The sequence below is a fragment of the Anopheles maculipalpis genome, chromosome 2RL (assembly GCF_943734695.1).
Source record: "Anopheles maculipalpis chromosome 2RL, idAnoMacuDA_375_x, whole genome shotgun sequence".
Taxonomy (NCBI): domain Eukaryota; kingdom Metazoa; phylum Arthropoda; class Insecta; order Diptera; family Culicidae; genus Anopheles; species Anopheles maculipalpis.
In genome coordinates, this window is record NC_064871.1 from 96775208 (window position 1) to 97928640 (window position 1153433).

At 44.5% G+C, this 1153433-nt stretch overlaps 71 protein-coding genes across 78 annotated transcripts; 31 read left to right on the top strand and 40 right to left on the bottom strand.

Annotated features, from left to right (window-relative positions):
- Positions 1-5573: 5573 nt before the first annotated feature.
- On the bottom strand, positions 5574-6666 carry LOC126568435 (translation initiation factor IF-3). Its single transcript, XM_050224908.1, has 2 exons — positions 6284-6666; positions 5574-6216 (listed from the first exon to the last, which is right to left on the bottom strand). The coding sequence occupies exons 1-2, from the start codon at positions 6610-6612 to the stop codon at positions 5772-5774; spliced, it is 774 nt and encodes a 257-aa protein (XP_050080865.1). The 5' UTR covers positions 6613-6666; the 3' UTR covers positions 5574-5771.
- A 666-nt stretch (positions 6667-7332) lies between these two features.
- LOC126568712 (uncharacterized) lies at positions 7333-9799 on the top strand. Its single transcript, XM_050225230.1, has 3 exons — positions 7333-8427; positions 9012-9182; positions 9613-9799. The coding sequence occupies exons 1-3, from the start codon at positions 7500-7502 to the stop codon at positions 9795-9797; spliced, it is 1284 nt and encodes a 427-aa protein (XP_050081187.1). The 5' UTR covers positions 7333-7499; the 3' UTR covers positions 9798-9799.
- Positions 9800-10835: 1036 nt separating this feature from the next.
- LOC126567689 (uncharacterized) lies at positions 10836-20534 on the bottom strand. Its single transcript, XM_050223905.1, is given in 9 exon segments — positions 10836-10862; positions 10931-12638; positions 12709-13755; positions 14556-15463; positions 15585-17942; positions 18337-18414; positions 18416-19092; positions 19876-20089; positions 20383-20534. Coding segments are annotated over 9 exon segments (7158 nt in total). The 5' UTR covers positions 20524-20534.
- A 3649-nt stretch (positions 20535-24183) lies between these two features.
- LOC126567690 (uncharacterized) lies at positions 24184-79916 on the top strand. Its single transcript, XM_050223906.1, has 7 exons — positions 24184-24290; positions 55870-56705; positions 58072-58264; positions 73569-73770; positions 75592-75956; positions 76019-76625; positions 76690-79916. The coding sequence occupies exons 1-7, from the start codon at positions 24279-24281 to the stop codon at positions 79914-79916; spliced, it is 5442 nt and encodes a 1813-aa protein (XP_050079863.1). The 5' UTR covers positions 24184-24278.
- On the bottom strand, positions 73812-74554 carry LOC126568580 (uncharacterized). The gene is made up of 2 exons (XM_050225077.1): positions 74265-74554; positions 73812-73939 (listed from the first exon to the last, which is right to left on the bottom strand). The coding sequence occupies exons 1-2, from the start codon at positions 74552-74554 to the stop codon at positions 73819-73821; spliced, it is 411 nt and encodes a 136-aa protein (XP_050081034.1). The 3' UTR covers positions 73812-73818.
- A 1374-nt stretch (positions 79917-81290) lies between the features above and the next one.
- Positions 81291-82181, top strand: LOC126568429 (chymotrypsin-like elastase family member 2A). The gene is made up of 2 exons (XM_050224900.1): positions 81291-81351; positions 81430-82181. Exons 1-2 carry the CDS (start codon positions 81291-81293, stop codon positions 82179-82181), a joined length of 813 nt encoding a protein of 270 aa, XP_050080857.1.
- A 652-nt stretch (positions 82182-82833) lies between these two features.
- On the bottom strand, positions 82834-98152 carry LOC126568495 (uncharacterized). The gene is made up of 3 exons (XM_050224983.1): positions 98058-98152; positions 83195-83559; positions 82834-83034 (listed from the first exon to the last, which is right to left on the bottom strand). Exons 1-3 carry the CDS (start codon positions 98149-98151, stop codon positions 82897-82899), a joined length of 597 nt encoding a protein of 198 aa, XP_050080940.1. The 5' UTR covers position 98152; the 3' UTR covers positions 82834-82896.
- Positions 98153-100540: 2388 nt separating this feature from the next.
- Positions 100541-102010, bottom strand: LOC126568177 (leucine-rich repeat and immunoglobulin-like domain-containing nogo receptor-interacting protein 1). Its single transcript, XM_050224617.1, has one exon. It carries the CDS (start codon positions 102008-102010, stop codon positions 100550-100552), a length of 1461 nt encoding a protein of 486 aa, XP_050080574.1. The 3' UTR covers positions 100541-100549.
- A 4359-nt stretch (positions 102011-106369) lies between these two features.
- LOC126568592 (general odorant-binding protein 69a-like) lies at positions 106370-106843 on the bottom strand. Its single transcript, XM_050225092.1, has 2 exons — positions 106790-106843; positions 106370-106711 (listed from the first exon to the last, which is right to left on the bottom strand). The coding sequence occupies exons 1-2, from the start codon at positions 106841-106843 to the stop codon at positions 106370-106372; spliced, it is 396 nt and encodes a 131-aa protein (XP_050081049.1).
- Positions 106844-108781: 1938 nt separating this feature from the next.
- On the top strand, positions 108782-109464 carry LOC126568555 (general odorant-binding protein 56d-like). The gene is made up of 3 exons (XM_050225053.1): positions 108782-108904; positions 108989-109126; positions 109204-109464. The coding sequence occupies exons 1-3, from the start codon at positions 108827-108829 to the stop codon at positions 109462-109464; spliced, it is 477 nt and encodes a 158-aa protein (XP_050081010.1). The 5' UTR covers positions 108782-108826.
- A 44320-nt stretch (positions 109465-153784) lies between these two features.
- Positions 153785-154497, bottom strand: LOC126568551 (general odorant-binding protein 56d-like). Its single transcript, XM_050225048.1, has 3 exons — positions 154345-154497; positions 154124-154267; positions 153785-154056 (listed from the first exon to the last, which is right to left on the bottom strand). The coding sequence occupies exons 1-3, from the start codon at positions 154471-154473 to the stop codon at positions 153844-153846; spliced, it is 486 nt and encodes a 161-aa protein (XP_050081005.1). The 5' UTR covers positions 154474-154497; the 3' UTR covers positions 153785-153843.
- Positions 154498-157634: 3137 nt separating this feature from the next.
- On the bottom strand, positions 157635-158282 carry LOC126568587 (general odorant-binding protein 56d-like). Its single transcript, XM_050225085.1, has 2 exons — positions 158138-158282; positions 157635-158066 (listed from the first exon to the last, which is right to left on the bottom strand). The coding sequence occupies exons 1-2, from the start codon at positions 158186-158188 to the stop codon at positions 157722-157724; spliced, it is 396 nt and encodes a 131-aa protein (XP_050081042.1). The 5' UTR covers positions 158189-158282; the 3' UTR covers positions 157635-157721.
- Positions 158283-161181: 2899 nt separating this feature from the next.
- On the top strand, positions 161182-161722 carry LOC126568582 (general odorant-binding protein 56d-like). The gene is made up of 2 exons (XM_050225080.1): positions 161182-161287; positions 161361-161722. Exons 1-2 carry the CDS (start codon positions 161234-161236, stop codon positions 161712-161714), a joined length of 408 nt encoding a protein of 135 aa, XP_050081037.1. The 5' UTR covers positions 161182-161233; the 3' UTR covers positions 161715-161722.
- A 302-nt stretch (positions 161723-162024) lies between these two features.
- On the top strand, positions 162025-162583 carry LOC126568596 (general odorant-binding protein 56d-like). Its single transcript, XM_050225095.1, has 3 exons — positions 162025-162090; positions 162168-162284; positions 162356-162583. The coding sequence occupies exons 1-3, from the start codon at positions 162025-162027 to the stop codon at positions 162581-162583; spliced, it is 411 nt and encodes a 136-aa protein (XP_050081052.1).
- A 712-nt stretch (positions 162584-163295) lies between these two features.
- Positions 163296-164023, top strand: LOC126568731 (uncharacterized). Its single transcript, XM_050225247.1, has 4 exons — positions 163296-163371; positions 163430-163546; positions 163676-163783; positions 163856-164023. The coding sequence occupies exons 1-4, from the start codon at positions 163297-163299 to the stop codon at positions 163976-163978; spliced, it is 423 nt and encodes a 140-aa protein (XP_050081204.1). The 5' UTR covers position 163296; the 3' UTR covers positions 163979-164023.
- Positions 164024-164616: 593 nt separating this feature from the next.
- Positions 164617-165246, top strand: LOC126568583 (general odorant-binding protein 56d-like). Its single transcript, XM_050225081.1, has 2 exons — positions 164617-164739; positions 164803-165246. The coding sequence occupies exons 1-2, from the start codon at positions 164689-164691 to the stop codon at positions 165154-165156; spliced, it is 405 nt and encodes a 134-aa protein (XP_050081038.1). The 5' UTR covers positions 164617-164688; the 3' UTR covers positions 165157-165246.
- A 67930-nt stretch (positions 165247-233176) lies between these two features.
- Positions 233177-695861, top strand: LOC126567794 (toll-like receptor 7). The gene is made up of 2 exons (XM_050224094.1): positions 233177-237254; positions 695852-695861. The coding sequence occupies exon 1, from the start codon at positions 233221-233223 to the stop codon at positions 237190-237192; it is 3972 nt and encodes a 1323-aa protein (XP_050080051.1). The 5' UTR covers positions 233177-233220; the 3' UTR covers positions 237193-237254; positions 695852-695861.
- Positions 341871-343487, bottom strand: LOC126567691 (uncharacterized). Its single transcript, XM_050223907.1, has 3 exons — positions 343443-343487; positions 342141-343388; positions 341871-342071 (listed from the first exon to the last, which is right to left on the bottom strand). The coding sequence occupies exons 1-3, from the start codon at positions 343485-343487 to the stop codon at positions 341871-341873; spliced, it is 1494 nt and encodes a 497-aa protein (XP_050079864.1).
- Positions 437276-438645, top strand: LOC126568309 (CLIP domain-containing serine protease B4-like). The gene is made up of 4 exons (XM_050224768.1): positions 437276-437396; positions 437469-437865; positions 437928-438229; positions 438295-438645. Exons 1-4 carry the CDS (start codon positions 437333-437335, stop codon positions 438606-438608), a joined length of 1077 nt encoding a protein of 358 aa, XP_050080725.1. The 5' UTR covers positions 437276-437332; the 3' UTR covers positions 438609-438645.
- LOC126568632 (protein midgut expression 1-like) lies at positions 627783-628794 on the top strand. Its single transcript, XM_050225141.1, has 2 exons — positions 627783-627846; positions 628580-628794. The coding sequence occupies exons 1-2, from the start codon at positions 627794-627796 to the stop codon at positions 628788-628790; spliced, it is 264 nt and encodes an 87-aa protein (XP_050081098.1). The 5' UTR covers positions 627783-627793; the 3' UTR covers positions 628791-628794.
- Positions 642384-643551, top strand: LOC126568307 (uncharacterized). The gene is made up of 2 exons (XM_050224767.1): positions 642384-642573; positions 642646-643551. The coding sequence occupies exons 1-2, from the start codon at positions 642398-642400 to the stop codon at positions 643544-643546; spliced, it is 1077 nt and encodes a 358-aa protein (XP_050080724.1). The 5' UTR covers positions 642384-642397; the 3' UTR covers positions 643547-643551.
- LOC126568269 (dynein regulatory complex protein 10-like) lies at positions 643657-645163 on the bottom strand. The gene is made up of 5 exons (XM_050224715.1): positions 644807-645163; positions 644629-644727; positions 644278-644570; positions 643902-644210; positions 643657-643840 (listed from the first exon to the last, which is right to left on the bottom strand). The coding sequence occupies exons 1-5, from the start codon at positions 645161-645163 to the stop codon at positions 643657-643659; spliced, it is 1242 nt and encodes a 413-aa protein (XP_050080672.1).
- Positions 645378-646418, bottom strand: LOC126568329 (uncharacterized). Its single transcript, XM_050224789.1, has one exon. The coding sequence runs from the start codon at positions 646416-646418 to the stop codon at positions 645378-645380; it is 1041 nt and encodes a 346-aa protein (XP_050080746.1).
- Positions 646651-649837, top strand: LOC126568121 (dynein regulatory complex subunit 2). Its single transcript, XM_050224537.1, has 4 exons — positions 646651-646791; positions 646856-647108; positions 647180-647403; positions 648815-649837. The coding sequence occupies exons 1-4, from the start codon at positions 646651-646653 to the stop codon at positions 649835-649837; spliced, it is 1641 nt and encodes a 546-aa protein (XP_050080494.1).
- On the bottom strand, positions 647538-648500 carry LOC126568371 (general odorant-binding protein 71). Its single transcript, XM_050224836.1, has one exon. The coding sequence runs from the start codon at positions 648498-648500 to the stop codon at positions 647538-647540; it is 963 nt and encodes a 320-aa protein (XP_050080793.1).
- On the bottom strand, positions 649989-652318 carry LOC126568088 (differentially expressed in FDCP 6-like). The gene is made up of 4 exons (XM_050224505.1): positions 652173-652318; positions 651523-651711; positions 650188-651444; positions 649989-650120 (listed from the first exon to the last, which is right to left on the bottom strand). Exons 1-4 carry the CDS (start codon positions 652269-652271, stop codon positions 649998-650000), a joined length of 1668 nt encoding a protein of 555 aa, XP_050080462.1. The 5' UTR covers positions 652272-652318; the 3' UTR covers positions 649989-649997.
- Positions 665390-667137, bottom strand: LOC126568241 (E3 ubiquitin-protein ligase RNF25). Its single transcript, XM_050224687.1, has 4 exons — positions 667122-667137; positions 666889-666957; positions 666028-666724; positions 665390-665955 (listed from the first exon to the last, which is right to left on the bottom strand). The coding sequence occupies exons 1-4, from the start codon at positions 667127-667129 to the stop codon at positions 665482-665484; spliced, it is 1248 nt and encodes a 415-aa protein (XP_050080644.1). The 5' UTR covers positions 667130-667137; the 3' UTR covers positions 665390-665481.
- On the bottom strand, positions 672064-771937 carry LOC126568609 (mobility group protein 1A). 4 transcript variants are annotated; one of them, XM_050225114.1, is made up of 4 exons: positions 771925-771937; positions 677551-677620; positions 672500-672709; positions 672064-672333 (listed from the first exon to the last, which is right to left on the bottom strand). In XM_050225114.1, exons 3-4 carry the CDS (start codon positions 672647-672649, stop codon positions 672148-672150), a joined length of 336 nt encoding a protein of 111 aa, XP_050081071.1. In that variant the 5' UTR covers positions 672650-672709; positions 677551-677620; positions 771925-771937; the 3' UTR covers positions 672064-672147. The 4 variants fall into 4 exon arrangements, with proteins under 4 accessions (XP_050081071.1, XP_050081070.1, XP_050081072.1 ...); XM_050225113.1 differs by lacking the exon at positions 771925-771937 and adding an exon at positions 720596-720609; XM_050225115.1 differs by lacking the exon at positions 771925-771937 and having other exon boundaries at positions 677551-677621.
- On the bottom strand, positions 680141-682505 carry LOC126567940 (FACT complex subunit Ssrp1). The gene is made up of 3 exons (XM_050224314.1): positions 682439-682505; positions 680303-682336; positions 680141-680224 (listed from the first exon to the last, which is right to left on the bottom strand). The coding sequence occupies exons 1-3, from the start codon at positions 682490-682492 to the stop codon at positions 680141-680143; spliced, it is 2172 nt and encodes a 723-aa protein (XP_050080271.1). The 5' UTR covers positions 682493-682505.
- LOC126568685 (N-acetylglucosamine-1-phosphotransferase subunits alpha/beta) lies at positions 683146-685606 on the top strand. The gene is made up of 4 exons (XM_050225199.1): positions 683146-683367; positions 683450-684732; positions 684796-684997; positions 685058-685606. Exons 1-4 carry the CDS (start codon positions 683206-683208, stop codon positions 685580-685582), a joined length of 2172 nt encoding a protein of 723 aa, XP_050081156.1. The 5' UTR covers positions 683146-683205; the 3' UTR covers positions 685583-685606.
- Positions 685768-688046, bottom strand: LOC126568134 (uncharacterized). The gene is made up of 5 exons (XM_050224558.1): positions 687678-688046; positions 687366-687605; positions 687105-687276; positions 686235-687024; positions 685768-685911 (listed from the first exon to the last, which is right to left on the bottom strand). The coding sequence occupies exons 1-5, from the start codon at positions 688012-688014 to the stop codon at positions 685906-685908; spliced, it is 1545 nt and encodes a 514-aa protein (XP_050080515.1). The 5' UTR covers positions 688015-688046; the 3' UTR covers positions 685768-685905.
- On the bottom strand, positions 690080-691366 carry LOC126568564 (mitochondrial import receptor subunit TOM20 homolog). The gene is made up of 4 exons (XM_050225060.1): positions 691159-691366; positions 690900-690981; positions 690397-690517; positions 690080-690314 (listed from the first exon to the last, which is right to left on the bottom strand). The coding sequence occupies exons 1-4, from the start codon at positions 691280-691282 to the stop codon at positions 690189-690191; spliced, it is 453 nt and encodes a 150-aa protein (XP_050081017.1). The 5' UTR covers positions 691283-691366; the 3' UTR covers positions 690080-690188.
- LOC126567692 (uncharacterized) lies at positions 692021-697450 on the top strand. The gene has a single exon (XM_050223909.1). It carries the CDS (start codon positions 692021-692023, stop codon positions 697448-697450), a length of 5430 nt encoding a protein of 1809 aa, XP_050079866.1.
- On the top strand, positions 712864-713610 carry LOC126568517 (enhancer of split malpha protein-like). The gene has a single exon (XM_050225004.1). The coding sequence runs from the start codon at positions 713050-713052 to the stop codon at positions 713608-713610; it is 561 nt and encodes a 186-aa protein (XP_050080961.1). The 5' UTR covers positions 712864-713049.
- Positions 720886-721642, top strand: LOC126568453 (enhancer of split mbeta protein-like). Its single transcript, XM_050224933.1, has one exon. The coding sequence runs from the start codon at positions 720904-720906 to the stop codon at positions 721633-721635; it is 732 nt and encodes a 243-aa protein (XP_050080890.1). The 5' UTR covers positions 720886-720903; the 3' UTR covers positions 721636-721642.
- On the top strand, positions 729877-741188 carry LOC126567767 (hemicentin-1). 2 transcript variants are annotated; one of them, XM_050224051.1, is made up of 19 exons: positions 729877-730039; positions 732484-732807; positions 732892-733059; positions 733121-733279; positions 733347-733423; positions 733491-733589; positions 733663-733822; positions 733956-734246; positions 734318-735135; positions 735207-735336; positions 735396-735650; positions 735717-735977; positions 736056-736196; positions 737138-737195; positions 738131-738258; positions 738679-738930; positions 739210-739304; positions 739618-740391; positions 740463-741188. In XM_050224051.1, the coding sequence occupies exons 1-19, from the start codon at positions 729976-729978 to the stop codon at positions 741138-741140; spliced, it is 4932 nt and encodes a 1643-aa protein (XP_050080008.1). In that variant the 5' UTR covers positions 729877-729975; the 3' UTR covers positions 741141-741188. The 2 variants fall into 2 exon arrangements, with proteins under 2 accessions (XP_050080008.1, XP_050080007.1); XM_050224050.1 differs by lacking the exons at positions 737138-737195; positions 738131-738258; positions 738679-738930 and having other exon boundaries at positions 740463-741186.
- On the top strand, positions 746393-748298 carry LOC126568176 (UNC93-like protein). Its single transcript, XM_050224616.1, has 7 exons — positions 746393-746646; positions 746720-747012; positions 747089-747320; positions 747378-747537; positions 747615-747879; positions 747955-748117; positions 748185-748298. The coding sequence occupies exons 1-7, from the start codon at positions 746393-746395 to the stop codon at positions 748276-748278; spliced, it is 1461 nt and encodes a 486-aa protein (XP_050080573.1). The 3' UTR covers positions 748279-748298.
- On the bottom strand, positions 750245-793356 carry LOC126567893 (POU domain, class 6, transcription factor 2-like). The gene is made up of 10 exons (XM_050224238.1): positions 793103-793356; positions 755611-755845; positions 755242-755520; positions 754359-755163; positions 753841-754295; positions 752740-752920; positions 752064-752120; positions 750794-750877; positions 750450-750598; positions 750245-750381 (listed from the first exon to the last, which is right to left on the bottom strand). Exons 1-10 carry the CDS (start codon positions 793292-793294, stop codon positions 750245-750247), a joined length of 2574 nt encoding a protein of 857 aa, XP_050080195.1. The 5' UTR covers positions 793295-793356.
- A 28911-nt stretch (positions 793357-822267) lies between these two features.
- LOC126568287 (transcription factor HES-4-B-like) lies at positions 822268-824353 on the bottom strand. Its single transcript, XM_050224739.1, has 3 exons — positions 824259-824353; positions 823408-823503; positions 822268-823330 (listed from the first exon to the last, which is right to left on the bottom strand). Exons 1-3 carry the CDS (start codon positions 824349-824351, stop codon positions 822386-822388), a joined length of 1134 nt encoding a protein of 377 aa, XP_050080696.1. The 5' UTR covers positions 824352-824353; the 3' UTR covers positions 822268-822385.
- Positions 824354-833397: 9044 nt separating this feature from the next.
- On the bottom strand, positions 833398-835502 carry LOC126568026 (rab-like protein 6). The gene is made up of 4 exons (XM_050224422.1): positions 835376-835502; positions 834626-835281; positions 833659-834492; positions 833398-833591 (listed from the first exon to the last, which is right to left on the bottom strand). The coding sequence occupies exons 1-4, from the start codon at positions 835500-835502 to the stop codon at positions 833412-833414; spliced, it is 1797 nt and encodes a 598-aa protein (XP_050080379.1). The 3' UTR covers positions 833398-833411.
- Positions 835503-838425: 2923 nt separating this feature from the next.
- On the bottom strand, positions 838426-842913 carry LOC126568677 (echinoderm microtubule-associated protein-like 2). The gene is made up of 7 exons (XM_050225192.1): positions 842676-842913; positions 841351-841668; positions 840926-841238; positions 839147-840704; positions 838916-839003; positions 838625-838851; positions 838426-838552 (listed from the first exon to the last, which is right to left on the bottom strand). The coding sequence occupies exons 1-7, from the start codon at positions 842908-842910 to the stop codon at positions 838427-838429; spliced, it is 2865 nt and encodes a 954-aa protein (XP_050081149.1). The 5' UTR covers positions 842911-842913; the 3' UTR covers position 838426.
- Positions 842914-846551: 3638 nt separating this feature from the next.
- On the bottom strand, positions 846552-847313 carry LOC126568547 (MD-2-related lipid-recognition protein-like). Its single transcript, XM_050225044.1, has 4 exons — positions 847151-847313; positions 846963-847082; positions 846726-846895; positions 846552-846652 (listed from the first exon to the last, which is right to left on the bottom strand). Exons 1-4 carry the CDS (start codon positions 847251-847253, stop codon positions 846554-846556), a joined length of 492 nt encoding a protein of 163 aa, XP_050081001.1. The 5' UTR covers positions 847254-847313; the 3' UTR covers positions 846552-846553.
- A 487-nt stretch (positions 847314-847800) lies between these two features.
- On the bottom strand, positions 847801-851310 carry LOC126568678 (basic-leucine zipper transcription factor A-like). The gene is made up of 7 exons (XM_050225193.1): positions 851162-851310; positions 850710-850906; positions 850490-850642; positions 849280-850428; positions 848849-849218; positions 848128-848789; positions 847801-848062 (listed from the first exon to the last, which is right to left on the bottom strand). The coding sequence occupies exons 1-7, from the start codon at positions 851259-851261 to the stop codon at positions 847898-847900; spliced, it is 2796 nt and encodes a 931-aa protein (XP_050081150.1). The 5' UTR covers positions 851262-851310; the 3' UTR covers positions 847801-847897.
- A 3953-nt stretch (positions 851311-855263) lies between these two features.
- On the top strand, positions 855264-856156 carry LOC126568456 (homeobox protein B-H2-like). The gene is made up of 2 exons (XM_050224937.1): positions 855264-855278; positions 855434-856156. Exons 1-2 carry the CDS (start codon positions 855264-855266, stop codon positions 856154-856156), a joined length of 738 nt encoding a protein of 245 aa, XP_050080894.1.
- Positions 856157-897921: 41765 nt separating this feature from the next.
- On the top strand, positions 897922-950190 carry LOC126567981 (beta-1-syntrophin). The gene is made up of 10 exons (XM_050224369.1): positions 897922-898169; positions 904269-904683; positions 905197-905431; positions 929221-929433; positions 939723-939940; positions 941192-941274; positions 947595-947712; positions 947887-948060; positions 949702-949881; positions 949983-950190. The coding sequence occupies exons 1-10, from the start codon at positions 897961-897963 to the stop codon at positions 950064-950066; spliced, it is 1929 nt and encodes a 642-aa protein (XP_050080326.1). The 5' UTR covers positions 897922-897960; the 3' UTR covers positions 950067-950190.
- On the bottom strand, positions 909302-1008929 carry LOC126568464 (MRG/MORF4L-binding protein). Of its 2 annotated transcripts, none has more exons than XM_050224947.1 (3): positions 1008510-1008929; positions 1008182-1008454; positions 909302-909314 (listed from the first exon to the last, which is right to left on the bottom strand). In XM_050224947.1, exons 1-2 carry the CDS (start codon positions 1008922-1008924, stop codon positions 1008189-1008191), a joined length of 681 nt encoding a protein of 226 aa, XP_050080904.1. In that variant the 5' UTR covers positions 1008925-1008929; the 3' UTR covers positions 909302-909314; positions 1008182-1008188. The 2 variants fall into 2 exon arrangements, with proteins under 2 accessions (XP_050080904.1, XP_050080903.1); XM_050224946.1 differs by lacking the exon at positions 909302-909314 and adding an exon at positions 963329-963341.
- LOC126567693 (titin-like) lies at positions 965578-968500 on the bottom strand. Its single transcript, XM_050223910.1, has 4 exons — positions 968442-968500; positions 967830-968376; positions 966269-966351; positions 965578-966129 (listed from the first exon to the last, which is right to left on the bottom strand). Exons 1-4 carry the CDS (start codon positions 968445-968447, stop codon positions 965578-965580), a joined length of 1188 nt encoding a protein of 395 aa, XP_050079867.1. The 5' UTR covers positions 968448-968500.
- LOC126568518 (uncharacterized) lies at positions 969848-974793 on the bottom strand. Of its 2 annotated transcripts, XM_050225006.1 has the most exons (3): positions 974703-974793; positions 974434-974637; positions 969848-970195 (listed from the first exon to the last, which is right to left on the bottom strand). In XM_050225006.1, the coding sequence occupies exons 1-3, from the start codon at positions 974706-974708 to the stop codon at positions 969848-969850; spliced, it is 558 nt and encodes a 185-aa protein (XP_050080963.1). In that variant the 5' UTR covers positions 974709-974793. The 2 variants fall into 2 exon arrangements, with proteins under 2 accessions (XP_050080963.1, XP_050080962.1); XM_050225005.1 differs by lacking the exon at positions 969848-970195 and having other exon boundaries at positions 974085-974637.
- Positions 976141-983129, bottom strand: LOC126567694 (titin-like). The gene is made up of 6 exons (XM_050223911.1): positions 983032-983129; positions 982442-982966; positions 980003-980514; positions 978566-978608; positions 978005-978499; positions 976141-976752 (listed from the first exon to the last, which is right to left on the bottom strand). The coding sequence occupies exons 1-6, from the start codon at positions 983035-983037 to the stop codon at positions 976201-976203; spliced, it is 2133 nt and encodes a 710-aa protein (XP_050079868.1). The 5' UTR covers positions 983038-983129; the 3' UTR covers positions 976141-976200.
- LOC126568542 (titin-like) lies at positions 979914-980561 on the bottom strand. Its single transcript, XM_050225037.1, has one exon. The coding sequence runs from the start codon at positions 980494-980496 to the stop codon at positions 979990-979992; it is 507 nt and encodes a 168-aa protein (XP_050080994.1). The 5' UTR covers positions 980497-980561; the 3' UTR covers positions 979914-979989.
- On the bottom strand, positions 984505-985143 carry LOC126567695 (zinc finger protein 512B-like). Its single transcript, XM_050223912.1, has 2 exons — positions 985138-985143; positions 984505-985073 (listed from the first exon to the last, which is right to left on the bottom strand). The coding sequence occupies exons 1-2, from the start codon at positions 985141-985143 to the stop codon at positions 984510-984512; spliced, it is 570 nt and encodes a 189-aa protein (XP_050079869.1). The 3' UTR covers positions 984505-984509.
- Positions 985558-986191, top strand: LOC126567696 (zinc finger protein 512B-like). The gene is made up of 2 exons (XM_050223913.1): positions 985558-985563; positions 985628-986191. The coding sequence occupies exons 1-2, from the start codon at positions 985558-985560 to the stop codon at positions 986189-986191; spliced, it is 570 nt and encodes a 189-aa protein (XP_050079870.1).
- Positions 989314-992030, top strand: LOC126568054 (vanin-like protein 1). The gene is made up of 3 exons (XM_050224463.1): positions 989314-989937; positions 990512-991692; positions 991763-992030. The coding sequence occupies exons 1-3, from the start codon at positions 989653-989655 to the stop codon at positions 992028-992030; spliced, it is 1734 nt and encodes a 577-aa protein (XP_050080420.1). The 5' UTR covers positions 989314-989652.
- Positions 992813-995216, top strand: LOC126567697 (probable ATP-dependent RNA helicase DDX52). The gene is made up of 4 exons (XM_050223914.1): positions 992813-993004; positions 993069-993853; positions 994216-994860; positions 994934-995216. The coding sequence occupies exons 1-4, from the start codon at positions 992813-992815 to the stop codon at positions 995214-995216; spliced, it is 1905 nt and encodes a 634-aa protein (XP_050079871.1).
- LOC126567798 (uncharacterized) lies at positions 996095-1000212 on the bottom strand. Its single transcript, XM_050224099.1, has 4 exons — positions 1000049-1000212; positions 996611-999978; positions 996268-996527; positions 996095-996180 (listed from the first exon to the last, which is right to left on the bottom strand). Exons 1-4 carry the CDS (start codon positions 1000210-1000212, stop codon positions 996106-996108), a joined length of 3867 nt encoding a protein of 1288 aa, XP_050080056.1. The 3' UTR covers positions 996095-996105.
- A 417-nt stretch (positions 1008930-1009346) lies between the features above and the next one.
- On the top strand, positions 1009347-1011734 carry LOC126568686 (nuclear pore complex protein Nup75). Its single transcript, XM_050225200.1, has 4 exons — positions 1009347-1009376; positions 1009442-1009545; positions 1009627-1011303; positions 1011386-1011734. Exons 1-4 carry the CDS (start codon positions 1009347-1009349, stop codon positions 1011732-1011734), a joined length of 2160 nt encoding a protein of 719 aa, XP_050081157.1.
- Positions 1011735-1015078: 3344 nt separating this feature from the next.
- On the bottom strand, positions 1015079-1019738 carry LOC126567878 (mucin-19). Its single transcript, XM_050224220.1, has 4 exons — positions 1018853-1019738; positions 1017196-1017320; positions 1016793-1017126; positions 1015079-1016541 (listed from the first exon to the last, which is right to left on the bottom strand). The coding sequence occupies exons 1-4, from the start codon at positions 1019679-1019681 to the stop codon at positions 1015118-1015120; spliced, it is 2712 nt and encodes a 903-aa protein (XP_050080177.1). The 5' UTR covers positions 1019682-1019738; the 3' UTR covers positions 1015079-1015117.
- Positions 1019739-1023542: 3804 nt separating this feature from the next.
- Positions 1023543-1024754, bottom strand: LOC126568379 (regulator of microtubule dynamics protein 1-like). The gene is made up of 3 exons (XM_050224847.1): positions 1024527-1024754; positions 1024213-1024413; positions 1023543-1024139 (listed from the first exon to the last, which is right to left on the bottom strand). Exons 1-3 carry the CDS (start codon positions 1024671-1024673, stop codon positions 1023543-1023545), a joined length of 945 nt encoding a protein of 314 aa, XP_050080804.1. The 5' UTR covers positions 1024674-1024754.
- A 558-nt stretch (positions 1024755-1025312) lies between these two features.
- Positions 1025313-1029779, bottom strand: LOC126567698 (uncharacterized). The gene is made up of 7 exons (XM_050223915.1): positions 1029466-1029779; positions 1028655-1028968; positions 1027796-1027854; positions 1027555-1027678; positions 1025505-1027464; positions 1025377-1025425; positions 1025313-1025333 (listed from the first exon to the last, which is right to left on the bottom strand). Exons 1-7 carry the CDS (start codon positions 1029777-1029779, stop codon positions 1025313-1025315), a joined length of 2841 nt encoding a protein of 946 aa, XP_050079872.1.
- Positions 1029780-1031267: 1488 nt separating this feature from the next.
- LOC126567837 (ubiquitin-protein ligase E3A) lies at positions 1031268-1035282 on the bottom strand. Its single transcript, XM_050224151.1, has 5 exons — positions 1035129-1035282; positions 1034267-1034827; positions 1033015-1033876; positions 1032003-1032944; positions 1031268-1031930 (listed from the first exon to the last, which is right to left on the bottom strand). Exons 1-5 carry the CDS (start codon positions 1035170-1035172, stop codon positions 1031268-1031270), a joined length of 3072 nt encoding a protein of 1023 aa, XP_050080108.1. The 5' UTR covers positions 1035173-1035282.
- A 910-nt stretch (positions 1035283-1036192) lies between these two features.
- Positions 1036193-1038253, bottom strand: LOC126567975 (F-box only protein 42). Its single transcript, XM_050224361.1, has 2 exons — positions 1038101-1038253; positions 1036193-1038024 (listed from the first exon to the last, which is right to left on the bottom strand). Exons 1-2 carry the CDS (start codon positions 1038222-1038224, stop codon positions 1036193-1036195), a joined length of 1956 nt encoding a protein of 651 aa, XP_050080318.1. The 5' UTR covers positions 1038225-1038253.
- A 443-nt stretch (positions 1038254-1038696) lies between these two features.
- On the top strand, positions 1038697-1039104 carry LOC126568627 (enhancer of yellow 2 transcription factor-like). Its single transcript, XM_050225135.1, has 2 exons — positions 1038697-1038771; positions 1038855-1039104. Exons 1-2 carry the CDS (start codon positions 1038719-1038721, stop codon positions 1039075-1039077), a joined length of 276 nt encoding a protein of 91 aa, XP_050081092.1. The 5' UTR covers positions 1038697-1038718; the 3' UTR covers positions 1039078-1039104.
- A 332-nt stretch (positions 1039105-1039436) lies between these two features.
- LOC126568663 (eIF-2-alpha kinase GCN2) lies at positions 1039437-1045109 on the top strand. The gene is made up of 8 exons (XM_050225177.1): positions 1039437-1039542; positions 1039714-1039871; positions 1040080-1041297; positions 1041382-1041893; positions 1041996-1042437; positions 1042571-1043403; positions 1043466-1044060; positions 1044124-1045109. Exons 1-8 carry the CDS (start codon positions 1039486-1039488, stop codon positions 1045103-1045105), a joined length of 4797 nt encoding a protein of 1598 aa, XP_050081134.1. The 5' UTR covers positions 1039437-1039485; the 3' UTR covers positions 1045106-1045109.
- A 541-nt stretch (positions 1045110-1045650) lies between these two features.
- LOC126567889 (pre-mRNA-splicing factor syf1 homolog) lies at positions 1045651-1048372 on the bottom strand. Its single transcript, XM_050224233.1, has 2 exons — positions 1048282-1048372; positions 1045651-1048215 (listed from the first exon to the last, which is right to left on the bottom strand). The coding sequence occupies exons 1-2, from the start codon at positions 1048321-1048323 to the stop codon at positions 1045651-1045653; spliced, it is 2607 nt and encodes an 868-aa protein (XP_050080190.1). The 5' UTR covers positions 1048324-1048372.
- Positions 1048373-1050330: 1958 nt separating this feature from the next.
- Positions 1050331-1052970, top strand: LOC126568688 (uncharacterized). The gene is made up of 4 exons (XM_050225203.1): positions 1050331-1050459; positions 1050801-1051071; positions 1051150-1051701; positions 1051760-1052970. The coding sequence occupies exons 1-4, from the start codon at positions 1050331-1050333 to the stop codon at positions 1052956-1052958; spliced, it is 2151 nt and encodes a 716-aa protein (XP_050081160.1). The 3' UTR covers positions 1052959-1052970.
- A 1579-nt stretch (positions 1052971-1054549) lies between these two features.
- LOC126567714 (low-density lipoprotein receptor-related protein 1) lies at positions 1054550-1129305 on the bottom strand. The gene is made up of 14 exons (XM_050223973.1): positions 1128803-1129305; positions 1069560-1069673; positions 1068944-1069474; positions 1067687-1068869; positions 1067397-1067609; positions 1066262-1067323; positions 1064137-1066164; positions 1063864-1064071; positions 1058103-1063774; positions 1056571-1058030; positions 1055643-1056485; positions 1055053-1055578; positions 1054848-1054968; positions 1054550-1054773 (listed from the first exon to the last, which is right to left on the bottom strand). The coding sequence occupies exons 1-14, from the start codon at positions 1129230-1129232 to the stop codon at positions 1054588-1054590; spliced, it is 14577 nt and encodes a 4858-aa protein (XP_050079930.1). The 5' UTR covers positions 1129233-1129305; the 3' UTR covers positions 1054550-1054587.
- Positions 1064231-1132796, top strand: LOC126568304 (protein Rae1). 2 transcript variants are annotated; one of them, XM_050224760.1, is made up of 2 exons: positions 1064231-1064240; positions 1131541-1132796. In XM_050224760.1, the coding sequence occupies exon 2, from the start codon at positions 1131556-1131558 to the stop codon at positions 1132639-1132641; it is 1086 nt and encodes a 361-aa protein (XP_050080717.1). In that variant the 5' UTR covers positions 1064231-1064240; positions 1131541-1131555; the 3' UTR covers positions 1132642-1132796. The 2 variants fall into 2 exon arrangements, with proteins under 2 accessions (XP_050080717.1, XP_050080718.1); XM_050224761.1 differs by lacking the exon at positions 1064231-1064240 and adding an exon at positions 1128725-1128728.
- LOC126568602 (NADH dehydrogenase [ubiquinone] 1 beta subcomplex subunit 3) lies at positions 1132716-1133189 on the bottom strand. The gene has a single exon (XM_050225102.1). The coding sequence runs from the start codon at positions 1133159-1133161 to the stop codon at positions 1132811-1132813; it is 351 nt and encodes a 116-aa protein (XP_050081059.1). The 5' UTR covers positions 1133162-1133189; the 3' UTR covers positions 1132716-1132810.
- Positions 1133190-1133889: 700 nt separating this feature from the next.
- On the bottom strand, positions 1133890-1135764 carry LOC126568075 (protein aurora borealis). Its single transcript, XM_050224487.1, has 3 exons — positions 1135057-1135764; positions 1134496-1134991; positions 1133890-1134428 (listed from the first exon to the last, which is right to left on the bottom strand). The coding sequence occupies exons 1-3, from the start codon at positions 1135735-1135737 to the stop codon at positions 1133920-1133922; spliced, it is 1686 nt and encodes a 561-aa protein (XP_050080444.1). The 5' UTR covers positions 1135738-1135764; the 3' UTR covers positions 1133890-1133919.
- A 623-nt stretch (positions 1135765-1136387) lies between these two features.
- LOC126568534 (peptidyl-prolyl cis-trans isomerase-like 1) lies at positions 1136388-1137003 on the top strand. The gene is made up of 2 exons (XM_050225028.1): positions 1136388-1136482; positions 1136552-1137003. Exons 1-2 carry the CDS (start codon positions 1136403-1136405, stop codon positions 1136997-1136999), a joined length of 528 nt encoding a protein of 175 aa, XP_050080985.1. The 5' UTR covers positions 1136388-1136402; the 3' UTR covers positions 1137000-1137003.
- A 178-nt stretch (positions 1137004-1137181) lies between these two features.
- LOC126567932 (sorting nexin-14-like) lies at positions 1137182-1139907 on the top strand. The gene is made up of 7 exons (XM_050224302.1): positions 1137182-1137369; positions 1137440-1137572; positions 1137648-1138500; positions 1138559-1138847; positions 1138916-1139155; positions 1139221-1139402; positions 1139483-1139907. The coding sequence occupies exons 1-7, from the start codon at positions 1137257-1137259 to the stop codon at positions 1139863-1139865; spliced, it is 2193 nt and encodes a 730-aa protein (XP_050080259.1). The 5' UTR covers positions 1137182-1137256; the 3' UTR covers positions 1139866-1139907.
- Positions 1139908-1153433: the final 13526 nt, after the last annotated feature.

Genomic DNA, 1153433 nt, shown 5'->3' on the forward strand with positions numbered 1-1153433 from the left:
CCAAATTTACTTTCAAGTACACCGTTCTTTTTGCTTCATTTTTATTTATCATTTTACTCGCTGGCACTGTTGTGGAATGCTTGTGCATCACGTTGCCAAGCACTTTCTTCAATTTTCCCTCCCTTTCGCAAACATAAAACCAAACCTTTCCTAGTCATACCCCGTGTAGGTGAAGGTGGTGTGTCTGCACGATACCGGGGGGTGAAAAAGATGATCCACTTTTATTACCCTGTGGGTGCAATAACACAAAAAGCTGTTGACGGTAAAATAAATTAGATTTGATGGAAATTTCCCGATCCCCGGGATCCGTAGCTAGATCAGAGGTTTTTTTTGCGGTTGTGCGGTCTATCGTATGTCCTGTTCTGTATCCTTCCTTCCGGTGTGTATCCGGAGTGATTACAGTGGCAGGCAACGACCGGTGAGATGCCTTTAACCTTACGGTTGATCTGGGAAGCTAAGATGCTACTCTACCAGACTGAACCAGACGTTGCATGCTGAAGGCAAATCCTTCTTCTACAACAGGGGGAAGTATTTTACTCACGTCATCTACAGTCGCCGGTTGCGAGAGCAACCGGTATGTCCTGCAGCACACGTCAAGGTGTTTACGTGGAAGCTTACCGGTAAATCAAAGCTAAATATAAGTGTACTAACCGGCATGGTGGTCGTAAAATATTGCACCCAGCGCTTCTTCCCAGCAACGTGTAAAAAATTCGACACACAAGGACACGGATACAGACAGCCTGATGATGAAAGGTCAGGAAGAGAGCCTCAAACGGATGTGCTAAATGAATGTGCGTTGGGAGCCGTTTTTTCATGAGATCCTAATTACGGAAACTTCTACCGGAACCCTTACCGCCACCGTTTAAACAAGATCATCCTCCTCGGTGTAAGGATAAATAAATAATAAAAGTACAGATGAAAAAAGTAAAACAGAAATCTTAAGGGAAGAACTTTTTAGTCGTAAATTAAAAGTGCCCTCCCTGACCGGATTCTCCCGCCCGTAGACTTTATCCGACAGGTTCTGTTTTAACGCAATTTAAACATACCTTGCGCCTTACGCATATCAACCTTCCGTCAGTGAGATCACCATGGTAACGCTGTGGTAATCGTTACCAACACGTGGCAGCGTACACAAAAGAAGACAAAATTTATCCAGCCCACTTACTGCTTGTGCATAAAATAGCCTACCTTTAGGCGCCAAATGACTCCGGTGCGGTAGAATGAACCGTGGCAGCCATTATTTACGACACAACTTGACTGAAATTATGTGCTAATTAAACGTGATTCATTCGCGGTGTAGTACGATGTACGTCTTACTTTGTTACTTGAATGCGGTGAAAGTAACAATAGATGGTTCGGTTTTGTTCCAAAATTATCCCACCCGCGTTGTTTTGGCAGATGGTTTGTACTTTGTTTGTTCCATTTGGGATCAGTTTTAAGCGTGGGCTGATTTATGTTAGTTTACGGTTTTGAGTGGAAGCTTTCGTTGAAGTAGTATTGTGTGGAAAATGCTTCAAATGAACTAAAGGTAGACTGTTTTGATATTTTCAATTGAAAGACTGCATGCACAAGAGTTCTAAAGCTGCCTGCAGGTGGATTACAGCTGCTCGCGATTATATGTAATTGGAAGATTAGTACAAATCAGCTCGTCGATATGCCGCGCTCTTGCTTCAAAGTTTCTAGAATTTCTGAAGCTCTCTTCCACTAATGGTTCCCTATCAATGCACCGATATTTCATCGACCTCATCATTCAAGTGAGTACATAAAAGTAAATAGCGTGGCATTAATGTCCTTGTCACCAGAAACACCAGATGGCCGTACTCAATGGCTACGGTCCATAAACAATCAATACGCCCCGACAACACCCACCCACAGCCCGCCATTAAACCTGTCAGCAGAAGAAGGAGCGATAAAAATGTTGAAACAAACCCCTACAAACATCCCATTCGTGTTTAGCTGGATGGAGTCCTGAAGCATCCGCGCACGCTTCATTTACGATTCCATGTACGTAGCGTTAACAACTTTGACGATATACGCACTTGTTTCTGGGCTGTGTATTGACACTGTCGGAATGTTATCATTTAATTTTCATCGCTTCCTGGTATGGAACGAGCATCCTTTCGAAGGGATCTTTCGCAATGAGTTAGAAGGAAGAGCTGGAGAGCCTCATGTTTGCTTATTCTCTTCACTAGACGAACCAGTTACCATCGTCGATTGTCGGGACAAGAAAACATCAACTCACAAGACTGCATCGGTAGACGCGTGCAAAAGATGTATCGGTTCCCAAGCACTCATGCCAATGCGAAGAATAACTCAATAAAAGTGAATGTTTCCATCGTCTAATGCGTGGGTCCCGTTAACGAGATCGTCCGCCCATCTTCTTGGGACATAAAGTTTGATTTGTGCCCAAAGACTTCCACGCCGTGCCGTGCGGTATGGCATTTGACGAAAAGCTATTCCATTTCCAATTTCGTGCAACACTCTCCCTTTTGCACATTACGTGACGGGGTTTATGGCCTTAAAGTAAAGTGCAGAGTGGCATATAAAAATAACGCGTTCATTACGCTGCCCAAGTGGCGTTACTAAACGATCCTTTGCGGAATCCGACAATAGACAACCGGCTTACGCACCCGGCAAAGATGAGACATTGAGACCGTTCTGGGCGTCCGTCCAAGGATACTTCTTCCCTTCATACAGCGTAAGGGCAAAAGATAAAAGTATCATTAACTTTACTACACTCCTTTTGGAAGCATTCCTTGCGGGCCTAATATGCCGGAAAAATGAATGCTTTCCCACTCGCAGGAGGTTGGTCTTGGCCGTACAATAAATCCCAGCTAGATGCCAACTGATCTGGAGCTCATAATTAATGTTAAACATCACCATGAAGAAGCAGCAAGCAAGTGAGCGAGCACTGGAAAAAGAAATGGAGGGCAAAAGAAACCCGGTAATGAAAAACCTTTGCCATCCAATGGCGAAACGTTGGAAATGGAAAAAGTTTATAAGGCGTAAAAAGCAACAAATGAATTCCTTTCCCGTAAGGTTTTCTGTTCGTCCTGTTCTAAGCAGCAGATCCTTCACATTAGCATTTTGCCTTCTTTTCTCTATCTAAGATCACGAAACCATGGCCACCGAACGAGGCTGCAACATCAGGCATCAAAAAAGTCAGACGACGAATCAGAGCGTAACGGGCCCCAGGATTTTGAACGGGCATAATTTCGGGGGGGGGGGGGGGGGGGGGAGATATTTCTGGATAAAGCCGGAGCGGGAAAAAGCGAAAGGAATCTTAGAATTCAGCAACTTTTAAGGCAGTCATCATTTCGGCAAGTGTCTTCATACAAACACCAACACCACTAGGCAACAAAACCATCTGCGGCCTAACGCAAGATGATACACATTTCCTTAGCAAACGTTATACTTTCTTTAGATTTGCCCGACACCCCGGAATATATTCCACCCGGCCAAGTTTGTGGTTTCGCAATTGAATATTTTAACTGTTGTCAGTAAGTTGGTGCTACTGCTGCTGCTGCTGCTGCTGGGTTGGGCAAAATTTATCTTTCCCTTCTAATAATGGTGGTCTAGCCGGCCCGGCGAGGCGCAAAAAAAAATCCGACCACATAAATGATTGTCTATGTTCCGGAGTGCTCCACTCCGTTTCCGACGGGGAGCAAGTATTTTAATCAAATATTCACACAGTCCGGGTGTATTATGCGCGTGGATGCTTCGGATCCTCGTGTCTGCCATTTGGCAGAGCCAAGATAAAAGCGTGGTGAATGAAATTAATTTCCAAGTATCTACTACAAGTTGCCACAGATCGATTTACGGCGGTAAAGTCGTTTGGTCGTTTGCTTTATGTGAGTTTTGATACATTCAATCCCTATTATAAGGAACTGGAGGACCTCTTCTCAAAATAACCCAAGCCCCAGCCTTGCTTGGCTAAAGAGTTCCGAAATGTTTTTCTTGTCTCTGGGTACTGCAGGAAAAAAACCCGAAGAAGTCGTATTAATCATTCCAGCTGAACGGGTGTGTGTTCACTGCGATTCTTCCTACGCCGCTTAATCACCACAACCGGTTCCCGGCAATTGTTCACGTGCAAACGTGACAAGCATCGCCAACCAAGTCAACCTGGCAACGTTCCTCAGGCTTGCGAGGACAATTTTAATGTCTGCCAATAGGACTTTCTTTCACGCCTGACGGCGTCCGGTGAAAGGCCTTCTGCTTGACCGGAAGAGGAAGATGAACGTCCAAAGAAGCCTAACCGGTGTCGGAAACAAACGGATTCGAGTCCCACTACTTGACACGGAAATGCTGAATGTGCTGACTTGTCTGCTTTGAGGGTAATTTAATTTAAGCCAATCGTTTGTCGGCAGTAGTCTCTTTGTGGACAGATCTAACTGCCTTCTGAAGTTGGTAGTCAGCATAAAATGTTTATTATTGCACGAATTGCATAAAACCCATTCGAATTTGTCCTCTTTTATAAGGCTGCTACCGAGACTTTCAGCCTTTTCTCTTCTACCCCTTCTTGCTCGCATGCCCCAGTCCCCAGTAACGAGAAAGTGCTCCACAATGGCTGACTGAGGGCGGTGCTTTTCGGACTGTTTAATTGACCCATAAAACATAGATTTTCTAATGCATAGAGAATGAATGTGCAGCCACGTTTCCTGGGAGGCCCGGTCCGGAACGACTTCCTCGTTCAACAAAAAAGAACGGAACGGAAATCCTTTTGCATTTTTTATACTATTGGGTTCTGCTCTCCGGCCCGAAACACCAACCGCACCGGAGTTTCGGTAGTAAAATTGCATTGAACGGCAAGGAACCGACAAACAAAAACAATACTTCCAAACAGGATGCATTAGAGTGGCGAATGTGCAATTGTATTGTGTCAGGCACACCGGGACTTTCCCTCAACGCAAACAATAGTTATTGCGTTTGCAGCGATACAGTAGATAAGTGAGATTATTCCGTTCCCGACAGAAATTTACTGCCCGGGAGGAAAAAAAAAAGGTTATTTCGGTACATTTTTATGGTCCCCAGTTAATGTCCCATTCGTGTCAGTTAGTCGGAGTAATCCGCGGGAGTGCTGCTCGGTGATGCTGTTGGAGAATAGATTTCAAATAACCGCATCATTGCACCGGGAGCCGCACCAACCGCCATTAGAGTTCGACTGGCTTCGGTGCAGGGGGAGATGAATAATGCAATTGCAAAAATCTCACACAAATATCTCTTCCCTTCAGGGACAGCTGTCGAATGCCGGTTGCGGTGGTACAGCATATGTGTAGGTTTTGTTGCGTGTGATACGATTGAAATGCAATTGAATAATTCAATTGGGATTGCGAGCTGTCGGTGCACTCGTTTTCGGTTGGTAACGCGATACGCTCTTTGTTGGGGCTGTGACGGGAATTTGTAAAGCTTGATCCTAATTTTATTTCACACTAATTAGCTTCTGGCCGGTGGATTTTGATCAGTCACGCTGGAGAGGTGGATTATAATAGCAAACAGTAGTTCAAACATCAATTCTCTCCCATTCGCTTCGGATTACCATGCAGTGTGTAATATTTAAAATAAAAATATTGCCGTTATTTAATCTAGATTTTAGCTAACTTTATTTCTTACCTTACTTTACAACGAAAAGCCCGCCCACCTGCGAGTCATCTATCGCCCCTGAGTAGATAGGCCCAGAAAGCGTACTTTGCGAACAGAACGAAGGCAACACATCCCGTCACCTTGTACCGTTTCGTGGCCGTTTGCGTCTCTCTGTCCCCTCGCTGTGATTGTCACGCCATTAGGCAGCTCCGCGTGTGAAATCCCCGGGCAGCTTGGCTTTCATTCAACCCATTCGGTGCTTCCTTCATGTCTAGCAGTCCCTTCTTGCCAGCCGTTGCGCCACCGGTTGGAGTAATATTAAACCGTAAATCGTTTTCCCTGAGACGTTTCTGCACTATTTTGCCGGTGTCCTTTACGCACGCCTCGAAGCGCTGCGCGATGTCTTCCTGCTTGGCCTTATTGCCAGCACCATCGCCGGTAACCACGACACGTACCTCGTACGATTTGTTTAACCATTTCAGGACATTCTGTATCTTCGAGGCGAGATCGTGCTCTGCTATACGCGCACTAATCGTGAGCAGCTTGTCGCCCTTGACGGAAGCATCCTGTTTGGTTTTTTTCTTCTCTTCGCGGCGTTTAAGGTCTTCGTTTAGGTATTCCGAACCGGTCATCAACCTGAAACAAATATCAGTGGTATTGTCAGGAGCGAGAGAATATTTTAAAAAAAACCGATCCACCTTACCTGTACACCGGGCGCTGCGTCTTTGTGTCTAGGTCGGTTATCTTTACCAGCTTCAAATTACGCCGGTTAGATATTTTGACCGCTTCGTCCAGATTCACTATCGATATCGATTCGTCTGACGAAATAAGGGTTATCTTTGGTGCTGTTTTCGACTTCTTGTTGGTGCTGCCAGCACTGCCCGTGCCGGGTCCCGGTGGTTTCGTTGTTTTCGTAGAGTAGCGCAGCACATTTTGTGTTGGAACCACCGTGACTCTTTGCCAGCTTACAGGTGGGTGTTTTAAAACCACCTGGCGAAACTGTGAGCCCACTATTCGAGTGATAAAATTCATTTCGATTTGTTTTGTTTTGCGTCGTGCACTGAAGAGTAGTTTTGTAAATTGTCACTAAAAACAGCTGATGTTGTTTTGATCCGCATTGCACGAAAACATTGACGGGAGCTATTTTTTCAAGTAAGTAGAATCGTTGAAAAAGAGGTTCAAAATCGTGTTTTGCGATTCGGAGCGTGGAATTAAATAATTAAAGATAGTAAATGTGCAATAATAAATCAAATAAATTGAATACAAACCAAGAAAGTATACATTTTATTCAATGTATTTCAAATTTGACAGGTGATCGTTTGACGTTTGGCATTCGACACACACATGCGCGGCAATCCTGTCAGTTCAGGCTTTTGGCGGCCATGTTTTGCATGAGTTCGAAAGGCTCTTCTCGTAATTCAATAATTTACTTGGATAAGCAGTTGAAAACGACTGTTTTTGTAGAATTTCATTCTTGCTGATAAGTTTTTAGTGTCAGGAAAGTGCGCGTGTGGCTTTTTAGCAAAGTGTTCCGCAAGAAAAGTGAGATATTTGCGCAACCCGTCGCCTGACAAGCCACCGTCATTGTCCAACCTCGTATGTATGCACTTTTTTTGCATTCTCGTTATTTCTTGTGCACGGTAAAAAGCTAGTTCGCTTGGTGATCCGCAAATTGTGATCGAATCGTGATTAATCCACAACGTATCGAACGAAAAACGACCCCAAAACGAGAACCCCGTACGTCCGTGCGTACACAGTGCATTCCCGCGTGTGCACACAATCGATCGGCAGGTTCAACGAACGCGAAAACATTCGTTCGCCCTCCCCCACCACTGTGCAGACGCGCGGTACAAGTGGTTGCGAGGCGGGTTTTTCCTGCTCTCCCCGCAATAGGCAAAGGTTTCTCACACGTAACCAAAATGGTTTTTGCGAGCTATAACAGTGCGTCGTACTTGCTGCCGCTGGATAACGATCAGAGCGTATCGTTCTATCGAAACGAGAATCGGCTTTTCCCAACCGCTATCGGTTCGTCCGCTGGTGGTGTTGTTGCACCCCCACCCGGAAGAAACAACAGCAACACCTCCGCGAACGACATGAGCATTACCGACATGCTGACCGCGGCGTACCATCACGAGTTGCAGCAGCAGCACCAAACGGTCAGTGGTGGCGTTGGTGTCGGTGGTGGTGTTGGTGCTGGTGGTGCTAGCGGTAGAAACATGAACGTGGGTGATTGCCCTTTCGGGCGGGTTCAATCACCACCAACCGCGCATTCCCAACAGCAACAACAGCTGTCGGTACAGCAGTACCATCGTTTTGGTGGAGCCGTTGCCATGTGCGACGATTTCCAACCAGTCGGTTACTTCAACGGCTCATCCAATGGTTACTACGGATACGTCCCATCGCTAGCAGCAACAGGTGGCGGTGCAGATATTGAGGGACATTCAAGCAATAACAACGTTCTTCCGGGTGCCGTCAACAGTAATCACCCCACGGCAACAACGACAAATGTCAACGGTCACCTGTCGGCAATCGATTTCCATGGCAACCAGCACCCCCATCACCGTATCAGCTGTAATACGGATGCCGGCGAGCAAAACAATAACAATAACAACAACAACGGTGACGACGACGAAGGGATTTTCCATGTGCAACCGTTTGCAGTGCAACAGACTCCCCGAAAGCGTAAAGAACTTAATCAGCCCGAGGATGAGGAAATGGACACCAATGTACAGCTGGCCGTGGCCGGACATCAGCATCCGAAACGACGAAAAACCGACCCGGAACCGGTGATTTTTCCGGCGCCAACGAATGGATCTTTTGCTGGAAACAACAACGCGGTGGGAGGAGGTACGTAAATGCAACTGCAATTGCAGTGATGTCATAATGCTAATTTTAAGATGAATACTCTACCGTCAAAAATAACCCGAATTGCAACAACTCCAATTAGGTTCCGTTCAGTCAATGCTCATTACTCATGGTGTACAGTGTGTGCTATAATTGTGTGATAAATGTGTACAAAAGACCCATTACGGTTGGCCATTATGATAAAAACACTTATAGTACCTGTCACTCAATGCTGGACACTGCGTTTTTACACTTTGAAGTGACAGGTCTATCTATAAGTAAATCAGAAATTTGTTCGATTTTTTCAGCAAAAATGTGTATTATTGTAGAACCGTATTTACGCCACTCAGTGTATTGCATCCAAATTTATTCCATCTCGCAAGACGCTTGAAGCTATTTCTGACTTTGCGTCTCCTTTAAATATCTGGCCATACCCTGTGTGGGAGTGTAACGGTGTAATGCCGCACACTGACTCACAAACACACAGGAGGCACACACACACAGATCCATAATGGAATGAAAATTAAAATGTGCCCCATACCTCTTCTCTCTTATCCGGTGGTTTCTGCCTCCGTGCACCCTTATAGTATCGTACCTGCAGCAGCACCAGGCAGAAGTACATAGCCCGGCCATCGACGAGATGGAATGCCAGGAGCAGCCCGCCCAGCAACATCCCGCCGTGACGCTGCAACCGAACGCTAATGGATTCCATGCGGTCGACGTACATCATCCCGCCGGACAGCAGCCGACAAGCAAGAGTAAATATTTCGACACTAGTCGCTGTATGATGTCTCATATGATCTAGTAGCGAGGCAGGATTGACCGACGGACCGAACGAAAACGGAAGCGAGGATGATCTCATAGAGATTGAGAGCAAGTTTTTGAAGAAGAGAGAACCGAGATGAAGACCCGGACATGTTAATCAGATGACGCTTACCTCACGGACCGATCGCCTTGTAACTCCCTCCTTTGTTGACGTAACCTACATCCGTCTTCCACATGGCTCAAAACCTTCCTTTGTCTTGTTACTAACTATTTTATTAATTAAAAAAAAACACTCCCTTTTCTGTAAATTCTTCTTTCACTTAGTTATCTTCTTTCTCTTTCATTTTCTTTTTTTTTGGTTAACTTAAATCGCCACACCCTCCCCCCAACTCCCAACACACATTTAAAAACGCGCGCGTTAAGTTCAGAGGAGGGATGTACGGTTGAACAGCTCCATCGATGCTAGAGATGACTGCGAGGGCGCCGTGACGAAACTGATGCCCATTCATGCGCGTGCTCATCGGCTTCCGGCTGGTCGGTTCGGGGGCGATCTGGATCTGTTCCACAGTTTGCACGGTACTGGTGGCTGGTTACCGGTAGGAAAGTAACCTTACTATCGCCTTTTTTAAAGATTGAGGCAGATTTCAAGTATCATTTACGTGTATCGGATCGCCCCATCCAACGTTCGTCGACTCCACTCCAATCCTGACTGCACCTTACGTTCTACGATGTACCTACAAAATGGGATGGGAAAACCCCTTCCCCCTTGTAATAGCTTTCCGTAGGAGTATGCCTTTTTAATGACTCTATACTAAGGAATAGGACTACTAAAGGATTCTAGTATGTAAAGGAGCACATGCACCTCCACACAAAACACAAACACAAAAGTGCTATGAAAGTGTACTTAACTATAGTTTTAGGCTTTGAAGAAACAAACTAATATCGGACGGAAAAAAGGCACATGAATGTGCGACTAGCTCGACTGTAGAGAGGTAGTGGGAAGAATTCCTATGTTTTTAATACTTTCTAGTGCATATTTTTCAAACTCTTTCAGGAATTACACAATCAAAACTACAATTAGGCTTAGTAGCAACAAGAACCAGAGGTTCTTTATTAGTATAGAAAAAAAACTCACGATATCATCCCCCTCCTGCTCCCCCATTTTGCCGTAGATGATGATCTTTGTAGTGTGATATGTTTGGGAAAGTGTTGTCTCAATTGACCATTTCTACGTGTTCCGTGTGCTTAAGTGTTTATTCTTTGTTATAAAGAAAATAAAACACACATTAACTAATGTACGAGTTTTCGCCGATTCAATTTTGTAATTAATTTAATAAATACAGGAGAAATAGAGAGAACTAAAAGAGACCGCAGAGACCAGAATTCTCACGGGAATGGATTCTCAATACAATACAAAAAATTACCACAGAGAACATAGTTGCAGCACCTAATATATGTTCTTGTATATTATTTTTCGTGTTACTTAAATTCTGCATTTTGTGAAGTATTACCGGATATACGGATGCATTGGGTATATTTTGTTGGGTTGTTTTTATATGAGTCGACGATTATTTTTATAGCCATATCCTAACCATCACGTGGAGCTTGAAAGGGTTTGAAAAGTCTTACATTTTTCGACACAATCTTTAGTAGTAAGACGAACGGTGTTGTTCCTAAAAAGATAAGAGAAAACGGAATGAGAAACCTGTTTCAATATGATATTTTACCAGAGTTGCTATACCTCGGTCTGCTCCATATGTTCGTCAGCGACCTCTTCAGACTGCCAGTTATTGTTGATATTATTTCCATTGTTTCCTCCACCCGGTGCACCCGTTGGTGGTACGGTTCCATTGGTTCCACTCGGACCACCATTCATCTGTTGCTGTTGCATTCCCCCCATCCGAGGTTGTGTTGCCGCCGTTTGTTCTTCCGTGACCGGTTTCTTCTGCACCACGACGGTCCAGCGATCATCAAAGTTGGACCCAACACCACCGGATGGATGTTCCATCGTGGAATTTGTTCCACTAGCACATCCGACAGAGGCAGCAACGGCTGTCAAGCTTCCGGTGGAATTGTCCATATCGCACACCTGATCAGCTTCAGCCAAATCGTACGTTGTCGAGGAGTAAACAGCGTTGGAGGAGCTTGAACTGACGACTACTGCAGATTCTAGCGGCCGTTGCTCTCCAGCAGCAAATGGTGCCATTCCATTTCCATTAAGAGCATTTTCGCTCACATCACCTTCATAGCTCGCTTCTGGCGGTTGTACCTCATCACCGTAGGTCTGGTTTTGCTGACCCCCAATCACAGGACCTCCCGTAATTGCGTCCTCCTCTTCCTCCCCTTCTTCGCCCTCCACAGCAGACGACCGTAGGAGTATATTGTTCAAAAAGTTCTCCAAATTGGAAATAAACTCATCCTTATCGGTACGGTTCCAGCTTTCAAGATGGCGCAAGAAATCCTCCCGACTAAACACGTCGCCTCCGACACTTCCTCCGGCGTTGGCAGCAACACCACCGCCCAGCTCCGGTGCAACGCCACCCTGCTGTTCATCGCCTTGCGCCGATAGGAAGGAAGCAGCGGCCAGCAACGATGCCGCCGGTGACTGCCCTGCACGGGAAAGATGATGATGATAATGATGCTGGTGGTGATGGTGATGATGGTGTTGCTGCTGTCCGGCATCACCTACCGGCTGTCCGTAGTCTACCGGTGCACCACCAGCCGCATGGTTGCAGATAACCCCGGCAATCTTAAACAGCACCGAATCGTTGATGTAATCGACCGAATTTATCACCGACACGATATCGCCCATTATTATGTTAATGATTTCCGAATTGGCCACTGCAATAGGGACGAGTTGCTCTTGGTTTAGGGGTCGAGTTGCCGAATGTCGACGTCCAGCACCCGGTGGAGTGCTGCTGGATGTCGTAGCGTTCGGCAAGGATGAACCTATTCCATCTCCAGGTGAAGAGCTTTGTCCTCCCGGCAGGTCAGTTCCATTAGGTGAAATGTAGTGATATTGTTGCTGCTGTTGCTGCTGCTGCTGTTGACGAAGATTGGTGTAGTTTTGAACTACCTCCAGCTCCACAGCAACTTCTTCATTCCTTGTATCCCTTGGTGGAGTATTTCTTGGTTCACTGATGTTGGCCATTCCTTCCCCAACAGAACTGACTCCTTCCGGCATATTGGAAAGTCCACTAGAGGCCAACAAATTGTTGCTTCCAACATTGTTGACATGATTTTCTTCCTGCAGCGTGGATTCAATGTACCGATTGTATAGCTCCTGTATCGACTGCAACGTGCGCTGTCTCAGTGGATCAGACGAGATCAGTTGCAGCTCACGGAAAAGCTGTATCAGAAAGTGAGGCCGAGATTCGTTCGCTGTGATGAGATTCTTCACCTCCTGGTAGACGTTTTCCTTGAGTGCTTCGAACAGTTTCGAGGTCGATCTGGAACCGATAATGATAAAAGAAACGATTAGAAAAAGGAGCTCAGTTACAGAGACGAGCTAAACTTTACTTGGAATCGTGCTGATAGGTGCAGGTGGATGCAAGATTCATGTCTCCACCACCGGACACATAACATCCGCTACTTCCTTCCCCACCGGCTCCAGCATCCCGGCAAGATCGCAAAGACAGTGGATACTTCTTGTGGCCACTCGCTTTCGGATGAGTTTTGTTCGCTAAGCCCAAATTGATTGGATTAGTGTGGAATTGCAGATCGCCTAGATCTAATGAGTTTGACTGGTTTAGGGGCGTATGATGGGAGTGCTGTGGCTGCTGTTGTACCGCGATTTGTTGCTGATGTTGTTGAGTTCCCATCCCACTCGTCGATGGATGATGTTGTTGTGGTGGAACCGACTGATGTAAAGGTTGTTGTGGAACTGGTGCGTATGGATGTGTTGCTGATTGCGTTTGAATTGACTGTCCCGATCCGACTAGTTGAGATTGTTGACGATGCTGTTGCTGGCGAGCGGTTGCAATCGGTGCCTGTGATTGATACGCTTCCTGGGAGTGTCTTCCTCCTTGCATCGAGTGTCCGCCAAGGTTAGGCAATTGTGTTTGCTGTACCGGTACCTGACCATGCTGGTGACGCTGATGATCAACAACCTGTCCACTACAATCATCGATCGGTTGTTCCTGATTCGGATGGTAGCCCAACAGCTGTTGCGATCCAGAAGAATCCAACTCCTGACTGTTCACATGATTCGAATTGCTGAGAGAGTTGTTGCGAGTAATATTGATCGACTGCTGGTACTTGTTGCTACTCTGGTTGTTCATGTACTGATTCGAAGCATTACTATTATTACGCTGCAGTTGATTATTTATCGTATTACAGCCACTTCCGCCAGCATTCCCAGAACCACCGCTTCCTGTACTGCCACCACTTCCACCAACTCCCGGTCCACCACATCCAGCTACTCCTCCTCCTCCTGTGCCACCACCACCACCACCTCCTCCACCACCTCCACCACCACTGCCACCACCGCCGGCGCTACCACTTTGCGAGCATGATTCTTCGTTGCTTTTGCAGCTGTTGCTCGATAGGAGATTTTGTCTTGAGTAGCTGCAATGATGGGAAAACGAAATACGTTAGGAATAAATGCTAATAGTTAAATGTAACAAAGGAACAAATAAGCAATAGCAAACGAAGATACGGACAAATCTCCTATTTTTCTTGCATGCATGTAGCCTCAATCATTTCAAGTGTCTACCAATTTCCAGGAAAGGGTTTCCAAGGTTCTAAGGGGTGTTTCCAGATTAAACAATGATCTTATTAGTTATTAGAACAAAGAATCATTTAGAAATTTGAGGCGAGAAGAATGTCGGGTTATTTGATCAAAATGGAGGAATCAGAAAACAGATTAATAAGAAATTAATTTTACAACAACACACATTCAGATATTTAAAGCACTAACTACACTCACACAAACAAAATGCACACAAACTTACCCTTGGTTCGTGTCAAAACAGTGCGTTAGCGGAACTAGCTTCCGCTTCCCTAAATCTCTACCCTATCTCAAAAGCTTTCAAACCAAACGAAAACATTTCCGAATAGGGTTTCTCTCTTCATCGCCACGGTGTGCACCAGCACCAAAATTAGGAAATGGGAAAGTAAACAACAGCAACGAGAGGATTGGATAGGAAAAAGCACCGAAAGGGATCAATGATACGATGGATGTGTTTGAATTTGACTAACAGGAGCAGGGTATATAAGCAATAGCAACTCAGATGGGTCAATAAATATTCCCCTAACGAAATCTTAAATTAAAATTGAAACAATTATACTACAAATCTACAAATTATACACTATCTAATCAACATGAAATATGATAAAAAATGGCCACTAAACCAGGCGGTAGTTACCTGCGAAAGTTATCCCAATAATTATTGGCCCTCACTCCCGGCAGCACCTGGTTGTTGAGGGCTTGGGTTTGCTGCTGGGAGGAAGTATCTTGCTGCTGGTTGTACAGATTGTGATTGTTCTGCATGTTTGCGTTCGAGAGATTGTTGTTTACCGTGTTGTTCAGATTGTTGTAATTCTGTCCAAAGCGCAACGAGGACTGATGTTGTTGCTGATGGTGCTGCTGCTGAGCAAGTAAAGATGGCGTTGGTGTGGCCGGTTGCGAACCGCTACTGCACAGATTGTTGATCATGTTCGGGGCAACCGAACCGGCACCGTACTCGTTTGCCATGCCGGAAGTGGCTTCGGTGGTCGTAACACCTACGCCACCACTACCGCCGGATTGATCATCGTAAAGCGCATTGTTAAGCGTGTTAATGTTAAGCGGACGCACACTCGAACGCAACCGACCGGCAACATTGGCACCACTCGGCGGCAGTCCGGCCTGGGCGATTGGGTTAGTATTGTTACGCTGCGTGGATTGATTCGCGAGGCATTGGGAAGCTGGCGGGTGTTGCTGTGGGGACACCATTGTAGCAGCAAGCGGACTGTATGGCGGTTGGGTAAAAGGTGGTTGCATTGGTTGCTGCTGTTGCTGCTGCGGATGAGAGGTCAGATGGAGATGGGAGTGAGGATGATGGTAGGGAGAGGATTGTTGCTGCTGCTGCTGATGCTGCTGATGCTGCTGATGGGACATCATCGGTTGTTCGGAACGAGCCCGCGCGTACATGCTGCTGGCCGTGGTGGCTGCGTTCGATCCATTGTTCGGTGGTGTTGACTCTGCCCTTATCAGCGTAGTAGCCGCCATCGATGGGCCAAGGTTTTCATGAAGCAACAAGCTACTGTTTGTGCCGAGTATCCGTTCTTGCAGCTGCAAAAAAGAATATGCATTATTAGTGTAGGAGGCCATTGAAATAATGGTTAAATGAAAAATCACGCTAGAATAGTTTGCTTCAGACCGTTCTGCATCTGATCAAAAATGAATATCTTACCAACAGGACAGCATTGTTGAGATTGTTGATTTCTCGCTGCTGAATCCACAGCAACTGATTACACTGCGTAATCGAGTTCATCAGCATCTGCTGCGTTTGCATGATGTGTTGAAAGACGATCGGATCGGGCGGTGTATTTGGTGTGGCAGCATGCGGTGGCAACAAATTAGCCGCCACACCGTACGGACCTCCCCCCGTGCTCCAGCTACTTCCATACGCTCCAACACCTCCTCCAACACCAACATAACCACCGGCAGCTGCCGCATGATGAGACAGATCGTGCATCCCAGCTCCGTATGGCAATCCGTAGTGTGGACTGTGCGGGCCCGTATTCGAGCTTGACAGTCCACCAGCGCCACCACTCGTTCCAAACACGGGCCACGGTGAAGATCCCCGATGATCACGCCCAATAGGACCAGCACCAGCCGAACCAACCGGTGCACCATCCGCATCAATTTCGCTCCTCTTCAACCGATATCGATCGGTCGCCGCATTACGATTGCAGATATCGGGCATCGGTGGTGGAAAACTGCGCGTACTGCTCGACTGATAGCTGGCCGATTCGAGTTGCGCGTTGGCAAAGATATCCGACGTAACACCCGAGTCGGCAGAGTTGGTTTTCGAACCGTTGGTCGCATTACTACCGGCCGTGTTGTTCTGCAGTGATCCGCTTATGGCTGAAGGGGCCGGTGCTGGTGGAATGGTTACGTGCGTGGATGGTGTACCACGATGGTGCGATCCGGCACCGCCACTGCACGACTCAACCGATGAAGAAACTACCGACGAAGGACCAGGCGCTGTCGGAAGGGAAGCTACCGACGGTTCATGACCACTCACACCTTCCCCAACAGACGTACGGGAAAGTTCCGTGTTTTTCTTGATAGTCTGCGTCATCTTTTCGATACGTTCAAGTTCACGCTTTTTCTGCTCAAGTTCCGCCTTCAACTCCATCTGCTGACGCTCTTTTGGTCCAGCTGGGGTACGTCCACTTGGACCAGCCATCGAAACAAACGAAGCCACATGGTTGGTGAGTTTTTCGCTCGCCTGATTACTTGCCTGTTGCTGCAACTCCATCACATTGTTCCGACGTTTGTGCAGATCGTTCCGAGCGTGCTTTAAACGGTCCCTTTCGGCTGCAATAGATTTAGCCTGTTCGCGGAGATCCTGTGTCATCGCTTGGAGGGCTTCTACACGCTTGTTGAGATGGTCACGCTCCTGTTGGGACATCTCCGAGCCATCTACTGCCTCGTTAGGGATCGTAGTGCCGTTCGGAAGAAGCGTAATCGGTGCGGAACTCATCGACCGGGAACGGCTTCTGCTGGGGCGGAGCTGATGCTGTTGTATGGCGATTGCCGCAGCTGATGCTGCTCCATCCTCGTCCTCATCGTCACCTTCCTCTTCTTCTTCCGGTGCATCCTCCTCCTCCTCGTACTCATCCTCTTCGTCGATCGATTCTTGGCCCGTTTTCATCTCGATCAGCTTTACCGTGTCCATCATCTCTTTTAGCCGGCGCAACTGTGACTTCATAGCATTTATCTCATTTATCTTATCGTTCAACATGTCAGCCGTGCCGGTAAGAACGGATGCTTCCTCCTCATTTAGCGGTCCTTCATCGTCTTCCTCGTCCACCGTGGTTGAGGTGGCCTGTCCGTTACGGTGCTCGTCACCCATCATCTGACGGTGCGACGGTACCGACATTCCTTCCACAGTGGCCACCGGGTTTACGCCACAGTTCGTACCTTCCATGGTGCTTCCAGCACCGTTGAGGAATATTTTCGTCGCATTCCTAGCATCGGAAGCGGTTGCTGGTGCGTGTGTTAGTTCGATCGGTACATTACGCGGTTCCGTCCCAGCTTCACCATCAAATTGTCGATTTGCATCCAGATTTAAAGTCTGCAACTCCGACACGAGATTATGCATTTGACTCTTCTTGTCGCGTAGTTCCTGGAACTTTTGCTGCAGCATTGCTTGATCCGCCATTACATCAGCATCATTATCAGGGCCCAGCATGTTGCTTAGCTCTTGCTGGTTTTGAATGAAGGTAGAAAGGAGACGCATTCGCTCCATGATGCTACCGATGCCATCCTGCACCTGTTCCACCGTTTGGAAAGATTCTATCGGTGGAGCTACACTGGCCGTATGCATCTGACGGATTGATTCCATTTCCTGAAGTTGCTGGCGTGCTGCTTGTTGCAGGCGGAGCAGATGAGCCTGCTGTTCCTTGAGGGCTTGCATATTTTTCGACTGAGACTCCATACGGTAGCGTAATTCGTCGCAGGATGCCGACGGTGGAACGGGCGTTGTCGATTGGTTCGTGCTAATGCTTTGCACCGATTGTGGTCTTGGTCCACCGTTCAGCTGCAAGGTAAAAGAAGGAATAATTAACATGAAGGAAACGACATTTGCAGTACAACATCGAAAGAGGTAAGTAAGGAGGAGAATTGTTACAATAGTGGGTTGAACATCGAGCTTTAATTCATCAATTAACGGCTGGTATTAGGAAAATGCAGGGTGTTCCACCTAGAGGTATTCGACGTTCGCTTACGACGAAAGATCGCAATGCCGACGGAATCGTATGCCTCTGGATGGAATATCCTGTACTGATGCTTAACTCGTTCTCACACGGTTTTCACCATCATGCTGTTAAATAAAATAAAGTCTTATAGCATTTTAAGGTAGCTTCACAACTCCACACACGAAACAACAACAGCAACACAAGCCACAGTAACACGGGTAAACCGGATAAACGCACCTCCGTTTCGGAGTGCCGCACGTCCTCCAGCGTGGCGGAGTTAATCGGCACAAAGTAACAACTCTCGTCTCCCATACTTGCACTCTTTGTTCTGGTTTCTTCTCCGCCTGTAAAAACCACCACTCACGTTATCTATCTGCACAGATGAGATCAGATTTGTGGTCAGCTTGATGTACTCCTGAATCTGATTCAGCGTATCCTCAACCGTACCGCTGGCGGAGCTAAACGGAAGCGTAGCGGGACCGTAACGCGAACCGGAAGAAGTCGATGGCACGGCAGCACTTGCGAGTAAGTGATGATTTTGTTGCTGCTGTTGCTGCTGCTGATGGTGGTTCGAATTTTTGTTCAAATTTAGCTGATTCTGTGAAGCACCATCCGGTACACGATAACTCAAGGGTGAGGACGTCGATCTTGCTTGCACCGCTTGGTTTTGTTGTTGCTGAAGAAGCAATAGAGGGTTAAGGATGTGTTGCTGCTTCGGCACAACTCCTGTTACGGTTGAGCCACCGGTCGATCCACTATGAAGCAAATTGTTAATGCTATGGGTCGATCCAACAGCGACTCCACTCGCTGATGCTCCCTCGTTTATGCGAAAAGTTTGCTGTAGAGCGGAATTGGGCGTCGTCGGAATTACTACACCGACTGCTGTGTTGTGCGGTTCGTTCTGATCACCGCCGGCACCTTCGTTCAGCAGGTTGCGTCGTACGATTGGCCGTACCGGTATGTAGCGGCTGTTATCTTGCAGCGACAGATTATCTGCAACGAGGGCACGATAGGGGACTATTAATAGCTATTCAAAACTCGTGAAACATTTATCTATCGTAATTCAGAAAAAAAACTTTACTCTGATAATGATAATACAGTTGTTGCCGTCAAATTTTGGTTCTAAGTCAGGAATTTTTGTCTTGAAAGCGAATCAAAAATTGATGCACGCAGTCAAAAACTTCTGTGTGAAGAGACAACATTTAGCGGCAAAGACTGTAATTCTCTTTCTTGATAAGTGTGGAATCATCCCACTGAATGGGTTGATTCACATACTGAAAAGATACTAAATCTTTCCTTCACCTCCCTGGTAAGATCGTCTATTTATCCTAACACCACCATCGCACATAGTACCGGCGTGAAGGCCACCGGGCGTCATCGTGTGTTTTTCTGTGGGGTGCGTTACACACCTTGACGCAAGCAGATGACGCTAAATTTAGATCATAAGCGCGGGTTTGCAACGGACATTGAACGAAATTTGGAAACTGTGTGAGGAACCTGTAACGCTTGTAAGTGCGACAGTTTATCCCCCACAAAACTATATCGCGCCGGTGTTGTTTCCGAGGAAAGCAGGTTCCAAATCGATAATGGCCACGAGGCCAATCATCACGGCCTCGGGTTTGTCATTCAAATTAGAGATGAGATGTATTTTCGGTCCGGCAATGACGTCGGTGTCGGCATCGGAATCGAAATGAAAACACCAAACATGGAAAATTGGATGAAGACATGATTCACACCTAGCTAAAAGTGAAGAGAAAAACAACCGATTCCACTTACCGATTTCGTAACAGGTGCCTTCACCAGGTGTCCGATTGTTGCGGGGTTTTAGAAGAATGTTCTGCCCTTGCTGCTGGTGCTGTTGCTGCTGCTGGCCACTTGTCGATGGTTGTTGTGCGCCACTGAAATGCTGCTGCTGCTGATGTTGTTGCTGAGAATTGTTGTTCGGCACCACCGACGATGCGCCGGAAACGTTTGCCCAATCGACGAGTACCTTTAGAAGTAAAAACACTGTCACTAAAGCGATCCAAAAGAGAAGCACGCTTCCGATGATCATTGGCTGCAGCAATTGTCACGTCGTCGTTTGCCGATTTGCTACAGACTGGCTACTACATGTACGATCGGAGTCCGGCTCTCGCGCTTCTCATCTGGTTGGTGTGAGATGCGCGAAAGTATGGCCCTTCCGTTCTATAATTAACCTGTCCGATTTCTGCCCGAATCCTAACGACCAGCTATCAGCCGTGTGCGCGCATTCGTGCCAACGCGTGCAAACATTTAACAACTCACATTTAGCTGCTGCTGGAGCTGGTCCCTCCGGGTCGGGGCAACGATTTCCTGCGGAACTGCATTTTTCTTCGACGATTTCGATTTCGGCTTTGTACCCGTCTGACGGTTATTGTTTTGATTGTTGCTCGAACCCGGCGCCATTTTCTCGGTGCAGCAAAGGGGTTGGTGTCAAAATTTTACGCTGGGTCAAGAAATTTTCACTCCCAATATGCACTGCTGGAAGACATCCTAGGAGCGGCCCAGACAGGTGATCTTAAAACTGCATACAAATTGGTTTTTTCACTGTAAAACACACACCACTTAAACACAACAAGCTTCTGAAGAAGTCAATTATCTAGTTTTTAATGCTTTGTGGCATTTTTAGTGTAAAAAAGGATAATTTATCACGGTACACGACAGACACGGGCGTTTTGTTTTCTCCAGTCTAAAAAAGTTTTTGTGTTTTTTTCTTCGGTTGTTGTTGACGTTTAGTTGACAGCAGGATGAAGTTGACATTCAAGGTTGATAGAGGCTGAGAGGTGAGAGAGCCTGCTGTCTTTAGTGAGCGATTTCCTCGTACAATTTCTCCTCTGAAGCAATTGTTCGGCTTGCGTTGCACTCGTAGAACAAACACTGTTTTAATTGCTTTTGTAGTTTAGTAACTACGTCAGTAACTAAGTGTACAACGGTTAGAATTTGAAGATTTCATCTGTTCTCACTGTAGTGAGCAAAATTGTATAAATTCACCACAATAGTGAAGTGAGAAAGAAAGAGAAAGAAAGATATCTCTTGTGCTAGACCTCCTTTTTACTGTCCGGTCGACTGTGGGAAAAAGAGTGACATAGAACATTCACTCTCGCTATATCAACTCACTATAATGATGAGAGATTTCCTTCTCTCACTCACGCGCTCAGGTTTGCGTTGCCGAAGCAGCACATTGGGTTTTTTCTCTCGCAACACTTGAAGCGAACGGACGTGCGTTGCGTTGGTGCGTCCGCGTGTCTTTTGAAAAGGTGGTTTTGTATTAAAACTCTACGTAACGCGAACCAGAAAGAATAATAATTCAATCACAAAGTAATTAAACAATAATTTGTCAACGCAAAGTTTGCACAAGTTTCACTCGGGTTGCGTTGGTTATTCGGTGTTTTGGAGTGGAAGTGTGAATAGAATGTGTGCGATCGGGTGGTAGACACGGGTAAGCTGAAGAGAGGAAGTGTGTATGTGTTTAGGAAAGGTATGAAGGGAAGGGAAAGGTAGTGACAGCGGTGGTGCTTAAGTATTGGAGGAAGACAAAAAAAAAACAAGATCTGACTCTTCCCACCCGCACCCGTGGAACTGCGTGTAACGCCATTTAACCGTAGCTGAGAGAGAGTCAAACATGTGAGAATAGGGAAAGTGAGAGTGAGCGAGAAAGAGAGTGAGAATGACAGATTCAGAACGCGACAGCTTGGTGCAAGCGAGTAGGGACGATGTGATAATAAAAGCATTATGTTGAACGCGCATAAATGCATACGTTGTGGGGTTGGGTGGGGTGGGATACACAGTGTGTGTGCAGTTAGTGTTTTTTTGTTATTCGGTGCATTTTACTCTCTTGTTTTTTTTTTTTTTAATTGCTACATGGCAAGTAATAAAAAGGAGGATGGCAGCGTGCTGATTAATGAAGTGTAGTGTGATTATACTGCCGGTTGTTGTTGCTCACTGCGTAGGGGAATCGCTTAACCTCTTGTTGCTATTGTTTTTCTTCTTATCAATTAACGGGTTTTCAATTTTTGTGCAATTTAACGTATTGTTCAGCTTAAAATAACAACAACAAAAACTGTGAAATATTGTTCAATTTTAAATTACAGTTCAGATTGTGATAGTATGGATTCTGATAGCGATGGATTAAGGATTAAATGACGCGTGAGAAAAAGAAGAGAAAAACTACCTTTCTTGTTCACTGCCTTGTGCAATGAGCCGTGCAATAAAGCGATAATTCCTACGTAAGGATAAGGAACACACGGGTTCCTTATGCATGCACCCGTGTGTGCTTGTGTGATGCATGTTTGCATGTTTTGTCACGAAATACCGTTGGCTTTTGTTTCTATTATGGTCAGTAATGTTTGATGGCTTCTTGAAAGGACACTGCCTTACTTGTGTATTTGTGCGTGTGTGTGTGTTAATAAGTGAAACGATTGCATACATTGTGTACTCTACTCCCCCCGTTGAACGATTCTTCCTCATGCAATTGGTCCTCATTTCGAGTCAAACACCAGCATACACTCGCGCCAACACATGGCGTTTCAAAGGCGTTTTTTTTTGTTCGTTATTGTTGCCTCGGTAACGTAGCAATAGCAAAACAACGCAACAATTTACGATTAAAATTTGTGTATTGAATTTTAAAGTATTTTTTGCCACAATTGCACAATAAAGCATGTTTTTTTACCCACGAGTAATACGGCTTACGAGGCTATGTAGATACGCTTTAAATGAAGAAAAAGTAAAAAATAATTAAATAAAAACTGTTAAATATAAAAAAAATACACCCCAATTACATCGAATACTGTTTTCAACCTAAAATTAGTGTGGCTGTGTGTGCGTGTACATCGAATTCCTATTTTCCATACGCCTCACATTACTAATTAAAGAATCAACAATTCTTCAAATTTGCAGTCAAAAACTCTTTGTTTTCTAATTAATAGAGATTTTATTCTTATTTCCCCCTCAACAGAACCTGTGTGTGTACGCGAGCGTGTGTGTGTGTGTGTGTTAGTGGCCGTGGTGCGTGGTGCGTGGCATGCAAGTTTTTCACGTTGCGAAGAAGAAAAATTACGCTTTTTGGGGGTCTGTGTGAAAAATAAATCTAGTGCGCAAAATAGAAATATAGCCAAAAAGTTGCTACTTCCCTTGGAAAAAGGGAATGGAATACGGCTAGTTGTAGTTGGTTTAAGTGTGTGTGTGTGCGTACGTGTATATGTAAGAAGTGAGATGTGGTGGAAAAATTAATGAGATAAATTGTGGAAGAAAAATAGTTCAATTAAGCTATCATTAAATGTCTCATCTGTGAGTGCGTCTCGTCTCGCGTCTCGTTAATGAAGTCACACACCCCCGACGATTGTCTCGGTGTCGTGCTGGCGGAGGGTAGTGATATGGTGCATTTGCTTATTCTGATCCGATCCCGGGATTGCTTTTCCCATTAGGAAGAAAAGTCTGCCATGTGGTGTGAGATTTCGTTCCCTTCTCATCACTCACCTCATTCATGAAAGCCGGCTAAATCCAACCGCGTGAAATGGTCACCCGAAAAATCATAAAAAAGATTGCATTTAACCATACAACAAAATAAGCAAATAATAAAAAAAAAAACATGTATCTGAATGTGCCCCTTCACTGCTGCCCATCCGTATGCTCGCGCGCGTATTAAAAGCCGGTCGGTTTTTTGTTCTACTTGTTGTAAATGTAAATGGAGGAAAAACTCGCTCACGAATCATCACGACGCTTCTCACGCGCCAGCAGCAGAAGCAAAATAATAATCTGCTCACTGTAGCGAGATTCTCTCACCGAAACGATCGAATTACGGTTCGTTCGTTTTTTTTTAATTCCTTGCCCGATTTTCGTTTGCAATAAATTTCTGCTTTTCTGTGGCAGAAAGTCGGAAAACAAGATAAACTCGCAGGCGATAAAGAAGGCCTAAAGAAGCAGCATCAACATCATCATCATCATCATCATTGGCAACATACAAAACGCGTCCAGCGAGCGCTCCCTTTCGCGCTCTCTCGCGCTCTCTCGCGCTCTGCTTGCAACAACAACAACAACGTCCGTTCGGTCAGGTGGAAATAACATCATTATTGAAACGGTGGTGCAAACATTAATACGACTAGCAGCATCAGCAGCATCATCGGGAAGCAAACGCAATCCCAGCATCATCAGACGGCCCGATTATGGATATCAGGGTGAGTTGTTTAAATGACAGCTTTGACATTTTTAAGGGAGGGGGGGGGGGGGGAAGAAAGGGGTGAAATTTTCCACGAAGTAGGAACAATTTACAGTTTTGGGAAAAGCTGTTCAACGCAGTTCAGCATTTCGCGTAGAATATGTGAACACATGTTGTTTTTTTTTCACACTCAAATCGGGTATCCGCAGTCCCCTAAGGGTCCAATTTTTATCAGTATTGTTTGTAGTAAATGTGATTAGTGTCAGAAGTGTTTCATAAATTTGGTATTTGTTTACTGCGTATTCGATTAAAATTTTTACCCAACAACACGTCTGAAATTGATGATAAAAGGCTTTCGTATGTTGAACGCTGGATGCACTTGCTGCAATCCACATACAGCATAAAATAGGAATTGGTGTCGCACGTAAGCATGAATTCGGTGGAAACAATCCACCCGAATGACATATTTTGTACGAACTCACACAAACACACACACACACACACAAACGGTTCTAATTCTCGGTATGCAAACAACTGTTGTTCGTTTAGCAATATTGCTTCGAAGAAAAGAATAGCACGTGATACGTGACGCAGTAAAGGCAGCACAACACTGGAATTGCATCACCAGTGCACTGTTCTATTGCCAGATGTTGGGAAAAAATATGGAAGAAATATTACTAGATTAGGATGAGATTTCTAAATCAGATATGGCGTTGAAGTTTGTTCTCATTGGCTAAGCAAATTTTGACTGGAACGAATTGAAGAAGCGTTATCACTAGTTGACATTCCCTTTTTTCTTAACTAGAATCGTAGCTGATCATGATCCTAGTGATTGAAGAAGTTGTTTTAAACATCTTTACTTAAATGTCTTGGAAAGGATGCCCTGTTATTAGGCAATCTAACATAATTTAGATTCCTCTGTCGTTAACCTTCTGCTTCTCAACCCTTATTACTTTCATCAATCCCCCCTCAATTACGCGCCATCCCTTAGCCATCATACATTGTTGTTGATAACGCAAATGTTTGCCCATGCACTCACTTACCGAGTCATTCAGTCAAGTCACATCGCTCCCTTATCAAATCTCTGCGCTGTGTTTTGTGCGTTTGTGGTGGACCAGCGGCGGCGGCGCTATATTTCTGTGTTGCATTCCGTGCGCCGCTTTTTTTGTTGTTGGTACATTGGCAGCAGCGCGGCGGTGTGGTGTTTATGCTATCACACTTGCTTTTGTTGGGTTGGGTTGGTGGCTGTTTATTTTGTTTCCTTCCCATCCCTAACTCTATTCTCTTATCAACTGGCCGGGGTTACGGGTCAGTTAACGAAAGTTGAAGTTACTGTTACACACGGCCGAGGTTTTCCGTTGATAGTGTTGCGCAAAAAAAAAAAGCGCAAATCAACATTTTAGACAGTGTTTTGGTGCGGTGTTGTATACATTTTCTTGGAAATACTATCGATTTCGTGATAGGAAACGATGGCGAAGAGCAAAAGCCATTTCCAGGTTTGATTTTGGGTGCGCTGTACAATATCGTTAGTCCAAACCCATTAGTTTTCGTAATTAGTTTTTCGGCGCGGCTTAAAAAAGCATCGTTAAAACAAACTTTATCATATGTAGTGGAACCAATATGATTCTTCCTCACTCCTAACACGTGTCTGTCTGCCCGTATTTTTTTTATGATGCGAATATAAAAATAGCAAATTGCTTAGTTTCGGAATAATGTTAAGGTCTCCGCACACAACCAGCTCCATAAAACACGAATCATTTTTGAGTTGGGGAAACACATCAGAGAACTTTGATGGTGTACCCTCATCAATGGTTGGATGCTGGGTTGTGGGGATATGAGAATTACAATTCTTTTCCGCTTCAAGTTCGCATTGGCCTGGGAGTGGTCCCATTGTATAAAAAAAGCTGTTTATGCTTCACTATTCCTCGATACCTGATGTCATAAATGTGACTTCTGATGAAACCGACTTGTAGAAAATCCTTGTGAAGACAGATGAATAGTTGTTTGGAGCCCAAATCCTGACTCCTCTTTGGTTGTTAAAACAGCGAAAAGGATTTTTTTTTATATTTAAAAAACAAACAGCATTATAGCTTTATAATCGATTCTTAATGTTCGGGGGATGTTTTTAGAAATGAGTTATGAAATTAAAGTTACCCTAAATCATCGTAAATCACGAAGCGGTAAACTCTCCAAAGGACTCTGTAGAGTTCTCTTCCACATATTTTCTCGACGTTTTCAAATCCTTCGATTGCTAATTCCAACACACACGCCCATGTAATTTTATGACCTGGCTTCATGTAAAGAACTTCATGTAAAAAAAACTTGATTTCCACTGCTTTTCTTTTTTTCGCAAATGGTCATGTTCTCTTCTCGGTTGTAAAACTGTTTGATGATGGATAGAATTTCTTGTGCACCACAGCCGCGATTCTGCCGCCAATGTTGTACGCGTTGTAAGGGCTTGATCGAGTGGAGCAAGTCGCGAAGATTTGGTTTTGGTTGTCCCATTTCTTCTTTCAGGTAGCTTTTGCATCGTCTTTTGTCACGGCCTTAACCATCCGTTCCGGCTCTAACGAAGTTGGTGTGTCGTTTTATTGCATAACGCTCGGGGGGTTCTGTACTTTTCTTGTTGAGATTTGGCTGGTGGATGGCTGTGGATGCATCTGGGTTTCCTTGTGGTTGCATGTGCATTCACTGATGCAAAATATTTTAATTTGAAGTCTTACATTTTCTACTTGTGCTTGTGTAGAGTCATGTTTATTGATGTGTAAAAGCAAAATTCGTTTCTCCGTTAGTTTTTTTCCGGTTTGACATATTTTCGTAGCTTTATTGCAGATTACATTCCCTTTTAATACCCTATAGCGAACATTTTAATCTGTAACTAATCAAACATGGAAGACGAAGTTTTTCGCGTGTAGTAATAAGAAATTTCTGCACAGCATTAAGATCCTAACAATGCACTGCAGCTTAAAAGAGTTGAAAGGAATCTATTTTCGACGCTACTTTGCATGTGCTTGTGGTGCGCTCTTGCAGTAAAATCGATACACACGGCCTCTAGTGGCTCATCAATCAACACTAATGTCTTTTTACGAAGTGGACAAATGTAAGATTTCCCTGGACAAAATGGTGTAGTTAGTTAGGTACAATACACTTCATCATCCTGCTCTGGTGTTGCTTTCCATGCTTTTATGATTTACCGTGCATTTGCACTGCGCAAGAAATGAATATTATTTATGTATGGGTAATAGATAGATGGGAAGGTCATTTACATTTTATAGCACACACTTTGAATATTTAAGAAAGTTTGAAGCTTGCCTGGAGAGCGCCAATTGAAGGCTTGTAGAAGAAGGTTCACACAAAGTAAGGTGACAACAACACGACATACACTTTCACACGTTCGGTCTAGACGAGATTGTAACTCGTGCTGGGCTGGGATGTTAAAATAAGGCGTCATCGAGCTTTACCGAATACCATATCGAGCCACTCGATTATGGAGGCGTTTTATTCGGAATATGAAAAGCCATTTGATTTTAATTTAAAAAACAAATGCCCATAGATGTGCGGTAATAAATTAAATTGTTATTAAAAGCTCTTCCCGGCTTCCATTGAACGTCAGTAAGTAGATTGCTAGCTATGGAATAAAATTGTAGTCGAATTAATTTGACCATCTGTAAAATACAAAATCCATACTGCACAGAATGAAATCAATTTTCCTAGAAAAGATGTACCAATTTATCAATGCCGAAACTCGCTAGTTGTCGCATTCTCCAATTTCAATGTCCTCTTTGTACATGTGGGGCCCACTAATTGTGCAAATGATTACATGTGTCAGAATCAGATGAGGTCATACATATTTCCAAATGCCTGCTCGATGCATACCGAAAGGTTGTATGTGATGCGAGGACGCTTTGCGCTTTAAAATCCATCGATTCTCGACGGTTTGGTTGGTTTATTTTATGAAAATTATCATTCCCAACATGAGATGGTTTGAGGTGCTTTTGGAGAGCTTTTAATTAGCAGTGGAAAAGTGTTTGATGTTTGCTTCGAGATAGTATGCGTTTATACATTTCAACGGTTTCACATTTCAACACTGTTTTGTCCGTTTTGGGTGCGTGTATTTGTGTGTATAAATTTGTAGTATAATTGAATTAAGAACAGAACAATTTATTGGACATTGATTTCCATAATGTTTGCGTTAGTTTCATTGAAACAAATATGGAAAGCAAATGCTTTATTAGCCGTACATGTGTATGATTGTTTTGTGTACTGAGTGAGTGTGAAAGTAGATTAGATGTACTGATAGGAATCGAAAAATATTGTTCCACTAAATAAGAAAACCTAAACAATTCCTTGTTCTCGTTAAAGCAAACATTAAGTTGTCCTTTTCTCAAATTGCCATCGCCAACCCTGGCATGACAAACATTCCCAAGTCCACAATCAAGCAGTTGAAAAAGAAGTTTTTGCCATTCCTTCCGTTTGCCAGCTTCAGGTTTTGGCGCATTTATGTGTGGTTGATGCTTTCTTCAAATCGATGAATGACGGTTTTTTGATTGTTGAATTGAAGCTCGTCCCTTGTGAGCACAGCATCCGAGAGAAAGAGAATCAAAGAGAAAGAGAGGACAGTGAAAGCATTCGGGAGGGAAATAAACATCCTCCTAACCGTTTCTAATAGGCCAACAACACTGCTCAAAGCGCACGACGATGTGTTTGGTCACGGTGGCACCAAAATCGGTGTGAAAATTGTGAATAAAAACGATACGAAGGTCCATAAGGGATGCTTTGTAAGGGAAGGAAGCAAGAAAGGAGAAAGGCAATTGAATGTGTGAGAAGAAGTGGAGAGAAAAAAAACCAACAAAATGAATCAAGGGACATGGTAGAACCTCGTATGAAAGGATGACCCGTATGTTGTCGTGTGTGTCTTTAATTGGTAATTGAATGTTTCCCAGTTTTGCTTGAGAGAAGGCGGGCTGGATATAGAACGTTTTGTGATCAATCTGTACCATAAGTCCTGAGAACTGTTCTTATTTAAAAATTTAAATAAAGTTCTCTTTCTAAGAGCCTTTCTCTCTCTGCAGAAAACCTCCTCTGTGTTTCAGGGTCAAATATTGCAACATCCTGGATGGAATTGGAGACCAATCTCCAGCTGCACGAAAAAACGAACTCTTACTTACTCTGTCACCAGATCGATTCGAAGCCAGGCATGTTATATTTGGGGCTTTGTGTGGCCACCATCTTTCTAATCTGGTAAAACAAATTTCCTTACCGTTCTTCCTTGTTTTAAGAAGAACTCGGATTTAATATCAAACAAACAAGCGCTCGCTCACATGTTGTTGTTTATCATCACTTTCTCTGCGTCGTAAATAATCATCTTTTCCCCCTGGGCTCGTCGTAGTTGCGCGAGTAAGGAACCGCACGAACCTTTGGGCGATTCGATCCGTTGTTCTTGTGTTCGCCTTTAGGGAGGGCAATTTTAATCTCGTCCATCAGCTTGCGTGTGTTTATACCGCCCACTTGTTTGCTTCGGACAGCAGTGGAGAAGTAGCGTGACTTTGGAGTTGTTAATTTTGTTTTTGATTATACTATATGCCGTATAAGTTTATGGTAAAGTGTGTCTCTGTTTGTTTGTGAATCGATATACTTGTTCCCTAAAAAAAAAGTGTCTATTTTTGCGGGATATTTTATTCCGGGAAGGGCACATGAAGCTGGATGTCAAAGGCAACAAAGTTGTTCAGGTCCATTCATCGCTGTAGGAGAGTTCTCTGGCCCGATTCCTTTCAATTCTGCGTGCGTAGAGTTGGTGGTGGCGGGTAATTGGTGACCGAGTGGTGTTTCACAATCCGGCGAGGTCATATGGAGAAGTAAATTCATAAATTGATGCTGGTAGAGGAGACAGTTCAATTTGATGATTGCTGCCGCCGCCTGATGGTGGCGATGATGATGATGATGTTGTGTTTTTTTTGGTAAGGTATGTAGAGCTAGTGTATTGAGTGGAAACGACAGTTCTCTCACAGCTGGAAAACCACGTACCCGGGGTCTCCGTTATCTCTCGAGACTCAAAATGGCTCTCCAATCGAAGGGTTTTTATGCTGATGATGTTCATGATGGGCTGTGTAGCAGCGTGTGAGACAGAGAGAGAAAGAGAGAGAGAGACAAAGAGAAAGAAGGTCACATGAAAACATGGGTTAATGGGAACCCTGGGGTCCCGGCTTCTCCGGGGGTGATTGTGGCTTTATGGACGTGTGCGATTTGCAATGTTTGCGTCCTTTTACCACCGGATTTTTTGTTTTTGGAGTTTAGCGATTCTCAAGGTTTTTCGGCAAGATGAAGCTATGGTATTTAAGCGGTAACCAGCAAGCACGACGTCACAGAGACCCCGATTTATTTTCCTTGGTGAATTGTTTCTATGCTGTACTCCTCTCCTAAGGAGGAAACAGGAAACGACGACCATATATACACACACACACACACTTTGTGGCAATGAATGCGCATTTTTGATTTGCAAAGTCATGAGCCAACGATTGCGTGATGCATGCATATGTTTTATTTCCCACTGCATGCATTAGCGAGCGAGTGTATTAATATTTCATTCATACCTTGGATAGATGTATTAGAATTTTGTGCATTTTTTGTATACTCATTTTATGATTCTTCTTCTGCGAAAATAAAAGGGAAAGATTTGATGTCATTCGATAGTTTTTACTAAGCCTTAAAGCTGATCGCGGAAACAAAGGGATCAGTAGCAGCAGTTGAGAGCAGTAGCAGTCCCCAAAGAACGGTGGGTCATTTAACGTGTGCCTTTACCCTCAAGAGGATATTTGTGACGCTCCCAGAGTAGAGTGTGGGCCCCCAAAGTGTGCAACAAGGAACGTACGGCTTCGAATGGTTTTGTGAGCGCGCGCGAAAAGGATGCCAGGAAAAGTTTTGCTTCTGCGCTCGTTTTTCTTTTGTGCAGTGTGTTTCCCGGTGTGTTCCGGTGTATTTTGAAATGTTCTCCATTTTCCGTCGGTATGCGGCCTTTTGCGCGCGGCCCTCCCTGATAACTTCCGGCTGCGCTGTGTTGCTCTGACAAATATTGTGTCTCTCGCTTTGCTCGCCCGGCTGTACCGTACTCCAGAGTGAGTGAAAATATCGAAGAGAAGCATTTTCGTGATACCAATACAAGCAGCTTGATTTGGATACATTTTTCCATCTTTTGCCCGATCCCCGGCTTGATGGGTGGGAAAATTGAGCTGAATACACGCGCTTTTCCCCCGAGCGAGAGAAAGAGAGAGAGCGAGTGAGAAAGAGAGAGAGAGAGTGAACGAACGCGCGGTTTTCCATGTTTCGTCGACAATCGGTTCGCACCGTGGTTTTACTCGAAAATGAAACTAATTCCTGGTTCTCCGAATAAAGCAAGCAGTAGAGGGTGGTTTTTAGGGAGGAAAAAGATGGAAAAAAAAATGAAAGGCAAGCTTCTATACTCTCTCCCACATTCATGTTTTAGTCAAATTGTGGCCGGTTCGAAGGTTCCAATAACCATCCGGGTGGCTCGTATGACAAAACGGAAGAAAAAAAGCCCTATAACGACCCAGGCACGAGGGGCAATTCATCGTCGGTCTTGCTGGCCCCAATCAATAAAAAAAAAAATAGCGGAAAGTGAATCCCCGTACAGCGGGGAAAAGGTTTGAAAAGAAATCAATAATGCAAACATTAAAGCGTTATAAAGCAAGAAAAAGGGGGAATAGAAAATGTTTTAGGGGATGATTTCGGTTGCTTTTTTTTTTCGCTTCTGTTAAGGACGTTATCCTTAAAGCAAAGAAAAAAAACAGCCTTTAATGCGTATGTGTTTGCGATAGTTATTTAAATGTCTGTCGGCCGTGGTATTCAGTGGCTCAAGAAGTAGGTTGTTTAATGGATTGCCACATACCGAAGCTGAGCGTTAATGGAAGCCAAACTCTTCTCAACTTACACATCCCGCGTTGCTGTGCACATCTAGTCGTAATGGAAAAGTGGTATATTTTAGTTTATTATTTAATGCTAGCTCACACGAACATTTGTACCACGAACAAGGAAGTACCACAGCATTTGCCACCAGTTAAGCGTATCGTGTTGACTAATTGGTGTGACGATGTAGTTAATATTTGGACAAATTATAAATTTCATGCTTAAGTGAGCAACGTAACAGAAAGACAGATAGTTAATCAATATGCTTTTTTGAGGGCTTTGTTTAAAAATTAGAGTTTTTACAATTTATTGCACAGAACATGACTTAAAAACAATTGCTATTTATTGCTTCTGCTAGTACAGCCAGTGCATAAATTGTATGAATTTAATTTGACAGATTGATCATTGGAAATAGTGTCATGCTAGTCGCGAGCTTCAATTATAGTACTTTTCCAGTTTAAAATGACTCTTTTTGCGTCCTGGAAATGTCTGAATATGAAGCATTAATTCTGCTATTATAAAATTATAACCCTCAGGTCATTTCTGCAGGATAATTCCGTTAAAATGTTTTATGCTTCGCTGTGTTGGAATTTTAAGCTCTAAAATGTGTATCATAGCAATTGTTAAATGAACTCAAATTGAAGAATGTTACTATAGGAATGCGTTCATCAGCTATTATACTTACTTACTTCTGCACCACCATCATGCCAATTAGTGTGCACGCACTTGAATTTATATAGCAAATCCTATTACAACAACCATTCCCACCAGCGGAGGGCTCAAAACACGGAAAGTTGTTGATGCGCCCCAGCTCTAATGCTTCATCTAAACAACAACAAATAACACCCAAAAAAAAAAAATTAATGTATGCAAAAGCGTACAAAATAGCGTACCGATAAAATGGTATCAGCGGCACTCTCATACATAAATCCATATCTGCTCTCCCGGTGTCATGAAGGTGGATCGGTTTGGTTGCTACTGCTGGCCGGGTGGCGGCTCTTTTCGGGAGGATTTTACGACTAGGTGAGGTGCGCTTGAATGCCGGATGCTCTATTTTTTCCTCCCTTTGGTTGAAGCTCACTCTCTCTCTCTCTCTCTCTCTCTCTCTCTCGCTCTCACACTCTGTCTCTCTTACGCTCGGTCTTTCCGTTGGCCAGTTTTCCGTTGCCTTTTTCGGTACGTTTGTTTCGGATATTTGCCTTCATCTAACGCTATTCGTTAGTTGCAATACTTTGGTTATTCGCTTTTTTTTCTTTTTCCTTTGCATTTGCATTGATGCTCTCTGTTACCACTTCTTTCGGCGAGTAAATGATAAACGGGAAAAGTTTTACCAAAGCATCGTTTTTCGAAAACGATGGCAGCGACGTGCATGTGGAGCTGCAAAGAAAATGGTACCATGGCCTCGTGCATATCCTTTTGCTCGAAGTTTATTCAGCCGATTTTTGAAGCGCTTCCTAGATTTGCTTTCTCTTTCACACCCGTACGCCACAGCTGGTGCGCCGTCTCACGCTCCCATTTTATGTTGCTTAAAGCATAAAGAAAAACTCCAAACGACATAAAAGGCGCGGCGGTTTTCCACGGTGGCAGACAAAAGAGACGGGTTGGTGATAAAAGTTTTTTCTTTCGAAAATTGCTTTAATATTTCAATACAATCGATTTGTATGGGACACGAGCTATTTATTTCCTCGCTTTCGGCCCTTTTGTTAGCATAAAATAGTGTGGACATGACTGTGCTCTTGGCAATCTTTTCGGTAAGATGCATTGCAACCAAAAGTCACAACCATGCTTCATCTTCGTGAGTTTTCGATCCTTAAAGCTTATTTAAACACAAATATTAGAAATAATTATTGCTAAACTGTAAATAATTTGAAAGGTTCCTCGGAATACTTCAAACTGCCGTGGAGCTGCAAGGTACTTTTTCCACAAATAAATATTCAAACTTGTTCCACCCTTCATGGATGACGATACAAAGCGAAGGAAATTGCTCACTCACACAAAGGGAAACGTAGATCTTCCTGTCCTAGTTTTCGAACACAAAAAAGCGAATCCCTACGAACACGAATCGAACTCCTGGGTGGGGTTTTGCAACACGAAATTGTTCAAGTATTTGACATTGATTTGAGGTTCGGAAAATGGATGAATCCTAGTTCTTGTAACTGACGGGTTTGAAGTAGTTTTGGATGAAATACCTGGAAACAATGTACCTTTACTTACAATTTTATCTGTGTAAACTATTTATCAAGTGATTTTGAATATAATATCTCATGTGATGTTTTGAAATTATATTTTTCGGATATTTTGATTTGAATTAAAATAGTAGAAGATAGTAGAAAATGATTGTATCAACAAGATACTCGTTACTTACTTTTTAAATTTATTTAACGTCCTGTACTTTGTTGAAGCAACAGTCCTTACATATTTTCGGCCTCCGGAACGCACATACACACGTGCACACGCGCACAAAACCTCTCACAATGCACACAGCCATTCACACATACACAAACACGCACACTACCAAACAAATACATCATTGTGCCGCTCCAGTGGGCTCTGGATTTGACGTAAAATGATATCGATTTTTCCGCTTTTTCCATTGCTGAAACTTTTACCCAACGTAGTCGTTGTCGTCGTCGTCGTCGTTGCCGTCGTTCATCGTTGTGATTCTGTGTGCTTTCTGCCTGCCAGCCTGGTCTTGCAACCGAATCGAACCCAGAGATTGTTCGACTAAATGTACAGTGGACGACTTGTGTGCGTCGTTGTTGTTGTGTGGTGCTGTTATTCCACAAGTCACTTATTTCCTTCTGCAGCCAGCGATGGCTTCTCCGACCAAGCGCTATCCCGCTGATGGGCTCTGGTTTTCCCATCCTGATTTTGCACATTTTCCAGCACACAATTTTCCATCCGATTTCCCATTGCTCTTGTTTGTCTTAGTGTAAGGAGATGATAGCAGATTCGCTACACGCGGGGATGGTGGTGGGTCAACGGTTCTTGTTGGTGAAGGTTTTGGGGAAGATTTTGGATGAACATTGCAATGGTGGTTACGAATATTGGAGTTTTAATAAGGAAATAGTAAGGCACCTTTAAAAACGATTTAAAAGGAAGGTCAATAAAATAAAAACGGCGAAGGAAATAATTCTAAAAGTAAAGAATTAGTTATATTTGACCGCAGTTTCTGTCGAGACAGTTCGGTGGTAGTCGCAACATAACCGGATATCGAATCTCATCTAAACTGTCTTCTTCGCACGGAGCACTGACTGTCCAGTTACGAGTAAATTAATGGCTGGCCAGCACCTCTCGAGGCTGAAATCTTTGGTGGAATAAATTCTTAATGGCCCTAAACACATATTTTATGCAAAATAGTTGTGGTAGTCTTCCTCGTATAAATTAAACACCCTACATGTTGTGTAAAACAAACATATCGAAATTATTCAATTTTTAATTTCAACAACATTATGTCTTAAACTGCTTTTCAAGACTTTCTGGAGGGTTGATGATAAAAACCCATTAATTTAAAAAAAAGTATTAATGAATTTAATTTATAAAAGAGTAAAAAGAAATTATGAAAGCTCACCCAATAACTGGAAATGTTTACCACGAGCTTAAAACAGCGAGGTGCAAAAGAAAGAGATGGCACACAACAAAAAAAAAAAAAAGGATTTGATTCTACCGGACAAAAGGTTAGTCCAGGCCCAAGGTGGTTGTTGGCAGGGGCGAGCCGAACGGGCGGAAGTTTTCCATTACCCCTCGGTGGAATATAAATTCCGATTATAGTCCTGCCTTTTCGGACGAGAACGAGAAGCACATTTCAGATTGCCGGCGTGTTACCTCTGTTCCCTTTATCTTCAGGACATCCTGGTGCTCGTTCTCTCTCTCTTTCTAGCTCATGCTCTGGCTTTGGGCTGATATCCCTGTGCACCAGTTAGTCTTGTATTGGATCTCACTCTCTATCGTTTTACACCCCGGCAAGGCAACCCAGCGGATGGACGACCCGGTGTATTGCGAATTCATTTTCTCGTGCTGTTGTTTGCACAGTTTTTCCACATCTCGTTAAACCTTTATTTTCCTCCTTGCGACAAGAAAGAGATAGAGAGGGAGAGAGAGAGAGAGAGAGAGAGAGAGTATCTGGTGTAGTTATGGTGGTTTCGAGCCCAGTTTTCCCCGCCTCCCCGAATTTCTAGCGCTCCTTGGGTTATGTCGGTTGAGTTGAGTATTGCGTGGAGATGGGTTTTTTGGTTATCGTTTTGCTTCATCACTTTGTGGGGGGGTTTAGTAGAAATTTTAGCATGAAGCATATTTCCATGGTGTGATCGTTTTGAGGGACGTTGTTGACGTTGTTTAATGCTCGCTCGGCAGGCAACAACAGTGCAGTGGATTTTTTTTGCTCGCTGGCAATGAATCGACTCTTTAACGGAATTCATTACAATGATATACGTTTCTATGTTTTCAGAAATAATGTTGATGGATTAATACGTTCACGGGATAACGAATAGGTTCGAATTGGGGTAAATTCGTCGAATTCATACTAAGCGATTGATTCGATACAAATTGCTTCCAATGCTGTATTTTATAATCAATTTCATAATCCTCATATCCTCCTGTCATATCAATTTCATCAGTTTAATAATACTATTCCTAAGGAAGATAAAAAAACCAATGCTGTGAAGCATTTTTTGGCAATTGTAATGCCAGTCCATTTCCAATGCTATTGACAAAAACATAGCTCTATGTGGAAGGGACAGATGCTCTTACACACACGACTCTCGTCCAGAACATCATCGCATTTGGATATGCAATGAAAGTCTACTTGAAGTAAAATAATGATATAAATACGGTGCCACACTCTCCGATAGAAGGGAAGTGTTTTTGTCTCTAGTTAGAGGTGGCCACAGCACCGTGACCAAGAGTGCATGATGTGTGTGTGTGTGTGTTTCTGTGTACCGTTGAGAAACATTCTAAATATATGCAACGAACGAGAACACCCGCTCTCAAGTGCACCGAAAACCGGTCAGTGGATAGTTGAGTATGATCGGATTGTGGTTGAAGAAGGCAGGCAGCAGGGCGTGGTAAGGACAACAGCAAAAAGGGGGAAGCTTCCCTGTGATCCCCGATTACCACAAATACCGCACTTTTTCCCGTACGGGTTCCATCATAAACCGATTGCTCATTTACTTTCATCTGTTCTCGGCCATATCGTGTCCAACAACAGCAAGCAGAGGGCCCATCGTCATCGTCTCGTATCGATCGAGAGAGGGTGTTTGGGTGGGCAAATAGGCGGCGGATCCGGGGTTGGGAGAGCACAAATAGGTGCTGCAATGTGCACTGCTTTTGTCACTCGAACTGCACCATGTCGTTTACCAAGTGAGGCCGTTTTTGTGCTGTTTATGGTACGTGCAATAGAAGCGAAAGATAGTTTGATGCGTTTGAATTGAAAAATTTAATGTGAATCTGTTTAAAATAGATGAGACAAGTGATTAACAAACGCTTTTAAACGAACTTATGTACGAAAACGATGCATAAGTATAGCTAAGCCGTCGGTTTTTCACAAGGCAGGGACTGGTCTCAAATCCCTGATATAAATGTTTTATTGGTTTTGTGGCATTATATCCCAACTATTTGAACGGATATTTCAATTTTTTTCACCGGACGTATAATTTGTAAAACATATAATATATTATGAAGCGTGGCTAAGTCTTCCCTTGTAAGGTTTCACGACAACCTTTGCCCAAGCGCTAAAATTATACAATTTCTTCGTAGGATAGCAGCAGTAAGGACTATTGCTAGTGTGTCTATTAAAATTAATTGCAAAAAATATTGCTCCTTCTATCAGTTGCGAGCAAAATAGCACCTTAAAGTGTTCTTCTATTTATCACCTTTTCGCGCTCACCTAGCTTAACCACACACACACACACAAACGGGCGCGGGCCTGCTTAGCTTGTGAAAGGGCAGAATTGATTTTCAATGCAAATAAAATCATGAAAAAAGCCTCTCCCACGACCAGGTTCCGAGTTATAAGCGGAGGTGATGTATTTTATTTTATTCCTCCTTTCCCTTGAATGGGTTACAACACCCGTTTTGCTGTTTTTCCTGTCCGGTTTTTTTTTAAGTTTTGTTTGCTTGTGGCTGAAAATGAACTAGAGAAGAGATATAGCGTGCGCCCATGAATTTTGCAGATTTATGCAAATACAGAGTGGCGGTGTTGTTTTGTTCTGAGTGCGGGAAAGCTTTTAGACCGGTGTTTTGGATTCCAGTTTGTCCTCGGAAACTGATTGATAACCCCAAAACGGAACGCTCATCGGTATTTGTAATGATCGCAAGTGGGTGAGCGGTGCTAAAAGTGAGGTAAAAATATAAATGGAACAAGTAATATAAAAATTCCTGTGAAATGCGACCTTTAAACGTAAGCTTGTAACTGCTTTTCTTGTGTGAAGCTAATTATTTTACGTTATTTAAACGTGCTTTGGTTTTATTAACACATTCAATCAGTGTGTGCTTGAGGCTGTAACGCGGATAAGCACCGTTGACAGATGGACAGCATAGAATGAACGAGTGTACGTCCCGGTTGTGGTATAAAATGTAGTCCATTTAGGTGCAAGCAGAACGAACAGGGAATGTGTCACGCACAGGGTAAAATCCGCCGACAGCAAGGGCTTTCAGTCAAAATCAATAATGCCACATACACCTCGTAAATGCGATGTTGTAGAAAGAGTGGGCAAAACGGGGGTTTCTGGATAGGTAAGAACACTCTCTAGAAAGGAACGAAACGCTCTAGACGCAACGAAACGATAAGACGGCAGGAGATTCTGAGGAGATGTTATCCTGCTTCTCGCCCTTGCGCCCGTTCGCTCCGTTTGCTTTGGTGCATGTGCCATTGCCAAACCGGAAAACATAGGATGCTGTGAGCGCTGTGAACGGGAAGATGCACGGTCGCGCTCGCCCCCCGTCTCCGGCTGCTGCGAGAAGATCGCCTTTTAACTTATTCTTCTATTGCACTTCCCATCCGGAGGTCGATTTCCTTAACATCGTCGGAGCTGGTTTTAGCTTGTTTTCTTTTTGAATTCGCTTTTTTTCCGTTTTTCTTTTGCGTTTGCTTGTTCGTTTCAATTTCTTTTGGCGTGTTTTTTTGTGGTTGTTGCTGTTGCATGAAGACCATTGTTGCGCGTCTCTACGGCTCCTGGGTCGAATGAATTACGGTAAATCTTGTATTATTATTGCTACGCTCTTTGAATGCAACCTTTATTCATTCAATTTTGTGGAACCTCAATTTCTGCTATCTGGTCTGGTACGTTTGCATCGTGCGTGATAAAGAAAAGGTAGTCAAGAAAGGGCATAACTCGGTAGTAATGTTATACTTCTGCAACAATGAGTCATAAATAAGAGAAAATTAATAGATGGGTGGATAAACAATAAGGATAAACAAACAAACATAAATAAATTAGAGAACTGGTTCTGTACTATTGAGAAACATACATTTTTAATCAATTTTCTATAATGTTACATAAAATTTTACATTTTTATGTATTTTTAGAAAATAATCAAAATTGACATGTTCATAATGTGATAAGTTTTATTTTTGTATTATCATTTTTATAAGAGAACATTGAAATTATTGTTTTATACTGTAAGTAGTTAAAGAATGTTGTGTAAAGTATCCACCAAATCCACTGTAAAAACTGTAAAAATATAAAAGTTTTTAAGAAACAAAGTCTCTAAAGCAAAAGAAAAGCGAAATATGTTTAACATGAGCAATAGAAAAAAGAAACGAACAACCAAACAAAACAAAACTATACAGAAAAATACATTTCAACCACGATGGGTGTGGGCGCTTGGTAAAGGCACAACACGAAGCAACGACAACAGCAACAACGAAAAAAAAAGAAGCAGTACCAAAAGGAAATATGTTGCCCTCCTCCATGGGGTGGTGAATGTTTGCTACCATCGTCGTTGTCGTCATTATAACCCCCCCTCGACTGGTGGTTACGAGCGAGACTAGCGAGCGAAAATGGATTGGATGGAAAGCTGTTAGGGACAGAAACGCGTACGGACGGAAAATGCGATGCTTTATCAAGTGCCTTACATTTTGAGCTATACGCACACGCACACAGTGAAAGGTGTTTAGAATGTGATGTGGTTTAATTATTCTCTATTAAGAGAGAATGATTGACACAAGAAAGATGAGTAAAAGTGTGTTTGATAATAACACTTATCATTGGTAATATTTATTTAATTTTGTCTACAGGTACCTTTATTCTCGTGTAACCGAGCATGCCCGGGATAAAGCAAACAGAAAGGAAACATCTTTTTAATTTCTTTCACGTAACATAATCATACCAAGCGATGGCGATAAGACGTCACCCTAAAATAGAAATAAATAAATAACTCTTACACTCGAGACTTATCAATCCACCTGTCTGATAGCTGTGGAGCAGAGCCTGACGCAGGAATAGTAAATCGGAACCAGAAAGTGTCCATGTTTTGTGTGTGGTTCGTCCGATCCTCCATCTCATTCTACGAGGCGCGTATTTTCCCTCACATTTTCCACCTATTTTCCTGTTGCGATCTTTGTGGCGGCGTGTGTGTGTTTGTGTGTGTATGCCATCCCCAACCTCCTCCATTGTGTATGTGTGCTCGATTTCATAAGGCACAGCTAAGCTTTTCCGATGGCAGCTGGGCAGAAGGAAGTGTCAGCGAGCTGACGAGGCACTAGCAGAAAGGGATGAAAGTTTAACTTGAGAGAAAATTGGAACTCACCGACGAAGGGAAAAAAGGGGTACTGTGCTGTGCTACTACTGTGCAAGTATAGTCTGCGGCACGAGGGAGGTGGCACAGAGCGCTGTAGATAATATTCGTTTCATATCTCGTCCACTCGTCTCGAGAGCGACCGCCCGAGGCATGGCGTTGGTGCAAAACTTTACCTTCCTCTTCATCATCCCCTAGATAGGGATGGAGGGGATGATAGGGGGGGGGGGGGGGGTGACGTTTAGAAAATGTGGTAGAGAAAGGGGGGGGGGGGGGGCAGAATTTTAAGTTTGAGTTTAGCCGAGCTTTCCGGCGATTTCTTCCACACACACACACATTTCTAATCCCAGAAACCATCATCAAGAGCCGTTTTTTGGCCAAGGTAACGTGATATTGAAAATCGTCAACGCTTCTGCACTGCCTTACGCCCGTTGGTTTCCCTTGGTTTTTCTGTTTCTCTAGATTTGAAAAGGTTTCGCACAATCGAAAGCTTCTCTCTTCGGTAACATCATTGGGGCGTTTCCTTCCTTGTTTGAAGTTCTTTCGGGGGGCGAATTTCGGGGTTTTCTACAGGGGGTAGCACATTTTTGGAAACGTTTATTTTATTAGCTTTCCTAGAAAGTTTCCAATGAATCAAAATCAATGAATTCAAAATATTTGTATTTTTCCTTATAAGAAATCATAATTACACAACATCAACCATTTTGTTTTTAGAGAATGTTTTTTTTTTACACCTAGGATGGACCGTTCCTTTAAGTGTTTTGCATTTGGGTAGCGCTTTTCGATCAAAAGTTTCATCCGAATGGAATGTGGTATTGTCTTTAGGAAGAGTGAGAAAATGGGGAGGAAAAAAAACTCCCAAATGGTAGAAAAATGGTACGAAACGGTTCAACAAAAAGAAGAGCAGGTGGATCCTGTTCGGCGGACGTTCATTCGGTCTGACTTTTCAACCACCACAAGGCGCAAGACACGAACATACAACAGGGGATGAACAGGGGGGGATGAATTGAAGCCGGGAAGGGGTTGCTTTTAAACTTGTTTCTTCGTTTTTTGATTCGGTCGGGTGCGATGACGGGCGAATGCCACGGGTTTCGACTCGCTCGTTGATTCCGTTTTTTTTTTTTTTTGGTGGGAAGTTTTTAATTTAACGTTTTGTGTAAATGTTTGAAGAAGAACTATGGGTCCCTTGCTCTAAAAGGGGTTGCTTTTTGAGAGATATGAAATGAGTTGTAAAATTAGCACAATTTGCAAGCGCTTCAGGTGATTAATTGCTCCCAAATAGTGTGGTTAGCCTTTCACGCATCGATTTTATTTATTGGCTATGAATTTTTGCGTTCTTCGTTTGACCCAGAATCACGGTAAATCTCATGTGTCTCCGATTGTGTGTGTGTGGCATTTTTGGTAGAAAATATTTACACGCGCTATCAACAATTTCGTTACCACGTTTCGTCGTTTCGTATTAATAACCTACTAACGAACAAGACAAACGGCCCAGCCAGGCCCGGCACTGCCTGTATTCTCTTCTCCAGGGCGCGAGATAAGATAAGACAGCTTCTTCCATCATCACCAACACCACCAGCCAATGCGGAGGGAGGACCCCTTCTTGGCTGTACGTCCCTTTCTTGTTTGTCAAATACATGTGTCAATTGGATTGCTTTCGATGCACAAAACATCTTGCGCGCTGCTTCGTTCTTTAAGACCAAATACGAAAAAACAACGCGCAACCACGTGCTTTTCAAACCTGTGCCCTATCGGTGGTGGCGATGTAAAGCACCACTACGCGTTCCGCGTGTGCGTTGCACACGGGGGCGAAGGCATATGAGCGAAATCGCTTCTGTCCTTTTTTTTTGTGCGCTTCCAAAAATAAAACTCACCAGCAAGCGGGAATGATGGACGAAGGCGGTGGAGGCGATGGACGATCAGGAAAGAAAGAAGCATTACACACAACATCAACATCACCAGTTCGATGGAGCAGCATAACTGGGAGGCCCTCGCGCTCTCTCCCTCTCTCGGTGTGTGTGCGTTTGCAGTGCGTTGCATTTTATCGTGCTGCTGATCGTTTTGTAGCTTTCGATGAACCTGGTTTGGGTCGAACCGGACAGTCGAAGCGGATCGGCTACCGATACAGTCTTTATGGAGGTTATTTTTACTAACCTGTCGATAAAGATGTATTACTGACAAGTAAATGGCTGCTCGGTTGCTTTCAATGCCGTTGGTTTGTTTTTAAATGGGCAAAGAATTAGTTCGGGCAGATACCATTGGGAGAGCATCAATCATAAGCAACGGGAATAAATAATTTTTATACTTTTATGTTTGTTGTTTGATTATTTAGTTTTATTGCCGTTTTAACATAATGTTGATGTTTGTGGCTAGAGATTTTGTTTTATTTTTATTAGTTTTATTTTGTTTTTAATTTTTATTCATTTTACTTGTTGATATATTGACGTAATATTTGCTCATTTTATGTGTAAATTGTAATTTGTATAGTGTATAAGTGAATAAAATTTTATATTATTCAGCTTGTGTTTGCTTAGAAGCAAGTTGTCATTTTTTTTAACTTTCTTATGCAACCTAACTGATTTTAATCTGTTTTGTGTAAACGCCACTAGCCACTCAAGGCAACCTTTTTTCTCGAGATTATAGTTTCGAATTTTTCAACTATTCTTTGCTCCACTTCCTCCCGCAAAGAAACAAAAAAAAAAAAAAAAACGAACCCCACATTCACTATCTTAACGACCAACGGGAACCTTTTCGTGCGTGCAATTTTAATTTTGTGCCACATTTTCATGCTGTCACTTCTCTCTCTGTGTGTGAATGTTTGGATATGTTTTTTTCCTTCCTCTTTCCCTTTTTTTTTTGTTTTCTTTCTCGCTCGGAAAACTGGGTGCGGTGGTGAAAATCTTATTGATGTCGTATTTCCGCTGTTCTTCAATTATTCATATCTCTTAGCACCGGGTCTCAAACACAACCCGCGGCTGGTTGGTGAGCGAGCCGGGTTGTGTGTGTGTGTTTGTGGGGTTTACTATTTGCTGGACACACTGTGCTGTTCCGAAACCTGCTTCCAATCTACTTGGTACTGGCACTGTGGTGTGGTGTATAGAGCTGGAGCTCCGGAAATCGATTTAACGAACTCAACGAAAACCACCCTAGAGACCGATAGAAGCGCACAAGGGGAGGAGGAGTAGGAGAGGGTGGGTTTGCTGTTGTGGAGCTGGTTCAAGGGGGTGGGTGGCATTGTTGGGGATGAGATTGCCACAGTTAACACAGTTAGATGGAAAGAAAGGGAAAGATATGAGAGAGAGAGAGAGAGAGAGAGAGAGAGAGAGAGATAAATAAGAAGGGACATGAAAGAAATACTTTTCCAGGTTTCGTAGTAAAGTTGATAAGTTGATAACCTTGAAAGTAATAATTTATTTTATAGCCCATAAGATTAATTTAACAATATAAAATGAACAATTTGCTTCAGCATGAAGAAATAAAATTGAATAAATTAATTGCGAAACAAAAAAGTTACTTCTTTAACATTTGATAATATTTTTTTATAAAGTAAAACTTTCTTCAGTGATATAATTTTAGATGGAAAAGCATACTTGTTACTGGTTTGGTGTTAAATTGGGGACAATTTAATTTGTTTTCATTTCCCAACCAACATATCAAGTAACTTCCTTTTCATGCGTCAGGTGGGTCGGTAAGGGAGGAGGGAAGAGGGGGAAGCTTTGTGGGGAGGCAAAAGAGTATAGATCGTTACATAAAGCCCCATAGCATAAACTGTTGAAACACGATAGATACGACGGGGTGCGAAACGATACGCGCCGTGCGATTTACAGCGAGCGAGAAGCGCAACCCCTCAAACACAGAGAGAACAAGAGAGAGAGAGAGAGAGACAGAGAGAGAGCGAGTGTGTGCAAAAGAGAAGGAAAGGTTAAATAAGATTGAAGCGGAAAAGAAATGTTGAAAGGGGGGTTGGGTGGGTTTTCGAGGGGTGGTTTTTTGTTGCGCGAGGAGAAGGGGGGGGCGTGGGAGGTCTGGGAGGATGGAAATTGGTAAGCTACTCTTGTCTGGCCGCCTGCTACACGATGAGACACAAAAGCGAGAAGGAAGATACACCAAGCAACCGAGCGAGAGGATTTAACAGCAGCGAGAGGAATTTTGTATGTATTTAGCTGTGCAGCTATGTAGTTGGCGGTTTTATGTATACGGAGGGGTGGCTTGGGCCCCCTCAACCCACCATCCTTCCCCCCCCCCCCCCCCCTACTCCCTCACCTTGTATGTATGCAGGCACACGTACACTTGGCCCACGTTGGAACGGCCCAGTGAAGAAGAACCTTTTTGGCGAGAGTCATTAGAGTAAGGGAAATAATCATCCGTATGATGGATAAGAAAATGAGACAGAGACGAGATCGTCCCCCCCGCCATAAGAGCACAGAGCACAAAATTGCCGGATTGTTTTGCCAGAAGTCTTGGAGGGCCTTCTGCTTAATTTTTTGACATTTTCATTCAATTCGCGTATCGATACGCTGGGGGAGATCTGGGGAAAATTAGACATTTTGGTGAGGAAATATCCAAACCCAACGCGAGTCTTTAACGATATGTATTGGTAATGTTTGAGTTACTGCCCTCTTAAAGTGTGTTTAGTAGCAAATAAATTTTTATTATTATTACAAAGCGCCCAATCAGCTAATTTGGTTGCCTGTTTAATGATTTTAATGATTTGTTGTGCTCCGCTGTCAACTTGTGCGTTTGGCTTCAGGTCATTCCCAGACCCAGACCTGAACGTGCTGTCGTTACCTTGAACTTTTCTAAAGTCTACTCTTTTCGCTCGTTTTCTATTGAAAGCCCTTGAGGGTGAACGCGATGCAAGCTAAAGCTGCTGTGCAATCTTCTGGTCCGGTCCTTCGCCGCTGGTCTAGGTTGCAGCAATTTGGTTTTGTTTGATTTGTTGCGTTCGGTTTTTTTTTTGTTTTTTTTTTTGTAAATGCATGGAACAGCAACTGTCATTTAGGCGAGGATAAAGTACGCGAGATGCAATGGGAGGGAGTGCAGTCGAGCAGACCTTGAGCAATTGAGAGCATCTGTAAATAAAATGGAAATGAAAACTGAATACCAACGTATTCTTCTCTCCGAATCAATCTCTTATTAAGCTTTTGCAGGGGTTTTCTTAAGTCAGATTAGAATAATTCGTAGAATTTGGATTGGATCATTGAAAAGATTACAAATTTTATAGCACCGCAACTGTTATGGAATTCATTGTGTGATGGTGTATGACTAAATAAATACCCCCCCCCCTCCCCCCCCCCCCCCCCTTTGGTTCTGTCAGTGTTTCAGAACATGATTTCCATATTCATACGACTGCTACACGAATAGCTTTGTGAATCAGTTAATGTCCCCTAATCGTGTGCCACAGCGTTCAATAGCAATACCAGTTTGAAGTGTACCTTATATCGTGTCGCTTTACCTTTCTGTAATGCTACAATCTTCAGTTCCAAAAACTTGTTGAGAGACATCCACGAATCTTTATCCAAAAATAAATGTAAACCTGTCCTGCAACACTTATCTTGTAGATTGATAAGGGTCAGTGTTATCAGTGAAAAAATAGAAATTTATTGAGCTGTTACTGAAGTGCACAGCCCCTGCAAAGAGACAAAAATTCAAGTAGAAATGTTTCATCAGCCATAACTCCACAACCTCATCCTGAATCGGTGTGAACCGAAACGGACGCACGACGGGGTCCAGCATCAAACACCGTGTGTTTGTGAATCATATTTTATGTATGCAATGTGCATAGCTGAAATTTATTCACTATATATAGGATTTAGAGCTTTGACACCGTGTCGTGTCCGCCCAAAAACGCAACCGCAACCATCCATCGTTCAAAACGCCGATTTACCTTGAGGAGCATTAAAAGCGAGGGCAGGCGTGAATGCGTTTCCCCATTCGTTGTTTCGTTGTTGTTCTTCACCGTGTGTGTGTGTATGAGTGAGTATGTGTCTGTGTATGTGATTTTGTACGCTGTTCTTCTTTAGGTCTGGTCGAAAACAACGCTTCGTATACGCTCGCATTGCTGCGTTGCCTGTTTGCTTCTGTATGCTGGCGGAATGTTCGACCTCGCATCGATTTTTTCCACTCTTTTTTTTTGTGCAGTGGTGTTTCAACTTCTTTTCCTGCGAGATTGTTCTGTTCCCAGGTCAGCTCTTGTTCACGGATCTTTTGGCAACGAATTCTTACGGGATTTCCTTGGCTGGCGATGGGATTCTGGTTTGCTTTAGCTTTGTCGGTATCATCTGCTTTAAGTTTGTCGCATTGTGAAAAAGGGATATAATTTTTGTCATATATAATAATCCGTGCATTACATATTTTATCTCCACTATGTTGTGTGATGTGTGATGTTACATTCTTTTATTCTAATGATTATTAAAAACTATTGTTAGGAACGCCTTCTTGAAGTAAATCTACCTCATAATGTGTTTCCTTCCCATTTTTATTGCGTTGTGTTCATGGCTTTGTTGTTTTGCTAATGAATATTCATTAAGTAGTCAGGCAAAAGCACACACAGTAGTAGCAGTAGTCGTGGTACAGTAGGTGATTTTTATGCCATGAAAGTGAACACTGCATGATGCACTGGGCAAAAACAAACCGAGTAAAACAATTTAAATTTATCTCTAATGGGTGTGGGTATGTGTGCACTATTGTTTGATTTAATAGGAAATTATGCAAATAAATCCTTGCAGACAAATTTCAATTACAACTTTATAATGTATTCGTCTAAGGAATTCTTTGGGAGTAAAGGTCCAAATTGTTATTTTACTTTTACTCAAATGGAATATATTTTTGTAGCTACAATTTTTATATGTTTTTTTTTGTGACAAAAAGTTCCTTTTTATTGGTTCTTCTGCTTCTTCTAAACATTAAAGCGCACTGAAAACCTTGAACAAAAGATACTAAAGCACCACACACATGAGCCAATAAATGTACAAAACAAAAAAAAACACATTAACCTCCAAACCCGCTACCAAACGTGGCAATGTCCACCTCCATCTCGATGAAGCTCCGAAACGGGAGGGACAGCGCAAAGGGTTGACGTTTTGGGCGAGGGTAAGTGTTGTATCGCGCTTCTCTCGCTCAACCCACTCCCAATCGCCATCGCCCGGGGTCGGAAATCAACGCGAAAAAATAAACTACATACAAAAAACGGAATCGTGCACAAAGATTGAAGATTCTTTTATTCGGGGTTTTTTTTTTGTTGTTGTTGCGGCGAGTGTGAAATAAGCTGCTACGAATTGAAGCCTGTTTTTGGATTGAATGCATGAATAAAGCAGCGAGAGGAAAATGAGATTACGTACACGCACTTGCTGCTTGTGAAATGATTCGCTCTGCTCTCAACAAAGTCGCTCTTTGTGCTAGAAGGTGTTGGAAGAAATTTGTATAACTTTCTAATGAATGATAGGGAATAGTGTAAAGTATGAAAAATTCAATCTTAAATGTCTGATAAAAATAAGCCTACTAACAGACTGGTCTTGATACAACAGAACCTAGTATCGAACCCCGGATGGACTTTTTGAAGGGTAAAAAGCAAATGGAGGATCGATACTTCTCGTATTGTGTAGAGCCTAACAGGAAGAAGAAACGGATTGAAAATTCTTTTAATGTTTAAATGTTTAAATAAATAAAAATTTATTTTGATAGTATTTAAATTACATATTTTAGAGGAAACAAATTATGTTCTTTTTTATGTACTAAATTACATTAATACAAGCAATGTATATCATGTTATTGAATGATTTATTTATGATATAAATTATTCTAACTACAAAATTGTAAAAAAATGGAAAAAATGAGGCAAACTATTTTTATAATTGACTATATCGCCCAAATTCCTGATAGTTTCCTTCCTATTTCGTTTGGCATCATCTTCAGTTCCAAAACATTGTATGACAGCACTGTAATTTAACTACATTCATTCGAAGTTTCATCACAAAAAGCGGGGGTTAAAATAACAGACATCTTGTTTGGCCCCTGTCTCGGGCGTTCGAAGCCGCTTTTCATGTGTGCCTTCATACCGTGTTTGGGGGGGGGGGGGGGGGATGGTTGGTGGACCCGTTGTAACGTGTACGAGACGGACGGACGGACGGTCGCAGGCAATTGGGTGTAAGCGCAGTTCGTCAGTTCTCGCCAGTTGCATGATAACAGACGCTTTGGCAACCTTACCACATTCGTCGCCCGCCGTCGCTAGTTACTTCCCTAATTTGCCCTCGTAAAACCACATCATATGGCATTGAAAAAAATGGTAGAAAAACCGCCCCAAGTCGTGTGTGCAAATCAAGTGCACAGCACCATTTTGTATTGAGGCGCACAGACACACAGTGGTGGTGGAGGAGGGGGTGGGGGGAGCAGCACCGGGAGCCATGGATTTTAGATCCATTTGACTTTCCCAGTTTGACAGCCGACGTCGGTTTGTTTTGTGTGTGTTTTAAGCATGAGAGGATGAAGCGTTCCATGACCCACCCATCCAAATCCCATCCCAAGTGGTGTCCAAAAGGCGCTGCTGCTGCTGCTGGAGAGGAGAATTAGTTTTAGGTACCCCAAGATCGAAGAAAACGTTAATTTGGGTGCTCTTGGTGGATTGGATGTGCTGTGTTGATTGCGTTATGCTCCGTGCTATTATGCTGCTTCTCGCCCAGTGTGGCTACACGCTTTCAACACAGTACCGATCTCGATTATCACTTCATCGGTTGTTCCGCACGCGCTCTCGCGTCGCGTTTCTTCTTCTTGTGTTCAACGCCGACTACTGCTGTCTGGTGCGGAAGCGCCAAAGCCAAGAGAAGTGCTTTGCGTGCACGGAATATATTTATCGGCCGCGGTGAATTGCGATTAGTTTTATTTTTATAGATGAGTAAATCGCGCGCCCGGTGTATGGCAAACGTCAACGAAGAATCGGTCATTCAAAAGTGTCAAATTGGTTTGGTGAGCTTTTCTTTTTCTTTCAAGAAGAAGTGGAATTGTTCGATGCTTCCGAATGGCCTTTTTTTGTGGTGAAGATACGTTTCATCAGTGCAACACTAGCCGGGGTCGGTTTTGTGGTGTGTGTCTGCTTACGTAACACGGGACAAACGTGTCACACCTAGTGGCAGTGCTGGTTTTCCTTCTTTCGCAAGCTATGAAGAACATGTGTGTAAAGGTAGGAACAGCAGGTTTTTAGGATAGTTTTTTTGCTTGCTTTTTATATCAAATAGATTAGTCTTGAAGTCGTGACAAAGCTAGTCATTAATTAGTTTTTTTATTACTGACTTCCAAATGGTCCCTCAGGGCACAGGGAAAGTGAAGCGAATAAGAATTGGGATGCTTTTAAACTGCGTGTTTGATTTGAAACATTCACTTTTAAAGTTGGATTGTTGTTGATCTGCTCCTCGATCAGTCATCTGTATTCATCATAGGTTTCTTTTGCGTCGGAACTATTCCTTCGGGGGATAGATTTTCTTTCTAAGACGTAGTTTGTTGTAGGTCGACTATCTTCCGCCGTTCCTTGCTGGATTTTTTTTTCCGATGTGTTTGTTTGTAATATACAGAAACAAAGTTTGCATACTTAAGCTTTTATTTTGTAAATAAAATCAAAGGTAATTGTCGATTAGTGTGCGAAATAAAATTACTCAAAAATATATTGATTTTTTAAACCAAAACTTTTGAAGTTACAAATGTGATGAAATAGTTCAAACGAGGTCGTTATTTATGCAACGGAAAGCGCGAGTACAAAACGCATCGACGTTACTTGTTACGCTGTGAAATGTCATTAAAAGCACATTATTGGCACACACCAAAAAATACGAAAAAAAAGAGAGAAAAAAATATCATTAACCAACCGTTGCAATTGTTCCAATAAGAATGTGCATCATTTTTCATTTGACAACTCGTGCACACTCACACACACACAGTCACACACAGTGGCATTAACTGACCAGGAAAGGCCAAATGCGTAGCGGCAGCTCATATCTGTGCCGGGGGTTTCTTCACCCCTTCGTTCGCACCCTGCATCCCTCCTCGAGTTCCCAGAGGGTTGCTTATTTTCATTCGTAAATGAATATTCACATGCAGCAGCAGCAGCAGCAGCAGCGGCGCAGCTCACACTCCCTATCTCATTTCCACTCATTCACGCGTTATTCACGTTCGCGTAAAATGATGGGTTAAGACTGTGTCCGGTGTTTGCGTGCCCGCGGTGTAATGCGGACGGGTGAAGGTGGAGTTGTTGTTTTGTTGTTTCTCTCCCGATCCGTACCACCCTTAAGTGGGGTGGGATGGGGGGGGGGGGGGGGGGGAATGTGGAGTGAGAACAGGTGGTGGGGTTGATTGAGCATTGAAGGGAGAAGGGCCGGGAGGGGAGCGTGAGATTGGTGAGAGGGTGAGCGCTGCAGCGTCAGGGTCGCGCATTACGTCCCCACAAGCCGAGCTACTCGCGTACTTCTGGTTCCGTTTCGTTCCGTTCCGTTTCCTTCCCTTGAAGCGAAGTCCGATGGCGATGCTGCTGCTGCTGCTGCTGCTGCCCCAGTCCCAGTCAGTGAGCCAGAGAGTCGGTAAGGAGAGTGTTACTTGAACGATGAAGAGCCGTCTCCGGTTACACACCTTGAGGGGGTCACTTTCGGTGCCGCAAGAAACGAAAGCAGCGAGCATGCGAGCGAATGAGTGGATGAATTTATCGATGACGATGTTTTTTTTTTGTGAGCAGCAGCGGCGTTGTGTTTCGCTGCGTTTTTCTTCGCGACGAGCGTGTTTTTATCTAACAAATAATTTAACACAACGGATGAAGATTAAACATTAAATAGATCGCACCGTTCGTCACTGGCTTTATGGGGTAAAGGGAGGAGAGTTCTTAGCTGCAGTATGTGTGACTTTTTGTCTAATCCCTAATAATAATTACTCTGCTTTAGTGTGATTAATTGCTTGAGTTTTGTATAAAAATCTAAGCTTGTTCGTAATTTATTTTTTAGTTCATTGAAATCAATTCCTTTTTGCACATTCGCTTGATTTTCATAATCACACGCTGATGGACAGAGCTATAAAATCTCCTAACTATTCTTCTTTGCAGTTACTGCTTTTGATACTTAGATGAGGTAAAATCATTCAAAAAATAGGAAAGTACATCATCATCATCTAAACTTTCTTTCGCCATTTTAGTTTTTGTTTGAGGATCACATAATTATGAATTACTCAAAGGTAAAATAAGGTATTGAATCCTATAATATCTTCATCCTCATCGTAATCCTCATCGTAAATATCTACGCCACAACCTTACTTTTCTACTTGCAAAATAACCTAATCTTTTGCAATCTATAGTTTGTTACTGTGTGTCTGAGATTTTTAGTCAACAATCTTTAATAGTTCAACTAAAAACAAGTTCAGGAATCCATAAATGGCTGGCTAACTCTCTTGAAGTTTTACAAAGCTAGTAGTTCATAGAGTTGTTATGCTAAAAACAATTTAAAAGTCATTATTATTCAGTAAAGCTGACTAATTTTAATGGTCATAAATCACAGCTTACCAAACTCCTGCATCAGTATTAGCAATAAAAAAACTATGAAACACAAAGTACAAAGTGGGTAAAATATATGTAGCCGAATGGGTTTTTTTTTACATCATATTAACGCTCACAAACAATGAACATGAGGCTGGGCTGTGTCGTGAGTAGATTTATTTTTTGCTTTAGTTTTTTTGTTGTTGTTGTGTGTTGTATGATGTGTGTGTGGGGTACGAGTGTGTTTCTTTGTTTATATATTTTTGCTCTGGTTGCCACCACTCTCTACCCTTGGCATACGCCACCGCCGCTCGCAGCGCAACCTTCTGCCCCATCAATGGCTAATAGGAAGAGCTAATTGGCGTTAAGAGGAGAATCAAGCCCGTTGTGCTGTGTATTATTGGGGTTGCATTTTGTTTGCTGCAGCGGCGACGAACGAGAGGAACCAGCAGAAGTGCAGAGCACACGGATTGCAGTACTACAAGGTTTCGATGTGTTTTCCTCTTGCAGGAAGGTAGACTTGTTGTGTGATAAATGCATATCTCGTATTGTAGGTGGGATGTTTGTTGTTTGTGCGATAACGATGAATCTTGTTTTTCTTAATTTTGTATTTATTTGTTTAGTATCATCTTCTAATATTACAAAATGGAAAATAATATGAACATATTTTTCAACCTCATAGATTGTGTCAAGGTAGAACGAACAACGCCTGATGTTATTTGTCACGATCATCATAATTGTGTCCGTTGCTCACGACACCATTACCTCATTAGCCTTCTGGAGACTATTTATACAAATTTAATGTACGCGACATTCAATCCCATCAATTATCCCGTGATCGATGGATCGAGATTTGTCCAATAAGCTATTAGAAGGCTTCTTTTGTTCTGCTTTTTGATCATCTACCGGACGATCGTTGGGTTGCGTCTCCGTCCCCGATGGCGACATAATGGATGACGGGTAATCATTTTCCCCCTGTAAGATTCTCTACGTTTGGAAGCAGTCGTACGATACAGGTACGATCGCTAGGTACCACTCTCATTAGCCTCGCCAAGATCTGGTTGGTGTTCTATTGCTTCTTCGTGACAAATGGAACCCCGTTTAACCAACAGCGGTATTGTATGTCCAGATGCTCTCTCTTATGGACCTCGATCGGGCAAGGATATAACCGGACCATGGCACCGGGCTTCTTCGTTCGTCTTCGCTACCCACTTATGAGCTGAGTAATGGATTTTTATGGGGCGTGTATCGTTATTGGCGGTTCGCCACTTACCCGCAACTGCTTTTTCGGAGCATTTTTGGATGATGAGTCGGGTTTTTGTATGCTGCAACGAAAAACATTGAAAGATGAAACCTTCTCGTGATGAGCAACCGCACGATGTAATGGAGTTCTGAGGGATTCGGGCGGGTATTTAGGAGATAATGATGTGCTTGCGTGATGTTGGTACCTGGCTCTCTGTGTGTTAGGTGTTTAATTTGGAAATGGGATGAAGGATGCAAAAGAGTTTTTAAAAGTGGAATCTCCAATCATCTACAGAGAATGAATCGTTGATAGATCTTATTATCCTTGTTCGATGGGATACTGTAATCAGTTTCCGGTATTTATTTGGGATCAAAGATGTGTTGGGCTAGCAACACAAAACAGCACACTGTTTTAGAAGTTTATATAAACAGATAATATTTCTGCGGGTGTTTATGTTATATTTATGTTGCATTACCTGTAAGAGAAAGGGTAGTAGGACGTCCTTAAGAATTCGAGGTATAAATGCAGCACTCAAGACGGTGCTTCTGATCAGTCTTCGTAAGAATACGTTGGTGAAAACTGCGACCGAAGATGAAGTTACCTTCGTGCATCTTGCATGCTATTATTTGGAGCAGTTTGTTCTACACTTCCTCGCCGGTAGAAACCACTGCTGCATCAACTCGTCACAGCCGGGACCTGGAAGAAGCGCTTCTAGATTTATTCGAACCAAATGAACTTGACGAATCGCACAATGCTGACAGTGGTCGCATATTAGCCCAGAAGCGTGAAGAGAAGCGCGTCCTGAAGGAATTGTTCTATCTAGCGAAAGTGCTTCAAGCTTACCGACTTCCGCATGCCTACGGAAGCAACGTGTTCAAGCGTGTCATCGATCGGGTTACGAACAAGGAGCTTCTCGATCAGCTGGAACGAAAACTGCGCCATGAGAGCGGCATCGAAGTGATCGCCCGCATCGGAACGAACGGAACTGAGCCGGATCCATTACAGTTTCAGCTTGCGAATGATTTCCGTTTGCTCGCACCCGTTCTCGTTCGCACCCTTCGACGGGTGTTAAGTTTGAAGCATGTTCCCGAAATTCTGCAAGTCGACGAGAAGAGTAACTTCCTGTACGAACTGCAGTGGGATGTGCAAAACGAGTGGCAGACGCTACGTGAGACTGTGAAGAGCTTGCAGGAAAGGGGAGTGGGACAGGTCAAACCACTTGAGTTCCATCCCAGTAAGGCGCCCGTGATGTATGAAGAACCGATTGATGTTGTTCCCGAGGAGTTAAGCGTCGAACATATAGATTCCGGTATGGATGGCAATGATTGGGTAACTAATCCAATCGCAGGTGGTTATGTATGGGGCAATGCTAGAGGTGCTGCTGCAAGCGGTCAAGCTGACGTTGAAAACCTTTCATGGGAGGTAGAGGAGCGCAGATCAGTGGTACGGCAACCAGAACCTCAGACTCCGGTGGTAATAATTCAGCAATCTACAACGAAGATCTCCGAAGCACCTGCTCCTGTGCCAGTGAAACCGTTGCCGAGTAAAGTTCGTCCGTTTCCAGTGCTTGTGAGTGGTCCACCTGCATCGTCGTTGGCCGCCCAACTTTCGACGGAGGTAGATCGAGTAACCAGGGAGCTTATCGCTGTTGAGCTGGATAAGTTCTTGTTGCGTGTGGAGGACCTATCCGGTGTTGATGGCTTTTCGAAAGAGTTTGACCGATCGGACCGTGCCCGGATGGTTGGTTGGGTGAAGCAGTTCTATTCTCCATCGGTGGGACTGGATCAGCGAGAGTTTCTCCGGGCGTTACGACGATTGCTAAAGACTAAACAGCTTCGTCGGGGTCGACCGGACGTGTTGGAGGCGTTAGACTATCTGCAATCACAGTTGGACATAGATCGAAGAGAAGGTTTGGGCGATGAGTTCTACCTAGACGAGATGGATGTGAAGTAGGAATATGGTTTTTTGTGAATGTGTTGATTTTGAATAAAAGAGAATCTTGCAAAATGGCGTGTTAGCTATTATTGCTTCTTTGTAAGTTCTAAAAGCTAAATAAATGCATTTTACGATCACGAAAGTACGCTTGTTTAAAAAAGGTGTATACATTTGGGTTTCATTGTGACATCTGCATCATTCCATTTATCTTCCTGTATTTCGACTTGCTTTCTAAGACACTATTTCTTCTCCAAATCTTTGCAGGTCGTTGGTGGACCCTGCGGCTACCATGGCTCGTACACCTTTTTCAAGGGTCTCAAAATTACGTTCGGCGCGAAAGGATCGCTCGAATCGGGCAGTAGTTCCTCGTCGTCGGCTTCGTCTGTGGCCAGCCTACCAGTGTCCTCCGCTGCTGCACCGAGCAGCGGAAGTGTTGGTGGCCCATCACCACCCAACACTGCCACCCCTACCTCCACCGACAACAACAGTAACGGGCACGATCGGCGGCGCCCTTCTGTCGACATTCCCAGCGAAGTCGGTGGCACCACCAAAACCACCGCCGGCCCACCTGAACCCTCCTCCTCCTCCTCCGCCTCACCATCAACTACCATCAAGCGGCCATCGACGGGTGGTGAAGATGGTGGTGATACACCGGGGGAGGAACAGGATGAGCGGATGAAGGATCGTAATGGTGATCACACTGCCCAGTGCAATCAAACCAATGCCAACAGTAGTAGTGCGTCGTCGACAACCGGCGGCAGTAGTAGTGGAAATACTAGTGGTAATAGTAACAGCAGTAATAGTAACAGCAGTAATAGTAATAGCAATAGCAATAGTGATAGTAACGGTAACAACGGTAGCTCTAGTGCCAACGGTGGCAACAGTGGAAAGAGTCAAAATGGCAACCATGCGAAGCCAAAACAAACGCAACGAAAATGTGTCAGCGAAAATGGCGTCAGTGGAGTAGTTGGTGGTGGTGGTGGTGGCGGTGGTGGCGGCAGCGGAGGTAGTGTTGGTGGCAGTGTTGCCAGCAGCAACGGTACCAGCACCAGAGCCGGTATCAACAACAACCTATGCCGATTAACGTCGGTCGATCGAGAGTAAGTATTTTGGACCCGGAAGGGGTGCGTTTTAGGTGTTTATGTTTTATTATTTTAGTGCCGCACCATGTCGAGTTAATTTCTCTACTTTATTGTCTGTTGGACGGGTTTTTTTGGCCAACAGGTTCAGTCGTCAAGTGCGTTTTCAACTTTGGTTTGTTTACATTTAACAACACCAAATTTGAAACTATGTTTTAGTGGTTTCCTTTGTAGTTGGAATGCAATTATCTTTACGAAGCATTTTAATCGTTATTTGAATTAGAATTTCCAAGCGCTTTCATACACGTTTACATTTTACTTGCCGCGTTAACCTTTTTTACACACAATCGAGAGCCTATAACGATGTTGTTTATCGCCTGGTGGAAAGGTTATGCTAATTCTACCCCATAAAAGCTGTGATATATTCGATTATCTACGAGATTGCGAAAAATTCGTGTTTAATTAATCTCCCATCCATTTTGCATGTTCTTAATGGTTCACGGAACAAGCGATTTTTAAAATAAGTTTCATTTTCTATCTGTTCGTTTTCGTGTGTGTTCTGTGACCCGAAAACTGAGTCACATTTTGAATTTAGATTTTTCTCCTTCTACGCTCATTTTCACATCCATTCGGTTATGTTAATGTTTCAACACTCGCCTATTCTTGTTTGTTTGCTTTTTTGTGTGTGTTGTACTGACCCGAAGGCGTGTATTGGTTCTCGGCACAACTCTGCACAACCCCCCCCAACATGGTCGTTAGTGGCGGTTCCGTTTATTGATTTGGGCCTTCGCTGCACACGCTGCTCATTCACATGACGTGTGTACGGTTGTGTGTGTGTGTGTGTGTGTGTATAAACTATAAACCGAACTTGCTGCCGGGCGGGGGTTAAAGAGAGTGGAAAGCGGCTGTCCTATAAATGACTTTTGCGCCAACAATGTAGCAAACATATGAGCCTGAAGTGGTTTAATTATTTGTGTATTTATGGGATGAATTTTTAAACTGAGCTCTTCATGTGATCGATTTAATTTTTAATACTATTTTTCCATCCTTCATTTTTGTTTCTAATATAGAGATGTATAAAATGTGTTGAAATTTTAATTAAATTATCTTGCATGCGCATAAACAAAAAATAAAAATGTGTATGCGAACAAGATTTGCAATATAGAGAAAAACCGGATCCACCGTTAGGAGTTTGCATTTTGATTAAGGCAAAACTAAACAAAATCTCACGTAAATCCCAAATGCCAATAACGAATGCGAACAGCGTATATAGTCAGTGGAAGAACTTCCCCAAAACTCGTTTGCTCTGCTTCCTCTGCTTCCATCATCATCATCACTTTAATCGATGGTTTTGTGTTCTTTCTCACTGTTCGTCTTTCCTTTGCAGGCAACACTACCGTCCACTGGTGCTGGCGCTGGGCGACTGCATTCCGGTCCGACCATGGTCCGATTCACCGATCGCCTGCCTGGCCGAGCTGCGTATGGTCTGGCGGGATCGGAACGAGCAGTGCCTGCTGATAGCCCTCCGGCTGTACTTTCTGCCGGAGAATACACCGATGGGCCGCAACTGTCACGGCGAGGTAAGTTTTAGAAGAAAAAAGCTTTCCGATGCGCTCCGCTTTAGGCAAAGAATAGGCTAAGAGAAGCGTGCGGTCATGAAATATTGCTTAATCGTGAAAGCGAAACATGTCGCCTTGTTCTTTGACGGGGAGTGTTGTTCATCGCAAAAGATACAGTTCGGAGAGGCTCATAGAGACTCTCTTTTAAGGGAATGCTCCAAAGTTGTTTTTTTTATTTCTGTGATTCTTGGTGTATCATTCCTAAAGTGGTTTTGGATAAGAGTTCAGATATTAATATCTATTAAAAAAATTTATTTTTAAATCCATTTAGCTATTTCAATTTCACTCTATTAAACCATATTAAGAGCGTTTGTGTGTGTTTAAAATACAGCCCAAATTGCTGCTTTTTAGTGATATAAATTTGCATTGCAATTGATCATAATGTATGCCCAATTTTTGAAAGAATTATTAGCTTCAAATGAAATTACTCTGTCATGAAGATGGGATTGCTACTTTCTCATGTACTTCCTTTCACCTTTCGCTCATGTAATGCCCAGTTTTACCCATTAGCGTACCAAAATGAACCATGGTATGTTAATGTACCACACCCGAGCCAAAGCCGCATGAAGAAGCATGAAAATTTATGTTTCCATTCCATTCCATGGCGAGTACCATGCACATATGCTCGACAATTACGGCCCGACCGTGTGCACCGAATGGTACATTTGACTTTGTTAAATTTTTTATTTTATTACCACACATTACAATGCCACCACCAGCCCTATTCCCATCCCATTCACCTTCCCATCTTTTCCCGTTGCGTTTGCGTTATCAATGAGTGACGATGGAGGGCTTTGTGGAAGCTCCGGACATGCCTTTTTCTCTCGGTTTGGCCGTGTCAATTGCAGTTAACCTTATGCGCGGTGCAGTTCAGGAGCAGCATGTGTGTTTCGTTTACCTTCCTCGGCTCCACCCTAACATCTTCCCGCACTCGAGCTCCAGCGACTGGCATTGAGTGTGACCGTGTGAGTTTTGTTTGTTTCAAAGGCTGATGTAATAGGAAGCCCTGTTACAGGGCAGAATTGATAACGCTTGCTGCTGACAATATCCTCACACCGCTTCTCCCTGGAGCGGTTGGCTGGATTAGCGCTGCTTCGGTAGATAAGGATTTGAAGTATTGCTCTCGACAAGAAAACAACACTGGTCCAATGCACAATCGCAAGATATGATTTAGTAAAACACCAATTACACGCTCATTATAAGGAGCATCATTAGCGAAGTGATTATCCGACAACTACAGCTAGGGAAAAATGTCTAAAACGTTGCAGTTTAAATTTACCGTCTGTGACACCGATTTTACCGAATTGGGTTTGACGATTCGCGCGACGCATATTAGATAAGATTGAACCCTACGAATGACTTTGGTTAGTTGTGCTTGCTGAAAGGGGCAAACGATAACATATACCGGAGCAGTAATTATATTTGCCTTCCGTTGGTTTGTGTCTGCGTGGTGTATGGGACTGTAATACGAGATAAGCATATTAAGTATGCGAAAGTGGAGTGTTGTTTCAGCTCATTATCAGCTAGAGGAAACAGGGAGGAAGCAGAACAAGCGGTGAGAGGTGATGGCGTTGTGGTATGTTTTGATTTGTTGTCAGCATTACATCAGCTCGAGCACGAGAGATGATCGTTGTTATGTACAGCGATGCGATTTTTCACGCAAAGGAAAGTGGTTTTTGGAAGATTCACAACGGGGTTTTGAAAGCGTTTTTTTAAAGAAATATTTATTGCTCTTGTGTATGTGAAAGTGTCCCGCCAATCGTTTTGGATGTGATGTGGAGTTGATGTTATGCGATCGAAAAGAGGAATTATTTTATTTATTTTAAAACTAATTTAAAGTTTTGGACAAGATATCTCAATTAATAAGGACAACTGTCCAATAAATAATCTTATAGGTCTTACAGGCCTTAAAGGCTTAAGCGTCGATCAAATGTCGTATAAATTCTATACAATTTCTTTGCTTATTTTATTTTAAACTTAGAAACTTTTTGCGACAAAATGCGATCTAATTTTGCTAATCGTCAACAACCGACGTTGCTAGATAGAATGAAGTCTTTATTCGCTTCGTTCAATAGCAAACTCAGTGGCAGTTTTTTCTTTGTCTGAAAAGCTGTGCATATTTTTCCACACATTTCCGTGGTTGTCGTTTTATTGGAAGAAGCTCAGTTGTACCATTCGCACAATTCCAAACCTTTCTGGTTGGCGCAGAGCTACTAGCTCTAGTTCCTTCATAGGCCCATACGTGCCCGATTGGTGGGTACGTGAGCGAAAGGCAAAGTTAACGCCAGCGAAACCCTCAATCCCGCACCCCACAATCGCCCAACATCATCCCCCAACACGCAGCTGGTAAAAATAAAGCGGAAAGAAAAAGCTTGTTGAAGAAACTAAACGCAAAGCAAAGAACACAACCCCCCGCCAAACACCGGGGAAACTTATAGGGGTGGCAGTTTGTGTTGCCGTTGGAGGTGTGATGGTGACGGTGGCGTTTGGCAAGCGGGTGACGCAAATGATGTCATTCTGTTCTAATCTCCCTCGTGTTTCGTCTTGCCTTACCGCCGCGACCGGCGATGACTTCCACTTAGTTTTTGGAAGCTGCTGCGCTAACGACGCCTTCTATCGGAACAGGCACGGGCTCCACGGGAATTGATAGCGGTTTTCGACGCCCAGCGAGAGCCACGTGGAATGAGCCCGATGTGTGCGTGTGTGTAAGACCGTTGGAAATGTATGTAAATCCTCTGTAAGTGGTGCAGATGTGTGGCACATAATGGGCAGGTGGAAATCAAATTGAACGGTATTAATTTTACACATTTGATTTCGTAATTAATACACTTTATTTTGAATAGTTTAAGTACTTAAAACGTTTAATATACAAACTACTGAAAAGGAACTCCTTTAGTGTATAATTTAATAATTTAATTCGAAGTAAAAATCGAATGTTTAATAAAACAAAAATAATTTATATAAAGGCTTCTAATCTGGATATTCAATTTCCAGTTAAAATAATGTGTCATACAGCCGACTCCAAACGATTTATATAAAAGATTTTGTAGCACTATGTTGCATGTGTTGCAAATGTTTGTGAAACTCAACCAGCTGAAAATTGATTGTTTATTTTCATTTAGGTTTTTTCTTTCTCGTAATTTACCACCTTTACTAGTCGCTTACGTTCTTCGGTGTTGTTGTTATTGCTTAACTGTGGGCATTAGACGGTACGAAAAAAAAAAAATATACAACACACATACTTCACATTACCACACAACACCACCACCAATGCCACTGCCACCAGGCGTCCCACCGCACTATCGCACATTATGCTATGTCCCCGTCGTTGAGCCACATCATCCGGTTGAATTGGTCGATGTTGGACGAGAGAAGGCAGCGTAGATCGTTTCGATAAACGCCCTAGGAGGGATGGTGGGCCTGGGTGGAGTGGTAAAGGAAGTGCGGAGGGTTGTTCGTTCAAAGAGGAAAAAAAAGCATTAAACCTGCTGCTGCTGCTGCTGCTGCTTGTGCACGGGGTTGTATGAGAGAGCGAGAGCACAAAGAGAGTAACAAGTATAGAGAGAGTGAGAATTGGTTTAACCTAGTGCGGGAATAAGCATAAACCGTCCCAGGGGTTGTAAATCGAATTGCGCTCCAAGAGCAACAAGGAAGGGAGCATAAAAAAGGGTGAGTTTTCTCGCTCGTCCTGCTTCATGTTGGTACACTTGGCAATATGCCTTCTCGCTATTGCTCACGGAATCTCTTCAACGGTGCAATGTTGTGTTGTGTGCTGTTGAATATTGTTTTATTTGTAAAGGGGCATATCGTCGTGGGCAGATGAATGGCGAACCGTTTTTGATACAAGTGCTAGTGGGGGTTGGGGGGGGGGGGGTAGTGAGAAGCCGACAGAGCGTGGGGTGGAAGTAGTGACGGGATTGGGGTAGTGACGAGATGGAGGTTCGAAAGGAATGTGATATCTCTCGGTGAGGCGAATGGGCCAATGTGGAGTGGCATACTTCCAATCAGTTATCGGATCATTGGTTTAGAGCATGCTTTAATAAAAAATGTTCACTGCTTAAAGCGATTGTTTGATGGTTTCATGTGGGAGTAATTTAAATTTGATGTATTTTTCTAAAACTATGTCGCATTCGGTGCCGTTATGAGTCGTTTAGGAAGTGTATTTGAATTATACAAAGTCATTAGTTTATTGCATTGTTTTAAATTATTCATGATTAAATAAATACAGCTTTTTTTAAACAAAACTACCACAAAAACTCAGTCTCCATATTGATACAATTTAGCCCACGGTGAACAACAATAAAAAAAAACCGTACCTTTCTCACTCCCTGTCTCGCCCTAAGAAAAATAATGAAAATGGATGAGTTTACCCTCTGTGCGTCCCTCAAACATGCTCTGCCGTGTCTCATATAATAAGGTTTGGTGGTTTTTTTTATTATTGTTTTGCCTTGCTTTTAATGTAAGTCTCCTTTAAACGGAAGGACTTGCTGTTTTTTGCTCTCCAAGATCATTTATGTCGAAATTTACCGTATGCCAGATGCAATTAACCTGCGATACGAAATAATCTGCTCACGTGATAAGTTACGCGGTAGCAGTGGAGCTCAACTCATCGGATACACGTTGATACAGATTTACGACTATGCAGATTTAGGAACAAGTCAAATTAGAGTCTTTTTGTTGATATAATCATGTTTGTATTATATTTTTTACAGAGATAAAATAATTAATCGATCAACAGTTTCCGCCACCGGTGCTGCTAGTCTCTGGCGTTAATTTATTCTCATCTCACTGCGCATGCCGCACAAGTGAGAGCGTTTGGGCGAACGCGAGTGAAAGTGAGAGCGAAGCAGGATGCTGATCATCATCTTGATCTCAACACGCGCGCGCTCATTGATGCGATCGATAAGATCGACCAAAGCTCCCTTCCCGATGAGTAATGTGGTGGAAGGAGGGGGGGGGGAGGGGGGGTTGAAATGCAACCCACTTTCTCGAAAGCATAACACGCACATTGCTTCCATTCGAAGGGTAGAATAAGCAAATAAGGCAAGCGAGAGAGAGAGAGTGAACCATACGCAAACACCAGCTTCCGTGTCCACCCAGAAAGAGGGCTGCCTCCAAGCTTCAAATGGGCCGCAGCAATTTCTCACCTGCTGGTGGCGTTTAATGAGGTTGCGATTTCGTTCACTCCTAGCTCGACTTTTTCGTTGAAGTTGTGGGGACCAAAATAAAGTTCGGTTTGCCTTATTTGGGATGACATAGTTGTGTCGCTGTGTCGCCGGGCATATGAGGTCAGCAAAAAGGGAAGTTGTTAAATTTTTCATAATTGAAATGCCCCACGAAGGTCTTGCCCTTGTCACAGATGCTGCTCAAGAACGTTGATGAGGTTGTTATGAGAGGTATAAGTGGTGGAGTAGGATGATATCATGAATTGGTTTCTCATGCAGAGGATGTCAACTTCTTCATGATGAAAACTTTCACTTAAGTGGAAGGAAAAATAATACGAAATTCTGGCTATCAACAACGAGTATAAAATATTGTAAATAAAAGCAATAACATAATTATTCTTAAAGCTATTTTTCAACGCTGCTCTCTTGGTATCAAAGTAAGATACAAACAAAACACGCTATTGTATACGAAGCATCAGTTTGTATACGTGTTTCAACCCGAGTTTTCAACGGTTGTCTTAGCAATAGTACGCAGGGGCACGTCAGGAAAAGGAAGCCGATAAGCGTGTAAAAGTTTTCGCTGACGTTGCGGACTCGCGCGGAACTAGAAAATAAAGTACTGTCACGTCTCTTCATCTCTCCACTCCGGGGGGTGGTTTTGCTTTTCCCCGTGAGCTGCCAAAAAACCGACCAGAAATGGCTGTGTGTGTGCCCATCGCTTTCCTAATCACGCTGGGCATCGTTGGCTTCCTTTTTTTTAAAGGCTTTTCGATATGCATAAATGTGTGGCAATGTGGCAAGGAGAGAAGCATCGATGAATAATAAAAACTAAAGTTTGTACTGTTGTTTTTTTTTTGTAAGTGGAGTCGGAAATGGTATTTTGCCTTCGCCATACGGTGTTGCTGGAGAATGAAGAGACGTGATGTTGTAATGAAGAGCGGCATGGAGCTAAACATGCGATCATAGATCGGTAGACGGCAATTGGGCGAGCAGAAAAAAGGGATCAGAGTGGAAGCAATGCGAGGAACCAACGAAACAGAGATAGGCAAGTAGTCGAAGCACAAATGCAATGCTTACCACTTGCACACGTGGTGCCTCTTTCTCGCCCTCTCGACGGCTCTTGACGGTTGGGTCTATGTTTGATTTCCTATGCCACAGAGGCCAAGTCCCGCCGGGTTTCTTTTCTTTACCGTGCTGTGAAGGCCACGTTGTGTGCCGTCGTCATCGTCTCCGTAATCGACGGCGTGTGTGCAAGAGAAGGAACGCGATAGTACAGCACGCGGAATAACATGAATGCATACACTGCGCCGCGGAGTTTTGTTCGGGTGTTCCGAAATATTCATTCTCCGTTCTTTGAGTCTTCGGGGTGGGTTTTTTTTTTCGGTGTGGATGCGGTGCGGAAACGGGGTCAGGGACATCAGGGGCGAAGAGGAGCGAGAGCGGATAGGGGAGGTCAAGAAAACTAATTTATTGCGTTCTTTCCCTCTCTCTCTCTTCGCGCATGGTCTTGGCCTCTGCGCTTGGTTGTCCGGGCCGTGGAGTGGAATAATTTTTCTATCTGTTTCTCTGTTTTTTAGCCACACGGTTTTCTCAAATCGTGCGTTGCATTCCAGTAGTGAGACAGTGAGACCTTCTTATAAGGCACGACATTAAACCTGTGACAAGCAAAGATGATGTTTTTTTTTTCCTGGTAACACAATTTTCCATTACTATGAAGCGTTTTTTTTTTATTTCTTCCAACTCAAAACTGGAACACGCCAAGCGTCTGGTTTTTATCAACATTTTTCACCATATTGTTTGAGATTGTTAGAAAAGTAGAGAGAAAGGGCTTTAAAACAATGAAAGATTTATATGTTTGCGTTACCAAGTTCAATAAAATCATATTTATTGTATTTTAAATTGAAAAATGCCTTTGCTAGGGTAAAACTTAATCGTTCCTATGTGTGTAAGACTTAAGCTAAAGCATTTATAGGAGGGGAAACATTGAAAACAGGAAGTGCAAAAACGCAAAAAGAACACAAAAATCAACTAGCAAAGACGTACCAAACGCTACACTCATTCCCCACCGTGTCATTTAACTGCGAGTTATTTCCTCTGCGTGCATGATTGTTGTTACCCTTCACGGTAGAGAAAATAATTGCGATGCAACTGTTTACCAGAAGGATTGAATGTGTCTGCGTGTTTTGTTTTTGTTTTTTAATAGTTATACTTATTTATTCTTCGTTGTGTGCAAAAAACAAGAACTTTTGAAAGTGTTAACATTTTACAAAATTTACAAGACATTTTATCACCTTAATTTTGTTAAATTTGATTTTAGTTTTGACTGATTTAATAATCATTGTGTGTCCACATACAGACGCCTTTATTGGACCACCTTATTTTGTTTGATCTAGATGAGATTCGATCCTTGTCGCTTGAGGATTCTAAACCGAACGCTAAAACACGATACCATCGAGCCACCAATGCGAAGTCATGATGAGAATCAGTTTTGTTCTCTCGCTCCAGTGAACCGATGAATAATGGATAACAGTTGATCTTTATGCCTTTCAGTGTGTGGTTCTGTATTGCGAGCGATTGATTATTCTAGACGGTTTAATGATACAGAAATGTCACACTGCAAACGGTTTATATAAAGTTATCAAATACACTTGTATTTAATATCAAATTTCTTTGTACAAATGATTGAACATTACTATAACGATTGTTTACAAAAAAGTCATTCGAAATTTACAAATGAACCGGAATGAGACATAAACAAAATGGTGGCTATAGTCCAAAGGCTCATTTTTCCTTTCCTGCACACTTTGCTAAACGACGTAAAAACAATGCGGCTTTGTGACCATCTCTCGTTGAGCGTTCGTGTCGTTTCTGTGCTTCCCTTTATTTTCTGCCAAATCGGCCTGTCGCTTTATTTCACCAGTAAGAGAAAAATCGTCCCGACCCCCGACACCGCACGGTGAGTGTTTATTAAAATGGGTCAAGGCGCATAAATTTCCCCCGCGCCGACGGTTTGGCGCTCGATCAGCATCAATTTATTTGCATTATTAATTATGCTTTAAGCAGCAAATGCGGAAGAGGAAAGTTTCCGTATTATTCATTGCTTATGAAAGCGAAAACGCACGCAAAGTTGTTTTGTCGGGAGTATTTATAGAGCAGAGTAGGTTGTAAAAGAATTTACTTAGAATACAACTTTTACAACCTTCCAAACCTCGGTTTCATACGATGTGATGTTGTGATCGTGTTGATGCTGAAGGTGTTTATCGTTACTTACCGTTACGCGGTGTTACGCAGCAGCGTTCTGCTCGTTTCCCTGCACATTTTATTGCTGTTGTACGGTTTCAGTTGTTACGAGGGGGTTCGCGTTGCGTTGTATGTCGCTTGAAACTCAAGACCTCGCAATCTCCACCCATCCCGCTTTCGTGAAGCCCAACACGAATGAAAAGAAAAACTTTTTCTCACTCTGTTAACTGCAACGCGACCGACCGCACTACGACCGCACTACACTGCGTCCCATGCGTCTGCAAGGCATCTCTGCTCGGTGTGTCCGCTCTTTTCGCTTTCCATCGGAACTGGTTTTTTAATTGTATGTATGGTGTGCAATCAGAGCAGCAGAAGCGATGAAACCAGCAGCAGCAGCAGCAGCAGCAGATTGCGCTTTTGCTCTCTGGTCGATATTTTGATTGCGCTTTGGATGTGCACCCACCCGAGATGGTGGTTCGTTTCGGATCGGTTGGGTTGGTGGGCCCGGCCCGTTTACGAATTTTATTTAGCACAACCATCACGTCTGTTCGCAGCTTCGACGTTTTGCCCCCGTTGCAATAGGTCAGCGAAAAGCGTAGTGTGTCGATCGCGATCAGCGAAAGAGATATCTTTAATTTGTTTGATTGATTTGTAATTGGAGAGATGGCTTTTTACAGTTCTAGTAAGGTCGCGCCGTTTCATTACATAATTGGTGCGCATCAAATGCACAAGAACATGTTATGATGAGTTTCAAAAATAGCTCTCAGTTACGTCAAGAAAATAATTAGTTCCACATCTACCACAAACCGCTTTTGCGTCTTGTCTTGTAGTCAGACGATAAATACTGTGCGTGTGTAAATAGTGCTTTAACTTTCATTTTGTACAACCTTTACCCTCTCGGTTTGCCACAGAGTTCCATCGGTACCGGTAGCAAACGCAAAGCAAACGGCAATGACATTTTGATTGATGTTTGACATTTCCTACGGCAAGCAAGTGGAATGTTATTGTTTAATGATTGTCGACTGAAGAAAAGACAAAACTAAAGAAATAAAGTTTAGATTGTTTTATTTTGTTTTAAACACTAGTTATTTAACTGACTCAAATGAATCTGCTCAATTATCTTCCTCATTTTGATTTACTATATGCATGACTGTTACGAGTTACATGAACTTTAATTTTATTTATTTTAACGACCTCCAAACAAGATAGCTAGCGATGGTTAAAGACTCAGATAAGCACAAGGAATTTAACAACCCGTAGAAAAAGATAGAGAAAAAACCAACCCCTTTTCTGGCTTGCAAAAATAGCGAACGCGATGTTTGATGAATGATTTGATCATTATCGCGCTCTATGCATTCTGGGCCCATTATCCCTTACCCGTGACGATTGAAGCACCCGCTGTGGTAGTGGTGGATGGTTGAGGAGCGGCTGATGATTGCAAATATGATGGCTCCTCCACTATATCCCTTTCCTTCCCCCTTCCCTGCTAAATAGTTCACCTTTAGTTGGGGTGTCTCGCTTATATGGCTTACACTTTTCACGATTGACTTATGCGCGTGAGATTTTATGCATATTTTTGTACTGTTTTTGTATGTTTTGTGCTGCACATTATCCGTTCCACGCTGTGGCTCTTTTCTTATGTTATTACTGCAACGTCACTTTCTTTCTTTGTGGGTGGAACAGGTTTAGAGGAGAGAGGAGAAGACGCAGCAGTATCATCCAACGAGCCGAATCGGTGTAAAAATAAAACACGCCCCCGGTTGCAATTGATACGCGGATGCAGCACAACGCGTCTCGAAACACTAGGCGCTGTTGTGTATTTCTTTGTCTCCTGTGTGCGATTGCGTGGCTTTCTCACACATCCGTTCGATTTGTTTTGAATAATTTGAAGGTGATGGTTAGGGTACACCTGTAAACGAGGTATCGTAGTGTTTGTAGATGGAAATTTGCTTAAAATATTAGCATTTTTGGCATATCAAATGATATGTCGTCTAATAGAAAGTATATCTTTTTTAAATATAGCAAGCATCATGGCTCAATCAAGGATTAATTTGTGCATAAATCTATCAATGTTTTGTGTATGGTGTTTCAATTATATCTTGTACTCTATACAGTTCCCTCTGTGGCTTAAAGACCTTCTAGAACACGCGTTTCATTAAATGGCATACTAGACTTGATTATACCACAGAGAAACGATCTGGATGGCATTTGAATCCTGGTCCTATCATACAAAAGTCACCCCTTTTATATAGTTCTAATCTATAGAGAAGAACTTGTCTAAAATACTGGTTCATTTGTATCATAAAATGAAGCACCATTCATAATGTAGTTTTAGAAATACAAAAAAAGAAGATAAATTTAAGACCATCGGCTTTTACTTGGTGGCCGTGGGTTTTGTATGAAGGTCTAGTATTTTGTCAAAAAAAACAGGTTTGTTTGCCATGTCGAATGAAACGCCAGCTATAATTTTTCCCTGGCTTAAAGACCTTCGTGATCATGGCGGTCATTTAATCGCCATCTTAGACTTGCTGATTACCGTTACGGAGTATTTAATTAGTAGATGAACATTATCTCATAATGTTTCGTTTATGATTTCAAATGATTCGCCGTTCATGAAGCAGATTAATATTATAAAGAATGATCTATAAAACTGATTCGTTTGTCATATGACATGTAACACTCGTTCCAACAAAAAGATGCTCTAGAACTGAATTTTCAGTTGCCACATAAACATGAAAAAACAGCATCTCACATCCCCAGCACTTGTGAGCAAGGATATTTTGCATGTGTTGTTGCATTTTATGCCCGTCTCTCGTGTCTCTTTACTTACACGCACACACACACATATGTTGCACTTTTTGCTGCATTCGATGGATGAAAAAAAAAAAACTCTCTTTTTGTCTTTTGTCGTCCGCTTTTCTACTTGCCACCCGTTTGTAACAGATGTCGCTCCACCGGAGGTCGATAACCGGTTCCTTGCACCAGACAGCAGTTGTGCATCCTCCCATCATCCCAACACCACCAGCAGTCGGGGTCTGTGCAGTCGGTGACCGAAATGCGTTGCTTCTGGTTTTGCCTTCATGATGCCCCCGTGCCTATGTGGTGATGATTTGCAATTTCTCTTTTATCTCATATCGTGTGCTTATGATACGCGATTACGATGTTTGCCGTTCGGTGCTGGACTTCTTCCCCCCCCCTCCCCCCCCCCCTCTCCTCTCTATTTTTACTGCCAACATAATTAGATGCAGTAATCGCTTATCAGGCTGATGATTTATTTTTGTCTAATTATCCTCTTTAGGTTTGGGCGTGTTGAAACAGCCGAGCATATCAGAGCGACACAAAAGTCGATGCTACTGTAATCTTGAATCACGTGCTCACTGATAAGGGGGGTGTTCGTACGTTCGAGGGTGTGTGTGTGTGTAGGTTGATTAGTCAACATCACGCAATAAATTACTGCAAATGCAACTGCGAGGCATAGGGACGCTCTAGCTAAGTTTATTATTTGCTTTTTTATGGAATTGATAAGACTGCCCGGACCTGGAATATTCGTAAGCCGCTGTACTCCAAAACCAAGTACACATTTGTATGGGTAGAACTAGTAACATATCATCCCCTTTCGTGATAAAGCACAATCACTTACAGCACTTTGAGTTCTTGTGATACATTGTGTCCCCCCATCGCCGCCGTATTCAAATATCGATCGGTATTCGGACCGGCGTATGGATTCATCCATTTTCCACCTTCAGAGAAGCAGCTAGAGCAGCCTCGTTGCATACTGAAATTGAATGTTTGTGGGAGGAATATCTTGATTTTCCGATGCCACTGAAGGAGCATCGTTTTGTCCACACACTAAAGCGCGAACCGATCATCCTTTTCTACTAAAACACGTCTTCTCACTACCCGTCGTCCATGTTTTTTGTCCCACCGTCAGGACCGGTCTGTTCTATTTTCAGTATATTTCACTTTCGCCCGCCCATAGTCTCACACATTTCCCGTGCCAACCTTTCGTCAGTTTTTCCCTAGGGCTCACAGTTTTCCTTCGCTCTCGGGATGGGGGACGACGTTTCGTTGTTCCAGTTCGAGGGGGAGGGGGGGTAAGGGTTTGTTTTTTGCTTCTTGGTGCTCCTTTACTCTCCTTTTTCCGCTGCGACCTTCCCAAGCTGGACAGTGTCTAGCTTTTCCTACGAAATGAAAATGCAGTGCAAAACATTTGAAGAAGAGTCTGAACTCTGAGCTACCGTTGTTTGTGAAACGTACTTGGCGAATAGTAGAGGGAACGCTAGGCTGGAGTTGTTGCTGGGATGCAGTTGGAGAAGCTGAGGGTGAATAGTTCGTGAAATCGAGACGTTTGTTTGTAGCTACTGTGTAACGACGCTTCCCTTTTCCCGCCCCAGTTGCCTCCCGATACCCGAGTAGGTCACCGGCACCAGTAGAAGAATTTTATGACTTTTCGGGGCCTGGTTTATGGTGTTTCGTTTTCGAAGAAGGTGGAAATGGTACCGAGGGTTTTCGGTGATTGTGCTGGAGTTATTGAATTTCGCCCAGCAAAAACTAAGCAAATAAAAGATTTAATGAGATCAAAGTTTGGAACGGGGTTGAGAAGGAAATGCGCAAAACAATGGGTAGGAAAGAATATAGTAAATGAGGAAATTAAAATAATAACAAAAGAAATGGAGTTATAAACAAAGTAGTAGTAGTAGTATTAGCAAAAACATGGTAATAGAAGTTAAGCGTTTATTTAAATTTTATACCAATTAATGGTGAGGTTTAGAAATTATTTTATTGTCTTGTGAATACTTTTGTTCAATGTTTTTTTTTTCCATTTTACTTTTTCACTGAGCATGTCCGCGCAATTATTATTTTTATTCTCTTTCTTTTACTTAATGTCCAACTCGCTTCTCCTTTTCTACATTTTATACAGTTTTATTGTACTTCTAAACAATTTTGTCAATATTGTTTGAGTTTTTTTTTTTCGTTTGTTTTAACTTTGTTTTGTTTTGCATCCCACTCGCGTTTTTCAAATCTGTTCTGCACAAGAAGATGATTGAAAGTTTTCCTCGCCCAAAATTGTTGTTAATATTGTGCAAATGCGCTCTTCGTTTTGCGTTCCTTCTTCACAGTTCTTTTTTTTTTGCATTACTACGTGTGGCCCAACCGCTGCCACCGTCGTCGCTGTCGCCTACACAGCGTTCTCAATTTTTATTATACATCTGAACCCCTTTTTCTCTGCACCCAAAACGCCTGAAACCTCCGGTATCGGTTGGTTGTTTAGTAGTTCGCTCTTTTCGAGTATATTTTGTATCTTTCTTTTTTTTGGGGGGAGAAAAAAGTGTGTCAAAATCAACTGTGTGGGGGTCGCGTCTCCTGTTCGATTGTTGTGTGTGTTTGCCTAACTTTTTAACACCCCACACACCACACAACCAGCGACACCGTCGACGACGCTACAGAGACATTGACAGTTTGAGGGAAAATATTGCGTGCGCACGTCGAACTTGCCCGACGCATCATACACAGGGTGCCCAGAAGGAGTCAGTGAACTCGGCACGAAGGGAGGAGGAAACTGTGCTCGAGTGTGTGCGTTCGTGTCTGTGTGTATGCTAATTGATGCGGATTTTCGCAGTTTGTGTCATCCCTGTTTTGTTTTGCTTTCGAGAGTGGAACACTTTTGAAGGGCACGGAACGATGATAATCAAATAGAAAATTAATTCAATTCATCAAAGTGTTATTTTTATCGGCAAATTGGATTGAGAGGTAGATAAAATGGATAAAGAACACAAACAGAGAAATAAGGGCAACAATGTATGCCTTGTGCTCGATAAAAAGTGATAAGGAATATAGTTGATATCTTACCAAGTCACTGCCAGTCATATGTGCGTGTACATTCTAACCTTTGCTGTATTTCTTTTTTGTTGCATTTTCACAGTCACGCCTTCCCCATGTGCGTGTTTACACAACAGAATTACAGCAATATGTTGGCCATCTTCTTGAAGTGATATTAGTGATTTGCATTGATTGCGTTCGCTGTTTGGATGGGGAAACAGGGCGTTAGTTAGTGTGCACTAATGTCTATAATTAGATGAATTTATTTTTATTTAACTCATCACGGTACGAAAGTGAGCGGAACGAGTGGCTCTGCGGTGTAAGGGTTGTTGTTAGTCCAAACTGTGAATCGGTGGAGATTGGGTGCACTTAGGATCGATTGATGCTTCGTACGTTCTTATACTTAAGTATCCCAGATTACTTTATTGTTAGTTAATGGCTTCAGTTTTGGAGCATCGTTTAACTTAATGTTGCACGCCTGTTTACTTTTCATGTCTTAAGAGCGCCGTAGCTTGGATTTTAAATGAGGAAATTGTTTCCTCAAAACCCTATCGCTTATATTATGCTTAATTTAACAAAAAATAGCTTATGGATCCCTAATTAGTCATAATTTGAAAAAACCATGAAAAACTATAGAAATAGAAGATTTTGCTTCGTGCTCATTGCGCTCATTTTGAGATTGGTGTCTAGGGAAGTGAGTGAAGTGCTTGCGCTATTCGCCGCTAGAGGGCGCGCACCACAATTGGTTGATTTTTGAAATACGAATAAAATGAGCTACATTTGTACGATAGATTTTTAAATTTTAGTCGCTATTTATTTTCAATAAAATATTTGTCACATACTGCCCAAAAAATTTTGAAAGCTCACGATCGTTAGAATTATAATGTTTTGTAGGGTTTATTTATTAGTTTTTGATTTTTTCATTAAAATCGTTAAAAGCAAGTGTAAGTCACGTGATATTAAATGCAAAATTGTGCCACTCCCCTTCCGTTATTATCTAATTGTTATCTAATCAAATTAAATCTTCTCTCTGCTTTCAGGACGAGGTGCTTGCGATCTCGGACAAGGTGATACTGCGGGCCGAAGATCTCCTGAACTGGATCGATACCGAGCAGGAATGGAGCTGGGGCCTGCTAACGCTGTACGACGAACACAGTGCCAAGGATTGCCTGGGGATGACGCGACATCTCAGCAAAAACTCATCGCTCGATTTTGGCGATGTTGATAAGGAGAAGCATTCAGGTTAGTTTGAAGCAAGCAGCAGGCAGTACCGCAGCACCTCCGGTGCGTTTAGATCTCATTATCGCTCAGGAAACCACCCTGATGTTCGATCGGTGCAGTATCGTTGGTCGATTCGTACGCATTCTCCAGCAGCTCGCAGCACACTTTTTCGCGGTGATGGCAATCGCGGCTACGCAAAGGCAGAGATAGAGAAAGAAAAAAAGGCAATGAGAATACGCATCAAAAGTGGAAGGGATGGGAGTAAATGTAGCGCAAATCAATTAAATGATTTCGTTTTGTGTCGGAAAAAGATAGGAGAACCGTAATGTATGTGTATCACATTCGGAATTTTTCTTCACAGTCGGAGAAACGTGCTCGGGGCTTTTAACTGCTGTTGTTTGTGTTGACGGAACCGGCAGCTATAAATACGGACCGGAGCGAGGTTCGGTCATGGATGATTTCATGTGTTAGGGTTTGCGAAGTAGTGTCGGAAATCTCAGCAATTCTACACTTACTTTGATAGGTAGAAAATGTTGCGCGGTACGCGACACCGGTATCGCTGCATGCATTCGCACTGTTTGCGGAGCAGGATGTCTTCCTGGATGATTGTGCTGACCTCGTACAGGTTTGGGCCGATCTTACGTTCGCCAACCGATTTGTAGAACATGCGATGTCGAGGAAATGGTAGCTTTATGCCGGTGTAGATCATACTAGCCTCAACTGCTCCACCATAGTCCTGTTGCTGCTCACTGAACAGGACGATCGAGAGCGTCACTAGTACGAGAAGTCCTCGTAAAGAAGACATGTTTGGAGGCTGGTGACAGCAGAACACACGGAACGGATGAGTCCTATTTGTTGGACGCGTACACTCTTACTGGCGATGATTTTGCGTATCCCAGAGTTGTGCTACGCTATGATCTTATATGCGACGTGCTATGGGATGTGTGTGCGTTTGCCGAAAACGCCAACGCCAACGTGCTCGAATTCCGTGGACACGCCGTGTGTAGCTGTAGTCGTTGTATTCTGCAAACGTTTGAGCAGCGCGTACGTAATGTTTTGCACCGTTTTTTGGATGTGTGTATCGCGCTCTGTGGAGGAGGTGGTTTGTATGTTGTATGCGGGTGGAAAGAAAGAAAACGAAACTCTGAGCGAAGATTTACACACTACACTCTATCACACATCGTTAGCTTTTGGCCACTCTACTGCTTCTTGGGTCTATCTATGTTTGGCGAAGAACACAACACCGTCTAATAAGCGATTCTAGCAATGAGGAATATATAGTGCCGATGGAATGTTTATACTGAAGTACTTCCTCATTTCACAAACAATCAAACATGATTTCATTACTCCGTCATCTTCGCGCTACTGGTGGATCGAAACATGACCGACCGTAAAAGAAGTCTTGCTATAACTGGCGTTGATACGACCCGTGGAATGCGCTCCGAACATGAGGTGCTGCTGATCGCACTTGAAGCCGCGAACGTGGTGTGCGTGTTACTGCGGTTGACCTAATGCTCGATCAGCGAAAAACATGCCGGCAAATGTTGGGCAGCAGAAATGGGGGAGAAAGCAACTGGGGGAGGAACAAGGGTTTAGACACGGGTGTTTATTTTACTTTACTGCTGGTGTGAAGTGCTGTGTTAATGATCGTGCGGTGATAGCGCTACTGTTGGCAAATGAAGGTAGCGACGGCTAGATAGCTGGGGACGTCTGGAAATAGGATCCAGATGCCGATGAGAGGAATTCTGACAAATTCTCCGACACACGGCACAAAATTTGGAGGGTGGCCAAGATCAACATTACCATTAGAATAACCTTGATATGTTTTTTCTCATTCAATAGGTGAAAACATTGTATCCAAAGTGGCAGTCTTGAGCTTTTCACGATACTGTCGCTATCGAGCGCTCCTAAAACGTCTCGAAGGTGTACAGGATGCGTGGCTACGAAATGCGCTGGTGGAAACGCTCGGAGGCTTTGTCGCACCCGTCCCCAACATGCGGATAATGTTCTGCAAAGAAACGTTCGACTATCCTGAGCTGGAAACACACGAGCTACTGTGCAATCATTTGGCGCCAAAGCTAAAAGGACGACCACGCGGAAAGCGGAAGAAAACTCTCTCCGACTCGTCGCAGTATACGAAGAAGGAGGGCTGTTCGGACGAGAGCGATTCAAACGAATCGGATGTTTCAGATTATTCCTACAGCAAGGTAAGTTAGCAGCATATGGAAAGATTAAAAGAGAGTTAATGAACGTTTCCTTCCCCGTTTAGGTATCTCCCGGCAAGAAAGTTATCGATCTCCATCCTACCCCACGCTACAATCCCCGACCGTCTCGAGGATCGTCCCAAACAAAGCAGGAACCGATCAGCGTGGTTATATCCGCCTCGGCCGGCACAGTCAAACCAAGCACGGGAAACAACAACAACCATCTGTCCCAGCGCAATCGGTCCAAATCCACGTCGAAAACGAAAACCTCCAAGAAGTCAAAATCGTCGGCCACGAAAGCGGCTCGCAAGGTGGGTCGCCCAGGAGGCGGTGGCAAAAAATCGTCTTCATCGTCCTCCAACTCATCCCTGGCAGCTGCTGGAGGTGGTGGAGAATCGGAGGACGATGAAGAAGAAGTGGATGAGGATGGTGAAGATGGTGGGTCTTCGTCGGCCCGCGGTGCTTCGAAGGATCGTGATCGGGAGGATGATGCTGATGAAGATGAGGAAGAGATGGACTATGAGGATGACGAGGAAGAGGAGGATGATAATCTGTTCCGGGTGAATGAGAGGATGAATTCTGCCGAGCGAGAGTTCTTGCAGCGATTGCAGGAATTCCTCGATCCACGAGCGCTTCAGTATGCGGATAGTCAGGCTTCTTCGCTGAAGAATGGTATGTATAGATGAAATAGCCTTAGGTAGCTCGTACTAAACACGGTTCTCTTTCTTCTCAACAGTGAGTTTATACGCGGTATACGCCAAGGTACAGAAGATCGGTGGCTACAGTGCGGTGACGGATAAGGAGGTGTGGAATCAGCTGCTTCAAGGAACGGGTGCCGAGAATGGTGTACTTAGTCGACGGAAGTACGAGAAGATTATACTTCCGTTTGAGAAACATTTACGCGAACTGGCTGCTGACCAGGATTCGGAGCTGAAGCGAGAATCGACCCTACTGTTGGTGGGAGACGATGAGCTGGAAGCTAAACTTCGGTTGCTGCGCGACGTGAAGTTGGAGAAGCGTGATCCTGATCCGGACAGCAAATCGCTTGCGCAGATGGAAAAGAATGGAAACACTGGATTGGATTATTCGGTTAAACGGGAACTGGTGGAAAAGGATGAACTTTACGGGAAAGGTGCACTTAAAGAGGACAGCAATGGTTCCGGTGGAGGCAGTCCTAACGGTGGCGTACATCTGGGAATGTCCCCTGTATCGGTCCCACTAACAGTTATCGTTCGTCCCAATTTGGACGAAAAGGATCAAAAGTCCTCTCAGATACAGATCAAGCAACCGCACACGACGATCACGGTACATCAAACAACGATCCATCCGCACAATGCCAATCATCATCACGCAAATCAGCCAAATAGCAATCACCATCAGCATGGACCGATGAGTGGACAGAGTCCGCAGCACATTACCAACCAGATACAGATCACGAATCAGATCCAAATCCAGCAGATCACAGTGCAATCGAATGATAAGAATGGTTCGGGTGGCATGGCAGGATCTGGGGCTGGAAGTCCGAATGAATCTGCGGGACAGTTCAAGTATAGTTTCAAACAGGACAAATCAGGCCAAGAACTCAACATCGAACCGGCTGCGACGACACCGAAATCCACTTCAACGACGATTGCCTCTGGGGCTGGATCACCGTCGAAGGGTGCTCCATCGCTAAGTCTATTCCCGCTCAACCGACAAGGAACGGATCCAGATCTAACCATAAAGGAAGTTTCAGTGTGCCCAACAAGTGGAACGTTATCGATTACGTCCAGTGCTTGTGTGCCGACAACACCCTCGAAGACGAGTTCGCTGAGGCATGTGCGAATGAAGAACGATAGAAAAGGAAGTGGCTCCGGTGGAGGAGTGCTGATGGACGCTGGTGGGTTTATGGGTGCTAGTCAGAAGGAGAACATCCCATTGCTTGGTGGTGGCGTCGGTTCGGCAAGTCTGTTCGGTGGTCAGAGTCTAACCACAATTACACCGATCCCTGCTAACATGATGATGGCAGGAGCGTTCCTTGGAGGAGGAGGTAGCCTAGCAGGAGGAGGAAGACCTTCAATGGACATGGATCACTCGTCCGGTAAGCAGCAATCAGCTACTCCAGCTGCAACGGAAGTGATCGATCTTGTTGATAGTGATAACGAAAGCGAAGCAGGATCATCCTCTGCGAATCGCAAACAAGCCGGTCAAGCCATGCGTCCGATTCCTTCGCTACTGCCACCGATGAAGAAGCGCAAGTTGGACATTCTTCGCGAGGGCGGCCTCGAAGTGACACCGATCTCAAACGGAGCAAGTATCTTCTCGAGTCTCGGAAAAAGCACGGGACCGCCCAATCCGATGCGTATTAATATAACGGCTGAACTGAACACGACTCCTCCACGGCCCGAAGCCGTATCGAAACGGAACGATCAGCAGCCACGCAAATGCATTCCGACTCCTCTCGAGTTCCAGACGCACTGTATGTACACACGCACCGGGAAGATATTCGGCGATCCGAAGGAGCTGGTTCCTTCAAGAGCTCCCGTGCCTGCACCGGATCTTCTCGATCTAACTGGCCGCATGGGTATGATGGTAGGCGTCGATAGTGTGGCGAATCTTTCCAACAAAAGTCAGCTCCCTGGGATGGATTTCTCTTCTTCCGGTGGGAATATGCGTCAGAATAATCGTACAGGACCAGCCTCCCGCACAGCACCGAGCTTGCAGATAACGCTAGTTCCCGGTCCGTCGAACAACCACAACACTGGTGGTGGACCTTCAAGTCTTCCACCAATGATGACACCACTGAACATTCCCGTTCCGGTGCCAAGTCAACAATCGGTGGCATCGTCGGCATCTTCCACCCCGTCCAATTCGATGATGGGACACAAGAAATCGAAAGCGTACGAAATTGTGCCATTAAGAGATGGTGTTACTGCACCAATGAAGGAACCAAGTCCCAAGGTTACTATCGGTCCTTCTTCTGCGTCCTCCTCCTCGTCCGGCTCCACCAACGGTACAATCATTCCACCACCTCCACCCCCCTCGGCCTCCGCCGCTCAGCTAGGATTGATGGGTGCGGGATCTTCTACCAACAACTTCCTCGAAACACTTGCCAACCTGCAGAAGGTGAACCCGGTCCTGATGGCCAGCATACTGTCCTCTTCCGGCATCTCAAAGTCATCCATTCCGGGGCTGACGCAGCTTCTCGGTACACTTGCCGATCAATCGCCACTCGCACCGCCAGCGACGAAGAAGACGCAACGAAGACGTTCCAACTCACAGGCAGCGGCGGCAGCAGCAGCAGCAGCGGCTGCAGTCAGTTCAGTCCCGAATGCGCCATCACCCAGCATCCCTGGCAGTTTACCACCAGCGGGTGCTCCTCCTGGTCAAGCGCCAAATGTTGTCCCCTCCATGCCACCGTTTCCGATGCCACCGGCCAGCTTAGGAATGGTGCCACCATCGGTGTTACAATCCAACTCACCCTCTCCGCAACATCATCCTCCGCAGGCTGATTCACCAACCTCCGCGAATCATCCACTCAGCCAACAGATCAAGCTACTCCAGCAAGTTCAGCTCCAACAGCAGCAAAAGTTCTTCCAACAGAAAGCCTCCGAAGAACATCAGAAGCTGCAAATGTACCAACAGTTCTCGCAGAAGCAACAGCAACAATCCTCCCCAAGTCAAGGCTCACCCGTGTCCCCTGTGTCTACCGTCGGAGCAGGCTCCCCATTGCCGGGCACACCTCCACTCGCAATGCCACCCTCTCCGGTCACGGTTCCCCGTATTCCGGTTGTACCACCTGCAGCAGCCGCAGTACTGTCTGGACTGCCGCCTGGAGCTGGTGCTACATTCCCTCCTCCGTTCGATCCGATCTACCTGCAGCTGTACGCAAACCCGGGACTATACCTGCAAAGCTTGCCGCCAGAACAGTTGCTGCAGCTGTACAAAAACCTTCCGCAGGGCATTCCAATCACTAAGAGCTAGTCGTCGTTCTCCTCTACGTAGTCGAGAAGTGGTGGTAGCGATCGGACTGCAAGTCCCACGATCCATACCGGTGAACTGTTGTAAGCACTGTTGTGTTGCCCGTTTTGTGTTCCTTAGACGATTGTGTGTATCTGTGCTTATTGTACCCGGAGCTGGTGTGTTGTGCCGTGTTCTTCCCTAATTTGCTATCCATCCCTTGTTGTGTAAAGGACTAGGATAAAGGGCTCACATTGATTGTATTATATTTTTCTTATGTTTTTTTTTTAAGTTTGAGGGTTCTTTTATTTGTTATTTAGATAAATTTTAGTAAGGAAATGGTTATATTTGTTTTTCGCTGGGAGATGAAGATGAACTGGGATGAATTGTACATTGCTTGATAGTGTTAGGAGGATTGGCAAGTGTTTTGTACACACAACTGTAACAAATCAAACTAGTAGCGGAGAATAATTGCATAAAAACAGGGGCGCGTGAAGTAGCGAAATATTACAGAATTAAGCGCCGAGAAGGAGGATGAAAAAAGCTTGCGAAACGAGACACAAGCTGGCAAAGTCCCTGGCGAGGGTTGCCAATTAGAAATAAAAGTAAAAGGAAATGTGTAACTACACTCATGTGGTAAGCTTAAGTAGCGGATGGACGTAAGAAAATATAAAACTCATGTGTGCTGTCACACTCACCAATAACATGATACCGAGCATTGAAAGTGACGAACCCTTCTTTTGCTTTGTAAAACTGTATAGAAAAAAAAAATCCCTGGTTAAAGGTAGCTGGAAAAGCGAGATTGAGAAATGAACGAGTACGAGTTCTTGGTAGTTGCTATAATCTGCCGTTTGTCATATTGTATGAGCGGATGATATTATACCGATGCAAAACAGCCATACTAAGCTATGCATACTATACACTATACGATACATAGGAGTGTCATAACTCTCTTTCTCTTCTCTTTGTACCCGTTTGTGCAACATTTCCATTTACCAACTGTACGTCACAAAAAAAAAAAACAGTGTAGGGACAGTGGCAAACAGTGAAGCTGGGAAACAAAAAGGGCGCAATGCGTAAGGTGTGGCGTACAATAAATGAAATATGCAACATTAGACATATTTGTTAACGGATACGGTAGAGAGCGGCAAACGTTTGATGGCTGGGAACACCGGAATCGAACGCGCGACGAACGAAAAGGGGCAACTAATAAAAAAAAAACAGTAATAAGCAAAAAAGGCAAAACAAAGTTCCGCTAAGAAGAGTTAATTAATATTGCTTGTGGGTTTGAAAATGCTGAGAAATTGTTAATTAGTATTTTTTTAATACAATATCTATCCATTTGTGATATAAAGCGACGCAACGATATGCGTTGTTTGGAACAAGCTGGACGTCAGTATGCTGTTGGCTATAATCGCGTTAGCTTTAGTGAGTGATCTCACGCCGGTCGAGTGCATATGTAGATAACTTTCAATCAACCATCACCGAATAGTTGAAGACGTCTGATTAATATACTTTTTTTTCCATTTGCTTGCAGTCCTACAATCAGACCTTGCCACCGGTGGAGATGTGTCGATACAGCAGTACACCTACATGGTGCAATTGCAAAATTTTATGGTTGTTAGCTACGTCCACCATTGTGGTGGTTCCCTCCTTACAGCGAGTTACATCCTGACCGCTGCCCACTGTGCCCAAGGGTCCTTAAAGCTGCGAGCTCAAGCAGGTACGGTATGGCGTAATTCAAAGACCGAGGGCCAACTGCGCAACATCGTCCGTATGTTAGCACACGAACAGTACGTTCAGAACGGAACTAGCGGACCATACGATATCGCTCTCGCACTGGCAGAAGAACCATTTCTGGTGGATGGTGTTAATCTGACCGTCATTCCACTATTACCACCGTATTACGAACATCCACCTACAACCGACGTACTGGGCTTTGGAAAGATCGATGACGATGACACGTTGCCCGATCGGTTGCGAGTGGTCGAGTGTGCCTGGCACTTTCAAAATGATTGCGAAAATCAAGACGCTTTCGGAACGTTCTGTGTTGGTACTCCGGGCGCAACAGCTTGTGAGGGTGACTCGGGCGGGCCCGTTATCGGCACGATCGATGGCGTTGATTGGTTGGTTGGGTTGGTATCGCACGGCAAGAAGGTTTGTGGAACGGGACCAATCATTTGTACCGATGTGGAACGTTACAGAGACTGGATAGAAGAAGCTGCAGCCAATTTAACACTCGATAGTGGCTCATTAATAGAAAATCAAAGCGTTGAACTATTTGTTTAAAAAAAAAGGCTATAAATATATTTATTGTAGCATCCTCTATGGAACCGGTAATTAATAATTATGTAAAACAAGCAATTCGACAGCGCACAATACCAATTCGATTGACAATTTGCCTATTCTCCAGGAATTCTCGGTCGATGGAGCAAAAGCTCACGTGGCATCCTGGTTGGGGAACCCTCACGCCACACTAACGTAATTAACCGCATGGAAATGCCTCGTTGAGCACGATATAAATTAAATAAAGCAAGGCACACAACGAGGATATCCGCTGTTGCGCGGGGAAAATCGGGAAAACTTCAAACAGATATTTCTGATCACGTGCTTTTTTATTCCTGTGTATTTTGGAATTTGTATCGGTCGTTTTTTTTTTCTATTATTAATACGGCTAACTACATCTAAAATGGTTTCAACATTACTTTATACCGTTGCATGCGAAAAACCGTTACCGTTGCCGATTTATGTTTGAGGTTGAGGTACCCCGGTTGCGGTAATAAAATATTGACATACAACAGGCTTTCGTCGCTCGAGCGAAAGTACAATTAATGTTTTATCATGTTTGATTTAAAACAAAATGGTTAAATGTACTAACAAAAGGACAGATAAAGTGAGATAAATAGAGAGTTAAAGGGAGAGAGCGTGTGCGTTTGGTAACCACAGTTGTGTGCTGCACATTTATCAACATTATAGCACTGTTTCCCTCCCCCGTTTTGTCGCTTCAGATGAATGAATATCGTGGTGGACTTTTGGTGGTGGATCGCTGCAACGTTCCTTCCGCAAAGGCTGGATCGGGCTTGATGGCCGTTTGCAGTGTTGGTCCCGTCCGGATTGGTTCGTTTAATTTGGATGCTGCATTCTGTTGGATATCACAGAAGAGAGGAAAAGCGCGCGTGGTGTCCACGTTAATTAGGTTAATTATTTGGAATACAATTTATCACCCCCACGCACACCCGCCCCGGCGAGTAAGTTGCGAAGGAAAACCACCAACCACGTGGTGGAAAAACACCAACACATACCTGGCCGTACGGTGGTATGGTTTGGGTGATATGTTTCGTCCCAATGCCACCATCATCCTTCGACGCGTCGGTGCCGATGGTGTTGCTGTTGGTGATGCCTGTTGTTGGGCCGGAAGAATGATGGACGCGTGTCAGCGCAAACTTTTGCTGCTCGTACGTGCGTCGCATCGCGAGTGCTCGATTGCGCTGCCAGCGGAAGTAGATGAAGGTGGCAAGCCCGATGCAGAGAAGCGTCACGAGTAGGATCAGCAGGATCAGGTTGTTGTTGGTGGTGAGCAGAAAGACGGGCAGACAGCCGACCAGCAGCAGGAGTATAATCGCGAGGGCGAAGAAGATGCCCGCCTTGTAGCAACCGTAGTGTTTCTCTATGGGGAGGGAGAAGAAATTAGGTCACAATGAGTGAAACGGTGAAGATAGCGAGAGGTGGATGAGAATTAGCACAACACGATGGCTTTATTACTTTGGGCAAGTTTGAACTGACAGTTGTCACGAGCAGCTTGATAGGGAATAGGGGTGCTAGAAGAACGTGAGCAAATGTGCATTTTTGATGGCGGAAGAGCTTCTTAATCGTAACGATTTGCCTCTTGAAACACTACCGAGCTTCTGCGGTTCACGATTTATTGGTTCTTTAAATCTTCTTTAAGTCAAATTCGTCAGAAAGCTTACATTACAATTGCATTGCATAATTACTAACTACCGCTCGATGTCCGGATAGTCGTATTCCTGCTGCTCAGCCTGTTCTAAGATGTCTAGCTGGGTCTGAATGTATTCAAGTGTCTCCATTAACTCGAACTGTCCTTCATAAAGTTGTTTAGCCGCAAGTGCTGTTCTAACTGCACCAATGAAATATCGTTGATCAAGTCCGATCGTTGGGTTGTAGCGCTGTTTTACAGCGTCGATCATTCGGGATCTCTCGGAAAGATCAAACTCATCGGCAAAGCCTGCCACTCCCGACAACTCCTCAATCACTAGAAGAAACTTTTCCAATTCGCTTGCAATAAGGTTGGAGATTGTATCTGAAACAGGAGGTGAATCCGTTGCACTACTGCTGAAGCCTGCTTGATCTCTCGAAGAAGGTAAAGCAAAGCTTCTACCAGAATCTTCATTCTCGGTGTCATCTATGTTGGTGCTGGAGTTTTCTGCAAAGTATATTGCTGGTTCTTCTTTTCCATCTAAGATTTCACTTGATTGATTGTATGTCGTGTCAGAAGCTTCTTGTCTGGCCCAATCATTATCACTTACATCATTTTGATTCACATAATTTTCGATCAATACTCCACGTGAAGATTGTATATAATATTCATTTGATTCTCTCTCTATTTTACTCGCTGGACTATTGCTCCATTCTTCCTTGATATCACGTTCAAGATCATCAATTAGGCGATTGTTACTAGCCCCTAGATGCGAGCTCTTTAAACTCCAAAATCGACGTAATGTACGTAGTAGAACAGGGGCAAGCAGCCTATAATCATTAGCAAGCTGTAGCTGATACCGATTAGGAAAAGGTTCCATACGAAAGAGCTCTTCAAAACCCTTCTCTTGTTGTAGTTTACGTTCTAACTGATCGAGAAGCTCCTTGTTGGTAATTCGCTCGAGCGCACCCTTGAACAACGCACTACCAAAGGCCCACGGACGACGATAAGCACGGACAATCTTTCCAAGGTAATACAGCTCCAGCAGGACCTTCCTTTCTTCTCGTTTTATTGTGAGCAGAGTTCTTCCTTCAGCAGTTTCATTTGGTTCAAACTCGCGATGCGAAACGACGTATCCTTCTATAGAGGCGTGTACGAAAACGAACCACAGCAAGAGGTAGGATGTTCTCATTTTGACGACCAATACAATACTATGGCTGTGTAGAATAGCTAAACCTCACCACAGGCTTGCAACAGTACAGGTAGAAGAGTTAATAATTCCTTTAAAACCAAAGTTTACCTCTTTGTGCTGGAATTTACGTCGTAATGGTTCTCATCCAATACCTGAAAATAAATCTACCTAAAAAGTCGTTACTACGCCAGTTTTGATAATATACGGCTCTAGTGTAGCTCTTTTTATTAAAATACTGTTTATGTACATGACTCAAACGCAACTAAATATTACGACACGAATATCTTCTCCGCCAGTGTCCCGATCCACTTCCAAAAATTTCGTTTTACGTCTGGAAATCCGTCAATGCGTGGTACGCGCCTGATTGTATCATCCTTAACGTTCGAGGTCGGCTTTACTTTCGCTTTTTAAATCCTCTTCTACACCAGATTCAGTCGGTGCGTCACTTTCTGCCTTCAGCACAGCGTCATTCTGGTCTTCGTGTCTGAAAGTGTTCTCAGCGGCTTCACCATTCACTCCATAATACCGGGAGAAGTAATCGTCCTCCTTCGGGTCCGCTTCTTTCGGTGCAATCTTGTCTTCTCGTGCTTCACTCTCAAGCTGCGACTGCAGGAACTCTAGTGCCGCTAGGAGATCCACCCGACCACGGCTTAGTTCCTTGGTGTTAAGCAACTTAAACAATGCCTTCACGAGATCCCGCTGATCGAGCCCGATTGTGGGTGAGAAGCCCTGGTTCACCCATCCGATCATACGCGTTCGATCGGCCCGATCGAACTCCTGCGAAACACCATCCACGCCCGATAGTTCCTCGACGAGCAGCAAGAACTTGTCCAGCTCGATAGCGATCAGCTCCCGGGCAGCCCTTTCGATCTGTTCGTTGAGTACCGCTGGGGATTGAGTTACCTCGGTCAAGGTTGTCGATTGCTGGATGATAACCACCGGAACTTGTGCCTGCTGCTGCTGCTGCTGCTGTTGTTTCAGTTGCTGTCTTCTTCGGTTGTTGTTCCGACGACCCTCAATCTCGTCGGTAAGAGCATTAGCGTATTTATCGTCGGAAAAGTCGTAAGGAGCTGGCTCGGTTGTATCGACAAGAGCTGCCACCGCCATGCCCTCTGGGATGTCTTCCGCGACATTGGAATGTGTTTCGGTTTCAGCACCGAGCCAAGGTGCTTCCGTAGCTGCTACATCAACGTTATCCTCGTTGGTGTCTATGAGTGCTCCAAATACCATATCCTCTGGAATATCTTCACTGAATTCCGGATTCGTCTCGACCGGTTGTTCCGCATCGATGGGTACAAGGTCTGGAGAACTTTCTACTGAAGCTTCTTCCACATCGTCCTCTTCATGATCACTACTCACAAACTGATCCACAACCATATCTTCCGGGATGTAATCATGGGGGGCTGTGTTGGGTTCGATTGGTTCTTCGAAAATCACTAACGGATCGATTGTAACTTCCTCCGCAACATGAATATCCGCTTCTTCGGTGGGAAAAGGCTTCGCATCTTCATCGTTTCCACTCAACGATTCAAACACCATATCGTTGGGAATCTCGACGTGTTTCTCTACAGCTTCTGGTTCCAAATCCACCAACAGCAAGTCATTTTTATCATCGATCAAATTCACCGGCTCATCTCCATCGAACGCTTGAATGCTGCTCTCGGTATCGTCCATCACGTTAACATCTTCCTTATCCGTTGGACCGTAAGCACTGGCCCACAAAGACGACGAAGGTTTATAACCCGGGAATAGGTTGTAGTACGACTCGGAATCAAAAGAATGCGGACGAGGACCCCATTGGATCCCATTTTTCTGTTCCCATTCTGGTTCTTTCACATCAGCCCACTGATACTCTTGGGGAAGATCGTTCTCACTTTCCACAACTAGCTCCTCAACTGGGAGCTTGTAAACTTCTGCTTCTTCCGGAGCTGGATGGACCACATCTAGCTCGTTGGTTTCGTAATACACCGGGTCTTTGTGTGTGGCAATGTGCTTTTCCGGCACGACGATAGCAACAACTCCATCTCCTTGTAGATCTTTTACTGCTTGCTGCAAACTTTGCCACTCACGCTGCTGATCGCGAAGGAGCTCTCCAATCACGTCGTCCTTATCGCTGATATCGAGCCCACCGGTGCCGTGTTTTAAGCCCAAGATTTTACGTAAAGTACGCACCATAATAGGAGCAAGCAGACGATAATCATTTGCCAGCTGCACATGCATCTGATCCGGAACGGTTCCATCCGTTCCGATGCGGGCAATCTCTTCAAACCCGTTCACTTTGCGTAGCTTACGCTCTAACTGATCGAGAAGCTCCCTGTTGGTAATTCGCTCGATGGCACTCTTAAACACCGGGCTACCAAAGGCCCACGGACGGCGATAAGCTCGAAGAATCTTTCCAAGGTAGTACAACTCGAGGAGGACCTTCCTTTCCTCTCGTTTTCTGGTAAGAAATATTCTTCCTTGATCTTCATCTTCCGAAGTCACTTCGTACCACGCATTTTCCACATCACTTTCACTTGGATCGATCGACTGGATGAGCACTTCTCGCTTGCGACGCGATATAACGTATCCTTTGGAAGTGGATGCTACAAACAAACACCAAAGCACAACTGTGAAAAGTCTCATCGTGAAGATGCGCTACAGGTGATGCTTGACAAAGAACTAAACCTTGATCGTATGAGGAGGCTAAATTTATACGTTACTTAAAATTAATACCTGAAGGCTCTGGACAAAAGATGCCTTGTGTGCGGGTAAACTATGTCTCGAATTATTCTCAAACATCTGTAGCGCATATAACGCCTCTCGTTTTTGTAACCTCGTTTTTTGTACCTGTTTGTTAGTTTTTCCCCAATTCTCTATTGTTATAGCTTGTTGCTAAAAGTGCTCATCACAAAGACATTGTTACCAATGCTCTGGGTTCTACCCCCTTTAGGTTGATTACATTTTTGTTAGGCTCCGGGCTAATGTTCTAATGCAACCTTATAACACCCACCATATTCAAAAGATGCACGTTGCATTAATTAAAACCGATGCACTCATGTACGCTGCATTGAATGTCTGGGCTTTTTACCACGACCAAACTCTAGAGCATTTCTATCGAAACGGTCCAATTTCCAAACCCTCTCCCGTCTAGTTTGAATGAAGAAGAAAGAACCGGTTCCGTTGGCAGCATCAGTCGGTCCTCTCCTGTTCGTCGACACACCGTCGGACTAATTAAAACCTATATTTTCTGCTGACCGAATTCGACGGACGTACGAACCCCATCCACCCCAGCAAGGCGTTCATCCTGTAATCAGTGGAATAAAAAGGCCGTTCGATGGAGGAGGGGGGGGGGGTTTGCGGGTGTGGTGCTAAATTACAAGACTCCCTTTTACCCGAACGGTGGGGTCCCTTTTTTGCCATTGAGTTTCCGGAGCAAATGACAGAGCACTGGGTCGAAGCTATCTTCTGCCTCGGTGACATCCGGAGCTCGAGGACCGCATGTCAGTTGGAACCCGGAGCCTGGCATCCGGTACACGAAATTTATTCTTTTCAATATCAGCCAGAAACTCCCTCAAGCTTTGTGGACGAGCATGAACGTGGTCAACAGTTTGGGGACATTCATTCGGTACGGTTTTGTAACATGTTTCGACAAATGTTCCGCGCCACCTATGGAGAAGAATGATTCGTTTCCCCACCTTGAAGCTAGGCACACACACACATATATATACAAAAAAAAACCTTCACCGGTCGCCCGGGAGGTTAAAGTTCAGCATGCTGCCGGCCGTTGGACAGCACGATTCTTCCCTTAAAGGGTCGAGTTTTTATTGCGCCCCGTTTTGTTGAACCAAACGAACAGCGTCACGTGGAAAAGCGGGATGAACTTTTAATTACAATCCGAGCCGAAGTACAAAGGGGCTGGGAGAAAGGTTGTGAGATGAAGGACCTATTGGAGGAAGGGTGGAAGCAAAGCGAAACCATTGTCGCCAGTTGTGTCACGCTTTTGGCGTTCATCGCTCTGAAGACGAGCTTCTGTCGTTGGCGTGTCTCGAGAGAAGAAGTCAAAGGACAAGCGGAGAGGTTAATTTGCGAACGAAGAGAAGAGTAGAGAGGCAGTGGGTGGAAGGTCTCCTATTCCCGAATCTGGCTGTACCACCATTGGTCATTTTCCTTTTTCGTCGCTTTTCCCGTCCATTTTCTTCACGTCTGGTCTGGTCGGCGTGTATTTGGTTGTGAATGAAATTGGTTCGTCAAGCGTGTGGCACAACTTATCATACACGGTGCGTGGTAGCCTTGGAGGTGGAGGAATAGGAAAAGAAAAGCGATGTTGTACAACTGTTGATATGTCATATGGGTTGTGTAGTTCTTTTTTGGTCTGGATGAAAGAAAAGGGTAACGCACAAATCATTCTCCGATTGGATGGATTAATTATTGTCAACGAGTGAGAACATTGCTATGATAGCTGTTGAAGAGTGTGACAATCGGTTGGGGAGGGATAATGTTTTTGACGCATATTACTGTTAGTTTTGGGGCGGCCCTGTGATGTAGGCGACATCGGCGCCGGTCTTCAAACGGCAGGACCGGGGTTCAAATCCGCCAAACGGCATGACAGGGGATTTTTCCGCAATAACTGGGCGGGGAGTGGAAGGATCGGGTTGAGGTGTTCCACAAAAAGCTGCGTGGTTCAAAGACTCATCCAACGGTACGCGGAATCCCCCGATCGGTCCAGGAATGGCCGAGTTATCACCGATTTTCCACGGGAATGTTTCAGTTTTTCCGCAATAACTAGGCGGGGGATGGTGGGATCGGGTTGAGGTGTTCTGCAAAAAGCTGCGTGGTCCAAAGACTCATCCAACGGTACGCCGAACGCCCCGATCGGTCAAGGAATGGCCGAGTTATCACCGATTTTCCACGGGAATGTTTCAGTTTTTCCGCAATAACTGGGCGGGGAGTGGTGGGATCGGGTTGGGGTGTTCTACAAAAAGTTGCGCGGCTCAAAGACTCATCCAACAGTTTGCAGAAAATTCCGATCGGTCAAGGAATGGCAGAGTTATCACCGATTTTCCACGGGAATGCTGCTGGCAGAATTTTCCGTCAGTTTAAGAAAAATCTTCCCTAATTCCGTTTAATATTAAAAATAAGTTGCGGAGGTCTTTCAACGGATATTTAAGGAAAGAAATAAAAATGAGAGGAAATTACTTAAAATTGAAGAAAAAGTTAAAATTGTGCCGGAAAAAATTTGTCTTGTCGGAAAGAAAATATTTTCCAATCCGTTTTTAAAATTTCCATTTGCTACCTCCTCGGAATCATGCTCTCCTGTTACTCCTGGTCGGATTTTGCCGCATCGAAATTGGCCAGATTTCGGTCGAAAATCTGCCACCGGGAGCGACTTGAAGTAACAGGAGAGCATGAATTCGTGGAGGTAGCTCGGGCCGACCGAAAAATCGAAAATCCAATCTTAAAACCCAAAGTCAATTTTAAAGTTGCGGTGGAACTTTTTATTTGGAAATCAACTTTTAAAATTGACTTTGGGTTTTTAGGTTGGATTTACGATTTTTCGATTGGCCCGAGCTACCTCCACGAATTCATGCTATCCTGTTACTTCAAGTCGCTCCCGGTGGCAGATTTTCGACCGAAATCTGGCCAATTTCGATGCGGCAAAATCCGACCAGGAGTAACAGGAGAGCATGATTCCGAGGAGGTAGCAAATGGAAATTTTAAAAACGGATTGGAAAATATTTTCTTTCCGACAAGACAAATTTTTTCCGGCACAATTTTAACTTTTTCTTCAATTTTAAGTAATCGTTTCAGTTTTTCCGCAATAACTGGGCGGGGAGAGGTGCGATCAGGTTGAGGTGTTCCGCAAAAAGCTGCGTGGTCTAAAGACTCATCCAACGGTACGCGGAACGCCCCGATCGGTCCAGGAATGGCCGAGTTATCACCGATTTTCCACGGGAATGTTTCAGTTTTTCCGCAATAACTGGGCGGGGGATGGTGGGATCAGGTTGAGATAATCTGCAAAAAGCTGCGCGGTCCAAAGACTCATCCAACGGTACGTGGAACGCCCCGAACGGTCCAGGAATGGCCGAGTTATCACCGATTTTCCGCGGGAATGTTTTAGTTTTTCCGCAATAACTGGGCGGGGAGAGGTGGGATCGGGTTGAGGTGTTCCACAAAAAGTTGTGCGGTCTAAAGACTCATCCAACGGTACGCGGAACGCCCCAATTGGTCCAGGAATGGCCGAGTTATCGCCGATTTTCCGCGGGAATGTTTTAGTTTTTCCGCAATAACTGGGCGGGGATGGTGGGATCAGGTTGAGGTGTTCTGCAAAAGGCTGCGTGGTCCAAAAACTCATCCAACGGTACGTGGAACGCCCCGATCGGTCCAGGAATGGCCGAGTTATCACCGATTTTCCACGGGAATGTTTCAGTTTTTCCGCAATAACTGGGCGGGGGATGGTGGGATCGGGTTGAGATGTTCCGCGAAAAGCTGCGTGGTCTAAAGACTCATCCAACAGTACGCGGAACGCTCCAATCGGTCAAGGAATGGCCGAGTTATCACCGATTTTCCACGGGAATGTTTCAGTTTTTCCGCAATAACTGGGCGGGGGATGGTGGGATCAGGTTGAGATGTTCTGCAAAATGCTGCGCGGTCCAAAGACTCATCCAACGGTACGTGGAACGCCCCAATTGGTCCAGGAATGGCCGAGTTATCGCCGATTTTCCATGGGAATGTTTCAGTTTTTCCGCAATAACTGGGCGGGGATGGTGGGATCAGGTTGAGGTGTTCTGCAAAAGGCTGCGTGGTCCAAAAACTCATCCAACGGTACGTGGAACGCCCCGATCGGTCCAGGAATGGCCGAGTTATCACCGATTTTCCATGGGAATGTTTCAGTTTTTCCGCAATAACTGGGCGGGGGATGGTGGGATCGGGTTGAGATGTTCCACAAAAAGCTGCGTGGTTCAAAGACTCATCCAACGGTACGCCGAACGCCCCGATCGGTCAAGGAATGGCCGAGTTATCACCGATTTTCCACGGGAATGTTTCAGTTTTTCCGCAATAACTGGGCGGGGAGTGGTGGGATCGGGTTGGGGTGTTCTGCAAAAAGCTGCGTGGTTCAAAGACTCATCCAACGGTACGCGGAACGCCCCGATCGGTCAAGGAATGGCCGAGTTATCACCGATTTTCCACGGGAATGTTTCAGTTTTTCCGCAATAACTGGGCGGGGAGTGGTGGGATCGGGTTGGGGTGTTCTACAAAAAGTTGCGCGGCTCAAAGACTCATCCAACAGTTTGCGGAAAATTCCGATCGGTCAAGGAATGGCAGAGTTATCACCGATTTTCCACGGGAATGCTGCTGGCAGAATTTTCCGTCAGTTTAAGAAAAATCTTCCCTAATTCCGTTTAATATTAAAAAATAAGTTGCGGAGGTCTTTTAACGGATTTTTGAGGAAAGAAATAAAAATGAGAGGAAATTACTTAAAGTTGAAGAAAAAGTTAAAATTGTGCCGGAAAATATTTGTCTTGTCGGAAAGAAAATATTTTCCAATCCGTTTTTAAAATTTGCATTTGCTACCTCCTCGGAATCATGCTCTCCTGTTACTCCTGGTCGGATTTTGCCGCATCGAAATTGGCCAGATTTCGGTCGAAAATCTGCCACCGGGAGCGACTTGAAGTAACAGGAGAGCATGAATTCGTGGAGGTAGCTCGGGCCGACCGAAAAATCGAAAATCCAATCTTAAAACCCAAAGTCAATTTTAAAGTTGCGGTGGAACTTTTTATTTGGAAATCAACTTTTAAAATTGACTTTGGGTTTTTTGGTTGGATATACGATTTTTCGATTGGCCCGAGCTACCTCCACGAATTCATGCTATCCTGTTACTTCAAGTCGCTCCCGGTGGCAGATTTTCGACCGAAATCTGGCCAATTTCGATGCGGCAAAATCCGACCAGGAGTAACAGGAGAGCATGATTCCGAGGAGGTAGCAAATGGAAATTTTAAAAACGGATTGGAAAATATTTTCTTTCCGACAAGACAAATTTTTTCCGGCACAATTTTAACTTTTTCTTCAATTTTAAGTAATTTCCTCTCATTTTTATTTCTTTCCTTAAATATCCGTTAAAAGACCTCCGCAACTTATTTTTTAATATTAAACGGAATTAGGGAAGATTTTTCTTAAACTGACGGAAAATTCTGCCAGCAGCATTCCCGTGGAAAATCGGTGATAACTCTGCCATTCCTTGACCGATCGGAATTTTCCGCAAACTGTTGGATGAGTCTTTGAGCCGCGCAACTTTTTGTAGAACACCCCAACCCGATCCCACCATCCCCCGCCCAGTTATTGCGGAAAAACTGAAACATTCCCGTGGAAAATCGGTGATAACTCGGCCATTCCTTGACCGATCGGGGCGTTCCGCGTACCGTTGGATGAGTCTTTGAACCACGCAGCTTTTTGCAGAACACCCCAACCCGATCCCACCACTCCCCGCCCAGTTATTGCGGAAAAACTGAAACATTCCCGTGGAAAATCGGTGATAACTCGGCCATTCCTTGATCGATCGGGGCGTTCGGCGTACCGTTGGATGAGTCTTTGAACCACGCAGCTTTTTGTGGAACATCTCAACCCGATCCCACCATCCCCCGCCCAGTTATTGCGGAAAAACTGAAACATTCCCATGGAAAATCGGTGATAACTCGGCCATTCCTGGACCGATCGGGGCGTTCCACGTACCGTTGGATGAGTTTTTGGACCACGCAGCCTTTTGCAGAACACCTCAACCTGATCCCACCATCCCCGCCCAGTTATTGCGGAAAAACTGAAACATTCCCATGGAAAATCGGCGATAATTCGGCCATTCCTGGACCAATTGGGGCGTTCCGCGTACCGTTGGATGAGTCTTTGGACCGCGCAGCTTTTTGCAGAATACCTCAACCCGATCGCACCTCTCCCCGCCCAGTTATTGCGGAAAAACTAAAACATTCCCGCGGAAAATCGGCGATAACTCGGCCATTCCTGGACCGATCGGGGCGTTCCACGTACCGTTGGATGAGTCTTTGGACCGCGCAGCATTTTGCAGAACATCTCAACCTGATCCCACCATCCCCCGCCCAGTTATTGCGGAAAAACTGAAACATTCCCGTGGAAAATCGGTGATAACTCGGCCATTCCTGGACCGATCGGGGCGTTCCGCGTACCGTTGGATGAGTCTTTAGACCGCGCAACTTTTTGCAGAATACCTCAACCCGATCGCACCTCTCCCCGCCCAGTTATTGCGGAAAAACTAAAACATTCCCGTGGAAAATCGGCGATAACTCGGCCATTCCTGGACCAATTGGGGCGTTCCGCGTACCGTTGGATGAGTCTTTGGACCGCGCAGCTTTTTGCAGATTATCTCAACCTGATCCCACCATCCCCCGCCCAGTTATTGCGGAAAAACTGAAACATTCCCGTGGAAAATCGGTGATAACTCGGCCATTCCTGGACCGTTCGGGGCGTTCCACGTACCGTTGGATGAGTCTTTGGACCACGCAGCTTTTTGCAGAACATCTCAACCTGATCCCACCATCCCCCGCCCAGTTATTGCGGAAAAACTGAAACATTCCCGTGGAAAATCGGTGATAACTCGGCCATTCCTGGACCGATCGGGGCGTTCCGCGTACCGTTGGATGAGTCTTTAGACCACGCAGCTTTTTGCGGAACACCTCAACCTGATCGCACCTCTCCCCGCCCAGTTATTGCGGAAAAACTAAAACATTCCCGCGGAAAATCGGCGATAACTCGGCCATTCCTGGACCAATTGGGGCGTTCCGCGTACCGTTGGATGAGTCTTTAGACCGCACAACTTTTTGTGGAACATCTTAACCTGATCCCACCTCTCCCCGCCCAGTTATTGCGGAAAAACTTAAACATTCCCGTGGAAAATCGGTGATAACTCGGCCATTCCTGGACCGATCGGGGCGTTCCACGTACCGTTGGATGAGTCTTTGGACCGCGCAGCATTTTGCAGAACATCTCAACCTGATCCCACCATCCCTCGCCCATTTATTGCGGAAAAACTGAAACATTCCCGTGGAAAATCGGTGATAACTCGGCCATTCCTTGACCGATTGGAGCGTTCCGCGTACTGTTGGATGAGTCTTTAGACCACGCAGCTTTTCGCGGAACATCTCAACCCGATCCCACCATCCCCCGCCCAGTTATTGCGGAAAAACTGAAACATTCCCGTGGAAAATCGGTGATAACTCGGCCATTCCTGGACCGATCGGGGCGTTCCACGTACCGTTGGATGAGTTTTTGGACCACGCAGCCTTTTGCAGAACACCTCAACCTGATCCCACCATCCCCGCCCAGTTATTGCGGAAAAACTGAAACATTCCCATGGAAAATCGGCGATAACTCGGCCATTCCTGGACCAATTGGGGCGTTCCGCGTACCGTTGGATGAGTCTTTAGACCGCACAACTTTTTGTGGAACACCTCAACCTGATCCCACCTCTCCTCGCCCAGTTATTGCGGAAAAACTGAAACATTCCCGTGGAAAATCGGTGATAACTCGGCCATTCCTGGACCGATCGGGGCGTTCCACGTACCGTTGGATGAGTTTTTGGACCACGCAGCCTTTTGCAGAACACCTCAACCTGATCCCACCATCCCCGCCCAGTTATTGCGGAAAAACTGAAACATTCCCATGGAAAATCGGCGATAACTCGGCCATTCCTGGACCGATCGGGGCGTTCCGCGTACCGTTGGATGAGTCTTTAGACCACGCAGCTTTTTGCGGAACACCTCAACCTGATCCCACCTCTCCCCGCCCAATTATTGCGGAAAAACTGAAACATTCTCATGGAAAATCGGCGATAACTCGGCCATTCCTGAACCGATTGGGGCGTTCCACGTACCGTTGGATGCGTGTTTGAGGGCTTCGAGAGTCCCAATATTTCTCGCAAAATTCCACCAGTAGCATTTCTTTGGAAAATCAGCGATAACTCGCTTCTTTTTGGTCGAATCGGTTGGTGCTGCTTCGTATTGCTATGGCGGGGATGGAAATTTATTTGTTTACAATTGATTGTTACGATACAAGGGGGATGGAAATTTAATAGGATTTTTCAGCTCATATGAAAGGGCGAGGCCACCCCTGGCTGATGAGGCCCTACTGGCCAGCGACGCTGGCCAGTTAAGCTGATTTCTCCATCCTAGAGGCCCCTGGCGACGAGCCGCCAGCTTCGTCCATAGGCTATCTGTATGTGTTGGAGTCCCAATGTTGGTTTGAACTCTGAGTAGATCGTAGCTTTTTCGTCTAAATAGAAATGTGACAAGGGTTTGTCAAAAGCTATAAAATCCCCTTCGTATAGTGACTATTCAGCTGCTTGGCATGAGTCTAAATAAATAAATAATTATGAGGTTGACTTGACGTAAGATAGAAATTTCTTTCGACAATCCAATATTTTACTCGTCTCACAAGAGAAAGACCGAGATGGAGAGCAAAATTTGTACCTATCTTCTACCTAGCTCATCAAAAAGCCTTTTAGTATGAACAAAAGCCTTTTGTGTTGTAATTCAAATGCACGTCCAGTGTGAAGCATAAAAATAAACGTTCAACTAGATCGATGAACGTTTTAACACGACTGGCAAAAAGGGAGACCTAAAGTCGATTCGGCTAATTAAGAAACATAACCAACCTGTCCATAAACGTCCCTAAACATCGTCCGGAGCGCGAACGCTCACCGGCCGTGGCTGTCTACATTGCATTCACGGTAGCGAAATTTCGATTTAACGCTCGCTTGCCCTCGTAACCGGTAACGATGGTGCAATGTCGCGAATTTGCATCTTCCCAGCTTCCCATCGCTCAGGGACCACCAGTGGTGCCGGTACATTGAAGTGACAGGAGAAAATCGTCATCATAAAAGCAACAGTCGCCCCGTGTCGTCGTTCTCTGCTGCTGCTGCTGCTGCTGCTGCTAGGTGACCGACTTACTGGACAACGGTATTAATTTCGTGCACAGAGCGCGCCGGCAACACATGTTCGTAAATGTGTAACCCGGGCGACGAATGTGTCGTCTTGTAGAGTAGTAGTTTTCGCCACGACCTTACACATTCGCCGGCGTCCCCATTTTCCGGAAGCTACCCAATCGCAACGGTGGGAAGCCGAGGAAACATGAGCTCTCCCCGGACACAGTGATGTTTGGCCGTGTTTGGGACCGCTCGGTGATGGTTCGAGTGGTTCTCCTAGTTCCCGTTGTCGGGTACGGTACGAAATGGAATTTATTGGATAACGAGTATCGGTTTAGTTCAAGTGGAACGATGGTGGCGAGTGTGATGTTTGGTGAGGTTAGGTTTAACAAGTTTCTAATCAGTCCGGTGGATTGAAGGTCCAGTCGGCGTTGAGCAGCAGTTCTCGCTGTGTATTCCACGATCCACCGAAAGGCACGTTGGAGTGTTTTATTTCGTGGAATAATTTAACGTAAAAATGAGGTTAGAGGTCGAAGCACATTTGATTGGCAAACGAGTCAACAGTTTCAAGCCTAAGTAAATAGTATGCAATAAAATTGCAGTAAAATGAGCAGATCAAATTAATGTACAGAGGTACTGAATGCCACGTAGTTGCTCGCAATGAAATTGAAGTTGTGTAACACATTTTGCACAACGGTGTGCAGCTAATATTTTTACTCTCGTCACGTTTTACTAACCTCAAAAAACCTGCCTGCCACTAGCTTCACTTTGTATCATGTCAATGTGATGCATACACAGCAAAAGCAACAAAAAAATATTCCGACAAACTGTGCCGCATTTCGATTGCACCAAGTAAGGCGACATGGGGTGCAACAATTTGCTTCGCCAGCGAAAGATAATCTTCATCCCAAGCGCGCGAGTTGCGAGAGAGATACGACCTGGGACCGCTGGATAGCGAAAGCGCCCATTCACCGAAGTCATCGATGAGGATGAGGAAGTTCGAGTCGCAAGTCATGTCGAAGACCGTCGCCTGGAAACTGTGTTTCCCCACACAGAGACACACACACAACCGGGGAGTGCAAGAGGTAAGCTCGAGAAGGGTTATTACTATACCTGTTACGTGGGTATTGCTGTCCGGTCCGGTGGAACTTCCGCTTCCATGGCTAGATCGGTCGGCAAAGGAACAGCAGGATACTGTACAGGGCATTTTGTGAAATTTTGTAAACGTTCAGTGTAATTGGTTTCGCAGTGACCGATAGCAGGACGTTGTAGGTAAAAGCATGAGCGATAGCGAGAGACACTAGCGTCCAAATGCTTGCCTGGCGTAACAGCTCCCTCGGTAGTTGGTTGGTTGTGCTATTGTTGATGTTCGCTATTAGATGCGCCATGCGCATTATCTTTCCGGTACGATTCTAGGTGACGTTTTGATGAGTTTCCTCGATAGCTTCTGGAGAGGAACTCTTTCCCTAACTGAACCCGCTCAGGAAAGACCAATTAGTCGTGTACACGGTAGCACTGAGCGAACAAGATCACTCTGGAATTAGCGGAAGGGAAATAACACAGGGTTGCCAACGCACTAATTTTCACTTCTCTGAAACTTTTCAGATGTTAGCTCGGTAGTAGTCGAGTGCTTGTGTTGTCACATTTTTACTACGATGGATACTCAGTCGCCTTTTGACTTGAGGAGGAATTCACTCACTTTTACAATGTTGCACTGATCACAGAATCCCCTTTAAGCAAGGCAAAACGAGCTGTTGTGCATGCCCATTTGCAGAAAACCTATCCCAAATCTAGCTGACGACCACCTTCCGATGACGATTGCGGTAACGGTAGTTTTTGGCCTTTCGAGTTTTGGCCCGGTTGTTGTGCTTTTTCGAAATGAGCCGTCTGAGACGAGTCCCAAAATTAAAAGCCAACCTTTACCCGTGCGGTTGGTCTTGGTTTGGTTAGGGACGGGTCGGTAGTTTTTGGTCAATTACTGGGCTAGAAATGTGGGCCACACGCTGGCCAGTAACAGCGCTGGTAACACACGCTGGTGCGTAACAGTAGTTACGCACGGGAAAAAGGGAACTGGAAGAAACACACCGCGAGTGTGCGTACGTAAACACAATAACCACCACCCGACGATACACGATCGTGTTTGGCCCGGTACGGCGAGCGACACGCGGACACTGTGATCGTACGATTCGAGTAACCGAGCAGCACTGGCGGCGGAACCGGGGTTCTCCGCGAGCCAAGCGGCATTAGATAATTCCACCTTTGGGGTGTTTGTGCGATCGTTTGGTAAAGAGCATCGAAGATCACCGTGGCTGGTTGTCACGGTGGCGAGGTGGGTCTCTCTGACGTTCATATTCCCTTTTTTTTGGAGGGTGGCGTTGTCGTTGGGGCCAGAATCCCACACGGGGCGCACCCATCTTGAGAGGGTTGTTGTTTGTTTGCTCTCTCAAGAAATGAAGAGAGCCAGAGAGAACGTCACTCCATCTGGAAGATATCGCGCGATCTCCGTGATCTTTAACAGCTGACAAGCAAATGAGCTCTCGTGCTCGGTCGTTGCGTTGCTTTGAAAGAGTGCTTGCCGAGGTTGCGTTTTTACTGTTGACGTGGGCAAATTCCAAACAAGAATAAAAACAGGGAGCGTTCGCAAAAGTGGGCCAACGAAGGGAAAGGGCCCGGGACAGGTGTCTTCGTCGATGGGAGAGAAAAAGAGAATGGAAGAGACGAACGGTTGAAGAAGTTACGCGTAGAATGTAGGTGAAAAAAATGTTGATAGACGAAATTTAAACCTCCGCCTAGCATATCCACCCAAAAACGAACCAACGACGAGGGTCAAGGCAAAACGGGAAGGCAAAAACCCACAACCCACAGCTTGGAATGTTGATGGGGCCTGACGGATGGGAAGCATCAGGTACAGGTGCCACGCGATAAAGTTGCTCAACTGCTTTAGACCCTCAAGCTTTGCGGCACAGTGGGATAGAGGTGGTTTGCTGGAGGTTATAATTTCTCGGCAGATAGTAGAGAAGGGTGTTGAAGTTGTTTATGTTTGTGATTGCACGTACTTTCTTTTTGGTTACAATCAAATAATTGGCCTTCGCTTGTTAAGTTCCCACCCTTTATCTCTCTCAAGTTTCAAGCTGGACTTCCTTCTGGTCAGCGTAACGGGGTTAAAAGATCTATGTGAATAATTTTGTTTTGTTTTCCATTCCCTCTCAATCTGTAGGAAACTTTTATGAGTCGAAATAAAGGCTATTCACTGTCCTATTGATTGGAGGAGTTTACAGCCAAATTATTTTTTTCCATGAAAAATAGTAATGTCCTTTAAAAGAAAGGACATTAAAAGGAAAGAAAGGACTATAAAATAATTCAAGTCGTGATATATTCAATCACTAACCCAGTAAACGCAAAGAAACATGAAATCTTTATAGAAAATATTTAGATTTTATTGAATTTGGTTTCTTACGTCTAGCTCACTCGAAAAATAAAAGTCTACATATACATTTACATCCTATTCTTGAAAAGCACTCAATCTTACTCTACACTACCATATCTACGTCATTTCTATGTACAGATCACTGGGAAGGTCCCAAGTTTTTCCAACGCGCCACTATCTACACCACTTCTGCTCGGTTCGGTTCGATCGTAACACGAGCATACGGACTCGTGGCTCCAACCATCCGCATCTGCACGTGTGGTTTGGGCCGTATAGCTCTCACGATCAGGAAGATACCGATTGACACAAGCACTATCAACAGGATCGCCAACAGCACATTAAACACGGTGTAGATCCAAAACTGTTCCGCACGGCATTGGAATTGATGTGGTTCAACCGTACCGAATCGTTTGTCACGCAGTGCGTTCGGTTTGACACAGACACCGAGTGTCATCAGGTTGGGCAGTTCACGCAACCAACGCAACTGACAGTCACAACGCAACGGAGCACCACGGATGTCTAGCAGACGCAGATTTTCGAACGCAAACTGTAGCGTGGAGTTGAGCGTTCGGATGTTGGTACCCTTCAGGATGAGACGCTTCAGCTCGGTGTCGGTTTCGTTGCGGACAACGTTCTGACCGAACACGTGCGGATGGATGGAGGAGAGGTTACGGGAGCCTTGCAGATTAAGCATGGACAGTCGGGGTAGTCCGTAGAGGGCGTACTCCTCCAGTGTGTAGAGGATGGGCATGTCTTGCAGGATGAGCGATTCGAGATGGAGTAGATGTGGCAGGAACTTTGCTGGGATGCTCCGAATCGGTGTTCCACTGAGGTCAAGGTAGGAGAGCTGCTTCGGAAGCTTAGTTAGTTGCTGTATCCGATTGTATCCAAGCAGGGCACGTTCGAGACCAACGCCACTAGCCAGATTAATGCTCGTGAGGTTACATCTTTGCATTTCCAGAATTTCCAACCTATTTGTGACGCCGAGACGCAGGTAAAGGTCAGCCTCGGTCCGATTGAAGAATGTACCGAGCGAATTGTTCGAGAGAATGAGATGTCTGAGCTGCAGTGCGTTCGAAAATGCATTCACCTCGATCGAACCGATAAGATTCCCGCTCAAATCGAGCTTCTTGAGCTTCGAAAGCCCGCCCAAAGCGTCTGTTGTGAGCGTTTCGATACGATTACTGCTTAGATCCAGTTCCTCCAGCTGCGACACATTGACAAACACCTTATCGGGAATGGTCGCTATCTGGTTGTGTCCGACGTTCAGATAGCGAAGCTTCTCCCCACTAAGGCGGGGCACGACCGTTAGCCCGTTGAGCGATAGATCGAGCCGGATTGTACCCTGCGGTAACTGTTCATAGTCCTGCCAGAAGTCATCCCCTAGCTGATGCCGCTTACAATCGATCTGAATCTCCGGCAGCCCGGTAGCCGAATTATGTACATCACAATCGCAATACTGATCTCCATCGACGTCGGTCGGATCTTGGAGCGGTTTTTTGAAGTGACACAGGTGCGATACGACAACACGAACGTCTGGTGGTGCCGGTTCCATTGTGACCGGATCGTCCTCCTGGGCACGTAACACTTGCACGTACACAGTAAGACCGAAAAGCAGCAACACAATGATGCGGTTCATTTTCACAACACCACGCGCGGGCTTTTGCCAAAATCTAATCTCTAGCTTACACGGACAGGGAACGAAGGTAACTTTTCATTAAAAATTATCACAGCACAAATCAAATATTTGACCACGGGTTAGCACCGCTACCTTTCACCCCGAGACACACGCTACGTGACCACGACACTTGCTACCAACGAAAATAATTAGTTTTCACAACGCGGCGTAGAAAGTGGCTTCTTATCACAGATTCTATAGAAGAATCGATTTTTCGCTCGGGTTTTTTTTTTTTTTGTTCACTGTAGCACTTCCACCAGGCAAATATGGAAACGGGCTTTATCCTCTTGGACACTGATTAAAATCAACCCAAAGTTCACTAAAGTCAACCACACACTGACCTGACGCCTTTCGAAGGTTTGCCCGGTAGTTCTTCCGTCAACGGGAAGGGTAGATCTTATAACGCAAACACATTCAAAAAAAGGTCTTGCTTTGGCAAGTTCTGTTCCGTGTATCGTGTTATCTTTCGGTTAATAATACAACACGGAGAGTAGGAAGGAGAGAAAAAAAAACACTAGACTGCGGGACAGAAATGGCTCGACAGTGTTGCAACAACCTCGGAGCGATATCGGCAACTGATTATTCTGGGCTGGCAGGCTTCCCTGCAGCTTATTAAGGGGGGTTGTTTCTTATCAGTGCTCGTCAGTAGTAGTGGTGGTGATGTTTGGAATTGGTTTGTTTGAGTAATCGTCACCGCTACGCAACGGAAAAGCTGTGTGACGGCCTTTACAAAATGCAACTGATTCATGCGGATATCCGGAGGTAGGCTTCCAAGAAGATGGCAATTGAGAACGGTGACAGATGGTTTTTGTTGTGACTACACGCACCACGCTTCTGGCCGTTGTCGTTCAGATGCTATCCTTAAGAAATTTTGTTTGCACATGGACAAGAGATTTTTCGTTTGATAGTGTTATCGTTTCTTTGCGGGTTATCGATATGTCGATACCAGCTCACTTATCAGCAGTTGAAACGAAGTTTTTAGAGTTTGGCGACTGGCGACTTAAGAAACCAGCTGCTTTAAAATTTGATATAGTATAATATAAGGACTGTATTTCATGTCGTAAAGGAAGATCGTTTTGATACATCAAAACTACAGTTTACGTTGTTAAAGTTACACTGTAGCAGCTGCGTAACGATCAGAAAATTCTCGTCCATTTGTATGCGAATTTATGCGCCTAAAGGTATGCAATATAATTTTTTTTAAATTTTGATTGAATTTGACAGCGGATAGAGTCGTTTTTCTAATGAACCTTAAACTACTTTCAAATCACCATTGGATATTACTTACATACTCATACTGACTCCTTTCCAACTAAAATGTCTTTTGTAGGTCTTTTGTATTTTAATGTTTGTTGAAGCTTTTAATTCTAATTGGTATCTGTTTAGGGAAAGATAAAATAGAACAGAATTATAATTGTTCAATCAGGATAATTAAAACCTGTCCAACAATTGCAACAGCTTTTCCTAGCTGCTGATACAGCTGAAGCAATTGGTTGGCCACAGCCATCACGTGAACAATATGTGTGTGACCTTTATCCTTGCTTCAGTCTTTGCAAGCGGAAAGCGAGGAATGTCCCTGCAAGACAAAAGCTGTCAATCTGTGGCACAAAAACGTGACGCATGTTATCTCACCGTGTGCGTCGCAATATCGGGCGGCCGGTGATCTGATGCGATTGATGTGAATATTGCCGGCACCGGGCAGAAAAGGGGATTTATTCAGTCGGCTTTTGTCTCTCCTTGCCAACCATTCGGACGGATGGAGACCGGATAATGCTGGGGTTTTAATAGGTTACATAAATAAGGTTGGAGTGAGTAGCGTTGCCACTGTCTTATCAGCTTGTGTGTGTGTGTGTGGGGTGTGATGGAAAAAACATGTCATTTGTTACGGTTACATTGTAGCGTAACACTAGGCGTGTAAGATGAAGCTTCTGTTCCATCTCTGATTTTCCTCAGCTTGCATAGAGGAAGATGGATCGAGCTGCCGAGGTTCATTTTTCTCGCCGCACCTCAACCAAGGACGGATAGATTGATGGAAATTCCATCAGCGTCGGACTCGACAGGTTGGGATAGCGTGGAAAAAGGAGTCATCATTGTGTTTCCTAGTTGAGGCATGTTCGTGCAGGTGCTACACAATTGCTTATTGCGCTCCGACAGGACAAGTAAAGTGACATGAAATTGTATCTTTCCTGCTGATTGGCTTTCAGAAGGGGAAGAGAAAGCTTATCGGAAGGCCAGGAGAAGAATGGTTGGTTGGTCGAGATCTTAGGGTTAAAATCCAATTATTAATTATATACATGCGTAATGGGAATACATCCGGTTCGGTTGGGGAGAGTTTGCATAAGCAAAGGGAATCCTCGATGCTCGATAAACTTTAATTGAAGTGATATGAGACCCTGCGACCAAGGGGTCATGAACTGATTGTACTCTCATGACGCTTTAAACGGTCTTTAATTGATTCGTATTTGATTGCGTCTGTTTCGAACACGATAATTAGAAGCTGGGAGCATATAATTCAATGTTTTGAGCAATAATAATTGTTTGTTATGGTGTAAATATTATAAAGACATCCTACAATGAGCAGAATGTTCGTTCGAGCACACGCAAATAGCAGCACGTTTGTCATTTGTAATGCTCAATGCAGTACATCTCAAAACGGACAACTCATCATCACGGAGAAAACTTTCCCTTTTCCATTGCTGCGAAATAGTCCGCCTTTTCAAACAATTTTTGCAATTCCTGCAACGCTCCATCATCATGCCTGTCGTCGAAAACAACAATAACATCCGGAAAGGGGATTGTCTTCACGCTATTCTCGCTCTCATCCACGAAGCATTTGCTCCAGCTGAATCCCGAGTCGTCCCAAGTGGGTGTTAGACAGTTTTCCTTTGCCTGGATCTGGTCCAGGCACGCTGCCCTTTCCTTGACGGGGTAATTTTGACAGCCTTTTGAAGATGTGCAGCCATGCGAAACACAATGCAAATAGTGCAGCTGAGCAGCTGCCGAACGACAGAAAGGATCTTCGGCATTCCTATAACCGAGCGTTCCGCAAAATTGGCTGTGGAAAGGAAAAGATGGATGGGAAAGATGGGGCAAAGTGGAAAAGTGTCTTTCTTTCCCGGAATAGGCAAACCCGTCCTTCACCGTACACGGTACAATGGACATCCGTTTGTCGAAAGGTTCGTTACCGAATATTCGTGAAGGGAAAGTTGTGAGGCTTTAAAAGCTCGCAACGGATGCAAGGGATGCAGCTTCTCGAGGGTATTATTCGAGGGCAATATTGTTCCGTTTGCTCCTTTTTTTCCTCCCGCTTTAGTTGATGGAAGGAAAGTGAACAGTAGACAGTAGCATAAAGGAGCGAGAGGTTGCGTTTTGGAAATGATACGGATGTGCTTGAAAATTTAATTAGTACACTTGTTAGTACAAGCGGAAACAAGATAGGATGGGAATGGATGATTTGAACCTCAAGCAAACGATAAGCCAAATTAAAGTGACCTTAAAGAAATGGAAAGAATTCAATTCTTTAAAATACTTAAGAAAATATTTGCATCGTCAAATTGCCTAACTTTAGGCGTCGTTGTAGTCGCTGTATAACGGAAGGAAATTGTCTTAAATACCGAACTTTTAAAAATAGAAATCCTTTGCTACACTATATCTGCATCCCGTTAAGCATACGGTAGAGCATACACAGAACTAAGCGAGGACCTTATTCGCGTATGCAGGTGATAAATGGTTCACTGCAATGGTTGCACATTTCTCTAGCTGCTTTGCTCTACCGAGTGCATTATCCTCGACAGTCGGTACTCTGCAGTCGAGGCAAAACGAGCTCAGAAGTCATAGTCCACAGCTGCCGCTCATAATCCTACTGCATAATCAGCATTGTAAAATGGCGCCGGAGGGATGACTTCTTGTGGGGTGGCCAACAAAATCCACTCGCTGCAGCTCTCGGAAGATGATGATAAACGAAGGAACGCAGCTTAATGCGCTGACTGTTGAATACCTTTTGCAAGACGGGTTTTGACATGACGACTTCACAATAACGTCCATCTAATGATGTTATTCGTTTATAATCTTGCGTTTGAGAAGGTGTCTTGAACATAGGGAGTTAGGGATGAGGTGTGCGATGAAGTTATGCTAGAGAGATTCTTCCAATTTTTGGTCGATGAGAGTATGGTGAAGAAAAGCTCTTTTGACAGGTAACAAGAGTGAGTTTTATTTCACATCTCCAACCACTAGATTATTCATCCTACAACAACAACAGTTCACTTAGAGGAGTATAATAAATGATTCAAAGGTCCAACCGTTGATTGATTTTTCAGCGCACTACAAATTTTGGTAGTGATCGTGATAGCACTCATAAGCATTGAACGCCGTCTCACAGGCGTCCTCCTTTTGTACACCACACTTCTCCAACATCTCATCAATCTTGACCCGCTCGTAATCCTTTTCCAGTGCCACCGCAATCGCTTCCAACTGCAGCACACCCTCGGCATCCATAAAGTTCTCCTTCTCGAAGAAACATTTCATGAAACATTTGGCCGTACGATCGTTGGCGGTTAAATCGCCGTCCCGAAGTTTCGTTAGCGATTCGGCTCCAATGCCCGTTTCGGCCATACACTCCAGGGCGAAGATGCTTACCATCTTTTGTTGGCGCAGAGTGAATGCCTAAAATGACGGTTAAGAAATAGAGAAGCGAAAGGTTAATATGTTTTGACGTTGAAATCGAAGAGTTTGATTACTTACATTTACTGATGCGACTAGAACGATGAAAAAGGATAAGGATACTGGAAGCTTCATTTTAGAATGCTGAGTATGGTGCTCGGGAGATTTCAATGAGAGACTCGGCAATGTTCTGATAGCCTACTGACCTAATCCAATGCATTATATACCGATGCTAAATCCCACCCAGCTTAGCAGAAAATCTCCCCCTTGGCTCTTGTCTGATGTTCGTAAAAGCGTGATAGTGGTATGCTTATCCATCCCACCGATCCAAGTACCTATGTTTAGCAAGCTTTTGAACAGTTCAAGTTCATGTTCACTTCTAGCTCGAGCGCGTGTTTCCCTCCATTCTTTGCCTATCTTGGAATCATTAATTACAAGCATACATTCCCATTGCTTTGGGTGAGATGTAAGCCCACGGAGCCGCCCATTGCAAACGGTGCTAACTGCAAGTTCGTGTGCAACCTGCTAAAAGGTACGAACACTAATTTCCTATGCAGCTACATACATTCAGGGTTGAAGAGAAAGCCCTTTAAAAGTGACCGGTAGCCGCCCTGGCCGTGAAGGTGGAGCAGCGATACATAATTGAACTGCTGGTATGGATTGGTGTAACTACGGCGCTGCCTGCATGTTTGAGCTGCACTTTTGCCCGCAGTTCAATAATTTGTCCCGTAGAAGTGGTGCAAATTGCATTCAAAATTTAAGACCCACTCTGATGCATGCCCTGTTTTTGCCTTTAATTTATGGCTTTAATCATTGCAAATGGAGTGGTGGTGCAGTTGAGATGAGCAAATCACAATATATTTGTATTTGTCTGTTACAAGCTGTAAGAGCTTTTCAGAAACTCAAAGGCAAGTGATTAACATTTTTCTCCATCTTACGTTCAGCTTTCCATCACGTTTCGCTTCAAGACACACCTGGCGCAAAGACAGTTCTCCTCGCCGGTCGGAGGATGTGTAAGGATGCTTGACACGTGACACAAGCGGAGCACATACGATAGTTTGGAGCCTCATACTGAAACGATCGAGATCGAATAGTGTTTGTGTGTGTAAGTATGAGTGCAGCTGACGCTTGTTGGTGCAATGTTGTTAAACGGTTCTTTCTCCTTTGCTCCAAGAAACCATGTTTGTGGCATAATATTATTGTTGTGGTTCTTTGTGTCCAAAGGCATGGTTGTGTTGCGTATGCTTATTATAGGAACTTTTTCGCCCGGGCCAGGTTCAGCGGGCTCAAAAGGGCAAGCGACAAGAGGGTGGAAAAAGCAAAACTTTACCATTTACCCTTCGCAATGAAGTTATTCTTGAGCGGAGGGAAATTAGACAAGGTTTCATTTGAACCCTTTGGTGACAGTTTCCATTGCCGTTAGCTTGTTTAAAATGCAGTGTAATGTACGCGTAGTCACCTAGCATAAAAAATTGCGCCCAAATGCTATGAAATTTGAATCACAAAAAATTAATCATTGCCCTCCCTTGAGTCTTTTTGTGATATTTATATATATGTGATTTTTGTGATTTTGTTGGAAATGTAATAAAACAGCTTAAAAATATTCAAAGATTGGACTGTAAATCGCACGACAAATTATGCTTTACTTAGAAAGGTTAAAATCGAAGAACACTCAAAGAGAAAGGGGCTCCTTCTCCTACAGTGGCAACCTTCACCAGAGGCATGCAAAATTATAACGAGAGATGAAGCGAGCAAAACATTTCACTAACCTTGCTACTTGCACGCGTTCCTTCCAACGACCGCCAAGGGCGTGCCTTGGACGGTCGGCGGAAGAACTCAATGAATCAGCATGAAAATTGAATTGTTTACTGTAAACCCCCATGCCCACCCGGGCCGTGTTTTCCCTCGCAACAGGGAGAAAACCCGCATCTCAGACATGGTCACGGAGTGTGTGTGTGCGACTCCTCGACGGAGCTATAAGTACCGTTGACCGCGTCGTGAATGGAGGTGAACCACGTAAAGTGAGTGCTGCTTACTTGCTAGAGGCAATCAAATCAGTTAGAGTTCGAGCATAAACCACATTCATCGGTGGGAAATTCAAACGACTACGATCACACAATGAAGTGCAACGCAACGATCGTAACCTTTGTGGTGCTGGCGGTGTTGTTTGGTGCGTGTGGCGTGTCGGCCGTTAAGGTGAGATTCCGAGTGAGAGTGACGTGAGTGTATCGAAGAATTGTAATTTTAATACCCAATGTTTTGTTTTCTCGTGCGGGGTAGGGTGCACGGATGGAGGCTGACCAGGTTCGACGCATTCATCAAAATGCTCGTGAGTGTGTGAAGGAGACGGGTATTCTGCCCAAGAACGCATTCCGCGTGCTCAGTGGAGACTTTACCATTGACACTGTGAAGGCGAAGGTTTGTGAAGAAAAATGCCTTAGGTGTTTGATAGCAATTATGTCTAATTTACACACGTTTTCGCTTTCAATCGTTAGTGCTTCGTGAAATGTTTCCTGGATAAGGCTGGTTTTATCGACGATGATGGTGTGATCCAGCAGGATGTAATCCGCGAGAAGCTTACGGTGGGCATCGAGGCGAGCAAAGTGAACGACCTGATCAAGAAGTGTTCTGTGGAGGGAACGGATGCGTGCGACACTGCCTATCAGATGTACAAGTGTTTCTTCAGCAATCACAAGGTGCCGAAGGAACTGTTCCAGATGCGTAAGGGCATTGGGCGGCGAAATTTGCAGCAATGATTAAGTAACAAAGGATAAAGGGATGAAAAGAGATTAGTTTAAGACTGATTTTATATTTGTAAGCGATTAGTGAGAGAAGTTGAAAGGAGGTTGGTAAAGTAAATAAATGTGAAATGTCTATTCAACATGTCTTTTATATGTGACAATTTTCGGAGTGTTATCTTATTTTGCTAGTCATCCTACCGAGTCACTGCAATTTTCAATAGTCGTCAATCAAGACTTCTGTATGATGACAATGTGGTCACTTAGACGGTTGGAGCCCTTTGAAAGAAGAGCTAGATAGTCCAGTGTTCATGTTCTTTCTCAATATGGATAAAAGATTTTTTTTCAATTTGTGTAGAGTGTAGGGTAGAGTGCCACGTAGCAGTATGTTCGGGACTATAGAAGACTCAATCAACGAGAATGAGAAAAATATTTTGAAACATGTGTTTGTATACTTTTAGGCGCTATTGACTCTGTACTCTTACTTACTCACATATAAATAACGTGAAAATTCGCTATTCTACATGGAAGTATCCCTCGTTGATAGACACTTTCGTAATCAAAAGCTTCATTGCCCTTATCCGCAATGGGGTTTCCGGTTTCATAGAGCAATAGCACGTTAAAAATGTAACGAAAATTCATTCCCAATGCAATTCTCACTTGCTGATGAACTTTTTTTTGCCCTATTCGTTCAGTACAGACAGTGCAGGCAATGGTTGACTATATCAGCCGGAAGTGGTACCTGACCCGTTCGTGTTCGATGCAACAAAATTGGCATCGACTGTGGAGACGATCGTTTGATAGGAGCTTTTCGCGCTATTGAACCGGAATGACAACTATTGCATTCTAAATCCGCTTTTCGTGTTCGCCACCTTTTCCACAGGAGAGTCACTTTTTTGCTGCCCCATGCAATGGTTTTGGGGTTTTAACTATCATGATATGAATCGAAGAAAGAAAAATGGGGAGCTTCTTTTTTTTTGGCAATTCCATTCTTTCGTTTCACATTTGCAACTCTCCAGCTTCCGGTGGTTTTTGGGAAAATTGATCAAGTGTTCACACCTACCTCCTCAAGCGGGAAATGATAAGCGAACGAATTCCAGGAAGCTAGTGTGTCGATAGGACCTTTTTTTCAATGCGAATACAAAAGCTGATAGCGATGGAAAAGGGAGAAAACATACTGATAATAGTGGGCGGGGAAAATCAGGATGACATTACCCATGCCGGGGTTTGGTTGCAGTGGTTGCGGTGGGCCCGATGCAGATGTTTTGGTTTGTTATTTTGCTAGAAAATGGGATGCATGACCCGTATGTCACTCGTGTTGTAGTTACGGAGGTTTGCTCATTTCTGGCATGAATCGTTGTGGATACACTAGCACTCACATATTGGTTGAAAAGACACTCACCGACAGTAGGTTAAAAACTATTTTCCCATCGAAAAAGCTGCATTGTTTGCAGTTGCAGCAATGTTTTTTTTCTGTGTACCCCATCCCATCCCAATTCCTGACTACCGCGCACGGAACGCAAGCATGCAAGAAACGGAAAGCATATGCAAATGCAGTCACAATACGACACTAACTGTCTATTTTCGCATACGAGTTGCGATCGGGATGTGAAAATTGGCTACCGAAAGGCGCAAGGACTGACAGCAAAGAAGGCAAGGCGTCTCCATCAACAAAAAGTGCCATGTTTTTCTATATGGATGTGTGTTTGTGTGCCTGAATGAGTGTGTTTGTGGAAGCTAAAAACTTCTTCCACGTTTTCCAAGACAAACATCGTGCAAGATGACAGTCAGTCAGAAAGAAAGAAAGAAGGGAAACCGTATTGTGAATGAATAGTTTCGGTAAAACGTGACTTCCTGTCGACTTTTTGGAAAACGAAAGGAAAGCGGAAGAGAGAAGAAGGAGATGGGATATGCTGGCAACTGCATTTGAGCTTCGTTCGTGCCCGAACACGACCACTGGAAGGTGGTATGGTGAGTGATTTCGTGATGCAATTGCAGTACAAGCGATGCTGTACTAAAAGTTTTGGCACCGGCATGCGCTAAGACGTCAAAGTGACAGCTGTCAAAATAATGCACCCTATGGAATATGTAATTGATTTTTTCTTAAATGGAACTATTACTTTATCTTGCTCACTTACATATATCATGCGGATAATAATGCCATTATGTAAATATTGAATATTTCAGTAAGACATCGCAGAATATATTAATATTTTCGGAATGTTGGAGAAGCAGAAAATTGAAGTATAACTAAATGGAGGCCTAAGAAAAATAAACTCCCAGCTTATAACACTCTATGCTGTTATGTTTGCTAACAAACATTTAACAAATATTGTTTTAAAATTTCATCGATCTTGACATCGATTAAGTTGGTGGATTAGCCTATTTTAGACGGCTAGAATATCGCTAAAATTATGCATCTTTCAGCTTCCAAACATCAGAAACAATTCATACTTTTATATTTGCAGTATTTGTTTAAAATATTCGTGGCGCAAAATTGAAACAGATTCTCATTGTCACCCATAAATAGCAATATTTTGGCACAACTCCAAACGGATATATATCGACAGGGAAAGTCTCTGGAAAGCCTTTTAAGCAGTGCTATTCATCGATAAGACACCTGATTGCCAAAAAGACGGCCTCCATTTGATCGAGTAAACTCAACGAGACGGTATGTAGCTTTGTGTGCGTTTGAAGTATGAAAGGAATCCGTCTACTTCTGCCAAATTGGAGGCTTGCCGTTAGCCGTACGGATGGGTGAAAAGCAAACCTGCACCGGTTTCCGGCAACATGGAACAGCTTTTCCGGAAATTGAACCAAGGAAAAGAAGGCCTTTTGGTGGTGGAAAGAAACGCTAAGAAGGGAAAACAAAATGGAAAATGCCCCCCAAAAAAAAACAAACGTTTATATGTGTTTGTGTATTTGTGTGTGTGTGTGTGAGAGAGAGAGAGAAACGTGATACGGATGAGAACGAAACCAGGACGGGGGAAGCATCCGTCCAGACAGGAAATGAAAGTTGAAATGAAAAGCGGAAAGCTCGATGACAGGAAGCGCCATGAACATCTGCAATTTATTCAAATTTTATTGCCAACCCCCGTTTCCTGTCTGTTTCCCATCCATTCCCCCCCACATCAAAACTTGGGGGCCAGAAAAATGAAAACCCCCGGCACACCTCCACCCCCCGGGTGGTTGCGCGCGTATTAGCTTTCCCAGAGGTTTTCCCTTGTCGGTGCGGTCGAGACGTGTTTCCTCGGGGCTCGGCTCGGGTTGTACTGTTCCCGGTGAGGCTTGGTGGTGGCGTTTTTGGCCTTTTGTGTATATCATTCTACCCGACCAGTTTGTGAGTTTTTTTGCCGCTGTATGAGTGTGTGTGTGCACGTTTTTTTTATTATTTTTCTTTACCCATCTCGCGCACCGTTACTCTTTCGTTTGATTTTCATGTTTTGAGGTTTTTTTGAACATGTTTTTCTTGCCCTCCCTTTTGTTGTACTTCTTCCCACAATGTATCAGGCTTCTCTACGAAAAAAAAAAACACACACACACGCACAAGGCTACGGGAGCTTTTTTCCAGATGTGGCTTCACAGCCCTCAACAAAATCAACGCTATTCGGTACGTTTTTCTATTTATTTATTTGGCCTCGTCAGTGTGTATGTACACATGTGTGAGTGTGTGTGTGTGTTGTTATAAATATTTTTTCAAAAAACAGAACACGGATCAGTGGGTGGGATTGCAGGAAAAACAGTTGCCCACAAACACATGGGCCAGAGTCAAACGTCACGTGCTGGAGTTTGCTCAAATTGCGCATTGAAAGTTTTATGGGCGTTAGTGTATGTTGCTCGGTTTGCTTTCTGCTGGCGTTATTTACTGCTTTTTACAACCCACAGGGAAAAAACGATTAAATACTCATCGCTGACAGAATCGCGACAGGTCATGTCATAGCTCGCGGGAAAGATAGCCTGTTTAGAAGGATTTTAATGGGCGATACTATTGGTTCAAAAATTCAATTGCCCCGATCGCGTGTCTTGCTTGTGAACATGAACGTACAGGAACGTACATGCATTTACTATTATTGAGCACATAAACAATGGTTCTATTGCAGTTTGGAAGTACTTCTGTAACATATGCCGTTAGAATCTTGATTAACTTTTGCCCTCACATACACGAGGGTCAGACTGCAAGCCCAACGGTCGGTCACTCGTAAACGCATTCTTTTGCAGTCGATTAAAATGGAAATTGTCCATCATCTTCGCAACCTGCTGTTCATGTATTCTGGGCACATCAGCTCAGTACGCCCAAGATGCTTGGTATTCGTAATCGAAATCATAACCATCGTCGTCGTCGTCACCCTTTTTGGCGCCGAAGAAAATGCTCCGGTCGTCATGATCACGGTCGTTATTATGTTTCTGCCCTGCTGCAAAGAAAGAAATCGCTCTGTGGTGCGATAAGCAGAGCACACAAATACACACACATACAGAGAAGTAGTGCATTTGCTGGCGCGATATGATTGTCATGTCCGGTGCACGTTCATGCGATTGGTTTTCGTGTGTTTTCGACCATAAACTTTGCTATAAATATGTTGCTCGGGATTTTGTGAAACAGTCCACCCCCCCCTAAATGTAGGCAATATGGTGCGAAGGCAGTGGGTAACGGCGGTAAATTTCGATACTAGAACTAAGGTTGTACTGAGTGGTTATTTTCCTTTTTGCTTCTGTTCAGTTGAAGGGAAAAAGTTGCACGGTTGCAGTGGACAAGCATTTGATATGGATGAAGCGAAGTTGTTCTGTAATGGTCAGCAATAAGATGTGGTAGTAGTACATTGGTACGGAAAAATGTCATCATTTTCATTTGAAACCGTCTTGTACAGATATTGAAGCGTTAGTACTAAGCAGAGGCTACAGTAATTCAAACAGAACACACAAATTGAATGTTTAATATTAGTTGCAAACGCTCTTAAAATCATTTTTTTTCTTGCCGTGCTGATAGCACCTAAATCTCTACTATCTGTTGTCTCGTGTCTGTCTTACTGTGGTAAACATTGGGATGGGTTGATAGAATTTACACTCACACTTTTCCCACCTTCCAATCGAAGACGAGGTACAATAAAACTGTTTCAAATGTGCTAAAGAAAACAGGCACAACGAAAAAAAAAAATCCTCAAAGCCTCATGCGTTACCCCCGAGATACGATATAAACCCGACAGATTCGTACGTTACTGGCAGCACACGGTGGCCATAAACTCACCCGGCAGCGCCAACATTCTGGATCGGTAATGGAAAAATCTTACGTGACCGGAATGGAAGTGGTCGCCCGCTGCTGTTCGTCAGTGGACTGTTTTAATATTTACTCACAGCAACCACCTCCACGTTGCTTTGGAGCCACATAGAACCGTGGCAGGATAGGAGAACTTGTTAAAGAAAAGAAAAATAGAAAAAAAAACAGAAAGCAAACACGCTGAAAGCTCCCTGTCGAGAGTCAAATTTATGAACTAGCGAAAAAGACGCGAGTGTGTCGTCCTGGTGGCGCGTCCTCCGGTACTTTTAAGAGGTGTGGAAAACATAAAAGAATCGCTTGGAAAGTTATTATAAAACTTGATGACACAAATGCAGTGAGTTTGAATCGGTAAGTTGTTTGTATTGAAGGCAACTCAAAATAATTCTTTCACTATCAAAACGTGGGCCAGTTCCGAAACGATTTAGTGTACCCGTTGAAAATTGTTCAAAATTTTCAATTATCTGATCAAACTATAGGTGCTCTAAACATGCTTGAGGTATCTTTATCGGTCTTTGGGAAGTTCCGTAAAAATCCCACTTAAAGAAGGATTGATATTTTAACGTTTTTCCTGTCAGCAAATTTTCATGTTCGACACGCTTTCGGCAGCACGTGTATTGGTACCGGGAATGGAAACTCTCACACACAAACGAAAAGCAAACACACTTTCAATAACAATAATTTAATTTAACCGTGCTATTTGCTGAATATTAATCTCCGTTTCCGTTCCGGAGAAGTTGTTGCACGTTGCGTTAGGAGGATGTGTTTGACTTTTTTTTTTTTTTGGGTGTATTTCATTGGAAACTGGAATGAGTTTGTGTGTGTGTGTGACTGTGGCCTAGAGCAATGGGTAGTGATGGAGAAAGAAACGTAATCGTTGGCAGCACTTGTCGGTTACGCGTTGCTCGTTCAGAATTCATCAGCAGTACGAGAGAAAGCTAATCAAGTGAATGTGAATAAATTTCATGCTTTTCGGTTCACTTACGTTTGCTAGCAGTCTATTGCTGGAGTATAGCAGTCATCGAACTATTTTGTGTGGGGTAGAGTTCTATGAAAGGGGATAATAAGTATTTTTTTTCGAATTTTAAAGAGGAAAGGTCTCGATTTCTCGAGATTTGTTTAATATATGCACAAAAACACACACCTATTGCATAACTTTGGGCGGTGTTGAAGAAGTTCGCCTAAAGTTATGCATTTTAGAACAATTCTTTAAATAGATTTCTCATTTCCTTACAATTTATAAGGCAAATCAACTGTATAATCTTTACCTAAAATTCCTTCGTCTACTCAGCACGCTTAAACTACTGTATAGAAAGAACAGGAAGACGCTTATTATTTATTTATTAATTCCGATGGAAAATGGTTCAGTAGCGCTAAAGGAAATCCGTATAAAACGCACTAGCGAGTGGATAATTGTAGTTGATTAAGTGGTACAGGCCTAATGGTTTGCCTATAACGAATGTACCAGTAAAAACATAACGCGAACAAATGAAAAGCTGCCATTTTACGCTCACGACAAATGATTTAACAAACGAGCGAAAAGGCGGGCAAAAAATAAACACAGCCCCGACAGGAGCCAGAATGGTGACACGAGAATTGTACATTAAATTGTAATTTGCAACGTGAAGGATGGAAAATCGTTTCATTTAGCACCGTTTGGTGTGCCCAAATCCTCGTTCACTGGAGTGTGAGGTTAACAATGGTGTCCGAATTTTTAACTTAAGAGCAGAAAAATTGACCACAGAAGAGTAAAAGCAAAATATCAAATATTAGCCAACACACCATTTCGGAATGCATTGCGGTCAAGCGAAACATTTACGCGCCTGAGAAACTTAATGGCTAAAAGATTGGTTTTGTGTGTTTATTTCTGTTGATATCGCGATTTGCCCCCACACCGGTAGAGCTTTTATAAAAGCATCCAAATTAACAGGTAACATCCAGATAATCCGGTGAAAAGACAATGCCTGTTAGTATGATGATTGAGTTACCATGAACAAGCGAGATACAACCGTTTCTCTTTCTTTCATTCGATGTATTGCGGTGTCCTGGCTAGCAAAAAAATCCTTCTAAATTGGTATGCGCGGAAATTTTGGGTAACAGGAGAGCAACCAAATGAACAAATAACTTCCACACCGTCCGATGATGCAGCTGGCAGTTTATGATACATTAGCAGAGATAGCAGGGTAAATGGTGAGCGTATAAAAAATGCACCATCGATGATTTATTTGCACGGCGGTGTGTTGGCGTCCAACGCACATTAGTTGCCATTAAAATTACATTTGTAGCAGCAGCAGCAGCAGCAGCAGCAGCAGCAGTTGAGCGCAGTTAATAGAGGCTGTCGATGCGAATGCTAATGGGATTTGTGTGGAGAACGCTAATTGGTAGTGAAGGAAGGATGAGATAAATTGAACTAAACAAATTGCTTAATGTTGCTGAAAATATTGTCGAAATAAAGCTTTTTGCCGTGGCTTGGTAGCTAAAATAAAACGTAAGAAACCCTGCACCCGCGGTGCAGTGTCATCCATTTTCATAATGGATAACGAATGGCTAATATCGTAGCGCGAAGCGTTTGTGAGAATGCGTTCAACCTTTAGCTTTCCGACCGTTTCCTTTCGCGATTCTGACAGCAATTTTGAAGCAAAACATGACGCCATGTCGGCGCCTGCATGTACAAGACGCTGTGCTGTACGCGATGAAAGATCGCTTTGGAACAGTTGTGCAGTCGGGCGAGAAGATCCGCCCCGTAGGATCCTCGCGAGATTCACTTTATGGTTGAAAGAAGCAGCAGCATTTAATCATATTTCCTGCTACCAAGTGTGTGCATCGTCTTGTTGCATGTGTTGTCTGATTGCTGGCTAATAGAAAAGGGATACCCAGGCGACAGGCGTGTGAATGGTGATGGAAGAAGTATAGCGGATTGCACACATTCAGCCGAGTATAAAAAACTTTGAGAAGGATGTTTGAGAACTGTCAGAAAAATATTTTTTTATCATAAATATAAGTAAGCTGAATGCAAAATTTACCATTCTTCAGGAAATGGCACATTTTAAGAGCTTTAGCAGTACATAAAATCGTTGAATGTAAGCTAACTAATTGAAGGCTTGTAAAAAAAGGTAGCAAAAGAGACTCTTGAGTACTTTACATAGGTATGGGTCATAGATAATTTTAATTTCAAATCACCAAAACAATCCTTTCATGTCACCGAAGGTAGTGAAATAGAAAGCATAGTAAATTGAAAATAAATTGTAAAACACTCACAACACTTGTCCTGTGTGTTACTTTACATGTGAATTCTTTTTAAAAAAGAAGAAAAATATTAACGAGCGTACAAAATAGCAATATGCATCGTAAGCGTCTCGCCCACTGGGCGTAAAAACCCACAAACGTACGCTCGAGGAAAAAGGTTAGCTGAAGTGTCACAACAATTCATCGTGCAAGCGAGCGCCGCTGGTGGCAATACATTTCAAATTATGTTCCAGGAAAGCTACCTCATACGAGAGGGACGGTTGTTTTTGAAAGTCATCCAAGACACAACAAGACCAGCTAGACGAGTGTGGGTTCAAATGCAAAGAAAATCTATTCTCAACCCCCACGTTCAAACGACACAAACCGATCCAATATAGCTTGACAAAATATTTATGACTTCGAGACTGGCTGGCTGGCCCGTGTTGGGTTGGCGAACTTTGAGCATAAAAAAAGATCACTGACACTACCGTTTAGTGGCACGTGTGAGCTAATGGGTATAGTATTTCTTCGTGCGGGAGGAAAACTTACAACCCCCGTTGAGCTTTTCCGAAAAAGCTACAGCTTTCTTATACCTTTGCTTCGAAGACATGTGTTTGGGGTTGTTTGGAAAATATTGTTTCAGAATGTAGTAGTTGTACATTTTTTATCCGTCATTTCTTTCGTAACAGGTGGATGCATTAATCCGTAGGTTGATGTTATATATTTTTTCGAATTTTGCTGTACAAAACGTACCTTAGCTCCTACGTCCAGCGCTGAGTTTGTGTAGTGTTTGAAATATTTTCCGGCGTGAGTTTCAAACAGTCGAATGTAAACAGCTTCACGATATCGTTTCCATCAGAAAGATTACCCGCCTCCATCGAGAGCTACTGAAAGGTGCGTGATGCAGGATCTTGACTGGTACGAACGAGTTGGCCGGTGTTTGCGCTCGAGCAATGATTACAATATTTGATTTCCGCTAGAAAAACTAACCTGAAACCCTGGGTTGTTGTTTGGGTTGGAAGTTACGGTACGTAAACTTCGAGAACTGTTTACAACTCTGCTTGCACGAAGGAGTAAGGAAGGTTTGCTGTTTGCATATGACGAGGTTAGCATATGACCGGGCCAAGAATATCAGACTCCTCCAAAGGAAGAGGGAGGAGAAGAAGTTGTTGTTTTTAAAATCGAACATAATTTTCAAGATAGAGAAAGAGGTAAATAAAGTATCGTTTACATGCACTGCCAGCGCATGATAAGCCGGATTAGGTAACTGGTTCGGTTTACTGGAGAAGATTATTAGATTTGAAACTCTTGGAACCTGAAACTGAATGCCTCGTTGTAAACATGTTCGCTTCTTGGAATATCTTTCAGTTAAGATGGAAATCGCTAAATAACAACTTATAGAAATGATTCTGTTAACATTCTAACTTATATTGACACTAGCACTGTGTTGTGCACGTTGCATACATTTAGGCAACTATAGGGCCCTATAGCAATAACGCTGACCGTTCAGTCCAGTTTGATTCGAGTCGAGCTTTTTGCTTATAATGCGATCAGACTGAGTGCAATGTACAACACCGCAGGCTGGCAATCTCGTCCCGGATGCAGTCGGGGCAAGTGGTAACGACACTCGGAACACTGCGGCATGCAGTTTGCGCCATGAATCATGCTACCCAGTAAGACCACAGTTGTCCTGCTGGAGGTGTCTCGATGCAGCAGTTTTCCTGCTACTTGCTGGAGAAGCAAGCCCAAAGGACGGTCCTGCAAATGTGTGGTGCATGTATCGTGAATATATTGAAATTTTTACTCGTTCACCTGCAACGTAACCTATTTTACGTGTTGCAGGTGCCAGAAACAGGAACCCCTTTTTATTTCCTTCTTCCCAAAGGACGGTTAGTCCGTCTCCTTCTCTCTTACTTTCGCTAGAGTATGTACCAGGGAAGAGTACCAGGGAATTATGGTGCCGATACGAAAGCCGGGTGAGCTTGAAAGTGGAGTTAAAACACACATCGGGGACGAGAAAATATAGTTTCATAAATAAGTTTTATAATTTTATCGTTTAAGTTTATCGTATAAATTCCGGCTATTCCGATACAGGTTGGGGACCCAGTTGATGTAGGCTCTCGAGGGAGACGTTTCTGTGAAGATGACTGTGTTTCGCTCCCTACACTGTGGTACTCTATGTCAAACGATTTCTGAGGGCAATTTGATAGCATGGCCATCTTTCTAAAGGGCAAATTATCTCAAAACAAACTTTCCGATAATGTCATGTTCGTTTTCCATACAACTTTGTTGAAGTCTTTAGGGAAATTGAATACGAGGTAGATATATTCACCACGTTTACCTTCATTGCTATCGCTCATTGTATGTTGATAGAAGACATTCTTCAACACAAAGATGACCCGCATAACAGTGTGTCAACAAAAAAAAAAAAAAGCCGGGAGCACATCAACGACCGGCATCATCTCTCAGCTTACTCCCCATTTGTGATCCATTACCGAAGGCAGTCAGGCGCGAAGATGACTCATTTCCGATTCCATCCATACCAACCTTCACCGTCAACCATCGAAATGCGTTACTTCCGCCGCATTTAATTGGCAGCGGTCGGCATTCGTGGGCCGACACACAATCACGAACACTCCCGGGTGCCGATTTGTGGCTGATTCCATCGCAGCAACATCGAACGCCCGGCATCGTCAGATTAGGGAAAACCCGCAGGAATTCCACCGAATGCCAGGGTTGATAAATTTGCCACCCCCTGTTTACAGTGGTATTTGTACGATGGGTTTCTGCTTTCCCTGGGCGGTCGAAGAAAAAGCGTTCTCTCCCTTTGGCATCTCCGCCCTCCCTTCACTGCCGAGGAAAACACTCGTTCATTGTTTACTTCTTCCGGAAAGTTTGCGATTCATTAAATTTTCACTTCTGATGAATTGCAAATACTCATTAAAATCGGAGTCTTTTGTTTTGCTGTCAGTGTCACTTTGGGGCGCGTAGTTTGCCGGCACGCCGTTTTCTTTTCATTTGGGACGAGGCCAAGGACATGTCGACGTCGGACGGAGACGGACTAAGGGAGGGTGGTCGCCCTGGAGGGGAAAATGCCATTCGTCACGGACTAACGCCAATGATGGATCTCGCGAGTCTGTGTGCTAGTCACTGTAGAGGAAGCACTTTTTACGGTGCTTTGATCCTTTGGATGGTGTTGGTCGTGTACAAATGTTTAGTTTAGCCGGGTGGAAGGCGTAGTTGTTTTGTGTTCATTTTCACACATTGTAATTTGTGCTCGGTTGTTTGAAATTAATAATACGAGGAGATGTTATCAAAAACATTACGGTGGGATTGCAAATTTATTACATTTACAGTACAAATTACTTAATTTTGTTGTTTACGCCTAAAAGTATGCAAATACGCTTCGAAGAGCTTATATGAGACACTCAACTTGTGTTGTGTTTTGGCTTTTGTTTCAAATTTTTACATCCATCACCCAAACAGTGTGATGTCGAATTATTCGCGCGTTAAGCTAATTCATTCCAAAAAAATTCCCTGTCATCAACCTTTTCCCGGATGTCCTGTTTTAAATTCTTTCACAGCTCGCTTCTCGTTTCTCTCAATCTTACACATTGTATGTTGTTATGCTTTTCGATTGTCATCCAAAGGTGTACCCAATTCCCGTAGCTTCATGTCGCGAAACGTGCTGCGAATCTGTAATAGACCGTCTTACATTACACACATACAGGAGGTCTCGAGCAATTGAAGACATCGCCATTACTATCACTTCCGCTTCCGGGATCCACCTGCGCGGAAACGTGGAAGTTTGCGCGACACGCAATAAACCTCTATTCGATGGCGAATTTATGCTTATCATGTTATTACGAACCTCCCTGTTGTTCACCATTTCCTCCACTCTCACGGAGCAAGGTGACGCGTCGAAGACATTGAGTTAGATTAATGAAGTGAGGATGGCGTTTCTCGTCGTGGTGTCGTATTTTTACACGTTATCTTCTGCTTCTTGAGCGAAACAACGGCAAAACACGGTGAAAACAGTGTGACCAACACAACAAAGACAGAGCAAAAACATACAGCATTACAGCACGGTGAAATATGCGATCCACTTTGGCTTTTCTGCACATTTTACTTGCCCGCTTATCGTGCGGCGTGTGGTTCTTTGATAGGTTCTTTTTTCTCTTCGTAAATTTTCCACTGACACTCTGCAGGTTACACCGCACAAGATCATAACCATGATATGTCTTCCTCATTACCGAAACTGGGACTCCGCGCTCACGTCAGCAGAATGCCGTCCTTCGTCCTTTTTTCCTTCGCGTGCTGCGCTGCGGAGCCCCTACCGACGACCGTTATTTACGCCGTATTATTTCATCAGGATTTTGTTTATCTTTCCGGTTGGTGCGTAATGTGGCGCCGAATGGAAGTGGATAGAGGATTGCTGGTATAACTTTTTTTTCCACAGCTACCGAGGTGTCCTTGCACGGGGAACAATGTCGTGCCGCAACACGCCACTACTTCGGCGCCCGGAAACGATGTCGTTCGGCGGAGGGTTGCGACCGGTTTTTTCCGCTGTGTAGGCAATTTGTATCGGGGTAGTCTTAGATTTTATTTCGCTCTGCTTACTTAAAAAGCGTCCAAGCGCAGTCGGGTGAAGGTGTGGAGTTTTAGGGTGATGAAGCTTGGAGTGGAGCTTTGCCCACAAAAAAAAAACCCATCACCTCAATGAAATGCGAAGCCAATTAACGGACGGAAGTTGCTGATTATGTTATGCGCTTGTTATGTTGCGTAAGGTGCAGGAGACAAGACACACCACAGGGACACGTGGGCACAAGTTTAATGGCTTAGCAGACGCACGCTACAAATTGAGCAAAAGTTTCTGTGTTTGTAGGAAGGTTAGAGGGTGGAGGGTGAAAAATGGAGGGATTGGAAGAGAATGATAAAGTTTCGAAGATTGGTTTCTTTGTTTTGGTCGATTATGATGGAAAATTGGTGTAGAAACAATACAAACTGTACAAAAAGAATCTTGGATAAGAGGTAAGCAGTGGCGGATAAACCTATGGGCGGAGCTGACGGGACACCAGGGGTCTCACCGGCAAGAGCCGTTTTTTCGTCTGAGATAGGTAAATCTCACCAAATTTCCATGCACGCCAGAGCAGTACGATCCTCTTGCAGCACCACCCGATTCGACCAAACATGAGAGAACTATCGCCGATTTTCCACGGGAATGCAACTGGTGAAATTTTCCGAGCAGCTTTGGGATCCTCTAAGCCCCCAACCACGCAACCAATGGTATGATGCAAGTCTTAATCCGGCCAGGAATGGCCGAGTTATCACCGATTTTCCACGGGAATGTTTTATTTTTTCCGCAATAACTGGGCGGGGGGTGAAGGGATCGGATTGAAGTATTCTACAAAAAGTTGCGCAGTCCTAAGACTCATCCAACGGTACGCGGAACGCCCCGATCGGTCCAGAAATGGCCGAGTTATCACCGATTTTCCACGGGAATGTTTTAGTTTTTCCGCAATAACTGGACGGGGAGAGATGGGATCAGGTTGAGGTGTTCTGCAAAAAGCTGCGTGGTCCAAAGACTCATCCAACGGTACGCGGAACGCCCCGATCGGTCAAGGAATGGCCGAGTTATCACCGATTTTCCACGGGAATGTTTTAGTTTTTCCGCAATAACTGGGCGGAGAGGGGTGGGATCAGGAGGAGGTGTTCTGCAAAAAGCTGCGTGGTTCAAAGACTCATCCAACGGTACGCAGAATGCCCCGATCGGTCCAGGAATGGCCGAGTTATCGCCGATTTTCCACGGGAATGTTTTAGTTTTTCCGCCATAACTGGGCGGGGGATGGTTTAATCGGGTTGAGGTGTTCTACAAAAAGTTGCGCGGTTCAAAGACTCATCTAACATTTTGCGGAAAATCCCGATTGGTCAAGGAATGGCCAAGTTATCGCCGATTTTCCACGGGAATGCTGCTGGCAGAATTTTCCGTCAGTTTAAGAAAAATCTTCCCTAATTCCGTTTAATATTAAAAAATAAGTTGCGGAGGTCTTTTAAACGGATATTTAAGGAAAGAAATAAAAATTAGAGGAAATTACTTAAAATTGAAGAAAAAGTTAAAATTGTGCCGGAAAAAATTTGTCTTGCCGGAAAGAAAATATTTTCCAATCCGTATTTAAAATTTCCATTTGCTACCTCCTCGGAATCATGTTCTCCTGTTACTCCTGGTCGAATTTTGCCGCATCGAAATTGGTCAGATTTCGGCCGAAAATCTGCCACCGGGAGCGACTTGAAGTAACAGGAGTGCATGAATTCGTGGAGGTAGCTCGGGCCAATCGAAAAATCGGAAATCCAACCTAAAAACCCAAAGTAAATATTAAAAGTTGATTTCCAAATTAAAAGTTCCACCGCAACTTTAAAATTTACTTTGGATTTTAAGATTGGATTTCCGATTTTTCGATCGGCCCGAGCTACCTCCACGAATTCATGCTCTCCTGTTACTTCAAGTCGCTCCCGGTGGCAGATTTTCGGCCGAAATCTTACCAATTTCGATGCGGCAAAATTCGACCAGGAGTAACAGGAGAACATGATTCCGAGGAGGTAGCAAATGGAAATTTTAAATACGGATTGGAAAATATTTTCTTTCCGACAAGACAAATATTTTCCGGCACAATTTAAACTTTTTCTTCAACTTTAAGTAATTTCCTCTGATTTTTATTTCTTTCCTTAAATATCCGTCGAAAGACCTCCGCAACGTGTTTTTTTAAAATATCGAAGGCATCTGAGGAGTGATTTTCCAAAACGAATGCCGGAAAATTCGGCCAGCAACATTCCCGTGGAAAATCGACGATTACTTGGCCATTCCTTAACCGATCGGAATTTTCCGCAAACTGTTGGATGAGTCTTTGAGCCGCGCAACTTTTTGTAGAACACCCCAACCCGATCCCACCTCTCCCCGCCCAGTTATTGCGGAAAAACTAAAACATTCCCGTGGAAAATCGGTGATAACTCGGCCATTCCTGGACCGATCGGGGCGTTCCCCGTACCGTTGGATGAGTCTTTGGACCACGCAGCTTTTTGTAGAACACCTCAACCTGATCCCACCTCTCCTCGCCCAATTATTGCGGAAAAACTGAAACATTCCCGTGGAAAATCGGTGATAACTCGGCCATTCCTTGACTGATTGGGGCGTTCCGCGTACCGTTGGATGAGTCTTTAGATCGCGCAACTTTTTGCAGAACACCTCAACCTGATCCCACCTCTCCCCGCCCAGTTATTGCGGAAAAACTGAAACATTCCCGTGGAAAATCGGTGATAACTCGGCCATTCCTGGGCCGATTGGAGCGTTCCGCGTACCGTTGGATGAGTCTTTGGACCACGCAGCTTTTTGTGCAACACCTCAACTCGATCCCTCCACTCTCCGCCCAGTTATTACGGAAAAACTAAAACATTCCCGTGGAAAATCGGTTATAACTCGGCCATTCCTGGACCAATTGGGGCGTTCTGCGTACCGTTGGATGAGTCTTTGGGCCGCGCAACTTTTTGCAGAACACCTCGACTCGATCCCACCACTCCCCGCCCAGTTATTGCGGAAAAACTAAAACATTCCCGTGGAAAATCGGTGATAACTCGGCCATTCCTGGACCGATCGGGGCGTTCCACGTACCGTTGAATGAGTCTTTGGACCACGCAGTTTTCTGTAGAACACCTCAACTCGATCCCTCCACTCCCCGCCCAGTTATTACGGAAAAACTAAAACATTCCCGTGGAAAATCGGTTATAACTCGGCCATTCCTGGACCAATTGGGGCGTTCTGCGTACCGTTGGATGAGTCTCTGGGCCGCGCAACTTTTTGCAGAACACCTCAACTCGATCCCTCCACTCCCCGCCCAGTTATTGCGGAAAAACTAAAACATTCCCGTGGAAAATCGGTGATAACTCGGCCATTCCTTGACCGATCGGGGCGTTCCACGTACTGTTGGATGAGTCTTTGAACCGCGCAACTTTTTGCAGAACACCTCAACTGGATCCCTCCACTCCCCGCCCAGTTATTGCGGAAAAAAACTGAAACATTCCCATGGAAAATCGGTGATAACTCGGCCATTCCTGGACCGATCGGGGCGTTCCGCGTATCGTTGGATGAGTCTTTGGACCGCGCAGCTTTTTGTGGAACACCTCAACTCGATCCCTCCACTCCCCGCCCAGTTATTGCGGAAAAACTAAAACATTCCCGTGGAAAATCGGTGATAGCTCGGCCTTTTCCGGTCTGATCGTGATGTTCTGCATACAGTTAGATGCGTTTGAACTTATCTCTTTTGTTTTGCCCCTATTTTATTTTTTTGTTTCGTTGCACCTCGTTACTTTTTAAAGTATGTAATGTTTTGAATACTAAAGGATTGTTCTTGACATAATAAACTGATTTTGAATTGTTTTGTAAATGTATTTTGGTAATACTTACAGTAATAATTTTAAAATAAGCAAGCCGCATAGCAAAATAAAAGTTATTGTTAGTTTACTTCAAACAGTAAAGTTTAATTTAAAAACAATATAAAAACAACATTTCACATGATCTAGACCGTTCCAATTTCATTGCAAAATGATTAAAAAGTTAATAAAGAGTTTTCTCTTCACCGTCAACATGACAGACATTCGATTATTTACAGCAAACTTCAATATAATCTTTCTCCCTCCGTATGCTGTCCTGTTTACTGGCAAAATGAAGTGGCACCTGTGCACCCTCAGCTGGAGCTGGTGTTTAAATTTGATAATCAATGATAAACCGATATCAGCGGGTGGGCAAACGCCGGAACTAGTTCACAAATGTGGCGTGGTGTTGTGATATTGTAATTTTGTAAGGGAAGCAATTTTTCAACACAAACACTGGCCTCTGTATGCTTGCCAAACGTGGCAAGGGGACGAACAAAAAATGAAACGTTCCCGGCTAGCTACCCAACTGTGATAATGATCACATTATCCCTAAATCAATCACTCCCGGTTGGCAGAATTACAGGCACAGGTTCTGCTTAAAGTTAAATTGGAAATTCGACGATTTTACGCCGCTGGTATGATGTATGTACGTTACTGGGGTTGGGATTCCGGGAAGGACATCATTTCCCAGTGCCCTGCAGTATGCATCGATTCAGCAAAACTATTCCATTCATCCCATCCAATTAATTTCCCCCATTAATTGTCGATACAAATTGTGGCGCATTAATCTTGGTGCGGTGAGCCCGAACAACACCGTGGCCTGGACGGGCAGGTTTCGTTCTACGTACGGAATTATCGTACGAGTTTTACGGGTGGAACAGGTTTTAGAGATTATCGAGCTGAAGTGGAAAGGATTTGAAAGTCAAGGAACCCGTGCGACACCCCTTTATTTCGTAGGCTTTTGCAAATCAAAGAGTAAAAGTGAAGCACAGCAGGAGGGAACGCGTGAGGTGACGTGCGATGTAATCAGAACAAACACATGCTACAGTGCTTGGTTGTTTGCTTGAAAGCAAAACCCGCTCATGAGACGGTTGATTTTCGATACCATTGCTCGATTGGGCACTTTAAACCGGATGGATCAGGAAATGAAAAACATTGCTTAAGTTGTTGTTCAAATAGAATCGTCCCGTTTTTGCCGATGAACTAGCAGTCCGAAGGGGGCACGCATTGTTGAATACTGTATGAGCACTTGGCGTTCCCGAAGGATTGCCCAAGGACATATTACGCAGCATTTTCCCTTTAATCGAGATGGGGTTTCTCTTGCAGCGTTGTGCTGGACCGTGTCCCAAGAAGCTAGCAGCGTAGCGTAGAACCAGGAGCATAAAGAAAGGAAGATTTTGTTATGTTGTAAAATAAATACACGCTTCCTGCACATGCTCACAATTTCTCGCTATTTGGGGAAAACCGGCAAAGGGAAAATCACCCCCGTATGCGGAGGAAGGGAAAACGCTCAATAGAAGTGAATCAACAATGGAATTAATGAGAGTGCACGCACCATAAAAGTAAACGAAACGTACATTCGGGATGGGTCGGGATGGCCATTCACCGGCTCACGAGCTGCCAGTCCTCGGAAGCGATAAAAACTTTTTCCCGAGAATTGAATTCTGAAGTGGAGTGAAGGATTTTCTGGTTTCGGAGTTTTTTTTTTTTTCTTCGCTTCAAATTATTCCGATTGCTCAGGCACATTTGCTCTTTTCTTTTTTGCTTTCCCAGCTACCGTTTGTTGATTACCGTTGACCGACCATTTTATAGGGCGGACTAAGGCGCAATGAGCGTTCACGCTGAGTGTATGGGAGAAGCGGGAAAACGGAGTTTTCTTTGGGAAGGGGGGAGGATGGTGGTTTTGGTTAATCCTCCATTTGTTGTATTGTTTTTACGGACGGCAAAATTCTTTTCACTTAACACATCACCAGGGAAATGAGCAGCGGCGAAATGTGGGAGAACCCGGGGCATAAAAGAAAAGTTCTCTGCAGGGTTCGCTAGTTAACAATATGTTTTCTTCTAGAACATTTTATAATATTTCGCTGGTTAATAAAACATTTTTCAACATTATTTTGTGGTGTACATTATGTTGGGATCATAGGACGAAAATATGAAATAAAATTCGGAAAAATACTAACATTGAAATGAACAACCCTGTGCCTCCATCGAATTTGCCTCATCTTATAGCTGCGTAAAGCAAATGGAGAGAAAAATTAAATTTGCTTTTTTGAAGATAATTTTCCTTCTCCGCATCCACTCAACATCCCTTCTCCCATAAACGATTTGCCGCAGTCCATTGTGTGCGACCATGCCTGCCAAATGTTTGCGATAACGTTTAAAGCAATTACATTATGTGCGACCCCGTCTACCCACTCGGATCGATGAAGTATCCACACGCACGTACACACACACACACAAAGACAAAATGAGAGTTTGTATGATTAAAGGTACACATCGAGGTTTTTCCCTATCACTATCACCGTCGGAGCATCAAAAGGAATATCAGGACCGTTGCGTCGGAGTGTGTCGGAAGCGGAACACAAACAACATTTTCGCTATCCGCCACTCGCCTTTGGAAGGGCCGGGTTTGTTTGTTTCACTTTAGTAAAATCAATATTTACCTTGCTCTCTTGTTCTAGGAGCGAAAAATTTACATTATTCATTAGAGAAAACCGAAAAGCCTGACGACTGCCGATGACGATTACTATTGCTACTGCTGCCGGTGTTAGATATCACCAGTCACCTGCGTCTGTGTGTGTGTGTGTGCGTGACGAAATGCGGAGGTTCAGGAAGGGTAGAAAGAGGAAACGTAGGAGCAGAATTTCCAATTTCCTTACAACCGAGAATGCCGCTGAAGGACATGTGTACGAATGATTTGTTTCTTGGCAATTTAATTGGAAATTTTAATCGCCTGTGCCACTTGAGCTTTGATAGTGGAAATGGTTCGGCAAATAATGTTTACTTGATGCCATTCTTTCGGTTCACGTGTGAAGTTTGGTTCTAAGAACCTTGTGCCGGATTTGTGTTCTAATTAAATGGTTTGTTGAACAATAGCTGAAACAAGTGTTGGCGAAACGATAGTAGAAGTGGTGTTAGATTCATTTCTGTGCTCTGATATTCGACCGGTTCTGGACGACGTTTTAAATTGAAATTTCTCAATAAACTTAATACTTTCAAGTAACATTCCATCTGTTAAACTAATTGAAGAAAAATAAGGAGTAATATAAAGGACAATGAATCTATGCTTCATTAAACTGATCGAGATATAATTTTATCATCGATTTTATCCTTAGAAGATACTAAGAAGACTCCAACGACACACAAAATGCACCATTTATTGCACACTGATACGAGTCCCGGTGCAATCAGGAAAAAATTGTTACTGTTAAATATTTTATTAGCATTTTGCTTAGAACTGGATTTTTATAATTCATTTAAAACTACAACTGAATCACAAAAAGGATGTAAATACTTTATTCTCGTATTGTTTTGTCGTATATCTTGTGTTGGTACATTTACGCTTATCATTTCGTGTGCTATTTTTCTCCCGAATTCAACATTCTTTCCTTTTTTTTCTTTTGTTTCCTAATGTAAAACTCCATCTTTACAAATCCCGTACAAACATCCACAAACAAACTTCCAACTGCTCGCTGATTTACATTCGCATCCATTTTTAGCTCTCAATCGATAACAAGAGTTATGATTAGGTTCGCCATCTTATACCATCCTGCCCTTCCCAGGAACACTGGAACGGTGGTTGAAAATCCTTCCAAATTTGCCCACTCTTGACGAGAAGCAAGAGCAAAAATGAACGAAAAAATGCCCCCAAAAGTGGATCTTTTGTTCCCCATTTAGTCTACTACGGCATCATGCGTCGCGATGGGAAAGAAATTCGCCCAGTCTGAAGTGGAAATCCAATTTGATTTATTGGAAAAACATCGGTCCGGGTCGGTCGCCTTACATTTTCAACGAATTTTGCAGCGAAGGCTCCTGCTGCACGCACCCTGCCATTGGCCATTCAATCATTTCGGTTGGTTAAATTCGTTGCAGTGGCAGAACTTTGATGGACTTTGAACGTTGGTGAACTTTTCAGAGAGGCTTTTTTTTTTCATTCTTCCACCGTAACGATGGAAAACTCACCAAGCGCGGTCAGCCCTCTCGAAAGGCATCTTTCATCAATCTTCAAGTTTTCGGTTCCGTTTGATCGACAAACGTTTTTCCAGCGATATCGCGTGCTTTTTCCTTATTTTTTGTCATTATTTTGGAGTGGGAATACTCGTTCCGTTCGGGCCTTCATTCATCTGCTACAGATTTCTCGGAATTGTGTCCGTCCAGCCCACGTCCAGCCCAATGACTGAAAGCGATCCCATCTGGAGCATTAAATAATGTATGCTTATTTACTTACACATTCACCAGGCTCGGCCAGGGCCGAGTGGCCGTTCGAAGTACCGTTCTTGGAACTGGGATGCAGTAGAACGGAGGAAAAAAATCCTGCGGTACATTCCGGTAAAGTAAATTTGAAGGAAGTGTAAAGCAAGCAGGCAAAAAACCCACCAACGTACCACCCACACAAGTAATCATATGAACCCGATAAAGTTAAAAGAAAAAAACTTTCGAGCGCACACATCTCAAATCGAACCGGTTATTTCCTACTCGAACCATTTTTACGATCGACCAAGATATCTTGTACGAAGGCGGTACGGTTTATAATCCTTTCTCCGCTCGTATGGTAAAGAACCTGAACGGGTTGGAAAATGTAGATCGGAAAAGCTAAGGAGCATAACAAATAAAAAGAAAGAAACACTAAAGCAGCGATGAATATTCATCATCCAGTGTGCTTGAGTGTCTGTTGTAGCAGGCAAACCACGAGCTTGAAATCTCATGCACCTCAATCAGATTGATTTGTTTTGATAGATCTTGTGGCTCTGGCTGGGATTTTGGTGTGACAGAGCTTTTCGATCGGGTTGGAGTGCTGGTTGAGGTTTTTTGCGTGATGTGTTCATGCTTGGTTTGTTTGCTTTTTCTCTCTCTCTCTCTTGTTTTGAATAAAATGTACTGGAAAAGGAGTTAATCGGAATGGAGTGGCAAATGGAATAATTCCGTGCTGGAATGCTTTAAGCAAAGTAATTACATTTGTAGCTTATTCGTCATAAGAAGTGTTTTTTGAAAATTGTATTGGACTTTCCTTCTTAAGCTTATGATTGATTATGAGTTTTTCAATCACCAATTCAGTGGAGCAGAGGATAGATTTAGTAAGTATCTCTATCAGCTTTGAAACTTGTTAATTCAAATCTAATAAGATCACACACAAAAATTGATACACATTCACACCCTATGGCTAAGACTATGACCAATTTAAACCGCAATAAATGCTTTGAATAGTAGCATTAAATATTTATTTTTATTTTTATTATAAAAATAGAAAAAGAAGCCAAGAAACATAAGGAAGAAGTAAAGAAAAAAGGAATACCAAAAAGGATTTTCATAGCTTACAGAACGAGTAACTATAAAAAATACACTAGCGAATGTGATAAACAGTAGCGAAAAAAGTATTACTTTTTATTTTGATAATAATTTATTAATGCACGTTATCTACCACTTACTTTAAAACAGCTGATCCAGACTTTCTAGCAAGTGTGATGCTTCCCCATTTTTATCGCAGTACAAAATCGAAACCAGTTGCCATTGAATATCGCCTGCCCGAGCAACCGAAAAAAACGGCAAGTGCAACGGTACGTGTATCTGCATAACGCGGCTGACATAAAAGAAAAGCAAGGAAAGAAAGGAAAAAAAATGCAGGAAAACTTAAGCACACAAAACTAACGGTGGGCAACAATTTCTTACACACTCGAAGCAGTGCATCGTTGGCCGGTGAATGCCGTGCAATATTGAAAAGTTTGTACCACTTCCATTCCGTGCCATCAGCCCTCCCTTCCAGAGACGGTGCTTTCCTTTTGAAGATCACCACCGTCTGGTACTTTGGTGCCCGAAGAGATTGGCTGTAAAAGTGGCTCCAGTTGGCCAGGAATAAAAAGTGAATCCATGCGCTCCTGACACTGGCACGCGATTCCGGAAGCCGGTGAGGCCCTTTTTCGCCCGCCAGCGAGCTAGAGCAGCAAACCTACACACACACACACACCAAAAGAAGCAAGCAAGCGAAAAGCTTTCGGGCACGGGACGGATGAGAAGTTAAGTGAACCAGATGGTCGACTGTGTGCCCGGCGGGATGCAAATAAACGGGATGCAATCGAAGAACAGCGAGGTGTTAAGAATGGAACTGCGGATAGCAAATGCTGGAACTTGTGGAGCTAGGCTACCGGTTACAGCTAGCAGCAGCAACAGCAGCAGCAAAAGAAGAGGACTTCCGTCTTCCGCCGATTGCAAACCATAAGAAAACTAAAGCGAAATGCATAATTCAAAAGTTTTTCCTACATTTCCGGCAGGCTCCACATTTTCCGTCGTACCCGTGTCCCGTTCCGTCGTCTGTCTGCTGAACGATGCAATCGAGCATTTCTTTTTGCTGTGGTGCTTCGCTGCCGTAGGATGCTTTTGTTGCGAGCATAAACGAAGACACGGCAAAAGCTTGCCGTCACATCGCCCGGTACGGTTCGGTACGGGAGCTTTTCACTCCCGTAAAAGCGTAAACTTTGACGGAATTTGTACACAGCTGCGTTTTTGTTGATGTTTGGCGCGCATCGTACCCGGTTCCGGTTTCACTTATCTGTGTGCCCATTGAGTGAGGCAATTTTCATCATTTGCAGCACTAAACGGGGATGATGATACTTTCGCGGGTGGATGAAGGGAGTAAGTTTATCGATACAAAGCACACTAATGAAGTTTCTGTCAATTTGCTGGAAATGAAGCGCTTTTTATTTGATAGTAGCTGAAGCTTAGATGCCAATTCAAAAAATTACTGTTAGTAAATTAAAGCCGTTGAAAAAATCGGTTCGTGTAAATGCTATTTGATCTGCAATACGGTCAGCAAGGAAGCCAACAACACTTTACGCTGATTGCATACTTTTACGCATTTTTAGACGTTAATACTGCCGTGGAAGATGTTTTCAACCACTTAAGGTTATATCAAAGACTTACAGCCATTTGACGATAATTTAAGGTCTGCATTAACGGCAAATATTTGTTCAATGTGTAATCTCAAATAGAATCTAAATAGAAGAATAGTTTGGCAATCATTCGATACATAAAGGTCGCTTGTTGCGTAATTTTAGGCGCATTCAACAATATTTTCGGTTTGTGGTCACTTAAAGGCTATGTTGACTATTTAGAACGAGCGTCATCGAAGATATTTTTACCATAAACTCTAGAAAAAAGTACATATTTCCGCAAGAGTCCATAAGTGTGATCGTAATAAAAATGATAATTAATCGAGAATACTGCAGTAATTTAGCGAAATCACGAGCGAATTGATGGATTGGGTGTTGAAGTATGTATTTATTCCATCCTCCGGCAAGCGTTTAGCATATCAGCTAAACGCACTGACCAGCACCAATCACAAACCTGATTGAGCAGGTTCACGCAGTGTGCTTTGGATACCTTTCGGAGGCATTAAGGAAGCCAAGCTTCCCCATCCGATCGATATTCTTGGCGGCCTTACTTTCACGCGAAGGGAACAAACAGTACAGAACCTTACTCTATGCATTAATTGGTCATTTCAAGTCGTCGAGGCTGGTGGTTGAGTTTGGTTTTGCATTCGTGGCCTGACCCCTTGGTGGACGCTAATTTATTGCCAACTCATTTCGACCAGATTGACTTATCGCGTCGGCATACGGGACCGGCATGCGTGGGTCGTTAATTTTACCATTTATTGTTTCATATTTCGAACAAATGACTCCATTACAGGACACATGGGTTTTTTGGTGAGCCTCTTTTTCCTTCACTCTCTTTGTAGAATATCGGACCATTAATTTCCAGAACGCGTTCGTGACGCGTGTGTTTGCACTGGGAAGTCACCGGTGGCCACAACATTGACACGCCATTCACCGTTCTTTGCCCAATGTGCGAAAGAAATCACGCATAATAAACCCATTCAGGGAGGCGTCTTTGAGGGATTAAAATTCCCTCTTGCTTTCGAGTTCCCGCCTGGCTTGGCCAAGCGATTAGGAACGGTGAGAAGCGGGGCAGCAAAAAAAAGGGAACAATTATTTATGCATTCCATGACCATTCGTCCTTTTTTGCCATAATTAACATGCTTGAAATGTTCTCGAGTTTTCGAGCTGAAGAGGTTGGGCTCGTTGTTTATGTCGCGTAAGGCCGAGCCAGTAAAACTCTACAAAGTACACGCTTCATTGCGTCCGTTGGGTGTTGCATTGCTATCTTCAACTGGATAATGTAGACGTCCAGGTCAGTTGTGTGGGCTAAAAAAGGAATTTCTCAAGCCTACCCCTTCTGCCCGACTCATGTGGTAGCACGTTGCACGCCACTTAAATACCTGCTAAAAATGAAAACGATGACGACGCACGAACCCTACCGGAGCATTAGTTTTTGTCCCTCCGCACCAAGATTAGTATATTTATGACGTGCAGGGAGGTCAGGTTCAATTTTTCAACTTCCTTTGCATATCGGACCCGCCAGCTACTAGACGAAACTCCCATCGGTATCGGACAGGAAATAGCATAAGGTGTTTATATGCACGTTATTCCGGGAAACATTTCATTTCAATCCTTTGGCACAAAATAGAACCACCGGTCGGCATTGTGCGCGTGAAAAGAAAACGCATCAGACTAAGTGGGCAGACTGAGGAGAAAAATGCTTCAAGAGTTTATTTCTAGCCGTGTGGGATGTTTTGCGGCTTGAAGAATTGAGGTGTGTTGAAGGATCCTGCACAGTGAATTGTTTCCCTGCTGGACGAAAAGTGCCACCGGAATCGTTTGGAATGGGACGGAACCCGAAACCCGACATTAAAATAAGAGTAATTTATGTATTTGTTTTCTCACAACCGGTCGGCCTGCGTTGTCGGAGACCTGGGACGTCTAAATTGGATACGGATCGGAAATGGAAAGCACCGTTGCACAGTGGTACAGCACTGATGAATGGGAGGACAGGTTCAATTCTTAATGGAGGACTTCTTAATAATTCTTAATGGAGGAGTCTAAAAGACCTTAACGTCAAGAGGGCTCAACCTGAAATCAGGACTCCTCAGAGACAATAGTTAAGAGAAAGCGCTGTCAAAGAACAATGCCAGTACACAGTGGTCAGTAAATTGTCCTCCAGAGTCCTTGTAATCAAAGAGCATGTTTTAATGTTTTCAAAATTCAGTTACAACTTCATAATATGTCTGCACTTAAACCATAGTGCAGCATTGCTCAAGCTTAAACCTAAGTCTTTCCCTCTCTCTCTCTCTTTCCTGAAAGGTAGGAAGTAGCTCATTTTTAGTCGTCCAAATCGGCACTGACGTCCACAGGTTCCCGGGTTCGTTCTTACTGAAGGTATTCCATCCCGGACGGACTTTCGTCCGAGCCAGTTGCCCATAAATAATCGTCCCCTTTTGGAGTAATGGGCACAAAAGCTCTACGCTTGTTGTTTGTTTCCTGCCCGACGGAAATCGGAATTCATGGGTGACGGAAAGTATGAGCGTGCCACTTCCGGCTGTGGTAAAGGTGGCGGCGGTGGTGTGAATGGATTTTCTTTGCCAAACAGTTTTCCCTCAGGACTCAGGGGCGGTTTGGAGTGGGGGTTGAGTTTTTCCTTTTTTTATATTTATTGTCCCCGACACACCAGGCTAATTCTGTCGAAAACATACCGCATTGCCCATAATCAGTCCAGACGGCGTCTGGCTTCGAGCCGAGCCGAAACGAAATGGAAAGATGATTGGTGTGGTTCGGTTTTCGAAAAACTATCAGCCACTTAGACAAACAATGCGAAAACAGCGCGTGGAAAATTGGACATGGGAGAAAAAACCGCAACAACGTAACGAAACCGGGCAAGGAAGCAAGCGTGGAACGTTCCTTGCTGTGAAGCTTATTAATTTCTTTGTAAAAAAAAAGGATTTCATCGAAAACAGGAAAAAAGCAAACCAATAGGAGACAACCGAAATTAACTGGGCTGATGGTGCTGGTTGTTTTTTGTCATATAAGAATAAAATTGTGTTTGCCTTTGGGCACAAGTTTACGAGCCAGCTTATTTGCGTGCGCCCTTTTTGGGTGGATATAAAATTAGAGTTTTTATTCGAGCCGAGAAAGTTACCCTTAAAAAAACTACCCCCAATTTTTTGGAATACTGAAGAGCTACAACAAAAACAGGAAGCAGAAAACTTCCATTAAACTCTTCGATAACATCGAGCGATTTTTTTTTTTCGAGTTCTCAGCGTGTTTTGTATTTGTAAGTGTGTAAAGATTAGAACGGTCCTTTTGTGCTCGAGAGTGTCCCTCAGTAAGGGAGGACTTTTCCTTATTCAAATGCAAAATCGTTTTGTACAATACCAACGATTGTCAACGGAAGCTTCGAAGCACGTCCCTTATTGACTGCAAAACTCTTGCCAGAACTAGTGGGCTGATGCTCCAGTGGTAACGATTGTCCATGGACAAGAACTGGACGCATAATGTGTGTTTGTGTGAGTGTTTGAAATCTTACTTTGGAAGCGGCAAGCAGCAAAGCAACTCTTTAAGCTGTGTAACGCGTCCCATACGGAGAGCGTTGGGTTGGGCCAGACCGAGGGCTGCCTAACTAAATATTTACCAGCCGATTCCGTTTTCCGAAAGATGGGTCCGCAAGTGGTCTATCGTTGTTCGAATGAAGGTTAAATGGAAGTAAAACGATTCTGGCAAGGTGTTTTGCACCAGTGTGAAGTTGGTTTGGAGTTGATGTAATATAAAAGAAAGAAAAACGGACGCCGGAATGGTCCTTTAGTGCTGTTGGAGCTGGAAAAGAAAAGAAAAGAAGGTGGAAAAATAACCCACACACCACACACACACACATACACCTCTCACTCTCTCTGCGATACAGCACAGTTACAAATTGCTTGCAGCGTTTATCCTTTCTCATTTGCCTAGCCTTTATTGGTCTGGGCGGCCCATCCGCCTTTCTTCGAGTGTGTCGAGTCGAGTCCCAAAATACACCCACGGGAGATGTTTTTCCTTCTTTCTTTGTTTGTGGCGTTGTGAACCAAAAAAAAGGGTTTCACTTCCGGCTCCACTCATCGTACTGAGCAAACAAACACAAACGCTGGACTTTGCTATTTCTTTCACCTTGTGTTTAGAAATGGAAAAGGAAAAGCGAAACGAAGCACACACCCATTCGATTTGTTAAATAATTTCTCATGTTTGTTGTTTGATGAGTGTGTGTGTGTGAGGGTGAAAAGAATTTAAAAATTCAACTCTGTACTACATTACGTGCTGGCGAAATATTCGTACAACAGTTTGTCAAAGTAAATGTAGTCCAACTAAGGATATGCTTAACAAATAGTTAGTTTTAAACACTTGAAGCTCAAATATTGGTAGCAACAAAGTATTATTGTTATAGTTTGATAACTTGCCAATCATTTTATGCTCGGCTATTTCATGGTTGATGTTTCCTAGATTCATGGTGTTCTTGTTGATGATAGTGAGTATCCAGGGGGAGGATAAATTTTGTCATGCGTCTTATTAATTTATCTTTCATTTATTGAGGATTATCCTCATTACTTTGTGGAGGAAAAGATTCTTAGTACAGAAACAAAATTGTTAGCTGTCTCACTTTGACTGTGCAGTACTGTACTTGCCATACATCCAATAGAAAAGGCCTTGAAATCGAGATTTTCCCCTTCTCCATTTTGGTTTGCAAAGCTTAAATAGGTGACGGTCGCCATTTTGATTCACTTTTAACGTCTGTCAGCGTGTGTTTACTTTTCATCTTAGCAGCCTGCCGCTGATGCACGCCTGTTTCTACAAATGTGTTTTTCTTTCTGCGTCCAGAAGAGCTAGAAGAACGGGAGGTGGTTCAGACGCCTACGAGTGCTGCCGTTGGTAACCCTTTTTTCTGTGTGGCCTTGCTAGAAACTAGAACACATATTCGACAAAAAAAAAACACGAAGAAGATGCCTTCTAGGTCGCCTAAGTAGGATAAGTTTCTGCACGCGCGTGTCACCAAGTTTTGTTGTTTGCTCAAACTTTTAATGTCACCAACGCACCCGTGAAAAACACACGAACGGAAAAGCAGCAAAGCGTTTCAATTTTTTTTTTTTACGATTTCGGTTCGGTTCCGTAGCGCCTAAACAAATAGATAATGCTGTTAATAATTTGTTGACACACTTGAACATTATACGCCTTCCGACGCTGTGGCCCACGAGGATTCTATTAAGGTGAGGAGTGAGTAAGGCGTGTTCACGAGTCGACAGCCAGACAGCCAGCATGAGCTGCATCATACTGAGATGCTTAGACAGAGTGTTTGTAGCTCTGAGTCAGTCGCAAATGACAGGTTGACGGCGTCTTTCAATTACGCGTCGTTAGAGTTCTTGAGACGGGTTTAATGATTGCAGTCGTACGAGAATGTACGGTAAGATGCGGTCTGTTGGATGAGCAACTTTTTTGTTTCCACTCGAGGAACGATTCGGGTGTATAATTTACATTACAATCTTAGTGAGAATAAGTTAGAGTGCGTATTCAGTTGAAGCTTCAGGAGCTTGGGAGTTTCTGTTAAAACGGGCTGGGTAGAGAAATTCAATAAACGCTAATATGAGCACTGGAAAGCGTTCTCGTAATACGGTTATCTAGCGAGGACTCGCTTACTCGTGCCGGTGGTGTCAATGGGTTAGCAAACGAACGTCACTAGAATCTGTCAACGCGTAAGTCCCGCGAGGACTCGACTCGCAAGGAGGCGTCGTCTGGCAGTTGTTGCCGAAACAAATAAATAACTCGCTCACCCATGCTGTACCGGGGGCTTTTATTTCTGTTACATTTCCATTCGACTGGCTTTGAAACGATGCCAGACAGATTTCAAATTACGCGTATGACTTAAAGGTAAGATGTCAGCGGAATATGTGTCCCGCTGTTCTTTACCGAGTGGAACGACTTCATGCCCACGTGTATCCGATGTCTACGGGAAGGTCGCTCGGTCGACATACACGACAACCACGGTAATAACGACGACGATGTCAACGACGAGATCTTCTATCCGGTGTCGTAAGCCTGTGCCCTCCCCCCACGATATCCATCGGAACATCCGCTGACATAGTGTTATTATTTACGGGTAATTTATGGCATCGGTGGGATTTCCAGCCGCGGCATGCATTATCACAAAAGCTCCGGCTGTCTTCGCCGGCAATGTGTGGTACGGTGAACGATTGTTGTTATTGCAAGCCGGGCCAGAAGATTCATGTGAGTTTTGTGCGCCTCAAAAGTGGAATTGAATTGAACCGCCAGGCCGTCGACGTTACCGTTGTAGTCGTCTTCGGTCCTCAAGGCTCACCTCAAGGAGGTCTAAAATTGCGCGGAGGCTTCCTGAGAAGCGTGAAAGTTTAATGAAGCACAATAGCATACGGTACACGGTGGAGCTTCTAGAAAGAAGGCGGATGCCAAAGGATGTGTGGCATGGCGATCGAAACAATTGTATTTGGCTTAAAATATGATGTCACTTGAGTGTTACTTTCGCGAGACACATGTGTCAGCGCTGCGTGACATGTTTTGGGCGATGTAAGAAATTAATTTACGAAATAGATGATAAAGATCTTGATGAATTGAAATGAATAAAGCTCCAATTATGGTGCAGCATTTGAAGATACTAGGAGACTAAACTTTTACACTTGAAAACCCCAAAGAATGTACTCTGCGGATTGCATACTTTTGGGCTCTCCATATGAAAACGACTGAAGTTAGGCTATTTTCAATAAATTTATGAAATTTAAATGAAATATGAAGTAGCTTTACACATAGAATGCGCTGTTTTTCTGTCCTGTATTCATTGGCCACAATTACAAAGGTCACTGACATCAACCCCCCAAACACCCGTTTGAACCTCTTCAAGCTCACCTAAACGATGCCAACAAAATCGTCGATGCAGTTTTATGTTTCGACTGATGGTTATTTATGTTGTTTACGCTACTTTCTTGACAATATGATGAAGCACCCGTATCGGTCCCGGGCACAACTGTCACACACACACAAACAACGAGGTCCCCAAAGCGTTAAAGATGATGGCATATGATGATGGTTAGCAATTTGTCATGACGCGTTGTTTCACGTCATGGGACGTCGCAGTGAAAATGAACAATCAATAAGGAGGAAAATGACAGACTGAAGTTCCTTTACGGTGGTGCACCATCTCACCACTTCACAGAAAAGCCGATTTGCCGAGCCCCGTGAGACACCACTGTAGGAAAGGAAGCTCAGCGCAGGTTCATTGGTGCTTGGATTGGCTTGGCAAAAGTTTTTGCTTCCCCATTGGTACTCCATTTTCTTTCCGTACCGAAAGTGAGAAAAAGGCTTAAATCACTTTACCGTCATCATCATCATCATCGATATTGGTTCGGTTGGGCGAAGGAGGTAGAACAGGAGCCAATACCAGGGGGGAAAGCATTCCAGTCTGGCCGTTGTTTGTGTTTTGTTTTGCTTCTGCTTTTTTTTTCGCATTCGTTTCGCTCGCCGTCAGCTTCCGGTTTCCGTTAAACCACCCGCCTTGGGGAGCGAAACCGATTGAAGACGATCCGGAAGAGTGATTCTCGAAACCATCCCTTTCATCTCCCGTCGACGGGCGACCAGTGAGAATTCCTTGCCATTGGGAGTTCCTTGTCGAAAGGTTTTTTTCTCCAAAATGGAAGGAAGCAAAGCAACAAGACAAAAAGGGAGGAAAAATATTCGTTTCTCTTCAATCCTTCCTCGTTTTCGTTCGGTTGACGCACCGTTTCCGGGTTTTCCTTTTCACTATGGCGAAAACGCGATGAAAATAGTCCGATTTGCTTTGTGCTTTTGCTTTCTTTCTGCGCTACTCTTCGGCGTGGGGTGTATAAAAAAGTTTGGAGACCTGTCAAAATTGTTCGCTGTAATGAAATGTATTAGAATTTATTGGTTTTTATTGTTATTGTTATTATTTGAGTGGCTCGTTCGCTTCCGGTTGGGAGGGTTTCTACTTTCGTTGTGTTGTTTTTGAGCTTGCTTCACTCTCCCTGGGGTTATTTCTTACTCTAGTGTTGTTCTATTTTCATACAACCGTAGCAGAGTTATGAATGGATTGTTGTTTTTCACAGATTTTCTCTCCTTTCCTTTCACAGGTTTTCCTTTTTTGTTTTCGAAGAACAAGGATGTATTTTTTTAGGAGTGAATACCCTTATTAAACTGTGTTAAAGACTATGATTGGAAGGTCTCTTGCTCTTGTGATATGTTAAAAGTCTTCAATTGCGATATTCGTTCCTTAAACTTTCAAATTTAATTTTGTTTTCAAGTAAACTTTGTAGTACAGGAAGTTTTTCAAAAAATACTCTTGGGAGACAAACAGAAAACAAGTCGCTATAAAAATGTTGGCACGAGAAGAAAATTTTGCTTCTAAAAACCAGCACGAAAAAAAAAATCGACAAAACTCTCCGGAACGGTTCACTTCCGGGTGCAGGGATGAAAGATGGCCCCAAAACAAAATTTCTCCCGCACCCGCAGAAAGCAAAAGTAATGCCGAAGATAGCCGGTCATGTATTGAAAGTTGGTTATGCCGAAGAATTACACCGGAAGTCTCCCTATCGAAATAGGGACGGAATCGAGCAGCTGCCTGCACTGCAAAACTCTCTGGGTAGAAGCGAAATAAGAAGCGATGTGCTGATGAGTTTTGTAATTTTCGTCTTGGAAAAAACGGCAAGATTACACGATTCCCCTTTGCCAACTGTGTTTCTGCGCGTTCACCAAAGAGACAAAGACTTGCTGATGGGTTCGGAATCATAATTTGATTGAAAGAAGAAAGTTCCCGAACCGGGTGGGTGAAGTTTTAGGCTTTGATGAGTTATTACTAGTGGAAAAGAAATGTGATACGGACCGGGATGAGTTGGGGAGGATTCATTTGAAGGATCAGGATTGTAATGAGTAGTAAGTCACATCATGATTTGGCCATGTGTTTGTGTTGTGCAGTTAGGACAGGCGTGGAGTGTTTTGGGTCTAAAAGGATCAAAATCCAAACTAAAAATGAACCTCATTTGAAGGCAGACGCATGCTTGATGTTTTGGAGGGAGTAATTGTGAAGAACGATATTAGTAGGAAGCAGAAAAACTTTATCATAATTCCTCACCCTTACAAAAACGAGAAAACTCCGCCTTTCGTTAAGAATCACATTCATTATTTGTTAGTGATGGTTGGGTTGTGTCTATTTATTCGTTTTAGCTAGTTGATTTAGTGCAGGAAATATGTAGTTTAAGGATTATTGTCCTTAAAAAACAGTCTGTAGAAATTCTGAATGCTTCAGAAATAACTGAGCGGGACGTGGTGTGCTCGGGTTGGAGTGTTCTACAAAAAGATGCCATCTACCTCCTCGCATGCATGCTCTCCTGTTACTACCAGCCGCTGCCAGTGGCAAATTTTCGGAGATAAACGAGCCAAGCCACAACGTGTTTTTTGTGTTTATGAAAAATCAGCGACAACTCGCTCAAAATTTGGTCCGATCAGCACGTGTGGTATATTGTTGGATGCGTCTTGGAGCCACGTTCCTCTTTCTACAACACCTCAACCCGATTCCTCCACCCTCAGGACAGGAGAGCATACCAGGCGATGAGGTAGCGAATGGAAGTTTAAAAAGGTAACAGAAAATAATTTCTTTCCTTCACGACAATTATTTTTCTACCTCAATTAAAGTGTGTTTTTCAATTTCATTTTATAGCAGCAAAACTCTGTTTCGTGCAACAACTGGGTAGGCATTTCGATTTCGTTTTTGTCTGGTAAACGCAACGGAATTTTGCACCAACATTTTGATTTCGAGTAACAGAAGTACATACGATTCAGGTGGTAGCATTTTGCCGCAAAATCATCGAATTTCGCTAAGCTAGTTGCACTGCGCATTGTATATATTGCGGCGCAAAAAAAAACTTAAAAATTATAGCACTTTGAAGCTTTCAAATCATAATAGGCAAATTGCATATTGATAGGCACTAAGCGCAATGCCTTAAAAGCTTTTTATAGAAGCTGTTGAAATATTTCATAAAAATTGAAATTTAAATTTAAAGTTGAACTTTTGAAGCATTTATCACCTCGTATGCATACTCTCCTCTTCGGAATCATGCTCTCCTGTTACTCCTGGTCGGATTTTGCCGCATTTAGAGCATGAATTCGTGGAGGTAGCTCGGGCCGATCGAAAAATCGGAAATCCAATCTTAAAATCCAAAGTAAATTTTAAACGTTGATTTCCAAATTAAAATTTCCACGGCAACTTTAAAATTGACTTTGGATTTTTAGGTTGGATTTTCGATTTTTCGGTCGGCCCGAGCTACCTCCACGAATTCATGCTCTCCTGTTACTTCAAGTCACTCCCGGTGGCAGATTTTCGACCGAAATCTGGCCAATTTCGATGCGACAAAATTCGACCAGGAGTAACAGGAGAGCATGATTCCGAGGAGGTAGCAAATGGAAATTTTAAAAACGGATTGGAAAATATTTTTGTTCCGACAAGACAAATATTTTCCAGCACAATTTAAACTTTTTCTTCGACTTTAAGAAATTTCCTCTGATTTTTATTTCTTTCCTAAAAAATCCGTTACAAGACCTCCGCAACTTATTTTTTAATATTAAACGGAATTAGGGAAGATTTTCCTTAAACTGACGGAAAATTCTGCCAGCAGCATTCCCGTGGAAAATCGGCGATAACTCGGCCATTCCTTGAGCGATCGGGATTATCTGCAAACTGTTGGATGAGTCTTTGAGCCACGCAGCTTTTTGTAGAACACCCCAACCCGATCCCACCACCCTCCGCCCAGTTATTGCGGAAAATCTGAAACATTCCCGTGGAAAATCGGCGATAACTCGGCTATTTCTGGACCGATTGGGGCGTTCCGCGTACCGTTGGATGAGTATTTGGACCGCGCAACTTTTTGTGCAACACCCCAACTCGATCCCACCATCCCCCACCCCGTTATGGCGGAAAAACTAAAACATTCCCGTGGAAAATCGGCGATAACTCGGCCATTGCTGGACCGATTGGAGCGTTCCGCGTACCGTTGGATGAGTCTTTGGACCACGCAGCATTTTGTAGAACACCTCAACCCGATCCCACCAACCCCCGCCCAGTTATTGCGGAAAAACTAAAACATACCCATGGAAAATCGGCGAAAACTCGGCCATTCCTGGACCGATCGGGGGGTTCCACGTACCGTTGGATGAGTCTTTGGATCGCGCAACTTTTTGCAGAATACCCCAACCTGATCCCACCTCTCCCCGACCAGTTCCCGTGGAAAATCGGCGATAACTCGGCCATTCCTGGACCGATCCGGGCGTTCCGCGTACCGTTGGATGAGTCTTTGAACCGCACAGCTTTTTGTAGAACACTTCAACCCGATCCCACCGACCTCCGCCCAGTTATTGCGGAAAAACTAAAAGTTTCCTGTGGAAAATCGGCGATAACTCGGCCATTCCTGGACCGATTGGAGTGTTCTGTGTTCCGTTGAATGGGTCTTTTGACCACGCAGCTTTTTGTAGAACACCTCAACCCGATCCCACCACCTCGCGTCCAGTTATTGCGGAAAAACTAAAACATTCCCGTGGAAAATCGGTGATAACTCGGCCATTCCTGGACCGATCGGGGCGTTCCGCATACCGTTGGATGAGTCTTTAGACCACGCAGCTTTTTGTGGAACACCTCAATCTGATCCCACCTCTCCCCGCCCAGTTATTGCCGAAAAACTAAAACATTCCCGTGGAAAATCGGTGATAACTCGGCCATTCTTGGACCAATTGGGGCGTTCCGCATACCGTTGGATGAGTCTTTGGACTGCGCAGCTTTTTGCAGAACACCTCAACCTGATCCCACCCCTCTCCGCCCAGTTATTGCGGAAAATCTAAAACATTCCCGTGGAAAATCGGTGATAACTCGGCCATTCCTGGACCGATCGGGGCGTTCCGCATACCGTTGGATGAGTCTTATGACCGCGCAACTTTTTGCAGAACACCTCAACCTGAACTCACCCCTCTCCGCCCAGTTATTGCGGAAAAACTAAAACATTCCCGTGGAAAATCGGTGATAACTCGGCAAATCCTGAACCGATCAGGATGTTTCACGTACTGTTGCATGCGTGTTTGAACTGCTCATCTTTTTTGTGCAAGACTCCACGGTAATTCCTTTACCTCCACCCCTTTTGAAAGTGCTGAAAAGAAGGCGATTTTCATAACTCCACTTCGTTTTCTACTCTAATACAGATCTTACAGTGCCGTGTGTTCCGTTTTGAATATGAAAAAGGAATTTAGTTGTGTAATTTCTTTCATTTTAGGACTATCATTTTCTATTCCATCATTTCAACCCATCCCTTCTCTCTGAAGTAATGTGATTTTGCGTGTGGAATGTTATTTGAAGCATTTTTCACAAACTTCCAAATAAATTATGGGAAGGGATGTTTAGGGCGATGTACCTTTCCGTGACACGTACATCGCTGTACGCATGAATGAGTAACAATAATGCGCCACTACGTCCGGAGGCTACTGGCTTACTGGAGAGAAATTCCACTATCTCGACCCATTCATGAAGACGTTCACCACGGTATGTTTAATGCATTTGGATCGAAGCAAGCAGACAGATGAGGGCAGGGTTCGATTTTGCCTGTTGTAAGGAAATTCATCCCGAAAGAAAGGATCGATCAGAGCTGCTCTGGGGTACCGTTAAAATTTTCGGCGTGTAGTCGAGGGAGTAGCAAAAATCCATTCATAAAAGGGGGAGCGAAAATGGTTTCTTACTCGCATCTTAAAGGATTGACTGCTAGTGTGCGTATGAGAGCCTCCTGTGGTACAGTGATAGTGAAGGGTGAAAAGTTTTCTTCCCATTTTTTTCTCCGTTTTCTGCTTCTTGCTACGCGGACTCCTACACGCATACACACATCAGGTGTTTTGTGGCTCTAATGCGATTATGATGAGATTTAATGATGATGATCGAATTTGAGAGGTTTTTCTTTTCTCGGGAAGTATGCTCTTCCTGGCTTCTTGTTGGTTTGGGAGTGGAAATCTTGATCACCCTCTTACTCGCGTTGAAATAGGACACCGAAGCGCTGGGGAGAGAAATTGCAATCGAACGCAGTTTTCGGCTGCCTGGGATTGGCTTCGTGTGGCGCAGTTTCACAGGTACCGGTTTTACCCGGAGGGTTGAAATTGATTTCGCTTCGTTAAACGAGACGAGACACAAGCTTCCGGTGAAAGGGAGCCTACTGGAATTTAAGGCCTCCGTTTAGGGGGAGATACAGTGATGTGGAAATGTGTTGAAAGAAGACTAAATCGGTACGCTTTGAGGATGATAATTTCGAGTTTTCCCCCATTTCGTTAGTGCTAGCTTTGGTGTACATGATAAGGCTAGAATTTGTGATAAAATTTTGAAAAATGAATACTACCCAAGTTGAGGTACCGACAGTGGCTGACTCAAGTATATCGGTTTCCACAATCTTGGGAGCTTTGCGCAGTAGGGTGAAGCCGATGAAATTGATGAAGGCAAACGGTCAGGTCGTTCACCAGTATTGATGTTATTCTGTTTGTTTCAGTCTGGTTCTGGAGAAGATGGATCACTTTCGAAAAATCTTCGAGCCTACCTGAGATAATATGAAGCTGATCTGTTTGCTTCTTTATGTTGGGAAATTCCGGTGGTTGTGTAAAGAAAAATGAAGCTGAAAATCAATTCAATTCGAATGACGAAAGGCGTTGGGAAATAGAAAGATGTTTTCCTGGAAAGTGGAATCATTTTGACGGGGTCAGAAAAGTAAATTCGTACTTAAAAAATCCTGCCTTCTTAATCATTCAAACAGCAATGAATATTATGGCGCCTAAAGGTAGGCAATCATCACAACTATATAAAATCGATCGTCTAATCTAGCTAGCTTCACTTAGCGTACTTATTTATTTCAAGGAGTTTTCGTCCACTTATTCTTCCTCGTTAGCTTCCAAGCACCCCACCAGCTGGTGGAGGAGTTTTTCTGGCTCCGTCAATTCCAATCGGAAGTAAAAGCAACATGTCTTACGTCCCATTAACATCACCAAAATGGATGACAGTACCATCAATCCCTTCCGCAGCTCTGTGTAGGAGTATGTGTCACATTTGTTGTACGCGTACGCGTATTTGTTTTACTGTCACAGGATCCATTTTTCCCCATCCCACCGTCTTGTGGGGTGATTCATTTCCAACTCATTCATCGTGCTTAAAGTTCTTCCCCTTCGATGCTGACGTTTCTTGAGGAAAACATGAAGGCCTACGATTTTTCCTGCTGCTAATCAACAAAACAGAACTTGCCGCACCTAGAGAGCACGTTCAACGCATCGAATCATGGCGGCAATAACGAACTTTCATTATCCGTAACATGAATTAGCTTTTATAAGGTGCTGTACAACGACGGTTTCAGGTTTCGGGCAGGAGTTTTAGAATTTTATGACTTCCATTAGATAAATGGTTCCGTAATAAAGTTTCAATTAAAATTATTCTCTCCCCTTGTGTTGGGAACTGCTCGGGACGAGGAACAATGCTGTGGTTACTGTAGAGATCTCACCTTCCGGACGACTACGTACAACTTCGTTCCTTGGTTCCTTTTGTTTTGGTTTCCGCAACTAAAGTAAAAGATTTGGGATGAGTCTGTACAATCCTTCTCCTTTCACGATGAAAAGTAGTTGGGAGACAGTTGGTAACATCTTCTTAGAAAAGTTGATCGAGCGGACCGAGAATGCGTATTTATACGGACCATTCCCAACCATTGTCTTACCGACGCAGTAAAAAAACTCCCCAAGGAGGGGTTAGATATGCTTTATAGACTTTCGTTTGCTCTGTCTCTTTCATCACAAACACTCAAGGACGAAGACATCAAGTGTCTACCTTTCCAGCAAGGGTATTCTGAGAAAACAACGAAAACGAAAACAACCGTCCGCAAGATTCCAATTGTTGTGGCTTTTTTGGTGGCGAAATCTGACCTTTAGAAAGTGATCCAGCTATAAATTATGACTCCTCGCAACTTCACTCTCACTCTTCTAGTTCCAATGCTCCGACGCGGGAAGTAATTTGTGTGCTCAAAGTGCGGACATTGGCCCAGGGATAAGGACCCCGAACCCAGGAAGGACATCTTCGTTGCGGCTATAAATAGTATCGGATTACGGATTATATTTTTGGGGCAGATTTTTGGAGGGGTTCCTTGGTGCTCAGTAAATCTTTTTAATGGTTTCCGATGAAATATGAACCAGATTGTCAGGCTGTTGATTTGATTCTTCCAGATTTAGCGTAACAAGCACTAAGACTTTTCACTGCAAACATAATATTCAATCTTGTAGTTGGTACACATTATCCCGGGGATTCATTCGTCTCGTTGCCGAATGACCAGGATACCGGGGAACAGCACAAGGATGTCAGCTGTATATAATTTTATTTGTTTTATTTGTTGGTCCCAGTGGAGTAATGTCCCTGGAGCGAAAAGGACCCCCATTAAGCCGGTGATCCAACCATTAACGGGGACTTCCCGTTATCGGATCGGTCCTAAAAACCCCGTGTGTCATCCCGTGTCCGGATGGGACTTACAACGAAAACATGTTTCGAGCTGGAAGTTTTATTGCCCATGTGTTCGTCATAACAATCAGCTTGAACGGACACAAGACACAAGATTCTGGGTGCTGGCAATCTTTTACGACGGTGGCCATTACGATCGGACATCTCTTCCCACACCTTTAATACACTATTGAACGTGATGACAAATACGGTGCGGTTTTTATCGACTTCCGGACTTCCGAGTTCGGCAGTAGCAGCAGCAGCAAGAGGGACCCAAGTTTGTTGTATTCACCGGATGGGGAAACAGGCATGATGTTTTTGCTGTCAAAAACTTCTCTTTCCTGTAGGCGAACAGGATGTGCCAAATTATGGGGACACAAAATATTGTGAACACAAAATTGACTAATTCACCCAAAAGTACTCCCATGGTTGTGTGGGGCTGTTGATGGTGGATGTGCTACGACGCTATGGTGCACCGTAGTGAACTCGACAAACTCCAAAATGTAGGTTTCCTCTAGGGTGACACACGAACGCGATGCGCCGACGAGTACAATAAATCTGTAATTGAACTACTTTTGGGCACTTGCCGGACCACTGGTTTGGTCTTGCTTTGGCGGCTGGCCCAGAGCTTGCCTAACATGTTGGCAATCCACCGAGTCGAGCGCCGTAGAATCACCGAGCTGAAGCACAACGAAAAGTGCAAACATAAACATATTAAATTTGAATAAATTTTTGGGTTTGCCGCCGCCGGCCATAAAAAGCCCGCTAACTCTCTTGGGCCTGGGCCTGGGAGTTCTTCACTTCATTGGAGAAGATGGCAGCATTCGATATTTTTCCCCGTTTTTTTTGTGCCTTTGGGGCGCTGAGGGGCGCTTTAAGCGGAAGTGAGTTGTTTGGATGAGTTGGAGAGGGGAAGCAAAACTTTTAATTCGATTTCACTCCCAACGCATTGGGTGAATGGTGATGGTGTTCCGCTGCGCTGATGTTGGGGCGTTTCATATCCTTCGAGAAAGAGATAAGCTTAACAAACACAAAGGCGAATTGATGCCGGTGGCGAAAATGAGAATTTATGCTGCTTCTTTGTATGAAGAAGTCCCGCTCCACCCGCTCCACTCCCCGTCCTGTGCCTACATTCTCCCCCCGTCCCTCACAGAAGAAGGGGGTATAAGGTGCAAATTGTGTGCGCTCGTCGAATGCGAGCAGCTTCGGCGTGTTGCAACTTTCGCGCAACTCTGTTTACGGGTGCCAAACTTGCTCGTAGGAATGTTTTTGGCCCAGGAGTTTTCCCGCAGTTTTGCAACCCAGGACTTCTCAGCAGCTAGGGAAGGCGCACTCGGTAGGTGGCGGTGGCGATTAATTTGACATCATTTGTTTGCGGTACGGTGATATATTGTTTATTACATTCGGCTGGTAGCAATGAGCAAAACCTCTCTCGTGCCAACCATTTTCCATCCCACCCCCAGCGCCTTTTTACACCGAACTCATTAGAAACTTTCACGGCAAAGGAAAAGCACCAAATGGTGTGCGAAGTGGTAAAATGAGTGTACATGGTACTTGGTACTTCCGTTTTTTTCCCCTGTTGTGTTCTACTCTCGCCGCTCACGTTCATTACGTTCTTGTCTCTGGTTGGAAAATGTTTTCCCAATTGTTTTACCGGCAAAAGCTCACTGGCAGCTAGTAGTCTTTTTGGGTGATGGGTTACAGTGAAGTTTGTAAATTATTATCGCTGTTCAATGGTAAGGGTGAGCCGGAATGTTGATTCAACTGATTAAGCTGTTTGTTACTTTCGTACGTACGTGTGTTGGAACGTTTGTATCTTGTTCTATTATCTGTATTGTTTGTTTCGCAAAAGGATTTTCTGGTCTGCTTTCAGTTTTTAATTTATTAAAGGCTTTAGATTTTTTAAAGAATTTTGAAAATTCTGACGAATTTAATTGAATTACGCCTCAAAGGAAAACCTCATCCAAGTTCTTGCTAAAATAATCAGAACAAAATTGGCCTTCTTCTATAATCTAATGCACGGCAAACCCTAAACCATATTCTGCCATGCTCATTAAGAACAACGTGCCCGGAAAACGAGTGTCCCGAGATTTGGCTCGAGAAAGGTAACGAATTATTTAATGCGATTAACAAATAAAATCATCCTCCCGCAATCTAACCATGGCTAAGGTTAGTTTTCAACTGCATAGCGAAATTAATTCACATTCAAAGAAACAAGGCTTTGAAGGTTGTCGTCTGTTTGTAAACTTACGCACGCGACTTCAAACGGTCCTGGTGCAACCTTTTGAACATGCGATGTCCCCAAGAGTAATTTCGTATTCTACGTACCCTCGGCACTGGGAAGCCACATCGTTTTTCCCCGTGGGTCCTGTCTTAATTATGATCTAATCCAGGAGTGGAAAACTTTTCGATGGCGCTCTGTACGTATGTTTTTTTTTTTGTTGTGGCTGTGATAGCTCGTTCAAGGTTAGATTCGGGAGTTGGTGCCTTTGTCGAAAAGGACGCTGTACCACAATGTCAGGTTCACACTTGCTGGTGAACGTGAGCATGAGTTTTGGAGGGAACATTTCCACTGGGAGCATCGTTCCAGCTTGACGGTTGGAAAATCCTGACGATCTTCTTGTTAACAAAAACAAAGCAGCTGTTAAAGAGCTAAACACAGGCTGAAATTATCATGTAAAAATAAAAGCATCTCGCCTAAATGTGTGCAATTCACCCGAAAAAAATTTGGTCTCTTTGGGTTTAAAATATTTTTGCTATGACTTTTTGTCAAGCGATATCAACACTGTCAATGGGGTATACAAGAGTCAGAGTATACAGGAGTCATCGTCAGATTTTGAACAAATCCCTTACCGCCATAATTCGACAGTGAAGCGTGCTATACTCCTAAAGGTAGGCACCGAAAGCATAGAACTGTCCGCGTGCGAATCTCTCATATGGGATTTGCACGGGCATGACGAGTTTTAATTAAACGGAGAAAGAACTGTGCCTTTTCGCGAGTTTGCAACATTTTCCCATGAAGTTGTATGTAAATTAAGAATTTAATTTTTAATAAACCACACACTAAGCGAATATGTCCACGTGTTGGTTAGTGGTATGGAAAAAAAACCAATGAAAAGTGGGAAGCGAAGAATTTATTTAGCATGATATCAAGGGAAAATTTTGAGTCCTATTCTATAGCAGAGTTTGAAGCGATTCTAGATGAACTAATAAAAGTTTTATGCTTCGAAACATGCACCCCATGCCTGAAACGTGTCGTCTATGACGAGCGCCAATGTTGTTTAAAATTCGATTTGTTCTCGCTCCGAGCTATCGTTCACGTTTATGAAGTGCTTAAAGAAAGCACAAAAGCGCTGCGAGCAATTTTTGTGAACTTCAAACTTGTACCCTTTGCTTCGGGACAGATTTCGGTTACAAGTTTATCTTTTTTTACGACCTTCACCCATTTCACGTTTGTGTTGGGAAAGATGCCTTTTTGGTGCTGGCACTTCTTTCGGGATTTATTCTGCTAGCAAGAACGACCAGATTTATGAGCGATTACTATAAAATGTGTGACAAATTTTACCCGCTAACACTGTGCAGGGGTTTTCGTTAAGTTCTTTCCTGGTGAAATTGAGAGGAAAATCAGTTCACGTCCCGGGAAGTCCATTTATGAACACATTCACGGAGCGTTTTGTTTGGCTATGGGATGTGCTCATAAATTGAAGTTTCTGCTGTCTGGATTGTTCCTGAAAAGTCCCGAAAGGTTTGATATTGCCTTATCGGAGTAGGTGTTAAAATTTATCACCATGTTGCCACTCTGCTTGAGTAAGCTTTTTCGCTAGCTTCGCACCGAAATGATCGAGTGCGTTTAGGCGTTGCAGAGGACTGAGACGGTTTGCATTTGGGATAAAATCATTGACCGAACTTTACGATCGGTAATGGAAAATGGAGATCCTAGGCAAACGCGCTAGAACGGATGTTTGTACAGTGCTGTCAGGACATTAATCGAAACATGCTTTGCGACGGATTTTTCCGCACTAAAATCGTTGAGGTTAATTGAAAAATCTAACCCCTGACCGGGAAAAGCGAAACAAAGCCATTCTGGGAAGGAAAACTGATCTAGCTTTATGGGTTGTTAAAAAAAGTATTTGTCAAATCGTTTGTTTGGGAACAGGGACGAGAGTTTTGAGACTCATTGAAGTCGTTTAAATCATCAAGATTTAAATGAACAATCGAATCAACAGTTTACTGTTGACTGTAAACTAGTCAAACACCTCATAAAGAAGGGAGTTTTATTCCTGATTATCATTCCAGGTCAATTTTCTTTGTCATTAGAAGCACGCAATCTGGTTTCATTTGACAGGTTGACTCACTCATTACACAATGCTAATCAACACGCCATTAGCGCAATTTTCTCATTCGGCTGAAAACAGTTCACAGACATCAATAATGACTTTGTTCAGTTCAGACACAACTAAAGCACCTTAATTGTTTATTGGAAAAAACTAACTAGTTGTGATTGCAAAAAAAAAAACAATACAAAAAGGCATCATTTAATATCATTCTGAATTATTTATGAGAATAAAACCTCACGAATAGGCAATCTATTGACGAGCATTTAATCTAGCTCATTAGCGTTAATCAGGTCTCGTCGTACCTGTCTAGTAAGTTCTTTCCTATCCCAGAACATCTTGCCAGAAGTGACTTCATAACACGTACACAAACCTGCACTGACGCACTGTCATTCATTCACTGTAGGAGATAATTTATTAAACAGATCGCAACAGCACTAAACGATCACGAACAACACGCGCACCTTATCGCATGGCTTTTGTTCAGAGCTAGGAGCGTCTTTAGAATAGTCCCGCTTTGTTCTGGAAGTAACACTCGGTCACTTTGTAGGCGGTTTCGCACGCATCTGCCTCCTGGAAGTTACAGTTCTTCACCAACGCCTCGATGCGGTCCCGTGGCATAAACTTGGACAGCTGCTCGATGATGGTCTTCTCCTGCAGCTGACCATCCTTGTCCATGAAGCCAGTTTTCTCAAAGAAACATTTCACCAAGCACTGTAGATGAGCAAGTTTTCAGTTAGTATGATGTTTAGGACATACTAATGGGACGCTATAGTCTCACCTTTATCTTGTTTCCGTTCGCATCCAGATCACTAGCCGAGAGAGAAGCAAGCGAATCCAACTTGAGTCCACTCTCAATGAGGCATTCTAGGGCGAATGCCTCTCCATTAGCAATTTTGCTTACATCTTCCAGATTTGGTGGACTCTAGAATATGAAACACAAGTTTTCTTTTAAATAACACAATTTCTTATCAGAATAACTCTCTACAACTTGATGCTTACTACTGGCTCGTCTGCTCCGGCCACGAGCGCGTCTAAACACACGACACTTAGCACAATAGCACACACTAAGAACTTCATTCTAACGCACCTGTTGCTGGAGTATCGACCCACAATGCATCTCTGGTGCATTTTTATACTACACCCCACCCCAAGGCTTCATGAACCTTGGGCGAGAGACATTCGATTTTCTTTCTCATCGCACCACAATAGCACAACAATAGGAATCGAGAAGTTATTCCAGTGCTGTGTTATCTTGCAGCTTCACAGGCAGATGGGGAGCAGCAGTAGCCGTCCGAACGGGTGTGTGGGGCCTCATCATTTGCATTGGAATTATGATAGGTTCTATGCGCGGGGCGGAGAAACAAAAGGGAAATTGAAACCGGATTGATGATTCATGGAGTAGAAATAAATATTTTAATGTTATCTATCGACTGGTGAGGGAGTCCGGTGGAAGTAGGCCAGTTCCCGGAACTGAGCTATTTGTTCGTGATGTATTTGCAATGGAAGAGCTCGTCTTTTATCATTCAAATGTTGCAATAGCTTTCATGGTTGTGATTAAGATTAAGCTATAATGAAGCTCGAAGAACTTACTTAGACGATACCCACTGAGTGGATTAAATCAAATATGTTGGATCTTTCAAACGCTTCTCACACTTTCAATCAAAATCGTATCATCTACGCAAACACCGCTCCATCACGGACATCGTGGTCACTATCCAACGGGTTAGAAACGTATCTATTCCATCTGGCACAACTTTGTACAAATTCATTCCCAAATGTAAGCTTACACAAACAAACCCAGGGATGCATCGTCGTATCGGACTACGAGTTACCTTGCCAAACGGCAGGTCAAAGGTGACGATTAGAATGACGCTCGGCTGACGTCCATTTCGGAAATTAGCTACTCACTGCCAAACACACGCAGCCCCAAGGTTGGTGAAGTGGTTTCATCGGAGGTTGTTAAAATATTTACCCAGAACTCCGAGATCTTGCTTGGAAATTGGTTCCGAACGGCTGTTCGCTGTCATTTAATACATCATCCGAGTACGAACGTGGCCTCTTGACATCCACGGTGGGCGTCTTGGGTAGTAAAGTTCCAGCAGTCGACGAGAGGATTTAAAGCAAAAACATGACGACGACCATCGACCACCAGCGTGTGTTGACTTTCGCTGTCTCCTAGCCCTGTCTCTGGAGTCAGTGAAAGATCAGATCCCATTCCCAGGGCTGAAACTTTGACATGTTATCTTCTTCCTGTTATCACCGTTATCCTTGCAGAAAGGTCGTACTCCAACCCATGACACGGTAGTAACCGTTTTATGTTGATGAAATATATATACATACACACATATATTGTGACAAGCCGTTTCAGGCTTGATGGAAATTATTCCCGATCTCCCCAGAGCCCATGTTCAAGACCGTGGGAGGTGTAACATGTTGCTTGCGATTGGCAGATTGGATCTGGGTCGGTTAGATCTGCCCGGATCGGTTAAAGGGACGATGGAAAATGGCATAATTAATCAATGCGGGCAAAGGTAAATTAAACGAAACACGACAAGTCTAATTCAATCTGGTCTTTCCGGTTTTCGGAACGGAATGGCCGACCCGACCAACGGCTCATCAAACGGTTACTTGTATCTTCATCACACAGTCCGGTGCGGGACAGGACAGGACACGTGAGTGGGCGCTGGGACACGATGGACACGTAGACATCGGATGGCCACAGCTGGAGCCACCGACCGAGGTAGGACCCGTCGTTTGAGGTTATGTTTGTCGGTATGTGTCCAAATCGGGCGTTAAGGTAGCTTGGTCGTCTGTCGCGACAAGAATCATTGGGTAGTTTGAGGTTTTACTGAATGGCTGATCGTTTTCCGCTCACTCTTTCTTTCTCTCTCTCTCACTCTCTTTCACTGACGGTGGCAACATCTGATGACAAATGATGTGCCATTTACAAATTGATTCGAATGGAATTAATTTTGCAATTTTGCAACTGGCCGGACGACCGGTGATCGATTAGAAGGCGCACATTGTGGACAGAAAAAGGTCCGCTAGAGGAGAACCTGATAATAGTGCAAAGCTGGCCGATAGCGACGGTGGTGGGTTCGGTTGATTAAGGTTCGGTTTTGTGTGTCTTCCCTCATCAGGAAATAAGGACCGGATGTAAACGGTAGCGGTTGTTGCTTTCCGGAAGCACAGATTAGTTGGGATGAATCTAGTCGATAAACGGATGGAATTAATCGGTGCTGAATAGTGTATCAGAATTACTGAAAAATGGATAAAACTGCGTCAAAAAACAAATCTTCAGGAAAACTTATATAAAAATGCTTTTAAATCATTGAGAATATTTAGTGAAAAGGCTCAGAATATCCACAAAAATTAAAATAAACAACTTTTAATGTTTGACAAGTGTCCATTCCCAAAAAAGTCTACTATTTTCGATACAAAACCACATTCACAGATAAATATGCAGCACAGATGGCTCCATCGCTTGTTCAATATGGACAGCCTGTCAGAGATCACATTCGAAATGGACATCCGACTAGTTCTGCTGTCAGGTAAACGAGCTTTTCCCAACCAAAAAAACAAAGCTCCATTGGTCCAGTCCTTGTGAGAGAATAACAATGCGGCCAACCAAACCACCCTCCGCCTGGAACCCTGGAACACCACTCCTCACCAGCTGGTAGGCTGGTTGGTGGTTGATTAGTTTCTTATCGGTGCTGATGTCACGACAACAATGTTGAAATGTTCTGGCATCCTTGTTGATTGATGGGGACGGCTTGTTTCGGTATCCTTTTTTTCGTATCGCTTTTGCAGCAAATGGGATTTCGGGTTTTGAGGGTTTTCTTCCAGCGTGGTACCGTTTGCTGATGGTTCTTCAAGTTGAAAGAGAGAAAAGCGAACATTCCTAAATGTAAAACATGAAACAGGGGTAGCTTCCGGCCTTTCGGTTCTTGTCGATGTTGTGCCTTTTTGATAGAACGAATTGACAGTTTTCTTTTTTGGGAATGCTAATTAAGGCAATCGAAGATTTGACAGGGAGAGCAAAGATAGGAGAAGCGGGCTTACCAATCTGTGGTTGGAAGTGGAGTTTTTGGGGGTTTCATCGTAAAACCAATCAGAAACATGTGTCACTTGAATTACTTTTCTTGTTCTGTAGCTTCTTTTCTTGATTGGTTCCTGTGAACGGTTTCCAATGATTGATCTTGTTTTTGGAACTTTTTCAAGAGTTTGTTGTTATCTCCGCGCGCAATTAAAGACAGGCATGTTTTCAGTTATCACAAAAATGTAGGAGCTTTTAATAAATAATTTAATAACAAAATTTTAGCAACCAAAACAAATCGAGTCCCAAAGGAGAGTTTCAATGCCAGCAGACGACGATCTTAGACGACAGCACCCTTGGCAGCGTAGATGCACTGGTACGCCTTGAAGGCCGTCTCGCAAGGATTGGATTCCTTGTGGTTGCACTTCTTCACCAGTCCCTCCACCTTTGCCCGGTCGTGATCGACCGACAGCTTCTCGATGACCGTCTTCTCATCAATCTCGCCCTTGTCCGTCATGAAGCCGGCCTTCTCCAGGAAGCACTTGGCGAAGCACTTGGTCTTGTCGTCGGCACCGGCAAAATCACCACCCTTCAGCTTGGCCGCCGTCTCCGGTGGTACACCGGATGTCTTGACGCATTCGGCCGCGTATGCTTCCGCCTTCTTTTTCTGGTCAATGGTGAGGGCCTACGAAGCAACAAGAAATGGGATTTGAAGCTATGCGCTGACGGTCAGGTACAGTGAGTGCCGCTACTTACGAAAGTGCCAGCGATCAGGGCAACGACAGCAATAGCGACGAATGTCTTCATGGTGGAGGTGTGGAGGGTGAACTTCAATTCCTCAGGACTCAGTGAGCTCAAGCTTATCAGACGATTGCTGGTAGATGACTGATGCTGGAACGAAGATTTATCGTCGCTTTATATAGCACTGAGCTCCGAGAATCGGGTTTCTCAGAATACTTAGAATGATTTAATGTGAGGGAAGGTTCGAAACCTGACGTGCTCAAGGAGTCCAACAACCGGCCACCATCAAGGTTGGCCCACCCAAGCGCGTAGAAGTCCGTCAACCTCGATGGCTGTGGCTAAGCTGAGCTGTCATCGGAAGGGAAGTTAATGCACTTCGCTGCACCACGAGCGCATACTGCACACGTTACGCCAGACGGAAGTACTTCTACCGCAAACTCCGGATAAAAAGCAATTATAATAAGTCAACACGAAACGTTTTGAGACTGCTTCGGAGCTTTACATTGTAATAGAGCGAGAGAAAAAAAAATAGATAATTAACCTAGCCAAAGTACAAACCTATGTAGCACACAGACACAGTCACAGACAACCGGACACCGGATGCGGAACCTTGAACTTGAACTAGTAAAAACTGTACAGCCTTACGTGTACCCATGCTGGTCACGCGGGTCGCGTGATTGACGCGGTTAGCCGCGAAATTCGCGTCTATCGTAGGCTGTTGCTGTTGGAAACGGCGCCAACTAGGATGGCGGTTTTTTTCTGCTGCTTTTCTATTAATCTCCACTGCAACCGCAGATCACCTCGTTTGCTGTGTAAGAGCAATTACCGTTGACGCTGGAATAGTGAAAAGCTGTAACCTACATCCGGATGCAAGGTAATTGGTTCGGTCGGAAATAGACGAGGCGTGAAAAAGATTAACAAGCGTTGATGGACGAGTGATTTAGATTGAGGTGCAATTGATCGCTGAAAGGTAATATTTAATATTTGGGACTGATATTTTTCTCATATTGTAAGCAAATCGTTTTGACTGCAAAAGGGGAAAGAACAATTGTAATGAAGCATTGCTGCATAATATCATGCTTTTCTGCATCTGCTTTCGGGTGCAACAGGAAAGTAGACAAACATAAAACTTGTTGAAATGGGCAAACAATAAACATTGTGTCAGTTTCAATTTAGCCATGGTTTCAATTGCCAAATAAAAAGCCATTCAATGCTATTTATTTCACACCAACACGCGTTGTAAGAGCAGAAACAAATTTTCCCCCGAAAAACCGATAAATATTTCCCAAACCCTGGTAAAACAGGAACCCTCATTTTGCTGTCCACTCATATACACCAGCACCGGCGGTTGAGCTGATTGGCGCCGAGAGAAAACCGAACTGGGTTTAATTAGGGTAAGCACACAATTGAAAACCGCCCCTTTTGCCAACAAAAAACCCCAATGTTGTTAAGCGTCTCTAAACAGTACGCTATATTAGCCCACAGGACAAATAGAGTTGAAAAACGTCCACCCAGCACCACCACCACCACCACCACCGACCACGAATCGCGAACAGCAGGAACATCAATTATTGTCGCGCTGGATAATCACACAAATTATGCACAACAATAAATTGCACCAGAAGGTGGCGAGAGGGTTTGGACGGGGTTTGCCGAACTCCCTCAGCGACGCTGATCGATTGTTTCGTGGGATGCTTGGCTCGGGGAACGAATGGTAAATTATTTAAAATCCTAGTCACGGCACCACTCATGGCTACCATGACCAACGCACGAATTAAGCCGAAATTGAATGTCAAATGGTAAAAGGTCTTTATTGTACGCGCCAAAAAGCATATGCTCCACTTCCCAGAAAGTGTTAAGGGACCGTTTCGTCAAGTTCGTCTGGAGGATTCCCAATTCACATCGACTTCAAATATATAGGTCAACTGCAACTATTTCCCATGCTGCTGCCCATGTGATGGACACATCACAAGTAACATCAGGGGAAATGCAAATTTTCCATCAACATTTTCTCAATTAGCTTCCGGACATGGTTATGTACACACACGCGCGCGTGTGTGTGGCCAAAGAATAGTGCATTTGTGGCCATCAGCACGCAGCGTGTCTGTGTTACCATTCGATTGCTAGCGCGTCGTTTATAAATGCTTCAGCACAGCTGATGCAAAGTGCATGGCGATTGGAATTATATTTTCATTAGACTTTTCCCCTCATTTTTGTTCAGTTTATCTCTTGCTTGCCCACGACCTACAGTGAGGTCAGGTGGGCTATCTTTCGAAAAGTGTATTTTAATTCTATTTTAATCTTCAACCCGACACCAACCTCGTTCAACAACCGGTTAGCGGTCGCGACAGTGGTGGTGGTGCAAAGAGAGGCGTAATTACAGCGTAGTTGAAGCGTTTATCGGTTGCTAATCGTTCATCAACGATTTGACTTTCAACGGGGTGGAGTAGCACGGAGCACACCGGAGGGAAAATCGCTTTCACTAACGGAAGAACGGGAAGGGAAGAGAAGTATTAGCGTGCGTGTAGGTGAATTGTGCGAAAATTGATCGTTTTGCGTACGGTTTCTAAGGGCGGTTCAAAGAAATCTCCTTCACCGGGTGGATATCCCGTCGGGACTATTAGAATTAATTGTAGCAGCTGTAGTTAACGGTAGCGAACATGCATGAAAAGGGCAATAGGTTTCAACATTGAATCGTCGATCGAAATATGGTTAATGTCGGAAATGTCGTAGGAGAAGATGTGTCCGGAAGAAAAGAGCAATACATAAATTCTGTGACGATTCTCAACGACCTTTCAAACTTCGTCCAAATGAACGTTTAGCTTCTATGAATGAAGTCATCATAAGATAAAGTTCAGTTACCACTATTACTTGCCACTTTATCACTGTGACCATTGCAATTACTATTCACTCAAACACTCGATAGTAATAAATTTTCATTATTCACTTTCTTTCTCTTTCTTAATAACTTAATGAACTTCGCTTAGCTCAGTACAAAGTGCGTTCTTATCAGTCTTTTATGGCAGTATAAAAAGCTAGTGAAATGTCTTAGAATTCACCATACTGCAGTTTGTCTTCTGAACGTCTAAAAGTCCCTACCTTTTCGCAACAATGAAAACTATCGCTTGTCTAGTGCTCGCCAGTGCTATCGTTGCCTGCGCCACGGTAAGTTTCGCACCCAGCAGTTCTTTCTTTCATGCACTGTTCGTCCACTGATGATAGAAGCTCATCGTTGCAGGCCGCCATTACCGAGGAGCAGCGTGATGCCGCTCGTCAGCTGGCGGGCAAATGTATGCAGCAGACCGGTGCTACGGAAGATGACGTGAACCGGCTTCGATCGGGTGACACTGAGAATGCCGATCGCAATACGCGGTGCTTCGTGCAGTGTTTCTTCCAGGGTGCCGGATTCGTCGATCAGGACGGTAACGTGCAGACGGAAGAGTTGACCCAGAAGCTGGCCAGTGAGTACGGGCAGGAGAAGGCCGACGAATTGGTCGCCCGTTGTCGCAACAATGCTGGTCCGGATGCTTGCGAGCGTTCGTTCCGTCTGCTGCAGTGTTACATGGAGAACCGCGCTACGCTGATGTTCTAAAGGTGATGTCTTCCTGATCAAGACTTCAAACTGACCACAAAATCCCACGCAAATGTCTACAACTTGCTCTGGATTGCTTCCGATCTCTCTTCTGATCTCCCACAAAGCAAACCAATAAAACAAAATCTTGCACCATGAACGATGGAGAAAGTTTATGCTATCTGTACTCTCTGGGCGTCTTTTCCGAGTGTCTAGATTCGGGCAGGTTTTTTTGGGTTTCCTGTTTTCACACCCAACAAAAATTCCTCCAAAACCAGGCCCAGCATCTCACAGCTTGGTTCAGTTTTAGTTTGACTATCGAAAGGTGAATATGGAACGGTTGGGTCTCGGGCGTTTAGTGTCATTGATCGCGATCGTGTTGCTGGTGCGAACATGCGTGAGTATTCTTTAGGATCTCGAACAAGCAAGCAAGACAACGCCTGTGGATCTCAAAACCTTTCACCTTACAAACAGAGTGGCCAAGACATTCTGGGATCGTACTTTAGGTGTCGCAATGAGTTTGAAGTCGAACCAAGTGTCTTTGAAGCATTACGCACGGGTGACTTCTCCGTGAGGAACCCCTTTGTCGAGGTAAGAAACTCATTGAATTCGACGCGCAAAAAAAACCTACATGATAGCTTTGAACCTTCGTTTCGTCGCAGTGCTTTGGTGAATGCTTTGTGAAGCGAGCTGGCTTCATGAATGATAACTTCACTTTCAACCGGGACACGATCATGCGCTTCATGAGTCGCTTCGTGTCGAAGGAGATAGCGGAGGTCGTGTACAAAAACTGCACCGAGAACGTGATACCGACGTACTGTGTTACCGCGTTCGAGGTGTACCAGTGCATCTACGAGAACACGTCCAAGAAGTGGGACAGCCGAAAATAGGCGCCAGTGTGCGACGAGGGTGGGAAAAGCTCCAATGCGAAATGCCTCAATAAACCTGTTTTCTGTACAGGAAGTGTGTGTGTGTGTGTGTGTTTGTGTGATTGATATTTGTTTGCAAATCTTCTTCAATAAGGTGGTCCGAACAAAAGTGAAGCATTGATGAAAAAAAAGCTCTCCATTGAGATTATGTATTCCGTTTTCGAAGTCATCGCCTTCCGATCGCGCTATCGGGAGCATCGGGGTTAAACCGTTATGTTTCCTACATTTCGCGGCCCCCGTCCATTGGGGTTGCCCACCCAACTAACGCAATGTAGGAGGAGAGATAAAGAGAGCGAAAGAAAATAAACCGGTAGTCAAGAGACGCCGAAACAGATCGGTCTCACGCGCAATGTTTAGCCTCACGATGATACATCTGTAACGATCACCTCCCCCCCCACGGGTGGGTGAAAGAATGGAGGTCGAAAGAAAGAAAGCACACCAAACCACACATGTCGTGGAGTTGTGCGTTTGGTGAAGAAGATTTCTGCGTTTGGGGCCCAGTATGCTTCGGACCACCACGGTCACTGGACAGCGCGGGAAGACTTTACAAACGACAGCAGACACCAACAAGGTTTACAGGTCAAGTGCGGTGTACTCGCGACAGTGTGACAAATTGCGCAGAAAACTGTGACTGGCCGTGGTTTATTTGTCTGTGGAGAAAGTGCTAAATTGTCATGGGTGTTTTCGAGAGTTGGTGCTTGTTGGTGATTGGATTCGGTGTGGTGCTGCTGCTAGCTGGACAGAGTTGTGTAAGTGCCGACATATTTATTGCGTTCTTGCAAGCTCTGATGAACTTTCTTTTTATAGCAAGCGCAAGACTTCAAAGGTGCAATCGATCACTGCACGAAAGACTTCGAAATGGACATGGACATCGTGGTATCGCTAAAGTATGGCGATTTTACTGAGCGAGATCCACTTATAGAGGTAAAGCCGGTTGATTATGTTGACAACAACATGAGTACTGCAAGTCACCTGAATATTACGCTTGCAAAGTGTGCGGAGCCCTATCCCTGAATATCTTTAAACTCTCATTCTATTCACCAACTTTTCCAGTGCTTTACCGAATGTCTAATGAAGAAATCAGGCTTCATGTACGATGATTATACCTACAACAAAACGCTGATCATCGGTTTCGCCGGTCGATATCTGGAACCGGAGGGGGTACGTCACTACATCTTCATGTCGACCTCTCGTCTCTAAGTGTTTCCCTCTCTTGCCCTTGTTTTTCGACAGGCCCAAGCCGTGTACGATAACTGCATCGATCGTTTCGGTCAGACGGTGTGCGTTACGGGGTTCGAGATGTACCAGTGCATCCACGAGACGGCCGTCTCCGAGTGGGTCTCAACCAACTTCTAAAGCAACCCCTTCTGAAAGCAACCGGAAGATCACGGCCATGGTCATCCTCCACCATGTTTCTATTGGCGTCTTGCTCGAACGGCGCTGCATCGCGCTGGACGCATCTGATTACCGTGTATAGTTAGGCGTTATTGTGTTTTTAGTTTGTTTGATCTTTTTTTTCGCTTTGTTTATGTATTATAAGACAATCCTAGCATGTAAGTGCAACGTGAAGCCAAAAAAGAATGACTTTTGACTATTTCACTCGTTAAATAAAGTCGGATCATCGTCCAACCGTCGCAACACATACGCACACGCATGTAATTGGTGGCTATTGGGCACCGTGCAGCTTTTTGCTGACTCGCGATCAGTTTCAGCTTTTGCAGAGGAAGGACCGTGTGCGTCATATTTTGCCGTGGGAACGAGCGGATGGAAGAGTGGAGCGGATCGGTATCTAAAAACCTAATAACAACGACGACGAACCGCGACGATCATCGCATGCAAGATCTTCCAACCGAATGTAGTTGAAGGTCGTTCTGGTGGCGGCCGATCCGATGCGCAGATAGTAATTATTTGCCCATCATTCGTCTGCGAATGGTTTTGAAACGCTTCGAGAACGAACTGTTTACGTTGTTGGTTTTAGTGCCAGCATTTGCCGGTCAGCTCTGCCTATAAAAGGGGTCTTGAGGTGGTTCGGAAGGCATTAGTTCTGTTTTAGACTTTTTGTGAAGATGAAGCTACTGTTGGTTCCCGTGCTGCTTGCCGTGTGCGTTGGAGCTCAGGTACGTGGTTAAAGATGTTCCGACGAATAAGGGTCAGTTTGATTGAAAATCTACTCCAAACAGCCTCTAACCAGTGAACAGATGAAGAAGGCAGAAGGATTCGCCCTCGGATGTTTGGAGCAACACAAGAATCTCAACAAGGAACATCTGGTGCTACTACGGGATGGTGACTTCTCGAAGGTAGATGCCGACACGAAGTGCTTCCTGCGCTGTTTCCTTCAGCAGGCCAACTTCATGGATGCATCCGGCAAGCTTCAGAATGATTACGCCATCGAGCGGCTCTCGTTGAACCAAGAAAAGTCCAAAGTGGAAGCGCTGGTAAAGAAGTGCAGTACCGGAGTGGAGGTAGAGGACAGCTGTGAGACGGCATTCCGCGCCGTAGAGTGTTACCATCGGGAGAAGGCTTCGCTGCTGTGATATCGATGGCGCAAGAACGATCGTCAGCTCGTGATGGATGCACCGGGATAGAAAGTCCTGTGTTCCGGTGCAAATTTGTGCATGTGATTAAACGTGATTTTTAAACAAAACATTTCTGATTATTCCTGTTCTTGATGGTGGAGAATGTTGGCACGCTTACCAGGAAGGATACAGAGTGAAATGTTCTCGAGGGCGCAATGTGTCGCTCATTATCTCACAAAACATCCTGCCGTGGACGAGAGCCATTTCCGTCGCACAATTCAATCTCTGTGCGGCTCTATTGCGAAAGCTTCAGGAAATGCCTCAGGAGCACGGCTGCGGTAGTTATGTCGGTCAAGATGGTCTTTCCTGTGCCGAGAAAACAATCAGTACAAATACCATCGCACGAATGCTCCGCTTTGTCCGGTGGGCATGTGACAAACATCAAAGAGGCATTCCGGAGCGCATTAGGTTACGCAGTGGAAAATGATGAACCGTTCCGCGTGTGGACTTGCTTCGCTGCTCTTCCCCTCTCTTAGCTACTTCTTCCTGACATCCAACGTGAGCAGAGGTAAACACAAGATAAAGGAAAAAGAATGACAAACTTAAGTAAGTTATCAATTACCGGGAAAAGATTTCCCTTTTGTGATGCAGGACGTGCAGGCAAAAAAAAAAAAGAAGCTTTTGTCCATTCGACCAGTCTGCGCTGCCAGTACTGGGGGCGTAGAGAGTGATTTTCCATTCTAGCACACAATTGCACAGCTTTGAGTGGTTTGACTGCTGTGTTTTTGTTCAGGTTTTCCGTTTTCCCGGATGTACACAAGAAGAAAAAAGCCACTTTAGTGCGAAATATGGTTGTCATTTTTCTTCCACCTTCTTTGCAGAATTGCCGCAGAGGCGCCAGAGGCTGGGCGATTATCTTGCAGCCATGTGGGTACTGTTGGAAAAGTGTTCCGCCTGCTTCTTTGGGCGAACAACAATGGGCATTCAATTATTCGCCCACAGTGCACGTCAAGTGTCAATGTTTTTCCTGGGCTCTGGGGATCTGGTTTTTCTTCTGCTGTGTGGATTTGTAAATAATGCTTCCATTACCGAGCGTATCCTGTTGTGTAGTTCCTAGAGTGATGAAGATAATGATGATGATGTGTTTTTCTTTCACAAGCGATCTATTACGGTTACAATCGATTGATGAACTGTGATACCTTCAAGGGAAAGTGTGTAGTGACATTTTACCTTATCTTTTTTATTCTTTGTCTTTGGCCACTTCAACTTATCATTCTCGCTCTCCCACTTTCGCCCCAAGGACACAAGGAAATCTCCCAAGGAAATGTGCAATAAATCAGCAACGAAACGAACCGTTGCAGCCGAATGGATGGAAATATTCGCATGGCTGACAAAAGCGTTAGCATAGTAATTGGATAGTTTCTGCCGGTATGTCCCATTTCCACGATGTGCCAAAAGATAAACGCCGAAAAATAATCCCCAGAAACAAATTAAAACCCAGGCCTGGTGAAGCAGGTTTTCGTGTATCCTTTGCCGGCGACCTCTCTGCACTAATGGCCTCCAGAGCAGAGTGTTGCATCAAAGGTGAACAGAAGCAGTCTTATGTCGGGGGGGCGCGTCGTCTTGAGGGAGTTGTCATCGGGAGAAAGTAATTTCACGGTCAGCAGCTTTCTAATCTATTTACGTCGCTCTTGCGACCGATGCAAAGTTACTGGGAATGAGTGTGAAGGGTGTTGTTTTTCCAGCTAATGGACATCAAGCGACTGCAAGAAAGTTTGCGAGTTGAAATAAGGAAACCCAAAAATAAAAACTCAAATGTTTACCACAGCTTATGTCAAAAAGAATAGAAGGATGCAATGCACGAGAGTTTTGCAAATTTACAGGATTTGCTAACGACTCACAAGTAATACAGATAATGCTGATTGGCTTAGGAATGATGTAGAATTACGCAAATAATCAAGCAGCAGAATCGCATCTTCACGAAGCTTAACCTTGAATCAGCTGATGTGCTGATAGTGCAAGGACATTGCAAATCGTGATGCAAGTCTTGCTTCTGTGTACCAGTGCACTTAAGCTCTCGCTTTTCCTTTTCCACTTTCTTTTCCCCTACCAGGAAGCTTTCAAACTGGGAAAGCTCTGGTTGGAAAATCAAGCAATCCCATTCTTGCAGCTCACCATCCGGATCTTCCCGGATTATGAAGGTGAACCGAAGGGTGAGTACGGTACGACGGTTCAGCTCTCGACATGTCATCATGACCAATTCGGAGTCACAATTCTTCGGGATGCATCGTCAGTGCAAGTAAATCACAACTCGTTTTTCTCAGCACGACCTACCTCTCTTTCTCATTCGCTTTTTCGCTTAAGTCGCACATGAAAAGACGCTGCACCGGTGAAGAAAGGATGCGGACTTTTGGATCCTCGGAGCTCAGTACTTTATTAAATTTTGATAAATCGATTGTGGAGCACAGCTTGGTAGATGTGCTGTGTGTGAGCAGCCGGTACAGCCGGGTGTATCGGTGTTGTAAATCTGATTTACAAGAGCGCTTGCAGTAGCCTGGAAATGCCGCAATCAAGGCAACATTTGAGCATTACAGCTCAATTCGGCTGTTCTAGGAAGACGACCGAAGGACTGAACGATCGAGCGAGGGAACTTAAACCTTAACCGATATGTTTCCGGATATGGGTGAGGGTTTTTGTGTGTTGCATGTTAGTAGTAACATCGTACTCATCGGGAGTTGGATTGAAATTGCAGAAATTGTGAGCTATGTGTTTGTGTGTGTGTGTGTGTGTGTGTGTGTGTGTGTGTGTGTGTGTGGATGAGAAGGAGGTTGGAATTGGAACAAATCACCAATATCGACAGCTGATGCGGTTGTACCATAGAGCAATCCTGTAACCGATATTGCAGATATCAGGTTATTAGTGTGAAAGTCAACTGTCGTTGGACTAGTTTTATTGGGCCATGTGGGCTATAGCTGCAGATGAACGTGGACAGAGAGTGGGATCGTTTTTCGCATTGGGCAATTTAAAATGAGTTTGGTTGAATTGGTTGGAACGATTTCAATATTGTTTCATTGTTTTGTTGGTTGTTTTCCTTCGAAGAAAGAGAGAGAGAGAGAGGGAGAGAGATAGAGAGAGAGAGAGTAATATATTTCGAGCCCTTAGCTTCGTTTTCATTACAACTGTTAGGAAATGAGAAACCTTTCATTCAGTGTAAATTCTGTTTTCAAATTGCATACTTTGAGGCGTCGATCGATTTTCCGCAAAAAAATTCCGTCGCACCATTGAAACTTCGCATTTTTGCTTATTGCAAATACTTTTTTGCTCTTTAATAGTAGTTTTGGGTATCTAAGTTAGGATTGTCAGATGTGAACACACAGCGATAATTGCACCGGCAACTTTTCGTATAAAACAAACATGATTGATCACTGCACTCCGTACACTGATCATATCACTCATTGTTTCATGTTAATCAAAACTTGAAATTGCAAACCAAACGACCAGGCCAGGTATTTTATTTCAAAAGTTTAACCTTCGCACCTGGTCCCGAACGGCAAGCCGCTTTGTTTCGTAACCTCTCAATTCGTTGCAAAACAAGACTCTGTAGCTCATCGTTGCACAGTATCATCCTCAATACAGCGTAGGCTGACCAGGGAAGTTTTTAATTGATTTCCTGTTTTTACCGTCCGTACCCCGCCATGATGTGTTGTGGGCCATTTATTTTTCTACCAGCACTTCTACATCGTAGAAGTTATTTTGTCCAAAAGCAAGTGTATCTCTCGGATGGATGAAAATTGAGCCCCAGGTTTCGGGAGCATCTACCGGCGTCCAGTGCAAAAGCTTTTCTCCAGACGATTGCCGATAAAGTTTTCAGAGCTTATGTGTTTTCGGGGTTATATTTTGGTTGCCAAACAAGCTCAAAGCTGTTATGTCCTCGAGTTTAGTTTCATTTTATTATTCCGGATTGCGATGCTCGGCTCATGACGCTATTCATGGTTGGAGTCTTACATCTTGCCAGCGGGAAATGGAAGGAAAAGAAACAAAAAGGGGCAAACTGCATTTTTGAGGGTTTAGGATTCTAATTCTACTTCGACCAGAAAGTGAAATGTTTCACTAATTTCTGCAGCACAAACCCCTTAGCACATGGCAACTTTTGTTACTGTTATTTCTGCGGCGGATATGTCCGGGTGCCAGAATATGAATGTAAAATTGGCCCAAAATTCCTACCATTCTCTGGTGGTTGCATTCTGAAGGTTTCCGAGTGGAAGGTTTTCGAAATCGGTGGCTCAACTTTCGGCCGGACGTAGGATAAAGCATTGGGGTTTGCGCTCGACATCTCCCGATACAGGGCGAGGATAATGAGACCGGATAGCGTTTCCTTTGATAAGCTTGAATTTCGTTATGTAGACATTGTGTGGCGATAGAGTTATGGAGTCATTGTTTTTTTGTTTGTGTGTGCAGAGTTTCGTTTATGTCTGGAAAGTTGTTTTCGAATCCGTACAGACTTTTTCGGTCATTGTTGGGTATACGATTGAATAAGGATATTAAGATGGAATCATTCAGGGAGGTCCTGTACATTGTACGAGTCTTTAAAAGTAAGTCACTTTAATGCAACGGATAACACATTTCACGCTTCTTACTTCTATTCTAGCAGCTTTCTCTGCAGACCTTCACATGGCTCACATTAATAATTGTTGCGTTTTGATGGTAAGCGTTAGACTTCCGCCTTCCGGCGTGCACCATATTCGCTAGTCCACGTGCTCGTTTCGCTGCGAGCATTTACGCACTTTCCTCACGCCACCATGGGATGATCATAAATCATTCGAACGTGAGGAGCTGCAGCACGAAGGATCTACGATTCTTTTCATTCCAGATCCGGCAAAACCAGACCTTTAGAGGGAATAGGGAAGGCGTCGGCGTCCGGTGGCATGAAATTGAATCCCATTGTCTGACGTGTCCAGGTCTCGTGGCAGTGTTCTCTTTTGAGGGAAGAAATCAGAAATAATCGTACCACAATCGAGACACCGCCACCTTGTATGCCGGAGCCGAAGATCTACGGTGGATGTAGGTTTCTTGGTCGCTTGGAGCTGAAGAAAAACAAACCGCACGCCTGGACACGTTTGGAGACGTCCCCGATTTTTTGCTCCGGTTTTGCCGGAAGTGTTTCCTCCATTAGGCGATAAAGGCAGCCTCTAACGACGGGAAGGCGTTAGCGGTGGTGACAGTCACATGTGACGCGCGCACAGTTCACCCTGAAAGAAGCTGTCATTTATCTTAAATTGTGCACAAAATTAGTTGCTCTTTCACTTTCGCCCTCGTGGTGGAAAAGTTTTTCTTCCCACAAAAAAAAAATCCGATTCCTTCATTTCGTTAGGGAGTCGGAAGCTGGCGCAGTTCGAGAAGGGTGAAGAGAAATCAATTTACTTTATGAAAACGCGATGCAGTGGTGATGGTAAAGGTAGAACGTTTTCCAGAACAGTACTGAAGCTACTTCTTTAAGAGAGGATTTTCACACAAGTGTACGTGTGTGTGTGGTTTCTTCGTTTGGTCCTTTGTTAGCGGGAGCCTTTCTTCGCCGTTCGTCAGCAGCTACCTCAGCAGATGGCAGCAAGAGAAGTGTCGGTTGTGATCAACGAATTCATTTGTCGCATTTTTCAATCACTTAACAACATGCCACCAACTCCCGAATGAATGTACCCGAACGTTCTCCATTCATCAACCGACGACAACACACGGCTACACGGTAAATGGCCACTTGATTGAACTTTTCGAGGAAAAATCGACTGGGCCCTGGATTCCCTTTCGATTTCGGGATTGATTACTTTGGAAGTCATCGACCGCTTTAGACGTCCGTAACTGTGGTCAACTTTCCCGAACACTCTCGTCCACGCCGGTGGTTTCGGATCGTTTTTGTGGTTGCTAACGGCCTCCTCTTGGGAAAACAACGACCGCACGAAACAACTGCTACTGTAGAAGAAATTGAAAACCCAGCCCAGACATCTCTGTCGCCCATTTTTAGTATTTTGAAGGATGTACTCAGCGCAGTTTGAAAGCAAAAAAAAAGCGCCCGCCAAAGTCTAGTGGTCCGTGGGGCACGTCATCGGACACGCATTGTGTTGTTTGGTTGGAAAACAAGACTCGTTTTGATCGGAAAACAGCGGGTGATGGCAATTGAGCACTGAGCACGACCCATTTTGTGGATGCTGCATACATACGGTGCAGCCAGGATCAAATTACTCGGTACGATTTCGCATCGCAATCGCAAACAGCCGAACAGACAGATAGACAAACCTACAGACTTCATGTGGCGCAGTTATTTACGCTTTTCTTCGTACTGCATAAAGTCAAAAAATCGCACAATCGTTGCTCAAAATTGAGGTCAACGAGAGAGCTGGTCAGCGGGAACCTTTAGCAGATTGGAAAATGATCGGATCACCGGATTGGTGAACTAATGAACTGATTCTGCTTCCACCAACCCGCTTCCATTCATTATCGGTTTGGATAATGGATTTTTTTGTCAAGCTTTTCTAATGAAATCCATCCTGCCATTCGTAATACTGTGCGGAAGCACACCCGTTGGTTTTGGCGGCAGTAATAACCTTATAATAATCCTGAGCTATGCTAGTCTTGTGTCAAATGGTGGAAAATATTTCTACAGATCAACCAGAAAGAAAAATGGATTTTTAAAATATTGATTTAGCCATTTGAAAATAAAATTACATACTTAAATGTATGTTAAAAATAAAATTTACTACACGTGTCCCAATTTCATTAAGGAAGAAAGAGCTATTAGCGTTATTAAATTATAAATAAAAAATAGCTTATTAACTGGATAAAGAACATCAAAAGAGTAACATACATAAATTGCATACACAAATTCGATGAGAATAACTCTTTTGAATAGAGCATGAAATAGAAATGCAAAAACTTGTTTGACTCTCTAACAAGCTTGTCCACCTTACAACACTTTATTGATGCCTTTGGTTGCTTTTATTAGGAATAATTCTTTGCTTTTACTGTTGTGCTGCTCATCTCGAAAAATTGGAAAGTCAAAGTTCATTTTTCACTCCACCCCGTTCAGTCCGGTACTGTAAACAAAATGGAAAACTCGACACCCAATTTTCCATCCATCACAAATAATGTTATGATTTGCGAACGTTGCTCGAACGCTACACAGTCTGGCGTGGCTCCTTTATTTGTAACGATCTTTCAGCTACACCACCAAACTCCAACCACCGGGAGTAAAAATCCATTGACCGACGCCCGGGGGTGGAGAATGTTTTGTAAAGTTTTTCCGTCTCTGGCAGGCCTCCTTCTGGTGGAAATGAATGGGACGAGAGTGAAAAATGCGGAAAATATTTGTATCATTCCTGTAACATGGTTGCTTTCAGGGAGCGCCACTTTCTATTTTACGCCTCCGAGACAGCTCACCGGCGTAAACGCGTCAGCTGTCAGACAGACAGATGAATACAGAAACCGGGAATGGAAGGAAGTTAAGTTAATTATCAGATGATAAATTAATGAAAATATAACACCGTCGTAGCGTTTTACCGCCGAGGGAAAACCTCTGCCACCCAACCCGACCTAGCGTTGGAGGGCTTTTTTCTCCCAAAGAAATGTCAGGATAATGTCCTCCGTTTTGGGTGGAAAGTTTTTTTTTATTTGCTTCCTAGTTGTCGGACGAATGTTTCACCGAAGAAAACGATTTGCTCAAAGTGGTGGCTTTATGTGGTGGTTGGTCGCGAGCTCAACGGCACACTTTCACTGTGCGATAATTATGTAAAGACCAACGGCCAGGGTGGGTTTGAAGGGCGTTAGTAAATGAAAGGAAATTTCACGATTCCGAAAAGTTCTTCCGACTGACTCCTGGGTGTTGGTGGTGGCGGTGAAGACCAACAATTCAAATTGCCAGACAAGGCTCGCAGGTCCTCTGCTACACATTTTCCACACCAGCCTGCCCGGGCGAGAAGCCACGCATTGGTGTATTATGTAGCTATTTTTTCCCCCTTTTTTCGTCGTCTCGCATCTTTTTATCAACACACTCCAGACACGCGAAAAATGGCCTCTCCGCGGCATTCGTGGCTCGTGCCTGTAATAGTGGAATTTATTTCGTTGCAGTTCATTAAAATTCTGCACCGTAGAATATGTTGTAGCTCTGTTGCTTTCTTTACGCTTTCGATGGGTGTTTATTTCGCTATTTGGATGCTATGTTTCCCGGTTCTCGAAGGAAAATGTGCATTCTTTCGTACGTGTCTCATCAAGCAAGTTTTGGTGGGCATGAGATGAAGATGGTTAAAAATGTTGTTTATAAACAGCCAGAAATAGCTTGAAGGCTTGTGGTGTGAGGTGTTTATATTTAAAAATTGTTAGCTTTTAAATGCAGAAGCAAATGAAGGGAAAGAAATATTGAAAATTGGTGCATTTGTACATTTATGTGCCCTTTTAGAAGTAAGCCTGAAAGTATGCAATCCGCAAAACATTTTTTTTCGTTTTCAATTTTGGAGTATTTCCTGTAATTTTCTCAAAAAAATTCAATGAAATTCGAAGGATGTGAATTTCAAGTTTTTCAGCATGTAAAATTAAATAAAAAATCTCAATCGATCCTACTCTTAGTTCCATGCCATCCTTAAATCATGTAGCTAATTTGAAGTGTCAAACAGCTTCAATAACAGATCGGCAATCAACAGCACACCATTCTTTCCTCTTCGCTTCGATTCAATTCCATTTATTGGCTGGTTTAGAATAAACATTGCATACCTCACAATAACATACATAGAACGTCGTTCCTTACCCGATGTCAGAATCATAGGTTTCGATTACCATTCTTCAGTCTGGCGAACACCCCCAAAAATCCTGCTCCGGAAGAGAACGGAAAGCAAACCTCACTTCTTGTGCGTCGAAGGAACGCAATTCATCTCACATTGCGGCAAAGGTGCGGAACGGAACCTGCAACTATTCGAACACTGCATTACTTTCACCCTGTGGGCTGATGCTGCTGCTTCTGTTTATCAATCGAATCGAATCGAATCGATCGGTTCGCTGGCACATTTTTCGCACCGGATGCAACCCAGTAATGTGTCGTTTGCAGGCTTGAGATTGTTACCGTAGGGTGCCAGCCGGAGTAGGGGAAACGGAATTGGCAAAGGTGGCTGTCGGTTCCATACCATTCCGATTCTGGTTACGGTATGCTGAGAATGGAAATCAATCCCTCAATTGTGCTTATGCAACGGGGTTTTCGGGTTGGCTTTAAAATGCTGGGTCGAAGCTGGATGATGAGAAGGGATCATTTGTCGTACGCAGCAGGATTTCGACGCTTCCGTTGACTTTGTGGGTGCATTTATTCCTGGCTCTGCTAGGAATACCCTCGGAGGAGTGACTCAGACGAATATATTCTTGCACCGAGTTAGGTGAGTGAATTTCCGAACCCCTTTTTCTCGGAAAAAAGAGGAAACCCCAAGCATTAGAGGAAGGTAAATAAGGTTCGGTTTGCTAACACGTCCTAAACAACACTCGTGTCCTTTAACGAGTGTGTACCAACGTGCGCTACACACACGAGTGCAAAGGAAAAAAACCTACCAGAATGGGCTCCTCGCACACTCGCAGCTCACTTCCTTCACAGCTTTTGGAGTCTTGCCATTGACGATATTTTTGCTTCCTTCTTTTCTATCTTTCCTTGCAGCGCAGTTGAAATTTTTCTTCACTTTAAATTTTTTCTTTCCTTCCCCATCACTTCCCCTCATTGCTGGTTCCACCTTCCCTTAGGGAAGTTGATTAAAATATGCATCTTTCATGATATTTACATTGGGCCCAGGTACTCGAGCGGGCAGCGGCACGTAACATTTTTCAACGACAACCAATGCTACGCCAGGCCTTTGCTGACTGCTTCAGCAGTTACTCCTTGCACTTTTGGATGGGTGAAAGGTGGAAGAAGGTAGTAGGAGTCCGTAAGAAAGACGTAAACGAACGGCTTCTATTGCGTTGCGTTCTCCGTTCGCTCGACGCTGTTTGTGTCCCTTTGGCCCTTGGCAGCAACACTCAACACTTCGGCGCTGGCAAATGCGGACTCATTTGTATTGCTAATGGGTTTGAGAGGTTTCGGTCCGTACGTGCGGTTGACGTGCGGCATTGCTAGTTGAAGGGATTTTATTATACTATTAACCCTTGAGTGATGGTGAGTTTTGAGTTTGCAATGAACATTGAACCGTTAGTAAAAGAGAAATCCAGTAGTAAAGAGCGAAAAAAGAGCTGTAAAGAAGAGGTTTAACGATATTCTGTACGAATTCGATGCGGTATTTCAAAGCACATTAAGAATTTCCTGAAAACCCACTTTTTGCCGTGTCTTAACAAACATTAAAATTCATCTACTATTTTCTCCTCTAGAAGTACAAAACTGCGGCATTATAAATTATATAACAAGCAAATTGGACATTGCTTTTAACAAACCTTATCCTCTTTTATGTCACGAGTTTATAAATGTGTTTATACATTTCTGAAAAATTGTATTTTATAGAGCGTAAAAGCAAAACAACCTTAAAAATGTTAAAATAAAACTAAAATTCCCAAACTTTAGGCGTATAAGTTGAAAAAAATATTTTTTTTATTATTTACAACCGATTCAATGTCCGAATGGCATGTAAGGGTAGACTGACAGATGAATAATGCACCGGTAATCGGATGCAAAAAAGGGGTTCCCTGTTTTCGTCTCCCGAAAAATTCCAAAACCAAACACCAGTGTGTGTGAGATGGTAAAATATCACCATGATTATTTGCTGAGAATTATAGAACTCATCGGATTCGTCCCCGTCCCTATGCTCTAACAAATGCTCTTCCGGTTTTGGCTCTCTAGCCGTCCTGCGAAACGAAGAACACCAATAGGCAAAATAGGCCGCTGCTCGGTGCGTGCCCGGAATACGTCATCCTTATTTCGCACGGAGAAGATTCGCTTGACGGTTTACATTGCGAACAGTCGTTTGCACGTGGCTTTTCCTTTGTTCCAGCAACCCGCAACTGTGAGGATATGAAGTTTTGGTACTTGAGGCTTCTGGTTTTGAAATTGGCAACCTGAGGTCGGTCCGCGAAAGGGTTGCAACGATGCAGCGTGAAAATGAATATTAGAGTATCACGTGAGTAGATTGTTATCGAAATCCATGGTGGAGGACGTTCTCCGCCAAAGACCACCTGCTGTTTCGGAGAGAATGAGGCATTGCTTTTTGTTGGAATGGGAAGGAAATTGTCGCCCATCATTCCAAATCACAAATTGGACCACGTGACTGTGCCATGGTAATGGCGGTGTGTTGCAAGATTTATGAGAGGCCGGAGGTGATGGACCTCGAATGCATCACCTGCCACACATTGTTGTGCCAGTGGCTGGGTGATGATGCGAGGGCGGAAGGCACGCAAATTTCCTCATCCACACGATATGTTTGCACAACCGATGCTCTTGAAAAGCAAAAAAAAAAAATCATCACAACTACCCTTTATCAAGGCCATTGCATCGGAGGAACACATTTTGAGTGGCTTTTTACAGAATGCCTTTTGAAAGCGCCATCCGTGACGCCATCCAGTTGGCAAAGCGGTTAAAAAAGGGGTTATACGCGAGAACCGTGCGTTATTACGCATGAAAAGGATTTCGATGCGTGATGCGTACTGCGATTAGCGAGAAGCGAGAACAAAAATGGCGCCCGGCCGGTTTGCTTTGATGTTGTGCGACCAAACAAAAGCAGCCAAACGGGGGAAACAGGAGCGGATTAACGAGAAGGAGAAGTAGGATTCGAAGAAAGGATCGGAGAGTAAAAAATCACACAAACACATTTGCGTTGCGGGATGGCAGAAAAGGGTTACGTGCTTCCCAGGCATTATGGACAAATCTCCGCTATCGTATCACGCGGCCTGGTAGATTGAATACGGTGGATTTTCCAATTAGGCAACGAGGCGAAGCGGATTAAAAGCAAAAAAAAAAAAGTACTTTAAATCGGTCCCGATTTGTTTCGTAGGCAGCGTGTGAAGTGGAGTTGAGTTCTTTTTGTCCTGCCATCGTTCATTAAAGCAGCATTGTCACTTGTGTGGCAGAAGGGTTGACTGGAGTAGCGTTTCTTTTTTGTTTTCTTCATTATACATTTATCCTTTTCCGTTTGATTTTTACGATGCATTCCGCGTAATTAAACTGCAGAAACCGTGCCACGATCCCGGTTTCTGACGTTCGATTGTTGGCAGTTTTACAATTAGATTTGATTGTTATTTGGACATCATTAACATTATGTCAATCGTACGGATATAATGAGATGATCTATTAGCTTGCTTGGTGAATAGAACTACACCTAACTGTTAGAATTTAGATGACTTTTCTTAGCTGGCGATAAAACAATGTTGTAGAAAGCATCTTTGGAAGCATTGCATACTTTTAGGCGGTTAAAGTAAAATGTTGACTCTAGAAATAAAAAATCAAAATCAACTTCTGTCTGTCTTTAGGGTTTCTAAATTTCTTTCTATTAACAATGATAAAAGTTCACATTTTATTTCCCCACTACATCATACAATCAAAATGTGCCCCCAAAGAAAGAGCGGTACAAAAACTTCAGATCTAACTGACACTATTTGGACAACCAAACGCGATCCGCGAATTGCGATGCGCTTTTGGTTTTTTTTTTTTTGTTGTATATTTTGCTCCTCAAAGAAATCTACCAAAAATCATAACTCTGCTTTGCTTAGAACATCACTGCGAGGAGGAAAAAGAGGAGGAAAAAACTTTCTCTCTCTCCCGTTAATGCCATTGTAAATGTGAAAGCACAGAGAAGAAAGGGGAAAAGACAAACCCATAACGAAACCGGTACTGCTCGTTATTTTTAACATGGCCTCAAACTAAAAAAGCACACACACACACACAAGAAGAAAACAGCTTGTAGAAAACATATCGAGAAGCTGATAAAAAGGACTTGCTTCTGAGGATCATTTTTCCTTTTTGTTCTTCACATTGTGAATGGTTCAAAACAGAACAAAAAAAAAACCTTATGCCAATGTGATGCTTATCCCTGTCAAAATTTGACTGGTCGAACCAAAGGGCGGCAAAGGGAAGGCAAAGGTTTAGCTCCCCAAAATGGCAAGAGTTTAGAGGGTCGTGATGGCGGTTATTTTGTTCGACTTTTTTACGAACCTTTCCCTTTTGCTTGTTTTACTTTGACGAACCTCGGATCAACTCACTCCACGTGAATCGCGGGGAAGATCAACCCGTTGCAATTCACCCGTTAACAGCCCGTCACTTTCGTGCTAGGAAAGAAGGGGGCTCATGGGGAAAGAAGAAATAGGGAGGCAAATAAAAAGGGGCAAACAAAATGGGCGAATCGTCAGCCATCAGCAGCCACGTTGGCAAGCATCAAATTTATCCAATTTATTTTTATCTCCTACAAGGCCCACGCGTTTTGCCGCCCACAGGCGGGAATGGGTGGAAGAGGGACCAATTTTTTCCACTGTTTTCTGTTGCCTCTTTTACGCTAAAGGCAGTATGGCAGCCGTAAAGGATCATCTCGCTTGCGGCTTGAAGCCGTAAGGGAGAAAAATCAAACAAACCTTTTTAGAAAAAGAGAGACAACGAAAAAAAAAAACGTTCCAGTTCGTATGTAACAAGTTGAGGTTTTTGATTTTTCTTAATAAAAACCTCACACAAGTGAAGCGAAAGAATAACAAAACAGGGAAAGTATTCTCTTGCGAGGAATGCTGGTTGATACAAGAGAAAAAAAAAATAAACGGCTATGAAATTTCACGCAGAAACTTCCGAAAATGAAACGGACACCGGTTGACGGTCGACCTACACTTACTACTCGATTGGTATGATTTATGAAACTGATATGTGTTTTCTGCTAGCTTCATCAGCAAAAGCGAGCCGCCTTACGCGTTTGCACTAAGGGAAAAGAGAAGATAAATTCGGCCTAAGAAAAAAACAACGAAGGGAAAACAGCCACCGTTCGCTGACGTGTTATTGTAACACCATTGTGATGCGCATTGGATCTACAGGGAAAGCCTCCCTTTCACAGGCTGCCCATTCTGCACAAAAAGGGGTTGCGAATACTGTGTTTTTTTGCACTTTTTTCCATGTGCGAGAAAGAGCTGTGTTGAGCCGTGTGGGGTTGGATGAAAATGAAAATCATATTATGTCTTCATTAAATCGAATCAAAATAGCGTTCCCCGTCGCGTCGTAAATAACAATAGATGCACTAATATAAAACAGAAGGATGGATAGTTGGGGTCGATGGTGGCACGGAGGAGAGGTGGTGAAGAGCGTGTGCGATGTGGTGAGTAATGTCGACTTGTTACACTCAGGCTCCCCTTCGTAGTGGATGCGGTACGCAACGTACTGCAGATAGAAACGAACGCTTCCTTCGATACAATTGAGCAAAATGAGTGATTCAATTCGTTGAACGATGATTGGATGATGTTTGACGGATGGTTTCGTAGGCAGTAAACAAGAGCCTGCTGGTTGATTTGGTCGATTTTATTTTATTTTGTTACAATCGTGTGTTGCACATTGTGAAGCAGTTGAGCATGTGCTTTGAAGAGAAAATGTTGAGTCAATTGCATACTTTAGGGCGCCTATTCAAAATATGCTTGCTTTATGTTTAACACCAAAAACCAAGCCCTGTTTGATTGGAATATTTACAATATTAATTAACAGTTACGCAGCTGACCTTTCAATAACTAGATAGTAAAAATGTAGAGTTAATTTGCTTGATAAATTTTATACAAAAATATAGCTGCTAATTGAACAAACAAATCTTTCCGATAAGTATAACGATACATAGAAATTCTATCTTATTTTATGAGTCAGCTTTCTGCAACAATCTTCCTACAACCCATCGAAAGCTCCTTTGTCTATTATTCCCCTACACTTTACATAAAAAAAAGTTACGATAAACATACACATAAGCCATTTTTAAGCAATGTTTTGGGTTGTTGTTTTCCTTCAGAGCTCCATTTTCTCTTGAGGGTAAACCTTGTTTCCTTCTGGAATCGTTTGTGGTTTGGTTTGGAGCTTTTCACGCAACACACAAACTCAACCAAACCCAATCAAATTAGTACACGGCACACATGGAGACGCATGATGTGTGGAGTCGTTGTGGTTATTGCAGTTTATGTGAAAAACCACACCGAACTTCTCACTCAGCCCAACATACAACCCACGCCTCCCCACGACTCAACATTGCAGAAGACAAATAATCATATCTGGGTAAATTTACGTCAATGGGAAAACCCATAATCCTGATCAAAATGAGAAAGCTGCACAAAAAAAAAAACCAAAACAAGCATGTAAAAAGCACGGAGATTGGCAGGAAATTCATAATTTTCTCTTCCGCGCCAATCTAACGGTTTTTAATTTGCTAATGAATCGGTTTGGAGTCACACAAAAGCGGATGATAAAAAAGCCCACAAGCTAAACGTGGGCATGGTGGGTTCAGTGGTAAAGATGTTTTTCCTCGTTGGTGTTTTTTTTTGCCATCCGCCCTTTTCACCCTTCCCTTTTTATCCTTCCTGGAAGTGTTTTATTGCTGTATTTCAATACAAGCAGGAGCAGGAGCGGATGGAAATATTTTTTTATCACAGGTGGGTTTGCATTAATGTCTGTCTGGTACGAATGAAAACAAGTTGGCAGAAAAACAGCGATCCTTACAAAGCGATGCAAAACATTCAATGGCTTCGATGGCTTTTTTCTTACTGCTAGCTCACTACAGCATCCTCGCCCGAACGAAAAACGAGAAACAGTTCATTCATTCGCTTGATTTAAAATAAATTCAAAAGATCCGTCCTTCAGCCGTATCTCCCTTTGAAGCGGAAACAAACTAAAACCGTAGCCAAAGAAGAGATTGTTCTGAGCGGTATGAAGGAAAGAAAAAAGAATTATTTTAACCTGCTTTCTTCCCCCCCACACGGACACGGACAGGTGTAACGATGATGCAGTTAAGCACCAGCAGGGTGGAAAAAAGATGAAAAATTAATTGGATGGATTTGCACGACGCAATGAGGGATTATGACTTTTATGTTTTTATTTCGTTACCTCTTTGTGGGTTAGTTCCCTCTCGGTAAACTCTTCTTGTTCAATTATTGCGTTGCACAAGCAGCTGCACATTGACGATGTCCTCGGAGCGATAGCACGGAGAATAAATTAGGAGTTTGAGATCGTTGCTTTTTTTCCATTTTATTTGGTTTGTTTTAAAACATATTTTAAGGTCATTCAATGGAAATATTTGATGATATTCTTGATGATTCTACGCGATCACTGTCCTAGTGACGAGTTCCCGAAACACTACTGCCCCAGTAAAATTTACACAAGTTGTTGAGATGGAAGAGAAAACCAGCCCGTTCCTAAAGTTAATTAGCCACAGCACCGACAAGCGTCGACCATAAATGAGCGTCAACCATCAGGCGTCTCCATCGTTGCTAACTACCCAAGGCAAAAACTCGTGGACCACATTGAAGCAAAACTACATCACACCAGTACTCATCAGTAGTGTTCGTGCTGCACGCTGCTTAAGCGATGAGAAGTTGTACGAAAGTCATATTAAAGCCTAACGTCTTCTAGCCCCAAAAAAGTGGGTCGATTGGGGAAAATTTTCGCTAGACGTTAGTAAGCGGTATGTACTGTAATTGTTAGGGAGAAGCTTTGTAGTGGTGCAAGCGTTTCAGTGTGTACGTTGAGAACGGTGGTACATTATCAGTAAATTAATCACGAAGCAACAACCCGGACGGCCCGCCAAACCAGGACCACGACACCAGCAGAAGAGGAAGAAGATTTTGGGAAGAAAAGCTGCAGCTGGGAAATGGGAAGGAATCAGCTCAAGCTAAACATGATCCGGCCAGAATACCTTCGCGTAACGAGGAAAGAGTAGAAACGAAACATTAAGCGAAATAGAGAAACAGAGCGACAGCTTTTGCTAGCTGGCCGGGTGTGGCCGTTGGCAGTCATAAATATTTCAAAACGCAACCCGGTGTGCCTCCCGGTGTAAAGGGAAGATAATTAAAATCACTTAATTAAAGATAAAGATGCCGCCCGGTAGCTCCTGCGGGAATGTCCTTCGCTTTAAGCGGACACACGTTTGGTGCGGGAAATGGAAAGGGGAAGCGTCGCAGTGCAGCAAAGGAAAAGCGAAGCGTCTGCTAGATAAGCCGAACCCAGGGCTCGTGGAAAACGTGACGCAAATTTTGGGAACCCAGCAAGGACTTCTGGGTTCGGGTGTTGGCTTTCCCACCATAAATCATCGCACGTTACTATGAAGGCACCAAAGGAAGGCACTCGCTTCCAAGGCAAAGGAAGTGACAATTCGTGTAAATTTAGGATGGATTGCCATTTTCGTGAGCAAAAGGGGTTTTCGTGGTGGGTTTTTTTTCTCTATTTTGCTGTGAGTGTGTGCATGTGAAAGGTTCTATTCTTCTCGAAAGGAAACCATTTTCAACCGGAATGTGAGGTGTTTGTTGCTTAGCGACGTAGAATCGTTTGCTTCGATGAATCCATCATCATCTGCTGCGAGCAGGCGGAAAAGCTCCCACACACACACACAACACAGCCATACCATTGTTCGGATGAAGGAAAGGAAAATTTGTCACATATTTCGTACCGCCCAGAATCGGGAAGATATTTTTCCGGTGCTCATTCTTCTCGACAGCAAAAATCTCGTTCCTTCTCTCTCGTGCGATGAATGACAATCGTGGAAAATTTCTTTTGTTGTTACAGCAAGTGAGTGTGTGTGTGTGTGTGTGTGTGCGTGGTGCTTCGTTCGTGGTTACCGTTCGCCAGAATCTTGTAGCATATTTTATGCTAATATTAACCAGCTCCACCGAACGCACCCGAAGCCGGGGTAATGTGAGATGCAAATTTCCCACATCGAACCCATTGAACAAGGATGAGCAGAAGCTCACACTACACGGCGAGGGAGATGAAGTGCATGGTGAAGAAAGAAGAAGAAGCATTCTATCGAAAAGCAACATTCCTTCCTTGAAAATGCTAAAATAGTAAGCTGTCTTCCGGTTCTACACAACGTTCCCAACAGAAAAAGGAAGAAAGAGTATAATAGAAAACGGTTCGCTCTTCTCCCGATGATCAATCGCATGCTTTGCAGCATAGTTGCATATCGGTGCAGTTTCGCCTTGCACCAGCGAAAATGCACCAAAACAGGGCAAAAATTGTTTGTTGCAGACTGCTGGTTGGTGGTGAGAAAACGTCTAAAACGTCATTGTTTTTGTCTTTAGAAGAGGTCCTGATCTCGAAACAACGCGCAATGTTATACATCATCGATGAGGGTAAACGATAATGTTATTTTCACAAAATGGCATGAGTGTTAGATGGCAAATATGCCGTTAAAGTTGAAGACGCTTAACTCATGGATGCTGACTAGATACTGCGTCAAACGATAACAAATAGCCAGTCCTTTGTATGAAAAATAAATCCTTAAATTTCAATTTTTCAACAAAAGTGCCTAAAAGTATGCAATCATCATGACCGTACCCTTGTGCTATACAACAAAAATTATTATCTTTGTTTGTTAATGATTGTTCTCATTTAAACTTCTTATTTTCATTCGTACAAGAAATCACCTTGCGTTACAAAACACATTTACCATTAAAACTCCGAAAAAGATAACATTTACTGAAATCACACCTCAACACACACGTATCGCCAGATCGTGTTCGTTCGTTGCCTTTTGTTTCGCTCCCGAGAATCAATATGATCAAAACAAAGCCATTTTGGGTGGTTTATGTGAGGTGAAATAAAGCGTATTACCATGCGGCATCTTCCATCTTCTCGCTCAGCACTTCGGGGAGAGGTACTTCTTGAGGGCTTCCGCCTGTACGTTAGTAGCAAACGGCAACGGATGTCACAAACGGTAGAAAATTGAACCAAAAACAATCGAAATTTAATTTCCCATCTCGTTCCTACCACAAGTGTTTTCTTCGGATGAGCTTCTTTCCCGAAAAACCAGAACACAACACACTCACAAACGTAAATCCCATAAAGTGCGCACGTAGCACGGTAAAACATTTTCGTGTCACATTTGCATGCAGTAATATGTATTATATTTTTTTCATTGTATGTTTGGTTCTTTTCACTACTTCGCTTGGGTACTTGCTCGTGGGAGCACCTGCATGCACCGGTATCGACCAAATAAAGTGCCCTTCGCTCGTGGACCTGCTTGCTTGTCGTTGGTTGTGCCGGTCCATTCACTGCACGATCATACCGGGAAGCGAAATTTACTGCCCCACCGGTCGGTCGGTCGGTCGGTCGGTGGTAGGCACAAATGCCATTATTTGGCGGTGGAATTTATTAGTCAAATCAATCGTCTTTCGGGCGTTTTTATATGCACATTAAAGTGCGATGTGTTTTTCCGCCGTGCACATGCGATTGTGTTTTGATCGTTACGGTATCGGTTTGTTGAGAGGTCTGGTGGGGGTTTGGTGGTTTTATGAAGCGACTTCTAAACAAGCACCATTCGCGGAATGGAACATAAAAAATCAATTTAAGAAATTCAGAATTTAGTCACCTTCTTCTGTAATGTAAAACAAGTTATCGGTCCCCTTTTTTCCGGTTCGATTTTCCAATACGGTTTCGATCCGACAGCAGTTGGTTCAATTATTTTGGGTAAGAGATGATGGAATAGACAAGTGCCGTATTGGGAAAAATCGAAAACATGTGAATAAAATAACCCTTCGCAGCAAATAGTTTAGAGGCTGATTGCATACTGTGAAATGAATTGTAATTTTAAATTTCCGAACGCCCAAATGTATGCTATTTTACAATCGTTTTTTTATTTTTTCCTGTTCTATAATTTACATTATTTTTTTTTTTTATTTAAAAACAAGGACACGGAATGTCCTAAAACTAAGCTTTCATCCAAGGGTTAATACAACGGATTATGTCATACGAGGATTTGAAACGGAAAAAACCCCGAAACAGTACACAGTACAGAAGGGCGACGCATTTAATGTGTACTTATTTCGTCATTTTACCAAACACCCCTCCCTTTACTACCTTCTTCTTCTTCCCCTCATTCTACACCACTGTGCCGTATGTGCAAACTCACTTCCGATATTATTTCACGTTTTATTGCACCTTCCACGCATGTTGATGATGACTGTAAAATCGTGCAGTTTAGTGCGCCGACTTGATGTAGTATTTATCCACATCGGAGGGACGATTTCGGTGTCCTGCAATATTTAGTTTGCTTCTTTTCTTTCAATGCTCCGGGGTTTTCTCGTTCCGCATAAAATCTCCTTCCTCGGTACCAGCAAAACCGTTGTAGCCTTGCTGCCAGTGTGATCCGAATAGTATATGGGAACGCTTTGTAGCGTTCCATAGGATTCACCTAGTTTTCGTGTTTCCCGCATTGGTGTACAACTAATTTTTCGCCTTTCTAGTTTATTCCGCCTCGGATGATGATACTTTGGCTTCATAAATATTCTAGCTTGATGCTCAAACCTCGCCGCTCGTCCTTTTGGTCGCTGTGCCCACGGACAAACACTCACACCACACTGCCAGAAGCACAGAAACGGGAAGCCAAATGCGGCTTACCGTGCGGTTGGTGCCGTTTGCCACTGTGCACATTACTGTTACAACTCCGGGTCATCATCCGGATTTCCGGTTAGGTTTGCAGGCAGAATTCGAGTCTTTTTTTTTCGTCCCTTCCCCCCCTCTCTTTCGTGCTGCAATCTCTCTGCCAATTTCAACTTTGTGTCCCTTTCGTCGTGGGTCGTGATAAAAAAGGGCAGCAAAGAGCAAGGGTGTTTCATCCGGAAGCCGCAATACTAAAACCGTGCAAAAGACACACCGCAGCGCCCGAAACGAGTTAGTTCCGGGTACGGATTGTCATGTGGGGAGCGTACCACGGTCTGTATATGCATCTTGCCATGTTGCTATGGGAAGGGAAAACACGAGAAAAGTGGTGTCATAGTTTCCAACTGGCGTTGCTGGTGGTGCTATTTGCACTGCAGATGGGTTTCCTCTGCTTTCCCGAATGCCGCCTTCCTAGCCGGTACTCCGATTTACGAATAGCGAAGACCTGATTTTCGGGACACGGAGCACGAAACTGTGACACATGGTAAGCATCATACATTCATCACGATTTTGAGGTTAGGAGACAAAACAGCAGCGTGCAACAGTTTTGCGCGCCCCACAAAAGCTTACGCTAAAGGGCGCTCCAGCGTTTCGTTGGTACGCTAGGGTTATTGCTAGAAAACTCTCATAATCCTCAAAAACTTGCCGTTTCGGTGGTTTTCCACAATCAGACACACACACGCGCACACAGATGGTAGCATTCCCGGAGCGGTTCTCTGTATCTCGGTTGTGTCACATGTAAAAGGGGAAAGTTTCCGTTTATGTCGGCGATGAAAGTGCATCATGTCGCTGTTATGTTTTGTGTGTGTGTGTGTGTGTGTGTGTATCTCGAAGCAGCACAATGAAATGAGAAGTGGATGGTGGTTGAGAGCTTGAGCTATAACAACCGACAACTGCTCAATTGCGGCGGTTATGCTTTCGATATTTCGGATTTATTTTAAGAGAGTTGTTGAAGAATGTATAAACTGTTAAGAAATACTCAGAATGAGGCGAAAAATATTGTTTCTCTAATAAAATACAAGGATATTGCATACTTTTGGGGGATATCTTCAATTTTCGTCAATTACGCCTTAGCTTATGCAATTTCTAGTACAACGATCATGTTTTTCATTATTTTCATTTTCATTCAATCTTTTTTACACCGTTCTTTACTACCTCGTACATTATATTAACTTGCATTTCCGCGTAATATCCGTTTTCATTATGCTTTCCTAACTTTACAACTCACCAGTATTGACTTCAATCTGTCCGATGTTTGCGGTAATCCTCGGCCGGTCCTCACACAGGTGTAGGAAAACTTTCATGCTGGTGTAGGAAACATCCCTGGCCACTAATTTTCTCATGACAACCGGCATTAAAAGTCGATGAAAAGAAGCTTCCCGCAAGAAAAAAAAACTTTCGTTTTTCTTTGAACTTTGTCCATCGACCCACACTACAAACGGGCAAAGTTACGTGCGATGCGTTCCAAGTCCTAGAACTCTGGAAAGGAAATCGAAATTAGGTTGATTAAATGGAGAGGAAAAAAGCACCTTAGCAAGCAGCTTCCCGGTTTGCTTCGCCAGGAACGAATTCTTTTGCCAACATATCATCAAAGCTCCACAGATTTTCTCCCGTTCCGATCAAACTTGTGGTTGTGTGTGTATGAGATGAAAAATACTCCACACGCGGTAAAACGGTACGCACTACCTACCAAACGAAGGGACGATAGGTACCTTCAAGTTGAAGGAAACTAATTTGATCACGGAATTAAATTCAATAATAAAAATAAAATGGATACAACTTCCGCTACCCTGGAAGTTGGAAGTTCCATCGGTGGAATGTGTGTGTGTGCGTTTCCTGTACTTGCTGGAAATTAAGTTTCTTTGTTGGGAGATTTTTCTTTAGTTTTCTTTTTGAGGTCACATTCCGCTAAAAAGAAAGCTTGTTGATGAAGGTTTTTCTTTGCGGAACCTCTGGAAGAGTGATCTTCGGCGTGATTGACGTCTCGTTAGTAACTGGCTGCAATGAATGTTCGTTCGTTCGCCGTCGGTTTCCGTCAATCGTAACGACTAATTTCCCTTTTGATTGAAAGTGTACATACATCAATGAATTTTCCCATTTATAGAGCGTGACTCGCACCCGTTCTGTAGAATCGCACCCTTTTAACCCATCCGAACCGACCTACGTTCGTGAAGCTTTGTATTTGTTTCATCTTTGTTTTTAGTTTGCTGCAATTACTTTCAGAACGGCGAAAGCCGCCAAAAGGGATGGTAACGGGAACTCTCGCTTTATGAGCGAAAAGTTCTTCCAGCTTTCGAGGTCGTATCCCAGTATTTGGGTGATGGTCTTTTGATAAATTAAGCTTTTGGCGGTGAAGCAAACGATCCGTGGCTCTTGCTCGCAAAGGCTTTGATCTTGCTTTGGGTGGGCAGTAGGGCAAAAAGGGGGTAGTGAACGCGCGCCGGGACGATTTTTCCACGAAACCTTTTCCATCGATGGATCGATTGAAAACTCGCACATAGCACAAAGAGGAACTACAGAACAAAGTGAAAGGAAGGGGGAAAAAAATACAACACACGCGTACACACAACACGATCCCCAGTCAGTGAGCGTGAAGTAATTTTAATGAGTTTTCACGCTCGCGATTTTTACGGAAACCTTTTCGGGTCGGGTTTTGGCAACTTCAAGCCACCGAACGGACCCGACCCGAACGATCGGCGTTTTGTGGATGTTCTTTGATTCTGGGATGCCAAGTTACGGAGCAGTTTGTATCGTGACAAAGAAGGTAACGAACCCGTCATAGGTCATTTGCAGCGGGGCTAAATGCTTGTTGAATCGCGATTGATTAATTTCTACTGTGGTGGTCTAATTTTACCTTTCAGATTGATGTTGATTGGTTGAAGGGCAATTTTAAACATCGATCCTTTAGAAAGTTGGCCAGGAGAACGGCGGCCGGTTCTTTGTGTTTGGATAAGCAGAGCATCATCATGGAATGAGATAATTCCGAAGAATTAAAGAGCACAATTGTTTTGGACAAAGTTGAACACCACATTGCATACATTGAGGCGCAAGCAATAAGTATTTGATGAGTAAAATAACTTAAAAATTACAAAACTGCATGACTCGACTGACTTAAAGCTTTCTGTTGCTTACTAGTTCTTTATACTAGTCCTATATCCCAATTCATTCACCCATTCTTCCACAACATAGGCCTGGAATCGTACAACAAACGTTGCACTCCTAGCTTACCCTCTCCTAGACAAAGGCTACATCTAAGGGATTACCGCTTCTTGCATACAAAAACTTCCGGCTAGGTGTGGCTTATAAATATTTATTAAATCAGATAATCTTCCACGAAGCATCGCACTCCGATAGGCTAGATTAGGTGGATATTTCCCCGTGTCTGAACTCAGCACTCAACTCTAACCACCCTGAAGGCGCCGTTGAACGGAGCAAACCGCTAATGTTGCGTTGATTATGAAGCCGATGCCGATGAGCTTCACCGTAAGGGGGTTTTCTAAAGATCGAAAGTCAAAGATTAAATGACGGGTTTTGGTTTTTCACCTCTGGAACTGTGGTTGAGCGCTCTCCAGTAGGAAGTCGGGTTCTGTTTAGATAGGTATGGTTCTATCAGGCCTACCCACAAGTTGAACGTACTCTTAATGCAGACATCAATAGCAGCTGCCTAGGTACGCCCGGTAGCAGCACACGCTACTGAAGGAAGATTCCCCAACGGACTAACTAGAATCTGTCACTGATACGGTCGGAGTCATCCAGTGACTCTGCCCCATACTATCATAGATACCTCGTTCTACTTGCCTAGTATTTTGCGGTTTTCTTGCGAGACATCCTGCCCTGGATTCGTGCCAGGTTTGTACCGTGGTTTTACTTCACCCAGCGTTGTCATGTAACCAGCACGTACGTCAGGCACGGCTCACGGCTTCCAACCACAAAACCGGACGCGAATCGGGATGCTCTGCCGTAACACACACGGTTAACCTACCGAATGTCTGTGTCTGGTATGGCTCCCCCTTGGAAAGACTGTGACTGCGCTTTGCGATTTTGCGTGCGATTTAGACAAAGTATTATGTTCATTATACTTTTATGCGCCACAACAACCCGAGCTGCGGAAACCTGGAGCAGTCGAGATGGAGCGCTCGTTGCTCGATTTCCATTAAGGAATATATTTTCTTCCCTCGTGGTTCTAGCGAGGGTGAAGACGTTTTGTCAGCAGGTGGAAAGGGCGTGTGTCATGTTGTTGGTTTTATACTGCTTGGGGGCACATTACAACCTTCCGCCAGTTGGCAGCTACCTCCTTTCGTCCTGTGCCTGTATACGTTTGCCCCAGGAGCAGTTATTTTTACATTCTGCCCTGCTTCTACGTCCGCGTTTTGCAGGAGGCTTTTCACCTAATGGCGCGTAAGGCCACAACGGGAGGAAATGGGGAAAATGTGCGTGTGAGTGCTCGTGTCTCGGCTCGGCTCATGGGCACTTTGCTACATGCATAAATGTAACGGTTTGTTGTATATTCTCTTCACTCCCTCTCACATTCTTCCAGGCCCTCCCGCCTTGCAACTCCATCATGAGATGTTTTATTTTTGCCTGTTTTTCCACCAACAAGACACGACACAGAACAGGAAAAGATTTTCCCCACTTTCGTCTAGGACAGGAGCTAGAATTGCTTCATTCAACCCTCGGACGCGATTTGTTACATCCCTCACTCTCGCTCTCTGCTTGAGGACAACTTTAAGTGCTTCAATCCTGGCTGCTGCGTCGACTGCATGTGTTAGAAATTGGAAGAAACGCACTAGGCGTAATGCACGGATATCATCCCCTTTAAAACCACTGAACAGGATTTCTACACGAAAACAGAAGCACGGCCAAAGTGGAGCTAAAGCACAACAAGCAAAAAACCATACACACACACAAACTCAAATGCACGTAAAGCGAAAGCATTAGTAACGCTTTCTACGCCGGCCGGTTCCTCCATCAGTTGTGGATGTGCTCTAGGAACGCTCTAGGTTTTTTTTCCTCCCTATCCATCCCGCAAGAATCACGTACCATTCGGAGTAATCTGCTTCCGGTTACATAATTAAGTGCAAGTAGTTCCGCTTTTGAGTTTTCCTTTGCCCGTCGAGAGGGCGCATACTAGAAACGAAGCACTGGAAGTGCGTTTTTGAACGATGTGCATCTTCTGAAACCGGTAGGATAATGTCATCTTAAGAGTAAGTTGAAGAAAAATAAAACGAAAATTAAGTTATATGACTAAGTTTGATGGGAGCTGAATAAAAATAATGACACATTTTTATGCGCAACACAAACAAGCTAATTTTGGAAAGAAGGTGATGGAACCTTTTGGCAAATAGTATACATTGATTTACAGTGATTTATTTGACTGAAAAATTAAGCAATGCGAAACATATTGGAACACCAGTTCGAGCCAGTCCAGTATGGAATATAAACGTAAATAGCAATATCAATCATCCGCAATGCAAACTCTTCATTTTGGTGTTTTGCAATCTACATTAAAATAAGAGATCTTTATTATCTGAAGAAGCACTCAGGGAAGGAAAAAAAATCTATTTATCTTGTTTTGATCTTTACTTCGTTTCCGTACCATTACGCTGTACAGTAAGGGATCTGTCAGTCAGCATAAATACTGCTGCACCCGAAGGCATTGATAGAAGTGTCCGTCAAGATTCTCCAAGGAATCGGCTCCCGTTTACTTTCTTACACTTGCTATCTCGCTCGGTGCTCTAGACGAGAGTGTCCAAGGAAGTTCCTATCCAATAAATAACCGCGACTAGCAAAGGATTAAAAAAAAAACCCCCGAAAGCCACTGAATCTCACAAGGCACGCCACCATTTGCTGTCGAGGCAATCCGGAAACGATGATGGATTTATACACACACTTTCACGGTGGCAAAAAAGTACCGGAAAATCTGCCTCGGGTGGATCAATTTTTATAATTCCTTCTGCTGGAGAGATGCTGGTGTTCTTCTCGCAATACTTTACCCTGGACCGAGAAGCTTCCCGAGGTGATGCAACTACTGTATCCCATGCACCATAATCGCTCAGTTCCAGTGAAGGATAGTGCAAGAAACTCTTAGATCCGTTAGTGCTGATCTTTTTTTTTGCAACACAATTCTGTAGCTCGCTTTTGGTTTGCCATTTCGTTTTGCTACTTCCCAAGTCCCGGGGAAGATGGAAGAATTTATTGAGCTGTAACCATAATCAATAACACACTTTCCGTTATTAGAAACCGGGCAATCCGTACCGGGCGAAAGATGATGAAGGCAAGAGATGGCACGGGCGTGAACTGCAGTTTGGATTTTTCTTTTTCCAAGCTCCAGACAAAAAGTTTCTATCCTATCCTTACATGTGCGATGAAGGTAAGGTGTTTCTTTTTTTGTGTGAAGTTTAAAATTCAATTTGCGATATTGTCGTCGTCGCGCCGTTATCGACTTGCACTCTACGTACATTCGAATCCGAGTGGATGGCGCTGGCCGGGTGCAATTTTTCGGTACGAAATGCAAATAATGTTATGGAAGTTGAGCCAAAAAAATCTAAATTGGTGTTCTGTAGCAACGGTGAACATGATGTGAATAGAGAGTTTGAAGATGGCAATAATTTCGAATAAAGTAGCCTATCAACTTGAATAGAAGTAGTACAATAAAAATTATGTCAGCAGTATAAAACTTTACAGTTTCATTAATTGCTGCGAGAAAAAAGAACGGTCTCTTGTACTTGTTAAAATTCTAAAAGTTACCAAGGAATATAAGGCCAATCAACCAATAAAATTGAATGACACTAGATCCCAACTTAATATCCCATAATTGCCACATAATGTTGAGTGATATGAATCATGAAATTCGCACAACAAACTCTGTAATATAAGCAGCAAGCTGTACATTGTATCTAACGAATGTTTTTCACACATTGATTTTACGAACAGCTTCGATTTGTGCCTTATGTTGAGAATACATCATAAGCCAACCTTTGCCCATTCCTCCCGAAAACCATCGGGTACACCCAATTACGCCAGCATGTTGCCTACTCAGCAATCTTTCTCCCGCTCTAGACATGTTCACTAAAGATTGTATACATTTATTTCACTCGCTGCACAACGATGACCAACACGACGACGAACGACGAACTCATTCCTCATCGCACGCCCGGTCACTCGGGTTTTTCCAGCTCATTTTCTTGGAGCTTTTGGTGCGTACGGCGACAAATAAAATGAGTAAACCAACCAACCGGCCGGGAGAAAGCTAATCAGGCCGGTCCAATACGGTCCAGTGCGTGGCATTGGAAAGCCTCCAGGGAAATGGATGATGGGTCCCATGATAGGAATCTTCGTACGTCACTTGGTTGGATGAGTTTTGGATGGTTGTGAAGATGTACATGGAGACGGACATAGCTCGACGTGTGAGTTTCGGGTTATAAGAACTTGCTTATCGCAAATAATAACAACACAGTGAACTGGCGGAGACTGCTGACTAACAGATAGTCGACAAGGATAAACGATGTAGTGCTGATTGCTCGGAAGAGTGCATATGTAGAGCAAGGGTAAAGCTTTCCATAATCTGATGCATGTAAGGTCCAAAACGCTTCGGACCATCTACGTGATATAATAGAAGCGGCTCGTTGGCACTTTTGAATAGCAGAGAAGTATAAACAACAACAAAAAATTCACTCGCAACGATAGAAGAGGTGCTTTTTTTGTTGTAATCACAATGACAACACCCAAAAGTGTAGAGCAAACGAGTCAACCGAGAAAACCGGATGCGACCTTCCGCTTTGTGGGAGCAAGTCATCTACATATGGGAAGCAACATTCCGCACCCAACCGAGAACCCTTCGCAGTACACCGCAGCCGATGGTTCCGAGGTTAATGTCATTTAGTTTACCATCTTTTGCCACACCGATCCTTCCGGGCCGTTTTTGCTCGCTCAACGGAAGATAACACAGCATCATATTCTCCGGCAAGAATCTGTTCTCTTTCGCTCCTCCAAAGCCATTGTCAGTCATTTGGTATGCGTGGATGAAGCTGCTACATTTTCGAAGCTAGCATGAATTGGATTAGCACCGACACCGACTCGCACGCTGCTCGTTGAAGTCTTCGCCAAAAGAAAAGAAACCTCAAGCCAATTCCAACGACGCTGGATATTGTTTCTCGAGGAGGTTTGGAAGTTGTGGTGAGTCGTTGGAAGCTGTTATCACCTCGGATAAGCAGTCCTTCCCGCCGCATTCCTGCATACCTTTAAATTCTACCCACACGAAACAAACAAAAAAAAAAGTCGGCTAAGGTGGCATAAAAAATGATTACATCATTAGCACCCGGGGTCGGGTGTGTGTGTGTGTGTTTGTGTAGCGGAAATGATGCCACTTTTCAAGAAGATGTGCGACGCACTGCAAATGGCAAGAAATTTACCACACGAAAGACTACACCACCGTACACTGTACAACAGCTCCGGTTTATCCTGAGTTTCAGCTTTCGGGTAAGTCGGTGTTGGAAGCTTGTAATCTATCAAAGCTTCTTTAGGGATGCGTCCACATCCCCTCGTTCCCCGGTTGTTGTAGCAGCATCGTATCAGCTGCGATTACGCGTTGATGGTGATGATGATGATGGAGCTGATTATGATCGGGTGTGGATTACGTGACGGTGATAACAAGCGTACATATCCATGGAATCGACACACACACACACACACAGACACGTAAGAGAAGGCGAGCAGAACAGTTTCGTATATGATCGATGGATGCATTTTGTGTAAAAGAACAGTTTTTGAAGAACATCCGCATCCGTTGAGTGCTGAATAATGTATTTTTTTATGTTGAGAAGAAAGCTTACCAAAATGTAAATATTGAATTTATTTGTAACACGATCCAATCGTATCAGGCGAGATGATGAGGTCAAACCACGGCTGTGTTATGAAATGCCATACTTTCAGGCGTTTGTGCAAAATAACTCAACATTAGACACCGTTTTTTTCTAAAAAGCTTCTTAAGTATTTTAACTGCGTTGGAAAAGTGATTACCCTCTGGTGCTTGCTCTAACCTTGTATTATTTCTTTCCAAGGATTTCTACTAGCTAGTCCAACGAATACAGTTTCTAAATTGAAATTTGTTTCCCCACCACTGACCGCTCCGTGTGTGAGCATTCAACTTTCATTTGCTCCTCTTTTTTATCGCTGCTTCAATTCTCTCAATTCGCAACGAAAAATAACAAAACATCCATCCCACCGGAATCGAAAAGTGTTGCTCCAGTCACTCGGAAACTATTGCACATAAATGAAAACCTTGTTATCCGTCATTGAAAGCGATGCAATGCTTTAGCGTGGTTTAAGGACACGGTTGCGGCGAACATGGCGGATACGACCGGGAGGAAATGATTTAGAATTTCACCAGTTGTAGCAGTAGAGGACCCCAAACTACACGTTGTTTGTGGCTGTTGTTTTCCACGTCCACACGATGCACAACACACACACATCCACATACGCCAGTATGTGTAGTGAAACAGCAATCATGTTTCGATTGGACATGTCGATGAGCTTAAATGGCCTTCTGGCTGATCGTAGATGGTAGAGAAAATTTGCGGGAATATGAAAGGAAAGGATGGCTCCTTCAGCCGCTTGCATTTGCGCTTTTTCCAACCAGTCCACAGATACGGAGAAACGCGTAAAAAGGATCAATAACATTTCAATTGCAAACTAAATCAACCTATCCCCATCCCAGCCTGCAGGGAAGCGATGGGAAAAGCAAAAAGCGCGATAGGAAATGCATTAGAAATTTGCATTATTCGCGCTTGGCCAGCGCCAACCGGCAACCAGTCGGATGGAAAATATTCGACACTCGAACACGAGTTGAACATTATCTATTTATTATTGCCCGTGGCCAAACGGGCATGAATTATTGCGAGCGTTATGCGAGTCAACGGTACATGGCTGGCAGGGTTGGCCGTGTTGTTTGTCGTCCCTTCGTCCGATTAGTCGTCAAAATTATAGGATTTTGGGGGAGTTTGGCTTTTGGGCAGTAGAAAAAAAAAATTGGGTAAACTGAACGAGCGAATGCTGAGATATGCGCAAATAATTATCCATCAAAAAGGGCTGGGATGGGAAGAGAGCAATCGTTGTTAGCTAATGCACTTAGTTCATTATACACCACTGACACCTGCTACCATGGTATTGCTGGGGGCAATGTTGCTCTTTTTTTTCCTTGATCAGGTTGATGAAGATCTATAAATGCGTGTGGATGACATGCGTGTCATTTAGGTGTTTACACTTAATTGTAAACATTTTGTGTCCAATGTAATGCAATTAGTTATTATCAAACAATGCATTCATAAGCGAAAAATGATATTAATCGAACAACACGATTAATAATAACACTTGAAATCATGAAGCTCGGGTCTGATTAGTTGGTAATTGAATACAAACTAGCAATCGTTGTAATCGCCCGAAAACTCTTTTTTTAACAACTGCAGATGCATTGCAGAAAAGCTATAATACAAGAGCGAATTAGACATGGTATTTCTTAAATTAATTAAATCTATTTTATAATATTTTCGAAAAAATAATATTTTATCGACATCTAACTTTATGATAAACCAATCAGAATGTAAAACTCATGTAACACAGGCTGAGTAAATCGCTTTTTGCGCCCGGTTGTGTGCAACGTGTGTTACACAAAACTACCTACTTCAGCATCTGATTGGCTTTTATTGAATTCAATTGAGTTTCATTGTTTTTACAAATGTTTTAAAACGGTGTGATGAAAATCGTTAGTTTTTTCATGGATGAAAGAAAAATGCAGGTGTGAACATATGGGTTTAAACATAATAAACCAATTTAATTTGTGCTGTGAAGTACATAATTACTATTTCAATAGCTTTAATGGATTCCCGTTGAAAAGTTTTCCCTGTTTTTTTTTTTTATGCTGGAATGGAATACTGCAACAATGTAAACGATGCTTAAAGTAATATGACTTTGCTTGTTTTTATTTCAACATGACATTTTCCATGCTATCTTTCTAATTCCTCGAACTACTAAAGCGTCACATTAACTCTGCTAACACCGGCCATTTTCACACCAGGAAGTCCTAAAGTCGCCCGGAAAATGGCTATACAAATGTAAATTACAACCCGTTCTATGGCTCACCATCAACGATACGCATAAAGTTTAATAAGCTGCTAATAATCTGTGCATATGAACCACGAACCTCCCGGTACTTGGAAATGGAACTTTGTCACCATATCTCGCCACCATGACCGTCCGTAACGGCTATCCGAACGCCACCGGAACTGACCGGTTGGCAAACAGGCAAAATGTAGGTTTCATTTGGGCTAAGCTTTCCCGAGTCATTAGGAGAAGAAAACTTTTCCCTTACAGCTTGCCTGCCGAGCGGCCTTCCTAGCAACGTTCGGGTAGCAGCGTTCTGTTTCACGATTACAAGATGATTAAAATTCCGCCATTAATTGTTTTCCCATGTACACCGGGTTCACTCGAAAGCATAACAATCCTCCCTATCGACCTAGTTTTCGTTTGGCTTTACAATTGAGTCCTTCGCGTAAGGAGATGGTGGGATGACCCGAAGGAAATTAAGCGCAGAAAAGCCTGCCCAAGAATCGTGGACGGCCCGTCCCGTGGTTGGTTTCATCGTTGGAACGTCCTCGAGAAGAGGATTTCTTTTTTTCCAACAATGGAATGATGGCGTTGGGCAAAGGAAATTGAAATCTTTTATTTCATTTTTAATTAGCGGTGAGTATTCGTTGGTGGTGTAAATTTGGCTCGGTCTTTGTGCATGCTTAAGTGCAGTTTATGTTTCGGGTTGAAGAGATGAAGGACAGATTTCGTTAACGAATGTCTGCACAAAAGTGACCGGTTAACCACGTGGCGCCAAATTCGAAGAGGGTCGTAAAATATTCGAAAACCCACTCAAAACAAGCCTAATACCATCCCGTGGCTTTGTTTGCTTTTGTCTGAGTTGAAAAACATATTTTGATGTGGGTTTTTGAGCGTTGAGTGAACGTCCAATTGCTAAATAGAAAATGCTGATTAGCAAAGGTGCTGCTCTTCCAAGCGTACGCTGAAATACATGTTTATTTTTTAAGATATGACGAAGATTTGGCATTTTTGGCTTGGAATTAAAAATTCATCGTCACCTTTTTTATTCGCTCGACCCGCAGCTGTTCGTTTTGTGGGTAGAAGCGGAAATGAATCTCTTAGTGGAAACACTGCTGCCACCTAGAAAATCGTTCATCGTTAAGCTCTCGGTGCTCCTCAGGCACCCGGCAAGCGTTTGACGAGCGTTTCGTGATGGGTGAAGCGTTGATGGTGATTTTGATGGTAAATTTCTCCCAAGCGGAAACTCGTCAAATGCTAGGATGCTCTCGTGCCCCATGACGATGATGGACGCTACGACGCAACGATGGCCGGGAAGGGCCGGATAAGTCGCGAAAGTAAGTGCGGCTCGAAAATTGGCGTGCACCGGAAATGGACACGGAAGATGAATAATGATAATGAAGAAGAACACTTAACGGCTAACGACAAGTGGGTGTCCCAGTGCGAACGAAATTGCCACGGATCGCAGGATCGCCTCCCAATTTCACATCACCCTCGTTTCGTTCAAGTCCACGCGGAAAAGCGGAAACGTTTTCGATTAACGCCCGTTGGCTCTCGATGCTTCGATGTAGGTTACGCGTGTCTCACTCGCTCGTCTCGGAACATTCGTCTCCTGGATGAAGGACACCCAAACGGTGTCACATAGATCGAACGAGATGGATTCGATACCGTGCAGCATACATCGCACCGTGCCCGAAAGGCAACGGAAGCCCGCTCGACGCTCAAGTGTCAGGCTTCCGTCATTAAAATTCAACCAACTTAAGGACGCTCCCAACACAAGCCCTGTTGCATGCTCGTGCTTAAACGCTCGGAAGCACCTCGTGTGATGATAATTATATGCAACTTTTCCCTCTGCGCGCTCGAGCAGGAAAATGTGTCAAATGCAGCAGTTTTTGGTAAAAGGACAAAAAAAAACTATGTCAAGCAACACTTTGTGGATACAATGTTGCTAAATGTTTGGTCTGATACGATAAACGATATGCAAAATTGATATTTCGAAACATTCCCAACAGCTGGATGCTGGCTGATGATGGATTGAGGTGCATTTAAACGTGAAGCAACACTTGATTTCGTTTAATTTGCATTTGCATTGAAGCTGAAAGGGATCGGTTTCCCGTGTATTCCTTTTTGATGATGCAAGTGTGATCTATTTGGGATGGATAAACAGCTTTGAAATAATAAATCTGTTTACTGTGGGTCTGGTCGTGCTTGAAGAATAAAATATCGAAGCAAATATTGATCAACAGAGCGGAAAAACAGCGATAGGAGGGAAAAGTGTCACATTTTTAATTTCAATCGTTTCATTGGCGTATCAGGAGGATTTTTCCTCTAAAAACAAACTCCGAAAGCCGTTGAAATTTTCATCACATGTGTAACTAGGTTAGCAATTCCTTCGTTACAATAAGTTTCAGCTGCATACCTTGTTGAACAACGGAACACTTCGTCGTGTGGATTGCATAAATATAGGCTGATCCCAAGTATAACGACCAACTTATTTTACTGCAATACCGGTTACCGCGAGCACCAGTGTGACGCTCGCTCGTCCCGACTATCGACATGCCGGAAGTAGCGCCAAGCGGTTGTTCTCAGGCTATCTCCGCTACTTGTGCTCGCTGCGATGTTTTGTGGCCAAAAGTACACTTGCAACAACCAGAAAAAGAGCATCATCCAGCGCCAAATAAGCAAAACAGAAAAACACCAAACGCTCTGGCACACCCACCGTATTTAACAATTTATTTTAATTGAAAAAGTTAGCTTTTATCGTCAGTTTTGGATGACGGTGTTGGCCAGACATTCAAACGTACCAGTGTTGCTAACCATTGTACAGCTTTGATGTTCCCAAGGCAGGGTTCGGCATTTGGCAGCAAAACCTCTCGTCGCCCTCAGTCGTCAGTCATTGACACACTCGAAGGATAGTCGGTGTGGACCGAACGCTTTTCCCGCTCCGTGTCGCCGCCATGATCCACACAATTTGCTCTTCCCAAGAAGATCCACGGCCTCGGACGGGTCGGCATTTGAGGCACACGGGGCGAGACAAACGTTAAACTTTTTCTCCCCATCCGTAGGGATTCCTTTTAATGGACTGGTTTCGCTTTCCACCAGCCAGCTTCAGCTCCTCTAGCGCGTTGCAGCAATCTTCGCAGAACCGAATGCAATTTAGCTCATATTTTCTTTATTCCAACGGGGAATGTCCACTTTCACGCTCCGACCGACGGGGATGAGCCACCATACGCGTGGCTGTCTGTGTCTGTGGAGAAGGAAAAACGAAAAGATAAAGCACTCGTTGCTCATTTTCCTCCAATCGGAACGGTCACGAGCATGGTACATCTTCTCCTTTGGTCGTCACAAAAATGTTTTACCGTCGGGTACTGTCGCTCATTGGTTTTACGATTTTACAGAAAGCTCGTAAAAATTCATACCAGCCATTTGATTTTCCTCTGGCAGGCGGGAAACCTGCAACAACTGGTATTGCAAAATGTTTTAATGTGTCTGATTTCACCGGGTTCGGTTCGCTGCTCGAAAGCCGGCAGGGTCACAGCTATCGACGGTGTAATGAAAGGCTATCCCATGCTGCGAGTTTTCCACCGTTCAGTGTTGCAATGGATGGTGTGTCAATGCCATTTTCCGGTAACTAAAGCTGAGATTAAAGGAAACTTCCTGTGTTGTAGTCGTCGGAGCGTTAAGTGTTAAGCGGAACCATTTAAAATAATATTTGCTGCTTGGCTTTTATCGTACCATTGCCAGGAAATTGTGATCATTTTTGTTTTGCATTTTTTGCCTAGTGCATGACATCTATGACAGTTTAAGAAGAGTGGAGCAAGTTGAGGAATCGGATTGTTGAAAATAAATTTCAAACATTCATGACACTCAACATTGAAAGAATCTTTTTCAGGACCTGGTGCTGTACCATGTACAAAATAGTAAATTTTCACCTATCTGCAGTCATCATCATCACATTAGTCGGTACAAAATATCGGTTCCAAGAACAACAGTGAACGCATTTCAAAGCCAGAAAGGTAGGCCTGCCATTTGACCGACACAAGGTAATCCTCCACAATCATTCCAATATTCTTGCCCACAAACCTCGGCACGCTATCCTAGCACAAGATGGTTTAATTTGCAATTAACACTAACTAATTAGAGCTGTCGATCGTCCGGACCATTCGTTCTGAACAAGTTGCGTTGGAGGTGCTTTACCATCTCTCCTCCTGTCCATTCGCCCTAACGTCCAAAGCCTGTGAGCAAGTGGCGATTATCATTGTTTCGATTGCTTACAGTTATTTATTTTATTTGCAAAATTCTCCGCAGCTCGTTTCGCAACTGAATCGACAGCAGAGTTGGGATCGTTGCTATTGCTCATGAGACTCGTTCGATTGCCGAGTTCTATCTAATAGGCTTGCATTAAGCTGCACAAGGATCGAGTTTGAATCGATGGTAGGTTCTAGGTTTCTAAGAAATGACCGTTTCTTCCAGCGGGTAAGGACTACCAGCCTGATTCCTTAAGGCGTTATACAGGAATACAATCTCTCTCTAAAGTTAATAATCGTCTGGAATTAACAGCTGGTTAGAGAGATTTCCCTTCCAAACGATGATTGCCGATTGTCTTTGCAGTCACTTCACTTATCGACGGAGTACTTGGGATATTGAACGTTTCGAGTATTGGTCACTTCATTGGTGGGAAACGAATCCAACCCGGAATGGGAAACTCTATTATCAGTAATCGAAATCTTTGCGTCAAAAGTCCACACCAAGTGGGAAAGGTATCAGGGGAGACCTTGAGTAAGGGAAGAGATAAGAATTCCATCTCGGTGTTGAGCTGAAAATGGTAAAAGTCACATCGGTGTGTTTATCTTCTAGCTTCTGCTTCTCCGCAGAAGCTCTGCGTCCGTAGTGTATGGGGACGGATTAATTTTCGATAAATTTCCCCGACAACTTCGAGCTCAGTAAAAACCCCTAAGTCGAAATGAGGTTCAAACTTATGGGTAAGCCTACCACTCGTTACAGAGTTCCTGGCTGTGGAAGAAACTGTCCCCTTTTAGGTCTTTTTCCTATGCCTACTATCTAACATATGGACAACTTTTTCCTCCCCCCGGCAGGACATCCCAGATGTCCCTGCGCATCCCTTTCCAGTGCGAAAATGGGACACAGATTGTTGGTAGGTGATTGCAATTAACAGCAATTACACATGTGCGTTTATTTATTGCTTTCGCCGGCTCGGTAAACAAACGGATAAATCGAGATCATCGTCCATTTGGTGGGCTGGAATTTCTGACTCGGGTTGCCGAAATGCCTGTGGGACGCCTTGCGGACGAATTTTCATCACTCCCACATCCCACAGCAATAAAACTATCGATCGGTACACGAGGTCTCTTCCTGAAACTATCCGTCCACGGTAGAGTGAAATTAATCGAATCGTATTAAAGCGAACAGACGGCCAGGCGGCCTTCACTACCGCATTGGAACATGTGTTCGAGCCGATAAAAGCCTGGCCTGAGCCTTGATACGCATCAATTAAGGGGTCGTAATGGTTTATCTCCTTTTACCTCGAGGCCGACAGCCCGAAGACAACTCGGCAAAACTCAGCACACAAAAACACACCCATGCTCGAATTAAGAAGCCGCTTTAATGGTATGGAAATGAATTCTCTCACGTACATGTGGGGTGATCTCTACACACATACACTATTGAAATAAATGCTTAAAGTTGCTCCTGATTAGAGTGAGTTATGATTTTTTGGACAAACATACGTATTACGCAGGATTAATTTATTGCGTAAGGTAATTTCGCCCAGCACACAGGCGATCGGAATCGATTTGTGTTTGCAATAATTGAAATGGATCAGATTTCATTGCAGCGTTCATTATGCTCGAGTGGAGGATACCACGATTTGTGTTGGGGTTGTAATGGTTATGTCAATATTTTAGTGTTTGTAATTGATCGTGTAATAGATTACGCTACAGATGGATGGTAGGTTATATCGAGCAAGAAGAAAAATCTATTTATTAGGTTCCAAGCCGACTGGTTGAAGGCACAATGGAAAGGGACATTGGTAGTGCAATTTTAATTTGATTAATCAGGCCAAGTGCTTATGATTTGTTTGTACAGTTTAACTGAAAGATGTCACCCTCAATTGAAGCGTTTGCCACACTAACATTGTTCAAATTTCTAAGAAGTAATGACACGTTAGTTGGATTTATTATATACAATTGCATTATCCTGTACTATCCTATCCTTACGTACTATTTTTCTCCAGAGCGTTTTGCCTAAGAAAATGCCCAAGCAGTTGACTTTTCGCTTGTACTATTCCTCGGTATAATCGATAGAACATCTCAATTCTCATGCTGAAACCGATCCTGAAAAGCTGTTTAAAATATTGCTGGCTCTAGTACAACCATCAGCAAGTATTGTATTTCTGCTTATGCCGTTCCAGCTCGGCGCATCTCGGAACTTCCGCTCATACATAACGACTTCCGTACAGACGATGGATGCTCAGGCCCTGTGTCCGGATGTGAAGGATAAAAATGGTAAAACAACAGACACAGCTAACCAGATAGTAAAGCACAAGGAAGCTGCTTTGGCAAGGGATTTTCTTAATTTTATATCTACCCATACCAACGGGCGAAACATTGGCCCTTCTCTCTGCCCATCTTTGTATTTTGCCAAACAAACGCCTTTTTTCAGGGGTGTTTTACGTTTGTTTCTAGGATCAGCAGTCACGTGCGACAAGAAGAAAATGGTCTCTCAGTCAAGAGTCTCGGACAAATGGCGCTTTATCGAGCCTTCAAACAACTGGCCCCACGTTTCTCAAAAGGTTTCGCCGGTTCAAAGAGGAATCGAAGCATATTTTATTTATAGATCTCATATGCTACCAAATTCATTTCCAAGCAGTTTTTCTTTGGGTGAACCATGGGCGCTATGTACCGCGTTAGACTAACAGATCGGTTTCACGTGCCAACTGTGGGCTCAAGTGCGATGGCCTAGCATGCGTTTTTCGATAGGAGGAAGGTTTTGTTTGGGGCTGTTTTATGATTCACGCTACTATATTTATATTGCTGTTGTGTAGACTCAATACGTTGCTGCTTACTGTTTGATATAACCAGAGAACCGAAACCCATTTGTCCATCGATGAGGTCAGATTGTGTGTCCATTGGGATGTTCTTGTTCGTTGTTTTATAGTATTCGGTAAGTAGAACTCATTGTTACCCTCTGTCTGCTTGTATTCATTGTAAAATTTCTTCTTTTTGTTTTAAAATTCTAGCTATACACGATAAACTTAGTGCTCTTTATGTTTGGCACATAAACGCATAAGAAAGGCGCCTAAAAATATGCAATAAGCAATACACCTTCAAAAAAAATATGCAGGGAGGCTAAACTCACTTTTATTATTTTATTTTATTGCTTTTACTTTATTCTGTAAAATACAAACCACATGCAAAAAAAACACAGCCAATACACACTTTCACCTGTGGGAAATAGGTGAAAAAGTTCTCGAAATACATCTGATTAAAATTCCTGCTGCAAAATTTAACCCTCGCTAAACCTCAAACGCTTCACACGCGAACCAACCGAGTTTTTCCCCTAATAAAAGAAATAGAAAAACATTCTCTCTGATTGTTTTTCACCATTCCTATCAGGCAACTTCATAGCGTGGCAGCTCATGCAACTCTCGTCCCAATCGCATGTCCCCCGTCGCCACTAAAGCCGCTCGTCCTGTTAAATCCAAACATCACTGTAGCTATTTCCCCCATTTTAATATTTATTAGTTCATTTGTTGTGCATATTTTATTGGACCACTGTGCAGTTTTTATTTATTTATCGAACCCAACCGGACGGTTCTTATGGAGTGAATAAAAATAAAAATAAAAACAAGATTCTCAAACATATTCATGCCGATCGGGTGCATGTTCGATTATGTTCCTTTTTGGTTTCATTCCCCTCTTCTTGCTGTTTGTTTTCCTTTTAGTTTATTTTATTTTTCCAGGACAGTGTAACCTGCACGTACAGGAAAATGAATATCTTTCCTGGAAAGCGTAGTTGGTGCCCTTTTTCCCACACTACGCTTGGAGAGGAGTTTTCCACATATGGCACCAATGGGAAGCGAAGGGATGGTGCAGGAAGATTGAATACAGTTTGCAGGTGAAAAATCAGGATGGTATGTAACTCGTGCAGGAAACTCCATGTGTAGAGAGAGGAAAAAAACAAGTACAGATTCATACCAGGTGGATTTATCCATCGTACAACAAAATAGTACAGCGCGTTCAGCTTTTTATTTGTTTTCTGCCCATTGAAGCTCACTAGGCAGATAGGGGAGGAAGAAAAAAATGGAAGCATTTCAAGCAAAGAAAACACGCAACCTCAATCGATAATTCACAACGAGTTCCTGATCGAACGAACCAAAGCGAGGGTGCCTTTTTCGCTGTATCAGTGTGTACGTGTGTGTGTGTGCTCGCGCGTGCATCCGGCAGTCATTTGCTTGTCCACTGCAATCCCTTTTTGCGATGCAGCAATCCGTCGAATGCGTGTTAAGCGACGTGCTACACGTGTTGCACAAGCCGCTGGGGCTGTACCGTGGCTCGTCCACGCCTCGGATCGGACGGATTCTGTTCGGATTTGGGCGCTGCTACTACTACTGCTACTAAAGGATGAATGTTTTATGAGGCACTAGCACCAGCGTTGGGAAAAGCTGCCACTTCCGGTACCGCAAAGACCGAGAAGCGGACGGGCGGAGACTTGCAAAGACCCGCTTGCCGCGTTACGACTAAATCCCCGGAAGAGGATTTGCGAAGTTTCATGATCAACAGTTCGATACAGCCAACCCATTGCCCGATAACCCGATAACCGGTAACCCCTTACGTGACACCGTACCGCATGATGTGCCGAACCCGGTGCAGCAAGTTTGCAGCCATGCAGTTTATCGGGCGGGACGCAACCGCAGGGCACCAGCGTTTGTGGATTTGATTCTGTAACTCTGGTCATCCCACGAAGGATCGATTTATGAGAGCAAAAGCCCATTTTGCCCCGGAGCCCTTTCGGGTGAGATTAACTAGCACGCACACATTCCTCCTGAACGCTTCGTGTGAGAAAGATTTGTTATCCCCTAGCCTTCCAGGACTGTGGGAGGTCGTGGTGTGGCTTTAAAAGTTTTGCGTTACAGTAAAAGTGGTTTTAGAATCGTATTCATATTTGATAACCCTTTCGCAGGACTTCCCGCTCGCATACAGTGACCGGCTTTTGCATCGATTGGGGATTTAAAAGATGGATTTTAGATAAACAGGGAATTATCAGGCTCGAACGATTTGTTCCAAAGGGGAAAGCTTTCCTCTAGCGGGTATTACGTTTGTTGGACAACTTTTTGAGGTTAAAAGTGAAGCTGGGCTGGGTTTAGGATGGAGAAAACAGATAAGCTGCAGGTGCACTGTGTGAAACGATAATTAACTAGTACGCTGATTATGGGCGAAACTTTGATACGATCGACCTGTTGTTGAGTTTGGTTATTGGAGTGAGTAAATCAATGAATGGGCTTTGTGAATTACATTGTGATTGGATGAGAGAATAGTAATAATAATTTCTTACTTTCAGAACCAGAAAGATGCAGTAAATATAAATAAAACTTTTATTCACATTTTATCCTTTGCTACGCCCAAAAGTATGGTATATGAAAAACAATGTTCAAACACCTCTTTTTTTTCAAGGATAAATTGTAGTCATTAGTGTGGAAAATATCACCAAAACTTAAAGGATTAGCAAAAGCCTTAAATAATCATTAAAAAAGCAATAAATGGTGCCATCATAATTATGCTCATAATTTGCTAATCAAACAATCTTCAACCGATTTGTAAGCATATTTCTAAGAATCCTGAACGAAACACTGCTTTCCTGTTGACTTAGAAAAGCGGTACGAGGTCCTTACACAAAAACAAACCATCACAATACGGACTGCACGACAAAAATCGACGTTTCCAATCCAATTCTTTGCCTTAATTAGAACTGATTTAAATCGGTAATTTATCGTCACCAAATCCGCTCCTTAAGATCCTTTCCTCGAGCGTTTCTCCGGCAAGAGCCTTCGTTATCGACCGCAAATCGTTTGCTTCGGAATTCGAACTTCCGCGCTCCCACATTCCACGGAAATTGTTTTTCCCTTGAGATTGAAAGATAGAGGGACAAGACTAACAAAAAAGTATCGGAAGTGAACCGCTTACGGACGCTGCTTCGAAAGGATCAGTTTCGGCCCCAGGATAGGAAGTGCTCTCGATAGAATAAATAAATGAAATTTATTAAAGTCATTTCGTGCTGGCAATAAAATAAGGATAACAAGCTGATAAAGTAGCGACAACGGCGGCGGATGCGGCGACACATAAGCAACAGTGAGTGAAAGAATTCCAACCTACCTTGAAATCAGGCTACCGGGACCGAAATGTCCTGTGGCCCAATTTTTTCCGCCGGTCAATTATTTGATCAACCGGTAGCTGCTTAAGGGATGACGCAAAAGGACGATGCCGCTTCCTTTTCTTTCTTACCCCGATGTGCTCTTTGAAAGGACACAAATTCTCATAATTATTTTTTATGTAATTCTTTCAATGCTAACCAACGTATCCTTTTTGCCCTGGTGTGAGCGGTTGACTACTCTCCCACCACAAATCGAGTCCTGCTGCGAACGCAACGTTCGAAATACGTTGCACTGTGTGTACTTCTATTAGTCAATTTGGTCGACGATAATGATGAGCCTCGTTTCGTAGTGTGCCGTTGTCGTTATCCATTATTCCCTAGATGCGGCTTCGAAGAAGAAGTGGCACTATTGGGCGGTACCATTTCATCTTTTGCTCTAAATCACTTCACCAAAGGATAGCCGACCCGAAACCGAAAACCCAAACCCGGGACTCGGTCTTAGCCTGCACTTTGTCAAACGGACAAACAACGGAGCGCACGGCCAAAAAAGGGACACCAGAGCCAAACCAGAACCAGACAATTGAAGGACTCCTTTATCGAGGTTTTCTTTCAGCCTGTGGCCCTTTAGCAGAATCAATGCATTCTTTCGCTGCATCAGCATCAGCGGTTCTGTTTTTCTTTATTCGAAACCAACGCGGCCATGAGAGAGAGAGAGAGAGTTTAGAGATTTTCAAGAACTCTATCAATCGACTGTCACCCGGGCCTAAGAACAGATATGTCCTTAGAGTCAAATTCTAATATCTCGTACTCGAATCCTAGTCGCACACGGCACCGAGTTCTAACAGACACCGACGGTACAATGGCGAAACAATTAGTCTCAAACCGAAACCGATTTGTCGTTGCTGAAGAATGTGTTTCGGTACAGTGTAGATTGACTTTTTTCCTTCAAGAAGGCAGACCCTTTCCGTATGCTACCGATCATAGGACAGGAAGGATACTTCTAATGATCTGCTCGCTCGCGAAACGTACCGACAAAGCATCTCGGTGGTAAGGTCGCAAAGAAAATGAAATGCCGCTTTGAAAGATGATCGAACAATAGAGCACCGGTTGGATCAAAGCTGTCGGGTTTGTCGGGATCAATTGGTTGGCGTTTCGTTCCGGAGAGTGTCAATATTTGTGCGGTATTCCAGAGACAGAGGTGACACTCTTGTTGCACACGCTGACACACCGTGACGAATTAATTCTGTGGATGAAAACATACGAGCAAAATGGGAACGTGTTGTGGGCCATCATTTATAAAAGTTGCAAGGCGTTGGACGTAATGTTAGGAATAGGTGCGGCGGTTTCTTTACTACGAGGTGAAACAAAATGATTACTTTGAATTGTGGAAGAGAACTTCGGCCCCGATGACGAACAAATATTAACAAATTTACGTCACAAATACTTTTGATAGCATGCAACCTGTCAGACCACATCTTTTTTTAACAGTTTCGAAAAATGATTGAAATCGAATCGAAAAAGAACGAGGCAACAGTCTGATTAAGGTTGTACATAAGACGTTTCCATATCTGATTAAATGATCCTATGAAATTCACCTCCCAACCGAACAAAACACCCCGCTGAGTAAAAGCAACCAAAAGCAGTCACCGGATGACACCTTCGCTGAGGAAAGTCGATCGACTTACGGCCAACCAACCAACCGAAATTCGATCAAGATCTATCACCATGGGATGTAAAACACACTAACTAGACAGCTTCGAGGCTTCCGTAAACATCCAATACGTTTGTCCCCTAAACAGGTCTCCCTGTTCGTGTGTGTTTCATAATAAGCTTCCGCAAACGTGCGGCTAACTACACGTATCTGAACATCATATTGGTGATCACCAAACATCCAAACGGCACAGCAGTCACCTGACCGTAATTACATCGTTTCTGCTCACATGGTAGCTTAATCAACAGCTTGTTCGAATGTTCGGGAAAAACTCTCGGGGAATTAGAATCGAGTTGTCTTCCCGGCCGGAATGCTCCGCGAATCTCTGTACCACACGCTCCCGGCGGCAGGTGAAGTGGATCTTCAAGAGCCTACTGGGCCGGCATCGCCACAGGCCAAGACCGAGAGACCTCAGCTTCGGGTGCGTATAAATCATACGCAACCAACATATTTCATTTGTTACGCTTGCGCGCACAGCGGGACCATTTCCCTACGATTATTCCGAATAAATAATCAACCCGATGACAGGCGAGATGAAGGCGAGATGCTCGATCAGCAAGCAACCCAACCAGCTCAGTGAGTCTCATTCATGGAAATGCAGAGAAGTGACCCAGACGCACGGGAAGCTCTGCTCAAAGTGGCCAGAACACGGCGGGACGTCAACGGGCAGCAGCAACAGCAGCAGCAGCAGACAAACCAGATTGCAAGGAAGCAGAACTCCGTTTGTACTCTCCTTTGTTACGTTCTTCTCTCTCTTTCCGATCGCTCAAGTCCGTTCACCGAGACCGAGTGTGGGGGTACCCCTTTCGGTGGTAATATCTAAATTTGAAATTCTTTCAAAACATCCATAAAACGGCAGGATACAAATTGATTAATTTAAATTCCACCATTTCCACGCCATTCGCGGCCAGCTCGGTGATGGCCGAAAGTCAACGTATGAAAAGTTCGGTAAGGGGTAAAATTCTGGAATCGGTTCGGCGTTCTGACGAAGGATTTAGATCGCTTGGGTGCAGGTGACCGAACGGTTGGACCTCCTGGGGGCAAGTTATCGGTTAAAGTTCGGAGGACGCACACTGGATGACAATGCAACGAGGCATACCCTCTCATTACGCCGCAGCTTGAAAGGGCGTAGACTAAAGGCGACACGAAGTCCTGCAATCGAGAGGAACCAAGACCTGGGTGTGGGAGCAGTCGTAGTAGCAGTAGCAGTCGGTAGTCGGTAACCCTTTTTCGTTGGACAAATGGAGAGTGATTGGTCCTGGTGCCGATGGTTGGTAGGACATCATCTGCATTCACCGTTCATCCGGAGGTATCGGAACCGTCAGCAGATATCTCCGTGTACCATTACCACTGGGGGAAAGACAAATCGAAAAAGGGTTCTAATGGAGCGGAATTCTATTGAATGGAAGTTGAATGTAATTGGATTATAGCAGCAGGCACAGCAGGCGAGTGGGCAAACCTTCCCCGGAACAGGGCCAGTACCCGTGCAGATGAGCTGGTTTTGAGAAGTCGTTGCAGTAATTAATCAAAGTACGGTCATTGTAGCACATTGCGAGGCTTCCTGCTTACTGAGCATCGAGAAAACACGAGGGTTTCACTGCTGCAGCCATTTAACATCACATAGACTATCCGAAGAGTTCTAGCTCCAGCCACATGGGGCGGGAACGGCATTGAGGGGATTGTGATGATTGTGATTACAGTTTACAGTTAATTTTAACTGTTATAGTGTGGACATGGGACGCGTTACAAAATCTCCAGTGTTATCTCCGATCCGGCAGGCCGATGTAGTAAAATGCTGGATGGACCCATCAATGTCTGGTAATCCTGGCAAGTCAGCAGCTTGTTAGCATTTCCTTGGCATCAAAAAGTCCAGAAAACACAATACAACGTGATGGGCAAAACGCGTTACGTCAGCACCTCATTTACTTCGTGTTTGTGAGCTGGTGGTGTTTGTTTGTGTAGTATGGCAGTTAATTATCCTTTCCGGGTGAAAACTTCGAGAATGCAGCAAGCCATGGCCGGTGGGAGCGAGACGTCATAACCGTAAATTTTGACCAAGCCCAAAAGGTTCCCCCATTTCTTCGCAAAGCATAAAAAGGACCTCAAAGGAAAGGACATTCGATTTGCTTCTCCGTTACTACAGCAAGGGGTTATTATGAGCCATTGTAATCGTCATTGTTGACGGCATATTTTCCTGTGTTTTCCCTTGTTTCCTTCGGCGCCTATTCACCTCGTCGTCCTTATGCTCGTTGGTTCGGTAAGATTTTCTTCAACCGGTAGGCCAGTTAATTAATAAGATATTTTTAATTAATACCTCAGTTCATTATGGTACCCCAACCAACCTTGCCTTTTCCAAAATACAAACCCTCCTGGACAGGGCTGGGACCAGGTATGTGAACCGACCGACCAGGAGGGACACAGTGCTGGACGGTAAATTATTTTATTATTTTTCGGTAGCCTTATTTCGCCTTTCCTGGCTTGTGGGGCGACTTCGGAGGCTAATAAAAATGTTACCACCATGGTTTACATGTTAACAATCTTCCACGAGTTAATGCAGCGGGTGTTTTCATTTTGTTGCTGTCGTACCTCATCTACCCTAAGTTCCGGCAGCCAATTGTTGCTACCGAAATGAATGTGTATGGCCCATATGGAGCATGTGTTTAAAAATAGTTATGGAAAAGCTCTACGAGTGCACGCGTGTATGCGTTATCGAAAGGATTCCATCAGGACGCCTTTCTGTGGCATGGTCATGTCGTCCTGGTTAATTGTCCTCATCGTGTGGGCTCAATGGGTCCTTTCGATTTAATTTCACCCCTTTTTTCCACCCTATGAATGATTCCGCTTCTGTTGAAGCTGAGTATGAAAAATAATGAAAAGCCTGTCACTCGGTTCGGTGCATTTTATTATGCACACTCGCACTCATTACAGGAAATAAAACTTGCACTGTGTGTGCAATCATTGAGGTCCTCCGTGTGTGTGCGTTGTTGGAATGATTGTGCAGCTGGTGGTCGAAAGAACGATGGTCGAACAACCGCATTCTTTGGCGTGGCGTGGCTTGGTATCCCGTGCTCACAGTGGGAGATCGACTCAGTCGGTGGTCACAAACGATGCAGGTCACGTTGGCATGGATTAGGGACATAAATAAAGTGACCATGCTGAATGCATTGCGATTATTTAGATACGCTTTGTTGCGTAAATTATTTGTGTTAGATGGCAAACAAGACATTCGACAATGCGGATTTGGGTCTTTTTTGGCATTAAATATTGTCACACTAGAGTGTTGGAACATTTTTATTTTCATGATTCTAATATTTTATCATTATGAAATTTAATGATTTCAATAGGAAGTTGCAAAATATTGCACGAATATTGTATGACATTGTGGTATCAGACTCGACTGGAAATACGAAAGGACCGACAACAAATATTATTCGTGCCGCTTCTCCTGTACGCGAGGCTGAATATACAATCGGGGAATGGTCCGAAAGGGATTGGAACCTACTATCCAATTTCCCTACTAACTTTTTTCGACTTTCATCTTGTTCGATCGCCCAATGTGCGGTAGTAAAAGAATCCCATAAAGGGGACTTGAAAATGTTCCTTCCAACCTTGTTACAATACCATCGGGACGATATTATTCAACGCGAATTACGCATATACCAGTGCAATCCAGCAAAAGAATGAAAAGCGAAAATTGTTCCAATCACACCGTCCATGCCCATTTGCCAGCGAAAGTCCACCCGAAAGCCGGACGCTTTATGGCACTGGCCTCCTTCAGCTTTACCTTCCCTTTTGTAAATGCTATTCAACGTCATCGGATACGGAAGCGTTCGAAATCGCGACCAGTATGCTCTTCAAACCAAAGTCCTTCATAAAATACAAGTACCACAGGCACACAGGCACGCAGGTAACATGATTGCCTCCCTTTTTATTTGAACGATCCAACGCGAAATAAAAATAGCGCACCGTTGCATACAGTAAAAGCAGGATGCATTTTCACTGCGCAGCCCACCATTGCACAGGATGCACTTTCGGTGCAATGCCAACACCCTGCATCGATTTGCAAGTGGACATTTGCGGAGGAAAGGAAGCACACACACACATACAAACCGTTCGATGTCCTTTTTCGCGAGTTGGTTTGCCGGAAGAACCAAAAATAGCTAACCGCTAGCTGGGGCTGCCCATTTACCGAAAGCAAAACCCCAACCTCAAAACACTCACACGCGGGTTTCGGTGCACTGTCCGGTTGAATGTGACGGAAGTATTGGGACAGGGTAAAAGCAATTTCATTTAATTTAATTACACCAAGGACATTAATTTTCATATTAAATTAGTTACATTATTTAAACAATTTATTTTACGGGCAACCGCAGCCATTCTTTTGCTCTTGCTCGGTGTTTTGTTTCGGGGGACGGAAATGCAATTTGCTCCTTTGCAGTACTTTTCGGAAGTCTCCACGTCTCCGTATTTGACAGTGAAAAATATCCTAAAGGGTGTATTGCTTTACTTTTTCAAGAATAGGAAACTAGTTTCATGCTCGCCGAATGACAGCATTTAAAGCCCGAATCGAAGTGTCCTGTTTTCTTCACCGAAGGTCAAAACAGTGAGTGAGTTCCGTTCCGGTGGTCAACGGGTCAGAATTGTTCATGAATAATTTCTGCCCTGTTTCCCAGGACGCCGGAAAAATGCGTCCCAAGCATCCACCTGCCGCCGGTCATCTCCTGCAACGCAACGGTAAGGGTCAAACTGCTGTGAATGGTTTAAAGCCGTTTGGCGAAAGCTCCTACCGCACGACACGAGAGTCCAAGCTATTGTTTACTTATTCATTCACAGGCTAACTGGTCAACTGTTTTTCGGGATGAACAGAATTAAAAATTGGTAGCAATTCCAATGTACCACTCGATTAAACGTAAACGAGAAATTTGAACAAAAGGTGTCCCAAACGATAGGAAGCTCCACTTTGACCGGTAAGTCCTTCAAGAGAAATATTTTATGAATATGATGGTAATAAAGGACCTACCTCACATTCGCTCAGGTTCTATCATTCCCTCTCTCCGCGTCATACTCACAATGTCCCTTGCAGATACTGTTTCTGCAGATGGTGAGTCTGGATTTGTTACTGACTTCAGGAACCCCGTCCATTGTTTCCAGCCAAAGTAAATGCCAAAATTAAAACCATTTTCCGTTTTTGTGGCAAAAAAACACATCGTACCATATTAATGGACAAAACCCAGGGGCCCTTGGCCGGTGGCGGTGGTGGTTCGGTGCCCACGAATTTGTAAATGTCACCGAGGCGAGCGGTTGAATTATTAATGCAGGTTAAGCACGGGCCATAAACAGCTTTACGGGGTGGAAAAATTAATTTTCCACCCGCCCTCCCGCCATGCTTTTGACCAAAAGGGGAAGGAACAATGTTCCCGACTGTCCCGGTCCGTCCGTGCCTGCATGTGCGACTGTCAACTGCACTGCAACTGCACTGCGATGAAAATTGCATTGGAAACAATGCAACAGCTTCCCTGTTCCCTGTACGGTTTGGAAATTCGGCTAGGTGACCTTCGAAATGTTTTATTAGCAAAGTCGTTAAACAAGGGTTGTGTTTACTGTGTTTGGCAGAGATGCTTGGCCAATCGTGTTGCTAAACGGGGGTTTGAGGACATCAAATAAGAAATCATGAATAAAGATTGGTTTTTGACGTGGTTTTGGAGTTGTACCCGTTTTTGGTTTAAAATCAAATGGAATATGGCACTTAAAATATTGTAAAAAATTATAGAGATGTAAATTGCTTTTTTAACTGTTCCAGAATCAAAGTAAAATCTTTGAATAAAAAGATTCATGTAGATTGCATAATTCGCGCCGTGATTCTGCCTCTCTTCGATAAATACGTCTGCAGCAAGGTTAACAAATTCATGACTATTCGGCAACACTACAATTCCATTTACACAATCAAGGTCCCAACCAAGATCTTAAGTTGCTTCAAAGCATCCTACGTACTGACTGCAGTTGTCTATATATTTCGCCATACATAGCACATGGCATTGTGCAAGCCATAAGGTAGCAACATTACCATCCAACCACAAAACAGATGTCCCTGCATGGTGTGGATGTTGTTAAAATTTTATAATACTGCAGCTAAGCCCCGAATCACTTACGGGACGGTTCCAATAATTCACCGTTTTTCTTCCGCAGAAGCCATGGGATAAAGTTTTCGGAATCAGATAACTACACCGCTACGAGCGTCCTTGCGAGATTTGCCAATTTTCCATCCCATGTTTACCCACACGACAACGCCTCAGAATCAATGTGTTTAAATTCGGACCGTAAAGGCTTTGCCGGTAGGACAAATACAACCCACAGCCGAGTGACCGAACGACCGCTCGTAAGTTAGCACTTACAAGTGCAGGGACATGTGTTTATGATTTGTAAATGACTCCCACTGATCCGACGGTCGAGTTGACCGTTGGGTTGGGAAGCCATTCTCACACACGCCAGCAAGCTCCATGAATCCCTCACACTCCGAAAAAGGGATATAAAAACTATAACCCCAATCCTCCGGTACAACAAACTGACGGTGCAGTTTTTCACATTCGAGGGTTTTCCCTCCCGGTAGAAAGCGATCAAATTGGACCGACCGTAACTGGGTTCCTACCGAACGATGGGCAAACTCTCTACGGGCATTGGAACGAAATGAATCAAACGATATATGATTGTGCAATCACGAAAAAGACGCCTACTTGCAGACTGCCCTCACCGGGTCTTGGTGGCCAAGGATGTAGTTATGCAACGCGTTATGTAAACAATGGACAGGCGGAACCGAAAGCGAGCACATTTTTCATTCATGTCCCTCCCGAGCGTACGAGCCGGCGGGTATCAGCTCACTATGGTCGTGACATTGAGCGAGCGTTTGTGTGCGTATATATTGCGGATGAGCAATGGGAGCCTTGTTCGAAGGGAGAGAAATACGGATGGGAAGGGCAGAAGGATACCAAAGATTATGGTTACGGTTTTAGGAAATCACAAACGAGCCGATGTTACGCCACATGGTACGGTCGTTACGGTGGAATGGTCAGTTCAGTGTCCTCTGTCTTGGGGAACCAAAGTCCATGAATGTATTTTATAGGGTTTCTAGATACATTTTACGTAGCTGAACACAGTACTATATGTGTGTATAAATTTTGGTTGCTACTTAGAACTTTGTTTAACTTTATAAATTGTAAAAAATGTTAAATGGCTTTTGAAAATCTATGGAACACCAATTGCATATATTCACGCGCTAAACGTTACATTATTTTGCTGTGGAAATTTTACTTTCTAGCATCGAATAAACACAGCGCGTTGAAAAAATTGTGGGAGGAGGATGTAGTTTTAGGAACTCAAGGCCTCTGTTAATGAATGAAACAAAAATCAGGCAAAATATCTCACATTGCATACCTTCAGGTCATTTCTCAGTTGTGCGAAAACCCTGTAAGCTTTAGAACTGCAAATCCCCGCACGATACGCCTGAACGGTTATGTTATGTTTTATTATCCTATTAAAAAGCAAGTGATTTAAAAGTAAAAGGTTATTGCTTGGACAACGGACAACAGTTTTCACATAATTAAGATACGAAAAGTTCCTGAATTTGTTTCAGCCAAGCAAAGATTACGTTATGGTTTCCCACAAAATGGGCAAAATGTGGCGTGGACATCCGGGATCTTCTATCCCATAACCGGTAGTAGAGAAATCGTTCCTTTCAATGTTGTTTTCTTTCCTATTTTGTATGTGTATGCGTTATCTGTTAAAACAGCAGGAATTAGTTCCGGTGGTAGATAACGTCACATCCATTGACTGTTGATGAATCGCGTGCCCGTGAGCGCGTGGCAGATGGGAGATTGAGATGGACATCCTTCACGTTCCACTCGAGCTAATCCTAAAGGTTGCAGCTAATGGACGCGGGAAGCACTAAAAACAACGGCAACAGTGAGAGAAAAAAACAGGATGCTTGAGAAGAAGAGTTCGTCCGGCTCTTTTGGTTCTGGCTGTGGATGCTGCCATTTGTCACGCTCGTGCTGGCTGACTTCACTGTTGTTGTGGGGTGTGTGGGAGATAAGCAAGCAATATGACCAGCAAACCATGACGGAACATTGGATCGAATGAAATTAGCCACCGAAACCGTCACCACCACCGCCCATTTTGAATAAGATAGACTCGGTGTGTGCTTGTGCGGGACTGGTGAGTGTGTCTCTAATGATGAAACAATGTGGTTTGAGGGGTGTACTTTTAAATAATCCTCCTCCTTCCCTAGCTTACACAAGGAACACCAAAAACACTCGACTACAGGCCAAGAAGGACGATCCTCTAATTTATACTACTACCACCGAAACAGAGAACGGGTCGAGATGCTAAATTGTGTGGTCTTGCTGGCACATGCAAGATAACGTGCGGATATGCGGATAATTGGCCGAAATCGCCCTAAGGATCCCACGATAAGCCGTAAAGCAGTAAGTTTAAACGCATGACGAAGCGCAACGGAGGTGACGGGTGACGCCGTGAGCTAAGCACTGATTTTTCGCCCAAAAGTCACGTACGGGCCATTTGTCTAATTTTTCAGCTCCGTCAAACAGACCAACCACCCAGCGTTCAATTTTGGGCGGAAAACTCTGAGCCCAGCTCAGCAACGATTATACATACAGAGGACCTGAAACTGGCCCCGGTAGATTGGGGACAATGAAAAATCTTTGGACACAATCTTTGGATAGTTTAGGACCTTGCATCAACTTCGGAAGGATTTTGCAAAGGTGAAAAATCATCGCTGCATTTTCCGGCATGGTCAGCACCATTCCACCTGTGCTCAGGGAGCGTGGGCTTGGCGTGCGGATGATGAAACACAGAGTTTCCCGTTAATGAGATTTACGTACAAGTGCGCTTTGTATGATGATCCCTTTTTTGTATCATCTCACACCTCACGTACAATCGAAGCGGGTCCTGGCCTGTTTGGGTTTTCCTATCCTTCGCTCTCTATCTCACTCTTCTCGAGGATTGCTGGTGGGATAAAATTACGAAACACTTAACCCACTTGTGGCCGGCAATAAATTACATACACACAACACGCCTGGCGTCTGTTGGACCTCTGGAACGTATCCTCCTCAGGTCCGTTGTCCATTCGCTGTCAGGCTTTTCAACAACATCCTCCAGCGATCTTTGACGTGTGGTGGCTCTCCGAAGCGACCCCCTATTCGGGCCGTAAATAATGCTGTCATCGAAGTTAACAGGATCGGGACGCTCTCGGGTGTACGCGTTTTGGCGCGGCGGTGGCGTTAGGTGACAATTTATGGTCAGCCATTAATTTTACCCGCACAGTGAACCCTTTCGATTTCAATCAAGAAGGAAATTGTTTTACCTTTTCCCGGGAACCATAGAACTCCGAAGGGGTGAAGGATAGTCCCGAAATGACCACCGGTCTGGCTAGGTGGGTAGGTTCGATATCTTTCTTATCAAACGTTGTTTGGATTGTTTTGGAAAAAGCATCTTACATTGGGAAACTTGGTTTTCCCGACAAGTTTTTTGCGTTGCGATTCTGAATTAAGATGGAAAAAGTCCGCCAAAATCTGACCTTCCGCCGACGGATCGCCGAGGTTCGACGGTTTATGACCATGCATCCATCCCCATTTGCTTCATAAATAACATCCCACGGTTTAAAATTACCTTTCCTTTCGTAGACCTTTCGAACGTTCGGCGGGGTTTCGCTTAAAGCAATTTCTCCCCTGGGATGGATTATCCAGGTCAGGAGTTTTACGATTTAAATAGCAACTTTCGTGTCTACTAAGATGCACGTACCCTAGAAACTCAAGGAAGCAGAGTTCTTTTCGTCCTCCTTTTATTGCGCACCATAAGAAAGCATCGAAAAGAGCACTGTTTTGCTTCCGGGCTTGACTCTGTAGCCTATGGAAATTGAAGACTTCTGTTGACTCCTTCAGTAGACTTTATAGGCGAGAACCCATCCGAACGGCCCAATGTCACCAAATTATGGGTGATAAAATGTAGTAAAAATTGTTCACCAAACATACCTGACCCGTTTTTATCACTGCGATCCAATAGCTACTGTTGATGTTTATGAGCACGCCCGGGTAAGGAATGGTTGAACAACCGATCGAAAGGTGTCATGGAAACCGTTGTCTTATTTATTTCACTTATATGACGCACACATAAAATAATTCATCAAGGTATATTCCTCACATAAACCTCACTCCCAGAAGAAAAAAGAAGTAAAATCATAGGAAATTGCAAGAGGTCCATATATTACGCAGTCACACATGCAAATGCGTTACGTTCCAAGAATTTCTGGAACGTCTGACTGGTTTGACATTTTTCTTTCCTTTTTTTATAAAAATGGTTAAATTTTCTAGGAGCTCATAAGCAGAACTCCAATCGATAGGAAAGTACGTCGGAATAAGTGAAAAAGAAAGAGAAAAACGTCTCAGCAATATCGTCTCAGCAAGAATGTCTCGCCAGTCGAAGCAGGATGATGCAGCAGGAGAGGTTAATCGAATTCTAATTTGTAAAATATGTCTCTCGGAATCGGCGGCGACACATGGAAGACTTCCAAGACTTCTTTCTTTCCGTGTTTGAAATGAAAAAAAGTAAACCCTAGAAGAGAGAAATGGCTGAACGGAATTTGAAATTTGTTTCCCACCCGGTTTTTCTCTCCCTCCATTCCAACCCCTGGGTGGGAAATCTGATGTTCTTCGAAAATCGATAAAAACGTTTCGCTTCGGTAGCTCGTATTCCGAATCTAATTAGACGCATCTTCCGATTGTTCTTGTTTCTTTCCTTTTACACACGCCACCTAAGCGTTTCTATCATGCCTATCGGTCGGGTTTAGGAATATCGAATCTTAATGCCCGGGGAATCCAGTTCGGTGACGGTTTTGTTTTTTTCTGAGGTGTCGAATTTCAAACGGATTTGCTTCCGAAATGCCGAACACCGATCGCAATCGCGCATCGAGGTGAATGTCCCCGCGCACAAGACATGACAAGACCCTAACCACCGGTGGGGCTTCAACTCATCCACGCGCGAACGGGATTAATTTCCACCGATGGAAAGCCCTTCGGCTGGGCACGCGAGCATGATGGCCTTTTATAACGTATGGAAAATTTCTCTCCGGAAAATTGGTAAGAATTTTCTCCAGCGAGACTTTGGAGGCATGTGACCTTTTACATACCTCCGACATCTTCAACACACCGCACATCGGATGTTTATTTTTCCCTGTCTGTTTGCGGTTCTCGAATTTAAAAATCGTTAATTAAAGACACGTGGCTAGGGAGGACGTTCGCTGGAATTTGCTCTTGGTCGCGGCACGGATCAGTTTCATACCGTGGATTCAATTTCGCTCGTTCGCTTCGATCGCAGCGCTCCCTAGCTCCAAAAACAAATGGCCCTCGGTATGTGAAACTGTTTGTTTAGAAATTGTGGCCACGTCAACGCCACATGAGGTCATATTTCCTTCGCCTTGGATGCATGATTCTTTGCGGTGGTTTTTCAAAGTCATTTCGCCTGAAGTCGATCTCGCGGAACGATCTGCTGACGGTGAAGGGATCTTATTTCTGGTAGTGAATTAAATATTAATCCTTCACATCCCTGTGGTTGAGAGTTTATTCGACAAAGACATTACTCAAAGCTGTGGCCACTGGATTCGTAGTACGGCAAATGCAACCGAGTGCGTTCTGCGTAAGGTAAATTGAAACATGTTGTGCTGAATGTGATATTCTTTCATTGGAACAGCTTGTTTTAATTAATGAGAAACAAATAGATTGTTAGTTGATGAACTTCGCAGCATCATTGGAAGACAGGGAATAGTTTTGTTAAAAAAGGGAAGACATGCCAATACAGCACTTCCAGCTTCAATATGCTTCAAGATTTATTCAATTCTCAAGATGAAAATAATTAAATCTAACTGCAAAACGGAGACCCCAATACCTTTAAAGAGCCTTCCAAACTTGAACTTTAGTCTTCAATTTTTTGCCTTAACCTTAGTTCGAAGAAATAAATGTATTTTCGGCATCACAAACAAAGCGAACCCCGGATTGCCCTACTGACATTGACTATCGCCGGAAAAACCTTTAGCCCAACCGAAACCGAACAGAGGGTTTACCGTCGAAATAGGCCATCAACGCATATTAATGTAAGGAGCATGCTTATTTGCTGATCGAATTTGCGAAATTCCATCGAGAACCGGACCGGAACTGGAAACCCATCGGCAATCGATTTATCTGCCCGAGTTGACGAGAACTTCCATTCACCGCGCACGCAGACCAGTATCCCAAAAGGGCACCCTCGTTGGATAATTCGTGGCAGTATGAGACAGGATCAAAGAGAATTTCCAATCAGTTCCCGGCAACTGCCACAGGACACTCCCAATGTTCCGTTTTGGGTTGAAAAGTTGTGAATTTGCCAAAAACCGATTCGAAATTAAAGCCCCTCGTTTCACGTTGGGCTTTGCGGACGAAATCCATCAGCTTTCAGGATACGGAACGCTGGATGGCAATTCCGGGTGGCCATTAAATTTCAATTGACAATGTAAATTGATTTACGTTTCGAACACGCGGACCGTCGGTTGCCAGAGCACCTGTCCGGCGGAGCTTTTACGAGATACTTTGTGGCATGCGGCACATATGCTAATGAGCTGTGGCCGGGGGAGTATGGATGAGGTTCCGTAACTTTGAGGACCGAACCGGTCCTTAACCCAAGCGCGTTACAAAACGCACATTTTGGACCTTTTGCCCACGGTACGGTAGCCCAAAATACCGGTAACCAACGAAGTGGACTTGAAGGTGGACGCAAGAAGGTGGGTGATTAATTCGGTTGCATCTCCTCGGGGTTAGGATCGCGTCCCTTCTTCTTCTGCGTATTCGTCTTCTTCTTCGTCCCATTAAATGAAGGTGATTATGCCCTCATTAATTGCATGTCCGACATGTTTCTTGCCGTTTGCATTGCATCAGGTACGGACGAGCGCACTTATGCAGATGCAGACCCTGGTATGTGCAGCCGGTTTTGGATGATGGCAGTAATTTACCAGTAGTCAAATTTAATCGCCATATCGTCACGGCATCTTGTGCCTGGAATTTTGTCCTCTGCCCGCTGGCGTTAAGCCCAACAGAACTAGAAGACGGATTGTGGTTGTTGCACCGGGAAGATGTTCCCGGGGTGTGTTTCCTGTTGCGCTTCACCGTCTCAGTGGAGTTTGTAGCAATTCACCCAAGGGAGTTGGGTCTTTAGGGGTAGGTTGAGATTAGTTACTTAACTGTGCTTGCGGACAAGTAACAAATGTATTTCCGGTCTTAAAGTAATCGTGATTCCACATGTCGTTTGACTGTAGATCATCGAAGTCTAATAAGATGGGAGTATAAGACGTTGAAAGGAAGTGGAAAATAATTTTACATCACCTTATACAATTCAACGATTTTTTAGAATTATTTTAACATAACCATCATTTCCGTTTGGATGTTCGTTTTGGATCAATATCAAGCCGAAATATGATCCAATGTCCAGTAGCCTAGCGAGCCTCTACAAAAAAGAAACAAAATCAAAGGTCGATGAAGTGCAACAAATCAAGAAGGGAGAACACGACTAGTCCTTCTTCCTGCACACTTTGAGCAAGATTTTCCTTCCTCGATAAGCATGGCAGAGAAGGGAAAGAAGAAGTGCTATTAAATTGCTCCTCAAGCTTTTCTTTTTGCGAAGCAATGGAAGGAAACCCTGAGGAAGCTCCGATAAAATAAGCACACAAACGAACGACCCCATCGAGAACCGTTCCGGACATGGAACCTGTTGAAATATTGATTGAATTGTCGTTTCCACTTTGGGGTCCAGTTTTTACAATTACATGCTCACCAATCTTGACAGGTAGTTTCCATTGCTTATTTTTTTCAATATGATTCTTTTTTTTCTTACTTCGGAGATAAGCTTCTTGCTGGGGGAATTTATTTTTATCAAGGTGTGTGTGTGTTTCAATTTTTCACAACGCCAAGGCGTGAATACGTATGATGAAACAGGAAGGTTTTTGTTTGCCTTTACCAACTCCCTCACAACAGCTACTCGGTTCTCTGTTCATTCGTTGTTGCGAGTAATCGTAAATAAAGATTTCCTTGGGGAAACTAGCAGGCAGAGCAACAACCGGAAGGAGTCTTCCTTCTTGAAGGCGGTTAGAATGTAAAACAATTTCACGTCCACGTTGGTTGAAAAACAGATGCAGGCTAAAGATTTCGGCTGCAGAAACGCTCACTCAAGATAGGAGATGAAAAATGTATTCCAAGTCCAGATTCCCACGGGAAGGATAAACTCGGTACGGAACAAGCTACTCCGTAGCTTGTCGGTAATGTCCTTTAGGAGAAAAACGAGTGTACTTTAATTGCAGGCAGCGATTAACAAATTGAACAGTTGTTGATGGTTGTTGGGAAATAAGGAAGCAAAATATGGACAAATCGTTTCAACTAAATATTTCTACTTAACTAGAGGGAATCTATGTGCAATTTTCACTGGCACAGAACATTTATACCATCCATGCTACACGTCACCCACATCAATTCGTTCATGATGAATTCTAGCTCTATACATTAAATATGATTGCGAACAATGTTACTCGTTACCTGGTCCGCTCATTAGTGGCGTTTGTCATAAACTGGTGACAGGAAAGGGCACGAAAAAAATAGCAGAAAAATCAACTCCATCAGGCCAGCCAGGCAAGTCCAGTAATTGTACTAATCGATATTCCCACAGCCAATTAAGCGTCCAGTTGCATCGGTATTCGGTGGGTGCATTTGAATGTTCTATTTTTGCAGAACGACTGGTTGAGTTGTTCTCCACGGTTTATCATTTGGCAACCGAGCGAAGGGAAATAAAATATTTGCATGACAATAAAGGCGCAGGACAAAGCATTGTATGTACGGATTTTCAATTTTGCTGTGGATGGAAAATTGGAACAAAAATATCATTAAAAAAATGGTTTTACTCTAGCTCTGCTGCACAAGCAAATCAACTGAACAGACTGAACTGCACGGGAAAAACACGTGTTTGCGCGATGAGTTGATTATTGTGATGACAATTAGAGGTCAACTGCAGCTGAACGGGGCAGACGGACATACAAATTATTTTCTAATTATCAACTTCTAATAGTTGGTTCTTTGTTTTTTCGTTTCAATCATACAAACACTAGACGGGGTATAGTTATCCAACCGAAACGAACGTAAACAGTATGCTGCACCATAAATTCAACAAATTCACTGCATTCAATCACCGTGACAGTGCGGTCGGTGACCATGTGTGCCGGTAGACCACCGGCAGTAACAAGCTTCCGCCTTCATGCCCGGCTAATATCCAACTCGGTAGGTGAATTAATTACTGGCGCTGGGAATGGGTCGCGCGATAGGTGAAAATTCCATTCCGTTTGTGAGGTGTAACAGCGTTGGTTTTTGTCTCAGTTGGAAAGAGGGTTATTCGAATGAAGGGTGCGTTGTGTTAAAAGAAAAAAAATATGGATAGTATGAAAGTAAATAATAAAAAATGAACACAGGAATAATGAAAATGTTAAACACTAAAACTAGCCAACAGAATGAAAGAAAGAATAAATAAATTTTAAAAACTATCAAATAAATCGAAAAGTCTGAAACATTCTTCAAAGAAAAGAATAATAAAGAACCAAGCCTCAAACTAAAATTTATATGAAAACAAAAACACTAGAAAAGGTGGTAAAAAAATGATCAAAAAACTTATATGAAATATAAAGAAAACAAACAATTAAATAACAACAGTTCGTAGTCAATAAATACCGAAAGCTAACCCTGCAGCTAGCCCTTACTATCATATTGCCCACGAGAGCGATTGACCTTTTAGTTTCAACATAACTTTTGATGTTTATTCTACCCATGAAGTAACTGTGGAATGTTTTCCTCCCTGTAAAAACGCACACACATCCACATCATACATTCGGATGGAAAATATTTGTTAAATTATGTACCCCCCGATGGTTTCACGTTCTGCACGGGTAAGGTTGACCCCATGTTATGCATCACTGCATCCTACCTTCTCATTGGCCTACCAACCACGCCGAGGTGCAATAAAATACTGTCGGTTGAGGAAGCAAAAACCAAGGTAAGGATCCGTCGATGCAGGAGGTGATGACCTGTGGTGGAGTGCGCGTGTAAAACCGTGTCATTTCGTACGCGTGCACGCTGAAAGGTACCGATTCCTGTAGGTGGTAAGGAATATTTATTTTATTTCCATATGTTTACCTCGCATTGACCTCACACTGCCCGGTGGAAGTCCTTGGGGAACCCCACCGCTAAAGGATTCTTTTTCATTGAGGAATGCGTGTACCAACGACCAGTGTCCTCGAAATCCAGTATACTATCCTTGAACAGGCACAGGCAAACAATAATTTCAGTCAATGTTGATGGATCTGTGCTTAAGTTCGTTCTGTGGCTATAAAATGGAATGCGCCCAGGGCCGTAAAAATGGAACGCGTGGGCACGATCGTCAAACACCCGAATAGCATACACATCTCCCAGGGATGTCCTCCCAGTGAACGGCCAGATATCTTTCCCAAAAAATCCTCAAAGCAGCGACAAGTGTGACTTCCTTCTCGAAGTGCAATTTGAGTATGGAATAACAATCACTTCCTACTTATGGCACGCTACGCAAAACCCAACCAAGCGCGCCCGGAAATGGACAAGTTTTTGATGTTTTTCCTTCATTTTGTAACATGTTATGCTGCTACATGCTGCACTCCCATGTGCATTCTAACGTATGCCGTAGTCTGTCAATAAGCCAACACTGCAATGAGGAAGGAATGCCACACTTAACCAACACAACACACTTCAAATTTAAGTCTCGTTTCGTTTGAAGTGCATGGACGGAATCCTGAACCTGAGGATCTGATGATTTGACGATTAAGCTGTGTAAATCGAGCACTGCTGTTGCGAGAAGCCCGTTCAGCTGCTCTGCTGTGGGATAAGCGATTCTAAGGACATGCTGCTGTCATACGCTGGTCTGCTAGAACAGCGATGGGACCGGCTGTATTGCATCTCACACAGGGAATAGATACTTTGATCTTTTGTACAAACGATGGTTGACAGCTAGGGGATGATCTTAAGAGCGGGTAATTATGGCAGCTGATAGACGAATTGTAGCTGTATTAACTTGTTAAACATTTAAAAACTACATTACAGAACATGAGTTTTTTATATGTTTGTTGGTGAGTAATTTATTTCTCGACTCTAGCCGACGAAGTCGAAGAGCTCGACGAAGCCGGTGTCAAAATATTTTCCTTCATCATAAAATCACCCCAAATAGAGCAACTCTTTACCGTACTGTGGCCGTGAAGAAAAGGATGCCGATCATCGTTTATAATCAGTTGCACTTTATGCAAAATCACCCACAACGAGCATTTGCGAACAGCAACCAGCTGCTTAGGGAGAGGAAAGAAGAAAAATATTTATAAATTTCTTTTTACTTTATTCCGTCTAGCCTTACCCCAGACACTGTACGAAATTTGTTAGTTTCCATGCAAGGGTAACAATTACAACCACCGGAAGCCAGCGCCAATTTTGGGCTCTTTGTGGTGTGTTGCAAAAGGATGCTTACTGGTGGTTTAGAATAATGGAAAGTGAAACCCTGCCAAGCAGTCACCCACATGCTTTTCTATTTATTTTGCAACAGCTAAAACTTCCATCCACCGGAACAGATGTGATGATGGGAAATTTAATTCTCAAAAATAAAAAAAAGAACTTCAAACTCATCCCTCTCATCGGGCGTATAGCTGGCAAGAATCCTTTACTTTATCCTCATAGGCCGGTTTGGGCAGCATCTCGAAAAGCCATCATCGGAAAAACCGCAAACCCTGTGGACAAAGGCAACGATGGGCTCGTCTACGTTTCTCGACACGCTTAAATGGTTGGCACATTGGGCCTGCGACATTCAGCGCATCATCATCATCATCATCATTTGCCAGAGCAAGATCTGCCAAAAAGGCTGGGCTGCGTGAGTTGACAGTTTTTTACCTGACAAATTTGGGATCCCTAATCGAAACCGAACGTACCCTACGCACGAGAAAAGAGCATCCCGATGGAGGGTGGAATCGATCGATCAGCCCAGTCCTAGGACCACAACTCGGCATTACCTAGTAGTAATAATAATGGCAGGACAATACCGTCGACCATACCGCCGTTCGCCTAATCCCGTCGATCAAAACCGTTTTCGCCATCATTATGAGGCTTGCTGCCTGTTTTTTTCTTTCCTCCATTCCTTCTCCTATCCTACATGGGTTTCCTTCTGTTTTGTATTATTCCATCGGTTTTCTGTGCCTTTTTTTTGGCGTTTGCTATTCTCTCTTTAGGGGCTTTGCTAAGTTTTTCATGAATCCTATCTATGCTTTCACATCCACTTCATCGCTTTGTTGGTATTTACTAGGCTTAAGGATAAAGTTGGCCGTTCGTTCCTTAACTGCGCTACATGTCCCTCCTCGCACCCTGCGTGCAACGTTGGCCTCAGGCCTCGGCCTGAGTCCATTATACCCGGCACAGCATCTCGGGATGATCCGCGTGCTGGGAATGGCAGTACACAAAATCACATAAATAAATGAAAACAAGGACCTTTGGCATCGGGGTTTGGAATGTGCACTACGCCCAGGCAGAGTGTGTGCAAGAACGAGATAGGGCGTGTATCTGTCACATTATCCAGGGACGCTTCCAGGACGTGCGTCCTGTGACGCTTGCAAACTGCGACAAATCGGCATGCGGAAAGCAACACCGCTCGAAGAGGTCCTCAGAAGAAATAGATCGAATTCATTCCGAGGGCTCCGAAATCCTTGTTTTGGTTCAGTCAACGTGGGAAGCTGACGACCGAAAGCGCAAGAAGCACAAAAACAAGCATGCTAACCAATGGGACACTGTCAACAGGGACTGCCCGATACCGATCCTTTGCCGTTACGCCTTGCAAGTAGATAATTTTTTCATTCTTTCTTTGCGAGAGACGATTGTAAAAATTAGATACGATGTCAATTGAAAGACGAGATGGATCCTTGCGTTTGGCGTTTTCCCGCTTCCCGGGACGGTGGTGGTTTTGTTGCAGAATGTCCTTTCAAATCTTTCCACTTGAGCCAAAGAATTCTAGGCTAGGTATAAAAAAAAAACATGATTGCTACGAAAAGATAAAAAACGGTTTCCACACGAGTCTTTCGGTGTGATTTGTCATCCTTGCGACCGTGGCTGTAGAATATTACACCGTCAAGGACCTCCTACACGTTGGTCGGCAAGAACGTACCGAAAGGCAAAGGAAAGCGATTGCACACAGGAGCATAAAGCACCAGAGGAACAAAGAAAAAACTAGCTTCATTTTACCCTTGCCTGCTTGTGAGGCTGGCTCGCTGGACACCATCGGGCAGGAATTTGAGCTGATGTTTACAGTTTTTCAAACGCCACATTCCACCGCGTCCGGCAAAACGGATCGATGAAAGCTTGGGGCAGTTTCGTTGTCTTCTATATGCAGCCACGTACCAAGATGGCACAGATGGCATCGACCGGCGGATAGGGAGAGGCCAGGTTTTCCCCTTCCCTTACGGTTCCATCCTTATCAGCAACGGGACAGAAGGAAAACAGCTTGAACCGGTGCGGTGCAAAAGGGCTTTGCTAAGGTAGAATAAAATGAAATAAAATAAAATAAAAGGATATCTTGTTGCCGGTTTATCTGCAAAAGCGTCTCTTGCTTGTAAACACACACACACACACATTGAACTTTTAGATGTGTGTTTGTGTGCACAATACTTCCTCCTTACCCATGTGCGAATAGGAAAGAAAGAAAGGATTTTCCGGCTTCTTTTTCAAGAAATTTTTTTCTTACTGTTTCTTGTTCATTTTTTTCCTACCTTGTTGTTGTTATTGAGGTTCACTCAAAAGAAAGATAAGCGAATTCAAAGCGATTGAAGTTATTCAAGCTCGCCAGGGTATGAAATAAGCTAAGACATTGGAAGCGAAATGCGGATGAGTGCACTAAAAATAGACCCAGGACCGGTAGGCTGGGATGTTCATGCTTCTGCCTCGCATATCCTTCCACACCGGTAGCTCCAGTAGCGGCGGCCCTGACCGTATGTGCGTGGGCATGCATCAAAGTGAAAGCGAAAATGGTCAACCTTTTTTTCCCCCCGCGCACGGCCAATCGATTTCGGGGTTCGATCGAGTCTAGGCTACAGACAGCACACGCCGTGCAAGGACCGGGCGCGCTGTTCGACCATATGCTGCGCGCGGAAGCATTAGTGGCGTCATATTTTACCTTGTCGCATTTCTGTGCCTGTGCCTCTGTTTGCCGTGTGGTTTGTGGTTGGGTTCTGGTGGTGACTTCTTGCTTGGTTGCCTCCCGTGCACAGATGGATTTGTGCTAGATTTGGATCAAAAACTTCTTTCACTTTTCTACTCGCCCACTTTCAAAGTGGCCGAGATGTCGCACGCATTTGGAACCTACTTTGTGTCATCCCACAGGCCGCAGACTTTCAAGATTGATGATGGGTTAATCGAAAGCTGCAAAGCGTGATTAATGATACGTGGCGTAAGTACGCAGTGCAATCCTGATCAGAGTTTTCCCGGTAGGATTTCTCGTGGATAAGATGCCATTTCGGAGAAATATTCGAGGCGTCATTTTAAGGTGACAAAATCTAGATAGGAGAACCTTTGGGAAAGGTTTGGGATTCAACACAAGCACAAATAACGATAATATTTAGCTTTAATCAATTAAACCAACCCTTTTCATCGAATAGATTCTTACACACGCGAAAAAGAGAAAGATAAACAGTCATTTTTCATCACCAAACCAAGTACATTAAACACTAAATGACTTCCAGATAAAAAGCACGTGTTTAGCATTAAGCCACCACATTTCTCTTCACGCGGAAATTAATTCTCACACACGAAGATGAAAACATACCTCTTCCAGAAAACGAAATTAATCCTTTCCGGTAGTTCGCACTGTTTTGGCAATAGATAAACGCATCGCTTAGAATCCTATAAAATCTGACCGCCGCTCAAGGTGATTCCGGAGGCGTTACGCTAATAGCAGCTGCCCATGCAGAACTATCTCACCTTATGCGTTGTCGATTAGAGCTATTGCCCACTAATCCTCGCCACGTGATCGAGCGGAAAAGGTGGACCCCCTCCACGGCGAGCCCGTCGTGTCACGTGCCTAATGTTGTTAACCCCTTTTTCTGTATGGGATATTTTTGATATCAGAATCGAGACTACCACCTTTCTGATGGTACTTTGCCTATTCACTTTGAAAACCCTAATTTTTCAGCCAAAAGTTTCATATGCGAGGAATCGAAGGGTACACACGCTACACCGTCAGTCTGTCTGGCCACCGGCGATGAGATGATTCGTACCACAAACAGTCGGGGTGGAATGCGCTGAAAATGCTTTTGTGAAAATCTTCTGTAACGCAGTGTAGGTCACGTTCTTGATTTTGATATTCGAGCAGCCTCATGGCGGTACCTTGAACATCGGGTTGTATCATGGTTAATCCTTTCCGGCCCATAAATCAACTTCTTCTGTGCGTTGTTCTTGGCTAGTGGTGGTGTGTTTGGAAATGCTATGCGGGAGTCGTGTGTTTCTTTTTTTTGCCAGCCAAAAAATATTCAAAAAATGTGCCATCGATATGCCACTTCTTCATTACGCTGAGAAGGTTTAATTGGTATTTAGAAGGATGTTTACAGAAAAGCACGCGATATGGAATGTCGTAAGCGGTTTTCTTCCATATGTTCAATCCCTGTCCCCGTGGTTTGTGGTTCGTTCGTTAAAGCTGCACATTCACAACCGAAATAAACAAGAAATACGTTGCTCTTCCACACAACAAACGCGGCTTATAATTCGAGCTGTTATGCTGCGCTTCTATCTCATGCTTGTTGGCAATCTCTCCATTGCTTCTATGCGTGCTCTCTTTACGCTTTCCTTCATAATTCTCTCTCGCGTTTTGAGCTACTCGAGTGCTCGATTGATTCATGATGAATTAAGTGAGAAAGAAGATTGCATCGCCTACGCGAAAAAGAGAAGGAAGATGGATGAACAATTTCCCCTTCGTTAAATAATTGCATAGTGAGAACAGATGAATGAGCTGCTTCTCACTACGTGAGAAGATTTTGATTCGAAGTGCATTCGTGTTGAATGGAACAAGTGGAATGAATTGGAGTGTTCTAATCGAGCAGAAGCGAGAATTTCGTCAAGATTCATTTCGGCTTTTTATCCCTTCAACATTGTTTACCAAACCTGACAAAAACGTGTGTCCTGCACCCATTAATTTAAGGGCTTATGATGTGTAGACGAGTTCTAGCATTCAGAGCAAATCCATTGATTAAATAGTGCTTTTTCTTCTCAATGGACCATTTTCTTTGAAATGTTGGGTTGAAATCTTAATGGGAGTTTGCATTTTTGTTTGCATTTAAAGGTTTGGGCCGTCATCTCGGCAGGTAGACTGCTAAAATGATATCGTTTTCAGTTCTGAACAACCACACACTTACTCGAACAGGCCACTCACATTCATTCGCCTGCCTCGAGCAAAAACGAATGCATTCCGAACTGCCCAGTGAGATGCTGTTCGTTCATCGTTTCTCACTATGCAATTCCGTCGATGCAGGGGAAAATGTTCATTCATACTTTCCCTCTCACCTTCTCATACGCTTAGCTAAAACACACCAGTGTTCGCTCTCACTTCCTCCGCCATGAATGAAAACATAAATGCGTACAGCTACGAAGCTGTACGCAGTTTAGCAGTTCGAGCAATTTTGCGAGCATGAGAGAAAGAGCGCATGTTGCTGGAGTACGCAAAGAGCATACGCAACAAACTCGAACACGTGCGAGTGAGCGAAACACCATAAACCGTAGACAGGGAAGCAGCATAACAACTCGAATAATACCGACCGCTTCGCGGATCGGTAGAGTCAGAGAAAAGCGCATCTTGAGTTTATTTCGAGTTTGAACGCGAAGCCTAACGGACGTGCACGCAGCATTAGTTAGGAACAAAAATCCGGACACACCGGGAAACGCAGATTAGAAACATAACCGGGACAAAGTGTAGAGGAGTGTACGGGACATCTCTGTTTCATCACAGAAATGCATGGGCAATATCGTGTTCGATTACGAGAAAATTTCCAAAAAGAAAAAAACGACGCCAGCAATTCGTAGTGTGCTAGCAGATCGTAGTGCGGAATATTACACAGTTGAAAAGTCGGCGCTCGAGTGCATATTCGAGACAGCAGCACCATCAGCCAGTGTGTATGTTGAAGAGGAGTGTGAAAGCGAGCATAACGAAGCAAAATCATAAAGTGAAGCTGGCTTGCTCTCGGGTGAAGTGAAGTGAAGCGGATTGGAAAACGAGTTTTTCCACCCTTCTAAGCATTGTGAAGAAAAAAAGAGAGCAATACAACAAAAAAAAAACCAGTGCCGCAGTGTGGTGTGAATCGGTCTGTCCAGTAGAGAAGCCTCGAATGGACTTTTAGGGCAGGACGTGATCTCTGAAGGTAGAAACCGCTTGGTGTAGTGTTGTGTTTGCTGATGAGGCAAAGGCAACGCAACAACGCAAGAAAATAAAATCGCCTAGTGAGCTTGTGCTCTGCACAGTGAGTTTCCGTGAGCAAGCCCCGGTAACAAGTGAGGAAGCAAAAGTGGTGGCAAAGTGTTGTTGGAAAGGAAACCAATACCGCGGAAAATCTAATCCGTGTCTTCCTGTTTGTGTTGTTGGGTGTGCCTGTGTGCACAAGTTTCTGTGTGTTTGTGTGTGTGTGTGTGCGAGTGGTGTTGTATATCTGCTCTGTGCACGTGTTTCTGTGCGTGGGAGACGCTGGCGCTATGAAAATGTTCCGATCCTGATATTCGTGCAGTGCGAAAGTTAGAATATTCTTCCGAGAGTTGGTGCGTGTGTGCGAAAATTGGCAGCACACCGGAACCGCGCCGTGATGTGTTGGTGAGTGGTAGGAAAAGCTCCGGCATTCCCTTCCCTCCGGCCTGCGGCAGGTGGAATGTGTGCGCGGTCTGCTGCGGCGGTGATGGTTGTAGTAGCCCGCAGTTGTGTTGCGTATTGGTTCGGTTTACGTTATCGGTTGAGACCTGCGGCCGTGTCTGGTTCGTGAGGTGCGTTTTAGGATAGGGCCCCGAGGCGGATCCCCTAGTGGCGCGTGGAGGGATCGGAAGAGAAGAAACGAAACGTGTGAAACGAAGAAAAGTACGCGAGTTTGACGGAGAATTCCGTTTGATAGGAAGCAAAAGAGAAATACACCACACAAATCAACAAAATGTATCAGCGAAACAGTAGAACGTGTGAGGGAGGTGAATCCATCACGATGGTTCTAGTGCTCCGGTTAGCGATGTTCCTGTGCACACTCACCCTGGCCACCTGCTCCCAATGCACGTGGGAGTACGAAAAGTCCAGCGTTGTGTGCCGGCTTCGGACACTCGAACGGACCGGGCTGGATCTGCAAGGTGCAGAAGGCACCTCCCGGCTGGACATTGAGTGCAGTGAGTTGATACTGTTCGAGAGTCAGCTTCCTCGCAACAGCTTTAGCCGGTTGGCGGCTCTCGGCGAGCTACGGATCGAGTCTTGCAAACTGCTCCAACTGCCCGAGGGTGCCTTTGAGGGTCTGCTGGCCCTGAAGAAGCTCAGCGTTAACACACGCAACTACGAGTGGGGACCGGGCAAGGTATTGGAACTGCAAGCCGGTTCCATGCGTGGCCTGAAGGAGCTTCAATCGCTCGATCTGAGCGATAACAACATTCGTGCCCTGCCCGATGGTTTCCTGTGCCCCCTGACGGGACTGAAGGTGTTGAACCTTACCAACAACCGTTTCCGGTCGGCGGAAGCGCTCGGTCTGGCCGAGAAAACGTGCGCCGGTGGGTCGGAACTGCAAGCGCTTAATCTTGCCTACAACGAGCTACGAGCCGTACCGACCGGCTGGGGCGTTTCGAAGCTCCGGCGTCTGCAGCACCTCAACCTCGAGTTCAACAACATCTCCGAGGTGCACGGTGATGCTCTGGCCGGCCTGGGTTCGCTCCGTACGCTCAATCTCAGCTACAACCATCTGGAAACATTGCCGGCCGGTCTGTTTGCTGGATCGCGTGACCTCCGCGAAATCCATCTGCAGGGTAACCAAATCTACGAGCTGCCCCGTGGACTGTTCCACCGGCTCGAGCAGCTGCTCGTGTTGGACCTCTCGCGCAATCAGCTGTCCTCGCACCATGTCGACAATGGGACGTTTTCGGGACTGATTCGGCTGGTGGTGCTTAATCTGGCCCACAATGCCCTAACCCGCATCGATGCACGCACCTTTGCCGAGCTATACTTTCTGCAGATTCTTGATCTGCGCAACAACTCGATCGGTTACATCGAGGATAATGCGTTCCTGCCGGTATACAATCTGCACACGCTAAATCTAGCCGAGAACCGGCTTCATACGCTGGACGATCGGCTATTCAACGGGTTGTTCGTACTGTCCAAGCTAACGTTGAACAACAACCTCATCAGCATCGTTGAGCCGAACGTGTTCCGCAACTGTTCCGATCTGAAAGAGCTCGACCTCAGCTCGAATCAGCTGACCGAGGTGCCGTACGCAATCCGCGACCTGTCGATGCTGCGGGCACTCGATCTCGGCGAGAACCAGATCGCACGCATCGAGAACGGCACGTTTTCCAACCTGAATCAGCTGACCGGACTGCGACTAATCGATAACCAGATCGAAAACGTCACCGTTGGCATGTTTGCCGATCTGCCCCGTCTGTCCGTGCTCAACCTGGCGAAGAACCGTGTGCAGAACATCGAGCGTGGTTCGTTCGATCGCAACCTGGACATTGAGGCGATCCGGCTGGATGGTAACTTCCTGACGGACATTAACGGTATCTTTGCGACGCTCGCTTCACTGCTGTGGCTGAACCTGGCCGAGAACCACCTGGTGTGGTTCGACTACGCGTTCATCCCGAGCAACCTGAAGTGGTTGGACATACACGGCAATTACATCGAATCGCTCGGCAACTACTACAAGCTGCAGGAGGAGATCAAGGTGAAGACGCTCGATGCGAGCCACAACCGGCTGACGGACCTTGGGCCGATGAACGTACCGAACAGTGTCGAGCTGCTGTTCGTGAACGATAATCACATTGGCACGATCCACGCCAACACCTTCATCGACAAGGTTAACCTGGCCCGGGTGGATCTGTACGCGAACGCGCTCAAGAAGCTGCAGCTGCACCAGTTGCGGGTGGCACCGGCACCAACGACGGACCGTCCGCTGCCAGAGTTTTACCTCGGTGGCAATCCGTTCGAGTGTGACTGTTCCATGGAGTGGATGCAGCGTGTAAACAATCTCACCACCCGGCAACATCCGAAGATTATGGATTTGCCGAACGTCGAGTGCATAATGCCACATGCGCGTGGTTCTCCTATTCGTCCGATTGTGTCGCTACAGCCGAAAGACTTCCTGTGCCGGTACGAGACGCACTGTTTCGCCCTATGCCACTGTTGTGATTTTGATGCGTGTGATTGTGAGATGACGTGTCCGTCGAACTGCACCTGCTACCACGATCAAACTTGGGGCACGAATGTGGTGGACTGTGGCAATCAGGGCGCAGGTTCGACGGCTGCTGCCGGTGGACTTCGACCGGTGCCAATGGATGCCACCGAAGTGTATCTGGATGGGAACGATATCCCAGAACTGCAGCACCATGTGTTCATTGGTCGTAAGAATCTGAAAGTGCTGTATGCGAATGCGAGCCATATCACTACCATTCAGAATCGAACGTTTGCCGGATTGACGGCCCTGCAAGCGCTCCATCTAGAGGATAACGCGCTCCAAAGGATCCACGGGTATGAGTTCGAGAATCTAGCACTGTTGCGTGAGCTGTACCTTCAGAACAACGCACTCCAAAGCATTGCCAATGGGTCGTTTGCTCCGTTGTACTCGCTGCGCGTGCTGCGACTCGATGGCAACAAGCTGGTAACGATGCCACTGTTCCAGCTGCAAGCAGCCCAAGGTAATCTGCAGGCACTGCAATCGCTCTCGCTCGGCCGTAATCCGTGGAGCTGCCGGTGTCGGTTCCTGCCCGAGTTGACTGCGTTCGTTGCGGACAATGCGGTCATCGTACAGGATCCGCAGGATGTGTACTGTGCCGATGATGGTGTGCACCGCGAGCTAGACTTTAATGTGAGTGCCGCGTGTAGTGACTTTTATGCCGGACGTTCCGTGCTACCCGGCGATGGACTATCCGAAACGTACATCCTGCTAATGGCCAGTGCGTTCGTGCTAACCTGCCTGCTACTCATCGCCGTGCTTGTGTTTGTGTTCCGTGAGCCACTCCGCTTCTGGCTGTTTTCGCGATACGGTGTGCGTGTGTTTGGACCGCGGTGTGAAGATTCGGAAAAGTTGTACGACGCGATCCTACTGTACTCGGCCAAGGATGCTGAGCTGGTGGCGCGCAGTATAGCGAGTGAGCTAGAAAATGGGCGACCTCCGTTACGGTTGTGCTTGCAGCATCGGGATCTTCCGGAGGATGCATCCCATCTGCAGCTGCTGGAGGCTTCTCGTGCCTCGCGGCGCATTGTAGTGCTGTTGTCGCGTAACTTCCTGCAGACGGAGTGGAGTCGGTGCGAGTTACGCCGGGCGGTGCACGATGCGCTTCGTGGCCGTCCGCACAAGTTGGTGGTGGTGGAGGAGGGTGGTGGTGTACTGCTGGAAGCGGAGAACGATGTCGAGCTAGTGCCGTATCTAAAGACGACCACGGTCACAAGGGTGCGGCGTGGCGATCGTCACTTCTGGGAGAAGCTACGGTACGCCTTACCGGTTGAGGCGCCCTACCGTGGCAACAACTACACCATCGACCATCACGAACGGGTGAAGCAGACGGGTGCTGGAGGTGGGGCGGGAGGTGCAGGTGGTGCTGCCGGTGTCATGTTCCGGCAGCCTCCTCCACCCGCCTACTGTCCGGAGATTGACGAGGCGAACTACTCTTCGGCGACGACGGCAACTCCTTCGCCGCGGCCTTCGCGGCGCGGTATGGTGGAGGTGCCCACGCAGCGTCCTCCTAGCGAACACATCTACTCGAGCATCGATTCCGACTACAGTACGCTCGAGTGCGAGAACATGGTGATGGCACCGGCCGGCGTACATCGTCCGTCGTGGCGATCGGCTGGCGGACATCCCGTGCAGAACGGTGGTACGATGCATCATCCACATGGTGCGGGTGCCGGTGGCCATCACGTGCAGGCGTATCTGGTATGAGACGGCACACGAACCCGCCGTCTTTTAAGTCGTTAGTCAGTAGAGGTTAATAGGCGTAGTGCGTCACGCGGATGCGGATGCGGAACTGAACGGAAGTGCTAAATTTAAATTGAACGCGAGTGCTCGCGTGTGTTTATAGAGGGTGTAGAGAAATGCGTATCAAGTGCGTGATTGTATAAAGCAAAACGAACCCACTCTTAATCAATTCTTTAGTTAGTTTCATTTCATAAGGCGCCGTTGTACATTGTAGAATCGTTTGTGTTACTCTATATTATTTTTTGTTCATCGCTTTAGTCCACCCCCGTGGTTTAAGCCGTGTAAATGTATATTTGTATGCTCGTTTTAACATGTATTTAATTTTTTTATTATTGCTCGAGAAACAGGAGCTCGCTCGCTCTGTCTCCTATCACTCACACAAAACAGTCATCTCTTAAAGTATTACTAGTAGGGAAAACGAATACAAAATGGTTGACAAAAGCGTACGCAACCGTATGAAATGTTGACGATGATGATGATGATGATGATGAAGGTGAACTGAAATTCGAAACATCCATCATCGCTGGCGGGCTGGCGCTCTAGCAGTGGCACAGCAGCTGTAACAGCGAAAAGGGTCTAGAGCTACGCGTTGACGTGTTTGTGAATGCAGCAAAGGCAAGGAAAGAAAGGAAAAAACTATTTGTGATATCGTATTTAATAAGTTTTAAATGTAATAATCGGTAGCGCGAGTGCAAACAGTGGGCAAACAAGCCAGACGGATTAGCTTAGCGAAAGTGAAATGTACGCGAGATGAAAAAGGCGAAGTAGGGAAAATACTACCAAACACAAAACATTCTAGCAAAGCGCATCAACTGTATGGTTGGGACGGACAAGAAATAGCGCACACTTTAGTTTTCAGGATAGCTAAAATAATATTGTGAAAAAACGCCCGTGTTTTTTCAAAACTTTACGTCAAAGCTCAAAAACAACACGACACAAGCGAAAACCGGCGACTGTTGGAATAAAGGAATGAAGGATAAAATATTAAAACAAACAAAAAAAAAAATGGCTAATTGTTTCGATTTCATTGGCACATTAGAACAGAAAGAAGGGATGAAAAATTTGGGGAGGGCGGAAAAATGGCGGTCCCGATACACGAATTGCACTTTAATTACATAGCTCGAGTTTTCCACTTTTCGTTTTGTTGTCCACCTCTTGCTAGTTCCGAATGTTGGCGACCGAGGTGGAAACCCGGAAGCGGCCATACCTCTACGCAGGGACAGGTTTTTTGCCATCTATTCATCATCGTAGTCTTCGCAGACAAGAGGAAGAAAAAAAGACACACACACACAAGTACGACTAAAAGGATAAAATGCCATTTGCTAGAAGGCCATAATTAACACTAAATGGCACACACACGCACACTGGGCCTCCGGCCTCCGAGAGATGGTTCGATCCGGCGTGGAATCAGTGTCATGTGTTGTGTTGTCTGTCGCCGCTCTCGGTGAACGTTTCCCTTGCGTTTCGTTCCCATTTCCCAGCATGGATGGGCGTCAGCAGGCAGACCTTCCTTAATTAGTTTGCCATCCCTGTCTGGTACGGGGGTTTCGGTTTCGGTGTTTGCATTGCTTAGGTGCGTGAGTGACAGAATGGAAGGACTGACCAAACTTCCAACGGTAAGCAGACAGACCTCTCTAGCCAATCCATCCTCCACCTCCACGGGGGAAGGGAAAGCCGGCGTGTAATTATTATTTAAATTATTTATTCACAACCTATTTAACGAAGGACGAAGATTTTCTCGGCACCAAGGAACGCTTAGAACTTCAGCCCACATGCCAACAGACACGTGTAGAGAATGAGAAAAAAACCAGGACACATATAAACACACACACACAGAGACACACATTTCAACGTGGTACAGAATAAGTGAACCAGATAATTACTGTTTGAAACTGAAAACATCAGGACTGAAAAAACGAGAGAATGTAACCGATTGTAAAAAAAAAGGCAAAGGCTTGTAAATAGATGGTAGCTTATAGAACTGTTAAAAACGATCGAGCGAAGAAGGAAAAAAACATGGCACAAAAAAAAACGGAAATAGCATTCGAAATGGTTGGCGTTTTTGGGGGCGCGATGATGTAGTCCTACATAACATCCTGGAGCGAATGATTCCTTTCCTATCAGACTGAATTAGTGGTAATAGCGAAAGTGGTGAACAGGTGTCAGCAAGTGTGATGAAATAGTATCAGTTGAAAACAGAAAACCACAGTAAGCATGATGAGACGAACAATTGGCAATAATGTAGAACAGAAATTCACTAACATACCGACCGCACATAGAAGAAAAAATTAATGTGGTAAAAAAAAGAAAGAAAATTGTATAAAAAAAAGGATAAATGTACATAAAACATTCAAGAGTAAGGCAGACATTGTGCAAATAGAAAACTAAACAAAGGAAAATCGATTTACCAGAACCAGAACTAGTTTAAACGAAAAAAGGTGAAGAAGAATGACACAAAAACTCGCAGACAAAAATTAAAAGAATAGATACAAAACCGGATGTTACTAACGAGAAATAGAACAGTCGCGCTTTCATCACACGAGGCAGCGAGCGCAGCTCGCCCGCCATTACCAGTTCTGGCTGTGGGCGTTTGTGGGGCGAAAAAAAAGTGGCCAAAAAAACGCAGAGAGTAGCAATTCAAACAAAAAAAAAAAAAGCGAAAAACCAGAACCGTTACATTCTGTTCCGTTTGCCAGGGGTTGGTTGTTTGTAGACCCGACCCGAGGGGTAAACCTGATGTTGCACTAGATTGTTTTGGGTTTCCATTTTTCTTACGTTTCTACGGCCCCAGTTTTGCCAACGTTTTCGCAAAGGTTTGCAATTAGTGTCAAATCGATGCATCAAATGCCAGACAGGATAGGAATGTAAGGGGGAACAGAAAAAAAAAACCATTAAAAAAACAGGCAAACTGTTTTGCCTACAGTAAAACAAACATGGTTGCAATATATGGACAAAAAGCTAAACAAACAAATGAGAGAACAAAACAAGAAAAACCACAAACTCACTACTAGTGTAAGCGAACGAACAAAGTCAAGTGTGTAATGTAAAAAAAAAGTCACCATTCACTAGCTGCTAGAACAAAAACACATGCGCCCGTTGCCTGCTCGAGAAAGGAATGTAACAAACAAACAAAAAAGCGTATATATTAATATATTTTAGGACTATGGAAAACAAAACACATTGCGAATCGGTGGTATATATATATGAATGAAAGAAGTAAAAAAAAAAAAGATATACATATATATACACGCAAACCACTCTATTATATACATATAAGAAAAACGGCTAATGTGAGTACGCGAGACGATATTGATGGTTCACAATAAACCGCAACAAAACAAAGAAAGCGAAGGGGAAAAAGAGAAAAACAAAACACGTGAATAAAACAAGAAAACTAATTAATCAAACATAACAACGGCTCTCGATTGCACTGGATTTTATAGTTTGTTTTATATATGTTTCGGTTTTGTGCGGTTTGACACATGGTCTCAGGTGCCTTTTTTTTCTTTTCTTCGTCTTGGAACCGTTCGTATGAGTTTCCGGTCCAGGTTAGCAGGTCAGAGGCGTTTCGTCACAATTGTGCGCCGCATCCGCAAGTTCCGGCTGTTGTCCAGCGTGTCGTCTCACCTCATTTCGTGCGTTTGTTTCAACTGTTTTGTGTTTGTTTTGTCCGACAGCGTTCGATTTCCGCTTTGTGTGTCGCTGTTGTGTCTCGGGTTGGCGGTCGTTGGGTTTTGTGGTTTGTACCCCGCTTTCGGTGGAGACCCTGGGTACGGGTGAAAGTTTCACTCCTCCTCCTCTGTGGCACGCCTGTGGGACCAACCATCAGCACCAACTGGTAAGTGTGAATATTTTAAAATTGTATCACTTTTTATGATCCGTCAATAGACACCGATTGCAGTGGCGTGACTTTCAGCTGGAGCGGCAGGTTGGACTGGAAATTGACCGGTAATTTGGGTCACTGTGCGACTAGAGTTTACGGTTGAACCGGGGGAAGGGCAGGGAAGCATGGGAAATTTGGAGCTTAATTTTGGCTTCGGATCCGGTTGACGGAACTAACATTTTGGCCTGGGCGGCAAGTTCGCTGCAATTGACACAGCACGATTGGTGGGTCACTTTCGCAAGTAGGGCTTCCGAGAAAGAAATCGATATCCGGGAATTCATAAATTTGCCAATGTTTTTTTACGAGCGAGCGAGAGAGGGAGAGCGAAAGTGAGAACACGATAAAGAGAGCGGTAAACAAAAGCAAGCCATGTTTGTGTAAGCATTAGCAACGAGAAACGATAAGGTGTGCGCGTCTGTATATGGATTAAGAATAAGAAACAGGAAAGATGAGTAGGCAATTCGACAGTTCTCCGCGTGCTTTCGGCGTCATTGCTTCGTCGCGTTCTTCGTCCGTGAAAAAAGTAGAAAAAAATATAAATTATGCAACATATCATAAGTAGAAATGTTCACAAACGTGTAATGTTGATTTGGCATTAAAGTTCCGGGACCAACAGGCTACAACAGTTCCCCCTGTTAAAGTGCTTTAGAAAAAATATGTTGCCAAATTCTAAATTCTCCATTTTGTTAAAGCTGCTTAAGCCTTTCGAATCGTACAACCGGGCCACGGAACGGGTACGGAACGCCGCACAGCCAAGGTGGCAATGAACGAACGGAAAACACCCTGAAGCGGAATTGCAACTCTCAGCAAACGGGGGGAGTCACCTGCCGCCAACGCCGTAGTAACAGTGTAAGTAAATATTGACTTTTAATTAAAACCTAATCTGAGACCTCTGTTTGTGTGTGCGACGAGCCAGCGTGGCGCTGATGGAGGATTGCGTATCGGATGTGCGACAGGACCCGGTGTTGTTTGTGCGCATTTTGTTTTTCTCTGTGCGTGCCGGCTTGTTGGTACCGTTTGCACGGGCTGTTGTGTTCATCATTGTGTTTATAGTGTGGAGTAGCTTCTTCACGGAGCTGCTGCTGATGGATGGAATGTTTGTGCCGTGCTTTACCCATTGTCGCGCACCCGAAGAGTGGGCACATTGTTGCCGCCGGAAGTGGCGATCTCGGAATCATCAACACCATCCATTCCCGGGCGCGCTGCTAACAACGGGAACCGGGGATGACGAATTCGGTTATGGTCCGTAGTTTGCCAGCGTTTGGGAGGGTTGTTGTGGGATGGTAGCTGTTGGATGGGCTGACTTTTTTTTGTCCAGTCGCGCCATTGCGGGTACCGTACCGTGTAGCCGTACGGTGTTGCTTCCACGGTTGGGCAGGTTTATCTACTACAATGTTTCGTGGGATGATGGAGACAGCCAAGGTTAGCATGAAAGGTACGCGGCGTGGAATAGGACCAACAGAAAGGCAAAAAATATAACGAAAAAGAGAGAGAGAAAAAAAACTCCCTAGAACCTATATGAGTTGAGTTTTAATCCATGCATCGTTCCGAACCGTTGGTCAAACGACCAAACGGTCAACACACGATCTCTCTCGCTGGCACAGGTCCACCTTCGAAACAACCGGACCGCTGTGTCCCAAGTAATAGGCTTTTTATTTGATTTGCGCAGGCAACGCTTCGCCGAGTTCCTGCCCGAGCGACTCGTACAACGTGAAGCCATTGCACACTCCCCATGGACAGATGCAGTTGTGGCAGCTTGTGCTGAGGTATTTGAGATTGAGAGCAGATTGAGTAGCGATATGTGGAGCGGCACGGCTCCGATCAAGGGCAGACATTAAGCTTGGGCTTGGTCGCTACACTAAAGCTGTGTGCATGAACTACCGATCGTCACCGCCTCGGGGACCCCGGGTCTCTTGGTTCGTTGTTGGTCTTTACTGTTACAGTTTGAAATTATCGACCGAAGCCTTCGGGAATGGTAAGTTCGTAATGAACTCTGGTGCTTACAATGCTGCCCAATGGTTTTTGCATAGGAAGCCCCACCACAATCAGAGGCTACCGGTCCCCAAAAAAAAAAAAACCACAAAACAAGTGCACCGAGAAAATGCACCACGAGTATTTGGGCAGGAGTCGTAATCAAAGTTGGACAAAAAGTGGCAAAAAGTGTCTCGCTGGGCCGGTGCTTCGGCACGTTATGGTATTCGAACGTAACACCAGTGACCTACTACTCTGAAGATGGACGAGCATCGAGAACACCGAGAGCGGGAGCTTTTGATTGTGAAAGTTTGTCACAATCACTCCAAACAGCAACTCACCGGGCCATTGGTTGTAACCTCCAAGGACCGTTGCATGAAATCAGAAGCCACAATGGGGGTAGAGTCAATGGCAGTTTGCACACTGCAATTATCCGCTACGGTCGGTTCTTCGTGCGCCGTAGTCCCGGGCGAGTCCGTTGAAAGGTAAACTTTTCCTTCTGTAAAACGTGAGATTATCTTCTACCTCTTTAAAGTTGGGCCTTGCCGTTCCAGTTTACTGTCAATCAGTGGCTAATTACAGACACAGCGCATTGTCGGGAGAAATCGGACAAATTATAATACCACGACAGGAGCGTGCTTTGGCATGCTTCATCGGCTGATAAGGAGATTAGACATTAAAGAATCATGATGATTAGAACTGTTCGTGTATCCGAATGAAACATGCCTTACCGCCCATTCGATACCAGCGTCCTCTCGCTCGAGTTCATTGACGCGACGACTGGATGGCGGTATGTGGCACAACGAAATCTGGACGGATCGTCCAACAACCGACGAATGATAAGAGGTTAGTTTGATTGCTCTTGACATCCGTCACATGTCATACGGAGGCGCAGGGTCAGTGTGGTACGTCCCGAGAGACGACGAGCGCAGAGCTTATCTTCCGCTGGGTCAAACGCTGGTTGCTCGGTCTCGGGTCAATTAAACTCGTACGGTTCGGTGAATCTACGGGACACGGTTGCATTTTTAACCGCCAGTTTGGTATTGGACCGCTTGGAGCACAGATGTTTCGTGACGATCGGTTAGCAAACAGCGCTTGATGTGAAGTTGCCACCGAATGTGTGCTGATAACGAGCGCATTGCTGCCACCAAATTCCTGGTATTCAAATATGTCAAATATGTCATCCCTCTCTTCGTGAGTGTGTGTGTGTGTGGTGTGTTGAACCGTCAAGATACGGGATGGGTCATTACGATTTTAACAACCTTTCATATTGCTCTGACCCGGGCTTTCCAACTGATAACCGCACGCCCTTGTCCCAACACGTGTAGTGAAAACATGGCCTCTCAACCACGCGACCTCCATTCCGCCCATTCAACGCGGGCCCGCATTTTATTGCAATCGATTTTATTTTACGGAAGCTACAAACAGTTTTGCGCAAAATCGATATGTTTCGGTGCTTAGCCGACACACGGGCACGGCATCAACCGTCGGCGTAAATTGATGAGTTTCAACCTCGGCTCAGACGTCAACGCAAAACCTTGGGATACCTCCGGGTTTGTTTGTTGCTTTTTCGCCGTCAGCATTTCACTTTTCGCATCCACCATTATTTTCGGCGAGAGAAAGAAGGTGCGGCCCCGTCGGATCGATCAAGTAAAGGGATTGAGGGCTCGTGTTGATGGCTAGCGAAATAGTCCGATGAGGTAAGCAATATTAACGGCAACGGCAATCCCCAAACAACGGCACGGGAAAAATGCGGCCAACCTAAACCTGCTGAGGCGCTCTCGCCTGACATTGACGTTATCGTCGCGTTGGAGGGATAGTATGAAAAATGACAGCAAGAAATGGTCGCATTAGTGATCTCTCGGACATCGAATCGCCGGACATGGGCCTGCCTGGCCGTGGTTTTCCTTAGCGTTGCGGTTTGCGTGTATGTCTGGTGTCTGTGGTGGTGGTATGGTGGTCTGTCAAGATAAGTGCACAGTCCAAGACGGTGGCTATTAGGGCCTTTTTTCTGGCGAGACATAGACGAAGAAGACGCAAGACGGCATGCCCATAGGTACGCACCATCAGATACCTTCCGACACTGGTGATGATGGGGTACGAGATAGAACGGGAGTTGCACGGGAAGGGAAAATTATAGGTGTAAAGGAGACAAACGAATGCGTAATGGAGCACGAAGTGCGGAACGCGAGACGAACGGCGGTCACTTCATTCTATCTTTCGGTTTTGTCGTTGGAAGGAATTGAGTTTTTATTTTAATTTCTTCCCTTTTCCTGCTTGTGTGCTGTTGCTGTGGCTGCTGGTGGTGCGTTCACCGACTACGTGTCCGCTCCCTGTTTGTCCTCCTCTGTTCCGAGTTCAGGTTTTCTGTGCCTCGCATTCAAGTTTCACGGACAGCACAAGGTATCAGGTTTTGGCCTGGGTCTTTCTTATTTTAATTTTTATTACATAAAGGTAATAGTGGTAATAAAATATAAACTAGTTTCTCCGTTTTTTTCTTGCTCTTTTTATCTTCAGGTCCGTATGTGTTTGTGTGATGCAGTTGTCGTTCGAGTTGGGCAGACACGGAACTTCCCGCGCCGATGCGCCCGGTAGCATGTGGAGGACACCTTCGCAACATGCGTCGTGCCGTGCTTCTTGTCAAGACTCTTCCACCTGGGACACGAGTATGAGCAATGAGCGGCCGTTCGCATGTTACGCATGCAGACACACGCATAGAGCGCCCGCTGAACGATGCTGGCGATTATCATATCGGAGGCGATTGCATGGGGGTCATCTGTTACAATCGTGGTGGACGAAGGCGCACCGTAAGTTAATTCGCCTTTCACCAGCCACTCACATACGTTTCGATCTCGATTGTGTGACCGCGAAAGAATTATGTACGTAGTTGGGGGGGTGTTTGTGTGTGCGTTTTGTACTTCTTACCGGCGGAGCAATGATGGATGGTCTGGCTTTTGGCCAGAAGTCGACGAGACGACAAAAACACGCACCAACAACGAATGATCCGTTTCAGCGGAAAGTGTTGCGGTCGATTAGTCTGTGGTTTTTGAAGTTGTTTGTATGAGGTTTTGTTTGTTGAATCACCCAAGAGATGAACTGCTAGATGTAAAGGATCAATTCTAGGGACCATAAGCGTGTTTATATGATGTAGATGAAGAGCGTTTTTAAACATTTTCTATTGCTAATTAGAATAATGTATTTAATGAGCTACAAGGCTTATCAGGAAGTATCAGTGCGTTGGACGTTCGCATTTCGGTGTAGCGTTTCGTAAACAACTATATCTGCTCCAAGAAATCAATGGTATAGTGCTGATAATGGACTTCCTATCGTGTGGATGTATCGATGTTCGTTTGTGAAGTTCAAAGGGTTTTAGCCGCATTGCGGGAAAACATGTGTTGAAATTCCGACCAAATGTGTCGTCTATTAGTGATGTCTGATGTTTTGTAAATAAGTGTAGTGTAATGGAGCAGTGTAACCCGATGTAAGATGAATGCAATGCCGCCCTGCAGCAAACAGGTAAGTGCAGTTTGAAGAATTTACTTTTTTTAAATGGTAAGAATGGTTGGCTTATATTCGTAAACTCGTCAAGAGTCTTATAGATCACAATATGAGATCCATAAAATGTTCTATCTACAGAGATTGTGGACGAGACTCTTACCAAAAGAGAAATAATTTGAATGTCAGATTCATTAACTGTCTCCGTGGACATCATTATTTCAGTACACAGTATATCCACACGCTCTCGGGTCAACATCAATTTACGGTAGGTCCGGATAGGATCGGACTGCCAAATACGTGGGTCGGCGTCAATTTTTGTCGCCGTCGTTCAGCATTTTAGTAGTCCGGTTACCAACAAGCAGAGAGGAAAAAAGCGGAAACCTCTCCAAAAACAGAGGCCTTCAAGTCAAAGAAGAAACGAACCAAAATCAGAAACGTTCGCGAGATTCCCTATTCCCATCTCTCACTGTCGGGACTCGTCCCTGGCGACGAACCATTAAGTTTGGAAACGTGTTAATTAAAAGAAAAAGTAATTATTATTTTTCCCTTGATCTCTCTTGCTCTGGTGGCCGCTTTGTGAATCGATCGGGTTTGCGTTGTTTCCCCGTTCGTCTGCTTCTGGGATGCTGCACAGTAATATGCCTTTTAATACATCGGGAGTTGTGTTGTGTTTTTTTATCGTTGTGTGTATTATTGCTCCCTCATCTTCTACCGAATCTGTCTAATGGAAACGGAGGGCAAATGAGTAGGAGGAGAACCGCACCGGCGGGGGATGCCGATAATCGAAAGGATAGGGATGGTCTTCGAGAAGAGATAAATGAGCGGGTTTCTTTTTTTTTAAGCTTTTTAAAAGGAAATAATGCACAGACGCGCACCAATGTGACGATTGTCTGTCGCGGCCTTTTTTTTTTGGGGTGGAAGAGTTCAAATCCGTGAGGAGCGTAGGGGCGCTCTTCGCAGCAAAAGGAAACTCTGTGATAAAATGAGAGGTTAGGAAGTGTACTTCGTCTTGTAGAGTGTTGCCTTAGGTCGTTTTGTATGATGAAAATGAAACACTGTTTGCCCATTAAAAGCCATGGAAAGGGAAGCGGATAAACGAGGATTATCGTGGGTTCGATGATGAAAATGTCGATTTTTCTTTCACTTTCCTCTCAGCTTTGGAATGCTGGTAAAGGAAAATATGTCAACTAGAAGAGCTATTTTGGTTTTGTTATGCTTTCTTTAGAGCGCAGAGATTGGAAGTAAGTTGTCGTGATGAATATTTTATCAATCGTTTGAAGATAGACACGGGGCAGAACGTTTTTGGTTGCTTTATTGAAAACTTTATCTAATAAGTGCTAAGAGCATTTTTGTCATAAAGAAAATCTTGCTGAGCAAAACCCGAACACCGAACCACGGTACCGATAAACGTTAATGCTACCGGTACTTCCTTCGAACGGAAAGGATTTGGGACGGTCGCGCGGAACGGGAACGAAAAATGAGACAATTTTCTTCGCCTTGTGCCCGTTCGGTGGAAAAGTCAACAAAACGGAAAACATTTGTAGCAGCAACACCGGAAGCAGACCACCACCACCTACGTAATGGGTCTAATGGGCCAAAAGTCGAACACCATGGCTATGGGGTTTTTGGGCAATAGCAGCAGTACCAGTGCAGTCGTAGGTCGTAGGTTCTAATTGTTATTACCTTCCGCTCCACCGATGGTGTGCTTGGGTGTGTATGTGTATAGGCTATACAGCATGTTCTTATGTTTGCAGTCGATTTCGTTGGTGTGTTTTTTACCTTTATTTTTGTCACCCACCAAAAAGGAGTGTAGAGCCTTCCTTCCGGTTGTTTCTATTTTTTTTTTTTTTTTGTTGTCGTTGCTGGTCCATTACTCCCACGAGAATCCGGCTTGTTCTTTCATTTTTTTTCGTGTTTATTCTGTTGACTTGCGTTCGAGAACAACTTTCGGTAATTGAATGTATCAAAGTTTTGTACCGTGTCGGGCAAGTGAAACAAGAATGGGATCGGATTACTACTGGATTGGAAGATTACGAGAAAAAGAAAATGGTGGCAAGATTGTTAAAATGGCTCGTAAAAAGGGTATATTTAGAAGTTTTGGTACTTCCTTTATCGTTTAAAATTCATTACCACTAAACACGAGTACACCAGCCAGCGAAAAGACAGTCAGAAGACATCCAGACACATGCTTCTTACCGATTTCAAATATTACCCTTGTTTTCACACGGTACCGATTAAAAGTAATAATGTCTCCGCCGGAGAAGCGTTGGTGCATTAAAACCTGTCGAAACGAACCAAGAGTCAACGTTTTTTTCTTTCAAATTAATTTAATTCGCTGCGTTCGTGGGTTTCTTTTATCCCTCAGAACATTAAATCAAATGCAGAATGAAGATGTCTCTTGATATGGAGATTCATTTTTGATAAGAAAAGAGGCTTGAAATGCTGTTTAAAAATGCGCTTCAGATCAGATAGCTCTAATTTAGTGCTGCGTTAATAAAATAATTAGCCCGATCACCATCACCAGGAAAGAGTATCAAACCGTTTTTTTTTTGCGCTCAAGTAATAAAAACAAATAACAATCATGGACCGTTCCCTTCCAGCCGCGGCCGAGATTATCTGAGACCGAGAACTGTGCCCTGGCTGGTAGGCTTTTACGCCATTCGGAAATGTCAAATTTCAAGCCAATTTTTCTTTTCCCTGAGCAGATGTCAACGGGATGGTAATAAAACGGGGCAGAGCAGCGCATGGAGCGACGAGAGGAACGTTGGAAGATATTTTTCCATAAGTTTGTTGTATCGTATTTTTGTTAGGTTTCTTCTCTGCGCGTTAGATCGGCGGTAGGATAATCGGTCAACGTTAACGGTGTAGATAAGACGAGCGAAGTTCGAAGCAACCCTTCCACAAACGAGTTACAATGCTTGAGTGTTGTAGCTGGAGGATTCATCCAAAAAACCAAAATTAGTGGATGAATTCCAGAGACCTTTTCTTTGGACTCGTCTCCTGACTCGTACGTTACAAGCATGTGGCTGCCCGGTTGCAATGAAGGAAGAAAAAAAAGGGTGAAGGAAACATCTTATCGCATAGCACGTCATATTTATCATCGGTACCACTTCACTATCGTCCGGACGGCGGCCAACATGTACGTTGTGCCGCGCACATACGCACATCTTCTGCGTCAAGGTGAAGCTTCCAAGCGCGATGCTTGGTGCGGTACCCAACATCATACAGGAGAAGAATGACATTCTATGTTGAGTCCATGCGCAGCAACGAACGAACGAAGTCCTCGGTGGCTCGGGAATCATAACATTTGCATTTTATGGCATGGCGTGTGTTTTCTTCGTGAGCCTTCGCCTGGTGGACTTACGTGTAAAGTAACGCTATCGATGCTGCGGTTTTTTTTTGTTTGGTGGCTTGCTTGGTGCGGTGAAGCCTACGAACGTGGATAGGGTAGTGCGTTGCAGATGAAGATATCAGGCGGGTTTTTATTTTGGGACTGTAAAACACGAACGAGTCAGTAAAAGAAGACAAACACTCCTCCGAGACGTGGTGTCGTTTTCGGTGGCAGATGGAACGATGAGTTGGTTGGACGAGTTGTTGTAATTTCTCGCTGAGGAAGAACGTGTTCTGGTCGTGGTGGTAGTGATGGGCAAGAACTCCGCTAGTTGAGCGTGAAGTTAAAGGTGATACTAAACTCTAGCAGAGGTACGAAGAAAAAAAAGTAATATTCCATTTAGTTTGCTTGGAATTGGAGTTGAGTCCGTCCTTTACGTCGGAAACGTCCGGTGAAGGACAAACTCCGTTACCCGAACGCTCATATTTTGCGTATCCTATGTCCAATGTTCATAAAAGGCCAAAATACTGAGGAGGGTTCCAAGACCGTACCGTTACCGTCGGATTTGCCTTGAAAATGGGCGAACTTCGCTGGGGAACGAAGAACATTTGCAGTCACAAGGGAAATAGCCATTATTAGAAGGGCTACTTTTTTGTAGAATCAACTAAGAATTCGTTTCTTTTAATTAATCTGTCTGGGCATAATTTTTATGACTTTCAAGGCAAAGTACTAGAATTCTATTTACTCATTTAAATGAGAAGGTATTCGTTTCGTATCAAGAGAAAAGGTTTATTTGAAGAAAGGCTGTTTAATAAAATTGTTAAAAAAAGTTCGTTGCACCTGTACGTGCCCGCTCATGGGAAATAATAATCTAAATAGAAAATTCTTGCCATTCGGAGGGTTTTCAGTTTTGCTTCTATCGACATGTTTATGTTGAGTTTTGGAGCACGAATTCCATTTCCCTCAAGGACACAGGTTCATCGCAAATTTAGTTCTTTTTTTTTTGTACATTTCTACATTGGCATTATTTTTTTTTTTTGTGAATGAGTTTTAGAAGGTTTCGAGGGAAGCAAAAAACGCCCCGGTACCAAAGTCAACCCATTGGGGTGTGCTAAACAGCGAAAAGCACTTCGATGAGCAACCGCTGGGAATCGGGTGACCTGTGTAGCCGTCATTAGAGGGAAAACGTTTGCCTGCTTTGCGAACCAGGCCTGGCACATTGAGTGAGGACAAGGGTCAAGCCTGTCGTCGATCGATTTTCATTTGTTTTCAATTTCTTGTCCACTCGTTTGCTGGCTACGTCCTTTCTGCTGAGTGTCCCGGTTAGACGATGTGCTGAGTAGGCGAGTTAGGCATTAAGACTTCGCTCTATTCTCCTTTGAGAAAACTAGTCCAATCGGTATTCGCTCGTTCGAATATATTTTTTTTTTTACCATAGATTGCTCAAGAAACGGCAGCACAGTGTAGGACCACTTCGTTTGATTTTCTCGCCCTAGAACCCACGGAAGGATGAGATAGAAGGGAAGCGAAATTTGGCGGACCGCTCCGGACGTCGCCAACTGACGGATGGACGAACGGACGTTGTCGCCTTTAAAGTCATCCCGGGCAATATATCAAAAACTTGTAAAGGACCCGGAGCCGGAGCCCTTTTTTGTCCTCCCACTATCGCTCGCTCTGCGCTCTTGATCGGGGGAAGCGGTCGACTTCGTCGGGTGAGGACAGGCTGCTTGATGGATTTCGGTCCCCGAAAACCGGGACTTGTCCGCACTCTTCAGTTCGATGTTCAGGGTCATCGTTAAAGCGTGTGCGTATATTTTTGTCTTTTCTACCTCAACCTCCTACTTGCCGTTTCTTGCCGCATGCGAGTCGGTTTGTCCCAAAAAAGGGAATACACAAAGAGCGAAATGAATAATTGTTTCCTCGGAACTTCGGCCCTTGCACTCCAGTGCCGCGGCGCGTTCCAGTGTCATCTCGATGCTTGGTAGACGGAGCAATAACAATGTGACTCTCTACCTTTCTTTCCGTCGCTCATCCGCTTGGGGTCACTCTGGAGGAGTTGGACGAGACACATCACATATTTATGTTGGGAATGGGACAGGTTTTCTTTTTATGCTTTTGCTCGCTGTGTTGCTGTAATCATTGAGAAGTGACCACGGCACGCAGAAGAGGAGGCTCGTCAGATGTAAGAAGAACGCGATCAAAATAAGAGCACACCACACAACCGATGACAGGAACTGCTGACCATGGGAGCGTTGTCCAGCGTTCGGTGGAACCAACGAATCTACGGCGAACGATGCTGGTCACATGTTGGTCGGTAGCTCGGACCACAATTCAAGACCGAGAGGGAATTTTATTAAAGGATAATATTTGTCCACCATTACACTCTCGAGTGAGTACGAAAGTACGGCGAGCTGTAGCCGTGGCCACAAGTGGGACAAACTGCTTTCGGTCAAGACTTAGTAGAGTTCTAAAGAATAGGAGTTTGAACAGGAAGAAAACAAAAAAACGGACCAGAAGTGTGTGTTCCAGTCTATTTCAACCTTCATCGCACAATTTCCTTGGGCACGTGTGCTTTCTAACTCCTACGTCTCCGTACCAGGAAATGTGGTTTGTCGGAAAATGGATTTTCCGCAACGTTCTTTACCAGTTCTGTATGGCCTGGTTTATTCGGTTCGATTGTGTATCGTTCTGTTTTGTCCTCGCAGGGAGAGCTGCTTGGCTTGGCTTTTATGGTTTTAATCACGTTATTTGCCGTCTAGACGGACACGTATTAGATTACGAAGCTGCATTGTTTTAGAATCATATTTATGACACAATGGTCGCGTTGTGTCGGTTTTTTTTATGGAGCTCAGCTTTTAATGTCTTGGAACAATGTTGCTTTATGATAAAATATTGTCACAGCGGCAGAAGCTGATGATCGAAGATTAGTCATTGTTGAGTGAAAAAAGAAGGAGGCGGCGCAGTGAGGTGAGGTAAGCCTTATTATTAATCCACTCACCGCCCAGCGCTTGACAGCTTACTAAAAATAACCTCCGAAACCGATCCTTCCACGTTGCGGTGGCGGTCGAGATAATGTTTTTGGTAAAGGGCCGTTACGGCTGTTCCGTTTCTTAACGTCAGGACATTATTAAATTCGGTTAACTTTAATCTTATCTCGTCCGATGAAAAGTGGATTCTTCGTGGGGGGAGGTATGTGAGCGGAAGGAAAAAGTCAAAAAGTTAGACGTTATCACGTTTCAGGCAATGTTTTTCCGCGCGAACAAAATCTATTGCTAAGTGGAAAGCTTCCGTGTCGTCCTTGCGCTTAAAGCAGCATTTTGGTTGGCACTGGCGGCGTGTGGTGGAAATGATTTCATTATAAAATTTCCCCTGCTTATCCTACTACCGTTTTTGGGAGGTTTTTCCTCGCCTTTCCCAGCGTCAGATGTCTTAGACGCTGGTTTTTGCGTTTTATTGATTTATGACATTTTAAATACCGCGGAAGAGAGATTAAACTGCTGTTTGGCTCGTAAACTTCCGGGCGTTGTGCTTTGTCCCTTACCAGCGTACCGGGAAAGTAGCGGAACACGAAAGCTTTCCTTCGAATTTCCGGGACATGGTACACCTTTCGGTTTCGCTAGAAAAGATCGTTCAACTTTCACCGTTCATAGAAATGGAAGACCATTGAAATCATTTGTTTGTGACGTTGCTAAAAAAAAAAACGCCGGGAAAATGTTGGAAAATGGTGTGGACTTTGAATTTGGAGAAGAACAGTATTTTTATTTTCTACCTGGTACACCAGTTGGTTTGGTGCGCAAGGTAAAGAAATCAGAAACAGTCTCGTAGAATCTGAAGGAAAAGCTCTGACTTTTTTTTTTTCTGCAGAAGTTGTGCCACTGGGTGTACTATGCCGTGAAAACCTCCACTGGAGCTCGAGCAAGGATTCAGGAGAAAATGTTTTACAGCAGCCGCACACCAAACCCATGGGCGGAAATATCGCAACACAATGGGAACAATCAAATAACAATCAGAAATCTCCACCACCTCCGGGCTCTGGTCCTTCTCTGTCTCTTTTATTCATTATGGACGCAGAGAGAATACTTCACCGAAGGTCCTTGGATGTGTAAGTAGGACACTGTTGGAAGGCACCGGTGTTTCACACATGCAGTTGCGACCGAAAGAGGACGAACACCACATACATGGCAGAACTTTAAACCAAGTGCCATCGGAAAATCGCCCCCAAACGACCCATAAACCTCTCCTGTGTTGGAATTTTGTATTAAGTTGGTGGCGTAAAGGAGTGTGGAGAAAAAATATCTTGAGCAAAGGGAGAAAAGCGGATGGAGGTTGGGAAAGTTTTCCCATCATCGTCATTATCATCCTGCCTCTCGCCCGGCAGTCTGCTGGCCTTCGCCTGCGCCGATGGGCAATTGTTTGCAAGAGTTGGCAGAAATTGCTCGAAAGAAATATTACTACGTATGAGCTTGTGACAACAGGGAGGGACGATGGTAAACGGGGAGACAACGTAGGACATCGGAATGTTACTGGCAACACTTGCCTTTACACAATGGTGTGCCGTAGAAGTGTTGCTTGACTTTTACCTCCTCGAGGGTTGTGCCGCTAGACGAGCGCTCCTTAAAGGGCGCTCAGGAGACTCTTAAAGACGGGAAGCAAACTAGCTTCAACTCCAGCCAGAATTTACCATCCAAACCCATCTCTTTTGGCTCTTCTGGTTCATCGTTGTGCTTTCTGCGACGCGTAACGTCTCGTTCATTTGAATTTTAAACCTCCGCACACAGAACCACATACACCTGAGAAACCGTTTTACGACGACGATGGTCGTATACACGCGAACCGTTTTTGTCGCTCGATTTCACCATTGCTCGAAAGGAAGGTGACCGATAAAATGCTTTCAACCTGCGAGAAAAACTGTTTAGGGAAAAACCTGCCCTGACCTTGGTCATTTGATGGTTGGTTTTGCTTGCCCGGGTGCGTGCCTTAATTATTTTTGTGCTGTGTTGCTGTACACCCACCGGGAGTGTCGTAATTGGTAGGCTGGACTACGCCCGGCAGGGGTAAGGAAATGAGATGAAAATTCAAATGTGATGTATTTAAGGGAAAATGGTTGTGCTGTTGTGGACAGCGGTTTGTTTGGTGGGTCGTTGGAAAGAAAGGAAGAAAAAACTCATCATGCTGAAGGACATCCTTATCGTGCGATTAAAGACTGATTGCAATCTTTAACTTTTCTTGGGGTCATGGACGTTTCTTCTGTTGGGTTTGTTTGTATTTGAGATTGCTGCTCGACTGCCTTAAGTAGTATAAGGATTACTGGTTCAAAAAAACTTAAACTTTATAGCTAACGAACGATGAGTGAATCGTATTGCTTCTGATTTACATAATTGTCCCTTAATTCTATCAACATTATACTGAAGCATGAATCCATTATGACCATGATCATGAAAACTGCAAATATTTTTTAATTCTTTTGCATGTGTGCTGAGTGTCTTGAGCATAAAATGTGGACTTTCTATACCGCCTCTCCAGAAATTCTTTGCGTTATTAGGCTTCTGGTTGTTATGGTCTGAGGCTCTCCAAATAAAAGGACTTTCTCTCATCAAATTCCTATAACTTAGAACTTATATTACGATCAATCAGAAAAAAAACCTTTGATTCCTCCCGACAGAAGCCGCCTTTTTAAACTTTTGCAATAACGTCGGCAATCCGCTGTAGGACGCGATGAGAAGGTTATGAGGTGTAAGTTTTTATTCTGAGGTTATCGTTTTTTTGCGTAACACAATTTTATTCGCTTTACCTACTTTGGCAGTCTTTCTGTAGCAAAAGTATCACATGACACGTGTCAAAGTTGTACGGTTATTAGTAAAGTTTGTTATTTTTTCCTCCGTTTATGTCCGTCACGCTTTCTTACACAGGACGAGATGAAGGATCAAAGATATTCGCGAAAAAGTGCACCAAAAAGGTCCCAAAAACCCAACCAACTTATGAAGGAAAAGAAGGAACACACGGAAACACAAACATAAGTAAGTAAGGTTCAATTCACCACTTTCTTAAATTGTGCACCGAGTTGAAAACAAATTCGGGATCGGAATGAATCGGGGTTCGCTTTTACTTCTTGGTCTTGGTTTAAAAAAAAGCCTTTCTTCTATATATTTTACTACACCATTGGGAAGACTTTTTAATAAAAGTGCGCCGGGGCCAAATCTTGAAGTTTTACCTACTTTTTTCATTGAGTAAAATATTCTTTTCGATGTACAAGTCAGTACGGAACGAGACATTCTAAAGGCGTAACTGCGATTCGACCTTCTTTTTTTTTGCTTTTGGTTGGGAAAATTGCAAGGAAAAGCCGACTTCCTGCAGCTGAAAGAAACAACACTGTGAAAATTTCCCGTTGTATATTCTTTGGGCATGTGTTTGTGTGTGTGGAAAGGAAGGTATGTCCGTGACGTCACGCGTTCACTGACCCAAAGAAAAATGGTATTCCCTTCGCTCCTTTTATTGTCCTTGCCACTGGGACGGAAATGAAAATCTGGGGAAAATGAAAATTATGAAAAAGGACCGTCCAAGGACATGGAACACTTTGTGGGGAAGGTTGGAGTGATCGAGAGGGGGAGGAAGATTGAACCTTACTCACTTTCCATTTTCCACCTAGTGTCCCTCTCTCTCTCTCTTTCTCTCTCGCGCGCACGCTTTTCCTAGCCCACTTTTCATCTGTCATGAAATATGCAAACGTGAGCGCAAAAAAGCGAATACAAGCACAAACTCCGAGTACGACACGGAAAACATATTTTCCTCCGGCCCTGTATGCAAGCCAGAAGCCAAAAGTTTTTTTTCCCGTTTCGCTCTGTTTTGTTTTTGAAGCGAAAAGTGTCAAACGAAACAGTTTTTACTTTTCGCTGCAATGTTGAGAGCAATGTGTTTGTTGTTTTTTTTTTCGGATGATTTAAATTAAAATTTTGTTGTGCCCTTCACACGGGATGCAACAGCGGCTAAAAATTGCAACATAGTGTGTTGTGTGTGTGTGTTTGTAGAGTAAAAAGTTTAATTCGCATTCGCCCTTTATGTGTGTTGCGAAGGCTTGGCTTTTTGTTGCCTTGTCTCCTCCACCGTTGAGCAGGCTTTTGTGCAGGAGGCTTTGTAGCACTCTTGTTTCGGGGATCGTGCTTTTAATATTTGGAATTAATTTTCGAGGTCATACACAGAGTTCGCTTCAAGGATTTAAATAAAGGTCTCAGAAAAAAGCGAACAAAAAAAAAAAATGCATCGAAAAACCGATCAACATTCCGAACCCTTTTTTCAATGTTCAACGCATGTGTGCGTGTGTGTGTATGTGTGGTGTGTTTTTTGTTATATTTCCTTTCCTCTACGCTGCTGCATTTTCTTCCTCCTTCTTCCCTCCCATCACCTCAAACAACAACAACAATCGGACCTGACATTAATTATTCATTTGTCAGCCTCGCCCAAACCCGGTGTACCGTTCCTCAAGCGATACTCATCCCCCCCATGCAGATCAGTTGCGAGCCCTTTCAACGCGCGATTTTGCGCGGGATGTGCGAATCGAATGCGATGAGTGCGCGATAATCGCGCGCGCTTCGCAACGAACTGCGCGCAGATGAAAAGAATGATGTTGCCACGCGGAAAACGCCAAACGTTCGAATAAAAGTCCCATCAGGTGGGCGAGATTCGGTTGTTTTCTCTTGGATATGGTGCATCATCTCGTGTGCACTCGCAGGCAGCATCGTCGTTGCGGTGTACGAGATAAATGTGTCTGATTGTGTGTATGCGTGTCGCCGGAGAATCTGCACCACGCTGCGTGTCGTTGCTGCTATTGCTAAGGTCTTGCTAAGGACGCTCGGGAGGGCGGAATTGTGCATGCTCCAAAACGCAGCAGGCACAGGATGGGGAAAATTAATAACCCAACCCTTGCTGGCTGGAGCAAGAAATCTCCGAGATGAGTGGGACGTAAATGTAGGAAATCGGGCCTCCAAAAAGGCGCGAGATACAGCTGACAGACGCATAAGCGAGCGTTGAGCATTAAATGAGATTTTAACGCCGCGCGTGCATTGCGAATCGTGAATCCAACACACCGTTTGGTGCGTGTGTGAGCTCTTAAAGGGCACATGCATGTCGTTTAGCGTTGCGTTGTGTTGTCTGCTTCTTCGTCGACAGGGTGTTGGAGTCCTTTTGGGTTCTTGGGGCATTATGCCATCGGCTAGCCAGAATAAATGCAGACAAATTGAAACATTTTATTATAAATCGTGTTCGCTTCTGCTCTGGTTTTCTTATTTTTAAAGCGCACAACAAGAAAACACACACGCAGAGGCAGAAGGATGATTTTTTGGCAAACGCAATACATCGATCTAAGAATAGGCACTATAAATCATTGCCAAATGCCGATTCCCCGTGCATTATGAAGCGCGACGAAACGATGCCATCAATCAGGCAAGGTAAATTGGCATATTCGATGATGGGGGTGTGTGGTTGGTAACTGAATGGGTAGGTGGGATGTCACCGAAATAGAACATATGATGGTGCACGATGCAAATGCATTGAAGTGTGAAAAATTGATTAAAAAATGAGTGCTTCGGGTTTTATAACCAAAAAAACCAATTCGATCTCAAATGAAGATCAATTTAGGTTTATGCTATTTTGTGAGCAAAAGTATTAGTTTTATTTTAATAACCTTTAGCTTGATTAATCCTTTTATCGTTGGATTATTTATTTTATTTTTATTTTTTATTGTACTCGTTAAATTTGTTTTAGATCGACTCTAATAGGTTTGTGTAATTTATTTTGCTAGTTTTTATTAATTTGATTGCTTTTTTCGTTCTCATTCTTTCGTTCCAATTATTTTACAATAATTTATCCTTTATGCTTTGAGTGTTACTCCTCGTTACCGTATTGTATTGTAAAACAGATAGATTTGTATTAGATGCATATTTAATTTTTAACTTTTTTATGTTAACATTTCGTTATTTTTTTGTAACAGACAGAGCAACAGAAAAAAGTGTGTTGAATTGTTGAGAAGATTGTTAAGTACAATGCAATTCATCGTTTAAAACTTTGCAGTAAGAACGAAGACATGTATAAGGAATGAATAAAAAGAAACCTCACTATTGTCTAATTACTGCAACCGGTGGCGATACGATGTGAAAACAAGTCCCCAACACTACTAGCACCCAATGCATAAAACATGGGAAAACGACATTAAAGGAGCTTCCCGTGTTTAATGGTAGCAAAGAAAACGAATGAAATTTGCTTAATTTTGTTCCAGAACAACGATGCGTCCCCGTTCTATTGCCAATGCTCGGCAATACGTGCAATGGGGATTGAAAGTGAGGTTTGTGCTTGCTGCTTTCATAATTTCAAATCGAGTTGCTCCTCGCAACCGCCTGCTTTTGGGGTGAGCGCCCTGGGATTTAATTTGTGCCACCCATCGGTGTGGCGCTGTTTTAATGCCCGGAAAGGTCATTTATTTGATTTGTGGATTTTGTACGGCCGTGTTGTTTTCCTTCATGTTAATAAAGATAAGCTGAGCATCTTTATTTTTCTTCTGGCTTCACAATGCCATAGAACGATTTGGAAAAGGTTCATCTTCATAATGGGTGTTTCATTATGCTTTCGGTTGGAACTGGTGCCCGGTTAAATGGCTTCTCGCCGTACACCAAACGAGTCATTTCCGATTGCTGAATTGCCTTGTTCGGTGTGTAATGTTTCTTTTCTTTTTCTATCCTTGGTAGGTATGTGAAAGATATGTTTAATGTGCTAATCACTCTTGTCTGTGATGGTTTGTTGTGTTTTCGAATTGCATTGGAAAAGCGACTAGGCAGTAACTGTTGCCCGGGGAAATAATAGATTCGTTAAAATACGGCTGAAGCTTTTTCCTCCCGTGTGGCTGTTGCAAAGCGAAGGTGAGAACAATCCGTCTTAAATTCAAACAGAATTGATGAAAACATTGCAGTCATACATGTTCGTTTGTTGTTTTTGGGTTCGTTTTTCGCTCAACGAACGGGACCAGGATTTGTGTTCTGAGGGCTTGTAAGCGGTGTTAAATGGTTGTTTCTTCCAGCCTTTAGACCGTCATAAGATCGAAATAATGACGATCGAGAAGCAGAACAGCTAGACTTGAAGGGAAAGAAAGGGTAAACCATTCCAGAATTCTTGGTCGAAACAAAAAATTACACCATTTGTAGCATAGTTTACACCGCTTTGGAGCATATCTGCGGTGGAAGGGATGGTTCAATGGAGTTTGGGGAGTCTTTTTTTTCGCTAGAACACTATGTTTGAAGAATGAAACCTACCAACGTACCCAACACTCCCAAAACCGATCTACACACGAACCCTGGAGATGATGTGGGTGAAAGTGTATATTTGTGCAGTCACCTCACTATTTCCAGAACGCCACACCGGCGCACACATAGTCACCGTTGACGACCCTCGAGCGTTTTTACAGCTCAGGATCAAAGGCGTGTACATACACAAGCCTCACGCGCGTATATCTTGTTGTCGAGGTACGTGCATATCTCTACGGCCATTGGAACGATTCTCTCCGTACCAAGTCAGGTTAGTGTTCTTCGAAAAAACGCATCCCCCTTTCGGTACCCTCTTCAAGCCATACTCCACGCATCTTTAACGCGGAAGAAAAGAACTGTGAATGAAAAAAAAAATTGGAGGAGAAAAGAAAAATACTTCCCGAGAATTGAACGAAAGATAAAAATAAAGAAATAATACACATTGAAGCTGCGGTTGATGTGCCTTGACTGCATTTTTTTTTTTCGTATAGCCTTCGTTCGGTGGGGGAATGTTTCGAATTAAAGCACCTCCAGGGATTTCTCCTATCTCTCTATTTCGTTCTCTCTTGTTTGGATCTTGGAGTTGGAGTTTTTTTGTTGTTGTTATTGGTAACATTGGAGCCCTTTTTCGGCCAACTTCCATCATAAATAATGCAAGTAATAATAATATCCATGGTATTGGGTGAATCGTTTGAAGGCAAAAATGCTCTGCAAAGACGCGAGACCGTAGCGGAGACCGACACCAGGAGAACACATTGAACATCGAATATCGCTTCGTCTATTGCAACCATTTCAAAGTTTTGGTCGGGATTTTCCATCCTCCTCTCACACGGTTTCGCGGTCTTGCGATGATGAGCCAGTTTCTTTGGTTTGGTGCCGAAATGCTGTGCCCGGGGTTCGGTGGAAGATGCGGAGGATTGGAGGTGGAAATCAGAAAACGCCTACCTATCACTTTTATCATATTTTAAGTACAAGGTGGTGCCCACGCGAACTTCTTACGACCTTTCGCTTAGGGATTGAACCACCCCGCGCACACACACACACGCACACACGGTCTGAAGAGTGTTGGAGTTGGGAGGTTGGCTGGTGAGCCGCATTCGCACCTCCTTTAATGTTGGGCGTGCGCTGCCGGCTCATCATTTTTGTTGCCGCCAAGGTGGTGCATCATCCCTTCTGGTCAGTGTTTTCCTTGGTGTCGTTTAGATTGCAAAGAAACTTGTTTTGGAGCTGACATACGACGGAGCAGAAATCGGCCCTGAGGCCAGGAATGATCTTGGGGGGGGTGCCATGCGATTACTGGGACGCTCGTTTTTTTTTTCGCATCACTAAAAGCAGTTCGTTGTATGGTGAGTTTGAGTGTCAACGATTGTAACAAGTTCCCCGGTTGGGTTGGTAGTTCCCATCCCATGCATGAAAAGCAACTTGGGAGAAATGGATCGACATATTCTGCCGCCAGTTGGCAAAGGATGTGGTTCGTCTGGAAAGTTTTCTCCAACGAACCTATGCATGTCCGTTGATGTACACATGTGTCAATTGGGAGGTGAACTGTTCTTTCGGTTTTTTTTTATTGCTGAAGAAGCATCGAGAGGAATTTTGAGAGGTCTCAGAATAACTTTATTTACACATTCAGCAAAGTTTGGCCATGTGTTTCCTCAAAAATATCCCTTCTTTCGATGCAAAGCACTCTCTGAGCTCTTTCCTTTTTCGATGCAAAATCCTTTTTAAAACGATTTTGAAAAATTACCTTCCAGCTGTAACATCACGCGAATAGCAAGAGTTGCCTCGAATCTGCTCACGAAAATCACTTGGAACGAATCCGTTAGTTATTGCTTCCTTTTTTGCGGTGCTGGTTTTGTTCTGCTTTCCTGGTTACCGTTTATCGGTGCTGGTGAGATTTTTGAAGGCATTACAGGACCGTATTTAAAAGGATGAGTTTGCTGAACCACATTTCGCGTACTTATCGCGGGTTTTTTTTTTTTTTGGAATCTTTTGCCCGGTGGCGATTCATTCGAGCGGTCAATGACATCGAGTATGGGAAGTTGAGGTTGTAACGTGGGAGCACTTCAGTTGAGTTTGGTAAATGTGTCGGAAGATGTTGTTTGTTACTTTGAATTTTTTTTCAAATAGGCAAAAATATTTTCCGTACAACTTTCCAAACAAAAATAAAGATTTAATCTTTGTTTGCTTTCTGCCCTACATATTCTGGAATTGGATTTTTCGTTTGATACAATTAAGCTCCAATTTCAACCCTTTTCCCTCCGCTCGGTTATGCCTTCTCCAATTTTTCAAACACGCCAATTTTTGGCATCTTATTTCCCGTGTATTTGAACGGCACAAACTAACGAGCGTCTCCTCTAGTCGATGGTACAGCACAATGTTGTTTGGCCGTTTCTTCCCTTCCAATACGAACACAATTGAATTTGATTGATACGCCACTGAGATGGTATCGTGCATCTCGCCGTGGTTTATCCGGACCACGGCAGATGATGATGATGATGGTGGTGGTGGTGGAGAAAGTGGATCAAAAATCGTCTGGAGCGATGGTGGTGATGATAAGCGATCAGTTTCGTCACGCGCTGTTTCGAGCTGAATGGAAGGTGTATCTTAATTTTCCCCATAGACCGAAGATTAATTCATTGTTGAAAAGAGCCATAGGGGAAGGATGATCTATTTCGCATTTTTAGTCGCGATTTAAATCGCATATTTGTTGATAAAATTTGATTTTTCGGCGTGTTAATATATTAACATAAAATATATTTTTACGCAAGAAAAACACACAATATAAATTGTCTGCTTAATATTTACAAAACTTAGACAAAAAACGACTATCATCCTGCTCCGACTACTAACGTTCTCGACAGCCTACAGCGTACCTGATGGTCACAAGAAAGGAAGTCATTCGTTGGAACTTATTAATGTTTCCCATCCCTTTATATTTATCTGGCTGTTTTTTTGGACTCGCCGGCAGCTCTAAAATGCAGCTCCTTCAAGCTCAATCAACCTTAGGTTCCGTTTTCTTACTTTGATTCTATAGCTCCACTGCTGCACCAGAATCATGGCGTAAAAACTCACCCTACAGCCCCAGTACAAGATCACGTTCTCCTTCTTCAGGTTCTCGTTCAGATGCAGCGAAGGAAAAATCCTTTCCTCACGCAAGCTCCAGCTATATCGAGAGAATGGGTCAGTCTCGTTCGGCAGCATCCGAAACAGAAGTGAAGATGAATCACAGTTTATATGTAGATCCGCTGCTGGTAGTGCGTGTTGTAACGCTTCATTCTTCACTGCCCTTCTTTCTGTTATTCTTAATGCTGCCTGATTAAGGATGAAGTAAAAAGCTCAAGGAAAAGAAATATACCACGAAAAATCGAAGATTATGTTACAATCTCAGCTTCAGATTCTTTTCCTACGCCTTCTTCTATACATCCTAACGTGTGTCCCCTTTGCAGCGTTCTTCGGCATTGACTGGGCCGGCAGCGTCGTCGGTTTTATTCCCTACTTAATAATACTTTTCATTCGCTCTTTTGAGTCGAGTCTCGACAAGAAAATAAAAGAAGGTTTTGGCGCGATCCAGCACGATCATCATCGATCGAATCGAAGCTAGAAACGAAGGGAAAATCTTATGCGTTTTCGGTGCGTTGTTTTCCATCCAGTTCTTGTCGCTGGAACGAAGCAGCAGCTTCAATAAAATGAAATAATTCCCTGCCGAAAATTGTTCTTCCGTACACACGAGATGGAGGAGCTGGTGATGGGAAGCAGAAAACGGAACGTGTAGCCAACACCTTCATTAACAAACAAAAAGCGAATAGAAAAAAATATCTTCCGATCACACCCCCTTCCAAGCAGCTCTACAGTAAATTATTCTACGGTAGTTCGGTGTCGCGCTGACTCAGGCCCTTAAGCTTTGGGCGCTGCTGATCGAGCGTTCTAAAATATAAACAGAAATCATTATCGTTTTGTAGGAATCTCTTTAATAACTTCACTGTTTCACCTTTCCACTCCGCATTGAGTGTTCAGTGTATGTATGTTGGCTGCTTTCCCGCGGGTTTCCTTTTTCGATCCGTGTTTCGATTCTGGTGTTCCGCGTTGTATGATGGCCGGGTTATGATCGTATTCATTGGGCAAGATGCGATCAAGAAAAATAAGCTCATATGCTATGAGCTGCTTGTAGTCATCCTCGTTGTGGATGAGGTCGGAAGAAAAACAGAAGCGATAATGCTTGCAATGTTGCTACTTCCATAGATTTAAGGATGTTGTCTAGCTATTGTATTTGTTTTAGTGAGCATTTTTAACGTTTTTCAACATATTTTTGAATGTTTATTGCCATGTTTTTTTAAATTTAATTATAAAAGAGTTATTGTAATATTTCAAAGCTTTTTCATTCTTTCTCTCCTCACTCAATTGCTTCGAATGTTTCATGGTGTTTGTTGTCGTTATTCAGCGTGTGTTGTTTCCTTCACTTTTTTTTCTTCATCTGTTTATAACAGAACTTTTTTCCTTCTTTTGCTGTAGCTCAGGTGTTTCGATCGTTGATTTGTTTGCTGTTGTTTTATTACACCGTTCGTAATGATCGTTTAGAATCTTTCAGGTTTTTTTTTCCATCGTTTTTCTCTCCCTCTTACATCGCACAACTTGTTCTGCTGGTAGCTGAGCGTATGTATGGAAGCTGCTAATGGAATGGAGCAGTTTGAGCTGGGTCGGGCAACAATCGCTCGGCCGATTACTGACACGAAAACCCACCGCTCGATGCGCCTTATTTTATTTATTACTCCCAAACGCTACCTTACGTTGGCCTTTTTTCCTCCAGTTTGCGTGCGTCCCTTAAATGAAGCTTTATTGGTTCACTTGGTGATCGCTCAGCGCCACCACTACCCGTCACCGGACTTTCCGCCGTACATCGATTGTCGTCTAATGTGGTGTGTGTGTTTTAGGTGGTTATACGGCTTTTTCCGCCACTGTACACGCAACATGTTCTCTTCCTGACCGCTCGCCGAATTAAACGCGCGCACACTTCTGGCGGTTTTATTTCTCAATCTTGATGTCCCTTAGGCTTGGTAGTGGCGAAGAAACGGGACCGATCGACAACATCAAACGCGCGACGGAAATCTCGATTGAAGATCTTCGTTCGAGGTTTGTTTCGTTTGGCGTTCTTGGCGTTCTAATTAAATCTAGTTGCCACGATCAAGTGCATCCCCAGACGTTCCATGACACTGTTCCTCCTCAATTTCCGTCTCCTTTTCTCCCAATTCTTTCACATAGCATCTTATTTGTTTATTTGTGTGTTGGAAAAACTGGTCCGGTCCCGGGAGCAGTGTTTTGACTGCTGCGCTGCAGTGCGACAGATCTGTGGTTTCTTCCCGTTCGCTCGCCAGTTTGGGAAGCATTTATCATTTCGATCGTATCGAGCGATATGAGTACTTAAATGCTGTCTCCCAAAAACAAAATAAAAAAACACAAAAACACGATCAAACGGAGCAGTAAAATGGGAGGGTTTGCCTTTGAAAGTCAGATCATTTATCTGTGATCTACTTGTGCGCCAGTAGCAGCAAATGTGGTGACCAAGTATAGGCGCCTTGAATATTTTTCATATGTCTTGTAGCGTGTTTCTTTTTCTTCTTGGGGTTGGAGATCGTTTCAATGGTGACATGTCTCCTTGGCTAGCCTCAAGCGATCGATTTGTTTTTGGAGAGGTTGGTTTCGGGTGTATCTAGATCAAAGAGAATGTTCACTGAAGAAATGAGGAATTTCTTGTTATAGTTACGAGCATCGTGGAAGCGAAATAAATGGCCCACAACGATGGCTTTGATGTAATTCCTGCTAAAGAGGTACAAGCGAGTTGTGTGTTGTTTTAAATTATGCAAATAATCTAATTGACGAGGCAGAGCACCAGAGCTCTCTAGCTTGTCGCCGAGAGATGTTTGTTATGATTAACTGTTTTTACTTGTCTTGAAATATTTCATATGGAGTTGTTTGAAACTTTTCGCTGAGCATTAGAATGAGGTGTTGCTCCTGTATGAAGTTTCCTTTATTCCTGTCGTTATTGTAAGCTAGAAGTCTAGACCCATAATTCAGGCCCACTTATGGTCCACGTGCGACTAATCTCGCACATTATCGAACGATGATTAACCTGTTTTCTTTTCTTGGTGCTTAGTATATACAACGCACAATCGACCAACCCGAACAATTGAGCAATTTTCCAATTCCATCCGGTTCAAAGGGTCCCCAAAATCTCGATCAACGCGCCAACACCGTACTGCCGCGAAGTTGACTTTGATTGAGCGTTTGCGTTTTGCCAGTCGGTGTTGGTGTTTCGATGATGGAAAGCGGATTGAGTCACGAAGCGTTGGCCTTAGGGGCTTAGGACGTAGATTGCTTAGAACCATTTTCTTGATTATTAACGAAGGTGTATTTCTCCTGCTCCCCACTCCGTACATCGTCTTCTGTATTGGTCCAATCGAATGCATGACGCAATTTGATACCGTACCGAAAATGGTTAGTTTTGGGAAAAGAAAGCCTAGCCGTTCGAGCAATTGGCTTATCAATCTCGATTAAGTTTATCACCTGCCACACGAAGGTGCAGCGCACGCTGTTTTTCTTTCCCTCTCGCTCTTCTGATGGTAAAAATGCGTCAGAAATAAAGGGGAATAGCAAAATACCAATCTGGCAATCGATTTGCTGCCGGGTAGTATCGTTTCCTTTCTCGCCCGCAGGAGCGAACCTTCGGCAAGGGGAGAAGTACAGCGGACGTACAGCGATCTCGAATACAAAAAACCTCCCAGGAAAGCGCGCTCGAGATTCCACTAGATTCCGTTCGCACGCAGTCACGCGTATTTACGAGCCGGCCCTGTGTGTATGCGCGCGCGACAAGAAGGGCCCTCGCTCTGGATGGGGCCTTTTTCTTCGTTATTCAAAATAGATTAATTGGTAATGCGATACTTATCGCATACGATCAATCAATGTACTCGTTTGAGAAAAGGGAGGGCAATGGATGATGGGCCCAGGGTCTCTCCAATGTCCCCTGCATTGTCACCGATGCGAGCCGACCGAGAGTCGTGATTTGGAAGTTTTTTTCTTCTGTCCCTGCTTTTTTGTTGTTGTTGTTGTGGTTCCTCCAGAAGACATAACGCGGAACAAATCATGCTTGCTTGGAGAAAAAAGAGATCCCAATGGATAACCTCAATGTTCAGTGTACTCAAGTGTCGCGTGTCACTAAAGACGATTTTCGATACCAACTGTAGAAATTGTTGGTCCGGAGAAAATTGGAGCAATTCTATGATGGCTCCGGTAGAATTGGCGCAATTTCATGACTGATCAATCAATGTTGCTCTTGTGGAGTGTTAAGTTCATTTGGGGACTTTTTTTTCGGGAAGTTTTCAAGCGTCACGCATAATCACATCACGATTACGCAAAGTTCACCCCCGGTTCCTTTAATGTGTACCGCCAAGAAGGACGTTTCTTTTCAGTATTTTAGCTTCCCCACGATCGGTATCGATTTTGTACAAGCTTCCCTTCAACGGATCCTAATTCTCGTCCTCGTCCCAAAGTCTTTATAATATCTGGGCCGAAAAGTTTTCCCCAATTTGTTATTCCACAAAGACTTCTCCCTTTCTCCTCTCAGTGTCGTCCAACCCCGTGCGTCCAACCGTGCGGCGAGTTGCTGATGGCACGAAAAAGGCGTGAAAGTAGTACAATTTCATCCGGTCTAGCAGTATCCTTTCAACACCACACCATCGACCATCATCGTCATCGTTGCTTTTGGGTGCAACTGCTTGTTTGTCGCGTCACTGCTATGCCTATGCCACACCAGACGCGTTGAATCCTCATCCCTGTTTTCCGTGGGGCATCGTATGACGTGTATCCGATTGCGCGCGGACACCCAAACTCCCGGGTAAAACCGTTTGGTTGATGGATTTTCCCGCGGGTGTGGCTGACAGGAATCACAGCAGCCCTTCCCCTCGGGGAGGGGAGAAAACGCGAAAAGTCCGAGGTTTTTGGGCAGGAATCTTATTCGATTTTCCTCTGCTGTCGCTGTGGTGTTAGTTGCTGGAAATCGCGTCCCTCCGACGATCGATAATATCTGTCGGCCTCCGAATCTGGGATCGAGCAATGAAAGGCGAATCGAATGAACTGTGAGCAGGCAAAGTTTCGTTCCACATTTTCCGTTGGGAGACCGGTCTCAAACCCGGAAACTCGAGAAGAGATGTTGGTCAAGTTGGTCGTTTGATGTCACTGAGGAAAGTCTGTCTGTGCCATCGAGAAGGTCTTTTATTTTCTTGCAGAATTCTTGGAAATGAGAAGAAGAAAAAATGGAAGCATATTTCATCATCGATTTTCCTATTTTTTTCTGTTATACGCACGCGATTTACACGCAAAAGAGAGCAAACTTTTCCAGCTGGCAAGTCTAGGATCTTCGTCTTCCGGTTCGTTGTTTTCGGAACGTTGGTTTTGCAGCAAAGTGGAAAGTTTGTCCACGCTCCTGGTGTAAGTTTATTGGAGAGCGTGAAGTGAATATTGTGCCCGTTTCACAAGTTTTCAGGCGAAACTTTGTCCTGGGTTGCAATGTGTTAGCAAAATGGACGGAAGCTGATGATGATGAAGATGATGACGATGCTCTCGCGTTATGATGGAGAATGTTGATCCAATCGGGGTGAGTTGCATAAAAGCTTGAGTAGTGATAGAGCTGAATAGAGACGCGTTCAGTGCAGTTCTTGGAAGCGTTTATTAGTTGGATGAAAATTCAATCATGAGTCAATCGATATTAAAATTAATTTATGCGAATAATGTACTTTTTCTATTTTTAGTTATGTAACGCATGCAATGTTTCTCCGCGAAAAAAGAAAATTATGCAATAATTGCGCTTGTCTCGGCAGCTTTAAGGCTGCATCACTGTAACTGCTAACCCGCAATAACGACCTCTCGAGGACGAAGCTGTGGAGTGAGCAGAATTCTACGAATCCAGCCACTCCCGGCTGACCACTTTGAGTATGCTGGGAATGAAATGAAAATAGCACACGATCGTCGCAGCACAGACGTACGATGACGAGAGTGAAAACTTTCTCCGCGACATCCCCACCGGAAGCTCCCTACGAATGGGGTAAAGGCTTAATACGGGAAAGGAGTGCTAGAGAAAATGAAAGCATCAGAATAAACAGGATCAAGGACCCTCCCGCGTCCATTCGACTCGTCTTCAGTTACCGGCGGTTCGCTCACATTCGGTTCGGTTCGTTCTTCGTCGGTTGACCCAAGAGCTGCACTTGACTGCACATCTGCTGATTGACACTGCAATTTATTTGTGCACAACACTGCATCATCGTCTCCTTACCCATCAGCAGCTTTGTCGTCGGTTCCTGCAAGAAAGAAGGATGAAAAACAGCAGCCATTAAATGCAATAAATTTTACACGAACTCGCAGACTTTGGAGTGGAAAACGGATATCGTGTTGGTACGGTAGAAAATAAACACATCTAACCGTGAGATTCTATGTTTGTAGTGTCTGTGGTGATAAGTTGCAATTTTGTCCGGAAGGTTTCCAATATAAAATTGATGCCCATACATCGGGTGTCTGTTGAAACCAGAACACGGGATTGTCCACGCCGGAAGCGAATCTGATCGAAAGACGAATTGTGTTGGGCTTGATTTTATTTTTTTGAAGGGAGGAAGCAATTTATCATAATCGAAATATAAATCAATGTTCCACTGCTCGAAGTTGCTGAGGTCGATTAGAAATACGGGAAAGAGCGAATGATTCGGTCGCACCTATTTCCGGCGATGCAAATGGAGTCATTAGTGTGGTGGGTTATCGTGTGCAGGAGCTAGAATTAGATGACGTAGTCGTATTGAAAAGAAAGTAGGGTTGCTACAAATACGCTTAAAGTGGTTCAATTATTTTTTCGCCGTATGTTGCCCATAACTGCTCAACTGCTTGCCAAAATTGCACACTCAAGAATCATACACTGAAAGCGTTTTAAACGAAACACATTAATGCGTATCTCTCGCGCTCAGTATGCTACTGCTGCAAACTGATGAAAAGACAATTTCTTTTCAATGCCTTTACCATTTCCCAGAAAACCTCTCCATGCGTAATGTCGTTCAACGCATTTTATATCCCATTTAAATTAGACCACTAAATGGTTTAATCGCGGGCGGGATACCGAAGAAGAAAAAAACACATCAAAACCCGCTCGAAGAAGCTCTTTTCAAGGCCCGAGAATGAGGTGGAGGACGAGATAAAATTGGTTGTTTGTAAATGCCGTCGCGCCACATCTCACGCGCGCCAGGTTTCCTTTCATCATCGTTATGCTCTCAACTTGCTGGTTGCTGGTGACACTTTCGGTTCGGATGTTTGTTCGACGCGAGAAAGCGTTCTGTTTGGTGCTCTTTTTTTGTTCGTGCAGAGAAATATTAAAAGACAGTAGAATGAAATGAAAAACGAACATAAACGTACCAGCCGACCAGTAGAGAAGATTGCCATCATCATTTTTATGACCAACTAGTAGTGGGCCTCCCTTTGCCCCTGGTGCCTCTGATGATGGAGGGTGATGATGATGGTGGTGGTTGGTTGGTTGGTTCCGTTTGATCTGTGCCGCCGCGCAGTTCCATTTCCATGCGTTCTCTCGGAGGCGAACGCGCGCGCACGCTCGCGATCGTGTTACAAATTTTTGTGCCCCGCATACGAAAGACGCGGGGTTAAAAAATACGCTACAAAACGCTACACATACGACACTCACGCATAAACAGCCCGGTGCTGTTTGGGAATCAAAGCGTGGATGTTGCGTGGATACGATTTGGGGAGGTGCACCGTTGTTTTTTTTTGTGGAGAATTTGTTTCCCGATTTACCCTGGTTGCTATGCGATACCGGAAGCTATCGGTGGCTGTTCTACAACACTTGACGGGATCTCTAGGGTGTTGGGTTTCTGCTACTCCATCTCCCAATCACGCGCTACCTAACCCCAAAACTCACGTAATAATCGTAACAAATACGTTCAGGAAAATCGTTGTCTCCGGTGGCTACGACTCCGATAACGAGATAACGCATAACTCATCGCTGTCGCTGTCGGCGAGGTTCCTTGGAAGAGGGGAGAGCTCTTGTCCGGAAGCAGAAGAAGGATAGAGTGCGTGTGAGAGCGACACAGGAGGGAAAAAAGCATAATGCATAATAAGTGCCGACAATTCCAAGTAATCTGACCGCGTAGTGGTTCATGTGAATTATGCTACCAACCACTAAGAGAGGGGACCTCTGATTCTCGCTCTCGCATAGAAACCTGCTGGTTAAACAGGGAGCATGCACAACCGGACAGGGAGGGTCGGTCGCGTAACTTGATACAGATATTATACATTTTATGCGCGCGGGCAAGCTCCGGTCGCGGCCGGGAAAGAGTTTTTTTTTTCCTTCTGTATCGGTCCTTGCGGCGGTGCGACATGAGAGATCGCCGGGGTCCGGTAATTCCATTAGAATCGTTGAGATCTCTCCGGGTAGTAAGTACCCCACGCAGTTTTTTTTCGGACTGTCTACGGCATCGAGAGTAAACCACTGGAGAACAAAGTGCAGCCTCTGTTGCGGCCCATCCGGTGTGTATGTGTGTGCAGTAGTGAGGCAGATTGGTAGTAATTCAGTTAAAGTGATCATTAATTCCGTCCGATGGCAGATGATAATGAAATGCCGTCTCGAAAGCTTCCACCGCGTACTAGCGTTGATCATGTTTTACTACACATTCACACCACTTCTTGTAGGATCGATCGCTGGGCGGTGTAGTGCGCTTTATGCAGCAGTTTCCGGAGCAACATTGTCCGGGTTGATTTCTTAAGACTGAAAATTGCAAACGAGTTTCCTTGTTGGCTGCTCCGGTTTCTCGCAGCGATCGGTATGAAGCAAATGATAGAGAGCGTTTGTTTGCTGTTGGCAAACCCAACCCCACATTCGCAGGCATATTCGAATGTCATGGACAGGAGTGTGATTTGATATTTTACAAATACGATTACAACGTTTGAACTTTGCTGAACAACAACGACGGCTTCGGCACCTTGTTTCGTTCGTCTTGTGTCGTTTTCTTGGCGGTATTACCAAGCGTTGAAGCGATTATTCTAGCTACAGTGTGGTAGAAAACGTTACATTTTGCGGTTTTAAGTTTAATTCATGGTATGGCCTGAACTGACAGGATCGGTAGGACATCTCATCTGAACAGATGCTTTTTAAAGGTACTTCTTCTTCTGTTTGGCTTTGTGACTTACTAGGTCCGTTGGTAGGCCTGTCGGTTGAATTATAAGACTAGCTGGATGGAAAAAAAACTAGCTTTTTCAAGGCATGTGGTTCTAAGGCTATAGTGAACGGCAGAGACATTTTAATTTGTATTGTTGTTATAAGAACTCTATAACAGATAGAGATATATTCCCAATAAATATTCTTTCAATGCGCAACCATCCTGTACAACACTGTACAACTAGCGAAGGTGAAACGGCACCGCTTAGAAGAAGGTAAAAAAGCTATTACGTTATACGATTAGAGTGCTTCCAAGCAGCACTTTTCACGCTCAAGAACCAAAAATACATACACACACAAACCGCCAACGCGCGAACCCTTTCCATCGTGGCATCGAACTACAAATTAACACTTCACTCGCTATTGGCACTCCGTCGGTGTGCTCTCTGGGGTCACGCCGGGCTTCAGTATGTCGCAGGTCGGTTGAGGTATGTGCTTTGCTCCACCGGTTTTAGCATACACAACTCACGTTGCGGCACAGTTTTTCGAGTTTTTGCGAATCCGCATGCAAAGACTTGTGGTGTCTTTAGGAGTGGCATACCCGCACCGTGACGAAAGTCATCCCTTCGGTTGGTTCGCTAGGATGGACGGGTGGCTGGGGAGGAGGTCTTTACAACACGATTGTTGTGTGCTGTAACACTAGATCGCTTCCAGGGACACCTTCAGGCGGGGTTGGAAATTGGGTGAGAAGGAGAAGTTCCCACCTTCTTTTACTTAGAACCTCCAGCAGAATCAGTTGTTATTCTGGCGCACAGCGCAACCCCTGCCCCCAACCATCACCTCTCCCCCTCTCCACCGTAGGGTGGCAAGCCCTTCATCCTTTGATGTTTTGTTGTGCTTTTATTCCGTTCATCCGCACCTCCTCTGCATCGGTAAATCTTCGACAGGCCAACCTGGTGGTGTACGTACCCCCCATGGTGGTGACGGTGAGGGAGTTCGTGATGCCAAGATGCGGAGTCGCCCATCACACAGAATGGCGTAAATCGAGCGCAGTGGGAACGACTCGGGTTGCGCGATTTGTACTCTAGCCGCGTTGTTTGTATTCCCAAAGCGTTCCAACCTTTTCATCCCGAACGGTGCATCTCCGGGAACATCGGGATCATCGCGTCTGCGGTCCAGTTGAGGACAGGGCCGGTTACAGTGTGACGCAAAGTACATCTTTCGCTTTTGTTTCAGTTTTTATTTTATTGCATCCCGTTGTTTTGGATCACAGTTTACAGCTTGAGCGATAAACTTTTCCCGCCGAGTGAATCGGAGCACTATTGGTTGGGGTTAAGCTTGTCCAAGAAAGCTGAAATCTCAGACGACTACGGAATTGCATCGCTGAGAGAGCGCAGTTTGCCAAAGGGACGCCCTTTTGCCGCAAGGGGAATTTCTACAAGGTTTGCGAAAGGGATAAAGGCAGAGAAGGTTAGGAAGGCGCGCATGCCGAACCAATAAAATGAAGTTAAATGTCAAAGCGTTTCGATTTCTGAACAGCACGTGGTATTTGCCTACTCCTAATGGCGCTCTAGGACCGGGGTAATGTCACCAGTTCTATATTCCCGCAGAACACAGTGGTCGATGGTGGTTTTATTTATTCTTCGCTAAGTTGTGCACAGTCGATCCCGTTTGCATGGAATTTTATTGGCGAAGAAGCATCTTCTCCGGGATGCATTGGTAGGCTAGACTAGTAGACTAGAAGCGGGAAAACTCCCAAAAAGGGCAAACACTGTAAAGTGAAAGTTTTACTTCGACGAAGCATAACCAAAACCACGTCGCTGAACAATACATCCTCGGCGGGAGTTCGGTTTGGGGTTGCAAAGATTGATATGTAAAATCCGTTTCTGCCGCTCAATAGCGGTTGTGTGTATGGTAATGAGCACTGGCTGTGTGTCGAATTCACTTTATTGGTAGTAAATTCATGCGAGTGGCCTCGGACAACTTCGTTCGAGGTGGGTGCGGAAGCATTCAACGAATGCAAATCTGTGCCACATTTTGAATTCGTTTACGTTGCGGTTCGTTTGCGGGAAAACGTGGACTTGACTGGGGATGACGAAGGGATTGGTCATAGGGGCTAGCGCACAGAAATTGGGCCATTCGGAGGTGCAAAAAGTGACCCAGGGAATTCCGGAGTTTTTTTATTAAAGCGTACCAATGGTGTAGCTCATGTGTAAAATGCACTAAATTTATTTGTGTCAAGAGCGAACCTTATCTGTGCAGCAATAGAGCTGAGTATTAGAACCTTCCAATATTTCCAATCGATATCAAAACGCAAAGCACATCCTACAATGCAACCCAGTAACGTAACCACTTCCTCGAAAGCAAAACCACACCAATGTGATTACGGAAATGGATAACTTTCCCGCTGTATGTCTGTGTATGTGTGGAAAATCCCATCGTCGCGCGAGAATGCGATCAGTCTGGGCTAGCCGAATCGCCCGTTCCGAAAAACATCGAACTCCGTACCCCGGAATCCATCAATCAGACACTTGTGTATATGTTCGTGGCTGTGTGGAAAAAGCGAGAGTTTTCGCCATGGAGTGGACGAGCAGCGAGTACTTACGAGTGGTTACGCGGTTACGAGTTGTTACAGCGTTGTTTAGCATAAGTTTTGCTGCTTTCACTGATTGTGTGTGTGTCTGTGATAGGAGAGGGCAGAAATCGGGGGGAGAAAAACAGTAGCTAGAGAGCTAAGTTGAACACGGGTGAAAATGATCAATGCCCAAAATGGCTACCCATTGGGTGCTTATGCCTAGTGCGGGCTTCAACATCCGGCGCACACTGTGTGGGGGTAGACAGGAGGTTCGCACACGATGTAACTGAGGGTTTAGCAGTAGAAGCGAGCCTTACTCGGAATGGATGGGAAGTAGTTATAATTCGGTGCTGGTTCCCGGTCCGCGTCCAGTCAGGCATGTCCAAAATGCCACATGATTACGCCACGGGAACGTTCGGCCTGGGCGAACGATATGCGCTGTACGCTGGCTCCTCACGGGAAGGCAGCAGTTAAGCAGGTGCAGATTACGGAAGGAAATCTTTTTAATGCGGATTTGTTCGCTATGTGTACGACTTGTCGAAATGGAATTGGAAGCTTCGTCGTTGGTGCTAGTGGTGGTAGTGTGAAGTTTGCCGGAAAAGACTGAATACGCTTTTACCCACGGTGGGCCCAGTGCCGGTGGCCAGTGGTGGAATAGAATCATTAGAAATGGGATGGAATGGAAGCAATCCAAGCGAGGTACATGGAGCCTTTAGTCTTACGGTTTGCCTGCACAGTTGATACGTGTAGCGATGAAATCTGATCCTGATTCGTTGTGCCCAGTTGGTGCAGAAAATTAGGAAATATCCACTGATGCCGGTGGCCTCAAGAGTTCCAGTGAAATTTAGAACTTTTCATAGGAAAATGTTACTGTTCAGTGTATCTTATGATTATTTTGATTCAGTTTAGTTTGTTAAAACGAATTGGAATGAGCTTTCGGAAATGATTTGACTAAGAAGATTTTAATTAGTTTTGAAGTCTCCAAGATCATGAGGAAATTAATTATTTAATATATTATTTGGTGGATGAAGTCAGAGGTAATTTTTTGGGATTGCGCTATTGCGAAAATCAAGTCTACCGTCTGGTATGCTGATAGGAAACAGGTTTTTGTTTAAAGTTATCCAGAACAAGGACTGATTTTCGTACTTGATTCGAAAGTGTCGCAAAAACATAAAATCCGTAAATGCATTTTTTTTGCCAGCTGTTTCGAACACACTCACTCTTATCTGCTCCCGTGTCGCTGTACCTCAAAAGCTCACCTCGACCTCCCCAACGATACCGTCCAAAAGTACGAAAACATTAATTTGTCGATAATAATTTGGCACAGACCGCCAGACCACTGGTCGAGGGATGTCTCCCGGTTTTGCCTTACAATCTCCGTGTGGTTGTGTAACCAAATTTTGGTTTTTATTGCCACAGCCAGCCAGCTGGAATTGAAATTTCGACAACGTGGCCGGCTATCACATCCAGCAGAAGTTCCACCGTTTTGTAAGAAGCATGTCGTCTGAGTAGGAAGCTGCTTACTTGGGAGGAAAAGAAAACAACAAAACGCGCAGAACAACATCCATGATGGTGCAGCACTTCTCCGGTGGCAGCTACCGGTTACCACTGGGCGGGAACAAGAGATGGGTGGGTTGATGTCCCGCGAATCGCGCGGTCGGTTCTTCGATTAGTGTCCGACTGAAAGGCGACAGAGCCACGGCCAAGGAAGTCATCTCAAATTATGCAAATGAGCCACTTTTCTCGAAATTAAATTAAGCAATACGCTCAGTCGTGAAAACGGCAGACGAAGGGTGGGCCGTGCGGTGAAGGGCACGTTCGATTGGAGGTTCGAACTTCGTGTCCGGATCTTTCTTCACGGGGTAGCCACAAAGGGGAAGGTCCGTTGTGGATAATACGGGATGCGAGATTCTGTTTCTCTTATCGAAATTTGTTGTTTCATTCGGTTTTTTTTTTTGTTGGTGTGTTGCTCGTGCTGTTTCATCGTCACTACACCGGCCGAGAGTGCTACCGGAGCACTCCGATGCCAAGTGACAGAGAAATGTAGCATCGAAAGCTCTAACGGAAACACACTCACCAAATCCCTGAAACCGGCTTCCATCGACCATCCATCCGGTAGGTAGGTGTTTGTGTTGAAGGTTGTCCCCGAGGTTTCGAGTGACCGCAAAACACCGCAAACGAACGATTCGACACATTTGTGGAAATGCTCGGGGAAAGACTACAGGGTTCTCTCGGGTGCTTCATCAGCTTGCCCCCAGCATAGTGCCGTGGAATGCTGTGGACGTGATGAGCTTTTTTTTCTTTCTCTCCGTCTCTCTCTTTCTCTAGCAGGGTGTTCCTAGACCACTACTGTGGGATAGAATTGCAAATGGGTTTCGAAGCATTCCTAGGGATGTGAAAGACATCAGGAAGAAGTAAAAAAACACAACGCGGCTTGGGTGCGCTATCGGTTTTCCAAAGTCCTCCAAAAGGGGGGAAAAAGGTGCGCGAAGATAGTCCCCACCAGCATTAGTTTGGAGGTGTTGTATCCAGCTGTCGTTATCGTCCATTCCAGAGTTTTTTAAATTTTGTGTTGGGTGAGCTTTGACTACGTCACTACATCCGGTTTTAGTTGGACCTTGACTACTGTTGCAGGAATCGGATATCGGCAGAGAATTGTATGTTATTGTGTTGGTTGAAATAATTAGTTTATTTGATCTCCAATAGCTTGGATGCCGTATGATGATTTTTTTTACGTTCCCAATAGAATAAAATATTAATATTTGCATAAAAATAACTGAACTGTCTCATAAACGCACGCATAATGTACCAAATTATGCTTCTTAGCAGCTGTCAGTACAAAACATACCCAAAACAAATCTCGTTGGATTGGTTAAACAAACATTATTATAATGCATTAAATCGTTCTCATTCTCTGTGAGCAGATTGTACTGAAATCCTTTTCCAACCAGATGACATTTGAAATGCTTAAATGCCCATTATGCTTATTTCAAGTCTCTCGCATCGCATCGCAGCCATGTTTTGGCTCGGCCGTCATCGTTTGTTCGGTTGCCAATGGTTCGAAAAACACCGACCGATAAATGCAGTTCATAAAAATTCATACAGCCTGAGAAGCTTCTCAAAGATACTTGGGACGATGCAAAGCCCCATCCATTTTCAGGGTGACATTCAAATGAGCATGAGCCCTTTTTCAATGAGCATCATTAAACCATTGCGCGTCATTTATTTTGTCAAACTTTAATTAGTTATGCAAAAGCAGCTGGCGTACCACCAATACACTGAAGAGAAAATAATATTGAAACGCCATGGATGGGAAATCGATTCCCGGCTCTTTTGGGAGAAAACTAGAAGTCCATTGAATGCGAGGGTAAAATCTTCGCATTTGGAAGCTTGAAGTTGGTTTGCAGTTGGGTTAGCAGTTGTCAGTGCTGTAGCTTGTCAACGGGAGCTTCGTTGCAACCGTGACCATGAATGGCAACTCCATTACCATCTGCACAGTTTAACGACCGATTCAGACACACGCGTGGACGACGAGGGAGTTTAAATCATTGGATGGAGATTTCCCATGGGAAGCTTAAGTTGTCCCGATACTGATTTGAATATGTGGGGATTAAACTGGTGCCTAACCTAAGACGTAAAGGAACCTTGGATATTGAAAAATAGTAATTCTAAGCAGTAGTAAGTGTTATGGAATTGTAAAAGAATATTTTCGCCCCTCTTTTTTGGCTGTGTTTGGAGTATGTGTTGTGCTGTGTGTTCTAAAGTACGTGTGGACCGTATTGTTACATCTTTAAGGTACTTCAAATCATTTATCAAACGAACGCTGCTTTGCAAATTTACATCACCTCTCTCCGTCAACACATACATTCAACCCGTTTCACACAAAGTCCCATTGTGGCGGAATATGTTTTTAATAATGTTCCCGATGAGTTGTCGTACTATTTCTGGATGTGTCGCGTATCTCTTATTCCCTAAATGCATTTTAAACCGCCAACAACATTCATCCCACATCCAACCGAATCCGAACCTTCCGCCGCACCGCACACTACGGCAGAAACGGAATAATCAATTAAATAATCTTAATTGGATTGCAAACTTTCCACAATAATTTCAAATAACATAAATTTGAATTCTATTCACAATTCTTCTGTCGTGCGCGCGGGCGCGTCTGTCGCGTTTTGCTGTTTTTGCGCTGTTGGTTCTCCCTCTCTCTCTTTTGGGGTTCTTTTTTCATCCCCTCGTCGGCGTCCGGTTGATTCATTGAATGCTCTGCACACTGCATCGTCTCAGTTTTTCGTTGTTGCCTCCGCTAACCGATCTTTCATTTAACCGATCGTTTGATCATCGTCCATAAGTGCATTTAATCGACAAGAACGAGGCCACTGCAACTGTTCGCTTTTGTCCAGTTCGTGGTGTACAAGTGGTGGTACTGGTGGAGTCCAGACGGAAGGACCTTCCTTGGGTCGATTTATTTCTCCCTTCCCATGCAAGATAATACCGCAGTGGAGTTGTGTTTGCATCTTTCGACGCGACATCTTGCCTTTGGATCATCGGCAGCTCGGAAAGATCGGTTCCCGCCGACAGCGCGCGTTAAAGGTCGAATTATTATTATCTGTCCATTTCCTGTCGCGCAGTCCACCCTGTCCATATGCGTACCAACCGTACAACCCTTCTGCCGTACAGTGGAAGAGCGTTTTGGAAATTTAGGAGCAATAAAAGCACACACCGTGCAGCATCGGCGAGGCAACCATTTACGCACGACGGGCCTCTGAAGCGCCTAATAATTCGCATAAATTTCTTAATTTGGGATAGTATCGGGCTTTAATGGCATTATGCAAAAATTGTGTTCGAGCGGCGAGCGCGCAGACTCGTTTGGCCGGGAAGGTTTGCTGCGTACGACGAACTATGGGAACCAGCGTCATGCCGCGTCATAAGACATAATAACGCACCAACGGACCCCGGATCTTCTCGGACGGTTGTTTGATTCGATGCAGCTTTGCAGTGGTGCATAGGTAGCAGCGGGCAGCGTGCTTGGATGGAATAAATGTTTAATGATTGCTAATAGTCCACAAATGGTAAGGGCACCGGAAGCCGGCTCTAGGGCATTAGAGTTGATTGGACAGTGCGAGTTGTTTGGCGGTGTAGCAGTAACAGTAATGGGTGCCGATGGTGTGCTTTTGCAGGAAATTGGCAAGCTTTGTGGCCCACATGTACCATATGGATGTCATGTTGTACTTCAACACCGCTCATGCGAAAGATGGTAGATATGTAGGTGGTGATGGTGGTTCTGAAACTTGATCATGGTCTACAGATAGAATATAATCTTAATTGCAAAAAATAATGGACTCTAATAAGTTTTGTAAAATGAAAGATTGATGTAATTCAAAAATAATTTAACAACCCATAAAGCTCTTGAAAGTTGTGTTAAGCTAAAGGCAAATTCGATCTTGGGAATAATAATTCAATATTTAAGTCTTTCACACGTGTTGGATGCAATCTAAAATGTGACCAACAATTATGAAACTCAAAATCTACAAAGCGATTCCACCCATTGCATTGATAAGTGATCTGATCTGGTTTTCCCTTCTTAGTTACGATGCATACATTGTTGAATCCCGTTGGAGTATATTTACTCCTAATTAGCCGTTTCAATAATTCTCGCAGGACCGACACGGACAAACTCGCCCGAACACACAGTGCAATCGATCCCTTGCGAGAAGATTCGGTCTGTGTATGCAAGCAAGAAGCCACCATCAACCACTTTTGTGCAACCATACCAGACTCGATGATGAACCGTTTGTGCAGACTTACCATTTTCAACTGGGCAATTGGAGTTCTCCACATTCTGCTGTGTGTTGCCTCAGCCAAACATGCATACGATGCAACAGCTCGTCCCACTAAAACAGCATTCCACCTAGTTCTTTTTTCGCCCATCCTACCATTCATCCCGTCCGCAAGTGCATTAAAATAAACAAACTGTTCCAAAGCTGAAACTGCCCCCGGACGCGGGCACACCGGGATGTTTGATTCCTTTGTGCATCCCGATGCATAATGACATTCCTGCATAGTGGCCATCTGCGGTGTTGTTACTGGAAATGGCAGCGCATCGGAACCGTCGGTATCGGTCGCAGAACAATTCCGATTCTGTCATCCGGCAGTAGTCAGAGTCCCTTCGGGAAAGCGCCGGCATTCGTCGCACCGAACCGATTGGCGTTTGTTTTCATTCGTTCGGTACGTTTTATTTATTGGCGGAGAGGAAGTGTGACTCTTTATGGCGCTCGGCAGCGGTGCGTACACGCAGTGGCGCATAAAATAATAAACATAAAATAATAATCATTATGAGCACGAACCACCATCATTGCTGCTGAACAAGGAATCGGGAACGCAATGGGAATTTCAAATTCCCAATTCCTATTCCGGTGTGCGTTGCTGACTCTGTTAGTCATTAGGAGCGTTTTGCTCGTTTCGTCCTGCGTTTCTCACTGGATCAGTTTCCTATCCAAACAATTTAACAACAATCGATGCATTATTATTACTTCCAACTGTCGCTGTTGCAGGGACGCATGCACGCAGTTCGAACACGATAGCAGTATGGTGGATATTGTGTCGGTTAACCTGGTGAATGGTAGGGATGGAGTTTTGGTTCGTGCCATTCCGCAGATGAACCGTGACCAAGTTTTTCATGGTAGAAATTGCTCATTAGGGATACATGATGACTGAGCTATAGAGTGTAGGGACTCATGTGCTGTGTAGAGCAAAAGAATTTAATAGATATTCCACAGGGTTAGAATGTAAAGTTTTGTCGCGGTAAGTTCAGAAAATTCAGTGGTTGGCAAAGTGCACTACTTCGCTGCGAATGTTGTCCAATGGATGTAACCATTAGCACTAATAATGTGGATCAATGTTAATGTAATTTTTATTTGAATGCAGAATGTATCCTCTACAACGGTGCTCGAAAAAAATCACATACCATCAAACATAGTTTGTGATAGAGAGTATATTCAGAGCTGATGGCTTCGTTGCTTCCATACACTATATATACTCATTATATTTTAAGGCTAAACATAATCATCCACCATGTTAAAATCCGGACACAAAGCTACTTTACTTGTGCTTATTACTATACCCTGCCGCCACTAATAAGGATCAACGTGCTCTCGAGCCCGAAACGGGAAGCAATTCGTTATCTTATCCACTCGACTCGACTCGGCAGTTTTTGTTACCAGCTTGAAAAGGACGCTTCAGTGCGATGCAATTTTTGAGTGCCGTCGCTAGCAACCTCCCCGGTTCTGCTGCTCATTTATCCGCGCAACGAGCAATGTTTGCTGGAATTATTGTGTGCAAGTGGGCTCAAGTGTCTGAGCTTCTGTGAGAGAGCCGGTAGAGAAATGCTCTGTGTCGTGTGGTAGTTGTTTTACATTGACCAGAATTAATGTTTAGTTATTGAAGAGTTGTAACGTAACATGTTTAGCGTAGTTAAAGTAATGCTGTTATATATCTATAGAATTACGAATATCTTTATACTCGGTACCGAAAGTATGGTCCACTTATCTTGTTATGTTATGACCAAGGTGCTACTTATAATTGAGCCCAAGAACTTTCCTAATCTTAACCAGAATCTACCATGCCGCGTTTAATGACCTTTTCGTCTGTACTTAAACGCCAATAATGAAGACACACGAATGTCAAGTGTGAATTTGATAATTTGCTGCCCTGTGGTAAGCTACAAAGCAGATGCAGCAGATGCATTTTATCTGCAACCCTACCTTAATAATGACAAATAGAGGTGTCTCCTGCTAGTAGAACAGCTGATCTTGCAGTTGCGGAAGATTTCCTCGACAAGTCAGCTGATTTGGCCGGGATCTTTTGGTGAAAAATTTGCAAACACACCGGGCTGGCAGGTGTGCACGTCACGTCCATCACGGCTTGTGGCACGTGCCATGTCGCGTAGCAGTCGTGTCAGCATCCTTTTTTTTTCTCTCTCTCCGGAGAAAAAGAACACGAAAACCTCGAGCAAAGCATTAGCTACTCGGGCGCTAATTGGATTAACGACCAGAAGTGCAGCGGCCAATGCTTTCAAACACAATTTGCCCCGGGGGCCGATCAGCCACACTGTGTGGCGTTCCTGGAAGCTAATTTCAAAACTACAACTCGACGTGCTTACGCCACTTGCTGACCGCGCGTGGTTAATTTCAAACATTTGCTCCCGAAAAGACCACATTCACCAGACAGAACCTTTAATAGAGCAGATAACAAGCGTGAAGTGGGAGAAAAAAAAATTGGAAAACATAATACCATGGCCCGTTTGCTCCCTCAATATTTAAACAGTTCCTCGTCACCAAGATCATACCTGGATGGTGAGATAAAACAAACAGAAAATCGACGCGTCCATGCCAACACGTGACATTCGATGATTTTTATCTTTCATCCCCCACGCCACCGGTACGCTGACCGGTTTCGCTAGATAGGGGTGGATTGCTGTCATGCAGTTTTGCCGCGCTCTCACTCTCCAACGTCCACTAACCACTGTCCTGTAGTTGAGTGATGTCGATGATGAAAAGCATCCGCCATCAAATATGCATACCGGGGCGTAGAGATCTACGATACAGCTCCGAAAACGCACAGTTTCTCAACTCCCTACTTGCATGGGTTCGAGCGGATTTTGGACTGTTTGGAGAGTTGGTAGACGATGGGGGAGAGAGCACATTGGAGAATGGAAAATGACATCGGGTACGATCTCGGACAGTTCCAATCAATCTAACGAAATCGAAACGATAACTTCCATCAGCAAATGGCTGAGCCGACGTAGATTTTCGGACGTCGGGTTTTTTTTTTCTATTTCGGACAAGTGGCAAGAAATAGTCCAAGCGAATAGGAGTGAAGGAAAGACCAGGAACGGGTGACTCCTAAAATGGAGCCACAGATAGTGTTGCCTATCGGAGATAATTAATTTATTAAAAACAAATTAATGATTTACATTTTAAATTTACTTTTTATTGGATCTGGGCGCGTTCCATGCCTTGGAGGCTTAAAACACAGGAGTTTCGTTTTGATTGTGGGAAAAGGATGCCGGTCAACAACTGCTTCGTCGGATCGTTTCCCTCCCCCAAAAACCCCTCTCGATTGATGATCGCTTAGAGTAAGTTGAGTGATTTTTATATGCGCTTTTATTGCCCCCAGGACGCCTACTCTTGATCGCGGGCTTCTCGACCCAGGGCACACGCTTCGCGTCTGGTTGGATGGCAGCAGCAGCAGCAGCAGCAGTAACAAGAAAAGCTTCAACCACAAAGAAATCCCATTCGATTCGTTATTTGTGTGTCGCGGAAGGTCGCGCAGGTATTTATGGGCGATAGACGGCAGTGTCTATTGCTGATGCGAATGGGGTGCAAATGAGTTGCGCCAAGGGGTGTTTTTGTTGGTGAGTTGTGGTGGAATATATTTCAAATTAGGAAACAATCAAATCATTGATTTTGTCAACGTTGGAAGTTGGTTGAGTTACGACGGTTGGCAGTTGAACGTTTTGAAGCGTGTTTTATTGTGTCTCATTTAAGTCTCAAGGGTGGTGTTGGACGATTTGGAGTTTGATTACGGAACTCAGAATTAATTTGGTGAAAGTTTCATTCGGATTGTATCTGTGTTAGGCATTCTTGCCAAAATAATTGCTATCTTAACTTCAAACAACGTTCCTGTGGTGCAGGGTATAAATTAAATTTCAAAATAATTTTACGATTCCAAACAAACATCCAAAATATGATTGCTTCCTCAGTCTGTTGACACCTCTCGATTGGTCCCTAATGACGCAAACTTTGCACAACTTCATCAAAGATCCTGTATTTTTTTTTGTGATCGCTTCATTTGACAATTTACCCTAGACTATATCTTTGAGCCATTGAAATAAAAATCAACACATTTTATCCCAAATCGTCTAAAGCATGGGAGAGAATCCAGACTCAACAACAACCCCGACAGAACCTAATTTTCCCACCACTTCGTTAATTTTTAAGCACCTATATTTCTTGGTCCTCGCACCCGGTGTTCCGGCGAGCTTTGGCTGCTAAGCGTTCTAAGTCAGTGAATCTCGCTTGGGTGGGTGCAGCATAAAAATTCATAACTCAAAACAACAACTCAACTTACTTGCGATCGCCCCCGAAACGAAAAATCCTTGTGAAGAGAGGGGTTGGCACATAAAAATCTAAAACAAAAATACTCGCAATCAACTCGAGTTAGACACAAACGTGCGCTGCTTTCTGTGGTTGTGTGTAGCTGTGTGTCTGAAGCTCCTACGAAACGGATGACAGGAGATTATTATGATAACTCTTTTTCCGCTTTCATCACCGAGTTTGGTGGATAACTCGGGTTTTAAGGGTCGGGATAATTGTGAGTTGTGAGTGGGGTGGTTGGCAAAAATAAAAAAACATAACCAAACACCTCCCAACCACCCTAGCGCGTTTGCGCGTGGTGAAAAGCTTTCCGAAAAGATGGTCGCGAAATGGGTAACTTAGGAGAGGCTTCAAGGAAAGGGAATTTAGAATTGAGCAATGGAATGGATCATAAGCAAAGGATGAAGAGGAAAGAACACAGCACGCTAAATGAAAGAATGAAGTGCAGCAAAAAGGTGAATGGTTTTGGCTGGGCGCGTCCCGAAAGAAACTTGATAACAAATGGCTCGAACGTGTTGAACGTAGGTTCGCGCTGCGTGGAATTTATTATGCCATTCGCTCGATTCTCTCCCCCATTCGCGGCATCAAACTTTCCCATCGGCTTGAGGTACACATCTTATCAACGCTTTTATTTCGAATTGGAGAAGAATTTGTTGGATTTGCTGAAGCTGAGCTTTGTTTGGTTTTGTGCGTATAATATTCGTACGGTAAAGTTTTCATTTTTAAGCAAAATAAAACTACAATTTGAAAATTGGGCAGGAAACTGCGCCCCCGCAGCAGCAGCAACAGCTTTTAAGAAATTTATCTAATAAGGGTTCAGGTTTTGGTCGTTCGCCAGCAGCGGGCGTACTGTTTTGGGGCTTGTTTGTGCGTGGGCTGAAATGTATGGCAAAATGGGACAAACCGCACGATCAAAACTTGTGTTCAAAAGCACTCTTTCGGTGGGGAGTGTCGGTGTTGATGTAGACGAGAGCGACAGAGGAAAGAATAATTTTTGTATTTTAGTTCCTTTTGCGGGGTCGTAGGCTTTGGATGGGACGAGATCATTGTTTTGTCTGGTTTAAATAATGTTTAACGTTTACATTTTACTTGTATTTTGGCGTAAAGATTCGGTTATGCACGAAGTAGTCGAATATTTAATCATTGAAGCATAGTTTGTGGAGAAGCAAGATAGCTCTCAAAGCTTTATTTGTTATTTCTTTCTATTTCTTAAAGCATGACACCATCTATCTGAGCTCAAAGAACATTCGCTTACATACACATATCCCCTCAGTTGTGCAGTGCTGTAATCGGAAGCTTTCTCCGTGTTACGTCTTATCCGTTTTGCTGCTGGTTTTCCTTTTGCCCGCCACATTTTTCCAATGTCCGCCAAAACGCGACATTCGTGCACGAAGAACGATTTTCTTTCCCGTCCAGCCGCATGTGGCAGAACGGCCGATCACTTACGTAAATTGAAAAACAATCAACGAAATGACCTTAAACATTCCGTACCGTGTGCTATGGCGTGTCGTTCAAGGTACGGTTCGTATTGAGTAGCGTACACTGGACATAAACTCCGCAAGCTAGAGGGCTCGTCACCGGGTGTAACTGGGTGCACACCAAACGGTATTAGCTGGAGGGATAAAAAAAAAGACGAAAGCTGAAAATAGAAGTGCTTGGCGAAGAAAGAAATGGGAGTGCGGAAGGCGACGCGTAGCATTCCAGCCAGGCGTTGGTCGAACGATTCCAAGGTGTGCGCTGCGTTTTTCCGACGGCACAATATGATATGCGGTATGCATAAAATGTCAATAAAGTCAAAGTAGCGATTGCGTTGCGTGCGTTCGCTGCTTTCTCTTCTTGTCCGCACGACGCAAGGCGTATACGTCTCGGATAGTCGCGAAGAGTGGATTATCACGCTAAACGACACCACGGGATGCTTCCGTACACCTCGTTTATGGGAGCAGTGAAGCAGAGTAGGGCCCGGGAAATTCTAGCTTCCCTCTTTCGGCAGACAGCAGCTAGCAGGCACCCATTCGCACTAAATATGGTTCAAGTCCAAGTCTACGGGACAAAAAACGCCGGTGAGCGACTGGTTTTCTGCTGGCGAATAGTTTAGCTCCATTTGAAGACATGCAGGACCGGCAGGAACCGTCCGTCTGTCCGTATATGTAAATGTGCGCGGATCATCAATCTTCCAGGCCAGGTTCGCGGGAACTTTAAGGCCAGTCTGCACACCCGTTATCGCTCGTTGTATCTCGTACACCGCGAAGGATGCATCATAGAAAGCAATTAAATGTGAATCAACGACACAGCCACAGGGCGAACGCCGTTGTTGATGCAATCCTAATGTCTTCAAAACGCAGCACTCAGCGCCATCGTAGGTCGTATGTATGTTTTTCTTGCTTCGGTAGAAACGAGGGTTTTGCATTAAAAATATTAAATTTTGCTTTCGAAGAGGTGGACAATGGCGGACAGAAATATCGCAACATTAGCGGTTTATTCTAAGCACGTGGTAGCGATGTTTATAAGGCTGCAAAGTTCTGAAAAAAGGTCGAGCACTTCGTAGAGTAGTGCGCATTCGTTGTGTTTGAAAGGTTGAATTCCCATCAATAACTCTTCAAGGCTCCCTGCGCTGTAGCTCCATTTAGCATACAAATGCAGTGTTCGATGATGGATTGAGATAGAATTGGCGAACGAAGACTGTAAACAAACTTCGTTGCTCTAGAATGTAGATATTAAACCGAATAAATTATATTCAGCTTATTTACAGTATGCTTTTCATAATTCCTCTCGAAATGAAGGAAATCGTTTGTATTTTAGAATCCATTTCTCACCATTAAATTGACGCTGATGCATCACCGATTTTAAATGATTCTTTTGCAGTGTATTAAAATCATAAAATCCGCACGGATATTCCTATCGATTGCTCACTTACGCTCTCTCGCTGTAGTTGAGCTGAACCGCGCATCAGCGGCATTTAAAGCAATTTATGCGTATGGTTTTGTGCATTTTATTTATTGCATTTCTGCATCCGAGCATATCACACTCACGCCACGCCATGGTCACAATTCATGCGAACAGAGAACCTGCTGCTGTCCCGCGCGATATTTTGTGTTGTCTTTCGGTTCTTTTTACTTTTATTCTTTCAGTTCGGTTGTTGTCGTCCATCGTCCGTTTGGGTCCTATCCTGTACATGTCGCCCGGTGACTCCATGCCCATGCTCCACCGGTGACGAACAACGGCGAACATGACGAGACGCCTGTTTGGACATTCAAATGCAACAGCCAGTACCGTTGGATGCACTTTTTGCTCACCTTCCTCTACTCCCTAGCTCATGCGGTGCTGTCAATGCGAAAATCTGACAGAATCGTGTGCATGACCTGAACCCCTTAGACCACTGAGCCGGAGCCGGGGTGAAGTGGTGTTGTGCCCGGGAAGAGAGAAATGCAGGATCACTGAATCAACATTCTGTGAGTTGTTGGTCAAATTGTTCCGGAGCTTTAGCGTTGGCGTTTGGTTGGTTGGTGTGTGTGTATGCCGCTGTTGGATAAGTTCTTATCATGCATGCATGCCTCGTCACTTCATCATCATCGTCATCATCTGCGTAAATTTCCACCCATGTGCTGGATCTGCTGCCCAAGATTGGGACAGGATTTCGGAATCCTGCTCCTCTCTTTCTATCTCTCTTCAAAGAATTAGTGGAAAAGTGGGCAAAATGGTATTTCACTGGCGCTTCACAGACGTTAACGATGGTCAAACCGGGGGTTCAGGTCTCCTTCGAAGACTTGCATTCCTGCGAGCATAGCTAGTACGGTTCTTGTCACCATTGAGGACGACGCTTCTTGCAAGAAGGCGTACGCCGCACACTTGACTTGTCCTTGCTGTCCACCGATAGTGTACACGGACGTACTGATACTATGTTGTGATTGTTGTATGCTTAACTCCTCCCGACCGGTTTTTGGTCGTTATGCGCGCTGCTTGGGCACAACCCTGCACTTGTCAGTTGTAGCGATAAAATCAATAACGACAATAATGACAGACGGCGAGAGGGATGCTGGGACGTAGCCGAGCCGAAGCGACCAAGCTTTGACTTTGTACTGTTTGCTTTATTGTAATACGGGTTTTGGGGATGTTCGATTGCACTTGGCATTGGTGAGCGTGCGACATCAGAAATAATAATAATATCGAGTACTTAAACAGACAGCTAGCAATAATAGCGAACAAACGCATACATTGGCAGAGTCTCTGGGTGACAGCTGGGCAACGGTTCAACTTAATGTTACGTTCGCCTTTGTTGCATAAAAGCCCTGTAGTTGATGGACGCTGTTGGGTCCACTGTTTCTGGGTGCATTGCATTGTTGTCTTGTTTTATGGTGTATTGCACGGCCCACGCAGGAAGCTATAATTGCACTCTGATTGAGTTATTTTAAATTCTTCTCACGCCGCACGCAACGCAAAGCTTTAAGCTTATATGAAACCGAACAAAGTCTACGATCTAAATTGTGCGTTGAAGCTTATGCTTGCTTAATCATCGTTAGGCAAACAGGCATTTAAAGAGCTCTTAAAATTCAACCACAAATTCTGAATTTTATCCTGCATTTGGCAATAGGATAGGCTCCGATTATCATTCAATTTCCAGCAATGATATCGCCGTCTGCTCGTGGTAACCACTCTGATTGAACATACTTTTAAGAAAATCAAAGTCGACATGTGCACTGGTCCGTTCAATTTATCGTTCAATTTCCCAAAGGACACGCCTGTGGCCATCTCACCATACACAAATCGAAATTAAAATTTGCATAAAATATGCTACACGATTTATTCCCACCGGCGGGAAACGTGACGTGGTGTGAGCGCAGGTTGGTGCTAGCTCATCCAGCAAACTAGACCTCCAAAATGTGGTTTTCTTTTTCGCACGGAGCATGATCGATTAAGGTTGGCTGTGCTGTGGGTGACGGCTAATATTCCTTTTCCGATCGAACGATGTACGCAAAAGTTCTTCTGATTCGATTTCTGTACGAGGTACGAGATGTGTCACGTGGCTTCCGTGGGGTTCTTTCGAGCTCTCGAGTTGGTTTGGAACGCACGTGATCGTCGGTGCTGCATACGAGATTAGAAATTAATTATGAAACTGGAGCAAATCGACCGCTGGGGCAGCAACACGTCCCGGCACTGACCGACGTGTGGAGCTTTTCGAGAGCACAACCCATCTGACGTATGGTGTGTAGGCTGTTCTTGTAGTATCTAGCATGCCGACTTAGATAAGAAAACAATCAAAACTAATTCTCACATCCTGTGTCTGTATGTGTGTCTCTGCGTCGTTAGTGATTGGAAATATGGCCAGCTCCAAACGAGCCACCGGTGCCAGAAGTGAGAAGAAAGGGAAACGTAAGCCAAGAGTGGTTTGGGTGATGGATGAGAATCTCTTCCTGCTGATGACCTCAACAATGATTCGCATAACCTCGGGCTCTTTGCGTATTAGGAATTGGTTGATGAGCACGTTTAGAACTCACGCATCGGGAAACGTGCACCAGTGATGATGATGATCAAATTTGCATCCTTGTAGGCTTCTTCTCGAAAGGCCAGGTTCTTTGCATCCCTTATGCATCAGATGACGCATCTCAACAACAAGTGGGATTTGTTTTTAGAGCCTTGATACATCATCCGCATCCGGAAAAGCGTACAAAAACACTAAGATCCACGATTATCTACTCGCCATTAGTTCAGCGCTTTTCCCTTGTACGTGGTAGAAAGATTCACTAATTGGTTTACCATTTTCCATCCGTCAATGGACATGTGGCGCGGTGCTCTATGTTCTGTCCCATTTTTTCTCGCATCCTCCATATTCAGATATCTCGCGCGCATATGTTACGGTTGCTGTGGTGTCGGGTTTGGTGAATCCGGAATGGATGGAGCGGAAAATTCGCTTTCCGCAAAGAATGGTAAATGGAAGCGGAAAGCAGCAGCTGGGGTTGGATTGGATCACAATTTGGCATATGATGTGTGGCGCTGGGCTGTCACACGTCACGTCGGTCGGTGGGTCTTTGGGTTGATGGGTTGGATTCTTTTTTTTAGCTTCTATTTCTTCTCGCCGTATATCGGTTAACCTTTACTCCATTTTTGTGAGGTTGATTTTCTTCATCCGGCTGCCGTTTGTCCGGTCGCTTCCTGGAAATATATTTTCCAATTTCGCTACGGCTCGAATGACGCTGATACCTTCTGTGAAATAAATTGATTATGTGAAGATGATGTCAAGTTCAGCCGGCGAGATACTTATTTTAAAGGGAACCTTCGAAGACTATGAAAATGTATATTGACTCGCAAGAAGGGCTTTCTTTGTATAAATTAAGTTTCTACTCGAACTTTATCTCTTTAAAGTTCACCCTGAAAAGCTTCTACTTATCGTGGCATTTTATTTTGTTTAGAAAACATCAAGGGTGCAGCTTATTTCGGCGGAAGCATACATCCCAGACGGGTTCGTCTTGTTATCGACAACCAAAGCCTTGTTCTTCTCACTAAGCCAACAAATCGCATCAAAAGCATCCGATCCTACGCATCCTGCGGGCGGAAACCTTTTTCAGATCCTTCCAAGCACCACTAGTTGCAAGATCAACTTGCATGATCCTTTGCCGGAGGAGAAGCCGGGATGTGCGTGAAGGCTTTCGTAAAATCCGACATTTCCGCCATTCACACAAGGTCTCGCTGTGTTCGGTTGAGCTTTTCTTGCGAGCAGGATATATTGATTATTTATTCACTTTTTGTTCACTGTCGAGGACTGCTAAGGAGGACCGCCAAGGTGCGTTGATTCTTTTTTCGATCTTTCAACTGGCAACTGATATCTATTGGACCCTGCTCTGTGTCCTGACCGCCGTCTCATCACTCATGTTCGTTTACGGCTAGATAATGCTCAAGGGCTTAGCGGAGGTTTCGCGAATGTTTGGCTTTTTTTCTCTTCATTCAAAACCTACAGGCGCTCGCTCCGTTCCTTGAAGAAGTAAGAAGTAAGGGAAGAAGGAAAAGTTCCTACTTTTGTTTTCCACCTAGAGGGTGCATTTCGGGTTATAGAGAGAAAGACAGGTTAAGAAATAGGAAAAAGAGAACTTTGTTTGCCTTTAGTTTGAGCCAATGGATTTATTGAAGCCTACACACTTTTTTCCCATTTTTATGTAGGAATTTCGTGTGGTTCCCCAGTTGCTCTGTGCGACTTCTACGCACTGAATTTTCCCAACCAGTTTTCCTTTGTCCTTGTGCCGATGTTTTCCATCACTCGTGGTGTTGTCGCTCGCTGTTTCTCCTCTTCCTTTACACCCAGTCAATCACTTTCACTCCGGCTGTCGCTGTCTGGAGGATCTGTTTTGGGGGTTGGCAGATTTCTCCCTCCCCCACCCACGTGGGGAAAACTCCCACAGTGCGTATGCGGTTTCCTTTTTTTCCATCGAAAACTTCACCCAACGCTCCATCGGTGTTGTATTTGTTATGCTGCAACAATCTTGCTGCCCAGTAGACGGTTCTTTGTGCGGGATGGAAAAGACGCCCCAAGGCATCGAATTTTCCATCTCACCTACCTTCTACGAGAAGACAAAATATACTCAAATAGTGAAAGTGACGCGAAGAGTGATAGGCATTGTTGGAATTAGAGTATTTATTTGCGCACCAAGAAAGCGCAAGAAAGCGAAGAAAAGAAAAGGAAAAGCGTCCTCTGCTGCTGTACCGTTTCCTGCCACGGGCGTCGAAGAAAAAAAAAGTTAGATCAATAGGTGGAAAAAGGTGAAAGTTTTTCCCTACCCTGCCTCGCTTTTCCTCCATCCGCCCAGAGGATTTTATTCCTTTCGATTGAGTCTGGCCGGGTTTTTAGCATGCAGCTGATATTTCTGTCCAATTTCCATTGGATCTTTACTGTTCTTTTTTCCTGCCTCCTCTAGTATATGGAAAAGGAATTTTCACCCCAACAAGTTTCTATGGTATGGCTTGTTTGCGTGGGTTTAGGCAATCGGGAAATCGCGCCCGGCCTTGCGTATAGTATAGTTTCGCGTGTGAGAACACGCAGAACACACAACCAAACTGAAGCCAGAGTGTATGTGGTGCTGTTTGGGCAATTTCAGCAAGCGAATTGAGCAACGATTATGCTGACTATTGCTATGGTAATAGAGAAAAAGGAATTTTTCCGTATTTGATGTACTTTTTCTTCTTCCCTTGCTTGTGATTGTTTTTTTTTTTTGGATTCATACGAAGGGAAAGTTCATGTTGGGTTGGCTTAGAGTTGCAGCTGGAGCTTACAGTTTGGAAATAGTTTTGCCGAAAAACTTTCTGTACGAGAGATTCTTGTTTGTGTGAAAAGTTTTAAGAGTCTTTTATTTATGCGTGTGTTTCTTCCTCTTACACTCAAGCTCCTGCAGACGCCATAATTCCCTGCTAAAGCTTAAAAGCCGTTGATGTACGGCAATCAATCTGATAACGCGTTTATCGTGATCGATTAGACTTTAATACTGCCTTTGTGTGGCTTTTTAATGGTGGTTTTAGCCTCATCCCAACCAAATCCGTGATGATTAGATTTTGGGGTTTATGAGAATGTTTTCTTCCTTCGGTGAACACTCTCGTCCAATCGCTCCACAACATATCCTCCGCGTTACTTGTATACACTTTCTGCATCCCTTTCTGGTATCAATATCCAATAACATGCACAAGAATGCGTCTAATGCTGTGCACCGTGCTTATCGTTTCCCTTGGGCGAAAACCTTATCGACGTACATCTATCATGAAAACCTTATTGAAACGCTCGCAACTCCACCATATCGCACCCGCATTGTTGGCCGGAGAAGGCAAACGAGCATGAAATGTGGGTAATTCAATTTCATCGATCAAATCGAAACGGTTAAACAAAGTGTGTACTGGCTAAATGTCAATCCACTTCCGGTGCTGGCCCGTGACATTTCGACTGATTCATATCAAATTACGAAACGTCCAAATCCCATCGCTTATTACGTGTTTGGATTGACGACGATGACGATAAGTTACGATTTGCGCGCTACTCGTTTTGCCCGTATTCCGGTGCATTTAATATTTGATTTCTTCAGCCCTCCGACAACCAGCAAACAAAACACGTGCTCGCGTTGGGGAGACATAGGAGTGCGAGAACAGCAGCAGCAAGCTCAGGTACGTACCATTTCTGGAGGCCAACCCGGTACGAGGAGTTGGGGGACTTAATGAGACATTGTTCGGTTACGGGCAAGAAGCGTGAGATAAAAGAAAATGCAAACAAATATGTAGTAACTGTTGAGCGGTTACGGTTCGATAAGACATTGCGTTGGGGGAGGGTGTACATGTCAAGTTGAATGTTTGATTAGCGTAAATAGTGGTGCGTTTCCATGCGTGATGCGTTTCGTGGTTGATCGGCAGAATGGTTTGGCTTTTTCTTTTGTCGTGGGAGGGCATCAAACGAATGTGAAGCATTTAATGAGTGTTGGCGACATTGATTAGCCTGTAAAAGGTGGGTTTGCAAGATGTGGTGTGATAAGAGATTTGAGGACATGTTTGTAGATAAGAAGATATTGAAGTCTCTTCCCATTTTTGTGTGTTGATTGCTGTCACATCTAGAACAATACTTCAATCAAAGCTGTGGTAAATCATTTTGGAATTGTTGAGTAAAGAAGCTAGAGAAATGAAAGTTTCCAATAGGTTCTAAAATCTTTAAGCCCTAAACGCTAGCCCCCATTTGCTTGTCAAACAGTGCTCTTATTGTTACACAATCTGTATATTTAATTACAGTAATTATCTCTTCCTATAGGTAGCTTCGAATTCTTTGCAGAGAAGGCAAAACGATTGATGTCTACTAATGACGCAATTGAATACAGGTTCGGGGTGATTTATGTAACAACCTTTCTCGGGATTGGACAAAATGGAAAAATAAAATACCATGGCACTCTGTGGAATGTGGAATGTTGACCTAAGAGTATTGTTCGGCATGTGCTAAGATCTTCACCTCTTGTTCCGAACAATTTAAGCACCATTTTACCATTGATTGTCTTGCTCGCTTTTCGGAAGCCAGTCATCACAAGCTTTCGTCAAGATATGCCGCCTTAGACGTCTTCATCATTTCGACGTCTAGAAAAAAAGGAAATCTTTTTCTTTGCTTTACACTTCATCCAGAGAGTGTCTTTAAAGAGCTCTAATTCCGAGAGGAGAAACTACCGAAAGGATTACCGATTTGATTCCACTGTCTCGCTTTCTCTACCCATCTTCATCACCGAAAATGCAATCACGAAGATGAATAAATTATTTATTATTAATTGCTAGCAAAGACTACCACGTAACGCAGCGCGCCCGCTTGTTGTGGCTTAAGTGAGTTGCCGGGAATGCCTCCTTAAATGACGCGGCCTCGAGAGAAACGGCATCGCTTCAAAAGGCGGCACAAGAAAAATCTCCTTCCTTAAAATGTGATTCGTCCAAAGGTGTTTGTTTTTTTCCCTTCAATTTAATATTCCTCGCCTCATGTCACCTTGTCCGGAATCTGCGTCCCTTTCGCTTCTTCTAAACTGTTGCAGTGCATTTCGAGCGCCGAGTTTGAGGAGTTCGTCGCGTCTATGACAGGTTTTCAACGTCTTAATCATCGAGCTCGGAGCGTTTGCGGTGCCTCCTCTTTCGTCTTCGGTGTTAAAAAGTGAACTCCAAAAAATGCCGACCCAAGACCTCAAGCTATCGGGTGGGCAAAGGATTGTAACTAGAAGAGCGAGAGGCTCTAGGCGGCTTATTCTTCTGCCGACCAAAAAAAAGCCGCCGTCCAAATCGTGAGGCTTTTGTCATAATCGTTCCGTCCGCCAGCGAACTTACCTTTGGTGATTCGTACTGGCTCAGAGGGATGGACGCGGTCCCGTTTCTCGGGAAGTGGATGTTCCCTCGGGACCTTTTTGAAAATGATTTCAAAAGTGGACCCATCTATATCAGGGTGCGCAAGGCTATAGATGATCTAGTCTTGAAGAATTCATGATCCAATCGTGTACTTGAGAGCGAGTGAGATTTATGTTGTCGATATGATCACACACCAGGCATAACAACACATGTCGTGAAAAAAAGGTGCGCAAAACGTGAAGAATTTCTTGAAAGCTTCGTCCTCTTGAGAAGATTGCTGAGCAGAGAAGCCCATTGAATGTCGGAAGTGACAAATGAAGCTTTTCATCTAAATTTAAATGGAAATGTTTCAACCCCTTCGGTCTGGGAAGGTTTATAATACAAACAATGACCTCATATCTGAGTCTTTCGTTTCATCTGTCCTAACCCCCTTTACTTCCACGTTTTTGAGCTGCGTACGATGAAGTTTTGTGGCAACCAGAAAAAGAACGATCCCTGAACATTTAAAGACTGTCCCCCATCTAAAATTGTCGTCCAATAAAGATAAGCCCATCATTTATCTTCCAGTCAGGAGGCTGCCAAGCGAAGTAAAGAAAGGTGCTGGTATTTCCGTGTGCCTGTGGACAATTAAATTATTAACTTCGATAATGGAGTTGCCGTCGTTGTCTGTCCTCGGGTTTCACTCCGTCAGCAATACGCTTGTTTTGATTTTATTTTCGGCAACCGACACAACCGATCGTCGCCATCGTCTGGTCAGATCCACCGGTCATAATCTTTTCGGCGCGTCGCCGCGAGATGATGTCCTCTCGGTGGTGTGTATGTGTTAACGAGGATCAAAGTCTGGATTGGGATTGTTTAAAAGCCTCCACCGAAAGAAGAAAAATTGGACCAAGAATTTAAATAATTAGCGCTACGATTAGATAGCAAAGCCTCCGTTTTAATAATGGAGAGAGAGAGAGAGAGAGAGAGAGAGAGAGAGAGAGAGAGAGAGAGAGAGAGAGAGAGAGAGAGAGAGTGCACAAGCGGGAGTTATGCAATTTTTCTTTCCACCGTTGATCCTACGCAGGAATTGTTTCTCCAAACGCTCCGCTAAACTTCATTGAAGATTTTTTTTCCCTTCTTTGGATAGGTTCAATTTTCAGGTTCCACGTTTCACCTTTCTCGGGTTCGGTTTTGGGCCCCGCAAATTAGCACCGTAATTTTTTCCGGGATTATCGTGTGGTTCGTGTTGGGGAAGGAAAACGGTTCTCCTGATGTTGGGCAATACAAGTAATGGCTGGAACAGGTTGTGTGCCCCCTTCTCCGGTAAGCCATTCTGCTAGGTGATCCTTTCGGTGGCCGTGGACACGTTGGATTTATTAGTTTATTAGCATTAGTCGACGGGTTCTTTCACTCGTTGTTTTGTGCGTCGTGGTCAGAAGAAAAGCATAAAAGAGCGCAGAAAAGAGCCGGTACGCTGCTCAGTTTTTAGTAGAATGGGCCCTGTGGTGTTTTGTGCTCTGGTATGCGTATAAGGTCGACTGCCAAAATCATCGTTTGGGTGAAGGCTGCGCACGTCAAAAAATTCGTAATATACTTCAAGAAGAAGCCACTTGCTTTTGCTTTTTGGAGCTGGGTTTTGGTGCCGTGATATCGTTGGCCCAAAACCTGTCCCGGTATGTTTGAATCAAAGCTCGCGGAATGACACACTGGCACAACCCATCGTACATGAATACCACTGCCACAGTCAGCGAAACAGGTGCGGTGTGGTGCGATGACCAAGCTTCAACATAATTAAGTTATTTATACAAATTATTTCTTCCTGCCACGGCTTGGGCGGTGCTGCTGGTGGAAAGCGCTTTTGCGGGATCTTCTCAACTAAAACAAAACCCTCCCAGAGACAAACGTGTTGCGTATGTGTTGGCCGATGTTGGGTTTTATTTAACATATCTCTAATTCTTATGACACTCGCTCCGGCATAAAAAAAAACTCCAACCGTGCGAACGTGGATTTTCGTGTTGAGTTTAGCTTCTGATTTGGTTTAGTGTTTCCTCCGTGCATATTGAGAAGAGAACGATGTGAAGGGTTTTTGGTGAAGATGATGGTAGCAGAAGCATTGGGCGCAATTTATGCGCAAAGTGTTAGCAAAACCATCGCGATCTTGTGGACGCTAGGGGGAAGAATTAATAGCTGGAAATGGAAATTTGAACGAAACCGCCGCACGGTTGTGCTATTTTTTGTTTCAGAGCTTTCTTTTAATTAGGTGCGTAGAAGCAAATTTACGAGCTCGTCATAGCAGTTAGTGTGTGAATCTCGTCTGTGGGATGAGAATTTGTATCATAATTTTTCTTGTGAGGATTCTCTGAAGAAAAGGTTTATTAATTATTAGAGGAATAAGTTTAAGAAAGGATGTAGGTACATTGAAAGGAAGATTTAATTAAATTATCCGCTTTAAAAACGTTTGTTATTAAGTTCGTTTCAGGTGTTTTTTGTTCTTCGATTATTTATGATTAGTGTTATTTTTATTACCATTGTCTCTCTTGACTTGCCAACTTAGTTTCTAAAAAGTGTAGCTATAAGCATCTCTGATATCCAATTTTTAATTGATCTCCTTTTGTGTCGCTCTATAGGAAGGTGGTATATTCACACTGAAAGTATAACAATCTTCACTCACAGCCATGCCAACGGCTATGATCGCAAAATTTTCACAAATGCGGATGCGGTTTTCTTTTTACGATTGTGTGTGCGGCTGTGTGCGTCATCTGATCGCGCTGATTCGTGATCTGTCAACAGTGTTCCACGATCGTCCGCCGGATGCCGTTTGCTGCACGAACCTGTCGATCTTATCTATCGCAATCGTGCGTGAGGGCAAAATTTCGCTTTGCGTGTGAATAAAGAATCAATGGCCCATTCCGAGTGGTAGACGTGAGCAGAATACAACAAAAAGAGTGATCATAAAAGAGAAAATTGAAACAGCCCCAAAAATTGAGGTGCGTGAGTGGGGCCAAAAAAATGAAGCAAAAAAAAATGATAAAAAGCTTTGCCCTCGAGGCGGTAGGTATTTTTTAACAGCCGAACGCGACAGCACACGAATGCTCTTGAAAAAATGACCAACATAAAATACCGAAACCACTTCTAAGGATTTTGGTCGGCGTTTTGACGGTTGCTGGAACGCCTGTAGTAGTGTGAGGGTTGAGCAGGAGACGGTACGGGAAAACGCACCGAAATACACCGGTGATAATCATTAAATTAGCTTAATCCGCGTGCTGTCGTTGGAATATTACGAACGATCGATTCCTGTGTGTCGTAATCGAAAACGCACCGTTTGGTCGTCAGATTGGTGGGTTCCTTTTGGAGTATCACGCAATATTATATTATGAGAGGTTACAGGCGTGTTACAGGCGGTTCCATTTGTTGCGAGGAAAATCCGTTTTTGTTTTAATGAACAAAATTCGCCTTCCTTCCTACTACTTCCAACCCACAACATGGTTGGGCGCGGGGGAAGTTCTTATCGAAGTTGTGCTCCGGTTTATAGCCAGAAGCCATCAGCATCAACAACCCGCTTGGCTGTTGGGGTACGCCGAACTCCGGAACAGGTCCAACGAAACAGGTTCCAGCCACAGTGACTTTCGGTCAATTTCGTTTAAGCTACCGTCGTATTAATTGCAGTTAATTAGCTCACCGAAAATGGGAATCGATGCTAGAACAGGAATAAGAAAAAAAACTAGCAAATAACCTCTTAGTCTTTCAATCTCTTTCTCTCTCTCTCTCTCTCTCTCTCTCTCTCTCTCTCTCTCTCTCGGAAGACCATAATTCTATGAAATATTTCCATTCGCCGTCCATTCGATTGTCATCCATTTTTCCAATCAGTCCACAAGTGCGCTAGGAACGCACGCGATCGCGACAGAATCCGGATTCTATTCCACGACAATAAATACATCTTGCTCCGTTTCCCTAGTCTACCTTCTCCAGCCGGAGATCTCTCCTAGAGGACATCACGTTGGGAGTGCTGAACAAATTTTATCGATTCGATGACGATTATAATGGTTATGTCTGGTCGTTTGTTAGCGTATTAGCCGCGGTTGAGCGAAGGCATTTCTTTCGCCTTTCCACACGCATCGCATCCACGTTCCAAGTCCCTCTCGCCATCCACCTCCGAAGAGATTCATACGTTTTGCGGACGCACGACGCCCTCTGCTGGTACGGCAGAGAAGCGCCGAGGAAGGGGCAGCGACGAAAGGCAGCGTTTGTTCAATTGATGATGGGCTTATTTCATTTCTGGCTGAAGGTTTTAGCTATGGACGTGAAGATTAAGAGGTGTTCTTGCGCTCCACATCTCACATCTCACATCAGTAAGAACTTTGCGGGACGAAAGACGATTCCCTTTTTCGGATCGGCGGGGTCCGTTCAGTCGATGACTTCATAAGCCAAACAATGAGCATTTTCGGGCCGGGGAATTATCTTCGGTATTAGCAGGGAAGAACACCGTTGGCAACATGGACTCCCCCCCAGCCGGGAGTACGATCAGGCCAATCGAGCTTAATGGGCAACTAAGCGTACAATTGCGAGGATTGGAATTGGTTTGTGGGTTCGCTTTGGACAAACGGTTGTTGCTCGTCGGTATGGGTACCTCTCCTGGCTCGCTCGCACCCGAAAAAACGGTGGTAATCTGATTAAGACGCCCGGTTCGCTTTGGTTCCGCTGGCAGATTCGTTCCGAGGCCTTTTTGGAGGCAGATAATTTGTGTCACGACGCACCGAGAGAGCGAAAGACTGGGATGCATCATCACGTGGCGCTGGGGGATTTTTCTAGGGATTTGTTCTTTACGCTAGACTAAACGTGGGGAATGCGGTAAAATGCATTGAATGTGGTTCATCATTGAAGGCTTAGTGTAAAAGATTGTTCTTTTCTGTGCTTCTTTTCAGAGCATCGCCAGCAGCAACGTGGAGACAGCAGAGTGACGAAGTGTGAAGGTGTCAATCATCTACGGGTGAGCATTAAGTAGCCAAAACAGAAAACACAGAATTAAGGTGCATGAAAACGGCTTCGGAGTGATCAGCTGAACCGTTTCTTTGCTAAGACAAAGCTGACAGGGATAGAGTTGGATGTGAATAGAATATGTAAACTATTCGGTTGATATTTCTCTGTTGGTCAGATTATTGCTATGGTTTTGTTCTTTGTTATGTGTAGTGTTTATTATATATTTCCTAAATTACTTGCAGTATCTTTGTCTTGTATATCGCGAAAGATATGAGTTCCACCAGCTGTTGTTTTCTGTTCATTTACTTTCGTCAAACAGAAATATTTTGAATGCACCAACCGCATCCGTCTTAGGAGCCACGCATAGTCGTTGTTGACTTGCGAACCCGCACAAACATTTCAACCTATTTCTTACAACAAACAACCTCGGAGGTCAGCGTCGTGCGATCACTTTCCCTTCTTCTAGATTTGACGCGTAGGTTGTATTTAAAATTTTCGGAGAATGCCCCTTAGAGATAAAAGCACTAGCGCGGTTTGCGCTCGTATAGGCGTTATGAGTCCGAAATTTCACGCTTCCAAAACTGCGTTGCCACCGTCGTTGCTCTGGAAATCCAAGTTTGCCAAACTTTCGAAAGTGACGACAATCGGGGACCGTTGATCTTTTTCCCTCTCGTGCATGGAATGACGAGTGGCGGTTACATCACGCGGTAGAAATAAAATCGAAAACCGCTGCGTACCCGCCCCTCGAAAAAGGAGGCCACCTTGTATTGGTGTGCTGAGTTCTGCAGACTCCTCCGGGATGATGGTCCATGATCGTGAAAGGTTCCCTTCTTTGGCGGTCGTTTTACAACGCGGGTTTGCTCGGTTGGCTTTGTTATTTGGTTTGGGATGATGTTGGGGCGAACAGAAAGTCGTCTGCCCTTCGACGAGGTAAGTGGTTGTAAGGGCGACTAGAGATATCGATCATCATTCCCGTTTGGTCGTGGAAGGTAAATGTCAATGGTTTAATTTTCATCGTGTTTTTATTATCAAACAGATGAAAACGAAATCGATACACGACTTCGGAAAAGGTCTTTTTGGAAACTCTCATTAGTAGCGAAAACATTTGAAGAATAGTTCACAAATGCCAATAAATACTCTGAGGGAAGGAAGGCTTCTTCTCGAAAGTTGTCTAATCAAATGCTTCTAAATACAATAGACCTGCTCACCCTGTAAAGAAGGATTCTTATTTATTTTGAAGTTACTAATATGCTAACGATTGCAACTTTTTATGTTCCCGACATCGCATTACCCTTAGCCTAATAAGTCATTCGATATCCACCGTGTTAGAATAGTCGTAAATCCTAGAAGAATAAGATACCGCGTTACCCAAAGAACTGCATAAAAGAATTCTTGATTCCAAATTCCATTGCCTCACTCAAGCATCTCCATCAGAGGGCCTCAACTGATACACCCTGAGGCATCCGTGTCTGGATCACGAAAGCCCCCCTGGACCAATTACGGCTTATTGGTTTATTGGTTGTACAATTAATTATAAAAATGTCAGCGATCGATTTTTAATGATTTTATGGAGCTGAAGAAGCTCGCAACCCTTCGGCTACCACTAGCACCTACCACATTCTTCCAATGCTCTCTTCGCCATCATGGGATCAAGATGACGACGGTGGTGATGTTGTAATGCAAGGGTTGTAACTTTTTTATTTAACCTTTTACGAGAGACCGCGCGCAACACACACATCCAGCAGAGGAGTCATAAAATGTGATGCAAGCTGCAGTCAGTCCATTTTGTCTGCAAATTTGTACCGGTGCGCAATTGGGAAGAGTGGAAGTTAGTTTCTTAATGACTGCACATCGAGGCATCGACTCCTGGGAGGCACACAATTATCCCCTGCGGGGGTTTTCTCAATAAGGTAGTGAAGCTGTTGGGCTGCAGGAAGTTCAGGAGCTTAGAGTTGATGGGACTGATGGGAGTCGAATTTACGTATGTTTCAATGAACGTTTCAAACAACTCGACAACTTGTTTTGCGTTCTACTTATTCAAAATAGTTGTGCACGACACAATGCATCAATGTAAATAAAAAGGAACACATTAAGCTAGCTTTAAATCGAGGTCAATACCCTTTTGAGCTTAGATTTAATCAGGAATACAAAAGCAGCGGACAGTTTTCTTCGTTCTTCGTACTCTCTTTATGGTTTCTGGAGGAGCTTAGGATTCTGTTTCCGTTCTTGGTGCGTAAAATGTCGTCGTACAAAGCAGACGCATATAAAAGTGTGCAAACGATTCCCTATATATGTTGGAAGTTATCAGCACTGTCATCATGTTAACACTGTTGGATAGAGTGACTCCTAACGTGAAAGAGCACTGTCCCAAAAATTTGCCCAACAAAAAAAAAACCCCAAAGTTGCGAAGCTCTCTTCCAGGAGCGCTGGCGAAGAGGAGTCGAACGGAAAAAATACAGCAAAAGCTCCGTTAGCTTTCGGCATTAAATTTATTAAATACGATGATTTATGAATCCCGGAAAACATGCTTTCGAGCAGAGGTTGGTTTTGATAGTGGTGGCAGTGGCGGTGCACGATCAGGAAGCCGTTCGGTAGGAAAAGATCAAAGGAGTGTTTCCATCATCAGAGGATGGGAAGATTGGTGTACGTTTTTGTGTCTATTTTCTCCCAATTTCGAAATTAAACGTGCATTCACTTCTTCAGCCACACGAGGACAGCTCATACACACCCACCGAGTCCCCACTGCTGGGTCTCTGGACGACTGTTTGTGTCGCCATGTTTTATCGGGTGGGTATGATCATCCGCGGTTGGTTCTTCTTCTTCTTTTCATGTGTGTGTGTGTGGAGTTTTTGGAGGGAGGAAAACATCCGTTTTGCCACCGTTGTGTTCGACCAGCAAAATATGAGAATTTTAATGAGCGATCGACGCTGAATAAAGAATTGCTCACGTCCGTGGTCCGGCGGTAGCGCCTTCGATAGGATTTTTGTTTTCTTTCCAAATTTGTGTGATCCAACTCCAACCAGCAGCATGGGGGGGAGAAAGTGAGGGCTACACAGATTAATGATTAAGTGTTGGACCATAAATCCACACGCTCATACGGGGCCGGGTCTTCGGGATTTTGTGGGAGAAATTGATTCCGCAAAATGGTTCACCACGACGACGATCTTGGTTAGTAGAAAATGTCACTGGGTTGTAAATGGTTTGCTCCTCTTCTATTTTTCTGACCCCAAACCCAGGGCACTATGCATCATAAAAAAAATCAGCACGAAAAGAATCTAAGTCACGGGAATGCTGATTTATCACCATCATAGGCGATTAGGATTGGGCGGTGAGTGGGATTTTTTTTTTTGGAAAAGGAAAGAAAAAGATTTATAAATATGAAAAAGCATACATTTTTGCACGCGATCGTAAACGGTTAGCTTGATGGGAGGGAATAGTTTTTTTTGTGTTGATCGCTCGCTCGTTTTTGGTAAAATAAAAGACGAACCACGAAACCAAAACAAAACTGCTGTACGGCCTGTACCTCCCGGTGGCAGAAGGAAAACCCATTAATGAACTAGAGCACGCATAAAATATTCGCTTAGTAATGCAAATCCCTCCCGGTGATTTGGCCTGGCTGCGGATTAAAGTTTTGAAGCTGAAAGAGGAACTCTTGTTTTTTTTTTCTTCATTGGCCCCGCAAGCATTCAACAAACGATCGCGATCGATCGATTGCACGAGAGCGCCCCCAAGGCTTAGGCTAATGAGTGATCGGTCGGTTTGGGAGAAAGTCTAAAGCATCCGACGATCGTGTGTTCTACCAAAAGCCGCTCTAATGTTCCCGTTTTTATATTTCTATCCGGGAAAGATGGAAGATCCCGTTCCGTTTAGCAAGTGTATGTGCCGTGCGAATTCTTGGCTGAGCTACGTTCCCTTCAACAAATTTGGATAACGAAAGAATTTGATTCGGTTTTGTTTCGTTCTTTCCATTTCTGTCATTTTTGCCCAAAATCTTCTAATCTTTCTCATCATCTTCGAATTAAAAAACAAGACAGCAACACAAACGCAGGTGGATTAGCGGGGAGTAACGGTGTTTTCGTTAGCGATTTTTAAAATGAATGGTGTTTGCTAAATTTTGTCTGTTTAGTCTGCACCTTTCATCATCATCATCATCATGATCTTCACCATCAATAGCAACAGGCTTACTAATAATCTCCGTGTCTTGTATCTCCAAGTTTTTTTTTTTTGTCTATTCTTCGATCAACTTCCGTAAGCGCTTGCTTCCCAGCTAATGATCAGACCTTTGTTTGTGAGTGTGTATGTGCTTGTCTGCGATGCGAAGAAAATTTCCCTCTGGTGGCCAAACATGTAACTCCACAAAACTCACCCTCGAAACACAGTGTAATCCATCTTGTTGTGCCTGATAGAACGATTTCGAAAACTGCTTCCTGGAGCGTTCCTCGACAGAAAGAGGTGGGGAGGAGGTCTCCAGCGAAAAAAGGGTGGAAGATAAATTAATTACCTTTTCCGTCGGCTGGGTTCCGATCGGTTCGCGAAATGTTCCAAAACCCGAACAACCTGGGGGGAATAGCTCATTTGCGGTAAGCTTCATCGCTCATGGGAAGCGTAAAATATGCACGCTTAATCCGTTACCACCGCGAGAGCGCCCAAGATCAGCCAGATTCTCGCAACCTCGCACCCAAATGTGCATGGGATGAGTTCTTCGGTTGACCTACAAACAGAAAACCGCTTAGAAAGGTGGTCGACGGGACGGACCTCACCCGGCGAACGATGAAGATCAAATTTATAGTTTATTTCGAAACCATTACGTAATTTATGAGCGTCGCGGGGGTGGTCTTTGGGATATTGGGATAGTGGCGCTAGCTGGGAAGAAATGCGGCCCAATGCATGGAGTGGCGTATTGTCCTCTCCGCACTGCAAGTGCTCCACTGGGAGAAGAGATGTTGGTGGTGCAGCCCGTGCACAACAAAGTGGTAGGATTTGTTAGCCCTAGTGTGCGCTCGGAGGAAATTGGTGCTTTTATTTCTTTTTTTTTAGCCGTTTTTCCTCTGGTAGCCAAATACGAGTTTATTTAACACACATATCTCGTTCGAGCTCGTTGTTTCGATCGGAAGTGTTCGGTGAATGGAGAAGAGGAAGAAAAAAAAAACACTTATAGCACTCTTGCAACCCGAATTTAATTCATCTCATCTGTTTTCCTGGTGGGCCGCGCCGTGTACCGATAAAGAAAATCCCTTTTTTCGCCAAACAGCCATAAGAAATAAACCCATCGAAACCACACATACACCGGGGTGGGGTATACAAATAGATATAGCTGGCTGGCTTCTATTTTTGGGGAGAAGCTGGAGCATCTCTATTGGGGAGGATTTATTTATTCTTCGGGTTTTTTTGTTGTTGTTGTTGGATTGGTGTTGCCTTGAAATCGCTCGTTATTTGCAGAGGTAGAGAGTATGCTTAATGGGTGTCTAGTGGTGAAAAAGCCCGGCAGGGAGAAGAGAAGGAAAAAGAAAGGTTAAATATTTTCACCCGGAATAAATAATCGTTCTGGTTTATCCGAAAACCGACGCTGGGGGTCATAAATTAGCTGCGGCTTTTTGTGAAATAAACTGTTCTATTTGTGTTGCCTTTTTTTTCGCTCTCTATCACTGTGCGGAAAATATTGTTTAGGTGGAAATTTATAGCTTTTGCTTTGTATCATTTGAAAAGGCCGGGAAGAGTACAAGGATATTCAACGATCTACTTAGTAGAACTTTTTTTCTGTTGAGAAGTAAAAATGAGAACAGTTTTTGTCACGCATGAACGGAACTAGCTTTTGCAGAGTTTATTATCACTTTGTGCGGCGTGTTTTTCATTGAGAGGGTTTTATCCCTACTATATGAACATTATTTGTCCATGATATTGATACCAGAGTGTCAGGTCCGTTCTGTGCCTCTAATAGTGCAGTCGAAGCTAAGAGTCTTATCCGTTCTTCAAGGTACAACATAAACAAATATGCTCGCATTATCAAAGACACATTAAGTTTGCTTCGATTATTTGTCTTTCTTTTTAGAGTCCCTTTTTCTGTAGCACCGTTGTTTGCTCTGTCTAGATTGTGGAGCAATTTTCCAACAAAGCCCTTCCGATAGAGTGGGATACAGCACCAAAAACACCAAAACACTTGGAAATAAAATACAAAAAAAATCAGCTGCCTGTGTGCTGGCTGACCGAAATTGACCAAACGATTTATGGCGTACCCGGTGTGTACCACCGGTTCTCTCCGGTTTTATCGGTTTTTCTTCAAGACCAGTCACCAGAGTCCGGTGGTGGTGTACGTCTTGGTAAATTTCTTAAGAAAAAGCGAATGCGAGTGCATCAGATTGGAAAAGTGGAATCGAGCGTACGAAAAATTGTCACCCACTAGAACCACTTGCTCTTGAGGGGATGTATGAGGGGTGCAAGACAAAAGGTAAGCGAAAGGAGAAATAGAAAACCGCCCTTTTCTGTTTTGTTGCTGTGCGGTCGGCATATCGGTACAGTTTTTCGCATGGGTTTGGAAATGATTTTTCCTCTTCCGTTTCTTGTTTTTTTCCGATTGCCACGGTTCCCCCCCGGGTCAAAATGGTACCGGACCATAACACACCTTTAACAGGCAGGCCGGTTTTTCCGTTGACTCGATTTGATTACAGGGTGAGGGCTATTTATCTTAACAATGTTCCGATTTCTTTCGATCACACTCTGTCACGGTATAGCTTCCCGGATTAATCGGATCTTTTGCACTCGTCCGCACGGTCCGCAGCATGGGCTGCTCAGGTTATCTTTGATTGGCCACGGGTAAGGGAGAAATGCCACCGGAGCACTTTATTTTATGGGTCGGTAGCAAAAATAAATAAGGCTAATGTAATCGAGCGAAAGTGTCACCTTCGATTTTCGGGGCACACGCTTCGAATGTGTATGTGTTGATACACTTAATGAAGGTTGATTTTCTATTTGCCGATACGGAACGGTTTTCGGTTTGTTTTATCGACCACCGGGTGTTTGGTTTGGCGCTCATTCGTTTTAAGGAGTTTTTTATGCAGTATTTTTTTAAAAGTAAAACAGGAAGAGAATAAAATAAACTTCACTCAAGCGGTTAGGATGGCAATTTTGGTGTTGGGTTGATATTTTGCAAGTATATTTAAAAAGCAGTGAAGTTATGAGGATTCCATTTTCTTTCTTTGCCCTCGCACAGCTGCCAAAAAGGGGGAGAAAACTATACTGTGCTAATGCGCTAGATTCATAGGGCACACAATTATCCCGTATCGGTTATTTAAATTTATTTATTTCAATTTATTTCATTCACACAGTTGCCACGCAGAAAATAAAACACCTTTGCGTCGTTTTTTCGCTCTATTTTTCCAAACATTCTACACGGCTTCACCATCGGTTTGCAGATGTTGTGTGCATAATTGCGATTGCCCACTCCCAGACCACGGGCCGTTGATTTAGCCAACAAAACAATGACGACACACACACAAAACAACGCCACACAAATGAGGCTATAAATGTGCAAATTGTTCAGCACCCTGGGACACATGCTCTGGACACACACACACGTACGGGGAGCTAACGCCAACTGGGACCTATTTTCGAAATCAATTTGTATGATTGAAAACTAAAAATATGCCAAATTCAATTTGCACCCCCGTTTTCGACCTCACACCTTCCCAACAAGCCCCCTTTTTTTGGTGTAGAAGAATTATGTGGAACATAAACTTTTTCGTCCCGAAAGGTGTTTTTGGTGTTACCTTATCACTAGACCACAGCAGAGTGGCCCACAATAACACCTTTTGCTTCCCGAACCGCAAACCGTAACGGTTCTGTGTTGTTCGACATCATAATTCTATTGCTTATTGGTGCTTCTTTCTCTTTGCTCGAAGCGATGGTTCCGTTTCTGCCTCAATTCACGAACCCTTGGTTGTGCCAATACTTTGCACTAATCCGATCGGAGAGAGCATGATAAATCGTTTTATTATGCAATGAAAGAAGATTTTCGGATTTCGGGCAAGAAACCGAGAACGAAGATGGGGGAATGGTTTGGGTGTTCGCAGTCGCGCAGAGCGAAACAACATTTGTGGTTTCGTTCAACGCCACCGCGTGAGACACTCCGGACGTCACACACACGCCCATCTTGTGGCGGGGTGCTTAATTTTGTTTTTCCCTCGTTTAGGCTCCTGGTAGTGGCTAAGCGTCTTCCCATTTGGGTCATAACGAGACCGGTGCGTTTTAATACGCCGGAATTGCCGTTTATTTTTTCATCCACCGCCGTGAGTGTGGAGCAGAAATTATCTTTTCCCGGGGCTTATTTTTTGAGTTTCTGGTTTTTTTTTTTGGGGGCGTATAGCAACAAGCAGTGAAGTTGGCGGTTGCTGCTTCATAACATCCGACACTTTCTCCACGATTTTTAACCTCCTCCCGATGAGGAGAAGGGAAGAGTAAGCGGCAGACGGTGGCACTGATAAACGCCCGTGAGTTATGTGTCGCGCACTAAATACATGTAAAGGATTTATGTATGAGTGTGTCGGACATAGGGCGTTCTTCAATTTTCGGGCTCATCACGAAAACTGATCGCTTTCATCCACGAATGACCTCGATCTGGTGGTGGTGGTGGTGTTGGTCGCACTCTGTTGGGTGTCAGCGGTGCTGATTAAAGTGCAGTTCGTGTCAGGGAAGCCCACTAAAACCGTGTTCCCGCTCCAGGTGCCGAAAAAAGCGGAGCGAGAAGCTTTGTTTCGCTGGATGTAAGGAAACGAATACAACGCTGCAGCAAGCGACGAACCCGATCTTTTACGCGGTCACTTTTTTGGATTGTTTTTTCGTTTTCTTTTCTTCGCGAGGATCTTGTGTTGAGCGAAAGGTCACTGAGAGCTATTGAAAAGGATGCTTTTGTATGTGTGCGTGTATGTGTTGTGAGCTAGTTGTGCATGTGACGACGAAAATGCATCATTAAGCTGAAACAGGACAGACGTAATTTCGTTTATTAAAAAGCGCTTAAGCACCATGCACCAAGCGGGGTACTTTAAGCAGTCTAAATGTTTTGAAAAGCCGCTTTTTTCCCTCGAGCAGTTTTTCAATGTCCCTTTTTGGCGCGAAGGGTGATGATCCTTGCTTTGATCTTGCCTCATTTGGTGGCTATATTTGTCAGAAACGGCTGAAGCACCGTCCTGTGCTGCTTGAAGAAAATGATTTATAGCATCCAGCACCAACGAACAGAGCACGTATTATTGAGAGGCTCGTTTTTAATGCCGGGATAAAGAATTATGTAACTGAAACGCTTAATGCTCGCTTAGTTAAATCATGTTAGTTTGGTTTCTTTTTTTCCTGTTTGATGATCCCTCGCGCGGTACAAAACAAGAAAAATTTAAACGAAATTATGCTTCCGGCAGGTACGATTAAGGTGACGGTTCTCGTCGTTTTGAGGTGACTTTTTGGACACGCTATCACAGGACAGCTTTTCCTCCCTTTAAAAAGGACTGCTGACGCCGCCATCCGTAATGCGTTGAACTTTGCTTTTGAACTGTCCCGAATGGCTCGATGAATGTGCCAGCAGCAGAAGAGCATCAGCAGGTGATAAATACTTCACGGGCATGCTAGTACCACGGAAAATTATCTGCAATTATCCTCAATCACACACACACACACATACACCGCTAGAGAGAGTGAGGAGGGATGGAAGATTGGGGTGATAAATAAGGGGAGCAGCTGAGTGCAATTTGCTGTGGGACACAACAGTCCAAAAAACCGAAGAGTCCTAGTTTTCTCTCCTACAAAATTGAATATCGGACAGCTTCTCTCGCTTGTGGAGTGTGGTGCGTAAAACGGTTTCAGGCGAAAAGTGCAATTCGTCGTCCTGTGTGTGTGAGTGTATGTGCAACTGATGAAAGTGCAACGACAGGCAATTGCATCGACACGATCGTGAGCATTTGTGTGATGGCTCGAGGGAAGCTTGAAGGAATGGAATGGCAATGGATGGTTGGACATGCATGCGGACAATATTTCATGTGCGCACCTTCGAGTGTTCGAACTCCTCACACTTGCATATGGCTTTCACTGGTGCGGTGCGACGTGCTGTCCCCTTTTCGCCGTCATCGTTGATGCCCTTAGTTACGCTCTCATTATGCAAAATCTTTTAACAGCATCACGATCGACAGGTTTTACTGTTTTTCGCAACGTCGAGAAGCGCCCTTGCTGCTGCTGTTGCTCGCTGTAAACCGTTCCGTTCTGGCTTCCTTCTTCGGTTCGTTTTCTGCTTGCCTGCAGGGCGATTTCGTGCCCAACAAGCTGTAGAGCCCAATTGCAGAGCGACAGCAGCACACCGCTGCACACCATCGAGGCGAAAAGCGGTGATGGATTTCTGACCGACTCACTTCTTGCCGGGCCGGAGTGTCTTTTTCGTGGAGAGGTCTCCGTAGAACACGAATATCGACGGAATCGGATGGATGGATGGATCGTTAAGAACCGGTTGCCAATGTCGGGGGCCATGTTTCTGCCTGTTTTCGCTCCCACATTCTTCCTCGTTGCGCTTCAATTCGACTCCTGTCTTGTTATCCGTTGGCGAGAATCTCCTCACCCGAAGAGTGAGTGTGCCCGCGAAAACCCTCCTCGGTAGTGTTGTCCGCGTCGACGTGTTTGGTGTTTGGTTCGTGTTTTTCATAATTTTTGCGCTCCTGTAATTATTTTTATTGATTGCATTCCCGCTTTTGCTCGCTTTCTTCGTCGGTCTGTGTGGCTCGTCTTGGTCGTCTTCTTCCGAGTCAATTATTGATGCTGGCAGGAGGAAGACCGGTGCAGCAAGATGGGTGCAGAAGAATGCGCGAAGCTGTTAAAGTAATTTGCATAGGAAAGCTATTTGTCAAATTTGCTGAAGATGGGTTTTGCTAGCAGCCACGCTTATCGCAGTTCCGGTCTATTCCGCGTGCAAGCTTGTCTATTTGTGTGCGCATCCTACACTCCCAGGCTGGGTTTTGTTCCCTCTGTGTGTCGATACGTTGAGGATATTACAATTGGCAGCTGTAATATTTAAACGATCACTGATAAAAAATATGTAAATTGGAGCGAAACGAAAAGATGAGATAAAATCTTTGCAAAGATGCGTTGATACAAGGTGGGTTTGATTCGCGAATTGGTTAAGCTGTAAAAAATTGCATCAATTTGAGAAAAAAAACGAAGCATTTAATTGTTATTTTTCCTTCTTTATAAATATATTTTTAACTTTATTGGCAGATGTGACGTGAATGATTAGAGAGTCCTAATGCGTAGGCATAGTTAGAAAATAATTTGAAAATGGTTTCACTACCTTTGTGAAATTCCCTTTATTAAGATATATTTTGAAGGAATTCAGATATTTATTTCTAAAATTCTTGTCCAATAAAATGGTCCTTCAAACAGTACTAGGTAACCGTAACTTGTCTCTTATGGTTTTTTCTTCATTTTCTCTAAGTGAGTTTTCTTATACTAAATCGGCCACAAGATGATTGATTTTCTAATGATCCCCCCAATTGCACCAACTTGTTAAGTAGCTCATAACAAATTAAATCTGTTCCTTTTATTCATTTGAATTCGCAATCTTAAAAAAAACCACCCAAAGCAACATTGAAGCAGTACGCCGGCTATGCTGAGCATGAAAACTATTCCACTCTGCATTCAATAGCCTCCACGCGAGTAGACACGCGGAGCTTATGTCACGCGAAAGAAATTAAACTTTCGGTGACACCGCACGATCGGCGCATCATCTTTCAGTGTTGCGGATGCGTGCCACGGCCATTACACCCGTCCCAATGGGCCGGGTGTCACTCCCTACCGTCACGATTCACGAGGTCAACGGTGCTTTCAACCGTCCCACACGACAAGGAAACGACAGGTTGACGTTGTGTTTCTTCCTTTTTTCGCTTTTAGCTTGCTGTTTGCCCATTTTTCTCGCCTCTTGCTCTTGATGACTGCAAGAAGAGCCTACGGAGGCATATGAAAGTTAAAACCCGGAAAAAGGTGGCAGTGCGTAAGTGTTGGCGCGCTCTCGTACTCTTCGTAAACCAGAGGCAAGTCTGGGGGGCAGGACGGAAAAGAAACTTTGGTTTAAATACTGCGTCGTGAAGAATGTGCACAAAATTTTTATGTTAATTTTTCCGACGAGGATCCCTTCACGAGCAACGCAACGAAGGTGGGTTGGTTATGTTTAAGATGTATTTCGTCCCATTCAGTGGTGTGGCGCTAAGGTGTTTTGTTTTAAATACTTCGCCCTTCTCGTTCATGTTTTTTTTCGGTTGGTGTAAATTTGCCATAAGGTAAAGCAGATGCTTCATGCATTTTTATTACACACCAAGGTAAAAGACAGACAAGAAGACAACCGAGGTGGTCGAGAAGACAGAGGGAAGCTGTTAGAAAAAAAATGGCAACCAAACGTAAAACGGTTTGGCCTATACACTCACACTTAAAGCCGGGAAAAGCGGTTTGCACAGGGAAAAGCTAAAGCCAGCCTTCTCCCAAAGCCAAGCAAGTCAGTGGGAAGGTTCTAAGCGGGGCTGTTAGCCTCATGTTCGGTGTTTTATTATTCATCACTGCGGGTTACGCAAACAGTGTGTGTGTGTGTTTGTGTGTGGCTTACTTGCTGTCTTAATGTTGAGCGGATTTCGCGCATCGAAAACGACCCAGACTGGCTTTCCACCAACGTTCTATATTGTTTAGAGCGTTACTTCCATTTTTTTCTCAACACTGTACCCTTCATTCTTGATGTATGCTGTGGAAAATTATCTCCTTTTTTACTGTTGCTTTTGCGCTGTCTCATTCTGGTGCTGTTGCGAGACAGCAGAAAAGTGATGGAAATGATGCGGAAAATATTCCGCATGTTAAACTCTCTGACAAGGTGGAATGGAATAATTTTCACAAAGCCGTTTATTGTTGCGGATGTCTTTTTGTGTGTGTGTGAAGGTTTTAGAAGGAGCAAAATGAAAGCAAAACAAAATTGTTAGCTCTAACTGACGGGAGGAACACATTTTGCACGTCTAAAATCAGTTTAAACGCGTGTTTTTAATTGAAACATGATGCTGTATGTTTGGTCGCATGCATTTTGGTTTTATTTTTCCATATTGAACCACGAATAGACTGACGAAAGAAATTTAAGTGCTTTTTACAATTCATTATGCCGGTACAGTGCTGTATTGTAAAAAAAATTAAATGATGCTTTTATAGCATTTGTTCTTTCAAGTCTTATCTTGAGCTAAATTTTAAATTATTCTTCTGTTCTTGACCGGTTGAACTGTCCCCTTGCTTGAGCGGTGTAAAAGCAATTGAGTTGAAACGGCAGTATTCAAAATAACAGCAGTACTCCAGTACTACCTACGCTTGGTTTTTCTCTTTTTGGACAAAGAAATAACAGAGAAGAATTTTGTTCACTACAGACGATCGCAACCGGGCGGATAAATTTGATGGCGTTCGGTCGCGACCATTGTCGCTGATGACCGAGCACCAGACACTGAGCCAACGTTTGCCGAGATTATCAAAATAGGCTGACTGGCAGAGAAGAAATGAAGTTGCTTACACCGAATGTGCGACGTGACCCCACGGGTACGGAGCGTCGTGTGCTGCTGGGTCATTAAAGTCAAACTAAAACCGTCGCGAAGAGGACAGTAGTGAGCGAAGCCGCAGCACGAGCCATTCATTCGTTTTGCTTTCGATTTGTTTTGTTGGCCGGAGAGTTGTGCGTGTCATATCTTCTCTCCTTCGTGCGGACCGGACGACTGTTTGAGGTTAATGAAATGTGATAAAATTGATTCGAAGAGATGACGCGACATCCGTCTTGACACGCGCACGATCTTGTGAGATATGAGAGAGTAGGACAAACAAGGGAAGGAAAAAGATGTGCCCACTGGAAGGCTCCACGCTTGAGGAAACTGTGCTGCTTGGTACAGTGGAGGGACAATTTTTTTTTTTTCAACAACAACTTCAAAACCTACTCACACGGAACACAACATAAATAGACCACCGGTCGGACAGCCACAGCGGGAGGGACCCAGAAATGACCCGTGGACAGGCGTCAGGCCCATCGAACGAGCTGTTCGATTGTTTGTTATTGCTTAATTCGTTTCTATGCTCGTTAATGGGTATTTAAATCAATTTTATAGATTTTCCATTGTTTCTATCGCACCGTGTCCTCCTTTTTGGATGTGTGCTTGCGCTCCATCCATGCCCACACATTTTAATTCTCGATCGGTGGTGACCCCTTTTGCGCATTGGTGGCGTGTGTTTATGTTTGCTTTCAGGTTCTCAAGTTTATGCTTCTTTATGCTTCATTAAACGCACCTCTGGTGCTAGTGAACGTAAGGTCAGTGAGAAATAGCAAGGGGACCATGAATGGTGACTGCTATTGCCCTGCTTCGAGTTTATCTCTTGGGACAGGGGACAGAATGTAGACCAGTTGGTAGAACAAAGCCGTGGACATGCATGTGGATATTTTACGTGTTTTTCAGTATTTTAAATATTTGCAATTCAAAAGAATTCATTTTAATATTTGGAAAACGTTCATCACAGGGACCCGAGGACTTATAGTATTTTAGCATTCAAAATAAAAACAGCAAAAACATTCAAAATTTAAGCTGAAATCTACAACCGTTATGCAGTAGTTCCAACTCTACCATTGCCAACTTGAAAAGCCCTTCACCAGACCTCATTTAAGTATCGGGTTGGAAAAAATTGTGCGTGACGTGGGCCCACTCGCATTTCCGTGACGTCCGTTCGGGCGGAACGGAATAATCGAACGATGCTGAAGAAATTCTAATTCGCGTTTTCCGTCCTCCCGAAACGATAAATCGAAAGCTGGCGCAAAATCAGCCTTCCTAGAGCACATGAATTTAATTTTTTGTTTGCGTTGTCTTCTTCACCCGCGTATCGAACAGGAAATAGGGCGTCAGGGTTCGATGGATGAGGCGCATAGACCCAAGCGCGCGCGCGCTCCATGGCCAAGAATAATTGGCGTCGTGCAAAGTGAACTAAGCTGAACGAAACTGACGAATGATCCGGAGGATGTTTAGATGAGAGTTTAGTTAGGACTGTATTTCGTGTTTGGAAAGCGGAATCTACCGAAACAAACGCGTGGAACGGTGGTGACAGGTGCAAAAAGAAGGTGGTGCCGGTGCATTGGGAGAAGGGCACCTTGTTTCTTATGTTTCGAACCAAATGCTTGCAGTATCCAGTTTAAGAACATACGTCATGTGTGTGTGTGTGTGTGTGTGTGTGTGTGTGTGTGTGTGTGTGTGTGTGTGTGTGTGTGTGTGTGTGTGTGTGTGTGTGTGTGTGTGTGTGTGTGTGTGTGTGTGTGTGTGTGTGTGTGTGTGTGTGTGTGTGTGTGTGTGTGTGTGTGTGTGTGTGTGTGTGTGTGTGTGTGTGTGTGTGTGTGTGTGTGTGTGTGTGTGTGTGTGTGTGTGTGTGTGTGTGTGTGTGTGTGTGTGTGTGTGTGTGTGTGTGTGTGTGTGTGTGTGTGTGTGTGTGTGTGTGTGTGTGTGTGTGTGTGTGTGTGTGTGTGTGTGTGTGTGTGTGTGTGTGTGTGTGTGTGTGTATGAGTGTGTGTGTGTGTGTGTGTGTGTGTGTGTGTGTGTGTGTGTGTGTGTGTGTGTGTGTGTGTGTGTGTGTGTGTGTGTGTGTGTGTGTGTGTGTGTGTGTGTGTGTGTGTGTGTGTGTGTGTGTGTGTGTGTGTGTGTGTGTGTGTGTGTGTGTGTGTGTGTGTGTGTGTGTGTGTGTGTGTGTGTGTGTGTGTGTGTGTGTGTGTGTGTGTGTGTGTGTGTGTGTGTGTGTGTGTGTGTGTGTGTGTGTGTGTGTGTGTGTGTGTGTGTGTGTGTGTGTGTGTGTGTGTGTGTGTGTGTGTGTGTGTGTGTGTGTGTGTGTGTGTGTTTGTCTGTCGGTTAATTATTAGTCGCATTCCTGCGTATTGCATTTTACCAAAACTTCTTAAACAGCATTATTAATGGCTTTCCCTTCATTATGGTAAGGGTGGTTGTTTAAAGTGGCTTTTTAAAAATTTTATCGATAGTAAAACTCGATCAACAAGGCACTTTGTTTGCGCTCATTTGCTTTTGCAGCGCTTCTTTCGTTTGGTCGTTAAGTACGCGTAACAAGACCATAAAATCGTTCGACTTCGCGCCGCAATTGTGCCTCGGAGGCTTTTTTTTACGCACATGAACTTAGGGTTTTAGTGGAAATTAAAAACGTTCCACCTGAATCTGTATCCTGTGTAGCAATTATATCCTGTTCCAAGCAATTTGCCGTTATTTACTCATTTGTTTTAATAAACAGTTTCGAAACTAATTTAAAACCATATAAATCAGCTAACAAGCCAGGGCTTCCGATCTTGCAAGCTGTCAATATAAAACCAATTGAGAGTAAAGTGTTGATGCACTGTCACACTTGGAACGAAATTTAATTCCTTCCAATTTGTGTAAAAAAACAATTCATTCGAGATATACGACATTCGCTGGCAGAATATTAAGCAGGCCAATTGACAATGCGGCCAACGATGACGCATAGTCATCGTCTGACCGCAATTTAAATTGCTTCATCAGCGCTGGGATGGAGAAGAAGTGTGCTGGTGCAGAGTGCTGGATAAAAATTCCTAAATTCATGCAGAAAGAATCTTGATTAATGGTGGCCGGACTTTGCTTTTTCATAAATTGTAAAGAGATGACCATTTTAAGTTGATAAAACTTTCGAGCTCATTTAACGGTACCACCAATCTTGAAAGCTCCTTAAAAACGTCTTCCCTTTATTGTCGTCGTGTTGGGTTGTCCTCTTCAAGAGGACCGCAAGCTATATGATTCATGTCGCTAATAGGTATGTGCGGTCGCTCGTGGTGGCTCTTCATTAGTGAATGCACTCACATGGTAAAGTGGCATTGGTTAGTGAATGAGAAACTTCTCCTCAGGCAATGACATGGTTTCAGATTCAGGAAATGCTTTTTTCAAAAAATAAAAACGAACAACCCGTGTTGTGCTTGGCATGCGAAAACAATACAGCTTAAAACAGAGGGGATTGATTCATAGCAACAATAATGCTGGTCCCGGATCAAGGGAGGCTCGTTGGTAAGGCGATAACGGAGACAGACCGGTCAGACAGGGCAGAACCGGAGTTCAAATCTCATCCGGGACCGTTCTCCCGCAGTGCCATTCGATGACCGGCGTGAACTAGAAGGTCGTTAAGAAAAGAAGAAGAAGTATAAATCAGACATGAATCATGAAAAAATTTAATCAATTTTCAAAAATTAAGATTTTCTTAAAAAAAGTTCCGTTTTGTTCAGAAAATCCAAAAATTTAATTAGCTCACCAAGCCTTCGCTCCGCTTCAACAATAGCTTTCAATGCTTATCCTTCAAAAGTTGGCCATTAGTTTGTTTCTCCGAGTGTGAAAGGATCAAGTGCATAACTTCTCGAGTAAGCACCGAAACTAACTAACTGCCTGCTCCTGACATTCGACGATTGACGTAGGTTAACCGAGGCAGAAAAGCAAACTTTTTTCTGCTGTTGTTCTACCATCAAAACCACCTGTACCTGAGCGAGTCTTGCCCGGCACCAGCACTCTCAAGCCCCATTAGCATTACGTCAAATTATCCTCATGCCTTCAAACGACGGCGATAACGACCACGCCGATTGGCGATTCGAGTAAAACCAGGAGAAAGGTAATATCGTTTGGTCGCAAATACTTGTACCTGTCCGAAGTTTCCCGGAGGAGCATAAAGGGGCCCTGCGGTATGTGACACCGTACTGGTTAAGCTGCTCGTTGTTGTCCCAAAAAAAATCAAACGGTGTCTAAATTAGCAGCTGCACTGGCACGCCGGAAGTTTGCGGAGGACAAAAAACGCATTAAACAAAATTAAAAACCTATTGCAGGAAATGAGGCTTGTTGCTCCCAGAACGAACCCGTCTCTGTCCTTCCCGGTCGACTGTATTCTGGTCCAACGGGATAGTAATTCCTGGAAGGGGGGTTGGTTGTCTGATAGATAAATTAGAATTAAAAGCGGTCCGGTTCCACCATAATCACTCAGGACCTGCGAAAAACGGGAAGCAGCGTAATCCTACCGTGTGTCTGTGCGTCCTTGATGAGCCTTGGAGCAGCAATGGCAAAGAGAACCCTGAACAGAACCCCCTGAGATGCAATTGGCATTGATGAAGGCAATTTTATTCCTTCTAGGGAACATGTATGGTGAACCTTACGAGTCTGCTCCAAACGCTCGATGTCCTGTCTCTCTCTCTCTTTCAAGAACGTGTTCGGAAAGGAATTTATATTTGGATAGCACATTATCGCAGATTATGGGGTATTTGCTGAAATTCATTAGCAACACTTTGGCGCACGCACGAAACTCGTAGACCTGGACAAGAAGAATCGTCTGTACTGGGTGAGTTTGCTGCTACTGCAAACTTGGTCGGTGCTGGAAGTATCGGTTTTTATCAAGGCTATTTTTCACCCATATTGATTGAAGATGTCTGTGCGTGTGTGTGAGTGTGATGGAGGTGGTCCCGAGAACCTGGGTTGAGTTTTCCGAAAACTTGCTGCCATCCGTTTCGTTCTCGAACCCGTTAGACCGTTTGAGCGTGATTTTCTCAACGTAAGAGAAGGGTGAGACACCTTGCACTCGGGGGCTCGTGTTCTGTTTGAACGCAGGCAACGGTAACAGCCTCACCACCTTTACTTGCAGGTTCGGGCCGGTAATTGGTTCAGAATTGTGCATCCGAAGGTGGAAAACCGGTTAGGCCGCTGTGCATCGGCTACCGTACATGGAGAGAAAGATTGAAGACGACCCTGACGGCAGAATGCGGGCGGACGGCGGGGAAAGCATGGACAGAAAACCGGGTTCTCGATGATCTATGGTGGAGCTGTGAGCGGTGTTTGGTTGTCTGCAGAAGGCGTTGAGATAGCAGAGACAGGATGTCCAGCCAGTGTGTTGCTGCTTCAGAAGCTCATGCACCCGTGCAACCGGCAGCATCCAACATCAGCATCGATTGATACGACGAGCACTGTCACTTCTCATAAGTGTAAACAATCTCTCTTTCGTCCGAACACGTTGTCGGCTACCCGGTCAGCTATGGATCTGTTTGGACTGGTCGGTGCCGTAGGTTGAGACAGCGCGAAGTCTTCTTCGATTATCGATTGAACACGGGCACGAGGTGCTCGGTAAGCTTGTGGTGACCACCAACTCCGGTTTTTGCTGTGCCTGATCCAGTTTTGACTTAAGCTTGGACGTTCTCAACAAACTAAGAAGATTATGTTCACCCTGTGCTTCTTGCGTACAACAGGTACGGCATTCCAACGAGTAGCGAATCCACCAACAGATGATGTCGTGGATTGATTTATACGACCCGTTATTTCGTTCTACTGTTTGCCGGTTCGATGTACGTATAACCGGGTATTTGGTCGCTTTTTTCTGTGAAATGAGACGTAAATTATGAGCATCCTGTTTTGTTTTGAAAATGCGAAATCGATATTTTTTTAGGGTCAAGTTCACTTGAGCTTTTCTGCCAAGCACAGCTTCAGCTTTTTACTATGTTTAGCTCAAATCAAATAAGAAAATGGATTTTTAATTAATTGGCCTCGTTTTTTTGTGTTTGAACAGAAAGCTTTCCTGCCAGGAAAGCAAAACAAATATCTAAATATCTACCTCCGGACTAATTTCGTTTTGTTTCCCTTTTCAAACTCCTCCCTCTGCTCCAGTTGGAAAGCTTTCTTCGTTCGCGTGCGCTCCCTGCCCAGTTTGATTGATTCTATTTTGGGAGCTAGAAATAAGTTCAAAATTGCCGAAAACCTGTCATTTTGTGGCAAGGTTATGAAAATGGTTCTCTTTCTTTTCGGCACATCGCTTTCGCCCCGCGGGAACTAGGGTCCAACACATCTGGAGTTGCCGAATGTGCTGCTCGGTCAGGTCAGTTGCCCTATATTTCCATCACCCTAGAGCATGAAGTGGTAATTTGATTGGACTTTTTATCCGGCTTTGATTGTTTTTCCTTGCATGAAAGATAGTGGTGCTTCGGGTGCCTTTTTCGCATATCACCCAGACCACAGATGGATTGGCACTTTCACATTAGCGCTAGCTGATTGGAGCGAATGATGAATATTTCCACCCAGTAGCAGCTCGGGACGCGTACAGCTGTGGTCAAGGTGCTCATTTGGCTAAATCAAAACCTCGCCAGAACGATGATGATGACGCGGGCTACTATTTGGGCAACGGAGCACAATCGAACTCAGCTATTTTGATCGCATGATCGGACACTTCATTCCACACGATCTCGATCCTATCGAATATGACCGGGTGGTGGTGTTGGGCTGGCTGCCGAGCTGCTGTCCCCTTCAGCGCACGATGACAAGCCGACCTCCTCAATAATGTCGGGCACGGGGCCACTCGTATGACGGAAGTCACCCACCCTACACGAACGTTACAATTACGGGCTTTCAACAGCTTCAAGACTTGGTTTGGGGACTACGCTTGAACTGAAGAGATAAAGCCGGGGAAGACCTTGTTAGAGCGGTATCAACACCCACACCTCACGGATTCGAACCTCGGAGCACGAAAAATCTAGACCACGCGAACGTGGACATGATTATCGGGTTTGACGGAAGAGGAATTTTTGTGCTTGTGTCCTACTGCTTCCCACCGGAAGGCAGATACAAACGAATCGTTTGGTTTCGGCGATAATAAAAAAAAAAAACCCTCACCTCATATCCCTCGAGAAGTTGAGTATCCAATTCGCAAAGCATTCACCCCTGGAGCGAACCGAACGTTGGAAAGGTGTGAGTATTATCGATTTTTCTTTCCATCATGTGCGGTCACAGTGCTGGTGTTTGAACCCGGGGTCCGGTGCGTGTTACTGCGATAGTTTATCCGCCCGGAGGATCAATGTTTCGACAGCAGCCCTGGTGGGTGCTCGCGTATCGTTGCCATTTGGTGAGTCGCTCTGCTCGCACAGAGACCGTACGTACCCGATAATTTCAATAAATTAATTTAATTTGTATCGTATCGAATTTATCTCCCGGTTTCCCGCGTCCGAACTGTGCTAGGTTCATCGTAGGTAGACGAGTGCGCTCCCGAGTGTTCCATTTTGTTTGACTAAATCGCTAGGATCGTTTCCTTTTCCTGTGTCGTGTGTTTTGGTAGGAGCATTGAGGCTGAATATTCAATCCAGTCGAGGGTTGGTACGTATACCTCATACACTGAGGTGATCCACAGCGCATTCATGGGGAGAAAACGTCCGTAACAAATTCGGACTGGCCTGCATCGGTCCCCATAATTTTACTTTCGCTCGATTAGATAGCGATAGGGTCGACACATCCACTTGAGCAACATGGGCCGCCCAAGGCGCCCTGAGAGTGCTCAGGTTAGTAGCGATGAAGCGATGGCTGCGGTTCAATTCACTTTCACTTCCTCGTGCAATAGATTTAATAGGGGCATCAATTGCAAGACTGCGATGAGTACCTTTTGATGGCTATATTTGTCTAAAAATTATCATCTTTTTCCTAGCATAGCATCTAGAATATGAGATGACTTTAATTCTTGTGTGAATCTAAAATTTTTGCTTGTTCAAAACGCCAAAATAAAATTCAAACTAGATAGCGTTCGTTGTCCTGTCGATTCAGTATGGATCAGAATCACCCAAACATATTATTTTTATGGGAAAAATAACCATTTCCACTATGCAAATAGGCTGTAAAAACAATATCCATCGATAGGCAGCCGGTGCGTGCTGACAAACCGTTGAGCCTTCCTCTACATTCGATTAAAGGATTCATTCTACTTGCTGCTCGTCCTGGCCCTAAAGCGCACACGGGAACAGGATGTCATCAATTGGATTGATGTTGGCAGTCTATGCGAAAGCTGGGTCGTCGATAAGCTCCGGTACACGGCCCCCGATGGGATTTAATACCAACGGGCCGATAAGCAAAACATGGCCCGAGCGCTACCACTCCGGGCACACACGCACGCTAGGGGTTGTTAGTTTCTATTGATCGTTTCTCGTCCTCCGTCGAGGATCTTTATCAGTTATCGAACGAGTGACAAACATAAAAATCAATACAAGGATAACAAAATATGTGCCCCGCCGTTAGTTTGACGTAGGGACGATAGTAAAAATATAAAATGCACGTATCTCGTGCGCGCTCGGTGTTGTTTAGATAGATGAACGATGCATTTCTATGCAAATCGTTGCTCGTTGAGTGATGTTTGCTCTGTATAGCTTCAATCCCTACTGCGTGGTGTATAATTATTGAGGTCCGCCGTGTTGTCCACGCTGTTAGTTAGATTTGAATTTCATTTCTGCTGCAGGCACACACACGAACAGAGCATAGAGAGTAGTGCCTTACAATTACATTTTATTGGCTTGTTACAGGGATTTATTCGAGAGCTCAACGGTGTTGATAAGTCTCGGAGCCGGAGCTTTTTATTTGTATTTACTGCCCGATACTCCCCATTTCAAACTGAATCTATCGACCATTAATGCAGTAGGGACAATCGACATTAAATCATGCCGTCTCCCGATGATCGTGTTTTTCCGTTTTGATTGATTTCACTCGTTCGCATTTCAATTGGATCACATTAAGCTCTTGGTTCAACTGCGTCCAGCGGGAAAAGTTTCATTGGAAGCGACGAATGCATGTTGCGAAAATTCCTGATCCAGTTCATGGTATCACTTCTGCCAATTTCGAATTCGGTTACGCTTATCTCGTGTAATGGTATTAAACAGCTCGGGCAATTGCTGCTGTACGATGTGTAATCAGGCAACAACACTTCCGTTGGTCGTGCAATGCGCTTAATGCTGATGATTAACGGAGGACTTGGTAGTTACACAGCTGCCGATAATTATGCACACCGAACCGTACTGACGAAGAAATGCATCAAAGAGAACATTTTTTTTTATTGATTTGATTTTTGAGTCGTTTTTTGTCGGTTGTGCTTATTTAGTTAAAGCCCATTTTTATGTTAATGGAAAAACACAAGAGGTATGAAGCTTTTTCCAAACAAGCACACGATTATTATCATTACTATCCTGCATCAGTGCGCTTCGCTCAGAAATATTTTACAATTTAAATTGTTCCAAGTTATTGCTTCAAATTTGTTGGCAATGATCCCTGTTAAAAGAAGCGTACTAATTTCTTCCGTTTTTTGTCGTTTTTTTTTTCTATCAAAGCCTTCTCTCCTCTTCACACTCCAGAAGCTTCCAGGTTCCTTTAACGCTCGAACCGCAAAGTGACCCGAGAAACGGTCCGCCCAAACTTATGCACAAAGCACCCGAAACCTGAGACCTCGTCGCAATATTACAAATTATAATTCCATTCGCACCGCATAAAACTGTTCCCTGGACCGACAAATGATTATGACGGATTTGCCCTATAAAAGGTGTCCAGCAAGGGCGAAGAGTGGTGAGTGGGTAAAGGTGGAGAATGACACAAAGTTCTGCACCGTCGTGCCCTGTGAGACGACCATCACATCACGAGTCCTGGTGCTTTGGTGTGTGCGTTTGGCTTGATGGTTATTTTGTGTGTATGTGAGGTTTGTTTTTGCCGTTTCCGAAAAGCCGCTGGACGACCACGACACGGTCGAGCTGGTAGCGATCGTGGCCACGATAGTACGGTATTAATAACAATACTTATGCTGCATATCATTTCACCGGGAGTGATTCAGTTCTTTTTTTCTCCCCTTTTGCGTCGCCTGCTTTTGTGAGGTTAGGTTTGAGCGTCCGTTGAATTACAACGATCCTGCGTAGTCTCTCGCGTACGTTACAACCTACGTAACACTACCGCGTACCCATTGTGTACCCAGGCCGGAGTTTAGTTGATTTGGCGATCTGTGCAGCTCGTCAGTACCCAGCAAATGATACATTCACCCTCCAAGAGATCCTCCTCCGTCCTCCTGTGTCGTCCGTTAAGCTCGAGCGCATTCGGAAGGCTCAACACCATCAACGGGCCACCACAAAGTAGGCAAGATCGGAAGATATAGCACTCTTGAGTCAACACTCTTGGCTCGCGTCATTGTTGGGAGTGCCTTCAGTCCAAGCCGCACACGGACCAGGGGATCTAGCTCTTGTCTTTTCCTTTCAACCGTATGAAGGTTTTGTTTTGAAAGGAAAGTGATCTCTGCCAAGGGCTGCTTTCTATGGCCAAATTGACGAAGACGGACAAATCTCGCGCGCCGCCTATTAGCTTCCGTTTCGTTTGCGTCCATCAACGCTTTCTCTTGGAGGGGTGGGACACTTTTTTTCTGGAAAGGAGGGTACATTGTAAACTTGGCAACAACACGTCCGAGATTCCGTTGACAGTTTGCCTTTTTGACGACAGTTGTGTTGCCCGAGTTTTTTTCCAATTGCCTTGTAAACGAAAGCCACCACGAATAATAATTGCGGTCGAGTGCTAAACTGAGGGCCCGCTCCCGCTCCTGCTCAAAACACCTGCGTTTTGGACAATGTCCCAGAAAAGCAAAGAAAAAAAGTAGAAATATATAGACAACGCTCGGGGCGAGAACTTCAAAATCTTGATAAGTAGCATTTATTATGGGCACTGTTTTGTTTTGCTAGCGTCCAGCGAGTGGAGCAAAGTTGGGGCACTTCATGAAGACGACTTCTGGATGATGTACTGCTGGGTTAACTGCCAACTGATGCTAGATGTCGCCACTTGGGAGGGATATGTTTCAATGGTACGGTGTGTGTTCGAACCCTCTTTTGGAGCCATCTGCCTACTCGAATCGGCCTCACCGTAAACCGGGAGTTCTTCCCGTCCGAGCTTACTGATGTTAGCATGTAGATGGCTGGCGGAGGTCCTTCCTTGCTGCCTATCTTTCCCCAGTCGAGCAGAGTGTGTATATTAAATATTTATGAGCGTTGAGTGTTTTGTTTCGAATAATCTTGAGTTACTTACCATTTGCCAAGCAAAAGAGGGGACCCAATAGTGTTGAGTCGTTTCGGTCGTCATCGAAGTAGTGTTTGCCGAATGTTGCACAACTTCCAGCTTCATGTTGCCTACGCGATCGCTTGCAAAGTAAAGAGGCTCGACTTGATTGTGGAGTCAACTTCCAGCGTCAATTCCTACCCTCCCAGCGCGAATGTGCTTTTTCTCTTCTTTCCGGGAACCGGGAACCAGGAACGTCGTGTACGCGTTGTAGGTACCGGTTTCAATCTCGACCCACCTCTCGACATCTCGAGTACCTTCTGCTACGTCTTCTCCCGCCTAGCAGCGCGAGTGGCTTCGATTTGGGCTTTCCAGCGCGATATCATCTTCATCGAGCGCGTCATCATCATGATCGTTGTGCTGTTGTTGATGTTGTGTACGTTGGCTCGCGAGTGCCAACAGGGGTCATGGTTCGTTTCCCATCACTTAGCTTATGATGATGTCGAGCCGGGGGATGGCGTTGGACTTTTGCTTTTCTTTCAACGCGACTCCGCCAACTCGGTACACGGTTGTTGCGTGCCACGAGAGGGAGAGCTACTTATCGCGACATAATCATCACGCCGTTTAGCGCAAATCGGTGGCATTCGTTCCGTTGGCTGAGCTTCATCTGCGTCTGTGGAAAGTAATCAAGGGGGAAGATATTCTGAAGTACAGCTTTCTTCATTTGGAGCAAGTTTGTGTTTTTGGTTACTAGAGAGAAAAAGAATGAAGATTTTTTTTTGCTAACCTTCTCGTCCCGAATTTGTTTCCCGAACTAGGAAAGTGATCCAATTGTTTGCTGATACTTTCAATTCTTCCCACTTTCCTGCTGCTCAAAACGAAAAAGGAATGCTGATCGAGTTATTTAAGAGCCCTCCCGGCAACACAGGTTAAGCTCCTCTCCTGTTGATCGGTATTTCGGACGGCGTTCGGACGTTTTCCCGGAATTGAATGGCAGGAAGAAGGTAAACCCCTCCATGTCCTTCAAACCGTGTGCGTTTCAAAACCTTCGCCGAACCCCGAAGACATCGATTCACTTCACTCGTTAGCCTTCGTCTGGACGTTGTCTACCGTCTGCTAGCAAACACAGTCGGAAGATCAGCAGACCTGAAAGGGCAAGCCGACAGTAGTAAGCACAAAGCGAATATTTCGGTGCATTTTTATTTGCATTTCCTGCGTGCCAATTTCGGACCCGGCAACCCGGGACAGACAGCCAACTGTGTGTGCTGCATTTTCTTCGTTTCGGTCAGATAAGTGATACCGTTTGGTGTGTGTGCTTGACTTTGCAGTCGCATGCAACATCGAAGTGCAACCACATTCTTACCCTGTTTGCTGTTCTCGCTTTGAAGCTCCACAAAATGACCCTTAAATACAGATTTTAGAGATAATTAATTCAAATATCTGTTCGCTCGTGTTAGGCATGAGAAGCATTCCGTTCGCTCGCCTTCTCTGCTTTCCCGGCGCAGAAAAGGATTTTTTGTTGGCCAGCAAATCGAAAGCATACATTTTAATGTACTCTTCTGTTGTGGTAGCCAAAGCCAGTGTGTGTTTGATTTTTCCTTCTGTGTTGCGTGCTGATTTGCTGCTTTGAGCTGGCGCTGACTGGAAAGAATGGTGATCGTGCTGTGTTTTGCTTGCCTGATTGTTGAGGCTCTGATGACGATAATCAGTGCAATCGGTTGTTTTCGTTGAAAATGACCGCAAAAATACCGTCGAATCGGTGTGCTCTTGCCGGTTGGTTTGGTCTGATTTACGAAGAAGGAACGATGTCTCAAGGAGAATCTTATCGCTGACAGGAGGGAAAAAGGCGAAACAATGTCGAAAACTCGGTCTGCGATCTTCGAGTATGGCATCTATAGGAGAAGATAAGGAAGTGAAGATTCCGCAGCATAAGATAATCCAATAATCCTTTCTTTTTCTATGCTTGGAGCAATGCTTAAGAAGGAGACTTCGTTCAATTTGTTTGAGATGTATAAAACGGTCTGAAGTTAAAGTTAGAGTTAGAGTGATTTAAGCTAAACATTGATGGTCTTTTATTTTAAGAGTGAGACGGCTTAGGCTTAATTGTTGTTAAGGTTCCTAGCCACGATGTCCGTATATTATTGTCAGTAATTTTTACGTAACAGCCCTTTTCATAACAACTTTACCAAAAGATCAGTTGACTGTTCTAAAGTTCAACCCTCAAGGATTTATAACAGAGTTCCGTAGAATTAACTTTAAGATTTCTGTTTCACCTTTTGACTTTCTTACCGGTTCCTGCCCAGAAACGACATGAACCGCATTGAAAAAGGTGCGAAAGAAAGCTTTCACCAAACAGGATTAAAGCCAAAGTACATCAGTAAGTTTTTAAGCATTTAAGTAAATTATTCCTCTGCTTTTGTCTTTGCGCTTCAAACCACATAGCCCCAGCGCGGGCGGCATGTTTACCGTACTTGTGAATCGGACCCGAACTGACATCGACACCTTAAACCGTGGCCCTTGTAAAAAAGTTAGCAACGTTTTTATTCCCCCGAGAGCGTAGTGGCGTATTTTGGCGTGCTGTGTCCTGTTCCTCAAACGACAACGCCCCCGTTTTTATGCGTTGGGTTGGAAATAATTGTTTCTTTGGTTTGGAGGAGGAAAAGCTTAGACAGCAAAGCGCAGACAAGAGCTAGGGAAAAAGTGAGATTCCGCAGGTAATTCCAAGAGTAAACAGCACAGCATCTTGGGCCTGTGTCTGGGGTTAGCGAGCTTCGAAGCTTCCCCAAACACACGCACACTCCGCCGGTTGGTTGGGATGGTCTCGGGCGTGAGCCCGGAGGATTAGGCAAAGGATTTGTGTGCTCAAGGACTTCAAGCTGCAAGGATCGGTACGGTTCGATCGGTTGGTAGGTTGTGATGGGATGAATGCGTGGGTTTTTTTGGTGTCTTCTTTCACTTTTAACAGGTTCAAGGGCAAAAAGCCACCAAGGAAGATGTATGTGCCAGGATTGGCTTTAAGGCTTGCTGTGCTGTGCTTGCTTACACTTGTCGACGTTATGCTTTATTTATTAAGCAGCTTTGTTTAAGAAGCGCTTTAGTCGTCGAACGATCGATTGACGGACTCGGATTGTAGCTTTTCGACACGGAGGTAAAGCCATAAGCGACATAAGCATAATCGCATCCCTTTTTTTTCGAAGGAAAGCTGCCGATTCGAGCTAGGATTTCTTCACGCCTTTTGAATATTCTCTCACTACATAAGGTTTAACTAACAAGGTGGTTTTCTTGGTATAATGAAATTAAGAAAGAAAGCAAATAAACCACACGCATTTTAATCCATCTCAATCGATTGAGCATCGTCCAAAAATCCCTAGTCGGTTTGCTGACTTAACATAATCCTTCCCTCTATCCATAACTCTTTCCACTTGTCGTATGTTTCGGATGATTTCGGAGGTGAACCCAATGGAAATTTGATCCCTTTTCGTTTTTGAACGTGCTCTGCTGGAAGGAAGCTGGGGAAAATAAAATAATAACTAGACGCTCGACCCAACCGGCCACCGAAAATCGCTTTTCGGGTAATATTTATGCGCTTGGAGCAGCGAGTTTAGGAACGGGTTTTTGTTTTGCTGGTGTTTTTTGTCGTCTGTTCAATGTTCTTTTCCGTGTTGGCCCCGACGGCGGGCTTTCGAACCGAAACGGCCATCGGCTCTGATGGACGATGTATTGACAGATGACAGCGGGAAATTAATAGAGACATGATTTCGGACGTCGATAATTCGCTAGCGTCGAACCAACTCCCTCCCTTTCTGTTTGTGATTAACTTCTTCCGTGTGTCTCGTTGGGCGTTGCGTGTTGTTTTGGTTTGTTGGAAGTCCTCGTCAACTAGTCTTATGTTGTGTTATGTTTGTGCGTGCGTGAATCCGAGAAAAAACAAAAGTAGACCAAGCATTCAGTTTTTTTTTTCTTTCGATGGGAATTCTAAATTCTACCGCAATGATCTTCTCTGACGGAGTGGATTTAGTTATGCTTTGAAAGCTGGAATCCCGCTTTTGGACAGGTTTTAGTTTTGTATGTTCTGTGCACAGCCAGTGTAGAATGGTTTAGGTTTTTATTTTTGTCGTGCATATCTGTTACTTGTCGCTTTCTGTGGCCCTTCGCGTTTGACCGTGAAGGGTTTTGTCAACGCAAAGCCCAAATTTTATGTTGTTATGATTGCCGAGCGACCGGATTAGGTCACTAAGCTTTTTTTTTCATGTTGGCTGTGTTTTTCTTTCTCTGTCTGCTTGCCTGTCGGTCTATCTGTCTAGTCACATAAGCCGTTTGAGGTTTGAGGCTTGAATGCATAGTTATTATTCGCTTTCGATTCGTGTTCTTTCGTTTATCCATAGTTCCGGCTGGGAGGAAAAAGAGGATATTTTTTCTGTGTTTATTATTACATGAGCCCTATTTTCTGATCGCGCAAGCCCAGGCCAACCTCATCCGGTAAAGGCTACTCTTCGAGTTGTGCCATTATGTTTTTTATGTGATGTAAATCATATTGCTGCCTTTCGACAGGATTATCCAATGCGATGCGTCGAGCAACCAACATGATTTCCTGCCCGAGTCTCGTTACTCGGTGTTTTCTCATTTTTTCTCATGACCTTTAGCTTCTTTTTTACGGCTCGGGATGGCTAGTTGGTCCGATCGGTCGGCAATAGCGTCAGAAGTCAATTATTTAGGGCTTATCAGTGATCGTAATTTTCGCGCTTTTATGCTCGCACATAACGGCCATTTTTGCTGTGCTGGTTTGCCACGAATCGTGAGACCGGCGACCGGACAGGATGTGGAATGGGCAAGCTGGACCGGAAGATATGCAGCGTGTGCAGTTGGAATGAAGCGAAGGCTTTGGTTTTTTTTTTTTTTAGTTGGAAGCTTTTGCAGGCGATTATGTTGGAGGTAAGAACGGGAAGCTTGTGGATTGATTTGTGGACTAGTAATTGGATATGAAACTAAGAAGATTGCGTCCAGGCAATTTATTTTAACATGAAAAATTGTTTCATTGTTTAATTTGAAATAAAGAAAATTAGTAACTAAATTTAAATTAAAAAAGATATTTCATGGAAATAATTGTTGACCATTACAAAATATAATAATGATAAATGTTTTTGCAATTAAGCTTAATCAAATAAGGATAATAAATTTCTGAATTATATGAGTTAAAGTCCATTCTCTTTACTTGTACTTTTAACACCATCATAAACATAAAACCATCATTGACTTTCAAAACGGCAGCCAATTAAATTCTTTACTTTACAACGATTCTTACCACACGAGAAAGCAAACTTCCGGCTGTTTGGATTGTGAGCAGCATTAGAATGATCCACATTGTCCGGCCATGTATTACGAACAACTTAATTAGAGACTTGACCGCAGGATGTGTACGATACATAAATGCCGCCTTTGGTGATTTTTGTGCTGTCGCATTTCAGAATCACAACAAGCAATTAAAGTGCTCTGTAATGCCACTCACACGTTCATCACACACTCGCAGGTGCGTGTAAGACGCTATCTTAGCCGCCGAGAAGAACACGGACGTGACTGGAAAGTGTCTTTTGTGGTCCACGACAGCAAACACCCCTGCAGAGGGGTCTCGGGCGTTCGGGCTCCTTACCCGTTTGTGCCTTAAATGTCAGCTCGCAGTCATATTATACCAGCAGGGGTGCTACTGCGTGCTTTATCTAATACTGTTACGAAACGGTGGCCTTCAACCGTGTTTGTTGGATTGAAATTTTTCGTCCAAAAGGCCGAACAATCGAAAGTGTAATGGCCGGGGTGAACCAGAACCCTTAAAGCGCGCGCCCTTAAGGCAGTCCTTAAAAGCAGCCCATAAACAAGCTCATTAGCTCAACGGGCTTGCATACGCATCGCTGTGGCTTAATGAAGTTAACATTTTGGGGGCATTGCATCAAGTCCGGCCGAACTACCGTATCGCACGCGGTTAGAAGATAGTGCTAAGCTTCGTGCCCTGTAACCTGTCGATAAGGGTGAAAAAGATCAACGTTCATGATAGGGAGAAAGAGAGTACGTGTGGTGTACTAGTCAATGTTTGGACAAGAAGAGGAAGGACGAGGTTGTGCTCCATAAAGTTCAAATCCCTTCATTAAATTTTTACTACCCGTAAAGGCAAAAAAACAAACGCATCGTTGCGTGTCGGTTTATGCGTCTTTACAATTTCGAAATTGGAGCTACCGAATGATCACTTTTATTTTAGTAAGGCACTCTCTCATTCCGTAACAAGCACATATGGTGGCTTTTCCGGTTCCGCACCTTAACTTTCAATTTTGTCTCACTAATAAACACGGTAAGCCGAAAATCAAGAAAATCCCATAATTAAGACCACGACCCCTTCCGGGGTGATCCCGAAATCGCGAAACAAAGTCGCAGAAAAAGGTTGTCCCGCACGACGACTCGCTGAACGCCATCGCAACTAATGCGTTCGCAATCGATGGAAGCTACGATCGATCATATCTCTGCACGGAACACTCCTGTGGGGTGCTGTGAAACGGTTATGCAAACCCACTCAGTGTAGGGGAGACCCTTTGATTACAGCCCGGGCTACAAAACACTCACCATTAATTGATTTTTATGTGAATTTTATCTCAATTATAATTAACCTCATTTTTACATATGGCTATGGCTCTGCCCCAGGGATGAAGCCATTTGCATCTGGAAAAAGAGGGAACACTCGGTGAGCGAGAGGAGGTCACCGTTGGCGGTGTGTGATGTCAGAAGGTCCATCCGGGAGTTATCGAAGCGCTGAAGCTATCCAGAAGCGTTTGGACGAATTTACTCAAGAAGGGAGAGCGACAACAACGCCGCCATTACGCAAGTACCAGTCGGGCTTGTTTTGGAGAAAGGGTATAAATTCGTTAGTTGGAAGTCGTTGTTATATTTTATGGGGACAGCTATTTCGATGTTTTATGATGGTCCATCCCATCCCAAGTGTGTTCTTTTACCGCCGAAAACACTCTCTCCCTGCTGATGCTGGTAGGCATCCATCCAGCGTTACCAGATCAGAAAACGATTCTAAAGCCGTTTGGCAACTGATGGACTGCACTTCCGAATGCATTAGAACACGACGATTTTGGGTGGATGGCATGTTCCGGATGGAATGCATCTTTTCGGTCTGATAACGACATCTTTCTCTCGGTGCAGAGTGTCTTGCTTGAGCGCAGAACACGTATTTTGGGTTCAATTTATTGCTCCCTTTATAGGTGCCATATTTTCCCTCCTCTCTCACACCCGTCAATCGAACGATCGTGTCGTGTCTATCGCCCCACAAGCGAATGGAGCGTAAAATTGACTCCCAAAACAGCATCATCACACAGACACGGTCACTGGGATTGATTTGTGACAAGCAGCAAAAAGGGTGTAAAAGTGAAATACTTTTCATTCGTACGTTGGGAAGAGACTGCCCCGGGATTGACATCGATCGTTTCGTGAAACGCACCGGACGAGAATTGGGAAGAATTTTGAAAGCGTCTATAAATCATGTGGTTCTCCGCCGAGCAGCGGTGTGGGTGGGAAAATTAGTTTATTTCCTTAAGCGTGTGTAAGTTTTGCTTGGGATATCTAGAGATCTGGGGAGAAATGTGTTTTATTTGTTGCAAAGTTAAAGTTGTGTGGAAAACGGATCGTGCATCCGTGAGCACGTGAGTCGGCGAAGATTTGTTTATATACGGCTGCGGGAAGAGTTACGATCAACTGAACTAACCTGAAGAAGTAGAAGTTTAGATTCGTTGCTCTCGATACAAGGCGTTTGTAAGGTGAGGCAATGAAGATAAAATACTTACGTTAATCTTTGCGCATAATCTTAATTCATAAACAGTGAGTTAAGATCTTGTTTATAGCTCATTTTGGTGAAATGTGTTCATCGTAGGGAGCGTTTTGGGGCTTTTTATTTTATTATTTTTTTTTAACATTAAACTTAATTATACAAGGCAAGCAATAGGATCAAGCCGTCTTTCACGAAATAAAAAAAAATTAAATCATACCAATCCAGATACGGATTTGGGAAATTTAGCCGCGGCATTTGATTTATAGTCTGTGCCATTTGTCCTAAGATACGGATTGCAGAGGTAAAGCGATAACTTATACTTTTGAGGTTCAGGGAGGATTTAATCTAGAGAATTGGAGGTTTTAATCAGTATCTTTAAGCTTGAAATATAAAGAATTATCCTAAAATTCTTTACTGTCGATTCTAGAGTTGGGCCATTCTAATATTACACACTGAAGATGCATAAAAAACTAGTTGTGATCCAATATCTGGAATGCTGTGATTTGGTTTACAGAAATAAAATTCTTGAAGGATGATTTTTACTGGAAATTAGTGTTATCCTCAATTCCGAGGCTTGTCTTGGTTGTCAATATTTATGAAGACAATAAAGACATTAACTGCATTTTTTTTCTTTCCTATACCTTAAAGCTCTGACGCACTGCAACTATCTGACAACGTGTTGCTGTCTGCAGTCTTTCAGCGGGTAATATATTTCACAACAGCTCTCTTCTTCTCAAAAGCCAAAGCAATAACGTTTAATGACCGTAAGGCAGCGTGTTGTGTGCGGCTTTTCTTCGCTTTTAGTCACTTGGCTGTTGACACACATTAGTCACGGACACGCCGGACTAACGCTGCAACGTGTGCGGTGTTGTTCTCCCGTGGGAGGAAGTAATAAAAATTTGCAATCTTCCTCCTTGTGGCGGCACTAATAAAGACACCTTCGTCTTGCACTTCACAACGTAACAAAAATAAATAAATAAACGCCCAATATTTAGGGTGGCCCAAATGGGACGGTGCGCTATAGGTATAGGACGGGAGACGGGTGTGATTCTTTGGCGCGAGGTTCATGGAGGAAGATCTCTCACGCCCGGCATAAATGATGAAGCAATTGTTGGGTAAAGATCGTCCCGTGGCCTGAGCTTTTCCGCCATGGAAAGGGGCATTGGGGAGTGGAGTTTAGGAGGCATTGAGGAAGGTAGGTGTTTGTTGTGCCCCTATCGCCGTTAAACGCCTCTTTCCGAAGCCTCACCTTGAACCGCGTCGTGTGTAGGGTAAAAGCGAAACCTGCCTCTCCTGTCTGTTCGGTTTTATGGATCAATTTCGGAACCGTACAAAGTGGCTGCATTACCGGTGCCTTTTTAGGGCTCTCCATAGAGGCACGCTTTTTTTCTGGTAAAGCTCATGGCACGACGGGAAGTGTCATATCGTTCTCCCTTCTCCCAAAAAAGAACGTGACAGTTAGGGACGCCATTAACAGCAGCAGCAGCAACAGCCCTTCGTCCCATCCAGCGCTAGCTCAAGAATAAAAAATAAAAACGTTTGTTTTCCTGGAAAAGATTCGTGGTATGTCGCCCTTATTATCCATGCGGCATCCATTCGGCAAACAGTACTTGAAGAATCGCTTTACGATCACGGGGAATTTGGCTGTGTTTTTTTTTTTCTTTCTTTAATGTTCGTGCGTGCGTGCAAACGAGCGCGTACCTTCTGTGCGCTGTGGCTCGTGCTTTTTGATTAGACATTAAAAAGTCCCATTGCCCTCGGAGCTCTCGCCTGCATGTGCTCCTATATGGACGAGTTTTTGGGAAGGAGGTGTGTTTCGCGCCCTCTACACACCCTCCAGCACATGCGGTGGTGAGGTGCGTGGGATTGACACGCAATTCACGCTTTTCTTTGAAAAGCGGCCCCGGGGCGTTGAATCGTTGGGTTGGTAGGAGGAAGTTTGTTGGTGTCGTTTTGGGTTCCGTTAAAAAAAAAAGCAACGCCACATCGAAGCTACACACGTGAATTGTTTAACAGAAGACGCGATATGGAATCGCTTTTCGGTGCGGCCTTGCGTGCCGCGTACCACAATATTCTTGCCTTATGGTTCTGACAGCAGAAAGAAAAAGCTACGGAGAATAAAAAAAAAAAAACTTCATATTGTTTTGGGTGAAGTTGTCCTTTTTTTGGTCCATCTCCAATTCCAAAGCTTCACTTTTTCTGGCTTTATGCCCCACTAAAGCATCACGAAACAATTTCTTAAGGGAGGGGATGATGGAGGTGTGCGTGACAAGGGGTGTTGAAAATTCATGATTTAGCAGCCTTTATTCGCGTGTTCCTGCTGTCTTTGTCGGGGACTGAGGGGGGAGGGTGGATAAATTTATTGTGGCCATTGTTTTGATGCAGAAACGAGCTTAAGCGTCTCAAGGCCACTCGTGTTGAGGCATCCTGCAGCAAGGGTACCATCACCCTTGGACTTTTGGGATTTGGATTCTCGACCGAAAGCCAAACCAATCGACCGGATAAGGGAAGGCTTACAAGGAGATCATCCGGAAGGTGAAATGAATTCACCCTGTGGGAAGTCCACGTAAAACATCATTTTCAAGGATTCTAATACCGTCAGAATCGTCGAAAGTGTTTCGTAATCTTCTATGTGGGTTTTATTTGTTTATGCTTTTTTTTTATCTTGAAATATGAGAGATTGCATGCAAGGCAAATCATTGAAAAGACAGTTTTTTTGTTTTAAGACAAAATAAATTAAATAAATGTTCTAGTTTGATGTTTTCGGTGTAATTTCATAATGCATGTCAATTATCAGATGCTGTAGCAAAGTAGCAAAAATTGTTTTCAAATAGCTGTCAAAACCAAAGTTTTCTCTTTTCATACACCACCAATAAACGAATAACAGCTGTCTGGTTTGATACTCCCCGATGCCCATATCGCTGTCGCCTTTGGGAAGAAGAATTTAATATACAACATACTTTCGCTAATAACAATTTGAAAACCTTGCTCTCGGTGCCGTCGTCCGATGGTTTACGATGAAGCTCACAGCTGTGTCTACTTTGCTACGATCCTGAAGCCCACAGTTGGGTGAAGAATTTTCATAAATTCCATCCAGTGCACCACACCAACCATCAAATATGCAAGAAGTCTATCCATCAAAAGGTTAGCAGGCCCGGGTCAACCGGTTCGCTTTCACATACGATAAATCTCTGCTGTCCAATAGAGGAAGAACAATGCGTTGGCCAACATCATCGTTTTTAATGCGCAACAACACGCGAAACATTGACTTGATTTGAGTTCTTGAAAAGCGAAAGTGCGTGACAGGACATATTTGACACTCTGGACGCTTTTGGAGCATTGTGAATAATTTACCGAATTCATGCAGAACCTCCCGGAACACGGAGGTTTTGAAGGATGTAGGATGAATAATTCTACTGAATTCTTTTTCTGAGAACAAAGCGCAGAAAAGATCTCGAAATCCTGAAACAAAAAAAAACAAAAAACAAGCAAACTGTTGTAGCTACAGAGCATAATTTCAAAAGTATCACGTTTCATGCGAAAAAGACAAAAAAAAAAAGACACAACAGCTCCCAGATGGGACCTAAAACAGTGAAGAAACAAAATGATGGTCACGTTTCAAGGCACGAATAACAAACTACATCGTTTTGTCCTTTTTTTGTGGTTGATACACGGAATTTATAGACATCCGGAGACAGAGAGATGTTTTCGGCAACCGATTGGGTGAGTTTAATTGTGCTTAGCTGTGCTTCTTCCATTTTCGCTAGATCAGCCATCAAGCGATCTGCTGCCGAAAACGTCATGCCCAAGACCATCGTCCAGGCTTCTCGGTCAGTTGTCAGTTTGACCACCACGATGGTACGGATGAACTCGTCTAACAGGGACTTGGTTGGTTGGTTGAATACAAACGATCCAATTCCGATGGAGAACCATCATCCTAAAGGAAATCTAGTGTCCGGAGTGGGTTGTCCTGATTTCCGGCGAACCTGGGCGCAATCAATATCGGGCACGAGTACGGAGACTTACAACTAGGTCTTCTAGCTCCCGAATACGGGTCAATGTGCCGTTGTGGGTGTCATCTTTTGCCAGTTTTTTTTTCATGCTTTGCTTCTCGGGCATGACATGCAATATTCCTAGCCACAGAACCCTAATCCAATACATTCGCCGTTAGGGATGCACGTCCGAGTAAGGCAGGGAGTTTGCTTCATCACGAAGGGATTATTCTCGTCTCGTATCAGTTCACCTGCGAAGGTCAAACTACTACAACAACGTTATCGTAGGATCCAACCATTGAAGGTTATCTGGGAGCATTGAAACGATACACTTGACGTCCATCCATCGTTAGGCTGACTAAGCAATCGATGAAGTACTGACGAGTCCCTTTTTGGATCCTTTTTTTGCTGGTGTTTGTTGCTCTTGGATCGATTCCTTTGACCTGAACCATTTTTTGATTGAGTGTGGATTGAGCAGTGAGTGTGCTGTACGAGATTGTACGATTAGGCTGTCGACTTCCAAAAATGTTGTTATGATCCAATAAAAAGTGAACCTTAGTTATCGCTGCTTGTGTAATCCATCCAGGATAATTTGATTAAGTCAAGAATATGGAGAATAATTACATCCTTAATGAATGCAACCCTTAAAGGGATATATTGTTGCGATTCCTAATGTCATTTTCTGCACAAAAATAGTACTCTAGGAGCTTTCTAATTTGTACCCTGCGCATCGTGGTAATTGAGGACTGTTGAATTGAGTTCTGATGAATTGAGTTCTGATGAGTACGAGGTTGTTACTTATTCTGATGACTTTAGCTACCATTCATGCATATTAAACACACACGATAGCGCAAATGTCTTATAATTAATAAGGGCTCGCAGATTGCGTTTTCGTCGAGAAGTTCCAAGCCTTAGTTTCCTTACTTGCATATCTGGTTGGTATAATTTAGTTTGCTAGCCCAATCTAATCAGTATCTTCCGCTTCTTCCATGTGGATGAATCATAATCTTTGATTCATAATGAATGAAGCCGAACTTTTTTTTATCCTTTCACTATCCAGCTTACGTATCGCCGTTGCTGGTGTATCATATTTTCTTACACTTCAAATTGCCTCATTTACGATCCTCAAAAAAAAAGGGAAAGAAAACGCTTGGCTAAAATAACGCCAATAAGAATTCTGAAAATAAAATACCTCTTTCTGTCAAACGGGAACAGTGATGGGTGCTGGTCCTGCAGCCGCAACAGCCTGCCAAAAGCAAAGAGATTGATCAGAATCAACATGAAATCGAAACTTTAAGATGCACAAAGATGCAATAGTAGCAGCAGCTGGAGGTTGGAGTGTTGCGGCAGTGAGGCGTACAGTGCAAAAGTGTGAATTTTGATGCTTATTCATTTATGTTTATGATGTTTTTATTTACACCTCAAGCGGGGATGTCTCCTTCGTGTGTGTTTCTTGTATTTGTTTCTTTCCATCGGCGGTTTCCTGTTTCCCAATCATCTCCCGGAGAAGCTGCCAAAAACGCTTTTCTCCTTCTTCTTCCATAGCAGTTTTCTTCGGCGGTGTGTGATGCATTTATTTTGTCTTACGCTCGGGCCCGCTCTTGTTTGGTGTCTTGTTCGGGGGCACACTTATGCTGGGATCTTTCATTTTTAATTTAATCCCGAGACGTTTAATTTGGCTCGTTGGCTCGATTTTTGTCCCTGCTCCTTCCTACTTTGCCAACGAATGCTTTTTTTTTGCCGTGTGGCAGGATGAAATTCCACAAGGACACACGGAGTGGGGGCTCTGGGATATTCTTTTTATTGCTCAACAGCACCAACGTCTTTTGGTTGGCAACCTTCCCAGGCTTTTAGCACCACACTCGACACTGGCCACTGGGTTAGCTTTGGTGGTACGCTTTTTGTAAGGAAATACGCCTCAAACGAGGAGAACTTGTCCGGAGCGTTGCTCGTAAACAGCTTGGTGTGATTTAAATTTACGCCATTCTGTCCTCCTGAGGCTATAGAGGATCGGGAGGTACTGTGCAGGATGCGTACAAGAGGTTGGATATTTAAGCCGTGGCCACGATTCGCGCCTGAAACCGGGAGGCCTGCGAGCGATATTTTCATCATGCGGTTTGTTGGTTATTTTATTTGCATTCGCACATCGCTGTCAGATCAATTTTTCATCTTTACCTTACTCCCTCGGAAGGGTGGAGATGTTATCACGTAACAAAAAACGAATTTTATTCATCTTTTGCATTTCACGCGGCTGGCATTAGTATCCGACAAGAAGCCTTGGAGAAATTAAATCCTTTACGCAATTTAATTAATACCATGCGCTTTGGAGATCTGGACAATGCACGAATGGGAATTGATGTTGTTAATTATATGAAGAATTGTTAATTCATTTAACTCTTGGTAGGCTAAGAATTCAGCAGTCAATGAAAAGAATAAAATGTTAAAAAATGATGAAAAAATTATCGTCAGTCTACTACCAATCCATCAGTTATACTCAAATTCCATATTCCTATCGTGTTGAATGCACTTTTGTTTTTACAAAATTTTGTTTCTTTTTTATGTAGACCGTTTTTTTATGCTGGTTGAAACCCTAACAGTGTGGAATATCTTTTAACACGCAAAGTGAGGCCAATGCTGCTGCCAGTAGTAACCCCTCTTTACAGTTAAGCGGATGTGTGTAACGGCTAACCGTCGGACGCCGTACGTGAAAGTTCTGCCCTTGCCTGATGATAGTGAGTGTGTACCAGTGTTTACCTGTTGTTTCCACATGGTAAAGTTTCCGTTTGTTAGCATTTTTATAAATAACTTGTTATGCTAACCTATCAGAGGCTGGATAAGCGCAATATGTTTTTGCAAAAATCGGATGAGCTTCGAGCGGAAGTTTTGACGGTGCTTTTTAATTATTCGCAACATGTGTCGGGTCGGTTGGGCGGGAAAGCTTCAAACAATGTCTGGTTTAAAGTTTGTTTTAAATTTATTAAATCAAAAAATGCTTTGTTTGATACGTTGATTTACAGAGAAGGCATTGTTGGAAATGGAATAAAATGTTGAAAAATGAAACATTTATTTTTTTCGAGTGAATTCAGCAACTCGTACGTACTCATTCTTTTGCATTTGAAATGGAATGTACCACGAGACAGGGGAACTGGCAGGAAGCGAAATACCGGAGGAAGCAGGATCCTTCAGAAATGCCTCGAAATTACTCTCCAGGCGCTGATTACCGTTAATTTGGAATGAGATTTTTGAGTTAATTTCCCCCTCATTTTCAAATGTTTCATCGTTGCCGAGTTTGCGGAAGCTGCGGAATGCGGACTTAAGAATCCTGCAAATGGGCCTGAAACAGGGTGAGGCATTCAAAGGAAACATTCATTGAGAGAGAGGGAGAGGCGTCCTCCGTCAGGGGGCAGTACAAATTAAGACGCAGCGCGTTCCGCCCTGTGACTAATTTATCATTGCCATCGTTCACGGTCAGTTTTTCCTTTTTTGTGTGCATTTCACATGTGCACACGAGCACCACGTCCTTTCTGTGTGTCGGTTGTGTGGTTGACCAGTAGATCATTCATTGCAGGGAACATGTACTCCGCCTTCGAAGTTCGGCTGCAGCTGCCCCGGTGCAGCAATGCGGATGAATGCAGCAGCAATTCTGGGAGGAGGGAAAAATGATTGCGGGAGAGCATAATAGCCGGAGCTAATAAATAAGAGAGCGAGACACATACAAACACACCGACTGCATTCGTTGTGCATAGCTCGAGACGAAAAACCCACAAAAACCACAGCACGTTCCGTCCGTTTTTCGGGTAGTTCTGAAGTTTTTGTGTGCTCCTGCAGAAGGACACACGAGATCGTAACGAATCAATAAAATAAATACAATCGATGACGCACAACGGTCAACGGCGGCTGGCAAGTCACCTCCCGGCTTTAACTAGTTTTGGGACGCCCAGAACACAGCGAAAGGCGAAATAGATGAAGTTCAAAAGTGTGCTTGGTGTAGGATTTTTGCCTGTGCCTTGGTGAGGGAAAAGAAATTTATCATTTGCCCTCAAACTGGTAGAGGTGTTCCGAGGGATTGGTTCGCGTGTTTCGACGTACACGTGCACACCTGCCTAAGGGAGGAGACACCAGCATCCGAACCCATTACTCATTTCGATTGACTTCTAGTTTAATCCGAGCGAAACACGTCAGTACATTGTGAACGTTCAACAGGGATCTAATACACGGGTTTATGAGAATTAAAATTGAACACGATTTATTCCTATACAATTGGGGTGGTAAGCTGTACACAGCTTACTGAGGAATATCTTTATACGATAGGACCAAATTCTTGGCATTTTTCAATGCTGGCCAGTATGTCCTTTGCCTCGAGTGGGAACCTTGACGTGTCGCGGGACACACAGGCCCACATTCGGAACCGCAGTGAGTCTACCTCTTTGCACAGCAGCTGAAGCAGGGTGGCGTACTCCTTGATGGCCGTACAAGGGATGAGTTCAGAAAATTCCGTATGCTGTAACGAAATGATATGTTAGTTTTCTACCTTGTGCGATCATCAACCAAAAAAAAAAAAAATGCTTACCTCCTGCAAGCATTGATTGGCCAGCGGTGTATCGAACAACGATATGCGGTAGCAAGTCTTCAGATAAGCGTTAGTATCCTCTAGGAAGAACTGCATCTCATAGATCACCTCCACTATCGCTTCCATCAGAAACTTTTCTCGCTCAAGCTCTGCATTAATACACGTCAGCAAACTCATTTCGCCCGAAAACAGATACTGTTCTATCTTTGGGTAGTAAGTTTCGAAGCAGAAGTCACCGTACTTTCCTCGCTGGACCAACACCTCCGATAGGCGCTTGATGGCAGGTTCGATCGGTGGGTAGAAATTATTGAGTAGATTATTGATGTATTCGATGGCATATGCGACTAGTGTTTTGTACGCATTGAGAACATTGTCTTCAATACCAGATATGATTTTGCGGTACACTGTATCGATCTCGCTATACTTCATTAGAGGCGGTGTGGTTAGTGCAATGAAAACCTGAGCAAACTGACCAATTCGTTCGTTCACTAGTGGAATTTCCGTGTCTACGAGCGTCTTCAATCGCTGCAAGAAGTTTATAATCTTCTCATATTCCTTCAGCATCTCACTTTCCCACAGCTCAGACAGTGTGGTACCACTCGAAACGGCAATGCCGGTCTGGATGAATACATTCGCCTGATTGATAGTACGTGCCGACTCAATAGCGGAGAAGGATGCTGCTGGCAGATCCGTAGCGAGTTGCAGCGTTTTCGTTTGCACTAACACCACCATGGAAGGTTTCACGTAGTTCTGAACGTTCGAGGAAGTTGCACGATTAGTGCGAGCATTTATCACGGCTGCCCGGAGTGTAATCAAAGCGTTACGAAGCTCGGTCAGCGTTGCCTTGATGGTGTTAAGGATGTCATTCAGTTCGGTACGCACGAAAATACTAACTTTCGTCTGTACAGCGGACAGCAGGGTTTGTGCACTGCCAGTAATGAACGTAGACATGGCGGTTATCTTCGTATCAGCATCTCCAAACAGATCCTCCGCAGGACCCACGTCGTTCAGTGCCAGTGTACCGATAGACTGAGCGATGGGTAGAATAAACCCTACAATCTGCTCGTACATCGCCTTGAGGGCAGCAGCTGCATCGTTAAACGCTGGCGAAGGCCCCTCGAGAGCGATGTCTCCATACGCACTGGCGATCCCATTAGCTTCATCGCGGATTCGGCGTGCATACTGTTCCACTATGGTAGCTCCAGAAATAGCAGGCGTTATACCAAAGTCTCCTCGAACGGTATTAATCTAAGGGTGAGAATTGAATCAAAAATTTGTAAAACTAGTTCCCTAAGCTATTACCTCAAAAAGCACTAACGCTAGCGCTATATATCGAAACCAATGCATCCTGTGACACTTGGATGTAGACTGGAGGGTACTGGCATTTTTGCTGAGCACATTTTCAAAGCTTGTGTGAACTGTTTTCGAACAGCTATCGCAAAAATATTCGCACAGCTCCAGAGTATCCGAAGAGATGCATCCACAGCACATATGGCAACGGTAGCCGTTATGTAAATATTAACCTCAATCCAGAGCAACGTGCTGTTTTGGGTTTTGGGGCAAGTTGACATGTGTTAGCACAAGTGTTAAACGGTTGGGTCATAACGTGTGCTAAATAGCTCCAAGATTTAAGAAGTTCCAGATCTTTTCGAGAATCAAAACAAATCAGTGTTTCAGTTCTAGTCGCTGAACCGGGTGAACAGCTAGTGAAAGTCTCATCTCAGCTCGTGATTACGGTTCACTTAATAATACACCATCTTATGGGCTGTGTTGCGAAAAGCCCTCAAACATCCAACACATCCGTCGCCTGAATCATCTTTCGCGCTACACACAACAGCAGAGCACATTATGCAAGTCCTCTGAATACACGGAAGCTTCTGTGTTGCTATGTTTGCTCCCTTAGAAAGTCTCTAGAAAAGCGTCCCTGGAGAGCGCAGTGTGAAGGGGAGGCAGTAATTTTGTTTGCTTCATAAACAAATTTATTAAAGTTTGTCTTCCCCGAACGGCGAGTAGTGAGTTCTCTTCCCTCTCCGGTGTGTGTGCAGTTGACGCTCGCACTGACGAAGGGAAAGTAGTTTGCAAGTTGTTAGCTGGAAGCCTTCAACAACGTTTTTGCGTTTGGTTCGTCGTCTTCGTCCTAGCTACCCGTCATGATGGAGCACGAGAGCGGCGAGAAATATAATATCATTATGTTGATTTGGAATCTTATCAGTTATCAAGAGCGATGAAAGTGAAGCGAAGTTTGCGAGCAAGAGTTGTTTTCAGATTGATGTCAGTTACGGCCGTTGGCAGTTTGTTTGATGGAATTCTTCTCCAAGATGCCATGGATGCTAAATTGAGTAACTGCAAAGCTGCAACTGCAAAGGAATGCAAGCAATTTAACCTTGATTGTGTAGTCGCGAACGGAAAGAATTGGAACACTTCTTGACCTGGATTTGGTGAGGTTCAAGAGCATTATTTTTTTTTCTTCAGAGCATAGCAGAGACGTGAATACACTTGATTAAACACAGCTAAAGAGGTGCACCAAATGTGTGGTAAATGGTTGAATCCGTGCTATCGATTCAAACAAACGATCTCTCTGCCAAGCCGTGAAACGATCGGATCAATTTCAGAACAACACTATCACACTGGCCGCTTTCTCCACGCAGAAGCAACCGTGGATGATTGATTGAATTTTCTAATCTAAGACAATGTATCCACCCGGCCGCCCTGTCTTCAGTGCTCCTGCTCTCTGCATACCACCTTCCGGCCTGTGTTTCGCGCCGTACTACTGGCTTGGATTTTCTCTCGTAAAAAAAAAAACTCGGTGACTTTGGTGTCGTTATCGGCGCGAACGGATCGCGTCGCCTTTTGCACCACACATGACACGCGAATCCGTCTCGTTCGCAACCGTGAGCGAGAGACAAGATGCGGACGGGTCGACATGTCGTTCGCGTTCGCCCTGATTGCTGTCAGATCGACCGAGCAAAGCGCGCGTCACACATATTTATCCCCGGCCCTGCTTATGTGATTTATCCCAAACGCTATATGCTGCTGCCGTTCGTATTGCTGTTGCCATGTCTCTGGCTCTTCGAACCGGGCATTGGTAGGAAATTTCATGCAAGAGACATCAAAAAGCATATGCTACACAGTGCTTTTGCATCGTCAAGCCATGGAAGGATAACACACCGTGTGTATGTGGGTGGATACGAAGGTGGGCAACGGGTAAAAGGGAGAAAACAACACATTTTACCTTTACCATGTTAAGCGCTACATCCGTCAATCATCTTTCCGCCATCATTGGATTTGGTGCGAGAGGAGCTTCCACTTCCAGAGTCCTGGTTTGTTGTTCTTTCTCTCTTTTCCCTTTTCGTTTGGGAGGTTTGAAACTTCCCCATCAGTAGAATGGAAAGATCAGATCCAGGGAAATTATGGGGCTGGGTTGTTTTCCTTTTTTCCCACTTCTTCATTCATTCCCTTGCGGTGTCGTTCAATTTTGCGGCGCACCGTTTTGCCGGACAGATTTCATCTCCTGATTTCGCTTTTCAGGGTTTTCATCCATTTGTGGAATGGATTCGCCAAAAAGAGAGAGAGAGTGTGTGTGTGTGCGCCTGCTGACTTGAACCCAGAGGCTCTTTAGGGCTCGTTCCGTATGATCGGAGCAGTTTGATAAGGAAAAAACCCTCCTGAGGATGTGTCTGTGTGTACGTTAAAGTGCACGGAGGGAATATAAATATGAAAACATTACTATCAACGAAGTGTTGGGGGTTGGGTGACAAGGAAAAGCGCAAGGATAGGAAACCGGCAGGCCGAAAGAGCATATGCGTACTACATAAACAAACAATAAAAATAAAACATAACCACATTTTCCCGTGTACTTTCCACTGCTGCAGCTTGGATCTTCGTCCCGCATAGGGTGGCTTAGCTTGAGTTTTCCATCCATCATGCGCCTGTTTTTACCCCTGGCTAGAAAATGTTACACTTAGACATCCTTTGGAACTGTCAAACAAGGATTCCCATTCCCATTTTAAACCAAAGTTCGAGGCTTATGCTACGCGCTATTGCGTGAGTGTTCATTAGCATGCATGCGTTGGTTTTTCATTTTATTCGAGAATCGGGAAACGATAAGTGAGCGAAAAAGGTAAATACTCGTTGTATGGTGGGTAGTTGCAAAGGACACAATCATCAATCCATCATTTTCACTCCAGTTATTTGGTGAGGAATTTCGTTCAAAAATTTAAAATATCGCAAGGCATTGCAAGGAAATAATTCTCATCACTTTCTGCCTACACTAACAATGTTAATCGAATCTTAGCATGGCCTCTAATGACTGTCCAGCAATCGATTTTTTTTATCGCAGAATAAGGTGCAATGTGAGCGTAAAAGATAGAATCTGAAAAAAAAAGAAAGGTTAAAACGCACTCAACACCTTGAAGACAATCGAATGCTAACAAGCTTCCATTAGTCCACGCCATTACTCCTCCGGCTATTGCAGTGGTAGCACTTCCGATGCAAATACCAGTTCTACGATTGTTTTCACCTAGCTGCTCCTCGTGTCTACAGTTGGCCTGTTGGTGGATAAGAAATTATTGCATGCCCGGGCTCATGCATTCCTGCTCACTTCGTCATCATAATCATCATTACCAGAGCACTGAGGAGCACTTCGGGAATAGTTCTCACCTTCGCACACGTAGCGCGATCGCTGCTGTGAAACCACCACTCCTTGATCGATCATCCCTTTATCCCTTTACGACTACTCACTCTCTCGCTATCTCTCGCGTTGGTGCAAAGCAAGTGTGAAGCACATTTCATAAATGAAGCATGTAATTACGACAATTGCATTGTAATAATTTTTAATTCGAACAATTTGATGACCGTGTCGTGTTCGTCCATGTCGTCCACTACGTTTCCTGTAGTATCGTGCTGCTTCCGCGTCTTGCTAGCCTTGCTTGGGGTTCGCAAGAGAGAGCAATTTTTCATCACGTTCAATAGATCTCGTCGCATTCGAGGCCGCTAAATTGCTTCTATTTTTCACTGCACACAAGCATGCGAATGTAGACAAACGGGTGAAAATACGTACACCCGGACACTTCTCTCACACGCTGTTCGTTACGATTGCTCGAATGTGTGTGCAGTGTGTGCACTATTCTTTGAGCTGCAATTGCCACGACGTAAGGGCAGTTACGCTGACAGGCCGAGGGAAGCAGAAGCCTTCTGGCTGGTGGCGCGAAGACGTGAATGTAATTGCGGTTGTTAGAGACGTCACTCACTTCTATTATTTGCAATTTTTATATGTTCATGAATACAAATAATATTGTAATGCTAAACGCGGGTGAGCGATGGGAGGAAGGTGAAAGAGAAACAGGAAGTTCCTGGTGGACTGGTGTCGAGAGGCAGTAGCTAAGGGAAAATGCAGTTGCAAAGAATTTAATTACCACCTAGAGGCTTCGCACGATCTTTCGCTCGTTGTGATTTTATAACTTATTGGTGCTTTGAAGGTGCAACCAACGCATTATGCAACTCCACAGTTTTCGAAGCTGTTGTACACAACACTGGGAAAAAAGTTTTAAAATTAGTTGCGTCCAATAATAAATATTTTAAAAATACTATGCGAGAATGGATTTTTCTTCGTATTTCACAAGCTAGAAGCAAAGCAAGGGACACATAACAAGACCATGTTCAAGTCCTCCTTTTCGAAACGGAACCATACCGGTGTTGAATTGCATTTTCCAGCCCGTCAACCAAAGCGTTTGTTTGCGCTGCAAGGAAGAAGAAACCCATTCCGAAAGCCTATTTCAAACGGGCACAGGAAAAGCTGTGGACATTTAGTGTTTGTTGAACTTCTTCGGTCACAGTCCGTTTTGGTGAGGAGATTGCCAACCCCATCCAACCCCGCCAACCAAGAGCGAATGTCCAAATGCTGCAACTGCCACTCGAGATCACCCAGCGAGCGTCAACTGCTAACGCCTCGCAATCGCCCCCTTTTTTACTGCAAGTCCTCGGGGTCAGATTGAAGTGTGACATCTAAGCGGCAACAACAGAAAAAAAAACGAACAAGAAATCCAAATCGTCTACACACTGCTGTTGGATGTTTGTCGAAGTTTTTCCCTCCGGTCAGTGGGCTAGACCGTAACTCGGACGGACCGACTCTCGCTTACTGTCGTCTTCTTGGGCGATCGGTTGACCCCCACTCACTCTGTAGTCTTTTTTTTTTTCGTTACAAAAGGCTTCAAACGTTCTGGAGAGCTTCGGTACGCATTCCAACGGTGGCAAAACTGCAGCTTCTCCAGTTTCACAACCGATCACCACCGACCAGCAAGCGGTTATTTGCATAGGAAAACAAAAGAATATGCAATTTATTTGCCAAGTGGCCGTTTCACATCGCACAGAGTTCGGTCGGAAGAAAACGGGTAGAAGGTGTTGAAGGTGTTGTTTGTGTGCAGGTCTCGTTGAGATGTACATCAGCTGGACGAGTTGAGTTGTGCGGTTTTTTTTTTGCGTTACTCTATTTGCTCATACGAAGCAGAAGAACCCACACACGAGATACGGCTTCTTTGCTAAGGCGCATTTTAATGGACAACGCTCACCCGACATCGGCGTCTGACGTTTGATAAGTTGCATGTACTCTTCTCGGCACTGCACTGTGTGCTCGGTGGTGTATTTCCAACTTCAACTCGGGACTTCGATCGGCAGGTGAAGTTGGCCTGGGACGCTCGCTGCGGATACGAACACGTTCATAAGTTCATAAGCAATTCATTATAAATTTCCCCTCATTATCACCATCGGAGGTTAGTCGTTCGTGGGGTCGTGCGTAACGGCAACATGCGTGGAGTCGCAGGAAAAGAGCATATATGTGTACATGCAACGTCTCTTCTGGGAAGTGGTAAATGCAAACGCCAGAACCATCACCACTGCTGCTGCTGTTTGCTGCCGTTCTGCGAAAAACTGGAAAATCTTCCGGATGGAATCGAACTTATCTTCACAGTTCATCGTCTGTGTCACATGTTAAACAGTGGCGGTCTCACATGGCGTGTCCAGAATGTCCACCCAGAACGGTTGGGTCACTTGGAAACGTTGTTCTGAGGAGCTGTGAATAATTTTACTGTGTGTCGTAATTTGGTTGATATTTTATTACTTAAATACTTTGAGTGTTTGTTTCATGTGTTCGTTCGCTCGATGTGGGACTTCATATATTTTTGTCAATTTCTACAACTTGTAAATGCGTGTTTCATTTTATTGCATACCTTTTTAATATTTTTACTTGTTTGTTGTATATTTATGCTGTGACAGGGTTAGTCTTAGTGGGCTGAATTTCATCTTAAAATATCCCAAAACCCCTTTGAAGTCCTTTTTACTCTGCCAATGAAGCTAGCCAACTTACCAAAATGACATTACCCAGCTTCCCGGAGAATACCGTTCCCCCGCCAATCCTGGATCCTTGTTCCGCCCTTGGATTCTCTTCCCTCCCGGCGTTGGTTTGTAAGCTTCATGTTCTATCCACTAATTTACATCTTGATTAATTAATTAAAATTTTTCTCATCTTTCACCTTTCGCAACGGGTGAACGGGAAAGATCGTTCCCTTACCCGGGTACACGAACAAGGCTTCCTTTCGGCTGCAGCTTCACAGGAGCGAGAGGACGGAATTCGTGTGATAAAAATCTTCAACCCCGTCCGAGGTGGCCAGCACCCGTTTCGGTGTTATTCGACGCCATGTTTGCAAAGTGATAATTACCGTCGAATGGTGTGTGTTGCCTTTTTTCGTTGTGTTTAACATTTCTCTCTTGTGTCATTTCTTTCATCCATTCTTTGCACGGGGTTTGTTTGAGACTGCACAGTGACCCTCGCATATGATCGAACGGATCGGGACTGGGATTGAATATTTTTCCGTAATCGAAGAAGGAGATGTTGGGGTTTGGGTAGGGTTTTCCTTTTCGCACAAAAATATTGCCTACATTCTGTGTCGCCTTCCAGTAGTAGTCGCCCGGGGTTCTGGCCGTGCTCATAACAGGGTCAAGCAACTTCGGCGTTGGTTCTTGCTAGCGCCGTTGAGTGAGTGGATGGAAAGTGTCAGTGTTAACGAGAAAATTATAATTATTCCTTTTTCCCGGAGGGCCTTTTTCGGTGCTCGGTAGGAACGGTGGTGCCAGGATCGCTGCTGACGCAAATGCACCAAACAGGGCGAGCTGCAGTTAGCGGAGGCGAAGCTACTGGATGATGGAGGTGCCATTTTGTCCCGCAGCACCTAATCATGGCGGTTTGATCGCCGCTCCATTACCGTGACCACACGTTCGCCTTCAATGTCCGGAGGACTCCGGAAGCCTCGCGTGGTGGGCGGTGTGGTGTGGGATTAGTAATTTATGTAGGCAACATCGACCACCTTTCCTACGGTGGGACACCTTCCGGAGGGCAGATTGCAGCATCCAGTTCCGCTCGTTCGGTTCGTTCCGCCCTGTGTTCGTGTGCTGTGAGTGCATTAGAATTGAACGCATTGTCAGCCGGAACGGCCGAAGCCAATGTGGAAGTGATTGGAAGCAGTGCGACATAAGGAAGGAGAGAAAGTCATGTCCTCGAGGGATACCGTAGGGATTTATGCATACTTTTGCGCCTGGCTATGGGCTTTGATTGGCATCGATGACACATATCCATGGAGAGCGCTGCTGGCTGGCTGGTTGGTGGTCAGCAGCGAAGCTTAATTGGTGTGAAGCGATAAAATTCCGACCTCGAACAAGACGGTCCCGTTTCATGATGGCGATGTATGTGATGCATGCTGGCGGTTTGTGGTGTTAATGGTGGCGAAAGATGCTGAAATGGTGGCCACCGAGGGTTCTTTATCGTGCCATGGTTATTTAGCAGGTTAAGAGCTCATTTGTCATACATCAAGGGGGATGAATGTCTATGCTGGAAAATCAAGATAGTGTGAACAGTTCGATGAGGTTTTTAACATGGCGTTATTAATAAAAAATTGTTATTTATGTGTGATGAAGCTAGGTATCAAAAATCTTATTTAGCTTTAGTCATTTTCATGTTGTATTTATTTTTACGTATTTGCTTATTTCATCTTTTCCTCTTAGTTTCTAGTGACTGAGTGACATTTGTTTGTGTTTTTCTTTATTGTATTTAAATAAAAAAATTTAAAACGATTTTTGCTTGATTTATTTATTTTTTTATATTAATTTTCTTTTCTGATTTCTTTCTCTTTCCAGATGATGGCAAAACAAGGTAAAAAAATCTACCAAAAACCAACTGGTTGTTGCTTCATGTGACAAATTCAACCTTCTCTTAGAACGTCGTCGGTCCGCCTTTTCGTAGGCACTTTCCGTTTGCGTAAAATAATAACGAATTAATTATATCGTTTCGCTCGGTATAGCTCATTACTTCTGTGTCACAGCACAATGCTTAATTTCGTTTAAGATTGTTTTTCTTTACCTTCGTTCATTCTCTTCGTTGGTTCGTTGTTTTTTTTTTCCCTCCCGCACGAGCAAAAACATTCGCATGAAAGCCAAACACACAATTTACCTTCTAATTAAACCGTTTAAGAAAGACCCGCACGAAGACGCTGTTGGATGGTTGGCGTTAAGGAGGAAAACAATAAACAGAGCTTCTGCAAATGGGAAAGAGCTGCTGATGAAAGTAATAAGGAGGAGGAATAAAAGCGTGTATTTGGTAAAAAAAAAAAGTTATGCAGCCAGTGTGCGAAGCGAAGAGTCTGAAGACCAAGAGACCTCACCTCACCAGCCAACCGTTCATAGGCCGCGCTTTTTGACATTCATGCACGTTGAGGTGTTCTGTTTTCCCTCCGTTAGAGGAATGCCTTCTAACCAAACTGCCTGGGATTTTTGCAACCTTCCAAATAGAGCGATAGTGTTGGATAATCCGTCTGCCTTGTAAGGTGTCAGACACCTGCATCAAGGGAAGGTCATCCGCAAATGGCACTGGCTTCTACTAGCGCCAAAGAGTGTAACGAGCACCTTATGCTCTCTAGCCCAGGGCTTATGCCATGTTTACCGACATAATGAAAAGAAAATCCCTAAACGGAAAGCTTCGTTGATGGGAGTGAAGCGTAAAAAATGTAAGGAAAAAAGAATCTTAGCACACACACACAAACACACAAAAACCAAAACGTCCCGAAAGCACAGGGCAACTAGTTCGTCTTCGTTTAATGAACGAGCTGAAATATAGCAACAAAAAAGACCAAACGAAACAACAACAAAAAAACGACATGAAACGAAACTAAATCAACAACCACAGCAAAACAGATGGTGTTTTGTGCAACATAAATGAAACGATGCAACAACAACAAAAAAAATTAAAACAAAAATGCTGTTTTTTGCGCTTGGAAGTCGCAGTTCGGCGCGCTGCTGACCATGGTTTGCAATTGCACTAGTTTTTTGCCCTTTCTTCTTATCCTCGAACGTACAATTCCACAGCCACGACGCCAGAAGTTGCTTTTAATATTTTCTTCACTCTTTGGCTCACTCCAAACTTCTTTGGGGATCGGTGGTGTGCATTGCACTGATTTCGGACATGGGCACACCATGCGGGAACGTTGCACCCTGGACATTTGGTCGAACGGGCGGATGGTTAGTCGGGCTTGAGATGCAAATGAATTCATTTGTGGAAGGCTTAGGCCCCCGTGCATTCGGGTGCATCCACCTCATCTGGATGCCGGATTAATTCCCCGTTGCTGCTCGGCGTCCGGCTCCAAACCACTGCATGTACGCTGCTGCTGATCCGTTTACGTTCGTTAAACGCGCGATCCCCTAAATCACTGTCAAAAGCTCCACCTGCAAATGAGTGCACAAACATGCACCAGGACATAACACCCAGCTAGTGCCGTCATGCCTGAGACAAGGTAGCTGATCCAAAGGAAACATTTAAGGTCATTTAGGCAAATGAAAAAAAAAACCACAAGTAAAGCAGGAAGTTGGGTGTAAAAATATAGCCAGATTATTTCTATCATTTCTCGTAAAAAAAATCGCCTGACCTTTTATCAACATCAACGTCGTCAGAGTCACGTAGAATTTCAAACAATTCCCTTTCCCGGAATGACTCCATTTACAGACATAGCTTCGAAATCAAAAAGTCACCTTGAATCATTTTAAAATCGTTTCTACAAATGCACTTCTCAACAAAATCTCATAAAACACACAGCTATCTGTCCCGCGCATAGTTTCACGACTATTGCACAGTAAATACCAGCCCGATTTTCGGGTGCTTAACTTCTCCAGTGGGATGACGAGTCTTCCCACTTCATCACGTAGCGCATATACGCTCGGTTTTTTTAATTACCGCACGAACGACGCTGCAGTTTATAGCGTGACGTGGCGCTTTAAAGGAATTCGGAACAAAGTGCATCGTAAAAGGTGCGGTGCGTTTACATTCACCTGCAATATTGACTATTTCTAGCGGGTGGATTTAAGAGTCCAGTACTTTACTCGGCAATTTGACGCATATTTGGACCACCCTTGGATTTGGGAGAGACGTTTATGTAAGGAAGTTTCTTTTCGTTGATTCGTTGATTTTAAATGCTTTAAATCGTTGACCTTGAAGAAAGAATTTGATATTTCAGTTCCCTTCAGAAGGTGTTTGCGCGTATTGTATGGTTTCTCTTGGGCGTTAGTCGTAATCAGATATGTAAGTGTAGAAAGGAAGCCTGTCGGAGGTGATAATTGAGCTCGCTGGGCTTCTATTTTTGATTTGGAGAAGGTGAAAATCTGTCTATGAAAAGGGTGATCCATCACTTGTTTCGGCAACATCACAAGTCGTAGTAAAGTTACTAAGTAATGAAGTAATGAAAATAGAAGGATATTAATGATGAGTATAGCTTCAGAAAAAGGAAGTATTGGAACCCTTTAGAATTTTAACAAAATAAAAACGTTGGGGGAACGTTTTAAGGCTTCTTCAATTTCATTATTAAACGGAGCCAAATTTTAAACCTATTTTTCATAAATAGAGCCCAAAAAGTTTCATTATTGATTTTTTCCGGCTGCAAAGCATGGATAACTATCCTTTTGCAATTTAATTTATTTTCCTAATGACTATCTTCCACACATTAAATAACACACCAGCATAGCTCACTAACAAGGACTCACCGTGCATGTTGATGGTGCTTTTCTTCATCGAATCGAAGCCCAACCGGCCCGAAACAGGCAGGAGGAGTTTGAGAAGGATGTTTGTTGTGCAATTTCAGCTGTGTTTGATTGCTTTGAATGACAGCTACGTGACAGCCACAGTCACAAGGTATTCGGGTGGAGTCTGGTTCGCAAGCACGGGCAGGTAATATGCACGTCCGGAAGACACGGACATACTACATTCGTCGGATCGTCGTCCGTACACGTGCGTGCCGTTTCAGAATGTGGTTCAGTGGATATTTGGGTCGATGCATTTTTTACAAGGTCACCGTTTGTTCGACGCTGCGTAGTGTTCGTTGCAATCGGATGCACTCACACGATGTGTCGCTCACGTACCGAAAGGGTTGTGATTCAGAATGGCAAGCGAAATGCAGTTCCGGACGGTGCACGCTTCCGTGCGCGCTGTTGTGTTCAGTGGACAGTGGTGACTTTGTTTGTTCTTCGTTACATCTGGAGAGGAGGCGATCAATATTTTGATCGGTGAAGACCGTTAATGAGATAATATCTAGGGAACCGGACGGATGGGTGGTTCATAATGCCGCTGTTGACATTTGTAATGATTGCCCATGTTGCACGGTGGTGCAATTTTGTCGATTATAATTTCATCGATTTCTGAAACGATTGATACGTCACCTGATGACGAGTGGATTGTGTATTGAAGCGCTGTTCTAGAAGCGTGAAGCTTGATGGAAAAATGTGTTTCAATCACTCTTTTACTATTCAAATCAAACGAACTTTAAAGAGTGTTTCCATTGCAAGTCTTTCAATTTAAAGCATTATTTCTAATCATCCCCAAACACAACCAAGAACACTGCCACGAGTAGTGCAAGCATGATTGAAGCACTTTTCTCCATGAAACACGATTATCAACACTCCGAGAACCGACCAAGAAGGTCGGTAGATCGGTCGCCGGCAAAGAGTTTAAAACTGCCAAAGTAATCATCGCCTAACAAACTTAACTCGCTCAACCTTAGCAGAGAAGCAGCAGAAGGCATGAACAGCCCAAGAACCAAGGAACTAACCAACTTTAGTCAGTCACCATCTCTGCTTCTTTCGTCCTGTTTCTCCAGACCGGCCGATGTGTCGGATTGTCGGACGAACCAGACACAGGAATGCCTTCCTTCGCTTGGCTCGTCGTTATCCTTGCGCTGCCTGTGCCTGTTTTCAACTACGAGCCGTCTGTCTATCAGGCGGATTAGCAGAAACTTTTTGACAGAAAACATGGTTACGCAAATAAAATTCCTTCGTCGTTCGAAAGCAAGGAAGAAGGCACAGATAGAGGGAGAGAGAATGGATATAGGAGTTTTGCGAAGAGCATTACTTTACAAGACGCATCCTTACCTACGGCTGGGCGTGCTTAAACTATCTTACGCCCGAACAGTGTCGGCATTGCGGAATAAATCCTTCCATTGATTCGATCCATCGTTGTTTTTTTGGGATCGGATTTTTGGATTGAAACTGTGTAGAAATCCTTGTACTATAATCAAATTAGTCGTGCGAATTGCGTCTAGTTCGGCAGAAGTTTGCAAGCAGGCAGCTAGCTTGGCTCTAAGCTGGTACTTTGTAGTAAAAACGATGCTTTCGGAATGGTTGGGAGTTTTCAATTTTGGAGAGTTTTAAACGACTAAATAATATAGTTGACAAAGGTTTCTTGCTGATGTGATTTGAATCACGTTGTACTACACTTCATTAGGCAGGATATATCGTACTGTGATTCTTTCGAATATTTTGATAGTAAATGTGTGCTATTTTAAATTTTCTTTTCTTGTAGAAAATAGGTTATGTTTTTCAGTATTCACTCACGTCCTTTTATCTTTATTCTAACTCATATACAATTGAAAATTATTTTCCTTTTTTTATGAATCTCAAAATTAAATTCATAAAACCTTTTTACATATTTTTTACTGTTTTGTTTTATGCATATATATTTAAATGTATTGTTTTGTAGCTATATCTGAGCTAACTGCATCCCAATTTTATCAAGAGTACCACTGTTGTTGCGATTATCTGAGCCGACGTTAATTTATCTACCAAACAAACGCCTCCCCTCTAATGACAGCTGTCACTAACGACCGGGCGTATTTACGCAACCTGCTCGCTCTCTGTAGCCCCCTTACACACAGCACAGGTCAGTTAAGTTTTACTTACAATTTTGCTCTACTTTTTTCTGCAGTCACAGGTAGTACCGTCAAATCGTTCGCATTTCGTCTTGTCGAAAGCAACACTTAAGTGGCTCAAATCAACGGGTTTGTTACAACAAAAAGGGGGGCAAAAAGTTGTTGAAAACGCGATGATTATTTGATATGAATACACTCGGACTTTGCCAAGACACCGGCCAAGAGTGACATATTAGAAGCAGGGGGTCGAAAGAGGACGAAGGGTGTGTAGCACGTCAACGGGCGACGTCGTCCAGTTGGGAAGCCCACAGCCCAAAAACACGAAACCTCCGGGGCAATTAAGATCGACAGAAATAGAGCGCAAAAAAGCCCGAGCGCGGCAGCAATATAAAAACGATGAATTCCGTTCAGTTTTCGATCCCCGGTTAGGGAGACGCTTTGATTGCTGGGCTCTCGATTGCTTTCGAGCATCGAACCAAAAAAAACCGGTCAACGCAGTCGGGAGGGTTTGCTGCTGCTGCCGACTCCCTCGAGGCGTTTCGAGGCATTCCAAGGTAATTCTTGGCCCAGCCATCGGTATTACGCAATCGCCACACGCGGTTCGTCCATACGCGAGGATCGTGGAGAGGCGCCTCCCCCTAGCCAAGACCAAGACTTTAACCATGGTACCGTGTCGCTGCGGGTGCAGTAATAAACATTTACATGGTTGTTTTTTCGATCCATTTATTTCGACTTTTAGACGAACGGGGAAGAAAGCAAAGCTTTCGGCGGGGATTGATTTTATTCCTCAACGCCTTATTTAAAGCAAACCTCCTAACCGAAAGGCATGTTTATTTTATTTAAACTACTCGGCATTTCGTTATTTTTGCAGCGGCTTGAGGGCAGAGATCGCGCAATTCGATCAATCCGTTGGATTGCTCGTTCGGGGCAGCCAGGCAGCCAAGCAACCATGCGCGTGCTTTCGGGTGATTTTTAGCGATGCAAAAATGAAAGAAAAAGTGATCCGTAGTCGAAGAACATGATCCGTAAAAAGTAGTGCATGTGAGAGAGATACCTGCTGCCCTGCGGAGGTTGGCGGTTGTTGGCGAGCTGTTCGTGTGTACGGTTTTGGGACCGATTTGTGATCCGCCAGCTTTTTGCCACTTTCTCACAGCTCTCGTGCGCTCGCTGGACCCTTGGCGTGTGGAGTAGACACAGGTGACACTGCGCTTTTTTTCAGTGAAATTTTTCCATTTTTTCTAGAGCACCAGGGATCACCAGGGAAAAGGCTCACGGCACACGGTGATTTGAAGGAATGGGTCGTGTAGTTAATTTTTTCTCCTCCCTCGTTTGCTTCTATTTCCCACCCTCCCGTAATGGACCGTTGTTTGCCGTCTGGTTACGTCGATATGTGCTTGCTTTTCTTGGTTGGGTTTGGGAACTCAAGGTATGCGTGTAACTGTCGCCGAGATTTGGGGTTGATGTTGTTACGCCGTTGTCGGTGGCAAATGCTACTATATCAGCAGTTTTCTTCGCCTCAGAGCGTGCGGGAATGGATTTTTTGTTTCGGAACATATTTTTGAACACGTATGTAAAAATGTCGCCCCCCAGAGGGATTTTTGAAGCAAAGCGAAACTGGTATATTGGTGCGCTTGTTGTTCGTCCTACCCGAAAGCACTGCTTTCGTTCGAGGTGAACTGTTCTGTTTTAAACAGCGATTAAGCTGCAAAAAAGTGAGAGTAACTGCCGAGTAGTGGTTTGTGATAATAAATTAAATCGTTATGTAAGAATGGCCACACAAAAATCTGTAACGCAGTTGAGTTATGAGATTTAATTGAATACAAGAAATCGTACAAAGTTCTCTTTGCGTGAGCTGATTTATTAACCAATTTATAAATTAAAACTAATGAAAAGAATCACAGAGAGGTTGAAAAAATGTGCTTATCATTTTAAGAGCGAAATCAATCTAAAACTTGCAAAAACAACAGCAAAACACTAAGGAACAAAAACATGAAAACAACATTGCAACAGAAAACTGCATCAAATGAGAGGTGACCCTTTCACCAAACATTTCTCGATTCCTTATCATTCGATCCGCTCGGCTGACATAATAAACCTTTCGAAAATCGTCGTCGTCAGTCGTCCATTAAGGCCCTTTTCCCTTCGATCCTTTGCCTCGCACCGAACTTATCACACCGAACCCCCCTATCTGATCTGGTAGAACAAGTACTCAAGTGCGTTAAAATGCACTTTTTACTTTCAAAGCTTTTGCGATTCATTCTACGGTGCGGAGTGGAGATATTTTCAAAACGATAACTGTTTTCTGTTTTTTTGGCACAACAAGCTTTCGTAGCAAACGAAAAATGCTCAGCACCGAAAAAAATCCACCAGAAAATCAAATGACAATGCGCTTTCCGGAGTGCATTTGGTTGGCCGATCGCTACAAGAAGCAACGCAACGCTGAGCTGTTGATAATGTGACAAAAACTGCACTCAATTGTTTTTCATTTTCATTAATTATGGAACGTTCGCGTCATCATTAAATCGCAGCCGGGGGAGGTTTTTCTTTTATCTTCTTATGTTCCTGTCTGCGTTGCGCAACCGAGAATGCAGCCAATTGTCACCAGCAGTCGCTCGTTTATCGCCCCGTATGTTTCGTGACGATTTTTTCCCTCTTCCATTGGATGCTTCCTAGTGTGGTAGCGTGGCGAGAGATCGATACGCGACGATCGCGGCGACGCGATCGCGATTGGTAGAAAGCATTCTAAATTGAGCAACATTAATAATTCAATATGATTATTGTTATGATCGTGTGCATTCCATTCTGCTGCCGCTGAACTCTAGGTGGCTGAAAAAGGGTTCCCAATTGGTGCTTCCGTTTCGTATTCGCATTGTCCGGCTCCTTGTTGGATTGTATGTTTTCCGTTTCTTTCGCAAGCGCGCTGATCGCGATTCGCCCCCTCGATCATTACCACGTCACTTGCTTGATGGATCGTGCTCGTTGGAGTGCTCTCCGTGTGTTTGTGTGACGATGGTGCGCTTCATCCGTCCTGCCCTGTCCGATGTGTTCCGATGTATGCACATACATTAGAGGAAGCTGTCAACTCGTCTGCGAGACACGACGATTTGCAGAAGTTTTGGGCTTGATCAATGACAAAAAAGAGAAATTTTTCCTTCGCGCCAAAAGTCTAACGTCTGAAACCAGTTTGCCGTTTGAATTTTTGAACATTTATTCAGCCGAGGTGGCTGGAATGCTCAGGCGACAGTTTTTTGTCGTTTTTATGCTTCGGAATATTGTGGTAAAATATTTTTATTTATTGAAGAATATTTCTAAATATTCTCTTGACTGTTATTGTAATGAATAGTAGTAAATAAGGATTCGATTGTTTATTGTAATTGAAATTAATTTTAAGCTTAATTGGGAATGTATACATCCTTCGCATAAAAGGTCTATTTCGTTTTGTACTCCACTTCTACTCGTCAACCCGCTCAACAGCATCTCCCGAGTTCACCAGCAACAACAACACATGCACACCATTCCATTCGCAATGTTTACGAAATGTTTATTTCCCTATCGACGATCACCAAACAGACATCCGTTTCCTGTCAACCGCGGTGCCAGGGAAATGTTTTACCGCGACTGCAAATGCTTGGGAAGTTGTTTTTTGTTCATGCTTGCGGGCCCTGTTTCTGCCCTGTTTTCATATCGATCCTGGAAAAAGCTCCAGACAAAACATATCCCATTACCATTTTTATTCCACCTTTTAATGCTTTATCTTTATCGATTCATCAAAAAGTGCACTCACACTCGACGACGGCGTTGGTTTGGTGCATGCGAACCGTACGAAGAGCAACGAAGTCGAATGCAGTTGTCCCGGTGTCAAGACTCTGACGCCAAGCAGTGCGAATGGTTGATGCCGATCTTTCTCTGTGCAACAAAAATTGCAATTTTTCACAGGACAAGCGAGAGGAGTACGATCGACGACGAGTCTGTTTGCTTTTAGGGGTTTTCGAGGTAAGTTGATGCCTGTTAAGCTTATTTTGTTTGTTGCCACATTTGGTGCGATTTTCAAAGCTCCAGATGTGGTTTCAATGGAGGGAAGAGATTCATTAAACAAGGCACACCAACAACATACGTAATATCGTAAGGTCCTCATTTTGTTGGGACTTTTTTGTTTGTTTGTTTGGGTGGTTCGGTAATTGTCTCCAAAACCTCCTTTACCTTCTCTGGGGATATCCGCTACTCCAGTACTACTACAGTATCGTTCCCCAACGGGGCAGGTAATTACTGTCAGATTGGGCCACAGCGGTTTAATTAACATGAGAAATGTCCGTGGCGTAATCGATGTTTGAATCTGCTAGTGTCTTAAAATTTTACGATCCAAAGCCGTCGTCCAAAATACACAAAAACTACAAAAAAAAAGTCCAAACGGATCGCCCAAAAGTCTCAGTGTTTTTTTGTTTTGAGCACAAAGATTAAAAGGTAAGACAATTTAACAGTCAAACGGGTTTATTGGCGAGGTTGCTTTATTAAATTAATTGTGTTTCCTTTAACTTCACCCGCCTTGAAACGCTTAAACATATTAAGCTGACCCGACTTTGTACGACTCTACGGAGAGGAGGTCCCAGTGGTCTCACATAAATCAAATGGTTTGCGAACCCATGCACTGGAGGAATGCTTCTTCGTGGAAGAAGTACACCGTTGCGGTTCATGCAAATCAAGCAGCTGTGTGAAGTGTGATTGCAAATATTGATTGCATTCCTAGCGTACTATCACACCCCGGTCCCTCCAATGCCTTCGAAGGCTTCCCGGGACCTGTTTATGTGAAACGTTCTTCGTGGAGCAGCCGCAGAGATATATCCCACGCACTTTGGCTGCGCATTCCGTGGTGCGTTCTTCACCTTGCGGGACGCTGACAGATTGATTGATAAATTTATAAGACAGTGAAATGATAAATTGTAATGGCTCCCGTAGTGAAGCTTCGAGTCACGGCCACGAACGGGATAAAAGGGGTGTGTTTCTTTTCTTCTTTCTCTTCCATTATGCTTCCACAAGCACACACACACAACGTTGTTGCGAACGGTTTAATGCCACCGTACAACCTGTTCCCTGTTGTTGGTAGGCCTTTAGTGTCATGACTACCTTTCACTCGTGACGCTGAGCTCCCATACTCCATCACGGCTTCTCATATGTCACCAGCACGAAGTGCGTGCGACATAAACGGTACCGGGGCAGGGCAACCGCAACAGCAGCGCCGAGGGTTGCCCAGAGGAACGGCTTCCCTTTTGCTTCTGTGGTTCGTGATTTTTGTTTTGCTTTCTGTTGTCGCCGAAGAATTTTGCCCATGCGTTGAGCAATTTTATTATGACGGAATTTTAGTCGACAGCAGCGGTTCGATTTCAATAATTTCTGCACGATATAAACTGTGCACGGTTATGGATTTAATTGGCCCGTAGGAATGGTCAATCACCAATCGAGTTTGTTTAATTGCCCACCAGGTATGGAGCGTGCATTTATAGCGGAGGGATCAGCTTGATCGGAGAAAACCAATCAATTAAAGTCTCCTATTTTGAAACCACCAACCCCTAGTGGTCCAGATCAATTTTTTTTAAAATAATTCTTATTCCAATTGTTCAAAGATAAACATAAGATAAGGTAATGCTCGTAGTCCTTCATTTAAAGATAGACATCCATTTTTTAATTTTTAAACTCTAGAAGTGTTCGCTTATGGACCATAGTTGAACCAAAAGCGACTTTTATTCCATCCAGCAGTTTTTTTTTTTTTAAAGCTTAGATCCCTTTTTTGGCACCTCGCCAACGATGGCGGTACGGGAAAGTGAACCTGCATTCCGTGCGTTTTCCAGAGGTGAGAGTTTCAATGCACCTGGATCATGCGAACCCGTTTTGGTGCGAAGGTGAGGTGGCGTTGGCTCAAATGCATTTCATAATTGAAAGCTAGGCTCTATGGAGTTGTCGGATCGAAAGGTGAACTCTCAAGATGACGAATGGTCGCCGAGCAAGCGAAATATCCATAAAAGGAAGCTGGGGTGGTTTAAAGTGTCTATTGCGGACAGTGCTTAGCGATTAAAGGGTTGGTTGGACTCTGGAATTCTTCAATCTCCAATTTTATGCCGGTGAGATCGCTGCGTCGTTTACGTTTCGGGCGACTGACGTAGAAGGAAAATAAAAAACATTCAGGTTACCCTGCAAGTGCACCTTTTAAATATAAAAAAAGGAACTAAGCTAATCCACACTGGTCTATAGTCGGTGCAGCTGTGCAGTGTGTGATTGAAATTTGCATAAGCAAATTAGAAAACCTCCGAACCCAGGATGCCAAGGCGAAACGAGGTGCGATTCCTAGCGCTCCAAGACACCGGTGCTGTGCGAGTATTAAGTGTTACCATTTTTTGTTGTTGTCTCCCAACACCGGTTAAATCCATTTACACCACCTTTTCAACGTGTACGCGTCTCGTGCTGGGACTGCGGTTCTGTGGAACCATTGCGCACCCAGGCCCAGGCCTAGGCATTTGCGATTGCGAAAATGCACCTACGTGATCGGTTCGGTTTGTTGGTAGAATGTGGTTGAGATTCGTTGCGCACGATAAGAACATTTAACCGCAGGGTATATTCCTTCTCCTCCTGATTCTTCGGGCCCTTCCGCCGTCCCGTCGATTGTGAAATAGACTTCAACATCAGTCGGAACCGGAATGACACAAAAAGATCGTGTTTGGTGAGGTTTTCTCTTGTCCGTGTGGAACCGGAAAATCGAAAACCGAATCTTGTCCACCCTGCTGGGACCCTGCGATTCTTGCGCTTTGTGAGTGTGTATGTGTATGCAAAAAGGCAACAATACTTCTTGTACAGACTAATTGAGCAAAAGCAAACCCCCAACCGATCTGAGCAACACTGACCTTACAAGGGTTTTCGGGCAGCAAACAACATGTTGGTTGCACGGGTGCTGCGCGAAACGGCCTACAACTACTGGGGCTTAGGCCTAGCTTCGGCTCCCGAATCGCGACAACTTCATTTGCCTCGCCCTGTTTGTAACAAGCCTCCCTGGGTGTCGTACATTTCTTCTTTCAAAACTAGACATCCAGCTGGTTCGAAGTGTGGCTGTTGTCATTCATTCATGAGCACATAAGCACACAATAAACCACATTCTTTTGCGATTTGACCAACGCAAAATGGGGTCCTTCTGGGAATTGGACAGGCAATTAAGGGAGATTAAACTCACATTTCGAGACTATGCCGTGGTAATGTCCTCAGCTGCACCAAATTCCTGTCCCATACTTAGGCTGCTCGTGTGGGATCGTTTCGCAATTTCGCAAAATTAGCAACAGCATATGATAACCGAGTGGTGCTCGAGAGAAATGAACATGTAAGCCCCACATTTGCGAAGCCTCAAAGTCGAGCGGCCTCACGCAACATATTTTATGTTGTTCGTACAATTTTCCCATAAACAAAACGCGCTGTCGAAAATGTGGCATTTGGTGTGCGGAAGGAAAATGGAGATCGTGCGGTGCTGTACAGCCGTAGTTAATTGTCTATTGCACAACGCGAACCGCGTAGAGCAACAGCTGTCTTATCACTATCAAAGCACAAAACTTTCCCTTTCACTCTCATCACCATCATCATCATCGCTATGATCCATCGATCGGTTTGATTGCAAAATGCGTGATTTTATCGCATATATCAGAGCGTGGTAATTAGCCACATTTTGAGTGATAGCCCCATCCGGTTCGGGCTAATAGTAGTTGGTCCGGTTTCGTTTCGCTTCCAATATTAGCAAACGCTTCTGTTTAGACCTCACTTCCTTCCGTAGTCCGCTAGCGATAGGGTGATGGCGGTACGTACGGTGGGTGTTACATGATGGTGGAAACACCCAACGGTAATGGGAAATAATAGGCTGAGCTAGTGATATTGCGTTGTACTTTCGCTTCGATTGTGTAGAATAATGATCGTGATTTGTGAATCGCAATTGGCGAACAATAATTTTGATGGTTAACTTCTGACAGCTGTTGTCGTTGCTGCACAATGTTTTGAGTTTTGTTAAAAAGGACACGAAATCAATTAAATTATTAATATCAATTGGCTTTAAGCCTAAAGCTAAACTGAAGATAAAACATCAAGAGTTAAATGAAATGACTGATGTTTTATTTAGTCAAACGAACAAAGATGAACAAAGGAAATGATTTTATTTCTTTACTGGAATTTAAAGAGATTTTTATACAGGAGAAATCTTGTTGAGCTACAAATTTTTACCATGTGGTTAATGGATCCTCCTCCTCACTGGTCAATATTATTTGCTTTAACCGACTAGCGTTCACCGTTTTAGCAGTGCTGGACGCTCCAAAGCGGTCTCCAATTCTACTTCAAGCACAAATCCCGAGTGCCATAGAAGCGCCTCTCAACAACCGAGCTGCAGTTACTCATTATGCAATTATTATTTTGTTTGCCATCGGTCGTCCACACTTCCAGCGTTCGCGTCAGCTGTGCAATCCGTACCATTATCTAATGCCGAACCGAATCGTGCACTAATTACACACATTTTGCGTGGAAAACTTGGGGGCGCACATGGGCACCGATGCATCCATGTTTACACTGTCGACCGGGGGAAAAGTGATCTTTTCAAGCAGTTTATTTCATTTTCACCCACCTACAGATGCGGGCTAACTGATGGTTGCGTTGCATGAGAGGAGGATGCACATGAAAGCTTAAAACAGCCCCAAACACGCCGCATCGGGTGTGGGTATCGGATCGCTGATTCTCTTGAGAATTTTCTATAGCGCTCTGTGCGAAATCGAACTCGAACTGCGAACCCGATGCAATAAAGAAGCGAGTGTTCCGGCCCTTTCGCACGAACTGATTTGTCTTTTTCTTCTCATTCACTCTCCCACCGATCGGGGCGCGCATTCACACAACATAACAATGCCCACTGATATAAATGTTGATTATGTTTATTACATAAATAATTATACGTTCATTACATAAATTGCATATCGTTGCCAGTTGGCTCGAAAGGCCGTGAGCCGTGAGTTGGTTGAAGGAAGGGCTCCTGGATCGTGCGGCTCTTGTCTAGCTGTTGATGGCCTTCTTCTTTTTCTTCTCTCAGCTTTCCACCATACCAAGGCTGTTCTGTCCTTGCCCTAGGGTCTCGTGTTGTTCTTTGTGTGTGATGCCACTCGTACCAGTCCGGATGGAACATTTCTTCTTCCCTTATTAGAACTGCTGCAGTCTCTCGTCCCTTCAGGCCAGTCGTTGGCGAGCTACCTTGGACGGAATGGGGCAGCAACAACTCTTACCACCTTCTGATCAGCCCGCCGGACATTCGCTACTCGATGGAATGCTAACTGGCCAAAGGGAAGGAAATGCTGAAAATAGTAAACCATAATACGAGCAACGAGTGCTGCTTGACTGTGTGCTGTTGGGCAGCCGCGTTTTTATACGTTTTTGTTCTGCGACTTGACTTCATCCGTTGTTTCGTTCTCGGTTGCAGTTGGATGCACTTTCATTGCGTTGGTTGGGAAGGTAGCGGGTAAGAGCACCTTCTCACCCCGTGCACATTATTCACCGGCTCGTTATTCATTTCATTTCGGTATTTGTGGCAAAAATTTATTATTCCAATCGAATGCAGCAATGCAGAACTGCGAGGAAGAATTGGTGGAGTAAAAGGACAGGTCGAGCTTCATGTTGATAAACAGAATATCTTTAAAAGTTTAATTTGATAAATTAGATTAGACTCAGAAATCTCTGTGTCAGTGTGAAAAAATTTTCAATTTTAAAAATAATTTTCTATTTGCATCTATGAAATTCACCTATTTTGGAGAAGAACTAACCTAGGTTAACAGAACGTCTATGTATACGGAACGATATCGATGAGCTTGTGGCGGTAAACATCATACCACCTCACTCTTTATCATCACTCTCATGATCCCAACGTTTTCCTATTTTCTTCATCCGCATTCGATTGCCCTGCTTTGCACTGTTATTTGAAGCATCATTAGACCACCGGTACACCCCGAAGGTATTAGGAAAGAATAAAGCGCGCCGAGATCGGTACAGCGGGAGCCTGCATCGAGTTTTCCTTCGTCGGTAAGAAATAGAAGGAATTTTCCCCGAACCTGCCCTAGAACCTGCATCGTGTCGCTACTTTCAACGGACCAATTCTTCGCTGCAATGTGGAGCTCGTGACGTTTCTTGCGTTTTTGCTGTCATCTAATCAGTTCGGTTTAGTTCGCCGTGCATCCTTCCTAGCTCCCAACCACACCGCCTCCCACTAATCTTGATGATATTTTATGTGTTTTCGTGAATTTTATGCCGCGAAATAAATATTTTATTATTCACCATAAATTATGGCATCGATTTTCATCCCTTCCTCCACCGCTCGCCCTTTTCCTTGATGGGGGATAAAAATGTGAAATCAAACCAACAACAACCACCGAGGCGGTGGGACGATGATTTTCGTAATTTTCCTGTAGAACGCAAAGAGCTAAGGCCCCCGTTGTTGGTGGTAGCGGCGGCCTTTTTCTCCATCCCGGGCACTATGGCTTCGGGGCACTTGATTTATGGAGCAGTTTGTTGCATGTAAAATGGTGGTCATCTTCTGGAAGATGAAGAAGCACGAGGTTAGGAGGTATGGCAAATGCAGCCGAGCATAATTGTTGGCACGATCGCAACATAGCAGCGAGAAACGACGGAGGGAAAACAGTCGGAAAAAAGTGCCATGATTACGCTGCGCTACAATGACGATGGTGGTACAGGTTGATTTTTATGTTTTGCTATTTTAGTTTCTTTCGTACGGTTCTGTTTCTTCCTGGATGCCTTCTTGAATGAGTTGTTTCATAACCGATGAATCTTCTCGCTAAAGATGTGTGGTCTATTTTCTTGAAAGTGTTTAGCTTTAGAATTCGTTTCAATAGCTGGAAAAGCTATTCAGTGGAACATAATGTGGACATGTGTTCAACTTAACTTCAGAAAAACGTCTTCCTGTTTCAACCATTGTCAACTACCTCACAATAACTGTGATTTTAGCCTTCTTTAACTGCGTAAAATTCCTTTTCGCCTGCTTTGCTAGATTCCTTCTAATCTTTCATCTGGAATTCATCATCGCTTCAAACCGATTCCGCTACAAGCAAAACAAACAAAAATACAATTCATTTCCACTCCCGTTTCGCACGCATCATCATCAGCAGCATCGTATAGCAGAGAATCCCGGATCTCCCAATTTGGCGGATAATCGCGTAGCGATCCTTATCGAGTGTCCTCCACGCGTTCGGCGACGAATGGCAGCAGTGCCGTTATTTGCCGGTGATAATAATTTATAAAATATTCCCTCACCGCCAAAAAGGAAAGGATGAGACTCGTTTCCGTAACGCAGCAGCCGAACTGGCCAAACAGTTTTTATCGGCCTCATCTTCCCACCCCGGACCAATCGGAATCGGTCCGATTTTGGTGCGGAATTCCTCCGGCAGAGGGTTCCGCGTGGGTAAACGTACGCTTCTGAAACCGTTTAACAAAACTGAAACTGAAGAGCAAGGAAGGAAGGAATTGAAACTACGGTTCGGCTTCATTTGCGATTTTCACCTGACATTCGTGTGTTTCTGTTCTCGCTCTCTCGCTCACTGCCAACGATGCCTAATTTATGCGCCTGATAAGACAATGACGATAAGCATAATATAACGTCCCGCGCTGCTGAGAAGCGATCGGAAAACGGGCACATAAAGATGCACATCACACGGTCACCAATTCAATACTTGCTGGTGTGTGCGGTTTCTCCTTTCCGTTTGCAGTGCGAGAGATGTTGACTGCAGATCTTCTGCCCACTGCATCCATGGGACAAGGACAATCGAAGAAATGACATTCGAGCTCGCTACGCGCTTCCACACTACGAAGCTTAATAACAATATATCGTTTGTTGCTTCCTTTCAACTGTTTATTAGCTGAAAATGATAACCATTGCCGCGTCAAGCAGCGCATTGCGAATGCAATCGAAATGGGGGTGCATTAAGCGCTAAATTTATTTACTCGCTGATTTTGGATGAGTTTTACTTCCCCTCGGTCAACCGCCCAAAGCCCCAGCCCGGCGTATTACGCTTATCCCTCGCTCGAAGAAACTCTATCCGGCGTAACGATCGATGGAGCCGTCGAACGGAAAGCCCGGAACGATCGGTTGTGTTTCCCTTCGCACACAGTACCGTGGATTGTCGCATTGGTAAGTCATTTTTCATTCACCTTGATCGTCGAAAGGGTAGTTTGCGATAGTGGTGCTGCGCGTTTGGATTGAATGATAATGCGACTGGAGTTGATCTTTCGGCGGTAGTTGCACATGGTAGCTGATGCTGAGAGTAGATATTCGGTAGAAGTTGTCCCTGGCGAGAAGATTGAACGAAAGGAGATAGTTCGTTGCGTTCGAGTCCATTCCAAAAAAGGAATCAATCTACTAGGATGACTTAGAAAGCGTTGTGCCAGATGGCTATCGTATTAGGCTTGAAGTGTGGCTTAAATGGTGGATTTTTTATTTCTTATCGCTGTATATATTAGGAGAGGCTTGAGATTAACAAACAGGTTGTTACTACAGGATTGGTGTGTTACGTTAGGAAATCAGGTTTTTAGTCATATTTTATTCCTCCTGGAAAGACAACGGCATAAGGATAACCTCTTTAAAAAAATTCATGCAAACTTGAAATCAATGAGCTACTGTGCTAAAATGGCAAGACTCATGTTTCATTTAGCAGCAGTCAACATCCACCCATTTTATGATAAAACGATTTTCTTCACTAAATTTGACAGTCAGTCAGTCAGTCAGTCAGTTCAATACATAAAACATACTTCGAATTCCCCTTGAATCTGTGGTAGAATTGTCGTCTGAAGAGCACGTCCACCGCGTAAAAGTGTTCAGCAACAATATACCACACTTATTATCCATCCATCTGGGCATCCTTCCATCATCCGGTGCATTTTCCCGGTTCTTGATTAATTTGCCTTAATGCACTCTGCCCCATTCTGCAGAGGGCAACTGCGTTGGCAAGACGATGGTTTTACTTTCGCGATAGTGGTTCAGATTTTTTAAGCAGTGCATTGCGGTTTTTCTTGTGGTCGCCTGTGTAAAGATGGCTGTGGTCAAACCTACCCTACCTACGGTGCCGGCAAGAGTTGGTGGGTGGGAAGCTAACTTGCACATTGTTAGCTCGTCCATTCCGTCATCTTTTTACTGACTAGCAGTGATGAACCACTAGGGCTTCATCCATCTCTGCTGCCAGCAACCACTTTGGCGGAGATGTGCCCGGGCTAAACCACGTTTGCCTTTGATTTACGAGCGCTCAATCTGAAGCGACCGCCAGCCGCCCATTCGTACGATAGTATTATGACGCGATAAAGAGCGGTAAGGGGATAATATTTTAACCCGGCAAATAAAGTGACCCCTATCAGAGTGTGGCCAAATGAACCATAACTGGTTGCTAATGCATCGTTCCGTCCGTTCTGCTGGGATGCTGGAAGATTAGATTTAAAAAGCAAAAATCTTCGTGAAGGTTAAGTTCAACAGCAAAGTGAACCAAAAGCTTTCCATCGATTCGCCAGTGTCAGTTCGGTCTTGGCAGCTATACGACGCTTATCCATCTAATAAAAGTCAAAAGCTGGTCGTTTGTTCTCTCTGGATGTAATAACAGTATGTTCGGGGTTTTGGTGCTTCATCTTCTAAAAGAGGTATCATTAAAGAGAAAACGAAAAACTGCATCCTAATTTGGCTCCAAAGTTAACTAATTAATTAGCATAAAATGAGACCTCACTCGGTTCTGGAACTTCTCGTGCGAAACATCCAGAAAGTGTTCTTTACGAGTAATAAAACCATTTCAGCCTATAACGCATGTGTGCTCTCACACGTGCATCCAATTCCGGAAAGTACTTCCTGTAACGAAACTGCTGGAGATGATCAAAAATGCAACGCCATCAGGTACGCAAGCTTGCACTTTCCGTGCACACACACAACGAAGGTCGACATAATTTTAGGGGTCAACCAAGTGAACACAGCAGAACAAAAGCAAACCGAGCAACTTAAAGGAAGCGAAGCGAAATTTTGCTCCCCAAAGAGGTTCCTTTACGGCGGGTGCAAGTGGAAAGGATAGGAAGGGACAAACAGGAGGTATAAAAAGGGCAAACGGAGCATGCGAAAGCGCATCCGTACGCTTATGATTACCGTGATGATGATGATGATCGTGGGCCCTGGTGGCAGGCGGTATCGTGATGGAAAATTTGAGTAGAAAATTATCGTAATATATATATTCTTTTATGCGATCGTAATCAATGTCTTAAAGAGTGCATAAAGGTGTTACTTGTGTGCAAGCGATCGCGGACCCTTCAGAGAAACAGGGGTAAGCAACAGTTGTTGTCTTTTTTTTTTTGGGGTGAAGTGAGAGTCGGTTATAAGCATCTGGAAAGAATGACGTACGAAACAGAAGGGGGGAGTAGTGTTGCACTAGTTGTCTGGGAGTTGTTGGGCAGGACCCAGAACTGTCCATCCGAACGCTTCTGCTGATATCTGATATCCAATCTGCCTGAAGGTGGCGCTCCTCATGTGCTAGCGGGGTCCAATGTGTGAAGCGCGTAAGTCTTGGCATTCGATCCTCACTCTTCATCTTTCTTTCTCCTTCTCGCTCTCTATTTTCGTCAAGTAAGACGCTCCTCACGCAGCAATGCTAGCGATGATCGCGTCTTGTCATGTCTGTGTTACCTGTCCTGGTGCGCTCGCACCGTCTGGGTGCAATGGGGAGCAATTATGCGCTGCCGCTGGCTGGAGGGCCGGTTGGTATGATTATCGAAGAAGACGTGCTGTTGTGGGTTCGTGTGCTCGGATGGTAACCGGCAAGGAAACAAATGGCCATGGGAAGCAATTACGCTTACGTGGAGTCGTTTTTCGCCCGCAGATCTGGAAAGATTTCAATTACTTCGTACAACCTGACTGTGGCCGTGCGTTAGGGAGTCGTTGAACCGGGCGTGAACTCGCTAGCACTTTTTGGAGATGAAACTGGGGCACAAAGAAATGGGTCTGAGTGATTCAGTCATGTAAAAAGGTGTTATAATAGGATTGGATATTGGAGGATGTACTTAATGCACTTCAAACTGATATAATTGAGAGATCTATACACGGCAAGACCTGGTATCGGATCTGTTCCCGAGTAGTATACTGCGTGGTGTCAATAAGTCTCGCAAGTCATGAGATGGCCAGATTGACAGTGCAGGAGGCTAAGTAATTGTTCAAAACTTTATATTACGTAAAATCCCTCTAACATGAAACTATTAATTCAAATAACACATTTTACTCCATGTAAGAGTCAAAATTCGTCAAAAATTTCATAGAACCAACGCACCAGCACCAGTATGTTCTATTGAATCGCATTACACTTGCATGTTATGACACGTAACGTGTATTTATGTCAGTATCGATCAATTTCATTCCTAGAACTTTTTTTAAAAAGAACATTAGCCCAAAACACACTACTAGCCACCCACAAGGATCCTCTAAAGCGAAGTGGTTTTTCAGTCCTCGGGGACACTTTGTCATGGCACAGAAGCTTCTACGTCTATTCGCAACCTTGTATGCCTTTCGCCTACTACGGCTCCTTCAGCCGCCTGCCACGCTTCCTCTAATATGACGCGGCACCGCAGGCGACGAGGCGTAAGTGACCGCAATATTAATGGCACCCGGTGTCAGAAACCAGCACATCATTTATTTTCACAATCAATCAAAACGCACTCCGCACACCGGCGGCACTCGTCCCGTGGTGTTCTGGTACTCTTCGGAATAAATATTTACATTCTTATAAAAACACATTCCGAAATGGATTCCGAAGGGGAATCACTCGGTGGTCACTTTCTCCCCACAACGGTAAGTGGAGTTGCGTTGGGTGAGATTGAAGAAGCACGGGGGATCGCTAGCGCCCGATAAGGTGTCGTTTAACAAATTACGAAACGGCACCGTAGCTCGTAGGTCCTCTGTGGTCCCATACTGTGTGGACTACCCTTTTAAGGGAGGTCGATGATTAATTCTCACCAGAACTCCACACCACTCCAAGACGTGAAAATGGGTGGTTGGGAGTGGAAAAGTTGAAGCAATTATCATCTCCACGAGAATGCTAATCAGTGAACCTGAACTTCTTGCCCGAAGACTATCTCTTCCGCTTATCGGTTCGTTGAGTGTAGTGTGCTGCGCCAGCTCGGGACGATACAGGTAGGCTTCGGAGCCATTTTCTGTGTGATGCCCCATTTCGGAACCATTCCTTTCTGCACATCCTAAAAAAGGATCCGCCGAGCGTACGGTTGGAGTGGGGGATCTGTTTTGATTTTTATGTTTTAACGACCCCCAAAGATTGTGGGGGCTCGCTTATCCTATCCTGGTGACCGTTGTGCCCTGGTTAGAGTGCGCGACCGGGCCATATTAGGAGAGAGCACCCATCAAGATGTGTTTGTGTGTTGATTAATGACATTGTTGTGTTGATTGTCTTAAGCACCTTCCCCCCGCAGCCCAGACCTTTGTCCCAGTGAGGACCGCGTCGATGCGGTGTGGTCGTCCGTTGTTGACACTGGTTGTTGAGGTTGTTAAATGTGTGTTTTCACGACATCCAGCGGGTTTTTGTTTGCGCAAAAAAAAGGAGGAACGCTTTTGACCAGGGGTTCGATTTGTTTGAGTGATGATGAGAAAAGAGTAGAAGTAAACATATAATTTCACGATCGAATGGAAGATGTGTTTGTTCGGTGGCTGCTGTACGAAAGACGGATGGATTTATCTTGAACAGAAATAAAATGGATTCACTCAACACTCAACCACGACCAACATGATCCCTGTTGTAGTGAAGAGGTTGTTAAACAAGCAAGTATTTTTGGGATAGAAGAAATTTATATTTGTAAACAGCAATCAATTGGCCGTAAATGGCCGTTGCTGCAACCATTCATTTGGGAGAGGGGAGATTCATGAAGCGCGATAGCTTGCATACATCATCGTCCAACGGTCTAGTCTAGTGGTCTATCTAACGAGTTTTGATTATTCCATTCTCCAGGTTTGGGATATTGGCGAAAGACCCGATCCAAACATGTCGCCGGATCCATATCTAATTGCAACGAGCGGGAGCATCGTCGTGACACATTTCTTTCGCTTTACTGTGAAGACACTTCGCGGTGCACTTTCATTTCGCGATTTGCGAAAAACATTCATTCCGTTCACCTTGGAAGCGTTGGGCCTCATTGTCAGGTTGTGGCAAGGGCGAAAGAAGACACTCGGCAACGGCACAGAACTACCGGGTATAACTCTTGTTAATGCCTATAAATTATCTTAATGAACATCTCACCTTGTCTGATAAAGTTACGGTTAAGGAAGCACGTCATGATGGCAGACAGCCAGAAATGGTTCTGCGCGAAACTGCAGACAATCTTACATAACTTCCCTCGTGGGAGGCGGGCGAGGTGTGCATGTGTCATGGTGTACAGGAAGTGTTCATGCTCTGCTTTCCGCCTTCGTTTCTCCTCAATCTGCTCTCCTGAAAGTTCTCATCTTCTTTAGATCTAGTTCTGAAACGTTTTCCCAACTGATGGAACAAGAACTTTTTTTCTCTTCTTGTTGCTGCTATCTCTCGGCCTGGGCTTGGTGCCAAATGGAGCTCCAAGTTCATTCTTAAAAAAAAGAGACACAAACTACGAGTAGGAAGTACGGATGCGAATCAAACCACGCGGAGGAGTTTACATCAAAAAGTTAAATTATTGCAAGCTGCCAGTGAAAGATGTCGCTCGGTCGCTCGCTCGAAGAAGGCTCTATTTATGCAATTTCTTGGTGTTGGTGGTGTGCATAGAGTTCGAAAAGGAGAAACCAAAAAAAAAAGGCAAAACGTGTTTTTGCTGATTTTTACAACCCGATTATTCTTAGCAGATTATTTGCCAGAGGTTCGTTCGCTCTTCCCAACCTAGGATGCAGTTTCTGAGCAAACTATAAAATAAAAAATCCTGGAACAGGTTTTCCTTCAGTCACGCGCTGTGCCTGTACATGGGATGAGCTGATTCGTGGGAGATTTCTGTTCCTCTCGGGGGTACGGTATCACTGTCCGGATCGGAAATAGTCCATAAAATTGTGGATTTGCGAAAGTGGTCTGCTTTGATGGGTGATCTTAGATAAGACGCACCCGGTGTACTCGGTTGACATTCGATCGTGAGTGAAATATCGATCGGATTTGCGTCATGGTGTGGCTGTTTTATCGACTACGGGATTAGTTGATTTTGTGTTAAGATTTTTAATATTTTTATTCGTAGAATGTTTGCACGAATGTTTGGCATTTAGAATCCAAGACCGACAGGGTGGTACAACAGTGGTCAACGCCTCCAACTCTGACCGATCTTCTGTGACATGGCCTGACTATTGGGCTACTAAGTATAAACAGTGAGTTTCATAGGACATGCCATGCCATGATTCTTTGGCCACTGTCCTACATCAATCATTTAAAAGGTCACTACACAAATGATTCTTAATGCAAGCGAACCATTGAAATATGATAATATAATGCATCATTAATGTCCTACCGAATGATTCAGCAATAGTTGTTGTTTTTCTTCATCTGTCAGCATGATTCCTTCGCCGAAAACAGATTTAGCAAATACACCAACCGATCGAAATATGAACGCAGTTCAGCCAAGTGCATCCATCATTGCTGTTGCACTCGCAAAAACCCTTAAATTGACCGTCAAATAACGGCAGCCATACCTTCGGGGAAGCAAATGTTTCCACACAACACCGCACTGCTGCTGATCCCTCGTGTCCCTCGTGCTCATTTATTTTTCATCCAGCGCATCCATCATACGATCGCGGTGAAATCCCAGAATCAACCTTCAAAACCGCAAACATCACCACACCGCCGCCACGACCAGAGGAAACATGCTAGAGATTATGCTCTGGGTCTCCTTCCGTCCGGGAGTGAAAAACACAGTCTCCCCGTTAACGTGGTCGCGGCCGAAACGGAACCGGTAAAAGAGAGTAACCCGATTCGATATAAATTCATAGTGAAATGAGCTGTCCAATAAATATTATTAAAAATTAATTGAAATTCTATCTGTCGGATTTTATTTGCGGATTTCGTTCGCCTGTGTGTCGCGTTTTCGCTCGTGGCGATCCCGTGCTGGGTGGGCCCGTACGTACGCCCGCCTCTCCGTGGCGCGCTGCTTCTTCTTCAGGGCGAATGCCGCACGCAGCAGGTGGTGGGACCTCGGTGCGTCCTTTCCAAGTCCCGGACAGTCGCATGTCTAAAAAAAAAAGGTAGATGAAATGAACACACAAACACACAAAAAAAGTGAAAACGGGAAGCGACAAGCTTTCGATCAATATATCCACAGCAATACGGGCAAAACATTCCTCACCCGGTGAGGTTGCTCTGTGAGGCGTTGTTGTTTATCGATCTCGCGCCTGCTGCCAGTACGGTGTGTAAAGCGGCGTTTCTCACCTTATGGAATCATGAGGCAAATTGTGTGATATGGCGATTGGTGAAAGAGAATATTGTTCAATTTCGTTTGCTGAATACTGGACGAATGGGCGATGGTTTTGAATGTCAGTTGATTTGTGATCTGTTTTTTCTTTAATAAAAAATAAAGAATAAAAAGATATGAAAAATAAGAGCCTCGGGAACGTATAGAGTTCCCTCGTTCACTTAAATTCAGCACAGTCCAACAATGCTTTCACATTATCTCGCAACGCTTCAGGCAGTCTGAGGCATTAAAGGGCACATCAGTACGCTTTTTATTCGTTATCAATACACCCAAGCATTCAAAAGCACCTTCAACGGCGATAACTTCGACCCATTGCGCAAATGCTCTCGCAAGTGACACGTATATGCAGCGATACGCGGTTATCCTCGGGACATGGTAGTTTCACGGCCGAAAGGGCACACACACGAGACAGAGAGACAGAGGGAGACATTGTACAGCCTCAGCTGGAAGAGAATAAAGATCACTTTTTTTCCACAGTGGAAGTGGAAAGAAAAACGAGCCTCACCTCGATGACATTTAAATAATCAACGATGCAAAGTGAAGTCTAGGTGTTGAGGACACGCATGCAGCAGGATATCATCATCCACATGCTTATGGATGGTTTTTTTTTTTTATTGGGCTTGTCGGTATGCTTATGCTCTCGCTCTCCGCATTCGTTGAAAGTTTTTTTATACTTGTCAGACAACCCACATGAGGCTTACTGTTTTCGTTTAATGTGACTAAAGCGTAATGGCCTAGAGGCGATATCTGAAGAGCGTTTTAAAAACGAGCTTGTTGTTGAAGTACAGGCCCCAATGGGTTTATTTTTTTAGAATTAATTTCGTCACCGTAGTATTTTGAAATCTAAAGAATTCATTTTTTCAATCAAATAGCAATTCGTAGCTGTCTTGTTAGTCCAAACTAAAAGCTACGAATAAAATAAAATATATAAACCAAACCGAGTGTAAAACGTAAACCGTCATCGCTTTCATTTGTGAGGTCGGTTTGTGTCGATAATGATTCGCCAGACTGGAAATATTTTCCCCAAAGGAGAGAGACAGTCACTCGTGTGTCCAATGAGTCGTACTCGCGATGAACCAAAAAAATAGCAGAACGTAACGTTGGTGGTGCGCGTCTGCACCGGATGATAATAATGATGAGTCGAAGCGGAAACGAAACTGCAGCTTCACTGCATACACCAGTGCTACACTTCCATTAAGTTGACTGATTTAGCCCTTAACCTGGCCGCTTGAGTGGATAAAACTCGACAGAATGTCAGGATTCGTTGCTTTTCGACGACGTATTATCTATCCTGCGGAAATTTAGTACCGAAACATACCATGATCTCGGTACGTCCCACGGTTTAACAGAGCACCAGAATTCGGCGGACCCCTTCGTCGATAAACTTTTGATTGATTTTCGATGTACGACTTCACTTTACATGGCGTTGGCGGAACGGAAGGACATTTGGCGTACGAAACGCTTTCCCTTGAACCCTCGCAGACTTTGACGTGCATGTTGATAAGACAGTAAAACCAAACACTTCTTGCTTCCAAGTGCAGGGAAGTGTGAATTGTGTGGGACATAAAGGAATTTATTACCTCACGCACGTATGCATACGGTTTTTCGGAACATAAGTGCTTTTCGGGATGATTTTTGGATTGCATCGCTTTGCTTTGAGAGTTCTTTTGGGGCGCGTTAACATGTAAGAAAAATTATTATTTATTTTTCCTTTCAAGAGCATTATTAAGTCGCATTAAAAATCGATTAAAGTCGGTTAAACCAGTTTGCTTTCCAATTAAGTTTCAATCGCCCAAAGCAATGCTTATCTGCGCTTGGATATCAAATAAACGTCTTTCTCTTTGTCTCGGTGTGTCTTTCAGAGAAACAATGCATATCGTGTTTTGGCCAACAGGGTACAAATCTGGAAGACCCAAACACCATTTCCACGAAAATGCCTCATTTACTATGGTGTTAACAGTTCTTACGCCTGAGAGACTGCATGGTTCTCGCTCACGTTGCAACAGCGGGTGCGAACGGAGCTAAATGCACCTTGCACCCGTTGCACATGCAATACGCTCATCAACAGTCACTAATTGACGTTTGGGACAAGCCGGAGGAATGTCCGTCCGGTTGATTTTAGAAGAGATCTTTCTTCACGTGCCGATTGTGGCAAATTGAGTAATGCACTGTCTAAGGTCTATTTTGGAGCAGCTTTTCGTGGGAGATTTTCTGAAATGATTTGTTTGAAATTAAGTTTTTGGAGTGTAGTAAATTAAATATAATTAATAAGTGATTAGTGACCGTCATGCAATCGAAACGTTGGGACTCCGAAGCTTGAGTCATTTGGGAAATAGTTTTAAGGTTATGAATTGAGAGTAATTACGTTAGAAAGCCATTCGGGGTAAAGCATTAAAGACATAATTTTTTTTCAAGTATAAATTTTGTTTTATTTACTGGAAATTTCAAAAATCATATTTCAAAGTTAGCAATAAAAATGATAAAATAACACCTCATTATCGTAACTGCAGTGAGTGCGGATTATTATCTCATTGCTACCACCTCTTTAACAAAGCAAACAATACCCCAATACAAGTATGCAAGCTCACACTCATTACTGCCAGACAAAGCTGACAAAACGAAACGCTGGCGGATGGAGCTTTCGTTGCATCACACCCACTTGTATATCACTTTTAAGTTGGCGGCTATGGGAAGTTGTGCCGGCAATCGAATTTTTCAGTTAGCAAATCGGCTTTGGCATGATTTGTGTGATTGCATAAGAAGAAACCAGTCTGTCGTAGCGGTTAGAAAGGCACAAAAAAGTGTTACTTTTTCTTTCTCATTGGCTTTTTTTGCCGCCCGCACTAATGAGCGTTAAAAACAGTAGCGAAACATTTAAAATTGAAACACAAAATTAGCAATTCCCATTCCCAGGCCGGTGTAGACTTAATGTTTGATGTTGGCAGTAGCTCTGCTTCCGACGTGCTTTTTAATTACTGGCCCAGTAAAGTGTTTGCAACCAGCATTTTGCGAGTTGATCGTCTTGTTCAGCAGTTGATGGATTATGTGACACTTTGCTGCACTCATTCATTTTCATTGCGGAACCTGCCTTGAGGCATTTGATAAGCACGATTAATGGCTCCCTTGGTGTAGACTGTTGTTGTTTGGAAGAGATAGACCACTGGAGGAAGAATTGCATCATTGCATCCGTTTCATTGGTGGATTTTTAATAAATTGTTTTTTCTGGTCCCATGGGCTTCTCTCTCCGGGGCAGTTGGTGCTGATGTTTGGTCCTGATGTGTGGCTGGTACACTGGCGCAGTATGACCACTCATCTCAGCTTCTTGTGGATCCGGTAATGATGATAAATATTGGCAGGAACGTTAAGGGCAGCGAACGAGAGATGTGAGAGAAAACACCCTGCAGCATGCGGTAGCAGCAGCTACCAGGAAGAATGCATCAATAAACCCAATGCAGTCGATGGCGTCAAAGCTCCATCCCTGTGGGGGAAAAGAGAGGAAGAAGGTAGAGAACAGGCAAAAGACCTGACGGTCTCACTGCAGTGCACTTGTCCGAGTCCCGAGAGAGTGTATCGTAATGATACTGCACTTTTTTCGTGGTGGATTAGCGTCAGACCGTTTCTTCACACTCGATGATCATAGTGGTACGCAGCAACACTGCAGAAATGGAGCTTTCCTTTCGCATCCCAAACAAAAATCAGGCACCCGGAACCTCCCAAACCCAGGAAGCGTTTTGATGTCAGCCGAAAACTGTACCGCTCAAATGGGTGGCGAAAAATAGTGCAACTCATCGTTTCGACTAGATATAGATGGTGTAATGCATTATGTTTTGATGTCGCCTTTCGAGAAGCGTCTTGTCGGCAACATCGACGATGCTGGTGTTTTCCGCATGCTTTTGGTGCATAAAGTTTGCAAAAAGTAATCAACAAGTCGAAGGATGATTTATGACGATTATTTCGACCCGTCGAAGATACCACAAAGCCATTATGGTTGCACGCAGTGGACGGCTACGATGTAAAGTTCTAGCCTGATGTTATTGATGACCTCTGGTGCGTCCATCAGTACTGTTTGTTTTTGAGGGAAATTGAACAAATAGTTTATAATACCAAATTCCAAACCAAAACGCAGTTCAAGTACTTGATAGATCTCCATGTTTTCTTCCATCTGATAGTACCGAAAAGAATGTCGAGAATGCCTCCCTGCAACTCTCTGGGGACACACAAAATACTAGAAAAAGCGACTGATGCTCCGATAGACGTTTTCGTATTAATAACAGGTCAAAAACATGGCGTGATGTGTTTTGTCCCGGTGGGATAAAATATGGCTCATGTCGCGCCGAGCTCGGTTTCAAACTCTCGTTTTGAAATCTCCTTCCGGGCATCGACGGGCAGAGCTTTCCGTACGTTCCGTTTGTTTGCTCGTTCGTTCGTGTGGGTTGAAGTTGAGGTACCCCTGAAAGGACATAGAACAGAAGTCAGAAACAGTAACCTCGATAGCCTCGATAGCGATCGAAAGACACACACACACACGCGCGCGAGACGCATGCGACAATTAATCTTATTCGCTTTTCTATGGCCGTAGATCGAGAGTAACTCCACCTTAGCAGAAACACACCTCGCGACAGGAAACGACTCCAATCGCAACAGCATCCCCGAACAGCATTAGTGGAGATCATCGAGAGACAGGTAAGACACTCGCGATGGTGTAGCTCATAAATTAACTACTACAACCAAAGTCACAAGCAGCCCGGTGCAGTGCGTGTGGGGGTTACGCGTCCAAAACACCTCGGCAGCAGTTCTAGCGGTTCTAGAAAATGTCTCCAGAAGGCAGAACGGGTAAAGATCGAGCCCGGCTGATTAGGCACGCGGAGCAGCACACGCAATCTCGTGGTAGAATGCTTTTAATTATTTCATTAATTAAATGTCGCTCCCCCGTGTAAATGGAACGCTGCCGGTGGTCCATCGATCGTTGACGAGGACCCGGACGAGAAACACCTCTCCAGCTTGGTTGTCGGGTTAATGCGGAGTGCAGTTAAAAGTCACCCAAGAGGAACCACTTTCGAGGGTGTTCATTTCGATGTCTGCAGAACCAGTGAGCAGTCGAAAGTGACTTCTGAAAATGCTGGTGGGTGGAGGATTTTATGTGGTGGAATGAGGATTTTTGTATTTGTTATTATAAACCTTCTCGATCACTATCACCAAACTGTTTGCGCACACACAAGCACATTGCCAGACCATTCGCCATCACTCCGATGTAATTGAAGATTGTCCACCGAGATCCGATCGAGAAACAAAACGAGCGTTCTTTACGAGCTTTCACTTTATATCCCTTCTCGTTAGGGGTGGTTTGCCTTGTTTTGTCTGTGGTATCCTGTTGGAAGCTTCTTTTCTGACAACTTGGCCAATAAATTCTTGAAGCCTGCAGCTGAGCGTTCCCGGGATGCATGATAATTGCCGTATTTATGATGATTCGACAATAATCGTCCCGTTCTTTGTTGCAATTTTTTTTTTTTTGCTTCTCCCAGCATTAATTTGACCCCCGCTGTGGTGAGCCCCGGTCGACGACCGGGCGAGTGCACAAATAAGTGCTCAAATTTCATCACCAACGTTCAACAGCATGGGAACGGGAAGATGCATTCATTTTCTTGAAGCGAAGAGTATCTCACAGTATCAACATTCCGTGGCACAACTTACAGCAATCTTTTGTTTTTATTTCAGTTTTGTTTATGAGGGTTTATTTAACGAAAAGTTTAGCTTTAGTTTTCGCCTGAAAGACAGCGATCCGAAGCCTTCGATACGTGCAATAATTAATGACACCTTGTTATGATGTGTGTTTGTTTGCTGCCGGGATAACTGTGGCGTTGATTGAGCTAGGGACTGGGATCGCTCCACCTCCCTACGAGTGACATCAGCTTCCCCGAAAAATCTTGCGTAGGATTTCACCGAAATCTCTACACATCCACGTCCATTAGTGCGTCGACTACGACGACAATGTCTCGTAATGATCGAGACATTGTCGGTTCTATTTGAGTATAGTTTTCGACCTACTCGCCCAAAGTTTGTGGCATGAGTGTGAGGGCAGCTTTGTCAAACCAAAGCCATCATTAATGTGACACGCTCGCATTTCACGGTTCTAAACAATCCCACCACGCTAACCTGTGGAGTCATTTTTCATCGTACCCGAAATCCATCAATTCTGTGCGTGGACAGTTCTAGGGGGATAAAATGAAAAAAGAAATCGGAGAGCTCCCGATCGATTGAAGCTGCTGTGACTGGGCCTAATAATGTCGTTGAGATTGTTTTTGGGATGAAATCACTTTAAAAGCGATCAATTTCTGTACCTCCAGAGCACTTAGGTGCATAAAATATTCTAATTAAAATATAACAAAACTGCCATCGCACTTTATTGCCTGTGCATATTTCTGCCAAAAGTGACCTTCATCTCATGACAGACGTCAAAAGCATACAGAGACGGAAATTATCAGCCTGTATCGGCTTACCTGAATGGCTGTTTTAACCTCCCCAACTTCATTTCTCCCCCAAGCCGATTCCTCCCGCACGGGTTGGCTTTGATTTCATTAAGCTCGTTTTTCGGCGGAAAGCTGCCTTCATCCACGCTGAGACTCTTACATGCAAAAGCATCAGGCGAATGTGCACGTTGAAATGGCGTGGCACACACCGGCACACCGTTTGTGCCTAAAGTGGGATGAAATATTTAAATGCAAGCGTTTTATTTTAATAATTAATCATGTTCCATTAATTTTCGGCGAATGCACACTCACTCGCTCGGGCCAATGGCCGTTTGCTGATGGTGGTGGACGCTTTTTCTACTGTCAGGCCAATGCTGGTCAGTTGGTCGGTGGTCCTCTCCTGTAGCATGGATATGATGCTGGTTTGGCGCGCTGATATTTCCTCTCATTTTACCGGTTGGAATAGTTTTGAGGAAATATGTCATTGCTCGTTCGTATCGCATTCTAAAAGAGGGAAGGAATGCTTCAAGCGAAAACAGGTAGATTTTATGTTTAATTTGCAAAATCCTGTTGTTAGCATTGAGTAGAACACAATTTTATTTGCAAATGTTTTTGCAGAAATATGTATAAAAAAAATTTGATTTAAATACAACATATTCTAGCATATGAGTTAATCAAATTTAATAAATTAGTGAATTTCTCCTTTGACTTCAGTATTACTCCCCCATGACGAGCAACCGGCGTAGCAATTTTGCATACTGATAATGTCCTACATATTATGATAATTAAATGCACCTGGAAGCCATTTGAATTGCAACAACTATCATTCGCTGAACAAAACTGCATGCCCTTGCCCTTTTGCGAAAAGAGCAACGAGGTGAAAACGTGTGCTCGAGCACCACCACCCTGTAAGAGTGGTAGTTAGGCTTGAAACAGGTCGTGCTCGAGCGAACGAAACTGCAACAGCACATCGTGCAAAAACATGGGCTCTGTCAAATCTAATAAGCACCATCAGTAGCGTCATACGGGAAAAGCAAAGCACAAGGGAAGGCGAAAGATACAAATGTACATTTTTAGGTGAGCAACACTAGACAAGCGTGGTCTCTTACCACGACCGGCTCATGAATAGTGTTCGCTTTGCGCTCTAGAATTCGCGAGGACCATTCTTTTCTGTCACCTGCCGGAAAGATTACTTGCCTGCATCTCTCTACTCTCCCGCGCCGGGCAGCTCCACCGGACGAAACCCATAGTCTGATTAATTAATTTGCATGTGCTTGGTGTGGGTAGCTTTTTTTTTTTTTGTTGCTCGTGCCCTGTTACGGAAGGTACCTCTTCCTAGGTGCTACAATTATAATCAACGTCAGGCAAAAGTGCTACTTTGGTCGAACCCTCTCCGTCAAGGAAATTCTTTGAGTGAGTTCTTTAGTTCCTGACTCACGCCAGTCTTCCAGTGCCAAGTGTTGCGGTGTGTTGGCGTGTCACCTGCTGGACATAAGGACACCACCACCACGGGTAGAATGGCATCGAGAAGCACCTTTTTCAGTTGGGCAAATCGTCAGTACCGGTGTCCTTTTCGAATGTGGTTTTCGTTTTCTTTTTTTGTGTGGCCTGTGTTAACTCGCAGTTCTTTTTTTCTGTAGCTGCAGTTTTAGTACGTCTAGCCAGCCTTTATGTTCATTTGCTCGTAGTAAATGTACCAACTGCTCTTTAGAACAAGCCGGAAATAACCAGCACTTTGAGGTGATACTTTTTGCGTCAAACATTCCCTATTGACCGTTACTGTGTTCTTAGGTGTGCTTTGCATGGTTGAAGAGGACTGAAACGCTTGGCGGTAGGATGTGAGAGCTGTACGGACGTTGTTATTCAGTGATCTGTAATAGAGACTGTTAATGCATGTTTTAACAATTGCAGAATGTTACGAGGTTTTGGGACACCTTGGGACCTATAGAGAGGCAAGAAATCGCGTAAAATAATCAAGGACCTTCGGCGTGACCTAGAAGGTCCTTGAGCCAACAAGAAGGTGCAGTTAAGGTTAGTACAAATGCGTAATTTGGGCTGCAAATACACTTATTTAGGTTAAATAGTGTATCTATCCTTCAAGTACTCCAAATACCTACTACACTCATTCTAAATCACATCTGATTGCTTTGATATGCACAAATCTCTTCGCCGGAAATTTTCCACAACAATGTCGATGGAATGATGACAAATGATGATTTCAACGGGACCTTCTTCGTTCTCGCTCCTCCCAAGATGCATTACTGCACCCGAGATCCAAGCGATGCACGCTGCGGTACAACATGTGCCCGTCCGCTTCACTCGCTATCCGTCAGTGTCTTACCAATCACGCGTAATCCCATTAGAGCACTTAACCCGCAAAACGGCTACAATGAGTGTAATTTAAAAATTTATTGTTATTGATCCCTTTTTCGTGGCTGGCACAGCCTTTATCGCTCAGCTCACCACAACCCCTGGCTACGATGTGTCGACGTTCTGTTCGCCCACACGACGATGATCATCATTTGTGTGTCGTGAGAGATTCATGTTTGGCCATTTCTGGAGAAAACTGCAGGACTAGACTGCCCTCAACGCCTGGTGGACACAGGCGAGCTCAACTTTCTAGTTGCCTCTCCAGGCTGCCACGAAGAATTCATTTAAACAGCCATTTATTAGCGATTGAACGAGGCAGATGGCAGCTGGGCTGCCTCGATCGGTGGGTCCAGCCTTCTCAGTACGCCAATTTGCGCCTTAAAGCAAACGACGCAACTAACACCTTAGCGTGTGATATTGGCCACAAGCTTCCCTATTTTTTCATCACACGAATAGACATCTCACCGAGAAATGGCGAATTTTGTGCAGCAAACCGGAGAAGAATACTGTTCTATTTTTTTTTAAATCGCGCACCCTTGGTAACGCTCGAGCATCTTGCTGCAACACTTGGCAACACGCAGCCATCTGGGGGGAGGGATGGTTTGACTATGGAAGCGTACGGTGATCCTTCTCGCGTGCGACCCGCGTAGGCTGAATATATTTTACTTTTATTTGACTCGTAAATATTTGAGATAATAAAGGTCCGACCGGTGTGGATGTGGATATTGCCTTTCTTGTTCGCTTTTGTTTCCTATGCATGGCCGGGTCCTGACTTCAGGAGTTCCTGTTGAGGAGATTTTTTTTCCTGCGGTCTCAGTTCCAATCAGCACTTACACCACACGACACGACTTATAGTGCACCGTGCGGTGAACCTGTGGTAATCTTTTTTTTCTGCACAAGAAGTAACAAAACCACCCCGGACAGCGATATTCGTCCGCCTTCGCTACTCACATATGGGTGTAGTGTAAAAGTGGAGCACAACATCCAACAGCTGATACCAGTTTCCAGTCCAGTTCAGGTCCGATGCAGTAGTAGCTCTCGTCGCTCGGCACCTTGCATAAAACACCTGAATTAATATTGCGGAATTTTATGCGATAAGCGTTGTGACCGCAAGGAGGTGAAGAAAAAAACGCCGAAGCTGTTGTGGCCAGGTTGTCTTGCGCTTTTTCTATGTTTTAGGAGTGTTTATTGATTTCCCGCAGCGAGCGCAGCTGTTGACGGAATGTGGCGGTAGTGTGAATGAGTTATGCAAATCAGGTTTTTCTTTGTGTTTTATGGCAGAATTACAATTCATTTCTTGCATGAAAACATTTATCTTTACATTAAATTAAATTTATTTCTTATTTCTTCTATTTGTTTCATATATTTTACTCATTCGTTTCTGAAGCATTTATCAACTTTGCTTCATATTTTTTATGCTTTTATTTTTCATTCATTTTTTTTGCATATCTATTTAAAATCGTTATTAACGAAGTATTTAGCTTGTTTTTCAAATTCAGATTTCTTTTTTACAATAATTTTAGTTTTATGATTCTGGTCAGAGTATCCCTAACGTTGTTAAACAAATTTCCCCCTCCTTCAGATCAATCCTCCATTGACCCAATTTTCAAGACCTTACCCCATGGCGGAATTTCACTCTCGGCCAAACTCATTACTCAGGCCCGCCCATCCCCCGGTACTACACAGTTCCCATCATAAATCTTCAACGATCGACGATTCGACTGTTGCCGTTTGTTCTGCAATAATTTTTCTTCACCAAACCGTCGCACGATATGAAAGCGAAACGTTGAAACGTGACCCGAAACGGGCGGCACAAAATATTCTAAATGTATTTTGCTTGTCAATGTTTATAAAGACATTAGAGAGGGCGACAGCGAAGACGACGCTGCTTTGGCGAGGTTCACTCCAACATCATCCCCGTTGCCTGCACCCTGCCGACGTTACTGGTCGAACACACACCGAGATGCGTGAGAAAAATGCACGCGACATTGCGCATTAACTATAGTGGAGTCGTCGCCGTCGGTTTTCGAACATGCGGAACACGAAAAACACGACTCAATACTTATCATTACGCCCGTTTGCGTTTGGTGTTGGATGTCGTTTAACCACACTTTAAGTGAAGCTTTCTAACGTAGCGCAAAGCTTGGTTGGTTGGTGATATGTTTTGTTGCTTTGTTTTTCTTTTACCTTTTTTCTTCACCTTTTTGTCCGCTCACCGCAAGTGTCCATATCATGAAATTTGTTTGAGGAAGTTTGGTTGGGCACGGCAGTTTTTTGTACTGCAGCGAGCAAAGACCGCGAGAGGTCACTATTTATCTCGTCTTTGCGGTTGAACGCGCTTGCGATGAGCAAATAAACGAAGCTATTTCGACTCAAGCAGAGCATTAGCCATCAAGGGAGGGACATGCAAACAGAAATGAAGAAAAAAAAAACAACCCCGAATCGCCTATAGGAAATGGTGGGACACACATTTCCCGGTTCCGGCAAGTCGTGACTAACGGTGTGAATTGAAATTGGCTCCTTTTGTAGATTCGATTGCAGGTACATTTGAATGCACCTTGAGGGAGTGTCGTGGTAAAAAAGTGTAGAAAATTAGCGCAGGTAAATATGGTTAATGGAAAGGGAAGGCGCCCTTCTTGATGGTGATGCAAACTTCATCGCAAAAGGGTGTCTCGATTGTGAGGGTTCCGGCTTTGGATGTTGTAAATACGGATGTTGCAAAGCGTTTAAAGTGTTTATATTGTGAGCTGAGCTAGCAAGAGCGTCCTATATCGATAAGATTTCGTTCTATTTAGAAAGCAAATGGCGGATGTGCGAAAGAGATGAGTTCAAGATAAGATAATAACCTCAAAGTGGTTTAAGGTGTTTAAATGAATGATGAAATAAACAAGCAAGCTCACACTAGGAGTAAAATTCTTGCAATATTTGCCCTAAACCATGCAAGAGCTCTAATACACTGAGGCATTTTTCTCTGGACAATTCGTGTCTCAAGAAAAATCCCAAGAATCTCCAGAAAATCACCACTTTTCTTAGCCACTCTTTCTTTTCTTCTTAGCGATTTAAGTGTAGCGAGTCGCGTAATGAGAGAAGGTAACTTCCGTTGGCTTCCGTTTGAGTTATTTGTGGCGCAGGTCAATTAAACACCCCGGACAAACAAAAGTGAACCGGCCCGTAAGTATGTCAATTGCAGGTCTAATGCAAGTTCCAAATTAAACCACCAACAACGGGGTGGATTGAGACCGAGGAGCCGCCCATTCCAGCGAGAGTCGCTTTTCTAAAAACCCCATGTTCATTTTGTTCGGCTCGATGTTGATAACAAAGGGTCGTTCGCGACTGACAGTCAATAAATTTCTGATCGCAATGTTTACCAACGCCCGCCAAGTCTGGCTTTACCATTCCCAAGTTTAGGGGAATAGTGGGAAGAAAAGTAGAGTAGAGAAATAAAAATATAATTGCAACAGCTAGGAACCTCCTGCTTCGACGGCACCTTTGCCTGCGCTGCCCTTAAGAGTTGAAACACTTGCACCATAATCGTGAAACTTGCCGACTCTCTTCCGACGGTGCGAAGGTTTCGGAAAATTGTCACTTAAGCGGACGGCGACGGAAACTGGTCGGAAACATAATAACCGGGCCAAGTAAACAATCTCACATTGTGCAGTTGGGCTCATCATCCTCTACCAACCATCCCGTGTCGGGTGTTGGGGAGAAAATCCCGGAACCCTTGCGTCGAAGAAGTCCCATTTTTGTTTTTGCTGGTTTGTTGGGTTTATGTTTCGACTGAATGGTATCATAAAAATAATTTTCTTCATTTAAACGACAAACGGGACAATCAGCGTGAACGAGTGTGGTTGTTAGTATATGTGTGTGTGTTTGCGTGCGTCACAGGACCACCTGGAGAGGGTGGAGATGGCCGTTCCTAACGAGAGTGTGTAAAAAGAGGGCACACCATCGTTAGCCGATAGTTTGATGGGAGGATCGAGCCCGAAAAATCCCGGTCAGCTGGAAAGTCTTCGAAATATTAGTTTGTTGTTAGTTATTGGAGGAAAGCGAAATAGGGTAGAGGAAGTGGTTCAGGATTGACGGGAGGAGGCAGAGTCAGAGTGTGTCACCCACACGTCGGATTCACGCATTCAAAACGCGTAAAAGAAATAAAAAAGAAACCCGTAGACTTGATGGAACTAGAACTAATTTGCTTTTATGATGGCACTGATGACGATGAAGACGAGAAGGTTTGGTTCGTACTGTGGTGTGGGGGGAAAGGGGGGGGGGGGGGGGATGGGTAGGAGGTTCCGTTGAACGAAATGACACCGCCAACTATGAGTGATGACTGAGTGGAATTGGATGAGTGATGGGTTTTGGATCAGCATCTTAACCCTGCCGAAGTGTGGCGGTAACGAGAAGAGCGAGAAGGCAAAAAACTGGCGCACCCCAACAGCTGTGTGACGCAAAGCACAGCCCACGGACACAGAAGCAGATTTTTTTTTGGTGCACGATCGTACGTTTGCGATCGTCGTCTTCACGAAGCCCGAAAGTGAGAGAGGTCCCACTTGCTCGTAACGTTGTTATATATCAGTGTAATTGAAAATGACAGGATTTGTTAAGCGGAACCCTTTAGGGTCGCTAAAATTGGGGTTTGTTGTTCTTTAAAAAGTTAATGATCAGGTCTTTTTGCTGGCGATGGTGAAGGTGGTTGAGGTTTTCAGGTGGGAGACATAATTTGGTGACAGACACGAACAGGTGATTGTGCTGTTGTGGGCTAATTTGCTGAGGTGGAAAGCATTAATTTAAAAAACGAAGAAAGATGCCATCTTGTATGTTTTGTGTTGGAAAATTGTATCAGAGACGACAATTAATGAGAGATGTTAAATTATCATTTGCGTTAAAGCGCAGACACTAAGAAATAGAATCGAAGTTCGCATAATGGTGATCGATGCGTTTGGTTATCAATTGTTACAGCAAGTTTGACAAATGATGACAACTGATGCTTCTTGTAATGATTGTCATCTGATCGGTATTAGACTGTGATCGTCTATACTGTTCAGCATTTGTTTTAAAGATTTTAAACAGTTGTTGAAGCATAATTAAAAAAATGAATACTTTTGTTCTGCCCAACCCAAGATGCGTATGCATGATCGCGCCAGATTATCAGGATTTGCCATTTTTTCAACAGCATGTGTCATATAGCACACTCTGCCTTCAGCTCCCGTTGCGAGAGGACGTGCTTCACCGGGAAGCGTCTTTGCGTATTTTTGAAAATGGCAGATAGTTATCATTGTTCTCGGGTGCGTTTGGGTAGTCAATTTGGCTACCCGCAACACACTAATCGGTGTTTTCGTGTTACTCCGTTGTTCGTGCTGAGTGTTTGCTGTTAATCCTATCGATCGAGTAGCGATCGACGGGTGTTTCTAGTGTTGCGGGTGTGTGTAACTGTTGACCATTGTGATAAGCGAGCGTATCAACGCTGCACTGTCGCATCGATCGGCTTTTGTAGTGTATGTTTGTGCGAGTTTATTTAAGCGTGTAACGGGAGTTTTCGGTAAGTAATTTTGTCAGCAATATTTATCATTTAACATTTTTTGTGGGTTATATATGCTGTCGCCTCCACCACCGACTGCCCTTACGACGTGGTCTCTAATACGAAGCGCTGTGTAGGAGCCTCATTATACTCCATCTCCTACCCTATCTATTCCTGTTCTCCAGCTTAAATTAAAACACCGTTTCATTCTTTAAACATCACCGCACATGAATCCTTCCGAATCATGCTCTTTCTTCTTCAAAAATACTGCTCAAATCAATTGGAATTTACCTGTGGCATGTTTCTTTTTTTGCATCAGGTTCCGCATTTAATCCTCTTCCCAATCGTGCAACCAAATTGAACACGTTCGGATGACGGAAACAAAACCAATCTATTCTACCTTACCTACTCGCGTTCAATCACCGCCACGTGGGCGGAGGACAAACATTCTTTTCTCCCCGATTACCGTTCCACAGCAGGCGCGATCGGTTTTGCGGATTGTGCATTCCGGAACAGACTGGTGAGAGGGAAAGAGAGAGAGACACGGTTTGAGAGGTGGTTGGCATCTAATTAATTCTATAATTAGCTGACAGAAGCAGTTGTCTTTCGTTTCGATTTTTCCTTCCACATGCTACCGTTCCTTGGAGGGTAAAGCAAGCGAAAGCCCTAACCGATCGTCTTTAGCAGCTTTATTCCACCGTTCTCGGGGGTGCAATTTACATGTGCTATTTGTTTCCCCGTGTCTGCATGGTGCGGAACAGAAGGAGAAGTCACTCTCGCACCACCGAACTAACTGGCGCGATTTGTAGAACATGACATTTCTGTACCGAGTTCGACAGTTACCGCTCAAATCACGCTCCCCGTCCTTCGGATACCCGGAGACTCCAAGTGCCACCCGTTCCGCTTTTTCCGGCTATCTCTTCGTGGCGCGTGGAAAATCGATGTTTTTCTCGCCCTCGCTCATCGCGGCATCGTGTTGGTGGGGGATGTGTTTTCTTTTTTTGTTTTAACCCCTCCCTTCTTTCGCTTCCGAGCCACACTTGCTCGTAGTGTGAGCAAACCGCAAAGAAATGGATAATTTTGTTAGTTTCCCATTTTTCCGGTTTCATTAGCATTCAAACCTCGGGTCCTTCTGTTCCCGGAGTGGAACACCCATTGCCTGTAATGGAAGGCACCCCTTTTTCTGCCTCGCGCCCAAAGTGTCCGCGGTTCATTAAACTAAGGTCTCTGTCTTTCTCTCTTCCTCTAGCTGTTGGTGGTTGGTGTGAATTTTGAAGGTACCTAAAACGATGCTGAAGATCTCCTCATGTCGAAAGCTTGAAGTTGAGAATGTTTTTGGAAGCGGAGTGTGGTTGAATTTTAATTTGACAAAATGAGACAGTTAGCTTCGTATTACTACAGGTGGGCAAAGTGGAAACCTCCCGGCAATGACCATTTCCAATTAAGTTGATAAAATTGTTGGACTCCCGTTCCGTTAGTTGTAGCTCTTGGGGAACATTTTTTTCCGGTAGAATTTTTCCTAGATTTTGCACACCAAGTTAACGCGACCACGTCCGGTTTGATGAAGCTGTGAAACGAATGCAATGTTCCACGGCAAGCAATCCAGCAAAACAGCTGTAGGATCTTTGGAAGATGGGAAGAAAAAATAAGACACTCCTTCAGAATCACGATCGTTTTAGCACGATCGTAATTGATCGCTGTCAGGGTTGTGGAGTTCTGCCAAGCAGAGGAGGGAAGGAGAAGGTGCGTTAACGCGTTCAACTACTGTTTCTCTGCCCAGAGACTAATGAGGTGACAAGGTGCAGCTGGGACGACCACGACGATCACGCCCGGATTTACTTGCCCACAAACGCACCCATCCTGTCAATTTCGTGATCGATGTGTGACGGAGCAGTGCCGTCATGAACTCTTTCTGTGGGTTTTTTTTTTTCATGTTCTACGAATATTCTGACGACGACGGATGATGACGGTGCGAGTAGATTCATTTCCGGTGGAATGGTGCTCGGATTTTGTGGATTACAGTTAGGGTCGAAGCATAGCGGTAGTAGCAGCATTTATATCTTTTGCGCTCTGTCGTCTTCGCTTTTGTTTTGTATTTTTACGATATATTTTATTCAGTATTGCGAAGATTACTATGGTTATAATTTTACTACATTAAGTTAAACATATTTTAAAATAAAATTTAAGTATGAGACACACTGTAGAAATTACTTCACATCGTCTTCACGTACGACCATGTGTCCCCTTTGGCACCGAGCACCGAAATTTGAGCATGTTCTAAATTTCGACCCATTTCCTGTTATTGTTTGCTCTAGTGTTGGCCTAGCGCACTGCCTGTAACTGTTTGTTCTGGCGCATTTCTTCTTCGACTTACTTCCCGTCTTGTGAGTTTAGGTTTCTTTCAATGTACCTTCCCGTTGGCATTGGTTTAACTTGCCTTTTTCGAGCATTGAGCATTTTTCCATGGATCAGATATAAGTAAGCGATGGTTATTGGAATCACAATGCGGCAATCACGTGCAAAAACGATTCGTACGAGAAATATAAAAATAATGCTTAAACTGTTTGATAGTCAAATAACGAACATATTTTCATCGTTAGTTTCGTTCAAATAGTTTCAGCCTCAACCAGCAACACTAACTCAGTTAACTCGTTACCAAGCTCACCCTGGGACACGATCGCATGCCAACTGATCGTCTCTATTAATCGCTTTCATGCCGTGCCGTTACGTCCAGTCGCATACAACTTAGCCCACACCATTGCTGAAGCAAGTAAATTGAATTAAGTAAATTTGAAGCGCGCAAAACGTCCGTCCCTTCACGGAGACTTCAGCAGAGAGTCGCACAGGGCGAAAAGAAAACGCGGAAAAATACAGCTTTTACCAAAATCAAACACTGTTTTTGTTAAGAATAATCAACCGTAGTAGAAGTACATTACATTCCTTCAATTGCTTTAAACGCGTTTCGTTCGGTGCATTCCTTCCGTTAAAACGTCTCCGTTGCGTGCTGCCTTTCCCCATGGTGAATCGATTTATTTTCCACCGAAAAGGAAAAGGTGCCACTATGGGATTTTTTTTTGGGAAGTGGTAGAAGGCATAGCAGAGAGAAATTTTATTGCTCCCTTCGATTAATTTCATCATCGGCGTAAGCGTATCGGGTCGCTTTTGCATAGCGTAGCGTTGTCCGGGAACCGTATGGGAACTCGATGCCGGGAAAACGGATTAAACGGCAGGAGAAAATTTAAATAATGCTGTCTAGCTGCTGCTACGGTAGCCACAGGTCAATACTACACACGAAAACTACACGCTTTCCTATGATCGTTTTTTTTTTTTTTCGAAAGCGAAAAGAGTAAATTGAAATATGTAGGCTAATTACGAAAGGCTTAGCGCCCCCCGTGCAAAAAAAAAAGCACACCAGTTCAATTTTTAAAAACCCCAAGCGTTTCACTCCCAGAAACAGCTGCTGGCTCGGTTGGCTATGTTGGGTGTGAAATTGGCGTCAGTTTGGTTGGTTTATTTTATTTGATTTTTGCACCATTTCGTATCGAACACTTGGTGTGCTTTATTTTATTTTGTCCCGTTCCGCACCCTTAAAGCCAAGCCGGACTTTGACGGATTGACAGGCGCTCGGGAGTTGCGTTTTTATGCACGGTACGTTCTTGCGAATGAGCGAACCTTTAGACTAAAGACCCCCCGATTTGGCTTTATGTGCACCGTTTTACAAGCCTTTCACACTACCGCTTCCACCCGGCCGGTCAGCACCAGCAGCAACCGACAGAAGGGATAACAAATTTCCTTCTGACACGCGATTATCTGGCTTCTGGTTTCTGGCTGGTAGGTGCGGTTCTATGTCTCCAACACCTTTTCCTCTACCTTGTGTTCCTTTTGCTTGGTCTTTGTATCAAAATTCAGGCTGGGAAAATGTACATCTAAAACAGTTCACTCGTGCAGGGGAAAAAAAGTGTTCCGGAGCGACAATAAATAAATTTAATGTGACCGATTTATCATAAATCGTTCCGTGGGCCGATAAGTTATAGCCGACGGAAAAGCGTTCTTGAAAACGAAACCCAAGCACCCAGTCCCCGTTGTCATCGTTACCGAAAGGACAGAAGCTCGTGCTGGTGCTGGTGGTAAACAGACCAACGCAACATCCTAGTATGGTAATGGCTTTTTGCTATAAAACCACCCAAACGATACATAAGAGTTTTCGTCGATTTTTCCTGCGCCCACCATACGTGTGCAGTGGTTTACATTGTTTTGATTCCGGTTGCCGTATGGCGCAAAATGTGCATCTCAAAGCGTAGCGACATTCACATTATCTTGCATCAACATGGTCGTCATTTTTTAAGAACAGTTAGACCAAGAAAGGCAAATTAATTGCCCTCCTTAATGGTGTGCCTGGGGAATTTTAATTGAATGATTGATTGGCGCAATCTATCGATGGTACTTAAGTGATGCGGGGATCGTCTTCAAACGGGAGGGTCAACTAGACGAGAGTGGATGTGCGATACCGAATATTGTGTTAAGAGCGAAGAGCGTTTTTTGGCCGCTTGAAGTGAGTCGACTTTTTTAATCGTTCAATTTAAATCAATTACTTGGTCAATGTTAATGTCTTTGGCGACCTTTCCATTGTCTATTGAAATTTATTTACTACCAAAGAAGCTGTTTACAAAAAAAACTTACTTTTATGATATAGTAATCGTTAAACCTAACCACATGTGTCCGAAAACTTCGAAATTAAGTAATCTCCTACAGCATAACATCTTCCCTTCAGTAGGCAACGGAACTCAGCAAATGTTTAACGTCAAAAAGAACAACCAATTTTAAAAAGCACGATCTTCCTACCCCTTCTTCAGGGCTCCTAGTAAAGGTGGCAGAATGTTTGACTAGATCATAAACCGTCATAAATTCCAACTCTCTGTGCGTATGCGCCCTCCCAAAGAGCCCCCACGACGAAGACTCCTGCAACGGACGGGTGTATTGTGTATGCGTGTGTTTGACAAACTAAATTTATAGACGAAACTACATGAAAACCACCGAAAAAATACATCTACCGTCACAAAGCCGCATCTACAAGAGGGCCAGTTAGGGCAACTAGATCGAAGACTCTGATAGAAAGCGAAAAGGCAACCCCTGTACGCGGGACTGGCACCGATGATTCTCGTCTTGAGTTTGCGAAGCATCAAACATTTCGTTCGTTTCTTTAAGATCTCTCTCTCTCTCTCTCTCTCTCTCTCTCTCTCTCCCCCCTCATAAACGCAACCCCCTACATGATCGCAACGGAACGATCTATCCAATGTGTGGGGAATTCGGCGATGAATAATCATCATTTCGGTAGGAGATACATCGACGAAATGTTAGACCTAGTCGCAAGATGCGCGATCAAACCGCTCCGAAGGCGCCCATAAAAAAACGTGAAATAAAAGCAGTCCAAGCCACCCCGTAGGAACACCTGGAGCGGGATCGACCTATCCTTACTTCACGGCTTGTGCCGCGTACCTGGACCTGGAGGGTGTTGGGCTCGGGTATCAATAAAGGCTTTGAAATATGTTAACAGCAAAATTTCAATTTTATAACTCCCGGCTCCAGTCGTCCCGGTATGGGGTCGATCTGGGGTGGGAGGCTTAGATGCCGTTGGTCCTAGGTTAGACCCCTGGCTGAGATCTCGGGCTGGGTGTTGACGAACCCGTGGACAGGTTGCATTTCTCCGCTTCGGGAAGCTTGTTACCGGGATCGTTTTGGATTGTTTATTTTGGAGATGCTGGCCCGGTAGTAGCGAATCTTCATCCTGCGCTAAAGTGTTAAGCAAAAATTGGAATTGGCAGAGTCCAGTTTTTAGCCTAAAGAGCAGAAGATGAAGTTTAGTGGACAAACGAGTCAGAAAAATGGTTTGCAGTTTGAGATTAGTGGTTCATCATACAATAAGTGCTATCGCTATCAGGTTCAGACATTCTAGAAGTTACCTCAGCGTTTTTGATCTCCTATCACGTATTTATCCCGCTTCTGGTGGACTGGCTGTGGACGATGGATGGAAAGACGATCACAGATAAATCATAAAATGGTCGCATCACATAAAACCCGAGAACGGGTTCTGGATGGACATAAATCAATCACTTTACTGCACCGCCAGCATGATGGATATCGGTTTTTGTGCCATAAATGCAAGCGTCTCGTGGCCCGGCAGCGGTGTAGTGCTACGGTGATTGACTTTGGAAATGCTATTCAATGTCGTACGAATGCGAGGATTGCGAGAAATGTGTGAAGATTGTAAACGGATAGCTGTGGCTAATAGGGAGCTTTCTAATGTGTCCTATAAAACTGGAGTAAAGCGAAGTTACTATTTCTTCGAGAGGACATCAATGAATACTCAAACTTATATAAAATAAATATCTTGTTAAAGGTCTATAACGGAAATCCGCTTAAGATAGAATTGTTGGACAACGACAATTAAAACCTACACAGCATTTTTGGAAATATTTTTAACGACTGTATAAGCAAAGGAATTCATCCACCTTCAAAGAAATCAGTGTAAATAAACATGGCCCTAACATTGCTGCTCCACCTTCTACACCCATGTTTTTCTAACGGAAGGCGTACTTTGAGCGTCTTTCCCGTGCGTGTGTGGGACTTCAAAGGGATCCCGGTTCCTTTCCGGGGTCTGTCTTCGCCTACCATTCTTCCTTTCCTGTCCACCTCCTGGGTGAAGAAGTCGGAAATGGTAATTAAACTTTCAATCAACAATCTTCAGCGCACGCTGTAGTTTGAAAAAAAAAACTTCAACCAAATGCTGACGAATGGCAACGGACGCTTGTCGTCGCTGGTGACGGCCAGTTATTACTAGCTGTCATAACTGCGGTCCATTAGAGACAACACCCCTCTGACATCCAGGCACACACAACACAGCAACTTCGCTTGATCAAATCAACACAATCGACAGCCATCTACGAGCGGATTAGAGCAGCTTCCAAAGCACCTTGCTTCCCGCAACTGCTTACGCCGCCCGCAGCTGTGTGTGCAGTTTGGCCTTCTGTTTCCTTTTATATCTTTTACACTTACTTATGCTTTCACCTTAATGTTTGCTTGTTGGTTGCACCGTTGGTCCGTTCGGTGGATTTAAAGGTAGCAAAAAAAATAACAATATCAGTTCGATTGTGAATTCAACGCTGCTCGCAAAATCAAACAGTAGAAGAAAAAACCAAACACATTTAGACAGGCCGAAGCGATCGACGGACGACAGCCATTTCAAAACAGAACACGACACTAATTAAGCAAAGCGTGGAAAATCTACCGCCCGATAAGGAACAAATGTTGGAGATAAACATTGACTTCAGAAGCAGGAAAACATGTTTGGGAAGAGAGTGTGTGTGTGTTCGGTAAAGAAAAACTGTGCATAAACACAGTAGTAGTCGATCGATCTGACCGAGCTTGATGCTTCTTCTTCGCACGATGTCCTTCTGCGTACGGCAATCAAGGTGAAATCATCGGGCAGGGACATAAATTTAATCAAGATAAGAACAATGATAAAAACGCGATCAGCAGCAATCGATTACACGTTTAAATTGCTTGCGTACGATGCGGAAAAGGAATTAATTGCTGTCCAATGTCAAAGATGGCTGAGAAAGGCGAATCGATAGTGTGCGTATAATATATCATTTCGTTATGTTTTTTTATGTTTTTTTTATTTTGGTTAATTTTGTAGTAAAATAACAGATACATTTTGAAGAAGCATTAAATGAAGAAATCAAATCTGTACCTCGTAAAAATATGATTTATAAAGATGCCCTTTCATATTCAAAGTCCTACCGAAACTGTACCGTGAAATCTCAGCTCGAATAAAACTCATTTTGAATTATGGACGCTCCAAAAGGATGTAAAGACATATAAAAATATTCTTTCCCCCCCAAAATCGCCATCAATCGCCGGGGCCGCCGTCCCAAAATCGGTTCCAATTTAATGATTTCAACTCGTAAATTACTCGCAGATCGATGTCGATTATGACCGGGCAAGCCGATAGGAACGATTCGAATGGTCGTTGCGATTTTTGCGTGATACATCCAGCTTCAGCTCATATCGTTCGGATCGGCCTCGCATCGGCTGAGTGAACAATTTAATGTTGCGAATTTTTTGGGCACTAAAACATCGGATTATGATTCCACTCCCGTGGGGCTTTCGCCGGTGCAGCTCATTGTGTTTGAGGCTCAAAAACTAAATCCATTTCATTTGCTGTGACGATTCCTTACCCATCACCAGCGCGGATCCGTCGCCTTTGTTGAAGTCCTGCTGTCCCTCGTTTACACTGACCATGGTCCAGAGTCCTTTCTTCCTTGCGAAAGAACAGCATCGCGGTTTTATGATTATCCGGTACCGTACTTTTTTACTGCTCCTGGTGCTATGAAATCATAACACTCATCAGAATGGCCAGCAAGCAGGCGCAGGTTTTTAGAGTCCTCCGCTAGCGATACCGGTTACGCCGAAGCGGGATGCTTTCGCGCGAGCCGACTTTTTTATGGTGATGATTTATTGAAAAGTGGAAGTGTCGTAAAAAAGCAAATTCCTTCAGGGGGAGCGCTCCCAATCGCTTCTACAGCGATGACATCCCCTGGCCGAGAGTAAATTAAATCCGGTCACGTACCTCGGCGTCTGTGGCGTTTTCTGGCGAAGCTGGTTCGTTGGTTGACGAGATTTTTAAGCGATTTCGGGCCGCGTTTGGCTCGATTGTCTCTCCAGGCTAGAAGAAGTGGTTTTACTGCCGCTTGTTGCATTTCTATTTCGGATAGGTCATAATGTTGTCGTCGGCTTTTGTCCAAATGAAACTCTCCGTGCAGAGGATTTGGTAGTGAGGGACAATTTGTTGCAAGATCTGTTGCAGGATTTTCTTGCTTCACTTGAACCACAGTGCTGTATGCTATTTGCTCCTTTGTAAAAAAGAATTCCGTACAAATCTAACTTGTATCGAACAAACCATAAATCATTGGTGTATGACTTTGAATCGCAAAATGATACTGCAATAAAACCCTTAGCTAAGCTGCATCGCATCGAAACACTTGAGCCCAACTCACTCCAAGTAAGTACTCCGGATTGGCATCCGGCGCTGTGAGAAATAAAAATTGTGCTCCATTTATCGTCCCTATAACCCATCAATCGCATCTTGAAATGGAGCATCAGCATTTTATTGATGGGAAATTTAAAACTCACCAACCTTAAGAACCTGTGCGCTTGATGCAAGTGCAATAATTCCTCCTGCCTGGGCATCGTAGCGACCAACTCGTTACGATCGTTGAGCTAGGAACCTCACTCTCTCCCTAGCCTAGGCACGCCTTTTTTATGCGAAACTTTACAACCCCAAAGACACGGATTCGCCTTCCGATTCGCTTAATTCGATCCGTAAAGCGCCACGTTTTATGTCATTAGCGGGCGGGAAATTGCATGCCAGCTCTCTTGGAAGTCCTCGAACTCGTACTCGATTGATCGCTTTCTCAGGCGTCGCGCAAACCACCACAATACAATACCTAAAGACTCTGCTGACCAAACGACGCGTCTAAGTGTGGTGAGAAGAGGTTGGGTGATAAAGAATTGCACCGTCGTACAGGAATAGGCAATAAAAATGTGATTCCAATCGATATTAAATTTATTTTTACTACTACAACACTTCCACCAGGAAGAGACCTTTGTGCGGGAGGAGTTTGAGCGCTAATATCAAGGGCCAACGAGGAAAACCTGCGGGAACTTGAACTTCCCCAAGGGCAAGAGCGACTTGTTGTGCTTGTTGCAGCTAATTCGTTTCGCAAGTGTAGCGAAAGACGAGAATAAAAGTGAAGCATTAAGCCATTTTGTGCCACCGATGGCTGCTCATATATGTATGTGTGTGAGTGAGTATGATTGTGTGGGGCAATTAAAGGTTTTTATTACCTTTGCATCGCGCGCTCCAAATTGCTTGCAATTTGTGAGCGCGTTTGCTGTTCGGCATATTTTATTACTACCTCCTTAGCCCCTCTGGGTTAGCCTGTTGTGGATATCGACGTGCTGATGAGGCTGGTTATGGTATTAAATACGAAATCGCTGTATCCTTTAACAGGACGCGCTGTATATTCGCAGGCTTCGCAATACCAGGCGGACAAGAATGAGCATGTGTTAGTCCTGGCTGCTTAATTGATCCTTCTTGTCAGGATATGAGTGAAAACGACTCTGCATCATTACCGGGCACGGCGAAACGTGTTAATTTGGTTAATTAAAGCAAACGCATACTACTTCTGTTCTTCTGCTAGCCGTGCTATTCTTGCCCAACTGGCCGGCCCAACTACTTATCCTTTCGGACCTTCGGGCGCTGCACGTTTTAACCTCATTTGAAAGCGAAACGACCATCCGAATGTCACAAGCATGGCTTCGTTTCGCCAATTCAACATCACCACCATCACCAACCATGTCCTGCAGGCGTCCTCATTTGCTTCCTCATTCCACACACACACACACACGTGTGCACACATTCACGCGAAAATCAGCCCCCCAAAACCACCTCGTCGCACCAGCGAATGGAAAAGGGTGAAGAAAAATCTTATTTGCTGCAACACAAAACACATCACCACAAGCCCGAAACCGTAATCACCAACCACGAGGCCTGGCAGGTTTCGTTCGTAGCGTCGTACCACCATCGAGCAAATTTCGTGTGATTATTTATGCGCGGTAAATTCAATGATAATAGACACTTAAAAAGCGTTTCCTCGGGACATAATTTTCTGCTCCGTGCCGTGGGTTAAGAATATGCCGAAAAGAGCTCTTTCTCGCCGGCATAACGAAACTATGTATATATTGCTATTTGCTGCGACAGAGTACTGTTGAATGGATGAGAGCAGCAACACGGCGACGGTTCGGTTAGTTGGTTGCTTGCGTTCAAATTGTTGTTTTGAGCTTCTCCTTTTGCCGGGTTTTTTTTTTTTTTTTGTTGTAAGTTCTTGGCATTATTTTTGCAACACTGCTGTGCCTTGGCGCAAGGAAAAGGTTAGTGGCGCAAGTTGCTGAGATATGATGCTTTGCTTTGTGGAGTCTTGCCATCGCATATACAGTGTATGAAACGATAATGAAAGCACAAGTCAACTTTATTCTATGGCTTTACGAAGTAGAAATGGAGTCAAAAATGTAAAGATTAATTTTGAAAAAAGGTCTATTATTATCAACCCAACAGCACTTGTTGTAGAAAATATTTCGAATTATTTTTAAAATTTTTGCATGCTATGGTCCATCGCTGCCCGAATGAATTGGCACAAGTGTCTGCTTCATTCATTAATATTTTTCGATTTTTCAAGACAAGGACTGTAGGGCCATATTAGCATTAATTCATTTTCATTATTTTCATAAAATATCTCCAAATAATGAATAAGTATCACATTGCACCTTCTTCAGTTTCATATTAATTTTGCTCCCGTAGCATTCCAACTGCATCTCATTAGATAACCCGTTTTCCTCGCGCGGACACCAACCCAGCACACGTTTCCCTTCCATCTCTCATTCCATTCTCCACTTTAGCATCCCTGAGGGGCCAGCTGAGGTTTAATTTTGCCCTTTTTTACGCAATAAACACAAATGGGAGACAGGCAAACAAGCAGCGCTGCAACACGCAGTAAACATATGCACATACACACTCTTAAAGTGTCCCTTCAAGGGACGCGCACTCTGATAGTGAGCTAACGATTGTAACGCTTCCATGACAGCCTGGGAATTCGACCCTTTTTTTGTGTGTCTCCACCTTGCGAAAGGCCGTCTGTGGCCGTCGAGACGAGACGAAATGCCAAACAAATTACGACGCACGATGATTGGATGCATCTCCCTGTGCTGATGTTGTTACGCGGATGTTCGGCGTTTTGGGACACACGCTTGAAAAATCTGCATCTAATGCAGGTTGCTGTCGTTTTGTTGTTTACTGCTATGAAATTATCTTCAATTAAAGTTCATAAACCCGTCTTGAGGTATCATAAATACATTTTTTGCCGTTTTTGAATCATGGCTCGGGTGGTGTCCCCTAAGAACACGACAGCATTTTTGGAGGACATTATTACGGTGAGGTATCTCGGAAATTAAATCAATGCTCTCGTCCCGACATCGCTGGCCTCCTGTAATTCATAGAGCAAAGGGTTTTATGCGATGCCCATTCCGAAAAAGGGCCTTTGATTGTCCGCACAACCTCTGCCATAGCGGTAGCAAATGATGCCCCGGCGAACAACAACAACTAAAAACACAGTGATCTTGAGGTTTTTGGTGCTCATGCGAATTGCTAGCAGGAATGGAATTGCAATTGCACCACAGCAGTCCATGTATCGCTCCATTGCACAATAAATTCGACGATCGTGAAACACTTGGAGCGATCATGCTTTTCTCGTTAGTCAGCGGCAATGTTCCGGTCGCGTACCGAAGGCAGCCGGTTGGGATTAAATGGGCCTACTTAGCGTCCGCGGTTCGTAAATCGTTGATCGATCTAATTGCCCGAAACGTTTGGCCCCTGCGGTCGGTGTCATAGGCGGCTGCCACCGTGTTTTGCATACGTAAGTTGGCGTCCAGGCCTTTGCGCAACCTTCCGGGACCTGCTTATGACTAAGACTACGTACGTACGCTTGATAAATCGATTCCAATCCGATCGACTAAACGGATTAAGGGCGGCCCTATGTCCGGCGCCGATAAACGAACCGTGGAGACCTTGTTTTCTTTTTATGTGGCCGCATATACAGATTAAATTACATTTTTGGTGAGTCAAAACGTTGCGGAATTGATACTTCTGGTAGTGGTCGGTGGCTTTGTTTCGTACGCGTGGTTTGACGTTGATCAATTCTCTCTCATATGCAAACGACAAGCCGGAAAAATGTAGTAACACCTGGAAATGAGCTTTTTTTTGTGAAGAATGTGGTTTCATGTGGTAGTTGCATAAACGAAAAAATAAACGGTTGCATTTGTTTCGGTTGTACCAGAAAGTGCAACTTGAACCTCTGAGCGACTTTGTTTTTCCAAGGCTCTTCGTGTTACGTTTTGCTGATCAATTTCGTCACCGTGTGTCTCTCTTTGTGATAAATAACTGTGTTTCCTTTATATGTCTTTTTCCTTCTTTTCGCCTCACCAAAAAACCAACTCCAGCTCGGTTAGAGGCGATCAATCTCCCAACAGAATCGTGACGGAGCCAAATATCACGCCTCGGAATATTGAATTCCCGCTTTTTTGTGGGTTTGTGGGTACGCTTTTGCAAAGCAGCGAGTTGCGAAACATATTTCGCGAAAAACAAAAACCCGTATCCATTTCACATTCATCCGCAGCCATAAGCCGATCGGCCGAGAGAGAAGAAAAAGAATGCTCCCTGTGTGTCGACGAGTCGTTTGAGGGCAAATTATTAATAAAAAAGTTCGAAATATCGCTTTCCGATCTTTTGCCTCGCACGGAAATTCATTCATATCGAAGTGCGCGGCACACCACACCACAAAGAGACAACGGGCGAAGGATTCTCAATTACACACAAACACACGCATACCCACATACACACACAAAGGACTGTTTTGCATAATTAGAGTGTCATTTATCAAAACGCGGAATTAAATTATGCGCACCCGGCCCTATCCGTATCGAACGTCGATGTGTAGCGATCGACGAGTCCCTGGAACTCTCTAGCGGCGCGAACTCATCTTACGATCCGCGTACGGCGAGGTCACATTGTTGTCGCGACTTGAAAATTCACTGGATATTCATATGCATATGCAGATTGCCCTTGTTCCACCGATTTTCTCTCTCCCAACACCGTGGTGGCAGTCGTTATCGTACCGTCTTTATCTTGCTTTGCACGTCGCAAGATCGAGTCCTCCACGGGTACGCACCTCCGATCCCACTTCGCTCCCACGGACAATCGCAACGGCAACTGCTTTACCGACCTGCTCGAAGGCACGGATTCTTAAGTCGTGGATCATTTCGAACCATCCTCTCTGCTGGTTGGATTGATCGTACGGTTGTGTGCGATATTATCTAATCGGGTGTTACGGTTTTACCAATGCTTGTTCCCATTATATCGCACCGGGAGAATTGTGGATGTCGCGCCAGGGCTGAATGTAGATTTATGCTAAGCGAAAAAGCGAAACTCCAAAGGACTTGTACGCGAGAGTCCCCAAACCACCAATTGATAAGTCACCGGAAGACTTCTGGGAGGTCTTCCAGAATCTGGTGCTCGCCGCGCCTCGTTCTATATATCATACGTGTGGGACCTTAATTTCGGATTTATATTCCATACGGAAGGTAGTAAGAGACTTTAAACGAGAATCGCTAACCGATCGAAAATCTTAACTTGTTGAGGTGGCTGAAAGGGGAACGGTTTGGCTTTAGTTTTAAGTTCTCCAACATGTTGTCCCAATCGTGTGGTCCAATTTATTTAACGCACTGACGCTTCTTGGCGCGCGCGCTTATCGGGAATGTATTATTGGAGCTTTCGAGGTCACACAGCGCGTTCCGTTGTCTGAAGATAACAAACAGCACAAAGCAAGCATGGAACCATGTGCGGCAAGACGGTCTTGATAAATGTGATGCTGATGATTCTATCCACCAGGACTATTCACCTGACCGGGACATTACGCTGCCGCCGTTCCAGATATCATAGCAGGTATCGTCTTCAGAGACGATTTGATGCTCAGTGACGCAAAATAAAGCAAATGGAAGCACCACCACAAGTGGGGGAAAAAAATCACCACAGAGCGGGAACACCCTCGGCTTTCACTGATGCACGACCATTAGTCTTGCGACATTTACACTCGCACATTAGTTTTATCTCCACTTTCCCTAGAGATCCCGTGGAGAGGACGCAGGGTATGGGAGAATCGGTGTGAGACGGATAATTTATTTTCTTGTTATGAATCGTCGCTTCCGTCGTTCTCGATGGTGGAGGGCGTGTGGTTTTTGCCTCCTTTTTTTTCTAAGTCATCCGTGGTCACCACCAGCGAGCAAGATGCGGCCTTGCGCCATTTCGTGTTCGCACCGGAAGGTAAATGTTTGCTTTTTTGGCGAGCACTGGACGACGAGTGTGCTGCAGTTGCGATGGTGATGGTCGTTAGAATGTTGTGCCCCAGACCAAGCTGGTAATGATCGTGGTCTCGTGTGGTTGTGTATGTGGCGTAATGTACAGATAGTTAGTTGGAAAAGCAAATTAATTACAATGTCTTGGACGATAAACGTAGAAAAACTAATATTTATTCCATTATTTACATTGAGGAGATTTTAAAATTCCTATCACAAAGACACGTGATTTTGTCAAAAATGTAATTTCTAGCATTGACCCACCAGTTCAACAAAGCGGGGCCCAAAATCGTTCCAGAACCTTTGGATCATTACCCTAGAATGCGTCTTTACCCTTGAACCCAAACACCAAATGGTCAAAATTCGATCAGTCTTAAAAACCAACGCAAGCTGGGAAATTCTACAAACTCCCGACAACCCTGCATAAACCGAAGCTAATTAATTCGTTCTCGTAGATGGTTTGTCAACCTATCGAGGAGATCGTCTTTAGGTTTCACTTATGTTGTTCAAGTCTCTCGTGTCTATCTTGCCCAGGATGGAGATAGAAAATGGCTTTCTCTAGTGGGCAATTTATATCAATTTCTCAAACAAATGAGATCTCTGATGGCTTCGATTGAAAGCATGCGCGCGAGACTGTTCCATTAGCACTGTCTAGGATTTGGGATTTAGGATTGTTGGTTGAAGCAGGAGAATTTGGATGAGCGATTTTGGTGGGTTTCGCACACCTTGATTGCAAATTAGGGGTGTGTCAAAGTATGATCGTTAAAAATGTTGCTATTTTTTTGTATAAAGATTCATCAAGATTTTTTCGATGCCCTAATGATGATAAAATGATCGTAAACCGTATGCTTTTAGCAACCTTACACCCCACTGGGGTTTCCCATCAAAAAATTTGGTCAGATATGGCTCATTTATTAGTTTTATTTTGAATTTCATTACATTCAAATTAACGACTTTTTAATGCTTTTAAACATAAATCCCGTATGCTACTTCGTTTTCTTGGATGACATTAAGGCACGACAATATAGCTTATGATACATTGTTTGCATTGCATGGCTCATGCTCTCTCGTGTACCAACAATTCATCCACTGACCCAGTTCTGGAAACCTCGGCATAATTTTTGTTTAGCCAAACTCACGCTCTCCACGCCGGTGTGACATTTCATCTTTTTTTTTTCTGTTGCTGTTGCCGTTGTTCATTCTGCATTAATATTTGGAAGCTCAGGCGATCGAAACACATTCCCAAACCAGGCGGTCGCGAAACAATAGCACCAGCAGCAGTGGCGAGAGCATTTGAAGGGAATGTTCCGCAACACGATATCCGTGAGCTGCAACAATCATTCGTCATTTGGCGTGCCAGCTCGTGGCGGGACGGGTGTTGATTCGCCCGCCCGTCCCATTGCATATGGACCGCTCGTGTGCCGATGATTGCCACCTAGAAGACGGAACGCGGGAATGGAACGAAATAATAATAAAATAAGTGCCGGTGGTTTGAATTTGAAACTTTCGAGTCGGCGCTGTTACGGCAAGCATGATATGTGTTGCCTTTTATTTGATGGGTGATCAAATTCATATCATTTGCAGGAAGTGAATTTCTTCGGACAACCTCCCCGATCTTATCCCTGCCCACCACGATCATAATAATCGCGTGTTTTGTTGGCAGTGGTACTACGCACACGGCACACGGTGAAATAACGGTGTTTCGGGACGGTGGAACTGTTCCGTTGCGCGTGTGCGATTTCGTGCGACGAAAAGTTTCGATCGAGCGATCGAACTTAAAGTACCGCCGAACCGCCAATCATTTGATTACGTTCTACATAATTTGATGGATGTGATCTCTAACCAATGGAGCATAGTGTGGTTTTTTTGTCTCAATTTTTTACCACCGATTGTATTCACTCTCGGTACCGAGTGAAGGGACGGATGGAATTACAAACTCCGGTGTTTAAAGGTTGGAAAAAGATCAGCTTACAAGAGTATAGTTTCTGATTGATTGAATGAAAAAGCGAACCGTGTTGGTTATAAATGTATTTTGGAAAAAAATATGTTTATGCCACATACCACCAGTGGCGGATTAGGAGCTACTGGGAGGCCCAAGAGCTGATATGTTGAAGACCTTAAATAATTACACGCAATGAAAATATTTTCAATCAGAAGTTTGTTAAGATTATGGCTAAAAACTAATTTATCGTAATGTTAGAATAAATTCACAACACATAAGATTAAATAGCCAGATAGATGAGGGTGTTTTAAAATGAACACTATCAAATAAACTTGCAACAACCAAACCAGCTTTTTTTTTTGCATCACCTGCGATTAGCCGTATAGCGCTACAAGATTACCAAATATTTTCGAACCCAGCAATTGTTTCGCTTGTTTTCGGATAGTGATGTCTAATGTCTGAAGGTGATCCTCCACAAATATTTCTCTTAAATACTTCTTCTAAGTACTTGCAATTATCAATTTGATCACAAACAATCCCTGCTTCGTTTGAGCGACTTCTAACTAGGTTTGATCCCCTTCGCTTTGCTAAGAAAACTTCCAAGGCTTTCCGCTTCACTTGAACGATGGTCAAGCCAATGTGCCATTTGTATCTCGTTTTCCCAAAACCGATTAGCCAGCGCACCAAAACCAACGAGCTACTTAGCGTAATGGAGCCGATTTGCTCATTACGCGTCGCTTGTTTCGAATGCGCATGCATATGTGAGCAAACAAAACATCAACTTCAAGCAGATCCATTTTTCCAAACAAGCACAACCGTGGTAATGAGTAATTGCGCTTGGCTCTCAAGGACGGCGACACATGCACGGCACACTACGTTCCTGTACTGTCTAAACTGCGTCCACTTCCGTACGACGTACCTGCGCTGATTGACGTATTTTCAACCGATCGTCAGTGTTGTTGAGGAAAAGGTCACCCGATTGCGATGAAATTGACAGCGAAAGGTATCAATCACTTTCGGCGGTCCCACCAGAATATGGATTGAAATTTTTGGCTCTAGCTGTTATGCTCTGTGCTGTTCATTGCTATGTTGTTAGTACAGCAGCAGCAACACGTGCAGCAACTTCGTTCAAGGTCGTCTACGGGACAACACAGCAAGCGTAAAGCAAACTAGATCAAATGTGTGGAACGATCGCGTTGGCTTAATCGCGAGCCATGGTCTATTAATTGAATTTCTCAAAACGGAGCAACGGAGCGCTGTAACGTGTGTGACGTTTGCCAATTTTTCACGCATTCCTCTAGCGCAAGCAAGGGCAGAGCAGGTCGTACGTAATCCTGCTGGGTGTTTGAGGATGGATAGTAAAGTTTGGGCAAAACAGACCCACCCGGTGCAGCAAGCTATGATGCAACTTCGACCTACAGAGGGAGAGAGGGATCTGGGGTCTCTAGCTCTAAACGCCGGTTGGTTAAAAATCTCCAAATCTAAGACGATCGCATTCGATACGCAAATCAGGTCTCGCGACGCGCATGCATATGAAGTAAAAAGGGTTTTGGCCTTTATTTTCGCTTTTTAAATCCCGATCCGAAAGGGAGAGACCACCATTGTCAGTCGACGTGGTTTTGTGTGTACTACGGACAGGCTGGAAATGATAAATGAGCGATATTAATTATGTAAATTGAAACGAAACCGTTAAAGCGTCGTCGATCGTTGGGAGACCTTAAGCCAGCTCAACTTTTTTTTTGCTTTGCTTTGCTTTGCTTTGACGAGATTACGTTCACTGGCGGGATTCCTAATATGGGTCCCCTTTGGATCGATTGGGTAATGAGCCGACATGGGTCAATTATCAGACCTGTACCTGATCAGAGGCTTAAAAACGCTAAAATTGACAATCCGATCACGACCTAGGTTGGATGAAATGATCGATCTGATTTAGCTACTCGGTGTCTGAATCGATCGATCGCTTAGTTAGGTTGCGTTAGGAGTTTTTTCTTTGTGCTGCCGGTTTAAGTCTCTTTGGTAGAATGTTTGTCCTTAAGAAGCAATCTTATGATGATTAAACAGACATATCTGGTGGGACAGCTTTTTGAGTCATAGTTTTATTTGCAAGAAGATTGTACAAGAATTGATTGCACGATTTTTACGAGAAACGATCGTTAATTACTACCTTTTTGATGCTGAATACGTAGAAATGATATTTTATTCTATCTTCTTTATCCAAACGGATATAATTCGCTTTCAAGTAAACGTTCAAACTACTGGAATCAATAAATTTTCTCGCAGAAATCCCGCACCAATTAGCATCAATTATGTTATCACATCGTTCTTTGCACCGGAAATGTAAGCCAAGTCGAACCGACAAAACGCATCCCCATCACCGACAACATAGACAGTCCATTTACAATAAAACAAAAGCCACGCCGCGAAAGCAAACAACAAACATCCGAAAATAGATTATCGGAAATCGGAGCAGGAAAAGTGAATATTTCTGGGGGCGGATTCTTCACGATTAAACGAGAATATTGACAGCGTGAGGAGATTTTTTTTCGGTTTCGAGAAAGGAAAGTGACGCCCTAACGACCACGAAGCAGCAGGTCATTAGGAATGTGCCAACATTATGCCGGTGAAGCGAAACAATCAAGATGAAGGTCAAGATTTTCACTTTTTCAATCCTATCGCAGTGGAGGTACCTGATTGGTAGGGGAACGTCTAGGCAACGACGTCGGTGTTCGACGAAATTCCGAAGAAATGCTCTCATAATCATAGGATTAGCCGATCCGACCTCGAGAGCCCTTCGACGACTCGCACAGTTAGGTTTCCCGAGAAAAGTGTTGTGGAGGCGTTTCAAGGTCGATTCCAGCATCCACAGCTCTCTTTCAGGTATGGTTTCGGCCTGATCAAACCAAAAAAATCCCGAAGACATACTAAGCCGTAGCGAAATTAAAGAGGAAGAGCTCGCACGCGCACACCAAACGGTTCGGCATTTGGCGGAACAAATGTAGAGCAATAAAGAGATAAGTACCTTCTTTTGTTCTTTCTGTGCATGTCCCGTCCTTCTTCCGACCGGGGGTTAGCGCACTCTGGCGCCAACTTCCGTTGTGTACCGGTTTGTTGAGGGATGGCGTCAGGTCACATCAGGTGCCATTCTTGAATTGGATGGTGGGACAACAAGAATAGACGCTAAATACCTTTGCAGTGAAACTGAAAAAAAGGGAAATGGTTTGGAAGGAAAAGCGCATTAAAACATCTGAACAGAAAACAGCATAAACAACCACAGACACACAAAGTTAGCCCAAGAATCCCAAAGCCAGACGCTGTGATGCAAACTGGAGAGAAAAAAAAACAGAAGACATAAGATTAAACATTGCTCCGCTATTTTCGTTCGCCTTTTGGACTTTATAAGATTTAGAGCCGCGTTTCCTTGTCTGTTTGGTTTTTTGTTTCCTTTAATTTGGCGTCCATCTTTTGCATTCCAAGCAATTGGGATGGAATGAAAATTAGCGCCACAGAAGATGCTTCCTAGTGAAATGGGGCGGGAAGATCACTAGAGTATTTATTTGCTTTGTGTACGAGAGGTTCCAGGAGACGTTGCATGCGAATGGTGCATTGAACGATTCTTTGTTTAGGATGTAAGGTTTTTAGATTCTATCGAGATGCATTTTTTTTTTTGTCAATGCGATCTTAACGATTCTTTACCCGGAATTTTCTGGCGTTTCTGATCCGGAGAGTAAAAATATTGTAAAAATAATTCCGATCCCTCTCTAATATGTGGGCAAGAACTGGGACTTATCATCACCATCACCTCTAGGATGTTGAAGATTCTTGATCCGGAAATTCTGGATTCCTTGACTGTATTTACTCGGTATTACGTGATTATTCCTGTCCTGATTAGTTGTCAGCAATTGCTGATGCTACCACTGTCCCATCAGATTACTTCAGGACAGGATAAGAATATAGAATAACATCAAAATATAAATTAATATAAGAGCTTAATTAAAACTGCTCTTAAGACCTTTTCTAACAATAGGAAACTGGTTTTAGCTTGCATAAATAATATTCATATCAAGTTAACTCCTTCAAATAAATTTTACAAAAAGCTCTTCCTGCACACATGCAATAACATCGAATGACATTTTCTTCGACATCCAAAGCATATTCCCATCGGCTGGAACTGTCCAATAAACAGGAACCAATCCATCGACTGTTGTTAGGCATAACTTCAAGGTCAATTTGTTAGCATTTTAATAATCATAAATGTCATTTACTTCATTCCCCGCGTTAAGAAAGACATCCATATAATAGCATCTTTTATGACCACCGACCAACGATGAAGTGGAATATGAAAAATGTGGTCTGCTTTTTGTTGTGTCGTTGTTCCTGCTGCTGCATAGTACCGCCTCAAGAACAAGGTTGGGGTTGTTCGGTGTTGCTGTTCGTTGCACCGACTTCGGTTTCAAGCAACAATAATAAAATTCTCCATTCCGAAAATTGCACGACCATTAGAAGTTTCGACAGCTTTATCGTCTCAGTGATGTGTTCATAAGCCAAGATCTATTAGCAACATCATCAATGGTAGAAACACGACAAAAATATATATAAAAAAGCATGCTCCACCGGTGGAGAATTTGGCGGCCGCACGCACCACTACAGCAAAGCAGGAAAAGGCCAAACGAGTGTTCGATTGTGTCGTAAAATCGTACCGGAATGATCATTCGATCGTTACCTTGCCAATTGGAAACCGATTCGGGTTGGCTGCCATAGGGTTCCCCTGTCGGCAAGAATGCTCTTCTCCGAAACAATAAAACACTAGCGCTCTGTAGAGAGGCTCTTTTGGCGGGTTTCAACCCGAAAAGCCACCCAGAGCATAAAGATTCGCAATTTTTAAATGTTTTTAGGCCATGCTTTTTTTTCTGTCTCCTTCTTAACGCTCGAACAGAATAGAACGATTAATGTGCGAGTTTCGGCGATTTTCAAGTGCGTGGGTTTTGCGCGTCTGTCTGCCGACGGATGCGATATTAGCGAGCGCTGGAATGTTGATGCTCAGCCGGGTTCGTTCCGGGCGGCTAATCCCCAACCGCTGACGGGCGATGGACGTTCGGGCGTGATGAAGCTGTCGCGCCAAAGTCAACAGAGAGTTCTCAATCACCGGCTGACCGTTGAGATGTTGCGGTGGCGAGAAAACAGATTGTGCCGGCTGTCAAACAAACGCACCAAACGCGGGTGACATCGACCTACCTGCTCGGGGGCGCTTTCGATGACGTGTTGCTGCTATTTTATGACGGGCTTTAAGATGGCTTTTCGTGGTTTCAGAGTAGTCGAATGAAATCATGTTTTAATTTTGTTCTCGTTAGTTTTCTTGTTGAGTTTGTTCTTTTTGCTTTAGTTTTTGTGTATTTTTTGAGATTCTTGTTCCATTTCATATTGGGTTTGGTTTTCTTTTACTACTATCAAAAACTTTTCTGAACAACAATTTTAAATTCAAACTTTTCACAGCCATTTTATTAGACACAACGGAAGAATAAGACAATCCCCAAGGATATTATCATCCTCTAAACGTGCCGTCATGGCTGCCCAGGGATGGAATGATGTGATGGAACCGGAATTTCTTCACCCTTCTTCCTTCCTTCCTCAACCACATGACGCCAGTGGTTAGAGAGCGTCGTTTCAATCGGTACCGGTGCCGAGGAGAAAAATACCTGTCTTTGTTAATTTTTTACGACCCTTTTCTCCAAGCAATTACCGATCATAAAACTGATGTTGATTTTGTAATCTTTCTAGCGTTTATTCTTCGATTCATTCCGTCCGATTGGCTACGATTTGAACCATTCCATACTAAAATTACAGTAATTTTTTTTTTCTCTACCTTTACGATCTCCTTACGATGTCGTGGCCCCGATCATGACAAGATCGCATTTCGGGTGCCATCGCGCGAAACAAAACCAAAATAAAGGTGGCGATACACTGGTCGGTGGTGCTGCTGCTGGTGGTACTACGCACATATTTTTATTCACCTACCCAGCCTTTGACGATCGGCACGGCAGTGGGCCGAAAGTGCTTCGTTTTATGCCCTCCCCGAATGATTGGTAGCGATTACGGAACATTAATCACGACCGGTGGAAGCGGCCAGCGGGTGATGGTTGGGCGATCGTTCGATCGAGCCGGGAAGGTGGACGCCCGTTTTCGGGAGTTATTGTCATCATCGATCAACGTGGACATCGGACCATCGGTAAACCGGGGTTGATCGTGATGATGAAAATGCCATCCGTAAGCATCATCACACGTTTTGAGGGTGTTTTTTTTTTTTTTTGAGGCAGTTTTGTTCGGGATGATACACGGTGTGGGTTGGTCGTGAAATTCCACCACGTGATGAATGTGGTGATAAGAGATATTGTGTGCTCGCATCGAGACGAATCATTTGAATATCGGATGACTTTTATTACATTTGCATCCACCGAAAACCGTTACCGGACAAAACGGGTGGATCGGGTTGGGTTGAAGTTATTGCAACGATCTAGTGACCGGTTCGAGCTATGAAAATGAGTCTGAAATGGGCTTCGATTTATCAAGGAAATCAAGCGATTTGTCCGTAAAACCATTCGAAACTGAAACTCATAAAGACGTATCTTATCGTGTTTCTTGAGTCATAAACTTAGTGAACGTGGTAATAAACGTTTACCATCAGTTTATCAATCGGTGTAATGGTTCCGTTGGCTACTACTTTTGTAAGGAGTAGAAAAAGTGAGTTCAAGTTAACCCAAACTCTAAAATGCTATAAAAAATTCGTATTCCTTTTGAAGTCTTGGTGACGAATTGATACAAGCAAAATTTATGACTCGCTAATAAATTAGACAAATATTTTCAATAAATGCAAAATAAAATCTCATCACCACCTCTCTTCTCCTGAAAGCTTACTCATTATCCAAAATTTCCTGCAACTGTTAGCATAAATAATTAAACAAATGAAAACTCCCAAAAATCTTCCCTCCAATCCGTGACACACGCACGAATTATCGTCGCTAAGTGCCCGTGGAATGTCGTCCCGAAAACCATCAACGGCATCTTCCCAGTTCCCGGGATGATTCCCCCATTGCTGTTGGCGGTTGAGCTCATTTTAGAGTTGAGATGATAATTGCAAGCACAAACAAATACCGACGATGACTGCCGAAAGACAAACCGCATCGGATGCATCGGAAAGGTGCAAATGTAAAGCCACCTACCGCGCGGGAGAGTTGATAAGGTACTAAAAGGGCCTCTTTGGCGCACTATTGTCCGTTTGGTAGGAAACGAATCGAACAAGGGAGGGTCGGCTGGTCGTTCCTTATGGTCATAGTTTTTTTTTTTTGCTGCTCGTAAATATGTGATTGTAATTCTCTTTCGTGATCAAGATGTCTGTTGTCTGTGGTGTGGCTTGCGAGGGGGCGTACGTAAGCTCATTGTGTGCTTCGCGGCAACGATGGCGTGGCTATTAAATGAGCAGGTTCTGTTTGTCCTTTGCATGGGTGCACATTTTTCACGTTCTTTCTCCCATCCCGTCTCTCCCGAAACGGTAGTTCCCGATTGATCTTACCGACAAGCGTGTGCACAGACAGTATCATAGCTTTGGGTGCTGTGACTAATGCCTCTCCCAGGCTCTGTCGAAAGCGAATTACGCCAAACTTCAGCTGCAGCTCTACGGCCAGGTTCCCTTCTAAGCATTTGTGGACGGATGCAGGCTTAATTTTTCGTTCGTTTGCTGTGTGTGCACACGATTATGCAAAGCAACAGTACCCTCAGAGCGCGTGTGTGTGTGTGCCGAGTACAAAAATGACTCCCAAGAGTTTTGTAAGAACCTGCCCTCACCTCGACTAACGACGATGTCTCATTTAAGCAAACTTCTCGAACTTCAAACGAATGCATTTTGAGCGATTGCTGATTTATCCATCGCTTATTATTTGTCTTATCTTTATTGCTGGGTTCGTCTGCTTGCTACTAATTCTGCTGACTTTGTTATGTCGCTTGGGAGCGTTTGATTTGGCTGTCGAAAATACATGCAACAATTATATTTCTTCGCGCAGCTCGCTAAGGGGCTTAGAATCCCTTACCGGGGGGGTTGCGTTCTCTTAACCTTCTAAATTGCTTTGCTTTTTGAGGGCATTAATTTGCCACGCTATGAAGCTTCTACGTTCTGTGCCTGGTAGCATTTGTTGCGATACCAGAGCAGCAAAAAACGGCACACATGCACACTTCTGCTGGTTGAAAAACTAATTGGAGAAGGCAGCGGGAATGGATACTTTTTTTTAAACTCAAATCAAACAATTGCCCCACGGGAGATGCCTGCGAAATGAATCGTTAAATCTGTTGTCCGGCTAATAAGCTAGCTTCTCGGGCCACAAGGTGTACGTTTCAGCTGTCGCCAAAGCATCGTTTGCGACGCACCTCCGAGGCCATCCGGCGTGTGCATGCGAGTGTGTGTGTGTGTCGCTGGGAAAAAGGACATTGGCGACTGTTTGGTCGGCTCATAAAAGTTCACCCCCGGGGACATTTCACAATGCGAAACGAACGATGATGGCTTTGTTGCTTTTCTGAATGGGGTCCATCGTTGAAATGTTGTGCCGGCTCCCCGAGGGAAAGCCAAAGCACTGACTGCCACCGGCATCCGTCGCACCACCGCTGTAGAACCGTGGCATCCAACAAGAACCGCGTGCGCACATTATTAATGCTGGCAATCGGGGGAATAATGAGCTCAAGTGTAAGATCAATTTGTTAGCTAGCTTTTGTGCTCTGTCACCACCCGCAGCAGCACCTTTGACGTGTGCTGAGGCCCTGATTTCGGTATCAGTGCGTGGTGTTTTGCTCTGTTAAGGACAAAGGGAAAGGGTGCGAGTTTAGTGCGCTATTAACCCTTGAAGCATAAAATAGCATTTATTCTAATTATTTGAAATATTTTCGCTCAGTTAGTAGCAATTTTGCATGTTTTTATCCTTTATGCATATCAATGAGAAAACGTGTAGAAATCTTGCTTGATCATATGCATAAAAACTAATTGTGTTTTAGCCAAAAAGTTCTAAAACTATATTTTGAGTTGGTTATTTTATTTATAATTAAAAATAAGATATTTTTACACAAGACAATGCTACTGATCCATTTCCCAACCAATCCCCTAAGGGTTGACAAGTCTGATCTCTTCAGCTGTCTTGTAAACGGCGGTCTTTCAACGTGCACTCGAAGGTGCGTTGCAAAATAGCAAATCATTAGTACTTCATCGATCTTAAGCTGCACTGAGTATCGCGTCCTACGCAAAACCGTATCGTCCATTAAATTGTGCGCACCCAGTGCACACGGGTGTGTACACACGCAGCCACACACACTCGCTTGCCCTTGCTCACACCGGTATGGTACTGGATAAGAAAAAAAAAGCTCCAACCTACTCGTATCCCGTGTCCAACCTCGGTCTAGAGCAGCAATAGTTCTACTTAGCCACGGGTTGAAAGTACCGGTATAAATTTCAAACGAAACGAAACGATCAACAATAAATATAGGCTCTTTCCGAAGCGATAATATCTTTATTACCGGGTTTCAGATTCTTGACTGGTTCTCGCGGATGCCGTTCTTATTCGCCCGCGTTACTTTTTTTGTTTCTTGTTTTCTGCCTGCTCTATGGGCGTCTTTACTCCCCGTGATCAACACCATCATCACTCAGCTCAGGGAGGGGTTTAGCAGCTTTGGCAAAACTCTTCTACCATCGTCGTGAGATTGGCACCTCGCGAACCTGCTTCTTGCGCCGTCGTTTCTTTTTGATTGAGCGAAGCAAAAACGCATGTTCTGGAATGAAGGATAAAAAAACACGGTCCGATGCCGTCTTTTGGACCAAAGGGAAGTAAAGTACATCTTACAACGATCAGCTTGTGGTAATGCTGAAAAATTGTGCTGCTACTTTGAGTAAGGAACGATTTCTTCACACTGGGGATGAAGATCACCGCTTGCAAGAGCAGCCCACTTTACTCACGCACGTAGTATTTGTGGGCTTTCTATGTTACGGACAATTTTTGCAACACGGGTGCTTTAAGCACATTTCCATAACAATCACATACACATAACTCGACAACTACTGGAACAGCAGGAAGGAAAACAAAAACTCCACCACGCAAATGAACCGGCAGCACCGGGCGCGAGCAGGATTAAACGGACCTGTCGATGGGCTTGAAACCATCACACAATGGCCATCGGAACGATCAGGATACTAAGTGCGAGAAAGAAAGGGGAAAAACAAAATAAATCCTACCACCGATCTGCATCCCCGGCCACGGGTGCGAAATAAAAACGAAAGACTTCTACCGCGTACGAGCGATCACAGGCAGCAAGCGACGAACCCGAGCAAAAACGCAAACGCTTCTTTGCTGCCGATCCTCGGGGATCAACTGGGCTATTCGCAAGTGAGCAGTGGCTGCGTGTGGCGTGAACGCTTACCAAGGCGTACGCCGCACGAACGCAAATCGGTAGTTTTATTTGTTCCTGATATTTCCAACCCGCTCCCAAACATCCATCGATCGCTGCATTTATGTGATGTGTTTTTTTGTTTTGGTTTTGTTTCGTTTTTTCTGCTGTTTTGCATCCAACAGCATGTGTTGCTCACTGTGTTGCGTTTGAATGACCGGACAAGGGGGTTAAGCATTCGGATGGAATGGAGCGTTAACGAGAGACCTCATTGCCCTCGCCATGAGGAGAGGTTTACAGAAGAAGGAAATAAATATGAAAAAAACGCTAGTTGCAAAGCGCTAAGCTCAACATGGTGGCATAAACAAACATCAGTGAGCACATGAAATCCTTCCCCATTTTAACATTGAACCTTGCGGTAAACGGACAAAAAAAAAGAAACGAAAAAGGCTTGAGGCTTACTCAAAGCTTCAATCCGCTTGCTGTGTGCAGTTGCAAAACTATCTAGATTAATTTGAATAAAACGCGCTATCGTGCACACCGAAATACCAGAGCACACACTCTCTCCAGCAGTGGTGGGCCCCGGGGAGGGATTGGGAACAAAAATGAGATACGAATGCACAGCTCTAAGAACGGCTCAACAGCCAACAGGAAAAAAAAGAACGACATAAAATTGCTCAAGTACCAGAACGAAGCAGTGGTCTGTACACGATGACGGCACCGTTGAGAATTGAGTTGAAGTTGGCGGATTTGGAAACAACAAAAAAATAGCGCACACAAACACCACATACATCCATACTCATTCCCCGGAGCTATTTTCCCTTTTTTCATCTCGCGAACGGGAGGCGGCTATCGCTTACGAAATTCGATTTTAAGCCAATAAATTAAGGAATTAAAGTCGGATATACGGGCAGGAGCCCAACCACCGGCGGCACGATGCTCTACACTGCACGCAATGGTGCAACGAACCACACCGGGCTTGGGAGCGAGTATTTGTGTGGCGTCTTTGGGATTGAATTCAGCGGAGGGCTATCGGCGGTGCAGTGGCGAAAAAATGCACGTTTAAAAAAGTAGTGATTGCTCTCGTTCATTATTTTCAAACCGGCTTCAAGTTACTTACCGAGAAATGGCATAGTTTCGCATTTCATTGCGAAAGATTATAGAAAAACCCGCGGGAATGTGAGCACAGAAGGAAATTGAAACCTTTTTTTTAATGTGTGTGTGTGTCTGTATGTAAAGTTGTTGAGGCTGCTTCTTCTGCACTCTGGACTGCAGTGAACTGGAGAATGCCAGAGGAAACGATGGATTCAAACTAGCCACACAGCTGGGCTTGCTAACAGGAGGGATAAGAGAGAAGCTTTTATGTAATGGCACGCGGTTTTTATATTTCTCGCTAGCTTAAAACTATAATTAGCCAATGGTACCATAAAATGTACCGTGAAACCTGTCAGGGATAACGATTGCCGAGCGGCGGGCTGGACGTTATCTCGGAAGAAAATTTGTAGTATTATCTGCTCAATTGCAGCATTAAAATGCGCTGAAGTAAAACTTGCAAGCAGGTCGACGAAAAGCTAGTACACACTTGGGGAAAAAACATGTAAATTTAAGTTGATTATTGAAGGAAATATAAGTGAAAATTCTTGAAGTCTAAAGATCAATAGCAAGATTGAGGAGAAAAGCATTCCCGTATTAAAACTGAACAATGAATGGTGAAGGGAATAATCAGGAACAGAATGTAACTTAACTCAGCCCTCGTTAGTGTCTGGCCACTTCACAAGCTTACTTCAATCCATGCGACTCAACTCGCAGTGGAATGCAGCAGCCCATACTGACCAAGGCTTTGTTTCAGCAGTTCAGAGGCACATTGCACCCTACATCGCTTGTCGCTGCTGATATCGTAAGATAGCGGGTGAATTAAGGCAATTTAAGGCTGCCGCACATTTGTCTATCGTGTCTCTCTTTCTCGCTTCCTTTCATCCGCTTCCCTTCACATCTTTCACTGGTTCGTCCGGCAGTGGAAACTGGGCCGGTTTTACTGATTGCCATTATTTTATGATTTGTCCCGGCCACCGTGGATGCCAGCACACCGTAAACATCGGTTCGGCGTTTGGCAAGCCGTTTGATTAATGCTGTCGGTTTATTGGAAGAATTTTTATCGATGCAGCAGCAGCTAACCACACCCGTAAGTAACCGTGTGCGGAACGAAAACAACAACCCGCATGACAACATAAATGTCCCCAGTGTGCCACACACTTCACCGTTCAGAATTGTTGGCCATGGCAGAAGGGGATGCAAAGGGGCAGCAAAAATCAGTGGCGCGACATTACTCAGGTCGCTAGATCGTTTCGGTCCGGGCGTGATCAAGCGACGAGAAATAAATCGAACAAAAACGTGAAGGAAAAAATAAACAATCTACCAAGATCTGATTGAGCTGCTCAATGAGCGGAGGACAACGCGAACGACGACGGGGACTGGGCGTACCGAACGATTTAAGCCATTATTAATTGTCCTCTCACGGTGTCCACTACTAATCAGGACTCAAGGGAGATCGAGAGGGGATTGGAGTGCGGAACCTCATAAAAACCATCATCCGAGCGTCAAGCGAAGGGATCAATCGCTTACAGGCTTCGCTGGTCGAATTAGTGGCGCGCAGGCCTCGATTAAATTGAGATATTGCACTGCCTCGCAGATCTCTGTTCCAACCCGCTCAACAAAAACCCCGGTTGCATTTATCGCGAAACGGGCAGGCCCCCGAAATGCGTGGTTTAACAAATGCGAAAAAAGGCATCCTTTGTTGTCTCGCATCGAACTGTCCAATGTGGAGCAATCGTCGTTTCATTGCCCTTGGTGTGGCCACGGCGGCGGTGGCTGTGGAATGGCGTTTTGCGAGCCTTGGCACAGCATTCTTCTGGCAGGTTAGAGGATCACACAGCTGTCGAATATGAATGTGGCACCCGGAGTACAATAGGCTTCATTTATATTTAACTGGAGCACACCGAGGACACCATTAGTAGAGCAGTTTTTATTGTCTAATTTTTGCTCTACAAAAGGTATTCGGGTCCTTTAGGATGACAGGTGAAGGGAAGCTTAATTGAAGGTCAAACTCGCAAAATGAATAAACAAAGAGAACATGATTATTGTGTCCAAAACTGAGCAAGAATGAAACAGTCTTCTTTATTTAATATTAATTCTTAACACACCATAACTATCTCCAGATTAAGACATCACTTTAGTTCCCACTCACCACACCAACCATATCACGAATGGCAATTGTCACCATCTTCACACACCGCAACATGCATATACATGTTGGGCCAAGAATGATTGCATTTTAATGCGCCAATTCTTACCTTCCCTGGCATCTACGTCACACCGCAAGGAAAAGCGTATACCGCAAGGGTATTTACCAAGTACGCGTCCAACGTCCAATGCAGTCAGCTCCTTCTCAGAACCATTTTGTTGTGCACAGTGCTCCTGTTCCGACTAGAATAGCTGAAACTCTATTCATATATGTGTCAGTAGGTGTGTCCATTTGTGTGGCAAGAGCTCGGGTCGGGTTTCAACAACTTAATTCCTTATGCTGCAGATGGATTCTTCTAGCAACAAAGAGGAGATGCTTGTCTGGTCAAGGTGATATGCAACTAAAGCAGTCCTCGAGAAAGCCACAAATTGCGCCAGAAGGATTAAAGTTCGCACTATGAGTGTCATAGTTTCATACAGAAATTAATATTGCAATATTATGTTCAAACTCTTGGGCCTGAAGTTTATATCCGGCATCGGTTTTATTTGACATTGGTGATGCAGACGAAGCCGTACTCTTAAATATTTAAACTCTCTTTCTATTTTAGATTCATGTGTCCTTTTAATTTCATTTATAGGTCAGAGGAAGTAGAAAAATTCTTGAAAACAAACGGAAATCGTTGGTGAATGTAATTGCAGCAGAAAATAGGCTTTTAACGTGCATTCTTGGCAAGATTTGCTTCACTTCCAGTCGCATCGTTCTCGAGTTACAAATGCAATCTAATGACGTTGTTCGTTTTGTCTTCTGAGAGTCAGAGTAAATGTAGGCGGCCTGTTTGCTTGCTGGCTTGCTCTCAGTCTATCCCTAATTGTCAAGCACTTGTGCACCCTGCAATCTCTAGTATGTTCTTGCTTGTTCAGAAGGATTCAGACGAGGATACCCCCGCGAACACACAGTTGCTCCTGGCACGATCCAATGTTCGACACGCAATTAAGTTTGATTTTCTTGAGCTCATCCCCCCCGCACAAGAAGGACGCGAAAAGAAGGAGTCACCGCCAGCGAGTCTCATTACGTTTACGATGAGTCTCATTTTCTACCGTTCTGCGATGTTTAACAAGATTGTAGGTTGATTTCGTTTTTATTCTCTCTTTCTCTTACTCGATCGCGGGATGATTATTGCCAGCTCTTACTCTTCGCTTCGATCTAATTTTGTCTGTAAAATAGGGCTAAAATCAGCACACCTTGTCTCGGCTAAGAGAGACTATTTTCTTTAAAAGTCAAGAAAACAATTTAACCAAATCGAATGCTCAAACCGGCCGCACCTTATCTAACAACCCGCTACAAATCGTTTTCACGCAAATGCTTCTCGGCCACCTTCATTCCAAACGGGCCCATTTAGCAGAATGCCCCGTAAATGCATCCCGGTTTTGTCTCATCCTTCCATGCCTTGTCGTGCGATGGAAGTGGAGAGAAGATTGATTAGATCAATTGCGAATATTATTTATTGCGGCCAGTAAGTAGCCAAGCCAGAAGAAGGGAGACGCAGAAGGGAAGTTGTGTTTTTATTTCACTCAGTTTTATGGCACCATTGCAGCTGACGTTACCTTCACGGTTGCATCATAAAATGAAGCTAATAAAAAAGAGAGGTTGGCCTGGCTGCAAAGCTTAGACCTACCCTGAAACAGCTTATTCTCACGTGCAATCCCCGCAAAGCTTTGCGCAGCTTTACGATGAATAGTAATAAAGATGGTAAAAGCCAAACCGAACACCACATTTTGCAACATAGAGCTCACCTTTCAGAGTGCATCCCCGGCTGATGGAAATGAAAGCCAAATTTATCCAGGAAGTTGAGTTGGAATACAGTATTTACGGCTCATTTACGCGGGCTTGCGCCTCTCCCCATCCGAGGTCAGATAAACTAATGCACCGATCCAACGGGCATTCGGCTCTTTGATGACAGTAGCGCCAGGTTTGGGTAGAGAGCGCGCGTATGTATTACAGCAGTGTGGTGCACTTTGCTGTTGCAATCGCTAATTGGAAGATGCATATTGGTTCTCGAGAAAATCTATCATCATTCAGATTACGAATGGCAAGCGGGTGGCCAGCCAGGAGGAACATGCAAACATATTTCAATGCGGAAAAACTATAAAATAAGGAAAAAAGAGGAAGATGGGTAGGAATCTCTTTGATCGAAGGCCGCTAAGGAGATAGGTAAGAGTAGAATGCATTTCCATGAAGCTAACGGTCATGTAGGCAGGAGCAAAACGTTACATGCAAAGGCATAATATACAGTGACGCTTGTCGTTTTGTGTGATTCTAAGAAATTGTTCATTTGAAAAGCTTGATTAGTGCAGTGTGTAGGATATCATTTGGATGAATAGAAAAATGTGATTTAGTTTCGATTTTTCTTTTCAAACTACTGCTTGTACATTTGGTAATATATTTTTAGCACATTGTTTTTTGTTTGATAATCAAACAGAGGTTCGAAGCCTATAATAAAAATTGTGTCGGCCCCATGGTAAAGGTGACAGTGGCGCCAGTCACCTCACACACACAGCAGGAACGGAATTAAAAATACCAAAAGAATTCATATATTTATGTAAAGCACTGTATTACTATTTCATTCCTTGGACAGTTGTTCTATGCCCTAAACAATGTTCCCTGTATTCATTCATAAAAAGTAATAAATGGAAAAAAACTATATTTTCCAGTCAATGCATTAATCAGCAAAAGCACTCTACAGAAGGGCGGTGTATCGATTCTATTCATCTGAAATGGGAAAAGAACTACCATTTTCCGTAACTCTCGATGTTCAATTTTCAAAGTTGAAAATTGCAAGTTGAACAGCCAGAGCCTGCAATTGATTTGTGTTTGTTGCCGTTGTGTTTGCGGCAGTAATAGCAGGATGAAAGTGAATATAGTGTACTGATAATGATCAAAACCGTAGTTATTACAGCGCACATTTCTAAAGAGCCTTTGATGTGAAACAAACAACATACCATCGTTTGTAATGTGGAGCTAGACGAAGAAGAGAAAAAGAACTCTTTTACGGTGAAATAATTCCTAACAGGCTATTTAACATATTAAACGTTTAAATTCATATACCGAGAGCAGTCGGTATTATCGCTAGATCAGCCCGCGCGCTTAGCGTTTTATCTGCTCGCTTAGGCCTGCTGGATGCGAATGGTCTGCATGCTTAGGCACAATTTTGCATACAATTATCACATATCGCTGTGTCTCCCCTGCTGCGTACGGAATGACGGAAACATGGCACCCTAACTCATCGTGAGCTCCAACTTTTTGCCGAACACACACCGGGGTGCTGCCTTGATGCGAGTATGCTGCTGCTGCTGCTCGAGAAACGGAAGCGTGATTTAAATTATTCGAAATCGAGTGAAATTTTAATTTCTATCATTATTTCCACTTCTACGGGGCGCATAAAGAGCATGGGAGCAGACAAAGGGGAGCTGGTTCTAGTTTCACATTTTGACACGCAATCGGAACACACGAAGGCACCCAGGATGAACGCAGGTTCCGGGTTTTGTACCGTACCACTATCTAGTGTTGTAGCTACCTTTCCTTTGGTACGATGCTAGGACGATGCATCGAGCGCAAGCACCTGAAATGAACTGTCTGTCAATGTATGCGAGCGTGCATGAATCGTGTCACGATGTGTAGACCGCAGAGCAGATGTTCTAAAGCATGTCAAGCTGATGTGAAACATTCAACGCACAATCAACGCAATGAGCGATATTTCGTGTTGCGTGAAGCATTTCCAAACGAGTTCTTTGATCGTTTAAATCGTTGCGTTGGAAACGGCTTTTGGCTTATCGAAATGTTTAAGGTATCACAGTAATTCAATCGTACAAATAACAAAAGCACTTAAACCTTCCAATGACAGCTTAATCTTCGATAAATCCACTCGCAATTGAAAAATATGCTTTCACTACCATAGGTTGGACAAAACTAAATTAAACATAAACGACGCACTCAGTAGGCTTATCCAAAACACAAAGCTATCCTGCATGTGCATGCCAGGCTTTTTTTCGCCCTGTCCGTGGTTTACCGAATAAATAAACGGCTTTTGGAAAATCCTCTAATAACTTCGCGAGCAGTTAACCTGCGCGACTGGGAAAACGATTTAGCTGAGGGCTCCGTTTGAAAAGGATTAAATGCACATTTTTCAACCGGCAGAGAAGCAGCAGCCGGCAGCGGTGGTGCTCCATGAGTGACGTGATGCGATTTCTGTTGGATGCGAAAATTTGATTACAAGCGTGTGTGGGCAGGGTGGCCACAAAACACATACTGTCGGCAACATGCGATGGATGGATGTGGAGGAGTGAGAGGGAGCGTAAAAGCAAATAAACAGAACAGTAATTTAATTCCAGACTACGGAGTCTGGTGGTCCCCGGTGTTGGGGATGGAATTGCAAACATGTCTCGTCATGTGCATTCGGTGCAACATCACAGTGCGCCGTGCACCTGTGCTTCGCGGTTCGGATCAATTCCCGTTTTTTTTTCTCCCTCGGTTGGTTCTTCCTATTCAAATAACGGTCTCTAGTAACCTTTCGTGGGGTAACCGGACGAGACACATGCAAAAAATTGATAGCACCACACCACATGCACCACAAGCATCGAACCACTGGAGGTTCCTTTCTAAAAAATTAACCACAGACCCCTAAACTCGTTCTAAAACTCACTCAACGTCGTCTAAATCACACAACGCGAAAATGGTCAAACATTGTTTCTTTACCCGGGAGTAGATTGTAAATTTCGGAGCAAAAAGAGTGTTCTTGTCCGGTGTTCCCTTTCAAAGAATTTCCATTGAACTAACAAACTGCGCTCTGTGATGAGTTGGACCAGCTTCTGTGTGTGGCCATCATGAAAAGACATGAGCTAGGATGAAGCAGGTTGTAGCTGCAAAAAGAGCCAAAATCGATCACTTAGTCAATCTTGTCAAATGTCAACAGAGTACACAGAGTAGTTTAGTATAATAAATTGAACGAAGTTGAGCTAAAACAGTGGGAGGACATTTTTAGTTTCGAAAATTGGATAAATGTAAGTTAAGTTTTGAAAAGTTTTAAGTGTTATCGCTTGTTTTGTTCGCATTAAAATAATTGGCTTGGCAATCCTCTTCTGGTGGATATGATACTCATATGGTTTACCCAATGTAATGTTGTATGATTTAAATAATGGAGAGTGTTGTAGACGTAACATCAAACACTATTTTGACAGTAGATAAATCCCCTCTCCTCACAATCCTGGTCTTAAAATCTGAAAGCAACAGCCAGTCTACCAGCAAAGTTTACGTTCGCTCATCATACTTCCGAAATAAAAAATCTTTTGCCCTTGTTTTCCATTCCATTTATCAATCATTTCTATTCCTAAAGCAAAAATCTGGAAGAAAAAAATGTTACCAACGTTGCAAAAACTAGTCCTCTCACAAAATATAGTAACGTTTGGTGAGAGATTAGGAGGGAACGTAAAAATCAATGTACCCTTTCTCGTCTGGCTGGAACCAGAAGATCCTGCCTGGAAGTGGAGTCAACGGTCCGTGAAAAATGCATGCGCCTCGCCTTGCCCATGTTGACCGCCCGAGATTCGTCGAGAAGAAGCACACCATTCAGTGAAATTTGATCCTTCAAGCTCGTTTTTTTTACACCCCTTCGTGTTTACGCCATGTTTTGCACGTCGACCCTTACTACATGTGTGCCGTCCTACCACGAATGGTTCAAAAGGATCGGGTTTTCCGGGTTTCTTTGAATAACTTCAATGCCACCACGTACTTGGAGCAGGTGGAGGTTGCAGGACTGACGTGTGTGGAGGCACACATTATTCACACTCAATCAAATTAATATCATTTGCAGTGTAGAGAGAAAAAGGGGCGCGTTAGCTCTTCCCCACCCCGAAAAACGGAATCTCGACGTCCGTCCGAAGGAAAACATTTTCACGCCTCAATACCTTCAATCGGTGTACGGTTACAGGAGCGCAGAGTCCAGAAAAATGAACGATGTACTACTCTGCTGGTACCGGGCTGTACAATGATGGCCCCGGGCGGTGTGGAATGTTTCGCTGTGACTTTAACAGATTGCGCGAACAAAATTTCGGCGAAGACATGGCGGGCGTAACTGGGTCAACAATGTTATGCATCTTGCGATCGATGCTTTGCATGAAGTTGGGGCTCTTTTTTTTTTTTTGGTTGGTTTCTTTCCTCTCGCCGTTATTGTTTCGTTCGAGTTTTTAAGCATTCAAATTGTTGCGATTGTTGAAACCCATCGAAAAGGAGGGTGAAAGCTGAGTCGCTTCAAGCACCGATGATGGCGTCAATGGGTTGAATAATTGTTATTTCAAATCCCCAATGTCAACCGTCCTAGACCGTCGTGGCTTCATCGTACCGTCGTACCCCGTCGTTGGTAATGGAGACCTTTCAAATTCTTCAACTTTTGCCTCGAGGGCGCTTCAGTACCCGCCATTGACGGTTGCAGTGAGCTCGTTTGATTGGCTATTGGTGATGGATATAAGCGTTATCAAAATAATTCACCGTAGCTAATTTTAGAGCATTTTTTCTTATTTGCTGTGAGCTCATCCTTGACCACGTCTACTGGACGGCTCTAGTCACGCTTGTCAAAACCGATTCGAAGGACGGCAAAACATCACGACGCTATGTTATGCACCAAACATTGTGTCAATATGTGTTGCTGTCGGTAAATTTCTAGTCCAACAAACATAAGTTTTATCGTGTTCGTCTATCGGAAGCAAAAGTCATAAAGTTCGATTTTACGAGACGCTCCGAAGAGAAAAGTTCACCATTTGGACGTAGATTGTTTCAAGATGGCCACAAGAAAAGAATCGCAGAACTGCAAAAACTAATTCATTTTCCTCTCAAGCGTCATTAACTCACTCGAGTGGAAAATTCTCCCATTCCTGCACGCGAATTGATCTTCGCCGTGTGGATCACACCGAACCGATGATTTGTGGCCCATTTTCCCTAACCTCACCACACCTCCCGCCACCGCTAATGGGACTCGACAGTAAATTATGGTTCGTCTTGTCACGGGTGAGCTAAATAAAATCAGTTTCTAATGTTCTCCGCTCTGTTCTGTACGCGCCCTGTACGTTTTATGAGCCCGCAGCCCGGTGGTTCAATTATTTGCAAAACAAATTATCTTTGTCTTGCTCGATGCACAATGTCAGTGTGAGAGAAAGTGTTCGGCACAGACACCAACGCGTACGTAGGTGGATTGTTTTCGCATAGTGTGCTGGGCAAATTAATACAATTTATTCTGAGTGATGGCAATTTGCATGAATTGAGCCGATAAATCAACATATTTATGGGTTTCACATCCCAGGAATGCATTGCTGGGGGTTGTTTTCGATAACAAAGATCGGTTCGGGCGATGAATAACTAATTTTATTCGATACTTTAAGAATTCAACAGACCTGCATCAATAGAGCACTGCCTAATTCTGGCATAAATAGCCACAATAAAACATTGGTTCAACTAGACAAATCCAACCCGCGACAATCCCTTAATCTTGCCGTGCGAAATTCAATTGAAAACTTCACCCATTAACATCAATCTTAACCAAACCCTGTTTCGAAAAGATCATTCTGGTTCATCGCTTCCCAAAGAACATTCAACTTGCTGCATTCAAATCGTGGCCCGTTTGGCTGCCCGAACTATTCCCTCCACCAAACTAGACGTCCTCCGGCCGATGGTAAAAAGGCTTTTAAAATTCCTTACATTAATTGTGTAAAAATAACTCAATTTCCATGTGCGCCTCTTCACGACCACGTCCATATGCTACTCGTAAGATCGGCAAAACAACGCAACGGGAAAGCAAATTCACTCCTCTAAATCGGTAGACTGCGCGCTCTTGGAAATGGAAATTTTACGCGAAATCGTATGTATTTCTCCCGAAAGCCACGTTCTGCACTCTGGTTTGGAGATTAAACACGCAAAAAGTTAACGTTCCAAAAAAAAACAAGAAGCATCGACGCGGCTCCTGTTCGTTCTGAAACGGCTTAATTGATTTCAGAATAAATTGACTCACGGCCGGGCTTGTGAAGACGAAAACCAGCTTCTGCTTCAGGGAACACTGGAAGTTGTCGGTACCGACCTCTAGAGCGCGCGCGACCTCTTGCTGCAAAACTGTTTTGTTTCTATTTTCCGATTCATTGTCTATTCCATTTTAATCTCAATGCAAATCGTGCCCCCACTCGTACCATTTGTGTGTCCGATGGGTGGGAAGGAAAGCAGAGGCGAGAGGGAAGCAACATGTGTACATATGTGTGTTTGAGGAAAAACATGTTGAGTCCACGAGTTTGGCATAAAATTATACTTGTCCGCCGCTTCCACCGAATGCCGAGGTTTGATTAGCGTAATGGTTGTTGTTAGGGTTACTTCTTTTGGGCTGCTGCTTAACATCTGGAGTTGTTTCTTTTTCACACAGCCCAAAAGTGTACGTACAATCTGTCGAATACACAGGCACGTTGTGGTCGACCAAGCAACTGTCTTCCTGGTGATCTTCTCATCGTTATTGCTGGTTCTGCGCCACATCAAGCACAGTGTGAGTCACAACAGTTAGCATCGCGGCATTAAATATTGGTGGGAAAAAGTGTGTTCGACGTTTGAAGCACTGAGAAAAAGGAGTTTCTGCTTCACCCCTTATCAAGCGTCTTTCACTCACCGTTTGAATGTTTGCGCCTTGCTCAAGCAACATTAGGCACCCTCTGGTACAAATGATTTGAACACCTCAAAACCGCAGATCGTGAGTATCGATTTCACACTGCCAGTTCCATAAGGCAATGAGACTTAAAAACACACACACAAAAATGACGACAAACTATCCTGTTCGCCGATCGTGAGCAAGGTGTCGATCGCATATTGAAGCGCAATCGCCGAATGGCACTAAAACTGCGACACCCAGCACCTCTCGCACACTGATCATGCCGATGTTGATGGTTAAATGATCGCGATTTGTACACACATTGAGTGAGTTTTTCGGACGGACTTGACCGGTGGACTGGTGGTACCGACATTTAAGAAAAAAATGCACAGTTTTGCTTATTGAATGAATTCTTCCACTTCGATTGGCAGGGGTAGGACACGGCAGCCATAAATGCTAAAGCGTTGAAGAGTAAAAATCAATTTGCCTAATCATTGAGGCGCGGACAAATGGTCAAAGCATTACGGCACGGCAAAGCGATTGCTTGGCAGTCTTCTTCTAAACTGGATTGGCAGCCACGGTGTGTTCTGTTCCGTATCGAAATACCGGTCGCGGTTTTGTTCGTGAGCGGGTTTCGGGTTGCCATTTTAAGTGTGACGAGAACAAAAGGGCTTTTAACATTCCTTAAGCTTGGAGTGCGAGTTTATGGCGTGTTTAAGGTGGTCAGATTTTTGAAGGATTGCCTTGAACAAGGAATGTTTTGCTGAAGAAAAAAAATGCGGGTTTATCACTCTTACAAAAACATTTTTAATTTATCTTAAAAATCATTTCCAAACTTCAAATGAATTGTAATCAATCACTGCCGAACCGGATGTGGCTTACATCTCTTAGCCGAAGCAATGACGGAAGCAAAACGCATCAATGGCCCGTGTGTTTCATTAGTACTAATTTCCATTTTCCAACCAAATGAACCGTACACACACTCACCTGCACACACTGGGGGACTGGGTGTATGTTAAGGGTGATTTGTTTCGGTTGCGGGATTTTTAGCATAAGCCGCCGGTTTGTACTTTCCGAGGATTTTAATTATTATTTTTACACTTCATTACAGAATGCGGAATAAGCTTATCGCTGACCAAATGGAGGCAGAATTATTTCGCTGGAAAATTGTTTATCTCACACCTTTGGTTTATGTTTTTATTAATCTTTTTACTATTTTGAAATTACTATCATGTTTTTGTATCATGATTTTAAATTAATTGAACGAACGAATGAATGAATTGTTTTACTGCGATTGTTTTTATATGATGTTATCTATCCTAAACCATGTGTTGTCCTTTCATCCATTGAATCTTTTAACTCAAATAAAATATTAGCCTTTAAATGTAGATATGATTCTTGTTCAGTCTTTTGTATAAATCCCAGACGTTGGGAACGATACTTGCCAAACGGACACGTTCTCACGTAGAATGAACTGCCCAATCGCTTGCTAGAAATAGAATTTCAAGCTCCATGCCGCCATTCAAATTGCCCAAATCAATCTGCTGTATTTAGCCTATAATTACTTGCAACTGCTCGAAGGCTCAATCCATCCACCAAGTCCACCAAATTGTGATCAATTGTCGTCCCCCGCTTGCACGATGTTAGACACCCTTCGACCCCCCCCCCCCACCCCCCCTCCGCTACATCCATAAGTTCGTCAACCATCAATTTGTCACATTTTCACTGCCTGTCAATTATGTTTGCAATGACTTTTCATGGTGGTGTCGTGTACAATAGCTAGAAAAAAAAACTCCCAACACCACCAGAAGGGAAAAGGGAGCAAAATGGCTAACTGGTGGAATGACAATGTCATTGTCGACATGAGTTTGTTTAATTTCCAACACTTTTCTGAGAGAGTGCAATGAAGGATGGCGCCCGTTTTTTTTCTTTTTCGCATTGGGTTGTAGCTGATGCAGCATTTTATTTGGGATTTTCTCCCTGTTTTTTGGTGGGTTTTGCACAGCACGATAATAACCCTCCCAGTGGAACCGTTGCGAAACTGTAGCGACGTTTGCGAACGGCGTCCCATCGGCAGGACTCTCTATCGGAAAGTCACGTTTTCATTTCCGTCATCCGCTACCGAAACGGAGGTTGGGAAAATCGTCCGAAATATAGCGGAGCTAGTGAGCCCCGTCAGTTGGTATAGGAATAGAGCCTCGTCCGTTCGCACAACCAATCGACGATCATCGAGTGCAATTGTCATGACCGTCCGAGCAAGCTGATTGACGCGCGCGCGATTGAGACTCATTTTGGGGTGTAGTGAAGTGCGAATGTTTCCCATCCATTTCCCTCACGCAAAGCCACTTCCGGCTCGAGGCAGAGGTCCTGTGCAACCGACGGCGGCCGTTGACGATGATTTGTCACACTTGCATGGGTGCGCTTTGACCGATTTTGGAGGAGGTTGGTCCTTTAGTTATGGTTTGCCTTCGATTGTCTCCCTAGGCAAGGAACAGGATCAATCGGAAACGCCATCGTGGGAATAACAATCGCCGGCGGAAATGTCACTGTTTGACACTATTCTGTCTGTGTGCATCAATTAGTTTTACATTTGCTTTACTCAAGAGATAACTTTGCTGGAGCCAGCTTTATCGGCGGAAATATTTGAGAACTATTCCTTTTTGGACATTTTTAACGGATTTTCATCAAAATTTTCTTCCACAAGTTTGACCCAATAAACGAGATTCGCTTATTATTGCCACTGAAGTTCTACAAATTGATCTCATCACGCACTAGTAGGTCAGATGTTTCCCTCCCTATCTGTATCAGCATATTAGTTTGCCCTTAGCCCGTTTCCAATTTAAGTTCGACCGGAACCGAAGGAATAATTCATTTTGCACTGCTTCTATCGGCTTCTACAAAATGACCTAAATTAAAGGCTCATCTTAAAACGCACCACAACACACATACACTCTGACATTTGCCATTCAAATATGTTCTTTTATGGGGTATCTCCTCTTTTTCTAGCCATTTCTAGCTCAACTACCAAACCAACGAATTCGGTGTGGAATAATTGCACAGAAAAGCATCGAAAGAAATTTTCATATCGCTTTAAACCGTGCATAATGCGTCGCACAGTTGTTATCCACTTTCCTGAGGTAAAACTTCTTCATCTGGAGAAGAGAAGAAGATAAAAAAAACACACAGCCAAATCAAATCGAAATTGGACTCGCAGCACTTTTACACCTTGGGCTTTGTTGGAATCTCCGTTAATAGAGTTATTTCGCACCTCAAACTCCCTTGGATTCCCTTCCATTACTCCCAGATTGCCGGAACAGCAGTGAAGAATGATCGTTTTTTTGTTGTTGTAAGAAAGGTCTATGAATTAAAGGAGACGTAAAGATTCTCCTATTTATGTACAACGGACTGCTTAAAGAAGATGATGATCATGCAACGGGGATCGCAGGGTAAAGAAAATAAAAGCCATCTCCACCTATTACGCTTGGGTTTGGCTGGGGCGCAAAAGAATAGAGAACTTATCGTAACGTGGCTTTGCTCTGTGGTTTGAATGGGCTAATGCTAAACGTTCCTCCTCGAGACCCACACACACAAACACACACTACTGCGTGATGCTGATGAAGGGCCGATGATGCGAACAAATCTAACATGAAAAGAACAATTTTCTTCGGACACTTGAATGGCTGAGGCAGCCAGCCAGACGCACTTTATGCTTCGGAAACAAAAAAAAACGCTCAAACTCACGCTCACGTATACACTTGGGCGCGTGTAAATTCCTAGAGGAATCGAATCGAAAAAGAATCGACAGAAAGAAACTCCAATTTTGAGGATATTTCTGAGGCTCATTCTCCTTTGGTTCTTTTTCCTGCAGCATACACAGCGAGTGTGCCTAGAGAAGGCTGTTGGAGAGGTAAATCGTATTTAAAAGTAAGGTAACTATTAAACGGGGGAATAATAGAAGAGTTACAATGGCGACAAACGGATCAACAATTGGGCCAATTTCATTGATAGTAATTTGTTGTGGACGCGTCATTTTGGAAAGCAGTTTATCCAATGCTTGGAATTTAACGTAGTTTTGGGGGACTCGTGGCATGGTTGGAAAAAGACGGAAACAAATACACTAAAAAGAACATTTTCCTATTTGAATAAAGAGATACATAATTTATCTGGTAATTCAATAATTTGTCACTGACACTTAAAGCTTAATCTAATGAACACGTTGTCGTCGCAATGTGTCACAGTATCAGAATCGGAACAGTGGAATCCCATTACGAAAGCGTATCGATCCTCCACCGACCTACAACGGCGACCAAGACATGTCAAGCTCTTGGCTGAAGTTGAATAACATTTCAATTAGTCACACTCTCTAACCGATAGCCACATCGCTCCATAAAGGACGGACGCGGGAACAGAAAACGTATTTAAAAAGCGTCATAAAAATATGAAAGAGAGCCCAACCAGAGATAAAAAAAAAATCGACGACCACAACACTTAGCGATATCAGGCAACAACAATAAGAGCAAAACATTAATCCTCGAGACAGCACTCGAAAAATCTCCAGACAGATCAATTTACTTCCCTTTTGGAATCGTTTTTTTTTTTCTTCTTCGGTTCAGGCGTCTCTCACTCCCTTGTTGCGTCATGCGAGGCCCCAATCGTCGCGAGTGCGGAACATTTTTGCGCGCGCGCTCGCGCCCATCTCACGACTCGCGCCGTACATTATGGGCCATCTCGTGGGCGCGATCGGTGAGACGGGTGAAACGGTGGGAAGTTTAGCATTAAAAGACGCCGCAAAAGACGCCGTGTCCATAGTTCAAGTGTCTTGCCTTTCGGGGTTTCTACTCTTGTTTCATGTTGGCCTTTTTTTCGTGAGTTCTGGTTTCAGCCCTAGCCGAAGCTCAGCGGCTTTTTGACTGATCGTTTCTTAATGTTGGCCACTTTGGCTAACTTAATATGCACCACCCTCCGGCCATCTCTGTCTTCCTTCCTTCCTCGCGGGGCACCATGGCACACGGGGAGTTACATAAATCTGATAAATTGTTTAATTAAAAACCGTTTCAAATGGTGATTGATTTTGCCCGGGTTGTTTCTATGGCTTTCTGACCAACGGGTTGCAGGCGGGTGCCCGTTCGCTCCCTTCGAAGAGTGCCAGATGGTGTGAAGACGTGAAGATGCGTCATTGAACAGCTTTTGTTTCGAGCTGTACGAGAAGTGATCGATCGTGAAGCATGCGCGCGCTACAGTTACTTTTCTCCGATCGACGACCGATCGAACGAACCATTTTGCAGGAATTTCCCTCGCGCCATACGCTAAGTGGTTGCAACACCTTATGGTTGCTTGAGGCGTTTGCTCGTGTACGCGAAGAAAGCGAATAGCGTCTGGGATGAGCACAACATTGTCCATCAAGTTGCTGGCAGAATCGGTTATGTTGGATCAGAGTGCACGATTTATGCAATAGTATTCCAAGGAAAGAGTGGATCACTGAGTTTTCCCAGGGAATTCCGTTTGAGGAAGAGCGATTGAATGGAGAATGGAAATTGATTTCTTAGAGTAAGTGGAGATTAATTTATAACCATGTTTCCCATCTTCCACTTGAACTCTTTTGAGTGATAAATTTTTTTTTATTGTGTTGAAAGTCTTCTTGCTCTTGATTTTTGTTCAGAAAGTAATTATAATTCGTTGACCCAATTAATTAAGACACCAAGTTGCTTTTACCCAACTCCAATCATCTACAATTCATACACAAGTTGGCATTAAACGATGTACATAAGTGCAGTAAACTCCCTCAAACAGAAGAAATCAATCGTTTCCTCCCAGTCGAGGTCTTTTCCCGATTGAACAACCTTTAGTGCCTGTCCACCCTGCGTCTCATCCCGTCCAATAGGCATGTTTCTTTAAATGTCTTTGCATATCTAATGAGAAACCAGGCGGCGATTTTCAACTCACCAAAGTTTACCAGTCCATGTACCGAACAATCCACATAAAGTCACTCCATAGCCTTTGAGATCGATCGGCATCCAGTGGGTTGTATCGGCATCGTTTTCTCTTTACATGCAACCATAATTATTCACGATTGCCGAGGTTCGTTTGAGGCAAATGTTTTGTACCATTCGCCTGTCAAAATGCACGCTTGAAATGTGCAACCGGGACTGACTCCTGAACGGGGCGTCACTGACAGCGGTAAGTAAGTAAGCAGACGAACTAATTTGCCCCATCCGCGCACACAACGCAGTGGAGGACGCACTTTTTCGTATTAAAATGTTGCCGAGTCTACGGGGAAGTCTACGGTGCGGATGGCTTGCGAACGCTTCTTGTAGAGTTGGTAATAAGGAATCCATTTAAATACCTATTAATTCTGCGCCATCAAGCCGTGCACGACGCAGCACCCAGCTCGGTAGTTGTCGACGTGACTTTCCCAGTTAGAGAATCCTCCGGACTGCCATGTCGAGGGTGGGCAGTCCTGCTTTCCGAAAGCGAAGATAACCCCTTTTTTAACCGTTCCTGCACAAAAGAGAAGCTGTTTGTCTATTTTAGAATAAATTAATTGCAATTCACCTGTCGCACTCTCCGGCCAGGGACTTATTCATCGTGGCCCGTTACCGGTCTGCTGCTTGTTCTGACTGTTTTCGCATTCGCTACGGCATCGCCATCGTCCGTGGAGCATCGCCTGCTCGCGTACAACGAAGAGGATTTTGCACTAATTTTTGCATTTACTCTTTGTGCCCTGCGTGCCTGCGTGGATGCGTCATTTGCGTACGAAGCAGTCGGATGTCCTTCGTAAATAGATTTACATTTATTATCCAGATCAATTGAATAGCGCTCCCCACCAAATGCTGCCCGCGATTGGAAGCTTAGAAGGGAATGTGTGTTGTGTCTACCGGTGCCTTTTTGCATGGTGCAGAGCATAAAATTGATTCCCAGACCCATTCATGTTCGTAACTTTAATCTCCTCGTCATGTTGTTTTTATTTCTCCCATCGTGGAGAGATGTATGCGCTTTTGTGGGAATGTTCTACATTTGTCTTGTGCTTCCGGATCGAATTTTCATCGTTTCGTACGACCAACGTTTGGAGGGTGGTTCTGTAGCGACACACTCATTCATTATTTCATGCATACGTTGTTCGGATCGGATATGCCTGTGAATAGATGGATTTGCGCTAATAAATACAGGCCTGTTTTTCTAGGCATCCAAAATGGAGAAATTGTTTGGGAAAAAGATATCGCTCCGAGCTTATGAAGCAAAACAACGGCAGTTTCACGGAATGAGTTTCGATGACACGCTCTAAGGAAGGAAGGGTTCTAGAAATATGGGACCGGAATGCTTTTATTTGGTTGTTTATGTAAAAACAAAAACAAATGAACTCACCAACTTTCTTCCCATAAGGCAGCAAAGTAGCAAAAAAGGAGGTCACGATCATCGAGTGATCTTGAATCATCGTTCTTCTATTATCAGCCACAACGGCATGACCTTTGCTGAATTTAAACAAAGTATTAATTGGACTATAGAACAAAGCTGTATTGCAGACTTCCGAACAAAACGGACATTAAATAGTAAAATTTAAAAAAAACTAAATCGAAAAAAGGGTTAGAGATTTTTTGAATATCGCTTGAAATATAAAACATAATTAAGTATAATTTAAAAATTACTCTTTTTTGGCCATTCTCCGTCACTGCTTATACTCATTATGTGGTTCATATGAAGTTTTACATTCACACACACAACACACATCCACTCTTATCACTTACCCCAGATTGGTTGAATTTTGCCTCTCGGTTCGGTTGCTCATCGAATTCTGAACCATTTGCACCTCAGTTATTGTTCTACTCCCATACCAAAATGTTCCACTCCGTACAGTTTATTGTCGTTGCTCTTACTCTTGCTCAGCAAATCTTTTCTCTAGGTTCGTTATTGTTTTTGGAAATGGTTTTATACCAACTTGTCAATTTACCAAAAACTTGGTGTATAATTTTAGAAACGGAAGTCTCGCCGGGCACTATATGTCGCGTAGACGGTAAGGTAGGACGCTGTGTGCATTTTAGAAATGATCCGAAGTATCTCACCCTACTATTGAAGAGTACGAGGACAGAGGTGGATGATGCATACCTTCTGAAGCACGTCTGTGATCGTCGGAAGGGTTTAACCTGCCGGACAGGATCTGTGAACGATGACGAGTGTGGCGTGCAGATGGAAAACCGAATAGTTGGTGGACAGCGGACGGCTATCGATCAGTACCCATGGATGGTGCTGCTCCAGTACTTCAACCAAAGACGAGGAACATTGCGGTTTGCCTGTGGTGGTGTGCTTCTCAATCGAAGATTTGTCCTTTCAGCAGCTCACTGCTTCGTACGATTGCCTGCAGGGATTGAACTGTAAGTCCGCTCGATACATTTGTTTGGAAAAATGGCTGACTGGCTAATTCTTTAATGTTTAGACACAAAGTACGCCTGGGCGAATGGGATACCGAGTCCGACATTGATTGTGAAGATTTGGATGATGAGCTTTCCTGTGCAGCTCTGGTGCAGGACTTTGATTACAAGAGGCTAATCATTCACGAGGGCTATAATGGTAATCACGCTGATAGGGCTAACGATATTGCGTTGATCGAACTGGAAGGAACGGTGGTGTATAATGAATTCGTGAAGCCAATCTGTCTGCCCGAACCTGGTACCCCGCAAAAAGAGAAGCTGTACTTTGGCAACATGTGGGCTGCTGGATGGGGTCGTACGGAAACAGGTAGCTCTCTCCACTCAACCCCTACCAAGAAGAATAATTACTTAATGGCTGTGTTGTATTTTTAGCTTCCGGAAGTCGATTCAAGCTACACGTCCCGCTCGAGCAGTTCGATCTGCAGTCCTGCAACGAAACGTATCAAAGACGCGTTAAGGTTCCGCTCACAGAAACACAATTCTGTGCGCTCGGAACTCCCGGCAAAGATACCTGCAATGGAGATTCTGGTGGTCCGCTTATGAAAACAATTCAAACACTGCACTACGTCGTGGGCATTGTTAGCTTTGGGCCGCAAAAGTGTGGTAGCGGCATACCGGCCGTTTATACACGGGTCGATAAATTCTACGACTGGATCGTTGGCCACATGGTAGAGTTCGAAAGTTAATGTGCAGCCCTTTATGTGAAACCAAATTAAACCTGTTGTCATGTGAGAAGATTAAAAGTGGTTTGAAATTAGCCTCCTTCAGATCCGAATCGAATACTTTTCGTAAATGGATTACCCAAACAACAAGCCGTCTCAAAATGCTTCGGTAAGCGCACTCGTCGTGGGGCCACATATCGATGAAAAACATCAAAGAGTCCCAACACGGCTGTTTGATTTCTGGCTGATCTCCCTGGTTGTGGTGATACGGATTTAGATTTGGAATCGCGACACGCAACACTCAAATTGTGTCGGAAATGAGCTTTGATTGAATCTCCCTGTACCACGTCTCGAAATGCGTAGGCAGAAAGGTTCCGATTTTTCACTTTCTTCGCAACCTTCCAAGTAGATGTCACAGATAAAGGTAAAATTGGGTTTTCTCCTTTACCGGTGAGAATTTTCAAGTTGTTGTTTTACACCTGGGAAATTGAGCGTTGGCTTTCCGTTGGCACATGTGTTTGTCAGGCACCAAGAATGAAAGTGAATTTTCAATCCAACGAATCTCGATCAGGTGGGCTGCAAATTTCATCAAAATCTTGAACTTGACGCGAAACAAGGCGACCCTCGCGTGTGTGGTAATGCTGTGGCTTTGTTGGTTTAGTGTTAAATTTCCCCAAGGACACCGACAGGACCAATCGATTTCGTTCGCAATCGGGATCTGATCAATTCTAAACGCATTTTAGATTTTTTTTCGTGTGTCTGTGTGTGTTTTGGCGTTACCACATCGAGGTGCGAAAACAAAAACGTTGTTCTTCGCCCTCGACTTCTTGTTGTCGGGGTCGACAAGATACTGTGATTGTAGCACAGCTTCACACATATTCGATGGAAAAATCGAAAAAATCAGATCCCACGGGATATCGCTCCGTGCCCATCGATTTCATTTTCCAGTGGGCGTGTGACGAATCGAAATTTGTGTCCACCCTTATGGACAACCACCGAACGCACAATTTTTCGGACGATTCCTTCCGTGTTCACCATTGTCGTGGGTCATCGATAATTTGCCACCAACAATTTCCTGTGGCGTGGTGAGAAGAAGTACGGTAAAAATGTTTCTTAGGGAGAGGACATCAAGGACTACGCCGGGAGTGTCATGTTCACGGGCTGCGTTTGACACAGAGGAATGCGGAGTGGTAGTCGGAATCTCGAATCCAGACACGCACTTGATGCTCACGTACCCATGGGCACGTGTGTGCATCATCCGCCAGAGGGAAATGGTGCACGTGCTACTGGCGGCGAATCCCTTCGGGGGTACGCACCGTGTTTCGATTGCCCTAAGTGGACCGATAGTGTTCGTTCGCTCCTGCTAAGGCTTATTGCACTTGACAGTTGGTGGATTACGGTCTTTTATGCGATATTAATTCGATCAAACAAGATGGCAGCGGACCAAGGACATTCCGTACCGGATTTGATTTATTCTCATATTTCACGATGAACTATTTCCAGTGTTCTTTCCTTTTGTTCGCTTTTCTCCCTACTTTTTGCTAAATCTTCTCGCATCCTTTGTGGTGCAAATCGTACCGGAATCGGATTCCCCCTTTTTTATATAATAAATGCATATGCGTGGCTTTAGGCGAGCAAATTGCATTTCTCTGTTACGCATAATGGTAGAGAGGGTGCTTCGGCCGAACTGATTTCATTGCGGTAGAACCCGGGTGTCACCTAACGTCTAATCCTGGTGCACGATTTTCAACTCTCGGTAAGTGGCAGTGTTGCGTGTTAAGGGCAGCATTACCAAGAGTACCCAATGTACTAGGGTCGGTACAATTGTACCGAAACAGTCTTAAGATGCTTTGGAGAGGAAAGTAGCGATAGGTTCAGGATGACTTTTTGGCATTTGCGAAGGGGAACAATCCCGGTGAGGTCAATAAACTTTGAAAGGATTTACGATGGTCAGTGAGGAAATGGTAAAGAACGTACTGCAATCTCTTGGAATAGTTTGTGGAGTTGTTGTGGAATTGTTGAGTGTGTCTAAATAACTCCAACTCCGAAGAAAGACTATTAATGTACATCGAAAAATTACCTATTCGCACCGACCACCGCTGACATTAAACGCTCGCATTTAAGCGGAAATGAATTAAAAATTCGAACCCTTGCTCTATTTTTGTTCATCGTTCAAAGGCGACACGTAAAGAACCTCAATCATACACCTAAATAAAAAAAGTGTTTCCCATTATGCGACACAGCATCAACCACACACACACACACACCCCATTAGCATCCATTAACGCACGCGGGAAAGTGGGAAAACAAAAATTGATCGAACAGAGGGTACAACACTCCGAGGGAAAACGAACTTCTCCCTCTTGATCCGCGACCAGCAAAGGAGGGTAAAGCTAAAAAAATGCAATAGAAAACATGGCCACGCCACACCAGGACAAAAGGTTCCCGGGTGTGGTGTCCCTGCCCGTTTTGCCGAAACTGTCATTCATTATTAAAATAAATTACGCCTAAGCACATCCATATTAATAATCGCGCTTCATTGCTGTCCTCCCTGGATCTTCGAACCCTAATGTATGTGTGCCTTTGTGGCTAATGTAGCCACCTCTATCCGGTTCAAACTAACGCAGTTTTCCTTCCTGTTCGGTGCACCCTAAAATCTCCTCTGCTTGTGAAGTGTCATCGGACAACCTTCTCGGCTAAGCCGAGGGAATTATTAGCGTTTTGAACTCGCAATCCCTCTATCGTCTCTAAGTAATACACGTTTGACATCGACGATTCTCCCGTTGAGCTCAGCTGATTCAATACCGAGCTGGCTTAAAGCACCTGGGTCTCCCAAAGCAAGACAGCACCAAAACTGCGTCCTGGCTTGCTTTTTGAAGGTCTTGCTTTCAAAGAAAATTCATGAAAAAAATGCGTAGGGAGAAAAAGTGACCGAGCGTGAATCTGGAATGCAATTTCAGTGTAAATAGTGCACGAATGATAAAACGCACATGTGCGTTCCCCGTTCGCCGTCCCTTCCACCACTTCTTTCCACCATGGAATCCGATGGAAGGGAAATATCCCTCGTGTAAATAAAAGTAAGGTAAAACTGCGTTTCCATTTTCGACAGTGTAAGGGAAAACATTTTTATCACATTTTCCTTCGTTCTCTGTTCGTACAGACGGGTTTTCTGCACAGCATAAGCCTTATAACCGCATACAAATGATGATGGTGTGTGTGTTAAGGTTTAGGGTCTCCTGTGGAGGGGTGATAAATGTTTCCTCCCAGCACAATTACAACCATGTACGACGACATGTCCGTGCGTCATCGGTGCAATGGACGGATAACAGAATTTTCCTGTAGAGGGAAATTGGAATGTTGCTGCTGAAGAAAGGGAAAAGGATAGATTTAATGATTTTTTTTGCGAATTGTTATGTGTTTGTAAGTATTATTATTTCAGGCCCGGTAACAACGGCCGCTCAATCGTAAACATGCTGTGTTAAATGAGATAATTTTTGTTTGGAAATGAATAATTGCGGCTTTGAGAAGTTTGATCCTATGGTATCTGGTGTTTTTAAGGACGTTATGATGTAGAAAAAATCTCCAAAACATATGCCCGTAATATCTAAACAAACGCTTTAAAGCCCAAATTCTCTCCTTCTGTTTAACCTACAATTTCTATATAAAGCAAACGTCTTTCCATCCCTCTAGGAAAACAACACTTACATTAAATTTCTATCTACACCTTACAGCTCATCCCAGACTATTATCCTCGAAAATGCTTTTAAAATTGACACCAACCTGCCATACATAATTGAAACACACCGATTGTTTCTACCAAATTGTCTGCACTGATGTCAATCGTTTCGTTTGCGACTCAAGAAGAAGGACATTTATAATTAAAATACCAGGAAAGAGCATTAAAGTGCGTGCGTGTGCCGATTGGCAAAACAGCTTTTCACTCGTGCTTCGAAGTACAATTACGCCGTAAACAATTTGTGCGAAATCCATTTTGCCATGTTTAACCTTTTAATTTTTTTCGATTTCGCAATAACGTGATTATCCTTGGAAGGATTAAACGTTGCTCGTGTTTGTGAAACGGGGAGCATTTTGTCCTGAGTTTTAAGAAGCAAGTGTTTCGAATTTACTGCCGCGGGAAAATAGGAAAGCCATAAAATAGTGAAAGTGAACCTTTTTATTTAGGTTGCTGTGCTTTTCCCCCATTGGACCAGGCACCGGTGGCAGGCGAGTTTTCAAAAGAACTTTCCAATTCTGAAGAGTTTACTTTGCACTCGGGGAGGAGACCCTTCGCCGTTAGTGCCGTCCAGCCCAAAACTAAACGGAAAAAGGGCCACTATTTGCAAGACGATGCGCATTTTACTGCTGATGGAAAGAAGCCGCCCACTTCCTTCGGCCTTTTTTTTACGATCACCATCACCCGGTCCCAATATAACGATCAGATGGAGTTTTGGCCACGGGTTTTGCTTCTGCATCTCAAGAATCGAAGCACTTGAAGCGTTCTTTGCTGTGTGCTTCTCTTGAGACGGAGACGCTATCGAGACGATTGGAAAATTGGAAAAGTCTAGTTGCGATAGTTTTCTCGCTTATAGAAAAAAGGAAAGGACAAGAAAATGGTTGAAAAAGTTCATCCAAAATTGTTTTTTTTTTGCGTCTGATTTTCGTTCTGTTCTTCATAAAAGCGAAAGGTCCACTCCTGGAATCTGCTGCCACTGGAATTGATTCCAGTTTCAGTGAGGGGGCGAAGTGGAAAGTTTTGGAAAACTTATTTCGATGCAGCCTTCCTAGTGCATCTTCAACTCTCTGTTACCCGACTGCCAATAAATGGCTTCATTTTGTACAGTTTTAATTTTAACCGGGTGGCAATCGATGAGAGCTGGAAGTTAGGACGGGATATGGCTAGCCCAAATGGAACGCCATTTTCTCTTATCGCTCTTATCTCGCTTTTGCGAAAGAAAGACTCTCATGCATGTCTCGATATCCGACGAGAACAGTGAGGATGCTGTTTGGCGGCGTCACCAGTGCAGCACTATCTCCTTGAGGCATCGGCATAAGACGAACAAAACAAAAAACAACGAAAAACCAGAAACCCTAAACTACAACGACGAGCAGCGCGCGAGACACATTGGCGATATAATTTAAATGCAAACATGAACATGTGCATGAAGCTGACATTAAAGGGCTGTGTGAGGCAGGCAGCATACGATCAAACGAGGGATTGGAATTTAAATGGATTTTTTTTTCGGTTGTGTTGCGCTCTGTGATTTCGCTTTTCGCGCGCGCGCGCGTTCGCTCTCGAGTTGCCGAGTTGGCAGGTACAGCGACAGCAGCCCCACACGCGGACAGCGATTATGTTGGAAAGGTTTACTTAAATGCACTCTCGCTAAGGCGGCAGTGGCAGTGTGGAGATGCATATGCTGCAAGTATGCAAATGCCAAATCTTGTTATCGCACCGACGGTCGATGAAATAAGCCAGTCCAGAATAAGCTACCACGCTCCAATCGGCATCGAACTTACCGATAGAAGACAAGCTGCACCACAAAACACTCCCTGGCTACGGGTCTATGGCCTGTTTTTTTGTTTTTTTGCTTCTTAAAATTCGTTTGAATGTCACTCGGTGTCGTTGAGAGCGAAAGGAGATTGTTTTTATCTCATTTTATTTCGGAGGCCCAATTCTGGAGGCCCTGTGCAGTGTTGCTTATTCACTGGTGCACTTATTCGAGGAAGTTAATCGCGAGTAGTATGCAAATGCAATTCTGAAGGTGCGCTTTAGTGGGGCGTGTTTTGTTCGCCGTGTGCATCGTCGCATTACGATAGGGTGTGATTTAATGCGGTTTATTGCAATTCGATGTTTAACAGTTTTAAATTAACGCTTTATAATTTGGATATGCACTTGGAAGCGTTTACTCGGGGGAAATATTCTTCAATTTCTTTATATTTATAAGTTCTTATGCAGAGAATAACACGAAAATTCCACTCATGCATCATCCAGTTAGGAGTTCTCCGTTTAATCCAAGAGTGACATACAACCTTTCCTTGCTGTGGGTCAGTTTCGCACCCAATCAACATCTCCCTACGGGATTTTCGTACGAGAATGTGCGCGGATTGTATGCAATTCCAATTTCGCCCAGTTAAGACAGCTCCATATTGCAATCCATTCCACAATTTCCGATGCCTGTCAAGATGGTCCACTGCAATCGGTGCGGTTTGCTTCCCTTCTTCCGCCCTTTCCGTGCTTTCTCCACAAGTATCATTCCCAAGAAGACAGCAGGGGGTTGTAACATTCGCGCTGGAAATTGGCGCACTCTCTCACTTCGGTAGTCATAATTTCTCACATATTCACACATGCATGCTACTCCCACGGGGGAAGTATTGGGTGGGTGAGTAAGTAGGTGCTGAAGTGTCCGTCTTGGTGTACACTAAAATAAAACATCCTTCACAAGAAAAGGCAGCGAACGCATTTAGCCAGACTCGTCGTGTGTTGCATGAGATGCACTTTTCGTCGATGCATCCTTCCACACACACAAGTGGGCTACCACGTTATCACTCAACGTCAGTGCATCTGGCAGACGCTTTTCATCTACAGTTCCCTCACACAACTTCCCACTTGCACACTCCCTTGCCGATCATCCTGTGGCGAGTTTCGTTTAATTTTATTTTTGTTTATTCCTCTTTTATCATAATCCATAATTTCAACGAACCTCGGTGTGGAAGCGCGCACCATGATTCGCCCTCATGATGATGCACGGCAAAAAAGGAACGCAATTTTTAATACGATTTGATGACGCGCGAGCGATTGCAGGAAGTGACACTGCGGATAGTGAAACCGATCACGGTTCCGTCAGCAAGGCGGAAAAATTGCAACGAGCGATGATCTGTGACGTTGATGACCCCATGGTTTTCCGTTCTACCCCTTCTAGCGGGAAGCGAAGTTGGATGGCTGGCAACCCGAGACGGCTGGTAAACCATGTCCGTGTCACTCAATCGTATTCGTGCCCCGCGTTTTATCGCCTGGTCATGAAATGGGGAGAAAATTAAACGTTTTCTGCAGAGGTTTTACTACCTCACCAGGTAAGGCGGGAAATGCGCCAACATATGATTATTTTCGATTACATCTGGGTTTTTTTTTTGCGATTGGTTTTATCCGGTCCTAAGATCGACGATGAATTATATGCGGAGTGGTTTAAACAACACCTCGAGAACAACGGATTATTATCGTTCTGGATCAGCAGATGATCGCGGATCGAGCAGGAAACGAGCAAACTAACGTGCTATAATAAGTAATAATTTGCTCCACCGGCTTCGGCTGGTTCTCTAGTGACCTTAAGGTTGAGTTGAAGTCTCAATCTTCCTTGCAGAATTTACTAAAATAGGAACAAGGATAGGAACTAGGAAGGAACTAAAATAATCAGAGTGTCTTTATATATCTTTAAACCAAATTTTTGGAGATTGTAATGTCACCGGGAAAGGAGAATTATGGAACATAATCTCCATCCGTTTATTCATGTTTAAACTTCATTCTCAAACACTATGATTTTGGACATTTTTTTCAAAAACTCTATAATCTACCATCATCCTTTATTTAGAAAGTAAATAACCTAACTTAACGAAAATTGTTACCACTCACTCAACACGCTACTCTCTCATCTTCGAGCAAAATACTAATTTACAGTAAATTATATCGTTCAACTTTCACACGTTATCCAAATTCTGGAACCATCCTTCCCAACTTCAAACCATCGAAGAAGGGACGAAAACCAACCGCCCTTTTCCCAATTTTCCATTAAATCACACCACAAACTAGATCATTTCGAGGGCGTTACTTGCAGCTCTGGTATGATTTGAATCCTTCTCTACCCACAATGCTGCCGGAGTAGTGTAGCTTTGGAGCACTCTAGGTAGGTCCTTTGGCGCCCTTGATGATGGTCCTACCTTCCTATCTCCCCGATCACATTCGATGCAGATTGATGAAGTTTTTGAGGTTACTCTTGCCTCGATAGTGAGTGTGTGTGTGTGTGTGTGTGTGTGTGTGTGTGTGTGTGTGTGTGTGAGTGTGGACCTGTTGTGTAAGTTCCCACGCCTTGGACCACGTGACCACGGGCAAATATCAGTGTGTGCTGGTGGCGGTATTGCAGCCTGGAAGAAAATGGTTGGAAAATAAATTAACAATTATGCAAAAATAGTTCTCTTATCCAAGCCCGCATCTATCGCTCCCGAGCATCGTCGTCGCTGTTAATCCTTTCGCTTCAGTCGCTGAGCATTTGGTGAGCATTCTAAGCAATTCTTATCATCATTGTCATCAGCATAATCATCATCGCTGCCATCGGCATACCACATCTCGGCGTGTAGTTTGGTTCCTCTTGCCAAACCTTAGTTCCGACGACGAGTGACCTGAGTACACAATCCTGTCCTCCAGGACTTCGAGAGGAGCATTGGATGAGTGAGCGAACCGAACCAAAAAAAAATCAATTTAAATATTTGAATATTCATTCCTCAATCTCGGCGCTGCTACGTTTCGAGATAACACAAGCTACAGGAGGAAAAATCACCTTTCGCTCGCTACTGGGGAATCACCTGGCAAATCGAACCTCCGATAGCGACGGAATTGAGTGTGAGCCAAAGTGTGCGCAAAGTGCAATCCTTGATGGTTTTGAATAGGGTTTGAAAAATGAAACACGGTTCGTGTTGTTATGTAGAGCAGATGCGTGAGAGAGATTCCCGTGCGGAGAGCTTAATTTTATTAAGCGGAAAAATAACAAACTTATTCATTTACTTTAAAGTTAAATCCCGAAAAAAATCCCGCTCTCCCTCTAGCAGTGTGTGCTTTGCTCAGTTTAATTATATGCACCATCATACTTGCGATGAACTTTTGCCAACATTTCACACTCTTTTGTGCGCATCGCAAAAAAACTGCACCCACCTCAGGGGTTTCATAATTATTTCGCGAGAATTCATTAAACTCTAATCGCGAGATCAAACTGTTAGCGCGTGCCTCACCCAACTACCACCCGGTAAGGCGTACAGTTTCGTTGCATTCTGCAGTGCAAGTACATCGCGTGCTGGTCGAATTAAACGCTTCCAGTAGTAAGCTAAGAACCAAGAAAAAAGTCCTAACGTGATGTCTTTTTTTTTTTGGTTGCTGTTAAGGGAAGTTTCATTGTTACACTATTATCAATTTTCACAATCTATGAACGCGTCGAACGCGGGTGTCCAAATTAAAATCCCACCAAGTGTGAGGTGGTGGAAAATGCAGAAAAAGTGCAGAGCTCCTTTAGCTCCATTGGGAATAAAGAAACTTGTCCGAATAAAATGAACGTAAAACAACCGAAAAGGCAGCGAAAAGACGACCTGTGAAGTGAGTTAATTGCCGTAAATTAACATTTAACACCGCACACCCTTCAGAGTGCACCTGATGGTCGAATGTTTATCGCAAATTTAAAGTTTTTTTGTGTTTTTTCTTTCTCTTCTTTATTTGCAGGCACAACTCCCTAAGGACAACAGTGAAACAAAACACAAACAACGTCCACCCAGAGGTATGGAAGCTAATGAGGTAATTGTTTAGTTATTCTTGCACAGACGGAATTCGCGAAATGCATCAACAGGGGAATAGTTTGCTGCATGTCTGTGTTGGCATATGGGGCAGGGCAGGGATCCAACCTGAACCAACGTCACGGTTAATCGTCCGGTGGACAGTTAATTACGACAATTCGCTCAAAATATCACAGCGCCGGAAGAGCGCGTTGGGCAACTGGGCCGACTCCTGGAATGTGAAGAAAAATGGTACATAAATGTCAACAACGCTGCAATGAGACTTGGTCTTGGTAGGCGGGCTATGGCTTTGTCTGCTCTGTGAGATGCACCTACCACCTTGATGAGGATGTGGTAGCAACTTCCGGTCGATGTGTTTTTATGTTTCACCGAGAGGGTGCATCTGGTTTAACGAGGAGCAGGTTGGTTTTGGGGAAGAGTGAGCAGCCACACCAGCTGTTTAATTAGAGCTAACGAGTGACAGCATGCTGTGTTTCCGGAGCAAACGATGAGAATGGTTATGAGCTGAGAAGCGATTGCTGGTGGGAAGAATGATGCCACCCAAGAGCTGAAGAGTTGTGTTGCATTACTGAAATATTTATTTTGGGATTTAATTTTAAATCCATTCCATGAGCTCAAGAACTACTGCCTTTGAACCTTGGGTTGAATGTAACTATAAATTAATGCATTCCTCTTGCTTTATCCTTGAGGTTTGTCTATCAATAAATTACCCCGATCAATCGCGTCGAACTGACAGATTGGTCCTTTTGTTCCTCGCAAATCCATCAAACTAACTATTCGTCTTTTTTACTCGCTTGACAGTTGAAATATGAGTGAGACGCTCCTAAGTAGAATTGGACATCACACACTCGGCAAATAAAATAATCAACATTATTCGCACAATTCTCGCACCCGGAGTCCGGTTTTTGCTGACCCTCTAATTGAGCTCCATCGAAAAAGAAACCGTATAAAAGCAATCATTTTCAGCTGGTTGTCTGCGTCTTCAAGCGAACCTTACAAATCATTGCAACAAAGTGTGTCTTTTTGTGTGTTCGGAAAAGGATAAATGATGAGAACACTCTCCAGCAGCAGCGAAATACGGGAAGCTTTCGCATTGTGGAAGTTGCCGAGGAGCTACACAACCCCTACTAACGATTACATTTTAATCGAAAAGCACGAATAAGAGAATCGTTCGAGAGAATAAGAGAAGAGAAAAGAAAGAGAAGAGGTAAGAAGTCAGTGAGAATGATTCCTTGCCTTCTTGCAGGGTGCGCTGTGTCTGATGTCTAGAACTTCACCCGATCGATGTTCAATACAACTCCGTGTTGTTCATTGTCTGTCGCGGGAGAACCCGTCACTGTTGAATTGAAACGCGTCGTCGTCGCCCCATCCTTCACTACTGTGAGCGCGGGGTGAGAGCTGGGAATTAAAAGTCCCAACTCATCGCAATTCCCACTCTGCCATTGTACAAATCTTACAGCATCAGTGAAACCGAAAGCGTATCGGTAGAACCCCTTTTCTTCCTTGGATATGAAGCTTTGGAGGAGGGATGAAGAACACAATGGTCAATTTAGCTGCCAACTGCTCACCGAGACGCGTGAGTCCATCCGGCGAGAGATCCTGCTGCTGCTGCTGCTGCTGGCCTTTTACGTCCTCCCGAGCACAGGAAAGCACTGTTAGACCGGCAATGATGGATAAAAAAATGGAAACTTTGAAAGGAAAATTGCACTCTCATCAATAATCTCACGTATGTGCGATCGATTCCTGAAGCAAACGAAGGGAAGCCTCCCGGGGAGGGCCTCTCCGCTCGTTCTCCAGCGCTGATGCAAACTCTCTAGGATGTCTTTTGACAGTTTTTCGACGTTCGCGATCCTGTTCTCTTCCACATTCGCAGCCTCACCATATCAGGTGTGCTCTTACGTCAACTGGTCGGATTTCTTGGCCTTGGGGGCCTCCACCGCAATTAAACGGTCCCCGAGAACACCTCGGCAATCGAACCACAACGCACACCACCTGGAACACCAGCATGAGCGAGAAGAGATTTTTCAACTTTTCCCCGGTGCGGCTGCTGTCACAAAACGGGCAAAATGAAATTAAAATTCCACAACCGTGACCGTGATGTGCGATTTAATGTCCACGAGGCTTCGCGCAGTCCCTAAGGGACGCAAGGTATCGCATCCTGGCCGACACCTTGGCAGTCCAGGCCGGCTGAGTCCCGCGGAAAACATCTTAATCATATTATGCTTCGTGCATTAATTTTTTTATATTTTATTGTGATCATTTCCATTGCGAAATCGATCGGGCTAGGTACGTGGCTCAGGTTGCTTTTCTCCCCGACAGACCGAGCTGCCTCTTGCGTTGCATGAGTGGTGACGCTGCCTAAGGCGAAGATGACGTGAAATTTTTATTCATTTCAATTAAGTGTAATTTTATCGTCAGATGGATGACAACGATGGTTGGTGAGGGTTCCATCGCAGATCAAACAGCATAGCTCCCGCGGGTAATGGGTGCTCGGGTTCCGCTGGTGTTTGGATTGAAAGCAGGTTGATGTTCTTGGTAACAGGTGAGACGAAGTTTTCATCAATTAGACCCCGCTTCGCGCTATTCTTTACGAGCATAAAAGGCAAAGGATGAGAAGAGTAGAAATATTTTTGAATCCTTCTCCATTGAAATTTATGTTCTTGATCATGTGATAAAACATAAAAGATTTCAACCGATAAACTTCATGAGCCATCTGTGTACATTAGATGCGACATGCCCTTCCTTATTTGTCTTTATAAAACACATATCTGGAACAATCAACACTAACCTTCACAAGCCCATTGAACACACCAAAGACAAACGTTCTAGTTCTGTTAAGCGCCCCAATATCCTAATCTCTGAATCTTCTCAGTCCTCAGCCTAATCGCCTAAAAATCGCCTCCTTCAACAAAAACGACCTTCTCGAATTCCACCTGTTCCGCCAGTAAGGGTGCAATTAAAAATTTTCTCCAAAAAGCCACGGCACACATCTTCTCGGACCACATTCCTTCCTAGTTGCCTAAAAACGAGGCGCAAAACGCATACAGTACCCCCCAGCCCAGTCAAAAACACACAAATCTTCTCTGTGCTCCTCCTTCAATCAGGTCCGAAAACAATCATTACGAAATTACCGTCGATTGTTTCATTTCCGAACCATTTCGATCGGCCACTAGCGGATTCTCGTAGAGGAGTCGAAAGCAGGGACGAAGTTACACAAAAACCCTCACGGAGACGGAAAAGTGTGCCTAGGAACAGCGACACACCATAGTTTACACCATCTCCAGTGTTTTTTTGCTTCCATTGTGGGTTAAAACTCACTGCCAAATCTCACCGAGTCATGCTCGGAAGCCAATTGTACGGGGTGCGTCAGTGTAAAAAGCTTTCAGAAAAGAGTGTGTGTAGGGTGTCTTCCGCCCAGTGGCAGACCACGCTAGACAAGCTCTTCGCCACAAGAAGAAGATTCTCGACAAAAGAGAGAGAGAGAGAGAGAGAGAGAGAGAGAGAGAGATAGATAGATAGAGAGAGAGAGAGAGAGAGAGAGAGAGAGAGAGAGAGAGAGATAAAAACAAAACGATCAATAACGCAATCGTGTTTCATCTCTTTCCTTTCTTTTCGCCATCGCCACCACCATCATCATCTGCCTCCCGAGCATAATCATCGAAATTACCAATTTAATTTCCTCTATAGAGTTTTTGGCTATTACCTGTCATTATTATTGTTTCGTTCGCGCAACCCTTAACCACTGCCACCCTGACGCATGCCGCTGCTTGCCCAGGGCTATCACTTGGTTACTTTTGGACAGTTTCTTGAAGCCGCACAATGGTCGATGAAGGCCCCGAAACAGTGTCCAAAGATGGATACGGTGATGTGTCCCCCCAGACGACGAGTTAGAAGCTGCTACCGATGATTGTGATGATGGTGATGATGATCATGATGGGCTACCATAAGTGCACATCGGGCGTCTCAATTGTACTCGATTCGCTTGCCGTTTGTTCTAGTGGTGGAGAAGCAGAAGATTTGAACGTCCAGCTGGTAGGAGTCGCGGAAGGGAAACGGCTTCTTTCGCGAAGTGGCTTCTTTGCAGTCGAGTGGCATCACCCGGACTGCGCAGAGTTCGAGATGAGAACCTCTTAGGGATGCTTCGTACCATCCGCAATTCGAAGGCCCGGCTGTGCGTAGGCAATCGATTTCCATTATTCTCCTCAACCCGCGAACCACCTGGAGGCGCTATTGTTGGCCAGTTTCAACACCCATCTGAAGGAGGTTTTGCACCCAAGTACCTTACGGCATTAGTTCCCTTCTCGTGGGCACTGTAAGAAATAAGAGCCACAATTTCGCTTCATCTATCTGTCTAATTTCTAGAACTTTTTTTTCCTCGTACTCTGAGTGAGACGAGAATTTTTCGTTCTGCTTGTGAGTGTGTATAGTTAGAGGCTTGTGTATTGAGACTAGTTCTATTATTTCTCCGGCTTAAGTATGCTCCCTCTAGAGGTGGCTGGTTTGTTTCCTCTCGCTTGAAGAACGCCATAAGCATAAGCACGGTAGTGGGCTCGTTTGCAGCGTAATTTGTGCTCAGCACGGCAAATCCTTCTCCACTTCAACCAGAGGTTGCCCAAGACAGGTTGTTGCCTACTACACCGATGGAGCAGTTCCTCAAGTCTATGCGGCAGGCGATAATAACGCACCCGTCAACGCAAAAATGACCTTCCATTCTAACATCTTCGGGCTGCTGGCGGGTACTTCCAAGATAAATGACTACCCCTATTAAGGTACAAAATAGTGCCCATTCTTTGCCGTAAAGTAAGTCATCAGCACTCGGGAGTGGTAGCGCTGTGTTGTGATTATCCTCTGGCGCGTTGTGGCCTTCGCGGACCTGCAAATCGTTCAGAAAGGTAGTGAGGCAATTTTTAATGAAAAATTGTGATCGATATTGAATTTAAGAGATTATGCGAAATTAGGAAAGAAATCACACCCGCTCCAAAAGGAGGCATTTTCAATCGGGTAAAGGTAATTCAGTTCTAATCATAGGAAATCGAGCCAGATGTTGCAAAATACGGATCCTACAAGTGTTAACGAAGTCGTTACACCGCTTGTATCTTGTTAGTGGGCGAAATAGACTTTCTGTGTCGAAAGATCACGCCTGAACGAGAACATGGCTTTAGTTGATTAATTTTACATTAATTAGATGTTTTGTAAGCGGGCATGTTTTCTCCGTCATTTAATCATTCCAACTGTTCACAAATAACTTGAACAAATTTATTCACCTCCTTCGCGCGCACAATTCATTGTGCTTCGGGAGCAGTTCATCAAGAAAATCACCATTTTTGATGTCTTGTTCCTGTTACTTTGCAAATTTGAATGTACCAACCATCAACCGGAAGTTTAACATCAAGAGTCACAAGCCGGCAAATGAATTCTTTCCTGCACGATGAATTACTTTCACTCGCCGCCCTCTCTCTCTCTCTCTCTCTTGGGTATGAGGAAGCGAAACTTATTCCTATCAAAAGCCATAAAAAAGCCCACTCCCTTGTCCCATCGTCTACCCGTAAAGAAATGTCAACCAACTACCTCCGTCGGGTGAGTTCTCGCACGAAGAATTCGGTGTTCGCAGAAACATTCCGTTATTAAATATTTTACAACACCCATACGTCAGTTCGTTTAATCAGTCGCAGGTTTCCGGACGGGGGTGACAGAAACAGATGCCCAAAAGAAGAGGAGCAATTGCTGGCAGGCTGTACTACTGTACTCGGAAGGAATATTAAACCGTGTGGCTGCCATTTACAGAGCGCGTTTTGATTGTCTTTTTTGGGGGGGCTGGAAAATTGTCAAACACCAGACACAAGACAGCGTTCGTGTCTGATAAAATGTGGATGGATGCATTGCGTACGCGGTGACATTTTATCGGGTTGACTTTTCTTCGCTGGGGAAACCCACAGGATCCATCCGAGGCCCCAACGGCGACCACGTAACGTGCGAAAAGTTCATTCAAAGTGTCGCGTTTTGTGGTTTATTTACAGATTTGTTAGACTTTTTCGTGTGTCAGTGGCTTTTCTCTGCCGGCAACAAATAGAAGCCTAACGCGGTGCCTGATTCTGCTGCAGCAGGTCACATAAAGTACTCTGGCAGCACCGGTGCTACGTATGTTTTTCGCACTGGTGTGTAATAAACTTTCTGCTCGAGATGATGGTTTTTCTTTGTGCTGAGTGAAACAATGCCGGCCAGTGCGTAACGCATCATTTTGAAGGTTAGATAAGGGGAAGGGGTTCTTTGAAAGAACACTAAGTGGTGTATGGTGAGAGTTTCTAACATTCTTTATCATTTTCCTTGCTCAAAATATACTCGCAAAGAGAACGGACTGAAATAATCCATGAATTTTTTGCAACAAGAAAGGCCTCATTCCATTAAATGAAATTATCATCGTTTTATTTACATGTTAGTATTATGGCTTACCTCCGTTTTGTTTTAAATTATGATCCTTTTAACATGAAAAATCTTTACTAGTTTCTTATCCGTATCCTGTGCAACAACCACGTCGCCGGGTAGATAGGTCTGAGATTCGCATAGTGCAGCTTTTAAAGCGTATGATCGATGACATTATTTCATAGCTAATTGGGATTACCATGCCTCGTGTGTCCGAGTGAACAGTTACGTCTGCCAAATATTAGGATTGTTTGAACAGCTCATTGCACAGCTCGGCCCCATCAACATACTCAGAATTAAGGGTTGGCTTCCTATAAGCAGTCTGCGATGTATAATCTTGGTTGATAATGATGGAGTCTTCAAAGCTACATTTTTCTAACGCAGTTCCATGGTGCTACTGATAGGGCATTGAGAGTTTCCATCCTAGCTTCACCTGATATTGTTGGCAGCGTTTTTTTCCCGCGATGAGTCGTTTCATTTTTCCCTCACTTTAGAAGCAGTTCCTCTAACATCGTAGACAATACACTAACTATCGAATAATATACAAATATTAGAACTTATACCCTTTCCGATGTCAAACAATATCCCAAAGTATCCCGTATTCTATGGGAAGATAATCACCAGCTATCGCTTTTTTGTTCGATTTATGAGCAGTAAAACAGCGATCAAACATTAAAAAACGGCCCCCCGATAATGAAAACAATCTCTCCACAACAAACGCTTGATGGGCCGTTAGTCAAAGGGCCCCTGATGAACTATTTCCCAACATAAATGCCCTTTAACAAGCCTCAGCAAACATCAAGCGAGCGTGTGAAAGTGAAATCGAATACGAACCAAAACCAACACGACTGGGAGTGCTGTTTGGGGACGGCAGTGTAGGTTCTGCCCGGCCGTGTAGTCAAGTGGCCGAAATTTTGCTGTTTGTTTCGGTTGTTTCGAGTGGCGAAATATCACAATTGAATCACAATTACGGCAATTAACCTCGTTTTCCGGCAGTATGGCTTTTTTGTTTTCCACCCTCCGCAAGCAGCTCTTGTGTTTGCCCGACGGCGCGGCAACGGGACCAATCGACTCCGGTTCCAATCGATCAGTTGGCACCAGTGCTACCAGTCTCCCTACAGGAAGAACAATGCTCATTTGTACGCCGTTGGAACATGTGTAAAAGAGCAGCCCACTCGAAGCTCGGAACGACGACGGGCCACTTGACGCATTTTCCACTCGACTTGTCGCAGCACCAGCCGGGGGTAGTGTCGAGGAGTCGTTCTAGCAAAAAGGCTCCCAGAAGATAGATCTCCCATCTCGGCTGTGGTGGCACACATCAGCATCGGAACAGCACTTTTCCCTTCCCAAAGCGACAATCACCAACCCACACACCACACTGATCGAGTACTGGCCGGATACTGGTGTGTAGCACATGATTGGAGACCATTGTTTCCGGTACCAATGAGTGACATGTCTCTCGTGTTGGAAAATGGACTGGAGGAAAACAAAAACAAAAAAAAAACGAACCAAATGTTGGCAAATTCACGCAATCGACCGTGAAAACTGTCGTTATCGGTTCAATGGGAATGCAAAAAAAAAACGAATACAAGTGTTCTTGAGAGCACGGGGAAGGATCGTGCTTGTCGAAGGTTTCGTTATACTTCTGCTCATTTCCTCCACATAAACGACCCTTCAAAAAGGTCATTTACATGTTAGAAGCACTGTGTGAGATTGTGGAAAAATCGATCCGAATCAACAGGAAAACCTGTTGGTATCAGCGAAGAAGAATGCTAGCGAAAAGAACACTTATTATGCGCAAGGAAAATGGGAAATTGAGAATACTTTAAGGGGAAATTAAATAGCGCGTTGCTGGGAAAACCAACAAGCCAGGTGGAGTCGAACGGAAAATGTGAATGGAAAGAAAATTTTGCTAAAATACACCTCAATGTTAAAATGTTGCAGACTTTCGGATGTATGTTTGAAAATTTTTAATTACCATTTTGTAAATCTAGATCGCTTGTGATACTCAATTTTGAATTTCCTTCTGACTCGTTCAGGTTTTGTTTATTCTATTAGTAAATAGTAATGAAATTTCCATATTCTAGTAATAACCTGTTTGGAATTTATATCCAATACTCCATAGTACACCTCGTTGATCAAATCATCATGATGCTCTTAACCACTCCCTGGTAACAATGCCATTAGGAAGCATCCCCCCCCCCACCACCCACTCCCAAAACTCCCTTAAAATCCCTTCTTTTCTTCCCTCTTCTTTCATTCCTTCGCACCATTTATTCACTTGCCGCAGCTGTCCAATTAAATGTGGCCAACGAAAACGACGACGATCCGGGACCGGAAACCTTCCCCAAAAATTCACCCCATATTTAACCGGCGACGAATCGAACTCGTCCACCTGTCCGTACAATCCTTCCGGAGAAGGTCGTTCCTAGAATAAAATAATAACACGGCATCCCCCGGGTTGTGGATGGCAATGTGAAGATCATGGAAATTAATATTATTCCAGTGTCGATTGTGTTTTCGTTCGATTTCCGAGCTTGTTAACAAAACGACCACCGACCCGTTATTGGTAGGGAAAGTCGAGAGCACGACAAAAATGACTCGTCCAAACCGGCGTCCCAAGCTGACTTGTACTCTTTGCTTGGTCCTCCTCACGCGTGCCAACTAGCCAGGATGGTGGTCCAGCTTTGCGATGTGGATATCTGGATCGATTTCAACCCGGCCGCATGGGGAAGAAAGATTAATTCTCGTGCCAATTCCTTGCTGTTCCTCGATTCATGCAGAATTGGATCGCTAAACTCGCTTGTTTTTTAGGTCCTTAATCCCTTGCCATGTTCGAATGAGCAAAGGACGCATTTCTACACACGATCATCAGCAGTTGCAGCAGCAGCAGCTCTAATCTTTACGATCGACATCACTCGTCTAATTTGAGGTGATTAATTATAAGCAAATCCTTCGCGATACTTTCGGTGGTCGCTTTCGGCAACAGGACCTATCAGGACTCGCAATTTAAGGACGTTTTAAGCGCGTGGGACTTTCGGACAATCAATGGTCCGACACCCGTACCCGAACGTCACGCAGCAAAACAATCCGGTATGAGATTATTGTTTGGCGGGCTCGTCTAGACGAGTTTCCCGACGCAACACCCAACGCGGGTTGGATGGGATGGAGTTTTCGTGTAAATTTATCGGAATCGAAATAAATTTCACCCGTTATCGGGTTCCGTCCACACACAGACGCGTGTGCGCGTATATGTACAATTTAATCCCTGGCTCTCTCTCTCTTGTCCATGGTTCCGGTTGCAGGCACCGGTTTTAGAGCGCGTTTGCGCGTATTTGGTTGTTTTTATTTTTCCTTTTCGAGCTTTGTTGTTTGTTTTCGTTATTATTTCCGTGTATACGTGTACGTTTGTATGATCCCATTAGGCGTAAAGTTTGGTTCGTTGCGGGAAGAATGTTATCGCAATAGTTTCATCCCTGGTACGGATGCAGTATTTGGCGGTCGTCCAAAAACGGGACCGAAAAAGGGTAAAATCGGCCGGTGCATTTACCTGGGGTTTTGGTTTTTTGTTGTTGTGCAAACACATTCACTGCTGCCACTGGCTATCGCAAGCACTCCGAAAAAGTCCTTTTCCGATTGAGCTTTGATTTATGGCATCGGCGGTTATGGTGCCGGTGGGGTGAGATCTTTACCACAGCAATTCCCAACGGTTCTGCATCTCGGCACTGGCCAGATCAGGCTTCCAGGAAGCTAAGCGATCGTTTGAAAGAGCGGGCGAAAAAAATAAAACCGACACTCGTCGATCGGACGTGTTTTAAGATAAAAATGATGGATCATTATTGTTTTGCTGGCAAACACACACTCCCAGACACACAATCATATTTTTGGTCGTATTGTGAACCATCCTTACTGCATGTCTTTCCACCGTGTGGCGAAGAAAACTCATAACCAAAACACATTTGCGCCACATCTTTAAGCGTTATCAAGAAGTGTTTCAGAAATTATTTTTTCGGCATTTTGCAGCACAAAAAACGACGACGCAAATCAACACTCTGGTGATGATGCATTTGTGATAATTTATGTGCGCGAATGGTGTATTGGTGGTGGCATCAGCAGCTACCGCGACACGCTGGGAACTCCTTTTTGTTAGCGCAACTGAAGGAAATGGACAACTCTTGTTCCATTTGGCAAAGAAAAAACTGCAGCTTTACGCTACCTGACGCTTCAACGCCTTCGACTGCGATAAGGCCGACAACACACAAGGGAATTCAACTTCGCTGATGTGATAACGCGTAATGGAAGGAGATGCATTCATTTCACCTGATTCGGTAGTGCCGAATTCAACGGTGCATCAAAAGAAGATAAGCGCATTTTGTGTTCGAAATGTGGAACAGAATCACAAAAATCTGAAACAGGGTATGATTTTTTTTCGGTAAATTATTAAGTTTTCAAATTTATGTTATTTTATCATTTTAGTCCGATATTCTCTAAATTTATTTAATTTTCTATTTAATGTGTAAAGCTAAATTTTTTTCCATGAACTTTTTTAGCAATTTAATATTTTTTGTAATTTTTGATATTGTTTTCTTAATTTCTAGTTTATCTTATCTCTTTTCTTCCTTCCTTTATCAGTCGAACGTCAAAGACAAAAAGTCGAAATCAAAACTAATTTAAATTCGTAATAATTCATCGAACCAGACATGCTACACACCATAAATTCAGCATCAACAAAAACATAGAATTATTTTGTATTTAAATGTGAAAAGAAATGAACATCCCTTCCCAACAGACTACTCGGGAATAATCGTATTCAATCATGCCCAACTAGACAAGCAACAAATCTTTTTGTGAGTCCATTTAAATGATGTTTGGCAGTAAAAAAAAACACGCACACATTAGGGCGAATGTAAAACGCACACATGAATGAGTTCCGGAAGCAATTTATCTACCGCTTGGTGGACTTGCCAGAAATCCGCTCGAAATGTGATTTTATTCACCAGCGAGAACAACGTACAACATTATTGTAATGTCGCCCTACCATGCCGGTTGTGGATGATTTTAAATTGAATGTTTTAAAACAACACGCACCAAAAAACACCCGAAAACGATCGACAAAACATGCGACAGATATTCAAACTTGTGACGCTCATAACCATCTAATGAAGGGAGAACAGACAAAAAACTAGAACGAAACGTACCCTCGTAATGGTTCCCCAATGTTGATGCTGCTTCTGGTGGATGGATGGGAGCGCTCGAGTCGATGGTGCAGAAGAAAAATGGGTCCCCCAACGACAAGAACCAAAAAAAAACTAAAAAAAAAACCCAATGATGTCGCACGCGTACCAGTCGTGTCTGTTCGTTTAAGTTGAACATAATAATCATCTACAGGATGTCTTAAATTTAGAAACCGTTTGTTTTGGGTTTTGGGTTCACTTTTCTTCTTGCAAACATCTCTCCAGAGGTCTCCCTCGTTGAGCAGAATCCCAATCCCAATGGTCCCAATGGTCAACGATTTTTTTTTAAGGTGGTTCCCGATGTGGAGAGAATGCGTGGAGAAGCTTGTTACCATCGATTGATGGAGATTCTAAATCAGCTGGCCAAATCATACCAGGCTCCGGTCCCCAGGTGCTCTGTGTTTCTCGCTTCGGTTTGGTTTGAATGTCGTGTGTGAGTGGAAAAATAGGAAGCGAGAAAAATGTCGCCCAGCCACTTTATTGCAATGGTTATCGCTATTGACAGAACACGACGTAACGTGTGTGAGTGCCACGGTGCCGTTACGGTGCAATGTCATCATCGTCATTTCATGCACACAGTACATACACGATCGTCAAGATCGAGGAAGATTCCAACTTGCAGATGCTGGGTGTTTTTGTGAGTTTGCATTTTTTTCCTTATCAACTTAGCAACAGATTGTTGTGAATAAATAAGGCTAAAAATGTATGTACAAAGAGACTGAAAAAAAAAGTTTGTGCTCAAATATTGCAACGCCTAAAAACATTATCAAAACTTACCAAAACACCCAAGAGTCCAAGATGTTTAAGGCATGACCTTTTTTCTCCTGCATCACCAAGGGTCCGCCAAGGTGACGCGCGCTTCTCTTAATCACGACGCGCCGATTTCTTTCGATCGTCCCCTTTACCGCGACCAGTTCAATTCGATTCGCCACCTACACGCGTACGAGCGCACGCCTTGGGTGTTGAATAGCCCATAAAAGATCGCACTATCCATACCATCGGACGGGTGTAATTACCCGACAGAAGTGGGGTTTTTAAATATAAATAAATATAAATTTCACAAACGGCGACACTCTTACGGACTGTGTAAACACACGACTTCGATGGAGATGAAGATCCCGTGCCATTTCCGGAGTTGAAGTTTTCAACGCTTTGTTTGACACTTTGGGGATTTAGCTCTGTTGCAGCGAGTATGTTCGCATTTGTGCGATTCATTCACGCTTTCGCTGTAGTCTGGAAGTGTTTCGAGTTAGTTGGTGGGTTTAATTCTTCCTTGTTGTCCCCTTGCTGCTGCTTTGGTTCTGCAGCGTAATCATCGTCCGATCGGTATTCTAAAAAGCTTAATTTGGGATTATCGCATCTCGGCAAAGTGTTTCGCATGTTTCTTCTCCTCGCTCGGGAAAGGACAAAAAAGATCAGCCAACTTTCAACGACGACCACGCCGTGTGACCCCACCGATTATCGTCATTAAGAAGTTTTGAAAACGATTCGAACAGATTTTCTCTGCCGTTTGTTTCTTGGTGCCGCTTAGATCGTGAGATCGTCTCCTGATGCTTCTAGAAAAGCCATCCAGAACAATTCTAGCCCGAGAACCCGATATTACTACAATGTAAATGTACATTCTTTCATTGCTTTTCCTCTTTCTCCAACGACAGCATACGTCCCCCGACGATTCTCAAGGTGTAAGGTTATGCTAAGCGATCCAGCCTTCACCCATACATTGTAGGCCCTTGGTGTCCACAATGAAACAGATTTTCGCCAAGCGTGTTCGCATAGTTGACTTTAATTGCACTAAATCGATTGCTGCAAAGCTTTTTGTTAAGCGCACTGTTACGTTTCTTTTGCATTTTCTCGCTAAAACCGGTAAGAGCTTACAAGACGATTATGTTCCCAGGTAAACGTTTTAATCCGCTCTCCGTTTTAAGTGTTGGCAAAGAATGCTGCTTGTTGTCGGTTGTACGGTGCGGGAATGCTTTGTGGGCAATTGTAAATGCGACAAGGTTATGTTTCAATTTACCCTTTGGTAAGTATGTTTATTCTAATAAACGAAAGCATTCCAGGGTCGGCATTCTACGCCATGCATTCATGCATACTCAGTGAAGCGATTGAGTTATAAAGATTTAGTGAAATGTTTGTTTAGTACTTTGGAGAGCTTTTAATATGAGAGCTCTATTACACCCGTAAAATATCATTAGAAAACGAATTAAAGGTTCTATTTTGACCTACTCATGAACACCCTCTCTTTATGTAGTTCAATTTAAATTATTTTCTCTCCCTTAAACTACCCTTAATATGCACCTGTTCACTGGCTGCAAACTATATTTGACCTGAATTCACAACCCAAAACCACAAGCGAAAACATGACAGGGCCACCCTCAAACACACGGGGCGGTTTTGCTTCCTTGGCGGTTTTTCAGAATCCTTTCGGAGCTCGCAATTTGTAGCGAATTAATTGCTACCAGACCCAACCGAGCCGATAAGACCCAACCCGTTTGGTCGTTCGGTCGGTCACTTTGTGCTGGATACTCCGGATACGGAATCGACGACCACCGCCATCGACGTTCTGTAAAGTGTGCTCGTGGTTCTAGCTGTGGGAAGAGAAGGGGTCAAGAAGTGGTTGGGAGAAAAATCACAGTGCACAGTGCACTTGTGGCTCCCTCCTACACACCTCCACCTATCCTCCACATGAATGGGTTGCGACTCATAATCGTTCACATAATATCGTAAAATGCTGAACCTGACAGAGGGTTCCGCGCACTAACTGCCAAACGGGGAGACCCAGCCCCGAGTAGAAGAAGTCGTAGATAGAGGTGATTAAGTTACCACAAACTTCGAAACTTGGATACCAGGTGGCCAAACCTGCCCGCTACCCTTCAAGATGCAAAGATTTGAAAGCGTAGTACGGGCGGTGTACGTTGGCCCCGTTGAACCTGCATCGTTTGCGGTCCAGTGTGGTGCACACTAACCATCCAAGGCCATCTCGCTCTCGCCTGTGTGTGTGTGTGTGTGGGTCCAGAATTGTAGCGGCGCCTTTAACGGACTGGTCGTGATTATGGTTTCAGCTAACGCCCAGTCCAACCTTCCAGCACCCAGCACGGACAATAAAGAACAACCATGCACCTTAGTTTGGCACGGCGCAATAATGATAAGGCTCCGCTATGTGCTTCTTTAGCGAGAAACAGTATCGACCGGCACCATTCTGTGCACGTCGCCACAGTCTTCCAACACTTACCGAACCCCTTGGTGGTGTAATGCCTATTAATTTGGTATGAAATCGTAATAAAGTAAAAATATTAACAGCATTAAAAATTACACGTCTTTATATACACATTTTCCAGCCTTGCCAGCCAATTGAGATATCCTTTTCGCTTCGTTTTGCCACCAGGAACACCAGCACTAAACAGGGATGTGTGGACGCGTTCTCAGCAACATCAACCCCCTAAAATGGGAGGGAAGGGTTTCTGCTTCATTCTTTCATTAAAATTATCCCGTGTGTCTTTAACTGCTTTCGAGTTGGTCTGCACTGCATGGTGGTTGCCCTTTTGCGCTGCAGAGAAGAGAGAAAAATTAATCCTATCTCTGTTCCGATTGCGAAGATGCAGCTAGGGATTATTACGGGACTGAGAGCCCTTGGCTGGTGGCATGCGAAGCCTGGTCAGCTTATCGGTGGCTATGAATCTTCGCCCAGAAACGACCGGGTTGCAATCTATCGGGGATGACTTTCAACGAGAGTTCTCATAGATCGTGGACCAATAAAAGCTTCACACATCGTGGTATGGGAAAATATTCATTTAGCACACGTTCATAAACAAGGCTTTTTGAAATAGATTTTCTCTCCTCGTAAAAGGAGGACTTGAGCAGAATGTGTTTCGAGCATCCTTTTTGTGTACAATCATGTGCGAAGTTATGATAAATGTTGCAAAAAGGTAATCTTCGATACGTTTCATTAAAATCTCTTTCAAGCTCACCAGTCAGAGCCTATCTTTAGGGTGTGCGAATTACGACGCATTACTTCCGACATGGCTCATATTTCGCTAACCAGAACAGGCATGAGGTGCGTCCAACCACATCGGTACGATCACGATTCGTACACGATCGAACGGGCCTGCCGCTCTACTGAACACAGTGTCCGGTGGTTACGTGCGCGAGGTTTCACAAATGGAATTAAGAATTATCCATTACAAATTTATGATTCATGCTGCATTGTTGGTGCCGCTTATTGTTCGCGACGGTACGCGAATGCTTTTCGGATGCCACAAATCAGCCTGTGTGGTGAAACAACGTCCAAGCAGGTAATTGTATGTGTGTGTGTGTCATGGTACCATTTTCGGTCGTAAAGAATGTGAACACATGCACACAACGCTGAGCACATTAATTGCAGCATCCCTGAGGTTTCGGGAGTTCTTGTGCCGAGGTACGCTAAACGCTCGCGAGCAATTTCAGCATTATGGAGCTCCCTAAAGAGGGCTCCAGGAACGTATCCCGGGTGGATAGATTGGATCTTTTGTAGTTTCAACTTGCTCACTCATTCTTCATCCCTCGCTCTTCGGAGTTTTGTTCATCAAAAAGGCGTAATGGAAGTGATTAGAAAACGATGATATTAGTCGTAATTGACGACGTTCGATTTGGTGTCCATGGTTCGCTCTAGTCTCTGGAGAGGCTCGTGGTAATTGACAGGGGCTAATTGGGCTGTTTCGTAGTTCGGGGGCCTTGAAGGCACCATCAGCCTCACCGGCAACCTTGACATTTTTACGTTATTTTTCCTCCCAAACGCTCGAGAAATTCATTTTCCGTCCACTTCAACACTTCCTTTTGTACTTATGACAGACATGAACCCCTTAAGAACTTGTAGTTACGCTTGTACTACCCCGTTCTAGCTTCGATTTGGCTTATTGAAAATGAAACCAAGCTTCAAAAAGGGCACGTGATGATCGGGCGAGGTGCCTCAACTGTTCCGACACCTTACAGGATGATGAAATCTGGAGCGCAATCCGGCTTATTAAGACGTGGGGTAATCTTTTTTTCAATTTCCGAATTCGCTACACTTGTTATTAAGATGTAATCCAATTTGAGGGTGCGCGAAGCTTGCTCCACGATTGCCTTGACCGGTTGATGTGACGTGCTCCGAGTTCTTGCTTGAGAGAGGTACCACTGTTAACCGCTGCAACAGGTATTCTGGTTCTGTACGCTCAATCGATGGAATTGGAGGTAGGGTTTTGGGGTGTGAGAGAAGGATCTAAGTATCTCGCCCTATCAGCACACCTCGACGAACAATACTATGGGATATATGTATAAACAAGAATTGAAGATTTTTTTTATTATTAAATGCATCACTCATGACTCTTTAGTTAGACGAAGAGTAACTGATACTCGAAGAAATATTTAAAAAAATTATAATTGAACTGTCAAATCTGGTACCTTTTCGTCAACAACATCCCATAGTGCTATGCTGTGCGAAAGTAGTCTTTTTTGTCGTTCTGACAGCTTGTTTAACAGCGGCTAAAGCAAGATCGTGAATACCTTCGAGCGAACCGCGCGACCATTAGACGTTGGCGGATTATATTGTACCTCGACCCATCGCGGAAGAGACGGTTTTAGTGTCAGGTCAGTTAAATACCTTACCCATCATCATCAGCAGCACGACTTCTCAAGCAGGACAACAACACCGGACGACCGGGAGAAAGGTGTTGAAACGTATCCAACCGCATTAAGGCCTATCGGGGAAACACAAAACACCTCACACATCATCCTCGTCATCATCCGGCAGAAGAATGTGAGCAATTTAATTTCCCGAAACCGGCTCATGAATATTTTCTACGCCAATTGAACGCCACCTATCGGAGGAGCGCCAATTGAGCCAAACACACTGGATCCCTTGGACCCGATAAGTGGAACGATTATCGGTGGGAAAAAGGTTACTTCACTTCTTTTCGATCCGTTTGAAATGCAAAGTACATACAAGCCTCCCTCCTTACTGCTACCGTTAATGCTGCTGCTGCCACCTGTGCGTGTGTCCGGTTGGGCTAAATATATTTCCATAAAATTTGTTCCCAATTCCGCGAAGGAGCAGCAGCATCATCATGATCCTCCTCATCGGAATCGAAGGGCAAAAAAGGGATTTGGGTTATTTATTTTTTCTTCTTTCGATATTAAAATTCATTACACATCGCATCGTAAGAGATGCTATGAAGCATCGTCAGAGGTGAGCATCGGGTAGCGAAAAGAATCATTTTATCGGCTTTAATCGTTTCAAGCTGCCGTTATTGTACAACTGTAGCCTTGCGGGACTTTTTTCGGAACTTTTCGTTTACACCGGTGCCACACGCTTTTCTTTTTTGCCCGACACAAGGACTTTGATGCCATGCACACCCCGTATGTGAGCATTAATTGAATACTGAAGCATCCGACGAGACAGAGACAGAAGCATCAGCATCCACGGTTTTCAGGGTTGCTCGATTTGCATAATTCCACCCTTAAGCCAGCGACTGTCAGATTATCGGATCGTTACTCGAATCGGTTTCGCAGATTGCGTGTGTATGCGCCGTTTTTCTGACCGATTTTTGTACGAAAATTTGCCTCAGCATAATCTACGGCCACAGTTCAGTATCTCCATGTGTGTTGTGTAAATTTTGAATATTTTTCCTCCCTTTTCGGAATATCAATTACACATTACGTGCTTCTTGGTGTACTCCAAAGGACTACACTGTTTGCCACTAGCGGAAGCACTAGATTCTTGATATGTATCTTTATGAAGTGATACGCGCAAGTCGTGACATTGAATTTTAAGTAATTTTTATTGTTCAAATTAATATTAAACTATTCACATCTCTTGCAGAATTTTATTGCTTTAAATGTCGCTAAGAACTATAAAAATTGTTTTGTTTTTAAAACCTCATGTCATCTTTTTGCGCATGCTTTAAATAACTGAGCTCTAAAAGGTCCCTCGATGAACACACCATACGCTCCATTTCACGGCGAGTGAATTTAATTCCAAAATTTATATCCCTCCCTATCACGCGTTCCCAAAAAAACACATCCCAAACAGGCAAACGACCATGGTCACCATCAACTGTGCGCCTGAAACTTTCATTTTCATTCGGCACAAGGGCAAGGACACAACAGTGCGACAATGAACCGTACGAAAAAATGTGTCTGAAAAAGAAGCACTTCAAAAGCAACCAGTATCCGCCAGCACGAGAGTCGGCCCCCAGCCGGAAAGAATGTCCAAAGAAGCACAATCCGGCTGTCTATTGCAATTTATGTTCGTGTGCCGCATCATCTCGAGATCGCGATCTCTATGGTTTTTATTTTTGGGGGGAGGAAGTTGAAATCCATGGCGGGAATGTTTGCTTCCGTCTCGCCGTTTTTCGGGGTGTGGTCGTTGCGATTGTTTAATTCTGTCTGATAACATACAACCACAAAAAAAAATCATTCGTGTGAGTATTTTGTGGCCTCTCTGAAGTTTTTTTTTGTTAGATGAGCTGGTACCAAAATTCAGTAGCCATTGGGGAGACAGTTTTCCCATTTTCTCCTTAGCTTCGTGATTTATTTGCCTTTTGGAGAGGTTGTTTGAGTTTTTGTTTTTAATGTTTTTTTGTCTTCTTTTGCCTCCCCGAAGCTTGACCGACCTTCTCTACCATTTAAACTCTCAGATCATCATCCAGCTTCATGATGCGGTACATCAACAGAGGTCAGAGTGGACGCTGGATCGCTTCTGGGTGGGTTTTTTTTTTTTTGTTTCTCCGAGGATGTGATTCCGATGCAGTATTATTGTCTGCCCTTGCTTGCACCGCAGTATGTATGTGTGTAAACAGCAAATCGAGATGAGGGCGACATGCAGACTACATGTCCAACCGAACTGCAACGTAAGCGTGGGCTAGTGGGCTTATACCGATATTTATGGTTCGATATTTACCTAAGCATTGTTTATGTTTTTGTCAACTGGTGGAAGAAGTCGTCCACAAACAAAACAACTCCATGAGCGGCGTGTCCCTAACCCTTGGCAGTGGTTAGGCATGTCGCTGTGTTTCGGCTTTTGATATGGGGTGAGAGAAAAACAATACCAGCATCATCTGATCGCCACATGGGACGGACTGGCACGGGCTACCGAAAGATGGCGATGCGCTGTGCATACAGAAGAAGATGCACACGACAGTGAAATTGGAAGTCAACAGTGCTTCGAACTGTGTGTGGCTCATCGCCAACTCCGCACGGTGGTAAGTGGTTTATTTTTATGCTACGTGAGATCGGTCGTCCCAGTTTTCGGGGGAGGCATTGTGACATTGAGAGAGGTGGACAGAAATCTATTTCAAAACCCTTTGCACGTCTCAGCAAAAATGGTAGATGCATTCCACGAACTCTTCGGGAGGTAAAGTCTTGTGGAGTCGATTGGAATGGACCTGCACCCAACGGATTGCACCTTAGGGTAGTAATGTGAAGCGTAAATGGGAGTTTGTTTGTTTACTAGGGGACGACGATCTGTCACAATGCCAAGGGAGACAAAACACAGTCGAAAGCACCCATTTGATTCTTGATGAAGGTCTTTAATATGGTTTGCATCTAGATCCAGACATTGAGGGGCGTAAATAAAGGACTAAATTGAAAAGATTTCAAAACAAAAGTCAACTTTGACGTCTCTATTAGTGAGGAGTGTTTATCAGTAAGAATGAAACAATGATTTAAATGTTTAGTGAGTTGAGTGATTGAAGTCAAAAGGGATAGTTTAGTGACTTTTTCATAATTTTAATTTCAAACAATGCATCATTAGTTGCTCAAGAAACTGAAGTTATGCATAAGACATTTTCTATGTGCGCCAGATATTTTAATCAATCCAAAAAGTGAATTCCTAAAGAGTTTCTAATTTTTGAAAATTATTATGATAGCTTCCCAACTTGATTCGAATCCTTAAATACCTCAAATTCCTCAGTTTGAGTCCTAGTACTCCATGTACGTACAGATCATCAGTTTTACATGCTACAAATCTCACCAAACTGGTAAAATTGAAACAAAATTGCACTTTTACCTCAATACCCAAACTCTCTTTAGCATCCATCCCGAAAGTTGACCCCCAAGGGCTCTTTAATGTGCCCTGACTTATCGCTGCATTCATTCCCATTTTCGCTCATCATCATCAGCAGCCCCAACAGCAAAGCAGCAACAACGTGCCCGATGCATCCGGCACGAATTGCGTTATTCATAATGTGCGAATTCATTTATTTTCTCCCGAATTGCCTCTCCGTTTCTTTCCCACCAACTTCACTACCCCCAAATCACGAACATGTGCCCGTATCGCGAAAACCGGAGCTCGCATCACACACATGAGTCCCGCAAGCTCATTGTCCTAGCAGTCCTCGTACGGGGAAAAAAAACATCGCATAAACACCGTGAAAAATCGTGATCATCGTGGCACTAAATTAAAAACACCTCTTGTGTTTCGTCTTCCACTTTTTTTTGGTGGTTGGCCCGTCGTCGTTATCGTACCAGTAGACTTTTCCACCCAGAGGTCACGATGTGGCCGATCCCACGTGCATGTGACGTGACGGTGATGTGTGTGCTTCAGTGACCCACTAACTGGTTTCCCCTTTTGGGGGGAGGGTTACGGGTTCACAACCAACAGGGATGAAAGAAATATTTTCCCCTTGGCAGGATGCTTCAAAAAGCTGCTCCGGGATCTATTTTCGACGATGAAAAATGGCTGAAATGGTGGTCGGTTGTCCGCCTGCCAGGAAGAAGTTTCCCCGTCGGAGGGCGTAAATTATTCATAACTTTCTTTTAAGCGTTTTTATAATTCCTCCTGGGAAACATTTCTTATCGAAGGGCTCTCTTTCTCTCTCATCCTTCTCAATGGAAAGCTTTAATATCATTTTCACACACTCACGCACATTAACTGCTATCCTTTAAATGTATAAAAAACACAAACGATGGGCCATTAACGATGGTTCAAGGCGGAAGATCGCTTGCAAATCGCATCCGATCGGGCTCTTTTTTTTTTGGGGGGCATTGGTGTGAATGCATGGAAAGGGATGATGCTATTCGTCATTCGTCGTGTCGTGAGGCTCTCTTTTCTCCTCGTTTTTTACTTCCCTTCCTGGAAAGCACCACCGGAAGAGGTGGGGCTCTTTGGTGCGTTGTGGCAAGCAGGTTTGGGTGAGTTATGACGCATTCATCCATCAGGAAGAATAATATTTAAAAAGAATCCTTTAAAGGGACGCAAGTTTGATGCCTAAATGGGAGGTTTTGGCATACATCGATAAACATTTATCATATTTTCATGCGTTTTCTTACGAAACGATATTAGCTGAAGGCTATTATGAAGGGAATATTGTTTGGCGCAGTTATTATGACACGTTATTGAATAAGTTTTCAGTTTCGATAGGCTTTCTTCGGTTGAATATGAACACTTAATCCACAATACGATCAAATTTAGGAGATGTTTCTGCATTATTAAAGCTCCTTTGTCTAACCTGTCCAACTCCAAATAGAGTTCATATAACCGAATTATCCGACAAATGTAGTCAAATAAATGTCGAAATTTTCCTAAGTGTGCTCTAAAGTTAGTTATGTTTAACCAAACGATTGCTACAAACGTCTTAGCGGTGTATTGCATTTCTTAATAGAAACTGCTTTCAAGAGATCATTCGGGAAACCTTGGAGTAACAGAACATCAAAACAGTTTAGGTGCAAGCAGCACACACCGAACAAACTCAAAACATATGTTCATAAACCTGGTAGCGATCCTTATTCCAAAACAATCGTACCACAAGGTCCTCGCCAGCGGGAGATCTTACCGTTGTTTGCATACATCCTGAAAACACTCACCTCAGTTGCAATGTGCGCCATCTTTCAAAGCTCGCAAAAGGGTAACCCATACAGCCGGTTGTGACCTTTCTCCCGTGAGGCCATAAGTAATCCATCACCAAATCGCCCAGCCAGTCCCGACGACCCTAACTGGCCTCTGTTTATCAAACATTTACGCATGTATTCCGGGCTACAGCTTCTCGAGGGAACCGATCTGTGCGTGTTGGGGTGTGGGTTTTTCGGGTTCGATTTTACTGCTAAAATTTTATTTACGACCTAACATGTGCACCCCCGTTCATGCTCCTTGTGCTTTCCTTCTTTTCTAGGAACGGTTACCGCGGTTGTTCCTTTGGAACATTTTACGACACCCTTTAGCAGCCCAAGGAAAAGGTGGGTAAAGCGTTAGTAGGTAGTAGTAGGTTCGATTGAAAACAATGTCCAACATAAATATCATAAAAATTTCAACTGCTAAATTTATTTATTGCCCACCTTTGCCGCAGCCAAACTTCCTCGTCAATCTCGTGTATCTCGTTTTTTGGTCGTTTTCCACATTTTAGGACCACCTATACCACCACTAAATCCACCATCTCCAGGACACAGGATGGCTTTTACGATATCGCATACCTGCACGCTATATGGCCGCGAGCGGTTTGGTTTGCCAGGATTTTATGATTCCAGGATCCATCCCGGCTTTCCTTCTGGAACACATTTCCTTTCGGAAGTTTCTTTCCCAAAACCCCTTGGGCGGGTAAACCTTATCCAACAGAAAAACGCACTAAAGAGCTCAGAGTTGGTCATACATTCGACTACTGTTGTGCCCATCCCAGCGCACTATTTTATGACCTCCGGAGCTGCTTCGGAAGCTGGACACATTCTAACACCCGGTTGGATGTGAATTGCTTCAAGAGAGCGCCATAAGAGTGAAAAAGAGAACAAAAGAAGGGAGGAGTGATTGGGAAATCTAATCAAATGAAATATTTTTACGAGCTGAGGTTTTCCACTAATTCCTCTCTTTCTATGAAGGTGCGTGCATTTTATCTCGAATCGGTTGCTTATCGACCTAAACGAACTGCCTTCCAGGACTTGGCGGCAAACGGTTCGTATTCGTTTTGATTCTTCGCCCGATCTGAAACTCCAACAAAAATGAACATAAAAACCACAACAATCATCAAAAAACAAGCAGTTTGAATTGAATGGAAGTAAATAATTAATTTATACGTTTATTTCCCTTTTCTGAAGGAAGGATCAATGTTATATATAAGGGAAATCGGAGATGGAAACTTATTTATGGTTTAATTGTTGCACTCGTTATGGTTAAAAAGGACATCGTTGCAATGCACTAATAAAGACTTCAAGATAATTTTTAGACCAGCAATTGTAGGAACACAACCCTTCTTGTTAGGGCTTATTTATTTATCAAAACTTTGTGACATGCGACAGCTGTGTACGGCTTGTTTACATTTTCATTTCAAGGACTCTATCTAGACAATATTTTTCTATGTTCAAGAAACCCTTCTTGCATATATCAACGCTTAAACTAAACAACAATAAAATGGTTTTGTATCGTTCCACCTATATTGTTCAATACCGGGCACCGTCCGTAATAGCAGTTCTCCATTTGAAAATTGCTTCATTTTCCCGAAACGCGCGCGTATCGGTGGCTGAAGATTATCCTTTCAAAACGGATTATTTACATAAATCGAATAAAATCTCCCATGCTGACGACGAATTTGGAGAAAGCTGCATTTTCCAAAGACTTTCCCGTTTCCGAATGTCACGTCTCGCAAGACGCGCAGAGACACACGAGACTGCTTTTTATGCAAAACAACACCAGCATAACGAGAGCTTCGTCGTCCCCTGCTGACACTTTCACACAAAATCGTTTCATTTGAAGTGTTGCATAGATCTTGCCACCAGCTCAATCCTTCGATGACGAAGACGCCATCGTCGACTTACTGGTTCTAAACAACACCACACGTAGCAACAACGAAAAAAGCGATCGAAGAAGACACACGACCCAAAAGACAGCAGCAACAGCAGCAGCTGCAGCAGGTCCTTGTAGAAGGTGCATCGTGCTGCGTCCTTGCTCTCGGTTCTATTCTGCTGTCCTTGTGTCCTAGATACACCGGGTGGCGTTGGTAGTGGTGATGGCCATTCTTTCTCCACTGTAAACAAACAAACGCTATCAACAGGAAAGTACAAAAGCAGGAGTAAGCGGCCGCATTGTCTATGCTCAACATCGCATCCGACCAACGTCGGCGACAGAATGCATAAGCAGCCCCGTTGACCATGACGATGACAACAAAAGAGCGAACTCTACGGGAGTGTACTGTGCTTCCTTCGGCAGGATTTTGCTTCCGATATTATGACACTGATGGTGTGCTGCTCACGATACGACTAGGGTGAGGCCGGAGCAGCTGCTTCACCTCAGCCACCCGTAAGTGGTCACCGAGCGAACACGAAACTAATTCCTAAGGAGTTGCGTCCATCTTCTCTCGACCGAGGCAGTGGAAGCCATTAATTACTGGCTTTCAACTCAATCGGAACTCCCTGGATGCCTCCGACTACGCGTCGTCCTTGCGAGGCGAACCTCGCTGAAGTTAGGCAAAATCACCAGTTGACAATGTCGACCAGACGACGGGAAAAGGTGTCTACATGCGATAGGGATTATTCATACTGCACAACGCCTATCAGCGTCCTTCGTCCATTCGTTTCTTCGTTCCCAAATACTCTCCGAAAGTATAATAGACCGATTTTTTTGTGTTCGTTTCGGTTCAACTCCACATTGCTGCCGGGTTTGTGGTTATGCTCTCGAATGGACCACCGGCGATGAAAAATGAAGTTTAAATTACAACTGACATTTAATTAGCATTTTATTACGGATGGAATAAATTCCCATTCACCGTGGAACAATCGGAAGACCCGCCTTGGTGGAGCAGCAAGCGAGAAAGCGAAGAAAGTGCAGCGGGGCGTTAGAAGCGACGCTTTTGGGAAGAAAAATCCTCACGTTGGAAAGCACCTTTGAACACGAAGAAGCACATAATATTATTAACAACGGAACAACAACGGTTTTAGAAGCGAGAAAAAGAGAAATACAGAGTAAAAGAAAGTAAAGTTTCACAAATTATGAAACGTCCGGTAGGATCGGTCTCTCTTAAAAGATCTTATCTCGCCCACCTCGACCCCGAATGCTAATGATGCGTCCTGCTCGCAATGTGTCCTAAGCGTTTTTCGTTGCACCTTGTACGGTGCGTTTGTTTTCCACCGCTAGCAAGGACTCGGGCGCGTGAAACCGATCGCAGGAATCGTACCGTGGCGCGACGCGCTAACGTCGTTTCATAAAATTAGTTTAAATCATGAAAAATGTAAATTGAATTACATGCTCTAGACCGCAAGCCTGGGTTGTTTGCTTCATTTAATGGCTTCAGGTGGCGTACAAGCACAAAACGCGACATTAGGATCGTGGTGGTCGAACGTGAAACGAGCGAATGCAAAGAAACTGTTGGAATTAATAAAATAAAACCACTAATGCTGTTTGGCAAAGAATGTTTTTGCGGTAGGGCAAGATTTATGCTAAAACTTTTCCTTACAAGCAGATGCTGTGTGCATTGCGATTTCAAATTGAATCTTCAACATTACTCTCATGAAGGAAAATGAAGCAAGGAAAGAAGCATTACTCTCAGGAAGGCAAATTAACTAAAATGCAACAGTTAGGTGGTTTGTCGTTTAAATCAATGGACAAACCTTTGGAGTATTGCATTCTACAGAATTCCTCGACATCGTTCAGGTTCTAGCATAGTTGAAGTTGCTTCAGCTAACTCGCTATCTGGAGATTTCTTTATTTATTCTTTTTTAGACTTCAACAATAATTTTTGCGGGCAAATGGAGACTGGAGACTGCAACACATCTGTTTATTGCTCTCCAAGTGGTTTATGAATTCTGGTCTGGTTTTCTGTTTAAACTATTTTAGACTACAAATATGAAATACCATATCCAGTGAACGCCATCATTCTGGACACCATGAAAACAATCAGCTGCAAGCCCCGCTTAACCTCGTCCTAAAGCCAAGGTGTTCTTCAAGTGGAAAGCAATAGGCTCTTCTTCTAAACGACGGCCACAGACCCAGCCACTTAAGAAAGACCAATGTGCCACTGTCTTGTTTCGCTTATGGCCTCAACCACTTCAATCTACGTGGCCCTAAAATTGCGCTCGAAAACCCACGCCACTGAAACTCATTGCTCTTCAGAGTGGAGATCGAGTCGACCGTCCGGCGAGCGACTCTTCCGGTTATACACCCAGCACCGTTTGGCAAATAATAAAAAGAAATGAGTAGGCACAAAACGACACAGCAACAAGACCCCGGGACCGTTCCTTGGGTAGAAACGAACGAGCTGCCGGCTCGAAGGACCACTTTTCCGCTTACTTTGTTTCGGTGCTGTAAGACTTTCCCGGCACGCGATCGATTTTTAGTCGAACGCATCCATCCCGAACCAGCTGGACAGCGGTTAAACGTCCACCAAACAAAAAACAGCTACATCACCGGGAGGCTTGCGCTCGTCTCTTCGTTGCCAGCCCTCATCGAGCACCATACATTGCGAACAAACACGAACCAATATGATGTACAAAGGCGGGAGATTCTGAAAACATTGTTGCAATTGCGCTTTGCAATAGTAGGCTTCAAAGAACAATTATTCAGCACGCTGTCGTCCACCCGGATGGTAACACGGGGCGCATGTCAAATGGAACGAAATGCCTAGAAACGCCACTCAAGTTCAAGGCGAACAACAGAACAACCAACTCTCGCCGCCGCGCGATTGAAATGGCAATGTGGCAAATTGTTTCATACCTTCTAGCAACTTGGAGGACCAGAAACGAAAGAAAGCTTCCCCAGTGAGTGGTGCATAAAAAGGGTGCCATAATTTCTCGATCCTCATTACCGTGTGCTCCCGATGATCGCTAAAGAAGGCATGGTAATGATGTTGCAGTTTCTTATATTCGTTTCATCTTCCGCTAGTGAACTGGAAACCAGGCGAAAGACAGAGAGATTGTTTGCTAGAGGGTTGTGAGACCCTTGTTTGGTTGATTGTTATTTAACACGAATCGGTGGAAGTATTGGCCCTGAGGTGTCCAACCATCTGTGAAAAAGGGGTAGAAAAGGCTAATTGTTTCCAATTTCAAGATTTTTGCTGAGATCAGTGTACAAAACAGGAGTGCCCCAAGAGATCTCCATGTTTAGAAGAAAGAAAATACGATTTCTTCTGATCTCCAGCAGTGGTTTTAAGAATGAAAACAAATTCTTGGAAAGTTTGTGCAGCGTTCATTGAAAGCAAAACCGTTTTTTTTGTGAAGAGTGTGCTTCGAGGAGAAAGAATTTAATTGGAATATATTTAAAAATAAATTTGAAACACTGTGAGGATTTTACAGGAGTGTTTTTGCCATAAATTATAACAGTTTTCCTCCATATTTCATTTTGTGTTTGCATTTTATTATGTAAAATTGTTTTGACAGCTAATCTTATCGCTTGTGATTCAAGTAAGACAAGCACCGAAACGAAACGATCCTTCACGCCGGACACCCTGCATCGGCCATTGAACCGGTGTAAGACGAGAGATAATTTATGGTACTTTTATTAATTTCTAACCACTGTTCAACCATTCAAATACCAGCTACCAACTAAACTGGGCAGCTGCTTCTAATCACCTGTCGTACAATATTACCATACCGCTAGTGCTACCCTAACACCTCAGGCAATCTAAACCATCTTCAGCCCGATCCGACCGAAACATTCACATGCCACGGTGTGGTGGTTGGTGTGAGATATTTATCGCTTCCCGCGCGTCCTCAGCAGAACAGAATCCTCGAAGATCATATCCAGCACGTTGTAGTTCATCTCCCAATGGCCGGACCGGGCCGGATCCCAAAGCCACAGCAGGACAATCTATACGGGCCGTATTTCTTTTATGACGAATACACACCCTGGTCCCGGTATGGCCTTCGTCAGGTCTTCCAACTCTTCCATTTTTATAAACACGGTGCTCCAGAACCACAGAGCGCGAGATGTCTATCTCTTCGCATCGGTTCGAATCGGTTTGTTATGTGAATCTGATAAGAGCCGCCCGGGATTGGATGACATGGGTGCGTGTGGACTGCGGACTCCCGGGACTAGCGGACTTGGCTGGCATCCATACCAGACAGATGGCGAATCACGACAGAAAGCCGTGAGTTTCTGCGAACCGAGCAGTCCGGATCCGCAATGATCAATCGTGGCGAATGGTATCTCTGCTTTTTTTTTGCAGCCTTGTCTGCACAAATATTGCCCTTCCGCTAGGGATGGCCTTCGATACATGGGGCGCCCACCATGGAAGAGAACACTCTCTTGCAGCAGCAACTTAATAAGGTGTTAAAAATTACTGTCACGTCATGCGCCGACATAGCCCTGCAGCTGCAGCTGGTCTGGTGCGCGTTCCTATTGCAAAGAAGAATGAATCCCACAAGAGAACAGAAACGCTAGTCAAACCGTTGTGGGCACGTCGTCTGAGCAATCGTTTCAAGAAGAAACGCTCCTTGCGCACCCCAACTGCTCCACCGTCCAAGACAAGCCTCGGGATATGGCTGCCTCTTAATATATCGCCTAGGTCTAGCAGATTTATGAGCGCTGATTTATCTGATCGAACCGAATGAATATCGCTCGGGTATCATCGGTCAGGTGAACTCGAAGGTCTCCTTCTCAAACTTCCCACCCTTGTCCGCGCTTCAAGAAAGCCCGCGAGGAAAAACGGGCGTTGAATTTTAATATCTGCCACCGATAAAGGTCACGGTCCTTGAGTGCGATGAGGATTGATTTATAAATAGAAGCGTTCCAGCCGGGCGTACCAAAAAGGATGAGTTATCCCGCTTTTACGACATATCAAATGCAAATCCAAGCGCACACTTTAAACACACGCCGTTTTATTACACAGACGGGCTTTAATACAAATCTTATCAAGACAAATTCCACGTGAGATGAGTTCTCGGGAATAGCGGCCATTTGGAAGCTGGATTCCAACGCGACGAGCTTCTGAAAGGCACGAACTCGCCGGCCCATCGCGTTGGGTAGTAAAAATTTGTCAGATTATTCCTGTGTCGAATGGCAGTTCTCTTTTCCGAGAGGAGATACTCTTGTGACCACCGTGTTCGTGTGATACAATCCGTCATGTTTCGGTATTGTTCCGTCATTCTTGTGCGTCGCACCATTCAATTCTCTGGCCAGAGCACATCATCTTCCGTCCACTAGGTAACAGTAGTGAATCGTGAAACGTGGAACGTGTTCATGTGCACGACTCTCCGTCAAAAGCCCGTCGAGTTTGCTGTCATATTTGATTCAATCTGAAAACCATTCGGGAAGACTTTTATTATACATTTTCTCTATCATTTTCCTCTGCTTGTCATGTAGTTGAGAATTCCTGGGATATCAATAAAAAGCTCCCACATCGTCTCGTACACACTTACACGATTCTTGCAATGGTCTTGATGCGTTTTTTTTTTTTCGGTGGTCTACTTCAACTTGTGATCAGTTTGCACACCTTCTACGTTCCAACAAAACCGCAGGAACTTCTCGTCAAAAAATCGCTATCGCTACTCACCGTTCCCATATCGTTAGATCTCGTCCCGCTTGTATGCAGACCCGCGATACGAACCTGTAATAATATAAAGAAACTATTTCATTTTTCTCTGTCCCATCTGTCCTTCTGCTCATAACAGAATGTAAGATGTCGCGCAAGAAAAAACCTAAGCAAACCGGCCACAAAAATAGCACACACACATATACAGTTTTATACGAGATACTTGCTTTGAATATCATATTTCTCTTGGTCCCGGTTCGCGAATCTCCGATGACACGGCCATGACGACGGCGAGAACTGATGCCGTTCGGTTCTCAACCGTTGCCAGTTACCTTGCAACTAGTCGCACAAACAAACGTACCGAAACTTCGACAAGACAGAAGCGGTCACGACGACCATTCGTGTCTTTGAATATTTTCTTCAATGATTTTATCACTTTACCTCTCCGAAAATGTCATGTAGGAAATATTTATGTCTCATCTCGTCGGCCGTAGGCGAACCCTTTTCGCCAAGCCAAGCTTGCCAAGTACCGTGGGTCGGCTTCCCGTGCTACCGACCAGAAGAACAAAAGGATTTCTTAGATTGCTCTTCATTTCATCAGGCAATCGTGGACACCTTCCCTCCCTACACGCCGGATAGATACGTCAAGCGCAACAAGAACTCTAAGATCGAAGGATCTGTGCTGTTGCCGGTGGTTGAGTGAGTGATTCCACTCTAGAAATGTCCATCCCGTAACCTCACCTCGCACACCGTAATTTATTACACTTGTGACAAGAATTTCATCTTTACGTTACGGATGCTTCTCGCATCTTTCACTCGCTCCACGGGGAAGGAAATGAAACCGATCGCGTCGAGATTTCCAAAAACGGACCGAACCGAACGCGCGATCGTGCGAGATCCGAGTCCTTTTCGCTTTCTGGGACTGTTTCTGCTTGCCTGGCCCCCGGGATGGATGGAATGAAGTTATTAAATTTTATTACGGTAGCACGACCGACGAACATGCAGTAAAATTGTTACTGGAATCGAACAGGTTGTGTTACCCCGGGCACGGAGAACGATGGCGCAGTGGATGTCCTGCGGAGATGTTTTTAGAAGGGAAGATATGCTGTGTCTTATCTAGAGAGAGAGAGAGGATGAGGGATGTTGCTGATGTGGCGGGTATAAAATAAGCGCAAAAAACTAGCTTTTGAGCTTTGCCGAAACTGGAACCGGCCCATCTACGGTGTTACGATGGACGTGATGCAATGTTGGTTGACTGTTTTCGTATTGAATGAATTCTTCAACGCTAAGAAATAGTTTGAAACAATTTTATACAACATATGCCTTTTATTGAATAAGTGTATGTCATAAGATAAACCTCAGAATTAAATTATATTTACTAGAATAATTCCTCTTTTTCTTTCACACCATACTCTTGATAGCTCTTGGCTTTCCTTTTCTTAACTTCTACATACCCATAGTCAGTTCTGCTTACGGGACAGCCTTCTCTGAATATGTTCTTTTTACTTTTGTAAAATTTCTTTTACTTTTGAAACTAAATAGCTATTATACAACTGAAGTGAAAAGTAAACATCTTTACCGTCCTCCTTTTTGATTCATTGTTGCTTTACAATAAAGCAGAATTTCGAAAAGACCAGCCACGATGGTAAAAACCGTCGCGACTTTGTCCTGGCGTGACTGGCGCGCGCTACTCTTGAAGTATTTTCATCAACTTTACTTTCAATAAAATGCCTCTTCTTTAGGTCGTCTCAAGAGCATCTCCTACCCTGCGCTAGAAGATATTCATTTAATTCCAATTTGTTTAACCAACCCCCCAACACACACACACACACACACCGAGCTCTGTGGTGGTGGATTCGGTTCGATTCATTTAGAGGCTCGTGCTTACTAACCGCACGAACAAGAACATCGAAAAGGCCGTACCACTCAACGGCCATTTGCTCAACATTCCCACCACTGTAGAGAGGCGGCGAGAAAAATGTGTAGCAAAAAACAAACGAACCGTCTAATCCAACACGAAAACACCAAACCTACCAACCTATGCGGCCTCCATACTGTAAGGCAAGAACTGGTGACTTCGAAGGATTCAGATTGGATTTCGCGCATTTCTGAGCTGGCGTGGAGGAACTGGAAGAAAGAAGCAACGTGGAAATAAATCCAATGACACGAAGAATGTCCCCCGGCTAGAGGATGCTTTGAAAAGCCATCCTTGATGCGTCTGCCCGTCCGTCCTTGGGTAAACATTTAAATGTTGTCCAAGGCGGGCATTTTGTCTTATACAACAACGAAAAGGTGTGTCGGCTCGAAGGATCGAAAGCGGCACACGACTCACACGGTGATGGGAATTTCTGTACAACAAGGCACGTATTTTTTCTTACTTTAATCAAATTTTTATTAGAATCCCATACCTTCGAACGTTCCGAAACAAAACGAAACGAAAAAGTTTGGGACATTTTATGGCCGCCTCCCAAAGCTGCAGTCAAGCTCATTTTAAAACTCATCATGAAACCGGTATAAAACGGCTTGGAACTGACCTCTAATCTTCTCAAAACTCGATTAAATCTTTTACCTGAATTGACGCCAGGGTCAAGCTTTTGCAGAACAGATATTGACACCTGCCACAAACACAACCTGTCGCAAGCGCTAATATTTTGAAAAATAAATACGATGCAATAAACCTACAGTTGGCGTCGGACATCGAGATCATAAACCTAGAACTAAATAACACGCGCGCAAGCTGGTGGATTTATTATATTTGCTTTGCAAGGAAGTTCATCTTCCGAAAAGGCTCGTTTAGAGCGATCCTGCAAACATCCCGCAAAGAAACTGCAGCAGTTGGGAAGTTCGGGACACTAAATGTCTTGCCACGCATCCTGCTGACATCTTGAAGAAGTCGAACAATTTATTATCCCTTGGTTACGATCGCCCGGCACAAAGTTGCACAAAGAGAACCAAGGACCTCTTGCTTCCTGCATTATTGTCCTTTTTTGCCTTTTCCAATTTTATTCCGCAAAGTGATGTGTCCCTAAGTGTCCGTTTTCGGTCAGTAGCAATTTTCGGTGGCGGTGTCCGGTTCGCTCATACACATGTGGTGTCTCGTGTTGTTTTAAGACAGGCTGAATGTGTTCCCTGCCCAGTAGCAACCCCCACCGGGGTCAAGATATGAGTAAAAAGGATAGAACGCTTAAAGACACCCACTAGTAGTAGCTAGTCAGAAATTTCTCTGAACTGTTTGCTTGATGCTGATCGGTTGACTGAACTTCGTGAAGTGTACACATGTTTCCATCCGCCATGTGTGCATGCTGTGCAATAAAGCCGAACCACTCCTATCGCTACTGTATCGGAAAACTTCACTGCTTCGAAAAAGGAAAAGACCAAACTCTTTCCCTTCCCGTGTCGTGTCATACGGGGGCGCTTAACCCGACTAAAAATGAAAGCGAATGGTTGGGGCTGTCGATAGCAGAAGGCTTCTACGATGATAGTGCACCAAATGTTGCAGTAGCACCTATCGAACGTGTCGACCATCTGCCTGCCAAAGCGAAACAGGGAATTTATTGGATACATTTCCTTCCTCACTCACTGCACCCCACAAAATGCAGCAAAATGCACCTAAAGGCGACACCTAACTGACAGTTCACCTAACACCATCAAACCTACTTTCCTCCCCAGGCAAAAGGGTGAAAACTGTGCAAAAGTTTCACCGAAAGAAGCAACTTTCTGGTGCAACGTTTTGCTGGAAAGATTCAAGAATCTTTCCTTTGCCTGTTAGGTGAAATGCACACAAAATGCGTCATTTTGTTGCGCTGTGTCGTCTAGGGAAAAGGATGCAGGTAAAGGCTGCATGGGTGTGACGAAGCCCTGGCAACCGAGCAATTATGCTGGTGATGGGAGTGCACATGGTTCGTTGTTTCTGTTAATGTTTGTCTTTTAAAGTGAGCAGCAGTAATTACGGGTGGGTGTACAATATTCATGAAAATACTGTACGGATGTAACATGTTTTCTTCCGTTTAGTGTTGCTTGTCGGGATATGGGAGCACTTGAATTCTAGATATACGTGTATTTCTGACACACGTAAAATTAAAATTTGAGACCCTTTTCGTTTAATATTTTATCGAAATTATTTTTTAAACTGTAAATTGATATTTGTCAAGCTGTGAAGCTGTGAGGCTGAAATGTCGCTAATGCAGTATCTCGCACCGATTTACAACCATGGCGGTGGTACGAAAACACAAACTATTTTCCAAGGATTTTAGAACAAACTAACAAAACTCGCCGAGTCTTCCAAACCCTATTCGCCATGTTCTTTCTTTCAAATTGTGAAAAGAAAGCATCGCTTACCTCCCTGAAGACTCATCGTTCATTGCGCGGGGAGAAAACGACATAATCACGCTGCTTACCCACGACCAATTTTGGGAGAATCTTCCACGAATCCGTTCCCAGTCTACACCCTCTCGGCCATTCATAATGCGTAACGAATGCGGTATATCTTGTTAACGATTTGACACGTCCTTCGCTCCTCTACGCGTCGACTGAACTGAGAAGAAAGCATACAAGCGTGTGTGTGTGTGTGAGTGTTCGGCCATCGGAATGGATTTTTTAAATAATAAAACGAACCACGGCTCATTCCAACCTATGGGCTCCCTTGACCTCCCGAGGTGCGGCAGAACACACGACAGCACAATGTAATAAAAGAAGGGAAAAGATACAAAAAAAAACACACAATCTACAGGGCGGTATGTCCTGTAACTTCTGTTCGGACCCTGCATTCTAACGAGGACCACCCGAACTGGGATAACCTTGCCCTTTTTACTCCGCTCCTATCCACCTTCCGAAACGTTATTTCGTCAACAGGATAACGCCCTTGCTTACAATCTGTACCACCGGCTATGAGAAGCAGCCAAAAGTGAGTCCTTTGCTCCTTTTCATTCGGGTTTGTTCCTCACCGATGTCGTGATTAGGACCGTGTCCTGTTTTACATTTTCACATTTTCATCCTGTCCCTGTTCACATTCGCCGAACGGTGGAGGATGCAAACAAATTTAAGCAATTTTTCACGCACATCACTCGCTCGACAAAACGAAGCGAATCGACTAACAAAACAGACACAACCCGAGGAAGGAAAAAAAATGCAAGGTTAGGTTGCAACTATCACCACCAGCTGAAAATGAAATAATCTCTTTCGGGTTTCATTCCCGAGTAGCCGAGAACACGCACGCGAAAAGCCAGCAGCTGGCAAAACGCCATCGGACGATCCATCCGCTCTAATTAGCCGGAACGGAAGCAAATGATTTTTTTCGTTCCACTTGATTTCGAACGCGCGGCATCGGTTGCATCCCGTAAAGCACAGACACACACAAACAAAGTGAGTCCTTTGCTCCTTTGCATTGCCACCATGTTGTAACAAGACTGCGCCAGAAAAGGTATAGTGTTTAGCATTCGTTCCATTTGCAAAGATTTTCTATTCCAAATTTTCTACTTCTACGAAAAACCAACATCATCAACGGGGACGGCGAAGATGGTGTTTGATTTGTTAATAGAGTTTAGCGCTTTTATTGTTTTATATGGGTTTCTACGTTCAGCAGCATACAAACTGCAACGAGTGCAGTTTGGGTTCTTTACTTTTCTTCCCTGTCGGAAATCGTTTTCATGCTTCATAAGTTCCCGAAAGGAAGTGGTAGATTATGGTCGGATCTTCGGAGGGTGGAGTGAAGTTGTTAAGGATGCTGGAACAATATTTACTCATCTGTGTTTCCCTTTGTAGGAGGGTGCAGACAGTGGTTTTAGTTGCTCTTCGGTAAAAGTAGAAGTACGTGATGTTTTATGAATATTTTTATGATCCTTTATTCTCTTTTAAAATATTTACATACAAAAACAAGAACTATGAGTCACTTTCAATAGTCAAATCAAGTGTGAGATAGATAAAGCAACGCTTCCCATTCTCCCCGAAACTAATCTTTTTTCACAAAACACACCGTATCGTCCCTCGGCAATACGTCGCACTGATGTGTATCGGACCTTGGCACTCTTCTCGGTAAAATTAAAGTTCGTCAACAGCATGAAATCTCCTCTGCAGGAATCGTTACGATAGGCTCAGACACACCTTTCTAGAGTTGGCATACACAACGACCTCCTCCAGTACCTCCAACCGAGTGTTAACGAACCCAAAATAAAGGATTCTTCGTGTGCAAACAGGGGTACATCTATCCTGCGGTGAATCCTAAGTTTTGCATTCTCCATGGTTCCCGTCCTTGTCAAAGCGGTCGGAAATATGCACCTATATAATTACCATCTTCATACGAGCAACGAATGTCCGTGTGCGGTTTGTTAGAGAAGATCCTTGGAATCTCCCATCGAGATGCGTTTGCAAACATCCCGCTGTACATTGTCACTCCTTCGAAATATTCCAAGATGCATCTCCCGGCATCTCTCGGGTTCCTTTTGTGCTAGCGGGTGGCACACGTTTGGATGCAAATCTAATGACGCGTAGCGTTGAATCCTTGTGGCACCCGCCATGTCCTTGTGTCGAACCTTCAGTCAGCCTCGCGACTGTCGTGCGTGCATCGAACGCATCGTCCTCGGTTGAAATTTACAACCATCCGGAGCACCGGTCTCTGATCTGACGACTGACCTTCCTGTGTATACACACACATAAATTCTGCAGCTTCTGAATAATTCAGGCTCGGCCAATGTGGCGTGGTGGCGTACAGGACACAAAAGGTCCTTACGGTAATATTTTACCAATGACCCAGTTCGTCAATTTGCATTTGAGGACACCAGCGGAGCAAAGGATGACGTCCGTAATTAGATGCACCCACTCGGAATCCTGCCGCAGGAACGCCTGAGGACCTTTCCGTGAAGGAAGCGTGGCGTCGGTTCGCCCGTTTCGCTGACACTCACGACAAAAATGCTAATCTAAGAGGCCACTTCCATCTGGCAGTACCGGGAAGGAAGAATCGCTCACCCTCTACACACACACACACACACACACACACACACACACACACACACACACACACACACACACACACACACACACACACACACACACACACACACACACACACACACACACACACACACACACACACACACACACACACACACACACACACACACACACACACACACACACACACACACACACACACACACACACACACACACACACACACACACACACACACACACACACACACACACACACACACACACACACACACACACACACACACACACACACACACACACACACACACACACACACACACACACACACACACACACACACACACACACACACACACACACACACACACACACACACACACACACACACACACACACACACACACACACACACACACACACACACACACACACACACACACACACACACACACACACACACACACACACACACACACACACACACACACACACACACACACACACACACACACACACACACACACACACACACACACACACACACACACACACACACACACACACACACACACACACACACACACACACACACACACACACACACACACACACACACACACACACACACACACACACACCCACCCACCCACCCACCCACCCACCCACCCACCCACCCACCCACCCACCCACCTAGCAATTTCATTCCTTGAAGCGGAATTAATGGCATATTAATTTACATTGTCGAGTGTGTTTTGAATAATTGTCCTAATTGGTATCATTCTTCGCCTTCGTTGGAAAATATGTGATGTTTATGCACAGCGATCCATTATGCGGTGGTTGATGATAGGCCTCCCACACACGTACACACAAACACACACGCCAAGCGTCCTTATTCACGAGAGAATGTGTGTCTTCCAAGCCGTGTTTTCCCTTGCACGAGGGCGAAGGAAAAGCGACACGTGGTCGAAGGCAATGTTTATCGTTTGTTTATGCGAATGAGATGCCCTGTAATTGCCTTTTCATGATGCTGACGGAGGTGATGATGTGATGGTGTGGATTCTGGAAACAAAGCGTAGCCACGGCCTCCCGGGCAGGAGATGAAAAGGCGAAAAGTGCGCCACCGTGCGGGAAAGATCGATGGAAAATGCTGCCGTCGGCAGAGTCAGTATCGTTAGAACGGGAGCTGGAGAAGAATGAATTTTAGAAGACGCTACTAGCCTGCCTGCGTTCGATTCTAAAGGAACGCGCTCGAACGAGGAATGTCACAGGATATGTTTAAATGGGTCAACGGGCCACAATGTGCGTGTGTGTGTGTGTGTGTGTGTGTGTGTGTGTGTGTGTGTGTGTGTGTGTGTGTGTGTGTGTGTGTATGCTGACGCCCGCAAGTGTCTTTTGTGGTGCTTGTTACATTGCCCCATCCAAACCATCGACGACGACGACGACGTCGACGAGAACGTCTTGAGAACATTGTAGTCAGTGACTTGCTTAATGTACTTCTAACGAGAAAACCTTCTCCACTAGAAGCGCAAACCGGGAAGAACAAAAGCAAACAAACGACAGCATATTTGACCCAGTGCGTGAACAGTGTTTAAACACACAGTGAAGCAGGCTTAAAGCTTACCGAGCCATGAAGCTTGCACTTACAAGAATGCTCCAAAACCCAAAGGGAAGGAGTAAGTATTTACTTGAAAATTCTAGAAGCTAGAGCTAATAATTCGCATTGTACTCTTCGTTTTTGGATGGAATTCTTTGATGCTTTAATGTGCTTTAATCTACCACACCCAAAGAAGGCATTATTCATGTTTTATGTTTGCCCTCAGAAATCGTTTTGTATGCATCTCCGAGAAAAGAAAAAATGGGCTCTTAAATGTCCCTACGGAATGTCATTTCCGCAAACAGTAACATAAAAATTGAAATAATCAAACATGAAACACTGTACCCACAACACTCCTGAAAAGTAAAACAATATTCCCATTCACTTAATGGCGCCAAACCGCAGGAAATTTCAACATTTCCTCCTTTCTGTCAGGATCAACCACTCGAGCACTTCAAATGCCATTCGCCGTATCCCGTGTACATCAACCGTGCAAACAGAATGCTTTATTTGCAATCGTCAACACAAGTCAGCACTCGAAAAAAAAGCGTAAAGTGAGTCTGTGGCGCGGGAAAGATGCGTTTTATATGATGTCCTGTTTTGTTGGTCCCTTCAGCAAGGACCCAGAACAACCAAAAAAAAATGGAATGCTCACAAGAGCAGGCAAACAAAGAATACGAAATGGCATAGCGCGCCCAGTACGACGGCGGGGAAAGAACAAAGAAAACGCATTTGTGGGCAAACGCGGCCGAAAATCGACAAATCGACTCCTACTTAGGGCTGCGGGCAAAGGAAGACTAACTTTGCCAACATAACAACAGCCTGGCGCTTTAGATGAATTCAGAGCATGAAAGCTCACCTATTGCGTTTTTTTTTCCTTTTTAGAAGCGCCACAAGGACGACGCTGAGGCACTTCCTTTATCTCGGCGGATCAACTCGAAGGAATCCGGTTTCTATTTATTGAGTTTGTACTGTTCGAAGTTAGGAGCCCCTAGTCTATGATGTTATTTTGGCAGCAAACAATCAACAGCCACTCCACACCGGTGCTAGAAAACTTGTGTGTGAAGAGGGAAGAAGCTATCGAGCTATGCAAATACCCGAACTGCGCCCAGCCATGAAAGTGTTCGCATTTTTATGAACCTAATTTTTGTGTACACCTTGCGCGCGCCACAGGACGATCTCTTCGGCGATGCCTTTTTGCTTTGTGTTGCTGAACTGTCTCGAAGCTCACGGGGCCCGTCCTGCGCTGGTTGCTAGCAAGGAAACTTTCCTGCAAGAGCTTACGCTCTCACACCGAAGTGACGAAGTCTTTTTGTGGAATAAATTTCAACACAACCGTGGCGTACATCACAGAGCACGGGTGCGGACATATAATCAACACAATAATCCGAACCCGGGTAGGGGGAACCAAGACCTCCGGATTGTTGTTGGGCTCCGGAAGTTGAATGAGCTGAAAATATACTCGAATGAATAAACATTGGCCCGAGATCGTAAACGGGAGAGACCACCTGAAGGATCTGATGGATATGTGGACACCGTGAGAAAAGCGGGTGGCAACCCTGGGAGAGGGGGAGACTTGGAACGCAACGCAGCCACCGACCACGAGGTGTAGTTTTATTTTCATCATTCAGTTGTTTGTCTTTCGCCCTTGCATCTGTGATGCACACGAGTCCCCTTGAACGTGTGAAGTTTGCCTTCCCGATGCTCCTCTTCAATATTCAAATTGATCTAATCAAAACACACACCAGCAGGAAAACACCGGTATGCATCCAATATTGGTGAAGCAAAGAATAACAACACGGTGGAGCAAGAGCCCTCCTCCTCGACGGGGTGGTGTGTGGTTTAAGAAAAACATAAAATGAAGTAGGTATTTTCTCTCGCCCTATTGACCACCTATTCGATGATTGTTGTTATGAAATTGAGAGAAGGAAATGTGTACCTCGTTTGCCATTGTCATGAATATGGGGTGGAGAGTTTATTAAAAACGCTATAGTTATGTAAATCATCCCCTATCGTGTGGTTGGCGAAACAAAAACAGATGCACAACAAGCAGCGAACAGCTCGTTTTCCCATGACGCAATACGAGGAACGGCATATTTTTATTTTGGGAATGAGCCTAGACATCGAACGGTCAAAACCCCAACGCTGAGACACATGGAAATCGTGCAAGATTTAATTTTCAATTCACCATAAACGAACCTAATCCTAATCGGCTCCTCCTTTCTCGATCGGCAAGAACACAACAGCAGCAACAGCAGTTCAATCGTGATCCGACATCGTGCCGGCCTGCCCTGTCGAACATTTACCAATTTCTCGGGACCCTTTTTCGATCCGTCCTAATCAAACGAAATCACCTTGAATTTCGTACCGTCGTGCACCGAAACGATGAGCAAAATTTAATGAAATCAATCCCAGAACTCCTCTCCCGAACGAGGTCTATGGGTGTCGGGTGCTTCGGACATTAGCATCGATTGACCCTTTTGACTGACTGGAGGCCAATCCTAACCTGCTGACCCACCTGAGGGATGAGAGATTTGAGGATCCTATCTACCTGTGAGGTCCTAACATCAGCTTTCTAAATGATGCCATTCGGAAGGGTTAAGGCATGCCATTGGCTTTTTATCATTTCATCATTCCAGACTAATACGGAGCCCGGATGAGCTTGACCGGTTCCTGGCGGTCGGAAATCAGCAGAATGACTTTAAATTGTCGTCCCTTGGCTTGAAGGCCGGAAAGGAACAACACCAGCAACGAGCAACACAAAACTGTACGCAAATCTGATTGACAGCTTTTCCAAATGGGGCGGGAGTGTCCGGCAGGGGGTAGGATCCTGCTTGCTAAATCATCCCTGTCGGCACCAATTCGACCGGGATCCCCTGGCATTAACCTAACATTGTGCTAACACCGCCTTTTTGTCGTATCACACAGCAGTAAGAAAAAAAAGTGGATGTGTCATCGCACCAGCCACAAAAAAAGCAAACCCCGAAGAAGTGTATTGTATCCATTTTAACGAAACACCCGAGAAGAAACCTCCGGAACCGGACCAGAATGGATTGATGGTGCAAATTTGAATATTTATTGTTTTTCTTTCAAGCGCCCATTCCTTCCTTCATCGGCGTCCAGCACCACGATAAAAACACAACCTCGGAGGCTTTCTCGGATCATTTACTCCGTATCCATTTTTACCCACCCCTCCTGTGCCAACCGGGGTCTCGCCAGAGTCCTTGCGGGAAAAGTGGTCGACATCAAAAGTGCTGTTTCGAGTGGAAAATAAAAATCAAGTGTATTCGACCAGGGTTCCAGCCAGAATCTGAATATGAAAGTCACTGCCATCGATGGAAGTGGTAGTCGTCTCCGGCCATTCCGGACACTATTAGCTTCAGCGCTGCTGACCGAGCAAGTGTTAGGAGTGGACCTTCGATGATGTGAAAAATCCCATCTCACTATCCGACTAGGGCAGAATCACACCTCATCGTAGTACAACCGGTTTCGGTACGTTGCATTTTTACTTCGTTTTTATGGACCGGAAGAATGAGAAGGCATATTAAAAACCAAGACACGCCACACCTCCCATCGGTCTGGTCAAAACCATCGAGGTTGGGTTGAATGTCATCCACCGTAACCCGTGGCCACCAGCGTACCACCACGTGGGGGAGGAGTATTTCAACAATCCGTTTCCTATAAGACCCAGACCACCATCAGTGTGCCTCGGATGAAACGATCTTCCAATACTCGATTGTCCACCGGAAAAAGGGATCAATTTCAACCTCCTGCATGTGTGTGAGGGAGAAGGGGGAGACATTTTTTTTGTAGAAAATACCAACCATGGCATCCTTGCGCCAGGCCTCTATTAAATCTATATTCATAATAGCATCCCGTCCTGTTTTCCATAATCCATTTCGACCCAATTTCTGCTTCCGCCTGCAGAACGTCCAGGAAGGAAATGATAAATACAGGACAGACCTTTCGATGTGCCCTCGACTCTTGTTCTCCCACCAAAAGAAAAAAAGCTGCTGCTCGAAAGCCTAGAATTCAATAAAATAATTTTTGATACATTTTCCGGCCGTAGTTTCCTTGGCAGAAAAAAAAACACAAAAAAATCCCCGATCCCAGGTTGCCTTCTAAGAAAATGTGCCGACTAGCGTGTCTTGTGCCGGGTTATGCTTAGCTGGCGATTTTAGGCGTACTGCTGCTGCTTGTTCACTATTCAAAAGTCGTACAGCTGCCGTACTGGGCCTTATGGTAACTGTCTCAGAAGAAAAATCTCACTCAAATCGCACGTGTGCGCTTCGGCGAGGATCTGTGCAAAGCTTTACACGCTTTCGTTAGCAATAATACGGTGTACGAGGTCGAGTTGGGGGTTTGTGTGCTCCGTTGCTGCTGCTTAGTGCTGTTGTGGTTTTTTTCCGAAAGGATTGAATAAAATATCCGTTTCCGAGCGAACTCTCTCTCCAGCGCAGTACATTAAGCTGTGTTGTGTGGATTTATTGAGGATTCCTAATATTGGTTAAAATTTTTGTCGAAGCATTGAAAATTGTTTGCTGTTTAGGCTTACTCTAGATTGAATAATAATCTAATAGGCTTATATAAATCCTCAAATACAAGCACTGGATCAGTGCAACAATTCTTACCCTAAACACTGTGTAAAACGAGGCCCATGTGAGAATTCGAATCTACGCGTGTACTAATTATTAATTTCAATATTTTTATGCAACCACGCACTTTCATTCAGTCGGTGCTCTCATCCAGCAGTGCACAAGAGCACACATCGCAGTATACGTCCCCCTAACAGCTTCCATATGTGCAAAAAATCCCCCGTTCAATTACGATTGCAGTTCCCAAAAACGTCACTGGTGCGCAAATATGTACGCTTCAGCAACACACAATGCATGGGGAGCTGTTGCCATGCAGTCCGGGAGACATGGCACGAGATTGTGCTACAGTTGCAAAAATTAACGGAAGCAAATATACGAGCACACAGTGCTCCGGAGTGCAACCGGAGCATCGGGATTCGCGTGTGTCGGTACAAGGAAGAAACCGAACATGAGCAACAATAAAATAAAGCAAAAAAAAAAACAGGCAACGAATCATAAGCCCGTGAACGCCGGAAACATACACGCATCGAGCACATAAGCATATGGTACATCCGATGCCAATTCCCGTGATTCCCCGACAAAAAAAAAAGGAAGCGGGCGGGTTCGTACAACAGAAACAACAGAGTATGCAAGATAAACGTGGCTGGAGCCAACTGAAGCGAATTTCTTCTGCGAGCGAATAATAAATTATAATGAAAACTGCTGACCGAGAAATGTGTGATACTCGCCTCGGTGTCGTGCTTCTGCCGTTGAGCAACACTCCCCCCCGTAACACACCTTCTTGAATTTGCGGGTACTGCAAAGGGGTACTGCACCGCCAAACGCCTGCATGTATGCAAAATTCGCTGGCAGCAGGCAGAAGGATACCTGGCGAATCTTTTCGCTCTGTCGATTTTGTATTGCGGAAGAAAAGTGTATCATTAAAAACACTCCTTTTCCCCTGTTTGTGTGTATGTATGGGTGTATGTGTGAGAGTATGTGATGGTGGAGGAAACGTTGTAACACCTTAATGAGTGCGCCGTGAGTTGAACGATGGGCTTAAAATACGGGTCAGTGTAATAAAACTCTCGCACCATGAGATTTTGGGGCGAATGAGAGACGGTGGGTAGGGGTAAATGGCAAACAGTTCAACGGGCAGCTTCTCCGAGCATAAGCGATCATTAGCCGATGTTGCTGCTGTGCGCTGGCTTTGTGTTATTTTTATCATTTACTGGGCGTAACAAACCGTGTCCGTGTGTCCTAATGAAGGCCTCCGACCAGCGCAGTAGGTCAGTTATGATTTCGTGATTGCTTTTGTTTTGACTCCCTTTTTTGCGCGTGTGTTTGTGGGCCACTCGCTTATTTATGTACCATTGTTTTGCTTAACCAGCTGACTGGTTGCGAAAATAAGTCCTTTCGGTTGGTGAGCCTTTTTCTCCTCTATTTTTATCCAGTGATTTATTTGGTTGAGTTTATTTTATATTATTTTTCACATAACGTGAAGCTTAATGAAGCAATTTTCCCTGCCTGCATACTTGAATCAATAGTAATTCCAACACTAATGGGTGCCTGTACCTGCCCTCAACTCATCTGGAACTTTTAGGTGAAAAATAAAAGTAAAAAAGAGGCTCCCCAATAAGTGGGTACGTGACCGAATGGCATTATTAGAGCTTATTACATTTTGTTTTCCCAACTCTCCAACATTTAATATCATCTCCACACGTCACTCACTCTGGTGCATCATTTCCCACCGATGACACAATTTCACACATCACGTGCGTTTACGGTCACCTTTTTTTCTCTTGCTCGTGAGAGTGAATTGTTTGTCCTGTGTGATGAGGTGTCTCACGGACACGGTAAATGGCGAAGGAAGGAAAAACCCTGTTGCTTTTCGGAACACCGTGTGCTGCTGGTGCTGCTGCATCTCGTGTCGTGCGGCCTCGTGGTCAAGGCTTGAGAAGCCTTGTTCGACCGTCTGGCGAGTCACGCTCTCTCTCTCTCTTTCGCTCTGTCCCTGGTCAGTCAGACGGGCACACGCGGGACCGGTACGCGGAAATCTGAAACGCAAACTCAAACATAATTTTATGAATCAATATTTGCACAGGACCTTCGGGTGTCGGTTGGTCGGCGCCCGAGAGTGTGTCGAGAGTGATAATAACTTAAAGATACCCTACTACTAGCGCCACGGTACGCCAGACACTTTTCCTGATGGTTGTTGGTAGTGGTGGTGGTGGTGGTGCAAGGATCAAGGACCACCAGTGCCACAACATAATAAAACCGCTCAAACAATGGCCGGTATGATGGGTGCCCGCTACTTGTTAGACCGTTCCGGTGGAGTTTCTCGTCCTTCTTTTTTTTTGCGACCGTGCTAACCAGGTGAACCACGGGGAAAATGTACACAGGAAACGAAAATATCGTTCACGGGACTATTTCCTTCACACACACACAAACACACACTCGTTCGAGAGTCTATAAAACCCTGGCACACTGGCCTGCTTATTGTGTTTTGTTGTACACAGTCCTGAGTTCTGGGGGGAAAAGCAAACAAATGAGGCAAAAACAAAGGCACCCGATGACGATTTTTCTCTTTCCCAACCTGAGGGTGAACCGGTGTGCTTCACTTCCGGCATTTGTGCAGGTGAGTTGCAGGATTTTTCCTCCATCCACCTTGCTGTAGGAACATATTTTGTTAAAGCTTTGTTTCTACGCTTGTACGCGGGGTAGTCAACATAAGGAAGAAAATGATAGTAGTTTTTCTTACCGTGTTCTACATTCTTTCATTCAGTCGTTGTGTTTCTTCTGCTAAGGTAACCTTTTTTCCGTGAATGACTTTCGGATGTTTGCGTTTAGCCTTTCGTACAGTCTATGTTAGTTTTATTTTCGTTCAGTTCTCTTTTCCGTTCCGGGTTTTCACGTATTTAAAAAAAAATAAATTGTAAGCTTGAAGTTTAAGGGACAGCTTTAAAGCGAAACATTCCTATGGGGGAAACGGAATTTTGCGTCTGATACGCTTATCTACACCGAAAACTGTCAACTGACAAGATTTGATCCAATTGTTTCTTCTGCGGAATCCTTGTTTTTTTTTCTTTTGTTTCAACACATCTAAATTCAATATTCAATTGTATCAATGTCGTGTTGGGTAGACCCTTTTGAAGAATTGTGTTCTATGTTTCCGTTTTTTAAAGACCAATTCCGTAACGAATCATGCACAAAGCTTGACATTCGAAACGAAGCGGAATATTAAATTTGCAGCCAGGAAATTGGACCCCGAACACTCAAGAAAATCCCTCTTCTGGAACACAATCGCGCAAACCAAAGAGGGTGTGTAGGATGTAGAATGAAAACTGAAACAAAAATTTCAACCAGGAAACCGGAAAAAAGCAAGATATCAAGACTATCGATTCGCTCCAGCAAAATGAAAAAAAATAAAAAACACACAATTGCAAAGTCAGAAAGGAGTCAAAATTGACACCTGTTAAAACTAGCAAGGAAAGGAACGATCGGATTGTTTCATTTGGTTTTTGTTTCGGCCGTCGCTTCCGCCTTGGGGTTGTTGCCAACTGCCACTTCTACCCTTACGCGTGTATTGAAACAGAAGATCTATTTTGTTGTTTGATAAAATCTGTAGCAAAAAAAAAACTCCACCGAAGAATTCGGTTTGCATTTAATGAATGAAATTTAAACATTTTCTCCCCTTAGACTCATCCCTCTTTTGCGGTTTTGATTAAAGTTTGAAATTAAACCCAGCAGGAATGTCGAGTTTTCCTTCCGTTCCAGCACTTTGTCGCTTCAAAATGAGACTTTTGAATACGATTTGACGTGTTCCATTCATTAGAAATAGAAAAAATAATTACAAAAAAAGAAGCCTTACCCTTTTTTATCAATTTAATTTGTACATTGATTAGTTAGAATTTTTTACAATATTCATTCCCTTTTGACGTCAATAAGTGACACAATGCTTGTAAAATAGAAAACCGTTTCAAATTTCCTCCAAGCTGCCGTACACCAAGCGTGAGTAAGCATGCGAAATTTAATTTATTGCTTACAGCGTCAAAGTGATAAGTATAATGCTTTCACTCTGCGCGAGAACTATGACGCACCCACAAGTTCTGTTGATGAAAATTGGTTAATTATGAAAGTTCTGCTCCACATAATTTTCCAACACCCGGGGTGGGAGAGACAAACAAAACCATCCCTTACGTTGCCTAGGATTTGAAGAATCGCGACAACGATACCTTCTATTCTCTCTTGCCCTCCGACGTTGCTTCCGTGAGGGCCCACAGTGTGCGCCCGACACCTTTTGCTTACATGTTACAATATTTGCATAGTAATTATAATGATTGAAATCAGTAGCATTACTATTTGACAACGTGCAAACGGACACGACTTTTCGAGTGATGCGGGTAAAGACCTGGGAGAGCTGTTGGGACGATGCGTTTGTTTAAGATATTCGGGAAACGTAAACCATTTCCCGGGGAACGAGAAACATGAACTACTTCCAGTAGCGGAATAATAAGTCATTCCCGGTGCCCGCGTTTCTCGCGCGCGGTGTATGTGGAATGAGCTCTTTGTGTATTTTGTGTGCCTACAAATGGCGCCAGGGCACATGAATATTTATAACGACAAACCCGCCGAATCCTAGACATGAGTAGAGGGAGGCCAATTTACTCTGCAGCATTTTCGCGGTTGTAGTAGACGGTTTTAAATGATTTCAAGCGCTAAATGTTCAGTTTCTTGCTTTTTCGGGACATTGTTGTTATTAGCCGCAGCAGCAAATTCGCAGAACGGCAGACTTTTACTTTGCTCTGGATACACTGGTGTACTAATTCACTCCCAATTCGTGTTTCAAGTAGTGCTCGCAGGCTTCAGGTACACCAAGACCACAAATTGCAGTGCTGACACACTCACCACGTACGAACAAAGGTTTGGTGCAAGACAGAAAGGCACGCACCCGGCGCAAAGATCCTGCTCGAAGGGTCGCACCAAATGTGCCGCAATTGGATTCGCATGAGGTGTTCTCAATGTAATCAAATGACGAAATCCAGTTGCCAGTTTCCGTCCTCGCTGTTAACCTACTAACCTAGCATTTAGAACCGTTTTTTTGGAATTCTTCTCAAGAACTCGTCAGAGAGCCAAGTATGGCGGCACGGTTTCGTTGTAAAAAAATATCCTTCAGCTAGACCGGTAGGCTTTTGAGCGAAAATTCCTAATTCAAAGGACGACTGCACATAAATAGAGCAATTTCAAGATGAAAGACGGATGCGTGCCTTCTATTTCCTTTAAAAAAAGGAACTCAAGCGACAAGCGAAATAAGAAAAAAAGGAATCTTCCAGCGTGTGAAAGGAAAATTGCACGCACACGATCACTTACAGGACGCACACTCCGCACCCAACAAAAAAAGGAAGCGGCTTACAGCAGACGGACGGTTGTTAGACGGGGTTTCTCCGCTTTTCCTATGTACGGTCGAGTTGCTTAAGAAATTGGGCCAGCGGTTTGCAGTGGTGCGTTTCATGTAGAGGGAAAGCAACACACACACATAAGCATACCGAAAGAAAAAACGGGAAGGTAATATTTCTCCACAACGGCAAGGATTAGATACACTCAGGTGGTCTAGGAATGCTCCGGTAACCATTCCATCACGCACTCACGGTGATGTTCACTTGTCCGATATGTAGTTCTCCTGCAAACGGTTCCTTCTTTCTTGTTCGCCTCGTTTGGAGTGCATCCGAAGAGTGGTTGTTTACTTTGTACCACCTTGACAAAAGGATCAAATGAGATAGGCCGCAGCAGAAAAGAAGGGCAACATTTACCATCTCGCACGTAAAGCGGAGGCAAAAAGATCGGCAAATTTGTGTGCAAAACTGTGCCGCCAAAGGAGTTTTCCGTTTTATTGTTGGTGCGAAGGACGTGGGAAAAATCTGCCAAACGGTCAAGATGTGTACGTGCAGTAAAGTTTCACCTGAATTTGATTGCTTCCCGCAACGCAAGTAACTGACTGGGTTTGGCTCTTCGGACAAGTTCAAAGTTACCGGTCGTTGTTTTGTGTGCCCTTTTCTGCCACGCACAAGTGTGTCGGCGTTCAATATTGTGTAGAATTTACGAACAATTTGTATCCTAATAAAGGTGCAATTTGAAAAGGCTCAAAAGCCGCATTGGGTGGTCACTTTGGAGAGATGTGTGGGAGCTTTGAGAAATTCGAAAAATTGTTGACATATCGTTGAAGTTTGCGTCAGGACTATCTCCCATCTGGCACATATTTTGGTGGCTAGTCTGTAGTGTAAGGAACTTAGTGTCCAACTGTAGAAGTTGGCAAATAGACTTGCTACGCCATCAACATAACCTCAATCACACCTTAACTGAGAGTAATTTTAACCAAACAAATGAAAACTATGTCGCCGATAAACCTTGTCATGTTTGCTCCGAGAATTCTTTGCAGAAAACATTTTTCAACCCAAGCTTTTTTCATGTGCAATTGCTTCGTGGATAAGAGGATCAAAGTAAATTAAATTATTCTCCATCATGTCGTGAATTATTTAAATAATTATGTCGGAAAATTTCCAGATAAAAGCGGCCGATTATGATTTCAAAAATCAACAAAACCCGGCCAAATTGTGAGATTTATTTTGCAATGTAATCGTAAATGTTTTCAAAAAAATAATTTATTAATATTTCAAACAATGTATGTAAGTCTTTAACGGATGCAGCATAATCGCATGATAATCGACAAGGCATCACGATACTTTAATGCAATTTAAATGCACCCGAGAGGTAGCGTAAAGATCAAACCGGTTGCACTTTTTACCATTACTAATCAGTTCCCTTTCTTCTTATTTACTTAACAGGCTCGGTACCAGTGTGTGTGTGTTCGCTTGCATTACAATGCTGGTAATGATCAAAGGATAATTGCATCACTGCTTATGAAGGTAATTAATAAAATCATTTACACCAATTACATCCAGCGAATCAATGTGCGTTTTGGATGCTTCGATTTTTTCACATTAAGAGAAGCGCTTCCCACATCAGATTCTCGCGCATACCGTTCCGGTGCATATGGGTTGGGTTTTTGGTTGTTATGTTTCTTTTGGCACGCTTTAATCGCATCATTGATGCAGCGTAAGGTGTACAACCTGCAGGCCTCTTTAACGGTTCAACGTGTGCATTCGTTGCTCCGCTTTTTTTTAAACCACCGCTCGTTCTAGAATGCATTCGCCAATCCAAAACGAAACGAACCAAACGGTCGTAATACTGATGGAATTTACTGTTCGCTTAATGGAAAAGAAATCACTTCAAACGAAACCACCATCCGAGGCGCAGGTATAACTGCAAGCAACACACATATGCCGTGCATGTAATTACGGCAAAACGGTTGCAGACTGCATGTGTTGCGCACTGCGCGATGCACAAGCGATCGGTCCGGGAATCATCGCATCATCGCCGAGGTCAAAAATGGATGCTCGTTACTGCTCTGTGCGCCCTAAAACACAAAGCCGCGTCTAGTTCGGTTCGGCATGAAATTTCCATACCCACCACATCACCAACTCACGTGATGCTTCTCCGCTTGCGTTTGAAGTGACTTGATGTGGTGAAAAATTGGATAATCGAAGGCAAAAAAAAAGGTGGGAGGCCAGATTGGGCGTGAAATCTTGTGTAGCGAGCGCGAGCGCAGAAGCTAATCTGGTGTAAAATTCTGGCCCAGTTCCGGCCGATGGGAAAGCTTGTTCATAATTTTACGGCCCCATTTTTACACGGCTCCGGTTGTGTACGAGTGTGTGTGTGTGTTCGCTGGGAAAAGCGGCGTCTTGCATGCGGGGAAAAACATTATCGTTTATCATCGCCGGCAGTCTGTTATCCTTGTGCATCCGTGTGTCGAATCCTTCGTCGTGATATAGACAAAGGTAGCTGCCGACGATGCTACCGCCGCCGCCTACCGAACCTCGTGTCGCGTGTAAAACAAGCAACAATTATTCTTTGCACTGAGCCAGAATCCTGGTTCGGGCGGCCGCGCTGGTACGGCTGGTGCATCATATTACAACCACAGGCCTGCTATTTGCGCTGTTGCTGTTGCAAGCTTGACAAATATCCTGTTTCACCGATGCTTTACGCTGCCGTTGTTGACGAACACCGCTTTTTCGGTTCGTTCTCCGGGTGGTGCAGACGAGCGCACTGGACCGTGTCAGTTTGTGAACGAGATCCGTGCAGGCTTCGAAATAAGGTCGTGTGGTTTGACGTTTCCGCTTGTGTAAGGCCACGAGAGTGGTGCAGGAGAGTTTGACATCGCATGTGTCCTGAAGCCCGGGAATTGTTGTGTTTGAATGTTTCCGATATGCGGGATTGTGCATATTGTAGGTTGATAGCGGGCAGAAATTAGAATTATTACTCTTTTTGAGGAATTTGAACCGCTTTGGAAAGTTATCATAGTACTTCAGATTTTGTTGAAACTTTTTTCGGGTTAGGATTTCTGCGAGGAATTAAAATTCCTTCATGGGATTCAAATTTCTCCAATTTCTTGTCAAGCTGAATGAAATTTTTGCCATTATAAATCCTGTGTGATTTCCGCCCATTGTGCATGGAACCCAGTTAAAAAATTCAAAACTGACCACGCTAACCTACGCCCCAATTCTTACGAAAACCTACAGTCCAATCCTTACCAGGGTCGTTAAACACATTTTGAAATCACAAACATGTACACAATTATGCAATATTTCAATCTCGCCCTTCGATTCACCTAGCATGCCTGCGAACTGAGGACCAGCAAAGGTTACTTCCTTGTCCGTTCCCAAGTCTGAAAGGACGCAAACTCCCTTACTCCCATAGATACGCTAAAGAGGAAAATATGCAAAATTTCCTATGCAGGAGAAAATATTTTCCATTCTCGACCGGCTCGCCGCCACCGACCACCACCACAACGCAAGGGATGCAAACAGTTTTCTGGCCGAGTAATCCCGAGGTTTGTGTGTTCGGTCGAGGGAATATCCGTGCTGAACCGTATGATGGCCGTGATGCAGCCATAGTTAGTGCATCCGTTGTAAAAACGAAAATGTAACCTCTTCGAATTGGACGATTCGACCTTCTTCCATCGTGCCAAATGGTCTGCCAGCCCACACCTAACAGGATCAACCTGTTCCTGTATGCCTCTTATCCCATGCGGCATATCCTTTTATGCCTCGTTGTCTGGTTTTGGTTGCTGCCTGCCAGTAATTATGTTGGCCGGTATCCATGGACTCGCTTCCACTCATGGTGATGCGTTTTGTATTTCGACCCAAACCTGCTCACTTGGCCTCTTTGACGTAACCGAAGAGATAATTCGTTTACTTCATCATTGTCGAGCCCATGGCGAACCCTCCCGACTAGGGGGCTACTCCTGGAGGAATTGGTGGCCCCCGTGCTGAAGAGATTGTGTTTTCTTGTGCGCTGATTGATCGCTCTGCTGCTGCGGGAGACAGTAACGGACGGTTGTTCCATCAATCAAAGTGAGAAATTATTTGCATCGCTAGCTCCACCGACTTGGACTTGGCAGGACGCGGCGGTGGGCCTTTTCCATGTTCGGACGTGCGTCTCGGTGCACAATATATGACATGATTGTTTTATGAGCGATTTTTTTGCAACTTCCTTGTTCTGTTCTGCGCTCTAGGGCATAATACGGTGCCTTACTGGATCGGGATGGAAGATAATTGACAAGGAAGATGAGCAAATGCCAGGTGGATTCTCAGCCTCAAGAGTGGAAGAATTATTTTCCTTGTGAAATAAATCACTGGTGATGAAATTAGTTTGATTTTTCAGACATAATTGTGTTAAATGATGTTCTTACAAAGTTCATATCTAATTATTTTCTCTGCCTTCTGTTGTATGGGTGTATCCTCCTAAGGGAAATTTATTAAACAATCCATCTAACCTCTGCTGTGCACCCAACTCGCAATGAACTGCAAGAATTGCAATTCTCCCCGAACGGAACAACAGCTATCGGACAGAATTATGCACACCAAGCAAAAAACCTTCCCATGTTACTCAATCCCTCCTATCGAATCCTCCTCACAGTTTTACGCTAATAATACGGCCCACATCATCATCTCCGGAACGACCGACCCGGTCATGAAAGAGCGAGAGAGAGGAGGGAACACATGGTGCAAGGTTCCTTTGCATTTACCACGCCAAACCTAGAAACCTTTGGCCACCGTTGCAGTCGATGCATAATCAGCATATGCTTTCATTTCGCTGCCTCACCATGGCTACACATGGCAGTGCAGCGAAGATGTTCCGTCTGTCTGGAGCAGTGTGCATTTGAATGGGATTTTCGTACGGGATCAATCATGGAGTAGGCTTTTGCCAGCGGTACATGCTCACACCACATACCATAGATCCGCCTGTCTGCGTTAAGTGAACGCGGTTAGGTGGAAAAGTACACCGGCGCGCAAACGTGTGGACGTAATTAATTGCAATTATCGATAACCGCCGAGCCATCGTTTCCCGCATGAGATGCTGAGATTGGCTCGCTCTATCCACAAAACCCTTTCCTGGGGTCTCGGTGCCCTTGGTTCAGGAAATGATTCCCCTTATTGCTTAAAGCGTTGTTCAAGCTCTGCTTCTTGAGGCGCTGGTCGAAACGGACAATTATCGGCAACGTATAACAAGGTGCAATAAAATGAACAACAAGTAGCGCCATCTGCGCCACAACTGCGCAGACAATTCTGAGAAACAGTTTTGCAAGAATCGCTGTTCGGGGGATTGCTTTGCTAAGCTTATGATATAAAAGCTTTTTGATTACAATTTTATTTAGTGCTTCATTTATTTTTTTTTTGTAGTAAATTTTCTCAAAATCCTGACGATCATCGCTTCAAAAGACGTCTATCTTTGGAATGGAAAAACTCCAAAAAATCGACGACAAACGATTTGACCCCACGTACACTGATTCACACCAACGAACCCTACAATCGATCCGGAAGCGACAAAAACAAATGTACTTGTCCACAAAAGCCCAGGGAGCGAGAGAGCTTAATTTGTCTTTAATATCATTAGAATAATAGGCGCCTCGTGGGACCAAGACTGGGTCGATGGAAGTGTCTTCCAAGGGGTGGCAAATTGTTTGTCCCGCGTGGCATCCGTCGCTGTAGTCGTCCTTACCCTCACTGGTAAAGACATGTTTGCGTTACGCAAGGTGAACTCCACCAAACTGACCTTCTCCGCGCTTCTCCGCGTGAAGAGCGTTTTAGAGCCCTAATGATGGGAACTTTTTTCAAACTCCTCTGCCCTTCTAGCGGTGCCTTAAGGTTCCATCGTTTTTCTTCGCTGTTTTAATATGTTTTCCATTTTCTTCTTGTTTTACTTTTATTTGTAATGCTTCCACTTTGCCGCTATCTTGGCGATCGGTTGATTTCCGTCGCGTTTCTGTTTTTTTTTTCTTTTCTTTTGCTCTTTTTGGGAGGTTTGATGTTCAGCTTCAATCATAATTTCCTTAGCACCTTCACCATCCAGCCCTCCCTTCCCGAGGTTCGTTCAAATGCGCGTGACCTCGTTCCAGCCACAAAATTGTCCCAGGGCACGGCTGATGTTTTGCTCCATTTTCGACGCTTCGATTGCTTTTCGAAGGTCGTAAAAATAATCGTTCCCAGATGAATGATAGTCGAGATGGGGATTGTGGATGGGTATGGGCACGATAGCGCCCGTGGTGGCTCTCACCTCGGTGACCTCGGCGACCGGCGGCATCCCACGGTTTTGGGAGAGAGTAACAGAAAAAAAAAGAACAGGGCCATTAAGGATTTAAGCGACCGCGAAATGGAGGGAACAAAATAAAAACGGTGTTCGAAATTAGACAACGAGCGAGAACGAAATTAGAGCAGTAAGATGGAAAATCGAATCGAATGCCGGCTTGGCCACAGATGTTTGACAAGTAGGGGGGATTGGTTTCGGGACGAGGATTTTTAGAACCTTCTCCCAAACTCTCAACAACACAGGCCTCGCGTTCGATCTGGAAAGGGCTATTAGTAAACATACGCTATATTGAAACCTGGGACCGGTTCTACACTGCCAGGTTCATATTTTACGCCTCGCTAATGACTCTCCGCGGATCGATCGCGAGATCATTAATGAATGAATTGAATGGTGTTGGAGTGGAGTGTGTGTGTGTGTGTGTGTGTGTGTGTGTGTGTGTGTGTGTGTTTCTTTGAGGAGCTTCAAACTCTGAAAAAGTGAAGCAATGGAAAACTAATTGCTTTCGGATACTTATAGGTGATTTCTGCCGATAAAGCACTAAGCTGTGTTATGAAAAGGTTCAATTTCTTTAAGGAAAAAGCAATTCGCTAACTTTTGAGCTAAGAGGATTACGTTCAATTTTATCTCGAAAGCTGTTGTGTAGATAATAAAAAGCAGTGTGAGAACCATCGAAACGATAAATCAACGATTGAAGCTGAATTTATGCTCTCTGCCATAAATTAGTGAAGCATTAAGCAACTCTTTAAGAAGCATGTTAAATTTCGCGGATTTCTCGTTTCCCTGAACTATGTAGTTACAACGGTCGTTTTTGCCAAAAACTTTCTTACTTTTTTTTTCGCCCTAACTAATCCGATGAGCTCTGGTGCAAATGTGCATATATAGTTCTCGACCCCCTTCGTAATCTGATGCCCGAAATCGATAGTGCAAAGATGTTTCGGGTTCCTTTCATCAGTTCGCATTATCCGGTGATTCTCTCGAACACTTTTGTGCACAATTTGCCGAAGGGGAAAAAGGTGTTGAATGCCGAAAAAGTGCATCGCCTAAGGTGTGCTCTATTCTCTACTGCTCGAGAGAATTATTTGGAAAAAAAAATAGAAAAAAGGCACACTATTAAAGGATTAGAAAAGAAATTATAATCTACCCCCTTGTTGTGGTCCTGCTTGCTTTTGCGCAAAGGAAACCGACACAGTGTACCTGCTAAGAACCCCCTCTTCCAGGGTCTGGCCGTTTTTTTTCCCAACGAGAAAGATCCCTTCTTCTGTAATCCGAATCGCGTATCGCATTGCGTTGCATCATTTACGCCTTTCCGACATCAAACACCTCATTTACCGTCTCTACTTGTCCTTGCCAGGGTCGGGTTCGAAATTGAAATCGATGGTAGTGAAGAAAAAATGATTAAACGCTTACCAATGATATCACGGAGAGCAGTTGGTTCACACCGAGGGGTGTACTGCTTCGAGCGGTTAATCATTGACAGACAACGTTTCATCTATCGTCCTCAGCGCATGGCTATGATCCAGCTTTGCCTGAGCGCCGCCATAAAAGGTATTGGGAAAAAAGGTGTATGATACCTGCAACCGAATTATACGGTACACAGAGGACCCCCAATCTGGCTGCGGTGTGTAATGATGATGATGAGCTTCATCAGAGAGACCACCGACGGCTGGACGCGCGTTTCCAGGACGAAAGGATGCAAACGCAATACCGGCGACGACCTGCTGCTTTTGCTCGTGGCGATCGAATTTCGGAAAACCCCTTTCAAACGTACCGAAACGTTACGGGGTTATTGGATTGGCATAACATTTTCTAGCTAAATTAATGATCATTAACCACCGGTACAGCTGGAATCATTTCAGGAAAACGATTAGCCTGATGGCGATGTTGTTGGTTGTGGAGGATCGATTATTTAATTATTTTTTTTTCGTCCTTAGTTCTTAAAAAGCATTATTACTCTCATAATTTTTACCGAGTTTGTTTTAAAACAGTTACTAAGTCTGGTACTTTACACAGCTAACAATTAAGGACCTTTAGAAAGGAATACATTCAGACCAATTCCGCAAACGAAATATTGACATCATCTAGCCACATTGGGTGTAGAGTGAAGTCCAAAAAAAGAGAAATATTTTTTTTCCTGTTTTCTAAAATTGGAATTCCAAAAAATATGATTTCGAGATACCTACTTTTAGTTGTTAGTCTGGCAATTTTCCCAAAAGCTATTGAAAATTAAGATCAAGCTATCGATCACGATCAGGAAATAATTTTATGTATAATTTATCACAGCGAAATAATCAATTTTGACTGTATGATGATACCATTGGCTCATAGTGCTAGGATTTGTCGAATTCCACCTGATAACGAAGCTATCACGATCAAATTCCTTCAGTATCCGAGTGACATCGTTATCAACCGAACGGGAACGGGACGGTAACGCGCGCGCGTTAGATTTAAGTGTGTTAGTGTTAAGCTCAACCGGAGTACAAAGGATGGCATTATTAAGCGTTGGCTTAATCGGCATCGGCAAACGGGGCATTTGGCATGCGCATGAAGTTATAGCGTTGGTGTGTAATAAGTAAAATGGCGGCATCAGGTACAAGGCTAAGCGTGGGTTGCCGGATTTTCATCAAATTATTAGTGCAAAAACAGTGTGCATTATGTTGTGATTGCATGGAACCGTTAAATTATGTGCCCAGTAAAGACAATACAGCAATAGCATGATCAGTTTCTTTCCTAAAAACGAACAATTTGTACATTTTTAGTCTGAAGAACAGTTTAATTGCCCATGACTTGTGTGTGGTGGTGGGGTTTGGCGAGCTGACCATTGCCCGGTGTGAGAGATAAAGGCTGGGTTCAACAACCCTTGGAGAAGCGCTAGTAGCAATCTTGAGCGGCTGTAGCAATACTTTCATCGAAACATTTAGTGCGAAAATAGCATTCATTTGGCAAAGCACAATTCTCCAAATTCTTAGTGTAAAGAGCATATCAGGGGGTTATCGGGTATTCACGTGATTTGTGAGCAGAGGTGTAGATTGGTAAGAAAGTGCAAAGGATGTGGTTCCATAGCCCCAGCGATCACTCCGTTCCTGAAAAGAAATAGGGAGCATTGCTTGTGCATTGCGGTAAAAAATTTGTGTTGTTTCAAGAAAATGTGTTTCCTAACTCTGATGAGTTAGGAGTGGAGTTTTGTGCGAGATGGATCTGTGACGCCGTGGCTCAATCCAGTCTTGGTAGGTAAAACATTTTACAATCCATTCCTGTTAAAAAAAATCCAAGAAATAAACTCTAACGCCATCTGTTGCACAGTTTCATACGTTGATTATTTCAAATAAGTTTAAAAATAATAAGTAAAATAATCAAATAAGTAAAATATTTACTTACATCCATTTACTCCATGGAAGAATCAGCAATCATCTATTGAAATGCGGTTCTTGCTCCAGAATATCAATTCCTCATTAAAAGGAGCAATATTATTCCACCCCATTCTCCCATCCTAAGTTTAATGAATTTCAAATCAACCAAAATCACCTACTCCAGTTACCAATGCACCAATCTGACCAATCTCCGAATGGAAACGATCCTTGCGGGGCTACAATTAAAGCGCCAAAAACAAACTTTACTTATTTCTAAGGTTCTCGATAACCAGTCAGCTGCATCAAAACCTGATCCACTCTAGCTTCCAGCTGGTTGGATTTCAAGCACAACTGCAATTATTATTAGCATATCGAGGAATCGCAATCATATCCTCCCAGCATGTGTCGTTCCCTCGCACACTGACCGTCTGTAAACTTCCAACCTTACAGTCCATTTTCCCGAGAAGTTCATTTGCGTAATTGGTCCATATTTTCGGTGTGGTTTTTCCAGTGGTCGACTCATAAAAAAAGACAGCAAAAAAGCGTTCACAACTGTTTAAATCAACCCGCACCTAACTGCCGGCACACTTATTCCGGTCGGTCTCGTGTACCATGTTCTTCACAACACTCTCGGTGGCAATTGGAAATTTGTTTGCACTCAAACTTTGCATATGAATAAAATTCGACTCTCCACACGCCAGTCACCGTTCAAATCCATTTCGAATGTCGATGTATGGGAGCCACCGGTAGGGAACCCCAAGGCGTCATGGAAACCTTCGCAATCCAACCGGGGAAAGTTGATTATGGGCAAACGCTTTTCTCCCCGCTGGAGATGGGAACAAGGATAGGTTTTTTTTTAGGGTTTTTTTCTTTTGGAAAATTCCCACAACCCACACAAAGTCCGGTATGCAAATGGTGCATGGCAACTGACGATAGACAGGATCCTGAAGGATGCACTCGATTCCACTTGAATTTACGGATTCGGGATTAGAACAGATTGACAGTTATGCTATTCCAGCTGCTGCTGCTGACCACCCGAAGGGCCTTTCCAAGTAGTGCTTTAGTAATTGTGATGTAAACAAACTGAAGGAAAACTATGCACACACACTCACCCACCAGTTCCGGCAATGTGGAAAGGTCTCTCGAGAGCAATTTCAAACAAAACTAACTTCCCAACTGTTGGCCAGCTGTGTTTCCTCTCATGGTCGAAGGTATAGTTTTCCATCGAAAATCCGTACCTACTTCACGCAGCGCTATTAATCATTGCGTAAAATGTTCCCATCCTACCTTCAGCTACAACACGTGGAGAATCATCAAACCCGGCCAGTACCGGCCACCTGCTGCGTTAAGTGTCACTTTACGTTCGGTTGTCTCGGGCTACTGTGCTGCGCGCTTCACATTGTACGCTTCGCACTGTAATCGAAATAATTATGCCGAACGCACTCGTCAAAACCTAATTCCTCAACGTCACATTAGCAAACAACACACACACACAGACCAAAGCGATGGACGGACACACTGGGCACCCGTTTGTACAACTTAATCTGATTCAATTAATTACGCCAAAAAATGAAGAAACTGGGTGCCTCGTTGTGGGAAAAATAATTACAAATTGTCACGAAACGTTCCCATCCGTGCACTGTACTGTGAGGCGTGATTGAATTGAAATGTTCATTTACGTCCCAAAAACAAAACCAAAACACACCGGCCCAGTTTGTAAATGTCCTGGCAAGGGAGCTGATTGGGCGCTGACCATGGATACATTATCACGGGCAATCATATTTTCGAGTATTTACTTTACGCGTGCTTCCCCCCCCCCCCCCCCCACTGAACGACAAGGCGAATAAAATTGCAATTGGAAGTAAAATTGCCACTGCACTTGCACAAGCGCCACGTGTACGGGTGCATGCGTGTGTCTGTGTGTGTCCTCTTATCGTATTTGTGTTCAAATGAACAGCTCTGTCAGCGCAGAACAAAACAAAAAAAAAAAGAACGATCGTTGAAATGCGTCGGAATGCAAATAAAATTGATTCCTCATCCTCGGTCTGCCACCAGTTGTCTGTCTCTGTTCTGTTGACAAGATTGATTGTACCTGTGTACCCTTGCTACATGGCAGGTTGCAACCAACCGGCGGTTTCCCCCAGTACGCGGGACGATACGCGACCGATCCTTCATGCACAATCACACCAGCTGGTAAAAGCAAATGGAAATGTCAAACATTACAAATTGAATTATTTTTCCAATATTTACCATACGCGATTGCGCTGGTAAATGCAGCCATTGCAACGCGCTTGAATGCCCCATCGTCGTCGGATGTCCCGGTGCGCTGCGTGCGTGACGCGTGTGGGATGTGTTTGGCCCGGTGAAAATAAATTGGCCAAACCTCAGCGGCTGTAGCAAACATTGTACCAGAGAGTGGCTATAGTTCGTTCCAATTACGTTCGAACAGCTGGATGATTGACTTAATTGGAAACTAGAGAGAAATAGAGCCTTCTATCGAGTGGGGAGCGAGCGAGAGAGACAGAGAGCTTTTACTATGGAGCTTTGTTTTGATGCATAGTGGATAGCAATTGTTTCCCTGGCTAAATGGATTACACGATTCAATCAGATTTATTTTTTAAATTAAAATTTTAACTTGCCATAGAGAGCACGTTTCAGAGTTTAAATAATTTACTTAACGGCAAAAAAAAAACACGCTTCGATGATGTTCAATAAGCTCGGTTCAAATTTATCTAGACGAAAATTTGCATCCAACTTCTGCTCCATCTCGAAACACACCTTAGTGGTGGTACAAAGTTGGTTTTCATCCTATTTGCCACCCGAAACTCGCTAAGGTTCCCTGTGAGTAAGCTATGTGTGGGTGAGTGCGGTAGAAGTTTCTTAACAATAGGAATAACACCTCTTCCAACAATCGCAACCGCAACAATTTCCCTTATGCATATCGTAGAAACGCCCTGGTTGGTGGAAAACGTTGGTAAAATCGGCTTTCCCAACACCATCCCCAGGCTAAGCTGGACAAGAAATGGCAAGCTTTCAAATTTACTGTAACTAGAACTGACTTACGAGTGCTTGAGTTTATGCAGCAACTCTTGCCGTCTGAGCTACGGTGGATGTTGATGAAAGGTGTGGTGTTCTAAGCGTCGGCGGCACTCCATCCTACCACGTTAAATGGCAAGTAAGTTTGGCTAAAATAAGGCGATTAAATTACAACAACCTTCTCCCGGCAGCTCAGCCGTTACCTAGGCAGCGTAGCCATCGCCAATCGTAGTCACATACCATACAGGTCTGGCTCGTGTTTTACGTAAATAATGATCCCTCACATGATGGTGCCATACGCACACGAAGAAAGGAATCATTTCTTTCGCAAGGAGAAGAGGGAGCAAAAAATCATTGGAAAAACAACAACTACGCTAATAGGATTAGGTCTCCAGGATGTGGTGCTCTGTGCGTAAACAGCATCAACAGCCCACTGATGGTGCATGGAATTTGCTTCCAGTTTTGAAGTCGTCCTCATGGGTGAATGTATTGAGCCTCCGGGTTCGAAAAAAAAGGATTTGATAATCTTCATCACTATGGGAAACGCTCACCAAAAACTCTTCAAAACCAGGAAGAAGTTGTCCTACTTTGCTTGCCAATCCTCTCGGTTTGGAACGTTAATGATGATGTAAATAAAAGCTCCACAAAGAACTCGTCTTTACGCTCCTCCTGCGTGCCTTAGGTCCCGCAGAACTTCGATACAAAAAAGGTTGACGTCAGGATAGGAAAAAATACTGCACTATAAGCAGAAATGGAATGGATCCTTTTACGAAACACTAGCCGACTATTCAGCACCAGGCAAAAGAAAGTCCATCCTCCTGATGAGTCATCACCGCTAAGTGAGTGAAAACCTTCGCTGGGCACCCATCGATAAAGGCAAACCAAAACATTGACCACTCGACACATTTTCCACTGATGAGGGAGCGATGACTTCAAACACTAGGAAGTGGACAGAGACGCCCTCCTGGTCTCAGTACGTGAATATACTTTTCCGAGCTACATGCTGTTTTCCGGATATTTTTTAAAAGTTTCTCCAGCCTTTTTTGCGTCATTTAGTATCAACTCTCCACACGCTTTTAGATTTCTCAGACCGAAACAGAAAGGACTCCAACCCCAAGGGATATTTCCCCGAGCGCGGTCCGGTCGGCTAAAGGTTTCCTGTGTTTTATGACACACCGCTTTTACTTGGTCTCTATTTTTTCCCCAAGCCTTATCAAAAACCCGTCCATCAATCGTTTCGACGTGTTTTTCCGTCCGCCCTCACACTGTCGACAAATATTTCCTTTCCAAAGCGCAACTATCTACAATCCTCTATCTAGGCAAAGTGGTAAACAGGGGGAACAAGGTCCACTAGGTCCACCACGAAGGATACGATGTACCGCTGCGCTTTTGTTTTAGTGCACTTTTGCACTCACTTTCCTCTCGTTGGTTGAGGTTTATGGCGCTCCCTGCCAGAAGGATATATAGTGACCCCTGAACAATCGGGAGGAATCGATGGGTAACTTTGATTTAAACCATTATCATTCCGGATCGTATCAAACTTTAATGTGACTAGAACGTTCTTTGAGGAGGGTATACGCCATACGGGTGTGGCTTTGAGGCCGATTCTTCAACGAGGACCGTCACCAAACGTCACCACCTTTCTGAAGGAAACGAGCACCACCAAGAGAGGAAAGTAAAGTACGGTTTAATGCATTTGTGACACGAACCAGAACTTCAGCTCCAGGACCTGGTCTTGGTTGTGCCCTCTTTTAATGGTGGTTTTCGGTGAATTAACCTCTCGCAACACACTGCTGGCCCGATGACAGGAGCCGTGGCCCTTGCTCAATGGTGAACAACCACCGATAAGGATCTCTCCTTTCAGCGTACCTAGCAGTGCGCCACCCCGCCACAAGCACTCCTTGCTGCGAAAGTGCGGGCGAAAGTAGTAAGTGCTTTGAGCTGCACACCCTATTAAATGCATCGTCACCAGTTTCAACAGTGTTCGGGTGGATCGAAATTACCTTTCATCAGCAGTGGGATGGGAGAACCGATCTCCGTTAAGGATCCCCCTTTCGGAGTAATGCAAACCTTCGCCCCTCGGTGATAAAACTTTCAACTTTTTAACTCGACTCGATTTTTTACCTAATTTATTATGCCCGTGCTCTGCAAAGGGGTCACCCTTCTTCTAGAGGTTTGGAAATTTTGGGAAGCAAGAATTTTTTTTTCTTCTTTTGGGTTCAAAGCAGCTCGTTCAACTCGCGATTGGCGATGATTTTGATTAGGAATGGAGAGAAGCGCCAGCAAAGAACTAAATTGCAACTGCTAAACGATGCGAAAGTGCTAAGCGTGACGAAGTGAAATTTACGGCAACTTTCATGGAGAATTTAGCGTGAAATGAAGAAAAAAGGGGCACGGGGAGTGCTTTTCAAGGATATTCTGGAAGGAACTCGGCGAAAGGTGTAGAAGCTAGTCAGTTATTTTTAACTGAGCTTGCTTTTTTGAACTTTGAAACAGGGTTGATGGTTGAGTCATTAGGCTGAGATTGATAGCAACGTCCAAATGATAGCAAATAAGAGCACTGTAACTTTTATTTAATTATACAGCTATTTTCTTTTTTACAGTGCCTTGGATTTTGCGTACGATATTGTAAAAACAAATTCAGATTGCATAGAGAAAGTTGTTTTCGCTGTCAATACATTTCTTTTTTCTTTTTAAGTGGGTCAACGTTGGCTTTAAAATGTGCCACACGAGATGGAAAGTCGCACCTAATATCGTAATTAAACCCCAAATTCAATGCGACACCCAGTTTGATGCTCGTCTAGCTCCTCTGACTCGTCTCGTACGTCCGAAATTGTTTGTGCATTTAGAAAGGCCGTGCACTAAATTGAACTGTACACACATTAAAGTAAAAAAAAAATCATCCTTAAACGAAACGTTGAACAACAACAAAAAATTAGCCCACCAACATGATTGATTACCACGCGATCGTCGTACACATGTACACACACACGGGGAGAATCTCTAGTACGTCTCAATCAGGCGGTCGTCTTTTTGGCGGCCGCTTTTGACTTGCACCGACTGGTAAAGTGAATCTTTTCCCTCTTCGATATCGGACAGTGAGAGGCCGAGCATGAAGTCAAACACATCCATTACATGGTTTCGTTCTAAATTTGGTGTAAAGCTTTGTTGCAGCACACTTTTTCCAGTCGAGCAAACTGTGCGCTGTAATCGATTTTTGATGAAGCTCACGATGATGTTGGTGGGTTGAGGTACCTTCCTCAGGAAAATGGTCATATTTTCAGAGTTTTCCTTAGCTGGTGCTCTCTCGAACGTGTGACGTCAACGGTTCTGTAACGGAACAGCTTGAAACCTTGGAGTCCATGTGTGTAGACTCATCCTCCCAGAACAAACCACGGTTATGGTCAGATGGTTTCCCATCAGAATAAAAACTCAAACCCTTCGAACAGACGGCGCGATCTACGGGAGCTCTAGGAGTGGGTTAGAATTTTTATACCACAAAACATTAAAAAAACACCGGCATGTCCATCTGTTGCGCGCATCGCGTCGCGGGAGTCTAATTGAAGCTGTTGGCTTTTGGGAAAACTGGCCGCTTACCTCGTTCTCGGTTTTAGCCTTTTGGGCGTAAGGTGTTAATCAAATTCACGGGTGCCCTCGCACCGGATGGGGCACGCTAGATCTTCCGCTTCTTGGATCCAAACCTCCGAGAAGGCGAGAACAGCCTGGTTGGGAAATGTGAGCATAAAGAGAGAGGATACCCGTGTGTCCTGGGGAAGCTTCTTAATTAATGTCAGCAGGAAGTCGGTTCAATGTTTAACACCTTCAAGTCCATCGCGACCCTATCGCCCACCGGGGGTCAAACGATGCTCGCTTTTTTTTCTCTGCGTACCATTTTGCTTTTGCGTTCGTCGGTGAACCGGTGAATGTCTAATTTAATCCTTTGCAACAAACGCGTTGGATACCTGTAAATATCGAGCCCGCTCTTCATTTTCAATCCATCAAACTTACGGGGCTTTCAGGTAGGCAGGAAGAGCAGCATACCTCCCAAGGATCTTTGAAAAATCAGGACCTACATCATCAGGATTCACAGCGGCGTACACTGTCCTGGCCCGATGCCCGGAATGCCGCCAGCAACTTTTGAGAAGGAAACAATGTACGTTCAAAAATTCCCGACGATTCGTTTCGGAAGACTTGCTCGCTTTTAAACACCCGATTCGACATCTCTCGGGGTTGGGACTTTCGTTCGGTTCTTTTTTGTTTTCTGTTGTGACGAATATCGTCGCAGCAGGCCGTAGAGAATCGGAAGAACCCTGGCCGACTCATAAACGATTTTTGCTTCTTGCCTTATCCTGTCGGTCTCAACAATAGTCGGACCAGCGCTACAGTTGAGCATGTAAAGTCGAATTTTCGTGTGTCCGGGACACGCTGGTGGCTGCGTGTTTGCTGATAAACCGTTCGACACACGGTCCCACCACCAGCTTGCCACCCGGATTGTTGGGAAAACGATTTGTAAAACCCGGGCTACCAGTTCAATCCGGAACTAATGTGCGTGATATGTGTTTGTGTGTGACATTCCCCGGATCCTTCTCATATTTGCCGTGGTCCTTCGGGTCGCGATTGCAGCTGGTCGCAATGCCGGTGGAATGCTTCTCTTAAATCAACACAAAACACTGTGTGTCACCCTCCTTTCAGGGGCCTTGGATAAGGAAAAACGATATCATTTTCATTTCATTATCCTGTGAATCCGGCGAATGGACCGTGAAAATCGGGGGAAGAAAAAAACGTTTGTTATAGGAATTTTTCAATTTTCGGCACACCGATTCCTAGGCTCGGGTCGACTATATTGCCATCCATCCGTCACGAATTCCAGCAGCTACAAATCGGGCCGTGACAGGCGGTGCACGGTGTCGGTGATTTGGCACGATCCGAATATATGTCCAGCACGAAATTTCTAACCTATTAATTAATGGTCGCCTGCAGCTTCCTCTACGGTTAATGGTTTCACGGTACATTGATCGGCGATGGTGTTTGTGATGCTGCTAATGTTCAGCAGGATAGTTTATGTCGTTATGGGCACCTGGCTGCGAGTTGATTTGAGTTATGGAGCCCGTGCTTATTGTCAATTTCAAGATGCAAATATTTATTTTCCATCCTGCAAATGACAATCTTCTACGGCGAAGCTTATCCTCTCAGCGGACCTTGCCGGGACCACAACAAACGTGTATTCCCCGCAATTAGAAACACGAACAATGCATTAAGCCTTAATTGAGCTTTTAAAACGTGACACATCGAAATTGAAGTTTGAGGTTTTGGTTCTTTTTCGTCGTGCCTTCGCTCTCTCGTGTTTTTTTTTTTTCCTACAATCTCACCGGGGAGACAAGCAAAAAAACTTCCATTATCCATAAATCCCTTCCATTCGAGCGCTTAAATTAACAAAACTGTATAAACAAACCCACGCTGGCTGCATTGCTGGATGATTGTAATTGCAAAACATAAAAGTGCACATTCACTGGTCGAAGGACGAAGGATACACAGGTACACACGGGGCATGGCGAAACAAAAGAACTATTCGACGTGCCAAAAGACACACACACACACACTCCACTCCAGCAGCTCCGGTCAGCTGACACAACATTAGTGTTAGGGTTTATGCACTTCTTTCGCATGTTCTCATCCCTGGCTTACGCTCTTTTCCTTCGGTTTATTTTTGGGCCAAAGCAAAATAAAAACCACAATGTAAAGTGATTGGTTTTCGGTTAGTTTTTCTTGCTGTGCTGTTACAATCCGCTGCGACGGAATTTCCAATCCCGCAGCCGGGTGGGCCAGATGTGTCTCGAACTACCACAGTTCACAGCAAATCCTGATGACAATGTTTTGGTTTTTTTGGTCACTGGCAAAGTGCGCAAATTGAAGGATTTTTCGCGTGCTATGTTTTGCCTTACTCTCTCGGTGTTATCCTTCATTTTGGACAAAGATTATCTACGCTGTGTTTTCTTTCCCAACAGTTTATTTTAGGCTAAAAAATCATCAATTCAGGGAAATTCCAAAGCGAAATGACAAATCTCGAAAATGAAGAACATTTCCGCTGAAAAGATGGCTGCGAAATGGCCCCTAATGAGAAACCGATTATGGATTGAGTAGACCATGCTCTGGAATGTTGATTGGATGCATTGGACTGCATTTACGGTCGCCAAACCGCTTCTCCTAATTGATCCAGATCCATTTTTCACTGGGCAAAATGTATCACCCGATGACTTATTCTTGCCCCGTCCTTTGATGCGTCATCTGTTGCATTACGTGGATGGCTACCCGACGAACATGAAAACCCCAATCCAACAAAGAGAAAGGTTATTACTCACACAGAAGGGCATTTTAATTGAAGGACTCCACAAGCACTCGCGATCGACATCGACATCGAGTTTCCTAAAACAAATATTTGACGAACCATGGGGGTGAGCTGGGAGTGCGACTTTCTTCCTTTACCGAAAAGCATTATCAACTTTCGATTTTGCGGCTCCCATCCATAAACAAATCTGGATGTTCGAAAACGCTTTCTTCCCACCGATCGAAGCCCTTCGGGCACGATCGATCGACCTTTGTTGTATCGATCGATCCGACAAAAGGTTCCGCGGTCAATTAGAGCGTTGGCGCTAATTGAGTCGTCGAAAGGTAGACAATCGTGGGCAGCGTTTGAACAGGCTAAGGGGGAGAGAGTAGGAAATGGGAGGCGATACCGAACACAGGGCAACAGGAAGTAACAAGTGGGGATGTTTTATGCTTACTAAATTCGTCACCTCACCGCACTCTGTTGTCTTTTCTTTTATGAATGAATCCACACACACAAAGCTCGGGGTGGAAAAGTAAACAAATAATTAAACTCTTACACCCTACCAGCATCATCCGATCCGATGGGTTCGTCTTCGAAGGGCACGGTGTCGCAAGGCAATCTCCTACAGAAGATGAAGAACTATTAGGTTGTGCTGATGTGTGTATATGTGAAAAACAGCGTCTGAATAAAATTCCAACCAAGGAAAGCTGAATTCAAAAGGTAAACATAATACGCACACACACATAGATTTATGCGGCACGAAGACGAGTAATGCAAAGCAGGGAACAAGAGATGTTTTTCTCATTGAAATAAACATGAGAGTTAATATTTTGCCTCTCTTGGAAACGGTATGTTGAATATGTTTGCTACATAAAAAACATGGCGATCGGAATTCGAGCAGTTACGATCGTGCACTTTGGAATGAACTGAGTGACACGACTATGTTTTGGAGTGGGGAGGTCGTGAAACGAAAACTCATCTCATGGATGAGAAATGAGATGAGTGTGAGATGAACGATCATGTTGGGCCGTAAGTTCATGCGATGATCGCATGAATTTCGAGCTTTCGTTCAACATAAACTTAACGAAACACGAATTTATTTCAAGTGAGAGATGAAGAGAGCACGTGAGATGATCATTAGAAGCAAGAGAGAACTGATGCAGGTATGCGACCTGCCTGCCAAGCCTGAGAAGACTTGGTAGATATTTCTTGATCAGGTTTACTGTTTCACCATTCACGGACGCTTCGGAGCAAGCAGCGCAAGAAACACACAAAGATCTGTAATTCCCTTTTTTCACGGACTGAATCATTCGTTTGGGCATGATGTTTGCCCTTCGGCTAAATATTTCCTTGATGCCAATGTTTGATCCAATTATCCACCAGCCACGCATCGGAAAGGATATGACAAAAAAATGTACCAAAAACCGATTCGTCTTTCAACCCTGGTCGGAAGAGGGTATCATAAAACTACTGCGACAGAACTCTGCGTAAAGAAAAAAGCAAAACGACTGCCTCTTATGCGCTTCCAAGAGCGCCAAGACACGCTGCGAAAGATCGGCACAAGATCGAAGAATGCCGCCACGCTGTGGGATCGTATCGGAATCATAAAGCGATACTCCCAAAAAACCAACCGAAACAAAGACGCTTCCCGTGTCCATGAGCACCAGGGATGGGTGGGGTGTATTATTAAATTGACTGAATTTCTGATATATTTATGATTGCAAATGTGCAGCTTACGATCGATTTACTGATTTATTGCTTTCGTTATGCACTTTGATTGGCCACGAAGGGATGTGGTTCGGCGGTGTATGTGTGCTAGTGTAAGCTTGGCACACACGCACATTTTTGGCATTCGGCGGACACATTTTTGGCCAAGCCTAGAAGGTGGATTGCCTCATCGACTCTACCCGACTTTTATGGCATTTTATTGCACAGCGGACCATCGTCGCATCCCAGGACGTGCATGTCTGCGAAAGTGAAATCGCTCCCGTAGAAAAAGAACAGCATCAAAATACCACCGAAACATTACCTCATCTTAGTTCGGATGCCCCCTAACTGGGGCCTCGCTTCCTGTGCTTCGGTTCTTCTGTAGCTTTATTTTTATTGCGGAATTTTGTGTCCAAAAGCGTCCAGCGGAGAATTGACCGTTCGGTGAATGATTATTTGATTAATGGGAAATCCTAATGATGATTAATGGGCAGGACGCAGGATCGGTGGTGGTGGTGGTGTTGTACTCAGGAGGGACGACAACACACACACATACACGATCAAGACGAGAAACGATCATGATGGCCCCATGTGCCAAACTCGTCACAAGATAAAAGCCACCAGCAATGCATTGAAAGCAGACATCATTCTAGCGAGCTTAAAAACATCGCGAGAAAGGGTTTGTTTCCCTCAATCTTGAATATATTTTGTGCATTTCGTGCGAAAAAGGGGTCCCTCTCCAGATTAGCGGGAGGGAATTTTCGGGAAGCTCTCCATCAGCCAGACATGCTAATGATAAATGGGGCTGTGGCAAGAGATCTTTTCCGATCGCCACGATTATGCCACACTCAATCTCCGCGTGCGTGTGTACATCTGAAGATGCGTTTTAATTGGTCAATTGTTGGAATGGAATGGTCCAAATGGAACCGTCGCTTTAAAGCCACATGATTAATGAGCCTTTCATCATCCTTGCGGAAGGATAAGTTTTCGTTTTGGGTATAATTCTCTGAATGAGGGAGGCATTTTCAGAGGTAAAACTGATAAATTTATCATGCAAAGGCAAGCCAATATGATGAGCTTACTTCATGAATTGCAAACGATTAATAAATGTGTTTTATTATTCCCAGAAATCACTGCGATCGCGCTTTATAAACATTCCATGTTTAAGTTCCAAGATCAAATCAAGATCATCTCGCATACCTTTTCGCTTCAGGAACTGTTTGTTCAGCAGAAAAACTAAATTACCAAAAAAAAAAAGATCTAAGATCTTCGAATAGGGACAACACTGTGGACAACTCAATTTACAGCATTTCCTCGGTTCTCTTGGGTGTCCAAATAGCTTCACGTCAACTACATTTTTGCTGTGTGGAATTCTCACCAAATTCTGCCTATTAGATTGGTATCTCAGATTTCGAGGCACCTCTGCGTGCCAAAAGCAGGACATAAACCCATGCAATGCATCATAGAGTATAGATCGTATCGTTCTCAAATCACATTCTAGGCTTCATTTGAATACAATTGGGGTACTTTCGGTAATATCTGGACGGTTTCAACACCTTCGCTGATGCATAGGTTAAATTTGAACCAAAACAAAGATCTAACCTCTAATTTAGAAAGCGATAGTCTCGCAGATCACGCAGTTCAGACTTGCACACAAGTCACCGTTTCCTCTGCAGTCATTAACATTCTCCTGCCGTTGGACACTGGACAGCCCCCACCCTCGTTGGGCGGGTGGAAAGATTGGCACGAGTGTTAAATGAGTTCTTGGAGACTTGCAGAAGTCCAAAGTGGTGAGAAGAAGGGAATCTTGGAAATTGATACGACCCAAAATGACGCACTTACCGTGACGCGTTTCTTTTTCTTTCCAGATCCCTGGTTGCCTCAGAGCCGGGTGAGCCAGATATGGTACCGAAAGGCATTCATCATCTAGCATTCATCAGCGCCAACGCCTAGATCTCGTCCGCAGACGGACAGCTCAAGCACAAGCAAGTTCGGCCCCGAAACTGGCTAGCATGCTCCGATCTTTTATTCTTCCTTCAACCTCAACCAGTCGCAGCAGCAGCAGCGGGTGGATAAAGAGGCGAAACGAAACGGCCTTTCAACAACATCTCCACAAGGGCACACTCCTCCACCGGTGTGGTGATGGTGCGCCCGTTGGCCCAGGTGAGTGAGTCGACATATTTTTCGGGTTGCTTCCGTTCCGTTGGACGGGTGTTTAGTGAACGGTGCCGGCGTTGCAAGAAGCGATGGTTGGTAGCATGTGAATGTTTATTATTGCGCCTCTTTACCCCGTGGTACGCTGCCAACGAGCACAGCACTCAAGACACGGTGGAAAGGTGTTGAAAAGACGACGGTAGACAACGCGCATAAAGTATCTACCCCAAAACCAGACTCTTTCTTCGGGGGTTTTGGCAACAACAGTTCAGTTTTTCAGCTACCGCTTGAATCGGGCTCCGTTTATGAGAAGATGTTTCATTTCTTAAAGAATCAATGGCCCATCACTCTCCCGTGTGCGGGAACCCGCGAAAAGGGCAGCGAATTCTGACGCTCTCAGGATGTCAAAATTGTTGAGATATTTATTGACGACAGCGAGCAGTAATGTCCGTTGCGAGCATTTTTATTGCATTTATTAAACCCGCAATAATATGCCTTTTTCCCAGTTGCGGCGCGTTCCAACCGCGACGAGTACCGATTGGCAGTGTGAGTTTTAAAAATTAAGAATCAACTTCAACAAATTGCCTCTTCCCCGGTAACTCCCATGTAAATCACGCCAAATTTACACAATGGAAATTTTCAATAAAACATTCCACCTTTAGCAAGAATATTTCTCACAAAAGCGCAAATTCCATGACGGTCCAATTTTTCCAGGCACGGCTTTTATTGTTTTCGCTGCCTGAATTGCACTTCAATTAATAACAATGATAGCGCAAATGATTGCAAATACATCCTTTCCTTTTAGCTTTTATTGTATTTAGTGGACGGTTTTATAAAATTCATTGTATGTAAAATTGAAAATATGCCAGCAGACATCATCGGACACCATGGCGTAGCAGCAGCAATACCCGTCAATCAATCTCAATCCCAATGCGTCACGTACGCGTTCATTGACGTGTTGGCAAAGGTTCACCTAGATGGTCCGCCCGGAGGTGGTATCTGTTTGGAAATCAATTAAATCACTTTATAGCGGTGTGATATAATGAAGCCGTTTTTGATCGGCGATTAATTTAAACTTTTCCATGAACTCTATGGATGTCAGTGGGCTCGAATGAATTTAATTCTGTGGAAATGCATGTCATCAATTTATTTTATCAATCAAAGGACAATTCGTTATCATTTGACATAACTTTTGGATAGTAAATATTTAATCAGAACACAAAGTTTCAATATAGGCCGTATAAAAGCACCACGAACGCAACAAATGATTCAAAATTTCATCTCTTTCACTGTTGTTTCGTCGTGAAATTATTATGTTTTACGACCTTTGAATGTTTTCTCCCCATTTTCTGTATTTATTATGCCGCCACTAGGCTTGGCTAGAGCTCCCGAAGTAAACGAAACATGCCGAAAAGATGCCTTCGAGTTAGTAGTGTCCGTCGGTCAATATTTAGAGCCCTCCGGAGCAGCACGTTTCGTTCGCGGTAAGCTCACCCAGAAGGGAAGCATCATAAAAATGATGCATTTCTTTATTGTTTCGGTAGTTGTCGCGGTCCTTCTTCTTGATGGTGGCGAGTAATTCTGGAGAAACCCATCATGCTCCTTTCCCGCTACCCCAATATCTGATCTCCAGTGTGCGAGGAACCATTAAATTAACATGCGAGAATTGGTCAAAGAACTGCTCGCGGTGAAGCTTTCAACTGCCGAGAAATTTCCTGTGACCAGTTTCGGATCCGATCTTACCGGCTGAAGCTGGCTTTGAATATTAACAACAACCCCTTGCTCAGACCGATTGTTTATGGAGAGATCTGCTGCTTCGCCTCGATCTCCACGTTACTCGAGCTCCGATAGCGCGCCTGAAACGCATAAAAACAGAAGTGGTTTAATTTTAACCTCTATGACACTCAAATAAAAGTGTCTCCACGACCTGGCAGCGATCATAACTCATCTGCTCTGTACCCTTGTGGACGCTTCCCTCGTGGACGTTTAAGCGACGGCGGAGGTTAAAGTGACGTCTCCTGGATGGGCTTCTTAACGTTTAATTTCTTTCCACAGCGCAATGTTCTGATAGTGATTTGACATCACGAACGATCATGAACGATATTGTACACTGTTACATGGTGTTCAGTGACTGGAGGAAACCTTAAAACAATGCACCGTATCCTTCTTCTAAAGCGCATCACAAACAAAAGTGCCGCTGTTGCATGTTGCATGAAGAAGGTTGTGAGGGAGACGATAAAAATTTAATAAAATTATATCGTTTACGACACTCTAGCTGCAAGGGCCGTCCTGGGCCGCGTGTTTCGTGTCCGTTTGTGTTGATTTGTGCCGCCGGCACCTTGGGCGAGAAGGGACAGTTTTCGTTGTTTTTATGTCACTTTTTACCCTTTTTTTCGCTTTACATTCTGTGGCAGTTCTTTGCCAGTCGTACGAAGAAGAAGGTACACATCGCACTCATCATCGTCAGCGTACCCTCAGCAGCAAGATGCTTAAAATGCAACACCAAACCACCTCGCTTACTGTGTAAAGTTGGGTTGGCGCACGCTTCCGTGATTAAATGGAAATTCGTGCCGTTCATTCCCTGCCTTCGCTAAGACAAGAAAAAGGAAAGGCAACTTTACGAGGCATCTTTGGATTTTGTTTTTTTTTTTTAAATGTAATGTTCAACCATTTTGTATACGTATATGTGTGTTGGGGGTGAAATATGCCGTTTCGTCCCAAGCCCATGATAGAACGGCACGAGATGGCCATTGAAAAGGTCAACCGAAGGCTTTGCGACGCATGGACCTTTTAAAATGCACTTTAGGGAGTACCGAGAGTTTAGGGTAGAGTACAGCCGGAGACATGAGCCGGAGAGTAGTGGGCAGTTGACTTAAAAACCCCTGAAGGGTTCTTTGCTCTGAGAGGCGTTCGTTGTAGCCCATTCCTAAGCCTTCGAGCGATGCGACAAAAATCATCTTTTTGGTTGAATGACGACATAAATGTCATAAAGTCTGAGGGGACTGGGAGACTGAGCAACGTTTTGGGTTGTCTTTTTTAAAGGAAATATATGCTGAAATGGCGTCAAGCGCCAAACTTCCATGAAGTTTATCTTACATTTCGGATAATGAGGATGGTTTCGCTGTAAATTAAATGAAATATAAAGTAAATGAAGAAAAAGAGAGCTTTATGGCATCAACAAAAAAACCGACGACAAGCTCTACCAACACTCCATTTCGATCTTGTTTTCTTGCATTTTCCTAATTGACTGAAACTATCATCAAAACCTCACACACACACACGTATCCGCACAAAAAAAGCACCTTTGTCAGCTCAGCACAACATCTGCAGAAAACTTTTCCTCACTCAATCTTTCCGCTAGAAGAATCACAGTCTCCCAACAACCAAACCATCTGGCGCGCGGAATTCCACCGGAATTATGATGCATCCGTCTTCGTTTTCGCGATCACAACCCATCACCGACGGACGTAATCGCCGCCTTCACCAGTCGGACCCCGCATTGGCTTTGATCAGCAACTTTTAATGATATTTACCTTGGCAATCATGTCACCAAACGGGCACGTTGGCGGAGGAACCACAGTGAGAGGACCCTTCATCACGATGGGTTGAGCTTATCTTCCGTTCCAGTTGTGCGCTGTTCCGCAACAAGTTTTTCGGAAGCAGAAATTGTTTTTGCTTACCTTTTTTTTTGTTTTTTTTTCTGCTCGCTTCCATAGGGAAGAGTTCGTGATGAAGTTTCTGACGGATAAAGTGTCCCTGTGTGTGGTGGAGGCTAGACATCGTTTGGACGTCATCATCGACAGAGCTGATAAGTTAAATTATCCGCCCGTTCATCTTGCAATATACTTTCCCCGACCGGAACGATGTTCGAACCGTTCCGGCCATTTCGAACGAAGCTGCCTGGTCTAGACAGGATGATCCAAAGTTTTGCTTTAGAACTAGCCCTAGCCCCCTGAACCGCAGGACATAATCGCTCCGCACGGGAAACTAGTTTTGGACGAAGCAGGCGTCCACGGGAATGTCCCGGTACATGGCTTCCCGTACACTGTTAGGGCACTCGAGGCACAAGGATAACGGCTCTACCGGTTGATGACAACAAAATCGAATCCCGTTTATCCTGAAGTTATTACCTCATCTTGAGCACATGTCAGCAGCTGCTCGAAAAGGGATCTCGTCGTGCTCCACAGCCTTGTGCCGGGAGAGGGAAGCACTATTCCAACGTCCGGTCCGGATAAAAAGTTCCATTACAACGAGGAACGAACGGTTTTTATCTCTTTTCCTCTGGTACAGTAGGAAGCATCCTTCATTGATCGTGTCGTTACAGGACGGTGCAAAATATGTTAGCGGCTTTCTTGCTGAAAAAGGAAGAATCTTTTACTCGTTTAACTTCAACTGCTCTGCACAAGATGAATCAATTTTCTCATCGGAAAATTTTAGTTCTTGAATATTTTCAAATTAGTTTCTACTCTCCACCATCAAACGAAGTTTGAAATTGCATCCGAGCGTGAACATCTAATTGAATATACTGCAAACTTTTGCTTTTTAAAACCCCGTTAAACATGAAAATTAATAGTCCATTTCAGCGCAGACTTTGGTAAACCTTTCCCTGGCCACGGTAGACATCAACGCTAGTTCAATTAAACTTTACCCTTCGAGCCTGTCAAACGATTCGGCTAAAATAACCAAACAAACTACACACAGTGACGAGGGATTCGCCGACTGTCAGCCACAGGTTCGCCCACACCTGTGGTCGTGGTACCGGGGAACCTAACCACACCCCCAGGGTCAATCAAGTGTGTGTGTGTGTGTGTAGTACGGCGTCGGCGACAGTTCTCATTCTCTCCGTAATCTTCAGCTCCGCTCGAAAGTGCGCAACCAGTAATGAAGTAATGTAATATCGGGTTGATACAGATAAAAGGGTCACGCTGTGCCATGGTTTGCTGTGGTACAGCTCAAAATGGGCATTCGATATTGGATGTGTCCACCCCCTCGCTACATCCAACAAGAGGTTGGATTCTGTGGTGCTTTAATGAAGTGGTATTCTTGCGTTAGCAAAGCAAAGAAGTATCAGTTCAGAATCTTTTTTTGTGTTGTTTATTCTTGTATATGTGTGTTTCAATCAGGAAGCGTAAGAAGAGCCTTCTGGATGTAACAGTTCGTTGAACACAACAAGAGATCTCCAATAGCTTCGGGATACTATTAGAAGGCATTTATCCGTCTTCCGTTTTCCTTTGCCTTGTGAACATTTTCCCAACATTCGTGACACATGTTCTATCCATTCTCAAGGACACGATTGGTAGTGCGAGCGCCACTATTTGTGGGATTCGGTGGACAGCTTGCCGGGCATTAAGGGGAGGTGGCATACCAATCTCGAGCTGATTGTAACTCGAATTCTAGATACAGAGGAGCGCACCGTAGTAAGTAATTACGTTTGGTTGTCTCTCACACCAACAAAATTTTCCTGCGTTCCCGTTCTCTCCAGCGCCGAGGATTCAGAACTCGAAGGAAACGCTTTTGGAGATTTCGTTTCTCGGGATGTTTCCGAGCGGCAAATAGCGAATAGATCACTTTACTTTCAATCAACGATAGCAACGTACCCAGCAAAATACAGAGCACTGTGTAACTGATGTCCTGCCACATCCTTTTTCCCAGAACGCAGCGGTGGGTGGAAATCGAAATCAAATAATCTGCTACTAACTAAGAGGAATTGTTTGCCTTGCAACCAGCCAACCGTGCAACCGAGAAATGCAGCATCCTTACCAATTCGTGTTGCTGGACATACACGGATACACAGAAGAGGCAGCAACTAAAGAAATTGCTGAAAGAAGATGCTTTTTTCCCAAAATAAAAGTACAAGCAGCCCAAAACAACTCTGTACCAAATGAACCAAAACTCGATGAATCTCAGCGTCTCAACCCTCCCGTGTGGCGTGGTTAGGATAGGAAGATGCGGCCAAGCAACTCCTTTGGAAGCTACTCAGACAATGAAAGGGCGAAAGCAATGAAACGTCACTGTACAAGAAAATGGTGTGTACAAAGTGTTTTTTGGCGGGCGGCGGGAAACGAAACCTCGAAACAATCGGGGGATTTTCACCCAGCACCAAGGAAAGTGATCCGTTTTCTTAGCCTTTAGTTGGCTATCGCAATTTCGGGAAATCCCTTGCCGTCTTTTGTGTGTCCTCCTCGAGCCATGCCGTATTCCTTCGCATCCTTTCGGTTGCTCGGCTTAAAGTCAATCCAAAGGGACAGAAGCATATCGCAGCACAGAACGACGTTCCCCAATCGTGTGTTGCACGTTGCCGCCGGGTCGGGCGCACGTAACGTGAAGAGAAAATATTTATCTACCAGAGGAAATCATCGGCATCATTGTTTTTCGTCCTTCCGTCCAAAACTTCCCACCTTAACCCGGGGAAAATCTCTCGCCCGGCTCTCGGTAATGGAATGCTTTTGTTTTATTTTTGGACGTGTATCATTTATTTATCTTTCTGATAAGAACATCTCCGTGGATCGGTAGCAACGCAACACATGCTGCACATGGGATGGGAACGATATGGGAAGGTAAGGTTGCGTGTGGTGGTGGTGGAGCTCCAAATAAATTACTTTCACTTAATTGAAAACAAATAAGAGATTATGGTGTATCCCTTCCCGCATTCTCGGACTCTGCTCGAGAAGTCAGCGAAGTGAAACCATCAGCGAGCGTGAGCCGTTGAGAAAGTTTTCCCATTCGTTTCGAAACCGACCCCGGGAGGAAAAGCTGACAAAGTTCTTCGCTTCTAGACCAACTTGGAGTACAGCAACATTTTTTAAAACATAGACAGGAATTTCCAGATGATGAGAATGATGAAAGCGCACCCAGGAGACTATAATATTTTCCAAAGCGACAACTTCATCGTCTCGATAAGCTCGGTGTCGATATATTGGAAAACTTCGAACACAGTGTCATTCCGACTGATGAACTGTTTGTTTATGAAGACAAGAGATGGGACGTGACGCTTAGTGCTTGAAGCTTTTGGTGTTATTTAAGTAAAATTCTGACAAATTTCATTATCTTAACGATAAATAACTTTAACTTCAAAATATCAATAGGTAAGAGCTCAATCGATTTTCTCGACATAAATCGACGCAGAAATGATTGAGAAACTTAAAAGAAAATCTACTCTGGCCGGTTCCGTTTTGATAAACGGTCAAAGAAGATAATTATCGCCGATGCGATGATCGAACGTGATCGAATGGAGGATGGAATTATAAAAAAAATCACCCTTACTTCACTCGTTGCCATCACTGGGAGCAGTTAGACGCGATCCGAATGCTTCAATTCTAGGACTCTACGCATCCAAATGCCACGAGCTGTCAGTGCGAGCGAATGGCCATGTAATGCGACGAGCTGATCGAAACCGCCAACAGACAGTCGGACCAAAATCGTACCAAAATGGCACGAAGCTTATTCATTCGATGACGGTCGTGTGTTGCTGCTGCCTCCGTTGGGTGTAAATTATCCTCAGTCGAAACCACTCCCGTACGCGAGGCACGAACAACACCGCAGAAGGTTACCGCGTAGCATTTCTTACCGTACGGCATCGCCGGCATCTTGCCTATTTATGTTGCAGCAGTCAGGTGCGGAAAATGATTGAACTGGTCCCGTGTTCTTTACGTGCCCAGACTTTACCCGACGAAACAACAGCAAACCCAGCAACAATGTTCTCGCTCGCTACAAAACTAATTTCTGCACTCATCATAAGCAGCAGAGAGCAGACCGCACCATCACACCTTGCACACGGGTTGCATCATAATTTGCCCTCCCATTCGTGGGTGAGTGCGGCGTCGGTGGTGTAGCTTGTGAAATTTATGAACTAATTATGTCCCAATCTGTGAACACAAAGGTTTGCCCCGAACGCGCTCAAGATCCCGGAATAGAACATTATTTTAGTGTCGTCGCCGCTTTCAGTCTTCTCGCCTGTTTCCCGAGAGTTTCCCGCGAGATTGTCTCGCACGGTCGAAAGACCATTTATCATACCGTAGGTCCGGCAGAAAACTGCTCACTAAAGCCAAGGCCACGGACATAGGTCATAAATTGTCCGCAAACGTATTGTCGTCGGATGGCGGTTGTCTTTTTCCTTTTTATTTACGCCGTTCAAGCACGCAACAGCGCACGCTTTTGCAGTTTCCTAAAAGTACGCGCATTCATGCCATGATGATGAATGTTGTCAAATTGTGCGGCGGAAATAGTCACACCACCGTGTGTGACATTCACACAGCAACATCGGCTGTCAGATGCACGAATCCGTCGCAGCAAGCGACGAACCCTGAAAGATGACAACAGCCCCAGACTCCATCGAACCAGACGACGAACCCGGTCGCATCGAAGTGGAACTGCTCGTAATCTATCATAGCTATTAACCACTAGGGGGACTCGTCAATTCCAACCATGGTTCGCTTTGAATAGGTTGGCTTATTTATTTATTTCTAATACGCCCAACCGCCCGTTTCCGTCAAGTCGTTTTCTTTGTCGCTTGAAAGCACCTTGCGCTTGCTTCTTTTCACCCCACGAGAAGGATGATGATGATGATGATGATGGAGAGGAAATTTTTCACCTCATAAACCACCATCAAACAAAACTGTGAATAGTGACAAAAAAAAAAAAAGAAATCATCTTTCTACCATTCTAACCTCAAATGCCAAACCCCTCACCGCAGAGCTGCATTTGTTTGTTCTCCAAAGCTTCTCTAAACCCACGCACGCTTTCACAGGGGTTTGTGCTGGCTAGAGGCTTTCCAAAAGCGATGGCTCCACTAAGAACCTCCTCCACGGGGTCATTAATCTACATGCATGTGCCATGTTGCCGCTTCCCGTACAAGGTATTTTTTCGGAAGAAAAAAAAACACTTTTTTATCTTCAGTTATTTATTTTTCCTTACACTCATCCTCCCCACAGTCGCTTCCCATTGTGCTTGGGGGGGTTTTGTTATCGAAAGATGGCTGTCTGAGCACTGGGTAATAATTTAGTTGTCACCGAGTGTTAAAGCGTGACGGAATTCAATCAATTTTCGTACCCGCGCCCCGACATGGTGGAAAGCCGATGTCACAGAAGAACTGCCTAAGAAAGGTCGATTATTTCTCGATTAGCAGTGGAGCGTTGCGTGTTGCGTTGTTCTCTGGGAGATGGTTACAAACAAGTGTGGCTATAATTGAAATTTTATTCCTCACACCGGTCGGGTGACTGGGAGCACTGCGCCTAGAAAGCCGGATCGAGATAAGTTTTCTACCGAATCCTGCTAATTAAAAATCAGCCCTTCAATGAATCATCGCGAAGCACAAAATACAGCTTCAGAGAATAGCTCCCCGAAAAGACTCCTTCACCCTCGAGAAAGCTCGTGATTGATGATCCATGAATGCTTAATAAAGTGGTACATCTTGTTTGGCAGGATTTTGGCTACCGGTTTGAACCAAGGCTTTGGAGGTGGGAGATTTTGCTAGAAAAATTAGGGTAGCAAACGGCAAGTTTTGCAAGAAAAATGACTTCATCCTGCGCCATCTTTGTGCTCATCGACTTTGGCCAAAACCCCGGAAGGACGTAGTTTGAAATTTACTCATTTTTCACAGTTCTTCCCTTCAATCGCTTTGACAATGCTGTGAAATTAAGCTACATTATCATATGTATGGAAAAGTTTAGTAAAGGAACATCGTTTTGAAGATAAGAAGGTGTAGAAATGTTTTGAAAAAGTTGTAATAGTTGAAGAAAATCTTATTCAAACAATACAAAATGGTTCCTTTATGTAGGGAGTAGGTGATAATCCAACAAACAAGGCTGCATTTTGAAGCTCGAAACAAAACTCAGACAAACATCTTTTTTTCCGATTCGCTACAGCAAAGGAGGAAAACGCGACAAAACAACATTATGCAAATATCACATGGAATTCAATTTACAAACAAAACTCCTGGTCCCTGAGTGCTGTTATTTTTTGGACAACCTTCAATGGAATGTCTTCTGAATAAAAACCACATTTTGTTTATTTTTCGATGTTTCTGAGTATCAACTCCAAAGTGAAACGATCGAAGGTTAAAAGGAATCGAGGACCCTACCAAGAAAAAGGCCACCCTCCTAATGAAGGTTTTCTTCGCCGTTGCGTATCCTCCAACTACACCACTAATGTGGACGTTTAGTAGCCAAAGCAAAAGTTTGCGGATTAGGAAACTCTTGCAGGAAGATTTTTTGTTTATGATCGCCAACCAACCATACAGCTCCTGTCGAGTATGCAAATCCGGATTCATGTCCATGTATCTCTTTTTAAATCCAACGGTATCCAGCAACAGCTAAAAAACGCTTTCTTCTATCCGGAAATCCGTCCTATTCGTTCGGATGCTTTACTGGACAACGCTGAAGACAGATTGCTTTGCCCCAAAAGTTCTGTTCTAGTAGAGAAAAAAAAGGTAAATAGTGTTCCCTCAATGAGTAGACACCCCCTAAAGAGAACACTCTCCAAAGCAGCATCCTTCGCGGCAGGAAATAAATGTCAGCTGTAATAAAAGCATTCATTTATTACGCAGGAGACCCCATTACGCAGCTTCAGGGGTTCCCCTGGACGAATTGTTACCATCGGAAGTGATTTCTCTTAAACACGAGAAACCACCGTCCCCTAGAAGATTGTAATATCCAGAATGTCTATGCTCGGACAAAATGCTTCCGGAGGACACAGCCTCATCCCAAAACCCTCCTGTACTCTAATGGACTAACTTTACAAAACGAGGACCCCCAATTCTTTTTATGCCGCCGCGGTCGTACCTTCAAGGTGGTGCTTAATTTTACAAACATTTCGCCTTTTGCCACGACCTCTCCACCTGTCGGGCAATATATTCAAACAGATATTGCTCTTTTCGGATGAGTTTCGCCAAGGTGCTGGTAGCAAGAACTCCGGGCAATTCCTTTGGGGGTTTGCGCGTTCGCTTCACGCTGCCTCACGTTGAACTTATTAGCATAAAATAATTATCAGCTGCGCGTTGCACGTACACTCGTCTGAAACCAGATTTGGACACCTTTTAGCCTTCGCTATAGTCTCCCAGCTTTCCTGTCGGTGAAAATAGACACGTGGCGAACGAAGGTGGGGGAAAGTTTGGTAGAATTATTGAACATGTCAGGCTACCAAAGTTTTCCTTGCAGCGCATAACGACCGATAGGAGCCAAGGACCGGTGGAGACAAACAGAAGGTGTGGTTCAATTAAAAATTCACAACATTTCACAAAACCACACTAGCACGTAGAGCGTTAAAAGCGGGAGAAGATACACCAACACTGAGACAATGTCCAGACATCCGCAGGAATTCACTCCTTCGAAATCCTTTGAGGATTCTTCGGAGACGCTTGTCTACTAAAGTTCTTCTTTAACTTTTAAGGACAATCGAAATCCATTTAAAACGAAGCCCGATCCGGTCAGAATCAAACACAGACATCGTCTAGCTCTTTCCAAAAAACTGGCCCACCAATCCCACTGGACGTAAATTCATAATGAATCCTCAAAAGCCTTAAGCTGGAATGCATCCGTTTCCGGATTCAACCCTTTCTGTGTTCTGGAAGTTGATGGTGGTCCTTGAAAGGCGGCTAGTAAGTGTCTCCCGGGATTAAAATTAATTAATATCGCATGTCTAGGCTTATCCGCCATTGTTACCGTTTGCCCTCGGTGTCATTCCGGATGCCTTTTTTGTGTGTGTGTTTCACTCCCCATTAGTGTAGTAGAGCACACTAGCATGTATGTGTGTGGGTTTGTCTTCATGTGGTCTGCCACCCTTAAACCTATATGCATGTGTTATGACTACGCCGGTAATCAAACGTGGCAAGTATTCTTTTTCGCTTAGTAGACGATACCGTACAAAAAGGACGTACGAATGACACTGGCATTCGGTTGGTGTTTCCGTCCCAGGAGTCACTCCACCCTCAGGGGTGCGGACATCTAGTGAAAAGCCCGGAAAAGCCAGTTCCGGGTGCTCACATTGCTGGTGCCCACCATCAAGAACCTTCTCCCGTTTGCAACTGCTTTCATTGCCTTTCATTAAATCCATTCACCATTTACGGCTCTCTCGTTCTCCGGTGGGGATAAGGACACTAGACAGGCTGACAGTGGGTACGTACGAAAAGAACCTGTCCCCTAAACATTGTATCCCGCGTCTTTCTAACGACTATTAAGGGGTCGACCGTTACCGACTACAGCTGAGAGCGCGCGAATAGGACACAGTATTTGAACCGGTATTCCGGAAGCAGTGGCAATGCATTTCATTTGAATGGAACGGCATTTGTTTTCCCCTTCGTGTACTACAGCATTCTCAAGGGAGGATTGCATTGCGGTTCATACCAGACGTTCCGACACCATCACCTGACCTGAGATGTTCACCGTCGTCAGGGTTTTCATTTAATAACGCTGTGCAGCAATACCACCAACCACCACGAATGGGTGGTGGCTTTATTTGTCCGCCTCACCAAATGACCACCTTTTGCTGGGCAGCAGTTTTCGGTCACCCAAGTAAACTTCAGTGCGAAGTAATATTCCGTTACCGAAAATCAATTGCAGGGAGTGAAATTGAAAAATAAAAAGCAATTGCTGTTTGGCTTTTACTACGAAAAACGAAATAAACGAAGATGTTTCCTTCATGTCGGGGTGGCCAGTTGTACAAGTCAGGTGCGCCCAGTAAGTAGTTTAATGGTTGAAAGTTGTTTCAACAGATGGGAGGAAAACACATTGCGAACACATTCCGTCACATTCCCCCAAAATTCGGTAAAAATGGCACAGGAAGTGAAACTTTTCCTTCCTCAGTAGAGGATGCTGTGTGTATCCAAAGAGTTTTCGCTGCACCAAGGATACAAAACTTTTCGATCCGTAACTATCTCATCATCATCATCTTCCTAGGAGAGAGTCACCATCGGGCGATCGTTGGGCAACTTATTTCGCAATGCTGCAACTCTAGCAAGTGCAACTAGGAATTAAGTTTAGCAGATGCTTTCCTTGGCGGTTTGAAGCAAATTTTCGATTGAGATGAAATAAGTTTTGTAAAGTTGATGTGTTTTGTATTTCTTTTTATATTTTCCTTACATTGTATAGAAAATGTATAAGAATTTGTTTTTTGCACAAAGTTTACATTTATTGCGGCTTTCGTAATGCTCGCACAATCAACTAATTATGATATGAAGATCAGATATCTCGGGTCCTCAACCATTCGTTGCGTCCTTAGCATCGAAACAGAGTTACACATTTGAATCTAAACTCAATTTCCATTCAAATGAAATTTAAAAATCTATCAAACTATTCCAGCTCAAGCCCTTACAAACGTGCCAAACCGTAACGTACCAACTTTTGCACTCAAATAAACGATTAAATTCTAATTTCCAAATCCAATGAACTCCCCGAAAACTCCGCTTTCCTATCGCCCGAGTGCCGGGTGCCCTTTTCGGGAATTGACGCTAGAAAATGTCATCCAGCAACTTACTCAAACCCGCTCACCCGCTTCCTTGCCATTCAGAGGCTTGAAGCGAATTAAAAAGGCGTCATTCAAAAGGAAATTTGGCCGAATTTCCGACATCGAGATTTGACTTTTAATTATTCAAACGAACTTTTGCGTATGATTCTGACCATGCACAGAGTTTATCTAAAGCTAGTGGAGAAACCGGAACAGATGTCCAATGAGGTTGTGAATGAAAATAGACCAAAAACCAAAGCGAGCTGTTTGGGAACTTCTTGCATTGCATCTGAGTCTCCCCCTCTCTTTCTCTCTATCTGTTTGGCTCGATGCTCAAAAAGCTATTTTCTATTCGTTCAACATGTTGGATGGTAAATATTTTGATTCTTCCACCAAAGCTCCCCCAGTACCTTCCCATCTTCTCTCCGCCCAGATCGTCGTCCGGTTGCAATAGGCCTGCACCAAATATGCCAAGTGCTATAATTTATTAATTTCAATTTCGCAAAACATTCAATCCTCGGGTACCCTTGTGGTCCGAGTCAACCGACGGAGTCGGTGGGATTTATGAGCCCAGAACGTCGAACTGCTCTGCTGGTACACATACACACGTGTGGTGGCTGAATGAATGAAGGGACACACTACAGAGACCCGAAGCAGGTGGGAGACTCTTACGATTTCCAATTACCAAAACATTGCACTCATTGCATTCCGTCTCGCCACATCCACATCGTTCGCTCGTCACCTCTACATAGCTGTATTGATTAGTTAATCAAATCACACCTGGCGAACCAATTTGAAGAAGTCGTTCGGAATGGCTATAGACTGGTGCAGCAGTTTTGCATCAAAAACACAGATAGAGAGAGTCCACAAAAACCGATCGACGCACCATGAAAACCCGTTTTGAGAATGCAAGCTTGGAATGTTGGGGCCCGGTTTTGGGAGGGCGTGTGCTGCACATGCAGATTGCATCAGACTAGATTGCAGCCCGTGGTATGGGATAACATAAAAAATATCCTCCCACCCTCCACTCTGATTCTTGCTGAACTTCACGCACCCGTTGGCCGGAGGTAAAGACAACTGTGAATAATTTATGGGAATTATTTATGTTGTGCAAAACTTTCGCTCCGATTAGCTTGGGCGATTCGGCTGCTGGCTCTAGCGTTGGTCCGGTGGCTTTCGATCTAGCATTCCAACTGGTTCGGAGCGGTGTGTGTCCAGGGTGCCGGGAAGAAGCAGGTCACGCTGAGCTTACGCCATCGATAAAGTTGGCCAAGCTGAAGTAATGCTTACACCTGTCAGCAGTCCCTCCAATGCACACAGTCCCGGGAATTATTTTTCCCGTAGGATTTTGGATGTAATTTATTGCCAAACGGCTAACCATCGAGGCACAGGGTGGGTGGTGGTGTACACATATAGCAGCGCCCTGTTGAGGGTAAATATTAAACAATTTAAAGTTGACAGAATTACGTGCATTTTTCCTGTGAGAAGCACTGTGGCACTGTGAATCCTGAAGTAATTTTTAATGATAATTTTTAATTAAACATTTGAACCATTTGAACGGTGACGCTCACAAGCGTCAATCGAATGTATGCACATTCCTGTCGGGTGTAGATGAGATTGTGTCCTGTCAAAACCATAAGCATATAGCAACCGATTAACAAGCGGCAGTGTCCGATCAGCTTTTCGCCCACAGCGCGGCCTCAAGATGATTTATTGCCTGTCGGTCCAGAAATTCCAGACAACCCGGCGACAATTATTGCATTGGAAGGTAAATTGCACCTTTTGCTCCTGTATCAAGCAGGAACATCAGCAAGAACTTCACACAATCCTGACTGACCTTGTGCTGTGAACAAGGGAATAATGCTCGAATCAAACAGATCTTGTCTGTGTTTCTACTCTCTTTCTCTCTCTCTCTCTCGCCCTTCATCAAATGGGGCAGGCTAGATATCATCACTCAACATTTCGCACGCTAAAAGCAATATTTATTTAAAGCTAACTGAACACTGACACCTTCCATTCTTTCTGGTAGCCAGTGTGGCCGGTGTCGCCGAGCAACGCAACGCTTATCTACCACTCTGTAATTCAGTCAAATCCGTTCCGACCATCCATCCGACCGAGCCAGCCGTGACGTCTTATTCCACCAGCATAGTGCCCACGTAGTCGCACTCGTACTCTGATTAAGGTGTGCGATAACCATCCCATGACCATTGCCGGGAAATGGACAGATGGGGAAGCGTATGCTAAGGAACAGTATGAAAACCATCCAGCTAGTTGTAGGGTAAATAGACACAGCAGATGGAAAGTGGGAATTAAGCGAAACACGAAATAAACTGGCAGGCGGCAGCAGGCGAGGTAGTGTGTCTTCGTCGTCGATGGTGGTGTCGCGGCCGGTAAAGCGACCTCAACTTGGGCTCGGTGTACTTATCATCATAATTTCCACCTTGATAAATGACCTGTTACACGCTCAATATTAATGGATTTGCATAAATTTCGTTCATCGCGCCTTGTGCCTTGGTGTGTGAATGGAGCTGGATCTTCGGCATCAGATCATTGCGTTTCATAGGCCTTTTTATTAGAGAAGGCACTTGCACTAGCGAAAACGATTAACAACACACGGTAACGGGCCTGTGTGGGGGGCGTCTCCTGTTAGGGCCGTTGATTTCCATGACACTGAGGACCACATTCCCGTACGTGAAACTGTATCATCCTCAGTTGCGGGAGCGCAAACGTGATCCGCTCATTTGCGTAATTAACAAGATTTTTACTAGTTCCCATAAAAATCGGATTGGGAGTTTTTGTAAGCGAATTTGTTTTTATTTATTTTGCTCTCCCTCCTCCAATTGCTTTACCTTGAGGTTTTCGTTGCTCTTCAAGTGACGCCAGCTCGTCTTGTCGTTGATACAAGAGTAATAAAATATTCTTATTAAATCGCCTCCGGAGGCCAGCCGAAAAAAAAACACAAGCAGAGACAAACTTCCTCCGGGAGTCGTTCGTTCGGCCCACCACCACCACCTGCATTTGCATACGAATCTTCAGCACTCCTACCCGGAGCAGCGGCCGAACTCGTAAAGAAACAATTGCGAGCGCATTGATTATTCGTCGGCGGAGTGCTCTCCTACGTGGTATCGCTTGCAGCGCACTTAGGGTGCAATAAAAAAGCACTAAAATGTTTACACCGATTTGATTGCCGGTAAGTGTTGTAGCTCGTTAGCCGATGCTGAGTGGCTTAACGGGGTTGTATTTCTTTTAGCCCGTCCGGGGCAGGCCTTCGGAATGAGATATTCAAAAACTAACAATAACTCCGTGCGAGATTTTCTAATTGCTGTAAGAAAAATGTATCTTTATCATTTTTTTTATGAAATAGATGCAACCCTGCCGCTTCTTGTACACTCCTTCTAATGAGCCGGGGCCATCTCCATGTTCCACGGCACTAAAACACGCTTAGATACAATTGTTCATTTTTCATTCTCAATTACCTTTTTCATTACTATATACAGCTAGTCCACAGCTGATTTGCTGTCGCTTTTGTGTACCTTCTGAAGGGATTTTAATTATTTCGCAACAAAAGCACAGCTCAAACTCGAAATAATACATCCCATGAGTGCACGCTAGTTTTTCATCAACAAACTGATTTGGGATGCATGTGCATAAGCGGCCCTCTAGCTGGAATGAGATGTAATTAAACAAAAACAATACAATTCACTCGATCGGTAGTGTGTGTTTAAACAAGCTGATTCATCCAGTGGAATTGATTTTTGAAGCCGATTGATAGCACGTGTGTCATTAATCTCGCCAAAGGATAACAAATGCTCATCAGTGTCCAGCCGAGCGATGATAACGCTCTTTTATGAGGCTCCGGGGGAATCGTTTTCCTTTCTTTCTGACACATTTTCACCTTTGTATTACATAGAGAAACATTTATTTTTATGTATTTTCCTATAGATAGATCAGAAGGAATCGTCTTAAGAATTCAACCAAACAATGTAGCTCAGCAATCACACCTGGGATTGTTAGAAATATCTGAGTTCCTTCGTCCTCTTAATTACTAAATTAAGGGAAAAAATATTCACTCACTTCTAACTGATTCTCCGCAACAGTTACATTCTTTTAATATCCCAAAAATCAATTCAATACCTAGCATTGAGTCTGATAATGATTAGGAACATGTTCATATTGTCTTCTACGTGTTAGTAAACAGTGGACAATATCGTCCATTTGCACAACAAGGCAAGGCAAGTTTTGTAGCATCGTTTGGTATTCTTCTTCGTCATTGTCCTCAGGGCCATCTACCAAATCGGTATTCCCCATGCGTTTGATGCACACAGGAAACTTGCTCAACAAACAATGCCATCCAAAAACAAACACTCGCTCAAAAGAATCTATGGTCAACTTTGTGAGATTGCGCTCCCCCATCGATTGATCCAATTGTGGTTCTGTGCTGTCTGGCAGTGGGAAAAGATAAACAGAAAGGACTCGCTTGATTGAGCCACCCAAATAACCAGAGCCTAAGACAGAGGTTTTTATTGTTGCTGCTTCGGTCGAAGAAGGCTAGAGAATTAGTATCTCCCAGTAGTCGAAAACTTAGAAACCTCAAAAAATCAAAAGGATATCGATTCCTCTGCTAGAAGGAAGCATTGAAAAGAAATCTACCTCCTTGGTGTGGGGTTCATTCTCTTAAACGAGCGAAGAAATAGATGGCGTGTTGTAAGCATACTCACTCCCATAAGACTGTGTGTACATTCGACAGACGACAGATTCACAAACAGATAGAGACAATGTTGTCACAACTTTATGCTGACACAAACATAAGCTCCAATCGATGCGAAACGCCACAAACAAAAGCAAAACAAAACTGTGTGGTTCCGATATTCGATTGTAGTTTGATGATAGCCAGCACCGCTCCTGTCAACATAGTCCTTTTTTTTGTTTTGCTGCTATAATGGCTCCCAGACTCCGGTACCATTATATCGCCGTTTGCAATGATGTGTCTTCGGAAACGAAAGTTGCATTGCTCGCTGGAAGCTAGTCGCTTCTATGTTTGGTCATCACATAATCCTACGGTTGGTTAGCATTTACTTACAGCTTGTTTCGTTTTATTTGCTGTGTTGCTTCGGTTCTTCTGCGCTCCACTCCCGGTGCCTTTGCTGGTGAAGCAACAGCTTGGCTACAGTAGCAAGGATGTGTGTGACGCCCCAAATCGTACTCTAACGGTGTGCTCTTTCCAATATCCCAATTCCATCCTCAAAAACATACATCTTTGTGAGCACTCCATCCAACAAGCGCTACCAAAAGCTGTCCACTTTTTTTTTTGCAGCAGCAGCAGCAGCACCATAACGCTGAACACATTCACTCATTTTTCACCACGAAGAATGTTTCCCCTTTTTGTGGTAGCTTGTGGGGAAGGTTAGGATGTTCCAACAGTAAAACGGGGAAGAAGTGTACAAGGATATAAAATATTAATTTAATTGGTAATTAAGAATTGTTCGACGCACGGTGAAAGGTTGAGAAAAACGGACCCCGAAAGCGATGTTCTTCGACCAAAAAAGCGGAGACACAACGAAAACGGATTCAGAGTGGATGACGACTTCTCTTGTTTACTTCTGTTTTTTTTTTTTTGCTCAAACCCCCGGTAAGGTGTTCTTTGATGGTTTTTGGAGGTTATTTTCGTGTTTCAACCAGTGCTTTGGACTTTTGTGAGAACAGCAAAAACTCTGCAAGAATGGAAAAACGTTCCTGCATAAGAGAGAATGAGAGAGAGGGGGGCTTATCGCAAATCTTTCGCAACGAGTTGCGCCATTCCCTGCGCTCTGCGTTCGTTGGATGTTCGGTGCGATCGATTTGGTGGTAGCCTTCGAAGGAAGCACTAAAACGCTTGTAATTACCTTCATCTTCGATAAGCAAACAGAGCCCAAAAACCTTCCCCGTCTTTCTGCCGACTCTCACACAGTGGCAGCCGCAGCATCAGGAACAGTAGTTCGAGGTCGGCTCCAGTGAAAACATTGCTAACAGAAAGAACAAACAAGAATAAGCTTACGAACCAGGCAGAATATTTCAATTCATACACTTCTTTTTGCACCCAGAACATCCCTCGACCGTAGTTGTTGTTGTACGCACACCGGTGTACAGGAAAACCTGCACATTGCAAGATTTTTCCAATCGCCGCACACACAATGTCACAGTGCAAAGTTGAGTTGAGTAATTAAAAATTCGTCTTTCCTTGCCCGCTTCCTGCTCTCTCTCTCTCGGCCGGTCGTTGAAAGTTTGTTTGATTTCGCAGAAAGATGTGTGTTGTGCGATAATGATGACTATTTTTCAACTTCACACATGCGTGTTAAGTTCCGTTCCGTGTTGTCCGTGTGGCGATCCATTCCAATGTCCAGTCCACCACGGTCAAGACTCAGATCTCAGCTGGATGGATTGGCTTGGATGCTGGTTGCTGTGTTCAGGTGGCGAAGCCCGCACAACATCATGCAGCCCTTGCGAAGGTCACTGCCACGTTTCTGCTCTCACTGTCCGCTTCTCATTATCATTTTTAAAATGTAATTACAACGTTGCACCATCGCTGCACCACACCGACCGACTGTCAGCTCGGACAGCGAAAAAGGGGAGGCCGTTAGTCATCTTCAAACATCATTCTTCCCTCGCACACCCAGGAAACTTCCTCGCCTAGAGAAGATCTTGCGCACGTAATTAACGCGAGGTGCTAAGTTGTGCCGAAGGGCGGACGCTTGCAGATACCAGAAGATCGGATCGGAGGATTGGTTGGGCAGCTTTTGCCAACTCACGACGCGCTTCGCTAGATCACTTTTCCGCGATAAGAAGATTGGTGATCGGTGTGCGAAGATGCGAAAGCACAGCTTGCCATGATTTTCACACACCGGCGCGATACAGTTTCTCAGATGACGTCCAGGGTCTAGGGGCTAGGGTTTTGTAGACCTTGGAAGCACCTGCGCCCATAGCATTCATTTTTGACACCTAATTGTATATTGTACCTACCTTAAGAATCGTTAGCGTGTGATAATTATGTAAAAAAGGGTTATCAAGCAGTGGAAACTCAGCTTAACCTTGCTATTTTGTTATTGGAACAATGACTTTCCATTTAAAGTAGCTCCGTATCACTGTAGAAAGACTTAAAGACTAAGTATTCATCACTAATAAAGCCTGGATTCACTCAGCTGAGACGATGTTTCCAGATTTCAAGTTGCTTAAATTTTCTATTAAAACGCATTAAGAACCCTAATCAATAATGGTTCATCGATCGGGACGAACCGTTAGAATGTACTATCTGTTTGAAAACAAAATGTGGGTCACTCTCTACTTTTATTTATTTCTTTAAATTCATTTCGAATGCACCATCATAATCACAGATGCACTAGCCGAACGCCTTACTTTATGACTTTATTAACTGAAACGCACCCTCCCAAAAGCTTGGTGTGTTCCCAAGGCACGACGCACGCCTTTTCTCAATTGATTTGTTTGATTTCGCCGGTCAATGGTGAAAAAAATAGAAAATCATAATCCATAGAATGGGTCTCTCCAATCCTGCTTATCGAACATAATTTCTACCCACAACAACCCAGCACAAGCGCATACCGTTCAAATGGCAATACATTGATCAAACTTTTGGAATTCGATACGACGTGCGCTGAAGGTTTTGTAAATTCGAAATTTATTTATCTCCATCAGACGCGTCTCTCCACCCGTTCCCAAAACGGGACGTGGAGCGATGGGCGAATGATGGCCATTTATTCTAGCACCTGGAACCGCCGTCACGAAAGAATGTCTAAATCGCACGACAATCGTCTGCCGACCTGAACGAACGCGCACCCTAGGCGCACCGTCGCCGTTTGTAAAAACTTCGGGAAGAATGTGTGTCTCCAATGGCCAGCAAAAGCCGCATTTGATGGTTAGAAATTTGTTTTATCTAAATCCTGTAAGAAAGGGGTAGAAAGAGGTCCTCAGGATCCCACTGGCAAAGAAGACATCAACTCTCTTCGCCCGGTGGACGATAAAAGACTCAATCCCCACCACCTTGATGAACGGCGGTAAATGAGACAATCTGCTGTTTGACTCGCTACGATGCACTGGGGATTGATTTCTTTCAATATTCCATCGGAAGAGGGACGACAGTTATTGGGCGCACGGGAAAAGGGGAAGATTAAGTACACCCATAAGTGGACGTGTCTGGTGACAACTCAATTTCCCAGCTCTCCCACTCAAAGTGAAACGACGAGCTGCGAGAGTGGCGTCTAGTTTTATGTGTCTTCTAGCCGTTTGCTTCATAAGGTGTTGATAACCTACTGGCCAGTGTTCCGATGAAGGTGTTCTACCATTTTCTTAGTCAACTTCCTTTTTCCTCTCGCTTCCTAACACCAAATCTTAACCGGCTGATAGCGAAGAGACAACAAGGAAATGCAGGAAGTACACAAAACTTAACCTTCTGATACAAGTCAACCCGGTTCATTTCTTCTTCGGTAGGGTTTAAGCCCATAGAATGTCCCAAACTTAATAACACACACTCACTCACGAGCACACCCGCATTAACACTATCACCAATAGGTACATAAATTTATGGCCCCGTCGATAGTCCACAGACATTCTTCTGTACTTCTAATCGACCATCCGCGCACGGGTATCAAGCTCGGACGACAAAATTGTCACGACGTTCAGTGTCCTGGTTTTTTGATGACCATCGCCATCGCCCTCCTTAAATGACCCTTGCTCTCTTTCACTTTATATCACACCGGAAGATAAGATGGAACCCGGCGTGCGGCATGTCCACACGAAACACTTTCACAATTTGGAGCATCGCTTACGCCGGCTTTTCGGACCTTTTTGGGGTCGGTGGAATCTCCGGTGCTGTTGCACCATTTGCTTTTTATGGCCATTTCTGCCCGTCTCTGTGGATAAGACATGGATAAGCTATCGCTATGTGGTGCTCCAGAATTTTTTTATTGCTCCGGCAATGTCTACAATGTGTCCATTTTTGCGATCGTTTCATTTTGTTGGCCGTCTAGAACATCCCCTATTCCCGGTAGTTTCTTTTTTTCCGGGGCTATCTGGAGTGCAAATGGAGGAATGTGTTGTGTTGACTATAAATTTCTATCCCTCGTGCTTCTTCGTCTCCCAACCGCCCTATGGATGGCGCTTGGGCTGCGATATTGTACTATAAAGTATCATGTTACTCGATTTCCGATTCCGATGATGTTATTGCTACGATAAGAAATAAAATAATATTCTGTTTTTAAACACACGAGCTCACAGACCTCTAAGCAACCAGATGTGCTTGGAAATGATGTATTGGGACATGTTTGTAAAGTGAAGATAAGGAAAAGACGAATAAGGATATAATATGTTACCACCAAAAACATTTCGATGATAATCAACACGAATTCAAACGACTGAAATACATACTAAAGACCTGCATTTCTATTGAATAATCAACACGAATTCACCGATCAAAATCAATCTTGCCACCGGTCGTCTTTCGTATCAAAAGAGAAATAAATAGCTTTTTATACCTCACAAACAAACACTTCTCCAAAGGGGTTGAGTTTTGAAGCATTGAACCTCCAAATTGCATCTCGTGCAACCATTCATCCACGCAGCACAACCAGAGAGGAGTGCAGATTGATTGCTTTTCGCGAAATCACAACAGGATTGTGTACCGCACAAATGTGCCGCATCACGACGGCGGCGGCGGTGGTGCATTCCCTGGCAGCCGCTGCGAGGAAACTGCAGCCAAATAAACAATGTTATAATTTGATCCATTTTCATTAACTCCACGCGTACTCGCTCGAGATAATGTTTCGTGCGTGGTGTGCTGGTGGTCTTAGCGTGGGGAACGAAAAAAAAAAGAGCCCCAGACAAAACCAAAGATTAATGATGAAGCACCCCCGACCGCGGCCTGGCCATTCGTTAAACAAGAAGTCATCGTGAAGCTTTGATTGCTTTTTGCGATGCTCTCCTGGACCGTGCCAGTGCGCGGAGCAAGTGAAGCGAGCTGCGAAAAAATAAAACAACCCTGCACCGGTGGGCGCTTAATTTCGTGCGATTAAACGGATTTTAAATCGTTTTCAAATTAGCAACAACAACAACAACTTCTTCTGGATACCACCACACACATCATCGTACAAAACCAATCCATCACCGAAACCATGAAGCAGCAACGTGCGGTTTGCCGCAGTCGCTCGTGTACAGCTTCCTTACCCGATGTATGGCTCATCAACGTCAGCATCATCGTTGCGCGTCAACGCCAGGTTTCCCCAGTAAAAAGAGAAACAAGACCCCCAAAAGGATACACAGTGCAGTCTACGCGGTTGAGGCGGAATTATGTTGACCAACGGCAAATCGGGCAATCGGTTTCACAAGCATATCTCACGCTTTCCATCATTATTCCACAATTAAACATCGAAATCCTATTTAAATAAATTCATTAATTCGCCGGCCTTTTATCGGCACACGTACAAGTGCACACGGAAGGCACGGAAAGGGTGTGTGCCGGATTGAGAGAGAATCCGCACAGGTAATTAATCATGTACCTCAAGCATCCGCGCTCCACTGATGTCCTCCATTCCGGTTCCTCGAGACTGGATACGTTTTTTTTTCTCTCATCCGTTTTTTTAAAGCCATCAAATACACATCAGAGAGGAACTTGAGGTTGAAAAGCGTGTGGCAAAGATCCATTCAGAGATTATTGCGGTCGTGAAATGGTGTACCGGATGAGGTGTAAATTGTACCCGATAAAGTCCAGATGGCAAGGGCAGTGGAACATCATGTACTACAGACAGATGTACACGTTTCGCTGAAATCTTTGCAAATTAAACAGTGTCTCATTCCCGGATGTAGATACTCAAAATGAAGTTGTGGTTCATCGAGTGAGTCGCCGCCAAGTTCGTCCTTAGTTTAAATTTCATCTAGAGTCCTGAAGATCATCAAATCCTCAAAAACATTGACACATGTAAGAACTCTGCTAACCAAAAACATCTCTTATTTTGTGCCGCACTGTACATGTCTCGGATCAATCCCACGCCAGAAATCGTCTCTCAACCCCACTCCACAAAAGCCACTCCTGTATCCTGCACGTCCAGGCACCCAGTCGTATAGAAACCATCTCGAGTGATCTATTCGTTTCCATTCGTCCGGAGAGAACGAGAGATCGTATTCAATTATTTGCATAACATTGTATCGGAACGGCTGAACGAACGCGCGCGCCGTCTGCGCAGGGTAAGATGTTATGATGACCCCCAACATCACCCGGGCGCTTAAACTTTTCTCGCTTTTCGTCTCCCTATTCCTCACACGCCAATAGGAGCCAAATAGAGCTTGTTAAGCATAAAATGACCTCAGGTTGACTGTGCGGGTACGATTGCCGGATCGCTTACTCTCGACCCGGCGAGGCCCCCGGAGGTGATGTTTGTATTATTAAATGATTATTGATTAATGAGTCTTCTCACCGGCTGACAGATGATTTTGGTGGAATTTGCCGGATGTGTGTCTGTGGTACCGATGAAAACACGGCGATGGTGATGATGAGAAGCACGATAGTGATCTCACTGCAATTGTACCGTCCGTTTGACGAAACAGAAGAACGAGAAAAAGGAATTAACATGATACTATGTGTGCGTGTTTTTTTTTTTCTACTCTCTCTCCTATAACGCTTACTAACCAGCTCACACGCATGTGTAAAGTCATCTAACTGGACACAGTTGAACGGGAAAACCCCTCCAAAGGTCTCGCTAGCTTCCCACGTTTCGCTAATCGATATGCAAGGCGCAACACGCGTCAGCACCGGCCCGGTGTAAGAATTATGACTACACGCAATATTGTACACATATATTCTATTTTCTTGCCTTGAACTGATCGCCGACCTGCGGCTGAACTTCTTGTCGCTGTGTCTAGCATAATAAATTAACAATTAACTTCAGCAGATATGCCGTTGCGTTTCGCGTCTGCTGCGGCAAGTATCGAAATTCGAAAACACACGCAATAAATTCCAATATTTACTCGATTTTTGTCCACGTGCCGGGCATGCAAAGTGGTGCTACAGCGATTAGGGGGCTGCCTCCTTTTCACGACCAAAGCGGTGTGATTTACCGACGGAGAAGAATCCTCCTTCAAAACGAATGTGTCGAGAGTGCACCGTTTTAAAAATAATGTAATCATTTACCTGCTCGAAGGCGTATTCGAACGATTCAAGGAATCAATCGGGATGATAATTGAACTTGCTGTTCGGTATTTGGGTTGCTGTTGTACGTGTGTGGTTAAATAAGTAGAATATCAAAATGCTAATGATGCTGATTAATCGTTCTGGAAGAGTTGCATCACGGAAAGAGAATAGGAATGTGTTCGAAATGGTTTTTATTCCAACAAATCTTTACTGCGTGGCTGCTTATTCTCGCTACCAACCACCACACTTAATCACGGGCAAATCCTACAAAACATTTGCGATCACTATCGACCCATTCAAATCGCTCCGCATCAGCATTCGGGAATCGCAATAAGAAATAGAGGGAAAGGGCTACCATTTTGTTCACTGATGCAAATAATTTTTCCAACACTAAAATACCATCGCGCGCACCATCCCCAAGGAACTAAAACAGTCTTTGCAAAATAGAGGTAACATAGGCAAAACGACAAACAAACGTAAAATTCACCCTCCTGTACACACACACACACTATCTTTGATCAAACTCCTCGAAGACAGCTGCTGGTTTGTAGAGTGGTATTAAAAAAAATGTCGCTCGTCCTCCTATTTCAGCCTTCTGCACCGATCCGAACCACATAATCGAGGGAAAAGACAAAAAACACACACAACCCAAACCATACAACAAGATCGTTTATCTAAGCAAAACCATCTACCGCAATGTGGAACATAATACCTCTTTAGGTTTGACAAAACATAACAGAAGGAGAAGGAAAGAAAACAGCTACAGGAACAATAAAAAAGCGAAAAATACCCAAACCAAGCGGTGGACGGAATGCTGCTCTCTTGTCTAAGCACCGGGAACCGCATAATAGCAACGACGACGACGATTCGCATTCCCGCTTCATCGCCAGCACCTTTTTTGGGGTGCAATCGATCGGGAATCGGCGGAAAAAATAGAGCACAGAATAGTTCTTACGACTCTGAAGTTGCGAAATCACAACAAACCAAGCCTAGACGAACGCGTTGGTTCTTCGGATGCTGAGCCTTGGTGTGGTAGTGCAAAGTTCCTGCCCTTTGGTTGACAACCATAAACACTCACACACAGCGCGCGCGCTACCTGCACAGGCAAATGAATCGCCTTCTTCCATTTGCAAATGGCCTGCAGGAGTTCTTGAGCGCTATCTTCCGCCACACTTTACCACCGTAGTCGAGAATGAGGATGAAGGATATCAATTTCATAAAATCTACGTTGACAAATGTAATCGGGAACATGGTGTATCTGTGTGTCTATGCAGAACACAAAAGAGACCAGATGCGTATTCTTGTTCTGGCTACTTCCCTTAATTCGTCGTCCTTTTGAGTCTATACGATCCTTAAGTGGAAGAAAACACTTTAAAACCCAGTAAAAGAGGTTCAAAAATGTCTCCAGAAGAAAAAAAAAACCCTATTGTTGGGTCATTATTATTTTCCAACCGAAAAAAAACGAAACATGTCCTCAAGCGAGAATCGAGAAAATCGAAACCAGGTTGGCAGGTTTCCTTCCAGTTTGGATCGCTATAAACATGACACACCACATGCAGCCCAAGCGCCGTTGCTTTTGCTTCTGCAGGATTTGTCACCGCGTTTAAGACCCTCGAGATGTTCGTTACTCGAAATATTTGTAAACGAAAGAAAGAAAGAACGGGGGGATGCTGCTTATGAGCTTCAAGCTTCTACGGTCTTGTTGAATGCTTTATTGCTCACTTCCAAGTAACCTCAAGTCTCAAATCTCGGTTAATCCCTCACCTGCTTTCTCCACGCTGACATGAACTTCACCTCCGGAGCAAAAGGATGATGATTACTGATAAGGATACATCCCGCAGCGGGGTCGTACTGTGGTTGTGGCCAACGATCCGGTTTGTCTTTATGCTTCTGCCTCTACTCCTGCTGCTGATCTGGTTCGTGAGTTTTCGGGAGTAGCAATAGACACATTTTTTCACTTTACGATCACAAAGATCACGCTCCCGGGGCTCTACGGTCGCCCGAAATAGCTGCTTGCGCCGCATCCTCTTGTGCTTGTTCCTCGTAAGCGATAAATTATTTCTCTATTTTCGGGATCGCAACAAAAGGGAGGGGGTGGATGATCGGGGAACAAAAAACGAAATGTATGCATAAAGAATAACACGCGTAGTTCTTTATTGTTTTGGAGGAAAAGTGGTGTTTCATCTTGCTTCTTCGCTTGGGGTGAGGATCAACCGCGAGCTAATGATCGGTAGCGTTCGATAAGCGCCAACGTAACGTGAGAGCGATCCGATGTGAATGGCTTGTTTCTCCGAATCTCACCCAGCAGGGGATGGTTCCGAGGTCCCGTTTCCGGATACTGCTTGCTTAAGATCAGTTATGTTTTGTCAACTCTCGCTCCGGATTAGAAGATCTTGATCTTGCGGAGACGTTGAACCTCCCTCCCATTTCGATATTTCGTGTTCGTTCATGCCTTCAGACAATCAAAGGCAGGCAAGGAATAACTCAAAAAACCGCTAAATCGTTCTCCGCCCATTGCCAGAACCCGTGAACAGTTATTATGGTAGCATTTTTTCAATGATTGAGTTTTTGTTAGCTTCAAGACAGCTGTAGTAAAGATGAATTGAAAAAATGCTCCTCCCGGCAAAGAACCCATCATGTTCTGACAAGGAAGCGAACAATAATCACAAATCCACCCGAGATCGCATAATTGTCAACATACTTTGGGTTCGCTTTCACACGCGGCTGAACCCTGCCCGCGAGCGCATTATTATTGTCATCGTCATATTAAATTCTTTTCTTGTTCCAAAGTCCTCGGGAGTGGTAAAAAAATGGCACCAAGCCATTCATCCCTTGAAGGTTCTTCGGAATTTTATACGACGACGACGACCACAAGCTAGGGAAAAGTGATCCGACAATGAGAAATGGGAGAACATCCTTTTTTTTAGCATGCAAGGAACACAGGGACAAAGCGACATCAAACACGCGCAGATCTGGAGATCTAAGGAGACTCAAGGGAAACCCGGATGGCAAGAGCGTCCGTTTCAATAGAGAATGTTAAAACCCATAATAAAATAATAAATTTGCTTGGGTTTTTTGGTTTCTTCCATAACTGTCTCGACTTTGATTTTCTCTTGTTTTTCCGGTCGGTTGACATTGGTGCTGACAAGTGGTGCTTTTGTTTATAAAGGGGATCTGATTTCAATGAAATGAGTTCAGTTATGGTGGATAGAAATTTTTCATTTGTTATTTAAATCGGTATTTATTCTAAAATATCATTACTTCAAATTGATTCGAAAACTCTATTCTTTTAAAGTCTCTATTCAAATCAAAAATTCAATTCAATGTGTCTTCCCTAGACACACAACTCTAGGGCGTACAGGCACAAAAGGATTCAGAAACATAAAAATGGGCCGCAGCTGGCTAAATGCGCATACTGCTGCCGTTTTGGGGACGCGAGTTGTCGCTAACCACTTCCCATTTCCCCGCTCTTGCTTTGACGCATCACGGAACCACGGAATGGCCGATCGTTTCCGCAAATGGCGTGCTTTACCACTGCGAACTCAACACAGCAAATGAAAAGAGGGGCAAACAACAACAAAAAACTGCCGCAACTGCGAACGATTATGGTTGCGAAGCAAAGAATGTTGTCCTTCTGTGGTTCTTTACCGCAAATTTTGCCAACGGCTGTTGTTATGAGAGTTCCCGTTTTTATTTTTTTGCATTTCCCATTTCAAAACAGAATGGCGCACTCACCAGGACACCTATCGGGAGTGGTATGGGAATGGTTTCGGAATCGGAAAACCCGATTCTAAAGGACAACAAACTGAACTATGGATTAGGGAGGTGGTTGCAAGTTCGATATCTCAAGCATGGAAAAAAAGGGGTCGCAAAAGTGAAGTTGTCGCGCGTGTTGACAGCTTTAACCGTTTGTGCGGTATAGCACACGTAGTCGTTTTTTTGATGATGGTAACAGTGATGATTCAGGGCACTTACGGTGGTGCTTAGAATATGGGGCATCTCGAAAGCCTCTCACTGATACGATCGGATGAATGGGAGAAGGTAATCAAAACATATTTTATGTTCTGCACCGATGCCTATCGTGGTTGTTATCTTGAAGTTCTCTCTATTACATATCGGTTTGAAATTAGAATCAAGCAAATGGTGTCCTCCTATCTCGATTCGGTCCCGTTTTTCTCTCTTTATACTATCCCCTAAAAATCACCATATTAAGGTCAATGAATGTACAAATTAATGCTTCCCCGTGGTTTTTAATTCCCGCCATCATGTGCAGCTGCAATCACAGCTCCTCCCAAAACCTTCAATTTGATCCTACTCACTTGAATAGAACATAATTCACACCACGGAACTAATCATCGGTGTTCCACACGCAGCAAGAGACCACATAAACGACAGCCAAGTTATCCGCGCTAGGCTGCGTAAATATGGCGGTAGGTAATTGTATGATGTGCTAGTTTTTGTTCCGAATCGTCGCCATTTTGGCCACGGTTGATCATAAAATGGGGGACAAAATAATAGTGGTCTAGTAAGAATTAGAATAAGCGATGGAACAGACCCAACTGCATTGCATGCGGCCGTCAGGAATGCCAGCACTTCAATTCACCACACATACACACATCATTAGACGTTTGTGTGGTTGCGGTGCGTGGCATTTTTTGCTTTTCAACAAACCAACGATCTATTTATGGTTGGTTCCGTGCCTCCCCATGCTGGTAGAAAAATGCCTGCTGTAATTTGATACAACCTCAAAGAGAGCCTGTCCAAGACGAAGAGGAAAACAGCCCTTGAGAAGCGATGATGAGGTGCCCTCCATTTCAAGCTCCTTTTTTATTCGCGATCGCACTGCAACGTGGCGGCTGCTATTGTAGTGAAAATAATTGTAATAATGGTTTCACGGGAGAGAGAAAAAAAGAGTTGGGAAAAAATTGCCCCCGAAATAATAAATGATGGTTTTGATTCGCTTCGAATTGCCGGGTTTCACTTTCAAGGCAGGCGAGATCTTGCCTGGCTCGATCTAATCGGTAGGAGGAGTCTCCACCTCCTCGGTAGTCGGAGCTATATGAATGACCTTATCCTTCAATCTTCGGGTTGTGCGGTGTTTGGTGCTCATGTGATACTCTTTTTTTTGCTCCAACAAGGTTTGGCCATTTTAGGGACAGCTTTACAATACCTTTCGAGCACTAAATTATGGAGTACCGGCGTGTCAATTGTTGAAATTCCACAGCACTTAGCAATATAGCAATAACAAAACGGTCCTTCTACGTACTAGTGCCGTACTTTGTCACATGTTGGTATGAACAACGGCGGAGGACCTCAAAACAAACAGTGTCGTGATGTTGTCAAGTTGCAGTTTCAAACCTCCCCAAAGGTCACCTAAGGTACTCAATCACATACTCTTTCTCTTGAATGCACTTGGACGGTTCAGGAGTGGGACTGTGAAGTTGAAATCAACAAGCCCCAATCGCGTGCACAAACTCGTAAAGTTCGCCATTTATTAGCCCCTGTGCTCACCATTCTCCTCCAGAATCAGGTTGATGTGTCTTGTGGCTTACGTAACTCGGTAGACCTGAAAGTCATGGAATGGGTATACTACACCACGAAAACTGACATGTCACCCTCTTGAAACAGACTTTGCTCTGCTTGACCTGCACCTCGCTATGCCACAGCTTTCAAGACCTTCTCAATACTAACAGCTAAGCAACCTCCTGTGTCTTAAAATAAAAATAAAGCTCTAAAAAGGCTACCCAGAAACAGAGTTTTGTTGGCAACAGAGGAAGAAAGCAAAAACACCACCGCTATCGAGCAATGTTGTGCACTTATGATCGTCGATCGAGAGACCTTCTCCTTCCATCGTATTTTGCTCATATTCCAAGCATCAGCCTAGGTCTCTACTAAATTGCAAAGAAAAGTGTGGGCCGCTGAGTCGGTGTTGCTTACCGTTCGGTAGCTCAAGTAGGTGGCAGAAGTATGTTTGGTTACATTTTCCTTTTTTCTTCCAACATTCCAATTCAACTAACGCGAGTTCCCATCGACCGACAAACTCATCCACATTCCACCTATGGTGGAACTACTGTGGGCACCATGAGTCTATGGAATCATGTTCCTTGTTCAAACCAGGCCCTGTTTGTTGCTGTTTGTAGCTCTGCAAATCGATCCAATGCTTCCGTCGGAAAATCGTGTTGTTTATGCAGTGTAGCTTCTACTTGACGTGCGGGCCGCAATTGACTGGCCGAGAGCTCCGACACCAATCTGCTCTAACCTCGTAGGGAGAGCCCGGTCAGAAGTCATGTTCGATCCCACTAGAGGAAAGACATTCGATACGGAAAATGATTTCTACTGAAATAATTAAATTTAAAGTGCTTGTACACTTTCTATGCCTGACAAGGCTCGCAGAAGATTGTTCTTGCCCCTTTTAAACAACGCATCATATTAATTAACTAAGCTAGTCTAACTCGTTTCAGCCATGCTCAACATTAACCCTTCGGCAAAGTTTTCGTTACACCCGTTGGGGGAAAAGTACTTTGCTCCGCTTGAACTCCCGCACTCGCACCTACACGATATCCCAAATCGCAACCGTAGGAATTCCTACCAGGTCTGCAGAAAAGTACCAACCCACCCCATACACACACACACGGGATGCACAAATAATAAATAAAACATTGAAGCTCTTTATTTCCCCACGGAAGTCGCATCGCGCGCCATCCGCTCAACGGCCTACGGTTGCATCAAGCGCTACCGTTGTGCATAATTTTCTGCCCCATCTCGCTCCCCTTTCTCTTGGTCAATTTTCCACAGCTCACCCTCGGTTGTGGCCGCTGAAAAGTCGCAGCCCTAGATCCGGGTGTGCGTTTTCCGCTTCTATAAATCGTACCCCCATAGATCATGCGAGTACGATAAACCGTAATGTTGAACAATTTATACATATCATTTTTTATCATGCTCACACCATCGCACACACTCCAATGAGGGTGGTGGGCAGGGAAAGGAGGTGGTTGCATCGATTTCTGGAGTACCGAGGGATAGAGATTTTGCTCGGCTGTGAGTGATCGTCAGCGATTTATTTGCCCGCTTTTTCCTCATCGGAACTCTCTGGCCCAGTCTATGGTAGCATGCAGGCTACAGACGGTTCGCTCTCATGCAACCTGACCATGGATCAGAAACGATGAAAGCCCACGCGAGTCCACACGATGTCTTGACGGGGGTAACAGGCAGACCAAATGGCTAAACCCATCGTCGACTTACAACGACACGACATCGACAGGGGCTCTAAGCAAAACGCACATCCATTGCCGGGAAGGAAGGAAAGCATCCAAAGAGCATGCTCTTTTAGTGCGGAACGACTTCCGAATTGAACACGGGTTTTTCTGGATTTTTTTTTTCATTTTCAGAGAGAGGTTTGAAAAATTAAATGTCAAAATGAAATATTCCTTACCGAAATGGAAATATCGACCACCACAAATCGCCCTGTTACTAGGGCATCGAGTGTCGTTTTGAGAGTTGAGACTTTGTTTTCCTTTTTTTTTTTTTGCTCCATAACCATCAAAAGGGTTGAATTTGCTAGCTTTGTACTTTTGTCCCTTCGCCCCACTAGAGGAGATATTGGTAGCAGGAAGCGTACACAAATAGAATCTGTCAGAAGGGATTGTTTTCTTAAGCTGCAAATATGAAATAGACGGATTGGAGATAGGCGAGCTCTGATGGTTTGCCGCTGTCTTATGGACGTCGAAGAAAAATGGATCGCCTCAGTGTGAAACAAATCGAAAAATGTGTTCCTTCTTCGGCTTCGGTAAATATTAATCGAGTGTGAATCACCACCTGCAAACTTGTTCGGTTGCATATTATTTTACAAAATGCATTATTTAATAAAAATCGCATCCGAGAGTGGCAAAATGGCGATTGACGCTACGGAACCTGGAGAGCTTTGTAAATATTCATTTCCAAACGCAGGACACTTTCGCTTCTGCTCCGGGGGATTCGTTTCGCTTGTTAATAATTTTAATTGACGCGAATTCTACCCGTCCATTGCACTCTCCAGCGCATCCAGGAATCGGGTGGATGAGATTCAGGAATCTTCACTGTATAATTTATTGCAAACATTCATCGAACCTTGTTGAAGAAGGTTTCGGGTACGGATTGTGTGTATCGCTTGCACTTGACCCGACCAGCCATCAGCCATCAAGGCTTCTGATTCGAGCCAATTTCATTAAAATGCATTCCATCCGACCCATCTTGGTCATCTCTACAAACGCACACACTCAGACCCAAGGTACATTACACTATCAAGTCACAGCACACAACACGCAAAACGTCTAAATTATCTCCAAGCGACATCTGAATCATCCGGCCGTGTGTTGTGTTGTACAATTTAAAACCATAACCTCCTCTCTTCCAGGCTGTGGTATTTTTTGCGAATATTTTAACGGACAAGAAGAAATCTGCAGCAGACAAACACACACAGTAAACTTGAAAAAATGCAACGCTACTGATGCTTGCAATGTGCGTTTTGTGCTTGTGCAACATGTCTCTTCCCGATCAATGAGGCAAATTAAGGGATCGCTGTACTTTTTTTTGTGAATTCTCTTGCATTGCTTGCTCTCCTTGCTTGGTTTTGTTTTTATCTACCACAGAAAAAACAGCTCGTCTTTCCTTGAACCATTCATACACTTCTTCGTCTTGCCACCTCTTGTCAGATGTAAAAGATTCCTGGCCTTTGCACGCTGGTCCCTTGATTGTGAGGGTGATTGCGCTACACATCGGTCTAGGACCTGTCCCAAAGTCCTGCGAACTCCAAGGGCAATTCTTCCTCGCCTCGGTCTCGTTCACTTCGCAACACGCTTCGCGCACATAAATGGGAACATTAGCTACATCGGCGCGCCAAAACCAAAGCGAGAGGACGTGATAGAACGATAATGACACCGGTGAGCTTTCCGCGTACGCTTCTATCGCCGGTCGTCGCCAGCGCACCGCTAGCGTGTGTCCCACCATCAGTTTGGCGGCACAGATCGGCAAGATCTGCGCGCACCGATAAGAAGATGTAAAACATTCGATGTTAACAGAGCCCAAGCGTCACAACAACACTGCGTCCAACGTTTAGTACTGCTGGGAAAAGCGTTCCCGCGAGAGTCTGGCAACCGGAGAAGGTCAACCGCCGCGAATGTTGATGTACGACAACACACCACACCATACTATGTGTTATACTATGGATAGTGGCATCGGGAGCGTTGCGAAGAACTGACCGGGTATGGAAGGGCGGAATGATGTATGGTTAATATTCGTAGATGAATTTCTTGCGTCCGGGACCGATTACCGATGCTCGATCGATCTGTCGCCAAGCCGGTTTCGAATGGTGCCGACAGTGTTTCGCTTCGCCTCCGTTCGTTCTTGATCTACGATCGTGTTTGTTTGCCCTAGCCCCTGGTGAAGATGGTGGAGGACATTGATCTCTTTGCTTGCCATTTCGGCGAAATCTGGTGTTCCGAGGCCTGTGGAATTATTCTACACTGGCACACTACTATGAGCTTGTTACAAAGTTTCTGCTGATAATTTTTTTTATAAATAATTCACATAAAATGTTCAATTCGTTAAGTGCTGCAATTCAAACACATATTTCTTGTTACAAATCTCCAAAAAAATTACCAATTCCGACTTAACTGACAAACTGTTCATTTCTACAAAGCTACTCCTGTGATGTGTCAAATTATGCACCAAAGTAGCTAGATCGAAATAAACATCTCTCCAAACGCTTTGCGACCTCCAAGATCGAGCATCATGTCACCGGCTCACATGCATAACCCATGATGCAAGCGCTCACGACGCCGGCATCGTTTGCCGATTTGTGATGCAGAAACGCCTCCTCATCGTACTCATCTTCCACGTATTCGAATATTCCACGGAGAGAAGAGAGCGGGAGGTATGCAGGGAGAGAGAGAGGGAAGGAAAATTTAAATTGTTTTATTGAAACAATTAATGTATATTCATAGACATTTATCTTGCACTGAAACACTGTGTACTTTCTGCTCGTTTGGCACTGCTGCTGCTACGCTCGAACGATCACAACCGTTGATAGCGGGTACGCTTGGGGACACGAATCTCTGCTTGTGTGTGGAATCGTGAAAGAGGCACGGGCACACCATCATCCCACCGCTAGGCACCGCTTTATCTGCATAAGCATCCCCCCTTATGGTGAGAATGTGTGGAGTCTGTGGAGCAGACCACCACCAAGTAACTCCACTAGTCGCGAGCGGTACAAAAAGGTGGTAGAATGGGAGCAGTACGCTTTGTGTGTGTTTGCTTGGTTGACAGAGTTCCTCTTCTCCAAATGAAGCGAATAAACACGAAAAAACACGAGATGAAACCTCCAATATTTTCAATGGTCCAGATCTCGACTTCCCCCGAGCGGCGTTACTCCAAAGGTGGTACAGAAAGAGCACATAAAGTTCACCCAACCGTGGCTGCAAAGACCATTTCAGTCGAGTCGAACCGAATGGGTGTGTGTGTGTGCGCGGCACAGGCGAACTGGAAAAGTTATAAGAAACCTAATGATCCGTATCATCGCGCGTACCGGTAGCTTTTGAGGCGGCGGCTTAACCCTCAGGTCTAGGGAACGGAGCGAATCGCTGGAGGTGGATCCCGGTACGGTGATAAGAAATTGCAACATAACCCACACACCGACCGCCAACTCCAAACCCTTGCGAATGATCCACTGCCCGCTCGCTGCACACTGAAACTCCTCGAGCATGGTCGTTAGCATGTCCGATACAATGTAACGATTTGATGGCGATCTGTTTTCGCGTGGTCGAAGCCAAAGTTTGTTCCGCTCTCTAACGAAAGGTGTTGATTGAGTGCGAGGCTTATGGGCCGTGGGATTGGTGGATTTGTTTTCGGTTGCCCTGTTTTCGTCGAGCAAGAGGTAAAGGATCAGTAGAAAATCTAGATGGATTTATTCTTCGCTACTCCGCCATCAATCCCTCCAGAGAGGCTGTTATTATATTGTGGCGCATTGTTCAATTTGTCTCGTTAAAGACACAAACAAATCGTATTTTCTTATTGTTGGACTTTAAGAACTTACCTGGTTCCCTTTTTGTAATATTTTGTTATTTTAATTGTACCAAATTGATACGAAGTCCTCTTAATTAAACATCTGAACTACATTCCCGTCGAACAGTATGTTACTGACATGAAGACAGCAAACTCTTAAGAAGGTTCTTTAATTATCAGAACCGCTAGCTTCTTCAGTAGCGCATTCTCCAATCTCGAAACGATTGTCCCTAACCAGTCGCATCAGATTTTGTTTGCCGATAGGAAAATGAAACCTTACAATCAGAGAACAAACAATTGAATCCTGTAATTAAATTTACCTTCGATGCATGTGTGCTACCGGTAATCCTGCTAGTTGCAGCTGTACGTGCTTGAAAAGCTCTTCATCGGTAGCGGTCCGATCCATTCTAGAATGGAAGCATTCTTTGTCGATTTTCTTCTAAAACGAAAAGAGATGACGCACACTTCAGGGATCATGGTGGTTTCTTGTAGGAAAAGTGGGCATTCTTCACAGTGTAACTTCGATTGATTTTCAATTCGTAATCAGATCCCCTTGCTCGTGTGTATGAAGTGTTCTTGAGTTAATTGGAAACTAATTGATGGTAGTAGCAACGTTTTGGCGGAGAACTAATCCTCCTGTAATGGATATTAAACTTTAGACTGATGCACTAAGCTTTCATTTCGAAATGGCAGAAAATCTCGGTCACCAAGAAAATGATGACATTTTTGTTTGCTCGCTTCCTTAAGCCGGTACCAAATGAACCTTTGCGCTTTCAAATGTTTCAGGATGGGCTGCTGATTAGATTTCGCTTGAATCTTTTCTATTTTTTGGTTCTGTTCTAACTATCTTACATTTACTAAACCAACACGGCATCACGTTCGCAACGGATAACTCCCCCAAGTAAAGAAAGTCCAATCCGGGAATCGTTTCCGTTGCAAATCGCCACCATCATTACACGCTTCCGGGACGACAACCCCGTGCGGGTGGCCAGGCTGACCGGAACAGACACATTCCCGATGCGACCACGAACGGTTCAATTTGTGAAAATTGATGGTAAAAGATTTTCCTCTTCCTTCTGCACAAGGAGATACGGCGTACACTAGGAAAGGATTGCAATTCCAAACCTAGCTCGGTCAACTGGCGTACGTGAGCTTTTAGCTTCCGCCCATAATTCCTTGCTAGCAGGAGCAGTATGGTAAGATAAAAAACGTGTAAGTCTCGAGAAAGTAAAGAAAAGCATTGCGCAACGACGACGCATTTACTACTGTGTCCTCGAACCGGTGGTTCCTCCACCGGAACCCCTTTCTTTGCTGTCACATTCTTCCAGTAGCGAGCATTCCGGTCGAAGCACACGAGTGAAATAAGATGAACTTTTCAACAGCTTGCCAACCGTCCATCGACGAGTCTCACATACACACACACACCGGGACCGGGAGGACGCACAGAAATTACATTTTTCCACTGAATTTTCCAACCCGGCATTCTGCCACGAATTACACAAGCAGCAGTACAGCAAGAAATAAAACTAAAGTACACAGAGACAAACAGACAGTCACATACACCTTTCAGGAAGGGGTACACCACGCTCCTTGGCAAGAAACAATCCGCAATAAAATTTTATCAAACGCTAAGTAAAAAGGGAAAATGGATTCCACCATGGAATTGGGGGGGGGGGGAGTATTTTTCGGTGGAGCAAGTTTGCGGTTTTCAAAGTAAAAACTACCCCTCCCGAAGTGCAGCTGCGTGTGTGGTGTGTGCTGCGGGATAAAAGAAAAGTTCCAGCGCTCTCCACGTACACGACATCATCGTTTCACTGTTGAATTAAATCGGTAAGAAACCTGCAGAACTTTGGCCTGTGTCTTCAAACGTGTTTCTTGTCTGGTGGTTGTCGGAGGTTGCACCGCTCTTGACACACACACATACCGGGGGCGGGGGGGGGGGGATGTGTTTGTTCGTGGCCCCTTTCACTGCTTGCTACCTCTCCGGAGGATCAGGTGGAATGCTTTTACAGAAATTGTCCTTTCAATGTTTTTCAACGACGCTGCTTGTCACGCTGTGTACTCAAACTTGCACTTCGGTTGCACTAAAAATCATCGTTAGGACGAAGGTATGTCGTATACTGAAGGACGACGAGAGTTATCCTTGTGTCGTTTCAACTCTATGTGCTAGGAAATTTTTGGGGAAGTTCTCTTGTTTTTTAAGAATAAGGAGTGGTCTTTGCTATTATCCAGTTGCATTGTATATTACCTAACTAATTACAAGCGTAGTTTTAATTGAATGCTCATTCTTAAGATTCGTTAAAATATTGTAGCATCTTCTACTGCATTTTATGAATTCGAAGAAAAATCAGAACATCTAGAAAATGGAAGGCGAAATTCGATAATTGCTCCAGTTTTGTCGTCACTTTCTTTGTCCTCATACACAATGATCTACTTGGAATGCTTCAATCGCCGTAAGATGATAGTCCTCAAAAGACGCCATCCCTCTTTTAGCTGTGTCGCGATAAATCTAAGGACGCTAGAAGTAAGAGGACCAACCCGGAACGATCTCGAAATCTCACACCGGGTCCATGGATATTGCTTTGGGCAGAGCCGAAAAAAGAAAATGTGTAAAACCACAACTCAACCATAACAAAAGGTCCTTGCGGATGTGAAAACGCAAGGACAAAAGCGAAAACATCCATCCCCATACCCGGTTTCCTAATCGGGGCACACGCGTTTCTCCATTCATTCGCCCGGGGTTCATTCATGGTGACACACATGGTGGTGGGACGAGAAACTGAGAAACACACCCAAAACCACAACCCCATGCGCGATAGCGCAACAACAGAAAATCGCATCAACCCATGCGTATCCACAACACCACACCGGAACATTGACACAGGCATTGGCCAAGTTGCGGTACAATTTCTGCACTCAAACAGATTTTTGGCGCAATCCAAACGCGCCGCACACGCCTTCTGCCTCGCCGGCTTATCGATGCGAACCGATCGGAAGATTTCCGTTAGCAAACCCTTGCTGGGTAGTGCTCGAAGGCGAAGGGCCAGTGAGTGACTTATTGTTCTACTTTACTTCAATCAAAGATTATGCCCGGTTTTGCGGAAGATTTGTCTTCATCATCAGGGCCGCCGACCGATTGCCGGCAAAACATCAAATGGAAAGCGGTGGACCACAAGTATGGTTTCTGGGAAGAAGTCAACCAGTGTTAGCAGTGTACAAACCACAGAGCAAACCGATCCGCTTTGCATCGGTTTCTCAAGGACTTGAAGGATCCGGAAGATCCGCACCATAAAAATCATTATTCGTTTAATTACTGCCAGTTACAGCGAAAGAGATATGGAGTGAAGATGAAATCTGATTAGACTGCGTCGGAATGGTTCGTGGGCCGGATTGGAGCAAGCATTACTCTCCTCCTTTTGTTCCTAAGGTTAAGAACTCTGATAGCCGTTTGAACGGCTTCGGAAGGACTCGTAACGTATCCTTGTGGGTATGAGAAAAAGGGAGGAAACAATAAGCAAAGTTATGTCCTGCTTAGCAAAAATCTCCTTTCGAGCAGATGCTGAAATCGAAATTTTCCCCAACAGGACGTAGCATGTTTTCTGTCACAGCACATAACAGTTGGACACCATTCAAGTTCCTTTCTATCGCAATAAACATTTGCTTAAGCTGGGACGCAACAAGAGCTACACACTGTGCTTCTGCTCTGATTCTGCCTCGAGCCATGTTTGCTTCTTGGCAAACCCCCAGCTTTGCTTTATCGACCTTCTTTAATCTCTTAATTATCATCGTGGCAGAAAAATAAAGCGAAACATAAACCAAAATGGATCAGCACCGGAAGATCGGTCGGCAGAATTCATCTCCGCCTTTTGGCCAAAACAAAAGGAAAAGAAAAAACAAACCAAAACAAGGGCCGTTTTCGAACGGCAAGGATCGTTTTTGCTGCGTGGAAAAATACGAGCCGAGCGTAATTTATGATTTTTTGCACGTTTTCCAATCGGAAGCCCCTGTAGACGAAAACTCCCCCCACCAGCAGCAGCAACACAAACACGAGATATTCGACAAATGAATTAGAACCGGGGATGGAGAGAGTGCAGAAACAAATGGCAAGAGTTGAGGGATGGTGGACGAGCGACTAAAACTTAAGAGCCGATAATAAGATGCTTTTTATTGATAAAGTAATGAGTTTTATGGGCGAATTATTGGCATCTTTATGGTCTTTTTCGTCGTCCTTCGATCGCCTACTGGGTGGAGTAATGCGGGTACACTGTTTGGCAATATTTTATCAACCGATTTGCTTTGCACACCCTTTCTATAATCGTTTATAGTAAAGGAATTATAGACAATCGTTTTAATATGCCCGCTGGGAAATTTGTGAACTGGTTTCCGACCGTCCCAGAGAAGCGTGATACGAAAATGGCCAAAATATGTCATCCTTTGCTTTGAAGGGACAGTTAGTCCCATGAAAAGGCCTACAAAAAAACCTTATTGTTTAGAAAGTAAAATGTTATTGTGATATTTAAAAACTCGGCTGTCAATAAAACTGAAACACACCAGTAATTGAAATTTTCAACTAGAATCATGCACCTCAACCGACAATCTCGTTTGCTCGCTTTAAAACTCTATATTTTACAACCCCGTTGTTGGTGTGCCGTCCTGTCAGTTGGCGTTAACCTTTCGCGAAGAAAAAACTCCACCATTCAGACCTGTCTATTTAACAACCAACGTTTGGCAAAAACAAGCTAACCGCCGCGCGAAACCCAGCACAGGGAAAAACGTAAAATCAATTTCTCCATCGATTTCCCTGCGCCTTGTGTGACAGGCTCATTGAAAATTTGACAAATTGACAGCATCGGTGTAGAGTGGAGCGTATCCATCTGTGATACGCCATGTACGTGCAGTACCTGGTGGTAACATGGATCGTTAAAAAAAGCCATAAGTCAACGCTAAACAGCGCACACAGTAAAAAGATGATAGCAATAGGGCTTTTGCCCGAAGATAGGGACAAAACAAAAGAATCCTCCACGAGCGAACAGAAGGGCGAAACAGAAAGCAACAAATATTTAGCATGGTGTCAATCAACCTTCAAACACCACATTCCTGTATTCTATCGCGGGAGTGTATGGGAGAGTTTGTGTGGTGGAGGAGAAGGGGAACCTCAAGGGACTCACCTTTCCCATATCGATCAGGGACCTAAAAATAGGCTCTGGAATTGATGCCCAAAGACAAACATAGCAGCGTGCACCCGGAAGGTGGAACAGGAATTTCGATACGATAGAAAATCATTTTCCATTCCATTCAACCCTCGTATCGCAAGTCGCGTGTGCAGTGAGGTGAAAATTGAATCAAACGAAATTACTTCCGAATTCCCTGCCGTGGGACACACACACATACTGAAAAAAAGGGGAAACGTCCAACGTCTGCACAAGACTAACGTCTGGCAATCGTCGGGATCGGCATCTTCCCAAGAAACGTTCGTTGTCTAAACAGTCAAACCACTTCATAACTGTGGTCAGTCGGTGTGTGGTTAGGAAAGCTCTCACCCTCAAAAGTGCCCTGAAAACCCGGAACAACAACAGCCAACCGGACACACCCGGGTCCATGACAAGGTCCTAGGGTTCGGACGGAAGTGAAGTGTAAACTTCAGGATTCATATTAATTAATTCCATTACCGTTTGGGTTTTCGGAAGCAAATCTGTGTTTGCGCTAGACCAAGGACGGACACATGGGCATGGGCAAGATGCAGCACTGGATCGTTCCCGAAGCGCAATAGCAATGGACTGGGCGTTCAACGTTGCTACGCAACACCGAGAGATAGATGGGCGGCTGGCAAGGATATGTGCTTCAAGTGTAATTGTTGCATGTGCGTCTTGTTGTGGATGCGCTTCAGAGCTTAAATCAAAACACGTTGCCCGATCCCTACCCTTGGAGAGAAGGATTTCCAGAGGAACGACCAAAGCGAAAACCATTTGCACTGCGTTTGTGGCGTGTGCTAGCTGCAGTTGCTAGCATGCCTCTTGAGAGCCCGGAATGGTTCCGGTGTAGAAGAACCGAAAAGTTACCTTTCTTGCAATCGAGGACAAGAGTTCGACCACTACTGACATTAGGATTGGATTCCCATGTATCGCATGACTTCCTGTACTTTGCAGCCTACCTGTTTGCGGAGGCTCTAGAGCAGTCTGTCCAATCATGGACACGCACCATGATAGACTTACTCATCCGCAAAACGATTAAACCGTAGCGTTGTGCATTTGATCACATACGAGACTTAGTTGCTCCACTTTACCAACCACTACTCCAAACTTTCCCAAGTCTAGACGCAGCAAAGCACAGCATTTTTATACCGTTGGTAATATAGAAACACAGCATATCGATCGCTAGAATGGAGAATTAGTTTAGTTGTACTGCGCCGTTCTGATCCCAATCGAGGCCAACAATCGGTTAAATTAATAATAATTTTCTACCTCAAAGTCCTAAAATACATACACACTTCACAGCACTGCTCAATTGTTGTAGCATAATAATAACCCACCTACCAACTGTCCGAGGTTGTTGTCCGTAGGAAAATCTCAGCCTCAGCTCAATGAATATATACTCGGAATGCAGATACGAGGGACGCACCTTGATTAGATTTTGCGAAACCCTCGGCGTTAATATCGATGCAATATTTGTCTCGATGGAAAATGGGTCCGTTCCCGCCGTCGGTGCCCACGTGTAATCATTATTTGCGCAGTGTGTTCGGGGGAATATGACATCGATAGTGTTTGTACAAGCACTGCACGCGTATTGACTTTAGTTTACGGGTCACTAAGCATAATAAGGGAACGTTTATCAGGACCTACTGCCCAGGCCAGAGGACTAACAATAATTAATAGGAAGTTTTTTTATTTAAATTGATATTTTAACTTGATGATTTTTTTGGTCATTTTCTTTTTGTTTTATTACTCCCAAAGGAATGACCTCATTTAAACATACTATTCATTCGGTCTTCAAAATACTTCGTGGAAGGAAGCCCTACAAAAGTTTGTTTCAATTTTCTCGTCAAATTTTACCAAACGCTATCAAGAGGAAAAACGCCGACACAATCAATCATAATTACCTGATACAGCTTCCCATTGACAGTAGATTTGCCTCATGGAAAATTGTCTACTTATTCCCAAACTATAGTTTATTATCGTCCAACAAAAAAGCTTTCCTATTTTTTGGCTAAGAATTTATTTCCACAGCATCCTTCGCCGTAAAGTTCCGTCTACTGACTGTCTACATGACCTACGACCGTCGACTGCCTCCTTTTTGCCAAAAACCCTTTCCAATCTGTCCACCACCACCATCATCATCATCATCATCATCAAGCAGCTCAGTATCTGTCAGTGATGTGTTCTCATTAAATTTAGATCATTATTTATTGCTGCCATATCGGAAACGGTGACGTTGTTTGATTTATGCTCGAATGCCTCGAAATACCTCCTGCTCAGTGCCGCGTCCGCCCGTGCCTCGAAAAAGCGAGCAGAGCTGAATAAACATCTATTAATTGGCCAATAACTGGTAGCTCTGCCCTAGTCGCTCTTGGTGTATTTGTGAGTGTATGTATGTGTGTGTGTGTGTGCTTTCAACTCCAGAACCTTTGGCACAGAGACTTTAAGCACCTTCGATGCGAAGGTTTTGCTCTCAAGCCTTGGGCACGACCGAAGAAGACCGGATTTCGTCATCGTTGGTGTGCTTTTTCCTTGTGGTTGCTTCGAAACGTTTCCCTTTCCTAAGAACCAGCCAGTCCCAGGGTGTATAATTGGATAGGTAGCCGGCTTGCAGAACTTGCTTGCGCTCGCCGTCTCGTTCTCTCTATTTCTGTTGATCCCTTTGGTGATGATTTTACGGTTCAATGGGACCAAACAGACTCTTGTATCGTGGAAAGAGGGACGACCGCTCTGCAATCAATGCTACTTGAAACACAGTCCAGGAAGCCCTGCACGTCGAACCGGTAGCAGATCGGAAGCATTGGAAGCAGAGTCGTTTGAAGTCGAGCTTCTAATGAGCTTAAAATTCAGCATCTTCCCAGTGTTGAAGACCACGGGCCACTTCAGCTGTAATTTATCGTCCTGTCAATTACAGGTGGGTTTTGGGGCCCTGGATCCATTTCTTCCAACGAGATCTGCACTCCGGCCAAGGGTCTTCCAACAAGCTCCAAAGCTTATTGCAAAATAATAATGGAACAGTTCAATGCACTCTCTTACTCGGTTTCGTCTGCACCACGTGTCATTTTCTGTTTTGCAGGAAGGATTCTTCTTTAGTTGGATGTTTTAAAGTATGGTCCTCTTTGCCTACGGGAATCAATTACACTTCATCTCGCTACTATCTAACTACTCGGGATGATATCCTCTGCGTCAAGCACTTCTTATATGCTTCGATATGCATTCGCACTGCACCGGAAACCGGACGCCGGAACGATTTTCAACCCCTCGACTCAACACCTCACCACGCGCTTGAAGCTTTCTTTTCACCCTCCGCAGCACGGCCAGCATCGATGCAACGTGTGATGTGCTGCATGCAAAAGCGGCCCGGAAGTCATCAGTGAAGCGATTGTGTTTGCACCCAGGCACACTCAAACACTTCGAAAGGAAGTGATTTGCCCGCCCCGAGGCAAACGCCACTAGAAGGAAATGCGATAGTAGAACGCTTGACGCGGGTGTGCGCAACCATCCTCGACTCCTCGACTCCTCGGGAACAGGAACGAGAAAGGAGCGAACAAAAAATACTTCATCGCCGGAAGTATCGGTACGCCTCAGGATGTGCAGGCAGCGATGATTACTACGGTGACTGCTTTTTGGGTTGGCTCTGGGTGATTCGAAATGTTATCGCTGTTGTGGAAAATAGTAGTAACCGGTAAGAACTGCTCGTTGATAAGTTCTTTGAAAGCTGGTAGCATCCATATAGGTTGGAAGTCATGAAACGTTCAAAAAACTATCTCCATAGCTGGAAATTCGCTAAAGCGACTGATCAATCTGTGACTGCAAAAAAACTTATATTTTTTATCACATTTGTGCTGATGTAGTTATGTTCCCATCGAACTAGAAAATACACAGTCTACAAACCTATGTTCTGAGGAACGCCGGAAGTTATCACACCCAAAAATAGAGAGGGAGAGTTCGATAGGAAAGCTATGAAAACATGGAATCTTCGATCGGTTTTACACAAAATTTCTCACGTATTAAAGTGAATCCAATCGAGCGGACATTTACCCAAAAGCTTGAGATTTATCATCCTCTGGATATATGAGGGACACATTCCTTAGCTTTCAAGAGCGCACGACAATGTAATGTTTGCTTATCGCGCAGTTCAGTACATGATTCATGGATGATTTTGTGGTGGTTAGTACCTGTTCCAGCTTTCATCGTTTCTTTGCCCACGATAAGCCCCGAACGCTTTTTTTTGTGCGCTGGTGTTCCTTAGTGTTCCCAAGGAATTGAGTTTGTCCTAGGCAAACACACACACAGCGTACACCACCACTGTGTCCTATCTGGTTGCTGTAGAGGCGTGTAACGAGCTCCCGATAGGGATGAACCAAAGGAATACACTATTGTAGCACACACAATAGTGTGAAAGGACATCAATTGAAAGGACCGTCGTCCCTATTGCCTGGGTGTGTCATTCCTCAATTTCGCCTGGGAAGAAGGAAGAAAGTGTTTTATTTTACCTTCTTTTTTTTGTGTGCGCTGGTACCATCCATCCACTTCCCGATCGACAATGTGCTTGCTCAAGGAGCGCGGGAACAGGACTTTGTATGAGCGGAAAGGACCGCCAGCTTCCAGCCAGAGATTTGAATGGAATGTCAACGAATTCCGAAACCGGAGGATGAGCAAGAGTGTAATTTGTCGCCCGTGAATGTGTAGGAATTGTAGTCGGATTTACAATGCCAGACTACCGAAAAAGAAGGCACAAGAAAAGATAGACAACGGCGTGCTTTTGTTCTAATTTGATTCCTTTTTTTTGTAACAAAATGGGCGGAGTGATGTCCTCCCGTAAGCGGACAAAGACGGAATCGTTCCTTTAACGCGACCGACACAAAGGATCGTGCTGATGAAGTAAATTATGTAAATTGATCGTCAGATGGGCTTTTGAAGGAACACAATGAAGGAAGAAACATTTACGTTTTCCTTGTCTTGCTTATCGCTTTGACATACTCTAATCAACCGACGAAGTAATAAATCGATCCTTGAAACCTAGCTTTAAGCAATGTGCAATTTATACTGTAGTCAGTCCACTTTATCGCCCTTTATTCCTGCTGGCTTCCTTGCGATAGTCAATCACTGGGAATTTTTCGCACAACTCCAATATTTATCGATATTTTCCCTGCATCCCCTTCGTCTATTCCGAAAAACAACGCGCTACACACAGTACGAATCGATCCGAAATACGATTTGCCACACTTAAGCGGCACAAATATTGTGCCTTCCCTTATGCTGGCGTAACGCGTTAAACCAACACTCGAGGCCACTCGCGAAGTCGACGACGTTCGTCCGTGTCGTCCAAGAGATTCTCCCACCGGGACAAAACAAACAACTCGCGCCCGACACGTGAACCGATAAGACGCCGATATAAACCTCTTGTCACTTGAAAGGCTGGAAAGTTCCTGGCAGTGCGGTACGGTGGGGGTTGCAAGAATTCATCCCTAAACCCACCCCGTACCATAGAGCGAGTACTTACCGATTTTTGCACCGCTGTTTTGCTGTGCTTCTTCGTGGGGCACGCTCGTACATCGAAAACCCATTTGCAGATTAATTGAACAACCCCTAGCCGAAAAGAAAGAGTCGATCTCGAATTTCGATCTGATAGATTTCCATCGGAATGATTTATCGTACATTCATCGCAAATGGTGGATATTATTTGGCTGCTAATTTCTTTGCCAACCAACTGGCAAAAAGTGCCTCCGGCGCTCGCCGTACGTCCGGTCTTATCTTTTTTGACGGATGTTGTCCCTTATACCGTGGGGAATTGCGTGTGGGTTTCTCCCGGGAAGACCAAATGTGATTGATCAATTTCGCAGTATGAAATAGGAGTTTGGGTGTGCCGAAGGATGTGCGTGTGTCGTTTACCGGGAATCGTTTCGGGACGTTGTGCAGTGTAGAAAAAAGGGCGCAAGAAATATTAGACATCACCATTTGTTGTGACATTGACATTGATGTGGTGGGTAAATAGATGAAAAAGGGTGAGCTGCTACTATAGAAAATACGTCCCATGGATTGTTGAAGAACAATCCGGTCATCTTGATAATAACGTCGGAAAGACCTATTCAAAACCCGTGGAATCAAATTGCAACGATTACAATGCTTAATTCTTAATTAGGATACAAATCCACATATTGACCTAAAACGGAACTGAATCGAGAAAATCCACCAATAAATTTCCCCTAATGGGTGCGCCTCGTTAAAGTTAACTAGGCCATTCCACTCTATATGACTAAACTCTTCATAAAGCCTAAATCAAATCAGCAAATTCAGCGAGTTGATACTTATTTGAATATTTTAACTTTTCGCTCCTATTGCTGGAGTAGATGCTTATGCAAAATCACTCTAAACAGCTAAGCTTCCGTTTATCCCATTCGAACCTGTACGATTATTTGGAATTATTCTTTTAAATCCTTCCCTAACCGCAACTTGGGTGGAACAGTCTTGCATTGTTCCATTTTTGCATACTCTAACGATGACACTCCTTTGCTTCGCAAAGTCGAGACGCCAAAAAAAAAGAGAATACAACGGCACTCCAAAATTCAAATGATCAATCCGAATATTGAGTGTCATCTTCCGAACCACTGCAATCCACTGGGTGACATAAAACGCACAACTTTACGACCATGCCTATGGCTTCCATCTGCACTGGACGAACCCCTGTTCGGGCCTCACTCTCTCTAACTGGTGCATAATTTTCCCATTCACTTTCCTAATCAGACAAGAAACAAGGGACAAGAAAATGGGGACCGCCTTGCACGATCGAAGCTAAACAAATTGAACATCCCAACAACAACAAAAAACGTTGCGTTGTGGCATCCTTCTCGTTGGTGTTTTATTTCTCACTCTTTTTTTTCTGTAAAAAGCATCTTTTCTCCGCCGCCGAAGATCACGACCGCGGTTGTCTTAATGTCTTCATTTCTAAACATCTCACCTGCTTTTTTTTCCTTCCTTACAAAGTCTCGACTTCAAGGTGGTCACTTTCTATCATCACTGGTTAAAAGAGTGCTGACTGAGTGGCGGGCTGTGCCCATCGGTGTAATAAAATTCAATAATTTATCACAACTTTTCAGTACTCCGATAAGCTAGTCATGAGGAGTATGAGAAAACGAACCACAAAATACCGTTTCTACCCAGTTTTGGAACTCCTTTTTAGCAGGAAGGCAAATTCGAGAGCTTGCTAAAATGATGTGAGAATTTGGCAACCGACTTGGGGCAACCAATTTTGCATTTAAAATATGAATTTCTTATGCTAAAGCATGTGTGCATGCTAAAGCTCCGTCGAAAAAAAAGCGTCAATGTTTAAATTACGATCTAATGCTAGAGCCTGATGTCTCTCCTACTATGATCGATTTAACAACACTTGTGCAGATTTTTATTTTCTTCTGTTCCAACATGTTTAACAGAATTGGTTGGAAAAAACTTATACTCTCAAGATAAAAGCCTAATTAATATTAACTGCACTCTTCTCGAGTTATCTCAACGACTGAGTGACATTCTTAAAAGGTGTCCGTCTGCTTTCTTTCCCTTCCTAAGAAGCAACGACCCGAAAAAGAAATGTCTGTAATTTGTGCTAGACGATGATAAGCAAATAGTTTCGAGCTTTTTTTTGTCCATAGTTAGGGCGGCTTTTACGTCAGATCTCCAACAAAAAAATATAGTAATCCTTCCACACTCACACTCGAACACAGGGAAATAGGAATTATTAGGCAAGAAAACAGCGGTTAGGTAAAGGGTGACGGGCGAAACAGAAAACTTCATAATTGCCAACTGATTTAGATCGAGGTTAATTGTGAATTTTCGAATGATTTATTGCGAACGCTGTGGCACCTTCTTCTTCTGCGCGTCTTTTGCATGGGTCCACTTGTGGTGGGTTAGATAGATGTGAGGCTTGGTTTTAATGAGCATCGCACAACGCCATCTACAATCCCTCGAAGGGAACGGAGTTCCATAGGCGAACGGAGCAACAAATGCTGCTAGCCCCAAATCTGCCTCCTCGTATCAGAAATGGGGTAGCTAGATAATCCTTATAAATAATGTATGGTTATTTTATTATTTCCTCGCCCTGTCTCGCACGAAAGCTGTATCTGCTTCTTTGTCTCTTGCTGCTCGAATCGTATCCGAAAACTTTGTTGTGACCTCCAGTTACCGCACAACCGGGAATGACCTATATTTATGCGCCCCGTGCACAACGGAACCGACCACCAGCGTAAACAGCACCAGCTGTGTTGCACATCCCGACGCCCGATAGGTGATAAAATTCAATTCCAACACACATATCCAGCCCTACCGCTCCAGACAGGCGAGAACTCATTGGCACTGGACCAACCTGTCGAACCTGGTCCTGAACTGGCGAATGGCGATGTTGATCTTTGGAGGCTGTAGCACGCAACGAGCGTGTGTTCCCGTTGTTGAAAATGGGGTTTTTATTGCAAAAGTTTATGCTACGCAATTAGTTTAGATGGTTGTTCCATCATCTGCCAATCTGCTGGGGCCTCATGTTTATGCGCCTCCCGAAGGCCTCACAGAGAGGCCCCAGTTTCTCATCCCCCAGAGGAATATGTATGTTTTCAAACGTTGCAGAAAATGACTTACGCGTGCGAAAAGGCAAAAAAAAACAAAATCTACCCCCCCACCATTTCGACGACAGAACGTTCCCTGTCTGTGGCCACTTGCTCCGTCACCATTACCCTAGCCATGTCTTGTGTTTCTGGTTTTTTGTTAATTTTATTGAATGATTACATTACACGTCTGCATCCGTAATACAGCTGTCGGATTATCATAAATTAATGCCAGACACTGCTGCCACACAGTTTGATCATCTGTTTTGATAATTAACATCGCAGTTCCATGCACGTCATTCAAGCGCATTTCTTGCCACCGTGCTTCAAGCCACCGCGAAGGGAGAGTTTTGTACACACACACGCGCGCGCTACTATTACCCCAAACTTGCCGTTACCTACGACGGTGGTCCTCCATTAAACGGCAGCACTTCAATGTTTTATTCATCCTTCAATCGAGAGCGAGGGAACGAGAAAAACAGCGAACTCCCGGAGGCGCGCTGCATAAAATCAGAGTGGTGGTCGCACGCCGCTTGGGAAAACCACCAACCACCTACCCGAATCCCGGTGGAAAACATGACACAAACGCGTGGCACCACACAGCGTTTGTCCTCCCAGCACATATTAAGTGTAAAATGGGTACCAAAGAAAACCCTCCATCAAGCTCCCGATCATATATTGGGCCTTGGGCGTGGGTCAAACATAGCGATGGGCAAACAAAGAAAATGCCACCCACACACACACACACAGCCTACCAAGTTGAGAAAGGCTTAAAAGTTGTGCACTACTTTCTCGCTCATTACACACATCCTGGCTAGTTGTGCTTTTCCCCTATACCGTACTCCTCATACTGCTGGCAGGACACAGTTTCTGGGCTGAATTTCTCTTTCTCGCTTCTCTATAGGTTCTTGCATAAATCCTTTTCCCCGTTGTCTTGGCTACGGATGTGCAGATGAAAAGGGGCGAGGTAGAGTAATTAAAGCTTGTGCTTCCCATTCGAAAGCCCATTATCACACTCCATAGAAACGCGCCAAAGGTTTACGGGTTGGGAACGGTCGCAACAACATTACCGGCCTATGACCATATGCCATGTCGACATCGTCTTGTACGTCGTCGTCGTTCGGAAACCGCTATAAGTCTTCGCCTATTCATCCTGTGGTCGTTTGTGTCCTTGCTCAACCAGACACACTAAAACACACACACACACACATACACACACGTGAAGAAGGTCGAGCTTTGGTTGGGCTTTCTTGATAAAAGGTTCGCATCGCATCGACGGGAATGAAAAGAAAAGACCACCCGGGGGAGTATGGAGCAGACGCGTGCCGGGTTCGTTAAGGAGCAAAACGATTACGAAGCTTTTGTCAACGTACGTAATCAGTTTCTGGAGCACGGTTAAATTTTGCTAATCCGCTTGTCGTCTGCACAATTGCCTGCCTCGGCCCTTTTAAATGGGGCTCCAATGGGTAACTCCTGCCAGCAATCAGCAATAGAAGAGGCAGCCATTTTGATCATCCGAAGAGCTTTTTCTTCGTCTCCTACTCTACTGAAAAAGGGGCAGTGTTCCTTGGTTCATACCTCCGATTAGGTGGGCCGTAATGATGATTGCACTATTTAAGATAGAATCTATCGATTGCGCACCACCGTGGAGCAGTAATTTACTAAATGAGCTTATTAAATGAATGTTACTGTAGCTAATTATTATCTTTTAATCGATAATTTTATCTTGTTGGGATGGAGTTTTCGATTTCATCCTTTTCTTGGTGGAAATTTGTGAAATTCGACCTGACACAACCCACTTCTTGCACCTGAATAACTCACTCAATTGAATCTATCAAACATTGACAGACCAAACTCAGAGTAACGTGATAGATGCTTCAATCTGTACCGTAAATCCACATCCCGAATAGCCTTCACACTCTCCGTATTCCGTTCGCCCGAGGTCTAAAATGCGACCACAAACCCTCACTGTGAGTGTGGCGTGAAGGTCCCTCTTCACTTGCTTACACACGCTCTCAAAGCATAGTCATGCCGTGCCCGTCTTGAAAACACCAACAAGAAAGAACGACTGTACTAAGCTTAAGTTCCGGTTTGCTTTCTCCCCTGGTCGTTATCGTTGACCCGATAACGAATCAATCACGTGCGCCAGTGCCGTGCGATCCGACCGAGTGTATTTGTACCCCGACCGGGAAGATAACAAAGAAAATCCAGGCACCCACAAGGCCTTCGCGGGCTCGAACCGTGTGATCCTTTATCTTGAAGCCTTACCCCGATACACCGTAAACCGTCTGAAATGCTCGCGAAAATCCCGAATGGAGATGGAGGAAGTGCCTGGAAGAAGTTATGCGGGTGGAGATATACATCCCCCAGCACACACACCCCCATCTCGATTCTGCAGGATTTGATATTTAAATTAAATTCCACCGACCTCTTTTAGACGGCATCATCTTTTGCTGCTTCTCGCGGTAGCATCTCACCACCACCACACACTACTGCCTCCTGCCGAAGGACCCGTTCGCACAAGTATTAGAAACATGTGGTTAAAGTTCAAACGATAGTCAGAGCAGGCAAAGCCGGAACCTTTGGCTTCGACACATCAGCAGCGGCGCGGTTTAAGCGCAACACACACACACAGCAAATCATAAACGAATCGCTCCGATTTTGTACAGTGAAAGTCACGACTGTAAGAGCATGCAGCGTCCTTTTTTCCCTTTGTGTTCTTCGGGTGCTTTCCGGGGGGTGGGTAAACGAGCGGGTTGGCATTTTCCGGCTTCGTCGTATTTTCCGGCCACCCACCTTCAATGTGCCTTTCCCACTCGTTATGATGGTTATTGAATTTATTCGATCCCTTATTTTATTTACACTACGGGCGGGCCTCACGTACCGACGCCTCTAACGAAAAACCGCCAGGAAGCAGGAATCAATTTCGCGCTCCATCAGTCACAGGATCTTCAGCGTCGTTTTCGCGCAACTTCGCGGGGAGCAGCATTCTTCCAGCAACCAGAGGAAATCAAGAAAAGAGAGGAATTTCGTGTTCGTTTGTGTTCCGCATTCGATCAAATTTGCGTTCGCTCGTTCGTGGCCGGAAGATAACAAGTACTGGGAACGATGGTTGGCAGAGGAGTGTTGTAAGTCGATGAGCTTAAGGTAAATTACAGCGTGCAAACTAGTTCCGGAATCCGCAGCGAGAGGAAGTAGGTGCTCTTTTGACACTCCTCGAGGGAAGGAAACTATCGCGAAGGAGTTTTCCTTGCTGTATGCTTTTATCGCAACGGAAAACAATCATTTGGCGTCTGAGAAGAGCTATGCTCCTTCGACTCCATTCTTGTGAATAATAATAAAAGGTGTTTTATAAATTTGATTAGTTAGGCAGCTCTTCTGTGCAGTAGGACGGATTCGTGGCTTAACATGTAGTAACCATTCAAGCACAGAGCACATCAATCGTTCCTTTCATCGTATTCTCTTGTTTACACAACACTAGAGTGTGAACTAGAAATTGGAATTTGATACGCAACCCTCTCGGCGGCGGTCTTGTATGAGAACGCCTTCTTCATGTTCACGAATTTCTCACGATTGACCCAGCGAATAGGCACCGTCAGTACCACACCAGCTAGTGTCATGTTCGCCCTTGGAGGATGAATTATTTGAAATTAAGAAAGCGAAACATCTTTCCGCATAGTACGGAAGAAAAGGAAAAGAAACTCCAGCACACCACATCACACGACAGAGGTCAAAACTCCAGATATTCAATTGTGGTCGCCGTGGCCTTCGTGTGGTCTGTTCCTCTAGGGGGTGTGAAATAGAATCAACAAAAATTTTCAAGCCTCTCAAAAGCCCACCTTCCTTGGCAAACCGTTTCCAGCACAATATATGACCTCGAGTTTAGCGTTGTGCTCCACGCCGAGAGACACAGAGAGAAATCCAGAGTTTTGGATCTCCGCATGTGTCGAACGCCACACGCGGAAAGGAGGAGTGTACCGAGAGATAGGAACAAAACAAATAATAAATATTTTTGATATGTTTCCTTTTGTGTCCACGGGTTCTTTGGGGGGGGGAGGAGGAACCATCCAACAAACGAATGGCTGTAACAATTGAACGCCTCGACCTCTTTTGGCTGCTGGAACTCCCCAACTGGAAGTCCAACGCTTACACGGAGAACGAATAGAACAACGAAAAATCGAGGTGATAAATGGTTTCCTAGCGGTTGAGGATGACGACGTCAACGGGCTTGGAAGAAGTTTCTGCGTTCCGGCCATTTGAACTTGATTTCCCTGACGATTCCTCACGCCTTCCTGGATCCTTTTGTGCTGAGTTGGTATGTATCATAAATTACTAGCATGTCTTTCTGCTGTAAGATGTTTACCTTTACCTCCCGCCGAAAAAAACCATCCACCCTGTCAAGTGCATTCACCTGGTGTTGGGTTCAAATGTTTCCTTTTTTTTTTCGTCACCTCTTTCACCTCAATGCATTCCTTTCAATGTCACCGAAGTGTAAGACTTCATTAACAAAAGTGCACACCACCAGTGTGGCGGAGTAAGGCATACGCTTGGGAGAAAAAGACAAGCCACCAGAATGTTCTGTGAGTCACCCGAGCACGACCAGCAGCATACTCTAAACCCCCCATACGTTGCCGCCCGAGGTGTTGATGGAATGGTGTCAACGCCACTCACCACTCATGCCACGCACACGCGCGGTACGAAGAACAAATCTATTAGCATGCAAATTCAAACACCATTGCCATTACGATCAACGGCCAGCGAGATCTTGTCGTTATCTTGTGAGCCAATTCCGCAGCACTTAATGCATGATCCGATTGTCCAAATGTCATATATTACACTCGGAAACCGAGGGTGTTTTAAACCGGGCACGAAGCGAACTAGTTTTACAATCTGTGTTTCCATTACCTATCGCCGTATTCAAATTGATCCCATCACCATGCAGGCAGTTAACCGGCTAGCTGCCTAATGAATTGAATTGCCACGAACGACTCTATAACGACACACGCCTAAGAGGACTCACATTATCCCCGAGGCTTGTTAGATAAGCAATCCTTTCCTGTGGTCTTTTTTTTTTTTTTTGTTCTTCCTGGCACCAAACGCGCAATCTAAACCGTAATTTTCGGACGGGACAATAGCGATAAGTTTGGCCCGTTTGCAGCGCCGTTGCTTTTTAAAACGCTAGCTGGATAAGGATAAAAATATAGCAAAATTAAACACCTTCCACCCAAGTACACATGCTTCCCCGATGACTTCCTCCCGGGGTCTGGTAGTTTGGTAGTTGGACAGCTTGGGAAACTTGTGCCCCCTTCAGTCTTGGGGTTTCCGGGTTCCCGGGTTCCCGGCACCGGGAGTCTATAAAAATAAACTTTTTTAATTGAGCAATTAAGACGATAAGAAGAAATTTATTTACAAAACTACACGAACTATCCCGTGTGTTGCCTATTAAAGCGGAAAGCAAAGAACAAAGCGTTTGCTGTAGTGTTTTGTTGGCAAAGGAACGCATTGATTGGTGGGAATGGGGACGGTAGCAGCAGTACGAAGGAAAGGCTTGCCCTGCCGTTTTGGCAACATTGGAAATAAGTTTCCCATTCGGTACAGCAAAGTTCGAAGGCAAGAACATGAGTGCGATCACCACTTCTTTGGTGTGGTACATGATCGTGTTGTGCTTGTGTTTTAGATGTTTTTGTTTCTCACCCGGAACTTCCGGATAAAGAAAATTTCTATTATTCTGCAAGGAAATTCTTAAACCAACAACTTGGCAAAGAAATAATATAGAAACTTTTCCGACTCCGATATCTCCGCATGAACATACATTCTTATCATAGGCAAGTCAGCTTTCTTGCCCCAGAGCCTCTAAATGAAGCAGGAAAAATCTGCTGCATTGTTGCTTAGTTCGATTCTTGAGACTTGTTTTCAGTGAAACTTTGTCAACAGAGTTGTTTCTATAGCTTGTCAAGAATGGTTAAGAAAATAGAGAATGTTTTAGTTTGATTGAAGCAATGTCCACTATACTGAACCATTTATTGTGAAAAGCCTTGTGTGCTTTTGACGCATGTATTTACTTACTAATCATAAAATCATTTTAAACTTTTATCACAGAAATATTAATATCAATCCTTACAAAGTAGAAACTCAAATGAAAACTGCTTTTATGGATACGCTTTTCCAATGCATCAAATGATGCTTTCACAGACAAAGACACTTTTTCCATTCTAGCTACTCTCAGCACACCAAACAATGGTGATCTAAATCTTTTGTTTCCCGATATAAATCCTCCCAGTGGCTTGACTTGACTCCAAGAGAAACACGTACGACTTGTTTCTTACGTTCATTTCCGGGTCCTGTTGGCCCGGGTCCGGATAAACTGGTGCATAAGATAGTCGTCCCTCCGCACTCATTGGACATTACTATCCCCGCTAACCTTTTTATTATCGCTCGCTTCAGCACCATAGTTTCTAGAGCGGTTCCAACAACCGCTCTAGACCACGATCAAATGCGTCCGGACAGGTCGAGGAGTTATTAGCGAGTACCAGATTTGATCTCTTGATCTTGCACCTAGCGAATAAATTTTATCCAACCATCCTGCCTCCTGACCCTGGAACGGAACCGTCCCGCGAGAGCCACGGTCTCGGTAACCGCTTTAACCGTCCGATGCATCTCGAAACTCGATGAAGTTCAACCCCGGGTGGAAGCAAAAAAAAAAGCCCCAACCCGTTGAAGGGAGAGGATATAGGGCAGGGCAGAGGTTGCCAGGTTCCCATTTTTAAGTCACCTGGTCGTCTGCCGAACGCTAAATCAATAAAATAAATGATCGTTCGATGCCTTTTTAGCTCCGGTTGTTTCCTACTCCTCCCGAGGTCCCACAAGATTCTCCCTTGCTGCTTTAGTGGAAGGCCATCTTCGTAGCGAATTTGATGCTGCCATATTTTGTTTTGTCGTATTCGTGTGGCGGTGAACACAAATCGATAAGATTTTCTCTCTACTCGATTTTTCTGTGCTTTCTTGTACGTCGGAAAAGGTTCTTTTTTGTTTACTTCTTGTTTTGATTTTTGTCGATTGCGGCATTTTCTCGTCGCAGCTCAATACACAAGACGAGCTTCTACGTCCGGAAACGAAATTATGTCTTTTGGTTGCGGATTTTCTTTTGCAAAAGTTGACTCGACCAAACGAACGGACTGGATTTCCCCGCTCCAATAAATATTATAAATAATTTACTTTTTCGGAAAAGTAGCTACCATTCGGCAGAGTTCTTGCGAGTTCGGTTTTAAAACGATGATAGTGATGAAAACCAGATGAAAACCACAACCGCATCGTAACCATTTCATTTCAATGAGCCATATCCGGAACCACACCGTAAGGTCCGTATGGTACAATATACAATAAAAACGCCTAAAATTACATAAAAATAAAAATTTGCAAAAACTGTTGCAGGAACTCTCAGCCTTATGTCATCAAACTTACTATTTGCGACTCAACTTTCCCCGTTCAAACAGCTCCCACCGCTCGAAATCATAGACACAAAATCGCCGCTAGACATTCAATCGAATTTATCCCTTACCTGGGTGATTTTAAACTTTGATGACGATGAAAAATATATGCACCAAAGCTGCTACTAAATAAGCTTCCATCCCTATGCAGCGTTTGGCTCGTTTGATGCTAGCAGGACACAGGAACATACAGTTTATTTCTCTTTCTCATCACCGCGGCAAACTTTACTTCCTCGGAAAAGACCATCGATACCATCGGAACCCAGTTCGCTCGATATAATACCGCAAAGCAAACGATCGATCGATCGAAATCGGGAAGATCAACGATGCACCACGAAAGAAAAGAAAAACTCTGAATCCCCATTTCTGAAGCAGAAGAAAAAGAAAATCCCCCTTTGCCCTCTCGGCCCCATCCCACTCGTGGGTCCAATGCAGGCGGAAATAAATATTTATAACATTGATCTTGAAAACCGATCGATACGCCGGCGAATTTTTGCTGCTGCTGCAGGTTCGGGGTTTGGTTGCATTGCGCCCGCCACTTCTTGGACCATTTTTGCAATGGTTGTTTGGCTGCCTGCCTGAATGGTCTGATTTTAATCGGCCCGTTGTGTGTGGCTGTGCAAAACTGCCGCCACGCCACGGATTCCTCTCGCAAGAACACCGCATAATGTGACATTTATTCCGGGTAATAAACAATGAACCGTTTCATCTTCGTTCGCGCATCCAAGAACAACCGCACAGATCTTGAACATCGCGGATGCGGGATGGGACAAGAAAAAAAAACGGTTCCCTTTTCGGAGGAGACACATCCCGCGTGCTGCTGCTGCTTGCTGCCTGTTGCAACGCGAAATTGATGGTCGACTTTTCGGTGGTTTAATATGCACATTTTGTCTTTTCTGTTTCCGTTTAGTTGTTAGGGGTTTGCTTTTTTTGTACAGACAAATGCGTGCCTCTGTGTGTGCGTCTTTTTCCCCCACACACAACGAGAAGGTACCGCGTTGATAGACGATCAACCCGAAAGGATCTTGTGGACATGTTTTCGTTGGTTTTGAAACAGAAAGGAAACGGCGACCACCATCACAGGGCAACGTTTCAACGACGTTAGACGGGTGAGCGACCTAGCGACAAAAAGCGAAAGACTATCCTTATACCCAATTCTTACAAAACAATTCCTTTAAGCATTATTTTATGAGAAGCAACGAGAGGTTGTTTTTATCTTATTTTGTTCAACTGTCCATGTACAGTTGTGTATATAGAGGGTGTGGGTTTTTTTTTTTTAGTTTAAAGTGCCACAACTCTGAATAATGCATTTCGATTTTGCGATAGGGACCCTTTTTTGGGCATTTGATTTTATCGACGAATCGTTTTTGGCACCTCTGCGGTACTTTTGTTTTCGATTTCTTTCCTTATTTCCTACAGAAGAACGTAATTTTTTTTTGTTACTTAAAAGTTCGTATAAATAATTAAATTTAATAATCTTTGCAACAAAACGTTGTTCCTCAAATTATTCTCGAAAGCGTTTTATATTCATCTCCAACATTAAATTAGTCACGCTGACGTGACCGTATTAATCCTGGCACCACTAATTTACAATCTGATAACAACGTTACAGCTGTAACCGACTCCGCTGACTTCTAATGAATAGAACCTTCGCATCCTATTCTTCAGCCCTTCATTTTCCGGCGCACTTTTGTACCCTTCTATGTAACATGTAATTCCAATTACTTCTACCGGTAGCTCCACTTCCGGCGCGTTGCACATAAAAATTCCACACAGAAACGGTTTTCAACCATGGGTTGAATAAATATTCTATCAGCTCACCGTGCTCCAACATGTGTAAACATTACCCTTAGATCAGCACGGCCTGTGTGTAACGTAGATAATTTCGGTCTCTTTTTAATTTTAGAAACTTGTCCGAACGTCCGGGGCTGTTCGGAAGGCATAAAGAAGGAACCAACCCTTTTTGGTTGCTGTGCTCCGTTGCGGAAAGATGAAGCTGACGAGTGAAAGTAACGAAAGGTTATGTCACTGCTGCGACACGCTTAAATGGTGATCATGATCGTTTAAGCGCTAAGCCCCGTTTTTTTTTTCTTGTTAGACGCTACTGAATAATATTATGGTCAAAACACACATTTACCAGGCCCATGTATGACACAGGATATAATACCTAACATGTTCCGGGTTGTGGGGATTGAATGTGATTTACATTTTTATATGAACAAAGTGACGCTTCGTTCACAAAGGGGATCAAAGGAACTTCGCCCGAAGCGAGAAGTGACAAATAATTAGCCATCAACAAACTCTGGCTGTTGCCTAATTTTCCTGATTCAGTATACGGGTTACACGCTCTTCCGGTTTCCGTGGTCAAGCGATAGAAAATTTGTCCCCACAGGAATCACTTTCCATACTAATGGAATTGGAAATGTGACCCGCTATAGAAGAGAGAGGAAAAAAACTTGGATGAATCCTATCACTAACGCGCCGCTGCATATGAGAAGGGCCGAAGGGAAGGTGCCTAGAGTATCATCTTCATCGGATTATAGAGCACGGAAGCGTTGACATAAATGAGCTTCCAAACCAAACGAGCGCCCGAAATTGTTCCGGTTTGATTTCTTCGGTCATGAATTTTGATGAGCCCGTCGTGTTGGACACATATCTAAAAGACCTTCTCCTTTTCGGCGATAATGTAGCGCCGGAATGGTTGGAGGAGTAAATTAGCTAATAAGATTCTCTCTTGGACCCGCAAAAGATCCTAACCTGATAGTGAATCTGTGCTTCGCATTCAGCAGAACTTTTTAACCAAATTGCTTATGTAGCGGAAAATGAGATCAGAATTTTTGGCCAATTTGGTGATGACCTTTTTGTCTCACTTTTTTTTTGCAACTGTTCGATGAGATCGAGAGATGAGGAAACTGATTATAAATTAATTTAAATATATTACGTTCCCTTTTTGTATAGAAAAACCCTACCACAAACACATCCAGATCTGTTTCGCTTAGTGTAAATTGCATTTTTTCCTATTTCCAATACTGAATGAATTTCATTCAGAGAATTGACACAGAGTTGATCCACACCGGAACGCTTCCTAATCTGATAAATATAGCGACACGGCTCGGCTTCAAAACCGAAAAGCTCGTACCTAAAGCGCCGCACGAAAAGTACTAGACAAACATTATCTTATCGATTGTCACAATTTGGGACAGCAAAACGTCACTTTTTCTGTCACTTCCCATCGCACCGTATCGGGCGTACCTGGGAAAACAAGTTTCTCGTCGATGGACCCCACCTGTATAATTGAAACCTAGAACAAAAGTGCATCTGCAAACATTACTCTTGTGCGCTGCTGCTGCTGCTGCTGCTGCTGCTGCTATGGCAACGCTCATCATCCTCGATTGTTGTGTGTCGGTAAGCCAACAGCAGTTTGCATTAACGCACTCGTCACTACTTCGGGACATTTGCGGACCTATCGGTGAAGGGATCACTTTTGCACGACAAAACACAAACCGTACACCTGGTCATCGTGGATATGCTTTTTCCTTGCTGGTTTCGACATTTTTTCCGTAGCAGTTTTTGTTTGTTTACTCCATCAAATCCTGCCCACAGGGATCGCACACATAGTGCCGTTCTAAATTTTTCTCGCTTCACGCAAAGTTGCGTACCATTTTTTTATTGTTTTGATACGCTCGCGTAGATTATTTCTACTCGATCCCGAACCGAAATGGTTGCGTTCCGGTGTGATTAGAAATTCCCGGAAGCTTTGCACACACACCACCACCACCCTGCGCTTATGTTTTTGCTAGCGTCGAGCAGTCAAATTTCTCTAGCACGCGTAGTGACCGCGAAATTGCAATTCCCAGCTCCATGCTCGAGCACGGAATGTCAAATAACATGCAAAAGTGCGAAAATGGAACTGTGGTATAGAGCGTCAAACCTCGAAAAAAGGGGAGATAAAGATAAACCCAAACGGCAAACAACGGTTTTGGGATCTCTAAAGCTGCAACCTCCAAAAGCACACGATAGCTTCGGTTAGGTGGTGGTTTAGTGCATTCGGTGGCCACTAGAGATTGCTGATGCTGTCATAGGATCAGTTTTTTTTTTTTTTGTTTTGTTACCAAGTCAGTATCGTACGCACAAATCGACAATGTTTCCTAAATTTCAGTTGGATTTTCCCGGTAGAGGAAAAGCACGTTGGTGAAATCGTGTGGTTTTGCCTGTACATAAGCTTAGGAGAGAGATGCCTGACGGTATGTTTGTCCGTTGCAAACCATTCTCTGGAACGAGGCTTATTTTATCGCATCCCGTGACATAATGATTCGCTCAGCTTAGTAAAATGACTGAAGTATCAAGTCAATGTAGAGCGCATGATCATTTAAAGGAACTTTTTTGATACCCCAAATTTCGATTTTTAAATTCCCTCAAAAAGCTGCATTATAAAACAATATTATTCTTATAAGTGGCGCTTAAATCAAGCTACTTTAAACGACTTGAAAAACCACCACAGCGTACACAAACAGCCCTTACGGAGGGTGGAAAAACGACCCCTTTTTCTCAGCTGCTAACAGCGTCAAACATCATAATCATTACGCGTGTACGATCGTGAAAATTGACTACGCGAGAAAAAGGACACTTTACCGCGAGTGGCACCAGCTAATGCGCTTGGAGCAGCCGCAACAACAGCAACACCCCATAATAAACGCTCCACCATCATAGTCTTAAACATTATCGGAACCATTCTGGGATATGTAGTGTGTGTGTGTGTGTGTGTGTGCGATTCGTTATGTTGAAGTTTTGTGAGTTTTGCACCGATCTCAAGACAACAGGAAATCATCTGCCCATCCCATTCAAACCCGGGATCTGTGAAGGCATGTAAATGGAGCCTAATAATGCTCGGATGGGGAAAACAACCCCCGCTGGACCAGTGTGGAATGTCTTTTTAAGAAGCAGTTGTACGAAGGAAATGGAGAGATGAAATCGGTGAGGGTGAGAGAGAGAGAGAGGCAGTAAAAAAGGGATCATCATCATCATTGAGATCCTTATAAGCACGAAACAACGGATGTGATTGCAGGTCGTTTGAGTGAATTTGTTAGCTGCTCATATTCGTTATCCGGCCTCGGAACCAGGCCTTTACCACGTTAACAAGCTGCAGTTAGTGCTGCGAAGTTCATTTGAAAGACAGCGGCATACCATCGTGTGCACTATGGGGCGCAATTTTCCTGGAAAAAGAAACATAAGAAGACGGAAAAAATACACATCCACATGAGACTACTGCTGCTCATGCAATCAGTGCTTATCTAAGGCAACAACGGCGTAAAGAATGACTCTCCCGGTCCTGTCTGCCCCTGTTGCTGCGTACCGTAACGAGCCCACGGACTGATAATACAATTTGTGGCTCCTTCATCCTCGAGACTCGAGACAATCATCGTAATCTGTTAAATCTGCTCATAAATGAACCCCCTGGCATTGGGTGGAATTTATCATGGTGAAAAGCACCTGGCCGAGAGAGAAAGCAAAATCAAGGACTATGGCCCTGCCGGAAGAATGCTTACGTACAATCTGTGATGATTGTGCAACATTTGCTAGGGAAACGGTTTGCCTACCGAGCCTCTTTCTAAGGTCTTTAGTAAGACGGAAGCATTTATCATGGATGCATACAGTATGACAGTTTCTACTGTGATTCCTGGGAATGAATCGTTCTCGGCCAACATTTATTCAAACGAAAGCATAAAGGAATGGAAGAATGCTACATCCTTTATCCTTCCTAGAGCTTCCTTCCTTCGATTGGGTTAATTAGAGCTCAATTTAAATAATTGAGATGCGAGATTGCATCCAACGCTAGTCATGTGTTGCATTAACCTCTGCCCCCGTCCCCCGAGGATTGGTTAGAACAAAAGTCAAACCAACAGCTTACTTGCGCTGAATTAACACTTTTATCCAGCACGGAAATCTACCTTCGGAACGGATAATTTCCGTACTCGGCGTCGATACCGAATATCTTCGTAATTTTGGAGTCAAAAAAGAGCTGTCGAAGTAATTAACCTTCATTTGACAGGAACTTACAGACAAGTGCCGTTCTCCTTCTTTCTCTCGACCTCCGGCGACCCCTTGCGACACCATAATTGCTTTCCAGCAATAACTTCTGCGCTGTGCAGGAAATAAACCACAAGAATGCGTTCGAAAAGGTGTGGTTATCCTTTTCCTCAGCAGGGCAAACGTTTTACCCCACTCGCTCACAGGTGCTACACGGGTAAAACAAAAGACACCACGGAAACTCCGAAAACGGCGCCGGAATAGAACGAGTTTAATTACTGCACCCAGCTCCTCGACACTCTCCCCTCGCTGGCAAGGTTCTTACGAGTGTTCCGCGTGGTGGTAATTCGATTTCCCGAAACGTTTTACCCCGTGTGCAGGCGCGCCCAGTCAGTCACACATTGCTAAGCATATGTGCATCGGGAGTTCCCATCATCGACAGTTTTGGGAGGTTCAAATGCCAGTGATTAAGTCATAATCATTATTTCCTCGCTTCTCCCATCACTCAGCCCCGAAAGACAAACGGCTGTTAGTTAAGACTTCAATCAAGATTTCCACTTCGTCTTCGGTTGCTTCCAACGACGGCTAGAAGTAGAACAAACCGGCCCAGCGTCTAAAACCATAGACACAGCTAAGACAAATAAGATTCTACTTGAGCGTAGCTCTGTAGGAGCTGTGCATGTCCGAAACAGAAAAAAGCAAAGCCTAAGTCCAATCGGCAACAGGCGCCCAGTAAACGCCCTTTTGCTGGGTCCCGGGACTCCGCTACCTCTACCACCTTCGATGGCAAAGATGAAGGATCTAATCCGTTCTAGAAGACGAACGTCATTCTACTGTCGGACTGGGAATGGTAAAAGCGTACGGCGAATGTTGGAAACACAGGTTTCGGGGCAAAACAGCAATTATTGCCATTTCTGTTTTCCACAAATCTTCAATCATTTTGATTGAAGTCAATCTGAAGTCGTGCGTTGCGGAGTTGGTGAGTACCGTTTGAGGCTTTTCGAGCTCTGCTACGAAACGTTCCAAGTAGTTTATCCACCCAACAAAAAAAAGTAAAACAAACCTAATTCCTTTGCCCAAAAGTCGTTTAATGCTGCCGATAGTTGGGTGCTGGCGTGTGGCGTGGCGTTGGAAGAATGCCCGATTCTATTCCCGCTTCTATAAATGGGCGCACGAATGGGCCTTCTGTTCTCGCTACTCGCAACGTCCAGCCGGGGTCCCGTTCCCGCCACACATTAGTTACCAATCGTTCGACCGCCCCGACGGACGGCAGCGTATTTGGCCATCTTGCGGGACTTCTTTTTAGTCGAGTCAAAGCCACACAGCGATAGTGTTGGCACATATTCTGAGCGCACGGTATTCTAACGGAACTTTATTATGAAAGTTGCCCTCCCTGGTAGAATAAGCAATTATTGTTAAATTATTCGTCGATTCAGACCTATATCGTGCAAATTGCTGTTCATTTAATTTTTGCGTCCTTGTTATGTGGCAAAGTCTTATGTGGCGAAGGAATTTTGTTTTTTTTTTTATAAATCTCTGGAAATCTTTAGGAACTCTGTGCTCTTTCGTCTGGACGCTGCAATTGCCGGCCAAAAAAAGCAAAACGTATTGTGTAATGTTTAAGTTCCCCTTCAGGACACACGAGGTTGCATCAGATCGTTCTACCTGGAAGAACCTGACATGGACAGATAGTTGTTATTGCTCCATCGCCTTAGAGCGGCTAGATAAGATCTTAATGGTCCTGCGTTCGCATTTAGGGCATAGCAAATGACTGTTATTAGCCCATAGGAACTCAGAACACTCTTCATCTACAATCCCATCTACGGCTTAAACACTCGTGGCCGCCGCCCTCTCGCTGCCGGTGGTACAGGTGAACGAGACAGATGATCGCGAGACGCTGTCCGATCGGAAGACGTCCAAGATGAGCTTCCGCTAATCGCCACGCAGTTCGGCAATGTGATGAATGGTGTCACACAGGTGATTATTAGCGATTATCGATCGTGAACCATTTCGTTGTTTGCTCAGCAGCAGAATGGCAAAACTGGCGCAAAATAGAATGGGACGGTTCGTTCGAGAAATGAGCGATAATAATAACTTGCCAGACCCACCCAATCCTTTTGCCGCCTAGTAGCGCATTGGTGGATCTGGGGCGTACTACGATGAGATGCGGTTGGTTGCGAGATAGCTAATTTGTTAATGTGCAGGCCTAATGGAGAGGCCGAACCGATTGAGATTTATGAACGTCGTCACACTGCATGCTAAATAGATTCTGTCGGTTGAAATTGGCCGAGGGTTGGGATTATCACACCCGGCACAGAAAGAGAGTTCACGCTAGTAGTCTTCTATGACCTTGGTCTTTTCGAAGGACATACCTTTGAGGTGGTCGTGATTTTATTAGAATGAGTTTCCTATAGAACTTCAATCGTTGATTCTTTTTAGGATAACGATCATAAAAATTAAGTATCACCCGAGCTCACTTTCCCTCACTTTAATTATTGAGTGCAATAAATGCATGCTGCTCACATTGGAATGCAATAATCGATGATAAAAAATTGCAATTACACCTTCTCCAGTACACTGCTCTGTATTACGCGTACAATCAACGTAAGAACGTTCATCGTCGTCTCCAATCATTAACGTAATCGTACGTACTGCTTTCTGAGTGCAACTGAATAGAAGTCCCCTGCTAGTCGCTGCAGACAGTCAGACAGACAAACCAGACTTCGGAAGACCTCGGACCCTTCCCCATTGCCCATGACTGCTTTCTCATCAATCTTGGTAGCGCGCAATCAAGATGACTAGGGAATAATTAATGGTTCCGTCCAACGGCGAATGTCACGGTCAGTTTAATGAACACACATTCCGGTTGACAGTGGACAGTAGTCACCTTTGGCGCGGTGGTGGTGTTACAGGTAAAAAAAACCCTCTTCTGGTCGTTGCGACGGTGCCTCGAAAATCAATCATCAACTTTCGACACCGTACAAGTACTTCATCGAGGGTTGGGTTTTAAGCGTTGGACAATTGGATCATTGCCACCGTGTGTTAAACGAACGAACGCTCGGCGGTAATAGATTTTTCTTTTTTGATACACATTTTTGGCCAATGTTTTGTATGTCCAGAAGGATAAGATTCTTTAAAGCAAGGAAGCCCATTTTTCATGCCTACTCAAGTTCTGTAGACTGATGTGGTGGTAAGCGATCGATTGATTAATCGATCGCTTAGAGTCGGACTCCGGATCCTGAATCGATCCTTAACGACTATTTGAAGAGTTGACCAGATATCTCTGGACATTCAGGACACCTTCGTTCAGTGCATTCGATAGAGCATTGTGCAAGAGCTTAATTGAGTCAAAGTGTAGAATCCTTTTTTTACGTCCACAAAGGAGAATGGGATTCAATCGAAAAAAATATGTCCTAACTAATTCCAGATCACGTACCACCACAACCAAGGGGCAAAGAAGCATTTGCAGCACCATATCCTAGTTGCTCGTGACACTTATGGAATCACTCATTTAATTTCTCATTCCACCGCAATACTTTTTTTTGCAGTTTTTTCCCAGAAGCTCGTCTAACAAGCTTTTGCCATAGAATGAACCAGAACCCAGCTTTTTTGTGCCCGATTGGTGTAACTTTTCGCACCGCTAGTTCATTTTTTCTAACCGAGTTTTTTTTCTTCTTGCTTTGGACGGTTTGACGTCCTTCCTCGGTAAGGAACAATTTTATCAAGCTCATCAACACGACGCCTTCGAATCGCCTCAGGAAGCTGATGATGATGGAACGATGAAAGGAACTGTACCACCACCAAAAAAAAAAAATGGAAGGGAAGTAGGACATCCCCGGCACACCCACCAGAAAAGCGTTTGCGTGGGTTTTGGTTTGAGTTGAGCTGGTGGATCCACACCGGACATCGAAAAACGTGTTGATAGTAATTATTTTAATGAGATTTTGAAGCGTTGAAGACTTGAGCAGCTCGCGTACTTCCGGTATTCATCAACACTTTGGTTTTCTCCTCATTTTTTTTTTTGTGTCCTCGAGATGGAGATGCTGTTGTACGCTGTGCTACATTTTAATTTTTCGCTTCTACATTTTTTTCTCTCGCACTTGGTTCCTTTGTTCCTGCCTTCGATGAGTAAAATTTTGCCCTTTTTTTCACTTGCATTGTTTCATCTCTGGATCCTCTGCGAACAGTGGCGAGCTGCTGATTAGGAGGTACCGATTTCGCGCCATGAATAAATAAACGATGTTGGCTACTGGCTGACTCCGGGCCTTCGGAACAGACACTTTGTGTCCTGTGTATGTAGCATCGTCGGATCTGATATTAGCATTCTACCATCGCACCAACCAGTGGTACCGGTGGTCACCGGCCGGTCGGCGAACTGGAGCGAAACTGTAGCAAGCGCGACTAACTTTGGTGATTTATTTTGCGTTTATTAATAGAATTCCATCCTACGCGCGTTCGGGAAACCTTCCGCAAACTATTGTGACTTTGCGAAGGAGTAGGAAATTTCGCGAGCGGCAAGAAGGGGTGGCCAATGCTTCACGGATGAAAAAATAAACTTCTTGAAAACTTTTACATCATCAAACCCCTACTCTCCCTCTGCCGGGTTGGGTTCGTTTGGGACGCGAAATTGCTAGTTTTATTTCAAACAGAACCATAATGAGGAAATATATAAATCTCAACGTTTTTTGCTGATTCGTTCGAGCGGGAACCGCTAGAATTGGTAATGAAGTAGTTGTGGTTTTCGGTTTTGAGATTCCAACAGTGTTTTTTTTTTTTATTTTTTTATTCACGATGCCTTTTGTCATTGGAAAATAGTACATTGTTTGAATGAAGCAAATATTGGTATGGAATTGAAGTGAGTTTTGAAGCACAGCAGATCGAAGAAGATCACATTAACTCAAAATTATTTGCCAAAAAAGGAGAATCCACAGGACTCTTTGTAGATTTGTTTTTCATTTTTATTCAAGATTTGAAAGTTCTCCACACAAACCTCGAAAAAACCTCAAGATTTTGTTAAGATGGATACACAATTCTGCGGTTTCCACCGGAGAGAAAAGCCAAATTCCATCGCTGCTGGTCTTTAATTAAAAAATAACACACTCATTTCCCGACGTACTACAATAACCTAAGCGATGTTTGGTTTATATATTATATTTTCACTGCATTTAGCGTACACCCACCGCAGCAACTGCAGCGCAATTCCTTCGGGGCAGGACCACGTTCGGGATAGTTTCTTTGGTCATGCAACTCTTTTCCTATCTCCGCAAAAAGCCCAAGACGATATAGCACCACAAAATAAACGTACAGCTTCGTGTCCCGCATCAAACGGCGTTCGTAAGAGCCGCATGTCCGTGTTTTTACTCCAACAAAGTTTAAAAGCTGCTACTCTAGACCCAAGGACCGGAACGATGCTTTTTTCCCTTTACCGATCAAGTTAAGTAGCAGCAATCCGCAGTCTTTCGGCGCATCCTCATTGATGTTCGAGGCACGTACCGTTTTCCCATGGCCAGGACGTTGTTTTCCACTTCCAATGCCGCAGGAAACGATTTTCACGCCGCATACATGTGGCGCTGGTATGATATGGAATGGTGGATACCTCCCGAAAGGTGGAGGGAGATAGGGAGGAATGCAAAAACCCCCCCGACCACACAAACGAAACCGTTCATCTGCATCGAAAATCGAAAACGTGCACGATGTGCGCTGTAATAGGCTGCGGTTTTGTCGATGCACTTTATGCACTGCTGGAGGGAATTTATCTTCTGCTCACAGAAATCCGCCAGCCGGATCTAGCTACACACACACACACACACACACACACACACACACACACACACACACACACACACACACACACACACACACACACACAAAGACGATGTTAAAAATGCATCCTTTCCAAAGCAGAATTATTATGCAACGTTAGAACACCACTGGCTGTTGTTTGCAGAGTTTTCGCCCATTTTCTTCCGGCGAATCGGTTTACAACTACTTTACCCAAACGCCACGTTACTAGCACGTCGCGAAGCGGTGAAAGGATTGCATAGCGGTGAAAGGATTGATTTTACTGCACAAAAACAATCCTTTGATTGGCAAACATTGCTTACTCGTTAGTTCCTCCGTTGCGCAGAGGAACTGCTGCCATCTTCTTCGATCAGTATGAAAAGAAATGATGGCAACGACTGCTGCTGCTGCTGTTGATGCTTCCCCGGAAGCCATTTGTCCATTTTAGAACGGGCACTACTATAAATTTGACTTCAATTCAATTGAAAGCAATAGCCTCATCTATCCAAACCATTCCGCCCTGCCCTGCTCACACACACACACAAACTCCTTTTCTCCGGCTCCACCTGTGCCACTATTGATGTGACAAATTATATACAGCACAATGGTAGCGGCCACTTGTCCGGCGACTAAGCACGCCCAGAAGCCACGACGGTCCCAAACCGGGCACTTCATTACGCCGATTTGCGCAGCATCCATTTAAAAGCCAATCAATTGCCCCTTGCCTCTGCAAGTCGCCCGTGTCCGTGCCCTTGTTGCTGCGCGTTAAAAATAAAAACATCAACCAGCACGAACTCGCCTCGCGAAGACGACGCTCTAGAATGTGGTGTGGTCGCCCGCTAGAAGAGGGCGAGCAATTCACGAATCATTCTACCTTCCCGGTTGCGACTGCTGAATGACCAATAATTGGCTGTGTGGGGATATATGTGTGTGTGTGTGTGTGTGTGCAGGTTTTTTTTTAATCATATTCTCTCCCTTTCATCGTACTACTGCTGCTCGAAAGGCGACGAAACGGCGCAAATACGAAAGATTTTACTGGCGGCAAGCGACGAACCTGCAGAAACTGAATCTGTTTGGCGATGACGGCGAATGGACAGTGGGGAGTCCAATGAAATGTGGAAATGCTTAAGCGACAAAGCAAAATGCACAGGCGCACACATACACACACGCGCACGTGTTGCAGGCCATTCACTCTTAGACAGCGAGCTTTTGTGTGAAAGGAAGAAGACAGCTTTTTGCATTTGCAGAAGAACATTTCTCTGCTAGAATTGCGTGCGCGCTGATGTGTGGTACGCATTGAAGCCGTCGGCGTACCATTGTGCGTTCCATTTTTGGAGCCACTTATAATTGGGAAGTCACATCCAAGCTCTCGACCGAACCATTCCAACCAAAGCCCCATTTTTCTGCCTTTGAAATTAATTATTTATTTTCGTTCATTACTCTTGCCGTCGCCTTACTGGGGGCAACTACTTTACTTGGGGCACGTTGTTTTTACTCGTAAAGCAAAAATGTTTATTGATAATTATTTTTACTACTTCTATTCTATCTCAGCATCTACAAGCATGTTCTAACAATTAAGCCAAACTAGCTCACTACAAGCTCCTCCTCTAGTGTGCGCAAAACGAGCGAACAGTTGGCTCGTGTTTTATGTACTCGAACAGAAACCGTAAAACCTGTGCTAAGGGTTTCTGGTGGCGAAACCCCAAAAAAAAAACCTTGAGAATTACCTAATCAATGTTCCGCGAGGACGGCTATTGCTGTTTGTTTGTTTGTTTGTGCTTGGCATTCTAAAGCACCAGAAGCTACACGACCGTTTTGCCACCGATACATGGCGATACCGCCCGTGCAAACGTTTAAGACAATTCCTTTCAAACGTCTCACTTCGCGGCGCTATCGTTGCCATCGCTAGCAAGACAGCGCACTAAATGAGCCGTCGTCAACCGCGTCACACAGGGGTGTAACAGCTGTTCCGATTCGGCAATCACCGACCGCCGAAGATTACAAGTGTGAAAACATTTCTTCGATGATCGCCTGTTCCCTCCTCATTATCCCCTAACCCCTCCCAACAGCACCTCACCAGTCGTAACACAATAAAACCCACCATTTTATGGTCTAGTTTTACAAGCTTAGCAAAAGCCACAGCTCCCCGTACGGATGGCTTACTTCATCCGAAGGAACCTCACCCGATCCAACAACCTCAAACTGTACTAATTATTCGCTCGTAAATCTCGAAACAGTCACACACAAATATACAACTTGTGGAAATCCAGCAAACCCCGAAGTAGAGAGCATTCCTCCAGCATTTGGAAGCATTTTTTCTCTCACTCTCGCCCTCTCTAGGTAAAGGTTTCGCGCGAAAGTTTGAGTTGTGTAGACCCATGGGCTCAAGAATTTATAAACTTCAGCCCCAAACTTGCGCCCCGTACCGTCTTCATTAGCAGCGAGACCCAGGCCAAGTACGGCTGGGAAGAAAATAAAATCAAAAGCCAAAAAAAACCCCAGGCAAACGGCAGCAGCTCGCCAAGAACGTGGAAACAATCGAAATTAATTGCTTTACACCGGTAGCTTTAACGTCAAGACGTGCGCCTTTACACACACGCACAGTCTGCAAAGAATGGCCATTACATCTGCAATTCTAGTAAGCATTAGACATTTGGCAACTTGTTGTGGTTGGATTTTCTGTTTTTTTGGCTTCCTAATCATTTGGCACACACCGGAATCACGAAAATAGTTTATGCATTTTTATTAAAACATTCAAATGGAAAGAAAACCTATTTTATCACAGGGGCACACCGGTTAGTTAGTGTTGCCGTTCCGTTGCTGAGTTGTGAATGGGAAAATCGTTACGAAAACGTTATGGAAAGCTAATGAATGTGTTTTTTTTTAGAGCTTGCGCAATAATTGGAAATGAATCACAGACCAATTCGTCCAATAAATCATGTAAACATAGTAAGCTAGGTCGTTAAGCTTGAAGCGTAGCATTTGGATGGTTATTATGATTGCTCTGAAGATCATTGGGAGGTTATCATCAAATATATTTGTTGGGATTGTTTCAATTCTGACTAAGTTTTGGTACAAATTTATTGGAAAATTCCTCCTATAAAAGTTTGTAGAATAAATCTATAGATCGATAATGAGCTCAGGTGAGAATCTCTAGAATCGAAGCACCACCAGCATTCATTTTAGTCCCTGTCACAATTCCAGCCCAGTTTGAGCAGAATATTTTTCATCTGTTAGACGCTTATTTCGGATGAATTTAGACGAGACTGTCCCTCTGAAAGATCGATTGTTTATCGAAGAATTAATCTCAAAGAACGAATAATTTTTCTACTGCAGTCCCTCGACTGATTTATTTAAAAAAATCACATATGTAATATTTTATAATTCAACAGCATTTTAAAGCTTCAACAACATAACAATACATTTCTTTGAACTCGTACCAGGCACACAAAATATTTCATTCCACAACAACGACAAAAAAACCCCGATTTATTATAAATTTATCTTAAACAAAAAACCATTGCATCCTGAAAGGTAAAAGCGACAACACAAAACAATGGCGCAGTGCTTGCCGAGCCGGGCGCGGACAACACTGTATGTGCATGTGCATCAACCGATACATGCCAATTAGTACGGTGCGTACACACCGAAATTCGTCTTGCTTATCCTTGTTTAATTGGCAAATAATTGTACACAGTAATTAAAACAATGCGGCCCCGTGTGCAGTAAATGCGTGTGCGCGCGTGTCTATCGAGCATCCTTAACGCCCGAAGCCATTGTCCGCCATGAAGAAAAATGAAAGCACGGCCTCTACCACCATCCACCGAGCAGGCAAACAGGCAGAGGCGCCACACAAAATGAACAGCAAGTGAGCAATGGCCGTATTTAACCGTCCGGGGTTGTGTACTTTCCGTCGCTTCCGCTTCACTAGGGCGAGGTGTGTAGTGTAAAATCGAATTTTTATTATTAATCAATTTTCAACCATAACTGTACTACTACCACCACCGCGCTATTTCACACGTATATGCCCCGAGGGGGTTTGTGAAACATCGCCATTTTCATCGTTCGCGGTGGACACAGAATTAAAGATAATTGAAAGAAATGTTGTGCACGATTCAATGAATGTATCCCGTATTAAATGGATGCACATTTCGTCGGCGGCTTGGTCGAGAGCTTCGTTTTATTACCTGATCTGATGGTGTAATTAGCGTGAATGAGTTGTGTGCACGTAGAATTTTTTTGCTCCCACTGCGCTCAAAAGCACATCGAAGCGTGGAGAACTACAGAGAGTGACGAGATTGGAAGATTTTTTTTTTGGTTCCAACAACCCAACGCTTGTTGGGTTTTGTGGTAACATTTTATTTACATTTCTCAACACATCGAACGGTACCGAAAATGCAGGATCGGTGCAGTAGCGCGCGGAACCAAATGTAACTACAGCATGATTGAAATAATTTTTGGTTTTTGGTCTCCCTTTGCCCGCGTGAGCATATTATTAATGTAATGTAATTATATTTCTTTGAATTGTTGCGCGATCTACTGTCAATATTTCTCCACCGGAAACACACACAAACACACGGCAAAACTGCACCAACCATTTCAACGCGCTGCAACATACTGCCACAAATTATTCCTTAAAATCTCGTCCACAACCGATCGCAATGAGTAATCGAGTTTTTGTTTTGTTTTTTTGAGCGAAAAAAAAATTCATACTTTCCGCTGTACCGCAGCATAAAATATTTACGCCAACATTAATTTGTTATTAATATCGTATAAGTTTGTGCGGGAAGCAACAGAGCCAACACTCAACAAACAATGTGAATAAAATTGGAATGTTTTTCGGTTTGTTGTGCTGTGTGTGTGTGTGTGTGTAGTTTGGTCCGAAAGAGCCAACCATTCTGCACAATGAAGGAATGTAGGACTGTTTTGCGCATCGTTCGCATCGCCAACGACTATTGTGTGGTAATGAGTGAGCATAATTTCCCGTACTGCATGAAATATTGACTTGGGCCGTTTTTTTTTTCCTTGTCTACACTCGTTATTAATACAGTGTACTCTCCGGTACTGGCTGGCCTGAGATTGGATGTACATAAAACTGCATTTGTAGAAGACATCGGCAATTTATTGTGATCTTTTTGCATTGAATTTCCCCGCAACAAAGACGAGTTAGTAAGTAAATATGCAATAACTGTCATGTAGCGCCATCTGTCGGTAAATCTGGCGTAGTGCAGTACGTTCAAAGAATGAATGGAACTACGCTCTCATTAACCTTAGCCATCTAGTAGTCGTCTGCTAACGCCAGAATGTATCGCTTTCTGCTACCAGTGCACGTACACTAAACGATTCTATAAATAAATATGTATATAAATCCCCGTTCGCAAAATGCGCTCCCGAAGTAACGAAAAAAAAAGGTAGTCAAAGATCGCTTCCTTTCGCATACCCCCCCCAAACCATGCTGGTGAGCCTTCGGATGCATGTCACGGTAATAAAACCATTTATGACATTTACACGAACGCTGTCTAATTGCTGCACCCGAATAAATTATCTTAATGTTGTTGCTGACGCTGGTGCAAGATGTAGCCGCAGCAGCGTTGGGAGAAGTCTCGTTTGCTCCCAGTATGAGCCCTAGATTTTATGCGGGTTTTTCTGCAAACGCAACCATAATACTGGAACGGACGGATTTCCTTCACGTTGAGACTTTCTTTTTTTGGTGGAAGAGGAGGGCGGTTGGAGTGAACAGAGTGACATAAGCGAACTCGCTCATGCTCAATGACCTTTATGTGTGTGTGTGTTTTTCTTTTTTTTGTGGAGAACTCAAGGAAGGAGTTCACAAACCAAGAGGAGTTGAAAACGCCCAAACCGTTCGTCATGGTGGTATAGCGGTGAAATATGACAAACATGTGAAAACCAGCCGTCATCCGTCAAAGGACGCGGACAGAAATGTTCATAAAAGATCCAGAACGCGTCTCCTCATCCAGAACGAATCTAGAGACGAGCTGCTTAATGAGAGGCGCACATCAGACTCTGCGTATGGGGCAGTAAATGCCTCGTGTGATATGATTTGTCGTCGCCTCGGCGGACCATTTCTCAACTGCTGCGATGCTGCACCACGCGCCGACTCGCACAGTTGAGGTGCATCCGTACCGCAAAGGAAAGAAACAAAAAAACCCTAAAGATTCAAGAAGAAACACACGAGTTTTCTGCTCATTCTCATTAAAACAGGACTACCTTCCTTCCAGTGAGACATTTATTAGCGAGTTTAAACATCAGAACGGTTGCACACACGCGGACTTCACTTCCTGAGGGAGGAGCCGGTCAGGACGGGTCCAGGAGGTCAGGAGGGAAAGGGAAAAGAGAGGATGAGCTGTACATTGGCAGCCAAGCATTAACGCCCGACAGTCGGCGATGTCAACATTCGTAAAGTGAGGAAGATATATTTTCGCACGCAGCTGTGAAATTGCTGGTGACTCTTAACACCAGTTTAGAGCGACAGTCATTCTTGCCGGCCGGCCATTCTTCATTGCTTTCCACCACCACCGTCTGGGGAATGGAATGGTGACGGGAGGAGAGGTGTACATGCATATCTCATTCAAAGGTGCAGTTCGATCGCGTTGCGGTTGTCGCGAACTGTCGCTTGCGCTGTTCGTGGTGTGTGTTGGACCTCAAGCCGCGAGAGCGACACGTCAAGGATTGGTACCACCGATAAGTGAAGATCTTTTGCATCAAACACACTCGTTTATGGGTGGATTAAAACAACATGAGTGGGATGAAACTAACAAGACAGATGACGAAGAAAAAAATCGCTTTAAGAAGTTGATCGCAGTTTTCGAGTAACTAGCTTTGATGTCACTTTAATGTGACATACAGCAATTTTAGTAACAAACGGCAGCTTTTTTATTGGTAGATTTTCTATGAATAATTCGATTTAATTTTGACAGATATAATTCTACTGCCAAAAAGCGTCCTGTGGCGGGAAAATCTGACCCAAGATCTTTAATTACATGTAATCACCGTAATATTTTATCCAATGATTTTAAACCATCCCATAGTGAAGTCAGTCTTCAGGTCCTTCAATACGCATTGTACTCCTCATCTTATCTACCTTACTTGCGAATGAATCTCGCCTAACCCTTCCAGCTTCCTAGACAAGAACTCTTCCTTGCTTGTGTCACTGTATGTTGCTCTCTAGGTACGCTTGATTTGTGTTCATGTTCCTGCCGTCTTGGCGAGAAGCTGGCCAACCGTATGTTTGCCGCTGGTATGATTTATTCGCTGGCTGGAAATTATGATGAGTGCGGTTTAATACCGCATAAGCTGCCGGGAGATTGTTCATCATCCATCACTTTGTCACCTACGCTCGCTTCGGCCTCGCTCTCTCTCACTCTCCTTCTCTCTTTATGCAAAAACAGCGCACCGAGAGATAGGAAACGATGTTTGACGATGTGGAATGCAACATTCGATTTACTGACCACTCTACCACTGTGTCCAAAACATGCTCAAACGCACACGAGCGGCTGGCAGAAATTACAATTTCCAAGGGCCTGGACTGCAAGACAGTCTTCCGGGTTTTGCGCTCATCCGGCCGGCAGAGTGTAGAACGCCAAATCCCACGCTCAATCGAACTGCCAATCGGTGTACTTACTCAACCATTTGCCTTCGCTAACTCCCTCTAGCATAGAATATCAATTTTGTGACCCATACCTAGCCAGACTGGTTGGCTGACTGGCTGGCGCAAAACCCCAAAAACCCCATGCGCACATTATCGATACCGCAGGACCGAGGTTGTTCGACTAGCTGCGATGAGAACATCAAACGGTTACGGTTTTGGAAATGCACTAAATTGTGCTATGTTACAAGCGCACGTTGACCACTTGAACGCCACACCGCATCCGGCAGCTTTCTGCCCCCCGCAGCGGTGTTACTGGGTGGAAAATCAATTCGAACGCAAATTTATGAACGAACATTCGGGCAACCATAGGACGCATAAAAGCAAGCAGCACCAGATGGTGGGAGACGCGTCCCGAAGCAAACCAGGATCGACGAGAATGGCGACAATAAAATTGACCATGTTTTGATTGTTTCCTGGTCACCGAAATTCCAATTTGCTAAAGATTCCAATGGCCATCGGTGTGCAGCATTTTCCATGCGCCCGTGGAAAGCTACCACGAAATGAATTCGCGGTCAGATGAATTATTTAACATTTCCACCAGAGATCGGACGCGCGTGCACGGATAAGTGGCGTTGCCGTGGAAACGACTTTCCCAATGTTAGTTCTATTGGCTGAAATAGTCAAGCGATTGTGGTTTGTTTCAGAAATTTGATTATATTTCTATTTTTGAACCTTTCTTTAAGTTGAGCTTTTTGATAAATTTTAGTCTTTTGGAACTTGCCGTATGCATTATATTCCAAAGAAAACAAAAAAACACGCACTGCAAGGTACATTTAATTTTAAAACCTCTTCAATGCCAACTTCTTTTATTTCAAAAGGGTTGGAAACGAATAAGCAAAATATAAATATCCTATTACAATCTACTGCAATGATTGTCAAAGAAATGAGCTCTAATTGAAGCGAGTTTATTGCTATTACTTACCGCCATTGTCACCTGCATCTCCATCGAACCCAACGGTACCGAGTAATTCTAAACGCTTTGCTCTTTAACAAAAAATGGGAACTATGCGGTACCATGCCGTGTGAGCAACAGGGAGCTGCTGGAACGATGTGCAGCAATAGACTCTGCACCTCTGTCGTTCGATTCTGACTGTAGATTACCTTCTCCTAGTGGAACCAACCATTTTCCTTTTTTTTCTCATTTATTTTCCTATCGCATTTTGCATTCAATTCTTTCCACCTCGCATGAACGCAGTTTGATCGTCGATTTTTCCTCTATTAGATTGTTGTGTTGTTTTCTATTTTCTCTGTTGGAGTTTTTTTTTTGCGAAATATACAAAACCCTCCCCACAAAGCGGTAGGCTGGATGCGTTAAGTACCGCGCGAGTTATGGGGTTTTCGCATAAATTATTCCCAGCATAATGTTGTAAGTTTTTTTTCCCTCCCTCCGAAGGCAAGTTTTTTTTTACGCGCTCGCTCTTTCGCTGTTCTGCATCCAATCAATAACGGCGTGGAATATTGCATGGAAGTAATTCAACTCGACATAAATGTTCCTTCGATTCGGATCGCGAGGGTTTTGCTCTTTCTTTTCACAGTTGTTTAATTCAATACATTACTATTACCGCTCATGCCAGTATAGCTTCTGTGGGTAGAGAATTGAAGGCTTTTGAGTTTTACACAATTTTTCGTAACTTCCATCAGAACGACGGAGAAGCGCACGGGTGTAGTGTAGGGTAAGGGCGAGAACTGCCGGCTCTCCACCATCGATACCGATGCTCGTTCTTGATTCGATTTGATTCGTTGGTTTTATTAGCATCATATGTTCATTTTCTTATGCTACTTGAGTTTGTTTTTTGTGAGCCCTCCTCCCGTTGGGCCGTTGTTTTATTAGCATGTAGTTATTTTACTGTTATTGATTCTAGTGTGTTTTGTTTCCCCTTTTTTTGTACGGTTTTTGTTCTCGTTTTCTCCTGTCCGGATACGATCGAATTTCCCGTGCAAAACAATTCCCGGCGAACGTTTAATGCGCTCTGCCGAGCGGCAAGAATTTAAAGCCACGTTCCAATCGAACGAATTTCTTTCGCGGTCTAACTCAATTGCGGTTTTCGGTTGCCGCTTATCGATGCGATAAAGGCGCACGACGACGAACGATGATGATGATTGTGTGATGGCCATACCGGGCGAGCGGGAGCTGATTGGAGTTGATTTATGGGCCAGAAATCAACACAGGCCAACTTGATCGCACACCAAGATCTCTTTACCTTTCCCATCTTACCTTCTGGTGGGTCGGGCGGGAGCGAGAGTTGTTATCGAGTTGCGGACCGGGGTTGCTTTATTTACTCACTCTGTCTAGGTTTTCTGCCCTTCCTCCGTCCCGCGATAGTTCGGGATGTTAGCTACCGAAACATAAATAATCAACGGACCTTGCAGAGCCGAAGTCATACCGCCCGATGGGAGTGATCAGATCGATCCATTAACCGTGAAGAAAATGAGCTACGCGAAGCACTGTTCCCAGCTGCTTATAGTCACACACAGCATCATCATCGTCGCTAAGTCGCTTCCCGGACTGCCTTCGCTCACAAACCGCAGAGAATTGAGCGTCTGGGATTTTGAGTCGTTGAGCGGTGCAAAAAAAAAAAGGAGGAAACAAGTACGCCTTAAGCAGAATAGATCCAATGGCTGATTGAAATGATTGCAATGATGAGCGTAGAGTATAGGGTTTTTGTTAAACGAACTCAATTACCGAAGCACTTTGCGGTTGTGCTTGCGAATCGGTTTCATCATAAAAATTAATCACATGTTTCTAAAGCGATTTGTACAACATAAAATAACAATATGAATTATTCTTTTTTTTTTCTCCTTCTTTACAGAACCGCTGTTTATCTTCCTCGGCAACAAACACTACTAAGGATGCATCGGTGGAACAACGAGAGTGCAAAACATCCGCGAATAAAACATCATTTTGAGGATTTCATGGAATTGAAGTCCAATTTGTTGGATCTCAAAAATCTGCCTGCGCTGCTGCGGCTTCCAGTTCATCCCTGACATGTTTTTGTCAACGCTCGTGAACCATACGTGTCGTATCGGATTTGTCTTCTTCAGCCAACGGGTAAGTGTCAACATTTCGTGCAAAAATATGCCCAAAAACAACGTCAAACAAATGTCACTAAACCAACGGAAAGGAACAATCCAAAAAACCAAACGTCACATGATCCTTCTCACACGGGATTACGGGCCTGTCTTTCCGGCTCTGTCCAAAGGATTCACACGCTTCACGCGTTTGATTGACTATTTGCTCGAAACAGAAATGGGGAGTCCATCTTTCAAAACAAAAAATCACATCAGCGAATGTTTTTCATCCCCCAAAATTGCTTTGCCAGCAAAAAACAGCCACCCAACAGTTACTAATAATCTCGCCCGCGTTACGAAGAACAAATCAGCCGACCGTGAAAGTAAAACTCGCTGCCGCTGCTCTACTCTCCTTGCTGTGACAATTCGTTCACCGCAAAAGCCTGGCGAGAGAGACGGTTGCGCTCCACTTGTGCCAGAAGCACTTCATTAATGTCACGTTTTCTCGCCCCGATTTCTTCGGCGTTGTGAGGGTATGTGGGTCTGTTAATATTTCGCTACAAAATTTGCGTACTGCAAAAGGGATTTTTGCAACATAATCCTTGCGTCCCCCGAAAACCGAAAAGATATGGACCGGATCGAAAAATCCCATCCCAACGGGATGGCCAATTCACAAATCCACGCTCAAGTTGGGATAAGAGATTTTTTCGTCATCCAAAGACCCGATGCACAACATGTCGGCACGTAAGCAGTGGCCAAAATAAAGGAGCGTTAGTGGCGGGGACAAACCAACCAAAACCGACGCTACTTCTGCTAACGAACGCGACATTCCGGAGCGTGAATTTATTAAGTGTCGGCATTCATGTTAAACCTTTGCTTGTTGTTGTTTTCTTTTTTTTTTCGGAGACTTTTTTTATTCTCCCAACACTCGTTCGCACAATGCACCAACGAATTGCAACGTATCTGTATAGAATGCATCTCTTGTCATCACCGTGTTTTGCCCCTGTGCCGCCTTGAACGAGTGTGCAATCTCTCCACGCTGTCTTATGAGGGACAGAAACCAAAAACAAAAAGGTGTTCTCCATTTTCCATGAAAGCAAAATTTTCTTCTTTGGTGTTGTTTGTGGGATACAAAATGCACCATCCAGCATCCAGCACATAGTCTTTTCTGTATTAGGACATTTGGCTAAGGGAGCACTAGGAAGATCCCCAACCGTTAATTGGTTCGTCGGTACACGGCGAAACCGTCACCACTCATAACTATTTTAATGACAGACCGAACAGAATTGATGCTCATTAAATTAACTTCACATTTACGGACGCCCTTCTTGAACGACAAGCAGGGAAATCCCTTGGAACACGCTGCCTTCTCCCTTCTTAGCTTATTGCGCTGGTGCATCTTCGCATAAACCATGCAAGCACTTCACTCTTTAGCGGCGGAATTTGTCGGAGAATGTAAATTAAAAGGTGAACAATATATCTCCCCGCCAATTTACGCAACCGTTACATTCAAATGATGCCCTGCGAGCTTGTAATGGCGCTGTGTGGAATGTAGAAGCGATGTTTCTTCTAAGCAAGCGTAATTATTGATTGTCAGGGATGGACCGATCGACTCGGAATGCTTTCGATTCGATGTTGCTTTTGATCGCTGTGTGGTTGATTGGTAATTGGTTAGTTGAAGAAATTATTGCACATAAAGGGTGGAAAAATGATCTATAGGGATTATGTGTTTGAATATATTTAAACACAAACATCTTCTTTCAGCTCAGTTATTATCCATTCTCAGATAATTTTGATCGATCGTTCATTGTATAAAAATGCATCGAATGTGAAACGGAGGAAAGGAACGTGTAAAGCGACATTCCTCCCCACTGCATCGTCTCAATTTACCAAAAAGAAATCATCTTCTCAGCCCATTTGTTTGGCACAAAAACCGGCCGCATTAAACCTCAAAAGCGACACCAATATTACAGACATTAAATCGCCCCCAAAGAATTGGCAAAATGCAATCGTGCGCGTGCAATAATAACGATAATGCTGCGACCACTAACGGCCACTAAAGCCCATCCGGAATGATTTAAATTTTTGTTCGTTAATATGACATTAAAATGGCCATAATTTACCACTTACATTCATTAAGCACGCCACAGTGCGCATCGTGCGTCGCCGTGCTACGGCGGTCTCGCGATTTTCGCGATACGCGAGATGCGCGAATCCCGCGCACACGGTGGACATCAGAACAGAGTCAAAGGTACGGACCCCTGGAAGACGATCCGGTTCCGCTTCTAATGAGAATTCCATTCGTGCCCGACGGTCGACGAGTTTCTGTTGCTGTTAGGGGCCACAACAGCAATCGTTCGTTCTTCGTGTGCCCGATGGGTGTGCCCGTGCGTATGTGAAGAAGCAGCACGAAGAACGGTCGAAAGACAGAAAACGCCATCGGAAGGAATGTTATCCCGGGCAGTGAGTGTGGGGTGCGTACATATATTATCCCGATAAATGCATTACAATTTTCCACACATTATGGTTTCATTTTCGGGAACAACTTTATTAGCGTCCCCCTTTACGGGGCACCCTTGATGTGGAATCGATCCTGTGCCGGCTCGATTTGGTAGCGAATTCCAATTCGAATTGGATGTTTTTGGGGTGCATTTTTTAATGGTTCGAAAAGACTCCCAATAATTCCCCCGAGGACGGACACTTGTCCGCCTGCTTGCAACTATGTCCTCAGGAACTCGGTCGAATACATGGTTTATGGCACGATTTTTACGGTCCGCTTTATGTGCCTTCCTTTGCACGACCCTAGCGAAACCCCAGGACATGTGGAGCGAACATATAGATTTTTTTTCCTTTGCAATTTCACCAAAGTGGGTTTCCTTCACTGCTTCGCACTACTGTGTCTGTGGCCTGTTTCAATTTTATTTACGCTCCACACCAGCTGCCGTAAATCTTTGCCCCAAGCTCGATGGGCCGCTGCTGCTGACTCGTCGTTCTGTCGCGTTGTCATCAACGCTGTCGACACAGACGACGGCTTCCTCGCGGGGATTCCGTCCTCAAGGTTTTTCGTCGGCAGCCGGCTTGCACGGCCCAACGGCACTGTCTGGCTGGGTTTGCTTGCGACCCGGGAGTGCACGGTAGATTACTGCTTACTGCACACGAAATTGGAATCCTGTGTCCTGCGCCGCATGATGTTGTGTTGTATGTCGTCCTGCACAATGGAAAACTTTACTTTACAACTTTCATAACTGCACGCGCCATACACTGGGGGAGGAGAATGTAAGACGATCTTTATGAGACGTCGACGAAAACTCGACGCCATTGAAATGGAAAGCTCTCTTAGGGGGACGTGCTTGCTTAGGTTGGTTGCTGCAAACTGCCCAACAAATGCCTGAAGGTGTCGCGATAACTGCACCGATAACTCTCTTCTGGGATGATGTTTTACCCGCCTTGGAAGCTAATGGCAAGAGGAAAGTTTATTTAAATTTATATTAAAACCACCGCTTGTTTGGACTCGCCATTTGATGAAGAAAATGATTACAGAATGCATAGGGTCCTATGGCCAATACAGAGTTTGTTGCTCCTTCCAAGCTATTCAACAGAGGATTCTTAGTTATACGCCTGAAAGTATGCAATTTGGCGCTTTGCACATTATAACGTTCTTACGCATCCACGTGATGTCGTTAGCATTCTTCATAAATCCTACTAATAATAATAAATTTAAGTCGATTTATGCTCATTACACTCGAAACCTGCCGTAAGAAATGCGTTCCTACCTTAAATCCGTTTTACCTCATCGTTTGAAGACAGCTTTTCTTTCCCTTTTCTGTAGAGAGGCAAGTATTTATTTGCATGCCTGCGGCCAATATGTTCTCCCCTTACGAATCCAGCCACCTTTCGGGCCTTCATAATAAGATCTAATGAACCACCGCTGTTCCTTCGCACGCATAACGAATCCTTAACCATTCGCCCCATTCTTAGGGACACATTTCCGCCGCCGGCTATGTGGCATAATCTACTTGAGTCATTTCTCCTACCCGTGTTCGTGAATGATACTCCAAATGTAACATTGTTAGACTCATCTTGGGTGGGCAAACATGTGCCATAGTTATACCACACATACAACCTTAAGGGAAGTAGGCGAAAAAAGGAAACTAAAACCACCATCTTATCATATCAATGTCGTCCACTTCACTTAGGTGCCACCGTTCGACACGATCGAAATTATGCTCATCATCTTCATCACCTAAGGGGGAACTTTTGGGAGGATGGGGGGTGCGGGGGGGGGGGGTGGCAGTCGCGAATAAAACGGAAGACATGCGTCTGTTAGAACTCTGTCTGGTCGAGTCCAATCACGGACCACAGCCGTAGAATCATCCCCACCGACCACCTTCATTCGTGTAAAGCTTCCTTGCGATGCTTTTATCGAATCAGCCCATAATAGAGTAATTTAATTCAATGTACTACTACGAACCCAAGCACGAAGAAAAAAGAAAATCTAGCCGAATATATGGTAGAAACCGCATTGAAACGTCTTCCAAATGCGAACATTCTTGACACGTTTCCGAACAGCCGGAGGTGAAATTACATTTCACACTTCAACGTTTCAGCTGGGCTCAGCCGATTGGAGATGGAACAGTCGGAGGTCAGAAACGCATGGAAGCTAAGGAAGTCGGCAAATTACTTTGGCCTTCCCTCCGAATTCTACATCCAACTTTGTCGTCTTTGTGTTCCCGGACTTTTTGGAGGCGTTTGGAGAAAGCTGCAAACGTATTATCTCTGCACGAGCACTCAAACAGTTTCCAATATCTGCACCGTCAAACTGACCACCAGCCACCAGGTCCATCTGTGTGTAACTTCTGTAATGTCATAAGCACGCAGGGATGGCATCGGTGTCAGCTTTTCCGAATTAACCTCAGTAATGGGGAGTGTTTCCTTCGCCTACACAAAAACAAACAAAAAACTCAACCCAGTGGAAAGATCCAGTTCCAGACCGTCATCTGGGCCATTACTGTTATCGGAAGAACATTACCACTAAACGAGGAATATATTGGCCATTGTTTTGTGGTCAGCAATTTTCTTCGACACTACGGAATCTATTCCAAGAAATAACAGCACCAAAGAAAGCGTCCATTTCTCGCACTAGATGGACGTAAGGCACGCATGATCGTTTCGGAAGCGAAATTGATCCACACTACCAAGGATGGATCCTGTCTCCCTGCAGCGCTTTGTAGGGAGACAAAACACAACCCCTTGTCGCAATTCCGTTTCGGACGGGGGTAGAAGGATCCTGCTGCCGTTGACACTTTACTTAGCAGCCCAACAGTAATAATCTTTAGCTAAATCAGCCACCATATGTCGCCACCGTTGGGACTCCGGAAATGGAAAAATAAAGCCATTAGTTTGACGAATGCGCCACACAAATAACGCGGCCAGACGTTGGGGAAGGTGACAGATGAAAGGGAAAGCAATTTGTTCCGGGTAGGAGTGTACATTATACACCAACAATCGGAACCACAACAAACTTTACTCACGCAGGAAGTCTCCAGTGGAGTCATTCGGTATCTCGCTCGCCCTCTCGCTCTCTCTCTCTCTTCTCCAGTACTTGGGAAGGACAGTTTTTCGGACAAATACGACCGACTGGCACGGAAGCTGTGACAACTTACCCGACGACCTGCTAAACCGGTAGTGTTTTTGACGTCAAAAGCGACCCACCACATCCCACCGACAAGTGACGACGATGTACGTACACGTAGGAAACACAAACTACTCTTGCTTGCTAGAATACGCCATGCTGCAGTTCATGTTTTAGGCTTCCCTGTGAGGCTAGTCTCACAATCCATCCTCAGACATGCTGCTGGCTCATTTAGGGGCAAAACAGTTGGCAAAATTAACTTTCTCTTTGTGCTGCCGGAAACAGCTCCGCTAAATGCAGAACGTTGAGCCGAACTTTTGTTTATTCCTAGGCTCGACAAAACGTTACTGGAAAGCATGGCATATCAAAGGGCAGAAAAATCGTCTGTATTGTGCACTTTTGTACGGTGTGACAAAACAAGACTTATTTAAGCGACAATCAAACTGTGCAAACTCTATTAACAACCTGATGTTTGGTAGTTGTAGTATTATATAGTTTTGGGCATTTTTTACAGATAAAAATACCACCTTATTCTAAATTCCATTAATAGTTCCTCGTACAGTATGCAATCCGCATAACAAATGAAACTTTTCAGTAGATTTACTTGATTTTCTACAGAGACAGTAACGACCGCTAGAATCACTAAAAGAAACATTATTGCATTTTTTCAACCCCCGTAACTAAAATAATGACGTAAAAATAACTTCCCAAACAGAGTCATCACACAGTCGTTTGTGAAGTTCCTTTTCGACTCTTACTTTTTACCAGTGCCCATTCACGAGAAAATGACTTTGCAGTTACACACCCCCTTCTAGTGATGGTCTGAGCTGTGCTGTTTCTTTTTCTTGTACCATTTTCGAATCGAATTGTACCACACTTAGCACAAACGACGATTCAACCTTCCTCTTGCCACGTTTTGAAGGCTTTGTACCTTCGGCTTGCCAAAGTATTTTGCAAATAACTTCTACCGCCTGCAATACACCGGCATGACGGGGCATGACACAGGCGCTTTCGTCAACTAAGAAAGGAAAACTTTTACCACTCAGGGAAAAAACAACTTTGGGGTGGATAATTGTGAGCCAAAGTCAAGACGGGGCTGCTGTACGGATAGAGGTAAAAAAACGGGTCCTTAAGAGAAACGTTCAGAGCAAGCGTAAAAGAAGTTTGTAAGGAATTTGTATAAACGATGCATTTTTCGTGGAAAATGTTAAGGTTTCTTCGGGAAGAACAATTTTCCATTAGGTATGAGTTATGTTTTTTTTTTTTTCAAATGCTTTTCGATCAGTTCACGCTAGACGTTTTAAGGCGTCTGATGCTCTAGCATTCTTCCACGTTAATTATAATTTTTCTATTCTTGTCGTTCCTGTTGGCACAAGTCACCTTCAATCTTGGCTTGAAAGCGTTCAAAATTATGAGAACGATGAATTCAAAATGTAAAACCATTCAACTGGGTTGACAAGCTAGGGAAACGGCATGAATATTGCACAAAACAGCATAACTACTATTACCTACCTTTCCCAGCTTGGTCCCGGAACAAGAAAATAATTGATTTAAAACTCATGAACGCACTTTTTTCGTTTTGCCACGGATAGATAAAGCAACAAATGAAAATAAGCACCCAACGAAACTACACTCACTGACTAAAGATCCAATTTCCTCCCAAAGTCGGTCTGGAGTTCATTAAAACATTTCCCTTGCCATCTCTACCTAACCTGAAGGACAGAGGGAGAGAGCGAAAGCCAGCGAGGAACCAGGACCCATTGTCGGGTGAAATAATTCGATTACCTCGGTTTGTGGGGGAACGAACGTCAGCGTAACGGCAGCATCCTCGACTACGGTTTCTTTCGCTTTATTTCCGACCACCAAAACGCTATTAAGCGGCCGGAAGAAGTTTTGCCTTGCTGGCAGCCCTGAAATCAGCTCAGGAACTTTCCGACCGATCTGCGCCCGGATCTGCCCAACAACTAGGTCAGCGGGGTTCGATTTTCTCCATTAAAACTCAACTCGATTAGTGTGGCCGATGGGGTTATAACGCAAAAAAGCGCACTTGATGATGACATAAATTTCTGGTCCATTCTCGCCCTTCTGCTAACGGGGTAAAAAGGGGTTTTTGCAACAGCAAAGTTATCTGACTCCTGGCGCCTCTGATTGTTCGATTGCTGGTCAAGGAAAACAAGCTTTTGTGCACACACACTCACACACTCACAAGTGCCTGTTCCAAATTCCTGACGTCCTGACCGCAAGTTGCAGCTTTCCCAAGATACTACGGAAATTACGTCCGATCTAGGAAACTTCTTCACACTGTGTTTGTTGGCCAGACGGAAGAAATGCGCGGGGTGGGCGTGGAAATGAGTTTATTTTTTTTTAAGTTTTATTTTTCCCATAAATTTAATTTTTCAACTCATCAAACTAAGATCCACCTCTTTACGAGTAAACTTCTGCTCGTGGGGCACGAATGCCCATGCCAGACTGTATAACAAATCTGACTGTCTTCGCTTTAACCTCGTTCTACTCGACGTCTTGTTGTAGCACGCCAACGGTGTTGGCAAGTTGTATTTTATTTTCCCAACCCCAGTGCTAAGAAACTACTACGGAAACTCCATTTGGCCCGGAATAAGGATCTATTTCAATTAGAGTGTCCAGGTCGCTCTCACGAGGGGGTTGTGATTTGTAGCAAAACGGTACCCATTACGCTCGCTTTTGCTACACACCCGTCTGTTAAACTTTTCCCTCTGTTCCGTACTAAAAAAGAAACTTTCACCTCTTGTCGACAGGATACAGCGATAGCAGGTGTGTATCTGTATTTTTCGGTGTACGTGTCTACAAAAAGGATAACCGAATTTTTCGGACTTCCAAATTTTGGAATCCCAACGGTATTTGAACCCGTTTTCGGTCACCACCAGGTGTGATTGAACGACCACAAAAAGGGATGCTTCTCCCAACAGCAAAAAAAAAAAAGAAGTAAACGTTAAGTACACGAACAGCGATAAAAACTCGGCCAAGATCCGCACACGAGCTCGTACACCGGAAGTGAAGAAAGCGGAACCGGGCTGTGCCAAAGCCGTGAAAGGATACTTTTAATTAATTTTAATTTACGACTTCTTTACCCCTTTGCGCTGTACGGCACCTCGTTGACCACTTTTTTGGGGATTCGCTAGTGGACGCTTCGGACGCGCCTTCAACTCATCAACCTACGGCTCGAGAGCCCCGTAATCTGGAAGTCGAAAGTCGAAAGGTCGGTTCAAGAAGCCACTTTCTGAGCGAGTCCTAAAGCTTCGTTCACAATAGCATGAAGAGCGGACATGCCTGTAAATTGAATTTAATTTATTTAATAAGGAAGAATGTTGAACTACAAGAAGTTGCTTCTTTATAAAATATTTTACATAGAACGCTGTAGTAGATGTCAGACCAATACTAACTCCATAACTGGATTTTCCACTATTCTAAAATCCTAAATATCTAATCTAAAACCTGTAGCTATACCACTGTTCTACTTCTCCCAGTAAATTGAAGGGATGTTCATCACTGCCTTCTCCTGAAAGCCCTTGGAGCTGTTTTTTTTTACAGATAGGCTAGGGTTCCCGTGTCCACAGTCCAGATAACAGAACAAAACACGTTACAAAATTAATAAGCTACGGCCGTAAATTACTGACTTCCCCTCCAACAAAAAAAGGGATGGATTTTGGTGCGTTTTTTCATGGCTTCCTATTCTCTCACCTGCCGGAACGGAAACAGACAACGTCCCATTAGGGTCCGAAAGGTGTGAGTTTATTGGTTTCATCTTTCAACCAACCACCTATCTGTCCCACTGGCATCCCCACCGTGCTTACCGCTCAGCTTGATGATGATTTTCCATTTGTTTTGAAATCGTTAAAAGTGATCCCTTTTTTCATCCTTTCAACTCCTGTTGAAACAGATTGGTACGGAAAATCCTGCCAAGGAAGACATTGCGAACCGATTTCTTAATCAACTGTACACACCCCACATCCTCGGAACTGCGGTACTCCGGAGAGCAGTTTGAAGAAGGAGACGAAGCACTCCGTTCCAGATCTAGCGTATCTTAATTAGATGAAAATTTGCCTCGAATGCGTTGCGTTGCTGGAGCCACCGCCACAGTGACTGGCTGACAAGAGGAACCGGGCGTGCATTGACCGTCCAATGAAAAGTTGTTTGACTAATTTGAACCATCAAGTAAATTCGATGATTACGATAAACGAAGGAAAAGGGGGGTAGGGAGTGGGAGGTGGCGCACGCGGTTAGAAACTAAGTGAAGGGCTTTTTTCTTTGATGTTAATTTATTTCCTTTTCGGGATGAGTCCATCTTTTGCCACGTTCCGAGAATCATACCATAACGGGAAAAGGAGTTGCCATCCTAGCACTGACGCTAGTGATTAAGTGTGGAAAAGCTCCCAGATAAGTTGGAGCGACAGAGAGAGAGAGAGAGAGAACGAGAAAAAGGAGTTTAATTTGAACGGGCGTCTGTTTGTTCTCTACCTCGCTTTAAGAAAAAACGAACCTTTCGTATCAGATTTCGAAACAAGCAACCGAAATTCATTTCTCAGATTTCTCCTCGCTCTAGCCCAGGGTCGGTTTTTTGTAAAGTTGTTTTAACGTAAATTTATGTACCGAGTAAATTATTACAATTTATAATTAACACCCCAGGCTCGTGCATCTGGACAGGCGCGGCAAAGGATTAACAGGCAGGATTCGCTATTCATATTCCCTCCATTATTCCATTAATTTTATTGCTAGGACAGGATGTCTGGTTTTACGACACTACCCGTGATGCGTTTTCGATGTTTTCTTGAAGCTTTACTGCTCTCATTAGAAGTAAATCAGTTTTTTTTTTGGCTTTATGATAATTTATAGCAAATATTAGAATTCAATTAAAATTTATGTCGCAAAACCCATCCTTCCCGTGCAGAGAAGCTGCTAAATTCCATCAAAAACGATAAACCATAAACTACCGGGCTGACTGGCTGGCTGGCCAGCAATAAAATCTGGCCATCGAACGATCGGCATTTTTTTTTTTAAGTAAAGCACACTCCGCGCTCATTTCACTACGGTGTGTGACAGTGACACTAACCAGCTTTCGTGGCGCGTAATGATAATTTATTCCGACCTATCATAAATTCAGAACCATTCCCCAGCAGCACGAGTCCTGGCTAGAGGCGCACTTACTACTGTTTTATTTTATTTTACTGACTTTTTTTTTCCTTGCTCTGCCCAGTTTTTTTTTCGCCGGGCGACCAAAGAGTGCGAAGGAATCGGGATCTGTTGCTCGTTACGGCCACCAGTAGCGTTCGCACACAGTCACACCAGTAGTGTGTGCTTCGATTTTTCCACATCAGGGTAGCGGCCATGGTTCACGGATTTTTACGGTCACCGGTGGAAAAATAAATTCTAATTGAAGAACCATTCCAACACTGCTGGAATGTGTGGCTGTGCGTGCGTGATTTCAAGCTTTCCCGATGGTAGGCCAAACGTAGAAACGCTCCCATACTGACGCGGCGGGAAAAAAAAACCCCTGGCGTAACACAATATACCCTCATTTAGCGGTTTTTTGAAGCTCGATGGGAAACCCGAACCCGGGAAAGCGTGTGTGTGTGTGTTCGTTCGTTCACTCGTCGCCTCAAAAAAAGGACATCCCAACCCGCGTGAAAATCACTGCATTATTAGACCATAAATATTTATCAACCAAACCACCGAATGACGATAATAATAATGATATTCTCTGTGCCTGGAAATGGAGCGCGCATTTTTCTGCGCGTACCCGGTGACAATGACTCATACACTTATAATCAAATTTTCCGACCCCAACGCGAGAATTGTAGGGTTGGAAGAAAGTGCTACAAAGAACACCATTGGAAATTAAGATCACTCCCCCAGGTTATGGTTTGGCTAGGGAAGTGGGGGGGAGGGGGGGGGGGATGATGGGCGAATAATAAACAGACACTTGCCGGCACTCGAGTTGCTTAAACGAAACGAAACCTTTCCTGTTCGAGCTCGCAAGAGCTTCCAAATCAAGCACCCCATTCATGATGATGCGGCCCGCTTCAGGTGATGGAACGGGAAAATGATTTCCTCCCGGCTTTCACTTGCGATAAGGATCTTAACGTCGTCACCGCTCTGGTTGGTGGACTGACTTTAGGGCCGCTCAGCTTGCACGGCGCAACACGAGCAGTACGAAAAATCGAATATATTTATTTATGTACAGCCGTGGTCTTAGAGTGGCAGCGCAAGAAGAATTGAACATAAATTTCCTATTGAATTCATTTTATCCCCCATAACACGCCACAGTACTGTGTGCTGCTGTGCCGCCTTCCTTCCCGACACACGAAATTCCGTTTGCCGCTAGGTTTTTTTTCTCTTCCGCCCCATACACGTAGAGGTGGTGCGATTCCACCCGGTTCATCAAGAGGTACTTGTTTGCAGGAATATTGAGCATTCCTTCCTTCCGCAAGGACATCAATATTCACCCCGACTGCTCTGGTACGCAAAAAAAGGGAGCAACGTTTGCATTGAAGTTACTTTTCCCTCGCACGCATGTCCAGACGACGAGTAAGCCACAGATTGACATCTAATAATCGTCATATTCCGATTTGATTATGTTGTGTGACACTCGAAATCGAATTTTTGCACCCGAAACCAGATAAACGGGAAATGGAGATGAAAGGCGAGATAAATATCAAATTTTCTCTACCGACAGAGGTTCCCTGTGCCGGGCATACGTATGATGGAAGAAGTGTTTACGTGAAGCGATGATGATATGAAATCAGAAAAGAAGTTTGCCCCACTGACGGGTCTGAATGTTACATCCGTGCGGAAGAAATGAACTGACAGCTATTTTTCTGAATATTTTCCAGCTTCCCATCTCACAGTGAGAGGGATACGAGAAGCCATGGTAAGTGTCCGAGGGAAATAGACACAAAATGATTCGTAAAGGAAAAATCCACTCACCATAACTGAGGACTTCCTCTTGGCTCTAGTGCAATGTGATACGCATTGTGCATTATAGTGGACGAAAGGCGTTACGACAAAAGAGGAATCTCTTCCGTTTTAAAAAGGACAAAGAAAAAGAGGAGCTCAGTGACAAATCCGAGGGTCCGTACACGTATCAGAATGGACAGGATTTTGTTTTTTGATAAAGTGATCTTTATTGCCATGTAAGCTGTTGTATTATAAGAGCGGAATAATTTTGTAGCTAAACATTTCACTAAGCTTTGTGTGCAATTCGCCCGAAATTATGCATCCCGCTTAACCGTTTCCAAGAAAAAAATATATTGTTCTCCTTAGTTATTTGTTGCTCTACTTCAACTAAATTAATTTTTGGCGAAATGTGGAGCTCCCAAAATGGTGCGAAATTACTGTTACGACAGCCGCTGTAAACGTTCTCTAGCAGCTTAGAAGAAACGTCGACAAAATACTTCATTTTTTGCTCAGCCTTTACTCCTTCACTCGTATAATCAGTGCCAGAATCTCTGGAACGTACTCGGTAACGAAAGTCCAGTGGATGGTTTTATGCCTTCCCCAGAAACGGACACGTTCCAGGGCAATCTGTTGAAGACTTTTCGACGCCTCGGCCATCTCTTATTACGCACCGTTAAGTACCCGAAACGAAAATCCATCCCTGGACCGCGTTCTTTGCCCCAGCGTATGTTTGTTCTTCAGCCAGACGGTCGGTAAGGAAGCTTCCGTTTCATCCTCCAATCGTAAAAAAAAAGACCCGGAATTCTCCGTTACACTGCGGTGATCCACAGGAAAACCACCGGAGAATTCACGCCACACCACCGGCCCATCGCGCCATCGCCCATAAATCCTCTTATCAGAGAAGATGATCCATAAATTAGCCATAAACTGTTTTAGCTCGCTGGCTCGGTGTGTGCGTGTGTGTGTTTGCACATTTTTTCCTGCCCGCTTGTTTCTATGGAACTAGCGAACCAGCAAAGTGGCCATCTTGTCGTTTGCGTGCCGGTAGATTATGCGACGAAAATGTCCGCGAACGGGTCGTAAAAGTGGAACAACACTCTCTCCGGCTGTATCTTTCAGTATCGAATCGAAGAAACAAGGACTCGCCCACTCCATCATCCTGTGGACGAAACATCTTCAAGCGTTTTAGGACACAGCACACACACACACACATACAAACCGAAACCAAACACTAGGGCAGGAGATGAAAGCTGTATTCATCCCCTATTAATGAATCGACTTACGACAAACTTCGACCACTTCTTCGTCCACTGCTGACCTACTTTTGTGCCGCTCTTCCCCTTGGAAAAAGATTTCCGGCATTAGAGATCCGTTTTTCCCGGTTGAGAGTTTTGCTTTTTCTTGTTCTATCTTCTTCTGAAGAGCAATTTTATGTTAATTGGCAAAGTAGCAGCGACCGACTGAACAAAAGTAGAAGAGCACGCGAATTATACGTACCAAACGACCGAACGCATGCGACGGCGCAATTTTTGGACGGGACTTCCGAGCACAGTTTCGATTGAAGAGCATGTCCCTTTAGGCTTAAGCAGTCTAAAAGGTACAATTTGTTTTTTTTGTGTGCTTTTGTTCACATGTTGCTAACAACACACACACACACAAATGCCGATTAGAGGGCACGCAATTTGGAGGCGCACCGTAAGAAAATCGTAGCGCAATTGAGGAGACACTGAGCCTCTCCTGCTGTAGACAAGAGGGACAAGCTCGACAGCTAATGAAAATTTAAAACAAACAAGAACAAAGACGCATTTACCGGAGGCTTAAATTTGTAGTCAAATTTAAAGCATTGCCGTATGGCTCTTTCTTTCTCTTCAGTTGAAGTTTCTATCACATTAAAGGTGCTTTTTAAACGGAAAATAGCATTTTGTTCTTATAGCTCGTGTTAGCAGCACCACAAGGAGCTGCCCGGGAATAAAATATTGCTCGAAGGACCTTGAATTCGACACACTACCCAACCGTATCATTCTACAAAACGAGCATTTAATATGCAAGCAGACGGTTATAATTTAGCACAATTTTGAGACCCTTCATTTTTTTTTCCACTGCCTTGCACTCTTTGCTGCTTCGCTTCTCTCGTGCAAAACGGATCCAGGATAAACGGATCCGCACGAAAATACATGCATGCATGCATGGCGAACCGATTGTTGCATGCCTACATTTTAACTACTAAATCGTGCCACCCCGTGTGTGTGTGTGTGTTCCATTGTATGTAGAATCCTTCTCCACTATTCGGCCGAGAGGAACAAAAAATATTTAAAATACTGCACTAACCGAACCGAACCAGCGAACGGTGAAAAAATATATTACAGTAATAAAAATAATTCATTGACCACTGACTGGCTGCCTCGGATCGCATACGGCCGAGCTCGTTCGGGAGAAGAAATGACGGATAATTGCACGATTCCCCGGCACCCGGGACCCGGCGTGCAATGGGAGAGAATGTATGTTATTTTAAAAGCATTAGACAAACGAAACATGGCGCAAATCATTGGAATGTCTGTATGAGAACCTGTGCGCGAGCCCTAATCGCTGAAGAGAGGGGAGCTTTTTTCCCTCAGGGGGCGAGCATTGCATTGCCAGTTTGTGTCAGAGTTCTCATACTTGTCGATATTTTCTTTCTAAAATCTTATTTCTTTCGTCGCTAGTGAACCGTTTTTAGTATGGACGGGTTGAAGCATCATAATTGTGAGAAGGAAAGCTGTCTGATCAAATGATTTGAATTACATAGCGAATTATCGCGTCAGGTGCACATATACTATTGCATACATTCGGGCATACAAAATGATCAAATCTTTATAATCTTCATAGTACACCGATCGTTATAGATTCGTACTTACAGTCAGCCTGCCAGTACATGCCATTCCAGCAAGTCTTTTAAGTGGGTAATGTGTAATTTATGCTCGAACATAAAACGGACTTCCATAAAAACCCACCCAAGTGGATGCGCATAACATATTCTCCCCACATAAGGAAATGGGAAAAACCAATCCCATTTACTGCACTTCAAGTTCAGTTTTATTAGTTTAGGTGAAAAGCTTTCATGAATAGATTTATCAATTCGTATAAAATGAGCAACACTCAAACAGTATTACGAATCGCGATAAAGATCAAATTAGAGAAAAAGTTTTACAAACACCTGCATCTCTGTACTGAGATCACCTTTATCGACTGTACATAAAATTTTACATTTAAACATAACATTCGGACGGAAATTTTTAAGAGTAAAAGCAAGCAACACGATGCTTCATGGTATGGATTGAAGCGTGAAAAGTCGTCCACCATGCTGAAGGAAGCAAAAGGATTTATAAAAACACACTGCAAATAGAGAAAACGAGCAACAGAACGAGGTTTTTAAATCCTTTTCTCTCCACGGTTCTAAAAAAACAGGATTACTACCCCATCGGTGTACGTGTGTGGTGGTGAATATAAGGAGAAGTAATAAAATGTACCCATTCACCACATTCACACCCTTCATGTAGCGTTGTTCTCGAGAAGTTCGTTTTAATTTCTGCTTCAATGATGGTCCAGCTACAAAGCTCTTCTCCCCCTGCAAAGGATTAACACTCACCCAACACTGGACGGTTGGGGTTTTCCACCTATCATCCCCAACCCACCGACAAGGGGGAGGAAAAAGTCCACAAAAAGCAGGTCATTTTTTTTTTTTGCTGTTTCCCATGGCACATTCTTATCGCGTAGCTACTTATCAACCGTGAGAGTCTGAGCTTTTCCGATGGCACTTTTCTGCGTTTTTGGTGCAAACCCGCCAGGCCGGAGATTGCTGATGTGACATGAAAGCGGTTGATCTAGCAAACGTCTCCACACATATTGCATCATTAGAACTCACTCATAGCGGGTGGACAATATGTAAAAAATGCTTCTTTTACGGACTCCACACAGTGACAGATTTAGCCATTCTGGGGCCCTCCTTCACATTGAATCTAAGTTCGGTAAGGTTGAGATTTTTGATACCCATGCGGAACCATGGAAAATCAGCGATAAGTTCCTCAATTTTGATCCGATCAAGGCGTGCAGCATACCATTGGATGCGTCTTAGGGGGCTAAGAGGGTCCTAAAATTTATCGAAAAATTCCGCTAGTAGTATTCTCGTAAAAAATCGGCGATAACTAGCTTAGTTTAGGTTTTCAGTCAAATTTCTTAATCCTTATGATAAATTTGAAAACTTGTCAAAATTCTGTACAGATCCTTCCTCAGTCTTATACAAAGACTAGTCTCTTATCTCATTCTCTTGAGGTATATTTCACATCACAGTCAAGTCTGCATAAAACTTGCTCGAAGGCGATCCATTCGTGTTTTATCCCCGGACCCCTGGAAACTCATCCTATCCCAAAAGAATCTCATCAAGAAACTATTCTACCAGAAACTCGTAACAAACAGCTTTTGCAACCGCTAATTTGCCTGCAGTAATCAACCGACGCTTCCCTAATCTCAACGCTTCCAGGTTTGTAGCACCGTACTTCCGAGTACAGTTACTCCGCCGATCAATTCCTTCAGCTTCCTTCCCTCTCTACTTTCTGACAGCAAGAAGAATGAATCCGTTACACAAGTTTTAAGTTTAAATAAAACAGATAAATCAACCGCAACAGCACCACAGCATAGTACCGTCTGTAATGGAATCTCCACCGTTGCGCTTCTTGCCTTTTCCACACGCTAACACCGCTGGTGCATATCCGGAAATGGATAGCCAAAGATTTCCCAAACAGAGCACCATTGCCATCAGGCAGTCTCTCCCGAAGGACTCCTCTTCCGGTACGTCGGAGCATTTCGACGGAAAAGAGAAAGAGTCAAGCAGCGAGCAGAAAGAATCGAAAAGGAATAACGCGACTCTGCTCCTCGAATGCGATGATTGTGACCCAGGATGTGCTGCAGGAAGTGTTTGGTAAAGGATATGACTCTTGTCTACCCTTAATGTGAGTAATCGTATCACATTTGCCTGGCACACTTCCCACTCTCCTGTCGGTTGGCAAATGATGAGGTCGTCCTGGACGAAACACCAACAGCACGAATCGAGATCGGGGTTTGGTATGTGTGTTCCACGAATCCCGCCGTACAACAGACGGACGGGAAGGTACCACTTCCGGCTATACGGTGGAACCTCTCACCATCCAGTTCCGGCAAGTAGTAGTCGTAGTACTTCACGCCCGATCGTCGACCCGTCGCTTCGTCGTTTTGAGCCAAAAATTATCGTTTTACACAAACCGACACCGGTGTGTAGATGTGTGTTTTTGTATGGTGGAATGATACTGCCCGAGGCTTCGTTGGAAAAGCTCGGTCGGTCCCCCCTGTGTGGCAGTTACAGTGATTGCTGAGAAAGGATCCTAGAAGCTTTTTTGGGGAAGTTTATTACAAGAATTCTGAGAAGATCGTTTTTGAGGTCGAGTTTGGCGCTCGTGGAATATAATCTCTGATGTAAATATTTTCCAACACGCGCATTCGCCTAAATTTTTGCTATCATGAGAATCTTGAGAAGCATAAACATGCAATTTTTGAGCTTTTTTTTCTGGAATCATGCTTGAGAGAAAAATTTCCACAGCACCGTGCCAATTTGCGTAACCTAGCCTCTGTTTTTTAGCTCCACACTGTGCGATTGCTTTCACCGGGTTCTCGTAATCGGAGGAAAAATCCTTGTCCTGTCTGCTCACTTACCCGTTCACAGCTAGGAGAGAATAATAGTAAACGGAACGATGGCACGTGTGAGTGTGTGTCTATATGTATGTGTATGTGCGCCTGAATTCGAATCCTTTTCTCACCCCCGAAGCTCGTTATCTTTTCCCTGTGACAATGAAGACGGTGACTAAAAGAGGTGTCATATGGCTCCTTTTTTGGGTCCTCCGCCCTCGCACGGACAGCCCCCTCCACCACGCTAACGCGATGCAATATGAAAAATAATACTTTAATGGAGTTATCCCATTCGAGGTAACTCGGTGGAAATGGAAAAGTATCTACGAGGCCAGCGAAACGATGCAGTCAAGTCGTTGCGAAACCTCTCCGCTCGCTGCTGTACGTGCTCTCATGCGAAATGTATATTTTGTACCAACTTTTTGACACGCATTCGCGCAAACACCAGATCGTGAAGGGTGGGAGGAGTGTATGCGGTTGGAAAAGGGGCATCCGGGAATGACTTTGTTTGCGATTCCACTTCCCCACACACACGCGAGTACGACTTTGGTAGAATTTCTTTACCCGGACCTGACGCAGTGGGTTATTATGTCGCTCGCTTCCGAATCTGGCAGACTTTCTTTCTGTGCTGCCTGCAAAAAAATAAAGGGAAATGTTTGCAGAAAGGACGGCTCCAGTTTGACAAGAGCTTTGGCGCTACTTGACAATGTTGCAATTACTCCGTACATAATCAACTTATCTCTTGCATCACAGACACAAAGTCAGCTGCGCTAGCTGCAAAATGGGGAATGGAATGTCAATTCTCGGTAACGTAAGAGGTAGAGATTTTGAAGGTAACCTAATCCGTCTGTTTTACGATTATGCAAGACCTACTTTTTAAGGCCTTAATCTCATTAGAAAAATTGTTGAAATTAGGAAAAGCGCATTTCAATTAATGCACTTTCTGCAGTTCAACTCGATGCTTATGTTACGCTACGTCCTTTTCGAATGAAACGTTCACTTTATTATAGCTTAGCATTATTATAGCTTTTTATTTTTTTTATTTTATACATTTTACGCCAAAATCTCATCCGGAACCAACCGAAAACTTTGAACAGGAGTGCAGCCGAAAACAGAGGTAACACGGATTACCAGGCTGTCTACCATCGTGCACCAGTTATTAGCTTATCCTTTCCTACATGTGATCTTCGATGCTCCTCTAGCCTTCTAACCTTTAGGGACACGATCGAAGGAGAAAGCTTTGCTGAAGCTCTTGATCGTTTCGATCTATCGCTCTCTCATTCTGATCAAATGAGAAGAAAAAGCAGCTTTATGCTCTTTCGAAAAGTATGGAGAGCTGGTCATGGCCACAAGTTTTGAGCTATCTTTTTTCTGAATATTTTTGGGTAAGCTAATCATGGTTTAAAAGTTACTCGCTCTGGAGGCTTTTTTCTTCAAGCAGCAAGAAGGATTTTCTCTTGATTTGTTCCGTTTTAATTACGTCCTGAAATGTGATTCACACACCGAAAGCTTTCTCTTTTCTTACTTCGAAACGAAAAACTAAAACACACCCAGCAAAAGACTGATTAATCAACTCCATTCATAAACAGCCCCATAAACAACACTTTCCCCCTGCCATAATCAAAGCGCAACGAAAAGAAATGAAGACTTGCGCCCGTGAAATTTATGACCAATATGGTTGGCCCATTGCTGGGTGTTTGGGTTGTTGCAAAAAGGAAACCACGCGAAGGCGAACACAGCGATATGGTTCGTATTTCATTCTAGGCATAATTTTCACAGCCATTTAAGCACCATTCGCAGCTCGTAAATGGGGATTTTTCCTGCTTTTCATATCGGAAGGAGAAAACAATGTCCAACGTGAATCCATATTCACGGTTTTTTCCTTCGCTCTCTGTCCAACTCTTTATCCGATGGCAACAACATGTTTGGATCAAATTTTTATTTTTGTCTACCGAGCATAGACGCCTCTAGATGACTTACAACCATCCAACCAAGGCCCTGAAGCACATCTGCCGTGGAAAAACTGGAGCATGAATCTAACAATGAAACCGTAACTGTGTGCTCGCACTACTCCCTACATTGCCATGGGTACGCGTAACACAAACTGGGACAATATACGGTAACATAAGAACCCAAAGCAGAATGGGATCAAAGTGGAAAAAAAATATTACCAAATACTCCCGCCACCCGCGCGACCATGGATAGGAGGAGATATCTTAGGCCATTTGCCACAACTGGCCTGGGCTGGCAGGATCACTGCAATGGACCATTATTTTCATCGCTTTTCCACGGTACGAGTCACGAGGGCACTATATACAGCCGGTGTTTCCATAAAACACTCCCAAACATTCAAGGTATCCGCGCTCCTGCTGCCCGTGAGCAAATCTGGAGCAGTCAACAAAGGAGTCACTCACTTTATGAATGTCAAAAGCTAGCCGACGGGGGTTCCCCCACGAATTACCGTTCCCGTGATCTTGAAGATGCATGCCCGGGATGAAATCCCGTCCGCTCCCTGCCGGACATTGGGAAAATTCGTACATAAAACGTAAATATGATAACGATCCGACATGCTTTCGTTTCGGGTCTCGGCCACCGGGATGAGATATGTGCTGCATGATATCGTACTTCGTTTAGTTTTTCTTTATTCGTCTTGCCCGAAGGATTGTCCGGAAGCATGGTAAAGCTCGTTACGATTCTCATACGTGCTGCTATTGCTAGCTTCAAGTAGCGAGCATAATCCGAAAAGCTCCAATCTTTGATGCAACGCTAGCGAGCAAATACACACGCAAGAGGACGCAACGCTCTTGAGAATAAACGAACCTTCTTCGGTGGTTATCCTCCTTTGGCATGGTTGAAAAATGATATGCTTTGTGTGGGTTTGTGCAGTTTTATTAGATTTCAACCATCAAATTGACCGATAATATTGGTTGGGTCAAGTTTGTTACCCTTCTACAAGCTACTAACAAGAAGTCATAGCAATAGCAGTCAACAATGGGGATAGGAAATTCTCGTTCTGCGCCTAAATGTATGCAAACAAACTGTTTTTTAATAATTATGTTGTTCGATCTAAACGATTTATGGATTGAAGCATGATTACTGAATCACTTATCCACTAACCAAAATGATGATGTACACCGAAGACATCAAACGTACTCTAGAAATGATCAACACAGAAATTGAAGTAAAGCACCGATTAAGAAAGGGTCAAGACGAAAACGAATTACTAGAGATCAAAGCTCCTTATTCTTTTTTGATTGTGCACGAGCTTACAAAAAATCCGTTTGATTTCTTATATAAACCTCCTATCGTATGTTGTTTGCTGGCATTTATTCTTGGAAGGGATAAATAAACATTGTACATTAATTCTCTAATGAAAGAGCTCCTTCAAATGGATTTAAATTGAGAACAATGATAACCTCTTGAACAGGATTCAACATTAAAAAAAACTTTGGTCTAATTTTATTATTTATTACATTTTCAGTCAGATAATTGTGCGTCTAATTATTGAAATATGGAAACGACGAATGATGATATCCTTCATTGAACCTAAATACATTTGAAGGCACACCACGATTTGCGAAGCAATTAAAACGAGCTTCAAGAACGAAATCTCCTAAACCATTTGGCTAAAATTTATTACCACACACCAATATAAGCGCGCCCGCGCACCGACACTCACGCCTATGTCATGAAAAGCTAATGCTAAAACATGCCAATCAATGCGAGATATGCCAGTTAGTGTTAATAGCTTCTTTATGAGTGCGGTACTGCATATTCTCGCCGTCTGGCTGCATTTGCATTTGGGACTAAAATATTGATAACACAGCTCCGACGCAGCTCCCCAAATACCTGCCGCCCTTCACACGCCTTCACGTGGCCGGAAAATGACGAAAATGTTCCCATCCCCCTTTGATGCTATTTCAAAGCAGACGAGGACGACGACGCCGATACCTGGAGAGGAGAGTGCGGCTGCGAATGAATAATTAAACTGCATTTAATCGAAATATTCGTACAAGCCTTCCCCACACGCGGTGGCCACAGTCGCGCACGCCAGTATACGCACCGAAAACAATCCGTTTGAAGGAATGGTCACCACCGGACACGGGAGAGCTGGCCAAGCTGTAATTATCGAAGTAATTATAACTCCGCTATCAATTTCATCACGTGCGAACATTCACACCACTAGTAAGGTGATCGTCGATGGAGAGACTTACCTGTGTGCGAGTAGTAGGGGTTCGGGTGATAGTTATGCTAAAGTTTTTTTGTTTCTACCGACCTCACTATATTCTACAGATCTCGATGAGTTCCTTCTCACGGGTAGATCCTTGAAATGCAGCTCCACGAGTACAGTAATATTCCATTTTCCAATAATTGACACGTCCTGGTAAAATTCACACGCGCAACGATAACAAGCCGCCATCCCATCCCCACCCTATTACTGTGATGACTTCTGCTAACACTCCAACACACCATGATAAACCGTGTTAGTAGACGCGCTTTTTGCGCTAAACAGAATTTGCTCGTCCTGGCAAATGCGGTGACAAAACTGCAAAACTGCATTTCATTTTCTACCTCTCGCCAACCCACGCACTCACACACACGCACACACACGTCCTCCTCCCTTCTGGCTGTCTGGGGCTGTGTGTCTGGCTCGTCTTTTACAATTTTCCCTTTGATGCAATTTATGCAAAATAATTATAATCGCTAATTAACTATCATTATGCAAAATCTAATAATTTTAATTACACTGTGTGCTTCATCGCACTTTACGTCTGCAAAAAGGCCGCCAGTGTCACGTGCACTATACTCCGTACACGGTTCCCAGTCAACGTGACCTCCAGTCGCTTGAAGATCGCTTTTTTTTTCTTTTCGATGGTTTAATAGAGCACCCACAGTCAATTCAACACAAAAACCAGCATTTTTTTGTGTGTGTTTGTGGTGGCATTTCTTTTCAATATATAGCGCCTGCACCCTCCTCCTCGCGCTCGTTTTTGGGCCGACGGGGCCTAATGATCATGGATGGCGGATGGGTTAAAATATGCTGCCACATCCGGCAGCAGTACGGCGGATATCCAGGCACCAGGATGTGGGAGTGTGAGCTCATTTTGGGGTTGTGTTTGTGCGTGTGTTTCAACGCGATTGCGCTATTTTGCGGAATAGTCAGGACTTTTGCACACACACACACAGCAGAGCGTTGGAATGCACGGCCCTGGTGAACGGACTCAATTAATATTACATTATCGTATGCCATGCCTTCATTGCTGATTTATTTATTCAGTGTGAATGCAGTTCATAACGTTTGGAGGGGAGGAAGAAGATGGTGCGGTAAACTAATTTCAAACCACTCTATTGAACTAGATACGTGTGGTGTGTTTTGTGCCGATTGTCAACGCGAAAATTATGAGGTGTGTTATGTGCGGGACCGATACCCATCCTCGTACGTTGTTATTCAATTGTTGATCCAAAATTAAGTTAGTGTGGGGTGTGAGACTCAAAACTCATTTGAAGGCTGCCAAATTCATGTGGCTGAGTAAAAAAGATTTCTCATGACATGCCCACCATCCCAAAAAGGAGGTTGCCGCGTATTAATCGTCGTACCAATAGCTTGTCATTGTAGTGAATTATACTTCTCACATACGGCACGGCAAGAAAAGGCTACGTCAATTTTTGAAAATAATCCTTGTCTTCGAGGCACCTGCTGCTACTTTTCCATCTACTCAAAGAAGTTTCTTAGAGGTGAACAAATCTCAAATACAAAACAAAACATTAAATCAGCTAATGCTGTAGTAAAAGGGGTGTAATTAATACTGCACTACTGGACCCTTCCTTTGTACTACGATCCTCAATCGCAACTCGTTCATTTGTCGCACGTCCAACAGTAAATATTTAATTAAAACCGATGCACCATTTGATGTACTTAGCGATATTAGAAAAGCATACACCACGCCGGCTAGCGACTCTACTACTTTGGTCAATTAAATTCCACTTCCAGTCCATGGGTTGACTTTCTGCTCATTACCACATCTCGCCACATCCGGGCGCGCAGGAAAGCACATAAAAATACAAATTAATGCAAGCTGTACCCTCCCACAAAAGACAGACCGAGTGTTGTGAGAACGCAACGGGAACAACCACAAAAACCCCCGCCTTGTTTTGCTGTAAGGACGTTCGTGTTGCAGTTGGCAATTAAATAATTAATTAAATGCAAAAATCAATCCTTTCGCAACTTTACCATTCCCTTCACGGCTAGTTTGCCGTCTGAGGATCTGTTGCACTACTGCTGGAAAGATTGTCCTTGTTCGAAGGACTGGCACACACACACACACATACACACACAAAATGGACACCAAGGGCGGTGAGCGTGTATAAGTAAACATGCTTCACCGTGGGCTAAGTTTTTGAACTAATCTTATAAATAATTTATACATGGAAACCGACACACCCGACCGTTCGTTCAGCTGGCGACTATTTGAGAAGACAACAATTTACACCATCTCTTACTGTCCACTCGCTGGGTGTTTTTTCCCTCTGTTTTTCTTTTTTTGAAAACCGGACAGCTTCACCATCGATCCTTGTCTTTATGCTGCACAGGAGCTACACGATGTCCTAGCGCTTTTGACGCTGTACACTGTAAGGAGAGAAAAAATGGGTAAGGATCACTAGTATTCGCTTTGTATCCTAGTAGAAGCAACACACACATAAACGAACCATCTAGACATTCTTAGGGTGGAACTATCTCTCATCCTCACTTGCAAGAGGACGACCAAGAGAAGAAGAATCTTGGAGCAATTGGAATTTTAAATCAAGACCCCAGCTCCCTCCCTCATCCTGCTGGTGGTCATGTTTGGACAGTCCTCCTTTCACGATCCTGAAAAACGGGAGGTTAAACCTCCCCTTTTCCCGGCAAAACCATTTGACGAACTCTCTGGTGTGTGTGTGAGTGTTGCTGGTGAAAAATCGTTCTCTCCATCCACGGTCCCTTTTTTTGCTACAAAACGGATGCGAAATACGACACCAGAAAGAGTTGTAAAATGTGATTGTACAAGCTGTTACAAAGCTGCAAAGTATAAATAATGAATATTTATTGGATCTGCGGATCTACTACAGCCGAGAAACCCGTTCGAATATTGATGAGTGGGGAAAGATGTGGGCAGAATTTAGAAGGCGACGACACCCCAGCCCGCCGCCGTCCGATTGTCTGTCCCGAAAATCGTCTCTAATACTCCCATACCTGCTCGTCTTTTGCTGGTAGTTTATTTTCTTTGCCCGTCTGTCTGGTTAAGTGGTTCAGGTTTGGTTTTTCTTTCTTCGGAGTGTTCCAGGGTTTCAGGGAAAAATTGGAAAATGGAACAACTCTATTTGAGTGGCAACAAATCCCTTCATTATCTCACACTGGCTGAAAACGCGCAGGATGCAGTCGAAGGGATTTCTTTTTGAATCGTTCTTGAGTCCATGAATATTTTTTGAAGGGGTTTTCTTGAGCTTCAAAATACAAGAATCCCTCCCCTGGGAGACACGATAATTGTTACCCACGCAGAAAAGGATAAATAAAGATAAATTGTTTTCATGCGATACGGGCAACACTCGATCACGCGTGCCCGCCTGATCGATCGAGCGCGCACTGGGCTTATTATCTTGATCGGCATTTTCCATCCCCATCTCGCGCTAACCACGGCGGACCTAAATACCATCGCGCCTTGCAGGAAGTGTCGAAATCGGGATATCATTTTCACGCTAACGTGTGTGTGTGTGTGTGTGTGTGTGTGCGCGCTCGACCTCACCGACCGTTCCACCCCGGAGGTGGTTGAGGTCAGGCAGAAGACATTAACATACTCGGCACATTATTTTCCCTTTTTATTTCGCCCCGCTTGGGCTTTTGCTTTTTGTATCCTTCCTTAAATGGGCAAAAAATGGCTCACCGTTGGCCCGGTAATTTGCGCCAATAAATCAACCCAAATCAATTCGACGTTAATCAATATAATTTAACCGCCGCAAATGAATCGCGAAGCGGGAAACCGAGTGAAACAATCGATGCATTGAATAGAGAGGTTGGTTGTGTTGTGCCTCTGTCGCCAGAGTCCAGCGCACGATGGTGCTGGAGTGGACATTGGTGTGAAAATTGAATATAAATGAACGGGGAAAACAAGCTCATTTGTTCCGTGTAGAGGAAAGGATTCATTCCTACTGCCAACTTCAACCCGAAACAAATGAAACCCAAACATTCATCCACAATTCTTACCAAATGCTTGATTTAATTTTACAATTACAAAATTAAAAATACAATGCCTTACTCCTCATTTAAATTTTTCTGAACCACTGTTCCCTCTGTATCCTCAACACGATCATCAACCCTGTGTGGCGGCGATCGTTTTCTGTGGCATAACAGCCTTGTAAAGCTGGCGTTAATCGTGCGACAGTTAACGGTTTTAACCTCGACCAAACCCCCAAAACAAGCGACCTTCCACAACCCCATTTTCCACCCTAAGTTAAGTAGATCAGCATCAGCAGCAGCAGCACCGTGCATGATCGCGCAAAGAAAAAGCTTTTCGAGTGTCCCGACAGCGATTTTTATGCGCGAACAAATGGCAAATGAAAATCGGTGTAATTTATATCCTGATCTTCCCCCGATCGGCAGCACCCTAGCTTGGCTGCTCGGTGAGCATTACAACCTCCGATCCGCTAATAATTTATGGCCCATTTTTCCACCACGTGACGATCATGGTCATGGCCGCGTGTCAATTACGGGAGCGAGTGGGCAAAGGGAAGAGGCGCAAAGCGAAGCGAAAAGTGATGCCACGAGGCGATGGGCTTTTATTTATTAGTCCAGTTTTCGCTTTGGACCTTCCATATTTGGTTCAAAACATAAGGAGGAAGGTTGCCCGAGGATCCCCTTTTTTCTGTTGCAGTTCCGATCTTAAGTGGGCTAAGGGTGAGAGATCCTTAATTTGAATAACCTTGTGTTTTTCTTAAAGAGACCGCATTGTTTCACAAGTTACATGTTTCATTTTGTTGAGGAACTGTACATACATGACATCATAAGAGGGGGGGGGGGGGACTGACTCACCGAATTGATTGATGCATAGGAAGTCTCTCCAGTCCAGTAAGTCGCACGCCCCACGACGACCGATATCGCTATCAGGAAAGCAAAGTAATCGCCAAACACAAGAACTCTAGGCAGTGTCAATCGTTGTCCACTGTTTGTATTAGGGGCAATTGAACACGCACAGTGGGGGGGGGGGGGGGGGATGGGGCACAGCAGTAGTAATAGCTACGGAACTCCCGCAATAAAAAAGCTTATCGCATCTACTAGATACGCTAAATAGTAATGGTGGCAATGGTTTATTTGCTTGGGCGAGATACCAGGCCCTCCTAGTAATCAAACCGTAAGTGTAAAGACCACTTCAGATAGGAAAATTCAACCTCCTGGCTCCAGTTCACAACGAGACGTTGGATGGTCTCATTATCAGTTCTCGGCTAGTTTAGCTGGAAAGAAGCAGCTTGTTAATTGCGCTAACGGATCTACCGCGTCGGTTTACTAAGAGCATCACTTCCTCCGCCTCACTGCCATGTGCTCCTTGATCGGATGTTGCTGCGATTGTGCAGCGACGATTGCTTGCTGGTAAGTTTGCATCGTAGCGAAACCGATCACGCACGCAATCACAGCAAACAGTGAGTTTATTCTTTTGACAACTCCAACCTGTTGGCTGTGAAGTTTGTACCGAGATTGCGAAGAATTCCCCGAAAAAAAATGTGTTGCTTTATTAAAACCATTTGGTTCTTTGTGAAAAGCATCCTTCAGACAGTGTGCTAGTAAGTTATAGGTGGCTAGAAGCTACCGGCCCGTGTTGTATTAGTCATCAGCTCTCGCTCTCTCCTCCTCTCTTATCAAATTACAATCACAACAAATTAGGCCACAAACCAAAAACCCAGAATCGATTGATTGAAAAAGGTATTATCTGTTCCGGTGTGTGTGTGATAGCTACCCCCATTTCCCGTTCCTAATCGTGAGGTGTCATGTTCGGTGGTATTTTAAATATCTCGCCGTTAAACGTCATACACACCTCGCTCGATATGCTCGATAACAAGCGATTGTTTTGGCTTTATCAGACAACGGGTTTGTCGTGGCCTTTAGTACCGGTTCGTCTACGCCAGTGTTCAGTTGTGACAGAGGGTTAGCTTGCCAACAAAGGGCCAAGATTATGTGTGGAATACTTCGATGTTGTTGCGATTGTACCAAGCGGATAGCTTGCTGGTAGAGCATAAGGCTTCGCCGTGCTTAATTTCTTTCAAAATTTAACTAACACCTTCTCTTCGTCTCTCTCTCTCTCTCTCTTTCTTTCCCTCTCTTCTAGCTGCTGTACCTGTGCCCTCCAGACACTATGCTGCATGGTGTTCGTGGTGGTGATCATCTGTGTGGCAATTGGACTGGGTATCTACTTCGGCATCTTCCACAACCGGGACTCTAACTCCAGCACTACCACGACCACGCCAAGCAGTCTCATACTAAGAGCCCTTATGCCGGACGGACTTCACGAGGAAAAGGAATCGACCTGGGTGTATTAAGAGTTCTTCCACCCTGCCCAACAGCACATCCTCCCCCCAACAAGTGCGCGCAATGCTGTGATATGTGATTAGAGACTAAGTCAACCCCAATCCCCGCCTTTGCAGAGCTTGGGAAAAATAGTAACCCAAATTTCCCGTTCTAATAAATCGATATAGTGTTTCGCGACGCGACACAGAGACGAACGCAATCGTGAATCATCTTTCGGACAGTTTCGCCCTAAAAGCCGGCAGCAAGCAGCACCCATCACCTTACGGGGGTTTATCAGCGTCAGGTTGAGATTGTCACTTTCGCAACCGATTGTGCAGATAGCGGGTTTGCGTTACGTTAGTTGTTGAAGCAGATAAGCCTTCTGCAGGCAGAGAAACCGACGGTGGTACCACAAGAGCAGGAAATGCACGAATAAGTTTAGGTGTGCGATCTCATTTGGGGATAAAGTGACGCAAATTAGGTGTCCAAATTTGAGAGACCGGGCACCCTTACCGCAATACTTCCGTAGGTTTTCTCATGCAGGCAATTATAAAACTGAAGTAATTGGACCGTAGAACCTTCAAAAATAGCGCCACACCACCTTCAAAGTATAATCGCTGCTGACATGATGAATGTGTAGCGCCTAAATTTATGCAAATTGCACTACATCTTTGCGGGCTTTAGGCTCTAAGCAGCCGGACAAGACGCCAGTTTCCCCTTAGCTTTTCAAGTAGTCCCAATTTCCTGCCGAAAAGCGTAAAGCAAGCGTCACGCAATCACGCAATGGTGTGCTTGGTCACAAACCCAGGAAAACACAACGGCTTGGAAGAAGGGATTAATTACTGCACCCTTTTGTGCGGTGTGTACTGTGAGGGTTTTCTTGATCAGAGATATCCGACGACTCCTAGACGGCGGGGTTTTTGTGTTTTTGGGCAGCTCCAAAACGATCAACTGATAGCAACGGACAAGCGCTTTTTGCAAGGTCTGTGATAAAAAGTGACATAGGTTTAAACTTTGAATTTGGCCGTCATTACAGTAATTTATTTGCGCAACAAAACAATAGCCAAAAATTAGGATTGTTGTAAAATTATTCATATATGTTTGTGCTCACAGAAGAAGGGCAATTGCGTGAGGATAATATCTATATTGTGAGATTTTTTATAACATAAAACTGATTGTTTTATTACGTTTGATAAATAAACACAAAATTAGAAGTAAATATAAAAACCTAATCATATTAAAATTTAAATTAATCTTGCATTTTTTGTTTATTAATTTTATGGTTATCCGAAACATATTAAACAGGTTTAAAATTGAGATCAGTAACACGGGTAAGAACGTCGTTTAATTTTACGTAAAAATATTTTTTTTATCTGAAAGAAACAATTTCCAGAACCAACCAGCTACACCAGTTCGAATACCAGGAGAGCATCTAGCCGAAGAGGTAACATCCCGCTCAAAATATCCGTGTCCGCACCGGTTGGATGCGGTAAAAATTGATTCCGAAATGTACCCAAATTTTACTTCTCGCTACCAGGAGAGCATCCAATTCTGGAGGTTTCATTTTGCCGAAATTCCTCCACCAGCCGAACAAAATTCTCTCCCAAAATGTATCAAAATTTCATTTCTCGCTACCAAGAGAGCATGCATGTAGGAGGTAGCATTTCGGTCCCGAAATTCCTCCACAAGCCGAACAAAATTGTCGCCCAAAATGTATCAAAATTTCAACTCTTGCTACCAAGAGAGCATGCATGTAGGAGGTAGCATTTCGGTCCCGAAATTCCTCCACCAGCCGAACAAAATTGTCGCCCAAAATGTACCAAATTTTCATTTCTCGCTACCAAGAGAGCATGCATGTAGGAGTTAGCAATTCGGTACCGAAAATGCTCCGACCAGCTTCGCAAATTTTGTTTCAAAATGTACCAAATTTTCAGCTTCTGACACCAGGGGAGCATGCTACTAGGAGGTATCATTTATCGCTATAGGAACCATCCGAAAAGGGGAAATATATAAGGATATCCGTCCATCTCTTTCACACACATGAAATTTGCCTTCCACTCTGTTAGTGTACCATATACCGGTCTCTCTTTGACACATGGATCAGGGAAGAGAGATAACACATGCATGATCTACTACAGTGCTTGGCGTAATTATAGAAACACGGTTTGTTTCAATTTTGTTAAAATAAAATAAAATTTTCAGAAAATACAAGAAATCGATGTTCTAGGAAGCTGCAAAGTAATAATAAAATATTTCACATCTTTTTAATCCTATTATACGTTTCGGATAATTATTTACAGTATTTTATCATCCTTCTTTCCTCGACAGTTGTGTAATCAATATTGGATTTCCAGAAACGCAACAATACATACAGTTCTGGCACGCACTGTATCGTTCTCTCACACAGGTGCACGATCGATAGGTGTAAGAGAGACGAATACATGGGACAGAGTAGCCTTCCTCTCTTTTTATTCTGCTTATCCTGTTAGGCTGTTTCTTTCTCGCAAATTTTCGGCCGTCATTCGACTGGGAGATCTCTTAGTATTAGCGATCAGATGACTTGTTAGTATTAAAGACCAGGGAGAGAGACAGATTATGGACTCAATTACGATTAAATAATCAGGACGAAAGGGAAGAGTCAATCCTGCTCCGTTGATTTAGCTACATCGGTGTGCGTGTGGTACGCAGGAGAGAATTATGACGCCGTATCTCCCAAAATGTACCAAAACTCTAGCTACCACGAGAGCATGCTTGTAGCATCCCGAAAATACTCCGACCAGCTTCGCAAATTTTGTTTCAAAATGTACCAAATTTTCAGCTTCTGACACCAGGGGAGCATGCTACTAGGAGGTATCATTTATCGCTATAGGAACCATCCGAAAAGGGGAAATATATAAGGATATCCGTCCATCTCTTTCACACACATGAAATTTGCCTTCCACTCTGTTAGTGTACCATATACCGGTCTCTCTTTGACACATGGATCAGGGAAGAGAGATAACACATGCATGATCTACTACAGTGCTTGGCGTAATTATAGAAACACGGTTTGTTTCAATTTTGTTAAAATAAAATAAAATTTTCAGAAAATACAAGAAATCGATGTTCTAGGAAGCTGCAAAGTAATAATAAAATATTTCACATCTTTTTAATCCTATTATACGTTTCGGATAATTATTTACAGTATTTTATCATCCTTCTTTCCTCGACAGTTGTGTAATCAATATTGGATTTCCAGAAACGCAACAATACATACAGTTCTGGCACGCACTGTATCGTTCTCTCACACAGGTGCACGATCGATAGGTGTAAGAGAGACGAATACATGGGACAGAGTAGCCTTCCTCTCTTTTTATTCTGCTTATCCTGTTAGGCAGTTTCTTTCTCGCAAATTTTCTGCCGTCATTCGACTGGGAGATCTCTTAGTATTAGCGATCAGATGACTTGTTAGTATTAAAGACCAGGGAGAGAGAGAGATTATGAACTCAATTGCGATTAAATAATCAGGACGAAAGAGAAGAGCCAATCCTGCTCCGTTGGTTTAGCTACATCGGTGTGCGTGCGATGCGCAGGAGAAGATTATGACGCCATATCGACATCGAGAGCACAGCAGTTCTGAGCTACAAATCACCTTCACGAGTGGCCGGTCAGCACATCCAACGATACGCGGAACATCCCAATCGATGAAGGAATGGCCGAGTTATCGCCGATTTTCCACGGGAATGTTTTAGTTTTTCCCCAATAACTCAGCAGGGGGTGGTGGGATCGGGTTGAGGTATTCTACAAAAAGTTGCGCGGTCCAAAGGCTCATCCAACGGTACCCGGAATGCTCCAATCGGTCCAACAGTGGCCGTGTTATCGCCGATTTTCCACGGGAATGTTTTAGATTTTCCGTAATAACTCAGCAGGGGAAGGTGGGATCGGGTTGGAGTGTTTTACACAAAGTTGTGCGGTCCAAAGACTCATCCAACGGTACGCGGATCATTACGATCGGACCAGAAATGGCCGAGTTATCGCCGATTTTCCACGGGAATGTTTTAGTTTTTCCGTAATAACTCAGCAGGGGGTGGTGGAATCGGGTTGGGTTATTCTACAAAAAGTTGTGCGGTCCAAAGACTCATCCAACGGTATGCGGATCATTACGATCGGACCAGGAATGGCCGAGTTATCGCCGATTTTCCACGAAAATGCTGCTGGTGGAATTTCCCGGGAATGTGTGGAAAATCCCTTTTCAGTTCCCTGAAATATCAGAAAACACATTACGGAAGTCTTTTTAACGAATTTTTGAGGAAAGAAATAAAAATTAGAGGAAATTACTTAAAGTTGAAGAAAAAGTTAAAATTGTGCTGGAAAATATTTGTCTTGTCGGAAAGAAAATATTTTCCAATTCGTTTTTAAAATTTCCATTTGCTACCTCCTCGGAATCATGCTCTCCTGTTACTCCTGGTCGAATTTTGCCGCATCGAAATTGGCCAGATTTCGGCCGAAAATCTGCCACCGGGAGCGACTTGAAGTCTCAGGAGAGCATGAATTCGTGGAGGTAGCTCGGGCCAATCGAAAAATCGCAAATCCAACCAAAAAACCCAAAGTCAATTTTAAAAGTTGCGGTGGAACTTTTAATTTGGAAATCAATTTTTAAAATTGACTTTGGACAGGAGAGCATGATTCCGAGGAGGTACCAAATGGAAATTTTAAAAACGGATTGGAAAATATTTTCTTTCCGACAAGACAAATATTTTCCAGCACAATTTTAACTTTTTCTTCAACTTTAAGTAATTTCCTCTAATTTTTATTTCTTTCCTCAAAAATCCGTTAAAAAGACTTCCGTAATGTGTTTTCTGATATTTCAGGGAACTGAAAAGGGATTTTCCACACATTCCCGGGTAATTCCACCAGCAGCATTCCCGTGGAAAATCGGCGATAACTCGGCCATTCCTGGTCCGATCGTAATGATTTTCGCTTCGTTGGATGAGACCGCACAACTTTTTGTAGAATACCCCAATCCGATCCCACCTTCCCCTGCTGAGTTATTGCGGAAAAACTAAAACATTCCCGTGGAAAATCGGCGATAACTCGGCCATTCCTGGTCCGATTGTAATGATCCGCGTACCGTTGGATGAGTCTTTAGACTGCACAACTTTGTGTAGAACACTCCAACCCAATCCCACCACCCCCTGCTGATTTATTGCGGAAAAACTAAAACATTCCCGTGGAAAATCGATGATAACTCGGCCATTCCTGATCCGATCGTAATGATCCGCGTACCGTTGGATGAGTCTTTAGACCGCACAACTTTGTGTAGAACACCTCAACCCGATCCCACCTTCCCCTGCTGAGTTATTGCGGAAAAACTAAAACATTCCCGTGGAAAATCGGCGATAACACGGCCATTCCTGGTCCGATCGTAATGATCCGCGTACCGTTGGATGAGTCTTTGAACCGCACAACTTTTTGTAGAACACTCCAACCCGATCCCATCACCCCCTGCTGAGTTATTGCGGAAAAACTAAAACATTCCCGTGGAAAATCAGCGATAACTGTCTCACTCGTTTTTGGTCCGATTGGGGCGTTCATCATAGGAGCGTTGTTGGATGCGTTTCTGTGACGAGCGTCATTTTCAGAGCACTCCAACCCGATCCCACCACCTCTCGTTCAGTTAGTGAGGAGAAACTACAGCTTTCCTGTGGAAAATCGGTGATAACTTGCTCATTCCTGAACCGTATCTTTATGTGGAGTAAAATAAACCGATCCCTTCGCCTCAATTTGTCTGCAATTTTTGTCTTATTTCGATTAGGTGTAGGGCAAGTTATTTATAAATCTGTTTACATGGCCACACTAGAGTAGCAAAATCCGAAGCGGGAGGGGTGCCATTGACAAACTGAACCGAGCCTATAAATCTTCATAGCCAAGGTTCGTACTGTTCTGGCAAGGATGGAAGTTTAGTGAGATAAACCCGTCTAAGACGAAAGATGTTTTCTAGCCGGTGAGGCCCAACTGGCCAGCGAGGCCTCTGGCGAACGCCTGCTCTGCCCATAGGCTAATCCGCCAAAGGATACCATTATACTCAGCAACGATTTACCAAAAATGACATGGCCGCAGGGAAAAGGTTGTCTATTTTTATTGTATTACCACTCGAAAGCTTCATGTTTGATGAAGCACAATCCACACAAAACGATCAAAATGATGATGATGATGATGATGATGATTCACCTTTTTTTTTTTTTTTTTTTTTATTCATAAGTGACGGCCAGGCCGTATTGCTATGATTCACCTTTTATTCACAAATGATCTCTCGATGAGGTTCGCGATGCTTATTTGCATCACGTGATCCAATAATCCGCTTAAAGTTGTGAATACGCAAAGCAACAGAACTCAAAAAAAAACACTCGCTACATGTGTCAAAAATAATTCGCCATCCTTCAAAACCGTTGCCCAATCGAGTAGCCGGTGCAACGACGATGCACATTTACGACAACGACGTCTCCATCTTTTCTCTGCACGAAAGCTTCACCACCGTGTTGCGATGGCAAAGGATTTAAAAAACACATTGGAGGTCGAGACTACGTCAGCGCGAGACTTTGGGCGCAGATTATAATAAATAAAGCTCCCTTAAATGTTACTCGGACCCACGGTTGTGAGATGCCGTTATTAATTAAGCCGTCAGCGAGCGTGTCGCGAGCCGTGGAAGGTATTATTATAATACTTTTTCAACACAACCCCCACTCACTACCGAGCGTTGAATATTGCAGCACCAAAGTCGCCAAAGCCTGTCATCGGACTTCGAACTTTCCGTTACCGGATGTTGCGAGGATTGAAGCAGCAGTCTAGTTGCCGCGTGAGAAGGACAATGAGAGAAGAAAAAAAAATTACCAGCGCATGGACTTTGTGAAGCGAATAAAAATGCGCTTCCCTAAGCGGATCTTCGGAAGTCACTGCAAACTGCAAACACACGAACCTTCGCCCGAAAGGTGGTGAGAATCTGCCGGACTGAGTAACTGACTGTCGGCGGGGAATAAACCCATCACGAATAAAGTTTCCCAACGTTAGCGAACTACCCAACTAGCCGCCGTTCCAATAATTCCTCGACCAAAAAGTTGTTGGATCGAACACAGCACCATCGAACCGGAATCGATGTCATCCACAAGCTGACGCCTGGTGGAGGAGCTTCGTTGAGCGAGGTTTTGGTCGTAAATTTTGCACCAGGTTTTCGCGAGAGTTTCACCTGCAACACACCTTCACACCGGCATGAAGAAGTGTCTTTTTTAAGCATCTTTTCGCACGCACCTGGCCCCCCTCCAAAACTTGCTCGCACATAAACCATATCGCACTGTACTGGGTCACTCGTCCCTATTGTGCTACGTGGTTTCTCTTTCTTTTTGTCGAAGTTACCAACGTGCGGAATGTATTTCTGTGGCGCGAGTTTATGACCCGTAAGAATTGGACCCATAAATTCTAAGACCCAATGGTGCCTTACCACGCGCGCCCAAGTTCGAACTGTCCTGTTGAAATTGGAGCATCATCCTTCGCTGAACATAATTGAATCAAGTTCGCGCGGCTGTTGGGACGCTGGTTTGGTAGTGTTGGCAGAAGAAGAACTGCCAAATCGGGCTAATTCTTCATCCACCGAAGTTTGCAGCAATGAAGCAAGAAATTTATGGTACTTGATCAAAAAATATCCCTCGTAAGGTAGATTCTAGAAAGGAAGTAGTTTGCATGCGTACAGAGTACAATAAATCACCTCGAAAATGTACTTACAAGCACCCAGAAAAAGAATATTCCTTTCAATGAAAACGATTAACGAATGATTAAATTTTGACAGATTGATATTCTTTTGTTATTTCAAATTTTGTCTCTATTTCATCAATCTTACCCAGTAGAAACTAGTATGGCTCTTTAGGTCCACTTTAACAGTATTCAGAACTTAGTATAAATAACATTGTTCTTCTTTCGCAACAAAAGCTCGCATAACAACAAGTATCCTTGGCAACAAAACCCCCCAAAAAAAGCAGGCATCACCTCCTCGGATCTGTGTAATTTGATGCGAAAAGTTTTAACGGCCTCACGCGAAACCATTATGGCGGGAGATGAATTTCTCTCTACCCCGTACCAGCGAGCCTACCACAAATGATGAACTACCAACCACCTCCGCCCAAAAAACCCGCGGCAAAGGCAATATAACGGTCCCTGCTTAGATGATGTGCAATATTTTTTAAACGCCTACAGGGAAATCCTGCAACCAGTAGCCCGGAAATGAACGATTTTGTTTACAAACAGACATTTGGCGCGTTTGAATGGTGCGAATTTGTAGTCCTAAAATGCTTACAGGGAAGATTGGGTCTGTGGCCAGAGACTGTGGGAGTTTGATGTCCTCTTTTTTCCACAATTGTTTAAAAAAGCTGTACCTTTTCAAATACTTCAATGTGCTCAATGTCACACAAATCTTCTGGTGCATTTTGTCCGTCGCTTGACAAAATATGCTCCCGTGGACATATTCTCTTAACGATAAACCATTAACCTCGTTTTTTTCGGCGCCTCCTTTGAATTGCTTTACTCAGACGATGGTTTTGACCAGTGTAATAGATCCGCACGAAAATCCGTCTCTTATCAACGCATCTGCCCTTCGGAGCATCGAAAGCAAAGACAGACAGCGCTGTGGCAAACAACTCGTTAGATATCCGGCTCGAGGAAGGGGACCATTACCGGCCCTGGCTCGTGACGCTTGGCTACATGCTGCTACAAAGCAGCAAAAATCAGCTAAATTTTTTATTATGTCCACCAGTCAAATTCGCTTTCGGCCATCATCCTTACCGAGGTCCCTGTCGAGCATGAAAAGCAAAAGGGTTTCCATGACAGAAGGACAGGACATGACACTCCGCTGGTAAGCAGTAGTTGGCACACTTCCACATCCTCTCCAACCAATGTAAGATGAGACACGACATCGTCTTTTTTATGGGCACAAAACACTTCGACATTCGCGACCGTTACGCGAATCGAACGACCGGGGACGATGATGACTCTACTGCTACTGCTGGTATGGCGATAATAATAATAACAGCTAATGGCCATCATTCATAACTGGCATGTTATTTTATTTGCCACACTCGACACGGTACCGTGGTACACCATTGATGATGGTTTTACGATGGTGTCATTTCGTGCGAGGAAGAAAATACTTATACTCGCACCAGCTTCGTGGCCGATCTTTTGCTGCCATCTTCAATCAGGCTTCGACCGGTAGCAGCCTTTTTTGACAGCCGCCCGACCAAACTCCTACGTCCCAAGGAATATTTTGCAATTATCATCTTCAGCCGAGACTGCTGTGGCACCAGCCCCCGCTGTCCAGTGTGCAAGACACGAGCATAAAATCATAATCCGTTTATTTGTATTAAGTTAATCATGAGCCGTCCCATGACGATGGTGCTGCGCGTTGTTTTATGATGATTTTTACCAGTTAGCTGTCGTCTCTTGTCGAGCGCTAATAAACGGTTTTAATGTCAATGTTTTGCTCTGTAACGAGCTCCATCGCAAGCCATGATGGAAAGGAGCGTGTAAGGACTAACAAACACACACACACAGAGAAGCAATTAACCTGGACGAGGACGAACAAAGAGTGCCAGCAAGAAGCAATCACATTCTGTTTTATTATTACTTATTGCACGAAACGTTAACAAGGCAGATTGAGGTTGTAGTTCTCCTAAGAGAGCTTGCTATCAGTAGAAGATGACCAAGCTGAGTATAGTTCGAAAAAATTCTTGAAATGAGTCAGTGTCAACCAAAAACAAAAATGTGAAAAAAGGATCTAATTAGCTCGTTCAAGCACCATAAGGTGGTAAAGCACCGGTGGTCAGGTGACAACGGCACCGATCTTCCGGTGTTCAAATCGCTTCCGGACTGTTCCGTCGTAGTGAGGTGGTACCAATAAGTCTAATAAGCCAGTATGTGGCATCCTTACGGATTAACATAAAATTAAACTAACTTACTAATTTCCCATTTTACCTATTGTCCACATTTAGGCGTAATCATCATAAAAACATTTATCTGGTGCGATTATTTTCCCACAACTTTTTACTAAATCTGTTTAGACAAAATTCCTCAATTAACCACCATTTATTTCGAAACGGAACGGATTTGATGTTTAAAGGCATGCCAAGCGGAAAAAATAACTTTTTACGAGACCAGTTCAGAAGAAAGCATAAACCTTCCTTTAAGAGACAAAAAAACCCTCTGCCCTTGAGACACAGATCATTAGCATGCTTGAAAAGGGATAGCAGAGACAGAGACTCATCAAATGCATATAGCAAAATTCCTTCCCCCAGAACCAATCGAACAGTTTGGTAGGTTACGTGTCGATAATTGATTTCTTCTCGTTTCCGTTTGCGTGTCTCTAGTTTTTTTCTTCTTCTCCACTATGTCTGAAGCTCCAGACATCAAAAAACACCTGAAACGATCGAGATGAAAATTAAATCAAAACAATCACACACTCTCTCATATATCATTTAATAAAGACCGCAACATTCCTGAACGTTGACCGGTTGGTGAGATCATTTTTTGGACAATTTGTGGGATTTCCTTTTTCTTCATTTCGATTGCCTCATGGAATGTTCGCCACTCTGTGACTTGAACGTTCAAAATTAAATGGCCATCTTGAAATTATAGGTAATTACACAATCACACAATCCGTAGATTATGGTGGGCGAACACGGCGTACCATTCTTCAGAACGGACGTGAAAATCTCCCCCAAATCGCCTTCATTCTGACTGTTTTTTTTTTTTTTGTTTGCTTCCTTCATCCTTTGTTAAACATCTTAAGCATCTTGTCATAATCAACGTTGATTCTTGCCTTGGATGAGATATCTCTTTATGCAAAGCTTTAAGAAACCATTATTCAATTATAGCTTTAAGCCGATGCTGCGTGTGATTATATTTTCCACAAAAGACTATCAAAACGAGTCTTCGAATCGACGCAAAACTCACAGTATGTGAAGTACGTTCCTTCCCTTGTTGGTCTTGCATGACGCAAATGCTTAACACCCCCAATTCAGTACGCATTATCTCGCTGTTATTGCATCTGGCCAATCAGCTGCATAAAACGCGCACTCAATGTGCATCGTTTCGCTCATCAAACACCAGCCATTAATCCATCTCCCTCTTAGTCGAGTAATTTGGTGCGCTTCAGCTGAAAGAAGGGGCTGCCAAACGCTCCCAATAAATTGGTTGGCTTCGGCAAAGGGTTCGCGAATCGCGCACGATCGTCATTCGATGCATCTATACGACCAACAAAACTGCTGCACGTGTACGTGACGTGTCGGTGCAGATAAATCACGCTGCTGCACACCGGGGATCGTCTAGGAATTGGTAGGAAGCAGGCTTTTCCGGATGAAATTTGTAACCAGCGCCCAGGAACGAATTGCAGGTGTCGTACTGAAGAGTATTCTTATGTAAAATTCACGTAATAGAATCACTAAGGGCTTGGCTCGCTTCTATGGCTAGAACTATGAAGGAAGTGTAAGAATTAGTGCTTCCAGTGATTTTAATAATAATTTGAAAAGACTATCTATTTAGATAAGGGATTTTTTAAAGCACTCTAGTTATAGGATAATTTTCTCCCACGAACCTATTTCTCCCACTGTGCTTCCCCGAAGGATTAAGATTGGTCACGCAGCACAATACGGTGGTGAAATCGTTCCCGTTGGCTTCTACCACGTGTTATGATCTTATGTTTGTTACCACCGAAGTTGAGTGCAATCATACGCATCGGCGATAATGAGCAGCGTGCTCAGCAATCGGGGCTTACACATTTCGGCAGAATGTGAGCACACGGTTGACAAAGTGTCGTGCAAGTTAGCTCCTCAGGGAACGGAATGTTTCTACCGATAATCCATCTAACGCACCACAAATGTTGCTTCGTTACTCCTCTCAAAAGCTTTTTCCACCCTCTAAATCAAAGGACTCATTCAAAAGAACTTGGAAAACTTCACGTGAAAAAACAACTTCATCACTTCCTGACCTATTCTTGGTCAACCGGTTAACCGCTATGGATGATTTCTCGCAAATATTTGCTTGCCAACAAGGAATGCCAACCATTCGCTCGCAAAAGTTAATATGTTACGCTGTTCTTTAAGAAAGTTTTTACTTTTGTTTTAGTTTCCGAGATATGTTCCATTTTTAAATGCCTGTTTCCTTTCTTCTTCTGTAAGCAATCCTCCCGGAAGAATTCCAACAAAACTTTTTTTCTTTTTATCATACCGAACAGAAACGATCTGTCCTACGAAACACCCAGTGCCAACCAAACCACGACGAATTCAATGCAAATTTTAGGGTTCTTGAGCTTTACCTCTCATACCTTCATCTTTGATCTCCAAAAATAGACGGACGAAGCGCAGCGCAGCAAATTCTACTTCCTACGTAGAATTCTGGGACAAAAGTCAACCCAAAACTATGTATACCCTTCCTTTCCGGAATGAATAGAAAACAAAACAACAACTAAAAAAAACAACACATGAATAGCAAAAGTGTCTAAGCTACTGTGAATGGCCTAACAGAAAATGAGGTACACCCAGTCCTTTGCTATTCGTCTCGGTGTGTCCTCTCGCAAAGGTCCAGCAGGCAACCAGTTTAGCCACATCGTAACGTAAAGCACAGGAAAGTTCCAAAATATACTTATCGCCTACACATCATCTCATCACAGTGTCTCCTAGCGCTGGATGCGGAAACAGCTAGTTCTATTTCGGCGAAAAACACCCTCTTGGATATCCACTAGACGCGTTTAGGGAAAGAGCTTGGGTTCGATGACGCAAAACCACAAACTTTTGGCGAATGAAAATGGTTGGAATATCTACGGACAAAGTAAAGCAGATCGAGTTTATGAATGAAACATTAAGTTTTGTACCGTAAGCACACCTTTGATGGATTTGTTATGGTGACAGCTACTAGTTGTGCTTTAAAACATTCAATATCAAGCGGTTTAATAAGTTTACACTTCAATAATAAAATTAATTGAACTCTAAACTTCACAAGGTAGGACCGGGTAACGAATCCCATCCTAACCTTCCCCCCGTACGCAGTAGGAAAACCACGATGTGTTGGTGGACTTATCAAATTATATTAAATTAAATCTCAAACTATCCGATGGATTCTTTGTTCAATTTATTTAATTACGCTTAAATTTACGCTCGTGCACGTGATTGACTTTAGAATTTTTTAGTTAAATTTTCTCTTTGCTCGTGCTAGCGTCATCTATTCCCAGATTTAGACGTTTATCCAGGACTCAAACCCCGAGAAGCGTTACGTTACTATTACGCCGTTATTGCGCATTCCTTTTGGTGCTGTAGTCGAATAGGAATTATTATTATAAAAATCGTGCAAAAGCTCACTAAAATTCTCAACAGACAAATTACGCTGAGTTAAGTTGCTTCAAAATGCTTAAAAATAAGAAAATATTATTAAATATTCAACATTTCCCAAACTGCCATTGGTGTACAGACAGTTTGATAGTTGTCAGTCCTTTGTTTACGTTATTTTGACAACTTCTCCGTCGCTTCGTAACACAACAAACACAATAACAAGTTTTCTTGCGCTGGTACAAAAATTTAACAGTTTTCCTGTACCGGGCCGGGGTCGTGCTCCTGCTTTTGCAGCCATGCTTGGACATCTAGCCCGCCGGCACATTTACGGCCGATGCGTGTTCGCCCTCCATACACGCACCATCAACGTGGACAGTTCGACCAAGCTCGGGTTTCCTTGCGCGTACACCGACGAGGAAACGAAAAAAATTCTCAACACACTCAACGAACAGGAGGTGGAGGAGTTGTACAAGTGAGGGAATACTGAAAACCTAACCCTTCTCGACTCCCCTTAACCTAATCGACTTCCCTTTTACATTCGCAGATACAACATCTCCAAGTACCGATTGAAAAAGATTGAAGGATGGCGCAAAAAGTTTGGTTCCTTTCTCTCGCTGGAGCAGGTGCTCGAGCTGGACGGGTTCGGTGTGACGGTACTGCGCAAATTCTACGACTCCATCGTACACGGACCAAAGGAAGATGCGGCACTAGCACCGAAAGCTATCAAACGGGACGTTAAATTCACAACCCCGCTGCTTAACGCTCAGCTGATACCGAAAATTGCCAGCTGTGTATCGCTGCACGTTGGGTTGGATTACGTGACCTGGGCCTACTTCAAGCTAGCGCAAGATCAACCGACAGCTCTGGCCGGATGGAACAGTTACAGCATCAGCGATCGTAAGCTGCACCTCAACGAGCTGATCCGGAACGTGTCCCAAATCAATCGTCTCATTCCGGAAGCGGATGTGTACGTGGTGGAAAACCCACCCGTCGCACAAGCTTCGGCCATGGGTTCGGCCGTCCAGACCAACATTAATGTGCAACGGTCGCAGCTGATCGGCATGTTGATGCTAATGCTAGCCAACAGACCTTCGCCGCTCACCGATGGTAGTGCAAATCAACCGATGGATGGTTCAATCGGAAGTAACGTTTTCTTCCTGAAGCAATACCTGTCCGCGAGACTGTTTGGTATCTTTGTCGGCAACGAACGGGTTTCGTCGGAGGAAGTAATCCGATCGATCATGGAACGACAGCTCGCACCAAACGAAGAAACGCTCGAATCGATCCAATCCCGTCTAATCATACCGTCTGGGTTGAAAATTATCTACGAAGAAAACGACAGCGCCGAGCGTGAGTTCCTCGGTCAGTCCCTACTACTTGGGCTTACCTTTTTGCGGCTGTGCATATTCAAATGCGAGGACAGTTTGAAAATATTTCGAAGATAAGATAAACAGCCCTGCGATAGAGTGCTGTTCTAGGACACGCATAGAGAGATGAATAAAATGTAACCAATTTTACCTGCCAATTGGGTTTCTCAAAAGAACATCTCCACACTTTACTTTCGCTTTCCTTTTCCCTTCCGCCCACGCCCTTTGCCGCGCATCTTGCGTTTTCGCTCAGCAACAGAACGCCACGCACGTTGCAGTACCTTGGCCGCCCGGTTCATCATGAATGCTTCGATCCGTTCTTCCTGCTCGCGAATCTCGATCTGCCGTTTTTCTTCCATCGCATCAAAGTATCTGCAAGAAACAAGACATGCTTTAAGCCAAGCCCGCGAAAAGAATCCCAATTAGAGCGTACTTTTTCTCCTGTGGATCGAAAATGTTGTGCTTCCAACGATTGTACTCCTGCTGGCGTGTGTTCAGCTTGGCTACCAGCTCCTTCAGCTCGTGCGTCCGCTCGCCGGCATCCTTATCGTACTTGTGCAGCCACGCTTGCAGCTGGTTGGTGAGCTTCAGCTTTTTCAAACGATTGGTTTTCTCCACCGTCAAGTCTTCCTGCAGCTGTTGCTGGTAGCTCTTCAACGTACCAGCCGCTTCTTCGAGCAAGTTCTCATAACGCTGATCACTCCTCTCGAAGTAATGGAACATCTGACGATCGGAGTCATCCCTGGAGGCAGAATAGTCGAACGACAAATAAGTGTGAACAAAAAATTCATCACCTAATATCAACTTACATGAATTTTATAATGTTATCGCGGCTACTCTCGCCCAATTCTTCCAATTCTTTCCGATAACGCTCGATTACGGCGTACTTTTCCTGCACAGATTCTTCCAACTTTTCCTTTTTCATTACAAGGATGTCCTCGATCTTGCGGATCTCCTTCTTATTACGCTCGTTGCGGGTCCACAAGCGGTGCAGGATCTTCTCCTTCGCTAGATCCTTCTGTGCCGTAAGTTTCATCTTGTTAATCGTAAACTTTCGAAATTCTCGGATGTTGGAAAGAAAGCGTCGATAAACACCTGGTAGCTGTAAGTAACAGTATGATAGGTTTGGTAGAGCTCGACAAATATTGCTTCTCACATGCCTGCTTCACGTGTCCAACCGTTGCTGTGTGAAGTTCCTTTTTCGCGAGAAGTGACGCCAGCTCGATCAATTGCCCTGAGGGAATTTTTAACTGTTCCCCCTGTACGAAAAAAACGCGAAAGAAAAGTCAAATTTTAAAGTAGTTTTTTATCTATATTCTAAAAATTCTACATACTTACATCGATTTCATCCTTAGTCACTGAGGCCGAGGTGTTCGAAGAGATGTACTGACTGAGAAACTTTATAACATTCTTATCATCCACATCGAAACAGGCATCCAACAAGGCTTCATTTTGGCAGATTATCGGCAGGCAAAACAAAACCTCAAGCGTTTGAGTCATTTCTCCCAGTATCATACCGACACGATTGATTTGAATGTGGAACTCCACCTTCTGCAAGCTCTCCGGATCGTACGAATCGTACTCCTCTTCCCCGTGTGCCATAATTTCGGATGTTATCTTTTCTACCATTGCCTTCACGGCGGCCACATCTTCCTCGGAATCGCCGGCACAAACCGCTTCAAAGCTATCTCCCATATTTGTAAGATGTCTCGACTGCTCTCAACAGACAAGAATGGACGACTAGCAAAGGATGCGTTTAATAACAGTTGCGGAAATATATTTCATAGCAGCCATAGGGTGCCATAGCAATGGTTCATGCGCGTACAGGAGGCGCCCATAGAAAAAAGACATTGAATTTGGCTAGAATTTGTTTCCCAATACATGTCCACTATCCCTTCGGATGCGGATTTCACTTCTTTCCCTTTTCTTTTTTCGATTTTTTGCCTTTTTTCTTAGCGTGCCTAATTTCTAGCGTTCGCTTTAAAGCTCTCTGAAGCACACGTACCGCGTGCAACTTACGCATTTTCTCAATTTTCTCTTCCAAAGCTACCGCCTCAAAAACACCAATCTGTTCACGCAATTGATGCAATTGCACTTCCTGTGGCCGAAGTTCGGTGTCCTTCCACTCCTCGAGACCTGTCATTCGTTCTTCCAGTGCCAGCAAAGAAGGCATTGGTTCACCAATGAACTTGTCGTACTTCTTGATCCACAGCTGCAGCTGTACTTCCATTTTGGCGATTCGCTTCCTTTTAAGTTCGTGTTTGTCAAGCTGAGACAGATATTCCGGTGTGGTTTCAAAATTTGGTTGACTGGCAAGTTGGTCCTCCAGTCGCTGAATGATTCCAACGCCTTCCAATTTCATCTCGACCAGGATGTGTTGTGAAGCGTTCAACTGTTCTTGCTTTTCTGACTCGCTCCGTTGCTGAAGCTTCTGACGTTGAGCAATCCGCTCTTTTATTTTACGTTCTAATTCTTCGATCTTTCGGTTTAAAGACTCGATTTTACTTTCCTGCAGGGTTATTACACGTTTCCAATGGAACGTTTCATGCTCGGCACGGTTCTTTATGATTATCGGAGGACTCGGAGGGCACAGCAGTGATTTTTGGCTGATAGCTTGAACATGTTTGATCGTATCGCGAATAAGCTGAGCCGTGAGATCAGTTGTCGAACATTCTACCGATTTTTTTACATTTTTGTCTAAATCTTTTAGTATCTTTTGAAAATCCGAATAACCTTTTTGATCTCTCAAAATCTCAAGCAATTGCTTCCAAGTATTATCTCCATCCTTTGCTTGGTTCCGGAGATACGATTCTACTCTTTGCAGAGCTTTCAAATCGTTCAAAAGTTCGTCAAAACATTCCTGGATACGTTCTTTCTGTAATGTAAAATCTACTTCTTCCTGTAAGACCGATTTAGACTTCAAGTTGAGGATGGAATCGAAACGCTCCATTGAACCAGACAAAGCGACAGCCAACAATGCCAACTGCAACTCTGCACGACGCGTGCTTGAAGCGGTTGCTAAGGTAACTGACAGACAACGTCCTTCGTTGTCATCAAATAAACAGTTCGTCAGCTTTGCTACCAGTACAGTGCAGTACCATAAGCGATACGTGTTGTGTTAATCCAAAACGGAATCAATTCTCTTTTTGTAAAACAAAAAACGTGCATAAAAAGATTACAAAATGGGAAAGAAAAAAGGAGGAAATAAAAATAAGCTTGCCAAAATGTCCGACGAAGAACGGGCTAGATATTTGCAGCATCGTGCCGACATGGAAGAAGAAGCACGGCGCCGCAAGCAACAGCTCATAGCCACGTTTATGAAAGTATGTGAAGAAGTATTTCAAAACATTTAAAAACTATTGCTTATTATGCTAATTTTCTTTACAGAACAAGCTCAAAAGGGAGGACGCTTTCGCTCGTCTTAATCTGGCCAAAATCAACCAAGAATGGCGCTCCATTTTGCGCAACATCAAGTGCAAAGAACTGAAGGAGGAAGTTGAGGCAGTGGAGAAAACATGCACCGAGTGTATCGAGAACAAAAATGCGGTCATCAAGCGACTCTTGTGTGATCTAGACGAGTCTGAGGATTTGTACTCCACTATGCTGCATGCACATATGGAACGTGTGGAAAAGATCATTCGTTAGTAAAACACGTGTTGCCCTAAAGTGCCGCCATAATTCTTATCGCTTATGTCCTTCCTCCTTCCTCAGGTATTCACAACGATCGTGTCAACTTTCTCATGGAGTTATACGAGTTGGATAAGAAAGAAGTCATCGAAAACTACGAGCGCGAGATGGAGCTGTACAAATCGAAAAAGTTTGAACTCCAGAAAGACCTGGAGTGTGTATTTTACGGTCTTGCGGAGAAGGCACGCACTGATCGGATCCGTAACGAGGAAGAGCACATGCTTAAAAAAGACGAACTAAAGAACTCTGTAAGTTTTTTTTTTACTTTGCTTCAACAGAATGCATCTTGTCGAGCTTTGCACAATGAATAAGCTAACTACTTCTAACGGAGCCTCTACATAAAAGTGCATCAGGTGCTGTTAAAAGTGCGTCTAAACTACCTTTAAAACATAGCGGATGTCACTGTATCCCAATCGTCACAATTTGATTCGAACCGATCGCTCAAGCACGTCACAAACCGCATCGAGTAGTCACACTTGTCCTTCAACCGATTGTCCAGTCCTAACATGTGGAAGCATTCCTGTATCGAATCAACGTAAAACTCGCGCAACTCGTGCTCCCGAATGTCTTTCGTGATGACGTGCAGTACCTTATGCTTCTCCGGGAAACCTTCCGCATTAGTCGCTTTCAGTTCCTCGAAGAAACACTGCATCAGACAGGCCCGATCGCGCTCGAGCGATGAAGAGTTCCCACCACGCGTTCCATTGCCAGCTACCGTCTCTCCAAATTGTGGTGGTGAGCGTCCATAGCTCGAATACTCACCCCCAGCACCGGAAGTCGTACCTTGACCTCCATAGTATTGTTGGCGTTTGCGTCGGCGGTAACTTCTTCCGTAGTCACGCATCATCTGTTGCTCCTCCTCATTCCGATCCGTCCGTCCACGCTCATTTATTCGCGAACGTCCATTGCGGTCATCACCGTTGCGTTGGTCTCTGCGGTCCATCTGCTGTCGTCTGCCATTTTCTTCCGGTCGATTCGTTCGTCCATTATTACCCCGTTCGGTTCCATCGTATCGCCGATCGTAATACGACTGTTTCGATCCTTGCCAGTTGTTTGTATTCTGCCGTCCACCATCATCGTTGTCCTTGTCCTCGTTCGATTCATCCGATGCCGATGAATCGTAGTCCGGATACTCATCACTGGTCCGATTTTCCGATCCAGAATTCGTTATCTTATTTAGACACGTGCGGACAATTCGCTTCACATCCTCTGTACTCGGACCTTCGCCTGTGCGACAGCGTAGGCCTTCGACCGGGCGGGACGTGCTCAGCAGACACACAAGCACTATCGCGAAACAACCGCCAATAGTGGCTGCCCTATGAACGCACCACAATCGCTGGTCCATTGATTTTACTCAAGTTTTTCCAACATGTCGCGGCAGTACTTTGCTGTTCTGTTCCAATCCGATAGAGCAAGTACTTGGTGACTAAATGCGCAAGTAACAACCCACTCGTTTCAGACCGTCATCAGGTTTTATAGTTTTCTAAACAACCCGGGTTTGACGGACAAATCGGCCAATTTCGCTGTCAAAATGAGCGATAACAATGGAGTATCTGTAGCATATTCAATCCAGCGTAGACGTACTGATTGCCTTCGGCCTTTGGTTCACATCATACCTCTAACCTGTCAACTCTTTAACCTACGCTTGCAATATTGCAGATGATACTGAAGCTGGAAATGATCACCAAAGAGCGTGAGCGAGAGATGGAACGACTGTGGAAAGAGTTCCAGCGCGTGTTGAATCTCTACCTACGCAACACGGAAGAGTACCGGAACGAGTACAACACTCTGCGTGATCAGGACTCGAGCGATACAAAGAACATCCAGGATCATTACGCCGAAGTCGCCCGGCTAAGTGATCAAATTGCTGATCTTCGGCTGAAGCTGGCCACCTTAAAGGAGGAGCACGACTTCAACATGAAACAGATGCAGAAGAGTAAGGCAGAACTGCAGCACCGTGTACAAAATCTCAAGCAAGAGATGGAACTTGGTACGCGCCTCGACCAGGAGCAGCTTAAAACACTCGCTGTATACAGCAACGACGCTATCAAACATCTCCAAGGCATGCTGAAGAAGGTGAAATCGATCTATCAGATCGCTAGCTTCTGCAAAAAGTACGAAACCGAATCGGAAGATTTGCTACCATTCGTCCAGCGCCCCAAAGAATACCAAGGACAGTCGGACCTACCAGTTACGGATCGGACATTAGTCGCCCTGCCCTCCACCGATTCAACGATGGATTCGTTCAAGCGCGATGTGTTCGACACGGTGGAACTGTTCGAAAGTTTCTGGATGCGCTTCAACAAAGCACGCATCGATGTGGCCTGTTTGCGCGAGGAAAAACAGCAACTGATCGACCGTAACGAACAGCTAAAGACACATCTCAAGGACTATCTCATCACGGTGAACATGAACAGTGGTGGACCGGTGGAATCGCACGTCGATCTGCTCACCAAGCGTCCGACCTCGATGAAGATCGAGAAGCTGGTACGTATTGACGAGCAGGTACTTGTCCAGGAAGGTACAAGGAAAATGGTCCGTTTCCGAACCGGTGGACAGCAGTCCTGTCGTCCCGTCACCTGCATCGAGGGCAATCTCAGTAACGCGATCCGCAACGAACGGTTGGTGGGCGTTCGGGCCAAATCATCTGATATCTACTCCATGGTGAGAAACTCCGCATAATCTAAGGTTTTCATTTAGCCTTTTTATTAAATAAATTCTTACAACTTAGTGGTGTGGAATGGTGATTAGTGCTTACAGAAAACTTAGAACCGTAAGAATACAAATACTCGTACAGTAAAAACGAAGCGTGTTATTAAGTATCGGATGACTTGGTTCTACTCTAGCTAAACCGATGGGACGCTCTGGTACCGGCTACTAGCACTGGTCGATCAGCTGCCACGAACGATTGCGTACGGCGGATCATAAACTCTCCAGCGCTGGTCCGATAGGTGGGTGACATGGCCTAAAAAAACAGAACCAAATATTAGTATTTCCACAGTCTCGTTAATTCTTCTCCAACCATAACCAACCTGTAGTTTTGCCTCCACAATGCCCTTATTATCCTCTGACAGCTGTATCTTCTGACGGGCCAACTTTAGTTCGCGATCGAGCCGTTTCCGTTCTTCTTCCAGCTGCCTCAGCATACCTTCCGCCTGGAACAACTTCTGCTCATTCTCCTGCTGTCGATGTTCGAACTCCATCCGCTTCTGACGCTCCTGCTCCAGCAGACTCTTCTGTTCCGCCTGCAACTGTTCCAACTCTTCACGCTTTTCCCACTCCTCGGCTAAAACTCGTGCCTGTAACGCACGCACAATCTCCTCGTCCCGTTTGGCCTGTATTTCATCCTCCAGCATCTTCTCCAGACACAGCTTTACATCCTCCAGCTCGGCCACACGCCTCGAATCTTCCCGCGCAACCGCTTCATACTGACGTGCCTGTGATTCGGCCGCTAAGCGGGCTTGTTTCTCCCGCTCCAGCTGCACATGTGTTTCCTCTAGCCGGCGTAGATGTTGGCTGCGAAGCTGCTCCTCCTCTCGCCGGCGGCGCTGCTCCGCCTCACGCTGCTGCTTCCGTCTATTGACTGTGTCACGCTGGAAGCCCTCGCGCCCCGTCGAGTACGTTATCGCCAGCTGGAGCGCTGCGATCCACTGTAGTCGCGTTTTGTGATCGGGCGTTCCCAACTCATACGTCCGATCGCCCGAAACAAGCGTGAAGCGCTGTACCTTTTCCTGTTTGCCCGAGCTCGGATTACCCGCCGGCTTCACCATGAAGCGAGAGTCTAGCACGATCGTACCACAAACCTCACGATCTGCTGGATGTTTGTAGTACGAAAGCTCGCAGGGCTGCAGCACAAAAAAGTACTCGCGGAACGTCGGCAGCACATAGCCACGCCGAAACAGATAACCCTTCTTGATGACGTCCTCGATCAGCGTTTGGTACATGTCGCCGATCGCCTCGCAGATCGACTCGCGGTAATCATTCACCTTATCGTAGTTCTTGAAGCGCAACATCTCCAGCAACTCACCAAACTCAAGCGACTGATCGGACGTGCGCAGGTAGTCGTACTTGCCATCACCGTCATAGTTCAATCCGAGCGCATTCAGCAGATGCTTGATGATGATGAACGCCTCCATCGGGTGAATCTTCACCGCGTAAAGGTCGGGCTCGGACGCATCGGTGGATAGGTCGGCCACGAGACAGAATATGCGGAACAGCTTGTAAACGGCTTCCTCCGTGTAGTACTGATCGTTCGCCGGGAAATTCATCCGACACACCAACCAACAGACCTGTTTTCGAGCGGCGAAGAAGGAGCAAATAAAAAGTTTTAGCTAATGGCCTTTTCACACATTTGGTAGGAAGCTCACCTCATCGATTTTGGTTTCATAATTGCGTAATGCCGCCAGTGGCAACTCATTGGATACACCGGCAAACACCTCCTGTGCCAAATAGTATCGATAATGCTCAAAGTTCAGCGTTGCCGTCGAGCGGAAATGATCCAGTCCACGCTCCACACCGTAAAGATCCAGCAGTGTTGCGATGTTTGCCGTTAGCACCTGTAATTGGTTAAAGGAGCAGTACCAGGAAGCAATTAATCACGGGATCGTCACACTATTGCAGCAACGGTTCTAAAACTATTTAAAGTGCTAAACGGTGGCTCTTAAAACAACACACGCATAGGGAAATAGGAAGCACTATCGGTTCTGGATTGGATAATAAAACCGTTTAGCCGTAGACTTCGTAGACGATCGATGTTGTGCGAGTAAGTTTTTATTGCTTCCTCGTGGGGTCATATTTTAAGGTGGCACATTTTACGACATCCTACGAGGTGGCAAAAAGCGTTCAACCGTTGGAATTTGTTTTGGTAAAATTCTAGTTCATTTATACCATCGTCTCACATGGTCTGCTGAGCACAGGACCGTTCTAACAAACAAACAAACATGGAGGTCGTGCTTACTCTTCAAAATAACTGGTGAAGGGACAAAACAGTCCTTTATAGTGTGTAGTTAGAACTCACCTTTAGCTTAGACTTGCTCACAAATCCATCACGATTCTGCTGCAATGCATTGAACGCATGGCATATACTGTTGGTAACGTTCTTCAGCAATGTTGCCATTTTGATCCTGTTTGCAGCACGTGTGTCTTCTGGTTTGATTGTACTAGATGTTTACTGAAGCGTTGATTTGTCGTTTGTCACCGATTGCACACAATTCCACTTGCAACTTGTATTTCAACTCAAGTTAAGCACTGTCTCTCACTCTCGTCTATTAGACCCTCTCCGCGGATGGGTTAAAAAACGTTCTGTTTGATTCACTGTGCACCACTATGCGCTCGTTTTCACTGGTCAGCTATTCGCACTCGTCCACGCACCAGCACATTGTCCGACGAACGCATCCCGAAAACTGAACCCGTTTGAAACCACCAACTACTTTGGCAGGAGCTGCAACCAAACACTGACCGGCTTGCCGTGTCTGTGCGCTCTGTGTCTTTCGCAGTGGGGCAGCACACTCGATGTACGATTGGAAGACGCAGAAATCGGCAGTCACAACACAGTTAGGCCACAGTGCTCTTGCTGTTCTTCTGCTTTTTCTGAAACGGTGGGGAGGAATATGGTACCTCAAACAACGTTGGCTGCGTGGTGGTAATGGGAAAGAATGAATGAAGAAATCACACATGATTAACCAATTAATTTCGCCCTCTTGCAATGTGCACGGGGGCACGTGGTCACAACGTCGGCACAGTGCAACATCACACATTTTATCCCACCATTATCTTGTGGATGCACATTTGTTTGGCATCCAGCGCCAAATCGTTGCACAGACAATAAATAAGCAGTTGGATCAGGCGTCGGGTGTGCAGTTTTAGCCAAAGCCCATGAGAATGATGTCACAGTGGGCAAGGGGTGCCGTGCATTGGTAGTTGACGAGAGATCTCAAACCAAAACAATGGTGTGTATGCAGGGGCGCGTGCACGTGCAGCTTTTGGCATGAATAGCTACGATAGGGTTTCACGACGTTTTAAACCTGCGCTTGATGGATAGTGTATGACACAGATGATAAGTCGAGTGAGCAGCCATTCTGAATGCACATGAAATTAGCTGCATACGTCGAGATCGAACAAAGGCGTTGATAGCTGGACGGTTGCGGTAATTTAGATTTTATAGGAGACTCCAAATAACTTACCAAAGAGATAATTAGTAATCAAGTACAGATCAAATGCTAGAGGAGGTAGCAGTCATTCCTGGTGTCGTAAATAAGTACAACTAGATAAAAAGAATAGACTGTTAGATTGACCCAGATTTTGCTAACAAAGACATCATTCAAAGCCAGGCAGACGATAAAGATCCTTGCACTAATACTGGTTACTGGTCTTCTTTCTTGGATTAACAACCTAGACTTATTAGACCGCTGCTTGTACCACGTAGTTGCATAGTTAGTCCTCACTTCGGGAGAACGATCAGGAAGAAATTTGAACCGCGATCGCGCTGCTGTCGCCTCTACCACTGAGCCGCCCCAGAGCCAAAGACTGCAGCCTACTTTTGGCATTACAGTGGGACTCATTATGTCCTTTTAGATACACAACATAGAAGAGATGTTGGGTGAATGTTACTTCAGACAGCTCTAAATAAATCTCCTTGCCTCATACTCGCAGTAGAACACTATGAAGGTGCCAACCAGACATTGTAATTAATCTCACAATCCAACATTAACATCTATTTCTCACCCATCCCACTTATTTTACCCCCGATTTAATGATCTCCGAAACACCCAGATTACGATGAATCACGTATTCCCCGCTTACAGAGATGGTAACGGTCGCGTTCTCGGACAGTATCGATCGCCTTTCTCTCCTTTTCCAGCATGGAGCGCTCAAATCGCCCGATTTCGATGTTTGATTTTTGCGTGCTGATTAGTTCCCTACGACCAACACCACCGCAAACAGCGTCACCTTATTAGGGATGGTCCAGTCGCAAGCCCCCATCCGTCCACCGGCACCATTGGTGGATGGTGTCTACGAGCGTAACGCTTCTTAATTGCTAAACACCATTTCGCACACCGGTGGCAGCGCCCGATCAGGGGGTTCGCTGCTTTCCCGATCGGTAGGTCCAACATTTCCTCCCACGCATCTACGCCGCAGCGACAATCGCAAACAAAACTTGCCTCACGGGACCGGGTGATTATAAAACTTACTCTCCCCTCTGCTGGCCTGGCTGCCTGTCTGCCGTGTGTGTACCAGCAGTTCGGGCTGGTTGCGCAAAAATCCTCGACACTAGCGATGAAACGTGATTTTTTTCGTGCTGTAGAGATGTCAAGTTCGTTTGCTCTACGTAACGGAAATATGGACAGAACGGCTTTTCACCCAGGGACGAGCTGATCCAGATTCGAACTGATCCAGCCGAAGGAGACCAGGCCCAAAACGATCCCATTCACAAGCGCTCCCAAATGAACTGATCGCCAGAATACTGTTGATCGACCGACTGGCGACAGCGGAACGATGAACATAACGATTCATTTATTTGAGTGCTTTTTTGTCGCCATCCTGTGAAAGATCGCCACGTCGCGCCATTTATAATGCCCGTCCATGGAAAGCAGAAACAACGGCCGAAAGAAAGTGCTTGGCCAAAGACGGCCTCAATCGAGGTGATCCCAAGATGCGTGTGGGTGCATCGTGGGACAGTTAATATTCAAAAAAAACTGTCGATCGAACGGCAATCGATCGCTTAACTGGTCATTTCCAATTGAGGAAATTGTCCCCAATTTGTTGATCATGTTTTTACTGACGTACGTTATTGACTAACCTGTCCAGATTAAGCATAATGGTTGACCAGGCGGTTGGGCAGCTAAATAATAACTATTGTCCATGACAAATGAGATTTTTCTAAACAAACTTCTAACACAAGAATCCACACCACAAAAGCAACACTATCAGTAATGATGATCACGCCAAATAGAATGCCTAATTTGCATGCCAAATGACTGATTAAATCCGGCAAAGTGCTCGATCATTATTATAAACTTTAGTCGGATAATTGATCGCCGGTCAATTAAAACAAATGATCGCTTCCTTTTCCGGATGCTAGTCACAATGTACGAATGTCCTTTTCGGACCAATAATGAAGGCCAGCGCTAAATGACTTCAAGCCCAACCACTCTACACTAAAAGCTTGATGCGCCATTTTGTCAAGATATCTGAAAATTTAAATATCTTTCATATTTCGATCGATGATCGGTCTTTGAAACTCTTTTTACGATGCAATGTCACATACTCTGGCTGATATTACCACAATCAAGTTACCATTTTAAAAGACGTTCTTAAACACCGTCTCATCAAACGACGACCATTTGCATACGGTTCGTTTTTGGGACACACACACACACTCCGGCTGCCCTTGGAGAAGGATCGAGTCCGGGGACAGCAATATAAACAATCTAGAACTTCGATAAAAAACAATAAAAATGCACTTGACACTCGTGACTAATAAAACACCGCTTCAGAATAGGCACGAGCCGACTGGAGAGCCAGTCGATCCAAATATGGACATTTCTTTATCAAAACTCACCATAGTCTTTGCAAACGAAGCACACATCACCTCTTCGCGCTAAGCGCACAAACAACACAAAGACCGGACGATCGACGAAGACGAGTAATCAAGCAGCAACAAATGCGGCCCGACAGTCAAACATCACATAAACTTAATCCCCCTTTAGGACAAACGGTCGGTAGAGATTAATGGAACCCGCAGCTCGCCGCTTCACATATTCTAATGAGTTCCCCTCGCCACCAGCCCCCGGACTGATCGGACAACTTCCTGGTCCGGGGGACACTCTGGTCGCAGTGCGCAATTATAAAACGATCCAGATTTGAGCTACGACGTGCGTTGAGCGGTGCGCAAACTCCGATAGTGCTCCAACCATCGGACCATTCCGGCTAGTCAAACACCACACACTCCCTGATACAATCGAATACGACCGGTTCTAATACACCAACCGGGCTAAAGGTGTGTCGTGGGTGTTTGCTCGAACTCGTAGCACGTTGGTCCCTTCTCTTCCAGTGCTTCATGGTACGTCCATGGCAATGACCGAACGGTGCGACCCGTGCAAGCCAAGACAGGGGGGAGGTGGCACGCTCCCGTCGCGAAGAGAGTGCCCAAAAAAGGTCACCTTATTCTAGGGCTCTAGCACTCCCCGAAAAAGGGCGCGAGTGGATGGCCAAGGACGGTGTAGCCGCTTTTGTGCGGCTGACAGCGGTAACGCCGACGCCACGGATGGATGCGACACGTCAATGTAAACAAACGATCACCCGTGCTCTGCGGAGAGCAGAGCAGATCACAAGACTGGAGTTCAAGCACTTGGTTCATCCTGACCTTGACCGACGCTACCACCGTCACACAACAAACACATCTCATGTTGAAGCGTGGTGCTGGCGCTCGTTCCATGGTTGGAAACGGGTTTTATGCCCAAATATGCTTACTTCCACTCCTGTCCTGCTCCGTCTCCAGTACATAACTCATCTCATATTCTCTTTCCGTTTTACGAGGGTGTACACGTACGATCATTATGAATTCCACCAACTCTTCCAGCAGAACCTATGGCCCTATACCGCTGGCCGGGGGATCAAGACAGCCCAGTGTCAAGTTTCAGCCCGGATCGCACGAGCAGCACTGCCGGCTGGCCCAGGCACAAGGCAACGTGTGCGTGTGAGGATAAATTGCTCGATCACGATGTGTCGTGGTCAACATAAACTAAACGACGACAACACCACCACACCGGTTTGGCGCCGTTTTACGAGCGCGCGCATTATGGCCAGGAAGGCGCCCTCCAGGTGGGTTCTTTTACGATGCCGATCGGTTCGGAGCAAGCGCACAATAGTGCACTGCTCCAGGTCACCCCCCAACTAAGCGCCTTGATCTTAGGCATTAAGCGTAAACGATACGAGGCCTGACAGTTGATCCGACCCACTGCACAGTGCACACCGTGCTCTCTTCAGTACAGGGGGGCCACGTTGTTTTGCGACCAGAGATGAGTCGTGCGCTTCTTCACACACAAATAACATACGTCATCTTGGTCGTGTGCAAGTGTACACAGCATGCTGAAGTATGAATGAAGTTTTAATCGTGTGATCTTAACTAAGGGACAAGGTCTGTGCTGAGTTTCCGGACCGGAATACTGCGTACAATTTATTGGTTAACCTCATTTCCCACTGCATGGCTTCACCAAGCGGTAAAACGATAAATTGTACACATTGTACAGTATCGGCACTTCAGAACTAGTTACATTACAATTCTTTCTTGTCCAATGAACACACACTTTGAAACCTCCCCGTAAAAAAAAAATCTTCCTTAAGGCTCTCGAGGGGACCCTCTTTATCGCAAGGAAGCGTTGACAACCGACCGCGGACATTATCGCCATCTATCGAAACACCACGCGTCAATCACCTTTCCAATCACCCTGATAATTGAATAATTATCTGACACGCATGCACGCGTCAACAAATCAAATGGTTAGTGGCCCTACCCTACCGCCTCTGCTGGGTGGAGAAATAGATATCCGTTGACGATCAAAACATCGTGGCTGGCGTTAACCTCCACGATACGAAGTTCCGCAGATCATAAACCATGTTCCAAATTAGGTAATCTCTACCTGTGCTGTGGAGCTGCTGTTGTTGTTGATGATGGGGAGGTTAATGTAGAGTGTCTAGTCATCGTTTGCCTATCGGCCGACCGGTTTCTACACCAAAAGACAAAGACATGAACGAGCTTTAGTTCCATCGCACCCCTTTAGGATAGCCTTCCCGCAGTTACGATCAACGTGTCCGCTTGTGTTTCTTCCCCGACCTAATGGCGGAAAAGCATCACACTCAACAACGGTGCTTCCAGCGTAATCATCCAACACAAGCACCCAATATCAGACACTTTACAGCCGGCGTGTTGTCCAGAAATCGAGCTGTAGGAAGTCTACAAATGATGCCGTTTGGTCGTTCCGCAAAAGACCTTCGCTGGACCGGATGGAAGAACAGTCCAAATAACGCGGAGTGCGTGAATCATGTCCAATGGTAGAGAGACCCACGAAAATGGAGACCCCCAAAAGCCTCTTGTAGTGACACGGTGGTGACATTCGTGCTGCCTCAGGTTGTGACAGCGACAGGCGCCTGGTTTGCGATCACCCATAACGCTCGGCACGAACGAAACACCGTTGTCGTCGTCGTCGGTAGCACTTTTCGAGGTCAATCGTTCCATTTCCAGAGACCCAAAGATAGCGTCCTCTCCGCATCGCCATGTTTGCCTTCCGTGACGCCATTCACGTGCGCGAGAGTGTCACGGACGGTCACGGCATCGGCATTTCGTTGGATGAATGAACTCATTGAACAGAAACCGATACTTTTCTTCCGATGAATGTGATTGACCCGCTTCTATACTGCCACCGAGCGCTGGTGGTTTTGGAAGTTGTGCATTTTCTAACGTCGTTTAGAACAAATGGTTAGAATCGGAATTCCAAGGTAATGGAAAAAGAGATCGCATTACGAGGTATTCAACTACTATCACACTAGAAGTCAGGGACAGCACTTACATGATCTACATTTTCGATCTCAAACTCTCACTACTCTAGTGAACTTGAAGGGCCAAAGTTAATCAATGCCTTGCCAACAGCAGCTCATTTTATCACTATCATTCAACTCCAATTCTGTTTAACGATCTGTTTGCAGAAGCAAAACGTTCGATCAAGGTGAAAATAAGACGCTACACTTAGTGCGTCGCGGTTAATGATCGGATCCTCCCAGCAATAAGATAACGCTTCGCGCCACGCTTCTCACTGTTCCACAGGATCACGAGCAACGGCACGCCTTAATTGACAACCGTAAGGATGCTTCACTATAATCATTTAATCACCGCAATCACTGCTCATTTCATGTTCCACGGTGATCGTGGAACGAAAGCACACAAGAAATGCATCCTTTAATTTACGCACAAACAAACAAACGTAACGCAACGCAACGCAAACGGAATCGGAGGCAGTAGCGACGTTTCGAACAAAAACTGTCCGATCTAATTACGCACGGCATTCTGTGGCTCGCGACGATTAAAGCTCGTTCAACCATTTTGTGACACCGGTAAGGTCGCTGCCAAGGCTATCCGTCGCGCGTTTGGGATGTTGATCCTGGGGAGATATTTAAGCCCGTCTGCCAGTGATCGTCTTTGTTCAGCAGAATCAAAGGAGGATATTGGTTATTAATTCACCGCATGTGGAATTTCCTCCTTTTCGCAGCTTCTCTCCAGCAGAGCATTCCAGACGATGCAAGAAAAATAAAACGCTTACTCCGTCTGCTCTGTGTCGACACTATAGGCCGATTTACATCCCCGACGATTAACTAAAGAATGACATTCAGACATTAAACAAACACACAAAAACTGCCCCAACCTGGACAGCCTCCCCGTTCGACTGGGCAGCACTGGGCAGCAGCTCTATAAATCAATTTACCAGGTCGAATGTCGATGCAGTTGAGAGAGCACAATCGTCCAGATCGTGTTCCGATTTCCGGTTTGCCTTGTCACTATCATGTGCGTTAAGTAAGCATAAACGGTTTCGCCGTACCGAGCCGATTGGCGCTTAGTAGACGGCCGAGCTATAATTTGAGCTTGCGAGCAGGGCCGTCAAACGGAAGGATGCTTGAGACAGCACCGAAACACTAAAACTGTGACACTCCTGCGTTCGTGGAAGACTCTCGAAACCATGCATCCCCCCTGCCATTCCTTCTTTCTATCTTAATCAAACTCCACCGTAGGATAACCGGGCGTCGAACGCTGGTCAATGCAAAATTCCGACTGTCATCGTCCTCGGATACGATGTAGAAGTACCCTCAGGAAATAATCTTTGCATGTAGAGTAGTGGTAGACTTTTTTTTTGCTTCATTTAATCATGTTTGCTTTCGGTTTTGTTTTGTGGAACCATTTTTTGTTGCTGTTGTGGGTCTCGTGCATCCACAAATGCAGCTCAGTTGGCGGAATATACATTGTAAAGCCATCGTGTCTAGACAGGACGCACCACTACCTCCAAGTCCACTTCTTCCCTTCGGCCACCATTCGAACGCCTCTGCTCGTGACCGAAACACGCTGACCAAGGCGCCGAATAACATGCGCACGCAATATGCAACCCATTTGCACGTCGCCTTTGCGAATTTACTGGATCGCGTTGTGGAGGAGCAACTTGCAGTGCTGTGCGCGATCCAATCGATTGATCGGTGGTTGGTGCGTAGCGGAGTCGTCACCGGGAGAGATAAACAGGCACGAAGAAGTGCGAAATGAAAATCCTCATCCTTGAATAACCGTCCACGGTTTCATTGCCCTTTTCGTTCCAGATGGGTGATGATCATCATGATGATGATGACGACGATCGAGCCATGAACTGTGGTGGCCTTCCGGTAAAAGAATGTGCCCACGATGACGAAGATGACAGACGCGCGCGCCTGGAAGAATGCATCCGAATGGCGACGTAAGCCAGCCCACATTGGTGATGGTTTCTTATCGCGCTCTTTTCATTCGCATAGCAAAGACAGATAAATTGCAGGCTCGCCCATATCACTCAAGGGCGCGAAACCATTTCCAGGAATGCCATTTCTTTTCCATTCCATTCCATAGTGGCCTTCAACACGCAGTTGATACACTGATTCATTGTACAATATTTGCTCTAATCAAGAGAAAAATAACAATCTGTTAACATTCGCAATGGCATGTCTTTTGTTTTCTTCTTGTTGACTTAACGACCTTCTATTAAGGACACGTTGGCAATCGAATGTGTTACTAGGCTTGCTGATACCACGTAATGGGATAGTCAGTCCTCACTACGGAGGAATGGACGGGATTTGACCCTCGGTCCTGCAGTATGGTGAAAAGCGCCTTTGGCGCATGGCCTGGTGGTGATATTCTATGTGGGTCACATACCCACCAACGCTTAATCGATACGCAATGCTACCCTATTACACGACAACATCAAAGAACTTCAAGTGGGTGAACAAGCAGCAATAGATAAGATCACTTTTGGTTACTAGTAACTATCAAAACAAACATTAGCAACGTTTGATAAGTAGCCAGGACGGACACACGCACAAAACTGACGTAAAAATACAAGAGTCTTGGAGCATTCCTTTCGTTCTTATCTTAATTTAATCCATTCGTCGCACAACAAATTTGCATTTTGCAACCGTACAGGCACGGGTTGTGTCGTGTGTGGGAAGAAGCGCGTTCACGTCATGGAAGGCCCCCATTAGTCAAATAATTATGAAATTTGCAACAACCAGCGCCCATGCTATTTGCTGACTCTGGCGACTCTGATGATACTTGACTCATCGTTTGCTTGGCTACGATACGCGATAGCTGCGAAGTGCTGCACAATTGATTGAAAATAAAATATAAATAAGTTACGGTCTGCCCCAAACATTTTGTGTAATACACTTTCCATCATCAGTGCACGTACTGATTATCTGTCCCAATGTTTTTTTTTACCGATGCTCCACCCCGTACTGTGGATGGCAGCTATAGGCACAGAGCCCTTTTTTGATCGTACTATCAGCTCACCAAACTGCACGTTGTCTTGTCCGACACTGTCACACATCTTGCTTGATAAGATAAAATACTTCCCCCCCCCCCCCCCCCGCACAATACTATGTCCCCGCACACGCTATGTCACTCTGCAATTGAACTACAAACACTCCGTATGCTTTGTTTAGCTGTGGCCCATCTCTTCACCACACCACAAGCCACCAATCAATGCCCAACTGTTTTGTGCACAACTCATCAATATATGTTTCATTAAACAAAACGCCGTACAACGAGGACACCACTCGAAAGCAACCAGCACAGCACAATTACTCAACGCCAACCCTCGTCAGGGCAAGAAAGAAAAAACAACAACGAGATCCTCACACTCACTGCAAAAAAAAAAACGGCAATCTCCCAAGTGAACCGTTCGAAACCGCGCTCAGATTCAAACTGACAGTCGCGCGCGTTCGCTTCCGTCGACGATGTCGCGGAAACGACACGATTCCCTCCACTGTGCTCACACTAGCGAGGGACACAACCGTTCGCAACGTATGAATCATGGATCTCCCGACGCAAAATGATCGTTCGGGCCGGGCCGTCGATCGATCAACGTAAAGCTAAGTCTGTCGTTGTCGGAACAGGGAACTTGGTGACCGAAATCGGACGATGCGTCATACCCGACCGAACTGCACCGGCGGCAATCCTTGAGGGCAGGTCACGGAGTTTACGCACGAAATCCCTTACCATTCTAAGGGCTTTTAAGATAACGACCGATAGGCGAGACGGCGCGAACGAAAAGGAAATAATTCGTAAACGTTCACCTACCTTACCAATAGTGATGCCCCCCCGGTAGCTTCCAGTGTTGACCCTTAAAGGGTGTTTTCTCGGCCTCTCTTCCTTCCGTCCTTCCGTACGCTTCCGAATAAAGCCGGTAAAGCCGTTTTGCCTTCTATGAAAGAAAATGAGAGAAAAGCCATCAGAAACAGGTTATATTCCTCTTCGCCACACGAGCACACCTGACACCGGCACCGGAGTGGAAATTGAAATGGTTAGCAATTGGAATGGTTGGCACGTGGGTACTTGATGTTGCAACCGCTGGCGGTTAGGTTGATCGAAACGTTCCACCGGAAGGTTGTTGGTGCAAAGTGTGAACCAATTTCAACCTGCCGCTTATTCTTAAGCAACCTTTCGCTATTGCCGTTAAGTCTGCCCGACTGTTAGGGATGGGTCATACGAATCTTTTTACGGATCGACCCGGAGCTAGGTTCGTTCCTGCAGTTCGATCGAGTCCGGTCCGTGACTGCAACGAATTCAACGATTGACCTATAGGTGCAGCAAAGTATATGGTCATCCCGATTCCATTGAGCCTAAAAAACGATCCGAACCAACTGGTCGACCCGTACCTACGACTCGCACTCGCCTATGCTTTATTGCACCCACAGATCGACCCGGACTCTTTGGAATTGGGAATACTACTCGAACCGCTCCGGGTCGCTTATGTGGTCTCCGACCCGGTAGATTCGGATCTTCCCTGCCATCACTACTATCTGCTTACACTCCTACAATATGCAAGGATTCTACCAACGCACTTTGGAATGTTGATGATCATGGTCTCTCGCTATGAGTCATTCCTATGCGCTTAGGATAACGATGCGTTCTTTCATGGAAATTGAACCAAAACAACAACAAAAAAAGAAGTAAAACAGCTGCTGCATCGTTCCATTAGTCCAGACAAAATGAATTGCCTTTCATTTGTTGTAATTTGAGATAACATACATATCATATTGGTTAGTTGACCATTAAAGGGAACACAGACACTGAAATTCTTGCCCTGTCTGATCCGTTCCCGACGTGCAGGAATTACAAATGACTTAGAATACGTTTCTTCACGTCACACCTTGTGTGCGATCATGTTCAGCTCGGGGACAGGAGACATCATTAGGTGCGTGTTTTACTTCATCTTCAGCATATTTAGTTCAAAATGGGGGTTTCGTTAGGTGCGATAATGTGGGTGTGTGTATGTGTGTGTTTTGGTTTCTGTTCTATGTGCTTACGCTGACAGTAGATTATTACTGAGTTATGTTTAAATTCACGTTTACATCACGTACCTTACCGGCAAAACCGGATTTCGATCGGGATTCCGATCCAGCTTCGTAACACTTTCTTCGCCTTTCGAGTTCTGATAAGATATTGTGTTTTCCACTGTTTTGTGTATTATTTTTTTTTAGATTAGTTTTAAGTTGTGGATGATTCCGTAAGCTGAATTTTTTGCCAAATTTTCAGTGTAGTTTATCTAGTTTTAAAATTATTGCACAACTTCTCTTTTTGACAAAATTCACATCAAGAAATCGGGATTCAATCCCTCTCCTCTATCCGTTCAGTACTATTTCTTCCGCTGCTAGTAAGATGTGTGATTTGATTTTCTGTTTTTTTTTCTGAAATGGAGATCGATCTGTCCATTCCCGTGTCGCTCTGGTTTTGGCACGCATGATACGTTCCGTTCGTTTCTTCCTAAGAAATTAACAATAACTAAAACGAAAAGCAATAAATAATTTACAGTCCACAATTCAGCAAGTTAAAAATAATAAACTCTTAATAACCTTTAACGTAAAAAATATATAAGAATTGAAGTAACTCATTTACTCTCGATTTGCCCTAGGATAAGGTGGCGGGTAGAATTAGTTTTTATGTCTTTTTTGAAATATTTAACTGCTGCCGTATAAAGGAGAGGTCCTTGGTAATTGATAAGGAAACATACTTAATAGTCGTATTTCCCCCCATTTCCCCTGCTTTGTACGTTCGAACCTAACTTTATACTTACCTATATTGTGAAATATCGTACAAACATACATTATGCTTAAGCTTCGCAATATTAAATAAAATATCAAACTACAAGCACGCTTCATCTCTCTCACACACACACACTTTTCATTGCTGTTTCACTTCGCTTACAAGCACTAAACAGCAACACTTTGACTCTGCAAATAGCAAAATTTGAAGGAAAAATATTGACAAACCGAAATAAAGCGCATAATACGACAAAAAGATAACTTCCTCGATCGTAAACCATTAGTCTTAAAAACCACAGTAGTCCAGTCCAACGATCGACAAACCATCGTACATGGTTACGTGATGATCGGGCTGAATCGAGCACAGCTAGGAAGGTACGTAATAAGAACATCAAAACTACTGTGTAGTAAAAGTTGAACATACAAAAACTTATTCTCATACCTTGCACAACGCTCACGACGAAACTTCGGAGGGTTTGATACTGATCCAACAATGCCCAAACGGAACCCTTTCCAATCTCGTTATATCCTAACGAATCGCACGTTCGTCTCAGTCGTTGATGATGCCGCTTTCGTCCTATCCTGCCGATCAACCTAATGCCTGCAACTGCGGCACGACGCGTTACTTCTACCGAGAGGCAACATTGATCTAAATCTCTACGATTGCCCGCAATTATGCGCGCAGTGTTACGAATATGCCTGTTACTGTCGATTATTTGGGTACGAGAAAGAGTATTTAGGAGGCTGAAGAGAATCTGCATACGTTTCCAGTGGATTAAATGTTATATCAGTAGCATCGCCCTCAGGGCGTGACTATCATCCTGTCCCTGATGCTGCTGCTTCTTCGACAGATTATGGTGATAGCGATGGGCACCGCACGACCACGGCTGCTTTTGCTCTATAAAACTGTACCGGGCGTTTGATCGGTACTGCGAATCCAACCTTTCTCGCTCGATCCAACAAAGCTGCATTGTGCGGGGATCACTTTCCTGGGGCAACAATTGTCACCTGGCATCGGATGCGCAGGGAGTACCTAAATTTTTGGCCGCTCCACCACTACTGGCCGCCGCCGCCGTGGAAGTTCCAGCTCCGCCTGCGCCGGCACCACCACCTCGTCCCTGATGCTGATGGTGATGATGATGATGCTGGTGGTGATGATGATGCCGGTGGTGCCGATTATGGTGGTGATTATTGTGCCGTCGGTTACGGTATCCACCACCACGATGATGATCGGTTTGACCCGAACAGCACGATTCGGTACAAGCGTCCGGATCGTCGTTTGCTTCACCGTTTGCGGTGGTGGTGGCTGACTGCGAATTACGTTGGCGGGCAGTATTGTTCGCAGCTTTTGAGCTTGAAGATCCTTTGGCCTGCTGCTGTGGGTGTGCGTTAGAGCCATGCTTCTTGTTTGCGGGCGTTTTCACCTCCGGAATCACAGCATTGGGACCATTTGAAGCATCACTTGTGCCTTTTGAAATCTAAAACATAAAGCTCAAAATGTTATACTCTTCACGGTACCAGTGTACTTCTCCTACACTACCACTATTTACCTCTCTATTTAGGGATTCCGTTTCAATCGCAATAACGTTACCCTCCTCAGCATCCAGATCAATAATTCCACCCCTTCGCTTCTGATGCATAAACAGCCGATTCATTTGTGCCTGTAGTGACTTCAGTTCGTCCGTCACCTGGAACTTGGGTGCATTTTCCCGTTCCGTCGGTGGCCGGCAGCGCATCAACGGTTCCACCTCTACATCGATTGGTTCTCTGCACACCGGACACTGTGCTTGGAATGCTTTCGCTTCTTTGCGCTTCCAGATCGGTAGCTTTTCGATTTCTTCCTCATAATTGCGCTTCGAAGCATTGATGTGACACGCTAAACAGTGGCTGTGCAGATAGTGATAGCACACCGTCTTGGTAAACTCATCGCCCTCGAGGAAGCCGTACAGACAGATGACACACTGGCCGGACGGTAGATTACTTTCCGTCAACTGTTCCCGTATCAGGTCAATGAGATCAAACACGACCGGTTGTCCGATCGATTCCTGCAACTTTGCCTGAACGGCTCGCTCGATCTGCCCAATAATGCTATCATCCAATCCACGAGGATTTCTCAGCTTTACGTTCGGTCGCACATCCGGATAGCCGACGGTGGGTAATACTTGCAGTGTGATGCACACGTACTGTGATTCGAGTTCTTCGCCGACGGTCGGAAATACGGTCGTTTCAATCATCTCGGGAAATCCGCTACGTTGGCAAACAATCACGGACACACAAAAGAAAAAGTTAAACCAAGAGCAATAAGAGCAAGAAAAACAATCAGATTGTGCAATATTTGGCATACATACACGCCCTCGCGTGATCGATAAGGGGCTCTTTAGGGGCGCCCAATGTGCCCAATCGAATCTTACCTTGCATCTTTCGTGATATGGACATCTTCCATCAGAATCGCTTCCAGCGACTCGACCTCATCCAGCAGCCTGTGGGAAGGTACCAAAAATTACGGAATCAGTATCCAGTCGCCAGATCGATTAGAAAGGACATCGAACTATCCTCCCGGGGGCAAATGAACCGGTGGAGGAGCATATTCCATAGCATTCTTCTCCAAGGTAGGATATCCGCACACACATCGATCGATACTTACGCGTCCATCCTTAAACCCGGGCGACTGGGGATATTATACACACTACAAATAGAAAACTATGCACCCAATTGGCCGTTGGTCACACTTTTCACCAATTTTGAGGATTGGGATTGTATTTGCACGTCAGCAGCACGAAATAAACACACTTTTCCGGGATAAATACACAGTGAGTGGTGGAAGGAAAATATCCTATCGCGTTGTGTGTGTGCACTTGCAACATGCACTTGAAGGGCAGGCTGCATCGAAGCGTCCGTCTTTGACAAATGTCATGACCGAGTTTGACGTTTACGTTTTGAAAGCTGTTTGAATCGTCGGTTGTATTTCAGTTGCAGAAACAATAAAATGCATCGAATAGATTTCGCCCAAAAACGAACACCCAATTCCACTGAACTCTTTTTCCATCCATGCTGCAGTCGAAGAAATTACTAAACCATTCGCATTGAACATACACTACATTTTATTAAGGTACACAGTACCACCACAATAAAATCGGGACCTACGTCCATTCAAATGCCAAATGTGCCCTTCATTTCCATACACCTAAATACCTCTCTCGCTGGGCAATGGAACTGCGTGTGTGGGATGATTTTTGTTAGTTTTTTGTTTTACTTTTACTATCTTCAAGCTTCATTTCACATCTTCTGAACCCTTACTTCAACATGGTACCTAGAACATTTCTAGGACACGCCATTCCAACATCAACCTGATCTTTTGTTTAATCTTTTGTTTGATCCAACCAATATACCGAAAACCTAATACCCTCCCCCCTTAGGAGCTTTGATAGCCAATAAATAGTTCACATCCATCGGAGAACGATTTTCTTTTACCTATTGTGCAAATTCAACCCACAAGAAACGAGGACATATGACGCCGACCATACGACAAACACATACATTCTGGAGAGTAACATTGATATATTATGCGTCATATGTACAAGCAAACAAGTAAAACACAATTGTGCAAATGATCCATATGTGGAGAACGGATAGGACGAAAACACAATGAGGATGATTTCTTTCATGTGAGAGATGTGGAGATCAGATCAATGTAACGTACGACCCCACCACCGACAAGTATTTTCCGATTATCTCGTGTATCCTTTGCAGAAAATCAACCTATTACACCATCAGTTATGCGAAGAGGCTACTACGCGGAGGCTAAATCAACACCGACTGATCAGCTAAAGCTCTACGAACGGGGAGATTTTGTTAGACGAATCCTTTTTATTAAAACCGAACTCTAGAGATACTGCTGTTGCCTTTTTGTCGGCGACACACTCGGAAATCAAACTGCATCAGGAAGGGAAAAAGGGTTATTGCTTCTTCCTGCGTGTGTGTGTGTGATGTTGCCTTTTGAAGATGTTTGTCCTCCTTGCACGATACAGATGACACTGTGGTTACTTCCCTTTTGACTTCTAACACTCCCAACTGAGGGCCTATCCCTATTTACCTCATAATACCCGTCCCTGAATATCCCTCCAATATGTTTTCTTCCCTCCCTCATTGTTGAACTAAAGGTGTGTGTTAAATCTAAACTTTGCAAAAAAATAACCTCCCTACCAACCCGAACACGGACCACTCTACCCAGAAGAGAAATCAAAATTCCATGAGGAACACCTCCACAAAATCAAAGCACCACGAGCACGTGAAAAATCGACGAAGTGCTGCTAATTATGGCGAAACCGAAATTAAAACTCTCTGCATAATTGTTGATTTCTGTTTACATTTCCTTACTAATAAAGAATTTATTTTTTATTACCTTCGTCTTCTTGTTGGGCAATTCTTTTCCACTGATTTATCAAAAAAAAAACTAAACTGATTAATGCGCACCTCGAGACGAGGTGTGCTCTATAATGGCATTCCAAGGGGGTTTTTCTGGGGTGAGATAATCATGACGACGACGTTCAACGTGTGTATGAACTGAATCAAATTTATGACTAAGAACTCTCATGCTGCTTCTAAATCCTGATCCCTGTGTTAAGGGCGTGTGTGTTCCTGTGCTCTGGGTGCTTGACGACTACGATGATGATGATGATCGACTAATCTGCACAACAAATCCCATCCACACACAGAAAGGGAGTAGAGCAGCTTCGACACTTGCTCTCTTTATCTGTGCAGTCGTTCAGAAATGGCTTGTCCTGTGGTGAAGATCGGATTCTGTCTCGTACGATCGAAGAACTATTTCTGCAGCCACAGAAGAGCGCCCAGAGCATGGCATCAGGAGAAGTTCGCCGCTCTTCTAGCCTAAATTCATATTCCTTTTCCTTGAGTTACACGACAAGGACCCTCGCGTCAATTCTACCGATTCTGATAAGTATGAGATACACATATTTTGGGTGGTGTGGTGATTTCTAAGAGAAAGGGACACAGCACAACAGAGAACGTGTTTCACTGTGAAATGTAAATGATAATGTTTGTGTGTGCATGTGTGTTCAAATGTGCATGTGTTTAGTGTGCTTCTTTGTATGTATGTGTCGATTTGGGTGTATAAAAAACAGTGTATCCTTTCCTTCCCCTGTTCTTCTTCTTCTGGTACACTTCCTTCACTGATCTACACATTAATTACATATTAGAGTTAACCCCCTTTTTCCCTAAACTCTGTTCCCTGGCTTTCCCTACCACTTGCTAAGAATAATTTTATTTCGTTTTGTAAAAGTTTCTTATTTTTTTGTATGTTTTTTTTGTTTATATTATTTGTGTCACTCACTTAAATGATTGAAAAAACAAAGTAGAAAGTTCCGATAAAAAAGGGAGGAGAAATGTACTTTTTTGCTCTTGTGATTGTGTGTGTGTGCAAAAATTGTGAGTGTGCATCAGAGAGATGTACACATACACCAGGCACACTAACACCACCCCGCCATTCGCTTGCCTTCCCTCTGTGCTCTCTCCTTCCGCTTTCTCCTCCTTACATCTTCTTGCCTTTCCTTCTCCTTTCTCTCTCTCTACAGATTCCACATTTTTATCATCCTCTATCTCTCTCTCTCTCTCTTTCTCTCTCTGTCTTATCAATTGTCATTAATTAATCACGGCCTTCCTTGAAAAAGAAACGAAAAAAAACACGGTAAATTAAGGAGGATCAGTTTGGCAAAAAGTAGTTTTTGAATTTGTTTAGTAAGAATACAACAACAAAAAAGAGCGTGTGCGACACATGGCCACACACACGTAGCAAAATGAGTGTGGCTAAGTGAAGAGAAAAAAACAAAAGGAGGAAAACGTTAGGAGAGATGCCTGGGACTGGTAGGTGAGAGGCGCGCGCGCATTTTGTTGCATTATTGTGCTAGCATTTTTCGTTCTCTTTTTTTACAACAGTATTTTTTGCTAGGAAGTTCATAGAGGCTCGTAAGTATAAAATAAAGAAACAAAAATTACGTATGTAAACTACATGTCGGTTAGTGCTGCTTTTTTCTACTGTTTCCGTTTGCAAAAAAAATAGATTTTCGCTACTCTCATTCTTTGAAAATTTTCTTTTACACCTTCCCAACCCCCCTCCCACCCCTTCAATACTTTCGATTTGTATCCCTCTTTCCTACTGTAATGCGCGGTGCAGTATATGCGACACTTCTTCTGCGGGATGCGCGTACCACACAGAGACACACACAAAAAAGTAAGCGAAAATGACACAACTTTGCTTCAACCACGCCACTAAAGCACGCCAAGCCAAGAATTCTTGGCTATGGGTGAGTTGGAGAGATCACCACCCACCCCACTTTTTTTATCAGACGCAAACTCCTATTCTGTGTAATTTGTGTGTGTGTGTGTGTTTGATTGTACGTTATATTGATCTGATCTCGCGAATTTGGTGGAAAATTTGTTGGATGTCTTCGATTAGATGGCTGAAAAATATGGTGATCGAGAAGCGATCATGATGTTGTGTTGCTGATAAATGATGGACAAAGAGATGCATGATAGTGGACATACAGAACATAAAACATTTACGCAAAACTACTACCACCACCAACTACGATTCCTTCGGTATGTTCCAACGAATGATTCAGTACCAACAGCAAATAAAGGCATTCCAATTTTAAAACGATCGCCATTTATTTGCTGCATTTGATTCCTTCCTCATTCTCACGCCTTTTTTGCGATAGTTGCTTATCTGTTTTGGGACAACATACATCAGGGGATGGTTTTTGTAGATGGGGTGTGTTCTGAGGAGTTGTTTTTTTTTTCGACAACACAGATTAGAATTCTATCTAAACGGAGAAGGGGAGGACGGTTCACAATGGTGAGACGGGAAAATTAATTCAAAAATGTATAGATACCTCCTGATTTTCATTTCCGCACACATCAAACCACCCCACACCGCGAGGAAGTTCTTCCCCATTCTCTTCTCTTTTCTTGGTCATCTCTATTTTCTCCGAAATTTGACCACAAATTCGCTTCTGAACTCAATCTCCAAAACAGACCAACAACAGAGTAAACAACAACACACAACAGAACAACAATCGAAAGTTGAATAGTGTGCGTGCGTGCGTGCTCGCGTGTGTGTTTGTTTGTGTCCGGGGGGACGCCCGGAGGGGTCGAGACAAATTTCCCATCAAAAAGTATGCATATCTGGAGAGCTGGTATTTTGTTGGTTGTACAATAGGTAAAACTCTATTTTCCACTTGTCATTTTACGTTTTTAGTTTTTTTTTTTTTCATTTCAATTTTGTGTAAAGTTGTGTGTGACGCGTTGGCAAGTTGATAGTTCTTTTTTGTTAGCAGTAGTTGTTGTAGTTGTAGTAGTAGGTGGAGAAGGAATCTGAAGGTTAATCAACGGTCGGAAAGCCTTTCTTTTTGTAGTGAGAGAACGGGTGGGAAAGGAGGGGCGGATTGGATATTGGTTAATTTGCGCACTGGGCCCCGGACATTCGGGCAGGCAGGGGAGGGACTTGTTGGCGGTCAGAAGTTATTGTGGAGGTGGTTTTGTATCGTGTTGTAAGGGCAGAAAGAGAAAGATGCTGTGATTTGTAGTTGAAGTAAGGCCCCGAACATTTACACAATAAATTAAAAATAATTATTTTAACGTTAGTAGTGATTAGTTCAGTCGCTCTCATCTCCAGACTCGTCATCTTCATCCTCCGAATCCTTCTTTTTGCTCTTTTTGGCAACTTTCTTTGCACCTTTCTTTTTCTTGGTTCCGGCATCCTTGCTGCCACCGTTTCGCTCGAAATCTTGCATCTGTTTGTTGTACTCATCCTTCATCTTGGCTGCCTTGTACTCCCATTCCTGAGGAAATTTCAAATCCAGTGAACATGGGGAGAGATAGAAAGAACACGTGGGGATGTTAGTGAAATGGATTTACATAAAAAGGAGATATGAGATCGAACTCGAAATATAATAAAGGTTATAAAGGGGGATGTTTATTATAAAGCAGAATAATTAATGTACTTACGCTCTTGTCCTTCATTCCGCGCCACAGCTCTCCGCCCTTCTTGGCGATTTCTGTCACTTTTATTCCTGGATTTTCCTTCTTGATCTGTTCACGGGCCGAATTCAGCCACAGCATATAAGCCGATAGAGGACGCTTTGGTTTCTCAGCCATGATAATGGATACGATTGTTTTTCGATGTCAGTTTTACTTGTCACAAACAATTAAAATGTCCTATGATTTGGTGAAAGAAGAACATAACGAACTCGAAATTAGTAAAAGTCAAAAGTAATGACACATGAGACAGAGCAAAATGAATCCTCTCTCACAGACAGTATAAGAAGAAATTTGAATTTTTTCCGTTTTCCCTCTCTACTGTACCCTATCTTTCGCTCCTTCTCTGGTCCATTAACATCGACTATTAACGAAACAAACAAGACAGTTTAGTAACCTATGCGCACACAAGAGAACATTTCAACACCACTAAGGCCTCTCGCAGCAAAGCAAGCCATGACCGAAAAACACTTGTGAATGTCGTTGGATAGCGCACTTCTACCTTCTCTTCGCCTACGGGAGGAGTAGACAGAGCACACCACATTTATGACAAAATCTAAATTCGATTTTCCATCAAGAAAAAGCAGTGTGTTCCTACACCGCAAACACAAAACAGACATGCTTTCCCTTAGTTCAAAGAAAGCATGAGTTACCGCAAGAAACGTATTGGGAAAAAAAGCGATGATGATGACGATGACGTCGACAATGGCATTTATTGATGATGTGTCCTGTTGTCGTTTTCTTAGCTAGCCCCAGAGAAACGGAATAGCCATAACGTCATGTAACACCTCACCTTCAACATAAAACAGGCAAACGGAGCTCAAATTCACAAAAGGAAAGAAGCACAACCTCTTCCGATGTTTCTCTACACTCTCTACGCTTTTGCTGCTCTCTGGCGCTATTGGAGTGGCCACCCCTCTGATCCATCAGCAGCACCTATCAATTTGGATGTTACGCTCTTTGGCTGATAAATATATGAAACTTATGCGTTCGGTCTTTCTCTCTCTCTCTCTCGTTCGCTTCACGCATACACAGACTCGGTTCTCTGGCCTTTACATGGCCGACTCTCGCACGCAGAATAGGGGACGCACGTTCAAAAAAGATGATGCGACGCGCACACGCAGCTGCCGCCTCATTGTGTGTCGCGCGCGTTACCGACCCTTCACCGTGCATTTTCATCGATGAAAAGGGGAACGGAAACGTGATGGCGATATGTGTTAGCCCCGTTTCTTCAGTACTCTCAAGAACCCATCGCACCTCAGCTAAGCTGCCGCACTCTGGGGGCGATTGATGACGGTAGCCGTTTTGAATGTGTGCTGCTGCCGTGCCGAGAAGCAAAACTACTTATGAAATCTGATGAAATTGGAGAACGACCGAAAACGACAGAAGAGAATCATCCGTCTGCGAGTTCCTCTATCTTCGTCGTGTTGAACACGCGTTGAGTGTACCCCTCGCTTGGTTCCCGATTTCCGTTACAGAAAAATGTGTGTTCGTTTCGCAAGATCTTTTAACTCTTTGCTCTTTGTTTGTAACACGCAGAATTTGAAGGAAAGATGATATAATTAAATTGTAAACAAGCTTTGAAAAGTTATAGCTTAATCAATTTTCCCTTCGATTTCATAACCAACAATTTGTTGACATACTAACACAAATTCATTGCAACAGTAAAATGTATCTTATTACAGTCCAAAATCAGAAAAACAACGCTCCACATTTTCACACCATACTAACGCGCTTTCCATAGCCTCCTTCATATTTATTCTCATATGTGCAGAGCTAGTAACGCTTAAGAAAAATGCGCGCGCTTTTTATCTGAAGTAAGATGATGCAGAGGGAGCATTTATTGGCGGTTGTGAGTAACGCTCGCTTGCCAATATTAACGTTCGCTAGAAACTTGACTCACTTGACCATAATTCTGCGCAACATTTCTCCTTGATAGCATTCAAAATGTATACCAAATCGATATTTTTCACATTTCTTGAAATTTTTAACCACGATTCGACGTTCATCATCAAGTGTCATCGTACGATCTCGCAAGCAATGGCAACTTGTTTTTCAAAACTCAAGTATCCGCTTTCAAGCGAAGCCACCGTACACAAAATGGAGGACGCAAATGAGAGAGCTGCTATTTACATGCTCTTCCCCAAACGCAGGGAATGACTTCCTCACTATTTTATTTGCTTTTCAACCACACTACATTCACCAATACTGAAGAAATAAACAATACCCTGGGAAGAATCGGTAATCGACACAGTTTTATAAATTTATGAACCGCATAATACCATCGAATTCACCCGTTGTCAATCATTGAGGTTATAGCGCGAATAACGTGTGTGTGAGCGTTACGTAGCGTTACCCTCGCCAATGCAGACTCGATTTGAACCCAAAGCGCGAGGGTCGAGCGCGCTTGGTACGCTTGCCCTCTCGATAGATTAAGGCGCGAACGCAGTTGGAGAGGAAAAACACAGCACACACAGGAAAGCCAGAGCAAATAATATACCAACGCGCTACAGGTCTTACTCGTCACTTTTTCTCGACGCTAGTGTCCGAATCGAGCCGTTACGAATTTCAATTCAACGGCTTGCAAGATGTTGCAGCAAGCAAAGAAGCAGAAATGAACACTACTTCCGGGCATTTACGCACGCACATACAGGTTTATATAGTTGGCAGGTAAAAATTTCAGAAATATGTAATCCACGAACACAGTAGCCTTTAGCGGTCAATTTCAAACTGTCATGAACGGTTGAAAATTGCCACGCCGATGACGCTCGCGCGTTTTTTCTACACCAAGAACGCTATTTTAAGGCAAAACCCAAGCCATTTTTTCCCAGGGGTAACACACACGTACGTTACACACACTTTTCGGGATTACTCGGAAAGTGGATCGAATACTACTGCCTTCTCGCTGGGGCGCTATACATTCCCAACTTTTGAACCCATGGTTCCTTCCAAGAAGAAGCAACATTCCTCCACGGCAGCAGTATATTAGAAAAAGCCACTCAAAATCAAGCCAACTGAAGGAGGCGTGCGCGTCATACATTTCTTCTCACACAATCCCAGCAACCGTTGGCAGCGCACACACACACACACACACACGCGCGCACACACCATCGAAGATAGTTCTTGCAAGCTAAAACGCACGCACACACGCACAAAATGCCGGTCGTTGGTAGGTAGAAGGGCACACGGTTCAAATTTTAACCTCATATTCCAGCGTATTTACGGAATATTGGCAATTTATCGCACTGGCAATTGCTTCCTAAGCAGCAACACTTACTTTTGTCACACTTCAAGTCTGAAAGTCACCACTGGGTACTGACGAGAAAACACAACCAATTCCTACTACGTTCCTAACTGCAACTGACTTGTCCGAGCGCGTTCCAACAACGCCACAGCAGAGCAGACCTCGGCGAACAGCCAAACCACTCACGAAGTGAGTGCCCTTCGCAGAGGGGGAAAAAATCATACTCACACATACGCATCATATCGCTCGGTACTGCGCGTTAAAAGAACAGTCGCTGCATGTGTCAAAGCTCTACTCAACACACCACACACACACACACACACAGCCAAGCGCCACTCGTTTTGTGCGGTTGTGTTGGCCTGTGTCTTGCTCGTACTGTGGCGTCAGTAGCCATTTTGCTTGGCGATTCGACCAAATATGAGAGTCTATTCTAGCCCAGCTAAAATGTTCGACACGCACACAATCGTACGAGGCAAAGGGAAACATTAAAGAGCGGGAAAAATAACAGACAGGAATTTGTCGTTATGTGTACATGCTGCTGGCTGGCTGCTTACAGCTAAATTTTTTCAATCGAAAAAACGAATCTACCAGGAAATATGGGATTCAATCCGCGCCTAATACAGAGAAAATGCTCCATTATTTTGAAAGTCATATCCAGCAAGCGTTAAGGGACGATTTGTATACATAAAAAAATCATCTTAAAAATCTACTTCTGTAGCCGAATACAGAATACATGTAGAGTGCTCTACCCCATCATCGCATAATCGATTCGCTCATATAATCTAGTAGCCTGAAGAAAGAAAATTTACATAAACCTTAAAGAACTGATAATAAACCACAAAATTGTGTGCCCCATACGTTCAATGGTGAAAATGAAAAAATTCAACAACACCGCGCGCGACGCGGTTAAAAGCACGCGCGCCGCCATTGATAACCGATTTTTTGAGACCAAAATTCAAAATCCGTACCAACGCTACCGACGGCTCGTACACAGCCGACTCTTTAACGCCTGCTATAGAGTACGGGCTCGCAGCCGTGTGTGTCGTGGTGAATGAGTGCCGTTTGCACCAGCGCCTCTTATCGTATCGACGGTGAGTGCCCGTGTCTCTTCAATGAAAAAAAACCTTTTGCACTGGGGCCCCTCATAGAAAGATGGACGAACCCGTAGAGCATTTTGTTCGTACCGAACACAAGCCCAATATATGGGAAAAATATTTTGGCGCGAAACGAGCCATTTTCATGAATTTTCCACCGTACCCCACGGGGTACCGATGCCAATCGATCGGCCACACCAAAGTAGGACGATTATGGAACAAAGTTCGCCCCTCCGACGCGATCCGTAGTGGAAATTTATTTTTCAAAATCCCACCCATATTTAATGGCATCCCGCACACCGAAGGAGTACCTATGGAAGCCATAGCCGCTCAGCCATTTTGGCGTTTGGCGATTTTTTCTGTTCCACCGAATGGGACGCACGCGGACAAAACGTATCGCAACTGGTGCTAAAATACTTTTCCCAAACGATTTCATCCACCACCGACCGGGGCCGTACGTAAATCGACCACAAACGGCACTCGTTTGCAGTGCCATCGTCACCAGCCACCATACAATTCCAATATGTCGCCATAGTGGATGGGCCGAGCGAACCCACGCCAGCGAAGCGGTTCGGAAATTGGCGATTTTTTACCCCTAAACCGTCACCGATTTTTGCGGTCAGCGTGAAAAATACTCTTTGAATATTGTCACCATAAGTTGTAGAACGGGATATTTCACTTACCGGAGTAAGATACGGGTGAAATCGGCCGCACAAAATGCACTAATTTATGACCACTTTTTTCCTATGGACACCACGGACACAGCACAGGGCCAGAACACTTACTTCCAAGACCGAACGAACTGTGAACAGCGCTACAGCACTTGGACGAATCAAAAAGGGAAAGCTTTGTCTGCGCTGTGAGCGACACAGTACAGAAATGGGCGATCACACACACACTGCTACCAAGGTGACGAGCGAACTGCTGCTGGTGTGTGTGTGTGCGTACCGCGATGAAAGGCAAAACGTCACTTTTTCAAACGAACCAGCACAAGCGGTACGTATTGCCGGCGTTATTGTTATTTACGATGGTATAGAATATATGCTTCTTTTGGCCGCATGCTACCGGGAATGAAGTTCAGCTCAGGGCCGCGGGAATGTACGTTGGCCAGAAGTAGAAATAATTAAAAAAAAAAGCGACTATACTATTACAATATGACCGTTTCGATGAAAATTATGCTTTTTTGGTCGGCATATGTTAGCTTAGTATAGAAAATGAATTTAAATATCAGCTCTGGACACATTATTTCCAAGCGATGATTATAAATGAAAAATAACACTATAGCGTGAAATTATTATAAATTAATCGGTCAAACTGGCTAACCATAAAGCGATGCGTCCCACAGCCCAACATCAACAAGTCCAATCGTGTACAGGGAAAAAAGCGCGTTCCGGCCACAACGGGGTTTGTTTACGTTTTTTCGCATCATATAGCCGGTACTGGGTGCGATTTTCTAAAGTTTCTTACGCCTAAAATGATAACCCATTTATCGGACGTAGTTACGATAGTTTAAGCTAAAAAACATGAGTTAGTAGCTGCAGTTGGCTCTTGCCTAATGGAACACAGCCCAGTTTGTTGTTGGAAAACGAACCAAAAAAAAGTTTATCGATAATATTATTTTATTCGAAATAAAATTAGTTAATAAAGACAAAGTGAAAAATATACGATAAAATGTTCAATATATGCGGCTCTGTCCACTAAAAACAAAATAAAAATGTATTTTCTTTACAATTATTGTACCCGATCTGGTTTTGGCGCCAAAATGTTGGCTTGCGATTGTTGTGTACCGTACAACAAGCGCCGATAATGGCAACATGGGTTTTGAAAGGTTATTTCTCACATGTCGATTTAAGCAAGTTCTATCCAATGTAGGGGCGCAAAAGAACGCTCTACAATAGCAACGCCACATTAAGAGGAATCTGTACAAGAAATCGTCCCAGTATGAAGCATCATACGCGGGGTGTACAGCCGTCCCTTTGGCGGCGATTTGTTGCGATTCGCTTTTTTGCTTTTCGTGGCAAGGAGAAGATTGTTTCAGGCCCAAAACGGTAAACCCAAGCGTTCGCTTATACATTTTTTCGAGAGTACTTGCCTTCCCTACGTGCGTTATACTGATGCATCCGCTTGTACTGCTTGCTGCAAGCGAAGGGTACAGGAAACCGAAGCCGGCTGTTACACTGTAGTCCTTTTCTGTTCCTTTGCTCGCTTATGCATCCCTTCGTTCTGCATGGGTATCGACTGGTAGGACTGCCGCCTTTTTTTAAAGGGGAAAGCATTATTTTCTAGGGGACGTTATGTAGACCGGCATGAGCGTCACTGAAGGTCTCTTCCAATGACCGTTTGCCGGTAATGCTTTGCTTGCCGTTGCATACAAGCGGAACCGTGTACCATATGCATGTGTGGGTTTATGCTACGGGGTATGCAATGACGCCAGGCAACAAAAACGACCGTTAGACTTCACTTCGCGGACTTGGCCTGCTTGGCAGGAATTGCCAGTCCCTTATCCAAGCATTTCAGGCGGAGGCATCAACACCAACTCAATTTGTGCCTACGACGTCTGCTTTGTCCACTGGTCCAGTGGATGACCTCAAAAGAATTTACGGGCAGGATCGTCCGATGTTATTCTTATGGCATGACCAACCCACCGAAGACTGGCGAATCTAATTCGCTGCAAGATAGTGACTTCATCGTACAGCTCGAACAGCTCGTCATTTCAGCGGCTCTTCCATTGTCTGTCCACACGTACGGGGGCAAGAATCCTTCTGAACATCTTCCTCAAGGCTTCAACGGTCTTCATACGGCAGGACTGGGGCTCAAATCCCATCCGAACCCGTTTCACCGTAGTGAAGACTGACTATCCAACTCAGCAAGTCAGCAGGTATCAACAAATCTAGTAAGCCAATAGATGGCCGGCTCGACCTACAAGTTCGTTAAGCCTAGTATCAACAACTGAAGCGGAATTTCTTACGTGTACGTTTTTCATTGATAATAGACAGAGATTTTGTTGACGCACGACATAAATGAAGTTTATTTGTTCAAGGTCTTACAACTGTGATTCGTACTGGAATTGGTTTGGAATTCAGATGTTATTAAACATTACAATTCTTTCGATGAACTAAAGCTGAACTAGCCTGTAGAGAGAAGCGTACAAAGATGAGGGGTGACTGATTCTAATACGGCAGTACCTAACCGGATGATACTTGAATGGAAAAAACAGGAAAAAGTCACTGCTGCTGTTGCTGCTGCAGAGATGGGTTACGATGGTGATGAGATTTAATCACTGCCTTCGCTCATATCCTCATCCTCGTCCTCTTCCGATTCGGACATTTCTGATTCTGAGTCTGATTTCTTCGATTTCTAAAATAGGAAAGATAAGCACATAGAAATAGGTTAATTTTCAACTATACTCCGCGGATACTCTAGCTCGAAACTTACCTTCCTGTCCGCCGGTTCCGGTGTCTTCACTTTCTTGGTGTCTTTTTTCTTGTCCTCCTCGCTGGACGAATCGTCCCCATCGATAAACTCTTTACTCTTGAACCCGCTACCCTTCATGGACGTGTCCGACTTCTTGGCGGCTGGTTTCTTTTTCCTCTTTTCGCCCTTATCGTCATCTACCTCCTCACCGGCACCACCGGACGCTTTGTATGCGGCCATCGCTTCCGCGTAATCTTCCTTGGCCTTCAATGCCTTCGCTTCCCAGTCCTTCTTGTCCTTCAGATCCTTCCACAGCTCACCACCCTTCTTGCTGATCGCGATCATCGACAGGCCCGGATTGTCCTTCCGTATCTGGTCGCGGGTTGCATTCATCCAGAGCATAAACGCCGTGGATGGTCGTTTCGGTGCGCCAGAGTCTTTTGTTTTCGATTTCTTTGCCGATTCCTTCCTTTCCTTCTTCTCCTTCTTTTTGGGTGATTTTTCTTTAACCCTTTCCTTCTTCTCTTTCTTTTTGTCGCGCTTTTTCTCGCGACCACCGTCCGTTCCGCTACCGCCACTATCACCTCCGCTACCGTCCTCGTCGTCGGAGTCATCCGATGAAGACTCCACATTACTGTCGAACTCCTCGGCCACATCGGATTCCTGCTGGTTCGGGTTAAAGTCCTCATCGGTCGATTCTTCCGAATTGGTTCCATCGTCGTCCTCGTCGCGCTCCTTCGCTTCCGCCTTTACGCGCGCCAGATACGCGTCCGGTTCGCCCTCGTTATCCGAATCGGCAAAGTCGTCCTTGTAGCTTGCCTTTCCGCCCGTATTCTTTACGTTCAGCTTTTTCGAGACGATGAAATCGAAAAGCTTTGAGTATTCTTCCTTCTCGATGCTGCTGAATGTATGGACCGTACCGGTTTTGAGCTCTATCTCGAAATCGAAACTTCGCGTCGATCCACCGCTACGCGCGAAATTGACCGTTGCAATCTCCTCGAACCGGATGTGAACTGGTGGTTTGTGGACGTATATAAATCCTCGCTCCAGTGGGTAGAGATATCCTGCTGCCGCCTTGAACGAGCACCCGATGGCCGGTGTGCCCGAGTGACCGATAAACGTACCAGGTCCGGTTAATTTACGATTTATAATTACTTTCATGATTTTGCCCAACACCTCGTACACCGGTCCGGACAGTTCCTTCGTCAGTTTATCCTCATACTTTTCCTTCAGCTCTTCCTCCGTAAATGGTAGCTCAATGTTCGTTTCCTCGTCCATCTGGAACAGCGTGACCAGAAAGTGGTAACGCGTCTGGCCCTGCTTGATCGGTGGATCCAGCGATATGACGAAGAACATTTGCCGGTTATCCTTGTGCGGTAGCAGAAACAGTCGCAGTACGGACGAGGTTGGGATTTTAAAATCGTACGTTTTACCGTGCAGCTGGAAGAACGTCTGGAACACCTTGATGTCGTACCGACCGCGCGGCGTAAGGCAGTGGATTTCGCGGAAGATCGCAATCGCATCTCCAGACACCGATATGACGGAAGCCTGCTTCATGACGTTCTCCTGGAACGCTTCCACAGGGTCAATGTCAGCCGACTCGGACGTGGGAATGTGGAACCGCATCTCCATCAAGCTAACCGGCGCATCATCGTTCCGGTGAAACTCGACCGTTACCTCGTTCTTGCCCACGTTGCACTGCGACACGTGGTTCAGCGGTATCTCAAAGCTGGTCTTGTTTTCCACGTCGAAGCTCAGTACCGCACCCTTAAACTGTACCGAGCCCCAGTTCCAGCCACGCATCGACAGTTCCTTTTCCAGCATGTCGAGTTTGTAGTTTTTCTTCACAAACTCCGCTATCTTCGCCTCGTCCCCGGTGAACCCAAGGAAACGATGCAAAGAACCATTCTTCAGGAACACGCGCAGTCCAAAGCTGCCCACGAATCGTTGATAGTTCAACAGTTCAATGTCGCTGGAGTTGATCTGCTCCACTTTGCCAGTTTTGTCACTTTTAAATACCATCGCTGTGTCGGTCATTTTCAGCTTTCCGGGACACTGCAAAATATGTAATTGAACCATGCATTAACACACTGTACCGTACATAAATATGCTGCGCCCAGATGGCGGTGGCGAACCCGTCTCTCTAATGTGTCTTACCATAGCGCCACGGATTTCCGAACTGATTGATGAATACTCGAGGAAATCAGCCATTTTAACAACCTTTTCGCTCACCCGGAGGCGTTGATGAATGCTCCAAGTGCTAACGCACTTGCAAAATTCAACTATTTGCGTAGTTTTGCACTGTAAATCCACAAGAAAAAGGGATCGGAGGTAAGTACTGTTTGGATTGGGTTATGTTTGGCGCGGTCGGAACGTTTGACAGGTGAACTGCTGACAGTCCATGCTGGATCATTTCTAGGCATCTATAGAAGGTGTGATCGCTGGTTGTGTATTTTGATAAAAAGCGAAATTAAAAATATGGATATTGATACAGATAGTCAGGTCAGCTTTTTCGTTTCCGTTGATTCCGGAATGAACCGAAATCCAGCAGATAATGATTGTCAGAGAGGCAGGTATCGAGAGTTCCAAGAAAAGTCTACGCTTTATTGGCATTCTCTTCAACTGTCGTTTTAAAATTCATGCTGGATTGTCACACAAATTAAGTCAGCAGAAAAAATACGACCTTCTCCATGACAGCTGTTTGTTTGTGATGTTTATTTTTATTGTTATTCTCAGCGGATGTTGTTTGGTTGTTTGGTGGCAGTTTGTTTGTAGAGCTAGCGGCTTAAAAAAAGTGTCACCTTTCAGCACGTTTGATAAACAAAAAGTGCTGCTCCCTGTTCGAAAAACGCACCGGGTTTTTGAGACACCATGAACCACAGTGACCGTGCCGTGCATCATCGAGCCCGCAAGATTCACCACGAATGGAGTGCCGAAGAGTATCACGTGGAATGAAACACTTCGCTCGCTGGTGGTCCTGCGCTTCCGGTCTCAAGAGCGGCAAGTTCCGGTATAGGTGCTGTTGTGCAGTTACCGCACTAGCTCTCTTAGCTTTGTGTTACATTATTTTTAGTCTACTTGTAACGGTACGGCTTTAGCGTGTTTGGGGTTTGAAGAGAAGACGATTAGTACAGTTTGAATTCTTGTTTCTATTTCCGGTTTCTACAGCATACGTCCAAAACAGCTTGCCAAAATAGCTACGAAGTTATAGATGTAGTTTATACCTGGGTTAATGGAAGTGATCCGCAGTTTCTGGAAGAGCTTGCACGTTATTCTTCGACGCGCGACAATGCTCGGTACGATGATAAAAATGAGCTACGATATTCGCTGCGTTCGTTGGAAAAATATGCCCCCTGGATAAGGAATGTGTACATAGTAACAAATGGACAGGTTCCCTGCTGGCTGAATCTAGAAAATCCTCGTGTACAAATCGTGCCGCATGCCGATATTGCGGATGACGATACAGCACTACCAACATTTTCCAGTGCCAGCATCGAAACGTTTATACACCGCATACCGAGCCTCTCGCAACGGTTCCTTTATCTGAACGATGACATCTTTCTTGGGGCTCCACTGCATCCAGACGATCTTCAAACGCTCGCCGAAGGTGTAAAGGTTTTCACTGCCTGGATTGTGCCGGACTGTGCACCAGACTGTCCGTGGATGTTCGTGGGCGATGGGTCATGCGATCGCGATTGCTTCGTGGAGGAGTGTCAGTTCGATGGCGGTGACTGTGACCATCCCGACTATCGGGCGGAACGTGAGCGACATCATCCGTTGCACGACTACGAAGACGTTTCGGCACCGGACGACGCGGTCGAACCGGTCGAGGAGGAGGGGGAGCAAATGTTTATCGATGTTCCGAAAATGTTTCCTCGCATTTCGCCTGGTAGTATGCGAGCGTCAGAAAATATTCGCGATATTTATGAGATTTTCCGTATGAAGAGTACCAACGGTAATTCTTCCACGAAACAGCTAGTTGAGCGATTCAACAAAGAAAAGATGAAACTGAAGAAACGCCAAGCCAAGCATCGAAGTCTGCTGGGACGCGCTCATCAAAGGACTGCTGAAAGACAAGGACAGGCCGAGCATAACCGTACAACCGGCTCAAAAGCACAGGAAGGACAGTTGCCCTCGATGGGTGGAGATTCGGCAGTTAACTCACAGGATATCTTCGCCAATTCGCTTATCCACACGAATCGGGTGTTTAACCGAGCGTACGGGTTCCACAATCGCAAGGTGTTGGCCCACGTTGGCTTCCTGCTGGATGTGCAAATAGTCGAACGAATGCTGAACCGCTTTCGGGACGAATTTCTCGTCACCAAACGACACCGATTCCGGGCGAAGGACGATATGCAGTATGCGTTCAGCTACTATCACTTCCTAATGAGCGAAACCCGGAACAAAACCGTTGGAGAGATCTTTGACGATTTCGACACGGATGCATCAGGGTATGTTGATTTATATCGCAAGTCGTAAGTTTTTTTCTAACCGAGAATATATCTTCATTGCAGCACGTGGTCCGACCGAGAAATTCGAACACTCCTGACAAAGGTGTACAATCTTCCGCTGGATTGGTCGGCCGTACGATACTTCGAAGAGGTTGTCACCAACTGTTCCCTTCAGCAGAACAATTTTCTTCCACTTGAACATCAGCAGGAACAGCGACAGGTATACCCAACGTTGGTGTACGAGCGTTACGAGGATTCGACAATTGTGAGTAATAATAGACAAGAGGATTCTTCGTTTGCTTAATGCGCTCTTTTCACCTTCCAGCCTACGGTAACGAAACCGATGGTGGTGGGTTGTACCGAGCTGGCCGATATGATGCGCGCCAACTTTGGGAAGGTACCCCGCTATCGGTATCATGTGAGCGCCAAAACGGGCATCTACAGCAACTTCAAAATGCTCACCTCCAACATCACACAGGTCGTCGACGCGCTCGACGAGCTACGCAAAACGCCAAAGAAGTTCAACTGCATAAATGACAACCTAAGCGATGATCGACCGGAGGATAATCAGCTGATTACGGCGCTGCTGGAGGACTTCTACCTAAGTCTATTCCCGGCTCGCAGTAGTTTTGAGCTGGAAAGTACGTACCGAAATCGTTTTCAACGCTACGATGACTATCGTTCGTGGCTGTGGCGGAAAACATTCTTCCGGAACACGGTTTATCTCGTCTGTGGGACGGTGTTTCTCGTATGTGTCCGTCTGTTGTGCTGTCGCCATAAGGGCAAGTTTGCACGCACCCTTCTGCTGTTAGGGGCGGCACGATCAACCGATTATACCAACATTTCCTAATAAAAGGGCGGAGTAAGTACTTCCGGTAGATAGGTGCTCAAGATAATGGGGTAACAAATGGCCAAAACGTAATACTTTTATTTGTGGTTCAAACGACAACCATTAACGCAAAGCAACACACATGCACACAATTAAATGCTCGTCCTTTACGATACCCTTTTTCGCTCAAGATCGATGCGAACAGTTCGATACGTTTGTATTGCTAGAAGAAACGGTGTAGCTGGGACCGGTGTAACGTCGATTCAGCTTCCGATAGGCGAAGATTCCGATGATACCGAGCACTATTGTTGCCGCAATACTGATTCCTATGATTACACCGACACTCATAGCTATGCGAATGAAACAAATTCAAAGAAATGTTACAGCAGTATGTATACCAGCAGTTTTTAATACTGTCCTGAGGTTTTTTGACGAGTGCTCATAAATTTTTGTTCTTGTCCTACAATTTTTTGACTTTTTTCCATATATGTATATGCTAGGTTTTTACTGCGTCAAAAAATCTCGGGACAAGAACAAAAATATATGGACGCTCGTTAAAAAACCAACAGGGGTGCCCTGTAACTTCTGGTGTGTGTATGAATAAGTTAACACGTTTAGCATAACACTGAATTCTACACAATGAGCATGATAATGAGTGAAAACATCCAATTACCTCACCTTCTTCAACAACGTCCATCGAAATTTCGTACTCTCGTCCTTGCACCTTAAACAAGCACTTCCACCGGCCAAAGTCCTTGTCCCGCAGCTCCACTATCTCCAGCCCACATTCACCCTCGCGCAATCCTTTCCCATAGTAGCGATAGCGAGCATCGGCCGATGGTTTCATCTGATTCGATACCCCATGTACCTCACCGGATGGATCGACAAAACGGCAAATGTCGATCGGAAGCTCTAGAATTGTACGGCAGAGTAGCCGTTGATCGCGATCACCCGAGCTGGCCGTTAGCTGACCGGTAACGGTTTGTCCCGGTTGCTGAAACACGCTCACGTTGTAGTACGTAAGATGATCTTCCGCCCCATCTTGATCATTAATGCCACAGGCCCATACACCGCTCGTAATGTTGGTAACTTCGAACCGACAGATACCGAGCGATTTTAAACGATCAAACTTATGAGGCGTATGATCACCTCCGTTGGGACCGGAAAGGTAACAATAATCGATGGCGTATGGGGCTTCACAGGAAAGCTCCGTAACGGTTGCGCTCGTAGATCGAGGATCGCGGAAAATTTCGATATTGGTTGCTGTCAGCTCTGTTCGACTGCTTTTCGCCGGAGAACCACGGGTACGAATGGAACGCCCTTTAGAGAATCGTCTCCCCTTCACGTCAAACACACATCCAGTATAATCGGTTGGGTTTAGCTGTTGATAGATGCGCCACACACCAACATCCGCCGGAGCGAGCGGTTTTTTTATCTCAAGCGAACAGATCCCTTTCGAAATTCTGGAAAAATAATAAATAATTATAGCCGGAGCGACGGAGAGAGTATTATCGTTCCACGACGAAGTGAACGCATAAGATACTTTGTATTGTACGCCGAGTAACGCCCAGACAGATGACCATCAAGCAACATGAGCTGACGATTATCTGTTTCCGATAAGGCGCGGCACAGCGAAACCGTCGAACGGTACTGGCAAGAAAGCACGATATGGTCCTCCGTCTCCACCACCGACGCCTTTACGTCACGATCATTCTCTGCAATTAGAAAACGATTAGCGGGGGCCAAGGTTAACGGTGTGCTTCAAAAGTAAGTCTCTCTCGTAACAATCTCGAATCTGCCTTACCCTCAACGAACAGATTAATCTTCGTGATCCTTTCCGTCATTGCGCCCCAGAACATTGTGTGACACCAGAAGTGGCTGACCAGCTGGGCGAGTTCGACTGTTTTGGAGCAGGATTCGGACACGACTTGATCAGCACCGATGATGCGACAGTATCGGGAACCGTCCTTGTCCGGGCAGTTTACTGTCGCAGTGGACGAGGATCCACTAACGGTAACATTCAGTTCGTCGATAAATTTTATCGCTACAAGGTTAAAATCGAATAAAATTATAGTCAGAGAAATATGAAATAAAGGAATCGATCCTGTTTACTAACACGTAACAGTTACATCGAGCACTCCTGTACTATCTACACCCGTCTGATCAGTACCGTACAGGGTCCATTTTGTTTCGAAAGCTTTCTGAAGATTTTTTACCCGTACACCGCATCGCTCCGAATCATACCGTTCAATGGTTGTTTTATCGCCGATCCGATGTATCTGGTCACTATCCAAACTATACTGAACATTGTTAACTAACACCGAACAGTGTATCCAATGACTGTCCGGTACAGAAGCTTTTTTCAGCATGCTTTCCCCATTTGGGTTTAAGAAAGCGAGAAAACCCGCTCCTTCGGCGATGGACAGACTTGTGGAGGGAAAAATTGGAACCATGTCCGCCCGACCGATCGGGACATTCCAGCATGCCAGGAATATGTTTAGAATCAGAGGTAGCGACAAGTACGCATACATATTGTTCCAGTTTAATGGCTTAAACGGCACAATTCTATCGACTTGGTTGATCAGAACAATCCAAACAAAGAGACTTGAAACGGTAGGCCAACATATAGTACCACTTTTGATACTTTTGGCACTGAGCACACACTGAGCTAGTTTGCGAAAAAATACACTCGGTTGCAGATCGCCTGCGATCACAAAAAACAAATCGATCGTTTACGTTAGACGTGCTTGCTATTTTTGGTTTCCGCACACTTCCTGATGCTGCTTAACTAATCCGAACGATCGATGCGTTTAGCTCCCGCATCCGACGATGCTTCCCAGCACACTGAACAGCACGAGCCAGGCCGAGAATGTCCCCACCCCAATGGCTGGTGGGCGTCGGATCAGCATATCGACCGGGTTAATACAGTTTCAGATCAGATAAAGTTGTCCATTCTTTCAGAGACAGCGGTCAGCGGTGGACCAACAGAAGAGGTTTAACGACACAGAGCATAGTGCAGCGCAAGTGATAAAGAGTAGCGGCATGTGGATGTGTTTTGATTGCTTCGGCTATCGCGCTCTGAATGGCGTATTCGAAAAGGGACACTTTCAATCCAGATAAAGAGCTTCAAAACGCACACGCCCGAGTGTGGCTGGGGATGTTTTTGAACAGTATTAAGCCCGTTACCAATTCCACCTTTTGTCGGGGATAACGTTTTTTATCTCTTTTCGTCGTGTGTGTTACGAACAAATGAAGGAAGCATTATAATCTTCAAATGCTGACCCTTCTGCTGGAATACGTGAGACACCATCCAAGCACGTCCTGCGCGCTAGGTTTTGAATTATATGTATATCAACAACGAGCTATAAATAGTACGTCAACCGACCGGCGTTGCTGTTTGTTTCACGTTCTAATTCAAATATAGCAATACGGCCTGGCCGTCCCTTATGAATAAAAAAAATTCAAATATTTCACATCTGTTCCAATTACTTTTCGGGTTATTGCTGATGCAGCTGCTTTGGACGAGTGAGAGGGCGGACATCGAGCTAGAAGCGAACGAAACCACACACGGATATCAACGCTAACGTGTGTCATGAAATAACACTGGATATCCTTTATTCTTCTTATCCCGAAAAAGCTATCAGTTACTCATATAGGTTCCGTGTTTTGTCTGCTTCAACAAGTTATTACACACCCTGCACTACTACTTCGGAGTTTGTGGTTAGTTTTACTTTTTAAATACGATCGTTCCGCAGTCGACTTCATCTGGCGCGCTTCGTTTTTCGAACCTGCTATCCCCGCTTGTAAGTAACCCCTTTTTGGCTAGCATTAAATGAGCGTGTATGTGCGTGTACCGTACGGCCAACATTTACCTATTATTCCTTTCCGGGTTTGGCTTGGCGTGATCGGGAAGCAGCACGTGATCAACAAAAGATCAATGCGATGGATGGCGCATTTAATGCAATGTCCGGTGTTGTAAATGCTTTTCCGATTGAACTGAGTGGAGCTAATTTTGTTACGTCAAGGACATTCAAAGCTATGGAGTTTAAAACTAGATGTGATGATGTTACAACAACGGAAACAAGGAAAATCACGTGCTTACACTTCGTTTCACCAACACAATCGATGAAAGCCAAATGATGTTGTTTAATGTGTACCTCTTTGTTGTTCTGTTTTGGTCGTTAATAACTAAACATAACGGATCTTGTTCTACTACGATTAGGTTACGAATTTACGCCAGCGTGAATGAAATCGAGTAGCGAACCCAAAAAAAAAAGCGTGACGAAAGCGAGAACGTACCCTTGCTCCCATTTCCATGGCCATCCTTTTCTTTTTGCTCTCAGGTCTCAGGTAGCTCTCGCACGATGGAGGCCATGAGAATGATGATGACAATCAGCGATGCATAACAAATATCAAATTTAGATTACGAGGGAAATATTGCTACTGCTTTAATCCCGGTTAGGCAGTTTAATGTGTTTTTGGGGAGGAAAAACCAGAGCATCAGGGTATCGTCATCGTACTCGGTGGCCCATTCTCGTTTCTCTTTTTTTTTTGACGATCTTAACTACTACCAGAGCCCATTATCTAGACTGGGTGGTGGAGGTGGTGATGGGCGGGATCTTTTTCCTTACTCCAGATCATCATTCATGTCCTGAAGCTTGGTCCGCTCGTTCTCGCTCGACTGATTGCCGTACTGTCGCATGCGCGTGATAAGCAGCGCGAATACCTGGGCTGGCAGCGTTTGCTGGAGGACCTGCAAGAACCAATCATTCGCCGATATTAAGACCCACCGGTTCATTCGTTGCCATGCACTACAGACTGTGTCCACCACCTACCTGTAGCAGTTGCGTTGGCTGACCACAAACGATAATTGCATTAGCCAAATGTTCCACGCCATTCTCGATATCACCTGTCGCAATGAGCGATTCGCCAGTTTGGATCTCCTGCAGGAAGAATCTGAATGGAAAAATAAATTTGGTAAACAAAATATAATCGATTCCAAACCTTCAGATAAAAGGGAAACATTTTCCTGAATTTTTCCTGTGAAAGCATGTTCCGCACCATGTGCTCCCACAAGGCGTATGCACGTGTGCGTGCGTGTGTGTTGTCATTCGGAACCCCTGGACCGACCAACCGATTACATAAACGTCGCCCGTTCTAATCGTTCCAAGAACCAAGGGAAAGGGCGATGGGGGGGGGGGGGAGGGGTTGGTTGGAAAACACACAGCCAAGCATTCAGATGACAACACACGCGCGCTTACGGGACGAAAGATTCGAGGAAAATCAATACACTCAGCTATCCTTTGCACCCGCTCGGAGTTTTCGCTTGTTCACTTACCTCTGCACTTCTTCGTGATCTGTCAGGTTCGGGATTGTTGTCCTTGGCCCTGCCGATGCTGCGGCCTTTTTGGCCTTTCGTCCTGCGGGGAAAGAGGTATGCAATTAGTTTTTGGTTTGCCAACCAAACCGCACCGTAGATCTTTATCAAGAGGTTTGATAACTTCAGCAAAAGAGAAATCGAGCAAACATCGACAGAGATGGCGACCGCGAGCGTGTTACACCACATCATGTCAGCAGCCATCGCTCGATGCACTTACTTTCGCGCAATTTTTTCTTAAAATCCGGATCCTTCCTGCGCTTGTGGTCGAAGTATATGCAATAGCCGAGGAACAGCGTGCCCGCGACACCGGCAGCAATTCCAATCGTTTTGCTAATCTCCATATTTTACTTCGTTTTTCCCGTTCAGGAACGTTTCCCACGAGCGTTTCCCTGAGCGAAAGCAAAACCACACACCACACAAAGCAGAAAAGAAAAACAAAACTAACACACACGGTTGCGGTTTGACAGCGGTTGCTGTTGGAACGGTTTCGGTGACATTTTAGAGCACGAATGTTCGTTAAAACTTGTAATGCGTTAGTTAAAATGTGTTTGTTTTATAAAATGGTGTAAAAATGTAATTCTATACCGCAAGCACATCAACAAACAGTTTTCAAATCGTAAATATTCCCACGTGTTCCAATGCGGGTGAGCATTCAACACGTACAGTGTAAACATCTATCAATTTGACGTTTGCGCTATCATCCGGGTTTAGGCAAAACGGAACAAATGCCGGAAAACAATAGACAAAGTTCCCTGGAATTGGTTCCTTTACCAAAACCCTTCTCAAGCTAAAGCGAATGGTAAAGCCGAGTTGAATGTGTTTTTCGGAAATATTTGCGTTTACTTCAATTAGTTTGTGCGAATATGGTCGATTAAGGCAAGTTGCTGGGTAACCGTGAAACAGCGACGCTGCGTGAAAGAAGGATAAACCAAGAATATTTGGCAGACAATAAAGTGAACAGTTTCTGTGTACAACGGGTAAAGGAAAAGACGCTTGGTCAGGTAAATTATGACGCGACATCCATTTCAGTTTGATATCGTAGTTTTACGCTTACGTGTGTTGATACCACTTATAGCACGATGACGCAGGTTTGCATAAAGAATTTGATGCGCACCGATCGCCCCTTAACCTGGCTTCCGAAACCGATTTGCGATGGGTGTTCGCTTCCCTTCACCAGCAATTCCGGCGCACAGAAAGATAGGTTGCCGTTGCTACTATCCTGCAGACACCTTCTTTGCGGTCCATGTGTTGGCAAACAGGCCCAGAGCGAGAGCATCCAGTGCGATCGTTGCAAAAAGGAAGTAACAGTGCGAAACAGGTACGGCAATGTACTGATGGCACTTCATCCCAGCTTCTATATGCTGGGCCGGATGACTCGCATGCAACAGGAGTTGGAAGATATCGAGCGGTACTGCTTGGACCAGGAGCAGAAAGCACAGACGGAGATTGAGAATGAAACGCCGGCCGATTTTGGCATCGAACCCGTGCCGGACGAAAACCTACACTCACCGAAGCAGCTGAGAAAACTGCTGGAACGAGCGTTCGATGCGCAAGAAATATCGACTTACGCATTTAAAAAACGTGCCCAATCGTATCCGGATAATGTGGATCAGGTGATAAAAGAAATCTCGGCCCATTTTCTAACACTTCACAATGCATTGCAGCTAGAGGAAGAACGGGTACTGCAGCAGGTGCGTAAAGTGTACCTCGAGCAACGGCAGCACACTGAGCAGCAGCTGCAACATTTGGCCGCTGCAAAGGAACGGTTGAAGAAATTGCATACACGTGCTAGACAGTTTAAGCGCGAATCAGCACCGGATGATAAATCGTGGCAGAAGCTTAGCGAGGAAGTGCAACGCTATCTGGAGACGGAACCACTGAAACTGCCAACGAATAACAGCTTCATACCATTGACGAGCTTTTACCCAAACAGTGACAAGTTGCTGAAAGACATTAGCACAAGCTACCGGCTGACACTGGCGGACCACCGTACACGGCTTGTACCATTTACGGCTACTCGGAAGAAGCAGAAAAATTATGCAAAAATCGAAACCACTTCTGTTAAGAAAGAGGAAATCCGTTCTGCTACACCGACACCGACAAGTTCACGCGTTACTGCAACATCCGGACGGCTCCATCATCAAGAATCTTCCGTTACACGGAAAGACCCGGAACTTTCAGATACGTGCATGTACAGCAGCGTAGGTCGCGACATTAAACGGCGCGACAAAAAATCGTCCAAAACGGGCCCAAAATCGTACGGATCGCGTGCATCGTATGATACGGCAGGAAGGGAGAAATTGAAGCAATGCTTCAGCACGGTCACAATTACGTGCATTGTAAATCCGTACGAAATCTACGTCCAGGATGAATTGCATGGTGCCGCGACCAAGACTCTGGTTGAGCTGTGTCAGGCCGAGGCGGAGGAATACGATGCGACACTGAAAACAGTCAAGAAAGAGCTGGACGTGGAAGTTGGTGGGCTTTATCTTGTACAGCCCGAATCGTCGGATCGTTGGTACAGGGCACGGGTTCTGGAGGTAATGGAAGGTAGCGAAACAACGGCGTCCAACCAGTTTGCAACCTACCGGATACAGTACATCGATTTCGGTGGTAAAGATACGGTCCTATACGAACAACTACGCCCGGTTACGGACGATCTGGCTAAGGTTGATGGGAAAGCGATCAAGTGCTCGCTGTACGGTATTGTTCCACCAGAGTGTGTCCCAGAGAGTAGCGAAACTGGCTGGCCAGCTGAATGTCACCAGTTGATGACGGATTTTGTGGACAATCGTAAAATGCTTATGGTCGAGCTCGATTGTAACACGTCCGACTGCCTAATGGTAGACTTTTTCCTTCCGCCACTGCTCAACGTCGAACCGACAGCTAATGATACGATGGATGTAATGTGCTGGGAAGGCTACTATCCTCCAATGTCGTTGCGTGAAACGCTCATATTTTTGCAGCAATGTCTCGAGAAACGTCCGGATTTTCTAAAGTGGGAAGCTATTAATCGTATCCAGCTGTTAAATGTCTGGTTAGCCAATGCAAAGGAAGCGGCCGAGAAACGTTGTACTATTCCTCGAGCGCCAGAGTTGAAGCAGCATGATCTGTTCGACGTTTACATCACCTATTCGCAATCACCTAATTGCTTGTACATCATGCCGCTGGAGTGGAAAAAGAGTCGTTTCGTCAAACTGCAGGAAGAGCTGGACGCACTGTGCCAGCAGCAGATGAGCGTATACAAAGTATTCCCTCCCTACGTAGGCTTGGTATGTGGATTTGCGCTAGCTGTACAGGATCATGATCGGGTTTGGTTGCGAGGTCGTGTGCTCAAGATTCTGCCCGGGTTTTGCGAGATATTTGCACTCGATACGGGCGAAACAATGATTGTCCGGTGTGAGGATATGTTCCTGTTTCCACCAGCGTGTGCGCCACTGTGCGAGTATCCGCTCGCCATTTGCTGCCGGCTGGAGTACGTGCATCCGAAGACTGTTGGAGGAGATGTCGCGCGCTATTCTTCCTGGTCTACGGAAGCAATCGAGGAGTTTAACATGCTCATGAAAAGCAAAACGCTTCCATTCGCGGTGAAAGTGGTTTCACTGTGGAAGGAAACCGGCGTCTACAATGTGTTGCTCTATCTGCACAACAGATCCAACCTGGACACGTGCATCAACAAGATGCTCGTAAAGCAGGGACATGCCGATTGTGTCCGCGGGAAGGAGACGGAAATTGAGAATCTCGTACACACGACGGACGTTGGAGGGGCCAGTTCAACGGCGAAAGGGATTTTCTCGGTTTCTTCCAACAAAGTGGTTGATCCACGTGTCCCGGTCGACGTGCTGCGAGTGGTCTCTCCGAGCGAGATTTACGTGCGGTTAAGTTCGCGTAAGGGCGCTCTGGATGGGCTGCATCAAACGATCCAACAGCACATGGACGAAGCACTCGATGGAGGGGAGGGTGGTGAGGAGAACGATTCTCCGACTGGCTGGCAGATCGGCAATATGTGTCTCGTCTTCACCTCACCATCCGATGGCGCTTTGATCGAGTGGTACCGGGCCCGGATTATGAAAGTCCACGAGGAAAACGAGCTGTACGAAGCGTTCCTCATCGATTTGGCACTAAATGTGCAGGTTCATCGAACGAACGTGTCACGGATGGTTCCTCGCATTGCGCAACTACAACCTGGCGCCATCCGTTGTCAACTGGCCTGCATTGAGCCGGTGAAAAACTCCGACGGCTGGAGCAGAGTTGCAGTAGATGCGTTGATCGGTATAATCCATTCATACGAAACGCATGCCATCTCGTTGGACGTGAAGTGTCCCAAACCCACTGCGGATGATAAACCGCCCGAAGCCAAACAATCGCTCTCCGTCGTGCTGTGGGGTTTGCGTGTGTCGGTACGACAGGCCCTTGCACCCCAGAAAACCGAGTACCGGAACATTAACCAGCTGCTGGTGGTACGTGGAATGGCGCACTTGTGCGGTACATTTCGCGTCTTTGCCACCAAGGGTGACGCTGCGCGGGAGGAACTGCAATCGATCGAAAAAGCGGTGGAAAAGATTATTCTTTGCGAGTACGAAAAATTGCAACAGTTTTTTCGCACAATCGCCGCCGACTCTGCCGAAACGGAAGGATTCGGAGCACGGGAGAACGGCAACCAAACGGCGAAAGTTGTGCCAACAACCAACGGCCTCAACACAGAAACGGCAAGGGTCGAAATAGACAATGCGTGCGCTTCCATTCTTTCGCTGGCCAGGGATAACGTTGAGACGATCACCGATTGGCCCGAGGGTGATCCGATCGAGAAGACGGTGTTCGTCGGCATGCCGACACACATCGGGAACGATGGAACGATATTTTTGTACGACATGTGTCGAGAACCGGTGTTGAATCATATTCGTGACAAGATCAACGAACACTTGCGGAACGCTGATGTCCCGGACAAACCGGCTATTTTCCAGCTCGGTGAACCTTGCCTCGCCAAGTATCATCTGGATGAGATGTACTACCGTGCCTCGATCGTGTCCGTCATCAAAAGAAACACGTATCGAGTGCTGTTTGTCGATTACGGCAACGAAGAAACGTGTCGGGGAGAATACTTGCGCAAAGACATTATCTGCGGACGTGTGCCTGTTCAAACGAATCGCTTTCGTCTGAGTAGAATAGTTCCGAAGGAAATGGGCAAAAACGAGAAGTCGTCGTGGCCCGAAAACGCACTCTTGGCCTGTCACGGACTGTGCGTACAGCAACTGTGTACTGTACGCGTTGACACAATGATCTGGTCGCCGGCCATGCAGCAGCGTACACCCATTCGGCTGCCTATCCCGTGCAAATTGTTTCAGCTCAAGGATGCAATCGATGTACACTCAGCCTTGCTCCAGCTGGGATTGTTTACGTATTGCGTGGAGAAACATGAAGAATACGACAGCCACAACAGTGTGGTGGGTTCATCCTCCCGGTGGTACGAACCGATCGTATATCCATCGACGATTGCTGACTCGGGACAAACTCGTTTGCAACCGCTGATCACACCCGAAGAGCAGGACATGATGCAATTTATGCAGGATATTGAGACGAATATTAGACTCGACCAATGTGTGAAAGATTTCGAAGATCCTAACGAGATACCTGACGATACGGAAGACGCTAGCGCCTTTCTGAATCGTGCCCAGCTGATCAGTCAAGACGCCGATGACGAAGATAGCAACGACGAGCAGTACCAGCAGCTGCAGCACCAGCCGAGCGAGAAAAGCTTTTGTTCGCTTCCATCGCCGGCGTCCTTTATCTCAGGCGAGCTTGAATCATCCTCGCGTCTGTCCGAAGAACTGAACGATGAGCTAAATTCTGCCTCGATCCGCTCGACGTGTGCTTTAATGCCTGGTAGCCTCTTCGTGACACCGGTCGACTGGAACCAAACCAAAGGCTTTTTCGGCGAGTTTACCAACTTCAGCAGCGGTCTGACGCTGCACGTCTTCCCGCATCTCGAGGGACATACGCAACGGATCGCATGCATGTCGGAAAGGATACAGTACATCGCCAGCACGCAAAAGAACTTGGATCGCTGGCAAGCAACGCTGGTCGAGGTCGGTGCAGTCTGTCTCGCACCGTACCGTGCCGATGGTCTGTATTATCGCGCTATCATCGAAGCGATCTATGACGATACGAAGGAGGTGAGTGTCCTGTATGTTGACTACCTGAATCGGGACAATGTGCCGATCAGTGAGCTTCGCAAGTGTCCGCTCGCATTGCGTGCCGTTCCGCTGCGTAATGCGAAGGTGCGCCTGTGGGGAGTGCGACCGAATCCACGCCTCCGGGAAGATGATATTGGACGACGGATGATGGAGGTGTTGGTGCGCCCATTCTACGTGCGCATTGTATCTAAAAATCGGACGGAACCGGTTCAAACGTTTCAACCGGAGGTAGAGTTTTACACGGACTACGACTGTAACACGTTGGCATACCAGAAGATGATCGAAGAGAAGTATTTTTATTCTACCAAATCGTAGTATCGATAGACGGGAAAATTTGTTATGGTTTGATTTTGACGATAGGTACTTTTCTTCTGTATCGTCGCCTAGAAACTTTCTTGATTTAATGGATTTCTTACTTTATATCGTTTATATTTACATTAACAACTGCAGAATCTACGTTATACTTTTGCTTTACTTTTCACCTTAAAGTACAACAACTCACCAAGTTTGTGTGAGGAAGAAAATGTAGGATGGAATCCATTTATATTTGAACTAGCTGCATTGCTAAGAACGACTTATTATCTTTTTGTGATTAATAAAACCAATGCGAACGATTTTTTCTCTCTTTACACAAATAAGTCTGAATTACATAGGATGTGGTGGCTAGTGATGAATGAATATTTTTTCCCTTCAAAATTTATCAAAAAATATTTGAAATTATGAATGAACTAAGAACGGGTCAGGCAAAAAATAAAAGAACATTCAAAATCGGAACACAAATGAATTTGTTTCGACATCCTTGCAACGAAACATGGACGCTCCATATAAATAAGGTAAATGGCACACATTAATCATGCTGACCGGGGACCGACTATCCTTGAGATAAGCTTATGGCGTTGATAAGCAAATGGCACACCGCGGATGTAAGTATCGAGTTTTGAACTCGCTAATGGTGGGCTTGCGGTTTTGCGAGCGGAAGTTACATTTATTTATCATCTCAAAATTGTTATGCGATGTGCCTTTAAGTAGCAAAGTGTAGTAATGGTTTGTGGCGCCGACGATCATTCAACGGACGTGGTTTCACCAAACCGTTGTACCCCTGTTGTTTTTTGTTTTGTTTTTGTTAAGCCATAATCTGCAGGAAGGTTGAATGAATTAAATAATAAACCAATGTACTAAAGGGAAAGTGAAGCGGATTTGATAGTGTTTTAATTATTAGTGCGATTATTGAGAAAAAGGGAGGATCACCTAAGGTGGGATCACGATCGTACAATATCACATTAGTACACGAAAAAAGGTGTAATTGGGCCAAGCTTCGCCAATAATGATGAGACAATTTATTTGAAAGCTGCCCGACGATCGCCTAATCCGTAGGGTGCTATTTGTCTGCAGTTTGGGATGCGTCTAAGCAATCAAAGTGGAGTAGTTGAGATCCAAGGACCGTATATTATGGCCCTCTTGAGATCTGTAACCCTACCATAAAGAATTGGGTTTGGAAGCGGAGCTCGACCCATTCTAGCAACAAGGCTTTGTCCAAAAAAATGCGTATAGCATTTTTTTGAAAAGCTTGATTCCCTTCTTAGGAACCGAACTGCAATTGCACTTTATCGAATTTCAACACCCACCTGACGAGATATCTCTACCGATAACGATTTCACTAACCAACAAGCGCTGTGTCAACACGACACACGACTGCGTCTAAACAATCATCCACGTAGCATGGCCAGTTCAAAAAGATTTGTGAAAAAAATGTATAAAATCAACCCGTTCCGACTGGAGGACACAAACAGGCCCTGGAGTGCGCGGACCGAGGAGAAGAACGTCTCGAAACGGGCGGCTGGCCAATCTCACCCATCCACCCACATAAATCGTGTACAACACAACCAAATCGTCCACAGTGTGTGTCTCTACCCCATTATCCCAACCACCCGGTTTCCATCTTCACCTCACCCTCATACATAGGTCAACGAGCATCACATCGGCAGCATAAAGCGAAGTCAATTGCCTCGTGCCTTCGGAGCTCGTGCCATCCGCTTCACGGCGGGGAGCCGGGGTCCGGGTCTGCGACCGGATTCGAAAACAGCGCTCCTCCTCCCCCCGTGAGCACCCTAAACAGAACCCCAATAAAAAGGGGGTGAGGCGGTGACCGATTGAAGCATGCCAAACACGCTTTTCGTATCGTTAATGTTGCTGGCTGCCGATCCATCCCCCATCCCCCTCCCTGGCGGACTGCGAGCATACCTCCTCACGATCAATACTGTGCTGGTTGTTAGTGGAAAAGGGGGTGGACCGAAGAAGGTGTGTGTGTGTGTGTGTGTGTGTGAAAGGAAGAGAAGAGGGTTGTGGAAAGACGAGTCCGGCGATTGGGCGGCTTTGGAACGTGCGAAACAGACGAACTGCGGAAAGCAACTTTGAATACGACGATCACATTTGCTCTCTTGCTTTTACCTTCTCTCATCTAGTGTCGTTCGTTCTCACTCTTTCTCCCGCTCGAGTGTGCAACAAGCGTGCGGGGAATTGTCAGTTGGTTTTAAATATCAAAACATAAAATAATTATTAAGTTCAAGCATGCACGAGTTTGTATAAATGTCATGTAGGCACGGGCACGGGCGATCGAGAGGAGGAAGGGACAAAAGGGCACAAAAGTGGTACGCGCAGCTTATTCATAATAAAATCATTCTGCCTTTCTCACTCTCTCGCACTCTCTGCACGGGGCCCCAAAAGCATTGGTCTCGTGTTTCGCGTCGTGTTATTTCTTTTGCCCTCCCTCCACCCGCCTTTCTTCGCATACCCCTCTTTCTGTTAGTGTGGGGCAAAACAGAAACAGAGAGGAAGGAGAAGAAAAAAACTGCATCAATATACGGCGAACGCGTTCGTGGGAAACTTTGCGCTCGGAAGACATTTTCCCACGAGTTTGAACTGCGGCTGCCGCGGCAAGCAGCAGCCCAGTTCGGCCCGTGCTGCACAGGCTTTTAACATGTCTTCGGTCTTGCGCGGAAGTGCCAGGGGGAGAAGTGGCGCAGAAGACTGATGAATAAAGAGGATTGAAAAGGGAAACAGCACAACGTGCTTGCAGCGTGTAAACAGATGGCTGGCTGGATGCTTTCCCGCTCTCTCGTGCTGTCTCGCTTTGCCGCATGGCCGACATCGAGCGCATCAGTATCACGTGTTGAGCTCGAGCCAATTTAGCTTAATAAAACTATAATGTGCTGTCCGGCACGGAAAAGGGAGTGTGCGAGTGAGCGGGCAAGCTGCCAAGCGCCAGTATGTGTGCGAGTGAAACAGCAAGAAAAAAAAAGCAATCTGTGGCACAAGCGCGAGTTTTTGTTTTGTTCTCGCTCTCTTTCTATCGCGTAGAATTCTCCGGTCTACTACGATACGTGTTTTGAGGAGAGTTTTGATTGCTTCTTCTTGAGCTTCTCTTGTATTGCTTTCCTTTTTCCTCCACTTCTCTTCCATCTCCTTTCACGCACAGTGTGTATGTGTGCCGGTAGCACGATTTAATGGATATTGTTTCTCTCGCTCCTTCGCTCCAGCCCACGAAGCAATCCTTTCTTCTGTGCGTGGTTTTGTGTGGCTTTTGTGGGCTGTTCGTGAAGGGGGTTTGTAGGCTTTTTGCCTACCGCTTCCTCTATCTTTTTTAGCTAATGGAGCTACTCGCCTTTGCTTAAAGAAAAGTGCCAACGCAAGAAAAGAAGATTAACTACACGCGAGAGGGGAGCGATGAAAAAAAATGAAATAAAACAGTCTACAATACTACGGATAAGTAGCCAATGTGTTGGCAAAGTAAGAAAGAATTAAAATCATTCACACACAAAAAAAAAAGAAACACAAACCCCTTCTAAGGAAGGAAAAAAAAAAGGAGCTGAAGACTAAAGGAAGGAAAGCATGGAGGCAGCATTGGCTCGCAAATGCGCATAATTAGTGTCGCTGGTTAGGAATGGAATCCGTTTTTTTTCATTTGGTTCTTAGCTCCTTTTCCGTCAAGATGCGTTAGCACGATGCGTAATTGTTGGCGCAATATGCGCAACGATCGGTGACGCATCACGGGTTCGTACCGCTCAGGAAAGATGACGAAAAGGGAACGGTCGTTAAGGATAAGACAGCACTCGAGATTTTCGTCGCATGTTTCGGGGGAAAGGTCGTCGAAATGTGATACAGGGTATATAGGGAAGGATGGGCTGTCCCCTATGCTTATCTGATCACTTGTTGGCGTGAAACATAAAACGTGGCCAGATCAAACGATAAGGAATGTGGTTGTTTGTAGAGCCAATTCTAGGGACTGTATGTTTTTTGGTGTAGAGTTCGGTAATTTAATAACAAAAAACGACTCATCAAATACTGTAATGGTTTGAGTTGTCAAGGATTAGAAAATTGATATATTATAATAAATGCGAAAAATATTTCAAGAGGATAAAACATGGGAGAAATAGAACGATTTTAACCATGATCAGTTAGCAATATTGAAGTCAGCAGTAAGTTATTATTAAATTATCTTCCAGATTTCCAGTCTACTAGCACTTGATGTCCGACCGCATCCTACTCGAAAAGGGCATACAATTAATCCCTAACATGTAGGATTTTAAGTATCTAAAGCCACTCATACACAGAGAAAATTATCTACACTTCCCAATCAAAAATTTAGAAAAGGATCCTTATGTACGTTAAAAAGGGAAGAACGACAGTATTCTAGCTGGAGTCCCCGATCATTCTAACTAGTTTGTCAGGCTTGATAAAGGAATAGAGATTACAAAAAGCAAACAAAAACGCCTGAGAAAATCTAAAATATCTAATCCTATTGGAACCGCGTCTTATAAGAATCGAAAACCAGACCCACCTCATACACTTGACACCCGCTACGCTGCATTTCCATTGTGAGCTCTCTCCCGCTGGCTTTCCACTCCTGCAGGGGCTTGTTTCCCGACAAATAAATTACCATTCGTGCCCTTTGTCTGGCTGCCAGTGCCAGTCGAACCACTGACAGGTTCGATAAGGGCAAAAAGTGTCAGGTTTTGGGTCGTTTTTTTATTATTTCGTATTCGTTTTTCTCGTTACCACTTGCTGCGTTTTTTAGCTTCGTAGGTAGTCGGGTTGGTCGGTGTGCCGGCGAGACAACGATGGAGGTTTATTGGTGTGTTTAGAAATTAAGAAGAAGGTATTAATTATACGACTAGACACTCGGAGGGACCAATCGAAATGTAGAAGGTTGGGATGTAATGTGGTAATCTGTGGCCCCGGTGGGCATCCCTTTGTTGTAGCTAGGTAAAGTAAATAATTCCTCTAAAATTGGTCCACCAGCTTTAATGTTGCTCAAGGATTTTTTCTTCTCAATTCTTCAAAAAACCTGCACAGCTAAGTGTTGCTGTGCAGAAGGACACTTTGTAGCGTCGATAATGGCGTCACATAAAAGAACACACACACACACACACACACACACACACACACACACACACACACACACACACACACACAAACACATTCTGCCCAACAAAAAAACGTGTCTCCAAAACACAAAAGCGATGTGTTAAAAATGTGCTGCAGCGAAAAACACATTTTAAAACATTTCTCACGCCATCGAACCGCCAAAGTGACGATGAAAGAGCACAGGAAAAGCAACAGCAAAACAAAAATGCAGTTCCTTAAGTGGAGCAACAAATTTGCATGCATTTAAAGGCACGAACAGGGAAGCAACGTCGCAGAAGGACTCTCATTAAAAGTTAGAATAACAATTTGCACCCAAATATGAATTCAAAATGTGTCCAACGATGCTACCTTTTTGCTCCCTGCTTCGGTCAGTTTGGCGGTGTTATTTGGCTATCACTTCGCATCTTCATCATCATCATTTTCCAGCCTTTTTTGCCTGGTAACGGGGTCTGGGCCGTTGAAAACCTGTCGTCGATCGTTGGGCGCAGCTCGATCACAGCATCCTTTCAAGAAAGATAAGAAAAATCAACGACGACAACAGCAAAAAAAAAGGGAAGCATTTGCATCGATTTTTGTTGATGCGTCACTATCGTTTTTTTTTTTCTTCCATCGGATGGGTCCGTACCAATCTCATCAAGTTCGAATCATTTATAGGATGTGTAACCCTTCAAGGGGTAGTCATGGCCCACCAATGTCATCAATTACGATTGGACATTAATCACGGTTTTTGGTTTAAAATTTTGCTGAAGAATTTATTCATAGTCTTCTGACCATATTTATTACTATGCTGATCTGGAGAAGAATTATTGATTCATTGAAAAACCAATACAAAAATAGGCAAATCAAGATCGGCCGAGCATCAATTGCTCGAGCAATTTCCACACCAATCAATGTACCTCCTTAAACATTAATTACCTCCAAGAGCCTCTTTTAGCTTAATGTAGCCCCTTCCAAACGTCCTCGCCAAGGGTTAGCTAATGAGCATCTTTCGCCGCACGGCAGCTCCAAAACCCCAGGAGCCCGAAGGACCCATCGCCGCTCCCTCTCCAAAAAAAAAAAAAGAAGGCGGCCTCTCGTGCCGCTCCAAATTGGCCAAACGCGCCAGGTGCATCGTGTTGCATTTTCCCACTCGCTTTCGCTATTCGCGCAGCCCGGCACCCCCAAAGCAGGGCACCGGGACGAGGGAAGCGCTTATTTTAGTAGTTGCTATTTTCTGCAAACTTTTCTGTTTTGTTGCACATCTTCCACGGTATTCAAGAAAAGGCGAGAAGTAACGCAAAGGAGCAAAACACAAAAATAAAGATGAGATGAAGGGTGAAAGAAGGAGGGTGGGGGGGGGGGGGGAGGAGAGGGTATTGGGGAGCACAAAAAATCTTTCCAGAGCGTGGGAAACTGCGCCAGCGCACGGTTCTCACAAAATAAATAATAACAGTGATAAAAACAAGCGCTGGAACAAGTCAAGAACGCCCGAAAAAACACCTGCTGCCTTGTGCGTATGTGTGGATCTGTTGTGGAGCAAGGATTGTGGGTAAGGGAGGGGTAAGGTTGAGGCGTATGTTTTTATTTTTTGGCAAAGATCTTGGGCATCTTCATCATGGGCAGGACAATGCGGATTTTTCGGACGAGCTTCGTAGCAGACGCCAGCGATTGGAAGGAAGGGAGGATAGTAATAGCTACCGGAGATGATGCTGACGTTGGTTCCGAAAATTTGCTACAAATTTCGTACAAAAAGGAATCGGCATCGTTATTTGTTTATTTGGGAGGTGAGTTTCATGATTGCGCCAGCAAACGTGATTGATTCGGAACCGGAAGATCCCCTTGCCATTGGTTGCGGTTGGGGTTTTTTTTCAGGTTAGAGATTCATTCGTATCAATCATGCCGAACCCGTGGATGTGTTCATCGTCAGGCGTGTTTCAAAACGTGTTTGAGCTTGTGTCGGGATCTCGGAACAAGGCAAGCAAGCAAACAAACAAATAAGGGTGCCCTTTCGGGTGGTTGGCACGTGTTGTGGGTCGGTGCCGTAGAAAGAAATCAATTTGGAACGGATTTGATGTGTTAATGTCGATCAAACACCTTTCAGTTGCAGTTTACCTTTATTGTTTTGTATTATAGAGTTCGGTTTTTTGGTTACTCGGTGAAGTAACTCCAAGGATTTTGCCTTAAAAAAGGAGTAAAAATAAAAAGGAATAAATTACTCTCTCTTCTCAAAGAACTACCTAATTAGGATTAAAAAGACATAAACCTTATAATTTCGGAAACCAGGCCTTCTTTCACTTGCTCAGGTCTTCCAGACAAACCATCCTGTTTGACACCTGTGCCCCAGGAGTGCCACTTTCACTCGTTCACACAGATTTTCAGGAATAATTATAATTGCGTTTCCACGGTTAATAATCTTCGGGCTCTTCTTGTTTGTCAGTTCGCCAACTCACAGCGTTTCGGAGGATTAACACCTGCATGGCCTGGCCTTACTGCGGAGACACGGAATCCCTTTACCCCCGACGCAGCAAACAACAGACATTAACACGCAAGAAACCCGTGTGATAGGACGTAAACGAGGGAATAAAATAAGATTCCAGCTACTTTCCCATCAAATGATCATCGAAATCACATCCAAGTAGCTGACGATGCATCCCAGGTGACCCAATCAGTCGATCAAAAGGACAAAAAGAAGGTTTGGTGTGTTAATTTTTTTAGGAGGAAGATTTATTTGGTAACAATGTTTTAAAAGCTGAACCATTCTAAACCAGCTGAACAAAAAAAAAAAAAAACAATAACAACGGTTGCCCAATTTGACCAGTGTCCCTTCTTAACACTATCGAGTCAGCTTATTGTAGCAGCCAATTCGAACGATTAGATTCGAGGGTTTCGGTAAACGTTGACTTGAGGATGTTTTTTTTTCTCTCTCTTCTTTCTTCTCTCGTTGGTCCTTTCTCAGGCTTGATCTTTGACCGTAAACGATCACGCTTGAAGCTGTTTGCTTGTGGACAGGAAAAACATGATTCATTCGTTCCCAGCTCCCTAACCTTTTTGATTCGGTCTATCTGCACAATCTTGAACTTACCCTGTCGTAACCGTAACTGACGATTTATAAGGCGAACAAATTTCATACTTTCCAATGAGCTTAAATTAGGGCTTTAGCAGGGTTTTTACTTACGGTTACAGTCCTAATGAAAAGAATCCAAGACACGCACAACAATTGAATAATGGCAATAAGAAAGAGGAGAAAAACACAGCCCCGGAGGGGAGGACCTGGCAAATAGGAATCAGCTTTTCCATTCTTTACTTCCCAATCAACCCATGAAAAAGGAAACAAAACTTTTGTAACATTTTTACACATTCTATACGCAAACTCTCTGAGGTAAAAGATAAACAAAAAAGGGAAAAGATTGTGATAATAATTTCAAAAGAAACCTCGAAAACACTGAAAAGCACGGTTTCCTGGCTTCTCCTGCGCAATTGATCGATTAGGACCATAGGGTTCCCAAATTTCTAGACGCATTCAACACGTCCTGAGCCTAATTTTCAGGCTGGACTTTCGATCTATTGTTGGATTGGTTTTTTCTTATTTTTTTCGGGGGAAAAAAAAGGTTCAAAAATTACACCCTCAAGTAGGTCCGGTTCGGTGCTGAAGGAGAAGCATCCCGACGATAATGAACACACAAAACGACACAAAACCCACCAGAAATGGAATGGGCAACGGTGGAAAATGGACGAACCCAAATTGGACAGGATCGAACAAGTCGAGTCATAATTTTTGGCCCGAGAATGTTTTAAAATGTTTCCTTTGGTTTTTTGGTTTAGTTGCCGTGCCAGACCGTCATTCTTTTCGTTTTCTGGTTTCTGGTTTTCCTTACCTTCTCTATTCTATGCAGTTTGAATGTGTTTTTTTTTGTTATTGTGTTGTGTGTAGTTATACGGTTCTATGCTCTCGGTCACTATTCTACTGGCTGTTCGTCCTTTCATACCAACATTATTGACTTCTAATTCAGCGTAACGTGAAAAGGGATCGGGAAGTGCCAAGCCCTATTATCCCGAGTCGAAAGGCGAGTTCGAAAGAAAATGCTCCGAAAGGAAAATAAATGAAAGAAACAATTACTGCAAGAATGCCGTAGCAGAAAGGAGCAGCAGAAGCAGCAGCAGCAACACGGCAGCAACGGCAGACAGAATCACAATCGGGCCCGATCTCGGGAATGGTAGATTACCCATTTTAGTACGTGCCACGGAAGCCTTCCCGGGCCTCAGCAGTGGAAGCAGAAGCAACGAACACTGGTCGGACCAGCACACAAGGGACGAGGGCGATCGAGAAGATCGTGGAGATCTCGGTTGGTTTGCTTTCGATCTTGAACACGTGCACCCGGGCAATCCAGAATCTTTGTTGTTTGCTTCTTTTTTAACCACGCTGACTCGCGGAGGATCGTCGAGAGGTTAAGCGGAGGACGGGACGTGATCTGTGTGTTGTAACATGCAACGTGTGAGAATGGGTTCCATCTTCTTAATTTTGGAAGGTTTTTTTTTCTATGCTTACGAAGGAGTTGGCTGGCAATGTTTTGGAAGAAGGAAAAGCAAGAAAAGGAGGTTGATGGAGGAGGATGCGTTTCAAGTTTGCTCATGTTCAGTAAGTCGAGACCCTCGGGGAAGAAGGATAAAAAAGTGCAACACAAATATGAAGACCCAGAAAAAGGAATCGAATAGCTAAAGTACAGGGTGATCTTGCATTTTGGGAATATTTTTGTACAATAATGAACAATAAAGTTGTATATGCAGTTTAATGTAAAAATTTATTGAAACTGTTTCAAAAATCCTTTCCATCACTCTCGATCGAGCGTCATCATTTACCGATCAGATATCCTGAACATAAGGGTGGATTCATCAGCACCATAACTTCATCTTATTTTTCGTATACCACGGCTCTGCTGCAAATATGAGCGCAAACAAAAGAGGTGATCGTCCGGTGTCAATCTGATGACATCTTCTGGAAGTCAGAGTCACTTAAGTTGCCTTAAAAATTTGTCTTAAATTAAGGCTCTCTTTTCATGTGATATTGTTACAATTCCTTGTTGATAAAAGTGTTTTCTTATCTAGCAATTCAGCTTCATTCTCAACATTTCGGAGAAATACCAATAGAACCTCTTTTTTTTTCGATGAATAATCCACATACAAAATTCATCTCTATTTAAAATTCCACCACACTTGTCCTAACTAAATCCTCGACGATAATTTATGCCAAAATTATAATGCAGATTCACATGCCATCACCCTAACCTGTCCCTTGAGTTGTGGAAAACCCACACTCCCTTGTCAGTTTTCCATAGCCGTCGTTGCATTTCCGAAAGAAACAGAACCTGCAGCAAAACCAGACAGACACCCTGTGTCCCCTGTGGGCACGTCGAGCATAGCCATCATCGTCACCGACTCGTCGCCTCTCACACTCCTCTGGATAGCGATGTCGGCGATGCCGTACAACATATAACCAATATATATTTTTGTACCGTTCGTTCTCTCCTATCCTTCGCACCGTTCATCCTTTTAACTGCGTGCACGTGTTCAATGAAAGTGTGGGAAAATATATCGAAAAATCCGTCCTCCAGACCGAGTGCTGCAGTGTTTTATTATAGTTTCTTCTGTTCGCTTTTGCTCCTTTTCACGGTTCGTCTCCTTGCATGCATGTCTTCTCACAAAAAAAAATGGATAATTCTTCTGCTCATCGATCCCTTATTACTCCTTATTAGATCTTCCTTCAGCATGACCGTGAACGATCTTCATCACGATCCTGTTTCGCCCCTGCCCTCCACACTCGCCCGAAACTGACCAAACACGGAGCAGAAAACTGTAAACGGAGACGCTATGGAACAACGGACCGCCGGAGCACTGAAAGCATAACGCAGAAAACCCAACAAAGCCTACAAATAAAAACAGTGCGGGCTAGGTCAGGACGGTACGGCAGAGAAGAAGAGTGTAAGAAAGAAAAAAAAAAAGCTAGACACAAACATCATAAAACAACGCTCAACGCCGACAGCGACGGATAGAATTACCTCCGGGGCTTGTACTCGAGGCATGAAGGTGTACAGTTTGAAGAAGGATAAGATTGTCGATCCTTTTTGGACGGGACTTGGGCAAACATCGATCAACAAGGATCACAACCACAGCAAGGGACGTGACTAAGGGCGTTCCTTCTTCTGCCGGGCGAAGGACGAAAGGATCGGCTCGGTGGTTCGGGATAATAAGGCAACGAAAAGCGGACACTTGTTCGCATCAGAGCCTGGGAAAGTTTCACCACGCCGATGAGTGAAGGCGAGGCATAGAATTAGTGCGGGTGTAAATTGGGAACGGAAAGCCCCCGCCGGGATCGGGTGAAGGTAAGGATCCTTGCCGGTTATGGTTGCGGTCCGGTTCTATACAACAGGGCTCTCGAGTTTCCTCTTGCCCCTGGCTATCCAGGCTTTCCGTTCTCTTCACATGTTCACGTTTTACGCTTCATCAGCGTATCTGCCTCTTTCGTGTTTCTGGTTTGTTTCAAATTTGAATCCTTAAACTCAGCCATATCCTTCGTCATACGAGACGAACCCGACAAATCCCGACGACAAACAGAACTCGCATAGTGCACACCATTAAATTGTCAACTTGTTTTTATTGCATCGTTCGTTTGCGTTTTGTTTGTACGGTTTTTCCCACCATCCGAGGCGAAGGTTTTGGACGTCTAGGCAAAGGATGACATGGAAATTGTTCAAACAATTCCTACATACGGTACGGTACGTGATGCTAGCAATTACCCATCGAGCGGACCGAGGACGGGACAGGAAGTGCCAGGGTAGTGTTGGCTTTTCACTTGACACGAACTTGGAAGATGGAGAATTCTTAACAGAACCAATTGATTTGCTGCTCGCCCGACCCGTCGTCCCATCCGACCGTCACGGACGTGATTTGTTGGCGTGGGTTCACGTTTCGCTGGTGGTTAAACCCACCTAAAGAGCACTTAATCAGCGCGCTCATAACGTGCCTGTGGGTCACCAAATATTGACAGCTGTATAAGTTCTTTCCCCGGCTTTCTCGGGAACACTGGGAAATTGAGCATTAATTTCGAGGTATGGGAGGGTTTGTAAACTTTATTGCTTTTGGCCCCCTACTTGCTTGTCACGTACGTGTACGCGTCTGCTTACACACTTGTTACGCTTGTTTTCCCTCCTGAAGCAATGCTGAAGGGAAGCGATTGTTTTCTCGGGATCGAGGGTGAAGATCGTTGCATATGTTTTCCCTTTTCTTTCTGAGGAACCATCGTGCAAGCCGTGCTTCAGAGTGGCCGAGAATGTTTTACAGATGGCTCATTATGCACTGGATTCGTAGGACACCTTGTAACAAGTGGAACTGGTGTTTTAGAGAAAAATCTCATAAATAATCTAATGTTTGTGCGTGTCCGCTGCGTTCAGTTTGGCTTGGGGGTTTTTAAGGTTCTAAACTGTCAATAAATAAACATTCTGCTACAGCACGTTGGGATATGGAGGATGTTTAGTTATGTTCTGCTACATTTTTTATTTACAATTGATTATGACGGTCCAATGCCGTATTGTCATGTTCTGCTACATAATAAATTAAAAATGTCTTTTGGTGACATCATAAAGGAGGTAACCAGTACTAGAAGTAATGGATATATTTCAGTTATTCTCAACTTTAGTTAGACAAAAGATCACACCATCAGACACGCATTCTCTGCCACGATGTTATTCTATTGTTATGATATAATGCGATCGTTATCAGGCTCAAGGCTCAGGCAAGAAAACATTACCATTTGTTGTTCATAATTTAAGCTCATAATTCTACAATAATTTGCGTTTTTTAAAAGGCTTGCTAGCTCAAACAACCGTAGCATAAATCACGCACGAGTTTCCCACTCTTTGCTTAATCCTTCCGCACAGATCCTTCCGTGCTGATGCCCCGGTGTGTTGGAATTTACACCTCGTCCGTTTGCCTGCTCGGGTGGTTCGGGAAAAACCTGTCGCCGAACAACGTTCAACCACCTTTTTTTTCCCCCACCGAGCAAACGCTGCTTTGAGCCCTGAACCTCCCTGGCAAGTGCGCCGCTTGAAGAATTACTCCGAGGGGACCGAGGCTAGCAAGTGAGGGAAAAGCAAATGAACTGTGTTTGTGTGCTGAAGCTCAATTCCTCCCTCTTTTGGGTAAGGTTAAGGGCTACAATATTGGGCAACGTTGACAAGAATTGATTCGTGAGAAAATGTTGTGCGTTCCTTGTCGTCCATTAGAAAATGGGTCAGGATAATGATACGGTTAGCAGGATAATCGATTACGAGAGCGATGGCAATAAAAAAGTAAACAGCTAGAGATTCTCACAGCATCTTCTCAAAGGTGAGGGACAATCCCGATCTCGGCTCGGACACTTGTGTCATCTAACGTTATCCCCTATTTCAAGGCAGCTATCCTTGTGAAACCCGTTGTGGTGTGGGAAATAAAATAAAAATTAATCAAAAACCCAAGTTGCATTATTATTATCATTGTTACATCTACACCTATCGATGCACTTGCACCTTTTCCTTTCCTGAGAAAAAAAGGCCGCTGGGAAAGGAGGCTTATCCTTCCGAGTTTGTTGTTGTCGAACATCTAGCACAACAACAAAACGTGCGGAGAAGCAAAATAATACACTCCAAGAAGCACAAACCCATCCTGATCGTTCCGCGTGCTCTTGCTGCATCTCTCTGCTCTGCAAAGGATAATGATCGATACCGAACGGGATCGAGCATCAACGATAAAAAAAAACACGTGCAACAGCAACGCAAAGCAAAGTCCAAAAATGAGAAAAACCGTTGCAAAGGCATCAACAACAGCCGAGAAGCAGCCGAAATTGTAATACATTACCATTTTTTTAGTAACAACAAAACAACGAAAAACGAGAGGAAAAAAAACCCCTATAAACCCACCAGTAGCCCAAAATCTGACCAAAACGCTTCGATTCGATTACCGCTTTACGATGGGAAATTAACCAAAAATAAAATGCACAAAAATAAACCGGGCTGACGGGAACCAGAAAGTAACAGAATGTCCGTAATGCGAGTGTTAAAAGGGATTGTCGAGAAAGGGAGAAAGAAAATAACACCCGTAAATGATTATCGTTGTGCCAAAAAGGAGTCTAATTGATCATGAATGAAAGTGGTGGGAAAAGGAGGCAGAGGGAAGGGAAAGGGATAAGGAAGACGGCACCGGGACGAACTCAAAACAACTCAACAACACAGCAACACAGTGATCGTAGCGAAGATGAAGAGTAAAAAAAAAACGATGATCCGTTGTGCGATCGCAGGGACGAGAAGTGCACGTGTTTTTATCTTGAAGGAACCCCGATTGCGATCCTCGGTTTTTCCCAGGCTCTGTGAATAGGCCACAACAAAGCCAGGACTCCTCCCGGAGGCTTTCTTTCGATCACGGGCCCTAGATTGTGTTGCTGTTGTCCTGCGCTTAATGTTGCAGTGGGTTTTTATCTTCCGTGTTCCTCGCCGCGGCCGATCCTTTTCTGTGTTGCTCTCGCCCATCAACAGCGTCGTCGTCAGCACGAACGAGCGAGAAGGCATCGTCATCCAGCATCCTTGGCGTGAAGGAACGAACTAGAAGGGACGAAGCGCTAACCGAAAATATAATCACCCTCGCTAGCCATCTGCCCGCTTTTTAAAGGCTGCTTTTTCCGTGTAAAAAGTGTCTGTGGGAAACTGTAAAAGATTTGAGTTCCCACGATTTCACGAAAAATCGCTCCGCTCCTTTTGCGCTTTGCGTTGTCCTCCGGTGCGCGGTCCTCCCGCACGTACCGCACTTGTGCACCCTCGTACGCCCTCGAGGGCGTCGGGTCCAATCGGGGAGGGTGTGTTATTGAATTACGTGCAGGTCCTTTCCCGCACAGAGCAAGCAAAAGGGTCCTTGCCCCGTTTCACCTTCCTGTCTCTTCGTTTTCCGTCCACTCTTTGCGGGAAGGGATTTAGTCCGTGTGCATGTGCGTGTGTGTGTGTGTGTGTTTTTTTTCATTTTTTTCTCCCTTTTGCTCGGCTGTTGTTTGTTTCTCTTCTCGATCCGTTCTCAGATTCCACTGTGTTCGGGTCCGCGTTGGGTTCCGTTCCCATGGAAAACCGGGCAGCGAACACCTGCCTGCAATGGCGTGTCCTGATTCGTCCGTTTTTCCCGAACCTACCACCTACTGTCTGTGTTGGTGTGCTCTCGTTCACTTGCTCGCATGGGATGCGGCGGTGGTGGTAGAAGGTGGCCGGAGGGTCGGAAGGTTCGGCTCACTATATAAGCGCTGGGTGGACCGAAATTCCACATCAAACGCATTCGATCAGCTCAGCAGCGAACAGCTCAAACAAGTTCGATAAAAACGACTCACGTTTTTACATTCAAACTCGAAGAACGAGAAGTAAACAAGTTTGCGATAAAGCGCAACGTGATAAGTGATCAAAACGCGAAGTTTACCTTGTGATAACAAACAACAAACAAACTCCAACATGTATTCGTACGCCGTGAACAACAACAACGCCGCCACCGCCAACCTGGCCGCCTGCAGCAACAACAGCATCAACGAGAACCGCTACAACAGTGAGAAGTTGGCCAAATCTTCCGCCGTCTACCGGTTGAAGAAGATCCTGAAGCCACTGGTGACCCTGCTCAAGAGCAAAAGCCACAAGACCCAGTCAGTGAAGTCGAGCAACAGTGACTACGTCGATCAGCGCCGCTCCATCATCAGCTACATCGATGACTTCGACTGTGACTACGACAACTCAGCCAACGAGCGTCTGGAAGCGGAACTGGTTGCCGAACTCGAACAGTGCCACGCCACCGATGCAGCGATCCTTGTGCTGGAGGATCAGCAGCTCCGCCTGCAGCCAGTAGTCCCCGAGGAACTGTACGTTCCGGTACACTTTGCCCGCACCGAAGCCGGCACCTTCTTCTGGACGGCAATGCCGGCCCGCGAAGTTGACGAGGACCTGATTCAACCGGCACACTGCTACAGCGAGGAGCAGCAGTACGCCCAGCAAGCTTACGCCGACCGTTGGGCTCAGGCTTAAGAGAGCTCCCAGCAACCGACTTGCGCTTCCATCCTTGCGATTGATCTCCAGTGCAAACTCCAAAGCAAACGGGTGGAACCAAGAAGGAACAACAAACTCACGATCTCTTCCGGGTGGTGCTCTTCTGGTGCACCGTCCCCCTCGACCGTCTTGCTTGCAGCCTGGCCAGCAAGAGCGCGTGCATGGGGAGCCTGCAAACACTGACGATGATGATGGTACAGCTTTAATAGGTTTAGTTTAGGGTCCGTAGCTTTTTCATGTGATAGTAGGGTTAAAACTGTCTTCCAACATTGTGATTGATCAACGTGTCTTCCAATTTTGTTTTGTAAGCAAAATCTGATAGATGATATTAATACAAAAACACGCCTAAAACAAACAAAAAACTTTACTGTCTTTTTATTGCTTGTTGGGAATGGGGTCTTTTTGGGGGTTAAAAGGGAATTTCGGGAGAGGTGGTTGTTTTTTTTTCCCGGCAGAGTACGAGCAACAGGTTGTTGTGATGCAATTTGTCCGAATTTTCACGGTGAGCGCGGCAGCAGCAACAGGTTGTTTACAAACAAAAACGCTTTTTTTTGTGGTGTGATGCGCGGTTTCTCTCTTGCGCCTCATTTGGTTGGCTGCAGAGAACGACTTGAATGAGCGTTAAGCGATGATAAGACAGCTAATTCGCATGGGTTAATTGGGAACGGCTTACGTTTCCTGTAAGCAATAAGAAAATAATATTCCAACTAGCTTCTTCATTCGCTCCTCTCCAGCTGGAATCTTATAAGAACCGTAGCAATACCGTTTCCGAGAACTTTTCTGGGTGTTCTTTTTCTCCTTAGAAGTTCCATTTCGGATTATACCCGTCGTTCCCGTTTCTTCCCGCTGTTCTCTAATCGGACTGTATACTTACCGCTCCAGGAATTTTCTTGTCCATGGCGGTGGCGGCATTTCTTGCGCTTGTTCCTGTGAAATCTTACTCCTATTCGGGCGGGCCGGTATTCTTCCTAAGTCCTTCCTAGAATATAGCCGATCCCGGAGGGAAAGAGACCAAGCGAATGGCCAAGCAAGGAAGCAACGAACAAAAAAGCGGAAAGGTCCTGAAAAAACAAAAAGGACCTTTAGGATCTAGCAGGATTTCTTTTTTTGTTATGCTGAAGTTACAATCACCACTCGTCCATTACCGCAGTTCATGCGTGCATAATGCACTTGACAGGTCCTTTTTTTCGGGACAGGCCTGTTACTTGGCCGTAATCGATTTTCTCCGAATGCGCTTGCGTTGGTGGGAAAAGCCGTTTCTGGCCGGTCGGGGAAATGTTTGCACATGTGCTGTTTTGTGATAATTTGCCGGTATGGAACGAATGCTGCATTAGCGTTGTTTGAAGAGGATCGGTGGTTTAATAGTTATTATCTACATTTGAGATAAAAAGCGTTTGACAAGATTTTGCTGCGGGGAGATTGGTGTTCTATAAAATTTAATGACTTAGTAAACGATTTCATCTCAGCAAAGCGACCAGGAAATCCTTAAGATAATAAAACAAAAACGGCTATATCTTGATAAGGATGATCAAAATGAATGATAAGATATTAGCTTTACTTGACCTAGTTTTAACCGTAGATAGATCATCAGTCTTATACGAACTCTTTTATTTCAGACTATTCCTCTTATATGTCTGCAGAACTGACTCCTTCATTTACCTCTTTGACTCTAGATACTCTAGACTCTTGACTACTACATGGATTGGTCAGCAATTTTTAAATTTTTGATTTAAATTTACCCTTGATTATCAATTGGGGTGGGATTTCAAAGAGGTCTCTTTGTGTTAACAATCAACACCTCTTCCAGCTAGCCCTGCGAGGGGCAGCCCGAAGGACTGAATGAAATTACATAAAAAATGAAAGTAAACAAAAACTTACTAGCTTATTGCTAATATTACAAAATCAAGCATATTTGTACCATTTAGAATAAATTGAAAATAGGATAACCGATGCTCCGGATAAAATGTAAATGAATATTTATCCTTTCTTATAATAAACCAATTATCCTTAGCGTTGAGTGACAAATCGTGTCAATAAGAACACAAATATGCGTTAATAGCATGGCTTCCAGAGGCACGCACAGGGATGAAGAAGGACAACGACGAAGACTTGTATCTTGTAATGTTTACTGCTTATTAGGATAGCTCCATTATCGGTGTGTCCTTTTTGGTCCGTGTTCTTACGCGCGCGTGTGTGTGTTTGTTATCCTTAGAAGCTGAAGAGGCGCGTTAAAAGTGTGTTTTTGTAGCCTTCATAATCTCACAGTGCAATAAACATAAATACTAACCACAGCTAGAGTTGTTATGATGCAACCTGGTACAAGTTTGTTTCTACTGGTTTTTTTTTAAATCGTAATATTAACCAGCAAACTAAGTCATCAATTCATTAAACAAATGATTATAGCTCTAGCAGTAGCTCCCGGGAAATCACCCCTGTGTAGGTTTCCCACCCCACCCAGTTATAAATAAACTATCAACAACAAATCGCCAGCACCCCAACCCCAAATGGACTCCATTTAGCACCTCGGTGCGGTGAATGAAAGCCCCGACCGGAACATGGCGCAAACACTGTTAAACGCGCAATCTAATTCCCTCAAACGGGGGCCCGTCATCAGAACCGGTGCCGTTGCCGTTACATCATTTCCCTACTTAAGCCGCTCGCGCGCGCGCGCTAACCATCACCGATCCACGTGCGAGCCAAATTCGGAACAGTGGTAGAAGTAGCAGCTCACCCATACGGGGTCTCTAGCGCTGAAAAGTGGGAGCCTCCATTTAATGCTTGTCTTCGCAAGCACCCTATCAACAGCAGCATTACCATCAACAACAACAACGCAACCAATTAAAAGCGATCACCACGGGGCGATAATAAAAACACATACGCCACGTACCAACCGCTCATCCCTTTTGTGCCTCCTTCCCTCCCCCCCCCCCCCCTCTGTTTTCCCACCATCCCTTGTGTGCGGCATGTGCGAAGGGACCGTGAGAGCGTAGTAGCCGACCCGTACCAACAACACATCATCGTCATCATCGTCCCGCCACATGTGGTGTGGTGCGTTGGCGAAGCTCGGTAAAAGGGACGAAGGAAGCGAGATGGGCAGGAAGCGGAGGGCATGAGAGACAGAAAGAGAAGGAGCAACAGCACTCTCGGACCATGTTGAAAATCATTTCGCTTGGTCTGCACCTGCCGCCGTTTCCCACGGATCGGATCGGTTTCGGACTCGGGCTACGGATCAGAACGTCATCGCCGGTTCGCTGCCGGTGTGGCGTATCGCGCGCGAGCGTCCCACGGTCCCACGGAAAGCCTGCCTGCCTGGGTGTGCGCTTTTTTATCAGGGTTGTTTGTTATGTTGTTTTGCTTTTTTTTTCTCTCTCCTGTGTCTTCCCCCCGGCCTGCCGCTCCAATGCTTCTGTTTATGCTGCGAGCGATCGTTGGACGATGATGGCACATGTACGAACACGTTCCGCGCCTTACTCGACCGCTTGTGTGTGTGTGTGTGTGCGGTTATCGTCCAGCATTGCAAAATTGACTCCCTCCAGCCCAATGGGTTGGTTTGGGTGGTGGAAATTGGGCGCGACGGAATCGGCTCAATTCACTCCACTCTCCAACTCCCCCTTGAAGCTCTTCTTGATGGATGAGTTCGACAAACAGCAACGTACGTGTGCGCGAGTGTGTGTGCCCACGGTTGGATAAAGGTGGAGCAGCAAAGGGTAACTTGATCGTGAATCATAATAAACACGCGCTGCTGAGGCTGCTTGCTTTTCATTGATGAATCGCCCTCACGGCGCAGTTCGAGGCTCGGCTTTGCGCTGGCTGTTGCGGCGGATAAGCGGAAGATGGGATGGGGCAAAGAAAGGAGAGAAGGAAAGGATGATGAAACAGGCTGCAAAACGCATGTTGTCAATCGGCAAATCGGTTGCATTGTAGCACGCGTTTGTGGCGCTGGCGCCAGGCCAGGAGATGCAAATATTTAAATTGTTTCGCGGTAATTTTTTGCATTGTTCTCTTTTCTTTCGCTTGCTTGAGGTTTGTTCGCTGAATTATAAATTAAACATCAGTTATTTGAGGATATTTGGTATTTCTTATATTTGTTTATTTCTGTCTTGGTTGTTTTATGTCTTATATCTAAAATTCTTTTCTTTATCTCTTTTGGATTTAGCTTTTACTGACATTTCATGCTACTTTCGCTTTCTGTTTCAAATATTTCCTTCTTCGAGGTTGTACTTTTATAAAAAAAAATACATAAGTTGTTCAACCCTCATGCCAATGCACAAATGAACTTCTCTTGAGTAAAAATTCCCCCAATCCATCTACCGACCCTCCAATACATTGCATCGCTTATCGTGGCACGCATGCATGCTGGCTGCCCGATTAGGCACACTTTCCTGGCAGAAGCCTAGCCTGACTTGCGATCGCCCGTCTTCTTACACAGCACCCCTAATTCTTAACTGATGCCGGCGGCACCTTGACTTTCGCGTGCACGTTTGCGCACACGTACACAGTAACGGGGACTTCCTGATGCACCCTACCGTAGACGTAACGTAACGGACATTTTTCGAACCCCTTGTGCCGAAATTCTTTCGCCAGGAATGCTTAATTGCGCGATCGGGTCTAGTAGAAAGGGGGACTAACGATTCTTGGTGGCATCGGGTTTTCCACGCGCTAGGGTCAACAGGAGGGTCGCTGAAAGAATAGGCCTGGACGTCTTGAAGTGCAACCCTAGCTTGCAAGGATCAAAACGGAAAGATGTGCTTCGGCTGAGGGCATTACATGATGCTGGTTTTCCATTCCTGCGCAACGAATATTTGCGCTAAGACCATTGCGTAAAGAAATGTTTGCATCGCAGCAAATCTGAGAAGGGGATGGTTGTGCTAAAACTATTGCAAGGGGGAAAAGCCATTCTACGTTTTAGAAATGTTCATTTAGCCTGGTCGTAAGCAACAGCAGTTATTGCTGTAAAATCATTAATTATGCTCAAGACAGCATTGGCATCAATTTGACTATGCTCTTTCGTCTTTAAAAAAGCAATAAATGATAAAGACTGACTTTAGTCAGCTATTTATAGCTGTGCAAGAAATCTTTTATCCGGAAATTCCAACACGTGTTCTCAAAGAACTGCTCATGCTCAAGAATCTCCACCCAGACTTCTACGATACCAAAAACCTACCACGGTCATAAAAATTCCACCCAGCAGCGACACATTCATTCGATCGCGGGCTTCGAACGCCAACACACATTACGCAACACGGACACGTGCTGTATTGGACCGCGCCGAGCGTGTGCGCGCCGCGACAAGAAACTCGCTTCCGAAATCGCCCACTTCCCAATCACCCAACACGACTCCGTGGGTCACTCGGCGTACCCGCGTCGCAAGCCGTCTCGTGTCTGCCGCGTGCTGTCCCCGTGCTGCCTTTCACGGGTGCACGGGTGGCCTTGGGATGGATGACCTTTGGCATGCCGGAAATAGAGAAACAGATTGGTAGGGAGGGATGAACTCGCTCACACACACACACATATCTTCCACTGTGGGATCAGGCTCGGGATTAATTCGTTTGGCGCCATCGGTCTCCCATACCCACCGGATAAGCCACCGAGAGAACGGTGAGCTTTTCACTATCAGCAACCACGATTTCCGGATCCGGAATGGTGGACGCCACGGGCCAAGGAAAGGGTCGCTCGATCGCTGCCTTCAACCACACGAGCCCAGCATGCGCGCGATCACCGCATTTACAATGAAGCGATGAACGAAAGCGTAAAGATAGAACAGATCAACAACAACTACAAAAAAAAGCATCCTCCAACAGCAAAAACGGGAAGCTCGTGTCAAACACACGCTTACGGCAGCGGCAGCCAGTTCATGGGGGTATGATCGGATCGAAGCCAAATCGTGTTGGTTCCCACCGTTTTTCCGAAACAAACTCCTCGCCCGAGATCGGAAACTGGCCCAACCATCTTGAGCCTCTTTAGGTGGGGCGAGGGAAAATGAGGGGGGGAGGGGGAAAGGAAAGCGAGGACAGAAGTCTTAGCGCGCACGCGGAGTTTTGGCCTGTGCCGCATGCGCCCCGGCACTTCCTTTCCCAGTAATTCAAAGCCAACAACAGGCGAGAACAGCGGTTAAAAGCCTCTGGTAGGGAAGGGAAAGATGTGCGGGGATGAGCAGAGCAAGAGGAAAGGGAAAGAAAGAGGGAAAGAAGAAAAAAAGCCCGCGCACAAACTGATATGAAAAATACTCGGTCCGGCTCCCACGGTCGCAATCGAGCACGCACTCGATCGTGTGGGGTTGTTTGTACGGTTTCCTACTCTTCTGCAAGACCCGTGCGCACGTTAAGTAGACGGTCGTGTGAGTGAGACCGCACGAGCAACTGATACATATATTTCCCGCACCGTTCACCACCCTTCGAACGCTGGTCGACCATCCCCTTGGCTAGGGGATGAAGAAGTTGGTCCGAAGAAAGCATAGGGTGAATGAGAGAGAGAGAGAGAGGGAGAGAGCGAGACCAAGAAGCACGCATGCATGCATGCATACATTCATGTCTGGGCTAAGCACACCCCGGCCGGCCCATGCCCCCGTGCCTGTTCAACCCCTGGCCAGTCCACGAGTTCGGACCCGTGCGAACGAACGAGCGTAGAATGAGAGGGACCCAAAACATAAAAGCGACAGATGGTTACGATACTCCGCCGTGTATATGTACACAGCAGCATAGCAGCAGCAACACATTTGCAGGTGGTGCCGTTCCAGCGTGTGGGAACGACGATGCGAGCGAGTTTCCCACGGATCCGAACCAGCCAGCCAGCCCATGCCAGCCGCAGCAGCAGCAGCACGGAAAGAAGGGTCTTGCGTCGTCGCATGCTGCTTCTCCTCGCCATCCTATCCGGTCCCACGAACCGATGCCAGTATATAAACGCTCGGTGGTGGAAATTTCGATATCATTTCCATTCATTCGTCCGTACAGAGAGGACACACATCCACAGAGCAGCAGCTCAACACAAGTTACTGTTACGATTTTGAAAAATACGAAGTTGACGTTTTGTGCATCAAAACATCAACAAAGCAAGCTAAGAGAGAGGGAGAGAAAGAGAGAGAACAAAACAAGAGTGCATTAAAGAGTGGAGAAGTGTCGAATTGCAAATTGGAAGATTGAAGAAACGGTTTTGTGCAAAGTGCAAGTGCAAAAGTTAAAGAGACTAACCGACTTGAGTGTGAAAGTGTCTGTGTGGCTGTGTGAGACAAGCAAGACAAATTAAGTGGTTAAGCAAAAACACAACAAATACAAAATGGATTACGCAAATATGGTGTCAGAGTCGGCAGGACTGAACGGTAAACTGCAGTCCTCGCTGGAACCGCTATCCCGCACCTACCAGTACCGGAAGGTGATGAAGCCAATGTTGGAGCGAAAGCGCCGTGCCCGCATCAACCGTTGTCTGGATGAGCTGAAGGAGCTGATGGTGTCCGCCCTACAGTCCGAGGGTGAAAATGTGGCCAAGCTGGAGAAGGCCGACATTCTGGAGCTGACCGTTCGTCACCTGCACAAACTGCGCCGTCAGCAGCGTCTTGCCGCGAATCCCGTCCTCGATGCGGACCGTTTCCGGGCCGGATTCACACACGCCGCCAACGAAGTGTCCCGCTGTCTCGCCTCGACGCCCGGCGTTGACATTAAGCTTGGCACTAAGCTGATGACACACCTCGGCCATCGGCTGAACGATCTCGACAAGGTGTCCCCACTATCCGTGCATGTGGAGTCGGCCGGTTCCAACACTGCCGGTTCCCGCAGTCCATCCGCCTCACCCCCGATCTCACCGTTCTCGGCCGCCTCCTCCACATCCGGTGATGTGCCCATGTACCAGATGCCGCTCACCCCACAGTCCTACCGCAGCGAAGAGTCCGGACTGCTTGCACCGTCCACCACACCGTCGCCGAACCCGAGCGAATGCGATGACCATCACCATACCGGTGGTCTGCTAAAGATCCAACAGTCGGCCGTTGAGTCCGTGTGGCGGCCGTGGTAAAACGACAACCACACCAACAAAACAAGCAGCATCCAAACACAACGTGCTGAAAACGAAACCAAAACTCGACATTCGAATCGATCGATCTCAACCGGAACCGTAACCACACGGGTGGCAGGATTGAATTTTTTTGCGCAAAAAAGTGTGGCGGTGATGTGTGCGCGGACAGAAGAGGCATGGGGGAGACACAGGAACGGTTTGCAGCTTTAAATAGTGTATTAGGGAAATTAGTGTGTAAGTTCGTGCCGGAACTCGACGGCAGCAGCACGTTTACTTAGGCCAGTGTGTGTGCATTTTTTTTTTATTAATCGCTTGAAGGAGTTAACGTTTTTTTTCCTTTTAACATTTGTTCTTGTTAGTTGAATTTGTTGCGAAGAACAATATTCATTGTGATATTAATGTGTACGCGTCGATTAGCATGCAGGAGAGAAGAAAGTGTGAAAGACGGTGAGGAGGTGTTTCTGTTTTTTAACGATGCATTTAAAAAGACAAGGACGCTTGCGTTGCGTCAACGCACAAAACGCCCCAGTTTTAGCTTTTAGGACAAAACGAAAGACAGAAGAGAAAAAGAGAAAGAGAGAGAGAGAAGCATTAGAAAAGACTTGCAAAGGAGTGATAGGAGAGAGGATGTATTCCGGTTTTTTTTTTTGCAAAGCTATTGATAAGGATTGGTAAGCAGGAAAAAGGATTGCCAAGATTTCCCTTCGCAAGTTGGCAGCCCAGCTTGACCGAAGCATGACGCAATTTCTGTGATTTCAAACAAAAACAAATCAAAAGCAACGAAGGGCCAGTGGCCTGCGTGCCACAAGGAATCGCAGCCTACAACGACAATGATCAATCTTTAAAAAAAGAAAATAGTTGAAAAAAAAACAAAAATACATTGCTCAACATCATTCTACAAAACTTAATCCAATCTGGTTATATATTTTTTCTTCTGGGATGGGAAATAATGGGCCAAAAAAACAAACAAAATGAGAAAGAAAGAAATATCACAAAACAATTGAAGTTGAACATGGCTTCTAAGCTGGATAAGGTGTTTGGATCCAACCACCTGTTGCTTCGAACTAACATATTGTTTTGTTAAGGAATTTCTTAACAAAAACAATAGCTGATGTTAATGAAAGTTGTTGAAAGTTGTTAAATTTTAGTTGTTGCTTATTAAGGTTAATGTTTTGATTTAAATTGTTGTATGTATGTAGAGAACAGGATGGTAAAATCCAAGTTGAACTTTTACAGGAAATGTAATAAAAAAAAAACAAATAAAAATGTTCTTCTTCTGAAAAAAATCCTCGGAGATTAAGTATAATTTGCGTAACCAAATTGCATCTGATGAATGAAGAGTCAGGGGAATGAAAAAAGGAAGAATTTCGCAGGAGATGTGCTGGAAAACGTGACTCATCGCATCATGATGAGCCGTTACGCAAATTGTGTTTTTGTTTCTTTCTTGCTTTCTTCGTATTTTTCTTGCGTCATAATTTAATAATAATTGTATTTATGATCATAAAACTAGTTTTATGTATTTCCTACTTCAAGAATTTGAGAAATATGTTAACAGGTTGTTGCTTTTGATTCAAATTTCGCAAAAGGAGCACCGTTATTACAAATATAGGAAGAGTCGAGAGTCACAGTAACGCCATCTGTTGGCCTTCCCTAGACACAAACCGTTACACCTAAAGTAAGGTTAAATGATGACAAAGTAACGCTGGGTTAGGGTTGTTGTAACGTTGTAACAGTGTAAGGAATATGTTTAATGCCGTTATTATATTTTAATGTCTTTTTATACGATTTTAAGAGAATATATAGCTGTGTCCTTTCAAATGATTTGAAAGAAAGGACCAACACGATAAAAATAAATATTTGTTTTGTAAAAAGAAGGAAAAAAGTTAAACAAATTTTCTAAACGTTTTCATCTGAAGTTCTTGATTCCTTTGCTTCCCGTAGTGAGGGCTGACTAATCAGCAACGTGGTATCGGCAGTCTAGAAAGCCATTTCGATGGCCGGCATGACCTTACAGGCCGTTAAGGCAAGAAGAAGAATTGATTTGCTTAACTTATCCGACTTGAGAAGCAATATTATTTTACTACCGAGTCACCTTCCAAATCTAAATTTAAGCATACTTACCTTTTATTCAAAGTAAAAGCGAACTACGAATTAAAATTGTGGAATTCGAATTGCAGCTGATTGTTTTCGCAATGAATCCAAGACAGCAGGTAAGCTATAAACAGCTACACGAGAGAGCAATATTCATTGATAACAAACCGATATGGTGAAGGGGCACTCAACAATCCACATCCCACACCCCGCAGAGAGTGACGCCAGGCCAGCGAAGAGCGTGAGCTCATCCAGGCGGAAAAAGGCGCGCGTTCGTACCATAAAGACGGGTTTCCGACTGATTGTGTGTGTGTTTTTTTTCGTCTGTTTTTCATTATCCCTTACTCTAACACCCCATGTTTGGCATTTTCGTCCATGACATGTCCAGCCGTCACTGTTTTTACGTCAGCGGGTCACTGTTACGGTTGGAAGGATTTCAGAATCTTCCCACGCGATAATCGTACCCGAAGAAAATGTGTAATAAAGCGAACCGAACCGTAGCAATTCTGTTGTTTATACTTCCTTTCCAATAAAACGCTTAATGAGCGGCGCGTCGTCTACGAATAGCGAAGGATGATTACCCGACAAGAATTAAATCCATTCTATTGTGTTTGCATCCGCGGGAACGTGAGCTTACTGCAGGATGCCAAATATTTTCTAAGCACGGTCGCGCTCGCAATCAAATCACCGGTCATTAGCACGTTTGGCCAAAGCAGAGCATCGCCCAATGCACCCAAAGTCGTTGACATTCCAGGTTGGATTTTATTTATTGGACCACCGCGTCTCCTTCGTCCTGGCAGTGTCCTGGTTCGACAGGTTCGACTCGTCCAGTCAGTCGATCAGCGTGTCAGCGTTTGAGTTTGAACCTGGAGGCCACACTTGCCCTGCCCTGCCCTGGACTCCTTGTTGTTCGTTCGGCGTCCTTTTTTGCGTGCTGCGACCAATGAACCCCTGCTAACCGACAGAGGCGTGTGCCAGACGTGGGAAGGACACGACAGCGCGGGCGGAACGGACCAGACGGAAAAGAGCATTGGGACAAGAGCATTTTCAGAAGGAAAAACGCGCATACGAAAAACAACAACGCGAAGCAACAGCAAGCGATGAGACAAAATAAAAGCAACGTTTCGGTTGTTCTTGCGCGCGCTGCCACCTGTAAATGAGGGGAGCATAATGTGAGAGTGAGAGAGATCCAATCTCACGCTCACGCACTGCTCAGCACTATGCTCACTATGGGCAGCATGAAGTTTGATGAAAATAATGTAATTAATTTTATTTTACGATCATTCTTTGTCATGAAATTTGTGACCGTCAGGATTCTTGTTGTCCATAAGTCCTGAGCTGTTTTTCTACTATCCAATGAGTCTACTAAGAGTTGCTCCTAAGAGGCATCGTAACGATCTAGGCCTTGTTGTTGAAGGGTCCTTATCGTCATGCATAGAATCATCCTCACTGCAGTCCTCCTAAAAGCTGGATTCACCATTGGTTTTATGTTAAAATTATGCTCCCCTTTCCATTCGATCGTCCCATAGTGTCGTGCACTAGCGAACAACAACGGGGAACAAAAGAGCGAAAATGCAGTGTGCTCATTGAAGCGTGGTTTTCCACGCGCCTATCCTATTCGCATTTTCCTTGGACAGCATTCTCCCCTTTTATTCTCCAAACTTGCACCTCTATTTGTACCCCATGCTCACGGTCCATGGGTTCTCTTTCTCTCGCTCGCTCGTTCTCACGTTCACGCTACGGTAGCCGTCACAGAACCGAATCCGAACGGACAGACCAAACCCGACCTTTAGTGCGTGCGTTTTCAGTTTATTTTCAACAGTCGATTAAAACGAAAGTAAAATATACATGCAGCGGGCGACGGCCTACACTGCTGGTGCTGCTGCTGCTACTACTGCTACTGGTGGATTACTGTGAGAGGGTCTGCCGAAAGTCAGACTCACTGGTTGTGAAGGGGTGAAACGTGAAGGATAAGCAAAGCAACGTGTGTGTGTGTGTGCAAGTTATTTTAACCGTTTTCCGATATCTATTTGCACTCGAAGAATGTTCTGTGTGTAAAGTAAGTGTCGCAGCGTAGAAAAGCCTTTACGAACGAAAAGGATTATTCATTAAGTGTGGATGTCTGTGTGTGCGCGCGAATGTGTGAAGTTTTTCTACCTTTCTCGAGACTGTAAAAATTGTACTAATCTCAACTAACTATAACGCTGCTTATCCGTTATACAACAGTGAAAATGGCCAAGGTCCTAGCAATGGCAGGACTTTGGGCGAATCCGAATCACCATACCAAAGGCAGCACAAAGTGAGGTGGTCGTGTGTGAATTTTTGATGCTCATAAAATCAATACCGAGCATGGAGATCTTGGAGATAGGGAGCTGAAAATTGATTTTATCTCAATTCGTACTCCCATAGCGCGGCAGGACATACAACACCATGCACACAAACACAACCCACCAGGCCAGACCGTAAAGCCCGTCTGAGTGTGTGTATGTGTGTCCGCTGAGAGTGAGCACGATTAAGTGAGGAAAATGAGCGCGTTTTCCACCGAAAGCGCGCGCGAGAGAGAGAGAGAGAGCGAGTGAGCAAGAGAGCGAGATCGAGTGAAAGCGTGATGAAGCGAAATGAAAGCATTTAGTGGTATAGTACTAAGAGTGTAGTGAGTTGGAGGAAATGCTGAATTTTATTCTCAACACCATCCCACCACCAAAATTTCCATCACCCCCATTATCGCCCCATGTTTCTGGATGGTTCTTCTTGTTGGTGTTTTTCCTCTCTTTTTACCTGTGCGAAATCTTTGGCCAAAAAATCTTCGTTCTGTCGAATTGGAGCAGACTGTGGAGCACACTGACGTCTGGCCGCATTTCTTTACCCCCGGGCAGGGTTCTGGAATGTGTGGTTTTGCCTGACGTACCGGGCGATAGCGCCAGTAAAGGTGATTTCCATTTCGGAAAATCCAGTTACCACGCGAAGGGAAAGAAAGGAAATTTGACCTGATTGAAGCGGATGTGAGGATATTCCATTCTCCAGAAACAGGGCAGAGGGAATCGTTTCGTTGGATTTGGATTTTCGTTGGCTTACTATTAAAAGTGAGAAGGTATTTTGTGCCAGTGGGGCACCTACCGAGCGGCCTTCAAGGTGTGCAATTTCCTCGCGCGGAAAAATTCAATTAGCTTCACGCGCGTACATTGCGAGATCGAAGCAGGACATGTTTAAAACAAACACACACACGCACACACGCATAAGCTGAAGCGGCGTGTGTAAATTCGATCTATGCTTGCGAATAAAAGCAGTAACCAGTAGGCGAGGGAAATAAAATACACTCATCAACCGATTTAGCGTGGTGAGGCAAGCCGCTGGCGACATACAGTATAAATAGAAATTTTCTTTTTGCGCGACTGTGGACAAAAAAACAAACGGAAACGGGCGATGAGCTAAGCCGATGTTGCATCGGCAGCCGGTGGACACGGTCCTGCCAGACCGTGAGTGAAGGACGGGTTTTTTTTTCTTGTATGTTGGGGGGGTAGTAGAGTGCGTGCTGTTATATTTAGACAATCCCGTAAACTGGTAAATAACCTGGTGTGTGGAGTGCGTGTTTGTGTGTGTGTGTGTAGAGCCATTTGGATGAATGGCAAGAAGGAAGTGTAGCAGAGAAGAATCTTCGTTTGGAACCCACGCGAGGGAAGTTCCGATTCCACTACCAGACAGGCGCTAGGATTATAGCATCCCAGCATCCGGCCGGTCAGCTTCGGGCCACGCACGGGAGGCTTAGTGCGTGCACGGCTCGTGCGTCGTCCTCAAATTCTTGTCGATCGCGTATGACATTTGGAAGACCGTTCGATATCTTCTATTTCTGTTGTCGTTCGAAATGGGAAACGGCGGTGTATCTATTTCTTGTTCAGTTCAGTGACCAGAGCATACCGAAGAAGGTAATAAAAGTAAACGACAGCGGAAAGGCTCGTTCGTACATTGGGAATGTTAAAAGTATGTAGCGAACGGTAGAGATAAAGTTGTCAATCCGTGACATCTAGAGCCGCGGAGAAAGAAAAACAACAACCTCTACTAACACACTAACTACTCTACCATCAGCACTAACGGGTGAGAACCTGTCACCCGACGACATACAAGGCGAATATTAGTTGATGTCATTTACATGTCTCCGCTTGTTTGTCCCCTCAACAAATAGTCTTCTTGCTCCACGCTTGCCTTAGTAGATCGCACTAATGTCCAACGATTAGTAGCGATGTCCTCGACAAAGAGGGAAAAATGAATGGGAGTATATGAAAACACTAGGAAACACCAGAACAAGTGTCTAATTCTACTCTATACTGAGAGAAACATGTATCGAGAATGAGACGGTGAGATCGTAATCCTAAGCAAATCCTCTAGCTCTCTCACGCTCATTACTCACCCCCGTGTGTGTGTATGTGTGGGGGTGAATTGTATGTTTGTGTGTGTGTGTAAGGTCAAAGAAATTCCTGGTGTTTTGTGGCCTCCTGCTCGTAGTGTGTCGAGAAACCTCACAACTGTCCACACGGCCATCGGTGCTCAACAGCGAACGAAGAACACGAACGAACAACGATCCCGCACAACGTTGAACGGTGGAACTGTCCAGGAAAAAGGTTGGTTGCCTGCATGTTTCCTACATGGAGCCCTTCATCCATCGCCAGAACAAAACGAACGAGTCTCCAGAGTTGTCTGATGTGGGCCAATGGAAATATGATATCGTTCGCACATGAGCGGAAGTGTGGTCAGATTCTTGATCGAGTTGGAGTTGGTGGTTGACGAGAGGCATCGTCCCTGGTGACTTATGGGACGTTCCTGTCGAAGCAAAACATTGTGGTTTTGACAGGTGCAATGTTGTTTAGTGGCAGGTGACACAGGATGATAAGCGACGTGAACTCGGAGTCCGATAAGTCCTTGAAAGCAGCACCGAATGTTTATCGTGTCGTACAAAAAAGAAAACAGTGTGGAAAAACATTTTTCCAGTGACCATGAAGCTACAACACATCTGGCGCTACCAAACGAATAGTTCGAATCCGAAGCTCATCCAGCTTTAACGGTGTGGAAAAAAGGGGCAAAAGAAGAAACACACACACACATTTCCCAACCGTTTTCCTCGCGTGTCCGTACGTTTGTGTGTGTATGTGCGTATGTCATCCGTGTGTGTCGTTAGGGAAAATTGGGTGAAAATTGCGAGCCAGTGTGACTTGGGCGCTAGAGTCGTATGCGGTACGTCACCTGCTCCCCGCCCCCCACAACAGTTCGCGAGAGAACAATTTTCCCGATTTTCCCGACGGCCAAAGAGAGCAGTTCAAACGGAATTGTGTCCGAGCATTTGATTCGGGATTTGTTTTTCATTTTTGGTGTGTGACCGTACCATTTAATTGTAATTTGTTCACAAACGAAACGAGCGCATACAGTGTTCGAAGTGTTTTGAGAGCGAGAGAGTGAGGGAAAAAGTGAGAAAAGCGCACAGATGTCAGATGTGAGAAAGGAAAATCACACTGCAACGGAATGGAAAATCGTGAGAGAGAGAGAGAGTGTGAGGATGAGAGAGAGAGAGAGAGAGAGAGAGAGAGCGTAGAAGAAGGCATGAGAAGCACATTCGCGCAATGCATTCATCAGAACATTATCCTTTTCGGAACGGAATTTATTTCATTCGATTTGTCATGTACCCCTGGTTGCACCCGCACCCTCTCCATCTCATCATCTAATACCTCTTCATTGGCACATTATCCTTGAGATTGGTTTTCCACTTTCCACTGTCCCAAATCAAAACATCCCTACCGTTTCCCATCAGTCATTCGACACCGTGTGCGTTTGTCTCGGTGTGCTCGTTATAGTACCGATTTGCGATAATTTATTTATTTTCTGACATATCTCCGCGACACACTCCGGCTTCGGCCCATGTGCAGCCGGACGGTCGACTGCTGCTTTCGGCTGATTATTTTTAGGAATGACAAACTACTGCTACAATTACCACGACGAGCGCAGCAGCAACTACTACTACTACCGTTACGGTCCACTACTACTTCTACTGGTACAACAACTGCAACATCAACAGCAATAATCTACTACTACCCTACTCGCTCTAATCTAATCGTCGTGTGTGCGTGTGTGCGTGAAAGTGCGCTTGTGCGTGCGTGTGTGTGATCGGAAACAATAGTTTTGTGTGCGCAAGGTGCAGTCGCGCGCGCATAGATGTATTTATTTGTTATAGATTAAATATTTGAATTTGAATAGTTGGTAGATATGAATAGTATTGTTATACTGAGTTTATGGATACTCCTGCACATTAGCAACACATCTTGTCAAGGTAAGTACTCGTTATAAATATTTATTTATTTTATAGAATCATCCAGGACTGTCCTTTGATCCTTCAAATTATATCTACCTTGTAACTTGTTATTTCACTCTGATGGAGTGTTTCAATGTAATATTAGAACTCAATTGCAATAAAAAGTATTTCAAACGAAGGTGATACTTCCCAAAAAGATGTGACAGCGAAAGTTTGTATGATAATTCCACTCCCCCTCTCATCAAAAAGCACTCAGTTGGGCAATGAACAGTTATGATCATCACATTATTCACCCTCGGTTTTTTTTATGTTCGGTATGTTGCTACAACCTGTTTACACCAACGGGGAACGGTAGAGGAAATCCACACGGGACCAGTTAGGCGAGCAAGTCCTGCAACGAGAACCTTTCTGTGTGCTCCCTATATCCGAGTTCAACCGCTGTTGAACGTTGGTTGCAAACCAAATCGAGGGTGGGCCAGCTTCGGGACCTGACGACCGACGACCGGTAGTTAATTATTTGAACTGTGGCAGTAAAAGGTGTCGTGGAAAACGAGAGACGAAAAACAAAACAGCCATCAGAAGCATGAAAAACTAATGTCAGGGGTCCAATCCGCTGGACGTGGTAGTGCGAGCGTAAGTGTTGCAAGCTGCAATCGAGCCAGTTGGCTATTGCTATTGGTGGGTTACCATGGGTAAGGCCCGAAACAACACAAGAAAAACCGGGCCCCGGTGATCAGTGGAGCATAAACGCTTGACGCTGGCTGGCTCTTCCTGCTGCCGCTTGTTGCTAATGCTAATGAAACTGTGGGAACTTGGACGACGCTTTTGCGTGACCCAACGCGAGCACGTCTTAACGAGAAGGTGGTCGTTTCGTACATCAAGCAAAAAGAGAAAAAAAAAAACAACCCTCAGGTAGGTGGGATTGAAGCTGGAAAAGATCCCACCGTTGCATTGTTTTTTTCACTGGAGCTTAAATCTAGCGTTTGTATGATTCCGATTTGGCCGGTAAAGATTTCCGGAGCAACCCACTACACCAGGTGAACGTGAAGAATGGGAGTATGAGCAAGCTAATGAGTAAAACAAGCAGAATTAAGATCACTTGCAAGTGCACACCAAACAAACGTTTCTCGGAAGATACACACATATTGATTTCCGGCTGGCGTGTTCCAGGAAGGTATTCAGCACATGAGAATTTGTTTGTGACAATTGGCCACACGCGTACGAAATGCAGATATGTGTGCTAATAAATTGTGCCCCAAGCGAAAAGGTGGTATGAGAATTAGAAATGGGCACATATATACTCACCCATACCATTTCCATTCCATTGGGGAAACATACTTTCCACCGAAATTGTGGGAGCTTTCCCTTTTGTTTTGTGTCCCCAACCCTCCCCATTGGAATGGGGCTGCTGATAATGATGATGGCGATGTGTGGAAGCTGGCTATGGAGAGGAGGAGGAGGAGGAGGAGGAGAAGTGAAGCTTCCGCTTTGAAGTTTCCCAGCGCTTCCTGTGGGGCTGTGGAGGAATGTCGGAAAAGGGCTTTAATCACTGGCAGGCGTTAGGCTTATCCGGCCCATTCGGTCTGAAGTTTGCTTTATTCGTAGTCAAATTCGGTACCGTGGGCGAAGTTGCTCGCACAGGATGTGAGTGTTTTTGTTTGGTCCTGTCTAGGAGTGTGTACGTGATCCGATATCGTCCCCGGGACATGTCAGCTGGCCCTGCGACGCTGGCTGGAGGTGATGTGAGAACAACGAAGTGTGCTCTTGACAGGTCCGTCAGAGGGTGTGCTATTACCATTAGATTTCCCGTGTACCACCGTTTGGCGTTTGGTGGCCGGCAGGGGAGAAGGCAAAGAATGAGCCATAATCACGTTCTCGGGCTTCGCAAAGTTTTTTCCACCCCAGCTAGAGCGCTGGTTCTATGAATTTACCTTACCGTAGGCACCTTTTTCCAAGGTGCCTGGCACCCGCACCGTTGACGAAAGCGAAACCATCGCCAACAATGTTGACAGGTTGGCGGAGACTATCAGGGGGTTCGCATTACCGAACCGAATGTCGGCTGTGGAATAATTTTTGATATCCTCACGACGCGTTTGAAGAGCGTGCTAGCGTGTGTTTGGCTACTGGGTGCCACTTGACGTGTGATATTATTATGCAGGACGTTAAGGCAAGATCCTGCGAGACGAACGTCCGAGACTCGGTTATTGCCCTGCGGCATCGGCCGCTGAAGTATTTGCTTAAGTACTTTAGCCGAGATATGTCTCGCTGCTCCATAAAAGATATGTGTCCTGTGGCGGATTGACTACGTTATCTGAGAACTTAAAAGCTCAGTTGATAAACATACCCTCCCAACGGTTCCATAGGTTCACAGCAGTTAGCCCACACACCCACACGGTTGTTAGTTTAATGTCCCAATTTTTGAAAATGATATTGATAATGCATTCCTTCCCGGCTTTTTACAGATGAAAAAATATCCGTTTTAAGAGGCGACAAGGTAGAACTAGCCTGCCCGATCGATATAGCGACCTGCGGCGAGCTGCACTCGCTGAAATGGTTCAAGGGAACCGAACGGATAGCGGTCGTGTCCGGTGATGGCGAGGTGGCCAAAGTCGAGGGCAGCTACAACGATCGGCTCTCGCTGTCGCACGAGGCGCAAACGAGCCGGCTCATTTTCCGCAGCGTTGAGATAGCGGACGAAGATACATATCTGTGCGAGACCACGTTTCTCGAACCGTCGGAGCTGTGTGAAAACTCGGGCGCCTACAGCGTAGCTTTGAATGTTTACGGTAGGGTTTTGCTTTGCAACACTTCAGCTGGAAGATGATTCCATCTCACCATTTTCTTTCGGTTTCTCGCATTGTTTTGTTTAGCTGTGCCATCGGTTATCACGCTGCAGGATGGCAATAGAAATAGTATTAAAAACGGTTCCCACATCGGACCGATGCGCGAAGGACAAGACCTGCAGGTCGTGTGCGAGGTATACGGGGCCCGTCCGGAGCCTGTGATAAGTTGGCATCGATCTGGTCGGGTTGTTCGAGGTAAGCAGGGAAACAAACCCTTCACTGTCCACAGGCTTACCAGCTGCTGTCCTTGTTTCAGATAATTTGGTTGTGGAGGAACACAACGGACTGTACACAGTCAAGTCGACGTTGTCACTTACGCTGTCCCGACAGGAGCTGGGAGCTACGTACAACTGTCGCGTGGAGATGAAGGATCTTCGCCTCTCCGTAGACAACCAGTTTCACATCGATTTGCAAGGTGAGTACGTGTGAGTAAGGAAGCAATAAGTGCACAGTTCACTAATGAGACATTTCTCTTGTAACAGTACGACCCACAAAGATAAACTTATCCGGTGTTGAACATCACACGGTTCAAGGGACGAAGGTTTTGCTTCAGTGTCAGGTAAATATGATTAGAAGGTATAAGAATTGCGGACAGCGATTGCTAACTGGGTGCCGTTTCATTGCAGGTCAGCGGAGCAAGACCAGCAGCTAATATGACCTGGTACAATTCATCCAAGCTCATCACGGAGGAATCCAGTGACATGACTTCAATTAATACTAAAACAGTGAGTGCTTGAGTGGTTCTAGCGGTTGGTGAATGCTTTCTTACTTCTTCGTTTATTTCTTTCTGCCTTGCAGTATCTTCAAAATGATGGAACATTTGAAACGATCAGTCAAATGATCTTTACTGCAACGCGCTTCGAAAACGGTGCGTCCATGCGCTGTGAGGCCGATAACATTGTGATGCGTGAGGACATGGATCGGCCACTGCACGACACCCTCACGCTGGAAGTGATGTGTAAGTATCCTGATTCCTGTTTCCGGAAGGCCAACACAAACACTGTCACTAATGCTCATTCCATCGAATTTTTCATTCCATTTCGTGCTCACGTGTTCCGTTCCGTTTGTGTTCCTCTACGTCATCGCTACAGACCCGCCGGTGGTATCCGTAAAGCCGGAAAACATAACCGTGAACGAGACGCAAGATTTCCTTATCTTTTGCGACTACGAAGCGAACCCGGCATCACTCGAGAGCGTCAAGTGGTACCGGAACAATCAGGAGATAAAGCTAAACAGCGTGCGTTACGAGGGTGGCAACCCTGAGCAGACGGCACTGCTGATAAAGAACTCGACGCGGCACGATATCGGTGCCTACACCTGCGAGCTTTCGAACTCGATTGGGTTCGATGTGTCTGACAATGAAGTTTATGTTGATGTTATATGTACGTTTTTTTAGAGGAAAAGGGTGGCCACAGAAAGGGAGGATGTTGCTAATGTGTAATTTTTGTTGCAGATAAACCGACGGTAATGTTGACGATGGACCCAGAAGCGCCAGTGATCGAGAATGATCAGGCGAACATTACGCTGCTGTGCAATATTGTGGATGGAAATCCAATGCTCCTGACCAGGGTGCGTTGGTTTCTGGATGGGGAGTTCCTGAAGGAGCTGCCGGAGTGTGAGGAGGAAACGCTCGGAACGGATGAGAACCTCTGCGAGGTGGATCCGAGTAAGATGTTGCTGCAGAACGTTGGACGAGAGTTTATCGGAAACTACTCGTGCGAGGGCTTCAATGCAGCTGGCTGGGGCGATGTGAGCGACGAAAATCCCCTGGACATTTACTACGAACCGGGCAACGCGTCCATGGTGCACTATCCGTACATTGCAATCAAACGACGCAGTGTGACGTTCAACTGCTCGATCGAGGATCGAGGCAATCCGGCAGCTAGTCGATACCGTTGGTTGCGTGGGGGAAAGCCGGTGCTGGATGTGGTCACACCTTCCTGGACGGTGGACCCGGTTGGGCTGGATTCACGCACGACTTTCTCGTGCTTTGCGTACAACGAAGGTGGCGAAGGATATCCGGCGGAGGTGAATTTGGAAGTGCATGCACCGCCGGCATTCATTCAGAAGCTGCAACCCTACACGGGGGCCCTCTTTTCGACCACCAACATGTCGCTTTCGTGCCGGGTGGAGTGTGTACCTTCGTGCACAATCTCGTGGTTTAAGGATGGAATCGGAATTGAGGAGAGTGATGAGCGGTACTACATCACCAACACGTATCTACCGTCGGAACCGGCGACGGGTGACTTTGAGAGTGCATACTCTGTGCTGGTAAGCTGTCGATCATGGCTTTTTGTTGGTCAAGACGTGTGATTTAACAATATGAGGTGTTTTTGTTGCAGCACTTTAACATGTCCGCCTGGCCGAACGGAATATTGGATAGGATTAAGGACAGCTCGAACTATTCGTGCGTGTCTACGAATAACTCTGCTGGACCGGGCGTCCGCAGTACAACGTATTTTGGAGTTGAGTGTAAGTATTGTCAACGCTTGTTATGTGGCATGTATGACCAAAATTCTTTGCTCTTGCAGATCCGCCCGAGAATACGAGCCTTTCGAGCACGACCATCTCGGTCGAGGAGGGTAAGATACCTCCGAAAATTGTTTGCTCCTCGAGAGCCTATCCAGAACCGGCCTTTTACTGGGCTCGCAATGGTGAGATCATTGCCAAGGGAAGTGCACTCATCGTCGACGAAGGTTTGCGGCGTTCCGATGCCGGCAAGTACACCTGTACCGCGTTCAACAAGCACGGAAACCATTCAACAGATGCATACATCGACATTCATTGTAAGTGAAGCGTTCGAGCGGACCCGTAAGATAAGATTATCTGATGACGGTTCACTCTCCAAACAGATAAACCTACGTGTCAAATCATGCGGAAGGAGATCGAGGACGAGGATGTGCTGATCTGCGTTGCTACTGGCAGTCCGCGCGAGTCAGAGTTTGAGTGGAGCGTCAAGTATGCGAACGACAGTCTGCAAAGCCATCGGATCAAGAGCGACGCCTACGAGAGCTATCTGACGCTGGACGATGCCGTGTCGGCGATGCGCATTTACGTGTGTGTCGCAAGCAATAATGTAGGGATGGGAACACCGTGCGAGATTGAGGTTGCAGGTAGGTGTAGGCAATGCAGAATGGCGATGAGGTGATCTGCACAAGGACACAGCATTATACGGTGTGTTATGTTTGTAGGATATGTTGCCTGGTGGCTGAAGGGAGATGTACTTACGCCGTACATTCTGATCGGTGCGGTGGCTGCCCTCCTGCTTGCGGTCATCCTTGTCTGCATCATAATCATTTGCATCTGCCGAAGGAAACGACGACAGGAGAAGTGTAAGTATACGAAGATGCACAGCACAAGCGAACAGATTGTTAGATCATGATCGAAAAAAAAGAGCAAATCAGAAACACAAACGGCAACGAATGTAAACAGGTAGTACCGGCTTGGTTTTTCTTTCCGTTTTATTGTTTTTGTCCCTGGTTTTGTTACGTTGGTACGAAATTTGCAGTTTTCTTAGGGCTTTGTTTCTAATTTACTACTACTCACCACTATCAAAGGCCAATGTTTGGAGGAAGGGATTTTCTCGAAGAAAATCAAACTCCAAGCAAATGGTCAGCGAATCCGTTCTTGTGCATGGATCAGACAAATCAGACAAACGAGGTGCAAAACATTAGCACAGAATGCTTACTTCACGTGTGCCAAGTGTACAGTGCTTTGGTCGATTGAAGTCTGAACCGTGCCTAGACCTCCCCAATGTAACCTTTTGTTCTCGATGTTTTGACCACCGTTTGGCAGCAGTCGTATTTGATTAGTAATTCTCATTTTGTGCTTTATTCACCACTATCAACCAAAAATTTCTACCATAGTCAGTGTTAGCAGTAAGCAGTTTCCCATTAACTCTACGGCCCACGTTTGACGGTCCACGTATTCTCTCTCTGTACTGTATTACGTTTCATCACTTTAATTGTTGTACATTTTCAAACCTTCCTTCCTCTCATTTCCGTTGTGCCCATTTTGCGTTGTTTGCCTTCCAAAAACCATTGATCAAACATAAGCAAAAGCGTTTGTTTATTGCTGTTTGTCTTTCTTCTCTGCTGTTTGTTTCATTCGTTTCTTGCTCTTGTGTTTTTTTTTTATCTCACTCACTCACTTTGGTTTCCCTTGTTCATGTGGTTTTGTACTTAAAATTCTTTCTATAAATGTTTGTTAACTTCTTTCTTACTAAAACTTTCAAACCTCGTTTACGTGCCCGCGCGCGCCTTCTCACTAATAGCTTCTATGCACATGGAAGAAATCGAAGATGCTGAATTCTCATTTATGAAAGATCGCAGGTAAGATTGGATTGGATTTCAACAAAGACACACATTCACTCACACACTGGTATTACATTGGTTTTGCTTCTATGTTTATGGTATTTTTGATAATCGATTGCGGCTTGGTTTTTTGGTGCGTAGTTTGTAGTAATATTTTGTTGTCGATAAGATGTCATACGTTCCGGATTGGGTAGTTGCTTACGTCGTGTACATATAGCCTTATGCATGGCCAGATTGGTGTGGGAATGTGGTGCTAACCGTAAAGGCCTTGGAGGGTCAATCGTCGCTGCAGTCATAACATCGCTTAACAGTACAAAAACCCAGCTAACACATGGAATCCCTCTAGGTCCTATTATCCAAAACTCCTTTGCTAAGAATATTCATAGTCCGTCGAACAGTTGTTGGTGCTAAATTATGTGTAATATTATCATTCTTTGATTTCCTTATTTATTTTGGTTTTAAAGATCGTACCGTTGGAGTTGGAACTGTAAGATCTGTACTTGGGAGAATAAATTAGGCACAGTTTGTTTCGAAAGCTAACAAACTGATTATGATAGTGAATAGTTAATAATACAAAGTAGCTGTTTAAACCACGATAGAACAGTTAAAACAAAGAACTAAAGTAAATAATTAAATTACAAGCATTATAATGCAGAAGCAAAGATGGGGTGGAAGGTACATTTACTTTAAATGGTTGGGAGGCCTTACATTGATTATTTATTTACAAACATCAATTCATGTACATTAAGACCCGTTGGTGATGGAACTAAGCTTGGTTAGTTCTGGTAGCTAGAGTCCCGTGGTCCCGTTAATGGAAATCGTAACCCATATTGGTTCCGGTGTGGGTAGCACCCGCTGTTTCGGGTCGGCATGATTTTGGAGTTGGGAGAAAAAAAGAAACATTTGTTTGCTTGTTTATCCCACTATTCTTTGACCTACCCCCACTTCCTCAGGTGTCTGCAACGGGAGACGGATGCTTCCGAAAACATCCGGCATTACGATCAGTCGCTCCGGTGGCGTATTCGACGATTTTTCGAAAAACGTAACAGTATCGATTTGTTGCGCATCTCCACGAGCAATGGTACAGTCGCTTAATTTTTATTTTTAATCTTTTTTTCCTTCTGTTTGTATGTTTGTGTGTGTGTGTGTGCGCGAGATTGTATGTTTTCCCTTTGTTGTGTGTATCCTGCGCTCCTTTTTTTCTCCTTACAAATGTATTTTTCCCACATCATTTATCCTCTCCATTTGTTTCCTTTTCCTTCCGTTTGTTTGTTTGTTTCGTGTGCTATCACTTCTTATCTCATGTGTTTTGTTTTTATTCGCGCAAGTTTTCATCATGCTTTTTTGCTTTTGCTTTTCTTTCTGTTTTTTTTATGTTTCTTTTCATCAAAAACCAAACTTTTCATGCTGGTTTTCACCTTTTTTCAAACATACCTGTTATTGTTGCTGAAATCGGCCCTGCTTTCTTGTTGGAATGTGTTTCTTTTATTTACGTGTTCAGTTATTACGTATGTTAAAAAGCCTCAAACCATACCCACCGAAGACCCGTCGCCCCCCTCCACGTCCAACCCAGCAGCAGCTGCGGACAACAACAACACCACGACCACCGCCGGCAGCACCACCGACACACCACCAACACATACACTACCAACAGCCGGCGCGTCCGTTACGGCCCCCGAGACAGGAGCAGCGGCACGGGGGGTCGATGGTGGAAATGCAAATGTACCGGAAGCTGGTACGGCTGTAGGCGGAGGTATGGAACAATCGCTGAAACATGTTGCTTTCCTTCCGGTTGCGTGTGTGTGTGTGTGTTTGTATTTTTAGCTTCTTTTTTAGTTTTTTGATATCGCGCCCTACCCGTACTCTCGTGACTCGATGATGGAGTCGCTCCGACGGCTTACTACACCGGATTTTTGGAGAACCTACCGACGATGATATATGAAACACTTAAAAACCGTGCTGCTAATGGATTTTTTTGTGTAGACCAAACACTAATGTTTCGCTGTGTTCCGATTGTTTCTTTCGCTGACAGTTACTGGAGAATCATCGACTGCTGGCGGATCCCAGATCGAACCAGGAGAATATGAAAACCTACCGTTCCATGGATTGCAAACACCGCCGAAGAAGGTAGGAATTGGAAACTGTGCCATTGCTTAAGTATAAACATGTTGGCTTTGTTTACTGACCTCGAAATGTGTTGTGGATTTGTTTTGATTGATAAAGAAGCTACACATTTTGTGGCTGGGATTCCACTGTACGATCCTTACTAGAATTTAAAAGTATTTTGGCAATGAATTTAGTCACTCTGATCAAGGCAATAGGAAATCGTATCGTGGAATCGCATCTAATTGTTGATATTTTTATAACGTTTGTATCGTGTGATATCTTATCATTCCGTGTGCGTTTGTACGTGTGTTTGCCTTCCGTCGCCCTCGACCAGGCTATGCTGTGTAAAACTAACCTCGCGCCATCGCTGAAGCATCATAACAAAACACTCACCCCATCCTGCTTCCCAACGCATCCGTACAATTACATCAACTATCAGAAAGATAGCCAGAAGGGTGGTTTGCCGGCTCCCCTACACCCTACCCTCCAGCACTCTGGACTTCCGCAGCCCCCGTCCATCGGTGAGCCGCCGAGTTTGGACGATTCGTGTAAAGCAAAGATGGCCGCATTGGACAACAGTGACACACTGTCCTCGCACAGCTTCACCCTCAGTGGAACACGTTCCACGAAACGGTCCTCCGAGAAGAAGTTGATAGATCTGGAAACGGTGACACCACTGTACGAGAACCTAACCGATTCGATTCAGATCCATGAGGCCACAATTCCCACCCCACTCCCTACGGTTCCACCCGGCAAGCCGCTCATTCTTGAAGGTCCTCACCAGGAACGGTATCGGATCAGTCTGAAGAAGCCGGGTCGGAAGGGTGGAAGTAGCCGCTCGAACAGTGCCGTCTCGAACAGTTATTACGATTGTATCAAGCCTATCCCAGCACCAAGACATCGGAAGTACGCTTCCACCAATTCGCTCGTTTCGAAGACACACGCCGGAAGTGGACACGGGTTGAAAGCGTACGGTGGGGGTAGTAGCAGCCGGCTGGATCCAATCTACATGAACCTTCCGTTCGGCAATCGTCAGGGACACGAATCGTCGCTCCGGCTACACTCGGACACGGAATCGGGCTCGGAGGGTCCCCGGGGCATCAACGATGTAAGTGTGGCCACTAACATTGTGTTGCTTGCTTTACACTAACCCGCTAACCCCCCCTTTTGTGTCGGCAGTACCCAGCGGCACACGATAATCACTATCTGGAGATAACGCAGCACCAGACGCGGATAGTGATCCCGAGGGAACTGTTCCCGGTGGACAGTCGTGAGCAGCAGGCCAAGATTAACCAGCTGCTCCGCAAGACCGGTGCGCCGCCCGTACCACCTGCCCTGCTGGCCGCCTCCTCGCCCAGCACCGCCACCCCTTCGTCTTCATCCTCCAGCAGCACTAACAGCCGGCGCCACATCAAGCTGCCGTTGCAGAAACATCATAGCTTTAATTTCCAGTCGTCGCAAACGGTCGAGGCAACGGTGCGCGATCTCAAGATCAAGTCGCACTCGATCAGCTCGAAAACGTTGCGCGATTATCGTGGCAGCGTTAGTCAGCGCGGTCAGAGCAATGGTAACGGCACCGGCAGTAGCAACACACTCAACCATAACCATCATCATTCCCATCACACCGGAATGCTTCAGGAGAACGATAGCGAGAACGAGTACTACGACCAACAGGAACACGAGCAGCAACAGCAACAGCAGCATCGCCATCGTGCGGCGTCACACTTTCCGTACGACACTAGCACCGTAGCCTTTAAACCCATAACTCCCGTGCCAACGAGTACTACAGCAATAATAACTACCACTAACAGAAAGTCGGTTAATATGTGTAATAATGACAAATTTGCAATCAAATAAAACAACAAAAACCATCACCATCTTCTCTGGACTTCAAAATGGCCTCCCTTTTCGCTTTGGTTTTGTTTGCAAGTTGGTGTACGTACGTACGTACGTTTGTTTACTAACATACTAAACAGTGTACTAACTTACTCTAAAGAAACTTTCCTCATGACCAAGGCAAGGCAACGCCGAGGTAAGTGTGTCGATAGAAGGATGTGTCCCGTTTTGTCGCTCTCATATCAAACGCTTGGGTTTTTCGTTGTCATTTGGCCATTGTTTTGTTGATTGATTCATGCGCAACACGATACAACAATTGCAGAATAAAAATTGTAATTTTAGCCAACACCACTGACCACTGACTCTGACCTCTGTGCCATAGCTCAAAATCAAAATGCGAGTGTGTGATTAATGTTTTAACTAAATCTTCTGTGTCTCGACATCCTTTCTTTCCCATTTTAGGCGAACGATACGATTACAGCCAAAAGCAATACGTACATTTTTTAAGGCGTGTGCTGCACTTAGTAGCTTTAAATGTTAATTAAAACAAAAGCGTTTAAAAAAAAGTCAAACCATTTTTACCTTCGGGGAAGAGAAGAATTCAAATCCAAAGGTGTTACACGTTAAGGCAAGCGGTATAGATTGATAAGCAATTTGGTTTATTATTTGTTTTTATTGCAAAACGATAAGGCAGACACCGCGCGTGTGAACAGTGAGGACAGAGCAAAAACATTGGCGGAAGATGGTCGGTGACGAACGAACTTTGGTTACCGAACAGTCGCAACACAGTGCTGCCGAGAAATAAAGTTGACAATTTTTATTTTGCAATTTATATACAAAAAAACAAAACGAAACGGCGTCTTAAAAGAAGCAATTTAAAGCACTAAAACGGATACTTACTGATAAGATGACCCAAAAGGTTCTATATTGGTAAGTATTAAGCGAGTAAAATGCCCTTCTATTTGACATTTCTGCGTCGCTGCTTTAGTATCTTCCGATTGATGATCATCTTGTTACTACTACTACTACTACTACCACCACGACTACTTTTGCTACACTGACGTTTGCTGACGTCGCTCTCTGACGTTTGCTGTCGTAACACTAACCGAATGCCGATGAGTGTTTTTTTTCTTTTTTGTGCCATTCTATTTGCACCACACAAAATGACGGGCCACAAATTCCGTGCTGCAAACATGCCGTTCAAATGAATCCTTCATCCACAGGACGGTATCGCGTATCCGGAGGATGTGATCTACGCCGATCTGGAGGAGAACAACTATGGCCCGATCAACTACAAGGCTGCTTCGATCTACAATATGATGAAGTTTAAGCGAAACAACGAATGAAAAACACGAGAGAGAGAAAGCTAAAGAGCGCCTACTGTTACTTTGATTTGTGCTGCTGCTTTGTAATCAATGTTATTTCAATATTTTTCTGTACAACAAGAAAGTCGCTTCTGATCTGTTTTGGTGTCTGCCTAGAGCTTGTTGTTACGAGAGCTTTCTTTCTTCCATTATTCACTTAATAAAACATGTGAAATAGTTAAGCGTCTTGCGCGTTTTATAAAAAAAATAAACAAAAGAGTCTTTGTTTAATTATTTTTCTTTGGAAAACTGGATTTTGATGCATTCCATATGGCTAAAGAAATTTGTTTCATTCGAACCCGTGCATCGACAATTCAATTTGCCTTCTTCTAATGAGTTCTAATGTACTGCGCCGAGTCCTTTTTTCCGAGGGACACTTGTTTCTTGTGTACCCTCACACATATTCTATCGGGACACACTTGTTCAATTACTTTCCCACTTTCCCAGTCTGGGACGTGAGTCCCATTTCCCCGAGGGAAAACACCAGATACGATCAATCTCCTTCCCGGCCGGCACACCGAGTGGCTGAGTGGTGGCTGGCTCGCTCGCTGATAGAGTTGTAATGGGTAAAGTGTGCCCTCACCTCGGCTAGCATACGGCGGAGGGTTCTGGGATCTGTTTAGGCGTTAGAGTACATTACCACAATTGCAGATTTGTTGTTGTTACAAAGCAGAAGGCCCGGCCACTTAATTGAAACGACAGGAGTAAAGTGATGCTGACTTGGGCGGTGAATGGGGGGTTAGAATTGGCTTGCTGCTTGGTGTTGATGATATCTGGCACACTCGACTACTTTTATGAATCCATTAGGGTCGATGGGATTCTGGCTTTTCGGAGGTGTAATGAGATTAGCATGCTTCAAACTACCGCACTTATGGGAAATTTGCATCAAAACAAGTTATTATCAAAGTACAACAAGTCTCCTGTTGGTGGGAGATTTGGTTGTCGAATGAGCTGTTGTTTTCTTCTGTGGTTTGTTGTGGCTTTGTTCAAGAGAAACCTTTTTGTTATATGTTTAATTATTTCTCTTTCTTTTAAGAACGTATTCTATCACCTTTATTATTTTTCTCTTTATTCGTTTAATTTTCTTTCTTACTTATATTGCTTAATAAGTTGCTCTGTTAAAAACTGAAGCCTTTTGCAAGGAAATTGAATTCACTTCTGCAAAATGGCACCAAAAATTGAACTAATGTTTGCTGAAGCCCTTGGTTTTCCCGTGCATCATCGCGAACGACGAAAACGACGAGAAGTATCCAATTGCTGGCGGGTTTTTGAGGACGGCCCGCGCCAAGTGCGCCCTTTTATACGACCGAGCGGGCGATAGTTGCGAGCCAGCGCGCATCCTGAACCACGGGGCTGACATTTCTTACGGCGCAGTGACATTTGTGCCCGATGTTGCTGCAGTCAGCCAGCCGGTTCCGCCCGCCCCGTTATTCTTAACGGCTCAGTGGCAATGCTATATATTGCCGGGTCGGAGTCGTCGGAGATTTCTCCGGGGGATTCGCGTCCGAGCAAAAAGAGCAGTGTCGTCTTATTATGCACCATATGTTCAGGTTTTTTAACACGAGTTTACAAGAGGGACGCTAGGAGACACATTTTCCTACAATTCAAGGGAATGAAGGTGGAAGATGTTACCGAAGAGGACCGAGACTCTCTCTAGCGGAAATGTCGTGAAGATTTTGGAAGGTCCATAAAGTGACCAATGTTCGAGAGCGAATCTTATTGGCCGTTGGGAGGAACAGCTCAATAATGGATAGGCAATCGATAGTCAATTTACTAACCCTAGCACTTAAGCAAGGATTGTCAGTGGGAAGGGGACACACCAGGAAACACTTTACGGTTCGATCAGTATGTACAATAAATTCTGGTAGATCAACCATATCGAATCACACTTTGAGTATGTTTTTGTGGGCAGTTTAATGTTTGAAATATCAGTTTTATTAGAATTATTTTTTCACTACTAAAAGAATGAGATATTAAATAAGATGTGAGTTGAGAAATATAAGAATTTAAATCTCTACTGCTGCTCTATCCCAGCCCATGACAAATTGTATCTCCGTAACGAATAGCCACACTCATGTTGCCAAGTTAGCACCGTCACTACCAACGATAATAAATGTGTATCATCATCCAAAAATAATTGGAAAGGAATTGCAGTTGGATTAGTGAGGCATTTGCACCATCCAAAACCACCAGCGAACCAAATCTCATACTCATAAGCCACCCTCGAAAGGCCACTTGCACTACATTTACATTTGCTGTGGATAATATTTGGTAATATTTTGATCCGTGCCAATGGGTAGGGCGCCTGTGTCATCCCTTCCGACAGCCAAGAATGATACATTAATCTTACCAAGGCGACCTCTTCTCGCCTTGTCGCCCTCACTGCCGGCGTATGGACAATTCCTGCGGTAAGGTTAATGCAGAATTATTCACGCAAAGCGTCATAACGCCAAAACAAGAGAAATGTTTTGGCCGAGCACGTGCCTGAGGCTTTCCGGGCCGTTTCCGGGATGGATGTAAAGCATGCGGATGAGGAGAAGGAAGGAGTTTGCCGTTCCCGGAGTTACTGCTTCCTGGCTTTTTTTGTTGCAAACGTCGGCTTTCGACACCACATCCGATCGGTGTTGTTACACGGCAGTGGCAATGATGCTGAGCTGTCGAACGATCGGGAATGGTTTGGCATGACTTTGGGTAGGTTTTACTGAATTCCTTATAATTCTTCTAATTCTAATTCTAGTTTCTTTTGAAATGTTTCAGAATAGTCCCAATAATTCATGGAGGTATCGAGGACTATATTAAGCAACGCTTTACTGCTGTATCACTGGAAATAGGTTGAGTTCCGGCATTTTACTTGAATATGAAATAGGTTAACATGTTTTGCTGTACAACCCCTTATTCTTGTGATGAATAAAATATTAATTAATTGACCTTTTGAGCTTTCCTGCGTCTTAAAATTCACGAAAATTAGTGATAGAATCAATAAGTTGTACAAATAACAAGTATGTCGTGAAGAACATAAAACATGTCAATATGTATGTTTTCAACCAATTGGTTATGCTGCGAAATGGGCGTGGCTTGCAGCATATTTGGTGGAAACGGACTGCTTTGAACTCCCATCACAAGAGGGCGCTATTAGCGATGTAAATAAGGGTTGCTGTCTTTTATTTTTAATTAAAGGTTTTAAACAGATAAGAAAGGAGTATTTATTTTGATCCATTGTACAATACAAATGCTTTATGAATGTTTTAATTACTAAAAGAGTGATTAAAAACCATAAAAAATGCATTAAATCCATTAAACATGTCATTCCTAACGGGACATTCAAGGGAACGTTCTCACTTTACACTAATGCAAATAATGTAATTAAATTGAAATCATTCTCGTGCTACCTTAAACGACACCGCAAGGAAGTAACCTGGCTCTGTACGCTGCCATTGATCTTGAGCTGACTAATTAAGTCAATCGTATGCTCAGTCGCGACACCAAGTTCCCGAACATTTACCTGTTTTAGAATACATTTAAATTCTTCATCATCCCCTTACCACTTACCCTCCCGCTCTCACATACTGCGACTACGAATATCGCACGAAATTGTACGACCGGATTAGTAAAAGTCAAGCTACCCGGCATGACCTTGTCCCGTCGTAGCAGCAGCTTCAGCAAAGCCCGCCAGTCTGATTCGTGCCAAAGGTACCCACTCGTTGTGGGTTTGGACCCAAAACCGGCCGAGAAGTTTTAGAAACCTGTTTTAATCAGTTGCATAACGTACGCGGCACAGACCCCGGACATCGAGTAGGGAGAGCTTTGAAGTTCAGTGTGATCTTTACGCTGCCTCCGGTTGGATGCTAATTGACGTGATTGAAACCGTGCTTTGTTTACGTTTGTTACTGTGTTGTGTTCCGATAGGAAATGCAGGAAGGTGTGGCAACGGACAGTGTAGCGCTGGAGGCGATCGAAAAGCTAGGTCCACGGGAGAAATGGCGCATTGTGAAGAATATTGCCGTACTCGGGATCGCGTTCATGATCCACTTTACGGCGTTCCATGGAACGTCGAATCTGCAGAGCTCGCTGCACAGTGATGGGTCGTTGGGGGCGTACACGCTCGCCTGTATCTATGGGTCGCTAATTGTGTCCAACCTGTTTCTACCGGTGTTGGTGATAAGGTGCGATTAAAGTGTGCAAAGTGCGACTATGTTTGGAGTGTTTTTTAAAAGAAAATTCTACTACTTCCCACAGGCTACTGGGATGCAAGTGGACGATCGTGGTGTCCTTCGTTGCCTACATGCCGTACATTGCGGCCCAGTTTTATCCCTCATTTGGCACACTCATACCCAGCGGTTTGGCCGTAGGGTTCGGCGGTGGTCCACTCTGGTGTGCCAAGTGTACCTACCTTTCGATCATAGCGGAAGCCTTTAGTATTGCCACCCGACGGAAAGTTCGCACCGACTACTTGATCGTGAAGTTTTTCAGTCTGTTTTTCGTGTTCTACCAGCTAGCACAAGTACTGGGTAATCTGATATCATTCACCGGTACGTACGCTAGTACTCTCCGTGATTGCCTTGAGCCAAATCTACCGATCGAGTAATTCCCGCTCTCTTTCTGCAGTGCTTTCCTACGGGGAGGCTGACTCGTTGGTGAATGGAACGATTGAATCGAGCGTTAATATATCGGTCACCTGTGGGGCAAACTATGCTGCACCGATTCACCAAGAGGCGCAGAGTGCAATCGACCTGAAACGGCCCGAACCGGAGCAGGTGAACCGGCTGACCGGTATCTTCCTGGCGTGCATGGTGGCGGCTTCTATTTCGGTCGCTTTAGGGGTTGATTCCCTTAAAAGGTAAGGCGAATAACCTCTCTTGTGCGAATTTTTCTGACATCATGACATCTGTTTTAGGTACAATATGGTTCGCAAAAGTCCCAGAAATAATGTGTCCGGTATGAACACACTCGTCATCACCTTGCGGCAGCTTAGTCACAAGTATCAGTTACTACTTTTGCCCATTGTGTCGTTCATCGGCATAGAACAAGCGTTTATCACGGCCGACTTTACGAAGGTAGTAGTTACGCAGCATCTGACTCCCACCAGACACAATGATAATGGCGCAATCTCGCAATCTTCCATTCGTTGCAGTCGTTTGTCGCCTGTGGGCTCGGCATCAGTTACATCGGTTACGCGATGATAAGCTTCGGGCTGGCGAATACGGTCGCTGCCGCCTGTACACCGTACGTCACGAAGCATCTGGGCCGACGGCTGCTAATTCTAGTGACGTACGTCTTTCATGCAGCCCTAATCGTCTTCATGCTCCTCTGGACACCGACGGACGAGTACTACAAGTATTCCATAATCGTCGCCTGTTGGGGTTTGGCCGACGGGGTCTGGTTGATTCAAATTAATTGTAAGAAAAGCTGTTTGAAATAGTGTTGACGAGGAAGTTTGCTAAAGGAGATTCGGTTCCTTTTTCTCGTTGCAGCTCTGAGCGGTATTTTGTTCCCGGGAAATGAAGAGGCTGCGTTCAGCAATTTCCGTTTATGGGAAGCGTGCGGTTCGGTCATAATGTACTCAGCCAGCTCATTTTTCCCGACCTTCCACAAGCTGCTGTTTGTGCTGGGAATGATGACTGTTGGCGCAATGGGGTAAGAATAGGTTTAAAAAAGAGTTTTCTATGCAATGATAAACCATTTTTCTTTCCTTTAATTACAGGTATGGTATGATAGAGCTTATGGAGTATCGAGCGAAGCGTATCGATTCGGAAAAGAACTTTGAAGTCGTTAGTCAAGAACCGCAAGACAGTTGAAATTGTGAAACAGTATTAAAGTGTTCTTTTACTCCTTTTTTCCTCGAAATTGTTCCTTATTTTCCCTTCAGAACGTGATACAAATAATAAAACAATGATTCACATGAGAAATAAACTGAAATTGAATTTAGAAAAATATTTGGCTGCGTACAGTGAACAGTGGACGCAGCCGAACGCATTTGAAATATTGCTGTATGCAGCCTCATGCTATAATATAGGTTACATTCAAAAATTATAACGTTTTTTAACTGTTTTGTATGCAAAACGTATCACATAGTTCCTTGTTTTGAGTTTTAAACTACAACAATACAATTTCGGAAATGGATCCACTTCTTTAAAGCTACATTACATCCACAAAAAAACCACAAAAAATTTACAAAATGTTGCATTGCAAAATGTATTTTTCAGTAGTTGTGTCGGTTTTTTTGTTGTTGTTGATTTTACTTATTTACTCTCGGTTTACAGGGTTTACCTTAAATATTACATTATAACGCTCGACTTGATATGACGACCCGCCCAATGACTGTTGTTGTATGTTTTTTTTTTACACGGATTACACTGCCCACCTGTTGCTCGTTACCTTGACAACACACGACACGACGGATACTAATGAGCTGTGTAGTATGCTGTCTCTCTTTCTCTCTTTGAGTTTGTATATGTGCGTGTGTGCCTCTGGGAGATTTTACTTGTTTCTTTATTTCCTTCAATCTTTTCCAGTAGAATTAAATGCATTGACGTTTTATTCTTTCGGATTAGATGTTTTTTTTTGAAATTGTTAATAGATTCCTTCTTTTCCTTTCTTGCTGCGCGTGTTTGTGTAATTCTCATCTTAATAGTACAAGGTGCTTATAGCTCTGTTTCTCGTTCTATGGTGTGCTGTTTGTTTTGTTTTGTTTGTGTTCTTTGATGCTTCTTTGTGGAGTTCGTTCCTTTATTCTATTTGACACATTTGTTTTTCTTTTTTTTTTTTGCTACCAACAGATATAGATTCTTCCTCACATGAGTTTGCAATGGGTTTGCATGGGTGGACAAACGTTAAATTTCAACATAAATCCATACATTTATATCTTCGCCTTTGAGTTTATCGTGTACTAGATTTCCTGCGGGTTGGCTATTTTGGCCATAAACACTTGCTTGCTGTCTACATACATAAATGTCTCTTTCACACTGTATCAACAAAAAAACTTGCTGGCATAAAATAATACGCATATTTGGGGTGATGAGGAGCTGGTCTGGTATAGAAAATAAGTCACAAAATGTTCTGAAAATTTTCCAGATCCGGAGATTCTGTGCGTCTTTCTCAGGGGTTTTTTTTTAATACAATTATTACACATTCACAATGACTATGGTTCGATTTACGTTTACGTGTGACCAGAAGAGCTATTTTACATCAATGATAATTTTGATCGGATATCGGATGTGGTTTACGCACGAGTTGAAGAAGGATAGGTTGTTTGCCTAGTTCATTCTTGTGTCTGTGTGTGTGCTTGTGGTTGTCTTACTATAAAGATTAGGAACTTTGGTTTCACGAGTTCACACAAGATGCGAAGCAATTATAAGAATAAATGAAAGGGTTTTTGCTAACCGAACTCTATTTTGAGGTGCCTATTGAAAGAAACATGTGGAGTGCTAGCAACAGGGAATATGGAGACGTCTTCTTAACTTTCCGAAGAATTAAACAAGCCTTTTTTCATCCCCAACATATTCGTTCCGAAGCAATGCTACTATTTGTCAGGGTTAGGGGGTCGTCGAGAAGAGAAAGAAACAAATGAAAAAAATAAAATCTTTCCTGCTGAAATCTCCACAAATTACATCGTACATCCTAGTATCATGCTACGTATCCTACATATGTGTACATATTCAATATCGGAATGGCACCTTACGTTTATATGGCTACGGGTTCGCGATTGAACTCGCGATCGTTCGTTCCCGCCCTTCTGGCTACACCGAACTAGATGCTGACGGTTTAAGTATTTTCCATCTTGAAGCTCTTGGACATCATACGCACGGTGTTCTTGAGCGCTTGGCGTTTGTTGCAGAACCAGATGCGTATAACTTCCCGCTCGTAGCCGAGCTGATGGGCTAGGCCGGTTATTTCAGTTCCTAAAAATAGATCGACCTTTAGTGGGTGTGGCTGAAGGGGGGCTGTGAGGACTTTTCTGTGTTCCTACCGGAGGGATGTGTGTTCCGTTCAAAGTGACCGTTCAGCAGCTCGAGTGCTTGTGGTGTAAAGGATGTCCTTCGTTTCCGCTTCTTGGACGGTTCCACACCGATAAAGTCTGGCACGTGGTTTTGGCCCGATTTGTACCTAGACGAATGACTGAACGGGTTTTACAATCGGGAAGCGAAAGAGCGAAATTTGGCAATTAAAAAGCAGCAAAACGCGTGCATTAAAACAGATGAACGATCTTCTAGGTAAGTGCTAGGGGGTGCACACCACGTGTAGGCATTTGAGTGCAGGCGCAACACTACCCACTGGCTAGCAAAATTGCATCCAAACAGTTTGTTGTCTTACCTTTCTTCCGCCTCCTTCATCCAGCGCTCGAGCACGGGCTTAATTTTTTGTGCGCTTTTGGGAGTAATGTCTAACTTTTCAAACCTGCCCGCGGATGGTTGGGTTGTAGGGTGGTGTGAGTGTGTAGATTTGTGTGGTGCATGTGTGAGTGTGTGTGTGTGGATGAAGAGAAAAGAAGGAAAATAAGAGTAAAAATAAGATTTAAATATAGAAAACGAAATTTAAGTAGAAAATCAAACAAAACAATAACATACCATAACCGTACACAGTATTATAGCCCTAGTGTTATACTCTAAAGCCAATGAAGAATCGTGACAATGGAGCAAATAGGAGAGGGAAAAATGAGAAGGAAGAACGGGAGAGGAACATTAGAGTAGAGGAAGAAAAGGTACAAAAGATTGCCAGGACATTGATCAAAATTTTATTTTGCCTTATTTTTTGTTACTGGTGTGAGTGAATTTTAAAATCAAACCAAGCAATACACAAACATGAAAACATACATAAAGAGAAAAAATAAAGTTGTAAAAGCGAAAGAAATTAAAGTAAGAAAAAGAAAAAACTAAAAACGAAAGACTGTTCTGGTTAATCAAAACAAAACAAAACAAAAAAAAGAAAACAAAAAAAAAGGAAAAATAAAACAAAATAAAGCGTAAAAGCTTACCTTTGATTAGAAAGTAAAAATACGAAGAGAAAAAGTGTTAAAACGTTCACAAAACCTAAAGCTACGAGACACTACTACTACTGGAGCAAAAACAAGCACGAAAGAATGGAACTGTGTCGCTGTGGGAAAGAGTTCTTTTCCGTTTACGGTTTGCCTCGCACACTTAACGAATTGCTTAACAATCCCAGAAGGACAGTGTTCTCGATTGACGATTGATGGTCTAAAATTAAACCCCCTTTGTATCGGTTTGATTTACGCTCATTAAAATGTTAATGGTTTTTAATTTCGTTCGTTTAAAACGTATGGAATGCTTCGATTGGGGAATTGGGGGGACCTTCAAGGGGGCCTCTTGCATCTCTTACCTTACAAGTTTTGTGCTTGGGTACGTGTGTTAGTGTGTAACGCCATTAATTGTTAGCTAACATGCTTAAACTACATCTAGAAAAAAGTCGCACTAGAGCACAGTTTGGAAATCAGAGGCCCATTGAAGCGAACAAAAAGTGGGTGAACAAGCAAGAAGCAACAGTTTATAATGTACAATAAATAAAGTGAAAAAAACGGAACAACAAAATATTGCTACTATAGTTTAGAGTCTCAATTCATACATACATTTGCTGCTGCTGCGATGAAAGTTGCGCTGCACAATACATCTGGGCGGCGAGTGCGCTGGAGTTTTGTTATGCGTGTCCGTAATTGTGTGTGTGTGTGTAGATGTGTGTATGTGTGTCCGGAGCGCATTCGGAGCGTTGTTGTTGTGGGCAGGATTTGATAACATCATCATCATCATCAACATATTGTTTGATAGTGTGTGGTTTTTTAATTTTTATGTTTTGTTGTAGCAAACCCAAAAACGAAAAGGAAAACCCAAGAAAAAGGAAGAAACAATGGAAAGAAGAAACAAACGATAAGTACACGGAAACGGAAATGGTAGTGCGTTGCCAAGAGCCAAGAGGGGCCTGCTTCTGGTCTGATCTTTGTCCGAACGCAATGGCGCGAAACGAACCAATGTCCTGGCAACGACGTGTGTGTCAAAGAGCATCATTTCGGTTGGAAACATTCTGGGTTTGGTTATCGGAGGGTACTAATTTTGATTTGAATTTTTCTTAATACATTTCTTGATTGTCTTGTGAGCAAACGTTCATTTAACTATAGAAGAAATTTTCATTTTTATAACTTTACTGTAAATGTTAATTTTTATATCCACAAATTCCCAATTATTTTGTTTTAAAGCTCAGAAAAAAGGATGGTTTTCTATGCTTTGGCTTACAAATGAACAGTGAATTACCTGCAAATGGCACTCTGGCTGTAGGCGGGACCCTCGGTAACGGACAGCGCCTGACCGACCTGGGTTTGCGTGAGTCCGAGCGACAGTCGCCGCAGTTTGAACGCCTTGGCGAACTCCTTGATGTCGTCCAGATCGATACCGTCCACCACGTTGCAATTAGTTTGATTGATTGTTAACTCATCTATAGGCCACACGAAAGCGGAGAGTAGAAGAGAGAGAGAGAGAGAGACGGAATGGAAGAAAGGGAAAGAAAATTAAACCAATATAGCACATGGACTTGGGACGACTCGCCGTGGAGGCTGTGAACTGGGGCAAACAAGCCGGGCCCGAAGAGATATTATTATTGAACACACGCGTTATTGGCAAGAAGATGACCAGGCAGGAAGCACTCCAGACCTCCAGCCACCGCACAATGGCGCGACCGTTAATGTCCACCATCCCTGTGCAACACGGTGATGATGTGGCCAACCGCAAATGTTCTACAATCATGTATAATGTAAAAGACCGCCGGAGCGACCCGACCCGGTTGGCGTGTGTGTGCTTGTGTCGATCGCCGCCCGAAAGTACCAGGAACGCGACTAATAAAGCACATTAAGGGAAATGTTTAGCGTAAATTAAGCGTTAATAAAGAATGTCAAATTAATTGACTCGAAGAAGCCGGTCTACGGGGCTGTGAACGCAGGGCGGACGAGAAAAACAGAAGCTGCGCCGTGGAGAATTGAACACGAAATGACATGTGCTTCGGATCGGTCCGCCTCCCCGGTGCATGAGGGTATCTGGGGTTTGTTTTTAAGGCACAAAGAAAGCCTAAATCTTGCACTTAATGCTGAACACAACCCGACTGTACGTAGTAACGTGGTGTGGATTGTGGACAATAATGAGAAAACCGGGATCGAGATTGACTCGAAAAAAAGTTCACTTTGATGACGTCGGTTGAAGCTGTCCGCACCATCTGATTATGATTGATTGAGAACAGATACAGGAGCATTCGGGGCCAATTGAACGTCACCGTAACACATTTTAAATAATAAAACTGCATTGTGGGGTGTATAGAGTGAAAGAAAGACGGCTAAAATCAGAAGAACTAAACCTTTGGCTTACTTGGATGCTCTTCCAGAAACTCGTGGTTCGAGGCGTCATCGTCGTCATCGTCGCTGTGCGATAATCTGCCGGCGGACCCCGCCGGACTCAGTTTGGGCGGTGGCGTGCTGGTTGCACTGTGATGTGGTCGTTTCTGCAACGGATGCACTGCCGTACTACTGCTGCTGCCGACGGTGGATGGTTTGTCTAGGTCCAGTTCGTCCACCGATGGTGCTCGGTGATGCTGTTGCTGGTGCTGATGTTGCTCTATCAACTCCAGATCACACGATCCGGGTCTACCGGTCGACCCGGGCGCAGATGGTCCGGAGGAAGATTGATGGTGAAGCGGTGAGAGGGACGAGTGGGGATGGGTTGAGGATTGTTCCTTCGGTAAAGCTAGACCGGAGTTGGATGATCCGGCAGGCGATAGTTTCGATTTGGAGGTGATCAGATCACTGCCACTCGGTAGACCAAGTCTGACAAGAAACACAAACACACGGTTGAGAAGGGCGATTATTTTGCCTGAAAGGCACACTTACCTGTTGATTGCACTGTCCGACGGAGACCGAGGGCTTGTTGCACTGATGGCACTGCCGTGCACGTTAACCTGCAAATGTCCATTGCTAGAGTGGCCACTACTACTGCTCGGAGTGGTACAGTTGAGGGTGGCCGGAGGGGAAAGTGTTCGCTTTAGCGGCATCGATTTCTCGTAAGGTGAGGACGAACAGGAAGCATAACTAGCGGGCCGGCTGAGCGTGGCAGACACGGGCGGAGAAGACGTGGCCAGTGAGATCCGTTTCGGAGAGTCACCCGGTTGTAGCTTCGTCCGATGAATGTCGGGCGTCATGCGACCACCCGTCGCATGTCCAAGAGAGTTAGAGGCGGTAGAGGACGACAGGGAGTGACCGGCTTGTCGGTGACTATCGTGCACCGAAGGTAAGCAGCTCGAACCGGACGCTGAGGTGGCCGACGAAGACGAGGTGGAGTTTGGCTTAAACTTCACATCCCCAAGGTGATGGTGATGGTGGTGGTGGTGGTTGGCGTAGTGCAAACCTTTGGGGGAATGTTGCTGGGATTGCTGCAGGGAGTGTCCCCCAGCCGATGCGAGCAGTTGCGTCGAAAGTAACCCCGAGCTGGAGGATCCCGTTGCATCACGGGGAGTCGCAAACAGACCGCCACTGGCAGCAGCAGCAGCAGCAGCCGCGGCCGCTTGAGCCGCCTGTGTGCTAAGGGTTTCGTTGAGGGAATTGTTAAAGTTCAACGACTGCAGCAGCGCCTCACTGCTCATGTTCGATATCACCTGCTGTCCGACCGGGATCGTGAGGATCGTTTGGGTAGCAATTCCTGGTCAAAGAGACACTTTCCTTTACCAAAATGTCCCATTTGTTTGAAGTGTCTCGTATGGGGGAAAAAAAAGCTTACCTTGAGACGTCGGTATGAGCAGCTGGGCACCTTGGATTCCTTGCATAATTTGTCCCGACGCCAGCAGCAGCTGTGGCATCTGAGGTGCGGCCGCAGCAATCGGTGCCGCCGGTCCTAGCCCCAATACCTGTGGGCTGTGATTTTGACCCGACAGGCTCAGGTTGAGTGGTGAATTCCCCAGCAAAGGGGACGTCGGGAGTCCCAGGCTCGGGCCTAACACGCTCGCTCCCGTTAGCTGTGCTAAGCTTTGCAGTTTCTGTAGATTTAACATGTCTTGCACTGGAAGAAAACATGCCCGGCGGGGTGTTAGCTTAACCTTTGCTCCAGTTTTGCTGCAGCAAGGGGTGATGGCGTTCGATATGTACTCACTAGTTCCATTAAGGTGTACTTGGGCAGCAGCGACGGCAGCGGCGGCGGCTGCTGCTGTCGTCGAGGTCGCGCTCGGACCGGTGGGCATCGAGAGTGGTGACATCTTGTCCTGAGCGGTACGCAGGATTCCGGTCTGTTTGTTACTGCTGTTACTACACCGGCCGTCTAGCTCGGTTGAGGTCGGGTTCAGGAATGGACTGTTCGACCGGCTACAGTGATCACTTCGTCTTCTATTCTGTGGAATAGAAAAAGTGAAAAAAGATAGTGATTTTACCTCGATAAAACGCCTTTTTTTTAGTAAAAATTTGCAAAAACTATCAAAAGTATGTAACTAATTGGGTTTCGTGTCAAATTAAGAATGAATATAAAAGCGTTTAAGATGAATTTTCTTCGAAGAAAAGTAAATTAGACATTAAATCATTGCTGCGGAGTTCTTATTTATTCGACAAAATTTCGACTACGACACATAATGTACACTACTGCGTGGTGAGCGAGAAAAAAAAATCACTTGACTTGACACGTGTCTCTGATTTGCGACTTGCGCGGATGAAGGCGGGACTAAATATTTTTGCAATAGAGAGAAGATAATTGCAGCACCAAAAAAAAGGTGGAGTTCTTCAGTGATTTGAATTAAAAACGAACCTCAAAAGAGGAAGCTTATAATAGTTGGGATGTGAAAATTATTTCTGTGAAGCCCTTATTTCTTACAATAAAGCTAACAAGCATTGGTGGAATAAAAAATAATAAATTTTGGGATTAAAATAAATTTAAAATCTAACTCAATAGTTCCCAGGCTTCGTTATTTATTTTAGGAAATATTATTACATCAACGAGACAACGAATATGAATAAGAGAAGGGTAAACAAAGAAAAAAACTACACCCCAAAAACGTACACAAAGTGCCATATTTGGTTAACACCGAAAGGCCGGGTGCCAAATTTTACCCCGAAGGCATAACAGAATTGGATCCACCAGCACCATCAGGCTGGTGATGTGTGGAAATGAAGGAAAATCTGCAATCAAACGTCAGCGGGCAAACACTCATTTGCAGTGAGGGAAAAATGGACCAAATGGTTGGTGCCGGGTTCGAAGCGATAATATTATTGACATGCACACACACACACACACTCACACACACCCTGTTATGTCTCTGCTCTGTTAGGAAAAAATGAACGAAAGAAGAAAAAAGCATATTCCAGCATGAAGCACATGTTTATCGACCTTAGTTAGTGATGAGTTGATTTTTAACTTCAACGCGTCCTCCAACCCCAAAAGCCTCCATCCGGTGGGTTTCTCCTCCTGCAACACTGTACCCACCACACGCGAATGCTCGGATGACGATGGTCCAATCTATTTTAATTATTTCACCAAATTAATGAACGAACTGGGGGCCCCCGGATCGACCGACCGGACCTGGGCCAGTTGAAGTGAACGAACGACTCGAGAGCTATGTCCAGCGGCAGCATTATTAAGTCTCCGGTGCGTCTCACCCCTTTTCTCACCCTTTTTCCCTATCTATGTGTCTCTCTGGACGTTTGTGTATGTTAGTGTGAATATGGGGATAATTTTGCTCCCATTTTTTTTTTTGCAAATTTGCGATAATCTTTTTTTCCCGCTCTCCATACCACTTTTTCTTTCGTTTCACGTAGTAGTAGCTTCACGGAACCGAGAAAACAGGGGGTGAAATACATGAACTTAAGCCGCTACAGCTACTGGGGACTCAACTCTCGACTCTGGTTGCATGGTTTCTATTGCAAGGATATAAGCAGGAAAGCGAACAAAAAAACAAGGACGACCAAGCAACCGAGGCCTGCCTAGATGCATCGCTCGGATTGCAAAACATCGATAAGTTGCCGATGTAATATGCGAGCAAGAGGCAGACAGGAGGAGGGGTGGCACATGGATGACGGTGATTGCCTTCAAGGGGTGGACATGTGCGTGTGTGTGTGCATGTTTGTGTAAAATATTTTCGAACCTAGCAAGCGCCTAGAGAAATATGATTATCGTCGGGATGGCGAGAAATTCAAACAACCCTCAGAGTGAAAGAGAACGCGCTAGAGAGAGAGCGAGAGAGAGCGAGAGAGAAAGATAAAGGTACTTTTTTGCGCGTACGTGTAACACCACCCCTAGAGTCCCCACCCACCTCTACGAAGAGAGAGCTGTCTTTAGTGTGAGTCAGGAATCATGATTACTCGCAGTATGCTCTGACGATTTTCGTTCTGGATCGTTGTCCCTGCCTTTTCGGCCTGGTGTTGGGGAGGGTGGTTCGAAAGGGAGGGGAAGAAACCTGCACTGCCCTTATACCTATCGGCGGTATATTGATGAACGATGAGGGGACGCGATTTTCTCCCTTCCCTTTCCTCTAATGTCCACCTACTCCACCACCCACTAACCCGGATGGACTGTGTCCATCCATGGCTAGGAAATGAGGTAAGCTTCGAAAAGATCAGCGCATGAAATAGAGTGAGAAAAGGAGAGTGGGTGAGAGGAAGAAAGAGAGTAGTAGATATAGGGAAAGAACCCTTTCGCTACCATCACCATCGCACCTGTCCGCCTCATCGTGCACCCTTATCCAGTCGCATAATAATCGCCATAATGATATAAGGCGTGGGTGTTTTAAATTCAGTTACCATACGTCTCTCTTCCAATATATATGTGTGTGTGTGCGGGCGTTGTGTGTAGATTTTTATTTTCTCCACTTTTTTTTGCTTTGTCCCCCAGCTCCCTCGTCACTCGTACCACAGCCTGTGAAGTGAAGCTCGCCACAAGCTAGAACACGAACGAGGAGATGAGTCGATGTTGATGTTGATTACGATCAACAATAAAGTCGAACCCGGGCTCCTAGGTCTTCACCGTACTTTGCAGTGTATGTTCGTATGGTTTGTCGGCTCGGGGATTCGGAGGGCAAACAGTGGGTAGAACACTGAACGCGCGAAATTACGCGCGTACACTGAAGGCAATTGCGACGGGACGACGTACCACTAGAAGGAGAGTTTTATGCAAAAACGGTATAGTTGAGCCATGGGGAAAGTAGAGGAGAAAATAAAAAAACAGGAGAAAAAAGCAAAGATTGTCATACATTATAGTGCCGGGGAGGGAAGAATAATCATTTTGCTTGTGCAGGAAAAATTCAAATGAGTAAATTAACCCTTTAACGGACGCGCCAAATGTTGGAGAATGCTTAGGCATATGGAAGTTGTGAGTAGAAATACAAATGGAGGTCCTTTTTTTTAAACATGCTGGGGAAGCTTATCGAATTAAAGTAGAACTATCGAACTTTTTTAGCTTTGTGCAATTGATTTTTATAAGTTTGTAGTATATTTATTCTTTAAAATATTTATCCAATAAGGTATTTCTCATACCAAACGCTTCGGAATGCTAGGAACCTGTATCGGATTTCATAGGATTATGTGGACATTTTACAGACTCTGGCCTCAAGATTTTAGTTTTTCAACTGAAGTCCTCATAGAGCCCGGCAACAAAATTTGGAGCAGGACATTGTGGAGCTTTCAACGACTTAAATCAATCCACAAATTAATCGAGCAGTAGAGAAATCCATTTTAACTGATTGAATGTTTCAATCGACACATCACTTAAGGGTTAAGAAGAACAAAAAAATATATATTTGTATGTATGGCCATATTCCCTTGCCCCATTGCGAAAACAGGGCGCGAACGAGGACGCGATTTACCTTTCCAAGCTGATGCGATGGCGCGTTTGGTCGCTCCGTTCCGTTCGATAGACGGTCCCGAACGACGATAGACGCTGATGGGTTAGACGGACCCAGCCCAGCAGCAGCCTTTGCAAATGACCAGATGTTGGACGGACATCGCGGACATCGTTGTCGCGAAATAGACTCCCTCCTTTCCTTCCTTCCTTTTTACCACTCGCCTTCCACCGAGCACACACACACACACAAAACGAGGAGAAAACTCAATCCAATATGTGCTGTTTCTGTGGAGGACCAAAGTGGACAGACGAAGACGATAAAAGGGAGAAGAAAAAAAAATACACACACAACCCGTTGACAGGACACGTCCCACCCACCCCAAGGGTGGCAAGGTGAGGTTGGAAAAAGAGGATGAATTTGACTTTTTCATTCCATCAAGGGTGCCGGAATGGTCACCTCGTTCGCCCTGTCTCCTGCTTGCCCCGTTGTTTATAATGTGCGCAATGCTAATGCTTTATTACGACGACTTTTTTTGTTGTTGCAATTTTCCTTTTTACAGGGTGTACGGGTGTGTGTTGTTGTTGGTTGGTATTCTTTTGCTTAAACGCTTCGCCCGTCTGCTGCGTGTGTGAGGACAGTTTTTGAAATGAAAAACGCAGACACACGTTACAGAATTGAAGCGTTTGCGCGAACTTCCACGCGACCATCAAACTCCCTTCTCAAAGAGGGTGAAATAGTCAGGTGCCTTCCATAGGTGTGTGTGAGAAGGGGGGTGCATAGCAAATCATATCATCCTCACACCACCGCATGCACTTCATCATGCCCTCGCGAAAACGACTTAGCCTCGATAGGAACGATGTTGTAAAATGCAATATGGATGGAGCACGATTTCTCACACCGTTTCATGTGGGATAGGAGTCTTCGGGACTGGCACGATGGGTGGGTCCCCAAAAAAAAACCTCCCACCTCTGTGTGTGTGTGCAAATAATAACGAGAGAAAAAATAATAATATCATCAGACTCTTATGGTTCTGTGTGGCTCATTCCACGCGCCACATCGATTCTTCGCAATCGCATTTTTCATTTCCCATACACACGGCCGGTGTGTTTTTTGGGGTGATGCTTTTGTGTGTTGTGTGCGAGAAAAATTCCACAAAACTAGCACGGACTGCTTCTGGTCCAGGGCCACGTGGGTGGTTTAGCTTCCTTCGCGCAAAGAGAGTTATGCGCGATGGGGTTTTAATTTATATCTGCCTTGCTGGTGCGATTTTTTCCTTGTTTATTTGTTTGTTTGTTGGTTGGTTTGCGCGTTACTTTATGTCAGCTGAAAGATGGCGCAAGATGAGGAAGGGGATGTAAGGGCCGATAGTGAGCAGCTGGATCGTAATTCCATTTTTTTCCATAATTTCTTTTCCCCTGCTCGGCTGCTCCCTGGTCCTGATTCACCTTCGGTCAGTAAGCTTCCGAGCGAGGAAAACTTTGCTCACTTGTGTGTATATTATTTCGGACTTTTATTTTTGTTTCCAACCATCTCCACCTTCAACCGCCCTTTGCCCGCTAGACAGATTTTCATTCGATTTTCCTACACTCACCATGCAAAAGGCTTTTTTTTTGTTGCTTCATTCTCGCATGTGTGTCCTTCGGCGTCGTGTCCATATTTCACGCCTGCAAAGGTGTGATTCGGACAAAATATTGCAGCCGTTATCAAATTTTCCCGTACTGCAGTTACCAAGCCCCACAAAAGGGGAGACGATGTGGTGGCTTAGAAGTTGTTTTCCACCGTGCGGAAGCTGCACCGTGAGGGTGTGTGTGTGTGTCTGTTCGCGAATATTGATGGCAGCTTAGATGGTACCGTGCTGGGCAATCGTGCTGGAAGTTTGGCACATTCTTTTTTCTGTGGGCAATTTTTTAGAAATGCGATCCTAAAATAAGACTTTTTTTTAGGACGCCAATGCCACCCAACCCCTTCCCGTCACGGGCAATGCGCGAGTTTGATTGGATTGGGCGTAGCGGGATTTGGCTATTTTTCCACGTACATATTTTCCTGTTTTGGTCCATTTTGCCCGTTTTCCCCGTGGTTCGGTCTTATGGTGCGCGTAGATGCTTTGCATGAATTAATATCTTCGTTCGAAATTTGTGCGCGCCTGTAAAATGTAACATCGTTTGCATCGTTATGGGGATTGTGTGTGTGTGTGTTTTTTTTTTGTCGCTGGCCAGTTTGAATTTAGAGTATACATAGCTGTTATAGGTGAGCACGATAAAGTGAGCACATCATACACATTCACTGCTGCTGGTTTTAGGTTGGTTGATCGCGTTTTATGGGGCACCGACAGCATGTATGCGTTCTTGCGCATGTTCTGCATTCATGAAGCATTCGTAACAGATTGCATGCAATTTATAGGGAAATTTTGGAAATGATCATTAAAAGAAATGGAATGTAATTTGCTTGGAAACTAGACTTTCTTTGTTATTGTACGAAATGGCATCATTTTTATGAAACGAATTAGAACTCTTTATTTTAAATAAAGCTAATTGGTAAATAAATCAAGCTCAGTTCAGGAAAGATTATTTAATACATTTGCCAAATCATCTATCAAGATTTGTTTTGAAGCTTCTGGACCAAAATTAAGGACAAATAGGCTTCATTTTGGTATACTTTTTAACTTAAAAATATTCTAACTTTATTGATAAGCAAACTTTCTTGTATACAATCAACCATTCATCGACAGCAGAATTAAATGGAGAAAATTACTATTACTAACTGATTGGCTTCTAGAAAGGCTTCTGTGAATCCGATGTCTGGTCACAAATGGATGAAGAATAGGCCCAAATGGATGAAGAATATAAAATTTAAACAAAATATCCTTCCTCTTGAATTACTAAAAATGTTCCAAATGTATAAAACAGCTTCATGCACAAAGACTTTCCTGAATTGATTTACTGTAGCAGCAAGTTGAAGGATATAATACGCTCTGCAACGTGCAAGAAAGGAGCAAAAAATTAAATCGCATCTCATTGCCATTGGAGCTTTGGCTTTGGGTTGGGGGGACCAGTGTCGACTGCTGGTCCGGCATTCGCATATGTGTGCGTACGTCCAAACACTAGCCCCAACCACCCACAGCTCCGTATTCGCGCCACCGCATGCGGGAGACGACGAGCGAACTCCCTTGCGTGGCTCCCGGATGCTTCGTTGTTGATCGGAATCGGTATTTTTTGGCGAGTTTGGACATTCCGCGGACCACATAAAGAAGGAGAAAATCAACTCAAAAACCAACCTTCGAAACGAAAAAAAAAAAAAACATGTAGGACCTCCTCCGTTTCCCCCAACAACACGTAAGGACACGGAAAGCATGGAAGTAACTGGAAGCTGAGAAAACGAAAAATGAAAATCGCACACACACACACACGCTGCGTCGGTTTTATTTTCTCACCACAAAAAGAAGTCGACGGCATCGAGTAGATACCCCTTTTGCCGGCCCCTTGCACCATCACCCCGCTTTTCAGGGGGGTTTTTCCTGAGGGTGGAAAATAAAAATCCGCGCCACGGCCGCTACGCCACTCTCTCGCGTGTTGATATATTTGTGCAGTCTGCGCGTTTGTTATGTATTTTCTGGACCCTCAGTTCCCCGCTTCCATGTCCCCACCCGGGTGTGCATTCTCGCGTAGCTCTCGTTGGTCAAAAAAAAAAAAAAAAGAAAGCAAAACAAGAAATTGTGCGCCCGATGGTAGGGAAAAAAATCGCTGGGAGAACTTCTGCAAAGCTGTCCCGCTGGACATTCGCGTCGCAGGACATTGCAGGACATCGCAGCAACAAAACATACATGGTGTGAGCGTGTTTGTGTGTGATTGGTGTGTTTGAACGTTAGAATTTCGTTCCCGTCCGCGCCTGCCTGCGTAACCCTTCGGCTTTCCAAGTCGTTCGACACAGGTTCGACGGTGCGACACACTGGACACACAAAAAAAGAGAGGAAGGGAGAGGGGAAAGGCTTGGATCCCGTTTTCGGGATGGAAAAGATGACCAATGCGATCGATTGCGGGTGACTCGCGGATGAAGATAAGGGGAATATGAGATAGAGAGAGAGAGAGAGAGAGAGCGAGAGAGAGTTTGCATATTTTCCCGACATTTTTCATCCCCTATTTTCCCCTTCTCTACTAGTGCAACCCCTGTCTAGTAGAAGGCCACTAGATGCGGTCCGTTTGCAGTGAGCTTTTCCGCGAGCAAGCGTGTGTGTGTGGGTGCATGATTTTTTTCCCCAGTATTGGATGGAAAAAGGTTTAGGGGGTGTTAGGGGGGGGGGGGGGGGGGGGCGATCCAAATGGGGAAAAAGTCATAGAAAGGTGGTGTAGGAAATTTTTCTATATTTTCGTTTTCCGATCACCCAAAAAGTGCAAAGTTAAACGTAGAGTGGAGAGCGAGAAAAAAATACAGAAAAAAGGAGAAAAAACTGCCCAAAAAAAAGAAAACAAGCAAGAAAATACAAAAAATCATACAAAACAAAACAAGAGAAAAAAAAACCAAATGAAAATGAAAAAAAGAAATTGAGAACGAATAGAAAAACCTACAGAAAAACCGAATGGCTGACTGACACCAAGCGAAAGAAAAAGGAATGTGAGCATGCAACATAAAAAAGGACAAATAAGCGAGCAACATACACACCAACGCGAAACGCGCTCTTAACTTGCCTGGGTGGCTCGCGAACTCGCGATTGGGTACGTTACCTCGTTGCCTTCTGGAAACTTCCTATGTGTGTGTCAGAGTTAGGATTCGCTTGGTTAAAAAAAAGCATACACACCCAGGGAAATAATGAAAGATAGCCCAGTACGGTGGGTAGTTTTTCCCTAGTTGGTACGCCGAAAATTACGCGCCATACAACCTGCCAACCTGCCCCCGTTGGTGGTGGTTTTTTATCTTCTGTTTTCCCATTTTCTCGCGGATCTCAGTTTAGTCGATTTCCCTACGCCCTCGGAACGATGAATAGGCCGTTCCAAATTGACGCACAAACTGGGAAAGCCTCGTACGGCATTAGGCACGTTCCCGATGCGTGTGTGTGGCCGTGTGTGTATGAGGGAGTGTTGGGAGAAAATGCTTTTTTATTGCAATTTTCTTACTCTTTCACTATCGGTGATGACCCGTTTGCAGTGGAGATGCATTTTCTGGTGGCTGCTGCGTGTGCGTTCCATGTACGTCGTGTGAGTGTGTTTTTCTAGCAGCATAAGAGAGCAAGCAATAATCACTAACATACACATCTGGACCAACCCACTGTTTTCCCCCGTCTGTGTCACCTTACCGTTGCCTTAGAGAGGCAATCATTTTTTTTAGGAGGATTTTTAGGCAGTCCTACCAACACGCTCTCTCTCTCCTTCACTCGCTTTCGAGTGGGCGATTTTTCCAAGTGGCCGTTTGCATTTGAACCCTTCACCATTCCCACCCACATTCTCCCCTGCAGTCCTTCCACATAAACAATAACGGAAAGCAATTCGGTGGCTTTTTCGCTTTTTCACCTCCAACTTGGACCGGTAGAGTGGACCGAAGATGGGAAGAAAATAAAAATTAGAATCTGCAAGCGCGTTTGGCAACTGATCCTCTGTCCCCGTTCGCCCTGCGAAAGCACATTTATATTTAAATAAATTTTTATATCGAAGGTATCCACGCTCGTCGTAGTCCACAGTCGCCGTAGAGAAGGACCCAGCGACCGACCACCATATCGAGGGTTTTGCTTCGATTCGGAGTGAAGTTTTCGATCCCGATCCTTTTCTTTTTTTGCGTGTGTATTTTGCTCGCCATCTGAATATTGGAATGTGTTTTTCACCAACAGACCAGAGGGTACCGCTAGTGGACGAACGTTTTTTTTTTAAGTACCCAATGAGAAATGGCAGGTACGGGGGACAAAAAAGGAAGAAAATTAACGAACAAATGGTCATTTTCGTGACCAGTCTCCTTTCGCTCTCGGAATGTTTCGGGGTGGTGTACACTTTTTCGCCACTTGGATTTTTTTTTGTATTAGGACGCTTTCCAACATCGAAGTTGAGGCCAACGCTGGTTTTGCTGGAAGCTGACCAAACCCATCCCCCCACAAATTTGTAAGTATGATCGGTGGCAGCAGCAGTAGCTTAATGCTTTTTTATTTGACGTTTTTCACCTCTTCCTACTTCAGCTATACTCCCAAAAGGATTCGAATGTTGTGTCCAGACTTTTGGAGGATTGTATTGAAATTTGAACTGCCTCCTCACCCACTGTCGGAGTGTGGGGAATAAATACAGTTTGATTTAGCGTTCCCCCCAAAAAAAAAAATCAAATAGGGAACCGTTGCTTGATGCGCGAATTTGTGTGCAGCATTAGAGTGAGTTCTTTTCTCCATTCCGGCGAAATTTTCATTTCCTGGCTTGATCTCTTTCCAGAGGATGTAATTTTCACGCTGACCATCACAACACAAAAGGGGTGGTTGGGTGGGCCACGCGAATTGTACGCGAATGTCATTTTTGCGTAAGGAAAGGGTGATGATCATCGGCCCAACCACCCCTTTGTAAGCCTTCGAAAGTGGATGCCTTTTTCGTCGTTACAGCGTATATGTATGTGATGCTGAGGATGCATCACGCGCGAGAGAGAAGCGATTTTCGGTCCACGGCCATGGCGCGCATGTATTTAGATTAATCTTCCATGGTGGACGGACCTCCCCTTGGATGGTGGATGAGGAGCGACAAATAAAAAAATCGTTCACATTTTCGCGGTAGTTTTTCTTTTTCTCCAGTGGTTCGCCAGTGGACCAACGGGTCCAGCGAACCAACAAAAGAGAAAGAGAGAGAGAGAAAAGTAAAACCGTATCAAAGTAAGTGCTGTTGCAGCAACGTTTGAGATACGTTATTCATTTTGCTTTTTGGTGCTTTTTTATTATTTCCGCCTCGGCTCGATTCGCTTTGCCCCAAAACACTCCAAAACCCCTATTTTCTATCGCGATTGCTGCTTAGGGTGATGTTTCGGTGGTCCACCCAAAGTCCCGGACCGTAAATGGCTTTTTCGCGAAAGTGTACGGAAGTGCCATCGATGAGGTTTTGTTTTGCCGGCTTTTTTTTTTTTTGTTGTTTTTTGTTCGATGTGGCCCTCGGGAAAATGATGCTGATGCGGAGGCGGAGGGGTGAACGGGCGACAACGACGACGAGGAAATAGATGATGCCGGAATGGAGTTTTGCACACGTTTTGGATTTAATTTTAATTACTACGCCATCGCGCGGATTGTATTCGCTTGTTCGGCCAGGGCAGGGTGGGTCCATTGTTGCCGAATGTCCTCGTAGGATTTCCCGCACCAACCACCCACCAAAATGAATCTTTGTTCAATAGACAGTTGAAAAATTCACTGCAGAAACACCCCTCTACCCTCCTTGCATGGCAATAACAAAAAAAAAAAAAAATGGCAAAGAAAAACGAAAAAACAAACCCAATTTTTTTCCCCGTTGGTGCTCAGTTGATCTCCTATCCAGGATTCAGAGGAAAAGTTAGGATCTCTTGCACCAGAATGGGAAGCAACACCGTCCTTCCCTTAGATTCCTCCCCATAGATCCACCACACCTGACGACACACATGTGTGTGCTGGAGCTGGATAGATAATAGAATGAGTTTTTCGAACAAAACCGGAAGCGTCATTGTGCAGCATTTATGAGCATTTAGATTAGGATCGATATTTTTATTTTTTTTGCTCTCTGCACTGTTCGCACTTTCCTCGTGACCGGTCGGTGATGATGGTGGCGACAGCAAGATGGAACAAATATGGAAAAAGACTGTTTGGGCTAATAAAAAAAAAAAGCTGGAGACCTCGTTGGCTGGTTCTATTAATCAGTGAGGCTGCAGTGAGGATCTCTTGGTGAGTTTGGGACGAGGGACGAGGGAAGTAGAACAAAATAAATGTAAAAGCCATTCGGCGAATCCATTGTGCATTATTATTTGCGCAAAGTGGAGCATAACGGATGAAAGATTTATATGGACGGCAAACATTTCCCAGACCTCGAGGCCTCGAGAGTCCCTTTTTTTTCCCAGTTGCCCAGTGCACGGCTAGGACGAGCTAGAAACGCTCGATTTGCAGGATTTGGTTGTGCTTCTTTTGGGTAGCTTTTTTATCTGTCCAGCATTTGCATCTGTTAAATGTATTTGTGCAAATCAATGATTTACGTACGGGAAAAATGAATTCCCGGTGATATTGCGCTGGATCATACACGTATGGAACGTTTTTAGGAATAGTTTCCAAAAGAGTCGCCAGCGTGCATTGGGCCGAAAGAATGCCCGTCCAAGTGACCATTAAAAGGTAGTAAATTAATTCGATTTTCATGACGAATGGATTGTCTCTAATGGTGGCGGATAAACCCGCTGAATGTTAAGCAAATATGGGAAAGCTTTCAGGTCCATTCGACGATGTTTGCTTGCCGAGAGAATATTTGCACATTGAATGGACTTTTCTATAGGAATTCAATATTTTAGTCCAACTTTCCGTAGCGAAAGATATTAAAAAATTGCTCAGTTTCCTGGGAGTAAGTAATTTGCTCGATGCACATGCACTCTTGCAGCATAATTCTCGACAAGTCACTTCGCATTCTCACATATATTATCAACATCTACAATCCAAACCGTATGCTTCGCAATAAGCTAATGCACATCGCATCTGGTCGGTCAGTGCACAATGTTTTGGTTTCGTCAGTAAATGGTCGCTTTTATTTGCTACGATTTGTGAGAAAAACCACAAACCCGAACGAGTCATTCGCTGGATTCACTATTCCACGCCCTGCACGCTATAAAAGTCCACGAGCTAGGGCAATTCGCCACAGCAGAAGAGAAGCACACGGGAGACGGGGCAATTCCAGAAGACTTTGCCGCGAAAGTTAAGTAAGCAATTCATTAGTGACCACCTACTTCTGTGTACGGGTCAACTGCTTCCGTAGCCCGAATCTAGCCGTGCTTGGTGTGGCACGGTGTTAGAGCGGGAAGGCGAGAGAGAAAGAGCGAGAGAGCGAGCCCACAAGTGAAATGAAAATGCGCCACACCGTGCATCGCGCAATGCGAAAAACACGTGGACGGCAGTAAAAAGTTGGGGAAAAAATTCGAACCCGAAGTCGACGGAAAAGCGACTTGGTGCCGTGCCGTACTCCGTCGGGTTGGGGTGGTAAAATAAATATGAACCATGCTTCGAAGAGATGACAAATCATATCGCCAGCCCACAACACCATCAGCAGTCACACTTCGGGAGCATCATCATCATCATCATCCTTGGCAGTCAGCAGCAGCAGCAGCGCAACAGCGTGGTTATCGTTTTTTCTCTGTTGTTGTTTTGTTTCTGCTTTCTGCTCCACCAGCAAACATACCGGGCAGGCCCCGTACTATCTCAACAGAGCGCGAAAATAGCGGGGGAAGAACATCACACATACAACGCGCATGTATGCATGCATTTTCAAACCCTTTTTCACCGCGATGCTGCTGATTCTCATGCTGCTTTTTTCCTTCTCTAACCTACACACAAACACACACGTGTACGGACAGATGGGGAGCTTATGTCATGTGTGTGTGTGTGTGTGTGGGGTTTTTTTTAATGCTTCCGTTCCTTCTCGTTCGTGTGTTTTGGTTGCGTTGTTTTTACAATTTCTCCTCCACTTTTTCTGGGCAGCATTTATGTACGCGACCCGAAACATGTGCTCGCGAGAACTTTTTCTTTTCTCAATGAGTTTGTGTATGTGTGTGTGTGTGTGAGAGAGAGAGAGAGAGAGAGAAGAGCTAGCAAGTGCGAGTGAGGGAGTAAATAAAGCATCACCGTACTGGATGCTGCTGTGATGCCGCATACACTCGTACATAGCGCGAAGGGATGGCGTGGCGTGGCGAAAACTCGGGAAAAGCGAACCACGCCGCGAAGATGAAAACGGAATCTGACGAATCAAGCCCCACCGGGGGTGTGGGAGCGAAATGTGCGAAAATTGTGCGGGATGCTTCGGAACAAGGGGTGCGGCGGTTGCAAACTGGGAGGCTGATAAAAAAGATTTCAATGCGCGGGATGTGACGAAACGGTGTTTTAGAGTTGGATTAAATTTTGGCATTTTTTCTGTGAAATTGGTTTTGGAGTTCAGATGGAAAACAATTCAAGTTTGTTGGAAATGTATAATAATTTCGTTTTTGATAAGGAAGGTTTGGTTTTTATTATTGAAAAATTACAAACGGACTTATACATGGAATATTTGGGAAATTGTAAAAATATTTTGTAGACAAGAATGTAAAAAATCATGAAAACACACAGAGCTGTACACGAAAACAACGCAATACAAATGTTAAGAATAATAAAAATTTGTTATTAACTATAGTTTATAAATAACACGAAAAAATATATAAATTATAGGAAAATATCTGACAATGCGGTGAAGCGCCATCATACTCAATAATAAATAAAATAATAAAAATAAATAGGAAAATATATAAGGAAACTCAATTGAATAACAAATACCGATTCCTAATAAATATGACAATCTTAATATGAAAATGTCGTGGTCCAATTGCATTAACTGCAAGCAATAGAAGGATAAAAGATAGATTGTGAAATAGTTTTGGACTTGTGATAAGGCGAATATGACACAACTCTAGAATTATTCGATTCGACTCGATAAATTACGTTCGAGAGATTTCCAAGTATCAAACTATTCTCACAACATTTTATTATACAAAAAAAAAAAATACCATGAAAATCGTTTCAAAAACCTCGAAAATGTGGTAGTACAAAGAAAATGTATTATTATTCTTTCTAGCATCTCCATTCGTTGGTTTCTAATCATAAAAATCTTACAGTGTTATGCAAAGAGCAAGATCACACTCTGAGTTTGTTTTGAATCAAACTCAACCAAACTTTCCATCGGAATGAGGTGGTAAACTCCTTCATCCATCTCCACTAATCTCCCAATCTCATGTTTAGATGTTTCAATGCCCATTCATCGAACCGTAGATGCGATAAAGTTTCTCAAACGCATCCAAAGAACCACGACCCACCCGACGTCGACGGCAACAACGGCAACAACGACAAAGTGCTGCTTTCTTCCTTGGCGAGAGCCGAAAGTGTATAGTTTTAGAAGGTTGATATTCGTACTGATTAGTATTGATTTTATATGAGCTTCTTTATTTATATGCACACCAGGTACCGGCCATCTTCCTCCTACTACGTCCGGATTGAGATCCTTCGCTAAGCCGAGCCGAAGCTTTACGGACGACCGGTCCTGGCATGGTGGTACTTATATATTATAATTTCAAATAACGTCCAAAGAGTGTTCCAATGAGCTCTTTCTACTGTTGCCTCGCCCGGAGACCGGAGACTGAAACCGAACGAAATTGGAATATTGAGGAAAAAGGTTAAGTTAATGCATATGCACTCGTTCGCTCGCTCACACGCTCGCTGTTGGCAAACCCGGGCTCGAAAATGCAGAAATATTTGCTCTCTAATTGTACACGAGCCCGAGCTGTCCGTGCGGTGGGACGGGACGATTTGGAGTTGGCCGTGCGGTAAGCCACTCCTTACACCTTGCTTTCGTTCGGTGCATATAGAACTGCAAGAAGGAGCAAGGAGTACTCCTTGCTCACCCGTACCGGAAGCACCGGCTCTGCTATAGCTGTAGTTGTTGTTTATGCATTATTATGTATGACCCCGTACGAAAAGGAAGAGTGGGATGGCATTTCGGGGATGGATTTTCTAATTCTTACACTTTCAAACACACCTCACCCCCACATACCACCCCCAAATACGTTCCATTGCAAATTATGTACATTTATAATTGCACCCATATCTGCAATACAATGCTAATATCAATTTGATTGCATCTGTGTGCAACTTTGTGCTTTGTGCACAGGACTTTGAGCGTGCGAGAGTGTGCGTGTATGTTCAACACCTCTCCCACAGGTCGGGGTGAGCAATTCGTCTTTCGGCAAAGCCCCCAGACCTTTTTTTTTTGTTGCCTTGCCAGACCGAATGGCGCAATACTTAATTACGGGTGCCGCCTAAGAAGTGAGTGCATTTCATAATCAGAATAATAATAATGCAATCGATGGGCTGGTTTCGTACATAGAAATGGGGAGAGGTTGAGAGACCCTTTTTTTTTGTTCTCTGCATTTGGTTATTATTTATTTGCCGATGCATTTTCCAATTTTCATTCTACCGACAGGCCAGCTGCTGCCGGCGGGCGTAAGGATTGGCCGTTGCATAAAATATATCGGGCCGCTGGTTTTACATGCATTTCGAGTTGGTAAGAATGCACCACCGCACGATGCACAGCACAAGCATTAGACGATGCTTGATTTTGTGATTTTGTAAACAAAGCATACACAAAGAGAGAATGTAAATAAAGAAGATTGGGATAATTTAAGAGAATAAAATGGATAATAACAAAGTAAAAAATGAAGTAAAATAATATTAATTTAAAATAAACATAAATGTGTTCGAAAAGCGTAGTTGAAACGTTTTAGCAAAGCACTGCAAAACAATCATTTTGTTATCTTCTACCGTTAATTAAGAAACATGTCTCCGGCATTGCATCACCGGACACAAAGTATTGGAGCCTGAGGTGGGGCTCGGGAGAAGCTCGAGGTTCTTATTTAAAATAGTTTCATTATCTACCGTCGGCCACTGCCGGTTGAAGCTGCACAGAGCAGTACGTGCTACATCGGTGCATCGAGTGCATCAAAAATCGCAATAATGAATCTAGCATTCGAAATCAGGCTGGGACCTCTTACTGTGCTCTGTCGCTCGATTGACCTCCTGCTCTCCCATATCCCTCCTTACCAAACTCAAGTGTGTCTGGGTGTGAGTGTGTGTGTATTTCCAAACTCCCACCCGAAACTCATTCGGAGTTCCTGCACGAAGACGCAAAATGCATCTCTTCCAGCGCCGAGAGCTCCGGGAAAGGAGCTTTATGCTAATTTCACAACACATCCTGTAGTATGCCCCCTGTCGCCTCCCTTCACACCCGCACCCGAGGAAAGGAAGGGGAGGAGGGGGATGAGAGGGAGGATATCCCCCCAAACAACTATCGCATAAAGAGTTGGCCACTCACAAGCTCCACTGCACTGCAGCACATCATCCTTACCCATCCTTCCCAATCGATATATGGTCATGGATGTGGCAAAAGATATATTTCGCATGAAAAACGAGCAGTTCGATCTTTCCACAAGCTTGAACACACACACACACACAACTTTATGCATCTGGCACGCTCTCCAACGAAGCATCCGAGCGCCGCGACGTCAGCTGAAAGGACACGGAGACGGCAAGTGCAAGTTGTTGTGGCGATGTGCGTATTGTGCGATTGTAGTTTATCCCGGCACACATACAGTACGTGTACGTGCCGTCCCCAAGTACGACATGGTGTGCTGCCGTCCGTTGAAGGCGTACGGCAAACCAAACGGTCCAAGAGAGTCTCGTACGAGTCCTGTCTTGCTGTGGGCCGTGTGTACGATGGCGACCGCGTGCACGGGTGCAAGCAAGGGAGAGCAGTACGGTCGGGTGGGTCGGAAAAAGCCTGTGGTAGGGCGAGTTTTCCATCGTCGTAGATATAATATTGAACAAGTTTAATAAGCTTGTTTTCTAAACATAATTAATGCATTATAATTTATATCGTATTTTGCAACATGCACACATGGGCGAAAGAGGGTTGGCAGGCACGCAAAGGGTTCCGACCACATATACATACACACCATAGGCGGGTGAGACTGAGGAGAAGCCGAGTGCCGGAAGAAAATTGAAAACTCACCAAAAATGTTGAGCCACCAGCTATCAAGAGGTCGTTCAAGTGAGGAAGTGTTTGTCCCTGGTGTGTGCTATGGAATGGGGAGCATGGGGAAAACAGACAGAGAAGCGGGGAGAAGGAGAAGCTCTGGTTGAGACCGGGAAGGGGTTGGATAGTGTTTGCCGATAGTTCCCACATAGGAGGGCCGGGAACCGGGCGACAGCGGGAAAGGGTTAAAAGTGAAAAGCAAGAAAAGCATACAGCGAAGACCAAGTGACCGGAACTCGGGGAGACAGTACTAGGTCCGGTCCGTACGTGTGAATGAGAAAGAAGAGATTTTCTGCACCCCCTTGGTCAGCCCCTCGTTTCCCTACTGCTGCGCCAGGATTTGGTGTGGTATTATCATGGCGACTGTATTTCTTGCGCGCCCAATGAATCGAACAGGTCGTACTTGGAGGTTCGGGTTGGAGAACCAGCGGCCGTGGGAGGATTTTGTGCATCGAGCAAAAACGGGGGAGGAAATGGAAAATCCCTGATGGAAAACTATGACGAGCATCGACGACGACAAAACTTGTGGACTTCTGGGCAGGCACTGACCGGTGCGTCGTCGTCGTCGACGTCGGCAGGCGAATGGAAAATAAGTATTTATTCGCCAGGTTGTCGGTCTATAATTGATAGGGTACGAAAAATACATGCGTACGAAGATACATTTCTATGGCTTGTCTGACCGTGCAAGGTTCATTTGCATTTACTAGCCGTTGGAGTTGGCTTGCATTAAAATGAAATTAATCATATGTTTGCTTCTCACAAATGCAAAGCCTTGATGAATTATGACGGCTGAGTGGCAAAGGCTGGTAATATGGTTTTACAAAGTAATATTATTTCCAGTTTAAAGAAATCCTTAATGTGAGTATCTTATCTACCAATTTTAAAAAAATAAATGACTAGTAACTTATTTATACTATGATCATGATAAATATTGTTTAAAATTGTCTCTATTGGCTATAATTATTGTTTAAAAAAATGTTGTGCCAAATTATACTATTTACAGAATATTAAATAATCCTGTATTCGTACGAAAGTAAAACACAAAACCCGCTAATACACTAATGTAAAATAATTTGTCAATCACTGTAACACATTACAGCCCGTCTCGATTGCATCGGCTCAGTGCTCCATAATCCCGGAACCCCATCAATCCATCTTCCGCCGTCCCCTCTGCCCTTCCTCTCCCCCCCACTCCCCCCCCTCCCCCCCTCTCTCTCTCTCTCGCTCTGTATTTCTTCCAGCACGGGAAGCCATCACATTGTAGCATATTAAAATGCCTACCGGATGTAAGGATGGAAGGTCAGCACACGGAAGGAATTGTTTAAACCATGCAACGTGCCCACCATCTAACGTCTGTGTGTGTGTGTGTGTATCTGGAGTGGAATTTGAAGAAGTGCATGTACTACTTTTGCAGTTGTTCGCAATTCGCAAATGCTTCAGAAGTGCACGCAGCAGAGTGTCCTCGACAGCACCAGATCTCTCGCTTGGCCAAGGAAGCCTCACTCACACAGTCAGGCCACATTAGATGCTGCGTGAATACACCTACCTATATACCGTTGACTTCCTCCCGGTGGCTGATCTATAAAATAATTTTGTGTTTAATTTTAAAATCGTAAGTAGTAATGTCCATCCCTGGAACCGAGAGCTGCACCACGACCGAGGTCCCATTGTGGAGGGTTTCCTCGGACGGCAAATGAAATTATAGAGTGTTCGCTTCCAAGACCTACTCCACCGTATGGGAGTGTTGGATGGTGGTCTGTAGGTAGTCGGTACAGGGAAAGGGAATCATTGGTAACAAACTCCTCCACAAGGCATCCGACCGGGCGTTAGGAAGAGCATTGCACGAGGGACGACACGTTGTCGGCTGTTTTTAAATGCAACACCCTTGCTGCTGCTTCTGTTGCAACCCTCATTTACCCCTTTCAAGGAGGAGGGGTGATGAGAGGGGGGGGGAGGCGTGCGATGGTGTGGAATGCATGAAAATACATAACACTCCAGAACGGACACTCACACAAGAAGAAGAGCCTGGCGCTTGTTCGAGACGGACATGTTCGAACGACTCCTGTCAGCCGGGAAGGTCGGAAGGAGGCCGTGGAAGGTGCGACGCGTGTTGTTGGTGGAAAGTAGTGGGCCAATGCTCGGATCGAATCGAAAGGATACGGCTGGCCACCGATGAAGCCCTGAGCACACGTACGCCGGCACACGTACACAAGAAATCGCTCATATGTGGCTGTGTATGTATGTGTGTGGAGGTGAGCTTGCAGGCGGCTTCTCCATCGTCGTCGTCGTCGGCATCGGTTGGAAGGACTTGCCTTTGGAGGACTCCGGCTCCGACTGCTACACATAAAATGTACGACCAGGCACACACACACACATACAAGCATGGCCACACAGCTACACACGAAGGTAGCATTAATATTTCGAAATGAAGCTCATTTGCATTTAAATAAGGTGGCGAGGGTTCGTTCGAATGCGGACTTCTCGATCGGGTGCGGTCGGCAGAAGTCCTTGGGTCGGGAACTGGGCGGAACACGCTCGGACGTAGGGGAACGGGTGGGGAAGATGGGAATGCAGAGAGGTAGACTAATTACTGTAACAGTATGAAATTTAGGGTAAAGATGGTAAAAGATGTGTTGCTGCTGCTGGTCGAACCTGTTGGTGGGGTGGGTGACTCTTGGTGAAGAAGCGGGGTTTCGCATAACAACATAAACCATGCATCGATTCCGGAAACCTACCAGTACACCTCCACCCGATCCTTAACCACTTCTCCCTTTCTGGTCATCCTAGACTAATGTCTAATCGATTGGGAAAAGTTGGACAGCCAGCGGGCGAGTATGGCAACCCACAAAGCAATGTGAGAGGAACTGAGGCCTTCTATACTCTCCCCCACGTCGCTGCTCGACACTTGGTTACTTCTTCCCGAATCCTAGATGATTGTCGAATGATGTGTGTGTGTGTGTGCGAAAGGACAAATTCTTCTTGAAGCCTTTTTATGGGTGTATGTGAGAAATTATTGACCGGCGCCTTCCATTACTGAGCACGCCGTTCGCCGAGGATGCACATTTGCATCCCATTTTCGGGCAGGCCGTTCGGGTCTCGATGAGTGCACCGCACTAATTAAAAACTTGTACCTTTTCGGTTGGCTACCTTTCTGCCTGATGAGATGTGCAAGAAGGACCACCCAACTACGCCGCTTTCCCCCACGTAGCAAAGTGTGAGGGTTCTGTGTGTGTGTGTGTGTGTGTGAGAGTTTTTTTTTCGAAGGTGGCATTCGAAAGAAACCTCAAAAATTCCTGGGACATCCGCAATCGTTCGTCTCACGTTTGCAAAAGGAATACATTAACCGTTTGGACGTTCCTCTGTAAGTTCAATCTTCCATCAAGCACTCGTCAATAGTTCATCTCCGAAAAGGGCGATGGGTGGAAAGCACACAAACCACCAGCAACTCCCCGGAGCTCCCGGCAACCCTCACACAATCGAAGCAAGATCAGCTAAAGCGCACCCGACTCGAGCAGCTATTTATTTCGATTTATTTCACTCTGTTTTGACCTCTTCCATCTCTTGCTTGGCGTTGGAGTTTTCTCTTGTTATGTGTGGAAATTTAAACATTCAAATGAGAACCAAATCGTCGTACACAGTGGCAGTTCGAGTCAAATCGCTTGGACGGGATCGTAACAAAAAGGCAAAAGGGAAACACGATGCTCTCAGGCTGACTTCTTCATGAGACAACACAACCGGCCCAAGACCCGGACCGAGAATACAAGAGGGCAAAAAATCAAACAAACTTTTATTCCAATTCCCTTTACCCCGCTTGTGAACCGCTTCCCCGCCCCCGTCTATCCTCTCATCCGGTCCGTTCTCCATGCTCATTCTTCATTATGTTTGAGGAAGAATAATCAATTTTATTGAATTTTAAATGAACTAATTAAAATTTTAAAAGTTGCTGCTCGCTCCAGCCCGAATGTGTTTAGTGTGCATGTCTTTATTTTCCCCCGTTCCGTGCCGCCTGTTCTGCTTGTTCCGTTCCCTTCCCGCTTCGTATCGCCTCCGTCTATCGGACGGGAGTCCGCGCTAACTTCTGGTTTTCGGGCAGACACAGACAGGCGGACGCGGAAAACTATGTCTACCGTTTGTGTTGAGCTCCAACCCCAAAAAACCGGGGGCGCAGATCCGGGGCTTATCTTTTCGCCTTATGATGCTGCTTTTCCCCGTTTGCGACTGTAAATCGTTTCCACCGAGTCGGACTCGCATCGTCTTTGACTCTTTCCCTCCCTCTCCTTCTTGACTTCACTCATTCTGCATTCAGGAATCAATTTAAATTAAATCAACCATTGACAAAACAGTCACAACACAGCAGTAGTAGCAGCAGCAGCAGCAGCAGCAGTGCCAGAACATCATGACTTCACGATAATTCTTCATCTGTAAGCGTATGCGGCAATAAATTACCCTTCGCTTCCTTAGCAATCTCAACTTCTGCTGGATCCCGGGGCACGGTCCAGGTGAAGGGACGAACCGTCCGGAGTTAAGTTTTCGGAAGCTGGAAGTTGTTCCATCATTTGGAACGTTCTTCGATCGAATCTGCTCACGTGTATGTACATCTTTGGCTCAAGCCCTTCCCACTAACACTTTCCACTTCCCTCAGCTTCCCGCCCTTTCCACTGGACCGAACCGGGTTGAAGAAACTTTAAGAAGTGGACCATACGAAGTAAACGGTGTTGATATGTACATACACAAATTCAAGACATCTGATTTCCTTCCTGCACTGACCAGCCACCGGACAGGATGCATGATCCGGGAACTATATTGGTTTTGTAGGGGTATGGGTATCCCGGATCTACCCATTGTTCTGCTTCCTCCTGGAGCAATCTTTCCTATCCCCCATTTGCAGTACATAGGAACTACAGCTAAAGTTTCAACGCCTGCATTAGAAAACTCCCACCCTCTAGGCAACTTTGAACCTCATCTCTACACTATCCGGCACTACTCGAGTAAGCTGGCCAGGCCAGTAAATGCAAGGCGCCAAGGCGATAGAGCTATAAATTGAGACGAAAATCAAATTATACAAAATCGTAAGAAAAGGAAATTTTAGGGGGATTAGTATTTCTCATTAATGCAAAACTATGGCTTAATTGGAAGCCATACACAATATTTCCTCGGCCGGTGTGTCAAGCGCACACATACACACGTGTCGGGCGCTGTATGTGTGCTGCCGCTTGGAACACTCTTCCTTACCCGGGTGACCGCTCGGCTCTATGTATTATCGTTATCATTATTTTCATTATTTCCTATGTAGTACAACGTCCAGCGTTTAAGATAGTTCCCATCACCTTCCGCATCATCATCGTAGTCATCGTAGTCATCGTCGTCTTCAGTGGGAGAAGCGTCCATTCTGCAGTCCGGTTCGATTCCTTCTTCCACCTGACAAGCATCTTGCCCACCCATCGAATTGAAGATTCCCAACAAGGACGACGGCGACGACGACGATGACTGCTTCCTGCAGTCCCCGACCAATGTCGAGTTGGTTTCGGGCGAGATCATCTTTACCCTTTCCGAGCCCCGAATGTCCCGAGCTCTTCAGTGAGGGTTTGGTCTCACCACCTCCAAGCGAATCCCAAAGTTTCCATTCCAACCAACATTCCTTGCCGATTGTGCCCGAAATATCTGGCTCTACGTTTTTGGAGCGGTGGTCAGAGTTGCCAGCCCGTTCCAGAATTGCTTCCCATCCGGACGAAGGACATTGTCCAGCTAAACATGCTCTTTCTCTCTCTCTCTTTTCTCTATTTTTCCTGCTTCGCCTTGGATGTGTCCTTCCCATTCGAAGGAACCGCCACTTTTCCAGCACAGCGCCACCTTTCGCTCGAATGCGCCCGTCGTCTTCGTGTGTCAGACCGTCCGGTGGCACCGAAAGGCAGAGGGAAAACATTATCTAATTTCCAGATTTGCTTTCGCTCTACAATAATAATATGTAAATCTGTTTATGGGCGCACGAAAGGCATCCTCCAGAATCTTCCTACCCTCTCCCCCCCCCCGCCTCCTCCACTCCTGCCAGCCCAAAAAACGAGCACAAGGGGTGCGAAGAAGAGAAACGACCTGAAAACGGCAAGGGCCAGCCAGGTTCGCTTGTGAAAGCTTTGCGGTTTTCTCGAGAAGAAGGTTCGTATCATCATTGGAGACGAAGGTTCATTCAGGGTTCATGGTTAAAGGTGGAGTGAGGGTAGCGGTAATGGGGAAGAACCCGGTGGTAAAGATTCTATGATAACACCCGTCCCAAAGAAGGCGAGAAGGAGCTCCAAGTCGCAAAATGGGAGAGTATGAGAAACACAGTCAGACAGCGCCGAGATGCCCGGCCGGATGAAACGCTTGGCCGGAACGTTCCAGGCTTGGGACGAAGAACAGGAAATGCTCCATGTACTTCCATCTTGGTACCGTTGTGGCCAAGATGGGTGGCATTGGGTGCTATGTTGGGGGCCTGCTAGAGGGTTGTTGGATCCTGGATGGATCCCGAGAAGTGGTTGCAAATGCTTAAAACCCCGAGACAACGTAATTGTATCACTGATTAGTAATTTAAGGAGGAAGCACACCGAATCGTAGAGGCACACACAAACACGTTCACACACAAACACCTCACCGTTAGCACCGTTTGACAGTTTTATTCGTTCGGTTGCCCTTTTTCACCTGGCTGGGAGGCAAGATTTATGTATCTTCCTCGCTAGAAATACTCTTTTAAAATCTCATTTTCCAAGCTACCAAATTTTGTTTGTTAAAGATGGTAACTTCAGAAGAGGCAGTTTTTGAAAAGATGACTCAGAAATAAGTTATTTTACAGTAATAAAATGGAAAACTCCAAAACACTGTCTAGAATTTGATTGTGAGAACTAAATGGCCCATAATTAAATCCGAACAAAGCTCTTTGGCGAACTAGAAGTAAAAGAGCAACGTATAAATATAGTTAATAACTCGCTAATCACATGTTTCCGAAACACGCACCAAAGATCAATCAAACCTTAGAACCGTTTCATTTCCAACCCAAGAAACCTCCAACACAAGAAACAAATAAAAAAAGCCCTTTTCATGGTGGTTCGCTTCTTCTTCGGCTCTCAATTTCAAGCTCACCAGAACTGTGTCAATCTTATCCATTTCAATCCCCAATCTTTGAACGGTGGCTCGGGTTCGGAATCTTGCGTCCATTGATATTCTCGTCGTGGCCTAAGATTTCGCATTAAAATAAATCAACCATCCAAGACACACACACAGCCCCGAGTGCGAATGGTTAACCTCAAAAAAGCATATGTGAAGAGGGAGAGACGAAACGAAATGACTTGATCGAATAGTGTGTTAATCGTTCGGCAAATATGCATTTAACAAAAAACAGCAAGGCGCTCGTAAAGTCGGGAGGCAGAAAAGGAGCGATTTCAAGATTCCTTTCCATCGTGTTGAGTTTCGTTGAGTTGAGGGCTGCAACACGGCACCACCAAACATTCGACCAAAGTTGGGCTTGGCTTTAGGGCGCGTTCCGTGTATGCTTGTGTGTCTGTGTGTGTGTGCTAAATAATTAAAGCACCCACTTACATTCCATCGATGATCGCGCATATAAATATGTTACATGCACACTTTGCCCTCCGAAACACCCCTCAAAAGCGCTGAGAGAGCCTGTTCATATTCTTGATCTGCGTTCGGGTGTATGTTAAACACAAGAGAAATAAAATCCAAATTATCATACAAACCTCGCCCCTTTGCCGCACGGTGTACCATCGCCCCGTAAGCAGCCTGCTTGTGTCAATCCGCACGTCGCATTCGCCTGGCATTAACTGCATCCTTCCGCTGTTGCACCGCTTCTCTACTTCAACTCTTTGGTGCGAAAGTCTTCTTCGTCAGCTTCCATCCAAGTTTTTGCAATCGAACGGTATCAGCCAGGCATAATTGTTGGTGGCTCCCATTGAATGAAATGCAACAGCAAAATCCAAAAAATCCTCGCTCGTAAAATGACTTCAAAAAAGGGGATCCCGCAAATAAGAAGGCGATCCTCAAAGCCAGAATGAATTAAACAACAAAAAATAGCACTATTACTGCGAAAACCTCGGGCCGGATGGATGAGACAAAGCATTTATGTACGAAAACAGGACCGAAAAAAACAAAAGGAAACCGAAATCGCGTTAACCTGCCCATGGGTGTAGATCGCGAGGCGAACATATTAAATAATTAATTTTCTAGAGAGCAATAAATAATTTGAAAAATTCGCCTGTCAAACCGTGCGCTGGCCCTCGTTCGGCATTCCCGGGTGCTCCGCCTCGGCTGGGTGTCAGAATTCATTTCGTGGGGCCAGAGAATTCGTTCGTCTCGCGCGGTTTTTCGCGGTGGAAGAATAGAAGCACATCAATGCAAAATACACACGCACACAAATTGCGATTGCCGAGGCCAAATCCTTCGCGGATGACAGGTACGAGTGTGCGGGAAACGCAAAGAGCTGAAGCCAAAAACCTCAAGACAAAACATTAAATCATCAACGCAACGAAGGAAACGAACCTTGCATCAGTATGTGTGTGTGTGTGTGTGTGGGGGTCGGTGAAGCTTATTTAATTAATACTTATAAAAGTTCACCTATAATAATTACTAATTATATTAAGCAGCCTTCCCGGAATCCTGGAGCGTCGTAAGTTCGTACGGCAAGCGAAGAACGGCCGCAAGGAAATGCTGAAGAAACATAAATCGCAAGAATGGCCATGCATTTATAATTACATAGAGAGATACAGGAAGAGAGAAAGAAAGGGAGGGAGAGAGAGAGAGAGAGAGAGAGAGAAATAAAGATAGAGAGACACGCACACGCGGATCTTGCGTGTGTTGAAAATTGCATTCAAAAGGTTGCATTTGTTAACCCTTAAGACGATGCAAGCTAAAAACAATAATCGTTGCTAGTTTCATATAAAACAAATATGGGTTCTAATGAATTAAAATTTTTGTTTTTGAAAAAAACTGTGAAATGAGCTTGTTTGTTGCTTTGCTCTCAATTTTTGCACCAGATACATTGAAGCAGTCTGGACTCAACATGAAGACAATAAAAGTTTAAATCATGTCTAATTTTTGTAATCAAAAAATACTAATTCATTTAGACCTTCACTTACCTTCACATCGGTGCGTTTCAACACTGTTTGTTTCTATTGCAACAAACTACTATATACTGTTGCATTTCGAACAGAGAAATATGAAAACGCACCGAACAAATACCCATCCAGCCCATCATCAACAGCCAATCGATGGAACTCCCCGGTTACGACACAAAACAATACGCGAGATGCAGCAGTGCCAAGCACCATCAACGCCATCGTTCGCTCAATCATCACGGCAAACACAGCGCCATAAGCTAATAAAAGTCGTCTGCAGAAGCATTGCACGACCCTGCCGCACATGGCGCACACGAAATACACGCCAATAAAAGTAAAAGAAACCGCCGCTTTAATACATGCAACTCAAACAAAACTGACACACAAGAAGGAAGAAAAAAGGTGCAGATGCACAAGAAAATACTTCAATCTGTTCGAACACAAAACAACAGCACAGTTGACAAATAAAACACAAATCAAAGCATAAAAACAATGCACGCACCAAAAATAGAAAACAATCAGCCAGCACAAATAACAAACGCCTGCACATATGCAAACCGCGCGCGTTTCCTCCATTTACCGGGGAACTTTATGTTCGCCTAGGAGAAATACATTTATGGATATTATATTTCTACCAAGCGGAAGCTTTTTTGTTTTGGTTTTGGTGTTTTGGGTCCTATTTTCTTTCTGCTACGCTGGCAGCTCGAGGACATGCTATTGTAAAATGTATTTGAATTTCGGAGTAGTAACTCTCATGACGTTGATTTTGTTCTTATTGGAGTGTCTAGTCTTGTGCGGCTGCAATTTTTGGACGAGTTAATTTGAGGAGATGGTGCAAATTGATTGATTTTTACAGAAAAGATAGGATAAACATTCATTGGTAGCTAAACTCTCTCCCTTACTTTCGTGCCCTATCACCTGATAGTGCATTTCCATTGAATTAACATTTCGTTGCGATCGATGCAATCAGTTACTGTATGGGCGAATGACTAAAATGTAATGTACAGTTGTTTAAAAAAAAAGCTTCTATTTTGGCACCCAAAAATTATCGTAACGAAAAGCGATCATAATAAGAGATGGGCCGGACTCGATGGCACACGCTTTTTATTTTATACAGTCCAAAAAAAAAGGACCATTTCATTCGACACGGTAAAAACTTTCGCATCCATCTGTGCCTACGAGTGGAGGAGAAATATGCATTCCATGCACTTCCGGCCGAAACAAAAACAAAACGACGAGCCCTGACCGGTGAGTCAGAAAAACCGTGAGAGAAAAGGGAAGTAGAGCCGGTAGATGGGACGGTTTACAGTTGAACTACACTTGGTTGCTTCTCGACGGCATCAGCAGCAGCAGCATCAGCAGCGGAAACTGCATTCTTTCCATCGTGCCCAGACTTGGCGATTGGGAAATTGGTTTGTTTATAAAACGGAGTACACAGCAGCGACACAACACAGCCGCAAAACAGCATGGAAGTGGCTCGATTTTCCAACTTCAACGAGCGTATGTGGGAAACTATCTCCCGAAGTTGAGTGTTACGTTTGGTGTGTGATAATATTCATTTAAAAACAAATACACACACACACAAAAACGAAAGGACCAGAGGCACGTAAGTGTGTCCTCTAATGGGAGTTGTGACTCAAATAATAACCGAGTGTATATCACGTTTTCAGGATGTGTGTGTTCAGGAGGATCGCAAACGATTGTGAGATTATGAGTACGCGCGGAAAATTGCCAAGTTGAGGGTATATCCATTTGTTATCTGCCGCTTGTTGTCCCTTTTTTTGTTGAACGTACGAAACGCGGTTTCGAGATAAAAATTTACATTTTAATGTCCTTCGATTATGTATCGTGGAGAAGCATTGTAATTTCATTTCTTTTGCGCATATTGAAGTGCATTCTCCCGTAGAAGCGTTAGAAACGAGGATTCGAATATAGATTTGAAGTAAGAAACATGATTTCAAACATGCAGTTTTATGTGAGAAATGAACAAAAAAGTACCTTTTCCCAACAACAAAGCGTACCGTTTTGCTTTTATTTAAGTAAACATGAAACAAGGCCCAGAGGTAATTGACTGCTCGAATGGATAGAAATTATTCTATTTCCACTGATGAATGCCGTACAAGCTGTTTTGTTTATTTTCTCAATAAATTACCCTCTCCTTTTCTATATTCTACGCTCCCGGTATTGCATTGTCTGCATTGGTCAGTCATGTTTTTGGGCATCGTTTCATTTGCAAATTCCGCCATCAAACGTTGTGCCGTTCGAAATTTCCCCCAAAAAACACAAAAACCTTCCCAACAAAATAGTACAATCGATAAAAGACAAAGAACCCGAAATTGGAAACAAGTTATATACTAGCTGTGTGTGTGTGTTTATTCACGCACAACATACAAAAAGAAGCACAACCAATCTTCAAATAATTCCCAACGTTCAACAACAACAGCAGCGGTAGAAAACAAAAAATTCTCGACTCGAGTTAAAAAGACAAGAACGACAAAATAAATATCCAATTTCATCGGCGAGCGCGATTTGTCGCCTGGTCTCTAGGAACAGCCCGGACTCGACAGTACGAGGACACCAGAGGACCGGGAGCCTTGTGTGTGCACACACTTGTGTATGCGCTAACGAAACGCAAATTTTCCTCTCGAAGCTGGGCTCAGAGTCAATCAGTCGCTTCACCGAGACAACCAGGCAATCCTCATCCCTCCTTACACACACACACACACACACACACACACACACACACACACACACACTCATACACGTGCATCCAGTTGCGTAGTAAATCAAACGGACTACTGTCCAGCGAGATGTGCATATCCTGATGCAGAGCATGTCCGCCCAGCAGTGCTGGAGAAAAAACGACCAGCAAAAGACAAATGTCTGCCACGGGGTTGATAAAAAGGGGAGCATGTGCGGGAAGGCAAGGAAAGTGGGAAGGGGTGGAAAATAAAGAAAGAAAAGTCCCGAAAAAAATAAAGGCTCCAGTGTGCTGTATAATGAGAAGCAGTGCACTCAACACACACACAGCTACCGGGCCTGGGAGTAGCTTCGATCGGCCAATATCGACGATGAATTGATGAAGAAAATAAATGCGCCCTTTAAAAAAATGGTAAGGGGGGGAGGGGGTCGGGCGAGTGGTGGAGGGGAATGAGAGACCTCACACACTAGAACACATATGCGAAAAAACACACCAGAGGAAAAAAAAAATCGCACCGAAAAGAATAATGCCATTCGCGATTCTCAGTGCACATACACGCGCGCGCACGCGACTAGGGTTACTGGAAGGGACCGGTATGGAAGGAAGGACGTGCAAAACACATGAACAAAAAGAAGATCTACTCGAAAGTGGACACCATCGGTTGTGTTGGACTGTCTCTTGCGATTGTGTTGCTTCAGCAGGGAGGGTGCACAAAAAAATCCGAAAAAATGGAGCTCCGTGCTGAAACCCAAACCAACCCTATTAGACTTTTCCAACCTCTAGTTTTTATTCGCGCGGCAAATTTTAAGCCAAACCCCCAAGCCCCCGGTTCCCACTGTCCCAGGACAATTTCCCCCCCCACACACACACACACTGGCTCACAGGGGAGCTATTGTTAGCCTCCCGCACCCTGATCGGGACGTAGGACACTCGGGAGGGAAAATACATAAATTTCTAGTCCGTGGAAAACAAATGCAGTACCTAAACATACCCGCCCGGAGTAGCGCCTACCCGTCCCTGTCCCTGGTGAAAAAATTCCACAATTTTCACCCAACCAAATATGCGTGTTTGTGCTGCATCTCCTCCATCACTAGGTGCTTCCTTCTTCCTTTCGCTACCACCCTCGAGTGCTCGCACTTGAACTGCGGATGACTTTTTTGACCATTCGGCTCAAACCTTCCAAACTTGTGCAGAGCAACACCAACAGGACAGCAAACATGGATAGATCCCGAATGAAGAAACAAAAAATAGAAAAGCGTTAAACCTCGAATTCTGAACTCGAACGTCCCAATCGTCCCTCCTGCACCAAAACACACACACACAGATTCGCACACTCAATCCCCGAAAAAGAAAATAGAGCAAATTTTGGTAATCAGTCGATTTTCTTCTTTTCTTTTTACCTCCGTGCGTGTGTGTGTGTGTGTCTGTGTCGTCTCTTCATGAGCTTTATTTGCGACCGGTCATCAGGCATCTATCGGACCGATTTTTCCAACTCTTCACCACCCCTTTTCCACCTTCCGACACAAGGACATTTGGTGGCTGCAGTTGGTGTTGTCCATTCGGCCGATCGCTAGGGAAGTTTTTTTTTTTTTCGTTTCATTCCCTCTCTCGTGCTAGGTGAGTTAGTGTGCGTGCTTTGAGCCGATATAACACCCTCATCCCCTAGTCTCAAACCTCACCAAAGGGTCTCGGAAAAGTCAACTGTCGGTTCTCTATTTTCCACCATCCCTTTCGCCGTCCGTGCTGTGCTGTGCGCGCAGTCATATATAAATTGGAAAAGCACACACATCGAGGAAAAATCGCATTCATTCAGCGTGGAGGGTAAGGGGACGCTCCAACGGCGGAGGAGAGAGGGTGACGAGGTGAGTTAAAGTAAGGAAATTGAGTTACGTCAGGCCAACCGAGCCATCGGGTTGAGGTTGAGGGAGAACGGTTGAAACGAAATCGAAAAATTGTACATGAATTCGCGAAGAAAAGGAAACAAACAAAACATTGCAAAATCGCCGAACGCATTCCACCCACCCGTTTTTCTCCTTCCTCCTCCCTCGCCCCTTCTTTTTCACACACACACACATCGATGAAACATCATCCCTTCGTCGGTTGCGTGGTCCGCGATACACATTTGCCTACTTTACAGGGGTCCGGCTGGGCGGCTGTAACGTCACAGTCGCAGTCGTGGATTGTGCATTTCAAGAATGGGACGTACAGCGGAAAAACCTTTTTCGCGAAAATTTACCCACCGTCTCCCGCACCTTTTAACTGCCTGCATGTAATGGTGGTGGCAAAAAGGGTTGATTTTGTTTCGTTTCGCTTCATCCCTTAACCCAGAGCAGAGCGAATCGAGTTCCATTTTTTTTGCCACAACCATACTCTTAGGATGCCCTGAAGGGGGCTCTTTTTACTTCCGCCGGACGCTTTGTGCTTCGGTTCATCCTAGCCCCGCTCTCAACGATCAGTGTGAGCGTTTGACCGTACGGAGACACCCGCGAGTGTGTGGTCATTCGTGGTGATTTTAATGCTAGATAAACATTTACTACGGGAACGCGAGAAATTTCGTATTTTTTTCGACCATTTTATCAAGTTGATTTCCATTTTTTTCCTGGAGTGCTGTATTTTTGTTAGCATCCTCTCCAAGGGGACGTTTTTTGCATTAAGGAAAAAAAAGGAACTGGCTGGCTGGAGCAGTTATTATCCCTGGTGCTGGATGCAATTAAATCTATCATTATAAATAATGTTTAGACGACGCCGGGGTCGTGGCCACGGTAAAGGATCGGTCCGCTTTTTGCTCTACCGGCTGGTGGCGACAGTTCCACACCAATGGACCGTATGTTGCCGTGGCATTGTTATTTATAATTTTTATTTTATTTCACGCTGTTTCAACGTGGTTTATCTTTGGGGCGGTTGATTTCAGCACGTTTCCTTGGAGTTTATGCGTTTTAAAAATGGGTAATTGATGATGGAAGATAGCCGTGGTTGTTGATATTTTATAGGTGAAAAGGGTGAAAATTATTTCACAAATTACAAATAAAAAATTTACATTTACAAGCGTTGACTTGAACGCTTTCCTCACGATCGCGATCGGTGCGTCTAGGTACTTGAAAATCTCAGTATAAGTCTCACTCTCGTTCCATGCAGTATTTATTTCAAAAATGTACGTCATTTTCCCAATCGAATTTTGTTTCGCATCATGAATGTCCAGAATGTCCAGAAAGTCCAGAAACCAGGTCCTTGCACCACACCTTAGAACGTCCAAGTTATGTATGTCCGAAAGTGTCCGGAGTGTCGATCAAGAAAGCAAGACACAGAGACGGAGACAGATGCATGCAAAATGAGCGAGATGCAACGCATGTGGGTGAGTGAGCTTAATTATGAGTAAATTAGAAGAACAGTATACGCCACAGTAATGCTCTGCCTCTGTGTACAGTGAATTGTGCGCACACGTACAAAACTGCCACCCTCTTTTGAAACCCCGCCGTCGTACACACCACCCTACAAAATGGCCTAGGTTCGAAAGGGGGCCAACGACGACGAGATGGCCGAAAGACATAAGATAGATAATATGCAGATAACTCGACTCTCTCGGCCATATTTCTTCTAGCCCGCATACACACACACACACACACATGCTTGGCCCCATCGATCCACATTGCACAGGCGAGCGGATAAAATGATATGATTCGAAAGATTGTTCGGTTTTTCGGACCTGTGTATGTGTGTGTGTGTATGTGTGATTGTAATGTTGTTAAGCTTATTTAAATTTTAAATTAAACCCAACGTCGTCGTCACCATCATCGTCTTCGTCCGTCTTGCCCTGGACGTCCACCACCGGGCCTTGGCCGACAAAATGCACTCCACCAGCTCTTGCCCGGTGACTCTAATGCAATGCCGATGCAGCTCCGGCTGACGTAGCCTGGCCCGTCCGGATATGGCTAGATATTGTCGTTTAGAGCAAGTTTGTGATCTTATTATCATGTACCGAAATTTGCTAGATATTGTTGGCAGCAGCTTTCTGCTAGCGTAACTAGGATAGGACGATGTTTAATGTTTAATTTGCTGTTGGGCAGGCTATAAAAGGCTCGCCGTCATTTTCATTCTTTTGCACGCAAATTAGAGAGTAAAATAATATTTTTTAACATACATAAATAATAGCAGTGGAATTATTTAAAGGTTTTTCCAGCTTCATATATATTTGCGAAATTTCCCATACCTCCAAATCCAAGGAATGTAAAGTAAAACAGATTTGATTATTGAATATTTCTTAGTACGTGCCAAATTGTCTGCTTCTCTCACGAATTGGGTGATTGGCAAAAATAAAACGTCATCGAGACATGTTCAGAATGAACAATCGACATCCCTAACCTCTGTCCACGTCCATGTCTTCAACTCCCGAACATATCAACCTAGTTCTTTGGACAACGGCTGGGTGTGGCGACAAGCGTAACAGAATTCCATGACACACGGCGGTCCAGAAGGCCCAGCAATGGGGCCATCAACACCAATCGACTCGCAGCAGTGGCAATTTGGGACTCGGAATGGTTATTTGCCATTCCGTTCGGCTACTTGTTACGAGGTGGCGATTGGCTATTTATTTTATGCTGCGCGCACTTCCAAATTGCAATTCTCTTTTGTATTTTCCACCTTCTTCCCCGATCCTGCCAGCAAGGTAAGACATTGAAAGAAGAGTAAAAAAGCAAGTAGCAAAGCATACCAGGAAAGCGACAATGTATAATTCTAAAATAATTTAACGTGCCATTTAATTCATTACTCATTTTCTCTTTTTCCATTATTTATTATTTATTATCGTGTGTATAATTTTCTTACCGATGAATTGCATCTCTCTCTCTCTCTCTTTCCATCGCGGTTTTTGTTTTGTCTCAAGCGAGTGAGATTTTACGCGATCTCGCGCGATCGCGATCGCGAGGGGTGGTTATTAACTGTACCGGGCGCGTTTCATTACATTTCTGTCGTTGAATGTAATATGGCAACATATAAATTAGCAATCGCACCGGACCGGCGGTGGGTCGAGGAAAGGGCGACCTCTACGCATGCACTGCCAATGTCGGACCCGGTCCGGCAGGCTTCGCATACTTTGCAAAACCACAACAGCCCAGCCCAACCCAGACAGACCGAAACACTCGAGACGGATGGACGGGATCGTGTGTGTGTGTGTGCGTCCCTTTTCGAGCTTTTCTTCGAAATCAACCCGCCCAAATGGTAATGAAAGGGGGCGAGGAAACGGTACAAGAAGCAATGAAAACAAAACACGGCCCAAGAAATGACAGAAAACATAGGCAATGCGCGAAACGGCGAGGCTGGCGGAAAGCATAAAAATTATTTAGTGGATGAATTAAAATTATATACATACACACTCACTTCTGTTCGCGAAGCGAAGGCCCAGCCCGGCCTGCCTGCCACCCCAAACCGACACAACCCCACTCCCTCCTCTCTCCACCCCCTGGTCATGGTGCGAAACGAGGCAATGAAGGAGTAGCCGCATGTTGCAGTTATAAAAATTTATTGAAGAAACGTAGGCGTGTGTAATTTGTAATTAATTATTAATGAGATGCATATGACGTTTGAAGACAGCGAACGAGTGAACGCCATCCGAGGTCCAACCAATTCAGAGTCTCTCGCGCGTGCGAGAAAGGGATGGAATGGATCATGTTGAATAAAAAAAGTCTCAACAACATCGACTAAATGAAAATAACATTTCCAGGGGCTAGTGCAATTCACTAATACACGCCGTGATACCGAGACCACTCCGAAACCAATACCAACCATCCTGGTCCACGCCAGAGATCCGAATACAAACTTGCGTATTAAATTATATCTTTCGACGCACTCGCAACGACCCTCTCTCGCTCTCGCCCAAAACCCAGGTCCTCCCCTGCCCCCGCATCCCACATAACCTTTCTTTAATTGTTCCGCCAGCATCGACAGCCCTACCTTTGCCCCTTCCAACCCATGTCACACCAGCATACATGGAGCATGAATCAGAGACAGCTTGCTCCGCGAGCTTGCTGTATGTTTGGCTGTGTTAGATATTCATTATGCGACTTCAGTTCTGCTTCGTGGGCCGCATTCAAGTGGCTTCCAAACAACCTTTTTGTCCTTTCTTTTACGCGCGCAGGGATGGAGGGTAAGAACAGAACGATCAAGGGGGCGGCTCGAGGAAATAAAAGTAATTTGTCATTTGACACGATTATCGATTATCGCACACTGCCACATGATGGTAGTTGCTGTGTCGTTGACGACACCGATCGCCGATCGAGAGCGGGGTTCGATTAATTGATCGATCGTTTTGTTCGGTGTCTTTGCGAGGGATGTTTCGATGGTTGCACTGTTGTTTGAGCGTTGAATCAGCGACAGTAGATTACATTACTCGTTATGTCCGAAACTAGCCACTTAATGTCAGTGTGACCGTGTGTGACAGTCGTTAGCGTGATATTAGTCGATGCAAATGCTTGGAATTAGAATGAGTATTCATTGAGGCAGAAATTATGACTCGCTGACAAGGACGTCGTGGAAAGAAAGCGAAAAAACATCGTCCCTGAAGAAGACTTTTTCATTGAGGGTTAGTGAAGGATCGCTAACTCAACTCACCGAATGGATCCAGGCATACAAAGCTAGAATAAACAAGCTCTTTAGCCTTTAGAGAGTTGACTTTATGGTTGAGTCAACAGAGTCGCAGAGAGAAAAATTCAAATTTAATTAAATGCTCCAGAGGTCCCAAAAAGAACATCGATCGCGTTTATAATCTGAGCTGTTAAAAGAAAAGAAACACTAGAAATACCATTCCTTTTACAATTTTAGCGAGGTCGTCTTAGAACGTACTGAAGTTTAATGAAGATTCTTGGTCTTTTTTAAAGCAAGCTAAAAATAACTAAACCTCAAAAGTGTCCAAAGAATTTGTCTATAGTGTGTGTTCACTTAATCAGTGTTGTTTTATACAACAAGGAGGATGTCATCTTCTTTCTCCTTAGTAGCATACCTATTAAAACTTCTTCCCTTCACCGCTCGATAGACAAATCCATACAACTATAAGCAGGAAGAAACACATATGTATAGCTGAACACAAGAAATGCACTAGATTATATAAATTCTTCACAAAACTCCACTCTTGGGAGAACCCCCCCCCCTCCCCAATACCCTTTCTCTACGCTGCACTTACTACCACGCACCCCCATCATATGCCTGCATATTATCTATTATCTATGACCATCCCTTTCTCCTTGTTTCGCTACCCTCGCTGCTTGACAAACCCTAGCACAAGCTTTTCTCCAAGTGCTAAATAATGTTTCTTCTTATTGATTTGCAAAACTTTTGCGATACAGACACAATGCAGCACACACACACACACACATGGACGCACACACAGACGAGCGCTTGCGGGAAGATAGTTTATCTTTCAAAATTGCAAAGTATAGTATAACATTTGCTGTTTTAATTATAAATCAATTGCATTTTGCTCTTTCACTTTACATGCACAACATACCGATCCGCCTCGGGAAAACCGAGGCTCCAACCAAACCGAACCCGACGTCGCCGATCGGACCGATGGGGAGGCGCCAGGAGAGCATATTTTAGTTGCAAAGTTGCCACACCGACTTGATGTGTTGGATGCATGCATACACACCCGCCACTGATACAAATTTGGTTCCTCTTCCGGCCGGGAGGGCCCAGCCCCATATACATGTACATGTGTGTACTCATTTCGGTCTTAGTGAGTGTGTATGGGTGCATTGGGGCACAATAGGTGGGTTTTCCGGTTTGCTGTTTCCAGTGTTTTACTGTGTTTTTCTTCACCCGTTTTGTCGCTCACACACGGCCCACACACCACGCTGGCCCGAGTGCATTTAAAGAACGAAATGGAAATTATTTACTTTTCCCAGCGCTCGGCATCGGTCTGCACAAAAAGCAAGGACCCCTCTTCTTCGGTGAGGTGGTCGCCCATCGTTGCCTTTGCTGTATGTTCTAATTTTGTGGTAATTTAATTTTTAATGAAGACGTGCTTGTCTGAACCTGCAAAAGGGATAGCAGCACTCGGCGGGCGCTCGTGTGCAGGTAATTGAAACCTATTGCATCGTTATCAACGAAACGACATTAATGAACCGACTTTTTCGATCAATACGGCCAAGCGTCCGAACGGCTAGCTCGCTTGCTTGCTTGCTTTGCAGTTTTTTGTAGCAGCCCCTGCTGCATACATTTAACAAGGCAGACAAATTAAACTGGACAATTGTCGACTTACCTCTATTTTATAGCTAATGATTCGATCGCCCTTTTCCGTGGCGCCGTAGTGTGCGGCGATCGCGTTCGCGTACTCCAGTTCCTTCCGGACGGTGCTAAAGTCATGACCGGCTCCTTCGCATGGCATGCTGATTCCTAACATTCCACAGTGGCTACTATTGTTGTTCTCGGGGTCCGCTCCACCGTCCTCCATATTCCATCGTTTCGTCTCAGCAAAGCATCGCCGAAAGTGGGTACATCATCGCCAACGAAGAAGTGCTGCGAATGGGAGGGAAATTGTGGTGTTAAATTTGGTAAAGGATCGTCCGGCTAGGGTCTTCAATAAATCAATCAATTCCAGCAGCTCATCTGATACAAATTTTGCTTACGATCCAGTACAAGTACATGCTTCATTCGCGAAATGAGGTAAGGCTGAGCATAGTCGGCGACATAACTCAAGCGCGACATACACACATACGCACACCTCACAGAATGCGGTCACCGCAACACCGGGACTGGATTTGGCCACGACGCGGCCGTCGGCAATCAGAGCCCTCGGTAGGCAACAACAAAAAAAGCAGAGCACTAGAACGAAAATAAAATGCAAAAACCGACACAAGCCGTACCCAGGCGCAGCGTGTGCAACAAATAAAACTAATAAAACAACAACAAACACACTGAAGCATGCGAGGAGACTCCAGTTTTAAAATTAAATCACATTAACGGTTGGACATGCGAACACACAGCCACGGACACAAATGCACATACGCCGGGTAAGCCTATGCACACGCGGTCAGTTGGTGTTTTGCGCGTGGGCAGTCCGGGTTGGAATGAATTAAGAATATGTGATTTTGCTTCACCGTCGCTTCAACCCTTGCCTGGGGCCTTGCCCAACCCGCCCTCGCCAAAGTAGCCGTCCCCTCTCTTTCGCTCATGCGTCCTGACCAGGTTGGGCCAGGGTAGCTAGACCAGGCAACGCTGCTGCTGCACTTCTGAGAATCGACAGTGGCCGAGCACGGGAGCGAGAATATCGATGCAGTTGTACGTAAAATGGCAAATTAAATTAAGACAACTTTTGCTTCCTTGTCGATGCATGTCGGCTGATAGAAAGTAAGAAACTACTCAATGAAGTTTGCAACGACATGCTGAAATGCATAATGAAAGAAAATGAGCTCTATATAACTCAACTACCCAAAAGGAGTCTATTTCCGAGGACTGTGAATGGCACTGTGAAAAAACATTTTTTGATAAGCATAGCAAGGCAAGATATGCCCAAACATTGAGCAGAAAGTTGCACGCCATAAATCAACACAGCGTGTAATGTGTTTGTGCGTCCTGTAGGACGCGAGAAGTTAGCTCTAGGCGCCCCGGGCAGCATTAGCTAACGCCCGCCTTAGCCAAAGAAATAATGTCCGGGCGGTTTCGAGGACACCGGGACCGAAGTAGGGTCTCCCTCCGAGATTACTGATCAATAAATCAGCGGCTAATCACATGGAAACAATGTGCTAAAACCGGCATTCCGAAACCGGTAAAGATAGCGCACTTTGACGCACACGGCGAACCGTCGCTGGCCGTCTACGAGCGGCTAGGTTGCAGCTGTGTGGTGCATTCATTTGCATGGTATGCTGTAATTCGATACACGAGCTCTGTATGTGAGTGTAAGGCTGTGGTGTGCTTGCGTCAAATGCATTGCTTAATTACGCATCGTCGTACGTCACCGTAATGAGCTTGGATGTAAGTGATTAATATTGTTTCCAGTTCGGTTCGCCGTTCTAGAAGTACCCATTTTGCGATAGGTGCGCCATGCATCGGCCGAGGGTTTGACTGGCCCGGTGTAGTCGAACCCCTTGTCGCAAGAAAGGGGAATTAAAAATTATACTTTACAAAAACTCGAAAAAAGGGTTGCGCCCGAGTGTGTGCAGTCGAGGCCTGGTCAGGATTTGTGAGGCGTTTGAATTAAGGGAAATTATATTTTCCTGAAAACGAACGAAGGGCAGCGTTGTGACCGGGCGTAGCCGAAGGGGCTTAATTTTTAATACATTTCATGCCTGTTCTGGCGATGATTAGATTCATTATGCGACAGCCCAGAACGATACAAATATTGGTGAAGAAATAAATGGTCGGTTGATGTATTTTGTAAAATTTTACATTTATATATGATTGATGAACTGTGGAGAAGTTCTGAAGTCAAAGTTTATATACATATAATCACTAGAAAAAGTGTCAAATGGCATCAATGAACTTTTTCTTTGCTAAAATAAGTAAAATGACACGAGTAAGTAATTTAATAGCAAAATAAAGTTACAAGAATATTCATTAAATGATCAATAAATGACTGCAAATTTAAACTTTTAATTTGCGGCAATTGGAAGCTTCAAAAACATCAACACAAACATTACATTTTGCGATACGTTTCTTTTTCTACATCAAATTGAGTTCTTTTGCGACTGGCAAACATCCTCAATTGACAGAAGTGTTGACAACTTACAACATCAATTCAATCACTCTTAACACATCACTACCACGGGAATGACGCTCATCGGAATCAAGAGGACATTCCGACGAACGAAACAGGTCAAAATGACGGATAATGACTAACTAATGATTGGAAATAAAGACTGACGTGCAGCTCAAACCATTCTTACTGCACATCGGGCAGAAGAGTACTGCTGTAACATTTGGTGGAGCAAATTTTCCACCGAACCGCTGGAGCTGGAACCGGATAAAGCAAATTCGTTTGGCAAGCCAGCTAGGTAGCCGGCTACCTTTATCATCGGAGGAATATCGGAAGCAACAGCAAGACCCGACACCGACTTATCGTCTCACCCGGCCTTCACCACCTTCGCACAATACTATGTACCCCTGTCTCACCCCTTTTCGGCATGCCAACCCATTAGCCGATAAGGTACCAGTAAGGAGTAGCCCGAAAGTAAGATTGCTACTAGTGTTATTTATTTTTTCGGACCTGATACCTCCTTCACAGCCACCTCGGGTAGATACCGTGCAGGGGAGAGAAAAACAATCGAGACAACAATCAGTACTACATGGTCGAGGAAAAAGGGTGGCCGAACATAAATCCAAACGTGCTGCACATAAGTCCAACCGTTGGTTGGCACGCTGTGGAGGAGGGTTTGATGGAGGTTAATTTGCACGCGCCCTACACCCGCCTACAAACCGTGTGGGGTCCGTGAGAGTCCGAGATATCCCGGTGTTTCGGCTGGACACACGAACACACTCAGCCTGAACGGGGATCCGGCTATCTAATCGAGAAGAGATTCAGCAACATCACACCACCACCCAAAACCCGGCACTCGGGAGTGTGTGGTCTCCCTCCTCCTCTGCCATTGCCTCTCTCACTCTCTCCCTCCCTCCCTCCCTCCCTTGGGGTACGTGTGTTTAAGGGAAGCATATCAACATCAGTAGCAACAGCAGCACCAGCATTAATTTCAATTCCATGTTTCGGTAGACAACGCGGTCACCGGGGTTATCCAAATCTTAAAGGCACCTACCTACTGCACTTAATCGGATGCACACACAGCCCCAAAACTGGCCCACCGTTACGCCGAAGCACGAGGGGAAGTCGATCAGGGGATATGCCTTTTTCCAGATGCAAAAGGGCGTCCGCATGAGGGTCTGGAGGGGTGAAAAGAATTTTGCATAAGCGGTGCGTTTGAGAGTGCTGCATGGATTGCTCCAAAACGGCAAATTGATCAAGGTGTAGGACGCGGGCGATAATTTCGTGAAAGTAAATCTTCTGCTGAATATTATCGATTGGCGCAATAATTTGAGCGAAAAGGTAAATAGGTAACAAAATTTATATTATTATCCATCGAGAGTTTTGTTTGTTTTGAATTTCATGGAGTTTAAACTAAGCAAAATGCTTAACATTCTCTTACTCACTAAACAAACCTCGCAATTGTAGATTTATTTAATGTTCGCTAATTAAACATCCTTTCTTCTCCATTCTCAATGGGCAATGTACAGCAAGACTCTTTTGTGACCTGTGTCTTATTATGCCCGGTGAATTATGATGCTCGTATCGCATTAGAATCGCAACAATGCACGGCCCTCGAGAGTGGCACGGTGCATGTCTGGGGAAACTGTGTATCCCCATTCCAACAACCAAAGGGCCGACAAAACAGTAAAATTTGAACAGTGAGCTTTTCGGTTGCCAAATACCACACCTCGCATAGTAACTATTGGGAAGAACGAACAGGGCGTGTGTTTCTTGCGGCAAATCGAACCTGACACAGGACTGTGTGGCATAAATTATCCCTATTCAATCCTTACGTGGTAGGAACGTTTGGAGCAACTTTTTGGACGAAGTAATACAGGTCGAGAGGAAGGTATGGAAACGATTTTTAATACAATAACGATAATTGGGCATTTAAAATGGTGTGCCGGGTCCAATTTGAAACGATCGATTTCATCGAACCAGTGGATTATTCCCTTCTTTTTGAAGATATGTTGCATTTTAGAATATGCAATCCTGGACCCATCGGACTTGTGGTTTTGTTTTCTCTAAATCTATGTGTTTTAAATTACGGTCCCTAAATAAGATGATTGTTTTAACACCCAAAAACACACCGGAACAAATTTCACAGAACTTTTCCCACACGGGAGATGCTGTTAGCTTTGGTCCTGTTCCACCAGACGACCATTTTAGCGCGAAAACCGACCCGAAACCGATGCGAACGACCGAAATTCCGAAACGAGCAACAAGAGAGCAAAAAAAAAGGAAAAATTCTCCACTGGGTAAAGGAACAGAATACCGGGAACCCCATGCAGTGGGTGGGTTCGGAGTCACACTGTTTTTATATACTTTTCCCGCACGTGCACGCCGCACGTGTGGCAGCGCAATAGCGAATTCTATATAGCACATGCATACATTTATTATCCGCAAACGTCAAAATTGCCGTGTACATAAATATGTTTGGCTCCTGCTCCTGTCGCGCGCGTCCTACTGAGCCCCTAAAAAGCAGCAACATGCTCGCAGCCGGCATTTCCAAACCGGATGAAACTACCGCCCACACCCTCCAGCACGCGGAGAGACAACGGAACCGACCAGCTGATGCGGTACATAGTAAAAGTCGCTGCTCGCCGTCCTCAGGTCGCACTGCTGCCACCCGAATCTCCACGGAGCATGGAATTCGTCCGGCACTTGTTGGAACGCGTTTGTCATTTGACACTTGCTGCATCGTAGCGCTCATATCCTATCCTTCTTCCCGCACATTCCCCTCCAAACGATGGCATTCTGCTCCTGCGTTCCACATCGACTCACCTGTCTGCTTACGGACGCTGGCACTGCACGCTGCAGCCAACTGGTGATGACGAACGTTCTCCCTGGTATCACAACACCGATCACCGTGACTGGCACTGCACTTACTGCTCTCTGCTAGCGGATACGTCTTCGTCGTCTGTCGGTGACAGCGCGCGTGATGATGATGATGCGTGAAAAATACATAAAAACCTTTACCGCACGGCGAAGTAGGCGACGATATTACTCCACGGAAGCGTTAATGAGTAGAACAACAACTCAGCGATGAACGGGCGACGACGTGTGGCCACGCTTTGACAATCACATTAGCATCAGTTTCGTAGCGTTCGCGACACACACACACACATAGCGACATCATACTTCACGTGGGCGAAATCTACTCGCCTGTTCCACCGCCAAGAGTTGAGGACAAGTTAAGAAATTAGCGTAATTGTAGTTTTATGCTAAGAGCACGGATACCGGGATTTCCTACTTAGTACTTGAATTATTCACATCCACATTTGCCCACCAATATCAGCTACTGGGCCAACAGCTTGCTGTGTAGGAAACAACTTTGAAACACTTCCACTCCGTTGTTAAACATTCTTCTCCTTAATCCGACACATTAATATTTTGTTTTTTTCCCTTTTCCTTTTTCTGAATCCGACCACCTTCAACAACTTCAAACTGTTCCGTTCACCATTCCACGAATCATTGCCCTTGCCCGGATGTTGCGGAACACTTTCACTGTCAGTAAAACGCTGGACCTCCAAGCCGCCGCTTGGAGCAATCCTTACCGAAGGCTCACAATTAAACAATCAACAGACACCGGATTTAACGAAATCAGCTGGCATCTTGTTGTACCAGGGGACAGTCGAACGAAGTCCGCGCACAACTCGGCAAGATCCCCTAAATTCGATGTCCTTCCCTTCACAAACACAAACACTTACACACATACACACACGTTCATACACACAGGACTACTTCAACCACTGTGCGCCAAAGGATATGCCTGATTGTCCGTCTTTTATTCCACCGGTGGTCCGTGTCCAAAACAACCCGCCAGAACCCGCAGAGAATCGCGCAAAACCGGCACTGCTACAAAACGCTACAAAAAGCCGATACACACCGAACGGCGGGCCCCCGGGAACAGTGTGTGTGCGTCAGCTCGAGACTAAAGACTGCGACTAAACTAACGGTCGCGTTAAGGAGTGTTATTATGCTGCTGCTGCTGCTGTTGCTGCTGCTCTGCTCCGCTCAGCTGCGAACCGAACGGCGGTTGTTCGGCTTTCCAAGTGACGTTTGGTTTTAATTTTTCGCCCTTCGCTGCTGGGGTGTATTTAATTTTTGTTTTGTTTCGCGTTCCGGGTTGCACTGGTGGTGGGTGGTTGGGTGGGGTTGACGGACACAGGGGTAAAGTGAAGACGGGGGCTTGGTGAAGGGAGCAGTGATACACATGTGTGTCTATTATTCTATCAACATCATCACACAATAACGCGCTCTCGGCGCGCTCGTCAACGTTTATTGAGTGTATGTGGCGTTCGGGCAGGGCGAAGTGTGTATTAGTCATTTTATAATTATAATACATAATAAAACACGAATAAAATACCCACCGCCACTCGCGTTAGGGGTGCTGAACGTGTGTGTTTGTGTGCGAGCGGGTCGGGACAGGATTGTGTTTATGTGTGAGTGCGCGAGGCTATTTCGGACGACGCATACAAATTCAGCAGCACGCATGCTGCTACGATTATTATTTCTTGCTTCGGACAGTTGTTTTTCTTCCCTTTGGGTTTTCTCTACACTCTAGCGTGTTCGATTGAGTTAATTTACCCCATTAAAATATGGTGGTGTTTTTTTGTAAAATTTATCAAAAATTTGGCGAGTTGCGTAAATCCTTGGAAAATGTTTCATACTTAGAAGTAAATTATTATGGCTTATGTTGGTATTTAAAACAACTTAAGTTAATGTAAATATCTTTGAACGATACTTACAATGCAACACTTACTAAAACGTTTAAAAATTATCATACAAACACTAATTATAAAACTCCATTAAAATAACATCAAAATCGGGTCGAACCAGTGTTTAAATAAGTATATGTAATCAACTCTCGAAAAGCCGAAGGAACGACGAAAACCGAACCGAAACACCCATACAAACGCATACTTACTGACACAATAAACTACACTCGCCCTTCACCCAATTTCTACCCCTTTCCGGGCCACCCTGTACAGGGGGTGCGTGCATTAATGCAACTGCTTACTCATTCATACAAATTCGATGCACAATTTAATTTCTTCACCCCTCGCTCTCATCGCATACTTCGAATGCGAGAGCCGGCTGCTTGCATCCGGAGAGCGAGAGTGAGAGTTTTTCAACCCTCTCTCGTGTTGGTTTTCGTCGTTTTTTTTAACTTCTCTCTCTCTCTTTCTCTCTCGTTCGGTGTAGGGTTTGCATCCTGCTCGCTCATACGTTGCATAAAATGCACTCCCTAGGTGCAACTGCAATTTGGGAAGTTGGTAAGTTGATTTGTTATCATTTTTATCTTTTGTTGTACTTTACAGTTTCGTGTGTTTAGTTACTTTTGTTTAAAGTTTGTGTTTCTTTTTAAGTTTAGTTTTGTCTTTTGTTTCTGGATACATTTTGTTATAGTTGTTCGTTTAGTTTACTCTTTTTTATAATTTTTAAAGTGAATTTTTATACTTCTGAGTTATGTATTTTTGATATTTTTCCTTGCTTATTGTCCTCCTTTTATAATTCTTCATCAAATCCCTAACAAAGGTTTACTTCATAATCCTACACACACTAAAAAAAACACGCGTGTGTGTCTAACTGTGCGATTGAAAAAAAACAAGAGAGCATATTATTTATCCTTCTTTCAAGCTGCAGTTCGGCCCATCTTCCAAAGCTCCAGTTGCAGTTGATTATTCAAACTCGATGACGTTCCTCAGTAGGCTTTTCCGAAGTAATTTTTCTCCTATTCTCGCTCTCGCTCATCACGGCGCAGAAGTGCTTGCTTCTCACTTCATACCCCAAAACAGGGATGAAGAGGATGGTGGTGATGGTGGTAGATTTCATTGAGAAAAAGGAAAATACAACCGAGCATTTTCGCCTACATAAACCCCCGCTCCTTGCTGCATACATAGAATCGTTACGCTCTGTCTCTCTTTCGCTGTTTGTGCCTGTCACTGTTGCTCTTGATGCAGTCAGCCGTCATGATGTTTAATTGCATCGTACCGTCTCGTTTTCGCGCACATCTACCAACACTTTCACAATCTCTTTCGAAGCAGACATACACACACACTCATCCAGGACGATGACTACGAAGAAGCACACGTGGAAAGGCGCGCGCCAAATACGGCGGTCATCGAGCAGATCGTGCCAGGCAGGCAGGCAACCAAGAAGGGACGGGTTTGGTTTGGCGAAAAGGGTTGATCCGAGTGGCAATCGCTGTCGAGCGCCTGCGCCGAATCGTTTGTAAACATCGCGCGGGAGCAGCGAGAAAGCGAGCAAATTAAGAACGAAAGCATAAATTCAAATTACGAGTCCTACTGGACGAGTGCTCGTAACGGTCGCGCTGGTCGCCATCGAAGAAGCGAGTCCTTTTGCATATTAGACAGCGACTATCAATTAATTGGCACTTCGTGTACATCGTGTGTTTCTTGGTCGCCCACGAAGTCATAGGCCTGCATCGCATGGAGTTGCATTATCGAATGGCATTATTATTAATAGCTACTTACGGGGCCGCAACGCAAAAGTAGCGCTGTCGATGGGAACAGTACACCTGTAAAATTTGCCCATTGGAAGGGATGAATATTAATGGCCGAGTAAATTTTGATGGCAATTTTAGATGTTAGTAAATCGTAAACCATAAAAATGTTTAGCGAAATGAAATTAACAACGAAAGAGACTGTCTGACTCTCTGCTAAATGGAATCAGCGTTTCAAAAATGTCATCTTCATTTTAGAGACCTTCCCTTCTCATACGATTGATTTCGAACCCTAATTGAGAAAGTAGCTTTCCGTGCCATTCGTAAGTGATCGCTGATGAAAATGATGCCCTTATAATGTATGCCTGAGTTATTGAAGATTTCCATTCGATGCCGGTTCACGCCAACGAATATTCTCAACGATGCAGCTGTCGGATGGATCGTTATCGTTGCGGGCATGGATCAACATTCTAAATTCGACGCGACTGTCATCATCATATTAGTTTTCTGGACCTGGGATCCGGGCAAGATGAAGCGGCACAAAACCTAAAGAAAGGATGGTAGACGCGACCGATTTCTATGCAACAATCCTTATCCTCTTGCATCGGACGCCATACATCTACACCATTACCATACGCGCCAGGAGGAACCGCGTTTGTGATGGAACCGAGTGGAACCGAGGCACCGAGTTACATGAGTGTTATAATAACTGAATTTGAATTATACGAAATGAAAATCTCTGACAGTTTTCCGCACACCACAGTTTCCCGATTCTTCTCGGCGATCATGCTCATCCTCGTCGACGGCCAACGGCTTCAGATGGCTTCAGGATATACCCGCGCGTACAAGAATAAGCAGCACAACTCTGAACAGCCCGTGTGCCCGTGCGAAGGGAACAACATTGGGAAGAGTTAATGCCGTACCATTGTACACACGCAAGAGGAAGGTTCTGCTTCCGGGGTTTTGTGCCGGGCCATCGCCGTCGTCGTCGTCGTAGTCGTCACCGTCGATATCTCGGGCTCTGGGCGAGTTTTCGAAGGCGTCCGAAAAGGACGACACAATGCCCGGCGACGCTCACCTAAAAACACCCTCAAAATTCTATTAAACTGTACACCACATTAGCATATTCTAATTTTGTACTCTTCTGAATTTGAATATAATTAATTAATTAAAATAGATTTACAATTCTGGTGACGGTTTCATGGGAAGGATTGAGCGGGTGAGCCACTCGGTTGGCTGGCATTTGGTCGTCTCTAGCGAAAGGGGTTATGTACAGCACACGCACACCAACACTGGACCATCGCACTCTTCTACGTGTGCGGCGACATAGAGGTCAGGTTCAATGGAGTAAGAAGTTGTGAAGGTGATACACGGGAGGGACACACTTCCGGTTCCGCTCCGGTCCTGGGTCCGGGTGCAGACTTTGAATTCTTGGCCGCATCCATTCGGCACTCACTCGCAAGGATTCAAACACTAAAGCATCTTCGTCTTCACCCGGTGGCTACTCTGTGTTTCTGTGTATCTGTAGTCGTTCAAAAACAAATCTCCATCCCGATCCCGAGAGTTGGGGCCGACTCCGATGTGTGTATTCTGGTGGTCAGCGTCGTCTTCTTGTCTGGTTCCTCCAGGTTCTCATCTGCTCCCGCATTCCTAATGCTTCCCTGGCAGGCAGGCATGTTGTCGAGCTGGAACCACGATACTGTTCCTCATTTTAATCGCATCCTTCTGGCCCATTCACCCACAACCACCCATCCTCAACCATTCGGAGAAGATGGGACCTTGCTGGGATATGATTCTTGCTCATCGCAGTCGAACGGAACATTGAATTTAAACTTAGTCTGTGGCCGGAGGAAGGATATGGAAGAACCCTTGGGCAGGGACGGATGCAGGATGGAAGAAATTATAAACAAAAACATCACCCATCGCCAGCAACAATGGCAGGGTAAACGATGGATGGGACAAGAAGCAAGATTTCTCCCCCCGCCCGTGACTACGTACGTTCAGCTCTTGGTCTAATGATAATGACGGTCCAATAGGATGGCTTTCGTCCTTTCCTTGTGCGAAAGTAGGATGTAGGGGTTGGACCAGTCTTTCGTTCAACTATCCATCCATCTATCCGGGCCAGCAAGAACTCGAGCATCCTCTCTTCATCAACTATCCTGGCCCAGTTGCCCATGTCCCGGGTAGTAGTTGAGTCCACCTCTTGGTGCAAATTATGTGTCCATCGGGCAAACCACTGCAAACCAAACACCCAACACACACACACACACACACTTTGGTAAGGAATGGAGGGATGGAGAACAGGAGTGAAGGAATAAATATGCAAACGAGGTGCGCTGCTTCCGGGAAGCGGCGTTTTTTCGAGAAACACACGTACGGATTCTACAGGATGAAAGATGACCGGTGTTGTAAGATTACAATAATTTCTTGTGTGACGAAGTTCCGGTCTCGGGCGATGTTTTTGCGTGTGAAGTGTGGGCTAGAAAGGGTAGCAGCGTTGTTGACAACGGGCAGGGGTCCGATGGAGAAGGAAGGAAGCTCGTTTCATTAGCCAACTATGCAAAACACATTATTAGCATTATGATCGCCTGCGCGTGTAGGTTGAGGCGGTAATCGGGACCAACCGAGAGGCTCATTACAATGAGCTTAATAGGAATACGTGTGACTTTGTGTTGAAGCTGTATTTGTGAGGAAGTTATGTAAAGGATGAGGACATTTCTTTGACTACTTCGCCGCTCTAAGTTGGATTATTTTTGTGTACAATGCTTCTACATAGCAAGTGTTAGCAAGTGACTTAGTTTGCCTGTTTCTTGTTTCGTGCAATCACAAATATTTTTATCACATTTAAACACCTCTTGGCGCTCAAGAGACAGTAGAAAGTAGCGTAAAATGCTAATGAAATGAAAATTCCATTCCCTTGTCCTTCAGCTGTTGGATCATTGCACAAATTGCATACATTTAGGCGCACACACTAAAACGCTCTCTTGTGCGAAAATCCTTCACCAAAGAATGTATTTCTAATCAATCACAGCGCAGCAACCTATTTGGCAGGATTCAAAAAAATGACTCAATTTACCTGTTATCGTTTATAATTTTGATTTCAATCACTCTAGGTTAATCGTGGCTTCCATAAACGTACATAATTGAAATTAGCATCTCCGTGCACCATTTCGCACACTGCACGCTGCATCGGAAACGATCGGACCACCGACCAGCACAGGAAAACTGTTAAACAAATAATGAACATCGCGTACAGCACAATGATAATAGCTATCATAATCACAATAACGGTTTGCTGCAAGTAATAACTCATTCGGGTGTCCTTTGTCGGGCGTTAATCAAATGATAAGTTGCATAGGCAATGCATTTTTTCCCAGCCTCCTCCCTATGGTAATATAATGCAACGATCCAGGGCAAAGGGGCTTGAGAAAATGAGGGCCAGGAAGGTCACCGATTGGTATGCAAACGATTTACATTGCTTTTCGCAACTGAAAGAGCACACATGAGCTGGTGAACATTATTAAGCAAAAGTTTGTAAAAAAAAAGCGCAAATAAAAACCTCGACAAACGGATGAGAGCAGGATGGGGAGAAGAGGAAGGGAAGAACGTGATTCGATGCCGTTCCGAAAACCCTTCTGGTTTCGTCTCGGAATCATAATTGATTCAGAGCACACCACATTTTTAACAATGCGATTGACCGCCACCCATTCACGCCGTTGGTAATGCTTTATGGGCCAAACAGGCAAATGGATGGTTTATTGCAATTGCAGTATAGTTTGCGCGGTGCATAAAAGGTATCAAATCGGGACACACACGTGTTCCATTATGGGACATATGTTAGCATAATTCAATGATGGTTTGTTGTTAAACAAATTGATGAACAGGGAATCGAGCAACAGCAAAAAAAAGGAGTTTAAAGTAAATACTTCAACTAATAGTTTTAGTATGGATTGTTTGTTTTTTGAGTTAAAAAAGTACACCCTTAAGGAGTTTAACACATCCATGAACCTATTTAAAGAGCAATGCTGTTCTCCTACTTATTGCCAATAACAACTTCCTACCTCACACTTCAAACACTTCCTTTTTTTTTTCGCCGGCTGGAACTCGCTTAATCTTATCGCTCCACATTGGATCACCTCATTAACCACAAACATTCTGCCACCGCGATTAAATAGGCCATCCAATAGCTATGGCGTTGTTGGCGTTGTACAATTAAGCGCAGATTTTCTTTCTGCCTTTTCTAATCCGCTTTAAACACCGGGAACAACATTAGCAATGCGGTTCGCTATAGGGGGCATTAGCTGCCGGACACCTCCTTTCGGTGCTCCTGTTGACGCTCACCACACCTTATCGACGACACGACAAGCCACGACATTGTGGAGCATTAATTAACCTTTCCAAACAGTTCAAAGTAGTGATATTTTCGATGTTTGGAAATTAAGAATGCTTAAAGCTACATTTAACCGAACAATTACTCAAATTCAAATGAAAAATAGTTAGCAAAAAAAGGTAATTAAGCTCCTACCAATTTAGAAAGGAATTAAAAGAGAAAGAAACAAAATCACCTTCACCAACTTGTCGAAACAAGAAACATTAATTCGAAAGCTTAAGACAGAGCATTAAAATCCGGGCTTCCTTCTCTGGGAATACCGGCCCCACCTGGTATTTGTAAATCAGCAACAAGAAGCATCATAACATAATTTAGTCGTTCGTGTAACGTTCTCCCGCATCGCTGCCCTGTTCTGCCTTCTCTTGGCCGAGCTACTGAAACAGTCGGAACGTCGAAACAAGCTCCAGGAGGTGTCAATGGTCCACTAGTTTATACCGATGTGTTGTTGGTCGAATAAGGGAAAAGCGGTTACGAGAACGGGAGGTTGAACGGAAGGTGGTTCCCTCCCGTCGGTGCCACTAGCTGCACCATAATAATTCAATAATAATTATAATTTCTTCTTCCATTTCTCATTTCTCATTAATAATAATTCGTTCGCTTAAATGTCGCTCTACCTCCCGAACCAGGCTCGTACCAGGCTGGTTGACGGGCGGTAGGAGAAGAATAAGAAGATTAATGGAAGGGGAAGGTATCAGGACGACGACTAGCGCGAGGCTTGGCCGACCCAGATAGGGAATGTAGAGTGTATGGCGAAGGCTGCGACTTTCCCTCGAACGCATTCGCAATTGTAAGGTGAGGAGTGTTATGGGACAGTTATCGTCAGTTTTTATCAACAGAGAAAAAGGGAGCTTATCGTTTGAGTTAAGAGTGAGAGAAAGCTTTTATTATGGTCACGATTTTTTGTCCATTGCAAATTCTGCTTCCTAGACACATCTCTATCTCAATACCACGTCGAAAAGGAGTTCAGGAGCTTTCGACAGAGATCCTTTCTCAGAGGCGTTTTGGAATCTCTTCTCGTACTTAAGAGATTCAACGTTTTTATGGAATTACTTGAGTTTGCTCATAAAATCGGTACAGCACTGTAGGTGCAGCAGGAATAAGCAGACAAAATTAAAACGCACCCATCGTTGGCACCTTTGGAACAAGTCGCGTTGGCCCGTTTTTGCACTGCCAAGGGAATATTCTGCATTCATTGCTCTGTGTGTGTGTGTGTTTCTTTTCCTCCATCCCACTTTTCACTCATAGGTTACCCATACCATTTGACCACCCACAAAACACCACCATCACCACCCAAAAGAAGCCACCGACAAGGCTCACCGGTAATGTTCGCGCCTCCGAACCGAACCGAACGAGGAATGGCTAGGAACGCGTAATATTTTCCTCCTATATTTAATTTATTTATTTCGATTCCTTTCAAATGTTATAGTCACGTAATTAGGTGATTAAAACAGAAGGCGGTGTGGGCTTCCAGTGTGCCGGGCTGGTTTTGCCTGCCGGTCGACGCGTCCCTCAGTACCGCCGCTCAGCCACTGGCAGGCAGAGAAACTCAATTAGCAATTAAACGTGGCATTTTTCTTAATTACACGATACTTTTTCACTAATTAATAGGCAGGGCAAGGACGATGGTGACGCACGGTGAGTGGCCGAAGGTGGGAAAAACACGCTTGCTTTCCATTCGCTTTTCTTCAACGGGCGTTGGTTCTTTCTCTCTATCTCTCCTATAGTTCGTTTTTTTTTTTCATTATTGGAGGAGGCTTCCGTTCCAAATGAGGGCTCCTTGGTCCTGATGGCGTGTGTGTGTGTCGTCACTTAATGGGGAAGTACCCTTTCGTCTCGATCGACGTTCGATACCGATGACTTATACTCGCCATATATTTATTCTGAGCATTCATCCCATCGTATTCGCTATTCGCATGAGCATTTTTTGTTATTTTTGCGTTCTCCGTTTATTTCTTTCCACTGTACCGAAGCCAATTTCGCTCGTTGAAGGTTTTGCATACATTATGAGACGGGGGTTTTTTTTTTGGGGGTGGTGAGACGTACCCGTGGAAGACGCGGGGTTGGATTGAGACTCGATTACGATTCTCATTTGCTCACAAGCCATCCCGTTTTCCGTTGGCTTTCTTTCGCGTTTGTCTTCTAATGTGCTAATTTCACGAGTCAATGAAGACTCTCGGGTGGCTTTTTACATTGGCAAGCGCATTTTGTTTTCTTATTTTGTCGAATGAGCATGAGATGTGTTTCGTTTCGTGGAAGGTGTTTATCGGGCTAATCGGACGGGTGGAAAGAATGGAGCGAAGCGAAAAAGGTGTAGAAACAAAGCTGTGCGGCTTCATCTGTGGTGGAGATGGATTAAAATCGATGCTCTCGATTGAATGATGAATGTTGTAGGAAAAAGGGGGCAATCAGGTTGAACAGACAGATTATTTATTGTGCATTTAAACAGTTTACTGTTTTTGAGAAAGGTTTTTCTGTGTTGAAGTAATAAAAATAGGTAGAAATTCAAAAAAAAATATTTAGAAATTGCATACTTTCGGGTGTCGTACATAAATGGGGCTAAAAACGAAAGTATGCAATGTATTGCAAATGTTGCAATGTTGCATTGAGATCATTTTTAGAGAGCGGAAAGTTCTCCTTAACTTTCCCACAATAGCAAAAAGAAAAAAGCTTTCAAAACTCGCCATTGTTTTCACCATACAAAGGGGAAATTGAATTTCACTCTGTCGAATCAACGGACGAAAGCAATCACACTTCTTTCCATTTTCTCAAAAGTGGGAAGATCAATGAAATCACGAAGTAGGTGTACCGGGCATCCAGCGCCAAGTAACTGCTGCCAGTAACCGGATATCGCAATTGCCGGTGAAGGAACATAAAACATTTTACGGCAAAGCTGTAGAGCGCGCAACTACGAAAAAAAAAAACTAGAAGAAGAACTCTTCCTTCCCCGTGAAGGGTATCTTGAGATGAGACCCGTATGTCCGAGTTTTTCCGCTTCCTGCGCACTTGCTATTGTTTGCCTGCTTAACACCTATGCTTCATTGCGCCCGCACGACTGTTCGCCGAATGGAAATCTCGTCGAAAGGGAATGAAGCCAAGCGCAATTGTAAAGTTAGCGTGCCGACCCGTGTATTGGACCCGTGTGGCAGACGCTCTCCAAATCTTATTACGGTTCCTGGAATGTGCTTGCCTGTGCCTATGCTGTTTGACTTTATGCGATGCTGCATCCTGTAAGCAAAGGCAAGTGAAACAATAGACATTCCTTGCACAGCAAGAGTTGATCGGGGTGAAGTGTGTTGACATGGCGTTGTGTATTCACAAAAGGCTCAAGAACGCACACTTCCAAGTCACACTTGGTATCCGGGCGCTGGAATGTGTAAGTGTGCATACACACCCCGCACACACTTGCACACGAAAGGCAAACATTTATGCAAACAAACACGTGCTATTAACAAGGAGGGACTCGCATGGAAAAGCAACTCCACCAAGAGCAACACAACAGCAAAGGGAGAGAAAAAAAAAACAAGAACGGATGCTCTTAGGGCAGTTCTTGGCGTTCGACAGGATTCGCAGAAGAATGCAAGCAGCAAAGAAGGAGAACCGTAAAAAAGGACGGTCCTTGTAAAAGATCGCTTCCGGGACGCCGTGGGACAGATAGCGCTCGCACACAGCAGTAGATGATGTCTTTGGGCATGAAAGAAAAACTTCCCCCCGCCTCTTAACCGGGCAGCCGGACAAAGTGGGTTGGCCTGGGTGGAAAATGGTCGACCCAGGGCAGATGGGATGGCGCCTTTTGATTGAAGTGCAATTGCCTTTGTTAATTTTATTTCTTGCGGCTCTGTTCGGTGCGCCTCCATATTGTGTTTCTAATTGTGTTTAAATAATGGAGAGCAAGTGTGTCGAGCCATAGTGTCCAGGCGAAAGGATGTAGAAGGGAACAACAAAGCGTTTCTTGCGAGGCAGCTAAAGCACACGACAAAAAGATAACAACAAAAGCGAGTGAGCTTCCACGTGAGTGGCCACCAGTGACATGAGTTAGTTCATCGCCTCCGGTGACGAACTCCACCAGGCTTCGGTGAACAATGCCGTTTCGGGGGGCGTTTGGGGCACGATGTCAGACGACGCTTTTTTTTGTGATCCGGTATGAGTATTTTTCAGAGCAAAGATGCATATGTAAGATGTGCATCTGGGTATTGCTTCGTTTTGCACGCCATTTTTCCCTATTGTTGTTTTAGTTGTGTTTGGTATTCGCTGCTGCTGTGATTTGGCCTCGGGAAATGCAGGTGTTACAGGTGCACGTTCTTGCAAATACAAACAGACTTCGGGGGATGAAACCAGCAGTAATGAGTGCAGGATTAGGACACGAAGGGTGAGACACTGGGACAATAATTGTAAGACATAATTAATTTGAACAAATTTTCACACATTTCTGCTGCAACATGTGATGGAATAAAAAGGTAAAACTGAGACCAAAAGATGATCGCAAAAGTATACCAAATGCAGAGTGATAAAATCGTAGTTTGTCCTACACGATTTCCCATTTCCATTCGCACGAACGAGTAACGCTTTTGTGAAGGAGTCCTGCAAACAGTGGTGGATTTGTCAAATTGAACTCAAGTTCGGTAAGTGTCCGATTTTTGCAACTCCTTTGTTGCAATGTATTCGGATTTTTAATGCATTTCCTCTGCAATTATTCGTTTATTGATCGTCGATCTATTTATGACAAAAGTTTTATCTTGACTATGAAAATCGCTTGACAAGGAGCCGAAGACGTTTAATAAAAGGATTCAAACATAAGTTTGCTGTAGCAAAGGTCAGCTTAAGCTGCCTGTATTTATGAACTATTTTTAAAATCATTACATTAGGCGAAAAAATATTTACCGCTGGTGTTCGTATTGTTATGTTACTTGGAGGAAATTTACATGTACCAAAACAATTATTGAAATACGTGGAAAACTTACATAAAACAAAAAATCGAAACGAGTTTTATTATTCTCTACCACTTACTACAAAATCTTTTGCAGCTAACTCTTCTAGTTTTGGTTTTATTGTCCAAAAACAAGTGTCCGTATAATTGTGTTAAGGTTTGTTTATAATCGACTTCGGATCCGTGTAGAGCGCTTTGAAAAAATCGGATCGAATAATTATAAACATAGTCGCAAGATACCCAACCTTTAATCAATGTGTATCCCTTTGTGCACGATGCTTGGCCCTCTAAATGTTCAATGATTATCATATGATCAAAATGCTACTTATACGACGATCGGCTGTAGCCGGGTGGCCCCAAACATCTGCTTAATTTGCTGCAATCGACTCTAATAGATGCCAAATTCTGTATTGATGTAAGCGACATAAAGCGATGAATGTATACAACCAGCCATTAATTATGATGAAACCTTATACAGGACAATCGTACAATAGTACGCTCAAAACAACGCACTCGCCATCGCCCACCAATCTAACCAACCAACAAAAACTGAAGCTCGCGACGCCTAAATGTATGCAAAATTAGCATTTGTCCAACTCTCGGGCACAACGGCGGCCAGCACAGCATCATCATTGCAGACCAGCAATCTGGCAGCGTCATCTTTTTCTTTGGGTATTTTTAATTGTGACCGGACAGCCCATTCCCTCTCCTCCCGCCTCCTTCCCTCGACCACCGATGTCCCTAGAGGAAATGCAAGAAAGAAAAAAAAAAGAAACACAAGTATAAATACACCTCTTCCGCGACCCATCTTGCCACCTGTTTTGGGGAACCAACGACGGTGGTTGCATAAAATTTGAATACGATTAAAACTCGTTTTAATTATATTTAAAGGAGTAAAAGCTGTAAATACTCTCCTAACCGGAGCAACACACCGGCCACACTTTGTGGAATGTAATTTTATAATTAAACCTCAATTAAGTTTGTATGCAAATCATTTCCATATTTCATGATTTTTAGCTCGCTCTCTCTCTCTCTCTCACGCTCCGTCCAGCTTCAGAACTTCAATCCATTTATTCGCACCGAAAGGAAACGGCAAACAAAAGCATATTTTTGGGGAAAAATAGGTCCTTCCGCTGAACTGCTTCTTTTCGGCCATTTTTTCCGGGTTTTTTTTTTCTTTCCTTCCGGTGAGTGCAAAACCACGCGATTGCTTCGGCTGCGGTGATACGGTCCGTTGGTCGATGGCAGCTTTGTTCTTCAGACTTTTCATGTGACGTTTTGACGTCTGATCTTCTCGCATTTTATGGTTTTTCTATTTGACATCGTTTTTCTCCACCCGGTGTAAGCGAACGGGTGGAAAACACGGGTACGCTCCAGATGGTCGGTAAGTGTTTCAATATTTCATTTCACTGTTTTTTCTGCCATCACTCCAGCACATTATAATGAATCCTTTTTACATCGTCATCATCACTTCAGGTTAACGCTTTTTTGTTGGCATTCGTTTTTCTACGATGATCGCTGGTTGTCGCCAAAACGGACGCGAAACCCTTCCGAGATCATTAAGTGTGTGGGGTAATATTTTAATTTTTATTAGATAAAATCTACTGAGTAGATCGAGTTGCTGCTTTTTCCATTTTTTTCCTGAGGAAGGATTCATTTGCTGGCGAGTTGTTAGAGCAAAGGACCTTATTAATGGTGAAACATACTGGAGACTGGGCTTTTGAAGATGAAAATGGATTTATTAGACGTCAATAATTGCTTTATATTGGAAAAGGACTCTCCATGAAATGGAATCCTTGCTGCTAAAGTCACTAACCCGATGTACAAAAGAGGAGTTATTGTAGATTTCCCCTAAACCAACGTGCTCAGGCAGCAGTCTTTTCCTATCGAGCGCTTTCTGCGTTGATGAAATGTGGTGCTTCATAAATTAATTTAAAAAATATTGAATGCACTTTTTTAATTTATGTCCATAATAATGGAATATACGATGAGGGCCCACGGTACATGCGTGTATGCGTGCTTGTTGCCTGAGGTCTCCCCGGGAAAAGCCTACCGCTACGAACAGAAACAGTACCAGCGACAAACGGTGAGTGGCCATTTCATATTTCTAATTGAGATTTTGATTTTTCACCCAACGGCCCTCCTAACCGCCCCGCCACCCTCATTGACCACAGCAACCCCGTTTTATGCGTGTGCGGCGTACATGGATGAGGGCTTTTTGTTAACTGGTCTGGACTCTCGGTCGCTCCCGGCAGTAAAAGACGAATAAGGTTTCCTTTTGCTCCCACAAACACCGCATATACTGCACCGCACATGAAGTGGACGGTTATTTTCTACATTTTTGCTCTTATTACCGCTTGTCCATGGGGAAAAAAACAAGAAAACTTGCCAACCTCGCAAACAAAACCAGTAAGTAGAATGGGTACAAAAACTTGGCGAAAACAGCAAAACAAAAACCTTCATTCTATTGCAATAGAAAATGGCCAACTATCGCTAGCTGGTGGAAAAAGGAAAGGCTCAACCCGGGATATCTCACAGTGAACGAGTAGCACCACCGATGGCCCGCTTTTTTTAAGCGCAGCACTTGCGCTCCCGTTCGCTCGATGGAAAACCATTAAACGCACTCCAAAACTCGCGGACGCGCTAAACGCACGAACAAAACACACACACACAAAAGCTGGCCTCACCAGTGTCCTCACCAGTCGCTGTGTAGGAGGCCGGTTCAGAATTGACAGCAAAGAGAGAAAAGAAACGGCCGAACGAACTCTAAAAACTAACAACATCCTCTTGGATCCTCCACCATGTTCCCCACGAAATGGCCGACCAGATAAGGAGCTCTGGTGCAATTTTGCAGCCTCCCACCGACACGGCGCAATAAAAGGCGTGTTGTGTGCTGCTACTAGTCGCCATTGCCATCGTCGTCGTCATCGTCGTCGTCGTTATTATAGCCCCCGCCCGTGAAAAATCGCAAAGAAAAACCGAACTCGATCGCCACTGTGTGTTGGGATGCGGTCAGGCGAAGTATGGGCACGAAGCAAAAAAAAAAAACCAGGCAACAACACCAGGAAAAAACTAATCCCACAAGCTAAACGGGTGCAAAGGGGAAATGATACAATAGGAAGAAACAAGCAAACATACACACACACGATGCACAAAAGAAGACAACAAGGAATGTGTTTAGTGAAAAGGAAGGAAAACAAGGAACGAACAAAAAAAAATGAAACCAAACAAGAAAATACAACACGCATACAGTACGTAAAACAACTACAGCCAAAAGAGATAACTTAACATGACAAAAAGATGTAGCAATGGGAGGAATAAAAAAGGCTGTGTTTTAAAATGGAAAACAAAAAAAGTGCCAAACAAGAAAAGAAAAACCGAAAGCAATCTAGGCAAGGCACAAACGCCCTTTCGGGGAGGGAAAAGAAAAGCACACATACACGAAAGCATAAAGAGAATCGAACGAAACAAACAACAAAAAAAAGCATACACTCATGCACACACGCATCGGAAAAAGCCTGCAACGACGACGCATCGTAACGCACCAAAAGGATTACACAAAAAGAAAAATCCTGCTCACCAGGCGAAGGTAGAAACAACAAAAAAAAAAAAACCGCTATGTGCGTGTTGGGTCGAGAGGCCCAGTTGACCATGTGCATCTGCTGGTGCATGTGCGTGTGTAAGTGTGCATGTATGTATCAACCGAAAGGAGCCCCGGTGCCGTAGGACGAAAAGGACGAGAAACAAATCTAGCCAGGCGTTTGTTTCAATCGTTTTTCTTCGAAACCACTTGAAAGCTTCCCGTGCCGGAGTTTGGGATAAATTGAGAAGGACACGCAACGCACGCACACTACAGCACCCAAACTGAATGCGAATTCGTTTGTCCTGCAGTTTGATCCGGGGTGGTGAATACACACAAACGCCCCGGTGCAAGAAAAAAAACCTGGTAAATTCTGCCCAAAAGACTCCACTTCCTGTGTGTGTCCGTTACAGCGTTGGAGGCCATTTTTTTTTTGTTTCGCGGCTTAAAATGGTGAAGCACAAGGAGTGGAGAAGAAGAGGAGAAAAACACACACACACACACACACCCACATGTTGGGAGAGAAAAAAATCTTAGCCCCATCACAGCACCCCTAACGCGACATGTGCGTCAATTTCCCGAAGCCTCCACCAAAAATCTGCATCTCCGGAGTTTTTCCTTTTTGCCACTTTAGGGGTTCCAGGAGAGAAAAAAATGTACCCACACACACACACACACACACTTATGGGGGGGAAATCGCTCTTCATCGATATTCCAGCATCTCGTTCCATGCTTTCCCCACGCACCACCCTGAAACTCCCTGTCTAACTGGTGAACAAAAACAAAAAACGCGCCTTGAACCAATCGACGTTCGGCCGGCCGACCGACCGACGGACGGTTTTCGGTCCCGGGGTTTTGTGTGCCATTATTTTTTTGCTCGTCTCTCACACGCGAAAGCATCGGTGGACATAAAAAAAAAGTAGCAAACCTCAAACCTCCCTCCCTTGGTCGAACGAACTTATGCCATATTATATTGACCAATCGACATCCAGGCAGGAGATCCTGGTCCTGGTGGTTCGGTTCGGTACAGAAAAAGGAACAAACTAAGATGCAGCGCAGAAGGAAAGTGGTGGAGGAAAGTGATGTGAGTAGAGCAAAAAAAAAAGCGGGAATAAAACTGTGCACTCATATTTGTATTATGTATGGCGTGGCCAGGGCGTAAGGGCGGGCATTTTTCTTCCAACCGTAGAGCAGACGAAGTCCGGCAGGATAGAGCGGTGTTTCTCACAAGCGTTCATGTATTTCCACTTCGTACGTCGGTATTGGATCGGCCAAAAAGGACACTCGCGGAAACCGTTTGGCCATTTCGCAAAAGGATGAGAAATCCATCTACCACGACAACGATAACCGACAGGGCTAACGGACGGGAGCGAAACGATGAATCGGGGGCAAAAAATATAATTTAAAAAAGCAATAGTTTTGTTTGTTATTATTTTATTTAGCGCATTGTTGGCTCCCCATCTCTGTGTGTGTGTATGTTGATCGTTCCCACTCATTCGCTCGCTAAAGTATGTAGAGGATGCTGGTCCCATCTGCATGCCATCTCGCTTGGCTATGTGTGTGACCACCTATGAAGGCTAGGGTAAAAATCTAAATCGAATAGAGAATGCATACGAGCGCTTGCTCGCTTGCAGGCGCTAACGCTCGCTCTCTCTCTCTTGCACTTGCAAACGTCGCAAATCAAAGAGGTGTCCCCGGTACTGGACACGATGCTGCTGACGATGACGACTACGACGATGACGACGACGACCACCACCAGGACGACGTACACGTAGCACCGAGTTAACATATAAAGTAGTAAGTGTTGCATACTTTTTGGCTTTTAACCATGTACATCGTCACTTGACAGTGTGCCCTTCTCTTCGCTCCACTCCACTCTACCGATGCTGGGGGCAAGTGATGGAACGAGCGAACGATCACCGTCGCGCCTGCCAGTGCAGAAGGATTCGAACGGTGTGATGTGTATGTGCAAAGGATGCAGCTTGTACGTTGCTGCTGCACATGCTTTTCCCTGCTACTGTTGATGGCGTTTTTTTATCCACCCCCTCTCACGCTATGTTTCTTGTTTTGCTAAATAAGAACGATGCCATTTTTTGCTGCTTTTGCATCGAGTGCGCTGATAAGAAAAGTGAAATGTAGGTGGTTAGAAGTCATAGCCAAAAAAAAAAAAGCGCGAACGAGCGAGCGAGATGGTGCAGCGAACGAACGAACGAATGGTAACAGAAACAGTTAGCATAAGCACTGTCTGACCACTGGCAGTGCGGCCCACCGGACAGGCGACTGTGGAAAGGACGAGCCACACACATACAAGCTGGTGTTCAAAAAAAGGAAGAAAGAATGTTGGATCATCTAAATTAAAAACGCAAAGCAACTCGAAAAAGCAAGCAAGACACACATTGCATACATGCAGGCGCATGGTACCAAACACACGGCCATTCTGCGCGAGCCTTCTCGCCATCCACGAAACTTTCACCGTTGATCATCATCTGATATAATATTTATGCTAGTTTATTTATTCATTCTTTATTCTCATTTTTGTTGCCTCGGCACGCCGCACCGCGATACGTGTGATCGAGTCGCGAAAATCGAGTTTTTCTTTCGCGAGGCGAAATAAAAAGGCGGTTATTACATACACACACGGACGCATTTCGACGGGCAGTTCGGTTGCGACGACGGCGGTGGTTTTCGGTTTTGGGTTTGCTTTTAATGCGCTCGGGAATTTTGTTATCCTTTTATAGGATTCCTTGCTTTTGTTTTCGTGTCGTTATTTAAGAAGTTCTTGTTTGTTGTTTTTGCTCCTATCAAAAACTTTTCCCTTACCATTTGCCAGATTCTTTTTTTTGTTGTTGTTGCTGATACTGTATTGTAGTCTATTTGGCTCTTTCTAGCTAAAGCTCTAGTTTGCTCTCCCGTCCCGTCGACAATCATAACATATACGCTTGGCCATCATTGCTGAAACTGTGGTGGGCTCTTCTGTTTGTGATTAGTAAGAAATTTGATTTTAACTTTTGCTTTACGTTTTTCTTCCCTTTTGTGTGTGTGTGTGTGCACAAACAACAGCCTTTCCCCGGGAGACATTTCTATGCAGAAAAAGAAGAAAAAACACAAGTGCCACATCGGTAGAACAATTTCACTTCAAAAGCATCTTTCTTGGCGTTTTCCATTTTGGTGATGAGTTGATAAGCAATTTAGAATTCGATTTCGGACGCGATTTGCTTTTATAAGAGCGTTGATGAAAGCTTATGGTAGGATACAAAATCGATATTGCTACTATCAAACGAACAAAGAAAACATTTTACTATTGATGTTAATTGAAGCTTTTTTTATTGTAACGATCAAAATTCACCATTTTAGTTCTTCCCCCTAATATTGTGAAAAAGATTTATATTTATAAAAGAATTTACACTCATAAATAGTATGTTTAGAGCATAAAATAGGAAGGAATAATGGCAATACTCCTCAACAGCTCACTGGTGATACGTATATGATTGATGCGCCTAAAGGTATGCAAGGAAAACTGTCTCCAGACAGCCGACGGACTAAAACAAGTAATCGTAAACATTTTGTTTCTAAAAAAGAACAGAACAGCTTAGGAAAAACAAGTGAATGGCCAATGTTATTATTGCTTCGAACAACAGAATATTCAAATTCAAATTAAGAAAATATTTACTGAAATCAGCAATGTATGCAATCAGCTCAACTTCCTTGAAGATTCCTTATTAAGCATACGAATCACGTTATGTTTTAATGAAATTAATTGTACCAAATTTCATATTATGATTCAACAACCATAAGTATGATGAACTCCCTTGTCCCGCAACTCCTCACCATTAATGACAGTGGAAACCCGGCAGCAGCAACCGCACCATCACTGAATCTGAAACCACTTGTTGATCGTGTTTGGCCCTATTATATGTGAGTAAATATATAATAAAGTATCACCTCCCACCACATTGGATTGGGGTAAGAAGCGGTAGAAACACCAATTGAAGTTATACCGTGTGCCGGAAGGATTCAGAAACCCTCCCAAATCCCAATCCTCGCCCCCCAGTAAAAAAACCAACCGAGCTTTCATGTGTAGCAGAAAAGTCGCAGAAAATCCGTGACCCCGGTCAAACGAATGAAAGATTAACCATCTCCCAACCAAGCCCAGCTGAGCGACTTGGCTGGTTTGGTTGGTTGGTTGGCTTGGTCGGGTGGTTTTCATGCTTCCCAAAACTCACGTGGCACGAGCCGTCGCCGCTGGAAGTTTTATGGCAGAAGAAATGCGGATGAAGGTTAAATAATGGTTTCCGTCCCTTTTGACGCTTGTTTTATTTGCCATTTGGCACGTGTATGTGTCTGTGTGTACGTAGTGGTAGTGTGAATGTTTTGATTCTTTTTCAACTCTTCGGATCACTTTTTTGCCTCGCTTTTTTGTTGCCCGCCATAATAGCAATCCTGTTTTCTGACGGCTCGATCCACAAATAATTCCTCAACCGTTAACGGGAAAAGTCGTACAAACTTTCCACCAACAGAGCAACGGAAAACCGACCGACCGACGGACCGTCTGGTTGAGAATCTCGTGCCCCAAAAACAGTCAAACATCGTAGGAAGAGTAGGAAAAGGTTTGAGCATTACTTCCACTCTATCCTCTTTGGTCCTCCTCCTCGCTCGGGTTCCCTTTGGCGCTGGCGAACCTTACCAATAGAAGAAGGAGTTGGGCAACGTGAAATGAAGACTCCTCTTTTAAGAACCGCCACTTGTCACACACTTCAAGTGGCTTTTGGCACTCCAGGCTTCCGGGACGAGTGAGAGCGAGCGAGCTGACTTCTTTTCCACGGGGATATATCCGGCATGAAAAGATACACCGGCATCGGACCGACGAAACGTTTAATCGCCGTACCAGGTTTGGCGGAACGTGCCATGGACATGTGTTATTTCGCTTCGTCGCTTTCAGACACCGCTTTACGGGGGGAAAATGTGCTAAAACATGGTCCAAGACGAGTAGGAAAAGGTTTGCGAAATTTAAAATATTGTCCCTTTCTATCCATTTTCCCATCCACCGGTTCCTGTCAATGGGACATGCGAACTCTTTTAGATATAAAAACCACAATATTCAATTGTGGTACTGTGGGACTCTGGGACACCCCTGGACACCGATTTTTCCCTTTCCCTTTTTGTAGAACCATTTTCCGGTGACCGATTTGTGAACGGTCCGGAAACTCCGACTCTGATCTCTGACCTCTCTTTTCATCGGTCTCCCTACCTTCTGATCATCCGTTTAATGGGACGTCCATTGTAACAACGGTATTCGTCACGCAGGAGTTCAAATGTTGGAGCAGCAAAAAAAAAAGGATCCGATTATTAGTTAAATCGTCCTTCTGATTCTGATTCATCGGCCCTGCGCATCCACTGTGCCATTAAATCATCGCTACCATTCTCCTCTCTCGACTGTCGACCTAAATGAGGTGGAAAATTACACCTTTCCACCAACACTGTCACCACCAGCACACGCTCCACTTCCTGTGATAAAGATTGTTTTAAAATTTATTCACCCACCGCTCCACTTCCGGACGGTGTGTTTTAAATACCGATCACGAAATTTAAAACAAAACCATATTGGGTAGAGGACGAACACGAGGGGGAAAAAAACCTCAACTCAACACGATTTACCGTCAGTGACATTCAGCAGCGGCGAGTCCTTGCTCTCCCCGCCCAGCGACCTGACCCAAAACCGTAGCGAACCGATCGAATGGATTGAATACGGAGTTCCGTTTCCGTTTAGATTATTTTATACATTCCCCTTACGCTTTCTTTTCCACCTTGCCTCTCTGGCCTCCATTTTTATTATTATTATTATTGCCGCTGTTTATGTAGAACAGCCGGCTTTTTACTGTGCTGGGATTTTTTGTTTAAATTTCCGCTCATTCCCGCAGTCCACAGTCGATTATAATGTCAATGTTTTACTATTTACCTCCACACGGGGCAGCCCGAAGCTGGTTGTGGTTGAGCCTGCCGAGACTTCTCGGTTCCGGCCATTCGATGTGGGGAAGGGGACATTAAATATTTAATTAATATAATTAATATCGTTCACTTTATCTTTATTTTATCTCTTTCGCGCGCATGTTCTCACCAACTCCCGTTTCCCTCGGCCCACCTCAAAACGGCGATAAATGTTATCGTAATTAATAGTAACAATATTGTCATCGAGCAAACACTCCACACTCGGCCAGGGTATGCCGATTGTTCCATGCCTTTCAGGCTATGCGACAACCGTTCGAAAATTATGCCACGCGGTTTGCCGATACGGTACGAGCGAGTACCGGTTTGGTTTGATTTTCCTGTACTTAATGTACAGCCTAAAATGAGTTACGGTTGATTGGGGAACACGTTAATGAACATCGATACTGTTGTGCCGTTTGTTAGCTGGAAAAGAATTTAAAATATAAAAGTGTAGAGAGAATGCTACACAGAACAGAATACAACGCAGCTAGCGCAGCTTTTGTGGATTCTTTATGCTAAAGTATGCAACCCGCACAACATCTCATTCAAAAGATGTTTCGAGCAGTGAAATAGCGGCTACGCCTAAAGGTATGCAATCTGTGTGAGTAAGATCAGGAGAGTAAATGATGATTCAAATATAAAGTTGCTGCTCATAAAAAGGGGTTTACCAGAGGTGGATTAATCTATGGGCGGAGGTTATGGTCGCTAGGGGCCGGATAGAGCCTCGCCGGATAGAAAACCCCTTTCGTCTCATATGGGTAAATTCCATCAAACTGCCATCCCCGCCAGAGCAGTACGATCCTCGTCTATGAAGATCTACAGGGAGTTCGGATGCGGAAAATCGACGATAACACACCTATTTTTGGTCTAATCTAGGCATGATGCTTAAACCGATCCCTCTTCCTCAATTTCTCTGCAGTTTTTATCTTACTTAGAACAAAGTTCAACGATCATTAAACTAGTAAGTGTAGGGAAAGTTAGTTATAAATTCGTAAATCTGTTTCCGTCGTGTGTGTGATATGTAATACATATGTGATACAGGGCCCCATTAAGAGTAAACTTCGACCACTGCGGCTTACTAGATATTAAGTCGCATAAATATTAATATTAAAAAAAATCAATTACCAAGTCATTTGTTCTTTACTTCATATCACAATATTATATTTAGATCAAACAAAGCGCAAAAAATGTACGCTTTTTCGGCTTTTATCCTATATCCCTGACCCATGTTACTTTTAACTCTCCAACTCGTTCTTTTGACATCACCCCACCCCCCTCCTCCCCACCACCCCCACGTTCTACCTTTATCTTACAGTCCCTGCTGTAACGCTGTAAATTAAAGCACATCTTACTCGTATAGTTAAAGCATTCGTCCAGGTTTGTTGTCTTAAAGCTTTGAGTTGAAATCGAAGGACGACTGAAACCCTGCCGAAGATTAGTTTCGCCGTCGGGCACACATTTTACCAAGGTCGCCACATCTCACTGTTCGGATTATCCTTCCCATCATCATCGACGTTTTCCTTTCGTTCTTGGCCTTGACTGCTTTCGGCTTGTTCTTCGCTCTCGTCCCTCTCCATGGTAGTGTCTTCTTCAGTCGCACTCATCCTAGAACGTTTCGTCGGCACGAAGGGTGAGCCGCTGAAATGGTGTCCCAACTTCCCCAACCGACTTCGACTCGGCTGCTCTTCCGGTGAGGGTGGTGTTGGAAAGATGGACAAAAGTCGGTCCATATTGTGTTCGCTCAGTGTGCCCGTTTTTCCCATCGGAGTTTTAAGCGTCGTACCATCCATCGTTCCATCAACGTTCGTAGGGCTTGCCGGTGGACTGGGCACGGTAAGGGAAGTACTGGGAGGTCTATCCTCCTGTGGCTCTTTCGCTGGTGGTCGTGTATGGGGTGCCAGTGGTTCTTTTCCGTAAGCCGGGAAGGCAGGGGCAGGTAGGGTCGCACCACGCAGCGGTCCAAAGAAAGGAAACGGATGGAATGGAATCGTCGATGTTTCGCCGGTGGGAAAAGGAATGCCCGCCGGGAACATTAGCGACAGGTTGTTGGCAAAGGTACGGTTCAGCAACCCGTTGCTGTTGTTGTTGATGTCGTCCGGCGATTGTAGTGGAACACCGGCAAACCCGAACGGTGCCCCAACCGGGAACGGTTTGCCTGGCTGAAAGGTGAGACAGCTTTCGAGGTGCTTTCGAACGCGCGCCTTTAGTCCTTCGTCCACCGACCCGAGCGTGTCAAAGTACTTGCCAATTTCATCGATACACTCTCGGTAACCGTTGGCGAACTTTTCCGGCACCGACGGATCGACAGCCATTGCCACGTTTAATCGGCGACGTTCGATGTCCTGCAGATGCTTCACGGTGAGGTCGAGAATGTCCGCTTTCTCAAGCTTGGAATGACGGACTGGCTGTGATATGGAATGGAAGTGTTAGTGAGAGTGCTGGAAAACGTGGCGCCAACGGAGGGAAGGGTCTCAATACTTACGTCCTTTTTCATTGCGTCCAACAGCAATGATTTGAGATCGTTTAGATAGTTGTTGATACGTGCGCGACGTTTCTTTTCCATAATAGGTTTATTTGTCTGTGAAAAACAGATAGAATTGTTTTTTTTTTATTGAAGTACGAGCAGTAAGCTGTTAGTGCTTATCGAAACGATCGTTTAGTAGTACAGTTTAAATATTTTCTTCATAACTGTCTGATAGCCTAACTTAAGGCGTTTATTTGCGCTTTATTTACTGAGCCCGATTGTCAAAATTGTGTTGTTTCTCTTCTATTGTGTCACTGCGCATTTCTTTGTGTGTGTTTTTGAATAATAATAAACTTTTTTAAGAGATACATAATAATCTTTGACGATTTTTTGCAAGCAAGCTTTCCGTTTGTAGCTCCTACCAGACGAGACAGAAGTAATCAAACTAATCCACCATCGAATCATACCTCGCAAAACAAATAAAGAAATCGAAAGATTGAACAAACACTGTCCGGAAATTTGCGTCACTCAAACAACGTTTCCTCAATCAATCAACGGTAATCATATTCACTCAAAATTATTCAACCCGCATTACAGGATCCGTTATTTTGAAATATTTTTGTGAAACTTTAATCAACACGATGCACATCTTAATTATTTCATCTTTATTTTTGGAGTCATTCAAAAAGGATCAATATTTTTAAACATTAAACACTCAACATAGTCACAAACTTTAGCGAGGAGAGCCTTAACTAATCACACTAGAATGTAATTCTTTTATGGCTCATCCTGTCTTCCTCATGGTTCTTATACTAAACCACCTCTAGCACCACTTGTCCAACAATATTTGCTCAACTTTGTCACATTACCTTTCGAATTTCGGCCTTTATCCGGCGCAAATAGCTCTCCGATGCGTACTCATCATGCCGATCGTGTGGATTCATCTTGCTTGGATTAGCCATTTCAGTCAGAGTTGCACTATCGTATTCTGTTCACCGATCGTACACTTGCTCATAGTTTGGTAACAGCTCGTCTTACATTTATACGGGTTTTATCACTTCCTGTATTTGTGTTGCAGATTAGCCATTGTTTCACTTCACTTTCATCACTGGTTTTCCCAAAAAACGAAGCACTTATTTGTGTAACTTTGTAACTTTCCGTTCCCCGTGTGTCGATGTCAGCGATCCGACCAGACTCCGACACCGGCGGCATTCGAAACGTGAATGCCGGAACAACGGATCCGTACCAGATCACATTCCCCCGTCAGCCTGTTAGACGGCGCACATGGTTGTGCACATTACAAACATTATCATGATTAACAATTTAACCAAATTCCCCTGCTCAGGTCCTCGCCCTGCTCTTCACTGGTGTTCTAGCAGCGACACCCTCCCGTTCTCGCACCGATGTTGCATCTTTGGACCCAGGCATCAAGGCACCAGACGTGGGTTCGCTTCGTTGGTCTTTTCCCACGCCGCGACGGGACCAGTCACGCTACTGCCAGTTGCAGCTGACCCATAAACCTTCGCACGAACATACACACACATACAAACGCTCATGCTAGCGCAATGGCCCTCGGCCGACCCTCGTGCGTCGACAGGATGTAAACAATCTAAAGCGACCGAAGAAGAGACCGGAGAACGCACATACACGTACATGGAACGGTGGGAACAAAAGGGGGAAACTTATGCATTTATGCTACAAGCATAGGGTCCACCAGGCTGTGGGAACTTCCATAGCAGCCGACGGAACTGGGAAGAACGATTCTTTTTTCTCCCGCTTCGTCTCGAGTCCGCTTGCTACGTGTGCGTGTGTGAGTTTGTGGATATGTTTTTTCTTTCTTTCCCTTTCGGGCACCCTCTTCGTTTTTCAGAAAAAGGGACCAAATTCCCACACTTTGCGCCGCGAAGAATTCGTCCGGAACCGAACACCGGTGGCATTGTGTGGTGTTGCAGTAGGGATGAGAGTGGCGAGAGAAAGTAAAACACGGCCAAAGCGAAAATACCGTCGCACCTTGAAGGCCAAAACCCCATCCATTCTTGCACTTCCCTCTGCCTCCTTTAGCGCCATCAATCCCTTGGAAGTCTCTTACCTTGTGTGGCTTCCATCCGGGGGACTCGTTCTTATGCTTTTTTTTTATGTTGTATGCTGGAAGTTGTTTTTGTAAATCATAATTGAGATCTTGTTACGGAATCGAGCGGCTACCTCTTCTCCTGTGTTACCCTGTCTGCCTGCGTGCCACAGCGACACGCTTATGCCTACCGCCGGTAAGCATGACCGAAAGTGAATCCCATTGAAAAGGGGACCGACACACACTCCAGTACCAGTTGGGGGATGAATGTGTGAAAGTAGCAAATGTAGTGGCACGGAAGAAGGATAAATAATTACCCAAGAAAGTCATTGAACTCGGTGTCGATGGAGATCGTTTCGTGATCGCTGTTATTCCTCTTCTTGGCATAACGGCCTACTAGGTCACGCCGACCATCGAACGGCTTACTAATTGGTATAACGTAGTTGGATCGTCAAGTCCTCATTATGGGCGAGAACGGAACGGTCCGGATGGGAGTTGAGCCACGGTCTTGCCGCTTAAAGACTGGTGCAGCAGCCACCGGAATAGTGAGAAGTACCCTAAAGTGAGAAGTGCTTTGGCTTTCTCACTTCATTTTCACTAATTTCTTACGTATTTTTTCCGACATTTTCTCTCTCCCTCTCTAATAATCGCACGCGTGAGATCCGATGAATTCATTCATGAATTCAGTCATTTCCATGAAAGGGTCCATCGGTACCTTCCCACTATAGTGAGAAGCAAGATTTTGTTCCCAGGGGTGTCTGTGCTTTATCCGAAATCTTTTGCAGGTTATGTTGCCAGGGTCCTGTGTCCAAACTCGAGTCCGTATCTGTCCATTGTTCCGTTGTTGTTTTACACATGAAATTATTTTTACTACCCCACTTATTACTATAGCGAAAAGTGAGATTCTGCTGCCGGGGGGTTTAGGTGAGAGTGCTGGTTTTACGGAAGTGGCAGTCGGGATTTCTTCACATTGGTGAAGCTGCGTCATTACGTTTTTCATTTTGTCTACATCTTATATTTGAAAGAACTCCAGGTCGCGCTCCCAGACTTGTATTACCCCTGTCGTATACACTTGCACCTTTTAAGCATGGCTACACCGAAAGTAGTAGTTCGGACGAATTAAACAAACAATATCACAAGCTTTTTAAACTGTAGTACAATTTATTTTTATCGTTCGATGAATATAAAGTGAAACCGGGTAAGCTAACATGTTGCTGTGCGATGAATTTTTGGCGTTTCTGCAAAGTGAAGATTGTGGGCTAGCAATTTGCTACCTTAACCTAGTTTTAAAGGAAGTATTCGAAGATAACTAGGTTTGTAGGTTTTCCCTAATAACTCAGCAGCGGATGGTGGGATCGGGTTGCGGTGTTTTACAAAAAGTTGTGCGGTCCAAAGACTCATCCAACGGTACGCGGATCATTACGATCGGACCAGGAATGGCCGTGTTATCGCCGATTTTCCACGGGAATGTTTTAGTTTTTCCACAATAACTCAGCAGTGGGTGGTGGAATCGGGTTGGGGTGTTCTACAAAAAATTGTGCGGCCCAAAGACTCATCTAACGAAGCGCGGATCATTACGATCGGACCAGGAATGGCCGAGTAATCGCCGATTTTCCACGGGAATGTTTTGTTTTATGTAAAAACTTGTGCGGCCCAAAGACTCATCTAACAAAGCGCGGATCACTACGATCGGACCAGGAATGGCCGAGTTATCGCCGATTTTCCACGGGAATGTTTTAGTTTTTCCGCAATAACTCAGCAGTGGGTGGTGAGAACGAGTTGCGGTGTTCTACAAAAACTTGTGCGGTCCAAAGTCGCGTCCAACGAAGCGCGGATCATTACGATCGGACCAGCAATGGCCGAGTTATCGCCGATTTTCCACGGGAATGTTTTAGTTTTTCCGCAATAACTCAGCAGGGGGTGGTGGAATCGGGTTGGGGTGTTCTACAAAAAATTGTGCGGCCCAAAGACTCATCTAACGAAGCGCGGATCATTACGATCGGACCAGCAATGGCCGAGTTATCGCCGATTTTCCACGGGAATGTTTTAGTTTTTCCGCAATAACTCAGCAGGGGGTGGTGGGATCGGGTTGGGGTGTTCTACAAAAAATTGTGCGGCCCAAAGACTCATCTAACGAAGCGCGGATCATTACGATCGGACCAGGAATGGCCGAGTAATCGCCGATTTTCCACGGGAATGTTTTGTTTTATGTAAAAACTTGTGCGGCCCAAAGACTCATCTAACAAAGCGCGGATCACTACGATCGGACCAGGAATGGCCGAGTTATCGCCGATTTTCCACGGGAATGTTTTAGTTTTTCCGCAATAACTCAGCAGTGGGTGGTGAGAACGAGTTGCGGTGTTCTACAAAAACTTGTGCGGTCCAAAGTCGCGTCCAACGAAGCGCGGATCATTACGATCGGACCAGCAATGGCCGAGTTATCGCCGATTTTCCACGGGAATGTTTTAGTTTTTCCGCAATAACTCAGCAGGGGGTGGTGGAATCGGGTTGGGGTGTTCTACAAAAAATTGTGCGGCCCAAAGACTCATCTAACGAAGCGCGGATCATTACGATCGGACCAGCAATGGCCGAGTTATCGCCGATTTTCCACGGGAATGTTTTAGTTTTTCCGCAATAACTCAGCAGGGGGTGGTGGGATCGGGTTGGGGTGTTCTACAAAAACTTGTGCCGTCCAAAGTCGCGTCCAACGGAGCGTGGACCATTACGATCGGTCAAAGAATGGCCGAGTTATCGCCGATTTTCCACGGGAATGCTGCTGGTGGAATTTCCCGGGAGTGTGTGGAAAATCCCTTTTCAGTTCCCTGAAATATCAAAAAATACGTTACGGAGGTCTTTTTACGAATATTTAAGGAAAGAAATAAAAATCAGAGGAAATTTCTTAAAGTCGAAGAAAAAGTTTAAAATGTGCCGGAAAAAATTTGTCTTGTCGGAAAGAAAATATTTTCCAATCCGTTTTTAAAATTTCCATTTGCTACCTCCTCGGAATCATGCTCTCCTGTTACTCCTGGTCGGATTTTGCCGCATCGAAATTGGCCAAATTTCGGCCGAAAATCTGCCACCGGGAGCGACTTGAAGTAACAGGAGAGCATGAATTCGTGGAGGTAGCTCGGGCCGATCGAAAAATCCAACCTAAAAACCCAAAGTCAAATTAAACCTAAACCAACCTAAAAACCCAAATTAAAAGTTCCACCGCAACTTTAAAATTGAATTTGGATTTTAAGATTGGATTTTCGATTTTTCGATCGGCACGAGCTACCTCCACGAATTCATGCTCTCCTGTTACTTCAAGTCGCTCCCGGTGGCAGATTTTCGGCCAAAATCTGGCCAATTTCGATGCGGCAAAATCCGACCAGGAGTAACAGGAGAGCATGATTCCGAGGAGGTAGCAAATGGAAATTTTAAAAACGGATTGGAAAATATTTTCTTTCCGACAAGACAAATTTTTTCCGGCACATTTTAAACTTTTTCTTCGACTTTAAGAAATTTCCTCTGATTTTTATTTCTTTCCTTAAATATTCGTAAAAAGACCTCCGTAACGTGTTTTTTGATATTTCAGGGAACTGAAAAGGGATTTTCCACACACTCCCGGGAAATTCCACCAGCAGCATTCCCGTGGAAAATCGGCGATAACTCGGCCATTCTTTGACCGATCGTAATGGTCCACGCTCCGTTGGACGCGACTTTGGACGGCACAAGTTTTTGTAGAACACCCCAACCCGATCCCACCACCCCCTGCTGAGTTATTGCGGAAAAACTAAAACATTCCCGTGGAAAATCGGCGATAACTCGGCCATTGCTGGTCCGATCGTAATGATCCGCGCTTCGTTAGATGAGTCTTTGGGCCGCACAAGTTTTTGTAGAACACTGCAACCCGATTCCACCACCCCCTGCTGAGTTATTGCGGAAAAACTAAAACATTCCCGTGGAAAATCGGCGATAACACGGCCATTCCTGGTCCGATCGTAATGATCCGCGCTTCGTTGGATGAGTCTTTGGGCCGCACAACTTTTTGTAGAACACCCCAACCCGATTCCACCACCCCCTGCTGAGTTATTGCGGAAAACCTTAAACATTCCCGTGGGCTGAGTAAATTTTGTTTCAAAATGTACCAAAATTTTCGGTTCCTGACACCAGGGGAGCATGCTACCAAGAGGTAACATTTATCGCTATAGGGACCATCCGAAAAGAAGGGGAAATATATAAGGATATCCGTTCATCTCTTTTGCACACATGTAATTTGCCATCCACTCTGATAGTGTCCATTTACCGGTCTCTCTTTGGCACATAGATCAGGGAAGAGAGATAACACAAGCATGATCTACTACAGTGCATGGCGTATTTATAGAAGCATGTTTTGTTTCATATTTTTTTAATACAATAAAATTGTCAGAGAATATATGAAATCGATGTTCTAGGAAGCTGCAAAGTGATAATAAAATATCTCACCTCTTTTTAATCCTATTTAAAAATTTCGGATAATTATTTACAGTATTCTGCCGTTCTTCTTTCCTCGACAGTTGTGCAATCAATATTGGATTTCCAGAAACGCAACAATACATACAGTCCTGGCACGCACTGTATCGTTCTCTCACACAGGTGCACGATCGATAGGTGTAAGAGAGACGAATGCATGGGACAGAGTAGCCTTTCTCTCTTTTTATTCTGCTTATCCTGTTAGGCTGTTTCTTTCTCTCAAATTTTCGGCCGTCATTCGACTGGGAGATCTCTTAGTATTACCGATCAGATGTCTTGTTAGCATTAAAGACCAGGGAGGGAGAGAGATTATATACTCAATTAAGATTAAGTAATCAGGACGAAAGAGAAGAGTCAATCCTGCTCCGTTGATTTAGCTACATCGGTGTGCGTGCGGTATGCAGGAGAAGATTATGAGGCCGTATCTCCCAAAATGTACCAAAAATTTCTACTTTTGCTACCAGGAGAGCATGCATGTAGGAGGTAACATTTCGGTGCCGAAATTCCTCCACCAGCCGAACAAAATTGCCGCCCAAAATGTATCAAAATTTCATTTCTCGTTACCAAGAGAGCATGCATGTAGGAGGTAGAATTTTGGTCCCGAAATTCCTCCACCAGCCGAACAAAATTGTCGCCCAAAATGTATCAAAATTTCATTTCTTGCTACCAAGAGAGCATGCATGTAGGAGGTAGCATTTCGGTCCCGAAATTCCTCCACCAGCCGAACAAAATTGTCGCCCAAAATGTATCAAATTTTCATTTCTCGCTACCAAGAGAGCATGCATGTAGGAGGTAGCATTTCGGTACCGAAAATGCTCCGACCAGCAGAGCAAATTTTGTTTCAAAATGTACCTAAATTTTCGGTTCCTGACACCAGGGGAGCATGCTACCAGGAGGTATCATTTATCGCTATAGGGACCATCCGAAAAGGGGAAATATATAAGGATATCCGTCCATCTCTTTCACACACATGAAATTTGCCATCCACTCTGTTAGTGTACCATATACCGGTCTCTCTTTGGCACATAGATCAGGGAAGAGAGATAACACAAGCATGATCTACTACAGTGCATGGCGTATTTATAGAAGCATGTTTTGTTTCATATTTTTTTAATACAATAAAATTGTCCGAGAATATATGAAATCGATGTTCTAGGAAACTGCAAAGTGATAATAAAATATCTTACCTGCTTTTTATTACCTATTTAAACGTTTCGGATAATTATTTACAGTATTTTATCATCCTTCTTTTATCGGCAGTTGTGCAATCAATATTGGATTTCCAGAAACGCAACAATACATACAGTCCTGGCACGCACTGTATCGTTCTCTCACACAGGTGCACGATCGATAGGTGTAAGAGAGACGAATGCATGGGACAGAGTAGCCTTTCTCTCTTTTTATTCTGCTTATCCTGTTAGGCTGTTTCTTTCTCTCAAATTTTCGGCCGTCATTCGACTGGGAGATCTCTTAGTATTAGCGATCAGATGTCTTGTTAGCATTAAAGACCAGGGAGGGAGAGAGATTATATACTCAATTAAGATTAAGTAATCAGGACGAAAGAGAAGAGTCAATCCTGCTCCGTTGATTTAGCTACATCGGTGTGCGTGCGGTATGCAGGAGAAGATCATGATGCCGTATCTCCCAAAATGTACCAAAAAATTCAACTCTCGCTCAACTTCCTGGTCCGATCGGGATGTTCCGCATGCGTCTGGGGGCCGCGCATCTTTTGTAGAACATCCCAACCCCATCACAAAACCCCCCGCCTAGCTATTGCGGAAAAACTACAACATTCCCGAGGAAAATCGGCTGGGATGAACTGATTAACTTTCCTAGTTGGGATGAAAGTATGGTGGGATTTACCCATCTAACACGAAAAGGGGTTCTCTAGCCGGCGAGGCCCATAGGTTAATCCGCCATTGCTTCGTAAGGAGTAAGTGGAAAGAGAGGATTTCTCTCCCTTCCGATTCCGACCTGGGATACTATCACAGCCGCTGATAGTACCAGTTCCGCATCGATGGATAATCTGTAGGTTACCTCTTCTGTTCGATGCTCTTCTGATACCTGTAAACGAAAAACCAAACTGGTTTCGCTGCCAAAATTTACCGCATCGCAAGAAGGACAATTTGAAATGATGGCTTCACGTGTAGCGTCTTCCGCAGACGAATTTCGTATCAATAAAGATCAAAACAAAAAAAAAAACTACATCCCTCTTTAGCAGAACATCCATATCTGACTGTTCTGTGGACTGCTCAAATTACACTGTGTCCTTCTTACCTTGCTTACCATGAGAAACTTCGTGTTGAACGTTCTCACATCATGACACCGTGGTTCCTCTCAATGCTGCCTTTCGTTTCTCTTTCCTTCTACCTGTTTCCTTTTTCACATCGATACCTCTACCCTAACACGTGACCAAAACCTCACATCCTCACCGACGACACAACGAAGGAAACCCTAAAAAGTAAGACAGAACGAAGGAGGAAAAAACAAACAGCGAAAACACGCCCGATGTTGAAGAAGTGTGAGAAAAAAAAAGGTAATCCCTTCTACCGTAGGAAGCCTTAGATACGAGTGCGTCTTGTTTCATCGCATTTGATTTTCAATGCTGTTTGCTTGCTTCCTCGATTCGACTCGAAGCATTTGGATCCAGAGATCCACTTGGTCGATGAAAAAAGGAACTGGAAAATGGTCTTTTGATGTGGTAACATTAACGGAAACCACACACACATTCAGTACCATCCCACTCACTGCACTTGGTGCTTGGATTGCACCAGCAGCAATAGACATAACCGTGAAGCGTAGTGGTCATTTAATTAAATTGTGTCTTTCATTCGCTTTCGCAGCGAACGAATAGAAAGGACGGCTTGATTAGCTAAAGCATACAAAAAAATAACCCCCAAAATTAGCTTCATAAGGGTCCCTCTAGTCTACACCACCGGTCTACCGGGGCGGCCCGGTGGTATAGGCGACAGCTGCGCCGGTCTTCAAACGGCAGGACCGGGGTTCAAATCCCATCCGGAACGTCCCCCCATAGTGAGGACTGACTATCCAACTACGTGGTATCAGCAAGTCTAGGTCGGTACGTCAATAAGAAAAAGAAGGGACCATCTCTCGCGATTACCTACACTAATAATCGGGCGCGTTTTTCCTCTTCGGAAACGGCTTCCTACACTAAAACCCTGGGGCCGCCGTCCGACCCCCTTTGACTTGATTAAAACATGTTATAATATATATTTTTTAGTAAACTTTGCAGTTCTCCAAACGCGTGCCTTGCTTGCGTGGTCGTCTTCTGACCTGAGCAACAGCAACGGGAGGACCCGATTGGTAGTGTTGTTAGTGAGAGAAGCTTAACCATTATTATTGTGGAATATAAGAATCATAAATTCGCGTGAAAACTGGCGGCGTCCGGACTCTGACCACAGTCCTGTCCACGCCGTCCGCGGCAGTTCGAGGAGTAATCTCAGAGCGCTTCATAAGCATCGTCATCCACCAAAGCACCACCGTCCGCCGCATTCGATTGCATCTCCTTCAGGAACTCGTCCACGTGGCTCTTGCGTTTGCTGCTCCGGTGATGATGTTTGCCGTCCTCCTTTTCTTTGCTCGATTTTTTCTTCTTGTGCTTTTTGTCTTTATCCTTTGACTGGAATGGAGGAAAGAAAGAGAACATCAAAAAATTGACACAATTCTCTGCCTTTCGTTTGTCTTACCCTTTTTTCCGATGAACTCTTGGAACGGTTTACCGAGGATGTGGACACCACATCTTCGCCACCTTCCGGTGATCGGCGTTCCTTTGTATCGATCATAGACCAGCCTTCGTAGGCAAGATTCATCTTTTCTTTCGCACCCGGTGTTATCCGTCCCATTTCCAGCTCGACGCTCAGTAACGAAAGTTTCCGTACGCCATCGTCTTCCTGCTCTTCCTCCACGTCTTCCTGGTAGTTGGGAGTTGGGGTAAGGGTTACTACCGAACACTCTGCTGGCTCACTTCGCAGAGGGTTTACTGGGACAGCACTTGACTCCGATGGCTTGTCCGGAACACCCGTCGCCACTTCAGCCAATTCACCGCCAGGATCTTCCTCATCGAACCTCGACACGAGTGGATTGTGTCGTTCATCTTCATCCTCATCACTTTCAACTGTCGGTGAAAAGTTGGACGATTGTCGCCCCGCTCCAGCATCAACTGTATCCTCTAGGAACGACTTGTCCAACACACCTCCATCCGGACAAAACTCATCCACATTGTCGATCTTTCCGAACCCTATATCGGACGAAAGGGTTGCCATTGTAGCACTGCGAGCCGTTTGTTCCTGGTGCCGTTGTTGTGGGTTGAGCTTTGCTGTGTTGACGGCTGTCGTTGATGCAACGGCCAGATGAGAATTCCGATCGGGCACAATGATCGGATGACCTCCACCGAGAATAATGCTTTTCGTCGGTCGAATAACGGATGGATCAGTAGGACTGGCTGGAGTGGTGCTTTCCCGTGCTTTCTTTTTACTGATGAGAGCATCCAGAAAGCGACCATAGTCGGAATCGTCCGATTTCTGAAAAGAAAGAATAACATTAGGATCGAACTTTGGAAGCGAAATCCACACAACAACACACACTCCCTCCCTCCCTCTCGCTCTCAATCTCTCTTTTTCTCTCTCGCTCTATATATAAATCTCTTTCTTTCACCTGATATTCATCAATCTCCAACCGGCAGATGTCGAGATCCTGTGCGTTTTTTCTAAGCGACGCCTCGAGAGCACTCTTCTGAAGGTAAAGAAACGGAATGCCAAAGAATTTGTGCAGCAACCGCAGCCCGAACCCATTCCGCATCGAGCTGTCACCGTACACGATCTCCGCCTTGCGTTCCAGGCTAGCTGTCTCCACGAACCCGTGCACCTGCTCGGCCGTAATCACCCGATGATGTCCCATATCACAGTGATTGCCCAGCAACAGTATCGGAATGTCCGACGGAACCTTTGGCAACTCTCGGCAAACGTAATCGAACGTCCAAGCCTTTGTTATGTCCATCACCATCACGACGCAATGTGTGCCCTTGTACACGTCCAGGAACTCTGCATCTAGCACGGGAATGTCCGGTTCTGCACCTGGTCCGGTAGCAGTCGTAAGCTTCAGGTTGGTGCTTTTCTGCTTCGATTTCCCACGATCGACCACATCCCAAACTTCCACCTTCACGACATCATCGGTCGCTTTGAACGACCACTGGATACTGGCTACCTGTATCTGTTCCGTCGGTGTGTACTGCTCGATGAACGCTTTTCCCTGTAGCCGCTCCAGCAGACAAGATTTACCAACATTCCGATCGCCCTTGATAACAACTTTCACTGAGGAGAGGAGAAAGCAATCGGAAGAAGATACACTTTAGTAACAGAAGTATCAAAACGAGAACAGAGCTGGGGGAAGTGATTTAATACATACTGTTATACTGAACGCCACGGGAAAATCGCTTCTTGAGTGAATCAGACATCGTCTGCCCGACGGACTCTGGTATCGATACTGCTGGGCCATCGTTTTTGTTCGTAAGCTTCTTAAACACTGAAAACATGACTCTATTGGCCGTGGGGACGTGGTTGCACTACTCTCCTCTTCCTACTGCCGTTCACACATAACAAACAACTGATGCGATAACTGTTGCTTTAGGAAGTGAAATTTTCCTCGAGGCCACCACACAACAGCTGGTAGATTTCCACCAAACCCGAGAGGGTATTGTCACTAGTCCGTCCGCCCACCCGATCCTAATTTTTCCTTTTGTTTACATTTCTGCACCAAAAGCGTTTTCATCTTTTTAACGAAACACGTCAAAAGTCCGTTACATTTATGACGTCACAAATGTCAAACGAGTTTCGACGCTTGTTCGAAAAGCTTGCATGCAGGATTATGTTCGAAAGCTTCGCTTGCTTCGTCACTTCCAATAAGCCGTTGAAAGCTAACTCACATGGCGAGATTTTTTACCGCATGCGTGCGCCACCGCACGGTGAATTGAATGGAAATCTCAATTCAGAATCTAATTTTACTACGGAAAACAACATAAGAGAATACTACAACACAAAATAAAAACAACCTGTTCCTCTCTAAATGTGCTTTTCTTGAATTTCTAATAAATTTTATCTTTTTTTTTTTAGCACCACTACTATTGAACAATTATTCGGAAGTTCATTATTAACAACAATAAACAAACATTTTCGTCATTATTTTAAACGCTTCATTATATTTAACTATCTATCAAATTTAACATGCCTAACTGTTGCATAACATCCCGGGCCCGAGAGATGATCACGCGCTCGAAAAAACGAATGGCAGTTAAAAAAAAGTATAGATTAATTAATATTGGATCAAGAACCGCCACTTCACGATTTCGATAGACTCGCGCCGGAAAATTGTACTACAGCCTGGGCCTTGAGCGCGAGATACCTGAGAAATAAAACGAAATGTGAGGTTAGTAAATTGTTCTATATCCCACTTTCTTTCTTCATCGCTTGTGTGCGCGCGGCGCGGTGTATATTTCACACACATTCCTTCTATAATGAAGCCGGCAAATAGCTCAGATTTCTGGACAAAATATGGTTGATATCATCCGTTATCATTGGATTGGCTCTGAAAGTGTTATCATCACGCTAAATTTGACCGGTTACTCATCAGAAATGGCGAAACGTACCACCAAACGCAACACCACACACACGATGGACGAATATTGCATACGCCACGGGTACATATTTTTGTGGTTATGGCGCGCACGCACAAACACACAAGCGTATGCATTCAACGTTGATAGTTACCTTTTCCGTTCTTCGGTACAGCCCAGCACGCCCAATAGAATACGGGAAAATTGAGAAGCCGCACACACACACACACACACACATACACTCACATCCGATGCTTCATCATATTTAACAAGCACATGGCGGACGGTTCACAGAACTGAAGGCAAGCTGAAACACCCCGCCTTTTTTCCGTTGAACAAACCGGGCAATATCTCACAGTATACTCCTGTGATTTCAACTCAAATAGCTACGAAAGTCACAGAAATATACTGCGGAACATCACTCGATACGGTTGACCACATAGAAACGTTGATAATACTCTCCAAGCAAGACTCAAGCTTGTAAAACCCACATGCTTCTTCGATGGAAATGGTATCCCAGCTAAAGCCATCACCACATCACACGCTTCGCGGCTTTATGCGAGCACGAAGGGGATACAACACACTAGGAACACATTTCCGTTTCCACAGAAATTGCAGAAAATAAAATGCTTTTGGCATACAAGGAAACGACCGAAAATTCATCGCATTTCCCGCATATAACGACTGCACGTATCACCCCGGCCCGGTAAAAGATATCCAAGATGAAAATCTTTCTTTCAAACCGCAACAGAGCACACCCGCCCCGCCAACATGAAACAGAGGGGGAAAACCACGCCAAGCCTGTCCAATAATGCGTAAAATGCCGACCGCCGTGTGCAGACAACGACGCCCTCGGGAACGATCGAAATTCATCGTTCCAAACCAATAATCAGATTTTTTTCGTTACAAATCCCAACGTGTCAGCTTTCGCGCCCATTTTCAACTACATTTCATCTCCAAACTCACACTTTATTCTAACTTAACCACAAATTTCCTTCGGCAGACACACGCGACACACGTCCGATCAGCTCGGCAACGAAAACGGAAGTACAGCCTGCTCGAGTACTTGTCCCAGCTCGAGACGCTGCAAATCGAGCAGAACATAGCTAGCGCGATAATCCGTGGTATTTTCATATTAGCACGGATAATCCAAACTGCCGGCTCGCTGACAAACATTCGTGCAGTTTTTTATTGCTTTTCCGGTTTCATGCAGAAAGGGGATTTTTGAAGAAATTTTATGATTTTTTAACTTCCATTGAAACTTATTATTTTTGTAATATTTGTAGAACTATAAAACCACCAAAACTTCTTGCTTTTCATTTAAACAATATCATTTTTAAAGATAAATTAAAAAATGAGCTTGAACTCCTGAAACCATTCAAATAACTGAGATGACAGCTGACCAAAATTCAAATGCACCGGGTGAAGACCAGTAAAAAAATAAATTGTTCCAAAACAGAACTTGAAATGCCACAGCACAACATTCGTGGATTATTCACCAAACCAGTGGTCCATGGCCATTGTAAAAAACCTCTAGCTACATCCTACCTACCTACTGCATTAAAAAAAATCTTCTCTGAATATAGCACAGCATTTCTGAACGATTAATTAATTTATTCGCCGGTTTACTCTTATTAATAAACGTGATAAAATAAGTTAGTATCGGTGCTAGATAAAATAAGATAAACTTTGTTCATCCGCAAAAACGCGATTCAAATTGTCATCGTTCTCCATACGAGAAAGCATACAAAACAGCTGATCCGCGGCAGATTTGGAAGGGAAATGAAAATGCTTTGTGAATCTTTGTGGAATGTGAAACTCTCGGTCGCACGTCGTATTACAACCGTTTACACTACTCTCCATTGCAGTACACTTGTGTCCATACCGCCGGCCGATAAAAGACGAACGCCATCGTGCATAAACTGTACCGATGTTACATGGCTGCTGTGGCCTTTGTAACTATGTGATAGTGACTGAAATGGATAGATTTGTTTTTTTTTCTTGTATTGTACATCGTACGGTACTTGCCTCTACAGAAAACTTACCTTTGGCTGCGATGCTGGAAAACTAAACAGTCGAATTTTGCCGAAGTCATCGGCACACACAAGGAATTGTTCCTCACCATCCTTGCACACGCTGTTGATGTCTGTACCATCAAAGTTTTCCGGCCAGATGCCGATCGTTTCGAAGCTCACTGAACAGTTCTGTGTGGCCCACTCGAGGTTCTTCACCGTGCTTTGGCTCGTAATTTGACGGCAGAGCGTTGGATTCCCTGCAAAGAACGGGAAGATTCGTTAGTGCAACGGTGTGTAATGGAATGTGATAACCACACTCACAATATAATAATTCATAATCGCCTGAATTAGACCGTAAAATTTGACTGTCTTTGGACCAATCCAGATGAGAAATAAAACTAGAATGACCCTGTGGAGAAATAGCAGAGAAGTATAAGAAGTCATCAACAGCATAAAGTGACAGGGTTGATCTGTTGCTAATGCAAAAGCATCAAGTATCAAGGTAATCAAGTATCTCTAAAAAATCCCTGTAATTTATGTAATCATTCTTACCGTGCACTTGCCAATCTTGGAAAATCGGTGCGGTACTTTCGTACACTGATAGATGTAGATGCAGTTGTCTTTGGAACCGATGGCCAGCAGGTTTCCATCGGGGGAGAACTGCATACACTGTATCACCTCCGCTCCATCCGTATACGTCGCTAACAGTTCACGTGTAACGATATCAAACACGGACCAACGCCCACCTACACCTCCCGCCACAATCACATCCCCACCGTTGGCAATCTGTACCGAATGAATCGGTTCGCCAATGTCTTTGCTCCACACTACCGAATGCGACAGAGAGTCCCACAGCTGCAACAGTCTGTCCCTACCACCGGTAACGAACTGAGCCACCTGTGGATGCGTTGCCAACGACCACAGAATATCCGTGTGGCCCATCACGATCGGTACAAGGCTAAGCGTAAAGTCTCCGGACAAAATGCAATTCTTCGTCGTCCCGACCAGCAGCTGGGAACCTTTGCCCTGGGCCACCACTCGTACCGCACCGAAATGTGCCTCGACTATCTGTTCCGCCTTCATGTGTAGTGCATCATCGAACAGTAACAGCAATCCATCCTTACCGCCCGTCACGAATCCACCATTGCGCAGTGCACAAATCGTGAACACCGGACCCTCGTGCACCTTCTTCAGGAAGCGACTGATAACGTTGGTGCCACGCTTCCAAACGGCCAAATTACCACTCGAATCACCGGTCACGACGTCACCGGTTTGCGTGAACGAAATCGCTGTCACGTACTTCGGTTTCTCGAAGCTCTCGAACACGCCCATCCGCTTGTAGAGCATGCCGTTCTGATCCAGCGACCAAAAGGCGATGTGATTCTTCCCTATCGTAATGATCTGTCCTTTATCGAGCGGATGAAACTCTACCGCAACGACCGTATCGACTGAACACTTTGTTTCCGTGATCTTACGGCCACCATCTTTCTTTTGCCAGTCCCAAATCGATATGATCTTGTCGGGTGAATCGTCAATAGCGGCCAATATGCTTCCACTGTCCGCTCGGCTGAACGAGATGCAATTGATCGAGCCGGTAAACTCCCCAACACCAACTTGATTTAGCGTCGCCAACGAGACCGAATTCCAGATGAGGATGTGTGGGAGCGATTCCCGACCTTCATGCCCGCCGCACTGCCCACTCGCCACCAGCAGTTTGTTCGGATGAACGGCCAAACTTTTGACGTCGTCCGTGTGACCGAGGTAATGGCGCTGGGTATGTTCGTCCATGTTGTACAGGATGACAACGGCTGCCACAAAGTACACCATTTCACCGGTCGGCAGTTGGTACAGATTTGACCGGCAGTCCTTGCCTCGGTATCCGTACGCCCAATCGAGCCGCAAGCGTCTGTTCGGGGCCGGCTGTACCTTGGTCAGTTCGTACGTGGACAGTTGTGCCTCGGGAATGTGGATTACGATTGGGCGGCCGCTAATGTACAGCTTCACGTACTCGTCGTCATCGTTTTTCCGCTGTACGTACGGGTGCGATTGGCCCTGGCGGCTGGAATTGCCACTGAGATTCAGCAGTGATTTGGCCGAAAACCGGGACATGCTGTGGTGAAGCAAATTAGAAACAAATACGACATTTAGGACATCATTGAACATCGTTAAAATACAATCTACTTTTCCAATAAACACAATAAATTATCAAATCTGATAAGTTGCTGCTACTTGCGAGACTTGCACCCGCTTATGCTTGATAAGATACTTATCGCTAGGAATGTTTGTAAAATCCGGTTCAAAGACATGCGTGATAAATAAATTGTAACGCACCTTCCACTGCTTCCTGTGCCGCTCGGACTGCCCGGTGTACTAACGAAATCCCCTGTCGAGGACCAGCGCTTTCCCATGCCGGAAGAGGCGAGCAGTGCATGGTGTGAGTTGGCCGAAGCAATCGCGTTCGGTTGTCTCGGTGATGGGGACGGGGCAGGTGAGATCGAATGACTGCTCATCGAGTCGGAATGCAGCGAGCCGTTGGAATAGTGAATGGCTTTTTGCGCGAGGTTCGGCTTCATCCGTGACGGTGAGCTGGTCACACGGGACGGCATCCCTCGACCGAAGCGTTTTTCCTCTACCGTAGAATTTACTAAAAAGCGAGTGATAAGAAATTAACACATATTTTTTTGCCAGGCATGGCGAAACTCCAACTGCGGGAATTAATGATACTAAGAAATGAAGCGAGAAAAAAGTACACCTACGCCTCGTGAGGGTGTTGCGGGAGAAGCGGAAGCTTTTGCTGGATAAACTATTCTGTGCGCTGGCGGACGCGTTATCACTGACCGCATGATGTCCGCCTGGACCCGCTGCTCCACCGACACCCGCCGGCGTTCCGGTCCCACCTCGACCACTGCCGCTCGTGCTATTCTCGTAGCTGTTATCTATCGTGGCCAGTCGACGCAACACATCGGCCAGTGTGGACTTGAGACAAACGATCTCATCCTTGTGTTCCAGTACCTGCCTTTCGAGATCGTACACTCGCTCCACTAGGCCGGCTTTTTCCGTTTCCAGCATTTCCTCTGCAATGAAAAATAGAAAAAAAAACTCGTTAGTTCAAGGACACTCTCTCATTGCAATGATGACCTTGCAATACTGAGGGAATTAAGTTGCTAAAAGACTATATTAAAAAGTAAATCGAGACACTTTACGCCATTCTTTGGAACCGTTCGTTGAGTCTGTAGGCCTCTTAGTGTTGGAGGTCGATACGGGTTGGTCGGCGGACATATCGGCATTTGGACACCCCTTGCGTGGAGAGTGTGATTGAGCAAATAGTTACCGATTGTTACACAACACAAACACACATACACACATCTAGGTGGAATTATTTTCACACCTCACGCAAGCCATCGCATCCCGCAACGTGGACACTTAATGGTACATTTCAAAACACCGGCCCACAACGAAAACAAAAAGGGACACCGGTCACAAAACACCCACGACGTCTGTCCGACAGCACAGGTGACAGCTGTTTACGGATGGGTTTTTGGACGTACTTCCCCGTTTCTGCACGAGGAACATGCGCTCTAATCAACCCCTTACTACAACACGAAGGGAACAGCAGTAGCAGCGAAATGCTACGGAATTCGCTGTGTGATACCGTCTCGACGATTCGCGCGGACAGCTGCGGTGTTTTGTTGTGCTTTGTAATGTTTAGAGATAGAGTCCAAAGGGCCGGGGCACTGCGAGAGAAAAGGAGCCACAGAGTTGTTGTGTTTTGCGCTATTTATTATCACCATCGAGACTCCTCTATCGCTGCACAATCACTGTACACCTCCTTCCAAGTGTCTCTGCAAAAAGCTATATGCAGTGGACGACAAATGGACTGTGGGGGCGGACTATTTGTTTTTTGGGGAGTTTTAAACCCGAAAAGAAAATTACATTTATTTATCAATTTCTCAAGGATGCTGGATATGGCAATGACGCACTCCATCAACAATGCTCCAAAGAATAAGTGGGCGTTGTTGTGGGTTCCTAGAGTAACGCTTAAAAAAGCAGCAATTCCACTGGAAGTCCCTATACTACTCACCCGAAAACTCATGCAAATTTTTGTATGACTTTTGCACTCGGCTACTGCTGTTGGTATCCACGGTGGTCGTCGATGACTGTGTCACCACATCCAGTACCTGTTCGTCCACCTCCTCCACACTAGTGGACATTATGTGATGATGATGATGATGATGATGAACCGGCATGGTAGAATTTTTTAAACTGTCCCCTTCTCCACCCGAAGCAGGCGTTTCCTGATCGGTTTCGTTGCTCATCGTTACGAGTAAAGTTACTTGTTCGAAAAAAAATCCGACTAAACACTCAAACAACACGTCTCTTGCTGAGCGTATCGGATTGTTTAAACCGCTGGTTGGATAGATAAACTTTGAAGGTTGATGATGTAAAGATTTTTTTTGTTTGTACCGCTTGTTCAATCAATTCAAACTGGCCCTTATGATGGATGGAATCGTACAACGTTTCACACTATCTCCACAATCAGAATTGATGTGCAGCGCGCCACAGCGAAGGTAACTTTGATCGATAGAGAGGAGTAGCGGCCAGGTCTCGCACGCCTTTGCTGTTGATTTTGTTATTATTTAAAGTCCCGTGGGGAGGCTTTTTCTTCGTCTATCCACCGCTATTAGTTAGCACACCGGGAGCACATCGGGAGCAAGCCGATGCGACTGCTTGTGGATGAATTGTTTGCTTACGTCTAACCCGTTCCTCGGACAATCGAAAGCTCTCTCCCACCAGCACATCCGTAGAACGTATGGGATATGATGTTTCAGCTAATTCACACATCGAATGACATCATGGTATGGCCAAACATGGGGACGAGCTGGTACCATCATCGCCCGATTTCTTCCACCCTACTCCTGTGCTCCTACTCATCACCGGGGCAACTCGTAAGAATGAACTTTCCGGTGGACATTTTCCGCCTTCCAACTGTCTGTGTATGTTTGTCTTCTTCAGCTGTGCTCGTTGGCGAGGCGCGCGATAAACCGCAGCAAAAACCGCACACCGGCAAAAATAATAATAAAATGCCAAACGGCTACGTGTCTCGCAGGGTGTGGAATATTAATGCCTTTGCACCGCGTTTGCATGCGTTCAGCGCGAGAAGGCTTTATAATGAGCGCGAACTTGCGTATGAGATAACAACGGCGAGTGTTTTATGCGGTTCGACACGTTCGCTCTTTTCTTGCGGATGATAAGGCGACTTCTGACCGGTGGTTTGTTGTTGTTTAGATAGTGTCTTAACAGCAGTTATGCTGCTCACCTAAAGCCGCGAAGCGATCGGTTCAACTTTACGAGAATGAATGAACCATTTCTCAGCAGCAGCCCCTGCTCTCGGTGTCACGTCACAAGAAAATTAAGTAGCTCACAATTTCCCATGCTTAATATGCTTCTGCTCTACTCCTCGGGCCCGAGATGAAAACCGGCCTCTGTTCTTTTCACTGTGTACGGATTGTGGCACAGTTTTGCTTTCCTTTCCAGTGTTCCAGTGTGGAGAGCTTTTCTTCGACTTCGGTTATGTGTACCGTTACCGGTATTTGGAGCTCTTCGGAACGTACGGAGGAAGGAACGGAGGAACGTACGCCTGCCACACGACTGCTTCTGTAAGAGCAGCGAAAACTCCTCTGCGTTGCGGAATTCGGGTATAATGTTTTATTTCTTTTCGTCTGTTATTAGTTCCGGCTTTTTTGGCAAACAGCCACCTACCGATCGGGATTTACCACCACTACCACCACCACAGCTTCTACTGTGCTGTCGGATGTACACGCGCCGTAGGAATGTCGTACGGTGGTGCGGAAAGTAGGGCAACTATGCTGTTTTCCAGCGACATTCCAGTTTCCACCGTTGTAGGGTGTTTTGGGTGCAAAAAAAAAAGAACAATATTGCGGCAATTGTTGGAGCTTTCGAAATCGCAACCCAAAACGTCACCTAAAGCTTGCCTGAGGGTGCATCACAATGATCAACTTTTGTAAACACACTTGAACACTATACGATGATGCTTTATGTTGTCACCAAATATTTACACTTATCACACGCGTTGGTTGCGGTTCTTAATTGGCTTGCACAGCCAAAGTGCACACTCGAGAGAACACTGCTTGATTTATGAACGAGATGTCGCTTTTTGTCACGCAAATTTGCACACGAAACCCCCTGGCAATTCCCTGGCTGGTCCCCGTTTTGCCGAGCTTTCTAGCAAGCTGTGCTCATGGCTTACTGTACGACGAATCACACCAAAAATCACTACTTTTCGCGATCGATTGCAGCTGACACGAGCTGACCTGCCTGCTTGATTGCTAGAGGAGAGCCGTACGCGCAGCTAGAAATCGCGATGGTTTAGGAGAAATGCACAGTGCAACCTAGTCGGTGTGTTCCCCCTGGAAATTAGAGATGAACAGCGACGACACAAACACCACCAACACACAGCCCTACCAACCAGGTTGTGTGCGTAGTGCTCTGTGTACCAAACGCACCTTTTTGATATTACACACACCGGTAAAAGAGAAGCACTTCACGCATTTATCTCGTACCTGTGACGTCGTCCGGAGGGAAGCAGTAAGCTGTAATAAGGTTTCTCCCGCTTTTACAACATGACCATATGACAGGGTCCTAAGCCCAACCCAAAGAACAGGTGGCATTCGACCGTTAGCACGTTTAAAATGCTGGTTCCTTTTTGATCCTTTAGGAGGACTTTTATTCTTGGCGCCACAATTTTTAAAACATATGCATCGCCCTTTCTTTTCTTCAGCGTTTGCATCACGTGACATGTGTTTTTTTGGCCTTGGAAGTTATGGCAAGAAATTTGAGAAAGAGTTTCTGCTCACTGATTTTTGTAACGAATTCTTTTGTAAACCTACCTAATGATCGCACTCGATGGTACTTTATCATCTGTTTAGCGTCCTGGGAATATCCTGCTTACGATGATCCTTAAGAAATTAGCAGCTTCCAAGTTGCAGGTTGCTCCTCGAAGCTGGCAAAGGTTACCAACTCTTTAACAGCCAGCAGAGCAGAGCCGCCAATTGAGGTCACCGAAAAACTCGTGTGCACACGGTTGCGCCGGATGAACAATTCTGGTCGAATCGCACCACGATCATTCGCTGTATCCCCGCGCAGAAGTTGACCGATCGTTGGCCGAGCTACTACCGCACACCGCACACGCTATAGCCATAGCGAACAGGGGCCTACCGACCTCGCTCGGAGAGGTGTATGTATTTATGGTGGAATTGAACCTCTTTCCAAAAACGGTATTGAGCGAAAACCCGAACCCACTCCCCACCCCCCCTCCCCCCCTCGGTTTACTTAGCTCTCCCTTTCCCAATCCCAATCCCAATCACAATCCTCTACAGACGGCGCAACCCGCTGGGGGTGTTGAATGAATCGGTTAGCCAATTTGGCACACAACATATACGTGTCGAACGCGAGATGTGGCCTTTGCTTGCTCGTACGCACCCGAATCTTTCTTTCCCACTCTGTCTTCCGTGTGGTATCAACACCTTCCCTGGTGTTCCTCACGCACCGATGACCTTTTGGGGGCGCGCGCGCAAGCGCATGTGTGTGTATGTGTGAGTATATGTCTTTGGAAGGTGCTTCACGCGCCACCGGACGCCTTTGGTGATGTCAAGGTTAAGGGTCTGGTCAATGTTTACGAATAGCGATAGTGACGATTCTATGTGCTTCACCCAGCCCAGAGAGATAGATTAGTCCGTTGGCGGCCGTTTTATTGATCTTCAACTAATTCCACCGTTTATTACATGGTTCGTGAAGCAATTACACCGAATGTATTGTTCTACTTCTTTAAAACCCCGTGGTGTGGACACTTTAACGACCCATAAAGCATGATAGGTTGATAATTGAAATTTGGTATTTATACGCTTCCATCTTCACCATGTAAAGATACCCTTTCTCGGCCTAAGTGCGCTTGGTCTTCTTGGTGATGTTGATCTGTACAATGAAGCAGCAGGAATCGTTATTCTCGCTCGTCAGCTTCCACTTGACGTCGTAATGTTGCTGTGGGAAGAAGTTAAATCGTCGTGATGGCCTCGTGAATAGTTTTTGCGTTTAATATGGAGCATTCACTTACCGGAGGATAAGTCTTCTTAATGGGCAAATTGTAGGCGTACGTTTGCCGATTGCCAGATGTCACCGGGCAGCTTGTATGTTTACAGGCGGCCGTATCCATGCCAACGAAGGGTAGATCGAAGCTAGGCTTCGTCCAGGCCACATCGGCCGTGAGCTCATTGGCAGCGAATTCTAACGATAGGTTGGAACAATAGAATTACTACACGGAAAAGATATTCCAAATCCAATTCTTGCATACCGGGTGTAAAATCGAATACTATGCTAACGTTCGTTCCGCGGTACACGGTGCAGGCACGACCTTCCTCAGCTTCTGGGCATGGTGTGATCGAAACCTCGTGAATTGTACATTTCTCAGAAGCTATCAAAAGGATAACGAGTTAATAGAAACTTGTTCGATAGATCCAGGAGATTCCTATCGCTGCCCACCTTCGCCAGGACATTTCTTAAAGTTCACTACTTCAGCCGAAGTTGCGTGAAGGCACAGGGCCAGTAAAAGAACGACGGACACAACTGTTTGAACGCACTTCATCTTTACCGACACAAGAGGAGATTTAATGTACGTGGCTGTTGCTGCTGCAAGCAATCGCTAACAACTAAAGAGCAGCTAGCCGATGATCGTTAGTGAGGCAGATGGCATCTCTCCACACGAACCGATCAGTCGTCTTTGCGATGAATGGGCAGTGTTTTTGCTGTCCTATTATCAGGATCGAACTGCAACGCAGCCGCTTAATCGCTTGCGTTTAATCTAATGAGGTCTTTCGAGCCATACCGATGACGTTGTGTGGACCGCAATTCCGTTTATTTCTAAGGTCAATGTTCTGACCGTATCACTTGAGATTGATTCTCATTCGCTATTCTTTTAGTATTCTTGTGATATTACCTACCCGAAAAGATGAATAAAGGCATCTTTCAGCTATTAACGTTCGTTTCAAAGATTAATGAGATTTAATTTCGTAATTCTCTAAATCACTGGGGATGGGATGATAAGCTAAACGACCGCAAAAATGCCAGTGAGATTTTCATTTCCAACAGCAGCACCCGGCGTTTCCTTATTCTTTTACACCGGGATAGGGAGAGAGAGAGACTTTCGCACGAATGTCTAAAATACTTGTTTGCTTGTTTCAGTTCTTTGGCTCACACACGTCACGTCCACTACGTACGATTCCGATCGGCTTAAACGATGCAGAGTGTCGTATCGCGACACAGCGATATTTGCGCCTCTTGCAGAATCCTCAGTCGCGGCCCGAGTGGAATGCCCATCTTTTGCAGCCTTTCCTCGCCCAGGTAGGGCAGTTCGATCATACCGACACGCTCGCTCTCAAAGATGGGCGCATATTTCTGTGGACCATTAACCGTATTAGTAGAGATATTTAGTTGGTTAGCTTGATCCAGTGCATCCTTACCTCATAGCCGAGTTTTTTGAGAAACAGTTTCATCAGAGGTGGATCTTCACCGAAAAATTTCGTCAGCTTCTTCACCCGCTTTGGGTTGGTCAGGTTTATCGGTTCTCGAGCGGATGCATTAGCATTGCCATTGCCACTACTGTTCATCGGGAGATTGTGCATCGATTGTGAGCGCAACAGTGCTAAATCGTTTCGCAACTCCTCCAGCTCCTGTGAGACGAGATGCTGCGAGCGCATTTCCGACGAAAGATGGGCTACACTGCGTGCCAACGTGACTACGTGCGATTCCAGCCGCTGAAACCGTTTGTTGATGCCTTTAATATCACGCACCTTACGCCGTTCGTCTAATCTTCGCCGATCGCGGATTGGACGGCCACTAATCGAGCTAGACGGAAGGGATGACATGCTACCGTGGCGTCGACGTCTATTTGCCCGAAGTGTAGACTCGTTAGTGGCCATACGATTACCCAGCATTTTCAGTACTTCGCTGTACATCGTTTCGAGCCCTTCGAGCTGGTTGCGAATTTGTTGCAAACCGCCACCATCCGTTTCCGACTCCGACACCGATTGAGCGCCATCCCATGGACCACCGAGCAGTGATTCGAGATCCAGTGAGCGTGTCGTATTGGTGACGGATGCAACATCAGTATCCAGACCGAACACTGTTTCAAAGAAGAAAGTGATTAGAAATCGGAATGATATTGAAATTCGAACTACTAACGATGCTTTTTCAGGGCGTTCTGCTCATGCTTCTTATTGCTGGATAGCTTCAGATGGTTCATGTAGTTCTGTATTGTGTTGGGAGATGGTTGCCCTTTCGAAGGCCCGATTGGCTGTGGATTTTTGCTTGCCCGATTGTACGTATCGGTGCCGTACTCTTGCTTCTGAAGTTTACTAGCGTTGTTAGGTTTCGTCTGGACATTGCCACTAATTTGCCCCGTACTATGGTTGTATGCTTCATGGGGAGAGAGCGGTGGCAGTGGTGGAGACATCGAAGAAGCACTTTCTGACATTGTGCTTTCGGGACGAAGATTCATTGATTTCATACCCGGCTCAAGAATGTTACGCAGTTCCACATCAACTACATCGACCTTCAAATTTGAGAAAGCCATTACAGTAAAAAGACTCAAGTAAACCCCACGCCACACTTACCCATTCACCATCCGATTTGACTTTGTTTTTCTCCATCACAGCGTCAGCACTAGCGGTAGCCATCGAGGAACTACCACGACCAGAATCAATGTTGGACGAGTGATTGCCATTTTTATCGTACCCTCCAGCATCATGCGACTCTCCGGTAGATATGTTGACCGACGAACCACTGTTTACGTCCACCGAAATAGTGTGCTTTTGCATTCCCGGCTCTCCCTGATGATGGTTGTGATGGTGATGGTGATGACTTGTACTTTGATCTCCCACCGTAACGGTCGTGTTGTAGGATGAAGATTGAATGTTCGAGCTGGATCCACTCTCCATTGCTGCTCGCTGTTTAGCGTTATGAAGGGCCTGCTGGTACGACATGTGATGTTGCTGCTGTAGATGCTGCTGCTGCTGCTGCTGAGCATGATTGTGCCGATAGTTTTGGATGTAGGCAGGTTGCTGCTGAGGCGTTGATCGACTACCATGCATCACCGCGCCCTGACTCTGGCTGGATCCATTCGGCATGGACTGATTCGTTTGTCGAGTGGCACTATGCTGCCGAAATCCACCATCGTCACTATCTGTTCCGTCGACCGGAGCCGGCAGCATACTGACCACGTGCTGCGTCTGGCGGTTCGACTGCTCGCCAATGTTTAGCTGCGGCTGCGAGAGAGCTTTCGAGGCACTGAAACCTTCGGCCGGATCGGAGAACTTTTTGTGATAGTACAGAGGGGAATTGCTTTGGCTACTGGACGGCCACACGTTTATGTTGGACTGAGCCTGCAGCAAGTTATTGTCGGACGCTGAGCTATACATATACGATCCGCTCTGATTATTGCCCCCGTGTTGTTGTTGTTGCTGCTGCTGCTGACTGCTTGATTGACCCTGATCCAAGTTCGACTGGTGGCCGTGCAGCATTGAGGTTACATTGTTCAGTTCATCGCTTTGTTCGTTAGCGTCCTTTTTGAACTTGGACGAGATCAAATCCTTTAGCGTATGATAAGTCTTGGTGACGGATTTCTTCACCGTAGTGGAGTCTTTTTCCCTCTGGAAGCTACCGTCCCGATCGGCAAGCGCTGTCACATCTTCCGGGAAGCGCACGATCGTGCGTGGCATGGAACCAGAAACGGCCGAATGGATTGCGTCCATCTGTGGTTGGTTCTAGGAGATAGTATGAAGCAATTAGTGATGCAACTGTTACTTCAAGAGCATGACCACTCACCCATGCTTGTGTTTGTTTCACCGGCAGATCGGGCCCTATTGCGGACGTTGCTGATCGATTCAAGAGCGCTGGAATGCTAGTGTTTCTGTTATCTTGCATAAGCGGGATTTTGGAGGAGTTTTTGTTGGACGATAGTATCAGTTCCCGTTCGATCTAAAAGAGCAAAACTTTCAAATCACCGTGACCCACACGCACGCTGCACCAGTTCACGAAAACCTACCGGAAACTTGGACGAATGTGTCCGGAGCGGTGTGTTGAGTGCATGTGCCTCCGTCGATGCCGTCCCCGGTATGCTGGAGTGATGATCGTGCTGCATACCGTACGCACCGAGCGGTTGTGGCGGCATTCTGTACGGTGGATTCATGCAATTCACCAACGCGTTTAGTCTTTCGGGGGAAAAATGGTGCGCCTCGATCGCTGCATACGAAGCCAGAAGCAAAGAAGCCAGAAGAAACACAACGATTAAAAGCGTATTTAAATGGAGCGGTGAATGATGAGGTTTGTGTAGGGTGGTTTGTGCCTTTCGACTCCCTGGGAGCGCGCTGTGCGTGAGAATTAGCGATATGGCTCGTGCCGCTAACGCTCAAGTGCCAGCTACGGCTTAAAGGTTAAAGACTGACTTGATGACGATTTCAAATTAAAGATCATCAAGCGTTCGTTCCTGCCTGCTACTACCATTGGTTGCCACATGGCTGTGATGGTTATGGTGGCTGCCGTGGTGGTTACGATGTCCCCGCTGGTTTTTTATCTGTCTGAGCGTTTTAACGCGCATCTTGTAGTTGTACCACTTTTTGACGCTCGATCGAAAATTACTATCCCCGGGAATCACGATAACCACAACAAAACGCTCGCGATCGGTGGTGCTCAAAAGCTCAGAGACATTTGAGAACCACCACCATTCATACGGTTGGAATTCCACGACATCCAATTACGCGGGTGAGCTAATTTCGAATAAATTTTCGTGCGAACGATGACGCCGGGGCTATTAATCACTCGGAAACAACTGATTCGTCGTAGCGCCAGACAATCATAATTGAGCCTGGGAAGACGCACGGTTACTATCGTTGCCTGAGAAGTTTTGGAGCGATGTTTTTCGGTTGGAAACTAGAAGATCGCGGTATCCGTTTAGCGCGGAACGGAGCACGGAAATTAAGAGGAAGATTTCTTCTACACTTTCGATACTGTGCAATGAAGCAGGAACGCGCGCGTGCTGTTGCTTCGGTCAGGGTTCGTACAGTAATACTAGCCTGTCCCCGTCGCGGAACGGCCACGGCACTGCAGCATGGCCTCCGAATTGTGACGAAGGGAAGAATAGGGCGCTGACTGCTTCACTACGGTTGGCCTCACCCGTCAAGAACGTCCGAGGGGGAAAACATGAGCGATGAAACCCTTTCCGAAAGAAGGAAGCAACAACAAACACACTCACTCTCTAGCTGTTGCTGCTGTTGCTTCGCTATGTTCACTTCAAACAATTGATTTAAATTTCACATTCCAGTGATTTTGATGTGGAAAAGTTATTAAACAGAAGCACCGTGGCATCTTCGAAGGCGAATGGTCTGCCCGCGAAACAGGCAGAGAAAATGAGCGAGCGAACCTCGCTCGACCAGTGGAGGAAAAAAGACGGTGGGATTAATAGGACGACGAACCGACGAAACCAGCCGCCCCGGGAGTAAGTAGTATGCGAACCGTTCCCAGCATTGTACGCAGTTCCCCCGACGCTCCCCGATAATTATGTAGCCCCGGTTTCGTTTCCTGTCCGCCCGGTGTGGGTGAGAGCCGAGATCGTTTCGCCAAGATCTCCCCGTCTAAAGACTAAATCCCCTCTGGGTGAAGTGCGCAAATATTAAGACCTTAACAGTGGAGTGTCTGTTGTGGTTAGTCTGCACTGTACGTCGGGCACATTCGTCTTCTGTTTCGTAAAAAAAAAATAGGGGGAGTCCAGTCAACCACTGTTCACATCCGGTATGCATGGTCTGAGGCTCGTAGGATTGAGGTTATTCTCAAACCCCTTTCTTCTTCTTTTTGTTTTTCACTAACACTGATCCTGTTTAGCTGCTGTATTCTGGAACCGGGTGAGCTGAACTTCAAACACAAATCTTCGATCCCACCGGAAGTTCAGAACAGGGTTAATAATCCATCTAGGGATCGTACAGAAACTGCCCAAAGTCACTTTAGTAAAGAGCACAGGGAATACATTTGATAGTCGCCGGTTTAGAGCTCACATTTTCCACTTTAAGACAAACACATGCTCTGCCAGCCACTTAGAAGGTACACACGATCTTCGCACGCGGATGGCTGCGCGTCACGCAGTGTTGATTTTGCTTAACGGCCCATTTTCCTTCTGTTCTGCGGTTCGTGTTCTTGCAGGCCAGTTGGTAAAGGAAAGACACTTATCGGTTCTCGATCCCCTTCTGCACACAGAACACGCACGTAACACAATTTTGTTTAGACGTTTGTGGAGATCATTTGCACATAAGAACATTGCTAGTACTGTACCATATGTCACGAACCGTTGGCACACGGAAAAGCTGGTGAGGATCCAAGCAAAGAGACGCCACGTTGAGATAGTTGCGTAGACAACGATCAAAGGATCTTGGCACCCCAATCGTAAACTGCAGCTTACAAGTGATCGTAGCACAAAATAGCGCACGTAACGCGTTTCCCGTTCATCCTGTCCTGGTCGATAGGTGCACGGCAAATAAGGCTAAAGCCTCGATCGGGGATTAGAACCGTGTGCAGCAGGCGCAAACCAGCTTGATCTTCAGCGCGGAAATGGACGCAACAGGTTTTTCGTTCGCTTTTTTTTTCGAAACGCTTCGCTCTCTCACTCTGTTTGAGCATGGGCCAGATGGAGATGGAACGAGCATCTCTCGGAACCAGGTGTAACGGTTCCCTGGTCGGGGAATGTGACCAATGTGTTAGTGAGAGTCCGTAAACCGCGCTGTGCGAGTGTGTTGGTGAGCAGCAACATGTTTTATGCTTGTTTATGCTGGCACGCGTGAACATGAATGGAAGCAAGGTAGGAGGTAGGTTGGACCTCTTTAAGACACTACCACCTGCAAGACGTTGCTTTGGACTGTGAGCTATGAACCTAGTTGTCGTCGCAGGTATGAACGCAGGTTGTTGCTTTTCACACTACTCGGGAACCACTAAACACGCAGGTGATTTTGAATACTTCACACTGATACTCACCTTTACTGTTTGCTAGCAATGCGTGATCTTGTGCTATCTGCGTGAAATATGATCGACGAAAAGATGACTTAAAAAACAAACCGACACCCTATGCGCCATGAGGCAGACCTGGCAAACGAAGAATGAATTGATACTTTGCACCGTCGCCGCTTTACGCACCCAAACCAGGTGTTGCTCGTAAGCAATAAAACTCGCAAGTAGAATGGTGTGTTGGTGGCATCGCGAGGAAAAGACCGCGATCGCGGATTCTCCCCACGAAACGATTGGGCACGTCTGTGTGCGTGTGCGTGCAGTGGGCTACAGTGCAGTAAAGAAAGAGAAAAAGGGGCAGACAGCAGATGTATGTACGGGGAGCATAAAACATGGAGAACAGGCCGTTTCAGCGAAAAAGGCTATGGGTGAGCCACTGGCAAGCATATCCAGCGTACATGATGGGATGAGTACCGTTTCATCGCAATCAGCTCGCTGCTCTTTTGCATCATTTGCAGCAGCAACAGGTTCGGGACGGTTCGGAGTCTTTCCCCCCTTCTGAACGGTTAAGATCCCTCGGTTAAGACATGGATTGAGCACACTGCATGATTGTCTAGCCCAGATTCTTCAATTCGCTCTGGAGCGTCCATTGATGGCGATGTTTACTGTTTATTTTGAGCTGGTGTTGAGGGACAACCAACATAAACAAACGTATATAAAAATGTGCAAACCGTAAGTAATTGCCTGCAAATTTGCTGAAACTATATCTTTGCTTCAGCTGCAAGTTACTGCAAGTAATGTAATGTAAATTAATTAGCCATAGGACCTGTGACTTTGTTTATAAAAAAATCATTCTTTTTCTTCTTTGGCATTACATCCTGGGAACTTTTTGCTTGCTCAACGGAGAAAAATTCAAAGGAATCTTACACAAAACTCCATCAATCACGAAGATAACAGCGCATTTATCTTAAAAAATTCTAAGCATCAATCAAGCTTCATTCGTAAAATCATTACATTGCACCAAACTATATTTAACATAATTTAATAATGAAATATTTCTGAATTCAACAAAGCTTTTAAATTATAAAAAATCAGTAAACATTTACTTTATCCAATAATAATGACATTCAAAATCATGCTCCCTATTACATCTCATTCTTTCTTTCACGGAGGCCGCGTGGAAATCGATTACGCGCCATTTATTGGCAACTATTGTTGTCCAAAAAATCGTCAAAGTGACTGCACCAACCAGAGAAGGGGAGGAACGATATGATTAAGACTCACTTATATCAGCCCGGTTACTTTTGGCGGAATCGATGCGCACAATTAAAGCGCAACGCCGTGACAGTTGTAGGAAGAAGATTTATACAACGTTCCGCTCATCGATGACCAATCCGTGGCCACCGGTGTTTTGGTGGTCCACAACTTGGCAAGGTATAAAAACCACCGGACATAACCAGCACCAGCATCAGTTCACTTTCAGCACTGTTCAGCGTAGTAAGAGAGTCACGTGACTTACCGAAAGCAACCAGTGCAAACTACCCGGCAATCTCCCGCAGTTCATCACCTTCTTCGATAGCAAAACTTTAACCTACCACTCGCGAAGACGATGATGGCTGGTGAAATGGTAAGTATTTCGTTCCGGCTCCTTGACCATCATACCGCTACTGCTTTTTTGGCGAGACATAAAACAAATGTTATCAAACAACTGCGCTTTCTCCGTCCTTGTTGGTGTTTTCCCTTTCACCCCGTTGGATTATTAATTATTGCTTCTGTTTGTAGCTACTGGCAAGTTGTCTTTTTGCAGTGCTGTTGATGATTCCTGGGCTGGACGGTTCCTACCCAAGCGCTGCTCCAGGGCAGGAGAATGTGTTTCCCCATGCGTTGAAGAATGTGCACTCTGTGGAAGATAGAGGCCCCTATGCAACATCTCAGGAATACCATCAAGCTCCTCAAGATCATCAATACTCGGCGCCAGCTCAACAGCATCAGCAACACGTCTACCATCCAGCACAACCCGAACAGCAACAGCATCTCTTCCAGCCACATCAGCAGTACCTAGTCCAGTCCACGTACAATGTCGCTTCTCACCAAGAACAACCCCCTGTTCAACAATCCCACACCCAGCAGAGCAAACAACGTCATACAGCGCTTCCCTATAACAATCAGCGACTGCACGTGAAGGTCGATCATCATCCGGCAGCATCGGAAGGATTTACTCATTCAAGCATTGCTACCGTGCAACATCTGCGACAGCAGTTTGCCCAAGAACCAAAGAAGGATTACCGATCCTACATTCCAAAAAGTATCGCTCCGAAGCTAAACCCACTGCATCCTTCCTTCCATCAGAAGCGTAACTTTGTGCCACTGCATCACATCACGCGACAAGTGCCACTTCCAGCGGGAAAAATGACCCACGGCCAGCAGCATCACTCTCACACAGGTCAATCGCAACCGGTAAAGGCTGCATTGGCTGCTCCATCGCCCAAGCATATTGCTGGATAGTTGTGCTTCTAGCGTTTGTCTAATAAAATATTTATTTCAAAAACCAAAAAAAAAAAAAAGGAGAATGTTTCCAATTTCTTTTCACATTCATTAACGAAATGGGTGGGTGTGTTTAATACACAAGACAGTTGATTGAAACGATTTAACGGCAACCATCGCATGGTGTCGTGTTAAATGAAGCGCATGCCGTTAACATTTGAAATTCAAAATGTTTGTAGTGGTTTTTAAAAATAGTATGGAAAGATGAGATGATGTAAGGATGGAGTATGTAATATTTATAACCACAAAGTTATGTCATACACGTATAAATGTCATGTAATAGAATGATATTTTGGGAATAGGAAAGATTACATCATTTTGGAGCGATAAATGGATGAAGTTAAACATTTTATACACTTACATTGCTTAAAGTATATTTTTTTGAAACCAATTTTTTGTTATTTGTAATATTCCAAGCATGAATTGAGAGACGAGTTTTAGAAACTCAAAGCATATGTAAATAAATGATGTAATCGAAGATCGAAGCTTCTCTTCATTTTGTAAACAGTGGAAAACATTTTGAAAAATAAATAGGGTAGGTGTGACCAGTAAAGATGATAAACCATAACATATTTTAAAACGAAGATATCATATAACTTCCATTATAATGAATAAAATATGCTTTCCTAACCAGCATACTTTTTGTCCACGAAAGCGATAATTTTATTTTTAAGCGAGTAACCCTCTAAATTCAATTTTTAATCGGGCGGTTGTAACTGTCCTACCCCTCAGCTGGACGGTTGCACTGTGGTAAGACCCAATGACAAATTTTTAGCTTTGGTTCTTTTAATACAAAAAAAAAAAAACAATCAATTGCCAATATTGCTACACGTGCTCACAAAAGAGCAAGTATTTAATTAAAACTGTACAACTTATAGAACTTTTCTGACATGTAACATGTAACTATTTTGTTTTACAAGCGCATTCAGTCCTGTTGTTAAAATTCTTAAATTCTTTTACCTTTATTACCTATTATTGAATTTATATTTGTAGTACATTTTCTGGAAGTTCTTTCAATCTTGCCGTTGTACGCACTCAATCCGGCAGCATGTTTTTGTTATCAGTGAATGAAGCAACGAAGAAAAAAAAACACACACAAAAAGCACGCATTTTCTCTCACCCAAGCGAGCTCATCACCCACAACAGCCAGCGCGCGTGAGATACGCGTGTGAGCGAACCCATGCGCTGTGTGCGTTCCAGCTTCGCGCCAGCTTTGGCGCAGTCTCGGTCTCTGGGCGTCAAGGTTCGCGTGTACGCTGTCAGCTAGCGGTCGGTTAGTTGGACGAGCGAAGTGGTCGGTTTCGGTTCGGTCTTGGCGCGGTTCAATTTTGTTGGTCGCTTTCCCGGTTTTCGCGACACGCTCGCTAGTGCTCGCGCGCTCATTCGCGGACCGTTGCGTTTCAGCGCAGCTCTTTCCCACGCGCGTGTGAGTGTAGGTGTGTGCGTGTGTGTGTTGGTGGAGGGTGTGGGATTTTGTACGTGTGCTTATTGGATGGTACGCGGAGGAGGAATGTGGCGCATCATTCTTGTGTGTGCGGAATGTCGTTGAAAAAGCCGTGCGAAAATTCATTCACGCAAGGCAAGGATATTTAGGAGCCCAGTGTATCACATATGCCAGAAAGGATACTGCTGTTCTGTTGAATGTTCTCCCTTAATCTATTCCAATCATGGTAATAGTGTTGAGATAATAAAGTAATGATTAGTTGTGTATCAGGCACAATTGCTTGGAGTTTGAGAAAAAGAAGCAACGAAACTTGGAAACTAAAGCAATTTCACCAGAAGATCTAACTTTACTACGACCAAAGTGTTTGCATTCCTCAACAAATCTATCCTTCGAATGCTATACGACTCTTCTCGATGGTTAATATCGCCCACCGAAACAGTCTCACTAAAAACAGCACCGAAGTTCAAGAAAGTTCAAACAGAATGTCGATATTGGAGCATATTTAGTACTCCTCCCGCATGACAAGTGCGCCCCGGGGGTGGGTCGGTAGGTGGCAGCTTTGTTTGCGGGAAAAGTCACACCGAATTCCGTACGAACGGATCCCGTGTGTGGGTTGGCGTGAACGTGAAAATCGATTCCTTCGCGTGTGGCGAAAGAGAGGCGACGCGGCGGTGGTTTGGTGCTGCTGCTGCTGCTGCTGGTAGTGGAAAGAATGCCAGGATTTACTGGTGGAAAATGATGATTGAGCGAAGGAGAGCACCAGCACCTTGTGTTAGTGTGAGAGAATGTGTCAGTGAGTGAGTGAGCGAGTGTGGGAAGGCTTTTTTTGACAGTGAGGTGAAAAAACCCACCCTCTTTCAATAGCTGGTGAGAGAAAAGCGTGCTTGTTGAGTGTGCGGTGAATGGAACGAAATGGGCTGGCTGGCTGCTGGCTCACGCCGTGAGAAAATCTCCTGTGCATTGCAGGACGTGAGGGAAAATGGGATTGTTTACTTTAGTGTTTCATTCATTGCAGGATGCAGATGAGAGAGAGAGAGAGAGAGAGAGAAAAAAAAAACAAGCGAAAGAGAAAGAGAGAAATAGGGAACTCGCGTTATAGTGTTTTGCTGTGGGAAATTAAACACAAACAATGCAAAAACCTGGCCAGAAATTAAACCAAAGGAAAATACAATCATTGTACGGGAAAATTTCACGAACATAGCAGTACTGCTTCGCGGGAGTCGAAATGACGAGAAAGTACATAAGGCTGTTAAAATTTTTACTCTTGTCGCGTGAGTCGTGAGTGCCGATTTTCTTCACCGATGCGTAAAATCCTCCAGAAGTCTTTTATGCATTCCACGGCGTCGCAAATTTTCTGCTCTAACGCGTCATTGTTAGCTGGCTTTCTTATTCTATGTTGTTCTGTGCAATTTTTAAAGGTAATCAAGAGGCTCGTCCTTGCGAGCTACTGCTGTGTGCTGTGAACGTGAGAGAAGTTCGAGAGAGCAGTGCTGAGTGCTAGTAGTGGTAGTAGTGGCAGCATCTGTGGCAGAAGTATTAATGTTGTGTGTTTGCAGTGCAGTGAGGGGGCGAATGCATCCACCGAGTGCAGCAGTGCAGTGAGTAAGAAATGTGAAGCATCCTGGCAAGGAAGCGAAGAAAATTGAGGCACGCATAGTGTAAGTGGTAAATACCGTTGCGGACGGTGTGGTTGGGTTGGCCGTCTTCGTACACGGTCCGCGAGGTGATAGGAGTTACATCAGCAGCACTAACAAGATTACGGGCTAGGAAGAGGATAGTGCAGAAGGCTTTCCCTGGATCAGTGTTACCTTTCCTTGGCACGTGTCGCCGACAAGCGCACCGTTTCGTGCAGCAAGAAACACGTAAGTACGTAAATGAGGCAAACAGGGATGATACGGTTTTGCGATAAGAATGTCAAGGGTAGCAAGATATGTTTACTGTCCTAGAGAATGGCTGGAAATTATGGTGAAAAAAGGGAGTCTAAGGAGGAGTGAAAACTTGTACTCTCTAGTTACAAAGCGAAGCGTTTTTTAAACAGCAAAAACGCTGCTCATATCATCCAGGAAAGAGGATACACGAACGAAAGGATCAAATTTAAGGATTAAAGTATCCTTTCCAGTCGCTTCAATTTTTTTCTTCCTCACTTGGGTAGTATTATAAGGATGAATCAAAGGAAGGGAAGTTGAGTGAAAAGATGTAGTGAATTCTTTTCAAAAGGGGAGCCAAAAATACCTCGTGAAACTGATAATTTTGCACCCATTTTATCAACTTCCTTGCAACAAATAACTCGGATATTTGCCTTTTCTTCCCTTATCGCATTACAACTTTTCAATCAGATTAATATTTCAATCAGAATTACCTTCACCGATGAAATAATGCGCTTTTGGTGATGGAATTAAAAATCACATCGATTTTGAGCACAATATGAAACATTCAAGCCAAATTCAGCTCTAACTGCACTCCATGGAGCATTGAATGTGGCGCCAGATTAGTAAAGGACTTCGTGGAAGGTCAGTGTTTTGCTTCTACACAAATTTAACAAATCACCATGATTACTAAACGATAATGCAGTACAAAAAAAAAACAGCAGGAAAAGGTGATTGTTGGCACATAAACAGCTGTAATATTCACACGGTTGAGCGGGATCTCGGATGGAAAATGCTTTCCCAGAAGGACCGATGCTGCGGAACCAGGGAAAACAATATGAAGCACTTCGGGAAAGGTGCTATTTTTGGGTACACATTTTTTTTGTATTTTCCACGTGGTTGTTCTGCGATACTGATATTTGATTTGCGGGGAAAATTTTGTTAAGTTAAAATTGCATTATGAAAGCGTGACGCGGTGTACAGTGTAAGCGTCCGCTAAAATTTTGCCAACTTTTTGACGAATTTGATGAAGTTTACGGCTTCTTTTTCGTTGGGAGCTTTACAGCATAAAAAAAATCCAAACGTCTCTCACTGTGAGTCCATCAACCGTTAATAGAAGCCTGTTAGCCGTTGATAGACTTGCCCTTAATTAACTAAATCAATATACTGCCACGTGCCGGGAACGGTGCAGATTCGCTCGGGCGAGGAAAAATGAGCGATCGTAAACAGACATAATTCTTCCCGCGTTTGGAATTTACGACCATTTCCTGGTGGACGAAATACTCCCAAAAAAAAATTAATAAAAAGGAATTGAGAAGAGAGAAGAACAGGATGAGTGCAAGCGGAAAGCAAAATTCAGAACGAATAAAAAAGGTATAAATAAAGTGATTCTCACACCTACGAATGTGTCGAATATTTGGCAATGGAGAAGCGTAGTCGAAAAACGCAGGAGTAAAAAAAAAACAATCCCAGACACTGCACCATCCATCCTGGCCAATCAAGAAGTATTATCAAGATTAATGGGGCTGAACAAGCTTTTTTTCTTCCACGCTGACCATGCCTCTCCTTCACTTTCATGCTTTTTTTTATCCTCATCCTCGTTCGCATCTCCTCACATCGATTCGACAGCCCATCCATGGGGAGGGACCGTTGCACCTGTGCCTGTGCCTTCCATACTGGGTGGGTGAGCCGCAGCATCCTTTCCAATCCTTGCGACCCATCGTTCCTACTCATTGGCCGGAAATGATAATAAAATTTATGATTTATGTGTGCCAACGTTTTCTTCTTTTCGCATTCAACCCTCACACCTATGTTGGGGCTGTGTGTTGGTGCGTGAACGATCTGCTGTTGATGCAGTTAAGGTTCCCCACGCGTTGGAATCCTGTCTGCAGTAAGGTGATCAGGTTTCGGTTCCAGATTCACCGATATTGACTGCCTGTCATGGTTTAAAATTTGTGTATTTTGTCTTTCTGCCTTTGAATAAAGTTTAAAAAAATTTAAGATTCAAAAAAAAAATTACATTCTGTTGCGTTGGTTACAATGTACAAGGCGCCGAGAATATAAATTTCTCGTGGAAAATTGGCTCATTTTCCTAGAAAAAGGTTGCAGTGTGGTACGTCAGGGCCGGTAAGACTTGATGGGTAATTACATTGCATGTAGCTGACAGATTGCTTTCATTAGACGAGCGAGCAAGAAGCAATTATGAAACGTATATAATAAACATTTTCGATATAATTGATTGACGTCTGTGTAATGGAATGCTATAAGTGTTTACTTGCAAGGATGACTTATTAAAAGTAAAGTCCATGTCCACCTTGCCACCTTTTCTCGTTCATTTTCTCTTTGTGCAGCGTTTCGAATTGTTTTTCCTTACGCTGGGCCACTTAACATAGCGCGCCGAAAGTTCGTCGCCGGACCTCCGGGCGTGGATGCTATGGGTCAAGGATTTTAGCACGTTCGCCAGCAAAACATCCAGGCCTGCTGTGTTGGTTGGTTACGTAGCAGCATTTTCCTATAGGTTTGGAGCTTTGCTTTTTTGCCCTTCATCGCCTTGTTTGTTCGCTACTGTGAGCGTTTGCACTTTATTTTCGGCTACTTTAGACACACACACACACACATACACGACCGTTACTAGCGAGAACTTGTCTAACGGGCCGTGTGCTTTCATGACCTTCTACACGGTTTAGATTTGTTCGAAAAAGTTTGCTTTTTACACTCATCTGGCCAGGCGGTAGCATAAAATCAACACAAATTCTGTGAAAATGTGCAAATTCATGCACAAAAAAACCCCCTGAAAACGTGGTTGGATCCTGTTTGTGCAGAAAGATGGAGCTTTAAAAATGGGAAAGTTGATGGGAGGGGGGGGGGGGAGGGTGCTGAGTTATCGCTATCATCCTGCTCTAGGTACACTGCACTAGCATGGGGGAAGTATATCCTTCGGAAGTGGTAAAATTTTACTGCCGGAAATGGTAAACTGTCGATCCTTCGCTACTGCAAACCGAGAGAACACATCACAGCAGTAGCAGTTTGGGTCCGGAATTTGCTAATGATTGTTTGTATTTTGGGAGGTTTTTTTTTGTGCCGCTTATTGGCGCAAAACGGGAGCAGGATTTCTCTCCAAAAATGCTGTAATGGCACTGTTTGGTTTTCACTTTCCAGCGTCCCTGGTCAAAGTTCCACGTCATGGTGTATTTTATTGGTTTTTGTTTTATGTTGACAGCTTTCCTTCCGGGTTGTACTCGGTTTCATGTGTTGTGGCGAAACCGAGGGGAAAATATCCCATAGAATCAAGTACAGAGCTATCAATACTAACTTACATAGGTAATCTTATAGACCCAAACTCCCTTGCCGTGCTAAAAAACGGATTGGAAAAGTCCGTAGTGCTAAATTGAGAGTACATATTAATTTATTTAAAAACTTGTAACTCACCAAACGATGCATACTTTAAAATAGCAACATTTTCCCCCTCTTGCCCAACCGAGTATCAAACCAAACAAAAAAGTTGCTAAAAGGGACTCAGGTTCAATAATAGCATCGCATCTGGCACCCTAATGTCCTTGCTAACCGCAACCGCATCGAAGCCTAACTTTGGTCCCCATATTCCAGAAACGTTTTGCGTTAGCTTCATAAATTTGCCCCCAACCTGCCACCGGATCCTGAGACCCGGTTTTTGTGTGTGAGTGTACTTGCCTAGTCCTTCAGACTGGGGCAAAAATTTCTATCCCACCCGTCCGTCCGTGTTTAGTGGATTTTCACGACAAATCCTAAAAGGAGCCAGCTTCACCGGCCGATGGCAGTATGATCGTGGGTGAACATAATTAGCATAAAATTGAGCAGGTTGTTTTTCGAATTTGGCCACCCCGACCAGATTCGCAGATTGGCCACCGAGGGAGACGATTTTGCACTGTCATTTGCACGGTGCGGTTTCCTGCTGGCCGGTCGGTGAACACGATAAGAAACATGCTACAATCACGATCTCCTACTTTCGACCACCATCTGGGTGCTATAAATTTAGTCATTTACATATTTCTCGATAATTCCAAACATTCGCGCGCCTCTTCCTTTTCTTGCTCGAGCACTTTTTTTTTCCTTTGCATAGACTGCGGAGCCAGAGCGTCTCGCCTTCATGCGTTGTATTGTCTTTGAAGCTTGCAGTCTCTTGATACGATTTTCCCTGCCAGTGAGACAGTGAAAGAGGGAGAGCTAAACATCTTGTTGTATTATTTATGAGACAGCCAGCCGAACCGGTCTTGGTTCCGCGGGCAGGACATTCGTTGCGTTGGACATTTGAATTACAAAGCATTACTTTCTGTGCTGTCAAAACTTTACGTGTCGCTAAACACATGGCACGGGAAGAATGGTACGTGGAGCGGGATGTAACATTTTGTTTTGTTAATTTAATTTGTTAAGGAGCACTGGCACCGATCTTATTTTTTTGCCAATTGTTTTCGACAGTCAAGCAAGCATCTCAGAGCATTATAATTGTCATGTTGTTACAGTGGAAAAATGTTTCTTAAAGTGTTGTTAAACACGTTTCCTGTGTGTTCGAAATCGCTTAAATCTCTATTCCATCATTATTACTCTGGAAAGCGATGTTGATTCGCTTGTAAAATCCATTATTTTCCATCAGCATTTGCATGGTGAAGTGTTACGTGGAATAAAAATGCTTCATGTTCCGGGAAATTCACACACCGTGCACCGGAACTAGTCTCTAAATCGGGAACAAATTCATACAGGCTGTGAACAATTCAATCAAGATTTTTATACTCAGAAAAGCTTATTATACATTATGGCCATAATAGATGTGTAGCTTCCGAGAAAATAATTCTGTTTTAAGTGCATTGTTAACAATAATCGTAACGGTGTAAGGTCTAATTTGCCTGCAACCAATTAGCCTTATATTCTATTGTGCATCATCAAGGCAGAATGGCCTACATTCCAAAGCTTCGACATACTCAAGCGCCTAAATTTAAGCAAAAAGCAACCCAAATTCCTCCTGTGTAAATATAAATATACTTCTATTACATTGAACTATGGGGAACGGCATTTCAAATTGAATATAATGCGAAAGTTTTACGAAATCTTCGAAACATTACTCTTGAAAAATATTACATCCACAGAATTGGAGGAATCACCTCAAGATTGTGCCAGAAATGGTATGAAATTCTGCACAAAATGATGTTACCAACTTGCCGACGTGATATTGGTTCTTGAATACCAAGATCCGCCTAGGAACCTTTACCTGCGCGACCCCGGGGCTCTTGGATGGAACTGTGTTGGATCCCTTTTTGTCACACAAGGTATTTGCCAAAAAGCCAAGAAGCTTACGAATTGCATTTCGCTCGTTCTATTCCCTTTCGCTTTATAGGGCGCGGGCAAAATGTTGGCTTCGTTGAAGTGAATTTTCATCGGTTACTGTGAACGAATCAACGGAAAACGGATTTTTTTTTTCGACTGACTGTACACTAGGATGCACTTTCCAGCTCGCAGGAAGTGTGCGCACGGTGCTGTGATGATGAATTTGTAACGAAATTCAAATGGAAACCCACATTATCCACGCAGACACACGAGCAGGAAAAGTTGTCACATGGGAAGCTTCCTTCACCGACCGTTTTGCTGGGTTTGAGTGATGGCACAGGATGGATCGGGATGGATGTGGATTTGTGGATTGTCTCCGGGGGCCGACGTTGATGGAGGATTTGGCAGTTTCGCGTACGTCTTGGCCCAACAAGCGCCGCTGTTTGATGGGGAAGTGCACTTGGAGAACATATGACAGCGATGGAAAAGAATGCTCCGTTCGTTTTGGCGAAAAGATTTATTGCGAATGAAGTTATGGAGTTTTATTTTCCACGTACGCTTGTCTACTTTTACTTGCCGTTTCCTTGCCATCATGCTTGAGTGTACACGCTCCAGAGGCGAGGAAGATAAAGGATGCATTAAATTGTGTTTCTGTGCTGAGTTCCTTCTTCCTTGCTGTGTTCAGTGCTTTCTATTATCGCGGAATGTTTAATGCATGCGGTTGAATATTGTAATTCGTTTGCTGCAATGACATAAATTGAGTAATGAATTGCATTACGGCACACATCGTAATGAAAAGAGAGTAGCATTGAAGTGCCGTAGTAAAAAGGAATGAGAACACTTGGAAGATAGTTTCCTCACAATATATTTATAATTGTAGACACACTCGAAGAAGCTTCAGAGGCGAATTTGATTGAGTTTGCAGCCCCATGTACAACGACCATGGTTATTAATCGCATGAATAATTTGTGCTGGAATGATCCCACGGATCCTTCCTTCGCTCCCCCACCCAAGCTTCGATGTCTTATTTCACGGCGTGCCAGGAATGTGAAACGAATCGCGCCTTGTCATTGAGCAAATTCTTTTCACGATCTCCAGAACTGCGTGAAGTTAATTTCCAACATCAGGCGCAAAGTGACACATCACCAAGCAGCCGTAAAACCCACAAACCGAGTAGTCATTCAAGTGGAAGATAAAACTGGGTCATCCATCAAAGTGGCAAACGATCCCAAATGGTACGAACGGAACGGCGTACGGATTCCGTCAGGATTAGATGCTTTCCGTGTCGCACCAGAATGCACGGGATGAGTTGCACGATTTCCCAACGTTCACACTGCGAAGGGATGTGGATTTTCGTACCATTTCCCGCGGGCTATATTCTGTGTCTGTAAACGTTTCTATCCCGGCTATAGTGGGATGCTGTTGGATCCTGAATCTTGGAATTGGTGCAAGGAAGCATCCGATTAGATACGACTGGAATTGCTAATGAAAGACGTGTCCTCACATAACTGGCGTGCTACATTTTCCCACTAAACTCACCGTGTTCAGCATAAAGGTCAAACTCCCGAGGTCACCCCAAACTCCATCAATTGAACATTTTGCACGGTCTGGAGCGGCGAAAGGGCTGCAGAAATTTTCAACTCTACACATTGGTCAAAATTTATGATCACAATATTATCACCGGAAAATGTTCCAAAAGCACTTAGAATGTTGAGGTTTTCATTATAAAAACCCCAAAAACTCGCCCGACGAGTCCGTATCGTAAAAAGCGTGACAATAGACAAGAGCGACCAAAAAGTGTGTGGTGGAGCACTGTCGAGTCTGGTCTGGTAGGTTTTTTTACGACAGAGCATCGTGGACGAGGTGTCTTTATGTTATGAAGGACCCCCCTTTTTGGAGCGTCTACAAGCGAAAGGTAATGGTCGGTGGTCGGGTTTTATGAACTACTTCAGTCGCTCGCACCAGCAACTGATCCTTGGGAAGGTGATAACGTCGAGAAGCTGATAATGAACGGTGCGAGAGTTGTACAATAGGCAAATATTCTGTTTTACAACCATTGGCGTTAAGCTGGCAAATCGTTTGCGATAAAAGGCGAAAGTCAATTCTGTTGCCAGAGGTAGATGCTTGGAATGCTATTAAAACGGTTGGTTTATGTGATGCAATCAGATTCGCATCGGATTCGTTCTGGTTAGACTGCTTCGGGTGAGATTACATTTTGCCCTGTGCAAGCCCTTCAAAACCAGCATCCATAAGTCAAAAACAAACAAACAACAATTTCGTGGAACTTTGGTGCAATATAAAACTCGTCTCTTTTTTTTTTTTTTTGTTGTACTTTGATTTGTGCAAAGTAATTTGAGACTGTTGTCCATCCTTGGAGCATCTTATCGGTCCCTGCTTACTCGTCTGCAAAACACGTTCACCAGGCGACAATCTCCCGAGAACGTCTTCGAGATGACACCCGACGTCCATGGTACATATGCGCGGTGGTTTGTTTGCTCGGGAACATGAGCTCGTCTCCCAGGCAAAAGCAGGTTTGTGTGCAAAAGTGTCGGACGTGTCATCTCAGGCTTCTTGTGTGCCCCGTGACCTCGTCCAGCATTTTTCATGCGTTGCCGTTGCCGCTCACGGTAGTAGTGGGACGATTCTGTATCTCAAAATGTCGTTAAAATAATACACAAAATCAGAGAGCGAAAGGCAAACGAAGGCAGGAAAAAGAAGTGGTTTTCCGATTCCAATCGGGCCGTTTTGCAGCCGAAAGATGGCATAAATTTGATTTTTATATTCACTCAGCAACCCACCGGAATGGACCAAAAGGTTTGACCCGTTCGTTTTGCGGCGGTACGTTTTCGCTCCCGTCTGGAGAGTTTTTTTTTCCTCTTGCTATCAACAACCTTTCCCCAGGGGATGGTTCCATGTTTGGGAATGACGCCGCTCGGGGGAAAAAAAAAGGCAGACACACGTGTGTAGAGAATGGAATTTTCTTTGCCCCCTATTTTATCATCACCGTTTGGTGAGATATCGGCCAAGCAGGATTCAGGCCTTCTATCGGGGGCAATGTCGCGGACTTGATCATTGTCGCGTTGATTTCCTTTTAAAGATCAATATATGTATTGGCAGGAAGAAAGTGGTGTCGTCGCCGCAGTGGAGTTTCGTACCTCAGAGGCATCACACCGATTTCCGACGCAAAAATCACGATCACGACCGATCGCTCAACAGCATTGGAACCGGTTCACCACACTCTGCAAGCCGCGCGTGGTGGTGGCTGGTGCTTTGTTTTTTTTTGTGCATTGCGACGCGATGCATTTGTAGTTGCAGCTGTTACCGGTAGATCCGCGCATCCGTGGGCAATCGAAAAAACGAAATCGGACGCTGCTTCCGGCGGCGATGGTGGTGCAGATTTTTATCAACATGTGCGGAATCTTTAAAAGCTGTCGACGCTCTATAGCTCCCCGGAGCTTGCGGTACTTTTTGTTTGTACGGCGCGTGAGTACGCAACATGATAACGGATTCGCGTGCGCGACATTGATTGCTGGCCAGAGACAACAAACTGCATACTGCGGCTTATCGTCTTTATGTTGAGATTTTTGTGTACCTCTTTTTCTGGTTTCTTCTTCCCACAAAGTGCACCGGAACGCGGCGAGCATTTCATCTCAGATGTTTCCTTTCGCTTCGCGAGCAAATGGTGGCAAGTGGGTATGATAGAAGTATAAATTATTTCCTGCACATAACAATATATTTTCGACTTTATTTCCCATGTTCAACAAATCATGCCAATCGTGTCGTTTTTAAATGCTGATCGGTTGTGTTGTGTTTGGCGAAGTGATAAAAAATATCGTAAAACCCCTGTCTCCACCTACCCCAAGAAGCTACTCATCGATCGTCGATTATTGTACGTCGTCTTGTGGTTTCAGTTTCGGGTTTTTTTGAGTTTTTTGCCGGACTGAGAAGGAAGCAAGGACACGGTTCTCAATTTGGTGGCCGGTTGTACGGAACCGGATTCAAGTCGATACATGTTAAGCTTTGATTGAGGCGCAGCCAGCCACAGATTGCTGTTCAATCGCGCTTGGTCACACAGAAACATGTGAACATGGTGCGGGAAAAGAAGTAAAAAAACAAAACCAAACAAACAAACGGCCTCAAGATCATAAATCAGCATCGACAACAACGTGTCTGCGGGGAGTAATTCGAGAGGGGGAGAGTCTCCATTCGCACACCAAACATTATGCTAATCGGTGCCGGGTCGTAGGGATGGCTCAATTTTTGGTGTACATTTTTGCTCACCAACGATCTCTCCCTTGCTCTGTTGAAGCCGGGGGGAGGTTCAGCCAGCACTCCTAAGCTCTAATTGATTTATTTTAGCTAAGTGTTTATTTCGGCGTGATTTATGCGAGTCCGGCTGCGAATGAATACGCATAGATAATTTAGCACCGAACAATGAGGTGTTAATTTTCTGTCGTTGCCTTAACATTATATTGTTTGGTTTGAAACAGGTTTACGATGCTTTAACAGATGCAGAAGTTATGCAGACTTCTGCATAACTTGTATAAAATATGTTTTAGCAAAAAAAATATTTCGCTTTCTAACTCTTCTCATTCCGTTCCGCAAGATAAACGAAGATTATCTTGAACGAAGATGAACGAAGTTACGATAAATCGTAACTTCGTTCAGGTCAAAGATTAATAGCAGCAGATAGCAGATTAACATGTTCACTCGCTCAATGCGCCTGCTTGCGATCATTCTACGATTGATCATTTTCTTTCCAACCAAAGCTTCCTAAACATTTACTTCCATCGGATGGCTAGAGGTTGGAGTTGGGTGGCGATCTAATCAAGTCGATCGTTCCCTTCGTATGATCGCTCCATCTGACCTTGAAGGCCATATTGTTCGGCTCGCAAGCGGCAGCGTCGGCGATGTCCGCAACTATCCAAATGCTAAGCAACCGGTTTTCGACTCAACCACTCGAGTGTCCATTTTAGCTCAGCGTGGGTTCAATTTGAAGAGCACGAGACCTACCTACGAGAACAGTGGTTATGGAGATGAAACGGCACCGCGTATGAACTGACTGTTTCAGACTGGAGACGTTAACTGCGAGCACTCCAGACAAATGGAATCCCAGCGCCATTAGCGAACGATGTCAATCTCGCGCTGCACTGTATGAAGTTTAATTGCAGGCTGCTGTGAACCTTTTTGAGGCCTCTTTTCTACACTTGCGTAATTTGTTGTTGCATGAGTGTGTCGATTGTTTCACGAATCATTCACAACATTTTAAAGCAGCACGAAAAAATAGAACACATGTTACACATAAACACATCTACAAATTAATCATGATCGAATTTATTTACGAATCCGAAACAATCTGTCTCGCCCTATTCCACAACACGTGTTAGAGATTTGTTCGGTGTGATAACCATGACAGCAGCAGAAGCAGCAGGTGAGTGTTAGGTTTTGTCTTTCTCCTTCTTCCCATGCTATTGCTACGATGGCCTTAACAGTAATGGCACTTTGTCACGCGAACCATATTCTAGTGGCACCACAAAGAAGTATAGAAACAACCATAATAGCACAACTAAAGTGTGTGCTATGCATCTGTGCTTTTTGTATTGTACGTTTGGCACACTTGATCCCCTTTAGCACGCACTCATTCGCCCTTTAGCTGTCACACCCAGCGTATGTAGGTGCTCTTATCGGGTTTCAATATGACCTGACCTGTCACTCGCATTTGATGAGTGAAAGAGAGTGCGTCGGGAATAGACGACCAAACTAAGCAATTAAGCTCTTAGGCAGTCGACTCAAACAACGGCTGGACGTCGATTAGACGAAGCGTGAAGGTCTTGCCTCCATGAAGGCAAATGATCGGCGCACCACAAACCAAAAGGATTTGTGACAGATCGATGACACTTTTGTCTTACAACGAGCGTTTGCGTTTGTGACGAGTGATTGCACACGCGTCACATTTGCGCTCCCCCCGTGTCAATACGACAGGCAGCAATTCAAGCATGCTTAAGACGGGGCTTAAATATCCGAAAGCCAATGCCACCAATTGTCTAATCAGAGTGCTTAGACGACGGTGTCTAAGGTGGCTGAGCAAAGAAGGGCCTCCACATTCCGATTGTTTAGAACTTCCGGACCACCAATTTTTGACCCTTAATTATTCATACCTAATCCGATCGGCCTCGACTGGAGCGATGGACGTCTGGGTCGTCGGATGTGGGTCAACATTGCAACTAGCAAGAGAATGACCTTTTTTCTTTTTCAAACATCCACACCCACACTTTCGAGCATTGGAGCTTTAATGCATATTTGATATTGGTTTGGGACGATTGCGACAGCAAGGGAAAACTGAAACGAACAACCGTTCGAATTAAATCGAACCACTGTACCACGATATAGCACAGAGTGGCAGAGGGAGAGATAGATAGTTGGAAGAGACGGTGCGAAAAATTCACTTAGTTTTGAATAAATGAGCAGAGCTTAATTTTATGCCTTGCATATTTTATATCACGATGGGGTGAAAACATCTCATGCCTCTCCAATACTCCCCTCATCAAGTGATGAGGAATTTAAAAGAAATAAGCAAATTGCTTCATTTTAACGTGCTACGGAAGACACTTTGCTTTGGAAATTTTTTACCTTCTCTATGTTCGATATTTCTTTGCTTGGGCCGTTTTGCTTCAAGTTCACCGATGAAGCTTCATTATTCGGTATTATTATCGCCCATCATCGGTTCGCTTTCAGCTTCATCAGCACTATCAGCTGGATCAAATGGCAGACAAGTAAAATTTCCTAACCTTTGCTGGCGGTACCGACCGCATCAGCGTGACGATCATCTCTTCATCAGCAACCACGGGGTGTGCTGTGTGTATTGAAAGTAATTATTGCACCGATAGCAGCCTCCCATAGAGCGCAACACCGAGCGCGCAAGACTGACTGACAATAAATCATTCTTGCGCCAACATTTGCACCTGGTCCGCATCACTGCTTCTTCGCTCGGCGATGCGACTGCGCTAGGGCACGCAGCAAATGACTCGCCAAATAATGTGGCGACGGGTAATTACTTTCGCCTCTAGCTCGCGGAACCCATTTTGCATGCTTTCGCCACTAAAATACCCCTTCACTTAACCGGGGTGAGGCACGTGGCAGAGGGCAACACTTTGAATGGCGGACAAATTCCTTGCGCTGTTTCCGAAGAATGCATCGTTTGAAGCCAGTGGAAAACAGCGTGAGTGACACCACGCTGGATAATCGTTTGCTTTTGTCGGGGTCGGGTGCATTGTTTCGGTGATTGTGGGTTTGAACTTGGCAGATGAGGCGGATTTGCACTTGGGTTAATAACCAGCACATCATCAAACTAGGGGAAGAAATCACAGGCATGAAAAAGAGAGAGAAATTGTTGCTGTAAAGGTACTTGTTTGAGTTATTAGCATTAGGTTTCGCGTGACCGAAAGTAAAGAAAATAAGAAGATAATACGCATGGAGTAAAACAGAAGCACTGATGGGATCAATACTGTTCTAGGATGACTTCTTCTTGGCTTAACGACCTACCACGCAGTTGGAAAGTAAGTTCTCACTACGGAGGAACGATCCAGAAGGAATCCCGAACCTGCCGTGCGAAGATCACAACCCTCCCCCCCCCCCTCCCCCACTAGGGTGATTAATTAGTGCTTTAATAGTTAACACAAACATTATCTAGTTATCAACATTGCTGTTATATAATGCCACATAGCAACTTCAGTGACAAGATAAAACCATGTACGTAATGTGATAAAATTCTCAGCTATGAGCAAACGCAAATGAGCTGGTGTCCTGTTTTTCGTCACCCTTTGCACCCTCCCTTTCTTCTCCCTCATTATTACCATGTTGCCATGTTGTTACAGTGTTGCTCTTCAGGCTTACCACTCCCAACAGACGATTGTTGTAAACTGTAGCTTGTCTTGGCAGGTTGTTGTTTTTCAGCATACTTGCTAGCGTATGTGTTTGTTGTTTTCTCTGCTAGTACTGCTGCATCTGTATCCAAACACTGCTGTGCGCAACAGCTGCAGCACATTCCTCGACGTGTGTGCGTGTGTCGGTTGTGTTGGAAGGTTAAATATATTTCTTCATCAACACGGAGGTTTACGATTAAAATACGCAAACCAAAAAATCCCGTACAATGTACCTTTCCAAGACACTTCCTTAATGTTGATTCGCATCCAAAAACTACACGGACAATTTAGAACAGAAATTAATTTTCTCGTCGCGAACGTCATAAACAAACCGGGCAACAAATATTCAAGGTGAAATTTAGCGTGAAATGAGTAGTAGAACGCTGCGTCGGGGTGGGAAAAATGTCGCATAAATCAAGTGCTGCTTTAGAAAAAAAAAAACGAAGAACTCCACTCGAGAAATGAGCTTCTCTTGTACATGCAGCGCGGAACACAATTTTATGCGATGGAAGTGTGCAGCAGCGATGCACCGGTTGAAGGGTGCGGCCGGTCGCGAATCCCCAAAAGCGGTCACTGTTGAGCCTGCACTTGACCTTGGCCGGCCATGAACGGTGTGTTTTTCGTGGAATGACGCGAATAGTGAAAGGCCTTCGTGCTGTTGTTGGTGAACTGTCGTGGTTTACATGGTTGCTTTTACTCCGGGACTGCGGTGGGTGTGTTGTTGACCCGGTTTCAGTTGTTGATGTTTTACTAGCAGCAAGGGATTGTGGGAAGAAGGGGGGGGGGGGGGAGAGGGAGAGTGGGTTAGATTTACTACCCTTTATGCCCTTTTCGCTGATGCCGTGTTTTGTTGCGTGTAGCAGCAGAGACTCAACCGCGCTGATGGAGAACTAATTTCATTAGATGTCAGAAGGTCGCTCCATGCTGTGGGAAGACCAGAGTTTGCCTCCCCGTGTGTATCGTGCTTTTACGAAAAAGAGGAGATAAAATTGAATCACTATAGATATTTGCCCGACTTTCCACGTTGGATGTGAATCAATTCGATTAGTAAACGAAATTGCTATGCTGAGTAAAAGTGTGGTAAATATTTAGCAAAATGTTCCGACTCGATTATTCGTGCAATATGTTACAAAATGTTAAAGGTCAAGTGCCTTGAAACCATTTAATATATTACGAAAAACCCTCGTGACATCATCTTCAGCACTGTAATCTAGCCGGTATCCTCCAACGGCACCAAAACTTTCGTTGATTAATTGCAATTTGTTTGTGATTTCTGTTCACTGGCCTGGTGCGGCGAATGTTAGAAGTCAATTGCCAGCATGGCCAACGAGCAGTCAGCTCCGAGTTGGTGCTCGTTCTCGAGCAGCAGCAGCAATGAGGAGGACGGTAGAATAATTAATTGAGAGTAGGAGCGCGAAAAAAAGTAACAGTCCCGCGCTGAGTGAGATTAAATCATTCGCTGGTTGACGGAAAGTGTGCAAAAAACGGACCCAAGGAGTACACGAGAATAAACTATTTGAACGCGAATGATCAAACGGGTCACATTGGAGAGGAAAGGTTTTGCGAACAAGTCAACAATCAACCCATCGATCTAACTGTTGCTAATTTTGTTTTTATTCAAATTAACTACAGCAACGCATCCCATTATCAGACGGTGGCGCAATCGGTAAATCGGATGTTGGTATTTTCACCGAGCTCCAAATGTCACCGTCACGCTTTTATGGATAAGCGATTCGCTTTGCATCATTAACACACAAACGGTACGGTTGAAATGTACGAAAATAGATGTAAAATCCATAGATTTGTATAAGGCAATTCATCAACGGTTTCCTTCTCTTGAACTATATTATAATTAACGTGCTTTTCCTTCCACTGTACCGGGTTTCCTTTTCTTCGCCGAGTGAGGTTCGACAGCGATTGAAATTTAAAGCGCGAAATTCGATAAAGTGGATTAAGATGTGTGGCGCAGATAGGTTTTGTTGCATTGTTGCCCTCCGTCTTCTCGCTGTTTCATTATGCTTTCTGGCGAAATTTCTTCCTGCAATTGAAGCCCGCGCGACCGTTTCTGTGGAGCGCCTCAGCCGGTTCCCGGCTTCATTATGGCGCTGATAAATGGGATGATCCGTCAGTTTTAATGAATTTTCGAGTGGATACTCGAGATGCTTCGAAATTTGGCACCCCTGAGCACCCACAGGAAGCCTCGTTTCTTCCAGTTTTTTTTTGCAGAGCGAGCACTTCTTGCGCGTGTCCTATTTCTTATTCCTCTGCACAGCCCTGGGGCGATAACGGAGGTGTTGTTGAAAGGTTTCGCCATTTCGGACCAGCGCTTTTATCAGCTGACGGAGCGCGCCGGGTGTGGTGACGGGTACACAACATTTGCAGCACTTGTCTGCAGCTTGTTTATGTTGGCTCTAGGATGGGGTGGATCGGATTAGTGGAAAGGCCTGGCCCTGGTGGCAAGACGCACGAACAAATACAATCAGCGGATCAATTTTGGCATTAATTATCCATCCAGCAGCTAGTGAAATTCGGCATTAAAACAACGACGATTGATGATGAGTGCAAAGGTGCAGATGCTTTGGTGGGGCGGTTTTTCGGTGTGTTTTCGGTCGTGCAGCATTTTGTGCCTTCGGGTGCCGGCACACGCAAGATGAGAAGATTCGAAATTAGCACTCTATAGTACGATGGCAAAATAATTGTCGGCAAGCAGGAAAAGAAGGTTTCCGCCAAGAGTGAGTGCGAGATAAGTGTACACAACTGTCGTGTGAAGGTGTTGCGGGCGATCGGTACACACCTGGGGGGTGAGTGTACAAAAATAGCATTTTACAGGACTTTGTAAGTTGCAAAGAACACTTGAGTCGTCATTTACTTTTCAAGTGGTTATTGGCAAAACGTGTAATAGAGTGTGACCAAAAGAGAGTGACTGGCTGATTTTTGGAAGCATTTTCTCTGGTTTCTGCTGAAGGAGGAACATAGTGGCATGATAATGTTCAGTCTGATGAGGAAGAATGGAATTATTGTGTCACAAAAGAAGGAATGAAGAGGGGTCAGAATATTTTTCATCTTCTTCTGGTTTTTGGCACAATAGCGTCGAGTGTTAAATTGACCTGTCATTACGGACTTCTTTGACTTGACTCTACATACTTGCGGCTGAAAAGTCAGTGCAGATGTCATGGGTATGAGGATCTTGAGGATGTATTAAAAGCTTACCAAAGGATTGTGCAAGCGGCACAAAAGTTCGAGTTCGTTATTAACTGCGCTAAAGATAAAATAGTGGACAGGCCTCAACTGAGTTGGACGGATCAAATCTATCGTGCCGTATAAAAGACCAGAACCATTACCATTGGATTGGACCAGACTACTTGAAGAACATTTTAGCGATCTTTGAAATGTTTGATAAAGTGTCTTTTAGTTATTAAGATGATATGAAAAATCTCATCTTTATACATATTTTTAAAACATTTGCAAGAGAGCAAAAAACTGCAAAAAGATAAGCAGTGCTGAGCAACTATAGGAAGGGAGATTGGGACACCTCGCAGAGGAGGCTCCACAACGCAAGCATAAAAAGCAAGATGCCTCACTCCCAACGCGAAGGTGCTATCGGTTTCAACCGCACTCGTTAATAATCCATGTCCGTTTGTCTCCGGTTTCGCGTTGTTGGCGGTTTTCCAGTGCTGGCCAACGACGACGACAGTGAACCACAGTACTCGATGGGCTCTGCTGTCGTTTGGCGTTGCTTCTATTCCCAGCAGCGCTTATAGCGTGAAGTTATTAATAAATATGGTCTAGAAATCGAGTTTGCTTCCGATCCGTGGCCAGAGTCTTATCGCGTACATTCCACACACATACACACACAAACGTTTCCGTTGAAGGGCTTTGGGGACTGAGAAGATGTCTCCTTGATTTCGAAATAAAGACCACACCATCGGTCGGTGGTTCGTGGTTGGAAGGTACAAAAAAATAAAAACGAATCCACCCGGTAGCCGGTACATGATAATTTGTTCTGGTTTGGATGTTATATCGGTTTGCGTGTTTGCACACAGTATAAGCTTGTTTCTTTCTCTCGCTCCGCCTTATACCGATATCTTCCGATGGAATCTTGCGCTCCTTCGCTTCCGATGTTGATAGTAAGGGCTTGTGGTATTATTTATTCATGATCGCGGTGGTCCTACTGCTTTTTTTTCACTTCCTTCTGTAAGAAGTACCGCCATAAAGCGGCATATTGTCTTGCACACACCCCAAATCTAATACCTCTGTTTGTGTTTGTCCAGCTGTTTGAAGGAGGAAAAATCGAATCAAAATGTGTATCTGTGTGTGACACACATATTTTGCAAAACCAGAGTCGTGGGGTCTGATACGGAAACTCCATTAGCAGCCTCCCGAAGTAAAAGAAGCCGGTGCGACAATCTTGAGAACTAATTTATTAATTCAGCACCGGATGGTACGGCTTTTTTTTTGGGAAGGTTTTTGTATCGTTTCTTTTGAAGCTCTGCTTTTTTAAATATTGTCAGATTCTCCCCTTCGGTCAAACTGGTCACCGATAAAAAAAAAGATAACCTGCAACGGTCAGGAGAGAGAAATAGTCTGAGAAACATGGCATATTTAGCAGGCAACTTTGCCATGTGAGTGTTTGTGTGAGTTGCGGCGCAAATTTATTCAAAAAGAAAGTTAATTAGGGATAATACTTAGAGCATCTAATTAGGGTGGGATGATGTCGTTAATGTAAACGCGCGCAACAACAGATGAACGTGCGATAACGCTATCTTTTGATTATTTTTTATTTCAATCGGCAAAAAAGCTACACAAATGGTGCGCTGCGTTTTTAATGTGTAGGAAAGATTATGTTTTCTAATTGAATGTGTCCTTTAGATCGGCTTTTGAGCGTTAGCTTACCATTGCCTTAAGTTCGTGTAGACCAAACTTTACCAACATACAACATTTAGATGTTACAACATTATTCCAAGCAAGCAGGCCGACTCCAAGTGAACTGCTCCACGTGGGCAACCTTATTTACGGTGTCTAAATTATTTTTTGACAGCCTGCCAACAGCACGTAAATAACTCCACACGTCAATCACGTGCTAAGTTGTCAAATTTACTCATACGCGCGAATCGTGTACAATTTACGGCACCGTTTTATTCGTTGACAGCCTGACGCCTAGGCGCACTGACGACAAAAAATCACCCCGATCTTCATGTGTTTTGCTTGGGCGTTGTGGGAATTTAATTTCCACCTAGTAACGATTTAGGTTGCTAATAAAAAAAAATGAACTGATTGCAAAATTTGCTATTTCTAGCGCATACGGAGGGCACTGCCCTTTTCGAGAGGGTGTTCCAGTTTACGAATACACTTTCATTTTCGTTACTGACAACATATTAGTATGCAAAACAAGTTGTTACGAGGGGTTTCGATGACAGGTTATTGGGGGGAGTTTTTTCGGGTGTGGCCTAGTGTTCCGGCTGGTCGGTGACCGGGTGAACCATATATCATAGCACGAGTTCTTCTTTGGAAGCCGCTCGTTTGTGGGGTGTAATGATGTTGTTGTGCTGGTTGTAACTGCAACCCTCTCTGTGTCATACGATACACGGATAACACCATTCCAAGGGGGTCATTTGGGTCACTAGGACTGAACTGAGGTCTACAAAAACACATACACACATACTTTTGCCTTCCTCTATCGTGGAATGCAAACAAAAAGGGGTACGTCCGGTTTTAGTGCGGTCGTTACGGTGTTTTTCTTTGGACAAGTGGATACAATAACCGTCTTCTTCCGTTCCGTACGCTTCTAATACTTCTCTGTTGGTGGTAATGCTGGTACTGGCCGGAGCTAATGGACCATGTTCCAATACAGCACATGGTGTCGGGCTGCAGTTATTCTTAGTGTTAATCATCCTGCATCGGGGCCATAAATCTAGCCTTCGGGATGGCCATAAACTACGAGTCGTTATGTCCACGCTGAGCATCAGCAGCGTGATACGATCTAATGTTCGATGTCTTTAGCGTCACGCGAACCAACGTATCGGACTCGTCACTGTTGCTGCTGTAACGGAAAAGATGTACCACCTTCCGGTGTCTCCTTTCGATTTACGGTAAAAGTAAACTTCTCCGCTTGCGCTTCTTCTTCGACTGCATTCTTTACAGTGCCACCGATACTGTACACGGAACGATTTCCGATGGGTTGATAAAGATTTATATTGTATCGTGAAAACTGTCAGATCCAATAATGGTGCGAAGGTGTGACCAAACTACCTTTTGTTCGGTTCGTACAGCCCGAAGCTCGTTAGCTGTAGGTAGGACCGTTGCAGGAAGCTCACCATCAGCAGGACAACATTTTATATCACTGTCAATCGTTAGTCGATACTCACACACCCTACTGTTTCTTGTCTGCACGTACTAACAGACACGTGGCATTCATCGTACCCCTCATTGCACAATTAAACGGGACCTGAAGGATTCGCCTTTAACAACTTCTTTCAACTCTAGGCCCAGGGATGCGCGAGGGGTAGATTTCCTCTAGCGACGACATATGATGGGCGACCTTCACGAACTTCGACATGGTGATCTGGGTCGTTCTCGCCCCGTTGCAGACAATGCTGCGAACGACATCTGCAGTGTAGCAGTAGTAAGGGTGGAAACAACATTGCATGTAAATGAGTCCAACCTGCACCTGAACCTGCATGCACGTGCACCAATTTAACCCTCACCGTGCCAGAGTTCAGGACGCAAAACAAGATCACCCTCGAGGGTATCATTAATTTAGGATGTATAACATACACACATAAAGCTGTATAACCAAACGCACGGCTTTACAAAGGCAAGTGACACCGCCTGTCAAAAGGTACGCCGCTGCCGACAGGTTGACGACAAAAGGTACAGCGCATACAGTCGTCGTCGTCGTCGCTTCAAACTGCTGTACTGCTTTAGTGTCTGCATAATTTGCCGGGCCTCAATAGTTGGGGTCGGCATGACCCGGAAGTGGGTGGAATGTTGCTTTTGGACCATTTGCATCGAATTCGGCATATTTCAGGGTGGAAAATTATTAGCTTCCCGTAATTGCTTTACGGCATCGGGATATAGTATACAGCGAAACAGCATCGAATCGGTTCACCGCAGGATACCTTAGATTAGGAACAAAAAAAAGCTCGAGAAAGTCCAGATTGTGGCCCAGAAAGTGGCTGTTTAGCGTCATCGTTACGGCATTCAAAATATTGCCTAGTGCCATATTATACGCGCGATGGTCATATTTTAGGTCGTGTACAGCGCCATAAAAAAACGACCATCAGAGGGTGAAGGTTCGGTTAGCAGCGGTAGTACACCCAGGAAGGTTGCAGCTAAATCTTTTACTATGTGCAGTATCGTTTCATGGGCAATAGACGAAAGAATTTCTTCGTGTGGTGGTGCTGCTGCTGCTGTCGGAGAAATAAAATGTAATTAATATCCATTTCTCGCAACTGCACTTTGGGGTTGCAGACGAGAAAACACAAAACGGTTACACACAGACCTGCAGTACGGTACGAATGCAAAATAGTAGCCAACCAAATACGATACCGACACCGCCGATGCCATTTCGTGCGATAGATTTATTGGCGCATTGAGTAAACTTTACCGATGTCGCACTCGAACCTGTGAGTGAGTGCATGTGGGGAGAGAGTGAGAATGAAGGTGATTTATTTTCTCCTAACCGCATCATAAACCAACCGGTAATGATGAGGACCCCGCTGTGGGTGGCCCCCTGGTTGTAACTGGAACTGCTGCTGCAGACATGGACAGATTGGCAAAAAAAGGGTTTTGCTACTTTAACTTGGGAGCAGCAAAAAAAAAAAAAGAACGAACGAGCGAACGAACGCCAGCTGGATTTGGCTCATTAGCTAGCATTGGGTTTTGGCGCGCGTACTGAACTTATGATGTCGGTTTTGCGGTTTGTATCGTATTGGTGGCAGTTTCACGCGTGAGCTGACTGATTTAAAGCACAGTTTGGTTTATGTTTTTCAATTTTGATAGGTTTTTTTTTCGGTCAATCGTTGTGCAAAAATAGTTTTTCATCGCTTAAACCATCGGTCGGCATAAACAAACAACAGTACCCTATTTGATGTGCCTGTGGGTTGGGATTGGGGTTTCCCCCAAACAAATATGCATTGAAAATATTCATCAATAGGCAAACGAAGGCTGCCCGATATTCAAATTTTGTCACTCGAGTGACGACCTCTGTGCTGCCAGAGTCCCTAATTCTGAAACATCTTGATTAATGTAACCGATATGCAAATTGAGGTTGGCTTGCCCGAACCTGTTCTCTGAAGTTGGGCGCTTTTTCTGTAAAAGCCTTTCAACAGCTTCGTACGTAGAGCGGTACTAGAGCGTTACGGTTGTTCAAAACTATCATCATCATCATCATCATCGTGTGTGGCACAAGGATCATCAGCGAGGACGAACGATGCCACTGGAGGGAAGGATGCTGTATTGGGATGCAAATATTTAGGCGCTTTTCCCTTCCAACTGCTGCGGTAGGGCATACGACATGCGTTGTCCAACCAATACGGGCAAACATATTCATTAGATAAAGTCAATATTTGCCTGGGTCACCAATCCATAGTCCTACGCATAAATGTACGCAAGCAAATAAACGGTACACTCGTCGAGGACATTGCGCTTTCCCCGTAGGTGGCGTAGGTCACTGTTCAGAGGCGCTTAGAACTATCGTTACTGTGAAGCTTGAAGGTGCTTCTGTGAAGCAGGGCGACAGTGCTTTTATGTTCAAAACTAGCCCCAAATGTCCACACAGCATGGAAGAAACCCTTCCACGTAGCAATTGCGTTGGAGTGGTTGTGTGTGCTTTTCTTAGGTTAGTCGGAAGCACACAACGATCCGCAGGAGTAACAGCGTTGCAAGACTGCGGTTCCCGGCCAGGGCTGTTTTGTGGTAAGGATTGTCGCTGAGATTTGACCATGGTGTAGCATTCTCTTCCCCCCGGGGTACGACTTGTCCGTTACGGTACGGCAAACGTCTGTGTGGAACATGGTTTGGAAAGATTCATGACAGCTGACAAAATGGTGCCTCACACTCGCAAAGCTCCGCAACGTCACCCACGTCATGGGTCGGGGGCGATGTTGAGAACATCTCTATTCATTGGACGTGTAAGCGTAATCATGGTACCGAAAATGAAATTATGGTCAAATAGGTCATACCGGACCGGCTCAAGTGTGGTGGTAGAAGAAACAATGAAAAGACAGCAGAAAAAAGGGAACTATACCCATCCCCGGACACCGTAACGTAACAGGGAACCCACTGCGGTGGTTAAGGCTTTTGTGGTCAGCCACCGAGGTACCACCAAAGGGGTTTTTGGCCATAAGTGTTGCACAGATCTCCCAGAAGTGCGAAGGAGAACCAGGTCTCTCGCTAGTTTGCCACTGACGTCCGACACAAACACGGAACACACCGGGCAATCGGCCAACTAAATCATTCCCAAAGAAGCACAACCCTGGCGATTTCACGATTGCTCGGGTGGAGATATCTCCGAAAGCGTTGGTCCGCCTTTGGTTCCGCCTGTGCCTTAGTCGTGTAGGATGTCATGTTAAAGTTGTGTTTTTATTCTGCTCTTTTCAGAACCCCGAACGGACACGATCATCACCGTCATTTTGGAACCATCCTGCATAAAGCTACTGAGGTACTGAGCAATCAAGAAGCTTGTCATATACGGGGGGTACGGAGGGTACGTAAAATAGTTATGGACGACACTGCTCCGGTGCACACGGCACACGGAGTACCTGTCATCCTCACTCATTGGCGTTCAGGGTTGGTTGGTTATGATTTCCGGCACACGTAGAATATAATAAAATAAAAGATAACGAGGGCAGTGCAGCGTACGAATGGCTTGTGGGGTTGGACTGGGCTGAAGTGCAGGGAAATCCGATCGGTGTGATGATGGATGTGAGGAGTTGCACGTGCAGGCCAGTCATTGGTCACATTGGTATCGGTAGAATTGCTGGTGGATTTCTTCATCTCGGGTGATTTGCAGAGCACATGCTATAAACGGAGTGGACGCATCGATTCGAACCGGTTCTGAGCCACCGGGAACTCAACACAGGAGGGTGTCCAGGAGGGAACTGTATAGCAACAATGTCTGCTTTACGATTCGTTGTCGCCAAAGAATGCCGAGCAATTGCGACTCACTTCCGCTGGTGCTTCCGTTTGTACACACAATCGCCACAATCTATGGGCTTCGTGGTTTTGTTTGTGTACTCCCTGTGGTCCCCGTGTAGTTTCCATAAGGCAATCGGGGCAAGTGGTGTTTCGTAATAGCCCTTCTTGCCAAGGCTCCACAAGACTACCACACGGTCGCACACGGATAGGTAGGTAAAAATAAAAACATTTCCAACAATGTTTCTACCGATATCTTCATTGGCGTTGGCTAAGTCTTCACTACACCCGTACAACACTGTCCGCAGAGCCAGGTTCTGTGTCCATCTGTTTCTGTGGCAGGGCAGAAGCGAATAAAAAGAACGAAAGAGTTCTGTGGTAGTGGGCACTGGAGTGTAAAAGAAATAAATTCAAGCTCACTCCGATCCGGTCACGCGCGGCCTCCTCCAACGTCAACCGAGACACGCTCTCCAAGGCTCTATCTCGCTCTCCAAACACTGTCACGCTTTATCGTCTTCAGAACCATCCCCAACTCCTAGAAAGAAAGCGGCGCGATTTGACACGCCGCCACTACCGCTACCGCCAACTTCCGTTGCTTTGTAAGGGCTGTTTGTAAACTTTTTCGCCCTTCGGCGCCTACACGGGTGGGGAAGCGACCTACGATCCGGTTAGATTTATTGGACACATCCCAGAAGCTCATCCGGCAAACGATTGGAGGAACGGGAAGATAATTATCAGTGACCGCGGGTGATAGCTCTAGGACACGATGTTGCGCAATTGTGTTCACTCCGGTTCCGGTGGTTTCCTTCCGCAAGCCTGTCGAGATGAATCGGAGAAGCGCTTCTAAAGCGACCCACCGTGATCGAATGAAAAGCCCGAGCTACACACTTCACTTCGGGCGGACAGGTTTTGCTGTTTGCGAAAAGTGGTTTTTAATTGAAGCCTGGTTGTCGTTCAATTTGTTTTTGATGGCTCTGTTGGCTTTGGTTGCTTGCTATTTGCTGCTGCCGTCGTTCGTGTGCTGTGCAGCTGAAGAAGATGATGAAGGCTTTTCACTTTTCGACCGCTGTGTGCCTCACTCAAAACTGTCACACACCGGGCCGCGGGGGGATATGATTTATGCGTACCGTCTAGGGTAATTGTCGGTTTTTCGGAAGCTTTGAAGGTCGAAACCGCTGCCGAGCTGTAGCCTAGCCGACTTGAGAAAGGTAATTTACGCGATTATTTATGGATAAGGAAATCTACCACCATCGAAAGATGGCGGATGAGATGGCATCTGTCATGCTTTAATTGGTGTAATAATTTTCGCTTAATGGCTTTAAGATCGCTCGATAGAATGGACAGGATGAGAGGGCAAGAATGGAAAGTTAGCAGCCGCTTGTTCCTGTTCTTATTAGCTTGATGTTTTATTTTTCAATTCGACAGTTAAATATTACCTTCCTGTAAATACCGAAAATAAAAACTGGAACACAATCAAGTGGAACACTTTAAGGTGGCGGTAAACTTGGAACGCAATCGTCGGGTTCAACCAGTAATCATGGACATGGTAATGGTCGGGTACGATATCACGGTCAGAGTGTAATTGATAATGTGGATGGTGACGCTCGGTTCGTCAGGCCTTCGACAAAGCTCGTGACACGGTGAAAGTGGTAAATTATGCTTTTAATGAGCAAGCGTGCTAGAGAACCACTCAGTGATGTGTTGTCGAAATCACTCTTTAATGAAACGAATATCAGCCGTGCTTTGCTGATACGACACCGTACCGTTTTAGTGTAATTTATTACCCATGAATGCTTCATAAAATCGTCTCATAATCGTTTATTACCAGCTACGAGCTAAGGCTCCTAGCAAGAGCACTACACTATTCAAACGATTTACATCACTTGTACACCGGTGTTGCAGCCTGTTGGCGATGCTTCGGTCTCTCGAAAAGGTTACCCCACAAAAAAACTGGCAACAAATAAAAAAAAGAGAACCATTGATGAACACTTTTCTTCTCGGTGTCATCGCACTCGTAAAGCAATACAGTTTTCTCTTCTTCTATGCTGGCGTGCACGATGGGTTGCGCCACGCGATATGAATAACCGTTACGGTCTTTCCGGCGGTTAGCGCGTCGGTGTACGAACGTTTTGCGTGTGGCCTTACACCATCAAACGACCGTAGAGTGGGTTAAAGCACAGAACCAACGTCAATCTAGCCGCCCGCGTATTGATGGATGTAAATGAGCTTTTTTTCCCCCCGCTAGGTATGTGTTGTGGGATCAGCATGTGGGTTGGGACGGACAGGGCGCTCGGTCGGTCGGTTGGTATTTTATATTGTTTTCATTTTGAATCGTGCGTGATGCTCGCGCATTTTTACGAGCACACAAAAAGCGCCATATTGTTTTCTCGTTTTTACAGAGCTTCGGTGAAGATTGCCGAAGAACCAATGCTTATGGGTTGGCAAAAGGGTGCGAAGATGAAATAGATGGCATTGACGTATAGAAGTTGGCAAGATGGCCCTTTCAGTCGGGCGGAGGAGCTCGTCTACTTTATGAATAAGGGCGCACAATATGTGACAGTGGGCGGTAAACGTGACACGAGTTGCTGATGAGTGTATAAAGAGATCTGCAAAAGATGTGAAGAGATGGGTGCTGTTAAGCCGCCACGAATTTTTGTGTGGATTGGATACTATCACTGCCAGCTTTAGAAGTAGAACGATCATCGAACCCAACTCAACAGCAGCTGACTATTATTCCAACACACTGCTGACTATTAATTTTGTTCCCAAAGATCCATATGTCATTTCTACACGCTCGCCAACAAATGCATCGACTCGATCGAAATAGAATCAACTGGCGGTTTCCGAGAATGCGTGCCCCAAACGTTTTTCACGTTTTGACTCGTTAATCAAACACAAATCACGCCATATCAAACACACCAAAAATAGTTTATGTGTCATAAATATCGGTAAAATTGGTTGCCCCGCTCTTTCCCCCTCCCTGCTTCCCTTTCCCGAAGGCTTCCGTGTATCGCAGTTCTCTACACTATTTGTAGAATTAGTTAATTCGTTCTATTTAATCGCTCATTTGTTGGAGAACGACCAACCGGAGGCCAACAATCAATTGTTGTGAAGGTGCCAGTGTTCCTGAAAATCGTTATTTCCCGCTGCGTGAACACAGCGGCACTGAATGTCTGTTTGGGTCTGGTGGTACGAGAGGCACCGGCGAGAATCATCGGAAAACTAATAATTGATAAATGACAGCAGCACGGCTCGTGCGAGCATCGAGATGGAGTCACATTAGCGAGCGCGCGCGCGCGCGACCGTTCACTCCGCGAAACTGTATTTTGTCTATGAAAACTATCAATTAACGTCAAACGGAGAAAACGTGGGCTTTTCAAATCGGCCCCCCGCTTTTGATGCTCCGTTTATTGTGAAGCAGGGGTTTTTCGAACGTTGCGTGAATGAGACGATGGTGGTCAATTTGTGTGTGTGTTTGCTATGCTACAGGTTGTGGCCGGGTTGTGGATTGTATCCAGTGGTGCGTGATTGCGTTTCGAACGGCACGCGCTGATTTTGATGGGTTGAGAGTTTTGGGACCATTGTTGTTGATGAATGTTCTAAGTGATTGTTGAGAAAGTGCCTGATGACCTTATCGATCGTTAAAGCATGTTTAGTAAGGCCATACTGCCCACGACGAGCCCTATTGAATGTAATGAAAATTGTTGATGTTTCGTTCCGAAAAAAAAGCTCACCTTATTTTAACATTTCCCAACCCGTTCACAAGCTGTAACGATTTCATAACTTTCTGGCACAATTTCTGGGCCCTTCCTGCAACTATTTCTCCCCAGAGTGCAATTTATGCTTACTAATGCGAATCAGGGCGAAGCTGAGCGTCAGGGTGGACAGAGATTTTCCAACAGTGTGCGCCTCTTTTCGTGTGTGGTAGCAATTCGGCACAGCCGCGCACACAGGTGGTGCGTTGGATAGGGACATAATGCAGCATGAAAGCTATGCAGGCAGCCAGCTACCGACAGACGCCTGTGCTGTCATGGCGGTGTGACTCTGGAGCGGGGTGCAGCAAGGCTCGCGTTAGCATGAATATTGCACACCTTCATTAAAAGCTGCACCACCGCCACAGTGTGCATTCACGAACTGCACTCAAAGTTGTACCTTGGCGTGAGGTGCAAACACAAACGAGCATGAGGCAGGAAGCGCAGATGAGTTATGCCTTTTCGGTTAGCATTGTGTACCGGGGACTAGCGTCACTCGAGCGACAGGGAAAAACATTAACGCCGCTGTCATGATGGAAACCCCGAAGCCACAGCAGGATAAAATGCTAAACGTTTTTGCGTTCTCGTGAGCGATATTAATTTTTATTGGGAGGTTTGTATGCGATTTATGGAGTAATGTGATTTAGTGTAAGTTATCTGAATATGAGCTGATTTACTTTCCAACAAGGAGACAGAGTGACACAGAAAGAGAAAGAGAGAGAGAGAGAGACAGAATCTTGCAACACAAGAATTTCGAATCAATTTCCACTCCGAACAAAACAAAGCTTTCCAACACCTCGCCACGTATCAGGTTCTATCGGGCACCAAACAATGCTTGTCTCGTCTATTTGTGATATTGCAGCCCAGACCATAATAAGGGGGGGGGGGGGGGGGGGGGGCGGAAGAAAGAAACATCAAAATAACGACCTGGGGCTATTTGCCCTGGGGCCAACATTTTGCACCCAAGTTCACCGCAACAATCCCTCATCATGATCCCAATTATCTGTTTACTTTTATTTTCCCAACCATTCTACGTTGGCACGTTGGTGTCGAAAGCAACATCCATTTTCCACCCGATGTCACTTCGGTTTGGTGCGATTTTTCATCCCTCCTTCAGCTCCGGGTTGGGATGAAAGACGAGAGTACAGGTTAGTGGATGGTGGAAATTCGTTTTCTGTGTGTATGAGCGCGCACCGGGATAAACCGAACCACCCCGTACCTTATCCGTGGGTTATTCGCTGTGGTTTGGTTCGGTGGAGACGCTTTACTTGTTACCTGTCAGCGGGAAAGAAATGAGATCGCGCCAAATATGAACGCCCCGCGCGTGCGTTCCGTGTTTTGTCTGCTCGATGTTTTCCCCGTGGAACCGCCACTACTATTAGCCTGCACACCGAACACCGACAAGATAATGGCCGCGCTTGTGTACACTGGGTTAGTGCGGGGAAGGAGGGAAAATAGAAAATGGGGTTCTCGTGCTACAAGTGCTACACGTTCTTTGTAAAGCGATTCTAGACAACCGATGACGCGTTATTTATAGTGGAGAATTTTTCTCCCTGAAGTGACGCTGACGTTCCGAAGCTGGTTGAAATGGGTTTTTGTGGCATTAACACACAGCCTCAAAACACGTCAAGTTTAGTACAAGATGCTAGTAGAGTTAAGTAACTGTAATAAATCCAGATTAAAACCTCGACTTAGAATGACATTTTCAGGGATAGATAGAAATGCTTTTTGGAAGGGAAATTCTGTCAGTTATGTCAATCAAAAATAAGATAAGAATTTCAAAAATCTCTTCCTATAAATCCCGGTTCCAACAACTTATCAATCGGCCATTTTCTCAACATCAACCTCCATACGCCAAATGGAACAACGGTGCTCAGGTGTTGGGATGTTGGGAGTGAGAAAAAATGACAAACAGAGGGTGGTTTGGTGGTTGCACTTACGTAATTCCTCCCTTTTACAATACCCACCATCCCTTCCTCCTCCTTGCCACACAGTATCCATCCGATGGCACAATGGACGTCCGAACGAGATTATTAATTGAGGTTCGAAACCGCCGGAGCGTGTAACAATCGCTAAATCAACTGTCATCGGTATTGTTCACGGGTCGGCGCAGCTCCGATCGTGTGCTCACTGTTGGAAAAGCGGATCAGTCTTGACGTTGCAAAGATATCGAGTCAGGAAAACAATGATATCCTTGGGCTAGAGATACTCCTCTTCGCGAATCCAGTTGCTCCCGCTGCTGATTGCGGTGAATTGATTTTGCGCTCGTGTGTCCCTGCATCCGCTTCGCCGGAAGAGGGTAGCGATGGATGAAAATCAATTATCAATGCAAGAAACGGCTTGGCAACTGATACAGACAGTGCCGATATGTGCTGGTTTGTCAGTTTCAGCAGCAAATCAAACAGCTACCAGAGGCTATCAATGTCGTGCTGATGTAAAGATAAACTGTATTTAAGCCAATGTCGGTAGGTAAGCTGTAAGATTGATTGGGCAGCCCTTTCCTTTCGTGTAAACAACCGATTGTAATCATTTCTCACACAAGGCACAAATTAATTGAAATGCTCGTGATATCATAAAATCACTTCAAACCATGGCCATGGTGTAAAAAGCTCGTTTGCGGTAAAACGTAAAACCAGCTGCTTCATAAAGTCGCTTTTGCAAAAGTACATGATGCGCATCCGACGATGATGCAGAAATCTCCCACATCTTTCCATCCCACACTCCCTGCAAAAATGCAGACGATGCGCTGCGTCATTGCGTTGCATAGAGCGGTTCGGCTGCAGTTTGGTGCAAGGATGCAGAATTTTACGTTACCCCGGCATCCCACTGCCCTGCTGCCTGTTGGTGGTTCTTTGTGGCTGTGTTGGCAGAATTTGTATGCGTGATGGGCTGCATCCACCAACCCACACACCCACAGCAGCGGCTCGGCAATCCACGCACCCTTTTCTGGTTGGGGTTCAGAATTTTAGATGAGAAGGTTTAACACATTTAACTGCAAAATTGCCCTTCCCACCTTTCGCTCACTACTTCACATGATCTTCCTGTGGTATGCCGTTTGCAGAAGCGGGTGGAACCGAGTTCACACTTCAACATCAAATGACTCTCGAACAGTGGAATATAGACGACAATTTCGAAAAAAAGGGCGCGTTTCGAGGTGAATTCTATGCTGAGGTCGCTAAGGGATTATGATTAATCTAGATTCCTGCCTTCGGGTTTGCTATGGTCGACAGTTGTGCGAAACGCTCTTTCATCCAAATTCTTCCGTTTGCCGTGGCGCACGTGCGTATGTATGCGGTTGACATCAAAAGAATGTCAACGGCAGGACATCACGGGCGCGCTTTTGTATTGCTGGTGATGTGCATTGTTTTTTTTTGCGATTTTTCCCCATGTATTGTGTCACAAGCACTTCCGGTGGAGGGTTTTCTGATACATATTTTAGATCACATCATGCCCGTTTTTCAGCTGTGCAGTCAGGCTCAGGCCTGCAACTATTCAATATGCATCCCAAGTTTCAGCTGACAGTACGATGCAGCGTAATGCAATTTTCTCTCAATATGGCCCACTGACTGGGAGTGTATGTGTGTGTGTTTTTTAAATCCATTGCTGAAAGAGTAATACGCGTGTATTATTGAGAGGAATAATTCAATAAGCTCGATACTGCTGTATGCATTTTCTTGCTGCATTCTGCTTTGTGCGTATAAATTCATAAAAATGATATTATTGAAAAACAATAGTTCAAGCACACCACATCATAAAAGCTTCTTCATGACTTAACGCCATGCTAGGCAATGCCGGTCATCTAATGGCTTACTTTATTGGTACCTTTTTTACGCGTGAACGGACCGAAAGGGACACCTCTACCCTCTTTGGACCGCCCTCATAGCTAATTAATACCAAAAACAACGTCCTCCGTTCATTCAGCAAAAGCAAGCAAGCTCCTAGGCTGACACACATTTCAATTAATTACATTCTAAATTTACTGCAATGTGCCGCGTATGATTTGTTCCAGGAAAACGGTTGTGCAAGCAATTGATTCATCGTTCCTAGCTTTTACCTTTGATGGTGATGCTGGAGAGCATATTGCTTCCTTCCGGCACATTGCTCGGACAAAATCGTTCGGTCCACCGGCATCAGCATTCAAATTTCACGGAAAAGCCGCTTTGTTCAGCCTAATCTTGGCAGTGACATTTAGAACGCGTTTGTCCAGTTTATGCTAGAGCATCTCGGTACCGGAATGAATCATTAGCCCATTCGGTGGGGAGACACACACACAAGGGAAGCTCAGCATTGAGCCATAGATCATCGGTACGGATGTGGTGGCGTCTACAACTCATATAAGCTATCCGTATGCTGGGTGTCGTTCGCGCCGGTTCGCACGTGCTTGATGAACAGTGAACGGCGAAGGGTGTTTGGAAAACTCTTTTCCCTATAATATATGCGCCAATGCTAAACGATAACCCGAAAAGCTGACCTGCACCTGCGATAAGGCAAAGCTAGTTTCGGAAGATTAAAGTGAAGCCCCCGCTCTAATCTAAACGAATTCCATGTTCTAGTCTTGTGGGATTTTTTCCCCGTCCTTTTTTTTTTTGTGTGTGTCGTCTCTCCAAAAGCTATTAGTTTGGGATCTCGAAAGGGATATGCTTCGCAAGTGCGCAATTCATTTTGTGGGTTTGTGCGTGCGTGTCTGTATGTGTGAGGGGGCTTTACGTAGTGGGATTAAATTTGTGTCGAGATTGGTCCCAAGCGAGGCAAGCGGTTTTCGATGTCCTTTTTTCGAGTCGGCGAAAGGAAACGGTCTATTCTAGCAGGAAGGAAATGCTGAGGGGAAAAAGACTGTTGTAGGTGGGTATAAAGTGGGTAGTTTCTTTGGGACGTTTGTCAAACAACTACCCAAACACCCACCAGACTACGTAGCGTGGCTTTGACCACCGACAGTTATGAACGATCTCGGGCAAAAGGTCATCAATGGTTGGCGGGGATGAAAAATCAGCTCAAAGGGACTTTTCGGTGGGAGTGGTGCAGAAAAGGGGTTGGAATATTGTTCAGGGGCTCCTCCTAGTCCTTTTTTTTCGATGGCAATGAAATATTGTGTCAAATATTTTACTCCATCGTGGCCGGTGGGCTATAAAAGTTGATTTCCATTTATTTATTTTGTTTATAGGGAAGAGTTTTCCACCGGTTTAACCTGGTGCCCTTAGGGTGGGAGGTCATTCGCAACGGGTGGAGCAAGTTATTTAAATCACTCGGGCAATATTTTTATATGCACGTAAAAGCTTTCGTTGTATGGTAATTAATGCGTGCATATTCTCGCTATTGCCTCGGGCGAGAATAAAAACGAGCATAAACTGTGGGCCTGAGTTTAAGCTGGCATTCGTGCAGAGTTCTATAAATCAATGATTTTTGTTATTTTTTTATGTGCGGTCGCCAGTCGTCATTTTGTGGTAAATTGATCGTGTAAGAATTACCACGTACAAACATTAACAGCTTCGATATACTCTAAGCTATGTAAAAATGGAAACAGATCCCAAAAAAATCAAGCTTCGTGTCGTAGGCTGAGAAATCAAACATCCTGCCAACTTTCATAGATCTACGACAGGTGCGACAGTACATGCAGACACCACTTAGACAGGATAAATCTTATACGTGAAACATAAACCATAAGAAAACCTAGCAAGACACCGTTCAGTTCTTATATTTACATTTCAAAACCACAGCCTATACCATCCAGTACCGGGGAGGGTGGATAAAGCAAACATAAAAACTGCAATGGCTCCCGTTGAGCCCGATGTATTCTCTTGCCTGTACTTGAGCAACTTTACACTTTAAAATGCGTAGGCTTTTGCGGGTTTGCAAGCATCCTCTTTTCTGTTGACAAATGTGAAAGACCAGGGAAAACAAGATGGTGGCTGTGTGAGTCAGAGTTTGTGTTCGTTCGATGGGTTGTTTTAGGAAATCATTTCGGAAAGCTTCAGCAATTTTGAGGCTAAGTGATGAAATTATGCTTCCGACTAGGAGTTCTCCACAGTTTTACACACTTATGAGCGTTCTAAAGCGATTCATCTAGCAGTGTTTAATTTTGACACCTCGCACCAGGTATAACTTTTCGTGTCCAGAAGCACAAAAAGCATACCTCCTTCGCAACGCCGGCCACGGTAAGGAATCCTGAATTTGAACAGTTTCACGAAAAAAAAACCCCCCTGAAGGATGCTCTACTGTGGTGCTTCCGATTTGGGAAAACAAAGGACTTCTATCGTAAACAGTCGAGCTCGGGCGTGCTTGCGGCTCCCTGAAGCGATATCTAATCCCTGTTTAATTAAACACACTCATTTTTACATTTCCCATTTTCCTGTGCTTATGAGTGTGTGTTTGTAGGTGCGAGTGAGGACTTTTTTTTCTACCACAGCTGGCACTGCTGTTCAACGGAACACAGGAAGGAAGTCGGTGTAGAGTTTTCCGGTGTTAGTAGTCGGGCTCACCGCAGCTAGCACCACAACGGCCTGAAACCGTGGCTGTGGTTTTACGTCCACGGTCTGACAGTGGAAGCGTAAAGCACAGTTTAACGACACTAACCTGACACTTCCGTTGGTGTACTTTTTTTGTGTGGTGCGTTGGTAGTTTGGTGGGGGGGGGGGGGGGGGGGAGAGGGGGGGGGGGAGAGGGTGGGGGGGAGAGAGGAGGCGTTTGTCAGAAAAATAAAAGGTTTGTGCCGTTTTGCGCACACACACACTGTTTTCCTTCCCCAGGGAGAGGAAGTGCTTCAAAAGTTTCCAAAGTCCACTTCTGGGGATTTGCTCGAAAGGTGGTACGCTCCATGTGTATCGGGGGCCTCCATTGCAGGAAGTAAATTTGGATGAAGATGAAGCTTTCCAGCGATTCTGGTAGTAAAATGGAACGATCGCGAGAAAAAGCTTTTCATGAGTAAATTATTGTTATTTGCATGGGGAAGAATTTAAGCGTAATGCGATGAACGAGTGCTCCCAAGAGAAATATAAATGGACATTTTAAAAATACATAACAATCATGCATGCATACATATGGGCAGACTATGATACTGATAAGAAAATAACCACTCAGTTAATATCATTCCATCTTATCCTCGTGTGGTGTTGTCACAAAAGACAGCTTTAATAGGAAAAGAATAGGAACAATATTTCCCGCCAAGCTAAGACGCGACAGCTTTGATCAGAAAGTTATCCCAACAAAGCACAAGATCGGTACCAGTCGTGCCAAGGTTTGATGTGGCTCGTGCTGCCGCCATGCCACGTGTGCCACAGAACAGCGGTCGGATTCATCACGTACCATCCCATCATGTAGTTGGTGTCTGATGTCGGTTGCCAAGGGGAAAAGGCAAGGGCTCACATCAGCTCGCACGTTTGCAAAGTTGTCACCGAAACGATGCATATCAGCTAATCGCTCGTGGCTGGTGGATTTCGTTTCCATTCCATGGCACGATGTCATCTATCAAGCAAAAGCCGTAAAAAAAAGGAAAAAAGTTGCAGATGAAAGCTGCGAGAGTTGCTTTGGTTGGAAGCTGATTGTAATACTTTCAGTAGGAAAATTAATCTTCCAGCCAACCAGCCAGCCAGCCACCAGCGTCACCCTGCAACATTGGGACATCCATACTTAAAGCTGATGCCACGCGCAGGTGAGCTGGCGCGAATATTTCCACTCCGAAAAATTGGAAAGAGAGCACATCACTGTTATGTATTTCCTTTTTGTTGTTTTTTCGCCTCGAAGTAGAATCGCATTACTTCGAACGTATAATTCTGGACGGGGAAAAGAGGAAGGAATTTTTTTTTGGGAATCGCACCGAGCCGTACATACCTTGATGAGTATATGATGAGCAAAACATAGCATCAGCAATGGTTGTTGTGCGTACTTTTGCACCGTTATTCCCTCGCCTTGCATAATACCTTGTGCGAAAAACACTCGAACATCTTCTTTTGGAAGGTAGATGCGGCAAAGAGCGTAAAAAAAGAAGGATCAGACATGAAAAACATGAAAAAATACTACCAAAAGTATCATGCGTTTTTGCATACTACGCAGGTACTGTTTTCATTTTTCCTTGTCCTTGAAGCGAGTTCTGGCTGGTTTGTATGCGTAATGATTACGATTAACGTTCTTTTCGCTGCGTTGCTAGAGCTTGTTTCTGGAGCGTTTCATGTTCAAGCGACACAACTTTGGGGCACAATAATTTCAACCAAAAAGCCTCTCTCTTTATTCATTGCACAGGGACGAACAAGTTCCATCATCAGCTAAATGAGATAACATCACACAAAAGCCAACCAATGTTAGTCAATGCCCGACATGGCCAGTGTCCTCACAAATCAATCCCGTACGAAACGTGCATGGAAACCCACCAACCAGGAAGCATTGCTTCAATGAACCGAATATCGGTTGGACACCACAACCTCGTTTTTCTCTTCCTTGTCTATTTCTGACAGAAACAAAAAACATAGATGAAGCCGGCTGTGCATCTATGCACCCACATGAACCATCGTGACGACGTATGCTAGGATGGGGAAGTTTGTTGAAAAGTTTCACAATAAACCAGTCCTTGGCACGACGACGAATGGTCAATGATTTCCCTGCCGTAGTACGGCTTTTCAATTCAGCTTCTGCAGTCGTTTCTCGTACTTGAGCAAATGCCTCCAGTGCCTTTCGAAACAATGATCGCCCTTAGCTGGGCTCTGGGGAAGAAACAATCGAACACGTCTCGAACAGCAACAGAAAAAAAAGGACGACCAACATTTGTAATCAAATCGTGGTCCAAATACCCAAAACCACCCTGGCATGCTTTTAGTTCTGAACAAAAAGTGACAGAGGAGTTGAGCAGTGTGACGATTCGTTCCAAAACGTGTCTCGAATCATGGTTCGATGGTGGTTAAAAATTGGAGCAAAACTGTGGAAATGTTACCTATCCAAACACACACACACACACACATAGACGACAAATGCCACAAATTTCCGAAATGGATGGCACACGAATGTGGCTAATGGGATGTTTCGTAGAAATGGGACATCGGTAATCTATTTAGTGATAGTTACTCATTCCATTCACATGCTTGCTTGGGGTAACGAAAATCACTATGTATAGATGTACATTTGGCAGGAAGAGCTTTCCACTACGGCAAGAAAGGTGAGCTTATTGAAGACAAATAAAGGTCCTACTTAGAGGTACAGGAAAAATCCGGTCTACACATTAATCACTGAAGCCGGCACTGAAATTGCGGTGGAAATAAAGTTTGTGCAATATCAATCACTTATGGAGGGGATACGGTTAAGCTTAGTTAAGGTTAGGCTACCCTCAACGATATGTAGATAAGATGAGCATCATTAGTTATAATAAGGGAAGGTACTCGTGAATCCTAATTTTTAGAAAAGAGTATCCATTCTTACCTTAACAACTTCTTAGGCGATACACTGAACGATGATGATTCCCCGACTTAACCTGTAATAATAGAAAAGAAAGAAATTCGTTTTATTCAGCTGTTTAATATTCATCTCGTTCAAAGGGATACTTTTGTTTTTACTTTTGCAATAATAAAAAACAGATTTCCCAAGCACCTAAGCCCCTGAGCGTTCTTTGCTCGTTCCTCAATATAAACGCCCTCACATAACCTTTAAAGTTGAAACCCACAAAAGCAGAACCACTTGACGTTGATTCTACGAATAAAATAGACACACACAAAGAATGAAAAAAAAAAACCAGCGGCCAACTAACCACGCACACTCACCGTTTTCAAACCGTGCCGAGCAAGCAGAAAGTGCATAAAACAACTGAGCAGAAGTAAAGTCAAAAGGTTTCTCCGTCCAACGAAGGGCGGCCAAAGTTTTGCTGCTGCAGGTGAACTCGCGTAGCGGTGTGCTGCACAAAATTGCGTATTTGTGCATGAATATTCTTCGGTCTGTCCTTGACATAGAGAGATCCGCCCGCTAGAAAATGCCGCTAGGTTTTTGGTTCTCCAGCATAGTTTATGTTGAATTTATTCACGAACAGAACGATTTTCTCGTTCGTTTCCGTTTCTTGGGGTGCGCGCGCGCGGTTGTTGCTTTTGTCGGGCGAAAGTTTCAATTATCATAATTTCACATTACTGTCCTGGCGAGCGCGTTGTTTTTCGGGGTTGGCGGATAATCCAGCGGTCGTTCGTCCAAAAACCGAGCAAAGTTTGCCAGTTTAGGAAAGTTTTTCCAAAGAAGAACTAAAACGCTAGCACACGAAATCGAAGAGAAAGCTTTGTTGGAAGAATGGCAATTTCTACCCCTAATACTACGCTAGACTCTCGTTTCGCTTCTTGTCGCCTTGAGCCATTTTAAGAAATACGCCATCATTCGCACCTTGCCAAGCGGACCGAGCAATGTTAGGGCGAGCAAAGTGAAGCCCGTGAGTCTTTCCATTTCACACAAAGAGTGATAGTGGTTCCATTTTACAGCAAAGTTTGTGCCGTGAGGTGAAAGCAAGCAGAAAAAAGAAGAAAAATGGCCTCGGATAAAACCATCTGCCCACCTGCGAGAAAGAATCTGTGCCCACGCGAATTTCGGCACTGGCATACTTGAGCAAAAGCCGACTCAAGTGTCATCCCGGAAGCTTTGCTTTGTACTTTTCTTCCGTTCTTTTTTCTTTGCGACTCTGCCAGCCAGTAGTGTTCTGGCTGCCATAAAGCCTTTGAAGAGGACGAAAATGTTTACCCAAGTCAGCGTTATTCGTCTGTTTTTTTTTGTCTCCCCGCGTACGTAGGGTTGCCGGAAATAACTAGCGGGAATTATGATGAGCTTCGAGTTGAGGGAATAATTTGAAAGCAGTCTTTTTCTTTCGCCAGGGACTCTCTCGCCACATTCAGTTTTAGTAAGCATCTTCGCAAAAGGGCTCTTGAAGAGTGGAGTTTGTAAATGATGGCTTATGCAGAGAAGTCTTTTTTGATGGGCATATTACTCACTTGCAAAAAACAAAAACTTTTTCCATTTTATTAAAAATCGAATTTCCTTAACGATCAAAACAAACACATTTCGTATCAATGTTGAAAGGTTTCCGTGAAAATAATTTTTCCAATTTTCTTCTCTGTTTTCTTCTCAGCAAGACGCCCGGCAAACAATAAGCAGCTCGCTGCTTCGATTTCGTAATGGCCTACCGGGATCGCGTCGTTTGGGTATCGTTAGCCGAGGACGAAACCAAGTGCAAATCTTAAGGAAGAAGATAAAAACAAAAAAAAAACCCATCCACTTCAAAGGAGCGGAGGAAGAAGGAGATTTTGGAGCAAAGTGCTAAAACACACCGGTGAAATTAATCCCGCGCGGTCACTGCTTCTTCGGCTCGGTTCGAAGCGCAAGCAACGTCTTGCGTCTCTAAATCATGGTAGAATCGGGCACCATCAGTCGAACCAGCCCGGGTTCGGCATCGATCGTGGCTACGGGGGGTGTCCGGAGCGGCATCCTGGAGACGAGAGTACGTGGAGCATGGTACCGCGTATCGGTCAGCCTGGAGACGGAGTACATTTCGGTCAGCCTGGATGAAGCCTGCGAACCGATCGATCATTCAACTACACTAAACGGCACACTAGGGTAGGTAGATGAAAGAATTTTGTTCCAATGTTTTGCTCAATTGCAGCTCATGAAGTTTGAAAAGGAGAGCGAATTTTTAATCTATGGCGCCCAAAAGTAGGCAATCCCAATACAGCACTTATATTTATTGTAAACATAATTATACTATTTTATGTTGATCGTTGGAAGTATCATTATAAATTAACTATATCAACTTTATTGTACTTTAATTGAGTTTATTGCACCGATGTGGAATTATTTTTTTTTATTTTCTTGTTCACCGTTATGGTTGGTCATATTTCCGAATGAAATACGAGTGCCATTGTTTTATTGTCAACAAATAATTACACTTCCCTGCGCTCATTCCCTTGCATCGGAAAATATGAAATACAGGAATGATTGTAGTTATTGCTTGCAAACATTACATACTTGACCAGTTTAAACGGTTTTCAGAGAGGACGCTGTGGTTCACTTTGTTCAGAGGTTGCACACCAATCCATGTGCATGCAATTCACGCCAATCGCGCGTGCTTCATGATTGACTGATTGATATCGAATTTATTAATGTGGCCAACCACATCCTCCTCCACCTTCTCCTCCTCAGCGTTATCCTTGTCACACACCTCGATCATTTCACAGAGTACCCGGGTGGGTCGAGTGAAATAATGTCGCCGTTTGGTCAATTAAATTTGATGTACAGATAAAAATGCATTGCATGCAAATAACCGACCGAGGTCACGCGAGTTGGATGTTTGGTTGATTGGGTTTATCCGCGAATCCGTTGTAGTATCGAACATCAATTTGTAATGATATCGGCGCCAACTAAACAAAGCATGGCGAGGGCTTGTAAAGCGCATTCTGAATCTCACAGATTAACGGTTCATCAGAATCATCTAATACTCCTTTCTTTGTTCCAGTTTAAATAGCTAGTCTTATTCGATCGAGGAGTTGAAATTGAATTGGTGCAATTTTTATCAACACCTTAATTTATTTTCCTTCCTTACCGAACATTCAATTTGTGGTGAATGGATTTCCGTTTCATCTGGCCGTTGTTTGTGCAAGGAAAATGGCCGGAAATGGCAAAATTAGGTAGCACGTGTACAGTGACGAAACGAGCCCGATACTCTTTGGGAACCTTGAAAACTAGGTCCTCGCAATCAGCGGGTCTGGATGAAAAGAACGAACAGTCTCGATACAGCTGATGAAAAACCTAAACCTTGAGCGTGTTTGTTCGGGGGAAGGTGAATAAAAATCCGGACACCGAAACGGAAGGTCCCGCCGCTGGCTCTCGTTTTGCGGAAACGAGCCAGGTTTAATTAATCCTTCACCGGACGCCAGAACATAGCGGACGACTGTCAATGGCATAACGCATCGTAAACGAAGCGTCTGGATAAACGAATTCTGTCTGCAGCAGCATCCAGAGCGCAGTGTCCAGACACCGTTCGTACCCGTTAGGGACTGTGGCAGTGTTTTGATTTTCCAACCCAAAAAGATCGGGAACCGTGCGGTTATTCGTACTAGAAGGACACACTTTCCCGAGCACGTTTTTGTTGAACTGTTTTGAGCTGGTTTTGAAGTTTTGGCCGCTTACGTTTGCGTAGATTGTGGTCTGGTGTGTTGTGCAATCGAATCGGTGCTATTTTTCTTTTTCCTGTCACCGAGTTCCTGTGGACGCTAGACTGTGCAGTTGCAGGAATCGTTTTTATGATCCTAGTGTCCCCTTTAGCTCGATTTGCATCATGGATTGTGGTTTGGGAAACGAATCGGAAACGCAATCGGTTTATTGATGCTTCCCTTTAGTTTCATGATACGAGATGAAACGAATTCACCTCCCCCTTTTAGCAGCTATGACGCAAAGGAGAAAGCTTTGACGAAAAAAAAAAAAAATTAACCTAAAATGCACTCAAAAAAAGCGATGACGAAATCACACACACCCCAAAAGTGTACTCAAGTGTAGGGACACTAAATCTAACCGTAATCTATTCGGTAAGATAAACACGAAAAGCTTCATCAAACGCGACACCACCCAACCATCAGGGGATTCTTTATGGGGCAATTTCACTTTTCCAAGTGTTTTAAATTGATATCTTCACGGTAAGGAATTTCCATCAGTTTTTCATTTACCGACAAAGCACACCGGCAAAGGTATTATAGAAATGCTCTATAAAGCCACCGTAAAAGCATCGTTTCCAGGTGTTTCCCCCTCAAATGACCCTATAAACCACATCCAACCGTTCGGAGGAAAGAAAAGCTTCCAACGTGGTGGAAGCCCGGAGGATGTGGAACTGTGAGAAAAGCTTGGGTTCGGTGTATTCTAACGTTCAGCGTGTGGCACACCATTTAGGGATATTCGGGAGCTTTTTTTCCTTTTCTTCTTTCGTGTATGTGAGTGAGTGCCACCACCTCACAATATGGTTCGTGCGCATGTGGTAAGCAATTAGGGTGGCCATTTACGAAACCACAAAATGTTCACTCTAGCTCTGCTTCACCTAGTCCACTGGTCAAAATGGACACATTCGACGTTCCACGGTAGGCTGTGTTTTCGGTAGGTTAATGTATGGGCGACATTTCCGGACCTTCAAACGACTTTGGTGGTGCCGTACGTCTTTTGTTGTCGAATTTCCCAGGACCTCGGGAACGCGGAAGTACCGTATTCCGTGGTCTTTTTTTCCCCCCGGCGGAAGAAAATGGGTACTTGAAAGTTGTCGGAAATGGTGGCAGTTTTAATGAATCGAACGACACCAGTGATGGTCGGTATCAAAGGGCCAATAAAGGATGCATGCCAATTTTACCCACGTGCCATGCCACACTTTCGCACTGAACGAGGCGGAAAATTGAAGGTAATTGAAACTAATGGCTAATAAAATGTACGAGAGCGGTTTGAAATTTGGCGTAAAATTTATAGCTTTTAGTTGCGTATTATAGGAAGATGCGTTTGTTTTCCATCGGCCGATAGAGACAACGAGGACACAATACATGTGTGTGTGGGATATTTTATGAACGAAAGAGAGACAGAGAGAGAGAGGTAAAGAGAGAAATTGGTTAAATTAAATTAACGCTATTTTTAATACATTTTTAATGAGAAAAGTTAATCAATCTTCCAATTGTTCATTGATTGTTATACTTGACGATTTTGTGTGCTCTAGGCAATGATTATGTTATTAATAAATCGTGCATTCATCGAGCCATTATCTAACCTTAAGGTGATTTATTTGACCACACCATTATCGATGCTTGCGGGGTGAGGTATGCGTGAAATTAGATCATCGCCTTATCATGAAGCTGACGCCGCATAAAAGTGTGCCCCAACATGCAGGAATGTTTCCAGATGGGTAAACAACATAAGCATAAATATCGCACCAGCATTCCGACCACGTCTCTGTTCAGATGACCAAAGCCACCTATAGACACAAACACACTTTACCAGCCTTAGGCAATCTTAATTTGATTCAATAGACCCGATTGATGCATGCACACACGAAGATAAAAAGAAGTATGCGACATATGGGGATGCGCGTGCGACAGAAGAACAGGACCAGGTATGAGATTATTTACCTATAATCCACTACAACCTAGTCACGTTTTCATTTGGGCGTTCCATGCTTTGACCGGGGTGTACTTTTTTTCCCCCATACGCTTTCTCTCTTTCTTTCGAGTAGTTTCTATCCGTTCGACAATTTCCATGGCTCATTTCCGTTGCCTGTTGTCGTGGCATTTCATTACACACATCCAGAACACTCCTGGGAGCTGTCGTCCGAAGGGACTTTGCACGTGGATGAATATAGATGTTAATCAAGTAGCGACGAGGAAGTTGTCCAGCATTTTCACCCGCTCTACCGCACACCCGGGGCTCGTCTGAATTGCGTTCCTTCTCCGGGGGTTTCCTTTTCGCTCTGAAACTCGGAGGACGAAGAAATATCTCGTGCTCGGTGCACGTTGGTTTTCTCCACCATCAGCCCCCCACTGCCGTTTAGTACGGGAAGAAATGGGCCAGAAATGCCGATGGGTTTGTTCCGGGAATATGGCCGGGTGTGCGCGTATGTGCTTTCCATCGCTAATCACGCATAATTTCCGCACACCAACCTCTTCTCCCTTTCATGCATGCGTGTGTGAGTGTGTATAGGCTAGTCGCACTAATTGAGCCATAGCCCATCATGAAACATGCCGTGAAAATGGCACTAGATGCTCTGGCCCAATGATGGCCCTGGCGCCCGGCAACAGGAAATGGAGGGGAAGATTAATAAATAATTACCCTCACTAATCAATTTTCCACCCAGAGCAACACGTTTTGCGGGAAAATTAATTGAATCCAGCACGCTAAGAGCGTGGACAGAGGGAAACCGAGAGAAATAGCAACGGAAATAGCGGAAGAGGGTGTATGAAATTTCCTAACCATATTTCATTGCATCCTGTTCCTTTTGTCCAGTGTTTTGGAAGCTCCCATTTCTGTTTGTGACCATGTTAAGTATTTTCTTTTGCACTGCTCCAAAGGTAATCCTCCCTTCGGAATGTCACTAACTGCAATCTTCGATTTATTTGAGTGATTGTTGATTGTTTGGAATTGTTTAATCTACGACAAGAAACCTCCTCAAAGTCTTCCCATTAACACAGACGGTATTGAAAATTTGTGAACAAGACCTTTTCACCTCATCAGGGCTACCCGTAACTCGGGCTTCGGAAGAAACCCTTTCTTAAACACCAACGCCAACGTGCCTCCCATTAATCCTCAGCTGCTGCCCGGTTGTGTCCCTTTATCGTCGGTTTCTTCGCCGAAATTATCACATACTCTTTCTCTAGCGTATCCAGCAAAGTTTCGGCTGTTGATGATCCTGGCACTGTTACTGGGAAAAGTTCCAGCCAGAGTGATTCACGCCTCATCTACACACCCCGGGGTCGATGCGATGCTGGTGTGTGGATATGTGCGAGAAATTGGGGATAAATTAAGGAACCCTCCCGTTTCTTTTCGGGGATTTTCCGTTCAAGTTGAGTAGAGTTTCAAGAAGTGGTTTTTGCTAAACTTTTCTTGATTCCACAGCAGGGTTTATTCAATATTGAAATTGAGAGCGTTGTAAACTTGGCAAAAGTTTGGTGCGTTGATGAGAATGAACATTAAAAGCATTTTAGCTGCACTTAGGTGCAGCGTAACATCGTGTCTGATTGGTTATGCTAGATGAGTTGCATTTTATAATTTAATAATTGATGTTGAGAGCTCAACTTGCCCTCGCTCCCTCACTCAATTTAAAAAAAAAACGAAGCCTTTTACTTAGGCTACAAAAAAGTACCGAAAACTAAGTTGATACACACGTTTGGTGACCAGATCTTTCTGCTGGCTTGATAAATTTCCCCCCTCGAATGTGCACGCTTTGGATAAACTTTTACTTAAAAGCGAATAATTGGATCCCGACTTTTCGCCGCACGCTGGAAGCTGCACAACGTGTGCATTGAGCGAACGATATTGGGTCGACGATGGACAATACTGAGTAATGAAGTTGCCCAAACACTTTTAAGCTATGCCGCCCCTAAACAAGAAGAAAGTTTTCGGTGTAATTGATGAAAACTATCATCCACTTTGAAATCGAATCTTCCGATGTTGGTTCCTGTGCGTCGCATTGGTGCTGTGCAGTGCTAGATGGAATTTCGTTGTGGTTAGTGTATTGCATATTCATCTTCTAAGCCTCAGGTGTGGCTGCTAAAGAAGATCCACGGAAAAGAAAAAGCGATTTATATTTCATGAGTAATTTATTCAATGCTTATGGATTAATATTTGATAGATTGAGCAGTTCTTTGGGTTATTTTAAGTTCATTTAACCATCTTGCGTAAGGAATTATTCTAATGACTCAGAAAGAATGCTATAGCGGCCAGTTTCTACGACGACGAAAGGTATTTGACCGCTTCCGATTATCATTCCGAATAGCCGCAGCGATAGTACAAACTCTCAGGAAAATATTCGTTGCCGGTCTATTTCCTGGCGTCATCGACATGGCGGCAAAGAATTGAACTGATTTGCGCGAATTCCAATGAACATTGAGCTAATACTATCTCTCTCTGTCTCTCTCTCTCTCTCTTTCTCTATTTTTTCTTTCCCTATCATCGGTTAAATTGCGTGCGTATCCTTTCCAGGAGCAACCACAGTGGTAACAATGGCTCGAACAATTCCTCCCAACCGTCGTCGACGGGCGCTTCCGGGCCATCGATCCACTCGTCGGAAAACCTGAGCACCGGCCTGAACGCATCCACACCGCTGACAGCTAACGGCAGTGTCAGTCTACCGAACGGGGTCGTCCCAGGGTCCGGGATACCGGGCGCTGGGGGTGGCTTAAATGGCGATAATTTCCTCAACAACAACAGTGCGGTCGGTGGAGGAAGCAACGGAACCGGCACCAGCAACGCGAGCAGCACGAACGGTACTAACGGCAACACCCACAGCAACGGACCGGGCGCCAACAACAACCACAGCAGCAACAACAACAGCATCGACAATGGCATCGCCGAGATCTGTGACGTGCCCGACTCGGTGGCGAACCAGAAACGACATGTGAGTAGAAACGGAGCACGGAGGGAGTTTGTTTGTGGGTCGCGCTCTGGAAACCCTTTCGCTCGGTGTCAATTTGGCCAATTGTCAGGCCACATTCTGGGTGTGTATGTGTGTGTGTTTGTGTGGGTTGGATTGGGTTGCGGGTCTGAGGGTCGGAAGCGAGTACGTAAATATTTCGGCCGATGTTTTCTGGCAGAGTGATGGACTCATTGCCACCCTTTGCGCGAATGGACGTAGGCAATGGATTATTCGGAATTCCACGAAAGCAATGGACTCGTCGCTTTTCCAAATGGTGTGAAACTCCGTTTCTACAATGGCAGTACGTTGGTTCGGAAGAAAAGTGATTACAGTTTCATTGCAATTTGAACAACTTTAGGGATCATTGAAAAGAAGGAATGTAAATTTACTGAATGTCAGTTCTTTGAGTTACTGCGTAAGTTAGTTAGTTCACAATAATATTAGATTTAAACATTTTTTGAACCTCATTTTGATAATTTTCCTCAACTCCACCAGGTGCGTGTCATCAAGTCGGACAACAACGGACTCGGCATCTCGATCAAGGGCGGCCGGGAAAACCGGATGCCGATATTGATCTCGAAAATTTTCCGCGGTATGGCGGCGGACAACGCGAAAGGGCTGTACGTCGGTGACGCCATTCTGTCCGTCAACGGTGAAGATCTGCGGGACGCAACGCACGAAGAGGCAGTGCGGGCACTCAAACGGGCCGGGCGTGTTGTCGATCTTGAAGGTAAGCAGCATCGGTGTATAACAACAACAAATTTTATCAAGTGCTTCCCCAGTAATGCGTATTCCGCTGTATTCTTATCCGGATGTGACACCCACGGGAAGCAGGATGTGGGTAGACGTTCAAAGTGATTGCAATAATGATAGGAGTGCGAGCGAACGCTTGCTTTTAGATTTAGTTGCCATGGAGCTGAAGCAGCTTCGTAAGCAGCTTAGGCAGAATAGATCCGAAAATTGTATTGACGAATGAAATGGTTTCTAACACTGCTATTGTATTGGCTAAGAAGGTTGCTCTATTGTTATTGCTCCACGTGCAGTCACGCTCTGAAAGGCTCTTCAGTACGGCACACCCGTTGCGAGGCGTACGATTTGTTGTTCTGCTTTAAGATAGACGCTTCTATTGATTTTAAAGGGTTATTCTTCTATCAATTCTAGTGCTTGTTGGCCCACAACGTGCTCAATAACAAACAACCACTAACAATAAAATATTATTTTTTGCATTGTATTCAAACACTTCTTCCGGAAAGATGTAACGCGTATTGCCTACATTTAGGAGCTTTTCTCGAAATGAACTGAAACGTGACGGAAGCCAAGCTGCTGGGTGGCTTACTCTCGAATGCAAACAGAACCACAACAAAAAAACAACAAAGCATTCCGATGTGTTTTGTGTACACGCACTTCCTTTTGCTTCATATCCGGCGTGGCATAAATGCTGGCACGTAATAAGAAATTGCAAACGGAAGCCGGCACTGACACACACACACACGATTGCATAATTCAAACGTCATGTACCTTGTGCCTTGACGGCACAACACAACAAACGAGCAACCACAACGCAACGAGCTCGCCTGACAGAACCGGGAATTGGAAAACTGTGCCTGCATGTAACGAGAAGTTTGGTTGGTGCAAAAAAAAAACAGACACCTTACACAAAACACACACTCGCCAAGAGACAGTGAACGTAATAACAGTGAAGCGCATGGAACGTGAAAGCGTTCGCCAGATGAGTGGCATTGAAATTGGGTTTATGATTTATAAGAACGAGCGCAGCACAACACAGCTGGAATAGGTAATGAGTGCGCACTTGCTCGACACACAAAACGCATCGCATCGCCTTAAAAAATACCGTAGTTTCCCATGTCCACGGAAGCGCTTGTGAAGCAAACAGAAAAATTCCGATATCTCTAAGGAGCGTAGAGTATCGAGAGGATAAGCTGCTGCAAAAAGCGTAACAACTGAACTTTTCCCCCCAGAACTCTACTACGCGTTGATTAAGGATGCATTTAGTTTGTTTGTTTTCATTTAGCTCAATACCGACGGTTGAAAAAACAATCCCACAACAACACGTGACCTGGCTTGGTTTGCTTGCTTTTTCTCACTTCTCATATTTTATTCGTTTCGATATTTCATCCTCCGATGAATTTCTGCAAAGCTTTCTGCTTGGCTTCGGGCGCTCCGAGGCACGGTTATCCATTTTTATTCTTTGTGACAGGCTTTATTTGGTTTTGTGTTCCTTATTTTTTGCTGCCTTGTGTTTTGTGCCGTGTGCCGTTCTCGATGGCAACATCGAATCGTGCTCCATGGTGCATTTTTCTGCGTGCGAGGCAAACCCATCGCGGTAGATTATAACGTCGCTTGTTTTGTCGTGCGTGCCGTGGCAACTCATTAGTTGAGTGAAGAAGGCGGAAAAATTAAGAGAAATTGGTTTCGCTGTCCGTACGATGGAGACGCCTGGTGGTTTTGCTTGGAACGACGGAAGCGTTTCACAAAGCAAGAATTATATTGAATAAATTTGTTCGATTCGAGCGTGTGTTCGAGGTTTAAAAACGAAATGCTTTTTACATTCTGAACAAACAACGCAGCTTACTTTCACCTTTAACTAACCTTGTTGTACACAGGCAGAGCAGTTCATTATCGCTTCTCAAGGTTAATCTATGTCAACTTCAAAATCACTGCCACGTTGGCAACCGTTTTTAATGCCACAAACGAAACCACCATCACCCTACGCACTTTCACCACCAACCTGGGTCTAGCCAGGAAGAGGTTGCTTGCCGAAAAACCACACAGTTGGTCGCACGCACTGTCACACGGAACTCGTCACGTCGGGACGAAATTAAAATGTCGACAGAATTGAAACATTAATTTGCGGTTTCGAGGGCAGTTCGTATACGGTCGCTACCGCACTAAACTCGGATGGGCACGAGGTGTTGTGTTGCTGAGGAGAATAAAAGCAGCAACGGAAATATTGCTTCAGGAACATTGTGACACAACGCAGCAGCATGTCTTAAGGAGTTCAACAGTTAGCCACAGACGTGACCAAATGTTCTCATTTCCTACACCAACACCAGGGTTGAGGCGAGTATTATGGTGACCGTAATAAATTTTGCAGCTCCAGAATTAACCACAACCGCACCTTCTGCGAAATGACTTTGGTGGTGGTCTTGAATTCTTCTGCTAGGAGATGAAGATGTGAAGGTAAAGCAGGAAACAAAGTACAAGTATGCAAAAGGCAACTGTGGAACCATGAAATTGAAATGTTAAAAAAAAAGCAGTACTACCCGAATTTATGATAATGGAAATTTAATCATCATCACATTTTTCTTGGAGCGACTATAAAGTGTAGCCAGCATTAAACTGCATTTGGGAAGGGTGGTTTTAAATAAAAAAAAAACCCTCCGCCAATACTATAGCGTTCGCAACACTTTTAATAATGAAATGTAAAGCCCATTTTTTCCTCGCAGCCTTTTTTGCTTGAAAATCTCATTACTTACGCGCACTTCATTATTTTCCAATAGAATTCTTTCGCAACTTGCTAGTGTTTGAAGTGCAATAATAGTTCATCATCGAGCAAGAATTGCAATTGCAGTTGGTGGGCTCTCGCCAGCGCTTGATCGGGTCTAGTTACGTTTTTATCATTAGTGAGCTCACTTTCTCCCCCTTTTTTATTTCATTAAACACTTACTCCAGAGCGTCCGAGTTGCGGTGCACTCATTTGCTTTCACTGCAATCTGCTCGCTGGATGCAAAGAGCGGAATTGATTACACCCGAATAGATTTCTAATGGTGGATGACCGATATTGGATGCGACTTTGTTCACCTTTAGGATTCTTCTTCGCTCTTCACACTGGAGAAATGGCTACTGCGTGTGCATCAATGCCTAACATTATCGTTCCAATGGTCGGATCCCAGGCAAATGGTAACGCTGGCAGATAGCGATGCAAAAAGGGAAATGGAAAAAGAGGTCACCCCATGTGGGAGGTTAATTAAGCTAATCCGATAATTGCTTCCTAACGAGGTACTTTCCCCGTTCAGTGCGCGAGTGGGGACGATCACATGCAAGAATATGTGCCACGGTTCGGAAAGTGGAGAAGAGTTCCTCCTTCAAACGAGTGCGTCAACCGGGTGGCGATTTCTTCGTGCTGGGGGATTTTTCTCGGGGCCAAGCGAATCATTGCCGTAGCGCTCTTTATGGAGGATATTTTTAAGGCTGTTGGGTCGAGTGCAATAGGCAAAGAAAAGGCAGAAACATAAACGATTTCTAGATCAAGCTGATGTTTCACTTAGGCTTGAAAGAAGGTGTAATGGAAGATGGAAGAAAATGGGTAGCAAATGTGGTTATCCTTTTATCCTCTCGGTTGCGTAGACACACACACTCACTCACACTATCTTACCGTCTGGACACACTCCTCTGACACAATTCCCGATGGGTAATGGATTGAACAGTGTAGCTGTTTGTTTGGATAAAAATGCTCGTACATACTACGAGACACACATGCCGAGTTTCTAGGTTAAATAAACAAATAAAATCCACTAACGAATGGGACCAGCATTGTGTAGGTGTGTGTGTGTTTACTTCCGGGAAGGGACAGAAGCAACAACAACAAAAAACTGCGGAACGATAGCAGACGGTTAGTTTTGTACCGAATGGACACGGACACGCTCCTTCCGGAAGAACATCGAATCAAATGAGTGTTGCTGAGTGTCGGAATGCCACTTTAGGGACGCACAACCGAAAACCAGGAAGTTGTTATCCTTGAATCCCGGGGACTCGTGGCAGAACGACGATCAGAAGGTGCAGGTGACCAAATTGAATCAAACCCGCCACCAGCTCGTTCGCTCCATTCGCATCTCTGCTAGTAGCGAATGTGTGACCGAAAAATTTGGGCAAATCATCGAGAACACACTCCGAGGACTCTTAACACAAAAATGGAGGCAAAGCCTGAGGTTGGTCGTCGTCAGGCGAATCGGAAATGGTTTCAAGTGCTAAGTGGCGTACGGTACCACTCGCATTTTCTTTTTTCGCCCACACACACACACACAGACAAAGAGCTAAAGCTTCAAATGGACCACACAAATGGACCCTAAATGATACAGTCGCTCTCTTGGGACACCTCTTGGACATTATGGTGCGGATGTTGCTGTGCTGAAAGTTTCCAATGCTGTCCTCGAGTAAAAAGGGCTTTTTCTTACTCAGTGCCCGTGTGTGTGTGTGTGCGTGTTCGAGTCCGTCATGAAGGAACTGATACAAAACAAAAGTAAAAAGGCATGTGTTTTTTGTTTGTTGCGATGATTGCTTCCAGATGAGCCAACGGCAAACATGCACGTTTCTTAAGAAAGGGAATAGCTGTTGCCTGTGAATGGAAAACAGAAACACGAGCATTCTTTTCCGTTGAGTTTTTTGGTATGGTTTTTTTTTTTTTTTTTGTTGGATGTTATATTCTTGAGAATTCAATTCAACGAGGAAACTCAGTGTGTGTGTGTGTGTGTGTGTGTGTGTGTGTGTGTGTGTGTGTGTGTGTGTGTGTGTGTGTGTGTGTGTGTGTGTGTGTGTGTGTGTGTGTGTGTGTGTGTGTGTGTGTTTGTGTGTTGTAGGTAGAAGATCCCATTAGCCACGGACCGACGGGGGTTATGATAAAACCGCACCAGAGCAAATATTGCTCTCTCACCTTGATGTTCTTTCGCTGGCCAGCACTGAATAGCAGAGGATGCTGCCCAGGTTAGGGTGACCGTTTCGGTAAATGTTTTGCAATCGACCCACTAACAGGTCAGCAAATGTCATTGAAGAGGACCTAGACAACAATCAATCGGTACACGTACCTTTCGTTCGCATACCCGGATACCCAAGATAACTCTCCTACCGAACCGTGCCAATGAAGATGACCGAAATACCGGGGCCGTGATTTTATTACATTACAATAAAACATTGCATTTTATGGGGTCAAGTTTTATGGGAGCAATGTGGAACGAAAAGCAGGATTTTTGGGCTTGGATACACACGGAAGAAGCGCCAATCGATAGCATCGCAAAACTAGCTCCGGTTTCTTATCGATACGTCATAAAATAAGAGGCTTACAAAGAAGGGTTTTTGGATATTAAAGATGACAACAATCGATCGAGAATTACAACAAAATCGAGAGTTCTAGTGTTAAAGAATGAAAATTGTGTTTAAAATGGTAGTCACATTCATTACAAAGTATGTCCTCCTGATACAATATTCCTCGCAAAATCGTTGGCAAAATTTTGCCCAAAGTTGAAAAAATTCCAATTTTACGCCTCTCATTCAAAACTGACGCAACTTTCCACCCAAAGCATTAAGCTTTTGAACCAATAAGATAGAAAAAAAAAACTACATGGACCCAGTGAAAAATACATCGAATGACCCATCATAAAAAATAACTTCATGCTAGCAGCAACAGCAAAGGGCCGGTAAAAAGACCTTTATTCTCACTTTTTATCGCGTAATCTTTATCGTCCGGTTCGCTAACTGTTGGGTGGACAGCTTCAGCACCGAATGATGGTCTTGCCGAGGGCGGTTGTTTTGCCACGAAGAAGAATGTTTCGCTTAGGTGACAAAAAATCACGCTGATATGCTCTTCGAGGATCGAATGAGATTTTTTGTTGTTGTGGTTGTTGTTGGGGGAGGGTTAAAAAGCACAACATGTGAAGCAACCACCCTTTTTTTTTTGCATCAACCCAGACCATAGATGGGATTCGGTGGCACTGGTAATACCGGGAACCGGTCAGTTCGGGTCCGCATAATTCAGGAAATAATAAAACCATTCTGCTGCACCCATTTATCATCGCATTATTTCCTTCCGGGTTCGGGAAGTTTGAGGTAAGATGGAAGAGCGAAAAAAGGAAAAAAGCGCCATTGCTTTTCGGACGCATCATACACACTATCATGTGGGGATGTTGATTTTTTCGTACCCAAACCTTCCCTGGCTGGATGCAGCACACACCATGCTCTCGCAACTGGTCGAGGAAGCTAGTAATATTTTGCTAAAGTGTACTACACCAAACCGTTACGGATAAAGGGCAACGGCAAACTGCTCACCACTGCTGAAATTCCGGATCGAACACTAAAACAGTGGCTCATAAAAATCGCATTTCGAAGTACGAACAATAAAAAAGTGAAACATTTGCCGAAAAAAGAACTAATCTGACGCATGGGATGTATGTGAAAAATCCCGTTTCGATGAGAGCTTTGAGTAAAAAACAAAACATAGACAGTTGAGTTCAAATGGAAGGGAAGCAAAAAAAAAACCAAGCGAATAACTCCCTCGTAGCACATAAACCCGGAAATAGTAAGGAGTCAGTTTCGTTTTTTTTTTCTTGTTTGGGAAGTTCTCAAGGGATATCAGTGACATGGTGTCCTGTAAGAATATTTTTTCTCTCCCGAGTGTAGTGGCCGAATTCTTGTTTCGCAAGAAAGTGGACAAAGGAAATTAATCATTTTATCACTCATACGGTAGGTACCGTACGGATCATCGCTCGGGAGCACGTAAATCACTTTCGAAAGGTTATTGAACGGTTTGCTAACGTTGATCGATAAAACTTTGTTCCGTATTTAGAAGTTGGAGTTGACGCCACTTATTAAAGAAGTATCACGAACAACACGTGTGCGGTAGGATCTTCTCTTAACGAATCCAGTGAAATAGAGTTCCTTCCATCCTCTCCTAATACAATATTCAGTCTCAAAGTTGAAACAAAGCAAAAAAAAAACTACAAATTTTTGCCAAAAATTAATCACACAGTTTTCAATTTACAACGCAAAAGTTCATAATCCCGTCAAGAAACAGGCTACCCACCCGCCAGCAGAATAGTTCTTAAAAGATATTTTCAAGAAAGTTGTCCGTAATAACAGTACCCCTACCATATCCGTTCTTTCTCCCTTCCCGTTTGCCTTCCACCATTCCATTGAAAGTGTCCTTGTAAAAATAATTACAAACGCTACGACGAAAGATGTGCAAAGTTTTCCCACTTTATCGCAACCCACTTTTGGGAAGGAGTTTGAAAGAGAAAAAAAAAATTAAGCTCCTTCCACCTTCGCTTCCTTGCATTTTTATTTCCCACTGTCCGCTCCCTCCACGTTTCAAGACGGGTAAGGAAAATTTCATTGCAAATTGTTCTTTTGCCATCGACTGTTGGGCCACGCTTCGGTTTCGTGTGTCTTTCCCAACACAAAACGCTACAAACAATAGCACAACAACAAATCCATCGTTGTTGTGAAAAACCAGCGGGCAGGAGAAGCGAGTGAATGCAAAAAGGAAACCCCTCGGAACGGAAGTCGCCACTGTCGGCGAACCTCCTAGCAAAGGAAGTGCGAAGAAATGCATCGTGGTGCAGAATTTTTCGCATTAATGAAAATTTTAATTTCAATCCTTTCCACCACGCTTAGCGTGTTTTTTTTACCGTCGTCTTTGGTGGTTAGTAAGGGAGGGATACGAAAACCCCCTTCCGGAAGCTCCAAGGCACAATCTGCACCATTGTGGCGCGAATTTGAACGCAAAGTGCATACTTCTTACGATAAAATGCGATAAAACATAGCGACACGACACTTAAAATTAAAAGCAGAACCAAGCTAGTTTGCGTATATCGTCCCAACCCTGGCCCTTTCGAGTACGTTTGTGGGTTGGGTTTTGCTTTTTGCGGTAGCCCAATTGTTGGTTTTGGGGTGCGAAAATGTGCACCATGTTTTTTGAGGGAAAATTAATAAAAAGGTTTTGTATGGAAGGCCAATTTACGTCACGTATTCTTTTACTGTATAGCTAAATTATAATGAAACGTTATTTATTTGCGACCTACTGTAACGTTCCCACTGCAAACAACCCGCAGAAGGTGTTAGTAGAAATATACTGAGGCAAATAGAGACGACGATCACACCACACTCTATTTGCTTCGATCTGCTTCACTCCACTGCACCAGTTGAAGCAGGAAGCTGCAGTACAAAGACTTTGTCAACGATGAAAAGCTCGGACGACGCCTCCATTTTGTCGCTTGCCAGTGGAAGCAAATCTTCAGTTCGGCATGATGAATGGCCCACACCGCTCGGTCGCTCGGTACATAAATCTTTAATTCTATCACGGCCAACCTTTATCCAATGATGGATGAATGGCGAACGAGGAAGCAGAGCACTACAGTTCAGTGCAGGATGACACTTGGGAGGTTTTTGCTTTCTTCTTTCACTTTTTCGGTCAACCTGATGGGGTGTGGGTAGAACCTTGCTTCAACCACCGTAACGCCTCCCATACATGCATATTGTGGACGGTGGACGAAACTGTGATTAAATTCACACTACTCGTACATGACAGCCCTTCTTACGCTGTCTGCCCATCACAAGCTAGTTGCTTGAGGACGGACGGATGGAGCCGCACTCGAATCTATGTGCTGAAAAGATATAAGGATATTCCAGTTCTGCGAGAGCGAGAGAACGATCTGTGGAGAAGCAACGATCAGGACTTGATATCTTTGTTTATCTGTCCATCAACCATCATTAATCTTTTCGGTCTAGTGCATGCTCTTTTAGTGTAGGTCACTTCAAATGAACCAGATATTCTAGTAGGTTTTGGGGTCTGTCCTTTATTCGCCAGGACACATACAAATTGATAAAGGAAGTGAGTTGCGAGATAAGTATGCAAAAAAGTAGAGTGTATAGAAATTTGAGCTTATTTAATAATTTATTTATTCCATTCCATTGCCTTATGCCTTGCGAAGAATATATTGAAGCTATCGGCTATGAAGCAGCTTCCAAAACTTGCCAAACTTTCACAGCGATGCATAGCTTCAACCCAGCACTTCAATTAATTATCTTTGCACAGGTGCCACCAAACCCAAAGAGGATGCACCGGATCCGCCCCGTAACTGATTGATTGCTCCACCTTAGACTTCGAGACAAACGAGTTCGGGTTTCGGCAAACTGAAGTAATTTGTAGTTGCTTCTACGAAGTAAACTATTCCTTTCGGTTCAACTACACGCGCTCAACTTACAGCTCCACATCTTGTTTCCAAGGAAAGGTATTATACCTCAAGCGTTTTCGGAATGAATGAAAACTATGCCAGACACACAACTTGGTGTTCAATGGCGTCGTTCGTGTAGCATCATCCATCACTACGGGAAAGGTTTTTCCTACCCAACAAAACTCCAGCGCTGTGTAGCGGAGCGGACCTGTGGAAAAATCAATTCCAAAGTCATGTAAGGCCCGCCGGCAAGTAAGATTGATTAGTGGCACTCGGTTACAAACTGGCAGCGAACAAATACCTTCCGGCCACAAGTCAGACAGAGCCACATCATTTCCAGTTTTAGCACTTTTGTACACGGACCAGGCCAATCCAGGCGGTTGAAGGTGATAATTTGAGAGAATGAACTAAGATGAGCGTAGAACGGAACCAGTTGGGGTAACCTTGCCACAACTTGGCATGCGACTTCAATATCGCAATTATTTCACCCATAAACAGGAACAAAACAAACTCATCATCATAAAAATCGGTACAATATCCTAATCCTTAATGTCTCCACAACAAAGAAATGTTCTCAAAAAAAAAAAAGGTCACAATGCCCAGACCATCAAGGATTGGTTGAGAAATTGGAATATGTTTCGAACGAAATTTCAAAGCCTCACAACAAACGCGCCCATCGGTCCGAGATGGAGATAGATACCCGGTCTGGCCGGTCGATAAAACTTAAATGAGCTAGAAAATTAATTGCCAAACGAACGAGTAAAAACGACAGATTTCGGGAGATGTTTTAGTGTTGAGCTTTACTTCGACGCTCGGCGCATCCACCAACCGACCCCCCAATTGAAGGAATGCGGTGTCCGATGGGACATGGCGTTTGATTTTTGTGATCTGTGAAACTGATTCAAAAGTGTCAAACGATGTTTGGTGAGTTGTGAAATTAGTTTTGTGCTCGGGGATGGGATGGAGTCGGAAGGAAGAGTTTCTGAACAAAAGAGGCTTCTACTACTGATGATAGGAGAATTGTGTCAAAGGGGATTATTTTTGTTAACAGCTTTTAATGATTGCCTAATACCTAGAATTCCTATATTTGGCCGTTGTTGTCATATTTTGTCAGCCCCAGAAAATGGCTCTTGAGAACCGATAATGTCAATACTTAGATGGAAGCTTTCATTCAACCATCATCAACCCAGTTTTCTGCAGCTTTTTGGAACATCGTAACATGAGCGGATTTTGCATTTCCACCGTAAAGAATCTTCAATGCAAATACCCATACAGCTTTCTAAAAGACTTTCAAGCTTCACATACCAACAGTTGATCGTATCCCCTCGGCAATCGCTTGGAAGATAGAACCACTTGTAAAACTTATCCCAAAATTGAACTAAAGACGAGAAACTGGGTGAGAACGTGGTTAGATAATTTGTCGAAACACTTTTCCTGCGAACCTTTCTGCCACCTTGTGGCTCATTGGATCGGTTCAAGTAAACCACACCAGTACAACGCTGCCGAGTGAGATCAGGTGTTCCTGGAACAAGCTCTTCCATCGAAAATACCGTTCGGGAAAGTTTTTGTACGCAAGTGAGCTTCCACTAAAATGTCGGTGGAAAAGCTGCGCTACCCAAAGCGGAGGTGCGACACGTTCACGAGAGTGATCTGACTAAGGGTGCTTGCTTGCTATCAGCCGGTAATCATCGGTTCCATTTCGGACAGCATCGATGAAGAGGCATTAAAACCGGATAGTGTCGCCGATCCGTTTGCCAACGCTTTCATCCACCAGTGCATCATTTTGATCAAATTCGACCGAGTGAAATCTGGTCATGTTGAGTGGTGTACACCGTACGGATAAGCACACTAGCATGTCACGATGTAGCGATAGTTCGCTTGCTTTCAAACCAACCACAATCCGTCCACAACCGCTCGAAATCTAGATGTCTTCTAATAGCGCACAAACCACACCACTCGCGTTTCTGTGTTCCACCGGCCTGCCACCAGCTCGTTCCGTATGCAACAGCATTAAATCAATTTGTTTTTCATCTTCACATGGACGCAAACATGCTGATCGTACACGCCAGAAAGACACGCGATTTTGGGCCGCTGTTCTACGGTTGATGGGAAGTACGCGCTAAGCTACCCTTTCGGAAGCTCTTCTCTATGCGTGTGTGTGTTTCTGAAACACCTGGCCTGGGTCAATAGGTGTGTAGCACGGGAATTCGCGAGTAGTCGAGCCACTTGTTCCCGGAAGTGGCTTTTTTGTCGATGAAAGCAAACCCATCCGTATTCCCTTTTCACCGGAACAGGCTTCTCCAGCATGCCAGAAGATGGCGTCTTCGTGTTGTATTTCGAATTTCTGTCGAATGTGATACTTCTTCCAGGGAGTCGAAGAGAGTTTAAGGTAAAGGAGTGGATTCTACCCCCTCCAAAGTACAAGGCACGCTTCTTGGGCGCTTTAAAGCTCGCTCCACTCCGTAAGAATGTGAGTTTGGAAAACAAATTGACGGGAAGGCTTTCAGTCTGTCGCTCATGTTTCTGTGTGTGGCCTGAAATTTGATGCACGCTTGAAGTGTACTGCGGTTTGGAAGGGTGTTGTAAAATTCATACCATGGCACTCCCATCCTTCGCTTTCAACAAACCGGCGCTTTTGTGGTCGTGTGGACTTCAGCATCCTTCAAGAATCGATAATATGAAAGGAGGAAGCGTTACAGCCGCGTGACATACAAGAAAACCTCCGCGGTACGATGATGAGTAGAATACGAAAATTCGATTTTCTCGCCGCAGGTGGTTCCCAACTCCCCTTTCTGGACTTGGGGAAAAAGCGAGCAAATAAGAAAAGGATGATGTGTTTTTTTTTAACCTTTCCTGTCTACGTGAAGGTTCTAAAAATTTCACCCACTCACATCCCTCATACACAACTTTATCCTTCCGTGGGAGTTATTTCGAGGAATCCAAAAGTAAAATTCGGGAAGAAATTTCCTCCGAGAGAAGAAGAGGGAACGAAAGCCCTTCTACCATTCATCTCTCTCATCGACACTATTTAATGCTGTGCGAACCATGTTACAGTAGTACTATGCTCTCCCATAACTCCTGCCCGAGGACGTTGTTCGAATTTCGCTCACTAATTGAATCATCGTAGCTTCATCTTTTCGACTCGGTGGAAAATAAGACAACCACCACTGGAATTCTGGCGAAGCACCAAGGCGAACCAAAAGAGTGAAAAGCTTCTGCTTCAACCAAGCCAAGTGATGGAAAGGTGACTTGGCAGTGTTTCGTTTCATGCTGAAGCACTTCAGCATACGACGAAGTTGCTTCGTCTGGTTCTCGTGATGGTCGTGTAACAGTTTCTCAAGACGAACGGGCGAAAAATGTACAATAGTAACATATACTGTTAAAGCTTTCTATCAAACACCTTGGCAGACAATTGAAGATACTTTCAGCTTGGCAAAGAATGCAGGAAACCACATCATATTCAGCAAAGGTGCTACGCAACAAGGTTCCAACGTCATTGTACATCTGTTTTAGAACGTTGCTTAAGTAAAAGGAGTGTGTTTGACTTTTGGGAAGTATAGTATTTTTATAGTGTACAATACTTTACAAGCTAGTTCTAGATATGTTGTGTAAAATATTTTATTTCATCTACTTTCAGTGGTGGTTCGTAAATGTTATACAAAAGAATGGAGAGTATCCGTTTATTACAACCACCCAGAAAAATTGATAATTTTTTCCTGGTAATACTTCCTGCTGTGTTGCTTCAGATGAATTACTTTGAATCAAATGTAAAGCAAATTGAAACATCAAAAGAATACAAAGAATAGTTCTCGGAAGGGAACAAATCTATCTCCCGGAAGGCAAAAGGTTTTACAATTTGCCATGAATTGAAACTTATTCAGTATTTCCTCTCCTACCGACAATGCTAAAGGATTATTAGCACGCGTTTTTCTCTGAAAACCAGTTAAGCTCTCATTAATATCCCCCCAATCATTCGTTTCATGTTTAAAATTTTATTCAATATCTGTAAAATCAGTCACCTGATAAATATTACATCTTGGACTCGTGAATCCCATAGCTAAAATTTTCCATAAATCATTTCAATTTGACCTTCTTTTGGAGAATAATTAAGCCACACACCGAGACTTTCTTTGACAAGTTTTGCAAATTTCACGACAATGCAACCACAGCCCCACTGAGCCTGTAGCCTAGCTGAGACAAATCACGCATTCCAAACTCACATTTAAAGGCTCTTTGTTATGTACAGTACGTCCAGTGAAGAAGCAGCAAGCAACCGAGTGTGATTTAATTTATGATCCACACAGTTCCAACCCTCACAGCAATCTTTCTAGATGGTTAGGATCATCAGCTCGAGAAAATGGTGAAGCATTATTGTTGGTGAAGCCTGGAAGTTTGCGCCAAACGCTCACCTACTACATGTAGATCATCTTACAAACTTCCTCCACAGAATGTCGACAAAAGGCGCACTGTCTTTTGAGAGGGTCCTTTCGCTTCTCTTTGCCGTGAAACTATTCAGCAACCGAATCCCAAACACCTCACACTATTTGGGTGAAGTTCAGGGCTATTCGCACATATATCATCATGCAGATTCCACCCCAAATAGAGTGTATCAAAAGGCTACCGACTGGCGTACCTGTCTGCTCCTGCTCAGAGTTCTTTTTTTTTTTGCTGCTGCTTGATAGGAATTGTCCGCTTGTCTAAGCATCATTTCCACACCTATAAGCGTTCCGTTCTTCACCCGGGGCTCGTGTTCCTTGACGGTTTCAATTGTCTTGAGGATGAGTGGGCAGATTCTCTGTTGAATGCTCTATATCAAGTGGAGTCGCCTTTCACACACCCGTAAGAAGGTTCTATTGCTAGCAAAAGTCAAGCTTGCGGACGCTTGGAAGCTGTCACTATCAGTGCTCGAATAGGTTGAAGCACCTCCGAGAAGCGTGAATGTGTGCGTGTGTTTGTGTGTTGGGGGTTTCTGGAAAAGTGCCTCTAATTTGGAACATTCGGGAAGGCACTGCAAGACCCACCTTTCCCATGTGAAACACCGTGCTACAGCACAGCACCGTTCGCGTTGAATTCCTTTTTTTCCCTTTCCCCATTTATGGACCATTCTCTCATCGCCAGCAGTGGGCTATTCTCTATCGTAGCGCCAGTGACAGTCACTTCCGTGCCACGAACAGGTACCGACGACACGTAGCGCTGGCATAAACGATTCCTATTTCCAGTACGTACGGGGACAGATGAGTTTACGCCGAGCGCACAAGAAGCTCAGCGACGATGTGCGGTGTGGAACGTTCGTCGTTTACGGTGGTCGTACCATGGGGAAATCACGCATCTACAAGAAGTCACGGGGACAACGGAACGACACAAACCAAGCTCCTTCACCACATTGGGCAATGGAGCGTTTTATTTCGTTTCGAGACGCACCACGATGAACGAGCGAACGAACGACGACGGTGATCTCTTGAGACATACATGGGATAAATCACGATGATGAATATTCCTCACCATTCAGTCGAGTACTTGCACGATTTGCCGTTGTCTCCGCTCGTCTCCCAGCTGGCATCTGAGGTGACAGCTGCTCAATAGAATGAATGGCTCCCGAACGGTGGACAGCTTTTATCGTGCTCGAGCGGAAGGTTGACAGTGGTTATTTCGTTTCACTTATTCGTCTACAAGTGAGCTGTTATACATCATTTTACTGGACACAGTTTTCTTCATTGATTGATCGTTACATACGAGTGCGGCGAATATGAGTCAGTTTTTCGTATGGTTAATGTAATCAATACAAACAAGAAGGTGCTCTGGCAGTAGTCTTAAAATCCTTCGACCGGTTAAAGGATCCATTTTGTCGGCAAGTGCCATAAATATGATATCCCCAACAATCTACGCTTTCATCTCGTAGAAACGCTCCAAGGCGGTCCTTCCTAAAATCCCCGCTAAGATGCCAAGGCTTTGCTGCAAGCGAGCCACAGATCCAGGAAGATAATTGATGAACCTTTTTACCATCCGTTTCCATCCGGCCAGGAGCATGCTTCTTCAAAGCCGTTTCCTTATCCTGGTGGGCGAACGGTAGCTTAAGAACAGGACTCACACCTTCCGGGCAGTGGTGTGCGCTACACGTATCGCACTCACAATCACCGTTTCCAGCTGGATAGCTGGATTTGTTGGTTGCCTTTGCCGCACCGGCCCTGTCCAGAGAGTGTTGTTTTGCAACGGTACATCAGCGTCCGAGTTAAGGCGTAAGCCCTCGGGAAGGGAATTTCTTGCACGGAGATGTTTCGGTTGTTTGTTCCTGATCGATGTAGAGCAACAAAAAAAAGGCCTAGCGCTGCTTTACCCTCGAGCAGAACTGTTGCCGATGGTGCCTGCAAGCCATTTGCTCGGTCGGTTTGATGTACGACGGGTTAAGTGATTTACATATTTCGCTTACAAACAGCCGGCAGGAGTGACCCAGTCGGCTGATTCCTCGGCATTTGCTGTAGAAACCCAACCCAGCAAAATGTGCCAACACACATTCATTTTCCGGACATCCATTCCCAGCGGACCGCAATTATTCACCGTCTGGCTTTCGATGTATTTAACTACAGTCCAGTAGCCTTGGGAGTAGGTTTATTGCAGCTGAACGAGTTGGAGTCATTGCATTGAGATGAGTTTATCACTGGCAAGCAAGCAAAGGCATTTCCGGGATCTAAAGTACGCTAAAAACGCTGTGTATGCGAGTGCGAGTCCGGAGTGTGTACGCGAGCTAATGAACTTAGTGAATTGCTTTCGAGAGCATCACTGTATGCCCTTCAATAATGCATAATAAAGATCGATAAAATGTGATTGCATTTTCCTCTTCCTTTTTTCGTTAATTTCTCCGAATCATACTTTATCTTGCTTCAACAAAGCTTCTCGACAATTCCGAACAAAACAGCACATGCTAAAGCACATATCAAGAGGGAATGAAAAGATCCAATTTAAGGCTTTTGATATGCCCATACGCCTATGTTTTGCAACAAGTAATCACCAAACAAAAAACAAACTTTCATTTGCGAAAGCCATTCGATGACGACGCCCAACGACAATGAACGTGCGGCAAATGTGCTCGTGCGTAAATTAACGCATACCGCATATCCATTTATGGCACTGTTTCGTCATAAAAGGAACACCGTGTCTGCCTCATACACGCTTAACCTCGTTTTCATCGCTTACCGAATCTCGATTTCCGGGCTTTTTTTCCCTTCGTGTGAGACAACTGAATTGAAGTATGGTTAAATTAATGACACCAGATGCGATATGCGTCGCGGACGTGGTGGTATCTTTCGCTCAAATATGTCAACTACCATCACTTACTTGTATGAGGATGAGCATCCAGACGAAAAAAATGGAAGCCATAAACACTTCTTCCTGGCACAGTGAGTTCAATTCCCAGCAGGAAGCTGTGCCACACGGCAGGGATTAAGCACACACACACACAGTGGGGAGGGGATCGCCGATTTTGTTTTTCACGGGGCTCCGATGGTGTGAAAAATATTTTTTTAAAATTCCCCCATATCGGTGTTCTTTTCCGCCTGCCGATTACTAGCACACTTCTACAAAAGGCCACTACAAAACTGGAAACAATGATGATTGTTCGCGTAGCGCACTCCAAAGCATCCGACCAACCGCACACGCACGCATCAGTATGGGTTGGTGAAGCATCGATTGAGTGGAATCGAGTGCCAGCATAATGGAGCTTTCTCGCTCTCGGTTGGCGACAGTGATGGATTAAATTCGATCTACCGGAAGCACACGGCCCCACAGCCATAGCTTCCGGAAAACAGAGCGGAAAACAAAACTAAAAAAAAAGCTCGCTTATGTGATGAAGCTGATCGGCATTCTTGCTTGATGGTTGTTCTGTCTTTTATGCTGTGGCGTACATAAATCGATACGTTGCGGCTGATACATTTAATGTATTTTATTACACGTAAATAATAAAACGTTATTTAAAACTATTTCATTCACTAAACCATACAGTCACATTCAGAGAATATAAAATAACCTTCATTGGTGAGAATGATTCGTAGGATTCGACGTACAACTTTGCTAAATCTCTACCCAGCGAACCCTCACCGAAAGCAACAAATGGAAAACTTAAATAAGATATTTGATCATTATATTAGCACACAAATACCCTCCGTGCCATATTGAATCTAGCCATAAGGAAAATTACTTCTCCTTGAGGACGTGCGTGTACAGACAAGAAGGACAGTATTTCCATTTAAAATAACCTCACCAGCAAAGGAAAACAAAAAACGCTCATTCAAAGCTTTCCACCGATTTGGACGCTTTCCTTTCCATGCATTGCATTGCATTGCTTCACGTCAGGAAAAAAAATCTTTCAACGAACAAGAAAACACACGAAAGGTGCTTACGGTTCAAAAGGACTGTTGGAACAACTGTTTCGGAAATAGCCGCAACACACAGAGTGAAACAATTTCTAGCCCCCATCCGCAGAACCGAACCGTGCCGAAAGCAAGCCGTTTCTATTAACCTTTGTGCATGGGCGCGTTATCTCCCAATCTGGGAACGCTGCTGCTTTTCTGTCTACCGGGTAACGAGCCACTGGTCCGAGGACATGGCAATGTAGCCCCAAAAAAGGCCATCTTCTTTTTCTAATGAGTGTGTGAGAGAGAGAGAGAGAGATAAAGAGAGATGGAGAGAGAGAGTGTGTGTGTGCAAAGTACAGTGGCAAAGGAAGGAACGAGAAACTTCCCCCACGAGCAATTGGATTGGTTCGTGCTGGCATCTTTTCCACTCCGGTTGTTATTTTTTTTTTTTTTACCGAGACAAAACTTCCTTCCCCCTTCTTTCAATCTCTTTCAGACTGCCAATATTCCGGCCAGGCCCCAGTGCAAAACGAGAAAGAAGACAAGCTGAATGTTGAAATCGTACTTCCTAAAAACTGCCCATCCCGACACGGTTCCGCGCGTCCTGTTGTTTCTGTATTAATTTGTCAGTGTCGTTTTTCCTTTGTTTTCCATCACCCGTACGCCACACGCCCTGTTAGCGCTTGCCTGCCTTTTGTGTAACCGAATTCCGGAACACTTCGGTAGCCATTATTCTTACCGTCCGGGAGGCCATTCTCGGGTGACAACATAGCGTAGCGAGAGAAAGATAGTCCAAGGGGGAAAAAAAACGCATGAGCTACCTACGAGTCGCAAAAAGCCGCAGTGAAGCGATGCTAAGCTTTGTCCTTTCCTACGGAGTTGCAGCAGTGGCGCTCTCGTCCTTCGGATTCACCCTATTTTTGACCCACAACTTTCCATTCCTTCTCCGGTCGCGAGATACATCCTTCGCTTCTCTGTTCAGCTTTTGCGGGCATAATTGGGCAGTTTTCGTTGCCGTTGTTTCTCTGGTGCTTGCTTTTGTTCTTTTCTTAGACGATCATTTTGATTTGGGGACGCAAACCATCATACAGGCCAGCCGTGGTGCTTGAAAGTCGGCGTAAACAAGCAACTTGTTGTGTCGGTTGACGGTCGGTCCTCTTATCGGACTAGCGTGACCCTTTTTTTGGCACCCTTTTCCTTATTTCTCGATTGCTCCTACGTCTGGTGCATCTAGGAAAGACATTTTTATTAAAATGAAAAGCACGAAGACAAGCCTATTTGTGTATTGTTTCACAGCTTTTGTTATTAGCAATAAACACAGAGAAGAGTTTTTGATAAAAATGTATCTTGAAGTACTCTCTTCTAAAGAAAGAGGATGTTTCAACTTAACAAAATTGTTTAGGAAAAGCCTTCCTAAACATTCAGACTTACAAGGCCACGATCCATGGGAAACCCAAAAAAGAACAAACGTTGATGGTGTAATAACCTGCTGTTTATTCAAATGTGTAAAGTTAACTCATTTGAAGAACTTCGCCATTTTTCTTTCTTCGCCCACAAACAATTAAATTATAATGGACAAAATCTAACCTTACTTGAAAGCTCTCCAAACTTAAGTCCCTCCCCAGCATTCCCTTAGGCTAGAGGAGCCCTCACACAAGATTGTACTCTGATGTCAAAACGAAAACGGTGTTTGATCTCTATTTTTTAGCGGGAATATTCCAACAAGTTACTCACCTCGAAGAATTTACCAACCCACTCCGAGTGCTGTTACTGCATAATTTATCAAAGAACTTACCTGTTCTTCAATTGCTCACAAATTTTCGTTTCATTGCATCAGTCCTATAGGAGCTATCACAGGCAAGACATAGAAAAGTGTTGCGCTTTTTTCCTTTTCATTATACGTTTAGTAAACTCTCCATCAAATGGTTGATTCTTTAAGGATAGTGCAAAGTTTTCTAAACAGGATAACTTATAAAATTACTATAAACATGAGTTTTAGTTTAATTTCACTGACAATGCATTATTCATTGATCGACGATTCAGGCATACCAGATAATGTTTGCGACTCCTACTCCTACCGAAAGTAATACCGCAAAAAGCCTTTCTAAATAATGCTGATGATGGTGGCTGGGTCATTTGCTTCACCTGAACTCTCTTCAGACCAATGGAGAATGTTAATGTGTTTGGTATTATTACAATGCCTAACAGTTTTCTATTCACGTTTCAGCAAGGTAGAAGCGTTGCTCAGTTTCTTCCGATAGCTAGAAAGCGCCGAAGGACTCAAAACGAACGGTTATACTCTTTAAGGTGTTATAACTGCTCCAATTCTATTGCAATCGAGCTTTCCTTTAACTCTACCTGGACTCTCGCAAAGATACTTTGCGCCCATTCTCCTTAATGATGTGCTGTGTATCCTCCCGTTCCGGTCTACCGTAATGCTCCACCGTGATAAAATGCAACAACATTTGCAAAACTGTGTGAATCAACCACAGACGCGAGGTTAGTTGTTCGGTTTGGAGGAAAAACATTGCACTTAGCCTTAACAGTAAGGTAGTTTGAGGCACGTGTTTTCGTTTCTCGCCCAGTATCGGTGCCTTATCTGTACCGAAATACGAACCGTACAACTGGAGTGCATCGGAACGGAACCGACGCTAAACAGGTGGGTTGTGGGTGATGGCGGTACAATTTATGACTTAACTTTGTATTTTTGTATTTTTGCGTTTAAACTGCGCTGGTAAAGAGCAATAATGAGGTTGTAGTTTGGCCGGATCTTTGTTAGGGTCAGTCATTGTTTTTGGCCAGTTACAATTCAACTGCAATAGCTGCGGCAAGCGGCCAGATGCTTTAGGATAACAAAGGGAATCCTTTTATCGCTTTGCATGCAGTTGATAATTAAATTTATAATATCTTATGATACATTATTTTCAATGTTTATAACACTATCACTCGCTTGGTAACTTTAAGTTTGTAAAGACCTGTAAAAATAAGCTTCAGAGGTTAACAGTTGCTATTTTTCCCTATACAGTATCAATACAAAAGCTGTTTTAACCGGTATCGGCCATGACTATCGAGTGTAAAGCACAAATGGATCCTACTCACCATGGCAACAACAAAGGCCAATGGTAGCGAAAAGAACATGACAGTAATCTTCTTTTGCGCATTTTCCTGAAGGATGCTCAACATTTGTTAGTCGAGAATCAGATTTTCCTTTGCTTGGGAAATGGAAATGGAAATGAAGTGAACAAAAAAAATTGTGTGAAAGCAAACAATGCTCTTGTGACAGATTCTAAAGTGGACTTAGCTTCCATTTCTGCAATAAATCGTAAAAACAGACATAAAGCTTTAGAATTCTGTGGGGACACTTCATGACACAGTATCCTTTTGCAGAAACCGGAATAAAACACCGATGATAGCCAGCAACTCGCTTTTTAAGTGTTCTTTTACCTTCTTTTAAAGCTCCAATTAATACTCTACAGAATAGTTCCTATAGGAAGCATCAAGTTGTAGTGCAACACTTTTCCACAGCTCTGCCCAGGTTATTCTCTAATAACAAGGATTCTAAAGGTCAATTTAGCATTTGGTGCATTCATTTAATGGCAAATAACTGTCTAGAAACAACAGCTCACCCGGTAGCTCGTTTTCTTCAGTATCTGCCAGAAGTTGCAAACACTGCAGTATCCAGCCGCAGAACCCAATGCAATAACTCAAAGTTTTCTGTTGGCACGTGTGGGGGGTACCGTCGGGCACACTTGCCCGAGATCGGGATGAAATGAATCGATTCATGGATTAGAAAATAGAAACCATACACTACTCACTTACGACCAATTCGAATAATATTGTGGGTATAATTGAAAACGTACTCAGCAATCCGACTACCGTTGGCCAGTGATCGAAGGTTCACACAGCCAAGAGCCTTACGATTATTTGCACTTCTAACGATTCCCTAGAAGGTTCTGCGGGACTTTTCTTCCATCTTCCCAGGTTGGTTTGGTGTTTTCTCGCTTTCCCCATCGAAGAGAAGCAACATGCAAATGAAAATGACCTCATGTAAAGGCATTAAACAACGGCAAACTTTACCCACCACCAGAGGTTTGGACCACTCCTTCAAAGGCGAACCCTTGGCATGCTGTTGCCACCGCACAACCATCTAATTGCAAAGCACATAAATTCTGAAACATGATCTGTAGTGAGAAGTTCATATATTTTACGAGCACTCGTAAGCATGCCGTTGCGCTGTAAGCTGCATTTTCATAGACATGTTTACTCGAAATGATTGGAATGAACGCTTGTTTGGAATCTGTGTATGTATAGAGTGTCCCGCTGTGTACTTTCGGAATGCATCTGGCGGGATTGGACAGAAAATGATAACGTATGCATGCTTTGACAGCGCATCAAACATCAGGAAAGATAAATAAATGCTCAATAAATTGCCTAAGCACTTCTAGCATTGCCCCATTGCATTGACGGGATGATTACAGTTTGTTTGAATAGATTAGAAGCTCCATAAAGCGTCTGGCAACAATAGGGATTGTACTGTTGATGCTGATTATCAACTCCTTCTCCCCTAAGCTCAAAGCAATTTCATTTGAAATTATTTTTGGAAAACAAAACCACCAGTACTTTTAAATAGAAAAGTTAGAATGAGTTTTAAAATGTCTGCTAATGATAAGTACAGTACAATTTCATTGTACATGTCATTTGAGAGTTTTTTTTAACGATTTACACACTTCATTAGCCATGTAGCTTACCTCGAACGAGCCCGTTTGCATATGATCTAACCGGGTGGAAACCCCGAAAAGTAAAGGTGAAAACTTTCATTGCACAAGCTTCATTCACACGCTACTACCTTATCCTCAGACTGGATGGAACATTTTCATATTTTTTTTGGAAGGAACCGTCAGGGCAGGCCGCTCATTAGTGCAAGTTACAGTGTGAGTGTGTGTAAGAAAAAAAAAACCTGAAAAGAAAATTATACGGATAATCATTTCCCTGTAGGTTTGTGTGCGAAAAGATCACATATGCGGGACCGTCGAAAGCTGCTCGACAATCATGACGTTATAGAGCTCTCCATCCCTTTATGTCTTCTCAGTGTAAGCTCTGAACAGCGATGATTCGGGACTTTTTGTGCCGCTCACTTTTTGCTTCTGTCATTACAAGGCACCAGAGGATTATAGCGGAAAGACCGACTTACGCGAAGTAAATAAGAATTTTAAACCTGAGCAACAAGGAAAAACGAAAAAGAGTCTTCAAACAGTAGAGAATGAGTTCTACAACACAGTCACACACACGCGTACCAGTTTGTGCAATGCTTGTCCATACAACTAGTTGAGATAGAAAAAAAGGTTAAAGAGAAAGAACTGATCCATAACAAAAAGCACACTTATCTCCGATTTTACAGTGCCATGAACATTTATGCTTGACACAGCATACGGAAAGGGTGCGGGTGTGTGTGTGTTTGGTGTTCCGTTGCTTTGTTGAATTCGATGCACCACCACGATGCATTGGCTTCATGGGCTTCGAAAGGACGTGCAAAGGTCGCTGCCGTTTTATGCACCCGATAATAAAGTTTCCACACAGTACCCTTATGCGATGCATTTGGACATTATGAAGGATTAAAGAGACAAGGGAAGGACAAAAAAGTAGAAAAGAATTTCCTTGGAAAGCATTTTCTTTTGCATCAAATGGGCATCAGCCAAGCAAGTGTTGGAGCTTTCGAAAGGGGGAAAAAGGCTTACCCGAAATAAATAATGCTAACGATCCTTGCGAAGCTCATCATCATCAATTTCAAAACCATCGCAAAGGAACCCTTCAGTAAATGTACTTTATCGTCTAGATTGACCGCATGCTTTTTCTAACATACGTTCAACCACTCACATCAATGTTGCTAATAGCTCAAAGTAAAGCATACTCGTACGGAAACCCTTTTTTCCCGCACAAAAGCAAAACTGCTCTAATTTACTGCAACGGTTCAGTTCTAGACAGGCAGTTCCCATTTCCAACATATTTCCTGATGGTCAGTGATGAAGAAAAGGGTTGATAAAACTTCCGCTTCCGCTTAGTACACCCCTTACTTCTGCTGGCTTATCATTCGAGCCTTGCGGGCTGACCTTCTCAGTATTTCTCTAGCGATTATTTCACATGACTTTTTACCTCATTCTCTGCTAAACATTCTCTCTCTCTCTCTTCCTACCTTTCGCTCTCTTTTACAGTAAAATTTCTGCGTGAAGTCACACCCTACTTCCGGAAGGCGAGCATCATCTCCGAGGTGGGCTGGGAACTGCAGCGAGCCTTCCTGTGTCCTCTCGGCCCGAACGCCTCCTCACCGCCCGGTGTTGCCCCGCGCAGTCCACCACGGGCCGACACGCGTTACATCCCGCTTCAGCTAACACATTTGGCTCGCAATCTCAAATACCACGATCCCGGTAAGTTAAAGTCCACAATATTAGCTAAACAAACACAGCGTAGCATGGAATATGACTGAACGCAAGCGGTGAAGCGATCCTATAATTGAGCACGTTCCGTCCGAGTTGATCCCACCGGAAGAATTTTGGAGTTTCTTGATTTATAGAAAAGAAAGAACGAAAACAGGCTGGTGAGCTGGATCTATTTATATTATCTTCTAGTCTAACAGTAAGGAATGAATGTAGAAGCATTTCGCCAAAGTTGAACTTTACAGCAGATCTTCTTCCCTGCTCATTCGGAGCACCATTCGGGTTTGGTTTACATTTGCGCTTGTTGAATGAACCATTATAAATATTTATTGCTACTTACGGCATTCCAATGCAGGCGGGTTTCCGTTTTCAAAACGCCATCATCATCTGGCTGGTCTGTTTGAGTCAAACACAGTCCATCTTAAAATAGATACAGCGCTCTGTGTGTTACAGATGGCCAGTCTAGTTTCAATAATACTACAAAATGATGATAAAAATACTAACCATCACAAAACTAGCCTTTTCCTGTCCCAACTTATGGATACGATGTGGAATTTTCGTACGACCAGCGTTCCTTCAACAGCCTCCTTTCATGACCTCACAGCATTTGGTTTTCCACCACCCAGCGTGCAACAGCTTGGCACTAAAACATGAAGCTTTAGTGCAGCACTTTATCGTAATAGAGTGTGATTTCGTTCAACGTCCTCCCAGTCATCGACTCTTCCCACGAAAACATCCCCCTCGAAGAGGACAAGGAAAGCTGGCAGTTTTTATTTCAAAACCCAGGCCTTCACTAGGACGACAACCGGAGGCGGTAATCCATGCTGCTAGAGTTGTATTTCGCATTCGCATAAATATTGCATGGTTGCATGGAAGTTTGTCAGCTAATTGAGGACTGTCCCGCAGCAGTATGAAGATGGCAATTCTTCCGGACGGGTTTCCCACCAGCTGCTCTGCTCATCGCAAATGTCAACGTTTGCAACAGTCGCCCGGTCGGGACGGGGTTTGGCTCGAACCCGGCACCGGCTGAAGGCAATCACTTCTGCACCAACTGCAGTCATTATGCAGCTATGCAGCGTCACTTTATGCCAACCCATCCCCCGTTCAATCCCGCTCGCCAAGAAAGATCGGAAATGAAGCTGCATCGCTGCTGGCGTTTCGGCTGCTGGTGCTAGCTTGCTGATGTCTTAAGGATTATGTATGGGATTTTATTTTCGTGCACAGTTGCTTCTGCCGCTGGCCTGGACGGCGACACACACGATTTTTTGTTCCTCAATGGTTACTTCTCTTTTTCAGTGCTTCTTCTTCAGCCAACGTTTCATTTCGATTTTGCTTGTTATTTTTCTTAATGACACACTCGCACACATCCCTTGGAAAACATGCAGTGTGTGTCCAGTTGGGGGTTCGTTCGAGACCTTATGCGGTTCTTCCCAGTCTCTCGAAGACCACTTCTTATGATAAGCAGTTTCCGGTGACATTTTCTGATTGCTCTTTCATCAATTGCACTCCATCCCTCGTACGAGCGAGCCAAAGCTTCGATGCGCAAAAGTTGAAGGAGTGCTGGAAGTTATTTTATGGTCCAGTAAAACACACCAGCATTGTCAGCAGATAGTGTAGCACTCGTACGTAACCGACCGATTTTTGCATCGATCGAAATTGGTCTGGTCATTTTCTGCTCTGCTTCACAAGCACTCTTGCAATTCGTCGATTTCATTGGGAGATTTTCGCTGACGAAGTACTGAATCTAATTTTTCAAACAGGTCATTCGGCCGCACAACGCCTAGTAGTACGTTCGTAATCTCTAGCCCTCCCAGAACAGTTACGATTTTCTTGTTGAAGGACAGTGTGATCTTCAGGTTTTTTATCTGTTTCTTTGTATGCTGTTTATTTAACCCCAAAAACTTGACTAAGGTAAGTGCATATTTGCATACAAATCACAACATCTCGTACGAGGGTTGTTGATAGATTGCCTGAGGTAGGAGCGTCAAGGGATGTGGTACTTTTCTTACCACTGGTAAGCAGAAAAGAATTTTATAACTAGACTAAATCGAACCAATCATTTTGTTGGTAGCAATGTGTTCAACATACGGTTCGATTCTTAACTATTTAAGGACGATTTTTTTTCCACAAATCCATTGAGGAATTCCTTTGCACAGTTCTACTTCATCACGTACGATTACAATGATGGCAGCTTTTACGAGAAATTGCAATTGGACCGATCAACCGATTGGGTCGGTCGCTTCAGCAAAGCTCTTATTTGCATTCTGCAGCTATCTGCACGTGCCTGTGGCAGAAGAAGACGAATTGGAATGATAAAATCGAAACTAAAGCGTATGCCAGCAGCAAGACGTCTCATCTACTTGTTATCCTTGCTCCGTCGATGGAGGAGCAGTATATGCACACCCAAACAGACACACAGCTCTGCATCTGGCTCAATACCTTCCGTAATTTATTTCAATTCGGTTTAGCTAAATATTCTAAACTAACATTTGGTATTTATTTGTGATATGTCTTTCAGTGCGGATGGATAAAAGCAGTAGCCGGGCTGGAAAGACGACAGATGATGTGGGTCTTGGCTGTAGCTGTCGGGACGTGTCCCGTGCGCTCACATAAACCAGCTTGTCGATCTTGTTGACAGACCAAGTTTTTTATTTGCAAACACAAACTCATCCAACTGCCAGCATGATGAAAGTGCATCGGATAAAGTGTGCCTTTGAGTGTTATCCAGCTCGAATTGAGTCGTATAACTCGGATTTAAATGAGGCTCTCGTTGAACGATCCGTCATTTTACTATCGAGAGAATGGTATTTTAAATTTGCTGAGCATACAATTAAAATGGTAAATGGTAGGAAGTGTGTGAATGCACAAATGTACACATATCCAAGCGAATCGAAATGAATCCAACGATAATCGACACTCGTTGACCGAAGAAAGTGTTCAAAGTGAATCCGAATGATGAAGATTTGCCATTGCACCGGGGCACATTACCTTTCATGAAAACTAAGTCAACAGCACTTGGAAAGCTTGATGATTACACCTATCTCTCAGCCTTCCGGTCGGTGTTGACATGTGGCCCTGGGTGGACCATTTATTTTCCTGCTCGTACTTGCTGCGAATGGCACTAGGAAGTGTCGACGAAATCCGTTACCGATCCCTCCGAGCAATCGATCGATTGAAAGATAAAACAAAACGATAAATACATCTTGTTGCTCGTCCCGTCCCGTTTCGCCCTCAATGCCGTCTCGAGCTCTGTGTTGCCGGATGATTTTGCTGATCTAGTTCTACCCCTTGGGAGATGTTTGTATCGATACACTTGCAAAAGGGTAACGACAGATGGATGGAAAATGGAAAATAAACTGTAGATCAAATTGAAATCAAGCCTCTAACATATCTTCAGAGTTGATTGGATGTTTGATTTGTGTAACCATTTCTACGCATTGAATTTTTTGCTATAGGGAGTCATATGAATCAACAATCGAATACACTAGATTTTATTTATTATTTATTTCCAATAAAATGGAAAATGTTTCGCGCATAAAATCTCTCCACCAGTTTATCTGTCAGTAAATTTGAAAAGAAGTTGCACGTGGCGCAAAACGATGTGTGTTTTGCAGAAAGTATGGCTAATAAAATGCGACTCCCAGTGAGTCATCCGGCCTTCTACAATGTACTACACACTACGGTTCGGTTTTATCCAACCAGGAAAAATCAGTATACATTTACAGTTTTGCTATCTGCTGCCAACGCTCGACACGAATAAAGCCTTCAAAACAAACAACGTCTCAAAAGAAACGGCAAGCAGGCTGAAGAATCCTTCCACAACTGGCCAACTTACAACATACAGTGCGCTCCTCCTTCGCTTCGTGCTTTCGGGGAAAAATAAAACTCACAACGACACTACCAGTTGAGAGAGTCATTTTTTTCTATGCAAATGGAAAGTTTTACTAGCAAAGGGAGCAAACAGGGAAGAAAAAAAACCTCCAGCATACCTACACAAACCTCGTGGGGGTCGTCTCATGGAGGGCGAGAAGCGAATAAAGCAAATAATAAAATCTTGAATAAATCACTACTTTACATGCTCTTGCTTTACAACCGGGAAAACACCTCTTTTCCTCCCGTCCTACGAGCCTCCTAGGTTGGTGAATTCCGAAACCGGGTCAGTCGAGTTGCTTGTTCCTTAAGCCAGTACAGGGACTTGAAAACTTTGTTGTCTGTGATCGTTTGCTGCTCATGGAGTTTGACTAAGAATGCAGTACGCTGTTTGTAGACAGTTTTTCCCCTTTTTACCCAACGTATTTCTAGCATAATATTACAGTAGAAAAAGGCAGTGAAAAATGCAAATAGAATGTTTTAAGTCAGCAAAGTGTAGATACACATAACAAATTGTCTCTTGGTGGGAAACAAAATCCGAGGAACGGATACGCCCGAAATGCAGAAGGTGTTAAATCGCTTACAGATCGAAATCATAAGTACATTCACCAGAAAACTTAAAAGGTATGTGAATAATGTCCACCCTCTGCAACAATCTAATGCTAACAGTTTGAGCAAGCCGAGTTATATTCTAGTGAACGACTCGCGTGTTTTCTCATACGCTTGCACATGATCTACCATGCGCCTCTATCGTATTCGTTTCACAAAGTACCAGGCGTCTCCATCGGTTCGATTTATTTCCATCCACTCAAACCTATTCGTGGTCTCGCTCACAAAGTCACACACACACTAGCATTTGCTCCCTCTCTCTCGCACACTATTAAGCTGTCAAATAAGCTTTGAAGCACATTTGATAGTTTCAATTTTGCCAACCATCCATTTGCTCCTCTGCGGCAAGACCACCGGACCAGCTCACCAGTATGCCGGACAAAAGTATAAAATGTTCAGCGATGACCAGCGAACGATGCCAACACATATGTGTGAGTGTGTGTGTGTGTGTGTGCTTGGCTTTGCAAGATCAATTCAGCAGGGAAACATCGTACAATGTGCATCGGTGTACAAACCGACAATCAAGCGAGAGATGCCGAGGTTTGACTCTAACTAACTTTTTCTCGTATGTACGCTCGTGCACCGAAAGTGAACCCAATTCAATGCTATAAGCTCCACAAAAGCAACTGGCCCACAAAAACGGAGGCTAGGGTGTGGCTCGTCCGTGCAGCGAACGGCAGCTTTGTTAAAACAATTTCCAATCGATTGATCAGTTTTGTGAAACTTTTTTTTTTAAAGCCAACATCCATTGAATACGTTTCCCGGATTAAGCAAACATGCTACATTGCCTGTCTCAATTAAACTTACTAATCCGTTAAATTAAATCTAGCAGGGCGCAATTAAGGCACTGAAGAGATAATTGTTAAATAACCGATATCGAAAGAACATATTGCGAGGGTTGCAGTTAAATTTGCCGCATCATCCTTTTCATAAATCTGTTTAAACTTCCCATTTTCTTTGAGCATCAACTTCATTGAATGCCAAGTTTTCCTTAACGCGACCTTCGACCGTTGAACAGAGAAACCGAGCGAGGTGAATAGACCAAAAAAAATAACGCTGTGCTGGAACTTTCCACTGTAATATACGGCGTGGACTCGTTTAAATGCCTTTACGTCCTCAGTTGAACGGACGATTAAGTTTGTGGGAAACTTTTCAGACGCAAAAACTTCCCTTAAGCTTACAAATATGCCGGTTATAGACTATAGCCGAACTATTGCATGATCTTTTTTCCATGCAAATCGTATTCAAATCTTGAAAGCATCCATAACCATTGATCGATACGGAGAAGAGAAGAAAAACGACAATAGAAAAATATACATATTTACCCTCCATCGTTCACTGTAAATATAAACACATCGCAATAGGTATCAAGAACATAATTTAATTTGTTTTTACAACAGGCACCCTCTTTCAACCATTCTTTTTCCAGCGTTCAACCGATCCGATCAATACAAAACTTACAAATTCGTCCCGGTTCGCAAGCAATTGCCATTATGTGCTGCCGTAAATCGTCCTTTACACACCTGTAGCAAATCCCAGGACACACATTTGTCATAATCAGGCAAAACCGCGTAAAACCACAACCCACCGAGCGCAACCCCCTGCTACATCCCTCTCTTTCTCTTTCACCCCCGTCACACTACTCCTGTAAAAGTAAGTTGCAAGCATCGTACATAAAGGAAAGAATTCCCTCCCATTGCCCACCAAAACGGGGAAAATTACGCCGGAAATACGCCACAAACGCAATCGGAAGAAAATCGGCTAGAAATCTCGGCAAATGGATTGGCCGGGAATTGCTGCCGAGGCAGTTTTTTACCCACCCAAGCACTGTTCCATCTCATTTCTACCCTACATCCGGCCATCCTCTTTCAGGTGCTTCGTACTGTGTTAAGAACCGGGTCGTTTTTCTTCATTTCTTACCGATTCCACCCCAGCAGTCTGTAGATTTTAAAGCTGAACAGGGATGAAAAATCACGCCCTACTCTACCGTCCATCGGTGTGCACGATGAGATGGTTTTTGGCTTAAAAAAAGAGCGGTATAAGCTGAAGGATGTAGAGCCGTAACCTGCCACCATCGGGGTGCGTTTTTCTGACACGGGCACGGTGAAAATATGATGATAGAAATGAGATGGGGTAATTTCCGGTTTCATGTTTTATTTTTCATATAAAATCGTCTTTCCTCTCCCTCGTCTTGCCTGCCTTCAGTGAAGTGGCTTATTTTTTCCGTTTTGTCTATCCGCACCCTTTATGGGGAAGCAAAAATTTTTCGTTCCTGTGTATATCAAGGATGAAGATTGAAAGTGCACCAAGGTGAAAGAAATCTGAATACCTACAATGAATCTGCCCGCAGTTTAGAAAGTATCGCAATGGGTTGGCGAGAAAAGGTTTTTTTTATTTAACTGAAAGAACGTTGTAGATTCACTCGGATGAGAACAAAGGTAGGAGGACGGTCTATCCCGCCGAACACCTTCAAGAACTTCATCCATTTTGGATCCAGCTCCATTTTTCCAACGCCTTTCTCTTTCGTAAGCACTTTAATGCTTTCGACCAAGTTCCATGCGCTTGGCAAAGCAAAGCTCAACTATTTTCCGTCTCCAGCATTTTTCTAAAGCAAAGTTTTGCAACGAATACCGACTCAAAAATGACGATTGAAAATTATATCCACCATGATCGGGTGTTTAGTATCATCATACCACAATCATTTTATATAACTGTACCATGACATCGTTGCACTCCAAACTGAACTGAAGCAAGAATTCATCTTATTTCAATAAGAAAAATAATTGTTTAAATCGAATGCAAAAATTCTAAACCGAGCGGAAGACTTTTTTCGCCCAAGCCAATCCCGTTTGATTCCATGCATGAAATGAAACTAAACAACTTTTTCTTGGAACACCGATACAGTCTATCAATAGTTTTCCCATCCAACAGCATAAACCAGGATTGTGGAGCGAATGGTCGATGTGCTTTTTCATATCAACTTGCATCCCGTATCAACTTACAGCCCCACGTGGAAAGCGGGAGTAAACCAGCATTCTTCTGTTTAGAAACTTTTTTTTTCTCTTCACCAAATCCCACTTCAATCGGGGGCATGCCTTCCTTGCACAAAAATCTTCTTTTTCGTCCATGATAAACGAGCATGAAAAGAGCAATGATTTGGCTGTGTGTGAGTCTGATGTTTCTCTTTTCTTTATGCTATTCCTGGCTGGTGTGTAATCTGCCGGGAGTACATGAAACTGAAGTGGAAAAGTTTAGAAGTAGTCGAAATAAAACAGACCAATAGGTTTGCTTTGAAAGCAACGATATACGAGTACAGTTATACCCAGTCGCCCCAAGGGCTAACCGAACACAATCGGAGATCATATCGAAAGTTTTGCCGTACTTTACAGCGTAGCTTCACCAGCTACGACGCTATTGCAACGTTGATCGTAAACTTCTCTTTGGTCATCGATTATGATGCTTTGTTTACTGGGTGGCGCAAAAAAAAGGGCAAGAAATTGGAAAGTCTCTAAACAATCATCCAAACTACACGCTTCGGGTTTAGTTGCAGCAGCGAAACGATGCTACACGGATATGATATCTCGATTATTGGTGCTGTCCTGTGCAAATTTATGTCTCACCCATTCACATGTGCCACCGCTGCTACTCTGCAACACAAACTTTTGCTATAAAAACCCATACTTTGTGCATGAATTGAACGTCAAATATATGTGAGCACCCACACGGTCTCCGGTACGGTAAAACATCCAATATTATGAACCATTTGCGTCAACACCCCTGATAAGACGGGCACAAGATGTTGTTTAGCGATCGGAAAAGAACCAAAAAAACGCCACCCCCAAAAAAGAAATGATTTTCATCGAATCGTGAGCATGCACAGTTTTATTTCCGCAACAAACGACGAGCTTTGGGGCTAGTATAGCGGAAAAGAATTTCTAGAAAACAAATGAAAAAGAAAATAAGCGTTTCCTTTTTCACACGAAAAACACACATCCTTCCACTTCAATAACCGCTCCATGCTTTAGGGCAAACTGCCAATCAAAGAGCGTCCCCGAGCGGGGCCGCATAAATAACACGATGTTGAGATTTTATCTGCCTCTTGTTCGAGCTAGATACCAACAACAACGGCAACAACCAAGTGCCAACGCAGAATGTGTTCGTGACCGTTCGTGACGCTAAAATCGTGGTTAAATTTATTGCAAATCGAATTTCCCTTCCAAAAAGCATCGAGCGACGGACGGACGAAATGTTTGTCCTCGCCCCACCAGTGCAAAAGGATTTTGCGTGTGAAGGGCAACAAATTTTCTTATCTTAAACGATCCGTCTAGCCTTTCGGGCCGTACGAAGAATCCGGAGGGCACATCGGATTTATTGTTTGTTGGGTCGGGCGAGACCAACTTTACATTTGCGTTCATTTAGGGGTGGATTTGGGGAAGCAAATCTTCAGAGGGTTGAACATTTTGGGGACAGCAATGATCGAGCGTTTAAACGAGGTCAGTGGAGTATGAGGTCAATCGACGAGAACAGTCATGTCAAAAGTGATATTAAATAGAGGATTTGGGTTAAGATTGTTGAAGGTTTGCCAGAGATGTCGAGAGCTGTCCTGATATACATAGCTTATTATTCAATCAAATAATGTCGCTATGATAGTTGCCCTTTTTAGCAACAATATTTCTACCTCTCTACCTATCAGACCTTTAATTCTAGCTCCCTACTCGAAATCCACATGAACTTTCAACGACTTACAACAGTTTAGCATTCCATTACATCGTGTCATCGTGTCACAGTAGTTTCACACATGCAGAGCTCTATCCTAACAATCCAACTCTAAGGGGACCTGACGCTATCCACCGTTACTTATGGTCAATTTTTATCCTCCAGTGCTTCGCTTTCTTCCCGTGGATAAGGTTAATTACATTCCACGAGACGCTCCCGGTCCACGTGCATGCTAATATCATGTGCATTCACCTCGGGGGCGCTTCAGTGACCAACACACACACACACACACACCCAAAGCTTGGGATCGAAATGGTTCATTTAACCGGACGGTCACCTTGAGTTGTGATTGCCTTGGTCTGCTAAATGTGTGTATGTGTTTGTGGGTGGAAATTCCTTTCCGGAGAAATACACCGATGAGATCCTGGCCGCGCCCAGGAGATGGTAATTTCATTATCCTTCCTCTAATTAGTGCGCGTTTCATTTTACTTTCATGACAATTTAATTTGATCTTGCACCATAATGAAGTCAAACTGACACCTTCATCCACTGCTAAAAGCTGGCTGGTTGGGTAAAGGAAGCAGGGAGAGGAAATTATTTTTCCCTACCGACCACTGGAGCAACGGACTGTTATCCGCGTTATCAACTGTAGCACAAATTTTCCTTATAAGCACCGCGCTCTTGGAAAACAGCAATTAATTAATTCACTTTACCGGCAAGAGCTTTGCAACACATTTCGTGTAATGACAGTTAAGCCATTCCTGGTTCTGAAAATGAACATTGCGATTATGCCGATTCTAGGATCAGTGGTTAGTTCTTTGGGAATTAAATTATTTTTTTCCCCCGTTCATCTTGATCTCTTCTCCTCTTTGTCATGTAAACTCTTGACTTCGCGTTTACATGAGCTCTATAATTTTGCTTTGAAGTTAGAGTGCTTGCGTTACAAATTAATTCTCTTCACATCACTTCACAACAATACTACTGTTCCGACCGATTTGCTGTCCGTGTGATGTTTAAGCACATAACCCATTCAGAGCAGCTGATTGGCTCCCTAATTCAACTCTTTTCCTTCCTTCCCGTTCTAGAAAACCGCTGCATAGAGCTCCACTCACCGGATGGCATCCATTCGTGCATCTTGCGAGCGATGGATCCCCAGGAAGCGACCACATGGTTTAACGCGCTGCACTCCGCCATCGGCAAGAGCACTCAGAAGGCGCTGCTGGATGCGAACCGGGCCCTAGTATCGATCATCGGCGAGCTGAAGCACATCGGATGGTTGAGTCGGCGGAGTGGTGGTGAGCAGGTAAGAACTTCCGCCGTACGATCACGGCAACACACGGCAGCCTCAAGTGCGCCTGGTGGGTAGGCTATCCCGTGCTACACTTGTGCAGCTGGCGATGCAACCATTATTGGTTCGAGCTGTCGAAGATGTTTCGCTTGCTTGCTGTGTTCGCTTCACACTCTGATTGTTTGTTTCGCTACTACCCCGTTAGGCGGGCGGGCTGGCATACTGGCTTGCCTGGTCCAGCAGGCGAACGATAACAGCAAAGCGAACCGAAAACCGCTTTTTCCTCCCCCAAAAAACCTCATCACCCGGCAGCGAGCGTTTGCATGACAGCTGGCTGGAAAGTTTAATTATCCTGCCCGGTTTTAATTGGACACCCGTTGCACAGTGTGAAAGTGCAGCTTCGTGTGGTGCTTTTTGTATCTTATTTTATTTTTGTTTTGGCTCTGGCTCTGGCCACAAGGTTTTAGACAGACAGAAGCAAAAGTTGCCTAATTAAATGGTACAGTTTTTGGACCATCACGTGAACTGTACCCGTCGATTGGTAGTACGGTGCTATGAATGCAAACAGTGCCTAATTGAGCAGCAATGGATGGTCAGTTTATGAAGCAGTGCATTTATCATCCTATGTCATCGAATGTTGAAGCATTCTGTTTCAAGTTGCTGTTCGGCTGGATGGAATTTTATACGCTACATAATACTTTAGAATCTTCCCAATTTCTTGCTTTAAGTTATCTCGCCTTCTCGCATTTCAATCGAAACTGTCGTTCATTATCGACTCCATTGACTGTGATGTCCGCTGCAATCAGCTCGGAATGTGCACCATTTGCACTTCGACTTCGATTACGGGCAAGTTCAAGCTTTACTCCGCACAGCAAATCTAACCCGTCATCGCACACACACACAGTGCAAAGTGCAGTATAAAAGAAAATGCTTAAAAAAAAAGGTAGTACCATCAACCACAATTGTGTACACCAATCAACAAACGAAGGGGTTTTGGGGGACCCCGGGAGATAAGCGTGAAGAAGTAGGAGGCATCGAGGGAGGTTTCTCCGTGCCGGGTTGTGTTCCGTTTGCCACAAGACGTTCGGTCGCTGCGGTCGGACCTGGGTGTGGAAACTCATCAACTTTTATCTCTGCCCTTTATTCGACCATCGTTTCGAGCAAAGTTTTCATTCCGTTCCGTTTGTTTTGCTTTTTACTCTTATTGCACTCCTCTTCTTACATGGTCGTTTTTTCTCATTTTTCTGCACTCTTTTGCTTCCACAGAATGGACGCTCCAGCTCGGAAAGCTCCGACGAACTGGACAAATGGCAATCGATTTTCGTTGCAGTAACCGATCGAGAGCTGCGGTAAGTAAAGACCATCACCTACTACAACTGCTTCTACCCTCGACTGGGGGGAAGATATGCTTGCCAGAAACGGTTTGTCTTCGGGATTTTATGTTTGTCTATCTTGACCCTTCCCTTCTTCTTCTTCTTCTTCTTTCTCTTGGTGTTTGTTTGGAGGTTTGCCCATAGAATGGAAAGTAAATTGAAACCAGAGCAAAAGAGACAAAAAAAGCTTTCAGTGTCCTTTAAGGGAAAGCTTTCCACCAACTCACCATTTTACTTGGGATTTTGGATTTTCTACAATTCTTTCTTCCATAATGCTCGTATTACTGAACCGTGCGGAGGAACAAATAAAACATATCCATCGTATGAACCGAGGAGTAGAACGTTCTCGTTTTACCCTTGTTTTCTAGAGTTTTCTCGCCCGTTGGCGTTGGCTCCATCGAGAGTCGGAAATATATCTTCCATATGGGAAAGCCATTTACTAAACCTTCCCCATCCTGCTACCACCCGTGGAGGTAATGTTCAGATGATTGTTTTTAGTTATCTCAAGTTTCTTGTTGTCTTTTTCCTCTAACACCACTTTAATCTTTAAGAATGGACGAACGCTAGGTTGTTAGAGGGTGAAAGATTTGTCAGCTCTCATGTGGACACTTTTTTTTTCTTGGAGAATTTGTTGTGCCGAAGATTCCTTACGCAGGAGCTAATCACTCGGTACTGTATGTTAGTTTTGATAAATTTAATAACCCTTCAATGTATCACACAAGTATGTCCGTGCTCCAAATATGTTTATTGATCAGTACTAAATGTCATGCTACCTGCAGTTTTCAATCTCCAACTGCGGCTAGCAACGTGCAACTCATGCAATGTGCAATGCCAAAATTTACCATCACCACCAGGTTAATATTATGATAAGCAGCGGAAAGCCGTTGTCCAACTTTTACTCTTCCGTGCCCCAAAATCACGTTCGCGTATGTTCCGACAAGGAAAACTTTGACCAAACACACATCGGTCGGAGCTCGGTTTAGACATTGAACCGAACCGAAACCTTCCGCACGATGATGGAATCTCTCCTTGACGGACGGTATAACGCATGCTTCTAGCATGCCCCAAGAAGTTCTTCCCCAACGTTTGTTTGCGCGGTGGCTCCATTAAGAATCGTCCTGACGGAACCCTACCAAACTGGACCAAAGACGTTTCTTCGCATGAAATCCGTTCCTCAGAATGGTGTATGGTGCGCGCAAAGTCGCTCCAAAAGTCGATGATTCTTCGGACGCAGAACTTTGTCTGTCTGTGGCAACACAAGTAAGGGCAAACTTTGCATCAAGGGTACAGAGAGATAGCACGGCCACGGAGGAGTGTGGAAGTACAACCAAAAAGTCACGAACACAAACTCCCGCGTACAAACGAATCGAGCACAGAAACTTCCGTACACACCAAACAACACATGTCTTGGCTCGTTTAGACCACCCCGTACCACCAGCTACAGCAAAGTCGAAACAGGTCGCGTTCCGGCTTACGGTGCGAAAGGTTGTTGTGCCTTTCGCGCAGGGTCGCGCCATTCTCGTTGCTGCTACTACTACTACTACTAGCCGTGGGGCTAGGAGTCAAGTTTTCACCACGAGTTTGGCCACGATTTCCCGAAACATTGATATGCGCTCGACGCGCAAAGACAAACTCGGTTCCTGTGCCGCTCACGTACCAACTTTTATCTAGCGCTTATCACGCTTTTCATTTTCTTCGCCAAAAACCTACCCAACCTACCGACGCCGACTGATATTTGCCGACCGATAAACCTCCGTGTACGATGAATAACGCATAAAATCCTGCGGTTAATAAATGTACGGGGGCACGCGAAATGTCTCGAGGGGTTGGTTGCTTGTAACATTTGTAATTTTACAAATACCTTTTGCCGATTCGCCTAACCGCCTGCCCACAACTTGATCCAAGGGTATGATTCCAGTTGGGAGGGGTTGAAGAAAGTAGTGCTGCCTCCAAACACCTTTCCGGCGGCTTTCCGACCCCGCTGTCGTCGATTCTCTCGCTCGTGTGCATTACGGCCAGACAAACGAACGGAGAAGGGGAGTTTACATCCTACCCGTCGTATGGGTAAACCAGTGCGAAATCTAACCGGTTGTTGAGCACAGTTAAATTGCTGTCTTTTGGATGCTGAAGTCGGGAAAGGCTGTATGTCTAAGTAAATCCAATTACTCATTCCCGGTTCGTAAGATGTTTCGACGGCTTTGAGTACTGTGTATTCTGCGATGGTAGCGGTAGTGAAATGTTTCTATAGGAATTTCTACCGATGAAAATGGAAATGAGATCTGGTAAGAGTGTGAAATTATACTCCATTTGTTTCATAGATTCCTTACAGCTTTCTATAAATCTCGGTCCAACTCCGCATACATGTTCGTAATTTGTGTAACATTTCGTAAAGTAACATATATAAAACTCTTGTATTTACATTGTTCCAAAGACACAACCATTTCCATGTCCATTTTACCACTGTTTTACTTCACTTGCTTCGCTTTCTCCCGCATCATATCGTCCCTGGCCATTGCCAGATTGCAAATCAGCGTTAAGATTGTCCGTTCATTTCATTCACTTCCATCTTGATAACACCGAATGGTGTCCTGGTTGAGAGGGATGAATTCGTAATTGTCCACAACGACCATACGGTAATGCAAGAGCTGAGAAACGGTTGCTTGCAGTCGTATCTTCATTACGAAGAGAGAACGAAAATCACCCTCAACCTCACCCTCACGAAGAAAGGTTCACTGTCAGCTTGATTAAGGAACCTCGGAATCAAGCATGTCTAAACTAATATCAATTCATGGAATGTAGTTGGCACACCACGACATCAGCCAAAGGGCGGTGGTGGCCACCCTGCATGTACTCGTAAAAGATAATGGTGCTCTCCTCCGCAGTACGCAGATGATGCTCAAATTCAAAGCTAGTCCTGGAACCTCGAACGAGAAATGATTAATTTGATTTTCTTCTGGTCCATTCCCCACGTCCCAGTGGCAGCTCGGTGGCGCAATGGCATGAACCGAAGCATTTCGAGTGTGTATTGTTTTGGGGTTATCCTTCGAGTTGAATGGTTTTCTAATTGACAAACGAAATGGAACTTGTTTGATGCTGGCGGTAGCCAACAATGTCACAATCCTTCACATTCCATTCCCAACCATTTCCAGCGAAACCAGCGTGCACCGAAGTGGTTGTACAAGGTAAAATCTAATATTTGATCATTAGTATGCAATGATATTTTAATTGGAAACGGTCCTGAAGTGCTTTATCAACAATTAATAGTTCAAATTCCTGCAAGGTAATGTAATATACGCTTTTCTAAGCATTTCTCTCCCTATATTAAATTCAAAGAAAAATTAAACCACAAGAACTAGTAAAATATTTTTTACAACATAAATCTATCCCTATTTCTCTATCACGTCAAGCTGGTTGAAACGACCGTGCTAGAGAAAATTAACAACAAAATCTAAATTGTGGTCTGATTTTAATCAACAACCGTTTACATGAATCAAAACTACGCACCACCATCACCAGCATTGCTTCACCTGTTCGCTTCCCTAAACCGGAAAAGGAAATTGTAATCGCCATCTACCGGGAAATTTCGTAGCACGCGAAAAACCACCTCCAATCAGGACACATTTACTTTACTGGGGTCTCAGGGTAATTCAACAAACCCGGGCTCCTTCCTGTGCCTGGGCTGTAGGAATTTGAAAGTTTGTCGTGCAAACGGTGCGATAAATTGCCATCCGAAAGGGCTCACGGATGTGGATCTAAACCCCAACCAGTGTAGGCGGCTTGGCGGCTCGAGATCGGCTTTACCATCACAGATTGAGGAAACGTGAATAATGTTGAAAAGTAGCATTCATCTATGACATCCTTCTTCGATCTTGCTAAGAAAGGCCCCAACGTACCCTGGCTAAGGGATGAGGGAAGCCAGCCCTCATTGGTTTTGTGACAAATAAATCCCGCACTCGCCCCTTTCTAACGGGCGCGATAATGAAGGTGCGTCGCCCGGGACAGCGGACAGGAAGGTGTGAATGAATAATCAAATATGTAAATATGGCTCCACCAAGCAGCACCCAGTGAAGCTTCCCTCTTTTGGACGGGGCTTTCATTTACGATAGAAAAAGAGGAAAAATCAATCTAAGATAAATCGAAAGGAAAAGCCTTACCGGACAGAAATTGGAGGTTAATTGAAGGTGAAACAATCCCAAGCCTCGAACATGGTTCATCTTCTTGTTAATGAAGGTTTGAAGATCAAATCAATTTATTGATACAATTTTTTTTATTCGATCCAATCGATTAGAACGAAAGGAAAGGATGTCACTGAACTGTGCCTAGAATTCGGAGCCGCAAATTTCTATTCCTACTTTTGGCAATTGCCTTTTAGTAGCAAGCATTTTCACAGTCCTCTTGAAAGCGATAAGATTTTACAGTGCATTTGAATGGTACTCATAAAGCACCAACCAAAACATTCACGTTTCAGCTTTAAAATACAAATTCCATCCTACCATCTTCAATGCATAAATCACAGCTTGACACTTCATCGTTCACAACGTTCTATCATTTCATCTACTTGCGCGTACGAGTCCTCCCGAGATTGCATTCATTGCATTTCAGACTTGCAACAAGCATCACAACAAGAAGAAGACAGCGTTTCGGCGAAGCCAGTGCCTCTACTAAGAGCTTAATTATCGTCGTAGAATAGCGAACCCAAATAAAGAAGGGCCATTCCAGGACCATCGCATCCAAGAAGACGGTGTTTCTGCCGCTCGGACGCGAGATAAGAAACGGCGAAAGGAACATTTTTCAAGCATCCCTCACGAAAACAACGGCAACAGTCCCTTTTTTTTGCCGGCGAAATGCTTCCTTAATTACTGTCAACACAAGTATTTTGTTTTGTTTAAGTTTCGGATGACTTCTTTTATTTTGTGCCAACTTCCTTCACTCTTGCCCCCCAGCCAGCTTACTACCGGCTTCTCTCCCCCCAGCCAGCTTACTACCGGCTTCATTGCACCACTCGGCTGTGCACTTCACAAATGCCGCGCCACTACATCGTGTGGACATTTTGTACGATTTTAGGGAAGCTATTTTCCTTCACTAATGTTTTTTTTTGTCTACGCCACCATACACTGGGCGATGTAAAGTGTAATGAGAATGCAATTCGAAGTGAAGCACTTTACGAAAAAAAGTGTTCCATTCCCTCTGGGGACGAACGTAAAGTTGGAACATTTACTGGGCAAATGTTGACCGTTTCATGCACTCTTCTGTACGGCTTGGTACGACGACTTGGTGACGATGGACATTGCTGCGCGTTGACTTGCATGTTCGCCCGTATCTGTTTACCTTTCGCGTAAACCACCCTCCTCTCCCGCCTTTTGTCAGCTGCCGCTAGCCAGTCGCAAGCAAAAAGGTAGCTTTTTTGCTGCCTCATTTGGTACATTTTTATCTTGCCTTTTTTATCGAGTACGGTACAACGACGAAAACCAGCTGCAGCAAACGTAACGCTACGGCTACGTAAGCGGAAGCAGCACGCTAGCAAAGGACCTGTTTTCTTGCGAATAGGATCTTTAACATCAAACCGGTTGCTTCAACGGCATTTGGCGTTTGTTGTTCCCTCTCACAGTCTTCCCTTTGCATTGCTATTTTTCGGGGTTTTTAATGCTACTTTTGCTTCGCCAAAGATGCCTTGTCTCAACTCCCTGCTCCCCTCCCGTTACAGGGGGGAATGTTAGAAGAGATCGGTGTGCGAGGTGGAATCTAATCTTGAAATAATTTCCCTCCACTTTCATTTTCTCGCTTTTGCTCGAGGGCAAATTGAAATATTGCGAGTACTAAGCTCATTACGAAGCTAGCGAGGCACAGCTAGTGGAGAATTTCGTTCCCATTTTTTCCACTCTCTCCCTCTCCCAGCACTGATCGTCCCTTTTGTGTCGCTTCGCTTATCAAATGCTGTCCTTTTGTGTTTGGTTAGAACATTGTGTCCAGTTCGAAGGAAGAAGGGATGGGATTGTTTGCCCCATTGTATTCCGGACTTTGGTCTCGCAAATATTACAGGCGAGATATCCACCCAGGTTACGTTTTTCCGTTGCGATTTTCGTTTGTTTTTAATTTTTCGCTGAAAACTTGCTAAAGCTAACGCGTACAACAATGTTGCTGCTTGACGGTTTGTGTCGCGTACAGTTTTTCTATGTTTGTTTCATTTATTATTCGCCATTTTACACACAACCACACGCGCCCACGTGTGTTTAAAACCTTTGGCTGCAACAAATACTGAATGTTTCGTTTCCCATTGTTCCGTTTGGTACGAACAGCCTGTACGAAAGCGCACCCTGGTCGGTGGAAGCATGGAGCAGACCGTTCGAAAGCTGTCCCCTGGTGGCCACTCGGTTGGCCGGTGCAGGCAACACATCAACCGTCGGTTCCAACTCGGTAAATATACACACGGGGGGAGGGGATTTCTTCCGCCACTCGCGGAAAGTTTCCCTTTGCTCCCAGTCATTTATCGTCCCTGTTTTTTTATTATTTTATTTTTCTGCCCCTTCATATATTGTTTTCTGTTTGCTCATTTATATCGTTTCATTTGTTTCTCTTTCCATTTTCTAGAGCACACATTCGAGCGTATTCTGCATCCGGTGCGGTACGACACGGGGCGTCGTTAGCCATTGGTTACGGTCGGAGACGAACCGGGACATGGCGGCGTGGGCCCGCGTTTTAGTGCAAGGCTGCCATAATGCCATCATCTGTCAGCGAGAGTTTTCCTTCCGTTGCCTATTTCAGGTGAGTAGAATAGCAAGAATAGCTAGAATTGAGGACGTTTAACAAGTTTAAAATACATGCTACACGCAAATTGCATACATTTAGGCGCAAAGTGAAACCTGTTCTAAAATCGTTCAAATCATCACGATTTGGACAAAATTATTCATTCCCTTTATGATTACACTTACATTATGTGCTGCTTGCAGTACTTTAAACTCATATTCCACAACTGAAACCATTCAACAGTGATTTGGTTCGATTTCTATCACTTCAATAGCTTCGGTTATCATTTCACCGAGCCTCACGCTAAATCTGTAAACGAATATTCAATGCAGAGCTCTCATGTTTCACAACACCTTCTCGTGGTGCCACGGTCTATGGCAAGCTAATCGTTACATAAAGCGTGATCGATTTTGCTTTAATTCCTCGCTCTCGAATCACCTTTGGGTAAGCAAACTCGTGGCACGCTTCCAAGCTTTATCGGCCCACGGTTTAATTAAAATGTTCGCCTTCACGCAAACCGGGCCCGTCGGTCGGTCGGTAACTATACAGCAGCAGTAACTACACCTTAATCCCAAATGCCCTCAGCAATACAAACGGATCAGATGTGGGGTGAAAGAGAGACCGTGTGTCTCATGCGTAGAGTGCGTCGGGTAGAGCAGCTACGCAGAGTTTGTTGGCACAACTGACCGTGTTGCTTGCTCGCGCGCTGCTTTATTGACACGAGCCACATTTAGATCGCCTATGTTTTGGGAACCACGGCTAACCACCACGGCCGCACAGGAATAGCGAGCACTACTGCTGCCACTAGGACATTGAAGCTATCGACCTTTTTTTGTGTGTGTTTTTTCTGATTCAACTTCTCCCACAACCGTAGTCTGCGCTGCTCCAGCCAGCCTAGTAGCTAATCGGCCGTTTCCGTTCTGCTCGGTTTGACGTTCTCTTCCGCGCACTCTCACACCCTGTTGTGTGTTTCGTAGAAAATCAAGGGAGAAAATGCGTCGGAGTGGCAACGAGTGTTGCAATTTCCGCCAAGCGGGATTAAAATCCCGGAATCGAATTTCGCTCCAAAGCACGGTGCCGCCTCGGTTATTAATTGGCAAACATGGTGTGTGGGATGGTGGAAGCTTTCGATTGGCTTCCTTTACCTCACCCCTTAAGTAGCTCCTCCTGACGTGTCCAATAAACCCTCCTTCCTCTCGTTAGTATCACCGGCGCCTGGCTAGAAGATTTAAAAGCAGAACGCGTTTAAATCCCGTACTCGCACACACTTTTGCTGGCAAACGTTCACGGGCGATAACTATTTTTGGAGCGACTGCTGCGGATGGCGATTGCACCCAGAACACGTGGTACGTGTGCGAAGGATGCAGTCAATTTGCAGGGGGAACCTCAACCGACCGGTTGGTCGGCGACTAAAGCGATTACACTGGGGGTGACAAAATACGACAGCTAATCGAACCAATAATTATAACTCGGGATTCGGGACCGTTGAGAGAAGTTGCAACGAAGGATTAGCACTGTCTGATTGGATCTCTTGATTGGCTGTAGATGAAGAACTTCAAAACTTCATACAAACTTAATGACCGTCCGCTTGGAATTGAAAGAGAGAAATATAAATTCATTGTCTGATGTTTGTGTTCCCTTTATCTCACCACTCAACAGGGACGTCCTTGTCAATTAATCGTACACCTGGACCGTGGATTTACGTTGCTAGACAGTGGGCTCGGACCCGCTTCGAAAGCTCTCTGGACATTCCCGTTCGACAAGCTGAAAGGATCGGCCGATGACGGGAACAAGCTGCTGTACCTCGACTTCTCCGGCACGGAGGACGGCGCGGAACTGGTAAGACATCCTTGTTTCCCCCAGATTATTCCCATGTTTCGGATGTGTGAGCTGCATTTGAAACATTTCAAATCTTGCCTCTTTTCACTACCTTTCACCAGGAACTGGACATGGAGTGCTGTCCCAAGCCGGTTGTATTCGTGCTTCACAACTGTCTGTCGGCGAAGGTACACTCCCTGGCATAAGGCCATTGCCATCCGAGGAAGTGTTACACCGGTTTAGCTGTTTACCATTTTTACTGAGCTTCCCTGTCCTGAGTGCAGCAGGTACGACCCGGTAGAGTATTCCTGCGGCTGTAGAATCATCGGTAGTGTGTCAACTCTCGCTTCGCCGGTTCGTGACACAAAGCAGAAGCTCGTCCTTTTTGATGTAATCTGTAAATATGGGGTCACCCGATTCAGTCACTCCGACATGCCCGAGCTCGCGTAAGGAGCTTTTCTCTGTAAATGTATAGTGTATGTGTATGTATGTACGTGCGTACGCGAGAACAGCTTACAACTTGAGATTCTGCGTCCTCCTGCGTAGGCATGATGGGCCATCCGAACCTGTTTCGTAAGCCGTATAGTATAGCATACCGAACAGATGGTTCGTTTGTTGTTTGTTTTGCATTCAGCATTAAAATGTTGAGTTTTGTTCTGTTTGTGCTAGTTTGTAGTATAATAATGTTTCAACCGGTTAAGTGCATCAGTGAGTTTCGCGTGTTAAGAACGATAAAAGGAATAACGGTAGCTAAATCTTGCTTGTGCGTGGCGTAAAACAGAATGTACTCAAGAAAAAAAACGTGTTTTGTAACAGAAAACATCATAATCATTAACTTTGTAGTGAGAGCTTGAAAAGAAGAGACATATGAAAATTCAAACATGGAGTATCATCCATAATAATTATAACAATTCTTTCTTATTAGCCTCTTCCTACCAATAACCAAAAACTTTAGCAACGGTTCTGTGTATGATTAGCCTTCCCAGCTAACCAGTATTCGACGTCATAGAAGCATTTGTCATCGCCATTTAATGGATAAGGTTTTATGTTTCCCAACTCGACACCTACCCACACTGTAGAGCTTATGTTTTCACGCCCACGTTTCTTCTAGTCCAGTGGTTCATTCCACCCATACATTCTGCCCGCCGGTATACCGTTGACATAATGAATCTGTTTGTACAATTTTAAGACTTTGATCGACGATGTCAATCTACGGATGAAATTAACGTCACGCGAGCTCAAAGCCCCTGTGCTAACTTTTTCCCGTAGGCGCACACGCGGCGCTTGTGTGTGGAGATAGATCTACCTGTCAGAATGCGCTCAAAAAATGCCACAGTTTCGTACATTTCATGCCACTGGCTGTGGTGACTTTTGTGCAACGAACAGCGGAAGCATCCAAGTTTCGACTTCGATCGCCTGCACCGGCCCGGCATGGCCCAGTGTCTTTTTCGCCCGTATACATACGCCTCCTTCGATGAGATTATCGATTTTAAGCCAAAGGAAACACAAGCAGCGACAGCAACGCCATTGATTGATGTATCGAAATTAGAAAACTTTCGCAAACAGCTCTTCACGCTCGAGGTGTGTTGTTAGGACTAAGCGGTTTTGCGGATTTTTTGTTCCCATCTTTTGTCCGCTCCCCACTGGATTCCCAGTCAGTTCTAGAGAACAAGGAAAAAAACGGGAAAACTAATTTCCAAAAGCACCACGAGCATAAATGAAACATTTCCGGGAAACGAGAATGATTTTCTGTGGGCGGTTTTGTGTCTTTGTCCTTCCGTCGTAGGGTTTTTCCTTCGTTCGGTCGATAATAACATAATAACATCTCTTTGCGAAAACCAAACCCTTTTTTTTTAAATCTAGTTGAAAACATCGTTACCTTTTGCATGATTGAGGATGTTTCATTTCATTTTTAAACATGCACTGAATTGCTTGTACTTGACTTGTACTCGTTAAAAAATTTTAATTCTACGCTAAGCAGCAAAAGGATTTGTAGGGAAAACTTTTCCTCGGTCACGGGTTTGCCTCATTTTACATTCCACTTTACAAAAACTCTACTCGAATAGTGAAAGTTACTTCAAAAGTTCAAAGTAAATGATGATTCTGGTTGGTTCTGGATGGTTGGTTTAGCTCCTTTTTTCTTGTTGACATTACTATCGCGGCAAATTATTCGCAAAAGAAATTTCATCTGCCGATTTCACGCTCGTTACGCACAGTTTATTGAAAAACTATCCAATTGGTTCCGTAGAAAATGTTAATCGTTATTTTACTTTCAAGCGTCCGTCTTCCTAAGTAATCCCCAAACATATCTTAACATTCTGTATCAGAAAAGGAATAGGAAAAACAATGCTAAATAAATTCAAAGCAATTTGTAAATCGACTAGCAAGTCGACCAAGTATGACAATGAATTATCCACCAACAAAACTATCATCAAGCAATTGATAAGAGCTTCCCAAACGGCCTGGGGTTAACACGAACACGAAGCAATGCTAAGCAGAGACTGCAAGAAAAATAGCTGAAGGGAAATGGAAAGTTTCGTGCAACATATTTCGCAAGAAGCTAAACGATACAACTATTGCAAAACAAGACAAGGTAAGAGAACTACAGAACAGATAGGCTGAATCGGACTAAACGGCATGTCGCATTGTTGAGTTTCTGTTTGTAAAATTGCTGCTACTGCTGCTGCTGTTCACTAGGGATGGTTCACTTCCTTGACCATTTACGTTTCTTGTTAAGCCTAAACCTTCTTCCACGCATATGCGAGGATGCAAAAAGGGATCCATCCATCATTGTAACGTGCGTCGGGAACATGTGTTACACGGCATGGAGCCCTCTCAGAAAACATCAGCATAATCAATGCTACGCTTTTCAGCAACCGTTCCGTGCACCTTGTCGTGCATAGAACCGTTCAACGTGTACGAACGCCCCTAAACAAACTGATTCCTTTTTATTTGGACTCTCACTCTCTCGCTCGCCGGACGCATGATGGATGGAATCGAGACGATCTTTGCAAACCGTTTCGTAGAATCATATCAAATTACACATTCATAGCATAATTTCTCTTGTCTCGCAAACGATCGAGCCTGATATTAAAAGGATCACAGTTTGGCATGTAGGATAAAACAAGATTGATCTTTCCTAATCGAACCAATCGCTATCTGTAAATCGACTCTCCATTTTCTTACTCCTTACTTCTTCACAATGTCACACACAAACTCATCGCGAGTTCCCTCGTTTGCCAAGCGAAGGAAGTGCATCTGAGAGGAACGGTACCTTTACAAACTAATGAATAATAAGTACATATGCAAAAGACGAAACAAGACATCAGTTCCACTCCGTCGGGGAGACTTTGTGGTTCGCGTGTTGAACTTCTAGAACTCACCCCTTTGGATTCTGTATGTGTTTTTGTCTGTGTGCGTGTGTTTGTGTGTAAGTGTACATGAACTTTATAGTGATATGTAGAACAGCAAAAAAACAAAAACTGTAGAATCCTGACAGCAGATGATAATAGTTCAAACCTTGGGGTTTTCCACCACCAAACTGCCGTTATCTGTACCGGCCAATCGAATGGAGGAAAACGCCAGCCAAGTGAGAGGCGAAGGTCAAAACAAGGCTGAGGAATCAATAACCTAAAGATCAAAACACGTTGTACAACGGAACAAAAAAGGAAAAACACACATACACCATTTTACTGGTCAGTTGCGATGAGGAAGAAAGAAACCAAAGTTGTACTTTAAGTATGAACCGAGAGCAAAAGAGCTCCGTCAGTCAGTGCAGCTCGCCCGCCAGGCCAGTTCAGTCACACAAAAAAGCTGAAAAGTGTACGAGGTGTAAACATGTTCCATGTTGATGTAAACTCATTGAAAGCTTAAAGTCTGGAGAAAATGAACGCGAGATAGAGGACAGAGTAAGAAAAATAGGAAAATCCCGATGTACTAGGAAACAACAGAATCAAAAAAAACACATCTCAATGTTTCACCCACTGGTTCCGATACGAAAGCAAGTGAAAATTGATCAAGTATTTCGAGTTTTTGTTGAATGTTGAACGGAAAGGGAAATTTGGGTCGTTTGAAAAGGAAGTACATTGCAAAACGCGTGTGTATTACACACCTTTTTGGCAAAAAAATTCAACTCTTCGAGCGATAAAATCCAACTCATTTGTAATCACTTTTGAGGCAATTAGAACAAAATGTATGTAGTGAATGATTGAAACAATGGTGGGAAAAAGAAGTGAAGGAAAACTGGAAACAAATTCCAAATTGTAATGTGAATCTTTTTTCTCTTTGAAATTTGAAAAAAAAAACAAAAACACACAAGCAGCTCACTAACACCATACTAAGCATAAAAAATACTAATAGTGTTGAGAAGGGACAGTCTTGACGAATTTTTTGTAAGATTGTAGCAAAAAAACAGCAGCAATGAAAATGAAATGTAACCGAGTGCGTCATTTAAGAAAGGAAACAACAGCTACTAATCTTAACAAAAGTCAAATGGACTTACCAGGAAAAGTCTACCACGAAAAATCAAAAAAATAAAACAAATTGTATCATAATTATTGGCTGTTCGTTTTCCTCTTCCTTCCTCTCGTTTGACCATCCGAAAGTGTTTGTAAATTGATCACACAACTTGTATTTGGAAAAAAATCATCTGATTTAAACATACACAGCTGGACGAGCTTAATTCCAATACCATATGCTTTTTTGTAACTTTTCAGCAAAACGTCCCAATCCAGAACATGATGGACACGCTCCCAGCAGGTGAATTTAATTTATGCCACATTAATAATTTCATATTTTATTGAATTAAATGCTTCACTGAACGTGTGGTAAGCTCCATTTTTTTTTGTCGCTCCTTCTATTACACCATCCCATCGTTGTTCATGGCGCGAATTTTATGTTTCAATCTATCGTAGCATAATTTAATTATAATTGAATTGTACAATTACAATGGAGTGCTCTGCGCGCTAGTGACAAAAAGCCATTGATCAGTGAACGTTGAATCGAGAGTAGATTAGCAAACAGCTAATGAGCAAATTACCGACGAACGCGTTAGATCGAAAAGAACACTATGGAGTGTGTGTGTGTGTTTTAGAGGCCAATGTGTGGCTTTGTTTCAACGATGAAGCTTTAATTGTATGCTTCAGTCAATTGAATGTCAAGCGTAAACATGACTTTTGTTACTAGAGCGCTATCAGCGTTAGTGCATTAGTGCACTACTGCAGCCATTCTGTTGATTTGTATTTTGAATTTTCTGAAGCGCCTCAAAGTATGCAATGTGTCTCTTTCCATTTCTCTACGGGGAATTTAAAGACTTTTTTGAAGCTTTTAGAAACAATGATTTTAAATTTTGTAAATCAAAATTGCTGATTGCAAGTGATGCTACGATAATTACCTCACAAAAACTCATCCTCCTGCTATAAATATCACTTAATAGCATAGTGTACAGAGCAACATTTCCCACGAGAAACCGTTTCACAGGAAATGGATGTTAATAAGCATAAAGTTGATTAGATCGACAATCTATTTCCTATCGGTGTGGTGCTATATTGCAACCAACAGCGCACCTTCACTGCTGCTGCCAAAAATTCAAACACGAACCATTCTAGAAATTACACCAAAATCGCACGGGAAATCATCAAAACCTGTAGAGCCCACGCAGATTCACCGGTGTGCTTCACGGTGATGATGAACCGATGGGGAAACTTTTCCCCACCACCACCACCACCACCACGGCCACGCATAGATACACTGATGACAGTCACCGGGGTTCGATGCGACAACGTGATTAGGTGCTTTAAAAACGGATCGCAATCACCCAAAAACGCTTTGGTAAGCATTTGCCCAACCAATCGAGCAGCTGAAATCGAGGAGGAGCTCGATTTCAACGAAGGTTTTGCTTTTCTTGGGAAAAATGAGCCATTTCGTATCGAGCCCAAAAGAAAGAAGAATGCCACCGACAAAAGGCGTCCAAATACGTTGGGCTTATTGAGAAAAGCTCTACCACCACAATTTGGGAAGAGATTTGGTGTTCTTCGCTGGCGGTTTCGATCAGTAGCACAGACCATGATGGTTGCAAGATATCTAAAACTACGATTCCTTGCCGAACAGCCGGCATTGATGCGGATTAGTTTCTCACTGTCTCGTTGGTAAAGGGGATGAGATGAAGGGATCAAAGAATGCTCGGTGGAGTCCATGGATGGAACAATATACTTTTAGTGAGTGATTCAACCCTTCAGTTATCGCGATTCAATTCGGGTTCTCATTTCCATTTAGGATGAGCACTTGATCTACACCTATACACCACCGTGATACCACCATCACCGCAATTCGCACCAAAGCTCGGTGTTATTTAATTCATGCAACTTTGTTGTGCTGCTGCTGTTGCGGAGGGATGGTTGTTTCTTGCCATAAAGTGTGGTGGAATAGTGAGTGAGCTGCCGCATCCTCTGCCCTTCTCTAGCATTCCTCGTCGACAGTTGGAGGGCTAGCGTTTCGTTGAGCTTTTCGAGAAGGGTGATTCGGCTTCCGCAAATCGATACACCGCTCGTTGCTCGATTGCATCCGGTGCTTCAGCTGATTGGATTTCCATTATCGACTACTAGCGACGATGGCCAGCAGGAAGTGGCTAAGAACAGGGTGGCACAGAACCGAGCTCGAAAGGGCTCGATTTCGGACAGACTAATACATCTCTCGTCGATGGTGAAGGGATCGGAATAGATGGCCGTAACGTTCCATAATCGAAAATTGACACCATTTTACTTCATCCTTTTCGTGTGCATTTATAGCCAGAGCTTTAGCTTAACCTTCAGTGTAGTATAAATTAAACCCTACCCTACCTGATTCGTTTTTAGGATGCCAATGCTTTGCTTTAAATGAAGATAAAACATTTGAACCTCTTGTGCGCGTTTCGGGAAAAGTAAATACACATACTCCAAATGCTGTAAAGCAGCTGTAAAACGTCGCTCTCTCTCGCTCTCCCCATTTCATTCCACTTCAGTGGTCCTCACCCACAAAACCGATCTTTGAACTTTTTCCCGCCAGAAGTAGCATCACATCTGTTTGCACAGAAATTCCCCAAAAACCCACTGCAACATAATGCAAACACACAAACCTACACACACCTGTGCAGCCACACCAACCCATTCCGGAGCAACTTATGGGAAGGCTCATTTGGCTCATCTCTTAGCTCGAAATGATTTATGCTGTTTTGAAGAGGACCAGCGCTCGTATGTTATGCTTTTCCTGTTTTTGCACGTTTTCGAGGGCAAGCTTTTCAATTATTCTTTTTAGGGGCCAGTTTCGAGCTACGTTTTTTGTTTACCTTTTATTTTTTTATTTTTTGCTGCTCCCTGGCCTGGGCCCGGACTTCCTGTCCAGTCCTTGAGCGCACACAAACCTCGGTAAAAGCGACAGAACAAAAAAAAACAACAACCTCCACCCACTTGGAGTGCACAACATATACATAAAACGGATGCAAACAAAACCTTTCTGCAAGCATCTCGGGGTAGTACACACACGCGCCCGCTCTCGGGGATACGTGAGAGTCCAGTTTTTCGTTCGGTCAGTAATTAAACTTCCATTTTTGCTTGCGAAATGCGTAGGCACCACCCAGACCGTTGTGCCAGCATCGGAAGCATCGGGAGAAGTGTGGTCAATAGCTGACTGGGGAGAGGAAGGGTTGGATGATTTGTGCACCGTTCTGTACTTGCATTTTCACTTTACCACCGCCCGGGGGGGGCAAAAAAAAACGTGTCGCTCGACCATTCCAGTTTCCTGCTGCGGCTCAATTTTTCATTCATTATTTATTTTTAATTACCATCAGTACTCGGTGATTTTCACAAGCTTTGAAAAATTGTACCACACAATAGCACGCCAAGCATCGGTGGAGTCGTGGTATTTTTTCCGATAGAGTTTTTCTCTCTTTCTGCTGTCCACTTAATCCGTGATATGAATTTGGAAATCACGGTTGAAGAATTACATTTATGGTTTTAGTTTAGATTTAAATGGCAGTATTGGGTCGTGTTCCAGTGTTCCACGGAAAAATAGGTTTTACTTACCGGGGTTTTCCGTTCGAAATTCGTTTGGTCGAATGATTGGTTGACGGACACGTCTGGTATTCGCTAAATTCCCACTTAAACCGAGTCACCGAGTCATACTTTTTTCCAATCACTTGATATTACTTAATACTACACTAGGACACATCACGTTGTGGTTGGTCAGGTCAACCTCTTGGAAAACCTTCACGATTCAACACACGCACATACACACAGAAACACAAACGAAACACACCGAAAACGCACTAACCCGAGTAAAATCCCGCACGAGTAAAATCACAGCAAAATGTAAATAGATGCATCGGTCGAGCGAATCGGATCCAAATTGAATTAATTACGAACCACTGAAGCAATTTGGTAAAGCTGCGTGCTTTAGCAAAGGGGTACACTAAACGATTTCTCTCGTTTGCTTTTATGACCGCGATCGGTCCACCAAAGACCAACAAGACAAGCCACGAGTTCAGCACACGCCAGTGGAAAGCCGAAAATCGCAAGCAGTAAAGCCTCTTGGATGAATCACCTTTGATTAGGCGCCAATTTACGACGGATGCATCGAAAGTCGACACCGAAACAAACACACAGAAGAAGAACAAATTAAACTAACACAAACGAAAGTCGCGCGGGTGCAAAAATGAGTTTTTGGCTTTCTTCTTCTTACATTCCCCGCGTGGGTTTTTGGGATGATTTTTTTCGGCTTTTTCTGCCATTAGCACTGCTTTAATCTTCATTCATCTTCGCACACTAGACACCCGAGGTATAAATCTCACTAATGTAAGTGGTTTTAAGCTAAAATTCACTATATTTTATAGTAATTTATGCATTTTCTTCGGAGTCACACGGAAAGGACGCTTCACTGGCACACGCACTAGAATGACTGATCGCGCTCTCCCGAATGACAGTTCTCGATCGTTCTCTCTGTGACAGATTTGCTCTCTCCCACTTTCTCCATAATCGATATGGCGGCATCTTATCAGTGGGCAAAGCACGTGGCTTGCACGATGCGCAAACTGTTCTTAGTTTGATTTGCGTTGATTGCGTCCTGATCTCAGCCAGGTCCAACTCTCGTCACACAGCGCCATCTCGTGCTGGATCAACGAAGCGGTAGCACTGTTTTTAGTAGCCCAAGCCGTGGTACGAATTTATTTATAATATATTATTATGACTTTAGCCTTATTGTCACTCCCTCAAAAGGCGTTTCAACAAACGGTACATTCCTGCTTATAATGTCCCGTATCCTGGACATACTCGGTAGAGAAAGTTGTACTATTCTCCGCAATTTTTATTCTTCATCTAGCAATACTCTTCCCGACCGTGCAATGTCCTGCATATTTACCCCAAACACGAAAAACACACATGTTAACCGATAAAATTGCGTACGGCCCCACCACCCCAATGACTCCAATCACCAACAACATCCCACTTGTCAAAGTTTACAAACAGCGCATGTGAACAAACGGCGAATCCTCTGTCGCTCCACGGTTTCGGCACCACGGAAGGCGTTTTATGAATGTTTTATCATTATTTAATTTATTCAATGATTAATGTATCGGCAGATGATGCCAATGTTGTGCGCTTCAGTCCTCTGGTTAATGTGCGCTTTCAGTGGACTATGGCAAAACGCAGGAAGAAAAACAAACAAAAAATACTCCATTTTCCTTCCCAAGCAGATAATATGTGCCGAGTATCCGGTAGACTCTTTGGGAAAACATTTTCCCATGGTTTCCCATGCCGAATGGCGTCACGCGTGGTGGTGGGTGATATATGATTTTATTTTGATTTTTACTGGGCTGCTGCTGCAATATTTTACTATGCATCGGAACAACAGCCTCACAGCGACAGCGACAACGAATGGAACTCCGGCAGAGGAGAGACACAAGATTAAACAAGCGGTGGGTGTCCTTTAACGGGCAAAACAAATCATGCGTTGTTCGAAAATTGGCTATGATTTCGTAATGTTTACTCGAAAGTGAACCAATATAATGAATTGATTCGTACGTACAAACGGATCAAGTGAAGCTTTATTAGTTCCGTTTAAGTGGTTCGTGAAATGGTGTAACATTATTAACATACGTAATACATAATGCATGCATACGTAAGAACAGAAAATAGAAGCATTGGAGTAGATTTTGAAGGTGCTGCATCTCACGCCCGTCACCCGGTTCGTGGAAAAAGCGCATTCCTCATCAACCCAACGGTCCCAAAGAAAAGGGTAGGAAAAAAAGCTACAATGGCGCACACTCCAACAAAAACGAGATCCTACCGCTCAAGCATCACTGCGTCAATGGAGCATCATCGACACCTCCATTATCATCAGCAACCATGATACGGGGGGCATCATCATCATCGTCGGCGTCGTCGTCGTCGCTACCGTCAGTAGTCAGGGTGAGCCAAGCTGCAAGTGAAAAATGCAAGTGCTAAATTGCGCACACCGGGCGGCAAGGAAAAAGCGCGCAAAAACAAACACCACAATTCATCAGCCGGCCCGGGAGTCTTGGGTGGAAATAAATAATACCGCATTTAAATGAAGTAATGAAAAATTAAGAAACGACAGGACGAGAAGCCGACTGCCGGGTCGATGAAGGATGGTGCCAGGTTCGCTGATGATCGCTGAAAGACAAATGCGCTTCTACTGGAAAATACAGGGAGAGACCGCCAACAAACAGAGAAGAAAGTTTATGGGGGTTTTCCATTTAAATTTAAATATCAACCGTTGGGCAGCATCATGCTCTCTCGCACTCTGTTTCACAATTATCTTGATCTTATTTTAAAACAAACACAAAACCTAAAGTACCGACGAAGATTAGTAAATGGCACCGTGATGTAGCAGCGTTGGTGTTAAGTGTGGGCAATGATCAACCTTTTGCACGGATAATACATTCAAGCTTTTAAAAGGCACACTTTCACGCCCAGGTGAGAACCGTAGAACACAGCTAGGCAAACACCCATCAATCACAAGGAATGTCTGAAAGCGGAAGAGCCAGCTACCGACGCTTAACCTACGCAGTTCGCTTTCGGGAAGTACCTGTGCCACCGGTGAAAGATGGCTGCAATTTTTCATCCGTTACACTGAGAGCAAGCTACGGAACAATATCGCGAAGAGTGTCAAACTTCCTTCAATCAGAAGATTGTTGTGTAAAAGTGTTAGAGATGGATTGTATAGAGCAATCAAATACCATTAAATAAATAAAAACAAATAAACATCCTGCAACCGTACATTCTTGTGCAGCGATAAAGCTTCACACTAAACCAAACCATGCGACGTTCTATCCGTCCATTTTTGTCATGATGGAAAGTGTTCCGTTTTTTTTTCTGGCCACTCGAAAGTCAACCACAAACAGAGCTGACTTACAACCCACACAAGCGCATCGATTACAAGCGAAAGGGCGAAGAATTTTCATTCCCTTACAAAAGGATTGCTAGTAAAACATTCCTTTTCCGAAAGGGGCCACCACTTCGGCGCGGTTTCGCGGTCTGACGACGCCGATCGTTGCCAGCATCGGAAACGCTGGAGAACCCCGACCCCATTACACTGGGATGCCAATACAGCGACCAAAAAACCCGGTAGTTTGTGCTGTATGTATTGCTTTCTTCACCGTTGTGCTCAGTACAATTTCGCGGATGCAGTTGTAACTGCATCCTTGATACGGGAAATGTGGTTTGCAACTCTTGGCTCCTTCTCGGAGCTGCCTTTCCATCCTGCAATGGATGACAAATGACATGAGTTATTTTGTTACAACTTTTAACCGCATACAGTTTTTCTTCGCTCAACTGTTATTGTACCAGTTCAGCGGGAGAAACTGTAACCAGTTTTTTTCAATTTATTTCATGTTTTTTTTCGGGTGGGTTACGAAAACTATGGGTAGTGTTTTGTTTTGTTTATGTTGTTTTACTCATGTATTACAACTACGGAAGCATTGAAGAATTTCCACTTCATCTCGCAGGATCTAACGGAGGAAAGAAAACGAGCTTTTAAGCTTATCTCCTGCGCTCGCCCAAGCTTATCACTGTAGCACCATTTGAAGCTAATTTTCACATCTTTTTCCGTTGATGGAAAACAGTAGGAAAACCCTCGTTTCGCTTTTCCGCTGGACAAAATATGATTTATTTAAGCTGCGTATGAGGTCGTCTGGTCGGAAAATTGCTTTAACAATAATACGCATCTTAGCTTCTTTTCCTGCGAAAAAGTTCCTCCAACCAACATCTTTCTAGGGGTCTAGAGATGCCGTTTCAAAATCAGGTTTATATCCCCATTTTACGCGTCTTTCACCCCAAGCGGAACAAACGCACAAGACGAGACAAATGTATTTATGGGAGGTGAAAAAAAAACTTCTCGCCGGAACAGGCACGGATTCGTGTCGTGCTCCGGCTGTTCCCTCAGGCTTTCGAACCAACCGTGGCCTCTAATGCCTACGACAGATACGACAGATGGAACGAGTGCGAGTGGACCTCCTCCTCCTCTGGACAATCCTCCGGAGATTCGCCGTGTTCCAGTTTCATCGCAAACAACAGCCATTATTGGCACAGATTGCTCGTTACGTTCCACCACAGTTCGAAGCGCAGGAATGGACCACTTTTTCCTGCCCTTCCGTCTCGTTCACTCATAAACGCTGGCAATACGGGCAAGCTCATTTCACCCTTGGGCAAGCTATTTCACTTCGGCCTAAGCGCTGGAACTAACGAACCCAGAACGCTAGCGGGATAAACGCCGGCCCGAGGTGGGAGCAGGACGGTACCGAGCGAGTGCGAGGGTAGAATGATACGATAAAAAGTCCCCGAGGAAATTAAATTTTATGGATTTTCATATTAAAACAATATCTCTAAAGAAGAGCACTTCTTCATTTTTTCTCCACGATCATTCCGGCAGATCTAATTGTAATTGACTCTCGTCTAGACGAGCAATTTGTGCTTTGTTTGTCGAAGCGACGCACAGCTTGAAGGACGCTGACTTCCATCGAATTCGGTATATTTTTGAACCACTTTCACTAAGAACTTTGCTCGATAAGCTTCAACACGCAACGAAATTCATTTTAGATAGGAATACACCGTTTAGATATTCTCGAATGCTTATCACTAACACTCCGTGGACTTTTCGTTCCAATACACTTTAGTGATCGCATAAATTTCACAACGATTGCTTCGAACAGTCCGTTCCCTCTAAACTTCGCCCCCCTCGATAGGTAGTAGCTTCCCGTGGATTCGTTTAGCCACGTGTGTTTGCACCTAAAAGCCACAAAAATGATCACAAAACGTGCCTCCGATCGCGCTTTGTAGCAGCATTTCATGCAAGCGCTTTTGTGTACCACCGAAAGTGTGTTGAGAAACTGGAATCAACGGAATCGATATTGGATCACCATAATCGACCCTATTCGCAAAGTGCACCCTGCTAAAAGCAGCATTATGGGTGGAAGGATACACAACAACAAAAAACTGTCCTCCAAAACTCCATCATTGACATCTGCGAAGCTTTCTTACCGGTGTCGTTCGACATTTCACGACCGGCTTTCGCGCATTTTGTGTTTTATCTTCATCTTTAAGTTGGAATTTGGCCCGAATTTCCTACCATCGGATTCATGACAAGAAAAAAAAACATGCCACAGCCAAAAAACGTTCTCCGAACGGACGCGAAGGATTTAAATAATATCAAACGTGTACCAGGACGCTAGACGCGTGAGGCGAAACGGAAGCGTACAAACTCAGTAAAACATGAAACCGAGCTGGTTTCCTTCCTGTTTCGGTAAATGGAATCGTTTCGAGCCGTTATTGGTGCTTTTCTTTTGTCTTTTCCCGCCTTTCCTCTTGGTACGCTTCGCCCAACCATCGTGCATCCTCTGTCTCATCACCCGTTCGTCATCCTGTGGTGAGAAATGAAGCAGCTCCAATCGGGACGTGTTGGCTGAAGGCGATTTCCCCACCGGATTCGAATACATATTCATGATAGATAATCATAATAATTCCTGACACATCAATAACCATCAATATTCCGTTCCGGTTTTCTGCCTCTCGGTTTCTCCGCGGTCTGCCTACGATACCAACAGCGTTTTGAATAATTTTGGACAACCGTTCCGGGTGTCGTTTTGGACATTGCGCAAAGATGATCCTTTCTACCAGTGTTACCTTTTTCCAAATAGAGGCTAGCAATATTTTCTCTGGATAATCCAAGAGGACCATAAGAAATTTTTTCTCTTATTCACTCATACTGAAGGAAAGTTGATAGTATTTATTTTGAAAAAAGTAAAAATATGATAGCTCTGCTGTCTTTACACGGTAGAACCTGGGTTCAAATCCCATCCGGACTGTTCCCCCTTAGTGAGAACTACGAAAACAGCGCCAAGTAGCAAGCATCTGCACATCAAACATCCCATTCTGGTGGAGGTACATGATTAATAAACTGACAACTAACGACTTTCAAATGTCACGGATCACGCTCTTTATGTCACTCGGTAAACTAAACTCAACCCCGGTTTCTTTCTACGAAAACCCTCAGACATACACACAACATATCACAAACTTAAAGAGCGAAGAGCAACCTCAAACAGTGGGACACAAAACAACACAGACAAGAAAACAAAAACTTTCCTCAGCAGGGAACGAACGGCCATAAGTTGTATGGTTATGAATAATTTCATCCTCTCACATGAAGCGGGCCACATCGTTGACAGCCAACATGGCAACTACTAAGTCACACAGGGATGATGACGAATCGGCGAACAGAGGGGGGGGGGGAGGGGGAGAGGGGCAGTTATAGGGCAGTTGCCGCTGCTGCAGTGACAACTACCAAAACGATGTGCACCATCCATCACGTACGTACCCGGGCCTTGCACACTGCTGCGGCCAGCTCATTAGACGAAAAACCGGAACACTGCTGCACAGTCTGCATTCATTTGGCAGCTGGCCGCCCAGACACGGCAAACCCATTTTCGGGGAGTGAGCAGTTATTTTCAATTTGCTTTATTCCTCGTCATGAGGAACATGCGAAAAGCCCCGTGCACATAATCCTAGCGAAGGCGGGAGTGGAGGGGGATAATAATCGGGCTCACAGCCCACGAACATGGCAGATGTGCTACTGCGGAATTAGGCCGTCGAGTAGGCGGAGTACATTGAACCAACAATATAAAAAAAAAACATCACAGAGAAGGAGGAAAGTCAAAACGAGACAGCATCTTGAAAAGGGCTAACCACCAAGGCCACATATGCATTTTAATGCATAATGGATCCAATCGGGTTTCGTACTCAGAGACAGAGAGACTCTTTACAGTAAATCTTACACGTTTAATAGTTTTCAATGTAGTAGACCTTAATGGGAGTTTGCTGTAATAAAAGAAATAAACAACATTGGGACGAATGGTCCTCCTTCTCCCTTTCAACAGGAATTTACCTCCAAATAGGACATATCCTAACCGGGTTAGAAAATTTACTACCAAAATTAAATCAACCCATTAATTATGTACTGCACTCTTGCCCGTCTCCCTGGCAACTAAACATTGCGTGGCTTGCAGAATGTAGGTAACTAGATCACTTTTGGGCATGCTCATGGAATACATATTGTCACCGTGCTCACCAGTGTGTGCTTTGGATGCGTTCAATAATAAATAGAAAACAGAAGAGAATAATTTTAGATCAACTAGTGTATTGCACAATCCAACATCATTCGCAACTCACAAAATTAGCCCCAGAATGGCTTCTTATGCTCCTTCTTCACGAGAACAGTGAACGGGACTGGCTTCTCGACGTACACTGGCTCCTTCACGTACACTGGGTAGGGCTTATCGACATGAACTGCGTATGGCTTCGGGACCTCGACGTATTCCTTCTGGTAAACTGGCACATGGACTGGGTACTTCACTTCCACTGGGTATGGACGGTCAACGTGCACTGGGTATTTCTTCTCCACGTACACTGGAACCTTCTTCTCGACGACGACCGGGACCTTCTTCTCAACCTCAACTGGGTATGGGACCTTCACTTCGACTGGGACGTGCTTTTCGACCTCAACTGGGTACGGAACCGGGACCTTCTTGGTGATGATCTGCTTCACTTCCTTCTCGGAGTAGTCGTTACCGTAGTATCCGTGAGACTGCTGATGGTCATAGCCGTAGGTCTCGTACGATTCCTGTTGGGACGATCCCAGCTCCCACAGTCCACGCTTTTCCTTCTTGGAATCATCGACTGCCGCCGCGCTGGCAAGGGCCAGGGCCATAGAGAACACAATGAACGCCTGGAATAAGATCAAATTTAAGTAACGATCGGTTCCTTGCCTTGGCCATCTTTCAACTATAACTTCAATACTTACCTTCATGTCTGCCTACCGATATTTGGTGTCTACCGTCTACGTGCTACCAGTGAACGATCACAACCGAATGATACTGCTTTGGTCGACGGTGAGCATCTTTTATACCGACCGTCTCCACCCAAGTCGACTCGCTCTCTTCTTCCTCATCTGTTGTTGGTGAACATCAAAAGTGCCCCTTCGAAAAAAACCTAAATAAGTTACCGCACACGTTTGCACCTTTGCGCAATTAGTCGCCACTCCGGTCGCATCACATCGTTATTCCTAATAAAGGGGGTTAGCTTTATTTTGTTTCACCTCTTTTATTTTCAACGAACAGAGAAAATTGACGAGAAAGGAAAAGTTTATCGCACCCATCGCCCAGTGTGGGGAGGATGGCCCCATCTTGATGGAAAACGCATCCGACCGAACCCAATTCATGCGGCCACCAGGCTCCTGTCACGAGGGGTATTGACCGATACTGGGTCTTTCCATTGAGGTCGCTGATGCGTTGACACTAAACCTTACCTAACAGTACGAGTCACCGATTGCATTTGCGTCGGTGGATAACTTTCTGTGGCAAGGTGGATCTTGCAGTACTTTGAACTTCCGTTACAGTTGGCTCGGCTGATGTGGATAGCTATGAACCCATTTACACCTTCCGGTGCACCATTAATCTTGTAGCAGTTTTGTAAATCGACTTGACGTCGACGTTGCCTATCACATGCAAGGTCAACACTAATTTCATATGTTTTTGCTATGCGCTTACATTCATCGCATTACATGTGTAATGCTGTATGACGATTGAGCTGTTGTAAAATTTTAATTCATAAAATTCCAATGAACCAATGAAGGCCAGCTATGTTTAACTCTAAATCAATATATTTTTATTGGTAAATATTGAGTTCTCAGAATATTTTTATTTAAAATTAAAATTTCAAGAAGTTCTTGAGGAATAAAATTTTTCTCGTAACCAATTCTGACATTGTATGTAACTATGTTGACATAAGTATCTCTATTGGAAAGCTTGATAGAAATGTACCAATGAAGAAGTATAGTTGCAATTTTGTTAGATACTATGCATGAAATATAGTTAACTGTACTAAGATAGCCGATCAAACCCATCTGTCATTATTGTAACCAGCTTCAAAAAGACCACAAATGCTTAGAAAGAAGAAAAAAATTAAATAAGGCTATGCTAAACAACAGCGGTTTTATCGTAGTTTGGTCGCCTGATGTATATAATATAATATATAACATTCATTCATCATGAACATTCAACTGAAATTTTCCTTCCAATAAATAAGATTAATAGTATGCATGAATATTTAAACAAGATCTATTTTTCTTGTTAAATCAAAGCTTCACCGATGGATTCCCAATTCTACAAAATGGGCACTCATTGTGAATATTAAACAACCGTACGAGTCAAGTAACTAAGATAAGATAACTACTTTTTGAAATGATCCATGGCACATGTAGAAGCGGAAAGTAGCCAACAATACCAGGAGAAAAGCGCCCGTTGTTTCAAAATCACAAAAGTAGTAGAAGAAGAGAACCTTCACAGTTACTAATAAATAAAATCAATAATCAACTATATATAGAAAACACAGGATATTCAACTCAACATGGTATATTTAAGATTCAACCGAAGAATGACTTCTTGTGCTCCTTCTTCACGAGAACAGTGAACGGGACTGGCTTCTCGACGTACACTGGCTCCTTCACGTACACTGGGTAGGGCTTATCGACATGAACTGCGTATGGCTTCGGAACCTCGACGTATTCCTTCTGGTAAACTGGCACATGGACTGGGTACTTCACTTCCACTGGGTATGGACGGTCAACGTGCACTGGGTATTTCTTCTCCACGTACACTGGAACCTTCTTCTCGACGACGACCGGGACCTTCTTCTCAACCTCAACTGGGTATGGGACCTTCACTTCGACTGGGACGTGCTTCTCGACCTCAACTGGGTATGGAACTGGGACCTTCTTGGTGATGATCTGCTTCACTTCCTTCTCGGAGTAGTCGTTACCATAGTATCCGTGAGACTGCTGATGGTCGTAGCCGTAGGTCTCGTACGATTCCTGTTGGGACGATCCCAGCTCCCACAGTCCGCGCTTTTCCTTCTTGGAATCATCGACTGCCGCCGCGCTGGCAAGGGCCAGGGCCATAGAGAACACAATGAACGCCTGGAAGAAAAGCCCTTTTCGTGAGATTCCTTCTGCGATGGATTGTCTTCACGGCGGATGCTTACCTTCATGTCTGCCTACTGATTGAATGTACTGCACGACTGGAGATCCTCAACTGAATGATGATCTGCTTCTGCCAGCACCTTTTTATATTGACGAGGCTTTGGATAGTGGTCATCCGTTTGCTTCTCTTTCGTTCACAGGGTTTCATGAGACAATTTATCACCAGAAAAGCCATAGAGCGTGACTCAATTATTGTATTGTATTGGTATTGGTTGCATCTTGTATTTTATTGTTTAACTTGTATTTCATAAACAACACTCACTAGTTGCGCCGAGCTATGATAATGTTATCTTCGAAATAAATATACGTGTAAGGAAAATAAATGCATAACAAATTGCACACAAAGCATCAGTTCTTACATCGATTTGCTTTGTTTTAATTCAGCCCACATTAAAGGGGATTTTTACATTTTATTTTAGCTTTATATTACCATACATTTATATATTTAAGCACGCGCTTTTCTCTAAACCTGCTTTGGAATCCAGGCTGTGAAGAATAACTCGTTCTTTAATCCTATTTTTGGAGGATAGGATATTCATATTCTTCTTGCTTTTATTTCGTACTAAAATTTCAGTACGTGCTGGCCTATCGTTTCTGGCTTTCTTGATTTGTTAGTTTTACTGAATGAGGCCCTCATGGCGTCCTCAGAAATCTGTTGTCCGAAATACACTTCAACCTCATACGCAACATGACTTTTAGTATAACATATTTCATATTATTTTGTGGCACAGGTTCTCTCACACCCCTTTGTTTTGTCTGAGTTTGTTAATAGAATTCCATCTTTAGATCGCAGCGCTCCATGCGCAGAGATACACAGCCCCACATTTCCTCGTTTAAGTGGGGTCAAATTTATCGGACGTATGTGATAGCCATATCTGGATGAACGGAGCAAAATATTTCGGTTCAAGTTCTCTAAAAGTGGATTGGTGACTTCTGCATTTCTCTAAGACATATTCAAAGTTCATTGAGTGGGAAAAATCTCGCTCATCACACATAATTGCTCATGAATTTTTCTTTAAATTCCATGTCCTATGTGCCTTACGGAACATAGATAGTACCGCTATTGCGACAAGCTGTACCGGGGAATCAACACGAAAATCGTTTGCTCATGCCTTATATTTTCTTAGATCGTTCGTAATGCGGAGATTTACAGGACAGGAAATACCTTCTTAATCTATTGGTAGATTTATGATTTTATGTTTTCAAAAACACAATCATTTGAAAAACAACTTTGGATCACAGGTAGAAGCGGAAAGGAGCCAACAATATCAGGAGAAAAGCACCAGTTGTTTCAAAATCACACAAGTAGTAGAAGAAGTGAAACTTCACAATTACTAATAAATAAAAACAATAATCAACTATAATTAGAAAACACAGGATATTCAACTCAACATGGTATATTTAAGATTCAACCAAAGAATGACTTCTTGTGCTCCTTCTTCACAAGAACAGTGAACGGAACTGGCTTCTCGACGTACACTGGCTCCTTCACGTACACTGGGTAAGGCTTATCGACATGAACTGCGTATGGCTTCGGGACCTCGACGTATTCCTTCTGGTAAACTGGCACATGGACTGGGTACTTCACTTCCACTGGGTATGGACGGTCAACGTGCACTGGGTATTTCTTCTCCACGTACACTGGAACCTTCTTCTCGACGACGACCGGGACCTTCTTCTCAACCTCAACTGGATATGGGACCTTCACTTCGACTGGGACGTGCTTTTCGACCTCAACTGGGTACGGAACCGGGACCTTCTTGGTGATGATCTGCTTCACTTCCTTCTCGGAGTAGTCGTTGCCATAGTGGGACTGCTGATGGTCATAGCCGTAGGTCTCGTACGATTCCTGTTGGGACGATCCCAGCTCCCACAGTCCGCGCTTTTCCTTCTTGGAATCATCGACTGCCGCCGCGCTGGCGAGGGCCAGGGCCATAGAGAACACAATGAATGCCTGGAAGAAAAGCCCTTTTCGTGAGATTCCTTCTGCGGTGGATTGTCTTCACGGCGGATGCTTACCTTCATGTCTGCCTACTGATTGAATGCACTGCACGACTGGAGATCCTCAACTGAATGATGATCTGCTCTGCCAGCACCTTTTTATATTGACCACACTGCGGTAGATGACCATCGACTTCTTCTCCTTGCACTTGTTGATGTAATCCTCGCCAGGAAAGCAATGGAGCGTAACTCAAAACAGCGTAGGTTGCATCTCTTTTTTCTTTTTTCACTCTTGACGATCTTACTATTTGCTTGACACAGTTATACTGTCACTGCAATGTATGATAGTAGCACTAAATATTCAACACTTTTTCTATTTTTGTTATTGAATCGTGTATATTGAAATCCATCTTCTGATTTTAGGCATATTCTCGTTTAGATATGGATAAAGAATATCATTCTGTTTCTTTATTTTTGCAATCTTGAGAGCTCATCAAAACTGTAGTGCTTGATTATTTTTATATTTTCTTCAACTTTTAACAAATGAAATTGTTGCTGGCACCCCAACAAACCGTACGTAACGAAATGAGCCAATGAGCTGACTCGAAAATAAAAAAAAATATAAAAGGAAACATAAACAAATCAATCAAGCGATCGTACGTTCATTACAAACAACGATCGATTGAACTAGGTTAAAAATTGATCGATTCAAGATTTGGATTAAAATTGTAGCTGATTGCGGATCGATCATCATTTTTATAGAATAAATTAGCGAGTAACAACTTCCATGAAGCAGTGTGCTAACCAACACCTTGAACTGTTCATTGAAGTCGGAGGTATCCTCCGGTCTTCAATTTAGACGAAATTATTGCTAACAAGTCGAAGGTATCCTCCGGAATTGGAAGGTTGACTGACTCGGAGGTATCCTACGGTCTCAATTCGTTAAACGGGACAAGGGCTCGGCTCAGCGACAAAAATGATAAGAGACAATCATATGTGTTAGACAGTGCACCATGCATATCATTCATACACACAAAACATAATGCTGTTCACCGTTGGATGATCAATCCTGACTACGTGGTATCAATGGTGTTTTAATAGATCATAGTAGAACCAATAAGGGAAGTCATAAAAATTAAAGCTCCCAAAAATCTTAGTCCAGAGAACTTTATTAGGCATGCGGCCTTAAACATTCACATAGGATCATATGATATCTGACTGAATTAAATAAGCGGCTACACACTTGTCAAGATATCTCTTTGCCGCTTAAAATTATTCAACAGACAGTCTAAATTGGCAATTGTAATTAGTCGATCTGTAAACCGACTAGTAGCATATTATATTTTATTGGATTAATCGGTTTTTATAAAATAAAGGTTTTCCTTATTTATTATATACAAATAAACTGGTTATTCTATATTGGTTTACTAAACTATGCACAGTTGTTACATCTGTACAACCCATCAATCTGTTGATATAATGAATGCTCGTGCATCGGGACGGGACATCAACATTACGAATTTGTAAAGGCTTCGATTAATAATTAGAAAATACAACAATATATTCAGTCTATAATAATGATATATTTCAGATTCAACCGAAGAATGGCTTCTTATGCTCCTTCTTCACGAGAACAGTGAACGGGACTGGCTTCTCAATGTACACTGGCTCCTTCACGTACACTGGGTAGGGCTTATCGACATGAACTGCGTATGGCTTCGGGACCTCGACGTATTCCTTCTGGTAAACTGGCACATGGACTGGGTACTTCACTTCCACTGGGTATGGACGGTCAACGTGCACTGGAACCTTCTTCTCCACGTACACTGGAACCTTCTTCTCGACGACGACCGGGACCTTCTTCTCAACCTCAACTGGGTATGGGACCTTCACTTCCACTGGGACGTGCTTCTCGACCTCAACTGGGTATGGAACTGGGACCTTCTTGGTGATGATCTGCTTCACTTCCTTCTCGGAGTAGTCGTTGCCATAGTATCCGTGAGACTGCTGATGGTCGTAGCCGAAGGTCTCGTACGATTCCTGTTGGGACGATCCCAGCTCCCACAGTCCGCGCTTTTCCTTCTTGGAATCATCGACTGCCGCCGAGCTGGCAAGGGCCAGGGCCATAGAGAACACAATGAACGCCTGGAAGAAAAGCCCTTTTCGTGAGATTCCTTCTGCGGTGGATTGTCTTCACGGCGGATGCTTACCTTCATGTCTGCCTACTGGTTGAATGCACGACTGGAGATCCTCAACTGAATGATGATCTGCTTTTGCCAGCACCTTTTTATATTGGCAAGACAGTGGATAGTGGTCATCCGTTTGCTTCTCTTTCGCTTACAGGTATGAAGCAATTTCTCTCCAGAAAAGCAATAGAGCGTAACTCAAATATTGGTTGCACCTAGTATGTTATTGCTTAACTTGTATTTCGTGAGCGTTGGTAGCAGCATTGAGAGCTTTGATAATATTTTCTTCGAATTAAAAATATACGTGTAAGGAAAAAAACATGTATTTGCATTCGAATTTCATGCATTAGAATTTGAATGATTGAGCTTGAAAAAACGAATTCCTATACCTCTTTTGTCTTCACTTATGCGTTTTAGTATTTTGTTGTGTCACTATTTGATTTTTTAAATGATTTTTGTACAAGGGATTAGTCTTATTTGTAAAGCATTTTCCTTTGCTATCAAACGTGGAAGTGATTGGTTTTGCTATGGCCACAAAGCATTGGTTCTTACCACAATTTTTCTTTTTTTTATTCAACCCACGTTAAATGGGATGTTTACATTGTATTTTTGATTTATTTATTTATTTACAATTGATTATGACAGTCCAGGGCCGTATTATCAACACCGCTTGTGTTGAATAAGTATTTTTAATTTAATACTATGATATATTTGTCAGAGGGTGTCCTGTGGTGAAAATGGCGACGATGCGGGTCTTCAAACTGCAGGACTGGGGTTCAAATCCCATCCGGTCCGTCCCCCCGTAGTGAGGACTGACTAACCAGCTACAGGTATCGGCAGTCTAGAAACCCATTTCGATGGCCGGCATGACCTTAGAGGTCGTTAACCCAAGAAGAAGAAGAAGATGAGGCCCTCATGACGTCCTAAGAAAACTGTAATCCGAAATACACATTAACCTCATACGCAACATGACTTTTAGTGTAAGATATTTCATATTATTTTTTGGCCCAGGTTCCCTCGCCCCCTTTTAATTTGTCCTAGTTTGTCGATATAATTCGATGTTTAAAACCATTTCGTGTGAAGAGAAACGCAGTCTTATTTCAGAACATTGTCTGCATCAGGTGAGATCTAGCCAATCGGATATTTGTGACGAACATCAGGGGCCCCGAGAACGATTTCGTACAACGATCTACTAGGCGCCTAATAAAAGGCCCGTCAATCGAAACTGCTGTCCGGGCCCGAGGGGGCCGCCTCCTCCGTCCGCCGATGTATTCATTACTGGTTACAAGACGCACGATCAAACACCTACACTTGTCTCTAAGATTTTGCTCTTCTCTCATCTTTTGTTTGATTGTTCGTAATGCAAATAATTAGAGGAAAGGATCTCAATCCGTTTACCGACATTTTCTCAATCTGTCGGTATAACTGTGCTTTTAATCAAGTTTTCAAAAACACAAATATTTGAATATCAATTAAGGATCTTTATTCTACCAGTAAATAACATCTCGCAAGCATCTCTTTAACCCCAGAATGGCTTCTTCTGGTGCTCCTTGATGTGCACCGTCACTGGGACCTGCTTCTCAATGTACACTGGCTGCTTCACGTACACTGGGTAGGGCTTATCGACATGAACTGCGTATGGCTTCGGGACCTCGACGTATTCCTTCTTGTAGACCGGGACATGGACTGGAACCTTCACTTCCACTGGGTATGGACGATCAACGTGCACTGGAACCTTCTTCTCCACGTACACTGGAACCTTCTTCTCGACGTACACTGGGACCTTCTTCTCAACCTCAACTGGGTATGGGACCTTCACTTCGACTGGGACGTGCTTCTCGACCTCAACTGGGTATGGAACTGGGACCTTCTTGGTGATGATCTGCTTCACTTCCTTCTCGGAGTAGTCGTTGCCATAGTATCCGTGAGACTGCTGATGGTCATAGCCGTAGGTCTCGTACGATTCCTGTTGGGACGATCCCAGTTCCCACAGTCCGCGCTTTTCCTTCTTGGAATCATCGACTGCCGCCGCGCTGGCGAGTGCCAGGGCCATAGAGAACACAATGAACGCCTGGAAGAAAAGCCCTTTTTGTGAAATTCCTTCTGCGGTGGATTGTCTTCACGGCGGATGCTTACCTTCATGTCTGCCTACTGGTTGAATGTACTGCACGACTGGAGATCCTCAACTGAATGATGATCTGCTACAACCAGCACCTTTTTATATTGACCAGTGGATAGCGGCCATTCTTTTGCTTCTCTTTCGTTCACAGGGTTTTATGAAGCAATTTCTCACCAGAAAAGCCAAAGAGCGTGACTCAAAGTGTTGGTTACATCTTTTTTTATTGCTTAACTTATATTTCATGAGCAACACTCGCTAGTCGCGCCCAACATTGATTATGTTATCATCAAAATAAAAAATTCGTGTAAGGAAAATAAATGCATTAGAATTTGAGTGATGGAGTTCTAAACGACCAGGCCGCCCTTGTCGATAAAAAAGCATTGAATGACAGTATAAATAAATGGATTGGCCAAACTCTTTTCCTTCACTTGTGCCGTTTATTACTCTTCTATTAATACATGATTTTTTCAATGATTGTAGTACAAGGGATTAATTTTATTTTTAAAGTATTTTCCTTTTCTAGCAAACGTGGAAGTGATTGGCTTTGTCATTGCCATAAAGCGTCAGTTTTTACAACAATTTGCTTGTTTTAATTCAGCCCACGTTAAAGGAGATTTTTACATTGTAGTTTAGCTTTATATTATCATACATTCATGTATTAAAGCACGCACTTGTGCACCCGATTCGAAACCTGCGTTGGAATGCAGGCTTGAAGGTCATATTTTTCAAACGCAACATGACTTTTAGTATTAGATATTTCATTTTATTTTGCGGCCGAGGTTCTCTCACCCGCTTTTATTTTGTTTTAGTTTGTCGATAGAATTCCATGTTTAGAACCATGCCATTCGCAGAAAAACACAGCCTCACATTGCCTCGATCAAGTGGGGTCAAACTTATTGGATATGTGTAATAGCCATAGCTGAAAGAACGCAGCAAAACATTTCGGTTCAAGTTTTCTAGAAGTGAATTGGTGACTTCTGCATTTCTCTAAGACATATTCAATGCTCATTGGGTGGAAAAAATCAAACTCGCTCATATGTGTGATGATCATTGGACTATTATGTGTGAAAAACTCAGGCATTATCCTTTAAATTCCACATCCTATATGCGTTACGGAGCAAAGATAATGTAGCTATTCAGACAAGCGGCACCGGGGCACCAACACGAACATCAGGGGCTCCGACAACGATTCCCTATAACGAATACTTGGTCTCGAATACGAGGCACCTTACACGAGACAGCTGTCGGGCCCGAGGAGGCTGCCTACTCCGCCCGCCGTTAAATCCGCTACCAATGACAAGGTGTACGATCAAACCCCTCCAAATATCTCTAGGAATTTCCTCCTGCCTTATTTTTTCTTACATCGTTCGTAATGCAGTGCGTTATAGGACAGGAAATACTTTCTCAATCTGTCGGTATAACTTGGCTTTTAATCAAGTTTTCAAAAACACAATCATTTGAATATCAATTTAGGATCTTTATTCTACCAGTAAATAACATCTCACAAGCATCCCTTTAACCCCAGAATGGCTTCTTCTGGTGCTCCTTGATGTGCACCGTCACTGGGACCTGCTTCTCAATGTACACTGGCTGCTTCACGTACACTGGGTAGGGCTTATCGACATGAACTGCGTATGGCTTCGGGACCTCGACGTATTCCTTCTTGTAGACCGGGACATGGACTGGGACCTTCACTTCCACTGGGTATGGACGATCAACGTGCACTGGAACCTTCTTCTCCACGTACACTGGAACCTTCTTCTCGACGTACACTGGAACCTTCTTCTCAACCTCAACTGGGTATGGGACCTTCACTTCGACTGGGACGTGCTTCTCGACCTCAACTGGGTATGGAACTGGGACCTTCTTGGTGATGATCTGCTTCACTTCCTTCTCGGAGTAGTCGTTGCCGTAATATCCATGAGACTGCTGATGGTCGTAGCCGTAGGTCTCGTACGATTCCTGTTGGGACGATCCCAGCTCCCACAGTCCACGCTTTTCCTTCTTGGAATCATCGACTGCCGCCACGCTGGCGAGTGCCAGGGCCATAGAGAACACAATGAACGCCTGGAAGAAAAGCCCTTTTTGTGAGATTCCTTCTGCGGTGGATTGTCTTCACGGCGGATGCTTACCTTCATGTCTGCCTACTGGTTGAATGTACTGCACGACTGGAGATCCTCAACTGAATGATGATCTGCTACAACCAGCACCTTTTTATATTGACCAGACAGTGGATAGCTGTCTTCAGTTAGATGCAATTATTATTTTACTTTTATTTCTCTTTCGTTTGCTGAAGAAACTTCATGCCGAAAATCAATCGTGCGTATCGCAGAGAGTATACAACACATAATGTATTATGAAAATTTGAAGTATCTTGGCTTCAATTACGTAAGTGCTTTGCGTAGAATGGAGCTGACATGTGACATTATGTACTAATGTTGGATCTTAAAAAGAAACCGTTTTAGTATTGTTATTTACCTTAAAAAACGGAGTAAGTTTTTCACGGAAAATTACTATTTGACTGCCAGTACTTCTTGTACGATTTATCTTCTCCATTTTTACCTTAATGGTTCACTAGGTTTTGTTAGTCTTTTTTACCGCTTGTATGAACTATCATCCCTGATAACAGAGATATAAGACGGACGTCGTGAAACCTCCATAAAGATCTTTCTCCATAAAGAAAGGCCCACCTTAACCTTATAAATATAATTTTAATCGTGTCTAACATTCTAACATTTTTTTTCTAGCGCTTATATCAAGATTACTTAAGCCAAGTTTCTCGTACATTTGTGGTTGTTAGTGCCATCAGACATTCACTTTTTTATTCTGCAATATTTCTGCATTGAGTGAGTGAACAACATATTTTAAATATTTTTTATAAATGCTTTATGATAATGCTTTGTTAGAATTATTGCTAGAAATATGGCTTAAATGTAAACTATGACTATTGATGATATGATTCATTTAATATTAATGCTATTGCGAGAAAAACTTAAATCTTTCTTTACAGGACCCGGATGCGAAGAAAATGATTTGACCGATGATTTTGTTCTGCTGTTGCTTGTCGGGTGATAAAATCATGGCGAGGTCTGTTTCTAGTTTGAAAACTTCCTTTGAGCTGATAATAATATTCCGAAATTGGAATCGCTCCATGCTTAGTAAAAGAACGCAATTTCTCAAAACTGTTATTTAGCAAGAAAATGTAAACACTATAATTGAAATTTAATATAAATTTTATTCTGTTAATTATTTATTGCCCTTAAAATAACCACCAGAAAGGCTTCTTCTGCTCCTTTTTCACAAGAATCGTGAATGGTACCGGTTTCTCGATGTAAATTGGTTGCTTCACGTACACTGGATATGGCTTATCCACGTGCACGGTATAAGGCTTTGGGATTTCAACATATTCCTTCTGGTAAACTGGAACCTCGACTGGAACCTTCACCTGCACTGGGTATGGTCGGTCAACGTGGACTGGAACCTTTTTCTCCACATACACTGGGACCTGCTTCTCGACAACGATCGGGACCTTCTTCTCAACCTCTACTGGATATGGGACCTTCACTTCTACAGGGACGTGCTTTGGAACATCGATTTGATACGGAACCGGAACCTGTTTGATCTGATGCACATCATGATCCGGATAATCGATATGATTTTCATCTTCCTGCTGATGCCCGTAAATTCCCTCGTAAGCCTCGTACGGTTGATACTGAGAGTACTTTTCTTCATAAGATCCCCCCTGTGCCTCGGTTGGTCTATCATGCACTACACCGCTTACAACTGAGATGGTCAGCACAAACAGGAAGAAAATCTGTTCCAAAAATGAAATAAAGTTTAGTTGGATGACGAATCATGTCACATGTAACTTTACTTTTACCTTCATTTTGAGCGGTTGTGTTGTTTCGACGTTCAGATCGTAACTAATTGATTGAGTCCACCGCACGCGTTTTATACCATACATCTTCTACTTGTTGAACTTTCCACGAAACGACAAGGAAAGTAAAATACAAGCTCTTTCATTTTTGTTTCACTATTTTCGGCACAGTTTATTGTAAGCTGTTGTGCGAATTACGTACGTATCGATTCGTATGTTGTGTCGATCAGGTTTATGTAAGTGGAGTATATATTTTGAAGAAGCTACAAAGCCATTTGTAAAGACCGACACCGTTTTGTCGCCTCTTCCTCGGGGAGCCTCGTTCAGAAAATGTTTATTTTATCTTATTTTCTAAAATTTCTAAAATCTTTTTTTTTTTATAAAAGTTTCTAAAGCAGCAGCATAACTGACAATGAGCATAATTCGAATAGCTCATGACCTTTTGATCTGATGATCGTTCAGTACATTAGGGAGGCAAGTGTAAAATAAACAGAAAGAGACGATCCTCTTTTCTTCTCGGTTAAACGATCTGCTTGGTCTTGTCGGCTATCTGAAAGCTTACGAAACTTATTAAAGCCACGTAGTTGGATAGTCAACCCTCACTACGGAGAAACGGTTCAGGTATTGATCACCGATCTTGCCGTGTGAAGTCCGACACCGCTATCGCTTCAGTCATATGATCACGCTGAATAAAAACGATGCAGTGCCCAAAAATGTATTCATACAAACGGGATAAAATAGAAATGCATAGATGTTACGGTCCTACGGGTTTCTGCTCGAACGCAGCATAAACATGTCACGTTCCAACACGATGGTCGGAGGGAAACACGGACGTATATAGCTTTACATAGGATTTATTGAACACGTTTCTATTACATCGATACGAGACACGAACGCGGCTGAGGTTTAGGTCCATGGGCGCCCATCCATCCACCGATGGTCCATAACAGAATCCTCTCTCCATTGCCAAACATCCTGAAAGAGAAGAGCTAGTAGGGAGCCAAAGCTAAAGAGATCACACAGGTTTTTAACAAGCTGCATATAGACTGCGTTCTTGCGACTGCTTAAAGTAACACACTTCGTTGAATAGACATACTCAGAAAAGATCGTAACAATTTCCAGAGGCTTTGACAGGTCAGATGTTGTTGTGATTTTTTTATTTCATGAATGAAAATTTGGCTGTCCTACTGGCAAAATTATGGCTTGATCATCTGGCTACTGCGTGTATGTTTCAAAAGGCTAATGCATAAGCTAATGTATTGCAATATTAGACTCCAGCATGGAGCAGTTTCCTACAACTATTGGACTCAATACACTAAAAAGTTCCAAACAAAAACGCTTTGTTCCATTGCATACATCAGGTAAAGAATTATATTTTTGGCATCATTCGGCTCTAACAGGCATTCAAGACCGGGTTACGAAATTCTTCAACCCCAGTACGGCTTCTTGTGGTGCTCCTTGATGTGCACCGTCACTGGGACCTGCTTCTCGACGTACACTGGCTGCTTCACATAGACCGGATAAGGCTTCTCAACATGAACTGCGTACGGCTTCGGAACTTCGACGTATTCCTTCTTGTAGACCGGAACATGGACTGGGACCTTCACTTCCACTGGGTATGGACGATCAACGTGCACTGGAACCTTCTTCTCCACGTACACTGGAACCTTCTTCTCGACGTACACTGGGACCTTCTTCTCAACCTCAACTGGGTATGGGACCTTCACTTCGACTGGGACGTGCTTCTCGACCTCAACTGGGTACGGAACCGGGACCTTCTTCGTGATTATATGTTTCACTTCCTTCTCAGCATAGTCCGAGTAACCCAGCCCATAGTTGTCGTAACCATAGTTGTTGTAGGATTCTTCCCACAGTCCGCGCTTTTCCTTCTTAGACTCGTCAACTTCCGCCGCGCAAACAATGGCCAAAGCCATGGAGAACACAATGAACGCCTGTCGAAGATCGGTAATCAATACTCTGCCCTTTTGATCATATTCCGTAACAGGCTAGCTATCTTACCTTCATGATGGACTTTTCGCTGTTGAACGGTTGGATCTGCTAGCTAAAGCAACGAACGCTCACACTCGAATGATACCTGTTGTGGCAAGATAAACAGTATTTATAGCAATGATGTGAATCCTACCTACCACCTCAAAAAACCTCACAACTGTGCAGCAATCGCTAGACACTGTCAGGTTTTTGCCGATGAGGTCTTACACATTTTCGCATTTTATGGACTCTCATTTCCTTTGCCATGTAGCAAGCGCTCGAGTAAAAAATTAACCAACCATAAACGATCAAGACCTCGCACGTTTGCTACTGTTTTTCAACCTTATCAAGATACAGTGACACAGACAGCGTTTGGTGACTTTTGATTCGATTAAACCTATGTGATTGGAAAACTTCCTACACACATAAATAAAAGCTAGCCAGTTGTAATGGTCTACCAAGGACAAGAGCTGTGCATTGAAACAATTGATATTAACAGTGTAAATAAAAATATTCCATCCTGTTTTCGACATCACGATCATTATGGAAGTATGATGTATAGTTTTTCATGCATTTATACTAATAGACAAGCGACGTTTTGAACTCTGTGAAACTTTTTCATTTGTGTCTTTAATTTATACATACATTATACACAGTGGCTAGTTTAACAGTAACCAACCTAAGCTTTTTCGAGAGGCCCCAAGCTGAAGGGGCCCTGAGTTGAAGCGATTCTGAGCAGAGGATGGTTTAGTGGTAAATTTTACGGTAAGAAACCCCCAAACATTCCGCCTAGGTCTTGAACAACAGGACTTGAACCCCCCCCCCCCCCCCCCCTCTTGATCCCTTTCGGTCCCCTCCCACCAACACTTTGCATAGGGCTCGCGCAGGTCTCAACAATGTACCAAGGCAAAGGCAAAGGCAAATAATAAGAAGAAAATACCTTATCATTATGTTTATATAATTTAGTCACCCCAAGGGGTGTTGACAATACGGCAGAGTACCGTTATAATTAATTAAAAATAAAAATAAAGTACCAAATGATAATCGCGAAGCTTTTCTTAAAGCCTATTCATACAATATTCCGAGCCCAGTTTATGAGCAAAACGTAAAACCTTGGCGCTGGCGAATAAATAAATAAAACCGATTTATTAGGAACTGATTTTTTGTCTACTATGCCTGCATGCCCACCGTAAATATATATATAACTTTTTCTCGATTTAACGACTTACTAGACTTATTGTGAAGACCGATGCGAAGCTGTGAAGACCGGCACCCCACAATCTATCAAACTAAATAAGCAGAGTAGAATCAATTACAAGTTTTTTATTAGTTTGTTTTGAATCAAGACATACAGTCTCAATCTAAGAGTATATCTAAGCCATAGGATGGTTTGTTATACTAAAATGCATCATGAGACGTTTTTCAACATTCGACAAAATTAAATCGGATAAGCTTATTCTTTGCATTTTGAAGTATACATGGCTTGACTTCATAGTATGTACTTTGACGAACAATTATTTTTTTACAATTTTTGCTCCAGTCTTTACTGAAAAAAATTAATCTAATCAACATAAGTTTCCCGGGGTTTTCACCGGACCCTTCACCGGGAGATCTGGTGAAAGAGAAGACTGCGGCGCCGACGATAGGACTGGAAATAAAATCCTATCCATACCGTTTCCCGACCGATTTGAGTTAGTAGGTCGTTGAGCCAAGAAAAGAAGGACAAAATTAAACCTTCTAGAAAATGGCCATAAAATGTATGTAAAACATTCATAAAGCATATGAAACAAACGAAATCTATCTTTAATCTCTATTGTAACATTTATTTAAGATCATCAACAGCAGTCAGTAGTTTCCATCGACCTATCCCTATACATTCAAGTCCTTTCAACCCCAGAATGGTTTCTTGTGGTGCTCCTTGATGTGGACGGTTACTGGAACTTGCTTCTCGACGTAGACGGGCTGCTTGACGTACACTGGATAAGGCTTTTCAACATGAACTGCGTATGGCTTCGGGACCTCGACGTATTCCTTCTTGTAGACCGGGACCTCGTATGGAACCTTCACTTCCACCGGGTATGGGCGGTCAACGTGCACTGGAACCTTCTTCTCGATGTAAACTGGAACCTTCTTCTCAACCACAAACGGGACCTCCTTCTCGACCTTCACCGGGTATGGGACCTTCACCGGCACTGGGACGTGCTTCTCGACCTCAACTGGGTACGGCACTGGAACCTTCTTGGTGATGATCTCCTTCTTGGTGTATCCATAGTTCAGTGGCTGATGATGATGGTCGTAGCTTTCGTACGATTCATGGGCTGATTCCAGTTCGTAAAGTCCGCGCTTTTCCTTCTTGGAATCATCGACTGCCGCCGCGCTGGCAAGGGCCAGAGCCATAGAGAATACGATGAACGCCTGGAAGACACCGTATTACAGGATTCACCGCTGTTTTCACTGGTTTTGCACACTCAACCACTTACCTTCATGTTTGCCTTTCCAAAACTGTAGCTGATCAACTGCTCCGTACAACGATCGTCTGTTGGATGATGGTTGAATCGGAGCCTACGACTAGCTTTTATAGTGCGCGCTGGATGTTTGTTTTCTTTCTCCGTCATCTTTTGATCGATCGTAACTTTCCAGCCTACCAAAAAATTTCCTCCTCCTCTTTCCTTACACACACTGATACACACACTCTTTTCCTGTTAACACGCTCCGATAGCTTTACGCAGGGTTGCATCGTACAGTCAGCGAAATAGCTTCCAAAGCATCAAGCAGATCTTTCTGTGCTTCTTCAACTCAGCGCTTCGTAACGATGTAACGCGCGGTTCATCAGCAGAGATACGCCGAAAAGTGGAAAAATTGCAATACAATAGCACCGCAGCACCGGTGCGTATAAAATATGAAAAACCAATGATAATTTTGAAGGTCACTGCTTCGGTGTAGGAGATCTGATTGGAGGTGATGGAGGTTATGCTTTGTATCGAAGAAAGAAAATACGCCACGTGGACCGGACATTTGGACAAGTGATTATCGAACATGCTTTGTATTATCTGCTTAACTATGCGAATGATCATAATTCTTTTATCAATTCTAATAATTAAAAGTTTTTAAACATTAAACCATACCTGACGAATTTCTTCTCTCTTGATGTTTAATGGTTGTGATAGAATCGAAAAGGTAGAAGCAAAGGATCTAAAGTGAAAAGTCTTCGTAAACGTGCCACTTATTTTTCGTCTTTCGATCCATGACAATTGAAAACTTGTTATACTCCAAAGGTAAGTTTCACAGTGTTCATTGTTTTGCCTAAATCAAAATATGATCTACCTTTAAAAAATGCACTAACTTGTTCAAAACACTCAATAGAGCATGCTCGGAATAAGGGAAAAAACAAGAAGGAAATGCCTTGAGAAATTCGTACAAAAACTGCTCAAGAAGAGCTTACAATACGGCACTGAGCCGTAAAACTTAAACTAAAATAAAATAAAATGTTCAAAACACTTCCACTAACCTACCAGACAGTTTTGTAAGAAATTATGAAAATCAAATTAATAAACCAACAATACGGCCAATCCACTCATCACCAATAACAAACTTTATACAACAACCCATTGATGAATAAAGCTAGAAAGGCCAATAGAATACTTCGTTCAGATAAGAAAGTTTTACACAATTGAAACAAGAAATATACAAGTTCTGTAAACATAAAACATATACTCCAGTGCTTCTTGAGGTAGCGGTAAAAAATCGTCATAAATACTTTGAATATATGAATTTGTTCGGACTGTTCCTCCGTAGTGAGGATTGCCAATTGAACAATGTGGTATTAGCAAAATTAATCAACCTTTAAGCCAACAATAAGAAGAAGATAAAACCAATCAAAAACACAATCAATTAAGAGTAGAAATCAAACGTATTTTATTAGCATCTGTCATGCGATTCTGTATCGATTCGGGATTGTTCAACCCCACAGGGCTTTGTGCTCGTAGGAGACCGGGCTGCTGTAAACAGTCGATTCGTGCTCGTACACCGACGCTGGAACCGTCTTGTGGACGTAGTGTGGCTCTTTCACGTACACCGGGTAGGACTTCTCAACTGGCACTGGGTAAGGCTTGGCCACCTCCACCACCTGCTTGTGGTAGACTGGGACCTTCACCGGAACCTTCACTGGGACGGGATAGGGACGATCGACATGCACCGGAACCTTCTTCTCAATGTACACCGGAACCTTCTTCTCAACGACGACCGGAACCCGCTTTTCTACGTGCACGGGGACCGGAACCTTCACAGCGACTGGGACTTGCTTCTCAACGGCCACCGGGTATGGGACAGCGACCTTTTTTGTCACCGTGACGTGGTTCGTCACATGAGGCTGGTAATCGTTGCCGTAGTACTGGTCATGTCCTCCGTAATACTCCTCGTAGCCGCTGTTCAGCTCGAAGATACCGCGCTTATCCTTCTTGTTTGCCTCTGGCTCGCTGTTGCAAAGAGCGATGGCCAACACGGCCGACAGGACGATGAAAACCTGGATAAGGAGAGCAGAGGGTAAGACAGTTTCATGTTTTCTATTGAAAAAAAAAGAGTCTTACCTTCATGATTAGGCTTGGTAGTGGTGCTGCTTACACGATCGCTGAACGTTTACTGATGATCACTTTTGGTTCAATGGTTGGCTTTTATACTGAACCGATCGTTTTTACTTTGACCCTCACCTCTCGAAAGATTTCAATTCTACATCAAGACAGAAACCGAACAGCGAGGTATTATTTTTAATAATAACATAATAATAACAATGATTGATTTTCAGGATCGAAAAAAAAATCTAAGGTTTCTAAGAAACATTAAAATTGATCAGTTAAAATCAATGTGAATTCCGCATAGCAGGTGTCTTCATGCAAGCGAGGGTCAAAGGAAAAGTGTGTGCTTTAGTATAAAAGCCAACCATTGAACCAAAAGTGATCATCAGTAAACGTTCAGCGATCGTGTAAGCAGCACCACTACCAAGCCTAATCATGAAGGTAAGACTCTTTTTTTTTCAATAGAAAACATGAAACTGTCTTACCCTCTGCTCTCCTTATCCAGGTTTTCATCGTCCTGTCAGCCGTGTTGGCCATCGCTCTTTGCAACAGCGAGCCAGAGGCAAACAAGAAGGATAAGCGCGGTATCTTCGAGCTGAACAGCGGCTACGAGGAGTATTACGGAGGACATGACCAGTACTACGGCAACGATTACCAGCCTCATGTGACGAACCACGTCACGGTGACAAAAAAGGTCGCTGTCCCATACCCGGTGGCCGTTGAGAAGCAAGTCCCAGTCGCTGTGAAGGTTCCGGTCCCCGTGCACGTAGAAAAGCGGGTTCCGGTCGTCGTTGAGAAGAAGGTCCCGGTGTACATTGAGAAGAAGGTTCCGGTGCATGTCGATCGTCCCTATCCCGTCCCAGTGAAGGTTCCGGTGAAGGTCCCAGTCTACCACAAGCAGGTGGTGGAGGTGGCCAAGCCTTACCCAGTGCCAGTTGAGAAGTCCTACCCGGTGTACGTGAAAGAGCCACACTACGTCCACAAGACGGTTCCAGCGTCGGTGTACGAGCACGAATCGACTGTTTACAGCAGCCCGGTCTCCTACGAGCACAAAGCCCTTTGGGGTTAATCCCAATCTAAGAATCATAACGCCCCTGCTTTCTTAAAGCCTTTATAGACTCCTGTACACCGAATGGACAACGTTTTCATGTAAATAAATACAACGAAATCTTAATCATAACACACAACACATTCCAATCAAATCTTGTGGTCGTATGATTTTCCTGAGAATGGAAACCTTTACCGAATTTCGAATGATACCATACCCAACTTATATTGAACGATACTTGTAATAATCTTTTTTTTGCAATATCCCAACAACATAAACCTGGCAAGGTCCATCAATAGCAACTGCGGTTAGGACCAGTGTCTTCGCATTCTCAACACGTTTTTTTGTTGGGTTTGTCCCTTTTAACAAATCACTAGAATCGTTTTTTTTTTTTTGCTGCATATTTTCATATCCATTCTACAATCGAATTTCAGTCGTAAGCTAAAGTCCTGTGAAGGAGATTCCAAAGGTTTGTCGAATAAATAAATAAAATAATTTTCAAATACCGCCAGCCCATCTGACCGTAAAAAATTGACCACCCATAATGAATATCTATGCGTCTCAATTGCATGTTTCGTTAACTTCCTGATTCTGATTCATCGGCCCTCTACAAAAAAAAACGAACACTATATTGGTTTGATCACAACCGTCGCATACATTAGTGCCTTCCGTCTTGGAATTTGGGTTCACCGTCGTGTTATCTTGCGACCGTTGTTTGTACTTTTTCTTCCCTTCGCCACTCTCAACCGGTGGGCGTTGGGAAGCCAGCAACGTACCTTCATAACTCCACAACGGAATATCGAATAAAAATGTTACGCAAAAGGGATGGAGCGATCGTGTTTAATTGCGTACGGTGACTTATTTAGATTTACCCGTCCGCACGTTATCGGTACGGATTAAGACCAGCATCATGATGTCATCGAAGTTTGGATACAATGACTTGAAAGTGTATTTTAAGTCACTTCAATGAATGGAAGTGACTTACAATACATGATATTTTATTGAATTGTTTACATCTATATTGATCTTTTTTTTTTTACATAATCTTTAACCAAGACTCTCTCCATAGTTCTCGTTCTAGTTTAAGCACTTGAAATGATATGAGACATATTTTTTTCACAAAATTAGAACACTTTTAATTTTTACTTACAAAAACAACCGACACACGTGTTTTGAACGATCATTTGAATATATTTTTGAACGACGCACAAAGCAATTAATAATAGGCGCTCGAGAATCGAATTCGTACGTGATTGGAATCGAAGCTATGGAAACCTGTGCACCAATAGCTAAATGTGCTAACAAGCCAAACAGACTTGTTGCTAACCTTCAGTAAAATTGTACATTAAGTAAGGGATTTTTATATTCTAGCACCTTTCGCAAGGCCAAACCAATGTTCTAATACGACAAACGCATAAACTGAACGAAGCTGTTTGTACTACTGTCATCATCATCGTAATTGTCGTCTCCGTAGAGGGCATTAGGTGGCGGGCGAGAGCTTAAGGCACTCGCGCAACGCGATCTAACCCTACTAGTTGAGTCACACCACTTAAGCCACCCCTCACCATGGGACGGGTGGCTGTCATACCTTTTTTAAACTTAGCAAATTTTTGATGACAAATTTTTTCACTAATATCAACTAAACGATCATTAAAAAATAAATTCAAATTCTAGTTCAAATACATTCAAACTTATCACGCCCACCGTTTACGACCGTCTCCCCAATCCCATAGTGCATCAGGCGCCATCCTCTGTGAGTGTGCTTTTGGCTTAAAAGCTTCCTCTATCCGCGAACCGCGATCGTGTGCGCGTGTGTTTGCGTGCGGGCCGGGTACCAAAACCGTCGCCGACCGGGTCGTCATGCGGCTTTATCGGTAACATTCCATTCCTACGCGCCTCAGTGCCGAATCCAGCTTTCGCTGTTCTGGATGCGTATCTCGGTTCGTTCCGTTGTTACGCATCGAAAAAAGCAGACAGCAGTGAGGAACCGTGGGCCAGGGAAGTAACATACAAAAAAAAATGAAAACAAACAAACGTGCAACTTGGTGAAGGTGTAAACCCGTAATCGTGCGTCAGCTGATCCGGTGCAGTATGTGTGCCGTCGGCCGCGGTTATTGAATTCCTATGGCATGCGTTATCAGCGCAGCACCATAGGGCGAACCGGAACAGTGGAAGAAGAATTTGTTAATGTGTGCTCGGTGCGAGTCAGTGTGTTGGTGCTAGCGTAAATTCATGAGGGTATGCTGCAGGTGGGCAGAAACAGTTTCAAACATAGTTTCATGTAAAAGTTCGTTTTTAAACAAAACCGGTGCCATTAGCTGTTGTTCCGGTAGTTCAGCGCTTTAATGGGACAGTACGATCTCGAGAATTATTTGTGAAGTGGTCATAACGTGTTGGGGTAATTTTATGTATGCTATATTACTGGAAAACTTGTAGGAAAGATTTCTCTACCTGATGAAATTGAATGTGATGATGAAATGTGTGTCGCCTGAACGCCTCTAAAGCAAGAAAATTTTCTAATTCGTCAATGATCGATCAGTTCTACTGAGTTTGGTGAGTAACCAAGTGCTAGTGTATATTTCCACCAGAGTTTATCATACTGATATGAGTCATTGTTATTTTGAAGAATGCGTAACTGCATGAGTCTTAAATGTATAACACTGAAAACAGCTGCTAATTGTCACAGAGCATTTATTCGCATCTTAAAGACGTCTAGACCAATTCGTTTCTAAATGACTCTCTAGAAAAATGATTATTGCTAACTTATGAGCATTGTTTGTCCTATATCGGGTTGACAACAATATCTCGTAGAATGGAAGATCTTATCAATCAGCTACATTGTTGCGTTTCAATGTTAATGCCTTGTTAATCATTATCGTTTCGTAATTTGTCCCTCGTTGCACCGTTTCAGCACGCTCAAGACAAGATGTAATACAATATTCGTGCATTGTTGTCACTCGCATAGCGTTTCCGATAACATTGTTTTGTCCTTACCCAATCTTAATGAAGCAATCGAAAAACTTCTCTCATGCCCAGCGCATGCTTCTTCGATTCCAAAGTTCCCGTACGCACCTTGTGTCGTGTTGGGTGATTGAATGCATCTTATCCCATTGCTCTTTTGCTTTAACTGAACCATTACGCAGAATGCACTACGCCACAGCAAGTCCGCATCGCTTCACTATCAGCGGTGGAGCTGGTCACAGCACGCGAACCACGCTGCTATCGGATCTAGAGAAGCGTAGACCACAAAAAAAGAAGCTCAACGAGAGGAACCCATGACGACGATAACGAGCGCCCCCGAAGAAACTTGCTGGCAATCATCAAACGTACAGAGTGTGCCTCAGTCTTGCGTCGGCCTTGGACCGGAACAGGCCACCGGAGTGCGATTGTGATCCTAATCGGTCGTCTCCTTCGCTGTCAATGTGCTCGCGGAGAATCGCACACACGATCGCCGTTACTTCTAAACACACCAACGTGACACTATGACGCTTTGGAAGAATCGCTGGTTGGTGTTGGCCCAATTAGCGACAGTGGTGCTTGCGGTGTCCCAGCTGTGCAGAGTCAGTGCGTCGGAAGAATACAATGACTTCAGCGAGGAGGGAACGATCGAGGAGATCGTACACTTTGCACGATCCACGCCGGAAAGCGATAGCTATGTAGTGTCGGTGGTAGAATTTCATCCCGAACCAATGACGATGCCCATTGCAGAGCGGACTGAGCTTCATCTTCAGGAGTACAGTAGGCTCATACGATCGCCGGAAGCGAAGGTACGTGCGTTGTATACCAGTACACTGGTTTCATAGTTTCACTCATGCTTGATGATCGTGTAAGGAGAGAATTTAATTGCGTTCTTATCAGCCTCGGCAGTAAACAAGCACACGTCTTCCATGTCAAGCTAAACGTGACAATTAGTGTGTTAGGTGTATCGCGTATACTTGGATGGAAATTAGCTCATTTTATGACAAAGTGCAATAGGGCTTCATCGCGAATCTTGCTGCCTAACATAAATTACTCGATAATAGACACAGTTACTCCATCCTAACTAGGCGCCCTGAGTCATTCAGTATAGCTACTTATCCTCATAAATAATAAGCTCAGTAGGAAAGCAAATCCAACCCAAGATCGAATTAAACTGTACTCACTGTGGAGAACGTTACGTCAGACACCCGGGAGATCGTATGTACAATTAGTAAACTAGTTTTTTTTTTTGCTGCAGCAACTAAGGCCGATTGTAAGATTTCATTGCGAGTTACCATAAAAAGCATTACCCAGAGTGCCAAAAAAGGAACCTAGGAAGCTACACTATTATAATTTTAATTTTTACATTTTTGTCACCAACAGCCGGCCGATATTATTGTGTTCCCAGAGCTAACGCTCAACTCCCTGCTAGACACAGTGTTTGTGCCTGATCCAGAACAACGCGTGGTGCCCTGTGACGATCACGGTACCATTCTAGTCACCCTGTCCTGTCTCGCACGGGAGGTCCGCAAATACCTAGTGATCAACCTGTCGGAGCAGTTCTATGTGCAGCATCAGGCCAAAACTTTGTTCTACAACACGGATGTCGTGTTTGACCGGGATGGGACGGTAATTGCACGTTACCGGAAATACAATCTATTCAAGGAACCGGGAACGAGCGTAACCTCACTACCGGAGCTGGTTAGCTTCGAGACTGACTTTGGGGTACATTTTGGAGTGTTCACCTGTTTCGACATCCTGTTCGCATTGCCAACACTCGAGCTTATCAAGCACGGTTTGCGAGACTTTGTGTTTCCCGCCTTTTGGACGTCGGAACCACCGTTTCTCACCTCGACGCAGATCTTCGAAAGCTGGGCATACGCTAACGATGCCAACCTGATCGTTGCTGGGACGAACTATGGACCATCTGGTGCCACTGGCACCGGTGTGTTTAATGGGCGCAATGGAGCACTTTTAACACACTACACCGGAGTACCTACGCGTGCACTGTACACGGTGACTGTACCCAAGTCAGGGTCAGGCAATATCACTCAATATCACTCATTGACGAGCGATGTGCTGGAGGTGCCAATGGCAGAATCAAGTAATCATCGACTGCCAGGGGACGATTTCGGGAACGTCCGCATCGGTCGGGACTTTCTGGAGCAGTTTACCACCATCCAGCTAAATCCGGTCTGGCAACAGGAATCCATCGGTCAGATCGTGTGCAATGGAATGTTCTGTTGTGACTTTTCACTTAGCCTATCGGTGGATGACGAGCGCGAAAAAACTCACTACTATCGGTTGGCCGTGTTCGATGGCGTACGTACCTTCCAGGGATTCGCCGACGCACACGTGTCCATTTGTGGTGTGATTGCGTGCAGAAACCAAAGTATAGCGAGCTGTGGTCTGATGCTGCAAAGCAACTCGGAATATCTGCAGTTCAATTCTATCTCCATAACCGGACAGTTCATTGCAAATGGAACGCTTGCGATGCCTAGTACACTGGACATGCGCATGTACTCCTACGATGCTAGTCACTATCGCTTTACGGCCGATGTCAAGTATGTTACCGTGCCATATTCTTCTAGCGATAGCATACCTAATAAATATTCTTTTATCTTATTTCCATAGCTATTCCAGCAACAGCCAGACTGTATCGATGAACCTAACCACCCCGATTAGCAACATGCAAACGTTCGGGATCTATGCGTTCAATCATAAGGATTTTGAATTCTTCAACCCGATCAACCTGCCCGGAACCAGCACACCTCAGCCAGAGGAAGATGACGATGGTGGCGCCACAATCGGTACGCATTCATCTGCTATCGCACTCCTACTTGGCGGAGCTGTGCTCGTATCCTGGCAAATGATGGTGTCGAAGCACATTACGCTTCTTTAGTGCCAATGTTGCGTTACACATAAAACAAGCATCATAGTTCCTGTGCAGTATTTTTGGCCAAGCTTTCGACTTGAGTATAACGTGCCGTGCCATGCCTAGTAGTTAGTATAGTTACAAGTGTTACAACTATTCTCCCAAGCAAGAAGAAAACGGAGCAAAATTTAAAACATATACCAAAAATTGTACTAACCTTGTTCGAAGTTACGTGGCATACCGGAAGGATGTGGGGGCCTGATTCCTGTTGGAGGAAGAAATTATTGTGATAAAAAAAAACTTCGTTGAAGATGTATATGCATATCTAGGATAAGTTTCATGTACAATTGTTACTGACTGAATTTAAATATTTTTCCTGAATGCTTACATTCCAGGAGTTTTCAATAATCAATGTACTACCGTTGGCCATCACATAAAGATACGAAATATATTCCTTCAACTGTTTACCATCGTACTACCACCGTATAAAGTCCTATTTGTACAATCCATTCAAACTAACTGTGAGTTAATCAAACAGTATCGTTGGATCAAAATTATTTGTAAATTTATTTTTAATAGAAATATGGAAACACAATCTCCAAAACCCCTTCTTTATGCATTAAATTTGAGAGAAACGTGTTCGTTTTAGACCAGGAACCGTTTAATTTAAAAAAATGAACAACATTCCATACGTCCCGATGAAAAATATACATTAATTCTTTCTCGATATTCCTACCCCCTTCAAAACGTCAAACAAAATAGTTTGACGTTTGACGTTTGTGCATGCTTCCGACTTTTCCGAATAATGCATGAGGGGAGAGATTCAAATACCGGAGAAAAACAATCAAAACAACACCGGAAGCTGTGGTGATTCGCGGCGCATCATAAAACGGAATCTGGAACCTTCACAGAGCCCTAACATGATTGCCAACGATTTATTTCGTAAGCTCTCATGCGGTGCCAAGTTTACGAGAAAAAATAAATTACCAATCAAAAGGAAGGTATGTTTTTTGTAGTAATATTGCAGTCAGCTCGGAAGTTTAACTAAACTACATCCTGTACTAGCTCGAAAATGGCGATACAGCGGTAGCACCTAAAGTAAAGTTGTGTTTAAAGGCTGAAACATACGATGACGACGATGATCCCGGCGTGACCCACTCTGTTGATAGCAAAAATGTTGAACACGTAGCAAAGGATAACGAAATTAAAAGCGAACCCGAATCCGACGCCGCGGAAGATGAACAGCAAAGGAATCAGAAAAACAAGGGTTCAAAGAAGAAAACAATGGATGCTACTAAAATTGACCAGCAAAATGTAAGCCGGCTAAACAAACTACGCAAAGAATTCAAGATTCATGTCAAGAAAAGCCGGTACAGCCCGGAGGTGCCCAATATCATCGAAACTTTCGATCAGCTTAGCACTCACTTTGGTGTGACGAGCCGGCTAGTTTCTAACATAGCGGCTTGCTACAGCACACCGGCACCGGTGCAAATGCAAGCCATCCCAGTATTGATGAAATCTATTTCGCTCCATGCTTACGCGCCCACGGGTTCGGGAAAAACGGCCGCGTTTCTCATCCCCATCCTACACCATCTGAAGAAACCGATGAAGTGTGGTTTCCGGGCGCTCATAATCTGTCCAACGCGCGAGCTGGCCAAGCAAATCCAGCGCGAAGCATTACGTCTTGGCGATGAGATGAACCTGCGGACACACGTGATTCAAACAGTGGATGATCCGAAGCAGAGTGATTATAGCTTCAGTAGTGGGCGCAGCTACGACATACTGGTGACGACACCCAACCGAATCTGTTACCTGCTATCGCAAAATCCTCCAAAAATCGATCTGAGCAAGTAAGCTACACAAATATAGCTTTAAAATAGGCTGACTAGACGTTTGAGTATTTGAAGAAACAGTCCCGTTTTTTAAAACCAAAATTTGTATTCCGTTGTATTCGTAAAAGTTCTCCATTTGCGTGGTATTTTTATTTTATTTTGATTTTCCCGTTTCGCATCGAAGTATTCGTGCGATTGCTTTGTTATATTTTGAAAACTGAAGAAAAATGTAATATGCATTCGTGTCTTTCTTAAAAACATACCACGTCCCTTTTTTCATGAACTCCTTCTGGTCAGCCTTCTTGTAAATGAATCTTTTCCCCAGTAGCCTGTTACAAAACTTTACGCAAAATTTGTTCTCTTCCCTCAACCTCTCTCAGCATTCAGTGGGTCGTGATCGATGAGGCAGACAAGCTATTCGAAGATTCTAAAAATTCGTTTCGCGAACAGCTCGATACGGTAATTACTGCGTGCAACAATCCGGCCAAAACGGTGGCCCTCTTTAGTGCGACGCAGACACGTGAGGTAAATGAATGGGTTGCTAGAAACATTCCCAGTCGCATTCGCTTTTCCGTCGGCCTCGCGAACGGGGCCGTTGAGCTGGTTGAACAGAAGCTTCTCTTCACCGGCAGTGAGTCGGGTAAATTGCTTGCGTTCCGTGAGCTGGTAGCACAAGGCCTGCATCCACCGGTACTGGTGTTCGTACAGAGCAAGGATCGGGCACAGCAGCTGTTTACCGAGCTAATCTACGATGGGCTTAACGTAGACGTTATACACTCCGACCGTACACAGCGCGAACGGGATAATGTTGTGCGCGCGTTCCGAGAGGGCAAAATTTGGATACTCATCTGCACCGAGCTGATGAGCCGCGGTATAGATTTTAAAGGTGTCAATTTAGTGGTTAATTACGACTTTCCTCCGTCCACCATTTCGTACGTGCATCGTATAGGGCGGACGGGTCGCGCAGGTCGGCCGGGGAAAGCCGTTACCTTTTTCACCAAAGACGATACGGTCAATTTGAAAAGGTACGCCTACTATCGGTTCGATTATTTTATTTCTTCTGTTGATAATTTTAATCATTTTTTGATTTACTTTTAGCATTGCACATCTGATAAAATCTGCTGGAGGTGAAGTACCAGAGTACATGCTGCAACTACACGGCAGCTCGAAGAAAGCCCGGGAAAATGTAGCAAGAAAAGCGCCGAAACGGGCAGCCATTCGAACGCTGCCTACGTTCGAATTTCAACAGTTACAACGTAAAAAGCGATTTGTTAGTAAAAGCAAAGGCAAAACCAAAACATCAACGATTGATAAAAATGTTCAAAGCAAGATGATTGTTAAACGGTCAGCTCCTCCTAAGCAACGTAGGAGCGATAAATAAATGTAAGCTTTTCTCGCATAATTCGTCTTCTTTTTCTTGGCTTAACGACTCTCTATGTATGTCACGCCGGCCATCTTGATGGCTTGCTAGAATTGCTGATACCACGTAGTTGGATAGTACAACAACAAGTAAAAGGAAAAGAAAGCATACTCGATGAGTGTATGTGCACCACACATCGCCTACGACATTTGAACCCAGTGATGTCAAACTCGTGGGACAGATTATGAACAACAATCAGCTTCTTATTGACTCATCAAACTATTATGGTCATATGCTTGATATTTCAAACCTATTCGGCTTATTGATGCCACGTAACCGGATAGGCAATCCATGCTACGGGGTACGGTTTAGGTCGATGGCATAGCTGCATCGTTTTTATTTTTTCGCATGATCTTTTCAAAATTTCCGACACTGGGATGTTTTTTCGTCTGTCAAATTCCATATAAAATTTTGACAGAACCATGCGAAAAAATCGATACGATTTAGCTGTACCACAAACCTCGATACTCGGTCCTGCCATGTGCCGTGTGCTACCTATTAGAAGCGGTAATTTTGGTTAGAATAATTATGGAATTTTTACGACAAATCAATTTGAAATGGAACCATGGAGGTCTAAACTCGACCAGCCCAAAAGTAGGGTGAGGAGAACTTTTCACAGAAAAATTTCGGAGTTATTCTCACCAAAATTACCACGTCAGATGGGACTAACGGCATCGAGTGAAAGCATTCACAGGGGAAACATTATGCCAACGCTAATAGGTGATTACAATGTGTGTAGAAATGTACAATGTGCAAATATGTATATTGTGTACAATTTTTATTGTTTTAAAATATGCTTAATTTACTACATTAAAACCTAGGTTTGTCTTCTTAGTAGGTAAAATAAATCTTAGCTTTTCGTAAAATTTATAAAACGATCTGGACTTATCTTCTCTTGCACTCGGATGAATGATGGAACATTGGGCTTTAAAAAAGGGAGAGAAGAAGAAACATAATTTAGTTAGCAACAATGGTAGTTGTTAGACCTCCGGACCAGTTTATGACATCCTACCTTTGAAGTTCTCACATGAAGGCATAATAATCTTTCAGGATGTATGTCCGCCACATGCTTCTTGATGATTCGCATATCACCAGTACCAAAAGCACAATAGACGCATTGAAACATGTGGATCTCGTGCGAATGGATGTGATTGATTAAGTCTCTTGGAGGCATAAGATCTTCGCAAACGTGGCAAGCCATGTAACTCATATTATGGGATATTATGTGCTTACGATACATGTTCAAATCATAGAATTTCTTTGAAGGACAAACTGTAATTTAAGACGAGTAGCAATTGTATTACCATAATGCTTTGATACAGTGAACTGCTTTTTATACAGATTAATCAACTTACTTGAACATTTTAAGCCCATCACGTTGGATCGTAGCTCGTTCCCAATGATGTCATTGTCTATCGGCTCGAATGCCTTGTGTCGATCGGGTATGTATAAAATTTTGGCTTCGGCATCGTGTACCGCGTGATGATTTCTCTGGTGTACCCTGACATTGCTAGAATCCCGGCTGCGATAGCAACACCGATCACACTGATAAGCGCAGTACCTGTGCACGGTTTCAATGTGTTCCAGTAGACAAAATATGGTCGTTCCAACATGACTACAATAGCAGCATTCCAACCATGGAGTTCCGCGTTGTATCGGATGCATTCTAGCCGTTTCTTGGTGATTTTGCAAATGTATAGTTATGATTTGCTTTTTGTCGCTGTAAAATCCACAGCCAGATGTAGTACATTTGAAGGTCGCGATCAAGAAGGGTAGAGTTAATTTGCTCGATGGTAGCGTCGCACTATAACCATCACTGTTTTTACACCAAGGCTTAAGAACTACCATAGACGGTACCGGAGCGAGCTGATGTTGCCCATTGCTGGAACATACACTTTTTGAACTCGGCACTGCACTTCGCTGAAGTTGATAGTGAGTAATTTGGGAAATGGGTGAGTGATTCACTTGATTTGCATTTCTCGTAACACTATCTTTTAGTGTATTGTCCTCTGTCCTTGTGGATAGTGTAACTTCGGATATGCGATTCACCCGATTGTCGTTTATTCGGAGAGGGGATGAACGATTCACTGGAAGTGTAACCTTTAAAACTTTAACAGGTTCATTGGCTTCTATGTCTGCCGACAGTGTATCACCCGGAAGTCGCTTCACACGAACTCGTGTAGAAAGCAAACCATCAGCGACTTGAGGTACACTAGCCTGAATAGTTGTCAGAACATCATTTTCATTTTCGGCAATGCTTTCTTCGCATTCATCGATACATTCTTCAGGATTTTCTTGTTTTATAAAAACCGTTTCTGGCTGTACGAAAATCTGCTGCTCCTGTTCGACGTCTTGTAACGGGTCAGTCTGGCAATCCTCTGCAGGCGTGAGGTCCACTTCTTCCTTAATATATTCTGGTGGGATAATATTCGTATCATCCAAGATTGGTTCTAACTTTACAGATCCATAGGGCAGATCAGCTTCGTCATCTTGAAGGCTGAAGTTCACCAAGCTAAATTTGGTGTAACCTATTTCACTCGGAGCAGCCTCTGGATGGTCTTCCCGGATATGTCGCAATATATTAACCGATAAAACCTGCACAAAGTTGCAAACATTGCACAGGTATGCGTACAAGTGATTCTCCTGGAATGCGTACGTATGCCACAGCTGCATGGAAGGACTGGTACAAATCGAATGATGCGGCACTCTATCCACAGGCAACCGTGCAAAAGTGGGACACAGCTTACATTTGTACCGGTATTCGCCAGTATGCTTTGAAATGTGATCGAGCCACAACTCTTGCGATTCACTCAACCGTAGGTCACAAAAATGGCATCGGAACACTATGATCTCCTGATCTCCATACCGTGAAATTGCCTTTCGGCCACTAATGCCGAGCGGATCTGCTTTTATTAGCTGGGCTTGGTCGGGAGCAACACGGCTAACATACACAGCCTTCTTTGGATGATTATATACATAGTGATGAACCATCAGTTCGCCGTTGTACGAACAAAGACAACATTTCTCCATGTAGTCACTGCGGCAATGTACCTCCGGATCATTGTTTGGCTTTGGATCGCAAATCAAGTCCGAGCTTGGCAGTACTCTAGTCGTTTCCTCTTCGTCCGATTCTTCACCTACTTTGCGCAATGTATCCGCTGTATGAAAAATCTTCGAATCCTTTGTTGTAGAACACAATCTCTTCGGTGGTGTGGGGCTCGAGGGACTCCTTTCCCTTTTTCGTGACACGATATTCGCTTTAGTTGATTTCATTTCCTTTTCGTTAGAAACGTTTTCAATCGCTTTTTGAATCTTCTCTCCTTTTTTGCTACAGGGTACTGCAGGAGCTACAATTTTCTGTGAGTTGGATAACGATTTACGTGCAGTTTGTTTCGGTACTTTGAAACTAGGTACTGCTGTCGGTTCCTGCTTCATTTCCAGTGATTTAGATTCTCGGCGATGAGAAATTTTATGATTTTGTACTGCTGGTTTAAATGCCTTCGCATCATGCGCTTTTGATTCTCGGCGATGATTTATTTTCTTTGGAACTGGTTCGGGTTGCCTAGGTCTTGCATCTAAACTTTCCAGACACTTCCTCGAATCGATTGATTTGCTTCGTGTTCGTTGTGCAATTTGTCCAGGGGCATCATGGTCCGAGACAAGCGGGCGCACATCGGCTCGTTCTAATACGATTTGCACTCTTTTAGTAATACCAAATTTCCGTAAAAGCTGCATATTGATTTCCTCCTCTACAGTGACACTTTTTCTTCTATTAGCAATCAACTTTGGGAAAATTTCCGTTGTATATGAAAGTAAATTATGCAGTTCGCGATGATTCCCTTTACTCTTGGGTTTGGGTGGCTTTGACTTGGACTCAGCATTTGCAGTAATGTTATCAATATTAGCATTACTGGTTGCAGTATCTTGCTCTAAGCTTTTATGAATACTTTGTTTCTGGCTGGTTGTCGCAGCTGTCACTGAATCTTTATTTATATTTTGATACTTTACAGTTTTTGCTGTGGCTGTCGCTGAGACTTCACTGACACTTTCGCTAGTGGCTGACGCTTCACCATCGTTATCACTTTTTTGTAGGTTATTTTTAGTAGTTGTTTCGGACCAGACGCGTTCAACAGTATTGCTGCTGTTAGTTTGAGTATGCTCACTTATCATATCGTTACTGTTGCACAATTTGTCAGTAATAGCTGTAGAAGTGGAATCTCTTTCAGTGGAAGTTGAAATTTGGTCGCTGTTGGCAACCCGTTTCGATGTAATAGATGGCTTATATTCATTTAAAGGGAGTCTGGTAAATGTTGCTGCTTGCAGCATGTTTTGGTTTCTCATATAATTTTGATATTGTGACATCCTTTTATATTCACCATATGTTGTTGGCTGTGGCGGTGGGGCAATCAGCTCATGTCTTCGCTTGAATAGTGAATGTTGTGGCTGATCTGACATTTCTCCAGAAATGTAGCAATTACTGTCATAGTTTGACTTGCAAATTTTCTTCCTAGGATATTTTAACGCTAGTCTTTGCTCCGGATTGGTAGCAAATCGATCATTGGAGGGTGAATAGTCCGAGTCCGGCAAATTGTATAGTGTATTTGACCCGTAAATTCCATTATTTATCCTTTGATTTGGATTTTCGAGCACCAATTTGGATACAGTTTTTTGCACTCCCTTTCCGATGATCTTTTTAAACTCTTCCAAAGTAGAAATTCTTAATCTAGAATTTGGAGGAATACATTGAATCAACAAACTTGTAAAACAGTTTTTTCTTAACGTATTTTACACACCTTTTATCTTCAATCATCACATGTTTAAGCTTCGCTAGCTGATTCTCTGCTTCATTACGAAACTCTGTATCTCTCACTAGCTTTAATAGAGTAATTGCTTTCAGCAGCTCCTTATTTACCTCCTCCCGCAACCGAGCATACTGTACATCGTGAGTTTCTTCCATTTTGTCTGAAATTAAGGAACAATACATTCGCTTTTTAAGAAAATCAATAAATAATGTGATTCCAAGACTTCTACAGGGTGATATGCACAATACTATAAGGGGTATAAGAGGTAAATGAAGTTGCAACTTTGATTACTACGAATAATTCACAAGACAAGGGACAAGAAACTGAAGCGGAACAACACAATTACAAATAATACGTATCAAATTTTCTCAATATCATCTATCACCTAAATTCTGAGTTAGATTAAGTCGAATAGCGAATAGTCGAGCGCAATCCAATAATTTTGTTGTTGTTATTAATTTTGATTCTTGAGATAGAGATCAAATAAAAAAAAAGGTATACTTATTTAAAACTCCGATGCCTCAAGCAACTGTAAGTTGATGTGCTAAAGGCCATGTGAAAGTGAGGATTGACTATCCAACTACGTGGTATTGGCAAGTCTAGTAAGCCACCTAATGGCCGGTGTGACCTTAGAGGTCGTTAAGCCAAAAAGAAGAAGAAGATACCCTATTCCGACTCAATACGTCCACGGATACAGAATGGTAACATATTTTTCCAAATATCTGAGCTTGGGTACACGGGGAAACCCAACTCCTTGGGAAGATGGGTTACATGGCTAAATTGAGCAAGGGGGATAACTAGCGTCTGTTCTCCATGTCAGGGACGGCTGGTTGAGCTTCTGTCTTGGCATTCTACGGGACTACTTGATCTTGACTTGATCAGCTAGGATGCGTAGGCCCTCCGACGAGACAGGGGATTGGGGGAGAGGTCTTGCAAGCCACCCCCAATACCATTGCAACGAAAGGGAACCAACAAACCCACGCAACGGAATAAGGATTACGATTGGAAACTCGGGACATGGAAGTGCAGATCCCTCATGTAACCGAATTCTTTCGGACAAAGTGAGGGCCCGCGGCTTCGGAGTAGTAGCACTTCAGGAGGTGCGCTGAAATGGAATAATGGAGCGCCCCTACTGCAGTGATTGCATGATCTACCAAAGCGGTGGAGAAAAGCATGAACTCGGTACGGCGTGCCTAGTCATTGGTGAGATGCAAAAGCGAGTGATCGGGTGGTGGCCGATCAATGAACAAATGTGCAGGTCGAGGATCCGCGGAAGGTCCTTGAAGCTGAGCATTATCAATGTGCATAGTCCGCACCTTGGAAGCACCGATGTTGATAAAGACAATTTTCAAACGCAGTTGGAGAGAGAGTACGACCGTTACCCACAACACAACGTCGAGATTGTCATCGGAGATTTTAACACTTAAATCGGACGGGAGGAGGTATTTAAACCCGCGATAGGAAGTTTCAGTAGCCCTTGCTACAGATTTCGTTGGAAGCTCGTACCAAGCAACATTTTTTTTATTCATAAGGGACGGCCAAGCAACATTTGTTGGAGGCAAATCGACAACTGACCAAATCTTTACTCTACGGCAGATCCTCCAAAAATGTTGGGAGCATCCCTACGCACCACCTGATCATTGACTTCAAGGCGGCCTACGACACCATAGATCGGAACGAACTATGGCACACCATGCAGCAGTACGGATTCCCTGGGAAGCTGGTACGGCTACTAAAGGCCACTATGGACGGGGTGCAAAATGAGAGTTTTGAGCATGCTATCGGAATCGTTCGAATCTCACCGGGTTCGAACGGCAAGGAGACGGACTCTCCTGTTTGTTGTTCAACATCGCTCTGGAGGGTGTCATGCGAAGCGCGGGCTTTGACATCCGGGGCACGATTTTCACCCGATCTCTCCAATTCCTTGGCTTCGCGGATGACATTGACATCATCGGACGGACAACTGCGGCGGTGCGCGAGGCGTACACCCGACTGAAACGCGAGACCAATAGAATTGGATTGAGCATCAATGCGACGATGACAAAATACCTGCTTGCCGGAGGCTCTGACCGTGATAGAGCCCGACTCGGAAGCAGAGTAGAGTCAGTTGACGGCGACGATCTCAAGGTGGTAGAGGAGTTCCGCTACCTTTGTACGATCGTAACTTCGGACAATAACGTAAGCAGCGAACACACAACACACGAAATGCACGAATTACCGCACCTTGATACGTTTAAATGTAAACAAACGCAGAAGGAAGCTGTTCTTTATGCAAGCATTCTGCTACCAGAGCAGTTCCAAGTTTATGATTGCAGCACTGATAATTATGCCTCGTATCGGCAGTCCTGTTAGTGAACACTAAATTTTGATGGATCGGTCGAAAAACCCTACTACAGGAATACTAAACTTGCGGTGTGATGGTGATTAGACTGTTTGGCTCAACATAAGAAACCGCTTGCCATTATAGTTGTACCGTTTTAATTGTTTACATTTGAATTTGTCACTTTCAGAAAAAACGCGTTTATACAAGCGAATTCAATTTGCAGCAAGCCACCGTGCAACGTAATCAATTTTTTTTTTATTTGGTGGCAAGACCAAAATTGACGTTCAACCTCATCTGTTAAATTCCATACATTTCCCTTGCACCTAGTGGCATGCCACCGAGCAATGACACCAGCCTAAATCCAAAACATACAGGGTGTTCGAGATAAATTTGACATTTTCTGAGGGAATAGGAAAGGATTTTTTTATCAAATTTATGTTAAATATTAAAAAAAAATTCTACAAAGTTTAGCTTACCATGTTTGCCGCATTTTTTTTTTTCGAAGTACCCCCCCCCCCCCCCCCCCCACCCCGCATCGATGGCCGCCTGCACACGCTTTCGGAACCGCGCGCAAGCCCGTACAACCATGTCTCTGGGGATGGCCGCAAACACGGCCTTTATTCTGGCCACCAGCTCCGCTTTGGTATTGCAAGACGCCCTGTTGGTGTCCCGCTCAACTGTGCCCCACACAAAGTAATCCATAGGATTAAGGTCAGGGGAACTGGGTGGCCAAACGTCGGTGCTGGTGTATCGGTCGAAATTGGCAGTGAGCCATTGGGGAGTTTTTTACGGCCGTATGGCATGGTGCCGAATCCTGCTGCCAAACGTACGGCCGCCCATTGGCCACCGTCTCAATCCACAGCTTCACCACGGTAGCCAGCAGGTCAATGTACCCGTCAGCATACAGCCGCAGGCCCTGGGGGAAGATGTGAGGCGGCATCACGTCTCCCTCCAACGAAACGCACCCGACCACCATCACCGTCTGAGGAAACTTCGTCTGCGGCACACGGGGCACATCAGCAGCACAGTAAGCGAGCCAGCGGTTGTTCTGCACGTTGTGCTTCTGGTCTTGATAAAAGTTCTTCTCGTCAGAGAAGAACCACAACGTGCCTGGCTGCGCCGGGTGCTTCAGCCAACTCAGCAAGCGCTTAGCGTTGGCAAGCCGCTTTTCGCGCGTTTTTGCTGTTATGAGCTGTCCCCTACGTCGCTTGTTCGACGCGTACCGCAGGTCCTCATTTAACGCCACCTTGACGGTGCTCGGGGCCACGCCAACGTCTCGCGCCAGGGCCCGGATGCCGACGCCGGGATCGGCCGTCGCCCGCTACGGCAATCCGGCCAGGAACGCGTCGGTCCGCACACAATCCGACCGCCTGCTATGCTGTTTGCGAACAATAACACTATCCACGTCTTCACCACACTCCTCGAGCTGTACTCGTATTGTTTTTACGGTGTTCAGCGAACACATCGCCGCCTTCCGAATTTCGGCATTCGTATGGCCGGCACAAACCCTCATAACACACGTTACGCGCTTGTACAATTCGGACGGGTTCCACATATTTACGGAGCTAAACACTTTTCACACTTGTTCGCACAACATTTAGCAATCGAATGACATATCAATCATTTCGATACGGCAACTCAACCCTGAGATATAAACCCAAAGGCCAGGTGTCAAATATAGCCCGCACACCCTGTAGATTTCAAAGTGACAGATGGTTGTGATGATGCGAAAATATCCAACTTTTCTGATACTTGCAGACGGCAAACGGAGTACAGATGTCTTTAACGTCAAATTTGCGCAGAAAATGTGATTTTTTGTTGTTCTAGTATTTAAAATTGCAAATTCTGGGTCTCTCGTTTGTCAAATCTCATTGCCAAACAAGGTGTTTAAAAATTTGATGCACTCTCGATGAGGCACTCTGTTGAACTGTGACAAACAAACCAGGTTTTTACTGATTTTTGTTTCAAAATCGTACCGTTCTAACGAGCGTTCGTTCTGTTGTGTTTATATTGGTTGCGAATTCACTTTAAAGTTACGAAAGAACGCCACGTTTCGTTCCTTTTGAAATTCGGACCAAATCCGTTTTGATCCTTTTCCATCCTCCCAAATGCTCAACACTAGTACACTATACATTTCCCCTTATAACTATCGTAACTGATGATCAAATCACTGGCTCAAAATCACTGACGGCTCAAACCATGATTGCAACCAGGACTGCATCTTCTTCAAGCAGATTGCGAAATTGAACGTAAACACAATCCATTCGGAAGCGTATTACACTCAAGCTCTCACTTTCTTTCCTTGGCTTAACGACCTTCTATGTCTCAACGGCCATCGAATGGCTTACTAGACTTATCGACCACGTAGTTGAAGAGTTAGTCCTCACTACAAGGGAACGGTCTAGTTGGGATTTCAAGTCCGGTCCTACCGTGTTAAAACCGTGGTCGCAGTCGTCTCACCATCGGACTGCCGCATTTTACACTATGATCCATTATAGTCGACGATTTGGTTTCGTTGGTTGCACGAGCGAAGGATCTATTAGGTCGGATTTGACGTATCTAAACGCCACCCAACACTTCAAGCAACGAGTTTTTCCTTTTGCACTTCTTATTTGGATCTACAGTATCTGGAGATCGGCCATCTTGGCTGTCTTGAATTATTTAACGATTATTGAACGTTTAGCCCCGTGTACAGCACGAGTTCACCACATTCTATTTCACTCGTTGCCCTCTAGACCATATACAAGATTCTTCTAGGTGAGTGTTCAGCACTGTTCTCAAGGTACGAACCTTGCGAAAATCGGACTCTCCGATCAAAATACATAGTTTAATAAGATCTTAAGATCAATAGCACTATTGCACTTCACTTTCTTGACAGACGTTCATAATATGTTGTATATGATTAGAACTTCAAAAATTGACTTCTCTGCTCAACATCACCCATATTCGGTAGATGATGTGACGTTGAACGTGATAAACCAAGTCATCATCCACTCAGTAACAATTTTTACAGCGCTCATTCATTAGTATCCTCTTACTCCCTTTCTTCGTATCGTTCTTCCGCTATAGACAATATACGAACACAGGCAGAGCCGTTTTCACAACCGTCAGTTTACACACACCTATATTGACGCACGCACACTAATAATGACATTGTCCCAGAAAATTTATACCATCCGCCATTTTAAAATGGTCAGACGCACGCTTCCAATTGTCTCACCAATACATATGCAGTAGGCAATGACAGCCGAAGCGCATATTACCGTGAGAAACAATCCTTCGATTCTACTGAGTCGGAAGATCGTGTTGGGCATGCATGAGTACGATTACATTGAAAGGAAAGCTTTGGGATGCTTACAATTATGTTCAACATTATAATCGTATCCTAGTATTGTACCTCTCTACGTGGGCTCGATACCAAAAGGCACGACGACGCGATAACGCCGTAGATGCGCTGGCCTCAATACCATGCGTTGATTACCAAAAAAACAATACGAAATTGAAAAAAAACTTCCAACTTACCGGTTGTGTGTTTCTGCGAATAGCAGCAGAGACAAACTACAGGCGTATGAAGTACAAAGACTGAATATAATCTCACACGTTCAGAAGAGTATGTAGTTTTGGTAGCACATAAAAGCGCATACTTTTACCAAGGCCAGCTGTGATAGACACTCTCCCTAACTATCCAAATCAATAGCGCACTACGAAGTGTGGATTAATACTTACACAGGACACACGAAACAATCTTTTTACTCAAAAACTTGCTTTTCCAAGCCAGACAAATAGGAAATGGATTATTATGTTCTTCTTTCTGATTGAACTCTTCTCGGTTGAGCTTGGCTGTTATGTGACAGATCATTGATGAAGAGGTTGGTACACGCGAACGAAGAGGTTGGTTCAGCTCAGTGACAGTTGGGCATTTTTTCCACATTTCAATGTTTGTTCGCTAAAAATACAAATGATTTTCAATAAAAAGCTTGAAAAACTTAATACATACATTCCTGGATTTTTTTAAATAATATTTTAATTAACATTAGACTAATTAATGATAAAAAACATATTACAGAAGTTGATAACTTCCAGGGATTTTTGCCAATCACTTTTGGCCTATTTCTGTCAGATTGGGCGTTTGACACATAAATGCCTTCTGTCCCCTACATGTATACATAAATGCATATGCTCTGATGAGATCTTCATAAACCAAAATTGGAGTATAGCATATAGGACGCGGGCTACGGGAAATTACGAACAGTTGAACGATTTCAGCCTTTTCTACGTTCCCCGTGTAGGTAGCTTGTGTATGCCTTAGGTTCTCCCAAAGCGATTTCAAAATTTCGCTATCACTCATGAGAACCTGAAATTTTTATTTAGAAATCTCTCGTGTCCCGCGGCCTAATCATTTCCCATAACCTGTTTGCTTAAAAGCTTTCGAATAATGATATAAATATGGTTCCTTTGGATGTTCACTAGATTTTTGCCAATCAAAGTAAATCTGAATTGTGCATTTCGAATTCAGATGTTCTGGCCGGCATTTATGTATCAAACTCGTTTAGACAGAAAATGCTGATACCGATGGCAGATATTTCTCTGATCTAATAACCGCTTATTTCTTTTCTTTGCTCACTTTCCGTTGAGAATGTCGTAGTTTCATGGCAAGGTCACCAATCCGTTATCATTTAGCTTAATCTGACTGTATCTCACACATCAGACAGAGGTTATTTTAACTGTGTAATCCTGTTGTAGATGGGAAAAGCAGAAGTTCGATATTCCCGTTGAGTGCATCATCGTGTATTTCTGTTGAACTAGACCCAATTCTCCATACAGTTCGGTTAGTTCCTGAATCATTTTGCTCCTCCTTGTACGTCCCCATCGTTTATCAGCACGGGATTGAGTCTTTTGGACTACAGGAATTTTATTCAGCCATTTATTACGTACTTCTTCTTCTTCTTGGCTTAACGGGCTCCTAGATCACGCTGATCGTCGAACGGCTTACTAGACTTGTTGATGCCACGAAGTTGGATTGTCGGTCCTGCACTATTCTCCCGAATAATGCTCCTCCAAATGTCGCTAGATGCGTTGTTATCCTTGTTGCGAATGCTAATCAAAATTTTTGTTGTTCATGTGTTTTAATCGAAGTACACGTTGTTACTTCTCCTGTTTGATGAGTTCTACGTTTTCCGATCGGAATTAATCACGGTCAGACCCTCCGGCAGGCAGCTCCTCGGTCTTTGTTACATTGGTTGTTATTTTTGAACGATTTTGACAGAAGATTTGAGCTCCACAGTTGGTTGTCGTTTTAATTTCTATTCCCAAACCTTGGAATTGAATTCAGAATCATGAAGCGGAAGATCGTCGTAGATTTGCTCCGGGACTATTAGTCATGGGTTACACCATATCCTTGAACAAACATTCACATCACACCTTCTGTCCTTGATGTTTTTATGTAAAAAATATAGTCCATGCTAGATAAGACCAGCCGAAACGTTCATTTGATCAACAAAACCAAAAGATCACCCAGGTCGAATTATTTGAATTTTCATAATTCATCTTACCGGAAAATCTTACTGGATTTGCATCAAATCATCCCGTATGGAAACAGTAAAAGTCAGATGAATAATTGCCACCGTTACCTACGGTTGATTTTTGGGTTTCAACAAATGTATCGCAATATACTTTAAATGGTATTGGATAATTTAAATATAAAATAAAACTAAAGCTATTTACAAGTTGGAGATGAACAGCTCCCATCAGAAGATATTCACACTCTCTGCTTCAATTGGCGTAATGTAGGAGCAAGAAACACATCAGCTAAATTCGTCGACGTTTCGTATTGGGACCATTTGGCGGTGTATTGGCTGGGCTCGAAGCATTCGAAAGACTCGCCTCGGTGGACATTGATCCACGGGTCCGTTTTTGCGATCGTTTCGGTCCACTATCGTGCCCTCCGGAGTTATCATAATTCTTAAGTTTAATTTTACTCGACCCAACTTCACCACCACGGTCCTTCGTGTCTTTATCTTCCTTATCTCCATCTTTGCCTTCTTGCCGAGCTGATGGTACAGGCGTTCTGGAAGCTAAAGAAAAGCGTTACTCGGCATCAGCCACTAACCCAAGAGTAGATTAACTTACGGCACGTTTTCGCAATTGCCGCCTCCGCCTTTGTTTCTACCTTCTTGGAATCGTGTTCGCCTGGTACGGTAGAGGCGGTACCGCGCTCGGAATCTTCCAGTCGTCGTTTCGCGAAAGCAGCACTGAATTCCGCTTCCGGTAGACAGAAATCACACTCTTCGTTCAGAAACGGTAAAGGTTCCAGCTCGTCCAAAGCTTTCAGATTATAAAGCGTACCAAGGTGAGACCAGACGGCATCACTACCGATATCACGCTGCAGCGATTTCGACAGCCGTTCCACGATACAAGCCATGTAGAAATGTTTGTTTACTCCGACCGGTTTGACACCTTCCATGGCAAGAAACAGATGCGATTCCTCTTCCGGTGTCCACTCGGAATGTTCCATTTCTTGTTTGTCGCGTAACACCGTTGTCATTGCAGAAATTATATTTACAATTACAGCGTTCCAAAAACTACTTTTTCACTTGACGGTGGATGATGCTCGTTTGGTGGCATCAGAAAGAGACAGATCAAAAGCAGCGAAGCAAATGCATACCACTTTGACATACATGAATCGAACCAAGAAAAAGAGCGGTGGCCGCTGTCGTATCACCACCGGGCAAATCTAAAAATAAATGAATTATCAGCACCTGTATTAAGTAACAGTTTTTTTTGTTGCTATTTCAACTATTTTTATCACTGTTTCTACCCCGGTTCTAGCAATTTATTTAATTTTTAGCGTTTATTTGGCACAACTAAAAAGCCTTTTCGGCCTGTTGTGTTCTACAAACCTTGGTCTATGTGGATGTCAAGTGTCATGCGATTACCGGGTGCATTTCACTGCGTTGATTTCAAGCAATGGCATCGAAAGAGCGTGCGTCCGATATTGTAAGTAGAAATGTTTGCATTACACACCGGAAAGAGCCGATTCAAATGCTCCTTTGCAATTGCAGAAGATACCGAATACGTTGGGGCAGCAGTCGGGCCTGGACATAGCATGGATTACGGATCAGCAGTTTGCGTGCTATGCTTTCGGTGGCCAAGGAAATCGCGAACGGTATACGAAACAAAAAAAGAGCGTCCTGTTTCGCCTGGAAAATTGAAACCATTTTCGTTGAAACCATTTCATTCTTCCTAGCGCTCCGGTTAAAAATCTTTCATCGGTGGATGTGAATCTGGTTGGTGCCGATTTCATATTCGAAGAGCCAACGATAAGATCGATGGTAACGGAGGGCAGTCGAGTGTTTTACCGGCTGCAGCGATTACGGTACGACGTTGCCGAACAACATCTCGCCAAACCTATCGATTATGTGAAAGTATCGCAAAAATATCGTTCCATCGTGCGCCGAGGCTTGCAGACGATGAATCAACAGGTTAGCGAGCTGGCGGACGATGATCCTTCCCTGGAAGCGTACCGGAACTTGATCAGCTTGTTCTATTCGATCGAATGCACCTGGCATTTGCTAGAGTTTCTGATCATCGACAGCAACTCATCCGGTGCGATCGTTTCGTCGCTGCTGGAGTGGATTCGGTTCCATTTCCCCGAACCAGAGCGTGCAGCAACCGAGATGCTGCAGAATGGCCGGGAACTGGACAAGCAGGAAGATTATTGGCCAGTGGTAAAAGGGCTAATACTTCAAGGACAAACCACGATCGCTCGGGCGTTGTTGCGCGTCCACACAAGCTCCGAAACGCACTGCTTCCAGATGGCCGAACAGTTGCTCCAATCCATACCGATCTACAGCGTGTACAGTGGACTGTCGGTGCATCGGTACAAAACGCAATGGCAGTGCTGGTGTGACAATGTGCGTACGCTCGTTGCGGCCGGAAATTTCGCCGCCGAACCGAAACTGGAGGAACTGTTTCGGCTGGTGAGCGGCGAACGGAAGGCGTGGTCCGAACAGCTTCGATCTTCGACGTGCTGGTACGAACATTTCCCCGGCTATCTGCTGTACACTGATTCCAGCTGCAAGTACTATCAGCTGGGCCAGTACGCCAACGATTGGATTGCCCAGTTTCTGACGAACTGCCGAGCTGCTCCGAACAACGCGTCCAGCGAGCGACAGTTTAAGTTTCTGGACAAGCTCGTCCTCTCGGTGATGGAGAACAATCTGGTGAACGTGCTGCAACAGGTACAACTGTTCCCGGACAATCGTTGGTTTGCGGTACACATTGTCGATCTGCTGTATCACGCCGGTCTGCTCGAGATGAATGCTGCCGATGAAGAAGAGATCACATCACCGTCGAAGCAGCAATCCTCACGCGGTGTTGAAGTATCTGACGGGAAGCTGGTCCGGGAATCGTTACTGTTCGACTACGGTAGCCTTCTGATGTCGCGCAGCTCGTTTTGGCAAATCGGTATGGATTATTTGGAGTTTTCCTCTACCGAAGGTTTGGGCGCTCGAGAGGTCCTTTTGGCACGCGTTCCTTTCCATACCGAGCGCCAAGCCGATCGAATCATTGCCGTCGCACGCCAGGCCGGATATCCCGAGGTCGTGACGGAAATTTGCAAAGTCATGACGAAGCGAAGTCTCGCGCACAAGAACTACAGCAGTGCCCTCGACTGGGCGACACGTTCGCGGGATAGTTCGTACGTGCGTGATGTGGCGAACATCTTTCTCGAACACTACTGCAACCATGGTGAGCTGCTGTGCGAGCAGCAGGTTTCCCATCTTGGTTCGAAAGTATTCATCTCATCCCGACTGGTGTTCCTGGGGGCATACTATGATTTCCGTCGATTCTACCGGGAGCGATCATACGACAAAGCGGCGGATCTGCTGGTGCGTCTGATGGATTCGAAGATCATGCCATCGTAGTAAGTTGACCCCAAATGCCTGTGTCCCGTGTCCTAGGTTCGCGCTTACTAAATCTTTATCCTACTCTGACTGTTTTTGCAGCTTCTGGCCGTGCCTAATGGCAGACGCGGTACCCCTGTTGGAGTTTAGCGAACCGATCATTCCCTCCAAGGAAACGTACACCATTCTGGAACATCTAGAGATGGATCTTGTGCCAATGCTCGAACAGCGTCGTAAGAAGCAGTCGAACAGCAGCGAACCAGCGACGGATATCAGCATGGATCATGAAACGGATAAAGATCACGATCAAACAGCATTACTGCCGAAGTTTTATTCCAATCTGCTAAACAACTGCACGGAAGATTTGGTTAAAATATTGCGCCTGGCGTGTGCACGAAATCTTTCCCGTGCACTCATTATCGAAAATACTGATCCGGCAAATAATAAATAGATTCATTGTTTCTTTCCATTTATGCTTCAACAGGACATGTTGGCGCATTGTACGCATAACTAGTGACTGTGTGTGTGTTTTTTTTATGAATAATTAAAATCTATTTTTTTGCTTTCCAAATTTCTCGTTTTTTTTGTAGTTTTTTGAAATAATTTAAATTACAGGTCATATGACAGTTTTGTTTGTTATGAGCGTCCCTGCTTTCGTTCTTCTAACATTTTGTTAGCTAACTGCCCTATATCGTACATAATCTCATTTTGTGTTCATCTGCTGATTTCTCATTTGCTGGTGCTACATTCTACTAGCATATGATTTCTTCACCTATTTGTTAACCTTTGCATCAATGACCAAAAATACGCCCTTACTTCTATAACCCGGGTAGAGGTATAAATTTTAAATTAAATTAAAAGTTTTTTTTAAATATAAAAGTATGTTTTTTTGCTGCATGATAGAAAAAATGTTTTTCTAGACATTCCAAAAGTTTCAAGATGATCAGAGCGATCAATTCATATTATTTTTCAATGTTATTGAAAAATAAAAATGCAAAACATACCCGGGTAGAGCTGGTCATTGAAATAAAGGTTAATGTGTTGCGTGTACAAAACACCAGGTTTTGTTTTTACTACAATGTTGTTGGTGCTGCTTGTTGCGTACTTTTATTTGCTGTGGCTGAAGTTTAAGTATTGTCTTCGGCTCGACAAGATGCAGGTCCTTAATTTTGTAGGCAAGAATTGAAACAAAATGTGCACCTGAGTCATCGGATACATGAATCGAACCATTTTCAGTACGATTATCAATCCCTTTACATTAATAATCATGGATGCTTTTTTACCTTTTCGTTCGTGAGTTTGCACAACTGTACACAAGGAATTGCAAGAAATCGTTACAAATATCTGGGATTAAAAATCGGTTCAGTGGTATGATATACAGTGACGGACAATAGATTAAGGCTGGTGTCATTGCTCGGTGGCATCCCACTAGTTGTAAGCGAAATGTATGGGATTTGACAGAAGAGATTGAACGTGCTGCGATCATAAACTTGGAACTGCTCTGGTAGCAAAATGCTTGTATAAAGAACACCTTCCTTCTTCGTTTGTTTACATTTAAACGACTAACCTGCCGAGCAATGACACGCCTACCAATCTGGTCGTACGATAAAATCGTATGACACCGAGCAATGACACCAGCCTAAGACCACCTTTGTATCCGATTTTCTGAACTACTGCTTTTGAAAACACTACTAAGTATAACTTTACTAAACTATAGTCGAATGTTTATCAGCATCTGAACTATCTATTGCATCTTTGTTTTTGTCCCAATGTTCATCCAAATCAAAATTAATGTAAATACGTGAAAAATGTTTGAACATTTTCCAATCCAAAATTATCAAGCTTTTTTTTGAGCATGCAACTAACCAATCCTAGAGTTGAAAAATGTTAAGAAGAGTTGACCAAAACTGTAAAGTTTTAAATTGATGAATGGTTCTGCATTTATTTTTCATCAGAACCGGAAAAGGGAACTAATAATCGATTTCATGATTCATCCAATGGTCAGCAACATGTTTCTAAAGTGTTCAACTAGACTTTACAAAATAGGTCGATTCGTTGAAAATTTGCATCACAATCTGCATGTACAATAGCAGGTGGTCTTATTTTATTGGCGGTCACTGTAAACATTGCATGCCATGGCCGTTGGGTGCTGTTGCAAGAACATTGCATTAACTAATAGAACTAAAATTAAATAGAAAACTTCTCTGTAACTAAGCATCCTTAACGCGAGTCTTTAATCTCTATATGATTTCATTCTCTCCATTTATGCTTGGCGTGCATACATATTTCGAGCTACATGACAATTCCCGTCGAGAGTTTCTTTACTATCCGGAACTACAATCAATTAATTAGACTGCTTTTCTTGATAGAAAAATGAATTTAACGAGATCTACCCATTTTACATTGTAGCCACAGGCCGATGCAAGATAGGCACGATAAAACAAAATCGCCCTAAATGCCAAATGGAGACAAGGTCAAACGGACGGAACAGCACTCAGCATCTCTTAATTAACTGAGAACGGTACGGCTCGAGTCTAAATCGTACTCAAATCAATGGCTTCACAAATTGTCCTACCGATCAGTGTAGGTTGTTCGACGTTTCAAAGTGAAGTCCTTCTTCGCAAGAACAAGATCGCTCACACGAAAGATTATTATCAAATCCTTACATGTGAAAAAACAATCTGCCTTTCTCAACCTTTGGCTGTACCCTTTTGCCGTGACTGCATCGGTTTGTCCAGGTAAAACAAAATAAAAACCTGGGATGTGGTAGCAATCGATCGTCAAAGATCGCAAATTCAGCACACATCGTAAAAATGATAGCTCTAAACAAACACACGTGCAGCATGAACGTGTATATGTGTCTGTGTGAGAGAGAGTCAAGTAATTACAGCTTATATTACTTAGTTAATTTCTTTATTCAGCAGCATTTTTGTCTTGTTTTCTCGTTTTGTTTGCCCTACAATGTTGTAGTATTTTTTTCCATTCTCTCTCTCTCTCTTTCTCACACTGCCTTTTTCTCTCTTTCTATTTTCCGGGTTTTACTTTGTCGGTTTGTTTACGTTTTAAATGTACTTTACTTGCTACTTGTGTGCTCCTTACACAGTCCTACCTTTATATCTTCCCTGGTGCGAATTGATCGCCAATTGCTCGTGCCTAACATATTCCAGCAGGAATAACTCACTCGCGGCTTTGTAATGAGTGGCGCGATTCCGATTCCGAGACGGTTTATGGATGTTAAGATGTCTATTCTGCCTGTACTTCCTTAAAACAGCTGATACAGGGTTTTTTTTATTTGATAATGTACAAGTATCAATGATTATGGTAAACACGTCACAGATGAAATGCTAGTTCTAAATTACTAAATGACATGGTTTCAAATGAAATTGTAAACAATTTCCTTTTATTGTAAGCTACCAGATGATATTGTAATCACATCAAATGATATTGTACACTGCCTTGCAACACATCGGAAAGTGCGTAGCCTAAAAGTATAAACGCTCTGATCTGACAATATTATCTGGTTTCCTTGCAATAAATGGAAAATTGTTTACCGTTGTCATCTGAAGCCATTATTAATGTCATCTAGCTAAATCTATGATTTCGTCTGAAGTGTTATTCATAATCATTGATGCTTTCACATTACCAACAGATAAACCCTATATGTATATATTGTATACGAGCATCTAGGCTCAGATACCACACATTCCTACCGCTTTGCCCAAAGTGCAACGATTTTATACAATACCTCTTCTGGTCTTCCTCAAGGAGCAACGGGCAGCAATTTCTCGTGTGTAACACGAAAAAACACATACGCAAACATACACACTTTCAAGCCTAGTTCGAACCATTAGCCGACGATATCGTTTGTTGCTGTGGTTGCTGCTGTTGCTGCGGCGCAGGCGGCTCATCGCTTAACGGATCAACTTCGTCATCCGGAGCAATGGAACCTCTTCGAAGCTTTTTTGCCGCACTTGTCAATAACACGTTCGGCGCAGATACGGATGACGAAGAGGAGGAGGAGGAGGAGGTGGAACTGGACAAAACGGACGCAGTTGCTGGTGCAATGGTCATCGCTTTACCCTTACCCGATCGTGTCATACGTTTGTTGCTGTTCGGTTCAACATCCGGATGTTGCTGCTCGATGCTCAGATGAGAACCGTCGGCAACGTTCATCGTTAGTTTGCCATTTGCCAAACTACCAGCACTACTAGCACTACTTTCGGTCGCACCCCCCACAACACCAACGTCCATCACTAACACACCACTATTGACAACATCACTACTACCTTCGGCCTGCAGCAACCCTGCCGAATCAACCTCGGTTTCATCGTAATTGCGCTTCCTAGCGGCCACTGTTGTTCGTCCACCATTTCGACCAACACTGTGGCTCGGTCTTTGTTGCGCCGGATGCTGTTTCAGAGCAGCACCGATGTTGGTGCTGTTAGTACTATTCACACTGTTGTCGACATCGGCAACGCAACCACCACTATTGCTATCCTTGTTTCCGCTACTAGATCGACCGGTGCCATCACTACTACTGCTAGCAACACTAGGCAACAGCGGATCTTTCAGTTCATTAACTAACGGTTCACCACCGCTGCTGCTGGTGACTCCTGCGATTCCTGCAGACGAACCACTACCACCACCACCACCACCATTCACTGCTGCAGCAACACTGCTGGTAGTGTTGGTGCTGTCGGCGATTGTCGGTGTAGTTCGTAACTCTTTGCTATTCGTAACTACGCCACCACAGTGCGTCCGATTGCTGTACACCATCATCTCGTGATCATCACCACTACTTGAACTTTTATTCACCAGTCTGCTTCCGGCGTCGGTGTTGCCGCTACCACCACTTCCACCACCACCACCACCACCGTTCACTAGATAGATCGGGGTAACACCACCGCCCATATCACCAACTCCGATGCCGCCACCACCGATAGTATCCGGACCGCCACCGTCCGGATGATGGTAGGCATCGTGACCGTGGCTATTGTTACTGTTGCTGTCCTGCCCTTCCATCATCAGCATCATCGAGGAACTGCGCTCGTCCGTGGGCGTGCTGCCACTGGTTGGATTATTTGCGCTGCCGGAGAACGGACCGAGATTAGCGGCAACGTAGGCGCGTAGCTGTACGAGCTCCTTTTCCATTTCGTCCCGCGAATCCTTCGTCTGTTTCAGTTCCTGTTGCAGAAACACGATCGTACCCTGCATGCCCTCGACATCTTCATCCAGTTCTTGGAGAAAATCGTCCAACTCTGTAATGCAAAAACACCGTGTGAAATTCCGTGTGGGGTTCTATGTACTACACACTAAGCGAAATAACACTAATACCACCATTGAGGAGATGGTGAGGTTACGACGTTCTGTACAGATGATTGAATTTATGTCTCGTCAGAATCGCCAGAAGAAAAAATCCGAATCGGAAAAACATGGTGGTGCTATTCTTATTTCGCTCAGTATATTGCAGAGAAATCAACATAGCCCAGACGGGCTGGCCTTTACGTACCTAGCTGTGATTTTTTTACCTCCTCGTTGTAGCTCTTCTGCAACGCTAGTTCGCTCTCCAGCTTTGCCAATCGACCGTTTGAAGTCATTTTACCCAGCTCTTCGTTCTCCTGATAGAGCAATCGACATTTGGCCATCAGCCGCTTGCCAGTGTTCGAGTCGGGTGTAAATTTCCACGCCGATAGTTCGTTTTGTGTTTCCTCTAGCTTCGCCTTAGTTGCCTGCAGCTCCGCCTTTAGCTTCTGAAATAGTATATTAACAGCAGGATCCAACAGCGCCGAACGTAATGCCGCCGGACCTGGTGCTTGGGCCGATTTTAGTTCCGCTATTTGTTTCTGTGGAAGGAAAACAAGCCGAGGCACATATTTTGTTAGCATTCAGGTTGATTTAAGCATAAACATTACCGCATAGTCTTGCATTTCCTGCTCCTGAACCGCAACCCGGCGTGCAAGGATGCGTTCCCGACGCTGAGACTCGCTGTACTGTTGTTTGATCTTTGCTTCGGAATCCTTCATGGACTGTAGTTCATCTGTAAGGTATGGAAAGGTTTAGTGTGCTAGAAGGACGCGGTTTATGAAGATTGTTTGATTTAAGGAGCAGTCGTGTAGGATGATGTTTTCTATGACAAAAAATCACCTCGTAAGTGTGTAACTGGGCCATTCTTTTCCTTGATGAAAAGACCCTATTGTATACAGGCTCCTTCCATGTTTGTATTACGTAATTTATGACCACGTAAAAAAGGAACGGACGGTTGGACGGGACAGGTTCATTGAACCGTTCACCATTAAAGCTTTATGCTTGTGTCAGTTTTATTTTTCACAACACCTTTATCACTCTTCGAACAGGCGCGCTCGCCATTGGTTTACATTTGGTTTCAAATTCTACCCCAACAAAGTGCATTAAACGATACTATTTTTATCATTATTTTGTTATTTGTTTTGTGTTCCAATTGATTTGCTTTTGCCCTCAACACGTTCGTCCCTTCGCGAGGTTTTGTGTGTGTGTGTGTTTGTATGCTTCCAACGTGGACCAGCCCAGCAAACAATCTACAACATTGGAGGTGTATAGTGGCATCACCGGTAGAATAAGCACATACACACACAAATACAAACAACCAACCAACCATGTCCAACGGCATTCACTTGCGACATCAAAATATTAGTGCGCCAGCGCAAATTTACCTTCTTTTCTCACATGTTGAGAGTTTTTACTTCCCTCCCGAGCGACGCCGCATACCACCACAGCCACCAACAGAGATCCGCGCCCTATGCGAAAACCGCGCGGCACAATGAAATGGTTTAACTTGGATTTATTTACTGTTTTTGTTTAAAGAACGATGGATTTTCCATATTGAAGATCCTCCTTCCAATGCGTTTAATAGTTTAATCGAAGGAAACTTATTCTGGGAGCGACGTTTCCTTGGTTCTTGAGACTTTGAGTGACCTCAGGATTAGTGGTATGCTATTAAGTTATTTTACGCCTTCTACTTCTTAATTTAAGGACATATATACGTCCATAGAAGGGTTCATGCGGATAATGGAATGGCCTACTATACTTTATGATACCACTTAGTTGGATGGACCGTCCTCACAATAGAGAAACAGTGAGTTTGATCCGGACCTATTGAAAGAAAACATGACAGAGCAGCATTTAGACACAGCTGAGGCAGGCACCATCACCATCCTCACCATTACATGCCCAGGTAAAGAAATAGATTCCTTCAAAAGATTATGCTAGAAATCAATCATGATTTATAGTTCCAACACTCACATACACCTCCAGGACTTGGAGAGTCCTCGTGCAATTCAGACGGAAACCTTTTAGTCGCATTTTTGAGCAAGATACTTGTTATATTTTATGGCAGCATACAGCGTAAGCTTTCTTGTGCCAGAAAGACAGAAATACATCCATGTTGCTGCGAATTTAAATACAAATAAATTCTACATCTGGTTCTTCCATGTGAAAATCAGCAATAATACTGTCTCGACCAACTCGACTGCCCCGTTAGCACAATATTCTACTCTTTTTTATCAAACAGAAGTTTAATATAGTATTTCTCACCTTCCAGCACCCGGCAGTGGTATTCCAGTGAGTTTTTGTCTGTGATATCGCCGCGCCCACGAACCGAGATCGTGGTACCTGCTGACACAGGTACGCTTGAATTACTTGCTCCACCACCACCCCCATTTGTAACCGCTGGGACGACACTAGACAGCGACGAATCACCACACAACGGGTTCGTTAGACCGATTTCGCCTGCTGTCGCCGATGCTGGGGATGCTCCCGCAATCGGTGTTGAAGTGCCACCGGACGAGCCGGGGTCTATTGAGGCCAGAATGTCGGCGGACGAGCCACCAACGCCAGAAGAAATTTCTTCATCAGGTCGAGACGGGCTGGACGTTGTGGCCACCGGCTGCTGCAAACCCGTCGCCGCTGCTGCTGCCTTATCAGAGTCGCAGCTGTTGGCCGCATCTGTAGTAGCATCGGTAGGTACATCGCTCGGTACGCTCCCGTTGTTACTGTCCGGCGCAGTACTGTTGCTGCTGGCAGCACCGACGCCTTCTTTGCTGTGACTGTTATTGCTTCCGTTATTGGCGGGAAGAATGGCAGACGCACCAACAACACCACTACCGCTTCCGGTAACTGAGTCTGGTGCTGACCCTGTTATTGCTGCACTCAGCGTGGTAACTGTGGGCGACCCGGCATTTGTTGGTGTTGGGGGTGAGGATAATGCGGCGGTTACTGCTGCTCCTGCTGCTACGACTACTGCTGCCGGTATAGATGAGGACGTGGAGGAGGTGGAAGCTGCTGACGGTGACACAACATTCTGCTGGTGATGGTTATCGGAAGCAAGTTGTGCGGTTGCAGTGGTGTCTTCAGGGGCACTCATTGCTCAAACACTTGTAGTTTATGGTTTCCGTTGTTTGATGTTAGTAATATTTGTCTGGTTACAGAAAAAAATTATAACACACTAACCAATTACACTATACGTTAAAAAGCACTAGAGCTAGGCTAATGCAGACCAAAAGTAACACTATTATTTACTTCAAACGCCCGATAAATGACGATAAACCGTAACGCTTCTTTGCTCAGCGGATTTTCCTTCCGAAAGATGATTCCTCCGAATTATTTCGCTTAGTAAAAATTCCGTTCAATATTACATTGCAGAGACGCGGCACCTGTATTGTGTGGTGTACCACTTATTTACGTTCTAGATAAACCACCATCAACCGAAAAAACTGCTTCGTTCCTTCTTCCTTATATCGACCGGCACGATTTACAAGATTCCGCAACAACAACTGTTGGGCACTACACCGATTTTTCACTGCCTATATATTAATTAAACTTTTCGTTTGTTCACAAACTTGCTTTATGCTTTACGATCTGTAAGTAAAAAGTGTAGAAAATAAATATAAGGATTGCTGTTGTACTTGAATGCATTAAAAAGCGACTTTTTTCAGATGCATGGTAAAATTAAACGTTAAAAGATACTTCTAACCAATTGAATTATATTGTTTTTTTTTATAATTCTATAAATAAAGAAAAAAATCCAATCTTTGCTTCGACACCTTGCGACCTTATGACCAAAAAACAATTTGTTGACCTTTTTCTGTTAAAAAATGATCCATGGCTCCATGACTTACTGATACTGGGGGACACTTAGGTTGGCTACTTGGGATCCCCGTGAATCGCCAAAAGCTCCTTTTTCCAGCACTCGCTTTGAGTAGATAACAACACCACTTGGACATCTTTGTAGTACTTTTTAATGCAACCTGACAACTATTGAGAGGCTTCATGTACAATAAATCGGGAAATAAAAAAACAGGATATGAGATCCTTTTCATTGATTGTGAACCGCAGCTTCTGTTGAATCTACCAGATGCTTAAAATAGTCGGATGGCCAGATCCAAGATCTATAGACTCCATAAACTTTCTATAAATCCGGTCAACAGGAAATGTGACATAACGGCCGCCTTTTTCTAGAGCCCGGATTCAGCAGACGCTACGAACAAACATTTGCCCAAAGAACTTTTGAAGAAGTTGAGAGATAAAACTATCGAATTTTGACAGTCTGTAGTCGATTAGTATACATTGACCGCTGGACGGTGGACCGACCACCAGGTGACACCAGAAGCGCATGAAAAATCGGAAAATTTTCGTCGATTTTTTAATGCATACGTTATTCACAACAACCTTCCGATAGTGCGCCAATGGAAATAGACTTTAACACTTTATAGGATGAATATTCTCACAGCAAGTCATATTTATCAATTGTGTTTAACAATTGTGTTATCACACGAGTGGAAAGCATTTTTTTGTCAAATGTCCCTTAATGAGCGATAAAATACAAAAAACAACCGACAGAATTGTCTCCCATGTAATAGCCCCTTTGGGGGGGAGGGGGGGGGGGGTTTAAATTTTTCTTTCCGGCATTCCCCATAGTGCTTCAGGTTGGCGACTAGCATTGTTGCTGGTAACATAACTCTTTTATGCTAAACACGCGTTCGTACAACAACACACTCCAGCTCATTTGACAAACAACAAAGATTCAAGAAACCCCAACATCAAGCCGTGTGTGTGTGTGTGGGCTGCTATCCGCGACTTTTTGCGTTGCTTCTCTCGCGCTGTTTTCTTTTACTTTTATTTCCCGCTACTCTTCTTATGCCGCCTTTCTCCCTGGCCGTACAGTGTGCTCCCACATTACGATGCACAGGTGTGTGTGCGTGAATATGCGGGGAGGAACCGCGATTTCGATTACCATTGGCTTGCTGCGATGGATTTTTTTTGGTTTGCTTTTATCTACGCGCTTTTTTTCTTCTCTTTTCCTACATAATGTTGCTCCTTGCTTGCTTGGATCACACACGTTCGTTCTTTCCCGCTCCTTACCCATCTCGCCGGAGGTTTCGTTGTCCTCAGCGCTTATTCATAAATTGCCCACTCTCTTTCGCTTCACCGCCAGCGCCGCTTATTTTCATTCCGCTTTTGCTTTGCTTTCCCGCCCGTTTCTCGTTCCCCCCTTTTTCGTGACTTCTTCTTTCGCACGGTGCCCTACTTCTTGCCACATTTCCACCTACCCCACTGTTGCACTTCCCCTTCAACTCCTTCCTACACCATGATCGGTCGCGCTGGTGACGACGCCTTTTAGCAGGCATGTTGGGAGAAGGTTTTTCTTCCATTCGCTTTTTACTACTTCTTTTTCTATGCTGCGATATTAATTTTCCATTTAGGTATACTCGATTCAGCATCTAAACCAAATCGAACATAGAACACACGTAACAACGCCTAAAATCGCCCGATTTGCCAATACGGTTTCCGGCCATTTCAGCCTCCACACCGAACGAAGTTATCACTTCCGGTCGATACTGATGCTGGTCACAATCAAATAGCTTGTGGTACGCTTTCCTTCCCACAAATTCCTTCGATTTAAAAGTTTTTTTAAATAAAAAAAAGAGGTAAAGAAAAGCATATTTAGCATGGGACACACTTGATCCTCTTGCGTGCGCATACACACATATACCGTGACACACACTAAATGCTTTTACACGCGTACACTTACACACACACACAAACAAATGAGCGCGGGCGCGCACGCACACCAACACACAGGCACACGTCGCATGCACGCACGGAAAGGGCAGGCGGTACGCATAGCACCCTTTTTAAACGAATACGTTTGCCAAGCTGATGCCGGGTAAAGTAGCATCTAGCAACATTTTGCTAGATGCCCAAGTTAGGACATTTGCAGCAATAGGGAGCCATTATTCGTGGTCGAATCATAGCGTCAAACCCCTTTTCGATGCAGCGATAGCGGCATTCAGCAGCCAACATCACATACCAATTTTTTGGAACACTTTTCACCGCCTACAGCATACGCACAACGGATGGAAAATATGCACACTCGGACGCATTTACCTTGCACTACACGTTGTTAATGTTTTCGCACCGTTTTTGATCGGTTTTCGGGGTGAAAAGTTCCACCAAAGATGCTCACCAGCCCGAAGCCATAATTCTCGCACACGGTCGCACACACACACGCGCGCACACACTCTCTTACGCAGCGCACGAAACGGGACATTTGGGATCGCGGGGATATTTTAGTTTTCACCCCTTTTTTGACAGTTGGGATATTTTGGAGCGCACAGTGGGAAAGATGGTCAAAATTGCATTTATTTCAAAATGAGCGCGTTTTCATTGGATTGGAATGGTACTCTAGCAGTACCAGTATAGAACGTTCAGTGATGATTTCTTTTAATAATATTTAGTACTCCAATGATAGGCAAAATATTCCTTTTATTCGGTTTTTTTTGTATAAATTCTGTTTTTTTTTCGTAGATTCTGTGGATAGTCAACACGGGTCAGATATATGGACGATTTCGTACAAACATTTGTCGGTGCATATTATTTCTATAGCTTGAACGTAACACCTGGAGAATATCATTCTGGTGTACACGCACAGGTGCACAAATCTATTGAACCAATTACAACCTACATCTTTTATCGCCATAGATAATTGTGAACAAGGTTCTGCATTAGAAAGGAACTAAATAAGAATTTTCATGCATTAAATTGGAACAAATAACATTAAAATGGCATTGTTTTGGAATGAGCTTTTTATTGTATGTATACCTTGTTGCACGATGTAAATATTCCGGAAAGCAATGAAAAATCGTGATGCACATAAGAAAAAAGTAAAAAAAAATCCCTTTGCCCCCTCAACGGCACGGACGTTGCACTACAATTGGTAATTGGATTACATTTTCTTTAGCAATTTCGTTGCCTCTTCCTTGCACTGCTTGTCGTCCTCGTTCAGCACAGCCACGTTAGCCGCCAGGGTCATGAATTGTTTCGCCTTTTCCGCCTGCTTCAAAGCCTGGTACGTTTTGGCCAGCATCAAGTGATTCATGGAGTAAAAGTTGGGCTGAGTTGATTCAGCCTTTTCGAAACATTCTAACGCTTGCTCATACGTACCAGTTGGCGGGGTCGCAAATATGGTCGATACAATCTTGCGCTGGTACCAAGGTAGATCGGCTAGCCCGTAGTAGAAATGGCCCAAAATGTACCAGCTGGTAGGATCGTTCGGGTTCAGCTCGACCGCACGCTGCATATGCTTTTTGACCGTTTCCAGCTGCGTTACGCGCTCCTTTATACCATCCAGACTGCTTTTGGCATCCAGGAGTATGGAGTACCATTTGTGGGAGGCAAAATCGGCATCATTCAGCTTGAGAGCTTCCTCCGCGTAACGGAAAGCTTCGCGTACCAGTTCCTCCTTGCGGGGGCTGGGTTGAGGCTTCGAAAGCGAAAAGGTCACCCGGGCAAGTCGCCACTTAATCTCGTACGTTTCCTGCGTCTGAGGTACGGGGAACGAAGCAGTGTATTAGCATGGAACTAAATTATCCAATTGAACCGCAGCACACACTTACCGGGTACTTTTGCAGCAGATCGTACGCCTCCTGGAAGTTGTTCTCGTCGAACAGTTGGTCTGCGTGCTGGATGGTTTCGCTGAGCGATTTTACACCTTCCTCTGCCATTTTGATGGTCTCGGGAGATTCTTTCTTCTTTTGCTTGGCCGAAAACAACGAAAAGGACGTCACGAATAGTAGTGGGCGCACCGGAACTGTGAACTGTGGAGCGATAAATGATTAGGGCTGCTCGGTAGTATGTGATGCTGCACAACAGATTGCTTTCACTATATAAACGCTTTCCAAGACAAAACACCACAAGGGCGAAAGAATACCTTTTGTTTACTGTCAGCAGTTAGCAGTCGTCTCGCGAACGTCGGATTGGTGCGTCCGATCACCACTTCTTTTGTGATACGAAGCGCGTTGATTAGTAATCGGCCGTACCGTTGAATAATGATGATGCTACCACCACGTACAATCATGCTCTGCGATAGCAATGTGGCTTGACACTTTGAACCCTACAGCAACACCAACAACGATGACAGAAACAGCTGTTTTTGCAACGAATTCCAACCAACCAAGCAAAGGCACTGCTAAATGCACCAATTTCCCGACTTGCTTCTCTTTGTTGCGTAAGTTCAGCGCAAACTAAACGCACTGTTCGATCGTGGACGGATGGATATAGGTTTGGGATTAGTGTATGATTTTCAACTAAAGGCTGATAACGGTCAAAGTCTCGGATAAACATAACCAAGGCGCCTTCCTGCTCAACAGTCACTCCTCCTATTCGCGCCTTTCCCCCCGCGTTTCTTCCACACGTACACGTAGAAAACATAACAAATAATATCGTCTGTGCTTAAGCACCGTTTACACGTCCGTATACCCATTGGACCAGGGCGAAAATGGGGCGAAACATAGTTATGTTTATGCATTCCAAAAATACCATCATACCGTTTGCTATATAATTACATCAAACATTCACCATCATCAATGATGCTCGATTGAGTCGTTTTATATTTATTTGTAGATAAAATGTATTACTAGATTGCGATTCTTTCCATTGATTGTCCTTTGAGTGTTGTGTGGCTCACGATCATGTTCTTAGCATGACTGGGAAGATCTCAACCGAACACGTGTGCCACCTGCATAGTTTGTGGTGAGTGCGTTCTGACGACTTAATCTTACCGGCCGATTTGGGCATTCCTTCTCCGAGTCAGTCGTTTTGTTCAGCAAACTGTAATAAAAAGAGAGAGAAAGAGATATGGAAATGTTAGTCTTCCAAGCAAATTTGTTTCAACGGTGGCTTCCGGTACCTGTTCTCGGAATTGTACTGTCGGAATTCGAGTATCCGTACAGGCAATGGGTAGGGTATACGGTTTTGATGACTCCATCGAAAGCGTTTCGTTCCTTCCTCCCCATGTCGACATCCATTCGGATAACGGCGCAACAATAACGGAGGAAATTCCGCCCCTTCGGCACCTCCCGGTCGGCCTTCCATTCGAGCTAAGCGCAGCCTTTGCATCACGTAATGGATGGTTGTCTTCCACCAAACACGTGCTCGAACGATCGAGCTCGTAGACGAGCGATCGTCGGAGAGCACGCTGAGATTGTTCTCGCTTCTGTTCGCATACTTGGGACACCATTCCCGGCACGCGTCGAAAAACATAAACTTATGCTCAACCGACGACATCCGATGATGGTGAGCTCGCTTCAGAGAGGCCTGTGTCGGTGTGTTGAGGCGAGTGATCAAAGAATCCATGTTGCTACCACGCCGTTTCAGCCGCTTTTTGCGATTTTGAAGATCGTGCGCATCCTGCTCTTCCGATTTGCGGTCCGAACGCTTGCCCACCTTTACGTTGAATCGTGGTTCATTATTAGCGTCACCGAAAATGCCCCTCAATTCCGCAATTTTGATGAGATACTTCGAATCTAACCGGATGACTTCTTTGCGCTTGATTAGCGACAGAAACACTCCACACTCTTTGAAATCTAAGCAGCTATCCTTTTGGGGACAAAAATCGGGAACCTCGACCACCTCGAACTGATCCGTCGGTGGGACGTTTACCTCCTCCTCGGAGTTTTTGCGAGTACTTGCCCCATCTGCCCTTTCTCCATCCGCGCCATCCCGGTCTCCATCGGACGATTCGGCATTCTTTGCCCGTGCGGCCGCTTCCTGCCGTCCGAGCAAACGATTCACCAGCGTATTACCTGCTGCTTCGGCAAGTGCGGCCATCTCACGTTCCTTCATCGCTTTGTAATGCACGTCAAACGCCTTCTGGTTGGTGTATTCGACCGCTCGCTGAACCATCGTGTCGTTCTCGGTCTCCACGATCGAATGCGTTTGGTAGAGTATGAACTGAACCTGAGGGCGGGACATGGCCAGCTTCAGGGTTTCTCGTTGCTTTTCGAGCAACTGCGACACCCTCCGGCGACTATCGTCCGTCATCTCCGACTCGGACAGCATTTCCAACATTGACAGATCACCGCCACGGCTGCAGATCAGATCGATAGGATCGCTGACCGCACTGTACGAGCTGGGTGGGTTTGCTAAGATTCCCACCACCTTATCGACAACCGGTGAACCGTGTGGAAGCTCAGAAAATGGTTCCGCAAACAGCTTCACATTTGTCACTCCCAGGTCAGCCATGTACTCACGATACTCGGCCAGCTTGCTGCCACATCCGAAGGCAACGAAGTTGCGCACCCGGTTACAGTTCGCTAGCAAAGATGCCAGATAGGCGGTGGAGCGCGGTGAAGCGATATGTGTCTGCAGGACATCGCCCTGCACCTCGAAATAATCCAGCAAGTTGGAGAAGATGGTTGGACCAATAGTGAACGAGCGATCCTGTATGATGAACTGATGATCGATGAAGATGGGAGATTGAACGAACGAGGAGCGATCCTCAGGATAGATGAAAAGGACCTGTGGACAGAGCCGGTCCCACTTGTAGCTATTCATCGTGATTGGCACGTATGCGGTGTGATCGCGCGGGCTAAACAGATTGAGCAAACTTTGAAAGCTGGCCGGTGCTGGTGGTTCGATAATTTGGAAGCCGAGCTGCTTCAGCACTTCGTTCGCTTCTTGCTTCGTGCGGATACGAAACGTGTTGATCCAGCCGGTTATGATGGGATTTGACACGACGATTGCTACCTTATTGTCCTGCAGATGAAGGGGAAGCAAGCACTGCATGTTATAGGCACTGTTCTGTATCCGAATACGTGTGAGAGCGGCCGCAATCTTGACACTGTTCAGCTCGAGACAGCGCTCAATTTCTGTTCCAATTGAGGAAAGGAAAGGAAAAAATGGAAATTATGTCAGTCATGTAACGAAAAGCCATCCCAGGGTCACGATGGCTACAGTACCCAGCAAATGTGCCTCGTGGAACAGTTGATCCTTCTGGGGAGCTGTGTCCGGCTCGCGCTTCACAAACTTCCGCAAATACATGTCGTAAAGCAGCAACCAAACGCGCGTAGTTTCGTGGGCCAACTGCGAATAAAGAGGGTAAGGTATACAAAAAAAAAAAAACAATTCCAACCTTGGGCACGTGTAGGCACGAAAGATCAATGCTACGATTTATGTCACTAGCATTTTATGGTCACTTACCATCGGATAGCTTTCGTAGAAGCCAATGTTTTTCAGTGCCTGTTGAAGTACCAGCTTGACTGTGAAAGGTGAGATCGTTAGAATAGCGGGACGAATACAATGGATAGAAGTTCTGTCGTATTTAAATTAAACCAACTAGCCGTTCGATTCGGCAATAAAGTTTATGCCACATTTGCGTTATTGCTTTTCAATAACTGTCTGCAGTCATGCATTCCATCATTCGATTGATTTCCCTCTCTAAACAGCTCTTTACGTTCGCTTAGGTCATGGTAATGCGGATAGTACGAATGGTAAGGTAATGCTCAGGTCTCGGAACCTAGCATTAAAAAAGAGGAAGCGCTGCCGTAAAAATAAACGCGAAACGGCGCAAATATGATAACGGAATTGGGCTCAGACACGAGATATGGCTCGTGCAGCACAACAAGCGTGGCCACCGCGGCAATGGATATTACTTTGCCAAACAAACTTTAACATGCAAACCGATGAAACATCCTAAGCTCCATTAACGTGACATCTTTATGCTCGCTGCTACGAGGTGCTGAGGTAAAGAATTGTTGATGAGTTTCGGTATCTAGCTAACGCCACCCAGCGGTGCCCTAAGGGTGTTAAGCAAGCACCAAGTTTATGTACGCAAAAAGAATGGAAAAATCACATGAAATTCGCGGTTCTTGTACCATTTCGCTTCACACCTTCTTATCGCAGGATCTGCCGACGATTCGGCTGTGCCAAAGTTGCAACAAGTAACAAGTTTGAATGTAAAGGGACGGGGTAGTTCAAGAGTCCCGTTTCAACTCAGAATCAATATTTTGTGTGGGGCTTACGGCACCAGAGTAGTTCACTATATCTAAAGGATACGTACAGCGGTAGACGTCGTAAATCATGGAGTACACCTTCCGCATCTCGTACTCATCGTCAAACTGCACCGGAAGTGGTGGCTTGTGCAGCAACTTTCCAGCCCTTACGATATCCTCCAAGCGCCACTGGTTGTAGGCGGCGATGTCGCAGAAGTCGATGGGATTGTCCAGGATGCAGAGTCGCCGCCGCCGACGGAACGAAGGTGTGGACGAGTCGCCCGAAGCGGGAGAAGTCATCGGCGATACGAACTCATCGATGGATTTGGCCTTCACCTCCCAGTAGGTGTGGTCGACCTTCTCCAGTGAGCTCTTTAGCTGGCTAGTGTGGGACGGGGACGTTTGAAAAATGAAGTACTCTTAGTTTCTGAAAGGCAATTACCGTGCGTGCGTGCCAGGCGAAAGGTGTGAGTGTGAATCGTGACAGTTGAGCGAACGCTCACCCCGGTCCCCCCGGTTTGACCTGAATAAACTAGCAGTTTCCGCACCACCCGCAATGCGACTGTTCCCACGGGAGTTTCACTTGGCGGGAAAACGTTTTCTAAAGAATCAATCAAACCTCACCCGGCGGGGAGGGCACATGCAAACCGACGACGCTTACTTGTATTTGACGAACCGCAAAAAAGGCAGGAACCGGGTCGCCGAATGCCAGTAACCCGCTTTTTTGTGCAGTGTGTCGCGTGCATATAGAATTTGTCTGTTGGTCCATTACTTCGGTACAATTTTACCGCATTTCTGTGCTGGCACACGTTGTATTGTAACGGGTTGTCCTTGAACTATCGCACTATTTTTGTCGAGATGTCGTACCCGGTAACTTACATTCCTTGCTCCGTAGCAGCGTTGATCTTCTTCTGTTGCTCCAATAACCGGAAGTACTGCTTTAGCTGCCACTCGAATTCGCTTGGAAGCTGCAGCGGCACTCGATCGCTTGCCGTGATCGTATGCCCGAACGCTGTGATTGTTTTCGTGCGAAACAGTAGCTCCTCGAGCACGAGTATTTCGCGCAATATCTCCGGATACACGGAAAATATATCGGCCCGACTAACGTAGAACAGGTGATTGGATACCATCGTTGAGGTGACTGTTCGCGACGCGTGTCCTACCGACGACGGTTGATGACTGACGCGAAACATGGACTCGGAAACGTTGGTTGCCTTTCGCCAGCGAAGCGACCCCGCGTCAGTAACGACACGCGAACATCGTTAAACATTCTTCGGTTCCGCATTCCTTGTTCGGCGGGTCCCGAACGCCACCGTAGAGAAATGCACGTGGCCAACAAACTTGTTACATGGCGGAGTCCATTTGCACATGAAGTACGGGTGGAAGAATGTGGCCTACATTTTCTGCACCAAACAAACAAAACGATTTGAATTTAAAGCAGATGGTAAATTGTCGCCAACTTGTTCCAAGTCTAGTGACACTGATTCCTTCACAAACCATCCTTGAAGTGTACGTACATGCATAGATGAACACTCACCGTACTCTATGTCGCTGGGAAATAATAAAAATTCTAACATAAGAATAACAATAAAACAAACAATTTCACCGCGTATCTTACCACTCGTGTGGTTTGGCGCGTTCGTTTGGGGGACTTTGAGAACCCACCAAATGGCGCGCCTTTAGCAGGTGCATAAATTATGTTTGCCACTTTGCCGCCAGACGCAACACGCAAAGACCAAAACTTGGCCGCGTTAACGTGGAACTTCTCAACACCACTTGTACTAGGAACGAACAAATGAACGCACGACCAAGTTTCAACAGCTCTCTAGCAACCTACCGGTAATATGGGCTTGTTCAGTGTGATAATGATCGAAACAATTCCGTTTCGCTTTTGAAGTTTAGAGGGTTAGAGGAACTACAAGATAACCACTCCAATTTACTCATCACTTCCGGTGGCGTTTCAATGGCCACCTAACCCCAAAGCGTATGTTTTGCATTTTTGTTTTTCTATAACATTTTAAATAATGGCTATCAACTTGAAACTTTTTGAATGCCTAGAAAAATACTTTTTCTATCATAAAAAAGGCAGGTTTTTTGTATTTTTTTAAATATACGTTTAATTTAATTTTCAACTAATACCCCTATTTTCCATAACCATCTACTCGTGTAGGTCATAAATTTTGTATGGGTGTACTGTAATTTGTAATTTGTGTACTTTTATTAGTCATACAACAAATAGCATCACCTTTATTGAAATTATCATGCAAACATGAAGAGTAGGTCAAAAGTTATGAGCTTTTTTATTTATAGAGTTTTAAAGATATTAGTAATAGAAGTAACAGTGTATTTTTGGCCATTGAAACGAAGGTTAAACTGTTGGGCTCCTCTTCATTTCATTATCGCCATGTTCGGACGCGCTGCAATAAAATAACTAAACGCTTAATCTTCTCAAAGAAGTACATTTATTTATAGTTGATATAAATTCAATATCATATTTGCCACGGAAACAAAACGGAAAACATTCCTGAATTGCAACACACACACAAACACAAAAAAAAACTCTTCTGGTGCATTGTAGAGCTTTTGAGATACTCCAAATATGAAATGTTTGGTCTTGCGCACTTTCCTGCAGTTGGCATGATTGCATCGATACGCGACGTGACAAATTGTGTTGAGGTTTTCTACAGCATACCGAATCCTTTCGAGTAGTTAATCGCTTTGAGCAATCGTTCTTCCAGCTTCTCCTTCGAACTGTACTCCGGAAGCAGAAGCACATTGAAGCAGGTGTGACTCGTCGGCAATCGATCACTATCCGGACCGTTGCGCGCTATTACCAACTTCAACCGGCTAAGACCACCAACGGGCACACGATCCGAACCCGTGGTAAATTGTAGCAACTTTCGTTTCATCTCCATTGACAGTCCGTGCACGATCGACCAAAAATGTTTGATCGTTGCCGAATCGCGCTCAAATCCTCCCTGATATTCGGTCGATAATTCAAGCTCGTTAAAATCAAAATTCTTGCTCCCGCACACGATCAACTCCAATTCTTCCGGGCGAAACAACAGATGCAAAAGGCTCTCACTGGTCACCATTTGAAACCCATTGCTGAATGCGTTAAATTGCTTCTCGACGCTTTTATTCAGCATGAAATCACTGTACAGCTCCACAAACTCTTGCTTGTTGTCCTGCGTGACGAAGATTTGGTCCCCGTTCGGTTTCAGTTCGTGCTCAAGTATCGTTCCAAACACATCCCTATAGGCAATCTTGAACGTTTGGATAAACACTTCCTCCATGTCGTTTTCCGTGTACTCCAGTAGAGACTTCAGGCTGTTGAATAGCACCTAGAGGGTAGAAAGAACGGAACGGTCAATATACACATTTAAATCACTTTCTAATTTGACAATGACACCTACCGGATTTTGATCTTTCAGATCGAGAAAAGATCCCTTCATGCCCATCAGCTTCCTGTACACCACCATGGGAAAGTTCACCGCGAGGATAATGTTGTTGTAAATGGCTAACCCGAGCACGATGCCTATCAGTGTAAATTGAGCTTCGTTTTCGAACGAAACCGGATTGAACCATACCGTGTTGGAGTCTTCGTTCGTCATAAACATTCCAAAGTCCGGGTTAAATATTTCTTCGATAATGAGCTGGAAAAACTCCTTGGACACTCCACCCTCATCGATCCCTTGCTCGCCCGTAAACTCCACCACTAGCTGCTTCTTGAGATCCTTCGGGTTGGACATGGCAATAATCTCCAGCTCAACTAGCGCATCCTCAATGATATGATCGCGACGAATCTTGAGATTAAGGTACGGATTCGTCGTCTGCAGATCACTGGTACTGTGAAGCTGGCATGCTAGTTGCCGCTGCCTATGCAGATAGCTAAGCCTGCGCTCGGAAAACATACGGATGCGCGAATCGAAATAGAGGGCAAGCGTCTTGGTCGTGGGTGTCATAACAAATGGGTAGTGAATGAAGCTAAAAATCTCGTGCCTATCCGTTCCTGACGTTCCACCATTCTCAGCCGATGGCCGGTGCTGATGCAAATGCTTGTAGGCCATATAATCAAACTCCACTTCCATGGCGTCGCAGAGATTCTCGTTGTAAAACTCCTCGTATGGCACCAGTGGCTTCCGGCAGTCCAGTGGATTCACATCCAGCTCCTCAGCCAAAGGATCTTCTGGCCGGCGTTGCCGTGATTGCGCGTCCGTTTCGACCACCGGCATGTCATCTTCCTCGGGGATGAGCGAAAGGTACGTGTAGGCCTGTAGTGATTGGTTTCGTACGTCTCGCTCACGATAGTGCTTCGGTTCTAGTTCGCCTGCCAGAATGTTTGCGTAGTACACTAGCTGTAAGTTGTACGCCACATCAAAATGTTAGCTCAGAAAATCGACCCAGGTATCTGCTCTCTAAACTCACCTTGAACACCATGGTTGCATTGCAGATCGTTTCGCAGTCATTTATCCGCATCGATTTGTACGTTATCATGAGCGTATTGACGGTCAACAGCTGCTGCAGTAGTATCACCAACGGATAGATACTATCCTTGCAGTGTTCCGCCCAAATGCGTACCAACCGGCACTGTGCCCACACGGGCATACGAGACACAACGGCGCAAAAGCGTGGAAATGATCCTTCCAAACAGTCGGCAGATCCAACGAGCAGAGTCTCGAACACGATCACAATCACCGTTAGAAGTGATTCCATTACTTCGTGGCTGGTAGAGCCCGAATTGAGCTCAAGCGCAATATCCAGCCCGAGATGCCCTAGCGCTTCGTTGATCGGACCGAAAACTTCCGGAGAGGCAGCGTGCAGTGCCTTCAATGCCCGTCGAAGCGATTCCACGTCCACTGTGGTGTGTGCCGGATCGGGCACATCCGAAACCGATTTCATTGGAGCTTTACTGTCTTCGTCCTTGTCCAGATCGCCCTCGAGCGATCGCAAGTCTTCCTTCTTGATGTTACGCAAATCTCCCGCCGGAGCCCGGGCCAGCATCTTTTCAATGCTAGACGAGGCTGGACAGAACTGGAAACTAGCAGCCAGGCTACGATATGAGGAAAACACTGTGAACAGCGTATCGATCAATGGTGCTTTCGAACCTTCCACCATGCAGCGTTCAGTCAGTTCTTGCAGTTTGCGCTCATCCAAATAAGGAATTTCGTCCTCAGTCTCGGAATTTGTTTTCCCACTGAGTTTACTACTGCTACAACTACCTTCAACGGCAGTAATAATTTTGATTAAAGGGACCTCCTCATCTATCGAGTCTATATCAAAGGCAGAGCTGTTGGGAATAGAGGTGAGAAATATTTGTCTTTTAAATTATTTGAATCAGAAAAGAGTAGTAGGGAAAGAGAAAATAATGTGTGAGTGAGTCGACCGAAGGGAGAATAATCAGAAAAAAGTGAGTCATTATAGCTGAAGTGAGTGAGTAATAAAAAGAGTGACAAAACTGTATGGGAATCCATTGTTTTACAGGCAGAATTAAACTCACTCACTCACTCTTACTCAGTATGCACATCACTATCACATCACATAAGTTTATACGAGCAAATTCAGTTTCAAATTCAAAACAAATTCTTCAACGGAGTTGAAGACGTTTTTTATGGAAAGATTTTGTGAAATTCTGAAGCTTTTAAATGCCAACAAGCAGTGTTCCAGAAGGCAAACTTACTTGTCGTACGCAGCATCCATTTCTTGGTCAGCGTGCACATTTGACTGATGTCCTGGTGAGGGAAAGGACTCGCTCGTCCCTTGAGCACTGGACGTATTAAGCGGGAAAGAGCTACTGCAGGCCGCATTATTTTGATTATCCTTTTTGGTTGTGTTTGTAGTTTGCATCTCGTAGCACAGATCCGCTTCCTGCGAATACAGCTGAATCGCCCGGGCAGCGGCTGCATTCGGTGTTAACCGGCCAACCTTTCCACTTGAGGCACAGTTTTTGTTGCAACACTTTGTATTGCCACAGCCTTGCATCAGCTGGTAGAAATATCGTTCGATGAGCTTTTTCACTGATTCTTGCTTCGCCGCTTGGTCGTTGGTCGTCAATCCGGACCCAGTTCGGCTGCCCGGCTGGGGACCAACGGAAGAAGCCGCAGCCGACGGGTGAACTGAGGAGGAAGAGGAGGCGGGCGGCACCGAATAGTTGCTTTGTTTGGTGGATTTTTTAGTCGAACTTTCTTCATCCTTCCCGCACGATTGACTTCCGGATGACGATGACGGTTCTTCATCGATTCTGCAACGAAGTTGGTAAGCACATTCCCTACTCTGTTAAGGGCCCAGTTTATCTTATTCCCTTTCAACGATATCATAATTACTGTAATACAAAGAACAACCTTCGCACAAAAGACGACCGACACCATATTCCTTTCTTTACCTTAGCCTGCTGACTGTCACGGAATGAGTGGGCGATTTTTGCGCTCTTTAAGCTAATAAATTATACCAACGTCTGTAGAGCGGCAACAAAAGACTAAAGCGAGCGATGGTGGTGCAATATGCTGGATTTATTTTGATTTTGATGACCCCTTTCCTCTTACCTGGAATCGTCGTCCGATGGGTTGTGTCCTTGTGCCGAGTTCATAGAACTGACCGGATTCCAGTATTCTCAGCTACCCGCACAAAATGTCTTTCGGAGGATGTTCAGCGAACCTACAATAACGCAACAACCCTTGATGTACTGCATGCACCAGAACCGAGCGGCTCACGATGATGCACCAAACCGATCGGAAACTGTTCTTTCTTCTATGCGCACCAGCCCAAAACACTGTGTTAACTTTTTGCCAAAACTCTTGTTATGTTTGGCATCGGGGAAATAAACAAATCGGTGGTCGGAAGGTACCTATTTTACGACCTAATGTGTCCTTGTTATCGTTTTCGAATAGAAAACTGTAGCTGATGGTACGTAGAGATCCGTCAACTCCGAAATTGCTTTGATAGCGATTTGACAGCAGTGCACTACGGGATGCTTGAAGGATAGATACGGGCAAAAATACAAAAAACAATTTCCAAATAAGTATTGCTGCAATTTTGTTTTTCAAATTTATTTGATTAAAATAGTTCAAATATAAAAATTCATTAACGGCAGAACTGGGGTTCAAATGCCATTCGGACCCTCTCATCGTCAAGAGGACTGAGCAACTACGTTGTTCCGGCAGGTCTAGTAAGCCATTCGATGGCCGGCGTGTCCTAAAAATCTGGTGGCTTGCGTGACCTGGTAAAGAGCAAGATTGAGACTGTATGTACAGTAGTGTTGGCTGATTCGACGATTCAATACCCAGGTAGATTCGAATCGGACTGGATCCCCTACCCCTGGATTTCACTATAGCGAGAAGCATGAATCCTTGTAAGCATCTATCCTTGTATTGGATTTCGAAGATTCAAATCCTCATTGGGTTTCGCTGTTCCCAAAACTAATGTACAAGGCAATCTCACCTGATAGAGCAATGCTGCTTAAATCTGCCATACATTTTCAAATAATTTGCAACCGCATTGCCGTCTTGCAGCTTCCAATTCAACATTGAATTTATTTATTGGCCTGTATTTACTATGATAATACCAGTACGATAACTAAACATTTAAATTAAAAATGTTCGCAACCCCTTCATACGACAGCCGTTGGAACGGTGAGAAAATGTACGGAGTTAGAAACGGACAGATTTTCCGATTTATGGTTCTTGTTCAAACCACCAAACACTATCAGCTCACCATTGCCGTTAACCATCGTGGAAAAAGTGTGGTGATCTGGGGCGCCCGCTATCAGACCACTGTTTTTCGACTCCTGCCATTCAATGCATGGTTCGGCACTGCCCGTTGGCAATATGTTGGAGACATCGCACACGTAAATAGCCAGTCCGTTCCGTTTGACACGTTTCGGTGTGATTGGATCAGATGTACTAGCGCTGACTGGCTCGTACACGTTTGCAGGATCTCTATTACCTTGGGCAACTTCGTTTACTTCCTCCTGGCGGTGCTCTTCGATCTGAGGTCGTTCTGCAGGCACCTGTTGTGGTTGTGGCTGTTGCTGCTCTGCTTCCTTTGATCGTCGCATGGCAGATATTTTCTCTTCCATTTTTCGTAGGCGCTCCAATTGTCGCTCTCGGGAACTTGAGACAATCAATGAATGATTCGTTGAGTCGACACTGAACGCAACCATTGCCATGTGGTTCTGTTCCAAGTTTTGCTGATTAAAGCGCTTCGGCAAGTGATCATCTTCGGAAGATTGGCGTCCAAAGGCACTTCTTATGATGGGCATAGCGCGTGCAGGCGGTGCCGAAGCGTTAGTGCTTGGAGATCGTAATCCCGATGGACCGGGTCTCGCTTCACCAGAAACATTTTGCACCGGGGAAGGTTTTGGTGTGGCAGCAGCAGATGTTGCTGGCGAAGCATTGCTCTCATTGTTCGATAGTAGTCCTAGTAAGACTGGTACTATTCTTGGTTGACTTGGAGTTGGCGGAGGTGGCGGTAAGTTTGGTCTTTGTGGCGGATTATTTCGAGGAATGTTTGGTTCAACACCATGCACTCCCTGAGGGATGCCAACTCGATGGCGATGATTTTCGGCGGTGGGACGTGATCGACCCACCGGCGGAGCACGACTCGGACGCATGATTTGAAAATCGTTCGGTGATGTTGGTCCCAGCACAATCACCTTCGAGCCGACATTACATGCCGGATAGCACCAGTTGTGATTGATAGTACTTTTCTTGTTCTTGATTTGAACCCTTTTCCACAACCAAGTGTCCCGCTGCATGTCCAACAGCCAAGCATCGTTGAACACACGATTTACGCCACCGGTTCCTCCCAGTACCAGAATGTGGTCATCTCCGACCGCCATCTGAAATTGGCCGAAACGCGGCGCCGGCTTTAGGCTGGAAACTGTAGGCTTCTTCCACACGAGTCGCTGTAAATCCAACACCCATATATCGTTGGAAGCGCGCAGATTTTCCATACTATTCTGGTATCCTCCGAACAGGATCATCTGGTTGTGATGCACCGTTGCCGAATGGCCCGTCATTGGCGGTGGACTGAAGGCTTGGTTATGAATAGTCCAACGATTTTCGGCTATATTGTACACGTGCAGTTCATCGATCAGGGTGCACATATGGAACGGTGTATACGCATGACGCCAACCCCCATAAAGTATCAACAAATCATTGTGACACACCAGCGATGCACCCGCTTTTGGGGACGGATAGGTGCCCATCGAAATTGGACGGATCCATTCGCGCCGCGATAGATCAAACTTCCACAGATCGTTGAAGGTGGTATCGTACGATGACGCACCACCAAACACGTACATCGAGTTCCGGTGCAACGAGCTGGCGTGGGCGAATCGTGCCGCAATCCGGGGAGTTGATTCGTGGAGAATTTCCTTCCAACACAGGTTGGAATCAATCAAACCTTTCTGTAGGTTGGATTTCTTTCGTGCCTTCACATCTGTAAGAAACGACAACGGGAAGAAGATGTTGTGGTAAGAGGGCTGCGTTCCAATCAGAACCCAATTATAGCTCACTTGTAGCAAGTAGGTTCCATCGCTTGCAAACAGCAGCACAGTGCTCCAAGGGTTCGTACGGCGGAAGCAAACTGAAGATGAACTCGAGAATTTCGTTCGGCAAATTGTTGATGTTGGCAGTCATCTCAAGAGTAACGCTTAAGCAAGATTAAGGAAAGGGTTGTTTTATGAATCTCTTCACTGTTTTTAACAATAATACATCCACAAATATGTGTTTTTTAGCAGTTTATAAGCATTTTCTCTTCACCGCAGACAATTTTAGCTTTGCTTTGTTGTGTAGTTTTTTTTGCTCTTTATCCAAATGACACTAGTGACAGTAAACATCTGATATCTGGTCCAGGTGAAAAATCTGCATGAATTCAGTGGAAAAAAAAAACAAAAATTAGAGAATTTGCTTCAAATAAAAAAAAAATAAACAGTAAAATAATAGCTAAATAATGAACTTATTCTCTCATAAGAAATAATAATTTAAATAGCCGGAGAATGGTGGTGAAAATTGGCATCCCATTTTCGCTGAACCAATGGACTATAGGACGACACTATGTGCGCTAAATTGTCGCCATATCAATAAGAAAAAGCATCGGAAACAGACGCAACAGCCAGCAATTGTTTGAGAAAATGTACAGCAAAAGTGTTGATCAAATTACTATTCTGCAAGGCGATCGAACAAAGTAAGGCGAAACCTTTCTGTGAACAAAACAGTCATATCTTCTAAACTTTATCTATTTTGTTCGTCGTCTCTTTGCATCTCTAGGTTAAAGGATTTGCTTCGTTTGCGACTGATCGAATGCGGCTGGAACGACCAGGTGCGATATCTCTGCCGAAAGGCAATAGTGGAAAATGGTCACACGAATGTGGACGGCATCGTGCAAGTCGTTACACCGGAGGCACGGACGCTGATACCTGATGTGGTGAAAAGGGAACTGCTGCAGAAAATCCGAATGAGCTTGTTGCAGCAAGAGAAGCTCGATTTGTAGACGCCCACTGGATAGAATAGGACGATAGTTAAGGCTAAAGATAAGCAGATTTAAAAATAAAACATTTTATCATGAAACGATAGCCAATGCAGTGTTTTTCACAAGCTAGCGTATCTTTGTTCCTGTGCCAGGGCAGAAAACCGGTCGATGAACGAAAATGTGCCCTGAAATCTGTGATTATAAACACAGCTCGCCGATGTGTGTTTGTTTTGATCGGAATTGGGAAACGTCAAGCAAACGCGTCAGCAATCCGTAGCAAGCGCTGCGCATTCACGAGTCCAAGGCGTTTTATCAATTAAATAGTGCTTATTTAGGCGAAAACATTGTTGGCAAGTGTGTTCTTCTCCCCCACGTTAGCAACATGCCTGCCAGAGCGTAATTTGTCGATCGACGGATCGATCCACGGTCATGGCAAAGAAGGAAACGTTTCGCGAGCGACAAGAAAACGAGCTAGAAGTGATAAAGGTAAGCAGGAGTGGAAGACATGCAATAGTAAGGTGAACATGCGTGTGCCAACTGCCGGTAACCGGTAGTCGTGTCCGTACCACGTACCATATGGTGCCATATGGATGACAAAGGATGATGGTCAACTAACCTGACTTGATTTGCACTTCCGGTTCCGTTCTATCCATACAGTCCATTTTTCACGATGAAGTTGAAGATTTGCGTCCAAAAACAGGGAAGTGGAAACCATTGGAGCTTCGGTTGCATCTCACACCGCAAAGAGGATCTGCTAAGGAGGCGTACGTGAAGGCGGATATGTACGTCACCTGCTCGCCAAAGTATCCCAAAAGGTACGTAGTAGGGTTGTGAATAAAAACTCTTTCAAGGAATTTAATTCACATTTACTCACTCCCTACTGGGATTTAATTCTTTTAACAACACTTTTGGAAGATGACCATACGACAAAGAGGCAAAACTCTTTGTGTAAAACGATACACACTATCACGAGGTACAGCTGAGTAGAGTTTTTTGAGTCCCTTTTCTTATTTTTTTATTCAGCCCACCGAAGCTAGAGCTAAAGAATGCCGTTGGACTTTCGGACAGTCTGGTGCGTGAGCTTACCGAGAAGCTGCAACAGCTGGGGGAGAAACTGAAGGGTGAGGTGATGATTTTCGAGCTTGCCAATACAGTACAAGACTTTCTGCATAAGTACAATGTACCACCGAAGGGTAGCTTCTACGATGAAATGTTGGCCAACCAGCAGAAGCAAGCGCTCGCGCGCCAAAACACGTTGCAGGCCGAAGAAAATCTGAAGCGCCAAGCGATACAAGACGAGCTTCAACGGCGCAAAAAGGAACTCGAACGTACGAGACGGGAATCACGGCAAAGCTTGAACGAATCCAGCCCCATGCACCGGCTGCACTCCACCTCATCTACCGAGAACAGTGACGGTGCCTTTTGTATCGAGCATCGCCGTAGCGAAATGCTTTTTTTCCCCGATGGGCGGAAAGTGCTTCGAAGCTGTTGTTTAGGACATTCCCAACGTGGTTGTATTGCGTACGCTGGGATCGATCAGCAAACCGGTGAGCTAGTTTATCTTACCGAGTGGACACTATACTACGATGTCGAATCGCCCGCTGAAAGCCGAACCATTCGAGGCCGACCGGTGGATTCGGTTGTGGGAGAAATGGAGCGATTGCTAGAAAGTCTAATCCCACTGAAACATAAGCACCTGATTGCCTACGGAGGGCTGCTGAGCCGAGTAGGCAAGGAAGCGTTGACGTTGATTGTAGTGCAGGAATTTATCCTTGGGACGAGTGTGTTCAGTATTTCGGGCTCTCTGGGTTGGAGCGTCGAGGGAGCCAGTATGGTGGCAAAGGGAACACTCGAGGCATTGATCTATCTTCACAACAATGGCGTTTCACACGACAATCTATCTGATTCGACCGTGTTTATGGACAATGCGTGCATGGTACGTGTGGCCGACTTTCGCCTGATACCGTACATTCAAGAATTGGGCGATGGACATCACTTAATGCATCAATCGCTTCGCAGTCCAGATATGCCTGCCCTGGGAGGACTGATCGAAGCGCTGCTGGCGCCTCACTCGGAGATGAAAGATTTCATCGAAAGATGTAAATCGGAACGAACCATCTCGGCGACCGAACTGCTTGACCATCCCTTTCTCCGACCTACACTGTTGTTGCACACGGATCCTGCTATGGGCCATCAGCAGCAGCAATATCAGCAGAACCACCAACAACAGCAGAATCACCAACTTACGGTGGCAGTACAGAAAACCCAACCTGCAGCAACAGCTAACGATCAACGGTCGGAAAATGGTCAACAGAATCTCGTCCCTTACATGCCACTCGTAATGAATGGAGCTGGTTCCGGGCACGAAAAGTCACGCATTCAGACCGAGTTTGAATTGCTTTCATATCTCGGCAAGGGTGCGTACGGAGATGTGTTAAAGGTGCGCAACAAGCTTGACAATCGGGAGTATGCGATCAAGCGTATAAGGCTGCCGGCTCGAAGCAAACAATTCTACAAGAAAATGATCCGTGAAGTAGAATTGCTTTCGCGGTTAAACCACGAAAATGTCGTCCGCTATTACAACAGCTGGATGGAGGCTACGAGAGCAACGGACAGTAGTACAGTAACCGATACGGAAGGAGAAATGGGTGGTACGCTGAGCAGTTGCGATTGGTCGGTAGCTAGCCGTGGGACGAAGAGAAAAACGGGCCGACGGAGCACTACTGTTACTGCTGGTGGTCCTGACGTGGTAAAGAAAACGATCAGCGATAAGAACATCGATTGCTTCGTAGACTTTATGCCAAATGACTCGAGCAGCGATGACGACGATGATGATGATGATGATGATGCAAATGATCTCGAAAGCGAGGAAAGCACTTCCGATGATGGTACCGATTCCATCAACGATCGCCATAAGCTAGTCGCCGTGAATGATGCATACGGGGACGATAGCTCGGGAGGTATAGAATTCGTCGGATCTAATGGTGAAGCACCATCGTACAACAGCTATGGAGAGGATGCGATAGAAAATGGTACTGGAGGAGAAAGCAACAGGCAGCTGCCACTTGTCACTACAACACCCTCCCTGCCCGAGGCGCTTTATATGTACATCCAGATGGAGTTTTGCGAGAAGAGCACGTTGCGGACTGCGATCGATGGGGGTCTGTATCAGGATACTGACCGCGTCTGGCGCTTGTTCCGCGAAATCGTGGAAGGGCTAAGCCACATCCATCAGCAGGGAATGATTCACCGGGATTTGAAGCCGGTCAACATTTTCCTCGATTCGCGGGATCAGGTAAAGATAGGCGACTTTGGTCTAGCGACAACGAGCATTCTGGCCCTACAGAATCAAGCCCATCAAAACGGTACGCCTGATGCGACTTGGTAGCTTGAGGTTTGGCAGAAAAAAGGGAATTAATGGAGATTTTGGTCCTATTTGCTTGTCTTTTCTTTTAGCAGCACCATCCACACAGATGGGACACCTTGCTGTGGCTGGAAATGCGCCATCGGGAAAATCGTCCGACATCGGTTACTCGTTGACTGGGAAAGTGGGTACCGCTTTGTACGTTGCTCCAGAGCTTACCGGCAATGCGTCACGTTCTACGTACAACCAGAAAGTGGATCTGTATTCCCTCGGTATTATATTGTTTGAAATGAGTTCGCCACCATTGAGCACTGGAATGGAGAGAGTGAAGACATTGATGGATCTACGCTTGAAAGACATTCGATTGCCCGAAACGCTCGTTTCCGACACAAGCTATAGCCGATTGGTTCAGGTGATCCGTTGGCTGTTAAATCACGACCCACAGAAACGTCCCACAGCGGAAGAATTGCTCTGTTCGGAGCTTGTTCCCCGTACACGCCTAGAAGCGGAAGAAATACAGGACATCGTGAGACACATACTATCGAATCCACAATCGCGCCATTATAAGCATCTTATTGCGCGCTGCTTCGCCCAGGAAAGTGATCCCGTGTGTGAGCTAAGCTACCACTTCGACATGGTACCGATGGTACCGATACTGCCACGATTCGATTACGTTAAAGCGAAACTGGTCGCTCTCTTCCGGAAGCATGGTGCAATCGAGATCGTTACGCCATTGCTGACGCCATACACAAAACAGCACGCTTCTTCCCGGTCGAGCACGGTGAAGCTAATGACGCACTCGGGAAGCGTTGTGACGCTGCCGGATGATCTTCGCGTGTCCTTTCTGAGGTACATTGCGCTAAATGGCATCAAAAACATTCGCCGCTATTCGATTGGGCGTGTGTACCGCGAAAAGAAGGTGTTCAACTTTCACCCTAAGCAGCTGTACGAGTGTGCGTTCGATATTGTCACTCCTAGCAGGGGTAAGTTGGGTGGATTTCTTTCGCCCTTTTCACTTCTCACTAACACGCGAAATCGTTTTTAGGACATCTCATCATTGATGCGGAACTACTCGCCATCGCTACCGATGTAATGCGTGAGCTAGATTTGCTACAAGGACGAAATGTTTTCTTCCGGCTGAATCACATCGGATTGTTGCGAGCGATCCTGATGCATTGCAACGTACCGCAGGACAAGTATCGCGAGCTGTTCGAGATTGTGGCCGAGTTTTTGGATGAAAAAATTTCGAAATTTCAACTTTCTTCCCTTGTGAGCGCTCTGATGGGCGGAAGCACGGCGAAGGTTAATGTGAGCTATTTATGTGACGCCTTGCAGTTGGAACTTTCGTCTGTCGGTTTGCTGGGAGGTAGTGTGCTGAAGAGCATCATCCGTGGCAAGGGGGAAGCAGCTAGCTTAGCGAAGGTAGCTGTCCGAGATCTGGAAACGGTGGTCGCTGCAGCTCAAAATATGGGCGTACAGTGCCCACTGAACGTGTGTCCTGGTTTGCCGGTGAATTATGAGCGCGCAGAAACAGGCGGTATCGTTTGGCAGATGCTGGGCGAGCTGAAATCAAAGCGTAAAAATCCACTCACAACAATCGCACTGGGTGGACGGTACGATGGCAAGCTAGCAGAGTTCCAGTAAGTATTTGAATAAATTCCTGCTGAACGAGTATCTCGAAATTCTCTTTCTATTTTTTGTAGGAAATCCGGAATACACAATGGTCTGCAGGTGCCGAAGGTGGAGTTAAGCGGGGCCGGGTTTTCCTTCATGCTAGATAAGCTCGTCAATGCAGTTGCTCCGTCAGTCGGATATGAACCGATCGAGGTAATGATTTGTGTTACCGGATCTCGACCGCAGCTTAAGGAGGTCGCCCAAATCCTGCGCCCACTCTGGTCGCACGGTATTAAAACATGCGTCATTGAGACAAGCGCTGGAGCGGTGGACGATCTGGGCAAGGAAGCCGGTGCCAATGTGGTCGTGCTTCTGGGAGACGGCGGAGAACTGCGCGTACGTTCCTGGAACCATGATCGCTTTCAAGAACGCCACGTTACTCGACCCGATTTGATGGCATACGTTCTGCGCACGTTCCGTCGATCGGATGTCGCGGCGGGTGAAATGTCCCAAACCCTACAAAACACCTCCCTGAGTGGATCGTCCACATCCGCCTCGTTTTCTTACTCATCCTCCTTCACAGCCACCTCAACTTCTGCCTCGATGAAGCTCAGTTCTGGTGCATCAGCTGCTGTTTCCAGTCAACAGCAACCAATCCACACTGCTCCAGCACTAAATCTCGTGTTTCTTACCAGCGAAAAGATAAATACGAGCAAAAAGCGCCGCTACGAGCATCAAGTCGAGCATAAGCTGACTCCCGTACTGACCAAGTTTCATCGCAAGGAAAAGGTTACGATCATTATGGTGGATGTACCAAGCGCACCACTGCGAGGGTTGGTTGGTTTGATTGATCCACTCGAGTGTGGATCGCAGGAGGAGGACGATTTGCTGCAAGGAGCAGCTACCGATCGTGCAGAACTGCAGGGCCTGTGCGAACGATATCCCAAGTACAAGAAGCAGCTGATGGAGATTTACGACGAGATTGTTGACCTGTTTGCCCAAAGCAAGGGAACGACACCTATCGTCGGTTTGTACAGTGTCGTCGACACATTCTGTCGATTGATTCTGTGAGAGAGAGAGAGAGAGAGAGAGAGAGAGAGAGAGAGAGAGAGAGAGAGAGAGAGAGAGAGAAGCTGAACGCTTTAGCCACGCACCCGTGTGGCATTTTATATGAATCATTGTTTTAGGTATTTTCTCGATCTGAATCGTGGAAACAAGTAACTGATTATAGCATACTTTTGTTTATTTATTAATTATTTAATTTTATTTTACTTCACTATACAGTGCGTAACAGAACAATAGAGCCACTGGTTTTTTCAAAATATAAAATATTCTATTTTATAATCAATTATGATGGTACGTATTGACACTGAGAATTACTGCTGTATTTGAAGCTTTTCCCAACTCAGTAAAAAAAATATGGGTATGCGTAAAAATATGTAAAAATGCGAGTAGATGTATTGTTTTACTCTCTACATCTTTGCAGTACATCACTTTTACGTATCTCTTCAACTTTTCCAGATTCTTATTCTTTGAAATCTAAAGGACCTATTGTTATGTTACGTACTGTATTACTTACAGCTGTTGGAGGAGAAAACTACGCACCGGGTCGCTTATTATTCGTCCATTTCGTTCCCTTCTTTCTCAACTTCCCGATGAAGGCTACCGAACACTTTCGCTGGAATGCTCTGTCGTTCGATGGGAATCTTTTTGCTGATATCTCCACCGGTTCCGCCATTACCGTCCGTGCCGTTTTCATTCTCGTCGTCGTCCTCCTCATCCTCATCCTCCTCATCATCAATGTCGATTTCATCCGGATTAACCACTCGATCGTCCTTTGCTGCTCCACCTTGCGTTTCGCCACGTACGAACATAATGTTGCCACCGGATGCACCAACGGCCGCTATTGCACGAGCCGTCGTCTCAGCCGCCTTTACCTCTAGCGCTCGCATAGCATCCTTCGGCGGTTCACCGGCGGTGACGGCTGCATTGATCAGTGCCGCCGACATCATGTTGATCTGCGTGTTGTAGGTCGCCTGGATCGAACGCTTGATGCGCAACATCTCCCTCATCGTGTCCTCATTGCCGTGCCGAATTTCGAACTCTTTCCACGTCTGCCAAAAGTCGGCCGTTACGCGCGGATCGCACATCTGACTGCAGTGTGCGTAGATGGCCCGAGCACGATCGATTTCGCCCAGCTTCGTTTCCATCTCGGCGAACAGTACGCACATCTGGCGCGAATCCGCTTCCGGCAGTACCTCGATGGCTTTCTCGTAAATTTGGCGCGTTCGGGGAATGCCGTAGATTTCGGCGGCTTTTTTGATGTAGAGATTAAACATGGCGTACATTTCTTCCTCCTTGACAGCGGTTGTAGCACGCTCATAAACCGCCATTGCATGCCGTGCCAGACCGTGCTGCTCTTCTAGCTTCGCGTACAACAGGTACAGATTCTTAGCCAGCTCCGGTGGACAACCATCCAGGCACTGTTCGAATAGGTCCCGAGCTCGCTCCAGCTTTTGACCGCCATAACGGTTTAGGAACTTTGTAAGGTACGTGTTCCAGATGTCGTACACGTTGGGCCATTTGAACAGCGCAATACCCTTCTCATACGCTTTGAATGCTTCCTCGAAGTAATTGTGCTCCTCCAGGAACATCCCATAGTTGATGATGATTTGGGGCGTGCAGATCTTCAAATCGATAATCCGATCGTACACCTGCTTGCACGTCTTGAACGTACCGAAACTTTCCTCCAGATCTGCGTACATCGACCACAGCTTGAGTGATTTGTATACGCGCATTTGGACCGTCTCCGTGTCGTCGTGATAAGCTACCTTACGCTTCGGCATTGCTGTCGCCCTTTGCATGATGCGTAGCGCTTCGTCGTACTGTTCCTGGCGAATTTCCATTTCGGCCCACTCGCACCAAACGCTGGCCAGCTCGTCAACCTTGAGGTAGTCTACTTGGACCGCTTTTTCGAACACGATCCGAGCGTCCGCCAGTTGTTTATTCGTTTCGTAAAACTTTGCGAAAGCCACCCAGAGGGTGTAGAGCTTTCCGACGGCAAGTTTCGGCTGTACGGTGTGGACCGCTTCCGTGTAAGTGTTGATGATTTCGTGCGGTTTCCCTTCGTACAGTTCCACCCGTTTGTGCCATTCGGCCACGTTATGTGGATTCTGGCGTAAGAGCACACTGTTCAGCAGCAATAGCCGACGTTCCATCAGATACTCGAACCGTGCCATTCTCAGCTCCACATCGATCTCGTGATCCTCGGTTGGATTGGGATTGCGTTCGAGCAACTCCATCACCTTGCTAAGGCTCAATTCCTCAAACTGTGCGTATGCATCAAAAACCTGGCTAAAGTCACGCACCGTAGTGACCGTCTGGATGGCTTCCTCGTAGATATCCCGTGCCCGATCAAACAGTCCACTGCGCACGTAATACCCAGCGAGTGAGTTCCACAGATGGCCCAGCTGGTCGGTGTACCGGCGCAGTCCACCCCGGATAATGCCGTCCACGTTGAGCGAGTGTACTTTGTCCGGATTTTTGGAAATTAACTCACAAAGCTCGTTCCACAGCTGATGGTTCGATTTGCCGTGCTTGGAAACAAAGTTTTCATTGTCCACAATGCTGGCCAGCTGTTGGGCTGCCTCATCCAGATGACCGATCGATTGCAGAAACTCGACATACTCTTCCGCATCTTCCGGGCAGAGCTTCAAGTACCGGCGCCACACACGGACAGCCGTTTCGGGAATATCGAAACGTTTCAAAAACTCCAAATACAAAGGCCAAATGCGATGGTGCTGAGTGATCGGGAGTGCACGCAGGGCTCGATCGAACACTTGCCTTGTGCGAGTTATCTTGCACTGGCCGGTCATGAATGAACAGTAGTCCATCCAGATGCGAGGCATCTTGTGCATGAAGACGAGCGCACGTTCAAACGCATTGTTTACTTCCTCGTACTCACTGTCCGTGATGCATTTGCCTTTCACCTGCTTCCGGAGCGTTTTGAGATAGTTGTACCACAATTTGTAGGAACCGGGCAGTTCCTTCAATGCACGCTCAAACACGGTATTGATGACAAATCTTGGTGCGTTCCGCTTGTGCTCAACGTAGCGCATCCAGTGTTTAACGGAGTAAGCATTGCGAAGGATTTCCTCTTCGTAAGGGAGGTCTTCTTCATTCTGCAGGAGGAGAGACAAGGAAAAGCTTGTACATTCTACACCGTTTTTGCCCGCACTAGTACTTACGAAAAAGACTTCCGCAAGGTTAACTTCCGATGCGATCGGCATGCTCGTACGCTTAGAAACACCCAGTTTGAAACAATATTTTGTGCAATTTTGTGCTGTAAAAGATTTAAAATGCGTCTTTCCGTCGTCCGATGAGCCTGAAAACCCGGTAGTAAACAACACCGAGCAGAACCAATGACAGTTGGCAGTGTTGCCAGAATGATATAAAATTATAAATTTATGTTTAGCACAATGTGTAAATGTTCGGCAAATTAACTATTTGGAAAGGAAAATACAATTCTTGAGCTTTTTTTTCCCATTTTCCAAATTTTTATAAACATGTCCAACGACTCTTTGGTTTACAAAATAAAATTTACAAACCATCACAGGGTTGAAAAAAAAACTACCTCCCTTTTATCCACCGAAAGGGGTAGTAAGCCTTCTTCCTTTTCCGTCGTCCAACTGAACGGAACGTGTTGTTGTTTTACCATCTCTCTTGCCTACCCTTCTAGCTGAACCGCGCATGATTACGGTTACTATGTTGCTATTTCAACACACACTCCCCCACCCAATCTTCCTACTACCGAAAACATTCCAATATTCTGCTCCATCTTCCGCTAGTCGCGTTCTGTCAGCAGAAGTGGTGAAAAGTGGTGTCGCGGAAAAAAGTGCTCAAAAATTGGAAAATCGGACGAGTTATTGGTACGTTTCGTGATGCTGTTTAGTGAGTTAAAGGTGTTTTATTATGTTCAATTGCCTTTGCTGGATGCCTTTTGTTACGTTGTGATTCGTTTTGGGAGTGTTTCCATACTGTACGGGAATGCTTTTCCCTATCCCTGCGTAGTGTGGGGTGCATATTTGTCAACAAATCGAATAGGGTGACCAGCAGCAGCCAGGCAGCATATATTGGGAAATGCTGGGAAAATCATACATTCTGAGAAGGGCCAAAGAACCTCGGTTCTTGTATGAGTGGGTGTTTTATGAAGTGTATTTAGTAAGTGTTGGTGAAAAACAACCGTAATTTGCCCATTCAACAATTTTTGCCTTATCGATCGTTACCAGCAAAAAAGGCGTGGATTGCTTTGATCGCATTTAATGTATTACAACGTTTTCGAATCATCCCAGCCAGAAGGTTTCGATTGTTTGTGAAATGCATTTAATATGAATCATACGTAAAAATAAGAATTAAGCTTGTACAAAAATCACCCAACCGAAACACTGGTGGCTAGTTTGGAAAATGGCGGGAACGGCTGTCCACAAACACCCTGTCGACACGTGCACGCTGCCTCGCAATGCTCTTCCAACAGCGTGTTGCAGCGTGCGGTATCAAAGGGTTTGTTTTTATCATTCCAGATAAGTGATAGCGCGTCGCCGCATTTCAAATCAGCTGACCGACGGTACAGTTTTGGACCGTGGTCTAGAGACGTTTGTCGGTTCGAGCCAATAGCATTTGAGTTCGAGTTCCTCCAGTGCGGCAACGGCGGCAGTGATTTAGTTTCGGCGCCCAGGTGCGTGTGTGCGGCTTTTCCCCTAACAGCACGACACACTTGTGATTATGTAAAAACGTGCCGTGAGGATCGTTTGCGAGTCGCTTCCACAACACATGGTCGCGTCAGTACGCGAACGCTTAAACAATCACACCCAGATTAACTCTTTTTCAAGGGCTACCGGCTGGGCAGCGAAAAGAGGTCACCGACGACAACGGTGGTGACACGGACGACACTTTTTGATTTTGGGGAGCAGCGCGCGCGTTACATCCAATACAGCATGAAGCGGTTCAGTGTGCGCTTACCGTGTGTGTGATAATGCAATTGGGGCCAAAGTGCGGTTGAGATTCGGATGGCATCGACGGAAACGAGCATGTGAAGTTTTAGTTGCTAGTGAAAATAGTACTTCAACTGTACACTGCGAGTGATGAAAACGTACATTTGAGAATAATCTCCTGCTACGAAACGAACCGGCAAAAAGGCCACAGTTGTAATGCAGGTGCCACGTGAATTGCAACAAATTTGTGCACCGTGTGAACTGTTGCGATAGAAGAAGGCCTGTGTGAAAGAATCAAAGGCTGAAATGGGCGAGAGAACCCAAACCATGAAGGGTTGCAAGCTGGAGCAGACGCAAGCCCAACTTCAGCCGCGAACTAAAGCCCCGGACGGAGGCTGGGGATGGATGATTGTAGTTGCCTACGGTCTGGCCAATGTAAGTACATACCCTATGCGGGAGGATCCCTTATCGCGAACGGATGCGGAAGCTTTTCCGCAAGTTTGTCTCTCACAACGTGCGTCGAAAGCATCACGGGGTGTGTTTCTCAATCCCCGCGGGATTTGCTTATCGTTAGGCGACGGTATTTGCGTGGGCCTTAACCTAGCTTGTGTCTTGTCTTGGATAGTAGAAGAGTGTGCACGTTCATTAAAATACGGGTGAAAGATAACTTCAAAATCCATGATTTTTTTTCGGTGTTTGGACATGACATTATACTCCGATAAAAGAGCCTACTGATACCATCGCCGCAATGATGGTGAATGTTCTCTTTCGCACAGATCATGATTGTACCGGTGTTGCAAAGTTTCGGCCTAATCTTCAGAGACACGTTCCGGGAGATCGACATTTCTGCCACGAAAGCATCGGTGATCATAAACCTGGCGTCGGCCGTTGGTATGGCGCTCGGTCTGTTTAATGGACCGTTGCTGCGAAGATACGGCTTCCGGAAGCTAGCTGTGGCCGGTGGGTTCCTGTTCTCAGCTGGCTTGATGCTGACATCGTCGGCCGTACATTTCGCCCATTTCATCATTACCTACAGTATTATAGCATGTATGTTGTCCGTCCCAGAATGATCGCATAAGTCAAGACGCAAGACACGAGTTGATTAGTGTTTCGTTGCCTTTGCAGCTCTAGGAATGGGATTCTGCAATTCGTCCTTCTCGCTTGCGCTCAACACATACTTTGTGGTGCGTCGCAATAAGGCCGCCGGCATTGCGATGACCATCACCGGTTTGGGACCGATCCTCTTGCCCCAGCTGGTGTCCCTTCTGCTCGGTCTGTATGGTGCTCGGTACTGTCTGCTGATCATTGGAGCATTGGCCACACACATCATTGCTGGAGCTTTGTTACTACAGCCCGTCAAGTGGCATACAGTTATCGTACCACCGGCACCAACAAGCCAGCTGAATACTGCACTTGCGTTGTCTGGTCCAACGATGGAAGTGAAAAGTAAGCCAGCGATGGACGATTGTAACGAGAAAGGCAACGAGGAAGCTCAGGAAGACGATGAATTGCTGGAAAAGTGTAGTTTTATCGATCACGATGTAGATGCGCAGAGTGTGTACGGTTTTGAGCTTACCTCACAGATTCGTCAACGAGAATCGTTTTCTCAACCCCCCTCGGGAGGCTTTTTATGCAATACTCCCGGCATACCATCGATGCAACGCACAAAAAGCGAAGGTAAGAAAGACCATTTTCTCACTCATTGTACCACATTTAACCCACATCTTCACCCCAGTTCTTGCTCCAGTTCGACGATGTCCTTCGGAAACGCGATCACTAAAAGCTGAACCAACCGGCACCACAGGCCCGGCTCGTCCTTTGCGCTGGTTTCAATCAGGCTCGGCCGAAAGTGTACATCTCGGCAGTTCCTTAACAATGTGGGACGATCGTAATTCATCCGTTACGCTGGCCGACGATCACTTTGTCCAATCGGACCAGCAACAGCGTCGTCCATCTCAGAGGCGCTTCTCGAGCTTCACTAATGTACGGTTTTCGCCGCTACAGAAGCGTTGGTTCGAAGGTTCGGCCGATACGGTCAATCTCGGCAGCTCGATGAAGATCTTCGACGAACGGTACGGCGGAGGGCCTCGTCGAGGTTCGCTTGGGAGTGCAAAACTGCCAGCCCTCAGCGAAAACCAGGGTCTCACCGATGAAACGTCCCATCTGCCGTCAATCGTACGGCAGCTCGAAAATACCAAAGCTACCTCCTCCCCGTCATCCGTACCCACGGTGCCAAATGATGCTCCCATAGGCGAAAAGTCGGACGGATTCTTTACCAAAGTGGTCAACACGTTTGACCTGACGCTGTTGAAGGATAAAGTGTACCTGAACATGATGTTGGGCATGTCAATTGCCGTGTTTGCGGAAATTAACTTCTCCCTACTGACACCATTCATTCTGGGCGATCTCGGATACAGCACGGAGCAGATCGCTTCGATCATGTCGACGCTGGCGTTGGCCGATCTGCTGTTCCGCTTCATCAGCCCGTTCGTGGGAGATTTTCTGAAGCTCAGCCCGCGCATCATGTACATGATTGCGCTGTCGATGTTGATAGTGACACGATTTAGCATCCTGCTGGCGCGATCGTACGACGAAATGATGATCGTCGCGTTCGGACTGGGTGTCGCCAAGGGTGTGCGTTCGGTGTACATGAGTTTGGTTATCCCGAGCTACATACCGCTCAAGCGGTTACCATCCGCATCGAGCATACAGATGACCACGAACGGGATCGTGCTGATGACGATCGGACCGTGTGTTGGAGTGTTGCGCGATTGGACGGGCAGCTACTCGAAAAGCATCATTCTCATCAACGGATTCACGATCGTAACGCTGCTTATGTGGAGCGCAGAGCTAATCTACGTTCATCGGCTGCAAAATCGTGCCAAGAAGAAAATACCACCCGCGGAAGCTGCACCTACGATTATCGTTTCCTGATACTCGCCCGGGACAACGGAACTTGTCTCCCCAAACCTGTGTTCTCATCAGTGCTGTAACAATAAACAAATGCGACCTCAATCGAACCCGAAAGATTTTTTAAAAATTACAGTCTTTATATTTTTGCTCTTAACATCGTTCTTTGACCACACCTGACATCACTTCCGGTCGAACTTGTAACGGGCGGTTCGTGCAGGAGTCATGCATATTGATACTAGTGCGATATCCATAACAATATTACCTTCTTTTTCACCTCAAAAAACAAACTAAACATACGGCGAACGGATAGCAATTAACATGTGGGCGAGTGAGTGTGTGAAATCTTACGTTTCGTTTGAAATTTCTAACTCATCACACTTGTTCGAGTTCTCTTGCGTTTGTGTACTTGTGTGGAAAAAAATGGCAAAAACGAAATTATATACTCTACTATCTAGGTTTGGTTTTGAGTCGTCGCTCATATTTCGTATGATTGTTCACCTAATCGACGACCGAATGTTTTATTTTGCTAGGATCAAAATGCTTAAATTCTTCACTTTACCACAGGAAGAGAGCGAACGAACCCTCCACATGTACTGGGACAAACGGTTACAAAAAAAATAATCGGAAGAAAAACACAATACAACAACAGCCATTTTTAGAAAAATCTACATGTCTACATACACTTCTTGTTCTTCCTCTGCCAGTGTTCCTGTTTTCTTTTGTTCCTATTTAACTATATCATCTAGCGCTGCCCCTCAATCACTACGCGAGTCGTTTCATCGTAAATAATTCGATACGATTACGAGTAAAACAAAATTACTGTACAAATTATTATGTGGAGTGTTCTCCACTGCTTTTCTCTCCATCGGTATCGTTGTATTGTTATTTGTCGATCAATGCTTGCGGCTAAAGCAAGGGTTTTCCACCTCAGTAAACCTGCCTGCTACACGCTGCCAATTCGCGCTTCTTATCAAGCTTAATTATTTCTATTATTGTTAATGTCTGAGTTTTGTTGTTCGTTTGTTCCGGTTCGCACTGCTAGCTTTAAAAATAGGGCTTTTAACCTAAAACGAAATTTCTTCCCATATGCTAGCACTGGAACTGGTTAGTTTGTAGTAAATAAAATTAAAACCATAGCTGCACATGGGATAGAAACACGAGAGAGAGAACATCCCAGATTGTTTTTATAAATTACTACAACTCGGTCCATGCTTACGTGCTTATCTCTCTCTCTCTCTCTCTCTCTCTCTCTCTCTCTCTCTCTCTCTCGCACGTTCTGTAAAACCAACGCATAATCTTCACATCGGGTTGACTTAGCATTAAACTTAAACATTGGAACGTTAAATACAAAATTATTTTCATTAAAGCTCGTGGGTGATGCGATTTTTGTTTGTGGCCTTTTTTTTGCGCGTAATTCACTTGAAGGCCACGCGTGTATACCGCATGCTTTTTATAGCCATTTTGCTATTAGTTTGAAACAGTTTGAAAAGCATAAGGTAACTAAAGCCAAATAGTACCTTTCCCTCAATGCTGTAGGCTGGTGATGTTGTGTTAGTAGCGATGCTAAAACGTGCGACGGTTTTGCTATTACGTGCAATGAGAATACACCTAAAACCGACGCTTTAGCAACTGCTACTATTTCGTTTTACATCATAACAAATCGGCCGCAATCGTATCCTCCTGGGGATGCTGTAGCAGACCTTTCTTCTCTTCCGGTGCGGTTGAACCGGTGGTTAGCAAAGGGTGTGCACTGTTACCAGCGATTGTTGACGAGTCGCTGTGCACATTTACACTGCCGGCGTACATCTGCTCGTAAACCGGGTTGCCGAAGTGTACCTGTTAAAATAAATTTCCTCGAAATTGTTATCAAGAAACGATCAAGCAAAATCTTCGCGAATGTCCTATCCTACCTTATCGTCTTCGTGTACAAATGCTGGACCTTCGTCAGCATCGCCCAGATACATTGGGTTCGTTATTTCCACATTGTCTGTCAACCGGGCGTGCAGGAACGGTTGTCCTGTGCGTCTTCTTCTGTGACAAAACACATCGGCGTTAGTACGGTGTCTATATAAAATTGTGAATAACCCACAATTTAAATGTGGGACAGATACGTACCTCAGTCCGTAGAAAGTACCACCAAGACCGGCCGCTATGATGAGTATCGCAAATAAAACGATCGCCAGTACCGACAGCGTAAAGCTGGATCCATTCGGATCCATACGCTCTAGTTCGCTGAGCGATACCTCTTGCAGACAGGTGCTTATTTCGTTATCATCACAAGTGCATTCGTTGATGGAGCTTCCCTCGATGCAGGTACCACAGTCACCAACGCAACGCGGCGGTCGATCACATTGCTTGCCCGTCCATTCGCCGATGCACACACAGGAAGGTATGTACGTGCCGTTCGGAGAGGAAAACAGATCCAGCCGGCAAATGCCATTGTTGAAGCAAAAATTGTTGCACGGATTGCGATACGTGACGTAGCTTTCGCAATGCTCGCCGGCGTACTGCATCGTGCAGTTGCAGATTGGCATTCCACGCACCTCCAGACAGTGTCCGCCATTGTTGCAGCTAAAGGAGCCACACGTGCTTGATGGTGGATGTGCAGAAGGCTCAGTAGTGGGTCTTATTAGTAAACAATCTGTAAAAAGAAAAGCGATTTGTTTCAAAACCTCATTTTGGATTAAAAAAAGCTACCAACTTACAACTTGGACGCGTTCCTTCCGGCAGTTCGCACAAATCGTGCTCACAGTATCGGCCTTCGTATCCCTGCCGGCACTTGCAGTACGGTCGCTCACCCGGCACACAGTCTCCACCGTTTCGGCAAAGGTCCGGACAGTCCCTAAGCTGGCATCGTTCGCCGTAGGTATTTTCCGGACAGCTACATTTCGCTGCTCCCCGTTCGATCGTACACTCGCCACCATTCTCACAGAACGCTGTGCATACGTTCTTCTCGCAGTTGCGTCCTACGTATCCCTCCGCACAGAGACACTGGCTACGGTCGGTGGTTGTCTTTCGACAGACGCCTCCATTTTCGCACCGCAAATTCGCACAATGTTCACACTGGTCGCCCGTGTAGCCAGCCGGACAGCTGCAGCTAAGCGTGCCACCATCACGCTGCACGATCGTACAATTGCCACCGTTGTGACAGTACCGTTGGCATTTATTGGTTGAGATGTCGCACCGTTTGCCGGTCCATTGCGGGAGACAGGTACACTTTGGCTCGTTGTTTACAATCTCGCAGAAGCCCTTGTTTTTGCAGTAACCGGAACATATGTAATGATCGCAGTATTTACCATCAAAGCTGGCAGAACAATTGCACTTTTGTTGACCGTCTGCATCGATGAAGCAGGTGCCATAGTTGCAGTGGAGCTTACATTCCGGAGTTTGAGGAGGCGCTTCCAGACATTCCTTCACTTCGCCTCGATCATCAAAAATGGCAACAGAGCGTGCGTCGGTACATAGACAGGTACGTCGTAGGCGGTTTTCGGTTGAGAGTAGACAAACGGTCGAATTGTGGCATGGATGCATTATGCATGGATTCGGAACTGAAAGTAGGATAAGCATTAACACATTAGTGAATTAATAGTCTCACAATGAGCGAGAGAGAGAGAGAGAGCCCTACAGACTTACCACTTCTGTCATGTTTTAGGGGATGAATGAAGTGTACATCAGATGACCGATATCCACCGGAACTACCTGCACTGCGTGCTTCCTCGTTCATGTACGTTCCATTGTCTCGGCCGTATTTGTTCAGCTTCAGAATGTTCTGATTGTAAAGTATGACATACACACTATCTTCGAACACATCCAGCAGCTTCGGTTTGGAGTAATCGTGGAGTTCGGCGATCACGTGACGATCGCCACCAGTCAACAGAAGGCACGTCTCAATGGTAGACTTTCGATAGTCTGCCCAGTAAAGCCGCTTCGTTATCGTATCGATAGCTAAACCGGATGCCCACTCCACATTGGTGTGCACAAGCTTTTGCTTGGCGTGACCATCCATTCCCGAACTGATGATCGTTTCCATGATGGACCACACCATGATACCGCTCACCGGATCTACCACCAAATCGATCGGATGCTTGCCGGTAGCCGTTAGCGTGGTGTGATTTGTACCGTTGAAGCTCATCACAAAGATATTGCTGCGTTTCTTATTGATTACGTACAAGCGTTCCGTTAGCCAATCGCACGCGATAGCAATCGGTACAATTTCGTCATCTTTCAGCACCACCGAAGAGTGTTTACCGTCCAGCGTTTTGATTCGATCGTATGATGGAGGTGCCGGTGCAGGCAGATCGCGACGGGAGTGTTTCTTTTTGCTCGGAGGGGTTTGCGAGTAATCTCCATCCTTGACCGTCGTGTCCATCAGTATCTTGTTGATGCTCGTGTCATAGCTATCGATCCAGAACAGGGTAATGTTGTGACGCGTGATGGCGAAATCGAACCGATCGATCTTCAGCGAAGACGTCTGCAAGTATCCCATCACCGGTGTGTCCACATAGAGGCTGCGGAAATCAGATTCCGATGCCACCAGCAATATCCCTTGCTCGTCCACCGCTACGCACGTTGCATTGCGTCCCGTGCCACTCTTCGCGTATCCTTCCGCACATCGGCAGGTAAAGTGACCCTTCTTCTCCACACAAAGCTGACTGCACGCACCAAACCCACAGCCCGTCTTGATGCATCCAATCTCGTCCGACTCGTCCAAACAGTGGGGAGTTTGATCACAGCGCAGCGCTATATCTATACACTTCGAATCGCTGTTACAGCGGAACGAGTTCGGCGGACATTTCTGGCACAGGGCACTCTTCTCGTCGCTATTGTCTCCACAGTCGTCCTTGTTGTCGCACATCAAGCTCTTTCGTATGCAGTTACGATTAGCACAGCGGAAGGCACGCTTGTTGCAACCGTGCTCCTTGCAGTACTCGCCCATTTCGTCCGAGTTGTCCAGACAATCGTCAATGCCGTCGCACACCCAGCTGCTGAGAATGCACTTCCCATTGTTGCACCGGTATTCGCCCTCCTGACATTCGCAATCCTCTTCGTCCGATTCGTCGATGCAATCGTTATCACCGTCGCACTTAAATTTGCTGCAATTGAAAACAAGAATTTCTGTGTGTGAATGAATGGCGAAAAAAGAACTTCACGATAAAGCTACTCACTTGCTAATGCAGGCCGGATGATTTTTGCACTTGAACTGATCCGCGCCACAAGTAACGTTGCAGTTTTCCTCATCGCTATGATCAGCACAGTTGAACTCGTTGTCACAACGTCGGATTCCACGAATGCAATGTCCATCGCGACAACGGAACTCCGACTCGGAACAGTTGCGCAGTTCACAGTTCAGCTCGTCCGAGTTATCGCCGCAATCGTTTTCGAAATCACAGCGCCATCTTCCCGGTATACACTTGGAGTTGTTACACCGGAAGTTAGTCGGTTCGCAGGTGATCGCTTCCGGTTTCTTGCAGTTCTCCTTCTCGTCTTCCCCATTCGCACAGTCATTCTCATCGTCGCACAGCCATGACTGTGGAATGCAGCGACCCTCACTACATCGAAACTCGTGCTCGGGGCACGTAGTGGCCGGACCACAAACCTGCTCATCCGAACCATCGTGACAGTCCGGTACGTTATCGCACACCCAGGTACGATCGATGCACTTGCCACCGTTTGCACACCGGAACTGGGTGGAGGTACAATTTTTTGGCTCGCAGTCCTGCTCATCCTCCCCGTTCGGGCAGTTAACTTCTTCGTCGCAGCGTCGGGCACCCTCGATGCAGAACGCGCTCGTATTCTTTGCCGGCGAGGCACCACACTTAAAGTGTGAACTGAAGCACTCGAACTGATCGCAATCTCGCTCGTCCGTTAGATCGCCGCACTGATCGATACCATCACAGATTTGGCTCGGATTAATGCAATGTTTGTTGAGGCACTGAAATTGGCCCGCCTCGCAGTTGAACGTGGGACAGTCTTCCGGCTCATCACTTCCGTCCCCACAGTCGTCCTGCTTGTCGCAGCGCCAATAGAAAGGAATGCACTTGAACGTGTCCCGGCACTGGAAGTGTGCGGCCGAGCAATTCGCCACACAACTCTTTCCGTCCGCTGCCAGGTTGAAGTTGTCCGGACAAAGACACCGGTAGCCGGCTGGTTCTGGCGAAAGAACGCACAGTGTTTGACAGCCGGCCGTTTCGCATGGATTATCGGCGGGTTGCTTCTGTCGGTAGGGATGATAGATTCGAATGTCCATCGGACGGTGTATGGTATTGATGAGCGTACCGCAACCATCGCCCCGAAACTTGTGACAGTATTCGATCGATTTCGAATCCAAATCCGACCAGTAGATGCGATCCTCCCACACGGCAATTGCAAAAACGTGATGCAAGTTGAGTGCCGGCTGTCGATTTCGGGTTAACAGTATTCGCACATTTTTCCCATCCAGATCACAGACGGCGATGTAATCTTCCCGAGCGTCACCCCAAAATAGCTGGTTCGTTTCAAAGCTAATCGTAAGCGCATTTGGCCAACCGAGCTGATCTTTGATTAGGAACGTTTGATTGCTTCCATCCATACCGGCCCGGCCAATGTGCGGTTCGTCTCCCCAATCGGTCCAGTACATGTTGCGCCGGTAAGGATCGAGCGCAATGGCGCGAGGTTTCTGTAAGTCCTTGTTAATCAGGACTCGGCGATATCTTCCGTCGAGCTTCGACACTTCGATCGTATCGAGACCTTTATCGCACCAGTACAAATTTCGGCCGACCCAATCAACTGCTAGACCTTCGGGATTTTTCAAATTCGTTCGATGTACCACCTCAATGGTACGATTGTCCTCTCCGGCTTCGCCTTTGTCACACATTCGCTTGACGGTGGTGACCGTCCGTGTAACATCCGACCAGTAGTAGCATTTTTCCTGCCAGTCAAAGTCCAGCGTTATGGCGTTTGTTAGATTGTGGGCCAGGATTGTCATTCCGCCGCTCAAATCCACCTCTCGCAGATAGTACCGGTTGGAGAAGATGAGCTTTGGTGCGATGATTTGATCTCCATCCGCACGGCAAGTATCGTTATCACGCAGTACGAATCCTTCCAGACACGAACAGTGATAGGAACCGTGCGTATTGACACAGGTCTGGGAGCATGGTCTCGGTTGCTGTTCCGTACATTCGTCCACATCCACACACAGATGCTTGTCGTTCACATTCACCCGGAATCCTTTCCGACACACGCACTCATAGCCCACAGGCAGATCTTCACAATCGTGTGCGCAAAGATCCGGAATCATCTTACACTCGTTGACCTGGCACGACTTCTCGTCGCTCCAATCACCACAGTCATTGGCACCGTCGCAAAGCATGCTGCTGACTATGCAGGCTCCACTTTCGCACCGGAACAGATCGGGTCCGGCACAGATCAGCGTCGTATTACGGCATAATCGTATATCTTCGTCCGATCCATCCGCACAATCGTTGTTCACGTTGCAGGTGAGATTGCGCGCGATACACTTACCATTGTTGCAGCGGAAGTGGTCCTCATCAGCACACCGCAGGTCAATGGATCCTTCCTCCTCATCGAACCCATCGTCGTCTTCCTTGCAGTACAGTGGCTCGTCTGAACCGTCCACACAGTCCTGCTCGCCATCGCACACGGCCAGCAGACTGATGCACTCACCATTCGTACACGTAAACGAAGTCTTATCACACACGTGCAGCATCATATCGTCGCAACCCATCTCGTCGTCCTGCGTAGCACCACAATCGACGTCACCGTCACACACCCACTTCTGTGGTATGCAACGATTCGTCGTTGGACACTGGAATTCCGTTTCGGGACAGTCCCGTCTCGAACAGTGCTCACCCTCATCCGAACCATCGGCACAGTCCGGATGGCCATCACACTGCCAGCTGTTTGAGATACACTCGGAAGTGTTTGTGCATTTGAATTGGTTTGGTTTGCAGTGTTTCACGCAAGCCACCTCGTCCGAACTTAAGCCTCCGCCATTTGAGTCCGTACAATCGTCCTCATCGTCACAGCGCCACGATTGCGGTATACAGCGCCCGTTTGCGCACAGGAACTTATCCTCCGGGCAGGTTGGGATGGCCGTCGGACAATCCAGTTCGTCTGAATTGTCCCAACAATCGTTCTCGCCGTCACAGCGCCACGTCGGCATGTAGCAAGCGGTCGTATTGGCACATTTAATAAATCCAGTCATGCAGCTTCGCATCACCGGACATCCGATCTCGTCCGATACGTCCTTGCAGTCGGGCTCATAATCACAGCGCATTGATTTGACGATGCATTGCCCGTTTGTGCATCGGAAGTGTGTTGCACTGTTGCAGCTACATCCAATTTCGTCGCTTCCATCGCCACAGTTTTGTATGTGATTGCATTGTTGATTCTGTGGAATGCAACGCGCATTGTTGCATCGGAAAAATCCAGCCGGGCATGGTCTGTGAGCGCAGAAGGTTGGTAACTCATCGGAGCCATCCAGGCATTGCTTGATAGAATCACAGGTCAGATGGAACGGAATACAGTTACCGTTGGTGCAGCTAAACTCGGACGAGGAACAATTGCTGACCGACTTCGGTATGCAGCGCTGGCCATCGGAAGCAAGCACACCTTGCGTACAATGACATTCCACCTTTCCAGACGCATCGGTCAGACACGTGTCTTCACAGAATCCGTTCATAATCTGGCACGGATCAGCGGCACATTCCTTGTCAGTCCTTTGCACAGCTACAATTCCCATCGGTTGTGCAATATCCCGGCGCAACAGCACGATGTCACTGCCGGAGTATTTGTTGGCACGAACGACCGCGTGCACGGTTAGATCCGTCCAGAATAGTAGATCACCGAACACGGCCAGCGCAAACGGATGCTTAGGGGTTGAGTGTGCCAACACAACGCGGTGCTTTCCATCGTAATCCGTCCGCTCAATTTTGTCCAGGAATGCATCGGCCCAGTACAGTTTGCGCGCTTGGTAGTCGAGCGTCAGCGCATTCGGCATTTGGATGTCACTGGTGATGATGCTTTCCAACCCATATCCCGAAGGATACGCACGCTGTATGGAGGCGGCCTGTTGATTCCAGTTTGTCCAGTACACCATCGCGAGACACGGCTCTACGGCGATTCCGCGAGGTTTGTCCGTAGCGCGGAGCTTAATTACGTCCTGTACAAGCGCCGCATTTGCCACCGGATCGGAGAGAGAAGCATTGCTCAGATCGAGCGATCGGATTGCGGCCTCATTTTTCGATGTCCAAAACAGTACACGCGTAAGCACATTGAATGCAAGTCCTTCTACGGTTAATTGCTTTGTGACGATACGTCTATGGTTGGTGCCATTAAAGTGCACACAGTTGATTGTGCTATGTTCAACGTCTGAGTAGAAAATAAGCTGCTGGTCGTAATCGTAGCTGAGCGCTATCGAGTTTTTCAGAAAAGTAGCATTCTTAATTTCCGGAATGGGACCATTAATGTTGCTCTCATCCGTCATGTGTATGCTTTCGATCGCCGATTGGCGCGAGAAGAGTAAAAAGTTATCGTACGGCTCACAGGTCTTCAGATCCACTAGTGATATTTTACCATGCGAACAGGCACATATGGGATGCGTACCATTAAATAGGCAAAGTTCTTGGCAGCCTCCGTTCGATACACCGCAGGCATTCGTTTTGCTTTGCTTGTGGCTCGAGAAAATTTTTATATCCTTCAGCGAAGATACTTCCAACGCTTCCACCACACTTCTGTAGTTGAAAACGTTGCTCAGCCCTGCTTCATAGATGTTACCACGCGAATCTGCCCAGTAAATGGAGTCCGCAAAGATATCCAACGATTTTGGATTGTGCGATGTTCCGTTCAACAACAGCCGCTTCAAGTTACCGTCGTAGTCCACCTTCCAGATTGTGTCGGAGCTTGTTTCACACCAATAAACTACCTGATTTTCAAGATCCAGAGCAAGGTCACTGATGCCAGTGGTGCGATTGACCAGGATAAAGTTCCCAGATCCATCCAATCCCATCCGACCAATAGTTCCGCGCGTGACATAAAATAGGTAGCCTTGAATTGGATCGATCGCCAGCAACTGTGGCGATTCCACGTCCGAAGCGACCACGTACCGAAGACTTCCGTTCAATCGTGCCACCTCAATCAAGTTTCGTTTCTGGTCCGTCCAGTAGATGTTCTGGGCCACCCAATCGATTGCGATGCCGCCTAACCAATCGAGTGTGCTGCCATCTACGACCTGCTCAAAGTTGCTTATAATCACTTCCCGTGCACTGCCGTCACGCTTAATGCGTGTGATTGATCCACGATCAGTGTCGGCAATGTAGACATAATCATTTGCGACATGGAAATCGATGCTTGTAGCTAACGAAATTTGCTGCAACGGCCCAAGGCTATCCTGATTGCCTCGTGATTGCGAATCGCTCGTCCCTACCTGGGTTGGGGACAATGCAATACCTCTGAGTTGATGACCAATCGAATACACCAAAATGTCGTCCAATCCGATACAGCGTGATGCGTTACGTGGATCGCTTTTATATCCAATCGCACAGCGACACACGTGGCTTTGGGCTGATACGGGGATACAGAGATGTTCACAGCCCGTGGCCGAGGTTCCGTCCGTTCGCTTCTGGCAAGAGTTGGTGCCACTTTGTGCCCCGGGATGGTACATTCGGATCGCATTAAGACCGCTCGTATTATTCCTCACGGAGATGGGATTTTGGCATAGGTTTTTATTGCATCGCATTATGCGGCCATCATGATTGTCATCGTAGTAGATCGAATCGCGATAGATGGTGATCGTGCTGATAGGGTGACTGTCTTGGTGAGATGAAAGCACTTGAATGATCTGAAACGGGAAGAGAAAAGGAAGCATTTTTCCAATCATCACAATTGTCTTTGAATAAGAGATTTCGTGTTTCACATATAAACACATACTTTGCCACTACCAATATCATAGTAGTAGATTTCGCGAGCTCGAGCAGAAATGTAGTACAAACGGTTTGTTTCAAAATCGAGTGCCAAACTGTCGACGGGATAGAACGTTGAATTACTGATCAACTGCCGCTCGGAACCGTCCATACGACTAGAATACAGCTCATACAATTTTGGCGTTTCGCTCATCGTTGCAAAGTACATCATACCTCTGTAAAGCAAACAAAACATGCGTTAGAAAATTGCGTATGAAATTTATAGCTGGCCATTACTTACCTTGTCGGATACACAACTAAACTGTTGACCAGGGTCAGATCATTAGCGATCTCCGTCACATATTCGCCGTTCAGATTGCTAACCATAATGCGGCTGTGTGTTTCGTTACCAGTTGAAAAGTAAAGTAGCTTCGAGATCCAGTCCACAGCGAATCCTAGCGAATGCGAAATGTCCGTATCGAGGATAGTCTCTATTGGTCCCGTCGCCAAGCCGGATGATTTGATTTCATTCAGCTGTATATCATTCCAGTACAGCCGCGCAGCGCTGATATCGTAATCCAGCACGGAAGGTTGTACAACTTGCGTCTGGTGACTAATAGTTGGGATCGTGTAATGTGCTGGCTGCTGAAGATCAACTCCTCGAATTTCGGTCAGTACCACAAACAGCAGAATTTCCTCATTTGGCACACACTGCATTCGGTCCTCATGTAAACGCATTACATGTGGACAAGCGCACTCATGCCGCAAACCAACGCTCAATAGGCACAGATGAGAACAACCTCCATTATTAACGCCACACGGGTTTGGCTGCGAGTTTGGTTGCCGACTGGAGTGTAGAATTTGTATTCCAAACGGTTGACTTTGCGTCTTCTGGATCACAGCCACATCCGTGCCGTTCCATTTGTTGGCTCGTATAACGGAGTACGTCCGCCAGTCTGTCCAATACACATAGTTGTCGAACACCGTTATGCTGAACGGATGTGCCAGCACACCCTGATCTTTGATTACAAGATGATGATCCTGCCCATCGTAGGTGATCGTGTGAATTGAATCGGAACGTGCATCGATCCAGTAAACACGCCGTGGAATGTAATCGAGCGCGATTCCATTCGGCCAGCCACCATCCGATCCTACGTATTTGATCACCGTACGGTTTTCCCCGGCCATTGTGCACCGCTCAAGCCTCGGCGAACCTTCTTCCCAGTCTGTCCAAAATAGGACGCCTTCCATCGGATCAAGCGCGATCGCACGTGGATTGACCATGTCACCGGCTACCAGCGTTCTCCGGAAGCTTCCATTCGTTTTAGCTACCTCGATTTGATCGAGGTTTGAATCGATCCAGTAGATGTTCATTCCAATCCAATCTACTGCAAGGCCTTCGGCCGTCGATAGTCCAGATTGTACGACTGCTTCGACGTTGCTTAACGTGTCGTTCTTTAGCGTGCCTCGATAAATCTTGTCGTCCATCACATCCGACCAGAAGATCTGGATGGAATCGTTGCGATACAGGAAATCTAATGCGATCGTGTTTCGCAACGAGGTGTAAAAACTCCTTACGCCAAGTGTGTTCAGATCGAAGCCGAGTATCTCCTGTCGATTGCTAAAAATGACGTAGGGCGAATCCGCATTATTACTGCGGCAGGTAAACTTATCGTACGTAAGCGTGTAGCCTTCAACGCAACTACATCGATAGTGCGTTCCAGTTTTTGTGCAAACTTGTGAACAGGTGCCCCATGCGTCACAAGCATGATCATGACCACAGTCGCGGCCATTTGGTTGCAGAAATAGATGAGGTGGACAAGAGCATACCAAGCCCTCCGGAGCATTATGGCACGAATGAGAACAATCGTTATACTTATCACATTTTTTCTCTTCGCACAGAAACCCTTCATCCGTGCCATCGGGACAGTCGGTACGGCCGTTACAAAGCTGCGTCACTTTTATACACTCGTTCGTTATACGACACAGTCGATCCGGATGGTGACACGTCATAGTTTCATTGAACGGCCCGAACTCCATTCGTTGGCACGCACGGTTGTAGTTTTCTTCGCACTGTTTATCAGCACCACAGATGATCTTCAGATCCTGTCTACAGAGGTCTTTTAATTCCGATTCCGAACGAACGTGGACGCTGGGATAGGTTGTCGCATTGGCACCAGCCTTAGAAAGTTTGTCACACTCGTGGAATGCATTTAAGCAGTTAAGTTTAGGATCGCACATTAGCGAACGATCGATGCATCCATGCGGGCTGCAGAAGAATTCATTTGCACCGCACTCGACGTCGCACTGCGTTTCGTCAGATCGGTCACTAAAATCGTATTGAGGGATTACAAAAAAAAAAAAATAAATAAATAAAATAAAATAAGGCTATGGATCAAAACGATTTCCCTTGCCATGAAACTTACCCACAGTTGTCGACTCCATCGCAAAGAAATTCAAATGGCACACAAGCTGCGTTTCTACATTCAAACTCTGGACATTTGTGGCAGTGCTCTGGCTCGTCCGAATTATCGTTCGGTCCGCAGTCGAGATGTCGATCGCATACCCAAGTACTCGGTATGCATCGATGGCTCACTTCACACTGGAAAAAGTGTTCGGTGCACGTTTTGTTCGGGCAATTAATGTAGTCTTCATCACTTTCGTCGATGCAGTCTACCGATCCATCACACACGTGCACTCGACTGATACATCTCTGCTCGTCACACTTGAAATTATGCTCAAGATCACAGTTTGGGTCACATGGTCCATCAGGCGTGGTTTCCTCATCGCTCCCATCCTCACAGTCACGATCGCCATCACAGGTATACTTGATCTCAATGCAGTCGATTTTATTGCGACACAAGAAATGTGTGCTATTGTTACAAGTTGCTGGCGAATGTTGCAGATTGAAGGGGACACAAGTCGCCGGCTTTCCGTCGGTTGAGAGCGTCAATATCTGACCATCTTCACACTTACAGCTGGCAGTTGCAACAGGAGTATTTAAACAAATCCCCGGACAGTCTATTTCGCACGCATTACGTCCATTTCCACCGTACTGGGTGAGATTATCGAAGATCTTCAGACCCAAGACTTGCGGTTTTTCTATCGCTATAGTTTCTAGCGCGAGTGGATCGCTTAAATTAAGCTTCTCAATATGACCCTTTACATTATCTGCAAAATAAACTAGCTGACGATGGACGGCTAGTGCGACGGGGAAACGGTTTTGTGATCGTCCATCGAAGAGCAGCACATGATTGCTTCCATCAAGGTTGACGCTTTCGATCACATTAAGGCGTCCATCGCACCAGTACAACCGCTTCTGGATGGTATCGATCGAAAGGCCCGTTGGCCACTCGATTGGACGATCTTTGCTGCTTACCAACAGTTCCGGTTGAGATCCATTCATCCATGCACGATCAATGCGTCCACCGTGAACTGACCACGATGACCAGTACATCCAACCTTGCTTTGGATCTACCACAATAGATCTGTGGGGTGAGAGTAGTGGAAAATTATTTGTTATGCTTGTAATGAAGCATAGGCTTGAAAAAAATCACATACTTGGGCGCGTAAAGATGTCGCAGAATTGTGTAACGCGATCGTTTGGGTCCTAGTTTTACCACAGAAATTTGGTTTCTGTCGGAATCTGTCCAAAAGATGTTGTTACCCAACCAATCGTAGGATATTCCATCACACGATCCAGGACTTTCCAGTATCAGTTCTCGCCCTGTACCGTCCAATTTTTGTGCTTCTATTCGAAATGAAGGAGAGTCTCTAGGGGGGGAAAAAACGGAAAATAAAGCTTACAGAAAACACCCTACAATACGTGCGGTAAGAACGGTCAGACATACTTATTGCTGTGAGAGAAGAAGATTAACTGGTCCTCCACGTGGTAGTCAAACGTGATGTGACCACCGAGATTGGTAACGGGCACAATTGCTTCCTGAGATTTGATACCAACAGCGAAGCCTCGTATCATGGCCGGGCTCGTTTTGGCGTACAGTAAAAATGTAGGTCTCTTGATGAGTACACATTGCGATTTTGTCTTTAACCGGTAGCCCGGAGAACACATGCATTGTGCAATGGCGACACCGATTTTTTTCCACACTGGTATGCATAGTTGATCGCAGCCACCGTTTTGAATGCGACAAGGATGCGCCACTTCCGGCTGCTTTTGCCTATGAAACACGTGTAGATGCACCGCATGGTATGCGTTCGGGACAACGATTCTCGCCTCACCGGTGGTACCGTTTAGCGCCACTATGCTACCATTTTGCCAGGACGCCATATAGATCGTGCGCTCAAACACATCCAGAGCATAGAGCGTTTGAAAGTTGAACATGAAGTTTGTGCTTCGCTTCGGAAACCAGCGACCACTGCCGTCGTAGTTTACACGCTGAACCGTATCTAGATGAGTGTCTACCCAGTAGACATGCTGCATTACTAAATCTAGCGCAATGTCCAGTGGGGTAATGATTTTATTATGCACGATTGAGCTCCTATTGGTGCCATCGAGCAGTGACCTTTCGATGCTGACATCACCGCTACCCCATTTAGAAAAAAACAGAAATCCTTTCGTCGGATCGAGAGCCATTCGTCGTGGCCGAAGCACTTCGGCCAGTGCCTCTACGACGATGGCACAGTGCACCATCTGGGGTGAGCAGACGAAGATAATTTCCCGCTGCTGGTCGAGATAGTACCAGTTGCCCGACACCCAGTCGAGCCGAATGTCGACAATGTCTTCGAGATTGGGAAAGAGATCCGGACGCGGCATGGTCCAGCTGTGGGAAGTGTTGTCAACACTGTAACACTCAAGCAACGATTTGCCCTTGTTACGCGCAAGACAAAACGTACGATTACGATGTACCATTTCCAGGGCGCGGATGCGTGGGAAAGACTGCTTAAGATATTCACCTTCTCCGGTGTCATTTAACGTAACAGATCCTTCCAGAACTGCGGTCCGGTTGCTGATGGAAACTTTCTGCACTTTGTTGAATGTGGTAAACAGCAGTGAAGCAGGTTCGTCCTTGGGCACTAGTGCAGAAGAGAGAGTAAACAAAACGAAGTTACGGATCGACCTGTAGAACCTACGATCTATTATGACTTACAATTAACAGCAGTGCACGTGTTACCCTGCTTCACGTATCCTGTGGTGCAGCTGCATTGATACGATCCCGGTAGATTTTTGCACAACTGATCGCAGAGGCCCTCGATCTGACACTCGTCGAAATCTTCACACACATTCCCATTCGGTTGACTGTCTTTGGCACAGAAGCATTTGGGACCTTCGGCTGTTAACCGACAGTCGTAGGAACACTTGAGCGCGTCGCAAGCGCTCGTTGGTGCGCTGGCCGTTGCTGTGTTGTTGCTGGAGCAGTTCAGCTCGTCATTACTGCAATCCCAGCTTCCATCACAAAACCGATCAATCTCCAAACACTTGCCATCACCACAGAGGGCTTGCGTTGGGAGACACTTTTTGTGCGCCCGGCACAGCTGTGGATCTTCGTCCGAGGTGTCCACCATATGGTACTTCTCCACCAAGCCGCAGTCAACGTCACCGTCGCACGTCCAATCGTTTGGGATGCATCGATTGGACACCTTACAGTGAAACATACCTTCGTTGCATGCGTGTGCTTTATCTGCGACGCGTAAAGATCAGAAACGGGTGGGTTCATGTGAAAGTTGAGCGCGAGGAAGGATGGGACAGGTAAGGTGCAAACTCACCACAACCGACTTCATCTGAGCCGTCCGAGCAGTCGGCGGAAGTATCACATCGCCAGAGGGCAGGTATGCACTTGCCATCCATCATACAGGTGAACTGTGTTTGTGAACAGGTTGCTGAAAGATGAAAACAAGAATATGGCAACTGTTAGTGTGGCTCAATTCAATTGCTATAAATGTTAACGCTGGCTTACGAACAATCAGCGACAAAAGCGCGAATATTAATTGGATATCTATCGAACTTTACCATGCAAACCAACAGTTTTTCTTGTACAAAGCGACAATGTGATCGCTCGTTACTCTCAGCCAGTGAGCAAGCGTTCCAATTTACGTGGTTCAATGAAGCATATGCATGTCTGATGGGTGTGAAGACAACAATCAATCGGATATCACGGACCGAGACAACTCTATCTGTTCTAATCTGTTCTCGATAAGCCAAACGGCCATCAATTGTGTGCTGGTCAGTAGGATCGAAACAATGCAGTAGTCGATCCTATTCAACTGAGGCTGAAACGTTGCTTAGTACTTTTGGCGTTGATTCAAAAAAGCAATCAATCAATATGGTCGCCGGGTGCCGGGTGCGCTTGCCTAGCGGAACAATTACATAAACGCTCCATTCACCGAGAATCCATTGAATGCATGCTCGTTGTGTACGCTTTTTTTTTCTCCTTGCTACTCCACACAACATTGAGCCCGCTGATGCAAAAGCATCCTTGCGTGCGGAGATGTGCATTACGTTCGACCGGTCATGCATCGCTTGGTTCTGAAGAGCATGGCCGAATTACGCCTGAGGGCTTACTAATAAAAATCACCAACGACTGATTGAATCAATCCAATTGTATATCACTGCTTTATTTGCAATTTATATTTGATTCACTTTGATTGACGTACGACCACCGCGCAACACTTGAGCCCAAAGCTTCCATTATCCATCCGTAGGTCTCTCCTTACCATCCGCGTGTGTGTCCTTTTCCACAATCCAGGACACCGCTACTACAATGTGTTTGTGTATGTGTGTCGGTCTGTTCGTTTTTTTTTTTTGCGTGTCCCAGCATTATTTTTATTCCATTTCTTTGCTACTCAACCATCCGTTAACGATCTCTGGTCATTTTCCTGCGCCACCTTCTGCTTTCCTTACCACCGGCGGTTCCCCTACAATTTATTCGGTTGTTGGAACGGAGTAAAACCCAAATTGATGACGGTCGGCTGTGTTTGAAGTACTAATTGTTTTGCATTTTTGAACTCATTTCCATCGTCCTCGTGTGACGCCTGTGTGGATCTGTTAGTTTAGCTCGAGCTTCGTTTTTTATTCGTTATTTTGTACACGTTTAATTCATTTTCGTGCGAGAGTGCCTTCATATTATCACTTTTTATTTGTACAATCTATTTTCCCATTCGCCGTGCATTGTTGGGTGGTTGCATTGTTTCACTATATTCTGCCTGGTAAAGTGTGTATGTGTGTGAGTGTGCATTAGTGGTGTCTGTTGCTGACAGTGATTTATTCTTCAGCAACGCGGTTGATGATGCGCGACCAGGCAAAGAGTAAGGCAAGAATTTGAGCAGGGTCGTCCTGTAGTACATATTTTTATCCTCCAATCCTGGTACGGCAAATGCATAACCAAATGGCGTAAACTTGCTGTAAATCAAGCACATTTGGAATGGAAATAATGAAACAAAACATGCAAACACATTCCCACAAGATGGAGAAAGAAATTCATCAAAACATAATAACAAAAAAAAGGCACACACACACACACACACACACACACACACACACACACACACACACACACACACACACACACATTTGTATGCATTCTAATGCACAAACAAATGTTCGATTGGCTCATCCGATCTAGTCGAATGTTACCCAGCAATTTAAATTGTAATTATCGAAGAACCGTTCCTCGATTGAGGCGTGAAGTGGTGGTGCTTTTCTAAATAATATTCCTCTCCAGTTATACCGTGTGCTTTGGGTTATCTGCAATTAATAGCCGACCAGCACTTGAACAGCTCTGTCGGACATGATACTGACTTCGATTGTGATATCATTGGTGCAGTCGGGCGAGACTAAGTGAACGAGATAACGGCTCGGAAGGGAACAAGTGTACGAGTTCCTTAATTTTCTTAAGATCACATCCCGTCTTAGCGTTGTCGTTTGGCTAAGTGTGTCGCTGCCTGGGACACGGGTCAATACTCTCCGGCGTTCGGATGTTTGCACAGTGGTTTGTTGTTATGCGTGTATCGAGCAATTTAGCAGTACATAATGGTCTGTCCGCTTTGTGACTAAGAGACCGCGGGGGAGTGTGTGTGTGTACAAAGCAATTAGTAAATGACCGGCAATGCTGGCTATGGTCACGTCATGCTGAACTACCGTTTACCTGCGCGTACCCTGTAGGAGCAACAGTAGAGCTATTGTTTGTACAGTAAATTACTGTCCTCCTCCGTAATGTCCCCCACCCTACCCATGATGCTGACCGATGCACCGTAAAGTAGTTTAACGCAATTTATCCTCCTGAGTCTCAACGATGATGGGCATTTCTTTTTCCTTTTTCACACGTTCTCGAGCTCGCGAGTAAAACCGACCGAGTAAACCGGGAGGATTATTTTACGGGTCAAGTATTTTCACCATCTTCTGCGAAACCGATCAAACCAAGCCGTCAAGACGAGCAAGCGCGGCCGATGAAGCGATTGTACCAGCCCATTAGAAACGAGGACTAATTTGCCTCATCATTTTGAGTCTGATCTGAATATTTAAAAGTTTCATTTGCAGGCAAGCCGGATGTCCGTAGCATATGGTTGAAACGGATCGGATATTTGCGCTCCAAGCAGCATCGAGTATTATTGGTGTTGTCTGTACGCCTTTTCAAATGCTTGATTGTATCGCACAAAACACGGACTGTCTTTAAATGGATGGAAAAATTGTATTATTCTTGCCTCTATTCTACAGACGGTTCGTTTGATTGGGGAATGTGAATTCTTAAACGCTACCGAGATGCCATCTAAATGATATTTGAGAAGAAGAGCACGACATCCAAGGCATTCAAACGGTTCGATGGTTGCATTAGGCAGTCCAAGCACGTCGCCATTAAGAACGGTTTTCAAGGAGCATGAACACAACTCCTCGAACGTGCCGCTATAAAACTGATCGCTCCTAAGCATAATCCGCCGGCTAGACCACACTCTCTAAAACGATCGAATCAATACCAAATGAAAGTTGTCGATTGACCTTTTTCATCCATGTTTTCGTTCCTTTATTTTTATTACCACAATTTGCCTCTATTCACGGTTCACGCTGGAAGCAGAATGGTGTTGACCTCTTTGATTTGAACTGTTGAGCCGCCGTCTTCCGTTGGGAAACCAATCAAATGCTTGTCCGTTGCAGTGATTGCATTAACATGTGCGATCTTTTGTGCCGCAAAGGGAACAACAATCAGTTTACGAAAATGCATGTTCCGTTTGCTCAAATTGAATGTACGACCGGGACGGGGGGAGTTAAAGGAAATTTGAAACCTTGCTTAAAATATACAATGGCGCAACAGCCATTGCAGACAATGCTTCGTTCGGTTCATTTTTTTTGTTGGATTATTACAGGAACAGACATACAAAGAAACGCCCTCTTGGCTGGTATAGGAAAATCTGCGCCCTTTACTGTAAGGTTTCTTCCGAGAAAAGAATTCCCGGTTCGTCCCTAACCACATTACTGCAACCACAATTGTTTAAACAAGAGCACACACATGTTGACCCCATTTAGGAGATTTAGAAGTTCGTTTGACGTTCCCTTTTTTCCTGCATCGACTTGTAATAGATAAACTTTACTTTAAAGGGATTGGCGCACGCTTGTAAGAGAAGTACAACGTCCCGAAAATTTAGTTCAATGTACAAACACACCCAAACTTACACCGCTGCAATTAACGTGTTCGAATTAACCATCGTCATAAAATAAAAACCCTTTGGGGTCATACAAACTGGTGAGCAAATTTGCATCCAATTACTTTGCACAAAGTAGACCAGCTGACCAGGGTGGAGGGGTTTTTTTTTGGTACCCACACATTCAAGGATGGAGTAGTTTGTACTTAAATTTCAGAGCAGAGTTTTTTGGAACACGAAATCATTATAATCACCATCGTTCATTTTGCGAGAGCTTGGCATGGCGTTGGCAATGAAAAGCAAAAAAAAAAAAAAAATGCGTCCCAAATATGCTGACTCAAACAAGATTGGTCCCATTGTTTCCACGGGAGTGCTTGTACACTTGCGGGTTTGTATAAAATTTAAAATTCTCTTACCACGCGACGGACTCTTGCTTTGCCCGCCGGGTGACAGACAACGACTTTTAATATTGCTTCAAATTAAAATTTAATGTTCTCGTTTCACTGAGAGGTTGTAAATGTTGGACACCGTTATGGGATGGGTCGATGGGATTTTCGGCTTTTGGCTCATCTGTCTGTCACACACGCGCTACGCACTACTTTGCTTCTGGCAAGATCCTTTGCACTACCTGTACACGCACAAAAGGGGATAGGAAATAATTTTTATCTCGTCCCTTTTTGGGGCGCCAAATGGTTTGGCAGAGGATTTTGCAAAGGTAGCAGCAAATCCCTGGGCCATTTACACCGTACCGGGATTATATGATGATTGCAACATCACCATCGGAAGGCAAAAAAGGGACACCCGTCTACATTATCCCCAGCAGTGTGTGTGTGTGTGTGCGAATCAGGATTGTTGTAAACGGCGAGGAACTTTAGTGCGGGATGCTTTCCGGAAGTGATTCTTTTGTGACCAGGAAATCGTATACGAATCGACCGGGTAAGAGCATTACATTACTGGCGTTGGAATTACATGCACTTAGACTGTTACCCGGAGCGAACGAATGATCGCACTCGAAACGTTTATCACTCAACCACATTCGTCACCGGCTGGCATAGATAATATACAGAAAAAAGTTTTACTCATCATTTATTATTCAACGGATCGATTAAATCAAATCGAAACCAATACACAACACGACCGCATACCTAGCAGTAGCATCAATTTCATTTATGTTTGCCACAGCTAAAGCCTCCCCATTCTCCAAAAGGGACTGCAGCGCAAGCAGTGATAGATAAGCGTTTTAGTCAACGAGGTGTAAAACTTGCCACACAACTCATCCGATGTCTGACTAGGAACGGCGTCGTGATAGTTCGAAATGTAGGCTTCGAGTCTAGGGCCAGCTGAGGGAGCAGCCTTGGACGAAAGCAATCCATTATTAATTGAAGCATTGGCCAGTGTCCAACATGGTTACGCTTGGCCAGCGAAGGGCCGTGATGGAGGACGGGTCTTTTGATACTAGTTTCACACAATGAAGCGGCTATCCGCATATCGGTTGTTGAAGGGTCTGATTTTTTTAATGGTGTTTCACATATTCTGCATCGGGTTATTTATTCAGCGCTCATGCACGCAATGTGATAGTTCGCTGCAGATGGGATTTAGCCGGAAACGAGAAGAGAATTAAATATTTTATCAACAATAGACAAAAAGCAGCATCCGATCCCGATTCCGATGTTCAGTTGCTCTGCACAAACGGCCTATGATTGTTCGAATAAGGGAAAAGACAAAAAATAAAAGCTCAAACAAAATGTAATCTATATTTGCGTGGAAATAAAATAATTCAATTTGAAAAATAATTAATTACAAATCCTGCCAGCCAGGAGGTAATCGATATTGCTTGCATAGCCAGTTAGGCGTAGTAGCGTGTTGATTTTCTCTCTCTCTCTCTCTCTCTCTCTCTCTCTCTCTCTCTCTCTCTATAATTCATTTCACATGCCGATACCGATGCGTGCACGCGTTTACTAAATCACATGTCCCATATGGCCCAAAGCGGATAACAATTTATTTCCATTTCGCGACCGATACATTCCGCCCTCTGAACGCAATAATTCAAGACCTGTAGCTTAAAATCGCTTAAATATGTATATCAGGCAAACGTTGCAACGCGGCGACTAGTCCACCAACATGGCTATCATTAATAAATGAGTGCTGCCGAGACTGGAGCGAAAACAAAAACTAATCAAACCAATATACAGTACAGCTAGCCTGTACCGAACCCCAGTTTGCATAAATTAGTGCTGTCGCTATTAACGGTAAATCGCAAACGCTGTTTGAATAATGTGCGAGCATTCGTTCATCATCTTCACTCCCGGCACCACCGCGGCGGACACGGTACAGCATCCTACACGGCCGTCAAGTTCATAATCACGACCGATAATGAATGCCGGTTCTAGTTTTGCTGTTTGCATATGTTTGTTACGGTTCTGTTTGCTCAGGTTAATGTAGCCACCGTCCACTAGACGTGAGGCATTAAGTAAACAGTTGCTAAAGATAGGCACCGCTGCAGTTGCACTTTGCATATGCACATGTGTGTGTGTGTGTGTTTGTGCCTATATTTGCGGATAATTTACTAGCCCATGTTATTGATCGTATTGATCATGCCAGACAATTCTCCTTCTGCTGGGTATGGTTTCTTCTATCATGGCGACGAAAAACTGGACAAAGTGCGCTGGAACGTGTATCATAATTTGCGGGGCTCATCTGCGAAATTTAAGGTGGTTCGAATCCTCGTGTTGCTCCAGCCGCGCACGACCACGCTTCGGATGATTAATTGGTAATCAATAGTCATTAAATTACCGAGCCTATCATTATTGCAAACTAAAAGCGGTTGCGGTCAGCCGGCCGAACACGCCAGAACACGTTGGAGACGAAGTGTGCAAACCGTCCATCGCTTTTGATGTACTCCAGGCAAGCGCAACTAATATCAATTTCAGCGGACAGTAAAGTGCACGAGATCGTGCGGGTATTTCCGGCATTCAGGCACAAGGTGACGAAATTGTTACTGAAATGGAACTGACGCGCAATTCCAGTAGTTCGTTGCAGGAAGCAACAGGTTTCAGGTTGCATCAAAGGCATTGTACTATTCGTGCACGTGTTGGAGGGAAGATAAACAGGGTTTCCGGTCGACAAAAAAAGCAAAACATGTGACAATTTATGATCCAAAATATGCATTTCATATCAACAACATTTGACAGGAAAATTCTGTCCAGGGCAGGCAACAACCAAACAAAAACAGAGTTAAAAAACAGATTATGAATGTGCTTGTCGTTTCCAAGTGTACAGCATAAAGCCACGTAGTGTGTACTTTTACCCAAGCGCGAGCAAATTCCATTATTTACATGACAAAACAAACGATCGGCCGCAAAAGCCACTCCACATGAAGCGTTGGCCAACCGAAAATGAGCCACAATTTTCACTGTGCACTAATGGGCGAGTGTGGCAAAGTAAAATACACACACCAAATAACGTCGGCGAAACCCCGCCGGTCGAACGTTTTTCTGTGGACATCTTCCGCTCATTACCATTTACGTATAATTATACAAAATGGCACTCTCTCCTTAGTGGTTGGGATTCCCTAAAGGGAAGTATAGGGGAAGCAGTAGTGAAAACGGAGCACAAAATAGTGCTTCGCTTCGGGTGGTACATTCGGTCAGCATTGGTGAGTGGCAGAACAAACCCACAAAAAAAAAACCAACAACAGCTAAAAGGAACGGGAAACACTGACGAGGCGTAAGGATGAGTTGTTTTTTGTTTAGCTAGCACGTTTACTTTTTGCTTTTTTTGTTTTAATAAAAGTTTTTGATCCCTGCCGTGGAGCTCCCTTTTGTTTTATGGCCAGAAGCGAAACGTTTAGGAAAATCAAACAGAACAAAAAGAAGGACAAATTCATGGTTCTGCACCGAAAAGTGCGGTATCTAATTACGGCAATGCCACCATGTCAACAGTACGCCGTTCGGATCCGAACACAATGCCGTCTAGCCGTGACACGGCGGTTGACCGTAACAAAGCAAACCTTAAGCGTAGGTAATACTAAGCACACGAAAAAAAGTGAAAAAGGATTTTTCTTTTGTGGTACTTTCGCGAAAAGTTTCATACACATCCCATCCGTGTTGAGGTGCATCTAGCCGGAGAGGAAGCTGAAGGATTGGGTGAATAATTAAAATCTGTTAGCCAAATTCAAATGATCTCTTCAACCTTTAAAGTACTTTTGATGGGCGCTACGGGCGGTTTGTTTTCTGCGTGGCTACTACCTTTGGCAAAGGCCAACAAAGCTTTACCGTGTCTTTTTGAGAAGCAAAAGTTTTTATCTGCGACCAGCTTTTCCTTTCCATGAGTTGAAGGAGATTTCCTGCACCGCTCCCCCTTACCCGCTGCCTGCAGGATGGGTTTGAGGTTTTTCCAGTTGATTGTGTCTTCCTGGGGACAGCAAATTTTATTTCATCCTTTTCACGTAAAGCTTTTTACGACGGCCGCACGAAAGGCATGACAGCTATAGTTTTTGTTCGCACAAAGTGCACACCCAGTGAAGGACAAGATCAGGAAACGAACGTACGAAACAACAACTACAGGGACATTCTCTAGGCACGGCATTCGGCATTCGGAAGTGGCGAGTAGGGTACGTCTTTTTTTTTTCGCACAGCTGGATAATTAAATGGACATGTCTGGTGCTTTGTGCAACTGACCATCGCCGCCCCAGCTTTTTCTATTCAGTCGCAGCCACAGTAGCAGTGCCCAGAGTTCATTGGAAAGAACGAACCCGCTCGAAGCAGTCGGGCGTAACACATTATGGGCTCGGGTTATGCGGAAGAACCGAAGAAAAGTGACAAAGTAATTAAAAGAAGGTAAAAGTTGATCAATTTCTTCTGCTTCGCTGCTCCCGGACCGGTCGCCACAGCCTGATGAAATGCTCATTAGCCACCGGACCCAATGTGATTGATTACGTTTGATGATGGGCGTGGGGTTCGTGGATCGTGTCCGTGCCTGTGCCCGGTCCCATCCTGTATAATCTGTCTTTGTGCCAAACAGCACTCCACTTTACCCTTTTCTTTTTACAGTGCTGAGTTATTTTTGTTTTCTATTCCGGCACGTTTTAGTACAGCAATCGAGGCAAAATGAGGGTTTTGGGAAACGAAAAAAGGTTTTGTTTAACGCAGCGTAAAATAAAGTTGTGCCTTTTCTTACTAATTTAAACATCAATAGTCTTATCGCGTCAAAAATACGATTAAAAAGAGAAACTGTCAAACCGGGAAAATGCTTCACACAACAGTCGATCGATCGATGGAGACGCCCAGTCATTCTCGTGCGCTGCGTAGCATGAGCATCCACAAGCAACAATACGCTTAATCGAGCTAAAATCAGGTTTCATGTGATAAGATATTCTATCCACAGGTACATGCTGCATCTCATCTTGTATTACACAGCAGCGCGTGTTTAGCTGCAGTGCATTGATGTGAGTGGAATTAATTACAGAAGTAGTATTTTGCACAAGCACCAAAAACACACCTGACACAACACGCTTTACGTGGCGGAGTTCATGAGAGTTCTAGCTGGAAACTGGCAGCCGAAACGTAACATGGCAGTGTGTACGGTAGTTCGCGTGTTCCATGCTTCAAGAACCTTTCAACATAAATTGTATCCTGACGAATCGACGATGCTACGTACGGAGCGAGCAAACTCCACACCGTCCGTTATCCATCATACGATACAAACATATGATATGCGCAATACTGTAGGACTTCCGAGTTCACACTCAAATGGGAAACCAATGCCCGATGTTTCGTCTAGATTATCCCTTTCTGCAGTGTGTTCAAGAATTCACTCAGTTGAAGTAAATCCAAAAAATATTTTTTTTGTAATCCGAAATGTTTTGGAGCATTTCAAAGCTTGTTAGCATTTCATGGAACTGTGTATTGCGATGGCGGTTGTTGCAATTTTGGCTTATTACAAACTTTGTTACAAAATTTAAACAGATCAGCTTCAAACATTTTATTTCCTGAAGTAACGAATTGATCAATTACACACCACACAATAAAGTAAAACAAAAGAAACGTTAAGCTTAATCCAGCTCACTCCCGTACTCAAAATCGCTACAAGCTAGATGTAATTCTTCTTCTAGAATCTCGTCTTCTCGTTTCGGGTTTTTTTTTTTGCAATCGCTGACAAAGCAACAATTTTATGACGAGTAGGATTACGATGGACTTTCCCGATGGCTTTCCATTTCTTCATGCCCAGTGCACGCGAATGCCAAAACCGGAACCAAATAGCAGCCAGTTGAGCTTATAAGCGAAATCGAAAGCTGCTTACTAGCAAATCGCTATCGTCCGCCAGGGCGCCCGATGTTTGTGTGTCTTTCCGACATCGCTTAACAGTCGCCACTTCATCAAAGGAACGTTTTGCCAACACATGTAGCACCGTAGTACAGCTTGTCCAACGTTTGCGCGAGCGCGTGCTCCTTGCAAACTCCACATGGATCTCTGAGGGATGCGAACTCTCCGGTCAGATTACAACGGACTAATAACGATTATGGTTGTACGGCTTGAAATCGACCGCAACGACCAAACTGCAAGGGACTGCTTCTCCTCGCCATCGAAAGCTGGAAAGCGCCAGAGAGTCGATACGACCGCTCGGTTTCTTTTTCGTCCCAACAGTGACGTCCTGCGTAGGAATGTTTTTGGTAGGGCGAAAAAAAAACCCACGACTGGGTGCTGATGATGACTAACGTGCGTAATTTTCGTTCACTTCACTTTATCGCATAGTCGTTCTCCATTTCGATTTTTTTTTATCGCAAAGACCTGCGATCCTTGAGTTGCTTTTTTTGTAGGACCTGAGGATTGTGGGTGGGCGGTGTGTGGGGGTGGTACTTCAGGTTTAAGGAATTCCCAGAATCGATTAAGATAGCGGCAAAGTATGGCGGCGAGAGAAAAAAAACACACACACACAGGAGAGAAGGTTTGTCCTATCATTATCTTGATGGCAAGCTCACGGAACATCCCCTTCTTGGTTGGAGAAAAACGTAGTGATTTGAATGAATCGCAGTGTGAAACAGTCTTCTGCCGCTTTCCTTTACAAGGATCGAGTTATACCGCGTCCGGGAACCTTGCCATAAACGGACGAATGGCGTAAAGTGAAGCGTCCGCAACGAGTTTGTTAGGATACAAGGTATCGCGCATTAATCGTGCCCTCGTGCAGCACGTCCATACTTCCGGCTGGATCTAAGTGTGAGGAAGATGCATGGGGAAGGAGTATTCATTGACAGACGAGGAACATAATTTTCCCCGGTACTTGTTGTAAATGAATGTTTAATGAACGACATCCGTTTCGTTGTCAGGCAGCTGGTGCTGGCTTTTTGAGTGGAATTTATTCGCCGAACAGGATGGGACGGTTTACTTTTGACTGGGCGTACGAACCATTTGTCTTGAAGTTCTTCAGTACACAAGACAATGAAAACCGAAAGAAACATCTTGCCGAACAATGATCAAAAACATTTTAAAATTCAACCACGGCCACAGCCACAGGACCGACGGAAGTGGAGTGGAAAACTACTCCATACAAAGCGAACACGGAGATTGGAGATTTATTGTCATCGATTACGGGACAGAAATGAAATGTGCTGATTTATCGCACGGTACGTTCCGAGATTCTTTGACGATCGTGCCATGCCTAAAATGAAAACTTTTGCACCATTAAAACACTTTCCCATCTTTCTACGGCAGCATGATAAATGACTCTAATTAGTCACACAATCAGCCAAAACTGTCGTCGTTCGGTGCGTGGGGCGCAGGTGACAAAATAAGTATTGACTTTTTAAATTCTTAATGTTTAGATCATTCAGTGCAACAGCAGGACTTTCTGTCTGTGTTCTGTCTTTCGGTGGCGAGTGTTGGCGAGAAATTTCCATTTCAATTCTATCGCGAGCGTTCCACGAAGTTGGCACCGTTTGCGAGATGAGATAATGGTGAAATATATTCGCCAAACAAACGAAGTTGGCGAAAAGTTTACAAGCGACTACGAAAAACTGCTTTCCATACAGCCGTCGGTATGGTTTTGCTTGGCCACATTATCATAAACAAATTTCAAGCTAGTTTTGATTAATTAAAACTTGCACTAACGAGCGTTAAGCTACCGAACGAGCACAATAAGTGAACGTGTTCTATGAGGAGCGTGTTACTAATGGCGTTGCGGGGCTGATGGGGGGCTCCAAGAAACCATTGTACTGGGGAACCTGGCAGCAGGAAGAAGTGAGCTGGGAACTGGCTCCACAAAACTGACCGCGCTCAAACACCCTCAGAGGAAACCAGTTTTTGTGCGTGCAATTCGCGTTGTTTCTTGTTTTTGCGCTTTATTTGCTTGGCTCCCTAAGGATATTAATTTCGCGCTTCAACGAACAAAATGAGGAAATGCTTGGTGGTTGGAATTCCACCATTCAAGACATTTTATGATGCGAATTGTTCGTAAATTATGTTTCATTCATCCGGCCACTCTATCTTCCAGGCAGTGGAGATGTTTAATGTTTCTTCTTGTTGTTCAACAGAACAGCATAAAAATAGACGAAGATAGCAAAACAAAGCAGCGGCAAAAAGTCTTCTAATTGCACTAAGAAGAAGAAAAAATCATTTGAAGCGTAGCAACACATCTCCATCACATTTCCACGCGCCCAAAGGATGCAAGGCCAACAACATCCTACTAGGGTGTATGGACACTGCACTTCATGATTTCATTTTCCGATTGCTCCGCTCCGTAAACTCTTTTCGACAGAGCAGCATTCCGTGACACTGCGAACAGCGTGGGGAAGGCCAGGGGGCAATGAATTTTAAACGATACTCAGGTTTCTCGGTGTAAACATCCCGCGATTCGAAAATAGCAACAGAGAGGTTAAACAGACTCAGTAAAAGTTTTCCATCTATTTATATCGTCCTGTAGCAGCTTTTGTTTTTAATATGGGTGACGTCAAGAGTATGACTAATAGAAGTAGGAAAAGGAAAGGAAGGAATTTCGTATTCCACTGTAAAACGTAAAGAAATATCGAAGGAGATTTCCACCATGTATTTCACTGTGGCAGCGGCGTTTTTTCTCTGCGCACAACTCGGAGTGGATTCTGAAATCCACCAACCTCGAACAAGCTTATTCGTGTGCTGAAGAAATTCATTTTGACTTGCCGTAAACTTTGGAACGATTGTCTGTGACGTTTTAATTTGATTAGAAAACTTTCGCGTTCTCCGTACGAATTGGCTACCCTTGAAGTTGCCATCCTTGAAGTAGATTGAGACTCGTTTTTAGGATTTTTTTTGTGTCACAAAGCAAATAGGATATTCTTCCGATGAACACGGGCTTCCAAGGTGTCGACGGATGAACTTGGCGACTTTGTAGCCAACGTTGCGTAATTACTGCAAAAGTGTTTCAACAAGATCATGTAATCGGGTCGTTTTTCCTACAGACGTTCGAGGAAATTCAATTCAACAAAGGGTCTGCTATAATAAGTACGCTAATAACGTTATAGCTGTTGGCGGGAGTTTTTCCTGGTACCAATTATGGAGATTAAACGTCTAAAATTGATTACACACTCTTTTTCTCATCATTGGCAAGCAAAACGTCACAGGTGAAAGATAGTCTTGCCGATCGTCGACAATCAAACATACAATTCTAGTTTGTCCTGCTTAGGAGCGGCGTAATCGACACACACACATGTTCATTTATGCTTATCATACAGATCCGTTCGTTTGTTTGATATCTCTCGCAATATCGCGACACATGGACAGATGCACTGCTCAACTCCATCTATTCAACCTTTTGATAACCGGTCTAAAACGAGCGGTACGCAGATTTTGATCTCCGGCAGACATAGCAGTCATACCAGACAGTATAAACACACGTACACGAAGCATAAAGGCTCGCCGGTGTCGGAGTGAATGAAGAATCGAGATAAAAAATAATACGTTCCAGTCGTCAATAAATGTCATGTGCAGCAGCAGCAACCAACGGCAACAGCGCAGAAACCCTTTGGCATCGCGCGTTCCCGGAATTCCTCTGGAAGGTATTCACTGTCGTGGGGTTAGACACGGTTGCGGAAAAAAGGAGCGGAATATATTTTTACACATCAATACCAGTGAAGAGACAGCAGCTGGTGCAAAAGGGTGAGGGAAGGCAAACAAACAAACCGTTTGAAAACAAAATAAACGAACGGAATGAACGGAAAGCCCGTTTCGTTCCGTTCCGTTTTCGCTGTGTTGCTTTGAGCGAAAAAAAAATCGTTCAATAGGTATTTTCCCTAGGGTGCAGATTTGTTTCTTTTCTGTTTGCCCGATGCTTCACGCATTCCAGTGAATGGTTTTGTAGGTCTTCTCCAGGTGTAGTTGCTATCGAAGTTTCCCTTACCGATGATCGTCTGAATCCCGCCGAACACAGGATACCATATTCTCACACACTCAACGAGCGTAAAGAGTACGATTTATTGTCTGTGATGTTTTCGCGTGGATGCTTGAAGAAACTGGATTAGAAAGATAACTTAATAAGAGCGCGCAGTGCGTAAGAAAATTTGTGTTGAAAAATAACACTGGTTGCAGGAATTCGACATACTGCCACAATTAGAAGGATTCCACGTTTCAGCAAAATGAACACGTTATTTACGAAGCAAATCTTGCGAAAGAAACAGAGCCACGGCAAACCAGAAGGCACCCATACGGGGAGTTTCTTAAAAATTGTCCATACGCTTCTATTTCCACCAAGTTTACTAATGTTTAGAAGCTTCCAGCTCAGAAAGACAAATAAAAGAAAGGAGCATCGGTTTCGGTGCTCACTTCAATCCGGCACGTTTTGCCGAGTTTTCCGTTTCATGCACGAACGTTTGTGGAATAAAATTTGGAATGCCCTCAACCAGCAGTAGAAAGAATTTATCCGACGCTCCGTAAGATCCTGTGAGTGAAAGTGTGATGCCGATCGCAAAGATAAACACAGCTGGAGTTTTTCCAGATCATATTTATTCAGGACGCGTTGCGGACGATGACAACGGCACCATGAAGGCTTGTTCGATTCGTTCGTAAAAATCTTACTTTGGGCAAGAATAGTTCGGCAGTAGGTACGAAGTGTACATGTGCGGCGGTGCGGTAGCAAAAACAATAGAAAATGGTTGAGGTCTGCTTCAGACAGTACCAATGGGGGGCAAAAATAGCACAAACACTAAAGAAAATCTGTGTAATGTATGCCGTTGAATGAAATGTGCTTATTATATGGATGTTGTGCGTTGGACCTCGTCCTACGCCGGCACAACTCATCGGCCCACAACTCGTGTGATACAAAAATCAGTCACATCGTTGAACGATGCAATAAAACGATATTTATTGCTTGACACGCCGACCAACGTCAGCAAAGAGACCGACCCTGTGCAACCGAAGGGGCTTTTCGGAGGATGGAATTTACCACCTTACGATAACAAGGTCCGAGATTTGTAATCTAATAAATGCGCACTAATAAAATACAAACCGGCGGCTAAATGGCTGCCTAGAACAAAAAATTCGATTAAACCGCATCGACCAACTGAAGCCGTGGAGGAAACCTATTTTGTGGCTGCGGTGCGAAAAACTCGCGGCCGCGGGAGTGCGTTGTTTGCCACGCGGCCCATGAATACAAGCACCGATGTAAATGACTTCATATTCCCCGAATTAATGAGCAATCTATTTGCTGCTCCACTAACCGGCGAAGGCACACGCCTGCTTACGATCGAGCCCGGTTGCAGAAAATCGGATTTGCATGCCATTAGGCGAAAGTCAATACACGAAGCAAACCGGCCCCCGTCAACCGTGAAGCGTCATGTGGGCTAACCCAGGGACGATGTTCCTGGGCGAATAATTGGAGCAAAATTCAATTAGAACTTTCACGGAAGCCGAAGGAAAACTGCCAAAATAAGGTTCCGCATACGAACACACGCCAGACGGCAGCGGACTTTGAAAAGGAATTAAAAGCTAAATGCGATGAACAGTGGCGATGTGACTTGGCATAGTCGCTGCAGCCAAGTGAGTCATTGGCGAGCGTGGATCGATTTGAAATATTTTTACGTATATAAATGCGATGCTTCACCACTGCAGTTGTGCTCAGTTCTCCTAGAAAAAGCATAAATAATTTGCAAACCTAGCCAACACGCCCAGCTCATGCAATTGTAATCGAAAGCAGGAAAAACTTTATGCGCTGTTCGTTCCAATGGTGAAATGTTCGAGTCCCGAGAACGTGTGAAAAAGAGATAGTTGCAGAGTAATAATGACCACCATTAAGGTGGGGTTAAACGTGCCTTAAAGTTTCCAACCGTGCCATGAATAATAGAGTTGCCTTCGTGGTACGGTCTTCCAGTTGCTGTGCAACTGAAGTCAAAGTGGTACTGGCAAAGTTGCAAAGCGACTAGGAATCAATGATTCGCATGCAACTATCTAGTCAATCACCATGCCTCCCGCAGCCAGGGAACTTAGAAAACCGACACAATTTAGTCCACGAGCTGCTGGCATACTTCTTGCTGCTGAAGAAGTACAAATTGCACCAGAACATACACGCTGAGCAGGGAAGGTAAAGTTTTTGCATCAACAGATTTCGTTTTGGACCACGGGAGACATGTCAAGTGGGTGACCGAATGTAGCGGAAGTTCTTCTGGATTTTCAGCTAGCGACGGGCTAGGCGACCATCAAATATGCATGTGGAATGAAAACTTTGCAATAGGGAGTACAGCTGGTGCTGGATACATTTGGCAACAGGGAGGCAAGCAGCTGGACCGAAGAAACGGAAGGATTGCACGTCGATCAGTAACAGCATCTTGAATCAGACAACGCAAAAGAAGACATTCGCTTCAAACCGTTTGCCGTGAATGGTTGAGCAAACAACCCAGAACGGATGGACGGATCAACTGAGACATTGTCGTTATGTGGGCAAGCACTCTTCCACAGTACATGGCAGGACATTAAGAACATGAAATAAATGTATATGGCTCAAGCGTGCAGGAACGTTAACAAATGGAACCGGTGAACTCGAAAAGTCATTCGCATTCTGACTGAATTTGACTGCACATGACACTGCAGCTGTGCACTGAAGTCCAAGGCATCGTGTGGTACCTCACCTTTCTCTTTAATACAGGAAAAAAGTTGTTCTCGACAAATTTTCTTAGCATCTGCAGCAAAACTCTGCCGTATCATCCCTCGGGGTCGCTGCTAAGTGCAAACAACAAGTTTAATTACGTTTCCTCCAGTCGTTCTGTCAAAAATGAATTCAACAACTCATTCTACAATGTGAGTGCTCCAAATCCCCACCACTACCGCCGTATTACACTACCCGGTAGGTAGAATTCCTCCCCTAGTACCGCTGTGCACTGCGTCTGTTTGCATACGAAACTGCTAGTTCCCCATGCAAAGAAAGATAGATAGCTAAACGGGTACAAAGCACACAACGACGCGTCATATGGTGTTTTGCGCGGCTGGCGAATGCATTTGCACCGAAGCGAACACACGGCGTGGCGGCATAGCGTCTCGTAACTGCCAGCTGGGAGCTTACACTGCAAATACTGCATAATAGCTGGCTCCACGGCGTCTGTGTAGGAACGCTGCTCTGCTAATATTCACCACAATGCAGCACGATGCAGAGTGGAGGCTGATGCTTAACGAAGGATGCTCGCGCTGTAACAAATGACACGCCAGCGATCCTGTTCATTAGACACGAAGACAGCTACAAGGGTACTACTTGCACGGGGATCGGGATAGTTGTGCATGGTGGTGATTTGTTTTCTAAATCCATTAAAAGGGAGATAACCATAATGCACAGCGTAGCGGTTACAGCCACGTTTCCATGACGAATCATCATTGTCTTGGCATAGTTATTAGTAGAACTTAAATCATTATAATGAAACAACAAGCATCGCTCGTCATTTGAGGTTGTGATAGCTGGAAAATGGATCACACTCATCAGACACTGTTAGAAGCGACCAGGCGCCTCCATCAACTACTACGCGTTCTCCAACGTAGCATGATAAGACGTACTTTGTTGATGCTAAAGAGGATTGTTAAAATAGAAAGAGTATGAAAAATAAATTTTAAAAGGCGTTTTCTTTTAGCTTTATTTTTAAGCCAAAGGATCGTAAGAAGTTCATTAGGAAGTTACTTTTTACGCAGATTTCTCCATAGAAAAACGATTTTCTTTACTGTACAGCGTGTATTACTGTACAGTGCAATCTCTGGTACGGAGGCCTACTTCTATCAAAGCATGCATTATTAGAAGGTTATTTTCAATGAAAGTACGAATGTGTTTACTTTTTATCTAGTTACTAAAAAAAAAACAAACAAAAACAGTGTATAGTAAACAGGCTGCGATTAATTCAACATGTGCACTAGCATTTCAACCAGCAAAGATAAAAGCATAAATAGCAACACAATTATATATAATTTACAATTAAACATATTCGTTGACATATTCGTTGACGTAGCAATACGGCCTGGCCGTCCCTGATGAATAAAAAAAAAAAAAAAAAAATATTCGTTGACGTCTTGTAAATGATATATACATCATTACAGAATGCTCTACATTATTCGTGGAATTATTTATTTCTGCTTAACAACTCCTTGCTATTTTGAAACATAAAAACAACAAAATACGATGAATTGTTAAAAAGCGCATAAATACAGATGGTTATTCCAATGAATAATAAAATCTGTTTTCTTCTAATGCCCCAAAGGTTATTGAAAGACGCACCAACTGTAGCATCACATTCGAGACCAAAGAAGAAACGGACATGGCTTTGAAAAAAAACAACCTTCCCATGGTGCCCATCAATGCCCTAAAGGTGGGTTCGGATTCAAGTTTTAAAAGGGAATTACCAGCGGATAGAATCAATCAAGAGTAAGAAAAATGGGAGGAAGCTTATGTTTAAAGAATTCGTTACAATTTGGAAGGATGTGCCCGAAGCAGTTTTTAGAGAAGGTGTACTGTTTTTTCCTCTCTTTCACGTGCTTTCCGTTATTTATTCTTCCAATGATTTTCATTACGTAAATGGAATCAGGAAAATGTTATTTATTTCTGCACTCGGGCAGCAGTGTGCTTGCTATGTTAATGCGCTGTGGGTTTGTGGGTTTGAGATCGAGGTCAGTCTCGAGAATTGCTTGCTTCGCTCGCAGCAGCACAGCAACGCATTTGGCATGCTTCTCCACTATTCATTGTTTGCTTATAATGTCCTTGCTGGAAGCACACGAGCAAACAAGTAGCATGTGACCTCTGCAAAAGTTTATCTCGGCTGTTGCTCCAGATAAGTCAATTCAACTTGTACGCCCACACGGACAAACACACACAACACACACACTCACAAACGTCCAAAGTGTCCATTTTGATATGACGCTTTGCGATTTCAGTGGCGTACGTCAACAGATATCATCATGAAATGGAAAATGTATCACAATATCGCAGTGGCTGCTATTCCCATTGAATGTGTACTGTGGCACGATAGTATCTTATCCTGGCGCTCATCATCATTGCTACAGTCGTGGTTGGGCTCGATGGATGTTTCATGTTTTTTGCTTGAAGAATGTGATAAGCCATCGAGGAGACGAGCGTCCGTTCACTCCGATACGTGTGTGGAATGTTCAAATAAAACATATATTACTAACGAAAATATCCTTGGCAGCGAGGCATACATAGATCATGCTATACAGGGGAAAAATATTAATACGCAAAAACATGGTATGTCATTTGCCATACCCGTAAGCATCGTGTGCCGAATGCATACTATCAATTCAATATTCATAATGAAACATTCAAAGAATGCTAGCAATGAAAATAGTTCTTCCTATAGGGTAAGATGATACCCGTTGACAGGATTGACATGAAAACAAAAAATAACAATTTTTTATCCAAATATCCACAAAAAACGAACAGCCAAGCTTGTCTCATATACAACCTGTTTCCCATCTGCATATCTACAATCAACTATTCCATCATAAGTGTTTGCATGCCTAGAACAACGACAATTCCTTTCCGTGTTCATATATCTGTAATGCAATGCATTACATGTTTTTCATTACCCTGTTTCGGGGGAGGCGCGGATCGTTCTTAGTAAAATTTCTTCGGCAAGGAAATTTACGCCACCATCTATATTTTCATTTAAACGTAAATCTAGATTATTGCTGGCAGGTGAAACGAATTGCCGGAGAGTGGCTTGGCACTCTCAAGCTTTAGTTTTCCAGTATAATCTGGAGTTCCCTGAACTTGAGTGATTGCAGGATTTCAATCGTATTTGTACACTTTTCTTAACACTTGAATGTTTTCCCTTTTTTGTTGTTGTTTAAGCTGTGCAGCAGAGTAGGTTGATCACGTTTGTTCAGGAGTGACTCTCAAAGCATCATGGTATTGCATTTATATTGCAGTAAACACTTATCAAGCGGGTGTAAAAAGTACAATGGAAAAGCAAAAATTATAGAGAAGTTTGCGCTATTGCCCTTATGTCTCGAAAGCTTTCACAGAGAAACACAAATTATACGCCAGCCTCTGCTGGAAGATTGAGCAACAAAAGTGCATTACTAGTTTATGATGTCAAAAGTAGAAGTATGAACAACCACCATACAGAACAAGAATCGAGGCGTACCATTTTTCATTTCGTTGGTTTTCATTCAGCCAGCCATCTCTTTGTATGGCTCCGTTCGTTGATCGTTGATAAGTAAAGGCGGGAAAACATATGCACACCCACCGACAAACGCTCGGTGGGAAAAGGATGCCTTTTGTATGCACGAGCACAAGTGCATAATAGTTAAAGGGGCAAAGCAAAGAAGCACAGACGTACGGTAAATCTTCAATGGAATACAAAAATCGTCTCTTGAAAAGGATGACCCAACTCTCCCGTAGCTGCTTAGCATATACTCCAGTAATATCGTTTCTAACCGGGTGGTACCACCATTCAATGGCTTTATCTCGGAAGAATAGTCAACGTGTGGTTGTACGGGGAAGTGGTCCGGGAAGTAAACACAAAACTCGATAAAAAGCTTAAGCTTTTGAGGAAGCTTCCAGTGGTAAGAAATCTCGCGAAAATTACCGCACAGCAAGAAGTGTTTGGGAGTGTTACAGACAAGCTAGAGAGAAAAAACGGCTTCACTACATAAGATTTTGTGTGAGTGTATAAATATGTTGCAAACTTGGGACACCCTGTCCGCAACATGGCGTGCTTTATTCGACTGCAAGTTTTCTCTTTCTGTTCTTTTGTCTCCCCTTTTCCACTTTCTTCTCATCCTTGCACTTGCTTTCGTGTCATTGCTGCACGGAAAACAAATACGTACCAAATGAGAATAGGAAATGAATGGGAACGAGTGTCAAGATCCGGCTGCAGAGAGGGCTGAAGCGCGCACTGGACGGTGAAGAGCAACAATGGCAACGACAAATGTCAGCTGAGTCACGCGGTGGTGCAACAAAACCCAGGGGCAAAAGGGGTTTGTGGTGAAACGCGTGTGCGCCAAGCTGCTCTCGAGGTTTTGAGGGCTTCCGTCTTTCCGTTTGGTGCTTCTGCTGACTCATTGATTGTTGCTGACAACCTTCTTCTCCCGCCGGTCGTTCCTCCCCAAGAAACCGTTTGAAGCAACACTCGGTGGAAATGGAAAACCTTTTATGTTGGCAAGAGCGCTTTCTGCACGGCGTGCAGCCCTGGAAGGGTCGGGCAAAGTGGGAAGTCAAAAGCAGCGTCGGACCAGAACGGAGACTACAGTGATCGAGCAAACGAATTCACAAAACAACGGCATTGTCAGGACCATACTCCAACTGTAACAGGAATGTTAAGGCACCAAATCGAGAGAATAGAACTCTTTACATCGAGAGGAGTCAGAGTGTAGTGCTATAAAGGAAAGAAAACATATGACTATAAGAGCCGTCCCTGCTTGAGTGCACCCGGTGTCATTCGCTCGACGGGATGGTGCATAAACATATTGAAACATTTGCCGAGCCAAGAGTTCAAGAGGACGCCCGACACTCCACTTCAAACACTAATTGCCATCGATATCAGGCAGAAGCACTTCCACTGTACGGCGGCGATTGTGTTTTTATCGTTACCGATCAAGTGGCATTAGCTGCGTACTTAAGCGTACCTTGATGAAGCTACGGAACCGGTACGGAACCGGGTTAAATGCAAGGCGAGCAGTAAATGAGTAGCACAAATCACGATTCAGAGTGACCGTCGGGGAAGGAAGGATCACGTTAGTTAAGTACGACAATTACATTGTACGGTCGGCATGAAGGCACACACACACACACATGTTTCCTAATCCGGTGTATAATCCCGTTTCGAGATACTCTAGTCGAATGACGCTTCAATACCAACCTTTCAAATAACAAAACTCTCTAAAACCCCTGACGATGCCCTGATGACGGGTAAAACGGATTTGAATAAATCCCGTGAAGTGCTTAGCTACAAAACATCATAATCAAACGCTGGTACCTTCCTATTCGTTAGGTCTAACCAATGCACACCAATGTCTGCTAACAGCATTAGGCACAAAGCCACTTCGCCCAGACTTGATGGCACATGCAGAACGGTTCTCCCAGTTTTCACGCCCTTTTCCATCTCGAGCCAGATCGACGGTTTCTTGGCAGCGTCGACGGCATTAATCTCGACACTGTCTAATCAATTCATTGCCGCGTTAATTTACAACCATGTGAAAAGACATTAGTATGCGCGTTCAGTACCAACACAAATCGTATTAGACGGTGTGGGGTTGGCGTATGGGGCTCGTGCGCCATACCTTTCGTTCGCCAACTTTCTGCTAAATGGTGGCGGTAGGTGAACGGTTCACCTAACGATGAAGCAGTGAGCCGAGACACGTTTACTTTGCCGAAAGATCACACCCTTCAGCACACCCTTTGTGTCGGGGGTTTGTGCGACATGCAAAGCGCGGCTACGGTGTCACGTGTTACGGTTGTAAGCTAACTTTGTGAATACAAATCCAAATGCGAATATATGCTGCTTACAATTTGGTGATCTTATCAAAATCAAAATGATTGCTGATAGGACTGTTTTGCATAAGTGAACCAGCATTGGAAGCTGTGTGTCTCTCTGAACAGTATAATAGGATAGATTCCCGACAAATGCTATCAGGAAAATACAATTTGTCTGTTTATGTGTCAAACCTGATCGTTGTGATTGTTTTGCGATGATGATCCATAACTATTCGATTGATACTCCGAACTTCACAGACGGGTTGTATTGAATGCTGTTAAATTACCTGCAAAGATAAAGAAAAAATAATTCTAGAAAACCAGTTGATTGGGTCTAATCCTTATGCTCGCTATTTGGGATTTGAAAATGTAAATAATATGATTAATGAGTTAATTAGCATCACGTCAAAAGAGCACGAGGTTAATTGTGCTCTTCAACTTTAAAACAAACAACAATCAGCTACAAAAGATAATCGGATTGTTTATAATGACTCTAAGATGAATAACAAATGAGTAAATCTGCATTCCTACAGTCAGCATGCAGGGAGTGATAGTAGCTGTACATATTAGCTAAAAATAAAAGAGTTTAACAATCAAGCCGAGAAAATTGCGTAAAGCTTTTGCAAAACAGCAATAAATTCTAAACCAATCGTTCCGGTCATGTATACTTCGATGGTATCCACTGTTCCGGTGATTTCCTCAGCTAGGAAGTTAATTGATCTTCCTGCTGCACGTCCCATCGTGCGGATTTTCTTCATTCCGACACACTCTATCGCTATCAACGATCGAAGATGAGAAAATTCTTACACACGAAGCCACTCCAGCGTGTATTGCAATGTATTTATGACCGTCTGGAGCGATTTGCCGCAAAACGGGAACATGGCAAACAAAGTAAACATCATAAAGAGGAAGATGCTCTTGCAATACAGCCACCAACGCAGTTGGTCAATCTGTTTACTGTCTACTCTCGCACTACCTCGTCCGACCGACGGACACATTCTTGAGCGTTGTGTTAAGCTGTTTCGCTTCGGGCGTGCTGCAGAGCGATGGCAACGCGTCAGTATGATGTAATCCGTGTCGTACATGTGGTCGATTCTCTTCATCTACCGTACAACTATTTTACCCTGTCTGCAGTAAAAAAAAAAAAAAGAACAAGCACAAACTCACGCAACGCATGACGAAACTGAATGGTTCGTTGTCTTCCCGAACTGCCAGTAAATATAGTGCCAAAACAGTCAGCATCATCAGTTCATCTTTTCATCGGCTCCCAGCTGGCACAAGAACACCGCCACACTAAGTCAATTAAATCGCCAATAAAACTTGGCTTCTTACTCTTCGGAACATGTGGGGCCGGAAACATCGTCCCCGGCGCTATGAGCAGGAAAAAGGTTATACAGCTTCCTGAACAGTTGCTACCGCTCGGAATCGTATGGACATCATGTGTGTTTATTATTGCTAGCATTGCCCAAACCGTGCCGACCACACACACGCACACCGACAGAAGGGCACACCGAGTTTTGGAAGGCATAAGCTAATTAATGAATTGTTGCCCATCGAACGGATTGTGGCCGTTTCGAGGATGGGATGATGGAGAAGTGGTGGTTTGTGGTTGGTGCCGAACGTTTCGGAATTTCATGAATGAGCACCGTAAACAGCTGTAGTTAATAAGATACGGTAGGGCTACTTATCGAGAAGACAGATATGCGTGGTGTGATTAAATGGTTTCCCAGGATACAAATACTTCTAATCTATTTATTTGTCAAGTGATTTAAATCCACGTATTAAACTGATTTAGTAGTTTGTATGAAGGCACGGTTTGTTAAATTTGATTTATTTTTGTGCTCTAAATCACTCACATCCGGTTCAGAGCCTGTACATCATCACAACTGTCAATAATGTGCTTTCAAAAACGATCGCTTTATGCAACCGTAAACTCACACACACAAACAGACATATGCATTTTTATGCTTTTCTCACATGCGTATGTACACAATCAAAGGCGAGACGACGGCGATGAAACTCGACCACGAGTTGTCGAGTGTCGCCTTTTGGGCAGACAAATGATGACACCGCGATGGTCCCATACCGTCCGGCCGGAAAGAAGGCACGCACCAGAAAACGTGCAGAGACAAACAGTTTGTTTACGTTCGCAAACCATCTGCGTATAGTGATTGGATGTTGGAGCGAAAGGCCCGACCCGATCAGATGGTCATGGAGGCAAACGACCGACGAGTGGTGGTGGTGCTTAAAAGCCGCTCGGGTTGTAGGATTTGTTTGACCCTTTCGGGTGATGTCATCATCATCATCGCTGCAAGCCGATCCCCTACGCATTAGCGAACGTCTCTTTGAAACCCGTCGGCACGTGTAGGTGCGTTTGTTGGCGCTAACGTAATAACGCGATAATGTTGTCTTCTTCATCCCGTGCCGGGTTGTTCTATTTTATCGCCAGTGCTTGAATGGCGTGACGTTTAAATTCTAGAAACGTTCCGAAGCGCTTCGAAACCATCCGCAATTGAATGGAACCGATATTTGAAAGTAAGCCCCTGAGTTGATCGAACATGTTTTCAGCGGATTGAATTCGCTTTTGGAACAATCGGGAAACGACGGGAAACAAGGTATGAGATACGTGTGCAGCCAAAAGGGGAAGAATTTAAAGAGCGAACCGAAAGCACCGTACAAGCGTGTCATTCGGTTAAATTTATGCTACGTACATGCGTGGGAAGCCTAAACGGTGGGTTTTCGATTTCGGGCTGGTTTTTATGCTCACCGTACCCTTGAGCTTAACCATGTACCGTTGGTGGAGGTGTGAAATAAAACTATTATCTGTTCGCGAGCGGCATACTGCACAACGCGACAAAACCCTTTGAAGTCACGTCCGAAAAGTGTGTAGTCTTTGGTTTACGGGATACATTATGGGATTGAACCGTACGCTTTATTACCTTACGGGATTGAATCGTAAACAGCAAGTCTTCATCATATTCTTCCTAAACTACAATTGCAAGGCTACGCACAGTTTAGAAACCAATCGAAGGCCTTTCCAAAAAATAAAAAGTAAAAACAGAGAAAAGAATCAACAAAAAACTTCCCATCGCTCCAAACCGTCAACAATTCTTTGTTGGAATATTTAATGTTCCTAAACAAACGCTCCAAACAGGGCGGTCCCAACAAAGCGTACTGTCGTGACAAGGTTCCATTAGTTATTAGTGTTTTACTGTTTGTGGGGTCGGTTTTGAGAAACATTTCCGATAATGATCTAGCGAAAACAAAGTTAGTACTACCCGCACACACCTTCTATCGGTCGTCGCATAGTAACGCACAGCAAACAAGGAAGAAAGGAAAACTTAGCACACTGCTATTATTGTTGTTTTTGTGCTAATACCCACTTGGCCAAGTCCGGGGAAGATTCTGCCCCGGTTGAAGCTCCCGTAAACCCGCAAGACAAGCAAGTACAATTGAAATGTTGCGAAATCTGGTTGACAAAGTTAAGCCTTGCCTTATTGAAGGTACTTAGCGTGCTGCTCGTGCTGCCCTGCCCCGAATAACATTTGCAGAGTCCAGCCACACCAGCGTTCGGCTGGTGTTTGCACTTAGACTTTGTTAGAAAGTCATAAAAACTTGTAAAACAGTCCGTTTAACCATTATCTCGTTGTTGGTCGGCGAAGCTACCGCAGCTTCGCCTGATCGGACCTTAATTTAATCAACTTTGCTACTCCCATTTCCCACCATGACGTTCCTGAGGGTTGTTACGCACGGCTTCGGATGGCTTCATTGCGTAAAAGGTACCTCCTCTTCGAAGCTCGGCCACCCGGTTGGCAAAGTTTTGGCAAAGCTGTTGTACCCGTGGCATCAAATGAACCGAACCGTAAGAAGGAGAGGCAGGAGCGGTGGCAACAGCACCCAAAGGTTCCCTAGTCAACACCCACTTCAATAAGGCCGTTTCGAATGAGTTTTCAGCCCTTATGCAGCGTTGCTATTTATATACCGAGTTGCAAGGATATTGGGCTACTTTCTCTAGGTAGTGAGCGTTATGAGCCATTTTTGCCACAACTCACGAGTGATTTGCCCATTTTGTTTCTTCATTATCGTCGACGGGAGCACACAGACTCCGAGAACTAGCCTAATTGCAAGCAGCCATCTCCTTCTCGGAAGGTTTCTCCCGGAAAAGGGAATGGCAGGCATGAAGTTCACGAGTTCATAAGCCAAACTTTTCCATTTTCATATCGTAATCAGTGTTAATTATACCTCAGCTTCTTGTTCGGAGTACAAACCACCCAGTTTACAACCATAAAAAAGCGGGTAAATAGCATACTGTTTCCTGTGCGGCGCTGAAACACCCGAAAGCTTATACCGTGGCGATAAGCAATGAACTTTGAAGTGTAGCACCGTAGGGTATGGGTTTCATATTTGGAATTCATCAATGGTTTTATATTTAGGTCAGCTACATCCGAGCAAAAAAGCCATTAGATGAATCAAGTCAGTTTTTGTTTTGTGCTCAAGTGCGAAAAAAGAATGAATTCGAAACACAGATGATTGGGGAGGCGCACAGGAAAGGCCTCAAACCAAACGGCAACAGCAACGGCACCATAAACACTAAAGTGGAGTTTTTTATTCTACACCTCCCGCTGGGAGAAGTTTGTTTCGTTGTAATGGCGAGAAAACGGGCCAAATTTGCATATCTTCCCGTTTTTCAACTCGTTAAGCTGAAAAGTATGCGCTCCCGGCGCGCGACATGACCTACCTGCCGCCTACCTACCACGAATCATACACCATTGCCAAAAGAAAGTATGCTCTTACACCGCTTGCCGATTCCACCCGTGCCGAAACCTAGTCAAGTGTTGTTTACTTTCTTTACTGTTCTGCCTTTACTGGGCTGGTATGTCTGTTTTGCAATCTTTCTCCTCTTTTGCACTGTTATTTACATCCAACTGTTACCAAACACGCCTGGTGGCACATTTCCTTTACACCCAATTTTTCACCCAGAAAGTTCTTTTCGTTTTGCAGAAGGAAGCAAGCTAAAAAAGTTTGAAGCAAATTACACCCGCCAGAAATGACGGCTGGAGAAGGGGTGAGAAACAATGCTTGGGCTTGCGAATGTTGGGATATCTGAAAACTTGACAAAAAACAATATGCCCGTACAGCACAGGAAAGCGCGTGTGATAGGGATCGTATGAATTCAAGATGTCTTAAGCTGGATCAAAACGAGGACAGTCGGAAAAGACTCCATTTTTTGTTGGCCAGATCTGGCAGAAGGAACAGAAAATAAAACATTTCGAAGCTCAGAGCACGGCCCCGGCAAAAGAGTGGCATAATTAGAAAACTTTTTGCACTTCCCATTCGGGTGTGTGCTGTTTTGAACAGGTTTTATTTGGCTGTAGTAGCAAGCCACCCCACGCCGGTCCTAACAACCACAGTGGTCGAAGGAAGTGTCAGACTTTTAGGACGCAACCGAACAACAACAACCTTGACGATTCACCGAGGAATGCAATGCCATTTCAAACCAAACCGCATTACTCATCCTTCCGGCAATGAGCACCACATTTAGCCCATCACGAAAGCCGAGGACGACCTAGCCGATTCTGATTCGTTCTTTGTTAGTGTTTCCATTGTGACGGAGGGAGAACAGTTTCCAAGACGGTACACAACGAGCTGCCAAACTGCATAAACTACTCTATTCGGCCGGCCGATCTGGAACTTTGACTACAGAGAGCAGTAAAAGCTCAAACCGAAACATGCAAGGTTCCTTCTTCTTCGTGGTTGGTAAACTGCTTTTCCGATCGGATGCTGCTAAGTGCAGCATCGGGTAAGGGAGGATGATCTTTAAATTTGATTATTTTATTACGCAGCTACCGGTGAGAAGGTAATCTAACAGCGAAGGTTGCATTGAGGCCATCCTCCATTCGAAAGCCCATCCTGGAGAAAGAACCTTTTTCTGGCTTGGTCGGTTTTTGGTGTGTCTCGTCCCACATAAAAAGGTCGCTCCCCGTAGCGGAGGGAAAGAGAACGACATTGAATGTCGTTCAAACCCAATGTTTGAAAGGATCGTCGGAAATAGGGAAGGTTAAGAAGGGATAAAAAGGATGTTAGGTTGTAAATTTGGCACTTTATCCACTCATGTGATGTACTGGAAGGTGTGTACGCAGTGTTGATGTCGGCAAGTCAGGCAGGACGCTGTATTCACGTTGCCACACGGCAGAAAGCATGGAAGCGGGGTGGAGAGGGAACGAAAAAGTTTGAAAATTAATCATTCAGTTAAACCGTGCCTGGATGCCTAGGGCGAGGTGCTAAAGATGGAGCACGTTCTTGCAAGCGAGGACATTAAGCGGCGGAAAATATACGGTCCCATTTCTGCCATCTGTCTTGCACTTTGGAGCGAGCGGTGGTGGGACGTAAAATCAAGAAGCCTGGATGGAGAGGGCACGATGCAAAGTGGGATGTACTCTACCGGGACATTCGTGCACACGGGGCATAACAATAAAAGATCGTTTGCGGGATGCGTTCGGTGTTGGATGGGCGAGAGTGTGCAGATGACGGTGCCTCGGATAATAGACAGCAAACCTTCCGCAACATCGTTTTACTGCATGGAGTGTAGATAAGCACAGCTTGAGCGAGCATGTGCATGGCCATAAATATTGGATGAGCCCCGTCGAATGGTGACATTTTTCGTGCAAGTTATAGCGCAGTGGCAAGATTGCAGGTTCAAAATGGGGAAAAAGAAGGGCAGACTACGACGAACGAACGAAAGATAACATTTATTTCAAGGAATAATGCATTTCACGAGAAGCCAAAAGAGCTGTTTATATGCTAATATGTCACATACGAACAGGACGATCAAACCAAGCTCAAGTCCTGCTGAGAGTCGTAAGTGAGGAAAATATTTGTAGGCGAGACCGAATCCAAGCCCCGAATTCTACACACACATCGGGAAAAGGATATGCTTGTATCAATCGTTGAGCATCAATGTTCAAAGCATAAAACTGTTTATGACAATTTGATTCATCAAAACGAAGACACTGATTTTGTTGCTTCCAAAAAACGAAAAGAAACAAGAATCACCTCCAAATCCACATCCGCAATCAGGATTTCTGCTAAGCCTGGAACGAACCGGATCGGCGGTGCAGAAGATGACACCGGGAAAGCCTTGTGAGTCGTTAACATTCATCAGCAGAACCTTGTCAAAAATCCTACGTTGACAAACACTTTAAAGACACATCATCATCATCGTCTACCAACCCTCGAAACAAGGCCGGCCAAATCCATGCTTCAATCATCCGAACCTGACCCCAAACGTTTCGGCGTTCCAAACCTACGCTCCACCTAGAGCGAACGCTAAATCAGTCATCCAACCGGAAGGGAAAACACGATCCCATCCGCACGAACCGAACCAGGCTCATCATTATTTTGATTGTCCATATACGTTCCGGATTGTTCCTCAGCTGTAATCCCTGTTTACCGCCCGTCAAACTCGTCTTCCGTGGGAGCTCTCTAAGAAGCTTGGGACGTGTGTATCGTTTGGTGTTCGCGGTAAAACAGTAACGCGGAGTCTGTCGGTTGCGACTTAGGCTCGGTGCGATGATGGACCGGGTTCGTTCCCGGTTCAGCAGCGGCGTAAAGCTCACTCGGGCGTAGAACACAGCTCACTGGGCTAAGATGCCTCCAACGGGGTAGAATCAACATCACCCATTACACCCCATTGGCAAAATCTGTTCGATCCCTTTTTGCATGAAGAAATAACGACGTTTCGGTACCCGAGCTCGATCCTGGCAGTACCAGACAGCAGCAAAGGGAACTAAGCACAGTCGTTAAGCTTATTTAAAATCGCCTGCCAAGGGATTCCACGTCACTGTGTATGTGTGGGAAGCGAATCCTTCGAAGAAGCGAAGGTATATTTATTTTCGAGGCAAGGAAAAAAGCCTCCATCGAAAATCTTTTCCCAATTTTTGTGTTCTTTTGCGTGCATTTTCGCAACGTCGTACCGGTAAAGCAAGCAGGGACAATTTCTTACGAAAGCTGTGCGAAATTTTCCGACTTAAAATCACAAAACCGAACCCCTGGAAGGGATGTTTGGCAAAAGATGGAATCTATAATCCAGCGCCCGATAAAAATCGGTGCCAGGGTAGAACGACGTGATGAGGGAGAAAAAAAAGTAGATCCTATGGCCTTTGTTTTGCCATATTTTCCACTTTATTTTTACACCACAATAGCAACAAAAGATGAAAGTTTAACGTGTTAGAGCATATTTCGAACTTATTACGAAGAAAGCTAGCTCAAGGAGGTAAGATGTGATTTAAAAAAGCAAGGAAAAATATAACTAAGATTGTGAAGGCGAATGGCTTTAAGCCCATGATCCATAAAGCTAATTTAACTATTTTTATAGAGAGTGTTTGGAAAACAGCTTCTCAAAAGTAGCCCGATTCACATAGGTGATGCATTTCCTTTCAATTTTGGCCCTTGCTTGTGCGAAATTGAAAGTGCAGGATGATATCTTCTTATTTTCGAAGCGTAAAATAGAAAACTAATACATTTTCCACATTTATCTTCCTCCCGTCTATACGTGTTTCGGTACAACCAACGAGGCTGCTTTACTGATTCTAACAAAGAACGACCAAAGAACTCTTGAAAAAATCCAAAACATGCTTCCGTTCGACAATGAGCCATTTTTTATTTGGATAGTATATGTATTTCCGCCACATTCGTGAACAAATTTATGTGTACCACAGCACCAGAAATTTCGAGCAGTGGAAGCTAAGGAAGTTCTTCGGTGTTGTCAGCAAGGATTTGGTACCCAACTTTCTTTGCAGATAGTTTAAGGCGCTCTGTCGGGACATTGTGTGCAGGACGAATATAAATTCCTCTCGCCATTGCAGAGATTGTGCTGAACAAGTTGAAAGGAGAGGATGGTAAAATAATTCAATAAAACCTAATTTATACTTGTCGCATATTTTTCATACGTGAGGGGTTTTGCAAGCACGAGAAGACTATTCGCTTAACATATTTCCTCCCGATACTTTGGGTCAAAAACATGCTTAAGAATCTAGCAAAAAAATCCACTGAAATAACATAAAAACAACATAGTAAATCATTGTGTATTTGGTACAGCAAAAAGGTTTGTAGAACGTTTTAATGGTAGCTCACCGACAAGTGATGTAAATTGTACTTCAGTACTAACGTTTCTGTTTGAAAAAAGCTATCAAGTCTTGGTAATACTCTCGGTTTTATTGCATTCTATAAAATGAAAAATCCCTTTCCTAGAAAATTCCACCATTCTACCAAATTCATCACCGCAGACGTCTGCCAGATAGACCTACCACCGGACGTGAAGCGTCTAGGGAAAGACGTTGCATAGCGATGCAATTTCGCCAGTGCAATGAAACTAACTCTCTCATTGCTTTTTTAGCGTTCGTTGCCACTTCGTTGCATTTCTTCATCAATCTCCGACCGTTGATAGATTACTGTCCCTCGGGGGATGTTTTGTCTGGTGCCAATTTCGCTCGTCAGACTGGTCGGGCAAGGTGGACTACTATTCTGTTCCGGCGCCAGGCGATGCACAATGTCCTATAATCCCCCTGTGCGGTCTGATGCTCGGGAAAATTGTACAGCGAATGACCACCACAAAAGGAAGCTCAATTCGTCATCGTGATGGTTTATGGATCTCGCAGAAAAGTTGGACATGGACACTTTACGGTTGTACAAGAATGAGGCGTTGCATCGCGCTCCCTCCTCTCGTGGGGTAAAGTTTTGCCAGTCTCCTGTAAGTTGGCAAAATTCGTTTAGAAGTGGATCCGCATCATCACGAAATGAAATGGTTTCTTCGGCATGACAACAGCATATCGTGGGATTTTCATATGAGAAAAGGAAGAGTGAAACGAGTGATACGAGTGTGAAAGAATAAATTTAACAGCCAATGTACCGCAATGCAGGATGAAAAGCTTCTGTTTCATCAGATCGCTATACCAAACTGTGTTGTAACTGTGTTCAGAAAATGGTTTCTTTCTCGCAATGGACCCAAAGTTTATACCGTAAAAGTACGGTCAACGCTGCATGCAGATAACTATACGCACGACTAGGTGCAACAAACCTAATAGTTGTGGCACTAACCAATCCCAGTACGAGTAATTGCCGTCTATAACTTCACACTTTCGTTGAAAAATTGGTCTAGAAGAGAAACGGCAAGTGAAGCACACCGCAACTCGCGACAAGGACTTTCGAGGAAAACTGGTCATTTCTTGGCACCGTTTTGTAGGACAGTGATAATACGATGGTGTGGATAATGTGGTCTGTAAATTAATTGGCACCCACAGGCTCTAATTGGCAGTTTACACCGGTGTCCCGGATGTGGGAAATTGTATCTCTGGCTAGAACGGAACTGCTACAACACGGTTAGTGTTGTTGCCTATAACCGAGGAAGCTCGCGTTTATCGCTGAAGGATGGTTGGTGAGGTGGTAAATTGAGCGTGAATGGAACACTAAATAGGACTCAAGCATAGTGCACTGAACAGGCCACATGAATAGCAACACAAAAAAATCTTTCTTCTATCTTTATGCTCAGTACAACACACAATTGGTTAAGTGAATTAAAGCATTTTTTTCACTTGTCCGATCACGTCAAAGTAACTTAGATAAAGCCCAGTTTATCTTGTTTCAGATTTAACGTTCTCCCAGTGTACAAAACAAAATGGTTCCCCCCTTTTTGCTGTGCAGATGTGGCGTGGACTCTCAAAATATGCTCACGTAATTAAGATTAATTTCAACCATCACCTGATAGAGAGGCAGACCATCACTTAATGCTAATGGACAAACTTTGAGGCCACCATTTTAAGCACCGGCGAAAGCGAAGAGGATGCAGCACGATATAAGATTCTGACACCTGGGACAGCTCGACAGGCGGGTCTCAAGATAAGAATGCCCTCAGGTGTCGGAACCGAACCGTTAATCAGAGCCGGCACTTTCAGCCAACACTGTTTGTGTGTGTGTGCTTGAGTTTGTAAGCGCGGTAGCCACCGGAGAGTTAGTGGTTGGACAACTAACCTGTCACGTAATCGGAAGCTCTACTTAAACTACAACCCCGTGATGGAGCAAGGCAGCATAACTTGTTTACATGACAATAACCGGATACGACTCGGCAAAAGCGACCCGCTTCAAAGCTTTGCCTGAGGCTGATATCCTTTGCCTCATCATCAGCATCAGCAGTATCATCGTTGTCACCGATCGGGACCGGAATCCATACCACCTCCCAGACAACTGTTAACACCGTGTAGAGTCTAGAGGGGCTTTTTTTTGGGTAGAGGCGTTTACCTTTTAGCATCTCTTGCAGATAAGCAGAGACGCTCGAAAGCTTTCCTGTTAAGACATTTAGTGTCTTAATTATGGTTCCCGAAATACCGTCACTCCGTGTGTATGCCCTTCCTCTCACAACACAAGCATACGCCATACCACCATAGCGATAGTGGTTGGAGTTTTTAACGGAAAACCACAACCACACACCAAGGATGTTTCCAACGAAGAATGTTACGAAGCATGTAAAGAGAGCAAGTCGAGATAAAACTGAGGGCACACATTTACTACGGGTGGTTGCACAGGACGTAGAAGTCATTGCTGCTTCCTTTGAAGTACCCGGTGGCTCGGTTTCTACGAAGATAATGATGATACCGACGAAGCTATCCTGCCCCGGATTGGTGCCGCGAAAAACGATTTGCTCTCTTACCGGTTAGATGTAGTGTATTGGCCATAATTTCTACTCTCTTCATGCCTTCTTTCATCCCCAGGTCGTTAAAACCTGGCTAAATTCCCACCGGTGGTTACAAGCAATTGCCAGCGACATCAAACGCTGACTATGCCTGTGTCGGTCTTAGCACCACCCCCGTCACCAACATCATCATCATCATCATCATCATTTTCGTGTCCGTTAAATGTAACAATTTATGAACTTATGAACTTCACCGGTGGCAGCATCGCGTCTTCTCTCACGGCACACCACATTCTCTCCAGTATCTTCGAATTTTCTTTCGCCTTTCGATGTTTGATACACCTTGTCTAACTTCCTTCCGGACCATGGATGTCCCAGAACGTACCGACAGAAGGTATTCACTTCGGAGACTTGGCACGAGAAAATGTATCATTATAATCGTAAGGGGAGAATGATACTCTGGAAGCGATTTATGTGTTGTGTGTGTGCCCAATTCCTTGATGTACGTTCGCTTCATGTCGCTATGAAAGTTTGAGGTGCAGGTGAGACAATAATCACTAAGAGGATTAGGAAACGGCTCGAACATGTCTCATGGAGTGTGTCCAACGAACGATTCAAATCATTACCAACAAAAGTTAGGAAACAGCTCTATAGAAGAAATAGACTTGAACATGTTTTGCTCAAATACTTTTTTAGAAAATGTTTGCAAATGTTCATTATGTTGCTGACGATATCATGTTTACGAATAAATACTGGTTATTTACTTGAGTGGAAGTTAGAATATGGTTGCTGTCAAGCATTCGTTTGGCTGATGCGAAACAGAAATGATAACACATTTCAGAGTTCTATGGAACGAATTGAACAGAGGGAGAATCGATAAAAAAAACTTTTCCAATAATTTTGCCTGTTTATTTCGCATACACTCTCCCAACTCCAACAGATAAGAACTTTTCTATTCGTGTCATCTCAACCTGATGGTCGACTTATCCGCTACCAGCGAAGCAATGCACGTAAAGTAGTACTAAAGTAAAGTAACTTCTTCAGTTGGCAAAGAATAAAGGCACATAACAACAACAACACCGTTGTTATGTGCCCAATCCCCATTCCGTAATACCTCCTTAGCCCCCAGAATGACCCCAAATTGTAGGCATATTTTCTTTCCCACAAAGTGATGATACGCTAACGCGATAGAAGCTCACCAAAAATGGCCCTTAGCATATTTGTTCTCCGCCTGCGTGCTCTTTGCACTGCTGCGTTATCATGCGAATTTTACGGCCGAAAGCAACCGGTGGTAATAGGGATCGGCCTCGTTTTCATTCACCCATAAAATCAAACTCAACTTTTACACAGCGCAATTTAGATCGGCAATTTGATCAAGGTGCTGAAGACGGTTTCGGCTCAGCTCGTAGGCAAGCGAGCCAGCGTGCCACGTGAATCAAGTTCGATGGACAAATATTTAAGGTATGTGGCGAAGGTGTCGAGAAAAATGTACACCATTGTCAACGTCTATCTCCCGCACAGCAATCTTTGATATTGTGACGCCCACAACCAACGGATGACTACTGTCGCTTTCTGTGGGTTTCATTGTGGTTTCGCAGCAATTACGCCGACGGTTCGTGAAATTTAAATCGATTCGTGTCCTTGAGCAGAGGCAAACATTTGTCACGAAATTCAATAGCAGCAAATACTTGCGCTGAATTCTCATTTAAAATTCTCAATTTCCCTTGAAAAGCACCGACAAAAAGAAAAACAAAAAACGAATGCTGATTGTCTAGAAGCAAACGAATAGATAGTATTCCAAAAATCACTGCAAAATTTACAGCAAGCCAACATTATCCCATTTCGTCGTTTTGCAATTTCGTGATTGATAGTAAATTGACCGACATTTTTAGCAGAAAAAAAAGCTGGACGTAATGAAGCGAAAGATTCAATTTTCTAATTCCGTCACCACGATGATTGTGCCAGCATCGGAAGTATCGTCTGCAAATGAGTATCATCTCGACACTGTCACCACCATCAGCGTCTTGCTGGCCTTCGTTTCTAATTCTGTGCTGTGGAGCGAGTGCGCAGATTATCCTAAGGATTATCATGCCCCGACAAACCAACGTTCACAGCAGCAACATGAACGCAACCTCCTTGGAGATGCCATTGCCAACTGAAGGAACGCTACTCGCAGGAAACGAAACCTGGAAACAAACCGGAAGGTAGAAATGCGGGACGGTTTATTTGGTGGCTAACCAACACCATCAGCACCACGAGAGCGCACTGTCGCAACGACTTATCCGTGCAATGACCATAAGCATCTCACACCACAACGACGCCAACCGGGACAGTGTCATCTTCGTCAGCGAGCTCCAAGTGCACGAAACGGAAACGGATATTTCTCGGTTCCTGTTCGGATTCGTAATCGAGGTGATCTTAATTTTATCACCAAGATATCTCCGAAGCCGGTGTGTCTCCATTAAATCTACCGTCTCGTCCAGACCAACGCCTGAACACTGTCATGCCTTGTCGGTCCTGTGCGCATCCGAAACGGAACACCCGACCATCGTACGTTCTTTCGCTTCCTTCGCTTCACTTGCTAGGTTGATTGCAATTTTGCGTCGATACAGACGTAATAAAATTCAATTCCATTTCCTTATCTAGTCAAACTAGAAGGCCAAAGTTGGGGCTAAGGCGTGCGAAAGAAACATGGCTGGAAGAAATAGGGTGTACAATTGAGTAATGGAGGTAAAAAAATGCCTTAGCAACACATCTGACCAAAGATGGGGAAAAAACTTGTGTTAAAAGTAATTATTTTTATTCGATCCTGTGGGATTTAAACTACTTTTTAGTCTGGTGAACTTCAAATTTATGTATGGTGTTGCGATCGCATTGATAAGATAACATATTTAATTGACTCTTGGTTTCACTTAACGAATGGCAAGTTGCGCCTTTTAAATGAAATAAAATTCCACCATTCTGTGTCCACAAAAAAAAATCCGACTATCCAACCATCTACCCTTGATTGATGGACTTAATTGAAATTTGTGAAGACTTTCCCACGAGCGATGGCACTCTCGCTCTTATGTGGAGCATGACTGTTTCATTTGCCGTGTTCTGTTTGCTCGTAAAGCAATACCTGACAAAGTTCAGAAGCTCTTATCACCATACATCACAGAATGGAGCGACATATTTTGCCGATGTCATACCGACTATTCGACTGCTCGTTATGCACTCACATCCTTCGTCATAAGATGGGGCCATAGCTGCTTTTCAATTTTAGCCGATGGAAGAAAGACATGACATGAGTGAAATGTGCCCCAACCTATAGTCGTCCGGGAAACGGATCGGATCCAGCCGTGCGAACCCGGCTGTGTAGAGTCACAGTAGGGGAGGATGACTTTCGCAATCGTCCTTGTCGAAACCGGAAACGTAGAGACCATCCTTCCTTCCTATTATTTCAATCCAGTTGGGAATCCTGCCTTCGTCATAATTTAATTTAAGTTAATATCATCGTTCAAGAGGATTTCTCGTCACGCCGTTTGTATGTTGTGTGGTGTGTGTAGGCAGCCGTATGCTGGACGGCATCCATCATATTCACCAACACCAGCACCATTAACTTTTCTTCGCATTTTTCATCCACAGATCCGACTATTTCATCCAACGTTAGTCAAGCGGTGATGGAGCAACTGTATGACAGGCATCTTGCAATGGCTGAGCCGGCGTCACGCGCAAACGTTGCGTAGACAAAAAACGGGACCATCTGCCAGATAAAGCAGTGAATAGTAATCTTATTACTTCCTCAGATTTGTTTTACGCAATGCGCAGTCAAGAATCTAATACCAATTTTATTCAATTTCTAACTGCTACCTGTACTGTAAGCTTTTACCAGGTGTCTGCTAGTCTGAATGCGTATTTTCGTGCGAAATATACTTCATCGCTGGTCGATACACCACTTCTTTTCAGCTACAGCTTCACTCGTCAGAAAAAGCTGACTTCGTCGCTTGGCACACATAACCTTCTCCCTTGCTCGATGTAGACAACTCCTATCGAAATGTAAATTTCATCATCGACATCATCTTTCCGACGGGCACGACACATCTGTGGAAAAGGTGATGGTAAATAAAGCTTTCGGATGCATGATATGCTACGTTCCACTGAAACGATCCTGAAACTCGTGTTGGTTTTTCTCATCCAAACGAGCGTGGAGCATCAAAAATTTCTTTGAATTATTCTTTAAATTTTCCATAACAAAGTAATTTTTACAAAAATGCAGATTTAATGTACGGAATCGATGGTGAAAATAAGTTGTAATGATTCATCATTTATGGCATCAATAGGTAAGCCATAACATCTTCTCACCATGAACGAAAACTCAATTGAAACTTTGCTTCATGTTGCGAAACTCACTTTACCAACAAATGAAGCGAACGAAATTCGAGAAAGCAGCCAAATCTTGATTCTTGTCCATCGGCAAAACAAAAAAAAAAACAAAGTACTGTTTTATAAATTCATCCCAACAGTGCTAGATAGTAAAGAGCTTAGCAAGTCGCCAAAATCCAACAGAAAGTTTTAAGTGATTTCTCAAACTTCACTCTCCTTTCGCTGGCAAACTGATGGAATTGAACAAGTTCATCCTTTTCTCGTACTACGAATGTATGTATAAGTTTCTGTCTGTGTGTTGGTGTGTGTGAGATCGCACGCTGGGAAAACTAAACAAAACTTTTTTGCCTATCTTCGAAGGTATCGAGCCAGCTGTCCAGTTGACAGACAGCTTCAACCACCGTTTGGTTGCATATTAGGAAGAAATTCTTCTCTTCAGATGAGCATCATCATCATCATCATCATCGCTTGCATCATGCTGATCATCGAAATGAGGCAACTTTGCTTCACAAATGTCTTAAGGCAACTTTGCCCGTGTATAAACCATCCCCAGTAGAACTTCCTGGCACTGGCTGTTAGGACAAAGTTATCATCCCGGACTTCAATGCTGGCTTTGTACCGGGAAAAAGGAAACTTGTAAAATTTGAACAATTAGTCATCTACACCCACGATTACATCTCATTTACCAAAGCTATTTATCTTATCTCGTTCACTTGTAAACCGAATATAAGTATCCAATAAAAGAAATTGAGCTTATGATTTCAAGGAAGTACTAAATCACTACCATCCAAAAAAAGGTTTATGACATGTCTGTTAATTATTCAAATTTTATGTAATAACCGTACACCGGTCCTGTTCATTGCGCCATCAAAAAGCGATAAATGACAGCGCCATTAAAGCTTGATAAAAACTAACACCATTTTTGCATTCAACGTGGTTTATTGATCGAAACTGTGGAAACTTGCGCCCTTGAAGCACCCGGTCTTTGGACTAGTTTCCGCTTTTCTGTTCGTTTTTCTCCAGCTCTGAAGCCGTCGGAGAACGGTGCCATTTGGCAGGAAATGGAATGTAATGGACACTTCAATCCCGAAAGGATGCTCGCTCGTTGATGACTTCAAACAGGGCAACAGCAGCAATAGCAACAGCAACAGCAGCAGTCACCAGCATTGCTGCTTCGTTCCTGTGTAGTGGCAACCGCTGGCGTCAAACGAGTGTGCCAGCGAAGGCGCCTTAAAGGACAACGGTGGGGTATTGGCGTTCCAGTCACGGCAAGTATCCATCGAAACGTGAAACTAGCGACACCACCGTAGTTTCCAATATCTACACCCAACAGTTGCAGACCGGAAGGGCGAAAGGCCCGCTCAACTGTATGTGAACCTACGAGCAACATTCACCAAAAAAAAGAAGCAAAAAACAAATTGAACATTCGTGCCAACTGAACTGTATCTAGCAGCTCGCCAATATTTGCTCCACTTCCGGTGGGAGAAGCGAGCAAAAACCAGGCCACTGGCGAAATGAATGCAAGGTTCGATTGCTGAAAAGTCGGCAACGGTAAGAACCAAGGCGTCAGACAGTTTTCCTTTCCGGGCGCTACAGCTGTCGACACAGGAAGACACAGTAAGGGAAGAGAAATCCGTAGGCAGACAAAAATTGAGATCAAAAACAGGAAGACGAAATCTGGCCACCCTACCCAAAGAATTGAATCGTTGATGCAAAGGCCCGGCAAGAATTCGGACAACCCTAGTCGTCACAGCAACAAGCCAATGTGTGTTGAGATTCCTCCGAAGGCTCATAAACTTCTCCATCATTCCCACGACCCTCGGTCCACGGTGGGGCATTATTCTGCGGAAAACGTAAAAGCGAATCTGAACTGAACGACGTTTCGCGTGTGCGCTGATTTCACCCGCATAACTTTATCAATTTGGCACATCATATTTCTTAGTTAGTCCATGGCAAAGGAAACAACAAACTTCTTGTAGAATGGCTCAGCCTTGTGACGAAATTTTCTCGCAAAGCAAAATCCTTCACCTTTCTGTACACTCTCACCGCCAAGGTGTACGATCGAAATGTAAAGATTCACCAAGAAAACCACCATGTACTGCTGCTTCCGCCACGTGCGTAAGCTGATGAAGGAGTTAGCACCACAGCAATCACAATAAGCTTCGCTACTCGGGCTCAAGTGCAGGCTCGAAGAGCGGCAACGATAGCGAGCGCCAAAGTTGTACAAGAATTTTCATTAATTCTTCCTTCGGCAAGCTTCTCGCAATTTGTATGGAACGCAAGCCACTGCAGCCAGGACGAGTAACAACAACAGCAGCAAAAAAGTATGGAGACGAATGGCTGAAGCAAAAATGTGATAAAATTAAATGCTAGCGCACAAGCTCGGTTTCGAGGAATGTAAAGAAATATTTCCAACAGTGCATAAGAAAAGCGATAGCAAAAAAAAGGACAAACGACAAAGTTGATGAAGATGAAGCAAATCACAGGATGATGATGAAGATATGAACGATGAGGTAAAGTCATTATGTATTATTTCCTGGAAGCGATATTTGCACTGGGAAGCGTAGTCTCAAGCGACCAAACTTATCAGCTTCAAGCACGACTAAAATCACCGACAGAGCCATATATTCTTTCTCCCTCTCTCTCTCGCAATCTACTAAGCAGCTTTTTTGTACTCTGTCGAAGGAAAACAGAGCAACATAAAGCGAAACAATGTTGGAATGTTTCAAAGTTCCTAGCCTAATTGACAAACAAACAGTTCTTCTCATATCACATATTTGCTCACAGTTTTCCTTCGATGGAATTGTCTCAAACAGCTTTGCTTGTTGTTCGATTCTTTGAAACTCTATTGAGCTTAATTTTTGACAATTTAATTATCAACTTGTCATGTTACTAATGCTCAAAAAGAAAAGGTTATTGATGTCATATTGACTAATTTAATTACAGTACATGAGCAGTCAATATTTCTCGTTTCAATCACATAAGTTTTTTTTTTTAAAAACAATTTCGTGGGATGGGACAGAGAAGGCTTCACATTTATGAAACCCATGACGTGTTCTTTGTTCGCCTCTTTTTACATAACATGTCACCACCATCGTAACACCATCGTTAGCATCGCGTTGACGTTAATATTTGTTAAGCTTTTTGAGTGAACAAATTCTCTGCCCCCAAAAAAACCGTTCACCTCAACACGCACATCGCACAGCGGAGTTTAGACATACGAAGGGAAAGGAGAACAGAAGGACGTGTATTTGATAACACGAAATACCTAGAAATGATTGCAAATCATTGAGGATTTTTTCATTCGGTTAGGAAGGAACCGTAAAATTCATTACCGACATCAAATACATTAATAACTCATTGATGATCGGCGTTGCAACATTTCACTTTTGCAGGGCATTTAGTAACACACCATTACCCACCGGCACGGTCGGGATTGAATTCAATTGAAATTTTATTATTCATTCTGTAATCGAGAGTCATAATTTTCCCGACCAATCATCGAGTCGATTTTTCAGCCTTTTATAATTATTGTCAATGGATTACGATTTCAGCGTGCGGTTATCAGTACGTACTATGGAGCTACTAATGTTAACAATTAGCTTTCCCTATTGCAGTTGAGCTTTAGCACTGTGTACTCTGCTATAAAATGTACCATAATGTTGTCTTAGCGGAGAGGAACACGTCGAAAGAAATATTATGTTGACAAGTACGCATGAAAACAATGTGATAACGTTGATACTGTAGGGCCGATGATTTGCATATTTTGATTAGATTTACGATTAGTCGCTGCAACGCAGCAACACTGCATAGCGTCAGTAAGCTATAAACAAGGAACAGTATCCTGTTTGGGTTTCATAATGTCATCTTCTGTACGGATGGGAACAATGGTCATTAATTATGCATCGTTTTGTTGCATTGATGCAGGTTCTGATTATTCATATTTTTCTTTGTTTAGCATCACGGATAAAGCAACATCTATCTAATGCAAACAAAAATCATTCTTCCGATTCCACCCTGCTTTGAATGCCCTGCCAAATGTGAATCGTTGCAGGCTTTTCACTTGGAATTCTTGCTACGTCGTCGTTGTCATACGCCCATAACACAAGCTGTTACCTGTGCTATTGAATATTTCTCGGTACATGATGTGCATACGAGAACGGTGCCGAGGCTGCATTCGAGGATACCGAAGAGTGGCAGAATCCAGATCAGGCGACCAGTATCTTCCCCAACATTTAGATCCATCATGATGCCGGGATGCAGAAAAGGATGCTGTCAAGCCGAAAACGAACCGACCGAAAGCTGTGCTCATTTGCTTAACCTCATGCCTGTATGCTGTGCTGGCTAAGCCTTGCTGCAGTTAGACTAACTCATCCTTTTTTACCCATGGGTGGTTGGCTGTTGGTGGTTGCCCGATACGTGCTATTTACTAGAGTAGGAGACGGATTCTTTCTCTTGCTCTGTGGTTCGTGTGCCGGAGAAACATGGTTTTCTATTTACATTCTCATTAAAGTCTATGTCGCCGCAAGCAACGAATGCGGAGAGCAGGGACCAACCACAATAAGGGTCTAGCGTGCCCGTGCCATCGTTCTCGGGTGCTGCACCGTGGTCTCCCAGATGGTTTTATTCTGCATTTTTCCGATGACCTTTTTCCTCCTTGACCAAAAAAAGACATGAGCAACATCTACCGCTACTCCGGCAGTAGCAGGTTCCTGCTGTAATCCACTGCATTTTCCGCCCCTGCCCCAGCTCTCTACCAGCCCATTCATTCTTCCACCGCTTATATCCTTTGTCTCCACCGTTCAACGTTCTGCTGATGAGTTCCTTGTCTTTGCTGTCAAGCAGTGTCGGGGGGAAGCAAACCAGAAAGCCACCAGAACCAGGAAGTGCACTCATGCTCTTGGTGCGGTCGGACAAAACCATTCGAAACTTCACCCTTCACACCCCACAGAGGAAATTGAAAAAGTTTTCTTCTGACAGATTTCGCCACCTAACCAGTTCACTTTTTACTACTACTTCGCTCCTTCTGGGGAGCGACATCATAGCGCCCAGCGGTGGGTGGGGGGGGGGGGGGTTGTCGCGCCCGAGGCTTGAGCTTCAACTAACCGAAAGGCTTCAACTTTCATTGGGTTTCCTTCCGGGCGCTTGGTGCGGCGACCGGCGACCACACCAAGACTGGTGGCAGGCAGCAAAGTAAACTCCTTCTCGTGCTCTCTTACTTTGGCAGGTTAACGAGATTATAACAAGCTCGAAATTCAATCAGTCCGATCAGATTTTCCAACCCAAGGAAGAGGTCAGCTCCGTTTAGCCACTCGTTTACAGAACCAAAAGGGAGTTCATCATTCATTCTGCGGTTTTTGCGGTCGAGTGAAGGAAGCAGACAAACGGTGACCCTAGCAAGGCTCATATTTTCTATTATTCCCAATCCTATGCCACACTGGCAGGGCCGAGGGAAAAGAGCAGGGCCAGATGATGCCTGACAGACTCATTTCCAGCTATTGGAAGGCAAAACACATTGAACGAATACAAAACAGAAGATGGCCTACTTCTGTCTACCGACGTGTGCATACCTAGAAGCCACACAACCCAAGATGTTAAAGGCTTTGTATTTAGCCTCATCCTTCCAGCATCTCTTTGCAGTCACAACAAATGAAACGAGTGGTGGTGCTGCTGTATTTACCACCAATTTTCTTGGCAATCTCGTCGGTAGAGCATTTTCCACCTGTCTTTAGAACATTCACCATTTTGGTCACGATGAAGCACAATTGTTTTGTATTAGGAAGGGAAAAGAAATGTTCGTTCTAGTAAAGAGCTTTTCACTGTGGCAATGCGTTTTGTTGAAGGGATTCTGTCTGTCGGTAGACTTAGACATTGGCTTTTCAATTAGATAGCAAACTCTAGTAAGGCTTAAAATGAGCAATTTCGTTCAGGCTTTCAGTTGTAAAATGATATTCTGCCATGATATTCTGAAACTATTTTTGCTATCAACAATTACTCTTTGTCTGGATGGTTTGAAAAAATATCGTAGCTTCAAGTTATCTTGCGTTTCTCACCTCACTAGATTGATCTTGTTGGTTTGATTGCCAATGCTGACTGAAATGACCATAACTTGGTCTGCATACACCACCAAAACCCAACACAGAGGCATTGTGTGCTCGCTCATGTCAAGCTGTGTGCTTTCCGGGCAAAAACAACCGATAAGATAAACGATGCCAAACGACGTCCTTAATCTTATTTTAAACGCCTGTCACTTCTTCTAGCAGCAGCAGAAATAAAAGCATAGACACTGGAACCCAAAAGATCAGGCCAACTGATCTAGCCGGTTTCCTTGCCACTCTCGTTGAGTGGTTGCCAAAATTCGGAAACTGTAGGCTAACATCAGCAAACAATCCGGTGTCACTTTGCTGATACAAACATGCATTTGCACACGTGCCTAACACCCGGCCAAAAGAAGATCGAACAACGCAACGTCAAGCACGCTGGAAAGCTTTCGTACTTGATTCCCAATTTTCGCTGCTCACTGCATGACAATTCAGTGATTGTACGGTGTTGACCGCAACATGAGGGCGTCAACTAGACCTCTTCTTATTCGCATTCAGGGCCCGTTGCACTGTTATTATTAATCATCCAAGGGAACACCGTAATTTTGTGGTAAGGTGCAGCATAACGTCGGTCTCGTCATTGCAGCATTTGCTTGTATGCACAAGAAAACACGTTCGTTGCCGTCTTTTAGTCTATGCTGAATCGGCTGAGAAGAACGTTTTGGGTAGATGTTTATGGAAATTGTGAGCCAAATAACACGCTCAGTAGCAAGCAATGTGATGAAAAATGAACACCAAGGCCAGTGCCAGGAGATTTGTGGTACGAGGCACCTACTAATGGATGGTTTCAAATTTCGGATAACACTAGGATTGTTTAAGTCCATTGATGCCTTTTGAATGACTCTATATAAAACTCAAAAATGAATGCTTAAACCACTGTATGTTTTGGACTTCCAGAAAAATTTTAAAAAGAGGTACATTTGCTTGAATGCCTTGAATATCAAACATAATTTATCTCAAATTTTATCTTTGTTAACCATTTGAAGTCCACAACTTGTAATCTCATTATGCGTATTAGAGCAGAAATAGTCACCAAAAAATATATGTCCGCGATCGTGCCAAACGCATTTTCACTGATGCAACAAACACTAAAAGGTAAAGAATGTCTCTTTGGCAAAGTTAACGCGCGACTAGGTCATGAAAATGCCACGGAAGCCAAAAGTTCGCCAGCAAACCAGAACTGGGTCATCGAAGCTCTCGAGAACCAATACTTTGGCACTTTGCTCGTTGAACAGAAACAGCATGGTGTGAACCGTACCGTGCAAAGTCGGCGAACTTTCAAAGGACCAATGTTGTCCCTGGCATGCCGGCATCCAGAAGGCCAAGCCCTGCCGTAATGAATATTGACTGGAGCGATGGGAGAATGTGCGCTGGCACATCCCAAACGCCGGAGAAGTGAGATTTATGGACAAAGTTTACATCCTTCGTGGGACACTCATCCTTAAGAAGCGAGTTCGCGCATTTACGTAAACGATTTTTCATTTCACGCTGGCGATTCCACAACCATAAATAGTAGAAGCGTATTCTAGCAGGTAAACATGCTGTACATAACAGATAAATTTGAGATTAGAGTAGTACTTGATTGAAATTAAAAAAATGCCTCCCCCAATATAGTCACCTTTTACTTTGAACCGGAGAAACCGACGTCAGCGATAACACAATCTGTGACCGGCATAAAATGAATTACTTAATTAAAGACTCTTCGCGGAGTTCCCCTTTTGTGGGACAGGTGGCTGCTCACTATGAATGAATTTTATCCCACCAACCACCAACGAAATTTCTCCCAAACCCACCCCAACGGTTCATTTAATAGATCTTTACTACCAACAGCTTATGGTTGGTGTAGTGGCGTGGTTGAAATAACAAGTGATAAAAAATGTTAAACGCCCCATCGGCTAGATCCTTAAGATTGGTTGATGGTGATGTTCATGATAATAACGATGATAGCATCGTAACTGAAAGCTATTCTTGCTAGATCAACCGGTACGGATCACTCATTCTCTTTCGCTCTCTTTTATCGTTCACTTTACACGAGACGGCTTGGCATCTTTCGTGGATAAGAATCAATGTCTTATGCCTCACCAGATTTACGTCTATATGTTATGTACTTCTTACTCTCAAGGGAGTGAACATCAGACGACTAACGGTAATCGTAAATTTACTACGGGCGCTACATAATTATCACTTACCATCATGTTGAGTGATAAAGGTCGCATGCAATCAGTGGATCGCTTAGTTAACAGAACAGACATGGTTAACGGTTAAACAATCGCTTTAGTATTCAAAAACTAAAAGAAATAAAACGATGTATAAAACAAAAGACAGAAGAGACACATCAAACGAGCTTCATCATCTTTCCTTTCCATCTTTGTTCGGAACGAGAAAATCTCGAACGAAGAAATCGATAAACAATGGATTTCCGTGCATCGATGAATTTGGGGACAAAAATCGGATCAGAAAGCGAATTCCTCTCTGTCGAGCGACAGGACGATAAAAGAACAAAAAGGTGTTATAGATCGGTACAGAACACCCGCAAGCCCATCACCTGACTTCATCTTCTGTACTTTCTACTGACATCTTTCGGTAGCGACGAACGTCAAACTAACGAGCACAGCGATCCAGGGGATGGTAAAAGACCAAGAAAAAAAGTACACTAAACGAATCAACCCGCACACGCACACGGGAGAATCTATAAGACGTGTAAAGATGCTATCGACATCTCAAACGATGCGCACTGACGTTGAATGTTATTGTTATTAGCGTCATTATTTCCCACCGGCTTGGTTCCGGGGTCTGCGTGCAGCGCACCGTTCGGAAAGATCGCGGCCGCATAATCGCGGTGATAAAGTGACTGATAATAATGATGAAACAGTTGATGTCGTCGTTGGCAAACGATGGCTGGTAATGCTGCCGGCGTAGACCAAGACCCATGATGTTGATGGTGATGGGGCTGTTGTGCGGAGACAATTTATGATGTGTCGCGAGGATTTAACTATAACCCATCCGTGAAGCCGGTGTAAAGGCGAAGATTAATTGTAGTACCGGGTGAAAGACTTCGCAATGTCTATATCATCTTCACCGTCAATACAGGTAATGTATTAATAAACCCCTACTCAAGATTTCTCACCAGCTTCATGGTAAGATTTGTCCGATGGAAATTTAATAATTACTGCCACGTTATCGAAGCTTTGTAGAAGCTGACGAGAGTATAGTAAACTAAAATCAATATTTATAATATTTTACAAGAAAGCCAGCTTCCAACGAGAGCTAATTGTTACCTTGTTTATTTTGAATTATGAGGGTTTTAATCAGATTATACATGAAGCATCAGCATTTTCGCAATTCGTCGTTCTTCTACAGGTGACTTTCACTTATCAACTTTTTGTTTGCAGCTAAATCAAATATGTGTTGGGGTTTCGTTCTAAATTAGCTTTCTCATCCAGACAGCCACCCCGTTGGATGGGTAAATATTAGTATTAAGTGGGCACCACTCACAAGGTGTAGTGCTCGTCTCTACTTTTCCAACACCTGACAGGCGACAGATAGAAACTGTCGCTCAAGCAAAGGATGAAGTTCAGACAGCATGGTGGCAAAGCTGTGTCGTATCACAGCTATCAGTTACAGCACAAGCATTAGCGCCGTCGCACCGCAACAAGATCCCGTGAAGTTATTTACCGAAAAGAGAGGTCAACCTAGAACCTACACACCCGGAAGCCACCCTTACCCGTACTATGTCAGTCAATACGACCTGGTTGCATAAACACGGAGATAGAAACATTTTCCATCCCCCTCATCGCAGTTCAGCGATGTAAGGTGCTTAGTGGGGCATCAACATTTTGTCCAGCGTTTAGATTGACCCGAGTTCATTGCTTAGAAGTGAGTAAGACACCGATAGCGGCAGCAGTTTTGAGCGGAATTTTAGCAAGGTCGATTCTAAAACGAAGCCAAGGCACAGACTTACGGTAACGATGCTCATGACCTACGAGGTGCGCGATAAGAGCTTAGCAAACTATACTATTTCATTTCTAGCCACCACCGTACGTCCGTACGAGTCTCGGGCGCAGCTTTGTCGAAGTGAACGGTGACTTTCGAGCTCTTCGCTTGGCAACATTTTGGCCTCCCGACACAACCGCAAAGCAGAGGCGAACATTAATTAAAAATTCTTCAAATCCTCTCGACCGAAAAGAAGCGCTCGACGGGTCACATTGCGTAGAGGACGAGAGAAGAAAAAAAAAGGCTGAAGACAAATTCTTACAAACTTTATGGTACATTAAAATTATAGCCCCATTCCGTAACGTGCGATGAACGTTACCGCTCCGGGTGAAGTAAAAACTTTTACTTAAGATATTGCTTTTAATGGATACTTTGTAAGGAAAAGCGCAATTTTTAGTCTCGCTTTGGGTTAAGTAAAAACGGCCCTAATTCTCAGAGATGAGTACGTTAAGCAATGCTTTCCTGTCTGTGTCTGGGAGGTCGTTATCAAAAATAATGTCCAGCCACAATCATCACCGTAAGACAGGGAGTCTGCTGATAAGAAGCGGTAGGCCTAGTTATGTCTTCTTAGGTAGTAAATTCATTATTACCGTTTGGAAGTTTAGAAAATATCAGTCACTTACTGCTCACTCAAAGTAGCAATATAATTTACATTACATTGCTGAGTAAGCATTCTAATATGTGCTCTTTTCCGTTTACAATAATGCTCTCACGACCTCCTCTCGACATGTGCGACTTAAATCAATTGAATCCAATTGAAAGTGTGGTACGAACCTAGAGCTCGGAGGTCCATTGAATCTTGAACAAAGACACGCCATTGCGCACTAACGCGAGCAAACGAAAGCACGTGTGACGGTGGATCGCATGTGCCCAACAAGTGGAAGAGTTACTTGGACTGATACTTACAGCTAATAGAATAATTGCCTACTTGAATCTCACTTCTCAACGGCTGGCTCAAATACTTCTAATACTCTGTGACACATATTCACAAGTGGTGCAGGGATTCGGTTTCATCAAACGCCAAAGGACAGAAATTAGTTCCTCATTGGAGTACAAATTAAGCAAAAAAAAACTGCATGTGATGTTATTTAAGCGAGTGGTTGAATACACTTTTATCACGATATTTCTACAAGCAACAAAACTATTCCCTTTTTAGCAGTAAAACTACATGCCCAAAATTGAAGGATTTGTACACACACGTCACCCACACTTACTATCATTTGTTGTTGATAAAAAACGCACTCAACAAAGGGGATGAATCTGGAGGCCTACCATTTTTTTTCGAGGGCACTGGTTTGAACGCACCAACAATGGTTTGGTTGTGCATATTTAAATGGATCCATTTTGCTCCGTCAAAGGCCATTCCAATTTCACTCAACAAAAGCATCTCTCAAACCTCGCAATCACGAGTGAACGAATGGGAAAAAATGTGTATTTGTCCAGACCACAAAAGGACAAAAGGATGGAAGTTCTCCGCATCCAATTACAGCGCTTCGTTCACGTTCCGCCAACCAACCAGCCCGCCCTATTTAGCTAACTACGCTTCCAACACATCCGTAGAAAGCTTGCAGAACAGGAGGACGGACGGTCGTGCGGGCTTAGCTACATGGGTCCGAGGAGTGTAAGCATTTCGTTCAGAATTTATATGATCATAGAAGAACTTACGACAATACGAAACCACCACGAACACCACAGCCTACAACATTCTCTTGCGAACATATCCCTTTTCATCCTTGTGATAGCACGGGAGGCATACAAAAATGTGAGCCACAATTGAGAGAAAATATGCTTTCGACGAGTGTTTGGTGCTCCAAAGGATGGTTGCAGTTAACAGCCCTTTTTAGCACCACACAATAGGTGACAAAAATTGGGAAAAACTTTTCGGGCTTTCGCAGTCATTAATGTGAAGGATTGTGTTGAGGTAAAATATTTGAATGAGATAGTCTGCACACCGTGCATATCAATCGACACTCTTGGACAGAGAAGTTCTGCTCGTTCTGTAACCTATTGCAAGGGGATAGATCCGTTACACAACTATTCGCAGTACATGTAAATATTAAAATCAATTTCATGCCCATATTTATTTATTAAGTACGCAAGCATTGCGCAATCGGCCTTTTGATTGCATTGATGCTTCTTGGTTTAATTACTCGCTGCCCAAACAAGGCAGCTTCCATTGTTGGAAAGCACGTCGCAGAATATCGTTTGTCGCCGTTCGGTCGGGAATTCTTTGCTGAAAACGGTCGATAGTCCAGCAGCTGACTAATGAATGGACACGCCGAATGTGTGATGACACATTCAATTTTATTGTTTTTTGCTTCCCGTAGCGCCCGTACTTTAGCAGCTGATAAATCCAGCCCGTTCAGTCACGAGTTTTAGCTGCTTTTTATGAATCACATCTGATAAATCATCACGTATTGTGCTACGTAACTAGGAGGTAAAGCACAATAATGCTAAGTTTAACCAGTTTGTGTGTTACCACTAAACCCATAAACTCATTGCTTGCTAGATACAAGGAACAGTAGTGTAGGACAGCTGGACGTAGCCGACCGACTGGTGTCACGTTTAGAGCCAGTGAACCACAGCAAAACAGAAGCCAGTTTCATCCAAACAAATCCAGTCAGCGCTGAGCGACAGCCAGAAGATTAAGTTTCAGCTGAGCAAGTCCGTGACACAACCGAGCCATCAAACGACGTTGGTGTCACATTCATCACCCGGACTATATTGCATTCGCTTGTAATTATGGATGCATGATGTATTGCCGGAGCGTCCGTGCTCGGCTGCGTATTATCGTCGACTTTATGTACGTTGCTCTAAACGTACCACAACGAGGGTGGTGGTTCAATTCAACTAATTAACTGATGCATTGACTCGCCACCATCGCCAGTACGCATCTCACACCGCAACCGTACTTTATGCATAAAATAAACCGAACAGACATTGACATTGTTGTTGGAAAGTTATGGCACTCGTCCATCCGTTCGATCGGATCGGATTGAACGAAGAGAGGGCCATAGTTTCGGGATTTGGTTTCATAACAGTGTATTTTTGCCGTCATGTGCAACATAACCTTCGTTTCATTCTGAAGAGCCTGCTATAAAGTCAAGTGGAAAGACTTGCTTTTTTCATGTTCAATATCTCAAGTGGTCTTAAGATGAAACAAATGCAGTTACAGTTTCATCCCAACCCGAGCAATAGGTGTTTTATATCAAAAGAGTGATAGAATACAGCTCTGTTCATTCCACTTAAATCGCTACTGAACTAAACGTGGGACTTAATGAAGCTGGTTTCGCGGAATTACGATCCTAAGGGTAAAATTGGGTTGAGTTTCAACAATGTAGTTCCATTCCATTGCTTACCATCCATTCCATTGCTTACCATCCTGCACTTGTGCAATTCACTTTACAAACCAAAACGTTCTCTTCGCTAATCAAATGATGCCCCGAAAGTGCACGGATGCTTGGTGAAGAAAATAAAAGATAGGGGGAAAAAACCCCAGTTGGAAGCATTGGCAAAATAACCCACTACCAAAATCCGGACAAATGAAAGGGATGAACGGCAGAGGGAAATTCTTTTGTAATGTTTCGGACCACATTTACTTCGACGGTCGCTCGCTATCACAAAGGATCGCGCGCAGGACCGATGTCACCATCTCGTCTAACTCATTTCATACGTCTACGTCCCATACGTCACCAGGACCGGATGTGGATGAGTACAGACGGAGCATATTTTCGTGGTAGAGCTGTGTAGCGAAATCCCTTTTTCTTCGCTACGCGACGCGTAACCTACATTCAACAGAACACTCTGCGCCGCAGCACGGTGCTGTGAAAAAGGATGGGTCCATCGACCGCACACACATGTCCTGTCCGATTGCCCATTGTCCTGGTTGAGATGGAAAAAGGCACCGAGACTATGGGTGACGAGAAATCCACCGAAACCACGTACCTACATAAACTCGACCCGTGACAGCGGGTTTGTGAAGGTGGTGGTGAACGAGGACGTGGTGATGGTGATGATGATGGTGATGTGATGTGGTGGAAAATTGATACAAATTTGATGTCCGCTTTTTGTCTACCGAAATGCAGCCACAGACTTCACCCAGTCACCAGTCGTTCCTTTCCATCCTTTGGTTGGACGGTTGGTTGGTTGAACAATAAAAGACTGGTCTCTTCATTCGTACAGCTGGTAGGACACACAGGAGGTAGTGCAAATGATGGGTGATAGTTTTCTGGATCTGACTGGAGTGTGTAAGGACGAATAAAGAGCAATGGCCACCCGACCGGGGATGACGGAGTAGACCGCCGGGTCGTGGAAGACGTGCGGGCGAAAGGAGAGATATTCCAACTGATTGGGCTTTTGTTGGAAGCAACCGAATTTGAATAGATCCATCACATGCGCCGGTGAAGCAGCGGTCGATGCTGGCAACCCTGACCGGTATATTCTGACACAAGGATCGTCCTTCCCATTTCGGTCGGGTTCGTTCTCCGTTGCGCAGCCCGCAAGGTAATCAAGGAATCCCTCGAGACAGAGGGAATGCTTGATGCAGTGTGCGGTGAGAGGACGTTTCCATTGGCAGTGAAATTGTAAAGAAATAGAAATGCCAGCTTGATTTGCTGGAAGCAATTTCACCTCCGACGGTTGGTGGCTTTAGCACCTTTTCACCACCCAGGACAACCCAACCCGTTTGCCGGTTCTGTGTGTATATGCGCGCGTGTGTGTGAGAGAGTGCTTCCCGTTTGCTTGATCGTTGTTGCCCAAGTGTTGGTTGTTGCTGGCATGACGAATTCGTTTCATGCTGCAACATCTGTAGTAGTTCCATGGACTCGAAGCAACACACAGGACAGGTATGTTGGCATAAAATTGCTGATCAATCATCAAACTGTCACGCGTCTTGCGCGTCCCTCTCTTGCTCGTACTAAATCGTTCGTAGCTTAGCATTGTATTTGCACACAACCCATGCAACGCACAACAGTGTCCAATAGAAAAGGACCTCAACAGAATTTGCTGTTCAACTTTTCGCGCCCATCTACCGAACTCGTTCGCTCCAAACAAACTGCTTGCTGCTTGGTGAAAAGCAATCAATGTTCAATTATTATGATGATCATGACGGGGGTGATTGAAGCATTTCATTTCATTAATTAATTTCGTCTTTGCAAAAGCTCGCTGCAGAGTACAGAGTTGGCAAGTAGAGCACGAGCGCCCAAAGGACACTAGCACCACAGTCAGGGACAAATTGTTATCCTTCATGCTGCTGCTAATTACGATGAATGATGGTACTTGAATAAGCATTAATCATACGATAAGCAGAGGGAAGCGGAATGGCAACACACACTCACTCAAATGTTCCGGTTACAATTTGTCTTCGTAACGATCGTTTTCATGCTAGGCTAGTTCCTCGCCATTGGTTACTCATAACGAAAAAAAAACCCAACGCCAGAAGGAGCGTGTAAAACAAGTGACGATAAGAGTGAAAATTGATAGTAGTGCCGCCGTAGACGTAAAAGCGTGTCTATGCTATGAACATAAAAAAATCAATTGTTCCCAATCATGGCGCCATTCCGATCGAGCGAGAAAATCTGCCTCAATTGCAGCAATAAAGTCGCTACCGCCCGAACCAAACTGTACTGTAGGTCAAATTTTGCTTTGATTGCGTTTGACACCTTTACGAATTGCGCGTTAGGTTGGGTTCGATGGAAAAAAAACCAAAAATATCCACCTACAGGAAACTCGATGATATCCGTCCCTTCCGCTGAATTCGTTTTATTTAATGGAGATAATGTACCTCATTGCTCCGATAGTAAGTAATCACCTAGCGCAGTTTACACGTGTCATCGAAGAGCAATATTATCCTGGCCACCAGGCGTCTCCTTCCCTTATCTGCTCTGCTCATGTAATATTAACCCGGGGGGGAGGGAAACGAAAGCCGAATCTGGCGCCAGTTCATAAATGGATTCGGCAAAAAAAACGATAAAGAAAACCAAACACATCGCCATCGTCGATGTCGTCGTCGTCGCCTGGCACACACTGCTGGCTGCACGCAGGCATCGGAACACATCCTTAAGTCGAACATTTTTGCTTCGCATTCTGTTATTCTTTTTTTCCGGAATCCACTTTCACCTGCTTCTGCTATGTTTTACTCCCTCCACGAGCTTGCCCCCTCGGCACGGACCGGACGGGAGCTGGCTGTGCCCAAATTTCCTACATTTTCATCGTTGAACAAGCTCCTACTCGACCGTGAAAGACGTATTACGGGCGGAAGGAAGTGGAAAAAGACTCCATGATTTGCGGGCGAACAATCTACGAAAATTGATTTCGCTTCCGTTCTCCCGTTTCGACCTTCCCGCCCCTTTTTTCTTGTCTTCCCTCCCGTCGCCGGCGTTTGCCTTGCTGATGCGCGAATGAGCTATGCGTATGTGTTGCGTAGCTTCCGTGGGGAGCGAGCATTACGAAAAACACGGATTTGCCGCGTTCCGTACGTCCAGAAAGAAGGGTGCTTGCTCGAGCGAGGAACAATCACCAGCCCCGGCTTCCTTATTGCCGCCTCGCCTATAATGAGATACGTATCTTTTCGTGTCGAGACACTCCTGCTGCTAGTACCGTGGCCTTGGAGAAAGAGACCCACTTATTATGCGACGAAATACCGGGTCTCGCTTGGGACACGTTTTCCAATGGGGCAACGGATCAGAGGGACAGGGCGATAAATCGGATTCGAGCAAAATTATTGAGCTGCGCGTACAAACGAGCATCATTTACTTGGGAAGCTTTTCCTGTCTGTTCCCAACGGAGTTATCTACGAGATATGTTAAACGATGGACTGCTGTCGCATACACACACATCCATCTATCGTGTACAGTGCATCGGATACATTAAACGAAAACGTTGAAGATATATCACACCCTCCGCGAAAGAAGACATCCCAAATGACTGCTCAAACAACAATAAATTAACATGTTGTTTTTAAAAATACGGTAAGTGCTTTCAACTCCAAAGATCGCTCCCTAATGGATATAGCATATGCTTTCGTTACCCTCGCAGACAGGACAATAAAAACACGCCAGACAGATTGCATACCGTAGATTATTTCGTTTACCCTCAGGTGTTCAAATACGAGCCGGAGTATTTTAAGGTCACCGTCGCCATTATTTGCACAGAGGACGATGCCGTTTCTCATTCGAAGGGGAAACGCGATATAATCGGGAACAGATGTACTGAAGCAGCGTTAGCCTCTTATCATACTCTACTGTCGGTTGCCCGGGCGTCTCTCTGTCTCTCTCAGTCCAAACACCCAAAAACCTTCCATGCCGTGGTCCTACGAACAAACAAATAATACCACCAACGAGCCCACGTTCAGCCGAGCTTTTGTCGGCCGCATAAAACATATATACCAGCTGTTCCGCGTAAAGAGATATTGAAATAAATGTTCCCTCCCTGGCGTTCCAGACAGCCGGCCACATACTTCTGCACAGTTCGGCCAGCATCGATCGCAGCAGGATTGTCGCTTACAGTAAAGCCCTCAACTCAAGTAGACATCCCGTCACAAATCTGCAAACGAAACGATTTTCTGCTACCAGCAGCATCAGCAAGAATTCTATAACCCATAGTTTCAAGCGCCATCCGCAATTACCGCTGCTAAATAGGATTATAATGCCCGTCAGTGCATCGCATCCTAGCGCGTTCTCTAATTTTGCACGACGCACCATACGCTCCAAAACTCGCGATAAAATGAGTGCATCCAGCTGCAACAAAACCCATCCGGATACGGACCTGATCGAACGAAGTCAAATTTCTGTCACTGTGCTCGTCATGGGTGGGAGATAGGTTAAATTGCCTTCAAGCTACTACCGGGTGGATCGGATGTGGAAAGGCATTGGGAAGTTGGGGCAGCACAGTTTTACCGCCAATTCAATAAGTCCGTTGATGCAAAACTCACCTGCATGCATGCACACACATCGATGCAATCAGTCCAAATCACTTTTTCAAACCAACCATCATCGGTGCCCTCTCGGGGAGGAAAAATCGACATAATCGTAACCTGTTTCCTGGCTCATCGATAATGCAGGATAGCAATTATTTGACTAAGGAAAATGATATTAAATCGGCAATTGGGTGATCGAATTGAAGTGGTAGAATATTTTACCCGCCAGCAAATAACTCCACCGATCGACAAACAAACACCATGTAATGTTTGTTTTGGCCCACATCCGTAGCTCGTATTTGAATTTAATTTTGTTATCCATCCAAAAGTGCATTAGTTAATCCGATTTCTCTACGATAAATTTGTTGCTAAATTTTCACATGACAACGACCAGCAACAGAATATAAATGCTTGCTGTTGGAAACATTTCCAGCAACTCGCTGAAAGCTTTCAAGTTTCCCCTTGTGATGTAAAGCTAAATTGACATTTGAGGTTTGAGTTCCAGAAATCACAAGTCAATTAAATTGTTGGTTGAATATCTATCCTAAAACCAGACCAGTCACACAGACATCCCTATTACACCTAGCACTGTCATCACCGTTCCCGGGAAAAAGAGAATTTGCATTAAAATTGGGAACATATTCTGGTGAACGCAAAATTGCGCCAAATGTACCCCCTTTGGAACCCAATCGACACAAAACGAAATTTGTGTCGAAAACCCAACTCACCGGGTAAATGAATTCCGGCGAAAATTGGAATACATGCATGCATTAAGCATGATTGCCTGCGCATCCTTGAGATCTGTTTTTTTTTTTGCAATTCCCAGCGGTGAGGTGTCAAAGTTCCTTTACCACACTGGCAGTATAAATAGAAAACTTTCGTCGTTTGGCAAAATTGCTGTTCACCGTCGGTTGATGGGGAAAAACGCAGGGATGGACGTCTTATCTTGCCGAGCATACCTTACCCCCAATTCTAAACCGGAGGATCTTCCGGTCCAACGGATGAAGATCAGTTCTTGTTGCGTGTTCTTTTCCATCGTACCCGCGGGGCTTCCGTACGGTCCGTGGGGGAATTGTGATGTGACGGATGGTTGTGATTAGACGATTGATTGATTTCCATGCCTGCCCTATCATGCCGTGGATGTGTGCCCGACACAGAAGGAAGATAGGTTGCGAAATGAATGACGGCGAACGTGCCGTGCACACTATTCTCGCGGGAAATATGCTGATAAGACTCGAAGGTCTCATGTTCTGTTTGCTCCTGTGCGGGTTATTCTAATAAATAAAACCTGAAACGCTGGATCGAAGCATTCAAATGTGCGTTGCGGGCAGCGAACAGTTGCCCATGGCGGATGTGTACTTTTTCAAGTTATTCTTCGGTTCCTTCTACTTGCCTGAGACATCTGCATGGTATTTTGGCTGTCGAGCTCAGTACAGCTCATATCGTGCGGTCATAAATTTAAACCTTGTCTCATTTTTTAGTACAAATAAGTCCATAAATATAGAGAAGGAGGCAACCTCGTATAGACCAAATCGGTATTGGCAGTGACAAACAACTTAATCTAGTTATACAGAGCTCGACAGACTGGGTTTCTCACACCATAGCGCCAAAGACTTTTCAACGATCAGTCATTTTGTTATGGTCTGTACGGAAATCTTCCCATCCAGATGCAGAGACGAGCGTGGACCAAGTAAAACAAACCGCAATATAAACATTGCGCACATTTTGCGTAAACTTTGAGATAGAAGCAAGTACAAAAAAAAAGTACACACACAAATGAAGAAAAAACACGTTGTATACACGCACGTTTTGAGTGTAGCAGGAGTTGAACTCAAATTTCAAGCCTTATTAAGAAGGTGGCGCAGCAGCAACACGAAATCGAGCGAAATTCTCATCGCGTGTTTCTTGTCTCGATGCCGTCGTATCTCGGGGGAGCATTTTTATTGTAAACACGCAGCAAAAAGCTGCTACGTTTACTGTCTTAACAGTTGGGCGGTGGGGAGGCCCCATTTGAGAGGGAGCATTTGGGGGGTTTTTTTTTTGAGATTTGTTTTGCGCTTAAGAGCAGCGAAGTAAAATTACACGCACACAAGACGCGCTACCAACCCATCCAGGTGATCTCATTGCGCTCTGCAGAGCGGTTTATTGCTTTCCTTGAGAGGCAAATCTGTTTGCACGTTAACAAGCTGTTTCCTAATTCCAGCTCGTTTGGATTCTGTGCGCTTGTCTTGAGGCGTTTTTTCCTTTTTTTTCTTTCAACGGCATTTAAGGCAGGCACCAAACATTCGTGACGAGTGTTTTTTGGTGGCCTAGGTGTAGGTATTGTTTATACGTTCTTAAATTTCAACTCCATTAGCGTGGGGGCTAATCAAAGCAAGCATCTTGCTGTTAAGCATACCTTCTGTTTCTTCGGGCGATGTTATGGGCGCTTCTTTCCTGCCCGATCCAATCGGCGATCGCGGCTTCCGCCGTAGTTCGGAACCGGTTTCGGTGGCCTTCGTCCATCGTGCTGCACTTGCACCTGAAATTTGCACACTGGCAATGTTGGATCCGGTCAATGACACACCCCCCACCGCCATCACCGACGTCACCAACAGTGCCAACGTGCCAAGTGAAACCAGCAGTCGAGCGTTGGCGTACGCGCGACTGATCGCCGATGGACGGACGCGACCATCTCTCTGGCCTTGTCGATGCTGACGATGTCGTTGCTGTTGTTGTGGCTGGGGTTGCTGCTGATGGTATTCAGCCCGTTCCCACCCGTCGTCGATCGTCGGCGCAAAACGAGTGCCAGGACGAGAACGATCACTTCTCCTGCTGGCGTACATCATGCTGGCGCCTTTTTGCTCGTCACGTTGCGCGTCCCGACGCCGGACGCACCACCCCGCCCCACACACTTTCAACCCCCTTCACTGCTCACACGGCACTTTTTTTGCTATTTCTTTTTTTATATTTTTGCAATTTTTTATGGCGTTCTCCCTCCCAACGCCCTTGGCACAAGGTGCTCCCTTCTAGCACTGAACCGATATCGGTAAACGACAGGAAAACCGCACGTTTACATGCGTACACATACGCACACACTGCACGTTTGCACAGCTTGCAATTTTTAACCTTTTCCCACTAAACCAACAGATTTCGCACCGGGCTAGCTGGCACTAATCATTACACAACAGGCTGAAACACACGATACGGCCCACGGGAACAACACTGCAAAATATACAACAAGTTGCATTTTAGGGGATGTCCAATTGCATGCCCGCGTTCTGCACACCGAATATTACGGAATTACGCAAGTATGAAAAATTCAACCAACTGCCAACACGGCTCTCATGTACCAACAAGCAAGAAAAATGCCGAATTAACACAGCACAACGCAAGTGAGCTTCGGCGCAAAAGATCGAAACGATCGAAAACACGCAAATCGCGCAAAGAACCAAAGCGGATTTGCTTTTCTTCGCGTGTTCCTACTCTTCGCAGTACGCTGCTTCGGCTGCCTGGTCCACATCCCAGGTCAGCGCTAACCCCTCTCGTGTGCGGATGCTGCTGAGATGATGCGCGACGGTGATGCTGTCGGGGCCGAAAACTCACACCCTTACGCACACATACAAGCAACCGCGGCGGTTGTTAAGGAAACGATCGCTTTACATGGATGACCAGCAACGCACTGGCGGGGGCTTAACACAACCAACACCAGCATACATCGATTGATGATGGATGTTGCTATGTTGCTGGCTAGCTATGTTGCTGCGCTGAGGGTAATTCGGGTAATTTTTAATTGAACCATTCACGAACACAAATTCTATAGAACAGGCAGACGGGGGGCAGGTGATGTTTCTGCTAGGCAGGTAAGCGGGGTGAGTTTTCCTTTCCCCGGCATGCCAATTTTCGTTTGTCTCTCGATGAGAACGCGCTACAACACACACAGCCGTGTGAAAGGGAAAAAGAGCAAACAAACATTAAGCCGGTTTGTGGGTGTTGTTGGTAGATGTGCGATTTTCTACCCTTAGTTTTCACCCCCTGTCATCCTCATCTGGCACGTTTGTTGGCCTTTTTTCTGTTGGTTTTCGTTTTATCCGAGCATTTAACGATCGGCCAGCGTTTGAAAATATGTAAACCAAGGAACAGGTATGCAGAACGAGCATAATTTGTACTATTTTAGCTAACACACACAGACGCACACACGAGTTATGCTTCTTTTTCTCACCCCTGCAAGCACTGCACAAAGCACGAAAGGTAAACAAAGGTATCAACAAACCCCACCTGCCCGTTTTACACGCGATACGAGCACATTCACTCTCAGAATTATTTAAATTCACGAAATCACTGTATTTATTGAACGTTTTTGAAGTGTTACTTTGTGAAAGGTGCAGAAAAAATTCTAGTACGGCGGTGAAACGTTCACGCGGTGCTTCAGCGTGAGCACTGTTCGGCGGACATCAGCGGAATATGCTCGCTATGTTTCGAAATATGTAGCGATGCCGCGTGAAGCATGAATTGAACACTGCAGCTGTAGTTGTGTCATCCGAAGGTAGCCGAAGCAAGCATTCCCTCCTGAAGACCTGTCTATACGGTAGAACAGCATTTCTATGCGATGTTGCTATCCAGACGGTGACAAGGTCTATGGGGGGTGGTTGCTCTCTATTTGATTTCGTGTCTATGCTATTTGAACGTGTCTATTTGTTTAAATTTAATTGATTTAGAAAAATAATAGGCGAGTCAGTGGTGATGAAACGATTTAAATAGTGCATTTTCTCAAAACCACTCGTTATTCATCATCAGATTTTTCTCAATTTGAAGCCTAAGTTTGAGCTTGGGCGATTCAATCCCTCCAGCTACGTCAAGACATTTTGTGATTGTAGAATATAATAAGATAAAATATATTATAGATTATAGAAAGAATAAGATAAAATTTGATTTTTTTTAACATGTGCAACGGATAACTTGCCGCATGGGTGCCGCCATGTGAGCCAAGATGTCTGCCAAGGTGACTCAAACTGTCATCGCACTTTGCCGGCAAATTTCGACAAGCACATCTGACAGCAGCGCTAGAGCGTCATTAGGTCCGTGATTGTTTTGTTGATAGTAAAACTTCGGACTGTTCACAAAGTTAAGCCAGTAATCTATTAGGGTTTTAGGTAGCATTTCAACGGCGCAATGTTTGGCACACAGACACTCGGTGCCAATCCAGGCTTTGGAAGCCCGACCGCCACAACCACAACCAATCCGATGAAGGACTTTGAGGTCACCTCACCGCCGGAAGACACGGTCTCGGCGATGGAGTTCAGTCCGGCAACGTTGCAGCAGAACTTTCTCATCGCTGGCAGCTGGGACTGTAGCGTGCGCTGTTGGGAAGTGGAACAGTCCGGTAAGACTGTACCGAAATCCATCAAAACGATGGGGGGTCCGGTGCTGGATGTGTGCTGGGCGGATGATGGCAGCAAAGTGTTTATCGCCTCGACGGACAAGCAGGTCAAGTGCTGGGATTTGGCGTCAGATCAGGTGGCCCAGGTAGCGCAGCACGATGCCGCAATCAAAACCTGCCACTGGATCAAGGGTACGAACTACACGTGCCTAATGACTGGTTCGTGGGATAAAATGCTAAAATTTTGGGATACACGAACGCCGCAGCCCATGCTGTCAATTCAATTACCGGAACGTTGCTACTGTGCGGATGTGGATTATCCGATGGCTGTCGTGGGCACTGCAGGACGACACGTGCTGATATACTCGTTGGAAAATAAGCCGACGCAGTTCAAGCAACAGGAAAGTCCGCTCAAGTACCAACATCGGACGGTGTCCGTGTTTCGCGATAAAAAGAAGGCACCTACCGGTTACGCGCTCGGCAGTATTGAAGGACGTGTAGCAATTCAGTACGTTAGCCCGCTGAATCCGAAGGATAATTTTACGTTCAAGTGCCATCGTTCGAACGGATCGACCGGGTATCAGGACATCTATGCAGTGAACGATATCGCTTTTCATCCGATTCACGGTACACTGGCTACGGTGGGTTCGGATGGAACATTCAGCTTCTGGGACAAAGACGCTCGTACCAAATTGAAATCATCCGAGACGTTGGATCAATCGATTACCAAGTGCTGCTTCAACAGTAACGGTCAGATCTTTGCATATGCCGTAGGGTACGATTGGTCGAAGGGACACGAGTACTACAATCCGCAGAAAAAAACGTACATTTTCCTGCGCTCGTGCTACGATGAGCTAAAACCGAGGGCTTCGAGCTAAGTATCTAGCATACAGGTTCTCTCTGTGGAATATCTTCGTACATTCACTAAACCACGCTGGTTTGTTCGTTTCTGCTACAATACCACGAGCTCGTTTATTCTTGATGCAGAATTTTGGAAATAAAATCTAATGCACGACAGCAACAAAGAACATCAGTGCCCACAATCGGCTAATGATGACCGCTTCCATGTCCCTTCTCGTTTCCGTGACCGTGTCCAGCGTCACCATGTCCATGGCCTCCGTGATAATCAATGCCGAGCGCGTATTCTACACCGATCGTAGCAACGAAGGCGGCGAATCCGAGCGGGAATCCCTTGAACAGGAAGGTAACCAGACGGGAACGGTGAGTAGAAAACTGCTTCACATTATAGCGCCACACTTCGTTCCGTAGCCATGGGTCCTTCAGTCCGCGGCGTGCGAGAGCGCGTTCCACTTCCACCAGTTCCGGTGCATCGGCTACCTTGTAGATGGATGCGTCCGGTACTTTGTACGGAGGTCCGTGTCCGTGACCGTGGCCCATCGTTATTCCGGGCACTGTACGATTTGTATACACATTCGGGCACGGGATTTGACGTTCCAGTGCGAACCACACACACATTACATAATTAAGGTTGGATGAAAAGAAATTGGGACAAACATTGATCAGCCGGCAGTTGCAAGAAGGCTTTTCTTGTGCAAAATATTGTTGAGCGCACAATTAACTTACCAGAAAGGGCAGGAATTGGCAGAGAAGCGATCGGTTGGTCAAAGTTTAGGTAGATGCGCCGAGTTTTGCAAAGCGACCGACAGTATATTTTTCCTCCGAGGAGTGCTGTCAAAACAACCTGTCACACACACAACTGACAGACGATGAAACAATTCAAGCTGCTCATGAAATGTTGCACACTGCTGGAAAGAAGGACGAAAAGCAAAAGGAAGGACATGCAGGATCATTTTCGGGGTTTTGTAATCATATTTCTCGCAGTATGATAAAATATTTTATTAAGTGCTATACAATTAAAATGTGTTCTACCTGCGTAAATGTTAAAAAAAATTTCTCTTCAATGCTCTACGATTTATCGCACTCTTTCAACACTCTCTCACAGTTCGGCACTTTTCGTTAAAATCGATTGTAATTGTGTAAAATTGTTATCTAAATATTGCGAACAGAATTGAGCTATCATCAGGTATGAATTTTGCTAGAGTCAGTTGGCCGAAACAGTTTTTGATTTCGATCTACAACATAATTAGGACTTACGATCGCGTTGCCTTTTTTACAGTCTTAAATCCGAGGAACTATCATTGCCTACAGTCAACGGGACAGGCGTCAGGGATCGCTTCCTGCCTCTTCCTTCCCGGAGTGTTTGAGAAATCTTCAGAAAGCATTGAAACGTCGGACAGTTCGTGAACAAAATCGTTACAATGGCTTTCCTCATTGAATCCGCTATCGGTGCGATAGAAATTTACGCTACGCAGAACACTATCCGACAGACCAGCTATTTCTTTAATTGGGGATAAAGCTTTCGTTGCCATATTTCGCTTAACAAGCAGGTCGGAATCAGTATCTGTCGTGGAAATACTTTCTTCGATAGGATCCTTGTCAGAAAATTGCAGAAATGATTGGGACAAATTCTTACGGTTTGTTCGGCGATTTTCCTTCCTTCGGTAGCCACGCAACGGAGTGGTGGAGTGATGCGTCATCTGAGAGCAATCAAAAGATTGGGATGAAAGGGCATGACTCCTTTCACCATCGTTCGATAGATTCGCTTCCGCCAGCACGTTGGTCAGTTCGGTATGCTTTATGGAACCTTAAAAAGGCAAATCGGTCATTAATTCCTGTTGGATCTCATACCTGTGAACTCTGTGATTGCTTACCGCTCATATGTTGCCGGCTTTCGTTCAGCTCCACCGACAAATTTTCGCTGTGGAATGTGGTGGAAGGCTCTGGCGTGCTGCGGTAAATTGCATCCGCGTCTGAATTGTGCTGTTCAAGTGCATCGATAGGAGATATGCTGGCTAAGCTCTTTGAAATGGGTGAAAGCGCACCGAATGAGCTATCGGCATCGCTCTCCAGAACATGGTTCAGCATTTCCTGCGATCCATAGTATCGTGAGCGTTTCAGGTCTTGTTCGCTCGCTTTTTCCTGAACTACAACCACTTCCGGTGATTGCGGTGCTGGACTTAGGGCTCGCAGATCGAAATCATCTATAGAATTTCCATACCGACTTGTACCACTCCTGTCACTGTCCCGGTCGTCGATGGCCGCGGATGTGTTGAACAGCTTACGACGCAAAGAAGCATCTCGAGCGTCGTGATCAATGCTGCTGGCAGACGAAACGTCCAGCGAGACATCATGCTTCTGTTGTTGATCCTGTAAAAAAGCTTTGTTTTTATGGCTGCTTTAATCTTTCCTTCACCTTTACCTTGTTTACGTACCTCGTTGTATGTTAGATATTTTTGCAGCATATCCTCAACATCCTGGGGAAGTTTGGGTGGGAAAGAAAGTACGGTTTGGCATATTCCATCGCGATGCTTTCGTTTAGCCTGTCCTGTCCCACTAGCTGAGGACGTGGTGTTGATGGAGTCCTTTGAAAGAAGGATTTTCTGATTTCTTAAAGGACAGTCGATGGGACTGGGCACTATACTGTGCTCCTTAAAGTAGGTGCTGATTGCCGCTTGTACACGAGCCTCCGCGACCGGGTCTGGCGTTTCGATGAATTGTGTTTCGTGCGGCTCTACGTTTGCCGGCCCTAGCGAGGACACTTCGTCAATCGTCCACTCGAACTGAGTGATGCTGCTGTTATTCGGGGTGCTGGGACGCTGGAACAGTGAAGGGCTTCCGATCATTGGCAGGTGAAACCTTTCGGTCAGGTGCGGTTCGAAGGGATTGACGATGCGACCTTTAAAAATGCGCGAAGGAGGCGTCTGGAGCACAGGTAGCAGATTGAACCGACTGCCGGTGGTGGTGTTACAGCTGCTGGAGCTGTTCCGTGACAGTGACGTCGGCGTCCTTACTGCCATTACCGATGGCGAAGAAGCCATCGATGTACGGGATGATGTGCGGGCAAGAGCACTTTGAATTAGCTTTCGCGGAGTTAAAAAGCCTTCCGATTCCATGCTTTAAGAGCAAGTTAAACACACGTATTTCCCGGGGATGCCGACCGTACTACGACGCGGGTTAAAGGGTTGTCAGCAAGCGAAACAATGTTAAAAAGCACTGGATGTTAGCAAGGGCGTTTAGTAGAAGATAAATCATAGTAAGAAAGGTACAAACACACGATTATTAACACATTTTGTGGAGTATGTTAATGCTATCACAGTTGGGATTGTAAAGACTGAAACACTGCCGCCGCTGACCCGGCCACTGGCTCGGATTTGTTCGTTTGATTTGAAAAAGGAAAACCGTCAACAGATTTTCCCTCTGAAAAGGGAATGATGACAGTCCGTGCGTGGACAGTGTGCTTCGAGCGCAGGTCAAAGTGTCGTGACAACGGTCTATTTTAAATTAAATAATTAAAAACGGGTTTTATGAAATGTTCTAAGTATTCGTTTCGAAAACATTGGTGAATCAAAGGCATATAATAAACCGATATTTATAGTTCTGATAACAGTATGAGAATAAAAAAATAAATAAAAATTCTGATAGAATGACCTCTACCAGTGTGCATCCGTGTGACATTTGCTGACAGCCGGTCAACTTGTTTATTTTTGGGATTAAAAAAAATAAAGAAAAAACAGACGCGACTTTGCATCCATTAATTAAACGTGAAGCACAATTCAAAATGCTTGCTGTTCAATCAACAAATTCCGGAGGTATTCCAGACAAGCTGTGGCAGCCCCACTTCGTCGCATTTGAGACCACGTTAGTACCGTCGAAGAAGCACCAAATAGCAAACAAGCCCATCAACCATTCCTCTTACTCTTCCACCAGGATGGGCGAAATTACGATCGAATTGTACTGGAAGCATGCACCTAATACCTGCAGAAACTTTGCTGAACTAGCACGCCGCGGCTATTACAATGGTACGCAATTTCATCGAATTATAAGAGACTTCATGGTGCAGGGCGGCGATCCGACCGGAACCGGCCGCGGTGGACAATCAATTTATGGAGCCACATTTGCGGACGAAATTCACGGCGATTTAAAGCACACCGGCGCTGGGATTGTGTCGATGGCCAACTCGGGTCCTGATACGAATGGTTCACAGTTTTTCATCACACTCGGTCCAACGCAGTGGCTCGATGGTAAGCACACCATTTTTGGCCGGATCCACACGGGAATGCAGGTGGTAAAAAGAATAGGATTGGTCGAAACTGACAAAAATGATCGGCCGGTAGAGCCGGTGAAAATTGTGAAAGGAAAGGTGGAAAAATACTAAAATAAACGCGCATTTCTTTTTATCGAATATCAAATGTGGCTGCGTACTTTGTGGCTGCGTAGAGAATGTTTACAAACATCGATCTGGAGCAGCAACGCCAAACAGCTGACTGGAAACGTCAAACGAAGGCAAATGCAGATTGTTTGTGTGGAATTTAGTTATCTGTTTGTATTGTGGTAAAATTCATCTTGTGCACGCTTGCACGCAGTGATAAGAACGTCTACATTCATCGAGTACTTCATTCTCAGCTGAGGAGCATGCTGTTTTATCATGTAAAGGAAGTGTTGTTAAAATTTTACCAAGATGATATCGCTCGTGTTGTTGCTGCTGCCGTGCTGGTTGCTGCACTGATCAGCACACTGTATCTCAGGTATGCGAAAGGGTCTGATTTCGTGACCATCACAGTAATAAAATCATAAATTCGCTAATTTTCGTCACAGTTCTATCATCGGTCTGACGATACTGCTGTTCTTCATCAATGGCTGTGCCGCGGCAGTATTTGTACTAAACCATAAGGACACGTTCGGGAGATACATACAGAAGGCAAAAGATTTCTTTGGCTTCAAGGATTACGTAGGTTTCCTTCGCTTACCTGTAGGAAGATTGGTTTAGCGTTGATAAGCGAAAATGATTCTTCTCCTCTTGCAGGATGGATCCAATCAGCACGAGTGCGACGTCTGTGGCAATGACCGTTGTCCGCGGCATAACCGCAACGTGCTGGTTCCGAAACCATCGCAAGGATTTTTGATCGATCGTCCACTAGACGAGGCCATCGATAGGTTTTTTACGCACATACTGGACAATTTTATTCGCAGCTGGTACAACCAGGTAACACCGGACGAAGAGTTCCTGTATCACCTGAAATCCACCCTCCGGGATGCACTTTGTCGGCTAGTGCTTAGAGCGAAGGAAATCGATGCACCGGGAGTGATAATGAATCGGTTGCTTCCGACCGTCTTCATACACTACGAAATCATTGCCAAAATGCTACTCGTGGATCACGTTCCAATGGACAAATTGGCCAAAACGTTCGTCATAGATGAGTACCCGATCCATCCGGCAGTTTTGAACCGCGGGGCAGAGTTGAACTATTTGCGCGGTGTAGCCAAAGTGCTTATACCTAGGCTTTTTACGGCGGAGAATACGAGTTGCAAGATTTTCTTTAACCTTATCAAAGAGTTGCTGACATTCTGGGTGCTGTTACCAATAATGGATGTTATCGCCGATCCGAATCTGATAAATTTACTCATCATAATTGCCACTGATAAGCGCGTGAAGGACGCGTCCCGTAAAGCGACGGATGGGGCTAAAGAACAAGGCCACGAAAAGGTAGAAATTTTGGGCGATTTTGTTGGTCGCAGTTTACGAAAGATTGAGTGCGGCGTGGAGATAAGTGTCGCGCAAGAGATTCTATGGGAAGATAAGGACAAGCTGTATTATTTTATGCAGTTTCTGATCAAGGAAGGTTCGGTAGAGCTGTTGCAGTTTTATTTGGATGTTGGTAAGAACAAGACCAAACCGAAGGTTGGCGCTATTCTACTGTCACATTTCGATTGTAGATAACTTAAACAGAGAGCTAGAGGATCCCCACATCACTACGGACCCCACGAAATTGTCTTCATTGCACCAGCAGTCAGAAAAATTGTTTCTCAAATATCAGTCTATGGTGAAATCGACCGGCAGTCTACTTGGCAGTGAAGATACAACCTCGGTCAGTACACTCACGGAAGCACACGATCGTGTGCGGTTGAAGCTGGAAGAGAAATGGTTCAAACAATTCAGCAAAACGTCCGAATACTTTACCTTGGTTTACGGAGGACGGGAAATACGCGAACCATATGATAAACGGTAAAAAGGAAACACGTTTTTAGAATTATTCAATTTTCGAATGAGATATTGTCTTTTTATTATTGTAGAGGAAGCGATGGAATCAGTGGGACCAGTACAAAATTTAGCTCCAAGTTCAAGGAAGTCATCCGAGGCGCCGTTGACGGTGCACCCATCGAAGCCACCGAGTCACCTACGGTTTGGGACGCGTTGAACGATGTCCATCCGAGCAACAATATTTACAATTCTGTGACGCAAAAGCTTCGCAAAGAGAAGGGCCAAAGTTTGGATGTTTTTATGACTACTTTTATGCATTCCATCGAGCAAAGGTACAATCTTCATTGGCGGAGTTCTATTGGTATGAAAACATTTGACATTTGATCTTTCCCTCTAGTCCTGACATTGGAGAGGACGTTGTGTTGGAGAAGGAACCGATTAAGAAGAGAAGCAAAATTCCCGGCCAAAGCATCGTATTCGGAGATTTGTTCGAGCTGAAAAAGGCTTCCAAAAATACTCACACTACAACACTACTGTCACACAGCGTACGTGGCCCATCGCAATGCTTCGTTTATATTCGTATGTGCACCGAAAACTGCCTTATTACTATAGTGAAAAATGGTAAAAATTCCATTTATTTCTTTCGTTTCTCACCACAGTGGTCAAAGTACTCAACGCGCCTTTCATAATCGTCCGTTTGGCGCTGGCATTTTGCTGCGTATCCCGCAAATCCGTCGACACGCTAATCAATTCCCTCACTGCGAAGCTGATACGGGCAGGGCTAAAAGAGAGTCGATTGGCTTTCCTCATTAATCTGCTACGCGAGCACGTATTTCTCCGGAAGCAGCCGGAACCCACTCCGGCAATGCTATTGAAACGACAGCAAGAGGCTCGAAAGCGGCTGGAAGACCTACGCCGGGGACTGGGCAATGTAGCCGATGTGTTGCAGTCACCGGTGCTGAACAAGCATCTAATGTATTGCCTATTTGATATTCTGCTAGCGGAGATGTACCCGGAGTTTGACGAATCTCCGAGTGGTTAGGATTAGTTGTGGTAAATCAACGTATGAGGCTCTCTGGCAGTAACGAATAAAAATATTCTGTAACGAAATATTGTGAAGAAATCGCAGACATTGTTACATTTGCATCGAAAAATATTTATTTACCATCCAGACACGGATTCTCGACGGAAGCTTACTGACCGAGGCGTCTTTTTCTGATTGCTGTCGAAGGATTTCGAAAACTACCGGCAGTAAGCAGGAAAAGACAAATCGGCCAAAAGCACGATTGTTCGAATGTCTTCAAACAAAGCCCATAATTACAACAAAACTGTGAAAACAAAAAAACGCTACACTCGGTGATCACTAATCTAATCAGTAATTTGTGAGCATATTTCCAACTGTGTTTGCATTCCTTTGGATGCCCAACATGAACCAGTGTCAGGGCATCATTGAAGTGTCGCACGAGTATGCCATTAATTAACTCCTTCCACGTGCCATCGATCACGCCTTCGTTCCTAGTGAGCGTTAACTGGTCACAAATCGTCGACGCATACGTTGCTCCTGTTGCATGCATGTGGTCATGCTTAATGTGTATGTTTGAAATCATTCGATATTTCCACGTTTATGGTTCGATGAGGGGATGCTGTAAAGAAAGAGATAGAAAGGGAAAGAAGGTAAGAAATTCCTATAAAACTGTCACTCTGTGGCATCTTGAAAGAATGTGGTCAGCCTCTCTCTACAAGTCATCCGGACTCGGGGTTTGTGGGCAATAGAATGCGTCACCAATCCGGGACTTGGGGAACTCTGGTAGTAGCGCACGGCAGCGCTCGTCTCACGGGATGGGCTGTTACTTTTACTTTTTACGAGCATCGGGAGTGCACACCCACAGCAGCATAGGATTCCTTTAAACGTTATTGTTATGTCTAACGGGTGCCCATAAACGAAGGATAGGTCTCTCTGATCTCTGGAAAGAAAGCAAACAGAAAAGACGATTTGTTGAGTGCATGAGAAATCCCCAATATGTAAGCAAAGAAAAATGCATCTTAAAGCCGAGTTCTGAGAACGGTTTCTAGATTATTTACGATCGCATTTTACTGTACGGGCGGGACAGTTACTGCACAGATTGGACTCTCGAGGGAGGTGCTGTTCGCTCCCGGAATGATGAATGGGTTTTTGGTAATCGAGATGTTGTAGCCATTAAGAATGTACACTTGTTTGGGTCACATTCGTTGTGGTAGAAAATGTTAGGCACTTGATTAAAATGTTGCATTCTGTTGTATAAAATTTTTGTAATAATTTTATGTAAAGTGATTTACAATGACAGACTGCTAGGAAATCTGCACACGAGGCATGAGACACACGAGTGGTCGGAAAGCCGTAAAAGCTAGATCTGAAGACCTGTGCTGATGGTTTTATGTATATTTAATGTACTTCAGCCTGACGTGGCTCGGAGTTGGAACTCGGGGCTCTCCTACAGACGGGCCCCAAAGCGGCATACGTAATGGTTCGTTGAATGACACCCAAATGGCCAACCCAAAAAAAAAAAATAAAAATAAAGGTTGGGTTCGGAAAACGATGTTACGTAGAAGTGCCGTCTAATCTCTAGTTTCACAGGGACTTCTCGGGTTGTGGAAAGGAGCGCTGATCTACTTCCTCTAGATCTCCCGCACACCGGTCCCGTTCGGTGTGTTTTCGGACCGGATGATGAGAATGTGTAAGCGATTATTGAATTTGATGATGATTGCTGTGGTGTTATGTGAGATAAATGAAGTCATTCGGTATTCGACCATCCCGGCGAGGCACATCCATTTGGGGATTCGCTCCTTTTGAGCCATTTCGCCGGGTGTTGCCGCACCACCCTCTTCGGGTGGTGGGAAATTGAAAGCGATGAAAGGTGAAAAACAGTGACGGAAAGAGCACGATTAGAGAACGTCCCCGTGAGCAGTGAGCACGAGTGAGGGAAGATGCCGCAACAGCAACACATGCACTCACCGTCCGACCGGGGGCTGTTTCTGTTTTATGTGTTGCCATGAAAAAGTATGTTTACACAGTGTTTTAATTTTAGGCAAACGGTTTCGATAACGTAGTGAGAAAACTGTCTGGTGCCCTGAGTGTGAACCTGAATACCCAGCACACGGACCACGGATCAACAAGTACAGGTCCGATTTTAGCTGGCTAGCGTGGTTGAACACATCGATTGGTCGCTTTGATTTCTTTCATTTCCAAATGTTTCCATCGAATTGCTGTGTTCCATTTATATCCATTTGGACTAAGATCTACGTTACGCTCTACAGCCTACACCATTTTATGTTACTACTTTTTTTTAGCTGCCAAAGGTAAGCAGTTTGTTTGAAATTTTCGATCAAGCCAATCGTTGGGATCATTGGAATCCACTCGCCTTGGCCCATCATTCCTTTCTATCAATCACAAACTAATTCAAAAGCTGTCAAATATAGTCAATCCCGCCCAGTAAAGGTTAGCAAAATATATCAGATATATTGCATGGCCTGCAAACCATCGATGGTTGGCTGGGGTATGGTAGCAAGTTGACCGATGAAATACCTTGACCAATAGACCTTCATTTCGAGCGTGTGTCTTTGATTTCCGCCGAAAGATCAATCAAGCGACACAGTACCCTGTTTCACATTGGTTTAATGTATTTCCGGCCTGTCGGTCCTGCTTTGGCGGGAATAAACGGATTTTATTGCATCAGTTATCGAACCAAGGGTTTGAAACCATGCAGAGGAACTCCAAATCAGACTCCAAAAGTCCAAATGTACGTCTCGAAATTTTTATATCAAAACAATAAATTTTTTATAACAAGAATTTGGATTGGTTTAATAAAAAACCGAACATAACCGTCACTGTCAAGATGTTCGAAGGTATTCTGCAATCGAAAGAGGAGAAAACTCACAAGCGAAAAGAAAATAAAAAAGCAATTCCGATAGCAATTGAGCAGAAAGGATTCTGGCCGCAAAAAGCCGCCGTCCCCGGATAAGGATAACCGGGTTCGCCATCACTTTCGATTTCGCCGAAACTCAACGGGTAGTGACTTCCCAAAATTTCTTCGCGCGCGCCTTTTTTTTTCTTCCCGTCAGACGGAGTCGAGTAATTTATCATTTTTCACACATTGTGAGCTCTTTTCGCGCGGTTTGTGCGGTTATGCGAGAAGAAATTGTGTTTGATGGTGTTACATTGCGCCCTGCCAATTGGCGCTGGAAGCGAACCGGAATGAATGACCCAAACCAGAAAGTCGAGACAGCTTTTCGGTGATTCGGTTCGGATTCGTAACACTCCTTTGTCTCCTTGCTTGCCTCAAATTGTGGGAAAAACTTCAAATTGTGGGAAGAAGGTTTGGTTCCCTTGCCTGACGCACAAACGTAACCGAAATCGTCGATCATCTTCGGAATGATTCTTGCGCTTGGCTGGAGCTGAGAAAACCGCATGGGGTTCGCTGGTTTGCGGTGGTGATAGGAACAGCATGGTTGAGTTTTGAAAAATTATTCCATTTAATTTATCAACCACATCTTGCGAAAAGGGGCGCCCTTTCCGAGCTTCGTGCTTTATTTATGCCGAGATTTATTTGTCGGAGATTTGTGCCAGCAATGAGTGAATGTTTTGAGTCTCTACATATGATTTGGCAAAAATTCGCGTCTGTTTCATCTTGCCTTCCGGGGTGGAGGAAAATGAAAAACAGCTTCCTCGATGAGATAAGGTGGTGAGTAGGAGAAAGGAAAGAAGAAAAAAATAGAACCGAATCCATTGCTTTATTCCTTCTTACCATGTATCTTACGAAGCTGAAGGAACCTAACATGGCAATGCGTGTGAAAAGCGTGCCATTTTGTGCTGTTTTTCTTCGGTGCGTGAGATCATTATTCATCGCCAGTCAGTGTTTGCGGATTACGTGATGAGGAAAGGAATTTTGTGATTTGGCACACGGAATCAAATAACAATCGACAGATGGCTTGCAAATATGCAAATGTGTTTTGAGCTTGCTTTTTATGCGTATATTCATTATAGTACAACCAACTTCATCGATTGCCAAACAAATATTCATATTAATTCCGGGAAATCTTAAGATATCATCACATCAAGCCTTTAAGACCATAAAAACAAAATTTACACATAGCTCTGGACACAAAAGCATTTCAACAAAGTTACACAAAGTAACTGAAGTTGTCGCCTTTGTTTGTAAAATTCAATTAACACAAAGCAAATTATCAAAGCGTTAACTTTTAATGATCTTGCTTGCCTTGTAATTTCTTACGAGCGCCAACTGCAAGGAAAACTATAATCATTCCAACGGTGTTATGTTCTGGGAGAAACACTTCCTGATACGTGTCACTTCCTGCCGAGTGCCAATTGCAATCGCTTTGGCCGTTAGTGCCAGCATGAACCAACGACAAATGTGTCCTCCGGCGGCACACAGACACACACTGCGTACGTATAAAAATTATGGCATCTAATTATAAATCCACACATCCGGCCGCCTTGCGGACACCGCTACTGCTTTTCTAAGGAGTTCGGAGTACGATAGGGGACTGAGGACATTCTTACCGCCCTAAGATTTACGCGGCTCATGTCGCGCTCTAGGTATGTATGTGTGTGTCCATGGGCGTACAGTTCTTAAAGGGGAAAATTATTTTCATCATCCACCCTCGTTGGTTATGTAGAAAGTGATCTTCTAAATTTCGCTCTTATGACGATTGCTCGATCTCTTTCCCGCCTCGGCTGCCTCGAGATGCCAGAGAGCAGAAGGTGTTGGTGTAATGGGAGTACAGAATTTAAATCCACTCCCACTGAGTCCCTGCTCCCTTGACTTTCTGTTACGCAAACGCTTTTCCTTGGGCAGGATTTGGCGAATGGGGATCTTGCGGGATAGAACAAGCGTATCGTGGAGCGGTACGCTGTTCGAGTCCTACAAGGCGAGGCTTTTCAGCCGAGTCTCGCTAATGAATGAAACTCAGCTGCTACAGAGAAGGTACCGGGTTGCTTTTATTTTTATGAATGAAGATTGTACCGATGGAACCGTGTCCCGAGCGTGCGAGAGTGTACAACCCGTTCGAGGTCGCGGTGTGTGTGTGCTCGAGCGCAGCAGATTAATTGAAGCACCAGAATTAGAACCAAGCGGCCGATATAACGGGTAAACCCGTGCTGTTGAGATGGGTGCTCGAGTGGCTGTAAGTCGGTGTCATACGTCGACACCTGTCGGAAGCGCACACCAACTTTGCGGCGTTGGTATTAACGATCGACTGGCCGATTTCCGGGAGTCGAGAAAGTGGGACGACTGAACGATGAGTCCTTCCGCCATTGACTGGTGGAACGAGCGCGATGAAAACGTGGCAACGGGAAACAAGAAATAAATAAAAAAAACGCGAGATAGAATGCCTCCCAACTCTTTGTGCCGGTGTGGAACGAACCACAGAACGTAGTGGGAGACTGCTGATCCTGACCGGTGGCAATTTACTTTCCAGGGCTTTGTGGGATCAATTCATTCATCGATTTTCCGTGACCTTTTCCACCCAATGCAGTGTGTTGCTTTTGTTCCGATGCAAGGACTACAATGTACCCGGATGCCGACGCATGGGACTGTAAAGGCAGTTTCTTCAGTGTTGGACGTTTTAATTACATCATGTACGATGGTTTATCCGCTTCATCAAGCCGGTGGGATTCCACGTGACGCGTTGGTGACGCGCTGCATACGGTGAACCGCGATCAATCGGTTCGTTTAAGCGCCGGATGACTCCCAATGACAAGCACTTTATTGTATGTACTTTGCATCCTAGCACGGAAGGAGATGATGATGAAATGTTTGACATGTCAAGTAGCAAATAGGGGGAAAAAAGGTTTTTGAATCCTACGAAACGATCCTCTTGCCAAACAGGTGCTATCTATCAGTCAACTGCCCACGGTAAAGGTTCAACCTGCGTTTTTTGATACGTTATCGTTCTCCAGTGCGCATCTTTGTCTTTCTTATGTGGCACTGCAGGCACTGCATGGGCATCGGCGTGTTGCAGTTGTGCACCCAAGTGCTCATCAGATGCAGTCGATTATCGGCATTGCTCCACCCCATCGTTGTCCCATGGGGTCAAAACTCAATTTCATCGAGCGCTTTGAAGCTCGATTTTAATTAAACACAAATAGCGTACCGCACGGCGCACGGATTCCCTTGGAAAAGGATATGAAAATGATTGCCACGTGTGGCTCGAAGGGACAAGAGAGAAATACATTGTAATTGTGCTTCGAGACTGCCGAGACATACTAAAAATAAAAAAAAAAAACGCACTGCTGAAAGGTCGTGGGAAAAAGAATTTCGGAAAAGAGAACAACAAACAGAACAATAGAAGAAAGTTGAATTGATTTCATCAGCGTCGTCAGTAACGACTATTGTTTGGTATTTCATTTTGCAGATGGTTTTGCATTTGCAGATGGTTTACGGTCAAGTGCGTAGCAATTATGCGCGAATGGACGGCACAGCACTCATCGGGAGACCTCGCGAAACCTCCGGAACATCACGCATGGGAAGTTCGGTAAAATGCAATTTCATCAAAATCAGTGTCGCATTCATTGCTTTCGATGTACCGTTGCCCTTTTATTTTTACACTTGAGTGTTCTCGGTTCCAATTTCCAGTACCACTTGCCACAAAAAATGGACAGGAAATGAGCATCGTGAATACATGTGTCCGTCTCCGTTGACGACAGTCACAATGTACTAGGACTTGCTTGCTTTGCATAAAACTGATACCATTTTGGTGTGGTTAAATGGTGCGGTTAAAATTTTAATTCTCTCCCCAGTGTCCTACGCCAATGTTTAGGGAAAACCGGGGAAAAGTACACTAAGCGTGTCTTGCTTTGTCACCACAGACAACCAGCAGGTATGGTCGGTGTATGTTTGTCAAAACCGGCAAGGGTGTTGTCGACCGCGTATGTGTGCCTTTGGGGTGTGAGTGGTTGGAACCTTTTTATTAAGAATATTATTCATGAAACAGATGTACCGAACCCCCGCTGTCAGTGGCAGAAAACCGGGAGTATACAGAATATTTGGGTCATAATGGGAATATCACATTACCTTCATCACCGGTTTTACGGATGTCAGAATGCTCAGTGATAATTATGGCAGTTCAGAGGAGAGGGAGAAAGAGAGAGGGAGGGAGAGATGCCCCACATTACGCTCGGGATCATTTTCATCAATCTGGAGTACAGTAAATGTTGGGCTAAATATTACAAGAATTTGCCAAACTACACGGCACATAAATTGGTAATGCCTTCATAACATATTTCGTACGCTTTCCTACAACGTCGCAACTGTCGCTCTCCTCAGAGTATGTCTATCATTCCATCGCACAAACATATGATGCTGATTATTCTGGTTTATATGGTAAAAGTTTGTTCATACGAAGGAAACCTTCCCCACGCTAGCTCATACGCTGGCGAAAGAAATAGAGCAAGTTCCGTCGATCCTGGTTCCACGCTGGTTCCACAATTACAGTGAGTAGGGAAAATATGGAATGGAATGGTAGAAATGTATGCATGGAAGGTTTAATAAAACTTACACACTTTCCATCGTTCCATGTTGTCTACGTGTGTCTGTGTGTTCCGTGGGAAACGGGACGGAATCGCTTTACTGCTCCCTGACTTCTACGGACGCGTGTAGAAATGGTAGACTGCTGGTCGTATCCGTGACAAGAATGTTTGTCGAACTCGGGGCCAAGTACAAGCGTCTTTTTTGTAGGCCGAGTACATCAGGCACTGATCGTTAGTGCAATTGCCAAGAGCCACTCTGCTGGAGCTACTCGAACTTTGCCGATTGTATCCTGGGGGAGAATAAAATGACAAAAGCAGAGAAAACAAATCAGTTGTAAAATTAACATCGAGTTCTTTTTTATTCTTTTTACATGGCGCACGAGAAAGGCTGGCAGACAGGGTCCAAAGTTGTACGCTGTTAACCGTCGCCTGGTGGCGTACTCGCGTAATCGGATCGTGAGAACTTCCAACTTAAAAGTCAAGTAGAAGCAAAACTATCAAAAGTATGTCAAACTAGCACAACTGCGTTGCAATACGCGCTTACAATGAACGGTTTGCTTCTTGTGTGCTTCTTGACAGTTACGGTGTTCGGTAGGGTTTTGTGCCATGCCACGAGCAGGAAAACTATCAACATTTTTCCTCTTACATGGCTTTATGATGATCACGAGGCGTTGGCAAAGTTTCTTAATCACTTCTCGCGAGCTCAGTAGCAGCTTTCAAGTGAATCCTTAAAGCAACGATGTAAAAAAAGACCCAAAACCTAGAACAGAACGATCGAGTTACGTGTTTAGGGGGAAAGTTTTTTGGCGAACAGCGCAAGGGAACACCATCCACCGTACAATTTGTTTCGGTTTCGTTTTGCGTGAAAACGAAATTAGTCGCCGTCATAACGCATCGTTTGCGAAAGATGAAATATAATAAAAACATAACGCTTAATGGGCCCGCCACTCCAAGCGGCGCAGCCAAGTGACACTTTAGCTGCATCTCAGGACACAAATTTACACTAATCTCCAGCACTTCGTTTAACGTTCGAGTCTATTAATTCATGGAATTAGCTGCGGGGCAACTAATTTAGCATTTCCCAAGTCGGCGGATGCGAATGTCCGGTCCGGCGTATGTGTATGTGGACTGGCCCCAACCGGCAACGGAAAACCGTCTCAACCGTGTCCACCTGTTGAACATTTGTCAACGGGCAAACGGGAAGGGAAGACATTTTGGAATCCTTCTTGGTCGCCCAATGGATACGACCCACGCGCGTTCGTTGAAGCGTTCAAGTGTGTATGTAGCCAAAATGTCCATCCAAAATTCCTAAACGTTCTCCAACAGCTCGTACGTACTAATGTTTATCAAAATAAATTAGCATGTTATGAATATCTTGGACATGTCATTTCTTGTGTACCGGTCCCCGGATGTGTGTGCAGGCTAGTGTGATGATGTTTGCTTTCGACCAGCTTTTGCTTAATTTCGTTTTTTGTTTCTGCAATCCTGCTGCCGGTATTCGAAGTGCTTAGGCTAGCACTCCAGATGGTTTTGCCGCGCGCATTTACATGCTTGGACGGACGGGTGGGCCTGATTGTATGTTGAAACGTTTCATCTCACAACAACACATTCGAAATGATTTTATTGTAGATTTGTGTATTCTCATGCACCGGGCAAGCTTCAAGTCAAGTGGATGGGAAATCATTTGAAGGTAGAGCTTGTGGAGCAGTAAGAAAAGGGAAGCAAAACGGAGGCAGCAAAGAAAAGCATTCCCAAAACACAACAATGGACCAAAAATAACGTTTATAATTATTAATCTTTTCACGGAACGGATTTAGCGGATGGTTTCGGTTGGCTAACGCCCTGTGCGTGGGGTAAGAAGAGACAAGGAGAGTGAGGGAGAGGGTGTTGTTTAAATAATTGTTTTCGGTCAAATTTCCTCCAAACATTCTGCTAACGGGAAACACCCAACAAGACGGTCCGCACTTGGATTCACTTGATGGATCATAGTGCCAGCAGAGAGCCGACTGTGTATGTGTGTGCTCGTTTGTTAACTCACGGACGATTCGAACATGGTTCCGCGAAGATGGAAACCATCCGATTCTTCAAAACCAGGTGCACTCGGATACCGCAGTGCCCCGGACACTTGCTATCGTTCAACTCTGACTGAAACAATAAACAATCCTATTGTTCGCACTTAATTTCATCGAAATCGACCAACCGGACCACGGGGTGGCGGGTTCGGGGTGAAACACACACGATGGAGGCGCATGGTTGTTTGTTTTTTAATTAATCCAACAGATCCGGGGGGCAATTAATTAGCACACTATCCACACCCTGGACTGGGCGATAAATGGGAGCAGATAGAAATTAGGCGGTCGGTGGGCGCAATATGGTCGATTTACTTTGCCGACACACACACACATATACGTGTGGTAGTCCCATCACGCATAAGCGGCTCGACAGGATGGCTCGCAAGTGAATTCCTTGCAGGGTCAATGACGGTCACGTGTGGCATGTGTGAAGAAGGATAGAACGATCGTGTGTGGTTTGGTACGGCGGATGAAGCTGTGTAGAGAGAGAGAGAGAGAGAGAGAGAGAGAGAGAGAGAGAGAGAGTACCGAACTTTCCGTATTAAGGGACGCGGCTAGTGGAGGTTGGAATACTGAAGCTAATTAATGTATCCTTTCCGCCAGTTGTCCTTGTCGTTTTGCCCGGCGGTCCGAAAACGGAGAGGACACCTACATTCACAAGACGGCAATTCACTGATGGTATGAGTATCTTTAACTTTTGCCTTGCCACGTCGTGCTCGTAGCAAATCAATTGTATGACCACATTCAATGAACTACTTTGTACGCTTTAGGGGTGACCAACTGAAGAGCATAGTGAAAGTCAGTTCAAGAATCGACGAGACGACGGTCAACTTCTCGATAGCCATCGAACGAAACCTACATCCGAACGGACGGAGTATGATGACGAAGATGAAGGTGCTGATGGGCCACTTGAGGACTTAAGTCATTGTAAGAAGTAGTCGAATGCATCGTTCGTGTGCTAAACTGATTATTCTGGTCAGGCAAGCAGAGCGTCGCAATTGCAATGATAGTAGAGCAAGTGTTGCCACATGGTGTAGCTCGAGGTCGGAAAAAAGTTGTCAACACCTAGTACTTTACGAAAGGAAAGTCTCAGTTGCAAGAGTATCTTCTTGATGGAACATTAAGCTGCTTTCTTGCACGTGCAGGCTTGATGCGTGTTGTTGTTTAAACTGTTAGAGTATGAAGTGCATTGATTGTGCACGTAAGAAAATGCTTGAAATATACATCCTAAAGTATGGTTGGAATGCTCGGTCTTGCTGTGTTTTTATTGTATATTATTAAAGTACACGGCGTCCTACAACAATGACTGACTCATAATACTGAACGGGAAATTGAACGGGAACGGAGAAACGCAAAACATCCGCAATGCAGTATTCGACCAACCACAGGGGGACACTTTGTCCCTTAAATAAGCAAACCTGTATGCTTTCCCGATATTTTCCTGCATCCCACAGCACTTCCCAATCGTTCCCTTACAATTATGGCGCGAAAGCGTACGCTAGTCAGCCCGATCGATCTAATTAGATTTCATTTTAGAAAACGTTTAGCATACAAATGAGGTAAATTGTTTGATCATATCGCTTGTACACACTACAACAGGTGAGAGATGATGACTTTTCAGGTGGTCCTATCATTGAGTGTGTGAAGAGACACTTTGCTAAGGCAGCAAACATCAAAGCGACCCTGAAGAAGTTCGAAGTCTTGATTTGGAAAGTTTTCAATTGCATATTTTAAACGACTGGAAAGTCGTTTAAAGGAAGGGCCATCATCAAAGGCATGTTTCAAAATTGACTTTTGACAAAAAAAAAGTGTATTGAAATTCGTCGTCAAACAGGAAAACTTCCAATAGAATTTATATTTTTGGTTTAAAGTTTAATTGTGGCGTAAACCCAACGAAGGTAGATCCTGCGCAATGGAGCACAATCCTTGCAAGATGCAATTAAAAGTGTCACAATATTAATCCATTGTTCCAAGCAAAATGTAACACTTCAATTAAAGGATTTTTTCCGTTAAAATCTGAAAACCACTTCAAAAGCTGACATTGAATAACACCCACGTAGAGCGTGTTAACTGGAAGTTTAAACGAACGTCAATTTCACCATTGAAAGCATATCGATTGATTGAGTTTTTATAGAAAAAAAATGTGAGCCTTCGGCACTATATACGTGTGCGTGTATACATGCATGTGGTGTGGTGTGGTCCGGCCGGTTGATGGTTGACGACGTGTAAATGACGTGATAATGCTGCCCATGCTCACATGGTCACACGACAGGGCAGCTAATTTTTCAGTGTCATGCCCTGGTCAGTCGATAAATTGTTACCTTTTTTCCGTTCAACCACCAAAAACCCGTCGGTTACGTTGGTCGGTTACGTGAAAATGAGCATGCATAAACGTGTGTGTGTATGTGTTTGAGGATTTTCCAGCTTAATTAACGCTCAACAGCAGACAAATTTTGCCCTGAAGTGCTTACCCACGCCTGATTTCCCTGCTGTGTTTCTTACGCTTCGGTCCCACTCATCGTTGTTGGAGGGAAAGCCACATTTTCCTCACCCCAAAAGGAAACCACTGGCCATCCTCATCACCACCACTACCACCGGATTGTGGGATGTGGGCGTTTAGTTTGGCCCGGTGAATCATTTGGCGTCTCTCGTCTTCTTTTTTTTTTTTTTGGTTGAATCGCAATAGTCGGCAACTTTGATGCTTCTATGGGAAAACATTTTCTGGTTGCGTAGTAGGGACGAATACGCTGGTACGCTATTAATTATCACACCTAGCCGGGGAAAGCAGGGTCATACATTTTCCCTTCGGATTTGGAAATGTGCCACAACCGTTCTGAGTACTGATTGTTTTGTGGTATAAATAGCTGATGGTGGAGATGTCTGGCGAACTGCGCTGGTACGGTTGGGATCAAACATCGGGAGAGCGCGCGACCTACGGGTTCATCGTCATGATAACCACTTGGTCTTGTAGGAAGTAGCACTTCCGCAGGTTGTGCTTCCCGTTTGTGGCCCACTCATCAATGCCAAGAAGGAGTGACAAAGTGGTGCATTGCAGTGGGAAAAAATAAACCATCCGATAGCCGGCAATCCCTCACGTCACTGCCGAGCCTGTGTGCGGGAAAATCACCGCTCTTGCGGTGATGTGTTGCTGCTGTAGATAATTTATGATACCACACATATATCTTGCCTCCGAGTGTGTCCGCTCTGAACGATCTGGTTTGCTTCTATTGGTGGAGAAAAACGGTAGCACGACAGTAAAAATGTTTGAGTTGAAAAATAAAGCGATTACTGGTAGGAGGACCGCGTGCAGACACAACGAACTAACGGAACGAATGGCTGTTATGGTCCGAGATGATTCCACACCTGTTATATGAAACATTTTCGTTTCACGTTTCACACCGATCATCGAGAGTCATTCGATTTTCATGTTCCCGCGTAAAGTGTATGGTAATCACCGACGATATTTTCTCAACCACTTTCTCCTTAAAGTGCGAGGTTCATCGAAATTCGAAGGACATGAAAACCCTTTCTAGCGCTACATACCTCTCCCGAAACATCGCCACCGGCCATGCTGTCTGCAGTCCGGAAGATTCGTGTATGTTCGGTAATGTCATAAACAAAATTTATCACGCCGAATGACACCCACTCATGCCACAACTTTCCACTCTACTCGGCAGCTGCATTTTCCAGAGCCCACCGAGAGCTATGTCACAACCGGGGCGCGTGCCAGCGTCACTCCCGGACACTTCCCGGAAGGCAGTTGTTCCCGGTTTCTGTTGTCTTGTCGAACCGCGCCGACACATTTTTGCTGTCGCTTTCTCACAGTCAGTATATTTTGGGTAAAAATTGAAGAGTTATGGTGTTAATTCTTTCCGCTCGTCAAATTCAAATCACTATAAATCTAATCTGGATCTTTCTGGATATCTTTCCCCTCTCGCCCTGCTGACTGCGAGTCGTGTGATGAGATGAAGGGATAAACTTTTTTTATTTATATTTGAGTGCTTTACATCAAAG

Excerpts from the sequence above, each read along its gene's own strand:
- LOC126568177 (XM_050224617.1), bottom strand. The coding sequence starts at position 102,010 with ATGAACCGCATCATTGTGTTGCTGCTTTTCGGTCTTACTGTGTACGTG.
- LOC126568453 (XM_050224933.1), top strand. The coding sequence starts at position 720,904 with ATGGATTACGCAAATATGGTGTCAGAGTCGGCAGGACTGAACGGTAAA.
- LOC126567878 (XM_050224220.1), bottom strand. The coding sequence starts at position 1,019,681 with ATGAGTGCCCCTGAAGACACCACTGCAACCGCACAACTTGCTTCCGAT. Across the intron at positions 1,017,321-1,018,852 it reads CCACTGCCGGGTGCTGGAAG|ATGAACTACAGTCCATGAAG; the intron begins GTGAGAAATACT and ends CATACCTTACAG. Across the intron at positions 1,017,127-1,017,195 it reads AGGAAATGCAAGACTATGCG|AAACAAATAGCGGAACTAAA; the intron begins GTAATGTTTATG and ends TTCCTTCCACAG.
- LOC126567698 (XM_050223915.1), bottom strand. The coding sequence starts at position 1,029,779 with ATGTTTCGCGTCAGTCATCAACCGTCGTCGGTAGGACACGCGTCGCGA. Across the intron at positions 1,028,969-1,029,465 it reads GCTGCTACGGAGCAAGGAAT|CCAGCTAAAGAGCTCACTGG; the intron begins GTAAGTTACCGG and ends GTCCCACACTAG. Across the intron at positions 1,025,426-1,025,504 it reads CAGTACAATTCCGAGAACAG|TTTGCTGAACAAAACGACTG; the intron begins GTACCGGAAGCC and ends TTTTTATTACAG.
- LOC126568534 (XM_050225028.1), top strand. The coding sequence starts at position 1,136,403 with ATGCTTGCTGTTCAATCAACAAATTCCGGAGGTATTCCAGACAAGCTG. Across the intron at positions 1,136,483-1,136,551 it reads TTCGTCGCATTTGAGACCAC|GATGGGCGAAATTACGATCG; the intron begins GTTAGTACCGTC and ends CTCTTCCACCAG.
- LOC126568632 (XM_050225141.1), top strand. The coding sequence starts at position 627,794 with ATGTGCTCCTTGATCGGATGTTGCTGCGATTGTGCAGCGACGATTGCT. Across the intron at positions 627,847-628,579 it reads GCAGCGACGATTGCTTGCTG|CTGCTGTACCTGTGCCCTCC; the intron begins GTAAGTTTGCAT and ends CCTCTCTTCTAG.
- LOC126567837 (XM_050224151.1), bottom strand. The coding sequence starts at position 1,035,172 with ATGAACTCGGCACAAGGACACAACCCATCGGACGACGATTCCAG. Across the intron at positions 1,033,877-1,034,266 it reads ATGGATGCTGCGTACGACAA|CTCTGCCTTTGATATAGACT; the intron begins GTAAGTTTGCCT and ends TATTCCCAACAG. Across the intron at positions 1,032,945-1,033,014 it reads ATGCAACCATGGTGTTCAAG|CTAGTGTACTACGCAAACAT; the intron begins GTGAGTTTAGAG and ends TACAACTTACAG.
- LOC126567693 (XM_050223910.1), bottom strand. Across the intron at positions 966,352-967,829 it reads GCACAAGAAGTCATTCTTCG|ATGAGGAAGAAGAGAGCGAG; the intron begins GTTGAATCTTAA and ends CACCAACAACAG. Across the intron at positions 966,130-966,268 it reads GACCAAAGCAGTATCATTCG|GCGTTCATTGTGTTCTCTAT; the intron begins GTTGTGATCGTT and ends ATCTTATTCCAG.
- LOC126567694 (XM_050223911.1), bottom strand. Across the intron at positions 978,609-980,002 it reads AAGGAGCACCACAAGAAGCC|TTACGATCTGAACGTCGAAA; the intron begins GTACTGGGGTTG and ends TCAATCAATTAG. Across the intron at positions 978,500-978,565 it reads CACAACCGCTCAAAATGAAG|ATTTTCTTCCTGTTTGTGCT; the intron begins GTAAAAGTAAAG and ends TTTTTGGAACAG.
- LOC126568518 (XM_050225006.1), bottom strand. Across the intron at positions 970,196-974,433 it reads AGCAGATCATCACCAAGAAG|GTCCCGGTTCCGTACCCAGT; the intron begins GTCCCAGTTCCA and ends ATCACCAAGAAG.
- LOC126568663 (XM_050225177.1), top strand. The coding sequence starts at position 1,039,486 with ATGGCAAAGAAGGAAACGTTTCGCGAGCGACAAGAAAACGAGCTAGAA. Across the intron at positions 1,039,543-1,039,713 it reads ACGAGCTAGAAGTGATAAAG|TCCATTTTTCACGATGAAGT; the intron begins GTAAGCAGGAGT and ends CTATCCATACAG. Across the intron at positions 1,042,438-1,042,570 it reads AACGGTACGCCTGATGCGAC|ATCGTCCGACATCGGTTACT; the intron begins TTGGTAGCTTGA and ends GCCATCGGGAAA.
- LOC126568464 (XM_050224947.1), bottom strand. The coding sequence starts at position 1,008,924 with ATGACAACGGTGTTACGCGACAAACAAGAAATGGAACATTCCGAGTGG. Across the intron at positions 1,008,455-1,008,509 it reads GGCAATTGCGAAAACGTGCC|CTTCCAGAACGCCTGTACCA; the intron begins GTAAGTTAATCT and ends GCTTTTCTTTAG.
- LOC126568429 (XM_050224900.1), top strand. The coding sequence starts at position 81,291 with ATGCTGTTGGCTATAATCGCGTTAGCTTTAGTGAGTGATCTCACGCCG. Across the intron at positions 81,352-81,429 it reads CACGCCGGTCGAGTGCATAT|TCCTACAATCAGACCTTGCC; the intron begins GTAGATAACTTT and ends ATTTGCTTGCAG.
- LOC126568379 (XM_050224847.1), bottom strand. The coding sequence starts at position 1,024,673 with ATGATTGTACGTGGTGGTAGCATCATCATTATTCAACGGTACGGCCGA. Across the intron at positions 1,024,414-1,024,526 it reads CTGCTGACAGTAAACAAAAG|TTCACAGTTCCGGTGCGCCC; the intron begins GTATTCTTTCGC and ends ATCGCTCCACAG. Across the intron at positions 1,024,140-1,024,212 it reads ATCTGCTGCAAAAGTACCCG|ACGCAGGAAACGTACGAGAT; the intron begins GTAAGTGTGTGC and ends CCCGTACCTCAG.
- LOC126567714 (XM_050223973.1), bottom strand. The coding sequence starts at position 1,129,232 with ATGATGTACGCCAGCAGGAGAAGTGATCGTTCTCGTCCTGGCACTCGT. Across the intron at positions 1,067,610-1,067,686 it reads TTCTTCTCTCACAGCAATAA|AGACTCTCCTTCATTTCGAA; the intron begins GTATGTCTGACC and ends TTCCCCCCCTAG. Across the intron at positions 1,064,072-1,064,136 it reads TTAGTTGTGTATCCGACAAG|AGGTATGATGTACTTTGCAA; the intron begins GTAAGTAATGGC and ends TTTGCTTTACAG.
- LOC126568075 (XM_050224487.1), bottom strand. The coding sequence starts at position 1,135,737 with ATGGAATCGGAAGGCTTTTTAACTCCGCGAAAGCTAATTCAAAGTGCT. Across the intron at positions 1,134,992-1,135,056 it reads AATATCTAACATACAACGAG|GATCAACAACAGAAGCATGA; the intron begins GTACGTAAACAA and ends GCTTTTTTACAG. Across the intron at positions 1,134,429-1,134,495 it reads AAGCCGGCAACATATGAGCG|GTTCCATAAAGCATACCGAA; the intron begins GTAAGCAATCAC and ends TGCCTTTTTAAG.
- LOC126568121 (XM_050224537.1), top strand. The coding sequence starts at position 646,651 with ATGGGAAAGAAAAAAGGAGGAAATAAAAATAAGCTTGCCAAAATGTCC. Across the intron at positions 646,792-646,855 it reads TCATAGCCACGTTTATGAAA|AACAAGCTCAAAAGGGAGGA; the intron begins GTATGTGAAGAA and ends TTTTCTTTACAG. Across the intron at positions 647,404-648,814 it reads AAGACGAACTAAAGAACTCT|ATGATACTGAAGCTGGAAAT; the intron begins GTAAGTTTTTTT and ends GCAATATTGCAG.
- LOC126567893 (XM_050224238.1), bottom strand. The coding sequence starts at position 793,294 with ATGGAGGACGGTGGAGCGGACCCCGAGAACAACAATAGTAGCCACTGT. Across the intron at positions 755,846-793,102 it reads TCATTAGCTATAAAATAGAG|AATAGAAGACGAAGTGATCA; the intron begins GTAAGTCGACAA and ends TCTATTCCACAG. Across the intron at positions 752,121-752,739 it reads AGCCAGAGTGCCATTTGCAG|CGCACTCGCCGCCCAGATGT; the intron begins GTAATTCACTGT and ends ACAAAACTCCAG.
- LOC126568547 (XM_050225044.1), bottom strand. The coding sequence starts at position 847,253 with ATGAAGTGCGTTCAAACAGTTGTGTCCGTCGTTCTTTTACTGGCCCTG. Across the intron at positions 847,083-847,150 it reads TAAGAAATGTCCTGGCGAAG|CTTCTGAGAAATGTACAATT; the intron begins GTGGGCAGCGAT and ends TCCTTTTGATAG. Across the intron at positions 846,653-846,725 it reads TTAAGAAGACTTATCCTCCG|CAACATTACGACGTCAAGTG; the intron begins GTAAGTGAATGC and ends TTCTTCCCACAG.
- LOC126567690 (XM_050223906.1), top strand. Across the intron at positions 58,265-73,568 it reads GCCGCAACTGTCACGGCGAG|GACGAGGTGCTTGCGATCTC; the intron begins GTAAGTTTTAGA and ends CTCTGCTTTCAG. Across the intron at positions 76,626-76,689 it reads GGCTTCTTCGCTGAAGAATG|TGAGTTTATACGCGGTATAC; the intron begins GTATGTATAGAT and ends TCTTCTCAACAG.
- LOC126568712 (XM_050225230.1), top strand. The coding sequence starts at position 7,500 with ATGGTTTTTGCGAGCTATAACAGTGCGTCGTACTTGCTGCCGCTGGAT. Across the intron at positions 8,428-9,011 it reads CAACAACGCGGTGGGAGGAG|TATCGTACCTGCAGCAGCAC; the intron begins GTACGTAAATGC and ends GCACCCTTATAG. Across the intron at positions 9,183-9,612 it reads ACAGCAGCCGACAAGCAAGA|TTCAGAGGAGGGATGTACGG; the intron begins GTAAATATTTCG and ends GCGCGCGTTAAG.
- LOC126568134 (XM_050224558.1), bottom strand. The coding sequence starts at position 688,014 with ATGGTTCCAATTTTTCCCTCCACAAGTCTGTCCATCGCCGAAGGAGCG. Across the intron at positions 687,606-687,677 it reads GCTCGATGTAACTGTTACGT|CGATAAAATTTATCGACGAA; the intron begins GTTAGTAAACAG and ends TTAACCTTGTAG. Across the intron at positions 687,025-687,104 it reads TACTCGGCGTACAATACAAA|AATTTCGAAAGGGATCTGTT; the intron begins GTATCTTATGCG and ends TTATTTTTCCAG.
- LOC126568241 (XM_050224687.1), bottom strand. Across the intron at positions 666,725-666,888 it reads CATATCACGAAAGATGCAAG|CGGATTTCCCGAGATGATTG; the intron begins GTAAGATTCGAT and ends TTGCCAACGTAG. Across the intron at positions 665,956-666,027 it reads CGGAATCCCTAAATAGAGAG|ATTTCAAAAGGCACAAGTGA; the intron begins GTAAATAGTGGT and ends TTTATGTTTTAG.
- LOC126568555 (XM_050225053.1), top strand. The coding sequence starts at position 108,827 with ATGAAGTGCAACGCAACGATCGTAACCTTTGTGGTGCTGGCGGTGTTG. Across the intron at positions 108,905-108,988 it reads GTGGCGTGTCGGCCGTTAAG|GGTGCACGGATGGAGGCTGA; the intron begins GTGAGATTCCGA and ends CGTGCGGGGTAG. Across the intron at positions 109,127-109,203 it reads TTGACACTGTGAAGGCGAAG|TGCTTCGTGAAATGTTTCCT; the intron begins GTTTGTGAAGAA and ends TTCAATCGTTAG.
- LOC126568435 (XM_050224908.1), bottom strand. The coding sequence starts at position 6,612 with ATGAATTTTATCACTCGAATAGTGGGCTCACAGTTTCGCCAGGTGGTT. Across the intron at positions 6,217-6,283 it reads ACGCAGCGCCCGGTGTACAG|GTTGATGACCGGTTCGGAAT; the intron begins GTAAGGTGGATC and ends TATTTGTTTCAG.
- LOC126568580 (XM_050225077.1), bottom strand. The coding sequence starts at position 74,554 with ATGTCTTCTTTACGAGGACTTCTCGTACTAGTGACGCTCTCGATCGTC. Across the intron at positions 73,940-74,264 it reads AACATTTTCTACCTATCAAA|CCGCGATTGCCATCACCGCG; the intron begins GTAAGTGTAGAA and ends GCCTTTGCGTAG.
- LOC126568495 (XM_050224983.1), bottom strand. The coding sequence starts at position 98,151 with ATGCCCTGTACAGTATCCTGCTGTTCCTTTGCCGACCGATCTAGCCAT. Across the intron at positions 83,560-98,057 it reads CAGCAATACCCACGTAACAG|AGAAACACTACGGTTGCTAC; the intron begins GTATAGTAATAA and ends CCCTCCCCATAG. Across the intron at positions 83,035-83,194 it reads CCATACCACCGTACGGCCAG|AATGCAGCATCCAAATTAAA; the intron begins GTATGTGTTGGT and ends GATATCCAACAG.
- LOC126568309 (XM_050224768.1), top strand. The coding sequence starts at position 437,333 with ATGTTCCACTCCGTACAGTTTATTGTCGTTGCTCTTACTCTTGCTCAG. Across the intron at positions 437,866-437,927 it reads TTGCCTGCAGGGATTGAACT|ACACAAAGTACGCCTGGGCG; the intron begins GTAAGTCCGCTC and ends TTTAATGTTTAG. Across the intron at positions 438,230-438,294 it reads ATGGGGTCGTACGGAAACAG|CTTCCGGAAGTCGATTCAAG; the intron begins GTAGCTCTCTCC and ends TTGTATTTTTAG.
- LOC126567975 (XM_050224361.1), bottom strand. The coding sequence starts at position 1,038,224 with ATGACTGCCAACATCAACAATTTGCCGAACGAAATTCTCGAGTTCATC. Across the intron at positions 1,038,025-1,038,100 it reads ATGGAACCTACTTGCTACAA|ATGTGAAGGCACGAAAGAAA; the intron begins GTGAGCTATAAT and ends CGTTTCTTACAG.
- LOC126568088 (XM_050224505.1), bottom strand. The coding sequence starts at position 652,271 with ATGGCAACATTGCTGAAGAACGTTACCAACAGTATATGCCATGCGTTC. Across the intron at positions 651,712-652,172 it reads TGAGCAAGTCTAAGCTAAAG|GTGCTAACGGCAAACATCGC; the intron begins GTGAGTTCTAAC and ends AACCAATTACAG. Across the intron at positions 650,121-650,187 it reads TTGTGGAGGCAAAACTACAG|GCCATGTCACCCACCTATCG; the intron begins GTTGGTTATGGT and ends CTGTTTTTTTAG.
- LOC126567692 (XM_050223909.1), top strand. The coding sequence starts at position 692,021 with ATGACGCAGGTTTGCATAAAGAATTTGATGCGCACCGATCGCCCCTTA.
- LOC126568054 (XM_050224463.1), top strand. The coding sequence starts at position 989,653 with ATGACGCTTTGGAAGAATCGCTGGTTGGTGTTGGCCCAATTAGCGACA. Across the intron at positions 989,938-990,511 it reads TACGATCGCCGGAAGCGAAG|CCGGCCGATATTATTGTGTT; the intron begins GTACGTGCGTTG and ends TGTCACCAACAG. Across the intron at positions 991,693-991,762 it reads CGCTTTACGGCCGATGTCAA|CTATTCCAGCAACAGCCAGA; the intron begins GTATGTTACCGT and ends TTATTTCCATAG.
- LOC126568596 (XM_050225095.1), top strand. The coding sequence starts at position 162,025 with ATGGAACGGTTGGGTCTCGGGCGTTTAGTGTCATTGATCGCGATCGTG. Across the intron at positions 162,091-162,167 it reads TGTTGCTGGTGCGAACATGC|AGTGGCCAAGACATTCTGGG; the intron begins GTGAGTATTCTT and ends CCTTACAAACAG. Across the intron at positions 162,285-162,355 it reads TGAGGAACCCCTTTGTCGAG|TGCTTTGGTGAATGCTTTGT; the intron begins GTAAGAAACTCA and ends GTTTCGTCGCAG.
- LOC126567767 (XM_050224051.1), top strand. The coding sequence starts at position 729,976 with ATGAATAGTATTGTTATACTGAGTTTATGGATACTCCTGCACATTAGC. Across the intron at positions 732,808-732,891 it reads CGTAGCTTTGAATGTTTACG|CTGTGCCATCGGTTATCACG; the intron begins GTAGGGTTTTGC and ends TGTTTTGTTTAG. Across the intron at positions 740,392-740,462 it reads GTCCCCGGGGCATCAACGAT|TACCCAGCGGCACACGATAA; the intron begins GTAAGTGTGGCC and ends TTGTGTCGGCAG.
- LOC126567697 (XM_050223914.1), top strand. The coding sequence starts at position 992,813 with ATGAGGGGAGAGATTCAAATACCGGAGAAAAACAATCAAAACAACACC. Across the intron at positions 993,005-993,068 it reads AATTACCAATCAAAAGGAAG|CTCGAAAATGGCGATACAGC; the intron begins GTATGTTTTTTG and ends ATCCTGTACTAG. Across the intron at positions 993,854-994,215 it reads CCAAAAATCGATCTGAGCAA|CATTCAGTGGGTCGTGATCG; the intron begins GTAAGCTACACA and ends AACCTCTCTCAG.
- LOC126568026 (XM_050224422.1), bottom strand. The coding sequence starts at position 835,502 with ATGTTTTCAGTGTTTAAGAAGCTTACGAACAAAAACGATGGCCCAGCA. Across the intron at positions 835,282-835,375 it reads CCGTGGCGTTCAGTATAACA|TGAAAGTTGTTATCAAGGGC; the intron begins GTATGTATTAAA and ends TCCTCTCCTCAG. Across the intron at positions 833,592-833,658 it reads AGAGTTCATCGGAAAAAAGG|TCAAAGGATAAAGACAAAAA; the intron begins GTAAGACAAACG and ends CCTCCATTCCAG.
- LOC126568587 (XM_050225085.1), bottom strand. The coding sequence starts at position 158,188 with ATGAAGACATTCGTCGCTATTGCTGTCGTTGCCCTGATCGCTGGCACT. Across the intron at positions 158,067-158,137 it reads CCCTGATCGCTGGCACTTTC|GCCCTCACCATTGACCAGAA; the intron begins GTAAGTAGCGGC and ends GTTGCTTCGTAG.
- LOC126568304 (XM_050224760.1), top strand. The coding sequence starts at position 1,131,556 with ATGTTTGGCACACAGACACTCGGTGCCAATCCAGGCTTTGGAAGCCCG.
- LOC126568677 (XM_050225192.1), bottom strand. The coding sequence starts at position 842,910 with ATGAGCAACGAAACCGATCAGGAAACGCCTGCTTCGGGTGGAGAAGGG. Across the intron at positions 841,669-842,675 it reads AAATTTGCATGAGTTTTCGG|AGGAAATGCTGGAAACGGAA; the intron begins GTGAGTAGTATA and ends TTTTCATTGCAG. Across the intron at positions 838,553-838,624 it reads TTCCAGCATCGCAGCCAAAG|TCACTATCACATAGTTACAA; the intron begins GTAAGTTTTCTG and ends TATCCATTTCAG.
- LOC126568287 (XM_050224739.1), bottom strand. The coding sequence starts at position 824,351 with ATGGCTAATCCAAGCAAGATGAATCCACACGATCGGCATGATGAGTAC. Across the intron at positions 823,504-824,258 it reads TAAAGGCCGAAATTCGAAAG|ACAAATAAACCTATTATGGA; the intron begins GTAATGTGACAA and ends TGTTTTTCACAG. Across the intron at positions 823,331-823,407 it reads TGGACGCAATGAAAAAGGAC|CCAGTCCGTCATTCCAAGCT; the intron begins GTAAGTATTGAG and ends TCCATATCACAG.
- LOC126567794 (XM_050224094.1), top strand. The coding sequence starts at position 233,221 with ATGTATCAGCGAAACAGTAGAACGTGTGAGGGAGGTGAATCCATCACG.
- LOC126567932 (XM_050224302.1), top strand. The coding sequence starts at position 1,137,257 with ATGCTGTTTTATCATGTAAAGGAAGTGTTGTTAAAATTTTACCAAGAT. Across the intron at positions 1,138,501-1,138,558 it reads GCAGTTTTATTTGGATGTTG|ATAACTTAAACAGAGAGCTA; the intron begins GTAAGAACAAGA and ends TTTCGATTGTAG. Across the intron at positions 1,138,848-1,138,915 it reads CGCGAACCATATGATAAACG|AGGAAGCGATGGAATCAGTG; the intron begins GTAAAAAGGAAA and ends TTATTATTGTAG.
- LOC126568307 (XM_050224767.1), top strand. The coding sequence starts at position 642,398 with ATGCTTGGACATCTAGCCCGCCGGCACATTTACGGCCGATGCGTGTTC. Across the intron at positions 642,574-642,645 it reads GAGGTGGAGGAGTTGTACAA|ATACAACATCTCCAAGTACC; the intron begins GTGAGGGAATAC and ends TTACATTCGCAG.
- LOC126568731 (XM_050225247.1), top strand. The coding sequence starts at position 163,297 with ATGGGTGTTTTCGAGAGTTGGTGCTTGTTGGTGATTGGATTCGGTGTG. Across the intron at positions 163,372-163,429 it reads TGCTAGCTGGACAGAGTTGT|CAAGCGCAAGACTTCAAAGG; the intron begins GTAAGTGCCGAC and ends TTCTTTTTATAG. Across the intron at positions 163,547-163,675 it reads AGCGAGATCCACTTATAGAG|TGCTTTACCGAATGTCTAAT; the intron begins GTAAAGCCGGTT and ends CAACTTTTCCAG.
- LOC126568592 (XM_050225092.1), bottom strand. The coding sequence starts at position 106,843 with ATGAAGCTTCCAGTATCCTTATCCTTTTTCATCGTTCTAGTCGCATCA. Across the intron at positions 106,712-106,789 it reads TTCTAGTCGCATCAGTAAAT|GCATTCACTCTGCGCCAACA; the intron begins GTAAGTAATCAA and ends CCGTCATTTTAG.
- LOC126567798 (XM_050224099.1), bottom strand. The coding sequence starts at position 1,000,212 with ATGGAAGAAACTCACGATGTACAGTATGCTCGGTTGCGGGAGGAGGTA. Across the intron at positions 999,979-1,000,048 it reads GTGATGATTGAAGATAAAAG|ATTAAGAATTTCTACTTTGG; the intron begins GTGTGTAAAATA and ends TCCAAATTCTAG. Across the intron at positions 996,181-996,267 it reads TTCATGTGAGAACTTCAAAG|CCCAATGTTCCATCATTCAT; the intron begins GTAGGATGTCAT and ends CCTTTTTTAAAG.
- LOC126568602 (XM_050225102.1), bottom strand. The coding sequence starts at position 1,133,161 with ATGGGCCACGGTCACGGACACGGACCTCCGTACAAAGTACCGGACGCA.
- LOC126568582 (XM_050225080.1), top strand. The coding sequence starts at position 161,234 with ATGAAAACTATCGCTTGTCTAGTGCTCGCCAGTGCTATCGTTGCCTGC. Across the intron at positions 161,288-161,360 it reads CTATCGTTGCCTGCGCCACG|GCCGCCATTACCGAGGAGCA; the intron begins GTAAGTTTCGCA and ends TCATCGTTGCAG.
- LOC126568678 (XM_050225193.1), bottom strand. The coding sequence starts at position 851,261 with ATGCGCGTTAAAACGCTCAGACAGATAAAAAACCAGCGGGGACATCGT. Across the intron at positions 850,643-850,709 it reads CACATTCGTCCAAGTTTCCG|ATCGAACGGGAACTGATACT; the intron begins GTAGGTTTTCGT and ends TTGCTCTTTTAG. Across the intron at positions 849,219-849,279 it reads TCAAATCGGATGGTGAATGG|GTCGATGTAGTTGATGTGGA; the intron begins GTAAGTGTGGCG and ends TCAAATTTGAAG.
- LOC126568564 (XM_050225060.1), bottom strand. The coding sequence starts at position 691,282 with ATGGAGATTAGCAAAACGATTGGAATTGCTGCCGGTGTCGCGGGCACG. Across the intron at positions 690,982-691,158 it reads TAAGAAAAAATTGCGCGAAA|GACGAAAGGCCAAAAAGGCC; the intron begins GTAAGTGCATCG and ends CTTTCCCCGCAG. Across the intron at positions 690,518-690,899 it reads GATCACGAAGAAGTGCAGAG|ATTCTTCCTGCAGGAGATCC; the intron begins GTAAGTGAACAA and ends TTTTCCATTCAG.
- LOC126567940 (XM_050224314.1), bottom strand. The coding sequence starts at position 682,492 with ATGGCTGATTTCCTCGAGTATTCATCAATCAGTTCGGAAATCCGTGGC. Across the intron at positions 682,337-682,438 it reads CGGAAATCCGTGGCGCTATG|TGTCCCGGAAAGCTGAAAAT; the intron begins GTAAGACACATT and ends CATATTTTGCAG. Across the intron at positions 680,225-680,302 it reads CGGAACCGGCGGACAGGAAG|AAATCGAAGAAATCAGACTC; the intron begins GTAAGTTTCGAG and ends TTCCTATTTTAG.
- LOC126568371 (XM_050224836.1), bottom strand. The coding sequence starts at position 648,500 with ATGGACCAGCGATTGTGGTGCGTTCATAGGGCAGCCACTATTGGCGGT.
- LOC126568583 (XM_050225081.1), top strand. The coding sequence starts at position 164,689 with ATGAAGCTACTGTTGGTTCCCGTGCTGCTTGCCGTGTGCGTTGGAGCT. Across the intron at positions 164,740-164,802 it reads CCGTGTGCGTTGGAGCTCAG|CCTCTAACCAGTGAACAGAT; the intron begins GTACGTGGTTAA and ends TACTCCAAACAG.
- LOC126568627 (XM_050225135.1), top strand. The coding sequence starts at position 1,038,719 with ATGTACAGCAAAAGTGTTGATCAAATTACTATTCTGCAAGGCGATCGA. Across the intron at positions 1,038,772-1,038,854 it reads CTGCAAGGCGATCGAACAAA|GTTAAAGGATTTGCTTCGTT; the intron begins GTAAGGCGAAAC and ends TTGCATCTCTAG.
- LOC126568517 (XM_050225004.1), top strand. The coding sequence starts at position 713,050 with ATGTATTCGTACGCCGTGAACAACAACAACGCCGCCACCGCCAACCTG.
- LOC126568685 (XM_050225199.1), top strand. The coding sequence starts at position 683,206 with ATGGAGTGCCGAAGAGTATCACGTGGAATGAAACACTTCGCTCGCTGG. Across the intron at positions 683,368-683,449 it reads TTTTTAGTCTACTTGTAACG|CATACGTCCAAAACAGCTTG; the intron begins GTACGGCTTTAG and ends CGGTTTCTACAG. Across the intron at positions 684,998-685,057 it reads GTTACGAGGATTCGACAATT|CCTACGGTAACGAAACCGAT; the intron begins GTGAGTAATAAT and ends TTCACCTTCCAG.
- LOC126567691 (XM_050223907.1), bottom strand. The coding sequence starts at position 343,487 with ATGCATTGGTTTCGATATATAGCGCTAGCGTTAGTGCTTTTTGAG. Across the intron at positions 343,389-343,442 it reads TAGCGTTAGTGCTTTTTGAG|ATTAATACCGTTCGAGGAGA; the intron begins GTAATAGCTTAG and ends TCTCACCCTTAG. Across the intron at positions 342,072-342,140 it reads CCAATCAATGCTTGCAGGAG|CATACGGAATTTTCTGAACT; the intron begins GTAAGCATTTTT and ends ATTTCGTTACAG.
- LOC126568551 (XM_050225048.1), bottom strand. The coding sequence starts at position 154,473 with ATGCACCAGAGATGCATTGTGGGTCGATACTCCAGCAACAGGTGCGTT. Across the intron at positions 154,268-154,344 it reads CCGGAGCAGACGAGCCAGTA|AGTCCACCAAATCTGGAAGA; the intron begins GTAAGCATCAAG and ends TTCATATTCTAG. Across the intron at positions 154,057-154,123 it reads CGAACGGAAACAAGATAAAG|TGCTTGGTGAAATGTTTCTT; the intron begins GTGAGACTATAG and ends GCTCATCTACAG.
- LOC126568176 (XM_050224616.1), top strand. The coding sequence starts at position 746,393 with ATGCAGGAAGGTGTGGCAACGGACAGTGTAGCGCTGGAGGCGATCGAA. Across the intron at positions 747,013-747,088 it reads TAATCTGATATCATTCACCG|TGCTTTCCTACGGGGAGGCT; the intron begins GTACGTACGCTA and ends CTCTTTCTGCAG. Across the intron at positions 747,538-747,614 it reads TCACGGCCGACTTTACGAAG|TCGTTTGTCGCCTGTGGGCT; the intron begins GTAGTAGTTACG and ends CATTCGTTGCAG.
- LOC126568269 (XM_050224715.1), bottom strand. The coding sequence starts at position 645,163 with ATGGGAGATAGCTTTGAAGCGGTTTGTGCCGGCGATTCCGAGGAAGAT. Across the intron at positions 644,728-644,806 it reads TGACTAAGGATGAAATCGAT|GGGGAACAGTTAAAAATTCC; the intron begins GTAAGTATGTAG and ends TTTTTCGTACAG. Across the intron at positions 644,211-644,277 it reads GATAACATTATAAAATTCAT|GGATGACTCCGATCGTCAGA; the intron begins GTAAGTTGATAT and ends TTCTGCCTCCAG.
- LOC126567889 (XM_050224233.1), bottom strand. The coding sequence starts at position 1,048,323 with ATGCCGATCGCATCGGAAGTTAACCTTGCGGAAGTCTTTTTC. Across the intron at positions 1,048,216-1,048,281 it reads ACCTTGCGGAAGTCTTTTTC|AATGAAGAAGACCTCCCTTA; the intron begins GTAAGTACTAGT and ends CTCCTCCTGCAG.
- LOC126568686 (XM_050225200.1), top strand. The coding sequence starts at position 1,009,347 with ATGGCATCGAAAGAGCGTGCGTCCGATATT. Across the intron at positions 1,009,377-1,009,441 it reads AAGAGCGTGCGTCCGATATT|AAGATACCGAATACGTTGGG; the intron begins GTAAGTAGAAAT and ends TTGCAATTGCAG. Across the intron at positions 1,009,546-1,009,626 it reads GGCCAAGGAAATCGCGAACG|CGCTCCGGTTAAAAATCTTT; the intron begins GTATACGAAACA and ends CATTCTTCCTAG.
- LOC126568688 (XM_050225203.1), top strand. The coding sequence starts at position 1,050,331 with ATGGGCGAGAGAACCCAAACCATGAAGGGTTGCAAGCTGGAGCAGACG. Across the intron at positions 1,050,460-1,050,800 it reads TTGCCTACGGTCTGGCCAAT|ATCATGATTGTACCGGTGTT; the intron begins GTAAGTACATAC and ends TCTTTCGCACAG. Across the intron at positions 1,051,072-1,051,149 it reads TACCTACAGTATTATAGCAT|CTCTAGGAATGGGATTCTGC; the intron begins GTATGTTGTCCG and ends TTGCCTTTGCAG.
- LOC126568609 (XM_050225114.1), bottom strand. The coding sequence starts at position 672,649 with ATGGCTGAGAAACCAAAGCGTCCTCTATCGGCTTATATGCTGTGGCTG. Across the intron at positions 672,334-672,499 it reads GCGGAATGAAGGACAAGAGC|GAATGGGAGTACAAGGCAGC; the intron begins GTAAGTACATTA and ends AAATTTCCTCAG.
- LOC126568542 (XM_050225037.1), bottom strand. The coding sequence starts at position 980,496 with ATGGCTTTGGCCATTGTTTGCGCGGCGGAAGTTGACGAGTCTAAGAAG.
- LOC126567981 (XM_050224369.1), top strand. The coding sequence starts at position 897,961 with ATGGTAGAATCGGGCACCATCAGTCGAACCAGCCCGGGTTCGGCATCG. Across the intron at positions 939,941-941,191 it reads GGCGGAGTGGTGGTGAGCAG|AATGGACGCTCCAGCTCGGA; the intron begins GTAAGAACTTCC and ends TTGCTTCCACAG. Across the intron at positions 948,061-949,701 it reads CCTTCCGTTGCCTATTTCAG|GGACGTCCTTGTCAATTAAT; the intron begins GTGAGTAGAATA and ends ACCACTCAACAG.
- LOC126568329 (XM_050224789.1), bottom strand. The coding sequence starts at position 646,418 with ATGGAGCGTTTCGATTCCATCCTCAACTTGAAGTCTAAATCGGTCTTA.